Source organism: Stegodyphus dumicola, chromosome 3 (assembly GCF_044657685.1).
Source record: "Stegodyphus dumicola isolate Sdum_Otavi_A_Nest chromosome 3, ASM4465768v1".
In the NCBI taxonomy this organism is placed as follows: domain Eukaryota; kingdom Metazoa; phylum Arthropoda; class Arachnida; order Araneae; family Eresidae; genus Stegodyphus; species Stegodyphus dumicola.
Window position 1 is genome coordinate 233,626,280 of NC_140770.1, and position 1,153,433 is coordinate 234,779,712.

At 33.4% G+C, this 1,153,433-nt stretch overlaps 8 protein-coding genes across 19 annotated transcripts; 3 read left to right on the forward strand and 5 right to left on the reverse strand.

The window, feature by feature from the left end:
- Window positions 1-84,779: 84,779 nt before the first annotated feature.
- On the reverse strand, window positions 84,780-135,114 carry LOC118193094 (opsin, ultraviolet-sensitive-like). 4 transcript variants are annotated; one of them, XM_035364135.2, is made up of 5 exons: window positions 134,986-135,114; window positions 114,488-114,735; window positions 112,587-112,717; window positions 101,128-101,519; window positions 84,780-86,896 (listed from the first exon to the last, which is right to left on the reverse strand). In XM_035364135.2, the coding sequence occupies exons 1-5, from the start codon at window positions 134,992-134,994 to the stop codon at window positions 86,525-86,527; spliced, it is 1,152 nt and encodes a 383-aa protein (XP_035220026.1). In that variant the 5' UTR covers window positions 134,995-135,114; the 3' UTR covers window positions 84,780-86,524. The 4 variants fall into 4 exon arrangements, with proteins under 4 accessions (XP_035220026.1, XP_035220028.1, XP_035220024.1 ...); XM_035364137.2 differs by lacking the exon at window positions 134,986-135,114 and adding an exon at window positions 121,291-121,535; XM_035364133.2 differs by lacking the exon at window positions 134,986-135,114 and adding an exon at window positions 121,162-121,535.
- A 118,758-nt stretch (window positions 135,115-253,872) lies between these two features.
- Window positions 253,873-331,055, forward strand: LOC118205523 (protein O-glucosyltransferase 2-like). 2 transcript variants are annotated; one of them, XM_085813913.1, is made up of 10 exons: window positions 253,873-254,319; window positions 261,375-261,571; window positions 269,584-269,792; window positions 270,564-270,641; window positions 300,545-300,717; window positions 303,996-304,233; window positions 317,948-318,247; window positions 325,794-325,895; window positions 325,980-326,048; window positions 326,147-331,055. In XM_085813913.1, the coding sequence occupies exons 1-9, from the start codon at window positions 254,066-254,068 to the stop codon at window positions 326,004-326,006; spliced, it is 1,578 nt and encodes a 525-aa protein (XP_085670039.1). In that variant the 5' UTR covers window positions 253,873-254,065; the 3' UTR covers window positions 326,007-326,048; window positions 326,147-331,055. The 2 variants fall into 2 exon arrangements, with proteins under 2 accessions (XP_085670039.1, XP_085670040.1); XM_085813914.1 differs by having other exon boundaries at window positions 325,980-326,027.
- Window positions 331,056-349,878: 18,823 nt separating this feature from the next.
- Window positions 349,879-374,977, reverse strand: LOC118205522 (uncharacterized). 2 transcript variants are annotated; one of them, XM_035377809.2, is made up of 4 exons: window positions 374,834-374,972; window positions 374,399-374,523; window positions 351,767-351,961; window positions 349,879-351,201 (listed from the first exon to the last, which is right to left on the reverse strand). In XM_035377809.2, the coding sequence occupies exons 2-4, from the start codon at window positions 374,511-374,513 to the stop codon at window positions 350,108-350,110; spliced, it is 1,404 nt and encodes a 467-aa protein (XP_035233700.1). In that variant the 5' UTR covers window positions 374,514-374,523; window positions 374,834-374,972; the 3' UTR covers window positions 349,879-350,107. The 2 variants fall into 2 exon arrangements, with proteins under 2 accessions (XP_035233700.1, XP_035233701.1); XM_035377810.2 differs by lacking the exon at window positions 351,767-351,961 and having other exon boundaries at window positions 374,834-374,977.
- A 37,440-nt stretch (window positions 374,978-412,417) lies between these two features.
- Window positions 412,418-469,956, reverse strand: mRpL46 (mitochondrial ribosomal protein L46). The gene is made up of 6 exons (XM_085813915.1): window positions 469,805-469,956; window positions 446,265-446,475; window positions 423,052-423,182; window positions 417,223-417,365; window positions 413,158-413,292; window positions 412,418-412,724 (listed from the first exon to the last, which is right to left on the reverse strand). Exons 1-6 carry the CDS (start codon window positions 469,863-469,865, stop codon window positions 412,473-412,475), a joined length of 933 nt encoding a protein of 310 aa, XP_085670041.1. The 5' UTR covers window positions 469,866-469,956; the 3' UTR covers window positions 412,418-412,472.
- A 552-nt stretch (window positions 469,957-470,508) lies between these two features.
- On the forward strand, window positions 470,509-754,562 carry mv (lysosomal-trafficking regulator mauve). Of its 5 annotated transcripts, none has more exons than XM_085813916.1 (56): window positions 470,509-470,685; window positions 479,199-479,280; window positions 484,426-484,511; window positions 487,467-487,659; window positions 518,586-518,676; window positions 518,832-519,473; window positions 522,937-524,639; window positions 526,016-526,171; window positions 527,833-527,965; window positions 538,452-538,660; window positions 554,292-554,358; window positions 558,674-558,783; window positions 574,765-575,095; window positions 583,824-583,944; window positions 584,649-584,784; window positions 593,242-593,413; window positions 598,046-598,236; window positions 607,157-607,272; window positions 607,445-607,598; window positions 608,234-608,407; window positions 611,032-611,307; window positions 615,358-615,568; window positions 629,333-629,725; window positions 634,447-634,580; window positions 640,891-641,060; window positions 643,155-643,284; window positions 649,236-649,336; window positions 655,261-655,350; window positions 656,251-656,336; window positions 658,869-658,991; window positions 672,162-672,401; window positions 672,494-672,579; window positions 673,434-673,502; window positions 674,291-674,422; window positions 681,741-681,896; window positions 687,844-687,920; window positions 692,797-692,985; window positions 694,332-694,477; window positions 698,308-698,413; window positions 699,742-699,803; window positions 699,983-700,026; window positions 704,887-705,030; window positions 710,295-710,536; window positions 714,442-714,508; window positions 714,621-714,762; window positions 718,788-718,928; window positions 722,540-722,757; window positions 728,066-728,239; window positions 728,717-728,906; window positions 732,759-732,895; window positions 736,094-736,192; window positions 740,459-740,598; window positions 743,770-743,867; window positions 745,843-745,996; window positions 751,978-752,049; window positions 752,646-754,562. In XM_085813916.1, exons 2-56 carry the CDS (start codon window positions 479,212-479,214, stop codon window positions 752,764-752,766), a joined length of 10,014 nt encoding a protein of 3,337 aa, XP_085670042.1. In that variant the 5' UTR covers window positions 470,509-470,685; window positions 479,199-479,211; the 3' UTR covers window positions 752,767-754,562. The 5 variants fall into 5 exon arrangements, with proteins under 5 accessions (XP_085670042.1, XP_085670044.1, XP_085670045.1 ...); XM_085813918.1 differs by having other exon boundaries at window positions 728,717-728,903; XM_085813919.1 differs by having other exon boundaries at window positions 672,261-672,401.
- Window positions 754,563-762,135: 7,573 nt separating this feature from the next.
- On the reverse strand, window positions 762,136-870,495 carry LOC118180405 (regulator of microtubule dynamics protein 1-like). 2 transcript variants are annotated; one of them, XM_085813921.1, is made up of 11 exons: window positions 870,415-870,485; window positions 853,235-853,298; window positions 832,164-832,266; window positions 830,060-830,159; window positions 827,539-827,780; window positions 818,612-818,701; window positions 814,047-814,102; window positions 792,123-792,210; window positions 781,758-781,788; window positions 777,559-777,692; window positions 762,137-762,736 (listed from the first exon to the last, which is right to left on the reverse strand). In XM_085813921.1, the coding sequence occupies exons 3-11, from the start codon at window positions 832,248-832,250 to the stop codon at window positions 762,692-762,694; spliced, it is 873 nt and encodes a 290-aa protein (XP_085670047.1). In that variant the 5' UTR covers window positions 832,251-832,266; window positions 853,235-853,298; window positions 870,415-870,485; the 3' UTR covers window positions 762,137-762,691. The 2 variants fall into 2 exon arrangements, with proteins under 2 accessions (XP_085670048.1, XP_085670047.1); XM_085813922.1 differs by lacking the exons at window positions 830,060-830,159; window positions 832,164-832,266 and having other exon boundaries at window positions 762,136-762,736; window positions 870,415-870,495.
- Window positions 870,496-870,933: 438 nt separating this feature from the next.
- Window positions 870,934-933,640, forward strand: Rpn8 (regulatory particle non-ATPase 8). The gene is made up of 8 exons (XM_085813923.1): window positions 870,934-871,093; window positions 891,544-891,733; window positions 894,475-894,567; window positions 909,680-909,777; window positions 921,309-921,389; window positions 921,647-921,738; window positions 922,336-922,447; window positions 933,265-933,640. Exons 2-8 carry the CDS (start codon window positions 891,559-891,561, stop codon window positions 933,574-933,576), a joined length of 963 nt encoding a protein of 320 aa, XP_085670049.1. The 5' UTR covers window positions 870,934-871,093; window positions 891,544-891,558; the 3' UTR covers window positions 933,577-933,640.
- Window positions 933,641-952,666: 19,026 nt separating this feature from the next.
- Window positions 952,667-996,520, reverse strand: LOC118189739 (RING finger protein 11-like). Of its 2 annotated transcripts, none has more exons than XM_035360402.2 (5): window positions 996,407-996,520; window positions 986,986-987,195; window positions 982,080-982,234; window positions 969,078-969,251; window positions 952,667-962,295 (listed from the first exon to the last, which is right to left on the reverse strand). In XM_035360402.2, the coding sequence occupies exons 2-4, from the start codon at window positions 987,085-987,087 to the stop codon at window positions 969,080-969,082; spliced, it is 429 nt and encodes a 142-aa protein (XP_035216293.1). In that variant the 5' UTR covers window positions 987,088-987,195; window positions 996,407-996,520; the 3' UTR covers window positions 952,667-962,295; window positions 969,078-969,079. The 2 variants fall into 2 exon arrangements, with proteins under 2 accessions (XP_035216293.1, XP_085670050.1); XM_085813924.1 differs by lacking the exon at window positions 996,407-996,520 and adding an exon at window positions 996,265-996,284 and having other exon boundaries at window positions 969,076-969,251.
- Between the last annotated feature and the right edge of the window lie 156,913 nt (window positions 996,521-1,153,433).

Sequence of the window (1,153,433 nt, forward strand, 5' to 3'; positions counted from 1 at the left end):
TTGCAGAAAATCCTCCACGTAAGTTACTCTCCCACGACAGATAACTCTTGCAACTTCTGTCTTAAACTGAACATGCTGAAAAGAAGCCTTGTGGACTGGGAGAATGCACTAGAGAAAAGTGGTCTTGTAGTAGAAATTTAGTGTCAAAGTTTCCAAAAGTAACCATTTGTAATTCTTCTATTGAAACTAGGTAAAGATTGATTAGCATTATCTGTGAAACCTTTCATCTTTGAAACGAGCTGAAAGTATGTGATTAACGACAATGGAATGAAACGGTAAAGTAATTTTAATAAAATTTTGCCATGCAATTCGCACATTATCACGGTGTAAGAAACAGAGAGAAGAAATTTTCTTACGAACATCTGATTGCCATTTTCAATTTTTTTTTTTTTTTTTTTTTTTTTTTTTTTTTTTTTTTTTTTTTTTGAATTGTGATAGAAAAGCCTTATTGAAAATTGTGATATTTTTATCTGCAATTGTAATAAAAATTCAACAAAATTATTTAGGCTGATTATTTCTTAATGCTACACTTCTACTTCTTAATGCTTATGTTTCACTAAAAATGAAACCAAAAGAAAAATAACAGAAACACATCATTATGTCCAAACATTCGAAATAAATAAATAAATTAATTAATTAAAAAATTCTAGACATGAGCATGAGGAAAGAATGTAATGCAGCGTGCGCAATCATATGTACGAGTAATTGTTCTGCTGTTTGTCATCTCAATTAACCCTAATTTTGATCCAATTTATTTGGTAGCCAAATATTATAGAAAAAGGACCTTACTTTTTATTTTAAATTTCAACTAAATCTAAATTGTATCACTTAAGTGAAGGAATAAAGTTTCAATTTACCTGACAGAATGTTATGAGAATTCGTGAATAGCAATGTTGTAAAAATATACATGTTCGACTTTTAAAATTATTTGTAATAAAGAAAGGTGAAAATAAATTAATATAGAAACATAACAGCAAACATGAGACAGAATTTGTTGAAATGAAAAGAATGTACTCATCAGCTTGCGTATATCAGTAATAAATAAATCAACTTATAAAGTATATAAAGAAGATAGGTAACTCATAAAGGATATAAAGAAGAAAAATCTTCGGTTACGATAATCAGCATGGCATTTGAAATGAAATAGGGTCATAAATAAATATCAGAGATTCTTCTCTTCTTATTATTAATTTATAAGTCAATCAACACAAATGTTAAGTATAAGTTAAAAAAATATGTTGATATATACCTGCGTAATATTAAAGAAATAGAAAAGTAATCTGAATGTTTCTTCTCAAGACGTTCTACAAATGTTCCCTTCACGCCATCATTATCATTAATTTTTTTCCACAAAGATTTTTCAGAAGAATTGAAAATTATCACTTGGAGACCACATAATTAAAATAACATTTCGAGCTAAATTTGGCCTGTAAGGAATGTGGTCAACAATTTCAGTGGTGAACTTGCTTAAACTCCCATGCTGTACTGCTTCTTTAGCAATGACAGTTGGGCATAAAGCATTTTATGTTTTGGATTTTGACCTATGCTATAACTTTTCTCTTCGTTAGCCCTCACCAGGATGCAAATTTGACTTGCATTTATTTAAGGTGAGTATTTTGAATATTTAGCAATTGACAGCAACTCTTTAAATTCTATCTCCCAGCTTTACCAGTGAATATTTCGACATTAATCATTTTCCAGCCGAAGTTAGAACGATTCATTTAATTTTGGTGTCAGTTTAAGTAGGACTAATATATGTAGTCTCCGGCTAGGATACTTTTAAATTGTAAATTTATATGCATGGTATTTTACTATCCGCAAGGGACGGATGTTTGATTGTACTCGCAAATGGCGCCTTCTGTTTAAATTTATGTTTAATAAAGAGGTTTTTATAAAACCTTCAAAGAACTCTGTCATAGTCACATAAAAAGAGCGATAACTAGTTTGTCAGTCTAACAGAGTAATTTTATTTTCTTACGAGGATGTAAATTTCTACCTCGCGTGTATTCAAATGAGTTAGATAGGAGGCAGTATTTAAAACAGAGAGTAAACGTTTCAGAGGGCAGAATCAGGGCATGTTCGCCTGCTGAAAGCCAAGTTGCTTATATGATGCTCTTGAGAGTAGTCTTCTGCCGTGTTGCGTTATTTTGTAAATTTTAGGTGAAGCTATTTAATAAATTTCAGTTTAAAGTTGACTTAACGGAATTTATTTTAAGAAATGTACAAGTTTTTAATTTGCTGTATGGCCGGATGAAGAAATTATTCAAATTAATTTGTCTATGCTATTGCCGCAAATCCGGGATTATTTTCAGCTTCGCAATGCAACGTCTATTCGAGAAAGAAAAAGGTCTATTTGAGTTAGCAACTGAATTTCAATACAGACCGATAGCGGAAAAAACACGCATGACAGGGCAAATTTTTAAAACCGCTCCTAAGCGAAGACCACAGATTGGCAAGAAAAAAACGATTCGATAACAGGAGAACCGATTCAATTGTGAGTAACGATTGCCAAAATGAAGAGCAAAATAAAAAGAAAAAGTAAAAATATAAAATAAGAAGCAGTACTGAAGATAAGAGAGTACAGTAAGCAGTTATCAGAGTTATATCAGAGTTAGAAAGAACAGTTATATCAGGGGCAAGAAAATCCCTCAAAAATTCCATTGATTACACCATGGTTAAAAATTGGCATTTGTCAGCTGTTACTAAATAATGCCTCTGCAGTTGCATTGATTGACACCGGAGCTCAATGCAACTTTCTTCCAGAAATGGTTTTTCGAAAATACTTTATAAAATTTAGATTTTTTAATACGGGGGAGGAGAAGTTACTGCCGTCCAAGGCAAGCGATACACATGCATAGACAAAAAATAAACAGTTAGGGGTGGCCCTTTTTGTGAAACATCTTCAAGCTGTCGTAATTTAGGATTACATTTTTTGAAGGCGGCAGGAGCTAATTTAAAATTTCAATATTCTGTCCTGCAGCTGGATATGAGCAAAATGGGAGAAAGACAGATGTAACCACCGGAAATCGAATTGAACCACTTGGGTGTGGATGAAAAACTACAATTAACTCAGTTTTCAAATTTGTTCACGCCCCATTTTTGGCATGAATACCAGATGCCCTGTTAGAGAGAATTAAGGATGGTATGGAAATATATTTTGCGAAGTATATGGCTTCTTTAATTGCGAAAAGTTCTGTCTGAAAAACTGAGTTGTTATTGTTTAAACGAATATTCCAGTTTTTAATATTTGAATTTTTTCGGAATGCGCAATATGCACTACCGACGCCTGCTTCAGATTTCGAACCATCAGTATATATAGTTAGTTCATATTTATTGAGTTCAGAGTTTGGCAAAAGAGATTTTGTGTAAAAATTTGTAAGATGCAGCTCTAAGTTGTGTTTTAGATCTTCAAAGTCTGTGGGTTGATATACATTATTATTCATTATGCTGTGAATTCTTAGTTTTGATATTGTTACTTTATTTGCTTCTTTTATTAGAGATAAAGTTATTAAAGGGAAGTAGTATAATAATGAGAGTTCTGCATCAGAGGGTTAGGGGCGTGGCCAATGACGTCACAGGTGCATTGTGCAACGTCATCAATGACATCACACCAAGGGGCGTTGTCACGAGTTCTTTTGAGTTATTTTTATTCTGCTGGTTGAGTTGCAGGCCTCCTGCTTTTCATTTAAAGTTAGTTTTTTAAAATTGGCAATGGGAAATATTTTCTGCATCTTATTTTGATGAAATGGCGATGCTGCCCTCTATTGATAAAAAAGTGAATTATATGTTTTAGAAATATATTTTTAAGTCTGGTGTTAAAATTATTCAATGTAACAATTATAAAAAAGAAACAAATATAAAAAAGACTTTCCTTTAAATGATAGTTCATCATGTCATGAAAATGAAACTACAAGATAATTTGTTTTTATTACTCAATTTTATTCTCATACTTTTATCCTTTCTAGTTTTCGTTGAAACTTTAACTTATTTCTTAGGTTTTCTGTTCATAATAACATATTCATTTACTGTCATATTTTTTTTAATACTTAACGTTTCTAATTTGTAATATTTTATTTAATTTCCACATATTATTTTTTTCATACCTTTCATAAATTTCAGCATACCCTGATTTTAACTTATATGTTATATTTCACAAACGTTCCCGCACATGCTGTTTATTTGTTACATTACTTAATTTTAGATGCAATTTCACACTTTTTTAACGTTATAACGTTCAATATATTCTGAATTTTAATTTCCATTTACTTTTTTTAAACCATTCTAGTATTCTATACACACTTTAACTTAGTTGTTTGAAATTCTATTTAAAAAGAAACGTTTAATTTTCGTGATCTTAGTTATTTTACTAAATTTTCTACAGAATTTCTAATTTCTTTCACATGTTTAACAATATCTTCCTTACGTTACCGAATATTTTTTTAACTTAACTCTATAACTGTTAACTGCTTTTCTTACGTTCATGATTTCTCTTCTGTGTTTATATTTCTTAATTTTAGTTTAACTATTTATTATACTGTTTTTATTTCTGTGTCATCACTCGTAATTTCAACATTTTATCCCATTTTATTCATTTTAACGATATGGATTGTTTTTCATTTATTCCATATTTCCTTACAATTTTTAAAGTACTTGTTATATTCTCCGATCATAATAGATCATTTACAGGTTTTACTCAGAAATTTCCCTTCACAACTTTACAGTTTAATACCATTTATATCTAAATGTATTTCTTTCTCATATAGTTTTATGGTCTTCAAAGTTTCTAACATCATGTTTAGTTTTAAATCCCGATTACCTTTAAGTGCGTTGATAATTTTCATTTCTAATTTTGCAACCACATTCAGTGTTTCTTCCACACATACCAAAATATTTCTTACATCTTCTGATATTTAGTCTATGTCATATTTCAGTACTTCAAATGAATTTACACTGCTCATACTATTATTTTTTCATGTTTTAGAGACACTGACTATACTAATTTTACCTTTTTCCTACACTAATTGCATCTTTGTCCGCACTCATGAAAAACTAGCAATTGTTTTGCATCACGTGCATAAAGAAATTCTTAAAACCAACTTTTTCAATATCGTACTCAAATTACTATTTTCCAGTATTAATTTCTATTACCAGTATTCATTGGTTTTACTTTGTTGCATCTTTTTATTTTAACATCTTACTTTTAATTCTAACATACATCTTTTGAACAGCTTTTTCTTGTAATGAATAGCGTATAACCTTACCTTGTTTGTTCAAATTCCTTCTTTAATACCTTTCAATACCTTCATAATTCACTATGCAACCCCAGTGTCTTTCACTGACATTCTATTTGATAATACTACGAGTTTCCTTAATTGACAAAAAGCGAATTATTTCTCATTTCAAAATAGAACTACTATATTTTTTCACAAGCATTGCCTTCGTCCATTCAAGACACCCCTTAACCTGTAACTGACGTAGCGATAGGAAAGGAGACTCTTATCATATGCTCTTTCGACATTTCAGGTTTTTGGAACTTCTTTGGCAAGTATATCAATACCATCAGAAAATACACTTGACATTTTTACTTAGTTTAAAGGTGACATACTGTTATAAGAATGGTTTTAGAAAATTTATAAGACAAATAAACACATTTTGTGCTAAACAGGCATAAACATTTAGATTCAGAATATTTCTTTTTAATCCGATGTAAGACATGAATTTCATTCATGATACGGATTGTCTTTTGATTTATTTGACCATACACTAATAGAATTTTTTTTATTTTACAAGTGCAGCTTTTAACGAAATAGAAATAAAAACCACGATATATCTGTATTTTTTAAGAAAAGGAACTTTGATATACTTCCTGAAACGTAAATGCTTCTAGAGTTTTCCTTCCATAACGTTGGTTACCATTAATTTATTAATTTCAAAAAAACATTTTATTAGCTAATATATTTTATTATAAAAGAAAGAGTATCCAAAACCTGACACAGTATAACTCTTACGAATATATTTTATCATGAACGAAAGATTGTCAAAAACATAACACAGTATAACTCTTAAGAATATACATATCTTTACCAGCATATGTGACATTATCAGGTTCAGTGTTCCGCCTTACTTTCTTTGGGAACATGCAGGGACCTGACTCGGAACAGGGAGCTTACTAAAGCTATGTTCAATAACTGTGGGAAGTAGACAAGATACACAAGAAGGGTATACAAAACCATTTTTTTTCACTTTTTACAATAATTTCCGTACTTCGGAATACAGAGACCAACTACTTGTTGTCTGAACGTAAGAATATAAAAATATTTAACTAAACTCTAACTTAACATTGGAATAATAAACGTGGAAGATTGGCCTTATATTAACAGGAAGCCGTATGTAGTACAGAGAACTGTTAACACTACAATACGTTTAAAATTATCACGAGGATTAAACCTCTGGCCTGGAAGGCAACCAGCAACCGAGTAAAACTTCTAAGGCAAGCGGCCTACTTCGACTAACTCCTTCCTCTCTCGCTTGGCAAAAAAGCCACAACTTAAGTACTTGGCGTTCGCCAGACAAATTTTGCATAAATAAGTTAACGCTTTTAATTCTAGCCGGAAGTAGAAAATAAGAAGTGATAGTAAAGATTTAAAATAAAATAAACGTTAGTAAAACTTAAGATCCTTACATACTTCCCGCCAGAGTTAATTAGTTTGAAACTGAGGTCTAAAACGACCTTGTTGAAAACTTTTAGCTCTAGAATCTAACGCGAGGCCAATCTTTTACAAACATTTCTCACTAGAAACTAGAAATTAAAAAAAAAAAAAAAAAAAAAAAAAAAAAAAAAAAAAAATTGTTTTTACAATAGCAGCTCCATGGACACCCAATTTTTCATCTGTACTGCATCTAAACAGGAGCTTTTATTCAAATCTGGTTCCTTCCAGAGATCTGGAAGGAAAACTAATTTAATGAAATGTTACACAATGAAATGGCAAGTAACATGCATATTTATATTTCTCTTAACATTCTTATTTCATTCATGACTATTTTAAATATCTCTCCCCGTGCTCTCTGACATGTGTTGTAAAAGAACACCAAACACGAATGTGTTTATGTATACGTGTTCAACACTGCCTCCTACAATCAAAACACTAACGTGTTAAAATTCAACATAACCAGACCTCGTAACACACCCTATCTTCAACTCTAAACCCTGAGGTACTATTCTGAAAGTGGCTAACTCTGAAGTGTAGCGTCAGAGAGCCTAACTACATTCATTCAACCTTTAACACATACTCACCATAATTTGGTCTTTTTACAGTCACACGAATAAGTTTAAAATTTTTGGCATTACTTTCACTTTTACCATATCACAGTATTTCTTAACATTTAAAATAACAGTTCACATTGTATATAAGAACATATTAACATGCCGTTAATTTTATGCATTTTAAAACATACATTAGTAGTACATTGTTAACTTCTATTCTTTTCAAAGCAAGTGCCAATTCTTCTACATTGAAATACTACATTTCAAAAAGTCTTTCAGACTGAAACTTCTTTCTTGCCAGAATGTTTTAAATAAAATTTATACAATAACTTGTACAATATTTAAGTATTTAGACATTCCTATTATACATCAACTTTAGTTTTACGCGCGAGTAATTGAAAAACATAATACCAAAATCGGTAACAACTCATTTCTCGCCTTTTTGGCGATAAAAGTAGACCTCACATGAGGTAAAACTTCTTGAAATCTGCCACTTGCAGTAAGAATGAAAGATTAACTTAAGTTTGCAAAGTAACATAAAATTTTACTTATCTTTGTGATATTCGGACATTCTTTTCTAAGCCCAGTCCTGGAAGGTAGCGCAGATTCTGGTTTGATTTATCATCCTTCTTGTGCGGGCTCGCCCCTCAGTTTCTTCCTCTAGAAGCTTTCTTTTTCCTCCAGTTCGGTCACCCTTGAATACCTTCTTTTTCGCCTCTGCCTGTGGTCTTGGCCGTTTGATGGCAGATGGTCTTGGCGGAACCGGGACACTTCTTTCGCGTTCCTGCTTGGACCTCGTTGCTGGCCGTTCAAATTTTCCTTGTAACTTTTCCTCTGCCGCTGGTGGCCCTTCCGCAGTTCGGCGACATTTGCTACGGAGAGTCCTGTCCGATGAGTTGATCTTCCGTTTGGGAGCCGGGTTATAGTTGCCGTTATTTCTCCTGGCTTTCTTTGGATTCGTCGTACTTCTCCCTTCTTCATTCTGGGGGTGTTCGGGAGCTCTCTTTTCTGGACGGTGGAACGGCTTCTTTTTCTTGTTACCTTCAATTTTCCAACGGGGAAACTTTCTTTTCAATTGCTCCTGCCTCCTAATGGCTTGTCCTTGTGCTTGACGTTGTTCCACCTCTGGAGCTTGTGCCTGCCGTGTCTGCCGTTCCGGATCCTGCAAAAGATCTTTGAAAATTTGCATTTTATTACGATCATAGTAGGGTTTTATTTGATCAATGTTTGCGGAGCATGTTCCACCATTCCTGGCTTTTAACACCACTACAGCGTGAGTTATTTTTTCTATGACATATGGTCCTTCAAATCGGGGAAAAAATTTGGCAGTTTTATCTTCTGGTGCTGAAGAAAGTGAATGCTTAATTTTTAACACTTCATCCCCTACTTTATAAGTTACTCCCCGTCGTTTCAAATCATAATAAAGCTTCTGTTTTCTTTGTGCTACTTCAGTATTCTTTTTTGCTTCTTTAATTAATTTTTCTATATCATCCATTTTAAATTATGGGGCTCTTTGTTGCATATAAAATAATTTATCTAACGGCGTTATAATCTTTCTGCCTAAAAATAACTCAGCAGGAGCTTTGCCCGTTGTATCATGTTTTGCGGACCATCTATTATTAGAAAGCAAATTCATTGACATAGTTATCCCAGCTTTTATGAAAATTTTTAACATAACTACGGATAATTTTCACTATATTTCTATTGACCCGTTCCGCTATATTTGATTGCGGCCAATACGGGACCATTTTTAAATGACGTATGCCCAGTTTTTGGCACATGTCTTCAAATACATTACTTACATACTGAGGACCATTATCCGATATAACTTTTATGGGCGCCCGGTATTTTAAAATATATTTATTTAAAATAGAATCAGTAACTAATTTCGCGGAGGCTTGTTTTAAGGGAACAATTTCGGTCCACTTACTAAAATGATCAACCATAACAAGGAGATAGCGACTTTTATTTAACTGACTTTTTGAGAAAGGGCCCAATAAATCGATGCCAATTATTTCATTTGGAAATTCGGATTTAATACTATTTAGAAACCCGGCCGGGCGGAAATTAATATAATTAACTGCTTGACATGTTGGGCAGGACTGGACATACGCCCTTGTTAACTTTTGCAGTTCAGGAAAATAGACTGCCTCGCGTACGCGTTGTATAGTTTTTCGAATACCAGCATGAGAAGCTAAAGGGCTGTCATGCAACTCCTGCCGGATATTTAATCTAAGACTAGCTGGGATAACAGGTCGAAATTCGTTGTTGGAATTCGTAGTTTTTGTATAAAATAATAGACCATCTATTAGTTCGTAATGGGCCGCCCTATTTCTTATCGCCACAATATCTTGGTGGCTAAAATTTTCAGGATCCTTTAAATACTCATAAATGCTTCCAAACTCAGGATCCTTACCCAGTTCGGTTATTACAGTTTCTCGGGAATTTATTGTACATGCTGTGAGCATTGCCACCTTTACAGTATTACCTTCTTCATCTATTTTAATTCTGGATAGGGCATCTGCTACGATATTTTCCTTTCCGGGGGTATGCTTGATTACCAGATTATATTCTTGTAGCTTGAGTGCCCATCTTATTAACCTTGGGGATAAGTTTTTCCCTGAGTACAATCTAGTTACCGCCGCATGATCAGAGTACACTGTTATTGGCGCCTTTCCAAAATAGACTCGGAACTTTTGCACTGCTAACAGAACTGCAAGTGCCTCTCTCTCGGTCGCGGAATAGTTTCATTGTGTTTGATTTAAAGTTCGGCTAAAAAATGCCACGGGCTGCTGATTTTGTGAAAGTACCGCTCCTACCGCATAATCTGAAGCATCCGCTGGAATTTCTAAATTCTCATCCTTTTCAGGAAATTTCAACACAGGGGCTTGCGTTAATGCTTTAATTTTTCGAACGCGCTATTGGCTTCGGCCGTCCACGAGAATCTTGCCCTTTTTCCTTTTTAATTTTAACAATGGTTCAGCAATAGCTGCAAAATCTTTTATAAAGGACCTATAATATGAACAAAGTCCTAGAAAAGAAGAGAGCTTCTTCGCCGTGTTTGGAGTCGGATACTTTTGTACAGCAATTATTTTTGATTCGTCTGTCTCGATTCCTTTCTGAGATATTTTGTAACCTAAATATTTTAATTCAGGGGCTGCAAATTTACACTTTTCGACATTAACTTTTAGACCGGCCTCATTTAATAAAGAAAACACCTGTCTTAAATCATGTACATGTTGGTCGAGATTATCACTAGTAATAATGATATCGTCTAAATAGATAAATGTGGACTTTCCAAGAACAGGCCTTAACACAATGTCCATAGATCGCTGAAATGTTGCCGGTGCCCCTGAAAGGCCAAACGGCATACGCAGAAATGCATAAGTGCCAGACTTCGTTATAAAAGCAGTCTTAGGCACGTCCTCAGGCCTAACCCCTATTTGAAGATAACCAGTCGTTAAGTCTAAAGTCGTCATATATTTGGTCGATGTTATGTTCCTTAGAATTTCTTCAATAATAGGTAACGGATATACCGGATATTTAGTTATGGAGTTTAATTTACGGTAGTCAATCGCGAATCTCCACCTTTTTGGATGTGTCAATGGATAGTCATTATTTTTCTTACATAAAACCACCGGACTAGCATAACTACTTGAGATGGGCGTTATGATCTTTTTTACGTAGCATATCGGTGATATGCCATTCTATAATTTTTTCCTTATTCTTATCATACCGGTATGCTTTGTGGCGAACTGGCATTGAATCTCCGGTGTCAATACTATGGTTAGTGACCTGAGTAAATCCTGGAATATCACTAAATAACGAAGCAAATTCACTTACCACTTGTCGGTTTCTTCCTTGCTCTTCATTAGGCAGGTGGTCAAGGTTTAACATCGGCGGTTTAGCCTTTTCTTCTCGAACTGGTTTCATCGTCAGCTTAAGGGACGCTTCATTAAAATCCAGCGTTGCTTGTGCCTCTGAAAGAAAATCTATTCCTAAGATAATATGTGCTTGCAGATTGTTTACTATGAAAAACATAACCTTTACTTGTTCGTCCTTGATACGGATGTATAGTGGTAATTTACCTATGCACTTACATCTTTCTCCTTGCGCCGCTAACACTGTCGTATTATCCGAATTATATATGCGGTATTTCCGAAAATACTTTCTAAAAAAATCTTCTGCCCCACAGGAACAGTGCGCGCCTGTATCCAGGAGTGCGGTGGCTGGGATATTATTCACCAACACTTCAATCTTCGGAAGAGTCAAATTTTTCACCATTACTCTATTTAACTTGAAGGAAGAGGGGTTTTCTTGGCCTTCGGATTTCCGCACCCTCCCGTCAGCAGAAATCCGTTTTAGTTTAAATCATTTTTCATTTCCATGCTTTCCTTCTTTTTCCACTGGCCTTGAGACTTTTTTCCTGGATTGCTATTGAACTGTCGACGTTCGCCGGCTGTTTTTGAATGCTCGGGTTTCCTTGCCCACTGATTCGCTTTGCTTCCGTAGCCGTCTGCTTGACTTTGCTGTGGTCTTGGCGCACCAAATTGGTTTCGTTGTTGATATTGGCGTCTTCTTTCAATGTCCGCCCTTCTTCTACTTTCAAACTGGATTGCTAGCTCAAATAAATTTTCCAGTGTAGTCGGATTCCTTAATTCAATAAAGTTTTGCACTTGGGGAAGTAACCTCGGCAAAATCACTTGAATTATCTCAGGATCCGGACGGTTTCCATACAAGAGTTTGAAGACGTGAATTTTTCTTAAAATAAAGCTTGAGAGATTTTCGATTCTTTGCTGATATATGCTGAAAAGTTCCGTTTCTAATTTCGCACGATCCCTTACGACAGGGAAGGCTTTTACTAGGGCAGTCTTGAAATTCTCGTAAGTATAGGTGGGACTTCCTGCTTGACCCAAGAGACTTCTGCCTATACATTTGAACCAGTTAAGCGCTTGGCCCCTCAAAGCGCTGGTAGCTAAGGTAACTTTTTGAAACTCGTGCACGGGGTAGAGCATGAAATGGTCATCCAATTTTTTCAAAAAACTGGTTACCGGTGAGTTTCCATTAAATGTTGTTTCTGGTTTCATCGAAGCGCGCATGGTCTGGACGATGTAACCAAATCCTTCCAGGGCGGCAGCTGGCATTTCTGGATTCTGAGCCGCTTCTGCAGGCAGCACAGGTTCTTCTTGAAACTCGGCCATGGTTATTCTTTTTCGTTGGGCGCCACTATCAGGTTCAATGTTCCGCCTTACTTTCTTTGGGAACATGCAGGGACCTGACTCGGAACAGGGAGCTTACTAAAGCTATGTTCAATAACTGTGGGAAGTAGACAAGATACACAAGAAGGGTATACAAAACCCTTTATTTTTCACTTTTTACAATAATTTCCGTACTTCGGAATACAGAGACCAAGTACTTGTTGTCTGAACGTAAGAATATAAAAATATAACTAAACTCTAACTTAAATTTAGAATAATAAACGTGGAAGATTGGCCTTATATTAACAGGAAGCCGTATGTAGTACAGAGAACTGTTAACACTACAATACGTTTAAAATTATCACGAGGATTAAACCTCTGGCCTGGAAGGCAACCAGCAACCGAGTAAAACTTCTAAGGCAAGCGGCCTACTTCGACTAACTTCTTCCTCTCTCGCTTGGCAAAAAGCCACAACTTAAGTACTTGGCGTTCGCCAGACAAATTTTGCATACATAAGTTAACGCTTTTAATTCTAGCCGGAAGTAGAAAATAAGAAGTGATAGTAAAGATTTAAAATAAAATAAACGTTAGTAAAACTTAAGATCCTTACAACATTACCAAGTGGACCAAAGAAAGCCAGAATAAAAGATATTTTACCCCAATCTATATTATATTTCTAAAATATTTAAACATTTATGCATCCTCGAGACGAAAACTACATAGACTGTAGAATCAGCGTGAAAAATTTGCAAAGCCTTTGCCGGAATTCGAACTCTAGACCTCTCCAATAGCATTGGATTTGCTTCCAGTTCGATGAAGGCATACGAGAAGGAGGGAGAAAATACCTTATAAGATATTATTATGTTTGCATGTAATTAGATAAACCATTCATGAATGATACTTGTAGTAATGCTTAGAACTTCATAAAAGGGAGAATTCACTATGTTAATACATGTATCATCAGTTATTTACATTAATCAATGTAATATCATCATTCAATATACGTATGTATTAAAGTTTAATAGCCTTTCTTTTATTATAGTTGAATAACTAAATACTTGAAGAAAGAGGTCCATATCTTACAATATTTAGTTCGCATTGAATAACTTTTTCCAAGACCCACACTGAGCCACGTTCATTAAATTTATCAAAGCTCTTTTTTATTTTTTCGAAGGCTTCGTCAATCGCTCTTTCTATATCATTTCCTTTAAATAATTGCAAACAGTTGCTTCGAAAATGCGGATAAATGTATTCAGTGTCTCCATTTTCATTCTCACGACTCATTTTAACGGTAACTACTAAATACCATTTCAGACATCCATATGTGTCTACATCATAAATCAATTTTTCTACAGGTTGCAGTTTTATTCAAGAAATAAATTTAAGTCTTGGTTATTCTCTGTATTAAGAAAATCGGCTCAGTTGAGAACATACCATTAAGACTTGTGATTTTAGTAGACTTACATGCATTAACAGGGCCAACTTTTCTTCGTATTTGCAGGGCTCGTGTCACATCATGTTCCATTCGAATGTGATGCAGCAGATCACTTTTTCTTTGAAACACTTGTGAACAATGAATACAGTTTCTAAGATGATAAGTTTCATGCTGTTTCAAAGTATTATCATCAGTAAATCGTTTTGGACAGCTACTACATTTGAAATATGTTTTATGGGATTTCATATGTCTCTTCAAATCCTTCTTACTTGAAAAAACGTCCAAACATTCAGTGCAATGTCTAACATGTAAAGTTTTATGTCGTTTTAAATTATCAAGTTCACTAAAGATCTTTGAACATAATTTACTCTTAAAAGTAACTTTATGAGTTTTCATATGTCTCTCTAAATTCTTTTTCATGAAAAAACTTCTGAAAATTCATTACAATATTTAAGATGAGAAGCTGCATGACTTTTCAAACTATCAGCTTCACTAAATTTCTTAGGACATACTCTACATCTGAAGGTTCTTTCATGAGATTTCAAATGTCGATTCAGATCACTAATTTTCAAGAAAACTCGCATACGTATCGCACAAGTAAAATTTCGGAGATGGATCGCTTCATGGACTCTTAAATTATCAACACGAGTAAATCTCTTGAAACGCACACTACAGTGGAAAGGTGTTTTTTTAGTATGGACTCTCATATGTCTGTTCAGGACACTTTGTCTGTAGAAAGACATTCCACATTCCACGCATTGAGAGGGACGTTCTCCTGTATGGATCTTTAGATGTTGTTTTAAGTTTTGTTTTAAAGTGAACTTCTTGCCACAGGTTGGACACACCTAAGATAAAACACGAGAAAATCATAAGTATTAGAATGATATATATGCATTTCTTAAGCTGTAATTATATCATTCACCATAGCCGTCGTATATCTTAAACATTAACAACATACTATTTTTATATTAGATTATTTTACACTAAGAATGTATTCCTCTAATAACATAAACATTTAAGTATGTAATAAACCTTAAGCATGTTAAACGTATATTCCATAAAACAAAGTGAAACCTACCTCCTTAGATACAAATTCATTATCAGTAGTGTCGTTGGAGATTAAAGAAGAATTAGCCATTCCTAATTCAAAAAGGACAGCAACTATACACACAATGCACAAGCATAAAGCTAGGTTAAAAGGCAATGTAATGTCGATTTGGAAGATATGAATTTATATATGCTTTTCCACAGATTAAGAGATCAACTCAGTTCACCAATCAAATAAAATGGATCAAGAAGCAACATCCCTCAACCACTTAAAAAACGAATACATTTCATTAATGTACTGAGATATGATTATTTCCTAATATGTCAATCATCTGATATCATCTTGGCTTTTCTAGCCAGAGTGATGCGAATGACATGAAAGGTGACATGCAACTTTATCAGAATTAGATAAGTCAACAAGATTAAATACATGGAATAGTTACATTATCTTAAGATGCTACACATGTGATTATGAAAGTAAAAACCCATATATCACACACTATTATACACTAAATATTCAGAAAATAACAAACCATCATTAATAATACTATAAGACAGCACTATGTACGAAAAATTATGATAGTTTACTATCATAATTTAGTTGATTTATTGATTTAAATTTTATTTTATTAGATTAGTTGATTCTCTTAAATTTATTTGATTCTCTTAAATTTTGTCAATCAAATACTTGATACTAATTTCAAATATTTTAATTTTCACATTATTGGGAAAACCCATTGACTGTTTTCAAAAACTTTCCTCTTAGATCCATACGTTTATCTCTCTGAAGCATTTAATTGTAACACTTTATGTCATACTAACAACTAAATATTACATTTCATATTAAAACATGGAAGTGAATCTCAGTTCTCCTTCTACGAAACACCAACAACTTTTAATATAATTCTAATAATAACATCATTTTATCACATAAAATTACACACTTATTATCATATAAGATCACATATGCAGACCATACAGGATATGAAATAAAGAAAATTCTTTCCGAATGTTTTTCATCTCAAGATAAAGTTGTTATTCATGTGAACATGCAAATATTCTTCAAGTTTGGAGAGCTTCTCAAATGACATAGCGTATAAATTTACAACTTCGAAAAATAATAAAGAACAACTGAGGTGAAAATGTTTGATAGGAACTTTTCAAAAGTGATTATTCGGTTCTTCTCTACAAACTATATGCAATTTCCTGAAATTTTAAACGAGCTCATGTTATCATGAATGGCTAAGTACTGCATCGGAAAAGTGAATGATTGCATTACCATGATATAATAGGGGTAACGGAAAATTCATTCTGAAATCCAGATAATCACTGAAAACGTATTTGGAAGTATTGCTATTTTCAGGTTTGACGTAACACTAAGGGATAACGTTTACTAAGGGATAATCTTTGACAAGCGTTGTCAAAGCTTACCCTTCACTAAATCCCTTCGCAAAAATTGTAAGGAAATGTTAGAATATGGAGTAAATGAAAACAATCCATATCGTTATAAAGACTACAATGGGATAAAATGCTAGAATTACGAGTGATGAGACAGAAATAAAAACATTATAATAAATACGTTAATCTAGAATTAAGAAATATAAACACAGAAGGGAAATCATGAACGTAAGAAAAGCAGTTAACAGTTATAGACTTAAATATTTAAAAAAATATTCGGTAATGTAAGGAAGATATTATTAAACATGTAAAAGAAATTAGAAATTCTGTAGAAAATTTAGTAAAAGAACTAAGATCACGAAAAATAAACGTTTCTTTTTAAATAGAATTTCAAACAACTAAGTTAAAGTGTGTATAGAATACTAGAATGGTTTAAAAAAAGTAAATGGAAATTAAAATTCAGAATATATTGAACGTTATAACGTTAAAAAAGTGTGAAATTGCATCTAAAATTAAGTAATGTAACAAATAAACAGCATGTGCGGGAACGTTTGTGAAATATAACATATAAGTTAAAATCAGGGTATGCTGAAATTTATGAAAGGTATGAAAAAAATAATATGTGGAAATTAAATGAAATATTACAAATTAGAAACGTTAAGTATTAAAAAAAATATGACAGTAAATGAATATATTATTATGAACAGAAAACCTAAGAAATAAGTTAAAGTTTCAACGAAAACTAGAAAGGATAAAAGTATCAGAATAAAATAGAGTAATTATTGGCTCTGACTCCAAATTAATCTTTATTTTTACAACTCTGTTTCATCAAATAACGTCAAGCAACGTTTTAAATCAAAAATAATCTTTATTTCGTTTTTAGCAAAATGTAAACAACTCTTTAGAACAATATCATTAGTAATCTTTTTGTTGCCATTCTGAAAACAACAAAAAACAAATAAAACGATATTAATCAGTATTTAAAGTTTCTGTACAAGTTCAAGCCATAACAGTACTCCCTTCCCAGTTACGGTAGAGCATAATGTTACCTTTAAAACACACTATTTACAAATATATATATATATATATATATATATATATATATTATTGATACATATAAATGCTAATCCCGAAATCGCACAGGGGGTTTTATTGTCTGCCCTACACGCGACTGTTTTGCAGGAAACTTGTTAATTTTAGGAGGTAAGTCTGTTGGAGGTTTGACAGGTTGTCTCATTGACGTTGTTGGTTGCTTCGTAGTAATGTCTGGTGTTTGCAAGAAATATGCAGGCTTTAATCTATCAATAGACACTGTAACATCTTTGTGATTAATTTTTACTGTAAAATATTTTTCTTTTCTGAAACCAGTTGAAAAGGACCATCATAAGGAGGTTCTAATTGCTTTTTAACTCTGTCTTTGCGAATACACATGCGATGTTGTTTTCAAGTCTTTAGGGACGAATATGTTTTGGACATATTTATCGGATACTGTTCTTGGCCCAATTTTTCCATAGTTTCTTTCAGCTGTTTGACAAAAATATCAGGTGGTGTAGGTGTTGTGCTATCGTGGGAAAATTCTCCAGGTAATCGTATATTTTGTCCATAAACCATTTGAGCAATGGTATATGCAGAGTCTTCTTGCATAGCTGTACGTAAGCCAAGAAGAACAGTTGGAAGTGTTTCAGTCCAGGCCAGACTATTGTGTGCCATAAGCGCGGTCTTGAGAGATCTATAGAGGCCCTCTACCTTCCCATTTGCTTGGGGGTGGTAAGCCGTTGTATGTTGTAATTTTATTCCACACATTTTTGATAGGTTGCTTAACAACTCTGAACTAAACTGCGGTCCACGATCTGTGACTAGGCGACAGGGCGTCCCAAATCTTGAAATCCAATTAGAATAAAATGCTTTAACAACTGTGTCTGCTGAAATGTTGTTAAGTGGAATCACTTCCTTCCAGTTAGAGTACCGGTCAATGCAAGTGAGACAGTAAATATTCCCATTTGATGGTGGTAGGGGTCCAATAAGATCAATATGCACGTCACAAAATCTTTCTGAAAGCAGTTGAAAATCACCGAAACTTGATTTTGTGTGTCGATTAATTTTACTTCTTTGTCAAGCCATGCAAGATCGAAACCAAAGCTGTACATCTTTACGGATATTTGGCCAAATAAATTTAGACGATAAGAGTTTTACAGATGACTTAATATCAGGATGGGCTACGTTATGCAATTGATAAAATATTTTCTTGCGATAACTGTCTGGAATATATGGTCTGATATTATTCGTTGAAGTTTCACACCACAAAGACTTCCCAGAAGGTAGCGGATACTGCTTAAAGTTCAGGGAAATTGCTGATGTCTTCAAATTTTGCAATTCTTTATCCATAATTTGTTCATCCGCAATTTTGTCATAGTCGATCAAAGAAATTTCTTCAATTCTCGATAAAGTATCTGCAACGATGTTGTCTCGGCCTTCTACGTGCTGTATATCAGTTGAAAATTGAGAGATATATTGTAAATGTCTAAGTTGACGAGGTGATGCTTTTTCTGGCTTTTGTTTAAATGCAAAGATTATGGGTTTATGGTCTGTGAATATTGTAAATGCTCTTCCTTCCAGTAAAAATTTAAAGTGTTTTATGGAGAGGTAAATTCCAAGTAACTCTCTATCGTAAGTACTGTAATGCTTTTGTGCTTCGTTTAGTTTTTTGGAATAAAATGCTACAGGTTTCCATCCGTTATCTTCAAATTGTTGAAGTACCGCTCCAATCACCGAGTCTGAAGCGTCTGTATATAATGACAGAGGTAGTTCATGATTCGGGAATGATAAGAGTGTTGTATTGACTAAATCATCTTTGCATCGCTGAAATTGTTCCTTAGCTTCATCGGTCTTGTTTTTTTTTTTTTTTTTTTTTTTTTTTTTTTTTTTTTTTTTTTATGCATTTTTTAAATATCGCCAATAAAAATTAATAAGGCCTAAGAATGTTCTGAGTTCGTGAATGATTGTTGGAAGCTTGTAATTAACAATAGTTTGGACTTTCTCAGGTAAAGGTCGTGATCCTTGAGGAGTAATTATAAACCCAAGAATTCTATTTCTTGTGTGCCAAAGATGGATTTGGAAACATTAATGCGGAGTCCATAGGCATTTAATCTCTCAAACACAAGCTTCAAATGGATTTTGTGTTGTTCTTTACTAGCAGATGCTATCAGAATGTCATCTAAGTACGGAAAAGCGAAATTTAGACCAGGAAGAACTGTATTTATAAATCTTTGGAACGTTGCTGGTGCATTCTTCAAACCAAAACTCATAACATTAAATTCATATAATTCAAAAGGAGTAATGATAGCAGTTTTACATCTGTCTTCTTCGGCAATGGGCACTTGGTAGTAGGCTTTAAATAAATCTATTTTGGAATAAATATTCGTACCTTTTAAAATATGATGGAAGTCCTCTATCTTAGGAATAGGATATCTATCAGAAACTGTTCTATTGTTTAGCTATCTATAATCTCCACATGGGCGAAAAGTACCATCTTTTTTTTGTACCACATGCAGAGGACTTGCCCATTGAGAACTCGAGGGTCTTATTATGTTATTGTCCAACATAAATTGGAACTCTTACTTAACTACTGAAAGCTTTCGAGGATCCAACTGTCTTGCTTTAGAATGCACAGGTTGACCCTGTGTTATGATATGATTTTGAACATTATGTTTTAAACCTGATAAGAATAAATTTGGTTTGCATACGTCTGGGTATTATTTTATTAGAGTATTAAATTTTGTTGAATGGTTTACTGTAACAATATCACTATTTTCACTGATGGAAGCAACTTCACCAGGTACCTTTAGTTGAGTTACTCCATCAAACAGTTTCTTGCCACCTAAATCAATTATTAATTTAAATTTGCTAAGGAAATCAGCTCCCAAAGTTCCTTTATTAATTTTAGCTACTATAAATGGAATTTGGAATTCACGCCTAAGTCCTAAATCAAGTGTTAACATTTTTATACCATATGTTTCGATTTCGGTACCATTCGCTACATGCAACTTGAAATCCGTGGATTGTTTGTCTTGTGATGATGCAGGTAAAATGCTAACATCTGCACCACTATAGACTAAGAAACGCACTTTCGATTTTTTATCTCTGATAAATAGGCGAAATTGGCGACATTCTTTAACATTATCGGCAGTAGAGCTTGCCGCCTCTTCTACTGCGCATTGTCGTTTCCCTGATTGGATGATCTATCAGTTGACCAACTGCACAGCTGAGTACATTTATCCTGATGACATTTGTTACCGAAACGGAAATGATGAAAACAATATTTTCCTTTAGGATTAAATCTTTTCCTAGAAGTACAGCGAGATCGTCTGCGAGACGGAGAGTTGTTTCTAAATCGTGGTCTCAATATATGATGAACAGTCATATCGGCAATTCGCTGTTCAAGGGATTGAATTTTCATTAACAGTTCTGTATGCGAGCAATTACTAGCTGTTGATAGACCACAAAATCTCTTTAGAAGGCATCATAACAAAAATTTTATCAGCCATGATCGCCAAGTTGGCTAATTCTTCGTCACTAACAAGTATTATATTACGCATAGAATGCGGCAATTTCTCTAACCATAACGTTTTAATTAAATTTTCGGACACATCCGATGTTGCAACAGATTTTAATTTTTATCATAATTATCAATTTTTTATCATAATTATCAATTTTAATTTATCATAATTGACTGGGTTTCAAGTTACCTAAATCGATTCATGTAAGAAGTTTTTTAATTCTAGTACTTTCGCTTTCCTTAAATAAATCCAGAAGCCTTGTTTTGGATTCTGTATATTTAGTAGCGGAATTACTTGTTATGATATCCCAGATGTTCTCAACATATTTTAGTTCTAACTGTGACACTAAATAGTTAAATTTCGTTTCTTCCGAAATAATTCCATTTATCTTAAACTGAACCTCAACTTGAAAAAACCATATTTTTGGGCGATCCAACCAAAATGGAGGAATTTTGACACTTACCTTGCACAGTTCGTGTACAGGATCCGGAACAGTTTTATCGTCTTCAGATATATTTAGTTTTAAATCGAAAGTCCAGGTCACCAATTATTGGCTCTGACTCCAAATTAATCTTTATTTTTACAACTCTGTTTCATCAAATAATGTCGATCCAAGTTTTAAATCAAAAATAATCTTTATTTCGTTTTTAGCAAAATGTAAACAACTCTTTAGAACTTAGTACTCTGTTTGTTGCCATTCTGAAAACAACAAAAAACAAATAAAACGATATTAATCAGTATTTAAAGTTTCTGTACAAGTTCAAGCCACAACATAATAAAAACAAATTATCTTGTAGTTTCATTTTCATGACATGATGAACTATCATTAAAGGAAAGTCTTTTTTATATTTGTTTCTTTTACATTGTGTTTAGAGTCGCGCATTGAATAATTTTAACACCAGACTTAAAAATATATTTCTAAAACATATAATTCACTTTTTCATCAATAGAGGGCAGCATCGCCATATCATCAAAATTAAGATGCAGAAAATATTTCCCGTTGCCAATTTAAAAAAACTAAATTTAGATGAAAAGCAGGAGGCCTGCAACTCAACCAGCAGTCTAAAAACAACTCAACACAGCTTGTGACAGCGCCCCTTGATGTCATTGATGACGTTGCACGATGCTTCTGTGACGTCATTGGCCACTCTCCTAACCCTCTGACCCTCTGATGCAGAACTCTCATTATTATACTACTGAGGGATGCCTATTATTATTTGTAGCGCACTAGTTGGAATAGTTCTATATGCTTTTGCTAGAGAGAGGATTGGATTAGATTGGATTGTTCAATTATGGCAAAGCACACGAGGGCTATCTACCTAAAGGGAGGGATGCCTTCGTGGAGGACATTCTAAGGGAAATTGTCTCGTATACACGTTACACACCACGAAAACGCCCATGCAGCCAGCCCGTTCGCGGGATTCGAACCTCAGACCGAACTACGAGTGTTCAGCGTCTTTACCGCTCGGCCGCTGGTGGGCCCTCTAGAGAGAGGAGAAAAGGTCTTTGAATTGAGAGTAAATGTTTTTGAGCCTGGGATTTCAACGTTAAACTCCAGGCTGAAGCTCCATATAATAGTATTTTTTCAATAAAAATTATTTACCATATTTTTTCTAATTTGGAGGAAATGCCCCAAGTGCTTGCTGTTACTGATCGAAGAGAATTTTGAAGGATTAAAGTTTTTGAGATATTGAATATGGTAATGCAAGGATTTCCGAGTATCTATTGCTATTCGCAGATATGTGATGCTCTTGTCGATATTGATTTTTTCTTGAGAAATTATGATTATTGGCTTTCTTAGGTTTTTTATGGAGGTACCTCTTTTTGTAATATTTAATGTTTTGAATTTTGCAGTTGAAATTTTAAAATGAAATTTATCTGTCCAATTGCGAAAGATTTTTAAAGAATAATTTCTATTGATTTCTGGCTACTTGCGTTCACAATGAGAAGAAAATCATCTGCATATGCTTGGATATGAGTATGGTTAATATTGTCATATAGTTTTAAAACTTCGTTTGCTATAAGATTACAAAATATAGGGCTTAAGCAAGATCCTTGAGAACTACTTTTTGTTAATTTATAATTTATTAGACCAGAATCTGGAGAAGTATTGTAGAGTTCTATAGGTAGTCTTTGATAATATGAAGGATAACCTGAGGGCATGATATTATTTTTAGAATTGTTATGATGTCTTTCCAGCGGATAGAATCGAAGGTTACTTGAATATCTATGAAAATTATTATTGAATAAAGATTCTGTGATTCATTCATGTTTAAGATTTCTTACATTTTTTGTAAAGCATTATCTGTTGATTTATTTGGTGTAAATCCATACTGATTTTCATGCATGATTTAATTTTTAGATAGATGATATTAAAGTTTTGAAAGGATTAGTTTTTCAAGGAGTTTTCCCAACGTGGGAAGAAGGTATATTGGTGTATATTATAGAGGGTTTGTGGCTGGTTTATTTTTCTTGAGGAGCAAAACAACTGCATTTTTAAAATATATATTAGGAAATGTTAAGTTATACCAGCAGGCCTTGATGAATGATTTAATAATTTGTTGATTATTATAAAAAATAAGTTTTATGGTGATGCTGTCGATTCCATCGGGACCTGGTGCTTTTTTGTTATTTAGCCTTTTGATGATATGTTCCAATTCATCGATGTTCGAAGGGATGATAACTGTTGGTGGATTAGGACGACATGTAGAAGAACCGTTAGATGCTTCTGTATCTGTGGTATGATTCGATTCATATTCCTCTTGAGGGAATAGTTTTGAAAAAAATTCTAACGCAGCCTGAGAAGAGGAAATTGATTCGGAGAAGCAGTAAATTGATAATGAAGGAGGAGGGAAAATTTTATTGCGCGATATTTTGAAGGCGAAGCAATAAATTTTGGAGGTAGAAGTGCAGAATGTTTTCCAATTATTAATTTTTGATATTCTGATATTTCTTTTATATTGCGCTCTTGCTTTTTGAATTGCTATTTTATAGTGAGTTCTTTCTGTATCGTCTATACATGCTTTGTATCTTCTCCTGAGAGCACTTATTTTTTTTTTTTCTTTCTGTTGCAAGATTTTGGTTCCACCATGGAATACATAATTTTCTGGTAGTTGAGCATTGTTTATGTGAGGCGTTGCAGATCTCTATTATACTGTTTATGAGGTATGAGACAGAGGTATTGACTTTTGAAGAGGCTGTTTTTAAGGAATGAAGAATATCGGCATAGTTATTTTGTAGATTAAATATAAATTTATTGTGTTCTCCATATTGGATTTTGAAGCAACTTTTTTATTAAAAGTGAAATCGGATTGTATTTAAAAGATGATGCATTGGTGATCACTAAAAGATTCTGTTTCAGAAACTTTCCAATTTGAGATTAAGGTTGCTATTTTAGACGTTTCGAGAGTTAATTTAATACAACATTGTGCTCTTAATGTCAGGAATGTAGGTGGACTATTTGCGTTATTTAAAATTGTAAGTCGTTTTTCTTGAATAAATTCTAAAAGTAGTCTACCTCTGTTATTTTCTACCGGTGCTCCCCATGTATGCGTTGAAGGGCTATGTTCGTTGAAGTCTCCTGCAATAATATGATTTAAATTTGGAGGCAGCTGAATTGAGTACAGTTCTATAAGTATCTCTCGCAAGTCTATTGATGGAGGAGCATAAATGGAGGTACAAAATAAAGGATGAATAAGAAATTCCAATTTGATTGATATTTTCTTCTTTTGCAAATTATAGAACATTTGGTAAAGTGGCACGAGCTGTTTGTAAATTTATTTGTAATATTCTTATTTGTTTATGAGAATCCACTAGTAGTATTGTTGCGTGCGTACGGGTTCGTTATGAAATGAATGCACAAATCCGATGAAAAATGAACAAAATTTACTGTTATCACAACAAAGATGCTTAAATTTTCTCAGGTATTTATTAGATTAGGAATTTAAATTTCCTCAGGTTGAAGCTGGAGCTTGGCATTGCGAGATATGATAATGATTTATGATAATGACAATAAGTTGAATAAGTGCAGAATTTGCTTGAATGTGCGAAATCTTGACAATTGTTGCATCGACGAATTCCGAAATGCTCGGTGATTTGGATAGTTTTCTATCCTATTGCAATTGGTTTCATGTTGATTAAGAAGTTCAAAAACCGTAGGGGAATATTCAGTTACCCACTTTGTTGTAGATTCTAATCTTTTTGAAAGTTTGAAAAGTGGGATAAAAGAGTGGTTGGATGTATCTATTAACGAAGATATTAAGGCAGAAATGTCTTGATCCGTGTAATGAGCTGGAACATTGTGAAAGTTACATCTTGGAAGTCTTGGTAAAGAGATTCTTAGAGAACTATCTATTATTGTTGTTTCAAGGAGTTTGAGATCATTGTAAGATTCGCAGGTGACAACCAGGCCTCCTCTTTTAAGTTTGGTTAATTTTTTAATTTTCTATTTCGAGTTATTGAATGGTACGTAGTGATCCAAATCATCTAAAAGTTTTTCAGTCGTATTATTTTCTTTTGGATGGATGATAAATGCTGGTGATTTTTTATTTGAGTAGTAATCGTTCACAGATAGATAATTGTATTGTTGAGTGTTATTCGGAGCTGAATATGTATGGCAGTTTGATTTCATATCCATGTGATCTTAACGAAAATTATCACTTTGAGTTTCATTTAAATAAAAATTAGGAATAATATGAGCTGATTTATTTTGAGAATTTATTTTTCCTTTTTGAGAATGAGGAGATTCAATAGACGGAGTAATTTTTCAATTGATTTCATGGCAATTTTTCTTAGATTGCCCAAAATTTGTGTTAGTTGACTTTGCAACTTTAATGAAATAGTATTCTTGTCATCCTTTTCGATTTTAACAATTTCAGTCCTTTGTTGTAATAGAATTCGATGATCTCCTTTTGGATAAGGATGAGATTCTCAGAATTTTCAAGTACGTCAGTTGAATACTCCATAACTAATTCTGAGTTTATGTCCGAAAAAGTATCAACTGTACTCATTATTATTATTATAAAATGATAGAAATTTAGAGAAGCAAAATAGAAGTAATAAGTCTTGTAAAATTGAAATCTTAAAAAGAAAGAGTCTGTGCTTTCTGCTATTAAAATGTAAACAATGAGGTAACTTTTATTTCATATAATATTTAATAATATTTAAATATTTAGTGTTGCCAAGTTCAGAAAACTACATAATTTCTTAAAATAATTTTAAAATTAGATTTATGTATTTTATTATTAAGGATATTAACAGTTATATTTATTGGATGAATGCATTATTACATGCACTTAGTCAAATATTGACATGTGCATTGCTAGTAATATTCCAATGATTTAAATATGAAAATAACTAGTAAACTATTGAAATATGTTTAATAACTTTTTAAATAATGAATATTCATAAATGAAACCTATATGAAAAGAAAGAGAAAATTCTTCTTTTTATATCTATTATAAAACCATTATATTTCAACATAATCTTAAAATGAAAATATAAAAGATAGATATTTTTAAATCAGTTAGAGCCGATTCTACAATGTAACTCAATACATTTTGCTTAAGATAAGAGGATAAGTTACAAAATTCGAAAATATAATAATTTTTAAATGCAAATAGGTATAGGAAAAAGTACTTATCTTAATGTAAAGAAAAAAATTTCTCTTTTAGGAAAATATAATTAAAAACAGGTTTTTTAAATGAAATCTTGAAAATATTTAGTGCAAAAAGCTTACTCCACCGTTGAAACTGAGTAATTATTGTTTAAAAGCTGAGATATTTTATCCGAAGTTGTATTAATCCAACCGTCCACAGGTGATAAGGAGCACCGCCTATGAGAATTATAACAAACTGTTACTCTTGTTAAGGGCTGCTGAATGACATACTTTTTATGAAGATATTGTCAGCATTTTCGCACTTAGAAATACTTAAATGATCAACACTTAGAAATACTTAAAACATTCAACAACCATTGTAGCAGTCAGTAAGTAGATGATCTCTATTCTACACACTACGGAGACTATCGTACAAGATCTAGAAGGGGACCCCAAATTTATTCTTATGAAGGATCCGAGTCATTTTGAGCACCAGGACATTACGGCCGTCAGAAATAGAGCCGAGAGCTATGGACATAAATTTTACGCAAAAACCAGAAATCAAAATTGCATGCTTACACCGGTTAGCCGAGCAAGTTTAAGGTTAAGCATTCTAAATGAATTACATGATTCGAAATGCATTCTAATTAATTTGTCTATTTCTGGCCACCTGGGAATAAGGAAACAGTAAAACGAGTTCCCGACGCGTTATATTTTCCGTAACTCTAAAAGTTTGTAAGTTCATATGTCACGTAGTGCTATACTTGTCAATTAAGTAATGATGTTATTTATAGCGCGAACGGGTACTTAAACAGTATAAAGGTAACGTTTCTAAATGAATTAGTCGGAACAGATTTATTAGGTCCATACCCACTTAGGGAAGTCAATAAAATGGGCATTTACTCGTTATTGTAGCCTATTTCTCCAAGTGGGTAGAAATAGTTCTCTTAAAAGAGCCTCGGCTAAAATAGTTGCAGATTCGTTCTTAAATAAATATATTTGAAAATATGGAGCACCGTTAAAAGTAATATTGGATAACGGAAACGATATATTAGCCAAATATATGAAGAACAATACGAAGAACTTGGTATGCGACATATAAAATTGATGCCTTATCAGCCGCAGTCAAACACTGCGAAGAAGGTCAATAAGGATACAGTTGAAATTATACGTTGCTATGTGTAAAACTAGCATAAGAGCTGGGATGGCAGGATGAATTTGCCTTAATGTCAGCTATGCATGATATGACAAAAAAGAAACTCCAGGAGAACTATTCGTAGACGGAAAACTAATTACGTCTCTGGATGAATTATTCTTCATGCAGAAGAAAGCATCAGCCTTCAAAATGTCAGATACAAAAGAAATGACAAAGGAAGCGCTGAAAAATTCTGACATGGCTAGGGAAAAAAGAAACCTGTACTATGATCGAAAAAGGCGGAAAATAAATTGCAAGTTAGGAGACCAAGTGCTTAAAGCGAAGTATTCATTATCATGTGCTGGGGAAAAGAAGACAGGGTAGCTAAATTTTACCCGCAATTTCAAGGATGAAATTTCGAAATTTTAGTCCCCCTCCCCTCCGAAAATTTTAAAACCGGGGCATGAATTAGCGCAATTTTCAGTCTCTCAAATGCTGTGTTAACCTCAGCTATCCACGAAAATCTGGCTTTCTTTCTTTTCAATTGTAACAGCGGTTCTGCTATTAGCACAAAGTCCTTTACGAAAGTTATATAATAAGAATACATGCCTAAGAATGAGGCGAGTTTTTTGTTGTATTATAGGCGGTGGATAATTCTTTATAGCAATTAATTTTGAATCTTCAGTTTCAATTCCCTTAATTAATGCATTATTACAATTAAATGCTAGTAAGCGCAAATTCACGGCAGAAGAACTCAGGTACCTGGGCTATAAGATTTCAAATACATTCTTAGGCATGTATTTGAAATCTTATAGCCTAGGTACCTTACTTCTTCTGCCGTGAATTTGCGCTTACTTGCATTTATTTTTAAGCCTGCGTCTCTTAATAATGTAAAAACTTCGTTTAGATCATTTATGTGTTCCTCAATATTTTTGTTCGACACATTAATATCGTAGAGATAAATAAAAGTCAATTTAATTACGACAGGTCTTAATATAATGTCCGTAGTTTGCTGGAATGTCACCAGGGCTCCACATAAGCCGAACGGCATTCTAAGAAAAGCATAAGTGCCTGATTTTGTGATGAATGCTGTTTTTGGCACATTCTAGGGTTTCATCGCTATCTGAAAGTTTCCTAAAGGTGAGGTCTAGCGTGGTAATGTACTTAGCTGATCTGATGTTCCGTATAACTTCTTCAACGATAGTCAGAGGGTAAATGGAGTGAGTACTTAGTGAAACTATTTAATTTTCTGTAATCGATAGCTAGCCTCCATGCCTTAAAATTTGAAGGAGGCAGATAATTTTTTTTTCCTGCAAATGTTTTTTCCTGGGCTAGCATATGGGCTACTTATCGGTTTAACAATTTCATTTTTGAGCATGTGTTCAATATGCTGTTCTATTATCTTTTCTTTAACGCGGTCATATTTGTATGGCCTGGTTTTCACGGGGTTCTCTCTTTTTAACTTAATTTCATGATCTGCGTGAGGCCCGGTGTTTCAGAAAATAAATCATAAAATATTCTTACCAATTCTTCCAATTTTTTTCTGTCTTCGATTTGCAAGTGTGAAAATTTCACTTCGGGCGGCTCCACAGCTTCCACGGCCATTGGTTCCATATGCAGTTGCAAAGTTTCTTCCTGAAAACTAATTTGGGCTTCCGCTGTCTTCCGAAAATCACTACCTAAAATTACTGAAGCTGGTAAATTTCGTACAACAAAAAATAGAGAGTTTTGCACCTCATTCTTTATCTCCACACTAAACTACCTATAGATTTACATGTATTTTCGAGGGATTTTATCCGAGTGTGATGACTGTACTCTCCTTTCAGCCACCCGTCCTAATTTAACTCCTTTTCTATTTCCCTCCTTTTAGAAGCTTGTGACTTATTTTGGAGATCGCCTTTCTTCTTAGCTTGAAATTTATTCCCGGTATTGAATCTCTTTCATTGTTTTGAATACGGCTTAGAAAACTGATCGTTTGGTCTCTGGCCAAAACTTCTCGTACGCATACTTTCTGCAGTCCTCCTACTCTCGAATTTTACCACCAGCTCAAACAATTGTTCTAAAATGCTGGTTTTTTTCACTTCGATATAATCCTGAACGTGCGGCAGTAGTCGAGGAAAAATAATCTGGGTTATCTCTACATAGGGTTTTCCCCATATAACAAATTAGGAAGTTGGACCTTGTACAAAATAAATTTCGAAAGTTCTTCAGCTTTAAATTGGTACTTACCGTACAATTAGGCCTCAAGTTTTGCTCTATCTTTGACCAAGAGGAAAGTTTTTATCACAGCAGCTATAAAATCTTCAAACGTATATGTGGGGCTGCCTATTTTCCCCAGACAAAGTTTCCCGGTGCCTTTAAACCAAATAAATGTCTGTCCTCGTAAGGCGGTCGTCGCTATTGCTATCTTTTGAGCTTCAGGGACAGGATACAATAGAAAATTGTCTAAATTTTTTAGGAAGCCTGTGACCGAGTTCTTCCGTCGAATGTCACTGCGGGTTTCATGGAGGCACGCATTGTTTCAACGAGGTAGCCGAAACTTTCCATTATATTACCAAGAGCCACTGGAGTTTGCGATGTCGATGGGGCTAGCTCAACTGCAGCGTCGTTATCATCCACACTGTAAAAAAAAAGGTCGTTCTTTACAGGCAAAAGTTTTGTAAAATTACAGAAATCAAAAAGTTACACAAGAATTTCCTGTAATGTGAACAGTTGAAAAGCGATCTGTGGCGAGTACAGATAAATTGCGTGTAGCATTACAGATAATGTTTCAGAAGCCGCGCGGAAGAATAACGTTACTGACTGGAGATCAGCCAATCAAGAGTAAGGTGCTTGAAAGCTAGTTGCAGAAAAAAACATGGCTGAATGCCTGTTGGTTGTATAACGGAGGTAAGTAATTTACAATTACTGTTTGAAATATTTTTTGTTCCTCTTATGCAGATTATTCTTATGCACTTTGCACTGTTATATGTATTGAGTAAGTATTTTAACGTTTAAGCTTTGCTATTAAGTAATACCAGTGTTCGTAATGTCTAATGAGTTGAAAGAGTACAAAATATTTATTCCAAATGCAGATCTAATACTATTATTTTGTCGTGGTTGTTGAAAACAAAATTAATCATGTTAGCGTTCGTTTGCAATCGTCTGACCACAGAACGTTTGACATCTTTTTCCCAGCAGGCCTTGCGAGAAAAGTTTATGCAAACATTTAGAATTCTGGATGTAATGTATATGTTTTTTGCTTACTAGGTTTAGTTTATTCTTTTTCTACGATTACCTGATTAATTGCACTTGGTTTATAATTCAGTCTGATATGTTTATCTACGAGATGTGTTATGAATTAAAATTACAAAAACTTAACAACGCGGTCTTGAGAGAATCTCATTTATTTAGTGTAATAATATTTTTTCAGTGGTATTAATTTCTTACGATAAGGTTATAGTTCCAAAATGAAGTAATTATATTGATTAAAAATATGTCGCATCATACTTTTCGTAGTGTTTTATTTTGCTAATTAGATGCAACTTATTTCATATATTTTAATATACCAATATCAACAGGGGAAAGATGGAAATGACCTAAAATATTGTTCTAAAAATTCGTTAAACTAGTTACAGTGTCTCACAAAAGTGATGGGACACTTGTGCTTTACAAAAGGAAACTGTTGTAAAATAAATTAAAAAAACATGTAAAAATATTTTGTGGGTGTGTTTCATATGTAAATTTAGTAACAATTATTACATAATATACATTTTCTCAAAATATTAAAATAATAATTTAATAAAAATACAATTGTTTAGAACGGAGCAAAAAATGGCTCACATAAGTGATGGGACACTTAACTTTTCTATCAAATATTTATCAAAAAATTTTACTTTTTAAAAAAGGTTGTAATATTTTGTTGGATATCCTTTTACTTTCAAAACACGATTTAATCTTCTTGGGATGGTTTCGACTAATTTTTTTTTTGTGATTTCTGGAGTGATTTTATCCCATTCTTCTTCAAGCACCGATTTTAATTGTTGTTTTGAAGAAATGGTGTGTTTGCGAACTTTTAATTCCAATTCTTGCCAAATATTCTCTATGGGATTTAAGCCTGGAGATTGTGGTGGTGTTTTTATTATTTCAGGATAGTTATAAATCTGCTAATACAAGTTAATACGACAAATGTTTCTCTTATTGATGTAGCATAATAATATAAATCATAAAATAAGTTTTCTTAAAAATAAATTATGATTGTTTGTTGTTATTTAAAACAGCTCTGTATGTTAGTATTAAAAATAGAATAATAATAAATTTTTAATGAAGCATTGATTTCAGCATTAACAATGTACAGTGTCTCACAAAAGTAATGGGACGCTTGTGCTTTACAAAAGAAAACTGTAGTAAAATAAAATAAAAAAACATGTAAAATTTTTTATGGGAGTGTTTTATAGTTAAATTCAGTAACAATTATTACATAACATACATTTTCTCAAAATATTAAAATATTAATTTAATAAAAATACAATTGTTTAGAACGGAGCAAAAAATGGCTCACATAAGTGATGGGACACTTACTTTTCCATCCACTATTTATCCAAAAATTTTACTTTCTAAAAGGTTTTTAATATTTTGTTGGATTTCCTTTTACTTTTAAAACATGATTTAATCTTCTTGGGGATGGATTCCACTAATTTTTTTTTTTTGTGATTTCTGGAGTGATTTTACCGCATTCTTCTTGAAGCACTGATTTTAATTGTTTTTTTTTTTTTTTTTTTTTTTTGAAGAAATATTGTGTTTGCGAATTCTTGATTCCAATTTTTGCCAAATATTCTCTATGGGATTTAAGTCTGGAGATTGTGGTGATGTTTTTATTATTTCAGGACAGTTATACAGCAGCCAGAGTCTAACGTTCAAAGCAGTGTGCTTGGAGTCATTGTCCTGGTAGAATTTAAAATCGTTATGAAGGTTCAATTTTCGTGCTGAAGATTTCAAATTTTGATTTAAAATGCCAATATACTTGTACTGATCCATTATACTGTCAATAAAAACAAGATTACCAACTCCAGTGGACGACATACACCCCCATACCATAACTCCTTCTCCACCATGTTTTACTGTTGGCACCAAGTTCTGTTTGCGAAATTCTTCCCTGGGTTTTCTCCACATCACGATTCTACCGTCAGAACCACATATATTAAATTTACTCTCATTAGCAAATATAACTGCATTCCAGTAATCAGAATTCTTATTTATGTTGGATTTTGCGAAAGCCAGTCTGAGTTTTCTATTCTTTTCACTTACGAAGAATTTTTTCCTGGCTGCTCTACCGTGATATCCAGCAGATCGAATCACTCTTCTAATAGTATCAAAATTAACAATTACTCCATATAATGCTTGTAAATCAGCAGCAACTTTAGGAGCACTCATTCTTGGATTTTTTTTAATATTTCGAACGATAATTTGCTTTATTTTATTGGATAGCTTTGATGGTCGGTCGGGTCTTCTTTTATCCTGAATCATATGATTCTTTTTATATCGTTTAATGATATTAAAAACTGTTGAATGACTCAGGTTAACGGTTTCAGCAGTTTCTCTAATAGAATTTTCTACGTTCAATATGCAAATTAATAACTAATTTTCGAATTTCAGGCAAAGTTTCTTTTCGTTTAGCATTCATGGCTGCACAAAGATAAAAAAAACACAAGAATTCCAAAACAAACTGGAGAGAAATACTGCAGACAATTGCGATAAATTATTGCCAATTGCTTTTGAGTAAAAATAAAAACCCCAAAAAATATTTTTATTTTAGTACGTAGTAGTATCTAATGGTGTCCCATCACTTATGTGAGCTATTTTTTGCTCCGTTTTAAACAATTGTATTTTTATTAAATTAATATTTTAATATTTTGAGAAAATGTATGTTATGTAATAATTGTTACTAAATTTAAGTATGAAACACACCCACAAAAAATTTTACATGTGTTTTTAAAGTTTCCTTTTGTAAAGCACAAATGTCCCATCACTTTTGTGAGACACTGTATATATATATATACACATGAATACAATAGAAGCTACTTTTCCTTACAAAGCCGTCCATGAATATGTACTTACCTTTAGGCTGATAGCCTTTGCATGCTTTGCCATATACTATGAATCCAAATGATGCAAATATGTAAAAAATTTTACTTTCTTTGAAAGTTAATGCAGGAAATAAAATTCGGTGCATTTTTAAGCTACATTATAGCTTTGCATTTAATTGCCCAATGATTTACTCTTCCAAACTAATGTAGAATTCAGATATCTTTCAAATAAAAGAAAATTATGAAGATCTTATTTTTAGACATATATATGAAGATTTATTTTTTAATACTATTTTAAGTTAACCAAATTAAGATACTATTCGGTTTTGAGGGCCGTAAAATATCGCCAAAATATTGTTGATGCCAGTGCTGCCAAAAATAATTGCTGCAACCCTAACGCAAGAAAGGAAGTATAATAGTAAATAACTATTTAAGATTGATGTTTTAATTTAGATGAAAGGTTAATTTCATATCATACTTTTTTATTATTATAGTTTATATAAAAAAAAAAGCTAAACATGACTGAATGAAAGCATAAGAGTAAATAACTATTTCAGATCATTATTATAATTTGTATAAAAATTGCTAAACATAACTGAATGGATGCCTGCATTGTTATTTCGCTACCGAGTTATCGCTAAAGCATAATTTCAACTCTTTGGTTGTTCAAACATAATTTTCTATAATGAATGATGTCTTTTCTTTGAAAAAATTCTAGGTAAAGTGCAGAATCGCTTACTTATTTGTTTGCCGCTTTTTACAGGGGTAAAAACAATTGGATTTTTCAAATTTCTTTTACTTTTTAAGTGAAAATAGTTCGATGTGTACATAGATAAAGTCAAGGGTGTGCAAAGTGCCATTTTGTGCAATTCTGGGATTTTTTTTTTTTTTTTTTGAGTGAAAATAGGTCGATGTGTACATGGATATCGAGTATGCGCCATTCTTAAAAACGCGTCAAGCAGTGGGTGATTCTACCACTTTACCCAAAATTCTACTGCAGACTTTTAGGCATGGGCAATTCCCAAGTTGTTAAATCCATAGGATATATATATATATAAAAAAAAAGGATTTAAAAATTAAACTAATATTTCAATGGCGTCTTAATATATAATAAAGACTTAATATATTAATATATATAAGAAATATAGAACTATATAAACTTACGAAATCTGAAATCAGCGCGTACGCTAGATTTGGTGCTTTTGCGCATACATTTTCGCTGCAATTTTTTTACGGTCCTCAAAACGGAATTGTACCCAAATTAATTTCAAATTTGAGTAAGTATTCATGCCTTTCAGTAGCATTAATTTTGGAAATCTTAAATTCAATAACTGAATGCAATATTTCTTGCTAATAAAAGAAAAGCAATGTTATGAAAGACTAGCGAAGCGGATTTGTAAGTTCTAATTACGAAAGGTTCCATGCTCTAATGGGACATTTTTAAAAACACTTAATTTTAAAAAAAGTATTTAACGTAAAACTTCCAAACTTCACACATGTGGAATATATATTTTATCGCATTCTTATTTTATTGATTAATTTCATAGCATTTCGTGTGACACTAGTAGTAATTATTAATTAAATTTTATGCAGTTTCTGATCTATGTTTTGATTTTGATATTAATTACGTAAGGTTACATAAGGTTTAAAATTATGTAAGGTATACAAACCTTCTGCATCTATTAATAGATGTAGAAGTGAATGAAATTATGACAGTGAAATTTTTAAAATCAAAAACAAATTTCTGTGGAAAATTATAAATTCTAAAGTTATAAATTCTAAATGGAAACAAAGGAGTGAATTTGAAAGTTATCAAATAAGCCAAAGTGTTAGCAATTTTTGCAGTTTTGCAGAAGAGAATTTAGTATTTTTTCGTTTCGCCGGCGCAAATCTCACCAAGCAGACTTTATTGGCGACAACATACATAATTTTCTAATTTATTTTTATCATGTATATTTCATGCGTCGTAAGTCTTTAAAAATGAACTTAATTCTCATCCTATTTATTAACACAATTTTTTTAAAGAAGAAAAAGTCACATTTGTTTTGTTTAGTTGTTGCACACGAAGCTACATGCCTATATCTAGAGGAAGAAAGAGGAGTTATGTTTACTTGCACACTTTTTCTTCCTTTTTACTAATATAGCATGAAAATCGAGGGTGAAATTAAGCACAATCAATTTAAATTTGAAGGATATGATTAAAGATCATAACCAATGAAAAATATTTATGAATGAATTACTGGCAACTATCATAATATTATTGTTTAACATAAACCTACATTCCAATAAGAATAGTAATATTAACATTTCAGTATCTGATAATAATAATTTTCATTCCTCCTTCCCTATACCTTGAATTTCACTCTTATTATTGTCCACTGCTACTCCCTAGACTTCAAAGCATTTAATGCATCTATAACTGCAATTTGTGTCGTCTTATACAGTATGCAAGTTATAACCGTTCCGTTTGTACTACCACGAGCAATGATCTTCGTAATTACCGTATTGCGTTGCATATTCCACCCCCACCCAGTTTTATAACCAGATTCTGAAAATTTAAAAAATACTCGTATTTGCATAATTTTCCCCTTTTTAATGCATTCAGAAAAGGAACACCCCAAGATTTTAAAATGGATTTTTTATCGACATAATGATTGTTTCCGTCATACTAACAAAGGCAAATTTTTGCACATTAAAGGCCTCGTTGAACTTTTCTCTTCTAATTGTTGAATATTATGTCAGCCTAATACAAAAAAATGATCTATGATAGTGAAAGCAAATACCAACTACCATTCACTGTGCAATTTTGCCATATCAGCTGCATATTCACCTTCTCTAATTATTTATGTAAGATCTAAGGCCTAAGGAGTTGCAAGAACAACAATGAGACTGAGAGAAATTTAAATTGAAGAAGAAATGAACAGTAAAGAAAGAAAAATGAACAGTAGAGAAGTAGAAATGAGATAACTTATTAGATGTTGCTATTATGTGTATTATTTTTGAAATATATGTTTCTTTTAAAGAAATAATATTGTGATAGTAGTAGTTTATCCATGATTACTTTTCATTTGTTATATTACTGTGACTGTGTCCTTTGGAAATTAAATTATTCGCCTAATTTTTCCCTCTCAATTATCGGAAGATAAAATTAGGAAAAATAAGTGGGAATATGGCATCAAGAGCATTAGATATCCCCATTTTCTTGCAGCTGTTCACTATTATTGTTTCATCAATGATAGACCATGCACCCAAAATCCACTAGCAAATCAGTTAGTATGATGAAAACGACCACTACGCGGACGAAAAATTTAGGGTAACTCGTTTTATGAGCGCCTTAAGGAAGACAAACATTACCTAAATCATTAAAACAGTTTCAGAATCCTCTGCTAAAAAGAAAGCTAGGGGGGAAATGTTGTCTGAGTCCCAGTGATTCATTTGAACCAATATGTAATATTGTTTTAGAAATTTAAGGTAATAAATATAATATTTTTCGAATGCTAGAACAGTTCGTGAAATTTATTCAACTTATGAATTCTGAATATAAGTATACTGTATATTATATTTAATATCTATGATAGCTTCATTTATGAAAAGATTTGTATATTCGCTGTTTTTGTACAATGAACTAAGCTTGCTATATGTGATTCCTGAAGATTTTGATCTTCAATAATAGTGGGCATCTTAAAGAAGTTATGTTTAGTAATTAGTTATTTCATGAGGAATGCTGGTTAAATTTAAAAAGTAATTGACTGAGGTAGCTTGTCGTAATGAGACGGATCATTGTAATCCAATTTTTTAAAGAATTTAAGCTGTTCTTAATTACTTAAGATATTATAAAGAAGTATGATTATAAGTACATGTTTAAAACATCTATTAACATTATTTTTATAAGCTTTTTTTAAGAGCATGATTATGATTTTAAAAGAAATGTTTTTCTTTATTTAGGAGACATGGTTTACATGTGCAAAGAGGAAAAACCATTCATTTTTAACAAGCAGTCGAAACGAATTTTTATGAAATGTTATATTGTGTTATTTTTTAATTAATTCTTTTTTCAGGTTTTTATATAAAGTTTATGAATTAAGTAATAAATTATTTTTACTTCTGTATTTTAATTAGCATATTATTTGCTTCATAGTGTTTCACAATAAAATTATAAATTCAATAAACTTTCTTAATTAACATGCTGTAATATATATATATATAGGGCATAAAGATTGTTTTCTGTTGTCACATGTTGTTGAATATTTCACAATTTTGTATGCAAATCTCTAAATTTATAAAAACTAGGAATACTTTGTTACTTTATACTAAATGGTCAATATTAAGCTTAGATTTATTACATATCATGTTTGTAAAAAATTACAAGTAAAATTAAAATGCTTTAATTTTAAACCAAACTGAAGTATTAATTTTTTAAATAAATCTGTTAAAGGCATAATTGTATTCAGTATTAAGAATTTTAATGGAAGCAAGGCTTTATAAATTAATCTTAGTTGGTGAAGTTTTATGCTTATTCAAAAAGCATGACATTAGGTTTTTAATGAAAGACTTCTATCTATTAATTCAAAGGAAATTATTTGAAGGTAAGGTAAAAAAGTTATACATTTACCATCTATTATTTCAAACAATAACAGACTGTTGACAAACACTGAGTGCAGATAAGAATAAAAAGATTACTTGAACATTGTAATTCAAGCGTATAAACAAAATTTTGAATTCCTAGTAGTAACAAAAGGAGTTCATCGCTATGTTGAATTCTTTAATATACTGAAAATGCCATTTTTTAGAAGGATAAAATATAATATTTTTGAAATATGAAGAACAGCTGTTCTGAGTTCTTCATAGAAATATTTCACAAAATGTCTTTTACTGTAATAATATGATCATATCAACATGCAACACGTTTACTCATGTAAGTTAAATCTAAAGCAACATGTTTCTATTTTAGCTTAAATTACTAAAAAGGAAGTTCTAGAACATATCTTATTAATTTACACTAAAACATGCAAATAAAACATACTGTTTTTGTTTTCAGCTATTTTACATGGCAAATATAAATTCCAGATGCCTTTCTATTATATTATGTAAAGGTATTATTTTAAGTATGTTATAACATAATGATTTAATGTAAGGAGTAGCATATCAATTTGAACTTTTAAATTAATCAAAATGATAATATGAAAGGCCTCCCAATAATATCAGACATAAGTTTCTCTTCATAAAACAAAAATACTCTGAAACAGAATAATGTTTCCTTTTGAAAAAGAACATTGAATGCTGTTGAAAGCACATCTTTTAAATTAATACTATTATGAGGTCATATTAGCTAATTTAAAAAGCCAAACTATTATGATTCACTTGCATATATCTGTATGTATATATATATATATATATATACAGATATATGCAAGTGAATCATTCTTTTACTCAATCATTCTTTTACTCAAAACATATTGATTTCAATATATTTTATTATAATAAGCATCATTTTAGACCAAACATGTATTACTTTTATAGACATATACTTTAGTATTTCACCTACGAAAAATATATTCTACATGCATAATTACTTAATGGGATATTAGAAGGAAATAATCTGAAACCTTCACGGATACAACCATTGGAATTTTACGTAAGAAAAGTATCTTAACTTGCTATAATAATACAAGCAAATAATCTGTAACGGTTACAGATATATCTGTTGAGATTTTACATGAGAAAAACATGTTCTTTTTACATAATTATTTTCTGTAATATTACACGCAAATAATCTATAACCATTACAGATATTTCGTTTGGGATTTTACATGAGAAAAATATGTTCTACTACATAACTATATGCTGTGATATTACAAGAAGAAGATCTGTAACATTACAGGCAAAATTCTTGTAAAGTTACAAAGAATACACCTGTTTGTTGTTACTCAAATAACCCATGGCATCCCAGTTTCCATGAGTTTTCTTAGTAACGTTACAGATTTTTTTTTTTTACAGTGCATGAATTCGGAAAATCTTGGGCACCATTTATAAGATCTAGCCATTTTAGGTCACATAAACTAAGCTAGATCCTGCAAATGAACCTGACGATTTCTCTCGCAGGCGTGAAGTAAAAAACCAGAGCAGAGGAAGGGTGAAAATAACCCTTTAACAATTAACAATTCTAAGTCAGAACAGAAAAGCACGTACTTCGTGCTTTATAATAACACCGACCACTTGCGATGGAACTAAGACGTTGCAACATAATTCAATTCAAATCTAAATAGAATAGTGCTGCATTAGCACGCTAAGTTACGGCTAACTTAGGTTGACTCAAGAAAACCTAACAGGCGTGACAATTACCCGAAATGGCCAAGGGGCGTACGAGCGTAACATCGAGATAAGCAGTTAAACGAGCGAAAACACGCTCTGAATAAACTCATAGATTCACCTGTTTAAATATACACTTAACTTTAAACTTACATCCTGGCGAGGAAATGTGAGGGGAAGTTGAGGAGTTCAGGAAAGATAACAAAAATTTGAATAAAACGCTAGTTTACTAAAGGAAACCCTACAGGCTTGTCACATCGACTTTAAGTCACCGCCAACTTGCGCGTTTTTCTCTGTATAGCCGTTGGGCTAACTTACAGTTACTTAGTTAGTTAAGTCAAGTTTATTACTTTTGATTTAAGCTGACTTGATGCTGGCTATTTTGTAAGCACAAGTGGTGCTTTCTGTTAAGTTTAGATTTTAATGGAGTTAAATGAAAGGTTCCTTTACACCCTTTCCCATTCGGCTTGATATCTTACAAGACACAGTGATCATTCACTTAAGGTTTTGAAAGTTTAGTACATATGATGCTAGCAAAGAACAGAAGATTTTATAATCCTATAAATACACCGAAATATTAATGTATCCCTTGGGAGGGCATTCTTACTCGCATCCCTGATATCCTTAATTCACACGTGTCCCCTGGGTGGTGCTAAATGAGTAATAACTATGGATAAGGAGGCTCAGAGTAAAGCAAAAAGATTAATGAGCTTTTGTTTGTCTATCCTGCAGTGGAATGCTGCAGGATCTGCTGCTAAGTTTTCAGCAATTAAGAGAGTAGTCGTTGAAAAGAACGTCAATGTTCTGGTGATTCAAGCATAAAAAAATATTACAGAACGCAAAATAAAGTATTATAATATGAAAAATTTCACTGCACACGGACAAAAGCAGACAGTTTGCAAGTGGTATTTTATTGGCAATGCAAAATAAACCGACATCATCGTTTTAGGTGTTGAAAACAATGAACAATCATGATACTGCGGAAAATTATGGAAATAAATATTTTTAATGAGAATACTCTTTTAAAAATTTTTGAAATATATAGTCCACGAAACAACAAAAATTTGGACGTTTTAATGCTATAATTGTAGGTAATTTTAATGTTGCTTCCCTTAACTGGGGATGCACCTACCAAAAATAAGTAAAGCAAATTGTTGAGGACGTTATAGATAGTAATGCAATGTTAGTTATATATTGTTACGAAATGTACAGGCGCGGTAAGATGGCTTCCCTGCAAAGCAGTTTTAGGGTTGCCACATTTGGCGAGAAATTGCCCATTTGGCGACATTTGAAAACAAAATTGGCGATATGCCATGGACAGATGGAGAACCTTCTGGAACGAATTCTTACCGGTTTATTATTTATACCGGTTTAGCCCAGAATGTTCTCGAACACCAGCCAAAAGCTATATAAACCCTGCTGGTACGCGGAGAGTTAGTTAGTATCGAGTTGGTGTCTCGTCTAGCGAGTCAATAGCTGCGGAGTCGATCGAGTTGACAGCAGGGCAGCGAGTGCCGAGTGGGTCATCGAGTGCACCGAAAGAGTCTCGTAGTGTATCGCGGTTAGTGCATCATCGAGAGAGTGTGTTGAGCTCCGTGAACGACTGAACCGAAGAGTCGGGAGCTGTGCTCTGTGTGTCGTCGAGTGCATCGCGAGTTGTAGCGTGGAGAGTCTCGAGAGTGCGTGCAGTTCCGAGAATGACCAAGCAGAGTCGGGAGCTGTGCTCTGGTGCTTTCCAGTGAAGTTGTCTCCCCCTTGATAGCTTGATAACCTGAAAGCTGCGTCGCTGATTGTGTTAGCGTATTTATAGCAGATCTTCGACGACTGTAAAAAGTGACTTTGGGGCTATCCTGATTAATATTGTCTAAATAAAGTGAGTTTCGATACTTCATCAACTGTCTTAGTCATTCACTCCAAATCCACACGAACCCCGTACAAACGTGATGGAAGAAAATAACGTAAAAACTGGTGTCATAAAAAAAATAAACGCAACAATATGATAAAGATGACCCTAACACTTTCATCCAATATTTAGGAAGTTTTACGAACCCTGATTTAGTTTCAACAAACCTGACTATTGCAAGAAAACGGTAATTGGGGCTTAGGAAGTGGTCACCGAATGGTAAAAATAACAGTTACTACTAACCAAAAACAGATAAAGAATAACGCAAGAATTATGTGGAACTTCAAAAAGACAAATTGGAAGGCCTTCACAGAAGATCTGGAACATCAAGTAAACACTTTTCCGAATGATGCTTCACCTAAAAAAGCAGAATCAGCTTTTACCTCAGCCCTCCAAATGTGTGTCAAAAAGAACATCCCGAGAGGCAAGAGGCCCAACTACCAACCATTTTGGAACGCTGATCTAGAACAGCAAAGCGAAATTAGAGAGCAAGCAGGAAAGGAAGCTGAAAGAGTGGCAGGAAAAACTAAAAAAATGCAAACAAGATGTGATCAAATGGCAAAAGGAATAAACCGTAATGAAAAGGAAAGTTTTAGAAGCTAAAGGGCAATCCTGGAATAGGTTTCTTAATGAATTAGATTGCAGAACTGATGGAAATAAGGCTTACAAAATAATTAATGCACTGAATAACAAAATAACCCCGAAGAACTAATCTCCCAATCAAAAAAGGAAGCAAATATGTCAGCGATTCAAGACTGTTAAAATATTCAGTAGCTTCTAACTTGAACAGTACTCACTCAGTAAAGAGAAAACGAGGCAGGAAAAGAAATGCCGAAAGCATGAAAGAAGTACTAAATTAAGGATAGTGAACTTAGACTAATCTTTTGTAGAGGATTTCGCAATGCAAGGATTGAATAAAGCTATCAAAGACATTTAAAAAGGTAAACAACCAGGACCAGATAATATAATTCCAGAATTCATGACGCATTCGGGACAATCTGCTAGGAATTTCCTTTTAATGATTTACAGAAGTTCTGGAATGCAAAGCTCAATCTTCCAACGAACTGGCTGAAGGCAAAGGTTATTCCTGTTCTAAAGCTAGGAAAACCACCTGAAGATATAGAATCGCACCGATCAATCTCATTGGATTTAATTATAGTCAAGACGTTTGAAAGAATAATAATTGCAAGACTAAGGTCTTACCTAGAGTCTAAAGAGATTCTAATAGAAGAACAGACTGGTTTCAGAAAAGGCATGTTAACTACTAATTCAACTTTGAAAAGTTTGTCCACAAAATTAAAAGCCTACAAACATTCACCGCAACGCCTGCCGCTCCTCTTACTTATACGGAGTTATTTTCTAAATGTAAGGCAAGGAATAAGGCCGTTTGGATGGTCCCACTAGTGTACCCATGGTATCAGAGTAAATGCCGTGGTGGCTCCTTGGTTCAGAGCAACAATAGACGAGATCAAACTGCACTTGCTAGATTCCTTAATGGCCACCTGTTATCAATGACTTTTGTCGGTGGTAATAAACACTTCGAAATATGCACTAAATGTTCTTCCGCACAGGCCTCTCCTGACCACATCCTATCTTGTGTGCGGCTTATTAAAGAGGACCTGATTCAAGATTCCCTTTTCGAACTGGACTCTTTCAGGGTGAATGAGCTCATGGACCTGATCTAGCTCTGCTGGTCACGAGGATGAAAAACAAAAACCATTTTCAATTCGGAGAGAAGCTCTTTGGCTGCCTTTGTCGATTTCCAGGGAGCCTACGATACAATATGAAGATGGAGACTTTAATAAACTTTTCACGTTTATGTAATTGGAGGAAAAACGTATAACTGCTACAAAAACGTTTTTGTCTCAAACTTGGGCGAAAACCAGATGTAAGGAGCAGGAATTAAATTACAATCAAAGCAAATTAGGTCTGTCTCCAAGGGGCAGTTAGCAGCTGCACCGTCTTTAACATTTACATAAAATGATTCGGTAACCAAGTTAAAAAATTAAAGGTATTAATGTCTGTATGTTCGTAGACGATGCTGTTATTTGTACAGAAACAGAAAATTCCAGAACATGCGAAGTCCAAAGGAAAAACTTGAAATTATAATGAGTAATGCACGTGAAGTCCTGCAGACCTTTTTCCAGAGGGAACAGTAGGATTATAAATAAAAAGAAAACAGTTTACCAGTTCTCTCTAAGACTCGTGAATACTGACATTGAATTAAAAATAGACAACGCTACTCTTCAAAAAAGCATTGGTACCACATATCTAGGTGTAGTGCTGGACATCAAATTAAACTTTGCTAATCATGTGAATGCTGTTATAGAAAAAGTAGAGAAGATATCCTCAATTCTGAAACGACTAGCCGGTACCAAATGGGGAAGCTCACAGACTATCCTAAATAAAACTTACAACACATATATTAAACCTATTTTCAAATATGCAAAAGAGGTGCTAATCTCTACCACACAAGGGAAGATTGACTCTTTGGATAATTTCAACCCACGAATTGCTACTGAAATCAAGAAACAAGCAATTGGTACTATAGAGTTCCTCACTTTTATTCTGTTAAATTAAGTATCGTGGAATCTAGTGAACTGGTAAGCGAATAAGTCCAGAAACAGAAAAAGTAAAATTCAAGAAGAGTTAATTACCTTTATTCAGTCCTAAATAAGTTTTAACAGTTGGCTCCTTTCTTAGGGCGTTCAGCAAAGTCTCCACTTAGGCTTAAACTCAAAATGTAAGAAATAAGAACTAACTAATGACTAAGTAAGAGATTTAGTCAAAGCTAAAACAATTCTGAAGTAGTTGGCCCGTAATATTAAATTAGGCAGCGAACTTACAAAAGTAATACGGCTTCACGTAATACGGCCAAGAGTAACAATAGCTTAGAGAGACGTAGCCCAAAGGCAAACACGTGCTAGTAAGGAATCCTCATGCTCTCTGTCGCAGTTGAACTTGACTTAAATACTATTCTCTTTCTCATTTGCATTTAAGGCGATTCTAAAAACTCATTCTGGTAGGGAGTTGTAAGTTGAAGCTAGGTGAGATAGGAAAGATGCATTAACTTAAAATAACTGTTATAAAATTAAAGTATACCTTACATTATTTCCCACCAGAATTTAGGTACTCGAAGAAAAAGGTCTCACAACGACCTTCTTGAGAGTTCTAGAAAAACTTTCTAACAAATTCAAATTCTTGTTTCTAACATTTCCGAGTTCTCAATTCAATTAAACTACTGAAATCGAAGTAACTTCCTTTTAGGGGCAACTTAACAAATGATCTAAACCTACGTTAAAACTAAGATAAATAAATTCATTTTTACAAAATTTCTTTCTTGACTTAAAGAACAAAAATCGTCTTGATATTGACATCATTATACATAATCTGGTCCTTCCAAAATATCTGTAAAGAAAAAGAATTAGTACTTTTTTCCTAAGAAAAATTTCCAAAATTCCCTTCAAATTTACATTTTATTATATTTATTTGGCCTTCACACAGTTTTCATTCACTCACATTTTAATTCCTTCCCCCACGTTTTCCAGAAGTTTGTTCTGTGATGAAATGAGGGTGTAAGTGCTGTGTTAATACGAACAACACTGCCAACTAACCATCTTGCTAACAGAAACAAAATCTTGACACACTAGACCTCAACTGACACCTTAATGTGCTACACTCACGAAAGTGTTTTAAGCTTTTGGCTTGACAGCCTAACTTATACACATTCATTCTATTACCTTTCGACTCTTTTATTTAAACAAAGTTTCCACATATTTCATTTTAACAAAGTTTAAACTTTAAAGCACTTTTACAATCATCATGTAACTTTCAGCACAAACATTTTTACACATTTAACATAAAATTTTAGATTCATTTTACATCACAAGGTGCAGAGTTGCTATATATATAGTTTACAATCTTTTTAATACAATTTAATTTTAAATTCAAGTTTGCAACAATTTTCATCGTAAATTCAAGTCTTTCCGACTAAAAGATATTTACAATATACTTTTTCACAAACTTGCGAATTCAAAAATCTTGTTTCTAGCAGCATTTAGCAATTGTTCTCACTTGACAAATGCAACTTGAACAAAATGATATAAATTGAACTTCAACTCTAACTGAGAAAACAAAGTAAATTTACACTAATCTTTTTGCTTTCTGTAACGCCTCCATTTTTTGTGATAAAACTGTTCCCAGCTAAGGCAATTCAGGTTCCACACTCTAATTTTCCTTCTAAGATGGCTTCCCGGGAATTCTTTCATTTTCTGCCCTTTAGCGATGAATCGGGCTGCCTTTCTTGTGCGTTGAGGATTTTGTTAGTGGACCCTTCGGGGGCCCTTCGCTTGATTTCATGCCTGGTGCTCCTTTTCTCAGGGCCTTTTACTCTCCTTTTGGACTTCCTTGTCTTCTGCAGTGACGTGGATATCGCCTCCGCTGACCTTTTACCCCTCAGATTACTTTACTTTTACTGCTGGATCTTTACTGGCCTCCCATGGGTGGTTGTCGATGGGTAGCAGTGAATGTCTGATATGGTTTCCTTCGTTACGTACGGACTCCGCTGTGGCGGCACTCGCTTAATTGGTCATCCATTCTTCAATATTTTCCTCTTTCCTGCAGGCCCTGGACCTTGTTGCGGTTGGACTCGTTTTTCTGGTCATTCCATTCGTCGCAATTTTTCTCCTTTCTGCTAACCCTGGACCTCGTTGCGACAGGACTTTCTTTGCTGGTCTTTCATGGCAGTTTTCCGCCGGCTTTCTTTCGCTGCTGGGGGGAATGTACTGCGATGTTTACTCATCGGAACTTCTTGGCACGCTTCCAGAATCCTAAAGAAAATCTTTTAAGATTTCAAAATCACTTCGACTGTAATACGGTTTAACTTGGTCAACGTTAGCCACTGTTCTCTGGCAATTTGTAGCCTTTAAATATAACGTCATAAATCTTATTCTTTCAGTTACAAACGGCCCTTCAAATCTGGGCTCTAACATTGCCACTTTATTTTCTGGCGAAGACGATAAACTATGTTTCAATTTTAGTACTTTTTGGCTCACAGAATATTCTACCTGCCGTCTGTTCTTATTGTAATATACTATCTGCTTCTGCTAGCTGAATCCGAGTTTCTTACCGCATCATCAATGATTTTTCTGAATGCCCTTTAACTTAAATTATTCTTGGCTTTCTTGCAGAAAAAGAGTTTAGCTAAGAGAGTTAAAATTTTCCTCTCTGAAAATAGTTCTGCGGCAGTCTTTGTCTCGCCGTTCTTAAAGCGAAGGCTAATTCATTGACACAGTTATACATACGGTCATGATAATTCTTAACGTGTCCCCGAAGAGTTGTAACGCTATCTTCGTTTACGCGCTCCACTGTATTCGTTTGCTGTCTATATGGTACCATTTTCAGATGGCGTATTTCAAGTTCTATACAAAGATTTTCAATTAACTGAATAACAAATTGTTTTCCGTTATCAGATATTACTTTTACTGGGAATCCGTATTTTAATTTAAGAAAGATCCTGACACTATTTGTTGCTGATGCTCGTTTAAGGGGAATTATTTCCACCCATTTTGAAAAATGATCAGCGATAGTTAAAAGGTATCTATTCTTATTTAGCCTTGTTCTGGGATAAGGTCCGAGCAAATCGATGTCCTCAAGTTCATTGGGGAAAGTGGTCTTTATGTTATTTAAGCCCGAGTTATAATTAACGTCGTTAATTAATTGGCACATGTGACATGTCCTGACATACGCCGTCACAACTCTCACTAACTGCGAAAAGAAAACCGCTTCGAAGACCCTTTGCAATGTTTTCCTAATACCAGGGTGACCCGATATGGCTGAATTATGCAGCTCTTCCAAAATATTTAACCGTAGACTCTCTGTCGCAGTCAGTTGAACTTGATTTAAATACTATTCTCTTTCTCGTTTGCATTTAACTCGATTCTAAAACCTCATTCTGTTAGGGAGTTGTAAGTTGAAGCTAGGTAAGATAGGTGACAGGTGACGGAGGACTGGGACGCCTGACGTATAACATAGGTAAACAGGCATATGTCCCACGTCCTCCACTATCTCGAAGAAACAACTCGCTGGAGCCCCGGGAGGCTGCACCGGGAGTTTACATGGCCATACAGGGGCTAGATGACAAGTAGATTTTACATAGGAAGTTGTTTATAAAACAAAGTAACTTAAAAAGAATATAAAGCATAGCATTAAAATACTAAAACACACAAATAAGCTGAAACGCATAGATATACAAAATTAAACATAAAAGCATAAAAACTCACTCATAATTACATAACATAAAGACATAAAAACACACACGAAGCTAGGTAAGATAGGAAAGATGCATTAACTTTAAATAATTGTTATAAAATTAAAATATACCTTACAGTACATTATTTAAAATGAAAGCCGTACATAGAGCGCAAGTGATGAACGAATGCAAATCAAGTACCATGAAAACCCAAATGTCTCTGCTAGAGGCTTGTGAGAAATTATTACAAGAAATAGATGAAAACAAACGAAGGAAATTAACAAGATCATGATTAATTAATTTCCTTGAATATATTTATATCAAATACCAGCTAGATATTAATGACTTAAAAAAGAAAAATATTCCCGATACAGTTATTAAATGCAAACACATTATGTGTTTTACATGAACCATACCGTGAACCTGAATGAACTAGAATATACACTGATGGCTTTAAACTACAAGACAACACTGGGGCTGGTGTATAAAGTAAACTCTTTTCCCAATGGGCTCCTGAAGGACACGGATCTCTTCACATATAGATATCGAATGTAACGAAAAGACAGACGCACTAGCCAGTAGAGGAAAACTTGTGTCGCAAGACAGCAAACCACTTTCTCCAAATCACTTAAGCATATTTTTGAGAAATTGATGGATATTTTTAAATCTGAGAAGGTCGCAAAATCTACAGCTAAAACCTAAGCTATCATTCAAGACAGCTGAAAACAGTTTTGTCAAAAACTCCGTAAAGATGCTGTGGCAGACTTCAGAAACAGGCCAGAATTGTATTGCACATCATCTTAATAAAATTGACATCCTTCCATCTAGTACATACCAAATTTGTAATTCGGGCATCATGAATGCAGAACATCTTTTTATATGCCCAGGACTAGATAAAGAGTCTCAGATACGTGGTGAAGCAAACTATACTGGAATGCCAGAACTTTCATGAACTCCTTGTAAAGACTGCACCTCTTATGTTCCTTCCTCGTTGTTCAAATCTTTAACTTTTTACATTTTGTTCCCATGTTTATTTGTTCTGGTTCTTGCTTTATTTTTTTTATTTATATCATTACTCTTGTGTGATACTTGAGCTGTTTTCTACGTTTGGTTTGGTCTTCCCAATAAAGCCATGTGCCAAGCAATAAGTTTTCTCCTTGGCTCAGTATCCCACGCTTTTCTCTTTATTTTCACTGCACAATTTATGCAAAAGGCTGGCACGATATTTTCTATTAATGGATGCTTTTCTTTCTTTAAAATTTATCAGCAGGATACCTTTACAGTTCGAAAAATGGTGCTCATTATCCTTTCCTTCATTGTTTCGTCTTTACTTTTCTTGGTGGTGCACCTTTCACTTATTCCTTTTTTGATAGAGGATCATATTAAATGATCATTCTTTCGTAACAAGTTACGATAGCAGTGAAAGATTTTCTGATTTCCACTGTAAAGTTGCTGCACTTATTCTTAGATAAAGACAATTTTCTGTTTTAGAATTCCTTAAAGAAGTCGAGATACGCATTTTGCAGAGGCATTTTTTAACGTAGAATGCACAGTACAGTTGTTTTAGAAGAAAACAACGATACTGTGCATTTGTTTCAACTGTATTGTGGAACTGTATTGTACGGTTGGAAAAAGATTTCTCTAGCCAAACTTTCCCATTTATGTTTGCAAGAAAGATTTATTGCCAAACAATTTTTACATATGAGGGGGGGGGGACTTTTGATTCTAAATACGTACATAGATATTTTTGGAACCACTGCGTCTGAAATCTGTAAAGTACTTACAAACGGGTTTTCTATTTTGAAGGTCCAGTAATATTTTAGGAGCTTCATTCATTGAAAATACTCCCACTTGATTTCTGATAGAAATTTGCTCTCTCTTCCCTTCCTGATTCAAGATTTCTGACATAATTTGTACAAAATGAAAGGTTTAATCTGCAGAAATTATAGTTTCCTTTGCATGTCCTTAAAGAACCATCCCCAGTATTCTTTTATTATCAAGAACGTCTATACTAGGGGATCTCATGCAAAACTGTAGTCCTGCAAAACTCAAAATAGGAGTTAAAAGTGTCAGGGAAATTAGCAAATTCTAATTCAAACCAATAAACAGGAAAAACTTAAAATTCTGGAGGACGCAATTAAGGAAAATGCAAAATTAAAGGACTTGGTTGAACCCAAACAACCTACAAAAATTAATCCTAAAATCATAATCGATAGTGTTAGAGGAAGGTATTAAGGAAGAGAACATTACACACTTCTAAAAACACAGAATTATGAACTACGTGATGCGACCATAGAATTTAAATTCAAAATGAAAGGTCAACATGGGTATAATTAGGTTTTCTCACTTGACCCCCACAGCTTTTAAGTCGATAATGCAATCTCAAAAGCTTAATATTGGTTGGACAAGGAAAAACGTTCGTGAATATATCTGACTAATTCAACGCAAAATTTTTTAGAATTTGGTCACACAAAAAGATCTTGTACAACAAAACAAAGATGTTTTAAGTGGTAAAAAAGGACACCTTAACAAAGAGTGCAATTCTCCGCAAGAAAAATATGTCAACTGCAAGCATGCTAATACGTATTATCATTTGAATTTGGATATCAATCATAATAGTGTAAGTAAAAATTGCACAAGTAAGCAAAGAGAAATGGATCTGCTAATTAAAAAGATTAATTATGGACATATTTAAAATACCACAGTTAAATTTACAGCACTCACGGAGTGCGCAAGTGCACAATTAAAAGTTGACATTGAAAATATTCCAAATTTAAAAATAGCTTGCATACCTTACCTCATTAAAATGTGGTAATGTACCTCATTAAAATGTGGTAAGTGGCTTTCCACAAAGATATAGGATCTATTATCACCAAATACAAGCAAAATCTGCAATAATTGTGAAAGATTCTTTTTCAATCATTCAGATTCTCACAACGGAGGAAATAACAGTAATCAAAGTAGAAGGATTTCGCTCTTTTATATTAATCTCGTTCAATTGTTCACCAAGCACAGAAATTAATCCAATATTAATTACATTAGAGGGAATTATAAATGATGCAGGCGATCTTCCAATAGTTATCTGCGTCGACCTTAATTCAAAACATAGTATGTGGAGTAAACTACCAACAAACCGTCGTGGATCAAGAATGGAGGACTTTCTAGCAACAACTAATATCACAGTTATTAATGAACAAAAATAACCCCCCGACATTCGTAGGTCCTCTGGGAAATTCATGAATTGACTTAATCTCCTCAAAGGGATACAAAGTTTACAAATAGAAAATTGGAAAGTTGATCCGAGAGACACGTTAAGTTACCATAAAGCAATTAATTTTGAAATTCATTGGGATATAAGGCCTTCTTCTCAAAGACTCATGATAATTAAAAACTCTCAATGGCTTACATTAAGGCAAGAGATAACAGATCTTTTTAGTTCAAAATTTAATTTGAATTCCGGTTCAGAAATTAATTCTACAATTAAAGAAATTTTAGAAAAATTAAAGATGCTCTTTAAAACACATTTAAGACATTTACCATCTAATAAAACACACAAAACTACAAAAACTTGGTGGAGCTATGCTCTCACACAGGAAGAAGACAACTAAAGGAATTGCACAAAAACTATCTAAATGCAAGGAATCAAGAGAGGAAAGATAAACTTCAAATCTACAATAAAGCAACTTATAAAAGAAATATATATAATGCCAAATTACAGGCTTAGGAGAATTATTGGGAGAGTTTAAAACTGAAATCTCTCTTTAATACATACTACGATATAGTTAAAGGCAAGGGATATAAAGCACTTAGACTCTGTAAAATTAAAAGAACAGATAGCAGTTGGACAAACACAGTTGAAGCTACTCTACGCTATATCATTAGTGTTCACTTCCCTCAGGACAACATTGACGATGACAAGGAACAACAACACAGGGAGATAAGAAATCGTTCTATGATAACTCCAGACACAGATTATGACTACCCAAGAAACTACTATGACTACGCAATATTATGACTACAGAATAACTACCCAAGAAATAAACAATATCATCAAATCTACAATAAGAGGAAAAGCGCCGGGGTACGACGAACTTTCCATAGATATTGTAGAGGAAGTCTTTATTGCTAATCCAAATCTAATGACTCGAATTATGAACAGATGTTTAGAAATTGGTTACTTTCCAGAAGAATGGAAGATTGGTAATTTAGTCCTATCTCAGAAAGAAAGGAAAGATGTTACAAATCCCAATTCCTACAGACCCATTTGCCTTTTATCGGCTTGGGGGAAGATATTAGATAAGATTATTGCACGACGGCTACGTCATTTTTTAATTGCAAACAAAATATTCAATAGCCAACAATATGATTTCACAGCAGGTCGTAACACAATTGATGCAGTAAATAACCTAGTTAATGAAATTCATAACAACAGAATGAACAATCTTCATACTTGTGTTATTTCATTAGACGTTGCATCTGAGTTCAATAACCTTTCGTGGCCTAGATTGCTATCAAGGTTAAGAGAAGTCAAATGTCCAAGAAATCTTTTTCGCATTATTCGAAGTTATTTGAGAAAAACGGAAAATACAATATAAAAGAGATGGAGTCAATTATCTTACATTCATAACAGAAAGGGGTACCTCAAGGTTTCAACCTAAGTCTTACTTTATGGAATATCTTGGCTGAGACAGCTTTAAATTTAGAATTTGACACAGGCGTAAAAATTCAAGCATATGCTGAGGATTTCTTAGTCATCATTTCTGGCAATAACAATCTGCGAATTGAAGCAAAGGCTCATAGAGCTTTAGAAGAACTTAAGCACTGGAGCAACAAATATCAACTTGATTTTAGTATTGATAAAACCAAATTAATTTTGTTTCCTAAAGGCAATAAATTACATAGATCGCCTCCACGTTTTAAGTGGGACAATATTACCATCTCAAGATGTTTTACATTAAAGGGTTTTATTCTTCATCAGAAACTCACATGGATTCCACCCCACATAGTACATTTTAAGGAGAAAACACAAAATTTAATTAATAAACTAAATTGGGTCATTTCTCAAAACTTGAGCAAGAAAGGAAATTACTTAAAATACTTTATCTAAGAGCTATCGAGCGATTAATATTTTATGGGTGTCCCATGTGGTTCACTTGAACCGTACGTCAAAAGCAAAAACTTTCACAAATACAAAGGTCAGTTCTTTTATGTATTACCAAGTGTTATTCAACATCTTCCACATCAGCCCTGCAAGTTCTCTCAGGCCTTATGCCTTTAGACATAGAAGCTGAGAGGGAGAGAAAATTCTTTAGACTAATTCATTATAAGGATAACTTGGAAATAGGCAATCTTGTTATATGGTACAATGCCTTAGAAGAAAAAGTGCCGCACTTCCACACACACCCTGCTTATCAAGACATAATTCCCTAGCATAAAAATACTCCAGGAAAATATAGAAATCTTTACAGATGGATCTAAGATTGGTAAAAATGTAGGTGCGGCTTTCCTTATGTACAACAATGGGATTCAGAAATTTATAGATTAAATGATACGTCTTCCGTGTTCCAAGCAAAGATTCTTGCTTTAAAAAAAGCATTCATCTAGATAGGTTCCACAATAACTAACTTCATTCTTATTCGTATTTTTACAGATAGCCGTAATTCCGTTCAAAGTTTAAATAGTGATAAAATTACGAAAAGAAGCATTCTTAACCTAAAAGAAATCATAAAAACACTTTTAGATTCCCATTCTCTAGAGCTTAATTAAATTAAAGCTCATATTGGAATCGCAGGGAACGAAAGAGCAGATTCCGAAGCATAAAGAGCAACACACTTTCAGATATCCAACATCAAATCCTGCAAGAATCACTTAAAACATGACAGCAAAGATAGGACGAGGACTCTACAGGACGTTCCACTTATGCCTTTTTCCTACAAGTTTCTTCCTCATATACAACCAAATCACATTTTAAATCAAGTCTTGACAAATCATGGTAAATTTCCGCAATATATTCAAAGATTTTATAAAAAAGAACACAAGATGTGGCTGTGGGACAAGTGGAGAGCTTGCAGGAGCTCTCCATTACATCACGTCTTGTTCAATAACAGTAAAAGAAAGAACATCTCTCTTTGCATCACCATTGCCTTCACTGGAAACATTGGCACAACGTAATTCTACTCTTGTTGAAGTCAATTATGCAACTTATACAATTAAAAGACTCAGAATTTATTGTTTATCGTTAACCCTACAATGTTATGTCCTTCTGATTGTTATTTTCCTTTCCATTCACGTCAATGTAATGTTCAATTATTTAGTCACTATAGTGTTTACTTACACCTATAGCAAATTGTATATCTGTTTTATTACAAATTGGTTAAAAATACAATAGCACGCGCATTTAATAAATAGATATCTCGTAATTGTACTTTTTTACTATCCAGAAAAATCGAGAAAATGGAAAATATCAGAATGTTCTCGTGCATGATTAAAAAGCTTATAAAAGCTGGATTAAAACATGTCAGTTCAGTTGTTTACTTAATTCTTGTTGTTGACTGTAGCGAATTCGCGGTGAGATTGGATTAGCTTTCTGTGCATTGAATTGTGTTTTGTATAACGTTTTAGTAGTTTAAAATATAACTACTGTGAGATATTGTGATATTGTACGAATATTTCTGAGGAAACTTCAGCATTTTGTTTTAATTCTTGGGATAAGAATAAATTTAAAATTTTTATCGACTTTCGCATTCAATCCATTACGAACCCACACGGCCGCAACACTTTTTGGTGTCAGAAGTGGGATTTGAATGTCAATCAAAAGAGCATTGGAAGAACAGTTAAGGCAATCCATGACAGCCTTTGCTGCATTTAAAGAGGAGATGAAAGATTCTGTTAAAGCAGGGATGATAGCCGGCTAAGAATCGTTTAAAGAAGAGATGAACGTGGTTCAAAAAAGATAGAAGCTGATCAAGTATCTTCCATGGAGAAATGAAGGCTGTGCAAGAAAAGTTGGAAGCAGGTCTAGAGAAAATGAAAAGAGAAAAAGAGAAAAGGAAATGTGCGATGACGCACCTTTCTAAATAGTATGCAACGCGTCCGTGGTTGAGCTACGTGGTTGATGGCGCAGCAACCTCACATACTCCTCAGTAGATTCCTCCCTGATGCCGAGCGCCATAGCCCTAAGTGGCTCAGAACCAACGTTTTACATTTACTACTACATAAGAGCGAGGATCAGATGCTTGCTTAAGTTTAGCAAACTGCATACAAATTATTGTAGAGAATAGCAGAATAATCAATTTTTGAACGGTTGCTGTCAAACATTTTCCCAGTAGTTGCCTTTTTCGGTGTGACGTTACAGCTACTGGCACCCCCCGCGGGCATAGGTGCTCAATTATAACTTCCTGTTTTGTTCGCGGACGAAATGAACCATACCTGCAAAAAGCAGGACTGCAGATAAAACCCCCTGGGAGTTTCCGGACAAAAGGAACTAATTATGTTTCTCTTCGCAGATAACAAAACGAGTGAAATCTTTGTGTGAGAGTTCTTCATGTGATTTTGGGGTGACAGGACGCATCTTTTGCGTTCTAAACCACGCCAGTGGTTTCTGTAGAAAAATAGTTTTTTTTATGCTGTAACTACAGTAAAAAGCACTTTTTTTTTGCGTCCAATCTGTGTTAGCGGATATTGTATGATTTAGGGCTGTAATGATCAGTTTATTTTTATGTTTTAATCAAGAATCTATTTTAGTTTATCAAATAAATAATTTAAAAGACAACCTGTCTTTCTTTCACCCGACATGGGTGTCCTGACGTTACAGCTATAATAAATGGTGGCAGCGGTGGGATGAGAAAAATCCATGCAGAAATTACAGACCATCAGGCTCTGAAAATTCACCTCAAGATTGTGGGACAGTCATTGTCCGGATATCAGCAGTGTTTTGCAGATATTACAGATCGTCAGGCTCTGGAAATTCATCTCAAGTTAGTGGTGGGATAAGAAAATCCATGCAGAGATTGCAGACCGTTCGAGTCTGAAATTCATCTCGAGTTTGTAAGACAGCCATTGTCCGAACATTATCAGTGTTTGCAGATAGTACAGACCGCCAGGCTCTGAAGTGCAGCACGAATTTACGAACATCCGTTCGAAAAGTGATTTACAGCTCTTCGTAGTGGGGAATAGAATCCACGAAGAAGTTACGGACATTAGTCCAGAAAAAGAGGAACGACAGTCTCCTGAAATAAGCTCATCTTTAAGCGCGGTGATAAAGGTGCTACTTGTGCGATCATCTTTTGTGTTCGAGAAAATTTACCGCAGTGAGCGTGTGGGACAATCATTGTCCGAAGATCATCAGATCATTGTGATGTGTAGAGTAGTGAAAAAGTGATATGTGGGTGATCACCCTTGTGATCGAGAAAATTTAGATCATCAGATCTTGTGTGTGTGCGTTATAGGTGCCTGGATCATCAATGTCCATAAAATCTTAAATTGTGAGAAAGCGAAGTTGTGACGGCATCCGGTTTTGCATCGCAACCATTTCAACTCTCCAATCCAGACGGGTAAGTACCTTGGATTTTTATATTGAGGCAGTAAAGTACTTTAATTTATTTCTGTAAATCACTATGTAAGTTCACATTACTGTTTAAGTCAACTTGTTCATGTAAAGCTTTAAGAAATGTGCTTTTTGGGTTTTATGTTACAATAAGAAAGTATAAAATTTAGAATTTAAACCTGTGTTAATAGATTTTTTTTTAATATCTGAAATGTTAATGTGTTGTACTTAAATTAAACTTATATATTGTATTGTGTAAAGAAGTAGAATTACTGTAACTTGAAGGTTTTAATGTTAGGTGGCATTCTGACATATAATTTCTAAGACGTTTTGAATGTTACAAATATTAGAATTTCAGTTAAGGTGTGTCAAACTTTTATTTGTGTAAGAACTGAGAATTTTTTTTTCTATTGAAGGAGTGAAAGGAGAATGATAAAACCCCCAGTATCTTTCCTTTTAACTGTTGTCATATTAATGTTAATTACTAGCATATGGATAGGTATTGTGTAATTTATTGTATTTCTGAATGCATATTTTTAACATATCCCAAATTTTGAGGAAAGTATATTGTATTATCATAAGCAAGTGTGTTTTACGCAACTGAATTTAAAGCTTTTCAGAGGATAATATTATTTGTAGTTTCATACGTCCTCAAGTAGACAATTTTTGTTTTTATTTTTGAATGCAATAATGTGCATATTATAGTGTAAACTGTCTTGTTTTTGTCTAACATCTGTAAAATAGGTTGTGAAAAAAAATTATAAAAGTTTAATTTTTACTCTCTCTTGTGAAAATGATATCTGTTTAAATCAATTGTATGTATCTGTAGTGTGAGGGAGCTAAAATTGTTAGGATCATAATTTTGGTTACATCATGGCATTCTTAGCAAAAGCTAGGAAACAGGATCTTAAATCCTTGGCTGAAGAGTTAGGGGAAAAAGTTAGCCCTGAACTTAGGATATTGGGTTTAAGACAGCTGATTATGGGAAATGAATCCTATGAGGAGGAACTAGTGAAAGGATTGTTAGAAAATATCACTTCAACGAAACTTGAGAGAGAAAAAAAGGAGCAGGAGAGAATTAGGAAGGAAAAAGAAGAGGCAAGAAAGAATTAGGAGAGAAGAAGAAAGGCAAGAAAGAATTAGGAGAGAAGAAGCAGAAAGGCAGGATAGAATTAGAAGAGAAGAAATGGAATTTGAATTATCCAAGTTACGTCTACTAGCCGCTAACGGAAATGACTCTGGAAATGGTGGGAATGAAGAAAATGGACTAAAAAAAAGCCGATACGATTTTTAAAAAAATGATGACAAAATTTGATCCTGAAGAGAACGATATCAGTTTGTATCTAGTCATGTTTGAGCGCCAAGCAAAGCGTGCGAATCTTCACCAATCAGAATGGGTTTCGGTTTTATTGACAAATTTGCCAACTGACATAGTTCAGCTGATTATGCGAGAACCAGAACAGCAGGCTTATGATCACGCTTATATAAAAGGGATACTGCTTAAAAGGTTCAAACTTAGTCCAGAAAAATTTCGCATCAAATTCGTGCAATCTCAGAAACACTCCCAGACCACTTGGAGAGATTTTATCTTTGAATTAAGGAATTATTTTGAAGAATGTATTGCAGGTTTGGAAGTTACGGATTTTGAACTTTTAAAGGATCTCATGATAACGGACCAAATGAAGCGTTGTGTAAATGCCGAAGTGCGGCAACATTTTATTGACGAATGGTCGAAGATAACGACTCCAGAGAAATTAGCGGAAATGCTAGAAGAATATGAAAATGTGCGTGAACCCCGGAAGAAGATCTCTCCTGTTCATAGTTCGGAGACACAAAGGGGAAATACAAATAATTTAAATTCGAGGGATCCGCAAAAGTATCACCAGTCTGGAGAGGAAGATAGATATGCCTCTGACAGAAAGGAACATCTCCGGAATCAGGATGAGCGTCAATTTGATATGAGAAGACCACTTAAGTGTTATTCTTGTGGTTCAACCCAACACTTAAGGCCTCAATGTCCGGAAATTAAAAAGGATCTCAAAACTCCGTTTATTGTAAATAGAGTCCAGGAGATTGAAGAAGATTGTTTAGCCCCGTATCTCACGATGGCTAAAGTGAACGGTTTTGATCTTCCAGTTTTGAGAGATACCGGGTCATGGATTGACGTAATTTGCAAGAATTATCTCACTCCTTCGATGCTGACGGGCGAGACTGTTTGGGTAAAACACCCGTTTGATGAGGCCCCAATTTGTGTACCCTTAGCAAACGTTACAATAGAAGGAACTTTTGGCCAAGTAACAACAAAAGCAGCGGTCATTCGAAATGAATTGGAATATTATCTGTTAGGAAACAGAACCGCCTAAAAATTAGCAGTAGATCAACACGATGAACTTTTCTTTCAGGTGAAAACAGGTATTCGAGCTCCGAGTCAATCAAAGAATCAAATGGGGAAAAGTTGTCCACTGGAACCTTCGCCGGGAATCGAACCACGGACTTCTGGAATACGCGACCAGCATGCAGACCACTACAAAAGTTGTCCACTGGAGTCTGAACGGGGCGAACTCGAACCCTCAAGCGAAGTTTCTCCCCTCATTATAGAAAGGGGTAAATTCTTGTCTCAAACACAAAGGATAGAGAAAACCAATTTCTTTCTGCCTGAAACGAAAGTGAATGAACTATCACTGACTACAATAAAATATTCTTTTATAGCGGACCTACAAAAGAAAAGTGACGTTGTAAAGCCATCTTGTGACTTAGTTGCGTTAAACGATCACAGTAACTCTTTGGGAAAGGTGTACTAGTTAAGATTTACCTTTTCGGTTCGGCACGAACAAGAAACTGTAGATAAGCTAAATGACGTTTCGTACCAACCAGACTCGGGAGGTTTGCGAATGCTTAGAAATTCCGTAGGAGAATTGCCCAAGAGATCTAGTAGATTTACCAAGGAAAGTAGAAGAATCCCCAGTTTATCATTTATCTACACTAGTGCCTGATACTGAACGGTCAAAGGGGATTAAATATAGCTACTTCATGAATGATGTAAATCCAACTTGTAATGAAGTAGTTTTTTCTGATGTTAAAGCCAAATTAAATGTACATGTTTATTTTGAGGTCAAATGTAGTAGTTCTCATCCAGGTGTTGGGTTACTATTGAGAGTTTATCACAAACGGAAAATTAAAAATCAGCAAGGTTTCCCTTTTCAGCCTGGCTAGATATATAATTAATATTAAACTTAGGAATGTATGTTCCATTTTTCAGAAAAACTATACGTTCTTTATTTGTATGAGTATAATTTAGTTCTCAACATTATGTTGATTATATGTTTTTTTACTGGCCTCAATATAGTTCTTGTTATATTATCCTTGGTACTTAGCCCAGTGTTGTTCTAAAATGTATTAATGCTAATAACTCCTAATTAGTTTACTTTGAAAACTTGCTGTGGTAGCTACCGGGAATTGGCCTTCTGAAAACCCCCGCCCCCGGGGAGAAAAGGGGTTGTGACGTTACAGCTACTGGCACCTCCCGAGGGCACAGATGCTGAATTATAACTTCCTGTTTTGTTCGCGGACAAAATGGACCATACCTGCAAAAAGCAGGACTGCAGATAAAACCCCCTGGGAGTTTCCGGACACAAGGAAGTAATTATGTTTCTCTTCGCAGATAACAAAAACGAGTGAAATCTTTGTGTGAGAGTTCTTCATGTGATTTTGAGGTGACAGGACGCATCTTTTGCATTCTAAACCACGCCAGTGGTTTCTGTAGAACAATAGTTTTTCTTATGCTGTAACTACAGTAAAAAGGACGTTTTTTTTGCGTCCAATCTGTGTTAGCGGATATTGTATGATTAAGGGCTGTAATGATCAGTTTATTTTTATGTTTTAATCAAGAAACTATTTTAGTTTATCAAATAAATAATTTAAAAGACAACCTTTCTTTCACCCGACACGTGTGTCCTGACGTTACATCGGTCTTATAATCATTTTAGAATCTCTTCAGGCTTGAAGAATATTTACATGCTAATATGAGTAACTTTACTTTCCTAGGGCTGAAAAATATTCGAAACGCATTTTCTGGACTTCATGCTCTATATATTCCCCACTGACCTTACTTATTTTCTACTTACTGGGAGCAGATAAAATTACAGCGTAAGATTTTCGGTAATACTGATATCCATATGAATGTTGACTATTGACAGTAAATGTGGCAGTTTGGGGTAAATTGCAGAGTATTCTGAATAATCAAAATTTAAAAAATTATTTCATTCATTTATATCAACAAACTGACTACGTATCATCTCATGTCATCTGATAATATTTTTACCAACGGTATACGATAATATAGGAATTACTTCTAATAATACTCACTGAAAAATTCGATATGTGATAGGTGTAAAATACTCTCTCTCTCTCGTGTTAGAACATAAGGAAGTGAAGGAACAAAAATTCATAATAGTCAAGAAAGCTTTTCTGATGAGCCCATCATTACTCCAAAGGTGTTATACGCACTATTAATAAATATCTGTCAAAACGCTTCCTTATGACCATTTCTCAAACTCAATAGTAATCAAAAACGAAAGTTATTTTTTAAATCGAGCATTTTTTTGTTGTTCAAAGAATACAAATTATTCGATTGAGTTGCCTCTTTATTTCTTTCGAGACACGTGACTTTTAAAGGATGGTTAAAGATAAATCCCGAGCTGATTCGTGCAATCTAACGGGCGCATTTTTTGCGAGTGACGTTTGATAAGGAAAAAGAATATGATCAGTTTTATCTAGTTAGTGCTTAGCGTTTGAAGCAAGATGCAGTTCCTCTCTTTCTCTTCTGCAGGTCTGAGCCCGGAATTGGAAGAAAAAGCCAGAGTAGAGCTTGGAGAGACGGCTGATATAAAAAAGAGAAGACATTAGAAGAACTAAAAATACAGATTAGGAGTTAGTGAAAACGTTCAGTATTGAAGGGGCACTAAGTATAAGAATATGATGTTTGATTTAATGAAAATTTAATTAATAAACGTTTAGCTAGACTTTTGCGATAAATCATAAATTTTTAACTAAATAGCTATTCTAAAAAGAGCTTTAAAGTAGAAAATAGATAAAAATCCTTATTTATATATAATACGTTACCCACCATGAAAACTTCATTGATTGATTTCTTTTAACTTCCAAAAAATATAACTCATTTATTAAAAGAAGGACTGAAATTGGATGAACCATTTTTCAAAAGGTCGCTGTCTTAAATCTGATTCTTTATCTTTTAGTGTTGATAAACCTACGGATTTTTTAAAGTTTAGGTACATCACATTTCTTGAACTTAATTTAGGATGTCTGAAAAAAGGCTACACTCATTCGTTATTTAAATATGAACGACATACGTTGTCAGATAAAAAGCTCTTGAAGAAAAGGTAGATAGTTTTTATATAAAATTTTCAACTCTAGGAAAGGTTCTGAAAGTAGAAAACCTAGATTTTATTATCTTCATGTAACAAAGATTCTAATTGAATATTGCCTATAACAAAATGCATACTGTTTTAATTAGACAAATGCAAAATATTCCTTAAGCTTAAAGAGGAATGCTGAAGCATTTCATAACGATTATTGATTACTTTTAAGTGTCTATCACTGAGCGAAATACTGCGGCATTAAATTAAATTTAGAACACAGTAACTAAATATAGGTTGCTGTTTTCATTATTAGATTTTCTATATTGGTTAAAAAAGCAGGGGCTATTAATTTTGCAATTTGCTTGATTAAACTATTACTTCTTATTGAATTTCATGAGTATATATATATATATATATATATATATATATAATATATCAAGCAATGTAGTAATTACAATTTTGAAAAACTAATTTTGGTCTAGAAAACATCTTGCGCAATATGCTGCAAAATAAGTAAAATATAAAAAATCCAGTAAGCTCGCCTAAAAGTTACCAAGAGCTGCTGCTCCAAAAAGTTCAACACGTTTAAAAAAAATTAATTCGGCGAAACGCGTAATGGGGTTAGCTTGATTCGACGTTCAAATAAATTAAATTTCCCTTGAAAAGCCAGTTTGGAAGTCGAGTTGGGCTAATTTACCATTTTCCGCTTATTTTTTTATCTGATTCTATTTTTTTTTAATGTTTTACATGTATAATGGTTTGATTTTCATATGTATTAATTTTTTTAAAACGTGCTGAACTTTTTGGAGCAGCAGCTCTTGGTAACTTTTAGGCGAGCTTACTACATTTTATATATATGTATATGTAAAATAAAAATGTATGAATCAGAATTATAATATAACTATAAACATTAATTCTTCCTCTCTATTCTAAAATCGTAATAACTTCTCTGCATTGCGTCTATGTAAGATAAAATTATATGAATCAGAATTATAATATAACTAAAAACATTAATTATTCCTCTCTATTCTATCTAAAATCGTAATAACTTCTCTGCATTGCGTCATTTCTAGATCACTCTATGGCCCGCGCAGCTCTGATGACGTAATAATTGTAAACCAAAACTTTTCTCTTTGCCGTGCTTCCATCTTTCATAACGACGCACTTCAGCTTTTGCCCTCTACTCTGCTAAGATGTAATTTCGCTGGCTTGCTTTCTATCTTAAAAATATATAAAAATGTAAATCTTGTGTGGAAAGGCACGACTAGTGCCAAGTGATCTGTGGCCACATATGTCAATTGGAAATAAAAATGGAATTAAAATCGCTTCTACTGCCAAGTTTTATTTAAGAAGTCAACACATTAGCTTACGACGCAATCAGATTACTTCCTCTTCAATATAGTATAACTACGCATCTACAGTGCTCCGTCTTTTCCTTTGTGCATTTATTATAACACACACACACACACACATATATATATATATATATATATATATATACACTCATGTTAATTTACATATTAAAAAGGCAGGCATTAACTTTATAATTTTTCGGCTCTTTATGGTATGATAACATTACCTTAAACCTTAGCTGGAGGGTAATGGAGGATATAGAAGAGTAAAGGAATTATCTTGTAAATTTTTATTGTAAAAAAATTTGTAAATATGTATATTTAATCAATACTGGATTCTTTCCTTTTACTAATAAAGGGCCAACTCTTTTCAAAAGTCTCAATTATAGCCCGAACTGAGTGAAGATTTTAATCTTTTTTTAATTTTCCATACTTTAGCCAGTATTTAGTAAAGTTTTGATATACCAATTGGAATCAACTTTATAAAAACTTTCAATATTTTCTTTCTTTAAATTTAGCTTTTAATAAACATTTTTTAAGGACATTTTGGGAAATTTCTGGGAATTTTCTTTTTTAACTTACATTTTCTTACTTTTAATTTAATAAATAAAAATCTTTTTAAGGAATTCAATTTAATAAATAAAAAATTTTATGGAATTCATTTCAAAATTTAAATTTTACTTGAATAAATTTGGGGAATTTTTTAAGACATTTAAGATATTTTAAATTTTACTTTAAAACAATATTAAAATCTTAAAATTTCAGTTTTACTTAAATAACTTTTTAATTATTACTTTAATTTGCAATTTTCACTAAAAAATAATTTGCATTATTTACACAATTTTGCAACACACATTTAACATTACAAACAAGTTAACATTTATTCATTCACAATAACCACTTAACTCTACTTTACTTCAATTAGACTCTTTTTATGATATTTGCAAAGCAAACTTACATCTCTTGATTGGCTCAGCTACTAAACTCCCTACCATAAATAGTTGGTCAGTTAAAATTAAAACCTAAATTACTTCTAGGATATTCTTTGATTTTTTCTAGATTTATATTATTTAAATATTTTAATGTTAAAGCTTACAAAATTTTTAATAAAACAAAGATAGGATCTTGGCACTCAACTTTACTTACATAAGCGCCATCTATATAATTTGCAGAACACATTTACATCACTTAGGAAATACTTTTGCAGATCCCAACGCTAATATGGTAAGTAAGTTAGAATTAAAACTTACTATTTACTTGCTTTTAAGTATTTTTTATGTAGTATTTAAGTATTTCTAAATATGTAATTATGTTTTAAGTATATATTTGTTTTTTATAAATTATGAATTAGTTCTTTTTAGTTTCTTATTGGTTTATATATGTTATGTCTAGTTCCTTTTCAGTTTCTTTTAGATTGATATGCATATTCGTTTCGGGAAGGTTTCTGTAGACAAGGGTTTCTAAAATACATTGGTTTCTAAATTAATTTTTCTGGAAAATTTAATTTAAAAAAAATTTAATTTAATATTAGACTTTAACTTGTTGCTTTCTCAAAATACTTCATTATTGGTATTTTCCTTTTAGACCTTTAATTTTTAATTGCTAATTTCTCAATGTACCACTTTATTGGTATTTCTTTTGGACATTCTTCACTATATATTTACTTTTGGTTTTGACTTTTACGCTTGCCTGTATGAATGACGAAACACGAATTGAATGATTGAAGAGTTAGGTTTGGAGGCAACTTCCCCTTGATAAGCCTGCTCAACAGTCATTCACTTATGCATTTTTTTAAAAAAAATTTAATTTAATTTTAATTTGCTAAATTGGTGAATTTATTTTCATGGTTTGGTTTTGCACTAGATTTACTTATGCTATCTGAATTTAAATGATGTTGTAGATTAGTTCGAAAATTAAATCTTTTATATGTTTGCACATTTTTTTAATTATTTTAACTTTAAATTTGCTTTTTACGTATATATATGCAAAATTTTATGTTCAATTTATTAACAAACAATGAACAGCAGAATAGGTGGAATTTTTTACATTATGGCAATTAAGTAACGATTTAGATTTTAGAGTTAAAGATCTCTCCTAATTGAGTCCTCAAAGTGATTACATAAAATTCTATACCGTATTTTGAGAAACATGCTAATTCAATATATTTATTTCATTCGATAGTTAAAGAAATAAAAGGTGTAGGCCATTTTTGCGAAATCCTACTGTATGAGGTTTCTGTGCTTCCCAAAGCTTGTTAGTGGCTGAATGGATAAAACCATTGGCAAATACCAGCACTTTAATCTGGGTTCAATTCTCAACGAAAGGCTGTTCGTGGGAGTGTCTTAATTGTGTCTTACATGTGTAAAATAAATGCGATTCTGTTTTTTTTTTTCTTATAAATTGCTTCAATGTGGCCTCCCTTAATTTAATAACTATCGAGTCCTTATTCAGTTTTGAAAAACTATGTGAAACATTTTCGAATTTCTGAAATTTCTTCGCGTTTGCAACTGTGCAATCACTAAAACAGTTCCTTTCCTTGAAAGTTCCTTAATTTAATCCTTTGTGAAGATTTTAAAATCAGTTTGGAACTTTCGCCGAATTCGAGAATTCATCGTCACTTGAAAATAAAATGATTTGTCTTTCAAATTATTTGCATAATATAATTCTTTTCCATATGTTTTCGTTTCCTGGATTTTTTCATCCAGAAATATTTTATAATCAGAAGATTTTGTCTTTATCAATATATTCATCATTTCATCATCTTTTCAGGAATTCCTAATTTGCATCCACTGTTGGAAGATGATTTTTTGATCAAATTTCTTCGTGTTAGAAAGTTTGATGTGCAGAGAACGTTGAAGACAATGATAAAGTATTATGCAATCAAAAAGCAGTATTCCAAATTATATACAGATTTCTTGCCACCGGAAAAGAAAGCGACCCTGGAAATGAACATGATATATATTTTGCCGAAAACATCTTCCTTTGGACCCACAATATACTGGGCGAGATTAAGTAAATTTTTAAAAATATTATTTTTTATATATTTCAAAATGCATGTATACTTTCCTTAACTATTCAATGTTGCTTTTGCAATTTTAAGAAAATCTTCTCTTTTGTAAGAAATTTTAGCACAAATGTAATGTACAATGTAGCAGTTTGAAAGCAAGTTTTATTATATGAGACACTGTTATAATTAGCTAAGAATTTGAAAGAGGCTTTTTCTGTGAACATTTACTTTTAGGATCATATTTGTAATCAATGATTTTGAACCTTAAACTAATATGTGTAGTGTTAAGTCTTGAAATGGCATGAATGCTGCCATTACAAGAGCCCATAGTTCTTGAATAATATAACGATAGGGGGTAAGACACGGATATTTTAGAATGAACATGAATCAAAGGAAAAAAAAAAAAAAAAGGCTGAATAGAAATAGGGAAAATTTCCAAAAACTAAAATAATTTATCTTTCTACTTCAAAAAACAAAACAGACATCATTATCTTCTACGGCAGCCAAAGGGTTATGCGTAAGTAGAGTTAAATTGAGGTTCTGCCCCAGAGGAGCTGTGTAGCTGAGGGCGTGGCAGTGACATTTCACAGAGGGCGTCACCAATGACATTACTACAGAGGGCGTATCCAATGACGTCATGAGCGAAGTGGCATAGACCTTATAAGAAATAGACTAACCCAAACGGGTTTTCTCCCTCGTCTGAGGCGTTGGCGGCTGTCACCTTGATCACATACGGAGCAGTAGGGACGACTTGCAGAAATTTAACATTGGTTGACTATTGCAGCGCGTATAATTCTCAAGAAAAAGCTGTATGTAGCGCTTCAATTCACAAATTAGAATTTCTACTTTTTTTTATTTTTGAAATTGAGATTGATTTTTAAAACTTTAACATATTTATCAAGCATAATTAACGTTCCAAATAATTATAAAGCTATTGCATGCTTTCAGGGCTGGATATTTTTTTAGCTTTTCCTATGCCGTCAGGAAATTTGTAAGTACTTCTTTTAGAAAATAATATTTTAAATCTGAACTGAAATTTTCTATTGCAATTTTTATGCTTTTCATTGGTGTAAATAAGTAAAAAGTACTAAAATATTTAAAAACGAATTTTTGAAAGTTTTGCTTAAAATTCTAAATTGTGCAGCTTTTTTAAAATTATAGATGAGTATTATAGCACAATTAATTATCTTTATTTTATCTTTTTCCGCCTTCATTACGCTTCGAAAATTTTATGCTCCAAATTTTATGAATTATTAAAATAACTAATCCACTTTAATGTGAATAATTTAATGATCATATAATCAAATAAATATGATCGTTTTGTAATGTTATTATAGTTTGGAAAATCACTGCCTGAAAATTTTCATTAAATTAAAAAAAAAAAAAAAAAATTATCAGATCTTGTTTAATTTTACCTTATTTATTTCAAAGCATCACGTACTATCAATCTTATTTAATTTTACTTTATTTTTACGCAAAATTAAGTTCATAAATTTTGTGCTTAGAGTTTTTACCGTTTTACCAAAGTTTGTACAAGAATTACGCGTGAAAAAAATGCGCGAAATGCAGTAAAAAGTGCTTTAATGAGATATATTAAATCCTATTTGGAAAAAACTGTGGCTTTCATAATCTCATCACTATACAACGTATCACATTTAATAATGAAAAAGAGTTATGTGATACATACGCCATAGGTTTCATTCAATGTTAAAGTAAACCATGGTCCCTACTCTTTCTTGCCGACATGTCGGTGACGCGCGCCCCGCCCATTGGGTTAGTCTATCTCTTATAAGGTCCATGCTGACGCGCGCCCCGCCCACTGGGTTGGTCTATTTCTTATAAGGTCCATGCGAAGTAGCATGGACCTTATAAGAGATAGACTAACCCAGTGGGCGGGGCGCGCGTCACCGACATGTCGGCAAGAAGGAGTAGGAACGATCTGGTTTACTTTAACACTGAAACCTATGGCGTTTGTATCACATAACTCTTTTTAATTATTAAATGTGATGCGTTGTATAGTGATGAGATTATGAAAGCCCTAGTTTTTTCCGAATAGGATTCAATATATCTCATTAAAGCACTTTTTACTGCACTTCGCGCATCTTTTTTACGCATAATTCTTGTACAAACATCTTTACTTTGGTAAAACGGTAAAAATTCTAAGTACAAAATTTAGTAACTTAATTTTGCGTAAAAATAAAGTAAAATTAAATAAGATTAATAGTACGCGATGCTTTGAAATAAATAAGGCAAAATTAAACAAGATCTGATAACTTTTTTTTAATTTAATGACCATTGTCAGGCAGTTATTTTCAAAACTATAACATACTTAAGAGCCCACCAGCGGCCGAGCGGTAACGTCGCTGAGCACTGATAGTTCGGTCCGAGGTTCGAATGCCGCGAACGGGCCGCTGCATGGGTGCTTTCATGGTTTTCCCCATGTCGAACGTGTATACGAGCCAGTTTCCCTTAAAAAGTCCTCCACGAAGGCATCCATTCCTTCAGGCAGATAGCCCTCGAGTGCTTTGCCGTAATTTAATAAACCAAACCAAAAGTATAACAACATTACAAAACAATCATTTATTTGGTTATATCAGCATTAACTTATTAACATTAAAGTGGAGCTTATTTTAGTAATTTATAAAATCCGGAGCATAAAATTTACTGAGTGTAATGAAGGGGGGGGAAGGTAAAATAAAATCTAGAAGCACTTAGATTTTATATTACGCCCAAATGGAACCTTTTTTTAACGTTTTGTATGTTACCTATATTTATTGAATATTATGTTCTTCGCCCGTAAACCACATACATATGAAAACAGCATATCTTTAGAATTTCCGCACTGGAGATAAAACTGTTATTTTCCGTACAGTGCTCGCTCTGAACCCGTTGAGTTTGTTAATCAAAAACTGGTTAAAGTTTCACAAAATAGGAAATAGATTAAAACAAATTTGAAATTCGGCCGTCCAGATGCCCATATTCGGGTGGAGGAATACATTATTCAAAATTTGATGGCTCTAGATACTGTCGTTTTTGTCACAGTGCGAGAAACATACGTGTATTCATGCAGATTCTTCATTATTTAATTTCTTTACATATAATACAGGGCGATAATATTTGGTAACAACAATTTGCATGGAGACACGGACATTCATAGTAAAACAGCACAAAATGCCGTTTCGAAACTAACAGCCTTTCTAGGCTACCGCGCCTTTGGGCTAATAAATTAAATTAACAGTAGATAAAAAAAATCTTATGCAGAACTAAAAATAAATAAAAAAAAAATAATCACTATAAAATACAAGCAAAATCAATTATTACAGTTAAATATAATTTTAATATTAGAATTAAATGTATAAAAATTTTTAAGGAGTCAAAAGTGTTTATCACTATGATGTATTATGAAATATAATTGAAATAAAATTCCTTTATAGAAATTGTGCTATAATACTCATCTATAAATTTAAAAAAGCAGCACAATTTAGAATTTTAAACAAATTTTTCAAAAATTTGATTTTAAATATTTTAGTATTTTTTACATATTTACACCAATAAAAAGCATAAAAATTGCAAGAAAAAATTGCTTGTTTGAAATTTTCTATTAGTTCAGATTTAAAATATTATTTTCTAAAAGAAGTAGTTACAAATTTTCTTACAGCATAGGAAAAGCTAAAAAAAATCCAGTCCTGAAAGCATGCAACAGCTTTATAATTATTTAGAACGTTAATTATGCTTGATAAATATGCTAAATTTTTAAAAATCAATCTCAATTTCAAAAATAAAAATATGTAGAAATTCTAATTTGTGAAATGAGGCGCTACAACCAGCTTTTTCTTGACAATTACACACGCTGCAATAGGCAACCAATGTTAAATTTCTGCAAGTCGTCACTACTCCTCCCTTATAAAGTCCATGTGAAGTGGACTTTTGCTGCTGCTTAATTTTGGAAATATGCACATGCTACCTTTTGTTGACGAAAAAAAGAATTGCGTGGTTTAGAATTTTTTTTTAAGTCTGTCATTAAAACAATTAAATGCGCTTGTCTAAAAACAATGCATACATTATGAGAGAAAAAGTAACAAAAAGAACTTGCAGCTAATGGCAATTCATCATCTCATGACAATGAAATTTCTTCATTTCTTTTTTACTTCCTTGTACGAAGGAAAGGAGGTACTAAAATCGCAAAAAATTTCAGGTATCATAGTTGAAGGAAAATATTAATTTTGACTGCATGTACAGACATAATAAAGGACACTTTTATGTTCTTATGTTCCGGTTAAGCATTCTATGTCTTTAGTTAATCTGCATGCAATAGTTGTGGTATTATGAACAATTTAAAAATTATTTAAGGCTACTATGCCTAATGTAGCCTCCATTTGTTTAAATTTGAAACTCTTTAGCAGAATAGTGATTTCTGCACCTTCAGTGTATTTTTGCTGAGTGGGACAAACGTAAACTTTTAGTTTTGTGCACCAAAAAGTATGCCTTTTTGCCCGCTGGCCGAAATGCTTGTTTTTGTGTAGAAACTCTAATTTTAATTGAAATTTTTTAAAACTGTTTCAATTGTATTTACGTTTTTCTATATCTTTCAATTTGTAATGAAAATATTTTGAGTTTTTATGTATTTTTGCTTTGCTGCGAATTGTAAATTGAATTAATTGACTGAGAAATATATCTCTAATGAAATTTGAGGAAATAAGTTTAAATGAAGTGCAGCAAAAAATGTGTGTAATTTAGTATGCCATACAAGGATGTCATGTGGTGTCCACATCAGAATAGTTTTAAATTTATTATTGCACTTCATTTTATTTTCAAATTTTTATCCTCTCTACTTTTGCATGAACTTTTAAAATTTTAGCTTACTTCTTACATTATCTATCATAATAGGTTATTTATTTGATTTAATTTTTTAATACCTAACTTTTTTCAAATTTGTTATATTTTATTTAATTTTACAGATTTTTTCCACGCGTTACATAATTTTCAGCATACTCTGAATTTTAAGCTGCATGTTATATTTTTTGAAGTCATTGTTCAGGTACACGCTGTACATTTGTCATAATGTTTAATTTTAGATACAATTCCACACGTTTGTATTTTTAACGTTATAGTTATAACTAAAATTTAACATATTTCTTATGTTTTCCCATCATGCATACTTGCCATTATGTTGCCCATCACATACTCTTGCTTTAAAATAACGATTACTGTATATAATAATTATTTATGATATTATTTATTTTTAAGTATAATTCAAAACATTTTTGTTATTTTTTTAGCCTTTCGAATTATTTTTACACTCTATAACTTTTACTTATTTATATATTCTGCTTAAAAAAAAGCTCATTTTCCTTAATCTTAGCTACTTTACTTAAATTTATATGAAATTTCTGATTTCCTTCACATGTTTAACAATATTTTCCTTATACTGTTCAATATTTATTAAATCAAGCAATTTATGTCTATAACTGCCAATTACTTTTCGTACGTTACTCGTTTTCTCCCCCCCCCTTAGTTTATATTTCATAGTTCTAGTTTATTTTATTGTATTGTTTTCATTTGTCATAGAATCGCCATTCAGAATTCTAACATTTTATTCCATTATAGAGGCTAGTATTATCTTTTTTAATTTTAATTGTTTTAATTTCCGGCCTATTTAGACATTTCTCATAATTTTTAATATACTTGCTATATTCTGCGATCATAGTTGTTCATCTACGTCAGCGCTGCTCATGCTTTTGACTAACAAGTACCATCTAAACAAAAACTGAAAAACTTTAGTAGTAGTATTTTAGTGAGTGGAACTTTAGTAATTTCTGAGGCGCAGCGTGTATAATGAAATATATCAAATTTATCCTCTCGAAAACAGAGCTCATAGATAATTCACAACGTTTCCTTACTGAATTCTTAATCGCGGTTTTAAATTTCGTTATCACAAAGTTATGCAAAAGAGGAACTTCAATTGGCAAACCATCGTCCTTGAAACTTAACATATTGTTGCATGCGTAAGGGTTCGTAATAGATTGAATTACAGGTCCGATAAAAGATTACTAAAATTTATTCTTATCATAAGAAATATAACGGAACGCTGGAATTTTCCTCAGAGATATTTTTACCAGTGTTCACAATGATTGGTCGGGTTCGACCGTTTCCAAATTGCAGTGATTCCGACGAATGTGTGTTTGGCTGGTGTATTAAAAATTATCTAATTCCCAATTATGACACAGACTTCAAGTATTAAAGATTAGAATTTTGTTACTCTGCTGATTTTAAATTCGGTTGCAAAATTTTCGCATCGGGTATTCTTACTGAGCAACCAAAGTTTTACTAAGAAACGTGTCTTAAATTTACGTGCACTGCAGTAACCCATATCCGCACGTAATGCGTTCATACCTTATCTTGGATAATAGTGGATTCTGTGTCAAACACGATTTTCAGGAAACGACATAATCACTGCACATGACACGGATAATTGAACCCTTCGTATTTTGGAAGAAACTGTATAAATACTTATTAGCTTATGAATGCCGGTTGTTGGTATCTAAATTGCATGAAATCGTTGGTTAGAATTTCAGTTTTACATCATGTAAATTCATAAACAAAGTCTAGCATTCAAATAATGAACCAACGTTTTACGACTTGTTTATGTGTATATCCTCTTACGATAACTGTTTCTAGTTATCTAGATTCCAAAAACCTGATGATTTATTTCTCTTTCTATTTCAAGTTAAATTAAGCTTCTTATTGAATTATTTATATATTTAAAAATTTTTGTTCACATAAATAACATCTTTTATATGTATATAAGCGGCTAAAGTGTGTGTCGCCGATAGTTTGTTGTTGCCACTGGGAAAAATGAGCGCAGAAATTAACGTTTCCGCAGTTTTTTAATTAATATCTCAACCAATTAAAGTCATACGAAGATGAGAATGGTATCGATGGATTCCGAGAATTTTTTGAAATCCGAGGATACACGTCTTGAATTTCAACTCGGCGCCGTTCCGTACATATTCGAGAAAAAAGAATTTGGCACGTAGCCAAATCCCTCTAATAGGGAAAACCCAAGAAAGAAAGTGGAAAATGTAGGGAAAATTAGTTTTTAATTATAATGTCGGCTAATTAAAATCCGAAGAAGACGCGAATGCTCAAAATGGCATGCCACGGGCCTGCGGAATCCAACGCTGTGCTTCACTAAGCCCGGGAGCCAGCCGTTTCGGAGGAGATGATGTTACTTCACCCCATATATACTATATGCGGCTTAAGTGTCTGTTCGTCGCCGATAGTTTATTGGTTGCTTGCGTAACTGTACTAGCCAATGGGGTGAAGTTGCCACGGCACAGGGTTGCCGTTTCAATTGAGACGTAGACAATTTCCTGTAAAACTTGCCTTTGCTATGACCATCAATAAGTCTCAGGGCATGATAAGCATGATATAATTTTGAGGCTGTATTAGAACCTTAATTTAGTTCAGAGTCGGCTGTGGGGTACGACTGAACTTTCTACTAGGTAAGTACACATTGCTGGAGACTTTGCCAGAGAGTGATTTTTGGCATCTGCGATATTCATTGAATGTAAACGTAAACTCCGGAATTTCTCTGTAATGTACTTGAGCTATTCATAGAACTTGGCTTTCTTAGTAACAATTATCTATCACCGTAACTAATTTCAGGCTGAAACAAAGTTCTGAAATTTACTATTCATCTAGCCAATTTAGACAGATCACTACGAATTTGCAGCATGTAAAAATAAAGAAAGAATTAATTTACCAGGAATATCAATGAAATTTAGATTGAGCTAGATTGTTTGGCAAGTATGTAAACAAGAAAATTCTTACGAAAAGGCAACTTGACAATAACTCAACTGCTCCGTATTTACTTAGCCACTGCTTATGAATAATAAGTGCTTCTTTCCTAAAAATAAATTAAAGGATGTTGCTATATTACATCAATACTTTTTCAAGAAGCAGTACGGAACTGAATTACAGTCAGTTACTTTTAATTACCCTTTTGGCGTATATCCCATTACTCTGTGTATGCGACATTTTAATCTTTGAGAATCAAATTCCATTTTCATAGTATAAAGTGTCAAATTTTTTATGATTGGTTTTCGAATCCTTTTGAATAAAAAATAATTCCACTGCATTATTTTAAATATAATATTTATTGAAATAGAAAGCAATAAAAATTTAGAAATCTTTAATTTCCATTATCGCATGACACTAAATACTTGTTTGGTAAAGAAGATATTTCAATTATACGAATGGCCCCTGGCACCAATTAGCCAGAGTTCTACTGCATTTGGAAAATGGAAATTTATTCATTTGATTTTTAATTGCTACTCTGTATTATTCAGGTCAGTTCGACTCATCGAAAAGCACAATTGATGATATTGCTGCTTTTGCATTAATCAGTGGAGAAATAGATTCGCAGCTGGAATCTGCACAAATTCACGGAGCTCACGTTATTTTCGATTTTAAAGATTGTACTATTCAGCAATTGTATCACCTTTCATCCATACGATTTGTAAAAGTGTATAGCAGATACTTACAGGTAAGGACAAAGAAAAAGAAAAATTCTAAATATGCCTCTCTTAAAACATTATTATAATAGAGTGTATCTAATCAATACTGGTATATTCAAACATTATCAGTATATATGTACATTATCAAAAAATTCAAACATTATCATGCTATTCAAACATTACCAGTCAAAGGTATGTTTGCTGTAAATAAATATCTTAGGTTTTTTATCATGGTTATGAAGGATAATGAAAAGGACGAGGAAGAATAACCGATCGTGTCTGATTCTAAATTTTCATGAGGACAAGAGCTTTGCATATAAAGAACGATCTTCAGATCCGAAAGTGTTGACTGATATTATGAACAACTATCAGTCAAAGGTATGTTTGCTGTAAATAAATATCTTAGGTTTTTTATCATGGTTATGAAGGATAATGAAAAGGACGAGGAAGAATAACCGATCGTGTCTGATTCTAAATTTTCATGAGGACAAGAGCTTTGCATATAAAGAACGATCTTCAGATCCGAAAGTGTTGACTGATATTATGAACAACTTAGGTCATAATACTAGCCAACAATTCTGGATCTGGAGAACACAATTTAGACCTTTACGAGGCAGCTTAAAGGTTCAGTTATTAAGAAATAACATTAATTGTAAAGCAACTAATATTTCAGGATTTCTTCCAGCTTTTAAAATGAAATCATAGGAAAAATTTTGTTATTACTAATATAATATAGTATACATTTATATTATACAATAATAGTAAATAGTTTACATTTATATTATACAATAAAATTTCAAGTTTAATACTCTATTTTAAGTATTGTTCACAACATAATTCACGAATTAACAGACTTTCGATATTACGTACCGCTAATTATTCCTTTAAATGAAGGGTTTACTATACCTTTCCATTATTCCTTATCACAATGGAACCATTTTAAATATCTCGATGACATCAAGTCCCCGTCTAAAGCCTAATGTCAAAGAAGAAAAAGCTTTCCCAATATATACTGAGAGAAAATCCAAATTTCATTCTAGATATCTCGGAGCGACATGCAATAAATTTTTCGAAAACGCTTCTTGGAGAAATTTTAACTTTCTTCTTTTTAAACTCTGTGACATATATTTACAGATAAAAAATAACTACATTTTTTATTTTATTCGAAAGATTTCGTCCAAAATATGATGGTAACCAAATTCGTCATTTCATCATTTATTTACTTAAGCATGTAAGCAGATATTCATATGTATTGTAATCGAATTTCTTTTCCCCTAAATTTAGGAATGTTGGCCATGCAGGGTCAAAGGCTTTCATGTAATTAATGAGCCATCGTCCGTGCACTTTTTTTGCCTTATTATGTGTACTTTCTTATTGAAGAAGATGAAGCAAAGGGTAAGTGGTCTTATGGGTGTAAACAAAAACCTTCCTATTAAGAGCGATTTATTTATTGATTGATTTTTCCTCTATCGCTATTATAGCGGTAAATGAAAATAATTTTATGACCTTTATGATTTTGCAGGCGCGATAATGGTGCACAACCAAAAAATGTCAGTGAATAACAGATAAAGCGATAAAATAATGTGAGTGAATAAAAGATAATGTGTTAAAATAATGTACCTATTACAGTCATAAAATAACTACCAAATAATGCGAATTTCTTAAAGAAATGATAAGAGTAAGTTTTTAAATTCAGGTTTAGTATTTTTTATTTTAAAGCCTTAACTAGTTGTTCCTGGGAACAAAGCTGAGTTTTTAAATATTGAATTCATTGCTAAACGTTTAAGAACAACTTCTTCGAATTACTTCGAAGACAAAGCTGAACCACAGGTACAGTTTTGTTAATTTTACAAAGTGATTAACAAAGCTGAACCACAGGTACAGTTTTGTTAATTTTACAAAGTGATTATTAAATTATATTAAATTTCCTTCCAAGTAATTTAAAGGGTTGACTTTATTAGTGACATTTGTTTGATTATCATTCAGAATTGCATTAAGATCAATTTAAAGGTTTGGTCACAAAAATTATAAATATAAGGAAGAATAATTCGTTACAATTATTTTGATATTTTCAATTGTGCAATGTATTACATTGGCGTTTAACCTTTAAACAGAAAGAAATGCTTTAGGCCCATGTACAAGTGAATAAATTTGCAGTGAAATTATGAGTGAGTAATTATTACTATTAGTATGAAATAATACTGCTGTGGTGTAGTGGCCGAAACCGCTATGCAAAACCTGGGTTGTGACATCAGGTTCAAAACAAAACACAGCATAAAAATTTTATTGAACGCAAAAAAAATGGCTACATACAATTCTGCAGAGAAAAACCTATCTAACTCAAAAATCAAATTCTATAAATTTTCCGTGCGAGAGCAATTCGTGGCTCTCGAGCTTGCGTTTTTAACATTGCCAACGATTTAATTATTTTAATAAAGACTATTTTAACAACCATTGAAAACGTGTTTGTAAGTTAAAAAAATAATAATTTTCAGCTTATTCTCACGAGACATCCTTGTCCATTTTAATCTTCAGTCTCTTCTTTTATGTGACCTTATCACATCTCCTCCCCTCATAAAGAAATTTTTCTTGACTATGGAAGGAAAAATTCTAAATACATTTCACTGCTTTCAAAACACAAGTGGTAACCATTTAAGTGATAATAGAGAAGCCAGTTACATTACCCTGCACTTATTTTTAGATAACATAACCGCACAAATAGAACAAAAATAATTTAAACTACTCCTAATGTCAGCCTTATACAAAGCATATTCCTCAAATTTTACACAATGCTAATACTTAAGATAAAACATTTAATTCTAACAATTTTTTTTTTGAAAATGAAACACACAATGCAAACAATTTTGAATATACACAAATATAATTCCAAAACTCTACAAAAATCATTTTCACCCATTTTCATTACTTTTTACCTTACTTTATATCCACTAGTGATATTCAGTCACTGGACTAGGGCACGACTCAAGCCATCTGCATTACCGTGTAATTTGCCTGGCCTATGAACAATTTCAAAGTTTGTTGGAGACACAATGCCCAACGAGTCAAACGAGAATTTGATACCATCATTTTGTTTAAAAAAGTCAACGAATTATGATCCGTCTGGATCTTGAATTTTTGTCCGTCTAAGTAATGACTTAGTTTCTTCAATCCATAAATAATGGCCGCTAGTTCTCTTTCAATGGTGCTATAATTTCGCTCCGCTTTAGTAAACTTTTTGCTAAGATACAGTATAGGGTGTTCCTCCCCATCCTGAATTTGAGACAACACAATACCCGCACCATATAAGCTGGCATCTGTCTGCACAATAAATTCTTTAGAATAATCTGGTGCAAATAAAACCGGATTTTTTACTAGTTTGGTCTTCAGTTTATTGAAAGCCTCGTCGCACTCTTTTGTCCACATCACTTTTTCTTTTTTGTTTTTGCCCTTCAAAGCGTCTGTCAAAGGTGCCGCAATACTGGCGTAGTCTTTTATGTACCTGGCATAGTAGCCCACAGTACCAAGGTAGCTGCGTATCTGTGTTTTAGTAGTGGGGATCGGAAAATCTCTGATTGCTTGAATCTTGGCCTCACTAGGCGACCTTTTCCCAGATCCAACTTCATGACCCAGAAATTTCACATGGTTTTGTGCGAATTTGCATTCCGAGGGCTTAACAGTCAATTTAGACTCCTGAAGGCGACCTAAAACCACATCCAAATCCTTCATATGCCTGTCTCAAGTCGGCGAAAAGACTGCGATGTCGTCAATATACGGTAGAACAAAATTGTCCAGCCCTCCTAAAACTTGAGCGATCAATTTACAAAAATAGAAAGGCGCATTTAAAAGCCCAAACATCATTTTCTTTGGGATGAAAGATCCAAAAGATGTCACAAATGCGGCATACCTCCGTGCACGCTCTGTGAGTGGTATCTGGAAGTATCCTTTGGTTAGATCCATGATTGTGATAAATGGAGCTGCGCTGACGTTTTCTACCACTTCTTCAATATTGGGAAGAGGGAAAAATTCGGTCACAGTTTTTGAATTTAATTTTCTGTAGTCTATACAAGGACGAGGATCTTTACCTGGGACCTCTACTAAGATCATAGGCGAAGCATAATCAGATTGCCCAACTTCTATGACTCCTAACTCAAGCAACCGCCTAATTTCCTCTTTTAGTATGTCGGTTTGTCTCGCCGACATTCGGTAAGGCCTGACTCTAACCGGAGTTTCATCCAACAATTTAATATCCATTTCAACCAAAAACGTACAGCCGGGGTCGGATGAAAACACCGCTCCATACTTCCTTATAACTTCTTGGAATTTTCCTATTTCCTCTGCCGAAGCTCTTTCTTCTAGCTTACTATCTCCAACTATTTTCCAAAAATCTATCTGAGTTGGATCAGTCAAGGGATAAGGAATATCCACTTCTCCCTCAATATCTTCCATGACCTCCTCCATCACAAGTTTCACAAACTCGGGGCGCTGATAATAAGGTTTCATCAAATTTACTTGATAAAAGGTGTCACTGCTACGCTTACCCGGAATCTCTACCGTATAATTGGTTTCGGAAATCACACTAGTTACTTTACCTGGCTCTATGCAGTTCAGAGCCATTTTGTGTGGTTTAGACGTGGCTAAACCAAGCACGAGATCTCCGACCTTAAACCTTCTCGTAACAGCGTTGCGATCATACCAGAGTTTCCTTCTACTCTGACACTCTTTCATCCTCTCTACAGCCAGCTCCTGACACTTCTTTAATCTGTTTATTAAGTCTAGAAGATACTCGACCACAGTGGGGTCTGAACTTTCTTCCTCTAGCCAGTTTTCATACACAATCGTCTGAGGCATTCTCAAATTTTTTCCATGTACTAACTCGCAGGGACTAAAACCTGTGCTCTCATGGCTAACAGTTCTGAGGGCGAACAAAGCACATGGCAAACATTCTTCCCGTCCTTCCCGCCTTCCAAGCACAAAGCCTTCAATACCCTTTTCAAGGTGGAATGCAACCTTTCAACAGAATGCTTTGAGGGTGACACACAGAAGAATGATACACCTTAATTCCGAACTTGCTAAAAAACTCAGATGTAAGTTCACTGGTAAACGATCTACCCAAATCACACTGAATTTCCTTAGGGTAACCTGATCTAGAAAAGATTTGTATCAAGGCTTGAATCACACATTTAGAGTTTAAATTCTGTACAGGAATGGCATCTGGATATTTGGAAGCAACACAAATAGACATAATTAAGTATTTATTTTCACGCGAACTAGGGATCAGAGGTCCTACTGCATCAATATTTAATCTGCTAAAAACTTCTGATATAACAGGCACAATCTTCATAGGGGCTTTCTTTTTATCTTTATTGTGACCTACACGCTGACAAATATCGCACGTCCTCACAAATTCTTCAATTTCCTGGTAGCAATTAGGCCAGAAATAGTGTGTCAAAACTCCTTGGTTTTTGTTACCCCTAAATGACCAGAGATTTCCTCGTGGCATAACTTCAAGATCCCTTTCCTAAAAACGAGAGGCACACACAGCTGACGCTTATCTTCCCCTTTTTTAGAACTTGCCACTCTGAATAGTCTTTCCTTGACTATTATAAACTCTTTTTCATTTTCACTTTCCCCTTTCTTCCACAGGATCGCTAAACTAGCGCAAGTTTTTTGTGCTTCCAAGAATTCTGCTGGCGAAACATCCGCAAGGATAGACCTTTCTTCTAAACTGATGTCTGCAATTTTAATTGCCTCCTCCGTATTACTGGTTAAATTCCTTTCTTCCGAATGCTCATTATTGACGGCCCTTTCATTTTCTATCTCTTTCTTTTCTTCCGATCTGGAATCTAAGTCTTTTGCACTCGCTCTCTCTAAACTCCTGCGCGCATGCGCCTGACTACGAGTTTCCACAGCATTCAAAAGAACCGGTCGTTCCCTAATTTCCTCAATCAACTGTGCAGTTTTATTCCCTAACAAATAGTACTCTTTATCTAACTCTACCGGAGTAACCGCTGCCTTTGTGGTGACCACACCAAAATCACCTTCAATGGTGACTTTCGCCAAAGGTAAACATTTACATTCTGTGCCCAAAGCCTGTTTCACCCATACAGTTTCCCCTAATAAGTCATTAGTATTAATCCAAGTACTATTACACAGATCTATACCAGTATCTCTCAGATATTCTCACTCTATCCCATTAATTACTGCTTTCTTGAAATACGGCTCAAAACATTTTCCTAAACTCTCCGTCCCTAGATTATTCACCAGATTAGCCTTATTCTTTTCCAGCGATGGACAGTTAGGTCGGATATGTCCGTCCTTTCCACATTGGTAACACCTTATTTTCCGCTGTTTCTCGAAACCTGCTTCATTAAAAACTTGCTTTTTTTTAGGAGCCTCCACTTTTCTATGCTCCTCTGATTTAATTCTTTGATGACCACTACTTTTCTGATTATAACTACAGTTAGAATTTACATACCGCTCTCTATCTTTCTCAAATGGTTTCTTTAACCCCGCTCTCTGTTCTAACTTCGTATCTCTTCGCAAAGCCTCATACTTGTCGCATTTCTCTGCTAAAATGGAAGCTGTTTTAAATTCTTCCCAATTGTCTAAGTAGTGCTCTCTTATTTCTAGAGGGACTCGCCGCTTAATTTGCTCAGTGAGCATAAGTTCCTTAAGACTTTCAAAATCTTGAACTTCTACTGAATCCAACCAACTCTCTAAATACGCTCTCAATTCCATACACTAAATCCACCCATAACATTCCGTTTTTTCTAGAATGTTCTTCAAATTTTGTTTTTAGTGCCCAAGAACTAAGCTTGAATCTCTGCATGAGTAATTTCTTAACATGCTGATAATCATCCCCTTCATCCGCTGGTTCTTTCACTATTAACTGGGCTACATCATAAGGTAATAAAGGAATTAATTGCGAGACCCAATCAATCTCATTAACGTTCTCTTTTTGAGCTTGTTTCTCAAATAGCATAAAGAATAATGAAATATCTATATTACTCGGTTCAAAACGCGGTACTAGATCTTTCAAATTAACCTTTTTTTCTCTAGATTGTTCAACTTTCGAAACCGTGGAAACTAGGCTATTAGTCTGAACCACATTCATCAGTTTTAACCTTTCCAATTCAAAAACTCGTTCTCGTTCCCGTTCCCGTTCCGCTCTCTCTTGTTCACGTTCTCGTTCTGCTCTCTCTTGTTCACGTTCCCGTTCTGCTCTCTCTTGCTCGGCTTTTTCTTCTGCTTTTCTCTGCTCAGCCGCAGCCCAAATTCTTGCCGCGTATTCTTTCGCAGCTTCTTCTTCATAGTCCTCGGCATTTAGAATAGCCTGCCTAATTTCTCTTACTCTATTTGCCTGAGACACATTTGTTTCAAACTCCTCCGCTAACTCCAATAGCAGAGCTTTAGTAAATTTCCTCATAAACTCACCCATTATGGAAAATTAAAGAAAAATAACCTACCCCGAAAAACAATAATACAAAAACAACAACAGGTCTATCTCTCCAAAACTGAATAATTCCCTAACAATTCTGAACACAAATTGCCTTACAACACTTAATGATAATACCTATGCCTACAAACAAAGCGTATATAAAAAAATGCTAATTAAGAGGCAACCTTTTCCTGCTCTATATCCAATATAAGCCTAGTCTCGAATAACTGGCATAACTTCTCCAAAATCACAAAAATGGTACGTAAAATTTTGAAGACCCCTTCGATTGACTCTCCTGTCAATCGAATTATAGTATTGTAGTCAAATATAATTAAGAAATATTTCGTCTGAAAAAGGATAATTGGATATACGTAAAAATAAAAAGATTGTTATTCTTCAAGATCCGTTGTGCTAAATGCGTCATCTTGCTTTTCCACTCAGCCCTACCTTCAAGCCACTACGGTCTTCTCAGCCACCTACGCAATATCGAAAGCTGTTAAAAGTTCCAGTACTTTCATCTATACATTTTAAAATTATTACATATATATATATATAGGTATACATATGAACGAAATATTTTTTCATTTCTTTAACTTTAAAAATAAAACTTTTAAAATATAATATATAATTTATAAATAAAATTTTAAATAAAACTTTTCACAGAATAATACTCAGTTTAAAAGTTCGAACCAATTAGTACATTTTTTCTTCCAAACTGACCAGACGCATAACATTCTATACAGAGGCGCGAATTTACTTCTTGTCTGAGATGAAAAAATATGTAGGCATGGCTATGTATACAGAACTCCTATTACAAACTCATCTTCAACGGGTCCGGCAAAGTCCGGCAAAACTAATCCGGCGAAAATCCTTTCTACCTGGATAATTACTCCTCAGTTAGACTGCTACCCTTCATTTTTTAAGGTTTTCGAAAGAATCTTCATTACGAGAGCAAATGACTTCACTGGCACAACCAATATCTTTACTCTTATGCAACTGGATTTTAGGAATGCAATAATTCCTCAGCAATTATGAGTTTGGTGAAATAGAGATTGAATATTAATGCCAGCAGAAGCTCTACGATGCTCTTTCATTGTCACAAAATTTCGGAAGTACAACAAGAATATTACTTTCAGTGGTGTTACTGTTCATCATGTTACAAGTGTTAAATACATAGGACTCTCGCTGGATTCAGAGCTTTTGTTCAAGAAAACACCTCTCTAGGCTTATCGAAAAATCTAACCGTGCGATATGTCATATACTCATTGCTTGCACTCAAATCTAATGTCGCCATAAAAATTAATCGACTTAAATTTATCCTTAAGACTAGCGACAGGTCAAAAATTAAGCGTTTTATATTCCCACTTATTTACATACGCCTGCCATGTTTGAGCAAGGGCAGCAAAATTATACAGGAAAAGACAACAGACTTTTTAAACCTAGGTCTTTCGTATGATCTTGTTTTGTTATAAACCATGCAGATTTCTGACGACTTCAGACTTGAAATGCTGGATGCCTTCACCTAAGGACTGTGAATATTTTTTTTTCTATTTCAATTTAAATAGCTCAAAGCGTTAACGAAGAGACTTAATTTGCAATTAAATTTTCATTTCAAATACTCTGTTCTTTACGCATCATATTAAGTAAAATTGTTACATTAAACTGAAATTTAAACAATACAGTTAATATTTATTTTGGGGGCTTCCGTATACGCCTCGTTTCATCACCTAGTCACTCAGTCCGGCTGTTTATACAGATTTTATGGTAAGCGACATAGCTTAAATTGAGAAGAAAAATTGTCACAGGCATGACTTGTTTCCCTGTTGCTGCCACAGTCTGCCTTCCCTAGCATGTGGCCGCTGTTAGATTAAAAATAATCGCCCGACATAGGTGCGTTTGAAGGTGAGTCGGAACTTTAATATAGATTGTCCAATCCAGTTAAGAACTATTCAGTTAAGAACTCGAGTAGCAGCACTGGTGTTGTAGCCGGTTAATTTATTGTACATTCCAGTCAGTAACTATAAGTTAAGGAGACTTAAATTTTTGCGTTTCTATTTAGTTTTATTGAGCGGCTAGAAAGTAAAGTTAGAAGTTTATTTTGTGTTTCCGTATTGTTTCCACAGTCAATCTGAGCTAAAGGTGATCACTGTCCATCGCAATAAAGTAAAATTTGAGGGGTGGGGATGGGGTAGTAAAGATATTTAAAATATATTTTATTAGCTAAAAATTCAATTTTGATTTGTTATAAAATGTATTCTGTTTTTTTCTAAAAAATGTTTGAATCTTATTTCATGACGCAATAATGTTAAGCTTTTATTTATCACGCAATGATGATGACAAAATAAATTAAAAAAGACAAAAAGAAAATATATGATTATGATTGGTCCATCTAGAATGAACTTTAATGAGTGAAAATAAATCATTTTTACATTCACAAGAAAACAGCACAAACATGAGGTAGTAAACATTTTCCAATATTTTGGTTGCAACAAAACATTATTTCACAAATATACTTTTTTTTAATTAGAAAATTGCTCACTCATTAACATGCTTTTCCTTTCTAAAGGTAAAATTAAAGTATTCACACTTATAATGCTAAGTACATAGAGGAAGTCAAAAAATTGCTTTGGAAATATGCTTTTGAGACATTCATGAATTTAAAGTCTACAAATTAAAAAATAACAAAGTTATTTTCAATTAAAATCTTTTATTAACCTTATTATATAATATTCAAAAACTTAATATCAGCTTGTTTTTGCTAAGATCGCCTTAATAATGGCCTAGTAATTTTAGTTCGAAACTGATTGTAAAGAATTTGAGTGGGAGATAAGAAGTTAATTTTTTTCAGTTATTTTAAAACTTATACTACTCCTACTCATTTTCTACTCAGATATATGGGATTACCCATTGCCTCTGCTGAACTTTTAGGCTCCCTATGTAACTAAATTAAACAGTAATACTATTTTAAATGTGACCCTAATTTATGAGCTTTGTCTTTTGTGGCGGTTCTATACACGTCAAATGCTGAAAATTTAAACTGAGCTGTTTTAAGAGGTAATAATCTTCCAAGAGATTCCTTATTTATTTAAGTCTATTTAAATTATGATTGTTTTAGATGAATATTAACTTGAAATCCAAATAAGCATATTCCTTTTAGTATTTTCTCCGAATTACTGTGAACCGAATCTAACCTTGTGTTATGTTAAAAATAGATTTAGCTGAAATTTTGCTTTGTCTGATTGTAAGTCGCAATCATTTCTGTCTGATTTTAATTTCCGTAAATGCAGAGTTGCAGCTCAACTCTGCATTTGAGATGGACTTGTTTAATAACCTGTGTAGCTATTTAGGCTTGGGTTTACTCGGCAAGAGATGAAAATTTTTATAAAGAGACGGAGTGTTATAATGTAACATTCTGTGATTTTAAAATGTCCTTAAAGATTTGGGGTATTAAATGAAGATTTAATCGGACAAAAAATGAACGAAGATTATCAAATTCATTCATCTGGTTAGAATCTTAAAGAATATGAAATACGCGTACTGAGTAGAAAAATAAAACAATTTCACAATACGATATACGAATCCGTGCTAATTTGCTCATTTCAACAACTATATTTATTTTCAGAGGCATATTAGTAACTTATTTATATTGAAATAGAATTCAGAAATCAGATAAATAAATGAAAGAGCAAATACCAAAGTCATTTGTATATAAGTTAAGGGGTCTCTAAAATTATTTTAGTTTTCAATATCTGAAAACGTTGAAGAGATCATATCTCTTTATTTCATAAAATTCTTAAAATTTATCTTTATATTTCCATTCAAAACTCGATTATTTTTCCAAATATGTACTGAAGTTTTGTATTTTTCTGACATAATTACATTTTTAGCCAAATTTCTTCTTATAATTTCTTCATTGAAACCGAAATGAAACTTAAATTCAGTGCATGAAATTTCGTATTATTACATGTAGTGTTAATTTGTAATAATACGAAATTTCATTTTTAATAACTAATATTTCTTTGAATTCATATCATTAATATAAATTATTCAAATTCACTTTTTTCTCTGTAGCAAATGGTTATTTCTTTCTTAATTTTTACAGGCAAGAACAGTTTCAAAATACTAGTATTTAGGCTTGCTCTGTTGCTTTAGACACATCGTCGACTCCGTTTACAGAAGCTTCCTGTTTTTCCTGAATGCAGAGCCAAGGCATTCTTTTCTGGAGTTCCAGCCTATACCTAGGGTGGCTAATGGCATAGAAGAAAGGGTCGAAGCAGGCTGAAGCTTTTAGAGTAAGTGCAGGAATCATTGAAATCACGGGTGTGATTCGCCTTTCTTTGGGATCTGAGAAGCCAGCTATAAAAGCAACGGTAATGTAAGGAACCCAGGAAAACAAGAATAGAACGATGAGGCAGAAGGCCGTCTTGGCAATTCTGACTTCAGCAGAAGAGTTATTGACAGCTGCATTTGATCGAAAACTATCAACGTTCATTTTTCGAGCCTAGAAATAAAATTGATTTCAGAAAGGTTAAAGATATAGGGAAATAACTAATTTGAAACATATAACGAAAAAGAGCAGATTAAAATGCAATTTCATGTAGTGTTAATTTGTAATAATACGAAATTTGCAATACTTCTCAACACGTTATACGTTAAACATTAAAATAAATTGGTTCTATTACATAAACAAACTGTACTTATTGGCCCCAGTAATTAAACTTATTGTTCTAACTTTCGCACACTATTTCGTTACTCATCACTTGTACATTTTTTAATTGTAGCTTGTTTAATGAATATTTTCTTTGAAAAGGAAATAATTTTTGACCTGAAGGCATAGTAACTAGTCAATACAGGCATTCTTTGTTTTTATGCGTCCTTTCGAATCTTGGAAAACCTCAATAAATTCAATAAAACCTCAAACTTTAAATATTGAAATAATTAACGTAATTGATCTGAACACCCAATCTTTACTGAGCTACATATTCGTCAGCGTCAACTTAGTGGTTTTCAGCAGCATCACATTCCTAAATAGATTTATGTTACTCCTTTCCTGTGTAGACAGCTTTGGGCTGATTCCAAACATCTTTGGTGATATTTAAATTAAATACTGGTGTCAGGGTAATATTATTACGATGCGTACGAAACAAATTTTTAAAGAAAATACGTTAACTTAAGATGTGAGGTTATGTTTCGTGTTAATTATCTTTTTATAATAAAGTCCGGAAAGGACAGAGTTAAAAAAAAACTAAAATAAAATAACAAGATAAGTTTAGAGCGATTTCTTTCTGGATATATAAGAATGATCAGTAATATCTATTAAGAGTTTAAAATGCTGTGGGTACACTTATTTATTCCCTGTAATCGTGTAGTATGATCATAAATTTAAGTGCAAAAAATAACACATTTTCAGTTTAAGACATGTCTGCCAGTAGCTGAATTGGTAAGACCACTGATTATTCGTAGTTCATTCCTTCTTCATCTACCAACTACAAAGTTTTCCATGTATTACTTAAACACGAAATTGTAGGTTTTTAATATTTATTAACCTATTTTTTATATATATTGTAACCTTATATTCTTATCAGCTTCACCCAGGATGAAAATTAGTTAATGTATGTAGGAACAATAGATTTTTTAAGTTAAAAAATCTGATGTGTGCACCACATGACTTCCTTGTACGAAATATTAAATTATACGCATTTTCTTGCATTTCATTTAAACTTATTAGATTGAATTAAACCTACTTCGCCGACAGCGCATAAACCACAATAGAATAAATGCATTCTTTAAAATTCACTTTGTTTACCATAGCGACACTCTGGCGCTAGGTTTACTTAACAGTATTATATTTCGTTCATATTACAACTCAGAATCCACAAAATTTATATTATTTAAAGAATTATCTAATCGTTGCCACATGTTCTATTCAAATACTATAATAAAGCTAGAACGATGTATAAAAGAAATTAAGCAAACAAAACAAAAAAGAAACAGTTTTTCACGGACGATTGAGCATTTCTCATTCAATAATTGAGTTCTCACTTCGCGACAAGGCAAAAATACATAAAAACTCAAAATATATGTATTAAAAATTGCGAAGTAAATCTTAAACACTTATTTCCTCGAAAAAAATCCAGAAAGGATTAAGCATGATTTAATTCGCAATAATATATGAAGGCGTTATCTTTGTTGCTGCGATGCTAGGTCTCTCTAGATTAGTAACAAATCCGCTATCCTGCTGTTTCAAATGTAAACCAGAGCAATGGCCGCCATCAAATTAGGTTTAGCGGCACTTAACAATTTTAAAATTGTTGATAATTATAAAAATATTGCATATACATTTACTAAAGGCATAAAACCCTTAACCGGAAGATAAAAACAACATAATTCAATCATTTTTAAAGCAAAAAATGTATAATTTACGAACATATAAGAGTAAAGAAACTGAGATCATTGAGCAGGGTAACAGAGTAGATATATTTATAAATATATTTATATACGTTTGGCGCGGCCAATTGAAACCAAAATACGAGGTGCACATCTACATGTTATAGTAGTCTTATATACAAAATTTCAACGTTCTGAGGCTACTCGTGTTTGAGTTATGCGATTTACGTACGTACGTACATACGTTCGTACAGACGCCACGAAAAATTCCCTTCAAAATTCATTTTAAAGCAGGTTTTTTATTTATTTTTTATTTTTATTTTTATTTTTTTTTTTTTAGGAAAAGAGTCTTATTCTGTTCTTACGTACAGATATCACACAAAAACATCGTTAAATTGCATTCGAAAGCGGTCAAAGTGGTTATTTTCGTTGAAATATGCTGGCTGAAGCTTTTGGCGATTACAATACTTCCTTTTTACTTCGTACAAGGAAGTAAAAAGAGAGGGGGGGGGGCTATTGTCAACGACTGCTGATTATCTACTACTACTACTACTACTTTCGCCTGGCTTCTAAAATTTCATGAACTGGCTTTCATCGTTGCTAACACTGTTTTCTTGCGTGGTTAGAGGGCCTAAGATAAATATTAGTGTAGGATTTACTTTGTGAATTCATACTTCAATTGCTCAGGTTTAAGTCTGTGTTGGGTCAAAATGGAAAGCAGCTGTTGACTTCTATTGCTATACTACGTAAACTGGTGAAACTAAAAATCTAATAAGGAGGTTTTTTTTTTTTTTTTTTTTTTTTTTTTTTTTTTTTTTTTTTAACGGAAGATTTAGAGCAGGACGATAAGAAACCTGGCTGTTTAGCCGGAGCCAAACTATGCCATTTAAGTGTTTAAATTTTGTATAAAGCAATTCCGCTTTCAAAGAATTAGACTTCTTCCTAGGCAGACATACCATACTTTTGTTATAATTAAATAACTCAATATCACTTCGAAACGTAACTTCATTTAGCAATTTTTAGCCTCAAACAAAATTTTATTTTTACAGGCAGATTTTGGTTTTATGTGATTATGGCAAAGCCTCGAGGGCTATCTGCCTAAGGGAAGGGATACCTTCGTGGAGAACGTCTACCTGTCTTCGTGGAGGAGTTTCTAAGGGAAACTGGCTCGTATGCACGTTACACATGAGGAAAACTACAGAAACGCCCATGCAGCCAGCTCGTTTGTGGGATTCGAACCTCGAACCGAACTATCAGTCTTCAGCCACTTCACAGTGTATACAGCGACTGGTGGGCTGCTTTTACAGGTAGGATTGAGATTTTAGTTAAGTTTAATGCTACATTTTATTGATAAGTTCGATTTTCGCTTCTGAATAGCTTTTAAACTTGCCCACTTTTTGTAGGTGACGCTTTCCTTAGTCATCTAAAAATTAGATTTAAGTATGAGTATATATCAGGATCTCTCCAGTGCAAAGGAGATTTATTAAATTTTATTATGTAAATATTTATTGATTGTTATTTTCATAATAAATCTTTGTTTTTTTAATTTACAAAACTTAGGAACTTTCAATAATAAAATTTGTTTGTTTACGTATATGTTTTATTTATTCGCCTAATACTAACAAAGGTCAAATTCCAAGTCTCTCTCTCTTGTTCTGATTGTATTTGTATATACAAAGGACACATCCACAACTCCGGGTAAACGAAGGATAAGTAAAACATGACAGATGTAACAGACAATGAAACAGCAAGCTAATATACCCACAGCCGACAATAGCAAAGGAAGAATTGGCAACAACATATAACAAATCAAAGGATATTGAATCTCTGAAGGCATACAGCATTCAGAAGCTGTGAATAAACATATGAGGAAAAAAGAAACATAGGGAAAGGAAAAGAAAGAAATTGAAAGGTTGAAATTGAATTATGAAAATTTCACATTACAGTCTGGCTTTACGGTTTACGAAAATTTAATAATATTTTTTAATGTATAAAATTCATTAACTTTTAAAAAATTGAGCAATTTCTAAAAGCTTCTAATATATATAAATTTACTTTGAAAACTTCACATGCAGATTCCAAATTAACCTCTAAAACTATTTTAAGCTAAACAATTACCGTTAGCCTACTAATTTCAGACTTAATTTAGAGGCTAAAGAGCATAAAAATCATAAACATCGTGTCGAAACATTGCGAAGAGCTGAAAAAACAGGTGTAGGGTTACACTTGGTGTGGTAACACTTTTAGTCTAATAGCCCTAACAGACGCGAGACGAATTATGGCTATGTCTGAAACAACGACGAAGTTATACGACGGTTAAAAATAACCTTTTTATTTCAATAGAATTTAGAAAATAAAAGCCACTCTCTCGTGCTGCAATATTAACCACAAATAGGGGTAATGCAAAATAAAATATAACAGTTCAAATCATGTCAAATGCTGTACAGTAGTCAAAGATTACACAATTAATTAATATACTAGAAGATGGCTCACTACTCTACTGGAACATTAGAATTAAAATGTCGGTAGCAAGAAAACGCCTAATAATGGTAACTATCACAGCTGGCAGGATACTTGCACGCGGCATTCACGCGATGCCAGAAAAACGCTCTATCTTAAAATCTAAAAACTTCAGTTTAAATACTAGCTACTCATTTGCATTCTGGTAAGGAAATACGAAAAAAGAAGTTATGATAAAGGCTGAAATTATAAATAACTTGCCATTTAGCATAAAATTTCCTACAAAGACCAGTGCAAAATAGTAGAAAAAAATTGCTTTGCTCCAGGGTGTCTTGAACATGTTGCAGAATAGAGGTAGAAATGGCTTTGATGGGGCGCCACCGCCTGTCGGCCGATGCGTCGATCCACGCCATGGACGTTATAAAAAATCTCTCTCTCTCTTACAATTCTCTCTTATAAGGTCCGTGATCCACGCGTGCTGACGTCACTCTGCTGCAGGGGCACCCCTCGAACTTGCTACATTTCCTTGTTCCAACCATGGAGGTACGAAGGTACTTCCTACTTCCATGGTTCCAACCATCGTCGGCACAGCTGGAGCACTGTGGACGCGTCCACGTGTGTGCCAGCTGAGATTTGCTGTATGGTCAGTCTGATAACCACACCCCTCGTAAAATCGTCTGTCTGCTGGAACTGCCTCCATTTACGAAGGCCTGGCCTTCTCCGCTATTACACCCGTCCCCTGAAATAAAAACAAATTTCTGCAAGGAACATAAAAACGGCAATTTGAACATTCTGCGGGTTTCTCCCCATATATCTTCTTCAAAGTGCACTGGATCCGATCCAATCCGAACAAGTATGGCTGGAGTAGCGCGCTGTTTCCAGATCATGAGGAGAGCCAGTAGGCACATGACGGTAGGAAGTCTGACGTGGTAGGAGTTAAGAGAATGAGGTGAGGCAGAAGGGGGGCAAGCAAAATGCCGCAAGCCTAGGAATTAGGCCAGACAAGAAGACGCCCCGCAGACGGAGCAGTACAAGGTAAAGCAATCATGAGTTTTTATGATAAGCTACTGTGAGAATATACTACATGACAGAACGAGTTTGTAGGAATACAAACTCTCAAAAGCATACATTTGCAGATATAGAGTTACAGGAGAAAAGTGCAGTTTGCAAGATCAGATATCATATAAAAGTTTCGATGAAATAATAAGAAAAGTATTCATAAAAAGCTATAAACAATATATACAACTATATACAGGAATATTCTACTTTATGTAGGAAAGTTCATATCTCTGGTTAGGTGGGCTGCCAGCAGTCGTAACTCTTTATCTTCCGGTAGTGGAATGTAGTCAAATACATGTATTTTTGACATGTGAGGGCATGTAACTGCTTTCTGGAAAAAGCTGGAGTTTAAGCGATGAAGATGCTCTATGACAGTTTCAATTTTCAAATCCTTATGTAAAGTCCTATTAGATACGAAATAATGCGCATTCGTGAAGGTGCGCAGCAACTTGTTCTGTGTAATTTGTAATTTAGATATGTCCCTGTCTCTAACTGATGCCCACGCAGGGGAAGCATACGTGAAGATTGGCCGTATAACAGAGATGTATAAGTGCCGTTTTCTTCTTAAGTCCAGTTTAGTGTGCTCGTTAATAAGTGGGTTAAGACTCTGAATGACTCCTAGTGTTTTTCCCCTGACATGAGTCAGGTGATCCTTCCAGGAAAATTGATCATTAATAATAACGCCAAGGTAGTTTGCCTTGCGTACTCTAGGAACTTCTGTGTCAAATAGCTTAAGCTTTTCTGTTATTTCAGTGGCAGAGTTCTTCTTTCGGATAATGAGCAGTTTGGATTTATCTGCGTTAATTGAAATACGCCATTTGGTACACCAAAATTCTATTTACGGCATGACTTGTTGAAGTTTCCTGACAGCTTGATTAGGACACATAGATTTTACAGCAAGCGCCGTATCATCTGCATAACAGCCAATGAAGTAATTGTAGTTAAAGCCTGTTTTAGGGAAGTCAGTCACAAAGAAGAGATATAAGATCGGACCTAAAATTGACCCTTGCAAGACGCCGGCGTGAATTCGTTTGACTTCAGAAATCTCATTTCCAATAGAAACATGAAAACTTCTGCCTTTCAGGAATGAGTAGATGAGACACGTTAAAGTTTTGGTGAAGCCAAGGGAACGGAGCTTGAAAATTAGACCCTCATGCCAGACACGGTCAAAGGCTTTGGCCACGTCTAACATGAGTAAAGCCACATTTTGTCTGTTATGTAACGCACTGCCGATGAACTCAGAAAGTCTGACCAATTGTTTCGTGGTGGAAAGGGTTTTTCGGAAATCAAACTGTTCTTCTGGTAGTTTCTCTAAGTATGGATGGATTCTATGATAAATGATGCGTTCAAAAATTTTCCCTAAAACGGGAAGCAAACTGATAGGTCTAAATCCTTCTGGGCGAGTGGTAACCTTGCCGGCTTTAGGTAAGACAATCATTTTGGCTCTTTTCCAGGCAAGCGGAAAGTATCTGATAGTTAAGCAAGCATTTAAAATACTGGCATACCTTGCGATATAATTTTTCGGTAAATTCTTGATCGCTAGGTTGGTTATTGCATCATAGCCCGGCGCCTTCCTGTTTTTTAGTTTCCTTATGATTTCTTGAATTTCATGTGGAGAGGTGAGTTCCAGATTGTCTTCTAATTCCTCCTGTGAGGTAAACCAGTCATTAATGCAGTATCTTACATCATAAGCGAAGTCTATGTCACGAGGACGCTCATTCGGTTTAAACTGATTTTCAAAATGTTCTGCAAAGGCGTTTGCGTTTTCTTTATTAGTGACAGCCACGCTATTATTGAAGTGAAGTGGTTTATTCGCTACAGCCTTTCCTTTTAGATTTCTGACAAATGACCAGAACGCATTGTCTGGTTCATTAAAATTCATGATTTTTTCATCCCAAAGGTCATTTCTGAGCTGATGAATTGATTGCTTGATGTCACGATTCAGTCTATTAATTTCCGTTTTAGTACTCTGGTTCCATGTTCGATTCCAGGCTCTCCTTAATCTATTTCTTTCTCTGATTTTATCTTTGATGTGGGGGGGGGGAAGTCTTCCCAGATGTCTGTTTAATGGGAATGTTCTTGGTGGCAGTATTGACTGCATTAATGATGTTGTTAGTAAACAGGTGCACAGCTAAGTCTATGTCCTGCTTGGTTCTTAAAGCTGTGTTCAGGAAGGTACTATTACTTAAAGCTGTGTTCAGGAAGATCAGATTATACTGCTTCCAGTCTGTAATCTTTTTCTCCTGCGTCGTTTTGTCTTTTAGGATTCCAAGTGTGGCCATTACAGGTAAATGATCCGAGCTTAGATCATTAACAACTTCAAGATATACTGGAATTGAAGCGGAGGTAAGTAGTAGATCAAGAATGTCCCCTCTGTTCTGGTCGTGTGCAAGATAAGTGTATTCCTCAGGCGCAAAGAAATAAACAGGTTCGTTGTTTATAAATTCAAAGAGTTGTTCTCCATTTGGGTTTGTTTTACGACAGTTCCATTCCTCGTGTTTCGCATTAAAATCACCTGCTAATATAACAGGAAGATTTGTGAATAAGATGTCCTTTAATAATTCAGCTTCTAAAGGGTATCTGGGTGAGTTATAGAAGACTGTGAAAAAAGTGTTTCCATAATCTTGAAGAAACACGGAGACAGTGACATACTCTTGTCCATTATTTCTGTACTGCTTAATCATGCATGATTGGAGAGAGTTCTTTACGTATATCGCTACCCCCCACCACCACGGTGAATGAGTCTATCTGTGCGATAGCATCTGAAATTCATTATGTTAATACTAATACCAGGATTTGCATGTGTCTCTGTTACCATAGCAAGTTCCAATAATTTTCCATGAATGCTACAAGCATTCCATATCATCACGTTTAAAGGCGCTTTTAAATTCCTATTTTTCCTCGTTGTTAGAAGATTTGGAGGGAATGTTCTCTTGATTTATTTTCGATAACTGTTTGACCTGTTAAGTAAGTTGGAAGCCTGCGCTTTTGATGACGGTCACCAATTCCGCCAGATCAGCGAAGACTTTTTTAGTCTCGGTGAGTTATTCTTGATAGATTCCAGCTGAGAGAACCTTAGCATAAGATTTATTTTCTACAACTCTGTTACTGAAAACTTTCTCCTTGACTATTTTTGGTTTAGGGAACCTTTCGCAACCGCGAAAACTTGACGTGTGTTCTTTTCCGCAGTTTACGCAGCATAATGGTACATCTGGTTTTCCTTTATCAGGACAATCTCGAGAGAAATGATCCTTAGCACATCGGACACATTTTGGAGGATATTTGCAGCCTTCCTGAGTATGATTAAAGCCTTGACATCGGAAGCACTGCAAGGGCCGCTGACGTCCTTTATACTCTTGGATTTTAATTTTCATGTCACAAAGAAATTGCTCATGATAAATCTTCTTTGAGTCTTCCGACTTAAGCAACGTGATAATGAACAGAGGTAGTTTTGGTTTTGTGACAATACCCTCCCTGTGGCGGGTCATCTGTTTAACATCCTCTATTTTGTAGTGTAATTCTACAAGATCTCTTTTAATATCCTCAATTGGAGTTTTGTAAGTTAGTCCTCTCACTACAACTTTTAAGTTGCGCTCTTCTGGTAGTTTAAATGAGTGATGTTCAACTCCTAGATCATTTAAAATTTTTACCATACCCCTGTAATCATCGGGGGATTCTGCAATAACTTTAATTCCATCTGGAATTTGTCGACCGAAAAATTTTAATTTATTTCTGTGAAAAACTTTACTAATTTCTCCCCAGTTCAAATCAGTCTCCCTGAGAGTAATGGGCGGGATTTTAGTACGAGATGAATTTACACTATTATTTGAGGTTTTAGCAATATTTGTAGTGACATTTTGAACACTATCTGCATCATTTGTGTCCATATCTTGATAATCTATACGAGTTTTGTCAATTTGCTCTGTGATTTTAGTAACTGAGCTATCTGTGCATTTTTATCTGAAGCAGTGGTGACATTGGACGTGATAACTTGACTATCACTTATCTTTTGCTTTTTATACTGCACTCTGTGATTTCTAGTCCTTACAGTTTGATCTCCTCTACGCCTGTTTTGTGTTTCGTCTTCTGAACTAGTTTCTTGATCAAGCGTTTTTTCATTACCTGAGTTTAGGTGTGAGAAATCATTAATCTTGATTGGGCTTCTGCCCCTATCATTATCCTCTAAAGTTGGACTCGTATTTCTAATATCCACTAAGGTATTAGTGTTTTCGTTAGTGTTTCCTTTTTCATGATTAATTTGTTCATTAAACACTTTCAACATATCAACAAGACTATGCAAGAATGTGTAAAGTTTGCCTTATGTGTCAGTGAATTCTCCATTTTGCTCTTTGACATGGTCGAGCTCACTAATCTGCGCTTTCACTGCACCTAGCACTGCATCCATCTTCGCATCGAAAATCAAAATCCTGTACCCTGAATATAGGAGTCCAACACCCCGGAATTAGGCCCACTCGATGGTGTCCCAACAGGCAGATGTGTTGGCGAAAATTCCCGCAAGGCCCCTGACAATCACCTGAAGCGAAAGCTTGGGGGTAACTATGCGGGAATATGCAATCCAAAATCCAGACAAATCACTGAGTATTTAAGTTAGAAAATCCTGGAAAAGACGAAAATAATTACTTAAATTACTTATCAAAAATAAATTTAATAAGCAATCATATCGGGAAAATCAATCACCAAAACCAGCAATTAATGGCATAAGACAATTGTAGGCAATCGCGGCGAAACCCAAAGTAGGCTTAACCAGAAGCACGAGGCACACGAGTTAGACTCCGCCTACCTTGTAATCGGACGTACACGGAAACCTGACGGAAGAGCGAAAAAAAGACCCGACCTTCACTCACCACGGTCCCCCTGCGAATGAGTGCACTGGAGAACTGCGCATTTCACATCATTCGCATGACTCGGAGATGTGCGACTACTTTGAAATTTGCATAATTTTCGGGCCACTCCTTGGTGTTGCATTTTCAATGTCGGGTCGTGTATTTACAGAATGCAAAATATTTTAAAAGAGCGTTGATTTTAAAAGATTGTTTTCGTCAATCCAGTGGTTTACAACTTTCCGGATAGCCTTTCCATTTCACAAAGAGTTTATTTCCTTTTTCCTTTATTATATTTTCAAGTTTATAAATTTCAGTTTTTTTCTCATATTTCTCCAATTCTTATTCATGTAATCGTGTTTAAAACCTGCACAAATAATAAAAATCTTTTCTTTAAAGGTAGGACCATGCCTATAGTAGAAAGAAGTTTAAATTTTGATATTCGAATGGTAACACCGGTTCTGAATTTAGTTTTTTAAATTTACTTATATAAATTCTTATAAATTAGAGCTTCATTACCTTTATCGGATGCTTCCATGGGTGTGATTTTTATAGATAAATGATATGAATTACTATAATTTATCTAATACGTCTATATATGTTTTAGTTCCATTTGCATCCAAATATTTTCTAATCTTTTCATTCAAAGCCTTATTCAATTTTTCAACTACGGCACATATGACTTCTGCATTTTGCATAGTAAACTAGAGAATATTATTATCTCTAAACAATTGTTGGGTATCTCTATTGATGAACTCTATACCTTTATCGGTCTGAAACGTTATGGGAACTCGTCCTTTAAAAATCTTTTTAAATGGCGTTTATGACTTCTTCGCCTGTTTTTCTGTTTATGGGAACAGTCCACGCATAATTATTAAAACAATCAATTACGGCTGTTAAATAATTTATTCCTCCGTTATATTTATTAAAAGTCTTTAAAAATAATAAATCAGCTTGCCATTGATCGTCAATGCTATATTCTTCTCCTTCTTGTTGTAAATTAATCAAACATTTTGAAAAATATCTTTTGTAACTGTCTACTTCTAGTAACCGTAGCAACTCCAAGGCGCAACCAACCACCGCCAAAAACGATATTCAATGATTCTTTTTCTCTTATACTTTTTTATTATTATTCACTCTTGCGTGCTTCTACATATCTTTATGTATCCAAATCAGAAACTACGGAGGAATCAACATCAAAAGAGATGACAACAAGTTCCTATTGAGTCAGAAATCAAAAATAAAAAGTGAGGAAAATTTTTATCCGGATATTTATAAAGCCATGTTACATGCCGAAGGATACTTCTCATCCAAAAGAAGAGGACGCCTTGTAAGGATTTATTTTATTTTAACTAATTATTTTTAGTTTTCCTTTCCTTTCCCTCCTTATTTCCGTTTCCTGCCAGAATGTAAATTTTGTTATGACGTAATATTCAAATTTATACGTGTTTCAGAAGCAGTATTTAAGCTGTGTGTCAAGAGTTCAAAAATAGTTTTAGCGGACTTAGTTCCGAGTTTTATGCTGCGTGTTTGAATTTAGCTCTCTAGCCAAACCCCTTTCAGTTTATACCGATATTCCTCAGCTCGATTTTGCTGTGTGCAACCGATTTAGCGTTGGTCAAGCTAAGAAGCCAGTCATTAGATATCTTAATTTATTAGTGTTGTGTAACATTATTATTTTCTGTTAATTTACGTGGCCACAAGTGGTGGTGATTTGTGAGCAGGAAGTGAGTGCATCGGTTTTAATTTAGGTTAAACGAAAAGATTAGTTAAACCTTTCTTCTGCAGAAATTATTCTTAAGACATAGCGAGAATTCGCTACTTCGTCTTCGACATAGAGTCAACGTTTTATGCTGCCAAAGAATACTCATAGACTCTATAGCCTCTCCACCAGTGGACAATACCAAGTATAGCCCTCCTAGCGTTATGAGTTAAGCCCTGAAATTTTAAAATTTATCAAAAGGTCATGATTAAATGGTATTTTCTTGATTAAAATTAAAAAACTACTCTCTCACTTTGTACCTAGATTCCTTTTCTTCCAATATACATCCAACCAGAAATCGGGCATATTAAAAACTGACAGAAATTTTCCGTGCCAAGCCATGAAAAATTGCTTTAGGATGGTTTCTTGTGTGCAAGCCTAAAGAAAATCTTTAGATATTCACACAGAAGATTTGATTTTTAATTGTAGCTTAAATTTTTTGAGCTTTCTTAGAATGCCTAAATATACTTTGTGGTTTTTTGGGGAATATTCCTGACATGTATCTAGAAACAAGCTAGTATTGAAATATTTGATGCATATTTTCATGTATGATTGGAAGGTTAAGAAATTTTCTTGGAATATTCTTTCTGGAATGTTTCAAAGAATATCCGTTCATTATGTGCGATATTATCAGATCTTAGTTTCAAATGGCTTACATGAAATCTGTGTCCACATATTCTAAGTCTACCAGTAGTGAATACGAAAGGAAATGTCCCATGCGCTTTCCACGAGTAATCGATTCGAAGCTTTTCAAGAAAGTAAGACAATTTATCGGAATTTCTGTTCCGAACGGTGGCAGAAGGGTCATAAAATTTTCAACAGACAAATGTTTTAAGAATTACCAAACGAAACCTGACCATCAACGGTGCATAAAAAAATGAAAAAAGTGAACACTTTCGTAGAAGGACAGACATACACACGGAAAATGTAATTTCCAAGTCAAAATTTGGGAACAACACGATTTTTTCAAATTAAACATCAAGAATGAAGAAGCTATTTTGTTTTCTAGTCTATCACAAATTTTCTTTTGGGGAAAATCCGGGACAAACCGATCTCCCCAAAACATTACTCCAGGACAGCGTTTGGCAACCCAACTGTGAAATACCCATACTGGCTGTATGGGTATTTCCGTGGTTAATCCCATTTAACATGGCTACAAGCCTCCATTTCATATTTTCCCTATAAAAGTCTCCCATAAAGCTTTTCTTCTCTTAGGTAGATAGCCATTGCCTGTTTTTCCATAATCAAGGAATACAAACCAACCTTTTGAAATGTTATTGTGTCGAAGATATAGAAATGAGTTACATGTTAAAGACTACAGAAGCCAGAAAGCGAAATAAAACTCATATGAAAATTAGAAATCCTGTGTGCAAATATGTTAAAAATCAAGTTACTTCTTTTAAGTAATTTGTAACATAAAAAAAAAAAGAAAGGACAAATTTGTTTAGAACGTTTTCCTTTCGATTGTATGGAGTTGCGTTAAAGATAATTCCGCTCTGGTATATAATTTAATGATGTTCTGACATTAAGTGTAAAAGCCTTTTTTGCTGCTGTCTTCCTGAAAATGCCTCTGTTTGGAAATTTAAAAATGGGAGAATGGTATCTCACTGCTTTTCTGCGCTGGAATACGAGAAGGGTTTTGGTAATTTCATATAATATTTTCATGTAAATGTGAAAACATTTTTGTAATATTTCAAAATATTAATTGCTATTCAAAATAACGATTACATAAAATTAAAAATACCTGAAGAGAGTTTTGGTTGCAGTCAATTTAAAATGGGGTCAATTTTAAATGAAAGAGCATTTACCGATGCTTTGCAGATTCCTTACTATCCGTAGAAACTTATTCATAGGTAGGAGAAGCTATATATTGGAGCCACATAATGGTATGTAGGTAATCGCCTAGTCATATAATTCCTTTCAGATAATAGTATTGTCTGTGTATAAGAATTTTATGTTTTTCCAACTTTTGAAGGATACCAATTGTAGTTTTTCCCTTCCAACCAAGTAGTTCAGCTGGATTTTCAGTTCTAAGAATAAATGCGTCCAGAAAAGGGTGTGATGCGCAACACATAGCATATATTATTCACCTGGCGAATTTCTGTGCAGCTTTTCTATTTGTGTGGCAAAGCTTTTGTTTTGCGCATTAATATAACATTAAAACTAAAGATAACATAAAATTAAACATAACATTTAAAACAGTTTGCTTCAGAATTTCCTTACCTGCTCTCTTATCTTTTTTTCATGATCTCTGACAGATATGAATATCCTCGTATAACAATACAAGACGATAGAGATAGGTATAAACCATCCAAAAAACCAAGTACCCACGATGTAAGATCTACCACTGAAGTCGTGCAAGAAGAAATCCGGTGCGCAGCTGGTCAAAAATCCCTCGGGAACGAAACGACTCCATATGTGAAAAGCTGGTAATAGTGCAAATGGTGTTATATAAACGTACATGAGCACCAGCATCAACACTGCCTTAGTCATCGTCATTCCTGATTTACTGAAAGGGTGGACTATAACTCTGTATCGATCGTAAGAGATGATGGCATTGCAGAAAGCGGAACCCAAGCCTGAGTAAGCGCCTACTACACCATATAGCGTACAACCTATATTAGAAAAAAAGAAGAAATTAAAAATTACAAAACATCGAATCTCTTTCTTCCTCTCGAAAACAAAAAGTGGTGCAGCCTTACGACTAGGTAATGAGTAAAAGAAAAAGGCATGCTAATGCAGAAAAGGTTTTAAAGTTTAATCTTTTTTGTTTTAAGAAAGATTTTGAAATCAAAATGTTCGCAAATGTCTAGATACTAGCAGAGACAACCAAATAATGATAAATATATGCTGTAGTTTAAGCTGCTAGGAAATTTTTATATTCGACAAAACGTCAAGCATTTCGTTCTCTTTCAATTGTTAAATAGCTTAAGTTCACGCCGGGAAATAATGTTATGAATCTTACTTCACGGCACCAATGTTATATCTTAAATTCATATAAAAATGTTAAATATGAAACTACTTGCCGTAAAAGGCAGTAATCGTATAGTGAAACGTGTACAGCATTTTTGCGTTGTGAAAAAAATGCATTCCGGGACCGCGCCGTGAGAGGATCGAAAACATAAAACATATACAAGATATAAAGGAAAAGTTCATATTAAATATATAAAGAAAACATACTGTAAGAGGTTCCAGATTAAATATCAGTTTATTCAATTACAACACAATAAGAAAAATCTTAACCTCATCTGAGAGTCTGTTCATTTAAATTCATAAAAAAACTTAAGGTTTGTCTGGTGATTTAAAAGAAAGGAAAGGGAAACAATTTAAGGCCTGAGAGTTAAATTTTAGATTTGACGTTGTTTTTTTTTTTTTTTTTTTTTTTTTTTTTTTTTTTTTTTTTTTGCTAAGGACGTTTTTGAAAAGCTTGCCTAAAGTTCAAACACACCAAAAAAAATAAAACTTATCTTGAAGGGACATCTTGAAGCGGAGGACTCTTATCTTATCCCGCGTTGATGTCGGCCGGGCTCATCTTGACACTGGTTCTAAAAATGTAGACCCACTTCACTACTGTAGAACAGAAACAGGAGCACTGCTGCCCAGGACGGCTATCCGCTTGGTCCTGAAAGTCCTATGTCAACACGCAGGTAACTCGTTCAAATTTCGCCGGTCAGAAAAGTTGTTGCTAGGAAATTACGGCTCGCCTGTTCTTACTCATCCCAAGAGCAAGCTTCACGGGTAACGTCCCAAGTAAGTTCCAGAGTAACATCCACAAGTCCAGCCAACCAGTAAGTGCGCGAGTCCAAAAGTAAGAGTGTCCAGAGTAAGTGTGTAAGAGAGTCTCGCCTCTTAACCAAAACGCGGCCGGGGAGCATATTTGCCGCTCCCCGCCGGAAAACACCTCTCGGAGTCACTTACATTTTGTCCAGCAAGCCCAAAAATCAGCGAGTCAGCCAAAAGTAAGTGTGTCCAACTCAAATTTCCTTCTTGTCCTTCACCAAACGGGCTCCCCCTATGGCTTCACTTATCGCCCCCTTAATTATGGCAAAATCTTCGTTTTCAACTCCAGAATGCGGAAAAAAAGGGTGATCGCGCATGCGCGCCCTTCTTCACTTAGCCAACAACCGGACCCTCAATCGCCAAAAACCTGAATGACTTACATTGAAAGACAAGTAGCAACCTTTGACCTTTCCGTCACGTACTTTCCTCTCTTAAGGTCAACTAACAATGAAAATTCTTTCTCGAACATTCTAAAGCGCGCGAAATCATGACTTGGCGAAAATTGCCTCCCTTTCCCTGCTTCTTTCACAATGAATAAAAGTTTGTACAAGATTTACAAATAGAGGAAAATAAATAATATTCATTTATACTAAATAATATTTCCCGAAGCATCTGTTTCTCCCCAAAATTAAAGCCTTAAATTAAATAATTCAGAATCAAAATAAAATTTAAATTTCCATAAATCATAAAATCATTCACCTAATTTTTTATAACGCTATCAGATAATTTCTCTACATAACATTCCTTTCCCCTAAGGAATTAAATTTTCGTTTACCAAAATTTAGCAGACAGACACTTCTTGAAATACCATGACTCATACTGTGCAATAAGGCTAAAGGATAACATAATGTAACAATATTTCATACGACTCCTTGGTACAGTGACGTTACTGACACATTAAATGTAAAGTCCAAAATGTGCAAGTAAAACAACAAGATTAATCAAAGCAATTACTAATTAAAATACTCAAGGAAGATCAGCAAAATAATTAATCAAAAACATCAATTAAATCACTTAATTAAACCTAGAAATACTCAGAACACATACAAAAGTAAAAATAAAAATAAGGCGCTAATCACAAACAAAATATGTCTAAGATCAATCAATAAGATAATTAACGCGCTGCAGATACATAAAATACATTCCTGAGAAAATAAATACACTAATAATTCAAACAATTCCAAATAAAATATGTCACATGAACGTATTCAAATAAGGAGTAAAGACCCCTAAGTACTACGAAATTGAATAACTTCTAAGATTGAATCCCAAACAGTCACGTCTAAGAACAGAAGCGGCCTGATCAGGGCCAAGCATTAGAAAAGAAAAGAACGTTACAACACAAGGAACCTCGGAACCAGCCGAAAATACCCCACACAAAAAAATCAGAAACAAAGAAAACGTGATTGTCCAAAAATTCAATCCAATCAAAATCAATTCCGAAAATAGCATCCAGAATACGCTGTGCAAATACCAATTAGAATTTTATCCAATACACACAAAAAATAATAGTAATAATACAACCTAATGTATATACAAAATGACGTTTGGCCAATAATTACAAACAGATACTACCAAGATACACATATAGACATAAAATGAAAATACAATTAAACTGTAAAAATTTCGTACATAATTCAAATGAGCAATGAGATCAGCGATACTTAAAAAAAATTTAAACTGCAATACCTAAACAAATACACAAATAGTCATTATGTTAAACCATATCAAGTCAAAAAATATTTCACTGTAATTCAAATCAAGCAAAAAAAAAAATCAACCAGCAAGAGTGAAGTGTCACTAAAAAAAAATTCAAACTTCAAGATAAACACTAGTGAGTAACAACACCATATTTAAGTCCCCTTATTAAGACAACAAAAATTTCAGTAATTCTAAAAATCCATTAGGCCCACAAAAAAAATTTCAACTAGTCAAAGAAATCAATCAAAGCTGGACTGAAGCACGTTACTAGAACACTAAATAAAACATCACAAATCAAAAAAGTGTTCAAAACAAACCCCCCAATTTTAGGCAAAAACTGAGATCTATTCTGCATCAGACTTTTTCAAAACGTTGTATAGTAACCTAAGCAATAGCTTTCAGCACACCTCCACCCAAACAAAAGAAACAAAGTAACTCTTTACCGCGTCCATGTAAGCTGAGAAAAGCGCTGTATTATAAATGACAGACTCAAACTTTACGTATCAAGCAAACCTCCAGACACGTTGAAAGAGAACATAAGATCTCTTATCTCGGAAAGAAAAATGCGCTGACTGAAACGTTACAATTCTGAACCAACACAATGAAAAGATACAACAATAGTTTTCTCAGATAACAAGTTCCTGTTTGCCCCCGGTGTAAGAGGTCAAGTGCCACCATGAAGTGCAAGTATTTACAAGAAAACGAGCTTTCAGGACATTACAACTTCACGCAAGACCTAACTGCAAGCAACAAATGCAAAGTTCTCAAAAGTGCTAAACTAAAAAAAAAATACTCATAACTCGTAACTCAAAAATAACAGAAATCAAATCCATAACTCAAATTCTACCATATCCTATGACCACAGAAATCTCAATTCTTCCACAGAAACTAAACATCAGAGAACTACATTTTACGGACCTTGGCAGAAACCACCAGAAACAAAACAAAACCTGATACAACTATCTTGATACTACCAATTCAAGTACAAAACTTAAGCCAAAACAAGAATTAACCCCAAAATCAGCAACAAGTCCAACCAAGAAAGAAAATTCAATAACTCAAATCAAATCTATTACGATTCACTAGTAAATTCAAGACTAACTACTTGTAATCAACAGAAAATTCCCACACATGAGTACAGAGCATAAGTAACTAATCTTCTCAAACTTATTTCAAACATTTTCACAAAACAAATTCCCGTTGTCACAAAATTCTCATTAAAATTCACTTTCTACAATTCACAAGACTAAATTTCTACTGTTTAAACAATTCTCACCTGACAACTTTTCACAAACTTAAAACTCAGAAGATAACTAATCTCAATTACTCTGACTCATTAAACTAATTAGAACTTCACTCAAGCTGAAGAATTCAATCAAAAAAAATTAAATATGCAAACATCACTATTGCTGTTCTCAGGCAAAAATTCAAATCTAACCCGTGTTCACTTTAAAACAGAATTTGGAAATTGAAAAACAATCTACAATTTTTTTTTAACTCATTCATTTGTATCATTATGTCTTAAGAACTTATAAAATTCATTGCTCAATACTAATTTAAATTTTCTAACACATTACACAATATACTGGAATCATAACAAAACATTGTAAATCAAAAAGTAATAATCTACTACGCTAGAGAATCATGAAAACATTACATACATTTCACAAAATATTATTCAATTAAGTCAAAAAAATCAAAATTTCTCTAACGTTACCCCTCACAATTATACATTTCACAAGATTCTAGGTTAAATAATTAGCAAAAACACACACAAAAAAAAATTTCTAGCTACGCATAGCTATGGCTTGTCTCATTCAGTAAAATAATTAGAGTCCTTAAGTCTCGCTCTCTTAATAGTGCTCAACAAATGAGTCCAGTTTTTACCGACAAGCACTCGAAACTTTATACAAGGATACACAAATAGCATAGGATTATCGTGAAATAATTCATTTTCCATCTTGTATCATAAATCAGTACGTCGAAAATCAAAAATACACATCTAAATACACTCAAGGATTTTCAACAGTAAGAATGTACAGTACCTATTCTGCTACATTAAAATATATATTTTTCCTAATTTTAAAGTTCAATTCTGTTTGCCTAACGTTAAAGTCCAAAATTTTTGAAATTCACACACATTTTCAAACTTTATCACTCTCGTATTAACAAATAAGCAAACACAAATCAAAAACTCTAATTAATCCTAGCACATAAAATTTAACTCCTTCCCTAAAAAGTAAATTACACAAAATAGGTAAATTCAAAGTCCAAATTCAATTCTCGATCCGATCCCCCACTAAGCAGAGGTCACGGCACCAATGTTAAATTACTTAAGTTCACATGAGAGGATCGAATAAACACAAAAAAAATATACAACTTATCTGTTAAAGACAACTTGATGTGGAACGAGAGCTCATATCTTAGCTCTATCCTTACGTCACTTGGCAAATCCGCAAGACAGAGACTCGAACGGCACGACAATAAATTACATCAGCTATACCGTCAAATCTTACGCCTGCTACTGTTTTCCATAGAAGAAAATTATTCCCACTGGAAGCAAGAGAACAGCTTACACCGCACGGCTGTCTGCCCAGACTCTCAGCTCCACCAAGGAAAACGTAGACAATGAAGCTAGGCATTTTAGAGAACGGCTAACGCAGGCTTCCAGTTGACTAAGGTGACATAATTCCTTCTGTTTTCAAGTCGGAGTTCAGAGGACATCGTCCTGACTTTTGCCGATACAGATAGAGACCCAAGTCTCTGTTAATTTTTTTTTGTTATTCGCTCAACAGTTTTTTTTTTCTTCGCATTTTTGAGAAAACCCGCGGCCGGGGAGCATATTTGCCGCTCCCCGCCGGAAGCACTGCTCGATGCCGACTAAATCTTTTCCTTTCTCCGGTCAAGAGTAAGTGTGTCTAACTCAAATTTCCTTCTTGTCCTTCACCAAACGGGCTCCCCCTATGGCTTCACTTATCGCCCCCTTAATTATGGCAAAATCTTCGTTTTCAACTCCAGAATGCGGAAAAAAAGGGTGATCGCGCATGCGCGCCCTTCTTCACTTAGCCAACAACCGGACCCTCAATCGCCAAAAACCTGAATGACTTACATTGAAAGACAAGTAGCAACCTTTGACCTTTCCGCCACGTACTTTCCTCTCTTAAGGTCAACTAACAATGAAAATTCTTTCTCGAACATTCTAAAGCGCGCGAAATCATGACTTGGCGAAAATTGCCTCCCTTTCCCTGCTTCTTTCACAATGAATAAAAGTTTGTACAAGATTTACAAATAGAGGAAAATAAATAATATTCATTTATACTAAATAATATTTCCCGAAGCATCTGTTTCTCCCCAAAATTAAAGCCTTAAATTAAATAATTCAGAATCAAAATAAAATTTAAATTTCCATAAATCATAAAATCATTCACCTAATTTTTTATAACGCTATCAGATAATTTCTCTACATAACACAATGCTGAAGACGAAATATAGATTCAGCTCCTCTGCCCCAGATACAAATTATTCACAAAGGTAAAAAAACATGGTGCATTTTGCTTGGTAAAGACATTAAAAGAATAAAAGAATAATTTTTCACAGAGAACTCCATTACTAAAAATTTTGTCTCTTAATAAAAAAAATGTTCGAAAATTTTTGCAGGTCAAAATAACCGATTAGCCCGAAGCTTTAAGTTCTTTTTTTTAATATTGATCCCAAACATATCCCAATCATAAAATTTTTCAGTATAAGTTCAATATTGTATTAAAGGGTTTAAAAATATAAAATCTAGCTAAAATTTTTGTAAATATCTGACAGTACTTTAAACATATCTTCTCTTTCTTAGCAATTTTCCCCTGTGGCTTGCTCTGTTGAAAACAAAAATATGGCGTTTAATACATATAGAATGCAAAACATGTCTTAATCGACTGTTAATATTATCCAGAAGCTTTGGCTTTAGGTCAACAATATCTCTAATGATTAGTTTTCTGGGAAAAGGAATGGTATAAACAGATTTTCGACAATGAGAGGAGGGGTAGCACCTCTAACATCCCGTGTTAGAGTACCACTATATTACGTTAACTGCAGTGGTCCCTCATTAATCCCTTCCAGATCCTTGGATTTATCCGAACTGGACATATACCAAATGAACGGTTCCAATAAAAAATAGCGTAAAAATATTTAAATCCGTTCTTGTAAAAACTCCTAGTAATTTTCTTATAACACTGTTTAATACAGAGGTTATGGGTAAGCTACATATCGCACATAAAAGAAAATTTACCAGATTTATTTACCCTTTTCTGCCCTTTTCATATGTCAGGTCACTACTTGGACCTGGTTGAGGATCACCGGTATGACCTGTCCAAAAAACTTTGCTTCTGCCTTCTCCTCAGGATGTTTCAGAAATCTGACATAGTTTGATTATTCAAAAAAATGCTGCTACTGCTTATTTGAGCTGTGATGGGATGGTACTTCTCTGAAGAGTATTTGACAGCCATCCATTTGGCAAAGGTTTCCTTAATTAATGAAGTAGGAACTTCCTCCTTCTCCTCCTCCTTATCTGAGCCTTAAAGAGTGTAGCCATCTTGATAAGTTTTTTCAGATTCAACCGTAGCCAGCTCTTCTTAGTTTCCCCTACTAACTTCTTCACATAGTTGTCGCTCATGTCTAGACCCATGGACTTAACCAGAGAGACAATATCCTAAACTGTAAGCGCGGTCCCAATTATTTCAGTCACTGCTTCTGGCCACAAATTCCTCCAAAGGACACCGAAGGCAATTGTTACAAAGGACGTCAAATTTGGCTGAGTACAGATTTCTCATCCAAGGTTGCGGTACCTTTACGACGACGCTTTGCAAAACCGTAGTATTGTCTCGAAAGAGTTAAAGAAGGGAAGTGCGAGCAGTCGTTACTCAACCAACTCGAGTGGTATTCCAAACAAATACTGCATCCAAAAAAACATTTTCTAGTGGGAGTTTTGTTTGTAGCACAAACTGTACCTGTTCTGTTCAACTTTAGACTAAATAAAAAGGTTATTTTGTTCTTCTTCAGTACTAATTTAGAAGTCAAACAAAATCAGCGTTATATTTGCAAATTTTCACAGGACTAGTTTCGATGGTTTCATTGAACCATCACCCTCAGCTGCCAGAGGGCAAATGAACAAGATAAGGTATAGTGATAAGATAAGATAAAAATGGATGGACAGGAGTTAAGCTACAGGCGTCATCTGTTGATGAAGCGAGAAAACTAAAACATAATTTCCTTATAGGCTAAAGGTAAAGATGGATTGGAATTAAGGTCGTTAGCTAGGACAGCATTAAGTTGTCTAGAAAGTAGACTTCGTAAATTTCATTTCTCCTGCAAAATTGATGAGCTAATTTCCCTTACTCCACTCTGAAACAAATGCATTTTGCTTTCCAAAATAAGTATTACAAGTCAGCTGAGGAATTATGCATGGGAAGCCCTCTTAGTCCCATCCTGGCTGATATCTACATGCATTATTATGAATCAAAATTTTTTGAAACGTTATACTTTTGAACATGGTTCCGCTACGTAGACGATACATTTACCCTGTTTGACGTAAGTGAGCACAGTTTACCGTAAACCTTCATCCGTTTGCCTTCCACCACACTTCAAATCATGTCATCCGACGAAAGTTAGCTTCATTTTATTCCTTTGTTTTCCGCGCATTTAAAGTTTGTTCCTCCAAGTTAGCTCTTGATCAAGAACTAAATTATTTAAAAGCTGTAGCTATATAAAGGGACGTTTCACCCAACATTTGTAACCAAGCAGTTGAAAAATTCTCATTTCAACACACCAAAATATACACTCTTGTTTTAGGAGATTATAAGAATTCTGTTGTCATTCCTTTCTTTCCATCCGTTAGCTATATAACTGCACGTATTTTACAGAAATTTAACTTTCAGGTCGTTTATTCTCCTATCAATAAAATTCCAAGTTCCATACTTAAAGACTCCCATTCTGGATATGAATTCCTAGGGTATTTACAGGATTCTTTGCCAGAGTGGTTTAATTTACATTGGTCAAACTAAGACAGCCTTAACATTTCACGTTAAAGAACATGAGGCATATGTTATGAAAAAGAAACACAGAAGTCCACTGTTGCCGAGCATTGTTGGTCCAAAAATCACACTTTTCAGTTTTCTGCAGCCAAATTTATTAGAAACACATCTTCCATTGGTGAATCAGATTTTCTAAAGGCGTTTCACATTCAAAAAATTTTTTTCTGTTCTAGTTGACTCGAATTCTAGTCCATCTTTACCTTGAGCCTATAAGGAAATAATGTTTTAGTTTTCTTGCTTCATCAATAGACGACGCCAGTAGCTTAACCCCTGTCCAGCCATTCTTATCTTAGCTGGTTCATTTACACTTTGGCAGCTGAGGATAAAGGTTCAGTAAAACCATCGAATCTAGTCTTGTGAAAATTTGCAAATATAACGCTATTTTTTGTTGTGTGACTTCTAAATTAATATTTGTTAGGCATGTTATTTTAACCTTAGCCTATAAATTCTTTATTATTTTGTGAGTTGCTTAAGGGACGTAGCGATACTTCATTATTACTGTAGTAGAACCTGCAGAACTGTAGAGTCCAGTTACAACATAAACCTTACACATCTAAAGTCGAATGAAAATATTGCCGGTCTTCGTATTGCTCTGTGATCCAATCCAACGATCGGAAAAACATTTGTCAAGATAGTTCCGTACATTTGCTTCATCATTTATGAACCAGTTTTTTAAAACACAAATAGGGCTCTAAAATATATATCATTATACCAAAGCAATTCGGCTTAATTTTTTTTTTAAATAAGAAATAATGAAGAAATGAAAAAGTTTCAAAAATAAGAATAATGTTGTTGCGAAGATAGACAACCACTCCTGAGACATCTCGTATAAGGGGCAGGCAAATGAAAGCGAGACAGACTATATATTGAGCATAGCGCGGAATTTAGTAACACAGGTAGGTTTGTGTATTGTGCTCGGTATTGGGAATCAGGAAGAAACAGCGCGAACGCTCACTCCTGTGTCATTTGTGTGTTAGACGTGCTCGAAGTGAAGTCAGAGAATCGTGTGTGCGTCCGCAATCACTATGGTGGCTGAAAATGAGAAACACATTGCTGTAGTGCGTTTTTTGACTGCAGAAGGACTATCAAAAAGTGAAATTCATGTCCGAATGTCTGCTGAGTATGGGGAATACAGTATATCACGTGCGGATATGTTTGAAAGGAATAAACAATATGAATAATATCGAGAAGACTAGGTGTCATTGAAAGACAGAAATTGGCCAAGACTGCTTATTATGCCATTACCCCTTCTATCATTGCTACAGTGGCTTCACATGTTGGGCATTGGTCACGGTACCGTTCACGCTATCATGACAAAGCATCTAAAGGTCCGAAAAATCTGTACACAGTGGTTTTCCCACAGCCTAATGGAGTAGCAAAAGTTGAACAGAATGTCGACATCACTGCAGCACCTGGAATGGTATCACGATGAAGAATATTGACTCCTGTCCCGTATTGTCGCAGCAGATGAAATATGGTACCATCATTCTGAGCCGGAGAGCAAGAGTCAGAACCAACAATGCAAGCATATGGCTCATCCCCACCGAAAAAATCCAAAGCCATGCACGCCAGCTTCAGGAAAGTCAAGCTGAACTTTTTCTTTGACTGCAAGAGCCCGCTGCTCATTGACTTTCTGGAACACAACGTCTCAATTAACGCATAGCGGTGCATGGAAACTTTTCAAAAATTAAAGGGCTCCATGAAGTCCAAACGCCCAGAAATATTGACGGACGGTATCATTCTATTGCAGGATAATGCCCCCCCACATGTTGCCACAATTTTAAGACTATGCTGCAGAAGTTTCGCTGGGGTTCTTACACAACCTTCATACATTCCAGATCTCTTCCCTTGCGATTTCCATACTTTTGCAGCCTACGAGAAAGACATCCGTTGCCATGGATTTGTTTCTGAAGAAGAGGTGTACACCTGGGCACAATCACAGTTCTGTACGCAACTGAAAACATTTTTCCATCACGGCATTGACCGTCTTTTTTCACAGTGGGATAAATGTGTTAACAGTTATGGCGATTACTTTTGGAATAAAAAAACAGTTTAATTACTTTTTCCATCTGTCTCGTTTTCACTTGACTGCTCTGTATATATAAGTTAATAAATTCGGCTTACCTAAATTTCCAAATACCGGTCCTAAGTGAAAGCAATTATAAATGAAAATAGGAGTTTTAGACATCATGAACATATCTGAAAATGCCAATCCAACTACGAACATATTTGCTGGTGTTCTTAACGTTTTGGACCTGTAAAATATCGTAATTTTTAAATGCATGAATAAATTTGTTCAAATAATAATAACTTAAGTAGTATGTAGTACATTTCAAATATAAGTAATAGGAGGATTTTAAAATGAATAAAAGACAAAAATACTGTTTTTCACTTTAGAGAAAAAATGAAAGATGCTTCTGGATCAAAAATCTTTCTCTTTTTAGCAATATTTTTAACATTAACTGATAATTCTGTATACCATTTGAATTTTCTGATATTATTTATTCCAGCAAAGAAAAATCATAAAATGATATATGGAAATAGATGCCTTTAACATTATAACTTTAGATAATAGAATATACGTATATTATAATATAATCAAATAATTATAAGAAAATTTTTAATTACAGTATAACTAATATTTATAAGGAAACAGTTTGGTAAGTTTAGGAATTAAAAATTATCATTCCGTTTTGATGACTATTCTTATTTGAAATGTAATAAAACTATCATCTATCAATTATCATTGGTTTCCAACCGGTGATACGTGTACCACTGGGGGTAAGCAAAATATTCAAAAAGGTAAATTTTGTGACTGAATAAAAGAAAAGTCAAGAATTTCCGATGTGACCAATACCGATCGAAATTTGTACAAAAGCAATGTCATCACTTGTAACCAGTGCAGGATTTACATTATAAGGCTATACAAGCTTTGGGGGCTCTTAGGGCCTCCCAAAAAACCCTCTATATATTCGAAAATCATATTTGGCATTGACATATAACATCTGGACTTATAAAGGGCCCCATATCTTAAAAAGCTTAGGGCCTCATATCAAATCTAAATCCGGCCCTGCTTGTAACTAGTCCCTCCTACAATAATCATATTGCTCGATTTTTTTTATATGCACCACATGTAGTTGTTCCTATCTACTTTTTATTACTGCACTTTCTACAAAAATTGGCAGCCAACCAAATTTTCAGTATTGAAGCTCAAGTGAATTCGCAGTCCTCGTCTTTTGCAGTTGTGACATTCGAACCAGTTTAAATGTGAGTTTTGTTTCAAATTAGTTGCTTTAGAGTTATTGAATATTTAGAAAAAAATGGTTAGGTGATTATAGGATTGAATTTTTCTCTTAGAATTAAACTAGTTAGTATGTATAATTGCTCTGATATGGCGTCAGCACCAGAAGCCTCCAAGGAATGAGTAGGTCTAATATTTAAGGGTGGGGTGATGCAGTTATTCTTACATTTATTTAGAAATAGTTATCAACTTAAGATATAGACCGGTAAGTAGAAAGAAAAATCCAAGTGGATAAAACCTTCGTTATTGTTATCTCATTTAAAAATCAAACACCCCAGTTAAAAACAAAAAGGTATAAACATTTTCAGTAAGTGTCTTATTGTTATTTAAAGATTAATCTTCTGCATTATCAGCTAACACATGCAATGAAAAGGCCATTGAAGCGTGTTACAGAATAAATTATCGTATCGTTAAAAATGGTAAATATCATACAGTTGATGAACATAGTTCCTTATGTTTAAGACACCTGGTAATTCTGAGACTTTCTGAAATTAACATATGGTATAATCTTGTATACAGCTTTGCAAGCGGTTTCTATTGCAACGTGAACTTTAAAATGAGAATAACATGAGCTAAAAGCAAAGTAAAAAAAACTTCGAAGCGACAAATGTTAACTAATAAACAGCTCTTTATATGAAAGTCATTTGAGGACTATATTTTGTGCAATTTGGTTAAATAAGCGCATGTTATCAATGTATAACGAAAATAGCAAGACAGTACTCACACAAGGAATATGTAGATGACCATTCCATTTCCAACGCAAGAGACAAATGTCAATCCAATGTAGAGTATACCTAGTAAGTAATGAAGATAGGGAGCGGGTGCCCTAAATTGCTTCCAGTAGGGACCAACATACACATCTGGTGGTGTATTCCATCCATTGTAGCGATTCTCGTAACACCAGCTTGGTGGGCCATCATCCACGAAACTGGGTGCGTACGGAGAAGAAATATTCAGCATCTGCCAGCGGTACTGACCAAAACAGAAGAATTAGATAACAGTTCAGCATAAGAATAATATATATTAGAATTTTCACGTCCAACATAGAAATACCAAAACTGTAGAGATAAAAATCTATGGTATTATTTTATTATAAATTAACATCACTTGGAGATTCTTACTAGTTTTTTTATAATTATTATTTTTAAAAAAGAAAATATTTGTTATTAAAAACATATGGGAGGTTTTTTTTTTTTTTTTTTTTTTTTTTTTTTACTTGCGAGTGAAGGTTTTAAGAATCATCCTGTGTTCATATCTTTATCATAAAAGAGGAAAGTATGTATGGTATTAACAAATATTACTAAAGTGATAAAAGCAGATAGAATAGAACCAAAAATATTTGACAAAGAAAACCAATAACGGATTCATTTTATACTTAGCTTTATATTTCGATTTTTGTATTAGGTCATGCTGATTCAAGTCCCATGTCAGTGGTATCTCAACCAGTTTAGTCTCATGCACTGCTTTCCAAAACTCAAAAAAATGCATGTACATTTATTTAAATTTAGATTAATTTTAACGGCATAGCAGGAAGCGGGTGAAGTGAGGTTAATCGCATTCTCCACTGCCCAAAACAGTGAAATTCCCCGTAGTTGAGAACCTATGCCCTAGGTCATCCCAAGAAGAATTACAAGTAGAATTATTATTTTATAATTTTGATTTATTATTATTTTTCTTTTTAAAAAAAATCAAACGCAAAATTGCAATTTTGTTGGTAAACCTTCTGCTTACTCTTTCAGTGGTAGCTGAAATAACTTCGTTATATCGGTACATATATATGATATGTACATGTCAACTATTCGCGAAAAATTAGGATTATTGTTTACTTGTTTACTTACTTATTTGTGCGACTGAATAGGAAACTAGAATTCTGTTAGTAATCGATTTTCTCGAAGACAAACTGGATCATAACACTAGGTTAGTTTGCTAGGCCGGCGATACGGCGGTAGCCGTCAGTTCATTCCAAAGAATAATTCCTTTTCAATATTCCATAATTTTGCCTTAGGCATTTAGGACTGGTACAGTAAATGGTGGAACAGTATAAATACTTTTAACCTCCTGCTTGTCAGAAGGTGCAAGACTGGGAATCTAGCACTGAAACACCTTTGCTTACTTTGTAAAATTTAAACCGTGTAAATAATGTAAGTTGTCTCAGAGTTTTCCTCATCCATAGGATCACATACCATATTAAGTACGCTCTAAAAAACGACTGTGGTGCAGACAAACAAACCATTTGCTGACCGCAATTCCTACTGCTAAACCGCAAATTACTGCATTTGCTACTTGCAGTTAGCTTATAATGCTGAGTTTTACTATATTCAGTAATTTCTTATATATACTTCATTTCATTTATTGTTGTATTCCTGAATTTAAAAGCTTCAAATAACTCTATAGCTTATTTACTTTGTTTGCATTACTTGTACAGTTTATGTTCATTTTGCATCTTTTATTTTGTATTTTGATTTAGGGTTGAGGTCACTTTTGTCTCTCCTCACTTTTCATCTGATTGACATCCTTACAGTCTAGGAAATGGTCTACTCCGCTTTAACTCACTTCCTTGATCGTTCTCGAAAGTTCCCCCTTTAACTCGTCCAAGTTATGTGCCCTCAAAGGCTTAATTTTCTATTCTAGTTCATAATTTGTTTCCGTTTCGTAATACTTATTCAAATGCATACCAGTCGAGTAAACCATATAGTCTCATGTAACACATATAACACCTATAGTATAGTATAACATATATAGTGTATATACAAACATAACTCATATATATTAGAGTAAAATAGTAAAATTGTTCTACACGCTTAATGTAATGGGGGGAACAACTAACTATACTGGAAAAGCATAATCACTACACTAGTTGCAGCAGCTCGGACCTTATTATCGGCACGACTGAGTGGCACAGGACATCTCGTACTGTCGTTTGCGGCATATTGTGATTCTGAAATAATTAATTTTGTTAACTAAACTTGCATGCGGCACTGTGATGATGTAAACTTGCATGCGGAACTTTGATACGCTTAGTGTTATTTTTTAATATGTAAACATATTTGCATTTCAATTTGACCAGTAATATGATTTTAAAATTGCGCTGAACAAAAAATATAATATATTAAATTAAATATAATTAAGAGATTGCGACTAATGTCTCTTTAAATTCATCTATTTGAACAATTTAATCAAATTTTCGTGACCTTATGTGGTTTGTGTCCCACAGTGAAAGAAACGCTGCGGTAAAGAATTTTTTGACTCGGCAATATCTAAAAAATCCTCAATTCTTATGTGTACTGAATCTGTAATGAATGTGAAAATCTGATGTGAAAACAAAAAAACTATAAAAATCTGATTTCCTTGTACGGAATACTAAATTATACTCATTTTTTTTGCTGCATTTCATTTAAATTTATTTCCTCGAATTTCATTAGAGATATATTTCTCATTCAATTAATTCAGTTCTCACTTCGCGACAAAGCAAAAATACATAAAACCTCAAAATATCTTTATTAAAAATTGAAAAATATAGAAAAATATAAAAAGAAAAATCTGAAATATTTTAGTTTTTATATTACGCACAAAGGTTTTTTTAACGTTTTATGTGTTCTCTCTAGTTATTAAATATCATGTTCTTCGCACTTAAACGATAAAATTCAATTCAACAGCAATATCACAAAAAAATAATATACCACACTAAAGAATAAACATTATTCTCGCATGAATACCATGTTATCTAAGTTTTTCTTATTTTAATTCATATCTCATACATAAACATATTAGAATGAAATATAATCCAAGTATAATTAATCAGGTAATCCGAGAAAAAGAATAAAGAATAAACTAACCTAGTAAGCAAAAAATATCCGTTACATTCCAAATTCTAAATATTTGTTTACATAAACATTTATAGCAAGGCCTGTCGGGAAACACATATCAGACGATTGAAAACGAACGATCGGGAGAGATCACATGATCATTTTATTTCCAACAATTTCAAAAGTGAATCGACGCAAAATGACAAAATGAAATTAACAGCACTTCTGGGCAAATTCCCACTTTGGGCTAACGCAAAAACAAGCAATTAGTGCAGCGGACAAGAAAACAGATTTTTCGGTACACAAAACTAAAATTTCCTTTTGGGTCCCACTGGGCAAAAAGACTTTGAAGGGGCAAAAGGACTAAATTACTATTCTAATAAGTTTCAAATGTAAACAAATATGGTTGCCATGCTAAAAAAATTAGGCTTAGCAGCACTTGAACAAAGTTTTAATTGTTGATAATTCTACAACCGTTGTATGCAGATTAGTTAAAGTCATAAAACCCTTAACCGGAAGACAAGAACAACATAATTTCATTACTTTTAAAGCAAAAAATGCACAGTTTTCCAACACATAAAACATAAGAATAAAATACTGACCTCATTGAACCGAGTAACAGAGGGTATATATATATATACTGTGATATATATATATATATGTATATATATATATATATCACAGTATCAAAGCTACTTTTTAGAGGAAGCATTAAGAATATTCTTTTAACTTGTTTTCTAAATTTTGCAGCTCAATGCGCAAAGTTCTTTACCACGAAGGTCTTTTTAGTTTGTTCACCTTTCTTTAATTATATATATATATATATATATATATATATATATGTTTGCAATTAAATTTCATTAACTTTTAATTTGTTTTTACGAATAGAGAATGTTTGTTAAATTTATATATATATGTATGCTTTTAGTGCGGCCGATTGCAACCAAAAGGACACAACTACATTTTATAGCAGTCCTATACGCAAAATTTCAATGTTCTGAGGCTACTTGTTATTGAGTTATGCGAGATACATACATACATACGTACGTACAGACGGCCACGAATAAAATCTCTTCTGAATCCATTTTAAATCAGTTTTATAAATCGGTTGGGGAAAAGGGGGTCCTTTATTCTGTCCATATATACAGATGTCACCCAAAAACAATTTATTAATTAATCGTTAAATTGCATTCGATAGCGGTCAAAATGGATTTTTTCATTGAACTATGATACCCGGAATGTTTCGTGGTTACAATACTTCCTTTACTTTGAGAAAGGAAGTAAAAACTAAAAGAACATAAGCCAACAATTCTGTAATGAACCAAAAAATGTTAGCACCTAGTATTGTAACAACCACAAATATTGTGCAACTAACGATTTCAAGGAAAAGGCTAAATTCATACACATATTCAGTCTAACAACATCTAGGCGAACTAAGTACTCATTTACCGAAGAGCGACCCAATCTGCTTCATGCCTCATTTTACTCTAGAGAAGACTATTATCGAGAGGTAGAGTACCAAGTTGCCTGGATTCATGCAAACAATAAGAATTTGGGATTGGGAGCAAATAGATCTAATTAAAATATTCTACATCTTGCCTACAACACTCTTCATTTCTCGCAACTTCTTCGATGTAAGTATATTATCCAACCAGCGATCGAAAGGTAAAATAGCTAAAGACTGGTAGTTCGATCCGGGTTCAAATACCGGAGAAAGGCTGGCTGCATGAAAGTTGTTTCCTCTTCGTGTGTAACAAAAATACCAGCCAGTTTCCTTAGAAAGCCGTATACGAAGGCATTATTAGCCTTAAGTATTTTAGCCCTCGAGTGCTGTCTTATTATGCAATCTAATTTAAGTAGTTTAAAGTAATCACTGAAATTATCTCAACTAGCATTTTATCTTGACAACACTTTTCACTAGCATTTTATTTTGATCAGAGGGAAATTTCCGCAGTCCTTTCTCTGTACTTTTTAATAACAGCATGCATTTGTATAAAAACCTAATTTACAATAAATTACAGTGCTAACATATTACATTTACGTAAATCTTAATTGTATATAATATAATATAAGATTTACGAAGCATAGTAAAAATGGCAAAATATCTTTTATGAATAATCTTTATGCATATGACAAAAATTTCAAAAAAATACCGAATAGTAATGCTATATTTTTTTAGTTTGGAAACAGAAAAGAAGATCAGAAATCTCTAAAATTAAAATTTCTGTGATTTTTCTACGCTTTTATTATAGCTGCGCTAAGTTACTGCTCGAAACGATATGCGGTTATTATCTCATAATTCAAAACATGCAGTTGTGAGATTGTTTCGATCGTATTAGTTTCAGCTGACGAAATTAAATTAACAATTTTAGCTTATTTCAATCCAAGAATTTTGATAAAATATGAAACTGCTATGAGCTGCTTTGGCCTTCCATTTACCTTTCATTTGTTTTAGCAGTTTTTCTTGCTTTTCAGTGTACTTGTGTGAATGCTTTCATATTGTGATACAATCATTAAATCATACTTCTAGAGAATATTTCTCAATTACTGAAATCACTGTACTTCTCTACTGTTGGAGTGAAAGTGAATTTTTCCCCTGAGAAAGTCCGTTGTGAATCCAAGTGGTATAAATTCGAAATATGATTCTTGCGGATGATAGATATTACTATGTTTTAAATATGCATTTAAGCATATTTATTGCTTGGCAGTCCCAAAACATTTCACCTTTAAATTTAAAAACCTTTCTCTTTAATTTGAAAAAAAAAAAAAAAAAAAAAAAGTCAGGTATGTGGTTATCCCAAGAGGCGCTCTGTCATGTATACTTTCATGTATACATCATTCAAATCAAGTAGTAAAAGAATTTTGCGTGGTACTAAATTTAAATTTAAAAAAAATAAAATCTGAAAGGTTTCAGATTTTAAATTACGTCCAAAGGGGCGTTTTTTAACGTTTTTTGTGTCACCTTTATTTATTAAATATCATGTTCTTTGCTCTTAAACCATAAAACGCAATTCAACAGCAATATCACAAAATAATTTAAAGGAGCATATCTTTCGAATTTCCGATACACAGTTTTGCGAGCCGGAGACAATTTTTTTTTAAGAACAGTGTTGCCATTGACCGTTTTGAAATCGTTGCGTTTCTTAATCAAAAACTCATAAATGCTTTACTAAATATGAAATAGATAATAAACTAAATTCCAAATTTCAAATTTGGTCTTCCACATGCTCATATTCGTAGGAGGATTACGTCATTCAAAATTCGATGGCTCTATGTACCGTTGTTTTGTCACAATGCGAAAAATATACATACATTTATGTAGATTTTTCATTATTTAATTTCTTCAAATATAATGCAAGACTCTAACATTTGGTGGCAACAGTTTGAAAAGTGAAACGTACATTTATAGTGATTCAACGCAAAATCGCAAAACGAAAATAATAGTCCTTCAGGGACAAAGCTCCTTTGGACTAAAAGTAAGCTTATGTTCTTTTCTACAAGTTATTCGGGTACGAAAGGTACGAAAATAAATATGAAATTTTTCTAAATGAATGATTTTACTGATTCAGGAACGATATTCCAAATAACTTACTGAAAGCACATCAGACATTTTGTTGTCGATCACAATGCACTACACGTCGTATTATATCAAAATTATCCATAACATTTGGCATTATGGCAATAAATATTAGTTATTAGACTTACACTTCTGAGCACTCACTTTACTTCTGGCCTGCTTGAGCTAATCACATGTATCCGCACAGAGAGACTTCGGATGTTCTGACTGTTCGATAAACGAAGGGAGAAATTTGCTGAAGTGAAGTTTTCTTTTGCGAATCCGATAAGCCTAGGAAGAAGCCTTATGAATTCTCGCTAAAAACATGTCATACGAAAAGGAGCAGAAGAAACTTCTTGTACTTTCTTCATCTTAAGTTCTAACATTGTTGTCTGACATTGTCTCCGAAGCCCGTGTAATCACATTCTTCCCTTTGTACCAACATAAGACTCAATTAGTATGGACTTTTTTTATTACGGCTTCAGGTTTCGCGTTCGAATGAAAGAAGTACACCTATCATAGAGAAACCCTATATATTTAAGTTTTCCTGTCCTTACGTGTTTACTGCATTGATTATGATAAATTATTTTTTTATCCTTCGAGATTTTGAAAAGATGCTTTTAATATAACTCAAGTAGATTTGGAATTTACAATAACTGCACTAGCTGAAGAAATCGATAAAATATCATGAGAAGGAAGAAATAATCGCATCCTTTTTGCTATTTTGATCATATTGTCATCTGATAACGTTCACTCTTACTTTCTTGTTTTAGACAAACAAAATGAGTGGCCAATAACACTCTTTCAACTGAAGCCCTAACAGAAAAAGCATTGTTTCATGCATTTCATTTAAACTTATTGAATTTAATTAAATCTACTTCGTCGATAGCGCATAAACCTCAATAGAATAAATGCATTTTTTAAAATTCAGTATATTTATTTACCATAGCGACTCTCTGGCGCTAAATTAACTTAACAGCGTTACTTCTCATTCATTTTATAACTCAGAATCCATAAAAAATATATCATCCGAAGAATAAAATTCAAATACTATAGTTAAAACGGTGTATAAAAGAAATTAAACAGTTAAAAAAGAAACAGGTTTTCACAGAGGATTCAGCGCCACTTACCTAATGCGCATGCACTGCTCGTAAACATTCTCCTTTGCCCAAGACAGACTGGCGGCAATATGTGTTGCTAATACGAAACACTTATTTCCTTGAATTTCATTAGAGATATAGGTCTCATTTTATTAATTCAGTTCTTACTTCGCGGTAAGGTAAAAACACATAAAAACTCAAAATATTTATATCAAAAATTGAAAGCTATAGAAAGACGTAAAACACCAACTACAGTTAAAGCAATTTTACCAATAAAATTACAGTTTCTACGCAAAAACAAGCAATTCTTCCAGCAGGCAAGAAGGCATACGCGATAAAAAGACACTTGAAGGTGCAGAAAGACTTAATTCATTATTCTGCTAAGTTTCAAATGTAAAAAAATATGGCTGCTATGGTAAACAACTTTTAAATTGTTGATAATTCTACAAGTATTGCATGCAGTTTAACTAAAGGCATAAAAACCTTAATCGGAAAATAAGAATAATATTAATATATAGTAGATAATTCAATCAATTTTAAAGCAAAAATGCACAATTTACCAACATATAAGAATAAAAAATACGAGCTCACCGAGCCGAGTAACAGAGTGAGTATGTATAGTATATATTTATATTTATAAACGTTTGGGGCCGCCTATTGCAACAAAACAGGGAGTTGCACAACTACATGTTATAGCAGTCCTATATACAAAATTTCAACTTCCTATGATTACTCGTTTTTGAGTTATGCGAGATACATATATAAGTACGTACGTACATACAGACGCCACGAAGAAATGTCTTCAGAATCCATGTTAAATTAATTTTATGATTTTTTTGGGGGGAAAAGAGTTCTATATTCTGTCCTTACGTACAGATGTCACGCAAAAACATCGTTAAATTGCATTCGATAGCTGTCAAAATGGATATTTTCGTTTAAATAAGGTATACGGAATGTTTCATGATTACAATACTTCCTTTACTTTGTACAAGGGAGTAAAAATTTAATGGAATAACAAAATTGTGGCAAGCTTAGTTGTTGAAGTGGATTTAAAGCATGCTTCAATTTTCTATCAGAACTAAACGTTTGCTTCATTTATTTTTGTTCATCTATGCGTGGAACGGTAATAAAATAACAGTTAATTTTTTGAAAAATAAGTCTCTTAAATTACTGTCTTTTAAACTGTTAATATATTAACACCTCTCTGCAACTATTTTCAAAGATTTCCATCTTTTCTCATTTAACATACTTCCAAACTTTTGCAGTTTAAACCGTGAATACAAATTTATATCTTTGATGTTTGCATAAAATATTGACGATTGCTGCATTTCTTGACATATTCCTCAGTGGCAGATATACCAGTCAAGTTCTTTACAACTACGTTTTTCGTGATTTAGAAAATTACTGTAATAAAACATATGAGAAAAAAGCTATTGCAATGATATAAACTGCAATATTCCAGCAGTAATGACCTGAGTTTAGATTAGAAAACACGGATTAATACAAATCCATACATTTGCATCCTCATTTTGAGACCTCTGTTCAAAATCAAAACATTCTGTTTATCATGTTACTAACTTTTAATAGCAATTTCCTATTTTACTCTTTCCATAATTTTCTCAGCGCTTGAAATTACCGCTTGAGGTAGTGAAAAACTGTGGTTTTTACTTTTAAATAAGGTAGATAATATTTTCCTTAAATTTGTATATAAGTAGATAGAAGCAATAAGGTCTTTTTGTATAATTTAGTTATCTACAATATTAGTCGCTAATGAATGCCATAACTGATTTATTCAAAGCGGGCATTTCATTGTGAAGAAATTCTTATATAATGGATACGATAGCTTTCAATTGGTAAGAACCGATATAATTAAGGACAGATCATGTTCTTCTGTAGGGTTTTCCTTAGTTTGAATAACAAATTATTTTAGTTTTGGTATTTTTTCTGAACTTTATATTCTCCTTGCATTTCCTCACCAGGATGCAAAAGGGCTATTTACATCTTTTCTGCTGTGCTCTTATTCTTCACGCCCGTGCAAGAAGTCGCCGGACTTACTATTAAAATCGAATCATTTGCATGATAGCAAAACGAATAAGATCTTATACTGCAATGGAACAATTTTAAAGTAAAAGGAATAAAATTATTTTAGTTTTGGTATTTAGCATTAGAAATAAATTACCTTATTATGTTTTCGAATGTTAAGGTGTGCCTTATTAAGAAAGTTTTTTCCGCAGAACAATTTTAAAGTAAAAGGAATAAAATTATATTACAAATTTTTTAACAAAACGCAATATTGGCTACGTCAAGCAAGGATATTTTTTGCAGTCGGTGAAAGGGATTGAAAAAAAGTTCTTTAGAGTTTACTCATTGGAAAACCAGGAAAAACTTAAAATAAAAATTTAAAAAAAGTATCTAGGGTTGTGCTTAATGAACAGCTACTGATCCCATTAATAATATCAGAGGGAAAGAATTCGGAATCATAAACAGCTTAACCCTTATCGTAGGAACATTTCAAGATTAGGACTTGCGAAAGAAAGGCTCATTTATATCACCATGTAAGCCAGTTATGACTTATGTATCCGCTGCCTAAACGGCATCCTCAAAAAAGGACATTAAAAAACACTTTTATGTAAGCAGCGACACCTTACAGAGAGATCTAAAAACAGACCGTCGAGGAGTATCGGGATAAAATGAACAGGAATTTCTTCGAGAAAACAAGAAGCTGTGAATACGCAAATGCTTTTAGCCTGTTCAGTTGTAGTATTCCAGCTGAAGACCGAGATATCCGTCCAATCACGTCTTGCCTCACCAGTGACTCCAGTTTCCCCCACCTAATGTCACTGTACTTATACACTGCTTTTTTGTACTCTGTAATTCATTGCGTAATTTGTTTTATGCTTTATTCCTTGCATTTTGCTCTGTAATTACGAATTTTCACGTGTATGTAGTTATCTTTGTAATATTTTCCTGTTCGTTATTCAGTGTAGTGTCGCTTCAGTTCCGTTAAGTTTCTAATGAAATTTAGTTAAAGCGGAATGGCAACACCTTCTAGTCTCCGCGAACAACGAAGTAAACAAACTTTGTCACGCGATGCTACGTGCATGTAAAATGTAAATAAATCTTATGAATAAGAATCTATAACATCGTAAGGAATAAAATATTGGTTCCATTGGAGTCAGAGAAGGGGTGGGGTGCGTCTTCAAGAAGTATTTCAGAGGGAAACTGCTCTGTATTCACTCAAACAATTTCTAACGAGACGTTGACTTTAATTGCTGACAAGCATTTATAAGTTAAGAAATAAAATTTTCTTTTAGTGGCAGATTTTTTAAAACTCTCATTTCCTGTTTAACAGGAAAACATTGCATTAATTATATTTTTTAATATGTAAATATTCAGACATTTAAAATCAAAGCATAGATTCAAATATAAATTTTATGAATTATCTAAGTCCGGAAAGGAGTAATTATAAAACGTGTTTCTAAAGCATTGCATGTTACAGTGAAGGAGGTTTAAAATATGTGACGTGTACACTACATGACTTCCTTGTACGGCCTATCAAATTATATACATTTTTTGCTGCATTTCATTTAAACCTATTTCCTCGAATTGTATTAGAGATATATTTCTCATTGAATTAATTCAGTCCTCACTTCGCGGCAAAGCAAAAATATATAAAAACTCGAAATATCTTCATTAAAAATTGTAAAATCAAGAAAAACGTAAAATACTGTGTTGTATTTTATATGTGTTGGGTACGTGCTCAGTGATGATTACAAGATGTACATAAACATCGTTTATTCTACATTACTCATCTACTATATTATATTACAGTTATGGTTAAAGATAATAATAGATACAGTTACAGTTACATATATAACATCTCCCTTTTTTATAAAAAATAATAATAGTAGTAAAATTAAACATATTCTTTTAAATAATAAGGTTTCTTAACAGTCCTACCAGATTGAGTGACGTAGTTATGTCCATTTGAAAAATTTGATGATACTATACCTCTTTCACTATTTGGTGACACAACACTTCTGTTAGATTTTGAAAGACTTACCGGCACATCTAAATTTGTAGTGCTCCTACTATTTTCATGTATCTCGGGTTCATCTATAACTTCATTCTCATAGTTGTTTTGTATTGCAAACTCTTCCTGATTAATTCCTTTAAGAAGGTCTCTTCTGTTCCTTTCTACAATTCTTCCATCTGTTCTTATAATCCTATATGAACATGGTCTTTCTGCTTCTTCTATAATTTTCCCTCTTTCATTTAGTTTTTTCCCTTTCTCTTTTATGTAAACATGATCTCCTGTTTTCAGTGGTTTTAATGGTCTTGCATTCCTATCATAATAACTTTTTTGTAAGGTTTGTCTCTTCAGTAAATGTTGTTTATGGTTTTCATATCGTTTAGCTTGGACAAAATTCTCTTTTATAGGCATCAATCCATTTACTTTTCTTCCAAACATCAATTCTGAAGGTGACTTAATTTCATCTGAAATAGGAGAGTTACGATATTCCAGTAATACTAAATATGGATCCTTGTTGTCAACTACAGCTTTTTCTAACATTCGCTTGACAGTTTGAATATGTCTTTCAACCATTCCATTAGACTGTGGGTATTTTGGACTTAAAGTTCTGGTTTCAAAATTCCATCTTCTTGCAAAATCTTTATATTTCCTGCAATTATATTGTGGACCATTATACGAATATACTATTTTCGGAATACCATGTCTTGCAAAAATTGATTTCAATTGCTTTATCACTGCTACACTTGAAAAATCTTCCAAATGTCCAATTTCAACATATTTGCTAAAATAATCTATAACTATTAGATAATCCCTTCCTTGAAAGTAAAAGAGGTCTGTTCCCAATACTTCCCATGGACCATTAGGTATTTCTTTAGATATCATTGGTTCTTTAGTATTAGCTTTTTGTAAACTTAAACATGTTTGACAATTCAGTACCAAATCTTCAATTTCTTTGGACATTCCTGGCCAATATAATATTTCTCTTGCTTTGATCTTGCATTTTACTACTCCTAAATGACCATAATGAATTCTGCTTAACATATCTTTTCGTAAAATTCTTGGTACAACAACACAGGAATTTTTAAATATTAATCCATTTGCTTCTGATAGTTCTTCTCTGAAGTTAAAATATGGTTTTGCCAATTCTGGAACCATACATTTCTCATCTGGCCATCCAGTTTTAATTAATTTTTTTAAAACTTGTAGTTCTTCATCTTTTTCTGTTTCCAGTTGAAAAACTTCCATTTTACCATTAGACATTGGTATACATTCTACAACTAATCCAACATGAGCTTCTATTTCTCCTTCAAAGAAATCAGATCCTTTATCAGTGAATGATCTTGATAATGCATCCGCTATAAAAAGTTCTTTTCCTGGTTTATATTTTATCTCAAACTGATATGGCTGTAATCTTATACGCATTCTTTGTAGTATTACAGGGCATTTATTTAATGGCTTTTTAAAATTTGATTCCAGTGGTTTATGATCACTTTCCACAGTAATATTTTTTCCAAATATATACTGGTGAAATTTCTCACACGCAAATACAATAGCTAAAGTTCCCTTTTCAATTTGAGCATAATTCTTCGGTGTATCTATTAATGCCTTAGATGCATATGCCACTGGTAAATTATTCTGCAGTAAGACTGCTCCTAGTCCTTCTTGAGATGCATCTACAGATAAAACTACTGGCATGTTTATATCATAATACTGTAAAGCTGGTTTATTTACCAAGACATCTTTTAGTCTTCTAAATGCTTTTTCATGTGTTGCATTCCAGTTCCAGATAACTTGTTTTTTCAACAAATCTCTTAAACATGATGTCAATTCTGATACATTAGGTATAAATCTAGAAACATATGTAATCATTCCTAGGAAAGTTTCTAATTCTTTCACATTTTTTGGTGGTTTTATATCTAGAATAGCCTTAATTTTGTCTTCATCTGGTTTTAAACCATCTTTAGAAAATATATGTCCCATATATTTCACTTCATTCAGCCCAAATTTATATTTATTTAAATTAAATTTAACATTCTTTTCTCTGGCTCTGTCCAACAACTTCTTTAATCTTGAATCATGTTCTTTTTTATCTTTACCCCAAACTAATAAGTCATCTATATATATTTGAACTCCTTCTAAATCACTAAAAATTTCAGAAAAACTTCTGTGGAAAACTTCTGGTGATGAACTCAGTCCATATGGCAACCTTAAAAAACAATATCTACCAAACGGAGTGTTAAATGTAGTAAATTCACAACTTGAATCTGACAATTTAATTTGCCAAAATGCTTTGTTTGCATCTAAAATACTAAAGACCTTTGCATTTGTCATTTGAGATGAAATTTCTTCAAAGGTTGGTATATGATAATGTTCTCTCAGTATATTTTGGTTAAGGTGCTGAGGATCTAAACACACTCTTAAATTTCCATCCTTTTTCCTTACTACCACTAATGAATTCACGAATTCTGTTGGTTGGTTAACTTTCTTTATAATACCATCTTTTTCCATTCTTGCTAATTCCTTTTTTAATGGATTTAATAAGCTAACTGGAATTTTCCTACAGGGTTCTATTTTACCAACAGCTCCTGGTTTTAATTTAATATGATATGTATATCCAGTTAAATTCCCAGTTCCTTTAAACAAATCTTGATATCCTTTTAAAAGTTCTGGTAACTTTTCATTAGAATCAGGATTTACTGTACAAATCCTTTGTATTAGGTTTAATTTTTGCAATGTAGGTAAACCTAAAATAGCTGGAACAGTTTTATCACATGCTACAACTTGAAATTCTATTTCATCCTTGTCCCCTTTTGATGTTTCACATAATAATTTACATTTTCCAACTACATCAATTGTAGTACCATTGTAATTATTTAAAGTGACTTTTGATTTAGTCAAACATTTCTCTCTTAAATTTAATTGTTTAAATTTAGGCAATGGTAGCACATTACACTGAGCTCCAGTATCCAACTTAACAAATAAATATTTAGATATGTTTACTTTTAGTTTTTCAAACCATTCGGTTTTATTTTTAGAAAATGGATTTATATCTTCTACTGAACCTAAAATATATTCATTACCATTATTATGTAACTCATGCTCTAAATTATTCGGTACAACATTAACATTTTTAAAAGTGCACAATTTAGAAAAGTGATTTTTCTTTTTACAGTACAAGCAAATCTTATTATAAGCAGGACAGTTGTATAACTTATGAAAATTTCCACATTTTCTACATGGTTTTGGATTATTGTACTTATTTCCTTGATAGTTTGAAGAAGATTTAGTACTTTGTTGCTTTTGTTTTACATGATAGTCTTTCTTACAAGGCTGACTTTTTTCCTCTGAAGGTCGAAATTTATTACGTTTGATAGCTTCTATTTTATTTTCTTCAGTTAAAGTTTTCAACTGAAGTTCTGCTAATTCAGAAGCTTTACACATTTTAATACATTTCTCCAATGTTAACTGATCTTCCCTTAATAATCTATCTTTGAGATTTTTATTTAGAATTCCAATTCCACTTACTATTCTATCCCTTATTAAACTATCTTTTAATTCTGCAAATCCACAGTTGCTACTTAATTTCTTTAAATCGGTTAAGAAATCATCAAACGATTCACCTACATGTTGTGTTCGACAGAAAAATATATGTCTATCAACACTTTCGTTTGCTTTCGGTATGCAAAAATTTTCGAAAGCTTTAATTACTTTGTCAACATCCTTCTTTTCTTCCTCTCTTAAATTAAAAGTATTAAATTTTTCAAGTGCTTCTTCACCAATAATATGCAATGAAATAGCTACTTTAATTTCAGGTGATTTAGTAATATCACCAAACGCTAACATATAAATTTGGAATTTTTGTTTCCATTTCTTCCAATTTTCGCTTAAATTTCCTTCGAAACTTAGATTACTTGGTGGCTTTAATCCATCCATATTTAATTTAGGACTTTAAATAGTTTATATATACGTATTTTTAGCCACTTCCAATAAAAATAAACAACTCACTTACCAGCAATATAAGTTTCGATTTCACTGTAAACAATTTCCCATCATGTTTTTATATAGAATATCTTTACCGAGGCTGCATGGTTCTTCAAAAAGATTTTCTTTTTTAATCAACGACGGGCTGCGCCATGTGTTGTATTTTATATGTGTTGGGTACATGCTCAGTGATGATTACAAGATGTACACAAACATCGTTTATTCTATATTACTCATCTACTATATTATATTACAGTTATGGTTAAAGATAATAATAGATACAGTTACAGTTACATATATAACAAACACCACACACGGAACAAAAAAGTTACAAAAAATTATTTTACAACTGAAGTTCATGAGCAAAAAGAAGCAAGTCTGCCAGCAAACAAGCAGGCAGATTTTTCGGTGCAGAAAACTGAAAGTTTACTTTTGATTCCACTTTCAGTGACTTTCATTAGGCTAAACTCGCCACTTTTAAATTGTTGATAATTCTGTAATTATTGCATGCAGATTAACCAAAGGCATAAGAAACTTAATCGGAACATAAAAACCACATAATTCAATCACTTTTAAAGCAAAAAATGCCCAATTTAACAGAAGTTTGGTGCAGCGGATTGCAGCGAAAACGGGATGTGTACAACTACATGTTATAGCAGGCTCATATACAAACTTTCAACGTTCTACCACTCCTTGTTGAGTTATACGAGATACATACGTTACGTACGTATGCACGTACAGACGTAAAAAAAAATCTCTTCTGAATCCATTTTAGACCCACTTTACAATCCTTTTTGGCAAAAGGAGCTCTTTATTCTGTCCGTATATACAGATGTCACGCAAAAACATCGTTTAAATGGTTTTCAGATCGGTTGCAATGGGTATTTTTGTTGAAATATGGTACCTATAAGTTTTCGCGATTATAATACTTCCTTTACTTCGTAGAAGGAAGTAAAAGCGTATAATTTCGAAACTTAATTATAAATTGAAAGAATTTTGTAAAGTAAAAGGAATTTCCCATGAGCGGGTTTGATTTGCCTTTGCTTCACTGCTTCGATTAGACTGGGCTGGCAGAGTAACCCGCAAAGATCGAACCTATTTACACTCTTGTGCAAAAAAATCGAAGCACCAAGACGGACTTTTACGATCGTGACAAAATTTAGTATACAAAAACATCTTGATCGAGCACGCAAATGATCAAAGTTTCATGGCAAATGAACAGGAATTGAGATCATAGCATGCAATACGCAAAGTATAAAACCAGTAACAGAGGCGGAAAATTTATATCTGATGAAAAACGCTCAGGACTTTGAATACGACATTTAAAAATGGTGCTGTTACGACTCAAACGCGAAATGAGCAAAAGTTTGGCTTCTGCCAGTGGCAACGGGGAGTCGAAAAACAAACGTTGAAGAGAGCAGTCGGTTATTAGGCTTCTCTTAATAGAATCTGATTCGAATGGGGAATTATTCCCATCTTTTGATTTAAAATTAATCATGAACGATATAAACAGCGTAATATAGCAGATGTGAGTAAATAAAAAGTCATTGAGATTTATTTTCAGTTATCATTTGAGTTGCATTTAGTAAACCGAAAATACACTCTTTTGCAAAAAATCTCCCAAACACACTCTTTTGCAAAAAAATCGAAGCACCAAGAAGGACTTTTGCGATCGTGACGGAATTTGGTATGCAAAAATATCTTGATCGTAAATGCAAATGATCAAAGTTTTAAGGCAAATGAACAGGAATTGCGATCATAGCGCGCATTTCTAGTTTGCAATTCGCGAAGTATAAAACCAGTAACAGAGGCGAAAAATTGATCATTTTTTGTTGCTGCCATTGTAATTCCGCAAAGAACCAACTAAAGATGGCAATACGACGATATCGAAAACCTTACAGACAACTAAACGACTTCGAGGGTTGCGTGAAGCTGGGTGGTCATACCGAGCAATAGGCCTTCACTTGCAGCGTACAGACACTGCTGTGCAAAGATATTGGCAGCAATGGTTGCCAATATCTTTGCAAGGAGATTGCCGACAGGAAATTGCAGACGAAATGAAATCAGGGAAGGAAATTACCGACGAAATGAAGGCTCTGGAAGGCCAAGGAGCACAAATGCGAGGCAAGATAAGATGATTGTTCGCCAGGCCCGAACCACTCCAACGATATCATTGTCGACTATTCAAAGCACTACTGCCACGTCTATACCTCCCGTGGTACCGTCCACCATATCACGTCGCGTGTTCTGAGGCGAGGTTACACTCACTGAGGCCTCTAAGACCTCACAGAGGCCTTTGACCCCCACAACATCAGCGGAGTCGTCTGGAGAGTTGTCGCAGCCGATCATCATGGCTGCCATCAGACTGGCGTCGCTATAGTGCTCAGCGATGAATACCGCTTCACTCTTGAAGCAGATGACCACCGTGTTCGTGTCTGGAGAGGACGAAGCCAGCGGTCCCATTAAGCCTTTGTTTTACAAAGGCATACAGCCATAATCCCTGGTGTGATGGTGTGGGGCGCTATTTCTTATAACAGCAGGTCATCTTTAGTCATTCTCCGTGCATCTTTAACAGCTCAACGATATGTTGATACCATCCTGCGGCCGGGTGCATTGCCCTTCATGGCACGTCATCCTGGGGCCATTTTCCAACAAATAATGCCAGGCCACATACCGCATATCTCTGGACTGTCTCCGTGCGGTTGATACTCTTTCGTGGCCAGCTAGGTCACCAGACCTTTTACCAATCGAGCATGTCTGGGGCATGGTAGGCCGCCAGATTCGGGCACCACAAAATATCGCAGATCTGGAGCGACAACTGATGAATGCCTGGCAGAATGTGTCGCCGGATGACATTAGGAACCTCTATTACTCCTTGCCTCGACGAATTCAAACATGCATTGCCGCCAGGGGCGGTTCGACCAACTACTTTGAACACTCATGACACTTCGACCAACTACATGAACAACATATGAGCCGTGAACAGGTACTATGACCTTGATTTTTTAATCATTTTATTATGTATATGACCTACACACATATTCATTTTCATCAAAAGCAACCACTTCCTTCATGGTGCTTCGATTTACAAAAGAGTGCATATTACGTCTGCGAAAGTTCAATGTAAAGATTTTCTGTAAAACATATATAAATCCTTAGTATATGGTTAACAGTACATTTGTTTTTTACATCTGAAGTAGCTATTTTCTTTAATTGGGGGTATCTTGTTTCCTCTGTTTTTTTTACTTGCAGCAAAATGAAAAACATTTGATAATTAAGATTGATTAAGGTCTTGTTCTTTTCCTATTAGATGTTTGATTACTTCGCAGGTAATTGTATGTATGTTTGAGTCGGATTTATTAAACCGAAAGATCTCCAGAACACACTCTTTTGCAAAAAAATCGAAGAACCAAGAAGGACTTTTGCAATCGTAACGAAATTTTGTATGCAAAAATATGGTGCTTCGATTTGGTGTGGTCCGTCTTGGTGCTTCGATTTTTTTTTTTTTTTTTTTTTTGCAAAAAGAGTGTAATTAGGTTCGATCTTTGCGGGTTACTCGGCCAGCCCAGTCTAATCGAAGCAGTGAAGCAAAGGCAAATCAAACCCGCTCATGGGAAATTCCTTTTACTTTACAAAATTCTTTCAATTTATAGTTAAGTTTCGGAATTATACGCTTTTACTTCCTTCTACAAAGTAAAGGAAGTATTATAATTCCTACTATATGTTTGATTCACTTCGCATTGAAACCTTATGATGCTAGCTAGTTCAGCAGCGTAGAATGTGCCTCGTTGATCGACCGTTGTTCAATAACTTTATTCCTATTGTACTCTTCATCGGTAGATATAATGCTTGTTATTTTTAAAGATACTGATATAACTTACACCAAGTGAGCAAATGGCCTATCATCGGTTCGTTTCTGTTCTAAGCATGGAATTGGTTAACTACATTGACTATTAATTAATTGATTGATTGCTCACGTTGTTCATGAACCTCATTTTCTAATATCTGCGGAGGAAGAAAATAATAAGATAGGAACAGTATAACCTTGAAAGATACGATGAAAGTTATTCATTATCACTAAAAGATTATATTGAAATTTGACTGCTTAATTTATATCCAGTATTTTTACGTCGGAATACAAATTAGTGTAATAATCATAAAATATTTTGACAGAAATGTGTTTTGGGATTTCTTATAATCATTTGTATAACTACTTTTGCCTGAATGAGCATCTCTTTTACAAAACTCTCTGAAAATAAAAGCATTAACAGAAATATATTTTTATCAGAAACAAAAGTGTCTTATTCACATATTTCTCTCATGAATTGAAAATGCATTCGTTTTATGTTAATTTCTCAACCTTTGAAGTAAAACGTTTTATGTGCCTGTTATTTTTTTTTCTATTAATATAGCTATATTCTATGTGTTAACAAATAAATTATTTTGCAATATACATTTGCTCCTTAAAAGGTATGTCAGGCTTTTTCAAGAAAAAACAAAACTTTCTTCAAAAATTTAAAATCGATATGAATTTTCCTTAATTGTAGGTTAAAGCTGCTGTAGTAGCATTGATTAATTAATTACACTAGTTAATTAATTAAACTGAGAAATCGCATAATTTTACATGTATTAAAGAGCATAATTAATTTATCTTAATTAAAAGGAAAAAATGGCAGGTGTTATATTAAAGGTAACGAAGTTCAAATTACACCTTTGGGCATTCCATACAAAATTATCAATACTTACCAGTCTCATGCTTCTTCTAACCAAGCCGATGACTGATCGAAGAGAGCTGAATAAAAAGCAGACTCTAGTCTAAAAAGCAAGCAGAAATATATCACTTCATTGGGGTTTTTAATGTGGATTACTTTTAGGAAAAGGTTTCAGGTCAGGTTAGGTCAGAATTGTGAATGATAATCCAGAGTGAAACCTTTCTGAGAGTACCTCTATCTTCTTGCCACTGAAAAAAATATAAGTGCATTAACTTTTCTCTTTCCCTTAAAGAAGTTCATAATACTTTGGAACGGAGCTATAAACATAAAAACTAAAAAAAATCCTGTTTGAAGCAACGAGATTTTATAGAATTTGTATAAAAATTCACATTTCTTTGTCTTATTTTGAGCTGAGACTCAGTGATATTTATTAAATATTCAATTATATCCTGTTTCATTATTTTGTTTTTTAAAGCTGTTTTATTATTATTATTAAAACTTTAGATACTTCATAACTTTATCTAAACTAAGACAAATATCTTTGTAGAGACATTAGGTATTTTTTGGAAACAGAAGAAATGAAAAATTAGCAACTGCCTTCGCCAGGAATCGAACCACGGACTTCTTGAATGCCGGCCCAGCGTGCAGAAGCACTACACCACGAAGGCACGCCAGGAAGGAGGGAGAACTAATTGCTAAGTTATAAGTGCAAATTGATTTTGCTGCTGAATCGAATTTTATGTGGCGTAAGCGTCAAGAACGTGATATTTACTAAATAATAAATAATGTAAAAATACAAAATATAATAAATAATGTAAAAATACGAAATGTTAATAATAAAAAGACAAAAGAAACAAAGAAAATCTGAAAGTTGCAGATTTTAAACTACGTCCAATAAAGCGTTTTTTAACATTTTATGTGTTACCTTTATTTATTAAATAGCATGTTCTTCGTATTTAAACGATAAAAGTTCAAGTATCGCAAAATAATTTTAAATTGAGCGTATCTTTAGAATGTCCGATACACTGTCTCACGCGCTGGAGATAAAAATGTTTTTTCTGTACAAAGTTGCCACTGCTCGCTTTGAAATCCTACAGTTTGTTAATCAAATATTCGTTAAAGTTTTACAAAATATGAAATCGATAATAAAAAAAATTCCAAATTTCAAATTTGAACTTCCAGATGCCCATATTCGCAATAAGATTACGTCATTCAAAATTTGATGGCTCTTAGGTACCGTTGTTTTATCACAATGCGAGAAACGTACATACATTTATGCAGATTCTTCACTATTTAATTTTTTCAACTATAATATAGGACGATAATATTTATTGGCAACAGTTTTAAAAGTGAAGCGGAAATTCAGTGTTTCGACGTAAAATCGCAAAATGAAAACAATAGTCCCTTAGGGACAAAGCGCCTTTGGATTAAAAATGCCGTCAATTTAAAATGAAAGTCAAAAAGTAGGTTACGTTTTTATGGATAATATTCCATAAGCGGGGTAAGTTGGCGCCAAGCTATTTTGGTCTTCAAAATTTGGCGAATTTTTTTGGCGGTAATGAAAGAACTAAGATTTGATTTTTAAATGTAAACAGAATGGTAATTTTCAAGTTTTGTAGTAGTGAAACGCCATTATTTTACTTAAATAGAATAGTAAAATGAGATGATAAAATACTAGATGAGTAAAAACAAAGTCCAACAGCTTTGCAAGTAAAAACATTGTCCTATCTATATGTAATTCATCAGAAACTAGTAGAATGAACAATTCTTGTAAATAATTATTGAGTAAATAAATATATACACTTATCAAATCAGAGCACTGCGAAGTGAGTTTGAAACGTAAACAGAATAGCAAATTTTTGTTTACAGTGGTGAACAGCGATTATTATGTGTAAATGAAATTGGTTAAATCATAAAACAACGTCTTGGAATTCAATACACTAAACAACTTTCGTTCAAAACTTTAAATATTCCACATCTTTCGATTTCCACAGGCAAGAAACAAAACTAAAAATAAATAAATAAATAAATAAATAAAATTAAATGAAAACATTCATAACTTCACGTCATCTGAAATCCAACATTCCCCCACCAACAACAACTTAACCTTCTGCAAATATTTATATACATATAATATTAAACATATATATATATAATATTAATAATATTGAACAGTAAAACTTTTTTTTAAAACAAACACAGTATTTCAGAATTAAATTTAGCCCACCAGCGGCCGAGCGGTAAAGTCGCTGAACACTGGTAGTTCGGTCCGAGGTTCGAATCCCGCGAACGGGCTGGCTGCATGGGTGTTTTCGTGGTTTTCCTCATGTGTAACGTGTATACGAGCCAGTTTCCCTTAGAAAGACAAGCGCCTGGCCCCAGCCACCACCCCTGTTCTTATTGGTTGCCGTTTATGACGTCAGGCTGAAAAGATTCCATTATCTGTTTCGTTTGAGTTATGTCAAGGGGAACTTATAACTACTTTGGATTTGGTTCTTTCCTGTGTTAATGTGAATTTGTCCAATGTAACAGAATATTTTCAGTTAAAACGAACCTAACAGTATAAGAAAATATATCGGCACTTTTTATATAAATTGTTTAATCATGTTAATGGAATAGATAAAACTTTATAATGCGTAAATAGTGTTTGGCTAAGCAATCTGTATTCAATGCAATTCATAGCGCTATACTGATATTTAAGAAATGTATTTTATAATTTCATATAAAAGGAGACCATTAACAAGATTTGCTTCGTCAGCAATGTCAAGAAATAGCACTTAACTCTTACTGTGTAAATAATGTCTGCCGCAGTTTTCATGAATTAGCGGTTTATTTTACAGAAAAGTGTTTTTAAAAGTGATATAACTGTAAAATTTAGTTCTTTCTTTATAAAAATGAACTGCTTGATAATTAAATAACCTTCCTTTCATTTATTGCTTGTTATATGGAGATTGTTTGGTATCAAAATTGTTCGTTAGTCAGATTAATTTTTTTACTTTCTAATCCTAGGCATTAATTTCTCCTCATTTATGGTTAAAAATAAGATAAAGTAATAAGATACTTTTAAATCGAAAAATACTTACAATATCGTTTATTTGACTTTATCAATTGGAGTTATCATTCTGTTTTTTTATGTATTATTGTTTTGTTTCTTAACTTTTATATCTTATAAAAAGTGTTATTGTCAAATGACTTCGATATTCGTCTAATGACCAAAATACTGCTAAACGGTTATCGACTGCACATCGAATTGCACCTTTTTTCTAATATTATGTATATTAACAATATATTTCTGAAGCTGCTTTTTACTTTAGTAATTTTTTCGCAAATATGGCAAATTATTCCACTGCTTCGCCTGTTTCAGCGCTAAAATGATCTCGAGCTCAAGCTTTTGGCGCACAAAAATGCTGCAGAGAATTCTTTTCGTCACTGTATGACATCAGAAGTCGTGTCCAATAAGAGCTTAGGGTGGTGGCTGGGGCCAGGCGCTTGTCTTAGAAAGTCCTCCACGAAGGCATCCCTCCCCTTAGGCAGATAGCCCTAGCGTGCTTTGCCATAATTAAATACACCACACCACACCACACCAGAATTAAATTTAAAAAAAAAATCTTCTGGCTACACTAAATTCGCACGTTTAGAATTACCGAAATAAAGGTTTGCCTCAAGAAAACAAACAGCCGGAAACCACAACCAAAATCAAAATCGGACCAAATAAAAAACTCTGGCCAAGTTTGGCGCTCACCCCGATTATGGAATATTAACCGCTTTTATTATAATGAGTTTTATCGCCATCTTAAGTATTTTTATGCTTGAGATTTAATAGCACTGGTGAAAAAACGTCATTTACAAATTTAACAAAACATAATCATATATCGCAGTTTTTACCAGTTTAATGTTTTCATGTATCACCGTAATTATAAGTAGCCTATTATAATTCGTTTCATACTGTTTAGTGAATTTGTAATGAATCCAGTATTTCAAAAAAAAAAAAAAAAAAATTGTCTCGAGGCTGAAAGACATTATTATGCTACAAAATGTGCTTTTGCTGACAAAAATTTTATCTCGAGATATTCATCTAAGCGTATGACATCACTTAACTCACTATCACTCATAGGCCGGTACTACAAGTGGGATTTAAGGAAGCTGTTATTGATTAAACCTTTAAAATGTTTATATGTTAACGCTTCAACTATGATATTTCAATACTAACTCTGAATTGAGTAATGGAAGCAATAATGTTAAATTTAAAACAAAAGTTTTAAATATAATATCTCAATAGTATTAGAAATTTAGCACTGAACATAAATACAGAATATAAGTTCATAATAAATGTGCACAAAAAGGAACATCCTGTATATTTAACTCAGATAGATTTAAATAAATTCACTAAGCAGATAAAATAATTTTGATGAATTATGCTTTGGTCATTTATGACTAATAATAAAATTACAGCGTTTCTAACAGATTTTTAAATGAAAACTGTCAAAGCGAAATTAAGCAAACTGAATGTAATCACTCTAACATGTGTCATTTTTGTAGTATTAGTTTTATTATTCCTTGAAGTTATGTTGATGACCCAAAATAATACTTGTATTAGTGGCCAGTGATGATAATTAAAACTGCACGCGACAAAAAATATTATGAAGTTAAAGAACTATTTTTAGAGCATTGAACTATGATCGTGTAATTTAAAAAAAGGATTTTTAATACAAATTATTTTGCACTTTTATAACATCGAAAAGAAAAATTAACGAACTTAGAAAATCACTGCCTTTGAGTACAGAAAAAAATTGTTCCTTCTAATCAGCACAGCAACGATGCAAGCACTAAGTCATGCTTTTTCTTCTCAGTGTATTTCAAGACATCTGACTATGTAAATTTACATTAAATTCAGTTAAAGTTGTATTTCATTTAGAAATCTGATTTTATTAAAGCTTAAAAACATCAGAATTTTGACACTGAAGGAAATAAATACTTTTATTTAAAAACATGTCACCATTGACAGTCATACGGTTGTTAAACATTGATTTCTGAAAAATTACGGAAATTTTGAAAATTTAATTATAAATTAAATAAAAACCACTCTTTTGAATATTATTTTCAAAACTTTCAGATGGTCCCAAAGTCTAAAATTTTCGTTAATTAGTTTGATCGATAAAGTAGATATATGCTTACAATTCAGTAGTAAATATTTGTATTAAATTTTGAAGAAAATCTAAATTGTGTTGAATTGTCATCACAAATACATATGTGTGCAAAATTTTAAAAAAACTTAGCTCTGTAGAACGAAGTCAAAAGTAAATTCAAAGTTTGACTTTCATAAGAGACAGAGTTGCAGTGCTATATAAAACCGTGTAAGAAACCAATACGCATAGAAGTGAAGTATAAGTGTTATACCTTATCCTACACAGATATTTATGAAGTTCACTCTAGTTTATTTGTTAAAAAAATTTAATTTGTACACCACATGACTTCCTTGTATGAGATATAACATTATACGCATATTTTTTTCCTGAATTTCATTTAAACTTATTAAATTTTACTTCGTCGAAAGCGAAAAGACCTCAGTAGAATAAGTGAACTCGTTAAGGTTCACTATATTTATATACCATAAAGACACACTGACGTTAGGTTCACTTAACAGCATTATATTTCACTCATTTTATAACTCAGAAGGAATAAACCACTCCAGCAGCGCCTATCCTGTACCACGGAATGGCATGATTTTTATATCGGGTGCAAGCAATCTAAATCATATTATTTAGAATTTTTAAGCCTAATAATTTCTATATTAAAGAACATGTTTTTTATGTAATCTACAACACGAGATGAAATTACTATTTAAAACACACTTTCTAAAAGGGTTAATATATATATATATATATATATTAAAGCTGGGACATGATCCAAACTGTTAACGTTCTGCTTGCTTAAAAACATTGTGAAAATAAACTTCAAAGGAACTTTCTCAAAGGAAGTTTTAGACAATTCAATTTAAATGAAATTAAAGCAAAGTAGTAAACGATTATACGGCGAAAGCAAAAATTTACTCTTACAAACATTTAAAAAAAATCTGATGTGTACACCACATGACTTCCTTGTACGGAATATTAAATTATACGCATTTTTTTCTTGCATTTCGTTTAAACTTATTGGATTGAATAAAATCTACTTCGCCGACAGTGCATAAAACACAATAGAATAAATGCATTCTTTAAAATTCACTCTATTTGTTTACCATAGCGACACTCTGGCGCTAGGTTCACTTAACAGTATTATATTTCGTTCATATTATACAGACTTAGACTCTATAATTGACCGAGCTATTGCGAAGAGCAACGTTGCCGGTTCCAGAATTAAAGCCCAAGGGCACTTTACATAAAGAAATCCGGACATGGAGAAAATCTCAGATGAGAAACCGGAGAAAAGGGGAAGAAGAGAAGTACCAAAAGGGCCAAGACAATCCAATCGGACAAGTTCGCAAAACGTGACGAGCGATCATAGCTTTCAAGGAGGACCAAAGACAATGCAAATCAATGACAACAATATGAGAAGATACAGTACAGCAATAGTTCCAATGACAAATTCCAATACAACTAAGCAACCTCAATCAATAGTGCTAAATACAACACAATACAATACAACTATACAACACAATTTTAATACAACTATTCAACGCAATACACTACAGCAACTCAACAACAACTTAAGCAACCTATTTACAACACTACTATATCATCACAATGCGAAAAATCTCCCAGCATTAGTTTTATCAATCTCATATTATAACTCAGAATGCAAAAAATTTATATCATTTAAAGAATTATCTAATCGTTACCACATGTTCTATTCAAATACTATAATAAAGCTAGAACTATGTATAAAAGAAATTAAGCGAACAAAATAAAAAAGAAAGTTTTTCACAGACGATTGAGTATTTCTCATTGAATTAATTCAGTTCTCACTTCGCGACAAGGCAAAAATACATAAAAATTCAAAATATCTGTATTAAAAATTACGAAGTAAATCTTAAATACTTATTTCCTCAACAAAATTCCAGAAAGGATTAAGCATTATTTAATTCGCAGTAATAAATGAAGGCGTTATTTTTGTTGCTGCGAAGCTACGTTTCTCTAGATTGGCACCAAATCCCCTACTCTGCTGTTTCAAATGTAAACAAGCAATGGCTGTCATCAAAAAAATTATTAGGCTTAGCAGCACTTAAACAACTTTAAAATTGTTGATAATTCTAAAAATATTGCATACAGATTACTAAAGATAAAAACCTTAACCGGAAGATAAGAACAACATAATTCAATCATTTCTAAATCAAAAAATGTACAATTTACAATCATATAAGAGTAAAGAAACTGAGATCACTGAGCCGGGTAACAGAGTGGATATATATATAAATATATTTATATACGTTTGGTGCGGCCGATAGCAACCAAAATACGAGGTGCACATATACATGTTATAGCAGTCCTATATACAAAATTTCAACGTTCTGAGGCTGCTCGTTTTTGAGTTATGCGAGATACGTACGTACATACGTTCGTACAGACGCCACGAAAAATTCTCTTCAGAATTCATTTTAAAGCAGTTTTATAATTTTTTTTTGGAAGAAAAGAGTCTTTTATTCTGTCCTTACGTACAGATATCACGCAAAAACATCGTTAAATTGCATTCGATAGCAGCCAAAATGGATATTTTCGTTAAAATATGCTGCTTGAAACTTTTCGCGATTACAATACTTCCTTTTTACTTCGTACAAGGAAGTAAAAAGGAAGATCTGTAATTTAAAAAAAATAGCTTTTCATATAGTATTGTAAATATTTATTACGCATCATTGAGGAAAAAAATTTCATATAATTAATTCTCCTTAAAAATTTATTTGAAATTTAATGTTAAAAATAGCTGTGGCAATTCACTGTAACAAAATCCATAAACCACATTTAGCGTTTTATCGCTCAAAAAAAGATGGCAAATTTCAAAACGTGAATGTCGTGTATATCTTAAAAAATTTTGAATAAAAAACTCTAATTTTTTGCAGATATGCTTAGAACTACACCTACATTAAGATGATGGTAAAAATTTTATAGGTTATATTTCAAAATTTTTTTCGAAAAATTTATAAAAATTATTTAAAAAGAGAAATTTTTAAAGTAAAACACAAAAAATGGCTGAATTTTATTTGGATGGAACCTAAATTTCGAAATGTGAAAGGAAGAATCAAAAAATTTAATAAAAAAGAGATATTAATAAATATTATCAGGTTCAATGTTCCTTCTAACCTTCTTCGGGAACATACAAGGACCTGACTAGGAACAGAGAGCTTACTAAAGCTATGTTCACTAATTGTAGTAAGTAGACAGGATACAGACGAAGGGTATACAAAACCCTTTATTTTTCTCTATATACAATAACTTCCGTACTTCGGAATACAATGACCCGCCACTCGGGGTCTAACGTAAAAGTAAAAAATAAAACTAAACTCTAATTTAACTTTAGAATAATACACGTGGAAGATTGGCCTTATAATAACAGGAAGCGTATGTAGCACAGAGACTGTGAACACTACAATACGTTTAATTTATCAAGAGGATTAAAACCTCTGGCCTGGAAGGCAAATAGCAACTGCGTAACTTCTAAGGTAAGCGGCCTGCGTTGACTTACTGCTTCCTCCCCCTCGCTTGGCAAAAAGGCCACACTTAAATACTTGGTGTTCGCCAGACAAACTTTGCATAAAAACCTTCACGCTTATAATTCTGGCCGGAAGTAGAAAATAAGAAGTGATAGTAAAGATTTAAAATAAAATAAACGTTAGTAAAACTTAAGATCCTTACATACTTCCCGCCAGAGTTAATTAGTTTGAAACTGAGGTCTAAAACGACCTTGTTGAAAACTTTTAGCTCTAGAATCTAACGCGAGGCCAACCTTTTACAAACATAACTTCGTTAGAAACTAGAAAATTTAAAAGAAAGAAATTTGTTACAATAGCAGCTCCCAGGATATACAACAATCTTTTTTTCATCTGTACTGCATCTAACCAGGAGCTTTTATTCAATTCTGGTTCCTTCCAGAGATCTGGAAGGAAAACTAGTTTAATGAAATGTTACACAATGACATGGCAAGTAACATAGAATTATACTGCTCTTAACATTCTTATTTCATTCATGACTATTTTAATTATCTCCCCCGTGCTCTCTGACATGTGTTGTAAAAGAACACCAAACACGAATGTGTTTCTGTCTACGTGTGCCACACTTCCTCCTACAATCAAAACACTAACGTGTTAAAATTCAACATAACGATACCTCTTAACACACCCTAATTTCAACTCTAAACCCTGAGGTACTATTCTAAAAGTGGCTAACTCTAAAGTGTAGCGTCAGAGAGCCTAACTACATCATTCAACCTTTACCACATATTCGCCATGATTTAATCTTTACAGTCACACGAATAACAAATTTTTAACATTACTTTCACTTTTACCATATCACGGTATTTCTTAACATTTAAAATAACAGAACATATCAACATGCCGTTAATTTTACACATTTGAAAACATACATTAGTAGTACATTGTTAACTTCTATTCTTTTCAAAGCAAGTGCCAATTCTTTCTACATTGAAATAATACTACATTTCAAAAAGTCTTTCAGACTAAAACTTCTTTCTTGCTAGAATGTTTTAAATAAAATTTATACAATAACTTTTTACAATATTTAAGTCTTTACACAACGCTATTATACATCAACTTTAGTTTTACGCGCGAGTAATTGAAAAACATAATAAGAAAATCGGTAACAACTCATTTCTCGCCCTTTTGGCGATAAAGGTAGACCTCGCATGAGGTAAAACTTCTTGAAATCTGCCACTTGCAGTAAGAATGAAAGATTAACTTAAGTTTGCAAAGTAACATAAAATTTTACTTTGTAATATTCGGACATCCTTTTCTGAGCCCAGTCTTTAAAGGTACTGCAGATAGTAGCTTGGTTTATCCTCCTTCTTGTACGGGTTCGCCCTTCAGTGCTTTCCTCTGGAAGCTTCCTTTTTTCACCAGTACGGCCACCCTTGAATACTTTCCTTTTCTCCTCTGCTTGTGGTCTTTGCCGTTTGATGGCAGCTGGTCTTGGCGGAACCGGGAAACTTCTGTCGTGATCCTGCTCGGACCTCGTTGTTGGCCGTTCAAATTTTTCTTGTACTTTTTCCTCCGCCGCTGATGGCCCTTCCGCAGTTCGGCGACTTTTGCTGCGGAGAGTTCTGTCGGATGAGTAGATCTTCCGTTTTAAAGCCGGGTTATAGTTGCCGTCATTTCTCCTGGTCCTCTTCACATACGTCGTCCTTCTCCCTTCTTCATTCTGGGTGTGTTCGTGAACTCTGTTTTCTGGACGGTGGAACGGCTTCTTTTTCTTGTTACCTTCCATTTTTCCGCGGGGCAATTTTCTTTTCACTTGCTTCTGTCTCTCATTGGCTTGCCCTTGTACTTGTCGTTTTTTCACCTCTGGAACTTGTACCTGCGGTGTCTGCCGTGCCGGATCCTGCAAAAGATCTGAAAAGATTTGCATTTTATTACGATCGAAGTAGGGCTTGATTTGATCAATGTTTGCGGAACAGGTTTCACCATTTCTGGCTTTTAACACTACAACAGCGTGAGATATTTTTTCTATAACATATGGTCCTTCAAATCGTGGAAAAAATTTGGCAGTTTTATCTTCTGGTGCTGAAGAAAGTGAATGCTTAATTTTTAAAACTTCATCCCCTACTTTATAAGTTACTCCCCGTCGTTTCAAATCATAATATAATTCCTGTTTTCTTTGTGCTACTTCCGTATTCTTTTTTGCTTCTTTTATTAGTTTTTCTATATCACCCATTTTAAATTCTGGGGCTCTTTGTTGCACATAAAATAGTTTATCTAACGGTGTTATAATCTTTCTGCCTAGAAATAACTCAGCAGGAGTTTTGCCCGTTGTATCATGTTTTGCGGTCCTAAGGGCGAAAGCAAATTCATTGACATAGTTATCCCAGCTTTTATGAAAATTTTTAACATAACTACGGATAATTTTCACTATATTTCTGTTGACCCGTTCCGCTATATTTGATTGCGGCCGATACGGGACCATTTTTAAATGACGTATGCCCAGTTTTTGGCACATGTCTTCAAATATATACTTACAAATTGAGGACCATTATCCGATATAACTTTTAGGGGCGCCCCGTATTTTAAAATATATTTATTCAAAATAGAATCGGTAACCAATTTCGCGGAGGCTCGTTTTAAGGGAACAATTTCGGTCCATTTACTAAATTGATCAACCATAACAAGGAGATAGCGACTTTTATTTAACTGACTTTTTGGGAAAGGGCCCAATAAATCGATGCCAATTATTTCATTTGGAAATTCGGATTTAATACTATTTAGAAACCCGGCCGGGCGGAAATTAATATAATTAACGGCTTGACATGTTGGGCAGGACTGGACATACGCCCTTGTTAACTTTTGCAGTTCAGGAAAGTAGACTGCCTCGCGTACGCGTTGGATAGTTTTTCGAATACCAGCATGAGAAGCTAAAGGGCTGTCATGGAGCTCATGCAGGATATTTAATCTAAGACTAGCTGGGATAACAGGTCGAAATTCGTTGTTGGAATTCGTAGTTTTTGTGTAGAATAATAGACCATCTATTAGTTCGTAATGGGCCGCCCTATTTCTTATCGCCACAATATCTTGGTGGCTAAAATTTTCAGGATCCTTCAAATACTCATAAATACTTCCAAACTCAGGATCCTTACCCAGTTCTGTTATTACAGTTTCTCGGGAATTTATTGTACACGCTGTAAGCATTGCAACTTTTACGGTATTACCCTGTTCGTCTAATTTAATTCGTGATAGGGCATCTGCTACGATATTTTCCTTTCCGGGGGTATGCTTGATTACCAGATTATATTCTTGCAGCTTGAGTGCCCATCTTATTAACCTTGGGGATAAATTTTTCCCTGAGTACAATCTAGTTACCGCCGCATGATCAGAGTATACTGTTATCGGCGCCTTTCCAAAATAGACTCGGAACTTTTGCACTGCTAACAGAACTGCAAGTGCCTCTCTCTCGGTCGCGGAATAGTTTCTTTGTGTTTGATTTAAAGTTCGGCTAAAAAATGCCACGGGCTGCTGATTTTGCGAAAGTACCGCTCCTACCGCATAATCCGAAGCATCCGCTGAAATTTCTAAATTTTCATCCTTTTCAGGAAATTTTAACACAGGGGCTTGCGTTAATGCTTGTTTTAATTTTTCGAAAGCACTATTGGCTTCGGCCGTCCACGAGAATCTTGCCTTTTTCCTTTTTAATTTTAACAATGGCTCAGCGATAGATGCAAAATCTTTTATAAAGAACCTATAATATGAACAAAGTCCTAGAAAAGAAGAGAGCTTCTTTGCCGTGTTTGGAGTCGGATACTTTTGTATAGCGATTACTTTTGATTCATCTGTCTCGATCCCTTTTTGAGATATTTTGTAACCTAAATATTTTAATTCAGGGGCTGCAAATTTGCACTTTTCGACATTAACTTTTAGACCGGCCTCATTTAATAAAGAAAACACCTGTCTTAAATCCTGTACATGTTGGTCTAGATTATCACTAGTAATAATGATATCGTCTAAATAGATAAATGTGGACTTTCCAAGAACAGGTCTTAACACAATGTCCATGCATCGCTGAAATGTTGCTGGGGCCCCTGAAAGGCCAAACGGCATACGCAAAAATGCATAAGTGCCAGACTTGGTTATAAAAGCAGTCTTAGGCACGTCCTCAGGCCTCACCCCTATTTGAAAATAACGAGTCGTTAATTCTAAAGTCGTCATAAATGTGGTTGTTTTTATGTTCCTTAAAATTTCTTCTATGATCGGCAACGGATATACCGGATATTTCGTTATGGAATTTAATTTACGGTAATCAATAGCGAATCTCCACCTTTTTGGATGCTCCAAAGGATAATCATTATTTTTCTTACATAAACCTACCGGGCTAGCATAACTACTTGAGATGGGCGTTATGATCTTTTTACGTAGCATATCGGTAATATGCCATTCTATAATTTTTTCCTTATTCTCATCATACCGGTATGGTTTTTGACGAACTGGCAATGCATCTCCGGTGTCAATACTATGGTTAGTAACCTGAGTAAATCCTGGAATATCACTAAATAACGAAGCAAATTCACTTACCACTTGTCGGATTCTATCTTGCTCGTCATTAGGCAGGTGGTCAAGATTTAACCTTGGCGGTTCAACCTTTTCTACACGCACTGGTTTCATTGTCAGCTTAAGGGACGCTTCATTAAAATCCAGTGTAGCTTGTGCGCCTGAAAGAAAGTCTATTCCTAAGATCAAATGTGCTTGCAGATTCTTTACCATAAAAAACATCACCTTTACTTGTTCGTCCTTGATACGGATATACAAAGGTACTTTACCTAGGCACTTACATTTTTCTCTTTGCGCCGCTAATACTGTTGTATTATCCGCATTATATATGCGGTATTTGCGAAAATACTTTCTAAAAAAGACTTCTGCCACACAGGAACACTGCGCGCCGGTATCCAGGAGTGCGGTGGCTGGGATATTATTCACCAAGACTTCAATCTTGTCAAATTCAAGAGTCAAATTTTTCACCATAACTGTATTTAACTTGTAGGAAGAGGGGTTTTCGTGGCCTTCGGATTTCCGCACCCTCTCGTCCGCAGAAATCCGTTTTAGTTTAAATTATTTTTCCTTTCCGTGCTTTCCTTCTTTTTCCCCTGGCCTTGAGACTTTTTTCCTGGGTTGCTATTGAACTGTCGACGTTCGCCGGCTGTTTTTGAATGCTCGGGTTTCCTTGCCCACTGATTCGCTTTTTCTCCGTAGCCATGTGCTTGAGTTTGCTGTAGTCTTGGCGTACCAAATTGGTTTCGCTGTTGATTTTGGCGTCTTCTTTCGACGTCCGCCGTTCTTCTACTTTCAAACTGGATTGCTAGCTCAAATAACTTTTCCAGTGTAGTCGGATTTCTTAATTCAATAAAGTCTTGCACTTGGGGCAGTAACCTCGGCAAAATCACTTGAATTATTTCAGGATCCGGACGGTTTCCATACAAGAGCTTGAAAACGTGAATTTTTCTTAAAATAAAGCTCGAGAGGTTTTCGATTCTTGATATATACTAAAAAGTTCCGTTTCTAATTTCGCACGATCCCTTACAACAGGGAAGGCTTTTAGTAGGGCAGTCTTGAAATTTTCGTAAGTATAGGTGGGACTTCCTGCTTGACCCAAGAGACATCTGCCGATACATTTGAACCAGTTAAGCGCTTGGCCCCTCAAAGCGCTGGTAGCTAAGGTAACTTTTTGAAACTCGTGCACGGGGTAGAGCATGAATTGGTCATCCAATTTTTCCAAAAAACTGGTTACCGGTGAGTTTCCATTAAACGTTGCTTCTGGTTTCATCGAAGCGCGCATGGTCTGGATGATGTAACCGAATCCTTCCAGGGCGGCAGCTGGCATTTCTGGATTCTGAGCCGTTTCTGCAGGCAGCACAGGTTCTTCTTGAAACTCGGCCATGGTTATTCTTCTTCGTTGGGCGCCACTATCAGGTTCAATGTTCCTTCTAACCTTCTTCGGGAACATACAAGCACCTGACTAGGAACAGAGAGCTTACTAAAGCTATGTTCACTAATTGTAGTAAGTAGACAGGATACAGACGAAGGGTATACAAAACCCTTTATTTTTCTCTATATACAATAACTTCCGTACTTCGGAATACAATGACCCGCCACTCGGGGTCTAACGTAAAAGTAAAAAATAAAACTAAACTCTAATTTAACTTTAGAATAATACACGTGGAAGATTGGCCTTATAATAACAGGAAGCGTATGTAGCACAGAGACTGTGAACACTACAATACGTTTAATTTATCAAGAGGATTAAAACCTCTGGCCTGGAAGGCAAATAGCAACTGCGTAACTTCTAAGGTAAGCGGCCTGCGTTGACTTACTGCTTCCTCCCCCTCGCTTGGCAAAAAGGCCACACTTAAATACTTGGTGTTCGCCAGACAAACTTTGCATAAAAACCTTCACGCTTATAATTCTGGCCGGAAGTAGAAAATAAGAAGTGATAGTAAAGATTTAAAATAAAATAAACGTTAGTAAAACTTAAGATCCTTACAATATATGTCAAATCCAATTAACATTGAGGAGCTAAAATTTTGAGAGCTAATTGTTTGAAAATACTCGTACGATTTTTACAAAACTTAACAGCCTGGCATAATTTGAGTCGTAGAACCGAAATATGTAAAAAAATTGATATGTTATATCAGAAAAAGTCCGATTTGGGGAGAAAATACCTATGCTAGAATAGTGCTATATATAAATCTAATATATATCCGAAGTCGCGCTTTGAAGACATGAAGAACGCAATTTGAATTTTGTCAATCAGCGCAGTAGAACGGGAGATATACAACTGTCCCCCTTTTTTTCTTTCGCTCTGTACGTACAGATACCACGAAGAACTCTCTTGTTATTCCATTTTAAATCAGTTTTATGATTTTTTTGGGGGGAAAACAGTCTTTTATTCTGTCCTTACGTACAGATGTCATGCAAAAATATTGTTAAATTGCATTCGATAGCTGTGAAAAGGGATGTTTTCTTTGAAATATGGTACCCGGAATGTTTCGTGATTACAATACTTTCTTTATTTCCTACAAGGAAGTAAAAATTAGGCTTACCCGCACTTAAACAACTTTTAAATTGTTGATAATTTTACAACTATAACATGCAAGTTAACTTGTAGAGCTATTAGGTTATTTCGAAGCTGGAGAGATGAAAAATGAGCAGTGCTCTCCAGGACTCGAACCACGTACCTGTCGAATACGCACCTAGTGTGCTGTGCCACTACACAACGAAGGAGTGCTACAAAGGCATGAGAAATACGTCATCTACTCCCACTTTTAAAGGGCGAATAGGGATTAGGAGACCCAAACCCCAAATCCTGGTGATGGAGAACTATCATCCACCCCATTTTCTAGTTCGGGCGCTACTGTAGAGAGCATGCTTCCGGAGGCAACTGCTGCAGCGTCAATTCGTTCCCTGAGACCCCCATTACTTCCCCACCAGACGGAACCGGTCCGCGCGCGCTCCCCTACTCAGAAATGAAACCAGTCTTAAAACTTCTGATACACACCCTATATGCATATATTTATATACTTTTGGAGAGGCTGATTGCAACCAAAATGGGAGGTGCACATTTACATGTTATAACAGTTCTATATACAAAATTTCGACGTTCTGAGGCTACTCGTTTCAGAGTTATGCGAGATAAGTACATACATACGTACGCACAAATATCACGAAAAAATCTCTTCAGAATTCATTTTAAATCAGTTTTATAATTTTGAGGGGAGAAAAAGAGTCCTTTATTCTCTCCTTGCGTACAGATGTTACGCAAAACATCGTTAAATTGCATTCGATAGCGGTCAAAATGGATATTTTCGTTGAAATATGGTACTCGAAATTTTTCGCGATTACAATACTTCCTTTTTACTTCGTACAAGGAAGTAAAAAGACTCACGGAGCCGAATAACAGAGTGGATATACATATATGGTACGGCCGATTGTGACGAAATAGGGAGATGCACATCTACATTGTATAGCAGTCCCCACATACAAATTTCAACGTTCTGAGGCTATACCTTTTTGAGATATGCGAAATACACACATACATACCTACGCACGTACAAACTGCGCAAAAAAAAAGGGGGGACAGTTCTATATCTCCCGTGCTACTGGGTCGATTGACGAAATTCAACTTGTGTTTTAATGTTTCGAAAAAATGCACCAAAATAAATTTCTCGCCAAAAATTACAAAATTTAATATTCAGGCATAATTTGAGCCGTAGAATCGAAATATGGAAAAAATCGGTGATAATTGGTGATATGGAATAAATTGGTGATTTAAAATCTAATATATATTCTAAGTCGCGCTTTCGAGACATGATAAACGCAGTTTGAATTTCGTCAGTCGACAAAGTAGAACGGGAGATATAGAACTGTCCGCCCCCCTTTTTTAGCAGTGTACATTCACAGGTAGGTTATTATTGTAAGACTTCTCTAAATCGTTTTAAGAAACTTGTTTTTGCAATCATTGGCATTTCTTTTTTAAACTCTGATTGGTTCTGGCTAATCGCACTCCTTTACCCTTACGCTCGCAGATTCTCCTAGCCAGACTTGGCTAGTGGTAGTTAAAAGTTGTTGTTAATGTGCCATATTCATGGAAGACCATATTCATGGACGAGTTTTTCACTCTTCAAAACCTGGGAATTACTGTTATGCCTTAATAATTGCTTCATCTTCATTTTACTTATCTTCACCTTCTGCTATTTATTCCAAACTAATTACTTTAGAAAATCGTTCACGCTGTTACCCCGGGCTAGCGACTTTACGCGGGAACCTTCAATTGCGAATGCATTTTGCTTGAACAGACAGAAGAACTGTTCTATAGATGGATAAAAAGGAAAGGGGGAAAAATAAAAAGGGATAGTAAAATGGAATTCAAAAACCCCTTTATACTATGGACAGGTCATAAAAGAAGTTCGCAGTTAGCCTAGAAACCATTACAAGGCTTGTAGAGACGTTAGGTATTTTTTTTTTTTGGAAGCAGGCAAGATGAAAAATTAACAAAGCCTTCGCCGGGAATCGAACCGCGGACCTTTGGAATAACGGCCCAGCGTGCAGACCACCACACCACGAAGGCTCGCTAAGAAGGTGGGAGAAATACCTTATATGCTTTAACTCAAGACTTTGAGAAAATGCATTTTGTTGACTTTCAATAGGTAAAAACAAATTAAATCCTAGCGATTTCACTGGCATCAGGATCACCAAAGTCCCTTCGTGTTTTCAAAGTGTTTAGTATTTAGAGCTTTTATGAATATTTATAATAAAAACTTACTATTTTTAAATTTCCGGAGCGAATTTGGTGTTGCATAATTAAAGCTTATCTTAAGGTTCATCTACCTTTAACTCTTGACATAATCCATCGACCTCCGTATTTGCTTTTATTTAAAGAGATTCTGGAAAAATGACGAAAATTTGAACTTACACTCGGATTATTTTTTTATGTCTTGAGAGTCAAGAGTTTTAATCCTGCATTTTATATACTAAATTTTATTTTCATTTTCAATATAAATATAGTTCACTTTTAATAATAAAAGGATTCTTAAATGTAATTTCCATTGACTAATGATTTCAAATTTCGTTTCTATCAAAAATCTCAAATAAAGTTCTTTTTCGATTTTCTTCCTATTACCTTTCTTGTTATTAAGAAATATTAGTACGACCTAAGATTCTTAATAATCGGAAACCTTTTATGATTCGTAATTGGATCGAAAAATTTAGAATTCGGCCATCTCTACAGCTGAATTAGTTCTCGGTTTTAGAATTACGCTTCTCAACAGGCGGTATCGCTTTAATAATTCACTCTTAAATATCTTGCTTTGAGCAGATTTTGAAGCAGCAGACTACTATTCAGAGATTAAAAGATATTTTACATTTATTTTTGGGTAAAGCCATGCTATATACCAAGAATAGTGCTCATGCCTAATTAATGAATTTTTTATCTTAAATATTCCGTACCATATGCATGATATCCAAATTTGTCATTTAGTTAAGAAAACAAGTAAAAGAAAAGAAAATTATTTAATGATAAAAATAAATAATAAGATTAAGATCTTCGAAAGAATTACTCTTAAAAAGCCAGAGTTAAACATGATCTACATAGTAGGTAGTTAGTTCTTGAAAATGAGCAGTTTAATAAAAAATAAATAAAAACAAAACTAATAAAAATAAACCTTTTATTACCTTCTTAGAAGGGTGATATGAAATACCAATCTTGGCAAGCTAGAATATATAACCTAAAATTTCTCACATAATGTCCTGAAAGAGAAGATTATTGAAAATGCATTCTCATTTTGAGGGATGTATTACATTGCCAGAAGGAATGTATGCATTATATATGCAAAGAGTTGAGAATTCTAGAGTTCATTACAAGTGAAAATTGACCTCCATTTCATTTTTTAGTTAATAATGTTAGTCAAGTAGCAGCTGGCTTAGACTGCGGATAAATGGCTTGAAAACTTAAAGGATCAGTGTTTTAATTTGCTTAAAAGCCACTAAGCTAGTTAATTACTTTTTCCAAAGGCTTCAATAATTTCGATTTGAATAAAAAGAACAACAGCACGTTCCTCAGCTTTTAGACTTTCCAATAATTTCATTGCTGTTGCAAATATTTTATGTATACTACATGTCTGTCAAAGGTAAACCAAACTTTCAATACCATGGCATGTCTTCCCGTTGTAACAATCCTATCTCAGTTTAGAAAAATAATGAAAATTAGAAAATCTTAGCATTTTTGGCTGCTATCGGAACTGATATTCATAAATTAAAGATCAAAGAGAAAAATATGAACTTTATGATCTTTGGCAGTGATAGATGTTTTCTCAAAGCATTGACTACAATCAAAGCAGTTAACTCATTGGTTGGCGATTATGAGACTGCCACAATCACGCAACTAATGAATAGCGATGAAATTTGAACAGGGAATGTGTAAAGAGAATTTGTTTTACTTGTGGTAACCTGCAGTCTTTTGTTTGCTATAATGAGTGTGGATTATGGAGAAAACACTTGGATTGTTTCACCTTCGCAGAATTGCCTTCTTACCCATTCCATACACCCATCTTCTTAAGGCTTGCAAAGCATAACGCACTTCTTCCATACTTGAGCTCCGAGACCAAGCTGACCTGCGTTACTAGATCTGGTATGGAGAGAGTAGCGACTATAATCGGTGTAACAAGCTGTGTCTTCAAATCTCTGGAACACAATCTATTATCACACGGACTGTGAAAAGGATACAGCTCTTGCACAATTCCATCCAGCACAATCCAACCTTGACCTAAAAACCCATTTAGTCTCTTAGCACAACAGCACAGCAGTGTCTATTCTATAAAATAAACAAAATTAGGCACGGCAGTGACTTCACAAAAAATACTACCATTTACAGCCGGAAACGCAGCCTCAATTCTCACATTTCAGTTTTTCAAGCAGCTCTGAATGTATATACATATCTCATATGCACAGCAACTCTCTACCGCCACATCCAGCCTAGAGGCAATCTTTAATGTATGCTATCATAACCCACTAGTACAGCTTATAAGACAAATGTTATTGCCCATACCTATCGAAATAGACCTTACTTGTGCTAGGTTCCAGCCCAAACGGACAGAGAATGTAATGAGAAGAAAATTTACTTGCAAAAGAAGCGGCAACCAAAGTCTTTCTCTTAGCACTTAGTTCAATTACTTTCTTCTCATTTTAAAAGGTCCATACTGCAGAGGCTACTTATATTGGGATAGAGTCCGTTTCATAGTCATTTAATTACCATGCTGTAACAAAAACAGAGAACTTTTCATGATCTTAAAGACAATTCTCTTAAAAGTATAATTAGTCATTCATTGCAGTCATGAAGGGACGAGAGAAAGTTCATTTGTTTATAAGGTACTTTTTCCGTTCTTTCCGCACACCTTCGTGGATGTCCAGAGTTCGAATCCAATTGAGAGCACTGCAGATTTCGTCAGTTTCCTGACACGGAAAAAAAATCTAGAACTCTCTGCAAGTGGCACCTGAACTAAAAGGTGGCGGAAGATAATTTGTCATCACCAGGTTTTGTCGAATGGGTCTGCAAGTGGCACCTGAACTAAAAGGTGGCGGAAGATAATTTGTCATCACCAGGTTTTGTCGAATGGGTCTGCAAGTGGCACCTGAACTAAAAGGTGGCGGAAGATAATTTGTCATCACCACGTTTTGTCGAATGGGTTCATTAATCCCCAGTCGCCCTTTAAAAGGGGGAGTATGTTAGGTATTTTCTCCCTCCTTTCAGCAAGCCTTTGTGACGTTACTGGAAGCACGCTTTCCCCGTTATTTGGGAGGTCCGAAGTTCGAATGCCTGCGAGGACATTGAGGTTACTTCAGTTTCTTGATATCGGAAAATTCTAAAAACTCTCTAACTTTAAACATTGACTTTAAACATTCTCTAAAAACATTGATATATTTTCCTTTATTTCTCACTGTATAATATAATATTTGTCATTTCTGGCAATCACAGGAAAATGTTCTTCATAAGGAGGTTCTAATGCCTTTTTGGACGATCCACTCTGACAAATACATGTGAACACGAATTTAAATTCTCGTGGAAAAATAACTTTTTTTTTTTTTTTTTTTTTTTTTTTTTTGACATTGACTTTTAATTGGTTTTAATTGTTCCATTTGTTTTCGGAGTTCGCTGGGGAAAGAATCTGGTTCTAGTTTGGTTTTTGATTCTTGAAAAAATTCTCCTGGCAGCTTCAGTGATCTACTATAGACCATTTCTGCGATGGAGCAGTTGGTATGATCACGTGAAGATGCGCGTATACCAAGGAGTATAGTTGGTAAAGTTTCACTTCATTTGACTAAATTGTGAGCTCTAATGGCTGCTTTTAATGTTCTGTACAGTCTTTCAATTTTTCCGTTGTTTTGCGGATGGTATGAAGTTGTTGTCTGCATTTTAATTCCACAGATAGTACCTAAACTTCTGAAAAGTTCTGATCTGAATTGGTTTCCTCTATCTGTGATCACATTGAAAGGAACACCAAAACGACAAATCCAATTTACATAAAATGCTTTTGTGATTGTTTCTGCAGTAGTATTTTCTATCGGTATAACTTCCATCCAGTAAGTAAAACAATGAATGCATGTTAAGCAATAGTTATTTCCATTTGATGGTGGGTATGGTCAAATTATATCAATATGAATTATGCTAAATCTTTTATCAGGTCCTTCAAATGAGTTGAATTTGGAAAATGTATGGCGAATAATTTTACTTTTCTCGCAATTAATGCAAGTTTTATCCCATTCTCTAACATCTTTTTTAACATTCTTCCAAATGAATCTTGATGCTACTTGTTTCACTGATGATTTGATGCCAGGATGGTTCAAGTCGTGTATTTTGTGGAAAACATTTGTTCGAAATGGTTGCGGTATGAACGGCCGAATAGTTGAAGCTGAAATATCACACCAGATTATTTTTTCCCAGGGTAGTGGATATTGTTTAAAATTTAAATTTTTGCTACTATTTAGTAATTCTTTTAATTCTTCATCATCGGTTTGTTCATCCGCAATTTTGTCATAATCGATGTCCGAAACAGATTCAATTCTAGACATCGAAGTCTGCAACAATATTATCTTTCCCAGTTATGTATTTTATATTTGTCGAAAACTGAGATATATACTGGAGATATCTTAATTGTTTAAGTGATGCTTTATGATTTTTTTTTTTTTTGTTTAAATGCGAATATAATTGGCTTGTGATCTGTGAAAATCGTAAATTCTCGTCCTTCTAGCATATGCTTAAATTGTTTGATGGAGAAAGATATATACTTAAATGTTCCCAGCCATATGTGCTATAAGCTTTCTGTGTGTCATTTAATTTTTTGGAGTAAAATGCTATTGGTCTCCAATCTTCGTTTTCATATTGCTGTAGAACAGATCCAATTGCAAAATTAGAGGCGTCTGTACATAAAGCTAATTATAGATCTGGATTAGGGAAAGTTAAAGTAGCAGCATTGGCTAAATCTTCTTTGCATTTTTTAAAAGACTTCATTGCTTCTTCTGTCCATGGAATTTTTATTCGATCTTTGTTGAACCTTCCAAGTATCCATTTAGGGGAGCTTGGGTATTAGCTGCATCTTTTAAGTATCTTCTATAAAAGTTAATCATTCTTTAAAAAAATTTATGAAGTTCATGAATAGTTTCAGGAAGTTACTTGTTATAGCTTGATAGAAGGAACTTTCAGGAAGTTACTTGTTATAGCTTGATAGAAGGAACTTTCAGGAAGTTACTTGTATTAATTTATTATAGCTTGTACTTTTTCTGGAAGAGGTTTTGAGACATTTGGTGTTATCAAATATCCCAAAAATTCTATTTTGTTCACTTCCATCACTGATTTCGATTAGACTGATGAATTCTATTAAATTCTACTACTGTTACTACTACTACTACTAAATTAGATTCTACTGTTGAATTCTATTAAATACTTCCGTAAGATTTTTGTTGTGTTTCCTACGCTATTAGAATGTTGCCTAAATACGGAAACAATAAAATGTAATCCCAAAGTGGAGGAAGCATTTCTTAAGCCAAAACTCATTACATTAAATTCGAAAAGTACAAATGAAGTTATTTTAGCTGTTTTGTATTAAATGGTAATGAGATTTCTTTCTATTTTATTTGCCTACAGATTTAATGTCAACATTGCAATTATTAGAAGTATGCAGCATTTTTTATTTGTAGATTGAAAGACCTTCTTGACTGCAAAATACCTGAAATGAACTTCGTTTTCATGAATTTTGGCTTTGAAGAATTTCTAGTGAGCTATGAATGCTTAACACCTCGACTTCTTTTACAAGGCTTTTATTTCTCTTTTGGGTCGTTTGATATGCACTTATCATCATCATCTTCTTCTTCTTCGTGACTTCTTTATGCATTTTCATCTTTTCTGACCTTTTTCCTTGAAAGTCTATTCTGAAGCTTTGCACATCCTTGTTTTTTCCTCAATGGGAAATATTCTGAGATGCCAACATACAATACATATTCTTTTTCGACATTGTATCCACTCTTTATAGCTGTTCGTTTTGTTAAAATATTTTCTTCCTCAATACGATCGATCAGTGCATTTGTTAATGCTGTAGTACATCCTAGTAACTTTGCCAAGTTAGCTGTAGTAAGAGTTTTCAGTTGGGAACAAATTTCAAGAGCTCTTCGCATTGCACAAAAAATCGATTTCAGGCATGCCATCTGAGTGATTATAAAATCAAACATTGCAGTAGAAATTTCAGGAATATCTTCATTTTTCAAAATACCATAGCAGATAAATAACATGGCACAAATCCATATGAAAGCCCGCAAAGCTTTCAATCCAAAAATGAAAGAGAAGGCAATAACTTTTGGTTGATTTACTTTGGATTTAAATACATGGGCTAAATCACCAGTCAAAGAAGCAAATACAATTTTAGTCCAAAATACAGGAAACATAACTTGTTGAACATTTGAGAGTTGAGATATTCCAGATATCCTTTGAACATTTAAATTGACTTGAAATCTAACTGCAGCATTAATACTAAAGCCTGTGTTTCATTCAACGTCAGTATGGAAACTATGCAAGAAAGAATTAGAATGAAGTCCATCAATACATTTTAAATATAAAGGATCAGCGAAATGAAAATGAGGAAGGAAACGAACTGTAGGAGCTCCCTACTGACAACTGCTAATATCATGAGCACCAGATGTAAGTTTCATTTCAGTACCAAAGCAAGCATTAGCCGGATTTTATATTGCATTTGCAAATGCCATATTTGTAGTCATGAACGTTCTCGAAATAACTCCTAATAATGTTCAACACCCCCCATATAATCTAAAGTGATAGGCTTGCAGAAAACGGACTGGGAAAATGTATATGTATTTTGATATGGAGCTATAGGAGGTCCTATCTACATTAGATCCATTAAACACGTTGCATGATTTTCCTTTCCAAAAATTTAAGGAATCTTTTCCATTCTACATATTTATTACATTCAGTTTATCAAACCGATTTTCACCAGTGAACACAGCATAAACAAGATCATAGTATCATTAGTATCCGCCAATCGATTAAAACAAGCTTATTTGTTAGCCTTAGGTAAGGATGATTCTCCAAACCTAACAAATAAAAAAAATATTCCATTAAATGGAGATGAAAATGGAAACACGGATGATTTAAAATTTGAAACAAGACGTAATGGGAGAAAAATTACTCTTCCAGCACGTTATCAAGATTATGTGAATGTTTAATTTTGTACACTAATTTTTCATATAATGATTGTAATATTTTGTAAAAAGCATTTATGCAGTTTATTGTAATGTAGGTATTTATGTGAGAACAATAATTTTTCTCCTTGTATCGCAATTATGTTGCTTTGAAGGGGAGTAGTGTAACCTCTACAAATCCTACATAATGTTTTCTTTTATAAAACTTTATGTAGACTGTGAGTGGGAACAGTAGAAATGAAAATAGTAGTAAAATGATGCTGTTTAAAAGAAAAGATTATGTATGAATTTTAGAGGTTACATATGTAGTGTTACGAAATGTACAGGTACGGTAAGATAGCTTCCCCAGAAAGCAAGTTTAGGGTTGTCATAAAATGGCAAGGGAAGGCAGGGTTGCCACATTGCCCATTTGGCAACATTTGGCGATAAAATTGGCGATGTGCCATGACGGATGGAGAACCTCCTGAACGAATTCTTACCGGTTTAGCTCAGAATGTTCTTGAACACATGCCGAAAGCTATGTAAACCTTGCTGGTCCACAGTCAGTGTGTGTGCCTCGTCTAGCGAGCTAGTAGTCAGTCATTGAGCGAGTGTCTCGAAGTCTAGTGCCGAGTGGGTCGTCGAGTGCATCGAAAAGTCTTTTAATGTATCGCGGTTAGTGCATCGTCGAGAGAGTGTGTTAAGCTCCGGGAACGACTGAACCGAAGAGTCGGGAGCTGTGCTGTGTGTGTCGTCGAGCGCATCGCGATTTGTAGCGTGGAGAGTCTCGAGATTACGTGGAGCTCTGAGAACGACCGAGCAGAGTCGGAAACTGTACTCAGGTGCTTTTCAGTGAAGCTGTCTCCACCGTTATTGCCTGACAGTGTAAAGGCTATGTCGCTGATTGGTCCAGCGTGTTTCTAGTAGATCTTCGACGACTGTAAAAGTGTTTTGGAGCTCTCCTGATTAATATTGGTAAATAAAGTGTGTTTCGATACTTCATCAAATGTCGTCGTTATTCACTCCAAATCTATGAACCCCGTACGAACGTGAAGGAAGAAAATAGCGTAACAGTATGTTTCTCGCACTAGAATAAAAAAACGGTTCCTAGAGCCATCAGATTTTAAATAATGTAATCCTCCTGCGAATATGAGCATCTGGAAGCCCAAATTTGAAATTTGGAATTTGTTTTATTACCGATTTCATATTTTGCAAAACTTTAACGTATTTTTGATTAACAAACTCAAGGATTTCAAAGCGAGCAATGGCAACGTTGTACGGAAAAAATAATTTTATCTCCAGCGCGCGAGACATGGATATTATTCTCCAGCACGCGAGACATTTCCGATACACGCTCCAGCGCGTGTATCGGAAGTTCTAAAGATATGCTCATTTTAAAATTTTTTTGCGATATTGCTGTTGAATTGAATTTTACAGCTTAAGTGCGAAGAACATGATATTTAATAAATAAAGGTAACACACAAGATATTAAAAAACGTCCCTTTGGTCGTAATTTAAAATCTGAAATCTTTCACATCTTTTTCAATTTTTTTTAATATTTTTATTTACGTTCTTGATGAAATTTCATCTTTTACAAACAACTATTTTTCTCTATTTGGTTCACACTATTCAGCAGTAGTTTTTCATTTGTATTATCAATTTTGTAAAACTGCTCACTTTTCAAGAGATTTTCTTAGCATTTGCTGTCCTTTTCTAGATTCGATTAATGTTGGCACGTCATCATTTATTTCTGTATGATTTTCGCTTTCAGTTTCTGCAGTTCTTTTAATGCTTTTGTAGTCAGTTTTTATTCTCCTTATCTCAATATTGTTGTGAGCTGGCACATATTGTAAAAATGAATCTTCATAACTTCGCCAATGTCTGAAACATTAGCTATAGTTCGCAACACCTCTGAAACTTCTTCTAGATACAAGCCAATGACTATAATACGCATGGCCTCTAGGAGAGATATCGACTTACTTATCTCCTTCAAAATACTTTCATTTTCACAAAATTATATGCTGTTCATTATTTTATGAACGTCTTCTGTAATGACACTTGTAAGCATTCACTATACCCTGGCTAAATATTTGAAATTATATTTTCAGGACGAGACACTAATATTGAATGAAATACGAAAAGCTTTGGTAAGTATTAAGTAAAAAATTGGTTTTTTGCCAATATGAGTTTTATAAGCGGCCAAAATGAGTTTACTAAACCGTGTTTTCTATTGATTAATACGGACTTTGGCTTCTGGAAATTTGAACGTAATTAAGCGGCTGAGCTGGTGTATACATACCTGTTCAATTACATTGCTTTGTATTAAAGTCTAGTTTATACTATCTTCTCATACAAAACATTTGCTTTGTAATATCTGTAATTTATACCTATTGCTGTTTTAATTGAGAAAACATTTAAAATATTCTGAGGTTATATTCAAGAGACATTTCAAAAAGGTTTAAAAATGTGCAAAAGTCTACTTAATACTCATATGTATTAAATATGTATTATAGTCAAAAGGCAATTCTAACAGCTCTGTAAGATGGAGGAAGGACAGTCTGTTCTGACTGCTTTTTAAAAAATTTTTTTAAACATTTTTATGAAAGAATGAAGAAGCTGAGAATAGAAAGCTCGAAAAAAATATAAAACGCTAGAAGAGAACTCCAAGATCCAGAGGAAGATAATGATCAGAGAAACAAAGAGGAAGAGGTTACTGTATGAATGAAATTGAGTCCTAAAACATTTCAAAGAATCAAATTGCGCTTTATCAAGAATTCGGAAAACAATAGAAAAACTGATATGAATAAAACGGAAAGAAGTCCAAGGTTTCTATTAATCTTGATTTGAAAAAAACCTCCCTGTGATTTTTATTATAATAAATGTAAAAAAATCACAGTGCATTCTCGTTAATTCGATATCCTAAGGACTAATACAACTGTTCGAATAATCATTTTCCAGGAATCATTTCTTCTTCATTGAAATTTTCTTGGAATTCCCAAAAATTTCAAGTTATCCGGTTTCGAATGAGCTAGAATTCGAATTAGCTGTAGGCACGCACTACAGCGCTAAAAAGAACGGCAAGGAAAAGAGGTCAATAGAAAGAAGAAAATATTTTTGAAACGAAAATCGGCAGCTAAGGAAATACGATCTTAAAATTATATATCGTACGATGGGAATATTTTTATGACTGCCAATAATGTAGAAATTTGCCTGTTTTGAATACATCAAAATGGTCAAAAATGCATTCTAAATTTCAATAAAGTACAAATTATTGTAAATTATATAAATAATTATAAGAATTATAAATTATTGTAAGTTATATAAATAATTATAAGCCTTATAAATTATTGTAAATTAAATAAATAATTATAAGCATTATGAATTATTATAAATTTAATATACAGTATCCTTTTTTCTGTCCTAGACTGATCTGAATAATGTTCCGAAAGCGAAGAATATCGTTCAACACGGAACACCGAATACAGTTTAAAAAAATCAATAAATAAATTACTGAAAAGTGTATGCAATGTAATTCAGTCCAACTCGTCTATACGAACTTCAAGAGACAAAAACAAAGTTCAATCCCGCTATAACGAAATTCTAAGTACCGAAAGTTTGGTTTGCTATATCCGTAAGGATATAGAAAGGAAAAAAGAATCATTTTACAAATTAAGAGTAGTGTAAAAAATTAACTAATGAATAACATAAAGGACTAATTAGCATTATCATATTTTCCAGAAGAAGTAAATAATAACTGTAATTTAGGAAAAAATCCTTGTAGAAGGTTTACTATGCAATTATTAAATTTTTATACCGTTTTTCTAATTTCACTATAATTTTATATGATAAATTGCTTAGCATAAAAACAATGTTTTAGATTTCTCTCTTTAATTAGACAGCTCGAACTAGAATACACATTTGTAATTATGAATAATCAATTTCAACCATAAAAATATTTGAAACCTCCTGAAATGAATAACAAATATTAGTGTCGAATTTAACTTTTATACTATTTTACTTTTCATATCTATTTCCGCGCAAAATTTAAAAAGGCCTAGTTTTCAAATTTTTAAACTTTAAAACTAGACTTTCAAATTTTTAGTCCTAGAGTTGCTTGAATAACACTTGATTACTGACATATATCGCAGTTTTGGCATCCGCTGCGGTAAGGAGTTCTGCTTTCCATGTGCTGCGGTTCTTCAGTATTTTCCTCAGAATCAAAAGGTAGATTTTTCGACGTCAGCAATTTTCATTTTAACTTTTCTCACAGTTTCTTCATCATTCGTATCTTCGGTTGTAACAACATCATCACAGCACTTTTCAAGAAACTTTCTGAGATTGTTAAAATGCCATTTTTTTTTAACTGCTTAATAACACTACTTTTTAGGAAAGGCTAAAGTTGTTTCCCTTCAACACCCTCTGCTAGACCCGCATATTTAAAATAATTTCAGATGTCTGGCTCTGCAACAAGTTGCAGAAACTTTTCTAGCGCTGACATTTCATAGAAATCTTGTAATCTGTGTACCGGTCGTACTTCTTCAAAATGGTTAATCCGAGAGGTTTTTGATATGTCAAACTCCCGATAACGCCATGGTCCATATTTTCAAGATCAAAGATGCATTTAGGCATCTTCCATTGAGTGGCAAGGAAACAGTTTTAATCCATTCTAAGATTATGCTTTAAATGAAATTTAAAATGATTTAAAATTTTTAGTAATGCAGATGAACTTTATATGGATTGAAACCCGAAATTCGATAATTATATTCTGAAGGACGTACTTTTGAAGACTCATAATATCCAACAGAAATATAAAGTAAAGAACGGGTTTAGATGAAGGAAAGGTGTAATACTGCCGTCCGTGAGCAACAAGAACTATCAAAGCCGTATTTACTAGGCCATAACTAGCAGAACCGCTGCTAAACGCCTCGACACTAAAAGAAAGAGGCTTTGGATATGTGACTGGGATAAGTCATTACAAGTTATTTTCATACATTAATAAAGTTTGTTGAAGTAGCCTTGACTAGTGTATGAAGAGCTACTCGTTTGCCAGTTATTGACCAGACGAGGTCAATGAGTAAAATATCGGGAGAACTGGTGGATCAAAGCAGAGTGTGACGTAGTGGGCTATGAAGTATTTTTGAATATTGCGCGCCATATGCTGTGACGCATTGTTCTGTTGAAATTTATTCGCAGGCAGACCTTGAAGATAAAACTCCAAAAACGACACTCAGCCTCCAACAGACTCAAACTTCAGAGATACAGCGATGGCTTTTGAGTGTGCTGGCGAGAAGGCGCACATAGAATTTAATTTTGTAGGGTGCAGTTACTCTCATAATGTCAAAATCACAGTTGCACATTTTTTTTTATTTATAACTTTGCTATTTAAAAATTGAATTTAATCTGCAAACGCATATCTGCGATTATGTTTGGTTATTTAATTATAATACATGACATTCATTCTATATTTTTATTACTTTATTTTCATTCTATTGTTATGGATTTTGTATTTAGTTAGCTATTTTTGGTTGAATTGTAATTAAAATTGTTTTATTTCCCCGTGGTAATGCAGCGCGTGACGAGCTTTAAGAGAAAGCTCAGCCGAAAAAGTACAAAAAAGTACAAAATACAAAAGCACTCGCATTTAATAAATATCTATCGCGTAATTGTACTCTTTTGCTTTCCAAAAACCTCGAGTAATTACCAGAATGTTCTCGTGCCTGATTAAAAAGCTTGAGAAAACATCTCACTTCAGTTGTTTACTAAGTTTCTGTTATTGATTGTAGCAAATTCATGGTAAGATCGGATTAGCTTTCCCTGTACTTTGGATTGCGTTCTATTTAACGTTTCAGTAGTTTAAAATATAACTACTGAGTGATATTGTAGGAATATTTCTGAAGAAAAATTTCAGCATTTTGTTTTATTTCTTGTGATAAGAATAAATTTTGTTAACATATTATCGAGCTTGTTTGTGCATTCAATCTATTACAAACCCATACGTACGCAAAAATATTATTAATTATGTTAACATATTATCGAGCTTGTGCATTCAATCTATTACGAATCCATACGTACGCAAAAATATTATTAATTATGAAAGTTTAACAAAATACCAAACTACAATACAAAATTACTTATATTATTAAGTCAAAGATTTTCATTAGAGCAGTTTCTTACTTTACGCTAAATCGTATATTAACCTCTCTTTCTACTATATACAGGGTGATTCTAAATTGCTACAAATTTAGAGGGGTGATAGTACCCATCCAGACGAGCAATAAATGCCATAGAACATAGGGTCGCATTCCTCACTGAGAGGCAGAAAAGAAGAATATTAGAAATCCATCCTGAACTTACAACAGTGTTGGGAAAGCGAATGAACGAGACCAAAGGTTTGCGCAATCAGATTTATTGTTTAGTGAAAAACTTACAGAAAGTCCTCAAAATGCCGACCACGCGTGTCGTTGCACAGTTGATGTCGAAAGGAACGACTGGCGCACCCTCCCGAAGTTTCCTGGTCTTATGTTAATTTTGTCCACGGCAACAACGATTCTCACCATGAGATCTTCAACTGAGTCCACAAGCATCTCGCACACTAAAGATTTCAGCTGCCCCCAGAAGAAAAAAGGTTAAGTGGTTTGAGGTCCGGTGAGCTAGGAGGCCGAGACACAGGTCCGCCACATAGGATCCTTCCTGCGGGATATGTGGCATTAAAAAGGTTACGGACCGTGACGGAAAAATATGCTGGGGCTCTCGTGCATAAGAATGGAGAGTGGAACAGCCTGCAATAAACTGGGAAGTACTTGTTCGAAGATGATATGGTACGTTACGCCGGTCAAACGGTCTGGCATGATTCAAGGGCCTGCCAGGTTAATCACCTAGGATACCTGCCCTAATACTTGAAGCGATGATGTGGCTTTTTCAAGGACACCGTTTGCTCTGATTGGCTTTCTCCTGTACCAATTAAGAGTAAAATGCTGCTTCTTATCAGTGCAAATTTGCATTCTGTGAATTCTTGACAGTATTAGGAGATAGATAATCTTCTCGTCCTTCCTCAATGCGTCTCTGCTTTCCTCTTTTCTGCATCTCAGAGTGGAATGCGACCCTATGTTCTATGATAATTATTGCTCGTCTGCATGGGTACTATTACCCCTCTTAATATGTAAAAGCAATTTAGAATCACCCTGCATATATGTGTATATGTATATACTATATAGAGATAGACAGATAGATATAATCCAAATGTTAGTAAGACAACTTAGATATTATTAATTATATTACAGTTTTATCTATTAAGTAACTTTTATTTTGTAATGATTGATTTTCATTTTACGTTTTACATATTGTTCTGTAGTATATTTTTGTCTCTACATATGTTGCTTACACCGCGTCGAGAAACTTCTTTCACATTTATTGAAAACCAAAAATTCAAATTCTAAAATTATATTACTGTATTCACTTTGTATTGTTTGTACTTTGTATTTTTTACATTTTGGCATAGCAGTATCGTTCAAAAATGAGAGATAGGCAAGACGCAATCTGTTGAAATGTTGATGATTTTACGGAAACATGCTAATTCCCCTTGAAAAGTCAAGATCTTTCTATGGAAATAGCAGCAACCTTCTTGTAAAATATTTTTTATGTTTATAAAGTTTTTATATTTAAAAAAAAATGTTTCATTAAATTTTTACATTTTACAATTTTTGCTTCCCGCAATGCTTACTTACATTTAATAAATTTCGCATTTTTCCAAATCTCCCTTTTCAATATTTTTCAATTAAAAATGAATATTTTCCTTTCATTTCCTAGAAGATAATCAATTAAATTTAATTATAATCATTAAAATATGTATACAATAAACATAATATTATGTTTAAATATGTTTCACATGTACTCTTTGGTAAAAATTATTTTAGATAGTTTGACACAAAAAACGATCTTTGCGCACTACATTTGGCAACTGGTAATGTTATTGAAAATTTTGCAAGTTTGTAAATATTAAGAAATATTCTCTTTATTACAGCCTTCTGAAGTTTCCAATGCACATAAAAGTTTTTACTTTGGATGCAATCTTTTGCCAGCATTTAAAATACCAATATTAGGTCATCCACACTTTATGGCAACAAATTAACATTTAAATTTTTTCGTTAGCATCATGAGATAAAAATCTGACAGTTTCAATATAATCTTCTGCTACTGTTTTGTTTTGACTTCAATGCACAATAAGAGATTTGTTTTGAAAGTTGTTCCTAAAATTGACAGATAGCTCGAATGTTACGTAAATATACTTTCCGCAGAAAAATATTTGTAGCAAAAAGTTTTAAACCGTTATTAAAATTGAGCTATTGTATTTTGAAGAATATTTTTAATGTATTAATTTTGAAGAGAAAAGTGTCTGCATGAAAGCAAAAACGGAGAAATGGCCGCAAAACCTCATCCTGAACTGTTTGAACGTGAGTAAATATCAAGAAAGTGAAGTCTTTGATCAAGAAACTTAAGTTTTTGATCAAGAAAGAAATTCCCTTGATTCAAAGATTCGTTCATCGGAACTGAAAATGTCTTGGTTCTTTAAGTAAAATCATTCATAAAGATTAAAGTTAAAAACTATTTTTAAGTTAATTTGCTTTTGCTGAAGGCAACTGAAAAAAAAATTGTACAAAATTATATGAAAAACACTTAGCGGTTAATAAATAGAAATTTGAGGTAACAGTTGATCCCCCATGGGTATATTTAAAAGATTGTATTAAGAAAGATCTATTTTGTGTTACTCAGTTGACAAAATGATCATATGAAATAGCTTCGCCAATGTACAGACAAGTTTCCAACGAGATTCATGATAACTCCTGCATCGCACCTTTCTTTCAAAACACAAAAATGTGTCCAGTGAAACTAAAACTTACATTAATATCAGCAGAATATTTTAGAACCAATTTCTGAAGAAGAAATTCCAGCCTTTTATGGAAAGAACATCAATAAAGCTGGAAAGAATCAGAAATAAGAATAAAATATATCCCATTTAATGAAATATCGGTACCTATAAAGTTAACTGACGCTGCTCCTATACTGACTTTTGTGCTTTTGGTTTGTTAACAAGAGCCTTAGAAAAATGAAATCCCAGAATAATGAAGCGACTTCGGAAAACAATCCAAGAAGAGTGTGGTAAAATTGATATGATAGTATTAAGAAGCATTACTTTCATGGAAAATTCGAATTAAAGCTATAGCGAAGAAAAAAGCTGTCAGACAGAAGCAAATAGTCGGAAGAAATATGCCTTTTATGCATAAACATTAGTTACCAAATCGTTTCCATAAAGTCCGAACAAACTTTTGTGTTAAAATCCCACAAACCAGAAGATTACTGTGTTTAAAAGAATTTCGAGCTTTCCTTTAACTCAAATTGGAGAGATAATTTATTCTTTTGGAGAAAAGAAATATTAAGTTCCTTTAATATTTCTTTATGCTTAATAAAATATTTTTAAGGACAAGATCCCACTTTCCAAGAATTAATTAAATGTTAATATTCGTAGATAGGATTCGGTGGATTCAATCATTAATAAAAACACGTTCTCTTGCTTGCGAATCGCCGAAGAGAATTCAAATTCTTCTTCCATTTATTTTCTTTCAAAACTAAGCCCGACTCTGAATAAATTGTAATGAGAACTATTTCTGATATCTCACGAATTTTTTCTAGTTGTATTAAAATATCGTCGAATAATTGAAGTGCCGCAATGACACAGAATCTTCCTTTTTTTAATTCTTTAATAAAACAACCAAGGGTATTCAGATAAATAAGGTGTATTTAAATTTCCTATTTTTATTGCTAAATGAAGAAGTTGGAAATACTCATTTTGTTGTTGCAGCTCAAGCATGTTCAAGAAAATAAGTTTTTGTTAATCTGATTTCTTATTTACAAAATTTGACGCATCACATTTTTCATCTTGAAGAGGGATTTTAATATCAGCTAAAGAATCGAAGTGAAATCTGAATTAGAATCAAAAGTACTTGTAGAAGTAAAGCTTTGCGGAGGAATTTCACTTTGAGTTTGCCTTTGAGTCTTAATATTACTGAATTGCTGTTGATTCGTCGTTTACAATGAGATGCTTTTTTTGCTTCCATTTCATTTCCCCATTCAGTTTCGTGTTTAACTTCCTCTCTCCTTATGTCTTTTGAAATTAGTTATAGATTCAAATTTCCTAATTATATTATCAGGTTCAATGTTCCGTCTTACTTTCTTTGGGAACACGCAAGGACCTGACTCGGAACAGAGAGCTTACTAAAGCTATGTTCAATAACTGTGGGAAGTAGACAGGATACACAAGAAGGGTATACGAAACCCTTTATTTTTCTCTCTTTACAATAAGTTCCGCACTTCGGAATACAAAGACCCACTACTTGTGGTCTAAACTTAAGAATATAAAAATATAACTAAACTCTACTTTAACTTTAAAATAATAAACGTGGAAGATTGGCCTTATATTAACAGGAAGCCGTATGTAGTACAGAGAACTGCTAACACAACAATACGTTTAAAGTTATCAAGAGGATTAAACCTCTGGCCTGGAAGGCAACCAGCAACTGAGTAAAACTTCTAAGGTAAGCGGCCTGCTTCGGCTAACTCCTTCCTCTCTCTCGCTTGGCAAAAAGCCACAACTTAAATACTTGGCGTTCGCCAGACAAATTTAACATAAATACGTTAACGCTTATAATTCTGGCCGGAAGTAGAAAATAAGAAGTGATAGTAAAGATTTAAAATAAAATAAACGTTAGTAAAACTTAAGATCCTTACATACTTCCCGCCAGAGTTAATTAGTTTGAAACTGAGGTCTAAAACGACCTTGTTGAAAACTTTTAGCTCTAGAATCTAACGCGAGGCCAATCTTTTACAAACATTTTTCGCTAGAAACTAGAAATTTAAAAGAAAGAAATTTGTTTTTACAATAGCAGCTCCCAGGACACGCAATTTTTTTCATCTGTACTGCATCTAAACAGGAGCTTTTATTCAAATCTGGTTCCTTCCAGAGATCTGGAAGGAAAACTAGTTTAATGAAATGTTACACAATGAAATGGCAAGTAACATGTAAAATTATATTTCTCTTAACATTCTTATTTCATTCATGACTATTTTAATTATTTCTCCCCGTGCTCTCTGACATGTGTTGTAAAAGAACACCAAACACGAATGTGCTTATGTCTACGAGTTCAACACTTCCTCCTACAATCAAAGCACTAACGTGTTAAAAATTCAACATACCAAGACCTCGTAACACACCCTAACTTCAACTCTAAACCCTGAGGTACTATTCTGAAAGTGGCTAACTCTGAAGTGTAGCGTCAGAGAGCCTAACTACATTCATTCAACCTTTAACACATATTCGCCATGATTTAATCTTTACAGTCACACGAATAACAAATTTTTAACATTACTTTCACTTTTACCATATCACGGTATTTCTTAACATTTAAAATAACAGAACATATCAACATGCCGTTAATTTTACACATTTGAAAACATACATTAGTAGTACATTGTTAACTTCTATTCTTTTCAAAGCAAGTGCCAATTCTTTCTACATTGAAATAATACTACATTTCAAAAAGTCTTTCAGACTAAAACTTCTTTCTTGCTAGAATGTTTTAAATAAAATTTATACAATAACTTTTTACAATATTTAAGTCTTTACACAACGCTATTATACATCAACTTTAGTTTTACGCGCGAGTAATTGAAAAACATAATACGAAAATCGGTAACAACTCATTTCTCGCCCTTTTGGCGATAAAGGTAGACCTCGCATGAGGTAAAACTTCTTGAAATCTGCCACTTGCAGTAAGAATGAAAGATTAACTTAAGTTTGCAAAGTAACATAAAATTTTACTTATCTTTGTGATATTCGGACATTCTTTTCTGAGCCCAGTCCTGAAAAGTAGCGTAGATTCTTGTTTGATTTATCCTCCTTCGTGTGCGGGCTCGCTCTTCAGTGCCTTCCTCTAGAAGCTTTCTTTTTTTTTCCAGTTCGGTCACCCTTGAATACCTTCTTTTTCGCCTCTACCTGTGGTCTTGGTCGTTTGATGGCAGCTGGTCTTGGCGGAACCGGGAGACTTCTTTCACGTTCCTGCTTGGACCTCGTTGCTGGTCGTTCAAATTTTCCTTGTAACTTTTCCTCCGCCGCTGATGGCCCTTCCGCAGTTCGGCGACATTTGCTGCGGAGAGTCCTGTCGGATAAGTAGATCTTCCGTTTTAGAGCCGGGTTATAGTTGCCGTCATTTCTCCTGACTCTCTTTGCATACGTCGTCCTTCTCCCTTCTTCACTCTGGGGGTGTTCGTGAGCTCTCTTTTCTGGACGGTGGAACGGCTTCTTTTTCTTGCTACCTTCAATTTTCCCGCGGGGAAACTTTCTTTTCACTTGCTCCTGCCTCTTAATGTCTTGCCCTTGTACTTGTCGTTGTTCCACCTCTGGAGCTTGTGCCTGCGGTGTCTGCCGTGCCGGATCCTGGAAAAGATCTTTGAAAATTTGCATTTTATTACGATCATAGTAGGGTTTGATTTGATCAATGTTTGCGGAGCAGGTTTCCCCATTCCTGGCTTTTAACACTACTACAGCGTGAGTTATTTTTTCTATGACATATGGTCCTTCAAATCGTGGAAAAAATTTGGCAGTTTTATCTTCTGGTGCTGAAGAAAGTGAATGCTTAATTTTTAATACTTCATCCCCTACTTTATAAGTTACTCCCCGTCGTTTCAAGTCGTAATACAGCTTTTGTTTTCTCTGTGCTACTTCCGTATTCTTTTTTGCTTCTTTAATTAGTTTTTCTATATCACCCATTTTAAATTCTGGGGCTCTTTGTTGCACATAAAATAATTTATCTAACGGCGTTATAATCTTTCTGCCTAAAAATAACTCAGCAGGAGTTTTGCCCGTTGTATCATGTTTTGCGGTCCTAAGGGCGAAAGCAAATTCATTGACATAGTTATCCCAGCTTTTATGAAAATTTTTAACATAACTACGGATAATTTTCACTATATTTCTATTGACCCGTTCCGCTATATTTGATTACGGCCGATACGGGACCATTTTTAAATGACGTATGCCCAGTTTTTGGCACATGTCTTCAAATACATTACTTACAAATTGAGGACCATGAGATAGCGACTTTTATTTAACTGACTTTTTGGGAAAGGGCCCAATAAATCGATGCCAATTATTTCATTTGGAAATTCGGATTTAATACTATTTAGAAACCCGGCCGGGCGGAAATTAATATAATTAACTGCTTGACATGTTGGGCAGGACTGGACATACGCCCTTGTTAACTTTTGCAGTTCAGGAAAATAGACTGCCTCGCGTACGCGTTGGATAGTTTTTCGAATACCAGCATGAGAAGCTAAAGGGCTGTCATGGAGCTCCTGCAGGATATTTAATCTAAGACTAGCTGGGATAACAGGTCGAAATTCGTTGTTGGAATTCGTAGTTTTTGTGTAAAATAATAGACCATCTATTAGTTCGTAATGGGCCGCCCTATTTCTTATCGCCACAATACCTTGGTGGCTAAAATTTTCAGGATCCTTTAAATACTCATAAATGCTTCCAAACCCAGGATCCTTACCCAGTTCGGTTATTACAGTTTCTCGGGAATTTATTGTACATGCTGTGAGCATTGCCACCTTTACGGTATTACCTTCTTCATCTATTTTAATTCTGGATAGGGCATCTGCTACGATATTTTCCTTTCCGGGGGTATGCTTGATTACCAGATTATATTCTTGTAGCTTGAGTGCCCATCTTATTAACCTTGGGGATAAATTTTTCCCTGAGTACAATCTAGTTACCGCCGCATGATCAGAGTACACTGTTATTGGCGCCTTTCCAAAATAGACTCGGAACTTTTGCACTGCTAACAGAACTGCAAGTGCCTCTCTCTCGGTCGCGGAATAGTTTCTTTGTGTTTGATTTAAAGTTCGGCTAAAAAATGCCACGGGCTGCTGATTTTGCGAAAGTACCGCCCCTACTAAAAATGCCCCATAGAAACCAGTAAAACTTTTTATGGGTACCCATAAGATTTTATGGGTGTTTATTGACTTTTACTGGTTTCTGTTGGTCTCTGTGGGTTTTTTTTACTGGTTTCAAAATGACCCATAGAAACCAGTAAAACTTTCTACTGGTACCTATAGAATTTTTGATGGTCTCTATTGACTTTTACTGGTTTCTATTGATCTCTGTGGGTTTTTCTTACTGGTATCAATTGACACCCATACAACCAACATTCAATGGCAGAACTTTGTACTTGTTTGTATAGGTTTATATTGACTTTTGCTGGTTTTCTTACTGGTATCAATATAAGAATAAATCTTCTGTTGGTTTATACGGGTTTGTGCTATTTTTTTATCTGACGTTAATATACTTCTTGTAAACAATAAAATTAACATAATGAAAATATGATCTCTTTAAGACCACCAGAGTAACCTGTAAACGCAGGTGGTCGTTTTAGAGAGGGTTTTTACTAAATATGTTATTTTTTTTATTTAATTTTTTTTCGGAAACAATAACAGTAATCATATACACACACAACGAGGTCTCTCCAAGGCGACCAGCCGCAAATAAAAATTCATCTTTGCAAGTGGTCGCCTTAGAGAGGTGATGCTCAATACCAATAGATACTCACGTTCTCAGAGATACGTTTATCTTTTAGAGGTGGTCGTCTTAGGGAGATTGCATCTACGGAATGAATCTCTCTAAGGCGACCAGACACACTTGCAGAATTTTATTTGTGAATGGTCGCCTTACAGAGGGAATATTCAATACCAAAGTATACTTATGTTTTCAGAAATACTGGTCTCTTTCAGAGGCGGTCGTCTTAGGGAGGTGGTTTTTGCTACGAGTTGGTTCTCTGAATACACACACATAAGCACTTACATTTCTGATATTACAAATAAACACCGGTATCAACCAACATCTCTTTAACGCGAACAAGTTCATTCACAATCGCAAAACTTTTCTCCCTGTTAACGCTGACGTGAAGAAAAAATTCCCCCTCCCTCCCCCACTGTCAGAAGTTTCCCAAACAAGCAATATGGCAGCGCTCTAGTTATTGTTGTGTGATGGTGGTGTTATTTTCTTCGTGGTTGTAGTAATGCAATATATTATTTACTAGGATTTCCTGTATTACAAATTTTACTATGTTTTACTGTTTAGAAATTAGTAATAAATAATAAAATACCAGCACTGACCATGAATATACCACTAAAGCCATGCACGTGTAATCGTGTCTAATGTTTGAGAGAACGTTGCTGATAACTACGTTGCTGATGAACGTTGTTGAACGTTGCTAGTTGTGAAATGGAGTTTCTGAGCGTGAAATTGACTTTCCATCTTTACTTTTATCCTGAAAAACAATGTGCTTAAAGATTGAAAAGTGATAATTTCAGGCTTGATAATTTGTTTCAGTGTGCAGATGCAGAAATGTAGTTTTTGCATTCTACTGAAACTGTATTTTGGAAAATTTATGTTTTTGATTACAGTTTAGAAATACTTTTTTAAAGCTTGTTCATGTAGATGCTTTATCATTTGAATATTATGTACTAATAAATTTGAGCATACCTTACTTAAAAATGATCTTGCATGATTCAATTTTGAATTTTTCGACTAATATGATGTGGCCGAGCAAAAAGAATGTTTTTTTATGTTTTAAAAAATGTACTAATTATATTTCGCGAGCAAAAAAGGTAAGTTTTATTAATGAAATAAACATTGAAGTATTTAATATGTTTATTACTTATTGAATGGGGTAGACAAGACATACAAGCTTAAGGAATCTTTTTTCCACTACTAAAATTATGTGAAAATTTAGATGATTATAGTAGCTTAGATTGTTTTTTCTTTTTGGTCTATTTTTCTTTACAAGTATGAGACTAGAACCACATTTTTACATTAAATATTTTGTGCTATTTTGTTAAAACACATATAATCATTTTTATGCATACTTTAATTTTCATTATTATTAGTTTGATGAAGAAAATTTCAAATGTGTTTTTCATAAATTGCTTTTGAAATAGAAATAGATTTGTGAATAAGATTTATGTAATATTAAATGTACTAGTCTTGGGAGTATAAAACGTGAATTATTTATTTGAAAAAAATTACATTTAGTTGAAACCTCATATAGTGCTTATTTTCTTAAATGACCACCTCTGATAATGGCACATTTGTCAGGACAATAATTAAATAACAGGACTTAAAAATCATTCATAGTTTTGTCAGGCTACAGGAAACTGGCATTATCTTGAATTGTGGAGTTGATTGTTTTTGGAACGTTTTGCTGTATAATCAATTGACTTCGGTGTAGTAATTTTTACGTGGGTATGAATTTTGCAGAAGTAATTGAAAGTTTTTACGAGACATTTAAAACCAAAGCTTTTCGGATCATGAGTCTTATAAGGGCACTGTTATAGCATTGCTTTCAAATATAGTTAGAGTAATATTTAAACATTATTTTCGGAATCACTTCCACAGGGAATCCGGTTGTTCTCTGCGGATGAAAACTCATATAAATAAATCTTCTGTACAGCCTTATACAAATGCAGTTAAAATTACTGTTATTACAACTAAGCGAATATAGCCACATTTGTTTACAAAAAGTTATTATTGCTATACTGCACTATATCAATTTCATTTAGCATTGTAATTTCAGAAAATGCTCAGCATGAGGTATTTTTATATTATATAATCTACTGTCAAAAACAATAGCTACCTTTTCAGTACTTTAAATTTTACTATTGAGAATTTTTATGGTTCAAAATAATATTTCTATACGTTATTTCAAGTATTCTTTCTACAATAGAAATCTAAATAACTTGCACCTAAAACACTGACTCAAATTTATTCCAATAATGCATCGCTTTAATTAAATTTATGTTCCCTTTAGATGATATATGAAAAACCTTGTGTAATAATAAATTGTTAATATATATAGGTAAATAGTATTTTTATATATTTTTTCGGGTAAAGTGCAGAATCGCCCACTTATTTATTTGGCACTTTGTACAAAAGTAAAAGGAATTGGATTTTTGTCAATTTTCTTTTGACTTTTAAAATGAAAATAGGTTGATGTGTACATGAATAAAGTCAAAGGAGTGCACAATGGCATTTTTGTGCAATTCTGAGATGTTTTTTTAAGTGAAAATAGGTCGATGTGTACATGGATACCAAGTATGTGCAATTCTTAAAAACACACCAAGCAGTGGGCGATTCTACACTTTCCCCATTTTCTATAGGAATTTAGTTTCATTAAATTAGTTATTTAGTATAATTATGTGTATATGAGTATATTCATACTTATTCACATAGATGGAATTTTTACAGTACGAAAGTTTATCTTTTTTACATCAAGAACTACATATACTATAAATACCCATTATGTTATAGATTTTATTTATATAAAATCTGTGGAAGATTATATAGCACTAAAAGTGAGATACGGAATAAAACATTATACGCTATGAGATATTTTCTTAATTCCCGAACTGTGCGTTGAGAATTGGTATTTGTTGAAACTTGTAAATTTTTTTAAATTCATTTTGTTACAATATAATTTATTGTATTTTGGGTACTATTAAGTTTATTATATGTTATCTTCATGTTTCATTTATCTTTTGAGAGATACAGGTAACATTCAAAGTATTGTAATAAGGGGTCGACACAGTGTTTGTATATTATTATTTCTTCACTACATTATATTCTTGGATTCATCCTTTCTTCCACGCAAAACATCTATGTGTATGCATGTCATAATAAGCTGCAGGGTGTTACTATCATTGGTAAGCGAGCTTTAAGGGGATAGCAAGTATGCTAAATTTGAACTCTATGTTAAGTTTCTAATTTGCAAGTCCCGTATCCTTTTTGCTTGCTTGTTAATAATATTTCTCTTCCTGAAAATTTGGGTTTCTTCTAGTTTTGTTTTTTAATTTGGTTTAGTGCATTGTAGGTAACTTAAAATTTAAGCAGATGCTAGAAAGTACCATCCTTTGGCAATACATTTCTCATTAGGTATCAAATTGTTAAACAAGCTGATGTGATTAAATACAATTGTTTAATTTCCCAATTAAAGAACTGAAATACAAATATATGCAGTGAGGTACAGTACTATATGTATATATTTATAATGAAATCAATAATATATATATACAGTCAAAGTAATGATCCGCAACCATCAAATGAAATGATATTATATATATATGTAATAGATTCTGTAGTCGAATACAAGCAGCTGAATCCGTAATGAACAGCAAGAATTTTGATGGCTTAGAGATGTTGAAACTCCAATCCACAATGAATAAGAAATTTGGCAGTCGAGGTAGATTTAATTCAACTTTTCTTTCAGCAAATATGTTGCAGCCACAAACAAGTTGGCACATTATTTATGCCTATTCTAAAAATTAACATTTTTTATAAATGTGTAGTAAGAAACAAGGAGCAGACAGACTGCAATCCAGCTAATACAAAGCGTAAAAAGCAAATGCGTTACATTAAGGGTGAAATCTTAATTCAGACCGAGTTAATTTTGGTTCTCGATGCATTTTTACTCGTCTTTGATAGTTAATACTGCTGTAAAATTACTATTGGCTGTTTGAGTTTTAGTTTCTTTTACAACATCAAATTATGTAAGAGTCATATGACATGAATTAATCTCCAAATGATGCAGTGCAGAAAGATTACTGTTTTTAGAATAGAGAAGGAAAATTAATTTTACGCTGCTAATTTAATCTTTTGCATATTCTTTATTTTTCTTACATATATATATGTACATATATCATTCGATGGTTGTGAATCATGACTTTGGTTATTATCTTTCTATTCATTTTATTTTCAGAATTATATAAAGGTAGTTTAAAATTTTGTAAAGAGAATTTATACAAATATTTTGTAATATGTTTATAGATATTGACATGCATTAAGAAGTACGGGCTCGTAGGCCTCTAGATATTTTAAAATTTTTATTTATTCGCATTGAGTTTTATTTAAAATTACTTTACATGCTTTTTCTGCAATTTAGTTCTGTACATTTCATCAGTGCTAATTATGTACTTCTGCTGGTTTATGTTTTTATGGAAATTTGATTTACAGTTCTATTTTTGTGTATTGTTTTTTATAGGGATTCTGTATATGGATACCCTCTTCTATGTACGATTCTATGTATGGATACTCCGCTATGGCATAATGCTGTTGGTTCTGTTTATGGGTTTTGTGCAGTGATTTTTCCAAGAGGTACCTTTATTGGTCTGTGGATTTTTATTTTTGTGTAGTGGTTTTTACAGGATTTGGCGTATGGTGCCTGTATAGGTGTACATGCTTTTGTTTGCTGGTTTTTACAAGGCATAGACCTACGGAATATCCATTTTTTTAATGGAAATTTGGCCAATGGATGGATATGCATTTAAAGTTTTGATTTTTGGCTATGGGTTTTTACTGGGATTTTGTTTATAGTGCCTACAGTTCTACAGAGATTTGGCCTACTCATAACCGTACAGTCGTACGGGTTTCTGTTTACAGGTTTTTTACGGGTATTTCGCCTACAGGTACCTATACAGCCGTGCAGGTTTCTTTCTATGGGTTTTTACGGGTATTCAGCCTATGGGTACCCGTACAAACGTACAGGTTTCTTTTTATGGGTTTTTACGGGTATTTGGCCTACGGGTACCCGTACAACGGTACGGGTTTCTTTCTATGGGTTTTTACGGGGATTTGGCCTACGGGTACCCATACAACCGTACGGGTTTCTTTCTATGGGTTTTTACGGGCATTTGGCCTACGGGTTCCCGTACAGTTGTACGGGTTTCTGTCTGTGGGTTTTTACGGGGATTTGGCCTACGGGTACCCACAGAGCTGTACGGGTACCCGTAGGCCGATTCCCCGTAAAAAAATTTTATGGGTTTCTACGGGGCATTTTTAGCAGGGGCTCCTACCGCATAATCCGAAGCATCCGCTCAAATTTCTAAATTCTCATCCTTTTCAGGAAATTTCAACACAGGGGCTTGCGTTAATGCTTGTTTTAATTTTTCGAAAGCACTATTGGCTTCGGCCGTCCACGAGAATCTTGCCTTTTTCCTTTTTAATTTTAACAATGGCTCAGCAATAGCTGCAAAATCTTTTATAAAGGACCTATAATATGAACAAAGTCCTAGAAAAGAAGACTTCGCCTAGAACTTCTTCGCCGTGTTTGGAGTCGGATACTTTTGTACAGCGATTATTTTTGATTCGTCTGTCTCGATTCCTGTCTGAGATATTTTGTAACCTAAATATTTTAATTCAGGGGCTGCAAATTTGCACTTTTCGACATTAACTTTTAGACCGGCCTCATTTAATAAAGAAAACACCTGTCTTAAATCCTGTACATGTTGGTCGAGATTATCACTAGTAATAATGATATCGTCTAAATAGATAAATGTGGACTTTCCAAGAACAGGCCTTAACACAATGTCCATACATCGCTGAAATGTTGCCGGTGCCCCTGAAAGGCCAAACGGCATATGCAAAAATGCATAAGTGCCAGACTTGGTTATAAAAGCAGTCTTAGGCACGTCCTCAGGTCTAACCCCTATTTGAAAATAACCAGTCGTTAAGTCTAAAGTCGTCATATATTTGGTGGATGTTATGTTCCTTAGAATTTCTTCAATAATAGGTAACGGATGTACCGGATATTTAGTTATGGAGTTTAATTTACGGTAGTCAATTGCGAATCTCCACCTTTTTGGATGTGTCAAAGGATAGTCATTATTTTTCTTACATAAAACCACCGGGCTAGCATAACTACTTGAGATGGGCGTTATGATCTTTTTACGTAGCATATCGGTGATATGCCATTCTATAATTTTTTCCTTATTCTTATCATACCGGTATGCTTTGTGGCGAACTGGCATTGAATCTCCGGTGTCAATACTATGGTTAGTAACCTGAGTAAATCCTGGAATATCACTAAATAACGAAGCAAATTCTCTTACCACTTGTCGGATTCTTCGTTGCTCGTCATTAGGCAGGTGGTCAAGATTTAACATCGGCGGTTCAGCCTTTTCTCCACGAACTGGTTTCATCGTCAGCTTAAGGGATGCTTCATTAATATCCAGCGTTGCTTGTGCCTCTGAAAGAAAATCTATTCCTAAAATAATATGTGCTTGCAGATTCTTTACTATGAAAAACATAACCTTTACTTGTTCGTCCTTGATACGAACATACAGCGGTAATTTACCTATACACTTACATTTTTCTCCTTGCGCCGCTAACACCGTCGTATTATCCGAATTATATATGCGGTATTTCCGAAAATACTTCCTAAAAAAATCTTCTGCCACACAGGAACACTGCGCGCCTGTATCCAGGAGTGCGGTGGCTGGGATATTATTCACCAACACTTCAATCTTCGGAAGAGTCAAATTTTTCACTATTACTGTATTTAACTTGAAGGAAGAGGGGTTTTCGTGGCCTTCCGCACCCTCCCGTCAGCAGAAATCCGTTTTAGTTTAAATTATTTTTCATTTCCGTGCTTTCCTTCTTTTTCCACTGGCCTTGAGACTTTTTTCCTGGATTGCTATTAAACTGTCGACGTTCGCCGGCTGTTTTTGAATGCTCGGGTTTCCTTGCCCACTGATTCGCTTTGCTTCCGTAGCCGTGTGCTTGAGTTTGCTGTAGTCTTGGCGCACCAAATTGGTTTCGCTGTTGATATTGGCGTCTTCTTTCAATGTCCGGCGTTCTTCTACTTTCAAACTGGATTGCTAGCTCAAATAACTTTTCCAGTGTAGTCGGATTTCTTAATTCAATAAAGTCTTGCACTTGGGGCAGTAACCTCGGCAAAATCACTTGAATTATCTCAGGATCCGGACGGTTTCCATACAAGAGTTTGAAGACGTGAATTTTCCTTAAAATAAAGCTTAAGAGATTTTCGATTCTTTGTTGATATATGCTGAAAAGTTCCGTTTCTAATTTTGCACGATCCCTTACAACAGGGAAGGCTTTTACTAGGGCGTCTTGAAATTCTCGTAAGTATAGGTGGGACTTCCTGCTTGACCCAAGAGACTTCTGCCTATACATTTGAAACAGTTAAGCGCTTGGCCCCTCAAAGCGCTGGTAGCTAAGGTAACTTTTTGAAATTCGTGCACGGGGTAGAGCATGAAGTGGTCATCTAATTTTTCCAAAAAACTGGTTACCGGTGAGTTTCCATTAAATGTTGCTTCTGGTTTCATCGAAGCGCGCATGGTCTGGACGATGTAACCAAATCCTTCCAGGGCGGCAGCTGGCATTTCTGGATTCTGAGCCGCTTCTGCAGGCAGCACAGGTTCTTCTTGAAACTCGGCCATGGTTATTCTTCTTCGTTGGGTGCCACTATCAGGTTCAATGTTCCGTCTTACTTTCTTTGGGAACATGCAAGGACCTGACTCGGAACAGAGAGCTTACTAAAGCTATGTTCAATAACTGTGGGAAGTAGACAGGATACAGACAGGATAAAAATAAAGGGTATACAAAACCCTTTATTTTTCTCTCTTTACAATAAGTTCCATACTTCGGAATACAAAGACCCACTACTTGTGGTCTAAACGTAAGAATATAAAAATATAACTAAACTCTACTTTAACTTTAAAATAATAAATGTGGAAGATTGGCCTTATATTAACAGGAAGCCGTATGTAGTACAGAGAACTGCTAACACTACAATACGTTTAAAGTTATCAAGAGGATTAAACCTCTGGCCTGGAAGGCAACCAGCAACTGAGTAAAACTTCTAAGGTAAGCGGCCTGCTTCGGCTAACTCCTTCCTCTCTCTCGCTTGGCAAAAAGCCACAACTTAAATACTTGGCGTTCGCCAGACAAATTTTACATAAATACGTTAATGCTTATAATTCTGGCCGGAAGTAGAAAATAAGAAGGGATAGTAAAGATTTAAAATAAAATAAACGTTAGTAAAATTTAAGATCCTTACAATATTATCCTGACTGGATTGCTCGATCATTAAATTAATAATGGCTAATATTAGTGAATCAGTCATGTTATTATTCACTACTGCCACAAGTTAAGAACAGTTAAAGAGAAGATGAAATGAGTATGTTCTTTTTAGAAAACTGTCATATGATATTTAAAAATGTTGTAAAACGTACAGCAGGAAAATAAGGCTAAGAAAAAGCCAAAGCAGTTTAATTAAGGACAGTATAGTGACATTTTCTCTTTAAGCACGTGGAGCGAGAGAAGTGGAAGCAGTTCTGAAACAAAGGGTCCGGGGGTTCTTAAGAAACCTAAGTGATGGGTCAAACTATTCTTAATTTTTTTGTTTTCAAGGTCTACACTGGCAGTGCAGCTAGACTCAGAGGTCAGTAATGAGACGCTAGCTGGCTCTCCGTGATCCTTCGGTATACTTAATTGACACATCCTGCGTATCCTGAGTTTACATATAGGGCATGCTACTAAACACCAAATTTTAAAAAAGTGTATTTATGAATGTATATTAGAATTACATGTATTCAAAAGTTGCCTATAATATTTGCATATTAGTATATACCAGTTAAATATCGCATAGCTTATAAATAATAAAATTTTCACAATAAAAATTGAAAATTCATCAGATTTAAGGTCTGAAACTCTGATATAGAAATTTTTTCAATTAAAGCTTGGATACAGTTTATATCCTAAAATCATAATTCAATTTTGCTTGATTAAGGGATTGATTTGATTTGCTTTCCACTAGGGATTGTCCGATATTACGCTCGCGAGAAGACGTAAGAACACATAAAGCATGCTCTTAGATGGAATTCATACCCTTACTTTATCAAACTAGTAGTCCGCCTCAGCTAATCGCTGTACCGTCAAGGTAGACGATAAAACAAAAATAAATATTTTTGTTCAGAGGAAAACAAAAATGCGCATATATCTCAGTGGAATGAAAAATACTTTTCTTCACGCTGTGATATATATGTATTTTTATTTTGGTTTCAATCTATTTAAACCCATTCTGATCAAACGAATATAGCTCATAAAAATTTATTTTCGGATTCGCAGTTTTACAAGGTGGATTTTCTTCTTCAGCTGCTGAAGTTTTCCTGCACATTTTTGTCTTCCCATGGAAATACAGTCGTTTCTTCTGTTTCTAGATTCAATATGGGTTTTACTAACTTCTAAACAAAATATGACATTCATATTTTCTGTAAACGTTATTCTCCGTTAATATTGCAATTCAGGTGTATACTGAAGTTTCTCTGTTTTAAAGCTAAGGTGCGATCTGGCTAGAATCATGATTTCGCTCAAAAAAAAAAAAAAGTTTAGAAGCACCGGAACAGGACATCAGTTGAATTCCTATCTTGATGTGAGCAAAGTTTTTCATGTCACAAAACAGACACTAATAAAACACTGAACTTGTTAAAATCATAACTTAGAAAATGATCTTAACAAAAAGAAACTTTTGTTTAATATCATAAACTACATTATGAATTAACTAGTTTTCTTGCATCATGTAGTTTGAGCTTGTCTCGTATTTTTACTTTTATATTTACTGCAAATGCCAATTAATTTTACTTTTTAGGGCATGATCAGAATCTAAATATCGGCTGAATTAAGCCCTTTAAAAGATACTATGTTTCATCTTCAGCTATGTTTCAATTTTCTTTAAAAAAAAGACTATGCTTCACTTCATATTACAGGTTTAACGAATTATCAGGCGGAATTCTCAAAGAAGACAAGAAAAAAGAATAAACATCTAACACAAAATAAGCCAACTTTAAATGTAAATTTCGAAGCAAAAATTTGGTCTTTGCATATCAATAATTCCTAAACCATGCTTTAATTTGTACTAAATGCAGTACTAAATAACAAACGCCCATTTCTTCCTACTTGAATGCTACGCCAGGCAGCATAGAAAAACTAGTCATACATCTAACGTTACGGAAGAAAAGGAGAGAGAAAGTTTCTCGTTTGTGCTCGCGAAATATGTTATTGCATTAATGATGCTGGCATACAGATAGCACTTAGAGGCAGGATTAGAGAAGACACAACAACGCGCAATTATTTATGGAATTTCTGATTCTAAATTAATTCGATGGCGCAATGCAAAACTTTAAACATAAAGTTTAAACATAAACCCATAGAAGTTATTAATTAGAATTTTACTACACAAATGAGTTAAAAAATAATAATTATCTTTACACAATTTCAAATAGGCATGCGCCGCGTGCATCTCATGATGCTGTGAGACGACGCCTGTGTTATTTAGTAAAGCATTGGTTGTCTGCAGCAGCTTTGATTCCAGCCTTCCATTACGGAGGCATCCTCAACAATGAGCCATAGTCTTCATTGTTTAGAATTGTGTCGCACAAGAGGTAGGTGAGATCCATAATGGAACAATACCGGGTTCAGAGATAAATCCCTTTTCTCTCTCATCAGTGATAATAATGTCATGGGATAGTTTATTCTGCTGTGTTGTAGCACCACAACTTGGAATCGTGATTTAGGATGCTAGCAGCGACAAGTTTCGCCTGCAATATGCATTACGAGCACATTAATGGCATGCAGCTATGTTAATAAGGTGGCTGCTTCCCGTGCACTAACATATCTGCAAAATGTTCCATGAGCATTTTTAACTGAACATCTCTCGACTATACATGCTACTCAAACTCAGCCTAAATGCTTTGCAAGATGCACAGTTGCTTCCTAAGCCAAATATATCCCTTTGATTTCTCGCCAAATAGAAGCTGTAGAAGATGATTGCACATCGATTGCATACTCTATCATCACCGTAAAAAAAAAGATTGATAAAGAAGATGAAATGCGGATTTAGATCAATATTGCATGGTCAATGATACCTGGGGGCATAATTCGAACAGTCATCGAACTGAAAATACAGGTCCCATTTCTCATTAATCACTTTAAACTTAATTTCACTGGAGCTTTCACTATATATAAAAATTAATTTTTAAATTATTCACACTCAGTGGGCAAGGAGGTGTATGATGCTCCGGGAGCCGCTCGTAGAGGGGGGCCAAATGGTCTCCAAACAAGATTTTCATCATATCACTGTGTTTTTCGGGGGGAGAGAGCCAAAAATGTTTTTTGCCCCGAGCGCCAGCTATGCTCGTTACTCTACTGTTCACACTCCATTTTTTTTACATTTCAATCATACTTCTGATTTTTAAATCATTTAGACTAGACCTTTCCTAATTAGTCTACCGTGCAAATTTCATCAGTAAATAATAATATTCTTAAAGCTTATTCTCCTTAAATGTTCAGCTATATTTTGAAAAGCGATTGTATGGCAAAGTAACTTAAACAATATTTTCATCTAATAAAAAAAAATTACGTGTACTAACGCAATGAATTTAACAACTGATTTTAAATTAAAACTAATTTTGTCAGGACTTAGTGTTCTGTGCATACTTTTGGCAAACATAATGGTGACAGTATCAAGGTCCTGAACTCGAACAGTGAGCTGAATGCAGCCATGTTCTTGTGAGTGCTAGAAGAATTACAACGTAAGAAGAGTGTAAAAGACCCTTTCATTTAAATCACTATTTACAGCAACTCCCAGCTCGGGAGTGACAACAGAAAAATAATGGCCGCGCTTGGGTCTAAACTGAACAATCAAGCAATTTAAAGTAAAACTTCAGTAGACATTTCAATAGTCGCTGTTCACAGAGCTTAAACGCGAGATTGGCCTATTTATGGTGCATAGCAAGCCTTTGCTAAGTACTAACGAACTTAAATCACTTCAATCAGTATTAAAGGAATAGCACTAAGGCGTAAGAATTTAAAGGTGGCTTTGCAAATGCGGTCAAGAGCAGGAGACTGACGTTAATTACGGAAGGGGAAAGTAAACGGCTGTGTCAGGGACCATAAGAGGAGATATATTTTAAAAGAAAAGTGTTTTTAGGTCTCATTCAGTATCAGTATATCAGGAATATATATTGCGCGCTGGAGATAAAAATGTTTCTTTTCATACAGTGTTGCCATTCGCTCGCTTTGAAATCGCTGAGTTTGTTAATAAAAATTCGTTGAAGTATTATAAAATATGAAATCGATAATAAAACAAATTTTAAATTCAAATTAGGGCTTCCACACACCGATATTCTATGGAAGATTACGTTATTCAAATTTTGATGGCTCTAGGTACCGTCGTTTTATCAAAACATACAATGACTCTTCATTATTTAATTTCTTTAAATATAATACAGGGTGATAATATTTGGTGGCAACAATTTGAAAAGTGATTCGCCGTTTATAGTTTTCAACGCAAAATGCCAAAATGAAATTAATAATCCTTCTGGGCAAATTGCCCCTTCGAACTAATAATGTATTCTAAGAGCGATGGGCTGATGCCTAGCAGTAAGGGTTTGGAATCAAGAATATATTTCGCAGAACCATTATATTACTTGCAAGGATTTCATTAACTGATATCGTTAAATTTTGAAATTTCATATAAACTAGAAAAGGGATATAAAAATTAAGAAATATTTTATTTTTAAATAAACATTCAATTTATGTGTAGATAGCTTCAAATATTTTACTCAGTTATTGTAGCAGAATTGTAATTTTATTGGGGGAAAACTAGGAAATTCCACTGGTTAAGTAATGGAAAATCGATAAATTTTTGTGATCGAGGAGCAAAACGCTTTTTCTGGGAGGGGGGTCTATACCAGAAACGAAGCAATAACACAGATAACTAGCATGTAACTAAATAAAATATTATACATTTTTTTAAATTACAAATTTACATTTATTAATCAATTCAAGAAATGCATAGAAAAGCATTAAAGTCAAGATTACTGTTTAATTTGACGGTATTTTTAGACATTATGCTGTACATAAAACGGCTTTTCTTCGTTAAGAAATTCGTTTTTAAAAAGGTACCCTTTTTCATCGAAATCGTCGACACTGATACGAAATGAAGGGCGATTTATACTATATCTCAATTTCCTGGCCTGTAAGACGCGCAGTGATTTATCAGCTTAAAACTTGGGAAAAATACTTAGACAGAAAAGAATTAAGTACCTATTTTAATGATAACACTTTATACAACGAAAACGGAACTCTTGCATTAAAAAATTAGCAAATACATCAGCGTTTCATAGAATCCCAGAAATTCGTCATCACTGTTGCTAAAATCATAGTTATTTTCCCTTAGGTTGTCACTGTAAATAGATTTGCCATTTTTCTAAAACACAATGTCATCCTTATTTCCACCTAGTTCACTGTTAATTCCACACTTTTTAAAAGATTTGTTGTAGGATAAAATTGTATATAATAGGATAAATGTATTTTTCAGTATTAACTTCATTCTGAAGAATTTTCTGCAGTCTAGTTTGCGTTATTTTATTCATAAGTCTTAAATCAAAAACAATTTAATGTTTATATGTCATTAGAAAATTAACCAAAAAGCAGCGACCACAATGTAATTGAAAAACAGTCCTTAGACGTGAAAAGGTTGAAAGCCATTTGGGTTAAGACTATTTTCTCAGATAATCAACTACTTCGCATACATGTAACATAGCATTCGAAATGAAAAATTCAATATTTACTACAAATTCATTGATGTAACAAATATCTGTCTTTCTACTCCTACTTTAAAAAAAGATGTTATTTGCCTTACAGTTCATAGTTCACTAATACATTTTCATTGTACAAAATTGCATTCCTTCGAAGAATTTAATTTGTATTTTCCCCTGTATAAAAACTGAACGTAGAGATGTTAGATGTTTAAACGACCCCCCACATTTTCTCAAGACCACGAGCAAGACTATGCCCTCCTTTTCAGCCCCACACAAATTAGCATAAAGCTGAACCGTGCGCTCATTCTGAAGGGAAGTTGAAATAAGAGTTTACAGGAAAGGGTAACTTAAAATAAAAAGAAATTTGGTTAGTTTAACTTAAAACCTTACAATTTCAGCAACTTATGTTAAAAGAAAAAATAATGTTAAATTTGATGTGAATCTGTTATAGCCAATTGAATTTCAAGGGGTTAAATGGATTTTCTTCATTAGTACTTACTTAAATAAGAACTAAAAGAAAAGAATGAGATACAGGCCTATTGTCACAATAGCAAGATTTAGTCACAGGCCTATTGTCACAATAGCAGATGGGACTGAGTGGCTTAAAAAAATTATTAGATTTTGTAGGGCGATTTCAGCTTTATAGTGTAATTAATATAAGATGCTTTCAATAAGCTGAACTAGGTTAATCTACAATCTTTAACTAAATATTTTAATAACTAGTAAAAATGTTTAATTCAGCTGCTTCGAAATGCAGAAATTTTAAATGACAGTTGCAGTTATTTGTTACACTTGAAATCAGATTCATAATCAATCATGTAAAATTATGCCCTTTAATTTGTTTATGATGCTGACTAACATCTGAGGTTAATATGCAAATTTATAAAATTGCAGTCACGCCTTATGTCATTTTTTATTAAAGTTGGATTAAACTGAGTGGATTCTGATTTGTCCTACAAGAAGCCAAAGAGCTGCATATGTACATACCGCGTGGCTTCTTGTAGTTACACTTAAAATCGATATTCGCGTATCAGCTTAGGTTCATCATAATGCCGGATTGCGGATACCTTAAAAGGACGATGTTACCTGAGCGAAAAAAACTTGTTTTATCTGTTCAATGTACAATACTTTCAAATTGGATTTGTTAGACATGGAATACAATTCGTGTTACTACCCTCCAAGAGATATGAAAAAGTAGACAAAAAAATTAAGGGTTGTAAACGTAAACAACAAACGCAAATTAGAGATATAATGCGGTGTTTTCTTTTATTTCTAAAAGCTCATGCTCAGTAAATGAAAAGAGCGTTTTTTCGTAATAGAAACTGAAGATAATTGCATATCCATTACTGAATTACAATGTCCATATTTTAGTTATTTATAAATGTTTGAGATAAACTGTAAATATATTTACTTTGCCGTTAAAAATGATGCTACTAGTAAAAACTTTCATGGAAGATGTAAATGGTGGGGGTAAATAATCACTAATAGGACATTCAGCTTGAAAACAATATTCAAATGTGAATTTATACTTTTTAGTTAATTCAAATAAAAACATAAACATAATACTGATTATATTGCCTAACTTAAACACATAAAATTAATTTTTTCTCTATCACTGGATCTTTTTAACTGCGCATTTTATGATGGCCGTCCTCTCTTAATATGACTTCGCACATTTTGACACGGATTCCGAAATTCGAGCGATCTGCAGATTCTGCATCCTACGTACCATAAATTTCTAAACATTCAGCTACAGGATAGCAATTTAATATTTTGAAATTAATTTAACAGATTATACTTAAAAAATTTGCAGCGTCATTAGGTTATTTTGAAGCAAGTTTACATGAAAAATGAGCAATGCCGTCTCAGGAACTCGAATCACGGACCTCTCGAATACGCGCCGAGTGTGCTGACCATTACACCACGAACACATGCTAGAAGGCGGGATAAATACCTTATATACTGCCCCTTTTAAAGTGTGACTGTGGATTAGGGAACCCAATCGCCAAATCCTAGTGGTGGAGAATCACCCCCACCACCGTTTTAGTTCAAGGGCCACTGTAGAGACATTAGGTTATTTCGAAGCAGATGTGTGTGTGTGTGTGATATAGCAAAGCCTCGAGGGCTATCTGCCTAAGGAAAGGGATACCTTCGTGGAGGACTTTCTAAGGGAAACTGGCTCGTATACACGTTACACATGGGGAAAACCACAAAAACGGCCATGCAGCCAACCCGTTCGCGGGATTCGAACCTCGAACCGAACTACCAGTGTTCAGCGACTTTACCGCTCGGCCGCTGGTGGGCCCTATTTCGAAGCAGGAGACATGAAAAATGTGCAATGGCCTCGGTTAAAATTAATTAATCCTAATTTCATTAACACTTAATAAAGTAATTAATTTTTAAGTTTCCCTGACCTCAATCTATCCCTTACCGCACATGAATTTGTACTAAAGTAAAGCCCGTAGTTCCGACTGCTAGTAGACAAAGACAAATAGATCATGTGTTCGGACAGAGTCCGTTACCGTAACTATAGTTGCATAATACCCTGATATTTATTTTCAATTTTCATTTGTAAAACCTTGTTGCTGTTCCATTTAACATGACTGCTCAAAACTAAATGCAAAATCATCAGAAACTGTAGCAGAAAAATTTCAAATTTGCTAAGCTGAATTCAAGTATGCTATGAGATATGAATATGTAGAAATTCGTCAGTAAAATGATAATATGAATCAAAAATCGTTCCTTAAGAAAAACAAGAGTATATAACAGTAATTTATTCTTCGAGTTAAAAATAGAAATATTTAATGAAGATCCTTTATAAAATTATTGACATTTATTCAAATATAACTGCTACAGCTTTTATAGCATATCCCCATCATAACATGAAAATTATTTCAGTAACAAAAAATATGTGAAAGAAGTATGGTTAAATCTTGGTGAGATGAATGTCACAATCCTGGAATCCCAATGATCTATCCTCTTTTCCTTCTCCTGCAATCTTAGCAACAACTGTGGCGGTATTTTCGAAGCTGCATTATATTTCCTGATAAAGAAGAAAGCGACGTTTCTAAATGTGGTTGAACTTCTTACCTTTCTCTATGTGAGCATAAATAAAAAGGCTTTGCAGTCATAAAAACATAAGAACGAAATAAACCTGTTCCTTGTGAAATATCATGATGGCCTCGGTTAGAAGTCAGAATGATGACAAATCAACTATCAAAAATCGCGAACAATGGGGTTGGAGATTCTCGGAAATATTTTAAATCTCTTCTTCAATCCTTTAATATTTCCATTCTTACCAAATTTTTTTTTTTTTTTTTGTAAAAAATGTGTCAAATATATAACTATGCCAAATATATAGTAATTTTATCTCTTACTTACGATTAGTCATACCTTTACTTAGGGTAGAGAGCAGCGCAAACATTTTAATTGAGAAAGGCGCCATGACTCGGAGAAGTTTCCGAACCACTGTTCTAAGGCATTAAATGCGGTAGGGGAATGGGTACACATGGGAATAATTTAATAATATAAGTTGATTCTTGAAATATAACAATTCTTAAAGGCTTTTTAATTTAAAATATTATAGTCTTACGCAATCTGGTGAAGCTTTTTATTTTTTTTTATTATGTCTTTACAAGATAACCATTCATCATAACAAAGAGATAATAGGGAAATCAAATTAACTTTAATTAAAAAATAAACGCAGAGAAAAAAAAAATTCAAAAAGAGGGTACTGTTTATTGGTTTGAAAATAATTGTTTCTCCTAAGAACTAAATATTAAAAACCCTCTTTTTGCCTGTGAGTTTGGAGCAAGGTTTTAAAGTCTGAGAAGGTAAATTCTTTTTTTAAAGTGTATGTCTTCCTGGCACTCTCTGCCAGAGAGTGTCACAGAGGGCCAGACTCTCTGACATCTTTACTGCAGTTCGCGAGCCTCCAGTGGCCCTTTATCCTCAAATGCAACTTGTTTGTAGCAAAATTTATTTTATTTTCGAAATATAATTGCATTTTGAAATAGAAATCATACAATGATATGTTTCTTTATTAATGACTAATTTAATATCATTATTATATATCCAATATAATATCTTAAATTATATTGGATATATAATAATGTAATCGACTTCATATTGTCCGCCGCACGCTTATCATCAGAACAGCAAACAAATTGCAAATATTTCCCTTTCTGTCAATAATTGTATTAAAGTAAGCGTTTTGAATACGGCAAAGCACAAGAGAGCTATTTGCCTAAGGAGAGAGATGCCTTCATAGAGTATTTTCTGTGAAAACTAGCTAGTATTCACATACCAATTTTTATCACGGCAATGTTATTTTTAGAGAGGATAATGGCTATTGGGATAGAACGAAATATACAAATGCGAAGGTAATTTAAAATGTAACGCTCTCTATTTCTTTTTCTCTACGGTTAATTTCATTTCAGGTAGTTTCTGTGCGCATAGTTATGTGTAATTCCCTTGTTTCACAACGGCAACCGTAATCCAGTGTCTCGGAAATTTGCTATTCTTTTAATCAGGCCCTGACTGGCTTGGGTAACTGCTCAAGAAATCACTTTCAAGGAGATAAATTATTGCTTATACAGCGGTTCTTTTGATATGGGAAAGAATTTAAAATCTAAGGATTTTACAAATGTTGAGGTAAACTATCATTTTTGTACTTGATTAGGAAACTGTCACAACTTTCTCACGTGTGGCTATCATTAAATTCCTCACACGTAAGCAAGTCAGGCCATTTTTAAGCATTTTTCTTCTGTTTTCGTCGCCACTCATACTGAAGTTACACTTTTTCCGCATGAAATTCTTATCTTTCGTGATAATTCCTTGGTAATCCTACGAAGAGATCATCATTTATTTCACCAATGGTTGAGCATATTAAAATTTTGGAGTGTGCAGCAAGCATGGACTTCTCCACTGGATTAAGAGCGATTTAAATTTTGGTAAAACTCTTAACTCACGCTTTGTCAATTGCCATCATTCGAGATAGAAATCTTTAACTTTTGTCATCAAATCTTCATTTCAACAGCGTTGCATCAACTAGTGAGAGACCAATCGACACAAACTTCTCTCTTCTACAGAAATTTTATCAAAATACTCTATACTGATGCTGGTGAAATCACTGCTCGAGAACTCGGTGTTGCTTGACGAACATCTTTCTTTTTTAAAACACTACAAATATCGCATTAATTTAGGGCCGCTACTAGACTTCTCGGTATTTCTAAAATTTTCACCTCTTAGTTCTGCTGCCTAGTGCGGTAATACCGATTGCCTGGCTCTAGTGCTGATATTACATTTCTTTAATCTGTTGATAATTTTTAGCTTCCTAATCTTTGATTATCTTGTATGCCTTACACGTCCTTCACGAAAGCTTAGTAGCCCAAAGAAAGGTTGTACTATGAGCCACTACTTAATCACTACCAAATTTCACGCAGTGTACTGTTCATTCAATCCACAAGCAATTCACATGAAAATGTAGTGAAATTCTTTTGGAATTTAGCCCCATAAACTCTCGATTTTGAAGCTTGATCTTTCATTTTCTAATGCCACAGTACCGCGTAAGCTCAAAGACTTCATTTAAAACATTTGCCACTCTAAAATGCTATTCTCTAGAAAACTGAAATTGACACTTACATTTGCCTCGTGACTGTAGCTTCAAGTAACACATAATAAGATATGCAATTTGTGGCGCCATTAAGAGACTGATACAAAACTTCGTATAAAGAATTCGAAGCCCATTTATCAAAATTAATGGAAACGCAAATCTTGTCTACCGTCATATAGACTTACACCAAAAAATATAGCATATTTTATGAACACTATATAAGATAAAATGTGAGAGAAATTCAGAAAAGAGCGTTATGTACAAATATCATGATATTCATTCTTCAGATAATATGTAACATTTTGAACTGCTAAATACATGAATATACTAGAGATCCTCTTTCTTTAGGCTACACTTTAAAAAATGCCTCTTGGGATCATTAGTTAATACTAGGCCAGGAAGTTAATCTCTCCTCTAGGCTTCGAAATGAAGTGTACTCCAAAATAATGTTAGTAACTTTGGCATTTGACATACAGCACAGGTATGTACAATATTTTACATTAAATCTTCCTTAACGCATGATAAAATCTCCATTTTTAGTAATACGTTGATTCAGATATCTATCTGAAATGCACCTTCTGTGAAACCTGTTGTCAAGAATATGAGAATCGGTTTTCCTTTGCATGATTTAGTATCCCATTTTTTCCCCTTTCTGTCAGGGTCTGGGTTGCCAGAGAATGTCAAGGAAAGGCAGGGTTGCTAGATTTGGCGAGAAATTACCCATTTGGCAATATTTGGCGACAAAATTAGCGATATGCCAGATACGGAGCGAGAACATTCTAGAACGAGTTCTTACCGGTTTACCGAGAAAGTTCTCGAAGGCAGGTCAAAAGCTATGTATGCCCTACCTATACGCGGAGCAGGGGAGTATCAGTAGTAAGTTCAGTTCAGTAGTAGTGTGAGTTCATTGGTTAGCTCGAGAGAGATCGACCGAGTCGGAAGCTGTACTTTATTTAGCTCTTTGTCATGAAGTTGTCTTCACCGTTTATAGCCTGATAGCCTGAAGCTGATTGTTTCAGCGTGTTTATCGTAGTTTTTTGACAACTGTAAGTCTTTGTAACTGTCCTGTGTAATACTGACGACTATATTTTGTTTTGATTCTTCATCAAGTGTTGTCATCAATCTCTCCAAATCCACGAACCCATAAAACACAACATTATTTGGCACAGAGTTCTTAAATTCAATCGACAGCTGAACGTTTGTTATTATTTCTCTCAGCTACTGTATTAGTTTCGTCTTTAACCGTAACTCTTTATGAGAAATTGAGGACCTGAGGCAAAACATGTAAATGCACATTATCTTGTGATTTAATACTTTAATTTTATTTGAATTATTGCTTCTGATTTTCCAGCAAGAAATTAATTTTCTGTATGCACCCAAACGGGATAGTGGTTAGTTACTCTGACTACTATACCTTAGGACCCAGGTTCGAATCCTGGAGAAGCAAAGGTGTTGTAAATGTATAGTGTATTTGCGGCATGGGAGCACTCTGAATATATAACGAGCCGAAAGTCCTTTAGTGTAGATTGGTGGCAGGGAAGAGGAGTGGGAGACCCTGATCGGACCCACCCTTCGTGGTGCTATCCTTCAAAATTGGGATAAAACTGGGCAAAATCGTATTGCCATTTGCATGGTGCCCAAGGCTCTTGCCAACGACAGGCGTAATCTTTTACTCCTTACCTCGATGAATTTCGTGGGATTGTTCTAATGTCAGACAAGTAAGATTAGTCACAATGACATTTACTGTGCACAAATTATATAACCGTCAAGGAGACGATAAAATAAAAAAGATTTCTTTTGAACCTTCTTTAGAGTTGGAGTCATTTTACTTAAGAAGTTTAAAAAGAGTGGATAAGCTGGTAGTCTTTATAGATGCAGCAGTTAACAATTAGAAGAGAATGAATCCTCACACTTGTGTGTAAGAAATCATACTTGCCATGTTGTCATCTGGCTTCCGCATCAAACAATATGTGCATATCCACAGATATTAGAACACTAAACTTTCGTTTTATATCTGTATTTGTGAAATAAATTCATTGTAGTAGTCGCAGGTATGTTTTCTATCTGTACCATTAAATTTGAATGAACCTGTATTTCAAAAAAACATCTGAGAATTTAACGGCCATGCCTGAAAAGTTCGACTGATAGAAAATTCGAATATGGGCTCGAAGTAGCCTTTGGATATCACAGCATGAGTTTATTCAGCTGAAACAGTAAAAATATAGAAAAATTTTCACAGAAACATAATTATTTCGGCTGAGAAACAAAACAGGGAGAAAATAGGTTGGCGTCTGGAAATTGATTGGTCTAAAACAGGACTTCTTAAACTTTTTTTCAGTCGCGACCCTTTTTTATCACTAAGATTTTTTTGAGACCCCAAAATATTTACGGAAATTTTGTGGGACCCCATTAAGGATTGCGAAAATCCGACACACAAGGGAGTGAAACTGTTAATTTTTTCACATGTACTGTTAGATACTATTTCAGTTTTAGGTCATTAAGTTTAATTTCTAATTTTTAAGACTTAGAACAATGTGAAAATTTTTATTAATTAACACACGAAATGACAGCGCCATATGCAAAGAAGGTAAAATGAACATTTATGTTATAAAAAGAATGCGTCGAAACGTTTTTGTTTTTCTCTTTGTCTGTATTGTCTTATCTTTATCTATTTTCAGATATATTGTGTAAAAATATTTGGTAATTGTAAAATTATTATATTAAGTTAAAGAAATACTAAAACTGCTAAAATTTTTTGCAACCCCCTGCTGTAGATGGGGTTCGCGATCCACAGTTTAAGAAACTTTGGTCCAAAATAACGTTACAATATTTGACTTTGTTAGAACATTGGATAACTGAGGCCACAGCCACACTGTAAAAAAAAACCTCGAAGTTTACAGACAAAAGTCTTGTATAGTTACAGAAATGCGAGCAATTGCGAAGGAAATACCTGTAACGAACACAGAACCGAACCAAACTGTAAATTCTACAGGAATTTTTCAAGAAGTTTTGCTTTGATTTTGTCCGTGAGACTGGCGCTGCGATCAGGAAGGCTGGATGCAGTGTCTGGGCATAGCTCCGAAATTTTTTAAATGAAAGTTTCAGTAAATGTTTTCAACTCTCTAGAAAAGTTTAATGCGCCTTTCCTATGCAATGTCTCATTCATCAAATTGAAAAGGGAGGCTTCTCTTCTTGCAAACTTCAGGTGTTTTGTTAGCTGTTCACTATCAACACGAGAAATCCAAAAGAGGCCCTGACACGGAATATTCAGATAAGTAACATTCTGTTCTCTATGCAATATCTGTTTCTCTATCACTAGAGTGCCATTAAATTTCTTTATTTATTATTTTCATAAGATTCTAGCATTATACAATATTTGTTAAAAGTAGCAGGTCATGTGGTTCTTTTCTTCGTAACTATTCCGTAGAGACGCCACATTCCTTATCAGTAGTCCGTTCTTATCAGCTAAGGCTACTATAAATCTATATCTCTAGTAGCTCTATTATCAGCAACTCACACCCTTCGGAGCCCCCCCCCCTTTTTCGTGCTTAGGAACTTCTTGAGAGGGAAAAATGGGTTCTCTTGACCATCGATGTGTATAGATTGTGATTTTTTGTAACTAAGATCCCCGACTTTTTTTTCAGGTCTCAAACTTAGAATTATGAGCAAATATAAATACAGTGTGACGGAATTTGTTAAACTTGTACTATAATAAATTACAACGGTTAAATAAATAAATTAATTTTATATTTAACTAATATTTAAGAAAAATAAACTGTATAATTTATTTTTGCTGAAATGCTCTCACACTGTGTATGGATTTATGATTTTCTGAATTACTGTTTTTATGAAATATACATGAATTTTTTTGGGAACGGTAATATTTAATGTTACTTTAGTTAAAATATTATGTACAGTCGGCCACAAAAGTATTCGAACACCGGTACCCATTCAGAAAATTTACTTTTCCGTTGAGAAACAAAATTGTCTCCAGAGTCTATCTTGGTTCGATAGACAAAAAAAAAAAAAAAAAAAAAAGGATGGCTCATGTCCAAAATTGGCTAGGTGCATGAAACAAAATACAACATGACCTATCTGGGTGAGATGGGAAACAAAATGGCTGCTCACGTAATCCATTATTGCGCTCATAGAAAACGCAAACTGTGGCTGCGGCTCATCTCGGTTCGCGAAGAGTGAAAACCCAAAACGGTCTGCAGTGTCTATCTTTGTTGAATGAGAAAACAAAAGGATGGCTCATGTCCAGTTTACTTAGGTGTGGGAAAAAATATAGCGTGACCTATCTGGATGAGATGTCTCCAGCGATCCAGTATAGACTTTTTCCCCATCTGCAATAGATGACATCTATAAACAATTCCATTGAAATCTCCTCGAAATATAAGAAACAGCTAGCTCGTGAAATTGTAAGGTATTCCAAAAGAATTCCACTTCTTGAAGAAGGAAAAACATCCTAGATGCAGATGAGGTAGAGAGAGAAAAAGCATGTTGCACCATGGAGAGCCCGCACGGTTCTGAACAGAAAACGTGGAATGCTTTTATAGAAAAGAGTTGAAAGTGAAAGTAAAAGCCGATTGGAAATTTTTCAATTGGTTACCGACTGTGAAAAAATTTTCACAGCTCAGAAAAAAAAATTCTGAAATGTTAAAAAAAAAAAAAAAAAAAAAAAAAAAAAAAAAACTTTTTGTTAATTTTTATCATGTTTTCTAGACATGATAAAAATTAACCCTACCCCCCTTTTGTGTGGGAATGTTGTCTCACTGTTTCTAAAAATAGACCATGACTCATTCTAGGAATTGTATGTTTTAAAAAGGATGAGTTTAAAGTTTATAAGATAAGATAAGTTTTTAAAAAGGATATGTTTTAAAAAGTATTTGGGTTTCTCCATTCCAAAGTAAACAAAGTGAAGACATCAAATTAATAGAAAAAAAGAAAGAGTTTTTTTTTTTTTTTTTTTTTTTTTTTTTTTAGCTTTGGAAATATTTTTCCCAATCAACAGCCAAGAAATATTTCCAGCCAATTCAATTTCATTTTTACTTTCACTTTCAGTTCATTTCTTATATCTATAAAAACATTTCATATTTCAGTTCAGATCAGTGTGGGTTGTTCAAGATGCAACATCTCTACTCCATCCCACAACCACGAAAAAAAGATGTTCTTTCATGAGGAATTTTTTTGGCTTTCAAAAACAATGATGACATGATGATTGTAATACATTTGTGTTCTCATGTCCCATGATTGAACTCAGAATTATTTCCAGAACTCTGAGAATTTTTCCTAGTCAGCTCGATGAACCAAATTTCGTATATTTATTTTTTAAACCACTCGAATTTCGACTTCCCATCCGTGTGTGCTGTGCATTCAACCTGGAGACACAATCGCTGAGCTCTAAGAAAATGTTTCCCAGCCCACTCAATCGCTGAAATGGATTAAAAGAAAATTGTTTCATACATTTTTAAAGCTCAAGCGTGTTAGCTGTCATGGAAAGAACCTTTTTTTCCCTGAGGTCTAAGAAAATGTTTCCCAGCAGACTCAATACCTGAAATGGATTAAAAATAAATTTGTTCCTATATTTTTAAAGCTCAAGAGTGTTAGCTGTCATGGAAAGAGCCTTTTCTTTCCCTGAGCTCTAAGAAAATGCTTCCCAGCAGACTCAATCGCTGAAATGGATTGAAAATAAATTCTTTCATACATTTTTAAAGCTCAAGAGTGTTAGCTGTCATGGAAAGAGCCTTTTTTTCCCTGAGCTCTAAGAAAATGTTTCCCAGCAGACTCAATCGCTGAAATGGATTAAAAATAAATTCTTTCATACATTTTTAAACGTCAAGAGTGTTAGCTGTCATGAAAAGAGCCTTTTTTTTCCCTGAGCTCTAAGAAAATGTTTCCCAGCAGACTCAATCGCTGAAATGGATTAAAAATAAATTCTTTCATACATTTTTAAACCTGAAGAGTGTTAGCTGTCATGGAAAGAGCCTTTTTTTCCCCTGAGCTCTGAGAAAATGTTTCCCAGCAGACTCAATCGCTGAAATGGATTAAAAATAAATTCATTCATACATTTTTAAAGCTTAAGCGTGTTAGTTCTCATGGAAAGAGCCTTTTTTCCCCCTGAGCTCTAAGAAAATGTTTCCCAGTCCACTCAATCGCTGAAATGGATTAAAAATAAATTCTTTCATACATTTTTAAAGCTCAAGAGTGTTAGCTGTCATGGAAAGGGCCTTTTTTTCCCCTGAGGTCTAAGAAAATGTTTCCCAGCAGACTCAATCGCTGAAATGCATTAAAAATAAATTCATTCATACATTTTTAAACCTCAAGAGTGTTAGCTGTCATGGAAAGGGCCTTTTTTTTCTCCAGCCCACTCAATCGCTGAAATGGATTAAAAATAACTTCTTTCATACATTTTTAAAGCTCAAGCGTGTTAGCTGTCATAGAGCTGCAGATGAGGTAGAGAGAGAACAAGCATGTTGCACCATGGAGAGCCCACACGGTTCTGAACAGAAAACGTGGAATACTTTTATAGAAAAGAGTTGAAAGTGAAAGTAAAAGCCGATTGGAAAGTTTTCATTTGGTTGCCGACTGGGAAAAAATTTTCAGAGCTCAGAAAAAAAATCTGAGATGTAAAAAAAAAAAAAAAAACTTTTTGTTAATTTTTATCATGTCTTCTAGACATGATAAAAATTAACCCTACCCCACTTTTGTGTGAGAATGTTTTCTCCCTGTTTCTAAAAATAGACCATGACTCATTCTAGGACATTCCAAAGTAAACAAAGTGAAGACATCAAATTAATAGAAAAAAAGAAAGAGTTTTTTTTTTTTTTTTTTTTTTTTTTTTTTTTTAGCTTTGGAAATATTTTTCCCAATCAACAGCCAAGAAATATTTCCAGCCAATTCAATTTCATTTTTACTTTCACTTTCAGTTCATTTCTTATATCTATAAAAACATTTCATATTTCAGTTCAGATCAGTGTGGGTTGTTCAAGATGCAACATCTCTACTCCATCCCACAACCACGAAAAAAAGATGTTCTTTCATGAGGAATTTTTTTGGCTTTCAAAAACAATGATGACATGATGATTGTAATACATTTGTGTTCTCATGTCCCATGATTGAACTCAGAATTATTTCCAGAACTCTGAGAATTTTTCCTAGTCAGCTCGATGAACCAAATTTCGTATATTTATTTTTTAAACCACTCGAATTTCGACTTCCCATCCGTGTGTGCTGTGCATTCAACCTGGAGACACATTCCCTGAGCTCTAAGAAAATGTTTCCCAGCCCACTCAATCGCTGAAATGGATTAAAAACAAATTGTTTCATACATTTTTAAAGCTCAAGCGTGTTAGCTGTCATGGAAAGAACCTTTTTTTCCCTGAGGTCTAAGAAAATGTTTCCCAGCAGACTCAATCGCTGAAATGGATTAAAAACAAATTCTTTCATATATTTTTAAAGCTCAAGCGTGTTAGCTGTCATGGAAAGGGCCTTTTTTTTCCCCAGCCCACTCAATCGCTGAAATGGATTAAAAATAACTTCTTTCATACATTTTTAAAGCTCAAGCGTGTTAGCTGTCATAGAAACTGAAATTTATGTCATGATTTTTGTCTCACACGTCGTCAACGGTATGATTTGAGGTGAAAATTGAAAACCCGGTATGAAAAATCTCTTTAAGTTCACTTTAAAGAAGCTTTGGGATAGAGAGATTTCGTCATGAAAAAATGTCTTTCAATGTCTTTCAATGTCAGTCATGGGAAAATTTCTTTCAATGTCCGTCATGGAAAAATATCCTCCAATATCATGACATCTCTTTTCAAATAGGATTGAAGGATTTTTCTTAAACTATGTTGAAATCTTGATCCATCCAAATTACAGATGGGAAATTCTGATCCATGGATGGATCATCCAATTTCGCTAGAACCTGATAAACGGTTGCTGATGAAATCCAAACGAAAACCCTAGCTTTTCAAACAGGAAACATTTTCCCCTAAACGTATTAATGATTTCTATTCTGTGAGACATTAAAAAGTGGAAAGAAACTTGTGTTCACAGAAGCTCTTTCTATAAGAGTGGTCCTAGGTCCAGATGAGATAGAGAAAGAGAAAAAGCATGCTGCACCTTGGATAGCCCGCACGGTTCTGAATAGAAAACGTGGAATACTTTTATAGAAAAGCGATGAAAGTGAAAGTAAAAGCCAAATCGTCTTGGCTGTAGAATTTTCACTTGGTTGCCGACTGGGAAAAATTTTTCAAAGCTCAGAAAAAAAAAATTTGAGATGTAAAAAAAAAAAAAAAATCTTTTTGTTAATTTTTATCATGTCTTCTAGACATGATAAAAATTAACCCTACCCCCGTTTTGTGTGGGAATGTTGTCTCCCTGTTTCTAAAAATAGACCATGACTCATTCTAGGAATTATATGTTTTAGAAAGGATGAGTCATAGTCTTTGGGTTTCTCCATTCCAAAGTAAATAAAGTGAAGACATCAATTTAATAGAAAAAAAGAAAGAGGTTTTTTTTTTTTTTTTTTTTTTTTTTTTTTTTTTTTTTTTTCCAGCTTTGGAAATATTTTTCCCATTCAACAGCCAAGAAATATTTTCAGCCAATACAATTTCATTTTTACTTTCACTTTCAGTTCATTTCTTATATCTATAAAAACATTTCATATTTCTGTTCAGATCAGTGTGAGTTGTTCAAGATGCAGCAACTCTACTCCATCCCACAACCAGGAAAAAATATGTTCTTTCATGAGGAATTCTTTTGGGTTTCGAAAACAATGATGACATGATGATTGTAATACATTTCTGTTCTCATGTCCCATGCTTGAACTCAGAACTATTTCCAGAGCTCTGAGAATTTTTCCTAGTCCACTCGATGACCCAAATTCCGTATATTTATTTAAGCTACTCAAGTTTCGACTACCCATCCGTGTGTGCTGTGCATTCAACCTGGACACACATTCCCTGAGCTCTAAGAAAATTTTCCGAGCCCACTCAATCGCTGAAATGGATTTAAAATAAATTGTTTCATACATTTTTAAAGCTCAAGAGTGTTAGGTGTCAAGAAAAAACCTTTTTTTTCCCTGAGCTCTAAGAAAATATTTCCCAGCCCCCTCAATCGCTGAAATGGATTAAAAATAAATTCTTTCATACATTTTTAAAGCCAAGAGTGTTAGGTATCATGGAAAGAGCTTTTTTTTCCACAGCCCACTCAATCGCTGAAATGGATTAAAAACAAATTCTTTGATACATTTTTAAAGCTCAAGCGTGTTAGCTGTCATAGAAAGGGCCCTTTTTCCCCAGCCCACTCAGTCGTTGAAATGAATTAAAAATAAATTCTTTCATACATGTTTAAAGCTCAAGCGTGTTAGCTGTCATGGAAACTGAAATTTATGTCACGGTTTGTGTGTCACACGTCGTCAACGGTATGATTTGAGGTGAAAATTGAAAACCCGGTATAAAAAATCTCTTTAACTTCACTTTAGAAGAAGGTGTGGGATAGAGAGATTTCGTCATGGAAAAATGTCTTTCAATGTCTTTCAATGTCCGTCATGGGAAAATGTCTTTCAATATCATGTCATCTCCTTTCAAATACGATTGAAGGATTTTTCTTAAACTATGTTGAAATCTTGATGCATAAAAACCACGGATGGGAAATTCTGATTTATGGATGGATCATCCAATTTCGCTAGACCCTGATAAACGGTTGCTGATGAAATCCAAACGAGGGGTCCTAGCTTTTCAAATGGGAAACATTTTCCCCTAAAAGGAGAAATGATTTCTATTCTGGGAGACGTCAAAAATTGGAAAAAAGCTTGTGTTCACAGAAGCTCTTTCTAGAAGAGTGGTCCTGGGTCCAGATGCAGTAGAGAGAGAAAAAGCATGCTGCACCTTGGACAGCCCGCACAGTTCTGAACAGAAAACGTAGAATACTTTTATAGAAAAGTGTTGAAAGTGAAAGTAAAAGGCCAATCGTCTTGGCTGTAGAATTTTCACTTGGTTGCCGACTGGGAAAAATTTTTCAAAGCTCAGAAAAAACAAATTTGAGATGAAAAAAAAAAAAAAAAAACTTTTTGTTAATTTTTATCATGTCTTCTAGACATGATAAAAATTAACCCTACCCCCCTTTTGTGTGGGAATGTTGTCTCACTGTTTCTAAAAATAGACCATGTATACCAATATACTACAAACGGACTTGAACGCCTGTTCTCAGTGTGTAGCTATACAAATTTCAAGCTAAAATTAAAAAAAAGACATCTTTTTGGGGAAAAGGGAGTAAATTTGTATAGGAATATACTACAAACGGAATTTAAGGCCTGTTTTCAGTATATAGCTATACAAATTGGAAGGTAAAAAAAAGAAAAAAAAGACATCTTTTTTTTTCTAGGGGGAAGGCAGTGAATTTGTATAGGAATATACTACAAACGGACTTTAAACCCTGTTTTCAGCATATAGCTATACAAATTGGAAGGTAAAAAAAAATAAAAAAAAAAAGACATCTTTTTTTTTCGGGAAATTAAGTGAATTTGTATAGGAATATACTACAAACGGACTTTAAAGCCTGTTTTCAGCATATAGCTATACAAATTGGAAGGTAAAAGAAAATAAAAAAAAAGACATTTTTTTTTTTTTCGGGAAATTAAGTGAATTTGTATAGGAATATACTACAAACTGACTTTAAAGCCTGTTTTCAGCATATAGCTATACAAATTGGAAGGTAAAAAAAATAAAAAAAAAGACATCTTTTTTTTTTCGGGAAATTAAGTGAATTTGTATAGGAATATACTACAAACTGACTTAAGTGCCTGTTTTCAGTATATAGCTATACAAATTGCAAGGTAAAAAAAAAATAAAAAAAAGACATCTTTTTTTTTTCCGGATATTAAGTGAATTTGTATAGGAATATACTACAAACTGACTTTAATGCCTGTTTTCAGTATATAGCTATACAAATTGGAAGGTAAAAAAAAAATAAAAAAAGATATCTTTTTTGGGGAAAAGGAGTGAATTTGTATAGAAATATACTACAAGAACATCATGGGTCCAAGAATTGAAAGTAAAAGTCCAAAAACGAAATGTTAACGACTGGGAAGAAAATTTTCAAAGCTGAAAAAAGATTAAAAAAAAAAAAAAACTTCCTTTTTCTTTCTTAATTTGATATCTTCATTCTTTTGACCTTGTAGAAATAAAAAAAGTGAAAACATCAAATTAAGAAAGAAAAAAGGAAGGTGGTTTTTTTTTTTTTTTTTTTTTTTTTTTTTTTTTTTTTTTTTTTATGTGATAAAATTTTTCCAGAGCTCTGAGAATTTTTCCCAGTCGGTTTCTAGAAGCAACTCGTTAATGTATTTAAACCACTCGCGTTTCAGTTTCAGATCAGTCTGTGCTGTGCACTCAACGTGGATACACGCTTCTCACTCTCCTGGGAAGAGCTTCTGTGAAGGTATGTGAACATTTTTTTCTTACTCTTTTGTATTTCATAGACTACAAATATTTATTGAGTCACCCATTTTATAGAAATGTATTCTTATTTCCTTTCAATACTTTGAGGTAAGGTAATATTTTCCCCTGTGCTACTGTTTTTGCTTTTCAAGGCTAGAAATGTTTTACTCAATAGCTGTTTTTATAGAAAACATGCTATTATTTCGTATACTGATATATTTTGTGAAACTTTAACAAATCCTTTTCAACAAAGGAAGATCATGTGATCCACAGCTGGCTAGACACGTCAGTGTAATCGGATCACGATTGTTCCATCCTATACTGATATATTTTGTGAAACTTTAACAAATTCCTTTCAAGAAGCCAAGATCTCGTGATCCACAGCTCGCTAGACACGTCAGTGTAATTGGATCACCATTGTTCCATCCTATACTGATATATTTTGTGAAACTTTAACAAATTCGTTTCAAGAAGCCAAGATCTCGTGATCCACAGCTGGCTAGACACGTCAGTGTAATTGGATCACGATTGTTCCATCCTATACTGATATATTTTGTGAAACTTTAACAAATTCTTTTCAAGAAGCCAAGATCTCGTGATCCACAGCTGGCTAGACCCGTCAGTGTAATTGGATCACGATTGTTCCATCCTATACTGATATATTTTGTGAAACTTTAACAAATTCCTTTCAAGAAGCCAAGATCTCGTGATCCACAGCTGGCTAGACTCGTCAGTGTAATTGGATCACGATTGTTCCATCCTATACTGATATATTTTGTGAAACTTTAACAAATTCTTTTCAAGAAGCCAAGATCTCGTGATCCACAGCTGGCTAGACCCGTCAGTGTAATTGGATCACGATTGTTCCATCCTATACTGATATATTTTGTGAAACTTTAACAAATTCCTTTCAAGAAGCCAAGATCTCGTGATCCACAGCTGGCTAGACTCGTCAGTGTAATTGGATCACGATTGTTCCATCCTATACTGATATATTTTGTGAAACTTTAACAAATCCCTTTCAAGAAGCCAAGATCTCGTGATCCACAGCTGACTCCATTAGTCAGGAAAAACGGATCACGATTTTATCAATCGTATACTGATATATTTTGTGAAACTTTAACAAATCCCTTTCAAGAAGCCAAGATCTCGTGATCCACAGCTGAATCCATTAGTCAGGAAAAACGGATCACGATTTTATCAATCGTATACTAATATATTTTGTGAAACTTTAACAAATCCCTTTCAACAGGGCAAGATCTCGTGATCCATAGCTGGCTAGAGCATTGTTGTATCATTTTCTGTTGATCATGAATCTATTAAAAAAATTTCAATGCCTAGTTTTAGGGCTACCTATACCCAATATGATTCATATGTTTTACTCTACGTTTTAGATGAGACCCTCTCTTAAAAACATGATTTTCCTATTCAAAGTTGAAATGAGTTTCCAAAAGCTTGATCCTTTAAAAAAAACATGTGTGTTTGTGTAGGTGTGGTGGGACGGGAATCCAGGATGTTCTAAAGAAAAATTCTTTGAGAATCTCTTAACCTTTCTGAACTTTAGAAGAGCTAGCTATATATTTCTTCATTTCTTTTTCAAGTATGGGTTCAAAGGATTCTTTTAAATAGTTGCAAGTAAGACGTTGTATTATTTTCTGTTGATCATGAATCTATTAAAAAAATTTCAATGCCTAATTTTAGGGCTACCTATACCCAACATGATTCATATGTTTTACTCTACGTTTTAGATGAGACCCTCTCTTAAAAACATGATTTTCCTATTCAAAGTTGAAATGAGTTTCCAAAAGCTTGATCCTTTAAAAAAACATGTGTGTGTAGGTGTGGTGGGACGGTTAGCTTTCTTTCTTACGAGATAGTCATCTCCACGAGATGTGTTTTGGATATCTTCTCCAGTCTGTCTCTTTACCCAATCTCATGATATTCTTTAAGAATTTCTTAGCCATTTGTCAAAGAAGGGGACTATAATTGAAGAATTTATGAATTTGGGAACATGTCACCATGGCAAATCTAAAATCTTGGCACTGGATACTGGAAAGCCCCGTTCTGATTATAATTCTGAGTTCTAGCATGGGACATTTTTTAAATCAATAAGCTAAACTATTTTTTCTAGTGACTAGGATTCCAGATTTGGGTAGAGAGAGACATGTTGCCTCATCAACAGCTCGCACTGTTCTGAACAGAAACGTGGAATGCTTTTATAGAAAAGTGAAGAGTTGAAAGTGAAAGTCGAAAAACGAAATGGGATCGGCTAGGAAATATTTCTCAGAGCTCAGAAAAAGAAATTCTGAGATGTAAAAAAAAAAAAAAAAATCTTTTTGTTAATTTTTATCATGTCTTCTAGACATGATAAAAATTAACTCCGTTCTCTTTTTGTCTAGGAATGTTCTCTCACTCTTTCTAAAAATAGACCATGACTCATTCTTTCTAAAGAATAGAATTCCAAGAAAAGATTGGATGAGTCATGGTCTATTTTTAGAAAGTGGGAGACAACATTCCCATACAAAAGGGGGTGAGTTAATTTTTATCATGTCTAGAAGACATGATAAAAATTAACAAAAAGATTTTTTTTTTTTTTTTTTTTTTTTTTTTTTTTTTTACATCTTAGAATTTTTTCTGAGCTCTGAAAATATTTTCCCAGCCGATCTCATTTCGTTTTTCGACTTTCACTTTCAACTCTTCTCTTTTCTATAAAAGTATTTCGAGTTTCTGTTCAGAACACTGTGGGCTGTTGAAAAGGCAACACATCTCCCTCTCTACATTAATCGGGAATCCAAGATGTTCTTAAGAAGAATTTTTTGAGAATCTCTTAACCTTTCTGAACTTTAGACGAGCTAGCTGGATGTTTCTTCATTTTTTTTTCAAGTATAGGTTCAAAGGATTCTTTTAAATAGTTGCAAGTAAGACGTTGTATTATTTTCTGTTGATCATGAATCTATTAAAAAATTTCAATGCCTAGTTTTAGGGCTATCTATACCCGGCATGATTCATATGTTTTACTCTACGTTTTAGATGAGACCCTCTCTTAAAAACACGATTTTCCTATTCAAAGTTGAAATGAGTTTCTAAAAGCATGATTCTTTTAAAAAAACATGTGTGTTTGTGTAGGTGTGGTGGGACGGTTAGATTTCTTCTCTTACGAGATAGTCATCTCCACCCTCTCGTGGTCGCTGAAATCTCGTGATAGCTCAAGTGAAAAGGGTTCGTTTATTTTGACTCACAACCACGTTATATTTTTTGGATATCTCCTCCAACGACTCGTGGAACTCTTTTCCCTGAAATCAGGTATGTTTAGCAGTGCACGCCCTCTGAAGTGAAGCTCGGAATACTTTGACAAATCCTGTCGAGTGGATTATGAAACCATTTTTAAAGGACCTCAGAAAAACACCCATGAACACGATACCAACGTGTCGTTTTTCAGAAAGCATGAAGGTGGTTCATGGTGAGAGATGAGATGGTAAAATAGTTTTTTTCTTAGAAGTTGAAAAAAATGGAGATTAGTAAAACAAATCATTTTGAGATGAGCTCGAAAATATTTTCTGAGAGATTTAAAAAAAATTTTAAAAATAAAAAATATATATATTATATAATATCTATTATAAATACTTTTTGTTGTTCATTTTTATCATGTCTTCAGACATGATAAAAATGAACGACATCTCTCTTTTCTCTTTGAAACCTCTTTCAACCTATCTCGTCCTGTTTCTCAAGTAACATTCCTTTCCTGAAAAGCTAATTTCTTTAGAAACCTAAGACAACTCTTTTCCTGAAAAGCTAATTTCTTTAGACACCTAAGACAACAGGTAGAGACATACTTCGAACCAAAAAGAGAGTAGAGATCCTTTTGAATAATGTCGAATAGACAAAAACACGAGTAGCCATTTCAGTTCTATGCTTTTTCCTAGGGACGATCCACGAAAGGGTCCTCTTTTGTTCACGACCCGTGGTTCACCCATGAATGAAACACGTAGGCTCGAAACTTTCTAACATCTCTACCTCCACGGTGCAGTTTGAAAGGAAGGTGACCCACCCATCACCCCAGCTATGAAATGAAACGTCAAAACAGTGCACACGTTCTAGAATAAGAACCCTTGTAGACATTTGGGGGCTCTACAGCACAGACTCAACAGAAACAAAACGATAAAAACTTTCATAGATCCCAGAGAGTGGATGTGCTTAAAAATAAGGTGATGTCTCGTCGATCAAATCAGCTGTAAATAAATGTCTAAGAGGTGTGAAGAATGGATGGTCTACCTTCACAAAAGCTCTTTCTAGGAGGGAAAAGTGTGTATCCAAGCAGAATACACAGCACAGACTGATGTTAAGTCGAAATTGGAGTGATTTCAATACACAAGTATGAATTCGTTCTAATAATCCTTTAGATAGGTCTTGTTTGACTCATCGAGTCGAGGGGGAAAACATTGACGTGTTGCCTTTCCAACAGCCCACACTGTTCTGAACAGAAACGTAGAATGCTTTTATAGATAAAAGAAGAATTGAAAGTGAAAGTAAAAAACGAAATCAGATCGGCTGGGAAAATTTCTGAGCCTAGAAAAAATTCTGAGTCAGAAAAAAAAAAACTCTTCCTTTTTCTTTATTAATTTGATGTCTTCACTTTTTGACATTCTACAAGGTCAAAAGAGTGAAGACATCAAATTAATAAAGAAAAAGGAAGAGTTTTTTTTTTCCAATTTTAGAATTTTTTCTCGGCTCAGAAATTTTCCCAGCCGATCCCATTTCGTTTTTTGACTTTCACTTTCAATTCTTCTCTTTTCTATAAAAGTATTCCACGTTTTTGTTCAGAACAGTGTGGGCTGTTGAAAAGGAAACATGTCTCCCCCTCTCTTTACCCAAATCTGGAACCCATGATGATCTTAAGAAGAATTCTTTAAGAATCTCTTACGATTCCTGAATCTTAGACAAGCTGAATGTTTCTTTTTCGTATTTCGAAGCTATTGATGGATCAAAGAAGAAGATTTCAATGGACTGACTTCATCGTTCTAGGATAGAATATTTTTTCGAAATCTCTTCCTACTTTCGTCTACACAGAAATGCTTTCGACGAAAGTTAGGTCCTCTTTTACATTTCCTTTTTAAATAGTTGTTCAAAGGGATTTTCGTTCTGCTGATTCAGGTTTCCCGCGCTTCACGCTACCCATCCTCACCCATTCCTAAAGGATCTCAGAGAAAATTGAAAGGGAGATCGCGAAAAAGAAATACGCTCCAGTGAACACAGTTCCAACGACAGTGGATAGATTTTTTCGGTCCTTCCAGATATGTCCCCGGTGACCGATAAGTTGTTCAGCCACATGGGTGTCACGAAAAGGCACACCATGCCTGTTTCCCTCCCTAAAATGTTTCTTCGGAAAAGGGAAAGTTTTTTTCCCACCCCTTTGGAGATTCCTTTTCCGAATCGATACCCAAACCCATCGGCAAGAAAAATAAAATTTTTTAAGAACTTGCCGTTTCTGAAATATATTACAAATATACGTATTCATTCTAATATTGTTAACAAATTGGATGAACTAGTCTGTAAACTCTAAATTTCTTAACTGATTCCAACAACATGAGACTTTAGTGTTATTTCATCAATTTTTTAAATACTATTTGTGTCTCGTCAAATCCTTTTTATTTGAGATGGATCATTGCTAAACAAAATGGTTGAAATAGCATGATAAGAATGAAACGAAACACGTGTTAGCAAATATTTACGTGACATAAATATTATCTAATTATTTCCACGGATCCAGCTAACTCAAACTGCCTATATATAAATTGTTTTGGGGAGTTAAACTCATCTTGTCACAGGCTTTAGCAAAATACACGATGTATTAGAAATTCCTTAGAAACTTTAAACAATATAGTTGTAAGAGGTTAGAAGAAAGAAATAATAATACGGTTCTTCCAAGCTACTTTACGTAAGATTCACAAAGCATTGTAAGAAACAATAAATAACCTCGTAAAATACATGTATGCATAATTTATTAAAAATATTACAATGAATACCTATCTTATATTGGGTTTCAGGAGTAGAAAGGTTCTTAAAAAAATTTATTTTTCTGGCCGATGGGTTTGGGTATCGATTCGGAAAAGGAATCTCCAAAGGGGTGGGAAAAAAACTTTCCCTTTTCCGAAGAAACATTTTAGGGAGGGAAACAGGCATGGTGTGCCTTTTCGTGACACCCATGTGGCTGAACAACCTATCGGTCACCGGGGATATATCTGGAAGGACCGAAAAAATGTATCCACTGTCGATGGAACTGTGTTCACTGGAGGGTATTTCTTTTTCGCGATCTCCCTTTCAATTTTCTCTGAGATCCTTTAGGAATGGGTGAGGATGGGTAGCGTGAAGCGCGGGAAACCTGAATCAGCAGAACGAAAATCCCTTTGAACAACTATTTAAAAAGGAAATGTAAAAGAGGACCTAACTTTCGTTGAAAGCATTTCTGTGTAGACGAAAGTAGGAAGAGATTTCGAAAAAATATTCTATCCTAGAACGATGAAGTCAGTCCATTGAAATCTTCTTCTTTGATCCATCAATAGCTTCGAAATACGAAAAAGAAACATTCAGCTTGTCTAAGATTCAGGAATCGTAAGAGATTCTTAAAGAATTCTTCTTAAGATCATCATGGGTTCCAGATTTGGGTAAAGAGAGAGGGAGACATGTTACCTTTACCTAGTTAACGAGTTCTTCTTTAACACATTAAAAAAAAAAAAAAAAAAAAAAAAAAAACACCTTCCTTTTTTCTTTCTTAATTTGATGTCTTCACTTTTTTTATTTCTACAAGGTCAAAAGAATGAAGACATCAAATTTGATGTCTTCACTTTTTTTATTTCTACAAGGTCAAAAGAATGAAGACATCAAATTAAGAAAGAAAAAGGAAGTATTTTTTTTTAATCTTTCTTCAGCTTTGAAAATTTTTTCCCAGTCGTTAACATTTCGTTTTTGGACTTTTACTTTCAATTCTTGGACCCATGATGTTCTTTTCTTGATGTTCTTGTAGTATATTTCTATACAAATTCACTCCTTTTCCCCAAAAAAGATATCTTTTTTTATTTTTTTTACCTTCCAATTTGTATAGCTATATACTGAAAACAGGCATTAAAGTCAGTTTGTAGTATATTCCTATACAAATCCACTTAATTTCCCGAAAAAAAAAATGTCTTTCTTTTATTTTTTTTACCTTCCAATTTGTATAGCTATATGCTGAAAACAGGCTTTAAATTCAGTTTGTAGTATATTCCTATACAAATTCACTTAATTTCCCGAAAAAAAAAAGATGTCTTTTTTTTTTATTTTTTTTACCTTCCAATTTGTATAGCTATATGCTGAAAACAGCCTTTAAAGTCCGTTTGTAGTATATTCCTATACAAATTCACTGCCTTCCCCCCCCCCGAAAAAAAAAGATGTCTTTTTTTTTATTTTTTTACCTTCCAATTTGTATAGCTATATACTGAAAACAGGCCTTAAATTCCGTTTGTAGTATATTCCTATACAAATTTACTCCCTTTTCCCCAAAAAGATGTCTTTTTTTTAATTTTACCTTCAAATTTGTATAGCTACATACTGAGAACAGGCGTTCAAGTCCGTTTGTAGTATTTTGGTATACATGGTCTATATTTAGAAACAGTGAGACGACATTCCCACACAAAAGGGGGGTAGGGTTAATTTTTATCATGTCTAGAAGACATGATAAAAATTAACAAAAAGTTTTTTTTTTTTTTTTTTTTTTTTACATCTCAAATTTTTTTTTCTGAGCTTTGAAAAATTTTTCCCAGTCGGCAACCAAGTGAAAATTCTACAGCCAAGACGATTGGCCTTTTACTTTCACTTTCAACACTTTTCTATAAAAGTATTCTACGTTTTCTGTTCAGAACTGTGCGGGCTGTCCAAGGTGCAGCATGCTTTTTCTCTCTCTACTGCATCTGGACCCAGGACCACTCTTCTAGAAAGAGCTTCTGTGAACACAAGCTTTTTTCCAATTTTTGACGTCTCACAGAATAGAAATCATTTCTCCTTTTAGGGGAAAATGTTTCCCATTTGAGAAGCTAGGACCCCTCGTTTGGATTTCATCAGCAACCGTTTATCAGGGTCTAGCGAAATTGGATGATCCATCCATAAATCAGAATTTCCCATCCGTGGTTTTTATGCATCAAGATTTCAACATAGTTTAAGAAAAATCCTTCAATCCTATTTGAAAGGAGATGACATGATATTGAAAGACATTTTCCCATGACGGAGATTGAAAGACATTGAAAGACATTTTCCCATGACGAAATCTCTCTATCCCACACCTTCTTCTAAAGTGAATTTAAAGAGACTTTTTATACCGGGTTTTCAATTTTCACCTCAAATCATACCGTTGACGACGTGTGACACACAAACCGTGACATAAATTTCAGTTTCCATGACAGCTAACACGCTTGAGCTTTAAACATGTATGAAAGAATTTATTTTTAATCCATTCAGCGATTGAGTGGGCTGGGATAAAAAAAGGCTCTTTCCATGACAGCTAACACGCTTGAGCTTTAAAGATGTATGAAAGAATTTATTTTTAATCCATTTCAACGACTGAGTGGGCTGGGGAAAAAAAACCCTTTCTATGACAGCTAACACGCTTGAGCTTTAAAAATGTATCAAAGAATTTGTTTTTAATCCATTTCAGCGATTGAGTGGGCTGTGGAAAGAAAAAGCTCTTTCCATGATACCTAACACTCTTGAGCTTTAAAAATGTATGAAAGAATTTATTTTTAATCCATTTCAGCGATTGAGGGGGCTGGGAAACATTTTCTTAGAGCTCAGGGAAAAAAAGGCTCTTTCCATGACACCTAACACTCTTGAGCTTTAAAAATGTATGAAACAATTTATTTTAAATCCATTTCAGCGATTGAGTGGGCTCGGAAAATTTTCCTAGAGCTCAGGGAATGTGTGTCCAGGTTGAATGCACAGCACACACGGATGGGTAGTCGAAACTTGAGTAGCTTAAATAAATATACGAAATTTGGGTCATCGAGTGGACTAGGAAAAATTCTCAGAGCTCTGGAAATAGTTCTGAGTTCAAGCATGGGACATGAGAACAGAAATGTATTACAATCATCATGTCATCATTGTTTTCGAAAGCCAAAAGAATTCTTCATGAAAGAACATCTTTTTTTCCTGGTTGTGGGATGGAGTAGAGTTGCTGCATTTTGAACAACCCACACTGATCTGAACGGAAATATGAAATGTTTTTATAGATATAAGAAATGAATTGAAAGTGTAAGTAAAAATGAAATTGTATTGGCTGAAAATCTTTCTTGGCTGTTGAATGGGAAAAATATTTCCAAAGCTGAAAAAAAAAAAAAAAAAAAAAAAAAAAAAAACTCCTTCTTTTTTTCTATTAAATTGATGTCTTCACTTTATTTACTTTGGAATGGAGAAACCCAAAGACTATGACTCAGCCTTTCTAAAACATATAATTCCTGGAATGAGTCATGGTCTATTTTTAGAAACAGGGAGACAACATTCCCACACAAAAGGGGGGTAGGGTTAATTTTTATCATGTCTAGAAGACATGATAAAAATTAACAAAAAGATTTTTTTTTTTTTTTACATCTCAAATTTTTTTTTCTGAGCTTTGAAAAATTTTTCCCAGTCGGCAACCAAGTGAAAATTCTACAGCCAAGACGATTTGGCTTTTACTTTCACTTTCATCGCTTTTCTATAAATGTATTCCACGTTTTCTATTCAGAACCGTGCGGGCTGTCCAAGGTGCAGCATGCTTTTTCTCTTTCTCAATCTCATCTGGACCTAGGACCACTCTTATAGAAAGAGCTTCTGTGAACACAAGTTTCTTTCCACTTTTTAATGTCTCACAGAATAGAAATCATTAATACGTTTAGGGGAAAATGTTTCCTGTTTGAAAAGCTAGGGTTTTCGTTTGGATTTCATCAGCAACCGTTTATCAGGTTCTAGCGAAATTGGATGATCCATCCATGGATCAGAATTTCCCATCTGTAATTTGGATGGAGCAAGATTTCAACATAGTTTAAGAAAAATCCTTCAATCCTATTTGAAAAGAGATGTCATGGTATTGAAAGACATTTTTCCATGACGGACATTGAAAGACATTTTCCCATGACTGACATTGAAAGACATTGAAAGACATTTTTTCATGACGAAATCTCTCTATCCCAAAGCTTCTTCTAAAGTGAACTTAAAGAGATTTTTCATACCGGGTTTTCAATTTTCACCTCACACCATACCGTTGACGACGTGTGAGACACAAACCATGACATAAATTTCAGTTTCTATGACAGCTAACACGCTTGAGCTTTAAAAATGTATGAAAGAAGTTATTTTTAATCCATTTCAGCGATTGAGTGGGCTGGGGAAAAAAAAGGCCCTTTCCATGACAGCTAACACGCTTGAGCTTTAAAAATGTATGAAAGAATTTGTTTTTAATCCATATCAGCGATTGAGTCTACTGGGAAACATTTTCTTAGAGCTCAGGGGAAAAAAAGGCTCTTTCCGTGACAGCTAACACTCTTGAGGTTTAAAAATGTATGAAAGAATTTGTTTTTAATTCATTTCAGCTATTCAGTGGGCTGGGGAAAAAAAAAGGCCCTTTTCATGAGAGCTAACATGCTTGAGCTTTAAAAATATAGGAACGAATTTATTTTTAATCCATTTCAGCGATTGAGTCTGCTGGGAAACATTTTCTTAGAGCTCAGGGAAAAAAAGGTTCTTTCCATGACAGCTAACACGCTTGAGCTTTAAAAATGTATGAAACAATTTGTTTTTAATCCATTTCAGCGATTGAGTGGGCTGGGAAACATTTTCTTAGAGCTCAGGGAATGTGTCACCAGGTTGAATGCACAGCACACACGGATGGGAAGTCGAAATTCGAGTGGTTTAAAAAATAAATATACGAAATTTGGTTCATCGAGCTGACTAGGAAAAATTCTCAGAGTTCTGGAAAAAATTCTGAGTTCAATCATGGGACATGAAAACACAAATGTATTACAATCATCATGTCATCATTGTTTTTGAAAGCCAAAAAAATTCCTCATGGAAGAACATCTTTTTTTCGTGGTTGTGGGATGGAGTAGAGATGTTGCATCTTGAACAACCCACACTGATCTGAACAGAAAAATGAAATGTTCTTATAGATATAAGAAATGAATTGAAAGTGAAAGTAAAAATGAAATTGTATTGGCTGGAAATATTTCTTGGCTGTTGAATTGGAAAAATATTTCCAGAGCTATAAAAAAAAAAAAAAAAAAAAAAACTCTTCCTTTTTTTTCTATTAATTTGATGTCTTCACTTTGTTTACTTTGGAATGGAGAAACCCAAAGACTTTTTAAAACATATCCTTTTTAAAAACTTATCTTATCTTATAAACTTTAAACTCATCCTTTTTAAAACATATAATTCCTAGAATGAGTCATGGTCTATTTTTAGAAACAGTGAGACAACATTCCCACACAAAAGGGGGGTAGGGTTAATTTTTATCATGTCTAGAAGACATGATAAAAATTAACAAAAAGTTTTTTTTTTTTTACATTTCAGAATTTTTTTTTCTGAGCTCTGAAAATTTTTTCACAGTCGGTAACCAATTGAAAAATTTCCAATCGGCTTTTACTTTCACTTTCAACTCTTTTCTATAAAAGCATTCCACGTTTTCTGTTCAGAACCGTGCGGGCTCTCCATGGTGCAACATGCTTTTTCTCTCTCTACCTCATCTGCATCTAGGATGTTTTTCCTTCTTCAAGAAGTGGAATTCTTTTGGAATACCTTACAATTTCACGAGCTAGCTGTTTCTTATATTTCGAGGAGATTTCAATGGAATTGTTTATAGATGTCATCTATTGCAGATGGGGAAAAAGTCTATACTGGATCGCTGGAGACATCTCATCCAGATAGGTCACGCTATATTTTTTCCCACACCTAAATAAACTGGACATGAGCCATCCTTTTGTTTTCTCATTCAACAAATATAAACACTGCAGACCGTTTTGGGTTTTCACTCTTCGCGAACCGAGATGAGCCGCAGCCACACTTTGCGTTTTCTATGAGCGCAATAATGGATTACGTGAGCAGCCATTTTGTTTCCCATCTCACCCAGATAGGTCATGTTGTATTTTGTTTCATGCACCTAGCCAATTTTGGACATGAGCCATCCTTTTTTTTTTTTTTTTTTTTTTTTTTTTTTTTTTTTTTGTCTATTGAACCAAGATAGACTCTGGAGACAATTTTGTTTCTCAACGGAAAGTTAAATTTTCTGAATGGGTACCGGTGTTCGAATACATTTGTGGCCGACTGTCTGATTATACTGTTACAACCACGAAATCTCGAAATGGATGGGTTTTACAGTTGACTACGGTAAGACGCAGGGAGACCTGTCATCCCTAGCTCCTCCTAGGAATTCTGAAGATACTATTACAACCCCAATATCTCAAAAATGATAGGATTTACAATTGACATCGAGTCCCGAAACCAATCGAGCTGACCCTAGAGAGATTGGAAAAGAAGATGGATTCAATGGGAGGGAGATTATTCTTCTTTCGGGATGGAAACAATATTCGTACTACTTTTCTTTCAAGTGGGAAAGGGGCATCCAATCCCACAACCTGTTGAGTGGACCCTAGAGAGGTTGAAAAGGCAGACAGATTCGACTGGGGTCGGTTTCGGGTTAAAAAGAAGAGCCGTTCCGCTTTTCTTCCAACATGGAAAAGGGTATCTAGTCTCACAACTTACAAACGCATCTTCTTTCAAAAAGTTAGAAAGGATTTTAAAATAGGTTGGAAACTATTTTCTTCTTCAAAATTCGGAAAAAAACAACAACATACGCTTGGGTTCCAAAAAACAGTTAAAGAAGGCTAAATGAACAGCCCGTCTAAAGTGAAATTCCGAAGAGAATAAATGGGTAAGGACTCATCCATCGAGTCGGCTGGGCAATGGTTTTTTTAGAAATTGAAACGGTCCACAAATAAACAACGTGGTAAACAATATCAACAAAATGGTAAAGCAAATCTATTGAGCTGGTCTCTCAAATCTCACCCCGCAAAATATTTTAAACGTAAACAAGTCAACAACATAGTAAATACCATCAATAGAATAGGATAATAACATCGGCTAGAAGGGAAAAAACCTGTCAGAGAAGCAAAAACACAAAAGAGTGGAAGAAAAAATGTTAACATACCTTCACAGAAGCTTTTTCCAGGAGAGATAGAAGCGTGTATCCACGTTGAGTGTCCCGCACAGACTGATTGGAAGCTGAAAGACGAGTGGTTTAAATAGCTAAGTGAGAGTTCTTTCTAGAAACAATTTGGAAGTCTTATTTTGATCATCGAGTGGACTGGGAAAAAATTCTCAGAGCTGAGAAAAAAAAATTCTGAGATTAAAAAAAAAAAAAAAATTAACTCCCTTCTCTTTTTGTCTGGGAATGTTGTCTCCCACTTTCTAAAAATAGACCATGACTCATTCTTTCTAAAGAATAGAATTCCAAGAAAAGATTGGATGAGTCATGGTCTATTTTTAGAAAGTGGGAGACAACATTCCCAGACAAAAAGAGAAGGGAGTTAATTTTTATCATGTCTAGAAGACAAAAAGTTTTTTTTTTTTTTTCATCTCAGAATTTTTTTTTTCAGCTCTGAGAATTTTTTCCCAGTCCAGTCGATGATCAAAACAGGACTTCCAAATTGTTTGTAGAAAGAACTCTCACTTAGCTATTTAAACCACTCCAGTTTCAGCTTCAGATCAGTCTGCGCTGGGCAGTTCACCTGGATATAGGCTTTTGGATTACAAGAATGGTTTTTCTCAACTCGCAGAAATTTGTTTCCAGCCGACTCGTTTTCACTTTCCCATTCAACTCGTCTCTGATCTATAAAAACATTCCGAATTTCAGTTCAGTTCGGAACGGGCTGTTGGACACGCAATACAACAAGATGCTTCTCCTCCAGACCTGGAAAATACTTCCCTATTAGGAAAATAGAGATACGTAAAAGAATAAGCTGTTACGTTATTATTGATTCCATCTCCTTTTTAGCTTCTTCTCGTATGTGTTTACGATACTTTGTAATTTTCATAGAACGTTTAATGATGGTATAGGAAGGATTAAAAGATCGATACGGGAAATACTTTCGAAAGAATCGTTTTAACCTTCTCGAGCAACTATATAATCTTCGAGGGAAAAGGGGGCCGGCAATAACCCAAGCAAGAAATTCATACAAAAATCGATTACGTTGATCCCATATATTGGACGAAGCCAATTTCTTTTCTGCATAATGTCGTCGAAGATCTGTTTCGTTCAGAAGTTTTAAAATTTCAGTTGCTTTTAAGTCAGTTTCAAGAATGACAAGAATAAATAAAGCCATCTCTTCATATTCATAGCAATCTATAACTATTTTTCTAAGTTTTTTGAGGTCATCTAATGTAAGCAGAGGACCTTGACATCTTTTAATATTGGATTGTTTTGGATGTTCCCATTTCTCACTTAACAAGCGATACAAAAACCAGAGTTTATTCTTCACTTGATTGCGCGATTTCTTCTTTACTTCAGTTAGATACTTTTCATATTCCTCTAATGCTCTCTTATAATGATATTGAATGCCATCACCATGTTTTCGATACCAGTCATAGAATTCATTAAAATAAAATTCATAGTTAGTTCTTGTTGCTTCCGAAATATTCATACGTTTAATAATAATTTGACATTCCTCCATTGTCGGATTTGGTATGAATACTGTACTGTCATGCTTGTGTCTATGTTTAGGAAGAGAGTTTTCCAAACATTTCCACCGTCTCATTCGTTGGTATTCCCTCTCTTTGAATCGAACATTTGGATCTCTTCTCCTTTCTCGTAATCTCCATCGATTTGCTTCTTTTACTCTTTCCAATGACCAATAATGTTTCATGTAGGCCTTCTTTTTCCTTTTCCTTTCAGATAAAATTGTGGATTCCTCATTATTCATCTTGATTCGAACCCTTCATTATTCATTATTATCTATGTTATTTTTGATTCCGTCTTATATTTTTTTTTAATCTAGTCCTTTTTTGGTACCTAAAAATTAAATTGATTAAAAAAATATAGGGATTCTATAAACCTTTTGAATATCCTTTAACCGTAAAATAGAAAAGAGAATAAAAACCTAACCCCTTTCATATTAACCCATTTCTCGCTCAAGGCACCTTGATCAAGTAATGGGATAATGATAGAAGGGTTAGGACTTTAGGATCCTTTTTATTTCACTATAAATTGATAAAAAAGATTTATACTAAAGGATTTCAAAATTTTATTAATGATATTAAATTATTATTAATGATTTTTTGAATGGGTGTCAGGATCTGACGATATTGAAAAAGAAATAACTTTATCAATAATATATATGTTTGAAAAATGAATATCATGAAGGGAGGAAAAAAAACATAATTTTTCCTAATATCTAGCTTGTTGTGTTTGATAAATCACGTAAATGGTCAAACAAATCACTAATGTAATGACAAATAAACAGTAAAGCTGGACAGTATGAATGAAAGACATAAACTTACCCCTTTTCAATTTGAAGATTTGAAAAGGATAGAATATGTTATCTTCTTTAAGTGGAAAAGATTCCGGCTATTATATTTCACCTTGAACTGTAGATTGGAAATCTAAATACTTCTATCGATAACAATGAATCCATTGTTTTTTTTTTTTTTTTTTTTTTTTTTTTTTTGGAAAAAACTAGTAGTGACACACGTCGGCTGGAAACATTTAGCCTTCTCCATATAAACTCCTTGCATGTTTAGAAGTGATTTTTCTTTCTATCATTTCAATAGCAAAACAAAATTGTTGATGATAACGTTCTCCTTTTTCCAATATCACTTTAAAAAATATCTTTTGAGATCTTTTATGTATCTCTATCATCCTAATAGGGAAGTATTTTCCAGGTCTGGAGGAGAAGCATCTTGTTGTATTGCGTGTCCAACAGCCCGTTCCGAACTGAACTGGAACTCGGAATGTTTTTATAGATCAGAGACGAGTTGAATGGGAAAGTGAAAACGAGTCGACTGGAAACAAATTTCTGCGAGTTGAGAAAAACCATTCTTGTAATCCAAAAGCCTATATCCAGGTGAACTGCCCAGCACAGACTGATCTGAAGCTGAAACTGGAGTGGTTTAAATAGCTAAGTGAGAGTTCTTTCTACAAACAATTTGGAAGTCTTGTTTTGATCATCGAGTGGACTGGGAAAAAATTCTCAGAGCTGAAAAAAAAATTCTGAGATGAAAAAAAAAAAAAAAAAAAAAACTTTTTGTTAATTTTTATCATGTCTTCTAGACATGATAAAAATTAACTCCCTTTTCTTTTTGTCTGGGAATGTTGTCTCCCACTTTCTAAAAATAGACCATGACTCATTCAATCTTTTCTTGGAATTCTATTCTTTAGAAAGAATGAGTCATGGTCTATTTTTAAAAAGTGGGAGACAACATTCCCAGACAAAAAGAGAAGGGAGTTAATTTTTATCATGTCTAGAAGACATGATAAAAATTAACAAAAAGTTTTTTTTTTTTTTTTACATCTCAGAATTTTTTTTTCTCAGCTCTGAGAATTTTTTCCCAGTCCACTCGATGATCAAAATAAGACTTCCAAATTGTTTCTAGAAAGAACTCTCACTTAGCTATTTAAACCACTCGTGTTTCAGCTTCCAATCAGTCTGTGCGGGGCACTCAACGTGGATACACGCTTCTGTCTCTCCTGGAAAAAGCTTCTGTGAAGGTATGTTAACATTTTTCTTCCACTCTTTTGTGTTTTTGATTCTCTGACAGGTTTTTTTCCCTTCTAGCCGATGTTATTATCCTATTCTATTGATGGTATTTACTATGTTGTTGACTTGTTTACGTTTAAAATATTTTGCGGGGTGAGATTTGAGAGACCAGCTCAATAGATTTGCTTTACCATTTTGTTGATATTGTTTACCACGTTGTTTATTTGTGGACCGTTTCAATTTCTAAAAAAACCATTGCCCAGCCGACTCGATGGATGAGTCCTTACCCATTTATTCTCTTCGGAATTTCACTTTAGACGGGCTGTTCATTTAGCCTTCTTTAACTGTTTTTTGGAACCCAAGCGTATGTTGTTGTTTTTTCCGAATTTTGAAGAAGAAAATAGTTTCCAACCTATTTTAAAATCCTTTCTAACTTTTTGAAAGAAGATGCGTTTGTAAGTTGTGAGACTAGATACCCTTTTCTATGTTGGAAGAAAAGCGGAACGGCTCTTCTTTTTAACCCGAAACCGACCCCAGTCGAATCTGTCTGCCTTTTCAACCTCTCTAGGGTCCACTCAACAGGTTGTGGGATTGGATGCCCCTTTCCCTCTTGAAAGAAAAGTAGTACGAATATTGTTTCCATCCCGAAAGAAGAATAATCTCCCTCCCATTGAATCCATCTTCTTTTCCAATCACTCTAGAGTCAGCTCGATTGGTTTCGGGACTCGATGTCAATTCTAAATCCTATCATTTTTGAGATTTTGGGGTTGTAATAGTATCTTCAGAATTCCTAGGAGGAGCTAGGGATGACAGGTCTCCCTGCGTCTTACCGTAGTCAACTGTAAAACCCATCCATTTCGAGATTTCGTGGTTGTAACAGTATAATCAGACAGTCGGCCACAAAAGTATTCGAACACCGGTACCCATTCAGAAAATTTACTTTTCCGTTGAGAAACAAAATTGTCTCCAGAGTCTATCTTGGTTCGATAGACAAAAAAAAAAAAAAAAAAAAGGATGGCTCATGTCCAAAATTGGCTAGGTGCATGAAACAAAATACAACATGACCTATCTGGGTGAGATGGGAAACAAAATGGCTGCTCACGTAATCCATTATTGCGCTCATAGAAAACGCAAAGTGTGGCTGCGGCTCATCTCGGTTCGCGAAGAGTGAAAACCCAAAACGGTCTGCAGTGTTTATATTTGTTGAATGAGAAAACAAAAGGATGGCTCATGTCCAGTTTATTTAGGTGTGGGAAAAAATATAGCGTGACCTATCTGGATGAGATGTCTCCAGCGATCCAGTATAGACTTTTTCCCCATCTGCAATAGATGACATCTATAAACAATTCCATTGAAATCTCCTCGAAATATAAGAAACAGCTAGCTCGTGAAATTGTAAGGTATTCCAAAAGAATTCCACTTCTTGAAGAAGGAAAAACATCCTAGATGCAGATGAGGTAGAGAGAGAAAAAGCATGTTGCACCATGGAGAGCCCGCACGGTTCTGAACAGAAAACGTGGAATGCTTTTATAGAAAAGAGTTGAAAGTGAAAGTAAAAGCCGATTGGAAATTTTTCAATTGGTTACCGACTGTGAAAAAATTTTCAGAGCTCAGAAAAAAAAATTCTGAAATGTAAAAAAAAAAAAACTTTTTGTTAATTTTTATCATGTCTTCTAGACATGATAAAAATTAACCCTACCCCCCTTTTGTGTGGGAATGTTGTCTCACTGTTTCTAAAAATAGACCATGACTCATTCTAGGAATTATATGTTTTAAAAAGGATGAGTTTAAAGTTTATAAGATAAGATAAGTTTTTAAAAAGGATATGTTTTAAAAAGTCTTTGGGTTTCTCCATTCCAAAGTAAACAAAGTGAAGACATCAAATTAATAGAAAAAAAAGGAAGAGTTTTTTTTTTTTTTTTTTTTTTTATAGCTCTGGAAATATTTTTCCAATTCAACAGCCAAGAAATATTTCCAGCCAATACAATTTCATTTTTACTTTCACTTTCAATTCATTTCTTATATCTATAAGAACATTTCATTTTTCTGTTCAGATCAGTGTGGGTTGTTCAAGATGCAGCAACTCTACTCCATCCCACAACCAGGAAAAAAAGATGTTCTTTCATGAGATGTTCTTTTGGCTTTCGAAAACAATGATGACATGATGATTGTAAAACATTTCGGTTCTCATGTCCCATGCTTGAACTCAGAATTATTTCCAGAACTCTGAAAATTTTTCCTAGTCAGCTCGATAACCCAGCTTTCGTATATTTATTTTTTAAGCCACTCGAGTTTCGACTTCCCATCCGTGTGTGCTGTGCATTCAACCTGGAGACACATTCCCTGAGCTCTAAGAAAATGTTTCCCAGCCCACTCAATCCCTGAAATGGATTAAAAATAAATTTGTTCCTATATTTTTAAAGCTCAAGAGTGTTAGCTGTCATGGAAAGAGCCTTTTTTTTCCCTGAGCTCTAAGAAAATCTTTCCCAGCAGACTCAATCGCTGAAATCGATTGAAAATAAATTCTTTCATACATTTTTAAAGCTCAAGAGTGTTAGCTGACATGGAAAGAGCCTTTTTTTCCCTGAGCTCTAAGAAAATGTTTCCCAGCAGACTCAATCGCTGAAATGGATTAAAAATAAATTCTTTCATACATTTTTAAACCTCAAGAGTGTTAGCTGTCATGGAAAGAGCCTTTTTTTCCCCTGAGCTCTGAGAAAATGTTTCCCAGCAGACTCAATCGCTGAAATGGATTAAAAATAAATTCATTCATACATTTTTAAAGCTTAAGCTCGTTAGTTCTCATGGAAAGAGCCTTTTTTTCCCCTGAGCTCTAAGAAAATGTTTCCCAGCCCACTCAATCGCTGAAATGAATTAAAAACAAATTCTTTCATACATTTTTAAACCTCAAGAGTGTTAGCTGTCATGGAAAGAGCCTTTTTTTCCCCTGAGCTCTAAGAAAATGTTTCCCAGTAGACTCAATCGCTGAAATGGATTAAAAACAAATTCTTTCATACATTTTTAAAGCTCAAGCGTGTTAGCTCTCATGGAAAGGGCCTTTTTTTCCCCAGCCCACTCAATCGCTGAAATGGATTAAAAATAACTTCTTTCATACATTTTTAAAGCTCAAGCGTGTTAGCTGTCATAGAAACTGAAATTTATGTCATGGTTTGTGTCTCACACGTCGTCAACGGTATGGTTTGAGGTGAAAATTGAAAACCCGGTATGAAAAATCTCTTTAAGTTCACTTTAGAAGAAGCTGTGGGATAGACCCATTTCGTCATGAAAAAATGTCTTCCAATATCATGACATCTCTTTTCAAATAGGATTGAAGGATTTTTCTTAAACTATGTTGAAATCTTGATCCATCCAAATTACAGATGGGAAATTCTGATCCATGGATGGATCATCCAATTTCGCTAGAACCTGATAAACGGTTGCTGATGAAATCCAAACGAAAACCCTAGCTTTTCAAACAGGAAACATTTTCCCCTAAACGTATTAATGATTTCTATTCTGTGAGACATTAAAAAGTGGAAAGAAACTTGTGTTCACAGAAGCTCTTTCTATAAGAGTGGTCCTAGGTCCAGATGAGATAGAGAAAGAGAAAAAGCATGCTGCACCTTGGATAGCCCGCACGGTTCTGAATAGAAAACGTGGAATACTTTTATAGAAAAGCGATGAAAGTGAAAGTAAAAGCCAAATCGTCTTGGCTGTAGAATTTTCACTTGGTTGCCGACTGAGAAAAATTTTTCAAAGCTCAGAAAAAAAAATTTGAGATGTAAAAAAAAAAAAAAAATCTTTTTGTTAATTTTTATCATGTCTTCTAGACATGATAAAAATTAACCCTACCCCCCTTTTGTGTGGGAATGTTGTCTCCCTGTTTCTAAAAATAGACCATGACTCATTCTAGGAATTATATGTTTTAGAAAGGATGAGTCATAGTCTTTGGGTTTCTCCATTCCAAAGTAAATAAAGTGAAGACATCAATTTAATAGAAAAAAAAGAAAGAGTTTTTTTTTTTTCAGCTTTGGAAATATTTTTCCCATTCAACAGCCAAGAAATATTTTCAGCCAATACAATTTCATTTTTACTTACACTTTCAGTTAATTTCTTATATCTAGAAAAACATTTCATATTTCTGTTCAGATCAGTGTGGGTTGTTATAGATGCAGCAACTCTACTCCATCCCACAACCAGGAAAAAAAGATGTTCTTTCATGAGGAATTCTTTTGGCTTTCGAAAACAATGATGACATGATGATTGTAATACATTTCTGTTCTCATGTCCCATGCTTGAACTCAGAACTATTTCCAGAGCTCTGAGAATTTTTCCTAGTCCACTCGATGACCCAAATTTCGTATATTTATTTAAGCTACTCAAGTTTCGACTAACCATCCGTGTGTGCTGTGCATTCAACCTGGACACACATTCCCTGAGCTCTAAGAAAATGTTTCCCAGCCCCCTCAATCGCTGAAATGGATTAAAAATAAATTCTTTCATACATTTTTAAAGCTCAAGAGTGTTAGGTATCATGGAAAGAGCTTTTTCTTTCCACAACCCACTCAATGGCTGAAATGGATTAAAAACAAATTCTTTGATACATTTTTAAAGCTCAAGCGTGTTAGCTGTCATAGAAAGGGCCTTTTTTTCCACAGCCCACTCAGTCGTTGAAATGGATTAAAAATAAATTCTTTCATACATCTTTAAAGCTCAAGCGTGTTAGCTGTCATGGAAAGAGCCTTTTTTATCCCAGCCCACTCAATCGCTGAAATGGATTAAAAATAAATTCTTTCATACATGTTTAAAGCTCAAGCGTGTTAGCTGTCATGGAAACTGAAATTTATGTCACGGTTTGTGTGTCACACGTCGTCAGCGGTATGATTTGAGGTGAAAATTGAAAACCCGGTATAAAAAATCTCTTTAACTTCACTTTAAAAGAAGGTAGGGGATAGAGAGATTTCGTCATGGAAAAATGTCTTTCAATGTCTTTCAATGTCCGTCATGGGAAAATGTCTTTCAATATCATGTCATCTCCTTTCAAATAGGATTGAAGGATTTTTCTTAAACTATGTTGAAATCTTGATGCATAAAAACCACGGATGGGAAATTCTGATTTATGGATGGATCATCCAATTTCGCTAGACCCTGATAAACGGTTGCTGATGAAATCCAAACGAGGGGTCCTAGCTTCTCCAATGGGAAACATTTTCCCCTAAAAGGAGAAATGATTTCTATTCTGTGAGACGTCAAAAATTGGAAAAAAGCTTGTGTTCACAGAAGCTCTTTCTAGAAGAGTGGTCCTGGGTCCAGATGCAGTAGAGAGAGAAAAAGCATGCTGCACCTTGGACAGCCCGCACAGTTCTGAACAGAAAACGTAGACTACTTTTATAGAAAAGTGTTGAAAGTGAAAGTAAAAGGCCAATCGTCTTGGCTGTAGAATTTTCACTTGGTTGCCGACTGGGAAAAATTTTTCAAAGCTCAGAAAAAAAAAATTTGAGATGAAAAAAAAAAAAAAACCTTTTTGTTAATTTTTATCATGTCTTCTAGACATGATAAAAATTAACCCTACCCCCCTTTTGTGTGGGAATGTTGTCTCACTGTTTCTAAAAATAGACCATGTATACCAATATACTACAAACGGACTTGAACGCCTGTTCTCAGTATGTAGCTATACAAATTTGAAGGTAAAATTAAAAAAAAGACATCTTTTTGGGGAAAAGGGAGTAAATTTGTATAGGAATATACTACAAACGGAATTTAAGGCCTGTTTTCAGTATATAGCTATACAAATTGGAAGGTAAAAAAAATAAAAAAAAGACATCTTTTTTTTTTCGGGAAATTAAGTGAATTTGTATAGGAATATACTACAAACTGACTTTAGTGCCTGTTTTCAGTATATAGCTATACAAATTGGAAGGTAAAAAAAAAAAAAATAAAAAAAAGACATCTTTTTTTTTCGGGAAATTAAGTGAATTTGTATAGGAATATACTACAAACTGACTTTAAAGCCTGTTTTCAGCATATAGCTATACAAATTGGAAAGTAAAAAAAATAAAAAAAAAGACATCTTTTTTTTTTCGGGAAATTAAGTGAATTTGTATAGGAATATACTACAAACTGACTTAAGTGCCTGTTTTCAGTATATAGCTATACAAATTGGCAGGTAAAAAAAAAAAATAAAAAATAAAAAAAAAAGACATCTTTTTTTTTCGGGAAATTAAGTGAATTTGTATAGGAATATACTACAAACTGAATTTAATGCCTGTTTTCAGTATATAGCTATACAAATTGGAAGGTAAAAAAAAATAAAAAAAGATATCTTTTTTGGGGAAAAGGAGTGAATTTGTATAGAAATATACTACAAGAACATCAAGAAAAGAACATCATGGGTCCAAGAATTGAAAGTAAAAGTCCAAAAACGAAATGTTAACGACTGGGAAAAAAATTTTCAAAGCTGAAAAAAGATTTAAAAAAAAAAAAAAAAAAAAAAAACTTCCTTTTTCTTTCTTAATTTGATGTCTTCATTCTTTTGACCTTGTAGAAATAAAAAAAGTGAAGACATCAAATTAAGAAAGAAAAAAGGAAGGTGTTTTTTTTTTTTTAATGTGTTAAAGAAGAACTCGTTAACTAGAAGCAACTCGTTAATGTATTTAAACCACTCGCGTTTCAGTTTCACATCAGTCTGTGCTGTGCACTCAACGTGGATACACGCTTCTCACTCTCCTGGGAAGAGCTTCTGTGAAGGTATGTGAACATTTTTTTCTTACTCTTTTGTATTTCATAGACTACAAATATTTATTGAGTCACCCATTTTATAGAAATGTATTCTTATTTCCTTTCAATACTTTGAGGTAGGGTAATATTTTTCCCTGTGCTACTGTTTTTGCTTTTCAAGGCTAGAAATGTTTTACTCAATAGCTGTTTTTATAGAAAACATGCTATTATTTCGTATACCGATATATTTTGTGAAACTTTAACAAATCCTTTTCAACAAAGCAAGATCATGTGATCCACAGCTGGCTAGACACGTCAGTGTAATCGGATCACGATTGTTCCATCCTATACTGATATATTTTGTGAAACTTTAACAAATTCCTTTCAAGAAGCCAAGATCTCGTGATCCACAGCTGGCTAGACTCGTCAGTGTAATTGGATCACGATTGTTCCATCCTATACTGATATATTTTGTGAAACTTTAACAAATTCCTTTCAAGAAGCCAAGATCTCGTGATCCACAGCTGGCTAGACTCGTCAGTGTAATTGGATCACGATTTTATCAATCGTATACTGATATATTTTGTGAAACTTTAACAAATCCCTTTCAACAGGGCAAGATCTCGTGATCCATAGCTGGCTAGAGCAGTCAGGATCAATGGATCACGATGGTTCCCTCGTATACTGATATATTTTGTGAAACTTTAACAAGGCAAGATCTCGTGATCCACAGCTGGCTAGACTAGTCAGGATTAACGGATCACGATTTTATCAATTGTATACTGATATATTTTGTGAAACTTCTTTAACAAATCCTTTTCAAGAAGGCAAGATCTCGTGATCCACAGCTGGCTAGAGCAGTCAGTATAATCGGATCACGACTGTTCCCTCGTATACTGATATATTTTGTGAAATTTTAACAAATGACTTTCAAGAAGGCAAGATCTCGTGATCCAGAACTGACTAGACCCGTCAGAATTAACGGATCACGATTGTTCCATTGTATACTGATATATTTTGTGAAACTTCTTTAACAAATGACTTTCAAGAAGGCAAGATCTCGTGATCCACAGCTGACTAGACTTGTCAGAATTAACGGATCACGATTGTTCCATTGTATACTGATATATTTTGTGAAACTTCTTTAACAAATGACTTTAAAGAAGGCAAGATCTCGTGATCCACAGCTGACTAGACCCGTCAGAATTAACGGATCACGATAGTTCCATTGTATACTAATATATTTTGTGGAACTTTAACAAATCCTTTTCAAAAAAGGCAAGGTCTTGTGATCCACAGCTGACTCCATCAGTCAGGATAACGGATCACGATGGTTCCATCTTATACTGATATATATTTTGTGAAACGTTAACAAATGACTTTCAAGAAGGCAAGATCATGTGATTCAATAGAATTGTTCAATCGTATACTGGCATATTCTGATAAAACAACAGAATGATCCAATTTTGAATACGATCCCAATATGTTTTTATAAAATCCATTTCATATTTTGTTAAACGTGAACGACTGACTTTCAAGCTGACTGCATGGGTGTTTTTTTTCGTGGTTTTTCCCCATGTGTAACGTGAATACGAGCCAGTTTCCCTTCCAAAGTCCTCCACGAAGGCATTTCTTAAGGCAAATAGCCCTCAAATGCTTTACCGTCATCCGAATCGACTTGACCTCTCTCCAAATTTCACAGTGTCATTTGAACTATCGAGTCGGCTGTTGGAAAAAAATGTCTGACAGCTGAAAACAATTCAGCTCCAGTGCACAGCACAGACTGATTTAAAGCGGAAACGCGAGTGGTTAAAATAGATGAGAACCCTCTATAGAAATAATTTGAATATATCTGGTTTTGTGAATCAAGCCGACTGGGAAAAAATTCTCAGAGCTCAGAAAAAAATTCTGAGATTAAAAAAAAAAAAAAAAAATCTTTTTGTTAATTTTTATCATGTCTTCTAGACATGATAAAAATTAACTCCCTTCTCTTTTTGTCTGGGAATGTTGTCTCACTCTTTCTAAAAATAGACTATGACTCATTCTTGTGGAATTCTGTTGGGATTTTACTTTCGATTGGCTTTTGAGTTTGGGATAACTGGACATGATCAATAGATAACTGGGGAAGTTATCTATAAAAGCATTCCGCGTTTCACTTCAGATCCGTGTGGGCTGTGGAAGAGGCAACACGTCTCTCTCTTTACCCAAACTCATGATATTCTTTAAGAATTTCTTAGCCATTTGTCAAAGAAGGGGACTATAATTGAAGAATTTATGAATTTGGGAACATGTCACCCATGGCAAATCTAAAATCTTGGAAGTGGATACTGGAAAGCCCCGCTCTGATTATAATTCTGAGTTCTAGCATGGGACATTTTTTAAATCAATAAGCTAAACTATTCCGCGTTTCACTTCAGATCCGTGTGGGCTGTGGAAGAGGCAACACGTCTCTGTCTCTCTCTTTACCCAAACTCATGATATTCTTTAAGAATTTCTTAGCCATTTGTCAAAGAAGGGGACTATAATTGAAGAATTTATGAATTTGGGAACATGTCACCCATGGCAAATCTAAAATCTTGGAAGTGGATACTGGAAAGCCCCGCTCTGATTATAATTCTGAGTTCTAGCATGGGACATTTTTTAAATCAATAAGCTAAACTATTTTTCTAGTCTCATATTCTCTCGTGACTAGGGTTCCAGATTTGGGTAGAGAGAGACATGTTGCCTCATCAACAGCGCGCACTGTTCTGAACAGAAACGTGAAATGCTTTTATAGAAAAATGAAGAGTTGAAAGTGAAAGTCGAAAAACGAAATGGGATCGGCTAGGAAAAATTTCTCAGAGCTCAGAAAAAAAAAATTCTAAGATGTAAAAAAAAAAAAAAAAAAAAAAAAAAAAACAATCTTTTTGTTAATTTTTATCATGTCTTCTAGACATGATAAAAATTAACTCCCTTCTCTTTTTGTCTGGGAATGTTGTCTCCCACATTCTAAAAATAGACCATGACTCATTCTTTCTAAAGAATAGAATTCCAAGAAAAGATTGGATGAGTCATGGTCTATTTTTAGAAAGTGGGAGACAACATTCCCATACAAAAGGGGGGTGAGTTAATTTTTATCATGTCTAGAAGACATGATAAAAATTAACAAAAAGATTGTTTTCTTTTTTTTTTTTTACATCTCAGAATTTTTTTCTGAGCTCTGAAAATATTTTCCCAGCCGATCTCATTTCGTTTTTCGACTTTCACTTTCAACTCTTCTCTTTTCTATAAAAGTATTTCGAGTTTCTGTTCAGAACACTGTGGGCTGTTGAAAAGGTAACACGTCTCCCTCTCTACATTAATGGGGAATCCAAGATGTTCTAAAGAAGAATTCTTTGAGAATCTCTTAACCTTTCTGAACTTTAGAAGAGCTAGCTGGATATTTCTTCATTTCTTTTTCAAGTATGGGTTCAAAGGATTCTTTTAAATAGTTGCAAGTAAGACGTTCTATCATTTTCTGTTGATCATGAATCTATTAAAAAAATTTCAATGCCTAGTTTTAGGGCTACCTATACCCAATATGATTCATATGTTTTACTCTACGTTTTAGATGAGACCCTCTCTTAAAAACATGATTTTCCTATTCAAAGTTGAAATGAGTTTCCAAAAGCTTGATCCTTTAAAAAAAACATGTGTGTTTGTGTAGGTGTGGTGGGACGGGAATCCAGGATGTTCTAAAGAAAAATTCTTTGAGAATCTCTTAACCTTTCTGAACTTTAGAAGAGCTAGCTGGATATTTCTTCATTTCTTTTTCAAGTATGGGTTCAAAGGATTCTTTTAAATAGTTGCAAGTAAGACGTTGTATTATTTTCTGTTGATCATGAATCTATTAAAAAAATTTCAATGCCTAATTTTAGGGCTACCTATACCCAACATGATTCATATGTTTTACTCTACGTTTTAGATGAGACTCTCTCTTAAAAACATGATTTTCCTATTCAAAGTTGAAATGAGTTTCCATAAGCTTGATGCTTTAAAAAAACATGTGTGTGTAGGTGTGGTGGGACGGTTAGCTTTCTTTCTTACGAGATAGTTATCTCCACGAGATGTGTTTTGGATATCTTCTCCAGTCTGTCTCTTTACCCAATCTCATGATATTCTTTAAGAATTTCTTAGCCATTTGTCAAAGAAGGGGACTATAATTGAAGAATTTATGAATTTGGGAACATGTCACCATGGCAAATCTAAAATCTTGGCACTCGATACTGGAAAGCCCCGCTCTGATTATAATTCTGAGTTCTAGCATGGGACATTTTTTAAATCAATAAGCTAAACTATTTTTTCTAGTCTCATATTCTCTCGTGACTAGGGTTCCAGATTTGGGTAGAGAGAGACATGTTGCCTCATCAACAGCCCGCACTGTTCTGAACAGAAACGTGGAATGCTTTTATAGAAAAGTGAAGATTTGAAAGTGAAAGTCGAAAAACGAAATGGGATCGGCTAGGAAATATTTCTCAGAGCTCAGAAAAAAAAATTCCGAGATGTAAAAAAAAAAAAAAAATTTTTTTTGTTAATTTTTATCATGTCTTCTAGACATGATAAAAATTAACTCCCTTCTCTTTTTGTCTGGGAATGTTGTCTCACTCTTTCTAAAAATAGACCATGAGTCATTCTTTCTAAAGAATAGAATTCCAAGAAAAGATTGGATGAGTCATGGTCTATTTTTAGAAAGTGGGAAACAACATTCCCATACAAAAGGGGGTGAGTTAATTTTTATCATGTCTAGAAGACATGATAAAAATTAACAAATAGATTGTTTTTTTTTTTTTTTTTTTTTTTTTTTTACATCTTAGAATTTTTTTCTGAGCTCTGAAAATATTTTCCCAGCCGATCTCATTTCGTTTTTCGACTTTCACTTTCAACTCTTCTCTTTTCTATAAAAGTATTTCGAGTTTCTGTTCAGAACACTGTGGGCTGTTGAAAAGGCAACACATCTCCCTCTCTACATTAATCGGGAATCCAAGATGTTCTTAAGAAGAATTTTTTGAGAATCTCTTAACCTTTCTGAACTTTAGACGAGCTAGCTGGATGTTTCTTCATTTCTTTTTCAAGTATAGGTTCAAAGGATTCTTTTAAATAGTTGCAAGTAAGACGTTGTATTATTTTCTGTTGATCATGAATCTATTAAAAAATTTCAATGCCTAGTTTTAGGGCTATCTATACCCGGCATGATTCATATGTTTTACTCTACGTTTTAGATGAGACCCTCTCTTAAAAACACGATTTTCCTATTCAAAGTTGAAATGAGTTTCTAAAAGCATGATTCTTTTAAAAAAACATGTGTGTTTGTGTAGGTGTGGTGGGACGGTTAGATTTCTTCTGTTACGAATTAGTCATCTCCACCCTCTCGTGGTCGCTGAAATCTCGTGATAGCTCAAGTGAAAAGGGTTCGTTTATTTTGACTCACAACCACGTTATATTTTTTTGGATATCTCCTCCAACGACTCGTGGAACTCTTTTCCCTGAAATCAGGTATGTTTAGCAGTGCACGCCCTCTGAACTGAAGCTCGGAATACTTTGACAAATCCTGTCGAGTGGATTATGAAATCATTTTTAAAGGACCTCAGAGAAACACCCATGAAGACGATGCCAACGTGTCGTTTTTCAGAAAGTATGAAGGTGGTTCATGGTGAGAATGAGATGGTAAAATAGTTTTTTTCTTAGAAAGTTGAAAAAATGGAGAGTAGTAAGACACAGTCTCTTTTTTTCGAAACTGAGTTGGAGGGTCATTTTGAGATGAGCTGGAAAATATTTTCTGAGAGATTTGAAAAAAAATTTTAAAAATAAAAAATATATATATTATATAATATATATTATAAATACATTTTGTTGTTCATTTTTATCATGTCTTCAGACATGATAAAAATGAACGACATCTCTCTTTTCTCTTTGAAACCTCTTTCAACCTATCTCGTCCTGTTTCTCAAGTAACATTCCTTTCCTGAAAAGCTAATTTCTTTAGAAACCTAAGACAACTCTTTTCCTGAAAAGCTAATTTCTTTAGAAACCTAAGACAACTCTTTTCCTGAAAAGCTAATTTCTTTAGACACCTAAGACAACAGGTAGAGACATACTTCGAACCAAAAAGAGAGTAGAGATCCTTTTGAATAATGTCGAATAGACAAAAACACGAGTAGCCATTTCAGTTCTATGCTTTTTCCTAGGGACGATCCACGAAAGGGTCCTCTTTTGTTCACGACCCGTGGTTCACCCATGAATGAAACACGTAGGCTCGAAACTTTCTAACATCTCTACCTCCACGGTGAAGTTTGAAAGGAAGGTGACCCACCCATCACCCCAGCTATGAAATGAAACGTCAAAACAGTGCACACGTTCTAGAATAAGAACCCTTGTAGACATTTGGGGGCTCTACAGCACAGACTCAACAGAAACAAAACGATAAAAACTTTCATAGATCCCAGAGAGTGGATGTGCTTAAAAATAAGGTGATGTCTCGTCGATCAAATCAGCTGTAAATAAATGTCTAAGAGCTGTGAAGAATGGATGGTCTACCTTCACAAAAGCTCTTTCTAGGAGGGAAAAGTGTGTATCCAAGCAGAATACACAGCACAGACTGATGTTAAGTCGAAACTGGAGGGATTTCAATACACAAGTATGAATTCGTTCTAATAACCCTTTAGATAGGTCTTGTTTGACTCATCGAGTCGAGGGGGAAAACATTGACGTGTTGCCTTTCCAACAGCCCACACTGTTCTGAACAGAAACGTAGAATGCTTTTATAGATAAAAGAAGAATTGAAAGTGAAAGTAAAAAACGAAATCAGATCGGCTGGGAAAATTTCTGAGCCGAGAAAAAATTCTGAGTCAGAAAAAAAAAACTCTTCCTTTTTCTTTATTAATTTGATGTCTTCACTTTTTGATATTCTACAAGGTCAAAAGAGTGAAGACATCAAATTAATAAAGAAAAAGGAAGAGTTTTTTTTTTTTTTTTTTTTTTTTTTTTTTTTTTTTTTTTTTTCAATCTTAGAATTTTTTTTCGGCTCAGAAATTTTCCCAGCCGATCCCATTTCGTTTTTTGACTTTCACTTTCAATTCTCTTTTCTATAAAAGTATTCCACGTTTTTGTTCAGAACAGTGTGGGCTGTTGAAAAGGTAACATGTCTCCCTCTCTCTTTACCCAAATCTGGAACCCATGATGATCTTAAGAAGAATTCTTTAAGAATCTCTTACGATTCCTGAATCTTAGACAAGCTGAATGTTTCTTTTTCGTATTTCGAAGCTATTGATGGATCAAAGAAGAAGATTTCAATGGACTGACTTCATCGTTCTAGGATAGAATATTTTTTCGAAATCTCTTCCTACTTTCGTCTACACAGAAATGCTTTCGACGAAAGTTAGGTCCTCTTTTACATTTCCTTTTTAAATAGTTGTTCAAAGGGATTTTCGTTCTGCTGATTCAGGTTTCCCGCGCTTCACGCTACCCATCCTCACCCATTCCTAAAGGATCTCAGAGAAAATTGAAAGGGAGATCGCGAAAAAGAAATACCCTCCAGTGAACACAGTTCCATCGACAGTGGATACATTTTTTCGGTCCTTCCAGATATATCCCCGGTGACCGATAGGTTGTTCAGCCACATGGGTGTCACGAAAAGGCACACCATGCCTGTTTCCCTCCCTAAAATGTTTCTTCGGAAAAGGGAAAGTTTTTTTCCCACCCCTTTGGAGATTCCTTTTCCGAATCGATACCCAAACCCATCGGCCAGAAAAATAAATTTTTTAAGAACCTTTCTACTCCTGAAACCCAATATAAGATACGTATTCATTGTAATATTTTTAATAAATTATGCATACATGTATTTTACGAGGTTATTTATTGTTTCTTACAATGCTTCGTGAATCTTACGTAAAGTAGCTTGGAAGAACCGTATTATTATTTCTTTCTTCTAACCTCTTACAACTATATTGTTTAAAGTTTCTAAGGAATTTCTAATACATCGTGTATTTTGCTAAAGCCTGTGACAAGATGAGTTTAACTCCCCAAAACAATTTATATATAGGCAGTTTGAGTTAGCTGGATCCGTGGAAATAATTAGATAATATTTATGTCACGTAAATATTTGCTAACACGTGTTTCGTTTCATTCTTATCATGCTATTTCAACCATTTTGTTTAGCAATGATCCATCTCAAATAAAAAGGATTTGACGAGACACAAATAGTATTTAAAAGATTGATGAAATAACACTAAAGTCTCATGTTGTTGGAATCAGTTAAGAAATTTAGAGTTTACAGACTAGTTCATCCAATTTGTTAACAATATTAGAATGAATACGTATATTTGTAATATATTTCAGAAACGGCAAGTTCTTAAAAAAATTTATTTTTCTTGCCGATGGGTTTGGGTATCGATTCGGAAAAGGAATCTCCAAAGGGGTGGGAAAAAAACTTTCCCTTTTCCGAAGAAACATTTTAGGGAGGGAAACAGGCATGGTGTGCCTTTTCGTGACACCCATGTGGCTGAACAACTTATCGGTCACCGGGGACATATCTGGAAGGACCGAAAAAATCTATCCACTGTCGTTGGAACTGTGTTCACTGGAGCGTATTTCTTTTTCGCGATCTCCCTTTCAATTTTCTCTGAGATCCTTTAGGAATGGGTGAGAATGGGTAGCGTGAAGCGCGGGAAACCTGAATCAGCAGAACGAAAATCCCTTTGAACAACTATTTAAAAAGGATATGTAAAAGAGGACCTAACTTTCGTTGAAAGCATTTCTGTGTAGACGAAAGTAGGAAGAGATTTCGAAAAAATATTCTATCCTAGAACGATGAAGTCAGTCCATTGAAATCTTCTTCTTTGATCCATCAATAGCTTCGAAATACGAAAAAGAAACATTCAGCTTGTCTAAGATTCAGGAATCGTAAGAGATTATTAAAGAATTCTTCTTAAGATCATCATGGGTTCCAGATTTGGGTAAAGAGAGAGGGAGACATGTTACCTTTTCAACAGCCCACACTGTTCTGAACAAAAACGTGGAATACTTTTATAGAAAAGAGAAGAATTGAAAGTGAAAGTCAAAAAACGAAATGGGATCGGCTGGGAAAATTTCTGAGCCGAGAAAAAATTCTAAAATTGGAAAAAAAAACTCTTCCTTTTTCTTTATTAATTTGATGTCTTCACTCTTTTGACCTTGTAGAATGTCAAAAAGTGAAGACATCAAATTAATAAAGAAAAAGGAAGAGTTTTTTTTTTTTTTTTTTTTTTTCTGACTCAGAATTTTTTCTCGGCTCAGAAATTTTCCCAGCCGATCTGATTTCGTTTTTTTACTTTCACTTTCAATTCTTCTTTTATCTATAAAAGCATTCTACGTTTCTGTTCAGAACATTGTGGGCTGTTGGAAAGGCAACACGTCAATGTTTTCCCCCTCGACTCGATGAGTCAAACAAGACCTATCTAAAGGGTTATTAGAACGAATTCATACTTGTGTATTGAAATCACTCCAGTTTCGACTTAACATCAGTCTGTGCTGTGTATTCTGCTTGGATACACACTTTTCCCTCCTAGAAAGAGCTTTTGTGAAGGTAGACCATCCATTCTTCACAGCTCTTAGACATTTATTTACAGCTGATTTGATCGACGAGACATCACCTTATTTTTAAGCACATCCACTCTCTGGGATCTATGAAAGTTTTTATCGTTTTGTTTCTGTTGAGTCTGTGCTGTAGAGCCCCCAAATGTCTACAAGGGTTCTTATTCTAGAACAGCGTTTCCCAACCTTTTTTGGTCAAGGCACACTTGTCGCGGGGAAAAAAATCACGAGGCACACCACCATTAGAAAATGTTAAAAAATTAACTCTGTGCCTATATTGACTATAATAAAGTAATTCTCTTGAATAGGAATCAAATAAGCACAAAGAAAGTATTTTATAATTATGTACTTTATTATGAAATATTAAGTAAACAGAATAGTGAAAAATTATAAAATACTTTCAGTGCGAAACCTGGGCCTGTTTGGCTGAACACAAAGCTGATATTCTGGCTGGAATCGAAGAAAGACACACACGTAGCTCTTCGTCAACAGTTCTCAGTCTCTCTCTGTATTTGGTTTTCATAGCAATCATGCTTGAAAAGCTAATCTCACACAGATATGTAGTGGGAAAAGGGAGCAATGTCAAAATAGCTTTGTTTGCCAGAAGGAGAAACTCCTTGGCAGTATCCAACCAAAAACTGTCCAAAGGTAGATCAGCAAATCTTAGCTTGCAACCACGATTTTGTCTCAGTTCAATTAGTTCCTCCTGCTCCTGTAAAGTCATTTCCTTTCCAACAACTGATGCTGAGCTATAAGGGTCCCTAACCCAGTCAAGACATTCAGTGGAGACTGAAGAGAAATAAAATGATAACTTCTCCTCAAGAGTTTTTAAATGCTTAACTATTATCTCACACAGTGCAGCAGTGTGAACTCCTTGCCATTGCATGGTGAGTGTGAACATTTCAAGATTGCCACTTTCCACGTGTTGATGCCAGAGTTGCACCTTTGAACGGAATCCATTTTTATTTTATCTGTACTTGTAAGCAGGTTTTCATTTCGGCCTTGCATTCGGGTGTTCAATTCATTCAGATGATGAAATATATCTGCCAGGTATGCCAGCCTTGCACACCACTCATCACTTGCAAGCTGCTTTGCGTAATCTGACCCCTCATTTGTCAGAAACACTTTAAGTTCCTCCCGCAGCTCATACACACGAACCAAGACCTTGCCACGCGACAACCACCGGACCTCCGTATGAAACAGCAAGGTTTTATGCTTTGCTCCCATCTCCTCACACAAAGCTGCAAATATGCGACTTTTCATGGGTCGTGACTTTACAATGTTTACCATGCGCACAACATCATCCAACGCATGAACTAAGGCTGATGGTAAAGTCTTGGCTACGAGGGCCTCGCGGTGTAAAAAACAATGCGTAATAATCACATCTGGATTTCTTTCCTTCACTCTGCTTACAAAGCCTTTGGTGCGCCCGACCATGGCTGCAGCTCCATCGGTGCAGACACTTGTGCAGTTTTCCCACTTAAGTCCTCCTTGTTCAAGGTATTCTGATGTGACCCGAAAAATTTCTTCTCCTGTTGTTTTTTCTATCAATACCTTGCAAAAAAAGAAGTTTTCTCTAATTGCATCACCATCAACAAAACGCACATTAGCTAAGAGTTGAGCATGTCCACTGATATCAGTAGACTCGTCAAGTTGCAATGCAAATTTCTCACTGATACGGATCTTTTCCAAAACCACACTTTCGATGTCTGCAGACATGTCATTAATACGTCTGGAAATTGTGTTGTTTGAGAGAGGGACTTTGGCTATTTCCTTTGCTGCTTCAGGTCCGAGCATCTCCTCTACAACAGCTTTGCAGGCAGGAAGTATTAATGTCTCTGCCACAGTGTGCGACTTTTTTGTCTTGGCTATAAGTTCAGCAACTTGATAGCTAGCTTTAAGAGCTCTTTCATTTACCTTTGTTGTTTTTCTCATAAAAGTTGCCTGTTTCTCCATGTTGTCACGCAGGCGAGCAAAATAGTCCACATTCTTGTTTTGAAGCAAAGGGTGTTTCGTTTGGAGATGGCATTTAAGTTTGCTTGGGACCATAGCACTGTTAGCTAGCTTTTCACCACACACCACGCACAGTGGAGTTGGTTTGTGTTCATCTCCAGTGAAAGTAAATCCAACTGACATATAGCTTTCGCTATATTGCCTTGCGCCAGAGAATTTAACCATCTTTGCTTTCTTTTGACCCCCACTCATACTCGGGCTCTCATCTGGCTCCAGATTTTGTTCAGAGTCCAGTTCTTTCCTTTTCAAAAACTTGTCCATCACTGCAGTATCAGTGTCTCTCTCCTCACAGCAGCCGTTGTCTCTCTGACACTGTGTGAGGCGTCTGCCTGCGTCTCATGGGGGCGGGGACACGGCGGACACTTGTCAAGATTGGCAGGGGGAGGAGTTATAGCACTGCACAGCGCCGTGACCACCTATGACACTGGCGGCGGGAGTGACGGGAGGAGTTATAGCGGGCGAACAGCACCGTGACACCCAGACCCGGCGGCACACCACGGTGCTTCAGACGGCACACTGGTGTGCCGCGGAACAGCGGTTGGGAACCGCTGTTCTAGAACGTGTGCACTGTTTTGACCTTTCATTTCATAGCTGGGGTGATGGGTGGGTCACCTTCCTTTCAAACTTCACCGTGGAGGTAGAGATGTTAGAAAGTTTCGAGCCTACGTGTTTCATTCATGGGTGAACCACGGGTCTTGAACAAAAGTGGACCCTTTCGTGGATCGTCCCTAGGTAAAAGCATAGAACTGAAATGGCTACTCGTGTTTTTGTCTATTCGACATTATTCAAAAGGATCTCTACTCTCTTTTTGGTTCGAAGTATGTCTCTACCTGTTGTCTTAGGTGTCTAAAGAAATTAGCTTTTCAGGAAAAGAGTTGTCTTAGGTTTCTAAAGAAATTAGCTTTTCAGGAAAGGAATGTTACTTGAGAAACAGGACGAGATAGGTTGAAAGAGGTTTCAAAGAGAAAAGAGAGATGTCGTTCATTTTTATCATGTCTGAAGACATGATAAAAATGAACAACAAAAAGTATTTATAATATATATTATATAATATATATATTTTTTATTTTTAAAATTTTTTTTCAAATCTCTCAGAAAATATTTTCCAGCTCATCTCAAAATGACCTTCCTACTCAGTTTCGAAAAAAAGAGACTGTGTCTTACTACTCTCCATTTTTTCAACTTTCTAAGAAAAAAACTATTTTACCATCTCATCTCTCACCATGAACCACCTTCATGCTTTCTGAAAAACGACACGTTGGTATCGTCTTCATGGGTGTTTCTCTGAGGTCCTTTAAAAATGGTTTCATAATCCACTCGACAGGATTTGTCAAAGTATTCCGAGCTTCACTTCACAGGGCGTGCACTGCTAAACATACCTGATTTCAGGGAAAAGAGTTCCACGAGTCGTTGGAGGAGATATCCAAAAAAATATAACGTGGTTGTGAGTCAAAATAAACGAACCCTTTTCACTTGAGCTATCACGAGATTTCAGCGACCACGAGAGGGTGGAGATGACTATCTCGTAAGAGAAGAAATCTAACCGTCCCACCACACCTACACAAACACACATGTTTTTTTAAAAGAATCATGCTTTTAGAAACTCATTTCAACTTTGAATAGGAAAATCGTGTTTTTAAGAGAGGGTCTCATCTAAAACGTAGAGTAAAACATATGAATCATGCCGGGTATAGATAGCCCTAAAACTAGGCATTGAAATTTTTTAATAGATTCATGATCAACAGAAAATAATACAACGTCTTACTTGCAACTATTTAAAAGAATCCTTTGAACCTATACTTGAAAAAGAAATGAAGAAACATCCAGCTAGCTCGTCTAAAGTTCAGAAAGGTTAAGAGATTCTCAAAAAATTCTTCTTAAGAACATCTTGGATTCCCGATTAATGTAGAGAGGGAGATGTGTTGCCTTTTCAACAGCCCACAGTGTTCTGAACAGAAACTCGAAATACTTTTATAGAAAAGAGAAGAGTTGAAAGTGAAAGTCGAAAAACGAAATGAGATCGGCTGGGAAAATATTTTCAGAGCTCAGAAAAAAATTCTAAGATGTAAAAAAAAAAAAAAAACAATCTTTTTGTTAATTTTTATCATGTCTTCTAGACATGATAAAAATTAACTCACCCCCTTTTGTATGGGAATGTTGTCTCCCACTTTCTAAAAATAGACCATGACTCATCCAATCTTTTCTTGGAATTCTATTCTTTAGAAAGAATGACTCATGGTCTATTTTTAGAAAGAGTGAGACAACATTCCCAGACAAAAAGAGAAGGGAGTTAATTTTTATCATGTCTAGAAGACATGATAAAAATTAACAAAAATTTTTTTTTTTTTTTTTTTTTACATCTCGGAATTTTTTTTTCTGAGCTCTGAGAAATATTTCCTAGCCGATCCCATTTCGTTTTTCGACTTTCACTTTCAAATCTTCACTTTTCTATAAAAGCATTCCACGTTTCTGTTCAGAACAGTGCGCGCTGTTGATGAGGCAACATATCTCTCTACCCAAATCTGGAACCCTAGTCATGAGAGAATATGAGACTAGAAAAATAATTTAGCTTATTGATTTAAAAAATGTCCCATGCTAGAACTCAGAATTATAATCAGAGCGGGGCTTTCCAGTATCCACTTCCAAGATTTTAGATTTGCCATGGGTGACATGTTCCCAAATTCATAAATTCTTCAATTATAGTCCCCTTCTTTGACAAATGGATAAGAAATTCTTAAAGAATATCATGAGTTTGGGTTAAGAGAGAGACGTGTTGCCTCTTCCACAGCCCACACGGATCGGAAGTGAAACGCGGAATAGTTTAGCTTATTGATTTAAAAAATGTCCCATGCTAGAACTCAGAATTATAATCAGAGCGGGGCTTTCCAGTATCCACTTCCAAGATTTTAGATTTGCCATGGGTGACATGTTCCCAAATTCATAAATTCTTCAATTATAGTCCCCTTCTTTGACAAATGGCTAAGAAATTCTTAAAGAATATCATGAGTTTGGGTAAAGAGAGAGACGTGTTGCCTCTTCCACAGCCCACACGGATCTGAAGTGAAACGCGGAATGCTTTTATAGATAACTTCCCCAGTTATCTATTGATCATGTCCAGTTATCCCCAGTTATTGAAACAAAGTCAAAAGCCAATCGAAAGTAAAATCCCAACAGAATTCCACAAGAATGAGTCATAGTCTATTTTTAGAAAGAGTGAGACAACATTCCCAGACAAAAAGAGAAGGGAGTTAATTTTTATCATGTCTAGAAGACATGATAAAAATTAACAAAAAGATTTTTTTTTATCTCAGAATTTTTTTCTGAGCTCTGAGAATTTTTTCCCAGTCGGCTTGATTCACAAATCCAGATATATTCAAATTATTTCTATAGAGGGTTCTCATCTATTTAAACCACTCGCGTTTCAGCTTTAAATCAGTCTGTGCTGTGCACTGGAGCTGAATTGTTTTCAGCTGTCAGACATTTTTTTCCAACAGCCGACTCGATAGTTCAAATGACACCGTGAAATTTGGAGAGAGGTCAAGTCGATTCGGATGACGGTAAAGCATTTGAGGGCTATTTGCCTTAAGAAATGCCTTCGTGGAGGACTTTGGAAGGGAAACTGGCTCGTATTCACGTTACACATGGGGAAAAACCACGAAAAAAAACACCCATGCAGCCAGCTTGAAAGTCAGTCGTTCACGTTTAACAAAATATGAAATGGATTTTATAAAAACATATTGGGATCGTATTCAAAATTGGATCATTCTGTTGTTTTATCAGAATATGCCAGTATACGATTGAACAATTCTATTGAATCACATGATCTTGCCTTCTTGAAAGTCATTTGTTAACGTTTCACAAAATATATATCAGTATAAGATGGAACCATCGTGATCCGTTATCCTGACTGATGGAGTCAGCTGTGGATCACAAGACCTTGCCTTTTTTGAAAAGGATTTGTTAAAGTTCCACAAAATATATTAGTATACAATGGAACTATCGTGATCCGTTAATTCTGACGGGTCTAGTCAGCTGTGGATCACGAGATCTTGCCTTCTTGAAAGTCATTTGTTAAAGACGTTTCACAAAATATATCAGTATACAATGGAACAATCGTGATCCGTTAATTCTGACGGGTCTAGTCAGCTGTGGATCACGAGATCTTGCCTTCTTGAAAGTCATTTGTTAAAGAAGTTTCACAAAATATATCAGTATACAATGGAACAATCGTGATCCGATAATTCTGACGGGTCTAGTCAGTTCTGGATCACGAGATCTTGCCTTCTTGAAAGTCATTTGTTAAAATTTCACAAAATATATCAGTATACGAGGGAACAGTCGTGATCCGATTATACTGACTGCTCTAGCCAGCTGTGGATCACGAGATCTTGCCTTCTTGAAAAGGATTTGTTAAAGAAGTTTCACAAAATATATCAGTATACAATTGATAAAATCGTGATCCGTTAATCCTGACTAGTCTAGCCAACTGTGGATCACGAGATCTTGCCTTGTTAAAGTTTCACAAAATATATCAGTATACGAGGGAACCATCGTGATCCATTGATCCTGACTGCTCTAGCCAGCTATGGATCACGAGATATTGCCCTGTTGAAAGGGATTTGTTAAAGTTTCACAAAATATATCAGTATACGATTGATAAAATCGTGATCCGTTTTTCCTGACTAATGGAGTCAGCTGTGGATCACGAGATCTTGGCTTCTTGAAAGGGATTTGTTAAAGTTTCACAAAATATATCAGTATACGATTGATAAAATCGTGATCCGTTTTTCCTGACTAATGGAGTCAGCTGTGGATCACGAGATCTTGGCTTCTTGAAAGGAATTTGTTAAAGTTTCACAAAATATATCAGTATAGGATGGAACAATCGTGATCCAATTACACTGACGAGTCTAGCCAGCTGTGGATCACGAGATCTTGGCTTCTTGAAAGGAATTTGTTAAAGTTTCACAAAATATATCAGTATAGGATGGAACAATCGTGATCCAATTACACTGACGGGTCTAGCCAGCTGTGGATCACGAGATCTTGGCTTCTTGAAAGGAATTTGTTAAAGTTTCACAAAATATATCAGTATAGGATGGAACAATCGTGATCCAATTACACTGACGAGTCTAGCCAGCTGTGGATCACGAGATCTTGGCTTCTTGAAAGGAATTTGTTAAAGTTTCACAAAATATATCAGTATAGGATGGAACAATCGTGATCCAATTACACTGACGTGTCTAGCCAGCTGTGGATCACGAGATCTTGGCTTCTTGAAAGGAATTTGTTAAAGTTTCCCAAAATATATCAGTATAGGATGGAACAATCGTGATCCAATTACACTGACGGGTCTAGCCAGCTGTGGATCACGAGATCTTGGCTTCTTGAAAGGAATTTGTTAAAGTTTCACAAAATATATCAGTATAGGATGGAACAATCGTGATCCAATTACACTGACGTGTCTAGCCAGCTGTGGATCACGAGATCTTGGCTTCTTGAAAGGAATTTGTTAACGTTTCACAAAATATATCAGTATAGGATGGAACAATCGTGATCCGATTACACTGACGTGTCTAGCCAGCTGTGGATCACATGATCTTGCTTTGTTGAAAAGGATTTGTTAAAGTTTCACAAAATATATCAGTATACGAAATAATAGCATGTTTTCTATAAAAACAGCTATTGAGTAAAATATTTCTAGCCTTGAAAAGCAAAAACAGTAGCACAGGGAAAAATATTACCCTACCTCAAAGTATTGAAAGGAAATAAGAATACATTTCTATAAAATGGGTGACTCAATAAATATTTGTAGTCTATGAAATACAAAAGAGTAAGAAAAAAATGTTCACATACCTTCACGGAAGCTCTTCCCAGGAGAGAGAGAAGCGTGTATCCACGTTGAGTGCACAGCACAGACTGATGTGAAACTGAAACGCGAGTGGTTTAAATACATTAACGAGTTGCTTCTAGTTAACGAGTTCTTCTTTAACACATTAAAAAAAAAAAAAAAAAAAAACACCTTCCTTTTTTCTTTCTTAATTTGATGTCTTCACTTTTTTTATTTCTACAAGGTCAAAAGAATGAAGACATCAAATTAAGAAAGAAAAAGGAAGTTTTTTTTTTTTTTTTAAATCTTTTTTCAGCTTTGAAAATTTTTTCCCAGTCGTTAACATTTCGTTTTTGGACTTTTACTTTCAATTCTTGGACCCATGATGTTCTTTTCTTGATGTTCTTGTAGTATATTTCTATACAAATTCACTCCTTTTCCCCAAAAAAGATATCTTTTTTTATTTTTTTTTACCTTCCAATTTGTATAGCTATATACTGAAAACAGGCATTAAAGTCAGTTTGTAGTATATTCCTATACAAATTCACTTAATTTCCCGAAAAAAAAAGATGTCTTTTTTTTATTTTTTTATTTTTTTTTTACCTTCCAATTTGTATAGCTATATACTGAAAACAGGCACTAAAGTCAGTTTGTAGTATATTCCTATACAAATTCACTTAATTTCCCGAAAAAAAAAAGATGTCTTTTTTTTATTTTTTTACCTTCCAATTTGTATAGCTATATGCTGAAAACAGGCTTTAAAGTCAGTTTGTAGTATATTCCTATACAAATTCACTTAATTTCCCGAAAAAAAAAAGATGTCTTTTTTTTATTTTTTTTACCTTCCAATTTGTATAGCTATATGCTGAAAACAGGCTTTAAAGTCCGTTTGTAGTTTATTCCTATACAAATTCACTGCCTTCCCCCCCCCCGAAAAAAAAGATGTCTTTTTTTTTATTTTTTTTTACCTTCCAATTTGTATAGCTATATACTGAAAACAGGCCTTAAATTCCGTTTGTAGTATATTCCTATACAAATTTACTCCCTTTTCCGCAAAAAGATGTCTTTTTTTTAATTTTACCTTCAAATTTGTATAGCTACATACTGAGAACAGGCGTTCAAGTCCGTTTGTAGTATATTGGTATACATGGTCTATTTTTAGAAACAGTGAGACAACATTCCCACACAAAAGGGGGGTAGGGTTAATTTTTATCATGTCTAGAAGACATGATAAAAATTAACAAAAAGGTTTTTTTTTTTTTCATCTCAAATTTTTTTTTTCTGAGCTTTGAAAAATTTTTCCCAGTCGGCAACCAAGTGAAAATTCTACAGCCAAGACGATTGGCCTTTTACTTTCACTTTCAACACTTTTCTATAAAAGTATTCTACGTTTTCTGTTCAGAACTGTGCGGGCTGTCCAAGGTGCAGCATGCTTTTTCTCTCTCTACTGCATCTGGACCCAGGACCACTCTTCTAGAAAGAGCTTCTCTGAACACAAGCTTTTTTCCAATTTTTGACGTCTCACAGAATAGAAATCATTTCTCCTTTTAGGGGAAAATGTTTCCCATTGGAGAAGGTAGGACCCCTCGTTTGGATTTCATCAGCAACCGTTTATCAGGGTCTAGCGAAATTGGATGATCCATCCATAAATCAGAATTTCCCATCCGTGGTTTTTATGCATCAAGATTTCAACATAGTTTAAGAAAAATCCTTCAATCCTATTTGAAAGGAGATGACATGATATTGAAAGACATTTTCCCATGACGGACATTGAAAGACATTGAAAGACATTTTCCCATGACGAAATCTCTCTATCCCACACCTTCTTCTAAAGTGAAGTTAAAGAGATTTTTTATACCGGGTTTTCAATTTTCACCTCAAATCATACCGTTGACGACGTGTGACACACAAACCGTGACATAAATTTCACTTTCCATGAGAGCTAACACGCTTGAGCTTTAAACATGTATGAAAGAATTTATTTTTAATCCATTTCAGCGATTGAGTGGGCTGGGATAAAAAAGGCTCTTTCCATGACAGCTAACACGCTTGAGCTTTAAAGATGTATGAAAGAATTTATTTTTAATCCATTTCAACGACTGAGTGGGCTGTGGAAAAAAAGGCCCTTTCTATGACAGCTAACACGCTTGAGCTTTAAAAATGTATCAAAGAATTTGTTTTTAATCCATTTCAGCGATTGAGTGGGTTGTGGAAAGAAAAAGCTCTTTCCATGATACCTAACACTCTTGAGCTTTAAAAATGTATGAAAGAATTTATTTTTAATCCATTTCAGCGATTGAGGGGGCTGGGAAACATTTTCTTAGAGCTCAGGGAAAAAAAGGCTCTTTCCATGACACCTAACACTCTTGAGCTTTAAAAATGTATGAAACAATTTATTTTAAATCCATTTCAGCGATTGAGTGGGCTCGGAAAATTTTCTTAGAGCTCAGGGAATGTGTGTCCCGGTTGAATGCACAGCACACACGGATGGGTAGTCGAAACTTGAGTAGCTTAAATAAATATACGAAATTTGGGTCATCGAGTGGACTAGGAAAAATTCTCAGAGCTCTGGAAATAGTTCTGAGTTCAAGCATGGGACATGAGAACAGAAATGTATTACAATCATCATGTCATCATTGTTCTCGAAAGCCAAAATAATTCCTCATGAAAGAACATCTTTTTTTCCTGGTTGTGGGATGGAGTAGAGTTGCTGCATCTTGAACAACCCACACTGATCTGAACAGAAATATGAAATGTTTTTATAGATATAAGAAATGAACTGAAAGTGAAAGTAAAAATGAAATTGTATTGGCTGAAAATATTTCTTGGCTGTTGAATGGGAAAAATATTTCCAAAGCTGAAAAAAAAAACTCTTTCTTTTTTTCTATTAAATTGATGTCTTCACTTTATTTACTTTGGAATGGAGAAACCCAAAGACTATGACTCATCCTTTCTAAAACATATAATTCCTAGAATGAGTCATGGTCTATTTTTAGAAACAGGGAGACAACATTCCCACACAAAAGGGGGGTAGGGTTAATTTTTATCATGTCTAGAAGACATGATAAAAATTAACAAAAAGATTTTTTTTTTTTTTACATCTCAAATTTTTTTTTTCTGAGCTTTGAAAAATTTTTCCCAGTCGGCAACCAAGTGAAAATTCTACAGCCAAGACGATTTGGCTTTTACTTTCACTTTCATCGCTTTTCTATAAAAGTATTCCACGTTTTCTATTCAGAACCGTGCGGGCTATCCAAGGTGCAGCATGCTTTTTCTCTTTCTCTATCTCATCTGGACCTAGGACCACTCTTATAGAAAGAGCTTCTGTGAACACAAGTTACTTTCCACTTTTTAATGTCTCACAGAATAGAAATCATTAATACGTTTAGGGGAAAATGTTTCCTGTTTGAAAAGCTAGGGTTTTCGTTTGGATTTCATCAGCAACCGTTTATCAGGTTCTAGCGAAATTGGATGATCCATCCATGGATCAGAATTTCCCATCTGTAATTTGGATGGATCAAGATTTCAACATAGTTTAAGAAAAATCCTTCAATCCTATTTGAAAATAGATGTCATGATATTGAAAGACATTTTTCCATGACGGACATTGAAAGACATTTTCCCATGACTGACATTGAAAGACATTGAAAGACATTTTTTCATGACGAAATCTCTCTATCCCACAGCTTCTTCTAAAGTGAACTTAAAGAGATTTTTCATACCGGGTTTTCAATTTTCACCTAAAACCATACCGTTGACGACGTGTGAGACACAAACCATGACATAAATTTCAGTTTCTATGACAGCTAACACCCTTGAGCTTTAAAAATGTATGAAAGAAGTTATTTTTAATCCATTTCAGCGATTGAGTGGGCTGGGGAAAAAAAAGGCCCTTTCCATGACAGCTAACACGCTTGAGCTTTAAAAATGTATGAAAGAATTTGTTTTTAATCCATTTCAGCGATTGAGTCCACTGGGAAACATTTTCTTAGAGCTCAGGCGAAAAAAAAGCTCTTTCTATGACAGCTAACACTCTTGAGGTTTAAAAATATATGAAAGAATTTGTTTTTAATTCATTTCAGCTATTGAGTGGGCTGGGGAAAAAAAAGGCCCTTTTCATGAGAGCTAACATGCTTGAGCTTTAAAAATATAGGAACGAATTTATTTTTAATCCATTTCAGCGACTGAGTCTGCTGGGAAACATTTTCTTAGACCTCAGGGAAAAAAAGGTTCTTTCCATGACAGCTAACACGCTTGAGCTTTAAAAATGTATGAAACAATTTGTTTTTAATCCATTTCAGCGATTGAGTGGGCTGGGAAACATTTTCTTAGAGCTCAGGGAATGTGTCTCCAGGTTGAATGCACAGCACACACGGATGGGAAGTCGAAATCCGAGTGGTTTAAAAAATAAATATACGAAATTTGGTTCATCGAGCTGACTAGGAAAAATTCTCAGAGTTCTGGAAATAATTCTGATTTCAATCATGGGACATGAGAACACAAATGTATTACAATCATCATGTCATCATTGTTTTTGAAAGCCAAAAAATTCCTCATGAAAGAACATCTTTTTTTCGTGGTTGTGGGATGGAGTAGAGATGTTGCATCTTGAACAACCCACACTGATCTGAACAGAAACATGAAATGTTTTTATAGATATAAGAAATGAATTGAAAGTGAAAGTAAAAATGAAATTGAATTGGCTGGAAATATTTCTTGGCTGTTGATTGGGAAAAATATTTCCAAAGCTAAAAAAAAAAAAAAAAAAAAAAAATTTCTTTCTTTTTTTTTTATTAATTTGATGTCTTCACTTTGTTTACTTTCGAATGTCCTAGAATGAGTCATGGTCTATTTTTAGAAACAGGGAGAAAATATTCTCACACAAAAGGGGGGTAGGGTTAATTTTTATCATGTCTAGAAGACATGATAAAAATTAACAAAAAGTTTTTTTTTTTTTTTTTTTTTTACATCTCAGATTTTTTTTTCTGAGCTCTGAAAATTTTTTCCCAGTCGGCAACCAAGTGAAAACTTTCCAATCGGCTTTTACTTTCACTTTCAACTCTTTTCTATAAAAGTATTCCACGCTTTCTGTTCAGAACCGTGTGGGCTCTCCATGGTGCAACATGCTTGTTCTCTCTCTACCTCATCTGCAGCTCTATGACAGCTAACACGCTTGAGCTTTAAAAATGTATGAAAGAAGTTATTTTAAATCCATTTCAGCGATTGAGTGGGCTGGAGAAAAAAAAGGCCCTTTCCATGACAGCTAACACTCTTGAGGTTTAAAAATGTATGAATGAATTTATTTTTAATCCATTTCAGCGATTGAGTCTGCTGGGAAACATTTTCTTAGAGCTCAGGGGAAAAAAGGCCCTTTCCATGACAGCTAACACGCTTGAGATTTAAAATTGTATGAAAGAATTTATTTTTAATCCATTTCAGCGATTGAGTGGACTGGGAAACATTTTCTTAGAGCTCAGGGGAAAAAAAGGCTCTTTCCATGAGAACTAACACGCTTAAGCTTTAAAAATATATGAAAGAATTTATTTTTAATCCATTTCAGGGATTGAGTGGGCTGGGAAACATTTTCTTAGAGCTCAGGGAATGTGTCTCCAGGTTGAATGCACAGCACACACGGATGGGAAGTCGAAACTCGAGTGGCTTAAAAAATAAATATACGAAAGCTGGGTTATCGAGCTGACTAGGAAAAATTTTCAGAGTTCTGGAAATAATTCTGAGTTCAAGCATGGGACATGAGAACCGAAATGTATTACAATCATCATGTCATCATTGTTTTCGAAAGCCAAAAGAAGATCTCATGAAAGAACACCTTTTTTTCCTGGTTGTGGGATGGAGTAGAGTTGCTGCATCTTGAACAACCCACACTGATCTGAACAGAAAAATGAAATGTTCTTATAGATATAAGAAATGAATTGAAAGTGAAAGTAAAAATGAAATTGTATTGGCTGGAAATATTTCTTGGCTGTTGAATTGGAAAAATATTTCCAGAGCTATAAAAAAAAAAAAAAAAAAAAACTCTTCCTTTTTTTTCTATTAATTTGATGTCTTCACTTTGTTTACTTTGGAATGGAGAAACCCAAAGACTTTTTAAAACATATCCTTTTTAAAAACTTATCTTATCTTATAAACTTTAAACTCATCCTTTTTAAAACATATAATTCCTAGAATGAGTCATGGTCTATTTTTAGAAACAGTGAGACAACATTCCCACACAAAAGGGGGGTAGGGTTAATTTTTATCATGTCTAGAAGACATGATAAAAATTAACAAAAAGTTTTTTTTTTTTTTTTTTTTTTTTTTTTTTTTTTTTTTTTTTACATTTCAGAATTTTTTTTCTGAGCTCTGAAAATTTTTTCACAGTCGGTAACCTGGTAAATTTCCAATCGGCTTTTACTTTCACTTTCAACTCTTTTCTATAAAAGCATTCCACGTTTTCTGGTAAGAACCGTGCGGGCTCTCCATGGTGCAACATGCTTTTTCTCTCTCTACCTCATCTGCATCTAGGATGTTTTTCCTTCTTCAAGAAGTGGAATTCTTTTGGAATACCTTACAATTTCACGAGCTAGCTGTTTCTTATATTTCGAGGAGATTTCAATGGAATTGTTTATAGATGTCATCTATTGCAGATGGGGAAAAAGTCTATTCTGGATCGCTGGAGACATCTCATCCAGATAGGTCACGCTATATTTTTTCCCACACCTAAATAAACTGGACATGAGCCATCCTTTTGTTTTCTCATTCAACAAAGATAGACACTGCAGACCGTTTTGGGTTTTCACTCTTCGCGAACCGAGATGTGCCGCAGCCACACTTTGCGTTTTCTATGAGCGCAATAATGGATTACGTGAGCAGCCATTTTGTTTCCCATCTCACCCAGATAGGTCATGTTGTATTTTGTTTCATGCACCTAGCCAATTTTGGACATGAGCCATCCTTTTTTTTTTTTTTTTTTTTTTTTTTTTTTTTGTCTATCGAACCAAGATAGACTCTGGAGACAATTTTGTTTCTCAACGGAAAAGTAAATTTTCTGAATGGGTACCGGTGTTCGAATACTTTTGTGGCCGACTGTACATCTCTGTGATGATATATGTCTTTTCTAGTTAGGTCTCAAGATAAGGGCTTACACATTACCATGTAGGAATTCATTTATTTATTTGTTTATTTTTTAACTTAGCTAAAGTTTGCTTCTTAAAGACATGAATTTTTGCATATGAACTCCTTAACTACACTCATGGACACAATCGTATTTTAAGGTATTTTCTACTTCTTTTCCTTTTCTTTCTATAAGCCCTTTTTTTTTCTCCCCTCTATTATTTTTGGGCCATTTATTTTAAATTTTATTTTGTCCCATCTTTTCTTTCTGGCCTTTTGAACTCGTACAAAATGTACGAAGTTCCTTTTTACTCTCCTCAAATACGAAATTGCCCCCCTTTCTATATACCTTTCCTTCGCACCTATGCTTGAATTTTCGCTTATCGGTGCAGAAAGACTTAGCGGGTGCAAAACAAGACATCTGTCTACTTTGTCTGTCTGTCTATTAGCTTTCGCTTTCTTCAATGCTACCAACTTGCAGAAAGACGTGATGTGCAATCAAATGACGGCGAAGCGAAAGTGGGGTCAGAGGTTATGTTGAGAGATAAACCGGTTGTTTATATTTATAGAAATGAATTATTTCAGTTTAAATATAGTTTGCTATGTGAGGAATAAGAGTCCTCGTTTCCTGATTGCATTTTTATGTATTTGCTTGCTTCGTACTCTTTTATAACTCATAATGCAGCTTGCTTTTCATTCGCGTTTGTGTATTCATTTGTGCAAAATTTACTGGTACTGTGTTTTTGCAGTATTATGTGTCACAGTGAACTTCTTCCTCGTTTACTCAATTGACTCGGCTGCTGAAAATGTACACACATATAACACTAAAATATCTTTAAAAAATAGTAAAGTATATGGCCATGGATTAAATGCAAATTTTACAGTTCCTGTTCGATATTTTTTCATTCATCTAATTGATGCAAGTAATAATAGGTAATTATTTTTGAATATGACTTATAATTTTTTATAATTTGTATAAATACATAATGGTCACTGTATAAATATATATATATATAAATACATAATGTTCGCTGTAGTTGAAGTGATTTTATTTTTTCTGTTTGTAGTAAGATTTTAAGGTAAATTTGTTAGACCTTTCCAGTTACAGAATGCATAAAATTCCTGAAACCAATTCCTTTTAATTCGTAAAAATTTGTTACCCATTCGTTAGACTGATTAAATTTTAAATTTGATTCTTGGTTTCAAATTATCTTTAAATCATCCAGACTTAAATTCAGTATTTTACATGAACATTATTGCTTGAAAGAATAGATACCCTTATGCATATTTGTATTATCATAAATGCTAATATGAAATGCACATTTTTACATTTCATGAAGTGCCTGTGCTACCATGGATAAATCATAAGGAAGTTTTCATAGAATTTTTTCACCATAGACCATATAAATGTCAAAATTTTGTTAGTTTGCTTAATAACATTTTATTGATTCAAAAAATACATTTATTTTCTGCAGTCATTTAGAGTATCTTTCTCTATATCTTACAGTAAATGATGACTTTTATTAAACCTTTTTTTTTTTTTTTTTTTTTTTTGTGTGTGTGTGTGTGTGTGCTAGCTTTTTTTCTTAATTAAACAATTGTTTTTTCATTGGACAAAAACTAATACTTTTTTAAAACATTAGTTATGATGATTAAACAACTGGGAATAAATTAGTTTTGAAAAAAAATTATTGCTTTCAGAACTCCAAATAGAAGTTAATATTCTGTATTGCAGAATTTTATTTACTGAGAGAGTTATTCAGGTGGTGGCTGTGCTGAAGTGATGTTGAGCAGTTTTATTACATATCCTTGTTTGTCATAAGAAATATTCTTGCTACACTTTGGATGTATGCTTACAATGTATGCCACACTCTTGTATTAGCCTATCACTTTTATAAGAAGTAGCATTTGGGCTACTGATTATTATGCTTGAAAGCCCTCCATCTGTCTGTAAAAAGGGAGGTACAGTCAAAAGTCGTTAATTCGGACACCCATAATCCGGAATGATCTATAATCCGGACCTCAAAGCTACAAACTTTCTGCGCATGCGTCGCTTTCACGCATGCGCACAGGCGTTTACGAGTGCACGTAAGACCTTTACGGCTGCGAATATGTTTTTGCGCATGCGCGTTTAATGTGAAACGGACGGTATAATCTAAGCAAAAATTATTTAATTCAGTTAATGTTGCAGATTGCGTTGTTCCTTAATCTTCGAATTGGATCCGGCTTATTATTTTTTGCAGACTGTTAGAGCAATTTCATAAAAGTAAGCTTGAACTTTCGATTATGTCAAATAAAATTTCCGATATATATTTACTAATATGTAATTTGTATCTACAAAGCGAAAGTATGTTTTGAAATCCGAAATCTGTTTATCAATTTCACACCGCAGTTTGGAAGTTGATCTGTCAGCACTATCCTTATCTTCAGGGCAGATGTTTTTATTTTATTTGGCTTATAATTCCTTACTAAGTGTAGTATTTCATCTCGATGAACTCCGTCTTTGATATGATTTAAATCAAGTTCCTCGTCATTATAATTCGCTTCCGATAGTGAAGAAAGTGACCCACAGGTTACTGAAAACGAAAACATTTCGATTGACAAATTAGTCGGTATTCTCAACACAGCAATTATAGGACTTGAACAGCGGAACTTTGTAACTAAACAAGAAATTATGTCTGTTTAATAGAATTAAAGAGAAAGTATTATCACATGAAACGAAGCAACTTACATTGAAAGAAATGTTTAATAAAGTAAACAAATAAATATTAAGCTTTTTCTTTTTGTAAATTTTGATACCCTTTAGATCATAATTGTTCTTTATTTCATAAATTACGGTTTCATATTTTTAATTTTGTAATTTCTGCATGCCATCTTACCAGATTTAAACTGATGATCTATAATCCGGAATCGCCGAAGTCCCGACGTGTCCGGATTAACGACTTTTGACTGAATAAATTATTTGGCTGGCCATCACCACTTTACATTCTTCAAATTGCTTTCATTTAATCATTTAAAAACATGGAACAAAACGGTGCTATGTTAGAATTTACACTTATAAATTTGCTTTTTCCAGATATTATAATATGTATTCTCTTTTTTCAATATTAATAGTGTGTTTGATATAGGTAATACATTCACTTTCTTTAAAATGTGCATATCTTTAAAATAACTATTATATGGAATGCCTATTCAAATTCCATAATACCATTAAACCAGATGAAGTGATGTTTACCGAATGTGTAAAACCAAAACATAGCTATTAAAGTTACCTATATTCAGAGTTTATGGCTACAGTTTTGCTCAATAAACTTAATTTTTGGTAATAAAAATGTTAAATAGTGAATCAACCATTGTTGAACAGAATTTGACTGTAATAGAAGATTTATGAGAATTTGACACATACTAGTGAAATGAACAGGTAAAGCAGAAAGGTAGTGATTAATTAAAACCTACAGTATCTATTGAAATATGAGCTGATCTTTACTGTATGATACTCCTTGGTTTCTGTCTGAAAAAAAACGACAAGTAGTATTGGTTGTTCGTAAAATCTGGAAGCCCGCTGCAGGAAATAGGTTTTTCAGTAACTCTAATGTTGATAATATTAGCAAAATTAGCCTTGGGAAAATTGACATCTGTTGCCCAAGAATTTGAAATTGATGAAAATGTTGTTTCACAAGCTTGAAAAGCCTTTTATGTGACAAGTGCAGCTGTAAGAAAGGTTAGTGTTGGTTAGCAAAGGGAAACAACAGTGACTACTGATATTGCCCTGGAGGTAAAAAGAGATCAATACCAGACAGCTGCAACATTGCTCAGCAGTTGTGCCTAGAAACTGGATGACACGTGTCCCGGTTTATTGTATCCAGGCAACTCCATAAAGCTGGCCTGGCTAATCTTTGGAATATGGTAACAGGTAGTTTGGTGACATTTTGGTAAGGCGATAAAGGTTACTAGCTAGGACTTTAGTAGTGTACATGGATAAAGTCAAGAGTGTGCACAATGCCATTTTTGTGCAATTCTGGGATGTTTTTTCAAGTGAAAGTAGGTTGACGTGTACATGGATGATACCGCGTATGTGCAATTCTTAAAAACGCGGCAAGCAGTGGGCGATTCTGCACTTTGTCCCAATTTCGCACCTAATATTCGTCATGATTAAGCACTTTTGTTCCATAAAAGTTCTAGCATAAGCATAATTCGGCTAGCAGATTGTTGGAAAAAAATGTTGAGTAAAAAAAAAAAAAAAAAAAAACAGGCCTTTACTTCCTAAAAACAAAATGGTGTCGAAACAAAAACTAGCAGTTTGCTGTATCAGGGTTGGTCGCCAAATTTTTGCCAAAAAATCGCCAAGTTACTATAATCCAAAGATTAACCACTGGCCTATTTACTCATCATCCTGAATGCTGCATACCACTGATAGCAGCCCATCAGCAGGACTGTTTATAGTGGTGTAGAGAACACACGGGCTGGACACCTCATCAAAGGAATCATATCCTCTTTCTGAAAGAGAGCTCTTTCAGTCTGACAAATACAATGCCATTTGATATACAGAGAGGTAGGAATATACTAACATCAAGGAAAAAGATCATTGGGTAGCCCTGGCATGCTTTTTTAATGGGAGCCATTATAATGAATGGACAGGCAGAACTCCACATTTTCGGCAGAGGTTCTTTTACCAGATATTCTTAATGTGATGAAGTTATCCTTTTTTATGGATGACAATGCACAGCCACAGAGGACCCCTGCTGCTTAGTGAACAAAAGAATTGATTGGCTACTATGTTCCCCTGATTTAAATTCCATTGAACATGTATGGGATACTTTAGGGAGATGTTTGGTGGCATATCTTACCCTCAGAGAACAAACAAACTGAAACAGCAGGAACTGGAACTCTTACCCCAAGAACTGTTAGATAATCTAGTGTTGAGTATCGACAAATGGTGAAACGCAACCCTGCAGTTAGGAAAGGTCATATTCTTACTAAGGCTCTTTGGTTTGTTGTTCTTCCTTTCGGCCAGACAGTTTTTAATACCAATGCCATTCTGTCAATGAAGCCTTTTTTTCCCCTGTTTGTTCCATACTGTATGCATCCTATTAATGTTTTTGCTATACATGCTATCCTCGGGTAAAGTGCAGAATCACCCACTTATTTGTTTGGCACTTTTTATGAGAGTAAGAATAATTGGATTTTTGTCAATTTTCTTTGACTTTTTAAGTGAAAATAGGTCAATATGTACATGGATAAAGTCAAGGGAGTACGCAATGCCATTTTTGTGCAATTCTGGGATTTTTTTTGGCTAATCTTTGGAATATGGTAACAGATAGTTTGGCAACATTTTGGTAAGGCGGTAAAGGTTACTTGCTAGGACTTTAGCAGTGTACATGGATAAAGTCAAGAGTGTGCGCAATGCAATTTTTGTGCAATTCTGGGATTTTTTTTTAAGTGAAAATAGGTCAAAGTGCACATGGATACCGTGTATGTGCAATTCTTAACACGGCAAGCAGTGGGCGATTCTGCACTTTCTCCCAATTTTGCATCTAATCTTTGTCATGATTAAGCACTTTTGTTTCAGAAAAGTTCTAGCTTAAGCATAATTTGGCTAGCAGATTGTTGAAAAAAAATTTTCAGTTAAAAAAAAAAAAAAAGCCTTTACTTCGTGAAAACAAAATGGCGTCCAAAAAAAAAAAAAACTAGCAGGTTGCTGTAGCAAAGTTGGTCGCCAAATTTTCGCCAAAAAATTGCCGAGTTACCATAATCCGAAGATTAACCTTTTTTTCAAGTGAAAAAAATTTGATGGGTACATGAATATCGAGTATGTGCAATTCTTAAAAATGCTCCAAGCAGTGGGTGATTCTGCATTTTCCCCCTATTTTCTGCCTTCAAGTAGTACATTATGTCTCTGTAGTATGAACTTGGTGTTTCCCAGTTGATTTTTTTCAGAATTACAGCCAAAATTAAAAAAGTTGCTTAAGTTTTGCACACAAGTGTAGTTATCCTTTCCCCCCTCCTGTTTATTCCATACTGTATGTATCCTATTAATGTTTTTGCTATATGTGCTATCCTCGGGTAAAGTGCAGAATCATCCACTCATTTGTTTGGCACTTTTTACGAGAGTAAGAAGAATTGGATTTTGTCAATTTTCTTTGACTTTTTAAGTGAAAATAGGTCAATATGTACATGGATAAAGTCAAGGGAGTACGCAATGACATTTTTGTGCAATTCTGGTACTATTTTTTTTTTTTTTTTTAAGTGAAAAAAGGTTGATGTGTACATGAATACCGAGTATGTGCAATTCTTAAAAATGCTTCAAGCAGTGGGTGATTCTGCACTTTCCCCCTATCCTCTCCCTTCAAGTACGACATTATGTCTCTGTAGTAGGAACCTGGTGTTTACCAGTTGATTTTTTTTTTTTTTTTTTTTTTTTTTCAGAATTGAAGCCAAAATTAGAAAAGTTGCACACTAGTGTAGTTATCAAAGTTTGGGGCATCTTGAAAATTTGTTGGTGTTTACTTACTAATATATAAGTACCAAACTATATGTATAAATTACATTTTCAGCAGATATTCATTTACCAAATATTCTTACTGTGATGAAGTTATCCTAACCCATATACATCTTTTTCCTGAGTACCATTGGTCCTGACTTTGTTTTTATGGATGACAATGCACAGCCACAGAGGACTCATGCTGCTCAGTGAAGATACCCACAAAATTGAATGGCTACCATACTCTCCTGATTTAAATCCCATTGACCATGTATGGGATTCTTTAAGGAGATGTTTGGTGGCACATCTTACCCTCAGAGGACACTTGACAGCTGAAACAGATGCCTCCTTGAAGAACTGGAACTCTTACCCCAAGAACTGTTTTAGATAATCTAATGTCGAGTATCAACAAATGGCGAAACGGAACCCTGCAGTTAGGAAAGGTCACATTCTTACTAAGGCTGTTTGGTTTGTTGGTCTCCCTTTTGGCCAGACAGTTTATTTTCTGTCAATGAAGCTTTTTTTTTTTTTTTAAATTTTATTTTTCCCTATTTGTTTCCTACTGTGTGCATCCTATTAATGTTTTTGCTACTATACTATCCTTTGCCTTTAAGTACTACATTATGTCTCTGTAGTGTGAACCTGATGTCTCCCAGTTGATTTCTTGCAAAATTATAGCCAGAATTAGAAAAGTTGCTTTAGTTTTGCACACTAGTGTAGTTATCAAAGTTTGGGGCATCTTGAAAATTTGTTGGTGTTTATTTACTAATATGTAAGCACCTAATTATATGCATAAAGTATGTGTTGTGTCACTGGAGAAATAGGAAGAAGAAAATGTCATCTGCATCTTTGAGATTAATAGATCAGTGACTACTTTCTTGCTCAGTTATACTTTATTGTTTAAATGAATAATGATAATAAAGTTCTCAAATCTATAGAGTTAGAAATTGCAAGATTTAACTTTGTTTCATATTTAGTTTAATAAAGGTGTCATGTATTATTTCTTATTATGCTATTTATTATACTTATCTTATTCCTTCTCCTAAGCATTAAGAAATGATTTTGCAATAATGGAAACATACTACATTTTCATATGCAGATGAAAAGAAATTTTCGAGTGTTAGTTACATCTAGTATATTCATTGCTTATGAGTTTTAGGCAGAACAGTTTTTCTAAGTGTATTATCCATATACCTGTTTTGGTATTTAAATGAGTTTGCATTGTAAACTGTAGCTCAAGCAAAATATTTTGTTCGTTACACTAAATGTAAGAGAATTTCCATTCCTGAGCATTTTTAACAGCCATGCATATAATACACAGAAATTTACTATCTCAGGCTAAGATAATTTGTATGGGGCTTTGTGAAGCCTAAAATTTATTTCAAGGATGCCTTCAGAGAATAAATATTACGAAAGTCAGTTAGTTTCTCAGATTTGTAATTGATTAAAAAATAAACATATCACTGAAGAGATAATAATGTTTGAAAATAAATCATTTTTCTTTCAGCTTTTCATCTTCTCCTCAAAGTTTAACAATACAGGTAACTGGTGTCAAACAGAAGTGCCGTATATGGTATCAGTTGCTTCATGTAAAAGATGGGCTTTTCATTGCTCGCTATAGATTGTATGAAACTTGCTTTGGTGTTAGGATAGATATTGTATATGAAGATGAGTGGGTTGCTGATGCACCATATATCATTGAAGGTGAGAAATTACTTAAATCTGTATATTTACTAACAATTTTTGTGTTGTAAGAATAGCCTATAATGTAGTTGTTTAATTTCATGTAATAACATCATTGATAGTAATAACTCTAATTGCTAATTAAGAATTAATATATTGAGTGGAGTAAAAGTAATTTATCATTTAGATTTTCTCATTGAATTTAAAGTTTAATCTGTAAAAAGAAAGAAATGATTATTTAATAAATTTTTTACTTTAAAATAACGTTTGATTTGTCTTATTTAATTAAATTAGTTTTGGAAGAGTTCCAAGAGGGTACTTCTTCATTAAAAGAACCTCTGTACTTAGTTGCCAAAACTATGAAGCTTTGTATCTCAATTTGTAATATACAAATTTCAAATGGCACCACAGGCTTATCCTGTGACCCTTTCAACAAAGAAATAACTCTGAATGTCAGAGGGTTCCTGATTTTTACTTGGTTAAATTAATTTACAATCAAATCACTGAAATTCAAGGTGCAAATTCTCTTCCTTTTTAAAATTTTGCAATCAAATAAATCCTCTATAGTAGCAAGTTTAATTTTAAAATGCCCTTTGTGGGCAAGGTGCTTTATAAAAGCAGCTTGTGTCAATTTTCTGTGCTTTTTCTTTTGATAGCAAATATAGTTATGATTTTCTTACATATTTTAAATTATTTTAATGTTTAATGGGGAGAATCTATATAGAGATACATAAAGCTTTAAAAAATTATTGAATTAAAATTTCCTCACCAAATTCACAATTTGTGCAAGGAGATGGAAATATTAGGATCTTTCATATGACTGCAATTCCCAGGCCTTTTTCTAAAAGTATTCATATTTCTAACATTTGAATTGAAACAAGGTGAAATAAAACATACTGGATACCCATTACTAAGGAATTCCCAGATGTGACACTTTAAGAAAAACTAGATTTCATGCCTCATGAGATACTCAATTTATTCATCAGAAGATAAGGAGAGGGAAAGATTAAAATAATTCAGGTTTGACATTATCTCAACACTTGTGAGAACCTATTAGGTGAATGCATTTTAGAAACTAAATGGTTATATATAAAAATATATGTAAAATATAAAATTTGAAACAAAATTACTAACATTATTAAACTTAATTGGAACCAGTCTTTAAATTCATAATTTTAAATTAAACACATCCCCTTTTCAAGGATACTGTTACGAAATCTACAGGCGCGGTAAGATAGCTTCCCCACAGAGCAGTTTTAGGGTTGCCCTAAAATGGCAAGGTAAGGCAGGGTTGCCACATTTGGCAACAAAATTGGCGATATACCACGGACGGTCGGAGAACCTTCTGGAACGAATTCTTACCGGTTTAGCCCAAAATGTTCCTGAACACAAGCCAAAAGCTATATAAGCCCTGCTGGTCCGCAGTCAGGAAGTGTGTGTCTCTCATTGAGAGTGTGTCTCGTCTAGCGAGTCAATCCCTGCGGAGTCGATCGAGTTGACAGCCGGGCAGCGAGTGCTGAGTGGGTCGTCGAGTTCACCAAAGGAGTATGTTAGTGTAGAGCGGTTAGTGCATCGTCGAGAGAGCGTGTTGAGCTCCGGGAACGACTGAACCGAAGAGTCGGGAGTTGTGCTTGTGTGTCGTCGAGTGCATCGCGAGTTGTAGCGTGGAGAGTCTCGAGAGTACGTTGAGTTCCGAGAACGACCAAGCAGAGTCGGGTGCTTTGCAAGAAGCTGTCTCCGCCGTTATAGCCTGATAGTGTGAAGGCTGTGTCGCTGATTGCGTCAGCATATTTATAGTAGATCTTGGAAGACTGTAAAAAGTGACTTTGGAGTTGTCCTGATAATATTGGGTAAATAAAGTGTGTTTCGATACTTCATCAAGTGTCATCGTTATTCACTCCAAATCCTTACGAACTTCGTACGAACGTGAAGGAAGAAAATAACGTAACAATTGGTGTCAGAACAGAAGAAAGAGAAAAACGTAACAACTGGTGTCAGAAATGGGATTTCAAGGTGAATGCCAGTGACGAGACCAATAGAAGATCTATTAAAACAGCTCGTGACTGCTTTTGCTGAATTCCAAGAAAAGATGGAAGCCGGACAGGAGAAGTTGAAAGCTGGATATGCTGAGATAGAAGCCGGATATGCTGAGATAAAAGCCGGATATGATGAGACAAAAGCTGGATATAAAGAGATGACAGCTGAGATCAAAGCTGGACTAGAAGAGAAGAAAGGCTGACGAGAAGAGATAAATGGCAGCCAAGAAAATGTGCGAGAGCAACTCCAAAAGATGAAAGTGGAGCTTACAGAAGAAATTGGAGGCATAAAAGACGATGTGGAAATGAGAGAAGTGGCATCTGAAGAATCAAAGGATGAAGAAAAGAAGGAAGTAGCTAATGAATTGCCTGAGAAAGATCAAGAAATGATGGAGGAAACATCTAAAGGGATTAAAGAAAAAGAATGAAAACATGAAGAAATAAAAGACAGAAAAGAAGCTTTTGATTCTTAAGTGCCTGACGTGGAAGAAAATGAAAATGCGACTGTTATGTTCGTCAAAACTGATAGTGAAGTTACGAAGTTGCAGGCAGCAGGTGTTGAACCGTCTGAAAGTGCATGTGATGCAGAGATGGGAGAAGCTTATGTACAGCTTAAACAGTGCACTCCAGTATGGCAAGAAAATTCATCCACTTCACAAACTGGGTGTATGCCTCATAGTCCAGGTTTTGCAGACAAGGACTTGATCTTGATTCTAAACCAAGATACTTGCATTTGTAAGGTATCGGGCTCTGTTCATGACTCTGATGCAGAATTTGAAGCTGGTTCCCAGGAAATGGAGGAAAATGTGCATGTACCAGCTGCTGAAAATATTAATGTGAACTGTACACATGATGCGAACAAACTTCAGATTGGTGAGCAAACTGTTTCAGATCTTTCTGTGGAAGGAAAGTTTCAAAGAACTGAATCTTCAGACTGTGATATGCAAAACATAAATATATCTGAAAACTGCAGTGGAAAAGTATTTGACCCGAGTATAACTTAATGAAAAGACTGAGATTGAAATTCACTATGAACTTCAATTTGTATAATTTAAAATTGTGATGTGTTTAATTTGTGTATGTAACTTGTACATAGTGTAAATATGTGTTTTTTTAGTTATTTATTTATACCTTATGTTTGTTTCATTACATTTTGTCCGTGCAGTTCTTGGGAAGGGGCAGTGTTACGAAATGTACAGGCGTGGTAAGATAGCTTCCCCGCAGAGCAGTTTTAGAGTTGCCCTAAAATGGCAAGGGAAGGCAGGATTGCCACATTTATAAAAAAATTGCCCATTTGGCGATATTTGGTGACAAAATTGGCGATATACCATGGACGATAGAGAACCATCTGGAACAAATTCTTACCGGTTTAGCCCAGAATGTTCTCGAACACAAGCCAAAAACTATATAAGCCCTGCTGGTCCGCAGTCAGGTAGTGTGTGTCTCTCATCGAGAGTGTGTCTCGTCTGGTGAGTCAATCCCTGCGGAATCGATCGAGTTGACAGCCGGGCAGCGAGTGCCAAGTGGGTCGTCGAGTTCACTGAAGGAGTCTGTTAGTGTAGCACGGTTAGTGCATCATCGAGAAAGTGTGTTGAACTCCGGGAATGACTGAACAGAAGAGTCGGGAGCTGTGCTCGTGTGTGGTCGAGTGCATCGCGAGTTGTAGCGTGGAGAGTCTCGAGAGTACGTGGAGTTCCGAGAACGACCAAGCAGAGTCGGGAGCTGTACTCCGTAAAGTGGACTCGGGTGCTTTGTAGGAAGCTGTCTCCACCGTTATAGCCTGATAGTGTGAAAGCTGTGTCGCTAATTGTGTCAGCGTGTTTATAGTAGATCTTTGAAGACTGTAAAAAGTGACTTTGGAGTTGTCCTGATAATATTGGGTAAATAAAGTGTGTTTCGATACTTCATCAAGTGTCGTCGTTATTCACTCCAAATCTATGAACCCCGTATGAACGTGAAGGAAGAAAATAACGTAACAAATGGTCTCAGAACAGAAGAAAGAGAAAAACGTAACAATACATTTTGTGTCACTCTGCACCATAGTACATTGCAGTTTCCCTGCAGTAATGGTAATATGAAAACTTTTGCCTATCACTGCTCAGGATTAAACTAAAGAATAAAAGGAAATAAGAGAATTCATTAAAAATTCAAAAATTTAAATAACTCGTGAACTAATGGGAACACTACAAGATATCTTTGATAATAAATAGGTATCTAAATTTAATTGCAAATAATAATAATAATTAATAGGTACTTACATCTTAACACAACTAACTACCTTGGCACAGTTTGGCAATTTTTCACAGAAATAAAGGTGATTTAGTGAATTTTGGGATTATAGTACAAAGTCCGTAATCCGGACTTGTCAGGACTTCAGCGATTCCGGATTAGCGGTTTTTCCTAATTATAGATCATCAATTTAAAACTGGTAAGATGGCATGCAGAAATTATACAATTAAAATATGAAAACATAATTTATGAAATAAAAAGCAATTATGATCTAAAGGGTATCAAATTTTATAAAAAAAAAAAAAAAAAAAAAAAAAGCTTAATGTTTATTTGTGTACTTTATTAAACATTTCTTTCAACCGCGCATGGGTAAAGCATACATTACGCATAGTCGAAATTAGAAAATTGCAACCAGAAAACTATTTGATGTGTATTCTTGATATTTATAATGACGAGGAAAATGATTTAAATCATATCAAAGACGAAGTCCATCAAGACGAAATACTATGCGTAGGAATTATAAGCTGAATAAAATAAAAACATCTGCACTGAAGATGAGGATAGTGCTGACAGATCAATTTCCAGTTCATTGCGTACCGCAACGTCTTCCCCCCCCCCCCCACACACACACACACAGCAGCGTGAAATTGATAAACAGATTTCAGAATGGTTAGAGAAACAAATTATTGAGCCAAGCTGTTCTGATTACGCAAGTAATATCGTGCTAAGTAGAAAAAAATACGGTTCATTTATACTATGTCTGGACTTAAACCACACTTAAAACCTGGTGAATCCCTTTCCGAATATTTAATTGCCATTCGTGAAATAGCCAGTTGCGGTTTTGTTGATGATTCATCAATTCTTGATTTTAGAGTTGTCCTAGAATGGCAAGATTGGGTATTCCATTGATTATGTAATCAATGGAATACCCAATCAGAGTAGTAACAAAATTATTTTGTATGGGTGTAAAACTATTTCTGAATTCAAAGAGAAATTAAAAATTTATGAGAAAATCCGCGTTCCAAATACGAAAAATAAATACTAACACACAAAATAAAGCACGCGCTATACCTAATAACAGTAACGAACTAAGGTGTTATAACTGTGGAAGTATAGGGCGCGTAATGTATGCGCATTCTTTAGGCTCATGCGTAAAGCATACAAAAAAAAAGTTTGTGGGCTTTGAGGTCCAGATTATAGATCATTCCGGATAATGGACGTCCGGATTACGGACTTTGTACTGTACAACTTACAATGTGTATGGTTACTTAAAGAACTGTTATGTGCATTGTTGCTAGAGTTTGGAGACTTCTGAAAATTTGGCAACTTCATCTAAAGTAATAGTGATAATAAGTTAAGTACCGATTAATATATGATATAAGTAGAAATTAGTACAGAATATTGGTAAAAATATCTTTTCATATAATGCTGCTAACACACTTTTTCAAAAGAATTTGTTTTATTATAAAAAGGATTTTATTTAAATGAATTTTTGGATTTTGTCTAGTAAATTTTCTTATTTTTGTACTAAACACTTAATGCAGCTTTTCATTTTCTTAATTAATATTTTTTTTTACATTTATTAAAAAAGTAATATATGAAAGTGAAGATTATTTGATACCTCGTATGTTACTTCATTTGCTCAATAAGTAATTAATAATACAATAAGCATGCTGTAATATCCATGGATGATACATTCTAAGGTCTCCCACAAAGTTATCAAAATCATGAATAATGCCACTTAATGCTGTGATATTTTTATAATGCATAACATAATGCATGAAATGTAAATAAATATTTTTAAAACTTTTATTTAAATATAGCAATGTAATTAGCTCAGAAATACATAAAACTTTGGAGGGGATGGTTAGAAATTTTCTCGCAAGCATATTTTTAAATACTCTTATGTTATTGGTACCTAGGTACTCTTCTGTTATCGGGCTAGATTCAGAAATGCATGTATGTGTGCATGTGTATATGTATGTATGGGCACATATAGATATGTGCATACACGCTCATACATGTACAATCATACATACAAAACACTTCATGTTTCTTCATTGCTGTGGTTGGTCAGGTTTTTCTCCCTCCAACACAGTTATCATCTATGTTAATTTAATGCATAGTAGTTATGCTATAGTTAAAGGTTTTATTATTTAAAATTAATCTATTGCTTCATGTGTTAATATATCATGCAAAAATCTAGCAAAACCTGTATATATATTTATTTTTGCATCCATTATAGCAGTGTGCAACAATGACCATTCCCTTTCAAAATTTGAAAACAACATATAGATTTAGATTATTTTTAATGTGCTTAATTAAACACAGTTAATTTTAATTAATTTAATGTTAATAAATTTTATTTTTTAATTATTCTTGTTTCATTTATGAATTAATTTATAAAATAAATGAAACAAAATAGATAGAAAATATTGATAAATACCAAAACTTGAATAAAAGTAGATTTTATATTCATAATCTGAAACTAAATTAGCTAATAAATAAGATGTTGACCATATTCCCCATCAAAGCTATGAAATTCCCCATGTTTGAGAAACCCTGTTCTAAAGCTGGCTACTATTTTGGAATCAATTTGCTGGAATTTTGTTCTTTGGTTATACTTTTCTAAATTTCTGAAATATTTTCAAAATGATGTCATTTAAAGTGATATTTTTCTTCAAGGAACAGGAAGTAATCTGCACATGCTGTGCAAAATACTTCCTATTCCTTGAAAAAAATGATCATTGCCATCGTCTCATTCTTTTTTAAATAACTTGAGCTACTGAAAAACATTTGCATAAATCGAAGTATCATCAACATAAACTTAGAGCAACAAATGTACTAATTTGCAGCGTTATTTTACATTCACCGGCTTCGCTCTTTTTTTTTTTTTTTTTTTTTTAATTTTGCTTTCTCATGTGTTATTTCTTCTATGAAACTTTGTAAAGTGCAGTAGTATCATTTTGAAATTCCCTTGTAATAGATAAAAGACTTCATTTTACATAACATAGCAATTTATTAAAAGTAAATGCAATTTTATCTTTAACTATAGCATTAAAATTTTGAATATTATATGTTATAATGCATCACTTTCAGAAAGAAAAAAAAAAATTGCTGCCATAGAATAATAGGAAAGACTTGTTCAAAAAGCTGAATTTTGATGCATGATAATGTCACTTTGAACAAAATGTATAGCCAAGTAGTTTATTACACAGGTATGCATCTTTTTTAACCAATAGTCTTACTTGTGGTCTATGCTTCGTTGGATTGAAGACAAGAAAAAAAGTTGCATGAAATTTCTCTATCTAAGCAATATGTTTTAGTAAGATTTATGTAGGATCTCACCTGTGTAACAGAAAATACAGTACATTAAATATTTCATTTGTCTTCTAGATGTTTGTAATAGTTTCATATAATTGTTTAGTATACATTTGTAATTTTGTAGTATTTCCTTTGTTTTTCAGATTAAAACTAATTTTATTGAGTGTAACTTAGCACCTCTTTATTTATATTCATGTATACATTGTATCAAATGCTGTACTGCATGTGACGCAATGCTTACATGAATATAAATGTATTTAGAATTCCAAGTTTTTGAACACATTCCTAGTTAGAGTTGCCATATCCTTTTAGCGCTATACAATGTATACATCTTTTTTTATAATCAACTGCATTTTGTAAGAATATATGATGAATTTTAACTTTTAATTTCTGTACATCGTGAAAATATACTATATATGTATTTTATTTTTCCTACTTAAATAGGAATTTTATATCATGAACAATGTTATTGTCCAAAACCTATGAAAGAATGGTTATCTTCTTTGAACTGCCCATCAACTTATTTACAAATTCAAGAGGATTTAGCAATATTTCCTGTAATTGATATGGATTATGTAATGGAAGATGCACTAAAGCGCTTCAACCACCCTGGATCATATAGCATTTGTCACTATTCTGTAGTATCTAATGAGGTATGTGTTTTTGGTTATATTTGTTTTGAATTTTTTATTTAGATTAAAATTCGAATGTGGTATGTTTATATGTAAATAGTTTACGTGTAGTTTGCAACATTTATCTTCAATGCTTTTAAATAAAGAAATTAATAGGAAAAATGCTTAAGCTTTCTTAATGAACTCTGTGTGTGGGTGGGGGTTATTTCTTTGCCACATGTATCACATAAATTATTAAGTTAAAAACCTCGTATTCCATTTCTCATGAAAAACCTTACTGATTGGCTTTAAATTTATTTTTTACAATGGCAACTTAATTAATCCATTGTAATTTAAATATCTCTTGTTCCTTTGTATGAAAAATAATTTAATATTAAACTATCGAACAAAGTAAAGATCAGCAAAATAAATATTGGACATTCGAAAATACTTGTGCGCTCTATTTTATCTTGATACTAGCAATTTGAGTAGTTAACTCTTTTGAAAATCAACAGGTATCTGGATAGTTTCATCTATTAAAATTTGTGTCATAAAATAAATAAACATGAATTACTGGTTGTTAAATATTGCATAACAAAAGTAAAGTTATGTTTATTTAAATTTCATGCTTATTTATAATAAGAATGATATGTGAAGCTATAAATTAATGTAAATCAAAAGCAAAGAGCTCTAAATTACATTTAAGAAAATGAAAAGGTTCTGTACTTTGTATTTTTCTCCTATGTATTATTAAAATTACATACATATTATTTGGAATTGATTTCTTAGTGCAAATTATATATATTTTTTTAGGTATACAGAAAATGCTTTGGACAGTATGTTGGTTTCAGTATGTTCATGGATGAAATATTGTTATCATTAGCTCGGAAAGTAAGCATTTTTTATTTGATGTAATTATTATTTGATATTGAAAGTTTTAAATCAAATTGTATGCTTTGATGAATCAGCTGTCATTATTCAACTTAGACAATTTGAATTTTTATTTAATTCTTACACGGATACACATGTGATATGATCTAACATAAAAACCCATAGAATGAGTGTGAATGTATATTGAACAGGAGGTTATAATTAATTGATGAAAAGAATACTTGCTATAAGCAAATGGAACAAAAATGAGCCCAACAATAATTGAGGACATGGGTGCAATATGGAGGCAGATATTTATTGATAAATTATTGCTGTTTAGCACCAGCTGAAATTCTGGCAGTAGATAGTATAAAAGAATATTTTTTTCTCAATATCTGCACTGCACTAAATGGAGATATCTATTTTAGTTTGATGTGAAGTTTTAGCTTTCAAGTCTTCCTTTAATATCAATTCTTCAAAGTAAGTTTAGTTTGAAGCATGTTAAACTCAGATGGGTATAGAATCTAAATGCTTAATTTCGTGCTGTATAGCTGATGTTGAAAGTCTTTCTTTTCAGTTGCACATGTAATTTACGTATAAGTCTTAATGAGAAATGAAGTTTTTTAAGTGAGGAAAATGTCTTATAGAAAATTTAGAGGGCCCTTAAATATTAAGCATCTGGCCAATATTTCCTTGTATGGATATTTCAGATTAACCTCCTGTGAAGGAGGGCTGATGATTGTTGGGGTGAAAAAAGGTACTGTTCTGTTATCAAGGCTGAATTCAGAAATATTGATATGTATGCATGTATGAATAGGTGTGTTCATGTATGCGTGTTAGTACGAATGTATGTGTGTATATACCTATACACATATACGAGCATATATACGTACATGCATGCATACACTCATACATTTTTTTAATCTGGACCCAATAGTAGAACAATACTAAGAAGAAGAAAAAAAAAAAAAAACTTCCAGCTAATTGGATATTCACATTGCATCATTTAGTGCATACCTGAGATATATAACAGGTTTTTAATATGTATATTTATATATTAAAGCTGTAATATAAAGGAAAACATGACCCTTCTTCACATATTTAAAACTTTATTGATGTATATGTTTTTTCCCAAATGAAAATGATAAATCAGGGATGTCAAACTCATAGGTACACTTTGGCCAAACAAACAAGGTTTAACTTTAGGCAGGCCGAAAAAAAAAAAAAAAAAAAAAAAACCAATATTCATAGAAACGTAGATTTATTTCGAATAATACAATAATAAACATATATATATATTTATATAGAAAAGAACAAGAAAAATTTAATGTTTACGTCCTGATACTTGACATCTCTTCTCTGCTATTATCTTTCCTATTTCGGGAGAAATTTTGTTTGCAGTGATAATTTTCAACGCTGACCCAAAGTGAGCATCATTAATACGGTTTCTAATAGGAGACTTATTACCTTTCATGACTGAAAATAACTGCTTGCACCGATAAGTGCTACCAAACATGGAAATAATTTCATATGCGAATTTTCGAGTATTTTCAAACCTGGCTGGTAAATATTTCTAAAATTCAGGCACGCCCACTTCAATGAATTTTGCTTTCAAATTTGAGTTGCATTGAATCTCGATCACCTCCATTTGCATATGGCTGGGTACTGAGTCAATACTTATTGAGAAAATCGAAGAAAACAAAAAAAAATTTGTCTTAGGGAACTAAAATCATTAAACCTAGTTTCAAATTCAGTTGTTAAATTTGCAATTTTTTCTGCGTATTTTTGATACGAACAAGTATCATCTAAACTTGATTTGTTCATTCTGCACATCGGGAAGTGCGTCAAATCTTCATTTTTAAGTTGTTTTTCCCAAAGAACTAGTTGACATTTGAATGCTTTAATTATGTCGAACATGTTCGTAATGATATGAACTTTTCCTTGTAACGATAAATTTTAATCGGTTAAGTGTTTGGTTATATCAACCAAGAAAGATAAATCTTGTATCCATATTGGATCGTAAAACAAACTTACGTCTTGATTTTTCGTTTTTAAAAACTGACATATTTCTTCTTTCAAATCCCAGAATTGTTTGAGAATCTTGGAGCAAGATAACCAACGTACCTCGGTATAGTAGGACAAACCCGAATATTCACTATCTAACTCACTTAAGAAAGCAGTGAATTGACGCTGATTTAAACCTCGAGATGTTATAAAATTTATAACTTTTTTATATATGGCAAAATATTCTCCATATTTATTACTTTCGTGCATAGAACTTCTTGATGTGTAATACAATGCATATGATGAATGTTTGAACCGTGAATTTCACTAAGTTTTTTTCTTAGTAATGCTACGAAGCCCTTGTTTTTCCCGGTCATTGATGGAGCGCCATCTGTAGCTACAGAATTTAATTTTGCCAAAGGTAGATTGTATTTCTGCAGAAGTCCAAAAACACAAGTAAATATATCTTCTCCTGTGGTAGTACCAGGCATCGGTATTAGTTCCAGTAATTCCTCAAAAATGTTAAAATTCTTGTCACAAGAACGAAGAAACACTGCTAATTGAGCTTTGCCACTAATGTCCGTGCTCTCGTCACTGGCAATGGAGAAACTTTCGAAACTAGATGATTTTGCTTTGATCTGATCACTTAAATTCACTGCTAAATCAGTAACTCTTTCCGCAACTGTATTTCGAGACAATGAAATTGACTGAAAAGTCTTCACATTTCCAGGACAAACAATTTCTCCAGCTTTCATTAGGCATTCCTTGATGAAATCACCGTCAGTAAAAGGCTTCGAATGTTTAGCTATCAACTCGGACAAAACATAGCTTGCATATACCGCCGCTTCACTTTCTTGCAATACTTTACTAAACATGGACTGTTGCTTTTTCACTCCTAACTTGAGCTCTTTACACTTTTCTTCTCTCATTAATCCTTCGTAATTGTTATATTTCGATTTGTGTTGTTCGTAATGACGTTTAATATTATATAACTTTGGTACATTAATAGTATTATTATATATCAAGCAGATTATTTTATCTTTTATTTCACAGCAAAAATATTCTAATTTTCATTTTACTTGGAATATTCTATGTTCGTCAGCGATTTTTCGTTTAATTTTACTACCACTTAGTTTTGATATAGACATACTGAATTTTTACTACCACTTGGTTTTGATATAGACATACTGAATACAAAGGGCTGGAATAAACATGGTTAACGTTAAAAAGTTAACAAAAATTTATTCTTTCCACAAGAGATAAATCAAAATGCTGAAATATTTCTTCAAAAATATTCTAACAATATCACAAAATGTCAAACGTTTAGCAAAAATCAATTCAAAACAGAGAAACTAATTCTATCTCACAGCGAAATCGCTACAAATCAATCACAGCATTAAGTAAACAAACAGTTCGCTAGAACTACAGCTACTACTGAGATGAGTTGTTTGTTCTCAGCTTTTATAAGCTTTATAATTAATTTCTCTAATATACTGGAAACATCTATAAATATCTGGATTTTTGTGGATGGCAACAGCAATTACGAGATATTTATTTATTAGGTATTAAATGAACGCGCTGTTCTATTTTTAACCTTCCAACGCAGCTGTCTTTTCAAAAATCGTCTGCGTTGCTAAGGCAACATGAAGCAAATCTAATCACAATTCTAAATTAAAAAAACTAAATAAATAAATAACTATGAAATCTGTAACAATATGAATTAAGTAATAATTAATAATAAAGCAAAGTGCATGCACATGCATGCACCAATATATTGTACAAAACTATGATTGGAAAACTGAGACCATGAGTTCGGCTATCGGGGGATGCATACAAGTTCTGAGTGCACGTGTCCCCCAAAAGCCGAAGGTAGCTAAACACAAGCTACTCACACGCATTTGTAATTTAAGTAGTGTGTGTGTCAGCTCGCTGTGAGTAATCTAACAACACTAAATAAATTATCGTTAATTACTTATCAGTAAACATTTCGTTTTTTTCTTCGTCGATATGTTATTTTATTATTATATATTATTATTTGCCGATATATTGGCCAGGCCACAAAAATATTTGTTGTGGGCCGCGAGTTTGACATCCTTGTGATAAATCTTTATTTCTTTTGTCACAGTTTTCAAATGTTATTTGGCTACATAACTTTTACCTTGTACAGTCAAATCCAAAAATCCGCTGACCTGAAATCCACGTTGCCTCTCAAAATATAAACATTCAGTTTATAGGTTCCGAAAACCGCAACATTGAGTACGAAATATCGAAGAAAAAATACTTACCAAATAATGACGTCATAATTATCAAATAATAATGAGTCATAACGGAAATACCAAAATATTTACATAAAAAAAGTTTTAAAAAATAAGATAACAGTTTTTCCCTCTAATCTCTGTATCGAGGTAAAAAAGCAGACGATTCACTCAACTCTTCGTTCAATTTCACGATTCATGTTGTATTTTCTGAGCTTTGTTATTTCACGAGATTGTTTATTGCTGCCTTTTTTTAATCCTGATATTTTGTGGATAAATTAAGAATATTTTTAATTTCAGCCCTTTTTAATACAGTGACAGATAAGAAACGCACTCATGATTTTACTGCTTGCAGTGTTGAAAAACGTAAACACGTTGCATTGACGGTGATGCAAAAAGTGCAAATTCTGCAAAAAATTGAGGCAGGTGCTACTTCTCGATTTTTAGCAGAATTGTATGGAATTGCAACAGGATTGTGTATGATATACGGAAAAATAAAGAAAAGTAGTTGAAATTTTACAGCAATAGTGATTCTAACACCGGAATCCGAAACCGGAAATCTTTGCATCAGGCGAAATCAGCAAACCTCGATGCTGTGTACATATAATACAATGAATAATATAATCAATTTATGTATGTAATAATAATTTAATGCATATAATAAATTATTGCAATAATGTATATAATAATTTAATTAAATGTATCTAATACGCCTTATTTATTTTGCACTTTTAGTCCGAATATTATGCTTTATCTTTTCTGTCCTGAACTCTGCAAAATCCTAAAATCCACACAACCTCTGCTCCCAAGCTTTGCGGATTTCTGGACTTCTACTGTACTAGTTAGCAACATTGTTTCATCTCCTTTTGTTGTGGTTTAGGATGTGCTGCCAGTAATGAATCATTACTATATTTAACCAAGAAATCTTAATGAGTTATGGGCCCAGGTTATGACTGTAATGGCTCAGTAATAACTGAAAAATGTAATTGGATCCATTGTATTCCATTTGTCAAATTCAGAAGTAACATGGTTACCATAGCCAGTTTAAATGTGTCATCTAAAAACAAATTCAATGGACGAAATTATTCACAATGGAAATTCTAAGATACTTGTACTAAGAGGAGTATTTTCTGTCATGAATGGAATCAAAATAAAGCCAGATAATGATGCAGCAGTGATAGCAAAATGGAAAAAAGATAATGCAACTGCTTGTTTACAGTATCATCTGTAATGGGATTATTCCAAGTCATGCTATTGAAATTTGTTCTTCATCACATGAAATGATTGAGAAATTGGACTGTATTTTTAAATTGAAATCTGACTTTAACAAAATGCTGTTGTTTGATAAATTTCATAAATTGAAAATGGAATGCAGTGAAAATAAAATGCAAACAGAATGCAATGAAACACATATAAACAGCTTAGATTACATGCAGGCTGATTGCACTATCTGAAAGCAGCTGATGAGATTGAATTTTTTTAACCCCCACCCATAGAATTTTTTTTTAGCTAAATTATAAGTTTTACTCATTAAATATTTATCAAAATATACACAAAAAGCAATAATAATAATAAAGCAAAGGAAAAAATTTAATTTTTATTTAGTTTCTCTCCAAAATCTAAAGATTGATACCTACAAGAAATTTCTATAATTTATACTATCTAATTCAAACATATTATGGGCTAAATATTAACTTTTCAAGTCAGCAATTAATTTAAGTTAATGAAGTATTTAAATAGGTAATCTAACCACTAAATAACTTATTTTAGCTTAAACTAAAATAAGCAAATTATAAAAACTTTCCAAGTGGGAGAAAATGGAGAATAAATAATGACATGTTCTCTTTTTTATTGATTAAATTTTTCTTTGACACATGCAAGAAAAAAATATACTGTTATGAATTTTGTACATTTGTAAATAATTTTAGTCAAATTATGTATACAATTATAGTATCTTTTGTATAATGTAACGTGAAACGCCTCTAGAGACAAAGCTCTGCCAGAAAAGTAAGATTACAGGAGTGAGTTTATTTAACCCACCGGGCGGCTCGCATTCAAATCTATTTACGTCTCGAAAACTGCAGTAAAAATTAACCATGTTTACAATTTTTTTTTCATTTAGTGTGAACCAAAATTGTCCTGAAAACGGCCTTTGTTAGATTTTCTTCCCCCCTTCTTGTAGGGCAATCAACAAGTCGTTTCACTTAAGTGATGGTTTCCTACTGTCCTTTGATTACCGCCTAGAGGCGAGTAAGCAGATGGGCTGCTTTTGCCTTATGGAGGAAGGAACACGTTTTGTGTCCATGCTTTGGTTAGACGAAAAAAGATATTTTTTTCTGGAAATCCAAAACAGAAAAGGAAGTTTTGTATTGCCTTGTTACTAATTTTGTGAATATTTCTAATCTTAATTGCTTATCAGAGCCGTGCCAAGATAATTTTTCACCTGAGGCAGAAAGGTCAATGCGCGTCCATATAAATATAAAAATAGCTACACTTGTATTAAGCAAAAGTAATTGTATTAAGTCAAAATGTCATAGCTCTTATAGCATAATTATACCATAATTATTAAAGTATTTTTTAATCGTAGTTTTATAAATTCAGAGAAATAATGTAGCCAATTATTTATAATTTTCAAATGAAAACGTTAAAAAATTCGTTTTTGATAAATAAGAAATAACACTGAAATGCATATTGCATTAATTTCCAGGTTTTCTTGCAATTTTTTTGGTTTGTTTTATTGATTTAAGTTTGACGAAGCCTATTTCCTCTAATAATTAAAGTAATTTTCGAATTCGTATAGCCAATTTGGCGCCTCTTATAGTGATTCATATGAGCCCGGCTTTGTTGCTTTTTAAGTACGAGGGCCATCCAGGAAGTAGATTACGTTTCCGTCTGTGTCCGCTAGGGGCGGGGCTAGCGCGGCCATCTTGGGGTCAGAGCGTTGCGCAGCTCAGTCTGCATCTAGCCGTGCTAGTGAGAGGTTCGTGCTGTGCTCCGTTCAGATACTGTGACGGTTTGAAATGTCTGCGTTAATTGAAAATCCCGCGAGGTGCGCTCAGTAATAAGGTTTCTGACTGCAAAAAACTGTAAACCGATAGAAATCTATCGGCAGCTTCGTGAAGTGTATGGGGACAACATTATCACTGAAGGTGGAGTGCGTCAGTGGGTCGTAAGATTTCAAAATGGCCGAACCAATGTTCACGACGAAGATCGAAGTGGGAGACCCAGCATAGTGACCGCCGAACTTCTCGAAAAAGTCGATGCTAAAGTCCGTGAAAATCGAAATTTCACAATAACGGAACTTTCTTTGAGTTTTCCACAAATTTCGCGAAGTTTGTTGCACGAAATCATCAGCGAAAAGCTTGGTTACCACAAGTTTTGTGCAAGATGGATTCCAAAAATCTTGACAGAGGACCACAAAAATCAGCGAATGGCTGCAGTGTTGAACTTTTTGGACGCTTACCATAAGGATGGTGACTCTTTACTCGATCGCATCGTTACTGGTGATGAAACATGTGAACTGTGAAACGAAATTGCAATCAATGCAGTGGGGGCACACAAGTTCTCCCCAAAAACCCAAGAAATGCATGCAAACAATGTCGGCAAGGAAGATGATGGCGACTGTTTTTTGGGACAGAAAAGGTGTAATTTTGGTGGACTTCCTGGAAAGAGGCACTACAATAAACTCTCAAAGGTATTGCCAAACTCTCCAAAAACTCAGAAGAGCAATTCAAAACAAGCGCAGAGGAATGTTGAGCTCTAAGATCTTGTTGATTCACGACAACGCCCGGCCCCACACGGCAAATGTCACTCGTAAAGTTCTTGAATCTTTTAAGTGGGAGTTGTTTCCTCATCCGCCGTACAGTCACGACCTGGCACCGAGCGACTTCCACCTATTCCCAGCAATGAAGAAGTGGCTGGCTATGCAGCGTTTTGATGACGACGCACAGCTGCAAGAAGAGGTAACGAAGTGGTTGAAGGCGCAGGCGGCCGAATTTTTCGACGAAGGAATTTCCAAGCTCGTACATCGCTACGATAAATGCCTTAATTTGTATGGTGACTATGTAGAAAAGTAGTATTTGAGTGTGGCTTTCATCTGTATATAATAAAATTTGTTTCCTATACTTTGTTTATTTTTTTATTCCAAAACGTAATCTACTTTCTGGATAGCCCTCGTATAAATGTTATTGATTTTTATTGCGTTTCGGTATTTTAATGTACGTTTATAAAATGTTAATTTGTTTTTATATGCATATTTCAGTAATATAATCTTACGACTAGTGAGACAGTGTAGTTTAACTAATTTTCTGCTTTTGATTCATGTTATCGAGCTTTAACGCTAAGAAAAAATTTATAAGAGGCTTAAAATACCTAATTCCTATTGAAAGCTACATGTAATTGATAATTAAATTACTATTAAAATAACAAACACATGCTCAGTGTCAGTCATATCGACATAATGTTTGTAATTCATTTTACCACAAATTTATTTCGTTTATCTTGTTTCATATTTATAAAAGGGGAGTTTACCTTTATCGCATTTATTGGTTGATAGAAGTTATGGAATATTGAATATTTTGAAACAAATTTCAGTTATAATAACCTTATTAAAAATTTTCTACATATAGACAAGAAGTCACAGATACCTCTCAGTTTCCGAACTAAATTACATGGTACTGAAATTCGGTGCATTTTCATATGATTATTTTTGACAGAAAGAGTTACCTTACGTAAATCACAAAAGAAAATTGTTTTAATTCTTATTCTCTGTGCATAATGTGGGCGAGTAAGTTTTTCTTAGAATGTCCTCCACGGAGGCATTCCTCCCTTTAGGCAGATAGCTCTCGCGTGCTTTGAAGGAAAAATAAAGCAAACCAAAACAAAAGCTTCAAAATTGGTGTTTAACATTTTTTTGGGGGGTTCAAATACGCAAATTACTTAGAGATCTCAATTCACATTATCAAATGTTATTATGTAAATAAATAAAAGCAAGCTGAGGATTTCCATTTAAATCGTTTGTTTTAAAATAAAAAATAAGAACAGTAAGTTTTGAATAAATCTTGTCAACATCAACACATTTTTATTTTCAATAAAATCCACTAATTCGATTGATGCTGTAAAAATTACAATTTAATACTTTAGCCAATTATTCTGATTATAGTGATTTAAATTCGATTTTAGGCAACATATGCATTCTTTCAGAAAACGCGATATATTGAGCACCGCTGTTACAAGTAAATACTGTACATTCAACCGTTTCATAATATGTAAATGTAGCATAACTTCTTTTCGAGTGCTTGCACTGAGAGTCTCCTTCAAGTAAACTTAATGGAACTTTATTTCATGAAAATTTAGAAGTATTATAAAAGCCTCAGAATTATTTCCATTGCAAACATTTATAAATTATGCAGAAAAATATATAAGAAAAACATCAATGAGAAACTATTATCGAATATACATTTCATGACAGTAGTAAAACATTTTTTCAGTACCGACGGTATTAAAAAGCTCAATATTGTGATAAGCTAAATAAAATAAAACGGCATTAAAAGTTTAATATTGTGATAAGTAAAAGTATATTAATCTATAACACTCATTTGATATTTTTGCCATTAGAACTACTATAATGTAATTCTAACCGTTAAAGTAACATTGTATTTGTATTAACTAAAATTATAATTGTAATTTCAATTAAATTTATCAGTACTTGTTGTTTCCTGCACCTTGAGGAAGACGCATTATTATTATTATTTTTTTTTTCTATTATATAAAATACTGTCCTCAGAAAAAAAATGTCTCTAGACATGATTCTGCTCCAAAATTAATGGATGAGGTGAACAGAAATAATCTTGGAACAGCCTTTGGGCAAGTGCTGCGAGTATGCGAAATGTAAGACTGTAATTAAACTTCGACCATCCTGGAGACTACACTTTCTTAGAATATTGCCATTCGACAAATTATAAGACCTTCCAATTATCTTTAAAGTTTAAGCTATCTGTTATTGATTGAGAAAAGCTGGTAATTCATTGTAGTTAAAACTACAACTAATGCAGTTATAATTGTAATTGTGCCGCCCAGATGGTATAGTGGTTAGGGAAGCCTGACTGTGATAACGAAGTGCCTGGGTTCGAATCCCAGAGAAGGCATGGCTTTAACTGTTTGTCCTTTCATAGGAGGCGATGGTGGCCCACATATTAGATGCCTCCATAATAAAGTGACTGCAACTTCTGGCCTTGTATAGACTAATGGACTGTGTTGCACTGTAACTGTTCACAATCTGCCATTAGGGAAAAATAATAATAATAATTGTAATACAATGATTGTTCGAATTACAATATAACTTCAAAAGCAATTAGATTTTTCGCTCAGCAGAGTAATAAGTCGTCTTTTGAATATTACTAGTTCAAATCGGATGCCCATTTTGGCAAACAATCTAAATGTTTAGATAGCTCCGTGGATTTCCTTATGTATAACATGAATACAAATCATTTTATTTTAGAAAGTTCTCTATGAGTACATCATTCTTCTTAAACGTTTCGTTGCATTCAATTAAGTAAAGATCTTTTTCTGCTTTTATTAACGGGTGATGTGAACATGAGCCAGTTTCCCTTAGAAAGTCCTCCACAGAAGCATCTTTGCAGTCTTTACCGTAATCCAAATAATATGACAATCACAGGTGCATAAGAAAATTGTACTTTTATTTGTTCTTACGTGAAACAATGATGGAAAATAGTTCATGCAAGTACTTTCACTTGTAACTGAATAATGCATTTTAACTATTTATGGAAAATGTGTGTTATGTTGAATAAAAGACCAATTCGTAAATTTTTTTTTCCAATGGCAGGTAGTAGCCATTTATAGACATTGATCACTACTAAGGCCGGTCATGTTATTAAGGAGGGAACTAATACGTGGACCACCGTTGCCACCTATGAAGAAGACGAAGAAATTACATTCATGCCCTATCCGGGATTCGAACCAGGCTCTTCGGTACAGCAACCAGAGTCATGAACCGCTTTACTGTCTGGGCGGTAATTCATAATAAATGGATTTAGTAAAATGTCTAATACACACAGCAATTAAGCATACTGATTGCTGATCAGAATCCTTTTTTTACCAGCTAAAGCAATAGGTTGGATAAAATTATGAGGCTTAGTTTAGTCCTTGATGATCTCCTTTCTGAAAAGAGGCCCACCAGCGGCCGAGCGGTAAAGTCGCTGAACACTGGTAGTTCGGTCCAATGTTCGAATCTCGCGAACGGGCTGGCTGCATGGGTGTTTTCGTGGTTTTCCCCTTGTGTAACGTGTATACGAGCCAGTTTCCCTTAAAAAGTCCTCCACGAAGGCATCCCTCCTCATAGGCAGATAGCTCTAGTGTGCTTTGCCATAATTAAATAAACCAAACCAAACCTTTCTGAAAAGAAAAGGATAAATGTAATTTTTATGATTTATTTCTTGTGTAATGTAAACAAGACAAGCGTCCCGTAACAAATCCTTTGCGAAAACATCCCTTTGCACTGGCATAAACTCTTTGCTTGCTTTCCCTTAATCTTGTAATTTAAGTTCACATGTATATCGAAGATCATAAACATACATATTTGCTTACTAACGTTATGTGCATTTTGGTCTATATAAAATATTCCCTTTAAATAAACTCCTATTTATGCTGGTACCACAAACTACAATATATGTAAGATGATTCAGAAGACATGACAGAAAATATTAATATTTTTCTTATAGGTGATTATCCCGTTGTATTATTTAAAAACTCATTATCCAAAATGCAGAAACATTTCGAATATAATATTATTGACTGTAATTTTCAAAAATTATCACAATTTCCTTAGCTTATGTCACTGAAATTATAAGGGGCAGTTGTTTTTCTGATTAAATAGTTACAATCATCTGCTGCGCAATTTTAATTAAGAGGTCATTACAATTGCATTGTAATTTTATTAGATTATATAATTACAGTTATACTGTTTATTCAATTAGATTTCACAATTAAAATGCAATTATAATTAAAATGCATATGAGTAAATTGTATATGTAATTAAAAATTGTTACATTGTAATTACAAGATAATTGCATAATATTATTCCAATTACTATGTGTTTTCAATTGCATTCTGCAATTACATTTGCAATTAAAATCATGATTTTCCTGGGCTACGTAACTGCTTTTATCAGAAACAATTGCTATCCTAATTACATTATTATAATTACTTACTGGAGTTACAATGACAGTCTAATTGTAATTAGATTATATGATTGCAGTTGCATTGAATATAAAATTGGATTTCACAAATATAGAGTAATTGTAATTTAAATGAAATTACGTAAATTGTAATTGTAATTAAAAAAACAGCTACTTTTTAACTATAACTACTTAGTAATTGCATAATTTTATTACAATTGCATACTACACTTAGAATTACAATTATGATCATAATTTCACTATGTTAAGTAGTTCTAATTATCAGAGACACTTACTTTCCTAATTACGTAGTTATAATTACCAACTGCAATTGCAGTTAAAATTACATTGTAATTAGCTAATATTACCGTAGTTGTGATTAGATGCAATAAAATTTTTAATTGTAATTAGATTATATAATTATAATGTTTGTGATTATCATTGCATTGTAATTGTAAGACTTAAGAATTAAAATGCAATTGCATACATTATTGTTGCATTTAAAAAGTACTTACTTTCTAATTGTAATTGCGAAGCTAATTACAATTGCAATATAATTGAAATCACATATTTCAAAATATTGTTGCAGTTTCTTGCCATTTTAATTTTAATTCCAATTACATTTTGCCAAACTGCATCTAAAATTTGGAGAATAATTAGGCTGGAAAATGAAAATTCTCTTTACATTTATATATAAACATTTAAGTTTACTATAGCTGGTATAAGCACAGAACAGCTGGAAGTTTTGAACGAGCTATTTATTTCGAACTGTTATTCAAAACCTAACGATAAAACCCATTTGCCCCTAGCGAATAGATAGTTTCCTCTCCTCAATTACCTCCCGCAGAGAAAAATTATCACCTGTCAGTTTACATTAAGAGCAGTGAGGGCAGGGCATTCTGAGACAGGCCGTATATATGCTGCTTTGCCGTTTCGTGCCAAAATTTAGGTTTACGTATATATGCTGCCTTGCCGCCATGAGGACCAAAATATTTGGACGCATATATGCTGCCTTGTCGCTATGCGAGCCATTATTTTCGAACGCATATATACGGCCTTGCCGCCTGGAGGGTTAACATTGATGTAAATTCCTATCTTGTTAAATTGGCAAGACAATGCCAAGCTGGCAATGGTTTTGGCAACTAATTTCGTCACCAAGTTTGGTGACATTTTAATCTGATCCCCATATAACTATAATTGATACTGAAATTGAATAACTGTAATTAATCTCAGATGTAACTATAACTATCATTATCATTATAAGGGCATTGCCCGATCCTCCTAGCCGGCTGTATGATAAAAAAAAGGGACTGGCGAGAGAAAATAAATATATATATATATATATATATATATACCCCTTGAAAAGTCAACTAATTTCCGATCAATGACAATGATTACATGCATTTAATTTAATTCTTGCCTTTAACTTATTCCTTTTACAATTGAAACTTTGTTATTCATGATTTAATTCCAGTCCCCGTTAAAACATTTTTAACATTTTACTTTCAAGTTACTTCAAAACATCTTTCAAAATATAACTCCGAATTATCCTAAATTTACGGACACTCATGTCCGTAAATTTAGGATAATTCGGAGTCACGCATAAATCGAACTCTAAAATAAATATATCACCTGTAAAATTACTACACACAATTTCAAGAATCATATGCAAATTTCAGGAAGTAACCAGATGACACCGATGGTACGTCACAATGATGAGAGTGTAAGAGAGTGATATATAAGGAATACAGGCTAAGAAGTAAAAGTGTTCGCAGGCACTTTATAAGCATTTCAGTGCAATAACCGAATAGTTATGACACAAAGAACGCATTTGGATGATTTGTTACGTGGTAGAATTATCAGCCGTTTGGAATGTGGGCGTACTCAACTGGAAGTATCAGACGAACTTGGAATTGCCCAGAATGTCATCTCCAGGCTTTGGCAACGATTCCAAGATGATGGTAATGTGAGTAGACGTTACAGCACAGGTCACCCCAGAGTTACAACGCCGAATGAGGACCGGTATTTGGCAGTTACTGCCAAAAGAAACAGGCGGAGCACAGCCTCAGACCTGTCTTGTCAGCTCTCTTCAGCCACTGGTACGACAATTTCAAGGCACGCCGTGGACAGACAGACGCTTAGGGCAGATTGGTCTATATGCTCGTAGAGCTGTCAGATGTGTTCCACTTACTGCAACTCACTGCCGCCTGCGGTTAGCCTGGAGTAGAGAGCATGCATTGTGGACACCACAACACTGGGCTTGTGTGATGTTATCCGACGAGACCAGGTTTAGCTTGCAGTCTGATTCTCGCCGGACTTTCATATAGAGAGCTCCAGGTACCCGTTACCACCAAGAAAACATCATTGAACGACACCGTTACGGTGGTGCAGGAGTGCTCGTTTGGGGTGGAATTATTCTGGGTTCCAGAACTGACCTGCGTGTTCAAATTGGAACCATGACAAGCCAAATCTATCAGGACGTCATTCTGGAACAACATGTATGGTTGTTTCGTGATGCCATGGGCGCACAATTTGTGTTTATGGATGACAACCCCTGTCCTCACCGTGCAAACATCGTAAGCGAATGCCTTCAATCGGAGGCTATCACCCATATGGACTGGCCAGCATTCTCACCGGACTTGAATCCAGTAGAGCACGTGTGGGACATGCTTGGCTGACAAGTTGCAGCCCGTGAACCTCCTCCTACATGTCTACCGGAACTTCGGAGAGCATTGCTTTTTGAGTGGTGTTATATCCCCCAAGATCAGATCGATAATTTGATACACAGAGTGCCTAGGCGTTGTATGGACTGTATTGTATCATCTGGGAGACATATAATGTATTAACAATCATAACCAACCATGTAATATTGGTTTTTTGTAAATAGTTTTTTTTTTTTTTTTTTTTTTTTTTTTTTTTTTTTTGCTAATTTGCTGTAGGGAGAAAAAATTGCTAATTTTTTTATAATATCAAACATATATCATCTTTTTTTGCTCTTTACCTTTTGTTTAATAAATAAGCTTTACAAATGAGTCAAATTTGTTTTGCTTCTATCTCTTCCTTTGTCTGATTTTGCATTATCCTTAATTTATGGATATGAGTGTAGTATGAATTCACTCTTTTAAGATAATCTTACTATAATTAAACTTAGGAGATAATATAATCAATTAATCAATATTATTTAGTAAATATATATGTAAGATAAAAATATATGAATCAAAATTATAGATTAAACTATAAAACATTAATTCCTCTTCTTTATTCTAAAATCGTAATAACTTCTCTGCATTGCGTCATTCAAATTAATCATGCGATCTTACGTAACTGCTAATGCAGATGCCTCTTGACCAATCACCAAATTGCAAACAAAAACTTTTCTCTTCGCGTGCTTCCATCCTTCATAACTATGCACCTCAGCTTCTATTGTGCTAAGATGTAATTTCGCTGGCTTGCTTTCTATCTCAACAATATCAAAAATGTAAATCTGTGGAAAGGCACGACTAGAGTGCCAAGTGATTGTGGCCACAAATATCAGTTGCCAATAAAAATGGAATTAAAACTGCCTCAACTGCCAAGTTCTTTAGATATTACCAAGTTAGCATTACTAGCATACTACGCAATCAAATTCTTCTTCAATATGGGTCTAATCACGCATCTATAGTGTTCCGTCTTTTCCTTTGCTTTTATTATGACATATCTACTACTATTCTTTCAAATCTTTTTGCAGCATTATGCGCAAAAGTTTTTGAGACCATTTACGTCTTTCGTGTAATTACCAGTTCGCTTTACATTTTCTTTTTCAATTAATATTCTTTTTAGCAGCCTCGAGCGCTGAAAGTTTAATAAGTTTGATTGTTTAAGTGTGTTTCAATTTCACTTTCCAAGCTTCAGCTTTTAAGTTACCGGATACTGTTTACAGTTCCACTTTCACGATAGGTTAGTCTTCCTTCCAAAAAACACTGTAAAGCAGGCTAGCTCCCTCTTTACTTTCATTAACAGGCTCTGATCAATCATATAGAGATAATTAAATGAAGCAACAAGCTTTGTAAAACTTGTAAGGCTAATGCTACTCCACTTCCCACCAATACTAATAAGACACAATCACTATGAAAGACTTTCAATTGTATCTACTTAATCACCTGTAAAGAATGTTCTCTCACGTATATAGGTCAGACAAAAAACCATCTCAACCTCAGAATTAATAACCATAGATCTCAAATTAAAAAATTTAAAAATAATAGCAATAATCTCACAAAAAATAATCAGCATACAGCTATTCTCGAGCATTATAATATGCATAATTTTGATAACATAGAAATTACTGTGCTTGATATTGTACCGAATACTAAACTTAGACTTTTTAAGGAATCCTTATACATGCTTCAAAAAATGTCACTTTACCCTTACGGACTGAATGCTTATCTGAGTCATACCACCAACAGACAGACAGAAGTCTCAATACATGGACAATTCAGATTTTTTAGCAGTATAACAACCAGAGGTACCAGAGGAGGTGATTCCAAACACAAAAAAAATTTTTCTACTCAAGATCTGAATTTAATAATTAAAAATCTTCATTCCTTCCTTGAACATAATGAATTTGCTAAGAATGCCATAAAACTTCTACATACATTTAAGAATGTTACCTTGTGGAATCTAATTAAAGTTGTAAATGAAAATTTTAGCTGTTTACAAATCATAAAAGACTTAATTATAGACTTCTGCAATTTTAAGCTAAAAAATAGCAATTTTTTTCACAAAAAACTGTTTTGTACGGTACAATTCAAACACCCTTCTTACGATCAACTAAAAATACCTAACATTTTCAAAAAATATCAACACTTGCTTCCTGAACAATAACTCCAAATTAAGCCCTGCTTTAAATTTAAAAGAACTTAGGTCAACTAGTTATCAACCACCATGAAATTCAAGAAAATCGCATGTGTCATTGCCAACAGGCTCTTTACCAAAAATATGTCGATCCTTTCCACCAACATGTGATAACAGGAGATCTCAACATCATTGAAGACTTAGAATTATGAGACCTTTTACAACTTGGCACCAAATTTCGTCCTACTTTTAGAATCAATAAACATCTTTGCCTCAGACAATTCAATCAAGATCTTGATAAATTTATCATGTTTGCTAGTAATAAATCCAATTTACCTACTACCACATTTCTTGAATGGAAAGCTGCACTGATTACAGAATTTCAACATTCACTCTTCAAGGCACCTTCTTTCAACTCTCTACACAATAAGAAACGACTCTTTGATCTAATCAACAAACTACAAGATAATTTTATCATTACAAAAATTGACAAAGCTAGCAACAATTTTAGTGTTCTCTGAAAAAAGTTTTATTTCGACCTTCTGCACAAAGAACTAAATAGTAATGGCACTTACCAAAAAATTACCACCAACACCAAAATTCTTATCAATAAATTTAACGCACTACATAAAAGACTTAAGATACATCCATGGAAATATAATAACAGATTCGCAAATCTCTATGCCCTTCCAAAATTTCATAAGTCACCTATTAAATTCAGGTTCATTGCCAATAGTACCAAAAGTTATCTTAAAGAAATAGATTATCTTTTTGCAAAAAAACTTCGTTTAATACGTGACCTGATTAATAACTATGATTTTCAAGATCTGCATTGCAACTGGATGATTTCAAGTAACGAACTCGTAGTTAAGACAATTAATTCAATTAAAATCGACCATATACAATGCTACGATTTCAAAAACCTTTATACTACCTTACCGCTTGAGGAAATTTATACCAGCTTACTTGCTCAAGCAGATATAATTCCTCAGATTTCTACAATAATTGATAACGAAAAATGGCAACTTTTTCTTACGAGCATGCTTTTCAATAATTATATTCTCTTTAACAATTGTATTTTTAAACAAATACAAGGGATCCCAATGGGTGGAAATTTTTCGAGCTCCGTCTGCGAATTATTCCTTTTCACAAGAGAATTGACATTTGTCCGATCTCTGGATGTAGCAGAACAAAAATTTTTTCAACACATTTATCATTACATTGATGATATCATAGCCATTAACAACCATAACAAAATAGAAGCAGCTAATATCTACCCAACTAGCTTAAAGCTAAATAAAACAAATACGGTGCAAAATAATATAGTATACCTTTACCTTAATATCATTGATTACAATTTTATTAAAGTCTACAACAAGAGGAGAGAATTCACTTTTTCTACACTGAAGTTAACAAACTGGAATTCTAATATTTCCAAAAGAATCATCATTAACACAATTTTTTCACAGCTTCTTAGAATAAAAAGGATCTGTAATGCAACAGAAAACTTACAAGAAGAAGTACTTTACTTCGTCACAACTTTGAAAAATAACCAAATTCCTAAGAAAATAATTAAAAATACTTTAAAAAAAGCTGGCATTAGCCTTACCAATTTTTAGATAATTAGTTTGGGATAATGAAATTTTCTGCTTAAAGCCTATTGGAGGGCAGATGATGGATGGCTAATTCAGATTATCTAATGTAAAAATTGTATAAATGTACAGTTAATTCTTCTACAAACATTTACTTTCCTCCAAAGTTTTTGGCACTCTACTTTAATACTATTATGTAATAGTTTTAAATTACTTAGAAGGCCAGACTCTACTTTTATTAACAAAATCAGGCCTTTTCATTTTTCATAGTAGCTTGACAGCCCTCTAGCTTGAAGAATGACTTTTATTAACAGATGATTATTTTCCAATTTACGCTTTCTTTTGTGGCCAAAACTAAGTAATTTTAACTGAATTAGCCATTTTCACTTATTTTTAACAGTTTTGTTCTTCCTACAACTTGACTGACGCCATTTTGAGTTCTTTCCGTGTCTTTTCTCATTTGTCACCCCCTTCTGTAAAAAAGAGGGGGACCCGCCAACTTTCTCTCTCAGCCCATTGGCCTCTTCAGTTTTATTAGCTTCGCACGATGACGTCATTGTACGATAAGGAAGGTTGGTTTGAACAAGAAGGGATCTTGCGCCCTTTTCCAAAAATTTTTCCGGAAGCTAAGGACGGAACCTCTCAGGTCAGTTTTTTCATTTTTTGTATAAGTTTTTTGGTCCTAATAAGACCCTGCGACGTTTTTACTTACTAAATTGAATACATTTTTTTACTTACAATGTCGATTACATTTTTTTTACTTACAGTGTCGATTACATTTTTATCTGTTTACAGCACCTTTCTTCTAATAAAAGTTAAAGTCTTTAAGGTAAAGGACCAACCCGTACGTTGATGTGTATTTTGACTAATAGCAGACCGCTATTTATTTTAATTTATTATTTTTCTACTTTGATTTATATTTTGATTTTACATCGCTCGGAATCATAATAGCCTTTGACACCTGTGTTTTTCAGCAGACGCGTCGGGAAAAAGAGGCAAAGCAGTGGAGCTACTAAAAAGGATTTATTCCAAAAGAATTTTTTCGGAAATACTAATATACTTTTGTAAAAAGTTTTTTTCGCATTAAACAAGAGCTTCAATGGTCTGTTTCGGCGAAACGTGTAATGGTATTTAGCCTATTTCGTAGAACAGTTTTTTTCCCTTGAAAAGCCAACTGAGAGTACGAGTGGGCTAATATACCATTTTTCCGCTATTTGATTATTGTTTTTGTAGCTAGTTTTTTATGCTTTTTGAGTCTTTATTATATTTTTTAATTTTTATGTATTGGCATATTATATATTGGCAATTTTAATTTTATTTTTTTGTGTATAGGCATTTTATATATTGACATTTATAATCCATGTTTTTTGTAACTTCCTAATATATAATATATTTTTTTCTGTCCATCTTTTTTCATGTGAGTTAACTTTTCACATTACACAACGGTCAGATTAATTAATTTTTTCGTGCAATAGCAAGTCTTCCAGCACTAAAATTTGGCAGTTTTATCGCGCTTATACAGTTTTTCCAGTTTTACCAGGCAAATTTCTTATTGTTTATGTAGTACTATGTTACAACATTTTGTGGAGCCACAGCTCCAGGTAACTTTTGAGCAAGGTTGCTGCAATGTTCCTACCTACTACTATTCTTTCAAATCTTTTTGCAGCATTATGCGCAAAAGTTTTTGAGACCAGATAGGTCTTTCGTCTAATTACCAGTTCGCTTTACATTTTCTTTTTCAATTATATATATATATATATATATATATAAGAAAAATCATATAGAGTCCGAAATGAGTCTCGGTGCTGAATCCTAATTCTATCTTTCTTTGTATTTATAGCCTTCATTATTGTCTTTGCAAAATTTTTCAAATTTAAATAGTTCCTTTTAAAATCTTCTTTAAAATTCTTTCTATATTTCTCTATAACTAACTATATTTGCCCCTTAAATTTGCTTTAACCATTTCTTATAAAAGATAAATTACATTGTATGGAAATTAATATTTAGAAATATTAAACTCTATGCTAGCAGTTCTGAAGCATTAACAATTAAGCATAATTTATTACTTAGACATCATAAGAAAATGTTTTATTATTTAATTTAGTTTAATTACATCACTGATTGACTTAAAGATCATAAAAATGATTTTTTAACCAGAACTGAAATAGGAAAACAAAATATTTTTATGAAATATACAGGCACGGTAAGATGGCTTCCCCGCAAGGCAGGTTTAGGGTTGCCATCACATGGCAAGGAAGGCAGGGTTGCCACATTTGGCGACAAAATATACCATGGCAGTATACCATGGACGGATAAAGAACGTTCTGGAACGAATTCTTCTCGGTTTAGCCCAGAATGTTCACGAACACAAACTGATAGCTATATAAACCCTGCCGGCCCGCAGTCAGTTAGTGAGTACCTCGTCGAGAGGGCGAGTCAGTGTGTGTTTCGTCTAGAGTGCGAGATAGTTAGTCTCGAGTTAATCAGTCCGTGTGGAGTCTATCGAGTTAGCAGACGGGCAGCGAGTGCCGAGTGGGTCGTTGAGTGCATCAAAAGAGTCTCTTATATCGCTGTTAGTGCATCGTCGAGAGAGTGTGTTAAGGTTCGGAAACGACTAAACCAAAGAGTCAGGAGCTGTGCTCTGTATGTCGTTGAGTGCATCGCAAGTTGTAGCGTGGAGTCTCGAGAGTACGTGGAGTTCCGAGAACGACCGAGCAGAGTCGGGAGCTGTACTCTGATGCATTGCAGTGAAGCTGTCTCCACCGTTATAGCCTGATAACCTGAAGGCTGTGTCGCTGATTGTTCCAGTGAGAGTGTAGTAGATCCTCGACAACTGTAAAACGTGACTTTGGAGCTGTCCTGATTAATACCGGCCAATAAAGCATGTTTTGATACTGCATCAAGTAGTGTCGTCGTAATTCACTCCAAATCAACACAAACCCATACAAACGTGAAGGAGAAAATAATGTAACAACTGGTGTCAGAAAAGAAAAACATAACAATATTTTACTGAAAAAAAGAAAAATGTAAAGACAAATCTCATTAACTGATATAAAATGCACTTTAACCATTTATGCCTTCCTGTAATTTCAAGAAATGGAAGGTAACCAGTGATTTCTCAATAGCCGGGAGAAAACTATATCAGACTGGAGTGAGCGTCAGTTTTTAGTTCATCTAAGCTGATTGATTGTGGAATACTGAGAGATCATGCAAGCTTTGCTCTTTAGATGCGCTTTGCATTGTTTGTACTTAATTTGGTAACTACCGATTGTAGTGTGTTATACTGAGAAATGCTGTATATGTGCTTTTGTGGAAAGCTCCAAAACAGCAGTGTTTCTTTTTGGAAAATAAATTTTATTAAACTATCATCAATTCTGTGTGCATTCAATGCATTACAAACCCATAAGCACACAACAATATATATGTGAATATATGTATAAGTAACTGTAAACTTCCTTATATAATTTTATGATTTGGCACTTCATAGCATTTTGATTTTAATAAACTTTCCAGCCTTAAGGGGAGAGGATATGCAATCTTTTTTAGATTATTACAAATTAAATATACAGTTATAGTGCAAACAACATTACAAAAGTACATAATTTCCCATTTATCTCAAAAAAAAAAAAAAAAAAAAAAAAAGAATGTCTTCACCCCCCCCCCTTTTTTTTTTTTTTTTTTTTTTTTTTAATCCTTTGACAAAGGTCTGGCTTGAGAAGTTTCATCTTATAATTAAAACTTCTGTTATAATTTTCTTATAAATCTAATTTAGCAAGATGGATTTTCGTATGAAAGAAACATTCAAAAGCTATAGTAAACTATTCCAAATGATAAATATTGCTATGAGATAACAAGCACATGAAAACAAGTTTTATAAAGCATGTGTTAGTTTGTTCCTGTCTGTATAGCAATATGAACTGTACAAATGTGCATCCACCTGACCAACTAGAGACTGACTCAAGAAAAGTGTATATTAGTAGCACCAACATAATAGAAAAAATGTAAATGCCAGAATACTGAAGCACCAGCAACTGCTGGCTGGTGAATTATATTTACTGATTGTTTTGATGTAAGAAATTCTCCCAACTTACTCCAATCATGTAGTCTGCTGTACAAGCATACAATGATGAAGATAAAGCTCCAACCTCTTCATTCAGTCTTGTAGTGCCCATAACCTGAGAAGGAGAAAGAAAAGCCTAGCCAGCAGAATAATTAGTCTGACGGAGCAGGTGGTTCGTTGGACGGAAGGAGAAAGGACGAACAGGAAGACGAGGGGAGCGAAGAGGACTTTGCACCCTGGTTGTCGGACGGGACGGTCCGATTTTTTTTGGCGGGAAAGGATCGCCATTTCTTTCGTGATGCAGAGATTGTTTTTTCTCATCCGGCGGAGACAATGCCGGACTTACCTATTCATGCTTGTACATATAATGTATAATAATCAAGAATTGTTTACGTATGAATCGTTTACTTTAAAAGTTTATTGTTAAACAAACAAAAAATGGGTGTCATCTATGCGTCGATCGACGGTGACATGTGTGAAGCAACTGAACCCTACGCTACGGTATAATACAACGATGCTTATCTGTCTCGGCAAAACTACCACAGTCAACTACAAGTCTCATTTCCCTTCAACAGCAGTCATGCACATAACCTCAGCCCATGTTGCTATATCTCTAAAATTATGAGCACTGTATTTACAACAAAATATAGTAGAAATATATTTGAAAGCCATTTAAAAGTGCTTCAGACGATGTGTAGTGCCGGGTGCACTGACACAGAGCATCTCCAGTAGCTAATGATACTTGTCATCTTGTTGGATTGGATGCAGGTTTTGCTGATGATGTGGACACAGTGAAATTAACTTCTGGTTATGTGTTTAAACTTCACAATGTTAAGTAATCTGAAGAAGCTGGAATTGATCAGCTTTTTGTACCTCCACCACTGAGGCTAAATATGTTGTAGTTTCAACTGGTATGAAATAAACATTGTGGTTGCATCAACACCTACATGTAATGAAAGCGGAATATATGAAAAAGATGTTATCCCTGTGTTCTCTTCATTGATAATTGAGTGTTATTAATTTGATCCAAAGCCCTGTGTTTCACAGATGCATAGAGTGCATTAAGAGTGAGGTAGAAATGACCTCAAATTACTCAATCAGCATCTGGAGAAGGGCAGGAAGCTATTAAAAGTATCACTACCTCTCTAAATAAAATAAAACAGAGAATGTCCAGAGCACAAAAAAGGAAACGTGCCAGAGAATTGAAAATTACCAAAGGTACTTGGCTGAAAACCCCAAGGGGAAAGGTGAAAAAAAGCAATCTCAAAGGATGGAGCAGAATGCAGCCCCAAAGACTGCTAAAAGAGAGACACCTGAAGGTTATACCTTCCAGGAGGCTTTTACGGTGGCCAAGATGGCTATACTTATTGAGAACAAACCTAAAAAACCTTTATTGGAGGAATAGGCTACTGACCTTGAACTTCTGATAACGAATAAGCTACACCTAAGCTCTATTAAAGGCCTTTCAGACTTTATAAATGAAGTGGGCAACCCAAACAAATAGAGCTAGGAAGCACTGAGTTTGGTGCATTTGGCACAAAATGCTACTTAGCAGAGATACCTGATACCTGACAAACTCAACCCAAAGAAGTGTGTTAATGTCCGATACCATTTTATTTGTGAAAAATGTGAAAGCAAATCTGTCACTATAAAATATGATAAATCTGAAGAACAATTTGCAGATACCTTTATGAAAACACATCCCAAAATAAAATTTGAAAAGTTAAAGGAGAGGCTCAACATGATAAATTAAACTCTTGTGTGAGCACTTAATAGATTTGCATTACTTAATTTTTTTTTTAAATATGATAATATACATTTTAGCCCAAAGGCACAATTTCCTTGAGAAGGGTTATTAATTTCGTTTTGGCACTTTGCATCATCCACTATAAAATGGCATTTCACTTTTCAAATTGTTGCCACCAAATATTAGAGCCCTGCATTGTATTTGAAGAAATTAAATAATGAAGAATCTGCATGAATGAGTGTATGTTTCTCGCATATTTAAAATTTTGAATAACGTAGTCCTCCCCTCGAATATGGGCATCTGGAAGCCCAGATTTGGAATTTGTTTTATTATCTATTTCAGAGTTTCTTAAACTGGGGATCACGACACCCAGGACCTGCAGAGGCAGACGCCAAAATTTTTAACAGTTTTGATATTTCTTTAACTTATTATAATAATCTTACACAATGTATCTGAAAATAGATAAAGATACGACAATACAGACAAAGAAAAAAACTAAAATATTTCAACTCATTCTTTTTATAATAAAAATGTTCATTTTACTTGCTTTGCACATGACACTGTCATTTCATCTGTTACTTATTTAAAATTTTCACATTGTTCTATGTCTTAAAATTAGAAGTTAAAGTTAATGACTTAAAACTGCAATAGTATATTACAGTACAAGTGAAAAAATTGACAGTTTCACTCGCACATCTGTCAGATTTGTGCAATGCTTATGGGGTCGTGAAAAACATCTCAGTGTTAAAAAGGGGTCGTGACTGAAAAAAGCTTAAGAAGCCCTGATCTCTTTCATATTTTGTAAAACTTTAACAAATTTTTGATTAACAAACTTTGCAATTTCAAAGCGAGCAATGGCAACACAGCACGGGGGAAAAAAAATTTCTATCTCCAGTGCGCGAAACTGTATTATCAGAAATTCTAAAGATATGCTCTTTTTAAATATTTTGTGATATTGCTGTTGAATTGAATTTTATGGTTTAAGTGCAAAGAATATGATATTTGATAAATAAACGTAAGATACAAAACAATAAAAAGAATATCCCTTTTGGCTGTAATATAAAATCTGAAAGCTTTCAAATTTTACTTTTTATTGTTATTTTTTTAATAATTTTAGTTAAGAGTTGCTTTTTAACAGATTTGCATTACTTAACATTTTTTTAATAGAATTGCTACATTTTAAATTTTAACACACCATAAAATATACAAATGGAGTTAATTGATATGTAATGTGATATAAGTATTCAAATATTTGATAAACTTTGTTTCGTACTTGTCAAAAAGTTAATACATTCACTTATGAACTTTTGCATTAAAAATAATCGGTGTCTTTAGGAAAACATTTATATGTGAACAGCATTTTTTCACAGTTGAAAATTAATGAGTAAAAAACTTACTTGACTGATGAGATTCTACAATGCATGATAAAGATTTCTACTAATTTCTCCTTAAGGCTACAAACTTTATCAGAATTGAAATGCCATCAAGTGCATTTTATAGTAAGAAATATAGAAATTTATAATTATTTACAAATAAATATTTTCATTTTTTTATACATTGAAGAAAAATTTAATAAAAGAAAGAGATTAGATTATTAATATTTATTCTCAAGTTCTGTCCCATTTTTCAAGCTGTTTCCATTAAATAATGAGTTCAGTTTTCTTGTATATATCGGTGGTCTCAAACTCAAATTGCATGTCACCAAGTGCACCATCTGAAAACAGCTGTTGTGAAAATATTTTTAATTTTTTTTTTATTTTAACGGACTAAATATTTATGAAAACATACTTCAATAACAATAATAATAATATAACAAAGGAAAAAATTAAAATGTATATTTATTTTCTCTCTGGGATCTAAAATTTGTTATCTGTAAGATATTTTTGTTGGTTACATTTTGTAATTCATATGTATTAATGGCTGAATATTAAATTCTTAGACTGACATTTCTTTCAAATAGCTATAGCATGTTAACCCTCCAAGGTTTATGGACATGATATTCCGTATTGAAGAATATCATTTTTACTCGTTAGGTATGAAAATATCTGCCATATCCTGATATATCTGATTTCACACTGGATGTATATCAGAAGAACAGGAGTTGAGGTACAAAATGAAAGGATGATTTTAGAATCATAATCTGAAAAATTCCACTTATTCATGGCATTTTGGGGAACTTTGAATCTTCAGAGTAATAACGTAATGCTCAGAGGGTTAAGTAATCATTAAAAAACTTTAGTTTTAAATAAAAATAAACAAGTTATGAACATCTGCTAAGTTTTCAGAGAAACTTAAAATTAATTAAATTAAATGGGACAAAACTTGAGAATAAATATTAACAATCTAATCTCTTTCCCTTATTTATTCAATTTTTCTTCGATGCATAAATAAAAATGCAAATGTTTGTAAATAATTATGAATTTCTTTATTTCTTACTATAACAGCTTGATAGCATTACAATTCTGATAATGTTTGTAGCCTTAAGGAGAAATTAGTATAAATCTTCATCATGGATTGTTGATGCTCATCAGTAAGTCGGTTTTTTACTTGTTAATTCTCAACTGTGAAAATATGCTGTCCACATATAAATGTTTTTCTTAACACGCAATTATTCGTAATGCAAAAGTTATTAACTTTTTGACAAGCACAAAAAAATGTTTATCAAATATTTGAATAATATTTATATCACATTACAAATTAATTAATTCCATTTGTATATTTTGTGGTGTGTTATTCATGTTCCTTTTTAATGAAAATGAAAATAACATAAACTTGTACTTCAAATAATTCAAATCTTGAAATCTTTGCAGTAATGGATTTTCAACAAATATATAATAAAAATGTCTTCACAGGCTGCCTAAAATTGCTTCAGGCTGGCAGTTTGGTACCACTAATATGAGGGTCAAAGTGAAATTTTTTAGATACCCACAAGTTTTTAAAGTTGCTCTTAGAAAATTTTAGGAGTGTTCAAAGTAGTCTCTTCCAGCATCAGTGCACTTGTGTAGGAGAATTTTCCAAAGATTAAGTGTGTCACACCATTCATTGTGGTTACTATCTTCGAGTAATTTAAGGGTTTCTTGCTGCTTCTGACATCTCCTCTTTTTGGTGCTCAGTTGAATTATGGGGAAGCCAAAGGAAAACTTTTTTTTTTTTTTTTTTTTAAATATGCAAGTCTTCATGAATAATTTTATGTATAGTGGCGGATCTGTATTATTTGCTAGTGGTGTAGCAGCAGATCTGTATCATTTGGTAGTAGTGTAGCAGCAGATATGTATCATTTGGTAGCAGAGTAGCGGCAGATCTGTATCATTTGGTAGCGGTGGATTTGTATCATTTGGTAGGTGTTCATTTTCTGTATGGCAGATGCATTAACTGGGATTACTTCTGACAACAACCTTTGTCTGTGTTCTTCATCCATAACCTCTGGGAAATTCTGTAAACCATATGAATATAGTAGTACAAGATGGACCTTTGTTTCCAAAATGCGAACTGTAGACGTTGAATGCATTCTTCTTGTTTAAAATCATACCACGTTAATGTTCTCACGTCAACTCCATTTTTCCTTCTGCCTATTCTTTTTGCTAACTAAACACTATGCTAAACTACTTGCAATTGGCCAATAAAAAATCGCATATTAGGCTAAAATAGCGTATATTTTCAAATCTAACCATTATTATTTTTTTTTTTTTTTCCTGTCACTTATCTGCACATACATCAAAAATTTCAGAATAACTTTCATATATATGATTGATCATACTTCTGTAAATTCTTGTGACAGGAGAATTGAAGAAAGTGTTAAATTTTTAATTCTGTTAACGTTTCTTAATGTTATTTGGCAACATAACTTTTACCTTGCACTGTTTGGCAACACTGTTACATTTTATTGTAACTTAGGGTGTATTCCTGTGGTGTGTGTATCCAATAGTGAATTGTTACTGTATTCCTTTTAAGCTGTGGTAAATATATTTAACCATTCCTAATAGAATAGATTTCCTGTAATGCTGAGATGGCCACTTGCCACAAAATTAAATTTATATAATGCTTTGTGCTAATGCAAAAATTTAAATTTTGAAAAGAAATTATTTGTAACTTCTAAATTGTGTTTAAATTATCTTTTGTATTATATTTGCAAGCTCTGATATAAATCTAGTTTTTAAAATAATGAATTTAGAAAAGTATTGTTGGCATTGTTAGACTTGGGTTTAATAACTGTTCTTTATTTAGGAAATCAAAATGGTTAAGTTGATTTCTCACAAAACTGATTATTTTCTGTCCTTCCTACATAATATGCCAAAGAACAGAAGAGCCCTCTCCTGACATCTTATTTTATTCTTTTTCATTTGTTTTTATTGTGCAAAAGACAATTATAAAAGCTTCTTTTTGTGTAATATATGTCTTATAAGCAGAAGACTTAATAAAATAGTGAGGAAAGTAACAATAGTTTCTTACTCCCCTAGACTGGTTTTATTGCGTACAACTGAGGGGAAGGTTTAAGATTTAGAATTCCTTACTATTGGTATCTTTTCGATTTGGGGAGCAGATTAGGAAGAGGTCCTTAGGCTCTGTATGGTCATTTACTTGCAGTTTTGGCCATCATTGCATTATTTACATAGATCAACTATAGCAAGCTAATATCTGATTCCTCCTTTGTCCTTAATTCTGTCCCAGAGTACTAGAGAGTGTACTCCGTAATGAAATTTAACATTACCAGAGATGGTTATAAAAGCTGATAAGTGAACCACTAAAGAGGACATGATTAAATCAGATTTGTTTAAAAGCTAGTTAGCAAATCTAAATAACAGCAGTGTTTATGAATGCACATATAAAACATAGAGTAATAAAAGTGCTTCGGATTTCTTCATCCTTTTATATTGTTAAATGAATATACATTTCAGGAATATAAAATTCAATTTAGCTGTAAGTTTTTTATTAATCTAATTAGCTTAATTTTAATTCTTTGAGTTTCTTTTAAAATTTTATTACTAATTATATTTTTTTTAAAGTGTATAAAACTGGTTTCTTTAGTATGCATTTTGTCATTTTACATTGCAAAACGCATTTAAACAATTTTATATAGTAGTAATAAATTATTTAATTATTTCTGTTCAGAATAATTGTTTATGATTTATCAATAATTATTCTGTAGTTGATTTTAGACTGTGAGTTGTGTAATTTCAAAATTGAGTGTTAAAAATGTTCATTGTTATGACTTAATATTTATCATCTAAAATATTTTTATAGGTTTATCTCCCAGATATGGAATTCCTTGTAAACTTAGGTGACTGGCCACTTGAACAAAGATCAGTTAATGAAAATCCTATACCTATCTTGTCATGGTGTGGCTCGGAATCTACAAAAGATATTGTAATGCCTACCTATGATATAACAGAAGCTACTCTAGAAATGATGGGCAGGTATTAAGCACAGCTTATTAGGCATTTTATTTTATTATTTTTAATTAATATATAATTGATATTATATTTATAGACATTATGAATATTTCTAATAAATAATCAATTCATAATTTTAAGATTTCCAATGAAAAAAATATTATTGATTGAATTTATTATGTGGATTAAAAAATCATTTGAATTTATTTTTTTAGCAGATATGTTTATTGTAATTCATTCAGATTTTTTTTGACTTTATATTAGTAAAGTTTTCTACTTTATGATTGAATATTAAATAAATATATTAGAAATTGTCATTAAAAAATTAAAGTTCTCTATACTCTTCCATTGGTTCTGAGGATTCTCCTGGAGATTTTTAAACTCTGCATTACCCCCCCCCCATTTGGTGACTGGACAGCTGAAATCAGAGAGTTATTAGCTGGAGATCTTGTAAATACTTCCTGTACTGTTATGTGCTACTATATTTGTTTGTGTAATCATTGTAGATGATTACACTATATATATATATATATTTCTTGATCTGTTTATTTCTCCTCAGAGTTGAAAACATAGTGGATTGTATAACATTATTTCAATGAACATGCAAGAATCAAATTAACTGGAATTGCTATGCAAATATAAAATTACATATGATATGTTATTGTCGGTAGTATCCATGACTGTAAATGCTTAAACATGAAACTTATAGTGGAATCATCTGCTAGTTTCAGAAGAAAATGAACTTACTGCATACCATGAGCAAATGCAGTATGTATGTACAATGTAAACTTTAACCTTGTTAAGTAGTACGGGGGGGAGGGGGGGAATTCATCAACTTCTCACTGCTCAACAGAATGTGAAAAGGTTCAACAGAATTGAAAATGATGTGTCTTAATGGTGTAAGATACTTATAAATAGAAAGAGGATTCCAAGACTTCAACAGTTTACAACTGCATAGGTCTAAATTTTGGTTGTGTTGAATTTCAGGAAAATGGGTGTACAGCTGTTACTATATTCTTTGAGCAAACATAAAATTCCAAATGTATTTTTCATTGGAGCATCATAGGCATTCTGCTTAGGTAGGTAATGCTTTTATGGCGATAAATGGGGAGTCATGGTATTTCCATTACAAATCTAGAAATGAGCATTCTAATTCAATAATGTAGTGAAAACACTCCCTCCTTTACTTTTTACCTTCAGTTAAGAGTCTGCAAATATTAACAAAGATGGATGGGTAGTTCTGTACTAACACAACCAGTTTGGTGCAATTTAATGATTTCTTACAGATGAAATATGAAAGTTACTTATTAAGTGCAAATTGTCAATTTTCATGAATTCTAAAAAAAGTCGCAAACTATCAATATGTATTGTAAACTGGTAAACATCATCAATACATCAAAAGAAAATGCATTTTTAAGAGATAAATTATAATTATTAAATAAGGATTATATTATATATTGACATTTTATAAAATATTTCTTTAATATTTTTCTGCTGTGTTTCTTCCCTAGTACACAGTGATATATTTTGCTTGAGAGATCAGAAAATTATACAAGTTTGACATTGTGTAGTGGCTGTATAACAAATGCATCTCATTATTATTTTAATCTCACAATTATCTCTCAATTTTGCAGCAAAATGTTGTATGCTTGCAGAAATTTTTTTTCATTACTTGCAAATTACACAAATACATATTTTAAAATTGAGTTTAAGGTAATAAATGCCATGATTTATCTATAAAAACTTCAAGTCTATCAGTAACCTTTTTTTGTGTTATTCTTCTACAGTAATCTGTTTTTGCTTTAAAAAAAATTGGAGAATTGCAAAAATTTGGCATCACTCAAATCTCGACAGCACTGGCTATTTACAAAATGTATCTGCTTGTTGTTCTGTATAGTATTTTGTGGCAAAATTCTGTATTCCTGCAGAAATTTTGTTGGGGTTTCTTTTATTTCTGGTAAATCTTATAAGCATGTATTTTAAAATTATGTTTAAAGCAAAAAGTAGCATAATTTGTGTGTAAGAGATTTTGAAACTTGGAATACAACTAAATGAATACATAAAAAAATGGCATCATTGCTTAACTGAAGGGAAGGAATGATTATGCACATGGTTCCCAGAGTATGGCACATTCTGAAAATTGACAACTTCTAATACTAAGGTGGTTGCAATAACAAGTAAGACCCAGTTCTGATTTGTCACTGGGCAGTTTTCATTTTTATAGAGAACTGAAGAAAGTGCTCCTATGTTCTTTGAACAAGGTATAACAGGATAATGGTGCAGATAGAATAACCTGCTATCAAAAATAAAATGTCATTTTTGACTATTTTTTGTATTAGTCCGACATTGTGTTTTAATGTGAGTATGAATTCTTTTGAATTTTTATGACAGTGATATAGAATTTATTGGAATATTTAATTCATGACTATATCATGTTATTCATTTCAACAAAAAGAATGAAAAAATTTTAAATTGAACATGTGACTGTGTGAAGTGCCTGAAAACATAAAAAAAGTAATGTAAGCAGTTTGTTGTGTACATTAGGTTTTATCCATTTATAAACTGAACATGTGACTGTATGAAGTGCCTGAAAACATAAAAAAAGTAATGTAAGCAGTTTGTTGTGTACATTAGATTTTAACCATTCATAGAAAATCCTAAGCGTTTTTCAAAGTAAGCTGCACAAATGTTCTAATAACTTTTCACAACTATGCTAACCAGTAAGTATGTTTTTATTTAATATGTCAAATGCATCTTCAGTTTGGAATGGAATAAAGAGTTTATAAATGAGAAGAATAAACTTAAATGTGAGTAAACAGGTTGATATTGAGCAGGAAGAACAGTGGAAGCAATTTTATATGAAAAAAATGTTATTCATGCCTGTTATATATTACTTTTCTTTTTCATGTAATTCATTGAAATGAATAATTTATAGCTTTAAAAAGTTGGATTGATTAACATTTTCTTAAGATCTAATTTCAAGTAATTAAAGCAATCATTTGTTGGGGCTGATAGGCATTATTTATTAGGATACATAGGAACATTATAGCCCCTATGTATTCTAATAAATAATGCCAGCTATTAATTTTTATGGATAAAGATGAAAAAATTCCAAATAAATAAGAAAGTCAAAAGAACTGTTCATTTTTAATAAATCATTATGAAGATTTTTCTGCATTTTTTTCTTCAGATATAAAGTAGCATTAGCAGTTCATTGTTAATCAGTCATTGTATGATGAGTCATTGTTATAATTATACATCTCCATGTTTAAAACTGTAAAATTCGTGTTATTACTTTTCAGGGTTATGGTGGATATCCTTTCTGTCATGGGTAATTCTGGACCACCATGGGAAGAGAAAATTAAAGTAGCTTTCTGGAGAGGTCGTGATAGTCGACAAGAGAGATTAGACCTTATAAAAATTTCACGCCAAAATCCTGAACTAATAAATGCTTCTCTGACAAATTTTTTCTTCTATCGTAAAGAAGAAGCTGAATATGGGCCAAAAGCAGAATACATATCATTTTTCGATTTTTTCAAGGTAAATCATGTTTTTAAATAATTCCAATGTAATTTTTCTGATCATATTTAACAGATGAACTAAGTCCTAATTTGCTTTGTTTATTAAAAAAAATGTATATAAAATTCCAGTTTATTGATAATCCTTTTAATTGTAACAATATAAACTCTTTTGTTTTCTTTAATATATGTAATGATTTAACTGTAGGTAACTTGATTTTAGAACATACTTGAAACTCTGAAGGTTTTCAGATATAAGAAAAGCAAATGGAATTTGTGAATAAATGTAGATAAGTAATATATGAAGATGATATGTTTTTCTTTCTAATGACATTGCCTGAATCATCAGTCCTCTAATGCACAACAAAATCTATAGAAGGTTCTAAATTCAGAAGGCCTGAATCATCAGCCAGCTAATGCATAACAAATTCTATAGTATGGTTCTAAATCCAGAAGATATCACTACTGATAGTGAAGAAAGTGACGGAGAGGTTGTTGAGAACAAGAAACTTTAATTGAGAATTTTTTCAGGTTCAATTTTAATAAAATAGAATTCTCCTTTTATAAAACAGAATTCTTTTTTTTTTTAAGGTTTTTCTAATTATTCTAATTAGAAATTATTTTGTTTTTTCCTTGCTTTGGGGAAGGGCCAGAATTTTCGGGCGAACTATTATGATTAAAATAGTTCATCAGCTAATTCTGGATACAGAAAAGCAGTAACTTTTGTAGAAGAGAGAATTAAATTGATTTCAATGTTCCTTCACCCTGATAAAGTAGCATTGAAGTTGATTGAATTCCTCTTCTGTTTTTGTTCATTTTTCTTTAAATTTCATTAATTTTTTGAAATGGAGTTTTTCTTGTTTAAAGTGTTTCGGTTTTAACATTTTTAAATTCTTTGTTGCATTTATTTGAAATTTATTAATTATGAATTTCAATTTTTGGTCTTTGTGAAATATTTGTTCTAAATTTCTTACTTTATGTCTTTATATATATATATATATATATATATATATATATATATATATAATTTATCAAGCAAAGCAGTAATAACAATTTTGGTCAAGAAAACATCTTGCGCAATATGCTGCAAAATAAGTAAAAAATAAAAATTGTAGAAAGCTCGCCTAAAAGTTACCAAGAGCTGCTGCTCCAAAAGGTTAAAGACTATATATATATATATATATATTGGGTTGTTCGGAAAGTAATTTTGGGTTTTATATATATATATATGAAATTGAAAGAAGATTTTCTTATAGTGAATAAGTATATTATTTAATTATATATTGTCCATTTGGGTCCAATACCTTTTGCCGTCTTTCTGGCAGTAGCATGATTCCACTCTCATTAAAAAAAAAAAAAAAAAAAATTCTTTGCCGGCAAAAAACTGATCCAGGTGATTTTTGACCTCATCATTTGAAGTAAAAGTTTTATCTTCTAAAACATTGTGTAGAAACCAGAAAAATAATAATCGGGATGTGCCAGATCTGGAGAATATGATGGGTGGGTGTGGCAGTATATCCCATCCAAGCTGTAAAAGCTTTTGGCGAGTTACCAAATTGTATGAAGTCTTGCATTATCTTGGTGGAACACTAGACATTTTCTTTTGATCAGTTATGGCCTTTTCTGTTTAAGTGAATTATTCATTTTGTTCAGAACAAGACTACACTTCAGAATTGATCGTTGTGTTGTCTGGTAAAAGCTAAAAAAAAAATTATTCCTTTAAAATCCCGTCAAACAGATAGCATCACCCTTTTTGACGAATATCTGCTGTTGAAGAGCTTTGAGCCGGTTCATCTTTTTTACTCCATGATACCTTACGTTTAACCCCTTCGCGGCGACTGTCACATCTACGTGCGAGCAACGAACACACTCACTTCCCGGCCGACACGCAGGCGTGCCAGAGCGTTTTCCCGTTCAGCCCCGACTGATTTGTGCCAGTGTCCTGGAACGTTTTAAAAACTATAATTTCTGCCACAAGATTGCACTGTATATCCATATGGTTTCAGATACATGTACATTAGACCTTCTACTCAAAATGAGAGAAGCATGACTCACATACATGTGTTTTTGATTATATAAACAAAAGGGGAAATAAATCTTTCCGAATGGCGTGATTTATGACGTCTCTTTAAATTCGCACGTGGTAGTTGTTTATTGTAAGTAGAGAAGTTTTATTTTCACTAAAGCGTTGAGTATTTCGGTTTGCAGTTCAGTTTTTAGAAAATAATTAGATCTTGTTAGACGTGAATTCTTTCTGTTTTTACCGTTGCAATGTCGAAGCGTCGAAAATGTTTAACAGAGCATGAAATAGCAGAAATGATGCAAAATATTTCAGATATTGATTCTGAAACAGATTCTGATAGTAGTGATAGTGATATTATGATATATTCTGATCATAAAGAATCTGGCAAATCTAATGATGATGAGGACATTTCGGACATCTGTATGCCGAGTATGTCGAAAGCAAGTACTTCTCCATGGTCATCCACAATAGAAAATTTATCGGAATTACCATTTAAAGCTGTTCCTGGAATTAAAGTGGATAATTCGGTTGAAGAAGAAATTGATTTCTTTAGGTATTATTTTGATGATACAATAATGAAATTAATTACTGAAGAGACTAATCTGTATCAGAGGAGTAAATATCCTGAGGATGAATCTGGAGCAATTTCTTCAAAGTATTTACCTGTTACAGTGGAAGAAGTGTTTGTTTTCTTTGCTCTAAGCATTTTGATGAGTATTATAAAGAAACCCACAATCAAATTGTACTTTTCAATGAATCCCATGCTTGCAATGCCATTTTTTTATTGAGAGTCAGAAGAGACTGATAAGAAAATGAGACGACGATGCTTCGTTTGTTCACATTCCCGGATAAATCCTCCAAAACGGCAAATGAGTTATTACAAATGCAAGGAATGTAACATAGGACTGTGTGTAAATCCCTGTTTTCAAATTTTTCATACGAAAAGAGAATTTTAAGTAATATATTTAGTTTTCAGATGTATAATGTTAAAAGTCATAAAATGGTGAGTAATGAAAATAAAATGTGTAAAATATGCATTTAAACAAGAAATAAGGTAATTAAAGTATATATAAAAATTTCTATAAAGCATAAGCCGTTTAAATACTCTATAGAGCATTATTAAACAATGCTTTGATACTTTGGAAATTTCGTGGATTTAGGCTTAATAGCAAAAAAGCCCCCAGTCCTGGACAGACGCATGCGTAAGATACTGCTGGCCTCCGCGATAAGCGCGCATTTGCGCTACCCGCCGCAAAGGGGTTAACATTGTTGTAGACAACTCATTTCTCATCCCCAGTGATGCAACTCAATGGATCATTTTCTTGGCATTTGAGAAGCAAATCACAAATATCAATGCAACGGCACAAATTGCTTTCCGTAAGAACTTGAGGAACCCATATGTTGAGCTTTGAAATTAAACCTAGGCATTTCAAATAACCATAAATGGTCAAATTCAATAAATTTAATCTCTCAGCGATCTCATGAGATGTTATTCCCTGGTTTCCATCAATAAAAGTCTTTATTGTGTCTTCATCAGATTTATCTGCCGTTCCAGAACGTGGTGCATCTTGAAGATCAAAATTGCCAGATCGAAATTTTGCAAAACAGTTTTAGCACTGGCATTCTGTCAATACATCTTCTCCACACACATTGGATAATTTTTTCCTTGCTTGAACAGCATTTTTACCTTTTCGATTGTAAAAAAGTAAAATGTATTGAAAATGCTGCTTTTCACTTTCCGTTTTTGTAAGGGCACCAACCAGAAACTACTGTGTAGAATCAATCGAACTTTTTCACAAAAAGGCCTTGCTATATCAGCTGTCAAAATATATAACGATGATGCAGCTTAAGTGTGAAGTTGGCTGTGAAAAAATACAATTTAAGCCCTCAACTATATATATATATATATATACACACAGTATAGTAGGTTATTTTTTAAATAAGGCCTGCTTGTGAATGAGAGTGAGAATGATGCTCGATGACCATGCTGCATATTCATGTCTACTCCTAGCATGCTTTGCACACATTTAGATGCAATTTGCAGCTATATGATCTGTCTGTGTGTTGAGCTGTAGAAGTTTACAATGTTTAAGAAAATTGAATCTCTCGCCGACTGAGAGAATATGATCTGTAATTTATTTCTTGAGTGCAAGCAACTTGGCAACAGCAGAAATTTACCATCAGATTTGTGAAGTCTTATGTTGATAATGGAAGACAGTAGGGTTGTTAATAATGGAAAACAGTAGAGTGACAGTAAAGTTCCAAAGTGGAAAAGATGGTTAAGGATGTGAATGTTAAAGTTAATATACATGATGAGCTATGCGTTGGCCAGCTTCTCTGATTTCTGAAGATTTGGTTTGGGAGGTGGACAACAAAATTTGAGAGGACAGACAATTAACAATTTCACAGTTATCAGTTGATCTTCCACAGGTTTCAAAGTTAGTTTTGTGTATCATTCTTTCAGAAAAACTGAATTATGGAAAATAGTGCTGTTGGTGAGTTCTAAGACTGCTTTTTGATGATCACGAAAGAAAAACATAAGGCTTTGCTTTATTGTTTTGACTTGATACAGTCAGGAAGGAGATGAATTTTTGGACTACATTGTTACAGGAGATAAGACTTGGGTGTCTCACAGGATCCTGAGTTCAAGCAACAGTCTATGACATGGTGATTACATCATTGCCAAGCAAAGTGAAAGCCAGACAGACAGTTTCAGCTTGAAAGGGAACAGAGAAAGGATTTTTTGATTGGATTTTATACCATGCCAAGAGGCATAGCAATCAATTCTGATGCATATCGTTTAACCTTGAGAAAACTCCACTGTGCTATGCAAAATAAGTGGCATGCCCTACTGTCTTCCAGTGTGATGCTCACAGTAGAGCCCACATGTTTCTGCACAAATACAGGGTCTAATCAGATCTTTTCGAAACTGGATCTTCCAACTTCTTCATATCTTGCACCAAGTCATTTTCACTTGTTTCGGTACTTAAAGGGATTCTTTGGAGTTTCGTGGTAGCCAATGGTTCAATGATGATAAAGGGAAATTTGCAGTCATGAATTGGGCTTCTTCACATGTGGCAGATTTCTTTGACGTTGGAACTCAAAAATTTGTTGAATGGTATGACAAATGTTTTAACAAAAATGGAACTTATAGATAAGTCAATTAAAGTATGTAGAATATGGAAAAAATGTATTTTAATGATATTTACAGTGTTTTTCTTATTAAAAAACAGATCAACTTTTAAAAACAACTGTAGTGTATATATATATATATATATATATATATAGTATTCTCTTTACATCTTTATTTTCTTAATTTTAAATAATTAATTACTGTGTTGGTAATTTTGGAGATGATTTTTGAACATCTTTGCAATTATTGTATATTGGGCTTTGTGTAACCATAAACTATATAGATATTTAATCTAGTCTATAAACTATAAAGCTCTTAGTTATAGAAAAAAAAATTTTTGAAATTTGTTTATTCTCTCCCCCCCCCCCAAAAAAAAAAAGTTTTTGTTCCAATTTTAATATATTCATGTTGCAAAGATCTTTAAAGTGACTATTTGTTAAAGGAAAAATTTTATATGCCTTCATCTGATTAAAAAAATTAAATGAGAAAACAAATGTTTTTTCTGAATTTTAAAACTTCACATATATGGATATATTATAACTGTGATTTAACAGATTTGGTTTGTAACATTACATTAAAATACAGAGTTTTCATTTTTTAAACTTTTATTTAAAAAAACAAAGGGCTGAACATACTTCTGTCAAAAATTTACCCTTTAGTCTTTCATATAGAAAGCAATATTTAGAATATTTTTTAATTTCAAGCTACTCTAAAAATGAGAGAAGCAGCATTTATTTACAGTGAAACCTCACTAACATCATGGGATAAGCAATTTATCTTGAGTTATCAAGGTGCAGAAAAAAATTTTAAAAGCATTCAAGTAATTTAATTTAAACATTTAAAGAATAAAATTAAAAAATATATGAAAGGTTTTTAACTCATAAAATGATTAATGAACTAAAAAGAAAAAATAATTTATCATATAAATTAATGGGAAAAACAAATTAAATAATTCTCTTAAAAAATTCATCTACAATTTTATATCATGAATAATAAAAAAGAAATTTAAAAAAATCACATTTTGAAAAAATTCATTCTCCACATTGTCATCCACAATCACCAAGCTTGCGAGATGGAAATTACTTCACAGATTTTAATTTTAGATTTATTTACTTATTTAAAAGCTTAACATAGGCTTTCTTTGTTAATTAAAAAAGTATTATTACAGAACAGGAAGACAACAGCTTTCCCAACACTCAAACGCATCATAATCTCCAGCATTTTTCAGACCAAAAAAGTCTTCTTACTCTTACCAGATAAGTAATGGATATACAGCCAATGAATCATTCTTGATCAATTTCACCGGCCCCAAAATGGATAATGGAGTTTGTTTCCCAAAGGTTCTGTAATAACACATACTTGTGTTGTTGCATTTCTTCCCTCACAGTGGTCGTCATTGAAGTTCAGCATATCTTTGCTTAATTAGTGCTGCTAGTGACACATAGTCAGCCAAAAAAATGACTATAAAACACAAATATTTATACTGTGATGGGCTAAGTACCAAGTATTAAAACTTAACATTGAGGCTAGTGTAAAAAGTAGACGTAATACAATTACTAGTGACTAAGCTTAATTACACTCAGACAAAATAGAATATTAGTTTTTCTGCAAACACATATTATACAGTATACATCCTTAAAACATTACACAGATTTATACGGTAAGAAAATGAAGATATAGAGAAATATAATCTCAAGTTTTCCAGATTAATGCATCAGCATTCTTAGTAAGTTTTCCTGAACAATGAATAATTGTGAAATTATATGGCTGAAGAGCAAGATCCCATCGCATTAACCAAGTTCTGGCATTAGTAATAACCAAATGAGAGGATTATGATCAGTTTGCATAGTAAAGTCCTGTCCATCCAGATAATAGTAATTTTTGTTGATATCAAAAATGATGCTATCACATTCTTTTTCAGTAGTACAGTACCTTTTTATCCACCTCTGAAAACTTCTTACTCAGGAATATAATAGGATGTTCTTTTCTATAGCTGGAGATTTGTGTTAATATAACTCCCATTCGATGATCAGATACATCGGTTTGTAGAGTAAAGTGCATATAAAACTAAGTGATGGGTTAATTTCTTGCTCTCTGCATTCCACAGACTATCACCCTTTATCACCCTTTTGAGGGCGGGATTACCGAATACATCAAAATTTATATATTTATACAGCTAATTCCGGAAATGCCCTTTTGTGGCTCTGAATTATAAACAAGAGTGACCTTTTTTTTTTTTTTTTTTTTTTTTTTTTTTTTTTTTTTTTTTTTAGTATATATATATATATATATATATATATATATATATATTTCATTTGATCGAGTCTTTTAAAAGTTCAAAATCTTTAATTTCCAAGTCTGTGATCCATTCTTTAAAATAATTCCTTAATTCCAAAAGCAAAATTCCTCTGAGTGGTTTGAGCACTTTTTTTTTTTTGGAGAGGGAGAATTGCATAAATTTGATGTGAAATTTTTCTGTACTAAGTTTAAACCTTTTCATCATTATCCCTTTTACATAAGCGTAGTTATAAGCATGCATGTTCTGGCTCTCACATAATCACCTGAACTATATCAATTGGTAATAGTGTTAGTAAAGCAGAAACCCATGCTGACTGGTTTAGATTTGTATGCATTGCATGGTGTTCAAATATGGCTAGATTCAAACTAATATCATTCTCTTTGGGATCTTTTTTGGACATTAAAATGGCTTTTTCTAGACACACTTCCTTCATTCTTACCAGTTAATAGATCATTTTCATTAGTAGCCTGCAATTTTAGTTTGGTTATTTCAAATTATCTTTCCTCTTTCCTAATTCTCGCCTGCCTGTCTTCCTCTTCTTTTTTAAATTCTATTCTGTTCCTGTTTTTTTTTCAAGCCTCATTGAAGTGATATTTTCCAACAGACTTTTCACAGGTTCCTCCTTTTAGAATAAACTGTCTTAGATCCATTGTCCCAAGTGAGGTCTGAACTTTTCCGTTAACTCTTCGTCCAAGGTTTTTAAAGAGGACTCCAAGATTCAAAAGAGGATCCTCTTTTGTAACTTTTGATAAGACTGCCATGATATAACCACAATTTATGATCAAAACCTAACAATACTCTCTCTCTCTCTCTCTATGAATGAAATGAAGAATATGTAAAATATAAATTATAATTTAAATTAGCAGTGTAAATTAATTTCCATTCTCTATTCTAAAGACAGTAATCTCTCTTTGCAGTGTGTCATTTCGAGACTAATCAATGTCATATGACTTTCATAATTCTGTTGATGTAAATGGAACTAAAACAGCCAATAATAATTTTACAGCAGTATTAATTATCCAATCAAATTGCATTGAGAACCAAAACTAAGTCTTAATTAAGATTTCACCCTGAACATAACATACTCGCTATTCTTCAGCCTCCTTGGACTGCTGTGCACTGCTTCCTTCTTGCTGCAAAATCAGTTACATTGTAAAAATTAAATTACCAAAATTAATTAAATTACTTCACTGCCTCAATATAAAAACTCAAAGGTACTTACCTACTTATATTTGTAGACTTTGGCTGTATGGTCGAAACCTGAAACGTGTAGATTTTATGAATCACAACTTAAAATTTTTATGGAGGCTGATAGTCCATGGCATTTTAAAGAACTTCTCACAGCACATACACACTTTATGGATATTGCTGGTTCCACAAAACTTAAAGATGTTGCAGATCTGTCCTGCAAAACTCGAGCTATATTTCAGAGCCGGACAGCCCTCTTCATTTCCCGAACCGATGGCCACAATCTTTTTAGAGTTCATGAGAGTTCTCATTTGATTGCCAAACTTAAACTGCTTTCGTGGAGTGAGCAGTGAGTGAGAGTTTCGCCTGCAGGTGCTGCAGGGAAAGCCCATAATGTTGATCTGACTCCATAATTGAATGCATAATTGAATGAAACAGCATTCAATATAAAAATATATTTTATTATACACACGGAATAAGACTCGTACCAGGAGCATTGCGTCGCAATCCTTTCACTCCAACAGCACCGGCCAAAAAGAGGCTGTGAGGTGAGACAGAAGTTGTGACATAACAGGACGGATGTTGATACACCTCTTGTTGATTGGCTACAGACTTAGGATAGACAGTTTACCAGTTGTGTATCGTACGAATAGAAATGTGTGGATGACCTCTGAACCTTTTAAAGAATGGTTGAAGGATTGAGACAGAGAGCCTACAGCGCCAGTCGAGAAAAGTGCTGCTTATTCTTGACAATTTTGCAGCACATCCTCATTTAGATTGCTTGAAGAACATCCAACTGGAATTTCTACCTCCCAGGGCCACAGCTTTGGTCCAGCCAATGGACATGGGCATCATAAAGAATTTGAAGACCCTTTATCATGGAATGTTGATTAATTACATCCTTGAAGCAATTGAAGAAAATTTGCTGATCTCATCGTCAAAAGCAAGTGAAGTCAGTGAAAAGGTTAGCATCCTACAAGCAGTTATATTTGTGGCCGACAGCTGGTGAAAAGTGAGCAGTGAGGCAATTCAGAACTGTTTTTCTCACTGTGGCTTTAAGCACTTGGTTTTGGAGATGGATGTGGGCATGCTCATTGGAAGTGAAAATGATAACGGATGTGTAAAACTTCAACAAGTACCAAATTGCCAAGAATTTTTATCCATCAACAACGAGCTTCAATGCTACGATGAAAATGGAGATTACGACGCTGCAATTGTTGTAGCAAAACACAAGATAGCATTGGAAGACCAAGAAAGTGATGATGATGATGATGTCGCTAATAAGTTGATGCGAGTAACAACACAGGATACGAGGAAATACATTAAAACTTTACGTTGGTATTTTATGCAGGAGGGAAATGAAGGCAATTCCATTGCTGAGTTAGATATTTGTGGCGATTTCGTTCATGTGCAATCCAGTAAGAGAACATGTCAGATACATTGGATAAATGTTGTTAAGATACATTGGATAAATGTTCTTCAAATGTTGACTGGAACTTGATAAGAACTTGTTTTTATTGTGCTTCGCATGCTGAGTATCGTGGAGATCGTTTCTTAGAATTTGTTTCTAAATTAATTTTCTCAATGATAAAAATTCGACTCTAGTTCTTGTTTGTACATGTATGTTCGCCATATGTGTGTATTGCGCAATAAAGGTCATAATTAGATTTTAGTACATGATTTACATGTACATTTACTGTTTGCTACGTATAGCACGTCCCGTCTTACAACATAGGCCATGTTCGTGTAATCGGACCAGCTGGTTATTAGGACCAAAACGATCACCTCCCGATGTGGTCTGATTAACCGGAATCGACTGTAATGGCAAAATACAGTAAATCCTAATTAAATACCATTAAATAAAAAGGAAATCAATGCAAGGACTTTCATTGTAACCATTACTGATCAAAGTGTGTACAAATGCCATGTAATTACCTATAACTAGCCCTGCCCACATCAGTCATATTGTTTGGTTCCTTATGCATTGCATATAACCGACTTCTTTACCACCCTTTCACTGAGTATCATATAGAAAGATTGGAGCCATGTTCGCCAGTATGTGAATTTGTGCGTACCATATTTTTAATACTGAGTGAATCATGGTGTAGCCTGATTTTTTTTTCTTTACAGTTATGTCAATCAAATCAATCTGAGGTTAGAATTTTGTTTTAAATTAGATTTTTTCTCCTGATGAATGTAAAGTGTGGTGTATATAAAAATGGATAAATATTTTAAAAGTAAATCCTAGCACAAAACAGAAAGCACCATAGATAACACCTTTAATTTGCCATCTGTGCAAAACATTTCCAAAGAATGTGTCAATCTGCCCATTAAAAGTTGGAATGAAGCTATGACTCATGTAAGAGATAGGCTGACCAGTAACAAGAAAATTGCAGATAATGTTTCTCCCCAAAAGAAAGCAGGTGTTCTGATGAATATTTAAATTATGGATTTTCATTCACAAGAGATAGTATAATTCCACTCCTCTTTTTGTGATATATGGAGAGTTTTATCAATGAAACCTTTGATATCGGTCACTTTGAACTGAAACACTATTAAAATAAAAAGTAAAAGTAAGTAAAAATAAAAAGAAATAAACATTTTTCAGCAGCTGTCTAAAGATCCTGGTGTAAATCTTATCAATTATCAACTAACACAGACAATGAAAATGTGTTTTAATTGTCTTGTAATTAATAAATTACATAATTGCTATAAAATCTATATGATAGCTGAAAACTTGATAACTTGTTGTATTGAAGATGCTGTTTAGTGCAAGTCTGGAAAATAAGTTCAAGAATTTAACATCATTTTCATCTCAAATACCGTAATTTCCGGAAGAAAGGCCGCATCAGCGTAAACACCGCACTCGAGAAAAATGGCGGGAAAAAAATTAAAATTACACAGAAACGCAGCATCAGCGTAAACGCCGCAATAGATTAAATTGCGCGTGGCATTTTAAAATGTGATCAAGGTGACATCGTCGTGGGCCGTATAGATGCAAAAACTCAAGTCCTGATATATGACATACCAGTTAAGAAAAATGCATGAAATGAAACCATAACTCAAAAATAAATTAAAGTTAAGAAATGTATAGCTTCTGTGCCGTTTAGAGACATTTTCAAAAATTTTCCGCTCCCTTCTTACTTAAAAACTATCCAACAAGTACTTGTACCCAAACTGATGGGATCTGTATTTGGCAGAATGCCAAGAAAAATCCATTCATGGTGAAGGGGAAATACGTCAGAGTTCGTTATTGCGAGGCAGGTGGAGTCGTATCCGCCTTTGAAAAAAATTGCAGAAAAGGTAGGGGTGGGGAGAGGATGGGTCCTGGAAGATTCATCGAATCACAGAGGCAAAGAATCTTCTTTGACAGAGGAGAGAGACTATTCAAACTGATGAGAATGTTGATTTGAAAGGGGGAAGAATGTTATTTTTCTGAGATCTCGTTTAGGGTGAATAAAAGGCATGTAGGGCCGTTCAAGGGAGAGAATGTAAACAAAATAACGTTCGCAAAAAGCAACTGAGTGGTCTTTTGTGTGGGAACAGCACCAGTCTATGCACAATGACAAGGCCATCCAAACTATGTACAATGACCATCATAGGAAATATTTTATTTTCAGTGCACCTAAACGCCGCACCCGCTGAAAATTTAAGTTTTAAATACGTAAATGCCGCGGCGTTTCTTCCGGAAATTACGGTAATATAATTTCTTGGAGAATCAAGAGCGTGTTTGACGATATTAGATCAACAGTAATTAAGAGAATAAAAAGTAGTTCCCTTTTTTTTTCCATGAGAGCACTGGTTATTGAACCTTTCTGTCTTTGCTTTTTTTATTGCAAAATCGATACATGTAAACAAATTAATATATGTAAATAAAAATCTCTTACTATGCTGTCCTCTAGCAAAAAGATGCACATGGGAAAATATTTTTGAATAGTGTTAATGATTATTTCAGTGACAAGGGCATTGACTGAGCCAATTTCAGTGTAACTGCGATAAATAGCAAGATGTTATACTAGATTTTTGATGGCATTTCATTGAGGTCACACCCCACATAATTTATAGCTATTGCTGCATTCACGGCAAAGCTAGCTTCTAAACACTTATCACAGTTATTCAGAAAATTACTCATTGAATCTGTAAAAGTTATTAATTTCATTAAATCCAATGCAGTAAACTCCAAAATATCTAAAGTATAATGTGAGGAGATGGGTAACCTTATGCATGCAGAAATAAGGTGGCTGCTGAAAGAGTAAACAGTACCTTAAAACAACTGGCTGATATTCCCCTGCACACAGGCTCATTTTAGTTAGGTTTGAAATTTCATAGTGATAAATGTCTTCATGGACTTGCATACCTGTATGACATATTTTCAGAAATAACTGCTATAGGATTACACAGTCAACAAGTTTCTGGCAAAACTGATATTATGATCAAAAAATTAAATTTTTAGGAATAATGTGTTAAAAAAAAACAGAGCAACTTAACAAATCCACTTAAAAGGACTCTAAAGTCGTTTAAACATCTCTTTCCTAAAAGAAGTGAGGAAAATAACTGGATTTCAAATTCTTTCAAGAATGTGTTCAATGAAAATAACCGAAAAGTTATCATTCTTAACTTGTTCTTTAAAATAACTTATTGAGCTTTCGATAGATTCTTCCTTGAAGGCTGTCTTGCTCCCTGCTCCTCTCCCAACAAAAGAATAATATGAAGAAATAAGTGGCAAGGCATCAATATGTTGCCATTCAGTAATACATTTTTTGTTTGATTACGTTTTTCTTATTCACTGCAGTCTTTTAATTTTATGGTATTAAAATAGTATGAAGATATGTATTATAGTAATATTGAAAGGAAGGCGAAGAGGTTAGATGTACTCTCTAATTACAAAGTTTTATTAAGGGGTACATGAAGGGAAAAGGTTGTGAGTCACTATGGATGAATTTAATTTCATTTGTTTCCTTCCCTCCCTGTTGGAGTCAGAAACTCTTTTTTTGGGGGGATTGAAATTAAGAAGTGTGTCATAGCATTGAAAAAATATGATAAATAATGTATATTGAGTTACTTGCTTTATTTTTATATTTTATCTACTCAAGTATAGGTATCAGATCAACATTGACGGAACAGTTGCTGCTTATCGATTACCTTACCTTTTGGCAGGAAGCAGCCTTGTACTCAAGCAAGATTCTGAATTTTATGAACATTTTTACCATGATTTGAAGCCAATGGTTCATTATGTGCCTTTCCATAGAAATTTATCTAATTTAGTGGAAAAACTCAACTGGGCTCTTACACATGATTCAGAAGCCAAAGAAATTGCTGAGAATGCTCAGGATTATGCCTTGTTGCATTTGATGCCCAAAGACATTTTGTGTTATTATGCTGTTTTAATAAAAGTAAGATAATTATTTTTATTTCATATTTTCTGTGTATTGAAATGCACTTCAAAAGGCAGCAAATTTTCTCTTATTTAGCATATTTTCATGGAGGTCCAAGTCTAAAAAATGGATGTTTAGTTCTGCTATAATGAATATCCTATGCCCAGAATGATTATTATTCTCCTCTCAAAAATAGAATTTATTAAACAATATTTATATACTAGCAGTATTAAGTGAATTTGCAGTGATCCAGAATATCTTGTTAATGCTCATTTAATTATCAGTAGATCTGTATGCCACAAGTAGTTAAATTAATTTTGTTATGGTTCAGTTGAGCACATTTTGTATTAAAGTTTTTAGTTAGATAAGAGAAAAATTTATACTACAGTTCATAAATTTAGAATAAATTGTGTGAAACCCTAATTATGCTTCTTAGTACTGCAGTTTGTGTGTTGCTTTTAGTGCTTTTCCACTCTCTCTTTTTTTTTAATTCTAAAAAATTAAGCTAAAAATTAAAATACTCATGAATATACTATATATGTTTTGTATCAACAAATAATCTCCACAGCCAGTTTTAAGTATTTTTTATATGCTCCCCCCCCCTTTTTTTTTTTTTTTTTTTTTTTTTTTTTACATTCACACTCAGTCATTGTGTTTTTATGGCTAAAAATTCAATATCAAGTCATACCAAAAAATACACCCAATGATTATTTTGCTATATTTTGTGTATTATCTCGTATTGTTAAATTATCTTAATAATTTATTTATATAGCTTATAGTGTTTTAATGTTAACAATAATGGGAAGAGGAAATTGTCTGTTTGCACAGGCTTTTGAAGCTTTCCACTTATCCATAAGCAAAACAATCTCACAACATATGAATGTATAACATCATGAAGCTGTGGTTCAGTCAGCACCACAGCTTCTTAATGTTATACTTTTGTACATAGTGTCAAGATTCATGATGTTACACATCATGAAGCTGTGGTTCAGTCAGCACCACAGCTTCTTAATGTTATACTTTTGTACATAGTGTCAAGATTCATGATGTTACACGCAGATCAAGATTTAAGAGTGACTTTCTCATTTTATGGAATTTTCACACTTGTGGGCTGCGAACTTTTCAGTTTTGCCGGCACAGATCTCTCCAAGCAGACTTTATTGGCGACAACATACAGTATACACATAAAAAATGTTAACAAATGTTAGTTCTAAGAATTTTTTATTTTGAAGGCATAAATATTTTAATATCATTTAAAATTTTGTAAAAAGCCAATAAATAAAGACAATAAATTTGTAAAAAGATATTAATTTAAGAATTTACTATGCTTTCGTGGTTCAACATCCCAATTCTTCGGTTCATATCAGGTGACCCAAATTATCTCATCTCACGTAAACTATACTACAAAAATCTAATTCTCTCAGTAATTGTCTACGTTAATTTCAAGTTAAATCTTAATTTGAAATACAAGTTTAAATGCAAGAATTATTTCAATTTGTACGAATAGCTTATTTAGATCAGAAATTATGTAAAACTGCAGTGCTTTACTTTGCTAGTGCATTCTATTTCATTCATGAATTCCTTGACTTTGCCTTTTCTATATTTTTGCCTTTGAGTGAGTGGTGTGATTGCATCCTAAGTGACTTAATTGCCATGAATGGCCTTAGGGCAGGGTTTCTTAAACTGGGGGTCGCAGGACCTGCGGCAGGAGGTCGCCAAAAATTTTAGCAGTTTTGATATTTCTTTAATTTATAATAATTTTACAATTACCAAATATTTTTACACGATGTATCTGAAAATAGATAAAGATGAGACAATACAGACAAAGAAAACATTTCGACGCAGTCTTTTTATAATATAAACGTTCCTTTTAAATTGCTTTGCACGTGATGCTGTCATTTTGTCTGTTACTTATTTAAAATTTTCACATTGTTCTATGTCTTAAAATTAGAAATTAAAGTTATAGACCTAAAACTGCAATAGTATATTACAGTACAAGGGAAAAAATTGACAGTTTCACTCGCACATATATCAGATTTGCGCAATACTTATGGGGTCCCACAAAATTTTTGTAAATTTTAGTCCTGTGGTTCGCGATTGAAAAATAAAATTTAACTGTCTGGTAAATGTTCTATGTAATTGTATGCCTGTATTGAAATAAAAAATCAATCTTATAAGAAATGGCTGTGACATGTTTTGAAAATGAGGTGAAAAAGGTTACCAGCGAGGATATTCCGGTTGTACCATTATTGGCGACTTTATCGCCTGCGCCGGCAAAACAGAAAAGTACCAAATATTGTTATATATCAATAACACTGAGGTAAACACCAATAATAAGCTGTAAAAATCTGTAGATAAGCTTCAAAGTATAATTTTGTCAGCATGCAGAATCGTGAGCTGAATAGTCTACTTCATAAGCTGGCAGATTAAATGAAGAATTGTGTTTATTATCAGGTTGATCGGAAAGTCGTTGTATTTTTACTATGTTTTTCAAAAATGATTTATTCCTATAAAAATAAGAATTCAGTCAATAATGTATTGCGCCTTTTGTTCGATGACCTTTTGCCATCCTTCAACAAGGTTTATAATTCCATGCTGCTAGAATGACCCGTTTTTAGAAGCGAAAACCTGTACCAGGTGTCGATTTATAACCTCATCAGAATTGAATGTTTTATGATTCAAGAAATTCTGCAAAGAGCAAAACGAATGGTAATCTGAAGATGCAAGGTCACGCTAGTACGGTGGGTGGGGCAACACATCCGAACCAAGTGCCAACAGCTTTTGGCGGGTAATCAAACTTGTGTGTGGTCTTGCGTTGTCTTGGTGAAACACAACGCCTTTACAATTCCCAAGTTCTGGCTTTTGATTGATTTCATTGTTTAATTTGTCCAATTACTGACAGTATACAGCTGAATAATCATTTGATTCTTTGTTAAGAGCTTAAAATGCATAACACCTTTGAAATCCCACCACACTAACAGCATGACCTTTTTCTGGTGAATGTTCACTTTGGACGTGAATTGAGGTGGTTCATCGCACTGTTTCCAAGACCGCTTGCATGTGCCGTTATTGTACAGAATCCGTTTCGTGTCACCAGTGACCATACGCATCAGAAAAGTGTCATTTTCTTGATGTTTAAGAAGAAAATGGCAGATGCTCAAATGCTTCACCAAATGGATATCCTTCAGCTCATGAGGAACCCAAACTTCAAGCTTGCTTACGAATCCGAGCTTCTTTAAATGGTCGTGAACAATTGATTGCGCAATGTGTAGTGCCTCTGCAATCTCTCGTGTCGTGTACCGCGCGTTAAACTTAACCATTGCCTATATTTCATTATCATCAGCCTCCAATGACCTTTTTGACTGAGGCGCATCATTCGCATCAAAATCGGCAGTACGGAATTTTGTAAACCAGCCTAGTGCTGATGTATCGTTAGAGCATTGTCCCCATAAACTTTTCGCAACTTGTCACAAGCTTGCATTGCATTCTTGCCTTTGCGGAAACAAAAAAAAGCAAAATATAGCGAAAACCAACAGTTTTTTCCCTCCATTTTCAACTCTGTATAAAATCTATCCAATTCATTCAAATCAAACAATTTTCTGTTTATTGAGTGGGTTAGAAGTGTCGCCTTATATAATATTTCGGTGAAGTGCGTGCACATGGTGCTTCTACTCCAAAAAGTGCGCTAATGATATCTGTTAGCAAAATACGACATGACTTTCCAATCAACCCAATATATTCTTGTATGCAAAGGAAAACCCAATAATGATTAAATTAACTGTGTTATTGTTTAAAATTGAAGATTCATATTTTTTTTTAATTCAGCCGGAAGTCCAATATTTATCCATAGAAACCCTGACTGATCAAGTGGGAATGTGAAAACATGCTCAAAGAGGTTTTCTGTTGTGTTAAATTGTGTGCAAATATTAACTTGGATGAAAAATTAGGTAGCTCACCAAAATACGTAAATATGAACTTTTGATATGCAGTGTAAATATACTTTAAAATACATGCCTTGTAAACTATAACTTTATGTTTACTTCTAAATGCATGAGATCTTAAAATTAAAATAAATACGTAACATAATGAATGTAGTTGTAGAGACATTAGGTAATTTAGAAGCAGGGAGACATGAAAAATGTGCAATGCCTTTGCCAGGACTCGAACCTGGAACTATCGAATACACGCCATGTGTGCTAACCGCTACACCATGAAGGCATGCATAAAGGAGAAAAAAAATGACCTTATATACTGTCATTTCTAAAGGGTGACTGGGGATTAGGGGACCCAGTCGCCACATACTGGTGGGGAAAAATGAATCATCATCCATGACCTTTTAGTTTGAGTGCCACTGTGGAGTCATTAGGTTATTTTGATGCTGGAAGATGGGAAAAATGAGTAATGCCCTTGTTTGGATTTGAACCTGGACCTCTCGAATAAGCATTGAATTTGCTAACCATTACACAACGAAGGCATGCAGAAAAGAGGGAGGAAATAAACAATTATTAGTGGAGTGTAGCTTGAAATGTCACTTTATGAATTAAGAAATAAGTTTTTGCTACTCATTTGAATATAAAATGTAATTACCTCAACATCATAGCAAACTTTAAATTGCTGATTAGTAATATCATTAAAATTTATCAAAAGCCAAAATATTAAATGTAGTTAATTGTTGAAGAGAATGAAAATATGTATATCTTCCTTATTTCATCGAATTGATTTTATTTAGCATTAAAAATGCTGTGTTAATCTGAAGTTTCAGAGACTGTATAAATAGATTATATCAGTGCTTCTTATACAATTATCCAATTCAGTTGTATGGGTCAAACTTTGTCACTATAATGAAATAGACATTAAATCCCTGAAAAGATGAATATGTAATCTAACCAAATATTTTCCTGCTTTTATTGTATGAAATGCCCAGCTTCTTCCCTATAATGTTCTAGTTCCAAACTAGAGTCATCTGTTTATGAGGAGGCCTGTATTCTATTATCTCAAAATGAGTGCTCAACAAGGATCTAAATAGAAAATCGTCAAATACATTACATATTCTTTTTGGGGTAAATATAATTCACTATCCATATGAAATAAAGGAAGTACATATAACAGGCTGTTCTACATAAATGCTACTTGTGCGCAGTTTTTAATGCATCATACTTATATACTGAGATAAATTTTCGAGCTGATGAAGTAAGTGATGTGTTGTAAGTGTGACTGACCTTTAGCCCATATTTGAATACTGTTAAGTAGAAGTAACCCTTTAATGTTTTTTACTGAAATCTCTTAGAAACCAATAGTTCAGAAATTATTTCCAAAGGAACTATACAATAGGATGGTTTTTAACTTTTTACAGACTAGTCTTATCAGTCTGTAAGAATTCTATCTTCCTGTAGCTCCCAATCATCATAGAGTTAATAATGTAACTTTACAGTTTGAAATTCAAAACTAATTTCTGATATTAACTTTAATTATAACAAAAAGAATACAGCAAACAACAAATTTTAAAACTATTTTAATAACAAGAATTGGTGTAAGTTGTAGGGCTGTAGTTTTGAAAGTTAAAGAGAATCCCCTTCTTCAGCTGCACGAATGAAAATGAAAGAAGGGAAACATGCACTCACTTGATAACAATAGGCAAAACATTCGAGAAAAGAATGAGGAAGGAAAAGGAAACAAAGCTACTTGCACTATACATTGATGAAAATTGAAAGCAATTATAAATTCCTTTCTTTAAAAGCTAAAGGTAAAACTGAATTAGATATGGGATCATAAACCAGAACTGAATGATTTTTTTAATGTGAAACACCTCTAAGAAATATAATTATACTTTTTTGAATAAATGGATGCAGAGCAATGAAAAACATGATTTTTTGACCAGCAGTCTTGGGCAATGGAAGGTTTGCGGGTTTTTTTTTTTTTTTTTTTTTTTTTTTTTTTTTTTTTTTTTTAAATATATATATATATATATATATACATCTCTAACTCTTTAGTTTTTGCTACTCATTTGACTACCTTTAGTGCAAAGGCTCTTCTAGTTGACCAATGTATATGAAACCAAAGGTAAGGAATATTGTAGATACCCCAGGATTTCTTATCCAGAACAAGGTTCTTAAAGTATCAAAGAACAAATTTTATTGGTAGGAGGAAAAAAATGACATGAAATTTAATATAAATATGTACATATGTACTTTATATAAAATATGTACACTTTTTAGAACTAACTGCTGGAAAGAAAGGAAAGTGTACTGAATTCTTAAAATTGCTCAAAACAATATGTTTTTAATTGTGTTAATGTGAAAATGTTTTAATCATTTGGTCAATAATATGAAGTAAAAAAACATCCATCAACTGCATTTGCTTGCTCTTAAGTAGTTAAGTTCTTGATTGAGAACTGAGTTTGAATTTTCTCGAATTGTTTTTTCATCGTTAGCATGTTCCTTCCTGCAGCTGAAAAAGTTCTATTTAACCTTCAAAATAATATTTCTACAAATTTATGCAACTTAAGGTGATTCTTGTTGTTGATAGTATCTTTAACATTAATTAGTATGTTGATTATTGGCTTTTGCAATAGTGGCCTCGTCCTTTTAAACTGATCTCAGTATTTTAGAATCAATACAAGCAGTTGTTTCATACAGGTATGATTTCATGGCTTTGAATTTTATTGTTTTAATTTTGGAAGCTCTATTAACCCTACAAGTTTTTTGGATGCTTTTATCTGGTCATAAAATTTTTTTTCACTACTTACATTACTTTGTTCTTTAAATTATTTTTCTATGATGATCTATATATAATTTTACTTTATGTTTATTAATACAAACTAATGTAAATCATTGTGCCAATCAAAGTCATGAATGCTGTGCAAAACTACATTTCACAAGTGGAAGTGGCAGTGGCAAAACACGATAACACAGAAAAAAGCCTGATAGTATTTTTCATTTGTCTGTCTGGTAACTCTTCATCCAATAATTCCACTGCTGTATTTTACCTCATGACTTTTAGCCTTTTATTCTTATTAATACTCATCTTTTTTAAGGCAGTTTTTTTTTATGTCAGTCTCTGATATTTGTAAATTAATGAATTAAGTGTTGGGTGTGTGTGTATTATGGCAAAGCCTCGAGGGCTATCTGCCTAAGGGGAGGAATGCCTTCGTGCAGAACTTTCTAAGGGAAACTGTCTCGTATACACGTTACACATGGGGAAAACCACGAAAACGCCCATGCAGCCAGCCCGTTCACGGGATTCGAACCTCGGACCAGCGATTTTTACCGCTTGGCCGCTGGTGGGCCGAGTTAAATGTAGGAAAGCATTTTAAAGCATCTTATGTTTTTAAGCACCTTATATTGAAAGCATTTTGAAATTTATCTTGCATATATTCCATATGTTTAAAAATAATTAATTACCTTTTCTTTGATTTTAATCAGAAATATTTTCACACTTTATATTCAGTTGCTCACTTTTTTATTAATATATTTACTCAAAATATTTGAAAATGTTAGGATTTAAATATGTTATTAGAATCTTTCTTTTTTAGTATACAAAAGATTAGTGAATTTTCTTCTTTTAGGAGTATTCAAAGAGATTAAAAAAGCCAAGTAAAATTCATGAAGAAATGGAAAATGTAAATCAACCTCTACAAAAGAACTGTTATTGTCCAGAGTTTGAGAAAGTAAGTAAAAATTACATTTATTTCATGTTTTTAAAAATATTCTTTTAAATATTTACAGGGTTCTCTCTCTCTCTCTTATTTAAGGATGCAAGAAAGAAAGAGGAATTATAAGTTTTTGCATAACTCTTTGAGGTAATCTCTAATTTGTTCATGGTTAGTATCTATTTCTAAAGTATGACATTCTTCATAAAACTAATTCCTTTCTCAGTTAATTACATGATGCATGTTTAATGTAAATTTTCTTCTTGTAGATTTGATATAAAAGCTGTCTAGTAATGCCATTTTATATGCAACATTATGTGACAGAGAGAAAAACATGAAAGAAAACTTCAAATGCCAAGGAAATATCATCAAGCCTTGGAGGAATGAATCTCTCAAACTGCATCATTATGTTATAAACAAAGCTTTTTTTATTTTATTTTATTCATGATAGAATTTATTTTATTTACATCATGAATGCTGCAAAAGATTATTTTAATATTTCATAAAGTATAGCATTTTTCTTTAAGAAGTAAATTTCTAGAATTTGTATATTTGTAAAAGAGCAGACATGATTTCGGATATTTTTAGTGTCATTATGAAGGCATATATCAGTGGTCTCAAGTGCATGGCCAAATGTGCAAGGTCGAATGTGCAATCTGAAAGCAGCTGACAGGCTGAAAGATTTTTTAGCAAAATGACACATGACAATTTGTTTACTAAATAGTTATCAAAACGTACATAAATAGTAATAATAATGATGCAAAGGAAAAAATTTCAATTTATATTTTTTCTCTGAAATCTAAAGATCTGCAAAAAATTTCTGTGGTCACACTTGTAATTCAGATGTATTGACATTTAAATTAAATTATTGATATTTATTTCAAATAAATCTAATGTGTTTAATTAACTGAATAACCCTAAATAATTTACTTAAACTAAAATAAATTATGAAAACTTTCCAAATGGGCCCAAACTTGAGAATAAATTATGACAACATATTCTCATTCTTTAATCTATTTAGTTTTTCTTTGTTGCATACAGAAAATATATGTATCTTTCAAGTTAAATAATTATAAACTTTTTTATTTCTTACAGCTACAGCACTTCATAGGGTTTCCATTTTAATAAGTTTTATAAACTTAGAGAAAAATAACTAGACGTGTGTTCATTATGAGTTGTAGATGCTCACCAGTTAATCTGGTTCTTTTCTTAAACTAATTTATTTTCAACTGCTGGTGGGGAGGGGATGTTTACATATAAATGTACTCCCAACAAAGCAATTGTTCTTATTACAAAAATTCATTAAATTTTTTTACTTTTTAAGTGCCTATAATATATGCAATCAGAACAATGTTTTGTTTAGTTACTAGTAGCACTTGTTAAACTGAGGAACTACTTTAAACTCAGCATCTGGCATATTCAGTTTCTAGAAAGATTACACATATTATTACTAAACAATGTATAGAAGAAAAGTAACAGCATGTTCGTACAAATTTAAAAACAAGGGATGTTAGTATTTTATCTTCCCCCCCTTTCTTTTTTTTTTTTTTTTTTTTTTTTTTTTAATATATATATATATATATAATGTGTCTACTCAGTATTTTTTTTAATGTGACAATAAACTTTTACACCATGAGAAATTCCTACTAATTTATATTATGTACTTGCCTGAAAATACCATTTCTTCATGATTCAAATTATTTGCTCAATTCTTTCCAATAACAACAGTTGCTAATAATCTGAGACAGTAGTTGGCCAGAACAGGTACAGTTGCTGCAGGTAGCAGAATTTAAGAGTGTCAAAAAGCCTAGCCTTGGCTCTGACAGTAATATAATTTTGCGATATTTTGTATCTTAAAACTGCAGGAAACTGCTGCTTTTCCAGGAAAAGCATATCAGTGTCATCCATCTTAATGTTCTATATAATGTAGTAATGCTAAAACTAGTGTTTTTATATTTTTAAATGTTCAGATTTTAAGTAATTGAAATTATGGCTTAATTTAGCCCAAATGTCAGGTTAATTGACCCAGGATAACTGGATATGACTTTATGTATTTTATATAAAATATGTAAATAATTATAATAATTTTTATGTAAAAATTTATTTGTATAATGCGTAAAGATTATTTCTTAAATGGTGTATCAGTATTCACTTTCTTTGGAAATTAGTTACTGAAACCATAAAAACCATTCTGTGACTGCATTCTTAGAAGCTGTACAAACTGAGTATTTATTAAACAAACCTGTTAAGCTAAAGTCATCATTGTTTGATGTATACATACTACATTTCAGCAATTCTGTTTTTCTTCTTCCTTTACTTATGTAGGGGGTAAAATTATGTAGAAGTAAAAAGTACATCTTTATTTATCTTGTTATAAAGCCTTGTGAAATTGGTAATAAAATTTTATATTTTTATGTTAAGCAAAGTCCATTTCCCTGTTATTAATTTAAATTCAATGCAAGGTTTAATCTAAAGAACTTATATTTTTGAATTCATTCTTTGCCACTAGGGGAAAAAAATGAACTCAAAAATCATTTAAATGTGCTAAATAATTTTGAGATTTTATTAATTTTTGGTATTACCATTAAAGAAATGACTTCATGGAAGTCTAAGGGAATGGGACTTATAGTCATATTACACAGAAGAATGCTCATGCAATTAGCTGGATATTGCAGTCTCTGATAAAAATGCCAATAACTTTTTGTGGACTGCTGTTTTGGCAGCAAATGGATTTGAATACATATCTGCAAATATACTTAATGTTTGCCAAGTTTCCTGTGTATAATATGAGGCATTCAGCACCAGTCATAGAAGAAAGAGAAAGAAATCAGTAGATAAAGTGCAGAAGATAAAATATCTAACCATGTTCTTGAAATACATATGTTGCTGCTGTCACTAATAATATCTGCAAGAGGAAAATGCATTTTTAATTAAATATGCCATTTCTTCAAAAGATTAAAAATGTATCGCCTGCAAAAAGGAAAATCAAGAGACACTCCATTAATGCTAAAAGGGATTAGTTATAATTAAACTTTGTTATAATGCAATGTTTAATATTAACATTATCACACCAAGCTACACACATATTGCAATATATATTAGAACTGTTTACCTGTCAGTTTATTATACTTGGTATCATGTTCGCATGATTCTTGTTCTTTCCTGTGATGAGATGAATAACATCATGGTAGTACATAAAATATGTTTGTGTCTTTTACTGGTGCACCATATGTGTGGTAGTCTTAGTCTATAGCTGCATTATAGACTAAGAAGTATGCATATAAATATAATAAATACAAGTTTCATATGTACCCTTTCCTTTACATAAACTCTATACCAATATTTGACATTTATATTTTTTAAATTGATTTTCTCTTTAAAATTTGAATGAAAAAGCAATGTAACATCATCTCAAGTCAACATCTTGCCTATGAACAAACAATATTAATGAAGGAAAGTTTTTGCATTTTTGTTAAAGAGGTAACTTTTATTGAAATTATTAAAAATAGTTTCAATTTATGAATACTGGAAGCCTTGTTTGCATTATCTCATATGTGAATTTGTATTATAACAGAACAACTGCATTTTAAGAGGATTTAACTACATTTTTAGAATATGGAAGTGATTAAAATGTCACAGATTACTCAGGGCTATGCATCTAAAGAATGTCTTTCTTTAAACAGATAGAGGATTTTTCTAAGAACTAGTGGCATTCCTATTACATAAAGAAAGCTCTCATGCAACCTTTACAGAACAAATCTGAGATGAATTAAATGGTCTTATCCTCTAATCTGCTGATGTACATTAACTTAAATTATCTATATTGAGCATAAATTTTAAACTTTTGTAGTTAACTTTCAGTATGCTAAAAAGTTAAATTTTTTACCATCTGGGATTTATGCATATTAGAATAAAAAATTGCTCCAGTGAATAATTTCAACAGTTTTTGGTTGACAACAATAAGGTGTGAAAGAGTATATTTGAAATATCAATAAAAGCAGGTACTAAAGCACTTTGTTATTCAGATACAGCTAATTTTTTTTAAATTCTGATGCATAATTTTAGTATAAATGAACCAATATGTTCACACCGTTTACTAAAACATATTTGTCATTATCTTTAGTCCCTAAGATATGATAAGCATTAAGTTATTTTATTATTAACATTATGTTCCATGTCTGTATCTTAAAATTTTCCAGTTTTCATAGCATTATTTCACCCAAAAATTTAAATAATTATGAAAAGACCTCTGTCAGACGTATTTTCTCCAGACTAATTTGATAGTTAGAAGTCTACATTTACAGATTTTTATGGTATTACAAAATATTTATTGCATTGATATGCAAATCTTTTTTTTTCCCTATTCTGATCTAAATGTATTTTCTAGGTTATTTTTCACTTTTTTACTTTATTGAAAAATAGCGATACTGTCATTAAACAATCAGGTTTGTTTTGTAATTTAATACAATACCTTTAATGCTGGATTGTGATTAAAATTGGGATCAGTGTCACACCATTTCAATTTTTCATGAAGAACGTCCCAAAGGATGAAATTATAGGCTCTTTTACCCTTCTTCTGTCCCAATTTCTAAAAAAAAAAAAAAAAAAAAAAAAAAAAAAAAAAAAACACATCTTAAATTTTCACAAAGTTACTATCATATAAATATCTGTAGGCTCTTTAACAGTCCATTAACGACCATACCAATGAGCTGGTAAGTGTAATTTAAAAGTTATAATTTAATTTTTCACAAAATATCAGCACTTTAAAATGCATTTTCCTGAAAGCAACCATTTTGCAGCTTCTTGATTTCAGCATGGAGCTAGCAACATATTATTTCTTATAGAAATTAATCTTTTGTCTAATGCAAGTCCTTGAATATGACAGTGTATATCTTGCTTATTTATAAACTGTGATAATTTAATATTTGCATTTGTGATACTATGTAAAATATGAAACATTTCATAGTTTAAGAGAATGTGATATAAATTGCAGTGTTCAGAAATCTTTTGTATTTGCATGAATAGATTATGAACTGTTGAAAAGCAATGGATTTTTATGCCAAAGATTTGTGCAGCACCGGGATCGTATTTTCTTAACAACATTTATATCCTTTTTTTACAGAAATTTGTCATAGGAGTAATTTTATCTTTTATGGAAATAAATATTTATAAAAATAATATTTGAAGTTTTTATTGTAAAATACTGAAGCACAAAATATTTTTTTAATTCATTTTCATTATACATATATAATTTTACTGATTGTAAAAAGCAATTATACATTTTGTTAATTACAAATTAAGCAGTTACAAATAAATATTTGTTTCTGGACAGGAGGCTTTGAAAAAAATACCAAAACGTTAACAGAAAATCATGGATTTGGGCGGTGATTACTACCCGCTCTAAAGGTACTGCTTTCATGGGGTTTTTTTTCCTAACTTTTTTTAAGAACATTTTTTGGCAGAAAACTTTCATTACAACCAAATATATAAAATATCACAACGTTTTCTACAACATTTTTTTTAATACTTTGATTTTCCCGACTGTGTGATTCTTTCTAACTGGTGTGTTGTTTATGTTACCTAAAAGCCTATAAGAATCATGGTGATGTACTCAGCCCATTGCTACTACGTATTTAGTAAATTTTGGAGATGACCATCTTGAGTAGCAGAAGCAATACATTCTTCTACCAGAGTATGTAAGAACTTGGAAAAAGTTATTTTGATATTTGAATTGAGCTTATGATACAAAATAAATGAATTGAAGAGTGTGCAATGTAAAAGAAACACGAAAACTCTTTTCGTGCACTTCATAGATTTCTGCAAGAATAATGTTAAAAGATACTGATCAGCAAGATCAAGACTTTACATATGTTGACTGTATTTCATTATGCATTCAGGCTCACAAATTTGCTGTTCAGATTTTTTTTATTTATTTTTCCAATCTCTAAGATATCGGTATTGTGTGTATTGAGGATATCATTCGAACATCTCATTTATGTTTCTATTCGGGGACTACTACCTTACCTTAGCGCCAAAAATCAGATTCAGCTGTTTTCAATTTGAAACCATTTTGTTCCTTTGGCATACCTTATTTCTGCATATAGTACGAATCTTACTCTCCAATTAAGTTTTCAGCTAATATAATACTATCTTAGTAACTGTCTATGTATGTACGGTGCCATTAAGTTTTTTATTTAAAAGAAGTGGTTTTTTTTTTTTTTTTTTTTTTTTTTTTAGTCTCTTTTTCCACATTACGGCTAAAAGTTGCAAACATATCCAGTACTTTCCTCACACAAGAATGACTAGTATTCCACACTTTATTTTACTCAGATTATAAATCCTAAAGGAAAGCCCTTTAGTATCATGGCTTCATCTAAATAAAGCTCCTGTTTTGGTTTGTACACTATGTTAATTTATTTAAAAGATAATTTATTACGGATTGAATTTTGCAAACCTTGCTTGAATTTGACATTTTTTGTATCATTGGAAAGTGCAAAATTTAAAGGAATCTATGCTTTGACATTATTTTTGCAAAGAAAGGCGAGCACATTGGCCAATAATCATGTATTGTAGTTTTCTGTGCCAGCCCCATTCAAATTATGTAATGCAAAAAAATTTTTCATCTTGGAAACTGTAGTATTGTACTATTTTGTTGATTTCTGTAAATATTTATATCTGCAGTGCATCTGATTATGATATCCATTAGTTTCAATTGCAACCATTTCAATAAAATCATCTTCAATAACTAGTCCAACAATTTAACTTATACTTTGAGGATTATTTGGATGTACACTGCTAAAAAAAAAAAATGGGACAGTTCTATATTTCCCGTTCTACTGGGCCGATTGACAAAATTCAAATTGTGTTCTTCATGTCTCAAAAGAGCGACTTAGGATATATATTAGATTTATATATAGCAATATTCTAACATAGGTATTTTGACACAAAATCGGACTTTTCCTGAAATAACATACCAATGTTTTTACATATTTCGATTCTACAACTCAAATTACGCCTAAATATGAAATTTTGTAAAATATGGAGCGAAATTTACGGAGAAATTCACAAATTTATGTTGGCGCATTTTTTCAAGTTTGCGCCAAGAATAGCTCACTTGGCGAACTTCTTAATATATGGCAACCTAGTTTCCTTTCCCGTGAGAGGAAAAAAAGCCACCATCATACCTTTTTTCCAAATAATATTCTTTATATTATATTTTTAATTATAACTGTTATTATTTTAAGTAATTTTTTCTTTTTCGAATTTCATTTTAATTGTTTAAGTTGCATGGTTTTTTCGAATAACTGTTGTAAAAATTTCTATTTACCTATTCGAACTGCGTAAATAAAGGTGCAGCGTTTATTTTATTTTTTATTTTATTATTTTTTTTTTTCCCAGATAGTTTTCTTTATATATATATTTTTGTCATAGTTATTATTTTAAGTAATTTTTAAATTTTTATACTTTTATTTTAATTGTTTGTGTTGCATTGTCTCTTAAGATAATTGTTTTAAAATTTTCTATTTATTCCTTCGAACTGAGCATTTTAAATATATTTATTAATATTAATTTTCAGAATTTGATTTTATTTATTTGAATTGCGTTTCTTTCGGAAGAATACTTTGCAACCCAGACTATGATGCATTTGAAAACTGCATATATTAAAAGAGAAAATACAGCAAAGAACAGTTAACACGCCTTTCAATGTTCCGTTCAGAAAAGATATATATAAATAAGAGAGATGTATAACCGACATTTAACTTAGGATGACTTGCACACACTGCTTTAAACAGTTTTATCATTGTGCCCATTGCTTTACACAATTTTATCCTACATTTGGTTTCTTAAAATATTATTCATATTTTAGTCAAATATTTTATTTTTGAAATCGCAAGAATCGAACATTATAAGATTAAACAGTTTTAAATTTAAAAAAAAAAATACAAATACTAAATTTTACGCAAAAATTTATTTTTCTTCTCTTTTCTTCAGGCATTCTACTTTATTCTTGCTCTTTTTCTTTAGGTATTCTGCAAGTATATAAAAAAGCATCCAACTTTTCGAAATATCTTGGTATTTCTGACAATCATTTTAAATAAAGTTATCGCCTTCCATTTCATAAAGGCCCACAAACGGCCGAGCGGTAAAGTCGCTGAACACTGGTAGTTCAGTCCGGGGTTCGAATCCCAGTAAACGGGCTGGTTGCATGGGCGTTACGTGGATTTTCTCATGTATACCGTGTATGCCAGCTGGTTTCCCTTAGAAAATTCTTCACAAAGTATTTGGTCAGAGCCTTTATCAGTCTTTAGAGGCTAAACATTTTGAAGGTATGAGATGAAAGGAAAGACTGGTTTCCTTAAGAGGTTTTGGTTTATTTAATTATGACAAAGCACACTAGGGCTATCTGCCTAAGGGGAGGGATGCCTTCGTGGTGGAATTTCTAAGGGAAACTGGCTCGCATACACGTTACACATGGGGAAAACCAGGAAAACGCCCATACAGCCAGCCCGTTCGCGGGATTCGAACCTCGGTCCGAACTACCAGTGTTCAGCGACTTTACCGCTCGGCCGCTACTTCATCAGGAGGGAAAAAAAAAAAAAAAATCTTTAGGTGACATCCACATACATCACTGGATAAACTCCTGAATCTTCAAATAATTCGACTGAGAAAATCATGGGATTCTCCATTTATACGATATGATGTTCTATAACGTAATTTAAATTTATACAACCATATAGTCTAAAACCAGTCGCTCTTCACTTTAATCTGCAATGATATCGTTTTTGTCTTTTCTGTTAACACAAGCTCAGTTGATGGTATCTGCTGGTGTACACGTCCAAGTGTTCTCTCTTTGAACACCTAAATTCTTTGAAGTATCCCAAAAGTATACTCAAAAGCGTCCAACTTTTTGAAGTATCTTGGTATGTCTGACAGCCAAATTTTCCTGCGAATTTGTGCTTACTTTTCTCCCTAATTTTCTTCTTTCCTTCTACAGTTATTTTCAGTGCTCACACAAGAAAATTAAGATTTTTCGATTGCTAGACTTCCATAAATTTTGCATTCTTGTCAATTTTTTTAAAATATCAATTGCATGAATTGCGTTTCAGCTGAAGACAGCTTTTCATTTTCTAGTCATTTTAACTATAAATAAAGTTTAAAGCGAAGTCCAAAGAATAAATATTTTAATTAAAAGATTTTTGCTAAATGACAAAGAAATAAAACAGTCCAGCAGGGTTTATTCTGTACCACCGAGTAACCCGATTCTTATATCGGCTGAAACAATCTAAATCATAATGACCAATACTCCCGTTTATATCAGGCACGACCATCATGTGTCCCATCTTTCGGCTTGCGGATGAGTGCTTTGGTGGAGGAGTATAATTTGTCTAATATAGATATACAGATGGAGGATTTTTTTGGAATTCCTCCCTGGGAGGATTGGAGAATCCATTCTCTGGATACTTTTCGACACTGGAATAAATCACAAACTAATGAAATCATCTAGAAGCAGATTTTTTTTTCAACATAGAAACAATTATAGGAAATATATCCCTGTATATACAGACGGATCAAAATCCCAGGATCATGTTGGCGCTGCTTTCGTCACAGAAAAAACAATAGTAGGGGTTCGATTACATACAGTTTGCTCTGTGCTTACTTCTGAGCTTACTGCAATCCATCTGGCTTTGACTTACCTTTCAAAACAAAAGTACACAAAATTTATTATCTACACAGATTCCATGAGTGCCTTAATGTCATTGAAAAATCACGCTCAATGTACTCATCCAGTTGCAATCAGAATCCTAAAGTTGAATCATTCTTTAAAAATTCGGGGATACCAGATTCTATATTCGTGGATCCCTGGACACGTTGCCATTAAGGGGAATGAATTGGCAGATATTGCAGCTAAAACTGCAACCACAATGTACAATTTTCAGATTCCACTAGCAGACATCAAAGGGTTTGTCAAAAGCAAAATCCTCAGCAAATGGCAGAAGCAATGGGATGACAGAGTATGTAACAAGCTGAGAAATGTAAAACCCACCATTGGATACTGGCCATGTATGGCTAATAGAAAGGAAGATGTCCTCTTGACTCAACTGAGAATTGGCCATTGTCGCCTGACCCATGAGTATCTTCTGAAGGGAGAAGAGAATCCCAGCTGCCCAAACTGCAACGCAGATCTGACAGTCCATCATATCTTGGTGGAATGCCAGAGTTTTAATTATTTTCGCCAAAAACATTTTAATAGTTCAGAACTAGACTTAAAAAATTTAATTGGAAAAGCATATCATCGTAATTTGTTTCTGTTTTTAAAAGATATTGGCTTTTATAATAGACTTTAACCTTTTTTTTTTTTTTTTTTTTTTTTTTTTTTTTTTTAAAGATATCAGCTCTTATCATAGACTGTAATCTGTCTCTTACCTAAGCTGGAAGTTTTTACAAATGACTAATTGCATTTTTACCATTTGTCTGGCGCAGATAACCTTGACAGGTTTTGTGCCAAATTACAATAATCCAATCCAATCCAATCTAAATCATATTAAATATCATGTTTTTTTATACAATCTATAACGCGAGAGAAAAATTAGCTTCTTAAAACATTCTTTCTAACAGGATTAATGTAAAAGATTATATTTATATATATATATATATATATATATATATATTTTAAGCTGGGACTTGAACCACATTGTCAAACTTTTAAAGTTTAATTTACGTGGTGGTTATAATTAAAGTTCCAATTTGAAATGGTCATAAAAGGAAAACTACCGGACCAAATGTTATCAATCTTCGGAATCGTGTAAAGGAGATTATGGGAATTTATTTTCCGCGGCAAAAAAAGGGGGGGAAATGGCGCTGTATACAATATTTGATGAAATAAGACATGAAAACATCAGTTTAAAATGTGTTTAATAGTTTCCGAAACGTGTTACAAAGCATGTTCAATGTAGCGTCCAGCATTTTCTGAAAGCAAGTTAAATTATGTTACTGCATCCTCAACAGGAGGCAATATCAGGAGGAATGTTACGAGCATGTCAGTGTATCGCATTTTTCATTTCTGCCAAATTGTTTAGATTATCACCATAAACAGTGCTTTTGAGATAACTCCATAGCCAAAAGTCACAGAGATTGAGGTCTGGTGGGAAGAGGGGAAGTGTCGGCGTGTAAGACGTTCATTCGTGAAATGTTGCCTAAGTAACTGTGCGACACACGTGAGGTGGGGCCCAGCCCTGCATAAAAATTGTAGTATCTAAAATGCCACGTTACTGCAGTTCATGTATCACAAAACATTTTAACATTGACTCTAAGTGAGCTGCAATCACGGTGGTCCAGCTGTCGACTCCTCTTCATAGAAAAATGGTTCAGTTATAAAAATTACAAAACGCAATCAATACTTTTGCAAGTTGAGCAAATCAGCACAAATTAAATATCTCAGCAGATAAAACTAAACAATTGTTTATATGTAGGCATGGAGCGCGAAATAGGATTCCCAACATTAAGCTAAATGGAGTCTCTATAAAAAAGGTTACTGACCTTAAATATCTAGGCATTATATTAAACAATAGGGTTTCCTGCGTACCACATATTAAAGAGCTTAAGCAGAAAATAAGTCAACTTAGTAATTCCATGGTTAGAACATCAGGACCTCATTGGGGCACTCCAATCACTATGCTCAAAAGCTGGTACAGAACAATCTCAGAAAAGATCATATTATATGGGGAAGGAAGCTTACTGCCCATATGAGAAGGCAGCTTCTCACCATACAAAGAATGCAATTTTTGATCATATGCAAAGGTTATAGAACATACCCAACTGCGGCACTGCAAGTGCTGGCGGGTATCCCTCCACTGGACCTTCTAGTGGAGAGAGAATCACTATTAGTAAGGACATTGCGCCTAGAAAATAACGTCTCTCTGTGGCAAAAGACATTCTACCATACAGACTATGAGAAGCGCAAGTCGTTCATGCTTGGACACCCAGCAGATACTGATTTATCGCACACAATATACATGCAATGCCGCCAAATGAGAAGGCATTTGCTATTTATACAGATGGATCAAAGACGGAGAAAGGCACAGGTTGCGCCTACTGTGTACTTCAAGAAGCAGTGGCGTAACTAGAACTGTTGGGCTCCTGTGCAAAATATTTTCCTGGGCCCCTTTCCCAATAAATTTAATGTGCTTTAAAAAAAAAAAAAAGAAAGAAAGAAAGAAAGAAAAGTAAAATCAAGGATTCCAGGAGGCAATGTTTTTATGATGATTTTTATTACATCTGGATTAATTGTTAAAAAATAAAAGCACGTTCTTAGGGAACCAGTTGAAAGGTACGTAACATGAAGAAAGAATAAAAAGGAAAATTTTCCCTTGACCAACTGGTGAAATGAAAATTTGCTTTAGTCTGGGTATTTGACATCAGATGATTTTAATTCAGTTACTTAAGACTTTTTGGTGAGTGCGAGAGACAGATTTTTCTCTCCGTTCACTGAGATGCATACTGATAATAAATGAATAAGTCTATATAAAAAAAAAAGAAACGTGTCGACGCATAGCATTAAGAAAAGGAAGAAAGCCTAGATTTGTGGAGATTTTTATATAAAATCCAAGAAGTTTTACATACTAATGTTTTAAATTTTTATATAAAATCTGCGCCTAAGTTTTTTCGCTTAAGTTAGCAAACTTATAAATAATTAGTTATATTATAAACTGACAGACAAGATAATTGATAAACGTACAAAAAAGCTATTACATTAATATATAGTACTCTGTGATTTACTCAGCTTACGAACATGATTTATGCAATAATATACAAGTAATAAATAAGAACTTTTATAATGTAAATGATACATTTGTTAAATACAAAACATATTTATCATAAACTTCACAAAGAAAACTATTTGAACATACAATATGTATGGTAAAATTTTTTTCTGTCTTTTTATAAAAACCTTTTGGTACAGTAAACTACTTGAATACATGATTTTTATAAAAAATATGAATGCTAAAGTTTTTTACTGTTTCCTTTTAATTTTCCTCAGTCCGTACTGCTCTTCTTCTGTAATTTTTTCCTCCCTCAATAAGTGTAATGATAACATTGGTGGCCAAAATTCATCATAAAGAAAAAAAACATTCTTCTTTTAAAATTTGGCGTCTCCTAACCTTCATTTCCGCAAAATTATTTATCAATACTTGGACGTCCCAGCTGAATGGTTAAAGTTACTGAATGCTGGGAGTTCCATCTTCTGTTCTATTTCCGAACAGGCTGGCTGCATGGTTGGTTTTTTTGTGGTTTTTCCCCATGTGTAATGTGAATACAAGCCAGTTCTCCTTAGAAAGTCCTCTACAATAGAAGATCTCATAGTCAGCTAAATCGGATTTACTTTTGTATGACCTTAAATGAGGCATCAATTGTGAATCTGTTTTGGCATGTTATTAGGAATTTTAAATGAAACATTTATTGCTGTTGTGAAAGAATGATCAACTGATGTTTACCTTACTAATCAATGCCTTATAGTATTGTAATGGCTTGCAGGATTTTTCATAATGGGATGTTGCATATGTTTTACTCTTCTTTTTTACCAAATAAATAGAGTATGTTCCTAATCAGACATTTCTTCTTTTGTACCAGGGTTATATATACAATATGATGTGATAATTTGGATTTGTTTATAGAATACATAACAGTATTTTTTGACATTCTAATAGAACCAGTGTATTTTATTTATTTACTTATTGCTTTAAAACAGATTTTGAATCAAGGCTTACTTCCCACCCCCTTTGAGTATGCACATAAAACATGTTTAAGCTATATTTATAATATATCAATGAGATACAGTGGATGGACAAAAATATGGAAATACCTTGTGAAATGCATGTTTGAAAAGAAAGATTGATTTTAATGAAATATGTAGGTGGCGCTGGCGTTTTTGACTACTGACGCCACCTATACAACTTCGTAAATGTGCTAAACAGTTCAGTTGTTGTCGGAGTACTGTTATGTGAGGTTGTCATTGCATTATGTCAGAGTTAACAGACTTCGAACGTGGGCAAATTGTTGGAGCATGTATGGTAGGTGCTTCCGTAAGCAAGGTAGCCGAGGTGTTTAGTGTTTCAAGAGATACTGTATCGAAGATTTATTCCGCATATTTGAAAAGCGGAAAAACATCATCTGCTAAATCACAGCGCGGACGAAAGTGTGTCCTGAGTGATTGTTACAGACGATCATTAAGGGCAATTGTGACGAAAAATAAGAAGACCACAGCTGCAAAAGTTACTGCTGAAATGAATGTTGTGTTACCGAACCCTGTGAGTACCAAAACAATTAGAAGGGAGCTTCATAAACAGGGAATTGCTGGCCGTGCTGCAATTGAGAAGCGCCACTCATCAGTGATGCTAATGCCCGTAACAGGAAAAGGTGGTGTTTAAGTCATAAAGCCTGGACTATAGAGCAGTGGAAGCGAGTAATATGGTCTGACGAGTCTTCTTTCACATTGTTTCCCACTTCTGGCCGAGTTTACGTCTGGAGAACGCCATCTTAAGCCTATAATACAGACTGCTTGTTGCCAAGAGTGAAACATGGCGGGGGTTCTGTTATGGTTTGGGCAGCCATATCGTGGTTCTCTGCTAGCCCCATGATAACTGTGTCAGGGCACATGACTGCCAAGACTTATGTGAACATTTTGGCCGATCAAGTTCATCCCATGGTACAAACTTTGTTCCCCGATGGTGATGGTGTTTTCCAAGACGCCAAAGCCCCTGTTCACACAGCTCACATTGTCCAGGACTGGTTTTCTGAGCACGAGGATGAGTTCTCCCATCTCCCCTGGCCATCACAGTCACCAGACCTGAATATTATCGAACCTTTGTGGTCTTAGATTAGCTCCTTTAATGGAAAAAGAACAAAATAAAAATGATATACCTTGAAAACAAGAATACTATCTGAATAGTGTTGGCTAAAATTTATTCAGATGGTTTTTTGCATTTATTCAAACATCTCCGCGTATAAATGAGAATTAATTATATTATCATTAATTATTATTATATTATCATTATTATATAATATCATTCTATATAAAGTTGTTTGATGTATAATGGAAAAAATTCAATTACTGCAGTATGTTTTAATAAAATTTGAATATAATAGACTGAATTGCACTACATTAGACCAAAAAGCAAAACATTTTTATTTATTTATCTTTATTTTCACTATATGTGTTTGTCATATGTTTGCTACTAGAGGACTTATTTTATAGATTTGAAGCTAAATAATATTTTTATGTTTTTACTTATGCAAATTAATTAATAAAAAGAACTGTGATTTAAGTATTGTCTTTGCTGTGATATAGATTGAATCTTATTATGTTATGGAATTATCATTTAAATATTCAGATACGTGTAATATTAAGAGCATATGTATGTAAGTATAGTTTTTCCAAGTATAATAAAAAGTAACCATCAACAACAAATAAACTTATAAGTAAATAGTATCTGTGAATTCTGTATGTAAAGGTATTATTTTTATTTTTATTTATTTGTGTGTATTATTTTAATATTGTTTTTAGCTAAATAAAGAACAAAAAAAAAAAAAAAAATTAATGGAATTTTTTACTCTATTAAATCTATGAATCCCACAGTCATCTGAGCATTGAAGTAATTTGTATAGCATTCTGCACTTCATTCTAAAAGCATTATAATTTAAAGGTGTATATCTTGAATCAGTATTTAAAATCATAAAGTGTTTAGCAGCTTTTTCTGGAAACACACACAAAATAACATTTTTAACAAATTTGCTACAGTTATAGACGTTTGATTCCATGTGAGCAAAATTCAAATAACATACTAAAAATAGAAAACAAAAATTAAAGATTAAACCTTATCCTAAATTAATGGAGGTTGAGGGATTTCCCTCAACCATATTAAGAATGTGGTTGAGGGAAAGCTCTTGTCAAAAAATACATTTTGAGAAAAATAACATTATGCGTGTATTTAAAAGAAAAAATTGAAAATTCAATAAAGGAATTCAAAAAGAAAGTATTTTTAACTAAAAATACAAATTTGAAATATGATATGTGAAAATGTTTTAAAAACTTTTAAAATAACTTGAATCATACGAGGAATTTGGCAATTAAAAAAAAAAAAAAATACGAGAAAGAATCTGAACTGCAGACAAAAGAAGGGGAAAAAGCCACACATCTTTATAGGAGTGCAGAAAAAAGCTGAAATTCGGATTCTCTAGAATGTTAAATTTTAGCGGACAGCGCTAAAGAGCCAAAGTTGCCGCTCCACACCTAAATTGCAACCCTAAAGCTTAGATTCAAAATGGCTGACGAGTCAGCCTGTATCTCTAGTAGCTCTACTTTACACGATTACCAAGCTTGATAACATTTGATCCATTAGTTTTCCTTTTATGACCGTTTCAATGTGGAACTTTAACCACTCTGTATATTATTAAATTTTAATTTGAAGCTATGCGTTATATGTATACCACGCGTAAAATTTTCGCTTTTATGGAAAAATAAAGAATCGAAGCAAATATACTTAGTATAATGGACCCAAACTGAAAAAAATCCCCCCTCCCTCCGAAAATCAAATATTGAAACTTCGATCTTGAATTTATTGGGATATCGAAATATTTAATTTGACTTATCTTCTAAGTCCTAGTTCCGACAACAATTCCGAATAACTTAAGCTGAAGTAAAAGATTTAGTATATATTCACTGTATGTTAATAAAGTAATCAGAGTGTAATAAAAATAGATTATAGAATTTACGCTGATGCAACCTTTTGTCTGACTGCACAACATGTAATGGACGAGAAGGCTTGTAGAGATCTGTTTTGACATGCCTCTAACAGTAGATGTCATACTCCTTTTGTCTCTTCAATGTCAAAAACTTTCCTTTGAGAGGCAACTTTAGTTTTTGGGAAAGAAAAAAAATCACAAGACAAATTTGAAGAACATGTAGGACGATTGAATACACATATTTATTTTCGGAACACAAGTGGTTCTCCGACTGGTTATTGAATAATGAAAACATGCATTGTCATGCAATACAAAACATTTGGAATACGTTTTCTGACTGAAAACGTAAGATTAAAAGTCATCTGCTTACTTCACAGCCATTTACAAGTCAACTGCTCGGGCAATTGCAGAATCGTTTTGATCCTGGGCTTGTAAGACAAACCTAATATCACTGGATTTAAACACTTCTTTAATCTTCCGAGAACGTTCCTTCTTTAGTTCATATTACAAGAATATTAAGTGAATACAATTATTGCAAAAGAAAGTGAATATTCATTTGTATTACGGCTTGGTAGTTTACTAACAAGTTAACAAAACCTAAATTCTGCTTTTTGTGTCTAAGAATACAACAATATTTTAAGTATTTACAAATAAAATATTAAATTGGAGCCTCACCAGTTGCCTAGCATTTGAAGATTGTTAAATACTAATTGTTTGTTGCGAAGTCTAACCCAGGCTGCATGTTTGGTTGTCGTAGTTTTCTAGGTTCCCTTTACAAAGGTTCTCTATGAAAGCATCTTAATCAAATAGCTCCCATGTTCAAATAACCAACTAACCTAGTTTAAGCGCAATTTCCAAGTGAAGTTACTAGCAAAACCCGAATACTCATAAAAATCATGTGGCTTGCCAATCGGGAGTAACATGAAAGATACGGCGTCAATAATTGAATTGCTGTTACGGTACGCTGTTTCTAAACTTAGATGGTCATTTCTTAATTAAATAGCCCACCAGCGACCGAGCGGTAAAGACGCTGAACACTGGTAGTCCGGTCTGAGGTTCGAATCTCGCAAACGGGCTGGCTGCACGGGCGTTTTCGCGGTTTTCCCCAAGTGTAACGTGTATACGAGCCAGTTTCCCTTAGAAAGTCCTCCACGAAGGAGTCCTTACCTTTAGGCAGATAACCCTCGTGTGCTTTGCCATAATTAAATAATCCAATCCAATCCTTAAACATAATTGATTTGTAACTTCTATTAGAGCTGACAGTAAGAATTGAAGTGTAAATAAATAATATCGTGTGCAATCTTGATTAATATATAAAATTAAAAATTTTTGCATAGAAAAATATTTTCATTCAGATAGAAAGTTTTTTGAAATATTTGTAATTACTTTATAAGAAGTGTTTATTAATAACCGTAATAATTACTTATTATATTACTGATGATTAGGATTCAGGTCTTGACAATTACATTCTAAATTAGAATTTTAAGGATATAATGAAAATACGCTACGCACAAAAATACATTTTAGGATAAAAAATTAGTTGATTTTTTATGTTTTAAAACTTCTTAAATTCATTTAATAAACATCGTATCCTCGTTGTTAATTGAATCCAGAACGTTGGGTGTCGTTTATATAATTATTCTTACTTGTCCACAGAACCTGCTGACTTATCCAGCCATTAAGTAGCTGCAGATCATTTCTACATAACCATTGAACTTCCATTAATTCGGTCTCTAGAGGGTTGTATGTTTATATCATAATCTGACTTTTATAAAAGTGATTATTCTAAATCTTATGTTTCTATAAAAATATACTGTGCTTTAAAAATATGGATGATAGTATCAGCCGCTCTTTCAGCCACTATTTTATTACGTCTATTTTATTTATGTAAATGTCATTCATCCCAAAATAGGTTGGTGAAGAGGGAAGAAGTATTTCTACCTTCGGTCTCTTCAATTTTAGAATTTTTTTTTTTAAATCAAAACCCCTCCATCTTGAAATAGTAATAATTGGATCTTTTAAAAGATGGCATTGCTTTTTTACTTATTTTTTACTTAATGCAATATTTTTCAAAGGCACAACTTGTTTTTTGAAGTGTCTTGGCCATCAATTGTTGAAGTCTAGGACGATGTTGTTTTCCAGCAATAAAGCTGAAATTTTACCATCAGAACTGCTTTCAGAGATGAGGTTCTTATACTGGCCTGGTGTGTATACTCGATGAATTTTTCTAATGTGACATTTAATAACACCAAGAGTCCTATCACAGGGCAGGAAGCTATGTTCCCTTACAGGAAAGTATTGCTCGGCAATCAAATTTCTTCTGTTCATAGAAAGAGCTAACATGAACCTGAAAAAGGTAAGATTTCGGTTTTGACCTGTGCACCCATCCAAAAACTATGAATTTCTTTTGCTGACACTGGAATATGTTGTCTTATATAGTCATTGAAGAAATCTAAGCATATTTTGGATTACTAGGCACAATACCTTCACCCTACAATGAGCTGTTTCCACACATTTAAACACATTTGCAGCACTGCCACTCCAGAATTGATTCAGAGCAGTCCAACGCGGGATGCGCCGGTTGCACACTTTTATGATTGTGACCCATGAACCTTATAAGAAACAGACTAACCCAAATGGGTTTTCTCCCTTGTCTGACGCATTCCCACCTGTCTGCTAGACCACATCTGGAGGAGTAGAGAAGACTTGCAGAAACTTAACAATAGTTGGCTATTGCGCCACATGTAATTGTCAAGAAAAAGCTGATGGTAGTGATTCATTTCACAAATTAAAATTTTTAGATATTTTTATTTTTGAAACTGAGATTGATTTTTAAAACTTTAGCATGTTTATCAAGCATAATTAACGTTCCAAATAATTATAAAGCTATTGCATGTTTTCAGGCCTGGATATATTTTTAGCTTTTCCTATGCTGTAAGGAAAATTGTAACTACTTTTAGAAAATAATATTTTAAATCTGAACTAACAGAAAAATTCAAACAATTTTCTCTTACAATTTCCAGCTTTTTATTGGTGTAAATAAGTAAAAATACTAAAATGTCTAAAAATGAATTTTTGAAAGTTTCTGTTTAAAATTTTCAATTGTTCTGCTGCTTTTTTAAAATTATAGCATAATATTCTACAAAGGAGTTTTATTTTAATTATATTTCATAATACATCATAATGATAAACACTTTAATAATTTTTATACATTTATTCTAATGTTAAAAATTGTATTTAACTGTAATAATTAATTGTACTAGTGTACTGAATATTTTTTTGGTCGGTAGACCAGAAAGGCTATTAGTTTAGAAACGGTATTTTGCAATACCCATTTCACTTTGCAAATTGTTTCCATCAAATATTATCGCCATGCATTATATTTAAAGAAATTAAACAATGAAGAAGCTGCTTGAATACATGTATATTTCTCGCATTATGAAAAATGACAGTATCTAGAGCCCTCAAATTTTGAATAACGTAGTCCTCTCCAACCAAACATGAGCCCTTGGAAGCCCAAATTTTGAATTTGTTTTATTATCCATTTCATATTTTGTAAAATTCTAATGAACTTTTCATTAAAAAACTCAATGATTTCAAAGTACACAATGGGAACGTTGTACAGAAAATAATATTTTTATCTCCAATGCACGAGGCTGTCTATCGGAAATTCTAAAGATATGTTGTTTTTAGATATTTTGTGATATTGCTGTTGAATTGAATTTTATGTGGTTTCTGCGCGAAGAACACAATATTTAATAAATAAAGGTAACCCACAAAACATTAAAAAAAAAAAAAACCATCTTTTTGTGCGTAATATAAAATCTGAGCGCTTGCAGATTTTATCTTTTTTTTTTCTCATTACATTCAGAAAAATTTATTTAATTTCGAATTTTATGAATTATAAAAATAAATCATCTTATGAATCAAATAAATGATCATATTGTAATGTTATAATAATTTTAAAAACCACTTTGTGAAAAATACTCAATTTTTTTTCAAAAATATCAGATCTTGTTTAATTTTACATTGTTTGTTTGAAAGCATTATGTACTACCAATCTTATTTAATTTTACTTTGTACACAAAAGTAAGTTCATAAATTTTGTGTTTAGAGTTTTTACAGTTTTAGCAAAGTAAAGATGTTTATACAAACGTTTGAAACAAATGCACAAAATGCAGTAAAAGGTGTTTTTATGAAATATTAATCTTATTTGCAAAAACTGTGACTTCCATAATATCACCACTTATACAACATATCACATTTAATAATTAAAAACAGTTATGTGACACAAACACCGTAGGTTTCAGTGTTGAAGTAAACCAGATCGCCTCTACTCCTTGCTGACATGTGGGGAACATGCGCTGCTCCCAGTGGGTTAATGTATTTCTTATAAGGTCCATGTCAGTTGTGAGCACTATGATGTCATTCACCGAACTTTCTGGACAGAGGCTGTATTAATGTTTTTCCTTTTAAGACAAAAAAATGCTCATGGAGATACATATGCAAATGTGACCTATTCATCGGATGATTATGAAGAAAATTTATCCAATAATAGTACTAAACTATACATCATATACAATCAGCAGAAGCATGACAAACTATGTAGAAAGTAATACATGAAAATTATACACATTCATGGTAACGATTATGTGATCTACTGCTTTTAGTTAGTTATTTCTTTTTAGATGGTGCCACTAAAGCACAATTTTTAAATACGAAAATAAATACAAGTCATTAATTTAACAACTTATTAAACATTTAATTTTTCTGTATAAGTCACTCAGCCATAAACATTATGAATGTTGCACAGCTAGTTCTCTCTTTCATTAATGGATCTTCACCATGTTTCTGTGAGATAATGTGGAAGCTAACTAAAAGTGATAGATCATATAACTACATCATTACCCACACTTTCCATATACATATAGAAAAGTGTCCTTCAGTTGCCCAAGATACTTACCATTTATGAAAGAAATTAAAATATATTTTGATACGTATAACGGAATACAAAATTTTACGGAAAATATACCATGAAATTACATTCCAAATTTTTTCTAGCTAGATAAGATTAACTTCCCACACTGATTACTATTAATACAGAATGTATGTATTTCATGTATTAAACCACTCTAAACCTAAGAATTCCCAAGAATGGGTAGGCTTACACTTTTGGTGAAAACCTTATATTACCAGCAACTAAAGATATTGTTTTAACATTATTCAACAACAAAGTGGCTTATGAACTTAATAATATCCCGTTATCAAATGATATCATAAGTTGGCAAATTCCATAAAAGAGATACTTATTCAAAAAATAAAACACAGTATTTCGCATTGCAAGTGGATGAAAGTACTGACATAACTAATTTTGTTCAATTTTTAGTTTACATGCGTTTCAAAGAAGATAGACAAATTGCTGAAGAGTATTTATTTTATGAATCTTTTCATGAGAGCAAATGCAAATAAAATTTTCAAAGTAACTAACAGTTTTATGTCTGAGAATAATATTCCTTAGAATAAGTGCATTGTCGTTTGCAGTAAAAACGAAAACAATCCGGTGTTATTTTGCATCTGAAGCTAAATTTATTCACTGTTCCATTCATCATGAAGCTTTAGTAGCCAAAACAATCCCCCAAAACCTAAAAATTGTTTTGAATCAAGCTATGAAAATTATTAATTTTATTTAAAGCCTAGCTTTAAATTTAAGATTATTTACGATTTTCTGCCAAGAGATGGGTAGTGAACATGAAACGGTTTTGTTACATTCCGAAGAAAGGTGGTATCCCGAGGCAAAGCTTTAAATCATCTTTTTGAACTTTGATCAGAAATTCAAATTTTCCCCAGTGATTCAAAATTTGAATTGCAAAAGTGTTTATTTTGCGAATTATGGTTGACGCGTTTAGCATATTTAGGTGATATTTTTGAAAAGTTAAATGAATTAAATTTTGAATGAAAAGGACAAAGTGTTAATTTGTTAATTATCATCACAAATAAAATCAATGCAATGATAAAAACTCAAGCTAATAATAAAAAAATTGGATAATAATATTTTAAGCTTTTTACCACTTTTAGAAAGTTTTCTACCTCAAAATAATTTGAAAATAAAAGAATTAGCATCCAACATTAAAAATCATTGTTTTTCATTGATAGTTTCAACATGTGTTTTCCCGAGAATTATGAAAAAGATAATTTGATTAAAAATAAATTTTGTTCGAATATACCTGAAATGTTAACTCGTGAAGAAAAAGAACAATTGATAGAAATTTCCTGTGATCAAACTCTAACTGAAGATTTCAAAAATAACACACTTGTTAACTTTTGGCTGAAGGGGAAAAAAAAAAAATCATTTAAAGGCATTCCAAATAAAGTTATTGAATATTTATTACCTTTTTCACAGCCTATTTGTGTGAACATGGATTTTCTTCCAGATTATATTTGAAACATAAATTCAGAACAAAATTAAAAGTGGATTCTAATTTATGGTTAAAACTAAGCAAAATGAGATCAGACATAAAGAAATTATTCACCTCTTGTAAACAGACCCATATTTCGCACTAAATTTTAGAATTACAGTATTACAACTTAAATTTTGATAAACAAATCGGTAACTAATTTTTAATCCAATATTTTTTATGTGGGCATACTATTTAATACAAATAACCAATAGAATGTGCAAATGACAAAATATATGTATTTTTTAAATATTTCTATTGAGAAAATGAAAATAATCACTGCAAAATGTAGTGGTGATACTAAAGTTATTCAATTTTATTTTAGATGGTATATGCGTTAAACAAAATAATCAAAAGGTTGAGAACCACTGCTCTACTTAATTATATTTGCTTTAATCTGAAGCCTTTCCATTTACTGATTTTTCAAACTTATCATAAATTCAAAATATTTTCCTTGTGTACAACTGTGATTTGTTTAAAATAATAGTAGTTAAGTGGTTGTTAAATAGTCATATTTGTAAAATATAAAATAAATTATTTTTCCTTCTTTCCATGGCTATAAAGAAAAGAACTGCATTTTCTCTAGAAAAAATTATAATTTTGCTTTATCACCTAATGCTGTTTTTTTTGGGGGGGGGGGGATTTTTTTCCCTGTGTTATCTTAAATTAAATCATCCAATTTTCAATGTGAAATTAGAAATTGTTTTATGTAAAACAAATAAAATTAAATAATTGAGTAAATTTTTCTGAATAATGCATTTATCAAAATTTGTTCTATTCAGCAAACCAATAATTGGATAAATCAGTTACAAGAGCAAACTGACTTTAATTTAGATTACAAAATATTCACAATCAAGTGGTCCTTATTTTAGAACATTTACAATATTACAGAACAATGGTATTTTCATACATAATAACTAACATTTTAAACCAAACTATTTCTATTTTGATCAAAACAAAAATTCAAAATTTGAGTTTAAAGCAAAGCATTTATATTTCACAATGTATAATGATACTCATATTAATGTCCACAATTCACTGAGAAAAAAACAACTTCATTACATCAATTATATTCCTAACTTGATCAGGTGTAAAATGAATATCAAGCTTTTTAGCAATTTTAGATTGAGGATCTTTACTTTCCTTATCATGAGGCATTTTACGTTTTCTTCCCAATCTCTTCTGTTTGGCTTCCAAATTTTGATCTCCACTTTTATCAGAACATTCAGATAACATGAAAGAATTATTAATTTTATCAGAATGCAAAATACAGTTTTGTGACACTCCTACATTAGCTTTAATTTGTGTGTCTGAAATTGAAACATTTTCAGAACTTGCATTTTTTATAGTGGTTAGTTCATTTTTTAACTGAGGCTGGTTAGAAATGATAATAGGTTGTCCACATGGAATGGGCTGAGTATTACTACTTTCATCTAAATTTTTGTTCAGACTTATACCTCGTTCAACTGGCAAATATTGGTCTTTCTTTTTCACAGAACATTCTGATAATGAACGAGGACTAGTAATTTTATGAGAATGTGAAACGTAATCCTGTGATGGTTCAGTACAAACTTTAATTTGCATCTCCAAATTTGAAATATTTTGAGAACTTGCATTTTTTTCAGCAGTAGGTTTATTTTCTAATTGAGACTGGTTAGAACTCTTAACAGGTTGACCACATGGAATAGGCTGAGAGTTACTACTTTCATTTAAGTTATCACTTAGACTAATAACTTCTGCATCTATAAGTGCTCCACATTTATCATTTAATTTTAAATAAGCTTCAGAACCTTGTTCATCGTTTGATGAATTGATATTATTTTCTGATATAATCATCACATTTGTATTGTCTTGAGAATTAACAATGTGATCTTTCATAATATTAACAGATGCTGCTGTCTGATCTTCTAAGCTTACATTTTTCTCTGTACTGTGTATTTCATCTTCTTCAACACTTTTTAAATGCTTAGTATTTTCAAAATTATTTGAATTATGTTCACATGCATTGCTATCCTTTTCAGCCACTTTTTGTTTACATGGCAGACCATTTGATATCACTTGAGTTGCAGTACAGGTAGGACTGGAAACTGACGAAGTTCCTAAGCTTGGATCTGAATCTGGCAGTTGCCCTAGAAAATGAGAATTACATAAAATTTTTTTTACATTTTTATATCATACAAACTTATGTAAATATATAATATATAAATTATATTATTTATATAAATATCTGATTGTTCATTAAAATATTTTCATTATTTGTACTTGAAATTTTCTGTCCATATGATGTATTTGAATGATTTTGTGAGGAACCATTTTTACATAATGTGTAGCCAGTATTTTTATACTGACAGGATGTACTTAGAATTGTATTAGTCACAGAACAAACCTCTTTTAAAAATTCCACATTTATTTCGTAAGACAGAAATTTAAATTTAGAATATTCTTCACATAAACTCTGCTTAATTGTGCAACATTTGTTGTCCAAACCTGGAAACAAAATATTATCATATATGTGCATACCATTAATGGTTGGTACAGATGAAAAATGCTTAAACCAGTTAAAGCATAAAGCTCTTTTTTGTAGATCAGTTAAAGAACACAAACTATTATTATTAAGTATTATTATTAATAATAATATTTTATTTTCTTGGAAATTAAATTTAAATGCAGAAAAATTGCTTTGCAATATCATACTTAGCTCAGGAGCTATCCGACTATTAGAATTTTGAATGTTTGGCTTTTCATAATTTGCTGCCTTGTCCTGTGGTTTATCTAATGCACTGGAACTTTCCTCTTGTAATATTAATGGGCATGATTGACATTTATTTGATTCAAGTCTTTGCTCAGCATTATCTGTAGGATTACTTTGTGTCTCGTTTGTAGACCATTCTGTAAAAATAACATGATAGACACTTTTTTTTATTTCACATAATTAAAAAATATTGATTTAACATAGCTTTCATTCCTAATTTCTGATAAACTCTACACCAAAAAGAAAAGAAAGAGCTGTAAACTATTATTATTAGCACTTAATTAATAATAATATAACACTTATTTTGTAAATTTAGGTACAAATATACAGTGAAAACAAAGTTCTCAAGTACAAAGAAATGCCTATAATTATAATAAATATATGCATGTTACTATAACAGGGTTCGTACACATTTCTGCACACGAAAATTAAGGACTTTTAAGGACCATTAATGAAAATTTTAAGGACCTATGAGCAATTGGGAAATGATAAATTCAATTAAAAATATTATCTATGCCTGAATTTTCACTTTTGTAATACCATCCTTAAAATAAAATAGATCCCTAAGTAGCATTACTAAACATGAATTAGTTAACATAATTATAAGTTTGAGAATAAAATAAACTTTATGCTATTTATCAAGTATCATTAAACATTTTACACTTATAACAACTGGAAATATTTGAAAGAAGATAAGTGACATCTACGTTTCACTAACAGTTAGCTTTATGTTGATTTTTTTTAATATCTCATTTTGTCACATACTTGGTCAGTCTAGAGGTTTAGTAAATAGCAGGTAGATGTTATGTCAAACGGCATAGGTTAAAATGAGAAGTAAGATCATACATAATCAGCATGATTCATATCAAAAGACGGAATGTTTTCACTGCTACTACTTGTCTAGAGAGACCTTTAAGTTGCACCAGATGCTCTTTGTATCTTATTCTTTATAATATTGAAACTTCTTATAAGTTTACAACTCGTACAATAATATGTAGAGATAATTTTAAGGGTAAGCAGTTAGTTATAAATAATTAAATTATGTAGTTAAATAACCTTAGTTATTATGGATTTACATGGCCACTATTAAATTTTAATTTTTAACAATATTTGTTAAAAAGACCTATTAAAATCAAAATAAAATAAAATTTCACAGTTTAAAATACATGTAATTTATGACAATGATTTTTAAATGATATTAGGATAATTACACATTAAAAGCTACAAAACATTTATGTTTTGTAACAACAACACTCCAAATATTTATCCTTCATTTTAATTTGAAGCCTTCCCAAACATTTGGCTTTTGTTGTTTGACTTTAGAACAACAAAAGCCAAATGTTTGGTTAGAATTTGGCTAGTTTATATCGATTTCCTTCTCTTTAAGCATCTTTCGTAAGAATTAGAGATTTGTTTCAATATGAAAACCAATGCTCTCGCTAATTTCTGCGTGATTTATCTTCTAACCTATCAACCTCTCCACAATGTACCTATGAGGGTGTACTTGATCTGTTAAAAGTTAAATAGTCCAAAACGCCAGACATATATGAAGCAAATTATTGCTAGGTCTGAAAATAACTACAATATCAGATGAAAGTTTAATAAGCCTCTTATTTAAAAAGAACTTAGGACATGAAGGCATGTTCTGATGCTAGCAAAATCAATTACAGCTCACGGTGACATAATTGAACACGAACAGTCAAATTCAAATTTTAAAATGTGGACTAGTGGTCGAAGATTATACTATTTAATTTTAATTTGATCTGGCCCAGTAACTCTATCATATGAGGAAATAGAAATTATAGTAAAGGCTGAAATCATAAACAATTGGGTAATTTACATAATAATAACTGCACATACCTTTGAAGAATAATTTCTTTATGTATTCAGTTTCTTTCTACAACACGTTTCCTTTTCATTTTAGAATTTTGGGATTTAATTAAGGATTTCTGCTATTCTAAAAAACACTAAATGCATTTAAAATATATAGAAAAAGTGGCTAATTTTATTTCTTTAGTAATATGAATATTCAAAAGAAATACGAAATATAGATGGTAAAGGCCGCGTACAGAGCTGGTGTGACAGAATTTTTAAAATTTAGTGACACACGGAACAAAATCTACAAATGGCAAAACTTTTAGAATTTAGAACAGGCATTGAAAGCAGAATTTAAAAAGGCACTAGGCAGCAGAATTTAGGATCTACAGAGATTGCATCAGGTGGGAAAATCCCTAGTGCCCGCTCTGTGTATGATGCATTAATACATATTAGATGAATCTTGTAAATTGTATGTTTTCAATTTCTTTATTAATAAAAAAGTTCCTTTCTATAATGCCTGCCCAAGTGATAAGATTCAAAGCATTTTTGATATTTTCCATGCTTGTGTCTAGTGAAAAGTAAAGAAAATAAAGGAAAGATAAACATGTTAAGAAAAAGATACTAGTATCAGGAGTAAAACATTCAAATAATTATGCTTTCATTGTTCTTCCAGACATTCTCCAAAAAGTAAGAAATTGATCACAAACTTTCTGTAAAATACATCCGTGTTGATACCACAAAGATATTTTTCATTCTGTGACATATTTTTCGAATCTTCTATAATCGTGGGTCTGTAAATCTTGCCTTCAAATCCTTCTAAACTTTCCAAGCTGCAATGTCTAAAATCCTAAAGAAAAATTATCCCTACCAATTTGTAACAGCAAAAAGCCGGAAATATTTTGGAAAAAAAAAAAAGGAGGGAAAAAGTGTAAAATTAATTTTATAGAGAAAACTGATGCATATTCTGAGAAGTTTGATTATTCTGAAACAATTACATGGGAAAAACTATTACTATGAAAAATTTAAAAAGAAGACATTTTTAATTAATTAAATAGCTATTTTTGCTTTTGTTAAGAGCTGTTTCACAAATTGTGCTTTATAGCATTATACCTTGTTTATTTTTCAGGTTCAAAATATTTTATAATAAGTTGCCAAAATGAAACTTTTTAATATGATAGCGAAAAATAAAAATGTTTTATTTTAATGTTATTTTTTAAATTTAATTTCAATATATTACCATTATTTTAATGAAATTTATCAACGTTACGATGTTTTTAAAAAAATCGTCGAAAAATTCCCAGATCTCGAAATTAAAAATTTTCTTTAGAAACTGATCTTAAAATTGCCAAAATGTTGATAAGTCGCCAAATTTAGAACCGTTTAATAAAAGAATTCACATCCTCAAAAGCGAAAAGTTGTTTAAGAGCTCTTTATTAGAAAAAATGAATTTCAAAATGTTTATGTTTCACTTCTTGCTTAGAAACTCGAGTATCCCATCATTTATATTAGAAACAAATTAAAACCCATGAACAACACATTCAAAAGATAACCATATATGTCGTGAATCGCCAAAAAATATTCCTCCAAAATGCTAATTCACACTCAAAATGGTAGTCGTAATAACAGACAGAAATTTCAGATGATTAAAATTAAGGACCTTCTGCTGATTTTGGCCAAAATTAAGGACGGACCGTACGAACCCTGTATAATACCCTAATTTTAAATAAAAATCTGAATTTTCTTCTCAAACAATTTACCTTTATAAACAAACTCAAATTTCATAAATAAAATAACCCACTTCATTATACAGTCAAAAGTCGTTAATTCGGACACCCATAATCCGGAATGATCTATAATCCGGACCTCAAAGCTAAAATCTTTCTGCGCATGCGCCGCATTGAAGCATGCGCATAGGCGTTTTACTCGTGCGCGCAAGACATTTACCACTGCGCATATGCGTCTGCGCAAGTGCAGAATACGTTTTCGCGTGCGCGTTTAATATATAACGGACGGTATAAGCTAAAATTATCTAATTATCTATTTCAGTTAATGTTGATGATTGCGTTGTTCTTTAATCTTCGAATTGGATCCGGCTTATTATTTTTTGCAGACTGTAAGAGCAATTTTCTAAAAGTAAGCTTGAACTTTCGATTATGTCAAATAGAATTTCCGATGCTGGAGCTCCCAAAGGATCTAGAAAACGAAAGTATGTTTCGATGTCCATCAAACAAAAAACGAATTGCTACAAAAAATGGATAAAGGCATATTCTTTGTTTATCTAACCGTTCCGAAATCTGTTTATCAATTTCACGCTGCTCTGCGCGGGGGAGGGGGACGTCGCGGCGCGCAATGAACTGGAAGTTGATTTGTCAACACTATCGTGACCTTCAGGGCAGATGTTTTTATTTTATTCGGCTTATAATTCCTTACTAAATGTAGTATTTAATTTCGGTGTACTCCGTCTTTGATATGATTTAAATCAAATTCCTCGTCATTATAAATATCACGAATACAAATCAAATAGTTTTCTGGTTGCAATTTTCTAATTTCGGCTGTGCGTAAGGTATGCTTTACGCATCCGCGCGTTGAAAGAAATGTTTAATAAAGTAAACAAATAAATATTAGGCTTCTTTTTTGGTAAATTTTGATACCCTTTAGATCATAATTGCTCATTATTTTATAAATTACGGTTTCATATTTTTAATTTTATAATTTCTACATGCCATCTTACCAGATTTAAACTGATGATCTATAATCCGGAAAAATCGATAATCCGGAATCGCCGAAGTCCCGACGAGCCCGGATTAAAGACTTTTGACTGTATAAAGCTATTCATAATTATGTAAAACATTTTTAAATTAATGACAAATAACTATGCAACTATACCAAATTTTCTAAATCAAAATTTCTTACTGAAGAAGATATACAGATTGAGAAGATGGCATATCAGTATAGTAGCCAATCTAACCTTTGAATTTAATTATGTGACTTTTATTTCATAATGATATTTATTATATTTGTGCCACCACTCCCAGCAAATGTGCATTGAATTATATTATGCAGTAGCCACTGCTTTTTAAGTTGTTTAAGCTGCTCCGATTTTTGTGCTAATACTTTTTCTTTAATTCTATTGACAGACATTATTTTTTTTTTTTTTCAGTTACAAATAATTCTATAAACAGACATTATTTTTTTTTTCAGTTACAAATAATTCTATAAACAGACATTATTTTTTTTTTCAGTTACAAATAATTCTATAAACAGACATTATTATTATTATTTTTTTTTTTAGTTACAAAGTTTCACTTTGTTCAAGTACTGTAATTGCTGTGTCGAGAATTTTAACTAACTTATTGGTCGAAATTTTTTTGTTTTCAATAACTTCTCTGTCTCTTTCTTCACTATTGGTAGCGATATTTTCTGGATCTAGAACCATACTACAGATTCAGCCATCCGTTAATTGTGCGGCCATATGAGCTTCGGTGCGGGTTCTGTGTTAATGTGAATAATAAATCAGTAATTCTTAATTCAAATAGCACTAAATTTGATCTTTTAGTCTATGAATATCATTAAAAAAAAATCTGTTTTTAGCATATGGAAAGAAATTTTTGTTAAATTTTGATGGCGTTAATACCTTTATCGTTTGGTGTTGAAGGGTTCAAGCGAAATTTACTGCAAAGGAATTGGATACATTTTTAGGAACAGAAGCAAGTGTGCATAGAACTTCAGATGTTTTGAAATCAAAAAAGGTTTACCCCTTAATTCTTGTGCTTTTAAGTGATAATATTCTTGCTTCTCTTCAAAGTGAAGACACGGCATGTAAAATATGGAGGAAACTGCAATCTACATATACTGCTAAAGGAGGAGTGAGTCAAATTTTAACGCGTAAACGTTTAGCTACCATAAGAAAATCTTAAAGATGTGTCAATGAGACAATATATCGACAACATAATGAACTTGATTTATAATCTTCGCGTTTCTGGATCTGAAGTAAGTGACTTTGATGTTATTATTTACATTTTAATGTCATTGCCAAAGGAATATGAAAATGTTAAAGCATCATTACAAAATCAACTAAGTGATAATTTGAGTTTGGATTTTGTTACAAACAGACTTATTGATTCTGAATCCCTTATAGTCGATTAGAAAAGTGAAAATAACTATTCTAAACAAATTTGGACAACTCTGTTTTTATTAGTGCTCGTAAAGAACTGTTTTGTACTTATTGTAAAAGAAAAGGACATTCTGATGAATTCTGTAGAAAAAAGAACTGTGTCTGTCATAGCTGTGGGAAAACTGGTCATTTCAAAAGTGAATGTTTAGATAATTCTAACAAATTCAAATAGTTATAATTATGCATCATCTGCAATATCTTTTATGGCTGGAAATTTTGTGCATGATCAATTTTCTATTGATTCTGGCACAACTTCTCACAAGGAATGGTCTACCTCAATTAAGCCTAAGACTGGATCAGCAGTTTTAGAAGTGGAAGGCATTGGTGACATTTAAGGCAAAACTAAGAATGGTGTTGAAATAATGTTAAAAGATGTTCTTTACGTTCCGAAATTAAACAGGCAATTAATTTCTGTCAAAATTATTGAAGCAGCAGGTTTGAGCGTAATTTTTAAAAATGAAATAGTTTGCATTGAAAACAAAAACAAACATTTTCGATTTGGATATTTGGACAAATATGGACAATATTTTAGTGATTTTTCACCAAATCTATTTACAGCTTTATTAGTGAAGAATGATGATTTATGGCACGGAAGACTAGGACACTGTTGTGATAAAAAAATAAAACTAATGAATCTTCCTGCAAAAGAAACTTTTTGTGAAGTATGTGCTCATGCCAAACAAAGTGTATTGCCTATAGGAAAAAATCCTCGCATAAAGAATCCAAACCATTTATAACTATACACACTGATATATGTAGTCCAATAGAACCTCAAACACTCCATAGGGAAAAGTATTATATGATTATAATTGATGACTACTCATGAATTATGGAAATAAGACTGCTCAAAAGTAAAGTGACATTGTTGATGAATTTAAACTATTTTTTAAATTGAATCCAACTGCCACAAAACTGCGCTGTGAAAATGCCAAACAATATGTTGTAAGGATCTTAAGTTTTACTAACGTTTATTTTATTTTAAATCTTTACTATCACTTCTTATTTTCTACTTCCGGCCAGAATTATAAGCGTGAAGGTTTTTATGCAAAGTTTGTCTGGCGAACGCCAAGTATTTAAGTGTGGCCTTTTTGCCAAGCAAAAGAGAGGAAGCAGTAAGTCAACGCAGGCCGCTTACCTTAGAAGTTACGCAGTTGCTGTTCGCCTTCCAGGCCAGAGGTTTTAATCCTCTTGATAAATTAAACGTATTGTAGTGTTCACAGTCTCTGTGCTACATACGCTTCCTGTTATTATAAGGCCAATCTTCCACGTGTATTATTCTAAAGTTAAATTAGAGTTTACTTTTATTTTTTTACTTTTTTACGTTAGACCCCGAGTGGAGGGTCAGTGTATTCCAAAGTACGGAAGTTATTGTATATAGAGAAAAATAAAGGGTTTTGTATACCCTTCGTCTGTATCCTGTCTACTTACCACAATTAGTGAACATAGCTTTAGTAAGCTCTCTGTTCCGAGTCAGGTCCTTGTATGTTCCCGAAGAAGGTTAGAAGGAACATTGAACCTGATAATGTCAGTGGAGAACTTTATGAAGTTGCTAAAAGAGCAGGTGTAAAAATAGATCCTGCACCTCCCTATACACCTTTTCTAAATGGTGTTGCTGAAAAAGCAAATAGAACTGAACTAAAAAAAAGCTAGAGCAATGATACTTGAGGCAAATTTACCAAAATTCCTGTGGGGTGAAGCAGTACTTACAGCTGCTTATATAAATTATCGACTCCCAAATAATTCAATTGACAATTGTGTTCCTTATTTTCTGAAGTACAGTGAAAATCCTGATTTGAAAAACATTCATTTATTTGGCTGTGATGCTTATACTCTCGTGCCACCATCCCAAAGAAAGAAACTACATGAAAAATCTGTCAGAATTATATTTGTAGGTTATTCCACAATGGAATATCATTTAATGATTCTAGAAACAAGATGCATCATTGTTTCCAGAAACGTTAAATTTAATGAAGAAAACAAGAAAGTAGAAAATCAAAAATACATTCCTGATAGTTCTGATTTGAGTGAAAATGATAATGATGACATCAAAATTGAAAACAAATCAATTTCAAACACATGGCGAATTAAATGCTGCAAATAAGAAGGAGAAATAAAGAAAATCTACAAGAGAAAAGACACAACCAGTTAGGTATCCTAATCCTGAGACTTACCAAGTGATGTTTGCACAACAAGACACTCTGACATTTGAAGATGCTGTACATCTACCAAAATGGGAACAAGAACTATGGAAAAGAGCTATGGACGAGGATGTGAAATCTATGGAAGATAACGATGTCAGGGATCTATAAAATTTACCCTTTAGATAAAAAAGCCATTTCCTGCAAATGGTTTCTACGTAAAAAAACGAGATGGAACTTTTAAAACCAGGCTTGTTGCTCGTGGCTTCATGCAAAAAGAAGGCATAGACTGTATGGACATGTTTTCTCCAGTAATTAGTATGTGCTCTTCACGTTTAATCCTGGTAATCATCAATAATGAAGGTTTAAAGACTTTTACTTTAGATGACAAGACAGCTTTCTTGAACGGTAGGTTAGATGAAACCATCTACATAGACCAGCCCAAAGGATATAATGATATGAATGGTAAGAAATGTAAACTTAAAAAGAGTTTATATGGTCTTAAACAGTCTCCTCGACAATGGTATCAGAAATTTCTTAATTTTGTTATTAAACTAGATTTTAAGCAATTCGACTCTGAACCATTTATTTTCATCAGAAATCGAAATTCTAAGAAAGTAATTATGGCTCTTTATGTGGATGACATTTATTGCAGGTTTGGATGTAAAAGAAACAAGTATTATAATATCATTGTTATCTAAAGAATTTCAAATGTCAAACTCTGAAAGTGTCTCAAAATTTTTAGGCATTAGACTGAAGTTCGAGTCCGGTTGTTTACATTTAGATCAGAAACTATATATTGAAAAATTACTTGATAAATTTAAAATGGCTGATTGTAAAACTGCCCAAACTCCCATTGAACCAAAATCTACAGCAGCTGATTTTCAGAAAGGAAATGCATTTCATGGCCCATACAAAGAATTAATTGGATCTTTACTTTACTTAGCATATACAGTACAAAGTTTTTAATCCGGAATGATCTATAATCCGGACCTCAAAGCTACAAACTTTCTGCGCATGCGTAAATGCATACTGAGTTTATGCACACTCATAATACCTTTGCATTTAGGCATGCGCATAATACGTTTAGGCATGCGCGTTTAACGTATAAGGAACGGTATACGCTACGCTAAAATTATCGAATTATCTATTTCAGTTAATGTTGCAGATTGCAGATTCCTTAATCTTCTAATTGGATTTGGCATATTATTTTTTGCAGACTGTTAGAGCAATTTTATAAAAAGCAAGCTTGAACTTTCGGTTATGTCAAAACGATTTCCGATTCAGGAGCTGCTAAAGGATCTACAAAGCGAAAGCATGTTTCGATGTCCCTTAAACAAAAAGTGGAATTGCAGCAAAAAATGGATAAAGACATATCCTTTGTTTCTCTAACCATTCCGAAATCTGTTTATCAATTTCACGCTGCTCTGCAGGAGGGGGGGGACGTCGTGGTGCACAATGAATTGGAAGTTGATGTCAGCACTATCCTCATCTTCAGGGCAGATGTTTTTACTTGATTTGGCTTATAATTCCTTACTAAAGGTAGTATTTCATCTCGATGTACTCCGTCTTTAACATGATTTAAATCAAATTCCTCATCATTCTAAATATCACAAATACACAGCAAATAGTTTTCTCGTTGCAATTTTCTAATTTCGACTATGTGTAATGTATGCTTTACGCATGTGCACATTGAAAGAAATTTTTAATAAAGTAAACAAATAAATATTAAGCTTTTTTTTTTGTAAATTTTGATACCCTTTAGATCATAATTGCTCTTTATTTCATAAATTACAGTTTCATATTTTTAATTTTATAATTTCTGCATGCCATCTTACCAGATTTAAATTGATGATCAACAATCCGGAATCGCTGAAGTCTCGACGAGTCCGGATTAAAGACTTTGTACTGTATTACAAGGCCAGATATTTTATTTGCAGCAAATTGCTTAAGCCAACTGCAGGAGCATCCTACTTATGTTGCCTGGTGTACTCTAAAGAGAATTCTTAGGTACTTGAAAAACACCTTAAATTTAAAATTAATATACAAAAAGGATTATTTGGAAAGGGCAAACTTATGTTTGTATGCAGGTGCAGATTGGAGGGGGGAGAAACTCAAGATAAGAAATCAATTACTGGTTACTTTATAATGTTTTCAAACTGTCCTATTAGTGCTGTAACAAGCAAAAGTGTTTTGCACTTTCATCAACAGAAGCTGAAATAAAGGTATTCAAGATGTTTTATAGATAAAAAATGTAGTGAATGAAATTTCCAGTGTTAAAAATGTTTATATTTTTTAAGATAACCAGTCATGTATTAAAAGTATTGTTAATGAAAACGTTTCAGGTAGGTTGAAACATAAAGATATAAAATTAAAGTTCACTCGCAAGACTGTTAACAAAAATAATATTAAAATTGAATATGTATAATCAAGTTTACAAATTGCAGATATGTTAACTCTGTCCAAAACAAAATTCTATGAACTATTGTCATAGAGCTGTTTAAAAACTGTGTAATTTTTCTATCTTTTCTATAATATGTGATTAAGGTAGGGGGTGTTGAGATATTTGTAATCGCATTCTTATTGCTTAACCCTTTGTGGTGCACTATACTTTAAAGTCGGTATTTCAACAAGAAAAGTTGTATGCAGTCTATCTATGCCTAAAGGAGTATACAGGTAAAATTTTGTAAAAATTGCATTCACCGTGTCAATTCTGTGGGTGTTCCATGATGTGGAACACTGCGCCGCCAGAGCTCTTAAAAGTGTGACTAAGCGAGCATTGCAGTGAAGAACGGAAATGAGTAGAAGCTTATGTATAGCAATGAAAAAATGCAGTATTATAGCTGTATATATGGTTTTTTGCATATACACAACTTTCTTGAATATATATGGATAAATGAGATAAATATATGTATATACACAAGTCCTATATACAAAAATATTTACAAATCTTTCGATTTCATAGTGAAATTTTCAAAGTATGTCACATCTTTTTGATAGCACAAACCAACTGTGCAGGTTTTGAACACAAAACTTGTTTTGTGTGGCTTCTGTTTCGTGCAACAATATGTTTAGAATTCCAAGTAAAAACTTTAGGCTGTGTAGAGCCTAAAGGTTTTGAAAAACTTTAGGCTCTTGGTGAGATGGATTGTCAACCTTCTCATCAAATAAATGAGTTTCATCCGACATATCATCATCGGATTACACAAGTGGTTCAGGAATGTATATCTCAGTATCGCTGCTATCTTCATGCTCCGATTCAGAATCAGGGTAATTCATGAAGCAGTTTTAGCGCTTCGGAAAGAGTTAGACCTCTCCGTGCCATTTATGGAAAATTAATAATAAAAAATTAACTGTGATTAATATTAACAATAAAGAAAAATAAGCTATAAGATATACATACATAAAAAATATCTACACATTTATTGTAATTGTAAATAAACGGGAATGAGACAAAAAGCGACAGCAAAAAAATTCGCGCAGCTCTACTGAATGAACTCAAACTACTTGTATGACTCAAACTACTGATAAAATTCCCACCTGAAAACTACTCACCAAAATTTCAAGATACCCATATTAGGGCTTTCATAGCACAAACCACACCTCACCCCTCAAGACTGCTTTGTTTGAATTCATTCCCCTCTAAAACAACAGAAATAGAAAACATATCAACAGATGTTTTCTCCTAAGACAGATGTTCTGATGCGTAACAGCATGAGATCGCTAAAGGTGCAGTGTTCCCACTAATGGAACACCCCGTTTCATTCAATGATTCTGTGCATGCTTTTTGTATGAAAAAGGTAAAAAAAATATATAACAAATAATATAGAGTACAGCCATCAAAATTATACAGAAATTTTTTTTCAAAAAAATAGAAATTTACTAGGAAAAAAGTGGATTTTAATAAAACATCATAAATGAAAATTCTGGGTCTCCTTGTGATATGCTGCCATCTACCATTTAAAAAGAGAAGTTTGAAGTATATTCTAAAGGCATTTTTATCCATTTATGGTTGAATTTAATGGTTTTAGAAGCGATTCAAGTTGGGTGTTCCTTGTAGTGAAACACTGAGCAACAAAGGGTTAAAAGGAATTGTAGCTTTTTATTAGATCCAATGTATTCTGAAACAAAATCATACTTCATTTGTTTATATATTCTTTATTTTTCATTGGTTGTTTATTATCTTTTGTTTATGATTTGTTAAAACATGGTTTGCTGTAAAGTTATATATATAACCTCTGTAAACTTTTTCTCGCTCTGCGTGTATCTCTGCGTATTGCTTTGTAATAAATGTTTCTTTTTCAAACCACGGCATTTTAAATGTTTAACAAAAGATACCTTGACTTTTTAATGTATTTCATTCTTTACACACAAACATTTTGTTAAAAATCTATATGCGTGTAGTTTAGTAGCTTTGATTCTATAACACAGTAAAATCATAGGAGAGCCCACACCCTTGGCAACAAACTGGGAAAGTGCAGAATCACTCGCTGCTTCGCCTGTTTCTCAAAATCGCCAACTTGGAAAATAACAAGTCAAAGAATTGCACACACTTATTATCCATGTACACATCGACCTATTTTCACTTCAAAAAAACATCAGAGAATTGACAAACTTGGCATTACGCACTCCCTTGACTTTGTCCATGCACACGTTGATACACCGCCATATAAATGAACGATTCTGCACATTACCCTTAGTTCAAGGATTTATGTGGTTGGTAGGGTTACCAAGACTGACATAATTATCGCCAACCAAAATCATTCGGGGAAAGGGTGTGGGCTCTGCTAGGATCCAATCTTATAACACAAATTAATTAACAAAGTTCCTGTTGTAAGTTATTCAAAGATAACTAAGATGTTATTTGAGCGGAAATGCCTTTAAACAATACAAACTGCTATTAACCATCCAGCAATAAATGTTTCTTTCTGTGGAAGTATTGTCTGTCTACGAGAAGAACAACTCCCACAATGGTTTCTGGCGGGTGGCAGTCACTATAGCAACAGGGCTAGTAAATTTCAAATACGGGCGAATCAAACATTGCTAATTCATCTTTAAATGCACCAAGATGACAAACTGAAAAGTAAATTTTCAAGACACCCCAACGGAAAATGGGTCAAGGCTTGTTTTTATAGCAACAGACAGCTGCAGACAAACTAGCGAGAGCTTTTCTTATGATAGACAGACTCTACCACTAAACCACTATCAACATAATATACTCAGGATGTAGATAAATGACACACCCCCTTAGGCTATCAAAGCTCAGCAGCACTGCCTCAGTCATGGTAAAATGAAGGAGTCTCCTATTCCTTCTGTGCCCATGATGTCTAACAGTCAACAACTTATTTTTTATTCAGTCGTTAAATAAATGACATTCTGAATCAGTTACTGAAGAAGAAACACTACTCACCTGGTGAAAAATGCACAACATAACAACTCACCTGGTGAAAAATGGATGCATCTAATTATTCAAATATACCTAAGGTGGATACTTAAGAATTAATTAATCATTAGTAAAGTAGCTACAACATTAAATCCTTGAAATCATTAGAAATTTGCTTGTTACACACTAGGTGATTAAATTTGCTAATTTGGGTGAGTAGGTACAGTGGCCATTTTATTAAGGAAACAAAGATCAATTGTCAAAGCCCAAAGAAATGCTTTCTTCATGCATTCATCATCACTTACACAGAACATCTCGACATCATTAAGTCAGGTGCAGCAGTCTGTTAACTGCTTTATATGACTGCAACATCCTGGATTTAATATGCCTTGATTACTTCCTCTGGAATTAAATCAAGGGACTGGTACAAGACTGTTAACTGCTTTATATGACTGCAACATCCTGGATTTAATATGCTTTGATTACTTCCTCTGAAATTAAATCAAGGGACTGGTACTAAACAGAACTTCTGAAAATGATGAGGATGTTATCACACATATCTCTATAGCTACTTTAGAAATTTGAGACATAGTAATACTTTTTCAAAATACTATACAGTACAAAGTCTGAAATCCGGACGTCCATTATCCGGAATGATCTAAAATCCGGACCTCAAAGCCACAAACTTTTTTTTTTTTTTTTAATGCTTTACACATGCGCATTTGATTTTTCCTTCTATAATAAAACATGTAGAGTTTTTCACTTAAAAATTCCAATTCTTAATTTCACTTAGGCACTAAATAAAATACCTCGTTATGGAAAAACAATCATGTAAGCATAAATTTGCGAGATTAATAATTTGGCTCTGTGGCTGAGTACCTGCTTGGCATACATCTCAAACCCAAACATTCCCTTATTTAATATCCCTGACGGCAGCCTGATTTTGCTTTCATCACCACATGTTTATCAATACATGAGAGCTTCAGTAATAACTCATGCAGTGATGTCTAAATTTTTTTTATATTAGTAATTGAATAACAAGAGTAGGGCAACCTTTTATGCTAACATAACACTTGGTGATGATTATGGATTTTTAAATGCTCTAAGAAATGTTAACAAGGAAAACTTCAACAAAAATTTCTTTTCATATGCTAAAAATAGATTTTATTAGTGAAAACTCATAGGCCAAAAGATTACATTTAGTGCTATTTTAATAAAGAATAACTGATATGTTATTCACCATAAACCCAGAAGCAGCGGCAGAATTTAGGGAAGACGAAATTTTTGAAATTTGGAGAAGCACCGAGCGGCAATATTAAGGAATGAGAAGTTTTTTATGATTTAGGAAAAGCACTGAGGTGCAAAGTTTAGGAGCGGTGAAAATTCAGAACTTAGGAAGGCACTTTGTAGCAGAATATAGGACCCGTACAGACTGCATCATGCGGTATTTAGCGCTGGCCCTAGATAAAGCGTTAGGTATATGTGGGAGTTTATTTATTTGGGACTCAGATTAGTTTTAAGTATCAAAAGAAATAAATGTAGTTATAGTAAATAGCTAAACTAACATAATTCAGGCTTAATTCATTATGCAATAGGAGCAACACAAGATTTAGCGAAACAACTTCGCTTTCGTCGCCAATCTTGTGATACACAGCCAATAATGTATCACGGACGCTATTAAGCTAGGCTAAAATTATTTTTACTGATTTTAACACATTGACTGCCAGTCTCTAGAGATGGGGTTGATAGTTATTGCCTTGACATCGAAGTAGATTGTACCCAGAAGCCAACATACTAATTATTGGAAATATGATTTAAAATTATTAATGAAATATGATTATTTTATATCTAAGTATTATTTAAGCATTTCCATATGGAATTTCTTAATTACGCGCCAGCGCGTGATTGGCACTGCACAACAATTTTTTTCCCAAATGCCACATTACGCGCTGGCGCGTGATTTGCAAAAAGTGAATCAAAATAAGTAAAATAAGTGACAGTATGCATTATTTTTATATAAATCTCTATTACAAACATATATATTACAAATGAATTTATTACATGATAATTATAATGGTATTATTAATAAACTTGCATTTTAGAGTGTTATTTGTGTGTAATCTTAGAACAATCTAGGCAGTATCCGGGAGATCCTTCGCAAACTTTGCACACATATATGGTATCTTTTCGTTTTCCTTCCGAATAACAGCTTTTACACTGCTTTCGCAGTATTTTTCCACCTTTTTTCTCTTCCCGCGTTTTTAGTACATGCTCCGATTCAGATGGATGACACACAGAAGCACGATGAACAGATGGCTGTTTCAATAAGCATCTTATCACGGATAGATGATAGTCATAAAGTGACATATTTCTATTGGAATACTTGTTGTAGATAAAGTGGGAATTGGACATCATTATTTGCAAAATATGCACAAAAATTTTCGTGGGCCACCTAATCTTTTTCTTTCACAAGGATAATAAGCAAGTATCTGGTCTTGCTTATCAATACCTGCCATAAATTTATTATACTGAATTATAGGTAGTGGTTTTGTTTTAACTTCACCTCTTTTGTTTGTTTTTTCCACCATATCATTTTTATATTCATTGGAAATATTAGTGACGTCTCTCTTATCCTTCCACTTAGCAATCATCACACCATTAGTATATTTTGCTACAGTTTGCCCTTTCTTCAGTTTTTTTTTCTTTTACCTCTTTTGGAAATGTCTTCCTGTTGTTTCTAATTGTCCCAGTACAATGAGTTTTTCTATCAGAAAGACATTTTGCCAGTTCATAGCTGTTATAATAATTGTCCATAAATACGCTATGCCCTAATCCAACATTCCCTCAAGTAAATTCATTACGACTTTCTGTGCATGTCCTTTTCCACCAGAATTATCCAACATACCTACCTGTATATACCATAAATTTGAGAACCATACCATCAGGGGTTGTGATCATGTACAGCTTGATACGATATTTGTGACGTTTATTTGGTATATACTGTCTAAATATAAGTCGTCCACGCCATAATACCATCGACTCATCTAAACTAATCTCTCGTCCTAGGTAATATATTTCAGATACTCGTGCGTTGAACAAATTTACCATACTTCTTATTTTATATAATCGATCCTTTGGAATTTCTGTATTCTGCTCTGGAATTTTTGCGAAGTGCAATGCCCTCAGTAATAATAAAAACAGATTCCTGCTCATGTTTTCAGAAAAAACATGTAAACCAAACAGTGAATCGGTTTTCCAATAATCTTGTATGCGGTTGATTCGTATAGTTCCCATACGTAAGATCAATCCCACAAATGTCAAAAGTTCCTCTTTTGTAGTGTCTTTCCAGGCATTGATTCGTGAATGTTTCTTTTTTTCACGGTGAAAAAGTACTTTATGAGCATAATCATTAGTTTCAGCAACTACTTCCTCCAAGATACCGTCGGTGAAAAAATGCCGAAAGTAATCTGTAGGATTGTTACCTGAAACAGTTTGGAGCAAACACTCGGATTTTATGAAAGAAAACTGCTTCATGGATGTTGAATCATTTTCCCAAGTTAAATTTTCCATTATAGCGGAATTATCGCGCTGACATGTTGCACCTTGAACGATTTGTTCATCATCTTCATCTTCAGAATCCGAAATATCATGCGCATCATTGGGAGGAATGAATTCTTCATCACTGTCACTGTCGTAGCCGTCGTAACTATAATCACTCGGGTACTCGTCCGATAGCTCAGCCAACAAATTTGCAATTTCATCATCCGTTAAATTCTTATTATTTTGAACTTTTCTTTTTTTGAGGCGCGAAGGCCCTGCACATTTATCATCTGTATAACTCATATCACAAGATTATTTTTTCAATCAAAAATTAAATATTAAATTCGAAACCACGATTATTTACAGATAGTTTCTAATCATAACTACATGCCAATACCAGCAGAAATACCCTGAAAGCAATGCCAAATGAACTAGAGAATGAATAATCAAAAGTGGATTTTCCCGCGCCAGCGCGTGACTGGCTACTGAGACATCACGCGCTGGCGCGTGATTGGCTTTTCGGCAATAGCGCCACGCCACGCGCGTGATAAGCAGTCAATGTGTTAAGGCATTTCAGTTAATGTAGCGGACTGCGCTGCTACCTAATCTTTTAAGTTTGATCCAGCTTATTATTTTTTGCAGACTGCTATTATTACGGCAATTTTATAAAAACTAAGCTTGAACTTTTGATTATGTCAAAAAGAGTTTACAATTCTGAGGCTGCCAAAGGATCTACAAAGTGAAATCATGTTTCGATATTCATTAAACAAAAAGTGAAACTGCTGCAAAAAATGGATAAAGGCATATCTGTTTCAAAACTATGTGAGGAGTATGGCATTTGAAAGTCAACTGTATATGACATAAAAAAAAAAAAAGAAAAGGGAGCTTTTTGAATTTTTTGTGGAATCAACTTAGACAGCTTACATTGAAAGCAATGTTTAATAAAGTAAACTAATAAATATTAAGGTTTCTTTGGTAAATTCTGATACCCTTTAGATCATAATTGTTCTTTATATTTCATAAATTAAGATTTCATATTTTTACTTGTATAATTTCTGCATGCCATCTTACCAGATTAAATTGATGATATAATATCCGAAAAAATCACAAATCCGGAATCACCAAAGTCCCAACGAGTCCGAATTTTTTACTTTGTACTGTATATGATTCTATAAGACATTATTGTCAGACATGCAATACAGTGCATAGCTGCAGCTTTGAACACCATCTGTAATCTTACTTCATTTCACACAACTAGTCAGTAATTAAAAAGCATTCTGTTCTCTCTCATTTATTGTCTTCTCTGCATACTGACACATAAAGGTAGTATTTCGGATCCTGCATTATTATGATTCTGATTTGTCTTCGTGCAGCCTACCCTTCCCAAATTTTTATACATGCTTACCTCACCCTGTAGAGTTAAAGAATTTCAAAAACATGGAGACTTTATGAAATGGGGTACAATAGCATTTCTCTTAAAAATGCTGAATAATTAATAGTTTTACATCATAATTTTATTAATTCTGAAAGCGAAAAAAAAAAAAAAAAAAAAACAGTTCCTAGTAAAAGACTTGAAACATTTTGTTAAGCTGTAAAATTGATAAATTTGGCTTGAAGGGCCAAAAACTGTTTTGTTTTTAATTTCAAAATATTTTGTTGCGATTATTTAAAGTTATACAATTTAAATAAAAACTCTGAAATTAAAGAAAAATTAGCTAATCTTTGGAATATGGTAAGGGGTAGTTTGGCGACATTTTGGTAAAGCGATAAAGGTTACTAGCTAGGACTTTAGCAATAATCTGAGAAGTACACAGTTCGAATCGCAGATTATTTTGTCACAGAGAAATGAGAGATCATAAAACATGTAATGTGAAATTTTCCGGAAAATTCCAATCATGATTTTAGTTAATAAGCGCTTAGAAACAATTCCGCTGCTAAAGTGCAGAATCACAAATTTATTTGTTTGGCGCTTTTCACAAGAGTAAGAAGAATTGGATTTTTGTCAATTTTCTTTGACTTTTTAAGTGAAAATAGGTCTGTGTACATGGATAAAGTCAAGAGTGTGCGCAATGCCATTTTTGTGCAATTCTGGGAGTTTTTTTTAAGTGAAAATAGGTTGACATGTACATGGATACCGTACATGTGCAATTCTTAAAAACGCGGCAAGCTGTGGGCGATTCTGCACTTTCTCCCAATTTCATACCTAATCTTCATCATGATTAAGCACTTTTGTTCCATAAAAGTTCTAGCATAAGCCTAATTCGACTAGCAGATTGTTGGAAAAAATGTGGAGTAAAAAAAAAAAAAAAATGCCTTTACTTTGTGAAAACAAAATGACATCCAAAAAAAAAAAAAAAAAACTAGCAGGATGCTGTAGCAGGGTTGGTCGCCAAATTACTGTAATCGGAAGATTCACCAAAAAATCAAGAGGAATTTTCTCTTTTTAGCAAGAATTTATTTTACATTGAAATTTTTACTATTTCGTATAAATTAAAGGCTGATCTTTGGAATATGGTAACAGGTAGTTTGGCGACATTTTGGAGGCGATAAAGGTTACTACCTAGGACTTTGGTAATAACGTGAGAAGTACTCAGTTCCGATTACGCATTATTTTGTGTGAGGGAAATGAGAGATCATGAGATATGTCATGTGACATTAATGAACAAATTACAGTTCTTTAATCGAAAAAGGGGGTAAATTTTGAAAAATATCTGTACAGTCAAAAGTCGTTAATCCGGGACTAGTAGTTTGAGGTATAGGCGATTCCGGATTATAGATCATCAGTTTAAATCTCGTAAGATGGCATGCAGAAATTCTAAAATTAAAAATATGAAACTGTAATTTATGAAATAAAGAACAATTATAATCTAAAGGGTATCAAAATTTACAAAAAAAAAAAGCTTAATATTTATTTGTTTACTTTATTAAACATTTCTTTCAATGTAATTTGTTTAAGTTGCTTCGTTTTATGTGATAATACTTTCTCTTTAATTCTACAAACAGACATAATTTCTTGTTCAGTTACAAAGTTTCGCTGTTCAAGTCCCGTTAATTGCTGTGCCGAGAATACCGACTAACTTGTCAATCGAAATTTTTTCGTTTTCAATAACCTCTCTGTCACATTCTTCATGTCTTTATCCACTTTTTGCAGCAATTCCACTTTTTGTTCGATAGACATCTAAACATACTTTCGTTTTGTACGATCCTTTGGGAGCTCCACAATCGGAAATTCTGTTTGACATAATCGAAAGTTCAAGTTTACTTTTATAGTATTGCTCTTACAGTCTGCAAAAAATAATAAGCCAGATCCAATTCGAAAATTAGGAACAACACAATCATCAACATTAACTGAAATAGATAATTAGATAATTTCAGCTTATACCGTCCATTATACATAAAACGTGCACGCGAAAACGTATTCTGCGCTTGCGCACACGCAAATGCGCAGTCGTAAGAGGTCTTTATGCGCACGCATAATGGCCTATATGCATGTGTCAACGCGGCGCATGCGCAGAAAGGTTTTAGCTTTGAGGTCCGGATTATGGGTGTCCGAATTAACGACTTTTGACTGTAGTACTATATTATTTTGTATTAAGCTTCATTGTGTGAAATAGTGTTGATTAATTTTCGGATTGCATGGCACTATCTAAAGTGAATTCGGTACTTTTCCGTTTCGCCAGCGCAAATCTCGCCAAGCAGACTTTATTGGCGACAACATACAGTATACACATAAAAAATATTTAAAAAAATGTTAGTTCTAAGATTTTTTTATTTTGAAGGCATAAACATTTTAATATTGCTTAAAATTTTATAAAAAGCCAATAAATTTGTAAAAAGACCCCCAAGCAATCTCATCTCACGTAAACTACTCTACAGAAATCTAATGCTGTCAGTAGTTATCTAGGCTGATCTTTGGAATATGGTAACTGGTAGTTTGGTGACATTTTGGAGGCGATAAAGGATACTACCTACGACTTTGGTAATAACGTGAGAAGCACTCAGTTCCGATTACGCATTATTTTGTGTGAGGGAAATGAGAGATCATAAGATATGTCATGTGACATTAATGGACAAATTACAGTTGTTTAATCAGCAAAGGGGGGGAGGAAATCTGGAAATTTCGTATTTAGCTATATTCTGTGTTGTGTGAAACGTGACATTAATGGACGAATTATAGTTCTTTAATCGGAAAAGGGGGTTAATTTGGAAAAGCTTCATTGTGTGTTGTGTGAAATAGTGTTGATTAATTTTCAGATTGCATGGCACTATATAAAGAGAATTCTAAATGTTTAATGCGTTTATCTGATAATAATAATAAGTTGAGATTGTGTGAAAGGAAGGATATTACAAGTTTAAATGGTGGTGCAAGAAATATGGTGAAAATAAACATTTTGTGAAAAGGAGTGTAAGGAAGGGTACGTGGTTTGCTGAAAGTAGTTTGAGGTACAGGTGAAATTTTATTAATTTCTTATTTACTTGATGAATAGACTTCCAGTTGACTACTGGATTTAGGATTTAGAAATTAGCAGTAGTACTGCAGCGACATAATGAAGATTCTGAAGAAGATTAGGTAAGTTAGTATTTTTAATCATTTGAGGATATTATTTTTATGCATTGTTCTAAACGTAAGGAGTAAATAAATTAAAATGGTATTATTTGAAAATTGTTATTAGCAATGATTTAGTTTAAAGTAATTAGGATTGTAATCTAATTTTTATTAATTTAATGTATGTGCTTATTTAAAGTAGTGTTTTTTTAACTTAATTATATTTTAATTTAATGATCGTGATTTTGTGAGTTATATGTTTGTAGTATTTTGGAATATGTTTGAGTAGTATACGTTGAGTAGTTTCATGCATTTTCGTGAAATTTTTCTAATTTATGAGAAAAAAGCAGTGTACATGGATATAGTGAAGAGTGTGCGTAATGCCATTTTGGGCAATTCTGGGATGTTTTTTTAAGTAAAAATAAGTTGATGTGTAAATGGTTTATGTGTATGTGCTATTCTGAAAAACGCGCAAGGAGTTTGCAATTGTGCACTTTTTCCCAATTTTGCAGTTAATATTTGTCATGATTAAGCAGTTTTGTTATGTAAAATTTCTAGCATAAGTGTAATTCGGCTAATAGATTGTTGTAAAAAGTGTTGAGTAAATAAAAAGAAAATAAACATCTTTACTTCGTGAAGACAAAATGGCGGCGAAAAAAAAATAGAGGGTTGCTATAGCAGAGTTGGTCGCCAAATTTTCGCCAAAAAATCGCCAAGTTACCATAATCCAAAGATCAACCAAAAATGGTTAAAGTATGTGGTAGTAGATGTAAATACTTCTTTAGAACCATTCCTTAAAATTTGCATTGTATAAACGTCGTTTACATGTTGTATAATATGATAAATATATATGTTAAAAATCATTCGTAACACACACCTGTTCTAATTATTAAATAACTATCAATAATCAAATTTGATTATGCACATTTATAATCAGTATATCAAATTTAATAAATGAACGAAGCAATAAATTACCTGGTAAATTATTTATTACTTTTAATTGATCATCAGGAATTTTCAAAAGTTGACGCACATTATTAGAATCCCAAGTAGACTGTTCACCCAATGAATGAACACTTGACGAAAACATCCTGGAAAATCTTAAAAGAAATAAAGGTTTATACTTTTTGAAGGAAATAAAGCTATTAAAATTCAGGGTAAAAGCGCAAATTCAGTTCCAAGCCTTTCCAAGGAAATTTTTAAAAATGCATAACATTAAACAGAATCAGAAAGCCGAAAATGTACCAACATCATAATTACGCATCAAGCAAAAATTAACGCATTAAAGAGAAATATAATTAAAATTTCTAAATCTAAACTTAAAATTTAACTTATCACTTGAATTAAACTACCTGTAAGTAACAAAATTCGCAATAAGCAGAGAATAATATAAATTAATATATGGCTTACCAAGAATACGCGCCAAAAAAGATAAAAATACGGAAACTCTTCGCAGGAAGATCTTAGTCAGACAGACAGACAAACAAAGTAGACAGATGTCTTTTGTTGCACCCGCTAAGTCTTTCTGCACCGATGGGCGAAAAATCAAGCATAGGTGCGAAGGAAAGGTATATAGAAAGGGGGGCAATTTCGTATTTCAGAGGAGATAAGGCTCCTCTAAACCAGGCTGAATCACCAACTTTTCTCTCTTGGCGAGGGAGTGAACGCGCTGCCAATTTTTGCGCGTTTATCGCACACGCTGGCTGAATGTCTGCTGTTTTTTTAAAGATTTATTTTATAGACGCGCGGCATTCAGCGCATATAAACTTTTCGGATAATTTATTAATTCTCGAATAGTATATAGACGTTTTCACCTAAATTAAAATTTCGCGTATATTTTGTAAACATATTCAAAATAACTTATTCTTTAGATGTTTCAGTTTCGTTAGCAGACTATAATAAATAAGATATGAATAAAAACTTTCAATAGTGTCAAATGGGGAAATAGTTAAAGCGTAGAGTGTGCAAATAACTTTATCTTAATGACATTTTAACAAAAATTTCCATAAAAACACTGTAAATTCATACTAAAAAAATAACTTAAGAATATGTTGTCATTTAAGTCTGAGGTATATGGAAATAATTGTGCAAGATTCTGAAGAAACACTTTCTTTTAAATGTGTGAAATATTTCATAACATATATGGAAGAAGAAAGTACAGCATTCTGTGTTTTGGATGCTTTTCATCAAATGTAATATAAATACGAACTAGAAACCGTAATAAAAAGTCCTTCCTCTTCAATCAGATCACCTTTGTGTTGCATTGTATTTGTAATATTTCTAAAAATCCAATTTTTACCTAAATTAAAAAACAGTTATTCCATAAAAGATAATAACTTTGAACGTATATAGAATGAATTTTGTAATTTGAGTTATGTTACAAAATAATTCATAGTTTATATATTTTATAATTTAGATAAAACCTGTCCAATTTAAGAATGTGTGTTAATCACATTCTTAAATTGTAAAAGGACGACTTAACCACATGTAATTCATTTCAAAGCATAAAAGAAAGCTTATTTTTTATTTTACACAGCAACAGCATTTTCATGCAGTCAAGTTTTTTTAACTGCTAGTTATTATACATAATACTTAATTTTAAACCCATTCTTATTAGAAAGCATAACTAAGAAACTTTTTTTTAAAGCACCACAGTGATTGCAAAGAATGTCGTTAAATTTACAAAAGTATTGAAAATATATTGAACAGCATTATAACAAGAAAGTACTGTACAAAATATGTAAATTTAGCATAACTTCTTTTTTAGTATTTGCATAGTTTCCTCCAAATGAACCTTAATGGGAAGTTATCTTGCGAAAATTTAAAAGTATTAAAATGGCCTCTATTTAAGATGTAACTGCATTTATAATTATTTTGTAATTGTGAATAGATTATATTATTGCAATTAGATTATGCACTTACAATATAATTGCATAAAGTAATGAAATTAAGAGTTCACAGATACAATGTAATATAATTACAATGCAATTACCTAAATTGTAATTATAATCACTTATTTAATACCACAATATTATTACAATCACAATGTAATTTAAATTGGGTACTATATTTGCATACCCTCCACTCAAAAGGAGGTACTGATAAGCCTGGAAGTTATTATCAACAAAAAGCCTGTTCAGGACAGTTTGATGACAATTTCCACCGGGCGAAAAGTACATTCTTAAGCCCAGGCAAATCATGACAATAAAAATCATTTAGTCTTATGATTGACTATATTTTAAACCCTAAATCTGAATTCTGCACCAAATTATTTACCTATATTTTAACATACTTTATGAATTATTAGAAGCGATATGGCAAATATCTTCTAAAAATAACTGTAAAATATCTGTATCCATTAATTGATTCAGATACACACTTTTATTATTTAAGTATATCAAAATAACAGTTTCATGTTCCTGAAATACAAAAATTATGGAAAAAGTTAAAGTAATATTCTTAGAAGCATATGATATTAGTCACCAGATGCAAAATTATAGTTAATTTTTTGTCCTAAATACAATTTTATTACACAGTAGTCAAATGTGTAACTTAATAACATGTTATATAAAAAATTAATGATAATAAGTTTATCAGAAATGAATTAATTCTGCAAATAAACTTTCTGCACTTGAAAATTTTCTACACCTGAGGGGAGGGAGAGATCTAGTAAAATTAGATTTATTATAACTTCAGTTGGACCAAACACCTTCTCTCTATATATATGCATCACTAAAGAAATAAATAAAATTATCATGCTTAAAAAACAGATATACCATACCAGTTTTTTTTCCCCTTATTACCCTTTACATTGAGAAATAACAAACAGTACAACACTGAAAAATACTATCCTTGAAATTTTGTTTAAATGAAGAAACACACACCATCTTTTTATTTAAGCATTACACTTCAAAAACAGATACACATACCAATTTATTTTCACTAGCCTTTATACTGATAACATGCCATATAAAAATGAAAAGAATTATCCTTGAAATTTAAATTGAAGTAACGCAATGGGAAAATTTATGCACACGGACATCTTTTTTCTATTGCATGTTGTCTGACATGATCCACAAGTGCCTAAAAATGTACCCAAAGAAACGCATTTCAATATTAACAAAAAATTGTTTACAGATTAAAATTCATTCATTTCATACCAGTATTATTAAGATCATGCATGAAACAAATCTGCTTTCCCATACTTTTAAGTAAAACTTTTATACTGGAAAATAGACTATATTTCTATATATTAGAAACAAGAAAATACTAATTTGAATGTTCTGCATTCATTTCTAAATCTTTACTCCATTGCCAAATTGTATAATACTGTGATTATAAATAAACTTGCACAATCCTTGCAATTATTGAAGTCAGATTATATATATATTGTCTCACACTATTCAATTTATTCTATTGACTTCAGATGTCAATGTCAAAATTCTGGAAGTTATTTTAACCAAGAAACAGTAGTGGGCACCGTGCATAAACAACTCATCTAACTTTTTAACAATAGTGATTATAAAATAAAGAAAAAATTATATATCATTCCAACGATATTCCAACTATAGTATAATGTTACATATATCTTTAGCAAACATTCAGATTTTATCTTGACTTTCCAAATTATTATTTATTTTTTAATAAATTTCAATATGCTAATGATTTTCATGTTACATTAGTATAAATTCCACAATTAGCACAGGAAAACAAAATCCGCGCTTTATATTAGAAGAGAAATTTCTTTTCCACATTCAAAACATCTACATTGGCGATGTTTGGCGACGGGTACATTAACCCTAGACTAATTTAATTATAGCTATTATTACAGAAATTAGCAGATACTCAGGTTATTGTACACAAGAATTTCACTTTACTTGCACATTATAAACATCAGAGAAGATATAAACTCTAAATGAAGGCGTAATTAACATTATACTTACTAAGCAAAGTTCAGCGCCTGGACCAGGTTTCCAATTGTCTCTTCGGCAATAGGAAATTTTACCAATGTATGACCTTTCCGTGAATGATTTGAACAAGTAATAGCTGTACATCCGCCCATTTTACACAAAAAAACACAAAAAATTGTTGCACCGTAACTACAGAGCCGCCATTAAATCTCCCACTTGGGAGCGCGAATGCCTGATGATTCAGCCTGGTATATAGGAAGGAGCCTTAAGAGGAGAGTAAAAAGGAACTTCGCATATTTTATACGAGTTCGAAAGGGCAGGAAGAAAAGATGGGACAAAATAAAGTAAAAAATAAATGGCCCAAAAGTAATGGAGAGGAAAAAAAATGTATTTATAATTAAAAAAAAGGGCCTATAGAAAGAAAAGGAAAGGAAATAAGAGAATTTTGTTAAAAAAAAAAAAAAAAAAAAAAAAAACACGATTGTGTTCATGAGTGTAGTCAAAGTTGTTATCATTTACATTAAATACAGTCTTCCAGGTGTGTGTAATGAGTGTGTTTTGTAAAGCTGAATAGAGGTAAAGATGGGGAAAATTAATAATAAAATAATAAATTTTGGGGGTCCAGTCACATAACAGTATAAGTCAAGTTTAGAAGCTAACTTTTGCTATAACAGGGAAACTAAAATTTAAAATTTTTTAAATTTAAACTTTTATTTTTTTACATGGAAACCAATATTAGCCTCTACCTTGAGACACAGTAACAGAAGACACATAAGATCAAGATACATATAATATCATGCAAAGTTATACATTAAACTAAGTAACATCATCTATTGCGGTTTCCAACATATTTATATATTCAGAAAACACCATCAGATAAAATCATAAATCCAAAACAAGGCGAGAACATATCAGCAAAAATAAATCAGTAAATAAATTACGGAGTTTTTTATTATTATTATTAATTAATTTTTTTTAAAAAATAAGCATTTCATTTATTTATTAAGTTAATGGTCATAATTTATTATATGTGTACTATTTTATCAATTTGAGGCACACTGTATTAATTTAAATAGACAGGAAATATAGATTAAAGGAGCAAAAACTACAACTCTGTACATTCATTGAGGCCCGAGATCGTGTTTTTAGCTTTCGAGACATTCCTCAAAGGGGCCCCAATGGGTAGGGCTAACACTACTGATAAGGGCTACTGATAAGGATAGCGTTCCTACGAGATGGTAACCAAAAAAGAACCACATGATTTAAAGCAATTACTAAGTATTTAATGCCAAAACATAATAAAATGAGCATAATAATAATAATGATCATAATAAATGAATGAATTTAAAGGTACTTTAGTGACAGATATTTGATTTAGCTTCGAGAAAAGAAGTTCTACTTATCTGAGCGCTCCGTCTTAGTGCTGCAAAAGATTGCAAGGAAGACAAGACCCCCCAGGTACAGGAGAACTCCCAGCTTTGAGAAAGAGACAATGCAGAGGATATTCGCGAAAATTTTCTGAAATAAATGAAGATTTTCCGGAAAACACCTTTGAAAATTCAGGAGCTCTTCCAAGATCCTGCCTCCATCGTACGTGATCACCTCATGTGGTCTAAGATCTTTTGACATCGGACATCGCTCCACTTTGAGGCATCAACCGTTAGAAGTTTTGACCTCTTGAGTTGGCGTTGCGCTCTGAGACCTTTGGCTGCGCGATTAGATTAGTATCTAAGTAAAACAAACAAGAAAATGTTATTTGCTACATGGGAAGTGCAAAATAAAGTTGAAACTTAATAAACATAGATGAAATAAATTATATATCAAGAAACTGTATTCTTGCGATGAGGACTAGAAAATTATTTGCCAAGTTTAAATGCGCTAATACTAGAATAATGAAATTGCGTTGAGAGTAAGAATATGGGTTGAAGTAAGGTACAACAAAGACCTATTCCCGCTTTGGAGAATTCAAAACAAAAGTCCTAATACTTTGCCATTTAAATTACGGTACTAGACAGATTTATTAACTATGAGCAGGGAGAAAAACTAAATATATATGTTAAAATAATTGCACTTTAAGCCTGCGTTGGTGAAGTTTGATATGCAGGGTTATGATGAATAGTACGAGGACACTTGAATGGATGAGCAATTGTTGGATCATAGTTTGCGATTTTTGCTAAATCCTCCCACGAGAAATCTCTCAATGATGAACCCAACGTTCTCCAAATATTAAGTCACAAAATTACTTTATCCAATGACGTCGAAACTACCAGATCCTTGGTGGAAGATATCCAAGATATCCGTAATGATCCAAATGTGATTATGTCCGCTAGTGATAAAAAAGAACTAAGCTTTATCCTTGTAAAAGCAATTAATCAACTGCGTGTGCAGGAAAACAAGATGGCCAATGCAAAAATAAACGAATTACAAACCTCTAACGATAAACTCGCTAAACAGTTTGAAAAGATTAAAAACTTCTGCGACATACTTCAATCCACCAGTGGTTTCAAAGAACAAAGAAAAAGAAAACTGCGCCATAGATAAACGGATTCTGACTCTGATGAGGAGCCTTCCCTCAAAACCAGAAATCGATATAAACAATAGAAGACATGCATTTGGACAACGAAGATGAATCAGCCACTCAGCTCACTACCATCCCAAAAGATCAACCAAACAAGAGTGACACCATTCCCGCAAATAGAAAAACATACTCCAACGCCAAAACAAGCAGAATTGATAAAGTGCCCATTATTGTCGTAGACGACGTCCCAAAAGCGGATGAATTCTTAAAAAACTTAAACAAGCAAACCGGAAAAGAGATAACTGACACCTCAAAAGGACGCCGCTTTGAAATACTGCCTGCGGACTCTGACTCACATCAATTCATTCGTGAAATAGTTGAAGAAACAAACACTGTGTTGTTTTTTATATGTTTGTGTATGTACTCTACATTGCTCATCTACTATTCTATATTATAGTTATTATTAAAGATAACTAATAGATACAGTTACATATATAACACACACCTACTTATTGCCCGAAGAAGTCATAATAAGAGGCCATCACCACAGATCCCCAAATCGTCACTCAAGAACTACTTGACAAAGGATTCAAGGTTAGCTTTATTACACTATTAAGAAACAGAAGAGAAAATAAACCAATGGCGCTTTTCTTGGTACATATACCCAAACCAGAAGAAAATGAGGAAGTATTCAAAATCAAACGCGTAGTTTATATGAACGTATCAATAGAATCATTACGCAAGAAACCTGGCCCTTCACAAGGTTATAGATGCCAGGGATTTTTTTCACAGTTCCCTGCTCTGCACCAGAGACTGGATATGCATCCAGTCTGCAATCATAAACCTATAAAAATGCACCCATAGCCGTGACCAGCCAGTCATATGTTATCACTGCAAAGTTTCTCACGCAGCCAACTTCTCAAATTGTCCGGCCAGACCAAGAAAACTAACAAGTTCAATTTTATAGCCAGCCCTCCACCAGCAATCAATCCCTGGGCTAACAGAAGAAAAGACTTTCCTCCGCTGACATCAAACAGTAACGAAAATCTCGCTCAAACGTCCATTCAAAAAGAAAATCCAACAGAAGAAACTACCAGCACCGTAGAATCCTCCCTGTCAGACCTCTTCGACTTCTCTTCGCTAATAACAATCTGGACAATAGTGATGCAAGGACTCAAAAACATTAAAAAAGAAATCACCTCTTGCTAAAATAATCGCAGTAGTCGAAATCATTGAAAAACATAGGAAATTGTCTTTAATTCTAATAAATTCAAGAACAGGTGCAACATAAAATGCCTCTATTGGAACGCAAACTGTCTTTACCATAAAAAAGATGAATTATCCAACCTCATTATTGAAATTGAGCCTGACGTAATACTCATACAAGAGACTTACCTTAGACCAAAGTACTATATGCTAATTATAACACCTACCGTACGGATCGTGAGACATGAAGAGGCGGCGGCATCATCACATTTGTTAAAAGGAGCACAAAACATTCTCAAATTCCAAATCCCAGCACCACTTTCGAAAGTAACACAATAGAAATTGCAATAGAACACAAAAAATTTCAAATTTCTAATATATACATGTAAGATATAACAAAATATGATAGCTGTTTCAAAAAAATAATTGACGACCTCAAAATTAACATTCTAAATTTGGTAATCTGCCCCTAGGTAATCTGCCTCTAAATTCATCCCTTCTCACAGGTTCCAGATTTTTCTATCTTATGTAACGTTTTAATGCAGATGCCTCTCGTCCAATCAAATTAATTCTAAACCAAAACTGTGAACTGAAACTTCAGCCTTCTAGCTATGAAAGTGCTATAACCTTTCCCTTTTCCCACGTTAGCTCTCCCGCTGGTAAGACGCTTTTAATCCATGCTGCTGCCGCTTACTTGCTTAAGGTAACGTCGTACTTCAAAATGGGAGTTATTCTATTCAAATATTATTAAGAAATATCTTGTCTGAAAAGGATTATTTGATATGCATGGAAAAAATAAAGATTGCGATTTTTCAAGATATGTTGTGCTAAATTGCGTCATCATTCTTTCCACTCTGCCACCTTCAAACCACAGTTTCATTACAATAATATGGCGCAGCCGATAAGAACCTTCCCTGAAGAATTATGATTATGTCAACTCTCAAACAAAAAGACTTTTGGACTGAAATGCTGAAAAAGTCAATAGGACTCTAAAAATTAAAAAAATTATAAAAAAAAATTGATATTTATAAATTATACTTTACAGGACAAAAATTTTATGATTTATTTTTTTTTTTTTAATTATTATTATTTTTTTTTTTACATTTGCTAGTGCTTTAACTCTTTCTCCTTAAAAAGGCTTCTCTGTCGCCTTTTTAAGTCTTTTTTTTTTGTCGCCTTTTTTTTTTCTTTTTGAAGGGGGAATATGTAAGATAAAAATATATGAATCAAAATTATAGATTAAACTATAAAACATTAATTCTTCCTCTCTATTCTAAAATCGTAATAACTTCTCTGCATTGCGTCATTCAAATTAATCATGCGATCTTACGTAACCGCTAATGCAGATGCCTCTTGACCAATCACCAAATTGCAAACAAAAACTTTTCTCTTCGCGTGCTTCCATCCTTCATAACTACGCACTTCAGCTTCTATTGTGCTAAGATGTAATTTCGCTGGCTTGCTTTCCTTCTCAACAATATCAAAAATGTAAATCTTTTGTGGAAAGGCACGACTAGAGTGCAAAGTGATTGTGGCCACAAATATGAGTTGAAAATAAAAATGGAATTAAAACTGCCTCGACTGCCAAGTTCTTTAGATCACCGCATCTACAGTGCTCCGTCATTTCCTTTGCTTTTATTATGACATACATTCCACCAATTAATAATCCCAGCGCACAAGAATTGATTCACCTCCTTAATTCTAATACTTCTACTATTGTTGGAGGGGACTTCAACGCCAAACACCCCTGCTGGAACCGAGGACCTGCTAACAAAAAAGGAAATGACATATTTAAACTCATTCAATCAAATAATTATAACATTCATGCCCCAGACGAGTCCACCCATTACGGGTACAATAGCGCCACCTCAATTGACTTCTTTATCTCAAATAACATTACTAATAGATACAATATCTCTGTAATTCCAGCCCTCTCTTCCGACCACAACCCCATTGTATTTAAAATTCCCATTAACAAAATCCCTCACTTGACAGAAGTATAGGAGTTACAAATTGGATCAAATTCTCCGAAATTCTGAATAACTCCATACAAGGAAACCCATGCATCAAACAACAAAGAAGAATTAAAACACGGAGTGTCGACATTTACCAACTGCATCAATTCTGCTTTAAAGGAAGCCACCAACACTTTCTATGTGAACAAGCCTTCCCTCCCCCTACCTGCCGATATAAGAAATAGTATTAAAGAGAAAAACCGGATCCGCAAAAGATGGCAAACCACCAGGTATCCACAACTCAAACGCAAACTAAAGTGTACGCAAAAAAAAAAAAAAAAAAAAAAAAAAAAAAAAAAAAAAAGAATCAACAGAAAAATTATGAACTTCAAAACCAAAAATTGACCAGTTTCCTAAATAACCTAGCTATAGAGGACAGAGGACAATTCTCTATTTGACATTTTCCACAAATTCAAGAAACCTTATAAACCTATCCCACCTATCCATGGACCAAGTGGGATTTCTTATACAGAAGATAAAGCTAAATCTTTTGCTGACTATATGGAAGATACATTCACTCTTAATTCCACTCCGTACGATAATAACCATATTCAACGGGTCAGCCTGGTGGTTAATAACTTCTTTAATACCCCTGCTCGGTGCAACTTCACTTTCCTGACTACCCCAACAATCGTTGCCAACACCATCAGCTCCTTACAAACGAAGAAAGCCCCAGGGCACGATAGCATCTCGACCAAAGCACTGAAACATCTTCTGATCAACGCTTTAACCTGCCTAACTAAGATAATCAACAACATTATCAAATCCGTTCATTTTCCTAGCTCATGGAAGCAAGCTGTAATAATTGTTTTCGCTAAACCGCAACAAAATCCCACCTTCCCACAGAACTATCACCCTATCAATTTATTTAGCCATCTTTCTAAAGTTACTGAGAAAATTCTACTTTTCCACATCCAAAAAATTCACCCTTCCATGAATTTTCTCTCAGAACAATTCGGTTTTCGCAATCATCATAGCACTTGCCACCAACTTCTTAGAGTTATCAACATTATCACGGAAGGCTACAACTGCAAGCTTCCGACCGGTACCATATTCTTTGATATCGCGAAAGCTTTTGACGGCTGATGCTATTCGGTCAGCGCTAAATTCCCAAACGCGCAGGGAGGTCACGTGACATCCGAACTACGTGTGAGATGATGTCACATCAAAGATACGCCCCTTACGCTCAGAAAATTTCTGCGCTTAAATTGAAACATGCTTGTGCAATGTGAATTTCAGAAGCAGAGAAGTGCTTTAATTTAATCATTGTATTAGGGAAAAATATTAATATTTGTTTCTCTATTTATTATTCAAATGAATAATTAATTAATTTAAAATTACGAACATTTTGTAATAAATGTGACAACTTGTATTATTTTATTGTATATCTGAAAGGAATCTGTTTAAATATAAATTATTTACATAATCTTTGGATGGAAAAACTATCATGTAATATATTTAAACAAAAGATCTACTGGAAGATTTTTTTTTTAGTTTTTGCATGTTCAGAATTTTTAATGCGTATATAAGTTTGTTCTGAATAGTTTTGAAAAATATATTGCACCCACACTAAATTTAAATAACAAATTTTTATCCTGTGAAATACACTCAAATTTTAATATGAATGAGCCGTTGTGAAGCTGCCAAGGTATTTTCATAGAAAGCTAATATCAATTTAAGGCTTAAAAATGACTTCAAGGATGGATTCCAGGCTTTTTTAGTGTAGATACGAGCCAGTTTCCCCCAAAAAGTCCTTCACAAAGACATCCATCGTTTTAGGTTGATAGCCCTTAAGTGCTATAATCAAATAAATTAAACCAAGCTTTCGTAAGGATGTGATATTCTTTCTTCATATCACATAAATTAAACCAAGCTTTCGTAAGGATGTGATATTCTTTCTTCATTATTATTATGGATCCTGTTTTTTAAAGTTGTCATGATTTTTGATGAATCGACAATGTGAACTATTCTGAAACATCTGGCAGCCCCAACAATGATGATTTACAGTTTGCTTATAATGAGAAGAGCTTCGAGGAGACCATGTGATCATATTTCTTCCCATGCAAATTTTAATAATTCATAATCACTCAGAATTCCCTCACCACAAGAAGAACTCTCAGTATTCTATATGTTAATGAATTTTATTTATATTTTAATCTTAAAATTCTTAATTTACTGAGAAGTGAGGAAGATGCTTGCTATATCTTTCTTTCAAGAAATGCACATATTTTACATCACATTCGAATATGCAAAAATGGACATTCAATAAAATTTCACATCAGTGAAAGCATTTAGAGGTGCAGCTTAAAAATTTGCTAATGAAAGAAAAGTATATGTTTTAACAGCTGGTTTCGTGGTTTCAGAATACTGTTTGTAACAGCATAAAGTAAAAGAAACACTACAAATATGTGACTATTCACTGAAACATTTTTACGAGAGAGACGTATTCTCTGCATATAATCCGCCAACCAAGTATGTGAATAGGTGGCCCTGAAAAAATTTTGAACATAGCAGAAAATATGTTCATACAGCAAAAAACTAAAACTGGCATGATTCTTCCATAATGCTGTATAAATGACAAGTTATGCCAAAAAAAAAAACTGAAAAATTCTTTCTCGCGCAGTTTCTAAATAGAGAGCCATCCACACTCATGCCAAAAGTTGTCGACCATCTATAAGAGGGAGTGACAATTTATTCAAATTTCTGGTGAGAATATAAAAGACAAGAACTGGTAAATACCAGCTTACAGATATTTTTCTGTGGACAATAAATTTCATTTTCTTGATCTAACAACAGCTGCTCATAAATAAAATATAGAAACACTGTGGAGCTTCGCTAAGTGGTGGGATAAAAATCGAAGAGGCACGTTTCACTATCATCATGAATCTTACTTTTCAGAATTAATATAGCAAAAATCTTTGAGACCTTGGAATGCTTCTTATGCCATATTAAAAGCAATTAAGGAAGCAGGGCAGTAACAAAGTGTACATACATGAAGTTACATAATTCTGATGCCAGCTTGATGTATAAAAAAATGGAAGCTGCAATAATAAAGAAGTATCGTAACATTTTTAAAACTAAGGTTCTGTTTATATTTCAGTTCATTTCGTTGCCATATCAGTATGTTTTGATTTTGATGCCCTCCAATTATGAATGTCTTTTAATTTCTTTTTAAAATATAGAAATGTGTCATTACTCTGTATTATGTATTAGTTAATTTCATAAAACTGTACATTACACTTGGACTTGAAAATTTACTGATGTCTTCTCACAGGAAATTTCTAAATCTATAAATGTTTGAGCAGAAAGAGGCTGTGTTGAAGAAGGTAAATGATATTTAACTGGTTGATAAGGACGTTATTTTAACAGCCACTGTATTGTCTATTAAACACACAATTTATCTATTTCTGTATAATATTTGGCACTGTTCCTTTATCAGGACCTAATTCAGAAATGTAGATATGTATGAATGTATATATGGATGAATGTGTTCATATACGTAAGTACGAATGTATGTGTATACACTCTTACGCATATATGTGTACATGCATACATTTGTTAATCCGGTGTAGATAATAGAACAGTACCTAATATTTTGCCAGTTGATTTTTTTTCATACAACTCCACCCATAAGCCATGAGAATATATTGATGAAGCAACGCACCATGTCGTCATGAAGCATTTACGTGGCAACCCATGATGTCACCAAAAAATATTTATTGTTCAACCCAGGCATATGTATAGCATTCTCCCATATGGTTTTTCAGTAGCATGACTGCAGATTATGATCCCTCCAATGCGAATTTTAGTGTTTTAGCCTAGTGGTGGACAGCATAGTGCAGTTTTGATTGTTTTCGGCAAAATCTCATATTTAGCCTTCTGCATGCATAGACTGTAATGTGGCTTGCTTTAAAGACATCATGCATCTCTTTCTTCTTTTTGTTTTTAGAGTTTTAATAGCAAGTTTATAATATTCTCAGATGTTTCCTTACCTGAAAACAGATGACTGTGCATATTGTGAGAACAAAAGCACAAAAACTTAGAAGTATATGTGTGTTATATAGAAAAAGGAGAATATAAAAAGACAAGTGGTAGTGGATGAATCGTTGCAATAGATATAATGTTTTTCTCAATGATGCAAATGAGTTATTACAGTTAAAGGCCTAATGACCTTACAGGGTATGGATGTCTAGGAATATGAAACGATCAATAACACATATTACAGATAATGAGTAATTTTCTCTATAGTTCAAGAAATTTTTAAAAAACACCTTAAAATGTGTGATTTACCATAAGTGTGAAAACTGCATTCAAATTTAAGTTTAGGTTATTTTAATATGGCACAAGTATACAAGGGCTACATGCCTAAGGACAGGGATACCTTTGTGGTGAACTTTCTAAGGGAAACTAGCTCATATTCATGTTACACATGGAAAAAAACAACCATGCAGCTAGATCATTTGAGTGTGTTCAAACCTAGGTTGAACTACCAGTGTTCAGTGGTCATAACTTCTCAGTGCGCTCGCGGACACTTAGCCGACAGGACATTTAGCCGACACGGACACTTAGCCGACAGGACATTTAGCCAACAAGGACGCTTAGCCGACAGGTCATTTAGCTGACAAGGACAGTTAGCCAACAGGACATTTAGCCGACACGGACAGTTAGCCGACAGGACACTTAGCCGACACACAGAAATCGCCGTCAGGGCATTTAGCTACGGGACAGTTAGCTGTCAAAACATTTTGTCAACAGGACAATAAGCCGACAGGTATGTTTAGCTGACGTGTACCCAATAATTATTTAAATTTACAATCAATTACAAAATTTCTCGACTTCTCCGTAAGTTCAATATCCAAGTTATTTTTTTCACCTATCAATATAATTCAGTTTTCGATTCTTGAAGATCTCATACGTGCTTTTAATTATTGTGTTAATTTAGTATTGTTTGATATGTATCGTGCTGTTTGGTGTATATTGGCCAAATTGAAAAAGCGCTGAAATTTCTTGTCAGAGAATATGAATTAAATTTCGAAAAGAAAAAAGAATTATTTTAGCTAAGTACGACGATCGCTTAATTACATTTTTAACATGGGATCTTCAAAAATTATCCGTAATGCTTCTTCATTTAATCAATTGGGTTCTTTTGAACACTTTCATTAATAATTTTTCTTGTTTACTTAATGACATTAATTTTCCAATCTTGCTCTTCCAAATGCTTTCAAATTTCTAATATCTTTACATTTCATTAATATTTTATTCATCACATCACGTTACATTCTTTCCCTTACAAAATCGTTTGGCTCCTCCCACTAATGAAATTTCCTTTCCCTGTCCTATGAAGCGACGCAATCGCACATGTAGGTATCCAGCCATTGCCTTACCCTGTATATAGCAAGTGAAATTAGTGAGCATAACCTTTTTCTGTGCCAGCAGTAAGTTCAGGAGATTTGAATGCGAAGCATTCAGATACAGTAAGACCCCGCTTAACGCGGGGGGATACGTTCCATTAAAGTAGAGCGTAATGCGAAACAGCGCTAAACGAGGCTATCTTAACATGTAAATAATGGGGTTAGGGAAAGATGGACAGAAAATTGGTTTCGTATTAAATTTAATAATGTTTTTTTTTTTTAATAAAAATAAAACCAAACATTTATTTCTTACAAAAATAAAAGCAATATAAACGAATATACTTATAAAAGCAAATAAAACTCTCAGTCAGATCATTCAGTCTAGTCTGCGTTTCCAATTTTCTGCCTTTTTGTCAAGAAGACATTATGATAGATTGGCTTAATGGCATATTGTGTTCAATTTCGTCGTCAATCCATATAGACAGTCGTTTTTCCATTTCCTCCATAATGTTATTTCTAGAACGGGTAATTCTAGTTGCAGAGCTTGACGTAGTTGCAGTTGCCGATGACAGTATTTTTTCTTTATTCTTAAGTGTGTTTATTTAATTATGGCAAAGCACACAAGGGTTATCTGCCTAAGGGGAGGGTTCGTGGAGGACTTTCTAAGGGAAACTGGCTCGTTTACACGTTACACATGGGGAAACCCACGAAAACGCCCATGCAGCCAGCCCGTTCGCGGGATTCGAACTCGGACTGAACTACCAGTGTTCAGCGACTTTACCGCTCGGCTGCTGGTGGGCGCTCTTTATTCTTAAGAATTGTCCTTATTGTTGAAGTTGCCAAATCCAATGCAGCACTAATTTGAGATTGACGTTCACCAGAATCTAATCTTCTAATCACTTGCATTCTGGTTTCCAGTGAAATGCTTTTTCTGCTTGATTTCTTTTCTTGTTTTTTATTATCACCCATGATAAAAACTAAAGATCATAATATTTGTCACTGTAATTATCGTTATAGCATTAAATAAATTTATACTTACAATAATGTCAACAAATGTTTCAAATGGTAAAAATGCGTCCGTACAGCACCGCAGCAAACAAGAAACACAAGTACACTGTTTCGGATATGTTGTTTGGAAACCTAGCGCTGCGCACAATTTCGGGGAATCCCCGGGTTGAATTAAAAGAGCGCTAAACCGAAACAGCGCTAAACGAAACAGCGTTAAGCGGGGTCTTACTGTACCATTTTATCGAAGTAGGAGGTGATGAGCAATTATATTCGTAGGGAGCAATTATAGTGATTTGGCGGATACTGTATAGGCATAACTTGCTTGTAGGAATATCGTGCGAGAATACGCAGTGAGGTGGGATCATTCATTTCGCGTTACGAAGCGCAGTTACTGGAGAGACATCGTAGGCTAGACTGAACTGGCTTCTGTCTTCAGTGTAGTAGGAGTAGACCATTCTGAAAAATCTGAATAATGCAATAAAAGTTATTGTTATGAAAAACGATATGTAGTTTAGTTAGGTATTCAGTAACTGTGCGGTAGTGGTCTGAGTCATAAACTCTTAAGGTCAGTGTACCTCCACTTAGGTTTCCACGATATTTTTTGATATTTAATTGCTCTTCAAAATCTTCTTTCCTCTTATCCCAATCCCTCGTGAAGTCTGCTTACACTATAGGGGGAATGTGTCCTGCTTTTTTGTTGGGTGTAATAAATTCCCCTTCCCCTGCTTCCATATTATCTTCAGGGTTTAGTTCCTCGAATTTACTTTTTTTGAGCTGGTTTTTCTATTTCGGAATTTGATAGAGTTATCTTATGAGTTATTCTAGGGGTTATGTATCCTTCTTTATCTATTGTGGTTTTCTTTTTGATTCTAGATTTTTGACTAGCAGTAATATCAGGTTGACTTGTTTCCTGTGTTGGATTATTTAGGGTTTTTTTTTTTTTTCTTTTTTTCTTTTTTCTTTTTCTTTTTTTTTTTTTTTTTTGTTTCGTTTCATTAATGTATAATTCTAAGATTTGTATATCCTTTTCCATAGCATTGACGTGAGCTAAGTGAACTTCAGTCGCATTATTTAGATTAAATGAATTTTGATAAGCATGAAACTCAGAAAGCATAAGTTGCTTAAGTTTTCTAAGTTATCGCTGGTAACTTCCAGATTTCTGTGATTACACACAGATTTGATACGTTCTCGATTGCCTCCTTGTCCATGATATGCATGAATTCTAACTTTTAACCTAATGGCAATAAGAATAATGAAAACATACTTATCATGAACATCAAGAAGAGACGACAGCAACTCAGGATCAGCTTCAGCAGTGAAAGCAATGTCTTTTTCCCTTTCTTCACAAAATCGCAGGAATAAAGCAACGCCGTGGACAAAAAGAACAATTTCTCTAATCATCAACAGCAACAACCATTCTACGTATTATAACTCAGAATGCACAAAATTTATAAGTTTTGAGAATGGTGGCATGAACTGCTAATTATAGAGGTCGCAAATAATTTATACCTTTGCTGGTCTTAAAAATTCACTTTTTTTAATTGTTTTTAATAACAAAATAAAATATATTTGCTAAACTAACCCTCACTGCCATATGTTTCTATAAAAAGTATAATTCAAGAATGACAGTAATTTTTATTGCATTATTCAGATTTTTCATGACAGGGAAAGGAAATTCCATTAGTGGGAAAAGCCAAACGATTTTTTAAGGGAAGGAATGTAGCACGATGTGATGCGCAAAATAGTAATGTAACATAAAGATATTAGAAATTTGAAAGCATTTGGAAGATCGAGATTGGAAAATTAATATCATTAAGTAAACAAGAAAAATTATTAATGATGTGAAAGTTGATTAAATAACAGAAGCTTTACGGATAATTTTTGAAGATTCCATATTAAAATGTAATTAAGTGACCGCTGTACTTATCTAAAAAAATTCTTTTTCCTTTCGAAATTTAATTCGTATTCCCTGACGAGAAATTTCAGCGCTTTTTCAATTTGGCCAATATACACCAAGCAGCACGATACATATCAAACAATGCTAAATTAACACAATAAAAGAAATTAAAAGCACGTATGAGATCTTCAAGAATCTAAAACTGAATTTTACTGATAGGTGAAAAAAAATAACTTAGATATTGAACTTATGGAGAAGTCGAGATATTTTGTAATTGATTGTAAATTTAAATAATTATTGAGTACGCGTCAGCTAAACATCACTGTCGGCTTATTGTCCTGTTGACAAAATGTCTTGACAGTTAACTGTCCCGTAGTTAAATGCCCTGACGGCGAATTCTGTGTGTCGGCTAAATGTCCTGTCGGCTAACTGTCCGTGTCGGCTAAATGTCCTGTCGGCTAACTGTCCGTGTCGGCTAAATGACCCGTCGGCTAAGTGTCCTTGTCGGCTAACGCTAAATGTCCTGTCGGCTAACTGTCCGTGTCGGCTAAATGTCCTGTCAGCTAATTGTCCGTGTCGGTTAAATGTCCTGTCAGCTAAGTGTCCGTGTCGGCTAAATGACCTGTCGGCTAAGTGTCCTTGTCGGCTAAATGTCCTGTCGGCTAAGTGTCCGTGTCGTCTAAGTGTCCGTGTCGGCTGAATGTCCTGTCGGCTAACTGGTGTCGGTTAAGTGTCCCTTCGGCTAAGTGTCACGGACCCTTCTCAGTGACTGGTGGGATCCATATTTAATGTGTATTATCAATATTTTCCTGCAATGGAAATGGTTCACAATAGCAAAACTGAGGAGTGTTGTTAGTTCAACCCAGTTTCAAATCCTAGTAAATGGATTGATTGTATGAGAGTTTTGTTGTTTTTTTCCATGTGTAACATGGAAGCGAGGAACTTATCTTATAAAAAGTATTCCACAAAGGCATTCTTCATCTTAGGCAAATAGCTGTTCAGTCCTTTGTTATAATCTAAATAATGCAGTGTTAATTTGTAAGTATAATTATAATCTAAACAGAACTATATTCGATAATTTAAAAACTTAAAAAAATTGTAATTTTAGAAAAAAGAATAGCTTGTTTATAGACTGTACCAATTGCGTTAATAGCAAAGTACACAATAATTTCTTTAAAACACGAGGTATCATATTTCCCTTCAGAGTTTATACTCTATAAACACTAATGTAATAGTAATATTAAATACAGCAAAAGTTTCTTAGCAGTACATGACAAATCTTTCCAAGTTTACTCTACGTTATGAACTATCAAACAGAAGTATTTACAGTGAAGATAGTTCATGCATAGTGCAACAAATTTTGAAGAGACTGATTGCCTGTATGATGCAAACTGTTTTGTTATATTACTTTATACAGGATAGCCAAAACTAGATCACAAAAGGAGATCTGTTTGGCATGTACAAAATTTGAAGAAATTTTTTATATACCACAAGGCACGTTTTTGCAGAATTTGTGATAGTTAACTATAAATTTTTAAAACTCTAGTCCGACCTTGGCACCAAATTAGCACCATTGCTGTGGCAGTACATGCCGGCCATGTTTCAAAGTATATGCCAGTTACCTAATTGTGGTTGCGATGCATGTGTTGCTGTTAGTGATAGTTTATTTGAACAGTTCTTATAAATGTTAAACATTATTTCTTATAAATATTCATTATTAAAATCATACTGTTACGAAATGTAAAGGCGCGGTGAGAAGGCTCCCCGGCAAAGCAGCTTTTAATGTTGCCACATTTGGCGACAAAACTGGCAATATACCATGGACGGTTGGACAACCTTCTGGAACGAATTCTTACCGGTTTAGTCCAGAATGTTCCCGAACACAAGCCGGAAGCTATATAAACCGTGCTGGTCTGCAGTCAGGAAGTGTGTCTCTCATCGAGACTGTGTGTGCCTTGTCTAGCAAGCTATTAGTCATTGAGCGAGTGTCTCGAAGTCTAGCGCCAAGTTGGTCGTCGAGTGCATCGTCGAGTTTTGTCTTAGACTGTGCTGAGTCGAGAGTTATACTCTTGTGTATCGTCGAGTGCATCGTGTGGAGAGTCTCGAGAGTACGTGGAGTTCCGAGAACAACCAAGCAGAGTTGGGAGCTGTACTCGGGTGCTTTGCAGTGAAGCTGTCTCCACCGTGATAGCCTGATAACCTGAAGGCTGTGTCACTGATTGTGTCAGCGTGTTTACAGTAGTTCTTCGACGACTGTAAAAATGTTTTGGAGCTGTCCTGATTAATATTGTGTAAATAAAGTGTGTTTCGATACTTCATCAAGTGTCGTCGTTATTCACTCCAAATCTACGAACCCCGTACGAACGTGAAGGAAGAAAATAACGTCCCACTTCTGACACCAGTTGTTACGTAATTTCTCTTTCTTCTGACACCAGTTGTTACATTATTTTCTTCCTTCACGTTCGTACGGGGTTCGTAGATTTGGAGTGAATAACGACGACACTTGATGAAGTATCGAAACACACTTTATTTACACAATATTAATAAGGACAGCTCCAAAACACTGTTACAGTCCAAAACACTGTTACAGTAATGCTGACTGCCTTTCGCTCCTTCCTCTTAAGGCCGAAGATTTAAGCATTAAGGATGATGTTGAAATATTCCAACTCTCCCAAATTGAAACTCTTCCGGTAACAGCTAGGGAGATAGCTCGGGAAACGCGAGCTGATGAAGAATTAATGGAAGGTAGGGAAGCCGAGTACACCTTACAAAATGACTGTATAATGAGTGGTCAGAGGGTAGTTGTTCCGAAAAAACTTCCGAGTTAAAATTCTCGAAGAGTTACACCAAGGACATTTAGGAATCGTTAAAATAAAGGCAATCTCCAGATCCTACGTCTTTTGGAAGGGAATTGATCATGATATTGAAGTTTCTTGGAACTGTGTCGATTGTATTAAATTCAAATCAGATCCAGTAAGAGCAAGGGTCCATCACTGGGAATATCCAAGTGCGCCTTGGGAACGCATTCACGTAGATTTTGCAGGCCCTATTTTTGAACGAATGTTCTTGATTATCGTTGACGCACATTCTAAATGGCTAGAAGTGTATACCTTAAAGTCAGCAAATTCCTTTCAGACAATTAAATGCTTGAGAGACTGTTTTGCAAGATACGGACTGACTTTAGTAGTGGTGAGTGACAATGGTCCTCAGTTCACATCGGGGGAATTTGAAACTTTTATAAGGAATAATGGAATTAAACACAAAACGAGTGCTCCATTTAAACCGGCAAGTAACGGGCAAGCAGAGCGGTACGTTTACACCGTTAAACAAGCATTACGTGCAATGCAAGGTTATCCAGGAAATATTAAGCAAAAACTTGCCATATTCCTCATGAATTATAGAAAGGAACCGAACATGACAACCTTGTTAAGTCTGTAGACTCTTGGCTACTAATGTTTAAAACTAATTTATGACTAGGAACAGCATGAATTATAAACAAATAGCTAAGTTATTGCATTTTATTTTCCAGCTATCGAAATGCGACGCTACGAGCAACGTTTTGAAACCAAAACCTAGCAATCATGAATCAGAACTAGAACTAGTTGCCATTCAGCATAAAGAAATTTAAATATAAATATGAACTACTTATTGCCATTCAGCATAAAAGAAATATAAATATGAATATTAACAAAATATTAAAGTTAATTTTATAAAATAATTAAACACATGAACAAATATATGAAATAAAAAATAATTATTTCTCATGCAATAACTGGGCCACTACACTACTCCCCCACCAGTAACTAAGTTACGTTACGAAGATGGAGAAATAGGTAGTAACTAGTATTGCAGTGTTAACCACTATCAAAATAATTTAGTCAGTCCTTGAATCTAACAGGTAAACGTATAGTTCTGCCTGTGCGAGAATGTTCTTGATTCACATCCGAATTTGAGTCCGGTCTCTGCAAATTAGTATAGTCAGGTTGTATCAACTGAGAAATTTCCTCAGCTAAAATATATGCTGGTTTCAAGCGATCCAGTGATACATTAACATGTTTTCCTTTTATGCTAATAATAAAATATTTGTCCTTGCGATCAATAACAGGAAATGGTCCTTCATAAGGAGGTTCCAGAGGTTTTTTTTACCCGATCTATTCGCTGAAACACATGAGAACAAGTTTTTAAGTCTTTATGGACAAATATCTGTTCAGATGAATTTTTACGAATTAGTCTCGGTCCAAAAACTCTCATCTGTTTCTGGAGTTTATTAGCAAAAGTCTCCGATGCTGTCTGGATACTTGGTTCGCTGAAAAACTCTCCAGGAAGTCTGAGACTCTGGCCATAAACTACTCGCGCAATAGAATGATTGGTATCTTCTTGAATAACAGTACGCAAACCCAAAAGTACTGTTGGTAACGTGTCCGTCCAAGATATGTTGTTGTGGGCTTTTAATGCTGTTTTTAATGTTCGATGAAGGCGCTCAACTTTGCCATTACACGAGGGGTGGTACAGTAGTGTGTTGTAAATTGATGCCACAGATTTTGGACAAAGCTCGTAATGTATCACTTTTAAATTGGGATCCACGATCACTAATGAGTTTACTTGGCGTTCCGAAACGCGCAATCCAGTTGCTATAAAAGGCTCTTGCGACGTTCTCAGCGGAAATATTTTCTAAAGGAATTGCTTCCATCCAATTCGAAAATCTATCTATGCAAGTAAGACAATAAATATTCCCTTTAGATGGTGGAAGTGGTCCTATGAGATCGATATGGATGACAGAAAATCTTCCTGGTGGTACTTCAAACTCACCTAATTTTGTTTTGGTATGCCGACTGAGCTTTTTGGAAAGGAATGCAGGTTCTTGTCCACAACTGTACATCTTTTTTTTATGTTAGGCCAAATGAATTTTGATGTCATTAATTTCATAGTCTATTTTATTCCTGGATGTGATAAACCATGAATTCGTTGAAAGACGTCTTTTTTGAAAGCCTGAGGAATATACGGCCGAATATGTTTAGTTGATGTATCACACCACAAATATTTCCCCGAAGAAAGAGAACATTGCTTGAAATTCAAGGAAGTAGTGGTTTGCAAACTCTTCAGTTCTTCATCTTGAGTTTGTTCATCAGCTATTTTATCATAATCTATCGATGAAATTTCATTAACTCTAGATAATGTATCCGCCACAATATTATTCTCACCGTTTACATATTTGATATCAATCGAAAACTGGGAGATGTATTGAAGTTGGCGAGCCTGTCTAGGTGCTGTTTTGTCAAGTTTTTGACGAAAGGCGAATATTAAGGGCTTGTGATCTGTATAAATTGTAAATACTCTTCCTTCTAGATAATGCTTAAAGTGTCTAACTGAAAGATATATGCTTAAGAGTTCTCTATCATAGGTGCTATATTTTTGCTGAGTATCACTTAATTTTTTAGAAAAAAATGCTATTGGCTTCCACGAGGAGTTTTCATATTGTTGCAACACTGAGCCAATCGCCGTATCTGAAGCATCTGTAAATAACGCCAGAGGTAGTTCAGAATTGGGAAAAGACAACAGTGCCGTGTTCACCAGGTCATTCTTGCACGTTTCAAACTGTTTTCCAGCTTCTTCAGTCCATTCAATTTTACGTTTGTCCCTCTTTTTAGTTCCCTTGAGATACGCATGCAACAATGCTTGATTCTTCGCTGCATCCTTTATATAACGACGATAAAAGTTAAGTATTCCAAGAAAAGTTCTAAGTTCATGAATTGTTTCTGGTCGTTTGTAGTTAGTAATAGCTTGAACTCTTTCTGGCAAAGGACGGGAACCCTTAGGTGTAATTAGGTAGCCTAGAAACTCGATTTGTGGAACAACAAATACAGATTTTGAAACATTAATTCTTAACCGAAATGTATGTAATTTTTCGAAAACTAATTTAAGGTGATTTTCGTGTTCTTCATGGGTACTGGATGCAATGAGTATATCGTCTAAATAGGGAAAAACGAATTCTAATCCTCTAAAGACTTCGTGAATAAATCTTTGGAACGTTGCAGGAGCATTTTTTAAACCGAAACTCATTACATTAAATTCGTATAAACCGAAAGGAGTGATGATAGCCGTTTTACATTTGTCTTTTTCTGCAATGGGAATTTGAAAATAAGCTTTGAATAAATCAATTTTGGAAAAAATATTTGTACCTCTTAAAATATGATGAAAATCTTCAATGCGAGGAATTGGGTATCGATCAGGTATCGTCTGCGCATTCAATCGTCGGTAGTCTCCGCAAGGACGATATGAACCATCCTTTTTCGTAACAAGGTGCAAGGGGCTTGACCACTGGGAGTTTGATGGACGAATTATTCCATTGTCAAGCATAATTTAAATTCCTCTTTAGCTATAGCTAAGCGTTTTGAATCAAGCTGTCGTGCCTTTGAATAAACGGGTTGACCATCAGTCGTAATAAAATGTGTAACACCATGTTTAATTTGTGTAGGAAAAAGGTTAGGTTTAGAAATTTCGGGATATTTCGGCAGTAAATCGAAAATTTTTATGGATTTATTTAATGTGGTTACTGAGTAATCACTGGAAATAGCAGCGACATCAAACTGGACACAAAGCTGTGTTACGCCATCAATTAATTTTTTCTTATTTATATCGATAAGCAATTTATATTTGTGAAGAAAGTCAGCTCGTAAAATACCTTTTGTGACATCAGCAATTATGAATGGAAACTGAAAATCACGACGTAATCCCAAATCAAGAGTTAGCGTTTTTATGCCATAAATGGAAATATCTGTGCCATTAGCTGCATATTTGTATTCAGTTTTACATTTATTCTGTGAAGTAGCAGGAATTATGCTTACGTCAGCTCCGCTATCAATAAGAACGTGCAAATCTGATCTTCGGTCACGAACGAATAAACGAAATTTGCGACAATCCTTCATATTTTCTGCAGGAGCGTTTGCCGCTGAACCTACTGCAGATTCGAGTTTTCCTGGTTTTGGGAATCGTTTTTTACCCTAGCACACGGAGGCTGGCATTTCTCTGGAATACATTTTGCTCCAAAACGAAAGTGATAAAAACAAAATTTGCCAATAGGGTCATATCGTTTACGAGATCGGCTTCGAGATCGTGAACGGGAATTACGTAAATCTGAGTCCCTGCGTCTTGAGCGAATGGTTATTTGATCAATTTTTTGTTCAAGAGAGGTAATTCTTTGCAACAAATCATTTGCGGGAACGGACAGAGCATTAGCACTAAATACTTCTGGTTTCCGATTCATATCACTAATTTTATCTGCCATAGACTCTAACTTGGTTACATCTTCATCACAGACTAATAATATATTTTTTATTGAGTCAGGTAGCTTCTCTAGCCATAAAGTTTTGATTAGATTTTTCAGACACATCTGTAGTAGCAACTGATCTCAACTTCTGCAGAAGTTGGCTTGGTTTCATGTCTCCAAGTTCAATACCAGTAATCAAACGTTTAATCCGTACATTTTCACTTTCTTTGAATAAATGTAATAACCTAATTTTAGCATCCGAATATTTTGTGGCACTATCGTTCGTTACAATGTCCCAAATATTTTCGATGAACTTAGGTTCAAGCTGTGAAACTAAATAATTAAATTTCGTTTCTTCTGAAACGATATTACTAATTTTGAACTGAGCTTCAACTTGAAAAAAACATATTTCCGGTTTATCAGTCCAAAAAGGAGGTATTTTTACACTCACCTTATGAAGCTCCGGTGACTGCATCGTATCTTTCATAGCAGTTTCAGAAGAGTCATTTGTTGACATTTCGAAAATTAATCAGGCTCACCACGATGTAGCCTTGGTTACTAATGTTTAAAATTAATTTATGACTAGGAACAGCATGAATTATAAACAAATAGCTGAGTTATTGCATTTTATTTTCCAGCTATCGAAATGCTACGCTACGAGCAACGTTTTGAAACCAAAACCTAGCAATCATGAATCAGAACTAGAACTAGTTGCCATTCAGCATAAAGAAATTTAAATATAAATATGAACTACTTATTGCCATTCAGCATAAAAGAAATATAAATATGAATATTAACAAAATATTAAAGTTAATTTATAAAATAATTAAACACATGAACAAATATATGAAATAAAAAATAATTATTTCTCATGCAATAACTGGGCCACTACAAGTGTAGCAATGTTATTCTTAACAAGAGAAATTAGAACTCGACTTGATTTAGTAGTTCCGAATCTTAAACGAAGAGTGGAAGAACGCATCCGAAGGAATACTTATGATTTCAAAGACAGAAATTTTGAGATCGGAGAAAAGGTTGCCATTCGGGATTATAGATCGGCAAATTCTCGATGGAAAATTGGCAGAGTGACAAATAAGGATGGAGCGCTGCATTATACCACTGACGTTCAAGGAACTTTACTGCGCCGGCACGTCGATCAGATGAGATCGGTAGGGAGCGAGGTTCCGTCTGCACCGATAATCTATGAACCTCGTATGGCTGCTACTTCAGATGGAAACGTAAAGCCACAGGCTCCGGACAAGGACATTGAACAAAGAAGTGAAGTTGTGCAAACTTCAGCCGGACTTGAAACATCGTCAGTTCCAAGGAAAACTGATCCAGTCCTTCCAGTGGATCCTGATAAAGAGTTGCAGCAACCTCAGCCAGGACTTAGACGATCTTCGCGCATCTCCGCAAAGCTCCTCAGAGATTTAATCTCTAAATAAGTGGGGAGGGATGTAGCATCCGATTTCGAGAGTATCAGTACTCTTATACCCGAGAACCTCTGTGAACGAGAGTAGAGTAGAATGTAATGTAACTGCATAAATAGGGCATCGCTGCTGTCTTATTAATTAGTTAGAAATAAATGTTTGTGCCGTGAACTAGTCTGTTTTGGTTGCGTCATGCACTTCAATGAACCCACACCGCTAGACACAACAAAATGCACATAATTTTAGCTTGCAATAAAAAACTGTCATTTTTTTTTTGTAATTTCTGATTTATGTATCTGTTGGATTTGCAAAGTCAGAGAATAGGAACTGTCTACTTTTTTTTTTAACTTTATTGAATTGGCAAGGAAATTATTTAAAATTAGGTAAAGAAAAAATGGAGCCTAGATTTTGGATAAAACTAAATGGATTTTGAAAGCGAGGAAACACAAATCCCAGTTTGCCTGGAGCAAAGAAATTCAATTTCTAGTTGTGTTGATATCATTATAAACTGTTATATGAGAGTTGGATATTTATCCACAAGTATGAATGGTGGCATGACAAATATCTGTTATTATGCAAGCATCATAAATCCAATAAAACACACAGATGTTTTAGTAGCAACTATATAAATTTTATTCACAAGTTTTCCCATAATAATGAATGATGTGACATGAGAAAAAAATAGCAAATACATGAAAATGCAGTTAATTGGCATTTTCAAAAACTTAAAATCTATTTTTAAGGTCTGATTACAAAATAACAGATAACTGTTTATATATATATATATATTAATTATTTATATAAACAGTTATCTGTTATTAATTAAATTATTAATCTCACTGTGAGATTACCATAATCACAGTTTTATTCTGAATATTCTTTGAAAGAGAAATTTATAGACTAAATTTGCCTAGTTTTGCTAAGTTTAGCTTAATCAGTGAATTAATAAAAAAAAAAAAAAAAAAAGATTAAAAATATCTTACTGAAGATTTTTTTTACGTGCACTACATTTTCTGGATAAGGTTCAGAACAGCCTTAATGCCAAAACGGGGAGAAACAGCTTATTATGGTAGACTACCTTATGGTTGTCATTCGATGACGTACTTCTTCTAAGCTATTCGCACTAACATTTACCACGCATGCGCATTGAGTTGTCAAAGGCGGGTTTCTACATTGGCGTAGTTTACCATTTTTTAAGCGTTGGCAACTTTCAAAAGTTTAGAAAGGAAAATGGGTTCCTTTTTTTTATAAAAAGAAGGAACACATTTCCTTTTCTTAAAGTATATATAAAAAAGGGCAGATTTTTATGTTCGAAATGTTTATCCTTTTCCTAAACGGTTTGAATAGTTTAAATGACCAGAGTCGTAGCTAGGGTTTTCAGCGCCCAGGGACAACTGAAGATTTCGCGCCCCCTACTGCTTGCCAAGGATGGAAAACATTTAATTCTAAAATGTCGTAACATCAGTTTGGCACCCCTTGGATTTTGCGCCCGGGGACAGATGCCCCCCTCTAGCAACGCCCCTGTAAATGACTGATTTGAAGTGGGGGGGGTAAAATCGTGTTGACATTTTTTGTACTTCTTAGAATACATGTAGCTTTAAAGATGTATTTTGCTCAATCAAGCCTTTAATTCATTCCTCTTTGAAAAATTTCGTCCGATAAAAGATACTAAATATTAGACAGCGGATTTCTGTGTAGAAAATTTAGACGTGAAATAAGTTAAAAGCGATTATATGAACTATTAAATGAATTATTCTGTATGCCTGCTTATTCTTTTTATGGAAATACTTGGCATTTTCAGGACACAAAAAGTGCTTCAAAGAACTTTGAAATATTGGCACAAACACATTGATGAATTAAATTGAAATAAATAATGGGATGTAATTTAAAAGACAGAAATAATTTAATGTAAGAGATTAAGATTTAAAATTTTGCACACACAAATGATTTATCAGATTTTGTAAGGTTTTATTTCATAAATAACTTTGATTTTGAAATATGGTATTTGAACCTATAAACTTGTGTGGATACTGAAAAAGTGATGAATATATAAGAATATTATCATTTTCAGTAAGTTTTCCTATTGAATAATAAATTCTGATAGTCCTATGCTATAAGAATAGGGTCTAAGTTTGCATAAAAATTCCTCTGTTAAATAAAAGAATTTAAGTAATTTCTGTAGCTTTTTTGTCAATACACTAAAAATTTTTTAACTAATTACTCGTTCTCGCTTGCAATTAGAACCATCATTAAATCCCTATTTTATCTAATCATTTCCTGAACATTATCATGTATATAGATTGACTTCGTCTTTGTAACTGATAATTATTACTTGCAAATTATTCTCTTGCTGGCGAACTATTAACAGCCCTTTCTATTGCTGAGTTAGGGTTAACAACCTTCGCTCTCACTACCACCTGCCTTACGGAAATCGGCGTAAAATGCTGGTACCTGGACTGCTTGTGCGCATGCGCAAACGTAGGTGGTGTGAATAGCTTGTTAGCTATTCGCACCGTCGGTGCGATGAGCCACTGCGGCTTTTGACAGTGTATGGCATCGCGGCCTTATTTACAAACTAATCACAATTTTCCAGATCATTTTATTTTCTTAATAGCTTCTTTTCTCAGCAACAGGATATTCAGAATCAAAATCGGTACTGCTGCTTATTCAATCACCAGAGTAATTAAAGCTGATGTCCCACAGGGGTCGGCACTTTCGCCGTATCTTTTTAATATTTATACACAAGACATCCCTAAAGACCCTTCTGTTCATCTTGCACTCTTTGCCGATGACACCCCCACCGCCATACTTACTAAAGCCTGCACAGCAATTGACGTAAGAAACCAACTCCAAAACTATCTCATAAAACTGGAAAAATGGCTCACCCTTTGGAGGATTAAAATTAACACTGATAAAACCAAGGCAATAATTTTCCGTAAGGGAAACATAAAATACTATCCCCCACCCCCTGAAATATTTGACGAAGAAATAGACTGGATTAAGGAAACCAAATACCTTGGAGTCACCCTTGATCAAAAACTTACCTTCAGAACCCACTTCCGCTCCGTAGTACAAAAATTTAAAATCATCACAGCTACTATGCGACATCTTCTTGGTAGAAGAAGCAAATTATCTACTACAAACAAATTAATTTTATATCGCTCCATACTTCGTCCAGCCCACTTTTATGCAGCTCCGATCTGGGGACATGCAGCTAAAACCAATATTAAACAATTACAAATTCTGCAAGATAAAATTCTATGAGAAATTAGAAATGTCCTTGGTATATTCTAAACATCTACATTCACAAAAACCTTCAAATCGAACTTATTCAAGAGTATATTAAACAATTAGAGGTCAACTTTTATTCAGTACAAACCCACAGTAATAGCCTTATTAGCACTCTCAGACACTCCCCGCATCCCGATGAAAAACATGGGTACCCATGTGACATCCTACCCACATAAGTATTACAACCTTAATTGACTCATTCACGCTTAACTGATTCTGTGGTCTGCCACCCGCTGCTACATCTTATAATGACACTCAACTTACCCACCCCTTTTTCGCCGCTGCTAGCGCGGACCTGACTCTCTCACACCTCCTACCACACTACTCCGCCTTCCAGATTTTTATCAGAAGTCGAGTAAAAAATATGTTTCTACATCTTGACACTCGAGAAGAAAATACGATCAGTTTGTGCGAGTTTTGCTATATGATGATGTTCTGAATTATGTACACTTCTGTAGAAATTATGCGCGGTATTCAGTAAATAATTTTGGGCATGAGAAATTTTTAAATCCTGATGTATCTGTTGATTTCTGACAAACCACGATGAATTTTTTAGGCTCCTAAGGATTTTATTTTGAAGGACGATGATCTTGCGACGATTATATTTTGGCGCTGCGGCCCAAAATCTTTGAGAGAGGAAAGGTGAAGAAATAGAAAATTTTCTTGGTTGTGGGAATATCTACTAATAACGTTCTTTAGCTTTGTGCGGCAGCTTTCGGGTCGGCGCTAAATCTCCAAACGTGGAAGGAGGTCACATGTCAATGGATCCGTGGTCGATACATAAATTAATTCGGAAATCTTAAAATGTGGCCATGTCAATATCTATGAACGATTTCGACCATACTGCAACTGAATGGGATATTGTTCTGAGAACAGCCTTGACACCAAATAAGGAAAAAACAGCTTATTACGGTAATCCTGTTTACGAGTGCCATCGGATGACGTACTTCCTCTAAGTAGAGCTACCTTTTAGAGCTACTACCTTTAAGGGCCATTCACATTGGGGTTTATCTGGACCATGGAGTATTCCGTGATCTGAGATAACGGAGTCATTTCCATGTGTAGACTAGTTCCGCTATCTGTGCAGTTCAGATTTTTCAACGTATTGAGCTATGGGGAAAAGCTGGTTGTGGAGAGGGTTCGACTAAGTCTCAGGTAGATAAACCCCAGTCTGAAGGGGCCTTTATAGGAGTCTTACCTTTAGGAAGAAAGCTACACACTTTAATTAATAACTAGGTCAAATGTTAAAACAGTGAAAAATTGTCAAGACAGAAGAGAAATGAAAAACAGACGAAAAGGAACGAAGAGAAACACAGAGGTAGGAAAAGGTTACATGTGTTGTTTTGAGAGAGTCTGGCAAAATTAAGAAGAAAGGAAGGAAAACAAAAGTAGTATAAATGTGATAAATAGAGACTGCTTTAGGAGGAATAATATACGGGATAGAAAAGATCAATTTTGATATTGTTATTTAACAAGAGACCGTTTCCTGTGTGTCTTCATCGTTTTCTGCTTAAGATCATCTTGAACTCTGCTTCTGATTGTGATAAGGTAAACGACAACCAGTGTCAAAATTTTCATTTAGAGCATCTTATAACATAATTTTCAGTGTCTTCCCTCATTCCATTTTGTAAATTTTATTGAGAGTTTCAGTTTCTGATTCAGAGACTGCTTCCTGACGCATATTTCTGAATCCTACCCCACTTTTCTTGACAGTCTTGCGTTCCTTCAAATGCTGCTGTTTTGCGCCACGGGTCTTTAGACTACTATTGAAACCAATGAACTTTGAACTACATTGAACCAATGAATTAGTGTAATGGATCCATATGTTAGCAATTAAGAGACATTTCTTGCAATGGACTAGGAACTTAAAAAATAAATTTGCGCATAGCTGTCGCACCATTCGCAAGTACTCTTCCTCTCCTCTTAAGAGTGTAGAAATGCGTAATCCCTCTGCTGGAACTCTCATTTAATCATAACCAGTTCAAGTCAATGTTTCTGGACTGTTAAATATTATAAGTACGTTGAAGATTATGTAAATCTAATTACACTTATTCTCAATAATCCGAGCTAATGCTGAGGAAGCGCGATTCAGATAATCTAAACTGTCTTTTTGAAGTGCTATTATATCATTCTATTCGAATTGCCTTTGATCGACAAAGTCCCATTGAGTTTAAACAGAAGTCATTGCTGTCTCGGGACTCTTGTAATTGTCAATATATTCTTTGTTTGTATTTTCTCTTCTATTCTTGTGACATTTAAAACGATATCCGTATCCCTCGAACATTAAAAGCCCGGCTCAGACGAATCGCCTTCCTCGATATTACCGAAGAATTTTAAATTTTTAGTTTTTTTGTCGTACGGCTTCAGTTATTGCCTCGACTTTCTTACAATTAGATGAATGTCTGATTTCTATATTAAGAAGAATTTTTCTCCATGACCGAACCATTGTTCATTTTATTTCAATCAAGCTTTTGCTACTTTGGTGCATAGCGTAGAGTACGCCTAAGTGGCCATTGCTACGCGAGGATAATTGAAAATAGAATACATGTGGGGAAAGGCAACGACCATAGTTGATAACACACATTTATTACTATTCACAAACATAGATTACATTAGGATTACAATTAATGAAATAATATACGAGCGATCGAGCGACGTCTGATCCGCTCGTCCTCGTCTTCTCCCGAAGGCGGGAAACACCTGCTGACAAAATGCATACGTCACACAGTAGGGAATTAGGGAATATCATGACATAACATTTCCCACATTCGGCCATCATGACCGGAAAGGCGACCTCGCCTGAAGCAACATAATATATCATCAAATTTAAAAAAAAAATAAATTATTATAATATAGTAACAAGTGGAGTGGAAGTCTCATTTGGGCGGCAATCCATAGATTTGTGTCCAAAACAACCACAAGTTACACACTTTGGGCCAAGAACGATTAGGACAGGATCGTGATAGGTGTCCGACCTCATCGCAGTTAAAACAAGTTTGTGGTTTAGTTTTAGATGGACCAGTATTATTAAATTTCATGTCGTGTTGTTGGTCTGAATTTTTTCGTCCATTACCACGTCAGGGGCCATTATACGTATTTTTAAAATTTGATGGATGAGAGATATTTGTATGTCTAGTTGTAACTACAGTTTCATAAGTGCGTAGCTTTTCCTTGAATTCAGAATATGATTTTGCACTGTAGAGAATAATTTTATCAGATGGGGTACCTAGTATTCCTTGAATGGTATACTGAATGACAGAAGCCTCGTCGATAACACCGTCACCATGATTCGTAATTTCGCGCACTGCGATAAAATATTGCATAAAGCTTTCATTTGAGCGCATTTTTCTTCTTTCGAGTTGTTTATGAATTTCAATAGACATAATTTTATCGGAGAACTCATTAAGCAATACTGTTTTAAACATATCATACGAATTGAGATTTCGTTGTGAAAACAAAAAAGTTTCAGCAGTACCCACAAGTCGTTTCGGAAAAACTAATTTTTGCTGGTCGGTAAGATTTGGGAATAATTGGAAATTATCCTTTATATCGTTGAAAAAAGCACAGACTGAATAAGAATCATTGCCTGAAAAGTTTCTGCAAGTGTTTGAAAGATCTCTCAAAATAAACCAAAAGCATGACTCATCTCGCGAATCAAAACACCGGAGCGACTCGAATTCAAATTTATTACTTCCGCGTCAGAAGAAACAACGCGAGTTGGGCTTGGCGCCGTGGAGGGAGGGGAAGGGGGAACAGAAGAACTTAGACCTACAGGCATCGGTGCACTGTCGGTGTTTGAAATTGAATGATCGTCATCGGAATCTAGAGACTAGTCATCGGATCTAGAGAATTGTGAAAATCCGTCAGATTTGTGAGCGCATGAAAAATCTTTTCACATAAAACATCTTTATTAGTGGCAGCTTCCAAATGCAATAAATTAGGCACTGATATAAAATCTGATAAAGAAAAATCTTTTAATAGAAGTTCTGTATGTTTTGCCAAATCGAAACTGTCCGGGAACGCGGCAAATTTCACATTCTCTTTCGTGAAGAATGATCAAAATCGGAATATCCGAGCACGGTATTAAATAATTTAATAACTCGTGTTGTGCCATATTTAAGACAATTCGCTATCAATGGGATATCACCTAATTTTAGGGCCATAGTTCTTTAATCAGTAAAATAGGACAATATGACTATGAAATAGGGTATGTATGAATGAGAATTAAACAGTATAAACACAGCTTAAAATCGTAATACTAATAAATTATGAACGAATCAGGGAAAAATGAGCATACCTAACATAGGGGAAGTCCCTATAATCCAATATATTTCTTGGCCAATCAATGTAATCCAAAATCGAATTTCGATTTAACGTCTAAAATCAGAAGAATGTTCAAGTATCATGTAACATCATTCACATGTGTCGTCCAGCTTGAAGAATATTAAATCGTCATAAAGGCACGTCTTCATTCACATACGTCGTCCGGCTTGAAGAAGAATATTAAATTGTCATAAAGGCACGTCTTGCCTTTGTTAGCTTTCTGAACGTCTTTAGTGATTGCTGGTGTCTAGGGTTCGATTAATGCATGCACAAAAGACACGGCCGAGCCCCCAAAACGTGGGGAAAGGCAACGACCATAGTTGATAACACACATTTATTACTATTCACAAACATAGATTACATTAGGATTACAATTAATGAAATAATATACGAGCGATCAAGCAACGTCTGATCTGCTCGCCCACTAGTTCTCGTCTTCTCCCGAAGGCGGAAAACACCTGTGACGCAATGCATACGTCACACAGAAGGGGATTAGGGAATATGATGACATAACATTTCCCACATACATGAATATTTTAGTACGAGTATTTACAAAGCCATTCAGCTAGAACATCAGAGCAAAGTAATTATTTGTATGTTTATTGTTGGCTGTGTATATTAACGCGGAACTTAAGATCTTACAAATGAATTATTGTAATACAGTACTCGCCGCTTATTGCGTTAAAAATGCTAGGAACCTAAAAATAGTAATCAGTAGGAAAACATCTCTGCCGCTTTACATAACTCAAGTGCCAGACTGATTATTCAGACCCAGAAAACTGTGGCTGCTAAAAGCTGGTTGGTAGTTCATTCATTTATATTTAAGTTATATAGTGCTTCAATTACACGGGTTTAGCAGAAAGTTCGGCCAGTGTACTTAAAAACAAGATCCCCTGAGGGTGCTGGTTACCCTTCCCTATATAGTCCATGTCAGATGTTGTTTGAAAAATTCTTTTGTCTGAATTACAGCTGAGGGCCACAGAATTAATTTTTTTAAATTCTTTGTTGCAATTATTTTAATTTTATTAATTATGAATTTAATTTTTGGTCTTTGTGAAATATTAGTTCTAAATTTCTTACTTTATATCTTTAACGATAATTTTTTCTGCAGCTTAATGCACAGAAATACTAGGCATGTTTATATTTGGTTTTCAAAAGAATTGTTTTGTAATCATATATATACAGTCAAATGTCGTTAATCCGGACCTGAAAGCTACAAACTTTCTGCGCATGCGGCAACAAGTGTGTACGTATGTGCATAATACGTTTGTTTATCCATGCACGTTTAATGTATAACGGACGGTATAAGCTAAGCTAAAATTACCTAATTATCTATTTCAGTTAATGTTGCAGATTGCATTTTTCCTTAATCTTCGAATTGGATCCAGCTTATTATTTTTTGCAGACTGTTAGAGAAATTTTATGAAAGTAAGTTGGAACTTTCGATTATGTCAAATAGAATTTCCGATGCCGGATTTACAAAGGGAAAGCATGCTTCGATGTTCATCAAACAAAAAGTGGAATTGCTGCAAAAAATGGATAATAAAAACTTTTTTGTTTCTCTAACCATTCCAAAATCTGTTTATCAATTTCACGTTGCTCTGCGCCCAAGGGGGGGGGAGGATGTCGCGGCGCGCAATGAACTGGAAGTTGATCTGTCAGCATTATCATTATCTTCAGGGCAGATGTTTTTATTTTATTCGGCTTATAATTCCTTACTAAAGGTAGTATTTCATCTCGATGTACTCCGTCTTTGATATGATTTAAATCAAATTCCTTGTCATTATAAATATCACGAATACAAATCAAATAGTTTTCTGGTTGCAATTTTCTAATTTTGACTATGCGTAATGTATGCTGTACGCATGCGTGCATTGAAAGAAATGTTTAATAAAGTAAACAAATAAATATTAAGCTTTTTTTTTTTTGTAAATTTTGATACCCTTTAGATCATAATTGCTCTTTATTTCATAAATTACATTTTCATATTTTTAATTTTATAATTTTTGCATGCCATCTTACCAGATTTAAACTGATGATCTATAATCCGGAAAAATCGATAATCCGAAATCGCCGAAGTTCCGACAAGTCCGGATTAAAGACTTTTGACTGTATATATATATTTGGCTTGTCAGCTGCTTTCAGATCATACATTTAGCTCTCATGTAAGATGAGTTTGAAACCACTGCGGCTAGATTACTGGAATATGACAAAGTGAATGAGGATTGTCTACTTAAGGGGAATGAAGCTTTTGTGAAGGACTTCCTAATGAGAAATTAGCTCGTATTCACACTACACATGGGCAAGACATAAAAACCAACCATTTAGAAGCTCATTCACCTGGAACTGAACCCCAATTAAACTTTCAGTATTCAGAAGTCTTAACCAGTTGGTCACTGGTGGGGTCAATGAACCTATTCAGTCAGGATTTTAGTACAGAGGCATCTTTCCTAGAAATCCATGTTTCTATTCCTGAAAATATTTTCTCAGTATTAGGCCTGTTGATTATATTCCTGTAAACATAAAATTATTAATGCTTCAGGGATCAGCAGATAAGAATGGAAATGGCTGAATAATATAAGTAATCATTTTCATGTATCTACAGATCTAAATATACCACAGTGGTATGTTTTATGAAGGTAACTTATCATGCATCAAGCTCTTACAACTAAAATGTGTTTGTAAGAACCCAATGAATTTTCCATAGTACCTTGAACTCTAGATTTCTCAGTAACCCAGATAAATATTTGTGAGATGTGTTAGAATGTGATTGATAGCTGATGATACTCTTCAAAGAAAGTGTATAACTTAATGCTGCTCCAGCAGAAGAAGGTTCAGTTACACATACACTGTGCTCATACACTGTGTTCCTAATATACTATATAAACAAAGCATATTCCTGATAGCACATGTATGGTGTTACAGATATTAAATGGATATTTATGAAAGAAAACTAGCAAAGTAAATTATATGTGGTACAGAATTTAAATTCATACGGGAAAAAATAGAAATTTTCTTCTTTGATTACTTGATTGTTGAAGAGCACTTATATTTTTCTAATTTCATTAAAATAATTTGTTCTAATGTTTTTAAAGTATTGAACATGAATACAACCAATGACTTTCTTCAAAGGTCAAATCTGACAACAATTTAAGTGCACAAGGCATATTAAGTGCCAATACCACAATAATGTAAGTTCATATCCAATGTCAGTTTTTATTATAGGTTATCAAACAGAAACTGGTCAATTATCTGTGTTAAACATGGGTAATCATAAAAATGCCCATGCAGCCAACCTGTTCAGCAGGACTCGAATTGTGGTTGAACTACCAGTGTTTGTTAATTTTACCGCTTGGCCTGTGGCCTGAAAATAAATTGCTAATTAATAAAGAATTTATTATATAGTTTTAAGTTTTCTCTTGTAAATATGCAAATCTGCTGCATGTATATGTACATAAAAACAAACACGACTTGTTAAAAAGGAAAAATCAAAATTTGAAGCCAAATGATTTTCACTGATAATAGCAGTTGTTGTGAAAATGGTGCTAGGCCTAAATTCTATATAAAAAGGTGAAACATAGAAAAGTAGGATTGTCTTTTTCAAATTTCAAGGGGGAAAGAGGACATCAAAATTTACAGTATTTGTAAAACTTTGCAATGTTTGTCATGATAACTATTTAAAGAAACCACTTTCACTAAAAATGTGGATTTGTTAATTTTGCTTTTATTTCATAGCACATTTTCATGTATATGGAGAGTTAATTTTTATAAAGAAGCATTATGAGATAATAAAACACTTTATTAACACAGAAGGTTAATTTACACAACTAAATTTATGCTTGACTTAATGCAGATGACCTAGAAACAAATTCTGTATGATCTATCACAGGTTCAAATGTATTACTAGATTCAACATCAAGAGTATCAGGAAAAATAAATGACTGTACAGCTTTGTAATATACAGGTTGTAAAAATTCAATCAATTCTGAATGAGTCAACCATAGATGATCATTTATTTCTTCTGTCTGCTTAAATTTTATTGAGTTTCGTATACTTCCAAGAAACTGTGCTTTAAAAAAGAAAACCTGAGAAGGGGAAAAAAAAAAAAGTTTTTATTTTTATTTATTTATTTGTACAAGTAAATAAAAATAGGTAAGATTATTCAGATAAAAAATACTAACAAAACTGAATAGGAATAACAATAAAAATAGAACAGTTTTCTATTTAAGAGTATTAAGCATTTAATACTTTTGAAGAGGATTTAAATAACATACAGTAGAGGTTAGAAAACTTGTATGTACAATCAGAATTCAAACTGCATTATGCTTCAACTTTAAGTTAATTTCTGGAATTTTAAATAGCATAATGTTTAAACATGCAGTTTAAATTTTATCCTTAAGGAAAGTTTCAGAATTAAATATGAAAGTAAACAAATTTGCTTATTAAAACATAAATAAAAATTATATGCAATGTAGAAAATTTTCAACATGCATTTGAATAAGAGAAAAATATTCTTACTTTAGCACCACAAATGCCATTTCCCCTAACTACTTTAGGGTATTTATACTTGTAATAGCCAACTGGAGAATTTCCCATAAATTGCATATTTTCTGGTTTAGAAGAACATACTTCTAACAAAGCCCTTTCAGCTGTCTTTTGAAAGAAAAACAACATGAAGAATCAATACTAATCATCTTAATAATCCTATAAGAAATTAACAAAGTTCCACACATACTTAGAATAAATTATATACACCTTCTTTATTTGGTTTATGCAAATAAAGTAAAGCACTTAAAGATTATCTATTTTATGAAAAACTGCAAAATTCATTTATACATTTGTAAGAAACAAGTGCAGCAAAAGTTTGACACATAAAAGAAATATTTAAAATTTTTAAAAACTTTTATTTTCCTTCTCCCCCCCCCCTAAAAAAGGCTCAAGTGAATGACAGCCTTTTAAAGCCATCATAAATCATGTATAGGATTACAACTTAGAACTCTGAATTCCACTTATAATATGTTATCTCACATGTGAATACAATTACACAGTTGTCTTTCAGATGTTGATTACGACCCTTTCGAACGTTTTAGTCACCATTATTGTTCTATGAATTCATACTTGTATTTGGTTGGTATATTTGATTATGGCAAAGCATTGTGAGGGCTATCAGACTAAGGGGAAGAATGCCTTTGTGGAGGACCTTCTAAAGAAAGCTGGCTCGCATCCATGTTACATATTGAAAAAAAACCATGAAAACACTCTTGCAAACAGCATGTTCACTAGATTCAAACCCAGGTTGCACTATCTGTGTATTGTAAGAATTATTCTTGCCAGTATATTTAAAGTTGACTATTTTCAACAAACAAAAACTAAGCCAAACAGAGTGATTTATCATTAGCAATGGATAAGCACGACATCAGAACAGAGTTATAAGATCTACACAATTGTTTTATGCAAATCCAAGTAATTCTTGATAAGCCCATTTAATTTACGTAAGGAAGAATATAAGCTAACTGTCGATTATATACTTTTCCTTTACATTTTGAAAAAATGACTAGAAGTTTTTATCTGCCTTCAACAAAACAGCAAGCAGTGGAGTTTTTCCAAAACTACAGGATCTATGCCATCAAGGAAAGTATGTGTTAATGGGCACAATATACATCTTCATTTGAAAACACATAAACAATGGTAATGCAAAATGAAATATTATGTTTTTATATGTTATATCACTAACCCGCCCCATATCCCTTGATTAACTGAATAAAGAGTTACCTGTTCCTTCAGACTCCTTCCAAAATGACTAACGCAAATTTGGCAGGATCTCCACCATCTTTCAGAGTTGATGAGAATTCATAATAAAATAAGATTCTTTACTTTCATATAATTAAGGTTTACAGGCTTTTATGTTTGAAATACATTTCCTTTTAAATCTTGCATAATCTTAAATGTATAACAGGCTTTTGATAATAAAATCTTGCATAATCTTAAATGTATACAGGCTTTTGATATTCAAGTTGGTAACAAAATGACTATTTTTATAATTTTATACCATAAATCCCCTCCCCTACTCATTTGGATTTTCTAGCATGAATTGAACTTCTTATACGCTCAACCAACTACAATTTTCATATATCCAGAATTTTCCAAGCTTTCCAGACAGTTGAACTTTTACTGCACTGTAAATAATAGGAAAATGATTCTTACACATTGTCAGAACCAAGGACTAAAATGATGGTAAAGCAGTTTATTAATACATTGTGAAAAATAGTTTAAAATTCTGACTGGTAAATCTACAATTTTTAGTATATAGCCTATATCAATACGATGCATACATTGCTTTCTTTTTCTTCTGTATGAACATTCCTAAATATTCAGAAACAAAAGTTATAATGCAGTGTGACAATAAAATTATGCAGGGAATAATAAGATATTACTACACCATTTTGATAATAACATGTTTAGGCAAATATTAAATGAGAGGACTTCTACTAAAGATAACATATCTGAATATTAAGAAGGAACAACCATAGAAGGAACAACACATTTTGGAATTTTGCATTATATCATATATTCATGTTAACTACAGTTACATCTACAATAATAAAGGAATGGATTAAATTAATTCAAACCATCAATTATTTTTGTGCACGGAATGCAAAGTGTTATTATGAAAGCTCTTTACAACAGAAATAATGGATTTAAAGTCCAAAATCCTTAAAATTACTGGGTACAGTTAATTTTGAAAACTCTGATAAAAACAGCAAGAATTTTAAAAACAATTATGATACATATGCAAGATCTATAACATTGACGAACTTACAGACTCATTGTCCTTATATCTGCAAGAGTACACCTAACAGCATTCACTGACTGTGCTGCTAAAATTTTCACCTGTACTCTGACATGGTTTGCATGGAGTTAAACTTCCAGTTTTCATGAAATGTTACACGAGAGCTTCTAACATTGTCATAGTTATTGGATCGCAGTACATTTTCATTCTTTTCTACATATGACATTGTTGTAAAGCTGAAACAGCTCATTTCTTGCTTGAGTAAAGCAGTTTTACCAAAAATGCACTATCAATAAAATTCAATTTAACAGTATGTCCTCATTATAGTCCAAGAACATAAACCAGTACAAAAACTGAAGCTTTACTGGCAGACACTTGTTTTACAGCTACTAACCCTTCTGCATACTTATACTTTCTATAGTGCAGCATATTAACCAGTAAAACTCTAAACTGACTTTTTTTAGGGGTAAGGCTAAAAAATTTAGGTTCATGATATGAATGCAAGCTACATCCAGGCAGTTGTATCCAAGAAGGTCTGTGTGGCTGCCAAAAGCTCCTCCTCTAATTTCAAGAGGTCTATTTTTAAATTATTTGCATCCTTGTGGGAGCCGACAAAAGTAAAACTCAGAATACAGATAAATTAATATGGTCATGGATGAATTAACATAAAACCTTACATAATAACCTTTGCTGCAGTCTATACATATAAAAAAAGGAGAAATAAATTTTAAGAACAGCATAATAAAAACTTGTTTTGAACCACTACTTCTAGGGATATAATAATTCAACTTTTAGCATAAATGAACATAACAGAGGAAGAGCGATGTGACAAATTAGAGTGATATTTTTTGCAGCTTCTTTTATATTACAGCAGGACTCGGAGAACATATGCCTAACAATTGAAAGATATATACACAACACAACTGTGAAATTTGTTTTTATTCGAACCAATTTAACTTATCATTTCTCGTTGTTCCCTACAATTCTAAAGATGTTAAATTTTTCATTTACCTAAAATTTCAGAAGGTAGGTATTTTCTGCCTTCAGCAGAATTTCTCCAAAAATAATACTATTTTCTTTTATCTTTAAAGTAAAAATATTGGAAAAATACTAAAAACAGGTCATATCACACTGATGTAATTTCAAGTCTTGTAACTGACAAAATGCATTATTTCCCAGAGTTTAAAGAAATCTATACATCTGTTATTAAATATTGATAAATTGCTTGTTGCCTAATATTGTTATACATAATAAATTAATATCAATCTTATGTACATTTTTGTGCCCCTGAAAGTTGTGCATACCGAATTGTAGTTGCATCGTACAGGTAGTGAAACTGAAGACTTGAAATCATTCAGATTATAATACTTTATTCTGAATTTAAATACATATCATATGTTGGAAGCACAGGTTTTTTTTAAAAAACGATATATTATTTCAACACATATAATCCGTAAACTAAAACTTAACCTTATAATTATTTGAAACATACAACTGAATTATAAATTTTTAATATCTGCAAGTTTTTTTAAATAAATAAATTTTTCAAATCTATTTCCATTGGAAAGATAATTTGCATAAATAATTTAATAATTAAAATATAAATTTATTTTATAAAATAACTTGTTTCTTGTCCGCTAAGAAATAAATTATATGAATACTATGAAATTTAGATGCATCACATATAAAATATCAAATCATTAAAACATATTTTTAGGCTTAAAAATCAACAGACAAGGATTAATTAATGATACAAGAAGAGAAAAACACTGGGTAAAATTAGTTTTTCCTACCTGTCGAAGTGTTTCTCCATCTTGATGTATGGCTTGTGGTAGAATCCATCGATAGTCATTGCCCAATTTTTGCTTTACAATCAGGAGTAAAGAGGAATCCAATTTTCTTTTAATAGATTTTTGGTCATTATTTAGATCAGCATCTGTAAAAATTTATGATTAGTTTAGCAAGCGAAGTTGAAAATAAAAAAAAGTTTCCTGAATCAGACTTTTGTTTCAATAAGAATTTTTTAAATTATACAATTATATAAATATATAACTGTACCCAGATATAACAAAGTTGAAAAAATCAATAATATTTAATATATCTGAATTTCATTATAACTAGTTAAAATTTTAAAAGTTATAATATACAGCTTGTTCATACACAGTGCATTAGAACTTTGATATTCTTCAAAGTTCTTTTTTGATTATGGTCAACAATACTTTTGCCTTTAATTTTAATATTTTACGTACATTTAATGCACTGCCCCATAGCAGTTATAGGTTGACCACTGATAATTTGTGGTCAGTAGTAACTAACCTGTGGATAAAAATGAATATTTTAAGTACACTAAATGGACCAAGCCTTGATGATGGGCACTGGCATGCTTAATTTTCACTTTAACTTAAAATCTATCTTAATTTTACCAAACTGCCCAACACTGGTGTCCTCTCAATTACAGGCATGGGTGTTAACTATCAATCTGTATGTCATCAATGACCAACAGCCTTGATGATAAGTAGTGTCATCAGATTTCCTTTTAGAGGCCCTTCACATGTAAGTGACTGATCAACAACAGCCTTGATAGACACTAGTATGTGTCAACTTTTACTTACTTATTTAAATTTATTTTACCCCATATAAATAACCTTCAGATTAGATCACTGTCACAAAACTGATGTCCTTGACTATAATTAACAAATCTTATTTAAATTTACTACATCACAGCACATCTGTAATCAACAGGTTGATTGTAATAATCATCAATCTTATTAATTTAGAAGTCAAAATCAACGTTATGGTTTAAAGAATTTTCACAGGTTTTGATGGTTTTACCAAACCATCATCCTTAGCTGCAAAAGCGCAAATGAACAAGATAAGCTATAATGATAGGTACGGTAAGATAAGAAAGACTGGACAGGAGTTAAACTACTGGCCATCTGTTGATGAAATGAGAATTAAATGTAATTTCCTTAAAGGCTGAAGGCAAAGATGGATTGGAATCAGGGTCGCTAACTAGAACAGAAAGATTTTTTTGAATGTGAAATGCCTCTAGAAAATCTAATTCATCATTGGAAAATGTTTTTTGATAATTTTGCCTGCAGAAAAATTGAAAGTGTGATTTTCAGACCAACAATGCTGGGTAATAGAAGACTTCTGTATTTTCTTTCTTCTAACATATGCCTCATGTTCCTTAACACAAAATTTTAATGTTCTCTTAGTTTGACCAATGTAAATCAAACCACGCTGGCAAGGAATCCTGTAAATACCTCAGGAATTTATCTGGAATGGGGTCCTTCAGTATGGAACTTGGAATTTTATTGATATTCTCGCGCATATTAAAACCAAAACTTTTCAAACAAACAATACCCCAATTTAAAAAAATTAAAGTAATTTAAAGTAAAATGAACATAATAGAAGAGGAATTCAATCAACTTCAATGCCACTTGGTCAGGAAGAGGAACGCTGAAATCAATTGACATCTCTCTTCCACAAAATCCTTGCTTTTCTGTATCCAGAATTAACCGATGAACCATTTTAATGTATTTTAATTATGATAGTTCACCCGAAAATTCTGGCCCCTCCCCAAAGCAAGGAAAACAAAATAATTCTAATTAGAATCTTGTACTTAATAAAGAGAGTTCTAGTTAAAGTGAAAATGTAAGTGAAATAATAAAACACTTCAGTGAAAAATTCAAATCAAAATTTTACCTTTAAACAAATAGCATATAATCCAAAGAATTTAAAACTTAAGTGAAATGATAAAACTTTAGTGAAAATTTAATGATATGATAAAAATAACGTTATGATAAAACTTTAGTGAAAATTTGTTTTGAATTTTTTACTGAAGTATTTTATTATTTCACTTACATTTTCATTCTTTAACGAGAATTCCCTTAATTTTAAGTATAAGATTCTAATTAGAATTTACTTTGTTTTTTCCCCCTTGCTTTGCATAGTGGCCAGAATTTTCAGGTGAACTATTATAATTAAAATACACTGAAATGGTTCATCGGCTAATTCTGGTTACAGAAAAGGAAGGACTTTTGTGGAAGACAGATTTCAATTGATTTCAGTGTTCCTCCTCCTGAAGAAGTGGCATTGAAGTTGATTAAATTATTCTTCTATTATGTTCATTTTTCTTTAAATTTCTTTAATTTTTTGAAGTGGGGTATTGCTTGTTTGAAAAGTTTTAGTGTTACCATTTTTTAAATTCTTTTTTGCATTTATAGGATTACTTAAAATTAATAAATTATGAATTTCAATTTTTGGTCTTTGTGAAAAATTAGCTTTAAATTTCTTAATTTGTCTTTACTGATAATTTTTCAGCAGCTTAATGCACGAAAATATGTAATTATATGTATAATCCCCAAAGCATTACTATTATAACTATAATAGGAGTTGTTTTCTCCACTGAAGACTGAGATTATAATCTGCCTAGATTAAAAAAAAAAAAAAAAAAATTTCACACATTTTGCAGCTAAACGAAAAGAGAAATCTATTTAATGATATTTTAAAATAAATTCAGGTATTTATATATTTATTTAGCAGCATGGGTAAGCAAAAAGTATGTGCATTAAATCTCGTAATAGTATGTCATCATACTGCTAGAATTATAGTTTTAGGATTATGCCAGAGAAAACTGTATGAAATTTGAAAGTAATATTAACTGATAACAAATAAATTTAGAGGGAAGAAACAATATTAAATGATATGAAAACCATTAAAATGAAGTTAATTACTTAAAAACCAAATTACAATAATCAATGAAATTTTGGCAAATATAGTTATATTAAATAGCTAGCCTAGATGACTGATTATTTTTATTTATTTTACTGCAAAATGACAAATAAGGCATTTATTAAAAAAAAGGGAGAGTTAAAAAGATTTTGCGGTAAAATCTTAGTACACGCTATGATTTTGAAAACTGTCACCAACCATCATAATGTCGCCAAATCCCATGTGTATCATAAATGGAGGTTATAATGGAGTACAGTCAAAAGTCGTTAATTTGGACACCCATAATCCAGAATGATCTATAATCCGGACCTCAAAGCTACAAACTTTCTGCGCATGCGTCGCGTTGACCTTTACCGCTGCGAATTTGCGTGTGCGCAAAATACGTTTACGAATGCGCGTTTAATGTATAACGGACGGGATAAGCTAAGTTAAAATTATCTAATTATCTATTTCAGTTAATGTTGCAGATTGTGTTGTTCCTTAATGTTCGAGTTGGATCCGGATTATTATTTTTTGCAGACTGTTAGAGCAATTTTATAAAAGTAAGCTTGAACTTTCGATTATGTCAAATAGAATTTCCGATATATATTTACTAATATGTAAAGGATATACAAAGCGAAAGTATCTTTCGGAGTCCATTAAACAAAAAATGGAATTGCTGCAAAAAATGGATAAAGGCATATTCTTTATCCATTTATCTAAACTTTGTTTATCTTTAACGCCGCAGCGGCGTGCAATGAATTGGAAGTTGATTTGTCAGCACTATCCTTATTTTAAGAGCAGATGTTTTTATTTTATTTGGCTTATAATTGCTTACTCAATGTAGTATTTCATCTCGATGTACTCCGTCTTTGATATGATTTAAATCAAATGCCTCGTCATTATAATTCGCTTCCGATAGCGAAGAAAGTGACATAGGTTATTGAAAACGAAAAAATTTCGATTGACAAATTAGTCGTTATTCTCGACACAGCAATTATAGGACTTGAACAGCGGAACTTCGTAACTGAACAAGAAATTATGTCTGTTTATAGAATTAAAGAGAATGTATTATCACATAAAAAACAAAGCAACTGAAACAACTTACATTGAAAGAAATGTTTAATAAAGTAAACAAATAAATATTAAGCTTTTTTTTGTAAATTTTGATACCCTTTAGATCATAATTGTTCTTTATTTCGTAAATTACGGTTTCATATTTTTACTTTTATAATTTCTGCATGCCATTTTACCAGATTTAAACTGATGATCTATAATCCGGAATCGCCGAAGTCCCGACGAGTCCGGATTAACGACTTTTGACTGTAGTACATAGAGGCTATTCTAACCTCCATGGTACTTTCGTACTAGGATTAAATCAATTTTGTTTTATATGAGAATGGGAAGATATTTTCTTCAATTCAACATTAACTGCACATGCGCATGTGAGTCTCAATTCTCGAGGTTACTGGAAACCAAAGATGCTGGAAACTTACTTTGCCTTTCTAAAAAGACGATCTGATTGGTGCTGCTAAAATTGGCTCTACACAAGCTGCCCGAATGACGCTCACGCGATACATAATTCCCAAAGAAAGTGATCACTTCTACTGTTGGTGCAAAACTCGCTTTTTTGCGTGGATCACCACATAAAATTCCCTGACATTTCCAGATTTTGACTAAAATACTTAAATTCCCAGACTATTTTCAAATTCCCTGACTTCTTCTAGTTTTCCAGGTAGCGTGGAAACCCTGATCTAATTTATGCAGCAGGGGAATGACTTTATCATACATTTTCACTATATCTTCAGCAGATTCTTCTTTTTCCATTCTGAAAACTACTCACAAATGTAGCCTATTTTGTTTTTAAAGTGTACTCATCTTGCTATTCTAAAATGGGTACACTTATAAAAAAAAAAAAAAAAAAAAAAAAAAAACTTGCAACTGCTGGATGATTTGTTTACAATATTTACACATAAATTATATGTGCAAACTATAAAACCTCTTGTGCAGAATCATTTATTTTATTAATTATTTCATTATTCTGGCAATCCATATTCATAAAAATTTATGATCACTAATTCAACGCTATATTTAGAAAACAAAGTAAAAGACTTGTTCAGTTATTCCACTTTATACTGTTCCTATCATTTTGCTTATGGCATGACCGAGCTGGCTGAGTGAGAGAGATATTTTATTAAGTGATTAATAGTGAGTAGATACATATAGGAGGGTTTAGGTTTAGTTGATTATGGCAAAGTAAGCGAAGGGAAGGGATGCTTTCATGGAGGACCTCATACGGGTAATTAGCCCATATACACATTACACATGGGGGGGAAACATGAAAACACTCATACAGACAGCCTGTTCACCTGGAATTGAATCCAGGTACAAATTGCCAGTGTTCAGTGATGTTACCACTTGGCTGCTGGTGTGCACATATGGGAGGGAAGCAGCTGGTAGATACAGGTAAGGTACACATTCTGAACATACAGGGAGTTGCTGGATGGCTAATGTAATAGGAATATCTTTACATGCCTACACTTTTTACCAATTTTCATTTAAAAAAGTTCATAAATATTATTTCACATTTAACCGCATCTGTCTTCGAAATTAGAAAATTACATATTCGAATAAATAAATTATTAAAGCAAGCTAATGAAATTATATCTAGAATGAATAATTAAAAATAAAGGCAAATAGTAATTTCAGAACATTTATTTTATACAAATAGTATTCTGGCATATATGAACTTTCTGGATGGATGAGAATTTTGCTTTTGCATTTAGTAAACAATCAAACATTCCTATAAAATTCTGCATATCAATACGGACTGTAAGTACAATTTTTATTAAATACTTTAGACCCAATTTTCACTACAACAAACATATTTTAGCCATAAAATACACCTGTTATTCTTGGGCTTGGTTTATATTTATTAAATTCTTCTAAACAGGCATCCTCAAAATCTTGGGCAGTTTGTTTTAACATTTTATCCACTTCTTCTATATCACCAGATTTTATCTTCTCAGCTATTTTTCTGATAATACAAAAAATAACAATGAGTTATTTGCCAAATAATAAAAAGCAATAGAAGTAAATAAGATCAAGTAAAACTATACCAAAATGAATTCAACTTTTTTTTTCATAATAAAATCATTAATTGATCTACAAAATTTTAAGATTTAAGAAAGCCAACAATACAAAATATTACATAGCCAAACTAAGTAACCCAGCAAGTCATAGAGGGGGGAAAAACACCTTCTCACAATTATAAACATTGAGCACTAATACTTATTTGAAAATTAATATGGTTTTAAATGATTGTTTAATAAAAAAACTCAATTTATACTAAAAACTTTCCTGAGTTAATTTAAATAACCTTTCAAATAATGGATAAAATTAGGTGAACTAGTTTTGACAGCACGCAATTAAAAATAAAATCATGTGTATAAAAGTATTATGAATAATATTTTATTAAAAGTTATAATGAATAATTTTCCTCTTACGCAATGAAAATGTATACCTACAGTTCCAAATATACTTTTACAAATGAGGAAAAATAAATTGTTATGAATTTTATATAATGTAATATGAATGGCTTCAAGAAAAGCACTCTGCCAGAAAAATAAGATTACAGTGCAAGTCTATTTAACATTGAGATAACTGGTTGGTGATGGCTCGGGTTGCCCGAACCATCACAAACCGCCAAGTTGGTGATGGTATGGGCAACTTATTTTTGTCTCCCAATTTGGTATAACTGTAACTGACACTGTATTTGATCCCTATATAATTACTGTAACTGCATCTGGTCCTCATATGCAACTTAATTTTGAGAAATGCAAGGTACTAGAGGTTTTTCAAGGGAAAATTATGCACTGTTTTATTATCGGGACTGGATTCAGAAATGTATGAATGTATGTATGTATCTCAGGGTTCATACACATTTCTGCACAAGGAAATTAAGTACCTTTAAGGGCTTTTAAGGACCATTAATGAAAAAAATTAAGGACTTATGAGCAAATGGGAACTGAATAAATTCAATAAAAAATACTATATGCCTGAACGTGAGTAGGATGCATTATTATTAAACATAACTTAATTAACATAATTATTAATATGTTTGAGAATAAAATTAATTTTAAGAAATTTATTGAGTAGCATTAAATATTTTACACTCATAATAACTGTACATATTTAAAAAAAGATAAGTGACATTTTAGTTACATTTTACTAATAGTTAGCTTTTTCTTTTTTTTAATGTCTCATTTTGTCACATACTTGCTCAGTCTAGAGGTTCAGTAAATAGTAAGTAGATTTTATGTCAAGCAGCATAGGTTAAAATGAGCATTAAAATCATAATCAGCATGATTCATAATAAAAGACTGGCTGTTGTCACCACTCCTGCTTGCCTATAGAGAAACTTGCTGATCAGAACAAACCTGAAAGGCCTGATGTAGGCACAGTTAGCAAGTTTTGAAAGTTAGCTAAGTTAGCTGACCTCTGTCTGACGCTGGTAGTGTCATAGCTTCGTGTAGAGTTCCAGGGGTTGTAACTCAGTTAACATACTTTAAGGTTCTATTAAGCCACTAAAGCATTAGCGGTGATAAGTTGTTTTGCATTAAGTCTCACTAGAGGCAAAGAATAAGTTTCACATGAATTTTTATATTTTTGTGTTTTACCTTGTAACCATGGTAAAGGTTTAACACGTTGAGCGCGGCGCCGAATTTGCTGTCCTTTCTGTTCAACTGGTGGCAATATTGCGATCAAGTGGTGCAATATTACTTGCCGACTTAAATTATTCACAAATTATACAAAAAAGGAAGGAGACGCACATATAGACCAAAAGTATTGTTCGAAATGTTATAATGACAATTCAAAACTATTTGGATGCAAGATAGCCAAAAATGCTACCAAAATAGTTGTTTTGTATTGTAATATGTGTAAAGCTAAGCCATATTTTTATTTAGAATGTTTCAATAAATTTCATTAAAACTACATTAAATCGCATTTCATTGAGACTATACTTATTTTTTAACTTTAATACTGTTGGTTCCGCAGTCCGACGCCAGCCAAACGAAAATTTCAGTGCCGGTTCCCAGGACGGACGCCGGGCTCAGCGTGTTAACGAAACAAGAGCCTAGATATTGGATTCTCATCTATCCCAGAGTTCCACACCCTTTCGGCTCGCAGTATGTGATTTCCGGTTGTGGGGAGAGGGATCTCAAATGATAGAATAGCTAGTGAACGAAATCCTGGTATTTCAATTTTCATAGTTGAGTGATTACAAGCTAATTTGATCAAACATGTCTCATCACTTTAAAACTAAACGGTCCTTTTCAGGACCAAATGATCACTTTAATAAAGGGCCCTATTCAGAGGCAAGTGTTCAATCTGATGAAAAAATCAAACTAATTCGAATATTTCTACGGATATGATCTGTTGGATAAAATGCCATCCAACAGATGAACACATATTGCAGTCTCTAAATTTAAAAGTATGTGAAACATCCAAACTCAAAATATGTGACTAGTTGTAATGGTGATCACATTTCAACTAAGAGACAGTATAAATGTCCTTTGTGTAAGGGAAATTTTGAAAATGAGTTGATAAATGAACACTTTTTACAAGTTCATGATGTAAAACTTGAAACATCAGAATTAAAATTTGAATCCTATGAAAGTTTTCTTGAATGGAAAGATGATTTAGAAAATAAAGCAAAGTCGAAATTTATAATACATGCATTTGAAAACCAAATGCCACTGGTACAGTTACATATTTTAGATGTCACCGTTCAGGCATTTTCATTCACAGAGTTCTGGAAAACGACACATAAAGCTACTGGCCAGTAAAAAATTAATGCTTATTGTCCTGCAAAAATAAAATTGGTCAAATCAAAACAAGAGGAATACTGTGCATATTTCCAGGGAACACATGTAGGTCATGAAAATGATATGGGTCATCTTTTCCTTTCAAGTAAGGATAGAACCTTTATTGCATCAAAAATAGCAGCTAAAGTACCATTTGATGCAATTAGCGATTCCATATCTGATTCTGGCCTCGAACGATTGCATCTAATAACAAAAAAAGATCTGCAAAACATTGAACGAAGTTTTGATTTAGCTTCCAGTGCAGTGAAGCATAGTAATGACTATGTGAGTGTTGACATGTGGGTGAATGAAATGCTTAGTTCACAGAATTCATGCATGTTATATTATAAGGCACAGGGTGTAGTATCCCCAACACATACATTCCTTAACAATGAAGATTTTATTCTCATCATAATGACAAATATGATGACAATAATCACAAAGTGAAATGCTAAAAAAATTTAGTTCAGATTGCATACAGTTAGCCACAAAAATCTGTGTACAGACTAAATTATTAAAAAAAAAAAAAAAAAAAAAACACTTAAAGCATAGAAAATGTATTTTAATCATTGCATTATTTTCTTCTATTAGCTAAAATTGTAAGCTTAAATAAAAAGTAAATAATATCAGTGTAATACTTTTTACATTTTTTCAAAAATATATTTTGTCAAAAAAACTCAGAAATTCCATCCAATAAGTCTACGTACACTTTAAAAAAAAAGCAAAATACAAGTTTTTTACATTACTTCAACTTTTTGTAGGATATCCTTTATTCTTCAAAACAGCTTGCAGAAGTCTGGGCATTGACTGAACTAGTTTTTCAGTGTCATTCGAAGTAAATTTCGCCCATTCTTCCTGCAATTTACTAATTAGCTCATTTCGCGACGTAATATTGTGTTTTTGAATTCGTTTTTCCAATTTTGCCCACAAATGTTCGATTGGATTGAGGTCTGGTGACTGTGGAGGAGTACGCAATGGTCTTGGAGTGTGATAGAGGAGATATTCCTTCACAATTTTAGCTGTATGTTTTGTGTCGTTGCTTTGTTGGAAAATAAAGGTATTAGAAAGGTTTAAATTTCGGGGGCACTGTCTCGTAGATTTTTCTTCAGAATATCCAGATAAACATACTTATCCATGACTTTATCAATAATGTGAAAATTTCCAACTCCTTTTGACGACATACACCCCCATACCATCACACCGTCAGCTCCATGTTTGACAGTTGGATTTAAATTTCTCAGATTCAGTTTTGTTCCTGGTTTTCTCCATACAATAGGGTGGCCATTAACTTTAAATATTGTAAATTTACTTTCATCTGACCAAATTACATTGTTCCAGAAGTCCTGCAAAGAGTTTAAATATGTTTTGGCAAAAGCAATTCTTTTCTTTCTATTTGTCTCGAAAATGTATGGCTTAGACCTAGGTTTGCATCCATGATAATCGGCCTTTCACAGCACTTTTCGTACAGTTTCAGGAGAAATTTTCTTGTTGCTAGTAAAAAAATGTCTTTTGCAATGCTTCCAGCAGAAAGTTTAGGATTTTGTTTACTTCGTAAAAGAATATTTCTTTCTTCTCTCTGCGTTAGCTTCTTCGGTCTCCCACATCTTGGTTTTTACAGGTAGACTACCAGTGTCAAGATAGTTTTGAATAACTCTTTGCACACTAGAAAATGGTTTTCCAATGGTTTTACCATATAACGAAGAGTTTTACCTCCATCTCTCAATTTGATAATTAGTTGTCTCGTAACTAAAGGAATTTCTTTATTGGTTGTCATTTTTGTCAAAGAAAATAGAAATAACAACTTCCAATCAATGTGAAATTTGCTTCGGAAGTCAATGACCTTGAAAGTGTAACCTTCTTTGCATTCTCCAGTTTGAAGTTTAAAAGTTAGATAAGAAATACCCCGCCTCCTTCACGTTGTATGCAAACTTTATTGGCTTTGATTTCTGGCCACTTATCTTTTAAAATTAATGTGCATAAATTATTAGATATGAAAATATTACAGTTAAATCATTTCCTTATTGAAACTAAATATTTAAAAAATAAAACTTTAAGAAACTACCCTTTTCGCACCTTAAAATTTGGATTTGACATTACTTTTCTTGATGTACGCAGACTTTATTGACTAACTGTATGTACAGATGGCACTCATGGCATGAATGCATATGGCTTTGAGCTTATAACTTTATTAACTATCGACAATTTAAGAGGAGGATTTCCTTGTGCATTTTTAATTTCGAATCAAAGTGACCAACGAGTTTTGTCTATATTCTTCTCAATAATCAAGCAAAGGATTGGCACATTACAACCAAAAGTTTTCATGTCAGATATGGCTGATTCTTTTTTTAATGCATGAGTTTCAGAGATGGGCACACGTGAAAAACGCCTGTTTTGTGCATGGCATGTTGACCATACATGGCGAAGAAATTTTTAAAAAAATCAGTGGTACAGAAAAACAAGCCCAAGTGTATCAAGTTCTCCATACATTTTTACAAGAATGTGATATACAGAGTTTTAATACTGCAGCAGAAGCTGTGTTAAATTACTTGAAAAATGACCCGAATACACTTGATTTTGCTAATTATTTTTTGACACATTATTTAAAAGATGCAACTACTTGGGCTTATTGTCACAGAGTTCATTGCGGATTAAATACAAATATGCATATTGAAAGAATGCATCAAACGTACATATATTTACATGGAAAAAATGTTAAAAGACTTGATAAGGCTGTGCATGCAATTATGAGATTTATTAGGGATAAAATGTTTGATAGAATCATTACATCAAATAAAGGAAAATTGACAAGTAAAATTAGAGACTTGAGAAACAGACATAAAACCAGCTTAACACTTTCATCACAAATTATACAAAATGAAAGTGACTGGATTATTTCATCAGAAAACAATTTAGATTTGCATACCATACAAAAAGTGATCGGTGAGTGTAACTGTGAATTGAAGTGTACTGAATGTAATGTATGCATACACACATATATGTGCACATGTATAGATTCTTCAATTAAGTGGAATATGTGTAAGCATATTTACTATTTATGGCAGATGCAGTAAAACAGTCCAGCAGATACAGTTCATGATTTCTGTAATGATCCTTCATTGATAATAGACGACACAAATGATATAATAGTAAATGAATTAATGCAAAGTACATCACAAACTTTGACATTAGCAGAAAGAAAAATAGCACTGCTGAATAAATTTACAAGCTTACTAAACTCAATAACAACACCTAATAAAGTAACTAAAATGGAGAAAATTTATAAATCTGCAATAAATACGAGGATACCACACTTTGAACCTCCAACTGTAAACATACCAGCTAATAAAAATATTGTACAGCAAAGATCCTTTAAACAAACAAAAAGAAGAAAAATAATGAAAAATTCAATTCAGACATCAGTACAAAATTTTCCTTTCACAGTTATGATAAATAGCAAGACAAATATTCAGGAACAACATTCTTCTTAAAATTTTCATTGTTTAAAAATTACATTATATTGAAAATTCATTTGATGACCCAAGTCTTAGTAAAATTAACTTATATTAATTTTACTATTACTTTACATGTACAGGACTCTGGTATTTTTTTTCTCTTTGTAGAACTCATATTCAGTAAATTTCCAGCTATATACATTTTAAACAATTTCAGAGATTTTAAATGTTCTCACTCTGCGGGTAACTGTTTACACGATATGAATGAATTAACTACACAAATATCAAGAAAATGAAAAATATTCTGCGCCACCATTTGACGCTTTCTTTCTCAGTCTGATATAGACTTTTTTAAGTGGTCAAATTAATCAACATATCTCATATGATTATTATAGTTTGTGATACCTTAGAAATAACCATAAAGTAAACCTACAAAAAAATTTCAGAAAATTAAACTGGAAATATTAAAATCACAATGGAACAAATGTTCGGAAAACATTTTCAATAGTCCTGTCCCTTATTGTCCTACCTTTTCATTTCAACCATTTTTAATTAATATATACAGTCAAAAGTCGTTAATCCGAATTCGTCGGGACTTCAGCGATTCCAGATTATCGATTTTTCCGGATTATAGATCATCAGTTTAAATCATCTGGTAAGATGGCATGCAGAAATTATAAAATTAAAAATATCAAAACGTAATTTATGAAATAAAGAACAATTCTGATCTAAAGGGTATTAAAATTTACAAAAAAAAAAAAAAAAAAAAAAAAAAAAAAAAGCTTAATATTTATTTGTTTACTTTATTAAACATTTCTTTCAATGTAAGTTGTTTAAGTTGCTTCGTTTTTTATGTGATAATACATTCTCTTTAATTCTATAAACAGACATAATTTCTTGTTCAGTTACAAAGTTCCGCTGTTCAAGTCCTATAATTGCTGTGTCGAGAATGCCGACTAATTTGTCAATCGAAATTTTTTCATTTTTAATAACCTCTGTCACTTTCTTTGCTATCGGAACTGAATTATAATGACGAGAAATTTGATTTAAATCATATCAAAGACGGAGTACATAGAGATGAAATACTACATTTAGTAACAAATTATAAGCCAAATAAAATAAAAACATCTGCCCTGAAGATAAGGATAGTACTGACAGATCAACTTCCAATTCATTGCGCACCCGGGTGTTAAAGATAAACAAAGTTTAGATAAACAAACATTAAAGTTTAGATAAGCAAAGGATATGCCTTTATCCATTTTTTGCAGCAATTCCACTTTTTGTTTAATAGATTTTGAAACATACTTTCGCTTTGTAGATCCTTTACATATTAGTAAATATATATCAGAAATTCTATTTGACATAATCGAAAGTTCAAGCTTACTTTTATAAAATTGCTCTAACATTCTGCAAAAAATAATAAGCCGAATCCAATTCGAAGATTAAAGAACAACGCAATCTGCAAGATTAACTGAATTAGATAATTTTAGCTTAGCTTATACCATCCGTTATACATTAAACGTGCATTCCTAAACGATTTTGCGCACGCGCACACGCATATTCGTAGCCGTAAACGTCTTACACGCATGCGTCAACGCAACGTATGCGCAGAAAGTTTCTAGCTTTGAGGTCCGGATTAAAGATCATTCCGGATTATGGGTGTCCGAATTAACGACTTTTGACTGTATATGAACTCAAATAATACTTTTTATCTGCAAGATAAAAAATATTCATTCTAATACCAAAAGTTGTCCAAATGATTTAAATTGCATAAGAAATTAAAAAATGCTTCAAAATTAGACCTGCAAAGAATTTTTTCCTACATGATTTCTATGAATTACTAGTGCCTCCATGTGTTACATATTTAGGAAACTGAAAGGTATTATTATATGTATTTTAAACAGAGTTTTGCAGCTGTCATCTTGGAGATAAAAACTGATAAAAAGGCGTCCCGCTGCCCATCAAAGGGTTAACGGCTTTATGGACCTCTTTTTTTTTATCTTCTTATTTTAAAATTTTGATTCCAATGCTGTGTGCAAGAAATCAAACAGTAGGGAAAAAAAAAAAAAAAAAAAAAAAAAGAAGGAGTGTGTGTGTATTGTAGAAAAAAAGAAAAATATTAAAAGAAATAGGTGGCGGTGGATGCATCATTAAAATAGACACAAAAGTACTCAAATAAACATCTCTCTCCAAAGTTGGCAACAAATTTATAATTTTTGGTGGTGGTGGGGTGTGATAATTAGAAATTACCTAAAAAAGTAAAGGGATGAAATGCTCCTTTTCAGGAAGGTTATTGTTGACCAACTTAGTAAGCATGAATGCCAGAGTGATGACTAGGTTCTGTCAAAATTTCTTCTCTCAGTTTTGTTTGTTTCTTTGCTTTGCCTTATGTGCTATACTGCCATGCTTAAGAAAGAGCTTTCAATGATAGGGAAAATGACCAATTTTGCAAAATTTGGAATGAACATTTCTATTGATACATAAGCACCATAAAAACCACTTAGTGCTCAAAAATTTTAATTTGTAGCATAGCACAAACATACAATTAAGAGGAAGTGTAATGCCAATGAAACAACAAAACATTTACTAGTGTTTACAGCTGCCTGTCATGTCACAAGTAGTTCATGAATGATTTGAATTGAATGGCATTTTGGAAAGTTAAAAGTCCATTTCCAAAAAGATTTTTTGAAAGTGATAAATTCCCTATAAATCTATTTTAAGAAGGACATATTGACATACTGCTTACATTGGTGCAGTTTAGGATATCCAAAGTGTGATTTTGGACAGCAATTCCTTTTCATGAAAGAATGCTGTGGTAAAATTGATTGTAACACTGCAACTAAAGCCTTACACCCTAGAATATCGGATATATTCCTCCTGATAGCAGATGTAGAAAGAAACCAACAGTTTCAGTATATCTCAAGTTTCATCAATAGAATTTATTTCGCCTTAATAGAAGTAAACATAACTATGCCATTCTTTTTCTCAATGATGCAGATATATGAAAAAGGTGAGGCATTTACAGGGTTGTTTCTCAAAATAATGTATCTAAAATGCTTCCTGTACACCTTGCCAAAAAGGTTCATGAATTGTTCACAGACAATCACAAACTTATTTCTAATGTAAAAAAGATGTTTTTAGAATTACCTGCTAGAGCGAAAGTCTTTAGAGAGATTGTAGTTGATATATTGTTGCCTTTAAATCCAGTTTTGAAAAAGTGAGGAATATGGTAGAGTGAGCTTGGTATTTTGCCGAGCAGTAGCAGTTTTAAGAGGTGCACGATATTTAAGAGCTGCATGAAATAATACGGCTCTGGGAAAGACATTAAACTGCTTATAGTAAACTTTGAAATAGTAAACATCACACACAATACTACTCTGACAACCACGTTAGCTTTGCTTCACCCCCCCAACTTATTTACATCTTCTCAAACCGAAGTGACGTCTGGCAAGCAACCAAGAGCGTGGAGCTCTGGGATAGATGAGAACCCAATGTCTAGGCCAGGAGTCGCCAAACTTTTTTGATCATCGCCCCCTATATAATTTTTCGAAATCTCCATAGACCCCCACAAAGGTAATTTTCAGGTAATTAAAATAAAACTATATATTAGTCTAAATATTTAATAAATTAGAAACAGTAAGTAAAGTAGCTACAGTTTTTTACTTCTTAATGAGATGAGTGTGCCTGGTGTTTCTTGGCAAGGTTCGCTATATTGGGTTCGAAATTAGTCAATTTTAACCGTAAATCCCCTCAAAGCTCCACATTTAATTTATTTCTACATAAATAAAAAAATATTTCAATAAACGAAACGAAAAATTTACACGTGCATCAATAAATGAAACGAAAATTTTACACAGAGGAGGAAAAAAAGTTGAGAAGCGATCAATGACAAATAGCTAATACGGCGAAAAATCCCCCTTCTCTACTTATTGGCGCCATGCCAGGAGAGATAAGACCTTTGAACCCAGAGTCACGTGATCGCACATCTGGTCGAACGAAGTCTCTCCCCTTTTTTTCTGCCGCGCCTACTTGCCGAAAAGAATCCAGAAGAGAATGTCCGAGAACCGGGGGAATGAGTCATAACTCGCAATACGGAAAGAACAAAAAAGAAGTTTTTCCCCCTTTTCACGCATTATCACTGCCTTTGGAGAAAGAAATGAAAAGTTTTCACCACACACACTGACCTTGCGTTTTCTGCTTTCAAAGCAAACAAAATTACCCAGATCAAAATAAATAATTCATTATTATTCCTACTTCCTTTTGAACAACGATCCCCGGAATTCCCGGGTTTCCCCGGAGCACAAACACCTCTGCAAATTACAAACTGGTCACAAGGTCAAGTTGTGACATCACGGTATACATACGAAAACCCATAGGGAAAAAAGGGGCAGATTGTTTTCTGATTTATTATTTTATTTTCTATAAAGAATATAATATTAAGTCAATTATAAAAATATTTAAAATTTTTACGTACGCAGTTAGATACGTGTAATTTGCGCATTAAGAACTGTTTTTCCTTCGAGTCCCAATAGACCCCCATTCGACCCCTTGGGTCAGATAGACCCCTAGGGGTCTATATAGACCACTTTGGCGACCCCTGGTCTAGGCGCTTGTGTTAACGAAAGGCAATAACTTGCTTTAATATAGAGAGATAATTTTTAAGAGAATGCATTTAGTTATAATTAAATTAGGTATTAGATAATAGTCATTATGGATTTACATGTCCACTATTAAATTAAATTTATTTTTTAATAATATTTGTTATAAAACCCTATTAATATCATAAACTCATAAAATTTCACAGTTTAAAATACATGCTATTTATGACATTGATTTTTAAACAATATTAGGATAATTACACATTAAAAGCTACAAAACATAAGACTCAACAAAATAATTATGCGTCTTTTTAATTTGAAGGCCTGCCCAGACATTTTGGCTAATTTATATCGATTTCCTTATCCTTAAGCATGTTTTCTAACAATTAGAAATTTGTCTCAATATGCAAAACAATGTTTGTTCTCATTAGTTTCTGCATGTTTTATCTCCTAACTGCCAACCTCTCCACAATGTACTACCTATGAGGGTTTACTTGATCTGGTAAAAGTTAAATAGTCCGACCCCCCAACAGACGTGAAACAAATTATCACTATGTCTGAAAGTAACTATAAATCAGATAATAAATTTAAATAAAGGTTTAAATAAAATTCTTATTTAAAAAGTACTTGGAACATATAGGCCTGTTCTTATGCTAACAAAATCAATTACAGTTTGTGGTGATATAATTAAACAAGAAGAGTTGAATTCAAACTAAAAATATGGACTAATGGTCAAAGACTATACAATTTAATTTCAATTTAATCTGGTTCAGTAACTCTATTGTCATAATAAACTCAAATGTCAGCAGCCGTAATGGAAAAACTAATAATTACAAATTATCAGAGATGACAGAAATAATGCAGGGAGCAAGTAGAGGTCAGAAACACACTCATCTGACACTCCAAAAAATCTCAGTTTTAAAACTGTCTAAGTGATTTGCATTCTGGTGAGAAAACAGAAAAATGGGAAATTATAGTAAAGGCTGAAACTGTAAATAACTGGGTAATTTACATAATAATATAATAACTCTACATACCTTTGAAGAATAATTTTCTTTCTCGTTACATATTTAGTTTCTTTTTTCAACATGTTTCCTTTTCACTTTAAATTTTTGGGATTTAATTAAAGACTTCTGTTATTCTAAAAGACTAAATGCATTTAGAATGTATGGAAAAAGCTGCTAATTTTATTTAGTAATACAAACATTCAGAAGAAATATGAAATACATATGGTAAAGTCTGGTCACAGAGCTTGTGTGGCATAATTTTTACAATATAGGGACACACTGAGCAACAAAATCTAGAAATGGCAAAACTTTTAGAATTTAGAGTAAGCATTGGAAGCAGAATTTAGAAAGGCACCAAGCAGCAGAATTTAGGATCCACAGAGACTGCGTCAGGTGGCAAAATGCCTAGCGCCAGGTCTGTGTATGATGCATTAAGACATATTAGATGAATCTTTTGAATAGTCAGTTTTCAATTTCTTTATTAATAAAAAAATTCCTTTCTATAATGCCTGTCCATATGCTAAGATTAGAAGTACTTTTGATATTTTCCATGCTTGTATCTAGTGAAAAGTAGAGAAAAAGTAGAGAAGACAGCAATTCTAGAATCAGAAGTAAATCATTCAACTAGTATTATGTTTTCATTGTTCTTCCAGATGTTCTCCAAAATATAAGAAACTGCGTGTTACTACTATGGAGACATTTTCCACTTTATCATAGTTTTTTTGAATCTTTTAGAATCGTGGGTCTATAATTTTGCCTTAAAATCTTTCTAAACTTTCCAAGCTTCAATGTCTAAAATCCTAAAGAAATATTACCCATAAAAATTTTGTAACAGCAATAAGCCAGAAATGTTTTTTAAAAAAATCTGAGAAAAAAAGTGTGAAATTAATTTTATAGAGAGAACTGATGCATTTTCTAAGAATTCTGATCATTCTGAGAAATGGGAAAAATTCTTACCATGAAAAAATTAAAAATACATTTTTAATTAATTACATAGCTATTTTACTTTTGCTAAAAACTGTTTTGTAAACTGTGCTTTATAGCATTATTCCTTGCTTATTTTTCAAATTCAAAAAATTGTATAATATGTGGCCAAAATGGAAATTTATAATATGACAGTGAAAAATAAAAATGCTTTATTTTAATGTTATTTCTTAAATATATTACCATTATTTTAATGAAATTTATCAATGTTAGAATGTTCTAAAAAAATCGTCAAAAAGTTCCCAGATCTCGGAATTAAAAATTTTCTATAGAAACCGATCTTAAAATCGCCAAATTTAGAACCGTTTAATAAAAGAATTCACATCCCAAAAAGCAGAAAGTTGTTTGAGAGCTCTTCATCACAAAAAAATCAAATAATTTTGAAATGCTTACGTTTCACTTCTTGCTCAGAAACTCGATTATCCCACCATTATTTATATTACAAATAGGAACAAATTATAACTTATGAACCCATTCAAAAAATAGCCATATTTGTCAGTGAATCGCCAAAAATATTGCTGCAAAATGCTAATTTGCACCCAAAATGGCAGTCGTAAAAACAGACAGAAATTTCAGATGATTAAAATTAAGGACCTTCTGCCGATTTTGACCAAAATTAAGGACTTTTAAGGACTCTTAAGGACCGTACGAACCCTGGTATCTGCATATATGTGTATACGTATACATGCACATACATTCATGCTTACATATATACATGAACTCATACATACATTTGAGTGAGTGATTGAGTGAGAGTGAGGTTTTTGGCGCAAAACCAAATATGATTATAACATGCCAAACACAAGGTGGGATGATCAAAATTAATGAAATTAAAATACAATAAATAAAAGCAGGTGGACAAATGTACCAAATGCAGACGATGTAGTCATATAAAAACAAGGTAAAAGCACACGTTAAAATCCAAGGCACAATCTTCACAGCAAATTACATTAGGCAGTAAAATCCAGTCTCTTTTCAATAATAAAATTAATTACAATTAGCGTCTCTTCCGATTACACGGTCGAGAGGTAAGTCACAGCTATTAAAATATTTCTGACGAAGACTATTAAAACATGGACACTCAATTAAAATATGATGGACAGATAAACAAACAGGCTCATTCTCAGCTTTCAAAAGGTAGTTATGTGTCACTCTAGTGTGACCAATTCTGAGGCGAGTCAAAAGAACTTCCTTCTTATGATTTCCAGCAAAATCCCAATGTTCAATTCTAGGCTTTACATTTCTCAACTTGTTGTGAAGCTGAAAGCCCCAAATTTGCTGCCATTTTTTTCGGAGCTTTCCCTTGCTGACACAGCAGATGTCTCTAAAAGGGATAAGGCGACTGGACAGCTCAACAGCAGATTTCATTGTGATATTTGCAAGCTCATTTCCCTTTATTCACGCACGCCCGTGAACCCAGCAGTACAGGATTTCATAGCCTCGAATCGTTAAGTTTATATGATCTTGAGAACATCCACTACCACAGGATTCTGAGTGTTGGGAAAGACTTCCAGCGATTTAAGAGCACTATACAAGTCTGTATAAACTATGAACGTTTTGTGGCAGAGCTTTGAGATGTACGAAAGACCATAATATATTGCAGTTAGTTCAGATGTTAGGACTGAGAAAGAATGGTGCAAGCATCTGCCCTCTATGTGATCTTCAATCACAAATGCCATCCCAACATGAACATTTGACTTGAATCCATCTGTATATAGTGGAAGATAACTGCTATATTAATGCCTGTGCTCAGCAAAGAGTTGTCTGTAAACAATGTCGTTAGTGCTTGCCTTCACGTGATGGTTGAAAACATCAAGAAGCTGAATCTGTGCATTTTCCAAAGGTGGGATTTCAAAATTCTGCACTGCTTGGGGCGCATATCAGAGGGAAAGTTCCTCAATGACAGGGCGAACACACAGGATGGACGTGTTTCAAATGAAGTGTTACACACATTATCAGCTAAGCACAGCTTGTTAGGATGTTCAGGTTGCGATAGAATATTAAAATGTTGCAAAAGGGACAATTGCTCACACCTCAGATAAAGTGATGGTTTGTTACAGACAACATACAGGCTCTGGACAGGTGCGTGTTGAGTTATGGCAAAGCACATGAGGGCTATCTGCCTAAGGGGGGGATGCCTTCGTGGAGGACTTTCTAAGAGAAACTGGCTCGTACAAATGTTACACATGTTATATACTGTCAAATACGGTATATACATGACATTTCTGGATTCACTCCCCTGATAACAGAACAGTACTGAAAACTATAAAAGACTGGGATGTTGAAGATGAAGGTTGTGTATGCATGAATTCCTGCATGATATTTTGCTTTCATTTCTTAGCTGGGCACCTGAAAAAAATTTTTTTTTTAACCTGCACTTCGCCTGCTGCTTTCTAGTTTACATACAGATGACAAAGGAACTGGATGAATGATTTCTGCATTTGATATTCCACAGGATAATTTGGAAAATGCACTCCATGAGGCATCATGTGCTTTAGTCACCAGTATAGACTTAAAAACTAATATACTTTTGCATAAAGGCATCGGAACTTCCTTGACTGATAATGAATTACTAATCCTGAAAACTTTAAGAGTTTATAAAGAAAATGTCTGCTGTTACATACATAACCATTAGAAAAATAAACCAAAAAACAGAAGAAAAAGAAACAACTCATAAAAAATGCAAAGCGTCACTGATATTGACACAACCAAATCTGAAAAATAGTGTCACTGATATTGACACAACCAAATCTGAATAAGTCAATCTTCTAACAACGACAAAATCCTTTTCAAGCCTTAAACAAAGAAATGACTTGGATCAAGAACCAACAAATTCTGAAGCTGCTTCAGAGGACTTGCCTTTCACAGTCAAAGTGGAAGCTGAAATTACTATTTCAATTCTTCATAAAAGAATGAATAAAAATTTTCCAACTACCATACTGAAAGGGCATTCATTATAGGAGATCTTAAAGGTGATTCATTCCACATTAAACTTCATGACACAGATGATTATCGGAAGGCAACAAACATGTAGAGAATATCGGAATGCCATTTTATACATATAGTATGAAGTCTGAAAAGATTATAAAGGCAGAAATCAAGAAACTGTTGTCAAATACTGCAATTTCTACTATTGAAGACAAGTTGAAAACTGTAAGCATTCCATTTTACTAAGTATTTAACAAAATATAGAAACGGCTCAGTCACTCTCTGCCCATGTTCCTGGTGGAAACTTTCAGAATAGAGGAACGCCTCTAGAAACTCACATACTTTCTATTAATAAGAGTTGTAGTGTAGGCCTATTGCTCAAATCCTGTCCCAGTGGTATGTCAAACGTACCAGCATTATGCACACAACCAGCAAATGTGCTTTAATAAGCACAAGTGTATGAAGCGTGCTCAATTCCATCCAATTTGGCAATATGAGTATACTAAACAACAAGGTCCGGAAAAAGCATCCTCTGTGGTACGGACCATATCTCAGCATATAAAAGATGTTTAATGCATCCTAAAAATAATAAACAAGTTAAAAAAAAAAAAAAATCATTCAAACCCACCATTCTCAAAAACAATGACAGTGATTTTCTGAAACTTAGTCCTACCAAGACCACAGAATTGGACCCAGGATAGAAAACATTCAAAGCAAGAAGAAAAACCTCAAAACAAATCCAAATGAGGAAGAAATCCCTACTTCTGGAGAAAGCTTAATAGACTGACTAAATAAAATATAAAAATTCTCACTCTATCATAGAAAAAACTGCATAAAAAGCACAGCAATGATGTGTTAATGCTAAATGAGACTCATCTTAGATCAGGGAACATAATCAAATTACATGGATTCAACCTACCTACCCCAGACAGGAACCATAACCGAGGTGTTGGCACAACTATTCTCATTAAAAATCACCTTAAATACAGCCATGCCATTACTTATTACTAACTCTCTTACCCAATGGACCCACTGCAGCTCTTATTTATGGTGGAACCACTACATTAAGATTTCATTCTTTACTACAAACAGCATTAAAAAGCTACTTTGTGAAACTGAGAACTATGTAAAAAGTACAGCACTGATGTATTAAAGCTAAATAAAATTCATCTTAAACCATGAGATATGGTCTACATACATGGGTTCAACATACTTAGCACGGACAGAAACCATCACCTCAAATACAGCCATTACTTATTACCGATTCCCTTACACATTAAAGCCACTGCAGCTCTTATTTATGGTACTGCCAAGGAAACATTTTTATTTATCTTTGTACACAATTCACCTAAAAACATTATGTCAAATCAAGACCTTCACAATCTGCTGAAGTACTGACAATAATTACAAGAGACTTTAACCTTCTAAAACCGGGCCGAAATTCTCATAATATAGCCTTCAGACCAGTGTGATCCGAAACAGTTTTGCCCCCTCTTTGACATTTTCCTAATGAGAAAAGTCGTTAGTCCCCCTCCATGGATGAAGTAAAATTTACATGTTTGTCGGACACTTACATCCCATAGTAGAGGGGTTGCTAGATTTGCAATTTTTTCGATGATTATTTTGCTTTCATTTAAATGAAGTTTTAAATAAATAGAGCATAAATAAATATGCAGTACTGGATGCATATCCAGTGCACAATTTATTTAGAACGAAATGTATGCAATGTTTATATTTCACTCACTATTTCTAATCAATCTCGTAAATAATTTGTGAATTTTTTAACTTTGTTTTCACTCTTCATTTATATTCACGTATTTTCGTATTAGAAATCGAGAACAAAATTTAACAAAATATAGTAAAACGGACTAGATTTGTAAGTCTGCAGGCTGGAATGCGATTTTTAATAACATATTTTCATTAATAAAATAATGGTAGTGACTAATTTAATGAAATAATAATAATAATATTTATTACCATTAGATGATTAGAATGAGATTCAATACAATTAGATTTTGAGATGAACTTACAGCAATAATAAAGCTTTACATAACAATAACAGAGATTTAAATCTGCTTTTCTCGATAATTTTGTTATTATAATATAAAAATCAAAATCCGAGATACATTTGGTTGCGTTTAATCATTTAACTTTAACAAATATTACATTGGACTATCAGGCAAAGAAGGTATATCTTTAACGAGAATTTTTCTTTGTAAAATTGGCTTTTGTTTATGTTAGCAGAGAAAAAAATCCATGACCTATACATGCAATCATCAAAAGAATTTTGAGAACAGTTTTAAATGTTCATGAAGAATTAATTAAACGTCAGTTTCTTTTCATAGGTAGAAATTTCATCTAAAACCATCCAAAGATTGAAGTCTATTTCATTTTCAACGAATATTCTATTTGCACGTAATATATTTTCTAATTTATTTTAAAAAGAGTAATCTTTCACGTTTTCAAAAGAATAAGGACATACTGGGTGTTGACACAATGTAGTAAATCTGTTTTTCATATTTCTTACAGTAATGAAAACGATTACCCTGGAATATTTTCAAAGGAAAATTAAGAAAACCGTTTACGCCAAATTTTGCATAAAGTATCTTCTCGTGTATTTTTTTATTTAAAGTGTGGAATTTTCTCTTTGAAAATATCAAAAATCATGAACGGAGCAAAATTAATTCATGAGAAATAACTTTGAAATGCAATAATTCCATCGTAATATGAAATAGTGGAGAAAAGTGCAATACAGTTTATTTATTCACAAATAATCCCCCTCATATGTGTAATTTATGTACTGTCGATTGAGAAATATAGGTTTGTAAATTAAACCGGTTATTTCAATACTTTTAATTTATCAATATTTTTACAGGCTCTTCAGTAGAGCAGTAAAGGTGGCTGAACACTTGTAGCTCGCTTGGGTTTGAATCCCGGCTAAATAGTTGGATTCACGGTTTTTGTGTAACATAAATGCAAGCCAGCTTCTCTTAGAAAGGTCCTCCGCGAAGGCATAACTCCCCTTATACAGGTAATTGTTGTGTGCTTTGATGTAATTCAATAAGCGAACAAAATTAATCCAATCAAACCCGAAGAACGGATTGATTACAGGTGGAGTTTTCCATCAGGAACGTAAATGCGAGCAATTTTATCTTAAAAAGGTTTACACGAAAGCATCCATCCCCTTAAGCAGATAGTGTTCGCGTGCTTTTCCGTAATCCAATCCTAATTTTCATACATTTAATAGTAAGTTGACATACACCTTATTACAGACAAAATAACAACCTTTTTTAAAGATTTTTTTTATTAACTTGTCTGAATTCCCTTTATCTCTTGAGGAGTATAAGAATTTCAGCAAATAAAACTGGCCGAAATTTTATACAATGTAACTGATGTTTTGATTCAATTTAGAAGTAACATGAGCTTTACTGATATTTAAATACTTTTTGGCAGATCTCATCCTAAAAGAGGTTCTAAAGATAAATTGATTTAATTTAATTTACAATCAATGAAAATAATTGAAAGCAATCACTGAATGAATGAAAATCACAAAAACTATTATGCATACAATTGTCCTTATTTATCTCCTGATAAATCAGACAAAATTGCCTACATAATAGAAGCACTTTTAAAGAGTTAACAGTTCTTAAGAGTTTTATGCACTCCACAAAAAAATGTCAAAATAAAATCTTATTATTCATAAGTATGAAGAGGAAGTAAACGATAAAAGTGGGTTTACCTATTTTCTAGAAGGGCATTAAATCTAAAATATTAATCTATTTTTATTTGTTATGATTAAAAAACATTAAATATGGTAAGCTTAAAGAGCGTGCAAAATCGCTGACGTTTTAATCATAGCAAAAGTCAGTACTAAAAAAATTAGCATTAAAATTATGAGACAGATTGAGAAAGAGGTGGCCTCTATTTGATTTTCAAGTATATTGGCGCGAGACGAAACCCGTGGTTTTTGCCAAAATGTAGCCCAACTGATAAGAAGAGGGAAATAATGCGTAGCCAGCGGCTACTCTGAGCAGCGACAATGGACCACCCAGAGATCTACAGATAGACGATTCTCTAAAATGGGGAGGGCATGGATGGTACGACAGTTGTACCAATGCTGGCATCTGAGAAAGTCATTCTCCTGGTACAACTGCTGTACCAGCCGGCTTCAGAAAGTTAACTCAAAGAGTTCAAGCTAGCACTCTAGATACACCAACAACAATGGCAGAATCCTGCAGAGTATTGCTACCCAAAATAGTATAAAGATAACAGAACCTAGTATGGTTAACAGGATACACAACAATGCTTCTACTGAAGTCCTAGGTATCCTTCTCTTAACCCCTTCATGACGGGTGTACCATATATACAACAGTACTTAATCCTCTTATGCAATGGCATGCCGTTTAGTGCAACTCACCTTCGAAACAGTGTGTTGTTGCAGCAGTACTATCTCGCAAGACTGGGTATTTCGCATAGCTAAGCCTAACTATAAAAAAAATTCATTAAAAAATTTTTAACAATTGTTTTTATTTTTTATGTAATAGTATCTAACAGTAATATAATCATAAATACAGAATATCAAGAGATTTTGAGAAAATTTTAATTAAAATCTAAATGCAAAATAAAATATTTGACTCGTTTTGATGAAATATTGTAAAAAACTTACTTAAATCTATATCTAAACATATGTAAAAAATAATAAAATATATTATCAATTATTATAGCATAAATGATTCAGAAAGGAGACTAGGTGATAATCTAGTCGCTATCATTTCATTAGTTATGAAACATATTTTCAGGTTAAACTTTCTATCCCAGTATCTTTCTATTCAGAATTCTATACGAGCAGAATAATTAATTATAGGAATCCCTTCATTTTAGCCCCATCTAGAGGAAATTTGTTGATTTTGGATGAAGATGGATTTCCACTTATTTTTTGTTGATACAGATTATTAGTTTCTTTAACTATTATGTTCATCAGATTATCGAGAAAAAAAAAATGGTGAAAAAGTCAATTTCATTAACATAACTTTGAATTATGTTTACTTCTGCAAGTCCCGCAAATTCATAAGGCTTCAATTACTTAACAGATCAAGCTCATGATGGAGTAGCTAGCCCCTGTTCTGCTGGATTGTGAGGTGAAAGCAAAACAAACTTCCAGTTCAGTCTTCAGAAAATTTCAGTATCAAATTTGCTATTCTCACTTAAATCAAGAGGTTTCAGTGTCAAAATAGTCACTTATGGGCTTTATAATTCGAATATACTCTTCTTTCGTTAAAATCTTCTTTCTCTTAGACATCGCATTATTAGTTTAACCTTCTTACCCAGAGCAAAAAACTTACGTCTGCTATCTAAAGAGGATGCAAACTGAATAGTTCCTAAAACTGCAGCTCCACTCCCAATCTTCCCATAGGGGAAAAAAAAAAAAAAAAAATTGAAGCATCAGAAACTGTTCAATGTTTATATCATGTGAAGCCAACTGCGTGTCACTTCAGTTTTGTTTACTTTATATCGTCAGCTCATATATCTAAATAAATCGCCAAACTCAGAAAGTACTTCACAGATACAAGGTCAACAATGAATATATTCAAATCAGATAACTCTAGTGGACACGGAGTACCATCTAGTGATTTAAAAACATTGCATGTTTGAAAGTGCATATATGCCACATCTATATGGAAGAACAATGCAAGCGACAATGCATCAGTGCATCACCCAGCTACAAGTGACATTTGGGACTGATGGCATGTACGACACACCCATCTGCAGAGGGTTTTTAGTTCAGCAACATGCCATTGCGAAGGGGTTAAAAATATATTTTTTATCAACTGTTTTGATTTTTCTTCTAATACTATGTAACAGTAATATAATCATAAATGCAGAATATCATGAGATTCTGAAAAATTTTTTAATTAAAATCTAAGCACAAAATAAAGTATTTGACTCATCTTGATAAAATACTTCCTTAAATATATATCTAAACATATGTAAAAAATAATAAAATATGATTAAATGTTATAACATAAATGATTTGGAAAGGAGACAACATGTGATAATCTAGTCCCTATCATTTCATTATCATGAAACATATTTTCAGCTCAAACTTTTTAATCATTCCCAGCAGAACAATTAATCCTAGAAATCCTCTAATTTTATGCACATCTACAGGAGTATGTTGATTTTGGATGAAGATGGATTTCCACTCATCTTTCGTTCATAGAAATTATTAGTTTCTTCAATTATTATGTTTATATGTAAAAAAGTTGAGAGACAACATGAATTTTGCATATTGATTAATTAATTAAATAAATTTAAAAAAAATTTAAAAAAAAATTATGTAAGAGGAATGCTTAAAAGATAATGCTAAAAAATACATTTGACACTATAGTTTTACTACTTTAGTAAATTACTTGTTGTTACATGATTTTACATTTTTGCTAAAGAATTTTAGTGTCAAATGTATTTTTTAGCATTAGCTTTTAAACATTAAACATTTGACACTATAGTTTTACTACTTTAGTATTACTTGTTGTTGTTACATGATTTTACATTTATGCTATTATATATATATATATATATATAATAATATAAATTATATATATATATATATAATATATATATATATATATATATAAAGGTGGAAAATTCACTTTCATTCACAAAACTTTGAATTAAGTTTACTTCTGCAATTCCTGTAAATTCCATAGGCTTCAGTTACTTAACAGATCTATTCGACAGGTTCAGGATTCGAGGCTTGGCAAAGGCATTGCATATTTTTTCCAAGTTCCAGCATCGATATAACCTAATGACTCTACATTGGCATCCAAACTAAAAGGCAGTGGATGATATTTTGTTGCCACCAGAATTTGGTAATTGGGTCCCCTAATCTTCAGCTGCCTTTTAAAAGGGGGTATATAAGGTATTTTACCCCTCCTTTCTACATGCCTTCATTGTGTAACAAGAGGCATATTCGATACGTATTCGAAATGTTCAGGGTTCGAGTCTCGGTGAAGGCACTGCACATTTTCTTTACATTCCAGGATTGATAAAACCTAATGAGTCTACACCACAAAGTAGCCAATGACATGTGGGTACAAATAATCAAAAATTACCTTTCATTATTATTATTACAGCTAATATATTCTTGTAAACCAACTGAAATTTTATTTTCTGATTACTGTGCCAACTCTACACTGGTGTCTCTAAAATATTGGATGAATTTTTAATCTATGAAGAAATATTCTTATAAAGAAAAATTTTTAAATATAACTAAGCAGACTTACTGATCTTCAATTTGACGCTTTTCATGATCACTCAAGAAACTTTTTTCAGCTTCCAGGTCTTGCAAATATGTAAAATATTTCTGTTCTAATGGAGTTAAAGGCTGAGTAATAACTGGTTTTCTTTCCAGACACACAGCACTAACTAGATGCCACTGAGAAAACCCCCTTTTTAATGAAAGTATAGCTGATGATTCTGGGTTGAATAATGTCCCTGAAATAAAAATTTTAGTGAAAGAGTGCCCTAAAATGCTAAATGATAACATATTACAGTACAAAGTCCAAAATCTGAATGTTCATTATCCGGAATGATCTAAAATGCGGACCTCAAAGCCACAAACATTTTTTTTTGTATGCTTTAAGCATTTGATTTTTAATTCCAAAATAAAACGTGGAGATTTTCATATAAAAATTCTGATTCTTAATTTCACTTAGGCACAAAATAAAATACCTCGTTATGGAAAAACAATCATGTAAGCATACATTTGTGAGATTAATAATTTGGCTCCATGGCTGAGTAACTGCTTGGCATACATCTCAAACCCAAACACTCACCTATTTTATATCCCTGACGCCGCCCTGATTTTGCTTTCATCACCGCATGTTTATCATGACAGCTTCAGTAATAACTCATGCAGTAATGTCTTAACTTTTTTTATATTAGTAATTGAACAACAAAAGTAGGGCAACCTTTTATGCTAACAAAACGCTTGGTGACAATTACAGATTTTTAAATGCTCTAAGAAATGTTGACAAGGAAAAATTCAACAAAAATTTCTTTTCATATGCTAAAAATAGATTTTGTTAATGAAACTCATTAGCTGAAAGATTACATTTAGTGATATTTTAATTAGGAATAACTGATATGTTATTCACCATAAACCCAGAAGCGGCGGCAGAATATGTCGGCACAGGATGGAAGAATTTAGGGAAGACGAAATTTTTGGAATTTGGGGAAGCACAGAGCGGCCAAAATTAAGAGGTGAGAAGTTTTTTTATGATTTAGGGAAAGCACTGGGATGCAAAGTTTAGGTGTGGTGAAAATTTAGAACTTAGGAAGGCGCTTTGTAGCAGAATTTAGGACCCATAGAGACTGCATCAGGCGGTATTTAGCGCCGGACCTAGATAAAGCGTTAAGTATATGTGGGAGTTTATTTATTCAGGACTCGGATTAGTTTTAAGCATGTGCAAGAAATAAACATAGGTATAGTAAGTAACTAAACTAATACAGGCTTAATTCAGTACACAACAGAAGCAAGACAAAATTTAGCGTAACAACTTGGCTTTCGTTGCCAATCTTGTAATACAAGATAATAATGTATAACAGATGCTATTAAAGCTAGACTAAAATTATCTTTACTGATTCTAAGGTATTTCAGTTAATGTAGCGGACTGCGCTGTTTCCCAATCTCCTAATTTGATCCAGCTTATTATTTTTTGCAGACTGTTATTATTGGGCAATTTGATAAAAACTAAGCTTGAACTTTCGATTATGTCGAAAAGAGTTTACAATTCTGGGGCTGCCAAAGGATCTACAAAGCAAAATCATGCTTTGATATCCATTAAACAAAAAGTGAAATTGCTGCAAAAAATGGATAAAGGCATATCTGTTTCAAAATTATGCGAGGAGTATGGCATTGGAAAGTCAAATGTATATGACATAAGAAAAAAGAACTTTTAAAATTTTTTGTGGAAGCAACTTAAACAACTTACATTGAAAGAAATGTTTAATAAAGTAAACAAATAAATATCAAGCTTTTTTTTTTTTTTTTAGAAATTTTGATACCCTTTAGATCATAACTGTTCTTTATTTCATATTTTTAATTGTATAATTTCTGCATGCCATCTTACCAGATTTAAATTGATAATCTAATACAGTACAAAGTCTTTAATCCGGACTCGTCGGGACTTCGGTGATTCCGGAATAGGGATTTTTCCGGATTATAGATCATCAATTTAAATCTGGTAAGATGGCATGCAAAAATTATACAATTAAAAATATGAAACCGTAATTTAAGAAATAAAGAGCAATTATGATCTAAAGGGTATCAAAATTTACACACACACACACACACACACACACAAAAAAAAAAAAAAAAAAAGCTTAATATTTATTTGTTTACTTTATTAAACATTTCTTTCAATGTAAGTTGTTTAAGTTGCTTAGTTTTTTGTGCTAATACTTTCTCTTTAATTCTACAAACAGACATAATTTCTTGTTCAGTTCCACTGTTCAAGTCCTGTAATTGCTGTGTTGAGAATACCGACTAACTTGTCAATCGAAATTTTTTCGTTTTCAATAACCTGTCACTTTTTTCACTATTGGAAGCGCTACATTGAAACATGCTTTCATTTTGTAGATCCTTTGGCAGCACAAGAATCGGAAACTCTTTTTGACATGATCGAAAGTTCAAGCTTACTTTTTATAAAATTGCTCTAACAGTCTGCAAAAAATAATAAGCCAGATACAATTAGAAGATTAAGGAACAACGCAATCTGCAACATTAACTGAAATAAATAATTAGATAATTTTAGCCTAGCTTATACTGTCCGTTATACATTATGCACATGTGTTAAGGTATTATGCACATGCGTAAACGCATATAAGCATGTGCAGGAAGTTTGTAGCTTTGAGGTTCGGATTATGGACGTCTGGATTAAAGACTTTGTACTGTATTCGGAAAAATCCCAAATCCAGAATCGCCCAAATCCAGTCCCAACGAGTCCGGATTTCGGACTGTACTTACATATTAAATTGGTTTAAAATTTTAAGCATATTTATAAAAACTTAATGACTTAAAATTAATTAATTGAAAAACCATTATGCATATGCAAAAGTATAAATCTCAAAAATGTTAAAGCAGATTTAATTTAATAAAACTACAGAGTGGAATTAACTCAAAGCATGAAATACTAGTAGATACTGTACACTGAGATCACTATATAGTGAAACCTGTCACAATAACCACCTCTGATAGTGACCAATATTTCTAGTTACATAAGTAAAAAAAGGTACTAAACATCATCACTGATTATGCTTTCTACAGTTATTACCTTAAATTTATCTGGAAGTTTGGCTGGTTGTCTTGGGAAGGTTTCACTGTATTAATAAGTAATAAGGAACACATTTTTCTACATTTGGCCAAGAGTTGCTCAGTAACTAACTAAGCATGAATGTTATTTGGAATGATTTGCAAAATAGAAACAACAGTTTATTTGATAATAATTATTTTGTTTGCTCCTGTCATCTTAGAAGAAAACTGCATCTAAGTGTATAATTAAAATTACACATTATTATCAGACTAATTAGACAAATTCTGTATTTTAAATCTACTTAATACAGTCAAAAGTCGTTAATCTGGACTCATCGGGACTTCGGCGATTCCGGATTATAGATCATCAGTTTAAATTTGGTAAGATGGCATGCAGAAATTATAAATTAAAAATATAAAACCGTAATTTATGAAATAAAGAACAATTATGATCTAAAGGGTATAAAAATTGACAAACAAACAAACAAACAAAAAAAGCTTAATATTTATTTGTTTACTTTACTTTCTTCGCTATCGGAAGCGAATTATAATGACGAGGAATTTGATTTAAATCATATCAAAGACGGAGTACATAGAGATGAAATACTACATTTAGTAAGGAATTATAAGCCAAATAAAATAAAAACATCTGCCCTGAAGATAAGGATAGTGCTGACAGGTCAACTTCCAATTCAGTGCGCGCCATGGCGTCCCCCCACCACAGAGCAGTGTAAAATTGATAAACAGATTTTGGAATGGTTAGATAAACAAAGGATATGCCTTTATCCATTTTTTGCAGCAATTCCACTTTTTGTTTAATGGACTTAGAAACATACTTTCGCTTTGTAGATCCTTTATATATTAGTAAATATATATCGGAAATTTTATTTGACATAATCGAAAGTTCAAGCTTACTTTTATAAAACTGGTCTAACAGTCTGCAAAAAATAATAAGCCGGATCTAATTCGAAGATTAAGGAACAACGCAATCTGCAACATTAACTGAAATAGATAATTAGATAATTTTGGCTTAGCTTATACCGTCTGTTATACATTAAACGTGCATACGTAAACGTATTTTGGGCATGCGCACACGCATATTTGCAGCCATAAAGGTCTTACGCGCATGCTTCAACATGACGCATGCGCAAAAAATTTTGTAGCTTTGAGGTCCGGTTTATGGGTGTTCGAATTAAAGACTTTTGACTGTATTAGCTATTTCTTCCCTTTAAGTACATTATCTGGGAAAAGCTAAATATTACATTTTCTATCATGTGTAAATTAATCATTCTATTTTGCTGATATTTTAATGACAAATCAGGAAATCATTTCCTAAATTTTATCACTTTCTGAAGATTTAGATTGACTGGTGTAATTTTTTTACAACTTTGTACTGCAATTTATATAAGTCATGACTAAAAAATACAGACATATATATGCAGATGGATTTTAAAATAAATGCTAAATTATTATCGACAAGAGTCATAATGACATATAATATGTTTTAATAAAATTGTGAAACAGTTCCTTCATAAATTTATTATTCATAATTATATTTTCCAATATAATATAGTAGCAAATTATACCTACAGTTTAGCTATTAAAATGCGCAAATAGAATATCTAACTGATTTCCATATAACAAATATCTTTATATATACAGGGTTCGTACACATTACTGCACACGGAAATTCGTACACATTACTGCATATGGCTGTAAGTAATTTTAAGGACTTTTAAGCATTAATGAAAAAAATTAAGGACCTATGACCAAATGGAAACTGAATAAATTAAACTAAAAATATTATATCTATGCCTGAACTTCACTTTTTAATACCATCCTAAAAATAAAAGAGATCCGTTAGCAGGATGCATTATTAATAAATATAACTTAATTAACATAATTATTAATACGTTTGAGAATAAAATACATATTATTAAATTTATCAAGTAGCATTAAATATTTTACACTTATAATAAATAACTGGACACATTTGAAAGAAGATAAGTGACGTTTTAGTTATGTTTTACTAAAATTTTTTTTTTATGTCTCATTTTGTCACATACTTGCTCAGTCTAGAGCAGGGATGTCAAACTCATAGGTACACTTAAGCCAAACAAACAATGTTTAACTTTAGGCAGGCCGAAAAAAAAAAAAAAAAAAACCAATATTCATAGAAACGTAGATTTATTTCGAATAATACAATAATAAACATATATATATATATATATTTATATAGAAAAGAACAAGAAAAATTTAATGTTTACGTCCTCATACTTGACATCTCTTCTCTGCTATTATCTTTCCTATTTCGAGAGAAATTTTGTTTGCAGTGATAACTTTCAACGATGACCCAAGGTGAGCATAATTAATACGGTTTCTAATAGGAGACTTATTACCTTTCATGACTGAAAATAACTGCTTGCACCGATAAGTGCTACCAAACATGGAAATAATTTCATATGTGAATTTTCAAGTATTTTCAAACCTGGATGGTAAATATTTTTAAAATTCAGGCACGCCCACTTCAATGAATTTTGCTTTCAAATTTGATTTGCATTGAATCTCGATCACCTCCATTTGCGTATGGCTGGTTACCAAAAGCCGAAGGTAGCTGAATGCAAGCTACTCGCACGCATTTGTAATTTAAGTAGTGTGTGTGTCAGCTCGCTGTGAGTAATCTAACAACACTGAACAAATTATCATTAATTACTTAGCAGTAAACATTTCATTTTTTTCTTCGCCGATATTATATATTATTATTTGCCAATATATTGGCTGGGCCGCAAAAATATTTGTTGTGGGCCGCGAGTTTGACATCCTTGTTCTAGAGGTTTAGTAAATGGTAAGTAGATTTTTATGTCAAGCAGCATAGGTTAAAATGAGCATTAAAATCATAATCAGCATGATTCATAACAAAAGACTGAATGTTCTCACCACTGCTGCTTGCCTAGAGAGAGACCAGCTGATTAGATCAAACTTGAAAGGCCTGATGTAGGAACGATTGGCAAGTGTTGAAAGTCAGGCTCTGTTTGATGCAGTTAGTGTCGTAGCTTCATGTACAGTTCCAGGGGTTGTAAACCCAGTACTTCAAGGTTCCAATAAGCCATTAAAGCACCAGAGGTGATAAGTTGTTTTGTATTACTTTAAGTCTCAGTAGATGCACAGAATAAGTTTTACTTGAATTTTTACATTTTTATATTTTATCTTGTGACCAAAGTGAGTATTAATGAAAGGCAATAACTCACTTTAATAAGTAGAGATAATTTTTAAGGGTAAGCAGTTAGTTATAAATAATTAAATTAGGTAGTTTGATAATCTTAGTCATTATGGATTTACGTAACCACTATTAAATTTTATTTTTTAACAATATTTGTTAAAAAATCCCTATTAAAACCAAAAGCTAATAAAATTTCACATTTAAAAATATATATAATTTGTACACATATTCTGAAATGATATTACGATAATTACACATTAAAAGCTACAAAACATTTATGTTTTGTAACAACAAAATATTTATCTGTCATTTTAATTTGAAGCCCTTCCAGACATTTTGGCTAGTTTATACCGATTTCCTTCTCTCTAAGCATCTTTTCTAACACTTAAGAGATTTGTCTCAATATACAAACCAATGCTCTCGCTAGTTTCTGCGTGCTTTATCACCGAAGTTGTCAGCCTCTCCACAATGTACCTATGAGAGTTTAATTGATCTGGTAAAAGTTAAATAATCCCAAACCCCCGACAGACGTGAAGCATATTATCACTATGTATGAAATTAACTACAATATCAGACAAAGGTTTAAATAAGCCTCTTATTTAAAAAGAACTTAGAACATGAAGGCATGTTCTGATGCTAACAAAATCAATTACAGCTCACGGTGACGTAATTAAACAAGAGCAGTCAAATTCAAACTAATAATGTGGACTGGTGCTCAAAGATTATATAATTCAATTTTAATTCAATCTTGCTCAATAACTCTATCATATGAAGAAATAGAAATGGGAAATTATAGTAAAGGCTGAAATCATAAACAAATGGGTAACTTGCATATTAATAACTGCACATATCTTTGAAGAATAATTTTCTTTATGTATTCAGTTTTTTCAACACGTTTCCTTTTCATTTTCAATTTCTTTATTAACAAAAAAATCCCTTTCTATAATCCATGCCCACGTGATAAGATCAGAAGCATTTTTGATATTTTCCATGCTTGTGTATAGTGAAAAGTAGAGAAAATAAAGAGAAGATAAACATGTTAAGATTCTAGTATCAGAAGTAAAACATTCAAATATTATGTTTTATTGTTCTTCCAGATGCTCCCCAAAAAGTGCATTGCAAACTTTCTGTAAAATACATCCATTACATGTTTTAATTTTGTCACATATTTCTCGAATCTTCTAGAATCATGGGTCTATAAATTTTCCCTTCAAATCCTTCTAAACTTTCCACCAAGCTGCGATGTCTAAAATCCTACAGAAAAATTATCCCTACCTTATTCTGCAACAGCAAAAGCCAGAAATATTTTGGAAAAAAAAAAAAAGGGGGGGGGGAAGGAAAAATTATAAAATTAATTTTATAGAGAAACTGATGCACATTCTGAGAATTTTGAATATTCTGAGACAATTACATGGGAAAAACTCTTACTATGAAAAAATTAAAAACAAGACATTTTTAATTAATTACACAGCTAATTTTGTTTTTGCTTGTGCTTTATAGCATTATACCTTGTTTATTTTTCAGATTCAAAATATTGTATAATGAGTTTCCAAAATGAAACTTTATAATATGACAGCGAAAAATAAAAATGTTTTATGTTAATGTTTTTCTAAAATATAATTTCAATATATTACCGGTTTAATCCTAGTATTCGGTGCACAAGAGATTTGGCGACTTCATGATGAGCAGTAAACGGGACATATACCATGAGTAGTTAAACGGGTCACTTTGGTGTTGGCGATAATTTTCAAAATCGCGCCAAGGCTGCACCGTATACTATAATTTTACCATATTACCGTTATTTTAATGAAATTTATCAATGTTACGATGTTTTAAAAAAAATTGTCGAAAAATTCTCAGATCTCGGAATTAAAACGTTTCTATAGAAACTAATCCTAAAATCACCCAAATGTTGAAAAGTCGCCAAATTTAGGACCGTTTAATAAAAGAATTCATATCCCCAAAAACTAAAACTTGTTTAAGAGCTCTTTATTACAAAAAATGAATTTAGAAATGCTTATGTTTCACTTCTTGCTTAGAAACTCGAGTATCCCATCATTTATATTAGAAATAAAAACAAATTATAACTCATGAACCCACTGAAAAAATAACCACATACATTCAGTGAATTACCAAAAATATTCCTCCAAAATGCTAATTCACACTCAAAATGAGAATCGTAAAAACAGACAGACATTTCAGATGATTAAAATTAAGGACTTTTAAGGACCAAAAATCAATTTAAAAAAATCTAAGGACTTTTAAGGACCGTACAAACCCTGATATATGGGTGATTCCTAGAAACTTCCCCTTCCTTTTTTCTTAAATCAAGGAAATGTTTTAATGAATTAAGTGAGCCCAAGTTTGAGTGAGCCCTAATTTGAAATAATTAACAGAATATCAATTTATGCTTTGTATTTAGAAGGTGATTCTTAGTCACCAGATAATAGCAATTCAATCCTATTGCACAGTATTTAAGTTTGATATTTTTATCTATTATCTCATCGCAACCTAAAAATTATTGAGATACAGTCAAAAGTCGTTAATTCAGACCTCAAAGCTACAAACTTTCTGCGCATGCGTGTAAGACCTTTACGTCTGCGAATATGTGCATGCGCAAAATACGTTTACGAATGCGCGTTTAATGTATAACGGACGGTATAAGCTAAGCTAAAATTATCTAATTCAGTTAATGTTGCAGATTGTGTTGTTCCTTAATTTTTAAATTGGATTCGGCTTATTATTTTTTGCAGAATGTTAGAGCAATTTTATAAAAGTAAGCTTGAACTTTCGATTTCGATTATGTCAAATAGAATTTCTGATATATATTTACTAATATGTAAAGAAATGCTTATGCGAAAGTAAATGTTTTACATTCGCATAAGCATTTCTTTACATATTAGTAATTTTAAAGCGAAAGTATGTTTCGAAGTCCATTAAACAGAAAGGGGAATTGCTGCAAAAAATGGATAAAGGCATATCCTTTGTTTATCTAAACTTTAAAGTTTGTTTATCTAAACTTTGTTTATCTTTAATGCCGCGGCAATGAATTGGAAGTTGATCTGTCAGCACTATCCTTATCTTCAGGGCAGATGTTTTTATTTTATTTGGCTTATAATTCCTTACTAAATGTAGTATTTCATCTCGATGTACTCCGTCTTTGATATGATTTAAATCAAATTCCTCGTCATTATAATTTGCTTCCGATAGCGAAGAAAGTGACAGAGGTTATTGAAAACGGAAAAATTTTGATTGACAAATTATTCCGTATTCTTGACACAGCAATTATAGGACTTGAACAGCGGAACTTTGTAACTGAACAAGAAATTATGTCTGTTCATAGAATTAAAGAGAATGTATTATCACATAAAAAATGAAGCAACTTAAACAGCTTACATTGAAAGAAATGGTTAATAAAGTAAACAAATAAATAATAAGCTTTTTTTTTTTTTTTTTTTTTTTTGTAAATTTTGATACCCTTTAGATCATAATTGTTCTTTATTTCATAAATTACGGTTTCATATTTTTAATTTTATAATTTCTGCATGCCATCTTACCAGATTTAAACTGATGATCTATAAACCGGAAAAATCGATAATCCGGAATCGCCAAAGTCCCGATGAGTCCGGATTAACGAATTTTGACTGTACAATTTCCTTTTCCAAAGGTGAACTGCAAAGTAAATTTCTTAGTTACAATGTGCAACCCATGCTACTGCAGATGCTGGGTTCTGAAACATAAAAACTATCCAATTATATATCCTTTTCCAATTCCCCAATTCCAAATTTTCAGTCTCTTATCAACTTTAATTGCTAATCAATCCTTGCAGCCAACCTTTGAAGAATTACTTAATAACCAAGTAAGGTAAGCACAAATATCTTCTTTGGAGACTGCTGCAAATACACATATTCTGGAGATAAAAGAAAAAGCTTAAAAAAGAAGGAATGAATTAAATAAATAAACTTACTCAAAGAAGAGAAAGGGGGAAAAATAAGTAGATGATCTATCACTACAGTATATAGTGACTTAGAAGCCAAGATAATACACGATTCAAACTTGATCAAGCAATTAAGCCTTCGAATACAACTTTTCGGATCTGTTCACAATGAGCTATATTAAACAGTATTTATTAACTAGATTTCAAAAATTATTCTTTGTTTTCATAACCTCATTACAATGCTGATTGAAGAATACTTAGATAATTAAAGAAATTAAGAAAACAAAATACAGTCAAAAGTCTTGAATCTGGACTCGTCGGGACTTCAGCGATTCCGGATTATCAGTTTTTCCGAATTATAGATCATCAGTTTAAATCTGGTAAGATGGCATGCAGAAATTATAAAATATGAAACCATAATTTATGAAATAAAGAGCAATTATGATCTAAAGGGTATCAAAATTTACGAAAAAAAACTTCATATTTATTTGTTTACTTTATTAAACATTTCTTTCAACGTGCGCATGCATAAAGCATACATTATGCACATTCGAAATTAGAAAATTGCAACTAGAAAACTATTTGATGTGTATTCATGATATTTACAATGACGAGGAATTTGATTTAAATCGTATCAAAGACAAAGTACATTGAGATGAAATACTACATTTAATAAGGAATTATAAGCTGAATAAAATAAAAACATCTGCCCTGAAGATAAGGATAGTACTAAAAGATCAACTTCCAGTTCATTGCGCACCGCGAAGTGCCCCCCCCCCGCAGAGCAGCGTGAAATTGATAAACAAATTTCGGAATGGTTAGAGAAACAAATCACCTCTCTGTCAATTTCTTCATGCCTTTATCCATTTTTTGCAGCAATTCCACTTTTTGCTTAATGGACATCGAAACATGCTTTCGCTTTGTAGATCCTTTGGCAGCTCTAGAATCGGAAATTCTTTTTGACATAATCGAAAGTTCAAGCTTACTTTTATAAAATTCCTCTAACAATCTGCAAAAAATAATAAGCCAGATCCAATTAGAAGAATTAGATAATTTTAGCTTAGCTTATACCGTCTGTTAAACATTATAAGTGCATGCGTAAACGCATTATGCGCAGAACGTTTGTAGCTCTAAGGTCCAGATTATAGATCATTCTGGATTACGGACGTCCGGATTAAAGACTTTTGACTGTATTTTAAATATCAAGATATATACACAGCAAGAAACAGTAAATATCATAATTGGATAGAATTACTCACATTGTTCAATGCAATAAGTAGAAATACTCTTTCCAATGAGAACTGTTGGAATATTACTAAATAATTTTTCTTTTAATGTTGGAGAGAAAGGAGGTTTATCACAGCCTGGTAGCCTAGAGTGGTGCCAAATGGTCCTCAACAAAAAAAGATTTTCTGGAATTTTTTTTGATTGATTTCTGGGAAATATATTTTAAAATTGTAATTATTGTAATGTAATCACTTATTTTCTTTCTTGATTTGTCTACTAATATGTTATAAATGATTATGCTTGTAGTAAATCAATCAAATATCTTCAAAACTTTCTTTCTTTTTGAACACTTTATTTTTCTGAAATAGTGATATAAACTCTTTTGCAAAAAAATTGAAGTACAAAGAAGGACTTTCGTGATCCTGACAAAATTTGGTATGCGAAAACATCTTGATCGAACATGCAAATGATCTAAAGCAAATGAACAGAAATTGAGATCACAGCGAGCATTCACAAAGTATAAAACCAGTAACAGAGGCGGAAAATTTATCTTTTTTTTTTTGGTTGCTGCCATTGTAATTCCGTAAAGAAGCAACTAGAGATGCCATTACGATGATATCGAAGACCTTACTAACAACTAAACAACTTCGAATGTGGTCGCATTGTAGGGTTGCGTGAAGCTGGGTGGTCATACCGAGCTATCGGCCACCACCTGCAGCATACAAACGCTGCTGTGCAAAGATGTTGCCAGCAAAGGTTGCTACAAGGAAATTGCCGACAAAATGAAGGCTCTGGAAATAAATGCAAGGCAAGATGGGATAATTGTTTGCCAGGCCCAAACCGCCCCAATGTTATCATTGCCCACTATTAAACGCACTACAGCCACATCTATACCTCCCGTGGTACCGTCCACCATTGCATGGCACTTGTCCGAGACAGGTTACACTAACATAGGCCTCTAAGGCGTTTGCCTTTGACCCGACAACATCGGCGCAGTCGTCTGGAGTGGTGTTGCAGCCGATCATCATGGCTGCCATCAGACTGGCATCGTATAGCATTCAGCGATGAATACCGCTTCACTCTTGAAGCAGATGACCAACGAGTTCGTGTCTGGAGAGGACGGGGCCAGCGGTCCCAATCAGCCTTTGTTTTACAAAGGCATACAGCCATAACCTCTGGCATGATGGTGTGGGGTGCTCTTTCTTATAACAGCAGGTCATCTTTAGTCACCCTACATACATCTTTAACAGCAGGTCATCTTTAGTCACCCTCCATACATCTTTAACAGCTCAACGATATGCTGATACCATCCTGCGGCCGGGTGCAATACCCTTCATAGCACGTCATCCTGGGGCCAATTTCCAACAAATAATGCCAGGCCACATACCGCTCGCATATCTCTGGACTGTCTCCGTGCGGTTGATACTCTTTCGTGGTCAGCAAGGTCACCAGACCTTTCACCAATCGAGCATGTCTGGGGCATGGTAAGCCACCACATTCGGGCACCACAAAATATCGCAGATCTGGAGCGACAACTGATGAAAGTCTGGCAGAATGAGTCACATGATGATATTAGGAACCTCTACCACTCCTTGCCTCAACGAATTCAAGCATGCATTGCCGCCTCGGGTGGTTCAACCAACTACTAATTTGAACACTCAATGGGTGATTGCGAGCCATGAACAGGTACTATGACCTTGATTTTTTAATTATTTTATTACCTGTGTATGAGCTATACACATATTCAATTTCATCAAAAACAACCACTTCCTGCATGGTGCTTCATTTTTTTTTGCAAAAGAGTGTATTTTTTAAAACAAAATGCATATACAGCTCACACTTATTTTAATGCAATAACAAAGTATACAGTATACTCTTACACTGTAACCCCTTCAACCTTGAACTATTATTAATTTGGCAGCTGAACTATATAACTATTGATATATTTGATATGCATTTTACTTTTTAACATCTACTCTATTCTATTATTCAGATAACAATGTAAGAGTGAAATTATTAACAATGCTTAATAAAATAATTGAAGAGATAGACTATATTCAAATTTTATCATTACATTATTTGCAATAAAGTAAGGATGACTGCACGAAGTTCTTCAGGTTGAGTTTATCAGGTATCAGGCATCTCTGCTAAATAGCATTTTGTGCCAAATGCACCAAGTCCAAAGCTTCCTAGTTCCATTAGTTTTGGTTGGCCACTTTGTTTATAAAATCTGACAGCTCCTTAATTGAGCTCAGGTGTAATTCTTTAGTACTGAGAATGCCTAAAGCAGTCAAGAGAGTGAGGGCAAGAGCATCACACTCAGATATAATTTGGCGTGCTGTTTCTTCACTCTTACAGCATTTTCTGCATATAGGGTCATGTTGAATAGCATAAAGGTGTTTTCTAACATAGTAGTGCCCAGGGATGAAGCCCATAATTATTTGTATCTTCAGTCTTGGGCACCTAAGGATTTAAGAGGCTATCTTAGCAGGTCTGATAATCACACTTTTAACACGTTTTTATCCAGAAGAATCAAGCCAAACTATTCATTTCCTGTTTTTCCCATTTAAGGAAGATACTCTTTGCAGTCTTCACATTGATACTACAAAAGGGTTCCACACCTACTGGATTAAAAGATGATCTCTGTTTTGCAAGTTCATCTGCCTTTTCATTACTTTCAGTTCCGTTGTATCCTGGTACCCAGATTAGGATTACCTTGTTTCTAGTTGCCAGTTCTCTTAGAAGGTTTCTGCAATCCAAAACAATGTTAGATTTAATTTGAAATGAGTATAAAGCCCGCTGCTAGACTGTCACTAAAAATGAGAAACTGCTTATCATAATAGCTTTTCTTTTATTTATATGTAGACAGTTAGTAATAGCGAGAACCTCTACCTGGAAGACAGTAGCATACCCCCTCCAAGACCTCTATACAGATTAATTCTGGGTGATATACCATGTAATCCGAGTCCTGAGAGGTTATCTATTTTGATCCATCTGTGAGCAAGACAAGATCATCAGTATTTAAATTGAACACGTCATTCCATTCATCCCTAGCAAATATGTATGTCATTTCCATGATGTCTGATGAAAGAAAGCATCAGGAAAGCAGAATCATGGATTTTCTTAGTAATACGGGTATGACTTTTACCAGTAGGCTACCACTGATTTTGCAGCATCATTCTAGCAACACTGCAAATGATGATGTCCAAGGAAGTCTTATCTAATATGATCTCTAATACTCTGAAGGTGCTGAGAGCATTGCACCAGTGATACACAGGCAGGCTAATCTCTGCAGACTTCCTAGCCTGTCCTTCATAGTTCCCTGCTCCCCCTTGCACCACCAGAACACAGAGGCATAAGTAATGATATGTCTGATAATTCAATATACATCCAAAACATCATTTTTGGCTGTAAACCTCAGTTTTTACCAAGCATATGTCTGCACATCACGATGCATGTTTTTGCTTGATTAACTTTATAATCGACATGTTTATTCAATGTAAGCTTTTGGTCAAGATATAATACTAAATACTTCACCTCAGAGGTCATGTTGATCTGGACTTCAAAGAGTTTTGGAATAAAAAGACCAGCCCATTTTCTTTTATGTGTGAATGGTACAAGATTGTTTTTCTGTGGACTCACTTTCAAATCAATCTCTATGCACCATTTACTTACTTAATGCATTTTGCATAAGCTGACAAGTTATGTTAAAATATTTACCAAGGATGAGTATGACAACGTCATTTAGGTGTTTCACGAGGCTGAATGCTGCAGTCCTAGCCTAGGACTGCCTGCAATTTATTTTCTGCACAAATTTGTGAAGAGATTGATCAGGTGGAGCCTTCTCTTCAAAGGGCAAGTAGACAGAGCCAAAAACAATTTCTTTGTCACATCCCCCTATACTGAGTCAGAGTGTTAGGTCTCTAAATGTGACTGTAAGAAGTTATTCCACAGTAGAAAAGAAATTAGAGCTTCTTATCTTTATATTTAGTATGGGGATGTTTTGCTAAACCTGACAGTTGTACTTGAAATACTCCTTACCATTTCAGTATCAACTGCTAGCTGTGAACATTTGTTCACAAAATTAAAATTTAAAAATAATTTTCATATATCTACAATTAATAATGGGACAAGATTGCCTAAGGCACCTTGCATTTTTAAGTGTGTAAAGAGAAAAATTTGAAATGATTGACTTGAAGTAATTGATAAATTTGCTTCGTCAAAGGTAAGAAATATATAAATATACTAATTAATTGTATTAATGTTATAAGGTACTTCTCCCGCTTTCCTAGCGTGGTGTAGTGGTTCTGCATGCTGGACCGGTACTGTATGTCGAATTTTTCCACTGACACAAACACATTTCCGAATTCAATCCTAATCTTATATTTTTAACTAAATTTTTTTCCTCAAATTTTACCTTTTCATGAGGGCGAACCTTTGTTTAAGACACTCGTGCGGGACGGAAGGGAATCGAAGGTAGTCACCATACAGGATGGAGGTTTTGCATCGCTAAGCCTAATTTTATAAAAAAAATCAGAAAAAAAAAAAGTTTTGCTTCTAGCATCGTAATTTTTGGTACCATTTTAGATTATTACTTGAGTTATTATATATGTTAAAATTAGCACTTAATAACGTGCTTCTTCTTTATTTTAAATGAAAATATACTTAAAAAAAACTGCTTACATTGTAAAATAACTTTTGGAAGTGCTATTCAAATTACTCCAAAGTTTTAATTGATAAAATCCATCAATAAAGTTTAACATCATTAAAACAACACAATAAAGACTATTTACAGTAAGAAGTAACAAAATTTAAATTGAAGATTCAGTGTGGTAAATCTCAAAGCACGGAGAAGTATCACTTTCTAACTCTAAAAGACCGTATATAATAGAGGGGGGAAAATAGAATAAAAATAGGAATTGGATATAAATCAGACGTGAATATTTATATTAGAATGCGGCGATTTAAAGAGCCCACACTTGTTTACGCTTCCCCCCCTCGCAACAGTTGATGAATAAAATACCAAAGTCAGACAGAATATATCAAACTCAAGGTCAGGAACCTAAAACTGTGTTCATTTCAAAAGTAATGGACATAGAATGCTATTTAATGACCTTCAGAAAAACATTCCAGCTTAAAATGCGTATACGCATTACCCGTCCTCTGAATGCAATCTCTAGTGATGCATGGATGGGACTCCTGTCTATAAGAGACGTTCTTAGGGAATGCGTATATGGGACGCCCGTCCTGAAAAGGTTAAGTCTACACGAGCCTGTGTCCTTATTTATTTTGAAAAACAGTATTGTTGGATGTATATTTAATATTTGCATTTTTTTTTTCTTTTGCCTTATTTATTTTCTCACTGTTTGATTTTATCTTATGATTTACAATAATCTTGTTACTGGCAACATGTTTTATTTTACTATTAAGTTTGTGTGAAAGGCAACAGTTGTTCATGTTTACGTTTCAATAGAACAGCGTTCTTAGCCGCACTGCGCTGCAAACAATTTTTCTCTTAAATATTTCATGTTTTAGAATATCAATAAAGTTTATTATACAAAGCTGATGATCAAGACAACTAAGTATAGTATTTTGTAGAAGCATCGTTAGATAGTGACTATTCGTGATATATTATAGAGTATTTTAAAGTAGGTACTGTATTCTTTTATTATTTGTATTGCATTGTTATCTTGAGTACATTCCATATATTAGATTACTCTGTTTTTCGGGGAAGTAGGCCAAAATGGTATAAAGCCTCGGGTGTCAGTTATGCTTGCTATGCCATTACGAGGGGGGAGGAGAAATAAAAAAAGTATTGGGTAGTCTATATTTTGGGTTATCCCTTGGATTATTGTCAAGTTGTTTCATTTATGGTAACCTGAGTATTTTGCGGTATATGTTTCGGAAACCCCACTTTGATGCGATTGGTTGTAATACATGATTGGGCTGATTTTGATTATTTGGGAGAATATTTCTCAGGGCTTATTTCTGCGTTAGATGTTGGAAGTACATTACTTATTTTGTGCTTTGCACGGTAAAATGGCACAGACCAAAGACACAGTAATTTCTAAATAAGGTAAGTCAATTTTTCCTTTTTGTAGTGTGCAAGATAGATAACATGTATTTATGCACTTTATTTAGATTATTGTTTTTTTAATGTTTTACTGCATTGTTTTGGATGCCATTTTACTTGGGAAAGCATTGCACATAAACAGGAATGGTGCCAAAAAATCACCAATTTTCACCAAGGGAACACCGAAATATATTTTTCACAAATTATTTTGTCGAAAAAGATATCTTTAATATTTAGGAGGCCAAAACATACAAGACAATACAATTTTGGTACTTCTATGTTATGCATCTGCCACATGCTTTACAAGATTTTTAAAATTGTAAACAAATAATTAAATGTTTAAAATTAAACACACATGGGCATATACAAATGGTTTAGTCTCCAGATGGCACTATCATTGGCTCTCGTTGTGTATTTGGTTTGTCTTTCACTGGCACTAAAAAGCACAGCAGGTGTAAAATGGAAAAATACCAAAATTTCTCAGAAGAATCAATAACCTCTAAGTGAGATGGTATGAAAAATATAAGAATTCAATATACTTTTTATGGACCAATAGATTTGTAAAGTATTGATTCACTCATACCAGATGATGAAAAACTAAATAATGCTTGCAAATTTTTTGTATAGTTATTATTTTGTAAAGTGTATGAGTAATTCATTTTTGTATCAAATAAATTTGCATTTAAATCCAAAATTTAGTGTGTGCATTATTTTGCATCAATTAAAGCAAAAAGACCATTCATATAATTTAGGTTGTTTTAACCCTTTACACTAAAAATAAATTAATATTTACTCTATTTGCATCAAACATGAAGCTAACTGATAAAGGTAACAAGGTTCATGTTTAAATTCACATCACTGAAAAATTATAATTATTACAATTACATGTGTAGTTGTAGTGAGATTAAACTTTTACTATACACTCATCTAAAACTGACTACTGCAGGCAGTGGCATAGCGAGGGCAGGGCAAGGGGGTGTATGATGAGAGGGGTGCCAAATGGTCTCCAAACAAGATTTTCATCGTACCACCGAGTTTTTTTTCTGAGGGGGGGGGGCACCAAAAAGCTATTTTGGCCTGAGTGCCAGTTATGCTCGCTACTCCACTGACTGCATGCTAAAATTGGAAACGTTATCTTTGATAATTTTATAACTGGATGTTGTAAGAGTTATTATGGTTATAATTAAAGATGCCTCAGACATTGTTTAATTATTAAAGAACATAGGAAAATTAATGCAAATTACTAAATGACATCTACATATGAAGTAAAACTTTAGTTTCAGAAAATATTGGCAATTTGATATAAAAGGATTATCTGCTATGTAATGCAGTATTATTTGTAAACACTCTAATATGAATGAATATTTTCATACGAAAAAAGCTGGCTGAATATTACTACCATACTATACATAAATATGTAAAACATACTAATACCCTATATATATTGTTGCCAAGCAGACAAGATTTAGTAGCAATATTGGATAACTGCGACATCATAACACAATCATAAGAGGTTCATTTAGGGTTAATGTAAATTTGATTAATTCTCGATAAGCCAGTTTAGTTTTGGTAAAGATGGATATCAGTTCTATTTTTTCTTGCTTTAATTTTTTTTTTTTCTTATTTGGGACTGCATGAAGTGGAGTACTTTCAAAGTTTCACAATCCAGGTAACAACAAGAGCCACAATATGCAACTTGGAAAACGAATACACAATAGTGATGTAACATAAAAAATTATGATGAGCAATTTTTAAGTTTTTTTTTTTTTGTATGCTATGTTATGTATCTTTTTATTTCATCATTAAATAAAGAATGATCTGTTAATTTAAACTTTTGCCTCAATGACTGCTTGACATATATTTTTGAACATGAAACTTGGCATATATCTTTTCCAAGTTTCATGTTCAGCAGGATTTCATTATCATATCAGATCATTTACGTTAATGTTTAAAGTCTACAAAGTATGTCCGCTTTGATGTCTCAAATGCATTCAATATCTTACATGATTGTAAATGTTAAGTTTTCGATACTTAGATTAGTAAGCAATAAGATGATTGTCTTCGTAATTTTATAGCACAAAAACTTTCCATTAATTTGGATTTTCTAATGTGAATTATACTTTTCAGTTAATTTTCAGATTATGGTAACTTGGCGATTTTTTGGCGACCAACCCTGCTACAGCAACAGTTCTTTTTTGGACGCCATTTTGTTTTCACAAAGTAAAGGCTTTTTTTTTTTTTTCAACAATCTACTAGCCGAATTCCGTTTATGCTAGAACTTTTATGGAACAAAAGTGGGCTAATCTTTGGAATATGGTAACAGGTAGTTTGGCAACATTTTGGAGGCGATAAAGGTTACTACCTAGGAATTTGGGAATAATGTGAGAAGTACTCAGTTCCGATTATGCATTATTTTGTGTGAGGGAAATGAGAGATCATGAGATATGTCATGTGACATTAATGGACGAATCACTGTTCTTTAATCGGAAAAGGGGGTAAATTTGGAAAAATATCTGCTGTAATTTGTAGCATTAGTTTCATTCTATGTTCTGTGAAACAGTGTTGTTTAATATTTGGATCCCATGGCCCTATATAAAGTAAATCCGAAATTTTTATCGCGTTTATGTGTAATTGCAAAGAATTGCTTAATTGCGGATAAGTATGAATGTCCAACATGTGGGAATAAAATGAGATTGTGTGAAAGGAAGGATATTACAGATAAGTTTGAATGGTGGTGCAGGAAATCTGGTGAAAATGGACATTTTGTGATCCGCCATGCACTCAAGATTCTGTAGAAGATTAGGTAAGTTAGTATTTTTTAATTATTTGAGGATATTATTTTTATGCATTGTTCTAAATGTAAGGAGTAAATAAATTAATATGGTATTATTGGAAAATTGTTATTAGCAATTATTTAGTTTAAAGTAATTAGGATTGTAAGCTAATTTTTATTAATTTAATGTATGTGCTTATTTATATTTTAAGTAGTGTTTTTTAATTTAATGATCGTGATTTTGAGAGTTATATATCTTTAGTATTTTGGAATACGTTTGAGTAGAAGTAAATGTGCATGGAAAGAATTTAAGTATTTGGAACCATTTTTAATGTTTGCGTTATGAATTGGCAGGTGAGGTTTATAATAGGTAATTTAGAGGGAAAAGTTTTTGGATATTTTATTTATTTTATACGTGGAAATGATCATCTTTGGATAGGGTATATACTTTTTCGCAATCAGGTAATTTCATATATGTCCTTTTACCGAATTTAAAGATTCACAAAATTTTCATGAAATTTTTCTAATTTATGAGAAAAAAGTAGTGTACATGGATATAGTGAAGAGTGTGCGCAATGCCATTTTTGTACAATTCTGGGATGTTTTTTTAAGAAAAAATAAGTCGACGTGTACATGGTTACTGTGTATGTGCGATTTTGAAAAACGCGGCAAGGAGTTTACGATTCTGCACTTTTTCCCAATTTTGCAGTTAATATTTGTCATGATTAAGCAGTTTTGTTCCATAAAATTTCTAGCATAAGTGTAATTTGGCTAGCAGATTGTTGGAAAAAGTGTTGAGTAAATAAAAAGAAAACAAACATGTCTTTACTTCGTGAAGACAAAATGGCGGCGGAAAAAAAATAGAGGGTTGCTGTAGCAGAGTTGGTTGCCAAATTTTCACCAAGTTACCATAATCCAAAGATTAACCTTAAGCAGTTTTGTTAGATAAAATTTCTAGTACAAGTGTAATTTGGCTAGTAGATTGTTGGAAAAAGTGTTCAGTAAATAAAAAGAAAGAAACATGTCTTTACTTCGTGAAAACAAAATGGCGGCGGAAAAAAAAAATAGAGGGTTGCTGTAGCAGAGTTGGTCGCGAAATTTTCGCCAAAAAATCACCAAGTTACCATAATCCAAAGATCAACCGTAACCTTTATCGCCTTACCAAAATGTCGCCAAACTACACGTTACCATATTCCAAAGATTAGCCAAAACGACAAAAAGTTAAACTTGTATAAGTGAGAAATAATTAAAATATACGAGGTTAAGAAAGCTAAGACTAATCTCATATATGTTTTAATATCAGCAGAGTGGAAATTGTTTCTTCACTTATGTAGTGGAAATTTTGCAGCTTATGTTTAATAAAGCTTCATAAATAAAATGAACCTTTTCTACATACTGCTTAATCTGTTAGTTACTTTGAGAGGCGGGGATTAATCATCTTATTTCAAGAAAAATGTACATTCAACATTTTTACTGCAAAATTAGGAAGATGCTGGAGTAATCGATGTAAAGTTTTAACTTCTTGGGGTCTGGTTCAATTTCAATTGAAAGTTTACTATAGTAAACCATTGATCTTCAACTTTTTGGGGTACTTTAGCACAACTGCCTAGTAAACCATTGATCTTCAACTTTTTGGGGTACTTTAGCACAACTGCCTAGTAAAAATCACCAAATTTTCAGAATGCATAAAAAAATCGGTGAAAGTGCAGAATTAACCACTGCTTGGAGCGTTTTTAAGAATTGCACATATGTCGTATCTATGTGCACGTCAACCAATTTTCACTTAAAAAAACATTCCAGAATTGCACAAAAATGGCATTGCGCACACTCTTGACTTTATCCATGTACACATCGACCTATTTTCTTTTAAAAAGTCAAAGAAAATTGACAAAAATCCAATTCTTCTTACTTTTGTAAAAAGTGCAAAACAAATAAGTGGGTGATTCTGCACTTTAGCCAAAAAATCTGGCAACTCTGCTCATATTTCTTTATTAACAAGCAACATCATAATTTTTTGTTCCAACAATATTGTAATTTTTGTTTGTTATAATCCAAGTTTTATGGTATTTTTTGTCTGAAACTCAATAGTAAAACACATGTTCATGAGATTTGCCTGCAGTGGCGGAGAGGATGTGGTAAAAAGTTTTTGAATCTATTCTTATAGTAGTTGATATTACGTTTCTACTAAGATTAAAAAAAAAAAAAAAAAAAAAAGAGCTCACAGCATTTATTAATTGATTTTTGCAACAAATACCGTATGTATTATATTTTTTGACAATTATAAGTCATCATTCTCTTTTTTCTTAAATAAACAATATCGCAAAACTGCACCATGATGGTTGTGATAATTCATAAGTCCTCTTCTTGTATCGTAGAGCACATTCTAGAAAACCAAGAGTGGCAGGCAAATTTAGTTTTTCAGTGTAAATTTATAGGTTGGTATGGTTAATAAGCATAATATACAAAATATATATAATTTAAAAATATAAAAAACGTCGATTATATCCTTATCTAAAATAAATAATTACAAAATATTACACACATCCCTTTTAAAGTCAATGTGACATTTCATTTCATTCGCTACTGTTTCATAATTAGAAGAGTATTATGATATTCCCGCTGGTAAGCAATTGTCAAGATGTTCACCTGCAAGTCAAAATATGTACTTAGCTGTACTTTTATATTCATTGTGAAAAACAATGATACACAAAACTATGCAGAACCAAAAAACGATTTAGTCTTGTATGCTGATCTTTTCAAAAATGGAAAATTGATTCTGTCAACTGTGTATTCCCAAAATTCTTATCATCATAAAGTCGCTAAAAGTAGCAAAATCCCATGTGTACCGTATACCAGAATCAAACACCGCAATGTTTGGAAAGCTCTTTTAAAATAATAAACAAATACGGATATATTTCGCTAATTAATTACTCATTATAAAAAAATTACATAACATTTTATTGAAAACTTAAATATTTTTTTTTTTTTTTTTTTTTTTTAATCTTGGTTGCACAGCAGCGGCCACATGTTAAAACAGTCGTCGGCACATAGGGTTGCCGACCCATGCAGCTGGATTATATTATTTAATTGTAGGAAAGCATTGCAATAGATTGCATGCCTTTATGAATGCTCGTATTCACGTTATATAAAACACGGGGGACTGTGGGAAAAAAAAAAAAAAAAAGACGACACATCTATGCAGTCAACCCATTAAATCACTGGGATCCAAGCCTTTAACTAGAGCAAAAAAAAAAGTCTTCTAAATTGGAATATCAAATTACCTCTAAAATTGAGACTTAAACGTTTACACAAAAAGGTATAAGCCTGTATTCTCATATTCATCCACCTTCAAGCAATAATTACGGAAAGAAATGAAAATGTCTACAACATACAGTGAACGGAAACAACAAAAACAAATATATTCATGTTGCCACTTAAGAAATTAAATTATATTCAAATGACAGGTCAAAACTTATAAACACCGTCAATAAGATATTTTTGAAAGAGAAAAATAATTTGTCTCTAATTTATTAATTAAAATTATTAATAGATATTCATTTTTTACTATTTTAGTTGATATCATTAAATAACAAAAATGTCACTCTTTACAAAAGAAGGCGGGGGGAGGCGTTTTAAAACTTGAAAATTTTTACTAAAAAATACGCAACGATCGTTGCATTTCTTTTGGTTGCATCGTTGCATTTCTTTCTTTATTTGGATAAATGTTGTGAGGAAGGCCATATTTGATTATAAATTTGTTAATAATGCGCCAAACACTAAAATATGTATGAGTTTTTAAAAAGAAAGTAGTTTTATAGATTTTACAATATTTTATTTCTTAGAAAATAAATTAAAATAACCATTTGGCTGATGACGTCATTATTTTTGATCCAATCATTGACAGCAGATTTAAAGCACCAGTCTCTTGAAGTTTAATTATTTGGTCACGTGTCAAAACAGCACGTGATGTCAAAGCCTTTTCAGTTCGTGACTTAAATTACAGCGTGTTTTGAGAGTGTTCAGTTGAATCTGGAGGGTTTTGAACTTTCATTTTTTGTCTTTCAAACCTTTGTCAGATGTTCGAAGGCAAAAACTTTTAGAACTTATTTTTCGTAATATTTAAATTGATTTTACATTTCAGCTGCTTTTGAATTAGAATTAAGTGAGTTGATTTGCTTTTATTGTACCCTAAACGAAACGTTACATAGATAACGTTTATTTACTTTCTGAATTTTATACGCTTATATTAATCAATATCGATTATAACTTAAAAATAGTAATATTTTTCAAACGGGCATTTTTTCTTTCCCTTCTTTTTACAGAGGAGTAAGCTGTCTGAAATATATTTTTTAAAGTCTGGTATGTGATTATTTCTCGTGGAATTTTCTGTGCAGAAAGAACCCTAGACTTTGTTTGTCGATACTTGCATTATGAAACAATAGTGTTTTACAATTAGTGTTCTTTACTTATTGACCTAGAAAAAATGCTTAGGGTTGAAATACTTTCTTTGTTAGATTTGTTGAAAGTTTTCCGATTTAAGGTGCTGGCTTGTAAATTTGTAACTGTTGGAAATAATTAAATGTTGTCAAAATAAAGTTATGGTTAATAATTAAACATTAAAGGGTTTGATTCATAGAAAAAAAGTGGTACAACTTCTGTTTATAGAGACGTGGAGCACCAAAAGGTAGAAAGCTGACTTCCCCTACTAGTTTTTTTTTTTTTTTTTTTTTTAGTTTTACTAGAGTAACAGAAAAAAATTCAGTGGTAGCTGCTCTCAGCATTTAGTTTGTCAAATAACATGGTGCAAATCATTGAGACTTTTTGATGTTATTTTAACACATTTACAAGAAATCCAGAATCTCCTTAGTAATCCTTTCATTTCTTTATTTTGCCCGATTTTACCATCCTCCCATCTTTATTATCCAATTATCCTCTAACCACTGTACTGTTCCATTTGCATCATTGGGAAAAAGAAGCTTTATCTCATCAAGTGCGTATGGAGTATTATCAAATGGAAGAATTGCAGGAACTGGAATGTGTTGAAATTCCAAACTAAAACTTTCAGCATCTCACAGGACTTAAAAAAGAAGGGCTAGCTCATAGAGCTTTTTCCCCTGAAACAGGCAGTGGGGAGTGATGACGTAGCCATGATGACACAGAGCGCCGAGATGCAATTGACAACATAGAAATTAGCGTTTTAAATCTGAAGAACCAGCGTTTAAAATGAGCTGTGTGTGAAAGATAGCTATAATTTAGAAGAGACAATGTTACTGCAGTATGCATTTTATACTGAACATTAAAAAATTTAATAGTACTTACTCAATTTTAAAATAACAGATAAAATGCTCTACTCTTAGCATAAAGTTCCTTTTTTTTAAATTTGCTGGGATTTTTTTTCGTTAAATGCCTGTTTATTTCTAATCATTTCTTTATCTGCTTGTTAACTAAGAAAACTGTACTACTGCTTCTAAGATAACTATAATAACAGCTATTTAAAATTAATCAAAAAACAACTTTAAATTGGCAGTTTTCAAAATTTCTGCTAATCTAATTTTGAGTTTCAGCCTAATTGTAAATTTTACATTGGCATATTTTCCTCCCGATTCAATATAATAACATATATTTTTTTAAACAATTTTGTAACTTAGCCTTACATCAATATTACATTTAAATAAATGCATGTAAGATTATCCTAATTTAGACAAAACAACTTTACTCAAAGTACCTAAAAAAATGATTTCATTTTTCAAAAGTGGGGGTTAAGGAGGCAGGTTTTCTTATGCCAATTACTTTAATGTTATATTATTATATTTTATCTATAATTTAGCATTCTAGCACAAAATCGAATCAATAATAACACAGGATACAATAAAAATAACTTTAACAATAACTTAACAAAATTAGTTCTCATTTGAAATATGCTTTACGCTATTGACTTCTAAAATGTCATCTAGAAATATTTAAAATCAAAACATATTATATATGCTTACTTGTACAGTCACAATGCAACTACAAGTTGTTGAAATATTATTTATTGGCTACCACATTCGATGCAATCTACTTTTTTTGCCTTTTGGGTTGCTTTTGGTTGTCAAAAAACATATGCATTTCTATTTAAGAAACTTATTCTACAGAGCTCTTATGACAATGCAACGTGAAATATCTTCACTAGTCAACCTGATTTTTTCCTTCTTTTCTAGCAAAGCGTCAGTCTGCGTCTTTGTAAAAATATGCTTGAGTTGTTTTTCCAAATTGTCCGATCTGTGCTGTTTTTTCCTAAATTTCGCTGTTTGGGATTTTAATTTCTGAATTTCCATTACAAATTTCTTTCTAGATGTCGTCCACCTTCTTTGTTGCTGAGCAAACATTCTATAAATTTTTTTTCTCTATTTTTCAATATTTTATTAAAATTTTTCTAAGGATATTATTTTTTTCTTCAAATTATCAATACATTCTTGTTTATCTTTAGACTTAGGTCATTCAGGGTTATTGTCACTCAGGGCATTGTCACTTGTGAATTTTATTTCAAAATCATTCACATTTGATTTATTATTGTCAGCTTCAATTTCGTTCTTGGCCTCAAAATAAATTTTCTTTGGGCTTAATTCGTGTAGCCTTTCAAAAGCACTCTGCATTAGTTTTCTTTTCAGATGTCTCCAATTTCTTCGTGTTATTTCGTTTATTGCATACAATAAATTTACTTTCGCCACAGTATTGCATTTCAACAGTTTCTTTTGCGGCAATCCAAGCAAGCGATTTCTCATGTCATCTTCATAATCACTGCACAGAAAACGTTCGCCTCAAATTCTTGTGTTTTTCACATTAATAGAATCCTGTCTTCAACATTTATGCATCCATTCTTTTGACGAAAGCAACTTATCCTTTGGGAAAGCATGAAATACAATATCTCTTCCTTTTGTATTTCTATAAGTGTTACGGCACGTTGCTACAGCACAAGAAGCCATATTACGTAAAGGATACTTTAAATATAGAATTTAAGAGGAAAACTGACTAAAACTATATATATATATAAATTATTAAATATTTGCATTATTAGAAAGCAAATATGTATGATTAAAATTAATTTGGGATATGCAAACTCCAAAACTGAATGAAACTACAACTGAATGAAACTGCAGTTTTAAACGCTCGAAATCAGAGCAGGTGCAACACAGACACGTCAGATTACTTCCAGTTAACTCCCTCCATGAGGCTCGCGTCGGCGAGGAGTCGAACAAACGAATGACCTAGCCCTTCTATTTATCTCTGAGCATCTCATGCCTGTTAGCAAGACCTGATGCTTGAATATGGTACCATACACTTACCCTAAATGAAAGAAGTACAATTTGATTGTTGCATCTTCGAATTTGTGGCTAGAAGAATTGATTATTGCATTTTTGAAATCACTGATAATGAAATAAGGAAAGTCATTCAAATATTGAAGTATCTCATTTATTTCAATATTTGAATGAATATACTGCTGAACATGATGCTCAATGAATACTCCTCTGATTTGCTGGTCATTAAAGTATAAATGAGAGGAAGCACTGTAGCATTTTCATCAGTTATAACGGGCATGGATGGTATACAATTGAAAGGAAAATCTTAAACCAGTTTTAAGTGTCCCATCCATGATCCCATAAAGGACATCTTTCAAGAATGCAGTGTTTTTTTTTTTTTTTTTTTTTTTTTTTTTTTGTCGTGAGCGAGAGTATGTGTTCATTCTTAGGAAATGAATCATTTATTATAAAATTTTCATTACCAGTAGCTCTAAGTTCTAATGGAATATCAATATTTTCCAAAGTATTTGGCTGTGGAGACAAAATTTCTTTACAAACTCTTTTTATAGCTTGATGTAGAGCATGGCAACCATGCATTGCAGGCAGACTATGTCCTGGGATAACATTGATTTCCTCCTGAATAATTTATATTGATGTGTGAAGAGTTTAGTGGGTCTTTCATTTAATATTATGGAACTACTCTTATATGCGCCCTCAGGTCGCTAAATGTGGCCAAACATTTTTGGTGAGAAACTCCACGCTGCCATTTTACTATCTAAATTTTTTGTCTACATTTCGAACTTTAAGCCTAAAATGTCTCCAAAAATGCGGTTTTCGCACGTGCAAAAACCACATTTTGGGAGACACAATTTAAGCTAGAAATCTGAAACAAAAACAAAATATTTAGATAGCAAAAACGTAAGGTTTCTAACCAAAAATATTTGACAAGAATCCAATACATTTACATAGCGATATGTTTTAAAAAAACATCTACGAGTTGCACAATCTAGGCAATGAACGAATTTACGAACTACGCACACCTTGCTTTAATAAATTAACATAACTACAATAAATTTCAAAGAATACCATGTACACAGCATCCTGTTTAAACTTGCCAGTAAAAATAATCTCCCAGACCCTCTTGCAACCACGTCTCTCATTGCAACATAGGCCATTTCAAAACACGCGCGACACGAACCAATGAGAGAGTTTTCAATGTCAAAAGGTGTGCCATACAACACGGACTCGCACGAAAAACCAGCGCAGAACACATATCACCACATTTGGCGATCTTAGGGTGCATATAAGAGTAGAGCCAATATTGTTTACTGTTACAGAAATATCGTTTTTTCAGCAACATCAAATCCATTGTAATGTTCTCTTTGGTTCTGAAAGTTGTTCTGCTAAAAGTATGACGTTTGCATACTTGCTACAATTCAGAGTTTTGTTCGGGTAAAGCGCAAATCACCCACTTATTTGTTTAGCACTTTTTACAAGAGTAAGAATTGGAGTTTTGGCAATTTTCTTTGACTTTTTAAGTGAAAATAGGTTGATGTGTACATGGATAAAATTAAGGGAGTGCGCAATGCCATTTTTGTGCAATTTTGGGATGCTTTTTTAAGTGAAAATAGGTCTATATGTACATGGATACCAAGTACGTGCAATTCTTAAAAACGTGCCAAGCATGGGGCGATTCTGCACTTTCCCCTTTTGTTCTTCTTGTAACACCAATAAGACAAATCACCTCTATTTTTTATTTGCACATCTGGCAACCATAAAGAATTAGGTACTTACGTATTAACGCAACCAGGCCAAAATTCGCATAAATCGCCAAATTTGGCGACCCTACTTACGGCAACCCTACGTGTTATACGTAGTTTTTCGTAAAGAAATTATTTTTCTTACTGGTTAGATTGAATACCTTGAAATACTTTAACTATGGGTATTTGGGATCTGCCTGCGAGTGAAAAAGATGCTGTTGAATTGTTGCAGGGATATGGAATTAAAACGAACGAATGTACTTGTAAAAATTCACATAAAATGAAACTGTATTTTGGAAAGCAAATCTTCTGGAAATGTAACGTCGAAGAGTGCAATCAACATTTGGGTGTGAGAACCGGAAATTGATTTGAAGTTAGCCGAATTTCATTTGTGACAGCGGTGCGCTTCATTTATTGTTGGTGTGAAGAGTTAACCTCAATTAAATTTTGTGCAGAAGAGATGAGAATTGCTGACAAAACTGTTATAGATTGGAATAATTACATGCGGGAGATATGGCCCTTGAAATGGATGAAAAAGAAAGAAAGCAAATAGGCGGCGAAGGACTTATTGTGAAAATAGACGAAAGTTTATTTGTAAAAAGAAAAAATAACACTGGGCGTGTACTACCACAGCAATGGGTTTTCGGCTGAATTTGCCGAGTAAAGAAAGAGACTTTTTTGCTTACTGTACCTAACAGAAGCGCCGTTACCCTCATGGAAAAAATTTGCGAAAATATCAAGGAAGGAAGCATCATTTATTCGGATTGCTAGAAAGGATACAATATAAGTGAGTTCGAAAATACAAGGATTTCTGCATGGAACTGTTAATCACAAATATAACTTTGTGGATCCCAACACGGGCGCTCACGCACAACATGTAGAGCGCATGTGGAGCTCAGCCAAATGGCGCAACAAAAAACAGAGAGGAACAGCCCGTCATCATCTTGACTGATACCTTATCGAATTTATATGGCGCCAAGCTCAAGCTGTTAATGGCGAAGACGGTTTTCAATCAGTGCATTGATGGAAAGTAGGTTTAAAAGGCATAGGAAGTTGTATGAAAACATATCATTTCTCAATCCCAAAAACTTTTCGAAGACATTGTCGCTGAACACTTTCAACTGTTTATATATATTGTTAGGGTACTATGCAGGTGTAACAATTGATAATCTTAAGAATGAATATCAGAACCTAGTAATTAAATGGAAAATACTAAAAAATTCAATTGAAAATCATTATTTTGAATCTGATACCAAGTCAGAAAGAGAAAGTGCTCTTTTTAGTAATGAGGATTCATCAATAGCTAAATGCAATTTAAAAAAGTATATTATAATGTAAATAAGTTTATTATAATATAAATATTTAAATTTTTTGAAAAAATTGGGTTTTGTGTATGTATAAATTACTTTTGAAATATAATTTATATAGTAATGCATATGCCAATGTCTTTTTTGCTTATAAGTTTTTATTCACCCTATCTACATCGCAAGTTGATAGAGAAAGAACTTTTTCAAAATTTAAAATTGTAGATTAAAGAGTACTACTAAGCAAGCTAATTTGGAGTCATTACTATTGATGAACATAGGATATTTTGGCCAAAGCAAAAATTGAAGACATAATGGAGGAAATATTTGCTCAAGCACCTGGAGATTAAAAAATATTTAAATTTCTAATTATGAATAAATCACTGTTTTGTTTATATAATTAATTTAGTCACTGTTATTTAGTGTTTGTAGTTTATTTGTACGTATATTTATTTTATAAAATAAATTTTTATGATGATAGTGCTAACTTATATGTATAATGACATTTCACGTGGGACCCGTAGGGCCGACATTTTTTTTCTTGCCAGGGTCAATTTCTTTGGCCAATCTGCCATTGCTTGTCTTTTGTCTTATCAGAGTTCATATGGAGATAAAGACATACTGAAGGGAATAAGTCTTTTTGATGCCATTCTGAACACAGTTACAAATAATATACATTGGTAATCAAAAAACTAAATTTCATTACCAGAGGATACCTATAGATTATTCCCATTGTATCAGCATGAATTTTATTCTCGTAGCATTATTATATGTGATAACTAACATTATAAAATTCTTTCTAAGACCTGTGTACCACAGAAAAATTATTAAAAGAAAATTCTTTTTGAGTTCAAATTGTGTTGCTATTATGCTTTAAAATTAAGTAGCTAAAAGATAAGTATTAATTGTTTTAAAAACCAGAGCATATATAAATTTTGTTTCCCTAAGGGCAGGGGGTGGCAGCAAAAGAGTAAAAAAATTGCTAATTGTGATACATTATTTTCAATAAAATTATGAGAATGTATTGCAACAAAATTATGTAAATGCATTTTTTAATAATAAATATAATTGAAACAGAACCAAAAAACAAGAAAATTTCATTGATTCTTATTATTTTTGTTCTGTAACTTTTTGAATCTCTCCAGGAGCTGGGAATTTTTTTTTTTTTTTTTTTTTGTTTAAAGACTAGATTTATTCATAAAAAAGTTATTGGGACGTTTGATAGTCTCCAGAGAAGTGAACTCCATGCCATTCAGAGAATTTTGAAGTGACTTGATGAAAATCTGGTAGGGCAAAAGTCTGGTGAATATGGGAGATGATACAAAACATCCCAGCCATACTCAATAAGTCTCTGTCTCGCATTCATCGAAATGTGGGGCTGATATTATCATGATGAAAGGCAACACTCTGGGGATTAGTATTTTCTTTGCTCTTTGGTTTGATTTCTGCTTTTAAAACTTCCATATGGGAACACTATTTTTCCAAATGATCTTTTTCTTATAACATTATTTGTATAGTATTCTCTTCTCATCTCCAGTAATGAGACATTTAAAAAAAAGGAGCTACTTTATTTCTTTTTAGCAAAGAATCACTTGCTGAAAATTGAACAAGCATATTCTGCTCTGTTAAAATATAGGGTACCTGTGCAGCATATCCAGTTTTCATCAGATGATCATCAGATTGTACTTTTTGGAATCATCAGTATGTCTGGTAGTCCCCGAACATGAATTTTCAGCAGTAGCTTCTTGTAATGGGCCCATGTTTAGGATGGTTGTCTATCATCTTCGAGGCAGAAATTTGCTCACTACTCAAACCATCTTTGAACTGTGCCACCAAAAACATTACTTTACCCATATATAGCACACAGCACAGATTTTACAAACAGTCTGACTATGAGTCCTTCCTTTTTTTTTTAAGAAAATTTTTTGACAAACATGATTTTTTGAATTCTCCGATCTTTGCACTACAATGAAAAATTTTTTTACTTCAACACGTGCTAGAATTAATGCTGTATAAGCTGAAGCGACTGAATTTATGCATCTGCTTCAATCAATATTTAATACGCATCAGATACTTGGAGAGCACGATTAGATTTGAAAAATTTCAGAACTTTCTAGATGATATGTTTAATACTTGAATTATTATCATATTTATGTAGATGACCACATCTGTCATCTACATAAATACGCCCATATAAAATACAATGAATTTTATTAGTTGATTACAATTAAAATGTATATCTCTAATTTTATAAATATTAATAATCCTCTGAAAAATGTAGTTTCAGAGTATTTCATACAGGAATAAAATCTCGATGTTATACTGTTACAGGTTTTATGGAAACATGAGTTCTTCAGAGCTGAGTGATCTCCACAAGATTTGGCTTAAATTTTTAAACACAACTAAAACTGAAGTAAGTTTTTTTCTTTCCTCCTCCCTCTTTTTTTTTTTTTTTTTTCTTTCTTAAATTACTGTAGGAATCTTTAAATATCCTACTAAGTTTTAAAAAAATTCAAAAATTATGAGAATATTTTTGATTTTATCTACTAATTTTTAATTATCTATCGACTGACTTTTATGAAGTAACTAGTTGAAATACCCGATGTTGCCTGGCCTCACAGAATGAAGAGGCTTTATTAGGAGGATGGGTTTAGTTTTTATTTAAATCTCAGGTAGAAATTGATTTTCCTCTTATTTTGGTTCAAGATTTTGCCCAAAATTTTACCAAGCTTGAAGGAAACTATATTTTATTTGAATAGGAAACAAACACTTTTATTTTTGGGACCTTTTATACCAAATCTTGAAGGTGCATAATGTTTTGTATTTGCCCATCTGGAGCATAAACAAAGAAGCTATCTCACATGCCAGCTCTTGAGCAAGCCACATATTATTGGCCATTGGAAAAATATGGTATTTTTAAGCTATACAGTTCTTCTAAGTTAATAACTGTTACACAAATGTCAGCCGGGTAGGGAACTGCACTCACATGAAATCAAAGGGCATATTTGAATACTGTAAAGGCCCTTATTTTCGTGAGGCTTTAATTTTTGCGTTTTTTGCGAGCCCGTCGTAATCGCGAAACTTTAAGCCTTGCAAATTTTTTTTCCCCCGCCTCAAATAATAATAAAAAATCAGAAATTTTTCACTTACCCAAAATTTAATGATTTATTGCACAGTTGCAAGCTTTTTCTTGACAACTTTCTTTCTTATATATATTTTTTGAATAATATACAACTATATTTCTCGAATATAAAACAATAAAATTAATAGAAGGCAGTTCATTCACTTAGAATACTATTTATACCAGCTTCTTTGAAGCCATTCAAAATTACCTCATGTTTGGCTTTAATACTGTTAAATACGTGCACAAGCCAAGAAGCATGAATCGATTTTAGTCGTGATATTCGCAAGTCCACAGATTCTTTTTCCTCTAGAAATTGAAACTCGTTAGAATAAACTCAATAAACTCATTCTTGAGCAAATGCTTGAACTCACCATTTAGACGGGAACGGAGGGGGGGGGACGAACTTTTTGGCCAAAAGGAAGTTTCTGAAAATGCTTTATGCAAAAGATGTAATTTTGGAATTTTTCAACTTTCTCAGCTTACTTAGGTACTTTTGAAAATTTTCAACTTTCGGTTCTGTTCATATAAAATTGGCGAAATTTTCAACTCGCAAAATCACCGATATATTCATTTTCACAAAAATTACGGCCCACTAAAATAAGGTCCTTTACAGTAACGAGCTATCAATGGAATGTGAGGAATGAATACTTCTTCAACTGCAGCATTATGATGATGGTGGCCTCTGTTATGTTTGGCCGTATGTTCTTCATGATGAGCCTTGTTCTGTTGCACAGCTTTGGTGGGTTGATGTTATGCAATAATAGAAAAAGTTTGTTTAATAGGAGCTTGTGTGGCAGTATTCCTAGTGGCTCAATGCATTTAAAAATTCTTTCAGATATTGCAAAGTTTGATCTGTATCCATTACTGAATCAATGGACGAAAAAGTGGCAAATTTATTGGCAAGCATTTTCTGTGTAAACTTGTTACATAGTGATGAATTAATATCCCTCTGTTGATCCATTATTTGGAAGAGTTGAGTTTTGCTTTGATTCCTTTGTCTTTTTTCAGAACTAGTTTATGAAGAATTTTATCTTGGCTTTAATTAAAGAACTCTGCAAACTGCTTGGCATATACAAAACCCAAATTACACCTTTTTCATCCACAGTCAGACGGCATGGTAGAGAAGTTTAATTGAACCATCTCTCACTGATAGTTCCAGAAACCAACATGACTGGGATGTGAAGTTACCTCTGTTCTTACAGGCTTATCACAGTGCTGTGCGCATGACTACCGGCACAGATGCTCTTCCATCATGACCTTTGTCTGCCGCCTTCATCATGCAAAGAGCACGTACAGAATCTCCAGGCATGGTTTGAAGTGATTCACAATTTTGTATAACAGCATATTCACTTGGCAGTGGAGGATATGACAGAGCTACAGGACATTGATTTGAGGAAGGTGACAAGGTGTTGTTATGGAATCCTTTTAATGGAAAGAACTTCAGTCACCATGGGATGGTTCTTACACAGCCTAAACAAGCAGAACAATGTTATAGTTTGGATTCATAAGTCATTAGATTAAGCCTAAAGTCATTTATTATGACAGGCTAGCCTTTTACTATGGCCATTGTACATAGTCTCTGTAGTGTGTATAATGTAAACAGTACACTAAGACCATCCCTTCAGGCAGGTAAACATTTATTTATCAATTAAATTATATTAAGAATTAAAAAAAAATTACCTCTTATCAGGTAACTGCGCCTCTGCTGTCTGCCTACAGGCTTCATCCACAATTTGTTTCCTCATGTTGAATCTACATTTTCATACTACTCATAGGTAAAAAAACAAGCGGAACATAGGCTTTGTGTTTCTTGAAAGAGAAGTTTTTTTTTCAATGGGACAAGGAATATAATGTTGTCAATGTATGGATGAAAAGATGACTTTAATGGCAAAAGTATCTGCATTCACTGCCATGTATTTGAATTGAGAAAAGCAGTGGATTTTTATTTTTGCAAATTTATAATGCTGATCAAATGATGAATATACTCATTTAAATTGGTAATTTATAATGATCAGTTTAATGGAGCATTTTAGTTCTGTAACAACTTTTGTAAACACCCTAAAAATCTGCAATTGATGTGTGTTATATTCATATTAGTATTACTTGATCAATAAATAAGTGACATTACTGCAGGATCACATAACACATTGTTTATTACCAACCAACATCAACTGGCGATTACTTCAGTTCAACAAGCAACTAGTGTGTTGCCACATATGTATATAACATCTTCCCTCTTTTGGGAGAGTCATAGGAATCATTGCATTACATAATTATCATATTTGGATGGTCGATATACATTACGACCACTTCTTGTTTTATATACACAATCATGATTAATATTATTGCCATTATCTTGATGGTGAGGATCATTACGTATTTTTGGATGTTCACTATTTATATTTTCCTCCTTCTCATTACATTGATCATAATAGTGTAATGTTACTAAATTCTGAGATTTAGTTTTTCTTAAATGGAATTTATTCCATCTAATTACCCTATTGTCTTTTGTTCTAATCCAATATGATCTAGGAGTTGAATGCTTTTTTAAAACTATAACGGGCTCCCATTGATTTTCCCATCTCAACATTACCTTTTCCCCAGAAATACATTCAGGTCTTTCCCTTGCATGCTTATCATAATAGATTTTAGCCTATTTCTGCTTACTCCTCACCTTTTCTCTATATTAATCTTTTAAAGTTGGTTCCCTTGCATGCTTATCATAATAGATTTTAGCCTATTTCTGCTTACTCCTCACCTTTTCTCTATATTAATCTTTTACAGTTGGTTTTAATTCTGTTTGTGTAATTAATAACCATGTTCTTAAATTCCTACTTAATAGCATTTGACTTGGTAATAAATTTATACCTGATATTGGAATATTTCTATATTCCAGTAAAGCTTTATTTAATTTCTCCAATCCTGCTTTTCTAAATAAACTCTTAGCTATACCTACCAACTTTTCTGCAAATCCATTAGATTTAGGATATTGAGGACTGCTAGTGATTATTTCAAATCCCCAATGCCTTGCGAAACTCTTCATTTTCCAACTATTAAATGGTACATTATCACAAATTAAAGTTTTGGGTATTCCATGTGTTGCAAATATTGATTTCAATTAACTAGTAACTTCCACTGCACTTTTATTTTTTTAGAGGAATTATGTCTACCCGTTTAATTAAGTAGCAGCCTATTACTAGATAACTTTTTGCCCTCATATTCACGTATATACCTTTTCATAAGGTAAACTGGGAATTACATGAAAAACGAGGTTCTTTTACTGTTTGAGGCATGAACCTATCATAAATTAAGCATTTAGAAACCATATTTTCAATGTCACTGTTGATTCCTGGCCAAAATAGTACTTGTCGAGCCCTAGCTTCAGTTAATGAAATTGCGAAAAATTAATTGTTATATCTGTTAGTGAAAGTACAACTTACCTCCTTTTTTTTTTGTCTTTCTAACCATAATCTAATTTTGATTGAACTGAAAACTTACCGTTTCATAAATTAGTCCTTAAATATTCCATTTTCTGAAAGAAAATCATTAACGTAGGTAGTTGAGTTTTTGTATGAAGTAGTCATACATAAAGTAAAATCTGGATTTGGCATAATTTTTTTTCTTTTGTTGTTTTCAATTATATCATTTTTTCTGTATTATTTCTTGATATTTTGCACTTTGTTAGAAGGAAATGTAAATTTTATGGAAGAAATACACTAGAGTGTAGAAGCACTAACTAAATATTTCTCAAAACCAAATGCATGCCAAACATTTAAAGGAAGTTTTTTGCCAAAACAATGATTTTATTTTGTGACATAAGTGTAGTGGTGACAATATATACATTATATTACTCCAAATATAAGATGTTCTCACATGTAAACCTGCATTTTTAAAGTTGTTTTACATGAAGGAAAGAATGAGCTTGATATGCTGAAGATGGTCTTGATGAAACATGATAAAATTGTCAAAATATAATACTACTATCAAGTAAAGCTAAGCAAATATTTTTGTTTTAAAGTGAAAGTTAAAGAATAATATGAAAAATTATCTTAATATACTTCTTAAATTTTCGGTTGTGCATATAATACTTTTGTAGAACCTTTTTCAGTACAAAAATATCACATTGTATTTGGGTTTGTGCTTTAATTTTTGTAATCTGATTTGATTATACAGACTTGCATTCATAATTGGTTAAATCATTAATATTTGCAAAGCATTCTTTACTTTATCATAGTGCTGATACTTTTATAAATATAAATTTTTTTACTAACAAGGAAATTAAATTTTTCAATATTTTTAGAAATACTGGAAAATTCTATAGAGTATTTAATCAATTTGGTTTTATATAATGATAATGGTAGATTGCATTTTGTAGTTTCAGGTATATTTGTTGTAATTTGTATATTTAAAATATTTCATTTCTCTTGGAAACAGGAAGGTGAAGTTTGGCTTGATACTTTTCTAGCAAAGTACTTAGAATTACTTTGTAATAGCAGTATAGAAGAAAATCAGCCCTTTAGGTAAGTATTAAAAATAAAAGCAAAATATGGAAATAATATGTAAATCCATGGATTATAACTTTAATAGTCATAACACTGCTATACAGATTCCATGAAATGCAGCCTGTTCTTCTCACTTATAACATATGCCAGTTGAATATTCAGCCTGTCTCACATGATTTCTTGAAATGAAAAATCATAGTTTCTGGAAATGCAAAAATAGTTTTGATATGATGCTGCTCAAACATACTTAGAGAGCTCTGAATGTAAAGGGAAGGTTTTATTATATTATCGTAAGTTCGTATCTAGACTTTCAGTTACACTGTGAAGGCTCATGGGAATGAGGAAGAAATGCCTTATTATATAACTTTCACATCCCTGGCATAAAGTTGTATATACAGTGAGGATGAATAGTAACAGTTTCTGTGGGATACCTTTCTTGTGTTAGTATAAATAGCACAATGATTGAGTATTTAATGAAACAATGGTAGTTTGCTTCAGGCTCTGTTTCCAGCTGTTGAATTAGTTGCTTAGAGTTTTGTGTTTTCCCTCTTGTGTAACATGCTGTGTTTGCATTAGATCAGTGGTCTCAAACTTAAATTTAACATTTAGTTGTTAAAATTTAATATTTAGCTGATTGGTCACATGCAGCTCCCCTAAGCAGTTTTATGCAAACTACAAATATATTCCAGTTATGTATTTGTTGTAAATATGATCTAAAAAATTTGAGATGAATAAGGTTATTGAAATAGTAACTAAAATAGTAAATTTTATCTATGGGCATGCTCTGAATTATTGAGTTTGTTGTATTGCTTGGAGAAACTGAGTACAGAGAAATTATTTAGTATAATTAGGTGAGGTAGTTTTGTTGAGAAGCTGTATTAAAAGTTTTTTATTTAATATCTTTGTACAGGAATTCTTGTTTAAAGGGTTTAAGTTTTTTTCCTCTGTATTAGCCCAGATTATTAGTTTTGTTCCTTTGTTTAAAAGTGTGAGATATTCGTCATGCAGCTTTGTAGTGAGCCAATGCAATTATATAGTGATCCCTTGTACTGGAAATTGCATTGAAAAGAATATTTGTATTCGTAGAAAAGTTCTTTCCTGCTTTTTGTTAAATGTGTGAGAAACTTCATGTAATTAATTAGTGACAAAACTTTAATGAGAAATGCTAATTTTATTCATGATCTCATAACTGCCGTTGTATTAAGTGAAGTATTCATATACATTCTTGTATGTGAAAGTTCCTTCAGTGTCAGCACCGTGAAGGGATGATCAGAACTGAGTAAAATTTGTTGCTGCTACGACCTGTAAGGATGCGAAAAATTGGTTAAGTTTATAGAATAATACAAGACTATTAAATGCGAAAAACCAGTATTTGGTGATTCTGTACTGTTGTGGCATTGAATCAAACAGGTTTTGAATATATACCTAAGAAGTAGTATTTTATATTATTTCTATCAGAACCTTAAGCTGATCCATATTGGCTGTAGGAGGAGTGTTATTGAAAACCCACAAAACACCAGGCATGCTCAAAACCTGACTCAGTACCTGAGCTGGCCTAGGAAGAAGTGATACTTGATATGCTGTAAAGAAATCTTGAATATTTTAGCAATACATGGACAGACATTGTTTCTCGCATGAAATATACCTGCAGGATTACAGTGAGCGAAGGGTATGTCTTCAGGCTGCACAACCTCTCTGATGTAATATTTTTTGTTGACAGTGCAGCAAAAGCTCAACTATCTGGAAACCTCAGGAAATGCAGAATTCTGGATACATGAAAATTCCAGATAGTTAGGCATATAAAAAAATGGAATTTGCAGTAGAAAAGCTAAATAAATGAGAAAAAATTTGGCTTTAAAATTATAAAAATATCTTATTACCAGCTTGAATATCAAAAACTTGCATTTAAAATCATGTGAGATTTGTGGGGAGGGACTTAATTTCACTCATAAAAGCAGATGTATTTATAATATGAAATCCTGTTGAACTTGAAAATTGTCTTAGATGTCCCCAATCATTCTGGTAGATGTTTAAGGAAACAGTTCATTCTTTAGTTAAGAATGAACTGTTTTAAGTAGTAAAGAGATGCCTGTAATGGATATAACATATGACAGACATAAGTGCTTATCATAAGTTTTTCACATTTCATTGCTATTGTTTATCCCTTACTGTTTTATAAGTTCTGTATTCTAGCTTTTTTGATGCCCGAATTCTGTAAATTTGAATCCATTTCATGTAGTCTAAAATATAATTCTTTTTTTTTCCAATATGCCAGGACAAAATTGAACTTATACCTTTCTTTACAAAAATTAATCTGGATTATCAAGAGGTGTAGCAGATGAAGAGTAGTTATTTCTTATGAAATATTAACAGTAGTAGATATCAAAATATTACTTTTTTATGTTCCATTACAGTCTTTTATTTATGTGGCTAATGGAACATTTCAGGGTGAACTGCTCAGCCCATACGTTCACTAACACTCTGAATTGTATATCACATTCTGCTTTACATTTCTTGTAAGTTTCAGTTTATTTGCATGATTCCTTTATTGTGTTGCGCTTTTCACAAACAGGAGTGTAATATCACATCAGTAAAACAGGGGTGTGGGTTGGTTAATTCCTCAAAGAGTATTTATTTATTTGATCAAAAGCTAATTATGAGAATTATCATTTTAGTATTTTATCCACGTAAAGAAATTTTTTATAAAGTTTTTAATAAATTTTCAGATGTGTCAATATTATGAGTGAATAGTATTTTCCTGAAGTTATGCTTGACTTTGAAAGTAAAGTATAACTTCAAGGAAATGCATCACATAATCAGAATATAAAAAATGAGCATCATGTAATAAGAGTATAAAACTTGTCATATTTAAACACATTTTGAATACTACTAATACCTATTTTTTATAATTTACAATATCTCTTACAAAACCACTCTTTTAAAATTCATATTAACACACATTTTAACTTTTAGTTTTCAATGGAAGAGTTCAGGGAATATTCTTGCTCATCAGCTGCTTTCAGATATGTACCAGCTTTGTGAGTCTGTAAAAACCAATTCTTCTTCTGAATCTGATCATTCAACAATTTCTGAAACTTTTCAAAAATATTTGCTAGAAGGCAGAGGTTGGAAAATATTGTGGACTTTAGATAGTATTGGATTACAAGTAAGTTATGAGGCTGTTTTTAATTTTTCATTGTATAGTGTTTTGTATGAGTATATATGTAAGATAAAAAATACATATATCTTCTTAATTCCTCATTTCTAATTTGTGTATTTCTTCTCTGTATTCTTAAAGTAGTAATAACTTTCCTGATTGCAACATTTCTAGATTAATCTATGACACAGAGGTTGTGTAAAGCTGATGACACAGCTTATTTCAAAAACTGAACTCAAAAATTTGAGAACTGGAACTTTTCTAATCAAAACCTTTCTCTTGGTAAGCTTCCATTTTTTAATGAGTTGGCAGGATGTATGCCTGCCACATCAAATGCCAGTAGATGAACTATTTGCCAGTTCAAAAATCTAAATGAGTGAAATAAAATAATCTATAATAATAAAAAAAAATCTCAAAGCTTTCAAATTTTACATTATGCCCAAAGGAACTTTTTTTAACCTTTTATGTGTTACCTTTACTTATTAAATGTTCTTTGGACTTAAAACATAAGTATCAATTCAACAGTAATATCTCAAAATAATTTGAAAATCAGCATATCTTTAGAATTTCCGATAAACAGTTTCGTGCGCTAGAGATAAAATTTTTACATACATTTATGCAGATTCTTCATTATTTAATTTCTTTAAATATAATATAGGGGGATAATATTTGAAGGCAACAATTTGAAAAGTGAACTGACATTTAAAGTTTCGATGCAAACTGCCAAAACGAAATTAATAGGTCTTCTGGGCTAACACCTGTGGACTAATAATAATTTATATATAATATAATGTATGAATGCAAATCAAAAAGAGAGGGAAAAGAATTTTCAAATTATATCAGGATCGAGTAGGGAAGTATGATGTGAAATTACGTTCATCAGTAAAATATCATAGAGTGAATCATCAAATTGATTTTTGCCATCAAGAATGAAAGTAATTTAATGTGTTCAAAAGGGCTTGCTACATGTCTATTATATTGCTTTGCTCAATTCAGCTGTTATGCAAATAAATTAGTTGGGTTCTTTTTCACTGGTGCAGGACTGAAAATTGTGCTTAAAATGTGTGGTAGAAATTTTTACTTATGCTCTTCTGTCTTGAATTTATATTATAAACTGATATTTTTCATACTAAAATGGATTTTAAAAATATAGCACTGTTGTATGATAAAATATACTTTTATGGTATCAGAAATATGAATTTTAATAATTTGATTAAATTACATAAGATTTAGTAAATCATTTTAAGATTTTAGAATTATTTTTAGGGAAGGTCATAAAGAAAAATAATTATACTATTTTTGAATTTATATTGAAAATTTGGAATTATTAAGAACTTTATAATTATTTTTAAAGTGATGCAAATATGAAAAATGAAAGAAATAATTTTGGAAAATTGGTATAGAAATAATGTTCGAATTGAATGTAAATGTCATAAATAATGTTAAAAATTAATGAATAATTGTTTAGAAAGGTAGACTGTGTTAAGATAAACTTTGAAGTTTCCTGTCTTATGAAAATAAAGTATTTTTTCATATATAATTATTGTCTTATTTATTTTTTAATATGTAACAGAAATATGTTTTAATTTTTAAAATTAAATTGTATGTTTAGTGCAGTTAAAAAATGCCAGTTATTTTATAAAAGGAACAGAGGCCTTTTTAAGTAACTGTTGAGCATCCCTTTCCATTGGTGAATTAATATGTCAATTAATTAATGCAGATTTGTCCAAGAGATGGATATGTTTGCATTTGGAGGAAGCTGTGATGGCTCTTGCAGTTTTGTGTAAAATAAGGAAAAATAATAGTAATAAAAACTGTAATTTATATTGTCGCGTAGATGAGGGGATTCTACAAATGAACAGGCAAGTGCTCAAGTCTAAATTCAAGACTTTTATTAACTCGAACTGAATGAAGAGCCACTTATATACAACTGGTGAACATCCTGAAATATTCCAGACTTGGAATGTTCTGGAATAAGAAGGAAATTTACATAAATAAGATAACATTAACAAGAAGGAAATTTACATAAAAACCAATTATCAGGCATCTTGCCGTTGATGGGTTTCGAACCCGGGCCTTCGAGTTTCGCGTCCTACGCCTTCACTGCTAAGCTACGAGGAGCTCGGTCGAAAAGAGCGATTTTTTGCTACATTTCCCCCTTCTTAGGAAGAAGCAGTGTCCCACTGCAATCTGGTCTGGCTTCTTGTAACAGGTCTCCTGGAAATATTGGGCTTTCTTTCATCGTCTAGTTGTACCTTCGGATCAAGATAGGGCTTCAATCTCAATATGTGAACGATGTCTTTTGAATTCCGTCGTTTCTTATTTTGTTCCATACTTTCTACTTCGTACGTCACGTTTTTGAGAGCTGTCGTTTTATTCGATACGGTCCAAAGTAACGTCTTAGGAGCTTTTCGGATAATCCAACCTTTCATACTGGAGTGAAGACCCAGACAAAGTCTCCGATGTTGTAGCTGACAGGTCGATGTCTCTCGTCGTATCGGCACTTGTCTGTGGTTTGCGCTTTAAGAATATGGAGTTTTGCAAGCTGTCTAGCTTCTTCAGCTGTAGTGGTTAGATGTTGCGCATAACTATCTTCGATACTGTATGGGAAAATTACGTCGAGAGGAGTCTGGATATCTCTGCTATAAATGAGAAAGAATGGGCTGAATCCCGCTGTGTCTTGTTTGGCTGAATTATAGGCATAGGTTACAGATGGTAGAATAGTATCCAAATTTTCTGTTCAACGCCTACATACATGGACAACATGTCTGCCAATGTTTTATTGAATCTTTCAGTTAAGCCATTGGTCTGAGGGTGGTAAGCAGTCGTCAGCAGATGAGATGTCTTGCGTAGATGAATTACTTCTTTAACAACGTTGGATAGGAAGTTGCGTCCTTGGTCACTTATCATTTCTTTGGGGGCACCATGCTTCAGTACAATTTCTTCGACTATAAACTTGGCAATTTCGGTGCCCTCAGTTGTCGGTGTTGCCTTTGTGACTTCAAATCTGGTAAGGTAATCTGTGCAAACTATAATCCACCGGTTCCCATTTCGAGTAACAGGTGACAGGTGACAGCAGGACAGGGCACCCGGACGGCTTTCTATGACTACTCGGGTATTACCCTGGCCCTGCAACCATCTAGAGACTTCACAGTTGTAAGACGCTTTTATGCCAATTGTGTTTATTGCATGTGCCCTATTCTGGCCTGCAGAGGTCTATGCCCATTTTTTCTAGTTTGTCCATTATGCTTTTAAGCTTTTGCCGCGTGCCTCGATGTTTTACGAGAAGGCGTTTGAAAGGCAGAACATTGGTAGTTGGGAATTTGATGTGCCATTCTGCTGTTAAGGGGCACTCCATGACATAATGGTCTGGTGAGCCCACGTTGTCACAAACACACATATCAGTTGTTGCTAGACCCCTTTCTGCAAAGTACGTCGGAAAGGGGCTGTGGCCTGTTGTATATCGCGTGAGGTAGGGTGCTGAGATGAGCCGGTCCACCTCTACCTTGGGCAGGAACTCATATGCTCTGCGGCCTTGCAGGATTTGGTCCCATTCATTCTGCCAGTTTCCAATGGTGGACTCCTCTATTTGCCTCTTTAGGCATGACCGGGGCAGGGGCACCTGAATCTGCTCCGTTTCCTCATTTTGGGCAGCCTTCTTGGCAAGAGCGTCTGCTGCTTCATTTCCCTGGATTCCGGCGTGCGCCTTCACCCAGGAAATTTGGATTCTCATTGACTTTTCTTGTAGACGGAGGACTTCTTGCAGGTGCAAGATTAGTGCGGAGCGCTGGAGAGGGTTGTTGATAGCATAAATGCTTGACAGGCTGTCAGTAAATATCGTAGCTCGACTCTGCCGTGTGTCAATTGCCCATTTCACTGCCTTTGTGAGGGCAACTACTTCCGCTTGGAACACTGAGTTTTGTGCGCCCAGACGGCCCTTCCATTCCTTTGCTATGTTTCCATTTATATAGGCTATATAGGCACTGCCTACAGCGTTATCAATTTTTGACCCGTCTGTATAAAACACGGCCCCTGGTCCGTCTAAGCGCGGGGTTAACGCTGGTGAGCGGAAAGTCCTTATGCCCAGTCCATATTCCGACGGATGTGTGCTTAGTTTGAACCTGCGTGTTTCGTAGACTTCTGGCAGATAGCATGTATCTCCATATGTGCATGGCTGTTGGAGTTGCGTCACCTTTGCAATTGAGGCTTCTTGCTGCGCTTTGATTGGGAGCGGCATAAGCCCTGCTAATACCGAAGCGGCTGCAGTCGACGTTGTCCTGTAGGTCTTCGTCAGGCCTACAGGACAAATGGTCGCTGTGCACTACTTAGCAATTTTGCCTTTCTGACTGTCATCGGGGCTGCCAAGATGGCTGCTCCATAGGTTAGGACCCTCTCCGCGACAGTGGAGTAAAGTATCTTGTAGTTATTGGGCCGAAGGCCCCAGTGCGGGCCTGGCATTTTTTGCAGATTGTTTGCGATTCGGCGAGCCTTTTCTCTTTGGGCTTTAAGGTGAGGCAGCCAGGTGAACTTTTCATCCAATATAATACCCAGGAGTTTTAGTTCTCTGACCCTTTTGATGGTCTTCCCATTAAACTGGATGGTTGGGTTTCTTATTAAAGTTTGGCCTGGCTTATGATAAATTATATATTTCGATTTTGCCTCAGAAATTATTAGCTTTTTCTCCTGACATAGCCGAGAGAAGGTATCAATTACATCATTGCAGTTTTGCTGCAGTTCATCTCTACTCTTGCTGCCCACCACAAAGGTCGCGTCATCCGCAAAGGCTACTATCTGTGTATGGGACGGCCATTCGTATCATAGGATGGAATCGAAAGTTGCGTTCCACAAGTCTGGACCCGCGCAAGATCCCTGTGGACAGCCTTTTGTCTGGCTTCTGGTTATGACACCGCCAGTGTGTGTTACTATGAACTTTCTATTAGACAGGTATTGCTTGAAAACCTGCAAGAGGTTATCAGGGATCCTTGCCTGGTGCAGTGCCTCTAATATTGAGGGCCACCACAGAGAGTCAAATGCGCTTTGCAGGTCCAGACTTAGAACTGCTGCATGCTGTTTCCTTTCATGCAAGTGGCTGATATAGTCTCTTATCTTTGATAGGGCAGCAATCGTTGAGCGTAGCTCTCTGAATCCATATTGTGCGTCAGAGATTGCCCCACTCTGCGTCATATGAAATTTAAGCCGCTGGACTAGGAGCTTCTCATAGAGTTTCCCTATTACGGGGAGAAGACAAATCGGCCTAAAAGAGGATGGGCTGTTTGGATCCTTCCCTTCTTTCTTAAAGAGCACAACCTGCCCCGTTTTGTAAGGTTCCGGAAAGCTTTGCAGTGCTAGCAGTTTGTTAAAATAACACGTGAGAAAGCCGGATCTTGCTTTATGTATTGCTCTCAAGATTGGATAGTCTATTGAGTCCGGACCAGGGGCTTTATTTTTGGGAGAATTTTGATCGTTGCGGAGACTTCCTTCTCCGTAAATGGCATATCATCTGGGACAGATGTGTGCAGCGTATAAGCCTGGTGGTCGGACGGATCTGTAATATCCTCTTCCGGAAGTACGGCGTCAAGAATTGTCCTGAGCGTGATTTCTGTTATGTGTCCAGCCTGCTGCCCTGCAAAGGCTCTTAGCTCCGGTGGTCTGTAAACTTTGTTCGAAACTTTCTTGTGGAGAGCACCATAGACTTCTACATTCTTAGTACAGAACTCCCTCCAGCTGGCAAGTTTTGCGGCTGTAATTGCCCTTTCGTACTGAGCTTGCTCTTTATTATAAAGAACACTAAGGGCTTGCCTCCTGTCTGGGTCTCTTTCGCTCTTCATCTTACGCCTAAATGCCCTGGTGCGACTGCGATGTGCACGGAGCTCTTTCGTCCACCAGTTTGCCACTCTTAAAACTTTTGGTGATTTCAGGCCTAGGGTGGCATCACAGATAGATTGAATATCTCATATCATACTGGTGGTTAAGTCGTCAGCATCCTTTATGTGCTGACATTTCATAAGTGCCTCATCCACCTGCTCTAGTACTGGTCCTAGCCTGCTTACAAGTTGTTTTAATTTTCTGCCATTGGTTCTATAATGCTTGTTCATAAACTGCGCATGTGGCTGACCTATCTGGAACGTTATATAGCGATGGTCCGAGTTTGAGGGAGTGTCACTTACGCTCCAGTGCTGTATTTTCTGATCCAGACGCGCTGTTGACAGAGTGATGTCGGGCCATTCTTTTCCCATTTGGGTCTCGAAGGTCGGCAGACTGTCCGGCACGTTATGAAGAATGAGTCCGTTGCATGCAATGAAGTCCACAACTTCTCTACCTCTTGGGTCTGTGGTTGGATATCCGAAGTCCTCCGCATGAGAGTTAAAATCTCCTGCCAATACATGGTGTGCATGCGGGTAGGACGTAAGGATATTCTGCAAGGCATCTAATGTGGGAGAAACGTCTACTGTAGGTGGAATGTAAACATTCGTGATCAGGACACTCAGTCCCATAGCCTCGACTGCAATTGTGACCATGTCTCTTGACTTTGCTAGCACAACTGGCAACCATCTGCTGTGGCAACAAACTACTGCCGCTCTTGTTCCCTCACTTCCTGAATCCTGGATGACGGTCCATTGGAGGGGAAATTCTGCTGCTTGCCCTGCATAAAGAAAAGGTTCTTGAATTAAAAGGAAGTCCGCCTCTTCCTCCAAAGCATGTTGCACTAGCTGTGCAGTAGCCGCGCACGCTCTTTGGAGGTTGATTTGGACAAACTTGAGCACATTGCTTTCCTCTGTTCTTGAATTCACTTCCATTACTTTTGTAAATTAATTGACTTTTAAGGTAAAATTACTAACTGTGAAAATACTTGACTTGCTTCCTAGAGAGGTGCGCTTGTTATTAAGTGAACTGGCTGTTGTAGTAGGTAGACGATGCCTTGCTTGCTGGGCTATTAAGTTAGTTGTCCTCGCTGTAGTCAGTACGTGCATTAATCTTCTGGATGTGCGCATGGAATGTTGGACAGTTTGCTGCGTACGCTGTATGGTGTGTATCCACTTTAACTTTTGAATCTCTGTTTGCTATGATGCAGTTAATGCATTCAGGGCAGTCCGCCTTACATTCGTTAATGTCATGACAGCCTCTGCAGTAAGTGCAGTAAGGCCTGTGGCAGCAGTCTTTCGATGTATGTTCCAGGTCCTGACAGCGGAAACAGCGCTTGGCTTCTGTAAACTCGTAGATACTATGTTCCCTCCATCATTGGAACAATCTTCATTTGGACATGAGGACATGAAAGGCACCAGGGGTACATTCAATCACCCACTTTGTGGCTCTATTCCTTCTGTCCGGGCGCTTGAAGAGGACTCTACACTCTTCATTCCCAAGTTTGTAAGACTTTTGTAGCATTTCTTGTACTTCCACCTCCGAGGTTTTGTACGGTATATTGTCGATTGTGCATTTCGGTGTTCTCTTCCGTGGTATACGCGTGTGTACTGTATCCTTTAGGTTATCGTGCTGAGCTAGGAACTGACTTATCTTCTGTACTTCATCCTTGTTGTTGCATCGCACCGCCACACCTCCAGGAAAGCGTCCAAGTGAATCTATTCCAATTTTGGTAAACGGTGTGTCAGGAGGTTTTATCGGATGAAGCTGTCCTGGTGGATGTTGTGGCAGTGATTTCTGTCTTTGGCATTCTCGACAATGTGATACATACCGCCGTGTGCTTCCATATAGCCCTGGCCAATGGTACTTCCTCCTTATTCGGTATGTTTTGGCAAATCCGAGATTGCCAGCAGTTGGAGCATCATGAAGACTTCTTAGAACCTCACTACGAAGTTGCTTTGGTACCACCAAGAGCCATTGCTGTCCCATAGATCCTAGTTTCTTTTGTACAGTATACCATTTCTTATTTGATAATTTTGGTATGTGTCACCTCTCTTGAGAGTTGTAATGATGGATTTTAATTGTTTGTCCTTCTGCTGCTCTTTTCCATAATCTACGATCGCTGCAAAGAAAGGGATGTCTTCATTGTTCTCAATTATTGGTTCTATAAGAGGCTTCCTTGATAGTGAATCTGCATCGGAGTGTTTGCGACCGCTCTTGTAGACGATATTTATGTCGTATTCCTGCAACCTGAGAGCCCACCGTGCAAGTCTTCCGGATGGATCCTGAACATTGGCCAGCCAACATAGAGAGTGGTGATCTGTGACTACCGTGAAGGATTTTCCGTAGAGGTATGGCCTGAATTTACTAATTGCCCAGATGACAGCAAGGCTTTCTTTTTCGGTGGTGGAATAGTTCCTTTCAGCTGTTGTAAGGGACCTGAATGCATAGGCTATTGGTCTTTCTTTGCCATCCTGGATCTGAACCAGTACTGCACCGATGCCATAGCCACTAGTGTCGGAATGTATCCTAGTTTCTGCGTCTGGAATAAAATGTCCCCAAACAGTGCCACTGGTCAGCAGCCTTTTGAGCGTTGTGAAAGATTCAATCTGTAACACGTTCCAAGAAAATTTTGCATCTTTCTTCAACAAGTCATGCAGGGTCTTTGCGATATCTGCGAAATTTTTGATAAATCGTCGGTAGTAGGAGCACAAACCCAGAAAACTTTGAACATCGGTGATATTTTTCGGAACAGGGAACTTTGCTATTCTACCTTTTGTGGATCGGGATATATCCCATGTTGATCGACTAAGTGTCCCAGTATAGTCAGCTTCTTTTTGCCGAATGAACTTTTCTTGGAATTAATCGTCAGTCCTGCTGTTTGGATACATTTCAGTATTTCCCTCAAATGCTTTTGATATTCTTCGAAATTAGGTACGTACACAATTATGTCATTGACTAAGTGTCCCAGTGTAGTCAGCTTCTTTTTGCTGAATGAACATTTCTTGGAATTAAGCGTCAGTCCTGCTGTTTGGATACATTTCAGTATTTCCCTCAAACGCTTTTGATGTTCTTCAAAATTAGGTGCGTACACAATTATGTCATCGAGGTAGCAAAGACAAATATTCCATTTGAGAACTCTTAGTACTGTGTCCATCATCCGCTCAAATGTGGCTGGAGCATTGCATAATCCGAACGGCATGATTTTAAATTCAGAGGTCATATGGAGTCACAAAAGCTGTCTTTTCTCTGTCTTTATCATCAACCTTTATTTGCCAGTAGCCTGATTTCAGATCCATTATAGAGAAAATTTTTGCACCAGCCAGGCAGTCCAACGCATCATCGATGCGAGGTAATGATAGACGTCCTGTTTAGTTACCTTGTTTAATTTTTTGTAATCGACACAAAAATGCCATTCACCGTTTTTCTTCTTCACAAGCACGACTGGAGATGACCATGGACTGTCTGATGGTTGTATCACATCTTCTTTTAGCATTCGTTAAACTTCATCTGCACTCGCATGTCTCTCAGTGGCTGACACACGGTATGGCCTTTGTTTGATTGATGCACTGTCACCTGTATCAATCTGTATCACTGTCACCTGTATCACCGCATTGCATGAGTTTTTCGCAATACTGTTGAAGTCAAAAATGTCACTAAATTCATATAGTAGACTCAATAGCTCATCTTTCTCAGCATTGGTCAAATCAGTATTGACAATTTCTTTTAAGTTTTCTTGAGATAACCTTTTCCTGGACCTATGTCCCTTGAAACCTTCTGGAGCCTGATCACTTAGGGAGCAAATAGTGTCGTTTTTTATGGTCGTTGAACAGGCTACATTCATCCCTTTCGGTATCAGTTGGGTTCATCAAGAACAATTAGTTACCCGTAATTTACCACAACTATCCTCTATAGTGACAATTGAAGCTGGTATCGCTAGTTCTTTTTCGCACATCAGAAATCTATTTCCAACAATCATAGCTCCATCTGCTTCCCGTGGTTCTGAATTCAGGGCACATATTCACCTTGCAGTGTTTGCTTCAATTACATAATCGGTTGCGGAAAACAAGGAGGGCTCTGACTTATTTAAATATTCATTCTCTGGAAGGATTTCTGAAAGTGTAAGTTCTTGATTTCCACAATCGATAACGGCATCAGTGGCACGGAAAAAGTTCCATCCAAGTATCATTTCATGACTACATTCAGGAAACACAAGGAATTCAAACAGCTTCTTAGTCCCATTCAAATCAACTGTTAATACACAGCGTCCCGAGGTGGCTACAGTTTTACCACAGGCAGTTTTCAATACAGGTCCATTCTCAGTAAACATAGGAGCATTTAGATGTCGACGTAACTCGTCAGATATGACAGAATAATCGGCACCCGGATCAACAAGGGCTTTCACACACTGTCCGTTCACGGTTATAAAAGTGTTATTCTTTTTTAACTTGGCTGTGGTGTACATCAGAGGATTTTCTTCAAATGTGGCCTCACCTCCTGTACAGGTCGCTTGACTAGTTTTCCTCATTGGTTCGGCATGGGGAACGGCTGGAACGGCGTACTGGTGATTGCGATTGTCGGCAATTGAGAGAGCGTCGCGGATAAGGTGAACTGCTCCTTATTCGGGAAAAACTAGGTTGTGCCAATTCGTCGTCGAGGCTGTATGTAGATTCAGTATCCCTGTCCTGTCGTGGGTTGGACGTCTTTGCGGCTCTTGCATTTTCAAATATCTGGCGTCTTTCCCTACAGTAACCGGTGTCCGCATCGGCCGACACCGTGGAGACATTAGGCAGCCTCTGGAATCATGATCGGGCGATACGTCTTCGTCGAAGGCTTTCTATGTGACGGCAGCATTTCACGAAGGCATCGATGCTGTCATAGTCCTCGGACGAAAGGACCTGATACAAGTCTTCAGTAATACCTTTCATAAGATGGGCCACTTTCTCGTCTTCAGACGTGGATGGGTTTGCTTTTCGGCAGAGAGCAAGAACAGCTTGAATGTAAGTTTCAGACGTCTCATCGATTTACTGGGCATGTGTGAGTAGTACTCGTTCAGCTTGGCACTTTACATCAGCTGCTTCGAAAAAGGTGTTCTTAAGAGTAGTCCTGAAAACAGTCCAACTGGTAAATGTGTCTTCATTATTATCGAACCACTGTCAAGCAGTTCTGCCAAGATAAAAAATATGACGTTCGCCAGACACATTTGACCATCCCAGTGGTTATAGTTGGCGATTCAATCAAAGTCCTTGAGCCATCTATTAGTATCTTCTTGGCTGTCCCCAGTGAATATACACGGGCTTCTGGGTAGTTTGTACGTCAGGATTGGTATTGGTGCGATATTACTCAAAGCAGAACTAGCTGCTGCTGGAGGATTCTGTTCGGTTTCATTCTCATCAACCATCTTTCTCGATCTTTTACGCGAATCCTGTAAGAGTCCAAACTTGGGAGGAAGTCCTCGAATCCGCAAGCTTCGGCATAACTCTGCTGTAGTAACTGAGAAATACCCAGCGCCTCCACCAAACTGTCGCATAGATGAGGGGATTCTACAAATGAATAGGCAAGTTCTCAAGCCTAAACTCAAGACATTTATTAACTCGAACTGAATGAAGAGCTACTTATATCAGGGTCGTAGCGGTCCTTACAAGTGCTTATAAGTCCTTATATTTGAAAATAAAATATAAAGGCCCTTATATGTGCTTACTTTTTCTTTAAAGCCCTTATTTTTTTTGTTTTTATTGCTTGTTTTTTGCTTTTAGTGCTTTTTTTATCCTTTTTTTTTTAATGAACGCACATTTTTTGCCCGTACCAAAGCCGAAACTAAATAAACAATTTTTCTTTCTTATATGCAACGTCAGATGGTGAATCATACTCCCGGAAATCGCTTTTCCCCCTTTCTGTGCATTACCGTAACCTATGGTGCGCGCGAGAATTCCTCCCACCTAAATACTAATTTGTATCAAGATTTTAATAATTTGCATTCTCGCTCCACGTGGTCAGTTCATATTCGTGTTTATTATGATCATTATGCTTATATTATGAGTACATGCATGAATATTTAGAATAATATAGTTGCAGTAACTGCTGAAGTATAGATAAACTTCAAAAAATGGGTGTGTTTTTGCACAGATTAGCTTTATAGGGAATAATATTTGGAATGGCTTAAATAAAAGGAAAGTAATCAAATAGTCAAAATATTTTTTGTTTTGTCATTGTACAATCTAGATTGATTAGGACTAAAAGTTTTTGCGGTCTACGCAACCTAAGCGAAGATTGATTCTATTCTGGAAATTTTACGCAGTCTGTTGAAAATTAGAATCAGAAACACCCCAGATTAGTAAGTCTCTTTCTTTTCCTTTATTTAGTTCTTTATCCTCCGAATACCGGTAGCTGTTTATTCCGATTGCGTAATATCACATTTGGAAGAATTATGCCGCATGTATTGCGCAATAATGTCTGCTGTATTTTTCAGAGATAATTAATTTTGATGTTCAGTCTGAGATTTGTTTATGAACACTTAAAAGAGTTTTACTGTGCTTTCTAAGCAGATTATTTCTCAGTTCCGTTGTTCTATTTTTATATGATGCACATATCGAAATGTCAAAAATCATCTATTTAGCCGAGAAATCTAAAGAACAGCTACAATCTCCCCCACTCCTCTTTTTCCAGTTACTATCCGGAATATTCGGCAATTTCCGAGTATGCGGGTTAGTTAAGCTTTTACTGTTAAAGGAGACTGCATGAAGCAATTTCCCGTCTTCTGATTTCAGAAATGTGCCTCTTTGTTATTTAAATTACTTTGCTTGGAATAAATGTTAAGGGAAAACTGTTATGCAATAAAAATTTAGAAAATGTTCAGAATTTTGATTTAAGTTAAATTATTTAAATATTAATATGAGTGGAAAAATAAATTGTATTTATTATTAGGTGCCAAGTTCTGCTTTTTTTTTTTTTTTTTTTCTTCTTCTCTCATTGTAAACTAATTTTGTAAATTGAACTGTTATTTAAAATTTAAAAAAAAAAAAAAAAGAGTTGTTTTCCATGGTTGAGGTAATGCTCATTTTCTTAATAAATATTGCATTGCTCATATTTTAAAATACAAGTCTAATTTTTCTTTTAAGGTTGTGTACAATGTAATTAGACAGGTGCTTATTTTTTCCTTAAAATGTGCTTGAAAAGTGCTTATAGGTGCTTATTTTTGTAACTAAAATGTGGCTACGAACCCTGTTATATACAACTGGTGAACATGCTGAAACATTCCAGACTTGGAATCAGTGGCGTAGCAAGCATAACTGGCGCCCGGGGCAAAATACCTTATTGGCGCCCCCCCCCCAAAAAAAAACTTCCAGTATATAATGTATAGAATATATTCGCAATAAGAAAATAATGTAAATGATAATAAAATGCTGAATCTGCTATAAAATACTCAAAAATATATTAAGAATAGTCACTACCTAACTACAATAGCCTTGGATTCTGAAATGCATCTGTGTCAGCGAAAAAAATCAGACATACGATGATCTAGAATTAGTTAAATTATTTATTTTGCATATTTACATAAGTGTTTTTAAAAAGCACAATTTTTAAATATTTAAAAGTTTAATATACATTATAGATAAATAGATATGTGGTAACTTGCCTACTACAACTCAACTCTGCCAGTCTGGTAACCCATAGCAACCAAAAACAAAATAATATTTATTCTATTCAATTGTTATAATTATTTAACGATCTGTCTCAAAAAATTGTACTACCATAATTGGTGAACCGTATTTATTACGAATAGCAACCTTCAATGTTGCACGAATATGGAGTTTATATGTCAAAATTCTGAGCACCAGTAAGTTATTCAGTGTGATGAGATGCAAGTAAGACATTTCACCTGTGATTTCAAGCGTTGTGACGCATTCCGGTGAGTCAACATATTTCTGTCATAATTTCGGTGGATATATGTATCGTCTGAGATTCAGTCTGGTCGCCAATTTCTCCTGATTTCAAGTACCAAGAAACTGTTTCACTATATACATATTGATTATTTTTCTATACATATTATTACTGTGCATATTTGATTAGTCTAAATTGGTTGACAACGATGCTGCTTCACAATTGGAGCGAGTGGCAGTTAAGCCACCACCTTTTTGTCGCCGAGACCCATCGTTAGGGTTCATTCAATTGGATGCGCAGTTTAAATTGAGTCACATTACTGCCGACGAAACTCAATGTTATGCAATGTTCGCCGCGTTAGAATCAGAGGTACTGCAATCAGCTAGTGAAATAATTTTGAATCCATTGGCGACGGACAAATACAAATCTTTTTTAAAAAAAATTAATTTCTGTTTATGAAGAATCAATCCGAGACAGTTAAAATCAAGCAGCTGTTGCACGATTTACAGTTGGGTGATATAAGGCCTTCACAATTGCTGTCTAAAATGTCAGACGTAGCCGCCGGTAACCTAACATTCTTAAAACATTATGGATGAATAGACTCCCATCTAGCATGCAAACCATTTTAGCGGCCAGTAGCGAGCCACTTAAAAATCTTCCTGAAATCGCTGATAAAATTCACGAGCTGGCCATTTCAGGGCAAATAGACGCAGTGCAGGCTCCTGATGCAGGTAGTGTGGTGTTACAGGCTCAAATTGATGATTTGTCCAAACAGGTAACTCAACTAGTAGCCATCCAAGCTGAACCTTTACCGCGCAACTGCTACAAATCACGTGGTCGAAATACACGTCGTGGCCCACTGAGAAAACGTTATGAAAGCCCTCCTCCGGGTATTTGTTTTTTATCACCACATATTTGGAAACAAGGCAAACAAATGCCACCCACCGTGTGTCGTTATAACGACCAGGGAAACGAGAAGGGCCGTTGCTCGAAGTCGTGAATCACAACGGCCGGAATTTTGCACGCCTTTTCGTCACCGAAAAGAATTCGGGCTTAAGGTTTCTTGTAGACACCGTGGCTGATGTTTCTGTCCTTCCACCACATTTTCACGAACAAAAGCGCCTTACTAAGTTACAACTTTATGTAGCAAATGGAACTCCTATTCAAACTTTTAATGAACGCCTAATATCTGTTGATTTAGGATTGCCCCGCAACTTCCAATGGCCATTCATTATTGCTACTGTCCTATTATTCTATTATTGGCGCTGACTTTTTACAAAAATTTTCTTTGCTTGTCGATCTTAAGAATCGTCGTTTGATAGATTCCACAAGCAACTTTACTTATCCGGGAGTAATTCGCAATAGTCAAGATTTGAGCATTAAACTGATTTCGGGTAAATTCTCAGAGAACATCAACTTCTCAGAGAATTTCCTACAATCACGCGCTCAGTTATAGGTATTTCCGAACCCAAGCACGATGTATTACATTATATTGAAATTAACGGACCTCCAATTGCCGCTAAACCAAGACACTTACCTCCGGACAAGCTTAAAGCTGCCAAAGAGGAATTTCAATACATGATGGAAGAGGGAATTTGCCGTCCTTTAAAAAGTTCATGGGCCAGTCCGCTCCATCTAGTTCGGAAAAGAAATGGTAAGTGGTGATTATTGCCGGTTAAATGCAGCTACAATTTCTGATTGTTACCCAGTCCCGCATATTCAAGACTGTATGCAAGTTTTAGAGGGAAAAGCTATTTTTACAACCCTTGATCTTGAGCGGACGTATCACCAAGTGCCCGTTAACCCAGCTGATATTCCCAGCTGTTAACCCAGCTGAAACTGGGGTTATTACGCCTTTTGGACTATTTGAGTTTCCGGTCATGACTTTCGGTTTATGCAATGCTGCTCAAACGTTACAATGCTTCATGAATCAGGTGTTAATCGGCCTCGACTTTCGTGTACCTTATTTTGATGAAGTCTTAATCGCCTCCTCTTCAGAGCAAGAACACCTATCACATTTGAGAACAGTTTTTGAACGTTTTCAAAGATACAGTGTCAGTCTTAATCCTTCCAAATGCGTTTTTGGCCAACCAAGAGTATCCTTTCTTGGTCATGAAATTTCCGCTGATGGCGTTCGACCGCTTCCAGAGTTACCGCTATCCGCAATATGCCCGAAACATCTACAGTGAAGGATTTAAAGATTTCTTGCTATGCTCAATTTTTATCGACGTTTCTGACCTCATGCAGCAAACCATACAAACACTTCTAAATTCTTTTTTGGTTGGAAGTAAGAAAAACCATAAACGTGTTATAACCTGGGCCACAGAATCTCGCGAAGCGTTCCAAAAATGTAAAAATGATTTAATTTCGGCAACAAATTTTCAGTATCCTTCCGCATCTAAACCATTATCACTCTACGTTTATAAGGTATTTCTCCCGCTTTCCTAGCGTGCCTTCGTGGTGTAGTGGTTCTGCACGCTGGGCCAGTACGCCAGAGGTACGCGGTTCGATTCCCGGCGAAGGCGGTTGCTAATTTTTCAATCTCTCTTGCTTCCAAAAATCCTAATGTCTCTACAGTGGCGCCCGAACTAAAAGGGGTGTTGGATGAGGATTCTCCACACCCAGGATTTGGCGATTGGGTCCCCTAAAAACCCCAGTCGCCCTTTAAAAAGGGAAGTGTATAAGATTTTTCTCCTGCTTTCGTAGCCTGTCTTCGTGGTGTAGTGGTTCTGAACGCTGGGCCGGTACTCCAGAGGTCTGCGGTTCGATTCCCGGCGAAGACGTTGCATATTTTTCATCTCTTCTGCTTCCAAAAAATAACGTAATGTCTCTACACGTTGACGCATCAACAACAGGTATAGGAGCAGTTTTACAATAGAAAGATCAAGAATTATGGAGACTTATATTTTTTCTAAAAACCTCTCACCAGCACAAACCAGATGTAGCACTTACGATGGCGAATTATTAGGAATTTATGAAGCTGTCAAATATTTTCGACATATGCTAGAGGGACGCGTTTTCATGATCTTCACAGATCACAAACCCTTAACCTATGCTTTTCAACAGGATAAAACTTCTCCTCGTCAAATGAGACACCTAGACTTCATAGGGCAGTTTTCAACAGCTATCCGTTATATTGAGGGTTCGCAGAATATTGTTGCAGACACCTTGTCTCGTATTGATGAACTAGCCGTTCCTTCGCCAATAAAGTTTGCTGCCCTTGCGGATGAACAACACCGGGATTCAGAACTACAAACCTTCTTGAAAAGCAAATCTTCCATCAATCTCAACTTGCAGCCTATGTAGCTGTCACCTGGAAAATCACTTTATTGTAATGTTCAGGATTCAAGCTTTCGACCTTATGTTCCCTCCGGATTTCGCCATGCCATTTTTAGTCAATTACATCGTCTGTCACATCCTGGCATCAAGGCTTCGAGGAAACTGATACAGCAACGTTTCGTATGGCCTAGCATGCAGAAGGACATAGCCAACTGGACACGTTCGCGCTTGGAGTGCCAAAGATCTAAAATTTTTCAGACACACCGCCAGCCAACTTAAAAATTTTAATTTGCCCTCATCTCGCTTCAATCACGTGCACCTCGACTTGGTCGAGCAGTTATATTTATTAATAATAATATAATACATGAATACAATTAATTACTATGTATACATTTTTCTTATCTTGGATAAAGCAAATTTATTATTTACTTCATCAAAGTCGACCCTTTCAAATTTTTCTCTTTCCACACTAAAAAATGCTAGATGACTTAGGGGATCTTGTCTCATCGTTGATTGTAAATATGTGAAAATTTATTTTAATTTGCTGAACGAGCGTTCATAGTTAGCATTTGATAATGAAATAGTAAGTAGTATTTGAAGTGCGACTCTTAGGTTTGGAAAAACATTTTCTCTGTAGATCTGTAGTGAAGTTTTAAGTTCCGTTTCTTTTCTACTGCGGAGTAACGTCATGCAGTCACATTCACTGCTCAAAACAATTAAGGGATATTGTGGGTTCGGTATGAAATAACCATATAATCGACAAACTTTTTGAACAAAAGGAAAGAGAAGAGATTATAAAAGAAAATTGTAACGTTTATAAAGATGAGAATATTCAAATTTTGTCTGTGACGTCGAAAACTATGCGTTTTAGATAAGGAGTAAGGAACGACCTGCAGTATTCCTTTTGTAATAAGAGATTAAAAACAATTGACATGCAATGAATGCTTCGCAGCAGTGAATATACGATGTCTCAGCAAGATGACTTAGTTGAATGGGTAGCCAGGAAGGCCATCAGTCGTTTACAGGAGAGTCAAACGCAATCCATTGTAGCGGAAGCGTTAGCATTTTCCCAAAATGTTATTTCCAGATTATGGAATCGGATTTTGGAAACTGGATATGTTTGAGAATTTCGGGACAAGGTCGTATTATCGTTTAAAAATAAGAAGTGGGAGATATACGTGCATTTCGTTTAAAAAAATAAAAATATATCTTTATTTCGGAGAAATAACGTGGTCAGGGAGAACGTTTTGGTTGATGTACTGCAAACATTTTATTACACATTTTATCAGACAAACCAAGAAAATAAATAATTAATTATATTACAATAGTTATTAATTTTAAATATATTTTCCAGAAATCGATCTAAATGAAAGCTGAAATTTTCAGGAAAATCTTGTTTGGAGACCATTTGGCGCCCCTCTACGAGCAGCGCCCGGGGCATCATGCACCCCCTTGCCCCCCCTCGCTACGCCACTGCTTGGAATGTTCTGGAAGAATAAGATGGAAATTTACATAAATAAGATAACATTAACAAGACAAAAATGTACATAAAAACCAATTATCAGGTATCTTGCCGTTGATGGGTTTCGAACCCGGGCCTTCAGGTTTCGAGTCCTGCGCCTTCACCACTAAGCTACGAGGAGCTCGGTCGAAAAGAACGATTTTTCACGACAATATAATAGTATTATGAATGTTAAAGTGGAAGTTATAATGATGAAAATTAGATATATTGTGAAATTTAATTCAAAGGTGTATAAAATTTTTATGTTTGTGATGACATGTCAAAAGTTTTGAAAAGCCTTCTGTGAACAAATTTTGCTTATGAAAACTCTAAACCTAAGTTTTTTTTTAAAAAAACATTATTATAGAGTAATGTAAAATTGTATTCACTGAATTTTCAAGACCTAACTTGAATCTACAAGTTATTAGTCTTTTTTGGGTATTTATGCTTTTATTTTAATTCTGTAACTTTTTATTGACTTACTTCATAATTAATAACTTTAATACATTTTTACATTGCTAAAAGCCAAGTTTTTTATTTGCTTTTGTATTTAAACATCCTACAGCTATCAGTGAATGCTGATTTACTTGTGAGGACTTGACTGTTTTTATCAAAGTTTATTTTGTTAGTGAGTCTTATTTTGTCAATTTTCATATGTTTATTAATTTCTAAAGTCCATTTTGGCCCACCAGCGGCCGAGCGGTAAAGTGTCTGAACACTGCTAGTTCGGTCTGAGGTTCAAATCCCGCGAACGGGCTGGCTGCATGGTTGTTTTCTTGGTTTTCCATGTGTAATGTGTATACGAGCCAGTTCCCTTTAGAAAGTCCTCCACGAAGGCATCCCTCCCCTTAGGCAGATAGCCCTCGAGGCTTTGCCGTAATTAAATAACCTAACCTAACCTAAAGTCCATTTTACATTGCTTTACAGTAAGAAAATGTGGATTATTTTATAATGAGTAAATAATTAATTTAAAAAGAATTTCTTGAATATGGGGGGGGGAGAGGTTTTATATTTGACTATAACAGTTTTTACAAAAGATTTTGGGGATGAGGGCTGTTAAAATTACACTGATATTCAAGTAAAGATTTTGAAGAACTGTGAATTTTTACAATTATTTCTTGAAAAAATTAAGACCCTCTTTATAATATTTTTGGAGAAAATGATTTTGCAAACTTCGAAAATTGGACGGAAAATTTCAATAAATCTCTACAATTTGCATTCTTTGGTCAAAAATGTTATATATAAAATTTAGATCAAAATTTTACAATTTTTTTTTTTTCCAAAATAATGGTTTCTTTGTTTTGCTAATGTTTTAATAGTTCTATTTAAAAAGTCTTTTCCTATTGCCAAGCCTTTTTCCTTTCAAAGGGAAGAGTACTTGAAATATAAAACATGAAAGAAAGCTACTAATTTTAATTTAGCAGTAGTCTTGTTAATTCCTCATTTTAATTTGGTTATGTCCTCTCCTTGTCTTAAAAATAATAATATACAAATCTAAAGTGCATCATCTGAAAATTAATCTGCATTATGCATTACGTTACATAAGCATAGCATTGAAGATACCTTTTTATCCTAATTTAGCAGTAGTCCTTTTAATTTCTCATTTTAATTTGGTTATGTCTTCTCCTTGTTTTAAAAATACTAATATACAGATCTAAAGTGCATCGTCTGAAAATTAATCTGCATTATGTATTACATTACATAAGCATAGCATTAGCAGATACCTTTTTATCCAATCGCAGCTCAAAATTTAAGCAAAGGAACCAAGTCTATAAATGCCGTTGTCACTGTTTGTGCAGCCCTTTTTTCTTATTTGCTGCTTGCCAGCATTTCTTCTCTTGCCCTTTCTGTTTTATCTAAACGGTTATTATTTGCTAGCAGCTGTTATTTGTCTATACAGATGGAAGCTGCACAAAATTATGGAGTGCATAGCGCACCCATAATGATGATCTGTGAATCTGTTTGTTCTTATCGTGCTTGCTTTATTATGAAACAACACTGTGTTAAATCAATATCCTTCTTCTCTTAAGGTTTTCTCCTCTGTAATGTCATCTTATGTATCTACACTGTCCTTTAATCCTCATGTCATCTATAGAATTATTATACATATACTCACACGTTATATATTGTTGTGTGTTAGTGGTTTATAGAGATTTCTAAATGCTTAACCAACATAATGAGGAGAACTTGAACCTTTATTATAGCTCCAAGCAATAGAAATTTTAGGTACTTCCTTATTTTGATGGCCACTGTTTTTGAATGCCATCAAGAATAGATATAAATTGCCAATGATAGCTCTAATGCTGCAATTGCTTACATTTTGCAAAATGAAGTGCATGTGCTGTTTGTTTCACAGGGTTTTACAATCCTTAAGAGTTTCAAAAAGTCCTTAGGTTTTTGGAATCCATTTTTAGTTTTTAAAAATCCTTAATTTCAGCCCAAATCAGCAGAATATGAATCAGCATTTTGGAGGAATATTTTTGGCAGTTCTTTGAAAAATATATATTTCATGGGTTATCATCTGAATTTTTTTTCTGTTTCAATATTAACAGTGTGATACTTGAGTTTCTGGGCAAGAAATGAAACATAAGCATTTCAAAATTCTTTCCTTCCCCCTTCCAAATAAAGAGCTCTTAAATAACTTTTTCCTTTCTGGAATGTGATTTCTTCTATTGAACGGCTATAAATTTGGCAACTTCTCAACATTTTGGCAAATTTAAGATAAATTTCTACACAAAATTTTTAATTCGGAATTTATGAATTTTTCCACTTATTTTTTTAAAAAATATCGTAACTGATAAATATCAGTAAAACAATCATAATATATTAAAATTATATTGAAGAAATAACTTTAACATTAAAATAAAATATTATTTTTTCCTGTCGTATAATAAAGTGACATACATTGCTTTTCATCTTGGCGACTTACTATTACAATATTTTGAATCTGAAAAATAAGGTAATAAATGCTGTAAAACACAATTCACAAAACCATGCTTAGCAATAGCAAACTATGTATTTATTTTAAAATGTCCTCCTTTTTATTTTTTTCATAGTAAGAGTTTTTCCTCATGTAACTTTCTCAATGTCTCTCTCTAGGGAAGCAGCAACAGTGGCAACAGCTAATCTTCTGTTACAAATCATGCTGATTATGATTTTATTTCTTATTTTAATCTATCCTGTTTGACATAAAATCCGCCTGCTATTTACTAAACCTTTAGACTGGGCACATACATGACAAAATGAGACAAAATAAAAAATCAGTGTAAAGCTAATTGCTAGCAAAATGTAAATCAAGTATCACTAATCTTCTTTAAAACATGTCCAACTATAATAAGTGTAAAATATTTAATGCTACTCCATAAATTTTGCAAATTTGATTTTATTTTTAATTTGTTTTACGATAATGTTTATTAAATTACGTTCAATAACTATGCATCCTACTTACAAATCAGTTTTATTCTTAGAATGGTGTGAAGTTGTGAAATAAATAATATCTTTAATAATTGAATTTATCAGTTCCCATTTGTTGATAGGTTCGTAATTCTTTTTCGTTAATGATCTGTAAAAGTACTTAATTTCCATGTGCAGAAATGTGTGTGAACCCTGCTTTAGCTACCACATGAGTAAACTTTTGGTCGGATACTTAGGAGATAAGAACATATTGGTTTTGAATTAATTTTAAGATGTTTATTACCATTGACTAAAATGATTACCACTCTATCTGATGTAATTTTAGTAAATCTTGTTATATTCATCATTATTTGTGTTTCTTACATTTGAAAGCTTGAATGATGCGTACACTAACAATTAGTTCATTTGTCATGAGAAGAGGTATTAGTATGCTGCATGTTAATGGGCTTTCTTTCAAAAATATGTTTATTTTTAATTTGCTTATGACTGAAGATTTGTTGATAAGGAGGGAAAGAGCTGTAAGTAGGCTGCATTATAGCATGTTAAAAGAAAAATTATTTATGTCTGAGAATGATGCTATGTATCATTCTTCCCAGAAAGAGGCATTTTATTATGTATTTGAATGCATAAAAATGGTCAGGATATGAAACTGTGTTTCAATGAAAGCATATAGAGGTGCAATGTAAAACATTGCAAGCAAAAGAAAAATATGCATTCTGACAATTAGTGCAGTGAATTCAGAATACCCTTTGGAACAGTACTACAATTTATTTACTGTTGGGTGGAGGAATTAAGTAGCTTTAGAAACAACTCTATTTAAAATATTATTATTGATTGGATTGAACAGTTTCATGTGAGACATATGTTCTGTGCCTTTAATCTAACAACCAAATAAGTAAATAAATGGTCGTAGAAAAATTGTGAAATAAACATTAGCATAACCAGGACACAAACCAGGGGATGCAAACGTCCTTAAACTTAGGGCTGGGAGGGGGAATGGATTCGAATATGCCAGGCGATGGTTGAGAAGATAAAATTGCTATGCACCAGTGTTTTGGCTAAAGATTTCAAATTCCAGTGAATTGGCTGGCTTCGTGAGTATTTCCTTGGTTTTCTCATATATATAACAAAAATAAGAACTACCGTATATACTCGCGTATAAGTCGACCCCCCCCCCACTTCGACATAAAAAATTCATAGAAAATAAGAAACCCGCGTATAAGTCGATCCCCCACTTCCGAAATCGATCGAGAAACTTCGAAAAAATTTTTTAAGTACTACATTTATTCATAATCATCTGAGAAAAAAAGTAAATATACGATAAAAAATACCTTGGTAAATAAACAAAATCAAAATCCTTCAACATCTGATTCATGGTCAGATTCGCCAAACATTTCATAGAACTCTTCTGTCGTCATTGGCTCGTCATCATACATATTTTCAGTCTCGAACTCTGTATTGTTACAATCACTACTACAGCCTTCGTTGTCATTTTCACTTTCAAAAACAGCATCATCTTCCCTGCCGTCTAGTTTGTTGCTAATACAACATTTTTTAAATGATTTTACAATCATTCAGAGGGTATTTCACAGGCATTCACATTTTTCAGGGGCAAAAACATAAAAATTTCCAAAAGTGTCCACAATTTTGGCCACCATTGTAGTTCGTCACATAATTTAAGTCATGAAATTACTTCAAGTAAGTGACTTATTTGATAAGTCGTCCAATTCGAGTGCGGGAAGAAAACAACTGCATTATACAAAGAAATTTTTGAACTTCCGATTCTTTTAATTTTTTATGGCCCCGCGTATAAGTCGACCCCGCCCCCCACTTTGAAGTCTTTTTTTTTTTGCCCAAAATATCTCGACTTATACGCGGGTATATACGGTAGCTTTTATTAGAAATTTCTCCACAAAAGCATGTCTTCTCATAGCAGATGGTCCTCCTCATATGCTTTTTCATGACCTAATAAACGAACAAATAAACAGTGCAAATGAGTATATGAATATAAACAAATTTTTTGAAGGATAAGGTGTAGGAGATCTCTTTAGAATTTCCTTTCTATTTTGATTCTTCTTCCCTGAATTACTTTTCAATGTTACAAACATTCATGGCACAATCAAGTGGTCCTGTGTCATATTTTAGCATTAGAAAATTTTTACTCTGTATGAGGCCCCACCAATGGCCAAGGGGTTAAGACTGCTGAATATTGGTATTTTGACCCAGGTTCTAATCCAGATGAATTTTCTGGCTCTTTCCCATGTATAATATGAATATGAGCCAGTTTTCCTTAGAAAATCCTCCACAAAGTCATCATCCCTTCCCTTAGGCAGATAGCCCTCATGTGCTTTGTTGTATTCAAATAACCTAATCTAATCTAACCTGCATATAGTACTAAATGGACACTTAAGAATGTTTTCGATCTTTAAAAGGACAGGTCTCAAGATGCATCACCACTCCATCAGGATGGGCTTGCCATGACTTCATGTGGTACCTTAAACTGTGGCTCTGTAAAACATTGGTTGTTGTATAATTATTGTCAGTCTCACAAAAAATCTTAGAACTAGTATTAATTTAAAAAACAAAACCTGTTGTAGTTACTGCTTAAGAGTTGTGCCTGTGATAAGAATAGTGTTGAAATTTTGCATAATTAAGTCTCGCATAATTTTTTGATTTAATTTTAATTAAAAATAATAAATTTTAGTGCAGAAAACAAATGCTTATATTATTTAAATTTATTCTTCACTACTGTTTTTATAATGTAGCTATATAATTTCTGATTGTTTTTAAGATAAATTTAACTCAAATATAATCTATTAAAAATCTAATTGTATACTTTAATGTGATTTTATGTTCACTTCAACCTTTTATTTTCTTTGCTCTGTTGTTACTTAGTTACTAGTTTTTAAGTTAATACTTGTGTTACTTTTATTTCCTTAGTTGCTGTGTTTCTCATTTTTACTAGTTATTTTATCTTACTTTTCCCATTTATTTTAAAATATTCATTTTCAGTATGCAGAACCAGTGCTAACTTTCTGCCATCGGGTGTGAACACTATTGCTCCAAAATTATGCAGCTTCTAATCAGAAACTAAATTGTAAATATCTTGCTGCACCTAAATTGTGCCACCCACTGCAGTTGCACCAGTTCTGGCTATGGCCCTGTCAATATGAAACATAGTTTCATCCTATATTCCATTAATTTGAAATAGCTGTTCATTATCCCTAAGTCTAATGCTTAGTTTTAAATTTATTATATGCTGTAATAACTTTATAATATGTGGCATTTTTACATAAACTTTAAATTCTGTTCAAGAAATGGCACCACCTGTCAAATCCAATTGGTAATCAGTGAAGTGACGTCAGTAGTCACGTGAGACTTCGTGTAAGGAAACTGTACGCGATAACATTAACTCTGTTCCTGGCTGCCATCGCTGAAGCACGCGCTCACCTCTCTTCCACTTAGTGATATCTTCATAGCTGTAATATGACTTTCACTATTTTGACCTACGTGGACTTGCTACCTGTAAAAATGCTTATCGTATAAATTGCAATCTATGTGACTGTGTATAACTGAACATGTGTTGAAATACATATCTTTTCTAGCATTAAATAAAAATGTTAATATTACCATCGTTTTATCTATAGCAACAACACATGCCACCCAAAATAGCATCCATTTTGAAAGCCATAAATGGTGACCCGGACTTGGTAGGCCCATTGCCTCCTTCAAATGGTTACACTTACCTTCTCACTTGTATTGACCACTATACAAGATGGTCTTGAAGCCTTTCCTATGGAAAATATCTCTGCCGAAACTAGCTCAAGCGTTCATCTCCCAGTGGATTTCAAGATTTGGCATGATCAAGGTTGACAATTTCAATCTCACTTATTCTCATCCCTCACATCTCTTCTTGGCATTCACCGTATCCAAACAACACCATACCATCCATCTGGAAATGGAATGGTGGAACGATTTCTCCAATCTCTAAAACAAGCTCTGAAGTGTCACAATAGCACATACTGGATAGAAGCCTTACCCATAGTCTTGCTCGGTCTTCGTACAGCATTCAAAGAAGACATACATGTGCTGAAATGTTACATGGTGCACCCCTCCGCCTGCCAGGTAAATTCTTTCATCCAGCATCTACTCCAGTCATTGATCCTTTAACATCATCTCACTAACCCCAGCATCCTTGCATAACAAGCCAAGCTATTTTGTACATCCTGCGCTTGAGACATCTCATGTATTTGTGTGCGATGATGCCATTAAGCCAACTTTAACACCTTTGTGTGATGGCCCATTCAAAGTTGTCAAACGGACACCTAATCATTTCACCATCATCTGCAGCTGCAAACAATCAGTGATTGGAATTGATAGTCTCAAACCTGCATTTCTGATGCAAGATCCAGCAACTTCTCCACCAACGTTGCCCACAGAAGAAGGTTTGAATCCTGTTAAAGAGCAACCTAAAACTACTAGATCTGGAAGAACGTTTAAATTTAACCCAAAATATTTATAACGTAACAATGGTACTTGGGGAGAGTACTGTGGCATTCTTACAGTACTTTAAATTCTGTTCAAGAGATGGCACGATCTTTCAAATCAATCCAGTTGGTAATCAGTGAAGTGACTTCAGTAGTCATGTGAGACTTCGTGTAAGGAAACTGTACGTGACGATGACATTAACTCTGTTCCTGGCTGCAGTCGGTGAAGCACGCGATCACCTTTCTTCTGCTTGGTGATGTCTTCATAGCTGTAATATGACTTTTATTATTTTTACCTGCGTGGACTTGCTACCTGTAAAAATGCTTATCATGTGAACTGCAATCAATGTGACTGTGTACAAGTGAACATGTGTTGAAATATATAGCTTTTCTAGTATTAAATAAAAATGTGAATATTATCGAGCCAAGCTACCATTGTTTTATCTACAGCAACAACACACACCACCCAAAATGGCATCCATTTTGAAAGCCATAAATGCATAAATTTTCAAATTCATTAAATTGATTTACAGAGTATAGTGTAACTATTTTTTTAAGTCATTAATATTATGGTGTTTAATATAATGGGTGTACCATAAGCTCATTATGTTAAATATTCAAATATATGTATGTTTAAAGACTATGTTTCTTGATGAAAGTATAGCTTAACTGAGAGTTCAGCTTGCACCTTTGCAACTGAATGCAGTTTTCTCTCATTTGCACATGTTATCAAATTATATTATTGATTGATTGGCTGTGTTATAATAATTATAAAATATATTTATTATGTTAGTGTTTTACAGAAGTGTGCCTTGAAATAGAGGCTGTTGATCCATTAAACTTCGAAATAAAATCCTGCTTTATATATTCTGCAACTTGAAAAGAAAAATTTTCCAAATTAAAAATTAAGTTGTCTGACATTAAAGTTTTTATTTTATACAAAGACATGCAGGATGTCCGTAAAAGTCCTTACATGACTTTTATTTCTGTAATAGTTCAGCCAGAAAATGACAACAATCAGTTGTTATTTTCATTTCACGTTTTTGTTATTTTTATGGCAATTACAGCCACATATAATACTTAAATTGATATCTAATGAATCCTACTGTTTGAAAAACCATTTTCTAATTTGTAATTTCTTTGATGGTAAAGATGCAAGAAAGTTTCTTCAAACCATCTCTCTATTCCAAAAATAAGATGAATTGTATAGTTGCTGTGATAAACATACACACACTGAAATCTAACTAAATTAATTTTTATTTATTTAATTATTTGTACGTTTAGCTTTATTGCTTATTGTTATCTTCAAAAAAAAGTGTAGATTAAGTTTGAGAAGTGTTTTTGCAATCTGTAATTTTTCCCACATGTATTAGCCTTTTTAGAAGGTTTTGATTGCATAAATTATTTAAAGCGATGCCAAAATTGTGAAGTTCTGCATATGTTTTCCCACCTGTGCTCAGTTTTGATTTAACAAATTGAAAAATAGGACCCTAGGCATACATGTCTGTGCGCATATGCTTTCAGGGGCTCCTAACTCAAGCCGTATCTCTTCATGACTGCATATTTTCACAAAGAATGAGAAAAGGAAGCATTTAGGGCCTCTAAAAGAATATTCTGACTAAGGCATTGGGCATTTTATCGCATCCTGTTAAAAAATTATTATTCTGAGTGAATCTGGTTCAACAATCAGTTGTCTTTTGTACTATGCCAGATGTAATCACAGATAATAATAATAAGGTATATAAACATATTTCCATAAATTATCTCATATCCATCATATCATTTACAGGGCCAAAAATCAATTATACTAAACTGCTGTGAGTCGTTATCAAGGTTGTTTTAGTTTGACTGACTGAAGATAGAAAAACAGAAATAATGAGCATTAATTTAATATAAAGTTCTAAAACATAGAAGCTGGTGAAATGCATGAAAAAACTGTATTCAAGGCAAATACGAATGGGGAGACTGCTGATTGATGGACAAGTCAGTGATTTGCAAGGCAGATTTTAAGATTTTTTTTTTCTGTTATTGATTGAGGAAAATCTTTGAGTTCCATGTGCAAGTACTCTCCAAATAGATTCAATTATTTTTTATTTTTTTACAGCATTTGGTTCTCTAACTACCACTAAGTGTTTAGCCAATATCTACATTCAGGTAAGACTGTAAACAATTTCCCCCTTCTCATTACCGAAAAAAGAGATCTAAAACTATCAAATGACATTGTCACTAGTTTTTTACAACGAATCCAGGAGGGGCAGTGCTTTAGACCCCAAGGGTATTGAAAAAAAAGATGCTCATTTTTCAATTGCTAGGGCAGAAAGACAATGCTGCCTTCAAGAAACTCTTGAAATTACAACTAATTGCCCATTATCTCCTTCACAGATGATGGGCCAGTCATTGGTTATTCACATGACAAACTGTGAAAATCTTTGAAATCTGTAAAAGATTGAAACTTTCTTTCCAGCAAATTTTGCATAGTATGAGAATTAACTTTACAGTAATTTATTATGATTTCTTACAAAATAATAATAACTAGAGCAAATTTTTTTGCTGTCATTCTATTGGTTAATATTTAAAAACAGAAAAAAATAAGACTTTCATTTCTTTAGGGAGGTGCAAGTGCACTTTTCTGCACCCCACTTGCTATGCACATGGAAATAGATGAAATTCATTTCTTCTAGCCAGAAAAGAATATTTGGCAGGTTATGCCAAGAAACTAATGAGTGCTTTCTTATTCAGGAGCTGAACTATACTGTTGACAAAAATTATTGATCATATATAACAGGGTTTGATGATTTATTCAAACTGTTGGTGAGCAAACAAAACAGAAGATCTAGAAAAAGTAGATTATGTTCACTTTCTTGTGAATCATAAATTCCATTTTGTGGATGCTGAAACTGCTGCTTATATGTAAAATGGTGAAAGACTGTAGAGCTCTACTAAATTATGAAATAAAAGGCAATGAAGCCTAAATCATCATATCTTGAGTTCAATCTTGTGGAATTCGTATAGTGAAAATCTTTGGGATGAGAAAATGATTTTGAAGGTATATTAAAAATGCAGAAGTATGGCAACCAAGAACTATATGTCAGAAGTAAGCATGAAGTTTTTGATAATATGGCACCATTTTAATAGGAGCTATAAAAATAAGGAGTACCCAGTCTTTGCAAAATAAAATGAGCTAAAAATAGCTTGTGGAATTGAAATATAAACCTATAATTCACCTTATTGCAGATTAAGCTTTAAGAATGCAGGACACATTGTAATTGAAGATTCATGACTATATTCCTCACAATTACAAAATCATTGTTTCTCTAAGGAGTAATTTTATCATTATACTCTTGCAAAAACCATAATTATATCCTTTCACATGGAGGATGTGTGTGAAAAGGAATGGATATTCTGAAAAAAATCTATCCTATGCATTCAAAAACAGGAAATTTTAAAACATTGTCAGGATGGCAAAAAGTTATCAAGGGTTACCAAGGTCAGATAAGTTTAACAGTCTGAAATGCTCCTGCTAGTGTAGTGTTGTAATTAGCGCAGTCAATCAGAAATGCAGCTGAGGTTGACAGAGAAATGTGTTTTGTATGTGTGATCATTAAACAATTCTGCTTTGTTCAATTTGAGCTAGTGACTGAAAATTCTAACTTAACTAAGTAAGCAGAATTCCTGGTGATGTAGCAGCTCAGTCAATGTTGTAGCATGTGTTAGCGGCAGAAAGTGTTAAAATTGCTTGTTAGTTGTGTGCAAGTTTTAAATGTGTTGTGTGCATGTTATTTGTGTGCACTTGTTAATGTAAGTGTTAAAAAAAGTTTGCTTGCATGTGATAGTTGCAGTGTATTGAAAGGTTGGTCCTAGACAACATCTGTAAATCTGGAATCAAATTGGAAATTCTATTACCTTCATTTTCTTTTATCAACTTTCAAGTGTATTCTTTTACTAAAAACAGAATTAAGCTTCTCTAGTTTTATTGGTATTTTCTGATTATTCACAACCCCGCCAAAAGTTGCGAAAAGGATTTGCTACTCGCATAACAATGCAGTGACATGTAACAATTTAGGATTCACATAACAATGCAATATGTTACCAAAATAGTTATGTGGTAATCTAAGATGTCGCCAAAAAACATTTATGTGGGAACCCACATATATGGGATTGTGCCCATCTGTTTAAGTATTTGCAGATCTGCTGCAGGATTTCATAAAAAAGATTAGTTTTATTACCAATGTTTTTTTTTTAATTTTATTGACTGATTCATGTTGTATGGAATTTTTAGTGCACTGCCATTTTCAAAATGGTTGTTACCTTTTGCACATTAGCTTGTAAAAAATTAGTTGCCAACAAGTTCACAAATTTTAGTCGGCACTGAATTCATGTTTTGGTGGGGATGCAGAAAGTACAAAATCCTATAAAAAGTGTATTGTTCTAATTCATTTTTGTATCAAAATATTTAGATGACATATAAATTTACAGAATGCAGGATAAAAGCAGTTTGTTTTTATTTTCAGAATTTGTTGTGTTTGAAAGATTTAATCAAGCTTCTAATATTACATGTACCTGTTTTAATGACACTTCCAGTTAACCCTTCAACAATACCAGGTATGAAACATTTCAAAAGTAATTTTCATTATCATTTTATTTATTTACTTTTTTATCTGAAATTTTTTTTAACTATACTTAAATTTTGCATTTTTAAAAATATTTTCATAAAAAGTCATGTTGTTATTAATTGGTGTTTTCTTTTCCTTCGGCAGCTTCTTTGCAAAGGAATCCCAAGCATCTTCCTTTTAGTGTTTGTTTTTCTGTCTCAAAAAGAAACAAAAATATTTTATATAACATTGATTTAAGTCGACCAGAAGTTTATGTACCAAGGAAAAAACGGGCTTTTCAGGGCAAAAAAAGAGTTCGCCGCAAAAAAATAAAGCCTGAAATAGAAAATGATTTAAACTCCAGTTCTGGAGAAGATCATATAGTACTAGAACCTTGCATTGTGCCAGCATCACAGGTTAAAGCACTGCATAAAGTAAATTCGGCTAATTCTACATGTATGCAGAAAAGTATGTCTGAAGTTGGTGAAAGTGATGAAGATGAACTTGTGACAGATTTATCATTAACTCATCTTGTACAGGATTTCCAGTCTTATAGCCTTTCAGTCATAGATTATATTTATTTCATATTAAATATGTTTCAAGAAAGTGCTTTGTTGGATCGTAGGGGGTTTGAGTGCACATCTTTTTCTTCACCTTCCATATTGGAATTTGCATTAAACACTTTGAAACAAATTCATTCAAGGTATTATTCATTACATGACTGGACAAAAGAAGATGTGGATGTTCTAAAGGAACAGTTATTAAGTTTGATATTTCTTACAGCTTCTATAACACATTCGTGTATGAGTAAGTAAACTTTTTTCCTTATTGTTATATATATATATATATATTCAGTGTATTTGTCAGTTTTACCAGTGGCCAAAGCACTAAAACAAAAATATTGCCAGGTTTGGGCACTGTACCTTTTGAAGCAGCAAATCAAATAATAAATAAATATTCTTTTTTAATGTAATGTCTGTCATAAAAATATATAATCAATTATAAACATTTTATGTCAAAAAAAAAAAATAGTGCAAGGCCAGCAAAACAGATTACATCTGATTTTGCATAGTGGTAATCCTTTTGAAATTATATTATGTTCTACTTTGGAGTGATAGGTATTATGTTTCATGCTTGTACAGAATGTGTGGTGTAGATCTATCTTTTCATTATTATAGACAAGTGATTGAGACCATAGACTAGTGATGCAGATAGCTGATGAGTGCATTTTCATAAAATGTCATTGGAGTTTGCTTGCATATGCTGTGTAATAATTTCATATGTGGGGACGTACATTTCATACTGCATCTATTTTCATAGTTTAAACTTGAAATTAATAAATTAATATATTTCACATTGATTTATGTATCATAAGAAAAGTTTCATGAAAATAAACTAAAATATAACACTAAAAGTTAAATTAATGTTATGCACATGTACGTAATATTCCAGAAAAAGCAAGTGTGGAAGCGATTTTTTTTCCCTCTCTAACTGTGATTCCTACTATATCACTTTCAAACGCCTGCTGACACATTGACAATACATTGATTGAGTTCAACAGCAACCACACTTTTTGCACTTATGTTGTTATGGAGGTGAGAGGTTAATATATTTTTATCTGACCTAAACAATAAATGAAGCCCTAAGGCATTTTCTTTGGAGGTGTGATGTTGCTAATATAGTTTTTTTGGGGGGGCTGATGCATATGTTTTTGTTTTTCTGACAGTTTTCCTTATTGCATCTCTTTATAGCTTTTAGGGTAGCATATAACTCCAATTCATGCCTGTTTTCCCGGTTTTATGTGAAAGATAAAATACTTCTTTCATAGAAGAATGCAATAGCTTTATTTTGCTTGATAGTAAATTGAAAATTGTCATTGTTTTAAATTTTTAAAAGGTTTCCTTTGAAAGAAAGAACAAGTTTTCAGTTCTTATTACTTATGGTTTTGGATTTGCTTTATATCTTGGCTATGAATGCTGCCAAACTTGGGGGATTAATTACTAATCACTGCTAAAACTGGCAAATACCTGTTTCACTTCATTTATATTATGTAACAGTTTATTGGATGAACCATAAATTCATTAGAAAGTCACGAGGATTCATAGGAGATTATAGAGAAGGCAATGCGTAAATCATTTTTAACACTTTGTGTATGGCTGCTGTCAGTGGTATACCATGGTTTTTACCAAAGGAAACTAGGCATGAAAAAAACTTATAAGCCTATTTAAGGTGAATGCGCATGGACAGCAATGGTGGTTGTCTTGGAAGAGGTGAGATTCGGTATTTGTATTTATGTTTACAGAAATACTGGTGCTTCATCTTAAAGAGGAATCATCATGACCGATTTTATTGTATTTTGAATGTGAATAATAATACAATTTATATATTTTTGATAATGATAAATTTATGTATAGTTAATACATAAATATATAATTTGATAATGATACAGTACCATATATTGTATCATTGTCATATATTTGATAGTATATATCAAATATTATATATATAGATATATTATTTATTAAATAATATATAATATAATTAATATATAATTTGATAATGATACAATTTGAAGACTCGGATGCAATATTGTTAAAAATGCTCTGATGAATTTATGAAAATTAAATAAAGGGAGGAAGTTAAAAGGCTCTTACTGTAATAAATAAATATTCTTTTTTAATGTAATGTCTGTCATAAAAATATATAATCAATTACAAACATTTTATGTCAAAAAAAAAAAAAAAATAGTGCAAGGCCAGCAAAACAGATTACATCTGATTTTGCATAGTGGTAATCCTTTTGAAATTATATTATGTTCTACTTTGGAGTGATAGGTATTATGTTTCATGCTTGTACAGAATGTGTGGTGTAGATCTATCTTTTCATTATTATAGACAAGTGATTGAGACCATAGACTAGTGATGCAGATAGCTGATGAGTGCATTTTCATAAAATGTCATTGGAGTTTGCTTGCATATGCTGTGTAATAATTTCATATGTGGGGACGTACATTTCATACTGCATCTATTTTCATAGTTTAAACTTGAAATTAATAAATTAATATATTTCACATTGATTTATGTATCATAAGAAAAGTTTCATGAAAATAAACTAAAAATAACACTAAAAGTTAAATTAATGTTATGCACATGTACGTAATATTCCAGAAAAAGCAAATGTGGAAGCGATTTTTTTTCCCCTCTCTAATTGTGATTCCTACTATATCACTTTCAAACGCCTGCTGACACATTGACAATACATTGATTGAGTTCAACAGCAACCACACTTTTTGCACTTATGTTGTTATGGAGGTGAGAGATTAATATATTTTTATCTGACCTAAACAATAAATGAAGCCCTAAGGCATTTTCTTTGGAGGTGTGATGTTGCTAATATAGTTTTTTTTGGGGGGGGATGAAGGGTATAACTGTGGGAAGAGAGAGAGTTAGATTTGAAAGAAATTAAGTTCAGTCAAAATAGCAAAAATAGCTCTTCTTTAACTAATTTATCCAACTTATTATTTTTTCCCAGGCTATTATTTCAGCTATTTTATGAATTTTTTTTTCAAAATCAAAAGTCATAAATGCTTCATTATTTCATAAAAAACTATTTCATATTTTAAATTTTATTCATATACGTCATCTTACTAGATTTAAACTGATGATATAAAATTCTGAATCCAGGAAGCCCTGAGGATTCTGGATGTCGGACTTTTTATTGTACATAAAAGTTGGTGATTCATAATTTTTCTTTGATTGAGAGTATGATCCTTTTGCATTTGAATGCTAAATTATTATTATGAATTTATAGTTATAAATAATGTACTCAAACAGACATTTTTTTGGGTCCAAATCCAAAGTCTAAAGTAGACTGAGTGAAAGAAATAAACTAACTCTATAGTTGCCCAGGCAGAGCCTGACTAAGGCAGGGGCATACGGGGCAGTTGCCCTGGGCACCCACATTCAATTCAGGCTCTGGGCACAGGGTAGCATAAGGGAATGCAGCATTAAAAGTTATTAAGGATTAAAAGTTATGCAGATCTAAATTACTGAGTACTATGGGAAGAGTAATGGATAGATTTTGAAGAATATCATTCATCACATCCGTGATCTTAAGACTTTTGTGTAGTCTTTACCATTAACATGAGTTTGAATAATCTGTTCTGTAGGTCAGAAATCCGAAAGTTTTCATGACTATATTTTGAATTAATGCATAGATATGCTGAAAAATCCATTTTTAATTATATTCTGTTTTTAACTTTTTATTTTAGATTACACTGGTGCACCAAATGAAAATGAAATCATCTCAACTCTTCTCATAATTTCAGATGAAATGCTGTCTTCTCATTCATTAAGTAGTCATGACTTAAAGTTTGTATGTAACGCCATTAAAGGATCTTTGATGTTAATCCAGTTCATCATTCAATCTTGTTCTGATGATTATGCAAAGATCATTTGCATTTTTAGTACATTTTCCAATATTGGTGTTGATTTGTGCTGTAACATTATTGCACTTTTAGACAAAGAAGATTCATTTTATAATGAAAGTGAAATACATACTGTTCTTGCTTTAATAAAAGATATTATAATTCTGTTAAAGTTCTTAAGGATTTCTGCATCTTCTGAAGATGCTGAAATGGTGATCAAAGATTATATTCATCATCACAATGATATTCTTGGACCTTGTGCTAGTCATACCATCATAAGCAAAGACCCTGTTTGTTGTGTTGCTTTTGTGAGTTGTTTTATGTTGAAAATATTCAGCCTTCCTCTGTCAACACAAACATCAAATGAAATTTTAAAGCATTTAAAATTATGTGGTATATGTTGCTGTATAAATCCTGGTTTTATTTTAAAAAGTCTATTTAGTAGATTTTCTCATCATGATTTAGAGACTCAGCAACTTATTTTGATTTTAATACAGAAGCATTTATTGACTCAATTAGGCCTCACATTAAAATGCCAGCTGCAGTGTATGCATTGCTCAAAGCGTATAAGTGGCAATGAAACTTTGATTGATGACTCTACAATTGATTCTCTGTTAAAAGGAAATACCAGAGCACATAATTTGAATTTTGAAACTGGCAATGCATTTTGGAATATTTTTAATATATATAATGATTTGCTGAATTTACCAGATTCTGGAACTGTTGAAAATATTGCTAAACATTTAGTACAAATATTTTCTGAAGCTGTTGGTAAATTAAGAACTCAAATTTTTATCAGAGTTATTTTCCCTCAGTTTTTACTCTTAAATTCTGCAGTTGAAAAATCTTTGCCTTCAAATTTAAAAATTAAAAGCAAATTTTTTTTCTCCATACTTCCTTATGCTCTACAGTGTGATTCATTATCAACAATATTTGTTAATTTTGGAGGAATTCCAATTCTGTACAAATTTCTTCCAATATCTGAGTTCCGGTTTTTGGTATTAAATGTTCTGAAAACTTTAATAATTTCTGAAAACATGTTGACTGTGCATGCTGCTGGTTTAGATTCTTCAGTAAGGCACATGCCAGCATCTACAACATTATTCTATTTTGTATCAGAACAAACCCAATGTTTTTTCCAAAAGTTGAATTATTTTTTTAATGGACGAAATTTAGTCGAAACTTACAAGCTATTAAAACTAAGAGAAGCTAAAGAAAGCAGGAAGGGGAATGAAATTACTGATAGAAACTGCAGTCTTAGTGACGAAGACATTTTTGGTGCTGTTGAAAGTATGCCAGAAAATGTGAGTCTTATTTGTGATTTGTGGGTTTTATTTAATGAAGTGATTTCTAATGTGAAAACTGATTGTTTATATACATTATGCAAAAATGTATTGAAACCTGGTTATGAACTTCTAATGCTTTTACTTGAAAATCTGAGTGCAATGTTGGAACTTCAGGCAATTTGTGAAACTTCTGAAATAGCAGAAAATGTTCTATATCTTGTTCAAAGTCTGCTGTCAATTTTCATGACTAGACGGAAAGAGGTAAGCTTAAATTGTATATATGAAAAACTATTTTTCATAAAAGTTATTAATATATTACCTTTTACAAGGAAAATGTCTTTATGAATTTCTAGATGTATTTAAATGCTAATTTCATGATATACAGTCGATTCCAGTTAATCAGATCACATCGGGAAGCGATCGTTTTGGTCCTAATAACTGGCTGGTCCGATTACACAAACATGTCCTATGTTGTAAGATGAGACTTGCTCTATGTAGCAAACAGTAAATGTACATGTAAATCATGTACTAAAATGTAATTATGAACTTAATGGTGTGGTACACACGTATGGCGAACATACATGTACAAACAAGAAATACAGTCGGAACGTTTTTTTCATTGAAAAAATTAATTTAGAAACAAATTCTAAGAAACAATCTCTACGATACTCAACATGTGAAGCACAATAAAAAACAATTTCTTACCAAATTCCAGTCAACATTTGCAGAACTTATCCAATGTGATCTGACGTGTTCTCTTGACGGATTGCATGTGAACGAAATCGCCACAAACATCTAACGCAGCAATGGGACTGCCTTCATTTCCCTCCTGCATGAAATACCGATGTAAAGTTTCAATGCATTTCCTCGCATCCTGTGTTGTTACTTGCACCAACTTATTAGCGGCATCATCATCATCACTTTCTTGGTTTTCTGATGATGTTGTTTGCTTTGCTGCAACTCAAGCAACAATTGCAGCATCGTAATCTTCATGTGCACAGTTCTAAAGTGGTTTGAAGAAACCATGGTGTTTTTGGGTTCAAGATGTTGAGGTCAAGAGGAAGATAAAATGCTCGCCATTCAAAGCTTTGACACTAAAATCGTCCCAAAAAGGTGATGAAATGATAGCTTTCTCATGTAAACTTTAATCATGATTGACATGCAGGAATTCCTTTCAGGTGGACCCGGAAACTCTATTGTTAATTTCCTTGAAACTCAGAGGCGCAGGTCAAAGAAAGGTAAAAAAAAATGGTGCACGTATTCACCTCCCACCGGTTTTGCTTTTGTCATGCACTTTGAGGAATTTCTGACCTTTGATAAAGCATTTTCCTGGGAAGCCACAACTACAGACCCTCCCATATGTCGCAGACCACCAGTACATCTGCTGCACGCGGCCGACTTTTGGCTTCTGCTTCTTATTTGCTCTCATTTTTTCGGTCTGATTAAACAGAATTTTGGTCCAAATAAGAGAATAATATTAGGCTTATGTAGATAGGATTTGTTTCGGTTCTTTAGGATTTGGTCCGTAAAAGCGGCTGGTCTGATTAACCGGTGGTCCAATTAACCAGATTCGACTGTACTTAAATGCTAAACTTAAAGAATGTTATAAAAATAAACTCTTCACCTTTTTTCCCTAGATTTATACAAAAGTTGCTGTACTTGAATCGGTGAAATGCAATCTAAAAAATTATGTTCTCAAAAACATGGAATATCAAAAACTTCTTTTTGACTTGCTTTTGAAGTGCTCTTTACCATCTATTCCTATTGTTACTCCTGTTAGGTACATGCAAAAGGTAAAAAATTGTTCTTAAAATTATTACTATTATTGTGATTTGTAAGTTAATATTTATCCATCTGTAAAATTTCAACTTAATTTCATCTGCAGATAATTTTATGATTTTTAAAGATGGTTATTATTTGAAATTTATTTTCAAAGACTGTTATTATTTGAAGTTTTCTGTTTATTTTAAGAAATGAGTAAATTTTGTTTTTGCTGAGGAACTTGTCAGGATTTTTTTTCTTTATAGCATATGTAAATTTAATTTTTGAACTGTGTATTTCCCCTAAATATCTAATGTAGTGTGTATTTATTTTTTGAGTAACACTCTGAATCCTGATTTGGAAAAGTCTATTTTAAACAGTCTTGTTTAGACACAATTAAAAAGATTTGCCATATGAAAATAGAAATCTGCTTTATTATTACTACATTATTACTACATATATTATATAGTCTTCTGAATAATTACTCTCCCTCCAAAAAAGGTGGCTATTTGTTACATATTGAGTTTAGTATTATTATTTTACATTTGTGTGTGTGTTCTTCCAAAATGCATTAGTCATCTGAGGTGCGTTTTTATTAAACTTGATTTCAGGATGTTTGACATCGGAGGCAGTGTGAATTTCAAAAATGTAGAATATTATCTAGGTTCTCAAAAATAAATTTATTGCAGAGTTGTAGTTTAAGTTGTAAATCTTACAGGGTACAAATCTAGAAATATTTAAAATTTTATTGCTTTGATTTGTATTTTAGTGCTGTATTATAAAATTTCTCATTCTTAAGTGTATTCTGTAGCTAATGTGAAATATATAATAAAATGCTTGAGTAGTTATCTTCTAAGAGATGTTAGGCATTTTAATTTTTTTAGAAAAAGTATATAAATAATTAGTTAATACAAATCTGCTTTCATTGAAGAATTTGTGTGAGTATAAATACTAATTTTTAAATGATTAGATGATTATATAAAATAAATGAATAAGAGCACACAATTTTGTAAAAAGTTTGATATTAGTGAATTGTATTTATTTATTTTTCTTTTATTGAAGTTTTCATATATGGAATTTCTTTTCTTTGGTATGTGAACTGGATTTCAATCTGATCAATGCATCATGAATTGAAATATTTATGTATATTATTATTAAAAAATTAAAAGTTACTTCATGTATATTGGCTGTTATTTTTGTTGATACAAATTAACAAGAATAATATTTTCAGTAGTAATTACTATTGCACAATTTTTCTTTTGTGTAAATATTTATATTTAAAATTTTTGTTAAATGTATAAAAATAATGGCTAGTTTGACATATATTATCTTCATGCTTACTTTGATATATATTATCTTTGTAACTTCATTGTTCTTATTATATATCTTTATTCTTGGATTCATTAAATTTTTAAGGTATTATTACTATGATTAGAAGATCAGGTTTTTTTTCATATTTGTTACTGACAGATACTACATTAATCATTTCAATATTGTGTTATATTTAAATTATAATATATACTATTAATTATTATATATTAATTAGAAAGTGTTAGTAGTTACAGTGTTTAACTATATGAATTGTCCTAGAGTAATTTTATATTTAAACACATCTAAAGAAACATACAAAAATCTTGAAAACAATTATAAATTATTATCTTTATTATTGATTTTAAAATGTGGCAAATTCTAGATAATTTCTGAAAACTCCAATGACAAAAAAGTAGAAAAGAATACAATAGATGCAATTCTCTTTTCTGACAAAAATGAAACTGACTGTGGATCACAGGGAGACAGTTATGCTGGTGACACTGAAGGAAGCAGCAGTAAGTGTTCAAAAGTTTGGAATTAATCATCATTATCCCAAAATAAATTCATATTTTAAAATATTTTAGAAGACATGATATAAATGTTATTATGAATTCTGTATTACATCAGCATCTGCATTTTTCGCAGTCCACTTCTGTGGGCTTGGATTAAAATCCCACAACTCAAACCAAAGCACTGAGTGTGTGTGTGTACAGGTTCATAATGGATTGAATGCACACAGTGTTGGTTATGCATTAGCACTGAAGGCATAATGAGTAAGTTTCCTTAAGCAGTTTTCATTAAAGAATCATAAGTCAAAAAATTAACTATGAAATCTTTATTTAATAAAATAGGATAATTTTGCTTAACTTGAGCATAACAAAAAGTAATAATCTTCACAGACATTAAAACACTGAAGTATTGAAAAGAATAACTTACATAGAATCATCATCAGTCCTATATATCATCAGTCTTACCTATTTAGGCAATAAAAAAAGAGAAACAGGAACATACTTCGACATAGTACCTGAAAAGAGAAAGTACTAAACAAATACACTCCACGTAGCTAAGGTGAAAGTCAAATATACTGCATTGCACACGAACTTTACTTTCTCTCACCAATATATATCTTGGTGCACGTTCGTTTCGTATGCCTTTCGAGTTTCATTATGCAAAATACCTAAATTTATGCTAACATTGCCCCTGTTTTGCTAATGAAACTCATATCAGTTGCAATTAATTCCTGCAAAACTGAAATTTAGCTGTAGGAATTGGTTTAATCATAATATCAGCAACCATTTGCTCTGTTGAAAGATAAGCAAGTTTTACTATTCCTTTGTTATTCAAGTCGCGTATATGATGAACTTTTGTATCAATATGTTTTGTGCGCAAACTGAATTTTTCAGATTCTACAAGTCTTATAGTAGACTAATTATCTTCAAATACCTTTATCGGTAGAGTTTGGGGTAGATTGAAATCTTCTGTTAATTTTAATAGCCATAATAGTTCTTGCATAGCTTGCGATAGTGCAACATATTCAGCTTTTGCTGAGGATAAAGAAACACAAGTTTGTTTTCTTGAAAACCACGAAATACAGTTTTTCCTAATAAAATAACACTTCCTGATGTAGATTTTCTATCTTCAATATCTTGTCCCCAATCAGCATCTGAATAAACTGTAATATTAGGTTCTTCATTCGACGAAATTTGTAAGGATAGATTCTTTGTCGTGTTTAAGTACCTAATGATTCTTTTAACAGCATTCCAGTCCTTTTGCCGTGGATTATTACACCTTCTGCTGAGTATGTGAGTTGAAGCTGTGATATCTGGTCTTCTGATAGACGATATATACAAAAGACTTCCAATAGCTTGGCGAAATTTATCATTTGAAGTTAGGAGATTTTCTTCCTTGTTTAGGTTATAATAGTTTGTTTCCATTGGTGTGCTAGCGGGTTTCGCTTCTTCAAGTTGAAATTGCTTGAAAAGTTAATTTATTTTATTTTTCTGTGATAAGAGATAACTTCCATCTTCCTTGCGATTTATTTCCATGCCTAAGAAATATTTACCTTCACCAAGATGCGTTATTTGGTAACGTTTCTTTAAATCATTAATTGTTTGAAGAATTAGTCCTTCTTCTGTAGAACTTATTAGGATATCATCAACATACACTATTAATTCTTTTATCACGAACCACTTTTGTGAAAAGACATGGATCTGCTTTGCTTTGACTGAACCCAAGATTCTTCAATGTATTTTCAATTTTTGCATTCCAGCGCCTAGTTGCTTGTTTGAGACCATATATCGACTTCTGTAATTTACAAACTTTATGTCTTTCTTCCGGAACCACGAATCCTTCTGGTTGTTCCATATATATTTCTTCATTTAAGTTGGCATACAAAAAGGCTGTTTTAACATCTAGTTGATGTACCTTGGCATTATTATACGCTGCCCATGCTAAGATGCTCTTACCGTAGTGTGTTTCACTACTGGTGAAAACGTTTCATCATAATCACTGCTGTATTTTTGAGTAAATCCTTTGGCTACTAAGTGTGCTTTGTATTTTATATTTTTACCAGTTTCATCATATTTTGTCTTAAACACCCATTTGCTGCCTACTGCATGTTTTCCTGGTGGTAATTCTGTAAGTGTATAGGTTTCATTTTCTTTTAGAGAATGTATTTCTTCTTGCATAGCCTTGATCCAAGCTTCTTGTTCACATTTTGGTAAGTTTAGAATTTCTTCAAAGCTTTCTGGATCTTTATTTTTAGGTAAGATTGATTCTTCGTCTTCTGCTTTATAAGAGAATCTTTCCAGTGGGAGACCTTTGGTTGATCTGCCAGAAACCCTTCTTGCTACATTTTCTTCACATTTAATTAACTCTTCAGAACTTTTTAAATCTTCTGTAAAATCATCACAAAGAGATGGTTCTTCATTATTTTCTTCATCTTCTTGCGAGTTATTGAAGTGAATTAATTCTAAATCTTCAGCATTATTTTCTGCATGTTTGTCAGATAAAGATGCATTTTCTGAAAATTTAACAGTTCTACTTACTATTATTTTCCTTCTACCTACATAAATCCTGTATCTCTTACTTCGTAAATCGTATCCTATGAATATTCCTTCTTTAGCTTTGTTGTTGAATTTACGCTGTTTTTGTTTGTTCACATAATAAAATGCTTTACAGCCAAAACTTACTCGTAAGTGACTTAAGTTTGGTTTTCTACCATTCCACAATTCATATGGTGTTATATCTGTGGCTTTAGTTGGTAACCTATTTTGAAGATATGTGGCAGTAGCTACTGCTTCAGCCCAGAATCCTTTCGGTAATTTATAGTTTATTAGCATAGCTTTTGTCATTTTTATTAAAGAGTGATTTTTCCTTTCTGCGACGCCGTTCTGTGCCGGACAGTAAGGAACCGAAGTTTGATGGAAAATACCAAGTTTCTTTAAATAATTTTCAGTAGTTTCGTTACAGTATTCTGTACCATTGTTGAATCTGAAAACCTCTATTTTCTTTCTAAATTTTTTTGTTGTCGATGCAACACACTGTTTAAGTTTGTCGAATACTTCATCTTTTGAAGTAGTAAAATAAATTTGAGTATAACACGAATAGTCATCAATGAAAGTTGTGAAATATCTTTTCCCTCCTAAGCTGTTGACTTCAATTGGCCCACACACATCTGTGTGCACTAAATCCAGTGGATTTTTAGATCTAAAACTAGTTTTGGGATAAGGTTTTTCAGTTAGCTTCGCTTTTACACAAGTAGAACATTCCACACTATGAGTGCATTTGCCAAGTTTAATGCCGTCTGCCAAATCATTTTTCTCAAGTGTTTTTATGGCATCTATATTTCTGTGGCCTAATCTTTGATGCCATTTTAGTATACAGTTCATATTAGAACATGAAACATCATTAACTAAGTATGCTTTCTCGTCAATTGAGTTTACGGTCAATTTATATAAACCTTCTGAGCGTTGCCGTCGGCTACGAGTATATTGTACGCTTTATGTAACACTTATTACTATCAAATGTAACAATGCAACCTTTATTTGTAACAGATTGAACAGAGTAAAGTAAATTACTATCTAAACCTGGTACATACAATACATTTTCTAATTTTATTTGTGTAACCTGACCCTTTAAGTTTTGAACTTTAAAATAGCCTTCACCAATACCATAAGAATTTAATTTAGCACCATTGGCTACAGTTAATATTTGTTTATTAGAGTCATTTAACTGAGAGAAAAAATTCTTATCACTCTTCATATGAGTTGAGGCTCCTGAGTCGATAACCCATTCCTGTGTTTGTGTGTTTTCATGTTTATTTTCCACTTTTAGAACTTGATTAAACTGAATCTGCGAATTTTTAGTTTCAATACTTTTAAGATACTTATTTTCTTTAAGTTTTGTTATGTTTTTTACACTTTGCGTATTTGCTATTTGGCATGCATTACTTTTATAATTTTGAGAATAATTTCTTACTTTACTGTTATTTACATCTGTTTTTGGGGAAGTTCTAGCATTGCGTTTTAAATGAAAACAGTCATTTATCATATGGTTATTTCTCTTACAATAAGTACAATATCGTGTAACATATTTTGATTTATTTTCACTTTTACTTTTTAAAGCAATTGAATCGTATTTTTGAACTTTCTTAGTTTCCACACATCTACATTATTCATTTATTAGTTTTCAGCTTCCGATTTGCTTTCAATTGCAGTTATTAAGGAGTTGTATGAATTTGGTAAAGGACATAGTAATATTGCTATTAAGTTATTTTCTTTAATTTCTTTACCTATACTACGCAGCTTTTCAGCCAATTCTAGTACTCCTTTGATATGTTCCTGCATTTTAGAACTTTCATTATATCTAATGGAATATAGTTTTGTAAGAAGAAATAACTTGTTTGTTAAATTTACACGTTCATGGACACATTTTAACTTCTGCCAAACTTCTTTTGCAGATTTACTATGCAAAACATGGATAATTTGCGAATCCGAAATGTTTAGACATATTAAAGTTTTAGTTTTACGATCATTCTTTAACCAAATATCAGTAAGTTTCCAGTTTTTCTTCGAATAAAACATCATCTAAACCTTCTTTTATTAGAAGTTGTTCTATTTTAAATTTCCACACTGAATAATTTTCATCTGTTAACTATACAAATTGATTCTTTTAGAATAGACATTATTATTTGTTACAATTATTCTTATAAACTTTGTAACTAGTATTTTCAACAAAGAGTTTTAATACTTTATGCCCCTGGAATCTTACAACATTACAGAATTTCAATTTTAGAATTTCGTTTTTTTTTTTTTTTTTTTAGAAGCATTTCCACAAGGCAATTACCCTATTCAGTCTCATGATCTTTTGTTGGTTGTGCATTAGCACTGAAGACGTAATGAGTAAGTTTCCTCAAGCACAGTTTTCATTAAAGAATCATAGATAAAAAAATTAACTACGAAATCTTTATTTAATAAAATAGGATAATTTTGCTTAACTTGAGCATAACAAAAAGTAATAATCTTCACAGACATTAAAACACTGAAGTATTGAAAAGAATAACATACATAGAATCATCATCAGTCCTATATATCATCAGTCTTACCTATTTAGGCAATAAAATATAGAGAAACAGGAACATACTTCGACATAGTACCTGAAAAGAGAAAGTACTAAACGAATACACTCCACTTAGCTAAGGTGAAAGTCAAATATACTGCATTGCTCACGAACTTTACTTTCTTTCGCCAATATATATCTTGGCGCACGTTTGTTTCGTATGCCTTTCGAGTTTCATTATGCAAAATACCTAAATTTATGCTAACACACAGTACTGATGGTAGCTTGATAAAATTTATTTTCACACCCACAGAAACATTTTAATTCCGAGATCTGGGAATTTTTTGACGATTTTTTTAGAACATTCTAACATTGATAAATTTCATTAAAATAATGGTAATGTATTGGAATTATATTTAAGAAATAACATTAAAATAAAGCATTTTTGTTTTTCATTGTCATGATAAAAAGTTCCATTTTAGCCGCATATTATACAATTTTTTGTATCTGAAAAATAAGCAAGGAATATTGCTATAAAGCACAGTTTACAAGACAGTTTTTAGCAAAAGCAAAATAGCTGTGTAATTAATTAAAAATGTCTTTTTAATTTTTTCATGGTAAGAATTTTTCCCATTTCTATGGGAAATGGTATTAAAGTTAAAAAATAAGTATAGTCTCAATGAAATGTGATCAAATCTAGTTTTAATGAAATTTATTGAAATGTTCTAACAAAAATACGGCTTAGCTTTACACATATTGCAATACGAAACAACTATTTTGGTAACATTTTTGGCTGTCTTGCATCCAAATAGTTTTGAATTGTCATCATAACATTTCGAACAATACTTTCGGACTTTATGTGCATCTCCTTCCTTTTTGTATAATTTATGAATAATTTAAGTTGGCAATATTGCACCGCTTGGTCACAATATTGAAATTCAGTGCCGGGCTCAGCATGTTAAACCTTTACCGTGGTTACAAGGTAAAATACAAAAATATAAAAATTCATGTGAAACTTATTCTTTGCATCTAGTGAGACTTAATGCGAAACAACTTATCACCGCTAATGCTTTAGTGGCTTAATAGAACCTTAAAGTATATTAACTGAGTTACAGCCTCTGGCTCCACACGAAGCTATAACACTAACGGCGTCAGACAGAAGTCAGCTAACTTTCGAAACTTGCTAACTGTACATACATCAGGCCTTTCAGGTTTGTTCTGATCAGCAGGCCTCTCTATAGGCAAGTAGGAGTGGTGACAACAGCCAGTCTTTTGTTATAAATCATGCTGATTATGATTTTAATGCTCATTTTAACCTATGCTGCTTGACATAAAATCTACTTACTATTTACTAAACCTCTAGACTGAGCAAGTATGTGACAAAATTAGACAATAAAAAAAAAAAGCTTACTGTTAGTAAAACGTAACTAAAATGTCACTTATCTTCTTTCAAATATGTCCAGTCATTATGAGTGTAAAATACTATTTAATGCTACTTGATAAATTTCATAAAATTAATTTTATTCTCAAACCTATTAATAATTATGTTAATTAAGTTATGTTTAATAATAATGCATCCTACTCTCATTCAGACATGGATATAATATTTTAATTGAATTTATTCAGTTTCCATTTGCTCATAGGTCCTTAATTTTTTTCATTAATAGCCCTTAAAAGTCCTTAAAAGTACTTAATTTCCTTGTGCAGAAATGTGTACGAACCCTGTGATAGCTAGCTTTTTGTTTCCTGGAAATCAGATAATGCATGATATCCTTCTGCTACCTAAACTTGGATTCATCTGTGAAGAGAATAAGCTACCAGTGAGTATGCTGACTTGCTCTTCATAAGGACCTTTCCTGTAGTGAGAAGCATACAAATGCCTGGTTGCTTGCATACAATCATCCTGCATGAAATCTTATATAACTCAACAAAAGATGAGATTAGGGAAGATTGTAGTTGGGTTGCTATCACTTAGTGTATATAACTGCAGATAGTGGTCTTTAATGCTCGCTGTAACTCTTGGTCTTTCAATGCTTCCAACCCATAGAGCTTTTTTCAAAGTTTATCAGTCATAGGAGAACTTACATGAATAATCTTGACATTTCTATCTCACTTTGTTCTGCCTTCAGTATATCAGTGACTCTCATTTGCAATTCATGTGGCAAATGATACTTTAAAATCATTCTAATAGATTGATTATCTTAGATTCTTTATCACAGTCACATCAAAGATCTCAATCTGGCATATTTTCTTTTGCTTCAACCTCATGATGCTAATGAAAGGTACCACTGCTATTTTGCTTATTATATTTTTGGCCAACAGCATTTTCTTCAGAAAACATCCAATTTTTATATCGATTGATTTATTTTTTTAATGAGCTTTTATTGTTTTTGTGACTTTTCTTCAATATTCGATAACAAATGTATATATTTAATTTCATATTATCTGCATTAATTTTTAGTAAATAATCAAAGATTTTAACCTGCAGTCAGTTTTTTATTTAAAAAAATTTTTTAATAGAAAAAATTCTTGAATATGTAAGAGCATTAATAACCTTACTACACTTTTTGTTGGAAACCTTTTGCTAATCTTACTACTCTCAAAACTGTTTTTTACAGGCCTTTTTTATGGACTAGTTTTTTTTTTAAATATTATGAAAAATGTTTTTATGTCAAACTGTTTTGGTTTCATGTCAAACAAAACTCCATAACTGTCTTTTTGCTTGTTACATTATTTTATTATTTATAAATGCAATACAAGGTCCAAAATCTAGTTGTCAAATACCCAGAATGATCTAAATTCCTAATCTTCAAAATCACCAGCAACCTTTTTTTTTCTCCCTTCAGAATTTTTCTTGTATACGTTACACATGCGAATTTGTGTACTTTATACATATACGTGTATACTTTACACATGTGATATTTTTCATAATAAAACACATGGAGAGCCCCAACTTTTAATTTCACTTCATGTCTAAATAAAATACTTCCATACTGAAGAAACAATTATTTATTAACATAAATCTGTGTGATCAATAATTTGGCTCCATAACTGTCTTTTTGCTTGTTATGCATCTCATATTGAAACATCATTGATTTTACACTTACTGAATAATTTATATTCTTAATGCCTACCTGGTGTTATGCATCTCACATTGAAACTTTGTATATTGAAACATCATTGATTTTACTCTTGCTGAATAATTTATATTCCTAATGTCTACCTGGCGAAGCTTCAGTTATTATTTTGCTTTCATCACTGTATGGTCATCATCCAACAGTAGCTTTAGAAGTGATTTGCACAACAATGTCTAAACATTTTTTCTTAAATATTAGTAATTGAATATTGAAGAGCATGGTAACTTTTTATGTTGACTTGAGCTTGGTGATGATTACAAACTCAGCTAACTGCACTGAAAATGTTGAGTTTGTTGATGAAGAGAAATTTAACAGAAATTTCTTACCATTTGTGAACAATGAAATTTGTAACCAATACTCTTAGGACAAAAAATTACATTTAGTGCTGTTTGAATTGAAAATAAGTAATTTGTTGTTCAGATAAGCCAAAGACCAGTGCCAGATCTGGTGCAGCCACACTGAGTGGCAGAATTTATGAGACCAGTGTCAGATCTGGTGCAGCCACGAGTAGCAGAATTTATTAAAAGCAAATTTTTTTTTTTAAATTTAGGGAAGCACTTGAGTAAAACAATTAAGGGATGACAAAATTTTTAAATTTAGCTAGGATACTGGGATGCGAAATTTAGGGACAGCAAAGTTTTTAGAACTTAGAGACACACTTTTGCTGAGCCTGCATCAGGCCACAAAATTTCTAGCCCCAGCCCTGCTTACGCTTTAAGTATATGTGGGAATTTATTTATTTGTGAACCAGATAAACATGTACAGAAAATAGGTGTAAGTATAATAAACAACTAAACTAATGTAATTCGAGCTTAACTTCATCAGCATGCTATAGAAACAAGACAAAATTTAGCAGAACAACTTTTCTTTAGTTAACAATTTTATGAAACTTCATGAATAGTATATGACAGATGGTAGCTAAACTTTATGATGATTGTCGCGAAATTGAAGGTTTTCAGACATTGTAAAGAAAAAGCAAAATTTTCCAATTAATGGAATTTGTAAAAAATAATAAACACTAATAAAATAATAATAATAAATAAAAAAATTTAAAAAAATAAAATAATAAGTTTTTGATTGTGATGAAAATATTCATACCATCAGTCAACTAATGGACAGCAAAATCTGTAGTATGGTTCCAAATGCAGAAAGTATTGCTACTGATAGTGAAGACTGTGGCTGAGAGGCTGACTATGGCTGAGAGGCTGTGTATTAAGAATATAAAATTTGTATTGATAATTTAGTGAGAATTTTACACATGACAATTACAGGATTTGGACATTGGAATTTTGTAACAGAGCAAGAAATTGTCTCTCTGTAGAAATAAAGAGAGATTAATAGCACGAAAAACAAAGCAACTTAAAAATCTTACATGGAAAGAAATAATTAATAAAGCGTATTTTTTTAAAAGTAAATATTGATTCTTTTAAGGTTGTAAATTCTTTATTTTATCATAAACTCATATTTTCAATTTTATAATTTCAACATGTCATTATTTGTCAACAACATTTATTACATGTCATTTTAACTGATGATCTAATATTAGAAAAATCCCAAATCCAGAACTGCCGAAGTCTCGATGGGTCTGGATCTGACTTTGTACTATGTTATGAAACTAGATATCAATTATTAAATTCAGTAGATTTTCAGATTTTCAGGTCAATTGCTAATTACTAAAAAGTGTATTTCAATCTGACTTCTTATATTTTTTCATAAATATAGTTTAATAGTTTTGTTACAATTTCCAGGTTTTTATATTCTGTGTTGAGACATATACATTTTTATAAATATGTAAGCCTGTATTATACTAGCAAACAAGCGACCTTTTTTTTTTTTTTTGGTATGCTTTAAAATTTTTTCCTTTTAAGCCAGTTTCTAAAAGACTTTACGAGCTGTAATCATGATATGTGTAAAATTTTTTAATTGTGGATTATTTTCATATCTCGTATACAAAATTTTCTGTTAGTATTTTTTAGTTTAGTCCTCCAAAATTGTTAATTAAAATATGATGCATTTCTTAATTTCTGTAAGGAAAGTAAGTGTAATCACTAGCAAAATGATATTCTGTACCATACCAAAAACTAACTTATATTTATGTCTATATAGTGTTGTGACAAATTATGTTACAAACATCTTACTACTCATGACTGTAATACATTTTGTTGCTCTTTTAACAAAACTTTAAAATGATTTTTAATAACTTTTTATGATGAAAGAACAATAATACCAAAACATTATCTATAAATTTCCATTGCATGAAATTAGTATTTTATTTTAAAAAGTATGTTTTTATTGCATTTGGCAGGTTGCAGTAGTATTATTACTGCTAAGCACAGAGTTTTTCAGCAAAATGTTATTGAGCATGGAGAAGTCATAAGAATGTTATTTGAGCTCCTTATTCATATCCAGGACAAACATGTTCCTAACTGGGCTTCATCAGCATTGCATGTGATACAAATTTTAATTAAATTATGCTGTGACTGTGAAGTGAATAAAAGTATTTTATGTAATCAGGTATTTATATGATCTAATTTATTTGAATTTTCTAATTAATGTGTGGTTTATGCTAAGAAATGAGTTTTAATTATTAAGGTTTGTCATCACTTATTTATTGCTTTACTGTTATTTAAGAAATGAAATGTGCTGTGAGAGTTCAACTATATCATATATAGTGAAAATAATTAAGAGAAATTTTACTTTTGAATTTGTTTCTGATATATTTTCATACAAGTATTTGTGTTATAAGTAATTAGAGCAATTACTGATGCGGTTTAAATGGCAGTGCTGAATATTTTATGCTAAAACTGTGTATGAGTTTGCACCTCACATACCTCACATAATGCATTAATTCATAGTATCACTGAAGTAATTCTGCTAGTTCCCTAAACTAAAAAATTTAGTACTTTCTAATTATACACAATGCCACCAAAACATTGGGATCCTGTTGGCAATTTTGGAGGGCATTTGTGAACTTTTTGTAAAAGAGTTCGAGAAATATTTTTTGTGATGTTGTTCTCCCCATGTACGCAACAATCTATTTCCATTCAAACACACCAATGAATTGCAGAAACTTGGTATAGACTTGGTACTTCAAAATTGTGCACTAGCCAAAACAAACAAGTGCTATGCATATACCCGAGTTTCTTTTTTGCACTGTTGTTTGTTCTTCCTATGCACGCAGCAATCTGTTTTTGTTTAAAAAATACTCAAAAAAACTGTACAAACTTGGCATTATTCAACTTTGGCATTGCACACCAGCCAAAACAGATTTGCAATGCACACGCATGGGGTTGCCACATAAAACACTTTGTGCTGACATAGTGCTTTGCCTCATGAATGCTCTTTCGTGACATTTTGGTGGGGGGGAATTTTAATTATTCAGTTATGTTTAAGAATCAGAAAGTATCAAAAATTCTTTGAAAATAAATAATAAGTCTTGTAGATCTTTCATATAGTTTGATTTTTTAATTTTATTAATTTTTCAATTACTAATTTTATTAATTTATTAAGATATAACATTATTAATTTTTAATGAAGAGGTAAAACTGTTCAAGACATTTCTAGAATCCTTTTGAAGAAAGAGGTGATTTTTTTTCAACAACAATTGTGAAAAATTTTCAATTTTCTCATCCATTTGAAACTGCTAAGGATGATTTCTGGGTTCATCGTCAGTATCTTCAGGTCTATCATGAAGTCATACGTATCGATGAAGAACATTATGTTGTTGTAATGCTTGATTTCTGTATACAGTGCACACATTTCAAAATATCTGTATTACTATCTTTTCCACTTGACAGCAAATGCTATTCTTTGTTCTGTTTTCAAATTCATGACAACCAATGTTCACATGACCAAAGCAAATAATTAACTGCACAGAAAATTCTGTGTATGAATAGAAATATTTTAGGAAAAGCAAGTTTAGATGTCATAGTAGTTACTGCTGCCATTTATCATTCGACAGGTTTACTGTAATATGTAAAAATTGAATTATTACAGATAATTGGGTTGTCGCTTTTTAAATAGTATATTTTTATTATAAGTCTAGCTAGTATAATTTTGTAAAAAGTATTTAATGATTTTAATTACAAACCAAAAATATTTCTTTTTTATTTTAGTAATTTATTTAATTCAGCCCAATCACTCTATATGTTAAATGCAGCAGGAATTTCACAATAAGCTTTAGTAAATAATAGAAATCATAATATAATTTTTTTAACATAATGAGTACTTTTAAGTATGCTTTGAAAGGACTGAAATGAAGAAAGTGTTTTCAAGCATTTTACTTTTCACAGCTTAAAAGCACTTTATTGTTTAACAATTACAGATACAGATAATAACAGATAATAAAATGCATGCAGCTTATACACTTTTTCAGAATTTCTCAACTATATGTTATTTTTAATGTGCTATTCTATTTTTTAACATGCATTGGCAATACTGATATTAACTCAAATATTAATTGTGTCATATTATTTTGCTTTTGTCTTCCTAAAAGAATATGACGTACTATTCCGTTTTGAGGATTGTAAAAAAATTACAGCGAAATGCAGTTAAATAAACGTGTTTGCTAGATTTGGCGCAAACATGCCCATTTAACAGCACGCCAAATATAGCATATGCCCTGATTTCAGATTGTGTAAGTTTATATAGTTCTATATTTCTTAAGACGCCGTTGAAATACTAGTTCAATTTTTAAATCCTTTTTTGATATCCTATGGATTTAACAATTTGGGAATTGCCCGTGATGAAAAGCCTGCAATAGAATTTTGATTAAAGTGCAGAATCACCAATTGCTTGATGCGTTTTTAAGAATTGCACATACTTGGTATCCATGTGCACATCGACCTATTTTCACTTAAAAAAAAATCCCAGAATTGCACAAAAATGGCAATGCGCATACCCTTGACTTTATCTATGTACACATTGACCTATTTTCACTTAAAAAGTAAAAGAAAATTGACAAAAATCCAATTGTTTTTACACTTGTAAAAAGTGGCAAACAAATAAATGGGCAATTCTGCACTTTACCGAGAACCTTTTCATAGAAAAGGCATCATTCATTATAGAAAATTATGTTTGAACAACCAACGAGATGAAATTATGCTTTAGTAATAACTCGGTAGTGAAATAGCAATGCAGGCATCCATTCAGTTATGTTTAACAATTTTTATATAAATTATAATAATGATCTGAAATATTTATTTACTCTTATGCTTCCATTCAGTCATGTTTAGCCTTTTTTATATAAATTATAATAATAAAAAAGTGTTATATGAAATTAACTTTTCATCTAAATTAAAACATCCATCTTGGATAGTTATTTACTGTTATACTTCCTTTCTTGCGTTATGGTTGCCGCAATTATTTTTGGCAGCACTGGCATCAACAATAGTTTGGCAATTTTTTACTGCTCTCAAAACCCAATAGTATTGTTGATTTTTCCCGTTAAATTCTATGTGAAATATCTGACTTCGAACCTAAAATTTCTGAAAAACACAAAACCTAGTCTAAAACTTAAAGGTTTATTCAACTAGAACTTCAAAAATGATGAAAAACTTAATATCATAAACGAAAACTTAACATCTTAGGTGGAAACATTCAACATTTCCAGGCAATGCTTTAAACTGTCAGCTATTCTGGCACGGTGAAGAACACTTTCTTTAAAAGGACAAAATCCATCTGGCCCTTTCGGCATATATCTCCATTTTAGTTTTGCTGGATTCAGACTTCAGCTCCTACATGTTTTGGACTTAAACGGCCGGACTGGAACTCGAACAGGACTGGAACCGGAACAAGACAGGAACCGGAACAAGACGGGAACCAGAACAGGATGGGAACCGGAACAGGACGGGGACCGGAAACTATCATCTCCTGGCTTCTCCCCCGGGCAGGTCTACTCTGGCTCGAACTGAAAATGAACTGCGCCGCTACCAAGGAAAGCACCTGCTTTTATTGACGGCGGTTGCCATTACTACAGGCTATTATGCAAAATATTTAACATCTTTCCACCTAAGGGGAAAAAAAAAAAAAGTGAACTTTCACAACAAAGTAAAACAATGCTAAAGAGCCTTAATATGCTAGTCTGTCTGGCGGAGTTACAGTTCTACCAGATCGTGTTACAAGTCTCACAGATTTATCATCTATGCTGAGTTTAAGTTCAGACCACGGCTCTTGTTTTTCATTCTGCAGCTTCACAGGTACATCATTTTGCGTTACCTCTAAAGGATACAAAGTTTGAACTGCTCTAAGCAAAATTCCATTTCATGTCTTTACTCGTACAAGCCGATTTATTCCATCAGGTCCTGGAAGTAGTTCTATGACATGACCAAGTTGCCAAAAAAGTCTTTTGTCACTACTACCGATCAAACCAATATCATCCAATTTAATAGTAACTTTCCTTTCAGCTCTTTTATGCGAAACCTTGAGAATTCCCAAATATTCTTTACGAAACCTATTTTTAAATGCTTCTCGTACAGTTTGAATATACTGAAATCTTTTTTGTAAATTACTTGATTTAATACCGTATTTTATATCCCACAAACTACTAGTTCTAATTTCTTTTAAAAAGTCGGCAGGAGTTAAAGTTTTAAATTCAGGATCAGGAGGAATTACTGTCAATGGTCGGTCATTAAGAATCACTTCACAGTCACACAGTATTGTGTACATTTCTTCATAATTTAAACAAGCATGTTTAAGAACCTTTTTAAGGACTTGCTTCATCATTCTGATAAGACATTCCACCAACCACCCCACCATGGAGCACCAGGGGGAATAAACTTCCATGTTATTCACTCATTGGCTACTTGCCGATTAATTTGTTCAAAATCTATTAATTTGAATGCATTTGAAGCTCCTACAAAATTAGTTCCATTATCACTGTACACAGTTGTGGGTTTACCTCTTCACGACACTAACCGATGAAAAGCCTGAAGAAACACTTCTGTAGATAGAGAAGTCAGCAACTCCAAATGGACCGCTGTATAAATGGCGTATGTAAAAACACAAATCCATGCCTTTTCTTTGTTTCTCAACAATAAAGGACCACAAAGGTTTATACCCATGACTTGAAATACTGCTGAATCATTTACTCGCTCTATTGGCGGTGGGGCTGATATGTGGTCAACAGGTACAGCAGAATATCTCTTGCAAGTAATGCATTTACTCAAAATAGAACGTACAGTTCTTCTGCCAGATAACAACCAAAACCTTTCCCTTAAGGTATTCAGTATATATTGTACACCTGCATGTCCTTTCTTTTTATGTTCTTCCATACTTAAATTCCTAACTAACAAATGTTCTCCTGGTAAGAAACAAGGAGATATTCCTTGTTTCTTTACTTTTGTGTGAAGGCGATGTTATGTATTTAAATCACAACAAAGTGTAAATATCACTATTCAGTCTGTAGTACACTATTGAAATGTGATCTTGAAAAACATAATGCATCAATTGTACTGTCATTAATCCTGGAACATAATTTTGTGCAAAAATTACCTGCTGTCGAAAATGCTCTTTCAGAATCTATGCTAGTTAGTGGTACTGTTAGCAATGCACAATATAATTTTTCCAAGTTTGTACCTCTAAATCCCTCATCTTCAAATAGATCGATTTCTCTCGTCAGATGGTTTTGGATATAACTGATTTCTGTATTATATTTTGGTTTGTTGAAGTTTTTTTAGTTATCGCTGATTCTAATTTTTGTTCAAGAGACAATTCTTTTTCACTATCGATATCTCGACATTAGTGTCATCATCATCTTTGATAACTGTATCTAATTTTTCTGAATGTGGAGAATTTTGATTTATGTACATTCTTGTATGTATAACTCAGTTAGATGAGATTTTGTCAGAGTTCAGGTGGAAAGTGTGTTGAGGAATATTCCTTGATATCGCCAAGAGATGGCGTTAGAAGTCCATCTATTGGCTTACTTAACGCTTCCCCTTCTGAATACATGACTTGCAAAACATTTTGAATTTGAGGAGTTAGTCTTCTTGAGGATAGATTTCGAACGGCATTGCGCAGCATAATTGGATTATTAGATTCATTTAATGGAACTATTCACTTCTTACTTTTTAAGCATTGATATTTGATTTAGGCATTTTAGCCTATATTATGTATATAGTATTATAATTAAGTTTTAATAATTAAATTTATGTAAAACCCTCCAGGCTATGCACCTCATTTTTTTTTATTATCAATTTGATTCGAACTTAATCTAGAATTTCGTAATGTTGTGGGTAAAAAATTTTAAGAAAATTTACTGTAAACTTTATCAAATTTGATTTGGTTAGTCTCTTTTTTTCTTTTCCATTTTCATTTTTAAAACCATTATAATTATACATAATTCTTCAGATAATGATGTGTGCTGTTCTTTCAGTGACTGCAACATGAAATTTATTGTTGTATTAGCTGTTAATAAATTAGAACGCTCTGACATAATGCCTCCACATCCAGTTTTATTGGAAGTAGAGCTGATACAGTTTTGGATGTTAAGTCGATTCACTATCAGAAAAATTAATTTTCAGGTTTCAGTCTAGTACTGTTTTTTGGTTGGATTTTTCAGTTTCAAAAATCATTCCATTGTTAGGAGTAAACTGTTTCAACGTGTTTTAGAATCTGATATTAACATATGTTCTGTTTTATTTTCAGTTAGTATATATTTTTGTAATAAGGCATTTTTTGTTTGGAACATTTAAATATCTTAACAATTTTTCAAACTTTATTAATTATAGGAAGCAATTCTTGATGAGTTAATATTTCATTTGTCATTATCTTCATTGTCAGTATCATTCTCTTCAAAGTCGGAATCAGAAAATTCTATATCCACAGTATTTGAGTTCTTCTGTTCTTTACTGTTTTGGTATAATACATCTAATACTCCTAATTGAATACCATGAGCATAGCACAATTGCTGATTTGCACCAATCAGCTTTCCAACTTTTTTTCATAACCGTTGCTCCATCAGTTTGTATGGATACAATATCTTCTGTTAGGGATAATCCTGTTTTTGTAACTTAAATTTATTCACTTCCACACATTTTTCAGCTGGCATACTTCCCAAGACATGTGCAAGTCCTATATTCCAAAGAAAGTTTTCTTAATGAATATGTCTATTTCTTACACTTGTCCATTTATCGAATGTAAGACTAAATTTTTCACCATTTACCGTATTTGGCGGCATAGAAGATGCACCCTTATTTAGAAGGCCACACACAAGGAAAAAAAAGGTTTAATAATCTGTGCGAAAGCTCTGTACCGCAATAACTTAATGTGGTCTCTTTAAGTTCTCATGTTTCGTAAAAGCCAAATAAGCAATCATTGAATATAGTTACCAAGCATATTTTTATTAAGGAAAATTAACAAACGGCAAGCTATTTTGAACATGATATGTAAATTTCAATAATGAATGAACGACAAGCAATCAAACAAAATAAAGCAGAAACAACAAAAAACACAGATTCAAGGAGAACGCAGCCTATCATGAAATTAGATTTTAATCACCTTCAAAACCATAAAAATCCTTTTCACTATCATCATCGAAAACGACAATATCGTCATCACTACTGTTTCCGTCATCGCTAGTATCACCTTCGAATAATGCGCGTCTTCTGTTCCGTCAAGAGCATTACTGATTCTGCACTTCTGAAAGGACTTAACAATTACTTCAGCCTTTACGTCCTCCCAAGATCTTTTTACCGACTCGCATACTTGTTAAATAGAGGGCCGCTTCATTCTACCTGAGGGTGTGTTGTGGCTCTTCTATCCACTTGTTCAATCGTTCTCGCAATTTTTCCTTAAATGGCTTATTCACCGATACAGCTAAAGGCTGCAATTGGCTAGTCAGTCCACCAGGAATAACAGCTATCTGGGTTTTTAATTCTCTCGCTTTATTATTTATGGTTTCACTTCTATGGGCGCTAAACTGATTCAAAACCAAAAGAGAGGGTTTTCTTAAGAGTCCACCAGGTCGCCTCGGCCATACATTCTGTAACCACAGTTTCATTCCAGCTTTGTCCATCCAGCCTTTCGGATGAACATAAACAATTACACCTTTTGGAAGTTTTTCTTTCGGATGAGTTTTTCTTTTGAATACGAAAAACGGTGATAGTCTTGTGCCATCAGCACAACATGTTAGAACTACCGTATATCAGGTTTTTTCATGACCTGTGGTTTTTATGGTTATTGATATAGACCCTTTAATACTCACAGTCTTGTTGGATGGTACATCAAATGTGCGTGGAATTTCATCCATTCCTATTTGACCGAGCTCAAAAGAAATTTTCTTGCGTGCATTTATAACAAACCTATGAAATGCTAGTATTTTTTCTTCATAATCTGCTGCCATTTTCTGTGCAATAGTTGTTTTTGTGCGTATTGATAAGCCTTGCCTTTTCATGAACCTGTAGCACCAACCCTCAGACCCTGAAAAGTTCTGATTCCCATGTTTTTCTGCAAATCTTTTGGCCTCATTGATTATCATTTTGGTTGAAACATTTATCCCAGATTTCCTCTTATCTATCACCCACATTTTTACGGCATTTTTAAGTTCAGGCCAAGATGAAGTTGGGCATTGAAGGTTATGTTTTTGTTTTTTAGCAGTCTTCAGTTGATCTTCCTGCAGTTGCCAAGTACGTATCATTTTTTCGGTAGTTGGTGGACTGAAATGCCTTGCTGCTGCTCTGTTTCCATGCACTTTGACGTAATTTAACACTCCTAGTTTATACTGAATTGTATAGCTTAATCTCTTGTTTCCTTTAGTCACATTTTCCAGGTTATTTTTTTAAAACAAATAGTTTTAAGCAACAATACCGACACATTTATACAGAGTAGCACCGATACTGACACATGTGTGGGCTGAGTCAAAGAAAGTCTATGTAAAGAAGGAAAGGCTCCATAGACGTAATGTGACCGTCAAACCTGTTCTAACTTCGACATCAGCTTCAAGCTTTGCCGCTTTTTGGCAACAGATATTTCATGCATGCGCAAAATAATTATGCAGATGTAGAAAAAGTTATGTGTGTCTAGACCTTTATCCGGGCTAAAAATAGCATTCCGTATTGAAAGTTAACCTGTGTCCTTCACGTACAAGACACAGGTAACTTTTCTGAGACCAAATTTAGAAAAAAAGTACGTCTTATATGCCATCAAATACTGTACTTTTAATTGTATTCGTGTTTCAAAGAATTGCGAACACAGTTACTGTACTTTCTAATGGTTCTTCTTATAGTGTTAATCAATATTGGTAGATTTTTAAAACCTCTCTGGCGGATAGTGATTTTCTTAATTCAGTAGAATTGCGAACACTCGAAATGGCAAACTGTCTAAAGCTGTTATTTTACTTATAATTTCATCCAAATTATCTTTTTTTTTTTTTCGAAATAATCTAAAATCTATGATGGCTTGGGCTTAGAAACTGTGCTTAAATTAGTATCTTCATCGCAATTAAATTTTTTCCTTTTTAAAGAATTTATATTATGTTTCATTTTTAAATGTGTATGGAGTCTGCTTGTACTTCTTCCATGCACTTTAATAACTCTTGAACTTTTTTTACATTGTGGCACCATATTCTTTTCATCATGTAAATAATGAAGCGAAACCAAAGTATTATCAAAGATTTTTATGTTCTTTAATGTTATTCATTATTATGGGTTTATTAATTATGAGTATATAATAAATGTGAAAAATGTTTTGAATCCTAATGTATGATATGCAAATACAATGTGAATAACAAACTCACCAATTTAAAAAATACCGAATTTTTTCAAAATATTGCATACTTTCCTTCACACTACAACCTTGTTTTCACAGACACGAATATCAGACTATTAATCCTATGTGTGTGCAGTATTGCTCTGAGCTGTAATAGGACAGGACATTTTTGGCCTGCCTTCTTGGATGACTCGTATATTGTATCACTTCTCTAAACTGTATGCTGTAACTTTGCATTCACAGTCTAATTAATTTCCCCCATTAGGGAGGCATAAAATCAAAAACATATACTATTTTGCTATGTTGGTGACCCCTTAGCATATAGTGGGAACAATTTTAAAAATTTCTAGTAAATACCGAAAAGTCGGTATTTAAACTTTAAACTTAGGAATACCGGTATTACAAAATTGTACAAATGGCTCAAAATACCTGTATTCGGTATCCTAGTATACCGGCATTGCAATCCCTACATGGAGGAGCAAAAATTTTGAGAGCTAATTTTTTAACAACTACTTGTGCAATTTTTACAAAACTTGACACTTTGGTATAATTTGAGTTGTCAAATCGAAATATGGAAAAACATTGGTATGTTATTTAAGAAGTATGATTTTGTTCCCAAATACCTATGTTAGAATAATGCTACATGCAAATCTAATATATATCCTAAGTCACGCTTTCAGGACATGGAAAACGCAAATTAAATTTCGACAATCAGTCCAGTAGAATGGGAGGTATAGTACTGCCCCCCTTTTTTGGTACAAGGTGTACAATGATAAAACTGTACAAAATAATTCATGCAGCTTATCCTAAATTAAAATGTCAATTATATGTCTTTCTCATTTATATGTCTTTTCTTGAATGCTCGATTGAAAGATGTATTAACTTGCTTTACTATATTTTCTCTTTCAATACATACAGTTTCCAAATGCATCATTGTCTGGTTCACAAAGTGTTATTTTGAAAGAAAGACAATTGAAATAAATAAAACCAAATTCTTGGAAATTTATGCTAATAAATATGCTTAAAATATACAATTCGAATGAGTAAATGGAAATTTTTAAAGTAATTATTTGAAGAAATATAATTCAACTGTGTAACTCAAACAATTCAACTGAAATTCTGAGAAGGAAGAAATTATCTAAAAATAACATTTATGATTAAGAAATATAATATAAAGGAAATTATTTGAAAGAATAAATGAGGCATCTTTTTTTTTGTTCTGCACAATGAATGGGAAAATGAAATAGGTTACCATAAATTAAGAATTTCACCTAGTGAATTATGCTTGGCACAAATTGAAAAAGATGTGGCAAGATAGATTTTTTAAAATTTATTTCTAAATTTCTCCTCAGATTTTACAAAATTTTAGGCATCGTTTGAGTCATAGGATCAAGATATGGAAAAAAGTTAACATGTCATTTCAGATAAAGTCTGATTTTATATCAAAATGGATACATTAGAACAGTACTATATATGAACCTAATTTATATTCCGAGTCGAGTAATTCTTTCGAGACATGAAAAATGCATTTTTAATTTCATCAGTTGGCCCAGTGTAGAACAAGAGGTATAAAACTGTCCCTTCCTGTGTATCATTGATATTATATGGTGTTAGAAATATATGTACCATATTTCTAACCCTATTATATGTGCTATATGATGTCAGAATACTGCTTTTTTTATTACACTAATTTAGTTACTAGTTTCAGTCTAGCCATTCTAGATGTTAAATGCGATAGAAATTTTACAATTAGCTTTAGTGAATAATGTAGCTCATGATATAATTTCTTTAAAAGCCATAAACACCTCATTGCATAGAAATACATAAAAATGAATACATACATACTATGAACACACTATGAAATGCATAAAAATAAAAAGTAAGGACTTTGTATCAGCTATGTACTGTATGGTGTTAGAAAAATGTTTTATAAATTTTTAAAAATGAAAGTGATAAAAAAATTATATGTATCAATGAATTAAATGTATTTTTATTTAAATGAATCAGATTGAAAAATGTATATATATATGTTTGTGTGTGTGTAAAATAAAAACAAAATTAGAATGAAGGAACACTGAAATGTAGCAGTGTTGTTTGGCATAGAATGTAGATTTTGAAGGAGAAGAATTCTGACTGAAGAGGAAGAATTCTGATTGTGTAGAATCTTAAAATGTAAAATTCATAGTGACTAAAAAACTTGGCAGTCAAGGCAGATTAAATTCCATTTTTATTTAAATTGACATTTGTGGCCACAATCAGTTGGCACTCTAATTGTGCCTATTTCCAGAACATTTACATTTTTAAATATTATTGCAATAGAAAGAGCACAGTGCAATTGCATCCAAGCAGCACAGAGGGCACACTGGCACTTGGTAGATAAAAATAGTTTATTTCAGGAAGTGGCAATATATTGCTTTTAAATAGCTGAGTCTGTTGATTAAATTTTGAAACTAGTTAATTTTATCAGGTGCATGGAAAATAAAAATGCTTCATTCTGAACAGTTTACAATAGGTTGCTTTTAAATCACTGATATTGTTAACAGAAAATTCATTAAATTCATGTAAAATGGCAGATAAATAAATAAATAAAATTTTTTAGAAAGGTAACCTTTTTTTATAAGTTATTTTAATTAATTGCTCTATTTTAACCCATATTTAATTGCTTGTTGTATCATCTGCTGTAAGTTAACTTTTCAGCCCAAACATCAAAATGCAAAGCAGTAAGGAAAAGCTACCTATAGCAATAAAAACAATTGCTGCATGAAAATCTTTTCCACCCCTTTGAAATTTTTTACATTACATCTTGAAATACATTGTTTTCCAATAAATAATTTTATGTAGCGGTCATTTTTGCACTTTTGTTCAATATGTAAAAATTTATACTTCTTTTAGGCCTTACTTCTTTTTTAGTTTGGTGGTAAGTTGAATAAGGATAACAATTTAGAAAAAAAAAAATTAATAGTAACTATAATAATAGTAATAAAAAGGTTTGAAAAAATAAATGAGGGGATGAAAAAACTTATTGCTTCTTTTGAAGTTGATAGAAAGTTAAAAATAGTCAACAATTTAGAGGCAAAATTATTAACGAAAGACTGACATCACTTGATCTAAAAAGAGTAAGAAAGAGAATATGCGGAACGTTATATATATTATATAATACATATATATAAAATTACTTTATCTTTTGTAATTGATTATAAATTCAAAATGGTAAAAATTTTATAACAAAAAAGGAATGCTGAGTTGATGATTTCACATTTAAATGAAATGGTCTGAAAATCTGATTTGTTGCACGTTAAAAATCTGCAATTGATTTTACTGAGTTTGGCTGCTAATCTTCAAATTTTTGCAGCCGATCAACATGGTCACTTTAAAAAGCTAGTAACAAAACATCAGAAATAACCTGGTAAAAATAAATGCAGCTAATTATCATAATGTATCTAAAATGATTAAGAAACAGCTTTCTTCAACTGCATGTAGCATGTATAGCATGCATGTTAAACTCAGTATCTCAAGTAGGCCAAATAGTGCAGACAGAAGAAACAAAAAGCCATTTTCTTACTTAATGATGTAGTGAGTGAAAAACTGAATACATACATTGTAAGGATCTTAAGTTTTACTAACGATTATTTTAAAACTTTACTATCACTTCTTATTTTCGACTTCTGTTCAGAATTAAATGTGTTAACTTGTTTATGCAAATTGTACTTGCTAACATCCAAGTATTTAAGTTGTGGCTTTTTGCCAAGAGAAAGAAAGAGAGGGAGAAAGTGAGCCGTCTTGCCACTGCATTACACGCGAGTTTTCAATCAGCTGCTGCTTGCCTTTAAGGCCAGAGGTTTAGTCCTCTTGATATTTAAAATGTATTATAGTTTTGGCAGTTTGCGTACTACATATGCAATCTTTTAAAAGACCAGTCTTAGTGTTAGGCATTTGTAAAGTAATTCAAAGTTAGCTCTTATTTAAAATTTTAGTTAGTAGTTTTATATTTTTACGTTCAGACCACAAGTGGTTGGTCTCTGTATCCCGAAGTGCGGGAGCACATGTAATCTTATAGAGAACAAAGGGTAACGTCAACCCTTTCTGCTGGTGTTGTCTATTCCACACATATTTGAACATAGCTTGAGTAAGCTCCCTGTTTCTATTCAGGACACATTATGTTTCCAAAGCAGATAAAAAGACATACAAGTCCTGATAACATAAAAATCTTACCTAATACTGTTGTTACTTAAAAAATGTAAGGAAGTCTGGATAGTAGACAGAGATACACATTGTGTCCTTACCAATACCTAGCATCTTTTCCTTGTCAATTTTCAAATGTCGAAAGACATGCTGCATGCTCTGTCAACTTTCAGAACAGAGTTCAGGTGAATGTCAGTTAACCTGGATCTTGTTGGAATCTTGATCATGTTCCTTTCCTTAAGTGAAAAATGCTGTTCACACTGAAATGTACTGCCAAACAGAAGTTGTGTGTGATGCAAATCTGCTTCTTTCTGGAAACTCTGTAGGGAAATGTTCGTAAAATTTGAGGATACCTGCTTCACTGAATTTTTGCTTTAGAGTTGCACTGAATTTTTGTTTATTTCATCTGTAAATGGGCTGTGGCATCCCTAATTTATAACTGTTATTGAATTAGGCCACTTTGCACTTTGAAAGCAGACAGAATCCATTTTGGCATAGAATGTTAGGAGATTTCAAAATTAATTACTGATGGTTTAATCACTTTCTCCTAATTAGTGTTGTCTAAAATTCTTGGTTCACAAAAAATGTGGTCTAATATTTTTGTCAAAGAATTAGTACCATGAATGTTTTTTTAATGAAAAATTTAGCATTTTGATCTCAAACTTAATTGATTTTATATTGCTGTGTATCTAACTGACTTCAAAATAACCATTTAATTTAGTAATAAATAGCTTATTTTTAAAATTTACCTTAATTGTAAATTTAAATATATTATAAATTTAAAATATAAATAAAATTAAAAATTCATGCTGCTAGTTTATTTTAAGAACATTCTGTTTGTGAAAAAACTTTAATATATAAATTTTATTCAAGAATAAAAGTAGGCCCTGCAAAGTGGATGCTTCTAAGAATCAGATGTATTTGACAGATATATAATCATTTTATGTGTTTTGCCATAATCAAGTAACTATTTTTTTATAATGCGAGGTTGAAAGAAACAGATAGCAGTCTTTGTTGGCTGATAGCATCTTGTAGAATGAACAGTACTTTTTCATTTGAAAATAACTTCAATTATCGAATTATTGTCACAAACTACAAGTAATTTTTTTTTCATCTCTTCTTGGAGAGGATGAAGGTTTCTATATTTTACAGCTGATGTTTGATTCAAAGGCCTGAAATACCATGTTTAATTACAGTTAATGGTTTTATGCAAAACATTGGAAGATCTTGCAACTTTTCCATTATGATCACCACAGATCGTCATTTGTTCCTGACTGTGAATGAAGGTTTTGTTGAGTAAGAAAGATTTCTCTGAAACAAAGCTGTTAAAACTGCTTTAAAGGATGTTACACAACAGGTTGCCAGCAAAAGATTTCAGAGTATACATTAAGGCAATAGTTCTTAGATAGTTCTGTAGAGCATGCATTTGTACCATAACATTTGGAAGCTGTTAAAAAGTTTTTTTTTTTTTATTTTAATTTTGTTAATTAATTCTATTTGATGTAAGTTGAACAAAGTTTTATAAATTTTGTAAAATAATTATTCCTTTACTTTAAATTGTCTTAAAAATAATTTTTTACAGCTGATATTTGTGTACAGTAATACAATAAAACATTTTCCAAGTTCTACAGCCTTATATGATATTATTCTTCTGTGGAGATAATTGTCTTAGAAAACATGATTATTGGCAAATTTCAGTGCTGTTATTAAATATCTTTAAGAGGTATCTATTGCTTTAAGTACGCAGATTTCATGTGTTACCAAAATAAAAATTGTCAGTGCAATTCACTGTGTAAATGCAGCATAGCTTGAGTAATTGTATTTTTTCTTTATTAAATAGCATGAAAGTCTCCACATATGAATTTATTTTGAAATGATATTGTAGCAACTTCTCTCCTCCATCATTTTGCTTTGATATTTCAAACAGCTTATTTTAAATATGATTTTATGTTCTATCTTTCTGATTTCTGGAAGAATTATTCTTGAATTAGGAGCTCTATTGAAATTCTTTTACTTAAAACTGTTTCAAGTTTAAAATTAAAATCTGAATGTTAAGATGAGATTACACTTTCTTTTTAAGCCTATTTTTTTAAATATATTTTTTTAAAGTTTTCAGATAGCATCCCCGCCCTCAGGAATGCTGGACATTTTCATATGTAGTCATGTTAGGGGTTATTATGATAAGTTTCACTTCTTACAATTATTTATTATTGTATCTGTATTTAGACTGTATGTGAAATTGTTGAAATTCTTTTAGGGGATTCCATCAATGTTGCTGGAAAGCTTCGCATATTCATTAGAAATGCCCAATAAAAATAATGAAGGTATGTATAAATATTAAAGGTTACTGCTATTTATTCTGCTAAAAATTGATTAAATAGCTGATATCTTTAAGGGAAAAAATAGTTAATCTTAAATCTTGAAGTATTTTATATACAGGGTGGTTCAAAAACTAAACGTCAAAAATGTAAAGTCAGGTAGAGGAACCTAAATAAGCAGATTTCATATAGGAATGTGTGTGCGGTAATGCCATGTTGAGCCAGTAGAGAGTACTGATAAGTGCGGCATATAAAAGTACTGTGCTAGCTGAATTCTTCATTTTCTGCATGGATCTTGAGCAGCAGGCATTGTAACACTGATGCAGAGCTTGTCAACATTCATTTCGTGTATGGGGCTGCACAAGGAAATGGATTAGCTGCTCAAAGGATGTACAAGGAGTGATTCCCATATAGGATTCAACTGGATCGTAGAACATTTGAGTTTCTTCATTGGGAATTAAGCACAAGTGGATCGCTTTATGCATCCAGGCTTGATACTGGTATTGGAAGATATCGCAGAATTCCTGCAGTGGAAGAAAGAATACTAAACACTGTAGGGGATAATCCTTCATCAAGCTCAAGACCTGTACGATGTGCATTAGGTGTGAGCCATGCAACTGTTTTGATGACTGTTTTGTGTGAAAACAGAATGCATCTACTTCATTTGCAGAGAGTGCAAGCGATGACCTCTGACTATTATCTTCCACGTTTCAACTTTGCCTGTTAATACCTATGGCAGACTTCAGGCAATCAAACTTTTTTGCAGATGTTTTATTTACTGATGAGGCTACCTTTATGTGATTGGGTATGTTTAACATCTATAATTCTCACCTCTGGGCTCATGATAACCCACATGGCTCAGTAACACATGGCCTACCAAGAAAGGTTTTTAATTAATGTTTGTGCAGGCATTGTGCACAATAGCTTAGTCGGACTGTACATTTTACCTAGTTGTTTAACTGGCCACACACGTACATGTGGTTGGGTACATTTAACATCCATAATTCTCACCTCTGGGCTCATGATAGCCCACATGGCACAATAACACATGCCTACCAAGAAAGATTTTCCATTTATGTTTGTGCATAATATCTTAGTCGAACTGTACATTTTACCTAGTTGTTTAACTGGCTACACGTACAGCATGTTCCTCCAGCTGTTCGCAGATGAATTGGAACCTCAGCTCACTTCAGCCGGAACATCAGAAATCGCCTGGACACAGTCTATGACCAGCATTGGATAGGACGTGCCAGACCAGTTCCCTGGCCACCATGTTCTCCTGATTTAACCTGCTTGGATTTCATCTTTTAGGGTCGTATTAAAAGCCTCATGTACAAGAATCCCATCACATCTGCAGAACATCTTGTTACTCACTGGTCTGTTCCTGTGGACATGTGCTAGACATGTCTGACGTCTTTTCTAATTTATGCCGATCCATGTACCGTCACTGTGAATTTTGTATGGCTGTTGGTGGTCTCTCTTTCAGGCAGCTATTGTAAATTGTTAATATTTTTTTCTTTTGTCTTTGTCTTTTCTGTTTCCTGTGATTCTTACTGCTTTACATGCTGCTGCTTTAATGTGGCATTACCGCATGCACATTCTTATACGAAATCTGCTTATTCAGGTCCCCTCTACCTGCCTTTACATTTTTGACAAATAGTTTTGAACCACTCTGTGTTTAAGGAAAAAAGGAAGTTTCATTCTTAAAACAACGTTAATGTATTTCCAACTCACTTGTCTAAACAATAATTTAGTTCAAGTGTATTTATAGGATTGCTACATCATAACAGACTGACTGAGAAAACTTTAAAATAACAAATAACATGAAGTTATAAAGTATTTCTCCCACTTTCCTAGCGTGACTTCATGGTGTAGTGGTTCTGCACGCTGGGCCGGTATTTCAGAGGTCGGTGGTTCGTTTCCCGGCGAAGGTGGTTGCTAATTTTTAATCTCTCTGGCTTTTCCAATTAACCTAATGTCTCTACATGGGCACCCAAACTAAAAGGGAATTGGATGAGGATTCTTTACACCCAAGATTTGGCGATTGGGTACCCTAAAAACCCCAGTCGCCCTTTAAAAAGGGGAGTATATAAAGTATTTCTCCCACTTTCCTAGCGTGCCTTCATGGTGTAATGATGGTTCTGCACGCTGGACCGGTATTGCAGAGGTCCATAGTTAGTTTTCCTGTGAAAGCGGTTGTAAATTTTTCATCTCTCTGGCTTTTCCAATTAACCTAATGTCTCTACAAAGTTATTTTTTATTTTATTTGAGAATCATATTTAGAATTATTTTTCTTCATATTTTTTATATTTTCATCATATTTTTATTTAAGTTACAATATTATCTTCAGGATTTTTTTAGCATCATAGAACATAACAGCTAAAAATTATCCATAACAAAAAGGTTATGCATTTGTTACTGCATATTTATATAGGCTTATGAAAATACAGTATTGAGAGGCTTATCTATCCCTGAGATGTTCTTTCTTGGTCTCTGAAAATGTACACTTAAAATAATTTCATTTATATTTTCTTAGCTTTTATCAATTTTTTTCTTGAAATTCTATTTGAATGAAGTTAAAACATGAATTTTAGGTTATAACTTGAAAATTTATTCTTAATATTATAAAGAGGGAACGTGTTCTGCTGAATTTTATATGTAATAGTATTAGACTGTGTTGCTTAGGAATTAGTAGAAGTATGCATAGAAAGAGAAGTTAAAAGAGCAAAGATAGCTACAGAGGAGTATTTATTTTATTTTAGAGAACATGAATATATTGTTTCACTAATGGGTGAAGAAAGTGACTTAAGAGTTTAATAACATAACATTAACTAATCATCTTACTGCATTGAAAACAAGCAGGGTAGCTTTAAAAGTTATGTTATATTGTTATAAAGCTTCATTTTAAACAGAGTAGTTACTTTATGTGGGTTCTCTAAAACCTGCTGAAGAATTAATTTCTTTAAAGTGAATAGAGCCTTTTTTTTTAATTACTCCTATTTTCCTGTTATCCATTCATATCCATGTATTAGAATTACTAATCAAAATTTAACACTGAATAAATCTAAGAATCTTATAATTTGTTTACAATAAAATTTTGGAAGAATTTTAAAGAAATCTTGATGAAAATTATCTTTGAGTGGTTAAAACATTCTAATCACTGAGCACTAATATTTTCACTCTGAAGTTTATTTCTGATATTATAACTGGCAAGTTACTTGGATGTTTTCATACTTTTCTTACCTATTATATAAATATTAAACAATTATAAAGTTCTTGACAAAAGTTTCCTGCCCAAAGCAAACATCTTCACAGGTTTTCTGATCTTGAAAATGGTCAATAATAGGGATATTTCATCAAAAAAGATATGTGAAGACTAAAGAGAATATGAAGGATGACTCTTTTACAAACAGATTTTGTTCAGAGATTTACCAGAAAACACTCTGAAAGAGGCAAGTATAAATTCAGGAAAGCTATTCCGAATATATGAGACTTTCTGTTTAAATTGATATTGTACTGACTTGTGTGTACTGTATGCTGCAGAGCTCTAAACTTGTGAAATTTGGGAAAGGATAATATATGATGTGCAGATTTGCATCTAAGTGCCAGCAGTTATTGATTAGAAGTAGTAGCAAATTAGGTATATTATTAAGATTGACTGTGCCTTATATTTTTAATGGTGATTTTAGTATCTGTAGAGTTAAAATAATTAAGAAATAATGGGAACCAGATTTTTAAGTATAATACTCCAATAATATATAAATGTTTATACATAATGGAGAAATCTCTTCTCATTACTCTTTAATGTAAATTATAAGTTATTTCTTCATTTCAAATATTTTTTACTGATAACTTAGCTAAAGAATAGTTGACTCAAATGCTAAATAGCTGAGAACTTAAGAGCTATCTGAAATTGAATGGGAAAATACTCAGATAATTCATAACACTAGATATCCTTAAATATGCTCTTTTCTAAAGTTTTTACCTTATGTATGAATTTTTGAAACTTTTAGTTCTTTGATACCCTCAGTATTAGAAATGACGATTTTGTATATTATTATAAATTGAACATATTACTTATTACTTATTGTGCAAAGGCCTATATATCCCAGTGATATTCAACTCATTAAGAAAATATTATAAGTTGATAATTTACTGTTCTAGTAGGTAATCAGAACTATTTGGGTAGTACAATACTTGTTATTTTGAAAAGAATAGTCAACAATAATGTTAAAGAGTACATTACTAATGTACAGATTAGTAAATTATCTCTAGAACTTTTTTAGAAATCATTAATCATTTTTAATTATTTCCTTTGTAGAATTCCAAAATGCTATTATGGATTTATTTGTTATTTTGGCACAAAGCTCAGTTCAACCAAGTGATTTGAAAAAGGTGATTGATTTCTTCAAGTCGCCTAATACTTCTTTGGTATGTGTCATATACATTTTTTGAATTTTCTTGTTACTTAAATTTTAGCTTCTGTATAGAATTTATTTTCTGATTAGTGTGGATTAGTATCTTTTACAGTTCGAGCTTTTTAAACCAACAGAAGAAAAGCTTTATATTACAGAATTACTTTGCTACTCTTAGATTTAAAATAACTAATGATTCACATGCTATTCCATATGAAAACCATTTCCACATTTACAAAATATATAAATGTTTTGTATTAATTAAAAAATTGAAAAGGATATAAAATAATTAATTTTTCTTATTAATGTCTTTTGCATTAAATTCATATTAAAATGCACTTTTTTATGTGCATATGATATCACTTCGATTTTTGAGAATTATGTAATTTGACAAAATTAGTATTAAATTTTTGCTACTGAAGTAATAACCAATGTAAATAATATATTAATTTTTGATTAAATGCTGCAGATTTATAACCTGTAAAAGTTTGTGGTATTGTTCTTATATTCAGGGTTCGTACGGTCCTTAAAAGTCCTTAATTTTTTCAAAAATGATTTTTGGTCCTTAAAAGTCCTTAATTTTGGCCAAAATTAATAAACGGTCCTTAATTTTGCTCATTTGACATTTCTTATCATTTCTAATGATTGCCATTCTATGTGTGAATTGCGATTTCTCGTGAATATGGAATTAAAATTGCACGGCTCTTAACCAATCTGTTGGCGGATTTGCATTGCAAACGGGGGGAAAAAAAAAAAAAAAAAAAAAAAAAAAAAAACAATTAGCTACCCGAATGAAAGTATCGGTGTCTGATTGGCTATTCACCCAATCTTTCGAAACAGGTGTTATCCATAAATTTAGGCAGATTGTGACGAAAGCGTGAAGCCGGAAGTTCTTTAAGAGGCGAAAGTGATGATGAAGGTGCTCGAGAAAAAAAAGGGGGAGGGGATTCTGAAAATATTTGCCAAAATTAGAGCAATCCCAACCTGGAAGGCCACAACCTTTCCGACGCCAATAGGAACGAGATGCCTGGAAAGTGCATTTTCAATAAACTGTGGCTTCATCAAGGTGACTACAAAGACTGGATATTGATGGATAACAATCCTTATAAAGCTAGATATGGTCTTTGTCTGAAACAAATTGAAATTTCTATAATGGGGAGGATCAGCGCTGAAAATTCACATGAAAATTAAGTTTCGTTTTATCATTTCAATTTGTTTTTATACGGTTTTGCTTAGTTTAATTTCTGTGTTTGTTTCAATTAAGCCATAAATAAATTTTTTATCACCTTCTACGGAGTTTATTCTCTTTTGCACATACTATATGTATGTGATATCGGGATTAGGAGTTTATTTCTGCAGAGGGTCTGTTATCGATTTCGCGGGAAATCTCTTGGCTCCATTTCGATTTTAGGTCGCCAAGGGCAAATTCGGTAACGCTAGCCGAGAAAAAGTGAAGTTCGGAAATACGTTTTGAAGCTTCAATAGATAATTAAGTATTTGGTTTAATCCTATGCTGTTGATAGTAATGCATTATTTTTGCTAATGGCGATACAATTATTAGTTGAAAACAACTAATTAAAAATTTTTTAATATTTTTAAAGCTGAAAACAACTAATTGAAACTAATTTTCCTGAATTAACTAGATGCAAAATTAACTTTCATGAATTACTAAAGTTATTGGGTAGAAGTTTAACTGAAAATATACATTCCGTATATATATATATATATATTTATTTATACAGAACAAAGTCCGAGGTCGGAACTTCGGCGATCCCAGATTTGAGATTTTTACGGATATTAGATCATTTTAAATCTAGTAAGATGGCACGTAGAAATTATAAAATTGAAAATATGAAATCATGATTTATGAAATAATGAAGCATTTATGATTTAAAGGGTATCAAAATTTACAAAAGAAAAGAGCTTAATACTTGTATGTTTACTTTATTAAACATTTCTTTCAATGTGAGGTGTTTGATTTGTTTTCTCTGCTGATACTTTAGACTAATACTATAGACATATAATTTCTTGTTGAGTTATTAAGTGCCATTGTTCAAGTCCTGTAATTGCTGTGTCGAGAATTCCGAATAACTTGTCAACCAAAATTTTTTCTCGTTCAGTAACCTCTCTGTTACTTTCTTCACTATCGGTAGCTGTATTTTCTGGATTTAGAACCATACTATAAATTTCGCCCTCCGTTAATTGATTGATGATTGGGGCATTGTCATCGCAATGAAAAACTTCTGTTTAACTTCCCTAAATTCTGCTGCCTGGTGCGGCCATGCGAGCTCTGGCGCTGGTTCTGGCTTTATGTGAATAACAAATCAGTTATTCTTAATTCTAATAGCACTAAATATAATCGTTTGTCCTATGAGTATCGTTAACAAAATCTATTTTTAGCATAAGGAAAGAAATTTCTGTTAAATCTCCCCTTGTCAACATTTTACCCCATTAAACTTAAATCTGTAATCGGATAATACTCTGTTATTTGGCGTCGCTGCATGAGTCATCACTCAAGTTGTCATCCGTTGATAAACATGCGGTGATAAAAGCAAAATACAATAAATAATGATTCGCGATTTCGGCATCAAGGATATAAAATATTAGTTGCTGTAAAATTAACAAATGTTTCAGTATGAGATTATGCCAAGCAGATACGCAGCTATGGAGTCAAGTTACTAATCACACAAATTTATGCTAAAATAATTATTTCTTCAATAATGAGATATTTTATTTAGCGCCAAACTGAGATTAAGAATCGTGATTTCCGACATGTTTTTTTATGATGAGGAAAAAAATCTAATGCGCATGCGTAAAGCATACCCCTTCCCTCCAAAAAAGCCCTAAAAAATTGGTTGGTGGTGGCTTTGAGGTCCGGATTTTAGATCATTCCAGATATTGGATGTCCGGATCTCGGAATTTGTTCTGTATATATATATGTGTGTACTGTATGTATATATATATAGTAAAAATGTATATTTTCAGTATACATTTCTTATTTTATATATATATATATAAATTTAAACAATTTTAATTCTTAACAAATACATATAAAAGTAAAAAAGTAAAAAAGCAAATTTAAATTCTAAAAAAAGGAAAAAAGCCAAAATAATTTAAAATAATTTAAAAATATACAAACATGTAAAAGATTTAATTCTCAAACTAATCTACAATATCATTTAAATTCAGAAGCATAAGCAAATCAAGTGCAAAATCTATCATGAAAATAAATCTACTAATTTAATAAATTAAAATTAAATTAAACAATTTTTTATATAAAATGTATATGTGAGTGATCGTAGAGTAGGCAGGAGACAGACTTATCAAGGGAAAGTTGCCTCCAAACCTAACTCTCCAATCATTCAATTCGTGTTTCGTCATTCATGCAGGCAAGGGTAAAAGTCAAAACCAAAAGTAATTCCAATAAAGTGGTATCCTTAGAAATTTACATTGAAGTATTAACATTTAAGAATTAAAGGGAAACACTTCCGCAGAGAACCCGGTAAATGTAAACATCGCCAACTTTGGCGATAATAGTTCAAACCTTTTAACCTAGCTAATTCATCCTATTCGCTTATGCGAAGGTTGTCGTTGTTCGCATTTGGAGATTTATATTATTTTTCTCTTATTTATTATTATTTTTTCTGAATTTTTTAACAACGAATAGATAGAAATATTTTCGCATAATTAAAGAAGTTTTCATCGAAAGATGCCTGTTCTCAGGTCGTCAGTTCGGGATCAAAGGAAGAAATTATGGCGGGAGGGGTGAATGCTAATTTGTAACATGGCTGTTCACGTTATGTTCTTAATTATTAACAGCTGCAAGCACGCAGAACCATGAGGTTTCCAACCCCTATAATAATTTTAAAATGTATAAAGTTCTAGTTTTATTAAAAATGCTACTGAAGAAAATTTGATTACTGTTGAAGGTTATTTGTATTGTGAAATATATTATGAAAAAGGATAGGTATTTGTTTCAACGTAAAATGCTTTAAGCTGTATGCAAGTAACTTGAAAAAAAAAAAATACTTAAAACTATGTAAAATGGATATATTAAAGGTCATGCATTCATTAATTTATTACATGGGCATGGCTCTTACCAAAATACATCAATCAACAGGCAAAGTACTTAATAGTGAAAAAAGACATTTGTAATAGAAATATTAGTATTCTATATGAATTAGAGAAAATACATATAAGTATATTGTAAACGTAAGTATAAGAATACTAATTGTTATTTTTTAAATGAATTTTTACTTCCCGTTATGTTTAATACATTGTTTTCTGTGCTAACTTGAATTTAACAGAAATTTATTTTCGTATATCACGTTTAACCTGTTAGTTTCATATCTATGTACTTATTATCTGTGAATTTTTACTACCATTGTCTGCTAACTTGAATTTACATCACTAAAAACCACGTTTACAAAATATCACGCTTACGGCTCGGCTCATTGGCGAGTAAAACTGCAATTGCGCCAAAGGGTTCTTTCCCGAAGCGCCAACGGGTTCTCTGCGGATGAAAACCCAATTAAAGTTCAAAAAGGAAAATACTAATTAAGTCTTTTGAGAAACAAGCAAGTAAAGTCAAGAATTAAACTTTTTCTTAAAAAATTAAATTTTTTAAAAATTAATTTTTTATAAAATAATAAAAAAATCTAGAAACCAATGTATTTAAGAAATCCTTGTCTACAGAAACTTCCCCTACACGAATATGCATATCAATAAAAAGAAACTATAAAAGAACTATACATAATCCATATAAATCAATAAGAAATAAGAAACAAAAAGAACTAATTCACAATTTTTAAAATAAATATATATTTAAAAATATAATTTTATATTTAGAAAATACTTAGATACTACATAAAAAATTTAAAAAAATACTTAAAGCAAGTAAATAGTAAGTTTTAACTTACCTACTATATGAGTGTTGGGGTCTGCAAAAGTGTTGTGAAAGAGAAGTGTGTTCTTCAAATTATATAGATGGCGCTTATGTAGGTAAAGTTGAGTGTCAAGCTGCTATCTTTGTTATAGTAAAAATTTTTTGTAAATATTAATATTAATTAAATTAAATTAAATTAAAAATCCTAAAGGTAGTAATATCAATTATTTAGGGAGTTAAGTAACTGAGCTAATCAAGAGATGTATGTTTGCTTGAAGGAAATTAAAGTGGTATGTGAAAAAAAATGTAAACTGTTTGTAATTTGAAATTTGTGTTCTGTTGAAAAATTGTGAAAATTGTTAAAAAAATTTAAGTGAAAGATATTTTTTTGTAAAAATTGCAAAAAATTAAAGTAATTAAGAAAAACTGAAATGTTTTAATATTAAAGTTTTAAAGTAAAATTTCCCAATTAAAAATTTTTTTTTTTTAAATTTAATTTTATTATTTATTTATTTATTTTTATTTAAATTATTTATTTTTATTTAAATTTTTTTAAAATTTTATTTAATTAAATATGTATTTAAATTTAATTTTTTTAATTAAACTCAATTTATTCTTATGAAACAATTTTGTTTGCAGCGTTAGCGCTAATTACCTGATTTGTTTCTCTTTTATTAAAAACAACTTTCTTTTTCTTTTTCTAATAGTTTTGTTTTTATTTTAAACGTGCTCTCTAAATAATTTAGTTTAATTAACTTAAATAGTTTAATACAATAGTTAATTTTTTAAAATTTAGTTAATTAATTAGGAATAACATTTAAATTCCCAGTTTTTTTAAAATTTTTCTGTCCAAAAATTGAGTTAAGAATTTTTACTTTAAAAATTCACTGTATTGTAGGTTAGCTCCCTCTTTACTTTTATAACGGCTCTTATCAATCACATAAATTTCCATAAATGTCATTCTAGCAAATGACTTACTTGTAAAGTTAGCAATATGCCTTTTAATATCACAGCCACTAAACAACTCCCATTTTGAAAAACTTATAATTGCATTTATCTCATCACTTGTAACACATGAAATCTTAAATATGTTGGACAAACCAAAAATAGTCTTAATATTAGAGTTAACAACCACAGAGCACACATTAAAAAATTTGCAACTACTAATTTTAGCACACTTAATACAGCTGAATTAGAACATTTTCAAATACATGATTTCAAAAAAATTAATATTCAAATTTTGGACATTGTACCTGAATACAAAGTTAGATTATTTCAAGAGTCACTCTACATGCTTAAATTCAAAACACTTTACCCTTATGGACTCAATACATTCAACCAACACATTAAATTAAATTCTGAAATTCCAACTTACAGCCATTTTAAATTATTCAGTAAAAAAACATTACGAGGAACCAGAGCAGGTAATAAACTTAAAAATAAACTTCTTTCAACAATAGATACAAATAAGTTAAACGATAATATAAATAATTACTTTCTTACTGATAATTTCACTAAAAATATAATTACTTGGTTGCATACTTGTAAGCACAATTTCTTAAAATTACTAATAAAATTTGTAAAACACCATTTTACAGGGCACAATATTATCAAAGACCTTATTATTGACTTTTGCAATTATAAGTTCTCTACAAATAACAAATACAATAAATATTACTGCAAAATCAATTTCCTTCATCCTAACTATGATCATATTCAGTTTAGCAAAATTTTCAGAAAAAGTCAACAACTTTTTCCAGCTACCAAAGTACAGATCTCACCAGCTTTCAAGTATCAAAAACCTCTTAGTAAATTGCTAATTAACCACCATGAATTAGCTACTACAGCCCATTGATACTGTAAAGAGCTTCAATACAAAGATTTCATAGATAAATTTCATCAACATATTATAACAGGCAATTTAGCAATAGTTCAAAACCAACATTTAAGAATTTTAATGGAAAAAGGTACCAAATTTAGACCAGTACTAAAAATTAACAAACATCACAGTTTTAAAAGTTTCGTAAAAAATATAGACGAATTTATAGTTAAAACTAGTTTCAAATTAAATATTCCAAATTCTATCTTTATGGCATGGAAACATGCAGTATTAGAAGAATTCAAGCAAAAAATTCGAAGAATTGAATTTAATAGCCATTTACAGTGGAATATTCTCATACCTCTTTTACGGGATTTAAAACAAAAGTTCATAATTTCCAAAATTGACAAAGCCAATAATAACTTTAGCATAATATGAAAATTTTTTTATGTCTCATTAATTAATACTGAACTCAATAATGCCATTACTTACAAACTCACCAATCTACAAGAAAATGTTATTGCAAAAAAGCTAAAAGCATTTCATAAGAAACTGCAAATTTCACAACCATCTAACTACAATAGATTAGCAAATCTATATGCTCTCCCAAAATTTCATAAATCACCACTCAAATTTAGATTTATTGCTAATGGTACAAATAATTATAAAAAGAATATAGATTACATATTTGCAATTATACTTAAAAAATCTGTAATTTAATTCAACATCTCGTTAACAAACAACACAATTATAGTTGGATTATTTATAATAATGCTCCAGTTCTCAGCAGTTTTAAAAGTTTAACAATCAAGAACATTAACTGCTATGACTTTGAAAACCTTTATACTTCTCTACCATTAGAAGAAATTTTTACTAGTTTAATGCAACTCCCACAACTTTTTCCTGACATACTTGACATCTTTTGTATTGAAAGATGGAATACTTATCTGAATTGTGCATTATTTAATAACTACATTAAATACAATAATAAGATCTTTCAGCAAGTTAGAGGAATTCCTATAGGAGCAAACAGTTCTACACAAATTTGTAACCTATTTCTTTTTACATTTGAATATAAATTCCAACTCAGTTTAAATAAAAATGAATTAAAGCTATTTGCTCATACTTTTAGATACATAGATGATATTATAACTTTCAATAATAATTCTACTTTTGAGAAATTCAAAATTTACCCAAATAGTTTAACACTTAATAAAACGAATACAAATCAAGATACTATTGAATTCCTAGACCTGCAAATTATTAAACACAACAAAATTAAATTATTTGATAAAACAAGGAATTTCCATTTTCCTACTATTAAACTAATTAATTGGAACTCTAATATCTCTAGAAAAGTAATAGAAAACACGTTTCATAGCCAAATTATCAGAATAAAAAATATATGTACTGAAAATGACGATTTAAAGGAAGAAATCATAAAACTAATTAATGTACAAGTTGATAACCAAGTACCACCAAAAATTTATTAATTTATATATTAAAAGGCAGGACTTGACTTGATCTAATTTTTTGGCTCTTTTGGATATGATAACATTACCTTAAACCTTAACTGGAGGGTAATGAAGGATATAAAAGAGTAGAGAAATTATTGTAAATTTTTATTGTAAATATTTTGTAAATATGTATATTTAATCAATACTGGATTCTTTCCTTTTATTAATAAAGGGCCAACTCTTTTCAAAAGTCTCAATTATAGCCCGAACTGAGTGAAGATTTTAATCTTCTTCTAATTTTCCATACTTTAGCCAGTATTTAGTTAAATTTTGATATACCAATTAAATCAAGTTCATTAAACTTTTAATATTTTCTTTCATCAAATTTAAGTTTTATTTAACTTCCTAAAGGAATTTTTGAGAAATTTCTGGGAATTTTTAGAGGTTTTTTAAGGACTTCATTAAAAAAAAATTACTTTAAAACTTTAATATTAAAACATTTCAGTTTTTCTTAATTACTTTAATTTTTTGCAATTTTCACAAAAAAATATCTTTCACTTAAATTTTTTTAACAATTTTTCAACAGAACACACATTTCAAATTACAAACAGTTTACATTTTTTTCACATACCACTTCACTTTAATTTCCTTCAAGCAAACATACATCTCTTGATTAGCTCAGTTACTTAACTCCCTAAATAATTGAAATTACTACCTATAGGATTTTTAATTTAATTAATATTAATATTTACAAAAAATTTTTTACTATAACAAAGATAGCAGCTTGAAGCTCAACTTTACCTACATAAGCACCATCTATATAATTTGTAGAACACACTTACTTCTCTTTCACAACACTTTTGCAGACCCCAACACTCATATAGTAGGTAAGTTAGAATTAAAACTTACTATTTACTTGCTTTAAGTATTTTTTTTTTAATTTTTTATGTAGTATCTAAGTATTTTCTAAATATAAAATTATATTTTTAAATATATATTTATTTTAAAAATTATGAATTAGTTCTTTTTGTTTCTTATTTCTTATTGGTTTATATGGATTATGTATAGTTCTTTTATAGTTTCTTTTTATTGATATGCATATTCGTGTAGGGGAAGTTTCTGTAGACAAGGATTTCTTAAATACATTGGTTTCTAGATTTTTTTATTATTTTATAAAAAATTAATTTTTAAAAAATTTAATTTTTTAAGAAAAAGTTTAATTCTTAACTTTGCTTGCTTGTTTCTCAAAAGACTTAATTAGTATTTTCCTTTTTGAACTTTAATTCTTAAATGTTAATACTTCAATGTAAATTTCTAAGGATACCACTTTATTGGAATTACTTTTGGTTTTGACTTTTTCCCTTGCCTGCATGAATGACGAAACACGAATTGAATGATTGGAGAGTTAGGTTTGGAGGCAACTTCCCCTTGATAAGTCTGTCTCCTGCCTACTCTACGATCATTCACGTATGCATTTTATAAAAAATTGTTTAATTTTAATTTATTAAATTAGTAGATTTATTTTCATGGATAGATTTTGCACTTGATTTGCTTATGCTTCTGAATTTAAATGATATTGTAGATTAGTTTGAGAATTAAATCTTTTACATGTTTGTATATTTTTAAATTATTTTAAATTATTTTGGCTTTTTTCCTTTTTTTAGAATTTAAATTTGCTTTTTTACTTTTTTACTTTTATATGTATTTGTTAAGAATTAAAATTGTTTAAATTTAAATTTCATTCCTTGCAGCAATGGCGCAAGGAATATTTAATTAAATATGTATTTAAATTTAATTTTTTTAATTAAACTCAATTTATTCTTATGTAACAATGTATATATATATATACACATTATATACATATATATGCAATACTTAATTTTACTAATGCCTTGCATGTAATGCCCCTTTTAGCTGCAAAACATCTTTCCCTGCTCAACTGCCGAGTTTCTTCTAAAAGTATCATGAATTTTGTCAGTATCATGAAGTTAGAAGAACCATCTACTTCAGGAAAAGATGTAACTGCTAATTCAACATCAATAAGTGTAGAAAATAATAAAATCAATTCTTTTCTTTTCAAATCTGAAGTTACAGATGCAGAAATATTGTGGGCTAAGTGCATCAAAAGCCACTATTCTTTTAAATCGTGCGATGATATTGGGCCATTATTCACTAAAATGTTCCCGGATAGTTCCATTGCAAAATAGTTTTCATGTGGTGAAAAGGAATGTGCTTATATCTGTTATTTTGGTCTTGGCCCTTATTTTAAAACTTTGTTACTAAAGCATTGTAAAAATGCTGAGTTTTTTACATTACTATTTGATGAGACTCTTCATCTGACAAATCAAAAGAAGCAACTAGATATTTATGTGAGGTACTGGCATCACGAAAATAAGGTCAAAACTCAGTACCTTACTTCTGCATTTATAGGGCATGCAACAAGTGAAATTATTTTATCCAAATTTTATGAATGTGTTGAAAAACTAGACTTGTCAAAACTCTTACAAATATCGATGGATGGTCCTGCAGTAAACTGGAAATTTTATGATTTATTGCAACATGACTTGACAAAGGAATATAACATTCAATGCTTGACATTAGGGACGTGGTTTACACATTCTTAACAATGCTTTCAAGCATAGAATGTCATCCACTGGCTGAGACATTCCATCATTCTTATCCTCCTTATATTGGATTTTTAAAGATTCTCCTGCAAGACGTGAAGATTTTTTAAGTATATGTGGCTTAAAAAAGCTACCTGTGAAGTTCTGCTTTTACCGATGGTTGCAAAATGTCCCAGCAGTTGAAAGAGCCATTGAAATATGGGATGACTTGCTACTGTACATTAAAGAAGTTGAAATGGGGAAGTTTAAAAAAAAATCATCGAAATCCTTTTCAAATATTTTGGAGGCAACCAAAGATAAAACATTTCTTATAAAATTAAATTTTTTTCTCTATCTGTCGAAAATATTATTGCCTTTCCTTGAATATTATCAAAGTGATAAACCACTTATTCCCTTTTTTGCTGAAGATATCTTAAAACTTGTAAATGATTGCCTTCAGCACTTTAAAATTTTGAAACTAGAATATTCAAAAATAAGTAAAGCAGAAAATCTTTATAAATTTAATTTTAATGATCCAAATTGTTATAATGATAAAAGTAAAGTTTATTTGGGATTCATTGCTGAGCAGTTAATGAATGATAAATGCCGCAAGAAGGACATTTCACAATCAGTTATTTTAATCTGCAAAATATTCTTACATTGTGATTATAATAGTAGTTGACTGTGTTTAAATAAATATCAAATAAGTTAAATAATAATCATGTAAATCTCTAAAATAGTGACTGTTATTAGTGTAAAATACACTTATACATGTTTTTAAAGAAATTATGTTCCTAATTTAATGTTATCTACTTCATAACTTGTAGGCAGTTAGTTTAATTTTCAAAATTGTTTTATGGTAAGTATTAAAATGAATTTAATAATAGTGCATAATACACACTTCTGTTAGTTTCTTAAACTGAAATTACAAGCATGAAGTCGGTTGTATGGATAATTGCTTTATTCTATTCGTTTTTTTGTTTGCTGATAGGTCCTTAATTGTTTCTTTGATGGTCCTTAAAAGTTCTTAAAAGTCCTTAATTTTCAAGTAAGGAGATGTGTACGAACCCTGTATATTGTTATTTTAAGAAATGTACCATTGTTTATTATATTTCTTTATTATAAAATCACGTTCATTTATTTAATATCTAGAAGAGCATTTTATTCCAATAAGCATTTTGTTGGATATAGTTTGCTAAAAATTGTTTTCATGTAAAATAAATGGCGAGTGATGATAATAAATTGTTAAGAAATAATCATATCTATAGCAGATAGGTCAGGTTTTATATATTTTTAATGAATCTTATAGATTGTTCATAAGCATTTAGTTATAAACAAGTCATTGTTATGACCCCATAATTTGCATTATCATATTTCTAAGCAATACTTACTGCCATGATAGAATATAATGCTTTTCTGCCATACTCTTATATTTTCTTTACATTGATAAAAGTTTAGAATATGTTGTTCTTGAACACTTGCTCTTATTATTATTATTATTATTATTATTATTATTATTTGTGTTTGTTTTACTTGAATAACTGTAAAAAGTATAATTTCAGTTAGTTTTAGATAAAAACTTGCCTTACTTTTTCATTAAAAAATATCTAGTGTTTTTGGTTATGAGGTATTTTAAACATTACTTGAAAAGTTTTGATGTTTATATATTATCCCATTGACTGTAAAAATTGTCGGTGTCTGCTCTAGCAGTTTTGTGACCCCAGACTTAAATGTAAAATGCCACCCAGCTACCCTCATGATAATAATGATCATTAAAAGAGAGTGAAAGTTAGAAACCTATAAAACTTTAATAGTTCTTGCAAACAAAAAAATATATTTATTAAAAACTATAAAATAAACTAAAAAAAAAGGCAATGAAATTCAAAACAAATTAAAAAAAAAAAAAAAAATCAAAGTTTTTTTAAAGACATAATTCAGAAAACTTTCTGATTAAATTATTAAATAAATTTGTTCAGCTAATTTATGTTTTACAGTCAGTGTAGCTAAACCATTTAACCTATATTGAAGAGCTGTGGAGCGTAAGAAATTAAAAAAAGTTTTAATTTTGAGAAGCTCTTCTTTCTATTTTATATACTTATTGGCAAAGAAAGCAAAATTTTTAAAGCAGTAGCAAGATTTGGTCCAAAATCTATGGTTAAAATTAGTTTTAAAACTTCAACCAAGCTTTTCTTTTTGCCTAATAAGTCTGAAACAGAAGCTATTTCATCTGCTAGATCAAGCGCTTTGATATTCAGTTTACTATCAGCTAATAGTCTTTCCAAATTTTTACAATTAATACATTTTTAGGGGTACTGTTTAAGTCATATATGTTGAACCAAAATAAAAAATAATTGCTGTGGGTACTCATTAAATTAACTATGCATTAATCTCTTGATCTCAACAAGGCATTAATCTCTTGATCAATTATAAAAAATAAAACTCTTATGTTGAACTTTAATTTAGGATCTTCCACCAGATTATCCTGTGTTTTATAATTAAAATTAATATTTGTTCATCGAACTTTTTGTTGTGGCTCCATCAGTTAAAAGTTAGCCAGGATATTAATTTCATCGGCCAGTTCTCTTGCATCACAGAGCATTTCATAAAAACCCTCATCCAATCAAAGATACTTAAAAAGATATTTGCAGTTTTTAGGATTTTCATAGCAGATGGTAGATTGTGGTCTTTATCTGCAGTAGCTTGTTAATTGGATTAATGCAATTAAAATTTTGTGCTAAATAGTATTGGAGCATAGGAACTTGAAGTGCTTAAGAGAGTTTAATAACCCGGAAGCTTCATCTCTTCAAGAGTTCTCAATTTCAGCATTATTATATATATTAAGTAATACTTCCTAATTGATACTTTAAGGGTTTTATAACCTCTTTTCAGCTTTTCTTGTAAGGATCATGTTAATGATTTTAAAGTTAGCTCCTTTCTATATTTTAATAATATGGCCCATTAAAGAGTTGATGATGAAAGAAGAAAATACATTATCGGACCATATTAAAAAAATTACAGTCTTCTAAGGATGTCTTTACCCTGTCATTAACTAATTCAAAGAGGGGCTAGTACATGGCATGTAGATTGCTTGCAATTTAACATCCAAATTCTAGTTTGTAACCCTGAGTTTTTGCCTCTCATGTTTGCTTCATTATCTAGGCCTGTCCCCACATATCCAGCAAATTTAAGTTTTGTAAGTTTTTGAACTATTAAATTAATTTTTTCTCCATTCAAGCTTTTAGTTGGAAGAAAACCTAAATACATTTCATGGATTTTAATGGTAACCTCATTGGGACTAGATTTGTCAATACCTTATCAAGAACATTATTTGTTTGATTTTATTGACATCAAGAGTGCTATTTAGATTTATAGAATAATACCTGGCTTGTTTAATTTCACTGACAATATGTCTCGTGTAAAAGGGTAATTATTTTCGTCTCAAGATTTTTTTTCCTAGATAATAAACTTTAGCTTAATTGTGTTTGAACACTCATTGAATATGCCTGTCCATTGGTTAGGTCAAACTGAGCAAGTAATTGAATTATTTGTGAAAAATAACCGTTATTGAAATTATAAAATGTGCCACTTTTACCGCGAAGGGCTAAACAACCTTGAATAAGCATTTCTAGTGTCACCACAATGCGCAGAAGCACACCTTAACAATATTTTTTGTTCAAGCTTACTAACATTAGGAGTGCAGAATTATGGAATAAATTAGTCTCCACAATAATAAGTCTTTGTGACTTATTACTGTGGAGATTGTTTTAGAATATTGTAATCACTGATGAAATTCAGTCCAAAATTTTTGGCTTTAAATATGGTTTTTTTGGTGTTCCATATATTTTATCTATTTTTATATAAAATATTCTTTGAAAGTTTCACCAAGGTGCATCAACAACGTTTAAAACTTTCTGTGCAAAAAGCACAGCCAAAACATTTGCTACTTAGATTTTGATAAAAAGGCTTTTAGCAATTTCTGCTATTTTAGGTCCTCTGATTTTATCAGAAGCTCTCTCCATGAATACAAATTTCCATCATATTGATGATCCAGTCTGTTTTATCCACCATATTCAACTGACCGTATCATATGCATTAATGCACACTTTTTTTTATTGTAAGATTATCTTTGAAAATAATCTCTTGCTTACTGTTTTATAGAAATTAAGTCTAAAATTGTAATCACTTTTTCAAAGTGCAAGGGGAAAAATACAGTAATAGCAGTTAATTTCATAGTTGTCCATAAATACAAAATGGAACTTATCAAGAATAAAGGAGGATTATATCAAACAAAAGTGGAGGTATTATTAGTATGTCACTACATCACACTTATCCATAATTGGCATTAAATAGCGCTGCTTGGTGAGCGTATGATGGTCAAGAGTATAATACATGAGTACCAAAATTTCAGTGAAAAATATTAAGCACTTTTATAAATGTCTATGTTTTTATTTATTATTTTTTATATTTTTTTTTTGGTCTATGTTTAGTCAATGTTTCTTAGTTTAGTAATTATCCTAGTTTGAGCAATATATGCTTAAAAAAAAAAAATCTTTAATATGAAGGAAAAATGTTGATAAAATGCATTTGATTTAAATTTTAGCAGTAGTAATATATTTTAAGCTTTGCAACAGACATATAATATATATATATGCAAGAAAAATAAAGAATATGTAAAAGATTAAATTAGCAGCATAAATTAATTTCCCTTCTCTATTCTAAAAACAGCAACATCTATTTCGAGAAAAATCTATGTCATATAACTCTTACGTAATTCTGGTGATGTAAACTGAATTAAAACTCAAGCAGCCAATAATAATTTTACAGAAATATTAACTATGCAATCAAAATGCTTTGAGAACCAAAACTAACTCAGTTTGACTTAAGATTTCATTCTGAACATTATGCACTTTTTCCCTACACTTTGCCTTAGCTGGACTGCAGTCTGCTTGCTTCTTCATTTTTGCTCCAAATCTATCAAAAATGTAAGCCTTTTGGAACAGGCACATTTAATGTGCCGACTTGTGTGTAGCCGCAATATGTTGCTGAAAATAATACTGAAGATTTAATCTGCCTTCGCCTCCAATTTCCTAGTCATTATGGATTAGCACTTCTACACCATCAAAATTCCTGCTCCTGGTCATTGCTTCTGAGTTTGAATATATTACATATATATATATATATATATATATTAAAATTGAATTTTTATTATTATTTTTATTTATTTATTTCTTAGGCAGTTCTTCTGAAAAGTTTAAATAAGTTAGTAGATGATATGGTAGATCACCCAACTTGGAGCTTATGTTTCCCTGGAATTCAGAAGGGCAACTTGCCTGATTTTCGACTAAAAAAGAGACTGAAAACAGCCTACAACACTCATTGCTTGTATGCTTCACTTCTAAATACATCATCAGCATGGACATCAGCTGCCCAATATCTATCTGTTACTGATGATACAGGTTGGAATACATTCCATAAAGGTTTCAGTTTCACATTATGGCTTAAACAAAATGACATGTCTTCAATTATTCCATCTGTTACATCAGACATAACAGAGAATTTCAAAAGTAAGTTATCTTTGCAAGTGTTTTTAGTGTGCTGTTTTAAATAACTGTATTGATATTGTTTCTATTTGTTTTCATTAAAATAAAAACAATTTTATATGAAGAAATACATTTTAATCAGTAATATATTGATCATTTTGTTCAATAAATATGAGCCATCTGACAGACAAATTGATGATTCCACTTTCAAAGAACTTCTGATCTTTTTTTCTGTAAGAAGTTTTTCAGGTGGAATTTGACACATTTATCTGAAAATTATAGTAGTCCATGATGAAAGTGGAATGCATGATAGTCATGGTGTAATTTTAGGATTAGATAGTGGATGTGGTATCCCTATCCAATGTCCAGTAGTTGCTGACAATTCATTAAACTTGTGTGTGGTTTGGCATGGTGATGATGGAATGCTTCTATAATTGACCAATTGCAGGAATTTCTGTTGTAAAGTGTCTTTCAGTTGTTAATTTTTGGCTGTATATACTGGAACTGATAATTCTGTTTCTTAGTAAAAGCTTAAAATAAAAAGTTCCCCTTAAACCTCCAATTTGATAACATAACCTTCTTTGATAAATATGAGGTTCTGATAATGTTTCAACTGGCTCAATAGGCTTAGACTGTGATTTTTACATTCAGTGTTACTGTAAGCAATTCATTTTTCATCATTTTACTATTGTATGATAATCTGCATCAATCAGTCCTTTAATTTACCAATTTCAGTCTACTAGAACAGGGTGTATCTTGAACTGGAAAATTGCCAGAATAAAATTTTCCGAACCAGTCTTCTGACATGTGTGTTCAGTTAGTGCATCATCACCATTCACAGCACAAATCTTGCAAATGCAGCTATTTTATCTTTGCACAGATAAATTAAGATGTGGTGAAAGTATTAATTTTTATCTTCCATCCTTCAACATAATATGCCTGCGTGAACATTCCACAGTTTTTATGCAGTTTATGTAAAATACATGCTACTATGTTAGTTTCCTCAATGTTTTCTCAAAAAGTTGTCAGATGACTTAAAACTGTCTGCATGCTATTATAGCTACTTTACAATTACTGTATTAAATATTCACCTGTAATATTTTGTTTGAGCTACAGGTTTGTGGATGTCTCTTACCAGGAAGAAATTGTCAATGTATTATAAATAAAAATGACACCCACAGGTATTGGGTAAAAGTTCATTAGTACACAAAGAAATATTACAAATTCCCAATATGATCTATAGTGTAAAAATTTAAATTCAATTTAATTCTTGTAGTTCTTTGCACACTTGAGTAACAACTACCTCTTCCTGACTACTGGAGCATATATATATATGGTGTTTAAGGGTTTCTGGAAGCTTCTGGGGGGGTACAGTTGTAGGCTTCAAAAGTTCATTCGTAAACTTAAAAAAAATTGCCATACTGTCTAGAAATCAGTAAATGTCATTCATTAACCTGGTGACAAGAAACAAACATTGATGCCAAGGCCTGTCAGGAGCATTTTTGAACTTATCCTATGTTCTAGTGTAGCTGTTTTAACAATATGAATGTCATTTGATTCAGAATTAAAATATCTATAATTCTATACAAGAATAAAACACTTACTTATGTATATAATATGTGGCCATAATTTCAGTTACTCGCAAAAGAAATCCTAAAACTATTACTTCAGTGCAAAAGTGAAAAAAATAATAAAATGCTAGAATGTATCACAACAAATATATAGTATATGAAGGAATTTAAATATTTACACAAATTTGTGATATTACCACCTCCTTAAGGGCAGTGCAATCCCTAAAACTAGAGACAACTAACCATCATAAAAGTGCAAGTTTATAGTAGTTTAGGAAAGGATTTTTTTTTGGGTATGAACTGAACAAACTGTACAGACTGAACCATTACATCATTCAGTTTGTTGATCACATGGAAAGGCCTTTCCTAGGATGTCTGCTGTAGGATACACAAAGAGACTTGATTTTCCTGTTTGAATTACTTTCCGTTGACTTGGCATTGTATCGTGTGTTCATTATTTTAATTGCTGAGTAATCCTTTCCCTGATGAGCCAATGTACTTAGTGAATCTTTTAGACATTGTCCAAATGAAGAAAACATGTCTGGTGGTATCAGCAAATGAAGATCTCTGTTAAAAATCTTTTGCAATGGAGAAAATTCAGTGTTTTTATGAATGACACATCTGTAAGCTAGTAGGAATGAAGGTAATTTTTGTTTCCAGTCCTGCTGGCTTTGGAGTGCAAACAGAGATGGGTGGTCCAATATTGTTTGATTCAGCTGCTGCACCATGCCATGCCATGGAAAGGAGTAGTTTAAGTCTTCTGAGTACTGAGAATTCTATATAATCTCTTAAATATGGTAGATGTAAAAATTTGTTTCTTGGTTAGAGTGAATAAGAAGAGGTATTTCAAATCAGAAAAATAAGTTTTCCATTAAAAGTTCTATAACAGTTGAAGCTTCAAGGGTCAAGGATGGCAGGTGATTAAGGACTTTGCAATAATTAAGCAAATAAAATACAAGTTTTCTTAATAAAACTAAGATTGTGTTGTTAAAAGTAACCTGTAGCACACTATGTGCATCAAACTAAGTTATACTTTTGACTGGAATAATGCTCGACACTCATATATTGGCACAACTAACTAAGCGAAAGGGGAGAAAATGTACGAGACATGAGGTAGGACAATGCAGAGAGAGAGAAAGGGCAATTTATCTTTATTTGATAACTTTTTAGAGTGGTGTAGTGTGTCGCTTAGAATTATATCATGTGCCATATGTTGCTGACACTTGTTGTATAGGATGTTTGAGTCGCATGAAATTGATAGCTGCTCAGTAGAATTAATCTAGAAAATGCTAAGGTCTTTTACTTTTTCTAGTTAGTTAAAGATTCTGATTTTAACTATTTCTTTAAAAAAGGTATTTAAAGCTTACCCATTTAATAAGGTGTAGGAATAGTGGTATAGTTCCAAAAATAAGTATGGCATTTTATCTCCCATGCTCAGTTGACTTTCCATATGATCTCCATATGCCTGTAGGCTTTTAATCAAAGGAAGGAATGATAACAGTTCTTGGAATTCAGACATTGTTAGTGTAAATTGTGCTTAATAGATATTTTATGCCAGGCATGGCCAAATTGTGGCTTGCTAGCTGCAAGATGCTCTCAGGCTCCTTAACTGCAGCTCGTGAACCACTTGAGGGTTTCTGCATTTTTGGAATACATTTGTAGTTCCAAACAGAAATCATGCAGTGACATGTACCTTCATCAATTAGTAAGTTTTTTTTTTAAATTAATTTATGTGTGTATTAATTTAGTCCATTTCAAATTGTCCATCGTGCAGTATTTATCAGAATAGCAAACAGCATAATAAAAATTCAATTTGTGAGAATTGTAATAGCCATTTCATTTAGACCAGATAATGATTATCAGGACTGCACACAAATAAATAAATAAATAAAAATGAAGCTAAGGTTTTTTAGAAAATAATGCACTGTAATTTTTTTTCCCTCAGATATTGTTTCATTTCATGCAGTTCTCCTTGCAATTCATATAGTCCCCCTGCTTCTCAATAACCATGGTTAAGTGCTTTGCTTTACTATGTAGGAACTGCTGTTTTCAGTCTTTGAAAGGTTTGAGAACTTGATAAGGAAACCTCTTATGCAGTCAACAGGAGGACTCTTTTCAAATAAGACACATGTTTAAGATTTGGTGGACTCGTATATAGATCTTGTGTTGGATGAAGGACATGTTATTCCTATATCCAACATAAGATGAAGGAACTTATGTTGGATGAAGGAACTTCTTATTAGTATTTGCTACATTCTTTTCATATCCATTTTTAAGCAAGCGAAGTGACTTTTGTGCTTTTTTCTGCAAAATGTTTGTAGACACTTGCAGTAATATGCTGCAGTCACACTTTTTTCACATGGAACTCTATCTTTGGTAATGACACCTTGGCAGTCCTAAGCAGAGATCATTATTTATTTCATCTATGTGCATGCCAAAAGTTTGGAGACGTGAGAATAATGGACTTCTCCATTGGACTGACCATAGTTTAATCTCTGGTCAAATGCCACTTAACCTCGTTTCATCAGATTATTCGAGAGAGATATCATTCATCTTTATTATCAAGTCTGATTAAAGTTGCATCAAGCAGTAGGGAAACTATAATGTGCAAACATTTTTGCCCCAATGTTTTTTTCAAAATATGGTATACTGATGTTAGTGACATTGTTGTATACTGATGTTAGTGACACTGATGTCTGAGGTATTTTTTTTTCCATGTTCCTTGATGATCTTCTTCCTTTCTACCCCGTTATCCAAGTATCACATTTACTTACTCTATTGATATTTTTTGTTCTACCTGACCTTGTACATCCTGACACATTCTTTACAAAAGAGAGTATCTTTCTGCATGAAATGAGTACTTCGATTTATTGCCTGAATACAGTAAATTTCGCACTGTGCACTGTAAAATTCTATTAGAATTTTTCTGCATAAATTTTCAATTTCTAAATGCGACATTTGATTTTCTGCGGCCATAGTACCTCATACCAGCAGAATACATTTCAAACTCTCATTACTTTTATATGCCACTGGAGACTTGCTTCTAAATGCCACTGGACAATCACTAGATACTTGTTTCTAAATGCCACTGTACATTCACTGGATACTTGTTTCTAAATGCCACTGGACATTCACTGGATACTTGTTTCTAAATGATACATTACAAACAAAAGTGTACATTTACAAATGTACAGTATTGTTTCAGACTTGCAACTGTAATTTACAAATATATACAACTTGTAGCACATATGGCATAATGTGTATAAACTGCATAAGAGAGAAAAAATGGAACTACAGAAAAAAGTTATATTCATTATGAACTAACAGCAAAATTGTTCGTTTTCAAACTATTGTGTGTCCTTAATGATATTTAATTGTACTTGACAATCTTCTTTCTGCTCAATCCACAGTGTAAATTTTTATGAGATCATTAGTCATAGTTCTAATTAAGTCTCTCATAATATATCAGAAAATATCCATCATTAGTAAAAATTTGAGTAAGATTCTGTCAGATACACCTTCTGGCCGAAATTTTGACACAAATATTAGTATTAATATTCCTTTGCATAGTTGATCCTCCTATCTATTCTGCTGCCCAGTTACATGTAGCTCACGAAACTTTGTTTTTATTGTCCTATTTGGAGTTTTCATGATGAAGTCGATGCTGAGATTGCAACTGCATCCCTCAGGTTTTAGTGCTTCTGCTCTGCGTAATAATTTTTATGAACCTACTTTTATTGGTATCATAATGATGTATTTCAGATTTTTCAAGGAAATACTGCAGTTATGTATCATTTTTAATTTACATTTTAGTCTCGAATTCCTGAATTCCTTCAAATTTGAATTCCTAAAAATTTTTAATTCTGCGAATATCAGATTTCCCAATCTTTCAAATGAATATAAGATGAAGAAAAAGAAAAAAAAAAGCTTTCAATATTAAGTTTTTAAATCGAGTTTGATTAAAAATATATGAATGCATTTCAAAAAATATTTATGTTTATTAAAAGATGCTAATAAAATTTGGTAAATGAAATACATGATTAAAAATTTGAATCTTAAGTTTCATTTTCTCAGTATAATTTGATAAACTTATTTGAGTAGCAACTCAAATTTCAATTAACAGTTCAAAATTTAGCAACCATAGCTGAATGGCCCAACAGTTAAGACAACAGGAGTCAAGTTCATATCAAAGTGTTGCTATACCAAGCCATAAGTTCTTAAAAAGATCCAGGAGCTATTTGTAGTAGGTTATTTGTGTCTACAATTATCGAGATGATACGAGAGTTGATTTTGAGAATTTTTGAAAAAATGCAGTGCATCGATTACTGACAATTTTGAATGTTTGGATACCATACTGAAACAATGTGGCACTTAGAAACATCATAGGGTAAATTTTGTAAATCAAATGCCAGTAAAATTTCAAGAATCATGTTAATTTTTTGGCAATTTAATGACTCACCAAAAAAAAAAGAGTCTTTCAAAATACCAGTCTTTTTTGGTGTTTGAAACATGAGACTGGAGTTTTCAAAATTTTCAATTGAGACGTTTGGCAATTTCTTTTCCTAAGATTTGAATAATAAAAACACCAAGATTCAAGTCTTGAAAATTTAAACTTTTTTGAAGATTTGCTAGATCTGAGAATTTCAGCATTTCATCCTTATAAGAAAATGTAACTGATAATCCAATCCCCATGAATTATTTAGGGCTAAGTTATCTTTGCATGTCGGTCCTCATATGAATACAGGAAAAACTAAATTGTTATTTTATCAGAGTCCTAAAAAAGTTTACAGCTTATTTTCAAACAGTATTTTGAAGAGTACCATATTTTGTAGAGTACCATATATTAAATACCATATTTTAGGATCTTGTATATGAGCCAATTTCATATAGAAAGACTTTATTAGAAGGTATCTCTCTCCTTTGGCATATAATCCTCATCTGCTTTACCAAATTCAAGCAAAGCTTTCTCAAATATTGCTATGTCTGTCGCACATTTTTCTTTCCAGAGGAATTTATATTAGATAAGAATAAAGGAAAATCGCTGGATCTATTTTTAAAACTAATGCTTTGTTCTTCACTCAAATGAAAAGCCATTATTTACGTTGTCTTGCAAAGACAATTAAAATTTTGTCTTTTTGTTACTTGTGCTAATCCCATTCAACAATTATAAATGGGAGGAGAAGGAAACATAACCAGAAGAAGTGCTTGTGCTTGGTTTTATGCATGAAATGCCCACTTGCAACATAATGGTAGTTTCAGATTTGTGTATCATAGGAAATTTTTTTCTGAATATAGAGTGGAGAAATAAAAGATAATATTTATATTTATACGCAACCATATTAATTACACAAAAATACTCATTAATTTACTTTAAAAGTTTTTTTATGAAAATCTGTTTCATTACTTTTAAGGGTACATGGAACATCTCAACAGGAGAAATGAAGCAGTTTTTGTAAAATATTCAGCAACATATGTTTTATTTAAAAATGCAGATATAATTGCGATTTTTTTCACAGTAAATATACATATTTCAGCTTATATTTAAATAAAAAGAATTTAGTTAGATGCATAAATTAGTTTGCTAGAGATAATTAACTTTTTATATAGCTACATGAAATTTTTTTAAGAATATGCCTGTTCCTTACACATTTCTGAAAACCTATTGAGTTTATCACCTTAAAATTTGGTATGGTAACCGAAAATATAGTATTTGACCATAATAAAAAGCAATTTTCAATTTGGTTAAAAAATTTAATTAAATTTAAGTTGCTAAAAAATTCAGATAATTTCAAAATATTTTTCATTATTTTCAAAAGTTTTCCCATTCAAATCTACAGTGTTACTTATAAAAAAAGAAGTTAGTTGTACAACGTAGGAAAGTTTAAATACTCTCTACCTTAAATAGGTTTTTAGGAAAATGTACTGAAGCATTTAAAAAATACATTATGAGAAAAAGTCAAAAAATTGTATGCATATCCACAATGCTTACAGTGTACTATTTTAAAACTTTTCTGCACCATAATCATTTTGTTTTAACATTTCTGCATCAATTGTTCTCTGTTTTATCATTTTAATTTTCACTCTGACTGATTTAGAGAGCTTTTAGAAACCTAAGGATGCTTCTCAAACATGAGCCTTATCAAATATTTTCAATGAATATTTCATATTATGGCCCGGTTCAAGTCCCAAATATTTTGGAACATTTGTGCGGTTGTAAGCCCTATCGTTAAAACAAAACTACAGCATCTAAAACACCTATTATCAAATTAGATATTGAGACAAAAACAGTTTTAGGTAAGCGTTCCTATAAACAATGGTTAAAACCCTCATTTGGCTTCTGAGTTCTACCATGTGTGCATTTGCACAAAAGTTTTCTGTCCAAAAAATGAAGAAATGTATCAGAAAAATGTAAGTTTGGCCACTCTAGAAAGAAGGGGAATGAATCATAGGGTAAAGTAAAAAGAAGATCTACTCTTTTTAGTGAGCAAGAATGCTGAAAATCGGCAAAAACTTACGTAGGGGTACGTGGCACTGTTTGTTTACATTTTTAAATACCATATTTTAGGATCTTGTATATTCCAAACTGTACAAATTATATATTTATCAAATTATCTGAATTTGCTCTGTTTTTTAAGACTATAATTGGGAATTCTAAAATGTGAACCATTTTATGTTTCATGTGCCCTTAAAACTATTTAAGTAAGGTATTGTGACTTTAAGGAAATCTAATTGTGACTCTCGGAAGTTACTGAATCCTAATATGCAGCTCCTACTGTCCTGAAATTTGGTTTCCTTTTCTTCCTGTTACATTTGCATACTTTAGATTCACTTATGAAAATTATACAGATATTTTGTTAAAGTAGTCCAGATAGCTCTCACATTTTTAAACGTTGCAAAGCAGTTTCATGATTTTTATTACACTTCTAACAATATTTTAAAGCAAATTTCTTATTCTTTTTTAATTTTGATTATGAAAGGTTCTGAACAAAGCTTTGATTTTCAGTCCGTAAATTTTGTGATCAATGTGTATATTTTTCTTATGTTTTGGCATTTATTATTTTAGATGAGGTGAATTACAAGGTTATGCAAGGTTTAAATGTATCAAGAGATGCTGTATTTTGTTTTCCGCTAAGTGATTTTTTTTAACAAAAATATTTCCATCCTTTCTTTTTAATTTTCAGATTTTAATGAAGAAGCATGTGTAGCTGAAATAAATGAAGTGTATCATATTGTGTCACTGGGTTCTGACAAACTGCTAATGGAATTATGGTTTGGAAAAAATTATGGAGATATTATTGTCAGGTACAAAATTTTCCCCCCTTTGTAAGACAAATTTTCATGTATATAAAATTTTGGATTATAATTCCTTATATTTTGAGATTATCTATTTAATAGTGAGATTAATAGGCATGCAGTCTGAAGCAAGATTAACAGTTAATTTTTACATTATTGTAATAAACTTTCGCAATTAGGTTTGGGAAATATATATATATATATATATTTTCTTCCCATCATAGAATAAATAAAACTACAATTACAACCGCTGTATTTTCATGGAATGATTGGAAACCTCTATTATAATTCTGAAATTTCATTACAAATTTAATGTGGATTCATGTAAATTTATTTAACTATGTATAGCTGCATTTATTACTGCTATTTGGAGGATTGCATGCAATTTGGAAAATATCTGATATAATTATAGAGTTTAATTGATTAATGCTGATATATATTCATACATTAAAAACAGATTTATTTATCATTAATTAGATGCTACTGTTCCTCCTGTTTATTCTTTAGAGTTTTTGTTTCTTTCCACCCCCAGGTTTATCTACTAATATTTATTTTAAGTTACTTGCATATATTTAAAAGATATGCATTAGTTAGGTGGATAACTAAAGTTTTTCTGCGTATTTTTTCCTCTTTGAAAAATGTATAAAATACTTTTTGAATAAAAGTGTGTATTCATTCAGAATAATTGTTATATATTTCAATTCTTATTTAAGGATGGTGAGTTACAGTAATGGTGAAGTTACATGCCTGGCAAAAACAGTTTGCAAATCATTGCTGCAAGATTGTGTTTGGCATCATGTTGCTATAAATTATTCTGAAGATACTGATAAATCAGTTGTCAGCAGTAAGGTATTGTAAAACGTTATAATTTCAAAGGGTAGTTTAAAATACTGGGATAATATTAAAAATAAAAGCATTTTCACACACTTTTTGATTAATAATTTTTTGTTACTGTTTAAGTAATATATTTTTTATAGTTTTTCAAGAAAATTTCTGAAGTGTTTTTAGTTTTTATGTATGTCATTTAAGACTTGTATGATTTTTTTTCATGACTATATTGCTAAGAAATGATTATTATTAAGTGTAGAATTGGTCAAGTGTAAAATTCACGTAACTGGAAAAGGGCAGGAGTACCTGGAATTTTTTTTTAAGACTGACATGCCTAGGATCTTCATAAACTTTGTTATACTAATTATTATTAATATGTAAACAACCTGAATGAGGTTTTAACATGTGGTTCTCTTTCTCATTACTTCCACAAGAAAAGTAAACTAAAAATCTAAAATATAATTGCATTTGAGATACAGAGGCCAAATTTTCATATTTTTTATTTATAGTGCTGACGATTTTGTAACCTCATACCTACAAGATTTGTTAAAACCATTCAAAGACATCCTTATTATTTTTTCATTTGGAGATTCATTCCAGAGTTTATAGCAGTGTTTCATTATCAGTGAAGCGAAATAGAATAAAACTGGAGCAACATTTCTCTAAGTGGACTCTTTGGAGTATTTGAATTACCTAGGAGAGTGCTAGGAATCTGAGATGATGGGGGCTTTCAGCTTCAAAATCTACAGTAGTAATAATTTCATAAGATCAGACATGATTTACATAATAGCTTCCATATGTTATATGTTGTTTTAAATTACCAGACATTTGAAATTTAATGCACTAGTTGAGAATAACCTCTACTGTTGGTCATTTAGCTCGTCTCATTATTGAGAATGTTGCTGAAGGTTCGCTACACAAGGCCACTGAATCATATCTAAGAAAAAGAAGAAGTTTCATTTCAATTTTGATGGAAAACACTCCGGAAGACAGATCTGAGGGTCTCGCATCCCACTTAATCAATCATAATGGTTCTCGAGAGCACTTTTGACTCATTTTGTGTGTTCCTATTCTACACAGATACTATGATCTTGCACACTTCTAAACCTTCTCCAAGATTCAAGCCTAAGCCCAACAATATAGGAGCCAGGAATGCTAACCTTTGTACTGATCAGGGTTGCTCAACATATTATATACAAAATAGTATTATGCTTTGCATTCGAGTCCCTATGCCTATTATCAGGTTTAATGGGATGATGTTTTAGTGTTGTTATGTCAGCTTTTGAGAAAATTATAACTGTTGAAGCATTATGTATGATTTACACTAACCAATCTTAATACAGAAATGCTACTAATTTTCCATTAAGCTCATCAATCCCGTTAATTAAATATTAAAATGTTATTATTATTGCTATAATGCTAGTAGTATTAAATTGTATTATTATTATTTTATGATTATTGCATGCATGCATAAATTTTTATCACAAATGAATTAAAATATTTTGTTTCTCATTGTTTGTGTTACTAGTTTTTCCAAAGAAATAATTAACACCACATAAATCTGTATTTTTACTTTAATTAAAGTAGTTATTTAGACATTGCTACTGGGGCAGAAATAAAACTAAACTGTGAAAACATATACAGTCAAAAGTCGTTAATCCGGACACATCGGGACTTCGGCGATTCCGGATTATCGATTTTTCCGGATTATAGATCATCAGTTTAAATCTGTTAAGATGGCATGCAGAAATTATGAAATTAAAAATATGAAACCGTAATTTATGAAATAAAGAACAATTATGATCTAAAGGGTATCAAAATTTACAAAAAAAAAAAAAAAAAGCTTAATATTTATTTGTTTACTTTATTAAACATTTTTTTCAATGTAAGTTGTTTAAGTCGCTTCGTTTTTTTATGTGGTAATACATTCTCTTTAATTCTATAAACAGACATAATTTCTTGTTCAGTTACAAAGTTCCACTCTTCAAGTCCAATAATTGCTGTGTCGAGAATACCGACTAATTTGCCAATCGAAATTTTTTCATTTTCAATAACCTCTGTTACTTTCTTCGCTATCCGAAGCGAATTATAATGATGAGGAATTTGATTTAAATCATATCAAAGACGGAGTACATCGAGATAAAATACTACATTAAGTAAGGAATTATAAGCCAAATAAAATAAAAACATCTGCCCTGAAGATAAGGATAGTGCTGACAGATCAATTTCCAATTCATTGCACACCCCTGCGTTAAAGATAAACAAAGTTTAGATAAACAAATGTTAAAGTTTAGATAAACAAAGGATATGCCTTTATCCATTTATTGCAGCAATTCCACTTTTTGTTTAATGGACTTCGAAACATACTTTCGCTTTGTAGATCCTTTACATATTAGTAAATCTATATCAGAAATTCTTTTTGACATAATCGAAAGTTCAAGCTTACTTTTATAAAATTGCTCTAACAGTCTGCAAAAAATAATAAGCCAAATCCAATTCGAATATTAAGGAATAACGCAATCTGCAACATTAACTGAATTAGATAATTTTAGCTTAGCTTATACCGTCCATTATACATTAAACGCGCATTCGTAAACGTATTTTGAGCACACGCATATTCACAGCCATAAAGGTCTTACGAGCATGCGTCAACAGGATGCATGCGCAGAAAGTATGTAGCTTTGAGGTCCGGATTATGGGTGTCCGAATTAACGACTTTTGGCTGTAAATAAAATTTAAGCGTTGCCTATGAAAAATCATATTAACAACATTTTTTCATAGAAACCTAGCTACAAATAAAATAGCTGCTTCCATGGAAGAACCACACTCTATTTTAATTGTGTTGATTATAAAGTTTATGAATTTGTGGTCGTGAATATATGACTTAAAATATATGAATTCTTTGTCATTTGAAATGTTATTCTATTATCTTGATTAAAATATACATAAAATGTTTTTAATATCATGACAAAAGATCCTCAGAATGTGCAAATTTTGTTACTTTAACTCTTTTATCATTTTATCGTAATAGTTAATTGAAATTTTCTGACTTGCTTTACAAACATTTTGCTATTCATTGTTATTAATACCATTTTTTGTGCTTCACTTCACATTATCTCTGTACTTTACACTGTTAAAAGCAACTTGTGAATTTCTCAGTCTAGGTTGCAGTACATTAAAAATGCTTTCTTCGTCTCTTCATTACTGGTGCCTAAATCTTTAGCCTCCTTTGTGACTGCATCTGCATTCAACAAGAATGAAAATGTTAATAATACTGTACTTGTTTATAATGTAGCAATGTTTTACACAAATTTATCCAGTGTTTGTGAGCAAGAACAAAATTAGAAGTATGGACAATCAGAGTAAGCATTAATAGTTAGGAAGGGGAATACTTTAAATGCAAAGCATATTCTGCTAGTTTTAGATGATACATTTTGCCCAACCACATGAATATATGCTGTAATATGAAACTGCATTAAAATTGGATCACCGAGAAAGGAAGGTCATAGAAATTTGAAACTTGAATCATTAGAATTATGTGAAAATAATAAAAATTTTTAATAAAATATTAAAATTATTTCAATTTATTCAATATTGAATATGACTGTATAGTTAGTTCATAGCTTGTAAATCATCAGTCCTCATTTTCTTCAGATATCCTTATTCTGTATTATCTGTACACAACTGTACTGAGAGCCTCCTGTAATATTTCTTCATGTTCCTGGTGATGAATCTAATAGATATTAGAAGGGATGTAGAATTAGCAGGGAAAATGAACTTTCATATTTTGAATTGAATTCAGTGTCTTGATGATGCAATGTAGTAGCAATAAGTAGCATTATGCACTATTTTCCAACATCTATCTTACAATCTGATAGTTTTACTTGATCCATAAATAAGGGTATAGCTATATGGGCATTTATATACATATATATAATTTGCGAGTAGGATCTTAACTTTCGAGAATTTAGTGATAAAGGTAGTTTTTCTGAGCTCTTGGATTTTAGTTGACGATAGAAACAACTAGTCCAGATTTGTTTATGCTGTTGCAAATTCTGAATTTCTGTGCTAATGTTTTGTATGAAAGTAAACTGTAATCTTATCTCATCTACATTATAAATGTCTTTTATAGTCTTTTAGTTAGTGTAGTAAACTTTCAGTTAATTGTTTCTGAGTTCACTGCTGCACATTCTCCATTCATTAAACTATTGGAGATATCCTGTGAAAATGATGCATTTTCAATTAAATTTAGTGCTTTTCAAATATCCTTTTTTTTTTTTTTTTTTTTTTTAAATCTGTGATCATCTTTCTCTTAATTGGTATATTTGAAAGTTGTCGCTGATTAAACCACTGTAAAAGAACTCTCAGCAAATTTTGCAGATTGAACTTGAAAGTTTTTCATTAAGTTCATTGGATTAAAAATGTTCTTCAATATTCTTGCATCTGTAAGTAAGTATAATCAATGTGGAAAATGGTAACTCATATTAGATCCTTTTTCTTGTTTGTGTGTGTGTTGGGTGTTATTATCTACTTGTTTTAGAATTTCCATTTTATCTTTAAAGGCCTTTCTTTTGTATGATGCCATCTCATATGTGAAGAGTGATGTATGTAATCCGGGCATGTATCATAGGCACCTGTAACAAGGAACTTCTGTTTTCTGATCTGCATTAGAAACTGTAAAGCTTGGCCTTCTTGGGTAATATTAAACTAGACCAAAAACTCTAAAGACTAAATGAGAATTTTCACTATGTCTTTTAAGAGACTGGGAAATGGTCTAAAGGACCCTGTTATTAACTCAAAAGTTTAACAGATGACACCAACTCTTTCTTACAGAAGCCAACGGTTATGGCTTTAATCAAAGGTAATGCATTAATTAAAACTAATGAGAGTAAATTAGCCTAATGACTGCATAACTGGAATAACATGCAAATTGGTTCTGATCTAAGTTTGGCATAAACAAGCCTAATGGTGAGAATATCTCAATGCTGCAGAATACTATTCACAAGAGAATCAAATTAGCAATATGGCCTTCAAGCAGGCAGAACATGATCTGAATCTACCCTCTAAAACCGTTCTTTAAATAGTCTCTTGTATCTTCCTCATTTGAATATCATATGAACTAGAATTTACATTCTGGCAGGAAAATGGAAATGAGGGCGATAAGGCAGAAAATTAACATAAAATAACAGTTAAGATGCAACACGCTGAACAAATACTAATTCAGAAGTCAAATAACTAAAATCAGCATTATATTTTCAAATTTTCACAGGACTAGTTTTGATGATTTTATCGAACCACCATTGTCAGCTGCAAAAGCGTAAATGAAAACGCTTTTGAAAACTAGTCCTGTGAAAATTTGAAAATATAACACTGATTTTTGTTGTTTGACTTCTGAATTAGTATAAAATAACAGGTTAGAAATTTAAACAGGAACTCTGCAAATAATGGCTGCAACAGCTTTCAATCTAAATTACTGGAAGCAGATGTATGTAGCTTTTCGTGTGACAAAAATACTTCCCTTCTGAATCAAACAGGGCTTTCATTATCTACATAAAAATAGATATGTAAAATGAGACTGTCTTTGTAGTCTCATTTTCATATCAGTGTACGAAGAATGCAATTTGTTTCCCCTCTAATAATAGCCTAAGGACTGTTGAAAGTTAATTTCTTTGTAAGGTTTCATTTGAAAATTTAATTCTTTTGTTATAATGGAAAAAGACAGATATTTAAATAGGGTGGCTCAAAGTTATTCCCCTATCTTGCCATGATCAACTGGAGAAGGAATTGATGGTTCACTTGGAAAAAAAAAATTGGGTACCTATGAATCCTGCGGCTTTGGAAAATGTAACATGCGACTGCAAGCAGCATTTGCAGGGTTAAGACTTGATTTTGAGGAAAATATGGAAAAAGCTCAAAATTTCCTTAAGCCGAATGGCTGTTTTTAAGAGAAATAGATAACATGAAATCCCTCCAGATGGGAAAATATGTAGAAATGAAATTTAAGCGGAACTCAATAATGTAAACTGCAACTGTTCTACCATTATTTTAATAGCATTAAATTTATTTTCAAATTGAATCATGTCAGTGGGAAAAGGTAAGTTTGCAATAATACATTTTGTAAACAATTTGCTACTGTATATGCTACTTTATATTATAAACTGACTAGTGTACCTAGAATATTGCTGATAAACTATCCCTTGGGCATTAACATTTTTATGAATTACTGAAGATGTTTTGAAGTAACAGAGTATAATATGCTAGACAATCTAAAAATTATTAGTCATAAAACATAATTTGCTAGAGTTACATATGAAAAGAATGCATTATGAAATAATTAAGAAACCAGATAAAACTGAATGAATTAAATAAGAAAAATGTTTGATAATAATATTACAGTCAAAAGTCATTAATCCAGATGCCCATGATCCGGATCTCAAAGCTACAAACTTTCTGTGCATGCGTCAACGCATAATGCATTGATGAATGTGCATATGCGTTCATGCATATGCACATGCATCGATGCATTATGCGTTGACGCATGCACAGAAAGTTTACTTTTACACATGCGCAGAAGTAATACCTTTACACATGTGCATATGTGTGTACGCATGCACATTTAATGTATAACGGACAGTATAAGCAAAGCTAAAATTATCTAAATATCTATTTCAGTTAATGTTGCAGATTGCGTTGTTCCTTAATCTTCAAATTGGATCCGGCTTATTATTTTTTGCAGACTGTTAGAGCAATTTTACAAAAGTAAGCGTGAACTTTCAATTATGTCAAATAGAATTTCCGATGCTGGATACTGCCAAAGGATCTACAAAGCGAAAGCATGGTTCGATGTCCATCAAACAAAAAGTGGAATTGCTGCAAAAAATGGATAAAGGCATATCCTTTGTTTTTCTAACCATTCCGAAATCTGTTTATCAATTTCACGCTGCTCTGTGGGGGAGGGGGGGCGTTGCGGCGCTCAATGAACTAGAAGTTGATCTGTCAGCACTAGCCTTATCTTCAGGGCAGATGTTTTTATTTTATTCAGCTTATAGTTCCTTACTAAATGTAGTATTTCATCTTGATGTACTCCGTGTTTGATATGATTTAAATCAAATTCCTCGTCATTATAAGCATCATGAATACACATCAAATAGTTTTCTGGTTGCAATTTTCTAATTTCAACTATGCGTAATGTATGTTTTACATTGAAAAGTTTTACATTGAGTGCATTGAAAGAAATTTTTAATAAAGTAAACAAATAAATATTAAGCTTTTTTTTTTTGTAAATTTTGATACCCTTTAGATCATAATTGTTCTTTATTTCATAAGTTATGGTTTCATATTTTTAATTTTATAATTTCTGCATGCAATCTTACCAAATTTAAACCGATGATCTATGATCCAGAAAATTCGATAATACGGAATCGCCAAAGTCCGGGCGAGTCCAGATTAAAGACTTTTGACTGTACTACTAATAGTAATGAGCGTTCATGTGGATTAAATTCTTTGAATGTTTCGAAAACAACCTGTATGTCACGTAGAGGTAGAATGAAAAAAAAAATCATTTGACATCCAGAAAATTTAATATTGCGGATTAATATTAGTTAAAAGACATATTACAAGCAAATGTAGACTCAGTGATGATATAAATTTATAGAAGTATCTGTATTTTTTATTTATAATTTGGTTTTTATGTATTTTTGTAGTGTTGCTAGTGTGTTTATTTATTGTGTATTTTGTTTAATCTTAAATTGTAGCCATTTATGTTATTTCATGTATTATATAAATATTTCGAATTTTTATTGGCATTTGAATTTTAAAGATAAGCTAAAGTAGAACCAGAGGTCAGGTACGAAACCTTGTACTAGAGATAACCACTAGAGATAATTAGCAACTTCTCACTAACCAAGAAAAGCCCAGGAAGTTTCCAGAAAATGCATTTTTTCTCCTGAAGCTTCAAGAACCTAAGTAGAAGACTGTAACTTTAGACTTTTGATCTGTTTTACACTATTAAGCTTTCTACTAGGTGATTTGTGCTTTAGTATGCTGTATGAGTAATTTTGGTGATCTGCGGAATTCCTTACACATTTAGGAGAATTTTGCTTTATCTCCCCCCCCTTGGGCTGAGCTGTTTATCTTTCTGTAAGAGCTGCACTTTTCTCTGTGAAATCTCTTCTTTGGTTATTGATTATTTTAGATCTCTTTAAACAGGTTGCATTCAACAATCTTAATATTTTTTTCTGTTTCTTTATTTTTGAACATAGTTATAATTCACTGAAATTTTTTCTCTTAATTTATTAAAAAAGAGTTTTAAAATGCTTGAAAATAAATTGGTTAACAATAAGTAAAACAATTTTTAAATGAAAACAGATAACTTAACACCTCAATAAACTCCCAATCAGTACCATTGAAAATATGTTTTTAAATCTCATATGCATTCACTTTAGTTTTTGAAATTTAATATTTGTGATTTCTTTTTAGGTTCAAATCGTAATAGATGGAACAAGAGAAAAAATTTGCTACCTAAAATATAAACGCTTGGGACCAAAAATAAACAAGCAATGTTATGTCTTACTAGGACATATTGAACCTTTTATAGAAAAAACTCCTGAGCACCCTTCATATTTATTTGGAAGCTTCATGCTTTTCAAAGGTAAGTTCTGTGCTTTTTAAGAAGAAAGAGAGATTAATGCAATGTTCTGAATTCTGTCTTTTCCCCTTTAGTAGCAGAAATCCGAAACGTGAATACAGTATTCAAATAAGTAAATGGTATCATGCTAAATTTCTGAAATTTTTCAGATGTATATCATCATTAAAGCTATACAGAGCCTTTGATTTTGATAACAGCATTTTAAAACATCTCATAGATAAAGAATTAAAAATAATTATTTTTTGTAGTATACAGTGGTTTGCAACATAAAATCTACTAAAAATTTAAATTCTAAAAGTATAAGATTTTAGAAGAAATGTGCTTGTAATCTAATGATAGAGACAATTCCTGTAGTTGTGCCTAAGCTTACATTTTTCAAAATTAAGGTATTGTTATGAAATGTACAGGCGTGGTGGGATAGCTTCCCCACAAAGCATGTTTAGAGTTGCAAGGGAAGGCAGGGTTGCCACATTTGGCGAGAAATCGTCCATTTGGCGACAAAACTGGTGATATGCCATGGACAAATGTAGAATCTTCTGGAATGAATTCTTATCAGTTTAGCCCAGAATGTTCTCGAACACAAGCCGAAAGCTATATAAACCCTGCTGGTCCGCAGTCAGTTAGTGTGCCTCGTCGAGAGGGTGAGAGTGTTTGCTTCGCATAGTGCATCAAAGAGTCTCTTAGTGTATTGCGGTCAGTGCATTGTCGAGAGAGCGTGTTGAGCTCCGGGAACGACTGAACTGAAGAGTCGGGAGGTATGCTTTGTGTGTCGTCGAGTGCATCGCGAGTTGTACCGTGGAGAGTCTCGAGAGTACGTAGAGTTTTGAGAGCGACCAAGCAGAGTCAGGAGCTGTGCTCTGTGTGTCATCGAGTGCATCGCGAGTTGTAGTGTGGAGAGTCTCGAGAGTACGTGGAGTTCCGAGAACGACCAAGCAGAGTCGGCACCTGTACTCTAGTGCTTTGCTGTGAAGCTGTCTTCACCGTAATAGCCTGATAACCTGAAGGCTGTGTCGCTGATCGTGTCAGCGTGTTTATAGTAGTTCATGGACGACTGTAAAACGTGTTTTGGAGCTGTCCTGACAATACCAGCTAATAAAGTGTGTTTCGATACTTCATCAAGTGTCATCATTATTCACTCCAAATCCACACAAACCCCATACGAACGTGAAGGAAGAAAATAACGTAACAACTGGTCTCAGAAGAAAGAAAAATGCAACAGTATATAAGTAACTTGGTGACCGACACTCTGTAAATGAAGGGTTTCGAGAAATAAGTTAATTTTTACTGTTAGTAGGTCTTAAGCAAAAAATTTCAAATAAATAAACAAATAGATTTTAAAACAGAATTTTTAAGAAAAGGGTTTACTTTACAAAACTTCTTCCATTTCTCTAAATCTTGGAGTAATGTAAAAATGTGTATGCTTTTTCATATTATTTGCATTAAATATTTAGAATGCAATTTTTTTCATTCCGTTATTTGGTTCTTTATGACGAACAAATTCATTTGATTTTCTTATAAGCAACCCAGCACTGGTAGATAATTTTAAGTTGTGCATCAGCTGTTTGAAAGAGTTGGCTAACAGGATTTTCTTGATTATATGTGCTAGTATTCCTTATAAAGTCCTTTATGAAGACAACCTAAATTGATTAGATAGCTGTCTGCCTTAAGACATTCCTAAATTCGAAACCACAGCATTAATAGGACATCGTTACTATTTTTAATAAATGGCTGACAGAATGAGTTGTACTTGAGATTTTTTACCCTGTAGTAGCTTTATCATATCTTAAATTAAAATGTTTATTGCATTTCTTAATATAAAACTTAATTTATTAACTTTTTTGTGACAAAGTTAATTATGCATATTATGTGAAGTACTGATATGTATCTTTGTGTTATGGTCTTAGTATTATGATCTAATTTAAACCATATATATTAACAATTCAGGTTTCAAAATTAAGAAAAAATGTATGCTATTTAAATTATTACTAATTAGTAATAATGCTTAATGAATGAAAAAGGTCTTTTTCTTATATATTGCTGAGCAATTTTATTTAATTTAAAAATTATTTTAATATCATAATTTGTTTAAAATATTTTTTCATCTTGTGAAAGCAAAAATACAGTCAAAAGTCTTTAATCCGTCGTCGACTTAGGATCTCGTCGGGACTTAGGCGATTCCGGATTATCACTTTTTCCGAATTATAGATCACCAATTTAAATCTGGTAAGATGGCATGCAGAAATTATAAAATTAAAAATATGAAACCGTTATTTATGAAATAAAGAACTGAAGAATATCAAAATTTACAAAAAAGAAAAAAAAAAGGCTTAACATTTGTTTACTTTATTAAACATTTCTTTCAATGCACTCAATGTAAAACTTTTCAATGTAAAACATACATTACGCATAGTCGAAATTAGAAAACTGCAACCAGAAAACTATTTGATGTGTATTCATGATACTTATAATGACGAGGAATTTGATTTAAATCATATCAGAGACGGAGTACATCAAGATGAAATACTACATTTAGTAAGGAATTAAAAGCCAAATCAAATAAAAACATCTGCCCTGAAGATAAGGCTAGTGCTGACAGATCAACTTCTAGTTCATTGAGCGCCGCAACGCCCCCCCTCCCCCACAGAGCAGCATGAAATTGATAAACAGATTTCGGAATGGTTAGAAAAACAAAGGATATGCCTTTATCCATTTTTTGCAGCAATTCCACTTTTTGTTTGATGGACATCGAACCATGCTTTCGCTTTGTAGATCCTTTGGCTCTATCCAGCATCGGAAATTCTATTTGACATAATTGAAAGTTCAAGCTTACTTTTGTAAAATTGCTCTAACAGTCTGTAAAAAATAATAAGCCGGATCCAATTTGAAGATTAAGGAACAGCGCAATCTGCAACATTAACTGAAATAGATAATTAGATCATTTTAGCTTAGCTTATACCTTCCATTATACATTAAACGTGCATGCGTAAACGCATATGCGCATGTGCAGAAAGTTTGTAGCTTTAAGATCCGGATTATGGATGTCCGGATTAAAGAATTTTGACTGTATTTTGTTTCATTTTTATATCCATTCAAAGTAAGAAAATTTTGATATAATTTAATTTACAATGAAAAAATTGAAGTATATGATTCAAAACCCCCTTTCCCCCCTTTATTCTTTTTTATGTTATTATTTGAATGCCAAAATTTTTATGGTATGAAATTGAAATATTTTTTAAAATTTTTAATGTAAAATAAGTCAGGAAAACTATTTTGTTTGTTTTGAAGGTTAATATTTTTGTTGATTTTAATTTGCTGTAATGAGTGAAATTGTACATATTATAGTAATTGAGAGCCATAAAGCCCCAGTTATCAGACATGCCAAGGAAATGTTACTTAAAAGTTATTGTTTTTATTATACTGCTTGTGTTACTTCAAATGTGTTCTCCAAATGAATCAATCTGTTCTGAAAACAGCAACCATAAGATTTTATTGTCAAGATTATAGTAGTCCATGTGTATTAATCATTTGCATTTTTTATGTTGCTGTTATTAATTGTACTGCATTAGCTGTCGTCTATTCTGTGACATTTCTGGACTGTGTTAAAAAATTGACATTTGCACTTCATTGCTGCTTTGAAGATATCTAATCTAACTATAATTAAGAGCGGTAAAGCTAAAAAAAAGACTTCATCAACTAGTTTTTTTATAACATAACTTGTCAAACTTTATGGAGCACATATTATCACTTCCTTTAACATCCCATACGATATTTTTCTTTTCTGTTTTAATATTTGTGAAAAGGGTGTTGTTTATTGTTATATTTATTTCCCGATGAAATAATTTTACTATTGTCAATATAAAGTTATGCTCTGATTTCAAAGTGCAGTAAAGCACCAAGTTTAGGATAAAATGCAAGTCCCCCCCATAATCTCTGCACTAATAGCTAATTTTTCATATTTCTGTGCTATCCAACCATCATTCAGTCATACCTATGTTGTATAACTGGGAACTTTGATTAAAAAGGCATTGCAACAGAAAAATAAATTACATGTTATACCACTGGGTTTATTACCATTTATCATTTCATTTTTTAATTCATTTGATGTGAAATTTGTATAATATAAGCATGAGAAATTCGTATTAAAATATTTTTCAGCTCAGGTTTTTAAAACTGTATTAAAAACACTCCTATCTTAATTTACATTCATGCATAGAAGCATCTGATGCTTTGCAGCTTATATAGGTTATCAGTCATCATTGTTACTTATCAAATTAAAGAAAGTTCTTAATTATTTTAATAGCTAATACTGAAATATTTTTTATTATCTTTGCTAAAATATGTATTTTCAAGTTAAATCTCAATTTTCTTAATTTCAATAAATTGTTAGATTCAATCATGGAGATTTCAGAAAATATCCATTACACATGATGTTTGAAGTGGTAGATTTTTCTTTAAGAATTTCAGTTTTCTGTTAATATTAAATATGGAAACTGTTTCTGTTATCTTTGTATTGAATTGTGTGTGATTGCTTCTTATTCATTAAACTTAGATTTACAATATGTAATATTTATGAAAGTTAGTTACATTATTGATAATTTTCTTACTGGCATTGCAAATTTAATTTTTCTCTTTTAGAAACTATTTTAAATCGAGATGCAGTTTTCTACTTAGCTTGTCTTGGTCCTGATGTAACTGGTATTACTGATTGCGCTATTCAAAAAAGAAGCTCATTTGTTCCAAAAACAAGGACCTCTCACAGTATAATGCCTGTAATAAGTGCAGATGTGTTAGCTGGTATAAGAACTCCTTCCTTAGATAGTCTTCAGGTGACTCTTAAATCTATTTTTTTATCTTCCTCTGTGTTTGTTGTGTACTTATTAGCTTAAATTATTGTTAAGTATCTTTCTCTTTGAAGCTTTATAATTCATTCATTTGCTTTTAAATTTGAAAATCTCTTTCTGTCAAAATTTTTATGTTGAAACTTATATGCTTCATTTTCAATGTTGTAGTATTAATATTATTTTTTATGTTTCATTTAATATTAATTTGCAGTTAAATAGGCAATTTGTTAAAAAGCTAGTGACAGAAGTCAGAAATCTGTAATAATATAAAGTTTTAAAAGCTGAAGACCTCAGCTGAGACTAGAAATAAAATTTAGTTGAAATGAGAATTTGAAACAGGAGGAAACATAAGAATATTATATTTCAGTGATAAAAAAATAGTGTTAGCATATATTTTGTACATCAGGGATTCCAGCTGTATGCCTATTGGTATCATTGTTTCTTATGATCCTTGTCTATGTTTCTGCCTCTGTTTTAATAATAGTTGATCAGTTTTTGCTTAAATTTTCAAAAATGCACACATAAATCTACGTAAGTCAACAGAGAAGTACAATACAAAGTCCGAAATCCGGACTCATCGGGACTTCAGTGATTCCGGATTTGGGATTTTTCTGGATATTAGATCATCAGCTTAAATCTAGTAAGATGGCATGTAGAAATTATAAAATTAAAAATATGAAATAATGATTTATGAATTAATGAAGTATTTATGATGTAAAGGGTATCAAAATGTATAAAAAAAGAAGCTTAATATTTATTTGTTTACCTTATTAGACATTTCTTTCAATGTAAGTTATTTAAGTTGCTTTGATTTTTGTGATAATACTTTCTCTTTAATTCTGTAGACAGGCATAATTTCATGTTGAGTTATATTGTTGAAGTCCTGTAACTGCTGTTTCGAGAATTCCGACTAACTTGTCAACCAAAATTTTCTCATTTTAGTAACTTCTCTGTCACTTTCTTCACTATCGGTAGCGGTATTTTCTGGATCTAGAACGCTACTACAAATTTCGCCATTCATTAATTGATTGATGATTGAATAGCATTGTCATCAAAATGAAAAACTTTTTTTATATCTTCTTCATTTATTACTGCTTCTCCATATTTCTTTACAAAATCCATTAATTGGAAAATTTCACCTTTGTTTTGCGATATCCGAAAACCTTTAAAATTTGCGGCTATCATCATCAAATTTAGCTATCCTTCACTATACATATTTGGCTATGCATCATGATCTTGGCGACTAACGACCAAGTTGTTATGTTAAATTTTATCTTGCTTCAATCGCACACTGAGACAATTAAGCATGAATTGTATTAGTTATTTATTACACTTGTCTATTTCTTGCACGTGCTTAAGGCTTATCAGAGTTCTGAATAAAGCCTATGAGAACAAACATTGTTGGTTGTTTTGAAGTACGGATTTTAGATCATTCCCGATAATGACATCCAGATTTTGGACTTTGTACTGTACAAGTAATAAATTTGGAATTGAAATATTTTATTGAAAATCTTGATTAATATTTACCATGGAAATGTTTTTCTTCAAGTTATGAGGTAATAGTATGAGATATATAGTAAGTTAAAAGTAAGATGATTTTTTGCTCTGATGAATGAATATAGGGCCAAAGATCATCTAATCTTTGATTTATTTGAAAATATTTCTAGGTAAGTTATATTTGTTCAAGTTCTTTCACTTTTGGGGGTGGGCTAATATTTTATTATATTTGATTAGAGTGTCCCATTGTGCAAGTTTTGTAATTGCTGTGATGAAAATTCAGCTCTAAATTGTCAATTGAAATTTTTCCATTACCAATGATTTTTTTTGTCATTTGCTTTACTTTTGGTAGTGATATTTTTTGGATTTGAAACCACACTACAGATTTCAAGGTCCATTGGTTGATTCATGATTGGGGCATTGTCATCATTATGGAAAGCTTCTGTTGTATCAGCTTCATTTATTTTTTAGTTCTTCACAAATTACATTAATTAAAAATTTTTGCCTTTTGCTTTTAATATCCCCAAACCTTCAAATCTGCAGATATAATCATTAACAGTACTATGAAATATGGTATGATAACTGGCTATAAACTGTGCTAAGCATTTTTAAAAATGTCTACAGACGCATCCTCCCATGACCTTGCAATGTTGAATATAATAGATTTTATGTTAAAATATTTTTTAAATTCTTGAATGGTCTTGCCATTGTTCAGAAAATTCAGCATATACAAGTATTTAAAAAAGGTAGCTTTGTATCTACATTTCAGCCCATGCGGCACTCTGATATTCATTCTCTGAATGATAGATGTACAGTTTGCAGCAAAGAATAAAAACAGAGATGTTATCTTTTACTAAAGCACTAAAGGAAGTGTTGATTTTTCCGCTAAATCCTATGTGATATATCTGACTTTGAATCTAAAATTTTCTGAAGAACACAAAAACCTTGTTTAAAACTTAAAGGTTTATTCAACTGCAACTTCAAAAATGATGTAAACTTAACATCATAAACAAGAACTTAAGATCTTAGGTGAAAAACATTCAAAGTGCTTTAAAGTAACAGCTATGCCGGCACGGTGAAGAACACTTTCTTTTAAAAGTCAAAATCCATCTAGCCCTTTCGGCATATATCTCCATTCGCTGGATTCATACTTTCGCTCTTACGTGTTTTGGACTTAAACAGCCAGACTGGAACTGGACTGGATCCAGAACAAGACAGGAACAGGACGGGAACTGGAATCTATCATTCCCTGGCTTCTCCCTCGGGCAGGTCTATTCTGGCTCGAACTAAAATGAACTGCGGTGCCACTAAGGAAAGCACCTCCTTTTATTGACAGCGGTTGCCATTACTACAGGCGATTATGCAAATATTTAACAGAAGTATGAGGCAAACAGTTGTATATAATCAGGAAATTTTTGTGTCATCTGGTAAATCAACTAATTTCAAATGTTGCCAAGCTTCGGGTGTGGAATGATTTTCAAATCAATTGTTCATTAATGTATGTATTATCCACACTATTTTATTTGCACTATAGGTGACAGGGAAAATCTTCACTAATTTAAATGCCCAGAGTCATGTATTTTTTATAATTATGAAAATTTTATATTTGTATATTCCTGTAGCATTTACACATGCAGAAATTATTAGGCTCACATCAGATTCTTTGATACTTGACTAGAAGAGAAACACGCTAATGTGACAATCAAAATCGTAAAAAACAACCTTGTATTTAGCGTAGGTATAATGAAACACTCAATCGATTTCGAGGGCAGCTAAAGGTCCCTCCTCATCAGGAGAAAGAAATACATAGAAAGAAGAAAATAAGAGAAGGAGTCACAGAAACACGTGGTCCTTATCAACACTGCACGTGGTTATAACTAGATTTTTAATCAGAGTTGCACTGGCCGCCTACTTTTACTGGGCCAAGTTATCTGATCAAGCATAAAGAAATATTAGCGAAGTTAAAATAGGGAGCGAGAGGCAAATGCACCTTACGCTCAAAATCTGAACTTCAAATAATGGAAAGCAACCACTGAACGGATTTTTATACCCTCTGGTAGTACCAAATGCGAGAAGGTATCGCCATCTATCGGCAAAAATAACTGAATTAAGATAGTAGAATTTTAAAGGCATTAGAAAGGACTGGATTGGACTTCAAATCATTAACTAAACTTGCTAAATCTTTGTGAATGTGAAAAGCCTCAAGAAAATCTAATTCACCTATGGAAGAAGCCTTTTGGATGATTTTTGCAGACCCAAAATCAAAATTATGGTTAAAAGTCCAACTATGATACGCTATTGAAGACTTGTTAATTGCGCCTTTTTTGACATAAGATTCATGTTCCTTGATACGAAACTTCAACGCTCTTTTTGTTTGGCCAATATATCTTAAACCACACTGACATGATATACTATAAATTCCCCAAGAATTCAAGACAGAAACGCAATCTTTTAGAATCGAAGGGTGAATTTTATTAATAGGGGAGAAACCGACTTGAAAATTGAATTTCTGGAGAATCCGTGCAATTTTATAGCTAACAGAAGGATAAAATGGAAGCACGACAAGGTCATTAATATTATTTTTAACAGTGGAATGTCTTCTTTGATGGGAATCTGAAAATTTTTTAACAGCTTTATCAATAATCACGGGAGAAAATCCACGGTCAATCGCAACTGCTCTCAAATAATTAAGTTCATTGGTAAGCAAAGATTCAGAGGAACAAACTTTAAGCGTGCGGAATACGTAATAGTAAAAAGAAGCCATTTTTTGCTTAACAGGATGGCATGACTTGGCATGGGGTGGCAAACAAACTGCAAAGGGTTTACGGTACACAGTGGTGCTAAAATCGGTTTCATTGCGGATTATAAGAATATCGAGGAAGGGGAGGGAATTGTTGGATTCAATTTCAAGAGTGAATTGGATGGCTGGATCAATTGAATTCATAATAGATAGAATCTCGGATAAATCCTCTTTATAACTGTCAAAAAGCGTGAAAGTGTCGTCAACATACCGAATCCAAAGACGAAAAGATAATTTATCAAATAATTTCATCTCAAAATAGTGCATATAAATGTCAGCAAGTACCGGACTGAGAGGATTACCCATAGCCAATCCTTCAACTTGACGAAAATATGCATTTTGGAAAACAAAGTGGGTTTGACTCAGAGAAACTTTAGTAAGCGAAACCAACTCATTAATTTCAGTATGTGTGAAGTGAAATTCCCGAAGCCTAGTTTCAAGACAATTTAATGCTCCTTTGACCGGAACATTAGTAAACAGTGATATGACATCAAATGAAACCATAATGGAACGAAGTGGAGAAATATTTTTAAGTTTATCAATGACTTCAAGAGAATTTTTTACAGTGTGAATATTGTTAGAAAGTAAAGGAGAAAATCTGGAAACTAAATATTTGGCCAAAGGATATGAAGCAGTACCTATGTTGGAAACAATTGGTCGAAAAGGAATACCGGTTTTGTGGACTTTTGGAAGAGCATAAAGTCTAGCGCAATTAGTAATAGATGGAATAAGGGATTTCTTCAACTGAGTTGTCAGAATGTGGGAAGATTTAATAGCACTTTTTACTTTCGTGAGGTCCGAAGTTGAAGGATCTTTAGGGATCGAGCAGTATGGGCCTTCATTTATCAATTTAGAGACTCCAGTAATATATGTGTGTTTGTCCATAACAACGATCTGTCCGCCCTTATCAGCTTTAGAGATAATGATATTAGTATCAGAATGAATTTCACGTAAGATCTCATTTTCCTTTTTGCTAAGATTCGAACCCAAAGATTTATTGTTAAAATTAACGTTATGAGTAATTAGGTGGCGGATTGTATCCTTCTGCGTTTCCGAAATTTTGGAGAATTTAAAGGCTTTCTCTATAGGGGCGATGATTTGAGGAATTGAAGATTTAGATGTCTTTGAAAAGTTGAAATTATATTTTAATACTTTTAACTGATCCTCTGAAAGATTCCTATTGGAGATATTAACAATGGGGTTAACGTTTACAGTGGAAAGATCAGCTACATAGTTGGGACTATCCGACTGGTGTATGAGTTTAAGGAATTTAGAAATGAGCACATTTTTATGCCGTTGACAAACGGTATCGGTTCTAGACCAAGATGTATGTTCAAATGAGGAAGTAACTGTATTAAATGCAAACATCAAAATTTCATTCTCAAATTTATACATGTGAAATGTAGCCTTAAAGCTTCCGTTCACGTTTCAAAAATTTTGCATAAATTCAAATTGGCACTTCTTCATCACATTATAAGGGACACACGCAAACGTTTATCTAAAATTGAATTTGAATTATATTACCTCCATTTAAAACTTGCTAATTCCACTGAAAATATTTCCTCATTTGAACATATATCCTGGTCTAGAACCGATACCGTTTGTCAACGGCATAAAAATGTGCTCATTTCTAAATTCCTTAAACTCATACACCAGTCGGATAGTCCCAACTATGTAGCTGATCTTCTCACTGTAAACGTTAACCTCATCATTAATATCTCCAATAGGAATCTTTCGGAGGATCAGTTAAAAGTATTAAAATATAATTTCAACTTTTCAAAGACATCTAAACCTTCAATTCCTCAAATCATCGCCCCTATAGAGAAGGCCTTTAAATTCTCCAAAATTTCGGAAACGCAGAAGGATACAATCCGCCACCTAATTACTCATAACGTTAATTTTAACAATAAATCTTTGGGTTCGAATCTTAGCAAAAAGGAAAATGAGATCTTACGTGAAATTCATTCTGATACTAATATCATTATCTCTAAAGCTGATAAGGGCGGACAGATCGTTGTTATGGACAAACACACATATATTACTGGAGTCTCTAAATTGATAAATGAAGGCCCATACTGCTCGATCCCTAAAGATCCTTCAACTTCGGACCTCACGAAAGTAAAAAGTGCTATTAAATCTTCTCACATTCTGCCAGTCACATTCACTCAGTTGAAGAAATCACTTATTCCATCTATTACTAATTGCGCTAGACTTTATGCTCTTCCAAAAGTCCACAAAACCGGTATTCCTTTTCGACCAATTGTTTCCAACATAGGTACTGCTTCATATCCTTTGGCCAAATATTTAGTTTCCAGATTTTCTCCTTTACTTGCTAACAATATTCACACTGTAAAAAATTCTGTTGAAGTCATTAATAAACTTGTATGAGTTTAAGGAATTTAGAAATGAGCACATTTTTATGCCGTTGACAAACGGTATCGGTTGACAAACGGTATTGATAAACTTAAAAATATTTCTCCACTTCGTTCCATTATGGTTTCATTTGATGTCAAATCACTGTTTACTAATGTTCCAGTCAAAGGAGCACTAAATTGTCTTGAAACTAGGCTTCAGGAATTTCACTTCACACATACTGAAATTAATGAGTTGGTTTCACTTACTAAAGTTTCTCTGAGTCAAACCCACTTTGTTTTCCAAAATGCATATTTTCGTCAAGTTGAAGGATTGGCTATGGGTAATCCTCTCAGTCCAGTACTTCCTGACATTTATATGCACTATTTTGAGATGAAATTATTTGATAAATTATCTTTTCGTCTTTGGATTCGGTATGTTGACGACACTTTCACGCTTTTTGACGGTTATAAAGAGGATTTATCCGAGATTCTATCTATTATGAATTCAAGTGATCCAGCCATCCAATTCACTCTTGAAATTGAATCCAACAATTCCCTCCCCTTCCTCGATATTCTTATAATCCGCAATGAAACCGATTTTAGCACCACTGTGTACCGTAAACCCTTTGCAGTTTGTTTGCCACCCCATGCCAAAACATGCCATCCTGTTAAGCAAAAAATGGCTTCTTTTTACTATTATGTATTCCGCCCTTAAAGTTTGTTCCTCTGAATCTTTGCTTACCAATGAACTTAATTATTTGAGAGCAGTTGCGATTGACCGTGGATTTTCTCCCATGATTATTGATAAAGCTGTTAAAATATTTTCAGATTCCCATCAAAGAAGACATTCCACTGTTAGAAATAATATTAATGACCTTGTCGTGCTTCCATTTTATCCTTCTGTTAGCTATAAAATTGCACGGATTCTCCAGAAATTCAATTTTCAAGTCGGTTTCTCCCCTATTAATAAAATTCACCCTTCGATTCTAAAAGATTGCGTTTCTGTCTTGAATTCTTGGGGAATTTATAGTATATCGTGTCAGTGTGGTTTAAGATATATTGGCCAAACAAAAAGAGCGTTGAAGTTTCGTATCAAGGAACATGAATCTTATGTCAAAAAAGGCGCAATTAACAAGTCTTCAATAGCGTATCATAGTTGGACTTTTAACCATAATTTTGATTTTGGGTCTGCAAAAATCATCCAAAAGGCTTCTTCCATAGGTGAATTGGATTTTCTCGAGGCTTTTCACATTCACAAAGATTTAGCAGGTTTAGTTAATGATTTGAAGTCCAATCCAGTCCTTCCTAATGCCTTTAAAATTCTACTATCTTAATTCAGTTATTTTTGCCGATAGATGGCGATACCTTCTCGCATTTGGTACTACCAGAGGGCATAAAAATCCGTTCAGTGGTTGCTTTCCATTATGTGAAGTTCAGATTTTGAGCGTAAGGTGCATTTGCCCCTCGCTCCCTATTTTAACTTCGCTAATATTTCTTTATGCTTGATCAGATAACCTGGCTCAGTAAAAGTAGGCGGCCAGTGCAACTCTGATTAAAAATCTAGTTATAACCACGTGCAGTGTTGATAAGGACCACGTGTTTCTGTGACTCCTTCTCCTTTTTTCTTCTTTCTATGTATTTCTTTCTCCTGATGAGGAGGGACCTTTAGCTGCCCTCGAAACCGATTGAGTGTTTCATTATACCTACACTAAATACAAGGTTGTTTTTTACGATTTTGATTGTCTTTGATACTTGTTGGGGCCTTTTCAGCAGAGGTCACCAAGTTGTTTTGGAGCTCATATTGCTGAAAGTATCAGTTTTGTTGATATTATAAATTTTTTCTAGAGATTATTAATGAATTCTGTGAATTCTTTTGCAAATTGTTCATCTGCCGCAGTACAGCTGAAGCATTTTTCAACTGAAATTTTTAACTGCCTATTAATTAAGCCCATGTATAAATTTGTTTTGAGAAAGTAAGTAGTACCCATCACACTCGTAATCATGAATATGTTCTATGAATCCGAAAGACTAAAGCCACTAATCTGCTTTATTGATTATGATGATATCCCCCCCTCCCCGCATTTCCACTCTTGAGTTAAAATCTTTTCTAGCTTTTATGGGGAAAATAACCTGACTTCTACATTATTAATGCCATGTAAGAATAAATTGCAAGCATGAAGATTATAAAATTGTGTGGTTCTTAGTGTAATCTTCTATACATGAGGCTAACAAATAATCCCTTTTTCTTCTCTAGAAATCCTTAATCTGTAGTTATTCAGCTGAAAGGGCTGATGTTTATTTGGTATACCCATCAATCTCATGGGGATTCTTCCCTCTACGAACTGCATTTCCTGCCAGTGGAAACACAAGGTAACTAAAATAAGAGATTTAATTAAAAAATTACTATTTGTTTAAAAAAAAATCTTTGTTGCTATTTATTGATTCATTTTTGTGTTTAAACAGGATCAATGCATTTTCTTTCTTAATTATAATTAAATAATTTTAACATCCATGCCCAAATTTAAATTAAAAATAATTTTAGAACTTCTACTCCACAATACTGGTCATATCAAGTGCAACCCATAGAATTATCGGTTTTATCTTTGGTGGATATCCAACAATTTGAATACCATGGATTTAGATATGCTGTTGAGCGCTCTGGTGGGATCTCAGTGTTTCTGTTTCTTTTTGCATATGTAAGTATACATTCTTCGTAGCCATTAAACTGATATTCCTTTTCTGGAAATCATTATTTTTATTTAAGATACTTATTCTTTGTTTCTATTTAAAATATTTGTTTATTCCTTTTCTGGAAATCATTATTTTTATTTAAGATACTTATTCTTTGTTTCTATTTAAAATATTTGTTTATATACACCCCCTAGAAAAAGAAACTTTGTGTAATGATTTATACTTCTAAAAAATTTCCTAATTTTATTTGTACAGTTTTCAATTCTTTGGATTTCAACAAGTATTTGATAGTAATGCAAAAAATAAATTTCAGTTTATAAAAAACAGATGACATATGTTAAGTAGTATCATAAATTAGGTTAAATTTAATTTTTTAAAATTGAGGGTAATTGAAATATAACTGATAAGAAAAATGAAATTAAAAAATACAAAATGTAAATGCAATTAAAATACAAAATTCCCTAAACAACATAAAATTTGCGCAAATTTGTAGATTGTAGTGCAATTAACAAGCCATATTATTGAGAGCTTTCTAATGTAAATCTAACTTTGTGTATATGAATGTTGTAATTTACATTTTTTATTCTTCATGTTTATAGAACTGGATGTATTTGATAATTAACATAGGTTTTTTATATAGGTACTAGAAAACAGTAAATGTGAAAGAGATATTCCTCCTGCTCTTAATATTCTTCTGAAGCTATTAAGTAAACATACATTTTTTGCTGAAGATTTCATTCGAATTAAAGGTTTTGAACTTTTAACTCAGATGATTACTAACAGCAGATGTGTGATAACCTGTGACCTATTTGAGGTTTGTATAAAAATTTTGAATTATTCATTAACTTTTTTATAAATGCCACACTTTCTCTTGTATTGAATTTTTTAAAGAAAAGTTGAATATACATTGTATTGTATTAAAGATATGTAAAAAAAATGTAGTATTTAATTATAATTAGCAAATTTTTTTGTTGGATATATAATATAATGTAATATTTTTCATATAAACCTATGTATGACAGACTATACTCTAAAAATGTAGCAAACATACTTGGTAGAAGAGGACAAATGGTTATTCTAACTAGGTGCATAGCACATGCCATTAGAAATAGCTTAGATATATTACATTATCAGATATTATTATAAATATATCAAGCAGATATATCATAAAAATAAATTATGCAAATTATTAAGAAGTACATATAATATTTTTATACTTTTATATGGGTAATGAAAGTATATGATTTAAGATATTTAACTTTTTCTGTTGCACATGGCAAATATTTTAGCAGCTTATGTTTCATTTTATAGCAACTTTATGAAGTTCACACCTTAGTTTTCTTTTGCATAACAAAGGCCTATATTTTCCTTTTCTTACATCAGTTAATATGATATATATTGCCTTGATCTTCTGTTAGTAGTGATCAGAAGCAGCAGAATGATTGTACAGTCAAAAGTCGTTAATTTGGACACCCATAATTCGGAATGATCTATAATCTGGACCTCAAAGCTAAAAACTTTCTGCGCATGCTCCGCGTTGACACATGTGCATAGGCGTTTACGCGTGCACGTAAGACCTCTTACGACTGCACATTTGCGTGTGCGCAAGTGCAGAATACGTTTTCACGTGCGCGTTTTATGTATAACAGACGGTGTAAGCTAAAATTATCTAATTATCTATTTCAGTTAATGTTGATGATTGCGTTGTTCCTTAATTTTCGAATTGGATCTGGCTTATTATTTTTTGCAGACTGTTATGTCAAATAGAATTTTTGATTCTGGAGCTCCCAAAGGATCGTACAAAACGAAAGTATGTTTCGATGTCCATCAAACAAAAATTGGAATTGCTGCAAAAAATGGATAAAGACATGAGGAATGTGACAGAGAGGTTAATGAAAACGAAAAAATTTCGATTGACAAGTTAGTCGGTATTCTCGGCACAGCAATTAACGGGACTTGAACAGCGGAACTTTGTAACTGAACAAAAAATTATGTCTGTTTATAGAATTAAAGAGAAAGTATTATCGCATAAAACGAAACAACTTACATTGAAAGAAATGTTTAATAAAGTAAACAAATAAATATTAAGCTTTTTTTTTTTTGTAAATTTTGATACCCTTTAGATCATAATTGTTTTTTATTTCATAAATTACGGTTTCATATTTTTAATTTTAGAATTTCTGCATGCCATCTTACGTGATTTAAACTGATGATCTATAATCCGGAAAAATCGATAATTTGGAATCTAGGAGTCCGGATTAACGACTTTTGACTGTATTTATAAGGACTTCCTTCCTTAATATGTAATTGCGTGTAATTCATGAACTGGAACATTTTCTTGTACCCTCCCTTTTTTAAGTGGGTGGGAGCAGGTAGATCCATCTAGTAGGAAAACAAAGAATGTTAAAGTGGCATTATGATTTTTTGAAAGTTAAAACAGATAGTAACTTAGATGAAATATTTTAATTGAATTTTAATTTGAAGTATTTGCAGTTTTCAAATAGTGATAGAGGTAGATAATCATCTTGTATGTATTTTTATTTTTATGTAAAAAATTTATTAAAATTATGACTAATTTTATTATTGTTATTAGTGACTTGGTTTTTTTTTTTTTTTTTCTTTTTTTTTTTTGGTTTGTTTTTGTTTTTGTTTTTCCTTTTTTTCTTTTGAAGTATGTTAAAAATACTTAACAGTAATTTGTAGCTATTATGTTTAAGTGTGGCTACAATACTATCAACAGTGAAAATTGATAAATAATAGAGACTATCAACAGTGAAAATTAATATTTGAGGTATTTTACCTAGTTTTTATTTTACTACTAGCATGCAAGTAAAGTATTTTTTCAGATATTAAGGTTTGAGTGCACTGTTGAATTATTTCATTGTTAAATGATTATTTTATATTAATTGAGTTTTTAAAGCAACAAATGTGTTTGCACTTAATATGTGCAGGTGCCGAAATTTAAATGAGCATTTTAAAATCTCAAAAGTGATGCCATCTCTTAAACTTTTGTGTATATTTATTACTTTTCTGGAACAAGAATTCATAATGTTACTTTTTTACTGTTTTGGTTACTGAAGCTGTTCTTTTAAAAATTTAACAATACTGTCTAGTTTTTCCTCTTACCTGTTTTGTGCATTAAAATGTTTCCGTAGTTTCTGTTCCAATAAACAAAACTGAGTTGAAACATAAATGTTTATGAACTTATGAAATTTTTGTATTCCTTTCTAAAAGTAGCCACCGCATAAGTCTTTGATGATATTTTAAATTTTCTTATTGCAGATTAGGCATTTAAGTTTTCAAATTTTGGTGATTTAACACAGTGACCATTTTAACAAGAAAGCATCAAATTTTTTAATGAAGAGTTATTTCCTTCCAATTTTAATTATTTCATATGTTGAACATTAAGTAATTACTTGTCTTTTTATATTGTTTCAGGTTCTGCTTCAAAATTCTGTGGATTATAATTTTCTGAATAAGAATGTTCCCAAAGGATTAAATTTGCCTGAAAATTTAGCTATAATAACAAATGCTTCAATTTTTTCTCTGTTGTTAAAATCTGTTGCATTTGCTAAAAATACATCAGAGTCTGTCTTAACTAGTTTATTTTCTGTTTTGGATTTGCTGCTTAATCCAAAGCATGCTAATGTGAGCATGAATGTTGAAAAACTCAACCATATTGAGGCATTAAAAACTCTACTATGGCTTGTAAAGGTTAGTAAATTTATTTCTGTTTTGTTTAATTTATTTCTATTTATTTTAAGGCTAAAGTACAATTTTGGCATTAGAAACATGTATCGCTAAGGCTTTTCCTTTTTTTTTTTTTTAAAACTTTATTTACATTATGGTATAATGTAATCAATCATGCATCTAGTTCGGCAAACCAGTTTCGATAGCTGATGCTATTTCCTCAAACATAAGATTTGTATTCATTTCTCAAATTATAACATTACGTTTGTAGATTTGAGAACAATATGCATATTTTATGATAATTTTATTAATGTTTGTAAATTAAAACATGTTTCTGATGCCATGTATGTAATCTGTATCCATGCCACAGCTTTTTGTTGAAAAAACAATAAATAGTATTTAAAGCAATCTTTAGTGATTATTTGTTTATTTAAAGCAATCTTATTTAATATATGTGTTTAATATGAAATTTGAAACAGTGTAATATAGTTTTTATTTTTAGAGGTTGCATTTTAAAATTCAGATTTTTTTATTTTTTATTTTACATGCAAAAATATTTACACTGAAAAGTTAAAACATTATGACTACCTACTCAGTAACACACTGCATGACCTTTGTGTTGCAAAACAGCTGCAAGTCGTCTTGTCATGGATGCTTGGAGACGTGTTATACCAAGTATCTAAGCAGCGGTCATACAAAGTCAAGATATTCCGACATGGTGGTGTTTGAGCTCTGAGCTACCACTCCATGACTATCAGGATGAGATCTGTGAAGTCAGGACATTAATTGGAATTCATCCTTATGCTCCTCGGACCACTCCAACACAATCTGAGCTTTATGACATGGATGTTCTCCTGCTCTAAGATTCCATTTCCTTTTGGAAAGACAAACATCATGTAAAGGTGCAGCTGAACTGCAATTATGTTCAGATAGTCCACAGCTTTCATGGTCTTTTCTGACACAGAGCTGACCATAAGAAGTCCCCCAAACCATAATACTATCACCACCAGCCAGTGTATGACCTGTTGTATGAAAGGGAGCAAATGTTCGCCTTGAAGACAGTTGTACTGTAACTCAACCATCAATGTGATGAATGAGAAATCTTGATTCATCCGACCAGGCTCAACATTCTCGGGCCCACTGCAGGCATAGTTGGCAATGACACTTGGTCAACAGAGGGATATGAGTGGAACATCTGCTGCACAGTCCCATGGCCAATGTATGTTCTGAAACACTTGCATTTGGATTTGCATTATGTTGGGCTGTCAGCTGAGCCAATGTCTGGTCCCAGTTTTGCTGTACCAAATGGGACAATCTCCATGCCATTTTTTCTTTGATGACATGTGGATGTTCGGTACCTTGATGTCTACTGCTGGTTTCGCAGTCATTTATCAGCTTTGCATGAATATTAACAACAGCAGAATACTAACAATGGCAGATCATGAACAACCTACCAATTGTGTAGTTTCGGAGATACTTATTCCCAGTCTTTGTGGATATCATTATAATCTGCCCTCTTTTAAATTCGCTTAGATCAGCAGCCTTTCCCATCAATCACAAAAGTAAGTGCAAGAATGATTCGGTATCTTCTCCAGTAGCAGTTAAATACCATTCCCTTTTAATCAAATGCCCTTTACATCATCCAAATGAGTTCATTGAAAAATGTTGGGAAGATCATAATGTTTTGGCTCATCAGTATATAATACAATTAATTTTACTAATGTCAAACTGATTTTTTTCACTTTTACTTTTTCCACTTGAAAGCTTTATAAGTGAATTATTATTGAAATTCACTTTAAGCTGATGCATTGTGAAATCTGTATTGCCAGAAGGCTTCTAATTTCTTGTAGTTGTTTTCAATCTTCTGATAACCATTTTTTCAACCAGACTTTTTGCAAAACTACTGGAAATTATATTTATTTGTCCTTTCATTTTTTTTTTGTAATAATTGTTGCCACTAGGAAAGAATTATATTTAGTAAAGTATATATGACTTAATATGTATAAAAGAAAAGCTATCTTTGGTCAGAACGATCACAAATATCAAAATAAAGAGTTTAAGTAAGTGTCAAAAACGATGTTGTATATGCATTTTTTAGCATAAAAAAGTAAAATCATGTTTATTATAATTTTATTATTGAGATTAAGGTATACAACATTACCTTTTGAGGGTTTGTACAGAAATTTGATATCAGCTTAAGAATTGAACTATTTTTGCATAAATTGGGTAAAACTTGTTATTTAGAGATCTGGCTTCAGGGTTAATTCTAAATGTTGTGTGAATTCCATACAGGATGGACCAATAATTGGAAGTATGAGCAGTTGAGTTGCAGATGCTGGTGGAAAGATAAATAGGATGTGAATAAAAGATCTTTTTGCTTTCTATTGCCCTAATGAGGGAAGCGTTTTTGAGCCGTGGGATGCTAGTTGAAGAAAAAAAGGGGCTGCTTTAAAAGAATAGACTTCCTTCCATGTGAATTGCTGAAAAACTTGCAAGGGAAAGCTGAAAACTTTTTATAAAGAATCCATCGTACTAAGTCAGTAATAGTGGTAGCTTAAAAAAAAAAGCTTGATTTGGGGCATGGTCGCATTTTATTGTTAAAATGGCCCATGGACTGTAAAGGAAACAAAACAGACTGTCTACTAAATTTATAATTGTTTAGAGGTGTGTAAAAGAAGAAATGTGTGTACATAATTTTAAATTGCTGTATGGGTATAATTGTTCTTAAAACTTTATGGGCTGACTGAGATTGACCAGTTAAGTTCAAGTGAGACCTAGTTGCATCAGAAGATGTCTTTTTATTTAGTAATATGTACATATTTATTAAGGAGTTAATTTCCAAGATTAGTGTAAGATTATTATTCATATGTTTATTGTGAAATATGTATGTTAATATGGAACTTAAGAAAACCTTAAAATTGAATCATGGAAATGTATATGTATGTGTTTATCTCTCTACCATGTTACAACTTAAAGAATTCCAAATTGTTTTATCAAACCAAATCTGGGATAAGTGTTTGAGGCTATACTTGATTGTTAAATTGTTCATTCGGAAGAAAGGTTAAAATTACTGTATTTAATCATTTTGTATGTGATTATTCTTCGCCATATATTTTCTCCATATACAATAAAGCAGATAAGGCACTGTACAAGAACTTATGATTTAAAATTCATATTTATTCAGTTTGATGTTACCAAGAAATAATATTCATCCATTCATATTATTAAGCTATAAATTTTAAATCACACAGTAGATTGCTGTAGTATAAATTATTGTATGCCCTCTGCAGTCTGTAGTATAACTGCATGCTCCTTTATCGACTGCTGAAATTTGACATCTGGAAGCAACAACTAAGACAGTTGCCTTTTTCAGTTATGTATGAACAGTGAACACTTGTGTGATTTTTTTTTTAATAAGAATTAACAATTAGTCATTAAAACATAAAGAGATAGTTTTGAGGTACCAGTTTTGTCACTTCAGTAAGTTTACGAAAGGAAACCTTAATGAAGTACTCATTAGCAAGTTCAGTGTAGGTAAAAAGATGAAATAGGTGTTATGCCAACTATGCAATCAATCAGACGAAATTTTTTTCTTGTGAAACCCAGGTTTAATTATATATAAGCATCAAGTGTAGCAATGAAAATTATGAAATGGTAGAAAAATGATAGTATAGTGTTGAAGTAGAAAAATGATAGTGTAGTGTTGAATCCTAGTGTGTGTTATCTATTATCCCGATTATTTATAAATGTGTACTTATTTATAGAAGATGAAAAGAAATATTAAAACTTTTAACTCTCTTTGTCTATTTCCCTTAAAAATTTTTGAAGAGCATAAATGAATGTAATGGATGGGTTGCAGAAAACCTTCGTATAGCAGTTAAAGGTCTTTTTATACCTTTATTTTCATTCATGTGAGAAATCAAATAAAATATCTGTATTTTTATAATGGTGTGATAACTCTTGTGATATGTAAGCAATCCTTTCTATGCTTGAATTTTTGTTTATTTTCTTTTCAACTAATATTGATTTTTTTTTGGGTACGTATGTGTGTGTGAACTGCTGCATCTTTTTTAGAAGATCTACATTATGTCAGATGATATATCTCTGCCTTCAGTGGTTATCAAAATGATTCCTATTCTGATAGAAAAACTGCTGAAATACAAATCTGATGGCCTAATATTCCAGAGTATTTGTAATTTTTTGCTGCTTTTACACAATGCATCATCAACTTATGTTTGTCATTCAAGATCAGCATTCTTTTATCTTCTCCCTTTGGATACTCTGGGTAAGTTTCAAATGAATTGTCAAATATAAAAATGTTGAGTTAATTTATAAATTCCAAATGTTGTATTACAGATATGACCAAAAAATAGAGTAAATGCCTTTTATTATTATTATTTTTTTAATTTATGAATAACAAAATTTAATGTTTTTAAAATTGTGGCTAATGTATGTCATTTGGATCATAGCAATATAATTTGTTTTCATTCTGTAAGTATCATTGCCAATTATTGGAATGTTTTCATATCATAATGTTTTTATTTGAGCTATCCCCAATAGGTACTTGATCCCCCCCCCAAAAAAAATAGAAACACTTTAACAAAAAATAACATTTACTGCTTTTTTTTAATTATTATTCTTTTGAAATTTCTCATCAAACAATTGCTTTTCTTTGAATTATATTATCAAAATTGGGTAGAGGAAAGCATTGCAATAGTGTATAGTTAAAAATTGATTTAATGATACATAACAATGGATTATCAACAAGAACAATTTCCAAATTGGTTTGATGTCCCCCAAAGGAAGTTTTTCCTGCAGTATGTCCAAAAAATATGCCTGAACATAAGGGGTAGGCCTTCTAAAATAATTTCAAGGGAAAAAATAATGCTTCTCTGAAAATTAAGAAAGAAACCACTTCTGCTTAAGAGCTTCAAGGTGAAACTGGTCTTAGTGTAAATGACAGATTAGTTTATGCACACTGCTGAAGGGAAAGGTATATTCTTGAAGTCTAAGAAAAGTTCCATTTTCAAAGAAGGTACATACAGAAAAGAGTATTCATTTTTTCAAACTGCATCATATTGAGAACAGCCCTGAACAATCAAAGGAACAATGGAGAAATATATTCTAGACTTATGAAACAAAAAGTGCAAAGTCTGCTCACGAACTTCGGGGTCAGGCAGCATACAAGCATTCTGTCCTGCGCCATGCGCATAGGGAAAAGTCCATACTTGTGACTAAACATTCTTTCCAATGACATCATTTTCTCTCACGTAATGACGTTTAGATGGGATTCTTGTGGTTTTGTTTTCAGTGAATGACACGGAAGCGTGAAAATTATTGTTTGTTTTCTTTGAAATGAAAAAATTTAGCTGCAGCATTCTGAAGCTGGTTTCCTGTTTCATGGAATTATAAAATTATAAAATCTTTCAAAGATGCTGTTAATATCAGAAGCAATCTTAAGTGTTTAGATCATATAAATAGCTGAGTTCATGAATTTACTGCAAAAACCAAAACACGATGGTCTCGATCCAGCTATAAAGGCATTGTGTGCTAACAAGTATATTATTATTGAAACTTTGTTGCACTCTGTTCCTATCACATTGCAGAAAATATTTCCTTTGCAAATGTTACGTTATTTCCATATTAATGTCCATGTCATTCTAATATTCATTTGCTTTAAAAGACAGAAAAAAGTGCATTCAGTGTCGTCGTTGAATTTAATACACATGTACAAGAAAAGAAACTTCCTTCTCTGACAAACACTTTTTTATGCAAAGGTACAAAAGATGTTACACATTAAAAAATCGGCAATGTTCATAAAATAATATTAATCAATTTAAAATATGTATCTCTATTTCTCTGTTTCGAATCTATATTAGTCTAACTTCAGAAATAAATTTTATGAATTTACTCTGTACGTTGTTAGCTCCCAACGTTGGTTTTGGCTGTTTCCGAAAAGTGACTTGTATCTTGGTTTTGGAGATTGCATCTGCAGAGAATGGATGTGTTATGAACATGAAATAAGGAATTAATAATCGCAACACTTTTAAGATGAAGGGTTTTAAATTGAAACATTCATTAAAATTTTCTGCAGTTAATATTAATACATGTTTACGGAGTTAGCACAAGAAGAAATAATGCATTTTCTCACTAGGCGGGGGAACACTACATTTTTTTAATATTAAATTCACAACACTACATTGTCGTTAGTGTAATATCATAGCAACAAAAATACAATGGGCATAATAATCATTTCTGAACTCGGAAGGTAAACAAACGGTATGGTATTGTACCCTCGAGACCAGGCAAAGTCAAGGTGTTCCTAAGCGGAAAGGAAAGGATGTCATCGGAAGCAATATCCAATCATGAGGAGGGATATTTCCATGTGTGTGTGGTGTGGTACAGAATGCTTATATGCAGCCAGGCATGTCAAAGTATGTAAGAAAAATTACTGGTTTGGGGTGGAAGTTTTATGTTATATAGTGCTGTTTTGCTTGGTATGGGCATAGGCCCAATTTTTTATAGATGATATTATGACCAAAGACCTGTATGTGGGTGTCTTAGAAAACATGTCCTAAAGTAGTGTTATCACCAAAATTATAATCCAAAGCATTGAGCAAAGCTGACAAAAAGCTGATTTAAATGAAATGGGATTGATGGGCCTTGGCATTCTCAGACACCAGACCTAAATCCAGTTGAGAATTTATGGCATAAAGTTGATCTGTCTGCACTATCCTTATCTTCAGGGCAGATGTTTTCATTTTATTTGGCTTACAATTCCGTACTAAATGTAGTATTTCATCTCAATGTACTCTGTCTTTGATATGACTTAAATCAAATTTCTCGTCATTATAATTCGCTTCCGATAGTGAAGAAAGTAATGTAAACAAATAAATGTTAAGCTTTTTTTTTTTTTTTTTTTTTTTGTAAATTTTAATACCCTTTAGATCATAATTGTTCTTTATTTCATAAATTATGGTTTCATATTTTTAATTTTGCAATTTCTGCATGCCATCTTACCAGATTTAAACTGATGATCTGTAATCCGGAAAAATCGATAATCCGGAATCGTCGAAATCCCGACGAGTCCGGATTAACAATTTTTGACTGTACTTGCAGAGTTGAATAAATAAAAATAAAATAAAGGTATTTTCATTTCTTTGACCATACTCATATGTACATTATAAGTTGTCTGATTTTTAGAGAGAGTAAATTATACATACATGATACAATACCAATCATTCAGGCACTTCAAGGCTTGAGGGAGATCTAATATGATCAAATTTCTGATTAATTATTTGTAATGAGTTGATACAAAAATTGGCTTAGTGTATCTGAAAAACCGAAAAGAAATGAAATTTTTATTAGGTCTGTAATGTATTGTAAGTATTTAATTTCAAAGGTTTTTAAAAAATGCATGGGTAAATGTAAAAATTTGCTTTTAAAGCAGAATTAATTAATTTTTCACTGTTTATTTCTGTTTTTATTATATGGGATTATGCTCTACAAGAGGGAAAAAATTAAAGTCCAGATTTCCGACAGTTGTTTCCAGAAAATATCATGCAATACTACCGAGAACGTTATTAGCTTTTTAGTATTTTGTAATATCCAGTCCTCTTCTGCTATAAGTTGAATGAAAAAGAATACTGGTTTTGTTCATATATAACAATATAAAATTGTTATTTCTTTAACATTAAATTTCACAGTTTCTATCTCTATCCATTTCATTCCTTTTAAACAATCTACTTATATAATATTTGTTTATGAATGCCTGGTAATTATTGCTTTAGTAATTTAGTATCCCAATATTTTTAAAAGCCAGTAAGTGCAACCCAGTCAAAAAGTTCAATTCATAGTTGCCTAAAATTACAAGGAGAAAGCTCAAGTTTCCATGCTAGAAACATTCACCTTTTCTTGTAACTTTATCAGAGTATTTTGTGACATAATAAGTCATTAAAATATTTGATTTCTAAGAATGACTGTGTCTTTCATGAGAAGCCTTATCGTCTCATTATGCTCAATTGTTTTAAGCAGGAATCAATTATTACCCAGGCAAAGTCATGAGAGAGCTTAAAAATCTACAATTATAGATCTTTAAAGAGTCACATAACCTTTTACTCATTTTGATTTCCTAATAAGTGCTCTGGTCTAATGATAAGACTTTTTTTTTTTTTTTTTTTTAATGGGAAGGGGCAAGCAGTTAGCTGTTGTAAGGCTACATAAGTATGTTGTTGGATTTTTAAGAAAGTAATTTATATTTTTTATGAAAATGAAAGATTTTATTATAGTCAATATATATATTATTTAATTACAGTGTGATCAGCAAATAAGCCCTGATTTCAAAATTTAATATCTCTACAACAAAGATCGATAGAATTATGCGGTAATCTGTACATTTATTATCAAAACTGTAAAAATGGTGTACAAAAAATTAGAAAATTTAGTTACGAAAATCATTAACAGATGACGCTCTGCGCTGAAAACTCTTTATCTGAAAGGAGTCTAAAAAAACAAAAACAATAAAGTGAAGCAGCCTTTGCAATCAAAATACAATTTTTTCAAAATGTTCACTGTTTGAAATGAAACTATGAAGTGGCATAAACGAACAATGAAATTTGACATCTCGTCTTGCAATGTCTCAATGGAAATGGAATCACATGCAACACTAATCAACGATTCAAGCTCATCTAGAGTTGTGGGATTGTTTCAATAGACAATGTCTTTCAATGCACCACACAGAAAGAAGTCACAAGGACTCATATTGGGAGAATATAGAGGCCAAAATATTCCTGTGTCAGTAAATTGTGAATAGTCTTACGCAATTACTCTATTCCCAAAGTATTTGTGAAGAAAGCAAAAAACTTTATCTGTTCGATGTGGTTGAGCCCCATCTGGCATGAACCAGTCGATACCTGGTTGATCCTCCAACGCTAGTTGAGTGCTGACAAATTGTTCCAAAATTGTACTTTAAAAACTTTGGCTGCATTTTCATGAGTGACTACAGTTTGCCTAGGCCCAACATTTCACTTTTGATCATCAGCCACGCTGCCAGTTCGTTCGAAATTCGCGAAGAGCATGCAAATGTTTTTTCGCATCTGGTCCAACTGTAACATTAAATCGGTTTTGAAAACTGTGATGTGTTGCCGTAGGACTGTGTTTTAATCTGTGAAATTCCAGAACCAAAAAAACACGTTGTTAAATGGAATACATTATTTCACTTTCTACGCTAGCCTCTTTTCACTAGCCAACAGTAGTACTGATCACTTTCGACTTCGAAGCACATTTTAAAGGCTATTGATAGGTCATTGTGATTAGAGTGCCATCTGTTAACGATTTTTGTAACTAAATTTTCTAAACTTTTGTACGCCATTTTTACAGTTTTGCTAATAAACGTAAAGTTTACTGCATAATTCTATCGATTTTTGTTGTAGAGATATTTAATTTTGAAATCAGGGCTTATTTGCTGATCACCCTGTATATATTTTCCATTTTGGTCCAAAATCTTTTGCCATCTTTCTGGCAGTAGCATGATTCTACACTCATAAAATATTTTTTCTTTGCTGGCAAAAAACTGATTCAGGTGATTTTTGATCTCCTCATCTGAAGTAAAGGTTTTATGGTCTAAAAAATTTTGTAGAGACTGGAACAAGTAATAATGAAATGGTGCCAGTTCTGGAGAATATGGCGGGTGAGGCAGTATATCCCATCCAAGCTGTAAATGCTTTTGGCAAGTTACCGAACTTGTATGTGGTCTTACAATATCTTAATGGAACAGAACATCTTTTCTGCTGATCATTTCTCGTTTTTCTCTTAAAGTGATTCCTTCAGTTTGCCCAGCTGATGCAAGTACGCTTCAGAATTGATCTTGTTCAGTATTCCTTTGAAATTCTGTCAAACGGCTAACGTCACCTTTTTTGATGAATATCGGGTTTCAAAGTGCTTTGAGCTGGTTCATCTTTCTTACTCCATGATCTCTTGCATTTAACATTGTTGTAGACAACCCATTTCTTGTCTTCAGTGATGAAGTGCTTCAAAAATAGATAATTTGTTAGATGTTTAAGAATAAATCACAAACGTCAAAACAACGACACAAATTTCTTTCCGTAAGAACATGAGGAACCCATGTTTCGAGCTTTGAGATTAAACCTAGGTGTTTCAAATAACCATGAATGGTTGAATTCGACAAGTTAAATCTATTAGTGATTTCGCGACTTGTTATTCCCCAGTTTTCATCAATTAATGCATTTGTAGTGTCTTCATCAGCTTGAACTAACTGGCCTTCCAGAACATGGTGCATCTTCAAGGTCAAAATTGCCGGATCGAAATTTTGCAGACCAATTTTGGCTCTAGCGTTCTGTCAATACATTTTCTCCTTACACATCGGATAATTTTTTCCATGGTTGAACAGCATTTTTAACTTTTTGATAGCAAAAAAGTAAAATATGCCAAAAATGCTGCTTTTCTTTTTCCATATTTGACAGGTCACCAATCAAAAACTACTGTTTAGAATCAAACTTTTTCACAAGCAAGCCTTGCTATATCAGCTGTTGAAATATATAATGCTGTGTTTCCCAACCTTTTCTGTGCTATGCCCAACATAATCCTTTCTAAAATTCTTATGCTTCCCTTAGAATATACCTAATTTTTAATATTAAAAAATTGAAATGTTCACAAAAGAAACTTGAATAATAGGTTTTAGGAAGAAATCAATAGGAAATTTTGTGATCAAACACAGTAAGTAAATTTTCGAAACATATAATGAAGAAGATACAATAACACACCGAACAAATATTAATTTAGAAGTCAAACAACAACAATCAGAGTTATATTTTCAAATTTTCACAGGACTAGTTTCGATGGTTTTACCGAACCATCATCTTTAGCTGCAAAAGCACAATTTTTCATCATCTTGGGATTGTATATGTTTCGGAGCTGAAAATGGCTTATTTTTGGCTTCCTTTTTTGCATGTGGTGTAACCGCAATTTTGTGATTGCATGAGTTTGGGTAAGTACTTTTTTGCAATTTTTAAGTTCTATTTGTGTTTTACATATTGGAATATTGTGCTTTGTTTATCTGATTTTAGTTGCAAATATTTTGTTTTCTATTCATTTCAGTGTGAAATTTTTCTGCTGTTTTGTGCATGCTTTATTATTGGGTAGTTAATTTAGTTTGATTTTCTGCATTGTTTATTATGCCTTCATCCATTAATCGTTTCACTAAATTACGCCTGAAAGGACAAAAATTCCTGAATCATCTTGGCTTTTTACTTAAGTGTAAATGTAAAAAATTGATCCCCAATTTCATTCAAATAAAATCTAATCAAAAACCTTCCAGTTGCATTTCAAGAATTCTGTTAAACTGCAAGCTAACCTTACTTCGGTCCATCATAAGGGATACATGTCAACAGTTATCCAAAATTGAACATGAGCTCTATAAGCTTCATCTGGAACTCGCTAATTCATATCCAAAATTCATTGCCCTTGAACATAAATCTTGGTCTAGAATAGAGAATGCAGTTAACTATCATAAAAACACCCTTGCAGTTAAATTCGAAAAACTCCATTTACAGTCTTCCAGTTCAAGTAATTCAAAAAATCTTCCCATTGTAAACATTAAGCCAATAGTTAATATATCTAATGTTAGTTTATCAGAAGAACAAGTGAGAATTCTAGAATATAATTTTAACTTCTCATAAACCTCTAAACCCTCGATTCCAAAGATTTTGGTTCAAAAAAGGCTTTCAGGTTCAGTAAAGTTTGATTCACAGAAAGAAATGATTAGGCATCTTATTGCTTATAATGTGAAATTCAATAATAAACCTTTAAAACCAAATCTAAATGCAAGAGAAAGAGCTACAATGCGCGAAATTCATTCTAACCCAGATATTATAATTTCAAAGGCTGACAAAGGTGGCAAGATAGTCGTCATGGATAAGAACACTTACATCGATGGTGTCACTTAACTCTTAAATGAAGGACCATATAATCCGATCCCTAAAGATCCTTCACCTTTGGACCTGTCAAAAATAAAAACTGCGATCAAAGCTTCACAAATCCTTTCAAGCAACTTAAAACATTTGCTTATCCCATATGTTGCGAATTGTGCAGATTATATACTCTTCCCAAAATTCATAAAAGTGGTATTCCTTTCCGTCCTATTGTATCAAAGTTAGGTACTGCCTCATATCCGTTAGCTAAATATTTAGTTTCTAGATATTCAGCTCTTTTAGACAATAACATTTACACTATAAAAATTCAATAGGGTTTGTAAAAAACGTTAAAAACATTTCTCCTAGAAATTTGCTCATGGTTTCTTTTGATGTGAAATCAATATTTACCAGTGTTCCAGTGGAGGGTACATTAAGATGTCTAGAAACCAGACATCATGAATTTTGTTCTTTTCCAAATAACTTGAAGAGACATTAACGTTTGGCACTAGCTTTAATAGCATTGATTCATTTTATAACTGAATTTAGTACTTCATTTAGAAAACAGGCGAAATGTTTTTAGCTAGCAGGTTTTCCCTATGAATAACACAATGCACAAGAAGCATTTCTGGATTCTCATCTTTCATCAATTTTAAGCAACTCTTTTTCTTCCCCATCATATTAAGAGCTCCATCTACAGCATAAAATGTTGTATTTTTGACATCTAAGTAATTTTTAGCTTACTGTAAATATCTTTGGAGGTAGTGGTGCTTTCTAATGATTTACAAAACATTTCTTAGGCAAAATCACTTTCATCTATATATCTTATGTAAACTATAAGTACGGGTTTCAAAGTCTGCCTTAGTCTATCTTATCTATCTTAGTCTTCAACTGTCTCTCAAAGTTGATTCATCCATTTCTTCAAAAATTTTCTTCTTTTCAGCTTTTCAACAATTTGTACTTCAGTATCCTCTCTCATTTAAACTATTCTTTTGCTAACAGTATTGTTACTTAGCTTAGCTAACAGTATTGTTAGCATAGCTTTAATATCTTTGTCATCTTTTTCTAAAATCGTTTTAATAAATGCTGATATTCAAGGTTTGATTAATTTTTTCCCCTATAGTATGACTTTTCCACATTAGGGATGAGTAATGAAATTTGATAACTAGCTTCAAAGAGTACAATAACAGTTGCATTATGAGCAGTAAATAGAGACTTTAATGTTACTCTTTTCTCGAAATTTTTCTTTAGAGTTTGAAAATAAATCAAATCTGAATTAATATGAGCATTGTGTTTTGCCTTCAAATATGCCTCAAGGTGACCTCATTTCATTGATTCGTGGTCAGACATTGCTGGCATAAAAGATAAAAATGTGACTATTCATCGTGTATAGTGGGTATGAAACGAAATTTTAAATATTCCTTCTGACGAACTTTTTTTCTTGCTTGCATTACTCATTTCATTTGGGCTGAAATAAATAAATATAAGTTCAATTAAAAATTTTGTCACACCACTAAATATGAACAAAGTTGAAAGCAGCTGCTGTTGCATTCAGCGGAAGAATAATTTACCTGTTGCCGTTCCTACAGTTAAAAAAAAAAAAATTGTTGGCTGACATGTGCAAAAAACATCTGGAAAGCGTAATGTGTCAGCTATTTAAATACCCTTTAAAAACATTTAAATGTTTATGTCTGTAGTGAAAATTCTCTATGAAATATTTAAAATACAACACAGTTTAAAAACTTTTTACGTATACATCACTTACATTATTTTTTTTTATTTCTGGGAATAAAAAATTAAATTTTGAAAAATTTCGACTTCCAGCAGAATATTTTGAAATTTGAGTATTGCTTGTCCCCATAAATCTGGACGAGACCATTTTTGAATTGCCCCCTGTGGGGTGTGGGCTCTATGTTGGGAAACACTGATATAAGGATTATGTGGCTTTTTTAAGTGTGAAGTGTTTGTGAAAAAATACACTTAAGTACTCTGTTGGAAAAAAAATTAAATTACTTTCCGAACAACCCAGTAACTCCTATCAAAGCTAGTTGTGTTTGTACCAACTGCTATATAAACATAAAATTTAAAAGCCAGCATCTTTATCTAGTTTGATCCATTTGAGTATATATATATGTATGTATGTGAATTAATATATATATGTATATGAACTCTATGGCACAGATTCCCAATCTCTGTTGTTTTATTTATTTAATTGAATATTGGTGATCTTGAAACATAATGATTTGGATTTTGAACTGTTTTTGTTCTGAATATTGCATAAATACTTATTTAGTTGATATGAAATCCATGCTTGGTATTATGGTATAGTTTGCCTAGTTGTGGTGTTATTGCTGATAGACTAACCTGCAGCTGATTTTCTGGATGTGTTAGTCTGTTTCTCCATTTAGATTTCATTATCATTACCAAAAATATTGATTTGCACAAATACGTGTTGAAATTGATGCATACATTTTATTATACCATGTGTACCATACCACGAAGCATTGGATCAAATGTAAATCCAAAATGGGGGATATTGATATATCTGGGAGGTTTGCTGTAAAACAATACGAAAATTTATTTTCTTGTCTGAGGTTAGTTCAGTGGAATTTTGTATGTTGTTTTCAGTAAGTCTATCAGAAGCAAAAAACCACAGTGATCATGCTCAGTTCGAAGTAATTCATATGCAGTAAATCTTGCATGAGGCCTTTTTATATGGCATAAAATGCACATTTAAATTCTAAAACTTCATGATACTTCTTTATGAGTTTTATGATGTATCGGATGGGAAATACAATTGTTTTGTGCTTATTCTGTGTCATCTTGTGAACACTTGCACAAATCTGAATACCGTTTATTTCTTCTTTATTGATGCTTTTAGATACATCTGTTTTACTGCGATGTTACAAAAGACAAGAGACCAATAAAGACCAACTAATTAATATACTTTCTAGATGATATTAAAATCTTTTGATATGTGATAGGTGATCTGCTTAACCCCATGTTAAGTTTTTGCATTTTTTAAAGTTACAATTTCTCTAATGACTATATTCTGAAAATTGAGTTTCTGCTGTAATGTTATACTTTTATGGTTATTGTTACAGTTTTTTTCTTCTGACACCACTTGTTATGTTATTTTCTTCCTTCACGTTCGTATGGATTTGGAGTGAATAATGATGACACTGCTTGTTGGCATACTGGCTAATAAAGTGTGATCAAAACACACTTTATTAGCCAGTATTGTCAGGACAGCTCCAAAACACGTTTTACAGTTGTTGATGAACTACTATAAACACGCTGACACGATCAGCGACACAGCCTTCAGGTTATCAGGCTATCCCGGTGGAGACAGCTTCCTGCAAAGCACCCGACTTTGCTTTTCGGAGTACAGCTCCCGACTCTGTATGGTCGTTCTCGGAACTCCACATACTCTTGAGACTCTCTACGCTAAAACTCGCGATGCACTTGACGACACACGAGCACAGCTCCCGACTCTTCGGTTCAGTCGTTCCCAGAGCTCAACACGCTCTCTTGATGAAGCACACTCTCGGAGACACTTCACTCGATGAGAGACATACAATCAATACTACTCTCTCGCAATCTATGCGAGGCACACACACACACACACACACTAACTGACTGCGGACCAGCAGGAGTTGATATAGCTTTCGGCTTGTGTTTGAGAACATTCTGGGCTAAACCGGTAAGAACTCGTTCCAGAAGGTTCTCCATCCCTCCATGGTATATCGCCAAATGGAAAATTTCTCGCCAAATTTGGCAATCCTGTTTTCCCTTGCTATTTTATGGCAACCCTAAAACTACTTTGCGGGGAAGCTATCTTACCACGCCTGTACATTTTGTAACAATATCTAAAAAATAAGTCACAACTTTCAAATTCTGTATCTCTGCAAAACAATTTGCTTTCATTTTGTTGCTGTTTTAAATTAGGGTTATGATATTAAGATAATTTTTTATCATTGAAGAAGTTAATAGAATGCTTTACTAAAATGATTAATAACTAAAAAATAGCATAAAATTAGTTGTTCATTGAAATAAGCTGAGGAAAACATTTAGATAATCTTAAAATCCATCTTTTCCCTACTTATGATGCAATAAAAGAGGGTGAGTAACCACTTACATGAAGTGCAAGATTAACTTTTAGGTGAAATATCTTTTACTAATTGTAAGAATAATCTGGTTAATTGATTGGAAGATAGAGGTAACTGGAATTGTGGGTAATTGAAGAACAATGTAAAATTATAATAATAAGTATTTAATTTTCATCATAATTAGCAATTTAATTATTGGATATTGCTAAAGTTTTTAAACAGTAACTTTCTTGGTATTGGTGTAACTTTACTGTTTTAACCACTTACACTACAACTAAACTTCACGGTTGCAGTGCCGTGCGCTGCAATATAACAAGCGGTAAAGTGTCTCATTTACGCCGCTTCACGTCTGCGAGTGCAATCCAGAGCTGTAACTCGAGAAATAAACAATCTTGCTGTTAGGCGACGTGTGCACCATGTTATTTTAATTTTTGCACTCAGTTTGAGACAAAAGTTTCTCGCCGTGCGTGGCACGTCTTTTTAGCGCAAGTGGTTAAATGCCAAGCCAATATTGAAAACACTAACTTGTAAATCAATAAGAAACAGTTGGCTTTCTATTTGTAAGATGTTATCTCTTTTTATTTATTGCATTTGCATATTTTTTGGCATATGTAGTGTAATTTCTTTTTCCATAAACTGCCTTTGAAAACATTCCATCCAAAACTCATAGACTACAAAATGTTTACTATAATAATGTAATATGTAGATAGTTTGATTATATTCTGATATTTATATTATATATTTTCACCTGACCTTGTAAATGCTTTTGAAATTTTCAAAATAATTAATATGTAACTCAGCTCATGTATCTCTCTGTCTTGTTAAGGGGTATGAAACTTCATAAAGGAATATCGTGAACTACAATATTATATTTTTTTGCAGTTTCTTTGTCATATTTGTTCTCTAAAATTTATATGTATTATGAGGCAGAGTTGATAATTTTATTTTAAGAAATTACATAACGTTTTTAATCTGACTTTCATATAAACACTGGAAATATGACTGACTTAGTTTACAGTATTTAGTACTAATACCCCACCGATATTTTAGAAATTAACTAAACTAAACCCGGTGGCACAAACAGCCCATAGAGAGCCATGGCGGGCAGTGCCCTGATATCTGTTTTCTAGACCATGGGCTCTGGAATGCTTGTGTATCTTATTCTGGGCAAGTGGTCAGCTTGTCACAGCCCCTCCCCCTATTGGTGTTTAGTCCCCAAGCAAGTTTGGTACTCATTTTATTTACCCACTCCAAGGATGAAAGGCTGAGTCAACCTTGCCCAGCCAAGAGATTGAAACCCAGACCTGTGGTGATGCTGTTGTGTTAGCCACTGCATCACCGGGCCATCTTTAGAAATTAACGTTCAACTAAAAAGTGGATTTTTGACATTGTCTGTAAAGATTTATAGAAGTAAAGATAGTTTTTCTAGGAAATCGTTAAAAAGATTAATTTTGTATTTTTAATAAGTTCATTTTATATTCATTTTCTCAATTAATCCTGTTGCTTAAAACATTCATATCTTATTTTTATAATTTTTTTGTTTTGTATTTTGATGACATTTTAATGAAAATGAAACCTTGTTATCATTTTTAAATCAGGGATCACAAATATTAAATTTTCATATTTTTTACCTTTAAAATAATTAGTCTACAGTAATATGAGCTGCATAGTTATACTGCATTTGAGTACATATGAACACTGATACATGAAATAAGATTATTTGAAAAACTAATTTAATTTTTTTAATTTTTTTGAGTTTTGAAAAACTAAGTTTTAATCTTTTTAAGGCAAAATGATGCTATATATTAAGTGTGTAGCATCATTTTGCCTTTTTCTTTCATTAGTAATCCATATGTGCCTGTCTAAGATACAAATAGTATCAGTATACAAGAAGGCTGTATTGATGTTGAATTTTCTGTATGCTGTTTTCTTTATATAAAAACATTTGACCAGTTTTATTATATTAAACCAATTTGGATGCAAGTGTAATTTAACTTTTTGTTAACTTTATAGATATTAAGAAAATACCAAATGAAAGCGAAAGGTTATCAACGAATTTATCATATGTGGATATCGAAAGTGATTTTTTAACTTTGCCATCATCTCCTGTGTTTCCTTCTGAACCACAGTTTAAAAGGCCAGCGTCAGTTCCTAATACATTTTACAAACCCTTAGGATCTGAAGAGACTTATTTCAACATCAGCAAAATAAAATCACTTGGTAATCTAAAAGAGCATCAATGTTCTCCTGCATTGAGTACATTTGAGGTACTAAACTCTTTTGAAAACACGAAGGAATCATCAACAGTTGCTAATGAATTGAAGTGGAAACTTAAAATTGAAAAAGATGTTAATGTGTTACCAATTAGATATACAGAGGAAGAAAAGGCTACTGAGATGTGTCTTGGTATGTATTAGATTGTTATAAAAAGAAATATAGTACAAAGTCTGACATCTGGATTCATCAGGCCTTTACCATTCTAAATTCAGAGATATTTGTATTTATGTCAGCAATTTAAACTTAGTAAGATATATGATTAAAAATATGAAATAATTGTTTATTGAATAATGAAGCATTTATGAGCTTAAAAATTCAACATTTGCCAAAAGAAACAAGCATAATAAATAAATAAATAAATAAATAAATAAATAAATAAATAAATATAAATAAATATAAAAAATAAAAATAAATCTTTGCTTCATTGAACATTTTTATCAATGCAAATTGTTTAAGCTGTTTAATTTTTTTATGATATTACTTTCTGTTCAGTTTTATGAATAGACACAATTTTTTTGTTCAGTTATAAAGCTCCATTATTCTATTCCATTAATTGCCATGTCGAGAACTTTTATTTAACTGTCCATCAAAATCTTTTCCATTCTCTAAAACTTCTTGTTACTTTCTTCACTATCAGAAGTAATATTTTATAGGTACTACATATTTTGGTATTTATTAGTTCTTTACTGATTGGGGCACTGTCATCACAGGGAAGTTCTTCTGTTATATCATCTTCATTTATTATCACTTTTCCACATTTCTCCACAAATTCTATTAACTAGAAAATTTTGCCTTGTGTAGCATTCAGAAGCTATGCTAAAATAGGGTTCTTGTTTGTAATTTGAAATCACACTTCCTTAAGCCTGAGTTGCTCTAAGGCTGCTATGGAAGACAAGTACCAAATATGTTTTCTTTTTGCAGATCCTGCTACAACTCCAGAATTACAGACTCTTTTTAACAGAATCGAAAATTCAAACTCTAATTTTCATAAGGTAGCTGTAATAATAATAGTTTGGAAAATATAACAAGGTGAATCAAATGAGAAAGTTAAGGAACAGTGTGATTTGATGTGTTAACTGGGCTTAAGTTCTTTGGAATCTGATTCTTTCCTTCTCACTACTATGTCAACAAAAGAAATCTTATCATAAACAAAATTCCTCCTCAAACAAATGTGTCTAGGGGTTTCAGTTATTGTTTAGATCAGATAGAAAAAATACTATTTCTCCTCCATAATTACTTAAGGGCCAAAAATGCAGTTGTTGCTAACATTAGTCATTGTATTGTCATTGACCAGAGTGGGATTCTTTAGTCAGAAAGTGTTTGAAAGAGATATATGGGAATCTCAGCTGAAAAAAAATTCACTTTCACTGCATGTCCCTCCCCTTTTTTTAAGTATTATGTTCTCCATTCTGGGCTTAATAAAAATAATTGCTGGAAGTCCCAAGGTCCAGATTTCAGACTTTGTACTGCATAGTATTTAATTTTTTTTATATATATATATAAGCTACACTGCAATGCAAAGCACAAATTACAGAATGCAGAGTTGAAATCTGTGCTTTTCTTGTCCATTGAACAATAAAAATTACATCTTTCATGTGTAAATTAAATGTTTTTATAAAATGCTTTTGAGATATGATGAAATGAGTACCATTGTTAGATTGTAGTTACAATATGAACTGAAGGTTTTATTTTAATAAAATTTTTAATTTATTTGTTTTCTCGTTAGAATTCCAACACATAGTTTACAGAATTCTACTTTGATAGGCTTGAAACTGGCAATTTCAATTAATTTTGGCCCATAAAATGACTTGTCCTCAAAAGTTGCGAAATGGTTTCAGATTGGTAATCAAGTAATGTAAGATTAGCTGCCTTAGAGAATACTGATATTTTACCGTAATTACTTGGGCAAAAATTAGTCTTACGAATTCTAGAATGCAGCTTTAAGTCAGAGAAAGGAAGGTTTTCAAAACAACAGTTGTTTGAAGATATATCCAACTATTTGTTCTCCATTATGCTGAGTATGAGTCCATGAATATGGATGACTATATTTAACAGTTGTCTTTTCAGCATATTTTTATTAGAAGAAAATGGATAAATGTATTGTCTAGACAGGTGGTTCTAATGGATTTTACCATTTAAGAGAATACTTACCTGAGAGAACGTTAAGTCTATCATCAGTTATGAAAGCAAAATTTGTTATTAGCTATTTATTTAAGTATAATTAGGGTTGAATGAATAGATCTGTTTATATTCAGCAGATCTTAAATGGGTTTACACATACCTTTTACACACATCTTAAACTCTTACCATATCACGGGTGATTTCTTGCAGTTAGCGCACAATATTATTTCCACTTCATAGTGAAACCATTGTCCATTAAAGGGTTAAAAAAATGAAAACATTTTCTCAAAAATCCAAAATTTAATAACACTTTAAAGTGTGATATTTTTCAAAATGTTTACTGTTGTGGAAGGGTATACTGCAAAATTTACACATATACTGTATTACATTGATAGAATACACGTGAAATTGCTGCAAAGTACTGCAAAATTTACACATATACTGTATTATATTGATAGAATACACATGACATTGCTGCAAAGTACTTTTCTTTTTTCTAATTCCCCTGATGGGTTCTAATGTATATTTCCTCATGACCAGGGAAAGTCTTCCTGAAGAATCATTCTTTGTTCCTTCCCCCCATCCCAGATGTTAATGGTATATAGTGTTGATACTGTAGATAGTATTGAGGGATGCCTGCAGGAGACAGATGCATTGCCTTATCAGTAAAAAGAAACCAACACATCACAGCTCAGCTGGTGGTGAATGAGTTTCTTGCTGCGGCAGGACAGTGGATCTCCAGAAAAACTGTAACCAGACATTTGGAAGGAGGAAGACTGTTACTTACATCTGTTGTATGTTCAATGCTGTCTGAACAATAGATCCATAAGTTGTATGCTAAGAGACTGTCATTCAGTGTTATTCATATAGGATCCTAGAATCTGATATTTGTTGGTGCAGTATAAACTAGACTTCCAGTGTAAATTCAGATACTTTACATAATGACTTAACTATTTTAGCAGTTATTGTCATTAGTTAAGTTATTATGTTATCAAAGTTGGCATCCTAGCAGCCAATAATTACAACATGGAGAAATTCATCTGTGTCTTTTTATTTGACGTTTTGAGATAGTTCACCATAATTCATGTGTAATTCTGGACCTTTGAGTTTCCTTCGTAGTTGTAGTAAGTGCAGTCTTTAAACTATTTTAGAGGATACTGAAGTCGCTTGATTAATGCTATATTTGGAATTGGTAGGAGTACAGTGTATGAGAAACCAGCAAGACCATCAGATTTTAATTTTTGAATATTTATGAACTGCTTTGAGAGACTACTTATAATTTTTCAGCTTCTTTGTTAAAAATTTGGTGAAAATTAATTTTTGAAAGTACTCATGAAATTACATAATCTCTTTTGCCTTCTCTGCCTAAAAGTATAGCTAATGAACTAATATAAAGTTTTTATATTTGTCGGCAGATTAACAGTTAGTATGTCTCATATATGCTGTTTAAAAAAGATTGTCACGTGCTGAAGTAAAGGTAGTATTTTAGTCATAATTACTGTATTTACTTGTATATATTTCCCCCTTGCACTCCCCAGCTTAAACATAAGATTCTAGAAATTTTAAAAATATTCACAGTTTTCCCCCATTTTGAAGGGGTTTACAAAGTAGGCTTCCCATAATTTAGAAAAGGAGTTAAAAACTACAGAAGCAGTTTTTTAAATGAAAAACATTTCTAAACCAACGGTTTTTTAATAATGTTAGAATACATGAGAAAGACTGGATGTTGTCCAACTTAATGAAAGAGAAGTTGTATGGACTCATCAACCAAAGCTGGAGCTGGTCTAGGTAAGAAGTTACTGCCAGTGTTAGAAAACTTCAGAAAATATCTTGTGGAAAAAATTGAATTAGACAAACACCATTCCTGTCATAATTTCAGGAAGATTTACATCACTTCTGCATATATTACACATATCAATAAAAACCATTTAAGACTTATCTCCAAAAATTTTATAACAAGCAGATGTCAGGAGGGTCTCACCATTTTAATCAAACTGGAAAAATCCAGAACTATTTACCGAATTGATTTGCTTATAGATTTTGGATACGTGGTCTGTGATTGATATAGCTGCAATAGTGAGGATCTTCAAGAAATGGTAATAATGCTGAAGATCACTGTATTCTGGAAGAAGACAATGTGACAAATTGCAAGCATATGACACAGAGAGCAGTTGTGATTGGAGATACATTGAAATAGAAATGAAGATATTTTGTTAGATATTGTAGTGGTAATATTTTATATTCCTGTTGGAATGTAGAGTTCTTTTAAATAAATAATATTGTATAATATTGTGATAGTTAGCAATAGTTTATCCATGAATGCTTTTAACTTTTCCCCTAATTTTTGCTGCATCTTTTGGAAGTTATATTATTTGCATAATTTTCATGATAAAATTAATAAAAAAGTGGTAAAATATAATGACGTAACTCTTTTAGCAGTTATTGTCATTAGTTATAAAATAATAATGGTATGTGCAGCATAGTTGTTTATTATTTGATTAAGATGTATTTAATGGTAGAGAAATTAGTATAGTTGTCCTTCTCAGTGGTTTTTTTTTTTTTTTTGTGTGTGTGTGTGTATGTGTTGCAGCATGTTCATTGTTGAAACAAAATAATTTTTTAATGATCCCTATAAAATGCTTAAAATTTAAGTGTAACTGTTAAGTTTTTTTCTCCCTCCTTCTCCAAGTGCAATGCATTTAAATTGATGAGATGTTTCTTAAATTCAGGCCTAATGAAGCTTGTCCTTAACTTCATAACAAGAACTCAAGATGTCACTGCTGTTTTGAAATTAGTGAAACCTGAAATATTCATTATCCTTGCTTACACAAAGAATCCAGAAGTCTGTGCTCTTGCTATAAAAGTAAGTTTTATATGTTCTTATTACTTATTTTACTGCTCACATGTAAACAAAGCTTTAGAAGTCTATTTCAAAAAACCTCATGTTTAATTTTCTAAAGTTTGTGTCCACATGTTTCAAAATAAATAAAATAAACATAAAATTTTTTAAATGTTAGGAATTGCATCTTAATATTTCTTTCTTTTCTAATCCTTTCCACCTCACCCATGAGCATAGTATGGGACTATAAACTTCTAATAGTTGTTTGGGTCTCGTCCCAAATAACACACACTAAATAAATTCGCTGGTTCGATTCTTTATTAATTCTCATAATTAATTACAATTAACTCATAGCTGTGACCAGCCCTCTTATACCGTCGATGGCGATTCTCAAACTCGTTTGATCATCACATTACAGATGCGCATGCGTGGATTACATTACAGATGCGCAGGCGCGAACATGCCGCCCCGCGTTGCAATGCTTAGCATTCAAATATTGTAATTAAGATATAGCATAAAAATTAAACAAGTATATCATAAACAATTTTGAATAAGTACTATTACATAAAAATCATTTTTAAAATTAGACATTTACCATATACATTAGCGTACAACTCAAAGCAATACAATATAACATTTCAGTTACATAATGACATTTTATGTGAAACACGTTCAATACTGTACAATAACTATAAAGACAATACTCATTTTTGTATTGGTAAGACACATAATTTGGTAATTGGTCGTTTGAAAGTTCCAGTTTTAGTTTTTACGTTACACACGCGAACCTTTCCATCTTTACCATAAAATACTTCTATTATACGACCAACCGCCCAATTACAACAAGGCAAATTATCTTTAATTAAGACCATATATTTGTATATTGTATCCTCCAACTTGTATGTTGTTTTTAGAACTTTGCCATTTACATCGATTTTGTAAATGACTTAAATAATTGGAGTTTTATTTTTTCCAGATAATTTGTACTAGTTTTGTGATCTGTTGCCACAATTTTAACCTGTTAATGTTAACTTCCGTGATATCTGGCTTAGGGATCGAATTAATTGCTCTACCAATTAAAAAATGCCCGGTGTTAGAACCTCTAAATCATCAATGTCCGAAGACAAGGGTGTCAATGGTCGGGAATTTAAAATTCCTTCAATCTGAATCATAATTGTTCAAATTTCAATTTTGCATTACCTACGACACGTTTGAAATGGTACTTAAAAGATTTAACTCCAGCCTCCCAAAGGCCTCCAAAATTAGGTGCTCTGGGAGGGAGAAATTTCCATTCGATATTCTCAGAACTCAGATAACCAGCTAAAAGCTCATCTTGTTCGTTCACTAGTTTGTTTAACCTCTTTAATTCTGCATTTGCACCTACAAAATTCGTAGCGTTATCACTAAATAGTGTTAAACTTTTACCTCTTCGTGCAAAGAAACGTTTCAAGGTGGCTATTAATGCTTCAGATGTTAGATCTGTTATCAGCTCTAAATGAATGGCCTTAGTAACCATACAAATGAATATACACTCATAAACTTTTTGATATATACCTTTTCTCTGGTTTTTGTATTTAATTAAGAATGGGCCACAGAGGTCAACTCCAGTACAATTGAATGTAAGATTAGCTGTGATTCTTTCCTTGGGTAAATCACCCATGATTTGCTGAGCTACAATGGGATTGGCTTTAAAACATATTATACAATTTTTTACAATTTTTCTACAAACATTTCTACCACTTACAATCCAAAATTTTTGTCTTATATGATATAACAAAGACTGAGGACCCACATGCAAATATTTTAAATGATAATAATTAACTATTAACTCTGTTAATTTATGTTTAGAAGGCAGAATAATAGGAAATTTTTTCTCATAAGTTAAATTGCTATTTTTTAATCTACCTCCAACTCTCAACAGTCCATTACTGTCAATGAAAGGGTTAAGACTTTTAATAGAACTATTTCTTATACAATACCTGATTTTTTAAGATCATTTATCTCATTTATAAAATACTCACCCTGTACTAATTTTATTAAAGTTTCTTCAGCTGCTCTCAATTCTCCCACTTGTAAATTACCTACCTGCTTTTGTTCTTGCTTACAATTCTTGTAAAACCTAAAACAAAAACTTATAATACGAATTAATTTTAAATACTTATTACTGCAATTCAATAAATCATTAAGGAAATTATTCACATTCAGATTTAAACATGTAGATAGTTCAGAATCAGCAAAGTTTTTAAGTTCATTACTGTCCTTTTCATTAATTGCTTCAGGTATAACTCTTATAGGGTACTCATCCTTCATTAAGAAGTCAGGCCCGTTCCACCACAGTTGACTTAGTTGCAGTTTTTTGGCAGACATACCTCTAGATATGAGATCTGATGGGTTTTCTTCAGAAGCGATATGATGCCACTGTGCTATTTCAGTCAGATCCTGTATCTTTGAAATCCGGTTTGCAACAAATGTCTTGAGAAGGTGTGGCTCTTTGTTGATCCATGACAGCACAATCATAGAATCGGTCCAAAGGTGAATAGCAGTAAGCTCCAATTTTAATGATGATTTCACTCGATGCATCAGTTTAGCTAATAGCACTGCTGCGCAAAGCTCAAGTCTTGGGATTGTAGTCTTCTTTAGGGGGGAGACACGCGATTTACTGCACACCAACCTCATTGATGTATGGTTTGTTGCTGATGTTGCTTTACAGTAGATAACTGCTCCATAGGCGGCCTCTGAGGCATCACAGAAACCATGTAATTCAATCTTGATTCTATCCGGTAATAAAATACATCTAGGGACTTCAATGTTGTTAATTAGCTGCAAGGTAATGGAGAATTCTTTCCATTCTTTAGCCTCCTTTTCTGGCAAAACATCATTCCAGCTCAATTTTAACAGCCATAATTTCTGCATAAATATTTTTGCTACAATTATAACTGGAGAAATGATACCCAACGGGTCAAAGATGCGAGATATGACGGATAACACTTGCCGTTTCGTAACCTTTACGTTGTCTTCGATTTTAACGTTGAAGCTCAAACAATCTCCTTTTGACTTCCATAAAATACCTAATGCTTTAGATTCTTCTGATTTACCAAAGGGATATGTTTTGTCGTTTGTTTGACACAGTTCAGTAGCATTACTACACCACTTATGGAGTAACATACCTTCACTCTTCAAAATGCCTATTAACTGATTTTGAAGTTCTAACGCAGAACTTAGCGACTCAGCTCCAGATAGAATATCGTCCATGTACATGTCTTCTCTCAGTACAGGTGCTGCTAAAGGAAATTTATCTCCTTCATCCTTTGACAGCTGTACAAGTGTTCTCATTGCTAAAAATGGTGCACTCACAGTTCCATAGGTTACAGTGGTTAGCTCAAAGTTTTTAACTGGCTTATCAATGCCTTCTTTCCATAAAATCCTTTGCAACTTCCATTGATCTGGATGGATAGAAATAGCTCGATAGATCTTTTGTATATCAGCAGTGAAAGCAAAAATATATTTCCTGAATCTCAGCATAATTGAGAATAAATCATCTTGTATCACACCTCCATTATACTGTATAGAATTTAGAGAGTTTCCTTTGGTTGTCAAAGAAGAAGCGTTAAATACTACCCTCAAGGGAGTCGACTTACTTTTCTCTTCTCCCCTATATACTCCAATATGAGGAATGTAATATGAACCTCGTTCCTCCTCGCTTTCACTCACCTCAACCATATATCCTAACTGTTGATATTCTTTTAAAAAATCTGAATATAATTTTAAATATTCGGGATTCTTTACTAAGCGTTTCCATAAGGAATTTAATTTACTCGTTGCAATTTGTTTAGAACTTCCTAAAGTGTCCGGATCCTCCTTTAATGGCATTTTAACAACGTACCTACCGGTTTTATCTCGTGTATAATTTTCTACGAAATGTTTCTCGCAAATTAAAAATTCTTTGTTTTTGGGTTTATCAGTTTCAATATTTTCTAATTCCCAAAATTTTCTAAGAGTTTTATCTAAGTTGTCTTCTTCCTTTATCAACCCACAATGAACCCTGTTTTCAGTCTCGGTTGGAATACTTCCAGACACAATGAAACCAAAAACTGTATCTTGAAAAATAAGATCAGGATTATTCATTCGAATTTGACTCGGTTTCAAAAGTTCATAAAAAACTCCCGCTCCCAACAACATATCTACCCTTTCAGGAACATTAAATCCTTCATCTGCTAATTTTAAATTAGGAAGATCTTGCACTGAAATTTTAATTTTGCGCGAAGGTGTTAAATCAGCAGTTATTTTTGGAATTACTAAAAAGTCCAAATTCTTTATAAAAGTTCCTTCTTTATTGCATATCGAAGCATTAATTTTATGCTTTATTGTTAAAGTAGCATCATTTATTCCCGAAACGGAAATGTTTGTTTTTTCTTTCTCTAACTGCAAATGCTCAATAAAATTCCGTGTCAAAAAGTTCGACATACTGTCCCCGTCCAGCAGACACTTCACTCTGTGTTTTTTTCCCTCGTTATCAATTAGAAAACATACGACTGTTGAAAGCAGAACTGTACTCTGTTTATTCGAATAATTGCTAATAAATGCCTTTTGAATGAACTCCTGCGCATTAACATTCAAGGTCGATGAGTCATCTCGTTTGGGAATGTTGCAGTCAGATACATTTGTTTTCTTTTTATTTTGTTCTGATTCCTTTACGATATTATTTGCTTTCGGAAAGTGAATAGTTTTGTGGTGCCGTTTTTTGACAAAAACAAGAATATTTCGATGGGCAATTTGATACTGAATGCATATGTAGACAGTTAAAACATAATTTATTAGATTTCACAACCTGTACTCTTTCTTGTACTGGTAATTTTAAATACGATGGGCATTTTGCCAATCTGTGATTCTCCTGGCATAAAATACAGTTCTCTGTTTTAACATCTGATAAAAACACTTTAGCTACACCTTTTGAGCTATTATACTTACGATTAACATGAGAATTCTCAATAAGAGGTTTTCCTCGTGACGTGAAATATAAATCTATTTCTTTACCTAACTCACTAGGTGAAAACCATGAATCACCTTGCCTCACAGCAATGTGAGAAGCTGTTCCCGTATCTAAAGATTGGTATAATCTATCTGAAACTATTAGTTGTTTGAGGGTCTCGAAGTCAGTTACCTTCCTTAATTTTAAATAATAATCCCAAGCAGTTACTAAGCGTGACTCAAACTGCACATGAGTTTCATGTGGTTGTTTAACAGTTTTTCTGAAGTTTTCTAAACACGAATATGGTGTTGGCTGAAACTCCTTCAGAACTACTTCTTTTACTTTTTCATAATTCGCGATATCCTTATCATGTAAATAGGTTATTATATTCGAAGCTTTGTCTCCTAACAGATTTAACAGAATTTCTGCTTTATAGTCCTCCGAAACATTTTTTGTAATAAACGCTCGTTCTAATGACGAAAAGAAAAATCCCCAACTCTCAGGCCGTATAGGAATTTTTACAGTTAAGGTTCTGATACTTTTTATTAATTGATCTAGTGACTCTGATTTTGTTTCGGTTTCGCTTACACCATCAAGTTTAGTTTCTGCTTTAAGCTTAGCCAACTCTAACTCATTCTTTGATCTCTCAAGTTTTATTTTTTCTAACTCGACAAGTTTTTGCTCTTTTTGCTCTTCCTGTTTTCTATTTTCGATAATAGAGTTTGCTATCTCTTTTACTAAATCTTGTTTAGTTTTGAAAATTTCACTATTCTCAATAATATCAGTCAAATCTGCTATAGTCATTTTTTCGTCAACATTTAGATTTATTTCTAAGGCAATAAGCCTTAAATCTTCTTTTTTAGCACCCTTAAATAACATTGTTATTTATAACAGAACAAGCACAGAAAGTACAGAATTAACAAGAGAGGAATCACTTACCTCTGCAGTGATTCACTTTTGATGAATATCCGTATCCAAAATTAGCGATATTCGTTAAAAAGAACAAGCTTGGAATACTGGCAAACACAAACACTCCTGTGTTCTCAAAAACGAAACACTATTTATTCACGCTCCGGTCGACTACGACCAGATATGTTTGGGTCTCGTCCCAAATAACACACACTAAATAAATTCGCTGGTTCGATTCTTTATTAATTCTCATAATTAATTACAATTAACTCATAGCTGTGACCAGCCCTCTTATACCGTCGATGGCGATTCTCAAACTCGTTTGATCATCACATTACAGATGCGCATGCGTGGATTACATTACAGATGCGCAGGCGCGAACAATAGTCGTAATTCATCTTAATTCCATCATGATTTTTAACTGTATTTTATAAGTTTTTGCTGTTTTTTTAATAGGTCATTGATGCTTATTTGAAAGCAGCTGATGAAGAAGTTCGGAATGATTTCTTGAACATGAAAGGCTTTCACTTGCTAGCAAATCAGCTTTTCCATTGTCCATTTGAAGTTCAAGTTATCGATGCTTGTTTTTCCATCATATATGATTGTCCTTTGTCATCTGTGAAAGAGTAAGTATAGTAGTAATATTTAAAAAAAAATTATATGCTCCTAGTTTTAATTTCTCTGTGTATCTCTGTGTATTAATGTACACAATATGGTAATTGACCTTCATTGTCAGAATCGTAAATTTTACGTACCATTTTAACTCGTAAGGAGACCTGGCAATGCCTACATGGATCGCTGATACACTTACTTGAACAAAATTATCAGAACACCCAGTAAAGTTGGTTCTCCTGCAAATAAGTAGAAAATTAATATGGTTTGAATCTGCCTTTTCTGCAATTAATGTTTCCTGTTTATCAGAAAAGCTGTCCTCTGGGTTCTGATAGGTTGCAATTAGAACTGAACTTCATTCTTGCAAAAGAGACGTCAGTTCTGTCTCTAATGCGAATCAGCATGTTCTGGCCTATAACTGACTTCTAATTCATCTCATACATGCTCTGTAAGGTTATGGTCAAAGCTGTGTTTAAGTTGGTCTAGTTCTTCAACATCTAAATGGGCAGACTAGGTTTGTAAATTGTGGACAGGTGTACAATCATGTGCTAATAGGAATGATCTCATGTTGTATTGTTGAAATAATATAGCCTGCATGAAAGTATTGAGCTATGAATATATTAATATAAAAACTTCACTTTCAAACTTCATTTTGAGTACTTGGATAAGTATTGTTCATAGGGTATTCTGTATTCTCACCCATCAGATGGCCAGATTGTACAACAAGACGTTATTGCTCCATAGTACACATTACTGTTGTTTAAAGCTGTAATGTTAAGACTGCTTTAAGGTATTATTACATTAGTTACATGTGGCTGTTATACCATGAAAGTTTAAAATGTAGAGGTCTCGGTGAATTGTCACTGTGCTAGCTTTACATCTGGAAATGTCTCAGACTCTACAAATATTTTCTGCTGATTCTATGTACTTTTGTTTCACAAACCTCTTCAACATTTTCAAGTCACTAGCTAATGAATCAGTATATTTTTATAGTGAACCAGGTCATAGTTACATCAGTATTTCATACATCAGAACCTGATGGAGTCATGCAACCATGACCAAATTAATTCTAATTCCACGTGTTTCATCTGGTTTATGATAACCATATTTTATGCTGGAAATAGGAATGGTTAATATAGCAGAAATTTCAACAACAAATTTTCTTCAATCGTAATGCTGTATCATTTCATCTTTTTTCAAAGGTATTTAATTCGTCTTTTTCATCTGTTTTGCACTTTTTACCTTTCAACATCTATTGTGAACTTGTTTCCTTTTATACTTGTTTATGAATTTATGATTTGATGTCAGTAGTAGAATTTATTACCCCTTGAGTATGTTTGAATATTTTTGATTATGTGCTGTATATAGGGATATTAGTAGAATACTGTAGGAGTACTGTGGGTATGGTTTATAGGGGCAAAAGTATTTGGCTATGCAAGTATTTTTTTTTTAATTAGTTTCCCGTTTGTAATGTATATAAGTAATCCATAAAGCATATCTATGAAAAAAACCCTTCATATAAGCATTCCCATTAAAATGTAATCTTAATATATTTCATCATAATCAGCTATCTGAAGCTCATTAAACAAAATTTTTAATACATTAAAATAAAATAAAAATTTTAAGTAAATAGAACTATGAAAAAACTACTACAGATTTCTGACAGAAAAAGAACTGTCTCTTGCTCTAAAAATTTAGCTTTTATGTGATGCAAATTTAACTGATGTAGTTAATTTATATCTACTATTGGCTTTTAATTTTTGTAATGTTTAGTGGTACAAACTAAAATGGGTCATGTGACATTTTACTTTTTTGTTTTAAAAAAAATTTATCGATGAAACAAAGTACGCAAAATTGCTATTCGCTTTAGTAGATGTTGCTTTTCTTTTTATTCCTGATAGAATAGACAATAAATGAACAGTGAATTCTGCATTTTTCTACTTTTTTTTAAAAAAAATTAATTATATATTACTGTATTTTGCAATTTTTTTTAGAAAATTGATATATATTATTGATAAACTGTATTTAAGAGATTTAAACATACACTCATGGTTAGTTAAAAAAAAGGTTATTTGGTATAAAATTTAGCAATGTGTTTATTTTTCAAGGTTGCAAATACCTGAATGTAGAAAGCCTTCAAACTTTCGGGTAATGGCATGGCTACCACTTCTTGCTCTTTTACCAAATGGAAGTGCTTACGAGGATGTATGTCATATTCTTCTTCTAAGTTTAAACCAAGTGAGTGAATTTTACTTTCTGCATAAGAATAAAAAATCTTTTTAATTGAGTTTACATAAATAGACAAATTTATATAAATAGAAAATATTTTCAATTTAGTCAGTGATGAATAAATATTTTTTCATTGTATTAATTGAAGTAGATTTTAATAATTAACTTTAATTAGTACTTTTATGAATACTTATTTTCATACTCTGCCCAGGTCACTTTTATGCTTTCTGCACGTAATTGGGATTAATGTGCTCTGGGAAAACTGATATTCATTTCTTAAAGAAAAGATTTATTTATATCTATAAAATTCTTAACTAAGGAAAGATGGTTCAAAGGCAAAAAATACTTGGCCAAGTAATTTAAGTTCATACCTTCTATTTCTATTCTAATTCCTTTTTAGAGATGAGAGAGGGAAAAAAAGCCAACATAGTTGCAAAATACTTGCGCATTGATTTTAAAATGAAAAAATAGTTATTGCACAAGAGCTTTATTTGCTAACTTTTGCAAATTAAAAAAATTAATAATAATAATAAAATAAAAAATAAAACTTTAATTTTATGCATAAGATTATAAAACTATATATATTTTTTTAATTTTGAAGTATTTGAAAAAATGTAAAAAATTGTTCCATTTTTGTTCCATGTATTATATACCGGAGTATTTTAAGTGTGCAAATTCTCTGTGAACATTTGAGCTACTATTTGAATTCTTCCTTTTTTTATTGGATTGAATTTATCCTTTAAGTCTAATAGTAGATTTAGTAACTAGTCAATATTTTGGCGATCAGATTACATGATAGGAATTATGATTTGGTGATTTGTGAATTTAATGATAGCTTTTTTTTAACAAACTTAATAATGTTATTATGATAACTTTAAAATAAGCTATCCTGATTGGTATAGTATCTAGTATTGTTAGCTGCTGTATCATTGGGCATGGGTTCGAATCCCGGAAAAGGCTTAAATGCTTATAAAGTACTGAAGATGTATATGGCACCCATGCCATATACATCTTATACCCATGCCATATACATGGCAATCAAAATGCACAGTAAGCCAAAAGTCATCTTGTATGGTTTAGTGAATTAGGTTTAGTGAAAGGACAAGGTTAGTTACCCCTTTTTTTTTGTGTGTTTTGACTCTTTCAGTCTTGGAAATAAAATTGGAGTCAGCTTTTCAAACTTCTATATTTATAACCCCAAACTATCAGCCTAGTATTCTACACCCTCTACTTTTTGATCACTTTGCTTTCACAGTCATCAAATCCTTGGCTATCCCTTAATGGTTTATTTTGGGACATTGAGTGCTTTATGAAACTTAACTGTTGTAGTGGTAAGGGAATGAGGCTAAATTGTTTACATTACTAAGTGAAAAGCTTGTTTTGTAAGCTGTTGAAAGAGGGTTTTTTTGTTCCTATTCTACACATTCACACTTGACATGGGTTTCAGGAATTATTTCAACAAGAGGTGTTGCCCTCCTGATTTTTTCCACCCGACAGTGCTTTGTGAGCTTTTGTGAGCTTTGGTAATCTATGTAACAAAATATGTGCTTCGTCTAAGTAATAATATTTTTAAAGCAGTATTTGAAAGCTAATATTTATAAGAAGAATTAAATGAATATGTAAATGCATACACTTAAGAAATAGATAATTGTGAAACATGTAATCTGAAATCTGTATGATTTAGTAACAGTATTTAGTTAGTTACATTCAGTGAAAATAGAATATGTGCTAGAATATTGTTATAGAATTTAGCATTAATAGTTTTTATTTGAAGTTAAAATCAGTTAGTGACAAAAATAAAAAAAGTTATTTCCCTTTTGAAGCTAACATTTATATATTGCAGCATTTTTTGTCATAATATATCGCATTAAAAGTGCAACATATGACAAAATGTTAGTGTTTATTAACATACTATTAACAGCTTAAGCCAATTTAGGATATTAGATATGTGTTCAATTTTAAAATGTAGCAAATATTCTTCTTATTTTATTTACATACAAGTTATTTTTTATGTGATGCATTTATTCAATGTACTTGAGAGCCACAGTAATTATTACAGACTAAATTTATGAATTCCAGTTGTTTTGAGAAATGAATATTAAAATGTGTCATTTTAATTTCCTGTGACACAGTATTAATTTCAAGCAAAGTAAAATATGCAACCATCTGAATCATAATTGCATTTATTATGTACTTGGTAGCAATACCTGCAAATAGGAGTGTTTCTTTTATTGTGATATCTGAATGAAAGTAGTTTAAATTTATTTTTTAAGCAGTAAGTAAAATTTAAATATTTTAATTGAATTTTAATAAAGCAATGAAGGGGCAAAAATTAATGTCTAAATTAAATAAAATCTTTGCTTTTCTAACACAAAATTGGCTTGGATTTGATTATGGCAAAACACATTTAAAGCTCAACTATTCAGAAAACTCAGGAAATGCTGAATTCTGGATATGTGTAAATTCTAGATAATTGAGTAATAAGAAAAATGGAATTCACATTAGAAAAGCCAAATTATTAGGAAAAATTTCCACTCTACAATTACAAAAACAATCATCTTATTTGTTACCAACTCAAATATCAAAAACGTGCATTAAAGAGTTTTTCAGATCTAAAACATAATGTGTTTCTTTCCTTTAACATGAAAATAAAACTGCTGATCCGATTACAATATCCTGCTGAATATGAAAGTTGGGAGAGATGTCGCCAATCATTCTAGCTAAAGCTTAAATGAAGAGATCATGCTTTATTTAATTAGATAATAAATAGATACAAATTATGGATATAGCGTACAAGAATCTTAAATTGCTTATCATAATTTTACACATTACATTACATTGTTTATATATATATATATATATATATATATATATAATTGACTTTAAAAATGGATAAAAGATGTATATATATATATTTCCCATGTTCCTGGATTCTTTAAGTTTGAAAATATTCCACTGCATGCTGTTCCAAATATGCAGTAATTATTTTTTTAAGATGCAATGAAAAAATGAAGCTTATAACTTCCTTGTAAATATTAAATTATCTTTTTGTGAATTCATGCAGTGGATGGAACCTGGGATGGGCAAACTTTTTCGGTCGCGGACCAAAAATTGAAAAACAAAAAGTTTGGTGGGCCAAGATAAATTTTTTTAAAATTTTATAAACAATATACAAGTATTACTATTTAAATAGGTTAATGAGATTAATGAAATTGCAATTTCATTTTTAAAAGTTCCTTATATTGATGTTCGAAGTGAGATGTACTGTTTCTAAGGGACAAGGCTAAATGCTCATCTGTCAGTCTACTTCTGAATTAATTCTTTCTAAGGTTCATAGATAAAAACATTTGTGCCCATATATAAGGTGAAGCAAACATAGCACTGAGTTTCTGGGCATGAAATATAAAATTTGGGAAACTTACTTTCGATAATGATTTGTAAAACTATAATTTTGGCATATTTAGAAAGAACTGCTTGAGATTATTGTTAGGTTGCAACTCAATTAATTCAAGCTGAAAATCTGACCTCCCTGCTTTACAATTTACATTGAAAGGCATGGTAAAAATATGCAATTCTGTTTGAATGTCACTGAAATCTTGAAATCTGCATTCGAACTCAAAATGCAGTTTTTTTCAAGCCATCTTCATAATTCTTAAGCTTCTCTTCATTTACTGAAGGTCTTGAATTTAACCTCGGGAAATGAGACAAATCGTTCTTAGCTAGCTGCCCAGCAAACAGATAAAGTTTTAGTTTAAAGGCTTTGAGATGGGCCCAGATATTGTCGATAAATTGATTTTTCCCTTGCATCTGGATATTCAAGTTGCTCATATGACAAAGAAGATCTGTGAAAAATACAAAGTTTGAAAGCCATTCTGTATCTTCTAACATTTCACACTCCACAGAACACATGAAAGAACGATGCAATGTTGTCTTTCGGCTGCCAAAGTCGCTCGAAAACATATCCTGTACTAGCCACCTTACTTTCGTGTAATACAGTACATCAGAGTATTCAGAATACATGGACTGAAGAAAATCTCGGACTTGCCTGTGAGTAAGCCCACAAGATCAAATAGTATTTACAAGCTTCATGACTGTAGCAAGCATGAGTTTCATATTCAATGCAGTTTTACACAGAGCAACTTAAAGTATAACACAAATGTAGAAAAATAACATTATTCCCTGGATAATTTTGATTATAGAGTCCAAGAAATTCAGATTTATTTCCTGTCATATTTTGTGCTCCATTGGTCGTAATATTACATATATTTGTTATAGGCACTTTCAAAATTAAAAGCCCTTTCTGAAATTCACGAAAAATACCACATGCCCGTAGTAGTTCCCTTTAAAGAATGCATGCATGCTAGTTCTTTGGTAATTTCAAAGTTCTTGTCAACACCTATTATAAATAATACTAATTGTGTAGTATTATTTAGTATATTGGTGCTTTCATCCATAGCTGTGGAGAAAAATTTAAATTGGGCAATCTTTCATTCTAATTGTGATGTCAAATTTTTGCCGATGTCTTCGAATCTAGAAGTCCCCGTTTTTCGAAATAAGCTTACAGTATCAAAATTATTTTCATGTCTGCACTTGAAACATCACAAACTTGGAGCATGCATTGTTTAACGAATTCTCCATCACCGAGAGCTTTATTTATTTTTAGCAATATTGTATGCTACAATGTAACTTGCATATGTAGATGTTTCTTAGATACTGTTTACTTTCTCGAAAAAATTTTGTTGGGCTAATAATTTTTTACAAAGACTTTCTGCATTTTGTTTTCTTTCATATGTAGACATTGCTTTGTAATTGGAATTCTTATACTTAGATGGAAAATGACGGGAAATATACTGTTCTTTGAAGACTGCTACAGCTTCATTGAAGAAGAGACATGCTGGTTTATCTTTTACAACTGTTAAAAAATGTTTCCAGGTACATTCATCATTAAACGCACGACACTCTGTATCAGCTTTACATTTTTTGGTAGCCATTTTGGGGCTGAAATATTTTACGAATAACCCAAACAAGCACTAGCTACGTTATACTTTTAATTATTTCAACACTATTCACAATGATACTATATGTACGCAATCTTTCCATATGCAATCAATAATATTAGAACTTGCGCCAAAAGGAAAAGGCCACTGGCTGGAGCTTAAAATGCACAGTCTGCCGCATGTGAGGTCTAATTCACCTGTATTGGATTCCCATATGTCTACTCCCTGAGTAAGAGATAACGCTTGTTGGTGCCAATCTACAGCTATAACTAAAAAAGAACTTCCAATTTTAACACTTTACTGATTGAAAGCTGTCTGTGCTTTCTATTTCCGTTAATTTATGTTTTGTAGAACCAAAGTTGGCCTTTGTTCTACAAGTCATCAGTCCTTTGGAGAAAGGGAAGAAAAAATAATATTTAAATGAAGTAGAGTAAGAGATGGATATATAATACATAAATATATATTTCTTTTAATTTGCCTCGGACCGGCAAATTAAAATTCTGTCCTCGGGTCAGGTAGAACCTTCCGGCGGGCCATAGTTTGCCTATCCCTGCATTAAACCAAAGCCAAATTATAGTGATTGTATTGGGATGTCATACTTATCTATTATTGATACTAAATCAGTGTTTGGCGATAATGCATATATGTTAATAATATAACAAGCTCTATAATGGTATTATAAATTTCTCATTTACTAAAATTATAAAATATTCCTGTTACTTGAGCTTTCTGGTTAGTTGAATGGGGATTGAATAGAATCCTGCTGAATTTTGCTCGATTTTAAAATATATATATCAATTTAACATAATTGAATGTGCCTTCTTATTAATACTTTGAGTATTTTTAAGGTGGATTTCTACTTCAAAGCATTTACAACAACAAAAAAAGTTTTTCTATGAATTAAAAGTTAATGTCAGTATTAATTGTGATGTAATGACATGTGATTTTTATCTTTTATTTTAGTTTTTGCATGCAGATTCTACCTTCATTATAAATCTTTTAGACAATGGATTGGTCATGTGCTTGATCCATTTGCTACTCGCTTTATCTCATTCCTCTAAAATGTAAGTATTGAAAACTTATTTCTTTGAATGTATATACAGGAATTTTTGTATAAATAATCTTACTATGCAAATTCTGCACCATTTGAATAACTTTCTTAATTAATAATTAAAATTTGTTGTAATGGATAGAACTGTTGGTGAAATGATTGATAGTTTAAAATGATAGGCTGTATATTTTTTAAATCCCAGTTTTTTAAATAGTCAGTCAAGCGATTAATTATTGACATTAATTTTAGGAAGTTAATATTGTATTTTTCAAAGTCGTGTTTCTTCTAAAAGTATTGGCAATATAAAAAAGCAACATTTATGAATAAAAGCGCATAGTGCATTCCTTAAGCATGGTATTGGTTTTAAACGTTGCACTTAACGATAGTTATTTTATGCTTAATATCTATATTAATAATTGTTAATTTAATATATATAAATCTGAAGATTTTGTTAAAGGAAAACAAAAATAAATGACTTAAGAATGATCATCAAACATGTGATGAAATTTCTGCATTTAATATTAATTATACTGAAAATCTGGATGTTTATATAAAAACCTTCAAAATTTTGATATGTATAGGTAAGCTATAATTATTAATTATGAGAGTGAATATAAAAATATTTAGGGCCAGCAGAAGTAGGCCTGAAAGGCATGCATCACCCACAAAGGAGCATTGATCGATGGTTTATAGAAGTACCAATTTTTACTAACAATTATTTTTATAAACTATTATACAGAAATTATTTTAAAAAATTATGTAGAAAAGATGTAATCATTCACGCATATTTTAACACAAATATTTTCATTATGAAACTGAGCTTCAGTACACATAAAGTATAATATGAATCGAAAATGCAAAATTTATCGCAGCTGAACAATATTACACCATTCTATATTAAAATGTGCTGGCGACTGTTTATTTGTTGATTTTGAAAAGTCACCATATGTATATTGTCACCATATTGTCCTTTTTAAAATAAAATACTTAGAATACAGGTGAGAAATTAACAACGAATGCTTCAAGTAGCATTAAAACTAATAGCCAAAACTTTAAATAGCATAAATTATTAAAATTATAACATTAGCTGATGCTAATGTTATAATTATGTTATTTGCAGCATTGTATTTTATATAGTATTGTATTTGTTTGTATTTTATGATGCATCACTCTTTTTTTTCAATATAAAGACAAAAGTCTACAAATATTCAGTAGTTTTTAAAGATATAATTTGATTTTCACATAATTCGGTCGGTAGGACATCAATTATTTTGATGCAGCCCCCAAACAGATTCGAAAAACATTTTGTAAAATTTCTCTAAAAAGCTAAGTTTCTGAACCTTGAGATTAATTTAGAAAAAATAATTCTATACATTTAAAAAGACCAGTGTCAATTAAAATTAGCTACTATAGGTAATTAAAAAATTACTAAATAGGAAGTTTTTGGATTGCAAAAAGTAAATTTGCTGACAAAAATTTGGCATTATTCTGAAATATTGGCAAGTGGCGAAAGAGTGCTGTTTTGCTGGATAGAATTATTTTTATTGTTTAATTAACTAAATTGAATAATTTGAAAAATAATTTGAAATTTTCTGTTGAATTTAGTTCTTCGCAGTAAAAGCATATACAGTCAAAAGTCGTTAATCCAGACTCGTCGGGACTTCGTCGATTCCGGATTATAGATCATCAGTTTAAATCTGGTAAGATAGCATGCAGAAATTATAAAATTAAAAATATGAAACCGTAATTTATGAAATAAAGAACAATTATGATCTAAAGAGTATCAAAATTTACAAAAAAAAAAAAAAAAAAAAAAAAAAAAAAAAAAAAAAATTGCAACATTAACTGAATTAGATAATTTTAGCTTAGCTTATACCATCCATTATACATTAAATGCGCATGCATAAATATATTTTGTGCATGCGCACACACATATTTACAGCCGTAAAGGTCTTATGTGCAGGCATCAATGTGGCGCATGCGCAGAAAGTTTGAAGCTTTGAAGTCCGGATTATAGATCATTCCAGATTATGGTGTCCGAATTAACGACTTTTGACTGTATAATATAAATTAATATTCTCTATCTGCTTATATTTTTCCTTTGAGTGTTGATATATAAAATATTTTAAATAATAATTAATTGTCTGTCTACAAAGATTTAGAAAGAGCTTTTCGACATTACATGTTTTTAGATAAGCATTTTCATATGCATTTTTTATCTTCAGAAATATGAGTTTAGAGATGAAAGATATTCTTTCTCATGCATGTGATGCTCTTAACTGATTTTTGTCAACCTGTTTCAGCCTTCATTTTCTCTGCACTGAGTATTACGGAATGCAAAGTCTAAAGTATTCATATAAGTCCAAATAATATTCTGCACTTGTATTATATTTCTGATATATGCACCTACATTTCTGGAGCAGACAGTTTCTGGAGAAAGTAGTGTTCTGTATAAACATAGATCATGGAGAAATTGTGTTTACTTAATTTATTAGAGGTTTTTTTAATGTTAAATTGCAATTAGCTTTTTATATAAATGTTGCAAAAATACAGTGAATCCTTTTTAGGTGATTTATACTCTTAAGAGGACTATCTCTGAAATGGCCTCTATTTTTGAAACCAGTTAAGTACCATTATTTAACATCACCTCTTTATGGAAACCATCTCCTCAAAAGATCAAAATCATCTGGGATCAATGGGTCCTAGAAAGGGTTTATTGTATTTAAAAGTTGATGTTTTTCATTGTATATTAATCTGTGCTTTTATATATATATATTTTTTAAATACAAATTTGTTATGCACAATTATTAAATCTTAATGTAAAATTAAAAAAAAAAAAAAAAAAAAAAAGGAACAAAAACAAATTATTCTGTTTTGAAAATTGTAAACATTAATCTAGAAAGGAAAACTGTCATCAAATCAATTAGACCATTGATTGAGAAAAAGCACACAAGAGCTATCTGCCTGGGAGAGGAATATCTTTACATATGGCCTACTAAGGGAAACTGATTCTCATTTTCTTAACAACTGAAAAGTGTCACAAAACTCCTATGGAGCTTGCCTTTTTGCTTTAATTTCAGTTGAGTTCCCGTTACCAGTGTTCTGTGGTGTTATGCACTCAGCCTCTGGAGGATGTTGATAAAGAAAAATAACTTCATATATTTAAGTTCGATGAAACCATAAGACATGTCAGTTTGAACACAAGCATAATGGGAAAATCACACATGCCCAAATAAATTCAGAATTAACCTATTTTATATATTTTTGAATACTTTGTGCACTTAATCTGAAAGTTTTGAATAACAGAAATAGACACTGATGATGTTTGCATTTTTGTCAGGAGGTAAAAATGAAAATCTCCTGGAAAATGATAGACTTACATAGTGCTGAAGTTTTAGAAGTCCAATTTGACAAGATTATAGTACTGAAGTCTATTCCTATATAGTTAGCAAATAGACCCACATAGTACTGAAGCCTACTATGAGATACATTGTTAAAAGCTATGAGAAAGCTAATTAAAAAAAAATAATTAAATAAAAACTTTGAATGCTTGTTAATTTGTCTTAAAATTTAACATTTTCTAACTGAGCGATTTAATTTTAATATCTTTAATATCTTTTTACTTATCAATTTAGAAGTCAAAAAGGTCATTTAGAATCTTTCTGTTCTAGTTAACAATCCTAATTCCAATCCATCTTTACCTTCAGCTTTTAATGAAATTATGTCTTAGTTTTCTTGTTCTATCAATAGATAGCACTAGTAGCTTAACTCCTATCTAGCCATTCTTATCTTATCTTGTCTTATATTTACACTATATCTTATCTCGTTCATTTGAGTAGTGTTTAGCCCTAGCATGGTTTATGCTTCATGCATGCACAATGATAAGCTTTGTTGGCGTTATTGTCTGGTGCCGTTATACAGTATTATCATGAGATCAGGCAATGTATCATGACATTGGCAAGTAAAGACGTTGTTATTCCGTTAAAGTTTGTCATGTTGCAGAAATTAAGCCTGAATAAGAAACTTGAAGCGTTGAAGAAGTAGTTACTGATTTCATATATTTAGCGTGATTAGTATGGATGATAGTTTTGTATGTTTGAAATGTTCGAAGACCTATTTTGGATTACTACTAAGGTAAGATAATGTAATCAAGAATACAAAAAGAATTGACTAAAGTATGTTATTTTGCTAAATCCTGTTAAAAGATGAACTTTTATGATAACTGTAAATATGAAATAAAAAACAAATTCGTAAAATGAGGTTAAACATAATTGATTATGTTAAGCTCTCAACAATTATTTGCCTAGAATGAGATATGCCTTTGTAGAAAGCATGAATTTGAAAAGAAATTTTATGATAACAGTAAATATAAGATGAAATATCAAACAAAAGTACATTTGGAAATAAATGTAAAATACAGTTAATTGATTATTGCACATTAGGAAAACTTGCAGCATTAATTTAAGCAGAGAAAGTTTTAAACACAGCTTAAATTAAAGCTGCATAAAATCTACATGAGTGAAAAAAAGAATGTCTATTTCCCAATATCCTTTTTCAAGTCCCCAGTAAGTCAATTGCTCACATAATTGGGCACAAAGTTAACAAATTCTGCAGCATTTCACTTACACATCATTGAAGTCTGAATTGATATCATTGCCAAGCCAAATATGCATAAATGTTCTTTAATCAAGCGATGAAGGTTACCATGCTAAAAATATGCCTATTGCGCATGCGTGAGGCATAAACCATGCTAGGGCTGGATGCTAATATTCATTTGCACTTTGGTATCTGAGGGTGATCAAAACTAGTCCTGTGAAAATTTGCAAAAATAACGCTGATTTTTGTTGTTTGACTTCTAAATTAATATTTGTTTGGCATGGAATTTTAACCTAAATCTTTTTACTTGTTGATGCTACAGCCAGAGAATTAATTATTTTAAAAAACAAATTTAAGATTAAAAATAAATCATATGTATGATGTTGAAAGACACACAAAAGAAAAATCTCATAACTTTTACATGGATAACAAATAAAAATTACATTTTGATCAAGATATTTAAAAGAAATCCCACAAAAATTTAAGTAAAAGATGTTTTTGAAGTATAATTTTATTGCTTGATCCTCCTCTAAAATCTCTTGCAATTGATAAAGAAAGCAAACTATTAAAAATTTGTGAGACACTTCATTTCTGAATTTGTAGGGGGTATCTAACATTCTGGCACCAGTCCTGTGAATATAAATTTCTATTATCTTTTAATCTGATATATTTTAATGTTAACAAAACTTGTTTAGCATCAACTTAACATTTTTGTTTTCTCATACCAGTATTAAGCTCTGTTAAACTTTAACCATTTTCTTCAAATAGGGTAGTGGAAAAAATACCATGAGTTTTTCTCTGCTCTGAGTATTAACCTTTTAACTGTCATGCCTGAGATTATCTCGGGCACAGCACTGGTGTTCGAAAATGTCACGCCCGAGTATTTCTCGGGGTAATTTTTTTTTGAGTGCATCGTATTGTCATACCCGAATATATATCGGGAGATGTTTATTTCGGCTACATTTGGTTTTTCCAATAAAAAATTTTGACAATTTGTGTACCCAAATCATCAAAATAACTTGACAGTTAAAGGGTTAAAAATGTGCTCAGACTAGCCTTTTAGTTTTCATTTTAAAAAGAATTTGAATTCTTACAGTCTAAATGGGGAGGACTTTCTTTTAATTTTTTTTCCCCCCTCTCTTCTGATTTTTACACTTAAGCGTACATATGACTTCTAATTTTCTTGTTTCAATAAATTAAAAATAAGAAATTTTAAGATCATGAAAGGGTTTATTGTTTATACAAAAGTTTCTATTAAATTTTATTCTTTGATAAATTAATATTCCATCATTGCTTTTATAACACTTTCAACTGCAGTAAATTATTTGTACTTTTTTATAGATCAAAAAATAATCATTCCCTCTTAGAACTGAATTCTTGTCTAAAAGTTATTGGCACCATTTTGCAGTTATTAGCTAGTGAGCTTTGCAGGTAAGAAATTAGAAAAATTAATATATTTAATAATTTATAATGTACTTAATTTTAAGCATTTTTCCTATTAATAAAACTATTTTAATGCAGATTTCTTGCACTTTACAAAAGTTAAATTAGTGAAAGCTTTAACAGAAAAGTGCATTTCTGTTAAAGCTTGTAAGCTGAAATGGCGTAAAGCAAAGAAGTAATTATTATTAATTTATGTGGGGAAAATATCTTGAATATTCCCAGGCTATTCTCCTGACCACCATCCATTCCCTGATTTTCAGGGGAAAAATTCTAATGAAGAAACAAACTTAAAGTAACACTAAAAGTGAAAATAATATAATATATATACAGTCTATAGAAATAGAAATAATCATATTCATAATTTAATTTCATCTTCCAAATTTGATGAAAATAATGATAGAATACTAAACTGAAGTATTATTAGATTTGGAAGTGGAAAATATGTGATCAAGGTGTAAGAAAATTAGGACAAAATCATCTTAAAAAATCTCATTGCTTATATCTGCAGATCATATGTGCAAAATTACTTTACGTACTTTTCCATTGTTGAAATTCAAAATTAGTATTCTGCTCTTGCTGATATGAGTGTGAAATATGTTTATCTGCTTTTTTTTTTTTCTCAATTAAATTCAAACCCTTATTGCAATTGTTGCCTGAAACAAATGTTGAATTACATTTTCCCATTTTTTCCCCTTAAAGCAAAAACTCCTTAAATTTTTTTTATTAAACTGGAAAAGTATTAATATATATATTTTGTAAAACTGAAATAACATTAGGTGAACTTTTTTAAAGTGGAAGATACTTATGGAAGATTTTATTAGAATCTATATTTTTTCATGCATTTTTTTAAATTTATTTCTTACATTTTTATTACTCTTTGTAATGCAGCTCCAAGCATTTTAAAGAGTTTTTGGCTTTGCGTGATATTTTGCATCTTTTTGCTGTATTTGAAAGCAGATGTGGGGAAGAATGTGGTATGTAATTTTCCTTTTGCAGATTCAATTAAGTATATATTACATGCTATATTATATATATATATATATATATATATAATTTTTGCTATTGATTAACAAGAATATATTACACATACATATAACATATATATATATGTGTGTGTAATTTTTACTATTGATTAAATGTCAGAATCCACATCTTAGATTCACTTTTGCCTTTAACATATGCTGATAATTGAACCATTTGAGATACTCATTTTTTAATAGTAATAATTTCCTTTACATATATCATGGATGTTTATGTAAATTTTGATCTTATAATTGAAGCTGTGCTCTTACAAAGTTTATAATAGGAAACTTTAAATAAGTTAAATATATTTTTGTAATGTAAGATGCAGTAGCAGTTGTGTCTGATATCTGTTTTCTGCCTTCACAGTGAATTAAATGCATAGAAGTATTTTCTTTGTTTTTCATATATCAGCCATATATTTTCCAATTCAAAGATACATGCTAAATTGTTAAAAAATCTTACCTGTGTATTTACATCAAAGGATAAATAATTGTGTTAAGTCTGCAAGTTTTGACATATTAGACGAACAAATAAAATCAGTTCACACATTTGATCTCAGTGACTAACTGTAACAATAAATATATGTAATTGTATATAGAATGAAGGCTCTTGAAAATAACCTGGTAAAAATTGCTGTCTCTAAAAGTTTGGAAAATTTTTAAAAAGCTGTACGAGATGTTTGTCGTTATGAATCACCAAAGGATCAGTTTAAGTATCTTGATTTAGTGAGCTCAAGGTTAAAGATCAGTATATACATAGCACAGAGGTGTATTAAAAATTTTATCAATGAATTACCATGTCATTTCAAAATTGTTATTTTAAAATATAAATATTTTCAGATTTATATTATTTATGTAGTGCATTTAAAAATGTCTGTCATTGTTATATACCTGATGTTTGTATTATTAGAGTGTAGGAACTCAGTATTTCTATAATTTTTATTACTTCTCCCCTCTGTATCTAGCAAAAGCTGTATTATTTCTGAAGAGTACTGTCAATTGTTATAGTTTTTTGAGGAATCATATAGTGATTAAATTTAAGATACTCTTTGGACTGGTCAGTTTATTTAATAAAAGTATTGCTAAAAATATAAAAAATAAAAAATAATAATTTTTTTTTTTTTTTTTGAAAAATAATTTGTGAATAAAAATTTTGAAAATAAATTTTCAAGAAAAGAACTTATTTCTGATGTATGATTTATTTCTTAGTAAATTAATTACAATGTAAACCTAAAAAATACTGTAATTCAAACATTGCTATTGGGTTTACTGTGTAAGATGAATATTTTGTGTAGAATTCCAAGTAGTATTTTAGAAAATTAATATTTTGGTTAGTTAAATGATGACTTTACTAAGAGAGAAGTCAGAAGACATTAAACTTAAAAACAAAGATGGAAATAATATATATATAACTATCCTGTAAGATATGAATATAAGTGATTTTAGTCTAAAACTTGCATATTGTTTGTTCTTAATATGTAATAAAGAATATTATTTAAGTTATATATATCCTGAATAATTGCAAAATTATGTAGATGATGATTTAAAAAAAATTTCAGCATGATTGCTGATTAACGTACTAAATTGATTTAAATATTGTGATGCTGTTCCTTGGCACAACTATCATGCACTACTAATTTTGAAAAATGGTATTTTATGTCATATTTAGTTTATGAAACAGATGCTTTCATATTTATGCCAGTTTGAATCTAAATTGTAGATACTTTGATTTGTTTAAGTATTTACTCCTCTAATAGGGTTTCAACAAAGTCGGTAGTTCTTCCGATTGGTATTTTCTCCATATTGGTGTAATCTGATGTCTGTAGTTATTCACAAAAATAATAAGCAATTTGTGAAGCAGAAGTGTAGCTTCAGATGTTTTGTTTTTGCATTCTTGCATATGAATTTAATTTTTTCAGATAAAATTTATCTTCTCCTAAGTAACTATGCTGTTTATAGCAGCATGGTATCAGCTTTAATATTATTTAACTTTTGATAGTTTGCATCCTCTGTTTTTTTAACTTATTTTTTAACTATATTTAGTGTTATGTTATATATGTGATAATTTTCAGTTATTGATATGTGGGCTTGAATATCTGAATAAGAACAAATGCATACTTAAATGAAATGCAACCAAATGATGAATTAATGGTACATGCACAGATAAGTATTATGGATGTGAAGTCCGATTGGTTTTGGTCTAATAAAAGTACTTGTCCCCAGAGGTTTGGAGCTCTGCTGGACGTATTAGCTCTAGAATTGCCACAGTTATTTTTTTCATCTGCATTTTTTGTATCTGGGTTTTTTGTATCTGTGTCTCATGCAGTAAAGCCTCTCAATGCTCATAAAGGCTCACCTGCTGTTACTGGTGCCTTGGAGGACGTAGTGAGTTTTGAACCATATAAGTATTTTTCATAATCAGTAATGTGTAATTTGGGGATGTGATATTTTTTTTATAAGAAATTAAGTAATGTTTTTCTTTAGGTCTTAATGCTCAATGTGTAACCTGCTTACGTAGCTGTCAGTGTGTAATGTTCCAAGTTGTTGTAAATTTTACTGAGATGTACAGTTCTTATTCATCAAAATCTGGAATTTCATTTCTTTCAGGTAAGCTAAAATAATGTGGTAATTTTTATAACTTGCAAGAATCTGAATTATTTATTTATAGTTATGATTATAATTTGCTTGCATATAATGCATAATATCTTTCATTAAAAAAATTAACCCTTTCTTAAAGTACATGAATTCCTTGTTTACAGCTCACAGTGATGCAACTGTACTTATTATCACTACTGCATTCAATAAAATTAAATTTTGAAAGAAACCAATTATTTAGCAAAACTGGAAATTACCTGATTTCTACCTAGCTCATGTAATAATTAAATTAACCTGCTAATAATGAAAGGATGAAAGTGTTATTTAAGCAAGATATTTGTGATTTTTTAGAATATAATTTGCAATAAATTTGTTTCATATTTACTGTAGCTGCCTTGTCTTTTCTGTGTCTTGATAAAAATGCTCAAAGATAAAAGTATAGCTTTATCGGGGGGGGGGGGGAGTCACATTGAGGTTTTATTTTTTTTTTACAAATTTTCCAGTTATTTAAATTTCCAGTTATTTAAATTAAAATCCAGTCACATTGAGGTTTTATTTTTTTTTTTACAAATTTTCCAGTTATTTAAATTTTGCAGACATTTTAAAAACAAAATACATTACTAAACATTCTAATATCAATAATTCAGAGAAATAAATTTGCTTAATGGCTTTTTAACTGAAAACTAAGAGTTCAGATATTTATTATACCAGTCATATTAATTAATTTTAATTGCTAAGAAAATTATGAAAATTGTGCTTCAAATATTTTATGTTAAATTTTCCATTCTTTTGCAGTTCTTTTCTGTAATTTTTTGCAATGCATAATTTATCATGAAAATTAATAAATAAATCTGCATTTATCTAGTTGAAACAAATTGTTAAATTTGTTGTATTCCTTTGATTGCAAATTTGTAGTTTTCAACCAGTGTTCTTTTTCAAAAGGTTAAATTAGTACGTAGATTTACCATATCTCATAATTATACTGACAGGAAAATTAAAGGAACAACTATGAAAAGGCACTTTGTTAAGTGAAATCCAATGAAAATAGTTAAGCTGTTAGTTCAAAATCAGGGTTATCAGATAGTCAAATAAAATTCACCTTTGCTTGCATAGGAAATGTTCAAATGTTTTTGCTTGTTCTTTTGGCACATGTGAAGGAGTGAAGTGCAAGTGGGGGCTTTGAATTCTATTTTCAAGTTTCTTGTAAGTAGTTCTGTAAAAGTTTCAGATAGGGAAGGTGAAACACATCATTGATATGGTATTTCATGGATTGTGAAAAATGGCATGTAGTTGGGAGAATGGAAACTGGACAGACACTGAGGTCTCTAAACACCTAAAAGTAACCAAAACCATCATACAAAGAATCTGGAAACAGTTAAAAACACTGGTGATATATGCAGATAACCAGATCAAGGTCAAGAACTTGCCCCAACAAACTCTCAGAACTGTTATTTGGCAATGATTGCTAAAAGGAATAGACAATTAATATCAGCCCATATTGCAAGGAATTTTGCAGCAACTTTAGGAACTCAACTATTTACAATCACAGGCAGCGTTCAAGATATGGCAAGGAAGCCAGTGATTGTGTCTTGCTGATTCAGGCTGTGAAATGAACACAGTTGCAGTGGTGTAGAGATAATCATAATTAGAGTGCCGTGGACTGGAGCCATGTTTTCTTTATTGATACATCTCATTTTTATTAAGAACATTATTCCAGACTTGCTACAATCTGGTGGGGGTACAAAACATATGCAAAGAGCTTGAAAAATCTATGGGAGGCATGGATACAGAGGTGGTAGAATCATGGTATTAGCAGGTATAATTTTTAATGGTTACACTGACCTACGTATTTTTACCACTGCAGCTATGAATGCCCAAATATACAGAGGTTAAATTTTTTATCCTTGTATAAAATTGTATAAGTATGCATTTGGTAACATCTTTCTACTAATTAATGATTCTCATCCTCATCCATGTTGCACTAATGATTGATTATCTTGAAAGCAAAAAAATTTAGAGTTCGGAGTGCCTCACATTTTCTCAAGACTTAAATCTATTGGAACATGTGTAGGACACCAACTTTCATTTTTGTTACCCTTATTTTAGCACTCTATAGTAGCTCAAGGTATTATTCATCGTGACTACACTTTGCTACTACAGGACAGTTTAATACACAGTTTGGAAAGCTTATATTTCAGTCAAGAGTGACCACACACTTCATTTATTTTTTTCTATATATCTCTAAAATTCCATACAAGAACTTTGCTCCCCATTTCATATCTCATTCCCATTGTTCTTATTTAAATTATCATTTATTTATTTATTATTTGCAAAAGCATTCATTTCTGCATTTTGAAGATGCATACGCATGTCAAAAATAAAGATCTTTTGTAAATTCCATGCTCTGAACTGCAAAATCATTTAAGTGACATAAGTTTTTATAGTTCATTTAATTTTTTCTCCTCATATATTATTTACAAAATGTAACAATTGTCTATTTTGTGATGAGAAATTTTGTCTATTGTTGTTTACATTTGTCCTAGCTGAATGATTTTTCTAAGTTTTACTAAATTTTCTGCTGGCTGCTAGCTTGTGTAAGTAAAATTTATATTAATTGTTATTAATTCAGTAATTTTAAAATCATTTAGCTTTATACAGGGTGATTCTTTTAGAACTGACCTATTTCATCGGGCTGTAGTCTTGTTAAAAAGTATCCGATTTTAATGCGGCTTGCAGCAAAAAGATGAAAGGAGGAGGAAAATTTAGTGGTCTGTCCCATTTTTTGATGTGCAACACCAAAAAAAGATGAAATAAGGAATAACGAAACCCACGAAATTCTATACAAGGAGGGATAGCTTGTGCCTCTGAAACGTTGCTAAAAATTCTGATTGCTATGTGGCATACCAAACATGACTAGTAAAGGTTTGTAACAGTTATAAAGGTTTATAATCACTTACCTTACAATAGGTGCTGAAAATGACCACCCTACTGGCATAAGCATAACCTAACTCACCAATCCATGTTGGCTGCAGCACTGCGTAATGTGTCAGCAGTGATGTTTGCAATTTCCCAAGTAATGCTTGTCTTTAATTCATCCAGTGTCCATGGTGTATTGTGATAAGCACGAAAGGTCAAACTATTCTAACTTCAACAGTATGCAGTCTCTCTTGTATGGAATTTTGTGGAATGTTGTGGTTTTCATTATTTCTTACTACTACTACTTTTTTTGCCATTGTACATGAAAAGATTAAAAATAGATACTTCCAATGATACTCCAAACTACATCCCAATGAAATAGGTAAGTTCTAAAAGGGTCACCCTGTGTAATATTAGTAAAAGTTTTATAAAATATTCATATTTTCATAAATGACAGATTTCCTTTTAGAAAGAAAGCAATATATTTAAATTGATTTATACACAAACATACACACACACACACACACACACACATGTATATACACTGAAGAGCCAAAAAAACTGATACTTCTGCCTAATATCAGTTAGGGCCCCGCATGCACTCAGAAGTGCTTCAATATGACATCGTATGGGCTTGACTAATATCTGAAGGTGTGTTGGAGGTAATTCAAACAATGAATTCTGTAGGGCAATTCCCAGGAGTGCAAGTTGGTGGCGATCTCGTTTGAACATCATGTTGCATGGTATTTCAGATATGCTCAATGATGTTCAAGTGTGGGGATCTATGTTGCCAATGGACATGTTAAAGCCATATATGTGTTCCCGGAGCCATATATGTATTCCTTGTTCCTTGGACATGTTAAAGCCATATATGTATTCTTGGAGCCATTAATGTGTTAAAGCCATATATGTGTTCCTTGGTAGCAACTCTCAATCTGTGGGGTGTTGCACTGTCCTGCTGGAATTGTGAAAGTCTGTCGAAATGCACAATGGACATGAATGAGTGCAGGTGATTGCACAGATGCTTATGTATTTGTCACATGATGGAATGGTGTCTAGATGCATCAGGGGTTCCCATATCAGGACAGAGCCTCTACTAGCTGCAATAGTCCCCCGCTGACATGTAGGGTCCATGGATTCATGAGTTTGTCTCCATACCCATTCACATCCATCCACCTGATACAACTGCAACTAAGACTCGTTAGAATAGGCAATGTATTTCCAGTCATCAACAGTCTAATGGCAGGCCCAGGTGAAGCAAAAAGCTTTGTATTGTAGAGTCAACAATGGTACAGGAGTGAGCCTTCGGCTCTGAAAGCCCATATCAATGATGATCCATTGAATAGTTTACATAATGGCATTTGTTGATGCCCAAGCATTGAAATCTGTAGCAATTTGAGGGAGGTTGCATGTATGTTACATTTAATGATTCTCTTCAGTCCCATTCTTTAATGAGCTTTTTCTGGCCTCAACAATGTCAGAGATTTGGTGTATTACCAGATTCCCAATATTTATGGTACACTTGTGAAATGGTCATATGCAAAAATCCAAATTTTATCTATTACAGAGCTGTTATGTCCCATCTCTCATACACTGATTGTACACCATGTTCAAACTCTCTTAAACCTTCATAACCTGGCATTGTAGCAACAGTAACTGATCTAACAATTTTGCTAGACACTTGCTGTCTTATATAGGCACTGCCAACTGCCACACTTTATTGTGATTGGTTTCATACTTATGTACATCTATGCTGGTTTCTCAGCCCTTCATTGTGTGTGTGTACATATACATGCACAGTTATAAAATCACCCATTTCAATAGCATTTCTTTTTAAATAATTTTCCATTACATTAACATTTGCTTATCATTTTCTAGGAGGTAATCATATTGAAACCAATTATTAAAATATATGTATACAGGGTGGTTATAAAAGCTTCCCCAGTATGTGAATCACTAGCCGCTATCCACTCAAGCAATCAAAATAAAATTTCAGATATTGTTTTTTGAAGGTATGCACTCAAGATTGTGATGATATAAAACAATAGAGCTCTCGTGGTTACAGTTACAGGAAAAAAAATTTGAAATTTTTGACAGGCAACACTCATTTTTTTCCTGTGCAAATTGATCAGCCCATCGAAAAACCATAAATCCCATTGGCACAATGCACATATGACAAAAATTACCAGTGTGAAACATATGTAAGGAAGGGTATGGTAAAGGACCCATGGACACAGAGTGGAGGTGCATTGATGTTTTATTTCGCATAATTCACTGGTGTGCACAGTAATCACAGAACACCACGGGCAAAGTATTGCTTGTGGAGAACCTTTAACCCGGAAGCACACGTGCTCTTTTATGATACACGAGCGCGCGCTTGTTCCAAAAGACCTGACTTGTGTTTTTTGAAAGAAACATCTGTTACTCTTCAGGAAAAAATGTTACACTTATACCAAAATATTCCGCTTAAACTTCAAAAATATATAAATCATAAAAATTAAAATTTTAATTTTAATTTCTATAAAACATTTTATGAAATAAATTTTTTAAAGGAATAGAAAAATGTATTATATTAATGTAGAAGTTATTAGGAATTCATTATATTATTCCGGAATTATTATTCAGGTTTATTAGGAATATACTGCCTGAAAGAACATCTTCCTTGAAAAGCTTCAAATTTTCTTTTATAGGTGCAAGTGTATCTGATTCTTTCTTGACAACGTGAGCTCCTATGTCATCAAAACGCAAACATCTAGATAAAGAAAGAAAACGTTTGTAGGCCATAGTTTTCTGGAAAATTTCCAAGCTAGTTCCGTCTTTGCCCACAGATCCCGCACATTTACACGAGAGGAATTATGTCACAAAAATATAAAAGCATGAATTTCAATTAGAGTTGTGTGATGAGCATTTTTCTCTTGAAAGCTGTCAGAAATAGATTAAATTTAAATATTTGTATAACTGACGACTTTCAGAAACATTTTTTCACTTCGTAAAAGTTCGGTTCATTTGGAGTCTGCACATATTTTTCCTTACTGATGTTTCCAGGCAATTTAGTAATAATATTATGAGCAGGAGTAGTTGAAACATCAAATTTAGGCTTTGCTTTTGACTTTTTTTTTTCTTCAATAAAGCAATAAATGTCATTCTGATTTTTGTTTTCAGAATGCATCTCGATTTCTGAATCAGTATCATGAGAACTAAAAAATTCATTATAACTTTCATCATCAGTTTCTTCAATGGAGTCTTAAATAGTTGATCCATCTTCTAATAATTTTTGTAAATGTAACATTTCTTCCTTATAAGATAAATTACACTACATGTTTGCAGCTTTCTATCCTACCACAAATGAACTATGTTATGGAAATGTGAATAGGCACACTGGGTCTGAAAGACACGATCCGATCAAAACAAAACTTCGAATCAAATTTCCGGAAAAAACAAAATTGGAAACATAAAGAGGATGGCCTTGGAGGAGACTACACTGAACCACAACCACTTGGGGAAAATAGGGGCGTTTTCAGAAAGGTTTCTTTAATCGGATGGGTCCATTGAACCCAGTGCACGTGCTTTCAAGTTAATAAGCAGTGTGGGAAGATTGTTTCTTCAATAAGATGTTCAAGCATGCTAACAAGCATGGTGAAAACGATGAAATGACTTGAGAAAGCTTTTTTTTTTATCTAAATAGGGTAAATGCTGCTGAAACAATGTTTGTTTATCAGTGAAATCATGAGGTGAGGCCCATGTTCCATAAAAACTGTACGTGATTTGGTAAATAAATCTGAAAAAACTGTATACACATTTGATAGATCGGGCTCCGGATCACCATGTTTTCTTGTTGAAGTTGTTGCAAAAGTGCATAATATAATTACTGCAGGTCCATTGCATACTGCAGGAAGTGCTGCTTGCACGCTACACTCTTCAACCTTATGCACTGCTTTTTCAGATGTTTCATTATCAATTCCAGTGTGTCTGTGTCCAGATGTTGCAACTGGGAGACGAACAATGTGTCGACTTTTTTCATCATAAGATATGAGAAAGATAGTAGGTGTCTGCTGTGAATATTATGGAGGGATGAGGTGCATTTCTCCTTGACTGGAAACTTAAACTCTAAGAACTGCATTCACTCGTTTGGACAAAAATCCTCATCATCTTGTACCAGCACCTTTGAAGCTCAAGTGACTAACACATTCATTCTTGGTTCATGCTTCTTCAAAGAGGTCACTACCACAGGTATGAAAACATGCTGCATCACAAATGTCCGGTCTATAACAGTGTTACAGTATTATTTAATTCCAGAACTGTAGCAGCAAAATGTAATTAATGGCATTGTATGGATGCAAGATGGTGCTGTTATGTCACGAATTTTAATTACATTAATATGTGTCTTAAGTTATCATTATTCTAGTATTTTTATTTGTACTCATGTATATTTTAATCTCGAAAAAAGAGTATTCTTAAGTTGTTAAAAGCCTTATTTAGCTGGTAGTTCTTGAAACTGGTGTAACAATGACAGGAAATGCTTACGAAAACACATCTGGTTTATGGCCACAGTCTTTCTGTTAGTGAAACATTGAGGTTATCTACGTCTCCTAACATTCTTGTCTCCTGTTAATTCTTCAGATTGTAACTTATTTTGTGGCTGTATATGAAATAAGAATTTCCAGTTCTGCAAGATCAGTCTTTCTGTTAGCGAAATTTTAGGGTTATTTACATCTTCTGAAAAAGTTCTTAATCCTAACAACCACTATATCATCAAATATGTACTTCTCCATTGCATTGCTCCTTTTCCTGCTCGCTTCCTAAGAATGGCATCAATTTTGGGAGTTCTTGCTGCTTACCTCAATTCACCAATGAGATTAGTAACTAAATAAATCAGTTTAATCAATAATGGCAAATATCACATCCATCCTGCTCCCTTATATTTATTTACTAATATGTCTATAAAATAGAAAATAACTATTTATTAATGTATATAGTTCATAAATAAAAATATTAACTCAGTTTGTCATTAATTTTTTTAATTCACTTCAATTTCATTTTAAATTCAAACTGTCCTACAAAAACTGCAGTCGGAGTCGACATGTTTTTAGTAACTCCGACTCCTTTTACCCAAAAATCTCTCCGATTCCGACTCTGACTCCACAGCCCTAGTTGCAGTGTTTCCTTCAAGACAGTAGGGGTTCTTCTAAGCTTAGGTAATTGGATTCTCTTAGTGCTTAATTTCCGCTTGTTAGTTGGGGGGTCCACCTTACTTCCCACGTTGAGAGTGCAGATGGCCACGACTGCATTGTCCGGATTGCCTTGTTTTGATTCATTGTGGGGGGCAAAATTTCTCAGTTATAGATTAGGTAAAATTGGTGAGAATTAATTTTATGATTTTTTTGGTAAGCCTATGAAATTTTCGGGGGGGGGGGGAGAAAACGAACTTAGGTGCTTGCACCTTCTTAGAATTGATTCAGACTCTGATTTTTCGAGCTAAAAGGAAAAGGAGAAAAAGAATGAGGGCTTGACCCCTTGCGGGTCATGCTCTCGCGAGCGACGTGAACCAGCAGGCTGCAATTATGGTTGTAGCGGAGTCTGATTTAAGTGAATTATGAGCAGCCACGATGTGAAAGAGAAATTGAGGGGCATTTTGCCCTGTTGTGGGCTTCCTGAGCAAGAGGGCTTGTGTTGCATTCCCCCCCTTGCTCTAGTGGATGCATTCTTTTCTGCGAGATGTTTAAAAGTTTTATGTGAGAGATGCAAAGAACATTTTCCTGTGAGATGTTTAGAGAAACGTGCACTAGCTGCAAAGAGCATTTTACTGAGAGCTGATTATGACTTTAATGCGAGATGCATGAGCTGCAAAGAGCATTTTACTGAGAGCTGATTACTACTTTAGTGCGAGATGTATGAGCTGCAAAGAGCATTTGACTGAGAGCTTATTTCTACTTTAGTGCGAAATACAGAGCAAAACTACCAAGAAAATTTAGCAAAGATTTTTCTCTCTTCACCCGAATCCCCGGTTTATCTCCAAGAGCCTTTTTCTGAAACATTCAGCATAAAATGTTGATTTGCTGCTACGATGATGCAAGTGATCGTGCTAAAAATTGGTGTATGTTCAGCTACCTGTTATTGAATTGAAATAAAGATCCTTCTAAATTGGACTATTGGTTCCCACCTAATGGACAGATAAAGCGATTTCTGGCTGTTTGAAGAATTATTGGACTGTAGTTTCCACTCGTGATTCATAATAATTTTAGATGCTTCTGAAAGGGTCGTGACAGAAGGTAAAATGGTCTTGGCTCATTTTCCTGTGGATTGGACACTAAGGATCCTGCTACCCGGAAAAACTGTCTTCCATCTGCGAGTGAAATTTTTTTAAGATTATTTTCTCTCTTAGTTTTCCCAATGCCGTGGTGGAACAGTTAATAATGATTTATCTACCTGTATATATTATCATTACTTATATAAATTAAATATAGCTAGTTAGTAATATTGAGAAGTGATTTATAATTTCAAGTTAAGGCCAGGTTTAGAAGGATTAAAATTTGTTTCACCTACTGAATTTGGGAGTTAGAAAAATGTTAATTTATTATTAATGAGAACCATTTATTTGGAGGATTAAAAATATGTTACACCTTCTTAATTTGTAAAAAAAAATGTTTTGATTATTGAAAGCTCTAATTTTGTGTGACATTATGTGTTACTTTTCATAGTAAAATATGTGGTAGGATTACTGATCAGTTATCCAATATTTAGTAATGTAATATTATTCTAGAAATCAATAAATGTGTATGTTTAAAATTTAATTGCATTTTTGTTCTCGTTTATCTTATTTATTTTATTTATTTATTTATTTATTTATTTATTTTTTGTGGTTTGTCATGTCACGCCATTTGTTTGAGCCGGGAGGCTTTTAAGAAACATGGAGCTTTTATTGAATTTGGATTATTGTTTTTACCTAGTGGGCTTCATGACGTGCCCTATTGTACTAACCCATTACCACTATACAATTGTTCATATGATATTTGTTTTTTAGTTAGTTTGTCCGGCATCTAGAAAGTTTAAAGGTGTAAAGTTTAAAAAGGTTTAAAACCCGTAATTTTCAGAGATTTAACCATGTTGTCGTGATCAGAATGACTTATGATCAATGTGATTTTTTAGTTAGTTTTGTTCGCCCCCCGACCTCACTTCGATGGATTTTTGGTTCTGAAGTTGTCTGAAATCTAAGGTGTATACATCAAATCTGCAAAACTTGTCAGAAATGAAAGACACTATAAAATGTGAAGTTATATAGATTCCTCCTGCGATGTTACATTTGTCATTGTTGTAAATAATCTCGCACATAGAATGCATTATTCTCTACGAAGATGGGCACATTGAAAACTTGAAATTCCAATAAAAGTTTTTCTCCCTCTCTTCTTTTATGTTGTCATTGGTCCTTTACAATGCTGTTCCTTGCAAATGTTGCCAGTAAATTTTGTCATACATGTATCATTCCAACACCATTTATGATTTTCAGTGTGCTGATCAATTTGAGCTAGGAAAAAGTGGATGCTTCCTTTCGGAAATTTCGAAATTTTTTTGCTGTAAATGTGATAGCTCTGTTGTTTTAAATCATCTCAGTATTGAATGCATATCTTCAAATAACAATACCTGAAATTTCATTTCGATTCATTGAGTGGATAGGCTGCTAGGGTTTCGTATATTGGGAAATTTTCATTATGACCATCCTGTGTGTATATGTAAATCTTAAGTATGTATGAGGGTTGCCCAAATGAAAAGCAGACAAGTTGAATAAAAAGAATACCTTTATTGGAAATCAAAAGAAATCACCATGGGCATTGTCATACAGGTCCATCATTTTGACAGCAGGTCTGTGCCTTTGCTGTAGTGATTCTTGAGGAAGTCCTGCGCAATTTCCTTCGCTTAATCATTCAGATGAAAAGGTTTCCCCCGTAATGCTCTCGTAAGTGGTCCAAAGATGTGGAAGTAACAGGGGACACATCTGGACTGTACGGCGAGTGTTCCAGTATTTCTGCAGTATTGTACTGATTTGATAGTGTTCCCTTGTGACAGGAAATCAATTAAGAGTGATCCATGCCAATCGAAGAAAAATGAAAGCATCACTTTTCATGCAGTCATCATTGCTTTCGATTTCCTGGGTGGAGGAGATGATGTTTGTCTCCGTTGCGTGCTCATTTTCTTGGATTTGGGTGTATAGTGATACCAGGACTCGTCACCTGCACCAATGCATTCCAGAAATGCCTCATAATGGATCAAGTGATGGAGACTGAGGCCCATTCATTGTTTCTGATGATCAAGGGTAAGGTGCTTTATACCTAATCCGCACACATTTTACTGGACTACATATGTTGATGGATGATGGTGTGAACTGTTCCTTTACTCAGATTGAATTTATCACTGATGTTATGGGTCTGAGCTCTCATATTATCTCTGCTCATATCAACAGCGGCAATAGAGTTGTTGGTAATTACAGTGTTTGCTTCACCCAGTCTTGGCAGATCCAATATCATTTTGATGCCCTTCATGAAAACTTTTACACCACTTGTTCACAGCTGTTCAACCAAAACTGTTCTCTCCATAGACTGCCACCATTCGCTGTTAGACGTCTGCATCCTGCTCACCTTCGGCAATTAAAAACAGTACTACTGCTTTTTGTTCCAATCTGAGCACATCCATGTATAGCACGACTTTACTTTTGTTCACCTGCCATGAACAAGTTTCGCTGTTGAATGCCATATGTGATGCATATCTCTTATGGCCCTTTATATCCCTGTTTATTGGTGCTGCTATAGCTGCAGTCATTCTGAAGCAACCACATGTGCCCTTTTTTCATTTGGGCAATCCCCATTTATCTATATAACTGTTTTTTGTATTTTGCTTTCTAGCATTGTCTTATTCGTCTCGAAACTGTGAATTATTGTATCCTTGTAGATACCTGATTAATCAAGGGCCCACCAGTAGCCAAGTGATGAAATAACTGAACACTTGTAGTTTGGTCTGGAGTTCAAATCCCTGCAATTGGGCTGGTTGTATGGGCGTTTTCATGGTTTTACACATGTGTAACATGTATATGAGCCAATTTCCTTTAGAAAGCCCTTTACAAAGACATCCCTTCCCTTAAGCATATAACCCTCAAGTGCTTTGTCATAATCAAACCAAACTGAAACTGATTAATCAGGGTAATACTGAGGCAAAATCTGCAGTTAACTCAGAATTACAGCTATTCTGACAGCAGTTAGGAAAATATAGAAAAGATGAACAACCCATTTCTAATTAACAAAAAAATACTACTACACTACTCCTAACAGTTTATGTGTATTGTTAAATAGTTTTATATGGAGAATAATTTCCTTTGGCTATGTAAATTAAATCAACATTCAAAACAAGAACATACCTTTAAACAGAGTGAAGAATGTTTTTGTTTTTATTATTCTTGTATTTTTATAGAAATCAACAGAAAAATTTAATAGCTGTAAATTTGATTGATTTTCATGATTTAGCAATTTATTTTAATGGAGGATTTAACAATGTTAATGTATCTCAGATTATGTACAATTAAATTTTATACTGTAATGGATAAAAACAGGATTTCTAAATAATGAGATAATCAGTCTGCTAGTATGGCTGTTATCATAACACATTTTCTTCTGCTTTCTGCATTTCCAATGCTTATGGTTTATGACAGTAATTTTTTCCATCATTCTGCTATAAACAAACTTAAGTTTTTTTTAGACAAATCAAACTTAACCACAACCAATAAATCTGACCCTGTTAATTAGGAGTTAATTCTAATACAGATTACCACAGATAATACTCATGCATAGAAGTAGTAATTTTGCACATTATTATACTTTGTTATTAAAATAACAAAAATTGCAGAATATTACATGTACTCTTCAGAATTAACGTGAACATTTTCTTTTTTATAATTATAGGGGAAAAATATATATCCAATTAAAGATTTTAATCCCTTTCTGTCTAATGGTCCATATTTGATTCAAACCAGAAAAGTGGTCTTTACTTAATAATGTGAAAGTTTGTTATTTTTATGCATGTCAAGAAATATACCTTTTTAGATATCCAATTGATAAGTGGATATCCACTTTGTACCTGTTGGATAAAATTCTTGCAGAGTGACTGCAAAAGAAATTGTGAATCAAAATCATTTAGAAAGGGGTTGAGTTCTTATTTTTAATTAATTAAAAACTGATTAACTCCAAACAACATGCTAATTATGCAACTTTACTCTCATTCAAGATGAAGCATCTATATGGGAACTTCTCATGGATTTTCAAGATACTTTAGGGTCATTTTCTTCACTGTCAATGACTCCTCATGACTTTTCATTTGAAACAGATGCAGAAGAGGCAGCAGAACCAGAAAAACTTTCTGTTCAGTCTGATGTTCAAAAAGCCTTTCGAGAAGTCTCTGTGTCTGAAGTTGTGGACAGGCTTGAAGTTTTAATAGAAGCTGCTACTCATTTCATCATTTACAGAGGTATGTTTTTTAATATTATTTGCAGTTATTTAATATTTAATTGATGAGTTTTGTGCTTCATTTAGCTCAATTAATGTATTTTTATTTCTTAGATCCCAGAATCAAAATATATGGGAAAGAAAAGGAATTCATTAAACAGTTCTTTTGTTTTCTTATTAAAGGACTTGCAATTGCCATGGTGATTATTTTTAAATAGAAATTCTGTGTCTTTTGTTTAATTTCTACCATTTAATTAATGCATATTTCGTATGCTCTTAAAAAATCTCTGTAATTTAATACATATGATTCTGCATTGAGTAAAGTTCTAAGATCATAGCTACCTTGATAAACAATGAATTGTATCTTGAAAATAGAGAAATGTTGGAACAGTGCACAAGATTTATGAAAAAAAGAGTTTTCTTTTATATTTTACTGGTGTAAGAATAATTCAAGAAGCTTATAAGATTTATATGCTGTAAGTTTCTTTAATATCTATATTTCCACTATAAGTAAACATTTTAAATTTAGTTTCCAGAGTTAAAGTCTACATTATTGCAGTAAGCTAAGTATACACACACTAATGCAGATCTTAATCACTTATCTTACGTAAATTTTTACTGCTTTGCTACCATTTGAAACAGTATTCGAAGACCTGTTGGAAAAGAAATTCCTTCTACTCAAAATATTTAATTATTCCTCCTTTTTTTTTAATTAAAGATTAGCTTGCCTAAGTATTGAATGTTAAATAGAAATTTAAGTGTTATCTTTAATGATTATTTGCTCATAAGAATTTTTCATTTGCTTAATTAACCTTCTAAATATCAAAACAACAAATTAATAAACATAATGCATAATTTTAGGAATAAATTATATAATTTGTTTAATAATTGTGCTCATAGATGTATTATAAAAACTTTTTTTTTTTTTTTTTTGTCTATGTGTAAAATCATCTTTTTTTGAGGAGGGGGGCAATAATTTAGTCTTACCTCAAATTTGATTAAGCTGTGGTTTTTCATCTCGGAACTAATAATAATTAATAATGCTAACTTACAGGATAAATGTGTTGCTAAATCAAGATATTCAGTGCTTATGTTTTCTATGAAGGATTCTCTCAAAAAGCAGGTATTTATCAAATTTGTGTTAAATAAATTTTTAATTTGAAGCTTGTGTAATATGCCTTTTAAACATTTTAGAAAGCTTTCCCACAAAATATAAAAGCTGAAATATGCATGTATGTATCATTAAGATTTTTTGCATGGAAGGCTTTCAATTCAGTTGGTTTTTCTCTATAACATGAACATTAATGAGTTTCTCTCATAGAATGTTTTGCATGAAAACGTTCCTCTTGCGAATGTTTTGATGTGATTATTAATCTTTGCAGCTTCAGGTTAGTTTGTAGTGAAGACTTGTGAATTAATACTTTCTCTAAAATAATGGAATTCCTAGTTAATAAATATATTAATTTTCATCATATTGGTAATTTTCCAAGGTTCTGATCTATGGAAGTTTTTATATGTTTTACTTTCATTGCATTAACAGCTGTACTTTGTTTTATGTCATTTCAGTTGTATCCTTCTTTCTGTCTGTACTTCTCTCTCTTTCTTTCTCTTTCTATATATATAACTCGTTATAAAATTTTTATTGTTTTTTGATTCACATACTCTAAATAAAAAAAATTATCCTGAAGAACATTTGTTATGAAAATGTTTTCTCTAAAGTTTTAAAGAAATTTTTAAGTATTTTACTATTTTTGAATGACTATATATTCATAAGTACTTATTTTTGTTGTGCTTATCTTGTTCATATTAAATTCATTTTAAATTTAAATATTCAGATATAGAATTTAGTTTTTCAATGAAATTTAGTACTGAACAAAGTAAAATAAACTTTTGCTTTTTTATTTACTTTAGCTTGGTAATCTGTTGATGTCATGTTTTGCTGTGTATCAAGATACTGAAGTAAAGCAATATATTGTTGAGATTTTATCTGCTCATCCTTTAAATAAAAAGCTACTTCAGCTTGTAACTTTTTCTGTTGATAGAGTGAGTTTGTGCTTATCAAATTATCCCTTTTTAAAAACTATTTATTTGTCTCTTACTTTATGCTGTACTTTGCAAAAGGTCTGTCCAATTTTATTCTTAAGAATGGCTAGAAATTATAAGCAAGCTGCACCAAAGTGAAAAACTTCCAGTCAGTCTTGCAAATACTTGGAACAGCTTAACTTAAGATTAAAATTCCAAACAGAAACCTCAGATAGTAATAATTATTCTATTATAATTGTTGAGAAATTCAACATGAAAAAGTGAAAGAAGGCATGAGAGTGGGAGTGAGCGATGAGAAAGGGAATTCACAATGGGACATAAAACATGTGACAAAAATATATAAATTAATATAATTTTGAATGTGGAATTTTAATTATTTTTAACTATTTACTTTGACTGTTAAATAAAAGGTGTTTTATATTGAATGGGACAAAAAGGAACCTGTGAATGCTGTAATTTTGATAAATGAAATTTACAATGAAACTATAGTTACCCAGTTTTCTATAGATGTTCTGTGTGTGCCTCTCCATTGAATAAATGTCTGTCAGTAGCAAATGTCTGTAATAGCAGTGTTCCAGTTCCTGCCACACTCGCAATAGAATATACTTTGTTAATGATTCGAACACTTCTATTATCTGCTGCTTAGGTTTCCATAAGTCCTGCCGAAATGGTGCACAAATACTTTGTTGTTAACAAAATTGCATAGAAAAAAATCCTGTTTTATCTAGAGATCTCACTGGTCAATAAAGCTCGGCGAATCTAGTGATAGGGTAGCTTATCATTCAGGTATTAGCATTTTTTTTTTTTTTTTCAGAATGAAGCCAGGAACTTCTTTCTCCAACTGAGAAAACAACCAATCTGATACTAATATCTTGGTAAATGTGCCCATTAATTGAATTTTTAATGAAGAAAAAAGGAACAAAAATGCAAATGGAATGTTGAAAACGGTGCAGAAAACATTCACCTTTGAAGAATCACGCTCATGTACTATACTGTATGTGGATTTTCTGTGCCTCATAGTCGTAAATTATAGCAATTAACTTTGCCAGAAGTGTGAAAAGTGGCTTTATTCGTAAACACAAATCTGTTCATGAAACCATCTACCTCCAGCTTATCTTGCAAATTCTCTCAGAAAGCTTAACACAATGGCTTGTAAGAAAGTTTTAATGCCTGCACCATCTGAAAAGTATATAGTGGAACTGTAGACATTCCCGTAACATGCACCACACTGTTACAGATGGCTCGTAGATTTTAGAACTTCTATGATGTGTTGATTTTGTTGAACTTTGTAAAAATGTTTCATGAATTTTTTCAACGACTTTGGTTTGGGCTGCTGTTTGTCCTGGGCTGGTTTCCTTAAAAAGGCTGCCCATGTTCTGAAGTTGCTTCACCCACCGTTTGATGTTGTGATGCTGCAGTGGTTCTTTACCTAATTCCGTATGAAAATGTGTTTGAAGGATGATAAATGATGATGTTTGTCATATTGCAAAACATAGTATACTTTCTCTTGTAGTAATGGCATAATTTTGATTAACAGTGTTTCTATCAGCGATTTTATAACCTGAAGATTTTTCGCTGTTGCCATATAAAACTTGTGTAATTGCAGTTTCAGAATTAGTTTGTTTCAGCTTAATAAATCAATTACAGAATTTGTTCTATGCTATTCTTTTTGTCCCATTAAATATGAAATGCCCTTTATTATAATGACTTGAGACTTGTAATTATAATGACATATTTAATTATAATGACAAAGGCTTGTAAGACTTAATCCATGAAGCACTAATCGAGCACCTCTCATTCTGTTTCTTGCAGATGAATTGACTGACTGCATCAGGTTACTGTGGTTTCCCCTTATATAATATAAATATGGGTCATTTTAATCGTTTAGAAAGCCATGCAGAAAGGCAGCTGTCCCTAATTTGCTTTGCTATCATCAAATATTTCAATCCCTAAAGATTTCCCTTTTTATATCAAGTATTATAATCCCAAATCCCTTTTTACATCAAGTATTATAGTAGCACTGCTTAATGTGATAATGTTTGACAAAGTTATTTCAATAACATTAAATGATGAAAAAAATATTTCTGCCACTTAACTCGTACAGTGCAAAATATATACAGTATAAATAATATAGTACAAAATTCGAAATCTGTATTCATCAGGACATGGGTGATGCAGGATTTGGGATTTTTCTGCATATTTGAGCAGCAGTTTAAATCTAGTAAGATGTCATATAGAAATTATAAAATTAAAAATGTGCATAATTTTTATTTATAAAATAATGAACCATTTAATGACCTTAAAGGAATCAGATAAATTTTCATAAAAAAAAAGCTCAGTATTTATTTGTTTGCTTTATAAAATATTTCCGTCAATGTAAGTTGTTTAATTTTCTTCATTTTTTGTACTAATGCTTTTTTTTTTTTTTTTTTTTTTAAATATAAATTCTATAGATAGACATAATTTCGTGCTCAATTGCAATTGAAGACTTGTGAATTAATACTTTCTCTAAAATAATGGATTTCCTAGTTAATAAATATATTAATGTTCATTATTATAAATTAATATTAAATATATTAAGTTTCATTATTCAGTGGTAGCTGAATACCAAACAAAATGTAACCTTTTTATGTTAACATTATGCGTGGCAGCAATTACAGACTTCAGCCAACTCCATTGCTAAGAGTTAAGTGTAATGATGAGAAGAAATTTCTTTCCATATCCATAGATTTAACAAATAATATTAAGTTTCTTTAAATTTTTCAGAAATTACTTTTTTAGGACTGAGATTAATATAAGCACATGTTGGAAATACACATAAATTTAGTAAATAACTAAACTAATGTAATTCAGTCTTGGCTTCCTCAGTGTGTGATAGAAGCAAGTCATAATTTAGCATAACAACATGTCTCTAGTCTCCAATCTTATGATACATTGCTCATAGTGTATAATGGATACTAACTAAACTTTATGACTGTCATCATAAAGTTTAGTTAGTATCCGTTATACACTATGAGCAATGTATCATGCAATGCAAAAGTTTCCAATTAGTGGAATTTGTGAAGAAATTCGGAGAAATGGTAATAAATGAAAATGATTACAATAGAAGTTCTCATTTCCAATCACAACTTCCCAATCATCAGTCAGTGGACAGCAAAATCTGTAATGTGGTTCCAAATCCAGAAAATAATGATAGTTCTATAGTGAAGAAAGTGAGAAAAAGGCTGCTGAGAGTGAACTTTGATTCACAATTTAGTGGGAATTCTGAACGCAGCACTTGCAGGATTTGAACAATGAAACATTTGTAATTAAGCAAGAATTTATGTTTATCAATAAAATTAAAAAGAAAATATCAGCACATAAAAATGAAGCAAATTATATTGAAAGAAATGTTTAATAAAGCAAACAAATAAAAGCTTTTTTTTTTTTTCATAAACTCTGATTTCTTTAAGGTTTTAAATGTGTCACTACTTCATAAACAACTATTCATATTTTTAATTTTAATAATACCGACATATCATCTTGTAACATTTAAACTGATGATCTTGAATCACCAAAGTAAGTTCCAATGAGTCCAGATCTTGGCTATTGTATTTTGAATTTTTTAATATATGACTGTATTTTTGTATCTGTTATTGCATATTTACACTGGGCAATGAATTAGAAAACAGAGATCAATATTTTATTGGACCACCTTTTGCATGGATAACTGCTCTGATTCATTTGGACATCAAGTCTACATGCTTCTGAAGTGCATTTACATCCAGAGATTACCATGCATTGGCTATGCAACATTTTAGGTCTTGTAAATTAGATGGAAGAGGAGAGTACTGTTGGATGCATCTTTTCACCCTACCCCATGCATTTTATATGGGGTTAATATCTGTGTTATGTGGCGGTCAGGGAAGGAACCCTCAAGGAACACCAGGGCACTGCTTCCATGCCAGCAGAACATGTCTCATATCATGATACTCCCACCAGACCCTTGCACAGTGCAAGTAAGGCAAGATGGATTCATGGCTTCATGGGGTTCTTGCCGAATTTGATGTCTTTCATCGGTTCAAAATAAGGTATAGTGTGACTCATCCGACCACATTACCCATTTCCAATCCTTAGATGTCCAGTGTCTTTCCTGACACCACTGCAAATGAAATCTTGCATGTCAGGCAGAAATGAGTGGTTTTTCTCACAAGCACCCGACTATGCATTACTTATTCTCTGCGCATGATTCGAGCTGATATCTGTTGAGAAGAGCCTTGGTTGACAATCTGTGTCATTTGAAGCTCTGTAGAGTCATTGTTCTGCTGTACAATTCGTCAGAGACGCCGCCGATCACACTTTTGGAAAATTGTGCTCGAACTGCAGTTATGTCTTCTAGAGAAGGACTGTGAGTTCTGATTCCAACTTTTGAAAAACCTTTGATATGGCTGCTTTTGAGAACTCAGTGAGATTTACTGTTTTTGAAATCGAGGCCACCTGCTAAATGGGCACCAACAATAAGCCCTTTTTCAAATAGTGAAAGATTTGTCGTTTTTCCCATTTTACTTCATTCACCATGAAAAAGCACTCTTACACCTTTCTTATATTAGCATTTTAATCATGTGTAACCCACATCATAAAAAAAATTGCATACTTCATCCCTAGCATGCATTCAAATGAAAATATCAGAGGTTTCTAATTCATTGGCCAGTGTGTGTATGTTAAACATAATCATGTAACTTAAATCATTTTATCCTAGTTTTCAGCTGTGGCATATTAATAATACATATTAACTGGTGTTATGTAGTGTTAAATTATGCAAATCTAAGGATTGGAAATGGGTAATGTGGTCGGATGAGTCACACTATACCTTATTTTGAACCGATGAAAGACATCAAATTCGGCAAGAACCCCATGAAGCCATGAATCCATCTTGCCTTACTTGCACTGTGCAAGGGTCTGGTGGGAGTATCATGATATGAGACATGTTCTGCTGGCATGGAAGCAGTGCCCTGGTGTTCCTTGAGGGTTCCTTCCCTGACCGCCACATAACACAGATATTAACCCCATATAAAATGCATGGGGTAGGGTGAAAAGATGCATCCAACAGTACTCTCCTCTTCCATCTAATTTACAAGACCTAAAATGTTGCATAGCCAATGCATGGTAATCTCTGGATGTAAATGCACTTCAGAAGCATGTAGACTTGATGTCCAAATGAATCAGAGCAGTTATCCATGCAAAAGGTGGTCCAATAAAATATTGATCTCTGTTTTCTAATTCATTGCCCAGTGTAAATATGCAATAACAGATACAAAAATACAGTCATATATTAAAAAATTCAAAATACAATAGCCAAGATCTGGACTCATTGGAACTTACTTTGGTGATTCAAGATCATCAGTTTAAATGTTACAAGATGATATGTCGGTATTATTAAAATTAAAAATATGAATAGTTGTTTATGAAGTAGTGACACATTTAAAACCTTAAAGAAATCAGAGTTTATGAAAAAAAAAAAAAGCTTTTATTTGTTTGCTTTATTAAACATTTCTTTCAATATAATTTGCTTCATTTTTATGTGCTGATATTTTCTTTTTAATTTTATTGATAAACATAAATTCTTGCTTAATTACAAATGTTTCATTGTTCAAATCCTGCAAGTGCTGCGTTCAGAATTCCCACTAAATTGTGAATCAAAGTTCACTCTCAGCAGCCTTTTTCTCACTTTCTTCACTATAGAACTATCATTATTTTCTGGATTTGGAACCACATTACAGATTTTGCTGTCCACTGACTGATGATTGGGAAGTTGTGATTGGAAATGAGAACTTCTATTGTAATCATTTTCATTTATTACCATTTCTCCGAATTTCTTCACAAATTCCACTAATTGGAAACTTTTGCATTGCATGATACATTGCTCATAGTGTATAACGGATACTAACTAAACTTTATGATGACAGTCATAAAGTTTAGTTAGTATCCATTATACACTATGAGCAATGTATCATAAGATTGGAGACTAGAGACATGTTGTTATGCTAAATTATGACTTGCTTCTATCACACACTGAGGAAGCCAAGACTGAATTACATTAGTTTAGTTATTTACTAAATTTATGTGTATTTCCAACATGTGCTTATATTAATCTCAGTCCTAAAAAAGTAATTTCTGAAAAATTTAAAGAAACTTAATATTATTTGTTAAATCTATGGATATGGAAAGGAGGAGAGTACTGTTGGATGCATCTTTTCACCCTACCCCATGCATTTTATATGGGGTTAATATCTGTGTTATGTGGCGGTCAGGGAAGGAACCCTCAAGGAACACCAGGGCACTGCTTCCATGCCAGCAGAACATGTCTCATATCATGATACTCCCACCAGACCCTTGCACAGTGCAAGTAAGGCAAGATGGATTCATGGCTTCATGGGGTTCTTGCCGAATTTGATGTCTTTCATCGGTTCAAAATAAGGTATAGTGTGACTCATCCGACCACATTACCCATTTCCAATCCTTAGATGTCCAGTGTCTTTCCTGACACCACTGCAAATGAAATCTTGCATGTCAGGCAGAAATGAGTGGTTTTTCTCACAAGCACCCGACTATGCATTACTTATTCTCTGCGCATGATTCGAGCTGATATCTGTTGAGAAGAGCCTTGGTTGACAATCTGTGTCATTTGAAGCTCTGTAGAGTCATTGTTCTGCTGTACAATTCGTCAGAGACGCCGCCGATCACACTTTTGGAAAATTGTGCTCGAACTGCAGTTATGTCTTCTAGAGAAGGACTGTGAGTTCTGATTCCAACTTTTGAAAAACCTTTGATATGGCTGCTTTTGAGAACTCAGTGAGATTTACTGTTTTTGAAATCGAGGCCACCTGCTAAATGGGCACCAACAATAAGCCCTTTTTCAAATAGTGAAAGATTTGTCGTTTTTCCCATTTTACTTCATTCACCATGAAAAAGCACTCTTACACCTTTCTTATATTAGCATTTTAATCATGTGTAACCCACATCATAAAAAAAATTGCATACTTCATCCCTAGCATGCATTCAAATGAAAATATCAGAGGTTTCTAATTCATTGGCCAGTGTGTGTATGTTAAACATAATCATGTAACTTAATCATTTTATCCTAGTTTTCAGCTGTGGCATATTAATAATACATATTAACTGGTGTTATGTAGTGTTAAATTATGCAAATAATTTCAAATCTAAATGATAAATTTGCAGCAAATTAAAAGAATCATGTATATTGTTATAATTAAGAATTTCACTATTTATATCATATATATCATAGTATTTTCACAAAATATTTTCTTCTTTTTATCAGATTGAAAATTTCCTGATATTATTAAATGATCTGCAAAATGAGGAATCTTCCCAAATATTCAAGAAAAATACTTCGATTTTGTACAATATTGTAAAAGATCTTTTAGAAAAGTCATCATATTTGGATATTTTGAAAAATGATATTGCAGTGGAAAAGGTACATTTTATGATATTTTACCATAAATGTTTGCATTGATTTTGGTAATTAAATGAGAAATGTGAAATAATCTTCGTTTGGATGTACAGTACCCACCACTTACTAAAATCACTTCCATTTCAAGCTTATTTGAGTTTATTAAGTGGGTGAGTTTAATAAATGGTAATTTCTGTGTTGTAAATTACAGTATCAACTTTGAACTTATTTAGTAATATAGTAACTAACAGTTAATCTAATATTTAATACTTTAATTGTTAATTAAAAATGAATGCTAAAATTAAACTATTCATGAAACTTGGAAATTTATTTTTTATTTAAAAAAATTATAATTACATACCTGATGAAATTTTAAACTTTTACAAAGAGCTGCTCTATCTGTATTTTTTCACATTGTTCATCAACAGTCTTTCAATTGTATTTTCAAGTTTATAAAACCATTGGTAGCTTTTCTAATCTCCACCTTTTAATTCAAGAGTTCTTAGAGTTTACAGTGTTTTTCTCTAGTCAGCTGATGTTAGTGTGTAGTCGTTTTCTTCAGTATCATTTGCACTGTCAGCTTCTGCAGCTCTTTTAACACTTTCTATAATATCAGATGCAGTCTCAATATTATCAGCAATTGCAATGTATTCTAAAAAGGAATCTTCGTAATTTCCCTCACTGATGTCCAAATTATTAGAAATAGTTTGCAATTTCTCTGTTGCTTCTCCTAAATAAAAACCACATTTTCTATAATAAATAAGCCCTTTTTCAAATATTGAAAAATTTGTCGTTTTTCCCATTTTACTTCATTCATCATGAAAAAGCACTCTTACACCTTTCTTATATTAGCATTCTAATCATGTGTAACCCACATCATAAAAAAAATTGCATACTTCATCCCTAGCACGCATTCAAATGAAAATCTCAGAGGTTTCTAATTCATTGGCCAGTGTGTGTATGTTAAACATAATCATGTAACTTAAATCATTTTATCCTAGTTTTCAGCTGTGGCATATTAATAATACATATTAACTGGTGTTATGTAGTGTTAAATTATGCAAATAACTTCAAATCTAAATGATAAATTTGCAGCAAATTAAAAGAATCGTGTATATTGTTATAATTAAGTGTAATTGTAATTTCTGTGTTAATTCGTGTATATTGTAATTTCTGTGTTTCGCGAAATTGCTTCGCATGCGTGGACTGCAATATGCGTAACCTCTAGTAAAGACATCTCCTTCAAAGTGCTTACATTTTCACAAGATAAAATTTTGTTTATCTTTTTTTGACGACACCTTTTCTGTAATTACATTTGAAACTTTTTATAATACCTTGGTCTAATATCTGAATGATAGAAGTATATTTACAGGAAGAAATGCTAGTTTAATGTTTTTCAGAATGATATCAGAGGGATGTGCAGCACTGTTACCTAACAGTAAAGCTATTTTTTCATTTTTCAGTTCTCTGTTCCATTTTTAAAGGAAGCCAGTGAAACAATTGTTTTATTGACGAGTTCTTGTTAAAGATAAATTCTTGACTCCTTTTAAACATTGAGGTTTTCTACTTAATAACTAATGGCAGCTTCTTAATTGTTGCATCCATATTGCATGTTAGTAACACAGTAACTCGTTTTAATTTCTTAAAACCAATTGCTGTTTTGCATTTAAACATTAATGTGCACTCAGGTAGTGGTCTATAAAAGAAAAACCAGTTTCATCTTTGTTATAAATGTTGTGTGGCTTCTATTCTTTTATAAGACTGGGTAAAGTGTCTTTTATCCATTTCTCAGCCAAATGATGATCTGCCTCTTGCTTCTCACCATTTAGTTTCCAATAAACAATGTTATTTTTCTCTTTCCATCCTATGAACCTTCCATCAGTTAGCACAAAATTTTCTCCTAGCATTTTAGCAAATTCTGCAGCTTTTGTAGTCAAAAGAGCTCTAGAATTTGGAAATTTTTTTAATTTCGTAGCTTGAAACCATTCTAAAAGAGCGGTTTTGACACCTCTTGATTTTCCATCCCTTTTGTGCTTGAAGCAATTGATTTTTTTTTCTTACTGGTTATTCATCAGTTGTATTTCTTTACTTAAGTAAATTGCACAATGCTGTTTGTTAAATTTCTATTTTAAAAGCTGCTTCTCTTTGGCTGCATTTACCAAACCTCTCATAATCTTTCAGCAATTTATCCTTTTCTTTCAGGCTTAAATCATTTCATATAGGGGTTTTTGAGTCAAGCGCACAGCAAATAAAAATTTCCTCTAGTGATTTGTTCAAATTCAAAATTCCTGTTTCTGTCAGCAGGAAAGATTGCATCTTTGTCTGTCAGGTTGATCTATCACTTCATGGTTACTGTAGGTTTAATCAATTTTTCCTTTTATTCTTTCTTCAGCCTGCAAAGACTACTACCCTTTTCTGTTTAAAGACTAAATTATAATCACTAATGCAAGGAATAATTTCATTATGTTTTCTGAGAATACCCTGCAATCTTAATGTGTGTATGCATGTCCATCCCCTATCAGCTAGTGTTCGAGAAAGGGAATTAGTGATCACTTGTGTATTCTTTAATCATTGGAAACACTCATTCATTTATAATCAAAGAGCTTGTTTCCAATTTTTCTAGAGGACTGCTTTTATTAATCAGAAGATTAAGGTATTCAGTCTCTCTCAGTTGTAGTCTGAACAAAGAGATTTTCCAACAGTATCTAACAGGAACTAGGAAAGTGTACTCAACACCCTAGGGAGTCTTGGTTCTAACTACACTAGCTGAAATTTCTGGTAAACCCATTTTATTGAAGCATTACACAACTGAAATATAAATGAATGAACTACAAACAGCTTTTATCAGCTACAAATGGTTTATTCTAGATCTGAATTATGAGACATTTGCCAGTTTCAGTTTTATATACCGTAATTTCTGGAAGAAAGGCCACATCGGCGTAAACGCCGCACTTGAGAAAAATGGCGGGAAAAAAATTAAAATTACACAGAAACGCCGCAATAAATTAAATTGCACGTGACATCGTCGTGGGCCATATCGATGCAAAGTCTTCATATATGACATACCAGTTAAGAAAAATGCATGAAATGAAACCATAACTCAAAAATAAATTAAAGGTAAGAAATGTGGGAAATATATTTACCTTCACGTATATACTTATATTTACCCACTAAAGAAGTCCATATTTGTAATACTCAGACTATATTATAAAAATGCTGCAACAATGAAATATTAAATTTGGATGACAAAAGGAAATATTAAATTTTACTTACAAAAGGAATTACAGCAAACTATACATCATATGAAGCTATCACAACCTGATTCTTCACTATCTGAATTAAAAAGATTTAGTAAATCCTGATCTAAGTCCAAGTCTTGCAGATCATTCATCCTCTTGGTTTACAGTCTCTTTATCTAAGGATATAATTTCAGCTTCTTTGAACCCTGCTATTATTGACAATGTTTTTTTACCGATTTCCACGCACTTACTACCCACTTTGCAACTTCTTCATAAGATGCTCTACGCATTTTACCTCTTTCAGTATACGTATGCAATCCTTCACTCATCCAACACTCCCACTGCTTTCAAACTTCAGCTTTGTAGGATTTATTACCTGACAAATCTAATGGTTGTAAGATTTTTGTCAATTTAAAGGATTTTTATTTATTCAATACACCTTGGTTCTGATCTCTTAATGTTGTAGTTCTTTTATAATGAAGGTCCTGTAAATGTTTCAAAATAAGGTTCTCTGATTAATCATTTATGGCAGTAAAACTTAACCCTCATTGATGAAATGCTGATATATAAACAGAAAAGATCTGTTAGATCAATTTTTAGGAGAAAGAATTGTCCTCTTTTGGAAAAAAATATTCAGTATACCGTGCAGTTTGGAACTGTTATCAAAAGCTTAACATCTAGCATGACTCTCAAGTGTGATCTTATTATTTAAAAAAAGTTAAACATGTTGTAGGAATGTTTTTATATAAGTTATAGGTAATGGCTTGCAACCCAGTTAAAGAAATTAGTTTTATACTGTATTTACCTGGGAAGTATTTAAAAAAAATTACAAATCAGGTGAGCTTAAAATCTTCAAGCATTCATCAATGGCTAAATGCTAAAATCTTCAGGTACCCATCAGTGGATAAATGTTAAGGCACTTTTCAGAGTCCTCTGAATAGTGGTAGTTTAAAGTGGGTTTGAATCTCATTGAATGCATTGGCTGCAAAGGTTTTTTGTGTTTTCTTCTGTGTAGCAGTTTGGAACTGTTATCAAAAGCTTAACATCTAGCATGACTCTCAAGTTGGATCTTATTATTTAAAAAAAGTTAAACATGTTGTAGGAATGTTTTTATATAAGTTATAGGTAATGGCTTGCAACCCAGTTAAAGAAATTAGTTTTATACTGTATTTACCTGGGAAGTATTTAAAAAAAATTACAAATCAGGTGAGCTTAAAATCTTCAAGCATTCATCAATGGCTAAATGCTAAAATCTTCAGGTACCCATCAGTGGATAAATGTTAAAGCACTTTTCAGAGTCCTCTGAATAGTGGTAGTTTAAAGTGGATTTGAATCTCATTGAATGCATTGGCTGCAAAGGTTTTTTGTGTTTTCCTCTGTGTAGCAAGAATGCAAGCTAATACTTTTCAGAAGAACTATAAAACAATCATTTTCTTAGGAAACTAGCTTTTGCCTTTTTTGCCATACTCAGTTGAACAAAGAAATAGACATTAATATTTGTGGCATATCGAAACTATGTATGTTTACATGTTGTTTACACAATGTGTTTCACATCTTGAACATGAATGAATGTGTATGTATACTGATGGCTTAAACATTGGTCGCTGTTCAATGAATGAATAGGTGTAATGTGCAGATTGCCTTTTTACATCCCACAAATTGAAAGCGAAATTGCTTTTTTTTTTTTTTTCCAGAGAAAGCAAGAATATATTTAGCTGCTGTACAACTTCAATGGTCTGATCAGATCTCTATATTGGTTGTATTATCTAACTTAAAAGTTTGTATTTTGCTGGTGTGCCCAAAATGGCTGACATTCTGATATCAGCCATTTTTAAAAAATCGAACAACTGCAAGGAGACTAAATTAGCAGTGGATCTATGGTCATTGGGGAATTTAAAATAATGCAAGTGCTGAATCATTGGCTAAAAAGGACACAGAATTAATTTTTGTCATTCACCATTTGGATCCTATGATATGCCATTAAATTTCTGGTATGAAAATATACATTTAAAAACTATATCTGTAAAATTTTTGAAAGATACATTTGCCAATTGAAAGATGCATTCAGTACATTTGCCATAATCAAATGTACTGAAAATATGGTAGAAGGTAAGTTTGGCTCCATCATTTTGGCTACTACAAACAGGACTGGTAGAATATCTTTTATATTCTAAATGTCCATTGAAGAGAGAAGTTGTGGATTTATATCTTTTTATAAGCCATGACTGTCTCTTTCAGACTTGATATTGTGTCAGCATTTCTTTCAGACTCCCTTTTCGTCATGAACATTAATCTCCCTTGAGTAAATGTGCTGGATTAGTATTCTTCATTTCTTTGCTGTTTTCTATCTTATGGTGCATTTTTAATTAATACTATAATTTCATTTACTAATATTATCATTTATTTATCTTTTATATCTGATTTGCCTGAATTTTTGTATTTTATTTCAGCTTTGGTTTTATTTCATAGTTTGTATTTTTGATTTCAGATATTTGTATAATCCTCCATTGAAAAAAATCTGAATATTGTGTTTTTATTTATTTATTTGTATATATGTAATTCAGCAGTTTTCATTTTTGGTCTCATTGTTGTTACCAGTATCATATCTAAGATGTCATTTTTCTTAGAAATTGATTCCCTCATTTTATAAAGTTTTATATACAGAATATAAGTTATTGATGTGATTATACATGCTATAAGGAACTTTTTTTTACTATCTGAAATTTTTTTAGTTAAAAATAGAGTGGACAGACTTGTGGCATGAAAACAGAAATAAATGGATTGCTGATGCAAGCAACTCAAAAGAAAAGTAAGTATTTTATTTCAAGAGTTTAGTAGTTCAAAAATATTTTTATTAGATTTTATGATTTAAATTATTAAATCTAATCTTATAGAAATAGGATAGGATATATAGAATTATAGAAATATATAAATAGGTTAATTTTCTTGTATGTTTGTTACTGACCAGTGACCAATATTTGGTGCTCACCAGCAGCTTAGTGATAAAGTTGCTGAATTCTGGTAGTTTGACCTGGATTCAGTACTAGGCAAACAAACTGGCTGCATGAGTGTTTTTGGAATGCTGCATGGGTGGCCTTCATGTGTGGCATGGACACTAGGCAATTTCTCTTAGAAATTTCTTCACAAAGGCATCCCTTCCCTCAGGCAAATAGCTGTTGCATGCTTTGCCATAATCAAATAAATGAACCATTGACACAAACACCATTTGACAGACTGATATGCAATTCTTTTCTGTAGACAAGCAGTAGGTTCTTTTATAGCATAGGCCATCATGCCTTTTGAATTTCACTCCTCTTTTTAAGAAACATGTGGAAAACTCTGAATAGTTATTACTAGAAGAGTCTATGATTTTTAATAACAGTAATAAATTCTTCATATTTATTGCAGACTGTTATGGAATACAAGCAATAAAAATATTTAAGTAATATCATATTTAGGCAATAAAATATAAAATATACATTTTAAATTACTCTACAATTTGAGCTCTAATGATTTTTTTAAAAAAAATGAAAACCTTGAAAAGTCTGCAAGTTCTTAAAACTTAAATCACCAATGATTGGCAATCTGAAAATTATGAAGAATTTAAATATATTTTGATTTTGTTTTTTACATTTCAGCTTTATTGTCACTATTCACATTACAGCCAGGTAACACAGTTAGTGATTTTGTGTTTTTTCCTACATTATATTTATGAAAAAGTTTTTGCTAAATTATGTTTATGAAGCCCTTGATAAACACACTAATAAAAAATCATTTTAAATAATATTATTATAATTTATGTTGGGAGTACAAATAAGTCTCCATTGTTTGACAAAAAAGGGTGCATCCAGTAAGTTATGGTTACAATTGTCTGGTGTAAAATGTCATATCATAAGGTTGGACATCATAACCTCGAAATATTAGCAATTTTGTATAAGCATCAAGTATTTTTTTCGTACGAAAATGTCGAGTTTTGAGCCAAGTGAGTGTCATTTGCAGGAACTTTTGATTACTTCTGTAATTTGAAGAAATATGCTGCTGAGGTGCTTCAATTGCTTGTAGAAGCATATCGTGAGGCTGCGTTAGGTGAGAGAGGTTGCTGTGAGTGGTTTCAAAAGTTTAAGAATGATGAATTTTATGTTGAAGAAAAGAATATTACGGAAAGATGAAAGTGCTTGAAAACACAGAATTGGAAGCATTATTGGATGAAGATTCATACCAAACACAGATAAAACTTGCACTTATATTAGGAGTGACTCAAAAAGCAATTTCATATCATTTAAAATGATTCAAAAGAAAGGAAATTGTGTTTCATATGAACTGAAACTGAGAAAGGTTTAATGCGAATTTTTTACATGTGAAATGCTGCTTGCCATGTATAAATAAAAGGGTTTTTGCACCGTATAGTCACTGATGATAAAAAATGGATCCACTATACAATAACTCAAAGAAGAAGAAATCATGGGGGCCACTTGGCCATTCTTCAACATAAAAAACCAAGTCGAATATTCATTGAAAAAAATAATGTTTTGTATATATAAAATCATATGGTGGAATCAACTTGGTGTTATGTATTATAATTTGCTCAAACTGAATGAAACCATTATCGGGGCTCTCTGCCGAACACAATTCATGAGACTTAAGATGAGCACTCAAAGGAAAATGCACCCAGTCCTACTCCAAACATGACAAAATTATTCTCCTGCATGGTAATGCATAACATAGCATCAAAAATACTTAAATGAGAAGTTCCCCACCCCTCATGCTGTATCCACCAGACATTGCTCCTTTTGATTACTACTTATTTCAGTTGATAATGCATGGCCTGTCTTAACAGTGCTTTACATTTTATGGAGATACCAAAAAGTGGGTTAACTTGTGTATAACCTCGAAAGATGAAGTATTCTTCTGATGCGATATACATATGCTGTCAGAAAGACAGGAAAAATTAGTGGCTAGTGATGGAAATACTTTGAATAAAACATAACATACAATTCTTTCACAATAAATGCCCCAAATTTGGATAAAAAGCAGTGGAGACATATTTGTACTTCTGATATTATTTAACTGAAAATGTATGGATACCTGAATATTTTGGTTCTCATGTAAATAAACTAAAAATTAATTAAATCTGGGCTCACCTTCTATTGCTCTGACAGTTGCCATTTTATGAGGCTGTCTATCCACTAACTTGTGGAATCTGTAATAGGAATTGGCACCCTCTCTTTCAGAAGACCAGTGGTCAGTTCAGTCATCATGTGAGACAGTATGGCCTGGCTTACAGTTGATGTTCCAAATCAGTCCACAAGTAAATTGTCTTCAAAGCTTCAAGCAGGCCATCTTAATACAGCATCTTTGTTAGGAAATTAGCTTCACAAGCCTCCTGCAAGTTTAGATAGGTCTCTGTGTTCATAGTTTCCTTCACAGGAGCCAGTAAATGATATCTAAAGTATTAGCAACAGACTCTAACCATTATGCATCCACTAACAGACTCTTGGGTGTGAATTTATGTGAATATACTGCCTTTGGTTTATGTGTAGGTTGTTCCATAGCCTTAATGTTAATTAAAGCTAGTCCTAATGTTTTAGCACATTTTATTTCCATTATATATATGCAGCTGTTTCTGTTTTTACAAAGAAGACAAATTACATACAAATAAAAAATTCTGTCAATAAAAATAGAAGACAACATTTCTGATGTGAAATTTCAGTAGAGATAAATGTACTGTTTCATGTCAAAATCTTTCCATTTAATCATTACTTATAATGCTGTTTTATTAATTATGGGTATGTTAAATATTTTGAATTATGTAGTCAGGGAATCAAAAGGTTTGAGAACCACCGGCCTAACATAACAAATTAAAATAAGTTTTTGATGAACAAAAGGAAGAATTTTTAGGGGTTTTTTGGTATGAGAATTAAGGCACAAAATATCTTATGATATTTTCATAGTCAATTTAATTTGAAAAATTGATTGCAAGTGCCTGTATATTAAATTCTAAGAATTTTTTTCTTTCAGTAGAGATATTTTTTCAGGCCTATGTTGAATGCATTTTTAAAAAGTGTCATCTGAACTGTGTTAGATAAATGCAAATCACATGTACTAGAACTAGATTTTTTTAAAACCGTATTAAATTAAAACTGTGTTAGAGAAGGAAACAGGATTTATAACTTTTTTGGAAAAGGGGGAAGCTGTTGTACACGTAAAAAATTTTATTAACATTTTCTGAAATTGACAGATTATATGAAATTCTTGTAACATATGATCTATATGTGTCACAACAGCTGACCTACCTTGTATTTGACATCAGTTTTCATAATATAACAGGTGTAACAAGATAGTGTCCACTCTTTAAATATTATATTTTATCCATATATGCCCAAAAGGAGCTCATGTGGATTTGAAATAGGATAGTTATTAGTGTCTGTTAATGTGATGACATTAGTAAAGGGAACCTAAAATGGGACTGCTTACATCAAGATATATGATAAAACAGCTTAAATCTCTCTCTCTCTGTTTTTTCTTTAGCCCAAAGAGGCAGTTTGCCCTGAGGGCTATTAATTTCATTTTGGCTTTTTCAATTGTCCACTATAAGACGGCATTTCATTTTTCAAAGTGTAGTCATCAAATATTAGAGCCCTACATTATATTTAAAGAAATTAAATGATGAAGAATCTGCATGAATATATGTATGTTTCTCGCATTGTGAAAAAACAATAGTATTTAGAGACATCAAATTTTGAATAACATAGTCCTCCACTTGAATATGGGCATCTGGAAGCCGGAATTTGGAATTTTTTTTTATTATCTATTCCATATCTTGTAAACCTTTAACGAATTTTTCATTAACAAACTCAACAAATTCAAAGCAAGCTGAGGCAAAACTATACAAAAAAAATTCCATCTCCAACATGCGAAATTGTGTATCATAAGTTCTAAAGATTTTTTATTATTTTGTGATATTGCGCTGAATTTCATGGTTTAAGTGCGAAGAACATGACATTTAATAAATAAAGTAATTTGAGTAAGTTTTGGTAACACACAAAACGTTAGAAAAACACCCCTTTGAGCATAATATAAAATTTGAAAGCTTTGAGATTTTGTTTTTTAAAACCCACAGGAGCATTAGCTCAGAAGGGCTGTTATTTTCGAAACAGGATTTTGCGTTGAATCACTTTTCAAACTGTTGCTACCAAATATTATCGCCATGTATTATTATTATTATTTTTTTTTTTTATGATCAGAGGGGAATGAAAGCTGTTGAATGATGTGATAGGTATGTCATATAATCAGTATTCTGAATATGGCATAGTTGATATCAAAATTATTAGCAATAAGCTATCTATGTTGTCTATTATATTGTACTGAATTTTTTTAACTTTGTTACATCTTCTTTTATCATCCATACTAAGACAAGCTTTTTAATTATAAAAATATTGTTTTGGTACTTCTGTTTCACCACTACTTGGATTTTTGCTCCAACTTAACACTGGAGAATCTGAATTTAAAGATTTCCTGTAATTTTCTTGTAAAATGTATATATGTTTTGCTTAAGTAATGCTGTACCAAAATTTTAAAATCCATGAGCAGCGGAAGTCGCTGTGCTATTGAAGCAACTATTTTTTCTGTGAATATTTGCATTAAGTATAAAATTTTAGATTCTGATCATTTTTATTTTGTTGCAGAATTCATAAAAAAATGGAAAAGCTATCCCAGGAAGTCTCTGCATTTGCCTTAAATGTCACACAAAATATTTTTAAAATGCAAACTGATGAAAGGAAAGTTTTTATAGAAGAATTAAAACGTAAATATTATGAAGAAGCATCAGAACGGATGAGTTGGTTGAAGTTATCCGAGCAAATGATGCATGAAAGGTATTTCTAATTTTATTCACTTATTCATCCATGTTTTATCAAGAGGAAAATATTATCTTGTCAAAAAAATTTTGGCATTTTTTCAGTAAATATTAAAAAAGTTCTTCAAAATGAATATACTGTTTGAGTATGTGTTCATAATATTGCATAACATTAATTTATGGTTGAATGCTTTGAATATGTTCATTATATATAATTTTCAGGGATGTGAGGCATTCAAATCCTTAAACCCTTTGAAAATCTTGATCTTTGGACCTTGAAAAAGATTCAAATATTTTAAACTTTATGCATATTCCACCCTTCAAATAATTTATATCATAACTTATAAAACAGTTAAATTTTTTAACTCAAATGTTTAGAAAGATTAGTTTCAGACTTATAATAGAAGAATAGAAGCTTTCATTAAGAAAAAATAGCAGTTATTGCAATTTCTGTGATATCTGCATTATGATTATCACCTTATTATAGCCCTGAGTGCCACATTACTTCAAAATGCCTTCAAGCAAAATCTGCCAGAATTTTTGAGTAAAGAGTGCATTGTGCTTCCTTAGTGATTATTGAAACTAATTCTTAAATCTTCTTGATAGTTCTGGTCATAGATAATCTGGTTTAGCAACTCATCATATATAAACACATAACTCATTTGCCACCAGGTGAACTACTGAAGCATAGTTGTTGAATTTTTAACTCTAAATTGAAATCTAAATTGTTAAATATCTTCTAACGAATTGTCTTAAGAAAGTGAAAATCAGGATTCAAGTATTTTAGTAGTGGACATTATTTACAAAATTTAATTTGTATCTTCTTGATGAATATAGGTGTATCTTCAGAAATCATGTGTTTAATTTTTTATTAAATGCTGGTTTCAAATTCATTTAAAATATTTTAATATTAAGTAAACAAATTCTAATTATTATTTTTAATTGAAAGATTCAAGAGATTTAGGTACTTTTTATGATTTGGATTCAATAAAATTTAGGATTTGTCGCACTTCATGTTATTTTAATTTTTATGTTTAAATCATATAATTGATTTAATTTCAGAATAAATATAGCAATATTTTAAATTTAATATGTTAAAGTCATTTGTTGCAAAATCTTCTTTACTAATCTCTTATTTTGAAATAAACATATTTTTTTGTGAGTCACTCATAATATGTATATGTACAAAGGCTGAAATTTTGGTAAATTGTTTGATTGTCATGTGATGATTTTTATATCATAAATTTTTTTATGTTCACATTATATATTTTTAACCAAAATTTCATTTTGTTGTAGGACTGAAAATTACTAGTTAATATTTATTATTTCTTGTGTTTTTTAAATATTCATTTATTTTCATTACAGAGCAGTATGGCACATTAAAGAATCATACCCTTATTCATGGGAGCTTGATCCAACTGAAGGGCCGTTCAGAGTCCGGAGAAGGTTAAGGCGTTGCTACATTGACATTGAACCCCGATTTTTGAAACCAGAATTAGCTGAAAAATTGTGTAATATATAATTTTGTCCAGTATTTTAATTTACAGGTTGCTTGCATTTAATGTATAATGTTGTGTACAAATTATATTTAAAGAGAATAAATCTAGTTTTTGCTTGATTTGCTCTCAAGAAAATGCTATGTGTATATTACAGAAATGTAGTGCAGTAATTTTCTTTGTTATCCATGATTTCATTTATTCACAATCAAGGAAGACTCGAGTAAATCATGAAAAACAACATTGAAATCTATACAGTTTTTAAAATTTTGTATAATTTGTTGTTATTCATGTGTTTTACTGTAACTGCTTTTGTTTATTTTTTGTCTCCAATTTCACTCTCTACTTTAACCTTTTGAGGCCGGGACTTTGGTAGCAATAAAAGCTACCAAAGGACGGCGAATCTTGAACCAAATGCTTTTCCCCCTTTAAAAAATCACCTCTTATTTGTAACAAAGATTCTTGTGTGTAGTTTAATGTATTTCAGATGGGTGCATCTATGTCGTAAAAGGAAGACCTTTGAAAGAGATAAGTGGTTAAAACCCCAAGGACGTCAAATTTGACATTTAACCCCACGTTTCAGCCTGGAAAATGGAGGAAAAAGATATGGTCACTAAAGTGGACAACCTGTCTTTTCAAAGAGAGGACTCTATGGCCACTATAATGGCCATCCCATCTTCAAAAGGTTAAAACACATAGCAGATCTTGATGCTTTTCAGCTAGAATGAAGAAGATCAATTTATTTGCAAGAGTTGAGTGAGGGTTTGCACTGTTTTTTTGGTTTCTATAACAAATAGTGAAACCTTCCTCTTTAAATGTCTGGAAAAATTAAGTCTACAAGTTGTTACTGGCAGTAAAACTAAATGTATGACGCTGTGGTAGCAGTTGTAATAGCAATAGCATGAAATGAAGGAGGAGAATGTTTTAAAGTAGTAAATTAAACAAATGATTATTAGAAGTAAATACTGATGAAGAAAGTTGAACTGATCAAAGTTATGAAAGACTGGAAAACATAACAGGATAAAATGAAAATGGAAGCTATTAAGCATGATTTCATAGTAAAATTATGAAATGAGATTTTTTTTTTACTTTGTTAGGAATTAACTGATTACATTGTTTAGTGGTCCTCTCATGGATAAAAGACTAAAGTTTAAAAAAGGGCAGTTTACATGAAGTCTAATAAAGAATTATACAGAGACTGAAACAATGAAGACTTTTTATTTTATTGATGGCATAAGTATTCATCAAGATTTTATTAAATAAACTTAGTTATTAAACCCAGTTACTATATTTAAATAAACCTGTGTATATTTGTAGTATTATCAGTTCGACTAAGATTATTCAAATTCTGCTTGAATGGCTAATATTGCCATTCAAGCAGATAAAACCTATAATTTTGTAATTCTCATACCCCATACTGTCTATAATGTTTTTGGCTGTGGTACACTCTGAGAACTCCCATAGATAACAAATTATTACTGTAATGAAGACTAAATTTTTAAACTGTTAAATATGTGATTCATTTTGAAATGTAAATTCTGCAATTTCAGGACGGGACTGAAAATTAAAGTTTTTATATCTTTGTGTATGGAGGGGGGCAAGAGAACACTAGCTTTTAAGCAAAAAGAAAAATGACTGTTACTTCATTTTATTCTATTGTATATTCTCATAGAGAAAATTGTCAATCTTTAAAAGTGATTGCATGTAATCCAAAGAATACTCATGATTTAAATTTACAGTCAAAGCTAATTTATGTGAGTACAAGTGATGAAGTGAATTAATAACATTTTAGTGTCATATTTTATTTTGTACTCTCCCCCCCCCCACACACTTCCCAGTGAAACAAAAATAAAAATTTGATGAGAATGTCTTCATTCTAGAGCAGTAATTAATGTATTTCACTTCTTACAGTTATTAATTTAAAATACATAATTTGGAAAATTTTGCACAAAAGATTGATCCAAAATCCAGGTGCTTAATAACTGGAATGATCTATATGGTTCCCCCTAAATCTCTCTCTTAAAAAATAAATAAACAAAATAAATTGTAGAAATGGAGAATCTGATAGTCAAACAAATGTGAATTGATTTTTTTCCCTGATTATAAGTGTCTTTTTTTTAGAAACATTATTAATTATGACAATATTGAATCTCCATGCATGTTTCACCTTTAAAATCTGTCAGCTAACAAACCTTATTTATGGCTCTTGAGTGTTGGGATGGGGAGCAGCATTTTTCTAGCTTATCTAATTCTGCATACATTAAATGAAGCTCAAAGATTTGTTTGGAGTAGAATGCTGCACATACTGTTTTTCCCCGTGATACAGCAAAGGAAAAGGAAGAAAAAACTGGATTCCGTTGAAAAACTACTTTTATGAATGCTGGTGTTCCTTAATTTTTCTGATTTGATCCAGCTTATTATTCTGTTCACTCTACAGAATACTACTGTACTACTACTACTGCTGTTTTATTAAAATTAAAATTTTAATAAAAAATAACATCTTTATTTTACTTTTTGGAAAATCTATTTTTTGCATATGGAAAGAAATTTCTATTAAATGTCTTCTTTTCAACACTTCGCAGCACTGTTGACTGACATCTGTAATCATAACCAAATATAACGTCAACATAAAAGCTTACCATGCTATTTAGTAGTCAGTTACTGATATCTGAAAAGAGAATTGTTTTAGACATTCCTGTATGAGGGATTTCTCAAACTGCTATGAGTTTATAATCACTTGGTGATAACAAAAAGTGATAAAAAAATTATTCTCCAGGTTAACGTTACGTATATTACATATTCGGTAGGTGTAAAATCAGTCATGATCTTTAGTAGATTATTTCAATTTGAGATGTATTGTCAGTCAATAATGTAGATACAGAACCACATTATTTGATGATTATAAATTAATGTATCTCTTCAGCATGGAGGTGTTTTATTTAGTGTCGAAGAGAAATAAGAGTCAGGAACAAGAAGCATTAAGCACGTGCTAAACCAAAATATTATGCTTGAAAACTAAGTCTTTTTCTGAAAAAGGTTTCTTTAAAAAACTTTTGTTGGTGTTTCAGAGATCCAAATGTTGAACTTGCGGATTTCAGACTTTGTATTGTATAAAGTTGCCTTTTTAAATTCACTGCAACCATTGTAAAATCAATCATGTAAGAATTATTGAAGTATATTTATATAAAACCTGCTATGTGAAGCACTGCAAGGCCATGAGAGTATATGTCTGCAGATATTTCTTAAAATGCTTGGTGTAGTTTGCAGCTAGCTTTCATATTTCATGATGATGAGGATAGTTGTGAGTTTGACTGCTTTGCGATGCCACAAGTGAAAAGCTCAATTTTGTGATTAATGGACAATATGAAGAAATGTTAAATAGAGGAATATAACTGAAGTCTTTTATTGCAGTCATCAAGTTCAATTGTCATGTTCCAATCATCAATCAGTTCACAAATACAAAATCTGTAGTATGGTTTTAAATCTTGAAAATCAAACTGATGGTACCTGGTGCCAAGGATATACACCAAAGTAAATTTAAAATACACCAAATAATATGGCTTTAATGAAGAGGATGGCAAAATGTTTTCTGGTAGTGGGAATATGTGAAAAAATATAAAGAAATGCTGAATGAAGATGATATATCTAAAAATCTTCATCAAGCCTTATCTAAGTTTTTGGCAATTTAAATTGTTGTATTTTATTGGAAACAAAATAAGAAAGTAAATTATACTAAAAGTCTTGTACTTGAATATAAGTGATTTCAAACTGCTATATTAATTTATTGAAAATATATGTTTGTGTATTACTTGCATTATTTCTACAAGTATATATTTTTGTTTCAGTGAATTTGAAGAAAAAACAACCATTCAAAAATTTGCTTCTACATCATAACGAGTTTTCTGATTCTGCTGCTGTTCTATACAGACTGCATACGAATGAACAAATAGAGTAATAAATTATATCTCTTCTATATATTACAATATACATATATTATATTTTATACTTCTGTAGAATAAAATGAAAAAAATTAGATTGCTGTCAATACTCTTCAAAGAAGAATTTTTAAATAAGTTATAAATATTTCTCTCATTAAAAAATATCTGCGGTTGCCGTATAGCTAAATAAATAAATGATATACTGCTCAGTAAATTAAAACTCTTAAAAGAGTTTCAGTTTTAAAATCTCTTACATTTGTTTCATCATTTCTTTTCTGGACATAAAATGATATAAAAAAAAAAATACCAAAGAAGTATATAACCAATTGCATAAAATTTAAAAATAAATATATATCATGAGACCTGCAATCCTGTATATTACTACAAAATGGTAATATGTTTAAGAAAACAAGATAAATTGTTTACTTTTTATACTGATACACAACATCTTTTATAATATCAAAAATAAATGTGAGAATGATGTGCTTCAATGATTAGTAACAACATACTGTTATTTTCCTGATCTTTATTTTGTAACGGAAAGGAATTTATTGCTAATTGAAAAAGATCAAATCTCTTTGATGTATGAACAATTATATTGTGTTGTTTTTAATAAAATTTTACAGTTTATCAAGAAAAATAATGTTAAAATTTGTTTTAATTTTAGTTCCAGTTTAGTTTAGTCTACTGAATAGTATTAAGTCTTTTTGATACTGCTTCTGAATAACAAAATAACACTTTTTAAGTAATACATAGAATTTAATTTATATAATATGATGACAATTAGAGGAGGGATATTTATTATATGAAAAAGTTTTAAATTTCTGAAACAATATAAATACATGCTTATTGGGAACTTAGAAATGGTTATTGATCATACATATTTTTTCTGGTTATTATTATATTTTATTATTTCTTTATTTTTTCGTCGCACATAATGTTTTTCAGAACAGATTTCTAAAATTTGAATTTATGGTTATTTCATATGTGAACTTTAAAAAGTGTAAAATAATATGTGCAATAAAGAATTAAAATGCTGTGCACAAATAATCTTTAGTTTTAAATAATATTTTAGTAAGTGATGATCTACTTTTTCTTAGAGAATGATATAAAGTTTTATTACATGTAAATGCTTTTGGTTATTCATTCTTTCAAAAGTAGATAGATGTAGTAAATTTGCAGACCTGTTTATTTAATATCAAACTTCAGCTTATATAATCCACTTAAAAGCTCTACCATAGTAATTCATTTCAAGTATTGATTTTCATTACAGTAAATAAAATCACATAATTGTATTAAATGAAATTCTGATATTAAAAGAGTAATTTCTGAATTGTATAGGTTTACTTGTACGTGTAAGATTGTTACTGCATTTGAAGAAGGTGATGTTGAGATTTTAATTGGTAAACCATATTTTATTCTTTTTATATTTTTTTATTCATCATGTTGTGCTAAACTGCATTTATAATAGAGTGTTTACATCTGACCAGTATTTTAGGCTTATAAATAACTTAAACTATTGCAAAATAATTTTGTATTTGGAAGAATGCATGTTTATTATCCTTTTCCCTCCTCTTATTAGGTGCTTGTTGTATTCATCTCATTGGTGAAGAAACATCATCATTTGTAAGTTTGTTTTATATAATATACAAAATTACCCATGTAATTTGATAACAAATAACTGGTCTTTCAGAACTTTTTTATTGGCTTATTGCATGCATATATATATAACTTAAAAATTGGTAATAAATTACTCAAGCCGCATCTTCTCAAAAATTTTGTAGACCCACCACTAGCCAAGTGAATGAACTGCTGAACAGTAGTAATTCATCCTTGGTACAATTCCCAGTGAACTGGGTAGCTGCATGAGATTTCCATGATTTTCTCTGTGTATTATAAGAATATAAATTAGTTTCCCATAGGAAATCCTCCATAAAAGCATCCTTCACATAGTCATCATATGCTTTTCTATAATGATTATCCAGCCAGTGAAAGAATTTGCCAGGTTTTCTAAGGACATATAAACCATGTAAAGTCATTTATAGGGAGGGGTCAAGGTTTCTTAATGCATCTGTAATTTCCATTTTATATGTTGCATCTTGTTAATGTGTAGAATTACATGACAAGCATTTAGAAGTGAAACTGTTTGTCCTTAGGTTTAGAATAGGCTTTGTTTAGATCTTTAACCTCATATAATTTATTAACAAGGAAGGATGCATAATATAATTAATTCTTATTATAGAGGCTGATTGATTAAAGCAGTTTTAGTCAAATTCTTTAAATGAAAAAATTATTCAAACATTTTAGATTTACCCTTTTTGCAGTGTCTTACATTTAAATTCTATACTTGATCATGTTTTAATAATTACCCCAAAGTTAGATTTATATCCCTTTCTTTCTTTTCTTTTTTTTTTTTTTTTTTTTTTTTTTAGTAAATTAAAAAAAATTTTTTTGATAAACCTAAAGAATGGGCAATTCTATTTGCTATACACTTATTTATTTTCTAATGTACTTAATTGTCAAAATAAAAAAACTAGAAATGTTCTGTATTTTCTTCATTTAAAATATGTTTAAAGTGATCTGTCATGTTATATTACATAATATTCGATAAGAAAGTTCTAAAATGATTGGTATTTTTCAAATTGATGACATTTATTAATTATTAGACATTTATTAATAGTTATTTAATGACTATCACTGTGCTCAATTGACGGTTGAGTATAGAATATTTTGTCAGTGTGTTTTCCTCCCCATCAAAATTTTAATTCAAAAGCATTTAAAAAAATTTCAAAGTTATATTATTTATGAGATTTTCTGTTATTTTTGTTTAAATACTTACACAATAAAATCAGATGTTTTTCTAGCTACAGCTATTACTTGAAATCTAAAATCATCTCTTCTTGATATTACATTTGGCTCCATGATAATCCAATTTAGAATTCTCAGTTCACAGTTTATTTAAGATTTTACAATTTATTTATTAGACAATAATCTAAGACTTTATTTTTTGTTCAGATAATTATTTTTAATCTTTAAAACTTTTATTATTATATGAGTATAGAAATTTTTTTATTGATCATTCAGATGCTTCATTACATTATGAAAGTAATCTGTGTAAATATGCTGCTTGGTTTATATTTGCAGGTGAAGTGAAATAGTTTAATGAGAAAAATAAATAAGATTTATATATATAAAAAAAAGCATAAAATTTCTAGTTTCTTTCTTGTTTCACATTTTTGTGAAGTACTGCATAAATAATGTATTTGTTTAATTTGCCAATAAAAATGTTTACGTATTCAATTCCAAAAATGTCAGAAAAAAATTGTTTTAAATTGATGTACATTTATTCATATAAATGATATATTGAAACCTTAAGCACTTTCACGGCCAAACGTGATTTGGTGTTATCTCTTAATAGTCAGTTATGTGTCAGACCATGGTGAGGTATAAGTTAATCGTTTGTTTTCCTGTTAAAAGGATTCTGGGGAATTTTCATATGCCTACTTTACAGCAAATGTGTTAAAAGACTCAATAACTTTAATACATTAAAATGAATTTATTCTTAATAAAGACATTCATGTTTGTTTAAAATAATTCTTTAGAAGCACAACAGCCTCTTACAGGCCTTGGATGCTTCAACCATGCGCTCTTTCCAGCATCTTCTATCTGCAGCGATTCCTCTCCGATTTTTAATTTTCTAAGTTTCTATCTTTTTCAATATCATTTAATCAGTGGTCTTCCTTTAGCTCAGGATCTTTTTTTTTTTTTTTTTTTTTTTTTTTAATGTCAAGATCTTTAGTGGGATTATCTTCTGGGGCTTTCCAAACATGGCCCAGCCATCTTAAGCTATTACTGTGGATACCTTGTGTTATTTGTGTTTGCCTATAAATCTTGTACACTTCAAAATTATATCTTGCTCCCCAACATCGCTCTTCCTGTACTGGGCCAAAGCTTTCTCTGAGGACTTTTTTTTCTCAAACATGTCCAATGAGTGTCATATGTCTTTAAAAAGCCACATTTCACTTGCATAAAGTAAAACAGGTAGTATTAATGTATTTTATATCCACAGTTTTGTTTTGCAACTTATAAGATTAGATTTTAATCATCTTCATAGCCTAAAGAAGCATTTATAACCCATTTTAATTCTATTATCAATTTCTGCTCTTAACTTATTTTTGCCATTAATTAAAATACTAAGATATTTAAGCTTATCAGACTTTTAAAGCTATAGCCACTCTTGCACATTGGGTTATGATAAGTTACCATGGATAGTGTAATTTTCATAAATTTGATTTTATCCTTGTTGACTGTTGAGACCTGTATTTGTGGCAAAAGATTCCAAAGCAGAAAAAGCCTCAATTCTTGCCTTGTCTGACCTCCCAGTAATATCAATATCTGGGTAGTCTAAATCTCTGTTTCTGATGCCCTTTTCTAATGCTTTTCCTTTCTAATTGAATAGCAGGCAAGCAAAGGAATCTTCTTGGCATAGGCCTATTTCTGTTATAAAAGGTTTCAGATAAATGATTTTCAATTCTAATCCTACATATCACTTTACCAAGTGTAGCTTTAGTTAAATTAATGAGCTTGGTTGGGATTCCAAACTCCACCATTTCTTGAAATAGATTGGCTGTCTTATGCCACTTTATACTGTCTTATGCCACCTTGAATCTATAAATAGATGGTAAATTTTAATACCGTATTCTTTAGTCTTTTTTACTTTCTTGTACGAAGTAAAAAGGAAGTATTGTAATCGCGAAAAGTTTCAGGCAGCATATTTCAAGGAAAATATCCATTTTAACCGCTTTTGAATGCAATTTAACGATGTTTTTGCATGATATCTGTACATAAGGACAGAATAAAAGACTCGTTTCCTCCAAAAAATTATAAAACTGGTTTAAAACGAATTCTGAAGAGAATTTTTCATGGTTTCTGTATGTACGTATGTATCTCGCATAACTCAAAAATGAGTTACCTCAGGACGTTGAAATTTTGTATTTAGGACTGCTGTAACATGTAGATGTGCACCTTGTATTTTGGTTGCAATTGAGCGCACCAAATGCATATAAATATATTTTTATATATATCCACTCTTTTACCTGGCTCACTGATGTCAGTTTCTTTACTCTTATATGTTTGTAAATTGTACATTTTTTGCTTTAAAAATGATTGAATTATGTTGTTATTATCTTCCGGTTAAGGTTTTTATGCCTTTAGTAAATCTGTATGCAATATTTTTAGAATTATCAACAATTTTAAAGTTGTTTAAGTGCCGCTAAGCCTTTTTTTTTTATGGCAGCCATTGATTGTTTACATTTGAAACTTCAGACTAGTGGATTTGTTGCCAATCTGGAGAAACTTAGCTTCGCAACAACAAAGATAACGCCTTCATTTATTATTGCCAATTTAATCATGCTTAATCCTTTCTGGAATTTTTTCGAGGAAATACGTCTTTAAGATTTACTTCGTAATTTTTAATATAGATATTTTGAGTTTTTATATATTTTTGCCTTGTCTCTAAGTGAGAACAGAATTAATTGAATGAGAAATACTGAATCATCTGTGAATGTCCAACATCTGTGAATACTCTCTACATTCCTTTTTTTTTTTTTTTCTATAATATCATGTTGCAGTCATTTTATTTCCTGTATTGCAAGGACATCAAGCAAGTATTGCAAGCACCACCTTTAAAGGATGTGTGAATATTCCAAGTATCCATTCTAAAGTCCTTTTCCTTTCTGAGTCGTCTGGTTAGAGACAAGCCAGTTCTTGCACTTTACTGAGGTTTCTGAACTGAGTATTTTTTTATAGGGTAAGGTAGTTGGCCTTACTCCCAACCTGGAAGGTCAGTCCCCTGATATAATCCTCAGGGGACAGAGTTCCTGGCTATACCCTGGACACCGGGTACTTATTTTAGTTGCCTTTTATGACATGCATGAGTTACACTGGGTTTGTTGTTTCACATCCAGTCACCACACATGTGGTTAATGAAGGAAAAAATTTTGAAACATTGTGTGCATTGTAAAGCAGAAATCATGCTGCATTGTGAAGAAGGCTTTTAAATTTTGCAAATATATAGTAGTCAGTGATTAAAAACAGTCTTTTCCAAGCAGTTATTAAATTCATGAGCAAATAATAGATGAAAGAAGAGGGAAAATGAAGCAGTTTATATTATAATCAAGTTTTAATTTGACTTAAAGAATATTTCTTTTTTGTATCGATCAGGAGATAAATTAATTTAATATTTAGCTAAAAATATTTATTAAAGTTTTGAATGTGTTTAAATTGAAATGTTTAACAAATACTAAATATTTCTTTTAAAAGTTCAGTAAATATAACTTGAAAACTTATTTTTTTAACTGAAGAATGTAAAAGAACACTGATGTATCTTAATTTTTCTTTTCAAAATTTTCTTTTTATATTTTTAATTTTTTGCATTTCAAAACTGAGCCTAGAATATTTCCAAAACTAAACCTTCATTCGTTTTAGACAAAAAGACACCCAATATCTGAAAGCTGGCCATTTGAAACCATTGAAGAAATTGTGCCTCGTCGCTATGAACTGCAAAACAATGCCTTTGAAATATTTTTTACCAATGGCTTAACATATCTCATTGCTTTTCGTGACCAAAAAGTAAGTTTCTCCAGTGTAACCTTGTACCAATATTTTTACATAGTTCTCCTTTATAAAATGATGATCTAGTTGTTGATATGCTTTTGTTTTAATCCAGTCAATTCTGAAGACTTACAAGCATTGTACTGTATAAGATATTAGTATTTAAGATTTTATATCAAAATATTTTAAATAACTGTTATGAAGACATGTCTTAGTGAATAATGTGATTAGTTCCTGACAGACATTGTTAAATTTCAGTATCTACTGTGAGTCAAAAAAGGGGATAAAAGGGATCAGTCACAAAGGGATCTATGTCTTCGATGTCCGTTGGCTGATAGACAACCTTTAAATTGCATTTTTCTTGTTTCAAAAGTACAGCTTAGGATATATGTTAAATTTATAAATAGCATTGCTCTAACATATATATTTTGATACAAAACTTTAATTTTTCAAAAATGACTTGCCATTTTTTTTTCTATAATTCAATTCTTCATATTAAATTATGAAAAAAATACCAAGTTTGGTAAGAAATAATGCAAGTGATTTTGGATTATATCTATTTTACACTTTCTGCTAATGTTGAACTTGGCACCCCCCCCCCCCCCCGCCAAAAAAAATTACTTGACCCACTTCTAATTTTCATTAGACCTGACTTTTATAAAAATTAGCTAGTAAATGACCATGTTCTAAATTTTTGAAACTTAGGTTATTAATTCTAAATTTTAAATATAAAATGTTTACAATTTTCAAAAAATACTAAAAATTTGTACATAAAATGTTTAGGCAGTTTTCTAAAAAAATGTGCTTTCAAAATTTCATTCATTTGCAAATAAAATTTTATTCTTAGCATTATCTGCAAATTGAAGATTAAAAATTTAATTTAGCACATGATTAAAGTATGCTAATATGTATGGGAAAATATTGTATGTGTCACTAAGCAAGAAAAGTAGCTTTTAAACTAATTGGAATAGCTATTATAGTTTCTAAAGTTATGTTTGAAATTTTGGTGGCTGAATATCTATCAATATATCCTTTATTTACATATATTTTAAATGTCACAAACAGTCAATAATAAAAACCAGCAGTAAATATGTGTATTTTGCAGTGATAATCTTCCTATGCATTTAAAAACAAGTATTTTCCTCTGATAATAGTAATAATAATAAAAAAAATTAGCATGTAATCTGAAAATTTGAAATTAAGAACTCAAAAGACAGTAACATTCAAATGTTTTAAATTTAAAATATACATAAATTATGCAAATACTTTTGTTTTCTTAAGTAAAAATAATATATATTAATTTAAACTCAGAAAACTAATGTTAAAAAAATCAAAATGTGCATGCAGATAAAACAAAATAAAATATCCTAGGTTGGCACATTAAAAATTACATTTAAACATTAGTGAGTTAGAAGCTTTTGCAGATAGTGTATCTTGCTTTGCTAACTGGAATTGGGATAAATAGCTCAATACAATTTCTTTTCTTTTAGAATAGAAGAGAAACACACCAATGTGACAATTAAAATTGCAATAACAACCTTGTATTTAGCGTACATATGTTAAAATACTCAGTTGATTTCGAGGGCAACTAAAGGTCCCTCCTCATCAAGAGAACGAAATTACTAGAAAGGGGAAAAAGAAGAAAAATAAAGCATTGGCAAAGGAGTCTCAGAAACATGTGGTCATTATCAGCACACACGTGGTTGTGACTGGATTTTAAATCAGATTTACACTGGCCGCCTACTTTTACTGAGCCAGGCTATCTGATCAAACATATAACACAGACTAGAACGCAAACAGATCAATGAATACAGGTCCAGTCTTGGTGCATGAAGGTGCAGAGCTCCCTATTTTCCCTATTTTTTGACTTCCTTGATTTGTTTGCATTCTAGTCTATGTGTTATATGTTTGATCAGATAGCCTGGCTCAGTAAAAGTAGGCGGCCAGTGTAAATCTGATTCAAAATCCGGTTACAACCATGTGTGTGCTGATAATGACCACGCGTTTCTGAGACTTCTTTGTCAATGCTTTATTTTCTTCTTTTTCCCCTTTCTAGTAATTTTGTTTTTCTGATGAGGAGAGACCTTTAGTTGCCCTCAAAATCGATTGTTTTAACATAAGTATGCTAAATACAAGGTCGTTATTGCGATTCTTTTCTTTTACTGTTTGTTTCCTGCAGAGCTGCTTGGCATATCGTTGCTTTTTCTTTCTTTCTTTCTTCTCTCTCTCTCTCTCTCTCTTTTTTTTTTTTTTTTTTTTTTTCCCCTTACCAATATACTGAGTTTTCATATTTGTGCCTTCATCGTGGATGGGTATGCAATGCACACTTGATGTATCTGTTGCACTAGAGCATGATTTGCTCGTTCTTAACAACTTTCATATGGATGGGGTTGGAGTTATGACAAATAATATCCAGATCTTTTGAAAATTTAATTGATATGTGGGGTAATGGGATAGCAGGAGCAGGCAAATGTTCTAGTGAATTTACTTCTGTTAAAATTCTTGTCAGTAGCAGTTTAACTGTTTCAAAAATTTGTCTGTTGATTTAATTGGTAAATTTTTTGACTATGATGGTTGTTTGTTGCAATTTTTAAGATGTACTTATATTTATTTTCATGAAGTCTAGGTGTAGAAGAAAATTCTTTAGCTTGTCTTAATAAAAGATAGCTATTTTATTCAGATAAAAGGAAGAGAATCATATGGGATTATTCTTGGATTTCTAAATTGTGTATTGTAGATTTAATTCTGAAGAGTATTACCAGTTTTTATGATTGAAAGATCAAGAATGCATTGTTGAATTATTAACTTCTTTGTAAATTATAAAATGTAGGTTCAATTTTCAGAGGTAAAGGAAAAAAAGTACTTTGAGTTCTTCTTCTGAATATTTCCAGAGAATAAAGATACCATTGATGTACACTGCACAAAAAAAAGGGGGGAGACAGTTCTATATCTCCCGTTTTACTGGGCCAATTCACAAAATTCAAATTGCATTTTTCGTACCTCGAAAGAGCGACTTAGGATATATATTAGATTTATATAGCATAGTTCTAACATAGGTATTTTGACACAAAAGCGGACTTTTTCTGAAATAACACCAATTTTTTCCCCTATTTTGTTTTTACAACTCAAATTATGCTTAGATATCAAATTTTGTAAAATCTGATGCGAAATTTTTGGAGAAAGTAAAAAATTTATCTTGGCCCAAATTTTTTAGTGTGCACCAAAAATAATTCACTTAATGAACTTCTTAATATGTGGCAACCAATTTTCCTTTCCCGTCCATTATGCCGGTGCAGGAAAAAAGGCACCTCGTACTTATCTTTTTACATTGTGCATGAACAGAGAAAAAGTCCCATCATTTCTACTTCCAAATAATTTTAGCAAAGTGTCTAAACCACATTTGATGTTTTATCGCTTTCAACAAATATGCCAAATTTCAAAACACACCAATATATAAATTCACATATATCTTCGAAAATTTTGAATACAAAACTGTAATTTTTTTGCAGGTATGCTTAGAAATACAATTATAATGACTACGTTAAGATGATGGTAAACATTTTATAGATTATAATTCAAATGTTTTTTGAAAAATTTTTAAAAATTATTTAAAATACAAATTTTCAAAATAAATCATAAAAAATGGGTGAATTTTATTTGTAATGAACCTAAATTTCTAAATGTGAAAGGAAAAATCAAATAAGTTTAATAAAAAAAGACAGATTAATAAATATATACCAAACTGAATGAGCATTGAGGAGCTAAAATTTTGAGAGCTAATTTTTAACAAACTACTCATGCAATTTTTACAAACCTTGGTAGTTTGGCATAATTGTAGTCGTAGAATCGAAATATGGAAAAAAATTGGTGTATTACAAAAAAAGTCCGACTATATTAGAACAATGTTATATATAAATATAATACATATCCTAAGTCACGCTTCCGAGACCTGAAAATTGCAAGTTGAATTTCATCAATCGGACCAGTAGAATGGGAGATATAGAACTGTCTCCCCCCCTCCCACAGTGTACATCTTTCAATAAATGGGTATGGAGAGGACTTATAAAAAGTTTTTTTTCTTTCGACATATTACGCATCAGTTTTAGCCAAAGTTTGGTCTTAGAAATAACTAACTAAATATCACTACTAAGATGATCAATTAATAAAATAAACATTGGAATCAGTATTAATAATCTAATGTGATAAAGAATAAATCATAAATGGGCAACAATGGATATTGCTAAATTTATGTCAATAATGAATCACTAAAATATGTATTGAAATATAAAATCACATGTTAGAATTTGTAAGATCATAAAACATAATTATGAAGTAATAAGCCTTTCTGACTTTGTGTTCATTAATAAGCAAATAAGACAACAGTATATATGTATAATATTCATTCAAACATTCATGCAAATAATTCAGTGCTAGACAACATTTGATATTCGATAATATATTAAACTCATAATCAAAATCTTGCAATAATATGCAATTTTCCACTGATAGAATTCAAATTTCTAGTTGTTGGTGTCCATTTTTCAACCTTTTTATTAAAATACCATTGTCATAATGCATTAAAAATTGTAGACAATAAATTACTGTTTTTACTTTTAAGTTGCAATTACATACTGTGATACAATTGTAGTAATATCATCATTTAAAGCCAATAACAAAATCAAAATAGATTTATGGCTACTTAATTTGATCTGTATTCAAATACCAGAATACTGTGAACAGTATGTGACTTTTCTGATACTTATAAATAAACAAATAAGCAGTGCATCAACAATAATTATGACTCTTAAGCAATCAGCATTAGTGTGGTTTTCACTGAAATGTAATTTGTCATCAATTAATATGCAATGATGCATCATAATATAAACTCTTTAAAATACAATTATATATGAATCAAAAGTATATATATATAAATTAAATAACTAAAAAAAATAATGCATAAATTATACAAGCATCAAAATATCCTTAGTAATTCAAATGTCTGATGATAGACATCAAGCTTTGCATCCTTTAAATTCTACTGCCCTGTGCTGCTGCACCAGCTCTGGTGCCAGCCATGTTGAGAAGTTAGCATTCTTCTGTCTGACCTAAACATAAAGGAAGCCCCAAAAGTGTCGTGTCTACACACCATTTTACTAGAATTAAACTGATGATCTCAAATCTAGAAATTTCCAGAATTCAGAATTCCTGAAAATTCTGAATCTCAGACTGTATATAGGATTTAATTCCTTTTTACCATATATATATATATTGTTGTTTTCTAGGATTTCCAGTGTATCTGGAAACAGCTAGAAAGCCGTGGACTACCATGCCAAAGGTATAGTGATGTTAATGCTTTAACTCAACTATGGCAGGAAGGCACAATTACAAATTTTGAATATTTAACTCAATTGAATAAATTAGCTGGCCGCTCATTTAATGATTTGATGCAGTACCCAGTATTCCCATTCATTTTATCAGATTATTCTAGCCAGTACTTAAACATCAATGATCCATCTGTGTACAGGTAATTCTTTGATATATGTTTAATAATTTAAATGTTTTTATTTTAAAGAATTATGACATGTTTTACTTGTTTTTACACTATTATATAAGCATACATAGTGTGTGTTGTGCATGCAGGTATGTATGTGTATGCATGTATGTACCACAGAATTTCAGTAATTAAAAATTTTCTTGAAATTTCTTATTGACAAAAAGCATTAAAAATTAATATCAACTTTTCTTGATAAGATGAATTTTGTTAACTCAATTTTTTAAAAGTAAATTTTTTTTCTAATATTTCTGAAGTCATTTTCTTTTCCTTCTCAATATGTTAGTTTCAGACATTATCTCCAAATCACAAATATAAGTCATCTAACTTCTTTCTTTTGTTGAATACTTAAATGTTAAGTAATTTGTGTTCTTTTTGTTTTATGGTCATTCAGCCATTCGTTGTTCTGTTGTTCATATGATTGTCTGAAAATATACTTTAAATAAAAGTATATCATGTTTTGGAAATGCAGTTGTACATATCGCTTTGGATTAAGCTCAGATAATCTTTGTGAGTGTGGAAATATTGCCGATCCCGATCATATCGTTTTCAATTGTACTTATCATGCGCAAGATCTTCCAAAAACTCCATCCAAACAATTTTGGCCACAGTGGTTCAGTAATTTAATGAAATATAAAACAAGCCTCAGCCAACTAGACAAAATAATTTCACACCGCAGCTCTTCAACACTTGCTGTTTACCATAGCCAGATGTAGAATCTATTCTTCTCCTTAATGTTCAATGTATTTTCCTTTTAACTTATCAACAATAGCATCGTAATTTACTTCTTTAAAAAATATTTTATTATTATTATTATTATTCTAATTCTTCACATCGGAGTTCTGTAACTTTCCTAGATATGTTAAAATAGCTCCTCTTTTCTATTAGTTCCTTTATGAAAATTTTGTCAAAATATGTTTATTCACAAATCATGTACTCTTTAATTGTGGTGTATATGCTAGTTCTTTAAATAAAAAATCTCAAAGTCAAAATTTCCGATAACTGTGCCTAAATTTCATATCAATGCTTTTTACATTTTTTCCTTCAAGACATAAATCATTTTTCTTTTTCTAATCGTACGAAGCACCTACTGCACAAGGCACAATAGTCTTCATAACAAAAACTTTCATTTTTTATGACTATCATTCAATTTACCACATCTGATCCGCCACCCGGCCCTTCGCTGTGGTGCGCTGATGGTGGTTTCTTCCTTCTATGGGATGGCATCATCCTGTTTGTTGTCCTACAGGATAGCTTAGGTCAGAAGCCGTCTCGTCGGGTAAAGCTGTATTTGAAATAAATTAGAACTGATGGGTTTGACATTTTATATTTTTATTCTAGGTGTTTAACATTTAATGCAGTATTTTAAAAAACAAAAAGGTGTCGTCTTTAAAATAATGTTTTTGTTACATTAGCTGCATTGGTTTCACATAATGCCTGTGCTGTTCTATTACCAAATGGAAAGAAAAATTTTTGTAAACTTTTAGTCACTTTGAAAGGATATGTTCTAGTCTATATATGTATAAAAAATATATCATTTTATGCCATTATCATGGCATATAACATTTTTTAACTATAAATATGGAATTTTTAAATTTTATTTATGTTTCAACATTTCTTACACTTTGAAATAACTTACATCCAGTGATTTATAATTTTATTTAAGGTTTAGTTTATAGTGTAATAAGTGTAACAAAGTAAAAAGCTGCATCCAATCGCATAAAAGTTCTCTCCAAATTTCTACTCATTACATACATTACAAAATATTACATACTGCAAATTTAGCTTCTAAGTAACAGTTGTAATAGTAAGTGATAGTAAAATGCAAACATGGCACTTATTGGGGAACATGACCTTACTACATATTAGAATTCACTAAATGTGGGTGAGTAGTTATGCAACAGTGGAGATTTTATATAAAATGTCAAAAAGAAACACTACTAAAACAAGACAATTTATGAATAATACAACAAGTTCAAGGAAACAGCTTCCTGTGTAATGTAAAATTAATAGCTTGAGACTAAAATCTACCACATACCTGGAGAACATATATCAAAGAGTGATGTTAAAAACCTATATTTTCAAATTTCTTGGATTTTCCGTAGTATGAACTCGGCGAGTTCAACCTTAAACTGGTATTTTCTTAAAAGTTCTGCTTCTAACTTGGCTCTGTCTTTTACAATAGGAACACTTCAATGAAGGCATTTTAAAATATTTTGAATTTGTAAGTGTCACTTTCTGGATCACCCAACATGAATTTGGCAATGCATTTGTATCTATTTAATGCTTGTCCGCTTAGTACAGCGATTGCTATCATGAGTTTTTGAATTTTTGGTTACTGTATATAATATAAAATATGAAATTAAATGCTTCAAAAACAGATTTACCAAATTTCTTTCATCTAAAATCATTTTGGATTTCATAGAGGCCCGCATGATATTCACAGTGAAGCCTAATCTTTCATAGGACTACCTGGTGCCGATTGGGTTTGAAGTCTTGGGGCGAGGACTAAAAGTTGAATTTCCTTGTGACATGGTCCTGTGTTGTTCAGGCGCCACTGTAGAGAATATGCTTGAAACTAAATGTAACTTGTGGCAAAACCGCAAATAGACTTGTAAGCGACTCATCGCTATGTCCAAGATAAAACAGAATTTAAGAAGGGTGTAAATATCCTTTTATTTAAAACTAAGTAAGTTGGACAGAAGGCAACGTCTGGTGCTTACAAATCAGCCAGCATTTATGGTGGAAATACAAAAGTAGGATTTTAAATTAAAACTAAATCTATGTATTTGTTAGCCAAAGGCTATGCAGAGAAATTTTAATGTGGAAGTTGGCTCTTAAGCCTATACTGGCATGTCAGCACTATCGGCAAGAATGAAGCAACACTGTACACAAGAATGTTAATCTTAGAATAACAGCTTGTAATAAGGCCTTCAGCAGGCAGAACATGCTCTGACTTCAATCTCAAACCCTCACTTAAATACGTGCAAGCTAATTTGCAATTTGATTGAAAACGTAAAGAAAGAAGTGACAGTACAGATTTGGAACATAAAATAGCCAGTTAATAAACATAAATACCTTACAACGTTTGCCAGTTTACAACGTTTGATGTTTCTGAGTGACAGTAACTTGTATTTCTTCTGCATCAGGCCTTTTACTGTACAACAAATTTGAAATATAGATTTTCCCTCGGATTTTTCATTTTATAAGATTTCTCGTTATGGCAGCGATGAAACAAATAAGCAGTAGAAATAATTTTCATTTGAAATTAATTCTTTTCATAAGCTAAAGACATAAAGTGTCATAAAGATTTATGTAAATTTTTTTTCCGTTTTTGTATAAAACTGGCATTCAGAACACCCAAAAAGTATTAAAGTAATTTTCCTTTTCTAGTGTAATTTTCATGCATCTATTATTCAAGGCATTCTGATATTATTTCTGTTGTACATTTTGATACTTTTCCATCAGATGGGTGTGAATTTCATCAATATCAGATTTTCATTTTGGAGATGATGCACCGCATCAGCAATATAAACAGTTAAAAAAATAAAACAAGTCATTTCATTTAAAATTATTTTTTTTCATAAATAAAGAAAATAAAAAAATGTTATATATGGCAATTTATCATTTACGCCCAGCTAATGGAAAAAGTCTTTGTTTTTTTTGTGAGGTTAGTGAATCCATATGTAAGCCACACCCTGTAATTCAACTTTAGGAAAAGTTTCAAATATTCTTGAGTTACACATAGAAATATATAGCATGAAATCAACTGATGAGAACTTAAGACGTTAATATATATTTAGAAAGACAGTCCTATTGTTTTTTTAATGCTTTTGTTTTTAATGTTCATACTAATTTCTTTTAATTATTGTTTTTAGAAACTTTGTGAAACCAGTTGCAATCCAACATAAATATAGAGAGAAATTTTATTGTGATCTTTATAATGTGAGTATATTTAAAATTATATGGAACAAAATTGTTCAAAATTATGAAAAGGAAATTTATTACAATATCATAAATCTTGAGTTAATTTCAAATTATTGTATTAATATTTCAGTTACTGAAAGAGCAAACAGGAGAATCTGAACTTCCAATTTCTGCACCATACCATTATGGCTCACATTATAGTAACAGTGGTGTTGTTTTGCATTTTCTAATCAGACTTTTACCTTATACATACCATTTCATTAAATACCAAGGTAGCTTTTTATTTGTTTATCTGTGCAATAAGATTAAAAATATTATTAATAACAAAAAAGTACTTATTGTCTAAGAATATGAAGGTAAATATTTGTTAATAATTTACCTTGTGTTTTTGTATTTATGAATATTACTCAGGTATGCATATTTATGTACAGTACAAAGTCTGAGATCCGAACTTGTCGGGACTTCAGCAGTTCTGGATTTGGGATTTTTCTAAACTTTAGATCATCATTTAAATTTAGTAAGATTGCATGTAGAAATTATAAAATTAAAAATATGAAATCATGGTTTATGAAATAATGAAGCATTTATGATCTAACGGGTATCAAAATTTACACAAAGAAAGCTTAACCGTCTAAGCAGCAAAGCTATATATATATGGCTTAAAATATTTTTTGTGATATATGTAAGAACATACGTGCATATTAAAATATTTCAAAGAAATTAAGGCAATATATCAAAAGTACACAAATCCAGGTATGAAATACCAGGAGAGTTTTTACATTAAAATCAAAAAAATAATTTGTTTTCATAGTAGTTATGGGAAATTTGTGCTTTCTTAGTGAAACCCTGGCCACTCAGAGGATTAATATTTATCTATTTACTTTATTAAACATATCTCTCAATGTAAGTTGTTTAAGTTGCTTTGTTTTTTGTGCTAATTCTTTCTCTTTAATTCTGTAGACAGACATAATTTCTTGTTCAGTTACAAAGTTCCGTTGTTCAAGTCCTGTAAATGCTGTGTCGAGAATTCTGGCTAACTTGTCAGTTGAATTGTTTTCATTTTCAATAACCTGTCTGTCACTTTCTTCACTATTGGTAGCTGTATTTTCTGGGTCTAGAACCATACTACAGATTTCACCATCCATCAGTTGATTGATGATTGGGACATTGTCATCGCAATGAAAAACTTCTGTTATATCATCTTTATTTATTACTGTTTCCCCAAATTTCTTTACAAAAATCTATTAATTAGAAAATTTCACCTTTGGTTTGCAATGTCCGAAAACCTTTAAATTCGTGGCTATTATCTTCATCATCCTCACCTTTAAACATGGTAGCCAGCCATGAAATTATGCCAAGCCTTTTTTTTTAAGTATCTGGAGACGCATTCTTCCATGATCTTGCGATGTTCCACACAGCAGATTTTATGCTGAAATATTTAAAAAAATTCTAGAATAGTTTTGCCATTATTCAAGAAATTTAACATGGATTTTAAAAATACTAATTTATATTTGCATTTCCGAGTCCTAAGGATAAATTCCCACATATACTTAAAGCTTATTGAGGGCCTGTGCTAAATATATTACCTCCTGATTCAGTCTCTGTGGGACATGAATTCTGGTACCAAATGCCTCCCTTTGTCTTCCCTAAATTATGCCGCCCATTACGGCCAATCAAATGTGTATGTGTAAAGCAGCCAAAAAAAGTCAGGGGAATCCTTTAAAAAAAGGGTGGTGGCGGCGGCTTTGAGGTCCGGATTTTAGATCATTCTGGATCTTGGACTTTGTACTTGGAGTGGATCTTGGACTCCACCCTTTAAATGGATAGACACCTCTGATATGTTTTATGAATCTTAGATTAATTAACATAGCTAGAGAATTTTAAAGCTGTTAACCAAAAAGGGTAGGAGGGCTTTGAGAACTTTCTGTAAGAAACATTTCAACTAGTGTGAAAAATCCTAAAAACAGCATAAAGCCATCCTATTCAGCTTCTGAAAATTGAACCAGGGCAAACTTCCAGTGTTTCCGGTTGGCTTTAATGAATTTTGAAATGTCTAAAATTGCAACAAGAGTGTTATCATTTAATAGTAATGTCAGTCAGTCAATAAATTATTACATCCAAAATGTGTAAATTTTTGTATATATGGCAAAGTCGTTCTATGAGGAAATAGCTATTGGTTGGCAAGGAAGTAAATTTTTTTAGTGTAAAATAAAACTCAATTTTTCTATATAAAAAATGAACTTTTAAATAGTCAAATATATCCCATTCTATTCAATGACCTTTTACCATCTTTCTGGTAACTTTGCGATTCCACACTCACAGAACTTCTGATCTTTATCAGGGAAAAAAATCAACCGAGTGCTGTCTGAGGTCATTGTTATAACTGAAATTTTAGTCATTTCATAAGTTTCAAAATAAAGCAAAAACTTACGGTGCACAGTCGGGGCTATATGGGGAATGTGGCTTCACTTCCCAACCAAGCTTCAGTAATTTCATACATGTTGCTAAAGATGCACGAGGCCTTGCTTAGTCATGCTGGAACTCAATTACTTTGCTGTTTGCCAATTCTGTCCTTTTCCCCCTTTGATTATTTCCTCCAATTTCATGAGTTCTTTGCAGTAAATATTTGAGTTGATTTTTTGGTTGCTCGGAAACAGCTCAAGGTACACAACACCTTTGGAATTCCACCAAATTCACAGCATGATCTTTTCTGATGCAGTTTAGCTTTCAATATAATATGATTATTGTGCTGATTCGTCTTGCTGGGACCATGAACTTTTTGTTATTTTAGACAATTTATTTTTTATTGGCAGTGATACTTTATTTGAAAAAAAGACGGTTAATCTTTGGATTATGGTAACTTGGTGATTTTTTGGTGAAAATTTGGCGACCAACCCTGCTACAGCAACCTGCTAGTTTTTGTTTGGACGCCAAGATGCTATTTTATTTTCACGAAGTAAAGACCTTTCTTTTTTTTTTTTTCTCAACAATCTGATAGCCGAATTCCGCTGATGCTAGAACTTTTATGGAACAAAAGTGCTTAATCATGACGAAGATTAGGGGCGAAATTGGGAGAAAGTGCAGAATCGCAAACTGCTTGCCACATTTTTAAGAATTGCACATACATGGTATCCATGTACACGTCGACCTATTTTCACTTAAAAAAAATCATCCCAGAATTGTACAAAAATGGCATTGCGCATACTCTTGACTTTATCCATGTACACTGCTAAAGTCCTAGCTAGTAACCTTTATTGCCTTACCAAAATGTCGCCAAACTACCTGTTACCATATTCCAAAGATTAGTCAAAAAGACTTCATTGCATTTAAAATGTGTATCACAAATATTGATTCGTTGTGTTGAGTAATTTTTTTTAAAATTCTTACAGAACTCAAATATCAAGCTTCTTAACAAGTCCAAGACATCTTACATGATTTTCAATGGTTGTATGCGATACATTTAATCTTTTTGCAATCCCACACAGTTCTATGATGATTCAGTTCCTTTGATTTTGTCATCATCAACTTCACAAGGTTGACCAGAACATTGGTTACCTTGAAGTGAAAAATCTCCAGAACGAAATATTTTAAACCAATTCTGACATATTTTGTTCTGTTAAGTAATCAGCACTATAAACGTCACAAATCTCTTAGTGAGCCTAAACCGCTTTCTTGCCTTTGTGAAAATAAAAAAAGTAAAATGTGTCAAAAATGTTTATTTTTGCATTTATGTTAAAATTGACTATAAACTAACAGTTGTTTAAAAAAATACATGGAATTTGTTTTTATAGAAGCCTAAAAGTGTCAGCAGCCAAATCTCAAAAGAAAAAAAAAAAAAAAAGTATAAGATTTTACAGAAGAATAACAAAATGAAAACAATGCTATCTGTTTGTGCAGATCGAAATTGCTTTTATGCCTACCCAATATAATATTTGCCTAAAATAAAATTTTGTAGTTCATGATTTTGAATTTTTTTTAATTGAAAAATTAAGCTGAAAAGTTAGAGCTTGTCAGAATATATTTATTGATTTTTTTTTATTTTGTAAATATTCAAATTCTCTCAGCAAGAAGTGCATGTGCACATGCAACTAATAACTGTTTTATTAATAAAAGATTCTTAAAAAATGCGTCATTGCTTAGCCCTCTCCCCAAAATCTTTTTAGTCATGTAAATTTACCATTTTGTATAAAATTGTTTTTATTACATACATTTTAAAGATTGTTATGTCTGTTGCAATAATCAATAAAAAATAAGAGCCAGGCTAAAAATTAAATTTGATATTTTATTATGGTTGCAGATAATAATTTTGATATTCCTGATCGTGCCTTTCATTCCATTGAGTCTTCCTGGCAACTGGTAACAAAAGATACTACAAGTGATGTGAAGGAAATAATACCAGAATTTTTCTTTTTACCTGAGTTTTTGTGCAATCAAAATGGTAAGAACTAAAAGTAGTTTGCAGTCTGCAAATAATTAAATGTAAATTAACTTTCATTATACTATGTCAAATAAATAAATTCGGTATACTACCGAAGGATGAAACTTTCATTTTTAAAGATAAAACTATGATGAAACTTTCATTATACTATATCAAATACATAAATTCAGTATACTGCAGAAGGTAAAGGTGAGCATAATTTAATTGTTATATTTAAGATATAAAAATTTAGTAATATATATTTCTTACTTGCTCTTATAATAAGATTAAAGATTAATATTTGAAGTTTATTGACAGTGATGAAATGTTTTTATTTGTCTCATTTATTTAACATTGTATTAAAGTTTTGTGGCACCCTGAAGAATTTTTAATAGAGACATTAATTGCTGTATTAAATTATATAAAGCAATTACTATCTTCTTTTGCTTTTTAAGGGGCAATAATCAAACCAGATGATAGGCAACACAATATTCTTTCAAGGCTATCGAAAATATAACTGGTAACAAAAGCAAATTCTCATTTATTTAATTTAAAAGCAAATTCTCATTTATTTAACTTGATATATTTGAAATTCAAATATTAACTGTTGTTAACTATTAATTGGTTATAAAAAATGTAAATAAATGTAAAAAATATAAGCATATTGTTATAACAAATACATGAAAACCATATGCCATGTGAGGCATTTTCTCATAATTGTTTGTATTATTTTAATATGTCATCATGTGACACTCAGAATGCACAGCAAGCCAAAATCCTCTCCAGAGGTTGGTGGTAGGAGAAGTGGAAGTTACTTGGACCTCCCCTTCCACCCATCCACCTCCCAATAATGGGTGGGTCCTCCACTGGTTAATGGTTCCACCTGCCACTAGGGGTATTCTCCCTCAGAATTCCAGTTGGGTGGAAGCTTAGCAGTTAGTAAGTCCCATGTATTCCTAATATGCATTCATGGATGCTCAGGTGCCCATACCATGTGTACTACTTACTGTATATCACTGTTGTATAGATGGCACCATACTGCACAGAACAAAGTTATTTGTTCTATGTTGTTTTATCATCTATGCGGGGAATAAACATTTAATGGGTAGACTTCTACATTCATTGTTAGATTTACTGCTAGTTTTATGTTAATATTTTTAGTGTATTTGTCTCTAACTATATTGTTGTTGTGTTCTACTTCATTGTTTTTGTATACTTTGTTGCTTTAATCCCAGAATGAATGACTCAAGGCCAAAGAACCTATAATTTCAATACTGATTGGAAAGAATCATATTGTTTCATTTCTTTTAAAGGTGTATGTATTTGTTTATTTTGTGGCAGAAATGTTGCAGTGCCAAAAAACATAATGTTGAACATCACTTTAAGACAATTTATATCACTTTTAATATGACCTTATTCACTTAAATCTGAAGTAAAAAAGGAAAAATTAAAGTAACTGAAATTGATGTTTGCTCAGCAGTCGTTTTTCCTTGTGATTAAATGTAAAATGCCATTTTCACTTCTTTCAAAGTTTACCACTTGCTCACAAAGAAGAAAAATCTTTTTAAGATGATAAATTGCTAAAAAACAAGCATTTTTAACTTGTGCCGATTGCATATTTGAGGAACTTTCTAATAAACATGGGATTATGTCAGCATTATAAGACTTCTAGTTGACAAATAACTCTGTCACAAGACGAATACATGGAAAAGCGAGGACATGCAAGCTAAAATTTAAAAATACTTGACTGATTCTCACTTCATTTTGATGAGTTTATGGTATGTCAGACATTCAAAGTTAGCAGTTACAGTGTAATGGTATTTGGTAGCAGTAATGTTATTTAGTAAATTTTCTGTAAAAGAAGACTTAATTGAAAGTATTGTGCATGAAAGGGCAAACAAGAGATGAGTATATGTAAAACATAGTTACAGAATATGGAAAGTCGAGAGATATACCTCTGCAGAAGCTGTTGGTAATAACCACTGATGGGATACCGGCAGTGGTTGGTTATGTTAATGGATTTCTTGCTCTGTGCAAGATAGGTAAAACATTTCCAGCTTTATATCATATCACTGTATCATCCAACAGAAAGCTTTGTGTGATAGAATTTTCTGCTTCAAACACATCAAGAAAGTATTTACAAAAGTAGTAAACTGTATTCGACCAGGCACTGTGCAACAGTGCCTTTTTGAGCCCCTGCTAAGAAATCCTAAAGATCCTGATCTCATTTTGCACACTGAAGAACCTTGTCTCAATAAAGTTTTTGCAAGATTCACAACTTTAATTGAAGAATTAAAAAAATATATGAATACTAAAAATCAAAATTTTGCTGAACTAACAGATTTTTGTTGACTGTTGGATTTAAGTTTTTCTCACAAAGATAGATGCAAACTGAATTATTTAAACTTGGGGCTGCAGGGAAAAGACAAACATATACTTTATTGATAGGGTCTGTTAAGCTGTTTAAAATTAAAGTGGTTTTGTGGATATCACATCTGCAGATGAAGTCACTAGCTATAACTGTATCGTCACGAAAACATTGTCCTGAATTGTAATGTATCAGATGAGAACTTTTGGAATGTGGTTGGCATAAATAAATTTCCATTCTAAAAAAGGCATCATACAAGGCAAAATCGTTTTTAATTCCAGATACTTGCATGAATCATTGTTTTCGACAATAAATATCACAAAATCAGAGTACAGATCTTGACTTAAAGATGACATCTTGAAGTGAAGATCAAGATGTGATGATCGCTTTTGAGCAGGAATATTATCAACTAATTATGAAACAATGGCCAAAGAAATGCAGTGCCAAATATCATACTCACTTTAAGAATTATATTTTTATAAATAATTTTTGTATCAATGAGTTGTAAACCGAAGAATTTGTAAAATTTGTCTGTATTATTTAGTAATTATTTATTTTACATAAGAATGCCATCATTAAGTTTTATATTTTAAAATTATATTTTTGGAATGTTTTTTGGTATGTTTTCTTTATTTTTAACTATGCAAATCTATAAATTTATCTCGAAAACTTAAATATACCTGTGGCCCCACCATTATTCTAAAATGTGCTTTGAGGTACAAAATGGTTGGGATCCCTGATAATTTCTTCAAGAGTAAGAATAAAACAGGAATACAATCTGAAGACTTGTTTAGGTGTTTGAAAATAAACTATTTTTCTTGTATTAATGTATACAGAACTGATTACAAATTTGAAGTTTTTTGTAAGCATTTCTCAGTTTCCTGTGAGTGCAATGTTGTATGCCTTTTAGTAGTAAAATTTCTGTATGCAAATAATTTATGCATTAAAGCTTTATCTTAATAATTTATTTCTTTGATGTTTTAATGGATAATGTATGTGAATTAAAACATTCAGGAAAGATTTTAATTTAAAAATTAATTATTAATGGCTATGTCATATCATCATTGTTTAAATTCATAATTTAATATTATAATAGATTAAATCAAAATCATAATCACAGTTATTTGATCATAAAAATTATATATGTAATATTTTTTAGATATTCAGGTTCTACGGCGTGCATTAAATTCTCCAAATTCTGCTTCAAATAAGAAAAACCATTTAGCGTATATTATTCTAAAAATGAGTGTTTTGACTTTTCTAGGATTTGACTTTGGTGTTCGGCAATCTGGTATTCGGGTAAATGATGTCCTCCTGCCTCCTTGGTGTAAGCAGAACCCACGCTTATTTATCCTTATTCACCGACAAGCTCTAGAGTCAGAAACTGTGAAAAACAATATTAATAATTGGATTGATCTTGTATTTGGTTATAAGCAAACTGGAGAAGCAGCAATAAATGCTATAAATGTATTTCATCCTGCTGTAAGTGTTCTAGGGTTTTTTTAAGTACTCTCTGTTGTTTCATGGAAACTTATGCTATTTTGAAATTGTTCCATTTAATGTGGCTTGTTTCACATAAGTAAAAATTTTTTGTGCTGACAAAAGAATTTCATTTCTAAGGCTCTTTCTTTCTTTTTTCCTTTAGCTTAGTTTTAACATATTGTTATTTCACTTTTCAATTCTTTTGCTGTTATAGAAATTTCTTATAAAATGCATAAAATATTTGGCTAAATAAAGTCTAGCTAAATATTTTACGTACTTTATAAGAAATTTCTATTATTCTTATAGCGATTTTAAAGATGTCAAGTATTACTTATTTACCTGTAATTATTCCTGATTTCTACCCTCTGATATGGAATTACAACTGTGGCAAAAATTGCTGAGAAAAATGCAAAGATTGAATGACTTGAAGTGAGCAAAAGTGAAAGATGAGCAGCTGTGATTTTGCTGTTGTCACAATCAGCATATCATGTTGATTCAACAGCTATACTGTTGTCACAATCAATATACCATATCAACTCAAACTACCATTATGCTGGCATTATAATTAATATATTGACACAAATTATTGTGCTGATGTTGAAATGCGCATGCTGTGTGAGCTATATCAGGCTGTGAATGTTGCCTGTTGAAGACATTAAACAAAAATATATGTAATCCTCATGTGTATTTTTATTTAAAAATACACTATCCGTACATTAAAAAATATACTTTTACTAAATATACTAGACATGTCACTTTCAGAAGACAAAATTTTTTTAAAAAAATTCAGACAGAGTTGTAGTTAAGAGTGGCTGTATTTATGTGCCTCAACATTTTCAGAAATCTTGCATTGTTTTCTGTATGCAATTGTGAATTTTTAGTGACTCATGGAAATCGTGACAATTGGAGGTTGTATATGTAATATAATAAACACCAAGACTACATGAAAACAAAATATATTTTGAATGCAATAATCATTATTTGCATAGGAAATTATGTTTTAAGTGCAAAGCTGTTCTGGTGAAAATTGCTGACTTTTTTTTTTTTTTTTTTTTTCCCATTTCACAGTTTCTTAACATTTAAGTCACAGATAGTAAATCCTCCATGTAAACGTTTTTTGTCTGTTCTTCAGGAATTCTTTTCCAATTTTTATTTCTCCTGATGTGTTTCTTCTGCAAGAAGCTTCCAAACCTATGTTATTCAGAAGAAATTTATTAATGTTTCACAGATTTAAATTTGATCAGAAGGAAAAAACCAGACAGATGATCTTTACCAGGCTATTAGTGTTAAAACTAGAGCTTATTTTTTTGGAAAAGGGATTTACAGCTTCAAAAATAAGTCAGTTTTATTCCAAAGTAAGAGAATTTTACAAAGTAGGTTTCATCCTGAAAAAAAAATTCCATCAATAATCTGCTTCTGAAGCATGCAGATATTGGACATTTCTTTGAAGAGGAAGGTTTCATTTTCTTTTGTTCGATATATGGTTTCATTGTAAAAAATCTGTTTGTTAATGTTTGCAAACTGGAAACTGAATTTATAGCTTACTAGTCCACTGATTTGAAGGAAGCTCTTGCTATTTGTCAGATTGATGTAACTTGTCACAACATGTCAAGACTACAAGATGAAAATGAGCTACAGAAGTTTGGAGAGTTTAGCAAAGTAATATTGACTATTTTATTAGTACCTTTCTCAGCAATGCACCGACTAAAAGAATCTTCAGCACTTTTATGGAAGAATCTAACTCGGTTCGGACTGGGTTTATCCACTGACACACTAAATGCACTTTTTTATGCAGAAAATGAAATTATTTACTCATAATACTGTTTGTTATCAGGATAAGATTATCTGTGAAGAGTTACCTGCCACAAAACATGCAACAAAGTTGGCATTGTTAGGTCAGCTGTAGTAGTATGGAAAAATGTCTTAGTTTTTTTTTACTTTTTTCTTGTGCAAATTGTTTGTAATGCACCTTTTATGGGGTGCAGTATTTATTTTATGCCATTGAATTCTTTCATTCCAATCTGAGGAATGCTCGAATGTTGTTGCAATAATAATTTGGTTAAGTATTAACCCCTTCATGATGGGTGCATCCTATATGCACTGGTACTTAATACTTTTGCGTGACAGCATACCCCTTAGTGCAACTCGCCTTGGAGGCAGTGTGTTGTTGCAGTAGTATGATCTCGCAAGACAGGGTATTTCGCATTGCTAAGCCTAACTTTAAAAAAAAAAAAAAAAATCATTACACGTATTTTTTATTAATTTTTTTGATTTTATTTTTTCTGTAATGGTATCTGACAGTAATATAATCATAAATACAAAATATTAAGAGATTTTGAAAATATTTTAATTAAAATCTAAATGTAGAATAAAATAGACTCATCTTGATGAAACGTTGTAAAAAATTTACTTTATGTATCTAAACATACATCAAAATAATAAAATATATGATTAAATATTATAGCATAAATGATTCAGAAAGGAGACAGTGTGTGATAATCTAATCGGTATCATTTCATTAGTTATGAAACATTTTTTCAGGTCAAACGTTTTAATTATTCCCAACAGAATAATAAATCCTAGGAATCCTCTCATTCTAAGCACATCTACAGGAGTATGTTGATTTTAGATGCAGATGGATTTTCACTCATCTTTTGGTCATAGAAAATATTAGTTTCTTCAACTTTTATTTCATTAGATTATTAAAAAAAAGTGAAAAAAGCAATTTCACTCACATAACATACTAATTATTTAAGTTTATTTCTGTGATTCCCTTAAATTCATAAGGCTTCAGTTACTTAACAGATCAAGTTCATGATGGAGTAGCTATTGTTCTGCTGTATTATCAGGTGAAAGCAAAACAAACTTCGTCTTCAGCCTCTGACAAAATTTAGGCTTCAAAATCTCTATTCTCACTTCTTCAGTGTCAAAATAGTCACTCATGGGCTCAAAAAGACATTCATGGACTTTACAATTCAAATGTATGTTTCTTCCATTAAAAATTTATTTCTCTTAAACATCACATTATTAATTGAACACTCTTATGTCTACTACGTAAAGAAGGTGCAAACTGAATACAAATGGGAGTTCCTAAAACTACAGCTCCACTCACAATTTTCCCATAGGGCAAAAACAAAAAATAAATTTAAAGCAACGAAAACTGTTCAATGTTTATATCCTGAAGCTTCAACAACATGTCAGCTGATTTTTATTTACTTTATATCATCTGCTCATACATCTAAACAAATCACCAGAATCAAAAAGTACTTCATGGACACAAGGTCAACAATGCATATGTTCAGACAAGTTAGCTTTTGTGCACATGGAGTACCATCTAGTGATTAAAAAAAAATTCTAAAAAAACATGCATGTTTGCATAAGTGTATATCTGACACACCTGTCTGCAGAGAGTTTTCAGTTCAGCATCATGCAATTGGGAAGCTTTTAATGATAATCTTCCTCAAAGTTTGGATTTTCTAAAACTTGAATACTTTGAAAGCAATCTTCCTGAGCATTCTTGACATTCTTTTAATATTATCTCCAGTGCACAATACTGGATTTGGAGTTTATTATCCTTTTAGTCAGTGAAATCAATCAGAGCATTGTGTTTACTTTTTCTTACTGCAGCAATTCAAAATATAATAAATTGCAGGCAGAAAATATTATTATTGTTGAATATCTTAAATTTATATTCAGCAAATTAATATATATATATATATATATATATATATTAATTATATACATAATAAAATTCTTGTCTCCATTTGTAGTAAAGATCTATAGATGATGAAGGTTTAAAATAATATTAGTTAAATACATCATAAAACATGCCTTCATTTGTTGTAAAGATCTGTAGATGATGAAAGTTTATTCTGAAACTTTGATTTAAATATTAAAGAGAAAGCATTATGCTAAAAATCAAATAATGAAATTCTCTTGACAGTCAAAACTATGGCTGCAAAAGTTAGGTGAAAATTACATCAGGATTTTGTCTAGGAACTTTTAAAAGTACTTCATATAAAAGTCTAATGGGAAAATGAAAGCCTATTTAATTCAGAAAAACATTTTTCTATTTTTAATCTTTCTTTTTAATAGTTTTCTGTTTTTAAACAGTCACCATTGTAAAACACTTTTTAAAACTCAATATGTGTAGATTAAAATGACATAAAAAGTTATTTTTAAATCCAACTTTCTCTTGCTAACAAAAGTTAAAAGTTAATTTTCACTGTGGAATTCCAGTCATTAGCCTTGACTACAAAATATGCCTGTGTTATATTCAAATACTAAGAATATAATTATGATCATGATATGACATTTAGCCATTTGGTATCTTATTCCTGTAACACATAGGTATGTTTAATTACAGATTTTAGTATATGTGAGTTGTACTTTATGTGGTTCTAAGAGTGTGGTTCAAAGAATCAAATTTTATCATTTAACAATTTTTGCCATGGAATGGTTAATAGCAGTGAATTTTGCAAAATACAGTGAACCTAAGGCAATTATTAATGTTTCCATATGATTTCTGTGGAAGAGAGTGGCATTCAATACCAATAATTTTTGTTTATACTGCCAAAAATAATAGTCATTTTCAGCAGTGATTTGCTTTAGAAAAGTATAATGATTTAGGTGTTCTTGTTATAAATAGGATAATTTATGAAATCATGAGGTTAAACTCAGCTTTTAGTATGTAAAAATACCTTTTGACACATTCTTGTCGTGTTTCTGTGCAATGATGCATTCTAGCTTCCAACGAAATTACTAACGAAAATTCTAACGAAATACTGAAAACTCCAAGATTAATTGCTGATGTCAACTTTCACCTAGTGCCTCATATTTTGATTACTATAAATTTGGTCTCATTATTCAAGTTCATATATTGCTGTTATTGGAAATACTTGTCACATTTTTGTATTGCTTTAACCTTTCGTTCTTTTAGCAGACTTCTTTTTTTAAATAGATATCTTGTATTTTTATGTCAAATGTTCTCTTTTAAAGGCAGGTTGTTAAATGAATAATAATATATTCATCGTATTAAGAAATTCATTGTAAATCAAAAGTATTTTAATTTTATTTACATATATTGCAGTTAGGAATATTGTGTTACTATCTAAATAAATTATTATTAAAATATTTCAGAAATAAATTGTAATCAAATTTAACCAGAGTAAAAGTTTTTTTATCCTATGTTGTTTATAAATGATGTCAAGTATTCACATCATTAATATAAAAACGGTGTATCTCTCTGTATTTATGTGCTACCAATGAAATTCTTAAGTTACCTGCATATTTTATAATACTTTTGCAGACATATTATGGATTTGATGTAAACCAGTCTGAAGATCCTATAACTAAGCAAGCTTTGAAAGTTATGATAAAAACTCTGGGACAGATGCCAAAGCAATTATTTAATAATCCTCATCCCATGGTTTCATTATCTCTTTCATGTCTTGGTTTAATGGATGAGAAATCTTCTACTATGGTTAGTGTAATGTGATTGAGTAATGTAGTTTTGTGATGTATATAAATAAAAAAATATTTTTTCTGTTATTTTTTAACATTAAAATTAAACTTAATGGATAAAATTAATTAATATATTTTAAAACTTCTTAAAATTTCAATCGAACTTTTTTTTATATATGTATGTATATGTTTCTTGAGGTAAAATTAAAAATAATACGTATGGTATGATAGTGATTAAAGAAAGTTAATGCATTTGATTAGTTGAAATATTTCCCCTTACTTTGTTTGCAGTTTATTATTATATTTTTCCTGTCATCCTTAATTTTTTTATATTAACTGTCAAAAAATTAATTTAGTGCATAATGTAATTGAATAAAATGGATGAAATATTGTCTTTATCTTCTTGGCAGTTTTATTATTTATTTTATTTCACTTTCTTTGTTGAATTTTCTTAGTGAATTTTGATAAAATGAAGTTTGTGCATAATGTCTTTTAGGAAGTAATAGACACAGTTACTGGGCTTCGTTGGGGAAGTTATGTTGGATCACCTTCAACAGGAATTCCAAGTCTTGTATGGTGTCGAAAACAGAATGTTGTCCTTGGAAGCTTTCTTCCTCTTCTTACTAATTATGTTTTTGGATTAGGAGAAAATATTTGCCTTCTCCTTAATCATAAAAAAGACAGTGGTAATATTTATTATTTTAGTAATATTTCCATTTTTGTATTTGTATATTTTGTACGTGATTTTTAAATATCCTTATAATTATGTTTCTCAGTCACATTATTTATTTGCTTTAAATACTAGTTTATTAATTGCAATGTTTTGCTGTAATGTATTTTCAGAAAAATTATAATGTATTTGTAGAATATTTTAAATATTTACATGTAATCTGAATGATTTTTAAGAATATTTGTTCTTATGTTATTGTTACATTGGTGTATGAAATATGTGAATTTCTTTCATACGGTTTCACATAAACCTGAATTTAAGTGACTATGTTTTGAACTTTTGCTAAATGTTTACATAAGATTTTAATAAAACTGATGAAGATACAACATACTGAGTCTTCTTAATTACAGGCTGTAGACTGTAGATAAGCTTGCAAACTGTATGTGTAATATAAAGGGTGATTCACAAATGTAAAAAGTCTGGTAGTCACACAATTCAAGCAGGAAGAAAAATGTGAGACTTCAGAAATGCTGGAAGAGATTGTAACAGCTTGTATTGAGGGCTTTGTTGAAAGTACTCAAAGTTTGTGAAGGGCTTTGGCAATCTCAACAAAATTTAAATATGCTAGTTTTGGGGGAGAATTCTGCAAAATGCTTTTAGATGTTATCCTTATAATTGAGACACTAATGGGCACTAATGTGGTAGATAAAGAAGTCTAAAATGATTTTTCATTGATATTCTTGGCATATGTAGAGGCTGATAAAGATAGACTTTATAGCAATGAATTTCATTTTTACTTTTGAAGAACTGTGAGTGTCTAAAGTTGATGCATCTAGCTTCAGAAAATCTGCATTTGTTTTACAAAGTTGTTTCAGTCTCAAAAAATTACAAATGGGCTTTACATCCAGTATTCTGATTCTGATCAGTATCCAGTTCCCCTTCAAAGACATTTTTTAGGAGGTGTTATGTCTTCCATAGCAAACATAAAAGATTAGAAGAAAATATTTCCTTATTTTGTTATGCTACAGGTTCAACAAAGAATTTGTTTATTTATGAATTTCATGCAAGATGTAACTCCTCCTTCCCTGCAGTATATCCTCCCTTATGCAATTATTGCAGCAACCTTTTACATAGGCAAGCTGCATCATTCTTAATCACATGACCATTGCATTCACCTCTTCTAAAATTTATCTAAGGCATATTTTACTTCAATCATATTTCAATATAAACAAATATTTTTCTTCATAGCATTATCCCCCTTCCATCAGTAATCTTTGAGTTATTATGTATTTGCTTGTACCTGACTGTATCTGTTCAAGCAGTAAACATACCATTGCTATTTAAATTAAACAAATTTTTCTGTGAACTTTTTCAGACTCATGTTTTGGCAATTTTTATTCATAAACATTTGCTTCTGAAATTACTTTCTTATTATTTACAGATTTTGTACAAGTAAAGCCATTAAGTATTCTTCCTGAACAATTTGCATGCAGATTACAGAACTGAGTTATATACGTAAATAAACTAAATTTATTTTTAAGAATTTTTTTAAGGGAAAGTAAGAAACAAATATTGCAGTCTGTAGACTTATATTGTAGTCTGTAGTCTTGTATGTAGGACTGCTATAACATGCAATTGTGCTATTATGTGTAATCTTTTTTATTGCCATCAGTGTAACCAAACGTATGTATACCGAGTGTCTCAAAAATGGAACAACAAACTTTTAGAAGAGGTAGGGAAGGAGGATTGAGAATTGCATAGCAACCTATGACCTGAAGCATCATCATATGCTGCTATGTAGTACTCTGAACGAGGATGATGTAGGGGAAAATGAGAATTTCCTCATTCATGTGGTAACCAGCATATGAAGAGCATGCAACATTATGTGAATAGTGATCTTGCAGACATGCAGTTAGTGTATGGAGTAGCTGAGGTTAATGGGCAAGCCTCTGAGTGAATTTATCGAGAATACTTCCCAAACAGACAGCAACTGCACATCATTGTGTTTGCATGTGTACTTTGAAATTTGTGCGAGTACAGGTCATTGAGAAGTAGCATGAATAGCAAGGGCAGGCCATGATCGACACACTTGGTCATATGGAGAGAAGTACATTTAAAGCTATGATCGACACACTTGGTCATATGGAAAGAAGTACATTTAAGGCCATGGAGACTAATCGTAATACCAGTGTATGTGCCTTTGCCTCTGCCTTAAGTGTGTCTCATTGCATTGTACAGCCTGCTTTGAATGGCGAGTCATTACTCGCTTTTCATCTCCAAAAGAGTTTAGTACTGCTCCCTAATGATCATCCTGCATGTGTGCATTTTGCACGATGCTATCTGCAACAAAGTGTCAGAGATCTGGTTTTCCCAGCTTACGTGTTTACTGATGAGGCCACGTTGAATACAGGTGGCATATTCAATCAGCACATTGTGCATTTGTGGGCTGAAGAAAACCCCCACTGTGTGTGGCACCATGCGGTACAACAATAATTCACAGTAAATATGTTGGCAGGTTTGGTTGATGACTGCTAGTCAGCCCGTGCCTTTCACCATCCTGCATGACTGCTACGAATGCCAGTCCTGGCTTACTTGATAATATTCCAGCAAATGTGAGACACAACATTTGGTTCCAACATGATGGGGTGTCTGCTAATTTTGGACTGGCTGTCCGTAGGCATATGAACAGGTCATTCCTGTATCAATGGTTTGAGTGGGAGGGGTTCCCTGGCCCCCCATGCTCACCTGATTTATCGAGCCTTGATTTCTTTCTGTGGGGAACCTGCAATGCTATCATGTATCATGATCTTGTGGAGTTTGAAATGAATCTCATGGCAAGACTTATGTATGCTGCTGTTACAATCAAGGAAACTCTTAGTAAATAATCATGCAGTAGTATATATTTAAGTGTAAAATAAAAAAAGTTTCATTCATAAAAACGAAGTAGTTTTCAATTTACTGCGATTTTCCTGAATAACCATACTTCCACGCGATTCATGAAAAAACGCCCGCTGCACACATAAGTTCGCGGCGAAGTATTCCCGCATGCCAAGTGTTAAGTTAGAATAATTCGAGAAATGAATTTAAATGAAGTGTAGCAAAAAATGTGTATAATTAAATAGGCTGTACAAGGAAGTCATTGTGTCCACATCAAATTCCTTTTAACCGTTCCAATGAAATTGAATATATCAATATGCAAACTTCAATAAGATTTGAATTATTCTGTGTGCTACTCAAATTTGTATATACATTAATGTATTTTGATAAAATAATTTATAGTTTTTTTTAATTAAATCCGAGATATATGTGAATTTGTTCGTTTTTATGGAAAAAGTGTTTGAGACCTGTTCTTTATATGTCTTATTATATGCATTTATCTTGCTATTTGTATATTTATATGGATGATTAATTTCATTGCATTAAATAATCAAGTGACATGACTTCAAATTTATAAAGTAATTTAATAACTAATATAAAATCTTCAAGTAATAACATTTTATAATGTTGTGTTTATTTCATGTTTTTGCTTTTAATTAAATTAGTCTGGTAAATGCGAGATATTTCATTCAATTTTATGTATTTAAATAACATTTTTTAGAATAAATATAACATGAGAAGCCAGATTAAAACAGTACAGTTCCCTAGCATCAAAATATGGCATTGTCATCTATGAATATCTAAAATTTTTACCATAGAAAATGCACTGAACTTTTTATTTCCTTTTTGAAGAGCTTTAGAAAATTATGCAGGTCTTTATTTTATTTGCTTTTTAAAATACACCTTTTGTTGTGTTTTTCAGTTCAATGATATTGTATAAAATGAAGAAAAACTTGACGTGTTCTTTTTTAAATTATAATAATTTAAACAGGTTCCAATATTTTGAGTGCAACTTATATTATGTCAGCTGCTTTAGTGAGCTGGGGTCATAAAGATGGCATTATCAGAATAAAACTTTGTAGAGATCAGCCAGCAATACCTTTACTGAAAGGAAGTGTTATAGATCCAGTGAGTTATTTAAATTTATCATATGCTAAAAAATTAATTATATGATCAATCTGATATGTGGAGCTCCTACAAAAGTTGTTTTAATTTTGTGTACTTTTTATAAATTTGTCATACATATCAATTAAAAATTATGTAATAGAATATTAAAGTCCTTGTTCCTTTGTTCAGGTATGCTGTAAGAAAAAAATTAACTTCAGTTTTAAGAAGATCAAGGTTTGAAAAATCTTGAATTTTACCAGAGGAGTTTTTATATTAAAATGCAAATGTACTTTTGAATTATAGCCAATATAATTTTGATTTATTTTATTAATACTTCAAAAGCTATCACAGAAGTTTAAAAATATGCTTATTTAATGCATGTTTATGTAGAAATCTAAAAGCATTTTTAAAAAATGCATGTGGAAGCATAGGTGCAGAGCCTAAGTGGATACATTGGTTTGATGTATAAATGAAGTACTGTAAAAGAATTTTTCTGAGAAATTGAAAAATATAGATTTTTTACATGCACTGCTGGTCATTAAAATTGCTGCACCACGAAAGGAAAGGAAATACCAGAATTTTGTTGCACATATACAGTATAGTGAGAGGAAGACATGATTAAATTTGCAGGTGGTTGGGGGTAGACTAGCATGCAGAATTCTGTACACAGAACTGCCACTTCCGGCAGCAACAAGGGCTGTAATCTGGTGGGGATTTGAGTCAAATTGAATTGGATAATAGATTTGGGTAATTCATGCCATGGGGCTTCAACTCTGTTCTAGAGGTAATGAATCATATTGGCTGATGAGTGGTTGTGTCCCAGTCTCTAAGCAACCCTTGACCAGATGTTCTCAGCGAGAGATCTGGAGACTGTGCTGGCAAGGGAACAGTTGAACACCCACTGTATTGAGGAAAGTCAGGATGGCTCAGGTCATGCATTATCTTGTTGTAAGATGGCATAGTGCAGGACCCAAAAAACTTGTTAAGCCACAGAACTTAACGTGTCAGAAACATAACAGTAGAAGTTCACATTACTGGCTGTGCGAACAAAAAGTGACCCAATGACACCCCATACCTGTTGATCAGGTGCTAGACTGATATAGTAGTGGCAAATACAAACTGGCACCATTCATTTTCAGTGCCTCCCCACACCAACATGCCCATTATGATGCTATACGAATTTGATGAGGTGCCACACCTGTGTATAATGTCATCATTTATTGCACCACTGTAGGCACATCAGTCTCTGCTGCAGCATCAAGGGGCCTTAACCTTGGTCATCATGAAACGTTTTCACACTGTCTGTGTGGCCACTTGTCATTCTGCAAGCAAGTTAACTTCCTGACTTGGTATATAGTATGGCTGTACGATCCTTCAGGACTAAGAAGACAACATGTCTGTCCTTTTGGTCATTGGTGGTATAGGGCTGCTAAGATCCTACATGACATTCAGTACCCTTGAACCCTCAATTTCATATTCACATGATAGTCATGGGATCCTGACAAATATGAGCAGCAAGGTCATAGAACAATTACTTGCAGTCCCGACAGGTTACGATCTTGCCACAGTCAAATTTTAGCATACGCTGGTAGGAGGTTTGCCTTCTTATTTGAGGCATGACATGACCTTAACACAAGCATCTAAAGTCAAATATGTTTGCTGTGCAATATGAAACAACATGCTATGCAATCTTCCCATGCATACACAGATGGCATTACTCATACCTGCATTGTGTACATGGGCCAACATTTTAATCATTTGCATATCCTAGCATGTAGTACTTCTCATGGAAATTTGACTTTTGTTCCCTGCTGCCTCCATGGTATAGTATATTTTTTTTATTTATAAGCATACTCCATGGTATAGTATGCTTATAAATAAAAAAAAAAAAAAAAAACTGTCTAGAAGTCTAAAAATTGTTTTAAAAGCTTAATTTATGCTGCGTGATAAGTAATATGAAAACTAAAAACTCAGTAATTTGAAAAATGTAGTAGCAGCATAATGTGGTTTTTACATAATGTGGTTACAATTTTCATTAATAGTTTGGTGCTTCAATTGTGTCAGAAGTTTGGTGCTTCAGTTTGTACAGTGGACAGCACAGTTTGGAATGCATCTAGGGTTAAATTGTTCACTATCATGGCCATGATTCATGAGAATAGCTGTCGTATGTGGCTTGACACTCTGTACACACTAAGGAAGATTCAGCGGTAATTCCTATCACATAATGGTGAATAAAATTTCGATATGACTACCTCTATATGCCTGGGACTTCAAATAGCACCATATTTAAAAGTCGCAATATGTAAGGTCTGGAGACACTGGTAACCATTCATGTGAAAAAGAGTGACTGAGGACAGAGTTATCATAAAATTTTGATTCCAGCAGGTGCCTGAGCCTTTGGTTGCTATTTGTACAGAAAAAAACAAGTGAGACGCTATCAAATGTTCAGTTGCTGCAGGTGCTGAGCTGGACTCGTGTGGAGGTGTTGCATCTTGCATGAGCACTTGCCTGAGAGCAAATCATGCTCTCTGTACAGTGTTGCTTAATGCTCAGCTGTGATAGAAAAAAAAGATCAAAACATGTCATGCTGCACTTCTTTAAAGGAGCCAATAATAAATGATGTAGTGAACCACACTAAGGATTTCCACAATCATTCATGATTTCTCTTTTACCCAGATGCAGAATTTCTATTGTTTTATACTTCTATTTATTAAAAAGATCATCTTATCCATCTGCAAAACATTTGACAGCTAGTCCAGATTATTTTCCATTTGCTGAAAAGCCCAGTTTACAAATTTGTGATGTCTCTTTGAGTTTCAGTTCTTATACATTAGCATTTTGTGGGGATACACCTTGAGGGGTAATCTTGAAAGACCATCACACAGACCTATATAAAATGTCAGTTCTTTGGGCCCACTACAATATCATCTATCAATGAAAAAATTTTTACTTTCTTTTTAGTATTCTAGTAATACTTTTTTTTATTATTGGAATAAATCCCACACCTTTCTGTGCATTTCTGAGAAAAATGCATCATGCTTTTTTTTATATTATTTGAATTATTGGAATTTTACTTTTTGTGTTATTTTTGGATCATCTAGTTCATTAGCTACATGATATTTAAGTCAATTATGATTTTCTTGTAGCATTTAGTAGATTTATAGTTAATTTTTGTACATAAATTTATCTCAAGATGGGAATTTTTTCTTATTATTTTAGGTATGTCTTTGTGCTTCTGTACCAGATTGTAAGGAACTATTTGTAGCTCATTCATCAGGAATAATATATGTGTATACTTTAAACTTGGACCCATCAAAGGTATGTTTTCTTTCTAATAAAATGAGTTTTAAACATTTATATTAAAATATAGTGTTTCAGTCAACAGCATTAGAGTGAAAATAAGTTTGCAAAAATAATTTTGAGTATTTTTAATGGGTATTAGCATTTTATATGTCCTAATGTTTTTCAAGCATTTAACAAAATAAACTTGGATATTCCAATTCACTGCTGCCATTTCTTCTCTTTATTTTCTCTCCTTTCAATTTCAAATTTACAACTCTCAAAAAACAATTCTGACTTTGCTTAGCAATAGTTACAAGATACAAAATTAAAAATGATACCAAATATGGCATTGCCACTCCAATATTAAGGACATAAATATGTATAAAAATGAGAAATATAAGTAAGAAAATATTATAGCCATTATTACAACCTCTTCCCCCTCCAGATAAACTTTAATTGATATTTTTATAAAGCTCACAATTTTTTCTTTCAAAACAACACAGTATCATATACATAATTGAAATACAACATGTAACATAATAATGTACAGTCAGAAGGAGAAGAAAGAACTAAATAATTTTCTATATTAAATAGAAAAGCAAACAAAAATTTAATCAGGCCAGGGAGTACGACTTAATGCATCTACATTTTTATGGTTTTTACCATTTCGATGAATGACAGTGTTATTATAAGGTTGCAATATCAGTGCCCATTTCATAAGTTGTGGATTTAGACTCACATTACTTTTTAGCCAAACTAAGGGATTATGATCAGTCATGATGAGGAATTTAGTATGCTTGTCTAAATAACACTGCAATTTCTTTACAGCGAATATTATGGCACCACATTCCTTTTCTGTAGTAGATTACTTTTTTTCAGTTTCTGTTAACTTCTTACTGAGGTATAATACTGGATGTTTTTTGTCTCGTTCATCTTTCTGAGCTAAAATAACATCCATACTAAAGTTTGAAGCATCAGTTTGCAAAATAAATTCCTTATTGAAATCAGGTGCATGTAGTATAGGCTTTTGCAACAGTTTTTTTTCTTTAGCTCTTCAAATGCTTTTGTGGATTCTTCTGTCCAATTTATTTTCCCTTTCTTTAAGTTTCTTTCAAAGTTTCAGTTAAAAGTGCTGCTATAGATGGATGATAACATTGGAATGTAATGATTATAATATCTCCACTAATCCTAATGCTGTGACTTGACTTTTTGTGGATGACATGGGAAAATCAAAAATAGCTTTAACTTCACTTTGCATTCTTATACCATGTCCTGCAATATATCCTTTGTATTTTACTCTATTTTGAGCAAATTTTCATTTTATACGTTTAATCGTTAAACCAGCATCCTTTATTTTTTCAAAACGGCATTCAAATGACTTTAATGTTCTTCCCATGCGTTTGAAAAAATTGCTGCTTCATCTAAATATGAAACAGCTAAGTATTCACAACCATGAAGGATTTTGACCATCATTTTGCTAAATGAAAATGGTGCATTTTTAAGTCCAAAAGGCATCTATAGAGGTTTAAATATGCCAAAACGTGTAACAAAAGTGGCTAATCTTTGGGCATTAGGTGTTAATAGTATTTGTCAGTATTCCTTTGTTAAATCCAGAAGAGTTATATATTTTGTGGCTGCTGCAGTTTCCACTTGTTGTTCGATATTAGGTAAGGGAAAGAATTGTGTTTTAGTCAACTTATTCAATTTTCTATAATCGATACAAGGTCTCTTCCTGCTACTTCCACCAGAATCATGGGAGAAGTGTAATCTGAATCTCCTATTTCAACTATTTTATGTTAAAGCATTTTATCAATTTCTGTTTTTAATATATCTATTTGTCTAGTAAAAATTCTGTATGGTTTACAGTGGGTCGGTTTATTTTATGTCAATTGAATATCATGTGTTGTTAAATGCATTTTTTCAGGCTTATTATAGAAGATTTTTGAAAATTTCAGTAATAGATTATGCAATTCTTGAATTTGTTGTTCATTCAGCTTAGCATTCAAGGAACTATTTTCTTTCATTTCCTCAAAATCGAACAATGTTGGTTCAAAGTCAATTGTTTGGAAATTCTCCTCCATATCATCATTTTCAGATTGATCTTCTGTAATCATAAGGTTAACCAATTCTGTTCACTTATGTTAAGGTTTTAACATATTAACATGGTAGACTTGATTGTGATCTTTTTGTTCTTCGAAACTCACAACATAATTAGTTTTGGATAATTTCTTTTCAACCTTTCCAGGATCTTTCTATTCAACTGCTAATCTATTTGGTTTACTCATGAATACAACTAAGTCTCCTTCAAAGAATTCCCTTTTAATAGCTTTACAATCGTACAATACTTTTCTTTCGGTTTGCATTTCCAGCATTTTATCTGTAGCATCTTTCATTTTATCTCTTTGCATCTTTTTAACAGATTTATCAACTGGAAAACTTATTCAACAACATTATTTACTTCATCTTCAGAATTTGTCCATTGTTCATATAATAATGTTACAGGTGTTCTAAGATTTTGACTATATACTAATTCTGTAGGTGTAAATTCCGTACTCTTGTGTGTTATTGTTCTAAAAGCAAAACGGAGCTTTGGAAACTTTCTTCTCCCACTCAGGGGCTGCTTCAATACATAAGACTTGTAAGACTAAAATACGTACTTCAATACGTAAGACTACTACGTTACTTCAATATGTAAGACTAAAATTTGTTTGAGTGTTCAGTGAAATCTTTCAACAGGGTTTCCACAAGGCATTCAGTATCATTATAAAACTTATTTCCTTGTATGAAGTAAAGGGGGCATTGTAATTACAAAAAATTCTGGGTACCATATTTCAATGAAAATATCAATTTTGACTGCTATCGAATGCATTTTAATGATGTTTTTGCTTGAAATCTGTATGTAAGGATACAATAAAGGACTCTTTTTTTCCCAAGCGAATTATAAAACTGATTTAAAAAGCATTCAGAAGAGATTTTTCATGGCGTTTGTGCGTACGTACATATCACTTGAAACTCCAACTGGGGTTAACGTATACATTAGAACAATGCTGTATATAAATTTAATATATATCCTATAAGTAACGCTTGTTGCATCAGAAATGTTTGAGTGAGAATAAAAAAAATTAAAATCAGCCATGGTAGCAGTTGCTTCTATCTGCATTGGTTGTCATCATTAACAGCTGTGCCATGATTTATTTGTTCTCAACATCCAAATTATTTCATACACACACATGTACGCATGTATGCCTATGTTATTTCAAGACTATAAAGTCTTAAGTATCAAAATTGTATGGTTGAATGCTGAAACACTGTGTTGTATTTATATTTTCAGATTTTCTTCATATTAGTTTTTTCTCATTCTTTGAGATTTCTAATTTTAATTAGCTGAAGTTTGATGTAATACTATGTGGTATACAACTTGCATATATTAAAAATGGAAACTTCTCTTTAAAATGACAGAGTGAATTATTTTACCAAAATGTAGTGTAACATATGAGTTATTGTCAAAGCAATTGATAATAAATGAATTTTAACAAATAGCATTAAAGTAGCAATAAATAAGAAAGGAAACGCATAAAAAGAGGAGGAGAAAGAAAAAGAAGAAGAGATTGCGTCATTTCTGTTTTTTAAGAACTCCGCCAATAAATATATCATTTAATGACGGTGTTATTACTATTTCAATTTTTAAATTCCATGAAATTAAAATATATATATAAACTATCATTGCAGAGGAAGGTTTTTAATTATTGTATATATTGCTTTAATATACAATAAATATAAGAGTAACTATTTGGCTAAGACTGGTTAAAAAAATGAATGGGTCATTTATAAGACTAAAAATATTGTTTTGTCAGAATTTCTTACCTGGGGTTTCCAATACAATTTATTTTGTTAAAATTACTGACTACGTGCAGAGATTAATATGTTAGAAACTAATAAAGTAAGTTGTATTTATTTTTTAAGTATTAATTTTCCTTTCAAAATATATTAAATTTATGAACTTTAATTTGAATAATTTTAATTTTATCATTGGTTTACTGAATTATTAAAGTTTATAAAGCAGACATTATTTATTTGTTGACATTAGCAATATTAGAATTTAAAACTAAAAAAGAAGGAGGCATCTTTAAATACTAAAATGCTAATGTATAAGCTAAGTATAATCAAGTTATACTTGATTATACTTTTCTTACAATGTTGTTCTGGCCATTTTAACCATAAAAATTTCTTTTATGAATGTACAGATAGTAATAATACAATATTAAGTGGCTGTAATATTTTTTTATATTTTATTATTTCCAGTTCTCAATTAGCCAGAAAAATCCTCCACTTCTTTTACAAGCTCATTCAGATAAAATTACATCAATTCACATATGTAAAGCTTTTAGCATTTTTGTGACAACTAGTGTAGACAAAGCAGTTGTCATATGGGATTTAAACAGGTAATACTTTTTATTTATTTATTTATTTTTGTAAAAAAATATGTAATTATTTGTTATTTTTGTTACCTAGTGTTAAATGGAATTTTCCTATAAAGCTGCCCTTTTATTTGTTGGTTAATTTTTTATTTTGATACATTAAATCAAAATTTTATGTTATTGAAGCCATTTTCAAAATTTATGAGCTAAATCTAAGTTAGCTTAACTCTTCCAAGTACATGTAAAATTTTGTTTTTATGATTGTATTTTATTTAAAAATATTGTGAAAAGTCTGCATTTTTTAATCTTAAAATATTCTGCACTCTATGATAGTGGCAAAGTATGTAATATATCATGAGCGAAATCTCAAGGAATATTATAATTTCTTTCTTCATCCATGTACCGAGCATGCTCCATATCAAGGAATTTAAAATGTTGTATTCAGTGAAACTAATTGCATTCACTGAATTTGAAATTAGTATGATGTACTATTCTTAGAAATTTATTTGCAAGTGAAGCTTAACTAAAATAATTATTTCAAGATATCTTATAATTAATAATATATATTTAGTTTTATGTATTCTGGTAAGGTAAAATGTGCATATTCTAAAGGAAAAATAATTTTAAAAAAGTGTAGCGGTTTTAGCAATTCTTTTAATTGTCTGAGTGCTTAAATATCCACAATCTCCAATACAAAAATACTGAGAAGCGTATTCTAAGACTGAGAAGAGTACTGAGACGAGTATTCTGAGAGAGAACTAATTTTCCAAAGTAGTATAAGTCTTTCAGCATGCTGATCTGTTTCACTAAATTAGAAATAGCATGAGAAAAATGGGGAAAGTCTAAAAACATATCTATATGGACAAATTACTAGCTTCAAAAGAAATATTTTTAAATTTATTAGATTTAAAATATTAAATAAACAAATTCCTATGTATTGACAATTTAGTATTTAGTTTATTTTAGCATCAGTTGAGATTATTTTAATATGCAGGTGATGGTGCCCTATTTGAATGAGAGAGAGAATTTTTTTTTTTTTTTAATTGGTCTGGAAATTTTCAGTTGGATTCATATTATATTTACATGCATTTTTTTAATAAAAAGATTTTTTACTTTGGGATATGATGCAGGACCAATCCTAGTAGGAGGCAAAATGGTGCATAACATGGGGGTGCCAAATTTAAGGGCAGTGAAATGATTATCAAACATTATATTTCTGTAAAAAAAGAGCAGCCAATTTTAATTTGCACATGTGCATCTGGTGGTCTTGGATCAACACTGGTATGATGTATTATTATGCATTAAAAGACAGTTGTTTTCAGAATAGAATACTGATCTCAGATTGAAGCAAAAACAGTGTGTTTAAAACATTGATTTATTGTTGTTCTATCATAACTCTTTCTATAATAGATATATGTAGATATATAAACAGATGTTCATCACACTTCAGACCACTTCTGACATTACAGTCTAAGCCCACCAGCGGCCGAGCGGTAAAGTCGCTGAACACTGGTAGTTCGGTCCGAGGTTCGAATCCCGCGAACGGGCTGGCTGCATGGGCGTTTTCGTGGTTTTCCCCATGTGTAACGTGTATACGAGCCAGTTTCCCTTAGAAAGTCCTCCACGAAGGCATCCCTCCCCTTAGGCAGATAGCCCTCGTGTGCTTTGCCGTATTCTCAATACACACACACACACACACATTACAGTCTAAAATTCCTTCTATTTTAAATCTGTGAACACTTATGATAAATTATCACTTATATCTGTATTATGATGTTTATTCATTAACAGAGAAACTGTTAATAAGTAAAATGTACCTAAATAAATTATATTTCTCTTATTTTTTTATTTATAAAATATTCAGGCTTATTAAAAAAATAAGGTTTAATTAAAACTAAGAATAAAGGAAAGAAAGCATTAATAACCATTTAGTAATCATTGTAGTAAAATACCAATGAACATTTTACTTTACTTGATACTATAATATCCTGTGTTTCAAGCTTTTTCAGCCTAAATATATTGCCATTTTAGCCATGCAAGTTAATTACAGGCCTTCTTATTTATCTGCAAGCTTTTAACCCATTAATGCTCACAAAACTGTGGCTAAGTTCAAGACGTTGATAATCTGCAAATTTGCAAGGTTAAAAGACTTCCTGATTCATTGAAAGAAAAATTAAAAGTATCCATTTCTGTTTTAAAGTATGGAGTCAAGAAACTGCTTTAAGAATTATTGAATTTTGTCTTTCGGATCAAGGACATTGACATATTTGAAATTTTAAAATTTTGGCTTTTATGCGTTCTTGCCCATTAATTATAGCAAACTGCAATTCTTATCCCAGGTTAATTTGAAGTATTCCATTTTAAAAATTGACATATTTCTTAATTTTTAAAATCTTTTTCTGAATGATTTGTATACATTTATATTGATACATTTATATTAGCATATTTAATTCTATTTTATTTTTCCTCCATTTCAGAAGGAATAGAACTAATAGATAAAATTAAAATAATAATTCATCAAATTAAGGACTTAAAAAGGAACAATATGCAAAGTAGATTGTGTCATAATTTCTAATTTTCATGCATCAAAAATGTCAGATGCAAGAAAAATGAAATTAAAAGTAACTGCCTATAGATAGAACTGTGATATTGTACAAATAGTAGAAAATATAGCTGTTTAATTGTTGTCATTATTGAATTAAGAAATGTATTTTGTGCTTCCAAATGATTTCTCATTTATACTAATAGTAGTAATAATAGCGCTGTTTACAGCACTGTAGTAATAATTTTTTAGTAATAATAGCATGTTTACAAATTATTTTTATCAGAATTATAAATTTTTATCTTTGAGTCTAATAATTCATATCTGTACTTGTCTTCACTTCTTTCTATACAGGCAGAATTAAAATTTATCTGGAAATTCATCTTGAATACTGTATTTTAAATGCAAGCAATTGTATTTGAACTACATAGTATATAAATATTATTTGCATTATAGAATTTCTTACCCTTGCTTGCCTTTCAGGCTGTCTTGAAAATTGAAATCTTAGTTATATTCTGTTGTCATATTTTAAACTATACAAACAATGTGTCAGTGTACATAGATATTAAAAATGTTTTCAATATTGATATGCATTTTCCATTATTTCCATTATCTTGTAATAAAATTCCTTGGTTTTTCATTTTAATTTTTAGGTTATGTTATGTACGATCTATAATAAGTCATGAAAATGCTGTTAAATTAGCATGTGTTAGTGACACGCTTGGAGATATTGCTTCAGTCAGTGATAATGGTAAGTTTGTTGTGCTTTAAACCAAACTCTGTTAATATGTTCTTCTCATTCTGCAAATTGTTTTGTTAAACTACTAAAACTTTTCTCTTTGAAAACTTTTACACATTCAAATAGATAAATGGTCAGTAAAATGAATTACTGACCATAGAGGTAATCTATGTGCTTTTCTTTGCCTCAGTATAACAAAATCTTTTATTGCATTCAAAATAGTTTTCAGCATGAACCGCTGTAAATTTTTTAAAAAATTATATATTCTTATTGTATGAAAGTTCATGCTTCTTGGCTCCCTCTGATCGTCACAAATCAATTTTCCTTAGATTGCTATTTGCATTATAGTTAAATATTTAAGGAGTCTTAGAGACTCCTTAAATATTTTATATTTAGATCATAGGTTGTATTACAGATCAGTTAGTACCCTGATATGAAGTAGTAACAAATCAGGAACTGGTTTCACTAGAGGAAAGGGGAGTCGAGATGGAGAAGGCAAGGAGGGAGGAAGCACACAAAAACATTGGACATTCTGCAATGGTAGATCATGGCAGTGATAGCAAAATAGAGACTAATTGTTCTGATAAAAATGACTGCAAGTTTATTATTAGAAGGAAATTAATTTTAGTGATTCTTTAAGAGAAAGAAGAAAACAGTTAATCTAGGAACACCAAGCCCCTTTCACAATAGCAATTGTTTTGTAATTTCACTGTTCACAAAAAGGAATCAAACACCTCAACTTTCTTTGTCAGTAAATAAATAAATTAAAAAACTTGCATATTTAAATTTTCATATTACAAAAAGCGATATAAAAATGAAATCCTCTGAGACAATTTTACAATGATTGATCTCTGAGATTGTTATTGCCAAATAAAGCGTAATATTTACTAGATGTCTACCCATCAATAGCAATGCACTTAAACACATTATGCAAAAGAAATCTTCTTACTCCTTCTAAATTTGTTATATGAGGTGGTCTATGTCCCCATTATAATTTTTTACTTTTAAGATTCAGTTAGTAAGTATTTAGGTCTATCCAAAAAGTATCGAGCCACTTTCAGTATCTTGAGAACAGTTCCTGTAACTTTCGTGTAATTTAACAAGAAATTTGAGAAGCCTGTAAAAGACATACATGAAGAATCATGCTGCCACGTAGTTGCTCATTGAAAGGAAGATTTTGTATTGTCTTTACTATCATAGTGCATTGGTTTATTCAATTATGGTAAAGCACACGAGGGCTATGTACTTTCACAATCTTAGTGGGAGATCACCAAATCTGCACTTTTAGAATTTTAATATTTGCATATGGAAAGTATTCCACTTATTAACCACTTGCACTACGACTAAACTTCACAGTTGTGGTGCCGTGCGCTACAATATAACAAGCGGTAAAGTGTCTCACTTACGCCGCTCCGCATCTGTGAGTGCAATCCAGAGCTGTAACTCAAGAAATAAACAATCTTGTTGTTAGGTGACATGTGCACCACGTTATTTACATTTTTGTGCGCAGTTTGAGACAAAAGCATCTTGACGTGCATGGCACATCTTTTTAGCGCAAGTGGTTAAGAAGGCTTTCAAAGCTATTTCAGTGAGTGAAGTCCAGATAAAATTGTGCTGCTTAATTTAAGGTTCACAAATCTACTCGCTCACTCCTTGCAAAGATGACAGTAATGCAATGCAGGAGATTTCTCAAAGGCATGTCACTTTCCGTTGAATAATTTAAGGTTTTAATGTGTGATGAAGTCCATTTCAATTTTGTCCAAATAAAGATATACTAAAGCTAGTTTCTAATATATTCAAAATGGCTGGATGCTTTATAAGCAGATCTCATATGTAATACATTTTGTAGAAATTACCTTAAATATTATTTTGATTTTTCATAATTTTACAAGGTTAAGTCAATGATTTTTTTCAGTGCTGAAAATTTCTATGAAACATGGTAAATTATTAATAATTTATTTAAAAAATGCCTTATGTGAAATTTTAGGTTTAAATAGCTGTATGGCAGTGCACACTATTAATGGTGAAATGGTGGGAAAAGTGGAAATCACTGAAATTGTTACTGCTATTTGTTATTCAACTGCTCCTGAAGGAATATCAGTAAATGTTATTGCTACTGGTCTTCGTACAGGAGCTATACGGTATGTATTTTGTAAGTTTTTAACTATCATCTGTAGATGAAAGCTATGTAAAATTAACTGTATGTCGAAAGAAATTGTAACCATTTAATCTTCTATTATTTGCAAAACTGTTTTATTGATACTAATAATTAGAAAAACAAAATAAACATTAGTAAAAAATCAGTAACATTAGTAAACATTAGTAATAAAATAAATGATCTGAAAAGCAGCTGATGGGCCACAACATTTTTTTTTTTTTTTTTCCAATAAAATTTTAAATAGTGTTAAAGAAACAAAAAAAAAGGATAATAAATAAATAAAAATAAATTTTAATTTTCACTTACAGAATATTTATCAATACACAAAACAATAATAATTATAACACAAAAGGGAAAAAAATTCAAATTTGTACTTATTTTTTATTTGAAGTCTAAAAGTTGATATCTGCGAGAAATTTTTACTTTTTATTCTTTGTAATTCGAGTGCATTCATAGCTAAATATTAAATTTTAGACAGACATTTATTTCTGGTAATTCCAATATGTTAAATCAATTACTTAATAACTTACTTTTAACATTAATCAAAAAACTGGAAGTTTCAGAATACTGAAGTGCCACCAGCTGACAGCTGGAAAATTGAATTGAGCAAATTGAAAAGCTCAGTTTATATCTTTATGTCTCTAAAACTAAAAGCACCATATCTGCAACAAGTGCACTGCACAAAAAAAAAGGGGAACAGTTCTATATCTCCTGTTCTATTAGGTCGACTGACAAAATTCAAATTGCGTTTTTCATATCTCGAAAGCACAACTTAAAACATATATTAGATTTATATATAGCTTTGTTCTAATGTAGGAATTTTAACACAAAATCGGACTTTTTCTAAAGTAACATGCCGATTTTTTTCCATATTTCAATCTATGACTCAAATTATCCCTAAATATAAAATTTTTAAAAATTTTGTTCGAAATTTTTGGAGAAATTCAAAAATTAATCGTGTCATTTTTTCAGTATGCGCCAAAAATATTTTACTTGTCGAACTTCTTAATTTATGGCAACCTATTTTTCTTTCCCTTTTTACATTGTACATAAGAGGAAGTTCCTACTTTCAAATAATTTTAACAAAGTGTGTAAACCACATTAGATGTTATTATCACTTTCAACAAATATGCCAAATTTCAAAACACGCCAATACATAAATTCACATATATCTTTGGAAATTTGAATTAAAAGGTCTAATTCTGTGCAGTTATGCTTCGAAATACTTCTACTAAATTTGGAACTGTGAAAGAAGAAATAAAGTAAGTATAATAAAAAAAAAGAGATCTTAATAAATACATACCAAATTGGATTAGTACTGAGGATCTAAAATTTTGAGAGCTAATTTTTTTAAAAACTACTCGCGTGATTTTTTACAAAACTGTGCAGTTTGGTATAATTTGAGTCCTAGTATCAAAATATGGAAAAAAATTGGCATGTCATTTCAGGAAAAGTGCGATTTTGTATCAAAATACCTATATTAGATCAATGCTATACAATTCCAGTACATGTCCTAAGTCGTGCTTTCGAGACATGAAAAGCTCAATTTGAATTTCGTCAATTGGCCTAGTAGAATGGGAGAAATAGAACTGTCCCATTTTTTTTCCCAGTGTACATAATTAAAAAAAAAATTGTGGGCTATGAGTTTTAAATCACCACCATAATCATTTAACACTAGGGCATGAGGGCTATCTGCTTCATGGAAAACTTTCAGTGACGCAATTAGCTTGTATGTATGTGATCAAAGTTATGAAAGCGGCATGCATCTAGCTAGGCTGTTCACCAGTAATCAAACCTTTGCCAAGCTATGGAAGTTTAAATGTTGCAGTCATTTGGCAGTGGGTGAGTCTTTCATGATAGGGACAATTATCATCGAATTGTCTGTGATAATTCTCATATGCTTTTTTCATAATCAGTTTAACGAACATTTAAGAAGTTTGTATTAAGAAAATAACATTTATTACAAACTAATATTCGTTTCTCTTGAAAGCTGAATTTCTTGAACTGCAAGTTTTCTATAGTTGCTCATTTCCCAAACTGCTTTAAAATTATTTTCTTTACCTTTTTTGATAAATCAAAATCAAACAATATTCTCATGCTGTGGAAAACATACTCTTAGTATTCTTTGTAAAATTCTGAAATGTGAAATAATTTGTTCTTCCACGATTACTATGGGCATTCTGATGATTCAAAAATGTACATTAAAAAGGGTTAAGTAAGTTATTTTACAAATACAGTCTATATTTTCTCCTCTTTGGTATGAGCTGTTTTCCATTTTGCATTTTTATTCTAAGCTTTAAAGCATTTAATGCACCAACTTCTGAATTTTTCCTCTCAATGACCATTTTGTCGAAGCCATAAAAATCTGGAGATATTTTGAAGTGAAATTAGGTTTCTAAATACATTTTAAATATATTATACAAAAGGTTTTTGAATATATTAATTAGTAGTAATAGTATGAAATTAAAATATGTTGAGAATAATGAAAAATATGATTAAAATGCTTCAAAAAGCATTTAAATTGAGCAACATATTTTTCATTGAATTAAAGTTTACTGTTAATGTGCAAGATTAGTTTTCATACTAAGCTGGATGCTTACTATTTTTTCTTATTATGCTTTGCAAGCTTTAATCTTAAATGCTGCTTTTCCAGAGTTCAGAATATTTCATTGTTTAAATGATTTTAATGGGTATATACATATTCAATCTTACAAATGCCAAAGCGGAAAATATTACTCTTGAATAAGTTTTAAGATATCTAATAATTTATTTAAAATAGTTTGATAGTTTTATTTTTAAACAGTGTATTTACTTCTGTATAATCTAGAACTAATTAGTTCATCAAAAATATGTAAAAGAGACAATCCAGTCAAGAATTTGCATATTTTTCAAGTCTGCAGTCCATTGTTAAAATAGGGGATTACCCACTTAAAATTGGTGGATTACTTTAAAGTTATTTACACTTATGGGGCAATTTCTGAGATACAGATGACATTAGCAGCAATAGGAACCACAAAATTAAAAGGTAGGGAAATCTGGAAATTAGTGTAAGTACAGGATACGGTAAGACATGTTGTGCGTGTGCAAATTTTGGATTGCCGAAGTTGTTTGTCACGTGATAGCACTGATAAGAGAATTAGAGGATTTGACACATACTGACCATTGTTGTCCAAGAGCTAAATTTAACAGGAAAGAATCGGTTGACAAACTTGCATTTTTTTATATGTCTTCCTGACATCACTTGCATGATTTTACACATGGCTGTATTATTGGCAAGATTGAAAAATAACAGATGTTGCTAGAGAGTTTGACATCAGCCACAGAGTTATTTCAAGCCACAGTGTTGTTTCTCCCAAAACACTGTAGCCAGCCATTTGCATTAAAGAGGACTATATGTCTGTTGTCCTGTTTGTTGTGTGCATTCTAGACATCACCATTCCACCCCTTTATGATGGCATTGTCAACATCACAGTTGGAAGGAAGACGATTGGACTTGTCTACTATTCTCGGATGAGAATCAGTCAGTCATCAGATTGTAGGCGCCATTTGAACTGATGTGAGAATGGTACTGCATGTAGTCTGGCAAACATACAGGAAAGGGACCTATATCTTATATGTAGTGTTGGGATCATGTTCATATGTTCCATGTTGCTGTCAGTGATGAATTTGTTTTCCTGGACAACTACGCAACATGTCATCAAACAGTTGCTGCCAGAAATGTCTAGAGAGTGAGGATATTTAGTACCTTGTAGAGAGTGAGGATATTTAGTACTTTGTATGGCGAGCACGTTCTCCAGATCTGAATCCCATTGAAAATGTCCGAGTTGCTTTGGGGAGGAGTCTTGCTGGCCATCAGTGACCTCCAATAAACAAGGGCACCTTCATATATGCACTGACAGAGGAATAGAATAAATTACCCAAATAGCTGCTGGATAATATTGTGCAAAGCATGACACAAAGTGTGGAATCTTGCATCTCTCTCCATAGTAACATCTTATTTCAGAATTCCTGAGGATGATAATTGCACTTTTTTTACTTTTACATATTCAGCACAAAATGATCATTTTGGCCCTTGAACACTTTTGAAAGCCTTCTGGACTTCAGAGCACATCTTTATGCTTATTTCCTAGTATTCTGGCATTATTTTATTTCACTTGGCATCTAACCATACTTGCTTTTTAAGCACTATATAGCCATTTTATCTGTCCTTTGCAATTGTCCACCAGTGTAGTAAAATGGTTAAGAAATATTTTCAAATCATTTTCAGTAATACTTTTATTTATTTCATTTTTTGAGAAGATTATAGTTTCTACATGTTGGTAATTCTAGCTAAATCTTTCGATAAAATAATTCAAAAAATAGACTAAAAGAAAAAAGGAAGAAATTGGTTTACTATAATTACAAGTCAAATTTCATTTTTTTATTAAGTAATAAAAATTTGTATATTTCCTCTTAAATAGTAATTTATTTCTCACCAAAAACTAATGCCTCTTCCTATTGGTGGTGAGGTGTATTTAATTAATTTAATTATGGCAAAGCACACTAGGGCTATCTGCCTAAGGGAGTGGATGCCTTCATAGAGGACTCTAAGGGAAACTGGCTCGTATACACGTTACAGTGGGGAAAACCACGAAAATACCCATGCAGCCAGCCCATTCGCGGGATTCGAACCTCGGACCGAACTACCAGTGTTCAGTGACTTTACCGCTCGGCCACTGGTGGGCCTCCTCTTCCTATCGATTCTCTTCCCTGAGGCCATACTTGGCAACCTTTGATTTAAAATGCAGCATACAGATTGGTACCACTTATGATATGCTGCAGTAGTATATCTCCAGTGTTCTTTTCAACAGTTTCAATATGGGTTAAGAAAGATTACCTCCTCATCAACTTAATCTTCACTCAGGGGTTAATGGTTCACTATCTCTAAAAAAATGAATAATGATTAACTAGTAGCTACTTGAAGGATTACATGATAAAAAGTCCATAAGATTACTTGCCCACTTTAAAAAGAAACCCATAAAATAAAATTAGCCTTCATAAAAATTTTAAAAATAATAAACTTTATGATTAAATATGAAGTGTTCTTGAATTATGTAAAAGCAAAATACTTAAAATTTAACTAAATTATTTGAAACATAATTTTTAATTCATTGTTTAAACAGTATTTCTGACTGCACACAGAAAAGTTCTCATAACCACAACAGGGTATTTTTATCTCTTTCATTGAACAAAAGTTTGACTTTAATTCTTTTTTCTACGCATTAAATTCATTAATAATTCAAAATTTTCAGAAATTATGAAGTAATTTATAATGTAATAAAAATTATAGGAAGTTGTTTGGCCAGCATTCCTTTTGACCTCATCTTACCAGACTTATTGAAGAGTAAAATATAATATTCTGTGTTATACACATACTCTCACACATTTGAATTTAACAAATATTCTCTATTTGTATAAAGCAAGTATAAAATTCTCTATTCGTATAAAGCAAATATAAAATTCATATACAGGCCTTAAATTCAGCCAAAGCCCAAAATGAAATGTGTTTTGTTATTTTAATTAGTTGATATTAATTTAATTTGTATTATATTTCTTCGTGAATTTGCTTTATATAAACTGAAAATAATGGGAAAATTATTATCTTCTGCATGGCATATGTATCTTCATGGGCTTTTATCGGTGTGGTCTTTTATTAGTATAAGCTTATATCAGTATGAGCTGTTACTAACATAGGCTTTTGTTCATGTGGTTATTTTCTGTGTGCGCAATTATAACAGTGGAATTTCTTTTTTGAAATTTCTTAATGTGCACTTTTGTCCAGTGGGCTTTTATCCGGTCACCAATATGAAATGGCTAAATATGCTTCTAAAAAATTCTTATTTAATGTAAAGAACTTCTGTATTATTCTGTAATATTATTTCTGCATAGCAAATATCTAAATAAGTAAAATATTTTTTAATAAAGCTTATGGAGTTCTTGGGACCTGAAGCCTGTGAGAGAAATTATCAGTGATAAATTTTTGCTGCCTATAAGGTGGTAAGTATCTTTAACTGTTAATTTAAAAAAAAGCATCTAAAGCAGATGAAATTAAAAAATGTCAGTTTGCTTTGTTTTAGAGAGTTAGAAATTTGCTCATTAAATAAAAGTACTAATTTGCAGGACCGGTGAATCAAAATTCTTTATGCATGTATTTGAAACTATGTTTTTTAATAATTAATCAAAACATTTATATGTTGTATTATTTATCCTAAATTTAATGTATTAATATTTATCTCTATAGTTGTACATATTATTTAACTTTTATTACTGCATATTCATAGTTATATTTACTATTATGCTATTTATCAATTTTTTGTTCCTCATTCCTGATGGCCTTCTTTAGGGCTTAGACATTTTTAATTTTAGAAATTATAAACCTTGATACCCAATGAGAATGATTTTAAGAACTACTTATATGTTTCATTGAAAAGTGGAAATTTGGTAGTGTATGTGATATGTTTACATGTGTTGATTTTTATGCTTTTATACAATTTCATATTGTTACAAAACTTTTATGCAGAACATCATATTTTATTGTAAAGCTTGAAATGGAAGAATTTATTCCAATGTAGTTTTTCTTTCTCCCTCCCCAGTGTAACATTCTCTGCTGACAATCAACATATATATGCTTCAAATGAAAATGGTACTGTAGCAGTGTGGGAAAAACCATCTAAAGGATTAACAAGTGTTCCAAAGCTTTTAGTTTTTACTTAATATGATTGTTGGTTATAGTGAATGACTATTTTTAATATTTTTGTAGAATTAGGTAGTAATGAGCCAATTAGTTGAGCTTCTAAAGACAGTTTAGTTCTTTTTAGAGAAATTCATAATTGTTTTAAATATGTTTATTAAATGAGAACAACATCTAATCAAATTTTTCTGTGTATACTTATCTTATGTGTTTATGTATGTGTTTTCTATTATGTGCTTATAGGAACTGAACAAACAGATTGTTGCCAGAAATGTTTTAAAAAATTTTCAGTAATATAAATTCTATTTTCAGGGACCTCATTCATATTTGTATATATTCTGCTGTTAACAAAATACTGTTTTCTTACTTTTTGTGTATATGTATATATATATAGCTATTTCTAAATGTTTTTGTACTTTATATCATATTAAGACATTTTATTATAATTAAACATTAAAATTATTGTATTTTAATGATAAAGAACAATATTATGGTGATGACTATAGTTTGGGGGGGGAACAAAAAGAGAAACGCTTTGTAAAGTTAAATTATTGGACATTTATTATGCACTAAAGTATTTATTGTAAAACTAAAATCAGTAATGGAGTGTGAAGCAAAGAGAATAGTACATATAATATTAAATACTTATATATGATTTTAGTGTGTATGCATATACTAAACAAACACTATAATTTATAAATTTTTAAATAATATTTGGAAATTTGTGTGTGTACTGTATTTTTAACTCCTTCAGATACTGCTACATTAATTTACTTTTGTGAATAATATTTGTTTAAAAAATCTATTATTGTGTGTTTTAATGATTTTAATAAATTATGAATACATTATTTAAATCAAGTTAATATTGAATCTAGAATATATTAAAAAATATATTTAATCAATATCATCTTAACTAATGATCTGTAGTAAAATTTGTATGTTTTTTAAATGCTCATGTTCCTGGTGCTACTATTTATTTGAGTTTGTTATAATTTATTTATTGGCTATTTCTTAATGTATAATTTGCAACATTAATTATGCATTTAGTTTTTGGTTTTAGGTAAATAAATGTGTTAATTTATGTATTCTTCAAATAATAATTTTATATTTATTATTTTTAAGAATTATACTTCTTTATATTGAATTAATAATTAAACATTCTTCTTTGTGACTAGTTTTAATTAATAGCATGTATTTATCCTTTTAAGCTGTGAATCATTGCCAACTTAAGCATCTCTCTCTCTTTTTTAATAAAAACCTTTTTAAAGTAAATGAAAAAGAATGCAATTTGTACTCATTAAAGAAAGCTTGCATATTTCATACTATGCTTAATTTCTAGTCATTATTTCATTTAAAGTTCACTGTAAGTTGTGATCATGGATTAAGCTTTAAACTAACAATTTTTTTTTTCCCTTTTCTTTAATTTATGGTTTTTATTTCTAAAAATCTGACGAATCACTCCTGTGAAACTGCACCGCTGAAATATATACCACTAAAAATCATGTATTTAGCTGAAAAATTTATTTTTAAATTATTAAGTGGAATAACTATGTGCTTGAATTGAAAAAGTAAAGATTCCACTAAGAATCAGGAAAATAGAAATGTATATGAAAGTTATTGTAATCATTTGACACAAAATGAATTTATTTATCCTGTCAGTTTCGAATACAAAGAACTTTTGGGATGTTTTCTTGGATTTTTTAATTTCTGTTTGTTATAATTTAATATATTTATTATGAAAGTTGTTAGAAATTTTTTTTTATTTTTAAGCATTGTTTTGATTATAGATTTTAAGCAAATAAACCTCTTAAAAATCTTTTATTGTTGTTAAAAGTTGCCTTCCTTTAGTTATTTTAATTATTGTGTTTAAATATGAAATATAATATTAAGTTATAATTTCTCTTTGTTTAATAAAAATGCTTGGGTCTGATTGGTCCCTAGTATTAACACATTACATTTCCACACATTTTCACTTCAGTTAAAAGCTATTCATGTAATTTAAAAATTACATATTGTGTTTTATATGCATTTTTCTCTTTTGAATATTGTATTGTTTAGCAACATCCAACAAATTTCTTAAATTCATGACTATACATTTCAACATGGTTTTATCATATTTATTGGTAGCAAATGAACAAAGTCTCTTAATTTATTTCTGTTTTGTGTATATGTGTTTGAAATAAACATTAAAAATGTTACACCTTTTTGTAGCTAAAGTCATGTTTTAATTTAATAATACTTTGTGTGAAAGTATCTATTATCAGTTTTCATCAACTAAATCAAGTTCTCAAAATTATGACATATTTATTTATTATGATTGAAAGATGATTTTATATGTACTTTAATTATAATTTGTAAACATTCATTTCAGTTAGCGATGTGCGTTGCAAAATAAGTAAAACTGAATGACTAAATATCTATTTTTGTACTACATGAATAAACATTTGATATATTTAAATACTGATAATTTCTAACAGGTAACTATATAATAAAAAATCTTTTGTAATACATAAACTGTGTGTACCAACATTTTTTACGTAAATAAATCTCTTCTATCACTTATGTGTATTTCTTATTTATAAATACTCAAACTTTAGATATATTATTCTTTGATTGCATATTGACATTTTTTTCTGTTTGATACATTCTCACTATATTGTATCTTGTGGATCAAGTCAAAAAGGATATTGCTAAAATTTCGTTGTATGTGTGTTAACATAAAGGATTATATACCATTTAACTCTATCCACAGCAGATTTTGCATGAATCTTTTGCATACTATGGGCATTTCCTTAATAACTACACCAAGTAATCAGGAAGAATTCCCCCCTTTATTGAAAAGAATTTTTTCTTAGAAAAGGTAAACAGCTATAAATAGCTGAAGGAGAAAAACAAAGATGAAGGAAATTCTTGTTAGTATGCTAAGAATATTGCAGATTATACAAATCACTTCAGATCAAAGTAATCATTGAGCAGAAGCTCAACACAGTTACAAGACTTGAATAACTGAATTGATTGAGTCTATAGACTTCAACACAGCTGTTATTTAGAGGATATCTGAAACATTTCTGGAAGTTTCAAGAAACATCACGTCATACCGACGCCGTGCTATTTGGAGATTGTAACACCTCGCTCTCTATTCTATCAACTGCTTGTCTGGCAACTTAGTGTCTTTAACTAAAGCAGTGTCCTAGCTTTATTTTCCTTCCTACTCAGTTAGCCGCACAAGTGGCCAAAAGGTTAAGATCGTTGAATACTGGTAGTTTTTTAGGTTGGGTTTGATTCCAAGCGAATATGGTGGCTGAATGTTTGGCCTTTTTCCATATGTAACGTGATCAGGAACCACTTTCCCTCAGAATGTCCTCCACGAAGTCATCCTTTTTTAGAAAGTTTAGACTGAGATTCTTTGGCACGCACAGGTAAATGTATGGGAGAAACGAGCTAATGCCTTTCCATACTAACTACCCTTTAAAAGATAATGTAAGCATTTTAAGAGCTCACAAAGAAAAGACAGTTTCACTAAGGAGATGAACGTCTGAAGGTTTCCGAAGGATATAGACTGTAGAGTTTACTTGTTATAATACTGAGCAATCCCATGGTATGCTCCACATCCAAATGTTATAGTGCACTGTTCAATCCCATAGTACACTGTCCACCATGCTGGGAACACTGTTATAGTACACTGTGTAACGTGTCTGTTATTATAGCACACCGTACAATATCACGGCATGCTTCGCATCCCAAATGAGTTAGGACAGAATGAGATTACAATACAATTTGAGATTCAGAAATTAACTTGAAAACATCTGTTCTGATGTAACAAGAAAAAAAAAAGATAAACAAAACAATAATAGGAAATGATATAATAAGTACTGGGAACCCATTGTTATAACGATCTGTACCTGGAATGTTCGATAAGTGTCCACGGGGTCAAATCTTTTGAGGCAGCTACTCTGACTGTTGTACTTTCTCACCCAGCTCCGTAAATTGGTTATTGTATTGTGCATTAGCCATTTTGCTAAAGCAATCGCAAAATAAATCGCGCACTTAGTAATTTTAGGCAATGATTGTTAGACTTGTACTGTAGTCCCCAGCACCTACATAATTTAAATTTTAAGTTCACCTTCTGTTATCTGATATCACGGAAGATACAGAGATTTAATTTGTATGCACTAGTTGTGCATTTGCTCGGTTTAAAGTTTCAAATAAAAAATTTTATTTAAGCCTTCTCAGAACTCGGTTGTTATTTATACAGAATGAGAACAAACTGACTTGATCGTTTTGTAGGGTTTAAGAAAGAAAGTTAATTTCAGAGAGAAACCTTATAATGGGCTCTCAGAATACTGATCAGCTGAAGTGTACAATTTGACTATTACATTACTTCGTGATCAAAATATGGCATCTGGTATGCGATGTCAGAAATACGAATACGGTACCCATTTTTCTTCGAATTAGATGTGAATACTATGGTTTACCTGAGCATCCGTGAAAAATTTCTTAACTTAGACCAAAAGAGAAATGAACTGCTTTTTTCAATAAAATCGAATGTCATGTCACATTTCCTGCCACTCATTAACATGAGTTTATGGTGTAGAGACATTAGGTATTTTTGGAAGCAGGCAAGATGAAAAATTAGAATGCCTTCGCCGGGAATCGAACCACGAACCTCTCAATTACGCAGAGCGTGCAGACCACCACACCACGAAGGCTCGCTAAGAAGGCGGGAGAAATACAGTAGACTCCCGATTATCTGCGCCTGCCGCGCAAAGTTTTTTTTTTTTTTTTTTTTTTTTTTTTTTACAAGCGTAAAACAAAGAAAATAAAAATGTTCACAAAACTGAGCGAAACGTTAAATTTGCTAACATCATGCTTATTTATGGCAAAAATATCCCAGGCCTTCTCGGAACCTTCCCCTCTGATGAGTAAGTGAGCAGTGCCCACTCCACCCCCCTCTCTCGTGTCTTAATCTTACTGACACGTCCACTTCCTCCCACTCGCCATTGTTAGTTTAAGCCTGATGATGTTTGCGAACCAGTTGGAGTTAATTTATCTTTTATTGTGTTCAGTGCTTATCTTTTTGGTTTTGTTTTTTCGTTACCGATTTGAAACATCAGGAAAATGAAAGAAGGTTGTGTTGACGATTGCGCAAAAACTAGAATTAATTTGCAAAGTAGCAAACGGCTCTACAAGGCAGCAGATGGAATTGGATTACGGGATCGCGGAAACAACAGTGCGTGACATTCTAAAGCAAAAAGACAAACTGGTGAACTTTGCATCAATGTCGGACAGTGCTTTCGCAATGAAAACGCAAAAAACTATGAAGAGAACTATGAAAACACCTTTGATGAGCTAGACACGGCATTGACAGAGTGGTTAGCTCGAGTTCGAAAAGAGGGTACTCCTGTAAATGGTCCTATCATTGCGGCGAAGGCAAAAACCTTTTTTGAGTTGTTAGGCCTGAAAGGAAATTTTGATGCGTCTCCTGGCTGGTTGACTCGTTTTAAGCAGCGACATGGAATTCCAGAAATTGAACTTCATGGGGAGAAACTTAGTGGTGACCAACAAGCAGCCGACGATTTCCACCATGAATTTGTTTTAAAAGAAGAGCTATCTTTTGAACAAATTTACAATGCCGACGAATCGGGAGTTTTGTGGAAATGTCTTCCCACTTGCACTTTAGCATTTGAAAGGGAAAGTAAAGCAGCGGGTCATAAAAGCAGCAAGGAAAGGATCACTATCATGTCTTGAAGTAACGCCACCGGTGGACATAAACTTAGACTTGTTGTCATTGGAAAGTCAAAACAAGAGATCTTTCAAAGGCACAACGATAAAAAATTTGCCCGTTGTGCAGGTGCGGAAGACTCACGAAGTGGCTTTGCAACAAGTCGACGGACTGCTGAGCTATTTGGAAGAACAAGACGACGCGGAGTTGGCCGAGAACCTTATGCTACGAAAAATACAATCTCGGATCAAGAGAAAATGCTTCCAAAGCAAGAAGCAAACCCAAATGACTGATTTCTTCAAAAAGGTGTAGTTTTACAGTTATGCTTCAAAAAGGTGTAGTTTTACAGTTATGCTTCAAAAAGGTGTAGTTTTACAGTAATGCAGTTACATAATACATTACAGTATTAAAACAGTACATATATGTATTAATTTTTCTGCGTATCCTTGACGCCTCTCTTAAGTACAAAGCACTTTTCTGTTTTTATTAACAAAATGCATTTTAGGTTAGTTTTGAGTAATATACTAAAATATTAAGCGTTAGTTAAACATTTCCTGCTGTTTATTTCACGTTTTATTGTACTTATAAGGATTTTTCAAAGTTGGAATGACTGTTTACTCTTTTGCTATACCCGTTTGTAGCTTTTTTCAGATTATCGCGGCGGCCGCGCCAGCCAATTCCGCGGTTAATCGGGAGTGTACTGTACCTTATATACTTCCCCTTTTAAAGAGCGACTGGGGTTTTTTAGGAGGCTCAGTCGCCAAATCCTGGGTGAGGAGAATCACCATCAACACCATTTTCAGTTCAGGCGCCACTGTAGAGACATTAGGTATTTTTGAGGCCGCAGAGATGATAAATCAGCAATGCCTTCACCGGAAATCGAACCGCGGACCTCTCAATTACGCGCTGAGCGTGCAGACCACCACACCACGAAGGCTCGCTAAGAAGGCGGGAGAAATACTTATAATGGAGGAGAGAATTGTGCCACTCTAAATGATGGCTTTTTCATTGAATGATATGTGAATACTACAGTTTGAGCATCCTTGAATAATTTCTTAACTAACTAACATCAGGAGAAAAATGTACCACCTTTTCCAATAAGATCAAATATCATGTCACATTTCTTGCTACTCACTAACATGAGTTTATGGAAAACCGAACTGTGACACTCTGAGCAACAGATTTTTCTTCGAATTACATGTGAATACTATAAGTTTACCTGAGCATTCTTGAACAATTTCATAAAGCGTACTACATTTTTCAATATGATCGAATACTGTGGTTTACTTGAACAATTTCTTGACTAACACTAGAAGGAAAATGCACCACTTTTTTCAGTAAGATCGAGTATCATGTTACATTTCATAATATGAGTTTATGGAACAACGAATTGTGATACACTGAGCAATGGATAATAGCCACTACGTTCCCCGGACTGGCCCACATGGGATCTGCATATATGGAAAAATATAAAGCAGAAAGTGTACGCCAATAATTAATATATACTGGATGAATTCAAATAAAATATCCACAGCATCAGTGTTAATGAACTGCAAGCAGTATTAGCAAGCATGCTCCGACGTGAGCAAATAACGCACAGACAGGAGCGGGGACCACTTTCAGTATGTAACTTGTTGGAAAGTGAAAGAAAACAATCCACTTGCTTGTTCATTTTCTCATGCTATCGCCGAAGGTGAGCTATTTTTTATGTATCACCCTACATGATGTTTCTGGAGCACTTTTTATTTGGGTACTCTGCTGTGTGACTTAAACACTCATTAAAGATTCTAAATTGATGTATAATTTAATTGGAGTATCTCGGAGATTTAATTTTCATCATTAGCGTCTTCAGAATAACTCCCCTCCCCAATATATCATCAATAATTTGAGTTCTGATGTTAAAATTATTTGAAATCTTTTTATACTCATTGAAACTATTGAACGTATTTGATGATAACATTTTTCGAAATCCTTTCATGTACAAGTAGGATATCTCTTGGGATAATGCAGCCAAGTGGCATGTCCTTTACAGTTAGGTCATGGTCATAATTTCCTTTAGAAGGGTTTAAACTTTTGAAATCTTTTCGGCTACATTAGATATCAAAATATGACATAAAAAGTAGTGCCCCCATATCTGCGGATAATATGTTCCCAGACTTAATACGCAAAATCGCGGATAACAAGAAACGTGATATAAAACTGGGTATTCGTGTAATATACACACAACTACAGTTAAGTTTAATTCATTGATTATGCAGGCAAGACATTACTAATATTAAATAAAATACCAATATTGCATTCTGTACACTACAGTGCAATATATAATGTACTAGTAAATAAGAAATCATAGACTAGACTAGAATTGTTTCGTATCTATGAAAGTAACGGATTATGAAATTTTAACTTCATTCTCAAAGGGTGAGCAAGAAATGCAGTTCTTTTATGCTGTATAGCATACAATACTCTTTCAAAGATGGTAGAAATATACAATTGCCTAGCTCAAATAGCCTAAGCAGTTCTCAGAATACTGTAAGAAACATAGAACACTGCCAATATTTCCCGAAAGAACATATCATAACTGGAAGAACCATTTAATCAGGATCCCACTGTCTCAGAATTCTTTTCCTTAAATACCAATTCTATTTACTATTGGACACCAATTCTATTGACTACTGGACACCAATTTTATTAACTACTGGACCACAGACCATTAGAACACCTACAGATGTTCCCTAATGAATATCTAAGGTCTATATATTCTAAATCTGTCTATGGTTAAAATAATCTGTTGCACTCTATTACATATATGAACAATTGAATGCATGGGTAAACACTGTATATGTATGATCTATATGACATTCGTAAACACAAATTATGTGTTAAATATCATTGCGCAATTCATGTATAAATTTTTACCCATATATATACGTCAAAATTTATGCAAATTATGTACGTCTGAAGCAACAAAAGTGCAACATGTTAAAGGAAATGTGAAAAAGAACTATCGTCTTGTTTGTCTGTGAAATCTTTCTCTTATTAAGATTCAATAAATGCCGTTGGGATGACTTCAGATTCATTGGTCTGTAAGACTTAAGCTGGATATTATCTTGATGAAGAGTTCAAGTTAATACTGATAGCCTATTTGCACTTTCGAAGCACGTGAAGTATTCTTATACTCGTATTTTGAGATTTTTATTATAGCACCCAAGAAACATCGTGTAGGTTGGCTGCGCCAGTCAGATCAGCTGCATCCGTCCCTATCTGAGATGTTATATTTTGATTATGATTACGGAGTATTATATTTTTCTAAATGTACGGCAATTCTATTTTTCTCCGAGTTTCGAATCGCGGAAAGAAGGTAGTTTTATTATTTAAGGGTGAAAACTATTATCCACTTGGATATTTTTAAGCATTATTAAATTGCATAAATTTGTAGGTATTGTTGATCATTATTAGGTTAATGCTTTGAATGTCTAAAAGCTATTGACTAAAAAAAATCAGCTGTATTTAAAATTTATCTGTAAAATAAGATTAAAGAAATGAAAAAAAGAATATTTTCTATAGTCTAATTTATGAAAAAACAGTTGTTTCAAATTCATTATTAGATTCGTAAAAATGTACATAGTCAGAAGGTATCAAGAATATACTTTTTATTAGAAATGTTACATAATAAAGTTCATAAAATTTAAGAAAGTAATAAAAATACAGCAAGTATAAACTCATTCTAAGTAGAAAAACATTTCCGTAAAATATGTAAAATTTAGTAAGTGTTAAGCAAATGCATTTCCCGTATCAGCTTAAAGTCTTTTCATAAACAATTTTTGAAAAAAACTAAAAAATATATTTCAAAACATTTGATTTATCAAATTAATTTTCAGAGTTTCTGATTGCATTATCATTTTAGGAGTATTTAATTATTTTAAATTCATTTGATATATTAAATTTATTTGATTTAATAAATTCATTTTCAGATATATAATATGTACTAGATGCTAAACAGTGACAGCATTTTAAAGCGAATTGTTTTCGATAATCGCTTTTTTTCGATAATAAACGACTGTTGTTTAAAAAACACTTAAATCATTAATTTGTCAAAAAAAAAAGTAAAAATGCATATATCAAAATTAAACTACAGATACAAAAATATATAATATCAGATATAGAGATCAAATCCCATAAACGGAGGAAGTAAAAAGTGAAAAATTTATAACCAGAATGATGTGCTTTCATACTTTTATTTCCTTTAGAAGTTTCTCTGCTTCAGCACACGCCTATACAATAGAAGAGAAAACATAATTTATGAAACAAATACACGAACATATTGTATGAAATAATTTTAAAAACCGTTTACACACATATACAGGGGTTGGACAAAAATATGGAAACACCTTTAAAAAAACATTTTTCTTTGCTTAATATGGTGTAGGAAACCCGTTGGCATCCAAAACAGTTTGCAGTCTTCTCGGAATGGATAAATACAGTTCCTATATGTTTGCCAAGGGAATATTATACCATTCTTCCTGCAAAACGGTGGCAAGTTCAGATAACGATGTTGGCGGTGGATAACGAGAACGCACTTTCCGTTCCTATGTAGACCACAAAGGTTCGATAATATTCAGGTCTGGTGACTGTGGTGGCCAGGGGAGATGGGACAACTCATCCTCGTGCTCAGAAAACCAGTCCTGGACAATGTGAGCTGTGTGAACAGGGGCTTTGTCGTCTTGGAAGACACCATCACCATCGGGGAACAAAGTTTGTACCATGGGATGAACTTGATCGGCCAAAATGTTCACATAAGTCTTGGCAGTCATGTGCCCTGACACAGTTATCATGGGGCTAGCAGAGAACCACGATATGGCTGCCCAAACCATAACAGAATCCCCGCCATGTTTCACTCTTGGCAACAAGCAGTCTGTATTATAGGCTTGAGATGGCGTTCTCCAGACGTAAACTCGGCCCGAAGTGGGAAACAATGTGAAAGAAGACTCGTCAGACCATATTACTCGCTTCCACTGCTCTATAGTCCAGGCTTTATGACTTAAACACCACCTTTTCCTGTTACGGGCATTAGCATCACTAACGAGCGGCTTCTCAATTGCAGCACGGCCAGCAATTCCTTGTTTATGAAGCTCCCTTCTAATTGTTTCGGTACTCATAGGGTTCGGTAACACAACATTCATTTCAGCAGTAACTTTTGCAGCTGTGGTCTTCTTATTTTTCGTCACAATTGCCCTTAATGATCGTCTGTCACGATCACTCAGGACACACTTTCGTTCGCGCTGTGATGCAGATGATGTTTTTCCGCTTTTCAAATATGCGGAATAAATCTTCGATACAGTACCTCTTGAAACACTAAACACCTCGGCTACCTTGCTTACGGAAGCACCTACCATACGTGCTCCAACAATTTGCCCACGTTCGAAATCTGTTAACTCTGACATAATGCAATGACAACCTCACATAACAGTACTCCGACAACAACTGAACTGTTTAGCACATTTACGAAGTTGTATAGGTGGCGTCAGTAGTCACAAACGCCAGCGCCACCTACATATTTCATTAAAAATCAATCTTTCTTTTTAAACATGCATTTCACAAGGTGTTTCCATATTTTTGTCCATCCACTGTATATACAAACACATGCATATCCCCTTACCACAAAAATTTCCTTAATGAAGGCAAATGTACAGTGGCATTAAATATTATAGTATTAAACATATAGTTGGTATTTAAATTTGCACTCTGCTTCTACAGCTCATTTACTCAACACCGAATTATAACTGCTAATTAAGTCCCGAATATGCATAAAGCAAATCAGGAAACATAAACTATCTGAAAAAGGTCTAAAATTCTATAAATATAAGATTTAAAAATGCTTTAAATAGCATACGTATATGCGCAGTCCGTTATAAAACCCAAACAATTAAAGATGGACTTAAATGCTGTAACAACAAAATATCCGAATGTTTTAAATAGCGTTTAATTAAATACAAATAATTCAATAATTTAATTATTATAATAAATATAATGTTTCAATTTTTCTTTAGAAAAATGTGTTATATTCTTTTATTTGCAAGGTTTTCTTTTCCCAGAGAATGGGTGAGTATTATTTAAAAATTTCACATAATTGGATTCAAACTCACTTTCTTAAACAAACATACTCCAATAATTTCAGTGCTACGTTGTGGGTTCATCACTCTTATTTAAACTTTTAACTTCACCTTTTCCGTCTTGCTATTTTACTGCATACCCTCAGTGGCGTAAGTGGTGTTCATGGGTCTCTATACAAAAGCATATTTCTAGGCCCTCACATCCCTTTCATTACAGTTTTACAGTACTGAAAAGGGGGGATGATGATGACGATTTTGGTCACGGCTGGATTAATCATTAAGATATACAAACTCGTACTTAGAGGGTATCAAAGTTAAAAATGCATAATATATTTGTTTGCAAGAAAAAGATATTTATGAATATTTATTTTTGTGGTCCTCCCTCTTTTTTTTTTTTTTTATCAACAAAGAATAAAAACTGGAGCCTCAATCCTGTCATTAGCTGGCTTTTAATACCTTTAATTTGCTTGCTTTGAGGGATCAGATTTTTATGAGATTTTACTTTCATGAGGGATGTATCGGAAACAAATAAATAAATCTCTAGAGAAAAGGAGCATGTCATGTAGAATATAGAAGTGAAAATTTTCTTCCTCCTTTCTGCATGCCTTGTTCGTGCAACAGTTAGGACACTCAACGCGTAATCGAGAGGTCCATATAAAATTTGCAACCAGTGTAAAGTTTCGTTAGTATAATTATTATTTACTGTTTTTAGTAATGAATGAATGACTCGTTATGTTATGAACTAAGAGATAGACAGCATGATAAATAAACATACAAAAAGAAATTCTGTTAATAACAGTATGTTAAAATTTAATAATTTTTTTAGTTCACAAATATAAATTATTCAAAAATTCGCAAAAAATAAAAAAAAAAAAAAATAAAATAAAAAAATTTAAAAAAAAATCTGAAACGTTTCAGATTTTGAATTACGTCCAGAGGGGCGTTTTTTAAGCATTTTATGTGTTATCTTTATTTAATAAATACCATGTTCTTCACACTTAAACCATAAAATTCACTTCAACAGCAATATCGCAAAATAATTCTAAATTGAGCATGCGTCTAGAATTTCCGATAAACAGTCTCACGCGCTGGAGATAAGACGTTTTTTTTTTTTCTGTACAACGTTGCCATTGTTTGCTTTGGAATTCTTGAGTTAGTTAATCAAAAATTCATTAGTTTTACAAAATATGAAAATGATAATAAAAATAAATTCCAAATTTCAAATTTAGGCTTCCAGATGCCCATATTCGCAGAGGGATTACGTCATTCAAAATTGGATGGCTCTAGGTAGGGTTGTTTCATCACAATGCGAGAAACATACCTACATTTATGAAGATTCTTCACTATTTAATTTCTTCAAATATTATACAGGGCGATAATATTTGATGGCAACAGTTTGAAAAGTAAAACGGACATTCAGAATGATTCGACGCAAAATCGCAAAACGAAAACAATAGCCCCTCAGGAACAAACCCTCTTTGGATTAATTAAGTCGTTTTTTAGCTTAAAAAATGTATTGTTTAACCTTAAAATATAAGTTGATATCGCAAAATTCTCCGACTGCATAATTTTTTATAAAAGATATATTTGCTGAAGTTTTTTTCGTCCCTGTTTATTTATTTCCTTTACGTTCCGAATTTTCTACTTTACATTAGTCGTAACGTTTTGGTAATTAAGGTAATACTGTGGCTGATTAAATTTTTTAAGGTATTTTCTACCACCTTACCGTATCAGGTTCAATGTTCCGTCTTACTTTCTTTGGGAACATGCAAGGACCTGACTCGGAACAGAGAGCTTACTAAAGCTATGTTCAATAACTGTGGGAAGTAGACAGGATACACAAGAAGGGTATACAAAACCCTTTATTTTTCTCTCTTTACAATAATTTCCGTACTTCGGAATACAAAGACCCACTACTTGTGGTCTAAACGTAAGAATATAAAAATATAACTAAACTCTTAACTTTGAAATAATAAACGTGGAAGATTGGCCTTATATTAACAGGAAGCCGTATGTAGTACAGAGAACTGTTAACACTACAATACGTTTAAAATTATCAAGAGGATTAAACCTCTGGCCTGGAAGGCAACCAGCAACTGAGTAAAACTTCTAAGGTAAGCGGCCTGCTTCGACTAACTCCTTCCTCTCTCTCGCTTGGCAAAAAGCCACAACTTAAGTACTTGGCGTTCGCCAGACAAATTTTGCATAAATAAGTTAACGCTTTTAATTCTGGCCGGAAGTAGAAAATAAGAAGTGATAGTAAAGATTTAAAATAAAATAAACGTTAGTAAAACTTAAGATCCTTACATACTTCCCGTCAGAGTTAATTAGTTTGAAACTGAGGTCTAAAACGACCTTGTTGAAAACTTTTAGCTCTAGAATCTAACGCGAGGCCAATCTTTTACAAACATCTCTCACTAGAAACTAGAAATTTTAAAAAAAAGAAATTTGTTTTTACAATAACAGCTCCAAGGACACGCAATTTTTCATCTGTACTGCATCTAAACAGGAGCTTTTATTCAAATCTGGTTCCTTTCAGAGATCTGGAAGGAAAACTAGTTTAATGAAATGTTACACAATGAAATGGCAAGTAACATGTATAATTATATTTCACTTAACATTCTTATTTCATTCATGACTATTTTAATTATCTCTCCCCGTGCTCTCTGACATGTGTTGTAAAAGAACACCAAACACGAATGTGTTTCTGTCTACGTGTTCCACACTTCCTCCTACAATCAAAACACTAACGTGTTAAAATTCAACATACCAAGACCTCGTAGCACACCCTAACTTCAACTCTAAACCCTGATGTACTATTCTGAAAGTGGCTAACTCTGAAGTGTAGCGTCAGAGAGCCTAACTACATTCATTCAACCTTTAACACATATTCACCATAATTTAGTCTTTTTACAGTCACACGAACAAAAAAAAAAATTAACATTACTTTCACTTTTACCATATCACGGTATTTCTTAACATTTAAAATAACAGTTCACATTGTATATAAGAACATATTAACATGCCGTTAATTTTACGCATTTGAAAACATACATTACTAGTACATTGTTAACTTCTATTCTTTTCAAAGCAAGTGCCAATTCTTTCTACATTGAAATACTACATTTCAAAAAGTCTTTCAGACTAAAACTTCTTTCTTGCCAGAATGTTTTAAATAAAATTTATACAATAACTTTTACAATATTAAGTATTTACAAATCGCTATTATACATCAACTTTAGTTTTACGCGCGAGTAATTGAAAAACATAATACCAAAGTCGGTAACAACTCATTTCTCGCCCTTTTGGCGATAAAGGTAGACCTCGCATGAGGTAAAACTTCTTGAAATCTGCAACTTGCAGTAAGAATGAAAGATTAACTTAAGTTTGCAAAGTAACATAAAATTTTACTTATCTTTGTGATATTCGGACATTCTTTTCTGATCCCAGTCCTGGAAGGTAGCGTAGATTCTCGTTTGATTTATCCTCTTTCGTGTGCGGGTTCGCCCTTCAGTGCCTTCCTCTAGAAGCTTTCTTTTTTCTCCAGTTCGGTCACCTTTGAATACCTTCTTTTTCGCCTCTGCCTGTGGTCTTGGCCGTTTGATGGCAGCTGGTCTTGGCGGAACCGGGAAACGTCTTTCGCGTTCCTGCTTGGACCTCGTTGCTGGCCGTTCAAATTTTCCTTGTAACTTTTCCTCCGCCGCTGGTGGCCCTTCCGCAGTTCGGCGACATTTGCTGCGGAGAGTCCTGTCGGATGAGTAGATCTTCCGTTTTAGAGCCGGGTTATAGTTGCCGTCATTTCTCCTGGCTCTCTTTGCATACGTAGTCCTTCTCCCTTCTTCATTCTGGGGGTGTTCGTGAGCTCTCTTTTCTGGACGGTGGAACGGCTTCTTTTTCTTGTTACCTTCAATTTTCCCGCGGGGAAACTTTCTTTTCACTTGCTCCTGCCTCTTAATGGCTTGCCCTTGTACTTGTCGTTGTTCCACCTCTGGAGCTTGTGCCTGCCGTGCCGGATCCTGCAAAAGATCTGTAAATATTTGCATTTCATTACGATCATAGTAGGGTTTGATTTGATCAATGTTTGCGGAGCAGGTTTCACCATTCCTGGCTTTTAACACTACTACAGCGTGAGTTATTTTTTCTATGACATATGGTCCTTCAAATCGTGGAAAAAATTTGGCAGTTTTATCTTCTGGTGCTGAAGAAAGTGAATGCTTAATTTTTAACACTTCATCCCCTACTTTATAAGTTACTCCCCGTCGTTTCAAGTCATAATACAGCTTTTGTTTTCTCTGTGCAACTTCAGTATTCTTTTTTGCTTCTTTAATTAGTTTTTCTATATCACCCATTTTAAATTCTGGGGCTCTTTGTTGCACATAAAATAATTTATCTAACGGCGTTATAATCTTTCTGCCTAAAAATAACTCAGCAGGAGTTTTGCCCGTTGTATCATGTTTTGCGGTCCTAAGGGCGAAAGCAAATTCATTGACATGGTTATCCCAGCTTTTATGAAAATTTTTAACATAACTACGAATAATTTTCACTATATTTCTATTGACCCGTTCCGCTATATTTGATTGCGGCCGATACGGGACCAATTTTAAATGACGTATGCCCAGTTTTTGGCACATGTCTTCAAATGCATTACTTACAAATTGAGGACCATTATCCGATATAACTTTTAGGGGCGCCCCGTATTTTAAAATATATTTATTTAAAATAGAATCAGTAACTAATTTCGCGGAGGCTCGTTTTAAGGGAACAATTTCGGTCCACTTACTAAAATGATCAACCATAACAAGTAGATAGCGACTTTTATTTAACTGACTTTTTGGGAAAGGGCCCAATAAATCGATGCCAATTATTTCATTTGGAAATTCGGATTTAATACTATTTAGAAACCCGGCCGGGCGGAAATTAATATAATTAACTGCTTGACATGTTGGGCAGGACTGGACATACGCCCTTGTTAACTTTTGCAGTTCAGGAAAATAGACTGCCTCGCGTACGCGTTGGATAGTTTTTCGAATACCAGCATGAGAAGTTAAAGGGCTGTCATGCAACTCCTGCCGGATATTTAATCTAAGACTAGCTGGGATAACAGGTCGAAATTCGTTGTTGGAATTCGTAGTTTTTGTATAAAATACTAGACCATCTATTAGTTCGTAATGGGCCGCCCTATTTCTTATCGCCACAATATCTTGGTGGCTAAAATTTTCAGGATCCTTTAAATACTCATAAATGCTTCCAAACTCAGGATCCTTACCCAGTTCGGTTATTACAGTTTCTCGGGAATTTATTGTACATGCTGTGAGCATTGCCACCTTTACAGTATTACCTTCTTCATCTATTTTAATTCTGGATAGGACATCTGCTACGATATTTTCCTTTCCGGGGGTATGCTTGATTACCAGATTATATTCTTGTAGCTTGAGTGCCCATCTTATTAACCTTGGGGATAAGTTTTCCCTGAGTACAATCTAGTTACCGCCGCATGATCAGAGTACACTGTTATCGGCGCCTTTCCAAAATAGACTCGGAACTTTTGCACTGCTAACAGAACTGCAAGTGCCTCTCTCTCGGTCGCGGAATAGTTTCTTTGTGTTTGATTAAAGTTCGGCTAAAAAATGCCACGGGGTGCTGATTTTGCGAAAGTACCGCTCCTACCGCATAATCCGAAGCATCCGCTGAAATTTCTAAATTCTCATCCTTTTCAGGAAATTTCAACACAGGGGCTTGCGTTAATGCTTGTTTAAATTTTTCGAAAGCACTATTGGCTTCGGCCGTCCACGAGAATCTTGCCTTTTTCCTTTTTAATTTTAACAATGGTTCAGCAATAGCTGCAAAATCTTTTATAAAAGACCTATAATATGAACAAAGTCCTAGAAAAGAAGACTTCGCCTAGAACTTCTTCGCCGTGTTTGGAGTCGGATACTTTTGTACAGCGATTATTTTTGATTCGTCTGTCTCGATTCCTTCTTGCGATATTTTGTAACCTAAATATTTTAATTCAGGGGCTGCAAATTTGCACTTTTCGACATTAACTTTTAGACCGGCCTCATTTAATAAAGAAAACACCTGTCTTAAATTCTGTACATGTTGGTCGAGATTATCACTAGTAATAATGATATCGTCTAAATAGATAAATGTGGACTTTCCAAGGACAGACCTTAACACAATGTCCATACATCGCTGAAATGCTGCCGGTGCCCCTGAAAGGCCAAACGGCATACGCAGAAATGCATAAGTGCCAGACTTGGTTATAAAAGCAGTCTTAGGCACGTCCTCAGGCATATTTGAAAATAACCAGTCGTTAAGTCTAAAGTCGTCATATATTTGGTGGATATTATGTTCCTTAGAATTTCTTCAATAATAGGTAACGGATATACCGGATATTTAGTTATGGAGTTTAATTTACGGTAGTCAACTGCGAATCTCCACCTTTTTGGATGTGTCAAAGGATAGTCATTATTTTTCTTACATAAAACCACCGGGCTACCATAACTACTTGAGATGGGCGTTATGATCTTTTTACGTAGCATATCGGTGATATGCCATTCTATAATTTTTTCCTTATTCTTATCATACCGGTATGCTTTGTGGCGAACTGGCATTGAATCTCCGGTGTCAATACTATGGTTAGTAACCTGAGTAAATCCTGGAATATCACTAAATAACGAAGCAAATTCACTTACCACTTGTCGGATTCTTTGTTGCTCGTCATTAGGCAGGTGGTCAAGGTTTAACATCGGCGGTTCAGCCTTTTCTTCTCAAACTGGTTTCATTGTCAGCTTAAGGGACGCTTCATTAAAATCTAGCGTTGCTTGTGCCTCTGAAAGAAAATCTATTCCTAAGATAATATGTGCTTGCAGATTCTTTACTATGAAAAACATAACCTTTACTTGTTCGTCCTTGATACGGACATACAGCGGTAATTTACCTATACACTTACATCTTTCTCCTTGCGCAGCTAACACTGTCGTATTGTCCGAATTATATATACGATATTTACGAAAATACTTCCTAAAAAAATCTTCTGCCACACAGGAACACTGCGCGCCTGTATCCAGGAGTGCGGTGGCTGGGATATTATTCACCAACACTTCAATCTTCGGAAGAGTCAAATTTTTCACCATTACTGTATTTAACTTGAAGGAAGAGGGGTTTTCGTGGCCTTCGGATTTCCGCACCCTCCCGTCAGCAGAAATCCGTTTTAGTTTAAATTATTTTTCATTTCCGTGCTTTCCTTCTTTTTCCACTGGCCTTGAGACTTTTTTCCTGGATTGCTATTGAACTGTCGACGTTCGCCGGCTGTTTTTGAATGCTCGGGTTTCCTTGCCCACTGATTCGCTTTGCTTCCGTAGCCGTGTCCTTGAGTTTGCTGTAGTCTTGGCGGACCAAATTGGTTTCGCTGTTGATATTGGCGTCTTCTTTCAATGTCCGCCGTTCTTCTACTTTCAAAATGGATTGCTAGCTCAAATAACTTTTCCAGTGTAGTCGGATTTCTTAATTCAATAAAGTCTTGTACTTGGAGCAGTAACCTTGGCAAAATCACTTGAATTATCTCAGGATCCGGACGGTTTCCATACAAGAGTTTGAAGACGTGAATTTTTCTTAAAATAAAGCTTGAGAGATTTTCGATTCTTTGGTGATACATGCTGAAAAGTTCCGTTCCTAATTTCGCACGATCCCTTACAACAGGGAAGGCTTTTACTAGGGCAGTCTTTTTTCGTAAGTATAGGTGGGACTTCCTGCTTGACCCAAGAGACTTCTGCCTATACATTTGAACCAGTTAAGCGCTTGGCCCTTCAAAGCGCTGGTAGCTAAGGTAACTTTTTGAAACTCGTGCACGGGGTAGAGCATGAAGTGGTCATCCAATTTTTCCAAAAAACTGGTTACCGGTGAATTTCCATTAAATGTTGCTTCTGGTTTCATCGAAGCGCGCATGGTCTGGACGATGTAACCAAATCCTTCCAGGGCGGCAGCTGGCATTTCTGGATTCTGAGCCGCTTCTGCAGGCAGCACAGGTTCTTCTTGAAACTCGGCCATGGTTATTCTTCTTCGTTGGGCGCCACTATCAGGTTCAATTGTTCCGTCTTACTTTCTTTGGGAACATGCAAGGACCTGACTCGGAACAGAGAGCTTACTAAAGCTATGTTCAATAACTGTGGGAAGTAGACAGGGAACACAAGATGGGTATACAAAACCCTTTATTTTTCTTTCTTTACAATAATTTCCGTACTTCGGAATACAAAGACCCACTACTTGTGGTCTAAACGTAAGAATATAAAAATATAACTAAACTCTTAACTTTGAAATAATAAACGTGGAAGATTGGCCTTATATTAACAGGAAGCCGTATGTAGTACAGAGAACTGTTAACACTACAATACGTTTAAAATTATCAAGAGGATTAAACCTCTGGCCTGGAAGGCAACCAGCAACTGAGTAAAACTTCTAAGGTAAGCGGCCTGCTTCGACTAACTCCTTCCTCTCTCTCGCTTGGCAAAAAGCCACAACTTAAGTACTTGGCGTTCGCCAGACAAATTTTGCATAAATAAGTTAACGCTTTTAATTCTGGCCGGAAGTAAAAAATAAGAAGTGATAGTAAAGATTTAAAATAAAATAAACGTTAGTAAAACTTAAGATCCTTACAACCGTGTCCCGGTACCATAGGAAAGTCCGGAGTTTGAATCCCAGTAAAGGGCTTCGTTGATTTTTCATGTTTCCTACTTCGACAAACCCAACGAATCTATGTGATTGATAAATTGATGATAAAAGTCACCATAAATAAATAACAAAAAAATTCTGATTTACTAAAATTTCCATCTTATTAGTTTCATTTCCGCAAAATCGTTTATTTATTATTATTTTTATTGACAATCTTGAGCGAAATTAAATATACAGCGGTTTTAAACTAAACTCTTTTATGAATAACACAAAATTAGGCAAAGCAAAGCCCTTCTGCTCGTATAATTTAACCAAGGTTCTATTGATATCGGGGGTGATCAGGTGCAGGCCCCTCATCATCAGAGAAGAATGTTTTTTTTTTTCCTCCCGATGATGAGGGACCTGCGCCCTCGAAATCAATATTATCTTGGTTTCTCGTGTCCTTTGCCATATTCAAATATTGTAGTTTTTTATTCATTTTTTGCTCGTTGTATAGCAGCCGATGTCCGAATAAGACTGAATTAGATTACTTACTACATATACAAAGGATATCTGCATAATGGTAGAAAAGTTTTTATGGAGAACTTTCTAAGGGAAACTGCCTCGTATCCACGTTATTCATGAGAGAAAACGAAAATTTACAAGAAGCGAGCCCGTTCGCGGAAAGTTGAAAATTGAGCAAAAAAAGTTGCTAAAAGTTCTTAATTGCATCCTATGTTCGATTCCGGAGTACAGAAAGGTTTGAATACTTTCATGTTCGTTTTCATATAAAGCCAATCTTGCTTTTAAAAAAATTCTAGTACTTCTGTTGGGGAAGCTGAAACTTTGAAAGCAGGCTGAATATCAGTTTTTCACAAGATATGGAAAGAAAAATAATTAATTTGTTTACTGTATAATAAAAAGTGTTGGAAAAAGATTTCTACAGAACAAGTTCCTTAAATATTAATTCTAAAGGTACGCATCCAGTTACAAAATATCTAAAAAGTAAGCAATTTTGTAGAAACAATTCCTGCCCAATGATTGAGAGAACTGTGCAAGTAGCAAAATATAACATTTTACTCGTATATAGCTTCCGTCGAGCAAAATATCCAATTAACAAAGTATTCAATGTATTTTAATTAAGTAAACAAAAAGTTCCCTACCTTTTCTGTAAAATTCATTATTTATTTCATTATTTAATTATCATATATTATTATTATATTGGTAGATTACAAAAGTGATTTAGAACACAGATACTTTTTGTTGACTTACTCCGCAAAATAAAGCACACGTTTGAAATGAATTATTATCCAAGATTGGAACATCACCCTATAGTTTGATGCTCCAAGAAAACAACACATGAACATGGTTTCTCAGAATTTTAGTTAATAGCTCAAAATGTTTTTGCTTTTTCGTACTGGACAGTTCTACTCCTATGGGTTGTCTTGTAAGGATTATTTTAATTTTCTAATAGTTATTTTTAATTTTGAAACCCTGCCTTTAAATTGTTTCCCACCTACAACTCCCTACCAGAATAAGTTTTCAGTATCGCATTACATGTAAAATGAGGTAGAAAGAGTATATTAAGGAAGTTTTGATTTCTTTTAAAAGAGAATAGCTTAGTGACGCGTGTTTGCCGTCAGGCTGCATCGTTGTTTAAAGCTAACTACGTCCGGCCGTATTGAACATGCATGCTAATATTCGCCGGTTAATTTAATTAAGGGCTAACTACGTTAGATAATTATGTACAGCTTCGGCTCAGTTTAGTTTAGCATTAGATTACTTTCTTATTTTCTGGATTTGAAAGTGGAGGCTTTCCTGCAAGCCCGAGAAAGGAGCCAACTGTATTTTTGCGGGTTAACTTAATTAAGGGCCAACTACGTTAGATAATTATGTACAGATTCAACTAAGTTCATTTTAGTTTAGCATTAGATTAGTTTCTTATTTTCTTATCTTAATTTGAAGCCCAAGTGGAGGCTTTTTCTGTAAGCCCGAGAAAGGGGCCAACTTTATTTTAAGTTTGAGATGATAAAGGGTCAATTTAACGGTTCTCTGGACTTTGTCATTTACACACTTGGACTCAGCGATAAGTCGCTACTTAGTTCAACTAGGTTTCTACGAAGTCAAGCATACTACTTAAAGTAGTTAGAAACATTATATTCTCATTTAAAATAAAACTGTTTCTGATTACTTCCATTAATTCAAATTATAATAGCCCCTTCCTGTTCATGCATCCTGAAATACATTTAGGCTTTCAAAGATTGCATCGATTGCATATCTCTCTATTTTCTTTGCCTCAACAAAATTCCTATGTCTGAATTATCTCATGAGGTAATAAAAACGCATTATCTGTACAGACTTTTATAAAAAAAAAGTGCAAAATTTTCAGAGGGTTATAAATACAGCCGTTTTTTGTGTTTTTAAATTAAATATAATTATATTAATAATAAGGACTTTGATTATATTATTTAGCATATTTGGAATTTGTATTAAGTAGATAATCACCATAAAATCTTAATTTATATTATTTATCATTTAATATCTAGAAGCCATTGGCATAAAAAATGCATGTACATAAAGATTTCAGTTATTGTGTGAAACAACATACAGTCTTCCTGATTCTGATTTAGCACGAAATTCTTAGAATACATGCAGAATTTCTCAAATACAGTAGAAAGAAAAGGGAAGTTATTTGACTGTTTGGAGATGCTTTTGGTTTAGGACTCTGGTAATGATTTAATTTTTCTCAAAAAAATTCTCGAGAAATTTTAACCTCTCAGAAAAGTTTTATGATCATAATTATAGAAGTAAAACAAAAATATTTTAATGTAATTTATAGAACTTACAATTTGAGAACACCTGCGATAATTTTTCATTAGTTTAAAAATACCAAACTTTAGTTTTTTAAACTAATGGTTTACATTAACCATGCGGTAAATTAATTATAAAATTAAATTCTTTAAATATTCATGAAATTGCTCATACTAAAGAAACTATGCTAATTTTTTCTGCATGTACCACATATGCAAAACTTCTAAAGCTATTAAAATATTGCGTAAACATGATTTATTGAATTTTTAAAATAGCATCTGCTTACATCTTTTTATTTTTCATAAAAACCTACAATGTTTATATAAATACTTGAATGCTGAACCTTTAACTTTTCTCTCATTAAAAAATTTTTGCTATAACCCCCTCCCCAAACACACAAACTTTATAACATTCTTTTTCTGTTGTGTAGGAGATATTGTGCCTCATCGACAGTAAAATGTTATAAAAGTATATTTTCCCCGATTGGTAATTATCTTATTAATCATATTGAAGATGATTTCGTTATGATTAAAAATTAAGGTTGCTATTAGGCTAAGAACTTAGGCAATTTTATTAAAATTATGTATATTTATTTAACTAAGTATTGAAATCACTTTAGAATTCACAAGACTTCCTTAATCAGCTATTCTAGTAACTGAAAAGAACTGCCCAAAACTAATCAATCGACTATTCTCGTAATTAGGAGGGGAGAGAGCAGGAACCGTGAAAAAGGCAAAATAAAATTTTAAATAGAAAGTCATCGGATTTAAAATGTTTTATTTATTAATTTTTTAATGCTATTCACTACTATACTAATTGAAAGCAATGTATTAATTTAATTATCTAACCACATTTTAAAAGCAGTAATGAATATGTAGCCAACAATTTACTCTAAACTAACTCCTTTTCCGTGTATAAGAAAATATCTGACATGCGGCAATAATGCAAAAACATTTTTTGGATCTCCTTACCTGGGCATTTAATGAATTACCAGAGACCCCTTCGTTTTAGTCGCCTTTGTAACAGCCTTGTCTCCAGAAATTTGGAAATTGCTTTCATAATAAAACTGATCGTTAAATGCTCACTAGTGCAGAATCACTAATGGTCTTCATCATTAACGACGTGAAAGCGTTTGCTTATCTGAGAGTCAGAATAACAATATGCAACTTATTTTGTTTTGCATTCGAATTTCAGAATTTGTGTTTGTGAATTGAACGCTGCAAATCTGGAACTAACTAAAACGAAGGTTAAGCCTGTTCTTAGTCCAGTATCTTGTGTTTTCCTAAATGCAAACATAATTGGAAGGAAGTAGTGAATTTAATTTTGTTACCACAATATAAATTTTATAATGATGATAATAAGAATGCTTCTATTTTCCTGTTTAGCAACACTTTCTCGAATTCCTTAATCTTCTAACGGGATACTCTTCCTGTAATAGATGCTCGCCAGTTGCAGACCTTTTAAATTAGTAATTAAAATAAATAACCAGCTGATTTAATGTCCCTAGAATATCATATACATACCTGTCGATCATCGGCAGTTTTAACTGGATAATCCCTCGCTTGCTTCAGGAAATCCACGGCCTTTTCTTTTTGATTTAGCTTTAAGAGACACTTCCCAATCATCAGCAAGTTCATGCTGTAGAACAATGGCGAGACTGAAAAATAAGGAATAAAATCTCTTTATCATTTTAAAACTACAGCATATAAGGAAGTATGTTGGTGCATTTACGGATGATAGTTAGGGATAAATTAAGATAATACCGCCTTATAGTAGTAGCCTAAGACCTGTAATTATAATTGTTATCTTCTTTAAGTTAAAATTTTAAAAAAAATATTGCCTTCATAAATGAATTTATATCCGGAAAATTTTACTCTGTTGGCAATTTGAGACTAACATAATGCAATGACTTATCCTAAAGTTTTAAAATGCCAAAATTCAAACATTGCCATATTAGCTTTCGAAACTTGTGAAATAGTCTTCAGTTATAAGTGCTACAATATCGATGCATTTATTACCGTTTTCAGATCCGATTAACTGTAATAACGACGTTATGAGTACAGTAGTTGACAGGCTATTAAAAATAATTTTGGATTAACAGTGAATGTAAATTTCTTGTCTGAGGTAATCTGAATTTTAAAATGCAATTTAAATTATGCAGAAAGTAAATGAGCAAAATAATCTTTAGTGGCAATTACGTTTTAGCAGTTAAACTGCAATACGTAACTTTATATAGCTCTGTTCAGCCCGTAGTAGGGAAAGCTGGCGTTGGCCTCGGGTTCTAATCCTGGAGCAGACATTAAAGTGCTTGTAAATGACAGTATTGGCGCATTTTAATTGCCTTCGAAGCAACAGTTCTCTGAAGAGACTGATGGTAGGAAGATTCTTGGTTCCGTCCATTAAGGTGTTTTAAACAATTTAAAAAGAGCTGGTCAAACTCGAACTACTATCCATGACCTATAGCAGTGGTGGCAAACCTTTTGGGGGCCGCGTGCCCCAAACCGTTTCTTGGGAGGACCGCGTGCCCAAAACCGTTTCTTGGGGGGACCGCGTGCCCAAAACCTCTTTGATTAAATCCCCATCGCAGAGCGATTTACCATGTTTTGCCAGGCACAGTGAAATTTGAAAGCTGGACGTTATTAGATGGTTTGTTTTAGAAAAATAATTTTAAAAACAACTTTCTGGTAATTATAATTCCTCAATTTTTCTTCAATAAACTTCTTCCGTTTAGATTCATCATGTTCGGCAACAATCTTGTGGCTGGTGTTAAAATGCCGTCTGACACTCGATGTGGGACACACAACACTTTTCCCGCACAGAATACATAATGCTTTCCTATTGTGTTCAATAACTCCATATGATTCTGTCCAGGTCTCTTGAAATGATCTTTCACTATTAATGTTTAATTTTGCCTTTTTTGCTGGAGTCATTGGTGAGGGTTCAAGACATTGAGTATATAAAAGCACAGAATTTTAAAATGAAGCATTAAATATAAATCGATCATGAACTGAAAAGAAGTAACAATATTAGCCAATAGTAAGGAATTGGATTTTCACGAATCAACAATCTATGGCTGCAGATTCAAATATGAACAAGGGACAGTAGTAACCGTTAACCCGGACATCTCTTTGCTAAACTTTACATTTCATATGCTCCTTTTCGGCTTTATTGGGCTTATTTTGGCTGAGCACATGTGAATAAGCTTGGTTTTCCTATTAAGCTTTCGTGTTTTGCTATATTATCAAACTGCATGTTTTTACATTATATTTGTACATTCCGTTTTAGATATTAAATTAGAATTATTCAGAAGTTACCTTAATGCTTAGATCTAGAAATTGAAATCTATTTAACAATGAAAGTATTAAAATTCACCGGCAGTCTGCAATAAATTTGAATTCGTTTAGCAAACATTAAAAGCTTCACCTTTGGCATATTCTTTGCCATATAACAAGTAATTTGATTGGTCCAAACAACTGAAAAGTCATAAATTGGGTCAATAAATGTGTATATTAATTTCTGTGGCGATAGACCCTATGCCAGTGGCATTATGCGATAAGTATGTAAGTGAAACGTTCAAGAACAGACTAAAACACTTATTTAAATTTCACAGTATCATTTTATTGTGATTATTGATTAAGGAAGTAATATTTTAGTCGGGTGCCGACTGTGGCACGCATGTCATAGGTCGCCATGACTGGCCTATAGAGTACCCAAGACTTTCGCCGACAAGTACAACCCTTTACTTCGTCGCCGGGACTTAAATTTTGTTTAGATCAGCAGAATTTGTCATATATATTTGCAGTAGAAGCAAGATCATAAGCCACTAATTACATATTTTATTTCAGTTCTCTTTGATAAGATGTATTATATATGAAACACTCCCTTTTTTGTATTTATTATGCTCATATGTTGAGATCAGAAGAATTAGGCACAACAATAACAGTCACAGCATAGTAATGTCATAGCATAGCTTATTATAAGCTTATGTTTTAAAAAATTAGTACTAATTTTTGCTGAATAGGATAGATTACATAACGAATCTTTCACAAGTAGTAACTTCGTTCAGTTGATTTGAATATAATTTTACACTTCCCGATTTATTTTTTCACTTGTCATGACACTCAAATATTCTTATTATATCTTAGCGAACACAAGTTCACTGAAAACGTCTTACAAACTTTTTAAAAGCATTATGAATAATTTTAAAAAAATGTAGAATTGTTTAAAAACAATATCTCTACATATAATAAAAGAAAGAGTCTGTCTGTGTGTGTGTGTGTGTCTTTCGTTCGCGCTGCGCATAAGCTAATAGACCCACGGCTACGAAATTTGCTACAAAGGTGCATCTAGACAAGAGCCAGTGCACCTCGAAGCGATTTTTTCGAAAGTCGAATTAGAATTTTTTTAATTTTAGATTTTGTGACGAAATCGCGTCATTTTGAGACATAATGGGCTATAGGAAAGCGAGATTTTACTCTACACACTCCATTTTCACATCGTCATGAAACGTAGGCACTTAGCTATTTTACGAACTTAAAATACATTTCGTGTTTCAATAAATCGATTAAATACGAATTTATTTAACAAAGGGAGCTTAACACCTTTTCAACGGGATTTTTTCTAAAAAAGTTTATTTTTAAAAATTTATAGCTTATTTTTCTTTGATTTTTGGACACGTTAAATTTTCATCCTTGCGACTGCTTTTACAAAAAGAATTTTGGAAAAATTATAATATTTTGTATTTTAAAAAAAAAATTTAAATTAAGCTTCCGAGTACACTTCTCACAACTCACATCTTTAAAAATGTGATTTTGGCAACAATTTTCCTGCCTTATTGTTGTTGATAGATTTTTGATGAAATTGCATCATTTTGAATAGTTTCATTCTTTTAGAAATATGGGTTTGGCAACAATTTTTCATTGTATTTCTTATGTCACTGTTTTTAAGAGATTGAAATATTTCATTGCCATTTTTATATATATATAATACATTTTTATTGATTTTTTTTGATAAAGTTGTTCTGCAGAGTAAAATTCTGCGCGAAATTTTATGTTTTTTGAGTTGCCTTCATGTTATTTTTTGCTTATTTCACTGTTTGTAAGATATTGAAAAGTTTTGAATGATTTTTTTTCTTCAACGGAAAGTTGGCTAATTTTTTATTAGGATAGTTAATTATTATCCTAATAAAAAATTAGCCAACTTTCTATTAAGGGATATAGCTTATTTCATTGTAATTTTTTTCTCTTGAAAGTATAAGATAAAATATCATTAATTATACTTCGCTTTTTAGAATTTTTTGTTTTTTGTATTCTTTTATGCTATTTATTGCTCATTGCACTGTGTTTAAGATATTGAAAAGTTTTGAGTGATTTTTTTTTTAGGAATCAAAGTTCTTAACCTTTTTTATATCATTTGAGTTCTTAAGATTTTGCTAAGGGAAGTTGGTTAATTTATTTATTAGGATAATTAATATTTGTATTAAGGGATATTGCTTATTTCATTGTAATTTTGTTATACGTAATAACTTTTGTTTATGAAGTTCTTCTGCAGAGTAAAATTCTACGCAGTTTTTAAATTTAACGTTTGGTGTTCCCTTCAGCCATTTTTCCGGTACATTTAAAAGCCAGACGAAGGCTGGCAGCAAAGCTGCTAGTTATGCGAAAAAAGAACTGTAAATGTAGACTTAAAATTGCAAGTATATAATTCACAGGTAAAATCTTACTTTTCTCTCCCATTTCAAAGTAATGCAGAGCCTAAGGGGAACAAAATACTTTGCATTAAAATAAAATATAGAACTATATTTTATACAGAAAAGGTTTTGAAATGGCATTAATAAGTAAGCAGCATATTTATATGTTATATTATTATAGTCCATACATGTTCACTATCGAAGTAAATATAAACAAATAACAGCGTCTCAAAATTAACCAAATTATTTTAGAAATATATGTGATTTTCACTTCCTACAACAACTATATGAGCTATGAAATTATGCAGCATGCTACAACACATAAAAAATTTATTTAAAATATACTTAATTCTTAAACCTAAACTGGGAAATCGAAAATGTCAAGTTATTTAAAAGCGCACAGTATTAAATTAAAAAAGACAGACCAGGTGTTCTCAACCAGGGAGGAATGAGATAAGCCTTTTATTTACTTGTTAAAGTTTTTTGTTTTATTTTAGGAATACAATAAACTACTTTTATTCAAGTTTTGGTATTTATCAACATTTTCTATACTTTTTCTTGTTTAATTTATAAAACACATTAAAAATAAACTTTAATAAAAGTGTACTTATTTTTCGAGTTTTGGAATGAAAGGGGAGATCATCCAGCAACAGTAAAAAGGGTACATGGAACAAAAAAAAAAAAAAAAAAAAAAAAAAAGAGCCACTGAGATAGACCATCATGTTTTTCATTTTTCTTAAAATTTTGATTAGATTGCAAGTTTTTGCTTCATATTAAGAGTAAGAATAAATTACAATGAAAGATACTTTATATATATATATATATATCAAAACGTTAATTATTTTTACTTTAAATAAGAATACAAAATGTATTAAATAACAAGGTAATATATACTATGATACAATAAATCTCGTAACCGGTTAATAAGGCGGTCATACCACGATACCGTCAAAGAATGAACTCCTACATTCTCTAAGTATAGACTACGGCCTAGTTATCCCCAATCATTGATATTCTTCGAATTTCAGATTTAAGTAACTAAAAAGACTTTTCATCTAATTGTTCTACGCATGCGCATCAAGAAAAGTTTAAAAATCGAAACCCTAAACAGGGTTAAGACGTATACAAAGGTAATCGAATTTTCATGGTATTATCAACTAAAGGAATACAAAGATTTCAATGTTTAACTCACGGATGAAAAGCGTGCAAAGAATTGTGTGAGAAGTATTACTGGTGACTTAAATGAATTTCCAAACAGAAGTAATTTTTTTTTTCAAACGTAAGAATCTCTTTCCATTCAAACGCAAGAATTTTAAAGAATTCATTTTAAAATATAGCAAATATAGATATGTATTTAAATTAAAATTAAATGAAACACAATGGTACCCATGAATGCTGTTGGTCACCGGTAACCTACATATTGAGAGTGACCTGGAGTCAACCATCGAATCACTGGTATAGGGTAGTGCAATAATTATAGATAGATATTTAAATTAAAATTCAGTCGAAGCACACAGGTGTTCATCAGTGGTATCGGTTACCTATTAAAGGTCATTTAGTAGTCAATTGATTCGACACGTTATACGATAGTGCAGTAAATTTAGAAAATATTATCGGAGCAGAGCGGAATCTTTCATAGTCGTTGAACACCGGCGATTTACAGATTGAGGGTAACTTGGAGTCAGCTTATAGGTCACCACTATGAAGCAGTGCAATAAATTGAAGTAGATGTTTAAATAAAGGCTGCCTGTTAATGCTGTTATTCACCGTTAATTTATAGGTTAAGGCTCCTTTGAGGTGTAATAACAGGGTCACTTGGTGTGGAGTAGTGAGTTTATGTATCTGTAATGATGTAAAAACATTAATTTCATGAATAGTAATCCATAATGAACGGCAAACTTTGCAGATTTGCCATTAGATTAAATATTCATTTTTATTTCAGTTGGCATTTGCGCCACAAATAAATTCGGCATTCTGTTGTTGTTGCTCCTCCCCAAAGACTATCACGGCTAAATCAGGTCCATCCTAAAGAAATCCAGAACCAACAATGGATTACCAGTAAGATCCTGCCTAGAGAGTCCCTGGAAAGCAAGAATATGATCACAGAAAGCTTGCTCAGAAGCTCGGGATAGTCAGCACTCAGATACTCGGCAGTCTAATCGTGCCTATTTCAGAGCATTTTACATTTTTGATATGTTGCGATAGGAAAACTAACGTCAAGCAGCAGTATAGATAGGCGAGGTGATGAAAGCAATATTTAAAATTAAATCGAAGGGTTCAGGTACTCGTCAAACTTGATAGTTATCAGTGATCTTCAGATTGATTATTGCTATCCTTGAGGTTGACGATCATCGTTTCACATCAATACCAGTAATCACCAGTGTAGGTCGATGCAGGAAAACTAGACAGAGTTTTAAAGTAAAATGAAAAATGAAAGATGCAATTGTTCATAAAGCTTTTGGTCACTGATGTCAACGGTCGTCAACGGTTACGTCAGCGGTCGCTGAAGCTTAATCACCAATGCAAGGCAATGGAATATATTTGAATTAAACAGAAGAATATTATAGCGATCCGAAAGACAGTTAGTCATTGGTGATCAATGAATTTCTCATTGGCGACTTATGGCTACTTTTGGTCAACTCATAAGTTCACTGGTGTGAACAAAATAATAAATTTAGATGAATTTTTAAAATATAAATGAAACCGAAGTGCATCGGTAACCGTGAAAGCTACTTGACCAACGGATGATTACTCCCACTATAGGACAGTTTAATGCTATTGCACCCGCAACACTTGCTATGTTTAATAAGGACTTGGTAGCGTTATATGTAATGCTTCAAAAATTCTAGGAAGAATTCACTAAGTTCCCGGCATGGTTCCGCTACGTAGACGATACTTTTACCCTGTTTGAAGGTAATAAAGATGATTTAAATAAAGTTCTTTCAACAATGAATTCTATTGATCCTGCTATTCAGTTCACTTTTGAACTTGAGACTTGCAATTCTCTTCCGTTTCTCGATATTCTGGTCACACGTAACATATCCAACTTCAGTACTACAGTTTACCGTAAACCTTCATCGGTTTGCCTTCCACCACACTTTAAATCATGTCATCCGACTAAACAAAAGTTAGCTTCATTTTATTCCTATGTTTTCCGTGCTCTTCAAGTTTGCTCCTCCAAACTAGCCCTTGATGAAGAACTAAATTATTTAAAAGCAATAGCTATTGACAGGGGCTTTTCACCCAACATTATTAATCAAGCAGTTAAAAAATTGTCATCTCAACACACTAAAAGCCACACTCTTATTTTAGGAGATTATAAAAATTCTGTTGTCATTCCCTTCTTTCCATCAATTAGCTATAAAGTTGCACATATTTTGCAGAAATTTAACTTTCGGGTTGTTTATTCTCCCATCAATAAAATTCCAACTTCTATACTCAAGGACCCCATTCCGGATATGAATTCCTGGGGTATTTATAGGATTCCTTGCCAGTGTGGTTTAATTTACATTGGTCAAACTAAGAGAGCCTTAAAATTTCGCGTCAAAGAACATGAGGCATATGTTAGAAAAAAGGAAACACAGAAGTCTTCTGTTGCTCAACATTGTTGGTCCGAAAATCACACTTTCAATTTTTCTGCTGCCAAAATTATTCAAAAAACATCTTCCATTGGAGAACTGGATTTTCTAGAGGCATTTCACATTCATAAAAATCTTTCTGTTCTAGTTAACGATCCTAATTCCAATCCAAATTTGCCTTCGGCTTTTAGAGAAATTATGTTTTAGTTCTGGTTTCGCCAACAGATGGCGCCACTTGCTTATTCTTGTCCAGGCTTTCTTATCTTATCTAATCATTATTTCCTATCTTGTTCATTTGCGGTTTTGCAGCTGAAGATGATGGTTCGGTAAAACCATCGAAACTAGTCCTGTGAAAATTTGGTAAATATAACCCTGATTTTTGTTGTTTGACTTCTGAATTAGTATTTATTCGGCGTGTTATTGTGTCTTAATTGTATTAGTATTTGAAAATTGAAGTCTAAGATGGCTTATTTGGCAAGAGGCAAAAAATGTGATTTAAAAGAACTTGCTTTGGAACTTGATGTAGATGTCCCTTCTGATATTAAAATTGTAGGCTTAAGAGACATGATTTTGAATAGTAAGAATTATAACGAAGACTTTACTAAACAAATGCTAGATAGAATTATAAATGATCGTATAGACAGGGAAAAGTTAGAAATTTTAGAAAAAGAAAATGATAAGCAAAGAGCATTTGAACTTGAAAAATTGAAAATAGAAGCGGAAATCAGAAGTAGTAATGTAAATGATTCTGTTCCTTCTAATTTTAGTAGAAGTAATATTTGTGATATGAGTAAATTAATGCATAAGTATGATTTGAATGAAGGTGATATAAGTTTTTATCTAGTTTTATTTGAGAGACAGGCACGACGTATTGGGTTAGAAGAACAAAACTGGGTTTCTCAGCTGTTGGGTCTATTGCCTTATGAAATAACTCAATTAATTGCCCATGAATCAGAAGAAAAAGCTAAGGACTATAAGCACATTAAGCAACTGCTACTGAGAAAATTTAAGTTAAGCCCTGAACAGTTTCCGCAAAAGTTCGTTGATCATATTAAAACATTGCGTAATACGTGGAAGGACTTCACGTTTGAATTAAAAAATTATTTTGAAGAGTGCCTTGCTGGATTAAATGTAACAGATTTTGACTCTTTAAAACAACTTATTATTACTGATCAATTAAAGAAAAGGGTCCCCGCTGCTATCCGAGACCATTTCATTGATGATTGGTCTAAATTCATTAATCCTGAAGAGTTGGCTGAAAAACTAGATGAATATGAAAATATTCGGGCAGGGATAAAAGTACTTCAAGTAGAAAATAAAACTTTTAGGCATAATTTTAAGCCCAAGTCTGGTTCTAAATTTTATGAAGGATCCTATAATCAGTATTCAAGACAAAGAAATGTTAAATATTCCATGCAGACGGATGGTAATTTCAAAGTGGGTTTTAAAAACAGTTTTGATAATAAATACAATCTGAGAGATAAATTTTATAAAACAGACGAAAGGAAAAGGGAATATAATTCTGGCATCCGCAATGAAAAGGGTGAGCCGAAATCCTTCAAATGTAATGATTATGGACATATAGCGACGGCTTGTCCTCAGCCTAAAAAAGAAATTATTTCCAGCAAATGTAATGAAAAGGGTCATACTTTTAAAAGGTGTACGTCTAAGAATCCAGACTTGACAAATGTTAAAAATAATTTATCCGTGGACCAGAATTCAGGTGTTTCACCAACTGTATATTTAAAGTATGCTCGCATCAATAATGGAGAAGAAATTACTGCGATCATAGATACGGGTTCTAGTTCATGTTTATTGAAACAATCTGCGGCTAAGAGACTGAATCTTATTGTAAAACCTGATGTGGAAGAATTGTTTGGCTTTGGGAACTAGAATAAACCAGCCGCTAGAACATTGGGAAAAGTAACTGTTAACTTAGAGATTGATAATGTGGAAGGAAAGGATATTACAGTTCTAATTGTAGGAGATGAAATGCAACATGCGACTTATTAGTTGGTCGAACATGGATTGATTTACCGCATATTGCATACGCCAAGATAGGAAATACCTTGCACATACGCTATGCTAATGACTGCCCATTTTCGCAGTTGCAAAATGATAGCAACACTCCGCGAATTAAACTGAAGGCTTCCCAAGAAACTCAAATCGAAAGTAATACGGTTAATTTCGTGAAAGTTAAAACTGATGAAATAAATAACGGTTATGTTTTAATAAGTGGATCGGAAGATGAGTTAGGCTGATTATTGGAAGTAATACAGGGAGAAACAGTGATACCAGTCACTAACTACAGCGATCGAAAACTAATTTTGAAAGAGAATCAATGTATCGGTAGAGCGGAAGTAGCAGAATTAGTTGAACCAAGTTCAGATCAGAAAACTGAAAATTCAAGTCAAAAGGAAATACTGATAATAAATGAAATTAAGAAGTTTAGGAGACCGATTACTTTAGAAGAAATTAAAGTTAATAACAATATTACGCCAGAGAGAAAACAGGAAGTTTTACATTTGATAAATGAGTATCGAGATTGTTTTGCATTAAATATGGAGGAATTAGGGTGTACAAACTTAACAAAAATGGATATTAAAGAAATTGAAGGGAGTAAGCCTATTTGCATGAAGTCGTATAAAACCAATGCCGAAGAGCGTGCTTCTATAAAGAAGATAATAAATGAATGGAAGAAATATGGAATTGTTACTGAAACAAGATCTCCGTATGCTAGTCCAGTTTTACTCGTAAAGAAAAAAATAGGTGAATTACGATTAGTGATAGATTATAGAAAGTTGAATTCGCAAACTGTTAAAGGTAAATTTCCACTCCCTAGGATAGATGATCTTCTTGAATGTCTTAGTGAGTGTAAAGTTTTCACTACATTGGACTTAGCTCATGGATATTTGCAGATTCCTTTAACTCAAGAAGCGAAACTGAAAACAGCTTTCATCACTCCAGATGATACTGGTCAATTTGAACGTATGATCTTGGGGTTAGCTAATGCACCTGCAGAATTTCAGAGACTTATGAATCAAGTTTTAGGTCCGTTGCTTAATAAAGAAGTATTGTGCTATTTGGATGACATATTAATTCCGGCTAAATCTTGGGAAGAAATGATGGAAAAACTTAGGAAAGTGTTTGATAGATTGAGAGAAGCAATGCTGACATTGAAACTGACAAAATGCGAATTCGGAAAAGATGAAGTTGAGTATTTGGGATTTCTAATAAAATAAAATAGTACGAGCCATATTAAACATTCCTAAACCAACCAATGAACATGAAATTAAACAATTTTTAGGTCTTACAAGTTTCTTTAGAAGGTTTGTACTGAAATACGCAGAGAAAGCTGAGCCGCTAGCGAGACTGACGAGGAAGGATGAAACATTTCGTTGGAATCAAGATCAGCAAGAAGCATTCAGTACTTTAAAGGATCATTTAACTAATGAACAAAAACTAGCATAATATAATCCCGAAGCAGAGACTGAAGTGCACACAGATGCGAGCAACAAAGGGCTGGCAGGAATGCTGTTGCAAAAAGGTGAAGATAGAAAGTGGCATTTAGTTTATTGTGTAAGTAAAGGAACAACAGAAACAGAAAAGAATTATCATTCAAGCAAATTAGAATTAATGGCTATAGTTTGGACTTTGACACGACTTCGACAATTTTTAATTGGAATCCGATTTACGGTAATTACAGACTGCCAAGCTTTAGTTTATTTAAACGCGAAGAAAACTTCAAATCCTCAGATAGCAAGGTGGAGTAATCTGATCCAGGAATACAATCTTGAAATAAAGCACAGGCAAGGCAAAAGAATGAGTCACATAGATGCATTGAGCCGATCGCCAGTTGATCAGTCAGAAGAAACTTTAGACTCTATAATTGAAAACAACTTGGAAGTTTGTTTAACGCTAACGATAGAGGAACAAATTCTTATGCTTCAGCATTCAGATCCAGAATTACGCAAATTAATAGACATTTTAAAGAAAAAGATAAATGATAGAACGAATGCAGAGAGATATGTAACTGAAAATTACGTCTTGAAGAATAATCGATTGAAAGTGAAAGATCAGGAAAAGGAGAAATTGTTATATGTCATACCTAAATCGATGATAAAATGTATTGTAGTAAAATTTCACGATCTTTTGGGACATTTTTCAGCAGACAGAACTGTTGCCAAAATCAAGGAATCATACTGGTTTAAAGGAATGAAACGATATGTTATGCGTCACATTTCGATGTGTTTCGAATGCCTAGTAAATAAAATGCCTAGTGGTAAGAAACAAGGAGTACTGCATTCAATTAGACCTGGTAGAAGACCTTTTGCAATTATACATATAGATCATTTAGGACCATTCGTAAAAAGTTCAAGAGGAAATACAGAATTATTTGTTATAATTGATAATTTTACGAGATTTACACGCTTATGTCCTATGAAAAGTACTGCAACCAAGTATGTGTTAGTTGCATTGAAGAGTTTTGTAGATGATTTTGGGTTACCAGAAAAAATTATCAGCGATAGAGGAACATGTTTCACAGCGAAGGAATTTCGAGAGTACTGTGAAAATAATGGAATCAGTCATACACTCATCAACTCAACATCCAAGTGGTAATGGAATGGTGGAAAGAGCAAATCGAACAATTTTGGCTACGATTAAAACGAATATGGAAAATCCGAATCAGAGAGACTGGGACAAAAAGATTAAGGAATGCGAAAGAAATTTAAACAATATGATAAATAAGACTACAAATAAAACTCCTTTCGAAATGCTTCACGGTTATTCACCAAAATTTAACGACGGATTGATGAGGATGATTACAGATGAAGACGCAGATGAATGGGAGAATCCAGTAATCTTACAGAATGAAGCTAGAAAGAGAATTGAAGATATGCAGATGAAAATGAAAGCAAATTATGAGAAGAAGAAAAGTAATTCTTTAACATTCGAACGAGGAGAAATAGTAGTTATGAGAAGAGTACCTAAATCAACTGGAGAATCAACCAAAACACAACAAAAGTATCGAGGACCTTTGGTAGTTACAGAAGTTTTATTAAGTGATACCTATAGAGTGACTCAATTAGAAGAGAAGGTGAAAGGACATTTCTTTAGTACGACAGCTCATGTGAGCCAATTAAAGTCATGGCAGTGTCAAGCTGAATCAGAAGAAGACGATGATGATGGTGATGACATTAGTGTTACTGGGGATAACGATAACAACACGCCGCATATTACTAAAACTAGGACACGGAAAAAGAATAGAAAACGACGGTGAATCTATATGACAGCTAAAGACTTTCGAACTATATAAACATTAATATTACAGATTTAATTTTTTTAAATATAAGTTCTTAATGTTCCGAGGTCGTAACTAAGTCAGGATGCCCGAATGTAAACGCAACGTATTAATTTTATTTAAAATGTATTTTCCCGATTGGCAACAACAGTTTTTTTCAGAACGATAATATTTTTGAACTGTAAGTTTTTGAGCAGTAATGTTGACGGTAATGTTTCTGAATAAAGCAAGTATTTAACAATTAATGTTTGACGGAATGTGTTTTTAATAAAGGAACTAATTAAATGTTAACAGATGCTTCCAATAGCAAGAAATAAAACTGAAATTCATATATACCTCCTTAGTTTGTAGCATCAAACACTTGCGCAATATCTTATTATTTTAAAATTAATACATTTCTTGAATTTGACAAAAAGCTAAAGCCAGGGGAAGAAAACTTCTGAGCTAATTATACGATTCTCAGCCACATTTTAAAATTTAGTAATGAAAACTCATTGTATTTTGGAATGGTACCTTTCAAATAGCTTTACTGTAGAAGGTTGAAGAAGAAAGGAACGCTATTCCGTAGTCGAGTACCTAATATACGGCGTCAGAAACGTCTTTTATGGATCAGATTAATGGCGTAAGTCTTTGAAAACTGTCAGTTAAGTATGTTATAAATTATAGCTGACAGAATATTACTATAAGTTCATCTTTTGGCGGTGCACAAAACGCTCGTTCTGTGCTGAGATCCGTAACAGGATGTTAGAAAAAAAATTTTTTAATGTTAATTACAGTAACGAAGCATGTTTATCAGAATTATAATTTAAATGGACTATAAATCACACGAAACAAACGCATCATAATTTATACTTAAGTAAAAATATTATTAAAAAACAAAATAAATATATGAATTTTTAATAATTGTAATCATTGCTTTCGAAGCTTTCAATTATTTAACAGACGTAACTTAAAAATTACTTAAAAGTAATGTAGCAACTTAAAAGAATATGATAAAAATTTATGTTACAATTATAAAGGTATTTCTCCCGCCTTCTTAGCGAGCCTTCGTGGTGTAGTGGTCAGCACACTCAGCGCGTAATTGAGAGGTCCGCGGTTCGATTCCCAAAGGCGGCTGTTAATTTTTCATCTCTCTTGCTTCCAAAAAATCCTAATGTTTTCGAATTTGAAAGCTCGTGCTTTTATGACTTAATTATATTTTAAAGTATTCAATCAATTCTCAACCAGGAAATAAAATTTCCAAGAAAACTGTGTCAACTCTGAAAAGTAGCTGTGTCAACTCTGTAAACATAACATGCATACCCGCAGGTTAACCAACTAAGAACGGCATATTTTACCATGAATATGTGTAAAAGAAACACAAAGCGTCATATTTCTGTACTTATACTCCTTCCAGTACATAAACAAGAGAAAGAACAGCTTTGCTTACATTTCAAAATGTAGCTTGGAAAATTTGAATGTAATAACATTTCCCGTACCATAATTGCATCTGTATGTAAGAAAAGTTGCAAAACATACCTCTTCATATGTGGACGTCGGTGGAGAAGCAAAAATAGCAGCTGCTACTTGCCTTTGATACCAAGGAATATCAGCGAATGTGAAGCACCTAAAAAATTTTTAAATGAAAGAATAATATAAGTAATGATATATACATATATTATAAAGCAAATTTTAAAGATTTATGAGGCAATATATTGCATATATCCAGATGCACCACTTTTATTGGCAAGATATGATGATTCAATATACAGTCAGCCCTTTCTTTTGATGATTCTGCTTACGACTACCGCACGCACTATATCACGAAGGTACGCATTGAGGAAGAAGAAAATTTCTTATTTTGTTACGTTAGAAAACACGATATTCAAGTCTTCATTTTCGCAAAAAGGTTACTTCTATTACGCTGTCACATAAATTATCAATCTACCTAGCAAACTATCTGTTCTTATAAAGTTTTCGAATCTTATAGTAGTGGATCTCCAAATTGTTTTTCCTGGCAGATCACTAATTCTAAGACTATTGCTGGCATTGGGACTGAAGCGCTCCCATTTTTTAAAGTACATCGCATAAAGTATCGCAAACTCTGTCTTTTAATAACAATATGCACATACTTCTTAATGATTTTAAGCTTAATTTAATTTTTAATAATACATACTTGATATAATTTATAATTTCTTATATTTAAGACTTTATTTAGATAATTAATAATTAACTAATTTAATTATAATTTTATTACTGTTTAAAGATATTTGCAGTACCATACATTATTGTGCATATGCTGCGTTGAATATTTCATTTCAACACTCTAGAAGGTTAAATGTTTAGAATTTTCAGGATTAAAAATTGCCATATTTTCTAAGTGCGCGAAGATTAAATTAATTTGGGAATATCCGCCTAAAATACAAGAAAATGGATTCTATAGTCAGTTGCAAAACCTATTAAACACATGGCACATTATGATTAGAATGCAGGTCCGTGCAGTGCAAACTGCAAGAAATGGGTGTTAGGTACTTTACAGACAAATGGGTGAAAGTTCGCCTACACGAAAAATGATTGCACGTCTCCTAGTTCTAAATCTACTTAAGGCATTCATATGTAAGCGGTGATTCAATTAACTCTCATAGGAAATAAAAAAAGTTGGTAAAAACAACTTCATAAACTTCGTGAATTTATTTGGAAAACATAAACCATATAATTCCAAAATTCAAGACGCGGAAATCAGCCGCAAGTTTATGGATCGGAAAAGAAATCGCGTTATACTTCAAGGAAGAATTAAAAAGAATAATTCGCTTTCTAGAATCATATTTCTCTGATAACTCAATTTTCCTCTTACGTAAACATCTCTAAAAACAGGCTATATATTTGAAACGATAGAACAGCAATATTATTCTAGTTTTTTTTTTTTTTTTTTTTTCTTTTTTCTTTATGTACGTAACTCAAAGGTTTGTTTTTATACGAATACAATATAAAAGGTATTTATTTAAATTAACCATTTATTTTATGTTCAGAATCTATACTATTAATTCTCCCTTCCCGTTTTCTTGCCAGAATGCAAATATTAGCTCGCGTATATTTAAGTGAGGGTTTGAGATTGTTTTAGACGCAGCGTGCTCTGCCTGTTGAAGGCCACATTACTAATTGATATTCTACGATAGCATTCCTATCCGCGGCGTTAGTTACTCTCACCGATACTGCTTTTCAAGCCGGTGTAAGTTTGAGCCAACTTACGAGTTAATTATTCCTGCGTAGCCTTTGGCTAACTTAAGATTTGGATTTAGCTTAAATCCGAATTTCTTACTTTTGAATTTACGCCATAAAGGTTTTATAAGTACCAAGAGTGCATTCTGTTCAAATTATTTGAGCTCTTAATAAAAGGTCATTTACATTTTCTTCTTACGTTTCTGTTTCATTAACTAGACATACCGATAATCTACCCAAGAGTATACATCTACTCAAGAGCTTGAATTAGTGTATGCTACCAAAAAGAGTGAGACTCTACAAATAAATTAACGAATAATTGAGAATTAAATGTGAATCTTGGCGTGGGTTGGACAAACTTTAGAACAAACACTATGAGGGAAAAAAATGTACTGGTATTAAAATTGGAATGATGGTATCAAAAGCTTGAAAGCAGAAAGAAACAGTTTAGTATTGTTACGGATTTGGTATTTAAATAGCTAATGTTAGTTGAATTGTAAATTAAATGGTTTTATTTCCCGCGCAGTGCAGCGCGTGACGAATATTAAAAGAAAGCTAAGTCGGAAAATTGAAAATACAAGAGCGCGTGCATGTAACATTTAATAAATATCTCTTTTTGATTTTGAGAAAGTTCCAGAAAATTCTCGCGCGCGATTTAAAATCTTATAAAAGGAGGAAAACCTCTCAGTTCGTTGTTGTCTATGCAAATAACTTACAGCTAGTCACCCCAAGTGAATACACTTTCTACTGTCGAGTGGCGGAGACACACTAGATATTGCATTACTTAAAAATATTAGTCAGACTCCCTACTTAGAAGTCAAGAAAGAACTGTCGTCAGAACCACTATCCAGTAGTGTTTGATTTTCACGGCTTTTACCCTGACCCTAAAAGGAAACGCACTGAAGTGAATTGGACCAGCTTTACACATAAACTACGGAACATGGCTTGTAATCCCCATCTGAGAGACAGCGGGGAAATTGAAAGTGAAATTTATTCGCTGACTTCCAAAATTCAAAATGCGAATGTTAGCATTTAATTAGTTTATTAAAAACACATTCCGTCAAACATTAATTGTTAAATACTTGCTTTATTCAGAAACATTACCGTCAACATTACTGCTCAAAAACTTACAGTTCAAAAATATTATCGTTCTGAAAAAAACTGTTGTTGCCAATCGGGAAAATACATTTTAAATAAAATTAATACGTTGCGTTTACATTCGGGCATCCTGACTTAGTTACGACCTCGGAACATTAAGAACTTATATTTAAAAAAATTAAATCTGTAATATTAATGTTTATATAGTTCGAAAGTCTTTAGCTGTCATATAGATTCACCGTCGTTTTCTATTCTTTTTCCGTGTCCTAGTTTTAGTAATATGCGGCGTGTTGTTATCGTTATCCCCAGTAACACTAATGTCATCACCATCATCATCGTCTTCTTCTGATTCAGCTTGACACTGCCATGACTTTAACTGGCTCACATGAGCTGTCGTACTAAAGAAATGTCCTTTCACCTTCTCTTCTAATTGAGTCACTCTATAGGTATCACTTAATAAAACTTCTGTAACTACCAAAGGTCCTCGATACTTTTGTTGTGTTTTGGTTGATTCTCCAGTTGATTTAGGTACTCTTCTCATAACTACTATTTCTCCTCGTTCGAATGTTAAAGAATTACTTTTCTTCTTGTCATAATTTGCTTTCATTTTCATCTGCATATCTTCAATTCTCTTTCTAGCTTCATTCTGTAAGATTACTGGATTCTCCCATTCATCTGCGTCTTCATCTGTAATCATCCTCATCAATCCGTCGTTAAATTTTGGTGAATAACCGTGAAGCATTTCGAAAGGAGTTTTATTTGTAGTCTTATTTATCATATTGTTTAAATTTCTTTCGCATTCCTTAATCTTTTTGTCCCAGTCTCTCTGATTCGGATTTTCCATATTCGTTTTAATCGTAGCCAAAATTGTTCGATTTGCTCTTTCCACCATTCCATTACCACTTGGATGTTGAGTTGATGAGTGTATGACTGATTCCATTATTTTCACAGTACTCTCGAAATTCCTTCGCTGTGAAACATGTTCCTCTATCGCTGATAATTTTTTCTGGTAACCCAAAATCATCTACAAAACTCTTCAATGCAACTAACACATACTTGGTTGCAGTACTTTTCATAGGACATAAGCGTGTAAATCTCGTAAAATTATCAATTATATCAAATAATTCTGTATTTCCTCTTGAACTTTTTACGAATGGTCCTAAATGATCTATATGTATAATTGCAAAAGGTCTTCTACCAGGTCTAATTGAATGCAGTACTCCTTGTTTCTTACCACTAGGCATTTTATTTACTAGGCATTCGAAACACATCGAAATGTGACGCATAACATATCGTTTCATTCCTTTAAACCAGTATGATTCCTTGATTTTGGCAACAGTTCTGTCTGCTGAAAAATGTCCCAAAAGATCGTGAAATTTTACTACAATACATTTTATCATCGATTTAGGTATGACATATAACAATTTCTCCTTTTCCTGATCTTTCACTTTACGAAACAATCGATTATTCTTCAAGACGTAATTTTCAGTTACATATCTCTCTGCATTCGTTCTATCATTTATCTTTTTCTTTAAAATGTCTATTAATTTGCGTAATTCTGGATCTGAATGCTGAAGCATAAGAATTTGTTCCTCTATCGTTAGCGTTAAACAAACTTCCGAGTTGTTTTCAATTATAGAGTCTAAAGTTTCTTCTGGCTGATCAACTGGCGATCGGCTCAATGCATCTATGTGACTCATTCTTTTGCCTTGCCTGTGCTTTATTTCAAGATTGCATTTCTGGATCAGATTACTCCACCTTGCTATCTGAGGATTTGAAGTTTTCTTCGCGTTTAAATAAACTAAAGCTTGGCAGTCTGTAATTACCGTAAATCGGATTCCAATTAAAAATTGTCGAAGTCGTGTCAAAGTCCAAACTATAGCCATTAATTCTAATTTGCTTGAATGATAATTCTTTTCTGTTTCTGTTGTTCCTTTACTTACACAATAAACTAAATGCCACTTTCTATCTTCACCTTTTTGCAACAGCATTCCTGCCAGCCCTTTGTTGCTCGCATCTGTGTGCACTTCAGTCTCTGCTTCGGGATTATATAATGCTAGTTTTTGTTCATTAGTTAAATGACCCTTTAAAGTACTGAATGCTTCTTGCTGATCTTGATTCCAACGAAATGTTTCATCCTTCCTCGTCAGTCTCGCTAGCGGCTCAGCTTTCTCTGCGTATTTCGGTACAAACCTTCTAAAGAAACTTGTAAGACCTAAAAATTGTTTAATTTCATGTTCATTGGTTGGTTTAGGAATGTTTAATATGGCTCGTACTATTTTATTTTATTAGAAATCCCAAATACTCAACTTCATCTTTTCCGAATTCGCATTTTGTCAGTTTCAATGTCAGCATTGCTTCTCTCAATCTATCAAACACTTTCCTAAGTTTTTCCATCATTTCTTCCCAAGATTTAGCCGGAATTAATATGTCATCCAAATAGCACAATACTTCTTTATTAAGCAACGGACCTAAAACTTGATTCATAAGTCTCTGAAATTCTGCAGGTGCATTAGCTAACCCCAAGATCATACGTTCAAATTGACCAGTATCATCTGGAGTGATGAAAGCTGTTTTTAGTTTCGCTTCTTGAGTTAAAGGAATCTGCAAATATCCATGAGCTAAGTCCAATGTAGTGAAAACTTTACACTCACTAAGACATTCAAGAAGATCATCTATCCTAGGGAGTGGAAATTTACCTTTAACAGTTTGCGAATTCAACTTTCTATAATCTATCACTAATCGTAATTCACCTATTTTTTTCTTTACGAGTAAAACTGGACTAGCATACGGAGATCTTGTTTCAGTAACAATTCCATATTTCTTCCATTCATTTATTATCTTCTTTATAGAAGCACGCTCTTCGGCATTGGTTTTATACGACTTCATGCAAATAGGCTTACTCCCTTCAATTTCTTTAATATCCATTTTTGTTAAGTTTGTACACCCTAATTCCTCCATATTTAATGCAAAACAATCTCGATACTCATTTATCAAATGTAAAACTTCCTGTTTTCTCTCTGGCGTAATATTGTTATTAACTTTAATTTCTTCTAAAGTAATCGGTCTCCTAAACTTCTTAATTTCATTTATTATCAGTATTTCCTTTTGACTTGAATTTTCAGTTTTCTGATCTGAACTTGGTTCAACTAATTCTGCTACTTCCGCTCTACCGATACATTGATTCTCTTTCAAAATTAGTTTTCGATCGCTGTAGTTAGTGACTGGTATCACTGTTTCTCCCTGTATTACTTCCAATAATCAGCCTAACTCATCTTCCGATCCACTTATTAAAACATAACCGTTATTTATTTCATCAGTTTTAACTTTCACGAAATTAACCGTATTACTTTCGATTTGAGTTTCTTGGGAAGCCTTCAGTTTAATTCGCGGAGTGTTGCTATCATTTTGCAACTGCGAAAATGGGCAGTCATTAGCATAGCGTATGTGCAAGGTATTTCCTATCTTGGCGTATGCAATATGCGGTAAATCAATCCATGTTCGACCAACTAATAAGTCGCATGTTGCATTTCATCTCCTACAATTAGAACTGTAATATCCTTTCCTTCCACATTATCAATCTCTAAGTTAACAGTTACTTTTCCCAATGTTCTAGCGGCTGGTTTATTCTAGTTCCCAAAGCCAAACAATTCTTCCACATCAGGTTTTACAATAAGATTCAGTCTCTTAGCCGCAGATTGTTTCAATAAACATGAACTAGAACCCGTATCTATGATCGCAGTAATTTCTTCTCCATTATTGATGCGAGCATACTTTAAATATACAGTTGGTGAAACACCTGAATTCTGGTCCACGGATAAATTATTTTTAACATTTGTCAAGTCTGGATTCTTAGACGTACACCTTTTAAAAATATGACCCTTTTCATTACATTTCCTGCAAATAATTTCTTTTTTAGGCTGAGGACAATCCGTCGCTATATGTCCATAATCATTACTGTTAAGTCATTAAGACTATTTAACTGTAAGATTACGTCATTTTTTCTCTTCTTGGCGCCTTGCATGGCGCAGATGTTCATTACAGCAACCCTGTAAACGCTTACTCATTTTTTTTATTGCTGTTGTTATTAGTAGTAAGTCATCGCTTGAAAGATGGCATGCTTTTGATTAAAGTTGTTGAATAAAATATTTAGTACAGTCCACTTCTAGTTAATTTGAAATTGTTGTATAACAACGCACGCATCGCATGAACACTTTATGGCCCGCCGAGCCACAGGTAAAAGATATCGTTGCTAAAATTAACTTTTTAGAACATTTGGAATACTTTCGTTTGGTTGTATTACGCGTAACTTCATATAGAGTGTTTGGAATGCTTTCGTTTTCGTGTGGATTACGCAATTAAGATTGGATACTGTGTCATCGTTCATTTCCGGTGTTGCTGTCGAGAAATCTGCAATCACGGTAAGTGATAAATTATTTATTTGTTCATGATGAGTGAACTGAAAGCAATTAAAGCTAACAAAAAGAGTTTAAAATGCAGTATCAGAAAGTTTGAAAATAAGGTAAATTCTACAGTGGATGAAGCAGATATTTCCTTATTGGAGTTATACGAATCAAAAATATTAGAATTTAAAAAGGAATTAAGTAACATTTTCGATTCTTTATTTGCACATTGTGAAGAAAAGGACACTGACGAATTCATTAAGGAAAAGGAAAATGTAGTAGATAATCTCGATGAAATTCATTTGAAAATTAAAAGAAAAATTTCTGAGATCAGTTCTCAAAGGAATAGCTGTTCAAATGAAAACGGTTCTAGTAAAGACATAATTGTTTCGGATATAAAATTGCCTAAATTGTCTCTTCCAATATTTAGTGGGAAAATCGAAGAATGGATTGAATTTGAGGATTTATTTTCCGCAGCTGTGCATAAAAATAGCAAATTAACTAATGCGCAAAAATTGCAATATTTAAAGAGTTCGTGTAAGGCAGACGCTTTAAATATTATTCAGTCCATTCCAATTTCAGATTCGAATTATGACATAGCATGGAATCTTTTGGTTGAGCGCTATTGCAACAAAAAAGATTTGATCAATTCTATCATAAAGAAATTAATTTCTATACCTCAAACGAGTGATTCTACTTCGTCGCTTTTAAAATTTATCGATAAGGTGCATGAATGTTTACGATCCTTGGAAGCATTGGGGCAAAAGGTGGAAGAATTTTCAGACACGTTAATTGTTTATTTATTAGTTGAAAATTTGGATAGAAATACTCGGTGTTGGTGGGAAAGGTCACTTAAAAAAGACGAGATAGGAACGGTTAAACAACTGACATGTTTTTTGAAGGAACACGCTCGCACCCTATCACATTACAAACCTCCGCATGGGGAATCGAAACGCTCATTTAATACCAAAGCTCTTACATCACTTTCGAAAAATTCAAAAAATTGTCCTTATTGTAAAGCTGATCATTTATTGTTGAAATGTGCGCAATTCTTAAATCTAACAGTCAAGAAACGATTTGAATTTGTAAAGAAAAAAAAACTATGTTTCAATTGTTTATCTTCGGTCCACACAATCAAGGACTGTAAAAGTTCTAATACATGCAGAAAATGTCAGAAATTTCACAATTCGCTCTTACATTTTGATCGAAATGAAGAAAATTTCGATAAAGCAAATGGCACATCGAATCAAATCACAAACAAGACTAATAAATTAAGCAGTAATCTTTCTCCAAATGCTGATACATTTACTCCAATGGCAAGCAGCCAAAAGGTTAGTGACACTAATGAAACCAACCAAGCAAAAGTCCATTAACGGTACTGCGCTGAATATTTCCAGTTCTTTTAATAAACAAGTTCTACTTTCAACTGCAATTATTTTCGTTAAGGGTAATGATGGAAAATTTATCTCGCTGAGAGCCTTGCTGGATTCCGGTTCTCAAAATAATTTCATTACTAAAGAAGTTGCTGAGTTATTGAATTTGAAGAAAAGAAAAATAAACGCTTCTATTTCAGGTATCAATGGTACAGTTATGAGTGTTAAGGAAAAAGCTATAGCAACCATCGCTAACGCTACTAGAGATTTTATTCGTACCTTACAATTTTTTGTTGTTCCAAAAATAACTCGCGTAACGCCTGCTAGATATATAAACATTCCTGATGTTAAGCAGTTGCAACTCATTGGTTTAGCTGATCCAGAGTTTTATAAACCTGGTCAAATACATGTTTTATTATCTAACGAAATATTTTTTGATTTACTGGGAACAAATAGAATAAATATGCAAGACCTGATTCTCCATCAGTCAGTTTTTGGATACATCGTTAGCGGGTCAGTACGCATGCCGCAGCAAGGCAGTGTTGATAATTATTGTGGGTTTGTGGAAAATGGGGATAATTTATCTGACAACATGAGAAGGTTTTGGGAGATTGAAGGTATTAATGAAGCAAAAAAAGTGAAAAGTCAGGAAGAGGAATTTTGTGAACAGCACTTTCTTCGTACACAGAGGCAAGATGATGGCAGATATGTAGTGGAAATGCCAATTAAGGAGGAAGGACTTAGCCTTTTAGGGGAATCGAGAGAAAACGCTAGCAAAAGACTGAATTATCTACTTAAACGCTTCACTCGCAATCCCGCAATGAAACACTTATACGAAGATTTCATTAAGGAATATAATGAATTAGGCCATTCCGAAGAAATTGATGAAGGGGATAGCTCTAGTTTCTCATATTATCTTCCTCACCATGGGGTTTTCAGGCCCGAGAAACCTAGCACTAAACTTAGGGTAGTGTTCGATGCCACTGCTCCTACGACTACTGGAATTTCGTTAAACGATATTCTGCTGAATGGAGGGTTAGTTCAAGACGAACTATTTGATATTATTTGCAGATTTCGAACGCATAAAATTGCCTTCACAGCAGACATTGTAAAAATGTATCGTCAGATTTTGATTAAAGAACATCAAAGAGATTTACTACGCATCTTATGGAAGAGTAGTGAAGAAGAACCAGTTACGGTCTATAGACTGAAGACTATAACTTGCGGTACTTCCAACGCACCATATCTAGCAACACGCACACTTAATCAATTAGCAGAAGACGAGAAAAATAATTTTTCGTTAGCAGCGCCAATAGTACAAAGGGATTTTTATGTCGATGACGTACTCACAGGAGCCCATACTCTAATAGTGGCTAAAGAATTACAGTCGCAATTGATTAACCTATTATCACGTGGAGGAATGCGTCTGCACAGATGGTGTGCTAATCATCCTGATCTTTTGCAGTTTCCGGATGGACAAGAGGAATATTCTTTCAGTAATTTCGATGACGATCAGAGCATCAAAACTTTAGGATTATTATGGAATCCAAAGATAGATTGTTTTTCGTACAAATCAACCATCAAGAAACCAACTACTTACACAAAGAGAACAGTGTTGTCTGATATTGCTCGCATTTATGATCCATTAGGACTGCTTGGTCCAGGGATAACAAAAGCAAAAATCTTCATCCAAAGACTTTGGTTATTGAAGCTTGATTGGAACGATCCGCTACCCGAAAGGATAATTAAGGATTGGCAACTTTTTATTGATTCAATGCAATCTATCAACAATTTGAAAGTCAGTAGATATGTTTTACAGGATAGTTTTTCTGATATACAAATTCATGGATTTTCAGATGCATCAGAACACGCATACGGAGTAGCCATCTATTTACGCTGTAGAAGTGACAATAATTTATCTTCACATTTGCTTTGTAGCAAGTCCAGAGTAGCTCCACTAAAACCGCTGACAGTACCTCGAATGGAACTCTGCGCAGCTGTACTGCTAGCACAGCTTGTTGCAAAGGTGGTGCCTTTATTGAAATTGGACATCAGTAAAATATGTCTGTGATGTGACTCAACCATAGTGTTAGCGTGGCTTCAGAATCCTCCGCATGTACTAAAAACTTTTGTTGCTAATAGAGTGTTGCAGATCCAAGACCTAACACAGACATGCCAGTGGAATTATGTGCGTTCAGAGGAGAACCCGGCAGACCTTATTTCCCGAGGACTGAATTTTGACAAGCTGCATGATGCTGATCTGTGGTGGAAAGGTCCTCCATTCTTGAGTGAGGGTATCATACCTAACAAGAACATTGACTTTGAACAATTAAAAAAAACAGAGACATTTTCTAATGAACTGAGAAAAAGAACTGACATTGCTTGTTTATGCACTTTGCCTTCAAAATTTATTGATAATGTCCTAGATATCACTAACAATTATTTAAAATTATTACGTGTTGTTAGTTATATTTTCAGGTTCATTTGGAACTCTAGGTGTGCAAAACAGAAAGGAGCACAGAGAAGAACAGGAGGAGTAAGTTCAAAGGAGTTAAATGAGGCAGAATCCTTTTTAGTAAGAGAGGTTCAAAAATGTAGTTTTTATTCAGAATACAACTCCCTCGCACAAGGTAAACCCATTAATAATAAAAGTAATTTACTTTCTTTGAACCCTTTTTTGGATGCAAATAATGTAATGAGAGTAGGAGGCCGATTACAAGGGGCCAATGTAATGTTTTCACAAAAACATCAAATAATTTTGCCTGTTAAATGCAAATTAACTAAGCTGATTGCTGAGCATTATCATCGGAAATATTTACACGTAGGTTCGCAAGCATTATTGTGTTTTATGAGACAGAAATTTTGGCCATTACAAGGTAGGAATTTAACTAGAAAGATTACCCATGAATGTATAATTTGTAGTAAAAATAAACCAGTCACTATCGAACAAATTATGGGGTCATTACCTGCAGAGCGCGTAAATCCAAGCTCACCCTTTAATCATGTCGGCACCGATTTTTGCGGTCCATTTTTTATTAGGTACAAGGGACAGAGGAAAGGAACTCTTCATAAGGTATATTTAGCTCTTTTCATTTGCTTTATAACAAAGGCAGTGCATCTCGAACTAGTGAGTGATCTCACCACTGACGCATTTATTGCCACCTTAAAGAGATTTATTACTAGGCGCGGAAAATGCTCAATCATTTTCTCAGACAACGCAAAAAACTTCGTTGGCGCAAATGCCGAATTGCAAAGAATTAACAATTTAATTAGAAATCCTGACAAAAAATTAGCAGATTATTTAGGTGAAGAAGGAATAGTATGGAAGTTTTTTCCCCCACGGACACCTAATTTTGGTGGACTATGGGAATCTGGAATAAAATCCGTGAAATATCACTTAAAGCGGATTGTACGTAATGCAAGGTTGACTTTCGAGGAGTTATTAACTGTAGTAACTCAGATAGAGTCTGTTTTAAATTCTCGCCCTATTACTCCCTTATCTTCCGATGTAAATGATTTAGAGGCATTAACACCAGGTCATTTTCTCATTGGAAGACCCTTGAATGCTATAGTAGAACCCGAATTAATTGATATACCTGAAAACAGACTCTCAAGATGGAAACGAACTACCAGATTTGTCCAGTTGATATGGAATCGTCGGCATAGGGACTATTTAAACACACTACAACAGCGTTCAAAATGAAAGATAGAACAAACGAATATTAAAATAGGTATGCTAGTACTAGTTAAGGAGGATGAGCTTCCTGTTTGTAGATGGGTGTTAGGGCGCATTACAAGAATTTTTCCTGGAGTTGACGGTAAGGTTAGAGTAGTAGAAATACAGACAGCAAAGGGCATTATTAAGCGTGGAATTACAAAAATTGCAATTTTACCCCAAGAAGAAGCTTTCTAAGTTAGTTAAGTGTTAGTTTATTATTATAAAACTTGTATTGTAAATTGTATTGTGTATAAAATTTTGTATTGAAAATTGAATATTATTATATTGAATTAAGAGATGTTATTCGTATTGCTTTATTGTATAAGGTAGTAATTGTACAATTTTGTAGGTTATTATGAGTATTATCGCACGAAATTATTGAAGTAACCCTTCAATGCCGGGGGGATATGTTAAGTCATTAAGACTATTTAACTGTAAGATTACGTCATTTTTTCTCTTCTTGGCGCCTTGCATGGCGCAGATGTTCATTACAGCAACCCTGTAAACGCTTACTCATTTTTTTTTATTGATGTTGTTATTAGTAGTAAGTCATCGCTTGAAAGATAGCACGCATTTGATTAAAGTTGTCGAATAAAATATTTAGTACAGTCCACTTCTAGTTAATTTGAAATTGTTGTATAACAACGCACGCATCGCATGAGCAATTACAATTGAAGCATTTCGGCTCACCCTTTTCATTGCGGATGCCAGAATTATATTCCCTTTTCCTTTCGTCTGTTTTATAAAACTTGTCTCTTAGATTGTATTTATTATCAAAACTGTTTTTAAAACCCACTTTGAAATTACCATCTGTCTGCATGGAATCGTTAACATTTCTTTGTCTTGAATACTGATTATAGGATCCTTCATAAAATTTAGAACCAGATTTGGGCTTAGAATTATGCCTAAAAGTTTTATTTTCTACTTGAAGTACTTTTACCCTGCCCGAATATTTTCATATTCATCTAGTTTTTCAGCTAACTCTTCAGGATTAATGAATTTAGACCAATCATCAATGAAATGGTCTCGGATAGCAGCGGGGACCCTTTTCTTTAATTGATCAGTAATAATAAGTTGTTTTAAAGAGTCAAAATCTGTTACATTTAATCCAGCAAGCCACTCTTCAAAATAATTTTTTAATTCAAACGTGAAGTCCTTCCACGTATTACGCAATGTTTTAATATGATCAACGAACTTTTGCCGAAACTGTTCAGGGCTTAACTTAAATTTTCTCAGTAGCAGTTGCTTAACGTGCTTATAAAGTCGTTAGCTTTTTCTTCTGATTCACGGGCAATTAATTGAGTTATTTCATAAGGCAATAGACCCAACAGCTGAGAAACCCAGTTTTGTTCTTCTAACCCAATACGTCGTGCCTGTCTCTCAAATAAAACTAGATAAAAACTTATATCACCTTCATTCAAATCATACTTATGCATTAATTTACTCATATCACAAATATTACTTCTACTAACATGAGTAGGAACAGAATCATTTACATTACTACTTCTGATTTCCGCTTCTATTTTCAATTTTTCAAGTTCAAATGCTCTTTGCTTATCTTTTTCTAAAATTTCTAACTTTTCCCTGTCTAAACGATCATTTATAATTCTATCTAGCATTTGTTTAGTAAAGTCTTCGTTATAATTCTTACTATTCAAAATCATATCTCTTAAGCCTACAATTTTAATATCAGAAGGGACATCTACATCAAGTTCCAAAGCAAGTTCTTTTAAATCACATTTTTTGCCTCTTGCCAAATAAGCCATCTTAGACTTCAATTTTCAAATACTAATACAATAATTATACTTAAGTTCTTTCCGTTTAATACTTAGACATAACATAAACAGTTTATAAATTCACGCACCTTTCTACTTTCAGTTTTGGCGAGCTTCCGCATTCAGTTTAGGCTTAGCGTACGTTAAGGCAATACGTTGTTAAATCTAGATAATAATTCTAGTTTATCCCACTTCTGAAATGTTAGCATTTAATTAGTTTATTAAAAACACATTCCGTCAAACATTAATTGTTAAATACTTGCTTTATTCAGAAACATTACCGTCAACATTACTGCTCAAAAAACATTACCGTTCAAATTATTATCGTTCAGAAAAAAACTGTTGTTGCCAATCGGGAAAATACATTTTAAATAAAAATTAATACGTTACGTTTACACGATTAAGAGTTCTTCGTATGCTTGCAGAGATACCTTAAGGAATAAACTCCCTGAAGATATATCTCGAGACATAAAGGAAAGAAATAGAATTAGGAAAAGGTTTAATGTTACGCAAGACCCTTCACTTAAAAAGGCTATAAACTACTTTAACAGGAAAATTCAGGCCGGCATCATGGAATTCAGGTTAAGTAATTGGGATTATCTTTTAGAGCATTTTAGCACTGATATACGCTCTGTGTGGAAAATTGTGAATGCGATGAAAAAAGATAGGACGTATCACATTGCTCCAATTAGTCACATGGGATCCACCCACTATTCTGAAGAAGACATTGCCAATGTGTTCGCAGAGAAACTTAAGGAGACGTTTAGGACCAACCCCTCGACCAACCCTCAGCACGAAGAGGAGGTTCAAAATGTCGTTAACATGCTCAAAAACAGGGATAATACGGATTATATAAAATTCATCTTCCCGAAAGAAGTCCATACTATCATTAAACATATCAATACCGTGAAAGCTCACGGGTTTGACGGGATCAGCAATAGTGCTCTGAAGGCACTCCCTCCAAGGTGTATAGTGCTACTTACAAACATCTTTAATGCTTGCATCAGGACGAGTTATTACCCTTCGCAGTGGAAACACTCGATTATTACCACTATACTGAAGCCGGGGGAAAACCCCTCACTTACAGACAGTTATCGTCCTATTAGCCTTCTTCCGGCTATCGGAAAAATATTTGAGAAAGCTTTAAACAACAGAATTACAGACCACATAGAAAGATTGGATCTGATAGACCCGGCCCAATTTGGGTTCCGGAAACATCACAGTACAACCCATCAAGTACTAAATATCGTTGAGATTATCACGAGAGCTTTTTTCCACAAGACTGGTGTGGCAGCATGCTTCATAGACCTTGAGAGGGCCTTCGACAAGGTTTGGCACGAAGGTCTGATTTACAAGCTAAATAACTTTCTTTTTCCTGTCAGCCTTGTGAAGTTAATCATCTCATACCTAAAAAGAAGAACCTTCCAGGTGAGAGTTGGAGACTCCCTTTCCGGAAGGAAAATCATTGCCAGCGGCGTCCCGCAAGGGTCTGTTATTGGCCCAAAATGATTCAACATTTTCGTTAATGATTTACCCAACCCACTGAATGCTAAAACCCTGAAATATGCAGACGACACGGTGATTTTATCGGAATCTAAAAGCCCCCAACTTGCTCTTACTAACCTACAGTTTCACATTAACATAGTAGCTGCTTGGTGTCAACTTTGGAGAATTAAAATTAATACCGCGAAATGTAAAATTGTCCAATTTCGTCGCTACAGAAGAAATGTCACTACGAACACGGATATCAAGATAGAGAATGATGTGATTTCAGTTTGCTCGTCCGCAAAGTACTTGGGAGTTACCCTAGATGATAGGCTCATCTTCAAAGAGCACGTAACCAACCAAGTAAATAAAGTAAACGGAGTTTTCATGTCGCTTTATACTGTTATAGGTAGGAAATCGAAATTGAGATTAAAAGCTAAACGCATGATCTATCTCACTATGATTAGGCCAGTTATGCTCTACGCCGGCCCAGCGTGGGCATTGCCAATAAGACGGATAGGAGAAAACTAGAAGTCCTTCAAAACAAAATTTTGAGAGCCATCACTAATGCGCCCTGGTTTGTACGAAATAGCATCATTCATGCAGACTTGAAAATAAAGCCCATTCCTGAACAAATCCTCATGGAGGGGCACAACTTCTTCGAAAAAATGGATAATTCTCCAGTGCACACGCTAAGAGAACTCGATAATTATGACCCTACGGTGGACAGCGTGGTGAAGAGACCTCGGTCAATTCACCATAATGCGCGGTGGTGATGTAAATATGTAAATAGTGTACATATGAAGTTGTGTTTTGTGCTCTATCTAACATTATTTAACCAAGTACTGTGTTACTGCAAAAATTAGCTATTTGCCTGGAAGCAGGCTAGAGACTCTGAATTAATTACTATGTGTTAAGGACTGTGTATTCTGTGATCTCACCACGCCCACTGCTGTGGTTCTACTCCTGATTACCTGCTGGACTGCGTACCCTATCTCAGTAACCTTACGCTACTGTCCTGACCTAATGCATCATACAAGGACTTGAATGCTGGATGATTTTGTTTACCAAGTACTAATTTCCCAATTTTCGTATATTCAGCTTGACTTCGCCACGGAATGATTGCACCTTGTTCTAATATCACGCCCCCGGGCGAGGTGCAGTAGCACCTTAATGTACTAAAAACCGTGAATGGCCTTCATAGGCTGCACAGATTGTACAGGTCAAAACTCAAAGTAGTTGTATAGCTGAGGTGAATCAGAAATAAATAAATAAATACATTCGTTGTTGTTTTAAGAGTTTGTTTAGAAAACTGCCAGGAAACGATGGAAGATTCCGTTAAAGGAGAGATGAGATCAATTAAAGAGGAAATGGAAGCGGGACAAGCATGCGTTAAAGACGAGATGAATGCAGGTCAAGAGGAAATGAAAAGAGAAATTACCTGCGTAATAGAAAACAAATTCGAGGCTATAGAAGGTAGGATTGACTCGGTCGAAAGTAAGGTTGGAGAAATTGAAGAAAGAGTTTCTTCCGTTAAAGAACAAGTAGAAGCGAGAGTTTCTGCTGTGGAGGAACGAATTGAAGGAAGAGTTTGTGCCGTCCAACACCAAATCGAACAACAAATTGATGACAGGGTTTCTGCAGTTGCCAAAGAAGTGGATACTTTAAGGAAATTCGTAGCGACAGCAGCGAGCAATTCGGATGGTTTTAAATTTTTACACATGCCTGCTCGTGCCTCCCTGAAATTATCCACATATGATGGGAAGACATCCTGGCAAGTATATAAGACGCAATTTTCTATAGTGGCGGAAGCGGACGGATGGGATTCCCAAGCTAAGGCCTGTCATCTTGCCGGTTCTTTGAGAGCAGACGCAGCAGATATCCTGCAGACTCTTCCCGAAAACCAGAGATTAGACTTGGAAGCTCTATCCGGCGCATTGGAGCTGCGCGTTTTAGAGAAGTGTTTAAAAGACTACAGCAGGCTTCAACTAAATCCCGTCAGCAGAAGCCCACCGAAACACTTCAGGAGCTCGCCACGGATGTTGAAAGGCTGTCACATCACGCCTTTTTGGAGTGCCCGACAGAAACAAGAGAAATCCCGTCGCTCCAATATTTCATTGATGGCATCTGGGACCCTGAAATACAGAAAGCTCTTCGAATGGCAGATGTAAAAGACATAAAAAGCGCTCTGTTGTACGCCATGAAATTCGAGGCAGCCCAGCAAGCCACTCGTAGAGATCGCTACCCAGTCAGAGCTGTACGAGTCCACGAGCCGGTGGATCAATTGATGGCTCGTTTAGATGACTTATCCAGACAAGTCAATGCTTTGATAAGGAGTAGGAGCGAGAACAGAGTGTCTCTAAGATGTTGGAAATGTGGTATTGAAGGGTACATACGATGGCATTGCAGAACACCCCAGGGCACGGATAATAAAACGGATGAGTTGAAAAGACAAGTGAATGCCTTGAGACGGAATAGTGGTTAAAAGAAACCGACCCTAAAGTGCTGGAACTGCGATGTTGAAGGCCACCTACGAAGGAAATGCAGAACACCCCAGAGCACGGAAAATAAGGCATACGATTTCAACAGACAATTAAATGCCATGGGAAGGAAAAGGATTGACATGAAACCAAAGTGCTGGAACTGTGGAGCTGAAGGCCACGTACGAAAGAATTGCAGAACACCCCAGGGTACGAAAATTGAGACCATTTCTCAGCAACGACGCAAGAAACAAATTAATGACCATATCAAGGAACAGAGGTTGCCAGATAATGAAAAACCTTGTTTTAAAGCACTCAAGATTTCTACAGTGAGTGACAACAGTAACGGACTGTCCATCAATGAAATCGATGAAATTCCTTGCGATATGATCATTGACACAGGAGCTAATGTTACCATCATTAGGAAAGATTTAGCTGAACAGTTTAAAGGTAAACTTATTTGGACGCCATCCTGTGTTACCCTTCAGACTGCGTCTGGTGACAAGATCGACATATCTGGGAAGTTAAACGTTAACATCACGTTTGCAAGTGCCGCCTACCATCATGCCTACCATCAAATTAGCATATGTGGCGGATATTACGGATCCGTGCATACATGGAGTGGACTTTTTAAGGAAATACAATTTTTCCTTAGACTTCAAAAACAACAACCTGTTCTCAGCATCTGAAGACATAACTATCCATACTCAAAGGGGTTTATCACCTGGAAACGCCGACGTCTCATGTGAAAGACCCTGCTTAGAAAGCTGCCGAAATCATACTAGGGTCGGAGAGAAGCATCAGACTAACGGTTATTTTCCATCCCAGATACTCTTCGGTCGAGAATTTCGTCTGCCTTGTGACCGCCTGTTTGGTTGACCTACGGATGCGCCTTCATCACCTGAGGAACACATTTAAGATGTCCAGGCCCGGTTTGAAGTGATGCACCGTTCTGCACGAAAGCGAGTCAACTTGGCGACGGAGAAAGTGAAGACCAGATACGACAAGAGAGCTATTGGACAAAGAGTCAACGAAGGAGACAAGGTGTGGTTGTGGAACCCGAATAGACGAAAAGGAGTCAGGCTTAAATTACAGTCGCCTTGGGATGGTCCGTACACAGTCCTACACAGGCTGAAAGACGTCGTGCTTCGGATCCGCAAGTCTTCGAACTGTGAACCTAAAGTCGTTCATTACGACAGGTTAGCTCATTACCATGGCCATAGTACGTAGTGTAAATAATTGTAAATAGTGTAAGACCGTGGTCCTTTTTGTTTCTAAATGTGTATTTAGTATTTGATTCGTATTTTGTATTTGATTTGTATTTGATAGCATTTGATTTGTTTTATTTATTGAATTTATTGTTCATGTTGTTTATTATTGTAATGTAATACTTATTATTGTATATATGGCTTAGTTGTAAGTTTGGCTTCCTGTCCAGGGATTGTACTGCTCGGAACGTGCAGTTCTTGGGAAGGGGGCAGTGTTACGGATTTGTTATTTAAATAGCTAATGTTAGTTGAATTGTAAATTAAATAGTTTTATTTCCCGCGCAGTGCAGCGCGTGACAAATATTAAAAGAAAGCTAAGCCGGAAAACTGAAAATACAAGAGCGCGTGCATGTAACATTTAATAAATATCTCTTTTTGATTTCGAGAAAGTTCCAGAAAATTCTCGTGCGCGATTTAAAATCTTATAAAAGGAGGAAAACCTCTCAGTTCGTTGTAGTTAGTTACTTAGTTTGTTGTTGTTTTAAGAGTTTGTTTAGAAAACTGCTCTTGTTGATTGTAGCGAATTCGCGGATTAGCTTTCTTCAGCTGTTTTGAATTAAGTTCTATTGAACGTTTGAGTAGTTAAAAGATAACTACTGAGAGATATTGTAATACTGCACGATAATTTGTGGAAATTTAAGCATATTTGTTGTGATAATAATAAATTTTGTTCATTTTTCATCGGACTAGTGCATTCATTTCGTAACGAACCCGTACGCACGCAACAGTATTAATTTAGAAACTGTTGTATCAACAATGTTCTCGAAACATAGAAAACGATGCCTTATGGAATAATAAAATTTAAGATGACTTAGAAGAATCATATCTGGGGCAAAGAACTCTTTGACGAAATGATGGGAGATCATTCCTAGAACTTTAGTCGGCGCGTGCTATAAATTTCATCACTCGCCTGTACTGTTATTGGTCTAAAGCTCCTTAAAGCCTTATCCTCTTTCAATAAAGAGTCAAATGGACCCACTCGCCTATCAACTGAGGACCACAGAATGGCTTTCTCCGTTAAGTTGAAGGCATTTGATGATACCTTTTTTTTTTTTTTTTTTTCAATATTGTTCGTTCAAATAGTAAATGGACCAGTGATCGCAGAATAGTTATCCTACAACATGTGTGGAAAATGCTTGACCAACGAATTTCAGCTCGTCAGCACCTCCTACATATGTACCGGTATTTTGGAGAGCATTGCTGAGTGAGTGGAGTAATCTTTCCCGAGATCAGCTTGATAATTTGATATTCAGCCTGGTTAGACGTTGTAAGGACTGTATTTCATCGTCTGGAAGACATACAATGTACTAACCATGTAATGTTAAGTTTTTGTCCGGGAGATATTTTTTGTAATTGCTCTCGGGAGCAAAAATCGTAGTTTTTATTAATACATATACTTTTTTTTTTTTTTTTTTTTTTTTTTAGTAAATGGGCTTTCTGAATAAGTCACATTTGTTTTGTTTCTGAATCTTTACTTGCCAGAGCTGACATTATCCTTAATTTACGAACATGAATGTATTTCTTCTTATTAAAGAAACCGCACGTTTCACATTGCAAAACCTACAAGTTTACAACAGTTTCTAATTGAAAAGTAGGATCTAGAAAATCAAACTGACATATTTTTTAAAACATTTTTTATTTCTACAAATCAAATACTTTTTCCTTTGGTATTATAAATTGCGTTTTACAATCAGTGCCTTTTTCGAATCCAAGAAATATGTTAATTTCTACTATACTAAAGAAACGAAGCATTTACCTAAAGAGTTATCTGACTTATGCTGTTAGCTGCATTCTAAACGAAATGAAATTTCCATTACTTTTTAATATTTTTATCTGCTTCATTTAAATACGCAAATAAATAAAAATAGATAAATAACTAAACAACATTCCTTTTTTATCACTTAAAATTTTACACATGCGTGTGTCTTTCTTCCCAGATCATCTCACAAGAAAATTTGAGGTATGGAACAAAATTTAGTATTAGTACGCACTAATTAATAGTCTTCTCTTATATGATCAAACTGTATTGCATTTTCTGCAGTGTAGCCTTATCGCATTAGTAAAGGTACAAACATACACACAAATAAAGAATAAAAAAATATTTAAAAAAAAAACGAGCGTAAAGAATATTTTAGCTTTTGTAAAAGAACATTGTAGGCTTTCCCTTAATTCAATCAACCAATTATTCAAATTTTTATTATCTTATTTGAACTCCTCAACTTCCCTTCTCATTTCTTCGCCAGGATGCTAATTTTAAGTTGCTGACCACTTTGACCATTTAAATAAATTATCACGCCGGGTAGGTTGTCGAGTCAACATACTTAGCCCTGAACTTAAAGTGCTAGTCCAGCATTAGTTTTAGCCTTGTTTACTTTTTTTTGAATTTATTATGTAACATTTTTAAGTTTCACTGCAAGTTATCGGTGTTATTATAAAGTACGAAGTACGTGCTTTTCTGTTTATAGTTGATAATAATAAAGAGTGATTTTTACCCTTCTTTTGTGTTGTTATCCTTCACGCCTGTGCGAGAGGTCGCTAGGTTCCTTAGTAGGATCTCGTACAGATTATGTGACCAAAGAGAGTAAGATTCTATAACATGTTAAAAATTATAAGATTACATATTAGGAATAAAATTATTTCTTACCATTCACCGAGTAAATAATAAGAGGTACTGTCTTCAGGATTCAGTTGAATAGCGCGCTGTAAAAGAAAAGAAAAAAAAAAAAAATATGTACGAGTTATAGAGCAACTTTTGAGATGGTTTTCTTTTTTTAATGCAAATACAATAAAAAGGTCTTCTTTCACATTCTGAATAACAAAAAAATTGTTGAATGATCTGAATTTAAGACATTAAAAAAAAATCTGAAAAGTTTTAGATTTTAAATTACGTCTACAGGTGCGTTTTTTTAACGTTTTGTGTGCTACCTTGATTTATTAAATATCATGTTCTACGTACTCAAACTATAAAATTCAATTCAACAGCAACATCGCAAAATAGTTTTAATATGAGCATATCTTTAGAATTTCCGATACAGAGACTCACGCGCTGGAGATTAAAATGTTTTCTCTGTACAACGTTGCCATTGCTCGCTTCGAAATCCTTGAGTTTGTTAATCAAACATTCGTTAAAGTTTTACAAAATAGGAAATCAATAATAAAACACATTTCAAATTCAAATTAGGGCTTCCACATGCTCATATTCTATGGAAAATTACGTTATTCAAATTTTGATGGCTCTAGGTACCATTGTTTTATCACATTGCGAGAAACATACACACATTTATGCAGATTCTTCATTATTTAATTTCTTTAAATATAAGACTGAGCGAAAATATATGTTGGAAAGTGATACAGCCTTTTAAAGTTTTCAATGCAAAATCCCAAAACAAAATTAATAGTCCTTCTGGACAAATTGCCCCTTTGGCATTTTGTAGACTAATAATCTACATTGTTTCTTAAATATATGACAGTAGAATATGATCATTGACATTTCATAGATTTACTGTGGTCTGAAATTTTCATGAACTGCAACACCTATTAAACCTATTAAAACTACTTAGACGTCGCATATCATTGCTTTAAAATAGGAACTTAAGAGTCATTTTTCGGTCCCCGGCTTGCCTTGTAATCATAGAAACAACTACTGCAGCAGACGATTCGTATTGCCTTATTTTCCTCCCACTCCAGTTGCGTTTAGTGTGTCTCGCTTCATGGAAGATGACATGAAGAATATAAGCGATGTGCGGTGATGAAGATATTCGTTACGATTGTAAAATGGAGAGTGCTGGTAAAGGTTTTGAAGTGTTTATTTTAAAGAAACAGACTATAAGGAAAGGATTTCAAGATGCAAAATTATTGTCAAAATAGGGAAAAACGGTTCTGAATACATATGTGAAAATGTGAAAGAAAGATAGTGGATTTGTTAGATTTGTAGAAGAAGGAAACATGAAAAATATGCAATGCCCAAGCCAGAATTCGAGCTCCGGACCTCCTGACTGCTAGTTGGAAATGTTTCTTACATCATGAAGCTACGTGATAAAGAGCGAGAAAATACCTTACCAGTTGCTAATAAAATATATTCAGCTCTAAAACAATTATACGAATATTCGTCATTTATTTTCGAATAAGAAATATAGTTATATTTTAATATAAATTTCGCAAGTGGTCATCTTTAACAAGAGTTTACTGAGAAAAAGAAAAAAAAAAAAAACTGCTGAATTAGATACGCTTCATACTTCCATGTTTTGGAGTGGAAATTGCTGCTATTTTGAGCTCATAAAATCATTTGAAAAATCTCTTCTCACCATTAACAGAAACTAACGAAGAACGAACTAACTTAGAGCAGAAAGCAGAAAGAGAAGTCAATAAAAAACGAAACAGAAAGAGAGGTAAATAAAAAACGCAAATATTTAAACACCTAGATTTTTCGTCAAATTTAATCCAAATTTATCTTTGACAGATTCATCGAGGTTGTCTCTTACAATTGTAAACTTCTCCCACTAAACTACTAAGGATCTCGTTAATTGAGTATCACGCTTGGCAGTCAGCTCAGCTAACCAACTTATTATCGAGAAACTTCAGATTAATATTTGTATGATTTGTTTACATTGTTTCTTCAGCTTTCTTAGGGTTTCACTTTAAGTATATTCTAGCCCCGATCATTTAATGAATTGAATAAGCGACTGCGTGAAACTCGCTATGTTATGAATTGCATAGGAATGAGAAATGGAGTTTTAAAATGTTTACAATGAATCCAAGTTCGAACATGGGTCAAAATGTATATAAATTTTGAAAGTTTCCTATCAGATTAAACGAAAATTAAACGGAATTAAATAATAAAAAATAATATTAAATAAAATTAAACGAAAATCGATCAATTATTTTATCATTTTGTATCACACCTCAACTCTGGGAAACAATGAGTTGTGAGGTTAAAAAACCAATCAGCTAAAGAAAATAAGTTAAAAACTTCATTGTACACAATCTTTCGGGGAAAACCATTGTTAAGCATTAATAAACATAGATTAGCTGAATGCGTCTACGCCAGGCACTTTTTTTCTTCTTCGCCTTTTCTAATATAAGAAGATAAGGATATATTCACACGTCAAAGACAGTATAAACAAATTTTACATTAACTTTACGTCATTATTTTTACATTAAGTATTTACAAATATCAGTCAATGTAAATTAAAAATATTTTCAATTTTTTTAAATAAAGACTGCTAATATAAAATATATTTTGTCTGGTATAGTGCGAATTCCGATAGTTGTAATTTCAGTCAATACATTTCTTCATCTTCTTCTCTCTCTATCTCTCTCTTTTTTTTTTTTTTTTTTTGAAAAGATTGATTTCGAGAATGTGTTTCGTATATCCATATTTTCATATTTTTATTAAGGGAAAATGGAAAATGTTGGATATATTTTACCCCGTTAATCATTTTTTGAGTAACTACTTAAATGCACTGTTTCGCAAAAAAATCGAAGCACCAAGAAGGACTCTTGCGAAATTTGGTATGCAAATAATCAAAGTTTCAAGGCAAATGAAAAGGAATTGCGATCATAGCGCGCCTTTCTAGTGCGCAATTCGCAAAGTATAAAACCAGTGACAGAGGTGGAAAAGTTATCTTTTTTTGTTGCTGCCATTGTAATTCCGTAAAGAAGCAACTAAAGATGCCTTTACGACGATATCGAAGACTTACAGACAACTAAACGACTTCGACCGTGGTCGCATTGTAAGGTTGGGTGAAGCTGGGTGGTCATGCCGAGCAATAGGCTTCCACCTGCACCGTACAGACACTGCTGTGCAAAGATGTTGGCAGCAATGGTTGCTACAAGGAAATTGCCGACGAAATGAGGGCTCTGATAGGGCAAGGAACACAAATGCAAGGCAAGGTAGGATGATTGTTCGCCAGGCCCGAACCGCCCCAACGGCATCATTGTCGACTATTCAATGCACTACAGCCACGTCCTATACCTCCCGTGGTACCGTCCACCATCTCACGGCGCTTGTCTCAGGCGGGGTTACGCTTACAGAGGCCTTTAAGACGTTTGCCTTTGACCCCACAACATTGGTGGAGTCGTCTGGAGTAGTGTCGCAGCCGATCATCATGGCTGCCATCAGACTGGCATTGTATAGTGTTCAGCGATGAATCCCGCTTCAATCTTGAAGCAGATGACCAACGTGTTCGTGTCTGGAGAGGACGAAGCCAGCGGTCCCAATCAGCCTTTGTTTTACAAAGGCATACAGCCATAACCCCTGCTGTGATGGTGTAGGGCGCTATTTCTTATGACAGCAGGTCATCTTTAATCATCTTCCGTACATCTTTAACAGCTCAACGATATGTTGATACCATCCTGCGGCCTGTTGCATTAACCTTCATGGCACGTCATCCTGGGGCCATTTTCCAGCAAGATTATGTCAGGCCACATACCGCTCATATGTCTCTGGACAGTCTCCGTGCGGTTGATACTCTTCCTTGGCAAGTTTACGAGACCTTTCACCAATCGAGCATGTCTGGAGCATAATAGCCCGTTAGATTCGGGCACCACAAAATATCGCAGATCTGGAGCGACAACTGATGGATGCCTGGCAGAATGTGTCCCAGAATGATATTAGGAACCTCTACCACTCCTTGCCTCGACGAATTCAAGCATGCATTGCCGCTAGGGGCGGTTCGACCAATTACTAATTTGAACACTCAATGGGTGATTGTGAGCCGTGAACAGGCCCTATGATCTTGATATTTTAATCATTTTATTATCTGTGTATGAGCTATACACATATTCAATTTCATCAACAACAACCACTTCCTTCATGGTGTTTCGATTTTTTTTGCAAAAGAGTGTATTTGAAACGTGTTCTTAAAGGCATAATTTTTACTGGAGCCGCAGAATCTAATCATCACAGTTACATCGAAAGTTATAACTATGGCCAATTAAAGATTAACTTACCACCTTTGCAGTTTTCAAAAGAAATTGCTTAAAACTGTTGATAACATATTACCTTCGAAGAAAAAATATTCTAAAAAACTTAATTTTTGTTAAGAAAACAATACGAGATTAACTGAGTTGTTTAACATTTTTAATTTCACATGTCAATTATTAGATTAATAATAACTACACAGAAAAATTTTGATAATTATACGCCTTCAAGATTTATAGCATAATACATAGGAATAGGCTGTATAATTGAAAATGTAATAATCTTACCTCCATATGTTTTCTGACATCAAAACTGTGCACAATACGATTTTTGGTGCTCTTGTATCGCCAGACATAATCCAATAAAATTGCTTTCCACTAAAGAAATAAAATATATAATAAAGATTAAAAATAAAAACTGAATGAAAAAACTGCAGTGAAAATACGCTATAGTGAACGTGGTTTATAAAACGAAGTCCAAACCAATTTTCTGTACACTTAACACTAGCACAGCTACAGTGAACCTCCAACTGCATGAAAGTAGGATATAACGAATGTTTGGAAAAAGTTTTTATAGATAAACTTTTGTTCTCATTTTCACCTTTTTTTCAGAACTTTTATAAAGTTGTAATTGAAAAATTACTGAGACTTAAAAATCATCCGTGTTTGGGTTATAAGAATAGCGAAACACACCTTTACGTTCCTGTTCTTCATCCTCCTCCAATCTTTCTCTGTGTTCTAAATACAGCTATTCTAAGCAGGTTAACATTCAGATTTTTAAAAACCATATCACACACAACAAACTGTCTTTGGCGATCAAATAATGTCAAGCAATGACCATTATGCCAAGCCACTTAGACTTAGATGGGTTGCTTAATTCTTTGACTGAGCTATCATAATAATGACTGAGCTATCATAATGTTATGACAAAGATAAATGGAAACAATGTTCAAAGTTAATGTTAATAGATTCTTATCAGCGTAAGGCTATATGATTCGTCTCTTAGGAAATAGAAATTTTTTATCTTTATCGATTTGTTTCGTTTCACTATTTAAATACTTGAGGTATTGAAAGGGAGGTTTTGTATTGAGCTTTTGCAGGATTTAGGGTATTCTTTATAGGTACTATAGAACCTTTGCTTAGTAACCGTGTATATGCTGCGATGTATGATTACCCCATGCATTAACAGAGCATAATAAGCTTGCTCGAGTTTCGGCATGTGATTATTTGCTGAAAAGAAAAAAAAAAGGTTCTTTTTTGACACAGCTCGTTAATGAAGATAAGAAGTGGATACAACACAATAATGTTACAAGCACAAGATCATGGGGTAAGATAAATGAACCTCCTTTGATAAGTAAGTGGCTGCATCCTAAAAAAGTAATGTTTTGGGTACGGTGTGATTACAAAGGAACTATATACCACAAGTCAGGCTACAAATCAGGCACCAAATCAGGCAATAAATTCGGAAATATATCCTTCTCAAATGTCAGTTTTAAAACCAGAAATCGAAGCAAAGCGACCAGAATTTAACACTCTTCTAGATTTATCTTCCATCATGACAATGCTAGGCCCCCCAAACTTCGATGAATATCAGATAAACACTTATTGAGAGCAACTCGAAGTTTTGTGTCCCCTCCATCATTCACAAGACCTTCCTAAGATTTTTAGCTCTTCAAGTTACTTCAAAATTCTCCGCAAGGCCTGGAATTCTCTTCTTTGGAGACTGTCAAATAACAAGTCGCTAACTTTTTAAAATAAACCTAATGATGTTTTAGCAAAAGGAATTTTCTAGCTGCCAATATATTTGTATTATATATAATATTTAGTATATTAGCAAAGAGAGAAATAAGGGAAAGAAGAGTTTTGTAATTAAAATTTAGGATAAACTATTCAATTAAAATCGGTATTTTAAACATTAAAAATTATTAATTATATTTAAATTATAAATTATAATAAATATAATTAAATTATTAATTATATTTAATCGCTTATTATATTTTAAACATTAAAATTATTAATGATTAAAAACTTATAATATCAATAACGGAATAAACGTAATTAAAAATAAGGTGCAAAACAAAGTAAAAATTATTGAAACTGAATGCATCATATTAATCCTAGAAGAGGAAAAAAGAAATCCGACAATATTAAAACTGAATGGTAATTGTATATTCTATAGAACTATTCTATAGAACTATATTGGATCCACTTTTCTCAAAAATCTCTACATCTCATAATATACTTTTCCACTCTTCTTTCAGTATAATTTCAATACATTTTTGGTGCATTTTGTTATCAGGAATGGATTCAGAAATGTATACATGTATGTATGCATATATGTATGTGTTCATGTATGCATGTATACATGTACGTACGTATGTATGTGTATACACACATATATATATGCACGTAAACGTACACATATGCAATCATACATACATTTCTGAATCTACTCCCGATAACAGAACAGTACCGTAATCCCTGTTTACCTTTCTTCCAAAACAGCTAAATTTTGAATTAAAGACTTGCACAGACATTATGTTTTTCAGAAACAGGCGACATGAAAAATGAGCTATGCCCTCTTCGGGACTCGAACCACGGACCTCTCGAATACGCGACGAATGTGCTGGCCATTACACCACGAAGGCATGCTAAGAAGGCGGGAAAAATACCTTTATATTCCCTCGTTTAAAGGGCGACTGGCCGATTAGGGGACTCTAGTCGCCAAATCTTGGTGGTCAAGAATCATCATCCACCACCTTTTGTTTAGTTCGCGAGGCATTAGGTATTTTTTGAGAGCAGGAGAAGAGACAAATGAGCAATGCTCTCGCCGGGACTCGAACCACAGACCTCTCGAATACGCGACGAGTGTGCTGGCCATTACACCACGAAGGCATATGCCAAGAAGGCGGGAGAAATACCTTATAGACTAATTAATTATAATACGAATTCGAAGTTTAGTGATGCAACCACATGTTTTGGCATTACAAACAGTAGTTGAGAAACATAACATAAGGGGTTTAGTAGGTCCATAGATCATCAGTGGGGGAATTTATGATATACTATTCCACGAAATCCAAGTATTGGTTAAAAGGAGGACAGTTTAAGCTTAAGTATTTCTCCCGCCTTCTTAGCGTGCCTTCGTGGTGTAGTGGTCTGTATTCTCGGGACATATTCGAGAGGTCAGTGGTTCGATTCCCGACGAAGGCCATTGCTCATTTTTCATCTTTCCTGCTTCGAAATAACCTAATGTCTCTATAGTTGCGCCCGAACTAAAAAAAAAGGTGGTGGATGATGATTCCCCACCGGCAGGATTTGGCGATTGGGTCCTCTAATCCCCAGTCGGCTTTTAAACGAGGAGTATATAAGAGATTTCTCCCGCCTTCTTAGCGTGCCTTCGTCGTGTAGTGGTCTGCACGCTCGGTGCGTATACGAGAGGTCCGTGGTTCAATTTCCGGCGAGGGCACTACTCATTTTTCAAGTCTCCTGCTTCCAAAAAATCCTAATGTCTTTACAAGCTCACTGTTTGTTTATCAGAATTAGTAAGTTGACTTCAATGGCATTAAACAGTCAATTCTGTACTACGAAAAAAATTGCTTTTCGAATATACTTAAAGCCAGTGAATATGATCAAAAATATTTGTATTGCATGCCTAATTCGTTATGCTTTCCGTGGATGCAAGTGTTTTGTCCCTGAGTTGAAAACTGCACCCATTATAAGTGTTTGAAAATTTTGTTATTTATGATGGGCGTTTCCACTGGATTACACTGCTTGTGAATGTTCTAAAAATTTGTTAAACTTACTAATGTTTTAAGAGGTGTCAAGTGGAGACTTCTCCAGCAAGGTAGAACCCTCTATTTACTTTTATTTAATGCAATTCTTATGGAAATTGTACAGTTTATTTATAAAAATATCTTGTGTCAAATTAATTTTACTTAATGTAAAATTTTAAATTCTATTTTTTGAGTGCCATTACTGCAACTATTTGAGATAGAATTTTTACATAAGGTCTGCATATTACATATTATGTAAATATTCGAATGTTTATATGCGCCAGCGCCAGATGACTGTCATCTTTTAGATCAGGGTTTCTCAGCAGGGTCCATATTGACCATCTCCATATTGAAACTTTAAATGGGATCAGGGATGATTAAGGAGTCGACTGGGGGGGGGGCAGTAGCCGAATATGCATTGCCATTTGATCGGCATAGTCAAAAACCCTTTGGTTACAAAAAAATTATAAATAAATTTGATAATTAGTTGTTTATAGATATAAAGCTATATTAAGTAGTAAGGAAGAAATTATATAAAATAAATATAATGGGAAAATACATAAAAATGATTTAATTCATTTTAAGATCAATAATATTTTTTTAAAATATACCAATTTTTCATGCATTAAGTGCAATGTAAAAAGGTAAAGCGCGGAAACACACACACAAAAATGCCACCAAACAAGTTCAAAGAGCGCTAAACTTTCTCAGAAGATACATTGTTATATACAAGGTCACTGGCAAAATTTTAAAGATTTTAATAGGCGTTTTTAAGATATAGAAAATTTGAATGTGCCAACATGGCTCATAAAACCCTGATTTGTGATAAAATTGATTTTCATATTATGATGCAAAAGCAGTTAATTGCATGAAAGGTGTATACTGAAACACAAGTCTTATTCAAAACACATGGCTACTCTAAGTTTTGTAAATTTAAAAATCCTCAAAGAGAAATATCCTAGAATATAAGTTGTTACTGAACCAATTTACTTTTCCTACCTAGTAGAAACAAGAAGTCAAGTCAATATTTACTACAGAAAACAAGAAGCAGGATGAATATTGTTGAACGAGGTTATTTAAGAATTAAGTGAAGCAATTTCATGTCAAATATTAAAAAATCTGTTGACACCATATGACTATAAAATGGCTTATTAAATTAATTACCACATGGCTTATTAAATTAAACGCATTTTTTGCTGTACTTCCTTTAAATTTATTATTCTAATTTAATTAACCGATTCCTCAAGGCAAGTTGAAAATGACATCAAAAATTGCAAATTTTGAAATTAAATAGCCCGGTCAATTTTCATCATATGGTAGTCATATTTCTTATAATTATACTTATTTTTTCATAATGATAATAAAACTTACGTTATAGTCCCCAGTCCCATACGCGAAATTTCAGCATTCTAAAGCTAATCGTTTTTGAGTTGCGGATACGGACGTACATACGTAAGTACAGACTTCACGAAAAAAATCCATTTTACAATCCGCTTTGGGGGAAAAAAAAAAAAAAATAAATAATAAAAAAAAAAAAATCCTTTATTTCGTCTGTACATACAGACATCCCGCGGGAAGAAGAATAAGCAAAATGTATTCGGGAATGGTCAAAATGGATATTTCCGTTGAAATATAATATCCGAAATTTTTCGCGATTACATTACTTCCTTTACTTCATACAAGGAAGTCCGTACGTACAGACATTCTGCGGGGGAAAAAATCTTCAAAATGTATTCGGGAATGGTCGAAACGGATATTTCCGTTGAAATATAGTATCCGAAATTTTTCACGATTACAATATTTCCTTACTTACAATTACAATACTTACACATTTTACTTCGTAAAAGGAAGCTAAAAATTGCATTACTTTATCAAGCGCAGCAGCTGCATTACTTAAAATCAAACTTTTACGCAATAAAATCTATGCTTTTACTTCTGAAAACTTGTTTACATTTTTAAAATAAAAACAACACAAAAATAAAATGAAAGGATTTATTACACGAATGTATTATATAAATGTAATAAATATTTTTTTTTCATATTCTTAGTGTAATTATTATCTTAAAGTTATTCATAAACCATTTTTTATATTATGATTATGTTGTGTGCTGTATACAAAGAAATGTAAGGATTTCGATGAAGAAAAAAAACTCTTCTTTAAAAAGGTGTCGATGCAAGAAAATGTTTGAAAATCTCTACTCTAGAAACTTACAAAACACTTATTTTTCTCTTTTTTTTTTTTTTTTTTAATTTCATTTATTCAGTTTAATTACGCAACTAAATTTTAAGTATGCAACTAGCAGTAACTATGCAATTAAATTAGTGGATTAATTTAGTTTCATAATTACTCATCCGTATTATTTAAGTTCTGTTAGTGATACTTTTCGATTATCTCGTTGAATTAACGGTCCTAATCAAAATTTTGCTTACTCTCGGTTTCCTTTTTAGTAACCCTGTACGGTATTTTCTCTCTCCTTATGCCTTCGAGGTGTAATTAGAAAGCAAGCCAGGTTAGCAATCGGAAGATTCGAATTTCGAATCCCGGCGAAGGTATCCCGCATTCCTCATGCTACCTGACTTGAGGAAAAAATTCTAAATGACTCTGCAGTAGCATCCCACGTGGTGGACGATAATTCTTCATCAACAGGACTTGGTGACTCAGTCGCCCTTTCAATAGAGGAGAATGTAAGGTACTTTCTTCCTCCTTACCGCGTGTTTTCGTGGTGGCGTAGCTGAGAGCACATTCTGTTGGCATCTGGAGGTCCGAAATTGGAATCTCGACGAGGATATTGCTGATTTCTTTTTGTGTTTCTTGGCTGAAATAATCAAAATGCCTGATGATCTGTTCAACCCCAACGACTTCTAATTTTACATCTATTTAATATGATCATTAAATGAAAATCTACCCTAAAAATTATCTTAGCCCTATGTAATTTTAGTGCAACAGACTTTGGAGCTTTTGGACTTCATTTATAAGCAAGCTATTGCTTATAAATCTTAGACTTCCTTGTACGAAGTAAAAAGGAAGTATTGTACTCGCGAAAAATTACGGGTATTATATTTCAACGAAAATCTCTTTTTTGACTGCTATCCAATGCAATTTAATGATGCTTTTGCGTGACATCCGCAAGTAAGAACAGAATATAGGACTCTTTTTCCCCCAGCGGTTTTGTTACCTAGAAGATACATGCTTTTGCGTGACATCCGCAAGTAAGAACAGAATATAGGACTCTTTTTCCCCCAGCGGTTTTGTTACCTAGAAGATACCTTCCTTGATCTAATGAATCTCTTAAGACTGCAGCCTTTGTTACCTTGCCTGTAAAGGTGTTCTTCTCTTAGAATTCTATGCATGCGGTATAAGTAACTTTACACTTTATTTCATTCAGGGCATTGTATTACTAATACTGTACTACAGTGTACTGTTATTTAAAGTGTTTTGTGATATTATTCCTGCATCTTTGGAAGGCAACCCATTTATGTTTGCATACTTTGCAGTTTTTAATGTCGAAATTCATCTTTTCACATTTTACTTGACATAGTTGTTTTGTTAATTGAGACTTCCTTGTACGAAGTAAAAAGGAAGTATTGTACTCGCGAAAAATTACGGGTATTATATTTCAACGAAAATCTCTTTTTTGACTACTATCCAATGCAATTTAATGATGCTTTTGCGTGACATCCGCAAGTAAGAACAGAATATAGGACTCTTTCTCCCCCAGCGGTTTTGTTACCTAGAAGATACCTTCCTTGATCTAATGAATCTCTTAAGACTGCAGCCTTTGTTATTATAGGATCAAGATCACATTTAAGCTCGACCTCAGCCAAAGGTAAACACATTGGATGTTTTTCCAGAGGTGTTCGTCCATTTAAGAGGTGTTCCATTCGGTCTCACCCGTATACATGGAAGGCTGTATACATACTTTTGGCAAATTAAATGCAAAGTTGCAGCGGTATTTCTAAGTATGGACATTTTATAGCCATTTACTTTACCTAGGCTGGTATATGGAGTCATAATATCCTTAAAACTATTTTTGGAAAATTCATTTGAGGGTACAGTTTCAATGGATGCTATAGTTTCTAAATTCTTCTTCAGTTTATTACATTGAGGTCGAAGATGCGAGTAGGATCCGCATTCATAACAACGAGGTTGTCTCCGTTTCTCAAATTCCTTTTCATGAATTTTATTAGTACATTATGTCCTAATTATAGGTTTAGGATTAAAATCTTTCGAGATTTCTTCAGAATTATGTCTATTATGATAACCACTTTGCATTTTGTTAACGTTTTGATAATTTTCTTGTACTGTAGTCAAAGTCACTAACTACTATTCCCTTGGGCGACTTTCTGGAATCATCTTTATCTCCCAAATAACCACGAGATCCGCGATGGAAAGGTTCTACTGTATATAAAATTAATTCATTAGAGATTGAAGAAGGAAAATAAAACTTTCTGAATAAACACTTTGATTACATCAATTTACTAAAAATTTAATTAGGTACGAATACTCAGACAACATTCTTGCTACAAAATTAGCAAATAAACATTAAAAAAAGTAAGGATAATACATTCGTATCCTAAGATATCCGAAGGTCAACCTAATTAAAACACTCCACCATCTATGTTTGTAGGCTTTTACGTCAGTTTGTAGGCTTTTACGTTAATTACCCAGCTAATTATTTTCTCTATACTCTTACTTCCATTTTCATCCATTCTCTTCAGAATGCAAATTAGGTTATGTATATAATACCAGAACTCATGAGCTGTGGCAGCCATCGCTGATCGGTTGTTCTGTTACACAACTGATAATTTACATGCTTATTTACCTCTATTTCCTGCCACTCATTTGGTTACCGCCTTTTGTTTTGCTAGCCGCATTTGCTTCATGAGATATTTAGGGCCGAGCCAAAGCTCATTTAGATGGATGTAACTTTGTGTATAATATTTCAATTTAGCTAAAACTTTTGTTCTAAATTTCGTACAATTAGCGGCTTTTCCGTTTTTGTTACTGTGAGTTTGCAATATTTACTATATTTTAGAAGTAAGACTTTGTGAGTTAGCATTTAGAATAGCATGGTACCATACGAGCTATGAATTCTTATTCTAGACTTAAATACAAGAACCAAACATATCGGGTGAATTAAAAAGAACTTTCTTTCCCACAGATGACACTGAAGAAATCTTTGCATTAAAATATTTGATAATCTTTTGGAAATGTTAAGTTTTCTTTAAAAAATTATAAATAAGTAGTTACAATAAAGACTGCAATAATTGTGCATTCATGATACAGTGACTTGTACTTAAACTTGTAAATAAAAACATTGCTATTTATGCATGAAAATAAATGGATATTCTAAATAAAAGCTCTCATTTCAGTTTCGCTATAAAACCAAGCAAAAAGCATTATCTTAATATACTCGGAACTGAAAAAATGAAAATACCTACCTTATGTGCCGCCCAACATGATTCATTAATTTCCAACGCTTTGTCTACAAGAGCAAGAGCATCTTCCAAATAAACTAACTTCTGCTTATCTTCCTTGATGTCCCGACATTTTTCAAACACAGCACGAGCCAAACGCCATAAAATCTCTGGATCGTCAGACTCATGATGAGGTGCCAAGAGATTGTAAAGCTTCTCATACTTAGCTTCATCATAGAAAGCGTCAGCTTCAATGATGAGGTTACCTGTAATAAAACACTTTTCTTTTACATGAAGAATAACAAACAGAAATTCAGTCAATTACTCAAAAGTACATACATTACACACAACAGGAATAAAGCAAGATTAATAACAAAATTAAAATATGAAACATTGTGGCATGCCTTTTTAAGACGAGTGACTTACTTTATTCAATTATGTAGAAGAGATATCTTGACAGTAACCCATTAACTTCTATTTTATTCCATAAAATCAATTGTAAAAGATCAAAACATCTTCCATTAAATAACATTCCTCCATTTTAATACATTTTTTCATACAATTTGTACTTCAGTGTAATAAAGCAACTTCTCAGAAAAAAAGTTAAAACATTTAAAGTGAAGAAAAGTAGCACGGTATAAGATATTTTAAGTTAATTAACCAGCTAATTATGATTTAAGTCTTTACTGTAACTTCTTCTCGTATTCCTTAACAGAATGCAAATTAGGTTTGTGTGTATATAAGCTGAGGGTTTTGGATGTTTAGATTAGAGCCTCTGGCAATCGCGTCTTACTGTTAATTTCTCTCGTCAGCTCTGATTAAAGTCCTATTCTGGCATTATCGTTTCGTTAGCTAATGCTTTAAAATACGTGCCAGTAAAATTCCGAGCCAGCGTGATTTAGTTATGAGTAGTCGGACTATGTTTCTACGTTTAAATTTAACTTTGTTATGATCATATGCATAGTTTTGTCTGTAGAAGAAGCGTTGCCTGATCTGTTCACTTTAAGGCTAAATAAACTGAGAAGCAAAAATGGAAAGAACTGAAATAGTTTTTTTTTAATCGATGGAAGGAAGATTCATTTCTTTCCATCGATTAGCTACAAATTTCATGCATTTTACAGAAATTCAATTCTCGGACCGTTTTCTCTTCTATCAATCAAATTAGCAGTTCCATACTTTAAAGGCCCCATTCGTATATGAACTATTTGGGTTATACAGGATTCCTTGTCAGTGTGGTTTAAATTTCGTTATCAAACTAAGACAGCTTCTCAAGCTATAGAACAGAGACATACGTTAAGAAAAAAGAAACACATAAATCCTCTATTGCCCAACACTGTTGGTCAGAAATTCACCCTTCACATTTTTTCTGCAGCCAAAATAACTAAAAAATACTTTCCGTTAGAGAATTAGATTTTCTTGAAGTGTTTTGCATTCATAAACATCTTTCAGTTCTAGTTAACGATCCCAATTTCAATCAATGTTTACCTTCAGCTTTTAAGGATAGTATTTCGTAGCTGTTTTCATTTTTCATCAATGTATGGCCCCAGTAACTTAACCTCCTTCCTCTTATTGCTATCACCTGAGCAAAGGCTTTCCCTTTTTTCATTAGCAATTCTGCAACTTTATGAATATTACGCTGATTCTTGTTGCCTCAGCACCTCCAATAATCGTTACTCAGCTTGTTATTTTAACTTAGACGCCTTATATATTATAGCAGAATCTAAGATGCAACAACACCTTGGAAATCACTAGTGAGAGACGCACGATTGAAATGGCTGCCTGTAAAAAAATAGCCAACGAAGTCATTTAGATACAAAATGACGGTTTGATCTACATAAAAACGTTTTCTAGAATTAATTTGCCTACTTATCATATAGTTAAAAGTGAACTTAACGCATATGTAGCAGTATGAAGTTAATTTCAAAAGTATTTTTTATGTCAATATATTTTTAAGCCTCTGTATTGTATCAAAATAATAGGTTTCGTAGTTTCATTTTATATTCTGTACTTATGTATTACTATAAGCTTTATATTTATAAGCTATTTAAGCTTCATTTTAAGAAATAAAGAAAATCAAACGATTTTGCAGATAGGTACTTTTTGCCATTTATTAATGGTCGTTAGGAACATCATTTATTAATTCCAATACTGCCGAAAATGCGATAAAAATTATAAGTTAGATATATTACAAATTAAGTGTATTTTAAATTATCAGTTGGATTTATTATTAAAAAAATTAAACTTAGCTCTAAATTCTTAAAAAATGAGTTTACAGATTGAAGATTAATAGCTATAAAACAGATAGATAAAGCTTAATAGCTATAAGACAAAAATATTATTGCAACATACATTGTAGATCTTATTGCATCATTAATAAATTAATTATTATAAAAAGTAAGTAATAAATTATTATAATTATTATAAAAAGTTTGGCAAATAATAAGTTCGAAACTTTTTATATAATCTACATTTTATACCGATACAATAAAGAGAAATCAAAATATTTGTTTCAAAAATCATTAGAAATAAATGGAACTTGTCTCACCTCTTTTCTTTTCCATCGATAACGCTTTAACAACAATCAATGTCGGAAAAACAGAAGAAAATAAGCAGCCGAATATTTTAATTTTATTGCCTTTTGGAAACTAGAAAAATAAATAAATAAATAAAAACCTGGAAACTGTAATCCGAAAGCTTTAAATTACTGTCTTCGTAAAAAAAGTGCATCATTAAAACATCTAGAAGTTAATATGTACTCATATAAAATGAAAAATATTTAAAAAATCATATGTCTCTCTCTTCTTCTTAGCTGCTGACACATAACCTGGCGGAAATTTTTGACATGCGCAGTGAATGATTTTGTTCCTCGTCTAAATTTATTTATCATGCATTTACGCAGCTATAGGTAATAAATAAAATATTACATAAGTGCGCCTTCTTTTGAATTTTCGCATTGTGAAGCCTGATTAATTTTATTAAGAAAATTTATAGCAACTGAGCAGTTAATACTAGAAGCTCATACACAAGTGAAACGTCAGTTTAAAAAACTTATGGCTAATAATAACAAAAACTCCCAGCAGTGAAATAAAACTTCAGTAACTCAATCTGGAAGACTTTCAGACTCCTACAAAATATACTGAGAAAGGATAATCAGCTGGCGTTTAAGATTCCCTATTTCAAATTAATTTCCAAACCTAGAATTTGAAGATTTAGATGGAAGAAGTCAAAGCCACCTTTCAACAAGCACTTCGCCTATGACACCAGATTCTTCTATACTTCTTTCTCTAATGTTCAGATTTCAAGTGAACTTTCATAATCAACTTATTAAACAACTGGATCAAGAGTTACTGATAAACTCAATAATAAAAAACTTAATCCACCTGGCTCAAATTTTCATAGACAAATCAAGAAGCTTGCATATTCCCATGTTTTTCATGCTCATACCCAGTGCAGGATTTACGTATAAGCTACACAAGCTATAAGCCTCCATTTTCTTGGCAGCCCCCAAAATATTTTAAAAAGGGCTTTACTAAAGGGCCCCATATCTCAAATAGCTTAGGGCCTCGTCAAGTCTAAACCCGTCCCTGCTCATACCTATGAATTACCTAAAGATAAGATGCTTAAAGTCATCAAATAAGGTCTACCAGTTACAGCAAACCTAAAAGAAATTTTTCATGATCTCATTGCTACTGCATTTAAACCGACATATATGATACAGTTAATGGAAAAGAACAAAATGAGTTTTAATTTAACTCTGCTTTATTACCTGAAAATCCAAACTGAAACCTTAAATGAAAGGCCCGGATACCTACAGGTGGTAGCACAGCACCATCGCCTATACATGCAAAAGTATTCTTCATTATTGGAATAATTACGATACATATTCTTTAGGAAGCACAGTTATCGCTTTCCATCACTTCCTCTTCTCGAAAAATACAGCAACCTATCTTCACAATAAAATGTGATGTCTGAGACTTCAGACAAAGCGGGTTCTGCCTTTTGAGCCACGTTGTTTCGCTGATATTTAAGCTATTTTATGGCCGTGCATATTAATTGCCGGTTTGCCTACATCAGTGGTAGGGTAAGAGCCAGCTCGCGTTAATTACCTCTGTGCACTTGGGCTGATTATTTAACTTAGTTTTCATTTTATACTTCTATTTTGAGTTACAGACACAAGTATTGGCTAAGTTTCGTAAGCACCAGGACTGGCGACTATAAATTCTTTCTTGAGTTGAATAAAAGGGTCTTTTCACCCTTCGTACGTTTTGTTATTGATACAGTTTGAACTAATCAAATAGTCCTTTCACAGTTTAAGTAAAGATCTAGCCAACAAAGTAACTTTAATATAGCTAGAATCTTATAGTCTTACCTGCAGCATTCGACATGCACAGTTTTTTTTTTTTTTTTTTTTTTTTTTTTTTTTTTTTTGGTGTGTGTGTGTGTGTATGTGTGTGTATATGCGTGAAACGAAAGCCAATTTAAGACTGATTTTCAGCAATTTTTAAATATGAAACTGTATCAGTATAAAAAAATTAATTCAGTGTCTGAAAATTTCTTCGAGTGTAATTTTGAGATTATTTATTAGAAATCATAGAAACTTTTCTTTTCCTGTCATGGTTAAAAATTCATAAAGAGAATGAAACAAATACCTTTAAAGCAGGATTCATCAGTTTATAAGGAATTGATCTTCTGTAACCAACATTGAAGCAAAATTTCAAAAAGCGTGCTCTATTCATGATGTACTCCTATAATCTGTAAGAACAATCACTGAACTGAATATAATATAAAGTGTAATGGAATACAATAACACTAAAACGTATTCTGATGACTTTTCAAAAAGGAAAATATAATTTTGCCGTTATGAAGGAATTCTGTGGAATATCTTGAAGTCGTTAAGTTTATTACTTGACATGCAGCAAGATTTTACTAAGCACTGCTTTTTGTGTAAGTGGGATAACCTGATATGAAAGCACATTATGTGAGGGTAAATCAAATATAAACGAGCCTTTTGTTAAAACAAAATTTATTTAATAGGAAATATCTGCACTTCTATAAATTATTTTTCTAAATACCCTCCTCCTTATATGATACATTTTTCCTAATGATTTGGTATTTTTTTCATTCCGTTTTCGTAGAGTGAAGTTCAACAGGTATCTAATCAGTTACGCACGAATGTTTTAACTTGATCGCTGGTCTCAAATCGCTTGGCTCTAAGTGCTCCTTTGTGGGGTCCAACATGTGAAAATCGAATGACGATAAGTCTGGGCCGTAAGGTGGATGATCAAGCATTTTCCAGTGCATTTCCACTAGTTTCTGGTGCGTTACACTTGCTGTGTGGGGCCTGGCGCTGTTGTGAAGGATCAACACTTGGTGAATGAGACAGTCTCGTCTTTTGCGTTGACATTGACAAGTCTAACTTTATCCAAGAGACCGCAGTTGTAATTTGCATTAATGGTCTGACGTCCGTGTAAGAAATCCACCAGTGGGAACACCTGAAGTCCCCAAAGATCGTAGCAAACACTTTCCCGGCAGACAAATCGAGTTTTGGCTTTTATAGGGTTTCCTTCTCTACACCATGCTTGCAGGCTTTGATTGGGGGTGGGGTATAATGATGCTTCCACGTCTCGTTACAGATAACAATTTTATGCAAAAGAATTTCCTCTTCTTCTTCAAAACGAGCTTGAAGCAACTGAGAAATACGAACTCGTGCAGCTTTTTTATCATCATTCAATAACTTTAGAACCCAACAAGCTGAGATTTTTTCTGAACCCCAGCTACTTTCTGATGACTGATTGGACAGTTCCACAGCTGAAACCAAGTTCTTCTGAAATTTGAAGCACAGTGCAGTGTTGATCCCGATAAGCTCACGAATAAGTGCAGTGTTTTCATAAGTCACACTGTTGCAAGGACGACCTTGATTCGCAACACATTTACAGCCTTATTTGAATTCGTTGCACAAGACCTTGACTCTTGACCATGGAATGGTAGCTTTCCCGAAATGGGCATGCAGTCTGGAGTAAATTTCAGCTGGTTTCACGTTTTCAACGGATAAGGAACTTTATAATTATCTTTGCTAAATAGAAACGGGCGCACTCCTCTTATTCATCATATGAGTTGCTAAATAAAGCAGGGATAAATTGGCTGTTGTGGTTCCCTTACTCTAGGCAACCCCACCTAATGACTTCAGCTCTCCAAGCACATACAAGTACCCATCTCGACGCTAAGCCAATAAAGGTTCGTTCGCATTTGATCGCCTTACGTATCCCCAGCGAATAGCGGAAAGGACATATTTTTACTTCAAAAGAAATGAAAGTGTCCAGCAGAACACAGGTAAATTTTTCAGACACATGTTTCCTTCCTCTCCATGCACATCAAACTCCGACAGCTGAGGACGCCATGAAACGATCATCATTCAAAGAAAGAGAAATATTTGAATATTTGGGAACCAAATTTCCAAAAATAAATTATACTTGAGTAAAGGAGAGAGCTTTTATTGACCCGCAGATATGAAAAAAATGAACGATTCAGATTTCTGCCACTAATACTGAAAAAGACACATTAAATGAATTCAAAGCAGAGGGTGCTACGTTTCTCAGAAACTTCAATATATATTTAGCTGTAAAAGAATTGCAAATGACAAGGCAAGATCTTTTCAAAAAATCACTTACTATGATGGTATACAGGCTTACACAATTGTTATGACGGTATGAGGACTCATCGCATATGACACCCAGTTACCTCTAATATTGATCTAAAGCACTATGACAGACTAGCAGGTAGAGGTATAAGCTAGACCAGCACTTCTGTAGTACCACAGGTGACTGAGGTATTGCCGAACCTAACTAAATGTTAAGCTTCTGTCCCAATTTTGAGGAAGAACCCCTCCGGGGTGGTCCAAGGGTCTCCCACCCCTCTTTTCCTACCACAATATCTCAAGGGGACTTTCTGCTTGTCATTTGTTTTGAGTGCACCACTGCCAAACAGACATGACCCATGTCTACAAATACCCATATCTTTTCCGGGATTCCAATCCGGGCTCATTGATACAAAATTCAGCCTTACTAATGACCCCAGCTGTATTTGTAGGAACATATTCAATTGCTTGCAAGCACGCCATGCTAGCAGGTCATGGTTCTTTATAACGCCGGAATTTGTATGGTAATTAAAGTATTGTGCTCCCTTGAACTTATTTACACATAAGCATATTCTCTGGTTTTAATGGTGTATTGAGAATACGGCAGCACACTAGGGCTATCTGCCTAAGGGGAGGAATGCCTTCGTGGAGGGAAACTGGCTCGTATACACGTTACACATGGGGGAAAACTACGAAAACGCCCATGAGCCAGCCCGTTCGCGGGATTCGAACCTCGGACCGAACTACCAGTGTTCAGCGGTTTTACCGCTCGGCCGCTGGTGGGCGCCTGGTTTTAATGTGCGGCAACAGGAAGGTCATCACTTTCATCATATGAATTAAGATTATATATGCATATTTGCATTTGGACACATTTTGGACAAATTATTTTATTAAAAATTTATTTTAAAGATATTTATTTTGCAAAAAGCAAAACTTAAAACAGAGAAAAAAATTTATAGTCTGTACTTCAACACTAAGTGCAAGATTTATGAAAATTAGTTTCAAAAATACAAGTGCCCGAAAGCAAATGTAAGCCACTGCAATTTTTTTTCGGCGAAAATTATTCCTAATGGAAGCTTGCTTTCAACAAAATTAGATTAAATTCTAAAATTATTTGAGATTACCGATTTGAAATAAAACATTAATTCGAGGAAAACTTATATATTTCATAGTGTCCAAGTAAGGGAAAAAAAAAAAGAGTACGAGTGAAAAAAGGAAATCCTGTTAGGGAGGGAACAATTCGCCAGGTATGTCATTTATGGCGTCACGCTTATCTTCTTAATATCAATAACATATTTTAATTTGTATTAAATACCTATGTTATCAAAAAAGCAAAATAAATATTTACAATATTAAGAAATGCGTTTATTGCTTTCAAATCTCTAAGTTTGTTAAGTAATTACAGACTGATTAAATTCAAATGATAATTAAGGAACTTACTTTTCCCCAAATGACAACGCTCTGAGAACTGGTCACGAAGATGGATGAATGATAAATTAAATACCTTATGTTTTGTGCAGTGGCAACACATTGTGAGCTAGTTATGCCATGGATAAAGAAATAGAAAATAGAAATTCCTTCCTTCGTGAATTAGAGCGTTACAATAAATTAAACACCTTGTGTTTCATACAGCGACAACACTTGCTCAGGTGAGTAGATGCGTTTATGGTATTTTAACTAAATTAATATCATTATATCAAATGTATAGAAGGGGTATTGTCCGAATACCAGATGTTCTTGAGCAAATCAAATGTAATTCTATTTCGCAAAGGTCAGTTATTCAATCTATCATCTACTTCCATCTTATTTGAAGAAGAAATATGTTGGAAACGAGATATCACAGGTAATACAGTCTCTTCAAAAGAACATTCAGCAACGTTACTCATCTTACGTCACACACAGGGTACATTACGAAAAGCTCATGCAGCCATTCTAATGGAATTTCACCCAGTTTACATTGCCCCACCAGTGACCAAGTAGTTAACACTGCTGAATACTGGTAAGTCGACCTAGTTTGGGTTCGACCCCAGGCGACTTTGAAAATATAAGGCTGATTTTTGTTGTTTGACTTCTGACTTAGTATTTGTTCGGCGTGTTATTGTGTCTTAAACCTACCTTAACGTAACCCAGGTCGATCTACCAATATTCAACTATCGCTTTACTCGATTGTTGCTGAGGTGAAAAACCACGAGATGGCAAATTATGATATGACGTTTAACTGAAGAAGAATGGTTTCTTCATTGGACAGAGTATTCAAAATCATAACGAGATTTCAACAGCGGCATGTTCCTGCTGTGCCTTCCTTACACGACTGAAACTTTTGAACGAAAATACGAATCTCAGTTACATTATGATCAGTACAACATTAAAAGGAAAGAATGAAAAAAGAATTTTCAAAGTTTTATTTTTATTACTCTTTACGAAGATGAAACAGAAATATGGATGGATGATTGTTTGAACTTTTGAAATTTATGCTAAAATACAGTCTTCAGAAAGTAGCTCCGAACATTGCAATAATACTGCAAATTTTCCTCACAGTTGATGTTACAATTTGTAAGAAGAATTTAAGTTAATACAAATCTATTATATGAAACACCTGAGATCTAAAAATGAAAACCTTGAGTTTAAGAAATCTTACTGTACTGTTTACAAAACAGTAATTGGAGTAATGAAACACTTTGAGATCGTCATCTACGATTTTACTAACAGAAGAACAAATAAAATAACACTTTGAATGTAATATTTTAAAACCTTTTAGGTATGCATTGAAAGGATCGCAAAATCTCTGGCTACGACACTGGTCACTAGTAACCTATAGGTTGACGCTCACATCAGATAAACTTAGAAAAGCAAAATTTCTATGGGAAATATAAAAAGAAGGAAAACAAATATATGGGATAATAGCAGTGACAACAGGGTTGATGTCAAAGTATTTAGGAAATAATTTTTACACAACAGTACGCAATTTAATTGCATATAATCTGGAATATGTAAGCACTATTAAATTCTCTATTAAAAATAAATTAATAAATCTCAGGAATAAATTATGCGCCCGCCTTCTGTATCTCGCTGGCTTCTATGGAAATACAAAAGCATAAAATCAAAAACATTATTCTTTCTGTTTTGTTCTTGTTTTGAATGCTGATTTATTAGCCAAATGAACTTCTTATCCAAATTAAACTGGATAAAAATAAAAGTTAAATTATTCATAATATTTTTCCTGTAGTTTAATAACTTTCTTCATTCCTCTTTCCTGTTTTTTGTTAATTACTACCAGATTGATCATGGGCGTCGTTCCCGATTAACCAGGCGAATCCGGAGTCTACAGTAATTTTTTTAAAATCAAAATTGAATAGCAAGGCACTGGTGCCTTAGAGGAGGTGTGACGTGAATGTTAGAAGGGATAACATTTTGCTTAACTCCCCTTCACTCAGGAATGTGGTGGGTGGAGTTTCAGAGTTTTGACGATCACTCGGTCACTAGGCATTTATTAGAAGAGTCAAATTTCTCTTGCATTTTCAGATGTTTTAAGAAAATGGCATTCTTATATTATTTATTCTTCAAAATTTGGATATACACACGTGCTGTGTACTTAACTGTGATGGGAACTATCTCAGTTTCCCACAGTGCAAGTTTTCTCTTTTCAGAAAGGGAAAGAATTGCTAATGGATTAATGCTATTCACAGGAAAGATTTCATGCCGACCAAATTTCCAAAGGTAAGTTGCTTTTTTTGGGGGGGGGGAATGAATGAGTTTACATTTCCAGTAAAAATTCAAATTGATGCCCTGAAAGCAAGATTTGGAAAATACAGGTCTTTAGCTAGATCGCAGTATTTAGTGCCTGTAAGACAAGCTTATGAAAGCAGAAGCAAAATTGCGTTTTCAGAACTTCCTACTCCTTACTCTGAATTCTAACACGTATGAAAGATTAAAAATTAGCAACATTGACAATAGCTTCGAAGTTGATGAAGAGTTTTGTACAGAATTTGACATTAAATTACAGAAGATGATTTTGAAAATGCTGAAAACCTTTCTACCAGAATTAACATACCTGTCAGTTTTTGTGCAAGGGCTGCTGTAAAGAAACTTGAGTGCAATTCCTGTTTTATAATTTTAGTTACAGATAAAGTATCGGAGCATAAGCATAATTATTCCTTAATTGAAAATATGAGCCGAGGGATGTTTATTAAGCCCCTAAGCCAATGTTGTTAATATAATAATGTATAATTATATAACAGTTCAAAAACTTCTCTCAGTGGACAACAAACAAAAATCTCTACAAAGTAAAATTCAGACAAAAGAAGGAAATTCACAAAATTTGAAAGACTTTAATATATTTATGGATCCATGTGAATTCGCTCATTCGGCTGAAATTATTGTAAAATATTTAATATAGACGGCAACAAATTCTTTATTAAATATTATTGCAGAAGAATTAATAATGGGCCTAGGCCTGTAGTTAAAAGCAGCAAATTACGAGCTCTTGAAAATTAAATTTGAATTTTTCGCTGCTTTAGAGAATGTATGTATATCAATATATCTTCATGCATAATAAATTATGAAATTTTACCTTTCATTTCTTTTTTACAAAATGCATTTATTAAGTATTCTCCTTTACTTACATGTACAGTGGAGTGTCAATGCAATTTTATATATGTGTACGTGTTAAAATTCACGATTTTTAGAATGTTTTAATTTTAATTTAATTAATTCATATTGGAATTTTAATAGGAGTGTTCCCCTTTCTTTCTTATGATTATATGCATCAAAGAATACTTTATAGCCAAATTTTCAATTTTTGGTCTTTGTGAAAAATTGGTCCTAAATTTCTAACTTTATGTCTTTACTGTTATGTTTCACCAGCTTAATGCGCGAAAATTCTAGACATGATTATTTTTGTTTTAAAAAAAAATTTGTAATTATATATATATATAGGTTAAATAATCATGAAATTCCCTTTCTCCCTACCCCGAATATATTATTTTCAGTTTTATGTTTTATATGGCAGTATGTCGATAAAATTTTTTTGTAAGGAAATCGAGCATATACATATATACACATACATATACATATAAGTAAGCCAGTTAATCAATCTTAATAAACTGCCTAATAAGCGGCAAAATAATAAAATAACGATTTGTTTTTATGTGTTATTATTATTATTATAGGGCACAGATCCGATCCTCCTAGCTGGCACAAGCCGGCCGTATGATAAAAAAATGGGACTGGCTAGAAAATAAAAAATATAAGAAAAAACATACAAACTCCAAAATCTGAGTCTCAGTGCCGAATTCCAATTCTATCTTTGTTCGTATTTATAATCTGCATTGTTATCTCTTTTGAAATCTTCTTTAAAATTCTTTCTATATTTCTCTCTTGCACTCCGGGTAAGCGTACATTCATCGACGAAGTGCCTGGCGTTCTCAAACTTATCACAAATTAAGCATTTATCATTATTCTGTAGATGGAAATGATTAAAATAAGCCAGGAAACGCCCATAAAAATTACCCAGTACCTGATTTATATAAACATTATTTATAATATTCATTTTCTTGTTTAACTTTATATTTTTCATTAACTCGTTTTTCTTATTAGACGACTAACAGCAAAAATTCCATTTTGTATAAATCCAGTTTTCCATTTCAGCAATGGCCTTTTTTTTTAATCTTGGATATCAAAATTATCGGTTTCATTCTCAAGTGCAGCTATTTTAGCAAGGGTGTCCGCTCTTTCATTTCCGACAATTCCACTGTGTGCTTTCATCCAGTGTAATTTGACATAATGTTTTCTTTCAGCGTTTTTAAACAAGTCTTTTATTTCATTACTCAGTCGATTTTTATAATCTGGTTGAGCTAGTGCCTGAAACGCAGATAGGGCATCAGTATAAATATTTACAAAACATCGAACTGTTAATTTTTTATTAAACCAATTCAAAGCCTCTGTTAACACATTAAAGGTGGGAGTAGTAGTACTACGATTTATCTCGACTGTAGCTTAAAGGCGGGAGTCGTAGTACTACGATTTATCTAGACTGTAGCTTAAAAGGCGGGAGTCGCAGTACTACGATTTATCTCGTCTGTAGCGACTGTATTACTACAACTCCCGCCTTTATTTCGACAGTAGCTTGCGCATCTATCTCGACTGTAGCTTGCGCATTTATCTCGACTGTAGCTAGCGCATGGATTGCGCAATGTGGTTGCTTGCGCAATCCATACACCACTTTACATTTGTATTTAGCATGTTTTGTGGTTTGAAGCTGTTCGGTTGTTCAAACTCTACTTACAGTAAAATTTGAAATCCTTCAATATGGTTTCACGTGAAAATAAAGATATATATGCAGACGATTTGATGCACATTGAACAGCCACAACCTGGTACATCGAACTCGGCACCACGGACTCCACGATATAAAATTGATCCGCCTGGACGTCTTTCGCTAGACATCAAAAAGCACAAATTAATTCGGATAGAAAATAAAGGCAAAAAGCTATATGCCCAGCGAAACTGCGTAGATTGTGCGGCACATAAAAAAAGAAAGTTGACTTGCTTCAAATGCGAGTTTTGCAATGCACCTCTTCAACGTGGCGAGTGTTATCAACATTATCACACTCATAAAAAATACTAGATTCTTCTCATAAATATGTACTTTAAAACATTTTTGTAATTAGTGTTTAGTTCTTTTTTAATATTTCTTGTAGTTTTAAGAGTTTAAATAAACTTTTTTAAGTGTAAATTTTTTTATGATTGCACAAAATATCGCCCGCTCTAGGACGAAAAACGAGGCGAAGCGGTTGCCGCGTTACCTAGCATACTTTCGTCAAGATCCTCCGCCTCTAATGTGTTAATGCGTATAGTTCTGCTTGATAAACCGAATTCATTAGTTTAAGTTTTATTCTCCCATTTTCTATCTCCACGCCACGAAAATAAATTATCACAGCGCTACCCACTCCTCCATCAATTCCAGAACCATCTGTAAAAACGTCTATTTGGCCACCAGAAGGAAACTCAAGATCATAGAATAATCCAAATATTCGTGTCATTGAATGAATAATATCCTCATTCTCTTGCTGAAAGGCCTTACTTGTGAGTACTTTTTGTCCAATTTCAGTATCTATAATAATTTTATTAGCTAATATAACCTTTTTGTAGTATAATTTGTATAAAATCGAGAGGGGCGGAACACCAGCAAGAACTCAGGCAACTTCAGTCGAAACGGTCCTGAAAGCTCTTGTAATGGCAAGCATCCAGCCCCTCTGCAGGGTATCCAATTTTATTCTCATCTTAAGTACCTTCTCTGCCCGGCAGCCCCAAGCTCCGACTCCATATAATATTTTAGGGATGACCACATTTCTAAATATCTCTCTCAGGGAACTCTTATACGTAAGTTAAATGTCATGAAATTATTTTTTCATGTTGCAGAATAGATTAATTGTGTTTTTTACTTCCTTGTACAATGTAAAGGAAGTATTGTAATCACGAAAAACTCTGGGTACCATATTTCAATGATAATATTCATTTTTAACCGCTATCGAATGTAATTTAATGATTTTTTTGAGTGACATTTGTAAGTAAGGACAGAATAACAGACAACTGAATTAATTGAATGAGAAATATATCTGTAATGAAATTCGAGGAAGTAAATTTATATTTTTTAGGATAATCTTAGAAAGAATTAAAATTGTTCCTTTACGAAATATCATGCCATACATGTTTATTTGATGAAATACAGTGTATGATAAGAAAATAATACTTATTGTTCGGTTAGGCAGTTTTAAATAATTCTGAATTGATTACAAAGACAATTTCGATGATTTTTTTCGTTTGCCTTCTTTTCCTCTATTCGAACTATCCTTTCTCTTTGAATATTTGTTGTGTTCAAAGTTCCAATTTACATTAACAATTCATATATCATTAAATCATGTTATAAAATTTTATAATAAAGATCAGAGGTTGTGATATTTAGAATGTAAAAAAATGTATAATTCTCTCTGTGCAATTAATGTCTCATAATTATGAAAACTTATTTAAATCATTGCAAGCTTAGTGCTATTTTTTTTCAAATATGAGTATTTATTATTATTATTAATATAAAATTAAAAATAAGGAATATTATCTATACTTATCAAAGATGTATCGTGGTAAGTATAATTACTACTATCAGGTTCAATGTTTCTTCTAACCTTCTCCGGAAACATACAATGACCTGACTAGGAACAGAGAGCTTACTAAAGCTATGTTCACGAATTGTAGTAAGTAGACAGGATACAGACGAAGGGTATACAAGCCCCTTTATTTTTCTTTATATACAATGACTTCCGTACTTCGGAATACAATGACCCTCCACTCGGGGTCTAACGTAAAAGGTATAAAAATAAAACTAAACTCTAATTTAACTTTAGAATAAGATTGGCCTTATAATAACACGAAGCGTATGTAGCACAGAGACTGTGAACACTACAATACGTTTAATTTATCAAGAGGATTAAAACCTCTGGCCTGGAAGGCAAATAGCAACTGCGTAACTTCTAAGGTAAGCGGCCTGCTTCGAACTCACTGCTTCCTCTCTCCTGCTTGGCAAAAAGGCCACACTTAAATACTTGGCGTTCGCCAGACAACTTTGCATAAAATCCTTCACGCTTATAATTCTGGCCGGAAGTAGAAAATAAGAAGTGATAGTAAAGATTTAAAATAAAATAAACGTTAGTAAAACTTAAGATCCTTACATACTTCCCGCCAGAGTTAATTTGTTTGAAACTGAGGTCTAAAACGACCTTGTTGAAAACTTTTAGCTCTAAAAACTAACGGGAGGCCAACCTTTTACAATCATAACTTAGCTAGAAACTAGAAAATTTAAAAGAAAGAAATTTGTTACAATAGCAGCTCCCGGGATATACAACAATCTTTTTTTTTTTTTTTTCATCTGTACTGCATCTAAACAGGAGCTTTATTCAATTCTGGTTCCTTCCAGAGATCTGGAAGGAAAACTAGTTTAATGAAATGTTACAGAATGACATTGCAATTAACATATAGAATATACTTCTCTTAACATTCTTATTTCATTCATGACTATTTTAATTATCTCTCCCCGTGCTCTCTGACATGTGTTGTAAAAGAACACCAAACACGTATGTGTTTCTGTCTACGTGTTCCACACTTCCTCCTACAATCAAAACACTAACGTGTTAAAATTCAACATACGAGACCTCTTAACACACCCTACTTTCAACTCTAAACCCTGAGGTACTATTCTGAAAGTGGCTAACTCTAAAGTGTAGCGTCAGAGAGCCTAACTACATCATTCAACCTTTAACACATATTCACCATGATTTAATCTTTACAGTCACACGAATAACAAATTTTTAACATTACTTTCACTTTTACCATATCACGGTATTTCTTAACATTCAAAATAACAGTTCACATGTATACAAGAACATATCAACATGCCGTTAATTTTACACATTTGAAAACATACATTAGTAGTACATTGTTAACTTCTATTCTTTTCAAAGCAAGTGCCAATTCTTTCTACATTGAAATAATACTACATTTCAAAAAGTCTTTCAGACTAAAACTTCTTTCTTGCTAGAATGTTTTAAATAAAATTTATACAATAACTTTTTACAATATTTAAGTCTTTACACAACGCTATTATACATCAACTTTGGTTTTACGCGCGAGTAATTGAAAAACATAATAAGAAAATCGGTCACAACTCATTTCTCGCCCTTTTGGCGATAAAGGTAGACCTCGCATGAGGTAAAACTTCTTGAAATCTGCCACTTGCAGTAAGAATGAAAGATTAACTTAAGTTTGTAAAGTAACATAAAATTTTACTTATCTTTGTAATATTCAGACATCCTTTTCTGGGCCCAGTCTTTAAAGGTATAGCTGATAGTAGCTTGGTTGATCCTCCTTCTTGTACGGGCTCGCCCTTCAGTGCTTTCCTCTGGAAGCTTCCGTTTTTCACCAGTACGGCCACCCTTGAACACCTTCCTTTTGTGCTCTGCTTGTGGTCTTGGCCGTTTGAAGGCAGCTGGTCTTGGTGGAACCGGGAAACTTCTGTCGTGATCCTGCTTGGACCTCGTTGTTGGCCGTTCAAATTTTTCTTGTACTTTTTCCTCCGCCGCTGATGGCCCTTCCGCAGTTCGGCGACTTTTGCTGCGGAGAGTTCTGTCGGATGAGTCAATCTTCCGTTTCACAGCCGGGTTATAGTTGCCGTCCTTTCTCCCGGTCCTTTCCACATACGTCGTCCTTCTCCCTTCTTCATTCTGGGGGAGTTCGTGCACTCTGTTTTCTGGACGGTGGAACGGCTTCTTTTTCTTTTTACCTTCAGTTTTTCCGCGGGGCAATTTTCTTTTCACTTGCTTCTGTCTCTCATTGGCTTGCCCTTGTACTTGTCGTTTTCCCACCTCTGGAACTTGTACCTGCGGTGTCTGCCGTACCGGATCCTGCAAAAGATCTGAAAAGATTTTCATTTTATTACGATCGAAGTAGGGTTTAATTTGATCAATATTTGCGGAACAGGTTTCACCATTTCTTGCCTTTAACACTACAACAGCGTGAGTTATTTTTTCTATAACATATGGTCCTTCAAAGCGTGGAAAAAATTTGGCAGTTTTATCTTCTGGTGCTGAAGAAAGTGAATGCTTGATTTTTAAAACTTCATCCCCTACTTTATAAGTTACTCCCCGTCGTTTCAGATCATAGTATAACTTCTGTTTTCTTTGTGCTACTTCCGTATTCTTTTTTGCTTCTTTTATTAGTTTTTCTATATCACCCATTTTAAATTCTGGGGCTCTTTGTTGCACATAAAATAGTTTATCTAACGGTGTTATAACCTTTCTGCCTAGAAATAACTCAGCAGGAGTTTTGCCCGTTGTATCATGTTTTGCGGTCCTAAGGGCGAAAGCAAATTCATTGACATAGTTATCCCAGCTTTTATGAAAATTTTTAACATAACTACGGATAATTTTCACTATATTTCTGTTGACCCGTTCCGCTATATTTGATTGCGGCCGATACGGGACCATTTTTAAATGACGTATGCCCAGTTTTTGGCACGTCTTCAAATATATTACTTACAAATTGAGGACCATTATCCGATATAACTTTTAGGGGCGTCCCGTATTTTAAAATATATTTATTTAAAATAGAATCAGTAACTAATTTCGCGGAGGCTCGTTTTAAGGGAACAATTTCGGTCCATTTACTAAAATGATCAACCATAACAAGGAGATAGCGACTTTTGTTTAACTGACTTTTTGGGAAAGGGCCCAATAAATCGATGCCGATTATTTCATTTGGAAATTCGGATTTAATACTATTTAGAAAACCGGCCGGGCGGAAATTAATATAATTAACGGCTTGACATGTTGGGCAGCACTGGACATACGCCCTTGTTAACTTTTGCAGTTCAGGAAAGTAGACTGCCTCGCGTACGCGTTGGATAGTTTTTCGAATACCAGCATGAGAAGCTAAAGGGCTGTCATGGAGCTCTTGCAGGATATTTAATCTAAGACTACTGGGATAACAGGTCGAAATTCGTTGTTGGAATTCGTAGTTTTTGTGTAGAATAATAGACCATCTATTAGTTCGTAATGGGCCGCCCTATTTCTTATCGCCACAATATCTTGGTGGCTAAAATTTTCAGGATCCTTCAAATACTCATAAATACTTCCAAACTCAGGATCCTTACCCAGTTCGGTTATTACAGTTTCTCGGGAATTTATTGTACACGCTGTCAGCATTGCAACTTTTACGGTATTACCCTGTTCGTCTAATTTAATTCGTGATAGGGCATCTGCTACGATATTTTCCTTTCCGGGGGTATGCTTGATTACCAGATTATATTCTTGCAGCTTGAGTGCCCATCTTATTAACCTCGGAGATAAATTTTTCCCTGAGTACAATCTAGTTACCGCCGCATGATCAGAATATACTGTTATCGGCGCCTTTCCAAAATAGACTCGGAACTTTTGCACTGCTAACAGAACTGCAAGTGCCTCTCTCTCGGTCGCGGAATAGTTTCTTTGTGTTTGATTTAAAGTTCGGCTAAAAAATGCCACGGGCTGCTGATTTTGCGAAAGTACCGCTCCTACCGCATAATCCGAAGCATCCGCTGAAATTTCTAAATTTTCATCCTTTTCAGGAAATTTCAACACAGGGGCTTGCGTTAATGCTTGTTTTAATTTTTCGAAAGCACTATTGGCTTCAGCCGTCCACGAGAATCTTGCCTTTTTCCTTTTTAATTTTAACAATGGCTCAGCGATAGCCGCAAAATCTTTTATAAAGGACCTATAATATGAACAAAGTCCTAGAAAAGAAGAGAGCTTCTTTGCCGTGTTTGGAGTCGGATACTTTTGTACAGTGATTATTTTTGATTCATCTGTCTCGATCCCTTCTTGCGATATTTTGTAACCTAAATATTTTAATTCAGGGGCTGCAAATTTGCACTTTTCGACATTAACTTTTAGACCGGCCTCATTTAATAAAGAAAACACCTGTCTTAAATCCTGTATATGTTGGTCGAGATTATCACTAGTAATAATGATATCGTCTAAATAGATAAATGTGGACTTTCCAAGAACAGGTCTTAACACAATGTCCATGCATCGCTGAAATGTTGCTGGGGCGCCTGAAAGGCCAAACGGCATACGCAAAAATGCATAAGTGCCAGACTTGGTTATAAAAGCAGTCTTAGGCACGTCCTCAGGCTTGACACCTATTTGAAAATAACCATTCGTTAAGTCTAAAGTCGTCATAAATTTGGTTGATTTTATGTTCCTTAAAATTTCTTCTATGATCGGTAACGGATATACCGGATATTTCGTTATGGAATTTAATTTACGGTAATCAATAGCGAATCTCCACCTTTTTGGATGCTCCAAAGGATAATCATTATTTTTCTTACATAAAACCACCGGACTAGCATAACTACTTGAGATAGGCGTTATGATCTTTTTACGTAGCACATCGGTAATATGCCATTCTATAATTTTTTCCTTATTCTTATCATACCGGTATGGTTTTTGACGAACCGGCAATGCATCTCCGGTGTCAATACTATGGTTAGTAACCTGAGTAAATCCTGGAATATCACTAAATAAGGAAGCAAATTCACTTACCACTTGTCGGATTCTATCTTGCTCGTCATTAGGCAGGTGGTCAAGATTTAACCTTGGCGGTTCAACCTTTTCTACACGCACTGGTTTCATCGTCAGCTTAAGGGACGCTGCATTAAAATCCAGTGTAGCTTGTGCGTCTGAAAGAAAGTCTATTCCTAGGATTAAATTTGCTTGCAAATTCTTTACTATAAAAAACATCACCTTTACTTGTTCGTCCTTGATACGGATGTACAAAGGTACTTTACCTACGCACTTACATTGTTCTCCTTGCGCCGCTAATACTGTTGTATTATCCGCATTATATATGCGGTATTTGCGAAAATACTTTCTAAAAAAGACTTCTGCCACACAGGAACACTGCGCGCCGGTATCCAGGAGTGCGGTGGCCGGGATATTATTTACCAAGACTTCAATCTTCGGAAGAGTTAAATTTTTCACCATTACTGTATTTAACTTGTAGGAAGAGGGGTTTTCGTGGCCTTCAGATTTCCGCACCCTCTCGTCAGCAGAAATCCGTTTTAGTTTAAATTATTTTTCCTTTCGGTGCTTTCCTTCTTTCTCCACTGGCCTTGAGACTTTTTTCCTGGGTTGCTATTGAACTGTCGACGTTCGCCGCCTGTTTTTGAATGCTCGGGTTTCCTTGCCCACTGATTCGCTTTTTCTCCGTAGCCATGTGCTTGAGTTTGCTGTAGTCTTGGCGTACCAAATTGGTTTCGCTGTTGATATTGGAGTCTTCTTTCGACGTCCGCCGTTCTTCTACTTTCAAACTGCATTGCTAGCTCAAATAACTTTTCCAGTGTAGTCGGATTTCGTAATTCAATAAAGTCTTGCACTTGGGGTAGTAACCTCGGCAAAATCACTTGAATTATTTCAGGATCCGGACGGTTTCCATACAAGAGCTTGAAAACGTGAATTTTTCTTAAAATAAAGCTCGAGAGGTTTTCCATTCTTTGTTGATATATACTGAAAAGTTCTGTTTCTAATTTCGCACGATCCCTTACAACAGGGAAGGCTTTTAGTAGGGCAGTCTTGAAATTTTCGTAAGTATAGGTGGGACTTCCTGCTTGACCCAAGAGACTTCTGCCGATACATTTGAACCAGTTAAGCGCTTGGCCCCTCAAAGCGCTGGTAGCTAAGGTAACTTTTTGAAACTCGTGCACGGGGTAGAGCATGAAGTGGTCATCCAATTTTTCCAAAAAACTGGTTACCTGTGAGTTTCCATTAAACGTTGCTTCTGGTTTCATCGAAGCGCGCATGGTCTGGACGATGTACCCAAATCCTTCCAGAGCGGCAGATGGCATTTCTGGTTTCTGAGCCGTTTCTGCAGGCAGCACAGGTTCTTCTTGAAATTCGGCCATGGTTATTCTTCTACGTTGGGCGCCACTATCAGGTTCAATGTTTCTTCTAACCTTCTTCGGAAACATACAATGACCTGACTAGGAACAGAGAGCTTACTAAAGCTATGTTCACTAATTGTAGTAAGTAGACAGGATACAGACGAAGGGTATACAAGCCCCTTTATTTTTCTTAATATACAATGACTTCCGTACTTCGGAATACAATGACCCTCCACTCGGGGTCTAACGTAAAAGGTATAAAAATAAAACTAAACTCTAATTTAACTTTAGAATAAGATTGGCCTTATAATAACAGGAAGCGTATGTAGCACAGAGACTGTGAACACTACAATACGTTTAATTTATCAAGAGGATTAAAACCTCTGGCCTGGAAGGCAAATAGCAACTGCGTAACTTCTAAGGTAAGCGGCCTGCTTCGAACTCACTGCTTCCTCTCTCCTGCTTGGCAAAAAGGCCACACTTAAATACTTGGCGTTCGCCAGACAACTTTGCATAAAATCCTTCACGCTTATAATTCTGGCCGGAAGTAGAAAATAAGAAGTGATAGTAAAGATTTAAAATAAAATAAACGTTAGTAAAACTTAAGATCCTTACACTACGAGCCTTGACTAATAAACATATTTAATTAACTATATTAGTCTTCAATTAATGATTTTATCTTGATATATGATTCCAGCTAAAATAGTTTCCTAATTTAAATGTTAGGATTTCTCTCTATTTTTTAGTACCTGTAAATATATCCTGTCTTCATGTCTTAAACCGTCCATCTGTTTACGTATTGCGTGCAAACTGAATTCCGATTCATTAAATGAGACGTTTCTTTCATTAAAAAGAGTTTCGCAGAGATATAATTTCGTAAAATGAGTAATGATAGCTTTTAATGGAATTTAAATCTATTTATTCGTATCAAAAACATTCTAGAAGTCTCGGTTTTTCACATTCTAATGAGAACAAGTTATTTTCCATATTTATAAACGATAAGAATAAAATAAGAAAACTTAAGTTCAATTTATTTGTAAGCCTATTAAATGGATATTTAAGAAGGCAAATATATGCATCCTTAAAGTTAGGAAGGACGAAAGCATCCCTACTACAGTGGCGTCACAAACTGCGCGCCAAAGCCTTAATTTTAGGGGGGTGTTGGATCAACATGCAGGTCACCAAAATGGGGCAGTGCAAAAAACTTAAGATAGATATTTAAATTAAAATTGAAGCAAAGCATATTGATGTTAAATAAATTTAGTTACTGGTGCCCTTCATGTTGAAGATAATTTGGATTTAACGATTGGGTTTAGAATACGGAGCAATGCAATGAATTTAGACTGATTTTTAAATAAAGATTATATAGAAACATAATATTATCAGGGAAGGCCGTTGGTCGCTGGAGAACTACAGAGTGATGGTCACTGTCCTATGAACTAGAAGCTGGCAGTCACTGATGGTCACGATCCCGTGAACCAGAAGTTAGCAGTCACTATCACACAACTGAAGCTAATGCATACTTGCCAACCTATGACACTAAAAAATCAGGAGATTTTTTTAAGAAATCGGGAGATTTTTCACAATGTTAAAAAGACTTTTTAAATGATGAAAATATAGTTTTTGATAATGAATTTAAATAGTAACTAATTCTTAAATGCAAGCAACACAAAAATATCTTACACATAAAAAAAAATTTTATTACTTGCATCGTTTAAAAAAAAAAAAAATCAGTTTTTATACAAATGTTATAAACAGTGGCAGATTTTGCTTTCTTTAAGAAAGAAATTTCATAATTTTGTTCATAGCAATTGCCACGTAGGCCTGCTTTCGTTAATAAAAGTTTTTCTAATTTGTCATCACTAATATTAGATCTAAATTTAGTCCTCGTTTTCCCAACAACACTGAAAATCCTCTCACACTCTGCATTACTATGGGGAACAGTCAAGATGGCCAACATAATTCTAGACAGTTCACTATATTTTAAAATTCCATCAGCATCTTTCAGTTTTCCAATTAAACTCCACTATGTGTCAGTCCTAGCTGATTTTATAACTTCATCCAAGTTTTCTAATTGTAAACTGCTGTTATGCAGTTGTTGGAACTGTTTCAATTTTTCCTTCCTTTTAGAACTCCTTTCAAGATAATAATAAATATCAACAACGTGTTCATCCACATTTATTGGTAAAGATGCTGCCCCTTTTTCAGCTGCTAAATTTAAGAGGTGACAGGTGCACTTCATAATCTGCAAATCTGAATTTTCCTTTCTCAAGATGCCTGCAACACCAGTCTTCAAGCCTACCAATACTGGTGCATTATCGGCACCAAGTGCTAAGCAGTTATCCAGAGGAACTGCATTTTCTTTTAAAGTTTTAATAATTAGCTGTGCTATATTAAAACCTGTCAAATGTCCTTCTAAAGTGGGGACAGAAAGTAAACTGCATTCAATTTCTAAAGACTCTGGATTGGATACAGTTTTGAACAACAATTGGATACAGTTTTGAATCAGTATTATTGCTTCCGTAGAGAGGCAGTACGGAGCTGTTTTAATGCAATCAATAACTGAAGATTTATTTTTCAAATCCAGTTCTTTAACAATTGCACCTGTTTTGATTCTTGAGTATTTCTTAGCGATTTCACTATCGGGAAACATTTTTCAAAATAAAACTGCAGCGTGATCCGATGCATTCAGTAGCAGGTTGTGCTCCAGTAAAAAGGCAGAGGACAGACATTCTGCATTAATAACTTTTTGGTCCTTTGTTTCCGAAAAAAAATTTAATTTTTCGTTTTTTTCAAAACAACTCATGTTATCCTTGTGTTTTTGTGTACGCACATGTTTGAGAACATCCGCCCTTCCAACATACGAAATCGAAAAATCGCAACGACAGGCGGTACACATCGCAAATTTATTACATTTCCTTGAGGAAATAATGGAAGGAAAGTCAACTGTGTACGATTTTTGAAACACGAGTACACGAGTATATTTCACTTTTCTCTCACATAACAAAAGATGATAATTTCTAAAACTATTTCCCGAAGGCACGTGTACTCACACAACTCAGGACAGAATGACCGAAATAACTAAAGAACATCCAAATAACAGCTTGCTTTGTCCTCATTGGCTAATATATGCCAGATGACAAGCAGTGGAGCACGATGCCCATTGGAGAACTGGAGAACGAAGTTTCTGGATACGTATATGCTCTCTCTCACAAAGCAGAAGTTATCTAATTCACAAGGTTTTGTTTTAGATATAATCTAGAGAAAATTCAATTGCTTTCAGACGTCCAAAATCACTTTTTTTTTTTTTTTTTTTGTTCATATAACAAAGTATTAAGCCAAGTTCCATAAAAATCGTGAGAAATTTTAAGAATAAGAAAAAGTCGGGAGAAATATATTGTAAATCGGGTTGGCGGGAGAGCGGTCGAAAATCGGGAGTCTCCCGCCTAAATCGGGAGAGTTGGCAATTCTGTAATGGATTACTAGTATACAATATTGCATTAAATTTAGGCATAATTTTAAATTTAAATAGAAATGAAGCATGGAAAAGCAAATCAAGACTGCTGGTCACTACTGCCATATGGTTTGATGGTCCACCTCACAAAGAATAGGAACCACCTCACAAGCCATCAGTACAAGGTAGTGGAATAAGTTTAAGTAAGTTTTCAAAAATAAAATTAAATCAAAGAATTCTATTGGTCATGCAAATTAGTGGTCGCGGCTGACCCAAGCGTTAGTCATGAATGATTTATCAGTCATGAATCAGTTAGTCATGAATGACTTATCAGTCATGAATCAGTTCGTCATGAATGACTGGTGATCAGATCATAAGGTCTTTGATGTGGGTAACAGTGCAAGTAAATTTAGATAACCTATTAAAATTAAATGAAATTGAAAAGCACTAGTAGACAGATCATAAATGACCATCAAGGCTATTGCACACTGGTGACCTAATGGTTTTCAGTCACCAGCATAGGGCTGTGAAATGTTGTTGTTGAAGCATCACTTGCTAAAGCAATGGATGATAAGTGTTTGGCAACATAACATTTCAAATTTTTGGAAAGATTATTCTAAGTATATTTCTAACTTAAAAATAAATAAATAAACCTATTACAACAACACATAGTAATTTCATTAATTTTTATAATTACTGTATCTTTAGTAATTAATCACATTAAGAAGCAAGGCTCTTAATGATACTCGGATGTTAGTTTTATTGCAAATGGTTGAATAATTACCATTAATATCATCTTCATTTTAACAATATTTAAATCCTTTTTGTAATAACTTTAGAATTACATATTTTTGAAAAACATAAATAAATAATCCAAAATAGTTAAATATATTTACTATTTTGGATTATATACTTATACAAATTTTGTAATAAGGCATACAAGATACTTAAATATAGTACACCAAATTATTTTTAAGGTCATCACATATGAAATGAATACTGTGATTTTATTAAGCAAATTTCAGTAATAACCTCTATTTTTTTTAGAATGAGTTTGATATACGAGATAAATACTTCAACTTCGACTGCTGCTTTATAGTACAGAAATATTAAACTATTCTTCCTCCATTTATAGAGTTTAATAAATTTAAAAAAAAACTTATACTCACCACAAAAGCTGTGCATAGGCCTGTTGTAAAAGAACTTCTTACGTTTGGTATCGTTGGAAATAACCTGAAACACAACTCTGATGTTTCAGATGCTTAACTGAATACAAAACAACAAATTATCCCTTAGTTTAGCTATCATGCGCAATATACTGTAATTGCTTTAAATAATCTATCATCTCAAACAGCATAACAATTTTAAATATATAATATAAAGAACAATATGCATTTTTCTTGTTTTCTCTTTATTTCATTACACATATGATGCAAGCAATAAAATAAACTTTCAACAGACATTTCATGCTAAAGCTTAAAATATATTTGTTGTTTATTATTTATAAATATATCGTAGATTTTTGCATTTGCAAGTACGTATATGAAACCATAAAAAGAAAGTGTAATATACATACATAATTAAAATTTATACAATGCAGATTATTCACTTCACTGTTTGAAAGAATCTAAATCGCATAAATTTAAAAAGTCTAAAAAATTTAGTGACAAACTTTTAGGGGTTGTAGGACATATTTATCTATATAAGCACTGAGAAATGAATAACAGCCCATGACCGGAAACGCAATTGTAGGCCGCTTTAGGTCTTGCTCTGCACGATAGCAATGACGGGGAAAGTTAATAACATAATAAGGGCATAATATCAGTAATCAACATAATAAGGGCACGCAACAGTATACGAAGGGTGAACTTGCAGACATGCACTTAGTGTATGGAATAGCTGAGGGCAATGGACGACTCGTTGAATGAGTTTATCGATAATGCTTCCCAGATGGACATCAACCGCACCACAGTGTGTTTAACATGTGCATCCAAAATTTGCACGAGTATGGGTTATTAAAAAGACTAGTGAAGTCAGGACACATTGAGGTGTTTGGTGTTGGATGCCGTGGAGATTAACCTCAGGACCAGCATACATACCACCTCGAGAGTGTCTCGCTGCAGTGCACAGCTTGATTTGAACCCAAGTACTTAAACACCTTTCATCTCCAAAGGGTTCAATTAATGTGAATTTCCCAGATTATGTGTTGTTCCGTAATGAGACAACATTCAATAGGGATGACATATTCAGTCAGCACAATGCTCATTTGTGGATTCAAATGAACCCTACTATGTGGGTTCAACATAGAATGCGACACCACGTAGCACAACATCCTTTCGCTGTAAATGTGTGGGGAGGTTTGTTTGGCGACTGCTTAGTATACCTTTTACCATCCCCATGATTAATTATCGGATACTTCTGGAGTAGGTTCTTCCTGGCTTACTTGACGATGTTCCAGCAAATGTCAGGTGTAACATAATGTTCCAACATGATGGGGCAAATGATGCCAACAAGTGTGATTCCAACATGATGGGGCATCTTCTCATTTTGAACCGGCTGTTCGTAGACATTTGAAGAGCTCATTCCCACATCGATGGATTGAGTGTGGTGAATCAGTTTCCTGGCTCCCACGCTCACCTGATTTCTTTCTGTAGTCAGCCCTCAAAACAATCATGTATCACAATCCTGTGCAGTCTGAAATGGATCTTGTGGCAAGACCCATCTATGTTGCTGCTACAATAAAAAAAATTCCCAGTATGTTTTGACAGTGGCCAGCAATTAATATTCCCTCGGTGTCAGATATGCTGGCATCTGATGGTTCACACTTCGAGCATCTGTTGTAATATTAGAGATGCATTCATCTCATACACCATTTGTACTCATGATATCCAATAAATGTTTTAAATTAATCACGCTCTAATGTCCTTCACAAGCTTCCATCTCTGCTACCACTTAACCCTGATGTTTCCAGTCATGGTTTCTTATGCAAATCCTCATGATGTGCTTACCTCCCCTAAAATTTTTTCACTATATTTTTGAGACACCCTGTATATAAGTCGTAATATATTCTTAAAACTATGATGTCTTCAGCATTCTGGTTGTTTTATCTGGGCTGGAAAATATTCATGTTTTTCCACATGCCATATAACAGAAATAGTTTCCCTTAAAAAGTCCTAAAAAAGGCACACTTTCCCCCATAACTATTCATCATGGCTTAGTGTAAGTTATTAACCAAACAATCAATGATAAGGCAATAGTTATGTGATACCATTAATATTTAAGAATGTCTACATAAAGATTTAAGATTTTGAATCAATCAATATCCTTTCAAAAACAGTAGTTATTAGACACTTTTTTGTACAAGGCACAGCTGTCCTTTATATCAAGTCTTTAAAATATGGATTTTTTTCTGTGACATACACAATATAATTTTTATATACAATATCAGCTGGCAATATCGTATCACTCATAACAGTTCTTAAGAATCAAAGAAGACCTCAGTCCTAGTAATTTTAAAGCTTTTATTACTACTGCTCAATCTACCTTCAACAATATGGGTACATTCTCAGAATAATGACCTTAAGCTAATTTTTGAGTTGAAAAATAATTATTAAGCATGTTTAACACTGTAAACCAAGATTTTACAGCTCAGCAGAAAAATAAAGAATGGTTTACCTAAAAGAGAATAAGCAAAGAAAATAGGAAGCTGTAAGGATTTCAAAGAATAAAACATATGTAATATTAAGACATTTTACAGAAATCCCCAAGAGGAAAAGAAAAATCTTCATATGTTTCCCCTGATTTTTAAAATTGATAATTTCTTGATTTGTATGCTAATGAAGTAAAAGTATTAAAAAAAATCACTAAAAAAAGTTGATCTTAGAATACCTTTTTGTGCAAGTTGGGCTTTTAGCATCAACAAACATAAAAGACAAGAAACACAGCAGGTTTTCCTCAATTAAACAAAATATGTATGTGTATCTTCAATTTTACCAAGGACTGAGTTATGAAAAATGACACGTTTCTCTTTATTACTGCAAATCTTATTTTCAGCAAATAAATCCTCTGTAAAACAGATATATTTAAGCTCTTGAAATCTCTCTTATCCTTTTTTCAAAATTCATATTATTTTAAAAAAGCTCATTTTGATGAGATAGTGAATTAAGCAGTGGAAACACTTAAAAAAATTTTTTTAACTTTCCCAACCAATAAAAAAGAGAATTATGTAAGAGTTATATAAACTTCCTATATTACTGCCTTAGTGTCTATGGATTCTCAGCTGAAAAAGAGATAACTTTTAAAACCAATAAATTCCTTACACAAATTACATTTGCTTTACAATGCAATCTCAATAATCAGTTTTACTCTAATCTATAGCTGCATAATTCTCACATTTCAATTTATCATTAGTAAATAATGTTCAATAAAAGTGTCATGTTAATACAGCATAATTATAAGTTAAACATAACATTTAAAACTTCAGGGATTTCTCTATAAAAATATGTTAGGAATACACGTATATGAAATGGTGAATTGATAACTTAATATCAGGAACATAGAATATCTACATAGCATTAAGTCTATGAGTCTTTCAACATTTCCAACTAAATAAATACAAAATTGCCACTTCATAAGCTTTTCATCTGCTTTAATGTTAGATCAATAAATGATTCCCAAGTTCATAACTCAAATAGACTTTTACTTGCAGAGAAAGGAATGCTTTTGGATGGCATTTACATAGTATAAGATGAATAAAATGAAAATAAAATAGGCCAATAAAAACTATGAAACACATCAATTAATATGCACAAATAACTAGCTTGCCAAATAAAATAAAAGTTTTCATACTTTTTTATTAAGTAAAATGAAAAGATTTCATGAAATACATAAAACTACCTTTGATAAAATTAGATGCTTATTTTAACAAACTGTGTCCACTATGTATTATAGCACAGCATTTAAATCTGTTGCAATTATGCATGGTTCAAATGCTATGGTAGAATTTCCTGTAATTAATTTTTCAGCTTTGTTTGTAGAGCATTTCATGCAGAAAAGAGTAATATACACTAAAACTAAATGAAACTTTTTGTTAAAAATAATTCATTTATTAACATCAACAGTATGATAATTGTAGTGTCTGAGAAAATGATTATAAATATCCATAAATAAATTACAACTGTGAGAATAAATTGTTACTTATTCTAATATAAAAATGCATGCCTACAAAATACGTATTTGTACAAAGATGAATACAGATAAGTAAAAAACATAAAATCACTATAAAAGCAAACAAAAAGAACACAATACTTTATCAGTCACAACAAACCAAATTGATGAACCAATCACAATCAACTCAGTGCACTGAGATATTGAATAGTATTCAATGTTTTAACAAACAAAATAAATCTGGTAATAGAAAATGTTTTTTCAAAGTTTGTATAGAGAAGAAATGCTCACATTTTACATTTAAATAGTACACTTTGCAAACCACAAACAGATATCATTTATAAGAAATGAAATACACAAAATATTATTATACTTTGCAGATTGATCCCATAAAACTTCAATTCACAACTAACATAATAAACGAACCAAAGTTCTGTCTAAACTAAAATATGGAGAGTAAACATACAAATAATAAATTGTGACAAGTCAATAAATACATATTATGCAAAAATTCATATAATATAGAACTAGAAAACCATGCTAACAATTGGTCTAATATAGAAACATACAACCCCAAAAGCAATACTATGAACAATTACATTTTATATACAATCTGACAAGTAGTATATAATTACATCTTTTGGAATATAATGCTATAATTAAATTTTAGACATTAGAAAAAAGGGGGCTCCAAATTTGTTTTTGTTTGCATTTCTCATTTTATCAATATTATAATTTTGTAAATATTTCTTTGAATACTTTAAATCACATCAGCATATACTGTTATCTTAGAAATAACACCAGAGAGTTTTATCCAATATATTGTTGCCCTTCATATACTATTATAAATGTAAAGATAGATATAATCATATTTTTTAATGCCTCAAAACTTTCCAAATACAGTTAAATTGTATCATACCTAGACTACTTAAATTATGAATACAAACATTTTTCTTAAATTATTATTCATTTTAACTTATTAAATTTTTAATTTTTCGAGATATAATATAAATTAATATTTAAATAACTAAATATAACTGATATTGATACAACTGCCTTGCATCCTGATTTAAATAGAAAATACAGACTACACGTGAAATAAATTTTCATAACAGAAACTCAAAAGCACTTTACTTTGAAGTATAATTTCAAAAGAACCATAAAAATTGTATGTTAAATTTTGAACCTACCCACCCAAAAAAACTGAACAAGAGTTCGGCAAACATAAACTTTGCAGGGGGGGGGAGGGAAGAGGCAAATTATACAAAATAAATTTCAGAATAAAATAACTGATATGAGATCTCCATTACCAGCAGAAAAGAAAATGTTTTTAAAAAAATGAAGACTATCATTATCTTTTATGTACTGAAAAAAATAATAGCAAAACAATTTTTTAATTCTCTATTACCTATTTAGAAATACATTTTTGCTGTTCTTTAGGAAGTTGTATTTATTATGAAATGACATTACAATCATATTTTGGTTTACCAATTCTGTAACAAAAAATTAACACAATATTTCTTTTAACTTTTAAACTTTTTAAGCATTTTTATTTCTGTTAGACTGGTTTAATTGTTAAAGTTTTTTACTTATACAATTCAACTTTAAATATAAAGCTGAAATTCTTTCCTCTCATTGGTTCAGTAATACAAGTTTATATACTGTTTTTTATATTATTTCACAACACAACTTTCCTGATGAAAGAATTTGAGAAAAATATTAATTAAGATCAGACTTTAGATAATTACATATTTTTTACTTAGTTTTTAAAGAATGGTTCATGAGCTTTTCTTGTGTTAAAACTAATGGAGCTGTGTACGTGCAATAGGTATTTAAATGACATATCGTACATTTAAGTAAATTAATAACATACTTTCATTTTTTTAAATTTCCAAATAACATTTAACACCAATTTAATTTATATGGAATATGAATATACATATTAAAAATTATTCATCACAGTTTGAAAGATTTTATCTCGATGTATAGCTTAAAACTAATATTTGTACTCATGTTATATAAATCCTAGACAAAAATTTCAAAAAAATTCATTTTTTTCTTTTTAACAATTCATTTAACACAAGTTGCATACAATCAGATAACTTTTCTTTGATAAACAAGCTCAAAATAGGTACTTCATATAGCATTTCATTCATACATATGTTTTAAAAAATTCAGAATCACAGAATACTGACTCATATTGCAGCTATATTAAGTCTGTGACCTTACTAAGTGAATTCAAATTTTTCTTTAACTAACTCAGATGGAAACACTGCAGCTTTCCTTTCAAACTGAATGTATCATACAATATTATTGGTAAGAATGTAGTATGATATGTTGGAATATGAAAAATGATGTCTCAGTAAATTGAATTATCATATGTTGTATTCAATTTACTCACTGAAATTCCAACTCAAAAAGAAGGTTAGTTATGAAAGATCAAAAAGAAAATCTGAATATTATAAAAAGTATTTTATTTGAGGCTTCAGTTTCTGTGATGCGAAAATAGGAGCTTTTCTCATCAAAAACTATTAATATTTGAGAGAATTTTGGCAAATACTATAGTATAACATGTAAGCCATCTTCTTTATCATATCATACCAGAATAAGCAAAATGAAAATAAAATATGTATAAATGCACTTGGGAGGCTTTTAATTTTCAGAAGAAGTGCTGTAAATGTCTTGGAGTTAAAAGTTGCTCATAATACAAATTCTTAAAATGCAATGGATTAAGTTAGTTTGATAAAATAAAATGAAATAGAAATTCCAAATAACTGTCATTACTTAAAAAATAAATATTCCATAGTCATTAAATTAGATCAACTAAGAAATGAAGTGATCTTCTGAAATTATATAAGGTATCCGAATCAAATGTACCCATATATGCATGCATCCTCAGTTTTCGATGCAGCACATCATGAACAGTTGATTGCGGCACATGTAATTCAGAAGATACCTGCCCGATTGATTGACGAGGGCTCTGAACAAAAGCTTGTCGAACATCTTCCACATGTGAATCAAAATGTGAACGCTGATCACCACCAGATCTTTTCCGTACACTTCCCGTTTCGAGAAATGTTTTGTGCGACTTTTTTATGCTCTTAGCCTGGGATGAAATTCTTATATAAACTGTCTGAAATATTCTTTGCCACTTTTACTACAGATTTGTGTTCTGCACACCAGAGAACAACTTGTGCCTTCTCTTACGGTGACACCATTTTTCTGTTTGCCGGCTCAGCAAAAGCGCGGGTGCGTCAGATGTGAGAAAAATATTGTCTCCAAGCTCTACAAATTCAGCTCCCACATGTGGTCAAAATTGCCCTTGTAGGACTAAAACTTCAGTTTTAATCGACTGTTCAAAATAGGTACATTTGATTCGGATCCCTTATATAATAAAATGCAACTAATCATAAATCAATTACCAAATCAATGGTAAATATTCTTTAAACCAGTTGTCAACATGATAATTTCCTTTTAGCATTTACCATTAATTTGGCGCATATAGATAAAGGTAATTTACATATTTGCTGCCTCCATACTTAATGCGAATATGCATAAAAATTTAGTACTCTTCTGTTATTAAGACCAGATTCAGGAATGTATGTATGTCCATATGTATGTGTCTGTACATTTATGTGTGTGTGTACATTTATGTGTGTGTGTATATGTGTACATATGCACATATATACACACATAGAATAAAAACATACATACATTTCTGAACCCAGTCCCAATAACAGAAAAGTATCAAAAATTTCAATGCTCAATTGGAAGTTAAATACTAATTTTCATATTTACTTTCATTACACATCAAAGGTAACAAAAAATAAAATGTTTTCCTGCTTTTTAAAATGTACTCTTAAGGTACTTTTTTTTTATCTTCAGGTAGCCATGCATAGCAACCATTTCAATCACACCTAACAAACTAAATAAAAAGAAATATAACAAAGATGTACTGCACTAAAACACATCATATTTTAGCACATGATTTTATAATATTCAAATCTGTTTGCAGATCTTAGATACTTAAAGCCTTTTATGAAATGACAATGACAATTAAATGGAAAATGAAAACTTTAAGAATATTTTTGACACATGCAAAAAAATTTTAATTCAAAATTAATAACAAATAAGTAAAATAGTCTAAATATCATCATTCAATGTTTATAAAAAATTTTAGAAACAAAAATAAAATGCATATTAAAAAAAAAAAAAAAAAAAACCCACTCTTTGAAGCAGAATAACATTTAACATAATCCTTTGAAGAATTCTATAGCACTCAGTAATTTGATCACATAATAGAGGTGGTTTTGAACATTCCCTTTAAATATCAAAAATTTAATTTTTATGAAAATGAATATAATGTGTACAAATACACTAGTAAATACAACAGAGCTTATTTTCTAGACTCCAGACATCCACAAGCTTTGGCAGCTAGTTAAGCAGATACTTTTCTTTCTAAGGCTAGTAAAAATTAATCTCCTTGTTTATTTACATATTTAAAATTTTTCATTGATTGAAGTAGCATATGGTACTTTTCATTAAAGCCAAACCACGCATTTTTGACACCCTATTGGTGTTTTTCTAGCTTATTCCTTTCTCCACACATTCAATATAATATACAACAGAGTGATCATTAAATTACATAATACTTTCTAATTTCACAACAAAATCCTCTATAAACCCATAATGGAAGAATAACATAGTGTACATTGTTTTCTTTTTTACGGTGAATTAGCTTTCCTAAATTTCCACAATATTGTAGCATCCACTGATTTTAAACTTATGTCAAAGTACTAAAGAACTGGCGCATATTTCTCTTTTGTAATTAATCTAAACAACCATTATGTAGTGGTTAATTTAAAGCAAATTTTGGTTTACAAAACACAATCTATGTTAACTCCTGGCATCATAAATAAAATCAACAAAAACAAACAGGAATTCATAATCCAACAAAATATTCGCATTTGGACAGCTCTTTTTTTAATCCCATCCAGAATAAAGGCTTGCACAGCCATTTCAGCTTCGAGTTTCATTTTAATTTTCTGAACTGGCTGTTTGAACACAATCTTTGAATAACGCTTTTTTGAAGGAAGCAGGATAGTCAGTTTTTCACCACTCGGCAAATATATCTACCAAATCATAAAATCCATTGAGGGGGGGGGGAATAGGTTAAACTGAAGAAAAATATGTTTGCACAGGTGGTGGTTATAAATTCAGTTAATGGCAGGAACAGAACCAAACTAGTGACACTTGATAGGAAAAAATATGCCACAACAAAAAAAGTGCTCACTTGTGTTGCTTTAATAGAATAATACTATTTACACAATACATATCTTAAGAAGGTATTAATTTAGATACGTATAACCACGATTGAGCTATAAATATAAATTAGACATATTATACACATGATTATACACAGGTGTGATTCTTTTTTTCATTTTGTTCTACAGAAATAAAATTATTTAATATTAGTTCAGGTAAAACACAATAACTGAATAAGTGACAAATAAATTTCTCCCCTTTGAATTATAATAAAGTTGATCTACATGAGTGTAAGACAAAACATTACAAGCATAGAGATTTTCAGATGCTTAAGTAGACTGTGAACCCAGTTAGTCTGGATATTAGAATTCGACTGCACTTGATGAAATCAGGGCCGGATTTAGACCTGATAAGGCCCTAAGCTATCTGAGAAATAGGGTCCTTTATAAGTCAAGATATTATATGGCAGAGCCAAAATATGAATTTTTGGTTACCTAGAGGGCTTTTGGCAAGGCCCTAAGCTATAGCTTGTGTACCTCACACGTAAATCCTGCAATGGATGAAATCCTGAAGTTCCAGAGTTGGATGAGAACTAATATATGCAACTGATCCATCTATAAGTCCTCATATGAGTCACAGTCAAATTTCTCTGCATATGGAAGTAAATTTCGAATCTGGGTGTTCTGAGCCAGATATTTTGTGGCTAATGCTTCAATGAAAAACTGCACTGTGAAGAACAAGTGAACATTAAGTTTTGTGTATTTTCATGTAGCTGTTTAACAGCAACCTATAAAATGTTGAAGCAGGTTTATGGTAATAATAATCTAACTCTGGAGAAGGCATCTAAGACAATTAATGCAGCAGCTAATAGAAAATTTTAGAAGTTGCTGCATTTCAATAAGGCAATGAATAACAATCCAGAAAATAGAGAAAAAAAGCTAACCTACATAGGGATACTGAAGTTAAAGAATACTGATACAGGATTTTCACATGCAACAGATTTGTTGATATATTTCGTCCCAAACTGAGAAGGAAGAATAGTGGCTCTACAGATAATGATGGCCGGTGATTATATAGACACTATTAAGAAAGAAAATGTTCAGTAAAATTATGCCAAACAAAATATATGGTTCCTTCTTTGATCTACATAGTAAACAAGTATCAAGTAACTGAAAATTAGGAAAGCATGTAGAAATTTCGTAAGGACTGTACCAAAATCAAGTATGAGGCTTTTATTTTTTTTTTCAAAGATACAGTTATTCTTGAATTTGAACTTTAGTTGAACAAGCCTTAGTTCAAACAGGAACAGAAAAAGACATACATGCTGTTGTACATTAATGCTCCCACTCAGCTGTCATACTCAGTTTAAAAATTTCTGGTAAAACAGAAACTCTTACCTGTTCACACCCACCATACTCATATCGTCATATATGATAAGACTTATAACATTTTCCTCAGCCTACACTTCAACTAACAGATCATTGGTTTAAGATCATGGATGATTTGAAAAATGTACTGCTAGTTAATCTGATGGATATTTCAAAGCCCAGTCTCCAAAAATGGTTTGAAAACTTCTACAAGAACTACAAAAGCTATGTTGTTCCAAAAGGTCTTACTTTGAAGATGGATATGTTTGAACATTTTAATTTTAAGGACTTATGGACACAATTACTAAAGTTTTGGAACCTTCTATGTTTTTTGCAACCACTAATAGAGTATTAGCAGTGTAATAATTTTCTTACAGAGAAAAGATAAACTTCATCGGGCAGTCACATGATAAATAGTGACATTTTATAAAAGGTTCAGAGTCTATGATTTTGTAAATTGAAACTTACTTTTACATATCACATAAATTTAAACAATACAATCAATGTCATTATATGAGATCAAGATTTCCCTTTAGGCAGATGGCATTTTGTTACATGATATTTACAATACACAGATTTTCTTCATTAAGTAGCATGTTTTTAAATTTAGAAAAAGTACAGCTTCAGTATTGAAGCTCTTTTTGATACTGATAGTCAATAATGTTACTTTACATAGTTTTGAAAAATTAACCTTTATTATGTTTCATAACACTAAGGAGAAACTGAAGGCTCAAAATTCTTTTGATTACTTCGCTGAATATATCTTGCATAAACTCTCATGGAATGTAAAGTTACATAATCATGAAAAATAATAAAAAATTGTGAAATTTGCAGATTTATTGATCATTGGTAGAATAATTTAATACTCGCAAAATCTCGAGAAACTTTCCGAAATTTGCAGAAAAAAACATGAAAATCCCCGCAGTGATAAAATTACAACCTTAATTATTAGCTTATAATAGTTTTACATAAAAATATATGTTCATATTATTTAAAGATGTACAAAATTACACTCTACAGACACTGTAAAATGATAAAATATAGGGTGGGGCAAATAAAAGTGATCCGGAAAACAGAGCAACTCTGTTCTCCGGGCCACTTTTATTTGCCCCACCCAGTGTAATTCTTTAATATAAATTTACATAATAATAATTTAGCTTATTTGAGGAACTGAATGCTTATATGCCTTCCATTAATAACAAGTGAAAAAAGCGATTGAGCTTTTCCTGCCTGAATAAGAATCTTCAAAAATTGTAAATATTGCTATTCATGATTTATGTAGTAATTTTCAGGGGGGGGAAGTAACATTTCCTGATAAACTGCTAACTCCTTCCCTGATAAAATAAACAAAAATTATTTTTCCCTCTCAATCTGAAAAAGGATAGAACTAAATGTTATTGATTTATTTTTATATGAAAGCAGTGCTCTTTCCTTTTTCAAATAAATGCATAGTTTAATACAAATATTATAATGGAACTCCCCTTATATGAAGAAATAAATTCCTGAACAACAAACAAATATATTTATGAATAATATAAGCATTTAGAAATTATCTTTTTTAAAATTTTAGTAACAAGTATAATTAATATTATTAATAAAATTAAATTTTCAATCAGTCATTTCACTAAATAAATACTTCTCAAAGTGTGGACCACAATCTAACAATGGTCAGGAAAGGATTTGCAGTGAACTGTGAAACTTCCAAGTTTAATGTTATGCATTTCTGTTTTGTTATGTAATTATAAATTAATTCTTAAAATCACTTAGCTTTGTTAATTATTATTTCATTAATTTCTTTTAGAAATCTCCTTTTTTTTTTCAGAGAAAGGATATACATATGGATCACCATAAATCACAAATATTTGTATGCAGCTATAAGGTTAAAAAGGGTGAGAAAGGCTGCACTAAAATATGAATACAATACTATTAAGAAATAAAATATTTTAAAATAAATATTTGATACAATTTCATAGTAAAATATTTGTTGCATTTACACATTCAGAAAGCATGAATATACGAGTCGATATTATTACATAAATAAGAGGAGAGATTCTTATCCCACCTTAACATATATATTTGTGCTTTAAAAACCACAGATGCAAATAATATGTATAGTTCCAATGATTTTAGTTTAAATTTGAGACACACTTTGTAAAATATACGTAATATCAACTTAAAATTCTTCAGTGTAAAACCCTTAATTGGTTAGAGTACATTGAAGGGTGCCGTGTAACCGTGAAGTTGTTGTTTCATTTATGGAAATCCTATTACGATGTAATTGGTTGCATGATTACAGTGAATTTGAATGATTGGAAAAGATTTGTAAGTGTGTTTGTGTGCTGGATGTTGGTTAGGAAGTCCATGGGTTATTTTATGGTTTACACAGTAAAAACAGTAAAATGGCTGAATGTGGTAAGATTAATTTGAATTTCTGTATGATTTGGAATGAAAGGGAAAAAAGCATTCATTGATTGGTGTGTAAATGAAGGTTTACTTAGTAGCCATTAGGAGTGTCCTGTTTGTATGAAGGAAATGCGTATGATTGAACATTGGAGGATATTTTTAACTTTTACATTTGTGAATTTATATGGCATCGCCAGTATACAGATTCTATTTCAAATAATTTTAGGAATTTTTGGATGTTGTTAAGGTATTTAGTTTGACTGAAGAAGGAGAAATTTCTAAATAAGGTAAGTGGATATTTCCTTTGTGTAGTGCTAAGATGAGTTTCATTTTTTATGTTATTTGATTGCTTAATTTAAAATGTAGTTTATTGATATTATATATTTTTCGTTGGCTGCTCCTTTGACTTTTTAAGTGAATATAGATCATTGTGTACATGGACTAAGTCAAGAGAGTGCACAATGCCAAGTTTGTACAATTCTCTGATTTTTTTTAAGTGAAAATAGGTTGATGGCTATACAAAGCCAAAATAACAAGTCAAAGAATTGCACAAACTCAGTATCCATGTACCACCAAAAATTGCCAAATTTTCACAAGGGGAACCCGTAAATATATTTTTACCCCTTAATTTGACGGAAACTAACCCTACATTTAATAAACATTTCTCTGAAAAACTGAAAACATTTTCATTCCACTTAAAAAAAAAAAAAAAAAAAAAACATTCTACTTACTCATACAAACTAATATTTTTTAATTTTACATTTTCTACTTTCAACATACTATAGCACTGTCAGAAAATTGACAGATAATTAACATTAATTCTTAATTAGTTAACAGGTAAAATAAAAAACATGTCATTTATATATAAAATTTTACTGATAAATAATTTACACAATTTTAAAAACAGCCTAAAATGTTGTACATTCCTCTATCTACTCAACAAGTTTCCAGAAAATGTTAGTTAAGAATAGTTGATGGATAACAGAAGCTCAAAATGTAAGACTATTAAAAAGCAGTTTTCATGTACTGACACCAGGCAATAGCAAATATGCAAACTTGAATATATTTTACATCAAGATATTTTTCCATTGTAAAAATGTAAAAGCAAAACAAAACAAAAAAAATTTTTGGTTAAAAGAGTGAATATGTCACATTTATTTTAATTCTCAAGAATACTCAGTCTTATTAGGTAATTATTACATACTATCATATATAACAAAAAATTTTGTTTTTAATGAAAATAAAATATGCTTCAACGCAAAATTCAATAACCTTTTAAAAAATCATAAAATGATATTACTTTAGTCATTTACAACATTTTTATTTTATACCTAAATATCAACCTGTTAATACCAAAAATAAATAAATAAATATATGTTAAATCACAAATTTTCAATTCTTATCATTGTCATAAAGTATAAACTGAAGTTGAAGAATGCATGAAATTTACAACCAGAAATTATTGTCCCAAATTATAAATTGATGATAAAGAAATTATCATCTAAAAGATTTTTTTTAAATAAGTATTTAATGGCATTAGGTTACAAATATAAAAAAGTCACAATTGGGATAATGGTATACTTTTCACTGCATTTTAATCTGATAAATTTTAAATGAATCATAAAAGGGAAGGGACAGAATTCTGCAAATTAAATTTGAAGTAACTTTATTGTTTAATAAAAATTCACATGTTACATAATATCTGACCTCAAAACTCAGTTTTATGGCAAAATATCACTTTACAAATAAAAGTATTATTACTATCATGTTTTAAAACAAGAAATGCAATATAAAACATATAGCACAAACAAAGTGATGCCCAGAGAGACATAAATAAGAATAAAAATAAAATCACAATAAATTCATCCTTCAGTAAACCAAAACTCTCAAACAAAGAGCAATTCAAATTGTGACGGAAGTAAAAAATGTCATTATTTACAAAGTTGCTTACATTTACAGATAAAATATTTAATGCTTCTTATTCCTGGGATTAGTACGGAATTTTGAAAATTCTTCAGCTGTCAGATCTTCGACACCATGAGCAGTCAGGAGTTTACCATGCCGAGTTTTAAGATGCCTTTTAAATGTATTCCTAGTTTTAAAATGTAAATTGCAATCTGTGCAATGGTATGGTGTTTCTCCAGTGTGGCGCCTCAGGTGTTCTTTGTAGTGACTAGGATGTCTGAATGTACGCTCGCAAAATTCACAAGTAAATCGACTCAAATTTTGATGAATAAGCATATGGTAGTTTAAACTGTGCTGGCGAGTAAAAGTTGATTCACATATTTTACAAACATACGGCTTAATTCCAGCATGGCTACGGTAGTGATGGATCAGTGTTGCTTGAGCAGTGAAATGTTTATCTTTGCATATCTGACATATAAGAGAATCGTGGATTTGTTTCTTTTTCTTCGAATGTAATTTTGCAATAAACTTCAGTGCCAATTCTTTTTCAAACTTTTGCATGTTTTCTAAATCTTCAACATTATTATCAGTAGATGAAAATGTACTTTTGGATGAGTACATGCTAGACTGTTTAGTAGTCACAATATTCTCAACACACTCCAGTACTGAACCTGTAACATCATCATTTTTGTTTAACAGGTTTGTAAATTTATCATCATAATCCAGCAAATCTTCTATTATTGCATCGTCAGAAGCCAATTCACTTTCATCAACATCACAATAGCATCCTATATGTTCACTCGACAACTGATCCAAACTCTCAGCATAAAAGTCATCTAACATACTAATCTCCTTTATTTCAGCTACATCAGGAAGCAATGGAATGTGAACAAATGGAAAAGGTGGTGTTCTTATAATCAGCTGAGACTGAATTAAATTATTTTTATTACCTGATATTAGATCTTTCAAACTCTCAGCAGTATATTTCTTATTTTCACATGGCACAGATTTTTCAATTTTCATGCCATTTAAAGCAGCATAAGTATGATCATGCTGTGAAAACTGACCTTTTTCATCTGACAGATCAAAAAAACTACCAACATCTTTAGAACTGACTTGAGGCTTATATTCATCTTCACTTCTTTCAGATTTATAATTGGAATCAGCAGCAGATTTATAATTGGAATCAACAGAATTTACTTCTGCAGAAAGTGAAGGAGCTGTTGACCTAAAATCAGAATCATATTCCTTATTCGTATCGGTTTCAAAGCGCAACCTTTTAGCAGGCAAGGTATGGAAAATATCTTCCCTTAGATTTACTGATTCATTTTCCTCAAAAGATCTATCTTCCATATCTTCAGAATGATAATTAAGCAATTCTGACCACCAATTCCTTCTTGGGCACAAAAAGTCTGAATCGGGAAGATTTTTAAATTCTTTATCCATGCACTTTATCCCTTCATATTGTTTCACATATTTCGTTGATTTCACCTTCATTTTTTTCATAGTAAGTGAGGACTGCTTAGCAGGCTTCGAAATTTTACGAGACCTTGTGTTTCTAGGAAGCACATGGCTTAAAGACAGTTGTCTCTTATTTTGCTTTCCGTTTTTCTTTGAACTTACTTTTTGTGCATATTTTGAACGAAAGACAAGAGGTTTTCCATCAGATTGATACCTTTTGGATCCTGCAAATCCATAAATTTCGACACTAAGCTCTTGTAAATGGGACAACAAATGAGATCGCATTTTTTCGCATGCTTTTTGTTCATTACCAAAGCTTTTATAAGCAACAGTACACTTTTCAGGTAAAAGAACACATTTATAACAATATTTCTTTGTCAGCTCATCTGACGTTATTTCTGAAAATTTATCAACAAGCAATTTTGGTGGAAGAGCTCTAATATCCTCAAAAGTCATGACCTCGGAAAAATGGTTGTTTTTCTTTGACTGCTTTTTAGTCTCAGAAAAAGGTTTCTCTCTTTGAAGATCCAATGAATTAATTTCATTTTTAAGTGTCTGTGATGCTACGGCAGCTAGTACATCAAGTGGTAACATGTTTTCAAATTTATATGGAGACGAATTTGAAGCAATGTGCACAGACATGATTGACATGCTAAAAACTTCCAATAAAAATTCCTAGACTAAACTAACGCATCACCCAATTTTCAATCTTATATGTATAAGAATTGTACCGATGCATAATATTATAAAACACATAAATATAATATCAGAAGAACATTTACCTAACAAAGACTTGCACTACGACGAAACCGCTCAGTTCAAGACACAAAACAAGCAGACCATTCTCTATACCTGGTGCCAGATTCTCAAACCAGAAGTTCGAAATGTAATAGCCTCACATTTGTAGATAACCTCCGCAAACAAAATATTAAAATACTTTAAAAAATTTTAATTTTATTTAGTAATTTTTTAATGCAATATTGTTGTTTTTATTATTTTATATATACTTATATTACCATAAAAATATTATTTTGTGTTATATGAATAGCCTCTTGTTTGTTGCGGTTTCATTGTCGTCTGTTGCCAAATTTCAAATACCAACTATGAAATGAAATTTATCAGATTTATTTCTTTAAATATATAGTAAATATTTTTATTTTATTTTGGGTTAAATATTAATTCAAAATATTAATCCTTAATTAAATTGTATATAATTGAATATCGCATTGCCTTAAGTTATGATATCCAAAGGAAAGTGAATTAAATAGTATTGGAGAAAGATACGTTTTATTTACGAACTCTGGCAATATGTTGTTTTTACTTATCATTGTATTCTAGCTTTCCTTTCGAAAGTAGGAATTGTTGCTGCTATTTAATTTAATGTAGAATTTGAGCAGTGTGATTAAAAATTTGGAAAATACAAAGCACTGTTGAATTATATAAGTCCTATATCGTCCTTGGGTAAGCAGGAAGTAAATCTTGTAATTTTTTTTCCCTCAAAAATTAAGTAATGTCTAAAAGCAAATGTAAACATTCATGAAAATTTTCTTTGATTTGTTTTAAGTTCCATCATTCAACTATTTTTAAATTAAATTATTCAGCAGCCTGATTTCTGAACTAAAGGAATGGTATATTTGCTGAGAATATTTCACGTATGCGTACTTTTTAAGTTTTCATCGCCAAAATATATTTTGAACCGGTTACCATTTTAAAGTTGTTAAAAGTATTTCTGCGAAATATTAAAGATGCTTCAAGCTCTTATATTTTAGAATAGTTATTTAAAATTCTTTTAAAGTTATTGGCTTATGTTAAGAAGTGCAACCAAAGTGTTTAATAGAATGAGAAGTAAATATACTTTTAACAGAAATTTTGGTAAAATCCTAGTATACGTTGGTTGATCTTTACATTATGGTAACTTGGCGATTTTTTGGCGAAAATTTGGCAACCAACTCTCCTACAACAACCCTCTATTTTTTTTCCCCGCCGCCATTTTGTCTTCACGAAGTAAAGACATGTTTCTTTTCTTCTTATCTACTGAACACTTCTTCCAACAATCTACTAGCCGAATTACACTTATGCTAGAAATTTTATCAAACAAAACTGCTTAATCATGACAAATATTCACTGCAAAATTGGGAAAAAGTGCACAATACCATACTCCTTATGCGTTTTTCAAAATAACACATACACATAAACCATGTACACGCCGACTTATTTTTACTTAAAAAAAAATCCCAGAATTGCACAAAAATGGCATTGCGCACACTCTTCACTATATCCATGTACACTGCTTTTTTCTCATAAATTAGAAAAATTTCACGAAAATACATGACAATTTTCTCAATCTTTAAACCCGGTAAAAAGAACATATATGAAATTACCTGATCGCGAAAAAGTATTTACCCTTTACAAATATGAACATTTCCACATATAAAATAAATAAAATATCCAAAAACGTTTACCTCTAAATCATCTATTACATTATACACGTCACCAACGAATTCATACCGCAAGCATTACAAATACTTAGTCTCAAATATTTAAATTATTTCCATGCACGATTATTTCAACTTAAATGTATACCAAATTCCTACAAACATAAAATTCACAAAATAACTATCATTTAATTAAAATATCACTAAACCATGTACACGTCGACTTATTTTTACTTAAAAAAACATTCCAGAATTGCACAAAAATGGTATTGCACACACTCTTCACTATATCCATGTACACTGCTTTTTTCTCATAAATTAGAAAAATTTCACGAAAATACATGACAATTTTCTCAATCTTTAAACCCGGTAGAAAGAACATATATGAAATTACCTGATCGCGAAAAAGTATTTACCCTTTACAAATATGAACATTTCCACATATAAAATAAATAAAATATCCAAAAACTTTTACCTCTAAATCATCTATTATATTATAAACGTCACCAACGAATTCATACCGCAACCATTACAAATACTTAGTGTCAGATATTTAAATTATTTCCATGCATGTTTACTTCAACTAAGCCCACCAGCGGCCGAGCGGTAACGTCGCTGAACACTGGTAGTTCGGTCCAAGGTTCGAATCCCGCCAACGGGCTGGCTGCATGGGCGTTTTCGTAGTTTTCCCCATGTGTAACGTGTATACGAGCCAGTTTCCCTTAGAAAGTCCTCCACAAAGGCATCCCTCCCCTTAGGCAGATAGCCCCAGTGTGCTTTGCCATAATTAAATACAACAACAACAACATTACTTCAACTAAAACGTATACCAAATTCCTACAAACATAAAATTCACAAAATAACTATAATTTCATTAAAATATAATTAAATTCAAAAACACTACTTAAAATATAAATGAGCACATACATTAAATTAATAAAAATTACCTTACAATCCTAATTACTTTAAACTAAATTATTGCTAATAACAATTTTCCCAATAATACCAAATTCCTTTCCACCTTACATTTAGAACAATGCACAAAAATAATATCCTCAAATAATTAAAAATACTAACTTACCTAATCTTCTTCAGAGTCTTGATTATGTGGCGGATACACTTTTCTAATTCATTCAATAAAATTATTGAAAGATTTTTTCTGCGAATTTTTCCTCCATACTTCCTTAGCTAAATAAAAAGCAAACTTCTCTTTATCACAATGCCTAAATACCCATTTTGAATTCACTTTAGTTAGGGCCATGGGATCCAAAAATTAAACAACACTGTTTCACACAACACAGAATAAAGCTAAATACAAAATTTCCACATTTTTTCCCGATTTTCCCCCTTTTCCGATTAAAGAACCGTAATTCGTCCATTAATATCACGTGACATATCCCATGATCTCTCATTTCCCTCACGCAAAATAATGCGTAATCGGAACTGAGTACTGCTCACATTATTACCAAAGTCCCAGGTAGTAACCTTTATCGCCTCCAAAATGTCGCCAAACTACCAGTTACCATATTGTAAAGATCAACCACATTGTGCAGCCTTGGCGCGACTTTGAAAATTATCGCCAAGACCAAAAATGATCCAAAGAACGTCTATATATATATATATATACTATACACACGTAGTATATATATATATATACATAGTATACGTTTAACTGTATGTTTTCTTTGAATGACCCGTTAACTACTCATTGTATATGTCCCGTTTTTACTGCTCATCACAAAGTCGCCAAAAGTAGCTAAATCCCGTGTGCACCGGATACTAGGATTAAACCGAAATTTTTCATAACTGTTTTCTGTTCAGTTATATTGTTGCATGCATGTCATTGCCAAGTATTTTGCCGTGAATATGTAAGAAATATTTGTTAGAGCTGCAAAAGTTTATTGATTCTCTTCTAATTAATTATTTTAATAATTGCATATTTAAACAGTACATTAACATGAATAGATTTAAAATAAGGGTTAATCTTTGGATTATGGTAACTTAGAGATTTTTTGGCGACCAACCCTGCTACAGCAACCTGCTAGTTTTTTTCTGGACGCCATTTTGTTTTCACGAAGTAAAGGCATTTTTTTTTTTTTTAAACTCAACATTTCTTTTCCAACAATCTGCTAGCCGAGTTACGCTTATGCTAGAACTTTTTATGGAACAAAAGTGCTTAACCATGACGAAGATTAGGTGCGAAATTGGGAGAAAGTGCAGAATCACCCACTGCTTGCCTCGTTTTTAAGAATTGCACATACACGGTATCATCCATGTATACGTCGACCTATTTTCACTTAAAAAAACATCCCAGAATTGCACACAAATGGCATTGCGCACACTCTTGACTTTATCCATGTACACTGCTAAAGTCCTAGCTAGTAACCTTTATCGCCTTACCAAAATGTCACCAAACTACCTGTTAGCATATTCCAAAGATTAGCCGAAATAAGAAGCAGTACTACATTAAAAATATTTGAATGCTTCCTTTAAAAGTTTGCACATTTGTGGTTCAACTACGGTACACTGTACCAGGATTATAAACCGAATATGGTTACTTAAAATTATTACTGGTAATTATTTTTTTTTGTATAATTTATGCTTTGTGATATTCATATTATAAATCAAAACAGTTATTGAATTATGGTAACTTGGCGAAAATTTGGCGACCAACCCTGCTACAGCAACCTGCTAGTTTTTGTTTGAATGCCATTTTGTTTTCACGAAGTAAAGGCATGTTTTTTCTTTTTTACTCAACATTTTTTTCCAACAATCTGCTAGCCGAATTACGCTTATGCTAGAACATTTATGGAACAAAAGTGCTTAATCATGACGAAGATTAGGTGTGAAATTGGGGCAAAGTACAGAATCGCCCACTGCTTGCCGTTTTTTTAAGGATTGCACATACACGGTATCATCCATGTACACGTCGACCTATTTTCACTTAAAAAAAATCCCAAAATTGCACAAAAAATGGCATTGCACACATTCTCGACTTTCTCCACGTACACTGCTAAAGTCTTAGCTAGTAACCTTTAACGCCTTACTAAAATGTCGCCAAACTACCTGTTATCATATCCCAAAGATTAGCCGATTAGCCATCACCACTTCTCAATAACTTGAAAAAAACTTATAATGTTTAGGACATTAGCTTTATTTCACATCTTTGTAATTTAACACTTTTGCCACAAAGGTGGGATCTCTCACTTTCTCCAAGCAAGAACACACTCTGGGATTTTCCGTTTTTGCACAACACTGCCCTCCACAGGCATTTTCTACATTTTGCAGTTCATATATCAGGGAGGTAAGATTGAACATCCTCCTGTCCATTGAAATTGCAAATTCCAATATGAGAATATCAAAACAAATTTTGCAACTTGAATAACAATAATATATACTAATAAAACACATATTACAATAACAATGTTTAACAATTGAAATGAAAATAATTGTAACATAATGAATTCAACACAATTCCGATAATACCATATAGTCTAACTATTGATTTTGCAAAATACATATGTGCTGACTACTTCTTTTCAGAAATTTTCTATCTGGTAACCATAAATTGACAACTCTCACTTTACCGTCCTTGCCTGGAAATATCTCAGCAATTCTAGGAACCAACCATTTGGCTGGTGGAAGATTCTCATCTTTTATATATACGACAAATCCAACTTAACATTATTTTTATCAAACTGCCACTTTGATCTTTCATGTAAATTACTAATATAATCTTTTTGCCACAACTGCCAAATTTGTTTAACATAGTTAGTTATTTTTTTCACTTGGAAAGTCTGTTTTTGGGGATATCTGTTGAATTAGGCTCGGGTATAGAGGTGATTTCTCTGCTGATCAAAAAGTGTCCGGGGGACAAAACTCTATAATCATTAGGATTGAAAGACAGGAGAAAGAGGGCATAAATCCAAAAACCCTTCGATCTTTATTACAATTGTTAAAAGTTACTCTATACTTAAATTAGTATTTCCCACGATGCATTTCAAATGTTGTTTGAATGACTTTATGCCAGCCTCCCAAAGACCGCCAAAATTGGGAGCTTTCGGAGGGATGAACTTCCAGTCAACACCTTCAGAAGATAAATATCCTGCAAGAAGTGTATCAGGAGAATTCACCGTATTAAACAATCTCTTTAACTCTGCTGCCGCACGCACAAATGTTTGGGTGTTATCCGTAAAAAGTTTTCTAGGTTTGCCTCTTCGAGAAAAAAACCTTTTAATACGAGAAATAAAAGTTTGTGTCATTATCTCTGTTACGATTTCCAGGGGTTGCGAGGCAAACAAATATGGCAACATAAACTATGTTAAACACACCCTTACTCTGGTGGTTGTATTTCACAATAAAGGGTCCACAAAAATCGATTCCTGTATCACTAAATGCAAAATTTTCATTAACACGCTCTGATGGCAGATTTCCCATTAACTGAGAAGAAGTAGAAGGATTTGCCTTAAAACAAACAGCACACAAATGGCAAATCTTTCTGCAGTACTATTCGGTTTTGAGGGCCGTAAAAAATCGCCAAACTATTGTTGATGCCAGTGCTGCCAAAAATAATTGGGGCAACCCTAATGCAAGAAAGGCAGTATAATAGTAAATAACCATCTAAGATTGATGTTTTAATTTAGATGAAAAGTTAATTTCATACAATACTTTTTTATTATTATAATTTATATAAAAAGGCTAAACATGACTGAATGGAAGCATAAGAGTAAATAACTATTTCAGATCATTACAGTCAAAAGTCGTTAATCCGGACTCGTCGGGACTTCGGCGATTCCAGATTATCGATTTTTCCGGATTATAGATCATCAGTTTAAATCTGGTAAGATGGCATGCAGAAATTATAAAATTAAAAATATGAAACCGTAATTTATGAAATAAAGAACAATTATGATCTAAAGATTATCAAAATTTACAAAAAAAAAAAAAGCTTAATATTTGTTTATTTTATTAAACATTTCTTTCAGTGTAAGTTGTTTAAGTTGCTTCGTTTCATGTGATAATACTTTCTCTTTAATTCTATTAAACAGACATAATTTCTTGTTTAGTTATAAAGTTCCGCTGTTCAAGTCCTATAATTGCTGTGTCGAGAATACCGTTTTCAATAACCTATGTCACTTTCTTCACTATCGGAAGCGAATTATAATGACGAGGAACTTGATTTAAATCATAATCATATCAAAGACAGAGTACATCGAGATGAAATACTACATTTAGTAAGGAATTATAAGCCAAATAAAAACATCTGCCCTGAAGATAAGGATAGTGCTGACAGATCAACTTCCAATTCATTACATGCCGTGTCGTTTCTCTCCCCCCGCAGAGCAGCGTGAAATTGATAAACATATTTCGGAATGATTAGATAATCAAAGAATACGCCTTTATCCCTTTTTTGCAGCAATTCCACTTTCTGTTTAATGGACTTCGAAACATACTTTGCTTTGTAGATCCTTTACAAATTAGTAAATATATATCGGAAATTCTATTTGACATAATCGGAAGTTCAAGCTTACTTTTATAAAATTGCTCTAACAGTCTGCAAAAAATAATAAGTCGGATCCAATTCGAAGATTAAGGAACAACGCAATCTGCAACAATAACTGAATTAGATAATTTTAGCTTAGCTTATACCATGCGTTATACATTAAACGCGCATGCGCACACAGATATTCGCAGCCATAAAGGTCTTACGCGCACACGTGACGCATGCGCAGAAAGTTTGTAGCTTTGAGGTCCGGATTATGGGTGTCCGAATTAACGACTTTTGACTGTATTATAATTTATATAAAAATTGCTAAACATAACTGAATATATGCCTGCATCGCTATTTCGCTACCGAGTTATTGCTAAAACTTAATTTCACCTCGCTAGTTGTTCAAACATAATTTTCTATAATGAATGATGACTTTTCTTTGAAAAAATTCTCGGTAAAGTGCAGATTTGCCCACTTATTTGTTTGCCGCTTTTTAAAAGGGTAAAAACAGTTGGATTTTTGACGATTTCCGTTTACTTTTTAAGTGAAAATAGGGCTAATGTTTGGAATATGGTAACAGGTAATTTGGCGACATTTTGGTGAGGTGATAAAGGTTACTAGCTAGGACAGTGTACATGGATAAAGTCAAGAGTGTGCACAATGCCATTTTTGTGCTATTCTAGGATGTTTTTTCAAGTGAAAATAGGTAGACGTGTGCATGGATGATACCGTGTGTGTGCACTTCTTAAAAACGCGGCAAGCAGTGGGTGATTCTGCTCTTTCTCCCAATTTCGCACCTAATCTTCATCATGATTAAGCACTTTTGTTCCATAAGAGTTCTAGCATAAGCGTAATTTGGCTAGCAGATTGTTGGAGGGGGAAAAAAAAACAAAAAAACTAGCAGGTTGCTGTAGCATGGTTGGTCACCAAAAAATCGCCAAGTTACCATAATTCAAAGATTAACCGAAAATAGATCAATGTATATATAGATAAAGTCAATGGTATGTGCAGGGCCATTTTTGTGCTATTCTGGGATTTTTTTTTTTTTTTTTTAAAGTGAAAATAGGTTGATGTGTACATGGATACCAAGTATGTGCAATTCTTAACAACACATCAAACAGATGATGACAGATGGGTGACTCTGCACTTTACCCAAAATTCTATTGCAGACTTTTTGTCATGGGCAATTCCCAAATTGTTGAAAAATGAAAAAATGATGATATGAAAAATGAAAAAAAAAAAATATATGAAAAAAGGATTTAAAAATTCAACTAGTATTTCAATGGCGTCTTAAGAAATATAGAACTATATAAACTTGCAATCTGAAATCAGCTCGTATGGTCGATTTTTCACGCTGTTAAATGGCCGCTTTTGCGCATACGTTTTCGCTGCAATTTTTTTACTGTCTTCAAAACGGATAGTACCCTTTCTGCAAATATTTCTCCCAGTATTTTTCTCGTATAATATAACAAAGTTTGCGTTCTCGCATGAAAGCATTTTTTGTAAAAATACATTACAATTAATTTTTTTTTTTTTTTTTTTTTTGGTGGAAGCACCACAGGATGTTTTTTATAAAACTCAAGATTAGAATTTTGGAGGCGACCAACAACTCTAATAATATAATTTTTATCGATAAAAGGGGCTAAACCTTTTAGCTTACTATCGGGGGCTACTGTTTCACCCTTAGATAAACTTTTCAGCTCTGCCGAAAATTCTTGAGATTGTACCTGTCTGATTAAGAAAATCTCTGCTTGCTCTAGTTCAGCAGCGGTTACATAAGCTGTCCTTTTGGTACTCGGGTTTCTTGTATTACAGATGAACCTGGAAAGAAAACTCAAAACACGTAAAATATGCATAAAATCATTACTTAAGTCATAAAATGTGATTTAAAAAGTTAAAGTCCTTTGTTATACTGTAGCCTTGGCTACTAATGTTTAAAATTAATTTATGACTAGTAACAGCATGAATTATAAACAAATAGCTAAGTTATTGCATTTTATTTTCCGGCTGTCGAAATGTGACGCTACGAGCAACGTTTTGAAACCAAAACCTAGCAATCATGAATCAGAACTAGAACTAGTTGCCATTCAGCATAAAGAAATTTAAATATAAATATGAACTACTTATTGCCATTCAGCATAAAAGAAATATAAATATGAATATTAACAAAATATTAAATTTAATTTTATAAAATAATTAAACACATGAACAAATATATGAAATAAAAAAATAATTATTTCTCATGCAATAACTGGGCCACTACAATACTAAAAAGTTTCAAAGAGTCAATATTATCATGGTCTTTTTTCAGTTCATTAAAATACTCATCCTCTGTGACACAAAGTTCTGGAGGCTCAGGAATAATTTCCTTTAGGAAGGAAGGTCCAGTCCACCAAGTTGAATTATTTATAAGAGAATCACTACTTGCACCACGGGTAAGTAAATCAGCTGGGATTGGCCGTGCCTGGACAATGTCAAGCTTTGTATCTGTTTTGCACAGTTTGATACAAATTGTTTCCACTTCTTACTTGGACTTTGAATCCAGTATAAGGTAACCTTCAAATCACTCCAGAAGAAAAAAAAAAACTTTTTGATATTTGTTTTTTTGTCAATAATTGGTTTCAGTTCACTAGCTAATCTTGCCGCAAGTAAGCTCAAGTCTTGGCAATGACAGCTTCTTTAACGGAGCCACTCTGGATTTTGTGCTACAAGATTGATTTAGATTTCATTCTCAACCTTTAACATAATGTAAACAACTGCTCCATAAGCCTAATTCTAGCATCCAAAAATTTATGAATTTCGAGTTCAGCATCTTGATCAATAAAAGAATCAAGTATATATCTCGTAACCTTTAAGTTTTTAAGTTATGGGACTTTTTACACCACTTCATCCACTTTTCACTTATATCAGGAGGTAAAGCTTCATCCCAAGAAAGTTTCCTTTGCCAGATCTTCTGGAACAGGCACTTGAAGTGGATAGTAAAAGAAATCACTAGACCTAGCAGGTCGAAGATTCTTCCAGCAGCCATTATTAGAAATCGTTTGGTGTTCCTTTTCTGTTGGAGAAATTCTAGCAAACTATTAATTTCTAAGGAATATAATCTAAATCTTCTGGACATAACTGCTTAAATCCCATAGCTTTCCACTCTTTTATTAACCTTTCAGAATTTGAAATCCACTTCTTTAACCCTTTGACGCGCGGTGGTCGCGCCCTGAAACCACCAATTTTCGAATTTTTTTCTCCTCTTCCTTCTGAAATTTTTGAGTGAAAATCAATTGATTACTGATCTTTTACCTCTAAATAACACAAAATGACTACAGAATCATACATGTTTTAGATCTTAGTACTTCAAATCGGATGCCTTTTAAAATTCGTTTTCAATGAGACAAAAATAACTTCCTTTTATTAATATAAACAACTTTAAATTTCAAAAGTTGAATGAAATCATGATGTTCATCGCACATCATGATTTCTGTCATAAAGAATAAAAAATAGCAATAATTAAACTGCATATATTAAAAAAAAACCCTCTATATATATGGCATTTGCTTTGGGGTTTCAGGGTGCGACCACTGCCCCACTAGAGCATTGTGTCACAATGCTCCAAAGGCTCACCTTGAAGCATTTGCTCGCTTCTTAAATAGGAATGTTATTTTTACCCGGATATAGATAAGGGATTTTGAAATCACAGAGTTATTTTATTACTAAACAATACGTGCATCTGGCCAGTAAAAAGTCTTTCTTTTCCAGAGACTTTTCTCTGACCTCAACACACTTGCTCTCCAAGCTAGTATTGTGATTTTATAAATTATTTCCTGTGGTTTAAATAAAATGTAAATATACTTTGCTGTAATTGAAAATAGAAATCGTGTAAAGTTTTATTAAATTAAAAATATTTTCTGAATATTTTGAGACGAAATACGAATAAAATAAGTATGGATGGGAAACGAATGATCCGTACCAAAGCCAAAAAGACCAAGCCTCCCTCCCCCCATTAACATAAAAAAAACACAAATTTCATGTGCCAGATGAAAAGAAACTAAATAACGCTGGACATATACCAGTGAAATTTAGATCCAATTAGTGTACATTTTGTAGCCCAAGGAAGAAACGTCGTAGAAGATGCATGTGCGAAACGTGCAATGTAGGTCTATGCATGTACCAAAAAGACAAAACATGCTTTGAACAGTGTCACAATTTATTTTAAAATTTTTTCTGATGATTTTTTAGTTTGTAAAATATATGTATATTATGCAATTCTTACATGCATTTAAAAAAAATTCGTAAATTTCGTCATTTATTGGAAATGCGCACAGAAAAAGGTAAGTTTCAAAGTCCTAGATGCGCGATGGTTTCACAGTGCGACCACCACTCACAAAACAATGGGCAAGAGTAGATTTTTTTTAATACATATATTATTTGTCTCTAGGATCATAATATTCAATTTCTAGAGTTTTTAGTTAAAAAAATTATAAAAATTATATCGCACGCATCAAAGGGTTAAGGGCATTCCAGCGTTTCATTATTTTTCAGCACTTTTAGAAATTTCAAAGGCAGATGGAATGTTGTCATTACCTGTGATAAGGTCATCTACATAAAAACAGGTATCAAGCCTTTGTACTGTAGCCGGAAAGTCGTTTCTGTACTTCTCTATATGTTTTTTAATAGTTACGTACATATCTCACATAACTCAAAAACGAGTAGCCTCAGAATGTTGAAATTTTGTATATAAGACTACTATAACATGTAGATGTGAACCTCATATTTTCGTTTCAATCGGCAGCGCTAAACGTATATCAATATATTTATAAATATATCCACTCTGTTACCCGGCTCAGTGATCTCAATTTCTTTACTCTTATATGTTTGTAAATTGTACATTTTTTGCTTTAAAAATGATTGAATTATGTTGTTTTTATCTTCCGGTTAAGGGTTTTATGCCTTTAGTAAATCTGTATGCAATATTTTTAGAATTATCAACAATTTTAAAATTGTTTAAGTGCCGCTAAGCCTAATTTGATGGCGGCCGTTGCTTTTGTTTACATTTGAAACAGCTGAGTAGTGGATTTGCTGCCAATCTAGAGAAACTTAGCTTCGCAATGACAAAGATAATGCCTTCATTTATTATTTAAATCATGCTTAATCCTTTCTGGAATTTTTTCGAGGAAATAAGATTTACTTCGTAATTTTTATACAGGTATTTTGAGTTTTTATGTATTTTTGCCTTGTTGCGAAGTGAAAACTGATTTAATTGAGTGAGAAATACTCAATCGTCTGTGAAAAACTGTTTCTTTTTTGTTTTGTTTGCTTAATTTCTTTTATACATAGTTCTAGCTTGTATAAAAGAAAGAATTTATTAGTATTTGAATAGAACATGTGGCAACGATTAGATAATTCTTTAAATGGTATGAATCTTGTGCATTTTGAGTTATAATATGAAGGAAATATAATACTGTTAAGTAAACCTAGCGCCAGAGTGTTGCTATGGTAAACAAAGTGAATTTTAAAGAATGCATTTATTCTATTGTGGTTTATGTGCTGTCGGCGAAGTAGGTTTAATTAAATCTAATAAGTTTAAGTGAAATGCGAGAAAAAATGCATATAATTTAATATTCTGTATAAAGAAGTCATGTAGCGTATATATCAGATTTTTTATTTGTAACATATCTGCAATTTCCTTTCGAATTAGGCTGACTTGACTGTCTACATCAAGAATTCCTAAAATGTTTATGATTTCTCCATTTCCCATTCAAACCTTAATCACAGCAGTAGACAAAAACGTGTAAGTTTTTCGATCTTGGAGAGGAAACCTTTGCTCTGGCTGCGAGAAAGATTCGCATTCATAACTTGTTCCGACAAATGATTGATTGATTTATGGAATGAGTCGCATTTTTAGTTTCGAAACTAATTGCAATCGGATTTAATTCACATGAAATTTTTATTTCACTAGCATTATTCGTGGCGAAAGATGCTTTTTGAGAATGTACACCATTGTATGAATTATTACTTCTTTTCTCAAAGTGAATTAGGGTGTTATTTTTTTTACTGCACTTAGCACATGAAGATTTTGAAGAACACTGTTTTACACTATGGTTTACAGAATCCTTGCTTTTTTTATAAATTCAACCCTATTATTCACTAATATATCTTGAAATTTAGGACATTTATATATAATATGATTATTCAAACAGAACCTACACTTAGATGATTTGACATTCGTTATCAATACAGTACCTTTAGAACAATGCTTTTGGTTCGTGTTCTTAGAAACTCTAGACGCTTCTAAAGTTCTTGCATGAGTTTTTTAGAAATTCAGTTAAGTCACTCAATTTGGAAACATTATTTTTCTTACCAAATTCGCACTCGAACCATAATTTTGTTGAAGCATCTAAGTTTTGTAACAAAACATATGCAAACATTGTATCAGCAAACCCATCAATTTTGTGTTCTAAAATTTCTAATGCACTCGTACATTCAAAGGTAATGTCAACTAAATTTAGTAAAGCACTAGCAGATTCACTGTGAATAGGTGGAATTGATATAAATCGCTTAATGTGGGCAAAAACCTGTTCTCAGTGATTTGAAAATCTTTCTTCTGACAATGACCAAGCAACTTCATAATTTGATTCAAAACTGGGATTGATTTTACGACTCGAAATGCATTGCCTTTAAGAGCTGATAATAAATACTGAAGCTTTTGTCCTTTTGACAAATTATCGTTGTTATGCACAGCAGCCTTAAATAAATCATTAAAAATTATCCATTCATAAACATTATCAGTAAATGTAGGTAAACTCAATTTTGGGAGCTTTACATCTGGGGCTATTTTAGAACAATTATCAACACTTATTGTACCTTGTTTATTCTCAGTACCTTTTACAGGAAATTTCACATTTAATTTATGTAAGAATGTTTTTAATCTTACTTTGAATTTTTCCAGACGAATCTCCATCTCTTTTTAAATCCGATTCTGCTTCACTAATATCCACTTTTACAGGCAATTTGAAGTAATCCTTTTGTAATTCAGCTATACGTCTTTTGACGGTGCAGACATTTTCTATTTTTTTTTCTAATTTGTTTATAATATCTTCACTTATTGGTTCAACCACCGATTCTACAAAGGTTTCTAAACAGATGATTTTACCCTTTAGGGTAGCTTTTTCACACTTTAATGAATTAATTTTTCCTTCCATTATTATGAACACAGGTTACACAACATAATCGCTTTGGAAGAAGAGCACACTTTCGTTTTCACGAACTCACTGTTTAGATGTCGCCGATTCATTTCTAATTCGGATTCGATGGCCCATGAAAGTTCATATTATAAATCACAACTTCTCAGTAATTCTAAAACACTTATAAAGTTTAGGACTGTAGCTTCACTTTCTCCAAGGGGAGAACACACCCTGGGATTTTCCCTTTTTGCACAGGAGTACCCTCTGTAGGCATTTTCTACATTTTGCAGTTGATATATCAGGGAGGTAAGATTGAACACTCTGTTTGGGAGCTTTTAGTAATCATCATCTCGATCCTCACATATTTTATAATAACAGTAATAAAACTAACAGTTCAAATGATTGCATGGCTGCATAGTAAGTGCATGATTTGTGTTTTAAGTAGTAATTCCTTAGCATACTTGTACTAATTTAAATCTTTGAATACAACTACATTTGAATGAATAATCTTACCCATCTTTAAATAAAATTAAGTTTGTGACATGTGCATGATCAAGTGATGAAGTAATTTACTTCCTTTTCATATTTTAATAAGGTTCAAAATGTTCATTTTTGCCATGGATTTCAACTGATATCAAAGTTAATCCAGAATTGATATAATCAGATTTAGAAATGTTTGCCAGTGTTTTGGTTTGGGTATTAAAAAAAAAAGTTTCAAGTATGAGTATATCTAATTAATTTGAGTGAAAAAAGTAGTAAGATAAGAGCAAGGTGAATTACATCACTTTTGGTCTGATCACTTATTCTGAAAAATCTAACTTAATTGAAATACATTTAGAATCATCACTGTTTTTAAATTGGTGTTTGAAGGATTTTATGTCTGTGTGCTGTAAAAAGTTAATTCCCTGAAAATCAGGTATATGGATAAGAATTTTAAAAAGGTTAACCAGTTAATCACTGTTTTCCCCCTTTTTTGTTTGTGTGTTATTCATATCTGAACCTTAAAACAAATTAATGGAAAGCAAATTTAGAAAAATTAGTTGATATACAGTAGAAACATTCACTAAAAATTGTGATTGTTGTAATTTCAGTGCTACCTCAATCCCAGTATTTATTATATGGTATGGGTGGGAACTTATTATATTGAAAGATATACACCCTTATCGTACACTTCTGTGACCAATCAGTTGAGAAATACCATTACTGTTTATCTAAGTTCTTTGTTGTTTACAAAGGAGTTTTAATCTAGAAACCTACATTTTTTCGCAAATGCTAATTACTAGGGGCAAGGTTGAGGCTGATGACTAGTTGATAAATTCACCAAAAAATTTAATCATATAGCTGCTAAAACATTCAAGCAACCAGTAAAATAGCTTTTGTGCAGATGCTGTGATATGCAGTTAGGTATTATCACAGAAAATAAATTTTTGAATGGGAAGGATTTTTAGGCTGTGTTCAGATGGCGGCATAGAGGCATAGTCAAAAGGTCATAAAATATGGGAGTTCCGTTCACACCTGCAAGGCTGGGGTCTAAGCTGTGGGTAATGAGAGAATCTGAATTTGTGCGTGCGTGGATGTGTCTATACCTTTCGCGTGCTGTTTTCCCGCTCGACTGATTTCCCGCGTTTTCGTTATTTGTGTTATGTCTTTTTCAGCTCAAAACAAAGTTTTTACAACAGAATGCTCTTTTATTTGCCCTTCTTATTAGCCAAGGGGCAGTGGAAAAAGGTAAAAAAAAAAAAAAAAAAAAAAAGAACAAAATGGTCCAGAGATATTTTTTTGGAAAGACCAATACTTGGTTGGTGCATATTTTTGTGCAAAGCAGTATGGAATATTTTTGCATTTCAATTTAGTACTCTCTACACTATAAACATGCACATGCTTATTTATATATATAAAACCTTCTTCAATTTTTATATGTAATTTATCTTAGGAGAAAAAAATGCATGCATAAAGATATTACGCGCATGCGCATATCTTTACGCATGCACATAATACGTTTACACATGCGCGTTTAATGTATAACCGATGGTATAAGCTAAGCTAAAATTATCTATTTCAGTCGTGTTATTTCAGATTGCGTTGTTCCTTAATCTTCGAATTGGATCCGGATTATTATTTTTATACATTATTTCTGCACATGCGTACATGCGCAGAAAGTCTGTAGCTTTGAGGTCCGGATTAAAGACTTTTGACTGTATATATTTGGAATGATAGCCTAAGAAATGTATTTTTAAGATAAAAGGAGTTTTCTAATTAATTTTTGCTCTTTATATATATTTATGTATGTGAAGTAATTTTGATATTGATAACATGAATGCATAAAAACATAGTTTCATTCATATCTGGGTGAATACATTTTATTTCTTGACAGAATAATTTCTTCACACAGATGTACATGACTAAATCTGTACAAGAAGCACACCTGTTCTTACTAATTATATTCCCCCCTTTTCTTTTTTTCTTTTCTTTTTTTTTTTTTTTAAACATGCTTAAGTTTATTTGAAGCAAGGAAAAGAAATAGCAAAAAGTATGCTGGCAGGACATGAAATAGCTTTAGAAATATGAAGTTCACAAGGTGAGCATTGTAGTATCTGATGACTGTTTGGTAATTAACAAAGCTTGCTTTGTCTCTTATCCCAAGAGGTTGCTAAATTTAAAGAAGTTTAATCAGGGCTTAATTTTTAAGATTACAAATGCCAGAGCCCTATGAAAGACTGTCGGGAAGGAAGGAATAAATAAAATTAATGAATTTCTGCATAAATTTTGCACCAAATTTTACAAAATTTAAGACATAGTTTGAATCATAGAATCGAAAGAATATGGGAAAAAAATTTACATGCCATTTCAGAAAAAGTCCGATTTTGTGTCAAAATACCTATATTAGAACAATGCTATATATAAATGTAATACATATCCAAAGTCACACTTTCAAGACATGAAAAACGCAATTTGAATTTTGTCAATCAACCCAGTAGAACAGGAGATACAGAACTGTTCCCCCTTTTTCTTTTGTGCAATGTACCTTTTTTGCACATACAAGAATAATTTCATACGCTGGACATGGTGCTTTATGAGTTATATAGGCTGGTTTTAAAAAATATTTGGCTAAAAGCAGGTAGAGGAGATCAAAATAAAGAGATTATGAAATGGCAATAAGTTTACAAAAAGTGCATATTGTGGTAATACAGATCATTAGATGAAAGTAATGTGCTGGTGTAAATTAGCATTCTTGTGGATTTCAAGCAGTATGTAGGAATGTGGATTTCTCCAATGTGCATTTTATCTATGAAAATTGAGCAGTTGCTCAAAGGAAGTATTTGAAAATTATCTTCCATACTCACACTCATGGAATTCATTTTTTATGCAAAAAAAAAAAAAAAAAAAAAAAAAAAAAAAGTTCCTTAAGGAGGATAAGCTGTATACTCTTAAAGTTTATTTGAACTTTTAAAGAGTAAATTTGTTTTTAAAATAGCTGGGAAGCCCAAATAGGACCTGTGCAGTGGCCTGAGTGAACTCTAAATATTCTTAGATCCACAAAGTTGAAACAAGTACTGAAAAGCCTAAATATATATTAAAAAAAGTTCATAAAAAATGGAGAAAATGTGATATAGTGGGACAGGATAAAATATGATTTTCATCCTTAGCTATGGCATTCGTGCCAAGTGGGAGGGGGGGCGCTCATATGAGCTATTCTAAATACCATAGTACTGTTAGGGATTTGTGATCTATGACCATAATAAAAGCTTGTTTGGGCTGTTTTGTACCCGAATGATAGTTTTTTTATGAAGCTTTGTATGAAAGGAGAAGAAACTGATAGGCTGGGTTCCTTATAGTGCACCACAGGCAATGCAATTTGGTAGTATTTTTTAAACAACTTTCTGTTCAAGGACAAAAAAAAATTGTCTCACAGTACTGACAGTACTTTAAATTCAGAGACTGACAGATATACAGAAAGGGAATGCCATGTTTAAAGAATTCGGTACTTTTGCATTTTGTCGTCGCAACCGATAAAGTCGCCAAAAATGGTACAACCGATGCCAAACAGAATATCCTCGCTGGTAACTTTTATGCCTCATTTTTAAAACAAGTCGAGCGATTTCTTATCAGAATGATAGCAAATTACTTTATGCCACTACATTGTAGTTTTAGCCAAGAACACCCTAGAAATGGAATCCTAGGGTCCACTTAAGCATGGCATACTCTTTTTCCTTTGCTACCAATCTTTTAAGATTTTGAGATTACCATATTTTAAATGCCCCTATTCCACAGGCAGGATTTGAACCCAGGTTCATTGGCATGGTAACCAGCGATAATCATGATATTGAGTAGGGCAATGATGAATGTTTTTTGGAAGAATAAAATAATTTGATATTACAGCTTCCATATCAGATATTTCTTAGGCATTATTTCAAGGTAATGGAATTATATTCGTAAAATTCAGTGGTTGATTTGGCTGATTTATGAAAATTACATTAGTGCAAGTTAGTTGTGCTCTGTTTAAATGGTTTTATTTTGATTTTAGGATTATACTTGTATTTTATGCAAATGACATTTTTATAATTGAAATCAGCACTGAATAAGTCAAACATGTAAATTGTAGACATTAATTCCCTTTAATATATTTATGTGACTATTTTTTTAAGTTTGCCTATCATTTTGTTTAGCAGTGGTATTACCAACTTTTTTCTATTTCTGAAATATCAGAAATACTAACAGTGAAAAAAAATTCAAGCATTTTTATTTAACTTTTCAGAAATGATTCAAAAACTACAGAAAATTTATTGAAAAGATTTCTATGCAATCGTGCTTTCTTCAGCATCACAATATGACCTTATATAATAATATGTTTGATATTTGCAATGCTATTTTTATTTCATATTTTGTAAAACTTAAACATTTTTTATTAACAAACTCTTATGATTTCAAAGCGAAAACAGTAGCAATATTTTTCGAAATCAGCATTTTTATCTCCAACACGTGAAACTGTTGCCACTCGGAAAAATTAGTGCACAGATTAGAGTTTTCAGAGTTTTTAATTAATATCTCGGCTAATTAAATTTGTACGAAGATGAGAATGGTCAAAATGGCTACCCACGATTTTTTTGAACTCGGAAATACCTCTCTCAAAATTCAACTACTTACTGTTTCATAGGAAATGATGTTAGAAACAAACAAATAAATAGATACACTCAGATTTTAATAGCATAAAATATGCAACTGCATGAAACTTGTTTGTTTCAAAGATTAAACTGGATTCCAAGATCATTAGCCTGGATTTCAATAAAATATATTCATTGCATGTTAGGAAGAATGATTTCAAATCATTTGCCAAATTTTACTGATATGTATTTCTGTTATACCAATAATGTATAAAGTCTTTAATCAGGACTCGTCGGGTCTTCAGCGATTCTGGATTATAGATCATCGGTTTAAATCTGGTAAGATGGCATGCAGAAATTGTAAAATTAAAAATATGAAACTGTAATTTATGAAATAAAGAGCAATTATGATCTAAAGGGTATCAAAATTTACAAAAAAAAAGCTTAATATTTATTTGTTTACTTTATTAAACATTTCTTTCAACGCGCGCATGTGTAAAGTATACATTACACATAGTCAAAATTAGAAAATTGCAACCAGAAAACTATTTGATGTGTATTCATGATATTTATAATGAGGAGGAATTTGATTTAAATCATATCAGAGACGGAGTACTTCGAGATGAAATACAACATTTAGTAAGGAATTATAAGCCGAATAAAATAAAAGCATCTGCCCTGAAGATAGGATAGTGCTGACAGATCAACTTCCAGTTCATTGCATGCTGTGACGTCACTCCCCGCAGAGCAACATGAAATTGATAAACAGATTTCAAAATGGTTAGAGAAACAAATCACCTCTCTGTCACTTTCTTCATGCCTTTATCCATTTTTTGCAGCAATTCCACTTTTTGTTTAATGGACATCGAAACATGTTTTCGCTTTGTAGATCCTTTGGCAGCTCCAGAATCGAAAATTGTATTTGACATAATCGAAAGTTCAAGCTTACTTTTATAAAATTGTTCTAATAGTCTGCAAAAAATTAAGCCGGATTCAATTGGAAGATAAGGAACAACACAATCTGCAACATTAACTGAAATAGATAATTAGATAATTTTAGCTTAGCTTATACCGTCCGTTATACATTAAACATGCATGCGTAAATGCATATGCGCATGCATAAAGGTATTATGAACATGTGTAAACGCATGATGCGTTTACGCATGCGCAGAAAGTTTGTAGCTTTGAGGTCCAGATTATGGACGTTCGGATTAAAGACTTTTGACTGTATTAGTACTCTTTGACTGTATTAGTACTACTACTATTAGTATTTTATTGCATGTATTTCTACTGTACGTGTATATGGGCTCTGATATGTATTTCTACTATGTAGGGATGTTGCTATCACAACAAATGATCAACAACTCTGTTAAAAGGATGAGTTACCATTGTTGTAAGAGCATTTCTGCTACAGAATATCATACATGCTGTTAAATAAATATTCTCAATAAACATTCTTAAAATTAAGCCATCAAAATATCATGATCATAATATATTTATTTTCATTTCATAGTTTTTTAACTTTATTGATATTCACTGAATAAGTAAAATTTATTATTTCCAGTAAGTAATTTTTTTATTCATTCTTCTTCTTATTTATTTATTTATTTTAGAGCTGAATTAACAGAAATCTGCTATATATTTTGTCATTTGATTATGCTGCATTAAATTCTTGAATTTTTAATTGTATTTTAATTCTGTTGTTTAGAAAGAACGTTAAAAAATGCCTGCTGCAGATCCTCCAATTTCCAAAGTTATTGTACATCCACTAGTTCTCCTGAGCGTTGTGGACCATTTTAATAGGATGGGAAAAATTGGCAATCAAAAGAGAGTTGTTGGCATACTTCTAGGATCTTGGAAAGGAAAGGGAATTTTGGATGTTTCAAATAGTTTTGCTGGTTAGTTTTTCCCTCTTTATAAATGGCAGTTATTGCATATTTATTAATATTTGCTTACTTTGGCACTGAAGTATTTTTTATGTTTTATTTATTGAGCTGCTTTTTAATTTAAGAAAATATCTCGTCCTCATAATTTTCTGTAAGGTTAATGTTGTGAATTTTTTATGTAAGAAAAATGAGATAGTGTTACATTAAAAAATTTATTCATTGAAGTTAATGGAAAAATTCCAAAAACGTTTTAAAATTGCATTTACTTTCAAAAAGTTTATTTCTATCTGAATATTTGTGTATTTTTGTTCCTTTTTAATTTAATTTTATTTGAAAAGTTTGTCTTCAGTGGAAAATGTTCAGTTGCTCATTTATAGGGTATCCCAGAAGAAAGGTGTGAGGTTAAAATAAATAAAATACTTTTGGAATGATTTTAACACATATTTTCATTTAACAGGTATGCAACTTCAGAGTCCTGTGATAGCATTTTTTAATCAAGTGAATGAAGTGGAATCAATCGTAGTTTTCCTTCAGTCGGTCAGCTGAAAGTGACATCACAGTATTCTGAAACTGCATATCTCCTGAACAAAATAGTGTGCTGAAATCATACCAGTGGCTTTTCTTCCTTTGTGTGTAACAAATACAAAATCATATCTCATTCATATAAAGCTAATTAAAATTTTAAATTATGAAAGTTCAATTGTAAACAAAATTAAATTATTAATTATTGCTGTGAATTAATTTGCAATATTATTCAAATTCAGGAAACATAAGTAAATTAAGTGCAAGCATCTAAATACATAATAAAATATATAATCCAAAAATTTAATCTTTAAAAACTTTGAAAAAATATTTAATTAATTTGCACTAACTTAAAACTAAATTAATTTGCATTAAGTGAATAATTGTTGAGCAGGCGGGAGACATATTTTCAAGGGGAAGTTGCCTCCTAACTCTTCAATTACTCAGTTTGTGTTTTATCTTCCATATAGGCATGGGTAAAGAATTACACAGACCAAAAATAGTGAAATGTTTCAAAGAGGAATTTAGTTTTTTTTAAATAATTTTTAAATTTTTTAAGTTTACTTATTAGTTTCTTATATATATAATAAAATACAATGGCTGCATTAAGATATGATTGGCGACCTTAAAATTGACTATTCGAAACTTTGTATTCTCCCCCTTAGTTCACCTGTACTCCCAAATTCAAGATCTTTCCATGTTGCATAATGCTGCTTGGCAAAGGGAACTAAAAGCTAAAATTAACCAATGCACCCGTGTAGAATAAATACTGTGTTGTGAGCAATTACGTCACCTCTACTACTTCTCAACTTCGCCTGCGATGCCAAAACTCTTGTTCTTCACCTTAAAACCCGTGTACATAAAAATTAATGTATTTAACTATGATTAGATAAATACTTTGTCTACCAAAATTATCTGATATGCATGAAAATAAAGTTTATGATACTTCAAGCTCAGTTTTGTTAGCTGTGTCATCATGCCCTCACCCTCAGCCATAATGAATATTGGAAGTTAAAATATCACACACACACACACACACACACATATATATATATATATATATAATAAAAGCAAAATAAAGGAAAAGAAAAACCAGAACACTGTTGATACGCATGTAGATCCATATTGAAGAGGAAAAATTTTGATTGCGTAGTGAGCTAATATGTTGACTTCGTAATATCTAAAAAAATTTGGCAGTCGAGGCAATTTTAATTCCATTTTTATTTTCCAGTTGCCGTTTGTGGCCACAATCGCTTGGCACTATTCAAGAACATTTACAATTTTGATATTGTTGCAAATAGGTACAGAGCAGAATGAAACAACGTCTAAGCAGCACAGAGGCAAAAGCTGAAGTACGTAGTTATGGAAGATGGAAGGACACAAAGAGAAAGGTTTTGGTTTGAGTTAAAAGCTTCAGTTAAAAATTATTACGTCAACAGCACTGCACAAGCCATGCAAAAAGGAAAGATCTAAAAATGATGTAATTGAGAGAAGTTATTACGAATTTTAGAACAGAAAGGGAGAATCAAAAGTTTTACTGTTAGTTAAAATTATAATTTTGATTTATATATTTTTATCTTATATATATATTTATATATAGTATTTTTATATGAATTTCAAAGCATGCAGTAGCACAAAACTAAGCTATGTTAAAAAAAAATCGTGAGTATTATAAGTTTGGAATCAAGTGAGAAATGTAAAGTTGATATTTAATTCTAATCCATTTTTCCCCCTAAAGTAAACAGGATCTAATTATTTTCATATATGAAAAATTAAAGAAAAAAGTGTCAGTTTAAATAATTATAATAAAAATAATGTGTGAAAGCACTACTTTAAAATTTAGCAAACATATTTCTTCTGTAAGCAATAGCCTCAAAAAGAAAGTTTTAAAAAAGTGAAATTTATTTAATGAGCATTTTTTATGTCATCAGCATGGAAAATGATGTTGCATTTTATGCATAAATTATTCCAAAAATTTTGGTATTATTTTTTATTTGAATATTTTAACTACAGAACTACTATAAAAAGTTATTTCTTCTTGCTATTTATTCTTATTTTCGTTTCGAATAAAGGATGTAAGCACTGCATTATGTATCATATGTCACAGTTTTGAGAAAGAAAAGGTGTAGTTAACATTTTGCAATTAAAGACAGATTAATTACTACTGTGCATCTCAATTTTTAGTTTTAATATGTTTTTTAAACTCTACTAAGAATGTATGTTTTACATAGTTCCCTTCGATGAAGATGATAAAGACAAGAGTGTATGGTTCCTGGATCATGATTATTTGGAAAATATGTATAGCATGTTTAAAAAAGTGAATGGTAGGTAAATTTTAATAATGACATTTTAATTGTATATTCAAAATGCAGTTAAATATTTAGAAATGTATAAAATATTCTAAAAAGGTTTTATGTGAATTTTAATGATCATATTTTAAATATATATTCAAAATGCTGTTAAATATTTAGAACTTAATTTTATATCAGTCATCTCTTTATAATTCTAAATTAATTGTATATTATTTTTATATATTTATTCTTTTGATTCTGATTCAACAAGTTCCTTTATTAATATAGCATTATGCTTTGAAATCATGTCACAGAAAATCTTGTGATTTACAAAGAAGTTTCCAAGAAGTTTTGTTTTTCAATGTTGGAATCACCAAGAAAAGTTCTTAGGAATCTCAGGAATAGGAAGAAAAAAGAAATTATTATTGCATATAGGATAAATTTATCAAATATTAGTCTGTTACACCAAAATGTAAAAATGGATGATATGAAGGAACTCTTCTGTTATGGAGAGACCTGATTCAGAAATGTATGTATGTTGTGTATATAGTATACACACACACATTAATGCACATAGATACATACGTATATATACATGCATACATAAAAACATACATCCATACGTGCATTTCTGAATCTGGTCCCGATAACGGAAGAGTACCGATGTGGGAATAATTCTATCCTCTAAACGAAATATTAGAAAAATTGTGAGCAGGTGAAAAATAAAACTAAATTTATTACATTTAAGTTTAAATTTTTTATGTGTTGGTCTTGGTTAAACTCCCAAAATGAAATGAAAGACAATTTCCACCACCATGAAATGATTTGCTTTTTCTTTTATTATCCATTCTTACCTCCAACCAACCTATATACCTACCTACCTAAATAAGGTAGGTGATATTTTGGTCAAAAAAAATTCAAATGACTTTTCATTGAATAAGCACAAATTATGGTTTTCACAATACATTTTTGCTGTTTTTGAATGATGTCTATTTTTATGTTTGATGATTTTTTTCATCCAAAATGCTCTTAATCTTCCAAAAATTTCCATTCTCCGCATTAAAGCTACATTCATATGAAGAGTTGTTTAAATTTTGGTTAATTGGGTAATCGAAAAGTGGCACATTATTTGAAGCACATAAAGGCCTGTTTGCACTAGCAGGACTTTCAGCTCAAGAAACATCCATGAATTGATGGCTTCACTAAAGGCAAAAAAGAGCAATCTCTGTTTTTACCTTCCATATATAATACTGTTGCATCCGTACTAGTCTGTAATAGATTGAATGCACATGGAACCAGTGATAGCTTGATAAAATTAATTTACCAAAAGAAACACTTCATAATATCAAAGACTACAATCAGTAGTTACACCTCAAACTACTACAAACATTAAATACAACACAATGAAAGCACATCTAAAGAGTGAAGCTCACATGGAGGTATCTCAATACTCTGAACTAATGCTGAACTAAACACCAGCAGCTCAGAAACTGATGCTCTCTCCGGACTTACAGAGTTCTCTTGGCTACCGAGAGATTTCTAGTACCATCCTCTTCCTGAAATTACTGGTAGGCATATGAGGGCCAGATAAAGTTACAGCTATGTACAGCACTAATTACAGTTATACATGGACCAGACCAAAGCAGCAACAAGTGTTCTTGCTAAATTTGATGACGAAAAATAAAATTCCTTTTTTGATCCAAATGTAGCTGAAGAGTCACTCCAAACCTGGGAATCCAATTCTATATCATTACCTTTCCTACCATGACAGCCTTTTGATCAGGAATATGATGTGCTTTGAGCCACGTCGTGGAATAATCAGTGATAATGAGGATGTATTTGTTGCTATCAGCAGTTCGTGACAGAGATCCCAGGATGTCAAAGGTGTTGCGTTCAAACAGCGCTTCTACATTGCAGCTTCTCTCTCTGCTGCGTTTCTTCAGTCCTTTCTGACCCACAGAAGCATCGTGCAATAGCCACCACTTTTGTGTGGCAGCCTTTGCATTACTCCAGTGGAACTTACTTTTAATCCCTATGCAAAATCTTCATTATTTCAAAGTGGCTCGTGCTATATAGTTCTTTAAGAATGTCCGAGATCTGAGATCTTGGAAGTATCAACTGCCATCGGAATGCCTTTCCATCATCCGATTTGAACTTCTGATACAAAATGCCATTTTGAATATGTAGTAAGTTCCAGAGAGCCCAATGTTCTTAGGAATATATATTAAAATGTCCTATCAGGTAGGTTTCCTACTTTAATATTCCCATTTGTTCAGTTATGGGTTTAATGTTACGGGTTTAATGTTACTATCTTTTAACTGCTCTTTCCTGACTTCTTCGTTACTCCACGAGTCTGGGTCAGACGATGTTGAATTCATAAGACTTGCATCAAGATTAAGCAGCTCATATTTTGCTTTGACCCAGGAACAATATTGGAAGCTTTCTGGGCAGGATCTCCTAGACAGGGCACCAGCATATCCTTGGTATTATCCCTTCTGATGACAGTTATCTCGTATTCCTGGAGTCTCTGTATCCATCTGTCTATTTGGCCTTCAGGATTCTTGAAATTTAAAAGCTAGGTAAGCGATGCATGATCTGTGAAGAGCAGGAATTTTCTACGATAAAGATAATGATGGAAACATTTGACGACTTTTACTATGACAAGCAACTCTTTCGAGTTGAAGATAGTCAGGAATGTCACGGATGTTACAACCTCCTTGAGTTTGTTAGTGCATTCTCAGATTCTTTTGTCCACCAGAATGTTTGTCTGCTCTCTGATCTTGGCAATGGAAGAAAAGTCTTTCACAAATCTCTTATAGTATGTGCCAGCCCCAGGAAACTTCTCAGCTGACAGATATTTTTGGGACGTCTCCAATCTTTAACTGCTGACACTTTTCTTGGATCTGTACACGCACCTTCAGCAGACATGACATGTGCAAGGTAAGTCGCTTCCTGTCTGAACAGTTTACATTTGGCAGAACTTAATTTAAATTAACTTCTTTCAGTTTCTGAAGCACCTTTCTAAGATTTTATAAATGTTCATCAAAGCTCTTCCCAATGATGATGGTATCCAAGTATATCAGCCAGGCTTGATAAGAAAGATCTCTCAATATGATCTTCGTGTGGCATTTAAATGTTGCCAGTGCATTACATCCAAACAGCATCACCTTGAATTGACAAAGTCCTTATCTGGTAGTAAATGCTGTCTTTTCACAGTCATCAGGATGTATCTCGGCCTGGCAGTACCCACTTTTTAAATCAAGTGTAGAAACGACTTGCTTCCACAAAGAGTGTTCAGAACATTGAAGAGCGTAGCCATCTTTCTTAGTGACCTCATTCGACTGGCAGTAAAATAGTCAACACAAAATGTAGTTGCCAACTTTATTTTGGACCATTACAATGGGAGAGATATAAGCACTTACTGATGGCTTGATAATGTCGCTTTCCTGTGTGTCCTTTAGAAGTTTTCTTAGTTCTTCCTATTTAACAATTGATAGATGTCTTGGATGTTGCTTGATTTGGGGATGATCCCTTGTGTCAGTTCTGTGGCTGTGTCAAACTGGTTTGACCTACGTCAGAAGATGAGCAGCAGAAAACATCTTGAAAGTCTTGAATAGCATGTTCGGCAGCACTTTTTTCTTCATAACTTAGCTGTGCATTCTGCAATAATACCAATGTTAGGTTCTCCGAACACACAGATTCTGGAAGGCTACTAGTTAGTTTAACACAGGTCACTGGAGTACATGCTGACACCACTTCAACTATTAAAGGAGAAATTATATTTCCATAGAAAGTCTAATCTGAAGCAGGTGTCTGTAATATTTGCTACATATGACGGTAAACACCACTTCCAGACATGATGTTTATGTTTAATTTTCTATTGATGTCAATTTTATCTGTGAACACAATCTGAAGGGTAGTACAATCCCTGGACAGGAAGCCAAACTTACAACTAAGCCATATATACAATAATAAGCATTACATTACAATAATAAACAACATGAACAATAAATTCAATAAATAAAACAAATCAAATGCTATCAAATACTAAATACACATTTAGAAACAAAAAGGACCACGGTCTTACACTATTTACAATTATTTACACTACTTACTATAACCATGGTAATGAGCTAACCTGTCGTAATGAACGACTTTAGGTTCACAGTTCGAAGACTTGCGGATCCGAAGCACGACGTCTTTCAGCCTGTGTAGGACTGTGTACGGACCATCCCAAGGCGACTGTAATTTAAGCCTGACTCCTTTTCGTCGATTCGTGTTCCACAACCACACCTTGTCTCCTTCGTTGACTCTTTGTCCAATAGCTCTCTTGTCGTATCTGGTCTTCACTTTCTCCGTCGCCAAGTTGACTCGCTTTCGTGCAGAATGGTGCATCACTTCAAACCGGGCTTGGACATCTTAAATGTGTTCCTCAGGTGATGAAGGCGCATCCGTAGGTCAACCAAACAGGCGGTCACAAGGCAGACGAAATTCTCGACCGAAGAGTATCTGGGATGGAAAATAACCGTTAGTCTGATGCTTCTCTCCGACCCTAGTATGATTTCGGCAGCTTTCTAAGCAGGGTCTTTCACATGAGACGTCGGCGTTTCCAGGCGATAAACCCCTTTGAGTATGGATAGTTATGTCTTCAGATGCTGAGAACAGGTTGTTGTTTTTGAAGTCTAAGGAAAAATTGTATTTCCTTAAAAAGTCCACTCCGAGTATGCACGGATCCGTAATATCCGCCACATATGCTAATTTGATGGTAGGCATGATGGTAGGCGGCACTTGCAAACGTGATGTTCACGTTTAACTTCCCAGATATGTCGATCTTGTCACCAGACGCAGTCTGAAGGGTAACACAGGATGGCGTCCAAATAAGTTTACCTTTAAACTGTTCAGCTAAATCTTTCCTAATGATGGTAACATTAGCTCCTGTGTCAATGATCATATCGCAAGGAATTTCATCGATTTCATTGATGGACAGTCCGTTACTGTTGTCACTCACTGTAGAAATCTTGAGTGCTTTAAAACAAGGTTTTTCATTATCTGGCAACCTCTGTTCCTTGATATGGTCATTAATTTGTTTCTTGCGTCGTTGCTGAGAAATGGTCTCAATTTTTGTACCCTGGGGTGTTCTGCAATTCTTTTGTACATGGCCTTCAGCTCCACAGTTCCAGCACTTTGGTTTTTTGTCAATCTTTTTCCTTCCCATGGCATTTAATTGTCTGTTGAAATCGTATGCCTTATTTTCCGTGCTCTGGGGTGTTCTGCATTTCCTTCGTAGGTGGCCTTCAACATCGCAGTTCCAGCACTTTAGGGTCGGTTTCTTTTAACCACTATTCCGTCTCAAGGCATTCACTGGTCTTCTCAACTCATCCGTTTTATTATCCGTGCCCTGGGGTGTTCTGCAATGCCATCGTATGTGCCCTTCAATACCACATTTCCAACATCTTAGACACACTCTGTTCTCGCTCCTACTCCTTATCAAAGCATTGACTTGTCTGGATAAGTCATCTAAACGAGCCATCAATTGATCCACCGGCTCGTGGACTCACAGCTCTGACTGGGTAGCGATCTCTACGAGTGGCTTGCTGGGCTGCCTCGAATTTCATGGCGTACAACAGAGCGCTTTTTATGTCTTTTACATCTGCCATTCGAAGAGCTTTCTGTATTTCAGGGTCCCAGATGCCATCGATGAAATATTGGAGCGACAGGATTTCTATTGTTTCTGTCGGGCACTCGAAAAAGGCGTGATGTGACAGCCTTTCAACATCCGTGGCGAGCTCCTGAAATGTTTCGGTGGGCTTCTGCTGACGGGATTTAGTTGAAGCCTGCCATAATCTTTTAAACACTTCTCCTTAAAGTGCAATTCCAATGTGACAGATAGAGCTTCAGAATTTAGCCTCTGGTTTTCGGGCAGAGTTTGAAGGATATTAGCTGCATATGCTCTTAGAGAAGCAGCAAGATGATAGGCCTTAGCTAGGGAGTCTCATGCATTTGCGTCTGCCACTATAGAAAACTGATTCTTATATACTTGCTAGGAAGTCCTTCCATCATAAGTGGATAGATTTAGAAATGGTCGAGAAGACATGGGGGAAAATTTAAAACCCTCAGAATGGCTTCCTGCTGTTGCTCTGAATCTTTTCAGACTGTCAACTTCTTTGGCGACAATAGGAAATCTCTCTTTGATTTGTTCTTTGTACAGAAGAAACTCATTTTTTCAATTTCTCCAACATTGTTTTCAACCACATCTCTTTTATCTTCTATAGCTTCAAATTTTTTTTTCTGTTATCATTTCCTCTTCACCAGTATTTTGTAAATCAGTAATTTCTCTTGTAATTTCCTCCTGACTTGCTTCAGTCTTTTTTTTTTTTTTTTTTTAAATGACTTGATGGCCCCTTCTATCTTTTGTTGACCCAGTTTCATCTCTCCTTTAATGGAGTTGATGGCACTTTCTATCTTTTGTTGTCCCATTTCCATCTCTTCTTTGAAAGGCTGCCTTCATTTGTCCTCTGTCACTCATGTTACTGGCATTCAACACTACTCCTGATACCCAAAATTGTTGCGTGTATACTGGTTCATAATAGACGAAATCCCCACAGAACCAGTGCTAGCTTGATAAAATTTGTTTTACTAAAAGAAACAGTTCACAGTTCTGGAACTTTTCACAGTATCACAGAGCACAATCAGTAAGTATACTTCAAACAATTGATAACATTAAATGGAATGCAAAGCGTATCTAAAGAGCGAAGCTAACACATAGGTATCTCAATACTCTGAACTAAACAACAGCAGCTCAGAAACTGATGCTGTCTGAGCCTTATATAGTTTTACCTGGCCACTGTGAGTTTTCTTGTACTTCTCAAAATTACTGGCAGATACAGTTACAACTTGGGACGGACCCAATTGTTGGCAAATTTCGGCGATTTTTCGCCAAGTTAGGAGACAGAATTAGTTTTTGATGAAAAACTGTATTAATATATAATCCAAAACATTTCATTTTCGGTATTTAAAAATTTTATAATTGGTAGGATAAACCGGAGTTGATACTTTACTTTAGGCTCTGAAAAGACTTTAATAAGAAAATACATTATGAAATAATCTAAAACTTCTCAGATTTGGTATTTAAAATAAGCAAGTAATTGAGAACAAAAATTACTTACTTCATATTACTTTTATATACATTTAATGAAGTCTATGAATAATGCAAAATGCAATGAAAATAAACTTATTATGAAGGCGAGCTCTCATTTTGAAGTAGTTAGATGTATTAGCCTCAATCCTCAGTGCACTTGTTTCTCTTTTGTGTTTAATCGCATTTCAGATAAAAGGATGCTACCACCAAATTTTATCACTAAGTATTATTTTTAAAGAAATAATATAGTAAATATTAATGTACTGTATGCATGCAGAAAAGTAATGTGTGGTCACACTTAACAATTTATCTGAGATTCTAGTGATATGTTGCTTTTGAAAAATTGTGTGGTTTTTAAGTCATTTGCCAATCTGAAGCACTTTATAACCAGAAGTTATATATAGTGTTTCAGATTTGCAAATCTGAAACACTATATGTATTATAATTGATGTGATGTTTTCAAATCAAAGCATGAAAACTTAATATGTACGCTATGAAAAAAAAAAGGGAGGAGACAGTTCTATATCTCCCCTTCTACTGGGCCGATTAACAAGATTAAAATTATGTTTTTCATGTCTCGAAAGCATGACATATATTAGATTTACATATAGCGCTGCTCTAACCTAGGTATCAGGACACAAAATTGGATTTTTCCTGAATAGCATACCAATTTTTGTACATCTTTTGATTCTATGATTCAAATTATGGCTAAATATTAAGTTTTGTAAAATTTGGTGCAAAATTTACAGAGGAATTCAAAACTTTATCTTGCTGCATTTTTTTTCAGTTTGCACCGAGAATAGTTCACTTGACGAACTTCTTAATATATGGCAACCTATTTTCCTTTCCCTTTTTATATTGTGCATGAGTGGGAAAAAAAGTCATATCGTTTCCTACTTTCAAATAATTTTCTTTATATTATATTTTTCATTTTAATTGTTTAAGTTGCATGGTTTCTTTCAAATAACTGTTTTAAAAAATTATTTTTACTCATTCGAACGTTGTAGTTTAAATAAAAGGTGCATTTATTTTTTCAAATAGTTTTCTTTATACTACATTTTTTAGTCATAGTTATTATTTTAGGTAATTGTTAAAGTTTTAGAATTTTAATTCTTTGTGTTGCATTGTCTCTTCAGATAATTGTTTTAAAATTTTCTATTTATTCATTCATATTGCACATTTTAAATCTATTCATTAATATAAATTTTCCAGAATTTGATTTTACGAGGTGTGGCTATTAATTTCCAGGACTACTCTAATAATACCAGAACAGATGATGGGGAAAATGTAACCTTTTAATATGTTTTGAAGTAATCCCCATCTGCCGTAATCCACTTCTATGCTCGGCTTTAAAGTCCTCTTTCGGAAGGCTCTTCAATGTCTACGTCACATTCTTCTTGATGTCTTCAACATCCACAAAGACATTCTTTGATCACAGTTTTGAGTTTGGGAATGTCCGATCGTACTCTCCTGACTTGGTCCCCGCAGACTTCCTTTTGTTTCCCAAACTCAAAACTGTGATCAAAGGAACACGCTTTGTGGATATTGAAGACATCAAGAAGAATGTGACATCGACATTGAAGAGCCTTCCGAAAGAGGACTTTAAAAATTGTTTCCACAACTTGTACAGCCGAGCACAAAAGGGTGTTACGACCAATGGGGATTACTTCGAAACATATTAAAAGTTTAAATTTTTCACATCATCTGTTTTGGTGTTATTAGAGCAGTCTTGGAAATTAATAGTGACACCTTGTATTTATTTGAATTGCATTTCTTTCGACAGAATACTTTGTGACTCAAACTATGATGCATTTGACAACTGCATATATTAAAAGAGAAAATAAGCACGGTTAACATGCCTTTCAATGGGCTGTTCAGAAAAGATGTATAAATAAGAGAGATGTATAACCAACTAACCATTATTTTTACTTAGGATGGCGTACCTACATTACTTTAAACAGTTTTATCATTGTGCTCATTGCTTTACGCAGTTTTATCGTCCTACATTTAGCTTCTTAAAATGTTATTCATGTTTTAGTCAAATATTTAGTCCAAAGGTGCTTTGTCCCTGAGGTACTATTGTTTTCCTTCCGTGATTTTGCGTCGAATCACTCTGAATGTCTGCTTCACTTTTCAAAATGTTGTCACCAAATATCGCCCTGTATTATATTTGAAGAAATTAAATAATGAAGAATCTGCATAAATGTATGTATGTTTCTTGTATTGTGATAAAACAGCGGTACCTAGAGCCATCAAATTTTGAATGCTGCAAATATGGGCATCTGGAAGCCAAAATTTTGAATTTGTTTTATTATTGATTTCATATTTTGTAAAACTTTTAACGAATTTTTTATTAACAAATTCGAGGATTTCAAAGCAAGCAATGGCAACGTTGTACAGAAAAAATATTTTTATCTCCAGCGCGTGAGACTGTGTATCGAAAATTCTAAAGATATGCTCAATTTAAAATTAATTTTCAATATTGCTCTGAATTTTATGTATTAAGTGCAAAGTACATGATATTTAATAAATAAAAGTAACACACAAAATGATAAAAAAAAATGCCCTTTGGACGTAATTAAAAATCTGAAACATTTCAGTTTTTTTTATTATTAATTAATATTGAAATCGTAAGAATCAAATATCATAAGATTAAAAAAGTTTTAAATTTAAACAAAATGCTGAATGTTGTGCAAAAATTTTTTTCTTCAGCCAAATATATTACAAAGCAAATATATTAAAAACATCCAACTTTTTGAAACATCTTTATATTTCTGACATTCATTTTAAATAAAATTATTGCCTTTCATTTCATAAGGGCCCACAAACTTTCGAGCGCTTAAGTTGCTGAACACTGGTTGTTAGCACGGGATTCGAATTCCGGTAAACGGGCTGGTTGCATGGACATTTTAGTGTTTCCCCCCCCATGTGTAACACGTATATGAGCTGGTTTCCCTTAGGAAGTTCTTCACAAAGACATTCCGCCATTTAGGCAGATAGCCCTGCTTTGCCATGACTTAATAATCCAATTCAATCCATTTCATCAGTATTTGGTCAGAGCCTTTATCAGTCTTTAGAGCCTAGGCATTCTGAAGGCATGAGATGAAAGGAAAGACTGGTTTCATTAAGAGGGAAAACATCTTTAGATAACATCTTTATACATCACTGGATAAATTCCTGAATCTTCAAATAATTCGACTGAGAAAACATGGGATTCTCTGTTTTTAATATGATATGATGTAATTAAATTTATACAACCATATTGTCGAAAACCAGTCACTCTTCAATTTAATCTGCAGTGATATCGTTTTAGTCTTTTCCGTTAGCACAAGCTCAATTGCTGGTATTTGCTAGTGCACATGTCCAAGTGTTTTCTCTTTGAACACTCAACTTTCTTGAAGTAGATTGCCCTTTAATTTTTTGCTTTTTTCCCCTAATTTTTCTTCTTTCCTTCTACATTTGTTTTCAGTGCTGACACAAGAAAATTAAAATTTTTCGATTGTTATACTTCCATAAATTTTGCATTCCTGTTAATTTTTAAAACATCAGTTGCATCAAATGCATTTCGGTTGCATCAAATGTGATGAATTCTGCTTTTAGAATGGCCAGTGATTTCGGCTATTAGCTTAAAAGATTTTCCAGATTGGAAATGTCTCAGAACTATTCCAATGTTCCGTTTGTTTAAAGACATTGTGAAAATAAACATCAAATGAACATTCTCAGTTTTAGACAATTCGATTTAAAGTAAAGTAGCAGACGATAACACGGCACAGGCAAAAATTTACTCTTACAAATATTTTTTTTTTTTTTTTTTGTTGTTGTTTTTGTTTTTGTTTTCTTTTTAGGGAAGAAAGAAAAATTTTTTTAGCAGAATGGTTAAAAATTTGAACAATATCATCTATAATTTAAAAATTAAAAGCTTTTCTTATATTGTTAATAAATATTTATTACACGTCATTGAGGGAAAAAATTCCGTATGTTATACTATAATTAATTCTCCATAAAAATGTATTTGAAATTTAACTTTAAAAATAGTTATGGCAATTCACTGTGACAAAATCCATAAACCCATTTGGTGTTATTATCGCTAAAAAAAATAGGTTATAATTCAAGATTATTTTTGAAAAATTTATAAAAATTATTTAAAATGCAAATTTTAAAAATTAATCATAAAAAATGAGTGAATTTTATTTGGAATGAACCTAAGCTTCAAAATGTGAAAGGAAGAATCAGAAACATTTAATAAAAAAAACAGATATTAATAAATATATATACCAAATTTAATTAACATTGGTAAGCTAATTTTTTAAAAACTACTCTTGTGATTTTTACAAAACTTCGCACTCTGGCATAATTACTTCCAGTGCATGAGACTGTGTATCAGAAATTCTAAAGATAAGCCCTTTTTAAATTATTTTGCGATATTATTGTTGAATTGAATTTTATGGTTTAGGTGCAAAAACATATTTAATAAATAAAGGTAATGCACAAAATGTTAAAAAAAATGCCCCTTTGGACGTAATTTAAAATCAGAAACCTTTCAGATTTTCTTTTCTTTTCTTTTCTTTTTTTTTTTTTAAAGTAATTCACAAAACATAAATCACGAGAGCCATTAACCAACGAAAATCTGAAAACCCTCAGATTTTCTTTCTTTCTTTTTTAAATGATATATTAAATTTTTCTGTGAAAACAAAGGACCAACAAATCGTTGATTCAGAATGCCTATATTCTGCCCTTTTTATCTTCTGGTTTCAGAAATTGAGTATAATTTATTTTGTGTATTTGATACACTATAAGATTGCATTGAAATATAAACAGGAAAACATATTGCTGAAATTAATAAAAATATAAGATAATGTTGTGTTAACAATACTTAGAAACTTGACAACAGCAATTATATGTGCACATTTTTATGTAGTCCCTTTATGTATGGGCTCTTATAGAATTTGTCATTCCAAAATTAAAATTGTTGTTTTAATTAACTATGTGTATCTCACAATAACATTTTCTTAATCTACATAAGATAAAATAAAGCATTATAGAGAGTAATAAATATAACACTGGGGGGGATATGCTTTTAAAATTGATTTCCTTTTGGTGAATCAAAAATATCATTCCTTGTCTCAAAATAATTCCCCAAAATTTACAGTATTTGACACATTTTATCCACCACTTTTACTGAATGTTTACATTAATTCTTAACCCTTTGCGGCGCACTATGCGTTAACGTCGGAATTTCAACAAAAAAAGTTGTATGCAGTCTATTTAGTCCTAAAGGAGTATATAGGTAAAAGTTTGTAAAAATTGCACTTACCGTTTTAATTCTGTGGGTGTTCCATGAGGTGGAACACTGCGCCGCCAGAGCTTTTAAAAGTGTGACTAAGCGAGCATTACAGTGAAGCACGAAAATGAGTAGAAGCGTTTGTATAAGAATGAAAAAACTCTGTATTATGGTTGTATACATGGTTTCCTGGATATACACAATATTCTTGAATATATATAGGGATAAATGAGATAAATATCTATATACACAAGTCCTATATACAAAAATATTTACAAATTTTCGGAAAGAGTTAGACCTCTCCGCGCCATTTATGGGAAATTAATAATAAAAAAAATTAACTACGATTAATATTAACAATAAAGAAAAATAAGCCTATAATATATACATACACGAAAAAATATCTACACAATTATTGAAAATAAACAGGAATGAGACTAAAATGCGACAGCAAAAAATTCGCGCAGGTCTAAGTAAAGATAAGTCTAGCTACTAATAAAATTCTCGCCTAAAAACTACTCCCAAAAAATTCAAGATGCCCATATTAGGGCTTTCATCACACAAAACACACCTCACCCCTCAATACTGCTTTGTTTGAATTCATCCCCCCCCAAAAAAAACAACGGAAACAGAAAACGTGAACAACAGATGTTCTCTCCTAAGCACAGATGTTCTAATTCGTAACAGCATGAGATCGCTAAAGACGCAGTGTTCCTCCTAATGGAACACCCAGTTTTAGTCAATGATTCTGCGCATGGTTTTTGTATGAAAGATTAAAAAAAAAAAAAAAAAAAAAAAGAACAAATAATTTGGAGTACAGCCAGCAAAATTATGTCTAATTTTTTTTCAAATAAAAATTTTTATATCATTAAAAAAAAAATCTGATGTGTACACCACATGACTTCCTTGTACGGAATACTAAATTATACGCATTTTTTCTTGCATTTTATTTAAACTTATTAAATTGAATTAAACCTACTTCGCCAACAGTGCATAAACCGCAATAGAATAAATGCATTCTTTAAAATTCACTTTGTTTACCATAGTGACACTCTGGCGCTAGGTTTACTTAACAGTATTATATTTCGTTCATATTATAACTCAGAATGCACAAAATTTATATCATTTAAAGAATTATCTAATCGTTGCCACATGTTCTATTCAAATACTATAAAAAACTAGAATGATGTATAAAAGAAATTAAGCAAACAAAATGAAAAAGAAACAGTTTTTCACAGACGATTGAGTATTTCTCATTCAATTAATTCAGTTTTCACTTCACGACAAGGCAAAAATACATAAAAACTCAAAATATCTGTATTAAAAATTACGAAGTAAATCTTAAACACTTATTTCCTCGAAAAAATTCCAGAAAGGATTAAGCATGATTTAATTCGCAATAATAAATGAAGGCATTATTTTTGTGTTGCAAAGCTTAGTCTCTCTAGATTGGCAACAAATCTACAATTCTGCTGTTTCAAATGTAAACAAATATGCCCGCCATGTTATTTAAAACTTAACCGCACTTAAACAGCTTTTAAATTGTTGATAATTGTACAAATACTGCTTCCAGAATTACGAAAGGCATAAAAACTTTAACCGGAAGATAAAAACAACATAATTCAATCATTTTTAAAGCAAAAAATATACAATTTACAAACATATAAGAGTAAAGAAACTGAGATCACTCAGCCGGGTAACAGAGTGGATATATTTATAAATATATTTATATGCGTTTGGCACGGCTGATTGAAACCAAAATACGAGGTGCACATGTACATGTTATAGTAGTCTTATATACAAAATTTCAACGTTCTGAGGCTACTCGTTTTTGAGTTATGCGAGATACGTACGTACGCACGCATGTACGTACATACGTTCGTACAGATGCCACAAAAAATTCTCTTCAAAATTCATTTTAAAGCAGTTTTTTATTTTTTTTTTAAGGAAAAGAGTCTTTTATTCTGTCCTTACGTACAGATATCATGCAAAAACATCGTTAAATTGCATTCAAAAGTGGTCAAGGTGGATATTTTCGTTGAAATATGCTGCCCGAAGCTTTTCACGATTACAATACTTCCTTTTTACTTTGTACAAGGAAGTAATAGAGAAAATTACTTGAAAAAAAAAAGTGGATTTTAATAACACATAATAAATGAAAATTCTGTGTCTCCTTGTGATGTGCTGCTATCTACTGTTTAAAAAGAAAAGTTCAAAGTATATTATAAAAGCATTTTTATCTATCTAATTACTGTTGAATTTAAAGGTTTCAGAAGCGATTCAATTTGGGTGTTCCATGTAGTGGAACACTGAGATGCAAAGGGTTAAGTAGGAAATTATATCAAATTATTCAAAGCATTATAATCTTTGTATAAAAAACTATTGAATTTATTTTTAAAAGTGTAATAAAAATAAAATTGAAGTATAGAACTGTAGGTATTGTACTTAAAAATATTTTTTGTAAGATTTTTGACGGTAAAATATGTGGTTTACTTTTATTTATAATAATAATTTTTTGTTTTATAATAATACAGTTTTTATGGAGATTGCATAAGCCTCTTAAAGTGCTGTACATTATAGCAATAGCTGTGAGGAAAATTTTATTTATTACTTATTTTAGTTCAGAATTTCTAAAATCCAGTTTTAATTTAATAGTAATAATTTTTTTTTTTTTTTTTTTTTTTATGTTTAACCATTTTCCCTTTTAATTTATAAAATTCTTACAGCTCGAGAACGTATTGTGGGATGGTATCACACAGGCCCCAAACTTCATCAAAATGATATTGCTATCAATGAGCTGATAAGAAGATACTGCCCTAATTCGGTAATAATTTGAATTGAAATTTTTATATTTAGGGCTTTCCTTATTCTTGTTTTAAGTTCGCTATTTCAACATGTAAGTTTTGATATTCATTATTTAATTTGTAAACTGTGACTAGCACTAACTATTTTAAATAGAAGTGTCTGATTTTTATTTTATTTATTTGTCTTGTGCAGAATATTTATGGAGACAAAAAAAATTATGCGGACATGTTTTTTAAAAAGTACCTTGTTTGGAATTTTAACGACCATATACTGTAGTACAAAGAACAAATATTTTAATGATCAGTATGTGAAGAAAATAGCATCATGTCAAAATTGGAAATGTTGCTAACTCACACATTTTTGCAGAATAGTTGATGTACCATAATTGTTTTCTTTATGCAATCAGGGTTTATACAATCCTTAAGTTTTTTGGAAATGATTTTTGGCCTTTAACAGTCAGTAATTTCGACCAAAACCTGCAATAGGTCCTTAATTTTGCTCAACTGACATTTCTGTTTGTTTTTTTACGACTGCCATTTTGAGTGTGGATTAACATTTTGAGGGAATATCTTTTTGATGATGTATTACAGGTAAGTATTTGTTGGGTTAATATTAAAATTCTTTCCTTCTTAACATGAAGGGTGGATACTCGAAATTTTAGAATCACAAAGCCCTGCCTTGAGTGAAACATTTCAAAGTTTTTTTTTTTTTTTTTTGAATGAAGAATAACAAAATGTTACATTAAAAACAGTTTTCCCTTTTTGAGATACGAGTTCTTTTATTATGTGGCGCTAAATTAGGTGACTTTTTCAACATTTTTGCAATTCAGAAATGTTTGTTCATACATTCGCAATTTTTTTTTACAAACATAATAACACGGATAAATATGACAATAATTATAATAAATTAAAATTATATTTAAGAAATAACATTAAAAATACATTTTTATTTTCTCTTTACATGTTTCTGTGGAAAGTAACATTACTTTCCATAGAAAAATATTGATTCTGTAAAACAATATAATAAATATTTTAAAGCACAGTTTCCAAAACACTTCTGAGGAAAAAAGAAACAAAAATGCTTCTGTACTTATTTAAAAATTAATTTTTTCTTCATATATATCAGTTTCAAAGTGAAGGAAAAAAGGTGGAAAGAAAATTTAGTGTCAAAAAGCAAAGGTAATCTTAATTATCTTATACTGAACAGGAAAATGTAAAATATATATTCATGTTGCAAGTTTTTCCCCGAGTAATTGTTTCAGAATATTTAAATGTGTATCAGTTTTCTCTTGATCTTTTGTGAATTTTTTTCAAAAGTCTTTTGGATCTTTGCTCTTACACAAGTTAGTAGGGATAAATAACTTTTTTAAAAATTTATTTTAGATCTTGCACCTCAGAAGATATAGATACATTGTAGAGCCAAAATATTAATACCACCTACTCAGTAACATGTTATGCAATCTTTGACCTGCAAAACAGCTGCAGCTCACCATGGCATGGATGCCACAAGTTCAAGTCAAGTCACTGGAGACAGATCACGTTTCACGTCACTGCCACAAGTCACTGGAGAGAGGTTGTACCAAATGTCTAAGCAGCAGTCACTCAAAGTCGAGATATTCCGGCATGGTAGTGTATGAGTTGTGAGCTGCCCTTTTGTGATGTCTGAATTGTGCTCTATCAGTTTAAGATCTGGCAAGTTGGGGGTCAGGGCATTAATTCGAATTCATTCTTATGCTCCTTGAATCATACCAACACAGTTCGAGTCTTGTGGTGTAGGGCGTTGTCCTGCTGGAAGATTCCATGTCCAGTTGGGAAGACACATGCTATGCAAGGGGCAACTGATTCACAATTATGTTCAGATAGTCTGCAGCTGTCATGCTGTGTTCAACCATAGCTAAGGGTCCCGGAGCTGCTCATGAGAACATTCCCCAAAGCATAATACCACCTCCAGCAGCCTATGTATTACCTGCTGTACTGTAATACCTATGTATTACCTGCTGTGCTGTACCTCCAGCAGCCTATGTACCGGAGAGTAACTGTTCACCTAGAAGATGCTGTAGCCTGACACGACTATCAATTTGATGAATGAGAAATCATGATTCTCTTGACCAGGTTGTCTTCCACTTATGCATGGTCCACTCTTGATGTTCCCATGCCTACTGTAGACATAGTTGGTAATGACACTTGGTCAACAGAGGCACACGAGTGAGACATCTGCTGTACAGTCAAATACCCAATGGTGTCCACTGAACTATGTGTTTCTAAACACTTGGACCTGCATTGTATTGGGCTGTCAACTGAGCCACTGTCTGGTGCCGATTTTGCTGTACCAAGCAGGACAGTCTCCGATGTCCTTTTTCTTTGATGATGCATGGATGTCCAACAGCTTGGCTCTACTGTTGGTTTCACAATGCATAAATACTAACAATGGCAGATCATGAGCAACTTATCAGTTGTGCAGTTTCAGAGATACTTGTTCCGAGTTTTCGGGGCATTCAAATCTATCGGGCCGTTATGAAATCTGCTTAGATCAGCAGCCTTTCCCATTACTCACAAAAGTAAGTGCAAGAATGATTCCTTACTTTCTCCAGCAGCAGCTAAATACCTTTCCCACTTAATCATGTGCTCTCTATGTTCATCCAGACAAATTCATTGTAAAACGTGGGGATGGTCATAATCTTTTAGCTAGTCACTGTAGACCATTATTTTAAAGCCTTATAGACCTACAATTTTCAGAAAAATGTGCAGAAATCAAAAGGGTCTTCATGGTTGTTAACATGTAATGGAGTGTTATAGGAAATTCGTGGTAAATTGCATATCTTTTGAAGAATTTTTGGAAGAACAGTGAAAAGAATTTTATTTGAATTTTCTCCTTTTGATACTAGAAATCTTTCTCTTAATATGTTTATTTTCCCTTTGATACATGTGTATCAGCTCCTCCAAAGTTAGAATTTGTGTTATGGACACAAAGGCCGGTAACTTTTTCTTTTAAATTATTTTCTTCAAGACGGGTAGTTAAATAGTTGCTGACAGTATCGAATGTTTCACAAGGTAAGAGAATTTAAATTCTAAATTTTTTACTGTAACCCCCTAACTTCTATCTATAAATCTAACAAATATTGGAAAAAGTTTCATTTCCTTGCCATTAGATTCATCAGTTAAGATTGAAACAAATGAACATTTTCCCCAATCAGCTTTTAAAGCATAAGGCATGAAACCGCTTAGTATTATTGCTTTGACATTGATTTGCACACACATCAGTTTAGGCTCAAATGCCACTTTAAGCAGCTTGAATATAAAATCCATTGACCAAAAGCTCTGGTTGTGGCAAATAGTGTGGTCCACAAAAGTACCTTTTACTGCAATTAATTCTTCTTCTTATCATCCATTTTCTCCTATTTGAAAAATTCTTTAATGACAAGCTCGTGAACATTTTGTGTTTATTACTATTTATATGAAGTTTAATATCTATGCCTACCATGGTTCATTGAAAATTTTGAAGGACATTTATTGCACTGTACATCAGATTTGCTTATATTTTTTTCAATAAACAGCCCTTCTGTAGATCTTTGTTTAAATGTACGCTTTTTTAAATCCCATTACTAAAAAAGTCGATGGAAAAAATAAATATTAAATTCAACTGCATTAAAAACATATCTTTAGCACATTTTCAATGCACAGTTGATAATTAAAAATTATATGCTGTTGCGAAATGGAAAATACCTTTACTCATCATCATTTCAGCAGATTTTTTAACCCTTATGTGAAATCAAAATGATGATGGAGTAAAATTACAGGATCTAAACATGACAAAAGAATGATGATTTTAGGTGGATATATCTACTACAAAATTTCTGCAAATGACAAAAAAAAAAAAAAAAAAGTTTTGTTTAATAATGTGTCAGAGAAATACATAATAAGATTTGTAATGCACCGATGATAATCAAAAATATATTATAAATTCAAATCATAATTAAATTAATACAGTGGAACCTTGAGATACAAGCACCTCTTCATACGAGAAATTCGAGATAGAGTAAAGTATGAGTGAAAAATTAGTCTCTAAATACGAGCAATGAGCCAGGCTGTTGGTATGCATGGCGCTATTTCCTGATCCGGCTCAACTCGGGGAATCCCCTCATCGGATCACTCGGTGTTCTTTGATCTACGTGTTTGTGCACTTGTGAGTTAATTGGTTATTAAATTTAATGTGAAAATAATTATTTCGCCATGCCTCCCAAGAAGGTTGTTGCCTCTGATAGTGCTCAAAGAAAAAGAAGGAAGCCATGGCTGTTGAAACTAAGAAAGCACAGATAAACATAAGCTTGGTGTAAGACTAACGGAATTGGCGAAGACTTACATTTGACATTGACGATCTGCACTATTCTGAAGAAGAAGGAAGAAATTAAGAAACTTGATGTGGCCAAAGCAGGGGTGTTTGTGCTCCGGGGATCGTCGTTCAAAAGGAAGTAGGAATAATAATGATATATTTATTTTGATCTGGGTAATTTTGTTTGCTTTGAAAGCAGAAAACGCAAGGTCAGTGTGTGTGGTGAAAACTTTTCCTTTCTTTCTCCAAAGGCAGTGATAATGCGTGAAAAGGGGGAAAAAACTTCTTTTTTGTTCTTTCCTTATTGCAAGTTATGATTCATTCCCCCGGTTCTCGGACATTCTCTTCTGGATTCTTTTCGGCATGTAGGCGCGGCAGAAAAAAAAAGGGAGAGACTTCGTTCGACCAGATGTGTGATCACGTGACTCTGGGTTCAAAGGTCTCTCCTGGCGTGGCGCCAATAAGTAGAGAAGGGGGATTTTTCGCTGTATTAGCTATTTGTCATTGATCGCTTCTCAACTTTTTTTTTTCTCCGCTGTGTAAAATTTTCGTTTCATTTATTGATGCACGTGTAAATTTTTCGTTTCGTTTATTGAAATTTTTTTTTATTTATGTACGCAAGAGAATTTCACTATGAAATTTCTCGATATAAATAGTGATATTATACAATTAGAAGAAGGTGTCCGGAATGCATTTAGGTGGAATTAGATTGAACGGAGAGATGGTAATGGGGATACCATCGGCACATGGTGCAAGAAAATAAATGTTGCTGGACAAGCATATTGTGTTTTTTGTAACTCACTGCTGAAGTATGGTGTGGAAGGATTCAAGGCTTTCAGAAATCATTCTAAAACTGTGATGCACATAAAATATTCAAAGTGCATTAGACATTCAATGACTTTAAGTAATTATGGTAATTCAAAAAATGCTGATGACTTACTGGAGACTGGTGCTCGGCCATTGGATATAGTGACAAGAAAAGCACGCCAAGAGGTATTAATAACTTCGTTTATTGCCGAGAATTCTCTTTCTTTCAATGTAGCTCCCAATTTAATTGAACTCTGCAAACAGTTGAGCTGCGATCAGACGGCACTAAACTCATTGGAAATGTCCAGGACTACTGCATGTTATAAGATGAAATATGGGCTTGCAAAAACTATTAAGGAAAATATCATTAAAACTTTAAAGGAGACTCCATTTTCTCTAAATTTGGATGAAAGTACTAGCAATGCTCAAGAAAGTATACTGGCAATATTGGTGCAGTTTTATGACAACAATCAAAATGAAGTTGTAGTTCATCATTTTGCATCTCTAAAGATGGAATCTTGCAATTCAGAAGCTGTTTTTAAAGCAGTTGTTAATACTATTGAAGATAATAATATTCCATGGGCAAACTTAATTAGTGTATTAAAGGACTCATGTAACACCATGCGTGGAAAAAAAAAGGGTGTTGAAACCAGACTACGATCAAACAAAGCACCCCACTTATTAGATATTGATGGTGACACATGTCACACAGCTAATAACTGTGCAAAAAAATTTGCTTCATGTTTTGATAGATACTTAGAAGATGTGTTTGATGACATCTATTTTGATATGAAAAGCTGCAGTAAAAGAGAGAAAATTTTTTCAAAATCTGTGAATCCCTTGCCATTAAAATAACTTAAGCCCTTGAAAAGACCAGACCATAGGTGGGTGTACATTTTATGTGTTTTAGAAAGAATCAAAGATCTGTGGGATGCTCTTATTGCATTTTATTTTCACTACTTGGATAAAACTGATAAAGGGGATTATTTTTCTTATGTTGAAACTGTATACAATAAAAGAAATATTTCTGCAGCTCAGAAAAAAATTGTTGAAGGGATGTATTCTTGCTTGCATTCCCAACAACTCACAAAGGATGCTTTAGCTCAGAAAAAAAGAATACTAAATGGGTTATTTGTTATGCAAAACAAAACTTTATTGCATATGGCATTATGTTCAGCAGTATTACCAGAGTTCAACACATATATTAAATTATTTGAAACAAAAAAACCATTGCTTCATTTAATACATTCCAGTATTTATAAATTGATGGCAAATTTTTTCTCTTTTTTTATGAAGCCAGAAAATATAGAATGCACATCTTATAATGATTTATTAAAGGTTGATGTCACAAATCCAGAATTCCATCTACTTAGCAAAGTAATATTTACTGGTGCAGAAGCTTCCACTCTCCTGAAGAAATTATCAAAAAATCATCCAATAGCAAAAGAATTCCAAATTTCTCTGATGAAAGCTTATACTAATACAGCACAGCATATGAAACAGAAATTACCCCTTAAAAATTCATATCTAATTAGTTTTACAGCATTAGATCCAGAGCTAAGAGGTAAAACCAGTACAATATTAGCTTTTGAAAAATTATCATCTTTTATGTCCCATATTTTTAGTGATAATGAAAAGTCAAAAGTAGAAGCTGAAATAAGGTTATACCAGAGTGATATTGATATCACCAAAGAAATGCTCTACACATCTGATGAAAGTGGAAATCAAGTCAAGTGTACAATTGATAAATATTAGTCTAATGTTTTTAATTTAAAAGATGATTTCACAAATGATTATAAGTATCCTACATTGGCTAAATTGGTCAAAGCCTGCCTTAGCTGCTTCCATGGCCCATTAGTGGAAAGTGCATTCAACTTAATGGATACACTTGTCACTGACTATAGAACCTCTCTTAAGATTGATTCCCTAGATGCAGTGCAGACTATTAAATATGATTTAATGGCTTCTAAAGAAACCTCATGTGAAAAATATGGCTAAAAAAATCCAATGACTGATCCAATTCACAAAGATCTCTTACTGAATATGAACAGAAGTTGGTAAACATATCAAGAGGACTTAAAAACATGTATTTCAGATGAGTCACCTATAAAAGTCTCTGGAAAACCTTCTACATTAGCAGAAAAGCAAACTGCTTCTACCTCTGCATGTGCAGTTCTCGAGGAAATTTCTTCAACTGTAAATGAGGAAAATAAAAGTCAACCTTCCTGCAATTATGAAGTTCACCACAAAAGAAAGACAAGCCCACAAACATCAGAAAATAAAAAAAAGCAGCAGAAATTAGATAAATTTTTTTTAAAGAATTAATTCAAGTAATTTAAAATATTTACATAAAATGTAGTAGTTTATATGTTTGAAAATTTATGGTTATTAATTTTGCAAAAAAAGTAATTCATTGAACTTTTATAATTAGGTCATTTAATACTTCATAATTGTAATTTTTCATTTCTCTCCCCCCCCTTCTTGAAACTCCAAAATGTCGGTAGTAAGTCCGTAAAAGTTTAAGGGGATTTTTTGGGGTCCCACAAACACCCCTGCCAAAGGAGTTACCATTACTTCCAAGCACCGTCCAAAACTTCTAGATGATGTTGAGAAGCTGTTGTTGGTGTGGATTAACGAGAAGCAGTTAAAAGGCGGTTTGGTATCATAAATATCGGAAGGTATCATAAAGGTAAACTACAGTTATATTATTTACCAGTGTTAGTTATTAGAAAAATTGATTTTTATATTGAGATTTTTGGGGGTGTGGAACGGATTAACTGGATTTCCATTATTTTTAACCTTTTCGCGATGGCGCACCTTTGTTTAAGACACTCGTGCGGGGCGGAAGGGAATCGAAGGCAGTCACCGTACAGGATGGAGGTTTTGCATCGCTAAGCCTAATTTTATAAAAAAAAGTTTCGCTTCTAGCATCGTAATTTTTTGTATCACGTTAGATTATTGCTTGAGCTCTTATATATGTTAAAATTAGCACTTAATAAAATTTTTTCTTTATTTTACATGAAAATATACTTAAAAAATTGCGCATCTTGTAAAATAATTTTCGGAAGCGCTATTCAAATTATTCCAAAGTTTTAATTGATAAAATGCGTCAATAAAGTTTTACATTAATAAAACAACACAATAAAGACTATTTACAGTAAGAAGTAACAAAATGTAAAATGAAGACTGTGGTAAATCTCGAAGCACGGAGAAGTATCACATTCTAATTCTTAGAAAAAGTATTACTTTCTAACTCTTTAGAAAATGAATCATCACTCTCATCCGCATTAATAAATGGTTCACTGACCCATACGAGAGTATTCTTCCTCTGATAAATAGTGCCTTTTCGCCACAATAGACTGGAGGTTAGGCTTTCCGAAATAAAAAGAGAAGAACCGGAAATATATATGAAGGGCAATGCGAAACGTAACAGTACTCCAAATACTAACCCTAAAAGCTCGTACATAGTAAAGGAAAAAATAGAATAAAAAAAGGAATTGAATATAAATCAGACATGTGAATGTTTTCATTAGCACGCAGCGATTTAAAGAGCTCACCTCTGTTTACATTTTCCCTCCCCCCCACACTCGCAAGAGCTGATGAGTAAAATACCGAAGTCAAGCAGAATATATCAAACTCAAGGTCAGGAACTTAAAACTGAGTTCATTTCAAAAGTAATGGACATAGGATGCCATCTAGTGGCCTTCAGAAAAACGTTCCAGCTTAAAATGCGTATACGCATCACCCGTCCTCTGATTGCAATCTCTAGTGATGCGTGAATGGGACACCCGGCTGTAAGAGACGTTCTTAGGGAATGCGTATATGGGGTGCCCATCCTGAAAGGGTTAAGAAGTTTGTTTCTAGATACAAGAAATTCACTATACGAGCTCAATTTTGGAACGAATTAAACTTGTATCTCGAGGTTCCACTGTCTATCAAAAAAAAAAAAAAAAAAAAAAAAAAAAAAAAAAAATTGCAGTGCTGTCTGTAAGTGAAAGTCTGAACTGCAAGCTATGGGCAAAAAAATTCCTTGTATGTTTAGGGGTTGGGGAGAGAAATACACAGGAATGAGAAATAAAACTCTCTCACTATATTTTTTTCCAGTCAAATGCTAGATATGGAATCCTCTGTATGATCCAGTTTCCCCTCAGGGGTTGACTCAGGAGAATTCTTGGGAAGTACTGGCTAGGATATATATTTAGATAGACAGTCTCAACCACGAGGGTAGAAAAACAGTCTTCACTGGCTGTGCCTGAGTTTACTAGGGACGGTGTAGGCTCGGCAGGGACTGTACTGGTACTGTCTCGTCTGCCCTTGGGCCATGGGGTTGCAACATTTTAGATGAGTAAGTTGGCGGGACAACACTTAATTTCGATTAGCAATAGCCTTAGGACGAAAGTTGTTCCGTCACAAGAGTTGTATGCTCCAGTATGGAGTGCGTCTTTTGACTTACACAATCTACACTATTAAAATAAATATATGGATTAAAACTTTTGTGTTTTCCCACTACTGTTTTTTGGGACAAATGCTATAAATTCGAGACCAAAAAACGAGTTGTAAAAATCGGGACAGGGACTGAAAATTGGGGACGTTTTCAGGAAATACGGACTTCTTCTGCTGTTGCTATTATAAGAAGTACCTAGAATGGTAAGGAATCCATGTTTGTTGTCGTGTCAAAAAATATTAGACCAGCAACACATGTGGCAAGCACAAAACACCACTAACTGATCTGCTGGCCATGCAAATGGTGCTCTTATATTACGTGTGAATTTTCTGATGCCCATTGCCACTTGTTCTGAGCATTTGTGTATTCCAGTAAATGAAACCATGCCTTGTCTAACATAATAAACTTTGAGCATTTAATTGCCATGATAAATTATCATTTACATATATGTTTATCATGTTAAGGTCATTTGTTTCTGCATTTCTTTTCTGAGTGAATTATAGTATCAATTGGCATATAATATTATTATATGTTATAGTATTAATTAAAAATACTAGAAAAATGTGTATTACCATTTGAACAAAATTAATGAAAAATGTAGAAAGAGGCTTGTGATTAATATATTTCCTCAAAATTTTATCAAACACTATTGTTATTTAGTTTTAACTGGTTTGGAAAATGTCATAGCTAGTTGTGATTGACCAATTAAGTTCAAGGTATGTGTGGTTGCATGAAAAGACAGCTTTTAATAATTAGTTCTGCAGTTAAATTTTGTCAAAAAAGGACTTTGTTTTTTCGATTGGAGCTTCCTTCGTTTTGCTTTGAGTTAGTCAGAGTTTAGCAATGCGAAGAAGAAAAGAAAGAAGAAGAAATCTGATAACTAGTAGTGTGCTGTTTTTAGATGTAGAAAGAATATTTTATTGGAATTAAGTTGGAAAGAGAGAACGAGAAAGGTTTTCGTTTCCCTTATGCTGATGCAGTGTTCGAGTTGACCAGACTGCTCAATAAATCCTTTCTTTTACTGATAAAGTGTTGATAAAATTAATTTTGTCAACCTATCATCGGACCCGTGTGCATTCAATCTATTATGAACCCATATGCATGTAACAGTATGTTAATTGTGAGTTTAGTATGTTAATGTGGTACTTTAAGGACTTGTGTATTAAAAATGAATATATTACCTAGTTATGATGTGTTTATTTGTCTACAACAATACAATTAAAGAATTTTAAATTGTGTTATCAAATCAAACTTGGGTTGTAATGTGTGTAACTGTAGTTAACTCTTAAAATAGTCATTTGAGAGAATTGTTAAAAATATTGTGTGTTATCTATTTTAGCATGCGCTTATCATAGTATAAAATTCCTTCAGAATTTTTGATACTGCAGAGCTGCTCTCCATGTACACCTTGATCTGCTTTAGCTTAAAAAAAGAGAAAATATATGTAGAAATTAAAAAAAAAAAAAAAAAAAAGAAAAGAAAAAGTAAATACTAAAAATCTATTAAAATTCTGTTATTGCTAAAAATGGCTTTGAATACAGTATCACCAGTCCTGAAACGTCATGTAAGTATATTTGGTACTTTGGGATTATCCCGTTGATTTGTAAATGCTTGCGCAAATCCTTTGGCACATAATAAAAAGCAATTTCCAAAACAAACATTCTAAATTTCAATATATTTCAACATGTTAAAGAAAAATAACTCACGTAGTCAAGAATTACACAGTTATTTGCAGTTATTGGTGCAGAAGCTACCTTTTGGCGAGAATGGTCAATGGGATATTCTCGCTAAAAGGTACCGTATATTTTTGTAAAATTCAGGGGTGCTTACTTTCACGACAAAGCACTGTGGCTGGTGGTTCTTGTCAGGCTGTGGCAGGTAATCAGAGTACCCATTCAATTTTGTATGCATATTAAATTATAAATGTAGATATTTAGAAAAATTTATTGGATCTAATTTTGTTTTTTCAGGTTTTGGTGATAATTGGTGCAAAACCTAAAGATCTTGGTTTGCCCACTGAAGCTTATATTGCTGTTGAAGAAGTTCATGATGTAAGAATTCATGTGTAGAAATCCTCTTTGGAATTTGTTATCAGCGTTTTAAATGCTGTATTATTATTCTCCTTCTCCTAAATTTGATTTTAAACTAAGCAAAAGTGGCATTATTCTTGTTTTTTTCCCTAACTGCCAGTGCGATATGATTTATTTATATGATGTTCTGGATTATACTAATAGTTTGCTATTATGCCAAGTGCTTGCAGAAAGATACTTTTTATTAACTTGGAATTTTTATTTAATGTAATTGTTAGGATGGCACACCTACAAACAAAACATTTGAGCATGTTGCCAGTGAGATTGGAGCTGAAGAAGCAGAAGAAGTTGGTGTTGAACATTTACTTAGGTAACATAATATCACAGTTTGCAATTATAGATCTTAATTCATTTAATAGAATGCATTCCTTATTTCTTATACTGAATTTGTCTTCTACTAATACTTCTTTTTTGTTTGTTAGTTGTTGTTGTGTCGTCCTACTTTTTTTAATGGTTATTTGTAAAATGAAAGTGCTTGAAATCAGATTATAAAATTATTAAGATTGTGAAGACTAGGCACTTTCATATATATAACTGTTTCAATATGTGGTGAATATATTTATGTACCTATGTTATGTTTTCTCTCCATAAATAATTGATGAACATATTTAAGAACGTTATTGCTGGGTCTCAATATATAATCTTTGCTTCTTTTTCTGTAGATTATATATTTCAGGATTTTTTTTAATAAGTAAAAATTGGGATATATGGAAAACTATTTTAATGTGGAACAAATGATCTGCTCTTTGTATAGATTTTTTTATGTTATTTGATGTAATAACATATTTTTTTTTTTTTTTTTACCATCTGTGATATTGAATATGGTGATTGTTTATTTTGCTCAGAATAATTCAAAATTTGTTTATAGAGTTAGTAATGTTATTTTTTTTTTTTTTTTCTTTAATAGGGATATTAAAGACACTACTTTGGGAACTCTATCTCAAAGGATAACAAATCAGTTACGAGGTTTGAAAGGGCTTCATTCACAGATAGCTGATATTAAAGATTATTTAGATCAGGTAACTTTTTGGGGAGTAAGAAAATTACATTATATGAAAATTTAATGTGATCTGCTGGGTATTCAAATAATGATATTCAACATCTATGACAAATAATTTAGATTTTCTAATGGAAAGCATTAAAAATAAAAGTGAAATTTGAAGTACACTGATAGAAATTTCTAAGATAATGCTATGTGTATTTTTTCCCCCCTCCAAATTTGAAAAGATATAAACCACTCCAAATTCACTATATTAATCAATGTTATGCGTAACTTGATTTAAATGGTATTAGAAATTGATCTGCTGTTGTTATAGTCTCAATCATACATTTGTTATTCATGTTTATTAAAAAGATTGCTACAAGTTTCATTTCTTGCCTTAGTCAGTAAGCTGTGTTACGAGTAGATATAATATGCATACCTGCCAACTTTTACGAATTTTTCGTAATTTTTACGAAAATGCGTTTGTCTTTACAATTTTACGATCGTAATCCATTTTTTACGATTTTTTTCCTTTTTCAAGTGTTTTTAGTGATTTTTGTCGAAATTTTAGAATTTTTCGCCAATTGCATCGTGTTTTACTGCCAACTACCAACTACTTCGAATACAGTAACCTGCGGTTTCTCCCAACTCGCCGCTTAACCAGCCAATCCAATGCGCTGAACTTGTTTCTCCCACTCTTTTCTTTGTGTGCGCCAGATTATTTTTTTCGCATTCCCTTCAGCAGCAAGGGAATTACTCAGCAAGCATAGATTGTCGCATTCTGTTTTTTTTTTGTTTGTTTGTTTGCACATGCTACGAATTTTCTTAATACGTTGTTGTTATGAAATGAGTTCAAAAAAACCATATTCTCAATATTTTCGGCCTGCCTACAAAGCCGAATTTCCAACAATTAAAGAATCCTTCAAAGGAAATAACTATGCATTTTACCATATTCAACGTGTGCATGTGTGACTTCATAATAAGTCACGGTGAAAGAAACGACATTGTGAAGCATGTTAAGTCTAAGCATGAAGTTAATGCTTCGGCTTCGACAACGTCAAAGAAAGTGGATGAATTTTTTTTCAAATTCGGCTGCGAATTCGGATGCCAATGTCATTTTGGCAGAGTGTTTGTTTACTGCATTCCTCATCGAACACAACGTGCCGCTAAGCACTGCCGATCACGCTGGTCAACTTTTCAGACGGATGTTTCCAGACTCCAAGATTGCTCAGAAATATGCTTGTGCTCGCACGAAAACATCTTCTATTGTGAACGAAATTGCTTGCGATGCACAAAGTAAAAGGATAGCTGCACTCCAGAATTCAGCATTTTCGGTGTCAATCGATGGCAGCAACGACAGCGATTGGAAGCTTTACCTCATCGTTATCACATATTTCTGTGATGTTTCTAATGAAATGAAAACTCATCTTTTGCGTCTTCCATTGTCAAATGGAGACACTGTTAGCGGATGGAAAGTAGACACAAACGTTCGTTATTGCGTTTATTAGACCGTGTGAAGCACAAGTTCGTACAATAGATATACAAGTAGTTCGGCGCTCGCAGGCGCCCTCTTGCAGGGAACAAAATCAAAATTTACATAAGGCGCGAACATGCCGCCTACCTTGAAATACTATTTCAACATTTAGTGGTTAAAATTCAGTAAATTTAAAACACAATACAGTATTAAAATTATGATATAATACTTAATTTATAATACATGAATTAAAACTCAAATTGGTAATGGACACAATTTTGTAATATTTCTTTTAACCATGCCATCTGAAGTCTTAATAGTCACAACCCTAACAACATTATCAAGACCAGGATGTAACTGAGTAATTCTACCCATTTTCCATTTAGTTGGAGGTAAGTTATCCTCCTTTATGAGACACAGATCATTAACTTGAAGATTTTTAGTTGGCAAAAGCCATTTTGGTCTTTGTTGTAATCGACACAGATATTCTTTGTGCCAAGGCTTCCAAAATTGTTGAACCATTTTTTGAATATGTTGCCATCTAGTGAGATGGGAAACTTCAATGTAATTTGGTTCAGGAATGCTTGTTAATGATCTACCAATAAGAAAATGACCAGGCGTTAATGCTGACAAGTCATTTGGATCATTAGACAAACTTGTTAAAGGTCGCAAATTAAGACAAGCTTCTATTTGTGTGAGAAATGTTTCAAATTCTTCATATGTCAATCTCGCCTCACCAACTACTCGTTTTAAATGGTATTTTGTTGATTTTATGCCAGCTTCCCAGAGTCCACCCATATGTGGCGCACCTGGAACGTTTAGATGCCATTTAATGCCATTATCAACCAAATATCTGCTAACATTTTGGTTATAAGTTGCAGACCTAGCAAGCCTTTCAAATTCCATCAGTTTGCGTTTTGCTCCAACAAAATTGGAACCACAATCGCTATATATATCACTGCTTTTGCCTCTGCGGGAAACGAACCTCTTAAGAGCTGCAATAAAAGCATCTGCTGAAAGATCAGTCACTAATTCTAGGTGAATAGCTCTTGTCGTAAACAAACAAATAGAGCTATATATGCCTTGAATGACTTAGAGCCTCGACCCTTATTTGCTTTAATTTGAAAAGGACCTGCGTAATCCACTCCACAGCGCAGAAACGCAGGAGCAGGCGAAACGCGACTAGACGGCAAATCGCTCATCAATTGATTAGTGACAGATGCTCTAATTTTGCAACACTTTATACATTTCCTAACTAAATCTCTGATAACAGCTCTACCATTTATGATCCAATATTGTTCTTGAATGCAAGATTGCATAAGTTGTGGACCTGCATGCAAAAGTCTTTCATGGTAATGTCTAACAATGAGATGAGTTAAAATGTGCTTCTTTGGAAGCAAAATTGGATGCCTAAAACCATATGCAAGGTTTGCATGTCGCAAGCGACCGCCCACCCTGAGAATACCTAAATTATCTAAAAATGGATTCAAAGATAAAATTTTGCTTGTACCAGATAATGATTGATTTCTGCCTAAAGTGTTAATTTCATTCTTAAATTCAACATATTGCATTAATTTAATTAACACATGCATAGCTTTAGTTAATTCACTTGTTTTTAGAAATCCACTTACCTGATCTTCTGAATTTTTACAGTTATTTACAAACCTCAGACATAATGCTACAACACGTTTAAGTTTAGTGAGAGAGGAATATTTATAAAATAAATCATGAGCGTCTGTCAAGTGACTAGCAGCAGTTGTAGACTGTAAAGCACATCTTTGCTCTGGCACAGAATCATTCAGTAGTGGTGCAGATAATGCTTGCTGAAAAGGAAATAAATTATACAGTAAATCTGGACCACATAACCACAATGAAGTAACCAGTGCAGATGATGACACACCACACGTTGCAAGATCAGCAGGATTAGCATTTCCACTCACATGATGCCACTGGACAGGAGAGGATAAAGTCTGGATTTTTGCTACTCTGTTGGCGACGAACTTCTTCCATCGGCTTGTATGAGATCTTATCCAGGCTAATACAATAGTGGAATCAGTATGAAAATAAACTTGCGATATAGGAGTATTTAAAGCCCTACAGGTGAAATCCATTAATTTAGTCAACAGTAATGCTCCACAAAGTTCCAATCGGGGAAGTGATATGGTTTTTAGTGGTGCAACTCTTGTTTTGGCTATCACTAACTGAACATTAATTTGTCCAGTATCTAACACAGAACGATAATAAATTGCAGTGGCGTAGGCCTTCTCTGAGGCGTCACAAAACCCGTGCAGTTGAAACTGGTTATCTGATTCAACCAACAAGAATCGTGAAATTTTGATACTTTTAATAAATAACAAATCTTCTGTAAGTTGTTTCCACTCACATTCAATATCTGGAGGAACCTTTTCATCCCACTGAAACTGATGTTTCCACAATCTTTGCATAATCAATTTATACCGAACCATGATCGGTGCCAACCATCCAAGAGGGTCAAAGGTCTTTGCGATTATTGAAAGTAATGTTCGTTTGGTTAAGACTTCAGGATATGATGAATTGACTTTAAATAAAAACATATCTGAAGCTGGATGCCACAGGATACCTAACGTTTTTACAGTATCATCATTGTCTATGTTCAAAGAAACATTTGATAAGCACAAATCTGGATTAATTGAATTCAAGACTTCTTTGCTGTTAGAAGCCCATTTTCTTAGAATAAATCCTGCACGTGACAACATCTGATTCAATTGCATTTGTAATTCTATAGCTTCAGTAACTGAATTGGCTCCGGACATCAAATCATCAACGTAGAAGTCCCTAAGACATGTCTTGGAAGCCAAAGGAAAATTAGTTGCTTCATCTATGGCTAACTGCTGTAAACATCTTACCGCAAGGTACGAAGCTGATGATGTACCGTAAGCAATCCTAGTTAATCGAAAATCCTGAATTGGTTTATAAAGTGAATCTCGCCAGACTATTCTCTGAAAGTCTGCATCTTTTAGTATAATTTGTCTGTACATTTTCTCTATATCTGCAGTTATAGCTATTCTGTGAATTCTGAAACGAATAATTAATGTTGTCAGATCAGTCTGCAACTGTGGACCAACCATCAATTTCTCATTAAGAGAAATACCGCTAGAAGATTTTGCAGAACCATCAAATAAGACTCGAAATTTATCACCATTTTTATCCGGAACTGAATGGTGCGGAATAATAGCATGCAAAAACTAGAATTAGTTGGAACATCAATTTCATTTTCTGGAATCAATTCCATATGACCAAGTTGTTGATAGTCCTCCATAAATTTGTGATATTGACTGGAAAGAGATTTATTCTCAATAAATTGACGTTCAATGCTTTGTAAACGATGTACAGCAACATCCCTTGATGACCCATGTTCATTTCCTGATCTACGAAATGGAAACTTAACAACAAATCTACCTGTTGAATCACGAGAAAAATTCCGCTTGAAATGATTTTCACATTCAATTTCCTCTTCTGTGTAATGCTTTATCTCCGAAATTTCTTCCAATTTCCAAAATTTTTCAAGCTGGAGCTGAACATTGGTACAACTAGCATGATTAGATACAATTATTTGTGATACACTTTTAGTCTTTCCGATAATGACCCAGCCGAATATTGATTCCAAGGCTGTTAACGAATGACCCGGAACAGTTAAACGTCCATGAAGCATTATCTCGCCAAATACATCTGCGCCTAAAAGAATATCTATTGGGCCAGGCTGGAAACAATTTGTATCGGCCAACCACAAATGTTTGAAAGATGTCAAAACAGATCCATCAACTTGATATTGAGGAAGGTCACACGTGATCTTGGGTATAATTAATGCATTAACTGAAATGCTTGCGTTTTTATAAAATGGAGATGTTACTTGTAATTGAACTGAACCTGAAACCTTTCCAATTTTTTGCGAGCTCAGGCCATTTACACTTATGTTGGCACTAGTGCGCTTTAGCTGCAGTAAATTTACACAGTGCTCCCGAATAAATGAGCCCTGGCTACCTGAATCAATTAGCATCCTGCATTTTTGTAAATCGCCATTAATATCTTTAACATAAACAATCGCAGTAGGCAATAAAACTGCTTGTGCAACAGGCACCGTGGCGTTATTGCTACTAATAGCAGAAGTTCTGTGTTCCATGGATATATGACATTTTTCATCATTTGAATTTTTCAAACATAACACTGTATTATGTGGCTTTGAACAATATTTACACATTCCTGCACGACATTTAAAAATGGGATGCATTTTACTATCTTTCAAACAATTAGCACATAACTTATTCCTTTTAATAATATCCCATTTTTCTTTGATAGGGAGTTCTAAAAAACTATCACATTTAAATAACTGAGAATGAGAATTACTCTTACAATGAACGCACACATTAGCCACAAGTTGGGACGAAAAAGCATATCTGCTACCTGAATCGCGAGTTTTAATTTCAGAAGGCAAAACTGCCTTCTCCCTCTGGCACTTCGCCAAAGAGGCAATAGCATTCGCTCTGTTTAAAATAAAACGCTTGAATTCAGCAAAAGCAGAAATTTTCTTGTTCGAATGCTCCATCGTCCACTCTTTTTAGTGTTTCATGATCAAGTTTTCCTTTTAACAGAAAAATAATCATAGTATCCCAATGCTCTACCGGCTGTTTAAGGATTTTTAATGTATCAATACTGAAGCTGATTCCTGTTTTAGAACAGGTTGTGAAGTTAATTTATTTAATGCTGCGTTTATTATTTCTATTTCGTTTTCATAACGTTCAGTAAGCGCTTCCCATGCCTTTTCATAATTCGCGTTTGAAATTTGAACTGATTGTAGTAAAACAGCAATGTTTGAAATAGCTTCAGTAACTGAATTGGCTCCGGACATCAAATCATCAACGTAGAAGTCCCTAAGACATGTCTTGGAAGCCAAAGGAAAATTAGTTGCTTCATCTATGGCTAACTGCTGTAAACATCTTACCGCAAGGTACGAAGCTGATGATGTACCGTAAGCAATCCTAGTTAATCGAAAATCCTGAATTGGTTTATAAAGTGAATCTCGCCAGACTATTCTCTGAAAGTCTGCATCTTTTAGTATAATTTGTCTGTACATTTTCTCTATATCTGCAGTTATAGCTATTCTGTGAATTCTGAAACGAATAATTAATGTTGTCAGATCAGTCTGCAACTGTGGACCAACCATCAAAAACAGCAGCTTCACCTTTCACAGAAAGCTTAAGATATTGCAATTTTTGACTGTCACTTAATGTACTATTATTTCCAACACTGGCAAGAAATAAATCCCTGAATGATATCCAATCAACATAATTAGAAGTAAACACTGGCAATTCCACGCGAGGAAGTTTCAAGCCATTTGCATTAGCATTTATTATATCTTTACCTGAATTACTAAGTTTTCTTGATTCTTCCTTTAAAGTAATTTTTAATACATCTAATTTGGAAAATAGTTCATGCATTTCTATTTCATATTTACTAAACTCTGCGTCAGAACAAGTACCAAGAATGTTATCGTTTAAACAGTTCACTTCAACACCTAATACACCAACATCATTTTCATATACTTCAATGGCAGAAAAAGAATTTTCTTGATTTTGTAAACCATTTACTTGTGAAATTAAACGAGTCAACTTACCCTTAATAATTCGCTTTTGCTTTAAAATTGACTCCATATTCCTGCTGCTGTTTTCACAATCCAGACAAAATATAAATCCGTTTTCCTTGCACGAAATGTCCTTCTATACCAGAACGTTAAAATTGTCTTGACACATCATCCAAAGAAATGCGCTGGCTCACGACGGACCATGTTAGCGGATGGAAAGTAGACACAAACGTTCGTTATTGCGTTTATTAGACTGTGTGAAGCACAAGTTCGTACAATAGATAAACAAGTAGTTCGGCGCTCGCAGGCGCCCTCTTGCAGGGAACAAAATCAAAATTTACATAAGGCGCGAACAGAAGCTACGGGGGAAAATATTGCCTCCTTGGTAATTAATGAGTTGAAACAACTTAACATCCCAATATCAAACTGCATTTCATTTGGTGCGGATAATGCTCATGTCATGGTGGGTGACAAAAAGGGTATAGCCTCTTTCCTCAAAAATGACCAAAATGAATTAATTGTTATTGGATGCCCATGCCACTTAATTAATTTGGCAGCAGAAAAGCTGCAGCTGCTTTACCATTAAATATTGACCAGCTTCTTCCAGTGTGTTTTTCTATCTGGAAAAAAGTGTAAAAAGGAAAGAAAACCTAAAGAATTTCCAAGAACTGTGCTCTGGTGAAACGAGAAAAATTCTGAAACATGTATGCACGAGATGGTTATCCTTAGGCATGGCGCTAGGAAGGTTTATTGAACAGAGGGATGCATAGCTAAAATATTTCCAAGAAGAGACCAAAACGAAACCACAGATCCCATCAAATTTGTCGGCATATAAGATTCCGAAAACCAACTTTGCTTCTAATCAAAATGCTTTAAAAGGGAAAAGCCAACACACAGAATCAAACTCTTTAAAAAGAAAATGCTTAGAAGACTCCTCAAAGGTCAACTTTGTTAAAGAAGTTGAAGGGAAGAAGAAACAGTCTTCTATTAGCTGGGAGGAAAGGATTTTCTATCTTCTTTCTTCGGATTTTAACAAAGCATATTGTAGTTATCATTAAGATTTTTGAAAGTGTAAATACCCTTCTACAATCAGCTTCGCCAAAATCTCTCCTGCTTATCCAAATTCTTAATGATCTTTTGAAAGAACTTTATACTAAGTTTGTAAAACCATCCGTTGTGAAAAACAGTGTGTTGATTTGTGTTGCCTATAATAGTTTGGCAAATCAAAAGGATGACAATGATCTTATAATTGGAAATCAAACCAGGGAACTTGTAAATTCTTTGAAAGATCATGAGAAAAAAAAATTTTTTCAATGTGTTAGAAAGTACTTTTCCTCAGCCTGTGATTACATTGTAAGGAAGTTTCCTTTGCAAAATGAAGTTCTTTTAAATGCTGAAGTGGCAAATTTGAAACAAATTAAAAATTCATCTTTTGAAAAGATTCCTTTTTTTATTGATAAATTTCAATTTTTGTTACAATTAAAGAAAATGAATGCCATAATGATGTTTTAGATGAAGTACAGAACCAATTTTCTGCTGCACAGTTTGAAGACTTTGCCAGTTTAAGAGAAGATAGACTTGATGTCCTCGTTGGTACCTTAAAAAAAAATAAAAAGAGCTGATGGAACACCAAAATATGATAGACTAGCAAGAGTTTTATATGCTATTCTCGTAATTCCACACAGTAATGCTGAGTGCGAGAGAGTCTTCAGTGTTGTGAAGAAAAACAAAACTGTTTTGTTCTTCAATTTCACCAAAAACTCTAGAAAACATTTTAATTGCTAAATGTTATGAGGAAACTAATTGTTATGACAAGAAATTTTCCAAATAATTTTTGGCTAAAGCCAAAAAATGCACTCTAAATTCATTGCAATAATTTTTTTTTGTGTAACATTAAGTTCTTGTTTTACGTTTCCTAATAAATTTTTTACTACTTAATTGATTACTTACATTAGTAAATCTCAATTAAGTTACTACTTAATTGAGATTTACTAATGTAAGTACAATTTTCTTTTTTCTATTTGCATAAATTGTTATTTTTTTAATATCAAAGCATGATATTAATTCTTTGTGTTCTTTTGAATTTTGGAGAAATCTTCTGAATTTGGGGGTGAAAGCTTCTGAATTTTTATCTTTAGAGTTTGGCAGGTATGAGTATGATTATTTCTTGGCAAGATGCTTTTATGTAAAGTACATCATTTATTGTGATCAATAGTTCAGTTAATATGATCAGAATATGATTGATCGAATCTTTTAACCTAAAAGAATCATGAAGATATCATTTGCAAATTGAAGCAAAATTGGAATGAAACCGGAAAACAGATATACAGTAAGAAAGGTCATGGTGTGGAGAAAGCACTGAAGATTTGGTTTAAAAAAATTTGTGAAGAGGATGTGACAATAGGTGTATCAGTAGAAAACTGAAAAATTAATCATAAAATTGGGGGAGGGTGGCTTTGTAGGCTGGTTTAGCCAATTAAAGGAACCATTCTTTACAAAGATTAAGTGCCGTATAGTCAAGAAAAGATGCTGATTAACTTGCTGCAGGAACATGTTTGTGAAATGAGTGGCCTAAATTGATTAGGGGTATTAACTCGAACTGACATGTTTCGACTACCTCCCTTCTTTCTCTGCATTATTACTGCGACACCTCTCCTTGCTTATGCTTTCATTCTGTTAAGACACTTCTGCTAATTTATATTCACTTCCATTGCCATAGTATCAAAAATGTTCTGGAAATAGGCACGATTGGGAGTGCCAAGTGAATTGTGGCCACAAAAGTGAATTTCAATAAATATGGAATTTAATTTGTCTTGACTGTTTCTTAAAAATGGATGTATGCTCTAAGCATACTCTAATTTGTTTATCTACGCCATCAGTATTTCTGCGTTTGTACGTCTCAATGCTCCCAAACTTTTGCTATTATATATATGTATATGAAAATATGGTTTTTCCTGCTGCTTTTGGTCATGTTTAGAATGTCTTTTTGAAGTTTGGCAGATTTTAAGTATCTTTATTGTCAGATTTAAACATGGTGATAAATGCTAACATAATTTTTAAATTCAGTTTTTCTAGTCAGAAAGTAAAAAAAAAAAAAAAAAAAAAAAAAGCTGTTGTAAATGTGTTTTGGGTAGAGAATATAATTTTACATGATAATCAGAATTTTTCTTTCCTTTAAGTATGTACAAAAATGTGTAGATTTTGATGATTTTTCACTGTAAATAAATTATGTTTTTTTTTTTTGGAGGGGGAATTGGCAAGTATGCACTTATTATAATCTACTCATTTGATTTATTGGAAAAGTATTTTCTCTGTGAACTATTTGCGACTTGCATAGTTTACTTATCAGCTTTCTCTCATTTTCAAAATGAGCCCTTAGCCATTGAAGCCATAAGATGTTAGTAGGAATCTTTTGATATTTATTACCATAAATGGGATAAAAGGTTTCTCTTTTCCTATAAATTATTTCATTGAGGTGATGCTGCTGATAATAGTTTTTCCAATTCAAACCAAAAATGCATGTTTTGAAAATTATTTATCTTTAAAGCTACAATTATTGCCTAGAAATCTAATTAATTTCAAAGAATATCATCATTCCTGATCCCAAAACAATTATTGTAGAATGTTATGCTAATAGCTTTGTAGAAGATGGAAAAATTGTCAATAATTTAATATCAATATCTAAATAATGATTTAACAGATTACATATATTTATGTAAAAGGTATTTTATGCAATTTGCATTTAACATATTTGATATTTTAGGTGGTGTCTGGAAATTTACCTGTCAATCATACAATCATATATCAATTGCAAGATATTTTTAATTTATTACCAGATGCCAGTGTAAGAGAATTTGTTAAATCAATGTATGTGAAAACAAATGATCAAATGCTTGTTGTATACTTAGCATCTCTATCAAGATCTGTCATAGCCTTGCATAATCTCATCAATAACAAAATTACCAACAGAGATGCTGAGAGGAAAGAAAGTAGTAAAAAAGAAGAGGTGAAGGAGAGAAAAGACAAAGAAGAAACAAAAAGTGATGAAAAGAAAAAAGATATTAAAAGTAGCTGAAATAATGGTTCTCAGCAACTTTTACTATATAATTTACAGTTCTAAATAAAAATTTAAAACTGTTTTTCTCTCTTATTTTTTACATAAACAAAGCTAGTGTATTTTGAAGTACAGTAATTTGTTCCATAGCAGTTAGTGTTAATTATATATGCTTTTTAAATCGACACTGGTTTTTTTTTTCTGAGCTTTCCTGAAACTGATGGTAGATGCTGTGACATTTCTCTTTAAGAATGTTAGTACTCACATATGATAAAGCTTTACTTTTCACAAAAGTTCTTATACAAATGGCTGTGTTTATTATATATTTTAAACTTTGTCATTCATATTACAATATCTATGTTTGAAATATTCTAATTAAACTTTGACCAGTTCTCAATTTCAAGTTCATTTTAGAAGAAAAGTGTCAATATATATGTTAGATTTTATATTTTTGAGATAAAAGCTTAAATATTTGTAACATAGTAATGTGTTTTATATTTTATTTTTGTAAGAAAATATAAAAACTGCAAATATTTGTATGTTTGACTTCTTTATTACCAAAGAGAAATATTTTTTTCTTTTTGTATATTTTTATTAGGATAATTTCTTAGCTTATATTATTCTTTAGCCAAACAGTAAATTTTAAAATATTTTAAATTAAAAAATAATATTTTGTGAAGATTTTCTTATCCTCAAGTGCTTTGCCATAATACAGTCCTATGCATGTTTTTAAAGGTGTTTCTTAACATCTGTATTTCTTTGCAGTTTTACCAATATGCATTAACTGTGATGCTTAGTTTGTTTGTGTGATATCAGAATATATTTTCAGTGTGTAACATGTGTTAAAAAAAAAAAAAAAAAAAAAAAAAAAAAAAAAAAAAGAGGGGTGTAAATATCTTCTCCTTTGTCCATCACATTCAGATTCCAGAGTAATAAATCCTTATAGTTTATACCTTCAAAAATTAGGTAAAAATATCAGTTGTATGCCTGTTGTTTAATAACTATTACATAATCCCACCGTATGACATCAGACTCGTATAAGTGATGTTCGCTTATAACAGAATGAAAGGGAATATGTTTCACTTGTTGCTTATATAAAACATCATTCGGTGACTAATTTACGAATTCAGTCAGTCGGGCAACAAAAACTTGCTGCTTTTCTTATACTTTTCTTATATATAGCTGTTAGGTTTTTTAATAATACTTTGATCAGTGGATTGATCTTTGCCTTTTCAAATTTCATTTGATCTGAGTTGTCTTCATCTGCTATAGATGTTTGTAGATTTTTTATTTAATCAGTTAATATTTATATTCCATTTTGTTTTATGTAAGTATACAGTACTTTATTAAATTTATCCACACAAATATTATGTACATAAATGATTAATTTTATTTTTATCATATTTAAAAGTACTTTAATAATTAAAAGCTTTCCTTCACTGATCAGGATTTTCTCAATATAAAAGTTTAGAAAATTTCGCAAGTAACATTAACCATAGAACTTAAAATTTAGACTGTCCGATGAAATGCTGTTTTACATTAGAACTGAATTCTAAATAGTTCAGTAACCTGAACCATGCATTTTAAAATAAATTAAATTCAGTTTGGAGTTCCTTTGAAATGATGTCGCAGCACAGCATGAAAACTTTCTGATTACTCCTGGTTTTTAAGATAATCAAAGAGGTTTAAGATAAAAATGTGCAGGGTAACAATATATACTAAAATGATATCCAATAAATGACAATGCATAGCTGCCATGTCTGCCAATTTTTTATTTTTAGCTTTTATTAATTGTGTTTGAGCAATGAATGAAATTTTTACTGACAGCATGAAACATGAGTTGTACGAATTTTATTCTCCCACTACACCCCTAATGATTTTCATCGTAAAATTTCTTATTAAATTTTATTTGATGTGAATTGCCTTAACCTACTGTAGACATTAGTATAACTTTACACGAAAAATTCAACTAATATTTTATCAGTTAATATCTGTATTTGTTTTAAATCAATATATAGTGCATTAAATTTATTTACACAGTAATGTGTATATTAATTGTCATTTTTATTTTCATCATATTTAAAAATACTTAGATTAATTAAAAGATCTGCTTTCCACCTTAGATTTTTTTCTTGGTATAAAAGTGTAAGCTAATTACGAAATGAAACCGCCCAAAGAACATAAAATTTTAAATATCTAATTAAATATAAATATATTTTACATCAAAATCATGTTATAAATAAATAATGTCAGGTATTATAAAGGGAGTTTTAGTCAATTTGACGTTCTTTTGAAATAGTGCCACAGAAGGGGGGGGGACTTTTCATATTTCAAGGATGGAAAGCAGACATTCTACTTTCATCGTGAAGTAGTTGAAAACCAAGCTGGGCTCAGGGGTTCCCAAAGTGTGCGCTGCTAAGCACTCTTGTTTACTCTTTTATGGAATCTAAATTCAAATCGCTTGTTGCGTAGGAAACCGACAATACTGCTCTCCTTGCGTACAGAATTTGGGTTGGGTTTGACAATACTGAATTCTATGCGAGAGATTTCCAGAAGCCCACATTCGATGGTCGCGTCACATCTGCAGGAGTTGCGGGTGCTCATTGGTGGTAGTATATAAGCCGCTGTAGGCCGCAGTGCCAAGTTAATTTATCGTAAGTGTAAGCAGTTAAATAGATGTAATAATAAAGTGGTCTTCATAGTGATACAGAGGGTTGTGACCAGGATGCCAAAACCCAGAACAGATAAACATTATAATATCTATTTAAACATATCTATGTGAGCAGTTTGGTTGCTTTGTTTTAATTGTGCTGTTTTGTATTTTCGTGAAAAGTTAGTCACAAAATGGAAAGATTTATACTAAATAAGCAAGCTGATAGTTCAAGTCAGAGTAATCAAGCCTCGACAAATGGCTGGGGAGCAAAAAGGCGGAAATATCACAAATGCGATGATAGCTGTTTGGACTTGGAAATTCTATCATCCGAAAGTATGCTCCCAAGTAAGCTAAAGCGACATATGAAGACCATTCACCCTACCATGGTTGAAAAATCGTGCGAGTTTCTTAGTAGGAAGTTGAGAAAACTACAACAAAAAAAAAGAAGTGTTCGCTCAACAAGCTTCAGTACCTAGCAAGGCACTGCTAGCATCTTTCAAGGTGGTGAAGTGCAAGAAACCTCATACTATCACAGAAGAACTTATTTTACCGACTGCTCTCGATATGGTTAATATTATGGTAGGAAATCGGTGGGAAAACTAATTACAAAAATACCTTCATCTAATTAATTGAAGAATCCATCATATAGCTGAGGATCTCAATGACCAATTAATAGAGAAAATGAAAGGTGGGGAATTTGGTCTACAACTTGATGAGGCTACTGACAGTAATAAAGAGGCATACCTTATTTTTTATGAACGTTTTCTAGATGATAATATAATTCTTGAAGACCTTTTTTGTCAAAGCATCAGTCAAGTCTTAAAACTTATTTGAAATTCTTGGCAAGTTTATAACAGAAAATAATTTAGATCAGGAAAAGTATATTGGTGTGTGTAGTGACAGTGCTTCCTCAAACAGGTATGGAGGATTACAAGCTTTTATTCACAGTAAAGCATCGCATGCTATGTCAACCTGTTGTATCATCCATAGGGAAGCACTTGCATCAAAGTCAATGAGCTGTAAATTCATAGGTGTAGTAAATTACATGAAAATCAGGCCGCTGAAAGCAAAACTATTAAAAAAACTTAGCATGGACATGGAAGCTGAACACACACAGCCCTGCTACATTACTGCAGTTCACATTGGCTTTCACGTAGAAATGTCTTATCACACGCATTAGAACTACATCAAGAAAAATTAATGAAGATGGCAGTCAAGATTGTTTTCTCGAATTGCATAAATACACAAAGAGCGTATTATTTTTAGGTCCTCTAATGAGCTCGTTGTCTCTCAAACCTTTCGAAGCTCACTGAATGGTTTTCAAAATACTTTGCGGAAGAAATATTCAGGGATGCAATATCTTTTCCATTCTCAAGCTCCACCAGAATTCACAAGAAGATAAGGGTCTCATTGCGACAACAGCCTTAAACAAAATTCGCTTGTTCCAATTTGGTAAAGTTTTAGATAATCATCAAAAATGAGTGTCCAACTCTTAAGTTCAAAAGCTTCAAGGGTTCTCATTCCTTTTGCAACATCATATTTATGCAAAACCTGATTTTCAGCTGTAGCTGAAATAAAGGGTAAAATATTGTTCAAAGATGAAGGTGGAGCAAGAAATGAGAGTAGCAGTTTCAAGTCTTATCCCTCCCTTGAAAAACTTTGTGGAGATCAGCAAGCTCACCCGTCCTATTGATTTTTTTCCTATTTTCTTTAATAATAATAATATACAGTACAAAGTCCGTAATCGGGACTTCGGCGATTCCGGATTATAGATCATCAATTTAAATCTGGTAAGATGGCCTGCAGAAATTATACAATTAAAAATATGAAACCGTAATTTATGAAATAAAGAGCAATTATGATCTAAAAGGTATCAAAATTTACAAAAAAGCTTAATATTTGTTTACTTTATTAAATTTTATTTGTTTATTATTTTTATTAAAATTTATTTGTTTACTTTATTTCTTTCAATGTAAATTGCTTCGTTTTTTTGTGCTAATACTGTCTCTTTAATTTTGTCTTCTATAAACAGACATAATTTCTTGTTCAGTTACAAAGTTTCCAGGGTTCGTAGCGGTCCTTACAAGTGCTTATAAGTCCTTATATTTGAAAATAAAATATAAAGGCCCTTATAGGTGCTTACTTTTTCTTTAAAGCCCTTATTTTTTTGTTTTTAGTGCTTATTTTTTGCTTTTAGTGCTTTTTTTTTTTTTTTTTTTTTTTTTTTTTTTTTTTTTTTAATGAACGCGCATTTTTTGCCCGTAACTTTTCTTCCTTATATGCAACGTCAGATGGTGAATCATACTCCCGGAAATTGCTTTTCCCCCCTTTCTCTGCATTACCGTAACCTATGGTGCGCGCAAGAATTCCTCCCACCCAAATACTACACACATTTGAATTTCTATCAAGATTTTAATAATTTTCATTCTCGGTCCGCGTGGTCAGTTCATATTCGTGTTTATTATGATCATTATGCTTATATTATGAGTATATGCATGAATATTTAGAATAATATAGTTGCAGTAACTGCTGAAGTATAGATAAACTTTCAAAAATGGGTGTGTTTTTGCACAGATTAGCTTTCTAAGGAATAATATTTGGAATGGCTTAAATAAAAGGAAAGTAATCAAATAGTCATTTTTTTTTTTTTTTCCCCTTTTGTCATTGTCCAATCTAGATTGATTAGGACTAAAAGTTTTTGCGGTTTACCCAACCTAAGCGAAGATTGATTCTATTCCGGAAATTTAACGCAGTCTGCTGAAAATTAAAATCAGAAACACCCCACATTAGTAAGTCTCTTTCTTTTCCTTTATTTAGTTCTTTATTCTCCGAATACCGGCAGCTGTTGATTCCGATTGCGTAATATCACATGTGGAAGAATTATGCCGCACGTATTGCGCAATAATGTCTGCGGTATTTTGCAGAGATAATTAATTTGATGTTCAGTCTGAGATTTGTTTATGAACACTTAAAAGAGTTTTACTGTGCTTTCTAAGCAGATTATTTCTCAGTTCCGTTGGTCTATTTTTATATGATGCACATATCGAAATGTCAAAATCATCTATTTAGCCGAGAAATCTAAAGAACGGCTACAATCTCCCCCACTCCTCTTTTTCCAGTTACTATCCGGAATATTTGGCAATTTCCGAGTATGCGAGTTAGTTAAGCTTTTACTGTTAAAGGAGACTGCATGAAGCAATTTCCCGTCTTCTGATTTCAGAAATGTGCCTCTTTTTTTATTTAAATTACTTTGCTTGGAATAAATGTTAAGGGAAAACTGCTATGCAAAAAAAATTTAGAAAATGTTCAGAATTTTGATTTAAGTTAAATTATTTAAATATTAATATGAGTGGAAAAATAAATTGTATTTATTATTAGGTGCCAAACGAATACAATTAATATGGCTTATTATTATTTATTTTATATATTTTGAACTAAAATTTCATCATTAAATCTTGTTATATAGTTTATTTCTGCATAGTTTTTTTTTTTTTCCCTCTCATTGTAAACTAATTCTGTAAATTGAACTGTTATTTAAAATTTAAAAAAAAAAAGTTGTTTTCCATGGTTGAGGTAATGCTCATTTTCTTAATAAATATTGCATTGCTCATATTTTAAAATACAAGTCTAATTTTTCTTTTAAGGTTATGCAGTTGTGTATAATGTAATTAGACAGGTGCTTATTTTTTCCTTAAAATGTGCTTGAAAAGTGCTTATAGGTTCTTATTTTTTTAACTGAAATGTGGCTACGAACCCTGGTTCCACTGTTCAAATCCTCTAATTGTTGAGAATACCGACTAACTTGTCAATCGAAATTTTTTCGTTTTCAATAACCTCTCTGTCACTTTCTTCACTATTGGAAGTGCGCATGTGTAAATACTTTACGCGCATGCGTAGCGGACGCGCACATCAAACGTGCATGCGTAAGTTTGTGGCTTTGAGGTCTGGATCATTCCGGATAATGAACGTCCGGATTACGGACTTTGTACTGCAGTATAATAATCGGTAAAAATATATTTACGGGTGCCTTTTGGCGGTGCATGGACACCAAGTTTGTGCAATTCTTTGACGTGTTATTTTACCGCGTAAACCGCAAAATAACAACGTACTTCTTATCCAAAATCTGACAGACATATATGCCTTTCCAAAGCTTTTCCCCATCATTTAAATTCACCGCAATCACGCAACCAATTACATCATAATAGGGTTTCCATAGCAATTCAACTACTCAGGTTACCATAATTGAAACAACTGCTTAGCGATGATTCAAGGGGCACCCTTAAATCTGCTCAAACCTAATAATCTTGCATCAGTTCAATATATATCTGTATAAGCCTTAGATTCTGGCTGTTTTCATTTCTGTGCCTGGCCGCTGGCCATACAGTTCTATCTAATAAAGTTTGTGATTTACTATGCAAACAAGTTGTAAAAGCACAAACCTTGTACAGCACTTCGTTGAATACGACTGCGGCGCCGTGACGAAATATTAAACCTGTAAAGTGTGCCGTTAACTGAAAAAGTTTGTGAAAACCAGCTCTAGATGATCCATACATTATCATGTCATACAAAAGAAGTGAATAACAAATCTAATCCTAAAAATATGATAAAATTGCAGTTATTATTATTTTTTTTTCAGTCTCTCCAAATTGTCAGAGATTCATTGGCTTTTGTCTGAAAGATTTGTCCAGATACTGGCAGACTAGTTTCTTTGAATGGTGAAGCATTTCAGCAATGCTTTTTCAACATCTGTATGCTCTATCTTTCTCACGTTTTCTCTCACATGAAAATTTTTTCATAAACAGAAGTTATAAAGTTTCCCCCCCCCCGTATGGTACCAGCTGTAGATTTGCCTACAAACTGTGTTTCTGGCAAATATCGACTGGCTGAATCCATTTTGCATTTTTCACGTTTGTAGCTAGGCCATATAGATGAATTTTTGGTGCAAGAAACCGAGTGAATTTGGTTAAAGAATATGTAATAGTTTGTACTTCTGGGAAATATGAAAAAGGAAGATAATTTCGCCATTATAAAAATATGTCTTGCAAGACCTAAAGAAACAAAGTCCCTCTTCAAAAGATAGAACTTGGACAGCATTTATATTCAAGCAAAATAAACTGAAGGGTCATAACCTTTTATTCCCTGAAAGAAAAAATATCAAAATTTCCATCATTGCATCAACCTTGAACAGAGTTCTGTCGCAACTTAGTCAAAGAATTCAGGTAGGATCAGAACCTGTTTATATGATTTTTGGTTTAGTGGTCATGTGCACTATTAAGATGTGCTTCTTACCTTATTCTCCTGAAGTTAGTTGTCACACCTATCTTCCATAGCCTTTGTTTAGACCGGGGCTTCTTAAACATTTTTTCAGTCGCGACCCCTTTTTTTTATTGAGATTGTTTTCGCGACCCCAGGACTAAACACAAGCAATCTTCTCACACTTTAAAACCACAAGGAAGCACTATGGTTTACAACAGTCATAACCAGGACTTAAATTGCGCCGAAGCCCTGCTCCAACACTTCTCGGTTTTTGAGAAAAATCGTAATTCTTGCCGGAGCTCTAACTAAGAAGCACTTCTTTTGCGTAACTAAACCATAATTTCAGCAGAAAATATTTTTGATTTTGAAAATTTTATTTTGATGATAATCATTCCTTAAAAATCGATTTGAACTTCTGATTGCATGCCTGTCTTTCCCTAGGAAACAAATCCTTTGGCAAATTTGAAACTTTTGAGAAAAGTAAAGTTCCCACTCACATATCAAAGGCTTACTCTCCAGGAAGTGCAATGAATTTTTTGAGAAAGAGGAAATTTTTCCGTACGAAAAGTAATATAGAAGTGAATTCATTCACTTCAAACGCTATAGTGATGGTCTATTACTTTGGAATAGGAACATCAAAGTTATTTTCCGCCACCCGATTTAACTCGTAACTAGACTCGCGCCAAACCTAATCGGCGCCGTCGTGTAAATGTATGGTGAGCACCTTTATGCAGTGAGGATGATAGAGGGAAATTATTTATGTTTAACACTTAAAATGAAGTATTATTAACATAATAATATGAAAAACCTTAAAAAAAATTAGCTTTTATTTTTTCTAAATGTTCAAACGTTTTGTTAAAACCTCATTCTCAGATATATTTATTGAAGAATTATAAATATATTTATATTATAAAAAATAACATTCCAAGCGAAGCGAAATTGTATGCTTAACACATTGAATATCAAATACACTACTTAACACTATTTATTATCTTAAAATTAAAAACAAATTAATTTACTTATCTAATGAGTTCAGTATTGAGAAATATATAGAAGTGTAGACAAATAAATAATATTTAATTTTAACTGTTTATTAACATATTAAGAGTTGGGTCATTTCGGAATTTTTAAAAATTCCATAAAGCTAACTAAAAATACTAATCTGAAGGGGCAACTGTATGGCACAGAAATTGGATGAGGCAAAAAGTACAGTTTTTGTAATGCATTTACGATTAAAAGTCTTGAAAATCTTAAAACACATTTTTCCTGAAACAATGTTTCTCATGTTGACATACATTGTGAATCATTTTATTTTGATCTGTTTCACTTCAAACTTTGTATGCGTATTCTCGGACACATTATCTCTGGAAGCAGTAGGTATCCACGATTTTTTAAATAACCTATTTTCTCAGCAATCCACGTTAAAAAATGGAATTTTTACAGTAAACATTCTTTGTTTTTTAAATATTGTCTACTTGATCAACAACAATGATATATTTAAATCCTTCGGTACTCCCAAAGTTTTTGAAATGTATCTGAAGATTTTTTTTTTTTTTTTTAAATTTATGTCTCAAGATAAAAATTAGGACTACAAAGATGTATGTCAATTGTTTCTGCAGAAAATGAGAGTGCCACTTCAAGGATGCCATTTTTTTAATACTATTTCTAACAAGTTCAATAAAATCGATTTGCGCTTGTTTTGAAAGCAACCCATCCAACAAGCTCGAAAGTTAGCATCCCAAGGGGCCTAAATCCTTAAATCCATTTTCACATAAATTGTGTTTGATCGTACACTGAAACAAAATAATTTCAATATTTGGTAGGAGTGAAATTACAGAAATTGAAACTTTCGGGCTTTGTTTTTCACAAACTGATTTATAAGTAAATCTATAGCTAATTTGCATAAAATATCACTTTCAATGGAAATAATTGCAAAATTTACCAATCTTTCTTAAGCGATGGTAGATTTCAAGTAATTTTTAATTATTTTCAATTTTAAAATTGACATTTGTGCTATAGTTACTGAGACTAGAATTGTTAATAAACTACGTAGAGCAATATAAAGGATAGGAAAGGAGCGAGTTAAATTGTTGACAGCTATATAGCTTAGAGTTTCAACCAACCATGCTACATTTTCTCCCAAAATTTGCAAAAACTGTGGTTCATGCATAAGATCTACACTATTTATATCCCTTTGATTTTTTATCAATTGATGCTTTTAGCAGTTTTTGGCATGAATTGAGCTGATCCTGTTCAGAGTATTTATTGAAATCAGATTTATTCCACAAAAATTTAAAAACTTCTGAATGAGAAGAAAAAGATCAAACCTTTCACTTAAAGATGATATCGCAACATCTAAAATCGAGGGGGAAAAAAAAAAAGAAAATTACTTTAAAGTTTACTTCGTTCTGTATAGGCTGGTTTTCGCCTTCGTAAAATTTTTTTTTTTTTTTTTTTTCCCTCCGGAGGTATTAATGTTTCTTGGTTTTTAAAATTTGTATCAATATCTAAAGAAGACGCCAGTTCTTTACTCTCGGTGAGCGTATCATTGAAGCCTTTAACACATCTATAAATTTGATTACATATCTGTTGAAATCTGATTATACATCTGATAGATCTGAGACTTTTTGAACCTCATATAAACTGATATCTGCTTTTGAAGGTTGGCATCAGGGGTACAATTAAGTTAAATTATTTAAACTTTTAGAAATTGAGAAATATTAAAATTTTTAGTTTGGAGAATATTGCTAACACTAACTTTGCTCAGTATTTTATACCATTAAACTACCATACATATAAAGTTAATTTTTGAATTCCCCCACCCCAAAGACGTGGCCTGATTTTTTGTAGTGTTATAATATTTTTCGGTTGTTTCACTGAGGGCATCAAAAGCCTCTCCTAATCGAAAATTTAATGGGACTATTGCGTCTAAGCGGATCGACCACCTCGTATCCGACACAGGTTTCAGCATTAAATTTTAAAGACGAGAAGATTAATTGAAGCCGGAAAAAATTGCTTATCGAAAACATTTTGCATCGAATAAATTGTTCGCAGTGTCGCTTACAAGGTTCAAACTGTGATTACATCGGCACAAAATACGCTTTAGGTTGATACCCAAAATTGTTTTGTGCACATCGCCACTAAAGTCATTGATAAGAATGTTGCTAGTCCTTCAGCAGTCGTATCTGTTGCAGTACAAAATAGTAAAAAAAACCTTTCTTCAATACTCCCTTCTGTATTTTCTAAATTAAGATACCTCGTACAAACTGATATCTGCTCTTGATGGCTGGCATCAGGAGTACAATCAAGTAAAATAGAGAAATCTTTGCCTGTTTAATCTTATTTATAATAATTTGTTTATATTAACTCCTAATAAGCTAATTGTTTCATTTTGTATTTTATTTCAGAGGTAATAAAGGCATATTGTTTTCTAGTTTTATTAATATGTACAGACATGATAGGGTCAAATCTTGCGATAATTTCCGTACACATTAAAAAATTACAATTATTCCTTTTGAATGATTTGTTACTGGAACCACGAAGGTTAAGTTTTGTTCGGCTAAAAACTGAATGGCATAGATAATTCTTTCAAAAACATCGCGCCAATGCTAATTTTCTTTTTTAACAGTTTTATCCTTTCGCAATCGGTCTAAAAAATCGGACCAATGATGTAGGTTCCGGAAATGCATTTTTCTTTTTTCGTGAAGTTTTAAGTGCTCACTGAAGTGGATCCAGCCATTAAATCCAGAACTACTTAATTTTTAGCTGCTAAAATTGTTAAAACTTTCGCAACAAAAACAATAAACAGATTTCTTTTCAACAGAATATAGCAACCAATCCCTTTTAACTTGTTCGTTGTTTGGCAAGATTCTACAAAAGAACATCTCAGAAAATTTATGTCCATTTTTGTATTTTGGGAAACTAAAACTAGAAAATAGGTTTGGATAATATCTGGGATCATTTTCTAAGGCTTATACTTGGGATAACAATAATGGACTTGGCCATAATCCGGAAACATCATGCACAGGCGAATGCGTATCTACTGCAGAAATTGTACATTTTACTATTATTTACGATACTATTTACTTATTTGTGATTCCATTTCAGCTAGGAAATAGCTAGGATTTCTAGGTGCTTTTTTCATGACACAGCTTTGCATCTTTCGAATGGCAGACCTTGGAATGTACTCTTTTCTAGACCACAACGTGTTCCACTCACCTCATGCGGCTGCATTTGCCAACTTTTAGAATGTTAACTGGGCACGATTGCCTTCATGCTCATTGTTTTCGTTTTAACATTGTAGACTCTCCTACGTGTTCTCTTTGTATGACTGAACAAGATAAGACTGCTTGGACGAGTTTCCTGCACTATCTGCTCTTTCTTGTTATGTGGTGATATGGAGAGCCTGTTATCTAATGGCCCAGTGGCCAAAAGATAGGCATTTGATAAATAAAATAAAAGATTTTTCTATTATTTCTTCTGATGTTTCGACTGGTAGCATTGAAGTTGAAGGTAATTTCCGGGTAAAAACATTTTCTGATTACTAGGTTTCTTTGAGGAAAATGTTGGTAATTTCAGTGATAACTGAGACGCTGATGGACAATTAGTGCTGATAGCGTCAGCTTGGGTATTCTCTGGGTTTTAGAAAAACTAAGTAATTTTAAAATTCTGGTTTATTACGTCTTTCTCTCGCTTTCTTTTGTTCAGAAAATTCCGATACCTAGACATTTTTTTCTGTTTTTCTTCCGACATCTGGGAAAAGGTGGCAGTAAAATAGTTATTAAAAGAACTATTGCGTAAAACACTTCTTCTTAAAAAGACTCGGAAAGTCACTGTTTGAAATATTTTACCTTACATCTGAAAAACTGAGTAACCACTGCTAAAAAAAGTATGAACTATTAGATGAATACCAAATAATTCAAGAAGCTGGTAGTACTCTTTTGTTTGTTAAAATAAATAAATCAAATTTAAAGTATGTATTTAAGACGTCATGAAATAACGAAACATTTTTCTTCGGTTGTCCATATAGCTAAAAATAGGAAAATGGTCAATTTTAAATTTCAGAACACCTTGTATATTTTTCAAATATTACTTTTAAACTTCAAAATCTCAAATAGGTATATTTTAAATTCAGTGATATGCTGTAATATGTCAATCTTTTCTTTTCGAAAGCTAATAATTTTTAATTTAATAAACAAATAGTTCATGTAAAAAGCATTTTTCAAGTAATGATAATCAAATTGTTGCTTTTCTGAATTAAAAAGCTAACCTAAGTTTAACATATGTAATTGCACGTACCTTTTTTTTTTAAATGTAAAATAAGAATTACAACAAGCAGTTACAAAATAATAATAATAAATATATAAATAAATAAATAAAAAGTTAAACGTTGCACAAATTACTACGATTGCAACCAGCAGATACAAAATAGGGATTAAGAAATTCGTCGAACGCGTCTACCCTTATTATAATAAACAATGCGCATCGGCATCACATATTTTTACGTTCGAACAAGACAAGAATTTTCCTGTTCATACAGGAAGTGAAACGGACTGCTTGTTTTTAAGGCTGCCCTGCGCCTTTCTGACTTGCCGCCATGCTGCTCCGCACGACCCTGCACCTATTGACAGCGCGGGCCTGCTCGTAACATTGCACAGCAGCTGACGTGAAAAACGTTGAGTTGCTTAATTTTTCCCTCACTTCATTCCCGTTTAGCGTGTTTCTTTTCACAAAAAGCATGTGAACGCTGGCCAATTTAAACTACATTCTCAGATGAGATGGAGAAAATAAATGCTATTCAGTGATAACGACCACAAATGGGAGAGGAGGGCTAGAAATGACAGTGAAGTGTCTATTTTAAAGTAATACACTGCAATAACTTCCTCACGGAAAACAGTGCTAGCAGATTTTTTGGAACGAGTAACCATGTATGGGAAAGAGGCGAAAATTGGCTCTTGCACAGATAAAGTCAGCACCGCCGTAGTAATTTGAGGTATTGCTGAACTTAGCTAAGTGTTAAAATTCCGCCCCAATTTTAAAGAAGAACAACCTGGGGGCGAACAAGGGTCTCCCACCTCTTCCCCTACCACCGACCTCTCGAGAGGACTTTCGGCTCGCCGTGTATTTTGAGTGCTCGCATGTCGCACGGATACTATACGCTTACAAACATCTATGCCGTCTCCGGGATTTGAACCCGGGCTCAACGGTACGGCAGTCAGTGTCATTGATCACTAAACCAGCTGAGTATGTCATTGATCACTATACCAGCTGAGCGACAACAAGAAAATCTTTGCGGTTCGCTTTGCAACATGCTATTCACATTCATTGTCAGTTTCTGATTGTGTCCTTATTATAACCATTCGCTTGTATTCTTTTGATTGAGATTTTTCTTGTCGGCACATCTATTTTATTGTCGCTAGTGAAGAACCTTATAATTGTTCTCAGCTTACAGATCCATCCTCGAGTTCAGAGATTTTTGTACACTTATCACATTCTGTTTAACAGTTAGGCGGGGGATCATGGTCAAAAAGTGCTGGACTATTCACTCTTTGTTTTCATAGCATTCTCTCTACACGCTTTATCCATTCCAAAGAATGATATTTGTTCCTGTCAACCGTTGAAATATATCACTGCATATTCAGGGCTAAATTCAGCCGGTTAAGGTAATTCTTAATTTTTAAGTGAAATTTTAATTCCAGCTCGAAAACTATTATCTCTAATTTAATCATTTATTATTTTTTTACATTTTATTCAACTTTAATTTAGTTATTATCTATTTCATTAGTTACTTTTAATTATTTATTTTGCCATTTTTACTGAAAATTTTTTATAGCGCTCCGAAACTTCTCATTTTAGAATTTAAGCCCTGATCATAAAGAATTTTTCTTCTGAGTTGTCAAATCCTCGTCCACCCCTTGTGTGTTTTCTCATTTAAAGATTCAAAATTCTTCTTTAAACAGAATTACTTTGCCGATTGGTGAGTGTGACTTATTTACAGTTGTTTAGCTAACAGAAAGTGCGATCTGTAATCTGCTGCAACAGGTGTAACCGTTCCTATTTCAGTGCACGCATTCAGATTCAACATGAATTTTCAGAATTACTTCGACACAAGTGTTCTTTTATATGCCTTACCCTAATCTCTTTTTCCATCCTACTGTACGTTGTAAATTTTATCAAACACTGCCAATTTAGATGACATTCGTATCTACGTTACACACGGAGAAAACTATGAAAATGCCCATGCAGCCAAATCGTTCGCCTGGACTCGAACCCAGGGCGAGAAACCAGTGTCGCCTTTTGCCAAGCCTTGAAGTTGATAAAATTCTCCACTGCCGGTTATACATTTGTGAGTTATCTCTATGTTTGCAATGAATTGAACTCAATGTTAATTTACAGCCACTTGCTATTGTGAAACAGGAAATCCCTGCTGACAGAAGCTAAAATATCGAACCTCATCGGTTACTTCCGGTGTTCAGAAGTTAAGAAAATAAAAATGAAGGGAACATGGAAATATTAACAATAAAGGGTGTAGGATTTTAAAAGACCACGGCAATCTACTACCGTCTTTTTCTGAAAATAAGACATCCTCCGAAAATAATCCCTAGTTAAAATAATGTGACAAAAAGGATTCGTTAAAAAACGCTGCTGATTTATTAAGTATAAGTAATAATATGTTTAGCTTTCCTAATACTCGTATTTCAGAGAAATGTTTGAAACAAAATATTCCGAGAAATTAATTGTTTACCTCTACAGTTCGTTTGAAATTAATTCTTGGAATTTATCTTAACCAGTTCACCGTTTGCCCCGAGAGAGGTACGTTCACAGGAAAGGCATCGTCATCCGTTAGCATCAGCAGACTCTTGTCGGGGTGAAATTTGGGCTGAACCGTAACCCCCGAGACACATACGACGCAGCGACCTTTTCCCAATCCCCACAGAATGAGTCAAAAATCAAAAGGGGTGATTGATGGGTAAAAAACTCATGGGACACAATAACTGATAGTGATGTTTCCAATGCACTACGAACAGGCTACTTAGACGAGAAGTATTCATTTAACGATAGCTATATAGCAAGACATGAGACATTCGGACCAATGATTCAACAGGAAATGGATTTAGAAGAAAATCAAAATATAATTCAGAATGTTATTTATGACGATATTCCAGAAGAAGATGACATGACTGTAATTGAATAAATTTAAATTTCTGTATTCTGTGTAAAATAAATATTAAATAAAAATATATAAATATACTTTTATTTTTGCCCTCCCCCGAAAATAAGCCCTAGCGCATATTTTGGACCAAAAAAGAAAGTAAGACAGTGTCTTATTTTAGGAAAAAGACGGTAGCAGAAACTCAACTGAAGCCCACAGAAATAAAAGCAAAAGTAAAATAAAGATGAAATAAAAAGGATAATCGAGGTGAGTGATAAAATTTGTATATGAGCTTCTCGATTACAACGATGAATAAACTAAGCTTTTATTTAATGCCATTAAAGCTTTGCACAGTATTGTTCAAGAACATTAATGTTCTTGAACAATACAGCAGCAGTTGGAATAGTAGGAATGTAACAGTTGTTTTCACAAAAGACTATTGAAAATATATGCCGGGCCGGCTTTCTGCTATTCAAGATCCATTATCTTTCCTACCCCTAAATTTTGCCCTGGCATCTTCAGTATACAAATTTCATTATTTAATTTCATTCTAAAGATATTACATTGATACTTGTATTAAACATAACTTCTAATATTACACACTTTTAAATTATTTTTGTAACCTCTGCTTATAAACGTGTATTATTAGCAAAAATTCGTGTGGCTGATTATTGTCAGAGAAGCATTTTTCATCACTTCTTTCTTTCATTCCGTTGTTTGTCTTTTTCTATTTCGTTCAGCAATTACTCGTCGATATTTCGTCTTGTGTATGAACTTCTATCAAAATTTAAATCATTTTACATAAATGATCCATAATTTTCGTTTAGTGGCTAAAGGTTTTATATAAAATCACTTGAAAGTTCTTTTCGCTCGTCTTCAGAAATGCCTTTTTCGTCATCTTCCTGCACTTGTTGTTCGACTAAATTTTTAAGCTCGTTATTGGAAAGACTTTCACCAGTTGTACCTTTCAATAATTCTTCAATGTCCTGCGTATTTAGATCCAACCATGTTTCATTAGCTAGCTTGACATTTCCATTAACCTCAACAATGAATTAACTTGTGCCAACATCTTAGTTTAGCTCCGACCATACATTCTTCCATACTTTTTTCAAACATTTCTCGGTCACCTATCCCAGGAAAGACTGATGTCATCTACAATATTGAAGTTTTTTTTTTCAGAAATCTCTGATGAATTGTTTATGTTATCCATCTGTTTTATTAATCAGTTGTAGATATTTCCGCCGCAGATTATAAGCTTTAAAATTTGATATTACACTTTGCTTGATTGGTTGGATCAATGATGTTGAGTTTGGGCGGCATGAAAACCACTTCTACTGGAATGCATGCTGTTAAGTAGGATAATGCATTGTAAGTAGGTTAAATGCATTATCAGTCGAAGCTAAAGCTTTCGGTTCTAATTTTTTAAATTCTTAATAGCGGTTAACAGAAACACAAAAATGTTCCATAAACCAATTCTCGAAAATTTTTAAAGTGATTCAGGATTTTTTATTGGATTCCCAAATTACGGGTAATGACGATTTTTAAATTCCCTTCAATGCTCCTGGAGTTTTGAAATGATAAACAAGCAGTGGTTTTAATTTTTAAGTTTTCATTAGCATTAACATTCGGTAGAAGCATTCAACGATCTTTTGCAACTTTAAATTGTAAACCAACCAAGCAATACCTATATCGTGTGCGATTTCGGGGAATCCCAGTACTACCGCATAATACTGAAACAGCGTTAAACGGAGTCTTACTGTACAGTTATTATTATTTTTTTGAATAAATGTATTTATAGCTCTTTTATCATGCATAAATGACTACACATTTATTTAAAAGTTTCTAAAACCAAACTTTCTTTTCAGGGTACATATGTGAGTACCTTAAAACATGCCTTACAAAAAGTTACTTTCGGAAAAAAAAAAGACGCAAAAGTTACTTTCAGATTTTAAAATGACACTGTGCTGCGCTGCAACTGCGTTTCTCTATTTCGTTTCAGGTTAAAGTACAGCTCAAAGAGGTTTGCTTAACATGCAGCGACACAAACTTCAAAATTGAAAAGCTGTTTTTTGAAAATTACCATTCAGTAATCGCAACACAACGAGCTTATAAGGAAAATCAATGATGTCCAAGAAGCATCCACAAATCAAAAATCTGGTTCAAAGATTTCCACAGAGCAGAATCATGACATGCAGGAAAAACAAGAACCGCTTGATCTATGGAGAACATTGAAGCAGTAAGGCAAGTGTTGCTGAAAACCCAGAAACAAAGAATAGTGTCTCGTCGTGCCGATTTCAGTTGGCCACCGAAATCCCCCGATTTTTATATTTGGGGACAGCTTAACGAAAAAGTTTATCGCAATAAACTAGCGACATTGGGACAGTTAAAGAAGATGCATTAGTGAAGAAATCACTATCACGGCTACAGATACACATCAAATCAAGCAAAATGTGTTAGAAAGAGCCTGGCTCTGTAGAGCAAACTGTGAGCCCCATTTATCAGATATTATTTTTAAATGTTAATGAAAAAGTCCTAAACAAAATCATTTTTATTCTCAATTATATAAATTATGAGGAAACTAAATAGGAAAGTAAATTTTTCGCCAACCTGTATATTCTGCTTCTACACACTTCAGTTATGCTCAAATTGTATTTTGAAGAATTCTGTAAGTTTTATAGAACAGCATTGCATCAGATTTAATACTTAATAAGTAATTTGAAATACTTCACTGAAAAATCATATAAATGGCTAAGAACTACTGAGGGGTTACATGAAACAAACATTTAAAAGAGAAAGACACTTTTTTTCTATAATGTCAAATAATCTTGCATCTCCATAACAATACTTTTATGCACAAATTAACAGCCTTAAAGCACTATTTCAAATCATAATGCAAGCAAAGGCCCCTTTAGGGACATTACTTGCAATAAACAATGACCTAAGGTGTAATATTTCAAAATTGTTATATCCATAGGAACTCAAAGTTTATGGCATTCAGAGTAATTGTAAAGCTCATTTTAAGCATCAGGCTATTTAAAAACTTACATGAATTTTATTGAAATGTAAAACATTTTATTAGTCTAAAAATTTATAACAGGTTATAACAAGGAATATAAACAGAAAAATATGCAAACATTTTTAAACTAATTTGACAGCAGAACAAAACACACCTTTCACTAAAGCAATAATTTATGGTTTTATATTTTATTACATTTCTTTCAACATATCAAGACGCTTGCTTTGATTTTCACTCAAGTTCCTTTTTGTATCATTTAGATTTTATTACACATTCTTTAAAGTAAAAATTGAAATCACAAGATAGTTTCTAAGAAAATAATAAGGCAAACAAAATAAACTGAAAATAAAAAACAGTTAAAAAAATCCATACTCTGCATACAGTCCCACATTTCAGATAGTTTATGCAGATTACAAAGGAATATATTCTAAATATTCAGTATATTTCAATTCCATATTTACATAATATTAATAATTAAAATATTGCTACTTTGTAATAATTAGTCATTTAATAATTGTTTGCTCAATATATATTGTACTCTTGATTACCATATCAGATATAAATCACCAAATGTAAGTCATCTTAGTTACAATAAGAAAGGTTTTACAGAAAGCTCAACTTGAATATTTTTACTTCTGTTTTGATAGGATTACTAGGTAAGCAAGTTTTAATTTGTCTCCAAAAATTATAAATCCGCTACTTCCAAAGAGTCAGAACTTGTAAGCATATATTTGACAATGCACGACTTGCATTTTACTACCACACAAGTACTGATCTATTAAATAATGCATCCAATGTAGATAATACAGCATATAAGGATCTTGAATGAAGATACTGAGCTTGATTAACAATTAAATGATCATTATCAAAAATTTTAATGAAGCTTCTAAGTATCTTGAATGAAGCTAATCAGCTTGATTAACAATTGTCATTATCAACAATTTATATTATATGCTCATCTGGAAAATGTTAATAATTATTAATTAGTTTAGCAAATATTTAGAAGACATTAAATAATAGTTAAAAAAAAATCTTGAAAACCTTTTTCTTTCTTACATACCTATACTATATTAGACTATTAAAAATGCATTCAATTACAACTGATGCATTCATAAAAACTGATTTACAAGGAATGGATTTTTTTCTGCTGCAAAGCTAAGTATTGTCAATACAGTTATTTTTCAGCAACAAGAAAGCATTTAGCTAAAACAATCTATTATATTATGCATATTAAAATCTTTCTAATGAAAAGGATTCAGAGAACACTTTTAATATTATACCAAATTAATGTTTAAAATAAATCAATAACTAACAATATTCTCTACTTCAGTAAATCAGTGTTGGTGTCGACTCTAATTATCTCAAACGTTCTCCTACCTCTGTTACCATGACTGTAATCTTAACGGACTCTAAATTTTTAAATGTTTTCAAAACATTAGAACACTGTTGTGAATTCTGATGAATTTTAGATCTAAGCAAAGACGATAGTCGTCATTTGTGGACTTGTTTACAGAAATGGTAGAAAAACCTCAAGGTGGGTATTCATCGTTCCTTTAATTGAATATTTTGGAATAATAATAATAATAAACGATTTTAAAGTTTTACTTTGGTTTAAACTACTGAAAACATCTTACAGGAACACCTTCAAATTTTTAATATTCTCAAAGTCTAATTAAATATACTTGAAATTAAGATTTGTCCCAAAAGTCTTAGTTATATAACTTCAACCTACAATAAACAGATTTCAAGGTATTGTAAAGATTAAAAGCAAATGTTTGTGAAAGAAGAAGCAAAAATTTATTTCCCAAATTTTTGAATAATAAGCTCAACAACAGTAAGAAACTACTGAATACAAATAATAATCTATGTTCAACATTTCAAAATTGCACAGCTCTGAAAGTGATCAGTATAACATAAATAAACAGCTATACTGAATATCGCTTCTTTAAGATGGCTCCTCTACAGAAAAATAAAATTGTCAGGAATTGTGAGTGGCCATCTGAGACAGAATTCATAAGTACTGCCAATGACTTCCTTATATATAGGCAACATAATGGCAAGTATATGGGCAGGATACTGGATTTTTTTTCATATATGGACAACATGATGGCAAGAACATGAGCAAGATATTGGATTTTAAAGTTACTCTAATGAAAGGATATCTGAAAGCACTTTTATTGTTTCTCAAATTAACATTTAAAGCAATAGACAATACTTAAACAATAGCAACTCTTAAAAATAATCTTTCAAGAGTTGATATCAATGACTATTTACTGAAATAGACAATAACTTAAAATGTTGGTTTCCAAAAACATTATGAGTATACTTTTATTAAATTGTCTTATTTACAAATATCACATATTTTAACCATTATGCTGCACATGTTCAACAACATATGCAAATGCACTATCTGTTACATATTTCATATATTTGATGCACCTTATTTGCATTACTCAACAGATTACATGAAACTCAACTGACTAAGTATATTAAAATAATAATATTATTACAGTTAATGAATAACTGCACATAGTTATAGTGCAAACATTTTTTAAAAAAATAAACAGATTTATTTAACTGCTGCATTCACTTGAAGCATTACAGTTTTCTATAGAGATTAATAACTATGTAGAGACTGATTGAGGAACGGGTTGACTGCTGCATTCACTTGAAGCATTACAGTTTTCTATAGAGATTAATAACTATGTAGAGACTGATTGAGAAACGGGTTGATATCTAGACTTTTCTTATATCCACAGTTCAAACAGGCATTAGTCTGAACTTATACACAATAGGACTCTTTCTAATTCCCAGCCTAAGGTTCACCCAGCAAACACTCATGTATTTAAAAAAATACGAATTATATGGAAATCCTGATGGAAGAAATTATTTTACGATGTAGATATTTAAATATGTTACAGTATGGTTAATTTCACCAAAAGTATAATACAATAGCTCAAATTTAAAATAGCCTGTAAAGTCATCCAGCCTGTTTCTTCAACAACATGGTATTCTGAAATGTGAAAGTGCATTCACTCTAAATCTTAGCTTTAATTCATCAGAGAGCAGCAGCTTATGAATTAATCTTCTCTTAACATGAAACAAAAATGCTGTTTATCAATATTTTTTTTACTACATAAAATTAAACATTCTCTTTCTAATCCAACACTTATAACTATGAACGAATTTTTTAAAGAAAACACATACACATTTACCTTTAATATTAACTAGCATATATTTTCATAATGTGCACAGCATAAGATGTAATTACAATTTAATTTCATATTATTTATGCAGATTTTCTTCTATTATCCTCGGAGGGAAAAGGTACAGAGTTTCTGAGCTTGTATTATCATACTAACAAAAATATTACTGAAGGTAGAGTTTAAATACAATATTTTACATTTTATTCTTTTCCCCCTTCCCTTTAAGCCTTCCAATTTTATTCTAAGGATTATAGGAAGTAAAAGGATCACTTTACAATACAGGAAAGAAAACATGAGAATTTTATGTATGAAATGAAAAGTAGATGGTGAGCAGATTTCAAGAATAATGTACATGTAAGTATAATCACAATTAGCATATATCTTATATACATTCAATGACAATACAATGGATTAACATTCATTTAAGGATTTTTAAATTATTCAGAATTTATGCCCACATCCTGTATATACGGAATTTTCCCTCATTTTTTATGAAAGTAATAAGAGCTAAGCTTTATTCACACGAATTCAGGAAACATATTCATAATACACTGCACAGCAGAAATGGAAAATCCCAATGCTGAATGCAATTAGGGAAATAAATACTTCTCTTAATAATCAAACAAATAATATCTAAGTTTAAGAGCTGATTCATTATTTAAGCATTTTTTTAAAAGAAACTCAAATCCTATTCAGAAGTAATAAACTAAATAAATAAAATATTTATAAGGAAATATTCCTTTACAAGGAAAAAACATTAAACTGTTTATTAGCTACATAAAGGCTGATTATAAAAGAAATTTCCTCTTTATTAAAAAAATCTGAATTTAAGCACAAATATTCTTAACACATTAAACTTACTAATTTACAATTACTTTGGAAGCCCCTGCCTGGGAGAAAAAAAAAAAAAAAGAATTGAATATATTTAAATATGCAAGTTTTCATAAAATAACCACACAATTTCATAACAAATGATTACCATATACTGAATTTTTCATGTAAGTATAATTGACAAGCGCAGATAACTATTTTATCATTAAAATATTTTAAAATCACAGATCATCAAAATATTCTGGAGTTATATAATTTAATTTTAATTTTGTGGTTTTGGCTAAATGATCAACTATTGCAAAACATTGTATTATCAATTACATTACTTCAGATTTTCTTTTCTATCACAATATTTTTCTTCTAGTTTGGCTGACTCACTTACAAACTCACTAATTTGCTACAAATTTTATTATCAATACAGAAATAAAACATTTATTTATTCTCTGAAAACTACACTAGAAAAAAAAAAAAAAAGATGTATTCACAATTTTGTCCTGCTTAGTTAACTACTGAATCGTTGATCTTTCACAAGGCATAAAATTTATCTCTCTAGCTCAATAAATATGAACTTAAGGAAATAAGAAAATCCATAGCCTCAATTTACTCCAGTTTTCAATGAACAACTAGGCTAGATTTATTCTGAAGGTCTGCTCAATAAACATAGAATTTTCAAAACATTTTGAAATTTCTTATGTTTACTGCTTGGATATTCAAAGCACATATTTTACATTTTTTAATACTTCATTAAGATACATTAATGCCTTTTAAATCCAAGCTTTTCACAAAATTTCACATCTGAACTTACTTTTGTTATTAAAAAGAAATTATCTCACACCATTCATTGTTTCTATTTTGGTTTCCCTTTTTTTACAAATGAATGTGAATGAAATACATAAATATCATTATTTCAGTAATGATAAATAATACAAAACTTACTGTGAATAAAGAAGCTAATTAATTTATATGTACAGTAATACAAAGGGTAGATATTTACAGCCTGAGGTAATACCTGAAATCTGACATTTCTAAATCATTTCAGTTATATGCAGTAAATCAGATTTAAATGCAGAGTAAATAGTTAAATGATTCGACTGACTGCTTTTTAATATGGCTGATAATTCTGCTAAAATCCTTAATGAAAACATGGTAATAATCTATTAGTACAAACACTTATATGCATGACATTATAATATAAGAAAGATATTGTAAATGGAAGGATATTTTACTCATTATCTTAAAAAAAGGGGGGGGGGCAATTCATTTTCTCCAAATATATACAAATACATTAACACTCATAAAGAACTGATTTAAACGATATTTCAATTGCTAGTGCAATCAATTCAATTCTGACAATATGCTCAGCAGCTAATTGATTCATTCCCATAGTTTTCCTATAAAAGAACCACAATGATGAGAGTTCATTTCATAAATGATGAAACTATAAAAAATTATGATTTATTTCAAGGTATGCCTCCTCATTATGTCAGAAAATAAGATTACTACATAGTGTCTCAGGACATTAGCAACATCTGATGGCACAGGCATTCAGAGCACATGGTTTCATTGTAAGGTGAATAAAACATAACACTGAAAATTCTTATTACTTTCTTTTAAGTAATGTAAGAACCACAGAGGGTTTCAACATGCAAATAAAACACAGATAAAATCAAAGGTGAAAAAGTTATTTGCTTTATATAGAAAAAAATAATAAAGCATACATCTAAGTAATGGCATCTTATTGAAACAAAAATTTCTCTACATGTTTAACATAGTAGCATAAGCATCTTTAAAGAAATTTCTTCTCAAAAACTGGGAAAAGACAAATCTGCGAAAATCAAAAAAGTAAAGTGAGATGCAAGTTGACTTCATAAATATTTCCTATGAAAAAGACATTATGATTTAGTTCAAGATATGTTTTCTCATAACGTCAGAAAATCAGAAGTACAGGGTTTACCACATGATTTCTCAGGACACAGCAACATCTGATGGCAGGGGCATTCAGAGCACACGATTTCAGTATAAGCTGGATAAAACACTAGGATAAATAACTCTTATTATTTTTGTTTGTTTGAAAAGAAAAATCTGTGAAAATCTGTACAAAAAGTAAAACACTGTGATGCAGTAGGGCTTTCCATAAGGTAAGAAACAAATGGTCATATGGAAAGAAATCATACTGGCTTAAATAAGAGAGTTATTTTCACCTAAAATGCCATTCTGAAAAGACATATCTGTTTTATTTATACAACATTACACTTAAAAAATATATTATGATAATCTGTAAACTCTTTCCTCTTTATGTTAAAAAAAGCATTTATTTTATGCTGAAATAAAATTTTTAGACTATTTAATTATGTTTCTTGGGAAAAAAGATTTAACATGCTAAGCTAATATGTATATGAGGCCATCATTTTATAATGAAAATTTTTTTCCCTCGCTGAGATACGTTTTCAAAAATTTAGGGTCATCTTATATAGATATAAGATAATATAATCAATTAATCAATACTGTTTAGGAAATAAATTATATATATGTATATATAATTAACAAGCTAGGAAGTAATTACAATACTGAAAGACCAATTTGGTCTAAAAAAATTTTTGCGCAATATGTGGCAAAATTAAGGAAATGAGAAATTGTAGAGAGCTTGCCAAAAAGTTACCAGGAACTATGAGACTGTCTTATAAATAGCAAAATACAATGCATAATAGAATCACTTAGATCACCAAATAATTTTGCTTTCTACACTCTTTCTCCTGAGTAAAACATTTAAAAGAATAGTGGCTTATTAAAAAGAAACTAATTATAGGGGGAAAAACCCTTCTGCTAAATGTAATGTCAAGAATGTATAAATATACCGGTATCAAGCATGATACCTTGAAGTTTCTTAATCAACACCTGTATATGAAAGAAAGTGTTTAAACAACTGATTATGTGAAAATTATGCATAAACATGCCACTATAGCATGTCATAATAATGTTTGCTTAGTTTAATTTTCAGACAAATTTATTTATTACTTGATAATCAAAAAATTAAGCCAGCATTTTACAAATAGTTAAAATTACCCTCTCTTTTGGAGTTTCTTAGAGACAGTCACTTGGATGGAATAGATTCATCCCACCTTTTGTAAAACATTTGCATATATGAATACTAAATTGAAATACAATGTTTAGCAACAATATTACTAAAAAAAAAAAAAAAAAAAAAAAAAAAAAACTAATACATGTTTGGTACTGATACCAGAAAATGCCAATAAAAACAAAATACATACTGAATAAATGCATACACTAAGGTATTACATATGTGCATTCATAACCCTGCCAATAAACTTCAATTAAAATTTACTGCAATATGTAAGTAAGATGGTAGACTTTTCATAAAAGAACCTAGAAACATACACTATAAACAGTTTATCACTGATGAATGCAAAATTTTCTTTAACAGGCAAACAGAACAGAAGTAGAGACGTTTGTTAAATATAAGGTGGAGAGTCAATAGGCAGTTTTCATGATAATGTTATAATAGAATGAGGCAGAAATATACATTATTTGTACTAGAAAGAAGGTATACAGCAATTTACTGAGCCACACTCACATTTTGAAAATTATGGTAAAAAGTGATTTTTATTATAATTAAAAAAATTTTACAATCATACATAAAAATTCTGCATTAAGCACTGCAACATACTATCAATTTGGCAATTTTCATATACAATATTTAAGCTCGTGGTATAATATATGGCCAGATAGCATAAACTTTAAATTTGATGCAAATAATCAGAAATATGTCTGGGATTGTTAATTTGAGAGATCCAGACTATAAAACCAAATGCTGAGGTAGCACTGCTTGAAAAATATTCTTTGCTTGAAGAATTAAACTTTAAAGTCTGCGATGCAACACCATCCTTTTCAAACCAAAGATTATTATCAGGTAATTCACGACTTTATATTATATTATGCAAAACTGCAAGTTGGCCATCTTTCTGATTTAAGATCTCAATAAATTACAAGACATCCTCTTCCTGGTGAGAATTTCTGCCTCAGACCCTTCTGATATTGCCAAGGCAACCACCAGATCCTTGCACCTTATCCCAGTTGATGTCATAAAAAAAGCTAACAATATGTTAAGAATCAAATAGAAGTTATTTAATACAAAAACTGCCATTAGGAATAACATATTCCTAAACCATAAAAACATAAATAAATTAATACATGAGTCAAAATATATGATACGGCTGTATATACATTTAAGCATTATCTGAATACAAATTGGCATAATGAATTCTGAACACTGTAAATTAAATACAAGTTAATAACAAATTTCACTTTTACAAACTAGCTGCTCAGAACAAAGAGAACTACATAAAAACTTTACAGTTATATTACTGAGAATAAACTATCAACAGCTATTTCCCCCCTTGTATAAGATACAGAATAATTTAATTGGAATGCCTTCATAGAATAAACTTCAATTACATGTGTAATATGACATTTAGAACAAAATACTCAAATAAATTTAAATGTTGTATAGTTATGTAGACAACAGTTTTTCTTTTCCATAAATACACTATGCATCTGCATTCATTTCAGCAGAAATTTACCTAGCAGGTAATATCAATAGTGGTTTTACATAAGTTAGAGAACACGCAAAGACCACAGTTAATTTTTTTTATGTTAATTACCTTAATCATGTTGAACACAGCAATTATGTAAATAAATGAAATAGAATATGACTGTACATTAAAAAAGGGTGGATACAATGCATAATAATAAATATGTTGTTTTAAGCTTAAAAAAAAAACAGGCAAAAGAATTACATAAATTATTTTTTAATAATTTTCATACCTTATAATAATATATATCTACAAATAATAGTATTTATATTAAAAACTAAAAATTTATAATCAGAAAATATTGAAACAAGCATATTCAAAGAATAATTTGCAAAAAATATCTTTATGGCAGAATTTTTAAAATGATATATATATATATATATATTTAAAAATAATCAGCAATATTTTAAACATTTTAAAAATAGTGACCTATTAACACTTTTAAAATCAAAATTCTAAAATAAATACCTACTGATCAAAATAATATTGATGCTATTTTTTCCTTAAATTGATTTTAAAACAATATATAGAAACAAATACATTTGTTAAACTTCTACAGTATGTCTTAATAACACAGTATGTAATTAAATTTATCACAGAAAAAAGAATAATTTAACACTCTTCAAATGTCTAGATCTACAAGCCATAAAGAAGTTTATTTACTTTTGGCATGGAATGACACAGGTATATTTTACCTCCTACATTTAAGTTTCAATTCATATAGGTATATGATACATGACTAGCTTTGAGAGCATCTTAACCATATTTTGTAATAAAATATTTTAAACATATAAGAATTGTTCAATACCTATAATGATGATATATATAAGTTCCTTTCATTTCTCATCAGATCACTTATATAACTTTCGAATAAAATATTTCTCTCTTTTCAATACAATTCTTTTTTTCCCATAAAGATTATTATGAAATTCAGAAGTACCACTCCACTGTCCACACCAACATCTTCACCTAATTTGTTTATATAACAAATCAGGGCAACACCAAGTCATAAGAATCTGGCATTATAAGGAAAAATCACATTAGAATATTTAAAAATAAATAAATCTGCAAATAAATTTTAATATAAGGGTGAACAACAAAATTATTTTACTATATGCATCTAGGATTGCAATATATAAATGAATTTTATAAAATTTCAAAGTATGGGCTTTTCCTCTCTATAATAAATTTTTGTCATACTTATGTAGTGGCGCTAATAAAAAGTTTAAATTTACTAAGCAATATTGTACACTCTGTTGCAGAAAAATATATGCACCCAGAAAGGAATGAACCATGACTATGAAACTCGGCAGTAGTATAGTGCTCTAGTGGATAAACAAATGATCAAAAACTGCCCCCCCCCCAAAAAAAAATTATTTAAGAGTAGCAATATAAAAAAAAAATATGAAAATCAGTAGGTGGTAAAGCTACCCCTAGCGGCTATACAGGCTGATACTTGGATGGGCATGAAGTCTATTCATTTGCCAACATCCCTCAAATGCAGCAACTGGTCAGCTAGTTGGGACGCATTTGTAAACAGCTGAATTTGACTTCCCAAAATGTCTCAAACATCTTCAACAGGTGTGAAGACCTAGCGGGCGAGTTGCAAACATTAACATGTCGAAGACACTGCTGAGAAAGTCACACTATATGTGGTCGAGCGTCTTCCTGGAAAACAAAACGTGGATGACCTGCCTAGTGTAGGCAATCGGATGCAAAATGTCATTAACTTACTTATGAGCAGTCAGAGTACCTCACAGCAATCTGGTGAATGGCTGTCCTAGCTGACTGTTCCTCAGACTGTCATACCCTATGTTTTGGGTGTCTGCTGATCAGTAAAAAATGGTACATTGGACTGCTCACCTCTCTATCTCCAGACACATATGTGGCAGTTACCAGCAATGAGAGAAAAGTGTGATTTGTCTTTGAAGATAATGTTTCTACAATCAGACACCTTGAGCGAGAATGGCACCATGCAAGATAACAATGCTTATGGTAAAGTATCAATGGCAAGCATCTTAATATAGTATACTGAGAGCTAAGCCCAGCATCACTTAGTCTTCTGCGAATTGTGTCCCTGCGAGTTGGTAAATGGCGTTGAATCGACAATAGCGTAACTGTTGGTGTAGATGTGGCAATATGTCACTTTACATAAGCAGCTTAAATATTTGAAAGGCGAAAAAAACTAAAAAACAAAATATGAATTTTGTTCCAGAGATTCTTTGATTTTAGTATAAGCTGTTGAATATATATTGCCATCTAGATATTGACATTCCAGTTCTTGCTTAAATAACCACAGACGTCAATACATAAGTTGAAAATTTTACACAAATCAATGAATACCTCAAGGATATGGTGAAAAAGGTAAGAGATGTCCTCCAAAATTTGAACATCTCTTAACTCTAGTTTTGCTAGGTACCATTATAATTGGAAAAACTCTTTTCACCATGATAAAACTATAGAAAGAGAAAAGTTCTTCCAAGTTTCCCTACTGCACCCACTCCATTTTTTTATCAATATGGGCGAGCATTTTCCTTCTCGGAAATGTAGAAGAGTTCCTGTCTTCTAAACTATTCTCTGACTTTAAAAGGGTTACTTCAAGCATAGACTCCACTGGCAGCAGCCTAAAGCACTCGTTAAGTTGGCCATAGCAAACCACAACTACATAAAGGTATATTTTGTTTTAAAATATTAATACAGTTAAACCCGCTTTAACGTAGAAGACTTTTAATCCCATCTAGTTTCCCTTACAATTTAATGTTATTTTATACTGTTAAAACCAACTTCCAAGAGCATGAAAATTGAATATAACAAATAAAATGGATATCTGTGGATGAAACCTTAAGAATTTCTGGAAGTTTTAATAAAAAAAATTCAAACCAATAAAATCATCCATCAAGGATCTATATTCCATTCGAAGGAAAAAAAAGTAACATAAGGGTGCTTATCTTTACCACAACTTTTTCTTTATGTTCTAAACAAAGACTATACAAGATAGGTGTGACAATTAACACTAGGAGAATGAAGATCCATCCATAAGCACATCTTAGGATATTATGTAGTGTACATGACCACTACACCAAAATTCATAAACAGGTTCTAATTCTATCCGAATTCTTTGACTAAGCTGTGACAGAACTCTATTCAAGGTTGATGCTATGATGGAAATTTTGATATTTTCGCTATTCAAAGAATGAAGAAGGGACTTTTAAGAGCTTGTTGTTTTCTTTTTCTTTTTTAGGGAATGAAAGGTTTTGATCCTTATTGATTCATTTTATTTGAATATAAATGCTTTCCAAATTCTATCCTCTGAATAGGGATTTTGATTTTTTAGGTCTTTTGCAAGATAAAAGATATATTTTTATAATGGCTATAGAATCTTAATGTTGTAACCATATATATCTTGTGGGAAATGACTGTATTCTCTCTGGAAATTGGAGGGGACAGCAAGTGTCGAATTATATCCTTTTTCATATTTCTTAAAAGTGCAAACTATTATATATTCTTCAACCAAACACACTCTGTTTCTCCTGTCATAAATTCATCCACATGACAAGCTCACTCCAAATCTGAAGCTTCCACATTGAAGGTATGGTAAATATTATTCGAAAAAATGTAAAATGGATGCAGACAATCGACATCTGTCAGAAACACAGTTTATAAGCAAATCTACAACTGGTATCATTATGAAAAAGTCAAAACTTTAAAATTTATGTTTACGGAAAAGATTTTGATACGAGGAAAAAAACCTGAGAAAGATGGAGAATATGAATGTTAAAAAAGCACTTTAAAATGCTTCACCATTCAAAGAAGCTGTAATCAGTCAGTATGTAGACAAATCTTTAAGTCAAAAGTCAATGAATTTGCTAAACATTTTGAAGAGACTGGAAAAGAACAGAAAACATATTAAATAACAGCATGTAATAATAATTTCAATTAAATTTTATAATTTTTTTTAGGATTATATTTATTATTTTCTTCTTTGGGTAAATAGGATAATGTACTGATCACCTAGAGTGCTCAAAATGCTGCAGCCCAGCTTGGCTTTAAACTAATTCATGATGAAAATAGAATGCCTGCTTTCCAACCTTGAAGTATGAAAAGTTTCCCCTCCCTGCTTTATAGTAGTACTGTTTTCAAAAGAATGCCATATTGGCTTATAGTGTTTATATACTGTTTATAATAGGATTTTGTTGTAAAATATATTAATATTTAATTATTGATGAAAAATTTAGAACTGAATTTACACAAACACTTCTTAAAGTTCTACAAATGTCTACAGCTGGTTAATTCATATTAAATAAAATTTAATAAGAAATTTTACGTTGAAATACATTAGGGGTGTAGGGGGAGAATGAAATTCGTACAACTTATGTTTCATGCTGTCAGTAAAAATTTCATTCACTGCTCAAAAACAATCAATAAAAGCTAAAAATAAAAAATTGGCAGAGATGGCAGCTATGCATTGTCATTTATTGCATATAATTTTAGCATATATTTTTACCTTGCACACACTCTTAAGCCTCTTTGATTACGTAAAAACCAGGAGTAGTCAGAAAGTTTTCATACTGTGCTGCGACATCATTTCAAAGGAACTCCAAACTGAATTTAATTTATTTTATAATGCTTGGTTCAGGTTATTGAACTATTTATAATTCAGTTCTAATGTAAAACATATTAGCAATTTCATCAGAGAGTCTAAATTTCAAGTTCCACTGTTAATTTCATTTTCAAAATTTTCTTACACTTTTATATCGAGAAAAACCTGAGCAGTGAAGGAAAGCTTTATGTAATAAAGTACTTTTAAATATGATGAAAATTAAATTAATCATTAATGTACATAATATTTGAGGGTATAAACTTAGTAATGAATTGTATACTTACATAAAACAAAATGGAATACAAATATTAATTGATTAAACAAACATGCAATTCAATATGACAAAAATAAATAAAATGTAAAAAAGGTAACAAGAAATAAATATAGTTAAGATGAAATAAAATTCAATAAAAAATATTATACTGAAAATGACTAGAGATGGGGGCTGAAAATCACTGCAATGGCAAGAATACGGGGAATAATATTTTCTGTTGATTCTCTACACATAAAACTCGAAATATAACCTCAAAATATGACTTGAAATAATTTCTCCTAAAATAATGATGTTATTCCTATTATTAGTATTTATTTTATAACTTTTGAAAAGAAGTATTTTTCTGTGAAATATTGAAAATTTGCTAAATAAATGTACACCCTTAAATGGAGACTGCTGAGGAATTAAATAAATTGTTTAAAGAAAAATAAGACATTTACCTTACTTATCAAACAATGGATTTATTATTCTGTATTAGGTAGTGATGTTAAATGTGATAAAAAGAAAAAATATAGAAGAAAAAGTTATTTTTAATATTTTCTTTAATTTTGTATAATTATAGGAAAAGGTTTTGTTTTTGTCTTGTAGGTCTTGCACCTAAGGGCCCATAATGCATTATAGTAAAATTGAAAAGTTTTCATAATCTGAAAACAGTTCTCATACAGTTAATAAATTTAGTAATAACCTGTCAAAAATAAAATTGATCAAATTGCTTTCTATTAAATCAGTAACTCTATTACAAATATATGTACAAGCATGCTATAAAATGTAATATTATTAAAGCGATAATGTGTTAACATTACAAAATCATTCACATACTCATAATTATTAAATATCAGCCACTGCTTTTATTTTTAAGCACCGCCAAATTTGATTTTGAAGTTAGAGATTCAGCATGCACTAAGAGAATTTCATTGCTTTTTACATTTTGCTATCATTTCCACCATTTTGCCGATGTCACCATTTTTCTTAAGCTTTACTAGGATACTAAATTAAGTTTTTTAAGCCAGATTTTATGTTGCACATGGGGAGCAGACATGTCCTTCTTTTGCCATAATTCTGCCGGTTCTGCATTAAACGAGATAGAATGAAGATGTTTGTTCTTCCTTCACATTTCTTACGATTTTTAAGGGTACAAATCTTGATTTGGGGATCAAATTTAAAGTTCTACTTGTTCGCTGTTGACTGAATAATTTTTATCTTTTGCTGGAATCCTTTATAGACACTACTTATTACATAAGTGATTTCACATTCTTATCTATAAAATTTTTTAGTGAAATTATTTTTTCAATAAAGAAATTAAGAATGAGTTCTTTCAATTCTTAAGAAGAATGTTTTTTTTTTACAGCATAAAATCTGAGAAATGTTTCTTTAAATTATATAAATTTATGGATTTTGAGTTATCTTTTGTTATATGAACATATCTTAAGCGTCACTCATCTCGGTGCTGCTTAAACGACAAAGGCAATAATAATGGAAATATTAATTTGTTTTATATAAAAATTTTGATACTTGTGTTCTGTAGCAGCTTTGGCACAATTTGGGGTACTCTTCTGTTATTGGAACCGGATTCAGAAATGTATTGATGTATGTATTAATGAATACAATGTACATAACATATGTATGTGTGTGTATAATGCACACATATATGCACATTCATGCATACACACTTGCACATACATTTTTGAATCTAGCCCTGATAACCGAAGATTACCCAATTTGGGCTTAAGTGCACTTTTTTTTTTTTTTTTTTTTTGCTAAATGTTGTAAACATCCATGAAAATGAAAATGATTATGGTAAGCATTAAATAGGTAATTCATTGAATATTTATAGTTATTTAACATACACACACACATATATATATAGAAGGAATATAACATAGATTTGTATTTATTATAGTATTAAGTATACTTTTTTCCAGCAATTTATTTAAAATATAATTCAATAAAATAATATCATAATTCAACAGAACTTATACAGATTCATTATTTCATTTAATACAATTATGTAAGCACTTTATATACAAAATAACAACATATATGTAATATAACAACAAAAATATGCTGAAAAATTATATTTATTATTAAACATACCAAAAAATTCTATTTGCTATTTTACTTAATATAAATAATTTTATTAGCTATTTATTAAAACAAGTATATAAACACATTTGAAAATTCATTTTTTACACACTCTTTTTGAAGACCACAGTTCAACAATTGCTGCTAATAATGCCTCAAGCATAAAATATAGCTTCCGTTCATGCCAGATTGAAAATAGTAAGGATAATGAGTACTTTACAGTGAAAAACGATTATGATAACAGACTGCAATTACAAAAATACAGTTAGATCATTAACTGTTGGTATCTTGCATGTGCACAGACCAGTAACTGTTTGTTTCTCGCACATGTACTAATCAGTAGCTATTTATAAACTGCCAATGCAGAAATGCACCAAACTAATTAGCCAAGGCTGCTACAGAAGACAACTACCAATTTTTTTTAAATCAAATTAAAAAGTATTATCACAGAAAAAAATAATAAGCAGCATTCAGCATATCTGTCCACTCAAATTCTCAAACAATAATAACTGGGCAGTGGTGAAGGAATCTTACACAATTCTTTTAATTCCTCATGCATTTATAAAATTACATTATATGGCATGTGTTAATCATTTTTTATTTAGAAAAAGTACAGATTTTATAAAAGAAAAATTATTAATGAACTATAAAGCAGCAAATGAATAACTAATCAAATGCATCCCTTTTTTTAGAACTGGGCAAAGATGAAGCAACAGTAATTTATGCAACTGGTATTAATTTTCACATAAAAGTATTTTACAGTATTAATTATCGCATAAAGTTTCACTAAACAAAACTATATTTAAACTTTAAAAGAACGGAATTATGAATAGCTCTTACACCTCTATGCAGTATGAAAAGTACTCAGTAGAGCAGCATCTACAGGCTCCATGCAAGATGGGCATGTAAAGGAACGCATTAGCCAATCATCAATACAAGGAGCATGATAAATGTGCAAACATGGCAAGTAACGAATTGAATCTCCAAATACAAAATCTCCCATGCAAATAGCACATCTATAAATGAAAAAAGATATAAGAAAAAGAACATGGAAAACCTTTTCATTAACTAGATTAGAATCTTTAACAAAGGTTACATTAGTTTTGTATCTAGAAAAAGTTATCAAACTCAGGCTAAGATAACCATTAAGTTCAGCTACATACTTGATATCTTTTTTAAATTTTATATAGATTTTCCTAAAAAATTCTTTCCATTTTATGTACTAAATATATCCTTCAAATATAAATAATTAATAATTAAAAATATGAAGCGATACATTTTATATTATGCTAGGTAAATACATATTTTATTAGACAAGTACTTTGGTTCTAAGATACTGTTTAAATTATTATTATTTTTTTTTACATTTTATAGTTTCTTTACAGTTATAAAGACTACTACTTTTTCACAGTTATTCAATTATTGGTACTTACGTATTAACGCAACCAGGCCAAAATTCGCATAAATCGCCAAATTTGGTGACCCTACTTACGGCAACCCTACGTGTTATACGTAGTTTTGTAAAAAGAATTTATTTGTAAAAAGAAAAAATAACACTGGGCATGTACTACCACAGCAATGGGTTTTCAGCGGAATTTGCCGAGAAAAGAAAGAGACTTTTTTAGTTACTGTACCTAACAGAAGCGCCGTTACCCTCATGGAAAAAATTTGCGAAAATATCAAGGAAGGAAGCATCATTTATTCGGATTGCTGGAAAGGATACAATACAAGTGAGTTCGAAAATGCTGGATTTCTGCATGGAACTGTTAATCACAAATATAACTTTGTGGATCCCAACACGGGCGTTCACACACAACGTGTAGAGCGCATGTGGGGCTCAGCCAAATGGCGCAACAAAAAACAGAGAGGAACAGCCCATCATCATCTTGACTCATACCTTATCGAATTTATATGACGCCAAGCTCAAGCTGTTAATGGCAAAGACGGTTTTCAATCAGTACTAAAAGCAATAGCCAAAAGATTTCCGCCAAAAAAATAATTCTGCAACTTATTCAAATTCGAAACCAAAAGGGGTTTAATTGCTATTTTATATTTTAAAACAAAATAATATAAAAAACTGTATTAAAAATTATCTGTAATTAATAAATGTACATTTTCTTTCTATTCATACTTTTTTACTAAACATACAAATCGCGCCAACCTGGTTGCGATAATACGTAAGTACCCAATTATTTTAAAAATATAAAAATCCTCACTTTATATCAATAATTCAAAAGCAATACTGCTTGTTGACCACATTTATAAGATAACTGCGATTTTATAGCTCTTTTCTTCTATTTTGTATTTTAAACCAGAAAATTTTCATCCCACACAGGTACATGATTTTAAAAAGGTATTAAATGGACAAATCTGACTTTATTTTTTGGATTAAAATTCAACTAACAATACAAACATGAGAAAATATATAAACTTCATATTTAATCCATTATATTACATTTAAATTTTACTTTGTGTTTTTTGACTAAATTTTAGATTGAAAATCAAGTGATAAATAAAAAGTTACAATTGATAAATAAAATAATTTGATAAATAAAAAGTTCTCCTTTCAAGATAATCTTTTATTTATTGAAGGGGTTTCATCAAGCGCAATAAAAATAAATCACTTGAAGATTTAAAATCAAATTAAATAGAGATATTTATCTATTAAATGTCAATTAAATCTTTATGAAATGTTTATCAAATAGTACTATAATGGATTTAAATAGATCAGACTGAGTAGTCAGAAAAAATTACACGTAAAATCAATCAGAAAAAATCTGATGTGAACACCATAGCTTTCTTGTACAGCCTATAAATTATACATATTTTTGGCGGCACTTTATTTAAACTTATTTCCTTAATTTCATTAGAAATGTACTTTTCATTCAATCAATTTACTTCTCATTCCATAGCAAGGCAAAAGTATACAAAAACTCAAAACATACTAATTTAGAAACTGAAAACATCTTCATTAAAAACTGTAAAATACATACACATAAAATAATAATAATAAAAAAGAATACTATTAAAAACAATTAAAATTGGAGTTTCTACACAAAAATAAGTAATTTGGCCAACATACAGAGAGATAAAATTCTCACAGCACAGAAATTTAAAGTTTTCTTTTATCCCATTGGGCAGCAGGACACTGAAGTTGGTGCACCAACTACCTTTATTTACTATACTAATAACAGTTTCAAATGTACACAAAGTCCCACATTAGGCTCAGCTCCCCTTACACTTTTAAAATGTTGATAATTCTACAGCTATGAAAATTAACTAAGGCATAAAAACCTTAACGGAACATTCCATAGCATAATTCAAAGTCATAAGAACAACATAATTGTTAGGAACTGCAAGAATTGTAAGGAACAAAAGAACAAGATAATTTAATCACTTTTAAATGAAAAAAAATCACAATTTATCAACATATAATAATAATGATAATAAAAATCGGAAAGGTTTCACATTTTAAATGACATCCAAAGAGGCTTTTTTTAACATTTTGTGTGTTACATTTATTTATTAAATATCATGTTTTTAGCACTTAAACCATAAAATTCAGATCAACAGCAATGTCGCAAAATTATTCTTAAAATGAGCATATCTTTAGAATTTCCGACACACACTTCCGCGTGCTGGAGATAAAAATGTCTTCCCCCCGGTAGAGTGTTGCCATTCCTCGCTTTTGAATCATTGAGTTCGTTAATCAAAAATTTGTTAAGGTTTTACAAAATATGAAATCAATAATAAAACAGATTCCAAACTTCAAATGCCCACATTCGCAGTAGGATTACATCATTCAAAATTGGATGGCTCTAGGTACCATTGTTTTATCACAATATGAGAAACACACATACATTTATGCAGATTCTTCATTATTTAATTTCTTAAAATATAACACAGGGTGACAGTATTTGGTGGCAATGATTTTAAAAGTGATATGCCGTTTATAGGGTTCTGACATAAAATCGCAAAATGAAAACAACAGTCCTTCAGGGACAAAGCCCCTTTGGACTAAAAAGAGCTCACTGAGATGACTATGAGGATAGGTATATATACATATATATATATTATTACAACAACAAATTATCTGTTGCTAATTTTTTTATGAGCATGATCTTTCAAATTCTCACAAAACCAGAAAAATGTTTGAAATTAAAAATATATATATTAATTACTAAGCACTGAAGAAGATGTCACATAATTCAAAGAAATGCTCATAAGTTTTATATTAAGAGGGGGAAAAATCCATTGCTTTCAAAACTTCACCCTGTGTTTCAAGGAAAGATATAAATGGAAATGAGAAACATTACAAAATGTATTGCATAGAATTTTATTTGTATGGAGATAAAATCAAAATAAGAGAATAGTTTTCACTAAAAGAAGTGAAACTGTGTAAGATGAAGACAGTATCTTAATAAAGTGAAGCAATGTCAGTGTGAAAAAAGAGCTTTCATTTACTTGGAAGAAACTTGGATGGACAGCTACATAACATTCTTAAAATGCTGGCAACTGAAAACAGTTTCTAGTTTTGTGACGAGTGGCAAAACAGCCCCCCAATTTTTTTTTTTTTTTTTTTTTTTTTTTTTTTTTTTTTTTTTTTATGTGCTGGTGGTGATATGGGATAGTTTACCTCATATTTCTCTAGTGTAGAAAGCAAATGCTACATTCGCCAGAGGGGACTATTACCAACAAATGAATTTTTCTGTTTTTTAAACGAAGGCACTTCTTAAAAACAAATTCCAAATCTTCCTCCAAATGCTGTACTAGTTTTAGGCAATGCCTCCTACCACATTGTTCAGTTTAATAAAATGTCCAACAATGAGAAGTTCGAAAAGAAGAACTTATGCATGGTTACTTCAGAAAAATGTACAGTTCTCTCGAAATTTACTGATACTAGAGTTGGAGCTAATGAAACTAAATGCTCCTAAAGAAAAGACATATACATTTGATTCAATTCTCGTTGCTGGAGATAAGGCAATGGATAAATTACTAAAAATTACGGAAGATGCCCGTGAAAGTGTAACAATAACAAACTGGAAGAAGTACTGCACCCATGTAGAAAACGACTATTGGAAAAAAGATAGATTAATGGAAGATTTTAGCGAGTCTTTTAATTATTTCTTCTGATGCTAAGGAATGACAACTTAGATACAAAGAGTGACCGAGATACAGAATAATAAAAAGTTTAGAGGTGAAAAATTTCTTTTTTTTTTTACCCTTCAGCATGTATAATACTGCATATAGCTATCAGGGCAAAAATCAAAGTGATGTAATAATTATTTATTATATTATAGTAATTATAATTACTTAAATGACTATAATAATTATTTATCACCATACAATTCATATCATTAATTAATAATTTTTTCAATGTGTGATAATATACATAAATTTTAGCTCAAAGATGGAAAAAGAATAATTATCATTATAATAATTATTTATTTTCATATAATCATCATAATAATAAAATTATTAGAGTTCATTGTCATAAAAAATATAATAATGGAAATCATATAATAAAATATAATAATTGAATAATTACAATAGAATAAAAACTATTTATTAAGCTTTATTATAAAATAAAGTATATAAAGCAAAACTAATTTAAAAAACAATTGTATTCTTATGAATATATAACTAAATAAATGCACAAAAATAATAACAACAGAAAAATTACCTACTACATGATTCATATCCATCTACCTTATTTTCAAAATAAATCAATCTGAATGGCACATGCATGTTTGTGCTCATAATCGTGGCGGAGGTAACCTTTTTTCGATAGCATAAATATCTCACAAAAATGGAAATTTAAATTTTCATGAATTGAAGAAAGCAACTAAGAAAAGTAACTAAAGAAATTTAATGGAAATATAAGAGAATGGTTGCCATTTGGGCCTTATTTATGAAAGCACATGAAGATGATAATATAGATCCTGTGGATAAATTCCAATATCTTATCCAATCAAAAGTAATAAATTCTTGCAATAGATAATTAGCAGATAGTCATTCTGTAACTGCAGATAGTTATTCGAACGTAACAGAAGCTTTAAGATTAAAATTTGGCATAAAATATTTATTGATAGAAGTTTGGAGGACTTAGAGTTTGGCAAAGACAATTAATTGGATGAGCACCAAAATATCACCTTGATGATTTAATGAAATTCATTCAAAACGAAGCCTTTCAATTGCAGTTTCAGTTTAAATATTAAGAATAAATCCTTCAAGAAAAGCAAAAGGGTATATTAAAAAGTATATAAGCTGCTAGTGTTACTGAGATACATGCTTATTTGATAGTGGTAAACATAACAGTAATAAAATATGTTTTAAAGCTAAAAATATGGCAGTGATGCAGAAGGAAAAAATACTGTTTGATAAAAATGTTTTTATTAACTGAAATCAGGACAAAATGGCGAGCACTGTAAAAATTCAGTGAAATATATTTTATATTCAAAGAGACATTTTATGGTAATATGTCCAGAATAGCATAATACAAATAAGGATAACAATAAAGACAAAAGTATGTGAAAACAAGCCCCTCAAGTCATAAAAAGAGAATGTACAATTTACTGATAGATTACACTGAAGTACATTTCTAATCCTGAACTTTTCCTTCAGACACCTTTTGTAAAGTTAATATGTAATAACACTGACAGTCACATTCATGCATTAATAAACAAAAGATCACAGAAGCCATATTTTTTTTAAGTCTTTGGCTTTAAATGTGAACTGCTGAAGTTAACTGAAGAAGAAATTGTACAACATTATTTATTTGGAGGGACAATAACAAATGAATCAAGACAAATTTTATAAAATCTATTTAAGTAGTCTTGATAAATATCTTTGTAATCTTGAAGCATTATATAAGAAATGATTCATGGTGACATTCCTCGAATTTGGATTCAAGAACTTGAAACTTCTAATAGTATTATAAGTAACACAAAAGTATCTACATGCTATTGAAATATTAATTGGATCAGAAGTCGCAAGAAATCTTGTTATCAGTGAAGAAAAAAACCTAAAAGAAGATTTAGTTGCCCTGAAAACTAAATTAGGCTGCACATTAATGGGGAAAAATTCCTGAAAGTCAGAAAAAAAGAATTGTAAATATGAAATTTGCGACTTTGCTGCTTGCAACGAATACCAGCATTTCAAATTTACTGGGCTTAGAAGTTATAGATATTAGGAATCATATAGAGCAGAAGCATAAAGATGAGATTAAACAAACTATAGTGCAACATTTTCAAGAAACTGCATCTGTAAAATGTGATGAAAGATACGTAGCCAGGGAAGGGATAAGTTTACCATCCTTTACCTGACAATTATCATTTGGCTTTGAATAGACTGGATTTCACATATCAAATGCTGAAAAAGGCTGGTTGTCTTTTAGAATATCAGACTATTCAAAGAATGATTGAAAGAAGATATACCTGAAATAATTCCAAAAGTCGAGCATTCTCTATCTTAACCTTTTAAATGTCAAGTTATTTTGATGATTTGCGTGCATAAATTGCCAATTTTTTTAATTCCAAAAATGAAATGTTTGCCTCGCAATCAAAAAATAAAAAAAATGCCACACTTTGAATTTTAACCTCTATCCTTTGAAACCTTCAGTAAAGTGCTGCCATCTGTTGAATTTGAAGACAAAATAAACTTCTCACAATATATATTCGGGTGTAATAAACAATGCACTTAAAAAAAAAAAAAAAAAAAAAAAAAAAAATAGCAGAGTAATATTTGGGCATGACATTTTGAAATACCAGTGCTTGCTGTGTCCGAGAGCATTTCGGGCATGACAGTTAAAAGGTTAACATTTTGACAGAAAACAGTCCATCTAAGAATAGACCAGTTTTTTATGCATCAACTAAATTACTCAAAAGCCCTTTATTAAATGATTGAAGCATCAAGATAGTGGTTCATTCAGTTCATTAAATATTTTGAAGCAGTCTGTTCAAGCAAGACATAATTTTATTCTGTGACAATACTTTTATTTATTGTTAAGTTACTAATTTTTTTGCATAATTAACACTACATTAACTACACTTGAAACTAAAAGGTGTAAAATCATAAATCCAACAAAATCATTTCTTTTTCTTATCATATTTTAATTCTTAAAAGTAACAGAATAAAATGCGTGGTTAGATGATTCCTTTATTGCTGAAAAATGCCTGCATTTTAAAAAAAACATCACGGTATGTTTTCAAATGAAGAAAAATTCCTTCCATCTCCTCCCAAATATCCTGATTAAATCTGTCATGCATTTATATCCAGTGGGATGCTAAGTCACTGAAAAAATGATTCATTGTATTGTGTATTCATATTTAGTTAGACTTAACGAAAAAAGTTACCACTACACAGATGAGAAGAATAAACACTTAAATGTGGTTACTGTAATAGAATGCATTTTAAACTAGTTGATACTGTAAAAAAGACAATTTTCATTAAATACACTTGAAATTTAATGTTTTGAAAGCATGTCCTGTTTTTACTGAAAGCATTCTATTTTAAATCTTTTACGGAAGACATTTACACAATTTTAGAACCCTTTAATGTTTAAAGTGTATTTTTTTAAATGTTCAATCTGGCCACCTTTTTCAGGGCTATAATCTGTATCACGTTTTCCATGATAGAAAGGCTTTTTATAAAATTTCCAGGGGTACAAATTTTCAGAGTTCATCAATAATATGGGTTTGCACTTAGAAAGAAAGCAGAACAGTCTACATGTGAAATGTTATGGGATTTCACAGGAATAAATTGTAAAGTATGTATGCTTATAACCTGCATCAGTTTTCAGTTTTTCAAGGAATGCAGTAGTACTTTTCTAAGTATGATTTTTTTATTTGTCTTAATGAGGTTTCACTCTTTGAAATTCAATACGCTAGATGTTAAACTTTCTCTTGATAATATGTTGAGTTGATTTTAAAATTTTTTCCCCTATCCTCTTATTTTTAATTTTCCACTTAACAGACTCATGTGACAATCATAAACCCCTTACTGAAACGTTTTTTGGATTAATGGAACAGGATTCTTACATTTTATCCTCTATTTTTTTTTTAAATAAATAGACTTTTTTTGTTTAGATCATTTAGGTAAACTCATGTTTCTTCAAGAGGTACAACATATTTCCATTTATCTCCTGCTAAATAGTCTCCATACAGGGTTCTACAAACTGTTCTGTGTTGAGCCACATGCCTTGGCAAAAACTCACGAACATTATGTTTTTTAAATCTTTTTTAAGTTTCAAATCTTGATTTATTATTTTGTTTATTGTTAATACAAAGGTATTTTAGGTCTTTGCAAGTGTAGTATGTAAGTCTTTGCAAGTGATTTCTGCATTGGCAAATTTTCTCTTGTTAATGGTATTAAGAAACAGTATATACCTTTTCTGGGTATTTATTTGGAGTCTTCTTTCCATGTAGGACTGACTGTTTATTTCCTTTCCGATTAATAATGCTGCTTATTTTGCACTTAGAAATTTTAATACCATGCATTTCACGTTTTTGAAATATGGAATAGGAATATTTCTCTTTCCAAAGCACAAAAACATATTTTTCAATCCCCAGCTCGTTTACATATGGCATTTTAATAGACAAATAAATTAAATAGCAGGCAATACTTTTTATTTAAAATAATAAGCTGTTGCCAGAAAACTTTATTCCAAAATATTTGCTTTTTTAAAAAAAATTCTTTATCTAAATCGTTCTAAAAATGTGTAAACATCCATTGCAGATATTTAAAAAGACATGGATTTTCTTACCTTCTGCTGCACTATTTTTTGATATAGTTTAAAAAGATATGGATTTTAGTACCTTCTGCTGGATATACCTTAGATATGGATTTTAGTACCTTCTGCTGGATATATTTTAAATATGAATTTTAGTACCTACTATTTTTTGATAGAACACTTTTTGTTTGCACTGTCAGGCATAAATTTATGGAAATTTCAGGAAGAAAAGTAAGGGAATTCGTATCGAACAATTAAAATGGAAAAAATTTATTTCTTGATGCTTTTAAATAGTATTTTTTTTATTCTTTGTAAGAACTAAATTTTAATTGATGGAAGTAAAATAAAGATTGCAAGATCTTTTGTAAGTTTTACTGAAACAAAAAGTAAAATCTGCAAAATATTTTGGTTATGATTTTGCATACATTAATGAACAACTGAGCTGATGTACAAACCTGTACAGGATGAGTATACGATAATATTCTAGTAATGTTTAATCAATATACTGCCATTTAAGGACAAAATTAATAAAGAAAATGCCATACATACAACTTTTAGTATATGTTCACATTTCCTTCCCCCCTTTCTTTGATAGGATATTCTGATTTCAGTCCCTGGTCAACATGTCAAGCATGTAGTTAAAAGCTTGAATGTACTTTAAAAGGAAGTTGATGAAAATACAGGAAATATTATTACCAAAGAACATTTAACTGGTGAAGAAGAAAAGCAGATGCTGGCATGCTGACTTTTGTGCTTTTTGAGCTTTAATGGGCATACGAATCTGTCCTAGATATTAACAATACACAGAAAGGTCCAGTCCAAGGAATTTTGCTGTCTATGAAACAGCATATTTTCCCACCCCCTTGCCAGCCTAACATGTTAATTTTGGATAGGATATTAAAATGAATGTATGCATAAAGACAGAGCTCCACTCTATAAAAATAAGCAGGAAAATAGAGGCTAAAATTCTAAGTAATATTCATATTACTTGAACATTTTGATCAATTGTCAATAACATGAATGGCATCGGACAGAGCTACAAATGAGAAATCCTCAGCTTCTATTCAGCCTGGCCAGGGTAGTTTTTATCAGTATTATTAACTCTTTTAATTATTTCGCTTTGAAAGAAAATTCAAAAACATTAAAAAAATTAATAATGTAAAATGAACACGTATACATACAAGACAGGATTCAAGATGTGTTATTATCAGTCCATTAGAATAATCACTCCTGGACATCATGAAGTATTTTAGGCTGTAGCCATGTAAAATACTGATTGCAGCATAATTAGAGATCATCTGACAGTATGTATGTAATCAATGTTAATTTAAAAAACTCACTGTGGATGCTTTTAGAGCCATGTCTATGAATGCTATGCCTGAAAATGAATACTATGATAAGAATAGTATTCATTTTTTTACATAATATCTTGCTTACTTTTTTCATTTGATTTTAAATAAATGTAACACACTTTTAGTACAAGAAATGAATGTTTATATTATTTAGTTCCATTTTTCACTACTATTTTTATTATGTACCTATATAATTCCAATCTGCTATGCATAGAAATTTAATACATTCTTTCCAACATCCAACTATGTATTTTAACTACAGGTTAATAGTCTTTGATTTTCTCTGGTAGATTTCATTTTACTAGTATTACTTTTATTGATAATTAGTTATTAGAATACTTTTATTCATTTTCATATGAAGTATATATTTGCCCATTAAATTAATTTCAAATGGCTATTCATTTCCCCTATTCAGAAAACTTATTTTTCATTTACCGTATAATATTAACTTCAGAAGACTATGCTTATTTGTATGCTCTTCAAATTTTAATTAATTAAAAATTACTATTTACATTTTGCTCCTTGTACATATTATTTAGTTAATTTAAATATTCTTTATAGTTTATTTAAATATTTTATATAGTATGTTCAACATTTTATATAGATAAACTAAATAACATTATTTTCAGAAATAAAGAATTAAATAGCAAATTAGCTAAAAGTTAGTAGGTTCATAAATAAAATTAATTTTAACAGTAAAAAAAAAAAAAAGAAATTTAAATGTAACTGTAAGGGAACAAAAAATTTTCTGTAAAAATATAATTAAATAATAAAAAGAAGTTTCAAGATTAAATAAACCTTACAAAAATGAAATTTTCAGAATATGTTGACACCATTTACACACTTATTTAATGGGAATTTATTAGTACTGTTATCATCCTTACCATTCATCCTGAGTTGTATAAACGTTATTATATGCTAAGAAACAACAAGAAAGTAATTCAGTCATAAAAAATTAAATTTAGATTAAAATGCATGCAAAATTCGATTTATAATCACTATACATATTCAAGTGAAAAATCTTGAAATAAAATAAATGGAAAAAAAAAAAAAAAGATTCATAAGAGAGCAATAAAGAATCAAGATTTACAACAGGGCAGAAAATAATAATCCTAAGAAATCAAGATTTACAACAGGGGAAAATATAATAATCCTATATTTATAATCTATTTATCGTATGTACTTATAACCATATCAACATAAGGAATTTTAGAACTGAAAATCCACTGTGAATGCAATCTTGGGTACTCTTATGTTATTGGGACCAGATTCTGAAATGTATGTATGTATATATGTGCATACATATGAGTGTGTAAACACACACATAGTACAGTCAAAAGTCGTTAATCCGGACTCGTCGGGACTTCGGCGATTCCGGATTATCGATTTTTCCGGATTATAGATCATCAGTTTAAATCGCGTTAGCTGGCATACAGAAATTCTAAAATTAAAAATATGAAACCGTAATTTATGAAATAAAGAACAATTATGATCTAAAGGGTATCAAAATTTACATAGCTTAATATTTATTTGTTTACTTTCAATGTAAGTTGTTTTCTTTCAATGTAAGTTGTTTAAGTTGTTTCGGTTTATGTGATAATACTTTCTCTTTAATTCTATAAACAGACATAATTTTTTGTTCAGTTACAAAGTTCCGCTGTTCAAGTCCCGTTAATTGCTGTGCCGAGAATACCGACTAACTTGTTAATCGAAATTTTTTCATTTTCACTAACCTCTCTGTCACATTCTTCATGTCTTTATCCATTTTTTGCAGCAATTCCACTTTTTGTTTGATGGACATCGGAACATACTTTCGTTTTGTAGATCCTTTGGGAGCTCCAATATCGGAAATTCTATTTGACATAATCGAAAGTTCAAGTTTACTTTTATAAAATTGCTCTTACAGTCTGCAAAAAATAATAAGCCGGAAATAATTCGAAGATTAAGGAACAACGCAATCATCAACATTAACTGAAATAGATAATTTTAGCATATACCATCCTTTATACATAAAACGCGCACGCGAAAACGTATTCTGCGCTTGCGCACACGCAAATGCGCAGTCGTAAGATGTCTTACGCGCAAACACCTATGCGCATGTGTCAACGCAGCGCATGCGCAAAAAGTTTTTAGCTTTGAGGTCCGGATTATAGATCATTCCGGATTATGGGTGTCCGAATTAACAACTTTTGACTGTATATGCACATACATACATATTCTCAATCAGGCCCCGATAAAAGAATAATACCCAGTCTTGCTTATATAGGGCACAGGTAGAGAGAGATCTTTAAAATCAGAATGAAGGAACACGTTAAGTACATAAAAATGAAGGAAGTCTAAAGGTCTTCATTTGTTTCTCAACAACGAGATAAAAAAATAAATTCAATTTTCAGAAGCCAAAAAATTATTGCTTGCATTAATTCACCTTTCAATTTGGATTTCCTAGAAACTCCAAAATCTATTTACAGAATAATCTGGTCAATGGCATATGTTCCACTCTGTTTTTATTGCATTTTTACTATTTTAGGGTTCACCTTTCTGTGTTTGATTTTTTATTTCAAATCTCATGGGAAACACATCATAATTTTTAATATGATTATCATAACAATGACACAGACAATAATGGATTCCTTCTAACAAAACTGCAGTCAGAGATATTTTCCTCTTTATTTGTGATAATTTTTACATTTTTCTGCTATTTAGTTACTTTAAACTGGACAAAATTATTTTCCTCAACAAAATCTTGTCCAAAAAATACTCACTCTTTATTTTTATTACTCCCATCATATATACCAGTCGGAAGTTGCTGTATGAATCCTATTCTTTTAGCAATCTTAATCTGTTCATCTTCAGTTAGCTGTGAAATCGGTCTTCCTATATTTGGTGACACAAAGAATACAGGTTCTATTGTCCGATCCTATAGAGAGAAATCCTTTATGTAGAAAATATTTTATTAATTTACAATACAATCTATTGGCCAAAACATAAAAATAATATTATTATAAAGTAATGAGTAATGAAGAGGAGGTAATTGATGAATCAAAGAATGAACTAACAGACATATTTTATAATGCCTAATTCACTATTATATCTTATATGATATTTAAATACCAAGAATTTATCATCATCACATTTATAAAAAATTGTAAAAATCATAATGGTGATAATGTAATCATGTGTAAAGTTTAGTTTTGTAGATGCAAACTATAACTAGGTGATTTATATCACAGATGCTGTTGCAATGACTGGAATTTTGTACCAATACAGTATGGAGCAGAAAAACTTATAATAACACTGAGCTTGCAAGAGTAACTCATGCTTTTAAAAGTTTAAAATGGTAAATGACAAGGAATACATCAGATCCTTTACAGAATGAGTTTGATAAAGACAGCACTGTAGCTACAGCTAGCAACACTTGCTAAGTGCTTACGGAGGATACAGTTGATGACAGATCATGTCACCATACACTTCAGAAATTTCAGGACAGAGTCAAAAAGTGTAAATATCAACCAAGTTTTGGATGTCATTCACTGGTTTTCCGACAGGTTCTAGACCAAAACATAAAAAATGACTTCAATCAAATTAATCAGCATCTCACAAATAAGGAAAACATCTACAGTATACAAAAGAGGGATGCAAACATATGGTTTCATCCGAAAATTCCAGTGGGTTCCCTGCTGGTTTTTTGTAAAACTTCAATGAGAGTCAGCATTTGTGTTTCTTTGCTAACCCATTATAGAAATGAACCATTTTTAGAACAGCCTGTAATTAGACATGGATACCATAATGTCAAGTATTGAAGAATCATGCACCAAGCTGCACAGCTTATACCATCAACCTCAAAAAGAGAACTGCAGACTAAAAATATTTCGCTATATGTACGGTAGGATGTCAGGGAACTATTCTTCTGAGAAGTGCTTGTACTAAGACAAATGGTAAATGAGGACAAAATATACTAACAGATTTGAAAGATTACAAGAACGGACATTTAAGCGACCAGCTTCATCGATCTCAAAGGTATTAGTTTTCCTCATGATAATGCAGATTTTACATTGCTTTATATTGTTAAGAAAAAGAACCTCTACCAGACAAATGGAAAAAAAGTCATGCATATGATGGCAATTACAGGAAATCATTGGCATTACATTTTATTGCATTCTCCTCCTTTATTTTCAATTAAATAACATATACAACTTTTGTATCTATATAATTTAGCATTAGTAATTAAAAAGATAAGTAGTTTTATAATAGCTGTAACATTATCTCCCTCCCCCTGGGGGGGGGGAAGTCACAACATCAGGACTTAAATCCACAGCACAATTACTTTATCAAAATCTTACACTTCAATAAAGACAGTATGAATGCAGAAACTAAACAATAAATATTCTAAAACCCCTTTCAATACTATTTACTCAAAGGTGATAATCATTAATTAATGCAGAAATGTTAAAATTCAAAAATAATAAATCAACAAAATAAGTAAGGCCAAAAAATATACGTATTAATGCATGGATTACAATGGTTCATAAATGCATCATGAATGTATTTTAAATTACAATATCATCACGAATTAGTCAAAAATTTTAAATCACTTTCAATCCTAATTTAAAAACTTTAAATAATTTTAAATCACTCATTGGTGTTGTTAAATTTAATAAAATTGTTAAACAATATGCAACTGAGGTATGTTTTCGATTTAGCTACCATAACCATTGAAAGCATTTCTGGAGATAAATTTGGAAGTTGCAGCAGACTATTATAAATTTTTTGCAAGGGAAGAATAGTATACAAGTTTTCAAAATCATAACAGTTCATTTCTTTAATTTTAGAAACAATTGTTAAGTTAATGATCCAACATAAATTATGTTCTTTTCTAACACATTAAATATTAAATCAACCCTTTTGAGCTGTTTTGCAAATAAATAGTCAACATACTTTTTATAATTTTTTAATTCCATTGGCCATATATCCGAATTTAAGTGGTGGTGTATGGAATTTGGGAACAGCATAGACGTTAGAAAATTTATTGTTTTCAGTAGGAAATGAAATTTTAAGTTTGTGGTGGAAAGCTTAAGCTTGTTTATAATAGAGATTTCTTTTTCAGTGGTTTTTTGGTAACTGACTGATTGAGTTCTTCCACAATAGTACACTTTTACTATCTAAATTTTTTTTCACATAAGAGAGAATCTAACCTTTTATATATTCTTTATTAAAATTATGTATATATATGTATTTACTATAAAAATATGTAAATCAGCTTTATAATTTAATTTAATAATAGCCTCTTAATTCCTCATTTTTAATTTGGGTATTTCCTCTCTGTATTCTAAGAACTGTAATAACTTTCCTGGACTGTGTCATTTCTAAATCAATCTACGACACATGGCTTGCGTAATGCTGATGACATATCTGATTCGGAACTCAAAATTTTGAGGACTGAAAACTTTCTGACCTAAGCCAAAGCCAAAACCTTCCTCTTTGTGAGCTCCCATATTGGAAAACTGTGCACTTAGATTCTGCCTCTCTTCTAATTAAAGCGGTATTTTCCTTACTCTCTTTTTACTGCAGCAGCATTAAAAAATGTAAATGTTTTTCAATAGGCATAATAAGAGTGCCAATAAATTGTGGCCACAAATTGTCAATTTAAATAAAAATGGAATTTAATCTGCCTTGACTGGCAAGTTTCTTCTTCAATATAGATCTACGTGCTACGCCATCAATATTGCTATACCTTTTTTCATCATATGTATACGTATATATTTTTGAAAGGAAAATTCAAATGGAATTTTGTATTTCAAATGAAAATACTACTTTTCTTGTTAAAATTAGACAAAAGTTGAATTCCTTTCCTTATGAATGATTTGATACGTAAAATGTGTATTAAAATGTAATTAGGATTTTTTAAGACTTGATTAATTAAAACTCTTAGAAAATATTCATAGATTATTGGCCGCAAATAACAATAAAACAGAATAAAAGATTGCATTCTTAAGTTATGGTAAAGAACCCCAGGGATATTTGCTTTAGCTAACAGCATGAAATGGAATTCTTATTGTCTAATCAATAATGATAGCTTAATTTCCATAAAAAATTCAATACAACACTAAACAAACTCTAGTATAATGATATTATTATCAGCTTCAATAACATAATTTAAGAAACTCATAATAAAATACAAATAATTTTAAAACTTAAGCAGTGAGAATCAGTTACAACTTGAGTGCAATGTGAAATCAGTTATGATGTCAAAATAGTGAATTTTTTTAAAGCAATTAAGTAAAAACAGATCACTGTGTACATAAGGAGAACAATAGTCTTGTTCTCTCCATAGGCACAGTGAACTGCTTTCATTAAAAAAAATTACAATATTGAACAAATTTGGCATTGTGTACATTTAACATAATATACATTACATCATTATATGTAATATAGTTATTCTTTTCATGAAGCTTTATGTACCATCAGAGTTCCCACTAGGCCTGGATTAACCAGTAAGCAATATAAGTGCGTGCTTAGAACAACAAGAAAAGGGACACCAAAAAAATTTCATATTGCCGGTTTGACTAAGGAATGTATGGTACAACTAAATCAAAACTGAGAGAGAAGGAATGAAAAAAAAAAATTAACATATACATATGTGGCGGCACCAAAATCTTTTAAGTGCTTAGGACCTCTAAAAGTCTTAACCTGGCTTTGGTTGGCGCCATCTAATTAGATCAGAGGTTCTCAACCTTTTTAGCTACATGCATCCCTTTCATCATTGCTAGATTATTTTCCCCTTCCTTTCCAAAACTCGAAAAATACATTTATAAATTTGTTTAAATTTAGATTAGTTTTTTTAATTATTTTATAAATTACACAAATGTTGAAAAATACCAAAACTTTAAAAAAAGTTGTATTTTATATTAAAAAATAATAAATAAAAGGCTGACTGCACTCCACCCCTGAAGCTATAAAATCCCCCTCCCAAATCTGAGGAACTCCGAGTTACAGTTTACACCAACATTTAAGCTTGGCACTAAACGGCACCCAACAGGAAAGCACCAGATAAACCTGTACCTGTTTAACTAAATGCTATCATCATAACTGGATGGGATTTTTAATGATATCTGAAAAATGAAAAAATTACCATAATTGACGGCATATAAGACACACTTTTTTCCCTAAATTTGGTCTCAAAAAAGTTACCTGCATCTTATACGTGAAGGTAATTGCATTCAATAATTGTTTATTTGGCTTTTACAAAACATGAGAACTAAAAGAAAACACGCTAATGAAACCTTTTTTCCTTGCGTGTAGCCGTCTAAATAAGGGTGCGTCTTATATGCCGTCAAATACAGTATATCAATAAGGATCCAAATATAAAATTTAGAAAATTCTAATGTTTTACCTTGAAAACAAATACTATCTCCAAAATTAAGAGCTCTGTCAGATATAACCCTTCTTATCAGAAAAACCACCTGACATTCAGCTAGAATCTACAAACCTTTAACAGAAATTGCAGAACTTCCTGTGAACTTCTGTGTATTCTATGAATCAGCTGAACTTACAAGAAGGAAAATTTAAAGGTGAAAAAAAAATTCCCCAGTTACCTGACAAGATATACATAATAATCTATTTCAGTAAATAAATAAATCAGACACTGAAAATACACAGAAGAAAAATTACTTCAATAGGAGTAGGTGGTGAAGATGAATCCTGGTCTTGATGCTCTGGTAATAGTGTATCATCTTCTGGCGAAGATGCACACAATTTCAAACAATTACCCATAGCAATACACAAAAAAGAATAAAAAACTTTTGACTGATATACAGAAGTTGTTCTTTTTCTGTGTCATCTCAGAAAATTCCAAAAATTATGTTAGTCTTGTAAAATAACCTGAAATATTAAAATATTTTAGTTAACATTTTCATGCTCAGAAAGCAATTTAAATAGCTGTGTTTAACATTTAATAATTTCAATGCTCAGTTAATAAAAAACATCTCTAAATACAAAATTTTGTAATTACAGTAACTTTTCATCATATGCATACACTGAAGCTTCTCTCAAAAATTTTGTTGGAATAATATTCATTAATATATTTCAAGTAATAAAATGAAAATATGATAAAAAATAATAAATGTATTACTATGCATACATGACATCATTCAACATGAAACCTGTTTCCAAAAATAAAATTTTAAGCTTAAAAGTTAACTTTTTGTAATGGTTCAATACTGATACTTTTTAAATATGCTGTCCCTACAGAACACGAAAATCAGGCCACATATCTTCAGAGACTATTCTGATACATGCAAAAATATCTGTAATAAATGCAATATGAGCATTTGTGACATTTCTTGGACAATGAAAATCATGTGTTTAATCAATCAAAGCAATAAACTGCACTGCATATATAATGCAGAAAAGATTTATTGTTGATTAAACAGAGACAAATGGGAAAAATATTTCATGAGGACTTCCATCTAATGTTCATAAATTGTCTTAACAAATCCATTCTCAGCCCCATGAAAAAGCTGCAAATTCAATGGTGATTTTATAAATTGGTGAAAATGCCTGTTTGATTAATTTTAGGGCACACAGGTACTGTACTATTCATAAATAATAATAAAAAGAAGTACTTTAAAAGAACCATGAAATTTTATGACAAAAACAAAAATTTGTACAACCAATACAGTAAACTCCCGATTATCCGCGCCTGCCGCACAAAGTTTTTTTTTACAAGGGTAAAGCAAAGAAAATAAAAATGCTCACGAAACTGAGTGAAACGTTAAATTTGCTAACATCGTGCTTATTTATGGCCAAAATATCCCAGGCCTTCTCGGAACCTTCCCCTCTGATGAGTAAGTGATTTCTTATTCACCCTTGCAGTGTCCGCTCCAACCCCTCTCTCTTACTGACACATCCACTTTCTCCCACTCGCCATTGTTAGTTTAAGACTGATGGTGTCTGCGAACCGGTCGGAGTTAATTTCTTATCTTTTATTGTATTCAGTGCTTGTGCTTTTTGGTTTTGTTTTTTCGTTACCGATTTAAAATGTCAGGAAAACGAAAGAAGGTTGTGTTGACGATTGCGCAAAAACTAGAATTAATTTCCAAAGTAGCAAACGGTGCTGCAAGGCAGCAGATGGATTTGGATTACGGAATCGTGGAAACAACAGTGCGTGACATTCTAAAGCAAAAAGACAAACTGGTGAACTTTGCATCAATGTCGGACAGTGCTTCCGCAATGAAAACGCGAAAAACTATGAAGGGAACTATGAAAACACCTTTGATGAGCTAGACACGGCATTGACAGAGTAGTTATGTCAAGTTCGAAAAGAGGGTACTCCTGTAAATGGTCCTATCACACTGCGGCGAAGGCACAAACCACTTTTGAGTTTTTAGGCCTGAAAGGAAATTTTGATGTGTCTTCTGGCTGGGTGACTCATTTTAAGCAGCGACATGGAATTCGAGAAATTGAACTTCATGGGGAGAAACTTAGTGGTGAGCAACAAGACGCCGACGATTTCCACCATGAATTTGAAAAATTTGTTTTAAAAGAAGAGCTATTGTTTGAACAAATTTACAATGCCGACGAATCGGGACTTTTGTGAAAATGTCTTCCCACTTTAGCATTTGAAAGTGAAAGTAAAGCGGCGGGTTATAAAAGCAGCAAGGAAAGGATCACTATCATGTTTTGCAGTAACGCTACCAGTGGATATAAACTTAGACTTGTTGTCATTGTCACTCAAGTCAAAAAAAGAGATCTTTCAAAGGCACAACAATAGAAAATTTGCCCGTTGATTACTTTAACCAAAAAAAAAAAAAAAAAAGGATGGATGAACCGAAACATTTTTCAAGAATGGTTCGAAAAAATCTTTGTTCTTCAAGTGCGTAAACATCTTAAATCGAAAAACCTGCCTGAAAAAGCTGTGCTATTGATAGACAACGCACATTCTCGCCCAGCAACAAGCACGCTAAAGTCTTCTGATGGACAAATTTTTTTTAAAGTTTCTCCCCCCAAATGTTACTGCGCTAATCCAACCCATGGACCAAGGAGTCATTGCAACAATGAAGAAAACATACCGAACCAAGCTGCTAATGACCAAAATTAAAGAAGGTTATGATCTGAAAGAGTTTTGGAAACACTACACAATCTTGGACAGCATCTACGATATTGCATCTGCATGGGACTCAGTGAAACTGTCAACCCTCGTAAAATCATGGAGAAACCTCATGGCTTATGTTGAAGCCGACAACAACCTAACCCCTTTGAGTTGTGAAGAAGAGAATGAAGAAGTAGACACGTCCACGGCAACTCTTGCCGACATGGTGAAAACAGTTCCGGGTGGTGAGAACGTCGAAGCTGAAAACATTAACGAGTGGTTGGAGTGTGACGTCAACGAACCTGGCTTCGAACGCTTGACAGATGACGAAATTGTGAAGAAAGCAAGGGAAGAGACCGAGAATGAAGGAGAGCGAAGTGAAGGCGAAGAAGAGCCCACTGTGCAGATGTGGAAGACTCACAAAGTGGCTTTGCAACAAGTTGACGGGCTGCTGAGCTATTTGGAAGAACAAGATGACGCGGAGTTGGCCGAGAAACTTATGTTACGAAATATGCAATCTCGGATCAAGAGAAAATGCTTCCAAAGCAAGAAGAAAACACAAATGAATGATTTCTTCTAAAAGGTGTAGTTTTACAGTTATGCTTTTGTAATTACATAATACATTACAGTATTAAAACAATACATATGTTTTAATTTTTCTGTGTATCCTTGATGCCTCTCGTAAGAACACAGCACTTTTCTGTTTTCATTAACAAAATGCATTTTAGGTTAGTTTTGAGTGATATACTAAAATATTAAGCATTAGTTAAACATTTCCTGCTGTTTATTTTACATTTTATTGCACATAAAAAGATTTTTCAAAGTTGGAATGACTGTTTTCTCTTTTGCTATACCCGTTTTTAGCTTTTTTCGGATTATCCGTGTTTTTTGTTATACGCAGCGGCTGCGCCACCAAATTCCGCGGATAATCGGAAGTGTACTGTATTTATATTCTTATAGTTGATGGACATTGTTCAGAGAAATATACACTTTTCAATGAAATGTTTAAATATAAATCATTCAAATCAATATCTACTCGAACACATATGTAGTACACACATGTGCAGGTCAGCTGTTGTTACATGTATAATCGAACACAGACTAAAAACACAGAAATTCCTATTATGTTTCAGTGTATTAAAACTGGAGAGTGGGATGCAGATAATCAGAAAGTACACGTGATTCTGCCGAGTTAAAATTTTTATATTTGTAAGAACTTGTGCATTAGATACTTTTTGGCTAACTATTCAAACTCAACTGCATCTGTTAAAAACCTTTTGTGGTCAAAATAACTTCATATATAAATAAAAAAGAATCAGACAGCTAAACTATGATGCTGATAATTAGTATACACCAAAGATAAGTCAAAATGTATCACTATCTGCGAGCATACTCAATATCTTCAGAAGCAAAGAAAATGAATATGGTACAAATGCTTCCGAGTAAATTATTTTACTCCGAAATTATGTAAAAACGCAGTGCTTTACTTCGCTAGTGCATTCTCATTAGAAGTAATGAATTTAACCCTTGACTTTCCCTTTCTATGCCTTCGGGTGAGCGGTGTGATTGCATCCTAATTGACTTAATTACTGCGAATGGTCTTAGGGCATAAAATTTAACTATCTTGTAAAAATTCAGCTGTGATTTGTTTTGAAAATGAAGGGTAAAAGGTTACCAGCAAAGATATTCCATTTGGCATCAGTTGTACCATTATTGGCGACTTTATCGTTTGTGCCAGCAAAACGGAAAAGTACCATTAAAACTTTAATTTTGGTTAGACTGCAGCAATAACAGTCTGTAAAAAATAATAAACTGGATCAAATAAGAAAGCTAAGGAAGAGTGCAATTTGCAATGCTCAGTTTCTTAGAATCTAATTTTTTCCCCCATTCTCTGCTGCTGCAAAAGAAAACCAGTATGTGTCACATTCCACTCCAGACAAGTGTGGCCATGGCTAATACCAATCAATATACTGTCAATGGCCATGGTGAGATTCCCTAGCTAGCGGGTGTTTGATAGTGACATACAAGAATCTCGATTAGTTGGGAGAAAAAGTGTTTTTACAGCACACTTGCTTTTTCTTAAATATTATATTCTGTGCTGCCAGACTTTTGTAAATAAATTAAAAAAAAAAAACAGAGAAGTATCCTCAAACCTTCTTTTGCTGGTCCTGATATTAGAGGACATCACACATGTTGGACATTCAGACTTCGTACTGCACAGGTTTCCATTCAGTTACATAATTATTAGGAGTAAAACTATATGCATCTGTATCCTTATTAAAGCCCAAATAAACAATACAAAACAGAGAATCTTCTGAGTCACAGTAAGTTAGGTAATTTTGTGACATCCCATTATTTATTGTTAACACCTTTTAGTAATTTTATTTTACCAAGACTTTTGGATGATATTTAAAATGTATTTAATTCATAGTGCTTTGTCTTCTAAATCTACCTCTTGTATATTTATTAAGGAAATCATTAGCAGATTCCATTTGTTGCATGCCACTCACTGAAATTCATAGCTCTTGTAATTTAGTTGCTTGGTCTTCAATTATTTTTTTCCTGGTGAAATATTAGTGAAAAAAAATACTACTGAGTTGAACTTCCTTTGCACTGGTGCTAACAGTCCCTTAGCATGCAAATACTGCAAGCGAGTACATTCCCCCCCCATTTCATCTGCTTTTATTTATTCTTTCTGTTCCTCTTTTCTTTTTCCTTTTAAAATCAAGATTTTCAATTTCCATGTTAACTAAAAACTAAGAGAATGCCAATGGAGCCAAAAAAATATCTCGGAAAATACATTGTCAAAAAATACAGTAGAATGTTATAATTATTAAACAAAATTAACCCTCTTATAACAAACACCTCCTTAAGATTACCACCTCTGAAATTGATCAGTATTTCTAAGAACCTAGATAAATACTAATACTGACACATGAACTCACTGAGATGACAACCTCCACAGCAGACCAAAATATAGCACCATGTATGGTCATCTTTGACAAGGTTTGCAGCACATAATTTATTATAAAATATATAGTAATGTTCCTTCACACCGGATATAACCATATATAATAATGACTGTACTTTTTAAAAATATATTAATAAATAATATTCTTTACTTTCTATGTATTACAATAAACTTAATACTTTATTAACTATATATTACAATAAAAACAGCAAAACTTTTTGTGACTACTATTTTCCTAAGGAGACACCTCAGAATGTGATAATTATTTCTGAGAGTGAAAGCAAACACGTTTCTTGAGCAGCACCTTTTTAAGATGATTTATTCTACAGAAAATGAAAGACAACTAGAAACATTGTGATCATTTCAGAGAGGGTTTGTTAAATTTAGTTTTTCATACATGAATTTTTTTTACAATAAAAAGTCGGTACAACTCTGATATACGCCCTAATTTCACCAAATGTGGCGATATGTGTTCTGCGCTGGTTTTTGGCACGATTGCATGTTGTATGGCAACCCTGTTGACGTTGAAAAATCTTTCGCTGGAGTTCGTTGGTTCCGGTCATGCTTTGTGTCTGAGAAGCTAGGGGGGAGGGGAAGATTTAATGGTGAAAGTTGTTGAATTGAAGTTTGGCATAAGGAAATATCGTCGTGGCCATCCTGTTGAGGGGCAATGGGTGGGTATTTGGAGGTGTGGAAAGAAGGTATGGGAGATTATTTTTAGTGGCTGTGCGTGATAGAAGTAGGGATTTGTGATTATTTGTTATTTTATTTATTTTTGAACCATAGTATGAATTTTCTGGATAGTGTGTCTGGCTGTCATATAAATACGAATAGTGATTATGTGGCGGCATGTTAAAGGCGGTATGAAATTGGTATTTCTGCTGTTCGAAAAAGCATTAATGGTAAGTGCATTTTATTTTATTCTTGTTCTTATTTTGTAGAATGTTCATTGTTTTTTTAGTATGAATTTCTGTCGTTATTGTTGTTTTTTTTGAATTGTTTGAAATTTATTTTAGTTATTTTGTTGATTAGTACGTACCGTCTAAATTGTGCAATTCGTAGATGTTTTTTAAGTTGAAACAGGATGCTGTGTACATGGTATTCTTTGAAATTTATTGTTGTTATGTTAATTTATTAAAGCGAGTTGTGCGTAGTTCGTAGATTCTTTTGTTGCCTAAATTTTGCAATTCGTAGATGTTTTTTTAGTTTAAACAGGATGCTGTGTACATGGTATTCTTTGAAATTTATTGTTATGTTAATTTATTAAAGCGAGGTGTGCGTAGTTTGTAAATTCATTCATTGCCTAGATTGTGCCATTCGTAGATGTTTTTTTTCAAGTTAAAACGTATGGCTGTGTACATGGACTCTTGTCAAATAATTTTGGTTAGAAACTTCACAGTTTTGCTATCTAAATTTTTTGTTTCGGATTTTTAGCTTAAATTGTGTGTTCAAAACGTGGTTTTTGCATTCGCGAAAACCATGTTTTTGGAGACATTTTGGGCTTAAAAGTTCGGAATGTAGACAAAAAATTTAGATAGCAATATGGTAGCGTGGAGTTTCTCGCCAAAAATATTTAACGAGAAATTTGGCGCCTTGAGGGCGCATATCAGAGTAGTTCCAAAGAGTCAATAGACCGGTTACTTTCATTTAAAAATCAATCTGCTATAAAAATGCTCATGGTTAATATAATCCTATTCTTTCACTGCACTGGTATTTCGGTCCAACTTTCGAATACCGGCGAATTTTAACATAGGAATTCTTTTAAAAACGAACAATTAAAAGCGTGCTTCAGCCCACTCAGCTGGCGGGCTTGCCTGCTAGTCTATACTATTAAAATCTGCGTGCATCTGCCTATTTGCTTGTAACATCATCTTCTCCAGAAGAGAAGGCAGCCGAGTTTTGAGAGTCATACACCCTGCTTCCAAAAATTTGTGGGAAGGCATTTTGACCATTCTGATCTTCGTACAACTTTAATCAGCTGATATATTAATTAAAAACTCTGAAAATGCTTAAGTTTTACAAAATGTGAAATAAAATTAGCATTGTCAAATGTTAAACATATTATTATTATATAAGGTCCTAGGTCATATTCAGACGCTGAAGAAAGCATACAACATGATTGCATGCCAAAAATATTTTGTTAATGTCATCATTTTAAATAAATAGTTGCTGTTGACAACTTTGTTTTTTGTTTCAGGTTAGGATAGCTGACATGATATGTTATTGCCACATTAATTATAATACTGATATAGGAAAAACAGTTGTATTAAATTTAAATCATGACATTATACATATTAACTTGAAGTGTCAAAAGTCATTGTTCCATGGCTTGGAAACAAAAAATTTATTTACAAATTGGTTGTTGCTTAGAAAGAATGAACTGATTTTATTCATGCTGAAATGTTTTTATGCATTTTCTTTTCAGGTGTGCATAGAACTTACATAAATTTTGTTTTGGCAGCATCCAATATACACATTGTTTAATGTGTGCAATATCAAAGCTATGCAAAATACCTAAATTGTGCAATAATTTAATGTTTTCTTTTATAAGCGAAAACAGGTTATCAGGTACAGGAGAAGACGATGCCTAGACATAATAAAACACTGAATAGCTGTACAAATAAAACTCTGAACAGCCATTCATCACATGATACATATGATTTAAAAAAATTTGGAATAGAAAAATTCTATATGATGAATCAAAAACTAATCAAAGTAATATTCATTTTAAATGTACGCTCCACATAATTTTCAAAGCTAAAGGAATGACTTAAATTAATGCCTAACAAACTAATATAGTCTTGCTTCAACATAATTGGTTCTAATTATTTTAAAGCTGTCTTACTGAATAATTTAGAATCAATACAAATTAAATAACAGAATTTTTTAAAAGCAAAGGTAATTTGTGCATAAAAAAGTAAAATAAGTAGTGCAAATGCATAATAAAACTTATTAATTTATGATTACAATTTCCAACAAATTCTAATAACATCATCCAGCAATACAGTTCACTGGAATATTTTTGTAGGCATATTTTACCAGGGTTTTGGGAGAATATACTTTATCAGGGTTTTGGGAGGATATACTTTCAGATTGAGATATTTTTTGCAGTCATGTTTTTTAAATATTTCATCTCTGATGCTTTTTCTGAGCATCAAGAAACACGAGAAATATGTCTGAAAGCTAAATATTTTATTGGCTTAAAATCTGTATGTTATATGATGATTTATTTATTCTTTCTACTTAAGTTACAGCAATAACAATGTTTTCAATAAAAAGTTACCAAAAGTATATTTATTTCTGCTTATTATCTGCACCCGAAATTTAAAGCTCAGGTCATAATTTTGAACCTAATAATTAAAATATAGATATTAAAAAGAGGGGAAACAGAGTTTATCAGGGTTTACCTTTTTATAAATTATGAAAAATTACGTAATTATGCAGGAATATAATTAAATCATAAATAGCTTCAAAATATGCAAAGAATAAGCTTAAATGTTAAAAAAAATAAAAGGCATATAAAATTTCCATTGATAGTAAAAGGGAAACATTGCTAAAATAATATGCAATAAAAATATGAAATATTTCCAAATAACAACACTATTAAAGAACAATAATAACCAAAACACAGGAACAAAAATAATAAATCTAGGCATTAATGATTTTTACTAAATCATGGTAAAATAGCATGCAATAATAATCATAAATAGACCTTTATACTGGAATAAAAACCTTAATTATTAACTAAGTAAATAAAAGAGTAACTAAGTAAATAAAATCGATGAACCGCAATAAAATACCTAAATTCATGATATAAAATTATTCCCTTAATCTTAATTTTATGCTTTTCTTTAAAAAGAGTAAATATCAATATATCTCAAACAATAACCTTGAATATCAAACATAATTAACAGGTTGTCATTCATGAAAATATTGGTCTAATCTTAATATTATACGTATCTTCCACGATAAATAAATACTAATTTAACAAAGATGATATAGACAAATATTCTGCAAATAACACACAATACCTCTGACTTCCGAGGTATGCATATTTGAAATAAACATATCTACACAAATAAACATTGCGTCGAACATAACACAAGAGATGCTGCCATTCTCAACTTCTACATGTGATATCCGCATTAAGCAGTCAAGGTTTAATCACGTTTTTAATGCCTTATACATTTAAGGTACAACCTCGAGTTTTTAATAAAAACAACAAAAGCTGTATATAAATTTTCAATCCACAAGCAATATTTAAAAATTAATTTGCTTAAATAACTATTGAACTTTAATATGTTTAAACTGTAGCAGCAGAACTTCGAAGCTGCAAACTGCTCAGCTCAGCTCAGCTTTTAAAGGCAAATAAGCAGGTTTAGGTTTTATTTTCACCAAAGGCGATGGGTAACGGGCACCTTAGCTTAAAACAGAAGGGTATAGAAGGTTTCATAAGACGCAGGTGAATCATTTTTCTGTATTTGTTTTTCGTTTTTTCTTTCTTTTCTTAATTTTTAAGAGATGTTGTGTTGCATAACACTAATTTGCATAAACAACATTTACATAAACGAATACTACATAAAACACAACTTGTATTGCATAAAACTAATTTGCATAAATTAAATTTACACAAACTAATTTATATAAACAATATTTACATAAACTTACAGTCGGTCACAAAAGTATTCGAACACCGGTACCCTATCAGAAAATGACAAGATGGCTTTTTTTCCCCTCTTTCTCTCTGTGTGTCGTGTTATTCCATCCTAGGTTTTCTTCTCCCCCCATCTTGGAAAAAACTGGAAAAAATTGGTCACGATCTCTTTTTGAATGGGGAGATGCCATTTTGAGAAAAAGCTGACGACCCTATCTTGGAGAATGAACATGACCGCTCTACACACCCTTTCTCTCTCTCTCTCTCTCTCTCTTTGAATTGGGAAGCCATTTTGGGAAAAATGCAGACGACCCTATCTTGGAGAATGGAAATGAACGCCTCTCCCTCTTTCTTTGAAATGGAAAGCCATTTTGGGACCCTCTATTCTTGGGGAGGGAGAAAAACTGAAGTCTGCACTTCGCTGTCTCTGAAAAGCGGACCCTCTTCTTCTGATCTTGAAGAACTGGAAATGAACGCTCTACACGATCTCTCTTTGAATTCAGAAGGTATTTTGGGACCTTCTAATGTTGGAAAACTGAAATGAACGCTCTACGCATTTTCTCTCTCTCTCTCTCTTTGAGATGAGTAGCCATTTTGGAGGATTCTGCACCACCATCCTAACCTTGGAAAACTGAAATGAACGCTCTACATCTTCTCTCTCTCTCTCTCTTTCTCTTTCTCTCTTTCTCTGAAATGGGTAGTCATTTGAAAACTCCCTAACTTTGGAAAAAAACAGAAATGAACGCTCTACACCATCTCTCTTTGAAAATGGGGGGGTGTCATTTTGAGACCTCCCTCCCCTAAACTTGGAAAAAGAAAACTGAAATGAACGCTCTACACTTTCTCTCTTTGGACATGGGTAGCCCTTTGGGGTCCCTCTCCTCTTGGTATATAAAAAAAAGAACTGAAGTGAAGGCTATACACAATCTCTCTTGGAATGGGATCCATATTTCGGGAAACGTGGATCACCTCATGCTGGAAAACTGAAGTGAACCACCAAGATTGGACTCTATATAATATTTTTTTTTAATTGACATCATGACCCTCCTCCAATTTGTTATTAAAAAAGTTTTTTTTTTTGTTTTTATCCCATTTCCGATGTGATTTCAGAAATGCAATTCCATAACAGTTCAATTTCATTCGAGGTTAAATGATCTAAACAGTCTTTGACCCACCCATCCGTATGATTATTTTCTTCTCCTTCCTGTTGCACCAAATTTTGTAAGTCCATATAATCATTCCATACGGGAAGGGCTGGATCCTCACAAGGCTGTCTTGAAACACTTGGAGTCTCTTTGGGATCAGTGGAGGGATCTAGGATGTCTGGACCCGGCTGCGATTCTACCTCCATGATTTCTGGACCCGTTGGAACTTGTTTACCCGACTGAAATTCTACCTCCATGATTTCTGGACCCGTTGGAACTTGTGAACCCGGCTGTGATTCTGCCTCCATGATTTCTGGACCTGTTGGAACTTGTGGACCCGGCTGACATTCTACCTCTACGATGTCGGGACTTTTTGAAGCTTGTGGACCCGTCTGACATTCTACCTCTACGATGTCGGGACAGGTTGGAGAAGAAGAAGAAGAAGAAGAAGAGGATACTAGAAGAGGTTCAGTCTGTGAGGAGTCCGAAAGAGGTTGCCTGTTTGAACAAGTCGGGGAAGAAGAAGAAGAAGCTTCTGGATTCTGAAGCGGATCTTGCACGCCAGGTAGGTTCCGGTAAGTCGACCGTTTTTTAAGAGGTAATTTTTTTTCTTCCTCCTCATCTTCAATTGTGATGACTTTAATTTCATTCCGTTGCCGGGTCGATTTTGTTTCGGGAAATAACGGTTTGGTCCAGCTCCTCTTATCATCTAAGGAAGGGATGGGTAAAGGTGGCGGAGGGTTTTCTTCTTCTTTTTCTTGAAACATCATCGGCGATTGGAAAGAAATCTCTTTCAATTGTTTCCAAAGCGAGTACGAGCACCGATCGACGAGAAAGAGACTCTTCTGGGTCGTGACGATGAGATATTGCGTTTTCGGGGGAACGACATAGTTTTGAAAAGGTCTTAGAATATATTTCTTATATTTCATCCTGTCGCTGACTTTAAAACTTCTTTCCTTCAGATTGGGGGACGATGATTCGTAATAGGCGAGAGGAGCGGCTGTGGTTTGAACAATATGAACTTCGTCCTCAGCCGTCTTTCTCACTCCAAACGTAAAATATCGTTTCGTGAGAAAAATATTCTTCCACCGAAAACTCGTGCGCGGATCTGTATATCGCCGGTCTGTTTGAATGGGCCGTCTCAAAGCTCGAACCATCCGATTCCAAGAGAAGGGAGATTCCTCTTTCGTTTGTTGCGATTCGAATAAATTTCTGTATATATTCTGAACGAGCAGGTTGGAGGATTCGACATCTTGGTTGAAAGAAACGATCGCTTGATGAGGTGGTAAATGCGGAATAAATGTCGCACAATGACACGCCAAAAAAATTTTCAAGTTGGAGATTTGCTTTAGCGTCTTCAAATCTTCCCCGTTCGAAATCCGTTGAGTTGGAAAAACGTCTAATAGCGACATGGCTCCCAATGGAAAAGAAATGATCTCGCCCAGTACTCTCGTCTTTTTATATATCTATATAGACACACACAGACACACATAGAGGCTCTATGACGTCCGTTTTATTTGTTTTTTTTTGTTTCTCTCTCTTCTTTCCAAGAAATCTTATCTCCATGACCTCTTTTTCTTTTCTTAAAAAGATGAATGTGTGTGGGAATGAGGAAGTGAAAGTAATAATTTAATAAACAAAAAATTATCCAACCATGACCTTCTTTTTTTTCAAATTCAACCTTTCCAATCCAAGGACGTCCAGAGATAGAGGAAGCAGGGAGAGAGGAGGAGGAGGGAAGGGAAGGTCACACTCTCTTTCTCTCTATAAATAAAAGGGGAGAGACCCAAAGTCGTATTTTTGTCCAAGTGGATCATGAGGAGGCATCCCCAGCTCACTACGTGTATTCCTTTCAAATATAAATATGTTGATCTTTCCTTTTATATCATCCAAGGAGTCGTTTGCCTGAAAGCCTCCGATTTTTCAAAATGTGCGGGTTATTATACCGTGGGGAGTTATCAAAAGATGCGGGACGAATTTTTATCCGACGAAAACGTGTTGATGGCTCGTGACATTCCACCTTTGGATGCACAAATTTTGTTAATGAAACGAGCCAAATATTTTTACACGTCCCACTTTCTAACCGTCTCGCAAATGAATAGGATTATGGATCGTCTTGAGAAGACAAAAGGGATACTCGTTCATTTTAGTGAATGGTTGCATAAATGTTTGCACGAACCTCTCTCGATCGAGAAGACTGGGAAGAATACCTATTATATTCTTCTCGAGGACTCTCCTCCTTCGTCTCATCATAGAGAGGCCACGACTTTTGAAAAAATCCTCGAGCAAGAAAAAATAGAATGGTGGAACAACTACCCCATCCCTCTCCCCGAGCATCAAGAGGAGCCTGTTCAGAAGAAAAAGAAAAAACCTTTCCAAAAGCCTATCCTCATCCTCCTCGATAATGTTGGGGATGAGGAGAAACCTGTTCAGATTCCTCTCAGTTTATCAAAACCCGTCGAGGATGAAAAACCTCTCCCTTCCTCAAAACCCCTTGAGGAAGAGAGACCCCTCGAGAAGGAGAAATCTCTCCCATTGTCAAACGTCCTCGAAGATGAAAAACCTCTCCATTTATCAAGACCCCTCGAGAAGGAGGGACCTCTTCCTTTATCAAACCCCCTCGAAGATGAAAAACCTCTCCATTTATTAAGACCCCTCGAAAATGAGGGACCTCTCGATTTGTCAAAACCCCTCGAGGATAAGGGAACCAAAACTTCTCTCTCTTTCGAAGAGGAGGGACCTCTCAATTTGTCAAGACCCCTCAAGAATAAGGGAACCGAAAATCCTCTCCCTTTCTCAAGACTTCTCGAGGAGGAGGAGGAGGAGAGACCGCTCCATGTCTCAAGACAGGACCCCCCTCTATCTCTTGAGGATCCAAGGGAAACGATTCCTATTGAAAAACCATCTATCGACGATCCCCAGAAAAGGTCTGCGGAGGAGATTAAACTTCCATGTAGAAAACGAATCTGCCACAATCATCATCATCATAATAATAATAATATACCCCCTTCTCAACAACAGAATCCTACAACATTTGCAGATAAATGCATTCAAACCAATCCCTTTATAGTAACCCTTTTGATTGGAGAACCCGTGCATTAGCCTCGAAAAATAAAATGAGATTCTAGACTGTTTCTATGACCAGAATGTTAAGCCAATAGATAGGTCTAGCTCAGAATTTTTCTTTTTAAAAGAAAATAAATAAATAATCCAAAGACTATTCGTAAATATAAATGGTAAAGTCTCGAGTCGGCTGGAAAAAAATTTTCAGAGCTGAGAAAAATTCTACAACTCAAAAAAAAAAAAAAAAACTTTTTGTTAATTTTTATCATGTCTTAGACATGATAAAAATTAACGACTTCCCTTCCCTTTTCGTCTGGGAATGTTGTCTCACTCTTTTGAAAAACAAATCGTGATTCATTCATGGAATGATTGCCATTAGAGAAAGGATGAGTCATGGTCTATTTTTAGAAAGGGTGAGACATCCTTCCAAGACAAAAAGGGAGCGTCATTAATTTTTATCATGTCTAAAGACATGAAAAAAATTAACCAAAAGTTTTTTTTTTTTTTTTCAGCTCTGAGAAATTTTTTTCTCCCAGCCGATTCGAGACTTTACCATTTTTTTAAGAATGATTTCTCCCTGATCTATTATTTCAAAATTCCAAGTTTCGCTTCAGAACCATCTGTGCTGTTGAAGAAGTAACGTGATATATGTATTTTTTAATGAGTTCTGTCAAGATTGAATTGTGCAGGATCGACCTTGCGAATTTCTTCTCTGTGTCTTTATATAATAATAATACCGAACCGCTTTTTGTAGAGCGCAATGGAAAAAACCTTTTGTATGGTTAGGACAATTCATGTGTTCAATCCCATTGTATTTGAGAATCTCTTGCGTCGATCCCGAAATGCAATAAATGGATCTTTGCAACCATTTCTCTAAAAACCGCCGTTTCATTTCTCCTCGCACCCAAATCATGGAAAAGGGTTCCGTCAACATCGTTAACACCCATGGAAAATAACTGTACGGAATTTCTCCTTCGTACCACGACAAGCCGTGATAATAATCACTCGCCCACACAGCGGTTCGTTTTTCTTTCTCGGTGAGTATTTGCCATGGAAACGGGGGTTTAAAAACAAATACCCCTCGAGAAGTACCGTCCAATGTGACGTAAGCCAATTCTTTCACAATAAAGGCTCCTTGAGAATCGTAGAAACCTTCAAAGTCGAGCACGAGTTCCATGTTTTTTATTTCTTTTTCTTTCCAAGGTGACCTTTATTATTATGATGATGGATGTGTATTGAGATACGCACGATATTATTCAAAAAACAAATATATATACGAATGTGACCTTTCCCAGAATTCATACGACCTGTCACGTGCAACCTTCTCTCTCTATATATATATAAAAGAGGAGACGGCGAGAGAACACTATCCATTTTTTCCTTCAGGACACACAGCAAGAGAGAGAGAGAGAGAGAATTTTGTTTTCTTTTTTTCCTCAATTGAAGAAGATGGACATTTTGAGTACCAAACCTCTCAAAGATTCCTACATTGTTCTGGACATGGAATACTTTCACTGTTATGATCCAAAGACGGGAGATATATGTTTCATCTTGAAAGAACTGGGCTACATCACTTGCGATTTAACCTTATGCGGATCCATGATTTTTCTCCCTCCTGTCCATTACGATGACTTATCGTCCCGCAATCAAGCTGTGGTCAACCAGACTACAAATAACCGACACGGCCTGCAATGGACCGAGGGTCGTCTTTCCTACGAGCATCTTCCTACGATCCTGAAAATACTGACCGAAAATGTGGAGGTGATCTACGTCAATGGATACGATAAAGCCGAATTTTTCAGCAAGCTCTGCCAGCGATCCGTTTACGAGTTTTACATCCCAGGGAAAACCGAGTGGCGGAACAAGTCGAAATGCACGCGACACCAATATTTCCAAAAGATGATTCATTGTGCCGAGAACAAGGTGAGAAATTTTCGATACCATTTGATGGAGGGTAGTTACGTTTTCCGGAAATTACATTGTTACACCTCCGAGAGCAAAGCTGTCGAAGACGAAGAGGAGGCGGAAGAATCTCCCCAGGAGAACTCGTGCGACGATGAGGAGGAGGAGGATGAACTTTCTAATAATAATAATAAATGTCTAAGTTGGGACCCAATAATATTGGTCTCAACCTTATCTCACCTAGACCTGAAAGAGGATCCTCAAGTGTACTCTTTGTGGTCCTCTTCTAAAATTTGGTCTTGGAGAGAACCCTTGAATGTTCATGAATGAAATGGTATGTAAATCCCTAGAGAAAAAAAAATAGAAAAAAAAGTTCTTTTTTTTGTAATATGTTGATTTCTTTCCAATCCCATTTCTTTTCCATAACTCCAGCCCAATCGACGAGAAGAAGAAGAATTTTCCAAGTTACACAAGACGAATCTTCCAAGTTACACAAGACGTAGAAAGATTTCACAAGGATTTATAAATCACACGCTCCCACATGATATATGTATAGAGAGAAAAAGACCCTCTGTTCTCTAGCCAATACGTCAAGACTTCCCTAAACTAAGAGAGACCATGAGTACCGAGGAAACCTTAGCAGAGCAAGTGGAAAGACTTTCAAAGAGATTAGAAGAGTTAAGACGGGATAGATTTACAGTTCCGCCGACTAAAGAGGAAACTATCATCGATTTCAACAAACCGCTGTACTTTCATCCTCTATCCCAAAGAATGAGACGAATGGACTCGCCGTTGAACAGTTCCAATAAGAAACAAAATGTCACTTATTTGAATAGTCAATTTCAACACATGAATATTTCATAAGTATTTTTTTGTTTTTTTTTCCTAAAGCGTAGGGAGATCGGATCAGTAGTTTTCCCCTTTTCATCGTCGAAAAAGATTGGGAGGAAAAATCTTTCTCAGCTCTCTCAGAAAAATTTTTTAGCCTTAAAAAAAAAAAAAAAAACTTTTTGTTAATTTTTATCATGTCTTAGACATGATAAAAATTAACTCTACCCCCTTTTTGTCTGGGAATGTTGTCTCACACTTTCTAAAAATAGACCATCACTCCTCCTTTCCTAAAGAATAGAATTCCAAGAATGGGATCTGGTCTATTTTTAGAAACGGTGAGACCCTATTCCCAGACAAAAGGCGGGTAGAGTTAATTTTTATCATGTCTAAAGTTCAGGGTCCATCCATCTTCTTATGTGAAACGGTGACCCTGACGAGATCGAGATAAACAAGTCCTGTGAGTTGTTTTGTAATCTTGACGCGATCCAAGAAAGACTTTTTATTTTTTTTTTTGAAATAGGCGGGGGGTGGGGAGAGAAAATATTCTCACGACCCTCAGATATCTTTTCATAAATATATTTTTTATCAAAGTGTTTCTTTCATTCCGATCCTTTTAAGAGGTTGGAATGACCCTGACATTTAGATGGGGTCGCGATCCCGACAGATGTCGCGCGAGTATAAAAGTGTGTGTCCTCCACGAGATTTCTTCAGAGAACAGAAGAAGACGTGAACTGAGCTGGTAAGTCCCTTTGATCCTATGAATATGGTTATCTATAAACTCTATTTGATTCTTTGTTTCTTTTTTTAATAATCATAATAATCATAACTTCATTTAAAAAGAACTCTCTTCTTAACCCTTTGAAAAGAAAAATATCTCTTTCAAAACGACGACTCTAAAACGTTTTATTTTCTTTTTCCCTTTCTAGATCTTCCCTGTTATACATATATACCTTTTCGATTCTTTTTTTTTGCTCCTGTTTGTGGAAGACATCACCGTATTCATCGCCATGGCGTGTTCAGAAAACTTTATCGTGCTCGATCTAGAGGGTTTCCAGTCCTACAACCACAAGAAGGGTGAATTTACCTACGTTTTAAAAGAATTGGGCTATGCGACAAAAGATTTTTGACCGTGGGATCTTTGACGTTTGCTCCTCCTCACCCCTTCCACCAACTGAATGAAAAAAACCAAAAGACGAATGCCTGGCTGACAAGAAACCGGCACGGACTTCGTTGCAACGAGGGTCATATTCCCTACAACCATTTAGGACGCATTCTCCAATCGCTCACTCACAGCTTCTCCACGATTTATGTGGTGGGATGCCAGAAAGCTAAATTCTTTGCTAAAGCCTTGGATTATCAAAAACCCGTGACGGAAATTTATGTGCCAGATTGAATCATTTGGAAGTATCAGGAAAAATGTGCCCGACATCATCAAAGGATGAAATATTTCCATTGTGCCGAAAACAAAGTGCGCAACTATCGATGGCATATTATGGAAGGAGATTTTCATATCAATCACGTCTATCCAGACGGAACGGAGAAAGAGGAGAGGATTCAGGAGGAAGCAGACAATCCTCTGCAAGCTTTTGATAAGGCCTACGATCAGTTAGAGAAGGATCCGTCCCCAAAAGCGTACGATAACCTCATCCAGAAATGGGATAATCTGTCCTGTTTCCAAGTGATGGAACATCCGGATGAGCATACGCCTTTAAACTTGATGGGCTCTTCTTCTTTGTCGTCAACTTCCTCCAATAACTCGAGGAAGACGGAGGGTTGGGGAGACATACCTGAAAATATTCCCCATTACGATCCAGCAGCCTGTTGGGACGAACCTTCCAAAGAATCTCATGAGACCCCCAAAATATCTTCAGAGGATCCAAAGACAAAATCCACTGAGTGTTGGGACAATGAACGGACGACTCATGCTCTAAAATCCACTAAGACAATGTCCACTGAGTGTTGGGACAATGAACAGACGACTCATGCTCCAAAATCTATTGAGACTATGTCCACTGAATGTTGGGACAATGAACGGACGACCCATGCTCCAAAATCGACTGAGACTATGTCCACTGAGTGTTGGGACGATGAAACCGAAAAGACGACAGAGAATTGGGATGACCGTTCTCAAAAGTATTTGAATTGATATATACATAAACTCAGGAGAAAAGAAAATAAAGAAAAGATTTTTTAGAAATAAGTAGGGAAAGGTTCTCCGCTTTCCCTATATTTATGGAAATGGACTGAGGAGAGAGAGAGACGAATCAGGAGACCAAAAAACATGGGTCTTGGAAGGAATGAGTGCAAATGCATTCGATTCCTTCCAAGACCCATTTTTTTTGGGTCCCTCTCTCATCCAATCTTGGAAAAGAACTTTGTCCTATTTTTCTAGGTCCATTCAAAAAGAAATGAATCTATCCATAAATTTTCTTAAAAGAAAAAAAAAACAAAAAGATCCTTTACCTCATGACGGTCCAAAGTCGAGAATCTTGGAAAAAGTTATCCACTCTCTCCATCCAGTCAAGCTTCTCTGTAGAAAATCTAGTAGGTGCATCTGCATTCTTGAACACCCGGCAGTTATTATTGGACGCGAAACGTCGAATGCTGAAATAGTCAACAGTGGGCCCATTCTTAAAGAAACGGGGATGTTTTATTCATCCAGTCGAGTGCGGAAAAATTTCTGAGAGCCGGAGAAAAATTTCTCTAACTGAAAAAAAAAAAAAAAAAAAAAAAAAAAAAAAAAAAAATACCCCCCTCTTAGTCTGAAAATTGATGTCTTCAATTTTCCAAAAATTGAAGACATCAATTTTCAAATTTTCAGACTAAAAAGGGGGGTAATTTATTTTTCAGAAACTTTTCCCAGCCGACTCGATGTGAATAAAACTTTACTGTTTGTTAAGAATGTTATTTAATGGATCGATTTCAACCTATCGAGTTTCGCTTGAGTTCCGGCCGTGCTGTGGGCCCACCTGGATACAAGTTTTCCCCTTTTGGAATAGAATAAAACTTTACTGTTTTTTTAAGAATGTTATTTAATGGATCGATTTCAACCTATCGAGTTTCGCTTGAGTTCCGGCCGTGCTGTGGGCCCACCTGGATACACGTTTTCCTCTTTTGGAATAGAATTTCCGTCAAGGTAGGCTACTTTTCCTCTTTTTGCATTTTTCATGTCATTTGATTTGTATTACAATATACTGAAAACGGGCGTTCGAACTGATTTCTAGGCTATTTCTATACAAATGGAGCTCGATCCAAGAAAGAAATGATGTCTTTTTTTATTTTGTGGACTGCCAATTTGTATTGGAATATACTGAAGACGGGTGTTTGAGTCGGTTTTCAGTATATTTCAATACAAATAGAGCTCGGTCCAAGAAAGAAATGATGTCTTTTTTTTTATTTTGTGAAATGCCAATTTGTATTGGAATATACTGAAAACAGGTGTTTGAGTCGGTTTTCAGTATATTTCAATACAAATAGAGCTCGATCCAAGAAAGAAATGATGTCTTTTTTTTTTATTTTGAGGACTGCCAATTTGTATTGGAATATACTGAAAACGGGTGTTTGAGTCGGTTTTCAGTATATTTCAATACAAATAGAGCTCGATCCAACAAAGAAATGATGTCTTTTTTTTATTTTGAGGACTGCCAATTTGTATTGGAATATACTGAAAACGGGTGTTTGAGTCGGTTTTCAGTATATTTCAATACAAGTGGAGCTCGATCCAAGAAAAAAATGATGTCTTTTTTTTATTTTGTGGACTGCCAATTTTGTATTGGAATATACTGAAAACGGGCGTTCACGTCGGTTTTCAGTATATTACAATACAAATGGAGCTGGATCCAAGAAAAAAATGATGTCTTTTTTTTATGTTGTGGACAGCCAATTTTGTATTGGAATATACTGAAAACGGGCGTTCACGTTGGTTTTCAGTATATTACAATACAAGTGGAGCTGGATCCAAGAAAAAAATGATGTCTTTTTTTTATGTTGTGGACAGCCAATTTTGTATTGGAATATACTGAAAACGGGCGTTCACGTTGGTTTTCAGTATATTACAATACGAGTGGAGCTGGATCCAGGAAAAAATGATGTCTTTTTTTATTTTTTGTGGACAGCCAATTTTGTATTGGAATATACTGAAAACGGGCATTCACGTTGTTTTCAGTATATTTCAATACAAGTGGAGCTCGATCCAAGAAAAAAATGATGTCTTTTTTTTATTTTGTGGACAGCCAATTTTGTATTGGAATATACTGAAAACGGGCGTTCACGTTGGTTTTCAGTATATTTCAATACAAATGGAGCTCCATCCAAGAAAAAAATGATGTCTTTTTTTTTATTTTGTGGACAGCCAATTTTGTATTGGAATATACTGAAAACGGGCGTTCACGTTGGTTTTCAGTATATTCCAATACAAATGGAGCTCCATCCAAGAAAAAAAATGATGTCTTTTTTTATGTTGTGGACAGCCAATTTTGTATTGGAATATACTGAAAACGGGCGTTCGAGTCGGTTTTCAGTATATTCTAATACAAATGGAGCTCCATCCAAGAAAAAAATGATGTCTTTTTTTATGTTGTGGACAATCAATTTTGTATTGGAATATACTGAAAACGGGCGTTCGAGTCCTTTTTCCGACTATTTCTATACACATTCCATTATATTAAAATGACGTCATGGTTGAGTCCAAACAGAGTCGTCCCCGGATAGAGTCGTCTCCGGACAAAGTCGTCCCCGGACAATTTTATACCGAATTTGTATAGAAATATACTTAAAATGGGCTTGGAGGGGGGGCGGAGTCCAAACAAAGTCGTCCCCGGACCATCTTGATGACGAGACATATTGCCTTTTCAACAGCCCGTATTATTCTGAACAAAAACGTGGAATACTTTTATAGAAAAGAGAAGAATTGAAAGTGAAAGTCAAAAAGCAAAATGGGATCGGCTGGGAAAAATTTCTGAGAGCCGAGAAAAAATTCTGAGTCAGAAAGAAAAAGAAAAAATATATAATATATATATTATATAATATATATATTATATAATATATATTATATAATATATATATTATATAATATATATTATATAATATATATTATAAATACTTTTTGTTAATTTTTATCATGTCTTCTAGACATGATAAAAATTAACTCATCCCTCTTTTGTCTGGGTATGTTGTCTCACCGTTTCTAAAAATAGACCAGAACCCAGTCTTTTCTTAGAATTTAAAAGGATGAGTCATGGTCTATTTTTAGAAAGTGGGAGACAACATTCCCAGACAAAAGGGGGAATATTGTCTCCCACTTTCATGTCTAGAATTTCATGTCTCCCACTTTCATGTCTAGAAAAATCTAAAAATTTTTATCATGTCTAGAAGACATGATAAAAATTAACAAAAAGTGTGTTTTTTTTTTTTTTTTTTTTTTTTTTTTTTTTTTTTTTTACATCTCAGAATTTTTTTCTGAGCTCTGAGAAATTTTTCCTAGCCGATCCCATTTCGTGATTCGACTTTCACTTTCAACTCTTCACTTTTCCTATCCACTGTCGTTGGAATTGTGTTCACTGGAGGCTATTTCTTTTTTTGCAATCTCGCTTTTAGTTTTCTCTGAGATTCTTTAGAAATGGCTATACAAATTTCACCATCTATATAGAGATGATGTCCAAACAAAGTCGTCCCCGGACCATCTTGATGACCGAATATGTATAGAAATAGTCTGAAAATGGGCTTGAGGGCCGGTTTCTGGACGATTCCTCTACAAATTCGGCCGCATCCAGAAAAACAAAAATACATAGTTTCTTTTTGGGTGGACAGGAGATGATAAATTTCTTTTCTCTCTCTCTCTCCCAATATTGGAGGAGAGAGTGGCCCAAAAAAATGGGTCTTGGAAGGAATCGAATGCATTTTGAAATGCACTCATTCCTTCCAAGACCCATTTTTTTGGTCTCCTGATTGAACTCTCCAGTCTATGGAATAGGGAAAGCGGAGAACGTTTCCCCTTCTTTAAGCGACTGGAGACCATATCGCATCATCATCATCATCATCATCATCATCATCACCATCATCCTCTTTCTGATACTTTTCAACGAAGGCTTGATGTCTCTGGATGATTTTGGGGAGATGATGGATCCCGAATTGAGTGATGAAAAAGAGAGGACTCTTTTTCCTTTCTTGTTCGTCTTGCACAGTCTCTCGGAGGGTGATATACGTTTCCCCGTCCTCCTCAATTTTCGTCAGAGGTCTCATGAATATTTTACACATCCAAGGGAAGAGCGACTTGTTATGCAGGGATTTCGAAGCGACGAAGGCCGCTTCATTCGAAGTGAGGACAATCTGGTTCGGTTGACCCCATTCTTTGGAGTAGTTGTCCAAATCGCCTAGTCGAAGAAAATGGTGTCGATTAGGAAAAAAGACTTGGAGAACACTCGTCGTATGCGAGACGTTCGTAGGCAAGAGAGTGAAGATATCTTTGGCATTCCAGTACAGGAATCCTAGATCCACATACGCGTGCACGTAATAGTCATCGTTATATTCCAGTTTGAGCAGCATGGCTTTTGTATTTTTTTTCCGTTCTCAAGGCGAAACACTCGTCTGATATGAACAAGAGCTCGCTGGCTATCCGTTTATATAGACTCCTCAGAGAGATTGAGGGAGAGAGAGAGAGGGAGGAACAAGGTTGATGAATTCTGAAATAAAAAAAAAATGATAAAACATGAGTGTTTGTGAAGGTCATAGAGAGATGATTATAGAGTTGTTTTATTTTTTATTTTCTCAAAAGAAAAAACCAAAAGCGTCCCATTCCATACGACATGGCCTTTGAGAAGGTGACGTGGTCATGTGTCTACAAAGTTGATAAACTTTAGAATAAAAAAAAAGCTTTCATCACGTAGCTCTCGAGAAGAAAATGACAGGGGTCTCTAGGAGAAGGTCAGAGGTAGTATACAAAGGATGGTTGTTTTTTTTTCTTTCGTTCCTCTCAATCCCATGACCTTTGAAAAGGTGACGGGGTGTCCTTTAGGAAAAAAATAGAAGGTCATAGAGAGAGAGAGATAGACAAAGTTGATTTTTTTTTCTAGAAGTTAACCGTCACGTCGCCCATCACGTGGTCTTCTCGTATATATAGAGAGGCGAGTGGAAGACAGACTCTATTTCCCAGAGAGAGAGACTGCTGTGCGTATCCATATTTCTACTCAAGATGATGATCCGCGTCTTATATAATGAGTTTGTGAGCATTCGCTGTTATGTGGATGACGGAAGATTGTTTTGGAACGCTACGGACATTTTGCCTCTGATTCATACTTCCAGTAAAAGAACCTGGGACATTCTCTCCGTGTTTTTCGACGAACACCACGTCTTCAGGAAAATAAAAGATCTTGAGAGTCTCAGCAGTTCTCAAGAGGGATATGTCCTCTCCAGCGAAGAAATGTTACATCTGGCCGAAAATAATCCTAAAAATAATCAGCTTCTGGCCTGGGTGTATAGCATTTTAACTCAGCCGCTGGTTCGAGTTGTACCCAATCAACCCGTTTACCGACTGCTCTGTCCGGGGGAGAAATTTCCCTTCATCACCCTCTTTAATCTGGGACTGCGCTACATACCGCCTCATCCAGGCATGACGGACTCTTCTACTTACCCTAAACAATATGCCAGCGCTTATTGCCAGACAGACCCCCGTCAAGAAAAGGTCGTCGAGACTCAAACGTATCCTCTGGTGGTCTCTTTAAATGACACTAAAGTTATCACCTTCTAAAAAAAACAACCACCACCACCCAAAAAAAATTTGCTCCTCCTCCAAATTTTTTTTTATCTTCTCGAAAGAAAAAAAAAGAAACTTTTCCATCTAGCCTCTTTCTTTCAATCCCTCTTAAGAGAGAGAGGGAGGAGAAAAGAAAGAGAGTTCTGAGGAGGCAAAAGAAATGGGTCTGGAAGGAAACGGGTGCATTGCGAGAAAAAGAGGGTCCTCTTTTCTTTTCTCGAAATGCACCCTTTTCCTTCCAGACCCATTTTTTTTGATCACTTCTTCAAACCAATCTTGGAAAGGTGGGGATACAATAAATTGTGTGTAAAGTCCATTTCGATCAAGACTGGATTTTTTTTTTTGAAAAGAAAACATAATGTTATATATAGATAGCTAAATCTTTATCATGATATTCTTTAAGAATTTCTTAGCCATTTGTCAAAGAAGGGGACTATAATTGAAGAATTTATGAATTTGGGAACATGTCACCCATGGCAAATCTAAAATCTTGGAAGTGGATACTGGAAAGCCCCGCTCTGATTATAATTCTGAGTTCTAGCATGGGACATTTTTTAGATCAATAAGCTAAACTATTTTTCTAGTCTCATATTCTCTCGTGACTAGGGTTTCAGATTTGGGTAGAGAGAGACACTGTTCTGAACAGAAACGTGGAATGCTTTTATAGAAAAGTGAAGAGTTGAAAGTGAAAGTCGAAAAACGAAATGAGATCGGCTGTCAAAATATTTTCAGAGCTCAGAAAAAAATTCTGAGATGTAAAAAAAAAAAAAAAAAAAAAAAAACTTTTTGTTAATTTTTATCATGTCTTCTAGACATGATAAAAAATTAACTCACCCCCTTTTTGTCTGGGAATGTTGTCTCCCACTTTCTAAAAATAGACCATGACACATCCTTTTAAAGAATAGAATTCCAAGAAAAGCTTGGGTTCTGGTCTATTTTTAGAAATGGTGAGACAACATACCCAGACAAAAGGGGGATGAGTTAATTTTTATCATGTCTAGAAGACATGATAAAAATAAACAAAAAGTTTTTTTTTTTTACATCTCAGAATTTTTTTCTGAGCTCTGAAAATATTTTGCCAGCCGATCTTATTTCGTTTTTCGACTTTCACTTTCAAATCTTCTCTTTTCTATAAAAGGCAACACGCCTCCCTCTCTACCCTAATCGGGAATCCTGATCCAGGTGTCCCCCGCTTCACACTACCCATCTTCACACATTTCGACCCCGTCACGTTCTCAAAGGCCATGTCGTATGGAATGGGACCCTTTTGGTTTTTTCTTTTGAGAAAATAAAAAATAAAACAACTCTATAATCATCTCTCTATGACCTTCACAAACACTCATGTTTTATCATTTTTTTATTTTAGAATTCATCAACCTTGTTCCTCCTCCTCCCCTCTCGCTCTCTCTCTCTGAGGAGTCTATATAAACGGATCGCCAGCGAGCTCTTGTTCATATCAGACGAGTGTTTCGCCTTGAGAACGGAAAAAAAATACAAAAGCCATGCTCCTCAAACTGGAATATAGCGATGACTATTACGTGCACGCGTATGTGGATCTAGGATTCCTGTACTGGAATGCCAAAGATATCTTGACTCTCTTGCCTACGAACGTCTCGCATATGACGAGTGTTCTCCAAGCCTTTTTTCCTAATCGACAGCATTTTCTTCGACTAGGCGATTTGGACAACTACTCCAAAGAATGGGGTCAACCGAACCAGATTGTCCACACTTCGAATGAAGCGGCCTTCGTCGCTTCGAAATCCCTGCATAACAAGTCGCTCTTCCCTTGGATGTGTAAAATATTCATGAGACCTCTGACGAAAATTGAGGAGGACGGGGAAACGTATATCACCCTCCGAGAGACTGTGCAAGACGAACAAGAAAGGAAAAAGAGTCCTCTCTTTTTCATCACTCAATTCGGGATCCATCATCTCCCCAAAATCATCCAGAGACATCAAGCCTTCGTTGAAAAGTATCAGAAAGAGGATGATGGTGATGGTGATGATGATGATGATGATGCGATATGGTCTCCAGTCGCTTAAAGAAGGGGAAACGTTCTCCGCTTTCCCTATTCCATAGACTGGAGAGTTCAATCAGGAGACCAAAAAAATGGGTCTTGGAAGGAATGAGTGCATTTCAAAATGCATTCGATTCCTTCCAAGACCCATTTTTTTGGGCCACTCTCTCCTCCAATATTGGGAGAGAGAGAGAGAGAGAAAAGAAATTTATCATCTCCTGTCCACCCAAAAAGAAACTATGTATTTTTGTTTTTCTGGATGCGGCCGAATTTGTAGAGGAATCGTCCAGAAACCGGCCCTCAAGCCCATTTTCAGACTATTTCTATACATATTCGGTCATCAAGATGGTCCGGGGACGACTTTGTTTGGACATCATCTCTATACAGATGGTGAAATTTGTATAGCCATTTCTAAAGAATCTCAGAGAAAACTAAAAGCGAGATTGCAAAAAAAGAAATAGCCTCCAGTGAACACAATTCCAACGACAGTGGATAGGAAAAGTGAAGAGTTGAAAGTGAAAGTCGAAAAACGAAATGGGATCGGCTAGGAAAAATTTCTCAGAGCTCAGAAAAAAAAAAAAAAAAGAACCTTTTTGTTAATTTTTATCATGTCTTCTAGACATGATAAAAATTAACTCACCCCCCTTTTGTCTGGGAATGTTGTCTCCCACTTTCTAAAAATAGACCATGACTCATCCTTTTAAATTCCAAGAAAAGACTGGGTTCTGGTCTATTTTTAGAAACGGTGAGACAACATACCCAGACAAAAGGGGGATGAGTTAATTTTTATCATGTCTAGAAGACATGATAAAAATTAACAAAAAGTATTTATAATATATATTATATAATATATATTATATAATATATATATTATATAATATATATATTATATATTTTTTCTTTTTTTTTTCTGACTCAGAATTTTTTCTCGGCTCTCAGAAATTTTTCCCAGCCGATCCCATTTTGCTTTTTGACTTTCACTTTCAATTCTTCTCTTTTCTATAAAAGTATTCCACGTTTTTGTTCAGAATAATACGGGCTGTTGAAAAGGCAATACGTCTGGTCATCAAGATGGTCCGGGGACGACTTTGTTTGGACTCCGCCCCCCCTCCAAGCCCATTTTAAGTATATTTCTATACAAATTCGGTATAAAATTGTCCGGGGACGACTTTGTCCGGAGACGACTCTATCCGGGGACGACTCTGTTTGGACTCAACCATGACGTCGTTTTAATATAGTGGAATGTGTATAGAAATAGTCGGAAAAAGGACTCGAACGCCCGTTTTCAGTATATTCCAATACAAAATTGATTGTCCACAACATAAAAAAAGACATCATTTTTTTCTTGGATGGAGCTCCATTTGTATTAGAATATACTGAAAACCGACTCGAACGCCCGTTTTCAGTATATTCCAATACAAAATTGGCTGTCCACAACATAAAAAAAAGACATCATTTTTTTTCTTGGATGGAGCTCCATTTGTATTGGAATATACTGAAAACCAACGTGAACGCCCGTTTTCAGTATATTCCAATACAAAATTGGCTGTCCACAAAATAAAAAAAAAGACATCATTTTTTTTCTTGGATCGAGCTCCACTTGTATTGAAATATACTGAAAACAACGTGAATGCCCGTTTTCAGTATATTCCAATACAAAATTGGCTGTCCACAAAAAATAAAAAAAAAAGACATCATTTTTTTCTTGGATCCAGCTCCATTTGTATTGGAATATACTGAAAACCAACGTGAACGCCCGTTTTCAGTATATTCCAATACAAAATTGGCTGTCCACAAAATAAAAAAAGACATCATTTTTTTCTTGGATCCAGCTCCACTTGTATTGTGATATACTGAAAACCAACGTGAACGCCCGTTTTCAGTATATTCCAATACAAAATTGGCTGTCCACAACATAAAAAAAAGACGTCATTTTTTTCTTGGATCCAGCTCCATTTGTATTGTAATATACTGAAAACCGACGTGAACGCCCGTTTTCAGTATATTCCAATACAAAATTGGCAGTCCACAAAATAAAAAAAAGACATCATTTTTTTCTTAGATCGAGCTCCACTTGTATTGAAATATACTGAAAACCGACTCAAACACCCGTTTTCAGTATATTCCAATACAAATTGGCAGTCCTCAAAATAAAAAAAAGACATCATTTCTTTGTTGGATCGAGCTCTATTTGTATTGAAATATACTGAAAACCAAATCAAACACCCGTTTTCAGTATATTCCAATACAAATTGGCAGTTCACAAAATAAAAAAAAGACATCATTTCTTTCTTGGACCGAGCTCTATTTGTATTGAAATATACTGAAAACCGACTCAAACACCCGTTTTCAGTATATTCCAATACAAATTGGCAGTCCAGAAAATAAAAAAAAGACATCATTCCTTTCTTGGATCGAGCTCCATTTGTATAGAAATAGCCTAGAAATCAGTTCGAACGCCCGTTTTCAGTATATTGTAATACAAATGAAATGACATGAAAAATGCAAAAAGAGGAAAAGTAGCCTACCTTGACGGAAATTCTATTCCAAAAGAGGAAAACGTGTATCCAGGTGGGCCCACAGCACGGCCGGAACTCAAGCGAAACTCGATAGGTTGAAATCGATCCATTAAATAACATTCTTAAAAAAACAGTAAAGTTTTATTCCATTCCAAAAGGGGAAAACTTGTATCCAGGTGGGCCCACAGCACGGCCGGAACTCAAGCGAAACTCGATAGGTTGAAATCGATCCATTAAATAACATTCTTAACAAACAGTAAAGTTTTATTCACATCGAGTCGGCTGGGAAAAGTTTCTGAAAAATAAATTACCCCCCTTTTTAGTCTGAAAATTTGAAAATTGATGTCTTCAATTTTTGGAAAATTGAAGACATCAATTTTAAGACTAAGAGGGGGGTATTTTTTTTTTTTTTTTTTTTTTTTCAGTTAGAGAAATTTTTCTCTGGCTCTCAGAAATTTTTCCGCACTCGACTGGATGAATAAAACATCCCCGTTTCTTTAAGAATGGGCTCACTGTTAACTATTTCAGCATTCGACGTTGCGCGTCCAATAATAACTGCCGGGTGTTCAAGAATGCAGATGCACCTACTAGATTTTCTACAGAGAAGCTTGACTGGATGGAGAGAGTGGATAACTTTTTCCAAGATTCTCGACTTTGGACCGTCAAGGGGTAAAGGATCTTTTTGTTTTTTTTCTTTTAAGAAAATTTATGGATAGATTCATTTCTTTTTGAACGGACCTAGAAAAATAGGACAAAGTTCTTTTCCAAGATTGGATGAGAGAGGGACCCAAAAAATGGGTCTTGGAAGGAATCGAATGCATTTGCACTCATTCCTTCCAAGACCCATTTTTTTGGTCTCCTGATTCGTCTCTCTTTCTCTCTCCTCAGTCCATTTCCATAAATATAGGGAAAGCGGAGAACCTTTCCCTACTTATTTCTAAAAAATCTTTTCTTTATTTTTTTTCTCCTGAGTTTATGTATATATCAATTCAAATACTTTTGAGAACGGTCATCCCAATTCTCTGTCGTCTTTTCGGTTTCATCGTCCCAACACTCAGTGGACATAGTCTCAGTCGATTTTGGAGCATGAGTCGTCTGTTCATTGTCCCAACACTCAGTGGACATTGTCTTAGTGGATTTTAGAGCATGAGTCGTCCGTTCATTGTCCCAACACTCAGTGGATTTTGTCTTTGGATCCTCTGAAGATATTTTGGTCTCATGAGATTCTTTGGAAGGTTCGTCCCAACAGGCTGCTGGATCATAATGGGGAATATTTTCAGGTATGTCTCCCCAACCCTCCGTCTTCCTCGAGTTATTGGAGGAAGTTGACGACAAAGAAGAAGAGCCCATCAAGTTTAAAGGCGTATGCTCATCCGGATGTTTCATCACTTGGAAACAGGACAGATAATCCCATTTCTGGATGAGGTTATCGTACGCTTTTGGGGACGGATCCTTCTCTAACTGATCGTAAGCCTTATCAAAAGCTTGCAGAGGATTGTCTGCTTCCTCCTGAATCCTCTCCTCTTTCTCCGTTCCGTCTGGATAGACGTGATTGATATGAAAATCTCCTTCCATAATATGCCATCGATAGTTGCGCACTTTGTTTTCGGCACAATGGAAATATTTCATCCTTTGATGATGTCGGGCACATTTTTCCTGATACTTCCAAATGATTCCATCTGGCACATAAATTTCCGTCACGGGTTTTTGATAATCCAAGGCTTTAGCAAAGAATTTAGCTTTCTGGCATCCCACCACATAAATCGTGGAGAAGCTGTGAGAGAGCGATTGGAGAATGCGTCCTAAATGGTTGTAGGGAATATGACCCTCGTTGCAACGAAGTCCGTGCCGGTTTCTTGTCAGCCAGGCATTCGTCTTTTGGTTTTTTTCATTCAGTTGGTGGAAGGGGTGAGGAGGAGCAAACGTCAACGATCCCACGGTCAAAAAATCTTTTGTCGCATAGCCCAATTCTTTTAAAACGTAGGTAAATTCACCCTTCTTGTGGTTGTAGGACTGGAAACCCTCTAGATCGAGCACGATAAAGTTTTCTGAACACGCCATGGCGATGAATACGGTGATGTCTTCCACAAACAGGCGCAAAAAAAAGAATCGAAAAGGTATATATGTATAACAGGGAAGATCTAGAAAGGGAAAAAAAAACAATAAAACGTTTTAGAGTCGTCGTCTTGAAAGAGACATTTTTCTTTTCAAAGGATTAAGAAGAGAGTTCTTTTAAATGAAGTTATGATTATTATGATTATTAAAAAAAGAAACAAAGAATCAAATCGAGTCTATAGATAACCATATTCATAGGATCAAAGGGACTTACCAGCTCAGTTCACGTCTTCTTCTGTTCTCTGAAGAAATCTCGTGGAGGACACACACTTTTATACTCGCGCGACATCTGTCGGGATCGCGACCCCATCTAAATGTCAGGGTCATTCCAACCTCTTAAAAGGATCGGAATGAAAGAAACACTTTGATAAAAAATATATTTATGAAAAGATATCTGAGGGTCGTGAGAATATTTTCTCTCCCCACCCCCCGCCTATTTCAAAAAAAAAATAAAAAGTCTTTCTTGGATCGCGTCAAGATTACAAAACAACTCACAGGACTTGTTTATCTCGATCTCGTCAGGGTCACCGTTTCACATAAGAAGATGAATGGACCCTGAACTTTAGACATGATAAAAATTAACTCTACCCGCCTTTTGTCTGGGAATAGGGTCTCACCGTTTCTAAAAATAGACCAGATCCCATTCTTGGAATTCTATTCTTTAGGAAAGGAGGAGTGATGGTCTATTTTTAGAAAGTGTGAGACAACATTCCCAGACAAAAAGGGGGTAGAGTTAATTTTTATCATGTCTAAGACATGATAAAAATTAACAAAAAGTTTTTTTTTTTTTTTTTTTTAAGGCTAAAAAATTTTTCTGAGAGAGCTGAGAAAGATTTTTCCTCCCAATCTTTTTCGACGATGAAAAGGGGAAAACTACTGATCCGATCTCCCTACGCTTTAGGGAAAAAAAACAAAAAAATACTTATGAAATATTCATGTGTTGAAATTGACTATTCAAATAAGTGACATTTTGTTTCTCATTGGAACTGTTCAACGGCGAGTCCATTCGTCTCATTCTTTGGGATAGAGGATGAAAGTACAGCGGTTTGTTGAAATCGATGATAGTTTCCTCTTTAGTCGGCGGAACTGTAAATCTATCCCGTCTTAACTCTTCTAATCTCTTTGAAAGTCTTTCCACTTGCTCTGCTAAGGTTTCCTCGGTACTCATGGTCTCTCTTAGTTTAGGGAAGTCTTGACGTATTGGCTAGAGAACAGAGGGTCTTTTTCTCTCTATACATATATCATGTGGGAGCGTGTGATTTATAAATCCTTGTGAAATCTTTCTACGTCTTGTGTAACTTGGAAGATTCGTCTTGTGTAACTTGGAAAATTCTTCTTCTTCTCGTCGATTGGGCTGGAGTTATGGAAAAGAAATGGGATTGGAAAGAAATCAGCATATTACAAAAAAAAGAACTTTTTTTTCTATTTTTTTTCTCTAGGGATTTACATACCATTTCATTCATGAACATTCAAGGGTTCTCTCCAAGACCAAATTTTAGAAGAGGACCACAAAGAGTACACTTGAGGATCCTCTTTCAGGTCTAGGTGAGATAAGGGTTGAGACCAATATTCTTGGGTCTCTAAAGCATCCCAACTTAGACATTTATTATTATTATTAGAAAGTTCATCCTCCTCCTCCTCATCGTCGCACGAGTTCTCCTGGGGAGATTCTTCCGCCTCCTCTTCGTCTTCGACAGCTTTGCTCTCGGAGGTGTAACAATGTAATTTCCGGAAAACGTAACTACCCTCCATCAAATGGTATCGAAAATTTCTCACCTTGTTCTCGGCACAATGAATCATCTTTTGGAAATATTGGTGTCGCGTGCATTTCGACTTGTTCCGCCACTCGGTTTTCCCTGGGATGTAAAACTCGTAAACGGATCGCTGGCAGAGCTTGCTGAAAAATTCGGCTTTATCGTATCCATTGACGTAGATCACCTCCACATTTTCGGTCAGTATTTTCAGGATCGTAGGAAGATGCTCGTAGGAAAGACGACCCTCGGTCCATTGCAGGCCGTGTCGGTTATTTGTAGTCTGGTTGACCACAGCTTGATTGCGGGACGATAAGTCATCGTAATGGACAGGAGGGAGAAAAATCATGGATCCGCATAAGGTTAAATCGCAAGTGATGTAGCCCAGTTCTTTCAAGATGAAACATATATCTCCCGTCTTTGGATCATAACAGTGAAAGTATTCCATGTCCAGAACAATGTAGGAATCTTTGAGAGGTTTGGTACTCAAAATGTCCATCTTCTTCAATTGAGGAAAAAAAGAAAACAAAATTCTCTCTCTCTCTCTCTCTTGCTGTGTGTCCTGAAGGAAAAAATGGATAGTGTTCTCTCGCCGTCTCCTCTTTTATATATATATAGAGAGAGAAGGTTGCACGTGACAGGTCGTATGAATTCTGGGAAAGGTCACATTCGTATATATATTTGTTTTTTGAATAATATCGTGCGTATCTCAATACACATCCATCATCATAATAATAAAGGTCACCTTGGAAAGAAAAAGAAATAAAAAACATGGAACTCGTGCTCGACTTTGAAGGTTTCTACGATTCTCAAGGAGCCTTTATTGTGAAAGAATTGGCTTACGTCACATTGGACGGTACTTCTCGAGGGGTATTTGTTTTTAAACCCCCGTTTCCATGGCAAATACTCACCGAGAAAGAAAAACGAACCGCTGTGTGGGCGAGTGATTATTATCACGGCTTGTCGTGGTACGAAGGAGAAATTCCGTACAGTTATTTTCCATGGGTGTTAACGATGTTGACGGAACCCTTTTCCATGATTTGGGTGCGAGGAGAAATGAAACGGCGGTTTTTAGAGAAATGGTTGCAAAGATCCATTTATTGCATTTCGGGATCGACGCAAGAGATTCTCAAATACAATGGGATTGAACACATGAATTGTCCTAACCATACAAAAGGTTTTTTCCATTGCGCTCTACAAAAAGCGGTTCGGTATTATTATTATATAAAGACACAGAGAAGAAATTCGCAAGGTCGATCCTGCACAATTCAATCTTGACAGAACTCATTAAAAATACATATATCACGTTACTTCTTCAACAGCACAGATGGTTCTGAAGCGAAACTTGGAATTTTGAAATAATAGATCAGGGAGAAATCATTCTTAAAAAAAATGGTAAAGTCTCGAATCGGCTGGGAGAAAAAAATTTCTCAGAGCTGAAAAAAAAAAAAAACTTTTGGTTAATTTTTATCATGTCTTTAGACATGATAAAAATTAATGACGCTCCCTTTTTGTCTTGGAAGGATGTCTCACCCTTTCTAAAAATAGACCATGACTCATCCTTTCTCTAATGGCAATCATTCCATGAATGAATCACGATTTGTTTTTCAAAAGAGTGAGACAACATTCCCAGACGAAAAGGGAAGGGAAGTCGTTAATTTTTATCATGTCTAAGACATGATAAAAATTAACAAAAAGTTTTTTTTTTTTTTTTTTTTTTTTTTGAGTTGTAGAATTTTTCTCAGCTCTGAAAATTTTTTTCCAGCCGACTCGAGACTTTACCATTTATATTTACGAATAGTCTTTGGATTATTTATTTATTTTCTTTTAAAAAGAAAAATTCTGAGCTAGACCTATCTATTGGCTTAACATTCTGGTCATAGAAACAGTCTAGAATCTCATTTTATTTTTCGAGGCTAATGCACGGGTTCTCCAATCAAAAGGGTTACTATAAAGGGATTGGTTTGAATGCATTTATCTGCAAATGTTGTAGGATTCTGTTGTTGAGAAGGGGGTATATTATTATTATTATGATGATGATGATTGTGGCAGATTCGTTTTCTACATGGAAGTCTAATCTCCTCCGAAGACCTTTTCTGGGGATCGTCGATAGATGGTTTTTCAATAGGAATCGTTTTCCTCGGATCCTCAAGAGATAGAGGGGGATCCTGTCTTGAGACATGGAGCGGTCTCTCCTCCTCCTCCTCCTCCTCGAGAAGTCTTGAGAAAGGGAGAGGATTTTCGGTTCCCTTATTCTTGAGGGGTCTTGACAAATTGAGAGGTCCCTCCTCTTCGAAAGAGAGAGAAGTTTTGTTCCCTTATCCTCGAGGGGTTTTGACAAATCGAGAGGTCCCTCATTTTCGAGGGGTCTTGATAAATGGAGAAGTTTTTCATCTTCGAGGAGGTTTGACAATGGGAGAGATTTCTCCTTCCCGAGGGGTCTCTCTTCCTCAAGGGGTTTTGAGGAAGGGAGAGGTTTTTCATCCTCGACGGGTTTTGACAAACTGAGAGGAATGTGAACAGGTTTCTCCTCATCCCCATCATTATCGAGGAGGATGAGGATAGGCTTTTGGAAAGGTTTTTTCTTTTTCTTCTGAACTGGCTCCTCTTGATGCTCGGGGAGAGGGATGGGGTAGTTGTTCCACCATTCTATTTTTTCTTGCTCGAGGATTTTTTCAAAAGTCGTGGCCTCTCTATGATGAGACGAAGGAGGAGAGTCCTCGAGAAGAGTATAATAGGTATTCTTCCCAGTCTTCTCGATCGAGAGAGGTTCGTGCAAACATTTATGCAACCATTCACTAAAATGAACGAGAATCCCTTTTGTCTTCTCAAGACGATCCATAATCCTATTCATTTGCGAGACGGTTAGAAAGTGGGACGTGTAAAAATATTTGGCTCGTTTCATTAACAAAATTTGTGCATCCAAAGGTGGAATGTCACGAGCCATCAACACGTTTTCGTCGGATAAAAATTCGTCCCGCATCTTTTGATAACTCCCCACGGTATAATAACCCGCACATTTTGAAAAATCGGAGGCTTTCAGGTAAACGACTCCTTGGATGATATAAAAGGAAAGATCAACATATTTATATTTGAAAGGAATACACGTAGTGAGCTGGGGATGCCTCCTCATGACCCACTTGGACAAAAATAAGACTTTGGGGCTCTCCCCTTTTTTTATAGAGAGAAAGAGAGTGTGACCTTCCCTTCCCTCCTCCTCCTCTCTCCCTGCTTCCTCTATCTCTGGACGTCCTTGGATTGGAAAGGTTGACTTTGAAAAAAAAAAGAAGGTCATGGTTGGATAATTTTTTGTTTATTAAATTATTACTTTCACTTCCTCATTCCCATACACATTCATCTTTTTAAGAAAAGAAAAAGAGGTCATGGAGATAAGATTTCTTGGAAAGAAGAGAGAGAGAAACAAAAAAAACAAATAAAACGGACGTCATAGAGCCTCTATGTGTGTCTGTGTGTGTCTATATAGATATATAAAAAGACGAGAGTACTGGGCGAGATCATTTCTTTTCCATTGGGAGCCATGTCGCTATTAGACGTTTTTCCAACTCAACGGATTTCGAACGGGGAAGATTTGAAGACGCTAAAGCAAATCTCCAACTTGAAAATTGTTTTGGCGTGTCATTGTGCGACATTTATTCCGCATTTACCACCTCATCAAGCGATCGTTTCTTTCAACCAAGATGTCGAATCCTCCAACCTGCTCGTTCAGAATATATACAGAAATTTATTCGAATCGCAACAAACGAAAGAGGAATCTCCCTTCTCTTGGAATCGGATGGTTCGAGCTTTGAGACGGCCCATTCAAACAGACCGGCGATATACAGATCCGCGCACGAGTTTTCGGTGGAAGAATATTTTTCTCACGAAACGATATTTTACGTTTGGAGTGAGAACGACGGCTGAGGACGAAGTTCATATTGTTCAAACCACAGCCGCTCCTCTCGCCTATTACGAATCATCGTCCCCCAATCTGAAGGAAAGAAGTTTTAAAGTCAGCGACAGGATGAAATATAAGAAATATATTCTAAGACCTTTTCAAAACTATGTCGTTCCCCCGAAAACGCAATATCTCATCGTCACGACCCAGAAGAGTCTCTTTCTCGTCGATCGGTGCTCGTACTCGCTTTGGAAACAATTGAAAGAGATTTCTTTCCAATCGCCGATGATGTTTCAAGAAAAAGAAGAAGAAAACCCTCCGCCACCTTTACCCATCCCTTCCTTAGATGATAAGAGGAGCTGGACCAAACCGTTATTTCCCGAAACAAAATCGACCCGGCAACGGAATGAAATTGAAGTCATCACAATTGAAGATGAGGAGGAAGAAAAAAAATTACCTCTTAAAAAACGGTCGACTTACCGGAACCTACCTGGCGTGCAAGATCCGCTTCAGAATCCAGAAGCTTCTCCTTCTTCTTCTTCCCCGACTTGTTCAAACAGGCAACCTCTTTCGGACTCCTCACAGACAGAACCTCTTCTAGTATCCTCTTCTTCTTCTTCTTCTTCTTCTCCAACCTGTCCCGACATCGTAGAGGTAGAATGTCAGACGGGTCCACAAGCTTCAAAAAGTCCCGACATCGTAGAGGTAGAATGTCAGCCGGGTCCACAATTTCCAACAGGTCCAGAAATCATGGAGGCAGAATCACAGCCGGGTTCACAAGTTCCAACGGGTCCAGAAATCATGGAGGTAGAATTTCAGCCGGGTAAACAAGTTCCAACGGGTCCAGAAATCATGGAGGTAGAATCGCAGCCGGGTCCAGACATCCTAGATCCCTCCACTCATCCCAAAGAGACTCCAAGTGTTTCAAGACAGCCTTGTGAGGATCCAGCCCTTCCCGTATGGAATGATTATATGGACTTACAAAATTTGGTGCATCAGGAAGGAGAAGAAAATAATCATACGGATGGGTGGGTCAAAGACTGTTTAGATCATTTAACCTCGAATGAAATTGAACTGTTATGGAATTGCATTTCTGAAATCACATCGGAAATGGGATAAAAACAAAAAAAAAACTTTTTTAATAATAAATTGGAGGAGGGTCATGATGTCAATTTAAAAAAAATATTATATAGAGTCCAATCTTGGTGGTTCACTTCAGTTTTCCAGCATGAGGTGATCCACGTTTCCCGAAATATGGATCCCATTCCAAAAGAGATTGTGTATAGCCTTCACTTCAGTTCTTTTTTTTATATACCAAGAAGAGAGGGTCCCCAAAGGGCTACCCATGTCCAAAGAGAGAAAGTGTAGAGCGTTCATTTCAGTTTTCTTTTTCCAAGTTTAGGGGAGGGAGGTCTCAAAATGACACCCCCCATTTTCAAAGAGAGATGGTGTAGAGCGTTCATTTCTGTTTTTTTCCAAAGTTAGGGAGTTTTCAAATGACTACCCATTTCAGAGAAAGAGAGAAAGAGAAAGAGAGAGAGAGAGAGAGAAGGTGTAGAGCGTTCATTTCAGTTTTCCAAGGTTAGGATGGTGGTGGAGAATCCTCCAAAATGGCTACTCATCTCAAAGAGAGAGAGAGAGAGAGAGAAAATGCGTAGAGCGTTCATTTCAGTTTTCCAACATTAGAAGGTCCCAAAATACCTTCTGAATTCAAAGAGAGATCGTGTAGAGCGTTCATTTCCAGTTCTTCAAGATCAGAAGAAGAGGGTCCGCTTTTCAGAGACAGCGAAGTGCAGACTTCAGTTTTTCTCCCTCCCCAAGAATAGAGGGTCCCAAAATGGCTTTCCATTTCAAAGAAAGAGGGAGAGGCGTTCATTTCCATTCTCCAAGATAGGGTCGTCTGCATTTTTCCCAAAATGGCTTCCCAATTCAAAGAGAGAGAGAGAGAGAGAGAAAGGGTGTGTAGAGCGGTCATGTTCATTCTCCAAGATAGGGTCGTCAGCTTTTTCTCAAAATGGCATCTCCCCATTCAAAAAGAGATCGTGACCAATTTTTTCCAGTTTTTTCCAAGATGGGGGGGGGAGAAGAAAACCTAGGATGGAATAACACGACACACAGAGAGAAAGAGGGAAAAAAAAGCCATCTTGTCATTTTCTGATAGGGTACCGGTGTTCGAATACTTTTGTGACCGACTGTCTGATTATACTGGGAGAACCATAAAATCGGAAAAGCGATGGGTTTCACAGTTAACGAGGCAATCGAAGACAGACTGGGAAAGAGAGATCCTTTTTTTTAGCTGAGAAGCAGATTGCCCTGGAAATCCGTAACTCTGACCATATAATTTTTCCATAGACTCTTTGAACGGTATTCAGGAGACATATTCCATGAGGGAAAAAAAATCTCCCCTTCCCCTTCTAAATCGACTGGAAAGAGAATGAGGTGGAAGAGATCCATCCACGAGAGATCATACTCTTGAACGTCAGACAAATATGAAGTCGAATATCTTAAACAAAAAATGCTTGAAATGTCATCGAGTCTCGAAAATCTAGGCCTCTCTCTCTCTGAAGGAAATGAGAAAATGGGAATCTGTGTTTTTCTTCCTCAACGGCTGACATTCATCTGAAGTGACACTCGAAATGCTTAAATAGATAAACGAGAATCCATTCTTAAAAAAATGACGCTGTGTCGTCAATTGGAGAATCGAGTCGGCTGGGAAAATATTTTTGAGAGCAGGAAAAAAAATTTTCTAACTCTGAAAAAAAAAAAAGAAAAAAGAACTTTTTGTTAATTTTTATCATTTCTTTAGACATGATAAAAATTAACTACCTTCCCCTTTTGTCTGGGAATGTTGTCTCACCGTTTCTAAAAGTAGACCATCACTCATCCTTTCTAAAAAGAATAAAATTCCAAGAATGGGTTCTGGTCTATTTTTAGAAACGGAGAGACAACATTCCCAGACAAAAGGAGGGTAGAGTTAATTTTTATCATGTCTATAAGACATGATAAAAATTAACCCAATTTTTTTTTTTTTTTTAGAGTCAGAGAATTTTTTTTTCCCGGCTCTCAAAATTTTTTCCCAGCCGACTCGATTCTCCATTGACAAGACAGCGCCATTTTTTTTAAGAATAAACTCTCGCTTATCTATTTAAGCATTCCCAGTTTGGCTTTAGATGAGTGTCAGCCGTTGAAGAAGAAGCATCCTGTCACTTGGGAGAGACATATTTTGAGGAGTCAACATGTTGTGTGGACCGTTGAGATCGATTTTTCTCTTCCCATTGTGTGGACATTGTTGAGCGTTTTGTGAAGCTTTGAAAGAATGGAGGGGTTTTGATGGAGAATAATTCTTTTTATTGAATTTTTAAAAAAAGATTTAAGATTGACATTTTATAACAGGTTTTACATGGAAAGAAGGTTTTTCTTCTAGTTTGACGATTTCTTTTTCTTGGGAGATGTTTCTATTGGAAAGTTGGAAGGAAAGACGATTCCCACATTGAAGAAGGTTCATGAGAAACTCGTACGGATCTTGGTTCTCTTCTCGAGCCGAAATATCATACGGAATCCGGGACATGTTTTGCAATCGCTCCAGTTCCTCCTCGTATTTTTGCTTGCTCGCCAATTTCATGCGGGGACGAAACTGGTCCAGAATATACAATCCCTGGGGTTGAGTCACTCGAGAAAAAGCGACATATTGTTGAAATCGATTAAAAGGTCCGTGCATGTAAATTGCGATCGACGGAAAGGTGGCTCCTTGGGCTTTATGAGCCGTAATCGCTTCGGCTAACATCAAAGGAAACTGTTCGCGATAAAATGCGAGTGTTTTCGTCGAACAGGTGTCGATACGAATGGAGACGCGATCGATAGGAGCTAGACTATTCGAAAATTGGAGCCAGACACGCGTCACAACTCCGTCTTCATCCTGGTCTATTTGGTGTAGTGTTCCAATCGCTCCATTCATCCATCCTTTGGATCTGTCGAGCGTTTTAGTCAATTGATATCGCGCTCCTCTTTGTAAATGGAGGACGGATTCGAGATTCGCCATCTGAGATCGATGTAAATGTTGACTCCGTTTCATCATCCTCTTCCGCAATTTTTCGCTCTCGGAATAAATCACGTCTCGAGCCAGACACGAACAGTACGTCCCTCGGGATTGGAGACGTTTCATATTATATTTCTCTGCATCCTTGCTCGAAAAACAGAGAATAATAGCTTCGCGAGGAATTTCGTCGAAACTGCGAACGCGGGACTGGAAAAATGCCACATCGTCCGGTTCTAAAAAGTGATTTCTCGTTAAACGATCGAGTCTCTCCTCGTAATCCAGAGAGAATCGCATACATTCGACTAGTTCATAGTAGAGCGTGGATTGAGGCGTCCACCACCCTTCAGAATAAAAACTGGGCGTGTCGCGAATCGGTTGGAGCTGCTGCAAATCTCCGAATTTAATCATATGCACATTCCCAAACGGCTTATCCGGCACATGACACAATTGTCGAAGTTGCTAGTCGAGGCGCGAAAATAAATTGGATCCGATTGTGGAAACGTCATCCAAAATCACCATCCGTAAAGGAGCATACAGGGGTCTGTAATAGTCTAAAGTCTCTTGGGTCAGAGGTCGAACAAAAGTCCCGTTCATTTGAAGACGCAGGGCATGATGCAAAGTATCTCCCGTAATGTAAACCGCTCCTTGAGCACTAAGTGCGAGTTTGAGAACCGAGCACGCTTCGCTAAAAAGAGGCGTTCGAATACAGAGTTTGGTATAAAGCTTGGATCAGGAAAGATTTACCCGTTCCGGCAGATCCTTGCACAATAATATCCAGAGGAGGGGGACGTTTCGATTCAGGTAACGCGTAATAAGTGTACAAACGGACGAGAACGTAGATCAGGAAATTGTATTGCTCTTTATTACATTGTCGAATACATTTTTGATAGGCTTCTTCGGACCACATATCCTTATACTGCAAATTCGTATAGCTTTCCCACTGCTTGGGAGGAAGATGTTTCTTTCGCGGTCGGGAGTTCTTTTTAAGAACAGCATAACGTTCCCTTTGAAGTATTCGTTCTCGCTCTCGATTAGCTGAATTGCTTCGCCAGCGTCGTTTCTGTTCACGCATTCTTTCCCTAAGACGTTCTCTACTGGATAGGCTCATCGTGACACCACTCAAAAAAGGTGAAGTGTGTGTATAGAAAATCACTTCCTTTAATTTATATACATATACTTTTTGAGGAGGAGGGGGGTGTGTGTGAAATGACCTCGTCTCGAAACGAACCAATAGCACTTCGAGAAGACTTGGAACGAGATAGGTTTCTTAGAAAGAGAGAGAGCGACACAAAAAAAATATATAAAAATCAGAATGATTTATCCGTCGACCTCTGGGCTAAAAGTAAACAAACAAAATTTGAAAAGGTCAAGGTGAACTCACTGAATTCATCTTAGAAATCAGATAGGAAAAAAAAATGAGGGTACCCATGTTTCCTCTTCAACAACATAGACTCATCTAAAACGAAACTCGGAATGCTTACACAAATAAACAAGAATCCATTCTTAAATAAAAAAATGGGGACGTCTTGTCGATCGAGTGGGCTGGAAAAAATTTCTGTTACTCAAAAAAAAAAACCGTTTCTAAAAATAGACCATCACTCATCCTTTCTAAAAAGAATAAAATTCCAAGAATGGGTTCTGGTCTATTTTTAGAAACGGAGAGACAACATTCCCAGACAAAAAGAGGGGACAGTTAATTTTTATCATGTCTTAAGACATGATAAAAATTAACCAAAAGTTTTTTTTTTTTTTTTTTTTTTTAACTCAGAAATTTTTTTCCCAGTCAACTTGGATGGACAAGACATCTCCGGATTCTTTCTGGAATGGACTCTATGATCTATTTAAACATTTCGAGTTCCGAGTTTCGCTTCAGTTGAGTGTGAGCCGTTCAAGAAGAAGAAACCATCCTGTGACTGGAGAGAGAGAACTATTCCTTTTTTCCATTCACCCGTTGTGTTGAACCGTTCAGATATTTGCTTTTATTAATATTTTTTTTCCTAACCCACGCGTCTTTAAACAATGGAATAGTTTGAAAGGATCAACCCATTTTATAGATATCAACCTCATACCTTCATCTCAACGGGTCTCGAGTAGGAGGAGCAGGCGACGAGAACTAAGCATGTCTGTTTATCGATTAGACGCATCGGGGAAAGAACGATACCCGACCGACCCCCAACATCCTCATTACGAATTACACGTTACGGATCCTGAAGGAAATCCTATCTTGGCTCGAGACAAAAACGGTCATGAGTATTACGCGGTAGATTTAAACGGAAACCAATACATTTTAGCTCCTCGACGGTATGCCCGAACGGCTTTTGGACGAGAATACTACCCGAAATTTCAAAATGGGGACGAGTATTCGCTTTATACGTCTGTTTTATTCCCTTATGCCAAAGACGAATCGGGGCATGAAATGTATCCTAAAAAGGCGGATGGAGTCGAATATTGTTTAACGGCCGGCGATCGAATTCGTTATGCTCGCGATGCTTGGGGAAACGAGTTTTATCCTCGAAGAGCGGATCAGCAAACGGAATACCTCTGTGAAGAAGTGGGGTATGCGAAAAGAGCCGACGGATCCGAAACGTATCCTAGATTTTATATCTACACTTCTGGTTAAGATCTCTCTCTCTATCGAAAGAGAAGAAAATAATAAAGAGTGTGTTACTGCAATGGAGCATTCTGAGGCGGAAACTGTTTCGTATTCCATTTGGTGTGTGAAATGCCGAACCAAGACCGATACGGTCGACGTCCACTATCGCATGTCGAAAAATCGACGGCCGATGGTCACGGGAAAATGTCAGGCGTGTGGAACCAAGAAACAACAGTTTATTACAAATGCTTCCGTTCCACCTGGAATTCAGTTCCTGGATGAGGAGGAAGAAAAAGGAAAATGTTCCGAGTAAGAAGAAACAAGTATATTCAAATCAAAAATTGGAAAAAGATGGATCTTACTATTATCTGCTCTCCTAAAGCGGGTGGTTCTCCTTTACAGTTTGGCATACAGACGGATTCGCATAATCCGGTTCCAAGATTCGTGAATTTTCCTCAACCGGCAACTCCACCCTTAGATACTTCTTCTTTGAATGAGTTTTCTAGCATTCTGAAAGAATATCTAAACGTCGTGAGAGAATTGATTCTTCCCCTGCAACGAAATGTTGAAGAAAAGAGCTCTGAATGTGGAAGCAAGGACACGGATCCAAAGCCAAATTCGGAGGGTTGAAAGGGATAGGTGAAAGTCCATTATTAAAAAAAAGAAACAATGGTCATATCATATCTTGTCGATCGAGTCAGCTAGAAAAAATTCTCTAAATGAGATTGAAAAAAAAAAAAAACTTTTGGTTAATTTTTATCATGTCTTAAGACATGATAAAAATTAACTCTCTCTTCTTTTTTGTCTGGGAAGGATGTCTCACCCTTTCTAAAAATAGACCATCACTCACCCTTTCTCAAGGCAATTATTCCAAGAATGAGTCATGATCTATTTTTAGAAAGGGTGAGACAACCTTCCTAGACAAAAATGAGGGACAGTTAATTTTTATCATGTCTAGAAGACATGATAAAAATTAACCAAATGTTTTTTTTTTTTTTTATCACTTAGAAAATTTTTTCCAGAGCTCTGAGAATTTTTTTTCTCAGTCAACTCGATGATCCAAACAACAAGACATCCAAAATTTTTTCTAGAAGAAACTCTCGCTTCTCTATTTAAACCCCTCGCGTTTCCAACTTCAGATCCGTGTGTGCTGTGCACTCAACCTAGTTACGCGCTTCTCCTCCCTCCTGGAAAAAGCCTTTTTTATTTCGCTCTTAGCATTTTTTCTCATCTTCATTTCCATTCTCCAGGTTTCTGTCTCCTCCTTTCCGTTAACACTGCAAAATTTCTAAATTTCTCATCACTCGGAGCTTGGAAATCTGTCATCAAAAAAAAAAAAAAAAAACATGACATAGCTCTGCTTTCAAGGAGTCGGTTTAGATTCGTCAGGATCATGACTGATTTTCCATGATGGCTCTCCAACCTCAATATTAGATTTTGAAAGGAATAAGGTAAAAAAGTTCGTCCTAGATATCCAACGAAACGTAAAAAGAGCGACGAGGATCTAAAAAAGCTACGACGCTTTCCAGAAGGGGGAGGGAGCAATGGATATTCAGGTGAGTCCACAGCATGGACTGCACGAAAATGAAACGACTTCCGCAGATAACAGAATGTTCGAGATGTCTCTCGTCGATCAAGTCAGCTGGTAAAATTTTTCTAAGAGCTGAGAAAAATGTTCGCATACCTTCACAGAAATTCTTTCCAGGAGGAAGAAGTCTGTATCCAGGTCGAATTCACAGCACAGACTGAACTAAAGTTGGAAACACGAGTGGTTTAAATAGAGAAGGGAGAGTTCCTTCTAGAAACAATTTGGATCTGTCTTGTTTGGATCATCGAGTCGGCTGGGAAGAAATTCTCAGAGCTTTGGAAAAAATTTCTGAGCGATAAAAAAAAAAAAAAAACCTTTTTGTTAATTTTTATCATGTCTTCTAGACATGATAAAAATTAACTCTCTCTTCTTTTTGTCTGGGAAGGATGTCTCACCGTTTCGAAAAACAAACCGTGACTCATTCTTGGAATAATTGCCATGAGAAGGATGAGTTTTGGTTTCGTTTTCGAAACGGTGAGACATCTTTCCTTGACAAAAAGAGGGGACAGTTAATTTTTATCATGTCTATAAGACATGATAAAAATTAACAAAAAGTTTTTTTTTTTTCATTACTCAGAAATTTTTTCTCCTCCTCCAAACAACTCAATGGACTTGACGATGAGTTTTTAAGAATGGACGTTTTGTTATTTATGCAGATATTCCGAGTTTCGCGTCAGGTAAATGCGCGCTCACCTTAGATTGAATTCCCTTCAGACAGGTCTAGAGATTGGATAACCCATCAAGAATTCTTCAACAAGTTTTTGGAAAAAAGAAATCGTCAAGAAGTGAGTATTGATTTTGATATTTTCTTTTCAACCTTGGGTCAGTTTCTAGTACATTCCTATACTAATTCCATTGTATTTAAAGAAATAATGTCAGCACGGACTGATCTGACCCGAAACGCTTGCCCATCCAGTTGGCTGCTGGAGGGAGGGAAAAAAAAAGAAATTTGTTTTGAAGGATATGTCAATTCTTTTCTAAAAATAGATTTCTAAGAAAAGAATGAACCTTTGTTGGAAATCTATTTTTAGAAACATGTCTAGACAACATGTTGACAAGAAAAAAAAATTCTTTTTTTTTCCCTGAGAGTGAAATGATTTTTTTCTTTCCACCCACTTTTCTTATTCTTTGGGAGGAAGGAAGAACTTCCCTTCCCCCCGCCTTTTTACCACTAGTATTTATATAGATCCGAGTTTTTCTGCTTACAGGGTTCATTCTCGTTCTTCCTTCTCAAGCGAGCAAAACTAAAATGTCGACCGATGCTGTTGCAGTTCTACCTACCCTGGTGGAAATCACGCCCGTCTGTCATCTCGAAGTAGCTGATCAATGGGAACCTCTCTCCCGTTTCGAAGAATGGTTTCGGGACCCGGAGCGTATGGAACAAATCGTCCAAGAAACCATGTGCTATTTATCCTGTTACGATGGAAAAATCCTGCATTATTTTTCGTCCATCGAAGTTTTCAAGCATTTTGCTTTCCAATCGATGATGGAGGCAGGAACCTTTCGCTTACACGCTTATCTGCGATGGGAAAATGTGATCGCCGTCGATGCTGGAACTTTTTTAAAACTGTTTTACGTTTCACCCGAGTGGGTTCATATTCTTCAAACCGGAGAAGCTTCTATCCGTCTTTATGGATGGGAAATGGAATCAGAAGCCGACGGGTATCGTATGATTCCCTATCGACTGCGAGCTCGCTCCGTGTACATTATTCACGGACCTCTTTACTACCAACTCCAATTTCATGACAAGACGGTGTTTGCCGTAGACGCCCTCTCCAGGAAGAAAATGGAGTCTTTACGAGCGTTGCATCCTGAACAGCATTTCCAATTCCCTGCTCGCGAGGAAGAGAGGAGAAGGAAAAGATCCAGAAGGAGGGGACACCTAAAGAGGTACTAAAAAAAAGTCGGAAGGTAGAAGCATATTTTTTTTTCATTAACGGAAAAAAAACTGTTGATCATTCTTTGTATATTTCTTGGAAAAAAAGAAAAGACTAATAGTCATAATAGAGGGAGTTAGGAGGGACCATATCTATATATATAGCTCTCTATATAAATCGGAAGCGTCAACAGGACGGTCCACCGAAAACAATCTACCTTATCTTTCTCAGAGCAGAGTGGAAGAAAGGCCAAGATGCGTGGACTCATTGGAAGCAAAAAAATTCGAGTGGTTTAAATAGATAGGTGAGAAAAGATTTTGAGAGGTGTTGTTTTATGGATGGAGCTGGCTGGAAAAAAATTGGCAAAGCTCAGAGAAAAATTTCTGAAAAAAAAAAAAAAAACTTTCTGTTAATTTTTATCATGTCTTATAGACATGATAAAAATTAACTCTCTCTTCTTTTTGTCTGGGAATGATGTCTCACCGTTTCGAAAAATAGACCATCACTCATCATCCTTTCTAAAATAATAGAATTTCAAGAATGGGTTATGTTCTATTTTTCGAAATGGTGAGACATCATTCCCAGACAAAAAGAAGAGAGAGTTAATTTTTATCATGTCTATAAGACATGATAAAAATTAACCAAAAGTTTTTTTTTTTTTTTTTTTTAACTCAAAATTTTTTTCCACAGCGCTGAGAAATTTTTCCCAGTCGACTCACTCATCCAAACAAGACATCTAAAATTGTTTCTAGAAGGAGCTCTCATTTTTTTCTATTTAAGGAACTTGAGTTTCGGCTTCCCGTCAGTCTGTACTCTGCATTCAACCTGGATACCCATTCTTTGGAGATAGGGGGGAAACTTTCGCAGTTTTTTTTTCCTGAAACCCTCTATTGATCAGAGAATCTCACACATATCCTCCTCCGTGGATCGAAATGGACTGACCGCCATATCTGTTTTAGATAATAGTTTTGAATTTTCCACCTCCTCCCCAAGATTGGACTATCTCAATATTTTTTTTAAAAGAAAAACAAAATGATTTTTTATGATTATTCTACAATTTTTAGTTTCTCCCCACTCCTCTTTAAGAAGAATAAAAACATAAAGCACATTGAAACAGTTCCGATAAATTTTGAAACTGAAAGTCCATCACCTTGTTCTCCACGGGACTAAAATAAGTTTCCCCGGTCTGAGAATCTTCTTGGATTTGAAGAGGTTCTCTCATCACACTCTGAAGCCAGGTCGAAAAGAGGAGAGCATCTGGACCCAAATCGTTGAGGAGTCTTTCCAGGGAATTCAAGGTGGTAAAAGGGGTATAGCGGAGAATCCGGCTAGGGCGGTCCGACGTATCAATCCAGAGATCCGTCGTTAAGGATCGGTAAGGGCGAAAAGGGGCTCGAGAGATCCATTGCTGAATAGTCCGTTGACTTTTCGAACTCATCCAAGTCCCTTGCTGGGAAAGGCAAGTCACGAGTTCCGATCCTCGAAAATAGAGCGTGCCCGATCCCAAGTAAAACGTGAGGGGAATTGTCTTGGCGAAACGGAAATGAATCGCGAGGGAAAAAGACTCTCACCGTAACCACTCCATGGCGTTTGGTTTTCTCTCTCTCCTGAGGACGAGATGGAAAAAAAAAAGAAAAGACAACTTTTCTCTCGGTTTCTTTTATATATAGGAAGAGAGAGGGGAAGAAGTGTTCTCGAAAAGACTCATGGGAAATTTCTTCTTCTTCTTCTTTTTGGGGTAGGTGGGAGGAACTCGTTTTTTTTTGGCGGAGAGAATGCGTCGGATGACATCCCGAGACATTTAAAAAAAAGAATAGATAGGATGGATTCTTCAAGTGGGAAATGCGGGGTGGCTAAGGGATCCTATTCCATTTTTTTTACTTTTCTAAATAACAAATAGAATCGGGTGGATTCCATTTATCTCCTTCTAAAAAATATAGCAACACTTGATCCTTCCCGTCCTTTTTCATTTCCTGTTGACGTGTTAGATACTTTAGAGCCTCTTCGATTTTAATTAAGTAACCCCGATAGACCATCCGATCATCAATACTCCCGATATTGCGTTCGAGAGCCATTCTATAAGCAGCTTGAGATTGGAAAGGAGAATAATTATCAAAGTAGGTATTACGGCGTAAATGTTTAGGATGTTCGACTATAAAAAATATTGTGTATAAATGCATTGATCTAATCCCGTAAATTCTAGTTTGATTAAGGGATACTGAGCCACGTCCGAGGGTTGGTAGGCGAATCGGTAGCCGGACTCTTCTTCAAATTCCTGATACGCGACTCTGAACCATTTGAATCGAGGGTCGTCGTTTTTCTTGAAGCGTCTTTTATCCATTTGTCCATGCGGGAAATCCCATTCATCTTCATAAGCTAATTTAGCCTTGTACCGATCATAATCGTCTTGTAAATTGGGATAGAGAGTCGGATAATATGGTTTTCAAATTCATCTTGAAGCACCGATATTTCTTCCAAATCGAAGGGTGGTTCGATACGTTTATTTTTTAAAAGCTGAATTAAATAATTTTGAAAACAGTATGGCATTTTTCGATGAATCATCACCACCTGTCCTGATGAGGTCTTTACCACTAAACCATATGAAGTAGAGTATTTGTTTCTCTGGATCATCTGAAAAAAGGAAAAAGAGAGAAAAATTCCTTGATTACCTATCCACTCAATGAATACATTTATGAACAGCAAATTTCACTACTTGTTGGAGCGCTAGCATGGCCATAAATCGATGACAAGATTTCGATCGACAAGATGGACATTGCTGTGGCTGACGATGTTGAGGTTTGTAAATAACAGTCCATAAAAACTTGAGATGTACCTTTTGATGAATTTTTTCTCGAGTGGGTTCATTCGCCACGTACAGGTTTTCAATATGAAGTCGTTCCAGATCCGCATTCAATTGCTGAATAAATTCCTTCGTATGTGTTTTCAGGTCTCTGGCTATAAACCGGACGCAGTTCGTAAGAGTATATCCATCAGAGGTGACAGCCAACACACCAACAATTTTTTGGTGGAGCTTGGTCTGTGAGGACTTCTTCTTTCTAGAGCACTGATGAGTGGATCACGAGGGAGGAGAAGACAGTATTTCCAAAGAATGAGTTGGAGAAGGAGAAGACTTTTTCGGTACTCTAAAAACGGGTGAAAATGGTCCATAAAAAGTGGGTTCCGTATCTGGAATATCCTCAAAGGGATCTTCTTCACATGAAATGACTAAGTTATCCGTTGCCATGTGTTCGCTATCTTTTTACGAAACAGAATGAACCCCGATTTCTTTTTCAACCATTTATATACTAAGAGAGGGGGGGAATAAAATAGGTAGAGGTATCGAGATATCGTTGAAAAATATTTTTAAGAACTAGGAGAAAAAATTCTTCAGTAAAAAAAAAAAAAAACTTTTTGTTAATTTTTATCATGTCTTTTAGACATGATAAAAATTAACTCTACCCTCCTTTTCGTTTTGAATGATGTCAACATGTTGTCTAGACATGTTTGTAAACAATAGACTTCCAAGAAAAACAAGATTATTCTTAGAAATCTATTTTTAGGAAAGGTGAGACATCATTCAAAACAAAAAGGAGGGTAGAGTTAATTTTTATCATGTCTAAAGACATGATAAAAATTAACAAAAAGTTTTTTTTTTTTTTTTTTCCACCCGATTTGATTGACAAGAAATCCCAGTTTTTTTTTAAGAATGGAATTTCTCTTCTATATATTTCAGCATTTCAATTTTTGATTCAGATCCCTCTGTGCTGTTGAAAAAGCCTGCACTTCAACTCTTCTGGAAACAGTTTAAGCCATGTCTTCTCTCAAGATTCTCTTTAGATCCAGCAAAGATGTGGATTGAGTCTCGTGAAAACAGTTCATTGTTCAAGAAATTCATAGAAGGATGGGGAGGTCTTTTTAAATGTATTATTTCTTTTTATTAACTCTTTTCTTATGTTTACGACCTTGACAACTTGTTGCTTTCTCAACTTCAGGTTTTTTGGTCGGCTGTCTAAAATCAGCTCTTACCTCAGTGGACGATGCATCAAATTCCATTGTACTGAATTCTCCATTTCCCGAAAAGTCTTCTTTCAACATGTGGATGGCTTCTTTGGTCAATTCTAATGTTTTATCTATCGTCTTATTCTTTTCATTTTCTCTACGTTGGAGGATAGCGGGAGTTAAAAAAGGATTTTGACAACAGGGTTCATATTCTTTCGTTTTGTCTTTGCGATTATGACGATGTATTTCTATAATCTTGTCATCCGTATTATCGGGGTTTATCCATATTTCCAAATCTAACTATTTACCTTCAGAATTTTTGGGAGATAGATGAATAAGTACAGGATCCATCGCCATGGTTAAATTATTGCTTCTTCCTTTTTTATTACTCTTCTCCCTCTTCATTTTTTTTCAAAGTTTTTCTTATATAATCCACTCTTCAAGTCCCATATTCAACGAATATATTTCTGGCTTTCTTTAAAAGCTTGCAATAGCCACTGAAATCGGTATCGTATCAAGTAGGCCAGAGCTCCAAAGTAAAATAATAGAATTAAACAGACGACATAATAATGAATCTTCAATACGTTGCCCAGTAAAGCGAAAAGAATCGTAGGACCTGCCGTTACCAGTAGTAAATGAATGGCGAACGTTTGTCTCTTCGACCATCCTTCCTCTTTGGGGCTTTCGTCTTCCTTTTCAAACCGACTCAATTCTTGGTCCGTTTGAAAATTTTTCTCGATTCGTTTGAAATGAGATGTCATTCTTGACCTCTCGAAATTTTAGGAACACTTGTTCCATGTACAATGACATAATCGTACGCTGTGTTGCCTCGCAAGACCCGTTTTGTGAACCGTAAAACCGACTGATTCTCTGGACAATAAATCGGTCGGAATTCAACAGATTGGTCGGTCATACATTCTCGTTTTCCCGTTAATCTATGCTTTTCGTCTATGTGTGTATATTCCAAAACACAGGGGGAAGATAGATCGCCCAGAACTCGATGCACGTAGGGTCCACATTCACAGACGTGTCGTTCGGCGTCCCATCCTAGTCCGGGCACGTTCCACAAATCTCGAACGCAGTAATCGACAGAACAGACCCACGGAGATGTTTGAATCATTCGATTACCTCGTCGATCTAAAGAATGCAATTGACATTGGTATCGGAACGATCCATCTTCTAACGTTTCGTAATAATCGGCTACTTCTTGAGCGGGTTGTTGGGTTCGAGGATCTATTAAAACATTGAGAGAAGGATCACGGGCTTCTGGATGTTGACAGGGATGGGTGAAAGAGGAACGAGGAGCACAGAGCCATCCCGAGGCCGAAAAAATGGGAATTTCTGAGGAAGAAAGACAAGCGGTCCGGATTCCTTGGGGAATACAATAAGTACCCGGTTCGAGATGATTCCATGTTTTATCAGAAAGCGTGAGTTTTTCGTAAAACGTGGGATTTGTTTCACAGAGCTGAGAACAATCGCAATGGCTATCGGGACACTGAAAGATTTGGAAAGGGCAATACGTCTCGGTTGAAATTTCTGGTAAGGCTAATGATGATGAGGGAGGAATAGAAGGCATCCGGAGATTGGGTTTATAAAAAAGATTCAAGAGAGTCACTAGAAATACAATGCATAGAATGATCGCGCTCGGGTGTATCATTTTTCTTTCTTTCCTCCTTTATAAATTAGAACAGGTTCTAATCCCTACGAGTTCTCATTATACTGTGATTCGACACTTTTCCAAGGACAAGTCGCTTCTGCAACTGTTTCCTCAAGATGTTTACGTGTTCGTCGATCAAGGTATTTGTTATTTGTACGAGAAAACCAACGAAGAAAAAACCTATATTTCAGCTATCCGGCTCGATACGCTGAAGCGGCACGATCTTTTACATTATAAATACATGCTAAAATGGCCTCATACGATTGAAATCGTGTCGTATCCGAATCATCTCACTCATCCGATGGATATTTTAAATTACAGAGCTTAAAGTTCGGTTTTGATGAAAGGAGCCGTATTCTTCACGGCAATATCGTTTTTATTCTCCATAGTATACCAATGAGCATCGACCTCCCAAATATTTTGAATAGCCTTGCGTTGTGTTTCATAGACGGGATCGTCGAGCGATTTGAGAGGTAATAACGCGTTCGGTTGTAACCGTTGTTCGGCATTCAAACCTTGGTGAACGATCCGTTTCAACATAAACGTAAGAAACAAGCGACGTTTTCCAAAGAAGACCAGCGACTCTTCTGTATGGGTATCCATAGCCGGATGAAAAAGTGTGAAATGGCGTCCTTTTTGGGGATCCATCACGTATTGGATGACGATATGATGATACCAATCGCGTTGCCGCATTTGCGAGAGGAAGTGAAGCCGTTGCAATTGACGAAAATAACGTCGGGTTAGACGATACGAATCCATTCTGACTTACTTTTTTATCACGCCAAGATCTTTCTTTTTTGTTGACAGGATAAACATTCACGATACAGAGCCGGCATTTCATCCAACGCGCGATCTTGTTTTAAAAAATGTCGATAATTCGGTTTGGAACAACACGCTGCTGCGTCCTTTTTCGGAATTTTTTGCTCTTTCCATAATTGGCACATCTCGTTTATGAATAAAGGCTGGATGCTCGCCATACTTTTATTCGTTTTGGGTTTATACTCCTGCTACTTGTATTTCTATAATTTTTCGGTCCGGTCCCCGAAAGTTCCTTCTTCTCCTCCGACGACAACGACGCGTTTCCAATATCAGATCGAGACCTCAAACGACAACGAGGTTTCGTTTCACACCTCCACGGGAAAAACATGGACGTTTCCTCTCCCACCCGAATATTATTTCGCGGAAGGACGGATTTGGGAAAAAGATGAATGTTTTGGACAGCCCGATGATACTCAGCTCCCCGCAACGGGGAAAAACCTCTACCTGTTTTTATTACGATCGCAGAGTTTTGTATCCCGAGAAAAGTCCATGATGTATTATTATTATCGATGTCGGCACGGTCGTGTTCTAGACGTGCTCATGTGTCAAGAAGAACATTCTCCTTCTACCTGCATTCCCCTCAATCCCTGCATCGATCAGCATGACGGATCGGTTTTACCTGATCCAACCAATCGACGTTTTTATTACGAATGCCAGAACGAACAACCGATTCGAATCGCCTGTCCGCCCAAGACATTTTTCTACTACGACGCTTGCACTTCGCGAAAACATTTCGTATCTTACTGTGAAGACGGTCAACATTTTCCGATTGACGAGGTGACGTATATCGAGTGTCGTGGCCATCGACCGAAAATGATTCGATGTTCGCCCGGAGAAAAATATTCGACACATTATCGGCGATGCGTGTCTGATCTCTGCGACGGATTTCCGGATAATACGCAACGACCTCTCCCCATCGTCCAAAAAGGATCTTTTCTGTACTCTCCGGGTTACGCGATTTGTGAAAACGGAATGGTTCGAGACACTATATCCTGTCCTCTTTCCTGGGATACATGGACCGGCGATGCCTTATTCCATTTACCGATGGTGTATGACGAAACGTCCCAAACATGTCAACCGCCTCTTTTCTGTGAAAATGTTCAACCGAGCTCGAAAGAAACTGTCGTTCCCGCTCACGAGTATACGAAACATCTCCCGTCCTATCCATTTTCAACATCCTTGGATCGAGCTGTAGCTTACACGTGTGATCCAACCCGAAAACGTACGGTTCTAGAACCAGGCTATCGAGTGTCGGATCAATATACGGTTGAATGGGCTTGTGAGGATAAGTCGTCGTCGTCGAAACTCGCGATAGGTGATACGAGCGATCGATATTTTGATTGCGCTCGGAGGGAAATTCAAACGTGTCCTCCTCAAACATTTTTTGACGGAAATGAATGTCGACCGCGCATCCCCGGCGCGTTTCAGTATCGGCATCACGATGTGTTTAAATTCGATCATTTATCGATCGTTGCGAATTGGATTCGGCCCTGGACGACTCTTGATCATGAACCTCGTGCCTCTTGTGACGAAACCAAAGAAGAAGTTTATATTCCCGGCTATAATATTTGTTCTCATCCCGACTGCACGCCGTACCCATTCCTCAAACAATTGAAAACAGCTATTTATTTACCCACTTCTCCTCACATGTGTCTTTTCGAAAAGGGAAAAATTCGAAAAAAACGCGTTCGACGGCAAGGTTTGAAATTTTGGTCGCAGCGATTTGTGAAACAGGCTTCGACTTATAGTGTTCCCGAAAAGTGTCGTGAAGGCCATCGCATACGATCGGGACGATTAATTCCCGATTCCGTATTATACGCCACTTGTAATTGGCGTCAACCTTTTCCTCCACAGAAGGAATTCGAGCCACTCCGTACGGGTATCACGTATGCGTACCCAAAGAAGAAGCCTATGAAGGGATTTTACCAGCTGGATTAACCCTTCGACTTGAAGTTCAAGAGCTGAGTCGTATTATACCGGAACATGGAGCGCGATATAAAATAGATGGACGAGAAGCTGTTTTTGATGCGACGCAGCATCCCGAAGGTATTCCCCTCCTTACCTCAGTCTATGAAATTTGGACCGAGCGCGACATGAAATTGTTTTTTAGAATTCTCGTCACGCATCCTCGTTCAGCTTACTGGGAAGACCGAAAATTAAAAGCCCTCCCCGATCCTGACATGACGTTGTTGTACACAGGTGAAATGACCGAAAAGCCCGTCACGACCGATGACTATCCGGTCTCGGCTGACTCGTTGATTCAAATGGAATAAAGTAGAAAAAAAATGGATCGTTATTTAGGTCAAGGCATATTGTTTTACTCTACGGTTTATATCAGCATCATCCTAGTCGCAGTCACCCTCTTAACGAACCGGCTCATCTTTTTATTTTTATTAGTCCTCACGTTTGGTCTAGCTGCTTACATGGCTTATTTGACCGTTCATAATTCCGAACATCTCAAAACGACGGGCCAATCGATTGAAGACTGGATTCGAAAGATGTATCAAAAGATAACTGGATAATCGGAGGTGACTCATGTAAATATCAAGATCGGTAAAGGAAAAAAACATGGTTTCGGTTTACACCATAGATGAATTTGGAAAAGAACGATATCCAAAAGATCCTAAAAAACCTAAACAGAAGCTATATTATTTCGATAATGACAATCGACCTATTTTTGCCAAAGACGAGCATGGAAATGAATATTACGCTGTGGAATATCGGGGTCATGAATATATAGCGCTTCCTCGTCGGTACGCCAAATCCAATTCCGGAGACGAGTGTTATCCTAAATTAAACAATGGAGGAGAATACCCGTTAAATTCATTGGATGTAAATGTGAAAACGTATGCTGTCAATGCGAGGGGAGGAGAGATTTATCCTAAATCCAGCATTGGAAAAGAAGATTATATACAGGATAGAATTCGGGAAAAGCCAGAGACGAATTACATCCGATATGCACGAGACGAAAATGGAAATGAGTATTACCCGAAAGATCATAAAAACGAGGAATTTCTCTATATCTATCTAAGTTATGCTAAAAAAGCGAATGGTGATGAATTTTATCCGAGAAAGTGGTATTATTGAAAGATCTTCAGGAGAACAGTATCCGCAGCACGGACTCATCTGAAACGAAACTTGGAAAGCTTAAATAGATAAACGAGAGTCCATTATTAAAAAATGGTATCTTGTCCATCGAGTCGGCTGGGAAAAAATTTTTCACAGCTGAAAAAAAAAAAAAAAAAAAAAAAAAAAAAAAAAAAAAAAAAAAAAAACTTGTTAATTTTTATTATGTCTTATAGACATGATAAAAATTAACTGTCCCCTCTGTTTGTCTGGGAAGGATGTCTCACTCATTCGAAAAAACAAACCAGGACTCATTCTTGGAATTCTATTCTTTAGAAAGGAGTGATGGTCTATTTTTAGAAAGTGTGAGACAACATTCCCAGACAAAAGGGGGAGGTAGTTAATTTTTATCATGTCTAAAGACATGATAAAAATTAACAAAAAGTTTTTTTTTTTTTTATCTATAAATTTTTCTCAGCTCTTACAGTTTTTTCCCAGCCGAGTTGATCCAGAAAACCAGACATGTTAAAATTGTTTCTGGAAGAGACTCTTGCTTATCTATTTAAACTCCAAGTTTCACTTCAGATCACTCTGTGCTGTGAAAGAAGAAACATCTTCTTATAATTTGTAAGTACTAACTGATTTTTAGTTTATTCACTGGTTAGTTACTCTCCCTCCAAGTCATTCGTTTTTTTCCCCTCCAAAAATCTTCAGCTTTCATTTAGAATGACGATAAAAATAAAACACAAATAGGAAAAATATGGTCACGCATAAGTAATGCATGTAGGGTTGAAATAGGAAGATGAATCCTGTTAACAAATAAACAATTATCGTGAAATAAATCCAGTTTTTCGGGGTTCTTTCGTCTGTTCGTGATTTTTGGAGAAATGACATTCGCGTTTGGGGTCGATCGGTCATGGGCACTTTATGGATAGCATCTAAATATTCTTGCACTTTCTCGGCAAAGAAGAGGTATCGATCGCTCGCATCTTCTTCTAACACGTCCCATAGAAGATCGGGTGTGATTTCTAGAACATGGTCCGTTTCCGATTGATAAAACTGAACGTCTAATCGCCAGTCGATATCGTAAAGAGTTCGAGCGGTCAGCACTTTATTGAAATGAAACGGATCCAATATATCGAGTACGGCGGACAGAATACTTATACCCGTCAGCACATTGGAAGTAATCGAGAATCCTGTGGCGGCGATTCTGGAAAGTGTTGCGAGCGTACTTAATTGGGTCCGAACGACGGCTTGAAGGATGGCCGATTGAATGGGAAGAGACTGCATACTCAATTTGGTTAAGAGTTTAGGCATCCGTTTTTCAAGGATTTTTTGCGCGGCTTCTAATCCGATATCGATCCCTACATCAATCGCCAATTCATGAACCAAGGACCGTTTCATATGTTTCTTGGGCCAGTTTTGTACAAAGTCGGGAAGATGAGGAGGATATGGTGGTAACGTATGATTTTTTTGCAGAGTGGAAATAGATCGATAGATACTGCTTCCCAAGAAAAATTCGCCAATATCTTGCCCCGTCGTCGTCACACAATCAGACCCGTTGAAAACAAGACCGTACGCTTCACAATAAGGCTGGTTGAGTCGTAAATGACCCTCGACGAGATTGAGGCCGGCATGATGACGAGGAAGAGAAGGATGATTTGATTGAAAGAAAACTTGTTCGGGCAAGAGAGCTAATAATTTCTTGGCGAGATTTACGGCTACACATTTTCCATTTCGATATTCCGTGTCCATACTCTGCTGCGTGTTGGAATATAAACGATTGCAGGCGGGTTGCCAAGCTAAACTGAAACCCGTTCCGAGTCGAATCCATCGCGGTTCATCTTCCAGGGAACACGATTCTAAATTTTCTTGGAAAGGGAAGCAGGCAATCATGTCACATCCCGTTTGCGTAAAAACAAATTTTTCGACGACGTGACATTGTTCCGGATCGAGGGTTTTAGGAATGTAGTAATCCCGTTTGGAGTCGGCTTTTCTTATTTGGAAGGTGGTATGTTTAAAAATAAAAGCGTACCGACTTTGAAGAGCTTGTTCGTAAATATAGAGTTGAGTCGCTTCTTGAGCATACCGAATAGCGTGATCGAGATCGTAAGAAGTGACAGTATATTCATTTCTATTTTGAAACGAATCCCATTTCATCTTGGAGGAGGGCTTTGTTCCTATATATTGAAAAAAAGTTCGATGTTGTTGCTTTTTTAACAACAAAAATAAAAGGATTCTTTTTTTTTTATATATAGTAACAAGCATAAAATGAGATTCAATTCAGTATTTACAGTTGCGTATGGAACATATACAAAAACCAGTTCCAAAAAAAATTTTTTTTAATTAAAAAATAAATTGTCTCAACTATAAAATCCTATAAATTTTAGTTTTTACAGTTGCGTATGGAATAGCGATAAAAACCAGTTCTCAAAAAATTTTTTTAATGAACTATCTTATCTATAAAATCTTGTCAAAATCAGTTTTTACAGTTGAGGATGGAACCTGATGAAAAAATATTTTGGAAAGGATGCTATTCGAAAAACATTTTATCATGGTTAGTAGTTCTTCTTGTAAAGGACAAAAACAAGTTCATTTCGTCTAATATTTGTGCATCTAAAGTATTTAAATCTATTCCAAAAAATATATATATAGTCTCCCACATACCTTCAATGTATTATTGGACTGTTCACTCTTTATATTCCATTAAAGAGCCATGGAAAAAATGTTCCGAGTTTCTAGGGGTTCATTTTGCCTTGTTCACTACTTGTAGTTTCTACATTTTCGTCTTCACACTCTAGTCTTTCGAAGGAAGCTTCTACAGGATCTTCTCCTCCCCTTTCCGATGGAGGTGGACTCTTGGGAGAAGGATAACGAACAGGTTGCAAATCGACAATCGAAGGGTCGAAATAATCACTTGAAGCTAAAGTAGGGTCCGACATATTATTTCTGTTTTTCTTCTTGATTCTAGGATCCTCTGTCACATTCTTTCTCTTTTGAGAATTATTTTCTTGTTGATTCTTTTTCGCCTGGTATTGTTCCAATTCTTTCGTCTTCCAGACTTTAATTTCGTAAAATATATTTGAAAATAGATCCTCTCCAAGATACTTTAAATACAATGCACCCCATTCGCTTATTTCATCACTGGTAGAAGGTGTAGTGTTTATTATTTCTTCTATAGTACGTCGAATCACATCCACGTAGAGAAGAGATTCCGATTGTTTGGAAACTTCGTGATATAAACAACGGACGATTCGAGCATGAACTGCTTTAAAATCTAGAGCTTCTTGTTCGTTTAAAGGTGTTTTTTCATCTCCTCCGTACTGTAGATTAAGATCCTCGCCCAGCAATCCGTCTACGGCAAATAATTTATACACTTCTATCTTAGGTATTTCCTGTCGTTTAAATAAGATGTTGGAAAGTCTTATTAGATCGGTCGATCTAGAATAGTCTTTAGATAAAACTTTCTCGATCATATTCCATTCATCTGGCGTGGAGATGGTTTTATTTTGTACCAACTGCTGTTGCACATCCATCCATAAACGCCAAATGGTATTTAAACAGTATCGATGGACGGGTACAAGAGGTTTCAAATCTTGAATCAAGGTCCACGGAAACATCATCATATTAGCTATTCTTTTTAAAATTCTCAACTGAACGGTGGTTTTAGTCGTAAACAAATTAGATTGATTAAATTCTTCCAGCACGACTTCATCCAACACGTACTTGAGACGATCCTTCAAGGGTAATGTCAAAGGCTCCAGGGTTACAGTGTTTTCCTGATCCATCTTGTCCTCAGTATGAAATGAGAAAATCGTCTCAGCTCCAGCTGTTTATATACTGTGAAACGAAAGGGGGGGTAGAAAGGAGAAGCAAAAGTTGGGTAGTAAAAAAAAAAAAAAAAACTTTTTGTTAATTTTTATCATGTCTTTAGACATGATAAAAATTAACTCTCTCTTCTTGTCTAAAAATAGATTTCCAAGAAAAGTATGATTCATTCTTAGAGATCTATTTTTAGAAACATGTTGACATCATTCAAAACGAAAAGGAGGGTAGAGTGAATTTTTATCATGTCTAGAAGACATGATAAAAATTAACAAAAAGTTTTTTTTTTTTTTTTTTTTTTTTTTTTTTTAAGCTCTTGAGAAATTTTTCTAGCTGACTCTGATCATTCTTATTCTTCCTTCTTGAGTGGGCAAGATGTCAATAAAAGCAGTTGTTGGTATATTTCTTCTTGGATTGAAGTTACGCCCGTCCATCACCTTGAACGTGTTTATGAATACGAGTGACTCATCGTTATCTATGAAAGTATTTCTCTGAAAGATTTTGGATTCATCTTGGGTAGGTCTTGTCATATTTTTTTGAATTAAATCATTACTTTTTCATAAAAATGCCTCCACCTAGCATCAGAGCAATAATATGTAGCATTATATTTCCGTAAAACATCCAGTTGCGTTGATTAAAATGTTCGGCTCCTGTTTTGGGTGTCGCATCACTGTAAATAGCTGTTGCCAGGTAGCCGAAATTGAGTAATGAGACAAATACAATTCCTAATAAGATAATTACCATGATAGCCTTTGTATCCATCGTGATGTATTTTTGAATCTAGTCTTTATTCTCTTTTCGGTTACACGTAAAGTAATAAACCGACCATTAGTATATTGATCACATTGACAACCGTTGGAGCAATGAGCAACATTTTACTGTTGGTCCAGAAATCGCTCGCTGTCGTTCCTTTGGTCGTGACTTTATTCGGATCAGCAGCATCGTAACCGAAAGCCACACTGCCGTAGAAGAGACGATATACGATGAGGGCCATGATGACCAGTGTTGTCACCAGACATATTAAAATGGTTATGGCGAGAGTTGAACGAAGATTAAAACCAAACATTGTTTTATCCACTAATGATTCCTTTATTATGTGATTTCTTGATGGACTTGTCGATATCATTGAAGAAGATTGAAATGTAAAGGGATCGATTGTCCCGAATAATAGACGAGTAAATTTCGGTACATGAAGTATTGGAATAGGTAAAGAAGGAAAAAACAGAGTAGATGAAATAATATCATGATGGAAACGATTCTTGATCGTTCATCAGCTTGGATTCCTTATCAGGAAGAATTTCTAAGAAGTCAATTGTTATTAACGTATCCCAAAAATATTATTTTTACAGCTCAACTCTTAGACGCGCATTTACGATATGTAACGGAACATGTTTATCCCAATTACCCCTCGGCAGAAAAATTCAACGTGGATTCTTTAAATGAGGTGGATTGGGCTCATTCCGTGATACTGGTGAATCAAGACAGACAATTATTAATCGCTCCTGAACCGGTTAAACAGCTCGTCAACCTTGATCGGCGTTTACGGTATCATGAAGCGGCCGAAACTATATTCCATGGATTTCATTTCTTTCCTAAACTCTTCTATATATTTCAGTTTCGATGGATCGTGTTTCTGGTGTTGGTTGCGTGGTTTATCGAATGGAGAATAGACATTCAAAAAAAGAAATTCTTTTAAGAATATGGACCCAAATAAGAAGGTTTTTTCCTATGATGGAGTATAAGCTTGGATCCAGGCCACAGCACTCACTGACGATTTAAATAGTTAAGTGAAAGTTTATTCTGGTTAAAAAAGGGTAACTTCTTGTCCACATCGAATTGACTAAAAAAAAAAAAAAAAAAAAAAAAACTTTTTGTTAATTTTTATCATGTCTTTAGACATGATAAAAATTAACTTTACTACCCCTCACCCCTTATTTTGGTTTGAATCAGGTGTCAAAATGTTTCTAAAATAAATTTCCAAGAACGATATGACTCATTCTTTTGCTTAGAAATCTAGTTTTAGAAAGTGTGAGACATCATTCACAACAAAAAAGAAAAAGGGGGTAGAGTTAATTTTTATCATGTCTAAAAACATGATAAAAATTAACAAAAAGTTTTTTTTTTTTTTTTTTTTTTTTTTTTTTTTTAAGCTCTTAGAAAATTTTTCCAACTGACATTGTCATGTTTTGTTACTAATGGACTTTCGTATTCCTAAGCTTTTTTTTTCATTGGTTATTTTTCTCCTTTTCTAGGTGTTCCGATCATTTCAAAGTCAGGCGTAGATGCAGTTGCATGATTCGCTGCGATCGCCATTAATATACTTGTCACGTATTTACTGACGGCATACATTTGCTGCGTGAAACGATTATACAAAGGATTGGGGACTTTGAGAGGTTCCTTCTTTGACAATTCGTCTTGAATCAAAAACGAAACGCAATGAAGTTCCGTGGATACGTTCGTATCGTCTGCTTGCAGAGTTTCTTGGAATACGGCAAAAGCCCGATTCAAATCGTGATCGGTGACGAGTTTCGTTAAATAAGGAGCGATATATTTATCGTGAATGACTTTCCCGATCACGCCATTCAACATGTCAAAGATGGAATTAAACGCCATCAATTTTTTTAACTGAATTTCCGAATGGACGCATGTTTTAGCGATACTGTACATTTTTAAAAATCCTTCGTAGCCTTCTGGAATTTCGGTCGTTGAATCTAGAACGTGTTTACTCATGGGCAGTTTTTCAATGACTTTCCGTAGATAAGAAACGAGATATTTTTCGCGAGCCGTTTCCAATTCTCGATTCATTTGCTGACCGGGATCTGTGTGTTTATTTTGAAGCTCTAATAATAGAGACACGTCCGACTCTTTAATTCGTTTATGGGTAGGTTCTTCTTCCTCCTTCTCCCCCTCTTCATGGTCCATTTCCTTTTCGGATTCTTCATGAGCGCGTTTCATTTTTATTTTGATTATATGTCTCCCTTTCTTTTATTTTGATTTTCTCTCTTTCTCTTTAAAAGAAATGACCTTTTTCCAACGCTTTCGTGGGTTCTCCTTTAATATCGGGAAAGACGGCTGGATCTAACGTCGCCGCATATGTTTCTACATAAGGAGCTCGAGCAAACGTAACATGCCACATGACTTCCTCATTCGGTTTCATCTGAATACCGTTCGATCGAAGAAGGTTTGGGAGGGTTTTCAACAGTAAATGGAAAGGATTGAGAACGACATGGCCTTGATAAATTTCGGGAACGCGTCGATCCTCCTCTGAAAAAAGACATACGGGATTTCGATACAGGAGCGTGTAGGCGTTCGCGTGTTGACTTAATTTTCCATCCAGTTCTTGCTCGATCAACTGGCAACGTGTGAGCTGGTTTTGTCGAATAATGGTTTCGTAGCACGTTTTAACATGAAAAATAGGATCTTCGTGGCAGTGACGCGTATGCACCGTAAAGGGAAGGTACTTAAAAACATATTGCATGTAGTCAAAAGGCCACGTTTCTTCGATTTGTAGATGGTGTTTCTTGGATTGGACCACGTAATAATTGAAAGGATAGGATAATTGAGTCGGGTCTAAATTCTCAAATTCGATGAACGCGACCGGCGAATAATCAAACATGTAGAAATAGGCAAACAGTTTCACATGATGGATCGGGGAATCGGGTTCGCTTTTAAAAATATTCGCGCAAGCATTATAGCCCTTATCGTTATTTTTCAAATAATAGGGATGATCGAGTCGCACCCCGATATTCCCATACCTCGGATCACACACACAACTTCCAAATTCTGCATGATAAAAAGTATGTTTTAAAGGCTGACCTGTAAAAGCATCGAAGGAACAGGGCTGCTGGAAGTAACCGGGTTTTTGGAAAGACGCGAGATACTTTTCGGAAAATACAGTCGGATCCCATACGTTGTTTTTTTCTTCTTCCTTCGAAAACGCTAATCGTTCGTGAGCGGTCATTTCTTCACACCCGAAACCTTGCAAAAGCGGCTTGTATCCAAAATCGCAAACACATTTACCTTCTTTCAAAGGATCTTTGTCTAAACTTTCTAATCGGCCGTGAGGTCCGCAAGCAATGTCCACGTCACAATTCCCCCCGCGTTCTTTTTGCGTGACGAGATGAGGGTATTTACAAAAACAGGTCGCGAATTTCAATCATTTTTGATTCACCAGAACCCACTCTCCCGTAGCTGAAGAACAAGTAGCATGGGGAAGGAGTTTGGGAAGACATTCACCCCGAAAACATATTTGATCGTCGTCACAATCGGTTGCGTGAATGCAAGTCGAATAAAGCGTCGTCCGCTGAGGAGGGTGGTAAGAAATGGATTGCCAAGGAGGGGTTGTAGTCGTTTGTGACTCGTTTCGAAACAGGTAGATCATGATCAGGTAAAGATAAAAGACGAGAAGAAATATCCAAAGCGTCATCTTCTTTTTTTCAATAGAGGTTCACAACTTTTATTTTATCGCCTCGATCTTCATGCACCAGACCGGCATTATCTCGTTGGGCCCCTATTTGTTCAAAATATTGCAAAAATTTATATTTGGTTTGTAGATTCTGGATCGATAATAAATACTTTCGAACACTGTAGACCATATCGTTTCGTTGAACCTTCGCCATTTTGACAGGGTCGTCCATTATTTTTTAAATTACTTGTTTACGCCAAACATTTGATTCAGTGCATCCTCCGTGGAGGTTCCTGGACCCCCCTTAATAACACTTACTTTCCTAGCGTTTGGATCCTCTATTGGGTCTTTAGGAAGTCCTCTTGTGTCCATCGGTAATTCTTTCTGTTCCGTTTTCACCTTTTCCGCGATCGAGGTGGCTATTAACTGAAGGAGGAGAGGTTGATTAAAATTGCGGCAAGGAACGATTTTGTTCAAATATTGACTGTACTGAGGATCAATATTATCTTTTCGGTGTATAATGCTGGAAAGCATATGATCGGTAATCACAAAACTGTTACTCAACAGCGATTCCGATAAACCTCGATGAATAAACATATTATGAGGGGTGAGATAGGGAAGTTGATCCATTTCTTTTTGAGCCATCTTGGCAAAAAATCGGTAACGTCGTTTGGATAATAAATGTCGACGATGGATTTTCCATAAATCCATTTCTAAATGCTTTCTTCTTATTTAAAAATGAGTAACGGGTTTGAAGTAATTGGGAATGCCGATAATTTCGGGACACTTCTCTTCCCCTTCTTCCATCTCTTCGACTACAGGGAGGGAAAGAGGAGTTTCAATATCCAGATCGGTCGAGAACAGAACAGATTCTTTAAATAAGATAAATTCGCGAACTAAACCTCCTACCTTGTACGAATTTTCTCCGAAAGTGTACCGGTTAGAAATTTGAAGGTTTAGAATACCTAGAAAAGGAGTCGTCGTACCAAACATATTTTCAATCGAACACTGAAAAGTATTTTTTAAACCCTCTCCATTAAAGATCCGACTCTTTCGTATACACCACATATTTCTATGAATTTGAAATTTATCTTGGGCTCCTTTACAAGCAGAGCAAAACGCGGGATCACACCGGTCCATGAAAAAACGACAATTCTCCGCAAATTTATGTTGCGGATTCTCTTTCATGCTTTCGCCAATTTTAGTTAAAGGAGCACACAGTCGAGTCATGAACGAAGTTCCTGTTTTATTGTTCTCCCTCGGTTTCAAATACCAATAACCAGCCACGAGAACATTATAGGAATTTTGTAAACCAATAATGTTTCGGATGTGAACAGTATCTTTTCGAGTTCCTTTGGAAAATTGAACTTTTTGTTGACAATGTGTCTCGTACAGCGGATCGTGATTTAAAACATCTTCCCAGTCGGGACATATTAAGTTGAGAGCACCTTGACGTTCTTTTAATTCGTCGATAGCTTTCTCAAGGATGGGAGAAGAAAGAATATTCTTGATAATCAACGAATAATCCATTCTTACTCAATAGATTTCTTTTTTTCGAACAAAGTAGAATGTAGTATCTTGGTTATTAGACTACTGGCCTTAGGAGATGTTACCTCTTCAGCAGCACAAACTGATTTGAAGCGAAAATGGGATGACTTAAATAGATAAGCGAGAATTCATTCTAGAAAGAATTTTGCAATGTCTTGTTTGGTTGATGAAGTCGAGTGGGAAAAAAAAAATTTGTGAGAGCTGGAAGAAAAATATCTGGAGAGTAAAAAAAAAAAAAAAAAAAAAAAAAACTTTTTGTTAATTTTTATCATGTCTTTAGACATGATAAAAATTAACACTACCACCCTTTTGTCTCTGAATGATGTCTTACCATTTCTAAAAATAAACTATGACTCATTCTTTTGTTGGAATTTTATTTTTAGAAATGGTGAGTCATGGTGTATTTTAGAAACATGATGCTGAGACATCATTGAAAACAAAAAAGGGGGGTCATTAATTTTTATCATGTCTAGAAGACATGATAAAAGTTAACAAAAAGTTTTTTTTTTTTTTTTTTTTTTTTTTTTTTTTTTTTTTTTTAGTTGTAAAATTTTTCCTGACAGATTTTTTTCCAGCCAGATTTTCAACCGACCTTTTCTCAATCATCATTTTTTAAAACTGGCTTACTATTGGTTTGTTTAAAAATGACGTCATTGCTTCAAGAACTATATACACATAACTTTCTCGTACTCACTTCTCTATACGGAATGGGGTTCCCAGCTGACATAGCAAAAACCCTATCTCGCTTCATCTACAACTCTCGTTGATGATCTATACAAAATTGGGTAATTTTTTCCACGACTTTATACAGTTCTTGATCACGGGGATCTATTTGCTTGTACGGCTTCACGTGAATTCTTAAATCATAGCGCTCGTCCATATTTTCATTGACGTTATCATCGACCCCAATTAAAAGAATGTCGTAATCGTACAAGACTCTGATATGTTCCGAACATTTTGAAATATTATACTTTCGGCACGACTTTTCACATTGTGTGCGGCCAAATATCCGATACGCATATCGTGCAATATCGTGCAATGAACTGTTGATCACTCGCTCGACATAATCATCCGAACCTTTACTCCACAAAATGATATCGATATTGCAAAGACGTAAAAACTGGATCAGGAAATTGGTTTTGGGTCGAATTTGAAATGTTTCTCCTTCAAAGTATCCAAGCGTCTCATCCATATCTAAGACACAGACCACCACCATCTTTCTTTTTTAAAGAAAGAAGAAGATGAGTCGATCCACCACTCATACTATTATTGAACACGTGAAAGAAATTGTTTATTATGCTCCTTCCAAATGTCCTTGGCATTTTGATTATGCCTGTTTCCTCATTTTAAATAATTTCAATCAAAGACGATTCCACTGCCTGTTTACTTCCCACTCGATGCAATGGAGATCTTACAGTGTCAGCAGCTCTTGTGACTTGCCCGAACATTTTTTCGATTTGATCCTTCTTCATCGACAATTGAGTTCGGAGTATGTGTTGCCTTTTGCGACGCATTTCCGAGAACGTTCGGGATATACAATAGGTCTCTTTGAAATGAATCCTGGACTTTATAGTGCTCGCATTCTTCAACCGGAATATTTAGCAGAAACGTTTTACACGTTCATTGTTTTCTTGTGTAGTATTTGTTATGGACTCGGAGGAACGGCTCCCGTTTTAAAATTATGTTCTTTTGTGTACACGGACCATCATCCCGTGCTCGTGGATATTGGAGCTCTGAATGTGGAAAAGAGAGAACGCATCGGTCATCGAGAATTTTTAAACGAGAAGAAATGGCATCGGTTCTTGAAACGACGAACGACTCGAGACATTATTCGGTACGTGAAACTCATGCATCCAGATTATTTTAAGAAGAAATGTCGCGGTCAATGCATTCTCTCCGAGAAAGTCGTCTTCAACGATGTAACGCATCAACTGATTTGTAAAAGTCGACAACGCAGTCTGGCCGAGGTTTTAGATACTTTTCAAGAACTCATGCCCCATGAGCCTATTCGTCAACTCATTCGAACGTGGCTTTCTGCTAGATAAACAAGAAGATGGATTATAAACAACTCGTCCTCGATTTATTGAAACAGAAAAAATATCCCATTTTATTGGGTTATGTGGTCATGGATATTTATTACAAAGAGGTTTATAAATCAGACGGGAAAGTAAAACGATTTGACTCCCCATGTTTCGAGTTGAATCAAAGATATTTAGAAGAACCCAATCCATATAAACTGGAATTTATCACTTCGGACGAGAGTAGTAAATTGGTTATTCGACGACAAATCGATCCTAAAGATTTTAATATAAATCAATATCCGGAAAAATGTTTTCGTGTTAAACTGTCCAGTCACCATCTTGCTGAATTTGATATGTTTAAATACAAGATGTTCGAAGAACAACTTTATAGTTTCATAATGTATCTGAATAGTAACATTCCTGCCATTCGAGAATTTTTGAACTTAACTCACGACGAAAGTACTCGATATTTACCCCAGTCCAAACGACTATGGGTGTATAACTATAAAACGGCCAAGATCACTCATCAAATTATGGATCCCGAATATTTTGGATCTCGTTCATCTCTTTTACTGGAAACACGCATGATTCAAGGTTTATTGTCACCGTGCACTTCTAAATCAGTATTATTGTCCCTTCGAGATGATTATGCTTGGAAGAATCATACCGATAAAGCCAATTTACCGTCTTATGTATATGATTACGATCCTTATAATTTATATTATTCGGATCACTGGAAGGCTCTTGTCCCGCTGGCTTTTAATCCGTTAGAAAATCCCATCATTTGTTAATATTCCAGTTGCAGCACGTACTCATCGTCTTCACTCCCGTCACAAACAAAATTGATGTAACGTTTCGTTTGAGGATCCTTGTAGCGACAGACTTGGCGAATACCCCGACAAATAGATCCCGGTAAATTTAAATCTCGATCCATTTCTCGAGTCGGTTTTAGAATCAGACCTGATTCGTTTGTCTCGAGGGCTTTTATAAACTTTTGATCGTAGCCAACACGAGCTTTGAGTTTGGACTTTCTCTTTCTCCCTCTTTTTTTGGGTAGAGGAGCCAAGTAATGCCGAATGGGTATATCTATACTCAAAGAGCGACTTCGGGATCGATTTCGGACTCTTGTTGGACTTGGAGATCGACTTCGGACTCTTGTTGGACTTTGAGATCGTGTTCGGACTCTTGTTGGACTTTGAGATCGACTTCTCGATCGACTTCTAGAACGTTGACGTTGAGATCGACGCCGCATATTTGGATTTATTTCTACTTTATTACGGTTTAAGAAACGTTTTACATAGTCTTGGACACGAGGTTCTTCACTCATAGCGTCATACCAGTAATTTCCCGGAATGATTATAAATTTATCGTCTCGAAACTTTATAAACTCTTCTGGACTATAGCGGGGAAAACATTTTTGTAAATGAGACAAGTCGAATAAAACGTGCCCCAACGAACATGTCCCTGTCAATTCAGAACGACGCACGTTTCGATTTAATTTCTCTTCTAACACTTTTTGAACATACTCAATAGGAACTTTGGAAGGATAGGACATTTTTTTTTTTGCTTTATATTCCCCAAATGACTTGTCCATAGAAATATAATCGGAAGAAAACTGAATCTCGAACGTGCTGGTGTGTATCATAGTAAGCGTGATCGTATAAATCAAACACATCTAAATGAGCCAAGGCATGTAAAGTAAAAATGAATAATAATTGCCATGTCGTTTCATTACGATAAAATCGAGTTTGATCTACATTGACCTGATTAGCATAATAGGTGTTCATATTGATCGTGCCCCTGTTTTGATCTACCAGCATCTTGTTCGAAGTGGAATAGTTTAAGCAGTAATTGCGATGAATTTTAATAAACTCGAAAAGATTAAAAATAACGTAGACGGGAATTTTTTCTTCCTCGGTTTCGGTTTCATTAATATATAACTGAATAACCTCTTTGGGTCCTCCTGGCTCTTCACAATAATACATGGACATTTCGTAACGGTCCAATCGACGAATTGGATTTTCCAAGATACGATTGAGAATCGAGACCTACGATTGAGAATCGTTCAAATATGAAATGGAATTTTTTAAAATCGATCGTGGCCCAATCATCCATGATTTTAAAGCATGCCGTACAAGCATCTCGCCAAGTATTAATTTTAGACTGAAGAGCCATTTGACGACAAGATCGACGTTCTTCGTGTTGATCAACTCGTCTTTCCATATCCTTATCCTTTGTTTTTTGTCCAAAGAAAAAAAAAAGATGGCTGAAATGTATATATTCTTGATGATGTTTGGTCTCTTTCTATTTTTCTTTCCTACTTCTGTCATAGAATCGGATTCCATCTCCATGAACGAATCTATACCGCTTAAAGATTGTCGACGAGAAAAAGTCCGGTGTGTGGATACATGTGATTTTCTTTGCACAAACGGGGAAGAAATGCAATGTGTTCGAGGACTCTGTATGCCCAAACTGAATCCTTACCCGTGTCAAACTGAAAAAGGAGGTATGATTATTCTTACCGAAAAAAATGGATTCTATCAGTGGTCGTGTTACTGTACGGATCCAGCTTTTTACAATGGACCGGATTGTGGAGAATTGGCGAAAGACGTTTGTCAAAATGGTACATTTATCTATAGGGGGTTCAATCAGCATGAATGCATGTGTCAATTTCCACAAGTAAAGGCTATGATTCAAGGAAAACCTCAGTGTGTGCATAGGAATATAGCTCGGTTTTATCGGGATCCGTAATGAACTCGATCATTAAAAAATGTACGTCTGAAAATGTCTCAAATTTTTTGAAAAAACAAACCGTGACTCTATCTTACATTGGGTGCAATTAGAAATTACCCCTCTTTTCGTCCGAAAATGATGTCTCACAATTTCGAAAAACTGAAGACATCAATTTCGGACGAAAAGAGAGAATTTTTTTTTTTTTTTTTTTTTTTTTTTTTTTACCAATTTAATCGACTTGATCCTTATGGTTTTTTAATTATCCAGACTCTCACTTATCTATTTAAACAATCCGACATTCCCTACAGATCAGTCTGTACTGCTGAAGAGGTAACATCTTTCAACGCAGCTTCTACGTTACGATAAATGCTTCAATAAAGGTAAGAGATTTTTCCTTCTTAATTATTTTTCGTTTTACTAGAAAGAAATGATTATCCTATTTTTTTTTGAACCTATCTAAGTGTTTTGAGTTCTACTTCAGATTACGAAGTGCTTTTGAAGATCCAATCTGGTTATCTTTTTCAATCTATAAAAGCAATGATCCCTATATTTGTTGAAAGTTTTTTAAAGAATAGACTCTTGTGTTACTGATTCCATCTCCTTTTTAGCTTCTTCTCGTATATATTTACGATATTTTGCAATTTTCATGGAACGTTTAATGATGGTATAGGAAGGATTAAAGGGTCGATACGGAAAATATGCTTTTCTTTTTCTTTTCCTTTCAGATAAAGTTGTAGGTTCCTCAGTATCCATCTTGATTCCTAGCCTTCATTATTAATTATTATCTATTATTTTTCACTTCGTCTTATATTTTTTAATCTAATCCTTTTTTGGTACCTAAAAAGTAAATTGATTAAAAAAAATATAAGGATTCCATAAAACTTTTAAATTTTCCTTGACCGTAAAATAACAAAGATCCTAAAATCCTTACCTTTTAAATGTAGTGTGTCCCATAGGACAAACCGGTTTGTCCTATGGGACACACTAGATTTAAAAGGTAAGGATTTTAGGATCTTTGTTATTTTACTAAAAATTTGATAAAAAGGTTTATACTAGAAGGTTTCAAAATTTTATTAATGATATTAAATTATTATTAATGATTTTTTGAATGGGTGCCAGGATCTGACGCTATTGATAAAGAAATAACTTAATCCATAATATATATGTCTGAAAAACAAATACCATGAAGGGGGAACATAGTTTTCCTAATATTTATCTTGTTGTGTTTCATAAATCATGTAGATGGTCAGACAAATTACTAATGTAATGACAAATAAACAGTAAAGCTGAATAGTATGAATAAAAGGCATAAATGTCTTATAATTAGATCCAAAAACGGATCGGAGAAATGATTCATAACTCATTTTATCTTGTTCATTCCTTTCTCTCTAATTACATACAAGTTCTATCAATATCCTTAATGGATCCAAGATTCTACTTCAACTATAAAATTGACTCATCGTAAGATTTTTTACTTGCAGATACTCAAGGCAGTTTGGTCTGTTTATTAGAATTCCAAATACATTTCCCGCATCTGTTCTAACCAATGGATTCTGGATTTACAACGAGCGGTTTTTATCAGAAGCATAAAAGACTTTCCCATCTATTCTCTAGCCATGTATTTTAGATTTTATTAGACCCCTTAGCGAATGTCAGTTCGGATACTACGCCAACTATAAAATCGGCTCATCGTAAGCTTTTCCACTTTCATGGCTTGCATTTAGGAGGATTCAATGTGATTCAAGATGCGATTTTTTTTCCCTTAGCCCATATGCGGCTTCAACCTTCTGTGATTCGAAAACTCGCTCATTTCGATAAAGTCGTCCCGAGTCAGAAACCACTCGTTCTCGCCCTAGCCGCCTATTGTAAAATGTCGGACGTGTCGTGTACCGTTTTTCTTCAACGCAATGCGTCATGGATCCTTCTTTTAGAAAACGAACGGGTCATTTTCCCCACGATCCCGAATTCATCGGAATCCTCCCACAATCTTTTCAAACTTTTCGCCACACCATTTTTTGTGAAAGATCCTAAAACGATCGAACGGTATTTACAAAATCCCGTGTTCGAAAACGTGTACCGCTCCCAAAATAATCATACAATTCTATATTTAGACGAATGGGATATACCGTATCCAGGAGGACATTACTTTGATGGTGATAACGGGCCCAGATTACATTTACCAGAAGATGACGGAGGGAAAAGGTATCGTCTTTGTTTTTTGTCCAACCAGGTCCATCACGAGAATGACCTCGTCCATAATTTCATCAACGAATGGAAAGATCGACCGGACGTTTATTACGATCCTCTGAAAACGCGAACGGCTTTTCCGTCTTCCTTTATTGAATTTTTACCGTCCGTGAATCCTGAGAAACCCATCCCGTTTCCCATTGAGTACAATAAGAGTACGGCGCTCATTCAAAAACAATGGACGTATCAGCACCATCCTCAATATATTGTCCAAGATATTTTGAATACGTACGATCAGAGAAATTCGCTTGAGAAGGTCGGACTCTTGATCGAATACCCGTTTCAAATCGGGTTCGAAAATGTTACTCGATCGAATCCTAACGGGAAATGCATTGGAATCGTCGTCAACGGTTCTGAACCGGAAACGATTTTATATGTTCGATCACCGTATCAGCGGTACATGGAATATCAAGCCATCCCCACGACCGTGCACTGGATTCCTATTCTTTACGAACCAGAAACCACGTATCCACTTCAACCGGTCGTACTCTGTTCGACGATCATCGGGTTTGAATACAAAAAGGCTTTCTTATGTTTAAGTTATGTCATGCTCGAATCTCATCCGAAACAACCTGCTAATAGAAACACGGCGTGTCTGTTCCATCCCGTCACAGATGTGAGCGAATTGACGTTTCTCGAGAGTTACGAATACGATTGTCAGTATGCGCTTCACCGAGTTCGATATGCTTCCATTCCTCATGATTTATGGTGTCTGACCAAAATCGAAGAAGAAAAACCAGTTCCACTTGCTAAACCCTATGCTCATCTACCTTACCTGGTTCAATCATGGCTGGAATTTTATAATCAGAATCGTTCCACGGATCCAGAAATCATGTACGGCAATCTGAAACTCTTTCAATTGGCTCTAACTTTGGCTAGACATAAAATATGCTTTTCTGCCGAAACGGTCGAAACCGAAGAAGAAGAAGGTATCATTGTACCAAGAAATTCATCGTCCCCGATCGTCATTCGCCTAAGTCGGGAAGCTCGAAAATTTCTCGATATTATCCGGTTAAGAATTGAATTTATGGAACGACCAGTTTCCTCTCCATGTGTTCTGTTGTAAAGAGAAAAAAAAAACGAAGCAAATATCTGTAGATTGAGAAATTGTGATTCCCTTAGCTCAGCTAGGAACTCAACTCACAAGAAGTGCGAAAGTTATCCACTGATATACACAATTCTTGAAACGATGACGTCATCTTAAAATGTCTTGTGAATCAAGTCGGCTGGAAAAAATTTCTGAAAGCTTAAAAAAAAAAAAAAAAAAAAAAAAACTTTTTGTTAATTTTTATCATGTCTTTAAGACATGATAAAAATTAACTCTCTCTTCTTTTTGGCTGGGAAGGATGTCTCACCGTTTCGAAAAACAAACCGTGACTCATTCTTGCAATGATTGCCATGAGAAAGGATGAGTTATGATTTGTTTTTTTCAAACGCTGAGACATCCTTCCCAGACAAAAAGAAGAGAGAGTTAATTTTTATCATGTCTTAAGACATGATAAAAATTAACAAAAAGTTTTTTTTTTTTTTTTTTTTTTTTTACAGAAATTTTTCTGGGCTCTCAGAAATTTTTCCTAGCCGACTCGATTGGCAAGACATCTCAAAATTCTTTCTAGAATGGGCTCTCGCTTATCTATTTAAACATTTCAAGTTTTACTTCAGATCGCTCAGGAGGGTTGAAGAAGAAGCATTTCGTAACTTGGAGATCATATTGTATTCTTTTCCACTTCGGAATTGGTCAAGATTCGATTAGGAGCAGCAATCAAGTAATCATACATCTGATTACATCGTAGCAAATAATCGACCGTGATCCAATTGAGTTGAATATTCACAATCAACACTAAAAAATAGAGTATTTCAACGCGAGTTATTTCGTACGTCATATCTCCCCGTTGAGCGAACTGGTCGGCTATCTGATCTATTTCCGTAATGATAGTAAAAAAGTTCAATGGATCCACGACCAATTCTGTATTCCATTGAATTGTAAATGGAAGTACGAGGTTTTGTTCACTCAAAAAATACAAATAGCCGTATTTCTCTTTTTCTCGAAACAGCGTTTGAATATAGTCTCGCACCGCTTCCCGTACTTCTGGATCGCGCACCAGTTCGAGCGTGACGAGGCTCGTGAAGGGCGGAAATTTATGAAATTTGATATATTGAGGTACCACGGTATTCAGTCGAGGACGATATTTATGATGAAGAAGGTGATCGATAGGAGTCTTTAAGGATTGAAGTGTAACGATATCCATCTTTTCTTATACGAATTTCCAAATAATAAGGCCGATGATGACAAGAACGATTCCCAACAAGATTGGTTTTAGTTACGGTATATTACCCAAAACATCTAAAATACCACTCGTGATGGAACCCGTCACGTCTTGACTGAAATGCGTTAAAGCTTCTCCGATTGTGTGTCGACGGCATTTCAATTCTTGCGTCGGTGTACAATCGTGATATTGACAATCACATAATCGACAACACGTATCCTCTTTCTCGTTGTCGTACCCTTCACACGCATTCCATTGCTGAATAGGAAATACCGTGCACGATTCGATCCCGTGAACAGGTTCGGGTTGACAACAACTCAATTCTTTAAGTTTACAAACCATGTCCCCTCCGTTGTAGAGAAAACAGCCCGAATTGTCCCGAATGTATTGGTTGACATATTGAGAACCGAGCGCGACGGCCGTCACCCCTCCTGCGGTCAGAAGAGCTTTCTTACTAAACACTTTATCAAAAGCTTTTTGAAGGGGTTTATTCTTCGCGACGACTTTAGCGACCTCCCCTGCTCGTTTGACAGGAATGTCGAATTGTTTAAATTGTTTAGCGACTTTGCCTCCAGACTTGTTAAAAAATCGCATGTCTCTTGACCCTTGCCGGATTTTCAGAAACCAAGACAATGAACGAATCCAATTGTATTTTTAGTAATCGAAAAATTCCTTGTGGGTCGGACAATATTTCGGCGTTTCGGAATATTCTCTGCCTGAACCATCTTCGAAATCCTTATGGATTGCAAATTTATTATCATCGAATGGAATCGGAATCGCATACCAAGGTCGTTGGACCTTTCCTGATTGTGAAGGAAAATTTCTCGTTTCCGAAAAATACTGTCATTTTACCGACGCGCGAGTTCCTGGATAAACATTTCCGACCCGATTTACACGACGTCCAGTTGGACGATCTCACGTTTAAACTCAACCCGTGCATCGAGCACTATATCAACCACCTGTATTCTCAAGACCCGACCGACTTGAAACGCAATAACGCCATGGATGTGTTTGATCGGCGTTTCCATTATGAACTGCTACGGAATTTAAGTGTTGGCAACACGAACGAAATTGGTTTAGGCGTGAACAATACCACGAAGATGCAAGAAGAAATGATGGTACATTTCAAAAGCACGCTTCAGCAACGTCTTTGCGGTTTATACCACTATATTAATAATTCAAATGGAGCGACGCTCTTCGACAAGATAAAGGTATGCGACATGGCGAATGGAGGTCTCTTTGTCGACCCTAAAACGGAATTCTCTCCTTTTTACAATTTCCTGCTGGCGCATTGTTTATTCGATTTTAATAAACTACCCAATTTAGACCTCGTTCCCGAAACCGTCATTTCGAATGTCGCGTACAAGAAAGGGGTTGGGTTTTATACGTTAGAAGATATTTGTCACCCTGAACCGATTGTTGTGATGGGAGAAGAAACAGGATCTTCGTATCTCTATCAATCCAAATGCATCACGTATCCCAAAGAAACGGCTTTAAATAAACAATTGACGAGAAAGGATTTGCCCGATAATCTCATTATGAAAAATGCCATCCAGTTTTCTGATACGCGGTTCCTAACTTGCTAAATGCGAAAAGGTTTGGAGAAATAAATTGATTTGGTTGGGAGGGGGTTAAAAAGTCAGTACAGAAAAATTTCTATTATGTAAAAAGGAAAAAAAAAACAAAATGGTAATATACCTTGACACAGAATCTGTTTTCATCATGTAGAAGCTTGTACACAGGCCACAGCATCAAACGATCTGAAATGAAACTCGAATGGCTTAAATAGATAAGTGAGAACACATTCTTGAAAAAAAATGATAGTCTTGTTGATCGAGTCGGCTGGAAAAAATTTTTGAGATCTTAAAAAAAAAAAAAAAAAAAAAAAAAAAAAAAAAAAAACTTTTTGTTAATTTTTATCATGTCTTTAGACATGATAAAAATTAACAATCCCCTTCCCTTTTTGTCTGGGAATGTTGTCTCACACTTTCTAAAAATAGACCATAACTCATCCTTTCTAATGGCAATCATTCCAAGAATGAGTCACGGTTTATTTTTCGAAAGAGTGAGACAACATTCCCAGACAAAAAGGGGAGGGTAGTTAATTTTTATCATGTCTAAAGACATGATAAAAATAAACAAAAAGTTTTTTTTTTTTTTTTTTTTTTAACTTCTAATCCAGATCATCCAGATCACGACGAGACCTGAGAGCGTACGGTTTATACGCAAATTTACTAAACTTGTTCTTCATAGAACTGGCAGAAACCTCACCTAAATAGACTGGATCCTCATTACCTTTTACATCCTCAGCCTCCTTCTTAGACTTCTCTTTCTTGAATGGTTTGCACAGATCTGGATTGATCTTGCTTTTGATGGGAACCTGGTCTGGATCCACCTTTTCAGTTTTGATTTTCTCTTTATCGAAGGTAGTGGAAATGGTTTCGTTAATAATATTTCTCGAAGAAGGTTCTAAAATATTTAACTGAAACACGGGTTTTTCGATCATATTCAGAGCATCTTCTTGAAAGAGAATCATATCTCTACAAATGCCTCCTACTCTACAATACAAAGCGTCCGTTTCGTAAAAGTACCCCGAATTAATTTTAATATTTAAAATACCAATAAACATATCGTTATTCACAAATTCTTGGTCCAGGGTTTCTTGAAACACGTTTAAAGGGGTCGTTCCATCAAACACTTTGGTTTTGCGTAAACACCATTGATTTTGAGACATCTGAGAATTCAGATCATTTCGTTGACTCATTTGCCGACACGCTTTACAGAGAGAAGGTCTACATTTTTCAATGAAGAACCGACATTGTTCTGAAATCAGCATTTGGGAATGATCGGCAGCCACGGCTTTGGTAATGTCCACCAGAGGAGGACAGAGTTTATATATGAAAGAATGGGCATTCAGATTCCTCTTATAATTAGTAGCGCAGAGAACCCAATACCCCGCTACGAGAATATTATAATGATGATTGAAATCTTTAATATTTTCAATCTGAATATAACCTTTTTCTACGGGATGCTGGAACGGGATCGCTTTAGCTTGAAAATCTTGAAACTGAGGATTGTTGGCTAATATATTTTTCCATTCTCGGCTCACGAGGTTTAACGTTCTCGGGTTATTTTCAACGATTTCGTCAATCCCCGCTTTTAAAATCGGGTGCGCAAGAATACGATCGATTAACTCTGAATATTCCATAGTTCCCCTTTATTATTATTTTATGGACTTCTAAACATCTCGGTCTGTTTCCTCAATTCTTTCGCGTACCGGTCAATGATTTCAATCGTTTGATTCATGCAATAGGTTAAGAATTCATCTTTAATGTAGGCTGTATGCGACCCCTGCCAATCTAACCCTCCTGTCAGAGTTTGTACGTCCCATTTGATGCATTGCAATAAAACATCGGTCCATTCTTTCACCGTCATATTGGATCGAATGCTTCGATCCACGAAATCCAATTTATTCAGCACGGATCTAATATATTCCTCCGACGAAAAAACGGTTTTTCCGTACACGACATCAAATCGTAATCGAAAATAGGACACGTATAATTGATAAAACAGGTCGCTGAGCATTTTGAAATCGGACGATACGGAGGGAGAAGGGGTTGGTTCGGTTTTAATGTGTTCCATTTCCTTTTGCAAGTGGGCTTTTTCGTCCAGACATCGATCTAAAGTGTGTTTGGCCTCTTTTAAATCCAATGACAGACCTCTTACATAGTCTTCGTCGACCGTCGATACGTGCTTTCGTTTATATTTCGAAGTATCGGACATTTCTACATCCTGCGGAGCTACGAGAGCTTTAGCCAGTTGGTTTTCTAAAGTTTGGTTTCGAGACCGAGACACTTCCAGTTGGTTTTGTAAATCTTTCACTTCCCGCTGTAATTCCTCCACTTGATCCGTAGGATACGTAATGGCCGGTACAGTAGTGGGTTCTTTCACTTCGGTAATGTTAGGACGTTCCTCCAACTGCCGTCGATATAGGTCTCGTTCCTGCTCGAAATATAAAATCACCGAATTCGCCAGTTCTTCAATGGGATCCGGTATGTTCGGAAACTGGGCTCGAAGCGTGACAATTTGTTTATAAACGAGATCTTGAAATTGCCGATGCTCGTGAATCACGTTTTGGAGTTGATGGACAACGGCTTGCGGCCAATCTTCCCTCTGATCACTAGGGTCATTCTGAAGGATCGTTTTTAGGAACGTGGTTAATTTCGTTTTGGCGTAGAGGAGGTACTCATTACATTTCGTATAATTACTTTCGACTTGATCGAGTTTCTGTTTCAATTCGAAAAGTTGTTCTTTGGTTTTACGGAGCTCGACTTCACAATCGTTATGATTCTCGACCTGTCGAGCCCATTCGATCATGCTCGACGCCAAATTATCGAATTGAACGACCGGTATTTCGGGAAAATGACCTTTCAGTTGCGCCAATTAAGTTTCGAGGGTCCTCTCTAGATTTCCTTTGAATTGGAATACTTTTTCGAGTTCCGCGAGAATCTGATCGTAATCCGTGGCCCCAAAATACACATTCCATTTAGTCCGTATCAGAGTTACCAAATTCGTTTTCAGGACCTCCAGTTTCTTTTCTAAAGCGACGCGTTGCCGTTTTTCATGTTCTAGACTCTGCTGTAATTTTTTATGTTCTTGGCTACGATCCCGATGGAGTTGAGCTTGGATTTGTTGTAGGACCTCCTTCGCTTCGTTCTGGTTCTCAATCGATTGTTGAAGATCGTGCAATCGTTGCAAGAGGGTCGTGTCTTCCATCATGCTTTTAGAGGAAGAAGGGAGACTGTGAAGAATGGTATGAGCTAAATTGTCGGGCGTTAGCGATTGATTTAAAGCATTCCCGAGAAGTGTTAATTGGTTCAAAAGCTGGGTTTGCCAATTTTGTAAATATTGGATATACGTTTGAATTTGCTGGAAGAAAAACGTTTTCCAATCTTGGTTCGCACCTAAAGGTTTCCAAAATGAGGGGGGAAGGATCGTCTGTAAAAACGTCATAAACTGCGTTTCGTGGAACTCCTTCATTTGCTTAGCCATTTCGTCTCGAAGAATCGTCTCAATATGAGGATTTTTCTTTTGCAGCGTGTCAAGAACGCGTTGAATACCTTCCTGGAAATGTGTTTCGGACTCGATTTTCCATTTTTGCAGGAGGTCGGTTCGTTCTTTCTGACCCTGCTCCAACTGCTTTTCCAACATCCGTTTTTCGTTTTGACAAAGGGTCAATTGTCCTTTCAGTTCCTCGTTCAATTGCTGGACGTGCTGTTTTTGTTCCGATTGATATGATGTTAAAAACTGGTCGAGGGTTTCTTGTAATTGCTCTAATTTAGATCGCGACGACTCGATCATGAGCTGCTGAGAAGGAGGCGATTCGAGCGGTAAAGTTTCAATGACCGTAGTCGTAGAAGAAGGAGGAAGTTTCAGTTGCTCGATCGTTTCTTGTAAAGCCATTTGCAAAGGGCGGATTAAACTTTCCGTTCGTTGCATCCATTCTTCAAGTCCCGTTTCGTAGCGTTGGTGCAGCATTTGCCATTCGTTCATCAAACGGTTTGGAAACTCGATATTATTATTATTATTATTATTATTATTATTATTGAATTGTTGTTGTTGTTGTTGTTGTTATTGTTGTTGTTCTACTATTTGCCTCTGCCATTGTATTTTTTCAGACTCGTGCGTTCGAATTTTGTGTCTGTAAGGTTTCGTGATCTCGTTTCAATATCTCCCACTGAGTTTGTAAGGTTTCGTGATTCCGTTTCAGCTGCTCCAACTCAGTCTGCAGGGTTTCTTTCTCCCATGTAAGGCGTTCCAATTGTCGTTGCAAATCCACGACTGAATGCTCTTTTCCGAATCGAATATTGTTCTTTTTCCGCTAGAAAATAACGCATTTCGTTCCTGTGCTCTTGTTGGAGCGTCTCGATTTGTTTCTCAAAAGCTTTCCGATCTGCCTCCAATTGAGTTTCCAAACAAGCGATTTTGTTTTCCAGGTCCTGCGATTCCATCGGAACAATCTCTTCCAAATGCAAGCCCGAAATGCGAAACAAGAAATCGATGATGCTCGAACTCTTTTTATACAGTTGAGGATAGAGATGGAGTAAAGGTCGACTCAGGAGAAAAGCATTGATCACGTCGTCTCGAAGATTTTGTTTGAGACCATCAACGACATTTAAAGATATAAAAGTGGCGTCGGACTGGTATTGAATAAGACATCGAACCAGTTCTCGTAACATTCTTTTCTTTTTGCTTTTTTTTTAAATCATTAAAAGGTAGGATACTTTGTTCAAATCGAGCAACATATATTGATATTTTTCTTCGGAGCGGGACGATAACCAAATCATGACTTCTTTCAAGTAGCGACGATTCTTTCTAAAGTGGGAAACGTATATTTTAAATCCTTCTCGGGTCCATAATTCATTATTTCGGTAAAACGGTAGCCAATAATTACATTGTTCACGATTCACGTCGAGGAACGTTTCATGATGGAATGACGCAATCATGGGCGAAACATATATCACTAAAGACATATTCAAAACGACAAACCAAACACCGGTTAATTTCGTGTCATCAAAAGTAATTTCACAAGTATAAAAGTCCGATGGAATAGAATCTGTATGCAGGTAAGGTGGAAGGGAGCGTTTAAACAATTTATGCAGTTTGGCAGCCAATTGAGCACTCGCAGCTTGTCCCGTTAAATGTATGAAGTGGAGGATGAGCATGGGATGTAAATAGTGATACCAGTTGGACCACGATTCCCAGACGTGCGTATTTCGTTTGAAAAATCGGAGGCGCATGCAATGCTCTAACTGGAAAGGTTCTCTTTTTATGTAGGTCATCGTCAGATCGCTTAAGGCGCGAAAAGCCATATTGCGAGGAAGTACTTTCCAGAACAAGGAAAACGGATTGATGGTCGAACAAACAAATAAGGTATTATTTTCATAGGAGACCTTGATAAAATCTCGAGAGGGAAATAAACTTTGTAAAAACTGATCGGTCGTATCTCTAGAGACGTTAATCCAACGAGGATCCTCTTTTGTTCCATGCACGCAAAAGACTAAAGACCCACGAGGAAACGGATAGTCTTTGTCTAAATTTTCTCCTTCGAAAATGAGTCGATTTTCACTGACCACGAGAATGCAAGGTGCTCGAACGAGACCCGGGCTAAAATGTTTCAAAGTATCGACATGGAAGATGGGTAGTTTGAAACGAACAGCTATAAAATAACATTCTCTATAAACATTTCCATACGCTTCCACATAATCCGAAACATTGTAATACTTTTCATTATCCATGACAGAGCTTACTTTATCTCGCCTTCTTCCTCGAAAGGAATAAGTCTACAGAGCCAACATACACGCTTTATATATACATGAGAGATGACGTCATTCAAGGACATAAACAAGGACGTTTATGTCTAGAAAAGTAAAAGCTGGCTGGGAAAAATTTCTCAGATAATCTGAAACGTATATTAAAAAAAAAAAAAAAAAAAAAAAAAAAAAAAAAAAAAAACTTTTTGTTAATTTTTATCATGTCTTTTAGACATGATAAAAATTAACTGTCCCCTCTTTTTGTCAGGGAAGGATGTCTCACTCTCTAAAAAATATACCTTGACCCATTCTTTTATTGGAGTTCTAGGAGTTCTATTTTTAGAAAGGATGAGTCATGTTCTATTTTCCGAAAGTGTGAGACAACATTCCCAGACAAAAGGGGAAGGTAGTTAATTTTTATCATGTCTAAAGACATGATAAAAATTAACAAAAAGTTTTTTTTTTTTTTTTTTTTTTTTTTTTTTTAATATCTACTTTAGAATTTTTTTCTGAGTTCTGGCTAGAAAGAACTCTGGTTTATCTATTTAAGATGTGCGAAACGAATTTCACTCTAAATCATTCTGTGCCGTGAATTCAACAGTATATAGGAACAGACTTTATGAAGGTAAAAGTGCTCAGTTTATTTATTCTTTAGAGGAGCACGTGGAGATTTTATAGGATATTTACTTACAAAGCATTGCTTGTATTTTTTTAAGAAATATTAATCAAGTTAAAGATATATAATCATGTCGCAGAGCCTCCATTATTTAACAAGGATTAATTCGGTTGGAGATGCGCCCAACGATGCTTACATTTTCTACCAGATGTCGGGAGGAATCTTTTACTGTAACCGAAAAGACTACGCACAATTTTCTCAATTTTATACTCGAACGTCTGCCGAAAATCTTTTTTTAACGATGGATCTTTGCTCGACGACCCATCATTCCCTTATCCTAGATATTGATATTAAAACTGAAAGCGATGCATCCCTTCCTTCATCTATGCTCTACGATTATGTAGATTCTGTTATTCTCTCAACCTTAAAATTTTACTTTTTATCCCTTAAGCATTTTACTTTTATTGTGGCTGTTCGTCCAGGAGGTGGTATTCATGTCCATTTGCCGGAAATTTCGATCGCTCATGATGGTTATATTCAATTTTGCAGCCAACTTCAACCCCGGTTCTATCACGAAACATCTGAATTTATTTTCCAGTTGGACGTTTTAGCGAATGCGACGCTTGTGAATTCCTCCAAGCCCTATACGAATAAATACGAACCCATGTTGATTATTTATGTAGACGAACAAACCACCTGGCGTTTAGATTTGACCAATCCTAATGCTTTCAGCATGCGATTGTTAGGCATTCAATCAAAATTTAAACGTCGCAAGGATAATACCAATTCCTTTTTTCGTAAACTGCTCCACCTCCAGCCAATGGATATTCAAAAACAACTTTATGAATATATGATGCCTGTGGTGACACTGTACGATCCTTTGTATCGAGTATCGTATCCCACGCTTCTTAGCAAAGATGAGGAAGCTGGACCCGACGATGAAAAAGTGGCTACGTTTGTGTATAAACTAAAAACCCCGATGTATATTTACAAAGGGAAGGATTTTGGAACCGAAGGTCATCATTGGTTAAAAACGTTTTACTTTATCAAGTTTAACGGGTTTGTGATTTCAGACTTTGAATCGAATAACCGGGCTCTAAAACGATGGTACCGGGAAAGTCAAAATTCTATCGTCATCGAAAACGATGTATTCCAGACGGTGAATCAAGCTCTCAAGTTAGACAATCCTAGTTTGCATTCCGATCCCAATCCCCTTCGTACGATTATGCAGTACAATCAAGGTTACTATTTTTTACCTGTCTTTTGTGCCTTGTGTCAACATTTACGAATGTCCTCCCATACACTCGCATCCCATTTGCGTACGATATTAGAATCTCACGAACTCATAGATTCTGTAGAAAAAATCAACAGTAAAATTATAGATATCATTTCCCAAGATTTTACTCTCGACACGATCCTCTTTTGTGGTTCGAATCTCAATCCTAAAATTTACAAATTTAAAGATAAACTGGAAGCTATTATCAAAACCATGAAAGGCGTTATTTTATATTCGGTGTCTGGAGATCAGCTCGTGGAACAAATTCATCGAATTCAAGAGCGATATTTTCCGATTCTCGTCATTACCATGCACAATTCCTGTAAGAAACCTCAACGCTATATGTGGAATAATATCCACGAGTACTGGCAAGAAGTGCCCCGCCAGATAGAAATTCTAAACCTGATGAATGCCATCTGGTTCTCCATTCAGGCCTATGCTCGGAATCAGTTTGCCGATAAAACTAAAAACATGTGTCCTTTCACAGACATTATGAAACAGGTCAACATTAATTATGTGGTCTCGTCCATTCTGAGTCGAACCAACATTGATCGTAAAATCATTCAAATGGATCGACATAAATGGCATATTCGAACCCACGATGGGGTTCTGAATCTCTTGACGGGTCATGTAGGAGGGACGGTTCCGGAATTTTACCTATCGGATCGACGTCTGGGCATCAATTTTAGTCGACACGAGTTGATGCAATTTCGTCACGATCCGGATTTGATAGCCATCTATCGTTTATTAACCGACCGGAAATTTTTTCTACAATACCTGAAAAGCTGTTTTCTCGACCTCACGGACGATTTACTGGATACGCTGCGGGAAAAAGTGCGCGAGTTTCATGACAAACTAGAAACCAACCCGCTCATTCAAAGCATGCTTCATTTTTATGTGCACATGTGTAAATATACGTGTTTCGAATACGATCTGTTCATGTACCTTTTAGATGTCCTGGCCAGTCTTCTCATTGCGACCAATTACGGTCGCAAATTTTTTATTTTGAAAGGCAACACGCGCAATGGAAAAAGTAAATTCTTTCAAATGATCTCGAAGGTCTTTGGAGGCTATAGTCATGGTATTCGAGCCGTCAATTTACAAACGACGAGTGGTCAAGGACTATCAGCCCAACCCGAACTGGCCTCTTCGTTATTTTGTTGTCGAGTAGTGACTGTTGAAGAAATGTCGGGAAAATTAAACGAAAACGTCGTGAAAGAAATCACGGGTAATTCGACCACCAGTTTTCGGAATTTATACGAGCAAAATGTAGGAGCGATTCCCAGTGCCAAACTCATGGCTTCTACCAATACGTTCCCAGTGTGTACGGCCACAGAGGCATTTATTGATCGCGTGGTAGCAATTCCTTTTGACGCCGTGTTTACGAAAAATGCTCCATCCCTCACCTCAGAACAAGTGATGCAGGATCAATATTTACTCGAAACCAAAGATTCTATCGTCGAAGATTCCTATAAAGGTTTCTTTTTAATGATTTATCTGCATCTGGCCCACAATATTAACATGGAGGACGGCATGATCCGTTACCGTTCCGAACCTGAAATATTAGTAGAATTCAAAAAAGAATTTCTATCTTCGACCGATATTTTTACACAATTCAAACAGTATGCCGATGTACAAATCATTCCCGGTTCTGTTACGACCTTTAACGAAGTGAAATCGGCCATTCGACAATTTTTGAAAACGATGCGCGACACCTCCATCCACGAAACGGAACTCATTATGCGTTTCAATGATGAATTTGTACATTTGAAACGGACCGAAATGGATTTCAGTTACTTTTCAGCCGAAAATAATATTTCCTCTTCTTTGGATATAGTAGAACCCCTTCAGTTTGAAAATGCCGAATTGAATTCGTCTCTCAAACGAAAGCATGACGACGAAGAGGAAGAACACTTAACCACGAAACATTTAAAAGTGGACGATGAACCCATTGATCTGCCTCAGCATAAAAGACAAGTTATTTATTACGATAATGTTATCATCAAAAATCTGAAAAAAGACAAGAATTACTAACCTTTTTACATATGCATGAGGTAGGTTCCCAACATTTCATTGTGTAATGACTTGGAAAAAACAAACGTTGACTGAAGAAAGCCAGATTTCAAGATGTTTCTTCTTCAAAAACACAGAATCATGTGAAGTGAAACTCGCAATGCTGAAATATATAAGTGAGAGTCCATTCTTAAAACATGGTGATGTCCGGTCGATCGAGTCGGGTTGGAAAAATTTCTTAACAGCTGAGAAAAAAATTCTAAAGATTAAAAAAAAAAAAAAAAAAAAAAAAAAAAAAAAAAAAAAAAAACTTTTTGTTAATTTTTATCATGTCTTTAGACATGATAAAAATTAACTTTACCACCCCTCACCCCTATTTTGGTTTGAATCAGGTGTCAACATGTTTCTAAAATAAATTTCCAAGAACGATATGACTCATTCTTTTGTTTAGAAATCTAGTTTTAGAAAGGATGAGACATCATTCACAACAAAAAGAAAAAAGGGGGGTAGAGTTAATTTTTATTATGTCTAAAGACATGATAAAAATTAACAAAAAGCTTTTTTTTTTTTTTTTAATAGAATTTTTTCTCAGCCAGCTTCGAGTCATTCTTTCTCTTCTCACTGACTATATATAAGAACGTTGTTCTTACAGTCCTGGTATTGACATTAACGTAGCTGCTAGAATAAAAGCCATTGTAGGTATTTCAGCTAAGCACAAACAGAGGCATGGAAACAACTTTTTAAGAATTTCTTCAACGGGTACCGTGGATTGATAAACGCAGTTTCCTGCAGCATCGCATGTGCGTTTATAATGTTCTGAGAGAAGATACTTGTACTGTTCAAAATAATTCCAGGGAATGAGGACTTTTCCACTACATGTTTTAGCAAAGTAGATTTCACCTTGGGCATCTTTCAGGACGTAAGGTTCTTCATTTTTCACTAAATAATATTCGTTCCCTCGGAAATCCACCGGGTATCGTTCTTTTCCGTCCGCGTATTTGGCCAGAACGAATTCGTTTTGAATTTGAATAACGAGGGATTTTTTACGTTGTAGAGGATATTTTTCATTTCCTTTCCGATCTTTGGCATAATATGGAAGGCCGTCTCGAGTTTTAGCGAAAGGATCACCTTTGTTGGGATAGATTTCCCCCTTTTGGGAGTGAATGGCATACCTTTCATGACCATATTCACTTTTCACAAAGACTGGATCTTTTTTCGATATTTGTAATATTCACTACCATATCGATTCGGATAAAATTCCATTATATTGCTTTATGTTTTCAAAAATAAATTTCTCGTCTAATGATTTTATTTTTACTTTTCTTCATGAGCATGTTTAGCTAATAAATATTGATGATATTTATTGCCGTGCATTAAATAATCCATTGTGATCCAAGTATATTTCGGATTCGCGAGTAGTGCGTAGAAATATAAGAGATAGATGCAAGTGACATGGTAATGAGCAGAATCTTTAGGAAAAAACTGACTGGCCATTTTGCGAATAGGGTCTAAGATTTCTTCATTCGATAAAATAAATTCTTCATCATTCCATTCCAGGGCATTAAACAGGGGCTGCTGATCGATTAAAAGATATAGGTGTCCATATTGCGACATATTATCTAACACGTGACGGATATGAGCAACGGCCTGTGATTGAAAATCTCGAACGAGTCGAGGCGTAATCTCAAAAAATAAATTCGGAAACCGGTACGTCGCTTGATAGTTTTCAAGTTGAGGAGTTTGCCCAATCACGAATCGGATGAGTCGATCAATCGGTAATTGAATAGTTTTCAAAACAGAAATATCGTAATACTCTGCCATGCTTGTTTAATCCTTCGAACCGAAGAAGAAGAAAAAAAAATTAAATTAAATTGAAAAAAAAAATGAATCATTCAACCTTTCTTCCATGGCGAATCACCGAACGGTTCAATCGACAAATAGGTCCCTCCTTTCGATATATTGTTCTTATTTCCCATACTGCCACGTTTAATTTGGAAAGAGATTTAAAATCGACCTTGGGTCTTCAATCTTGGTCCTTAATACGATTTCTACAAAAGTTTCGTCAGCATCGAGTGGGTATAGAATATATAACTCTGTTCACTCGCAAGGATAAGATACGTCTAGGACCTATTGCAGTACAAGTATCAGAGCGGATTTGTTTCCAACAATTAAAGAAAAAATATGGAACTCAATCCATCCACTTAGTTGGAGCCACCTATCTAAAAGGCAAATTGAGAGATTTTCATGTGATAACCGTAGAGGATTTTAGATTCAATGTTCTCCTGAAACAAGATGACCGATAAAAATAAAACATGGAATCCTATATCGTTCTCAATTTCGAAGGTTTCGAATTGAATGGTGATCCTCTCGCCAAAGAACTTAATCTTTCTTATAATGATGACTTTTCCGACTATATTATTAAAGAAGTGGCTTATATCACCCATGATCGTTCCCAAGGCATTATCTACGTGGAACCACCCATACCGTGGTCTGAATTATCCTATTCCGCCAAACAAAGTGTATCGAGTGTTCATTTACCGTTAGCGGATATAACGCATGGCTTTTCATGGAATGAGGGTCATTTGCCGTACGATCAATTAAAACCGTTTCTCGTAGCTCTAACGGCAGGATATAAAAACATTTACTGCCCTCATTATTGGAAAATTAATGTTTTGTACCAGATACTGGCCCGTCCTATTTATTTCAATTTCGTCTCCAAGAACAAGGAGGCGTTTCATACCGCGCCCATACCAATGAACTATGAATATTCATCGTTTTGTCCGAAACATATAGGTCGGACCAAATATTGTGCTTTCCAAGAAGCTTTGTTTTATTTTCATCGCCTTCAAGAGTACAAGAAAGAAACCTTTCCGTTTGTCATTCATAAATCTTTAGAAAAAAATGAAAAAGAAAGAGACTTACCTCCAACATTATCCAACACGTTATAGAATACTTTTTTTTTCCTTCCCCATGAAAGAGTCAACTAGGATCTAGGTGGGTCCCACTTCAACAGCACGTAGACATTTGAAGCGAAACTCGAAATGCTTAAATAGATAAGGAAGAGTTCATTCCTAAAAAAAATGGTGATGACTTGTGAATCCAGTCGGCTGGAAAAAATTTCTCAGAGCTAAGAAAAAATTCTGTAAAAAAAAAAAAAAAAAAAAAAAAAAAAAAACTTTTTGTTAATTTTTATCATGTCTTCTAGACATGATAAAAATTAACTAACCCCTTTTGTTTTCAATGATGTCTCACCATGTTTCTAAAAATACACCATGACTCATTTATTTCTTGGAATTTTATTTTTAGAAAGGGTGAGTCATGGTCTAATTTTCGAAAGGGTGAGACATCATTCCTAGACAAAAAGAGTAGATAGTTAATTTTTATCATGTCTAGAAGACATGATAAAAATTAACAAAAAGTTTTTTTTTTTTTTTTTTTTTTTTTTTTTTCAGTTCTGAAAATTTTTTTCCAACCGACTGGATTGAAAAGACATCCCAATCTTTTTAAGAATGGATTGTTTCAGATATTTTTCTTTCTCTCACGACTTTAGTTTTTAAACAGTATATTAATGCAGATTAGGAACGCAAGTATGACCAAGATACCTATCATAGAAAGAATGATTTTTGTCCAGTTTGTGGTGGATTGATGATTATTTTCGTCAGACTGTATCGGGTTGGCATATATTTTCTTCTTTCTTTTCTTCTTTTTCTCTTCCTCTTCCACTGGATCTTCTTGTCCTGGAAGACCGCTTTCCACTTTCTCGACCACTTTACCCTCCGAGTTATTATATATAACTTTATAGGGTTGGAACCCGTGTCGAGAAGCGCGTTTAGATCTCAAATTGGTCAAATAATCCATCGGTTTCGAATGCGATCGGTACAAGTAGCCTATCAAATTTTCGGGTTCAATTCTAGGGTCTCGTATAAACGCAGGCGTCCAGGGCTTGTCATTTAAATTGGGAACAATGATGATTTGATCACACGTGATGGGGTATCCACTCGCAAAGATTTGTTCCTCACTCACTTTCTTGAACTGGACAATGTACTCGTTATTATATCGATCGACCGGGTAGTAATATTCACCCAATTTATTTTGAGCGTACCGGTTTCCTAAAGGTTTTTGGGTAATGCGCTTATCGGCATGAATAATTTCCGGATAGATTTCATTATTGTTTGCATCTTTGGCGTATCGTTTCACGGCCGGATCTTTCATCAATTGATCGTGAGATCCTTTGTCCGTCACTAAATATCGTTCGTTGCCGTGTTGATCGACCGGGTAAATAATGACCCCGTTCTTATCATGAGCATAAAAGAATTCTTTCAGCCTCGTCATGGCGAATTGACCGCTATCCGGGTAAACTTCGCCTCCATCCGCTTTCCGCGCATACACTTGGTTCTGATCGGTATCTCTTCCAAAGATGACTTGCTGAGTGAAAGGGTGAAGGATTTGATAAAATTCATCCCCTGTAGCATTTTTAGGATAGATGGGTTTACCCTGAGAATTGATAGGATAGAACGGAATACCGTTTTTATCGAGGGCGTAAGACATGTATTCGGGCTTGTGTTCCGTATCGTCGGCCAACAAGGGATATTTTTCATTTCCTGTCTCATCTTTAGCAAAATAATACCGCCCGTCGGCATCTCGAGCAATCATGTCGTTCCCAAACAAATCTTTGGGATACATCTCGGCCCCGGAATGCTCTTCGGCATAAATTTCTCGACCCTGGTATTTTAGAAAGACGGGCAAGTTCTTGATTTTTCCATAATACTCCTCAAATTTTTTTTCTCCACCGATATACACGGGTTTTTTAGCATAATGGGGAACTTTATATTTGTCTAGGGCATACAGTAGACTGGGATCGTCAGTGGTAATATATGTTTCAAATTCCCTTCGATCCTTTCTATATCGTTGATTTCCAAGATTGTCGACTGCATAATACTCATCTTTTGCCATCGAAGATCCTTTGGTAATCGTTTTGCTTTATTCGTCATTGTCGTTGTGGTAAATTCTCGGATAATATTCGTCCAAGTTTTCATCTTTAGCATAAATGCCTCCTCCTAAACCATCTAAGGCCGGTTCGCCCCTATTTCCAATTCGAATATACGTTTCGAGACCGTTGAGTTGCTTGGGATAGTATTCGTCCCCACTCGCTCTCCTAGCGTAATAAGGGGTTCCATCGATGTTCCTAGACGGCATTTCATTGTGCAAACGATCTCGAGCGTAAATTTCATCGTTGAATTCGTTGACGGGATAATATTCACCTAGCGTATTGTTTCGGAAATACATTTCGTCCTGATCCGGACAGAGTTCAAACAGCGGTCGTTTTGTGACGAGATTAAACGGGTATTGGAATTTATTGTTCTCTAAGGGAATATAGATCCGTTGACCGTTGGAATCGAGAGGGACATATTCGATAGGGAATTGATTGACATCCAGTTTTCGAGCATAGTAAGGCTTTTGATGCTCGTCTTTGGCAAAATAGGGTCGATGGTGCTCGTCTAAAGCATATATTTGTTCTTTGGTCTGAGGATTTTCCGGATACCATTCTTTTCCTCCGTAGAACAGATACACCATTTTTCCGTTTTCCATGGGAAACATGGGTTCCCCATCACTATCAAATCCATACACGGGACGGTTTTGAGCGTCGACGGGTAAAATAGAACGGTTCAGATGATCGACGGCATAGACAGGGGTTATTTTACCGGTGATGGGAGAGATTTGTTTTGCAAACACAATATTTCCATCGGGATCCAGCATATAAAATTCATCTCCTTGTCGATTCTTAGCATAAATCTCATTTCCGCCAGCCAATTTGGCATAGCGCTTATCTGATTTCATTCGATCGGGATAGTATTCTTCGTAATTCAGGAGATCTCGCCTATGCCGACGAATTATTTCTTCATCCACGTCCATGGGAATATTGCCTACATTATCATTATTAGGAGGATTCTCATGGATTGGAGGAGGATGGTTAGATGGATTGCTTGGAGGGTGATTGTTAAGGGGGTTGTCAACGACTGGGTCTCCTACATGATTAGGAGGAGCTGCTTCCATTCGAAGCAATTTTCGTTCCGCTTTATCAGATTTGGATTTATCCCTTCGAACCATTTTTTTTTAATTAATATGAGTTACTTTATTATTATCGCTTCTCTTCTGACTCAGAACAAAGAAAACAAAAATATGGTATCGATCCTCTTATGGATTTTATTATTTCTCTTTATGCACCATCCCTTTTATAATGCTTACCAGAATATTACGTATCGGACCCTTTATTACGAGACATTAGGTCAAGAATAGAGAAGAAGAAGAAAACAAATGGATTCCTTAACATTAGGAACGCTTTTAGTCGCTGGAGCGTATACGTCCTTCCTGATCCTGTTTTGTCTCATTTTAACACAAAGCTGGTTCTTTCTCCTTTTCCTCCTCATCAACGGACTCATTTTTCTCTTTCTGGCTTTTGGATACATTCGCAAGCTGACGATTTTTACAACTTTCGGGGAATTGCTCGGCAGTTTGGTGCAAAATAAAGACGTGGGAGATTGGTATTGCCGTTTTCGTCTATGGTGGTTTAAGTAAAGAGAATGGATGCTCAAACCTTTAAACGTTTAAAACGAACTTATTTAGAAGATGAACCGATCGTTTCGAACGAACTCCAAGAAAGCCAGGCTCGTGTTTCACCGTTCGTGGCTCATAAAATTCATGAACTTTTACACTTCAAAACGCCTTCTTCTCCACCTCCTCCTCCGGGTATTGACGTCACCCACTTTACGACCGCTTTCCGAGAAGAAGAGCCCCAACAACGATTAGATGAAGTCGTCGTCACCTATTTATTATTCATGGCCAATTTAATGAACCAAGATAAATGGGGACGGACATTTCTACGACCTGGACCTTGGGTAGGCGAATACAGTTGGATTCAACTCTTTAAATTGACCACGTACTGCGTCTTAACGCTCCTGTACCGTATTCGATGGAAGAGCGAATACTTTTTCTTTTTAGACGAAGCGGTGATTGAATTACTCCAGGGGAAAAGTCAGGCGATTCGAGACTTGATGACCCGGATCGGCATTTCCGTATCTCCACAACCTTTTTCAGCCGAAGATTATTTTCATCACATCAATTACCACAACACGTTGGTCTTTGGTCCTTATTACTGGCGGCTTTTACTTTGGATGGCCGAAGCGTTTTCAATTCAGGACGAGCAGGACGAGGATATTCGTCTCACGAAAACTCTTTGGAGAGACTTTGTGACAGAATCTTTATATCGAACTCTCCGATGCGGGATTTGTGTGTATCATTACTTATCCAAACTCAAAACGTATAAAGAACGGTTTTTAGGCGAACACTTTGCCCACGTCTGGTTTCAATTTCATAATGAAGTGAATGCCAGTCTTCAAAAGCCACCTTATCCTGAATCGGAATTCCAGAAAGATCAAGAATATATGCGAGCTGCGTTAAAAAAATAAAGAAGCATGGGATCTTTTCTGACTCGTCTCGGGAATCAAGTATGCGGAACAACCACTATGGGTTCCATTCAAGATCTTTTCAAGAAATGTCAAGACGCACCCGTGACCGTTGTATTAGGTAATTTAGGAAGGCATCCTTCCCTCTTATCCTATCATTTGGAAACCCTTTTTGTTCGACATCATAAAACGGTCCATATTCTTCTCGACGATTCCAACGATTGGTTCGTCAGCGGGTTAGATCCGTCTTACGAATGCGACGGCACGCATTGCAATCTTCTCATCTGGATCGAACCGAATTTTGGAGACTCGGTGGTCAAACCAGCCTATGCCGATCGTCTCATTGTTTTCACGAGCCATCTTCATCTCAATTTATCTAATTGTCAGTTACTGAATTATCATTTAGGCGATCCCTAAGATCTTCCTTCCAGTACCATGAAACCGTGGATCGAAGATGAGGCTGAAATATATCCACACAATGAAGTGCTGTACCCAAGGAAATATCAAACTGGGAGATGGTGGAAGCAAGTCGAGAATGAAATGGATGTTGTCTTTCATTTGAAACTGTGTCGGACAGCTCAAGAATGCTATCTCAGCATGTTAAACGCTCTCGAGATTGTTGGAAAGTATCGTCCCAAAACCTGGCGATTCCTTCTTTCCGAATATATGAAAAAGTCATTGGCTTTAAATCTTCGGATGGGATTAAAGAAATGGGATGAATATCAGTCCCAATCCATTCCATCGGTTCGAGTCCGATCCTTAAATCCGTCATCGGCTAATTTACTCAAACCCATCTATGGTCTCGATTCTTTTTTCCAGTCTCAATTAGTTTCCTCACTCTGGTTTTCTTCCTCAGGTTCGATTGATTCTGTTTCCTCCTCCTCTTCCTCCTCAGAAGTTTCCCAAGGTCCCAATAATTCATACATGAGTAAATCATCTAAATCAGCCTCATCGTCTGAAAACCTGATGCGGTTTTCATAATCGTAAATTACATCATATAAAAAAGAACGTCGCAAAGGGAGAAACATAGAAATTAATTTCTGCAGGACATCTTCAAACGGTTCTCGGCAGACAGGACACGTCAATGCTTTTTCTCTCCAAATGTCAATACATTTCGTGTGGAACTGATGTTGACACGTTAAAGTAGAAATGGTTTCTACATCTTCGGCAATGAGTTCGTCTAAGCAAATTGGACAACATTCGGCCATTTTGTTTCTACTGTTTCTTCTTATTATTATAAATATTTTTTTTTGATTCAAAACCTATTAAAAAAAATTATAAATAAGTAAGAGTTCTTCATTATACCAAAAATAAAAGAAGCATCATGTCTCCCTCAAAAACTAGTAAATTAGTCTACTCTATTTATGAAAATCAATATGAAACTTGGTGTTTACAAATACATAAAGATCTAAATCATACCGAAACACTTCAAGAATATCACCAATATCTTATCGATCAGAAACAACGTTCCGCGAAATATATTTCAAATGCTTTAAATGCTATTCGACGAAAATGGTTCTTACCTTCTGCAGATGAGGTGGTGGTCAAGAAACCTCGTCATCGAAAACACCAACTTTTTACAGCAGAGCAGATGAATCAAATCCGTAATCACTGTCTCTCCAATTATGAAACAGATGAACTGTCGCTGATAGTCTTATTACTTTTAGAAACGGAATTGAGGATGATTCACATCTTGGGCTATCTAAACGATGATCCAGAGAAACGAAAAGCGTTTGCGTCTAAATCTTTAGAAGTCTATAAGGATCCAAATCAGATAAAGTTATTCCAGTTTCTTTTCAATGCTCCTCCATCCAAACTATTTGGAAAAACTCATTACCAGTATTTATTTAATCTAAAGCGACGATTGAAGAAACAGTATAACATCAAAGGAGCTTCCTTCGAAATGCTGAAGCGGTCTCGATATCTCGTGAAAGCAAAGGCGAAAACGAATGAATCAGAACCCAGTGAGTGAAACTTATATATCGACTTATATATCGTTATCAACATCTCCAAAAAAAGAGAGTAAACCGACCGACTGGTGGAAAATATTTCTCAAAAAAATCTAATGTGATATTAAAAAAAAAAAAAAAAAAAAAAAAAAAAAACTTTTTGTTAATTTTTATCATGTCTTAGACATGATAAAAATTAACTCTACCCTCCTTTTTGTTTGGAATGATGTCAACATGTTGTCTAGACATGTTTCTAAGTATAAATTTCCAAGAAAAGCATGATTCATTCTTAGAAATCTATTTTTAGAAAATGTGACATCATTCAAAATAAAAAAGAAGGTACAGTTAATTTTTATCATGTCTAAAAGACATGATAAAAATTAACAAAAAGTTTTTTTTTTTTTTTTTTTTTTTTTTTTTACTATCAAATTTTTTTGAGAAATATTTTTCAACAGTCGGTCGGTTTTACTTTTCCATTTGGAAATAGATCTGTTGATATAACAATGTATAGGAGATGGATCTGTTGATAACGAAATATTATACACCAGTCGTGAGTCTTACTTTTCCATTTTTGCGTACTGTATTCATTTTTATTTTAAGAATCATCTAATTCCTTCTACTTCGTCTTTGTCGTCTCATTTCTCTCCAAAATGCATTCGGTCGACCAAAATAAGGGTTGACTTCCCGTTCTTCATCATCTGAGGTAGGTGAACTTTGTCTAGGTGTATCCATATAAGCATAATCTCCCACTAAATCTTCTCTTCTCTGTCTTCTGGGTCTCGTCTGACTGGTACTAGGCCCTGAAAAAATGAGACCATGGCCTCCCAGATCGACTAATTCTTCTTCGGGTCTTCGTCTTCGTCGTTGCCTTGGCGGTTCTTCCACCTCTGGTTCTTCCTCCTCCTCCTCTTCATCCGAATCTATTCTTAAATGTTCCATTTGCAATGTTCCGCTGGTAAAATAGAGCATATCATCCTGGCTGATACGAGTCCGACAGGTCGGGCATTTCTTTTTACCATACTCTCGAATCCATTTCTTTATACATTTAATATGAAAGGAATGCTCACAATCGAGATTGTAGACTTTATGGCGTTTCGTTTCTTTGAAGGCCTTCAGGCAAATTCCACAGATTTCTTCCTCTGCGTCTGCCATTTTTCCCAATGATTTACTTAATTATGATATATCCATCTCTTCGCCATCTTCGTTTCTTCTTCCTCCTCCTCCTTGACATATTTCTTGACGAGAGGGAACTTGAGATTCCTTCGTCGCTACATCGAGTAACATTCTCAATTCTTTTTCCATATACCCGTCGGAACATAAGAACAGTTTCACCATTTCCATCGTCCAGAAAATTTCTTCGTCGGATTTTTCAAATTCGCGTATTTTCAAGGCCACTTTCTGTACAAGACGGTAAAATTTCTTACCCGTCGCGATCGAAGCTTTCACTAATCTTTTACCTTTGAGCTTGGAAATAATAAACCCGGTCCCGAAAAGATATCCGAGGTACTCATCAATTTGGGTGGCTTTTTTCGTCGTCTCTTCGTCTTCTTTCGGAACAAACAGAACGTAGGGGAAATTTTGTTTGAACGCAAACTGCTTTATTCGATCATCCGCTTTTCCTAGGAACACTTTCGCTAAAAAGGTTTCGATTCGACTCATTTTTTCAATAAATTCTAGTGATAAGGCATCGCACGTGCCGCCTTGTTGAATCTCTCGAAGGAGGTAGTAGAATTCTGTATTCCGATGGTACGTAATTTGAGAAGTGACCAGTTTTCGCAATTGCTGGGTCAAGAACGATTCTTTGAAGAAGAAGGGGCGACGACAAATGCGAACTCCAAACTCAAACACGAAATTCGCCACCACGTTGAGTTCGTTCCGGCATAAATTGCAATAAATCATGACGTGCACAAGATCAAATAGGGTCGTGTAAGGAGAATAACGAGCCCGAATTTGATTCGAGGCTTTCATTTCCAAACATAATTGATAAGCGGGATCCTTTTCAACATCCTTGGAAGTAGGAGGTAGAAGGAACGAAGCATCGTCGCCGTCACATATTTTTACATAGGGAGCTAGGACTTTGTGATAATAACTTAAGAAATTGAAAGGTTGGTCCTCGTCTTGATGGACATTTTCCATGAGCGATTTCATGTTGGTGAAAAGAGCGTGCAGAGCCGCTTTATCGACTTGGGAGTGATTCTCTTCATTGGCGATTTTTTTCAATATGCTGGGCGTATTCGTCCATGTATTCGATCATGAACCGTTCGAGCGATTCATACGATTCAAAAGGTTCGGCCTGGGATCGAAAAGGGGCATTCACGCATTGTAATAATCGAATCCCGTTTAATAAAATACGTAACGTGACGGAAACATTACGGATCGGTAAAATACCAGGAATCCCTATGAGAGGAAATGTGCAGGGTACGTTCAAATCTCCCGTCCAATTCGCATATTCTCGAGCTAGACGAGCCGATAAGAACGGATCACTGTCATCAGGAAAGGATGCTTGTAAAATAAAAGCATACGCATCTTGAATTTGATCACATTCCGTGCACTGCAATTGACCATTGACACCTGCTACGATTTTATCGGGACCGTGACACGTTGAAATGAAATCAAGGAACATGGTAACCAAGATCCTACTTGTATTATTCTTATTCTTATCATGCCGTATACACCTATTGAAATAAGACGGGAAATTCGTCGTTCGTATTATGAACGAGGGCAAACGGTTCGTCAAATTGCTCGACACTTGAATGTCGCTCCTTCCACAGTTCAATATTGGATCTCCCGCTCCTCGGAAAATGAGGAGAACTATCAAACCAAACACAAATCCGGCCGACCTCGAGCCACGACCCAAGAAATGGATTAACGTATTTTTGAAATGTCGACGGGTGATCCTTTTTTACCCGCGACGGTTATTGGTCGTCGATTACAAGATTAAAAGAAAAAGGATTAGTGTCGCGCATCCCCGTCCGAAAAGATTATTTGCGGGAGATTCATCGTCAACGACGCTACGACTTTGCTTCTCAGCGTGCGGAATGGACGGTCGATGATTGGTCCCGGATTATATTTTCCGACGAGAAAGTATTCAGTTCGATCGGGTACGGTCCTATTCGCGTATGGCGGCCTCGATAGGTCCTGCGTTATCAAGACGAACGTTATTTTTCTTCTGCGTTAGAAGGCCGTCAACGTTCCGGTCGTTTTAATCTCAGTGTCTGGATGTGCATGAGCGGAAAATTTCCCAACCAAATCCGTCGAATCGGGATCCAGCATTTAAATGCCGACTATTACCTCTCTAATATTTTAGAGCCGGTGCTTCTCGATCATAGTCAACCTTCCGATGTTTCTTTAAACCCTTTGATCACCGAACACCGTCTCTTGTTCATGCACGATCTCTCTCCGATCCATAGGAGTTTACGCGTCACACAATGCATTCGAGAACATGAAATTCCTATGGTCGAAGACTGGCCTCCTAAAGGAGCCGATTTGAATCCCGTCGAAAATGTTTGGGCGGAATTAGAACGTCGATTAGCGAATCGGGTAGCTCGAAACCGATTGGAATTATGGGACTTGGTCCGCGATGCTTTTTATAGTTTGGAAGAAACTTATTTTGAAACATTAATCGCGTCCATGCCTCGACGAATTGCATCTGTCATAGAACACAGAGGAGGTTGGACAAAATACTAATCATCATCTATAAAAAAAAGACACTTCATTTCGTTCTTCAATGAATATATTTATTGACACCATATTTCACTATTTGTTGCAGGGCGATCATAGCCATAAATCGATGACAATATTTCGTTCCACAATACTCACATTTCTGTGGACGACGAGAAGGTTTATAGCTTACTGTCCATACAGATTCAACACGGAGCAATTGATAAATTTTTTTTCGACAATGTTCATTCGCGACATACAGTCTTTGAATATGAAGTTTTCGCAGATCCTCATTCAATTGCTGAATCCATTTGGTATGCGGTCGATACGTTTTCATGTCTCTAGAGGCAAACCGGACACTGTTTGTCAGAGTGTATCCATCAGACGTGATGGCCAGCACACCTATGACACTCGGATGAATTTCAGTTCGATATTTCTTTTTTTTAGTAGAAGAAGTAGAATGAGATGAGGAGGGAAGATCTTCTTCGATTGTAGAACGCATGTGTGGTGGAGAGGATTGGTCCATTATTTCTGAATAATGAGAGGAAGAAGACGAAATGGGCGATAACGGCGGATTGAAATTCAGAGAAGGAGTATCACGAATTGGATTAGGTTTCTTCTTTTTGATCCTACGCCGGACAGGTGGAGGAGAAGGAGTTGGCGATATATCAGACCACGACGTGATATACTCATTCTCCGAAGAAACACATTCATATAAAGGCGAAGAAGGTTGCAAGTCCAAACAGGGTTCATTATCGTCTTCACACGTCATGATTAAGTCTCCCGTAGCCATCTGTTCTCGACCTATCTGCTCAAAAAAATGAGCCGCGATTCCTTCTACAATGGTTTATATAGAGAAAGAGTGAGAGGGGGGAATGAAAGTAGGTAGGAGTAAAAAAGATAAGTCGTTGGGAAAAATATTTCTCTCAGAAAATTTTTCAACCTTTAAAAAAAAAAAATAAAACTTTTTGTTAATTTTTATCATGTCTTTAGACATGATAAAAATTAACTATACCCTCTTTTTCAAATGATGTTGATAACCTGTTGTCTCGATATGCTTCTAAAAATAGAACATGACTCATTTCTTTCTTGGAAATTTATTTTTAGAAACATATTCGAAAGGATGAGACATCATTCTCAGACAAAACGAAGAGAGAGTTAATTTTTATCATGTCTTAAGACATGATAAAAATTAACCAAAAGTTGATTTTTTTTTTTCAAGGTTTAGAAATTTTTTTCTTGGCTCTCAGAAATTTTTCCCAGCCAACTAGATCAACAAAACCATCCAATTTTTTAAGAACGGACTATCACTCATCTATTTAAGCATTCCGAGTTTCGCTTTAGTTCAATCCGTGTTTCCTTTTAGAATGAGTGTGTGCTCTCCAACATGGTTCTACCCTCTCTTCTCAAGAACCCCGTCCAGTGAAGAATTTAAGGATATCTCCTACCTATCTATCAAAGAAGCTACGCGTAAATTTAATAGAGTTGAATTCAATATGAGTTTTTCTAACAGTTTTCATCAATGGATATTCACAAAATTAATAATAAACGCGGAACCACCCGTTTTTTATGAACACAGATTAACGAAAAGAAATGCTTTACATTTCGCTATTTTGTTCTCAATGGATGATATCGTTCGGCAACTGATTCTTCTTGGATGCGACATGAACAAACATGATATTTTTGGTTTTACCCCTTTATACTATGCCTGTCAATTACGATGCAAACTCATCGTGGATATGTTGTTGCTTGCTGGTGCGAATGTCCGGTGTTGTGATCCCAAAACCGTTTTAGAACGCTGGCGAAAAAATGGAAAATTGGAAGAGGAAAATATGCGGTTACTCAATTATGCTGTTGAACCACGTATTCTTAGCCTGGAAAATTTATGTTACATAACTATTAGAAAACATATGAGGCATGTCAAAAGGTATGCTCATCATCTCGGATTACCTGACTTAATGGTAAGACGTCTCACCCTCGAAGAATGGTAATAATATTCTTTAAAATAAGATCCCTTTGCCACCCCGCATTTCTCATTTGAAGAATCCATCCTATCTATTCTTTTTTTAAATGTCTCGGGATGTCATCCGAAGCATTCTCTCCGCCAAAAAAAAAACGAGTTCCTCCCACCTACCCCAAAAAGAAGAAGAAGAGGAAATTTCCCATGAGTCTTTTCGAGAACACTCCTTCCCCTCTCTCTTCCTATATATAAAAGAAACCGAGAGAAAAGTTGTCTTTTCTTTTTTTTCCATCTCATCCTCAGGAGAAAGAGAGAGAGAGAAAACCAAATGCCATGGAGTGGTTACGGCGAGAGTCTTTTTCCCTCGCGATTCGTTTCCGTTTCGCCAAGACAATTCCCCTCACGTTTTACATGGGGTCGGGGACACTCTATTTTTCGAGGATCGGAACTGGTAACTTGCCTTTCCCAGCAAGGAACTTGGATGAGTCTGAAAAGTCAACGGACCCTTCAGCAATGGATCTCTCGAACCCCTTTTCGCCCTTACCGATCCTTAACGACGGATCTCTGGATCAATACGTCGGACCGCCCTAGCCGAATTCTCCGCTATACCCCTTTTACCACCTTCAATTCCCTGGAAAGACTCCTCAAAGATTTGGGTCCAGACGCTTTCCTCTTTTCGACCTGGCTTCAGAGTGTGATGAGAGAACCTCTTCAAATCCAAGAAGATTCTCAGACCGGGGAAACTTATTTTAGTCCCGTGGAGAACAAGGTGATGGACTTTCAGTTTCAAAATTTATCGGAACTGTTTCAATGTGCTTTATGTTTTTATTCTTCTTAAAGAGGAGTGGGGGGAAACTAAAAATTGTAGAATAATCATAAAAAATCATTTTGTTTTTCTTTTAAAAAAAATATTGAGATAGTCCAATCTTGGGGAGGAGGTGGAAAATTCAAAACTATTATCTAAAACAGATATGGCGGTCAGTCCATTTCGATCCACGGGGGAGGATATGTGTGAGATTCTCTGATCAATAGAGGGTTTCAGGAAAAAAAAACTGCGAAAGTTTCCCCCCTATCTCCAAAGAATGGGTATCCAGGTTGAATGCAGAGTACAGACTGATGGGAAGCCGAAACTCAAGTTCCTTAAATAGAAAAAAATGAGAGCTCCTTCTAGAAACAATTTTAGATGTTTTGTTTGGATGAGCGAGTCGACTGGGAAAAATTTCTCAGCGCTCTGGAAAAAAATTTTGAGTTAAAAAAAAAAAAAAAACTTTTGGTTAATTTTTATCATGTCTTATAGACATGATAAAAATTAACTCTCTCTTCTTTTTGTCTGGGAATGATGTCTCACCATTTCGAAAAATAGAACATATCCCATTCTTGAAATTCTATTATTTTAGAAAGGATGATGAGTGATGGTCTATTTTTCGAAACGGTGAGACATCATTCCCAGACATGTCTATAAGACATGATAAAAATTAACAAAAAGTTTTTTTTTTTTTTTTTTCAGAAATTTTTCTCTGAGCTTTGCCAATTTTTTTTCCAGCCAGCTCCATCCATAAAACAACACCTCCCAAAATCTTTTCTCACTTATCTATTTAAACCACTCGAATTTTTTTGCTTCCAATGAGTCCACGCATCTTGGCCTTTGTTCCACTCTGCTCTGAGAAAGATAAGGTAGATTGTTTTCGGTGGACCGTCCTGTTGACGCTTCCGATTTATATAGAGAGCTATATATATAGATAGGGTCCCTCCTAACTCCCTCTATTATGACTATTAGTCTTTTCTTTTTTTTCCAAGAAATATACAAAGAATGATCCACAGTTTTTTTTTCCGTTAATGAAAAAAAAATATGCTTCTACCTTCCGACTTCTTTTTTAGTACCTCTTTAGGTGTCTCCTCCTTCTGGATCTTTTCCTTCTCCTCTCTTCCTCGCGAGCAGGGAATTGGAAATGCTGTTCAGGATGCAACGCTCGTAAAGACTCCATTTTCTTCCTGGAGAGGGCGTCTACGGCAAACACCGTCTTGTCATGAAATTGGAGTTGGTAGTAAAGAGGTCCGTGAATAATGTACACGGAGCGAGCTCGCAGTCGATAGGGAATCATACGATACCCGTCGGCTTCTGATTCCATTTCCCATCCATAAAGACGGATAGAAGCTTCTCTGGTTTGAAGAATATGAACCCACTCGGGTGAAACGTAAAACAGTTTTAAAAAAGTTCCAGCATCGACGGCGATCACATTTTCCCATCGCAGATAAGCGTGTAAGCGAAAGGTTCCTGCCTCCATCATCGACTGGAAAGCAAAATGCTTGAAAACTTCGATGGACGAAAAATAATGCAGGATTTTTCCATCGTAACAGGATAAAAAGCACATGGTTTCTTGAACGATTTGTTCCATACGCTCCGGGTCCCGAAACCATTCTTCGAAACGGGAGAGAGGTTCCCATTGATCAGCTACATCGAGATGACAGACGGGCGTGATTTCCACCAGGGTAGGTAGAACTGCAACAGCATCGGTCGACATTTTAGTTTTGCTCGGTTGAGAAGGAAGAACGAGAATGAACCCTGTAAGTAGAAAAACTCGGATCTATATAAATACTAGTGGAAAAAAGGCGGGGGGAGGGAAGTTGTTCCTTCCTCCCAAAGAATAAGAAAAGTGGGTGGAAAGAAAAAATCATTTCACTCTCAGGAAAAAAAAAGAATTTTTTTTCTTGTCAACATGTTGTCTAGACATGTTTCTAAAAATAGATTTCCAACAAAGGTTCATTCTTTTCTTAGAAATCTATTTTTAGAAAAGAATTGACATATCCTTCAAAACAAATTTCTTTTTTTTCCCTCCCTCCAGCAGCCAACTGGATGGGCAAGCGTTTCGGGTCAGATCAGTCCGTGCTGACATTATTTTTTTTTAAATACAATGGAATTAGTATAGGAATGTACTAGAAACTGACCCAAGGTTGAAAAGAAAATATCAAAATCAATACTCACTTCTTGACGATTTCTTTTTTCCAAAAACCTGTTGAAGAATTCTTGATGGGTTATCCAATCTCTAGACCTGTCTGAAGGGAATCCAATCTAAGGTGAGCGCGCATTTACCTGACGCGAAACTCGGAATATCTGCATAAATAACAAAACGTCCATTCTTAAAAACTCATCGTCTAGTCCATTGAGTTGTTTGGAGGGGGAGAAAAAATTTCTGATTAGTAAAAAAAAAAAAAAACTTTTTGTTAATTTTTATCATGTCTTATAGACATGATAAAAATTAACTGTCCCCTCTTTTTGTCAAGGAAAGATGTCTCACCGTTTCGAAAACGAAACCAAAACTCTTTGAAAATGGGGGGTGTCATTTTGATACCTCCCTCCCCTGAACTTGGAAAAAAAACTGAAATGAACACTCTACACTTTCTCTCTTTGGACATGGGTAGCCCTTTGGGGATTCTCTCCTCTTGGTAGGAAAAAAAAAAGAACTGAAGTGAAGGCTCTACACAATCTCTCTTGCAATGGGATCCATATTTCGGGAAACGTGGATCACCTCATGCTGGAAAACTGAAGTGAACCACCAAGATTGGACTCTATATAATATTTTTTTTAAATTGACATCATGACCCTCCTCCCATTTGTTATTAAAAAAATTGTTTTTTTTTTGTTTTTATCCCATTTCCGATGTGATTTCAGAAATGCAATTCCATAACAGTTCAATTTCATTCGAGGTTAAATGATCTAAACAGTCTTTGACCCACCCATCCGTATGATTATTTTCTTCTCCTTCCTGATGCACCAAATTTTGTAAGTCCATATAATCATTCCATACGGGAAGGGCTGGATCCTCACAAGGCTGTCTTGAAACACTTGGAGTCTCTTTGGGATGAGTGGAGGGATCTAGGATGTCTGGACCCGGCTGCGATTCTACCTCCATGATTTCTGGACCCGTTGGAACTTGTTTACCCGGCTGAAATTCTACCTCCATGATTTCTGGACCCGTTGGAACTTGTGAACCCGGCTGTGATTCTGCCTCCATGATTTCTGGACCTGTTGGAAATTGTGGACCCGGCTGACATTCTACCTCTACGATGTCGGGACTTTTTGAAGCTTGTGGACCCGTCTGACATTCTACCTCTACGATGTCGGGACAGGTTGGAGAAGAAGAAGAAGAAGAAGAAGAGGATACTAGAAGAGGTTCTGTCTGTGAGGAGTCCGAAAGAGGTTGCCTGTTTGAACAAGTCGGGGAAGAAGAAGAAGGAGAAGCTTCTGGATTCTGAAGCGGATCTTGCACGCCAGGTAGGTTCCGGTAAGTCGACCGTTTTTTAAGAGGTAATTTTTTTTCTTCCTCCTCATCTTCAATTGTGATGACTTCAATTTCATTCCGTTGCCGGGTCGATTTTGTTTCGGGAAATAACGGTTTGGTCCAGCTCCTCTTATCATCTAAGGAAGGGATGGGTAAAGGTGGCGGAGGGTTTTCTTCTTCTTTTTCTTGAAACATCATCGGCGATTGGGAAGAAATCTCCTCTTTCAATTGTTTCCAAAGCGAGTACGAGCACCGATCGACGAGAAAGAGACTCTTCTGGGTCGTGACGATGAGATATTGCGTTTTCGGGGGAACGACATAGTTTTGAAAAGATCTTAGAATATATTTCTTATATTTCATCCTGTCGCTGACTTTAAAACTTCTTTCCTTCAGATTGGGGGACGATGATTCGTAATAGGCGAGAGGAGCGGCTGTGGTTTGAACAATATGAACTTCGTCCTCAGCCGTCGTTCTCACTCCAAACGTAAAATATCGTTTCGTGAGAAAAATATTCTTCCACCGAAAACTCGTGCGCGGATCTGTATATCGCCGGTCTGTTTGAATGGGCCGTCTCAAAGCTCGATCCATCCGATTCCAAGAGACGGGAGATTCCTCTTTCGTTTGTTGCGATTCGAATAAATTTCTCTATATATTCTGAACGAGCAAGTTGGAGGATTCGACATCTTGGTTGAAAGAAACGATCGCTTGATGAGGTGGTAAATGCGGAATAAATGTCGCACAATGACACGCGAAAAAAATTTTCAAGTTGGAGATTTGCTTTAGCGTCTTCAAATCTTCCCCGTTCGAAATCCGTTGAGTTGGAAAAACGTCTAATAGCGACATGGCTCCCAATGGAAAAGAAATGATCTCGCCCAGTACTCTCGTCTTTTTATATATCTATATAGACACACACAGACACACATAGAGGCTCTATGACGTCCGTTTTATTTGTTTTTTTTTGTTTCTCTCTCTCTTCTCTCCAAGAAATCTTATCTCCATGACCTCTTTTTCTTTTCTTAAAAAGATGAATGTGTGTGGGAATGAGGAAGTGAAAGTAATAATTTAATAAACAAAAAATTATCCAACCATGACCTTCTTTTTTTTCAAAGTCAACCTTTCCAATCCAAGGACGTCCAGAGATAGAGGAAGCAGGGTGAGAGGAGGAGGAAGGAAGGGAAGGTCACACTCTCTTTCTCTCTATAAATAAAAGGGGAGAGCCCCAAAGTCGTATTTTTATCCAAGTGGATCATGAGGAGGCATCGCCAGCTCACTACGTGTATTCCTTTCAAATATAAATATGTTGATCTTTCCTTTTATATCATCCAAGGAGTCGTTTACCTGAAAGCCTCCGATTTTTCAAAATGTGCGGGTTATTATACCGTGGGGAGTTATCAAAAGATGCGGGACGAATTTTTATCCGACGAAAACAAGTTGATGGCTCGTGACATTCCACCTTTGGATGCACAAATTTTGTTAATGAAACGAGCCAAATATTTTTACACGTCCCACTTTCTAACCGTCTCGCAAATGAATAGGATTATGGATTGTCTTGAGAAGACAAAAGGGATTCTCGTTCATTTTAGTGAATGGTTGCATAAATGTTTGCACGAACCTCTCTCGATCGAGAAGACTGGGAAGAATACCTATTATATTCTTCTCGAGGACTCTCCTCCTTCGTCTCATCATAGAGAGGCCACGACTTTTGAAAAAATCCTCGAGCAAGAAAAAACAGAATGGTGGAACAACTACCCCATCCCTCTCCCCGAGCATCAAGAGGGGCCTGTTCAGAAGAAAAAGAAAAACCTTTCCAAAAGCCTATCCTCATCCTCCTCGATAATGATGGGGATGAGGAGAAACCTGTTCAGATTCCTCTCAGTTTGTCAAAACCCGTCGAGGATGAAAAACCTCTCCCTTCCTCAAAGGACCCCTCGAGAAGGAGAAATCTCTCCCATTGTCAAACCTCCTCGAAGATGAAAAACCTCTCCATTTGTCAAGACCCCTCGAGAAGGAGAGACCTCTTCCTTTATCAAACCCCCTCGAAGATGAAAAACCTCTCCATTTATCAAGACCCCTCGAAAATGAGGGACCTCTCGATTTGTCAAAACCCCTCGAGGATAAAGGAACCAAAACTTCTCTCTCTTTCGAAGAGGAGGGACCTCTCAATTTGTCAAGACACCTCAAGGATAAGGGAACCGAAAATCCTCTCCCTTTCTCAAGACTTCTCGAGGAGGAGGAGGAGAGACCGCTCCATGTCTCAAGACAGGACCTCCCTCTAACTCTTGAGGATCCGAGGGAAACGATTCCTATTGAAAAACCATCTATCGACGATCCCCAGAAAAGGTCTTCGGAGGAGATTAGACTTCCATGTAGAAAACGAATCTGCCACAATCATCATCATCATAATAATAATAATATACCCCCTTCTCAACAACAGAATCCTACAACATTTGCAGATAAATGCATTCAAACGAATCCCTTTATAGTAACCCTTTTGATTGGAGAACCCGTGCATTAGCCTCGAAAAATAAAATGAGATTCTAGACTGTTTCTATGACCCGAATGTTAAGCCAATAGATAGGTCTAGCTCAGAATTTTTCTTTTTAAAAGAAAATAAATAAATAATCCAAAGACTATTCGTAAATATAAATGGTAAAGTTTCGAGTCGGCTGGAAAAAAATTTTCAGAGCTGAGAAAAATTCTACAACTCAAAAAAAAAAAAAAAAAAAAAAAAAAAAAAAAAAAACTTTTTGTTAATTTTTATCATGTCTTAGACATGATAAAAATTAACGACCCCCCTTCCCTTTTCGTCTGGGAATGTTGTCTCACTCTTTTGAAAAACAAATCGTGATTCATTCATGGAATGATTGCCATTAGCGAAAGAATGAGTCATGGTCTATTTTTAGAAAGGATGAGACATCCTTCCCAGACAAAAAGGGAGGGTCATTAATTTTTATCATGGCTAAGACATGATAAAAATTAACCAAAAGTTTTTTTTTTTTTTTTTTTTTTCATTAGAGAATTTTTATTTCACCTCTGAGAAATTTTTTTTCTCCCAGCCGATTCGAGAGTTTACCATTTGTTTTTAAGAATGATTTGTCCCTGATCTATTATTTCAAAATTCCAAGTTTCGCTTCAGAACCATCTGTGCTGTTGAAGAAGTAACGTGATATATGTATTTTTTTAATGAGTTCTGTCAAGATTGAATTGTGCAGGATCGACCTTGCGAATTTCTTCTCTGTGTCTTTAAATAATAATAATACCGAACCGCTTTTTGTAGAGCGCAATGGAAAAAACCTTTTGTATGGTTAGGACAATTCATGTGTTCAATCCCATTGTATTTGAGAATCTCTTGCGTCGATCCCGAAATGCAATAAATGGATCTTTGCAACCATTTCTCTAAAAACCGCCGTTTCATTTCTCCTCGCACCCAAATCATGGAAAAGGGTTCCGTCAACATCGTTAACACCCATGGAAAATAACTGTACGGAATTTCTCCTTCGTACCACGACAAGCCGTGATAATAATCACTCGCCCACACAGCGGTTCGTTTTTCTTTCTCGGTGAGTATTTGCCATGGAAACGGGGGTTTAAAAACAAATACCCCTCGAGAAGTACCGTCCAATGTGACGTAAGCCAATTCTTTCACAATAAAGACTCCTTGAGAATCGTAGAAACCTTCAAAGTCGAGCACGAGTTCCATGTTTTTTATTTCTTTTTCTTTCCAAGGTGACCTTTATTATTATGATGATGGATGTGTATTGAGATACGCACGATATTATTCAAAAAACAAATATATATACGAATGTGACCTTTCCCAGAATTCATACGACCTGTCACGTGCAACCTTCTCTCTCTCTATATATATAAAAGAGGAGACGGCGAGAGAACACTATCCATTTTTTCCTTCAGGACACACAGCGAGAGAGAGAGAGAGAGAATTTTGTTTTCTTTTTTTCCTCAATTGAAGAAGATGGACATTTTGAGTACCAAACCTCTCAAACATTCCTACATTGTTCTGGACATGGAATACTTTCACTGTTATTATCCAAAGACGGGAGATGTTTCATCTTGAAAGAACTGGGCTACATCACTTGCGATTTAACCTTATGCGGATCCATGATTTTTCTCCCTCCTGTCCATTACGATGACTTATCGTCCCGCAATCAAGCTGTGGTCAACCAGACTACAAATAACCGACACGGCCTGCAATGGACCGAGGGTCGTCTTTCCTACGAGCATCTTCCTACGATCCTGAAAATACTGACCGAAAATGTGGAGGAGATCTACGTCAATGGATACGATAATGCCGAATTTTTCAGCAAGCTCTGCTAGCGATCCGTTTACGAGTTTTACATCCCAGGGAAAACCGAGTGGCGGAACAAGTCGAAATGCACGCGACACCAATATTTCCAAAAGATGATTCATTGTGCCGAGAACAAGGTGAGAAATTTTCGATACCATTTGATGGAGGGTAGTTACGTTTTCCGGAAATTACATTGTTACACCTCCGAGAGCAAAGCTGTCGAAGACGAAGAGGAGGCGGAAGAATCTCCCCAGGAGAACTCGTGCGACGATGAGGAGGAGGAGGATGAACTTTATAATAATAATAATAAATGTCTAAGTTGGGATGCTTTAGAGACCCAAGAATATTGGTCTCAACCCTTATCTCACCTAGACCTGAAAGAGGATCCTCAAGTGTACTCTTTGTGGTCCTCTTCTAAAATTTGGTCTTGGAGAGAACCCTTGAATGTTCATGAATGAAATGGTATGTAAACCCTAGAGAAAAAAAAATAGAAAAATAAAGTTCTTTTTTTGTAATATGTTGATTTCTTTCCAATCCCATTTCTTTTCCATAACTCCAGCCCAATCGACGAGAAGAAGAAGAATTTTCCAAGTCACACAAGACGAATCTTCCAAGTTACACAAGACGAATCTTCCAAGTTACACAAGACGTAGAAAGATTTCACAAAGATTTATAAATGACACGCTCCCACATGATATATGTATAGAGAGAAAAAGACCCTCTGTTCTCTAGCAAATACGTCAAGACTTCCCTAAACTAAGAGAGACCATGAGTACCGAGGAAACCTTAGCAGAGCAAGTGGAAAGACTTTCAAAGAGATTAGAAGAGTTAAGACGGGATAGATTTACAGTTCCGCCGGCTAAAGAGGAAACTATTTCAACAAACCGCTGTACTTTCATCCTCTACTCCAAAGAATGAGACGAATGGACTCGCCGTTGAACAGTTCCAATGAGAAACAAAATGTCACTTATTTGAATAGTCAATTTCAACACATGAATATTTCATAAGTATTTTTTTGTTTTTTTTCCCTAAAGCGTAGGGAGATCGGATCAGTAGTTTTTCCCTTTTCATCGTCGAAAAAGATTGGGAGGAAAAATCTTTCTCAGCTCTCTCAGAAAAATTTTTAGCCTAAAAAAAAAAAAAAAACTTTTTGTTAATTTTTATCATGTCTTAGACATGATAAAAATTAACTCTACCCCCTTTTTGTCTGGGAATGTTGTCTCACACTTTCTAAAAATAGACCATCACTCCTCCTTTCCTAAAGAATAGAATTCCAAGAATGGGATCTGGTCTATTTTTAGAAACGGTGAGACCCTATTCCCAGACAAAAGGCGGGTAGAGTTAATTTTTATCATGTCTAAAGTTCAGGGTCCATCCATCTTCTTATGTGAAACGGTGACCCTGACGAGATCGAGATAAACAAGTCCTGTGAGTTGTTTTGTAATCTTGACGCGATCCAAGAAAGACTTTTTATTTTTTTTTTTGAAATAGGCGGGGGGTGGGGAGAGAAAATATATTCACGACCCTCAGATATCTTTTCATAAATATATTTTTATTAAAGTGTTTCTTTCATTCCGATCCTTTTAAGAGGTTGAAATCACCCTGACATTTAGATGGGGTCGCGATCCCGACAGATGTCGCGCGAGTATAAAAGTGTGTGTCCTCCACGAGATTTCTTCAGAGAACAGAAGAAGACGTGAACTGAGCTGGTACGTCCCTTTGATCCTATGAATATGGTTATCTATAAACTCGATTTGATTCTTTGTTTCTTTTTTTAATAATCATAATAATCATAACTTCATTTTAAAAGAACTCTCTTCTTAACCCTTTGAAAAGAAAAATGTCTCTTTCAAGACGACGACTCTAAAACGTTTTATTGTTTTTTCCCTTTCTAGATCTTCCCTGTTATACATATATACCTTTTCGATTCTTTTTTTTTGCTCCTGTTTGTGGAAGACATCACCGTATTCATCGCCATGGCGTGTTCAGAAAACTTTATCGTGCTCGATCTAGAGGGTTTCCAGTCCTACAACCACAAGAAGGGTGAATTTACCTACGTTTTAAAAGAATTGGGCTATGCGACAAAAGATTTTTTGACCGTGGGATCGTTGACGTTTGCTCCTCCTCACCCCTTCCACCAACTGAATGAAAAAAACCAAAAGACGAATGCCTGGCTGACAAGAAACCGGCACGGACTTCGTTGCAACGAGGGTCATATTCCCTACAACCATTTAGGACGCATTCTCCAATCGCTCACTCACAGCTTCTCCACGATTTATGTGGTGGGATGCCAGAAAGCTAAATTCTTTGCTAAAGCCTTGGATTATCAAAAACCCGTGACGGAAATTTATGTGCCAGATGGAATCATTTGGAAGTATCGGGAAAAATGTGCCCGACATCATCAAAGGATGAAGTATTTCCATTGTGCCGAAAACAAAGTGCGCAACTATCGATGGCATATTATGGAAGGAGATTTTCATATCAATCACGTCTATCCAGACGGAACGGAGAAAGAGGAGAGGATTCAGGAGGAAGCAGACAATCCTCTGCAAGCTTTTGATAAGGCTTACGATCAGTTAGAGAAGGATCCGTCCCCAAAAGCGTACGATAACCTCATCCAGAAATGGGATAATCTGTCCTGTTTCCAAGTGATGGAACATCCGGATGAGCATACGCCTTTAAACTTGATGGGCTCTTCTTCTTTTTCGTCAACTTCCTCCCATAACTCGAGGAAGACGGAGGGTTGGGGAGACATACCTGAAAATATTCCCCATTACGATCCAGCAGCCTGTTGGGACGAACCTTCCAAAGAATCTCATGAGACCCCCAAAACATCTTCAGAGGATCCAAAGACAAAATCCACTGAGTGTTGGGACAATGAACGGACGACTCATGCTCTAAAATCCACTAAGACTATGTCCACTGAGTGTTGGGACAATGAACAGACGACTCATGCTCCAAAATCTATTGAGACTATGTCCACTGAATGTTGGGACAATAAACGGACGACCCATGCTCCAAAATCGACTGAGACTATGTCCACTGAGTGTTGGGACGATGAAACCGAAAAGACGACAGAGAATTGCGATGACCGTTCTCAAAAGTATTTGAATTGATATATACATAAACTCAGGAGAAAAAAAATAAAGAAAAGATTTTTTAGAAATAAGTAGGGAAAGGTTCTCCGCTTTCCCTATATTTATGGAAATGGACTGAGGAGAGAGAAAGAGAGACGAATCAGGAGACCAAAAAAATGGGTCTTGGAAGGAATGAGTGCAAATGCATTCGATTCCTTCCAAGACCCATTTTTTTGGGTCCCTCTATCATCCAATCTTGGAAAAGAACTTTGTCCTATTTTTCTAGGTCCATTCAAAAAGGAATGAATCTATCCATAAATTTTCTTAAAAGAAAAAAAAAACAAAAAGATCCTTTACCTCATGACGGTCCAAAGTCGAGAATCTTGGAAAATGTTATCCACTCTCTCCATCCAGTCAAGCTTCTCTGTAGAAAATCTAGTAGGTGCATCTCCATTCTTGAACACCCGGCAGTTATTATTGGACGCGAAACGTCTGAAATAGTTAACAGTGAGCACATTCTTAAAGAAACGGGGATGTTTTATTCATCCAGTCGAGTGCGGAAAAATTTCTGAGAGCCGGAGAAAAATTTCTCTAACTGAAAAAAAAAAAAAAAAAAAAAAAAAAAAAAAAAAAAAAAAAAAAGTCTGAAAATTGATGTCTTCAATTTTCCAAAAATTGAAGACATCAATTTTCAAATTTTCAGACTAAAAAGGGGGGTAATTTATTTTTTCCCCTAAAAAGGGGGAAACTTTTCCCAGCCGACTCGATGTGAATAAAACTTTACTGTTTGTTAAGAATGTTATTTAATGGATCGATTTCGACCAATCGAGTTTCGCTTGAGTTCCGGCCGTGCTGTGGGCCCACATGGATACAAGTTTTCCCCTTTTGGAATAGAATAAAACTTTACTGTTTTTTTAAGAATGTTATTTAATGGATCGATTTCAACCTATCGAGTTTCGCTTGAGTTCCGGCCGTGCTGTGGGCCCACCTGGATACAAGTTTTCCTCTTTTGGAATAGAATTTCCGTCAAGGTAGGCAACTTTTCCTCTTTTTGCATTTTTCATGTCATTTCATTTGTATTACAATATACTGAAAACGGGCGTTCGAACTGATTTCTAGGCTATTTACAAATGGAGCTCGATCCAAGAAAGAAATGATGTCTTTTTTTATTTTGTGGACTGCCAATTTGTATTGGAATATACTGAAATCGGGTGTTTGAGTCGGTTTTCAGTATATATCAATACAAATAGAGCTCGGTCCAAGAAAGAAATGATGTCTTTTTTTTTATTTTGTGAACTGCCAATTTGTATTGGAATATACTGAAAACGGGTGTTTGAGTCGGTTTTCAGTATATTTCAATACAAACAGAGCTCGATCCAAGAAAGAAATGATGTCTTTTTTTTTTATTTTGTGGACTGCCAATTTGTATTGGAATATACTGAAAACGGGTGTTTGAGTCGGTTTTCAGTATATTTCAAAACAAATAGAGCTCGATCCAAGAAAAAAATGATGTCTTTTTTTTATTTTGTGGACTGCCAATTTTGTATTGGAATATACTGAAAACGGGCGTTCACGTCGGTTTTCAGTATATTACAATACAAATGGAGCTGGATCCAAGAAAAAAATGATGTCTTTTTTTTATGTTGTGGACAGCCAATTTTGTATTGGAATATACTGAAAACGGGCGTTCACGTTGGTTTTCAGTATATTACAATACAAGTGGAGCTGGATCCAAGAAAAAAATGATGTCCTTTTTTTATTTTGTGGACAGCCAATTTTTATTGGAATATACTGAAAATGGGCATTCACGTTGTTTTCAGTATATTTCAATAAAAGTGGAGCTCGATCCAAGAAAAAAATGATGTCTTCTTTTTATGTTGTGGACAGCCAATTTTGTATTGGAATATACTGAAAACGGGCGTTCACGTTGGTTTTCAGTATATTACAATACAAATGGAGCTGGACCCAAGAAAAAAATGATGTCTTTTTTTCAATTTTTTGTGGACTGCCAATTTGTATTGGAATATACGGAAAACGGGTGTTTGAGTCGGTTTTCAGTATATTTCAATACAAATAGAGCTCGATCCAAGAAAGAAATGATGTCTTTTTTTTTATTTTGTGGACTGCCAATTTGTATTGGAATATACTGAAAACGGGCGTTCACGTCGGTTTTCAGTATATTTCAATACAAATGGAGCTGGATCCAAGAAAAAAATGATGTCTCATTTTTATGTTGTGGACAGCCAATTTTGTATTGGAATATACTGAAAACGGGCGTTCACGTAGGTTTTCAGTATATTTCAATACAAATGGAGCTGGATCCAAGAAAAAAATGATGTCTTTTTTTTATGTTGTGGACTGCCCTAATTTGTATTGGAATATACTGAAAACGGGCGTTCACGTTGGTTTTCAGTATATTTCAATACAAATAGAGCTCGATCCAAGAAAGAAATGATGTCTTTTTTTTTATTTTGTGGACTGCCAATTTGTATTGGAATATACTGAAAACGGGCGTTCACGTCGGTTTTCAGTATATTTCAATACAAATGGAGCTGGATCCAAGAAAAAAATGATGTCTCATTTTTATGTTGTGGACAGCCAATTTTGTATTGGAATATACTGAAAACGGGCGTTCACGTAGGTTTTCAGTATATTTCAATACAAATGGAGCTGGATCCAAGAAAAAAATGATGTCTTTTTTTTATGTTGTGGACTGCCCTAATTTGTATTGGAATATACTGAAAACGGGCGTTCACGTTGGTTTTCAGTTTATTACAATACAAGTGGAGCTGGATCCAAGAAAAAAATGATGTCTTTTTTTATGTTGTGGACAGCCAATTTTGTATTGGAATATACTGAAAACGGGCGTTCACGTTGGTTTTCAGTATATTCCAATACAAGTGGAGCTGGATCCAAGAAAAAAATGATGTCCTTTTTTTATTTTGTGGACAGCCAATTTTGTATTGGAATATACTGAAAACGGGCATTCACGTTGTTTTCAGTATATTTCAATACAAATGGAGCTCGATCCAAGAAAAAAATTATGTCTTTTTTTTATGTTGTGGACTGCCCTATTTTGTATTGGAATATACTGAAAACGGGCGTTCGAGTCGGTTTTCAGTATATTCCAATACAAATGGAGCTCGATCCAAGAAAAAAAATGATATCTTTTTTTATTTTGTGGACAGCCAATTTTGTTTTCGAATGTACTGAAAACGGGCGTTCACGTCGGTTTTCAGTATATTTCAATACAATTGGAGCTCCATCCAAGAAAAAAATGATGTCTTTTTTTTATGTTGTGGAATGCCCTATTTTGTATTGGAATATACTGAAAACGGGCGTTCGAGTCGGTTTTCAGTATATTCCAATACAAATGGAGCTCGATCCAAGAAAAAAAATGATGTCTTTTTTTTATTTTGTGGACAGCCAATTTTGTATTGGAATATACTGAAAACGGGTGTTCACGTCGGTTTTCAGTATATTACAATACAAGTGGAGCTCGATCCAAGAAAAAAATGATGTCTTTTTTATGTTGTGGACAATCAATTGTATTGGAATATACTGAAAACGGGCGTTCGAGTCCTTTTTCCGACTATTTCTACACACATTCCACTATATTAAAATGACGTCATGGTTGAGTCCAAACAGAGTCGTGCCCGGACAGAGTCGTCTCCGGACAAAGTCGTCCCCGGACAATTTTATACCGAATTTCTATAGAGATATACTTACAATGGGCTTGGAGGGGAGGGCGCTTTCTAGTATACTCCTATATACATTCGGTTGCATTCAGAAGCAAAAAGAATGTCTTTTTTAAGGAGAAAAAACTTTTTGTTAATTTTTATCATGTCTTCTAGACATGATAAAAATTAACTCATCACCCTTTTGTCTGGGTATGTTGTCTCACCGTTTCTAAAAATAGACCAGAACCCAGTCTTTTCTTGGAATTCTATTCTTTAAAAGGATGAGTCATGGTCTATTTTTAGAAAGTGGGAGACAACATTCCCAGACAAAAGGGGGGTGAGTTAATTTTTATCATGTCTAGAAGACATGATAAAAATTAACAAAAAGTTTTTTTTTTTTTTTTTTTTTTTTACATCTCAGAATTTTTTTCTGAGCTCTGAAAAATTTTTCCTAGCCGATCCCATTTCGTTTTTCGACTTTCACTTTCAACTCTTCACTTTTCCTATCCACTGTCGTTGGAATTGTATTCACTGGAGGCTATTTCTTTTTTTGCAATCTCGCTTTTAGTTTTCTCTGAGATTCTTTAGAAATGGCTATACAAATTTCACCATCTATATAGAGATGATGTCCAAACAAAGTCGTCCCCGGACCATCTTGATGACCGAATATGTATAGAAATAGTCTGAAAATGGGCTTGAGGGCCGGTTTCTGGACGATTCCTCTACAAATTCGGCCGCATCCAGAAAAACAAAAATACATAGTTTCTTTTTGGGTGGACAGGAGATGATAAATTTCTTTTCTCTCTCTCTCTCTCTCCCAATATTGGAGGAGAGAGTGGCCCAAAAAAATGGGTCTTGGAAGGAATCGAATGCATTTTGAAATGCACTCATTCCTTCCAAGACCCATTTTTTTGGTCTCCTGATTCAACTCTCCAGTCTATGGAATAGGGAAAGCGGAGAACGTTTCCCCTTCTTTAAGCGACTGGAGACCATATAGCATCATCATCATCATCATCATCACCATCACCATCATCCTCTATCTGATACTTTTCAACGAAGGCTTGATGTCTCTGGATGATTTTGGGGAGATGATGGATCCCGAATTGAGTGATGAAAAAGAGAGGACTCTTTTTCCTTTCTTGTTCGTCTTGCACAGTCTCTCGGAGGTTGATATACGTTTCCCCGTCCTCCTCAATTTTCGTCAGAGGTCTCATGAATATTTTACACATCCAAGGGAAGAGCGACTTGTTATGCAGGGATTTCGAAGCGACGAAGGCCGCTTCATTCGAAGTGAGGACAATCTGGTTCGGTTGACCCCATTCTTTGGAGTAGTTGTCCAAATCGCCTAGTCGAAGGAAATGGTGTCGATTAGGAAAAAAGACTTGGAGAACACTCGTCGTATGCGAGACGTTCGTAGGCAAGAGAGTCAAGATATCTTTGGCATTCCAGTACAGGAATCCTAGATCCACATACGCGTGCACGTAACAGTCATCGTTATATTCCAGTTTGAGCAGCATGGCTTTTGTATTTTTTTTCCGTTCTCAAGGCGAAACACTCGTCTGATATGAACAAGAGCTCGCTGGCTATCCGTTTATATAGACTCCTCAGAGAGATTGAGGGAGAGAGAGACAGGGAGGAACAAGGTTGATGAATTCTAAAATAAAAAAAAATGATAAAACATGAGTGTTTGTGAAGGTCATAGAGAGATGATTATAGAGTTGTTTTATTTTTTATTTTCTCAAAAGAAAAAACCAAAAAGGTCCCATTCCATACGACATGACCTTTGAGAAGGTGACGGGGTCATGTGTCTACAAAGTTGATAAACTTTAGAATAAAAAAAACGCTTTCATCACGTAGCTCTCGAGAAGAAAATGACAGGGATCTCAAGGAGAAGGTCATAGGTAGTATACAAAGGATGGTTGTTTTTTTTTCTTTCGTTCCTCTCAATCCCATGACCTTTGAAAAGGTGACGGGGTGTCCTTTAGGAAAAAAATAGAAGGTCAAAGAGAGAGAGAGATAGACAAAGTTGATTTTTTTTTCTAGAAGTTAACCGTCACGTCGCCCATCACGTGGTCTTCTCGTATATATAGAGAGGCGAGTGGAAGACAGACTCTATTTCCCAGAGAGAGAGACTGCTGTGCGTATCCATATTTCTACTCAAGATGATGATCCGCGTCTTATATAATGAGTTTGTGAGCATTCGCTGTTATGTGGATGACGTAAGATTGTTTTGGAACGCTACGGACATTTTGCCTCTGATTCATACTTCCAGTAAAAGAACCTGGGACATTCTCTCCGTGTTTTTCGACGAACACCACGTCTTCAGGAAAATAAAAGATCTTGAGAGTCTCAGCAGTTCTCAAGAGGGATATGTCCTCTCCAGCGAAGAAATGTTACATCTGGCCGAAAATAATCCTAAAAATAATCAGCTTCTGGCCTGGGTGTATAGCATTTTAACTCAGCCGCTGGTTCGAGTTGTACCCAATCAACCCGTTTACCGACTGCTCTGTCCGGGGGAGAAATTTCCCTTCATCACCCTCTTTAATCTGGGACTGCGCTACATACCGCCTCATCCAGGCATGACGGACTCTTCTACTTACCCTAAACAATATGCCAGCGCTTATTGCCAGACAGACCCCCGTCAAGAAAAGGTCGTCGAGACTCAAACGTATCCTCTGGTGGTCTCTTTAAATGACACTAAAGTTATCACCTTCTAAAAAAAACAACCACCACCACCCAAAAAAAATTTGCTCCTCCTCCAAATTTTTTTTTATCTTCTCGAAAAAAAAAATACTTTTCCATCTAGCCTCTTTCTTTCAATCCCTCTTAAGAGAGAGAGGGAGGAGAAAAGAAAGAGAGTTCTGAGGAGGCAAAAGAAATGGGTCTGGAAGGAAACGGGTGCATTGCGAGAAAAAGAGGGTCCTCTTTTCTTTTCTCGAAATGCACCCTTTTCCTTCCAGACCCATTTTTTTTGATCACTTCTTCAAACCAATCTTGGAAAGGTGGGGATACAATAAATTGTGTGTAAAGTCCATTTCGATTAAGACTGGATTTTTTTTTGAAAAGAAAACATAATGTTATATATAGATAGCTAAATCTTTATCATGATATTCTTTAAGAATTTCTTAGCCATTTGTCAAAGAAGGGGACTATAATTGAAGAATTTATGAATTTGGGAACATGTCACCCATGGCAAATCTAAAATCTTGGAAGTGGATACTGGAAAGCCCCGCTCTGACTATAATTCTGAGTTCTAGCATGGGACATTTTTTAGATCAATAAGCTAAACTATTTTTCTAGTCTCATATTCTCTCGTGACTAGGGTTTCAGATTTGGGTAGAGAGAGACACTGTTCTGAACAGAAACGTGGAATGCTTTTATAGAAAAGTGAAGAGTTGAAAGTGAAAGTCGAAAAACGAAATGAGATCGGCTGTCAAAATATTTTCAGAGCTCAGAAAAAAATTCTGAGATGTAAAAAAAAAAAAAAAAAACTTTTTGTTAATTTTTATCATGTCTTCTAGACATGATAAAAAATTAACTCACCCCCTTTTTGTCTGGGAATGTTGTCTCCCACTTTCTAAAAATAGACCATGACTCATCCTTTTAAAGAATAGAATTCCAAGAAAAGCCTGGGTTCTGGTCTATTTTTAGAAATGGTGAGACAACATACCCAGACAAAAGGGGGATGAGTTAATTTTTATCATGTCTAGAAGACATGATAAAAATAAACAAAAAGTTTTTTTTTTTTTTTTTTTTACATCTCAGAATTTTTTTCTGAGCTCTGAAAATATTTTGCCAGCCGATCTTATTTCGTTTTTCGACTTTCACTTTCAAATCTTCTCTTGTCTATAAAAGGCAACACGCCTCCCTCTCTACCCTAATCGGGAATCCTGATCCAGGTGTCCCCCGCTTCACACTACCCATCTTCACACATTTCGACCTTGTCACCTTCTCAAAGGCCATGTCGTATGGAATGGGACCCTTTTGGTTTTTTCTTTTGAGAAAATAAAAAATAAAACAACTCTATAATCATCTCTCTATGACCTTCACAAACACTCATGTTTTATCATTTTTTTTTATTTTAGAATTCATCAACCTTGTTCCTCCTCCTCCCCTCTCGCTCTCTCTCTCTGAGGAGTCTATATAAACGGATCGCCAGCGAGCTCTTGTTCATATCAGACGAGTGTTTCGCCTTGAGAACGGAAAAAAAATACAAAAGCCATGCTCCTCAAACTGGAATATAACGATGACTATTACGTGCACGCGTATGTGGATCTAGGATTCCTGTACTGGAATGCCAAAGATATCTTGACTCTCTTGCCTACGAACGTCTCGCATACGACGAGTGTTCTCCAAGTCTTTTTTCCTAATCGACACCATTTTCTTCGACTAGGCGATTTGGACAACTACTCCAAAGAATGGGGTCAACCGAACCAGATTGTCCTCACTTCGAATGAAGCGGCCTTCGTCGCTTCGAAATCCCTGCATAACAAGTCGCTCTTCCCTTGGATGTGTAAAATATTCATGAGACCTCTGACGAAAATTGAGGAGGACGGGGAAACGTATATCACCCTCCGAGAGACTGTGCAAGACGAACAAGAAAGGAAAAAGAGTCCTCTCTTTTTCATCACTCAATTCGGGATCCATCATCTCCCCAAAATCATCCAGAGACATCAAGCCTTCGTTGAAAAGTATCAGAAAGAGGATGATGGTGATGGTGATGATGATGATGATGATGATGCTATATGGTCTCCAGTCGCTTAAAGAAGGGGAAACGTTCTCCGCTTTCCCTATTCCATAGACTGGAGAGTTGAATCAGGAGACCAAAAAAATGGGTCTTGGAAGGAATGAGTGCATTTCAAAATGCATTCGATTCCTTCCAAGACCCATTTTTTTGGGCCACTCTCTCCTCCAATATTGGGAGAGAGAGAGAGAGAGAAAAGAAATTTATCATCTCCTGTCCACCCAAAAAGAAACTATGTATTTTTGTTTTTCTGGATGCGGCCGAATTTGTAGAGGAATCGTCCAGAAACCGGCCCTCAAGCCCATTTTCAGACTATTTCTATACATATTCGGTCATCAAGATGGTCCGGGGACGACTTTGTTTGGACATCATCTCTATATAGATGGTGAAATTTGTATAGCCATTTCTAAAGAATCTCAGAGAAAACTAAAAGCGAGATTGCAAAAAAAGAAATAGCCTCCAGTGAACACAATTCCAACGACAGTGGATAGGAAAAGTGAAGAGTTGAAAGTGGAAGTCGAAAAACGAAATGGGATCGGCTAGGAAAAATTTTTCAGAGCTCAGAAAAAAATTCTGAGATGTAAAAAAAAAAAAAAAAAAAACTTTTTGTTAATTTTTATCATGTCTTCTAGACATGATAAAAATTAACTCACCCCCCTTTTGTCTGGGAATGTTGTCTCCCACTTTCTAAAAATAGACCATGACTCATCCTTTTAAATTCCAAGAAAAGACTGGGTTCTGGTCTATTTTTAGAAACGGTGAGACAACATACCCAGACAAAAGGGGGATGAGTTAATTTTTATCATGTCTAGAAGACATGATAAAAATTAACAAAAAGTATTTATAATATATATTATATAATATATATATTATATAATATATATATTATATATTTTTTCTTTTTTTTTCTGACTCAGAATTTTTTCTCGGCTCTCAGAAATTTTTCCCAGCCGATCCCATTTTGCTTTTTGACTTTCACTTTCAATTCTTCTCTTTTCTATAAAAGTATTCCACGTTTTTGTTCAGAATAATACGGGCTGTTGAAAAGGCAATATGTCTGGTCATCAAGATGGTCCGGGGACGACTTTGTTTGGACTCCTCCCCCCCTCCAAGCCCATTTTAAGTATATTTCTATACAAATTCGGTATAAAATTGTCCGGGGACGACTTTGTCCGGAGACGACTCTATCCGGGGACGACTCTGTTTGGATTCAACCATGACGTCATTTTAATATAGTGGAATGTGTATAGAAATAGTCGGAAAAAGGACTCGAACGCCCGTTTTATGTATATTCCAATACAAAATTGATTGTCCACAACATAAAAAAAGACATCATTTTTTTCTTGGATGGAGCTCCATTTGTATTAGAATATACTGAAAACCGACTCGAACGCCCGTTTTCAGTATATTCCAATACAAAATTGGCTGTCCACAACATAAAAAAAAGACATCATTTTTTTCTTGGATGGAGCTCCATTTGTATTGGAATATACTGAAAACCAACGTGAACGCCCGTTTTCAGTATATTCCAATACAAAATTGGCTGTCCACAAAATAAAAAAAAGACATCATTTTTTCTTGGATGGAGCTCCATTTGTATTGAAATATACTGAAAACCAACGTGAACGCCCGTTTTCATTATATTCCAATACAAAATTGGCTGTCCACGAAAAAAAAAAAAGACATCATTTTTTTCTTGGATCGAGCTCCACTTGTATTGTAATATACTGAAAACCAACGTGAACGCCCGTTTTCAGTATATTCCAATAAAAAATTGGCTGTCCACAACATAAAAAAAAGACATCATTTTTTTCTTGGATCCAGCTCCATTTGTATTGTAATATACTTAAAACCGACGTGAACGCCCGTTTTCAGTATATTCCAATACAAAATTGGCAGTCCACAAAATAAAAAAAAGACATCATTTTTTTCTTGGATCCAGCTCCACTTGTATTGAAATATACTGAAAACCCACGTGAATGTCCGTTTTCAGTATATCCCAATACAAAATTGGTTGTCCCCAACATAAAGAAAAGACATCATTTTTTTCTTGGATCGAGCTCCATTTGTATTGAAATATACTGAAAACCAACGTGAACGCAGGTTTTCAGTATATTCCAATACAAAATTGGCAGTCGACAAAATAAAAAAAAGACATCAGTTTTTCCTTGGATCGAGCTCCACTTGTATTGAAATATACTGAAAACCGACTCAAACACCCGTTTTCAGTATATTCCAATACAAATTGGCAGTCCTCAAAATAAAAAAAAGACATCATTTCTTTGTTGGAACGAGCTCTATTTGTATTGAAATATACTGAAAACCGACTCAAACACCCGTTTTCAGTATATTCCAATACAAATTGGCAGTCCACAAAATAAAAAAAAAAGACATTATTTCTTTCTTGGACCGAGCTCTATTTGTATTGAAATATACTGAAAACCGACTCAAACACCCGTTTTCAGTATATTCCAATACAAATTGGCAGTCCACAAAATAAAAAAAAGACATCATTTCTTTCTTGGATCGAGCTCCATTTGTATAGAAATAGCCTAGAAATCAGTTCGAACGCCCGTTTTCAGTATATTGTAATACAAATGAAATGACATGAAAAATGCAAAAAGAGGAAAAGTAGCCTACCTTGACGGAAATTCTATTCCAAAAGAGGAAAACCTGTATCCAGGTGGGCCCACAGCACGGCCGGAACTCAAGCGAAACTCGATAGGTTGAAATCGATCCATTAAATAACATTCTTAAAAAAACAGTAAAGTTTTATTCCATTCCAAAAGGGGAAAACTTGTATCCAGGTGGGCCCACAGCACGGCCGGAACTCAAGCGAAACTCGATAGCTTGAAATCGATCCATTAAATAACATTCTTAACAAACAGTAAAGTTTTATTCACATCGAGTCGGCTGGGAAAAGTTTCTGAAAAATAAATTACCCCCCTTTTTAGTCTGAAAATTTGAAAATTGATGTCTTCAATTTTTGGAAAATTGAAGACATCAATTTTCAGAATAAAAGGGGTTTTTTTTTTTTTTTTTTTTTTTTTTTTTTCATTTAGGGAAATTTTACTCCGGCTCTCAGAAATTTTTCCGCACTCGACTGGATGAATAAAACATCCCCGTTTCTTTAAGAATGGGCTCAATGTTAACTATTTCAGCATTCGACGTTTCGCGTCCAATAATAACTGCCGGGTGTTCAAGAATGCAGATGCACCTACTAGATTTTCTACAGAGAAGCTTGACTGGATGGAGAGAGTGGATAACTTTTTCCAAGATTCTCGACTTTGGACCGTCATGAGGTAAAGGATCTTTTTGTTTTTTTTTCTTTTAAGAAAATTTATGGATAGATTCATTTCTTTTTGAATGGACCTAGAAAAATAGGACAAAGTTCTTTTCCAAGATTGGATGAGAGAGGGACCCAAAAAATGGGTCTTGGAAGGAATCGAATGCATTTGCACTCATTCCTTCCAAGACCCATTTTTTTTGGTCTCCTGATTCGTCTCTCTTTCTCTCTCCTCAGTCCATTTCCATAAATATAGGGAAAGCGGAGAACCTTTCCCTACTTATTTCTAAAAAATCTTTTCTTTATTTTTTTTCTCCTGAGTTTATGTATATATCAATTCAAATACTTTTGAGAACGGTCATCCCAATTCTCTGTCGTCTTTTCGGTTTCATCGTCCCAACACTCAGTGGACATAGTCTCAATCGATTTTGGAGCATGGGTCGTCCGTTCATTGTCCCAACATTCAGTGGACATAGTCTCAATAGATTTTGGAGCATGAGTCGTCTGTTCATTGTCCCAACACTCAGTGGACATAGTCTTAGTGGATTTTAGAGCATGAGTCGTCCGTTCATTGTCCCAACACTCAGTGGATTTTGTCTTTGGATCCTCTGAAGATATTTTGGGGGTCTCATGAGATTCTTTGGAAGGTTCGTCCCAACAGGCTGCTGGATCGTAATGGGGAATATTTTCAGGTATGTCTCCCCAACCCTCCGTCTTCCTCGAGTTATTGGAGGAAGTTGACGACAAAGAAGAAGAGCCCATCTAGTTTAAAGGCGTATGCTCATCCGGATGATCCATCACTTGGAAACAGGACAGATTATCCCATTTCTGGATGAGGTTATCGTACGCTTTTGGGGACGGATCCTTCTCTAACTGATCGTAGGCCTTATCAAAAGCTTGCAGAGGATTGTCTGCTCCCTCCTGAATCCTCTCCTCTTTCTCCGTTCCGTCTGGATAGATGTGATTGATATGAAAATCTCCTTCCATAATATGCCATCGATAGTTGCGCACTTTGTTTTCGGCACAATGGAAATATTTCATCCTTTGATGATGTCGGGCACATTTGTCCCGATACTTCCAAATGATTCCATCTGGCACATAAATTTCCGTTACGGGTTTTTGATAATCCAAGGCTTTAGCAAAGAATTTAGCTTTCTGGCATCCCACCACATAAATCGTGGAGAAGCTGTGAGTGAGCGATTGGAGAATGCGTCCTAAATGGTTGTAGGGAATATGACCCTCGTTGCAACGAAGTCCGTGCCGGTTTCTTGTCAGCCAGGCATTCGTCTTTTGGTTTTTTTCATTCAGTTGGTGGAAGGGGTGAGGAGGAGCAAACGTCAACGATCCCACGGTCAAAAAATCTTTTGTCGCATAGCCCAATTCTTTTAAAACGTAGGTAAATTCACCCTTCTTGTGGTTGTAGGACTGGAAACCCTCTAGATCGAGCACGATAAAGTTTTCTGAACACGCCATGGCGATGAATACGGTGATGTCTTCCACAAACAGGAGCAAAAAAAAGAATCGAAAAGGTATATATGTATAACAGGGAAGATCTAGAAAGGGAGAAAGAAAATAAAACGTTTTAGAGTCGTCGTCTTGAAAGAGACATTTTTCTTTTCAAAGGGTTAAGAAGAGAGTTCTTTTTAAATGAAGTTATGATTATTATGATTATTAAAAAAAGAAACAAAGAATCAAATCGAGTTTATAGATAACCATATTCATAGGATCAAAGGGACTTACCAGCTCAGTTCACGTCTTCTTCTGTTCTCTGAAGAAATCTCGTGGAGGACACACACTTTTATACTCGCGCGACATCTGTCGGGATCGCGACCCCATCTAAATGTCAGGGTCATTCCAACCTCTTAAAAGGATCGGAATGAAAGAAACACTTTGATAAAAAATATATTTATGAAAAGATATCTGAGGGTCGTGAGAATATTTTCTCTCCCCACCCCCCGCCTATTTCAAAAAAAAATAAAAAGTCTTTCTTGGATAGCGTCAAGATTACAAAACAACTCACAGGACTTGTTTATCTCGATCTCGTCAGGGTCACCGTTTCACATAACAAGATGGATGGACCCTGAACTTTTGACATGATAAAAATTAACTCTACCCGCCTTTTTTCTGGGAATAGGGTCTCACCGTTTCTAAAAATACACCGGATCCCATTCTTGGAATTCTATTCTTTAGGAAAGGAGGAGTGATGGTCTATTTTTAGAAAGTGTGAGACAACATTCCCAGACAAAAAGGGGGTAGAGTTAATTTTTATCATGTCTAAGACATGATAAAAATTAACAAAAAGTTTTTTTTTTTTTTTAAGGCTGAAAAATTTTTCTGAGAGAGCTGAGAAAGATTTTTCCTCCCAATCTCGACGATGAAAAGGGAAAAACTACTGATCCGATCTCCCTACGCTTTAGGGAAAAAAAACAAGAAAATACTTATGAAATATTCATGTGTTGAAATTGACTATTCAAATAAGTGACATTTTGTTTCTCATTGGAACTGTTCAACGGCGAGTCCATTCGTCTCATTCTTTGGGATAGAGGATGAAAGTACAGCGGTTTGTTGAAATCGATGATAGTTTCCTCTTTAGTCGGCGGAACTGTAAATCTATCCCGTCTTAACTCTTCTAATCTCTTTGAAAGTCTTTCCACTTGCTCTGCTAAGGTTTCCTCGGTACTCATGGTCTCTCTTAGTTTAGGGAAGTTTTGAAGTATTGGCTAGAGAACAGAGGGTCTTTTTCTCTCTATACATATATCATGTGGGAGCGTGTGATTTATAAATCCTTGTGAAATCTTTCTACGTCTTGTGTAACTTGGAAGATTCGTCTTGTGTAACTTGGAAAATTCTTCTTCTTCTCGTCGATTGGGCTGGAGTTATGGAAAAGAAATGGGATTGGAAAGAAATCAACATATTACAAAAAAAAGAACTTTTTTTTCTATTTTTTTTTCTCTAGGGATTTACATACCATTTCATTCATGAACATTCAAGGGTTCTCTCCAAGACCAAATTTTAGAAGAGGACCACAAAGAGTACACTTGAGGATCCTCTTTCAGGTCTAGGTGAGATAAGGGTTGAGACCAATATTCTTGGGTCTCTAAAGCATCCCAACTTAGACATTTATTATCATTATTAGAAAGTTCATCCTCCTCCTCCTCCTCCGCCTCATCGTCGCACGAGTTCTCCTGGGGAGATTCTTCCGCCTCCTCTTCGTCTTCGACAGCTTTGCTCTCGGAGGTGTAACAATGTAATTTCCAGAAAACGTAACTACCCTCCATCAAATGGTATCGAAAATTTCTCACCTTGTTCTCGGCACAATGAATCATCTTTTGGAAATATTGGTGTCGCGTGCATTTCGACTTGTTCCGCCACTCGGTTTAACCTGTGATGTAAAACTCGTAAACGGATCGCTGGCAGAGCTTGCTGAAAAATTCGGCTTTATCGTATCCATTGACGTAGATCACCTCCACATTTTCGGTCAGTATTTTCAGGATCGTAGGAAGATGCTCGTAGGAAAGACGACCCTCGGTCCATTGCAGGCCGTGTCGGTTATTTGTAGTCCGGTTGACCGCAGCTTGATTGCGGGACGATAAGTCATCGTAATGGACAGGAGGGAGAAAAATCATGGATCCGCATAAGGTTAAATCGCAAGTGATGTAGCCCAGTTCTTTCAAGATGAAACATATATCTCCCGTCTTTGGATCATAACAGTGAAAGTATTCCATGTCCAGAACAATGTAGGAATCTTTGAGAGGTTTGGTACTCAAAATGTCCATCTTCTTTAATTGAGGAAAAAAAGAAAACAAAATTCTCTCTCACTCTCTCTCTCTCGCTGTGTGTCCTGAAGGAAAAATGGATAGCGTTCTCTCGCCGTCTCCTCTTTTATATATACAGAGAGAGAAGGTTGCACGTGACAGGTCGTATGAATTCTGGGAAAGGTCACATTCGTATATATATTTGTTTTTTGAATAATATCGTGCGTATCTCAATACACATCCATCATCATAATAATAAAGGTCACCTTGGAAAGAAAAAGAAATAAAAAACATGGAACTCGTGCTCGACTTTGAAGGTTTCTACGATTCTCAAGGAGCCTTTATTGTGAAAGAATTGGCTTACGTCACATTGGACGGTACTTCTCGAGGGGTATTTGTTTTTAAACCCCCGTTTCCATGGCAAATGCTCACCGAGAAAGAAAAACGAACCGCTGTGTGGGCGAGTGATTATTATCACGGCTTGTCGTGGTACGAAGGAGAAATTCCGTACAGTTATTTTCCATGGGTGTTAACGATGTTGACGGAACCTTTTTCCATGATTTGGGTGCGAGGAGAAATGAAACGGCGGTTTTTAGAGAAATGGTTGCAAAGATCCATTTATTGCATTTCGGGATCGACGCAAGAGATTCTCAAATACAATGGGATTGAACACATGAATTGTCCTAACCATACAAAAGGTTTTTTCCATTGCGCTCTACAAAAAGCGGTTCGGTATTATTATTATTTAAACACACAGAGAAGAAATTCGCAAGGTCGATCCTGCACAATTCAATCTTGACAGAACTCATTAAAAAAAATACATATATCACGTTACTTCTTCAACAGCACAGATGGTTCTGAAGCGAAACTTGGAATTTTGAAATAATAGATCAGGGAGAAATCATTCTTAAAAACAAATGGTAAAGTCTCGAATCGGCTGGGAGAAAAAAATTTCTCAGAGGTGAAATAAAAATTCTCTAATGAAAAAAAAAAAAAAACTTTTGGTTAATTTTTATCATGCCTTAGACATGATAAAAATTAATGACCCTCCCTTTTTGTCTGGGAAGGATGTCTCACCCTTTCTAGAAATAGACCATGACTCATTCTTTCGCTAATGGCAATCATTCCATGAATGAATCACGATTTGTTTTTCAAAAGAGTGAGACAACATTCCCAGACGAAAAGGGAAGGGGAGTCGTTAATTTTTATCATGTCTAAGACATGATAAAAATTAACAAAAAGTTTTTTTTTTTTTTTTTTTTTTTTTTTTTTTTTGAGTTGTAGAATTTTTCTCAGCTCTGAAAATTTTTTTCCAGCCGACTCGAAACTTTACCATTTATATTTACGAATAGTCTTTGGATTATTTATTTATTTTCTTTTAAAAAGAAAATTTCTGAGCTAGACCTATCTATTGGCTTAACATTCTGGTCATAGAAACAGTCTAGAATCTCATTTTATTTTTCGAGGCTAATGCACGGGTTCTCCAATCAAAAGGGTTACTATAAAGGGATTGGTTTGAATGCATTTATCTGCAAATGTTGTAGGATTCTGTTGTTGAGAAGGGGGTATATTATTATTATTATTATGATGATGATTGTGGCAGATTCGTTTTCTACATGGAAGTCTAATCTCATCCGAAGACCTTTTCTGGGGATCGTCGATAGATGGTTTTTCAATAGGAATCGTTTCCCTCGGATCCTCAAGAGATAGAGGGGGGTCCTGTCTTGAGACATGGAGCGGTCTCTCCTCCTCCTCCTCCTCCTCGAGAAGTCTTGAGAAAGGGAGAGGATTTTCGGTTCCCTTATTCTTGAGGGGTCTTGACAAATTGAGAGGTCCCTCCTCTTCGAAAGAGAGAGAAGTTTTGGTTCCCTTATCCTCGAGGGGTTTTGACAAATCGAGAGTTCTCTCATTTTCGAGGGGTCTTGATAAATGGAGAGGTTTTTCATCTTCGAGGGGGTTTGATAAAGGAAGAGGTCCCTCCTTCTCGAGGGGTCTTGATAAATGGAGAGGTTTTTCATCTTCGAGGAGGTTTGACAATGGGAGAGATTTCTCCTTCTCGAGGGGTCTCTCTTCCTCAAGGGGTTTTGAGGAAGGGAGAGGTTTTTCATCCTCGACGGGTTTTGACAAACTGAGAGGAATCTGAACAGGTTTCTCCTCATCCCCATCATTATCGAGGAGGATGAGGATAGGCTTTTGGAAAGGTTTTTTCTTTTTCTTCTGAACAGGCTCCTCTTGATGCTCGGGGAGAGGGATGGGGTAGTTGTTCCACCATTCTATTTTTTCATCTTCGAGGAAGTTTGACAATGGGAGAGATTTCTCCTTCTCGAGGGGTCTCTCTTCCTCAAGGGGTTTTGTGGAAGGGAGAGGTTTTTCATCCTCGACGGGTTTTGACAAACTGAGAGGAATCTGAACAGGTTTCTCCTCATCCCCATCATTATCGAGGAGGATGAGGATAGGCTTTTGGAAAGGTTTTTTCTTTTTCTTCTGAACAGGCTCCTCTTGATGCTCGGAGAGAGGGATGGGGTAGTTGTTCCACCATTCTATTTTTTCTTCCTCGAGGATTTTTTCAAAAGTCGTGGCCTCTCTATGATGAGACGAAGGAGGAGAGTCCTCGAGAAGAATATAATAGGTATTCTTCCCAGTCTTCTCGATCGAGAGAGGTTCGTGCAAACATTTATGCAACCATTCACTAAAATGAACGAGAATCCCTTTTGTCTTCTCAAGACGATCCATAATCCTATTCATTTGCGAGACGGTTAGAAAGTGGGACGTGTAAAAATATTTGGCTCGTTTCATTAACAAAATTTGTGCATCCAAAGGTGGAATGTCACGAGCCATCAACATGTTTTCGTCGGATAAAAATTCGTCCCGCATCTTTTGATAACTCCCCACGGTATAATAACCCGCACATTTTGAAAAATCGGAGGCTTTCAGGTAAACGACTCCTTGGATGATATAAAAGGAAAGATCAACATATTTATATTTGAAAGGAATACACGTAGTGAGCTGGGGATGCCTCCTCATGATCCACTTGGACAAAAATACGACTTTGGGGCTCTCCCCTTTTATTTATAGAGAGAAAGAGAGTGTGACCTTCCCTTCCCTCCTCCTCCTCTCTCCCTGCTTCCTCTATCTCTGGACGTCCTTGGATTGGAAAGGTTGACTTTGAAAAAAAAAAGAAGGTCATGGTTGGATAATTTTTTGTTTATTAAATTATTACTTTCACTTCCTCATTCCCATACACATTCATCTTTTTAAGAAAAGAAAAAGAGGTCATGGAGATAAGATTTCTTGGAAAGAAGAGAGAGAGAAACAAAAAAAACAAATAAAACGGACGTCATAGAGCCTCTATGTGTGTCTGTGTGTATCATTGTGCGACATTTATTCCGCATTTACCACCTCATCAAGCGATCGTTTCTTTCAACCAAGATGTCGAATCCTCCAACCTGCTCGTTCAGAATATATACAGAAATTTATTCGAATCGCAACAAACGAAAGAGGAATCTCCCTTCTCTTGGAATCGGATGGTTCGAGCTTTGAGACGGCCCATTCAAACAGACCGGCGATATACAGATCCGCGCACGAGTTTTCGGTGGAAGAATATTTTTCTCACGAAACGATATTTTACGTTTGGAGTGAGAACGACGGCTGAGGACGAAGTTCATATTGTTCAAACCACAGCCGCTCCTCTCGCCTATTACGAATCATCGTCCCCCAATCTGAAGGAAAGAAGTTTTAAAGTCAGCGACAGGATGAAATATAAGAAATATATTCTAAGACCTTTTCAAAACTATGTCGTTCCCCCGAAAACGCAATATCTCATCGTCACAACCCAGAAGAGTCTCTTTCTCGTCGATCGGTGCTCGTACTCGCTTTGGAAACAATTGAAAGAGGAGATTTCTTTCCAATCGCCGATGATGTTTCAAGAAAAAGAAGAAGAAAACCCTCCGCCACCTTTACCCATCCCTTCCTTAGATGATAAGAGGAGCTGGACCAAACCGTTATTTCCCGAAACAAAATCGACCCGGCAACGGAATGAAATTGAAGTCATCACAATTGAAGATGAGGAGGAAGAAAAAAAATTACCTCTTAAAAAACGGTCGACTTACCGGAACCTACCTGGCGTGCAAGATCCGCTTCAGAATCCAGAAGCTTCTTCTTCTTCTTCTTCTTCTTCCCCGACTTGTTCAAACAGGCAACCTCTTTCGGACTCCTCACAGACAGAACCTCTTCTAGTATCCTCTTCTTCTTCTTCTCCAACCTGTCCCGACATCGTAGAGGTAGAATGTCAGACGGGTCCACAAGCTTCAAAAAGTCCCGACATCGTAGAGGTAGAATGTCAGCCGGGTCCACAAGTTCCAACAGGTCCAGAAATCATGGAGGCAGAATCACAGCCGGGTTCACAAGTTCCAACGGGTCCAGAAATCATGGAGGTAGAATTTCAGCCGGGTAAACAAGTTCCAACGGGTCCAGAAATCATGGAGGTAGAATCGCAGCCGGGTCCAGACATCCTAGATCCCTCCACTCATCCCAAAGAGACTCCAAGTGTTTCAAGACAGCCTTGTGAGGATCCAGCCCTTCCCGTATGGAATGATTATATGGACTTACAAAATTTGGTGCAACAGGAAGGAGAAGAAAATAATCATACGGATGGGTGGGTCAAAGACTGTTTAGATCATTTAACCTCGAATGAAATTGAACTGTTATGGAATTGCATTTCTGAAATCACATCGAAAATGGGATAAAAACAAAAAAAAAAAACTTTTTTAATAACAAATTGGAGAAGGGTCATGATGTCAATTTAAAAAAAAATATTATATAGAGTCCAATCTTGGTGGTTCACTTCAGTTTTCCAGCATGAGGTGATCCACGTTTCCCGAAATATGGATCCCATTCCAAGAGAGATTGTGTATAGCCTTCACTTCAGTTCTTTTTTTTTATATACCAAGAGGAGAGGGTCCCCAAAGGGCTACCCATGTCCAAAGAGAGAAAGTGTAGAGCGTTCATTTCAGTTTTCTTTTTCCAAGTTTAGGGGAGGGAGGTCTCAAAATGACACTCCCCCCATTTTCAAAGAGAGATGGTGTAGAGCGTTCATTTCTGTTTTTTTCCAAAGTTAGGGAGTTTTCAAATGACTACCCATTTCAGAGAAAGAGAGGAAGAGAAAGAGAGAGAGAGAGAGAAGGTGTAGAGCGTTCATTTCAGTTTTCCAAGGTTAGGATGGTGGTGGAGAATCCTCCAAAATGGCTACTCATCTCAAAGAGAGAGAGAGAGAGAGAGGGAGAGAGAAAATGCGTAGAGCGTTCATTTCAGTTTTCCAACATTAGAAGGTCCCAAAATACCTTCTGAATTCAAAGAGAGATCGTGTAGAGCGTTCATTTCCAGTTCTTCAAGATCAGAAGAAGAGGGTCCGCTTTTCAGAGACAGCGAAGTGCAGACTTCAGTTTTTCTCCCTCCCCAAGAATAGAGGGTCCCAAAATGGCTTCCCATTTCAAAGAGAGAGGGAGAGGCATTCATTTCCATTCTCCAAGATAGGGTCGTCTGCATTTTTCCCAAAATGGCTTCCCAATTCAAAGAGAGAGAGAGAGAGAGAGAAAGGGTGTGTAGAGCGGTCATGTTCATTCTCCAAGATAGGGTCGTCAGCTTTTTCTCAAAATGGCATCTCCCCATTCAAAAAGAGATCGTGACCAATTTTTTCCAGTTTTTTCCAAGATGGGGGGAGAAGAAAACCTAGGATGGAATAACACGACACACAGAGAGAAAGAGGGAAAGAAAAGCCATCTTGTCATTTTCTGATAGGGTACCGGTTTTCGAATACTTTTGTGACCGACTGTAGTTGTCATTTCTCTCCAAGTGTAGAATAACTTTTCCTGGGAAAGATCCATTGTTACCAAACTAGCGAAGTACTGCCGCTGCAGTGTCTAACAGCAATTTGAAGCCAAGAACTCTCTTCGGTGTTATATTTTTCAAAGAATTTTTACATCTCATGTTGTTCCCCAAATCAAGACATTTTGTTGTGAAATGAACTGAAGTAATAACTGGCGCGAGGCGCTGCTGTTCGTGACATCAGCCTGCGTGCTGAGTGTTTCGAATGTTTGCTTGTAGACAGAACGAAAGCTGATCTCGGAAGAGTAAGACTGTTTTGATGAAAATAAAGAATGGCTTATTAAGATTTTTTTGTCTTTATTCATAATGCACCCAGCCTCGGGTAGAGGCAGTCCGCAATTGAATGAACTGTTTTGAATATATTTGATTTATATATTTTCTGCGTTCTTCGCAACATAGTGGTACCCTCGGCGGGACCGGGTGCTATGAATTAATATTTTCCGATTGAACTTTTGATTTTGTACTTCGATTTTGAATATACTTTGAAGATAGATTTGATCGCTTTACAGGCTCAAAGAAGAGGACTTAGAATTGCGTTTTCTCAAACCTCAAGGAAAACCGAAAGTGCATTAACTAAAGAAGTAAGAGATTTAAAAATACTTTCGATTTTGAATTGTCAACTTTGTGATAAATTCCAGAGACTTGACATATGCCAGAGTGCTATCTCGCAGAAGATTTTGCAGACTGAAGATGGAGAAAAATTATTTAGTGATGATTTTCAAGAAGCGGAGGATTACCGAGATAAGTTTCTAGAACAGTGTGCTCAACTAGATGCGGAAATACAAGTCTCCTCTCTTCCAAGTAACTCCGAATCTAGGAAATTTAAATTGCCTAAAATTGAGCTTAAAAAATTCAGTGGTGAAGTTAAAGATTACCTGACTTTTTGGAGTCAGTTCCAGAAAATCCACGACAACAAAAGTATCGCTGATGAAGATAAAATCAGTATCTGTTGCAGGCCATGGAACCCAAATCGAAGGCAGAACGCCTAGTCCTTAGCTTCCCGGCAACGGCAACTAATTATCCCAAAGCGATCGAACAACTAAGAGAGCGCTTTGGACGCGAAGATTTACTTGTGCAAATCTATGTTAGAGACTTGTTAAGCCTAGTGATGAAATACGCTGTAACCGGAAGAGCAAAAACTCATCTACCCTCCCTGTATGATGAATCAGAAGGAAAATTGCGAGCTTTGGAAAGTTTGGAGAGAACCCAAGAAAAATATGGGGATGTTTTGACCCCCTTAGTTGCTTACCAGAAGAAGTACTGATGGCGTGGGAAAGAAGGCAAAATCACGACTCCATTGAAACTAAAGGGACTCGATCCTTGCAACATTTAATGAATTTCTTAAAACAGGAAGTTAAGGGCGAAGAGATGGTTCAACTCGCAAGAACTGGCTTTGCTTCTCAACAGAACCATCGGAAGAAAGACTTTAACCACGAACAGGTAAAGCAAAATGAACCCGAAACAGCGTCAGCTCTAGTAAGTCTTGAGAATTCAGGTAAGAGTATTTCGAACTGTATTTTTTGTGAAAAGAAACATTCTAGTGAAAAATGTTACTCCGAAAAAAAAAAAAGACTTCAGCTGAAAAACAACAATTGTTATCGAAAAAAGGTGCTTGTTTCTCTTGTCTGAAAAGAGCGAGTCACATTAGTAAATTTTGTCCTTTAAAAGGTAAGTTAAGTTGTTCTATTTGAAAAAGTTGTAATCATTTTGATGTACAGTCGGTCACAAAAGTATTCGAACACCGGTACCCTATCAGAAAATGACAAGATGGCGTTTTTTTTCTCTTTCTCTCTGTGTGTCGTGTTATTCCATCCTAGGTTTTCTTCTCCCCCCCCATCTTGGAAAAAACTGGAAAAAATTGGTCACGATCTCTTTTTGAATGGGGAGATGCCATTTTGAGAAAAAGCTGACGACCCTATCTTGGAGAATGAACATGACCGCTCTACACACCCTTTTACTCTCTCTCTCTTTGAATTGGGAAGCCATTTTGGGAGAAAGCAGACGACCCTATCTTGGAGAATGGAAATGAACGCCTCTCCCTCTCTCTTTGAAATGGGAAGCCATTTTGGGACCCTCTATTCTTGGGGAGGGAGAAAAACTGAAGTCTGCATTTCGCTGTCTCTGAATACGGAAAGCCCTTTTGGGAAAAGCGGACCCTCTTCTTCTGATGTTGGAGAACTGGAAATGAACGCTCTACACGATCTCTCTTTGAATTCAGAAGGTATTTTGGGACCTTCTAATGTTGGAAAACTGAAATGAACGCTATACACCTTCTCTCCCTCTCTCTCTCCCTTTCTCTGAAATGGGTAGCCATTTGAAAACTCCCTAACTTTGGAAAGAAACAGAAATGAACGCTCTACACCATCTCTCTTTGAAAATGGGGGGGTGTCATTTTGAGACCTCCCTCCCCTAAACTTGGAAAAAGAAAACTGAAATGAACGCTCTACACTTTCTCTCTTTGGACATGGGTAGCCCTTTGGGGACCCTCTCCTCTTGGTAGAAAAAAAAAAGAACTGAAGTGAAGGCTCTACACAATCTCTCTTGGAATGGGATCCATATTTCGGGAAACGTGGATCACCTCATGCTGGAAAACTGAAGTGAACCACCAAGATTGGACTCTATATAATATTTTTTTTAATTGAAATCATGACCCTCCTCCCATTTGTTATTAAAAAAATTGTTTTTTTTTTGTTTTGGTTTTTATCCCATTTCCGATGTGATTTCAGAAATGCAATTCCATAACAGTTCAATTTCATTCGAGGTTAAATGATCCAAACAGTCTTTGACCCACCCATCTGTATGATTATTTTCTTCTCCTTCCTGTTGCACCAAATTTTGTAAGTCCATATAATCATTCCATACGGGAAGGGCTGGATCTTCACAAGTCTGTCTTGAAACACTTGGAGTCTCTTTGGGATGAGTGGAGGGATCTAGGATGTCTGGACCCGGCTGCGATTCTACCTCCATGATTTCTGGACCCGTTGGAACTTGTTTACCCGGCTGAAATTCTACCTTCATGATTTCTGGACCCGTTGGAACTTGTGAACCCGGCTGTGATTCTGCCTCCATGATTTCTGGACCTGTTGGAACTTGTGGACCCGGCTGACATTCTACCTCTACGATGTCGGGACTTTTTGAAGCTTGTGGACCCGTCTGACATTCTACCTCTACGATGTCGGGACAGGTTGGAGAAGAAGAAGAAGAAGAAGAGGATACTAGAAGAGGTTCTGTCTGTGAGGAGTCCGAAAGAGGTTGCCTGTTTGAACAAGTCGGGGAAGAAAAAGAAGAAGAAGAAGCTTCTGGATTCTGAAGCGGATCTTGCACGCCAGGTAGGTTCCGGTAAGTCGACCGTTTTTTAAGAGGTAATTTTTTTCTTCCCCCTCATCTTCAATTGTGATGACTTCAATTTCATTCCGTTGCCGGGTCGATTTTGTTTCGGGAAATAACGGTTTGGTCCAGCTCCTCTTATCATCTAAGGAAGGGATGGGTAAAGGTGGCGGAGGGTTTTCTTCTTCTTTTTCTTGAAACATCATCGGCGATTGGAAAGAAATCTCCTCTTTCAATTGTTTCCAAAGCGAGTACGAGCACCGATCGACGAGAAAGAGACTCTTCTGGGTTGTGACGATGAGATATTGCGTTTTCGGGGGAACGACATAGTTTTGAAAAGGTTTTAGAATATATTTCTTATATTTCATCCTGTCGCTGACTTTAAAACTTCTTTCCTTCAGATTGGGGGACGATGATTCGTAATAGGCGAGAGGAGCGGCTGTGGTTTGAACAATATGAACTTCGTCCTCAGCCGTCGTTCTCACTCCAAACGTAAAATATCGTTTCGTGAGAAAAATATTCTTCCACCGAAAACTCGTGCGCGGATCTGTATATCGCCGGTCTGTTTGAATGGGCCGTCTCAAAGCTCGATCCATCCGATTCCAAGAGAAGGGAGATTCCTCTTTCGTTTGTTGCGATTCGAATAAATTTCTGTATATATTCTGAACGAGCAGGTTGGAGGATTCGACATCTTGGTTGAAAGAGACGATCGCTTGATGAGGTGGTAAATGCGGAATAAATGTCGCACAATGACACGCCAAAAAAATTTTCAAGTTGGAGATTTGCTTTAGCGTCTTCAAATCCTCCCCGTTCGAAATCCGTTGAGTTGGAAAAACGTCTAATAGCGACATGGCTCCCAATGGAAAAGAAATGATCTCGCCCAGTACTCTCGTCTTTTTATATATCTATATAGACACACACAGACTCACATAGAGGCTCTATGACGTCCGTTTTATTTGTTTTTTTTTGTTTCTCTCTCTCTTCTTTCCAAGAAATCTTATCTCCATGACCTCTTTTTCTTTTCTTAAAAAGATGAATGTGTGTGGGAATGAGGAAGTGAAAGTAATAATTTAATAAACAAAAAATTATCCAACCATGACCTTTTTTTTTTCAAAGTCAACCTTTCCAATCCAAGGACGTCCAGAGATAGAGGAAGCAGAGAGAGAGGAGGAGGAGGGAAGGGAAGGTCACACTCTCTTTCTCTCTATAAATAAAAGGGGAGAGCCCCAAAGTCGTGTTTTTGTCCAAGTGGATCATGAGGAGGCATCCCCAGCTCACTACGTGTATTCCTTTCAAATATAAATATGTTGATCTTTCCTTTTATATCATCCAAGGAGTCGTTTACTTGAAAGCCTCCGATTTTTCAAAATGTGCGGGTTATTATACCGTGGGGAGTTATCAAAAGATGCGGGACGAATTTTTGTCCGACGAAAACGTGTTGATGGCTCGTGACATTCCACCTTTGGATGCACAAATTTTGTTAATGAAACGAGCCAAATATTTTTACACGTCCCACTTTCTAACCGTCTCGCAAATGAATAGGATTATGGATCGTCTTGAGAAGACAAAAGGGATTCTCGTTCATTTTAGTGAATGGTTGCACAAATGTTTGCACGAACCTCTCTCGATCGAGAAGACTGGGAAGAATACCTATTATATTCTTCTCGAGGACACTCCTCGTTCGTCTCATCATAGAGAGGCCACGACTTTTGAAAAAATCCTCGAGCAAGAAAAAATAGAATGGTGGAACAACTACCCCATCCCTCTCCCCGAGCATCAAGAGGAGCCTGTTCAGAAGAAAAAGAAAAAACCTTTCCAAAAGCCTATCCTCATCCTCCTCGATAATGATGGGGATGAGGAGAAGCCTGTTCAGATTCCTCTCCGTTTGTCAAAACCCGTCGAGGATGAAAAACCTCTCCCTTCCTCAAAACCCCTTGAGGAAGGGAGACCCCTCGAGAAGGAGAGATCTCTCCCATTGTCAAACCTCCTCGAAGATGAAAAACCTCTCCCTTTCTCAAGACCCATCGAAGATGAAAAACCTCTCCATTTATCAAGACCCCTCAAAAATGAGGGACCTCTCGATTTGTCAAAACCCCTCGAGGATAAGGGAACCAAAACTTCTCTCTCTTTCGAAGAGGAGGGACCTCTCAATTTGTCAAGACCCCTCGAGGATAAGGGAACCGAAAATCCTCTCCCTTTCTCAAGACTTCTCGAGGAGGAGGAGGAGGAGAGACCGCTTCATGTCTCAAGACAGGACCCCCCTCTATCTCTTGAGGATCCGAGGGAAACGATTCCTATTGAAAAACCATCTATCGACGATCCCCAGAAAAGGTCTTCGGAGGAGATTAGACTTCCATGTAGAAAACGAATCTGCCACAATCATCATCATCATCATAATAATAATAATATACCCCCTTCTCAACAACAGAATCCTACAACATTTGCAGATAAATGCATTCAAACCAATCCCTTTATAGTAACCCTTTTGATTGGAGAACCCGTGCATTAGCTTCGAAAAAAAATGAGATTCTAGACTGTTTCTCTGACCAGAATGTTAAGCCAATAGATAGGTCTAGCTCAGAATTTTTCTTTTAAAAGAAAATAAATAAATAATCCAAAGACTATTCGTAAATATAAATGGTAAAGTTTCGAGTCGGCTGGAAAAAAATTTTCAGAGCTGAGAAAAATTCTCCAACTCAAAAAAAAAAAAAAAAAAACTTTTTGTTAATTTTTCTCATGTCTTAGACATGAGAAAAATTAACGACCCTCTTCCCTTTTCGTCTGGGAATGTTGTCTCACTCTTTTGAAAAACAAATCGTGATTCATTCATGGAATGATTGCCATTAGAGAAAGGATGAGTCATGATCTATTTTTAGAAAGGGTGAGACATCCTTCAAAAAGGGAAAAAGGCAAAAAGGGAGGGTCATTAATTTTTATCATGTCTAAAGACATGATAAAAATTAAACAAAAGTGTTTTTTTTTTTTTTTTTTTTTTTTTTTTTTTTTTTTTTCCAGTTCTGAAAAATTTTTTTTCTCCCAGCCGATTCGAGACTTTACCATATTTTTTAAGAATGATTTCTCCCTGATCTATTATTTCAAAATTCCAAGTTTCGCTTCAGAACCATCTATGCTGTTGAAGAAGTAACGTGATATATGTATTATTTTAATGAGTTCTGTCAAGATTGAATTGTGCAGGATCGACCTTGCGAAATTCTTCTCTGTGTCTTTAAATAATAATGATAGCGAACTGCTTTTTGTAGAGCGCAATGGAAAAAACCTTTTGTATGGTTAGGACAATTCATGTGTTCGATCCCATTGTATTTGAGAATCTCTTGCGTCGATTCCGAAATGTAATAAATGGATCTTTGCAACCATTTCTCTAAAAACCGCCGTTTCATTTCTCTTCGCACCCAAATCATGGAAAAAGGTTCCGTCAACATCGTTAACACCCATGGAAAATAACTGTACGGAATTTCTCCTTCGTACCACGACAAGCCGTGATAATAATCACTTGCCCACACAGCGGTTCGTTTTTCTTTCTCGGTGAGCATTTGGATTGGAAACGGGGGTTTAAAAACAAATACCCCTCGAGAAGTACCGTCCAATGTGACGTAAGCAGATTCTTTCACAATAAAGACTCCTTGAAAATCGTAGAAACCTTCAAAGTCGAGCACGAGTTCCATGTTTTTTATTTCTTTTTCTTTCCAAGGTGAACTTTATTATTATGATGATGGATGTGTATTGAGATACGCACGATATTATTCAAAAAACAAATATATATACGAATGTGACCTTTCCCAGAATTCATACGACCTGTCACGTGCAACCTTCTCTATATATATATATAAAAGAGGAGACGGCGAGAGAACGCTATCCATTTTTTCCTTCAGGACACACAGCGAGCGAGAGAGAGAGAGAATTTTGTTTTCTTTTTTTCCTCAATTGAAGAAGATGGACATTTTGAGTACCAAACCTCTCAAAGATTCCTACATTGTTCTGGACATGGAATACTTTCACTGTTATGATCCAAAGACGGGAGATATATGTTTCATCTTGAAAGAACTGGGCTACATCACTTGCGATTTAACCATATGCGGATCCATGATTTTTCTCTCTCCTGTCCATTACGATGACTTATCGTCCCGCAATCAAGCTGTGGTCAACCAGACTACAAATAACCGACACGGCCTGCAATGGACCGAGGGTCGTCTTTCCTACGAGCATCTTCCTACAATCCTGAAAATACTGACCGAAAATGTGGAGGTGATCTACGTCAATGGATACGATAAAGCCGAATTTTTCAGCAAGCTCTGACAGCGATCCGTTTATGAGTTTTACATTCCAGGGAAAACCGAGTGGCGGAACAAGTCGAAATGCACGCGACACCAATATTTCCAAAAGATGATTCATTGTGCCGAGAACAAGGTGAGAAATTTTCGATACCATTTGATGGAGGGTAGTTACGTTTTCCGGAAATTACATTGTAACCCCTCCGAGAGCAAAGCTGTCGAAGACGAAGAGGAGGCGGAAGAATCTCCCCAGGAGAACTCGTGCGACGATGAGGAGGAGGAGGAGGATGAACTTTCTAATAATAATAATAAATGTCTAAGTTGGGATGCTTTAGAGACCCAAGAATATTGGTCTCAACCCTTATCTCACCTAGACCTGAAAGAGGATCCTCAAGTGTACTCTTTGTGGTCCTCTTCTAAAATTTGGTCTTGGAGAGAACCCTTGAATGTTCATGAATGAAATGGTATGTAAATCCCTAGAGAAAAAAAAATAGAAAAAAAAAGTTCCTTTTTTTTGTAATATGTTGATTTCTTTCCAATCCCATTTCTTGTCCATAACTCCACCCCAATCAACGAGAAGAAGAAGAATTTTCCAAGTTACACAAGACGTAGAAATATTTCACAAGGATTTATAAATCACACGCTCCCACATGATATATGTATAGAGAGAAAAAGACCCTCTGTTCTCTAGCCAATACGTCAAGACTTCCCTAAACTAAGAGAGACCATGAGTACCGAGGAAACCTTAGCAGAGCAAGTGGAAAGACTTTCAAAGAGATTAGAAGAGTTAAGACGGGATAGATTTACAGTTCCGCCGACTAAAGAGGAAACTATCATCGATTTCAACAAACCGCTGTACTTTCATCCCCTACCCCAAAGAATGAGACGAGTGGACTCGCCGTTGAAGAGTTCCAATGAGAAACAAAATGTCACTTATTTGAATAGTCAATTTCAACACATGAATATTTCATAAGTATTTTTTTCCCTAAAGCATAGGGAGATCGGATCAGTAGTTTTTCCCTTTTCATCGTCGAAAATGACTGGGAGGAAAAATCTTTCTCAGCTCTCTCAGAAAAATTTTTCAGCCTTAAAAAAAAAAAAAAAAAAAAAAAAAAAAACTTTTTGTTAATTTTTATCATGTCTTAGACATGATAAAAATTAACTCTACCCCCCTTTTGTCTGGGAATGTTGTCTCACACTTTCTAAAAATAGACCATCACTTCTCCTTTCCTAAAGAATAGAATTCCAAGAATGGGATCTGATCTATTTTTAGAAACGGTGAGACCCTATTCCCAGACAAAAGGCGGGTAGAGTTAATTTTTATCATGTCTAAAGTTCAGGGTCCATCCATCTTCTTATGTGAAACGGTGACCCTGACAAGATCGAGATAAACTAGTCCTGTGAGTTGTTTTGTAATCTTGACGCGATCCAAGAAAGACTTTTTTTTTTGAAATAGGCGGGGGGTGGGGAGAGAAAATGTTCTCACGACCCTCAGATATCTTTTCATAAATATATTTTTTATCAAAGTGTTTCTTTCATTCCGATCCTTTTAAGAGGTTGGAATGACCCTGACATTTAGATGGGGTCGCGATCCCGACAGATGTCGCGCGAGTATAAAAGTGTGTATCCTCCGCGAGATTTCTTCAGAGAACAGAAGAAGACGTGAACTGAGCTGGTAAGTCCCTTTGGTCCTATGAATATGGTTTAATCATAACTTCATTTAAACAGACCTTTGAAACTTTGAAACTTCTTAACCCTTTGAAAAGAAAAATGTCTGTTTCAAGACGACGACTCTAAAACGTTTTATTGTTTTTTTCCCTTTCTAGATCTTCCCTGTTATACATATATACCTTTTCCACTCTTTTTTTGCTCCTGTGTGTGGAAGACATCACCGTATTCATCGTCATGGCGTGTTCAGAAAACATTATCGTGCTCGATCTAGAGGGTTTCCAGTCCTACAACCACAAGAAGGGTGAATTTACCTACGTTTTAAAAGAATTGGGCTATGCGACAAAAGATTTTTTGAACGTGGGATCGTTGACGTTTGCTCCTCCTCACCCCTTCCACCAACTGAATGAAAAAAACCAAAAGACGAATGCCTGGCTGACAAGAAACCGGCACGGACTTCGTTGGAACGAGGGTCATATTCCCTACAACCATTTAGGACGCATTCTCCAATCGCTCACTCACAGCTTCTCCACGATTTATGTGGTGGGATGCCAGAAAGCTAAATTCTTTGCTAAAGCCTTGGATTATCAAAAACCCGTGACGGAAATTTATGTGCCAGATGGAATCATTTGGAAGTATCGGGAAAAATGTGCCCGACATCATCAAAGGATGAAATATTTCCATTGTGCCGAAAACAAAGTGCGCAACTAACGATAGCATATTACGGAAGGAGATTTTCATATCAATCACGTCTATCCAGACGGAACGGAGAAAGAGGAGAGGATTCAGGAGGAAGCAGACAATCCTCTGCAAGCTTTTGATAGGGCCTACGATCAGTTAGAGAAGGATCCGTCCCCAAAAGCGTACGATAACCTCATCCAGAAATGGGATAATCTGTCCTGTTTCCAAGTGATGGAACATCCGGATGAGCATACGCCTTTAAACTTGATGGGCTCTTCTACTGCTTCTTCTTCTTCTTTGTCGTCAACTTCCTCCAATAACTCGAGGAAGACGGAGGGCTGGGGAGACATACCTGAAAATATTCCCCATTACGATCCAGCAGCCTGTTGGGACGAACCTTCCAAAGAATCTCATGAGACCCCCAAAATATCTTCAGAGGATCCAAAGACAAAATCCACTGAGTGTTGGGACAATGAACGGACGAATCATGCTCTAAAATCCACTAAGACTATGTCCACTGAGTGTTGGGACAATGAACAGACGAATCATGCTCCAAAATCTACTGAGACTATGTCCACTGAATGTTGGGACAATGAACGGACGACCCATGCTCCAAAATCGACTGAGACTATGTCCACTGAGTGTTGGGACGATGAAACCGAAAAGACGACAGAGAATTGGGATGACCGTTCTCAAAAGTATTTGAATTGATATATACATAAACTCAGGAGAAAAAAAAATAAAGAAAAGATTTTTAGAAAAAAGTAGAGAAAGGTTCTCCGCTTTCCCTATATTTATGGAAATGGACTGAGGAGAGAGAAAGAGAGACGAATCAGGAGACCAAAAAAAATGGGTCTTGGAAGGAATGAGTGCAAATGCATTCGATTCCTTCCAAGACCCATTTTTTTTGGGTCTCTCTCTCATCCAATCTTGGAAAAGAACTTTGTCCTATTTTTCTAGGTCCATTCAAAAAGAAATGAATCTATCCATAAATTTTCTTAAAAGAAAAAAAACAAAAAGATCCTTTACCTCTTGACGGTCCAAAGTCGAGAATCTTGGAAAACGGTATCCACTCTCTCCATCCAGTCAAGCTTCTCTGTAGAAAATCTAGTAGGTGCATCTGCATTCTTGAACACCCGGCAGTTATTATTGGACGCGAAACGTCGAATGCTGAAATAGTTAACAGTGAGCCCATTCTTAAAGAAACGGGGATGTTTTATTCATCCAGTCGAGTGCGGAAAAATTTCTGAGAGCCGGAGAAAAATTTCTCTGGCTGAAAAAAAAAAAAATTAAAAAAAAAAAAAAAAAAAACCCTTTTAGTCTGAAAATTGATGTCTTCAATTTTTGAAAAATTTTCAGACTCAAAAGGGGGGTAATTTATTTTTCAGAAACTTTTCCCAGCCGACTCGATGTGAATAAAACTTTACTGTTTGTTAAGAATGTTATTTAATGGATCGATTTCAACCTATCGAGTTTCGCTTGAGTTCCGGCCGTGCTGTGGGCCCACCTGGATACAAGTTTTCCCCTTTTGGAATAGAATAAAACTTTACTGTTTTTTAAGAATGTTATTTAATGGATCGATTTCAACCTATCGAGTTTCGCTTGAGTTTTAGATGTGAATAAAACTTTACTGTTTTTTTAAGAATGTTATTTAATGGATCGATTTCAACCTATCGAGTTTCGCTTGAGTTCCGGCCAAGCTGTGGGTAAACCTGGATACAAGTTTTTCCCTTTTGGAATAGAATTTCCGTCAAGGTAGGCTACTTTTCCTCTTTTTGAATTTTTCATGTCATTTCATTTGTATTACAATATACTGAAAACGGGCGTTCGAACTGATTTCTAGGCTATTTCTATACAAATGGAGCTCGATCCAAGAAAGAAATGATGTCTTTTTTTTATTTTGTGGAATGCCAATTTGTATTGGAATATACTGAAAACGGGTGTTTGAGTCGATTTTCAGTATATTTAAATACAAATAGAGCTCGATCCAAGAAAGAAATGATGTCTTTTTTTTTTATTTTGTGAACTGCCAATTTGTATTGGAATATACTGAAAACGGGTGTTTGAGTCGGTTTTCAGTATATTTCAATACAAATAGAGCTCGATCCAAGAAAGAAATGATGTCTTTTTTTTTATTTTTTGGACTGCCAATTTGTATTGGAATATACTGAAAACGGGTGTTTGAGTCGGTTTTCAGTATATTTCAATACAAATAGAGCTCGATCCAAGAAAGAAATGATGTCTTTTTTTTATTTTGTGGACTGCCAATTTGTATTGGAATATACTGAAAACGGGTGTTTGAGTCGGTTTTCAGTATATTTCAATACAAGTGGAGCTCGATCCAAGAAAAAAATGATGTCTTTTTTTTTATTTTGTGGACTGCCAATTTTGTATTGGAATATACTGAAAACGGGCGTTCACGTCGGTTTTCAGTATATTTCAATACAAATGGAGCTGGATCCAAGAAAAAAATGATGTCTTATTTTAATGTTGTGGACAGCCAATTTTGTATTGGAATATACTGAAAACGGGCGTTCACGTCGGTTTTCAGTATATTTCAATACAAATGGAGCTGGATCCAAGAAAAAAATGATGTCTTTTTTTTATGTTGTGGACTGCCAATTTGTATTGGAATATACTGAAAACGGGTGTTTGAGTCGGTTTTCAGTATATTTCAATACAAATAGAGCTCGATCCAAGAAAGAAATGATGTCTTTTTTTTATTTTTTGGACTGCCAATTTGTATTGGAATATACTGAAAACGGGTGTTTGAGTCGGTTTTCAGTATATTTCAATACAAATAGAGCTCGATCCAAGAAAGAAATGATGTCTTTTTTTTTTATTTTGTGAACTGCCAATTTGTATTGGAATATACTGAAAACGGGTGTTTGAGTCGGTTTTCAGTATATTTCAATACAAATAGAGCTCGATCCAAGAAAGAAATGATGTCTTTTTTTTTATTTTTTGGACTGCCAATTTGTATTGGAATATACTGAAAACGGGTGTTTGAGTCGGTTTTCAGTATATTTCAATACAAATAGAGCTCGATCCAAGAAAGAAATGATGTCTTTTTTTTATTTTGTGGACTGCCAATTTTGTATTGGAATATACTGAAAACGGGCGTTCACGTCGGTTTTCAGTATATTTCAATACAAATGGAGCTGGATCCAAGAAAAAAATGATGTCTTATTTTAATGTTGTGGACAGCCAATTTTGTATTGGAATATACTGAAAACGGGCGTTCACGTCGGTTTTCAGTATATTTCAATACAAATGGAGCTGGATCCAAGAAAAAAATGATGTCTTTTTTTTATGTTGTGGACTGCCAATTTGTATTGGAATATACTGAAAACGGGTGTTTGAGTCGATTTTCAGTATATTTAAATACAAATAGAGCTCGATCCAAGAAAGAAATGATGTCTTTTTTTTTTATTTTGTGAACTGCCAATTTGTATTGGAATATACTGAAAACGGGTGTTTGAGTCGGTTTTCAGTATATTTCAATACAAATAGAGCTCGATCCAAGAAAGAAATGATGTCTTTTTTTTTTATTTTGTGAACTGCCAATTTGTATTGGAATATACTGAAAACGGGTGTTTGAGTCGGTTTTCAGTATATTTCAATACAAATAGAGCTCGATCCAAGAAAGAAATGATGTCTTTTTTTTTATTTTTTGGACTGCCAATTTGTATTGGAATATACTGAAAACGGGTGTTTGAGTCGGTTTTCAGTATATTTCAATACAAATAGAGCTCGATCCAAGAAAGAAATGATGTCTTTTTTTTATTTTGTGGACTGCCAATTTGTATTGGAATATACTGAAAACGGGTGTTTGAGTCGGTTTTCAGTATATTTCAATACAAGTGGAGCTCGATCCAAGAAAAAAATGATGTCTTTTTTTTTATTTTGTGGACTGCCAATTTTGTATTGGAATATACTGAAAACGGGCGTTCACGTCGGTTTTCAGTATATTTCAATACAAATGGAGCTGGATCCAAGAAAAAAATGATGTCTTATTTTAATGTTGTGGACAGCCAATTTTGTATTGGAATATACTGAAAACGGGCGTTCACGTCGGTTTTCAGTATATTTCAATACAAATGGAGCTGGATCCAAGAAAAAAATGATGTCTTTTTTTTATGTTGTGGACTGCCAATTTGTATTGGAATATACTGAAAACGGGTGTTTGAGTCGGTTTTCAGTATATTTCAATACAAATAGAGCTCGATCCAAGAAAGAAATGATGTCTTTTTTTTATTTTTTGGACTGCCAATTTGTATTGGAATATACTGAAAACGGGTGTTTGAGTCGGTTTTCAGTATATTTCAATACAAATAGAGCTCGATCCAAGAAAGAAATGATGTCTTTTTTTTATTTTGTGGACTGCCAATTTGTATTGGAATATACTGAAAACGGGTGTTTGAGTCGGTTTTCAGTATATTTCAATACAAGTGGAGCTCGATCCAAGAAAAAAATGATGTCTTTTTTTTTATTTTGTGGACTGCCAATTTTGTATTGGAATATACTGAAAACGGGCGTTCACGTCGGTTTTCAGTATATTTCAATACAAATGGAGCTGGATCCAAGAAAAAAATGATGTCTTATTTTAATGTTGTGGACAGCCAATTTTGTATTGGAATATACTGAAAACGGGCGTTCACGTCGGCACGCGTATGTGGATCTAGGATTCCTGTACTGGAAAGCCAAAGATATCTTGACTCTCTTGCCTACGAACGTCTCGCATACGACGAGTGTTCTCCAAGTCTTTTTTCCTAATCGACACCATTTTCTTCGACTAGGCGATTTGGACAACTACTCCAAAGAATGGGGTCAACCGAACCAGATTGTCCTCACTTCGAATGAAGCGGCCTTCGTCGCTTCGAAATCCCTGCATAACAAGTCGCTCTTCCCTTGGATGTGTAAAATATTCATGAGACCTCTGACGAAAATTGAGGAGGACGGGGAAACGTATATCACCCTCCGAGAGACTGTGCAAGACGAACAAGAAAGAAAAAAGAGTCCTCTCTTTTTCATCACTCAATTCGGGATCCATCATCTCCCCAAAATCATCCAGAGACATCAAGCCTTCGTTGAAAAGTATCAGAAAGAGGATGATGGTGATGGTGATGATGATGATGATGATGCGATATGGTGTCCAGTCGCTTAAAGAAGGGGAAACGTTCTCCGCTTTCCCTATTCCATAGACTGGAGAGTTGAATCAGGAGACCAAAAAAATGGGTCTTGGAAGGAATGAGTGCATTTCAAAATGCATTCGATTCCTTCCAAGACCCATTTTTTTGGGCCACTCTCTCCTCCAATATTGGGAGAGAGAGAGAGAGAGAAAAGAAATTTATCATCTCCTGTCCACCCAAAAAGAAACTATGTATTTCTGTTTTTCTGGATGCGGCCGAATTTGTAGAGGAATCGTCCAGAAACCGGCCCTCAATCCCATTTTCAGACTATTTCTATACATATTCGGTCATCAAGATGGTCCGGGGACGACTTTGTTTGGACATCATCTCTATATAGATGGTGAAATTCGTATAGCCATTTCTAAAGAATCTCAGAGAAAACTAAAAGCGAGATTGCAAAAAAAGAAATAGCCTCCAGTGAACACAATTCCAACGACAGTGGATAGGAAAAGTGAAGAGTTGAAAGTGAAAGTCGAAAAACGAAATGGGATCGGCGAGGAAAAATTTCTCAGAGCTCAGAAAAAAATTCTGAGATGTAAAAAAAAAAAAAAAAAAAAAAAAAAAAAACTTTTTGTTAATTTTTATCATGTCTTCTAGACATGATAAAAATTAACTCACCCCCCTTTTGTCTGGGAATGTTGTCTCCCACTTTCTAAAAATAGACCATGACTCATCCTTTTAAAGAATAGAATTCCAAGAAAAGACTGGGTTCTGGTCTATTTTTAGAAACGGTGAGACAACATACCCAGACAAAAGGGGGATGAGTTAATTTTTATCATGTCTAGAAGACATGATAAAAATTAACAAAAAGTTTTTTGTCCATCAAAAAGACATTCTTTTTGTTTCTGAATGCAACCGAATGTATATAGGAATATTCTAGAAAGCGCCCTCCCCTCCAAGCCCATTTTAAGTATATCTCTATACAAATTCGGTATAAAATTGTCCGGGGACGTCTTTGTCCGGAGACGACTCTGTCCGGGGACGACTCTGTTTGGACTCAACCATGACGTCATTTTAATATAGTGGAATGTGTGTAGAAATAGTCGGAAAAAGGACTCGAACGCCCGTTTTCAGTATATTCCAATACAAAATTGATTGTCCACAACATAAAAAAAGACATCATTTTTTTCTTGGATGGAGCTCCATTTGTATTGAAATATACCGAAAACCGACGTGAACGCCCGTTTTCAGTATATTCCAATACAAAATTGGCAGTCCACAAAATAAAAAAAAGACATCATTTTTTTTCTTGGATCGAGCTCCATTTGTATTGGAATATACTGAAAACCGACTCGAACGCCCGTTTTCAGTATATTCCAATACAAATTGGCAGTTCACAAAATAAAAAAAAAAGACATCATTTTTTTCTTGGATGGAGCTCCATTTGTATTGAAATGTACTGAAAACCGACGTGAACGCCCGTTTTCAGTATATTCCAATACAAAATTGGCAGTCCACAAAATAAAAAAAAGACATCATTTTTTTCGTGGATGGAGCTCCACTTGTATTGTAATATACTGAAAACCGACGTGAACACCCGTTTTCAGTATATTCCAATACAAAATTGGCTGTCCACAAAATAAAAAAAAGACATCATTTTTTTCTTGGATCGAGCTCCACTTGTATTGTAATATACTGAAAACCGACGTGAACGCCCGTTTTCAGTATAATCCAATACAAATTGGCAGTTCACAAAATAAAAAAAAAAGACATCATTTCTTTCTTGGATCGAGCTCTATTTGTATTGAAATATACTGAAAATCGACTCAAACACCCGTTTTCAGTATATTCCAATACAAATTGGCAGTCCACAAAATAAAAAAAAGACATCATTTCTTTCTTGGATCGAGCTCCATTTGTATAGAAATAGCCTAGAAATCAGTTCGAACGCCCGTTTTCAGTATATTGTAATACAAATGAATTGACATGAAATATGCAAAAAGAGGAAAAGTAGCCTACCTTGACGGAAATTCTATTCCAAAAGGGAAAAACTTGTATCCAGTTGGGCCCACAGCACGGCCGGAACTCAAGCGAAACTCGATAGGTTGAAATCGATCCATTAAATCACATTCTTAACAAACAGTAAAGTTTTATTCACATCGAGTCGGCTGGGAAATGTTTCTGAAAAATAAATTACCCCCCTTTTTAGTCTGAAAATTTGAAAATTGATGTCTTCAATTTTTGAAAAATTGAAGACATCAATTTTCAGACTAAACGGGGGGTATTTTTTTTTTTTTTTTTTTTTTTTTTTTTTTTTTTTTTTCAGCCAGAGAAATTTTTCTCCGGCTCTCAGAAATTTTTCCGCACTCGACTGGATGAATAAAACATCCCCGTTTCTTTAAGAATGGGCTCACTGTTAACTATTTCAGCATTCGACGTTTCGCGTCCAATAATAACTGCCGGGTGTTCAAGAATGCAGATGCACCTACTAGATTTTCTACAGAGAAGCTTGACTGGATGGAGAGAGTGGATAACTTTTTCCAAGATTCTCGACTTTGGACCGTCAAGAGGTAAAGGATCTTTTTGTTTTTTTTTCTTTTAAGAAAATTTATGGATAGATTCATTTCTTTTTGAATGGACCTAGAAAAATAGGACAAAGTTCTTTTCCAAGATTGGATGAGAGAGGGACCCAAAAAAATGGGTCTTGGAAGGAATCGAATGCATTTGCACTCATTCCTTCCAAGACCCATTTTTTTTGGTCTCCTGATTCGTCTCTCTTTCTTTCTCCTCAGTCCATTTCCATAAATATAGGGAAAGCGGAGAACCTTTCTCTACTTTTTTCTAAAAATCTTTTCTTTATTTTTTTTTCTCCTGAGTTTATGTATATATCAATTCAAATTCTTTTGAGAACGGTCATCCCAATTCTCTGTCGTCTTTTCGGTTTCATCGTCCCAACACTCAGTGGACATAGTCTCAGTCGATTTTGGAGCATGGGTCGTCCGTTCATTGTCCCAACATTCAGTGGACATAGTCTCAGTAGATTTTGGAGCATGAGTCGTCTGTTCATTGTCCCAACACTCAGTGGACATAGTCTTAGTGGATTTTAGAGCATGAGTCGTCCGTTCATTGTCCCAACACTCAGTGGATTCCTCCGTTTTCCTCGAGTTATTGGAGGAAGTTGACGACAAAGAAGAAGAAGAAGAAGTAGAAGAGCCCATCAAGTTTAAAGGCGTATGCTCATCCGGATGTTCCATCACTTGGAAACAGGACAGATTACCCCATTTCTGGATGAGGTTATCGTACGCTTTTGGGGACGGATCCTTCTCTAACTGATCGTAGGCCTTATCAAAAGCTTGCAGAGGATTGTCTGCTTCCTCCTGAATCCTCTCCTCTTTCTCCGTTCCGTCTGGATAGACGTGATTGATATGAAAATCTCCTTCCGTAATATGCCATCGATAGTTGCGCACTTTGTTTTCGGCACAATGGAAATATTTCATCCTTTGATGATGTCGGGCACATTTTTCCCGATACTTCCAAATGATTCCATCTGGCACATAAATTTCCGTCACGGGTTTTTGATAATCCAAGGCTTTAGCAAAGAATTTAGCTTTCTGGCATCCCACCACATAAATCGTGGAGAAGCTGTGAGTGAGCGATTGGAGAATGCGTCCTAAATGGTTGTAGGGAATATGACCCTCGTTGCAACGAAGTCCGTGCCGGTTTCTTGTCAGCCAGGCATTCGTCTTTTGGTTTTTTTCATTCAGTTGGTGGAAGGGGTGAGGAGGAGCAAACGTCAACGATCCCACGGTCAAAAAATCTTTTGTCGCATAGCCCAATTCTTTTAAAACGTAGGTAAATTCACCCTTCTTGTGGTTGTAGGACTGGAAACCCTCTAGATCGAGCACGATAAAGTTTTCTGAACACGCCATGGCGATGAATACGGTGATGTCTTCCACAAACAGGAGCAAAAAAAGAGTCGAAAAGGTGTATATGTATAACAGGGAAGATCTAGAAAGGGAAAAAGAAAATAAAACGTTTTAGAGTCGTCGTCTTGAAAGAGACATTTTTCTTTTCAAATGGTTAAGAAGAGAGTTCTTTTTAAATGAAGTTATGATTATTATGATTATTAAAAAAAGAAACAAAGAATCAAATCGAGTTTATAGATAACCATATTCATAGGATCAAAGGGACTTACCAGCTCAGTTCACGTCTTCTTCTGTTCTCTGAAGAAATCTCGTGGAGGACACACACTTTTATGCTCGCGCGACATCTGTCGGGATCGCGACCCCATCTAAATGTCAGGGTCATTCCAACCTCTTAAAAGGATCGGAATGAAAGAAACACTTTGATAAAAAAATATATTTATGAAAAGATATCTGAGGGTAGTGAGAACATTTTCTCTCCCCATCCCCCGCCTATTTAAAAAAAAAAAGTCTTTCTTGGATCGCGTCAAGATTACAAAACAACTCACAGGACTTGTTTATCTCGATCTTGTCAGGGTCACCGTTTCACATAAGAAGATGGATGGACCCTGAACTTTAGACATGATAAAAATTAACTCTACCCGCCTTTTGTCTGGGAATAGGGTCTCACCGTTTCTAAAAATACACCAGATCCCATTCTTGGAATTCTATTCTTTAGGAAAGGAGGAGTGATGGTCTATTTTTAGAAAGTGTGAGACAACATTCCCAGACAAAAAGGGGGTAGAGTTAATTTTTATCATGTCTAAGACATGATAAAAATGAACAAAAAGTTTTTTTTTTTTTTTTTTTTTTTTTTTTTTTAAGGCTAAAAAATTTTTCTGAGAGAGCTGAGAAAGATTTTTCCTCCCAATCTTTTTCAACGATGAAAAGGGAAAAACTACTGATCCGATCTCCCTACGCTTTAGGGAAAAAAAACAAAAAAATACTTATGAAATATTCATGTGTTGAAATTGACTATTCAAATAAGTGACATTTTGTTTCTCATTGGAACTGTTCAACGGCGAGTCCATTCGTCTCATTCTTTGGAGTAGAGGATGAAAGTACAGCGGTTTGTTGAAATCGATGATAGTTTCCTCTTTAGTCGGCGGAACTGTAAATCTATCCCGTCTTAACTCTTCTAATCTCTTTGAAAGTCTTTCCACTTGCTCTGCTAAGGTTTCCTCGGTACTCATGGTCTCTCTTAGTTTAGGGAAGTCTTGACGTATTGGCTAGAGAACAGAGGGTCTTTTTCTCTCTATACATATATCATGTGGGAGCGTGTAATTTATAAATCCTTGTGAAATATTTCTACGTCTTGTGTAACTTGGAAAATTCTTCTTCTTCTCGTCGATTGGGATGGAGTTATGGAAAAGAAATGGGATTGGGAAGAAATCAACATATTACAAAAAAAAAGAACTTTTTTTTTTCTCTAGGGATTTACATACCATTTCATTCATGAACATTCAAGGGTTCTCTCCATGACCAAATTTTAGAAGAGGACCACAAAGAGTACACTTGAGGATTCTCTTTCAGGTCTAGGTGAGATAAGGGTTGAGACCAATATTCTTGGGTCTCTAAAGCATCCCAACTTAGACATTTATTATCATTATTAGAAAGTTCATCCTCCTCCTCCTCCTCCTCCTCATCGTCGCACGAGTTCTCCTGGGGAGATTCTTCCGCCTCCTCTTCGTCTTCGACAGCTTTGCTCTCGGAGGGATTACAATGTAATTTCCGGAAAACGTAACTACCCTCCATCAAATGGTATCGAAAATTTCTCACCTTGTTCTCGGCACAATGAATCATCTTTTGGAAATATTGGTGTCGCGTGCATTTCGACTTGTTCCGCCACTCGGTTTTCCCTGGGATGTAAACCTCATAAACGGATCGCTGGCAGAGCTTGCTGAAAAATTCGGCTTTATCGTATCCATTGACGTAGATCACCTCCACATTTTCGGTCAGTATTTTCAGGATTGTAGGAAGATGCTCGTAGGAAAGACGACCCTCGGTCCATTGCAGGCCGTGTCGGTTATTTGTAGTCTGGTTGACCACAGCTTGATTGCGGGACGATAAGTCATCGTAATGGACAGGAGGGAGAAAAATCATGGATCCGCATAAGGTTAAATCGCAAGTGATGTAGCCCAGTTCTTTCAAGATGAAACATATATCTCCCGTCTTTGGATCATAACAGTGAAAGTATTCCATGTCCAGAACAATGTAGGAATCTTTGAGAGGTTTGGTACTCAAAATGTCCATCTTCTTCAATTGAGGAAAAAAAGAAAACACAATTCTCTCTCACTCTCTCTCTCTCGCTGTGTGTCCTGAAGGAAAAATGGATAGCGTTCTCTCGCCGTCTCCTCTTTTATATATACAGAGAGAGAAGGTTGCACGTGACAGGTCGTATGAATTCTGGGAAAGGTCACATTCGTATATATATTTGTTTTTTGAATAATATCGTGCGTATCTCAATACACATCCATCCTCCTAATAATAAAGGTCACCTTGGAAAGAAAAAGAAATAAAAAACATGGAACTCGTGCTCGACTTTGAAGGTTTCTACGATTCTCAAGGAGTCTTTATTGTGAAAGAATTGGCTTACGTCACATTGGACGGTACTTCTGGAGGGGTATTTGTTTTTAAACCCCCGTTTCCATGGCAAATGCTCACCGAGAAAGAAAAACGAACCGCTGTGTGGGCAAGTGATTATTATCACGGCTTGTCGTGGTACGAAGGAGAAATTCCGTACAGTTATTTTCCATGGGTGTTAACGATGTTGACGGAACCTTTTTCCATGATTTGGGTGCGAGGAGAAATGAAACAGCGGTTTTTAGAGAAATGGTTGTAAAGATCCATTTATTACATTTCGGGATCGACGCAAGAGATTCTCAAATACAATGAGATCGAACACATTAATTGTCCTAACCATACAAAAGGTTTTTTCCACTGCGCTCTTCAAAAAGTAGTTCGGTATCATTATTATTTAAAGACACAGAGAAGAAATTCGCAAGGTCGATCCTGCACAATTCAATCTTGACAGAACTCATTAAACAAAAATACATATATCACGTTACTTCTTCAACAGCATAGATGGTTCTGAAGCGAAACTTAGAATTTTGAAATAATAGATCAGGGAGAAATCATTCTTAAAAAAAATGGTAAAGTCTCGAATCGGCTGGGAGAAAAAAAATTTCTCAGAGCTGAAAAAAAAAAAAACTTTTGGTTAATTTTTATCATGTCTTTAGACATGATAAAAATTAATGACCCTCCCTTTTTGTCTGGGAAGGATGTCTCACCCTTTCTAAAAATAGATCATGACTCATCCTCTCTCTAATGGCTAACATTCCATGAATGAATCACGATTTGTTTTTCAAAAGAGTGAGACAACATTCCCAGACGAAAAGGGAAGAGGGTCGTTAATTTTTATCATGTCTAAGACATGATAAAAATTAACAAAAAGTTTTTTTTTTTTTTTTTTTTTTTTTTTTTTTGAGTTGGAGAATTTTTCTCAGCACTGAAAATTTTTTTCCAGCCGACTCGAAACTTTAGCATTTATATTTACGAATAGTCTTTGGATTATTTATTTATTTTCTTTTAAAAAGAAAAATTCTGCGCTAGACCTATCTATTGGCTTAACATTCTGGTCATAGAAACAGTCTAGAATCTCATTTTATTTTTCGAGGCTAATGCACGGGTTCTCCAATCAAAAGGGTTACTATAAAGGGATTGGTTTGAATGCATTAATCTGCAAATGTTGTAGGATTCTGTTGTTGAGAAGGGGGTATATTATTATTATTATGATGATGATGATGATTGTGGCAGATTCGTTTTCTACATGGAAGTCTAATCTCCTCCGAAGACCTTTTCTGGGGATCGTCGATAGATGGTTTTTCAATAGGAATCGTTTCCCTCGGATCCTCAAGAGATAGAGGGGGGTCCTGTCTTGAGACATGAAGCGGTCTCTCCTCCTCCTCCTCCTCGAGAAGTCTTGAGAAAGGGAGAGGATTTTCGGTTCCCTTATTCTCGAGGGGTCTTGACAAATTGAGAGGTCCCTCCTCTTCGAAAGAGAGAGAAGTTTTGGTTCCCTTATCCTCGAGGGGTTTTGACAAATCGAGAGGTCCCTCATTTTCGAGGGGTCTTGATAAATGGAGAGGTTTTTCATCTTCGATGGGTCTTGAGAAAGGGAGAGGTTTTTCATCTTCGAGGAGGTTTGACAATGGGAGAGATCTCTCCTTCTCGAGGGGTCTCTCTTCCTCAAGGGGTTTTGAGGAAGGGAGAGGTTTTTCATCCTCGACGGGTTTTGACAAACGGAGAGGAATCTGAACAGGCTTCTCCTCATCCCCATCATTATCGAGGAGGATGAGGATAGGCTTTTGGAAAGGTTTTTTCTTTTTCTTCTGAACAGGCTCCTCTTGATGCTCGGGGAGAGGGATGGGGTAGATGTTCCACCATTCTATTTTTTCTTGCTCGAGGATTTTTTCAAAAGTCGTGGCCTCTCTATGATGAGACGAACGAGGAGAGTCCTCGAAAAGAATATAATAGGTATTCTTCCCAGTCTTCTCGATCGAGAGAGGTTCGTGCAAACATTTGTGCAACCATTCACTAAAATGAACGAGAATCCCTTTTGTCTTCTCAAGACGATCCATAATCCTATTCATTTGCGAGACGGTTAGAAAGTGGGACGTGTAAAAATATTTGGCTCGTTTCATTAACAAAATTTGTGCATCCAAAGGTGGAATGTCACGAGCCATCAACACGTTTTCGTCGGACAAAAATTCGTCCCGCATCTTTTGATAACTCCCCACGGTATAATAACCCGCACATTTTTAAAAATCGGAGGCTTTCAGGTAAACGACTCCTTGGATGATATAAAGGGAAAGATCAACATATTTATATTTGAAAGGAATACACGTAGTGAGCTGGGGATGCCTCCTCATGATCCACTTGGACAAAAATACGACTTTGGGGCTCTCCCCTTTTATTTATAGAGTGAAAGAGAGTGTGACCTTCCCTTCCCTCCTCCTCCTCTCTCTCTGCTTCCTCTATCTCTGGACGTCCTTGGATTGGAAAGGTTGACTTTGAAAAAAAAAAAAGGTCATGGTTGGATAATTATTTCTTTATTAAATTATTACTTTCACTTCCTCATTACCACACACATTCATATTTTTAAGAAAAGAAAAAGAGGTCATGGAGATAAGATTTCTTGGAAAGAAGAGAGAGAGAAACAAAAAAAACAAATAAAACGGACGTCATAGAGCCTCTATGTGTGTCTGTGTGTGTCTATATAGATATATAAAAAGACGAGAGTACTGGGCGAGATCATTTCTTTTCCATTGGGAGCCATGTCGCTATTAGACGTTTTTCCAACTCAACGGATTTCGAACGGGGAGGATTTGAAGACGCTAAAGCAAATCTCCAACTTGAAAATTTTTTTGGCGTGTCATTGTGCGACATTTATTCCGCATTTACCACCTCATCAAGCGATCGTTTCTTTCAACCAAGATGTCGAATCCTCCAACCTGCTCGTTCAGAATATATACAGAAATTTATTCGAATCGCAACAAACGAAAGAGGAATCTCCCTTCTCTTGGAATCGGATGGATCGAGCTTTGAGACGGCCCATTCAAACAGACCGGCGATATACAGATCCGCGCACGAGTTTTCGGTGGAAGAATATTTTTCTCACGAAACGATATTTTACGTTTGGAGTGAGAACGACGGCTGAGGACGAAGTTCATATTGTTCAAACCACAGCCGCTCCTCTCGCCTATTACGAATCATCGTCCCCCAATCTGAAGGAAAGAAGTTTTAAAGTCAGCGACAGGATGAAATATAAGAAATATATTCTAGGACCTTTACAAAACTATGTCGTTCCCCCGAAAACGCAATATCTCATCGTCACAACCCAGAAGAGTCTCTTTCTCGTCGATCGGTGCTTGTACTCGCTTTGGAAACAATTGAAAGAGGAGATTTCTTTCCAATCGCCGATGATGTTTCAAGAAAAAGAAGAAGAAAACCCTCCGCCACCTTTACCCATCCCTTCCTTAGATGATAAGAGGAGCTGGACCAAACCGTTATTTCCCGAAACAAAATCGACCCGGCAACGGAATGAAATTGAAGTCATCACAATTGAAGATGAGGAGGAAGAAAAAAAATTACCTCTTAAAAAACGGTCGACTTACCGGAACCTACCTGGCGTGCAAGATCCGCTTCAGAATCCAGAAGCTTCTTCTTCTTCTTCTTCCCCGACTTGTTCAAACAGGCAACCTCTTTCGGACTCCTCACAGACAGAACCTCTTCCAGTATCCTCTTCTTCTTCTTCTTCTCCTCCAACCTGTCCCGACATCGTAGAGGTAGAATGTCAGACGGGTCCACAAGCTTCAAAAAGTCCCGACATCGTAGAGGTAGAATGTCAGCCGGGTCCACAAGTTCCAACAGGTCCAGAAATCATGGAGGCAGAATCACAGCCGGGTTCACAAGTTCCAACGGGTCCAGAAATCATGAAGGTAGAATTTCAGCCGGGTGAACAAGTTCCAACGGGTCCAGAAATCATGGAGGTAGAATCGCAGCCGGGTCCAGACATCCTAGATCCCTCCACTCTTCCCAAAGAGACTCCAAGTGTTTCAAGACAGCCTTGTGAGGATCCAGCCCTTCCCGTATGGAATGATTATATGGACTTACAAAATTTGGTGCAACAGGAAGGAGAAGAAAATAATCATACGGATGGGTGGGTCAAAGACTGTTTAGATCATTTAACCTCGAATGAAATTGAACTGTTATGGAATTGCATTTCTGAAATCACATCGGAAATGGGATAAAAACCAAAACAAAAAAAAACAATTTTTTTAATAACAAATGGGAAGAGGGTCATGATGTCAATTAAAAAAAATATTATATAGAGTCCAATCTTGGTGGTTCACTTCAGTTTTCCAGCATGAGGTGATCCACGTTTCCCGAAATATGGATCCCATTCCAAGAGAGATTGTGTAGAGCCTTCACTTCAGTTCTTTTTTTTTTTCTACCAAGAGGAGGGGGTCCCCAAAGGGTTACTCATGTCCAAAGAGAGAAAGGGTAGAGCATTCATTTCAGTTTTTTTTTCAAGTTTAGGGGAAGGAGGTCTCAAAATGACAACCCCCATTTTCAAAGAGAGATGGTGTAGAGCGTTCATTTCTGTTTTTTTCCAAAGTTAGGGAGTTTTCAAATGGCTACCCATTTCAGAGAAAGAGAGAGAGAGAGAAGGTGTAGAGCGTTCATTTCCAGTTCTCCAAGATCAGAAGAAGAGGGTCCGCTTTTCCCAAAAGGGCTTTCCGTATTCAGAGACAGCGAAATGCAGACTTCAGTTTTTCTCCCTCCCCAAGAATAGAGGGTCCCAAAATGGCTTCCCATTTCAAAGAGAGAGGGAGAGGCATTCATTTCCATTCTCCAAGATAGGGTCGTCTGCTTTTTCCCAAAATGGTTTCCCAATTCAAAGAGAGAGAGAGAGAGAGAGAGAGTAAAAGGGTGTGTAGAGCGGTCATGTTCATTCTCCAAGATAGGGTCGTCAGCTTTTTCTCAAAATGGCATCTCCCCATTCAAAAAGAGATCGTGACCAATTTTTTCCAGTTTTTTCCAAGATGGGGGGGAGAAGAAAACCTAGGATGGAATAACACGACACATAGAAAGAAAGAGAAAAAAAAACGCCATCTTGTCATTTTCTGATAGGGTACCGGTGTTCGAATACTTTTGTGACCGACTGTCTGATTATACTGGGAGAACCATAAAATCGGAAAAGCGATGGGTTTCACAGTTAACGAGGCAATCGGAGACAGACTGGGAAAGAGAGATCCTTTTTTTTAGCTGAGAAGCAGATTGCCCTGGAAATCCGTGACTCTGACCATATAATTTCTCCATAGACTCTTTGAACGGTATTCAGGAGACATCCTCCATGAGGGAAAAAAAATCTCCCCTTCCCCTTCTAAATCGACTGGAAAGAGAATGAGGTGGAAGAGATCCATCCACGAGAGATCATACTCTTGAACGTCAGACAAATATGAAGTCGAATAGCTTAAACAAAAAGTGCTTGAAAAGTCATCGAGTCTCGAAAATCTAGGCCTCTCTCTCTGACGGAAATGAGAAAATGGGAATCTGCGTTTTTCTTCCTCAACGGCTGGCATTCATCTGAAGTGACACTCGATATGCTTAAATAGATAAACGAGAATCCATTCTTAAAAAAATGGCGCTGTGTCGTCAATTGGAGAATCGAGTCGGCTCGGAAAATATTTTGAGAGCCAGAAAAAAAAATTTTCTAACTCTGAAAAAAAAAAAAACTTTTTGTTAATTTTTATCATGTCTTTAGACATGATAAAAATTAACTACCTTCCCCTTTTGTCTGGGAATGGGAATGTTGTCTCACCGTTTCTAAAAATAGACTATCACTCATCCTTTCTAAAAAGAATAAAATTCCAAGAATGGGTTCTGGTCTATTTTTAGAAACGGAGAGACAACATTCCCAGACAAAAGGAGAGTAGAGTTAATTTTTATCATGTCTAGAAGACATGATAAAAATTAACCAAAAGTTTTTTTTTTTTTTTTTAGAGTTAGAGAATTTTTTTTTCCCGGCTCTCAAAATTTTTTCCCAGCCGACTCGATTCTCCATTGACAAGACAGCGCCATTATTTTTTAAGAATAAACTCTCGCTTATCTATTTAAGCATTCCCTGTTTTACTTTAGATGAGTGTCAGCCGTTGAAGAAGAAGCATCCTGTCACTTGGGAGAGACATATTTTGAGGAGTCAACATGTTGTGTGGACCGTTGAAATCGATTTTTCTCTTACCATTGTGTGGACATTGTTGAGCGTTTTGTGAAGCTTTGAAAGAATGGGGGGGGGGTTTTGATGGAGAATATTTCTTTTTATTGAATTTTTAAAAAAAGATTTAAGATTGACATTTTATAACAGGTTTTACATGGAAAGAAGGTTTTTCTTCTAGTTTGACGACTTCTTTTTCTTGGGAGATGTTTCTATTGGAAAGATGGAAGGAAAGACGATTCCCACATTGAAGAAGGTTCATGAGAAACTCGTACGGATCTTGGTTCTCTTCTCGAGCCGATATATCATACGGAATCCGGGACATGTTTTGCAATCGCTCCAGTTCCTCCTCGTATTTTTGCTTGCTCGCCAATTTCATGCGGGGACGAAACTGGTCCAGAATATACAATCCCTGGGGTTGAGTCACTCGAGAAAAAGCGACATATTGTTGAAATCGATTAAAAGGTCCGTGCATGTAAATTGCGATCGACGGAAAGGTGGCTCCTTGGGCTTTATGAGCCGTAATCACTTCGGCTAACATCAAAGGAAACTGTTGGCGATAAAATGCGAGTGTTTTCGTCGAACAGGTGTCGATACGAATGGAGACGCGATCGATAGGTGTTGGACTATTCGAAAATTGCAGCCAGACACGGGTCACAACTCCGTCTTCATCCTGGTCTATTTGGTGTAGTGTTCCAATCGCTCCATTCATCCATCCTTTGGATCTGTCGAGCGTTTTAGTCAATTGATATCGCGCTCTTCTTTGTAAATGGAGGACGGATTCGAGATTCGCCATCTGAGATCGATGTAAATGTCGACTCCGTTTCATCATCCTCTTCCGCAATTTTTCGCTCTCGGAATAAATCACGTCTCGAGCCAGACACGAACAGTACGTCCCTCGGGATTGGAGACGTTTCATATTATATTTCTCTGCATCCTTGCTCGAAAAACAGAGAATAATAGCTTCGCGAGGAATTTCGTCGAAACTGCGAACGCGGGACTGGAAAAATGCCACATCGTCCGGTTCTAAAAAGTGATTTCTCGTTAAACGATCGAGTCTCTCCTCGTAATCCAGAGAGAATCGCATACATTCGACTAGTTCATAGTAGAGCGTGGATTGAGGCGTCCACCACCCTTCAGAATAAAAAATGGGCGTGTCGCGAATCGGTTGGAGCTGCTGCAAATCTCCGAATTTAATCATATGCACATTCCCAAACGGTTTATCCGGCACATGACACAATTGTCGAAGTTGCTGGTCGAGGCGCGAAAATAAATTGGATCCGATCGTGGAAACGTCATCCAAAATCACCATCCGTAAAGGAGCATACAGGGGTCTGTAATAGTCTAAAGTCTCTTGGGTCAGAGGTCGAACAAAAGTCCCGTTCATTTGAAGACGCAGGGCATGATGCAAAGTATCTCCCGTAATGTAGACCGCTCCTTGAGCACTAAGTGCGAGTTTGAGAACCGAGCACGCTTCGCTAAAAAGAGGCGTTCGAATCAGAGTTTGGTATAAAGCTTGGATCAGGAAAGATTTACCCGTTCCGGCAGATCCTTGCACAATAATATCCAGAGGAGGGGGACGTTTCGATTCAGGTAACGCGTAATAGGTGTACAAACGGACGAGAACGTAGATCAGGAAATTGTATTGCTCTTTATTACATTGTCGAATACATTTTTGATAGGCTTCTTCGGACCACATATCCTTATACTGCAAATTCGTATAGCTTTCCCACTGCTTGGGAGGAAGATGTTTCTTTCGCGGTCGGGAGTTCTTTTTAAGAACAGCATAACGTTCCCTTTGAAGTATTCGTTCTCGCTCTCGATTAGCTGAATTGCTTCGCCAGCGTCGTTTCTGTTCACGCATTCTTTCCCTAAGACGTTCTCTACTGGATAGGCTCATCGTGACACCACTCAAAAAAGGTGAAGTGTGTGTATAGAAAATCACTTCCTTTAATTTATATACATATACTTTTTGAGGAGGGGGGGATGTGAAATGACCTCGTCTCGAAACGAACCAATAGCACTTCGAGAAGACTTGGAACGAGATAGGTTTCTTAGAAAGAGAGAGAGGGACACAAAAAAATGTATAAAAAATCAGAATGATTTATCCGTCGACCTCTGGGCTAAAAGTAAATAAACAAAATTTGGAAAGGTCAAGGTGAACTCACTGAATTCATCTTAGAAATCAGATAGGAAAAAAAAATGAGGGTACCCATGTTTCCTCTTCAACAACATAGACTCATCTAAAACGAAACTCGGAATGCTTACACAAATAAACAAGAATCCATTCTTAAATAAAAAATGGGGACGTCTTATCGATCGAGTCGGCTGGAAAAAATTTCTGTTACTCAAAAAAAAAAAACTTTTGGTTAATTTTTATCATGTTTTCTAGACATGATAAAAATTAATGAACCCCCCTTTTTGTCTGGGAAGGATGTCTCACTCTTTCTAAAAATAGACCATCACTCACCCTTTCTAATAGCAACAATTCCAAGAATGAGTCATGGTTTGTTTTTTCGAATGGGTGAGACATCCTTCCCAGACAAAAAGAGGGGACAGTTAATTTTTATCATGTCTTATAGACATGATAAAAATTAACCAAAAAAATTTTTTTTTTTTTTAAACTCTGAGAATTTTTTTCAGAGCTCTGAGAATTTTTTTCCCAGTCAACTTGGCTGGACAAGACATCTCCGGATTCTTTCTGGAATGGACCCTATGATCTATTTAAACATTTCGAGTTCCGAGTTTCGCTTCAGTTGAGTGTGAGCCGTTCAAGAAGAAGAAACCATCCTGTGAGTGGAGAGAGAGAACTATTCCTTTTTCCATTCACCCATTGTGTTAAACCGTTCAGATATTTGCTTTTATTAATATTTTTTTTCCTAACCCACCCGTCTTTAAACAATACAATAGTTTGAAAGGGTCAACCCATTTTATAGATATCAACCTCATACCCTCATCTCAACGGGTCTCGAGTGGGAGGAAGGAAGGAGCAGGCGACGAGAACTAAGCATGTCTGTTTATCGAGTAGAGGCATCGGGGAAAGAACGATACCCGACCGACCCCCAACATCCTCATTACGAATTATACGTTACGGATCCTAAAGGAAATCCTATCTTGGCTCGAGACGAAAATGGTCATGAGTATTACGCGGTAGATTTAAACGGAAACCAATACATTTTAGCTCCTCGACGGTATGCCCGAACGGCTTTTGGACGAGAATACTACCCGAAATTTCAAAATGGGGACGAGTATTCGCTTTATACGTCTGTTTTATTCCCTTATGCCAAAGACGAATCGGGGCATGAAATGTATCCTAAAAAGGCGAATGGTGTCGAATATTGTTTAACGGCCGGCGATCGAATTCGTTATGCTCGCGATGCTTGGGGAAACGAGTTTTATCCTCGAAGAGCGGATCAGCAAACGGAATACCTCTGTGAAGAAGTGGGGTATGCGAAAAGAGCGGACGGATCCGAAACGTATCCTAAATTTTATATCTACACTTCTGGTTAAGATCTCTCTCTCTCTCTCAAAAGAGAAGAAAATAATAAAGAGTGTGTTACTGCAATGGAGCATTCTGACGCGGAACCTGTTTCGTATTCCATTTGGGGTGTGAAATGCCGAACCAAGACCGATACGGTC

Excerpts from the sequence above, each read along its gene's own strand:
- mRpL46 (XM_085813915.1), bottom strand. The coding sequence starts at position 469,865 with ATGAATATGAGAATACAGGCTTATACCTTTTTGTGTAAACGTTTAAGT. Across the intron at positions 413,293-417,222 it reads ATGGAGAAACACTTCGACAG|ACAGCTGAAAGGGCTTTGTT; the intron begins GTAGGAAAAACT and ends TTCTTTCAAAAG. Across the intron at positions 412,725-413,157 it reads ATGGCATTTGTGGTGCTAAA|GTTTTCTTTTTTAAAGCACA; the intron begins GTAAGAATATTT and ends TCCCCTTCTCAG.
- LOC118205522 (XM_035377809.2), bottom strand. The coding sequence starts at position 374,513 with ATGTTTTCGTCAAGTGTTCATTCATTGGGTGAACAGTCTACTTGGGAT. Across the intron at positions 351,962-374,398 it reads AGTAATAAATAATTTACCAG|AATGGTCTACAAACGAGACA; the intron begins GTAATTTATTGC and ends TTATTTTTACAG. Across the intron at positions 351,202-351,766 it reads TCGGATAGCTCCTGAGCTAA|GGCAACTGCCAGATTCAGAT; the intron begins GTATGATATTGC and ends CTCATTTTCTAG.
- LOC118205523 (XM_085813913.1), top strand. The coding sequence starts at position 254,066 with ATGCAGCTTGCTTTTCATTCGCGTTTGTGTATTCATTTGTGCAAAATT. Across the intron at positions 270,642-300,544 it reads TGTTATCATTAGCTCGGAAA|GTTTATCTCCCAGATATGGA; the intron begins GTAAGCATTTTT and ends ATATTTTTATAG. Across the intron at positions 318,248-325,793 it reads ATTATGCTGTTTTAATAAAA|GAGTATTCAAAGAGATTAAA; the intron begins GTAAGATAATTA and ends TTCTTCTTTTAG.
- mv (XM_085813916.1), top strand. The coding sequence starts at position 479,212 with ATGAGTTCTTCAGAGCTGAGTGATCTCCACAAGATTTGGCTTAAATTT. Across the intron at positions 558,784-574,764 it reads AGTCGCCTAATACTTCTTTG|GCAGTTCTTCTGAAAAGTTT; the intron begins GTATGTGTCATA and ends TTTATTTCTTAG. Across the intron at positions 732,896-736,093 it reads AAGGAAGTGTTATAGATCCA|GTATGTCTTTGTGCTTCTGT; the intron begins GTGAGTTATTTA and ends TTATTATTTTAG.
- LOC118193094 (XM_035364133.2), bottom strand. Across the intron at positions 101,520-112,586 it reads ACCGGTATTTGGAAATTTAG|GTTGTACGCTATATGGTGTA; the intron begins GTAAGCCGAATT and ends TTTCTAATATAG. Across the intron at positions 86,897-101,127 it reads AAAAAAAGATAAGAGAGCAG|GCTCGAAAAATGAACGTTGA; the intron begins GTAAGGAAATTC and ends TTTTATTTCTAG.
- LOC118180405 (XM_085813921.1), bottom strand. The coding sequence starts at position 832,250 with ATGAATAGAGCACGCTTTTTGAAATTTTGCTTCAATGTTGGTTACAGA. Across the intron at positions 830,160-832,163 it reads TGATGAATCCTGCTTTAAAG|TTTCCAAAAGGCAATAAAAT; the intron begins GTATTTGTTTCA and ends TTATTTTTCTAG. Across the intron at positions 777,693-781,757 it reads CTTTGAAATGGGAGAGAAAA|TCTCGCCATTGTTCTACAGC; the intron begins GTAAGATTTTAC and ends CTTATTTTTCAG.
- LOC118189739 (XM_035360402.2), bottom strand. The coding sequence starts at position 987,087 with ATGGGTAATTGTTTGAAATTGTGTGCATCTTCGCCAGAAGATGATACA. Across the intron at positions 982,235-986,985 it reads CACCACCTACTCCTATTGAA|GATCGGACAATAGAACCTGT; the intron begins GTAATTTTTCTT and ends TTCTCTCTATAG. Across the intron at positions 969,252-982,079 it reads GGGAGTAATAAAAATAAAGA|ATGTGCTATTTGCATGGGAG; the intron begins GTGAGTATTTTT and ends TTTCATTTATAG.
- Rpn8 (XM_085813923.1), top strand. The coding sequence starts at position 891,559 with ATGCCTGCTGCAGATCCTCCAATTTCCAAAGTTATTGTACATCCACTA. Across the intron at positions 909,778-921,308 it reads GAAGATACTGCCCTAATTCG|GTTTTGGTGATAATTGGTGC; the intron begins GTAATAATTTGA and ends TTGTTTTTTCAG. Across the intron at positions 922,448-933,264 it reads TTAAAGATTATTTAGATCAG|GTGGTGTCTGGAAATTTACC; the intron begins GTAACTTTTTGG and ends TTGATATTTTAG.